General features: G+C 34.5%; 2 protein-coding genes and 2 non-coding genes across 6 annotated transcripts; 1 reads left to right on the top strand and 3 right to left on the bottom strand.

Moving 5' to 3' along the window:
- Nucleotides 1-145,784: 145,784 nt before the first annotated feature.
- On the bottom strand, nucleotides 145,785-296,898 carry CHM (CHM Rab escort protein). 2 transcript variants are annotated; one of them, XM_064483002.1, is made up of 15 exons: nucleotides 296,840-296,898; nucleotides 276,290-276,356; nucleotides 248,194-248,266; nucleotides 244,768-244,901; nucleotides 232,715-233,102; nucleotides 228,365-228,481; nucleotides 227,728-227,848; nucleotides 225,955-226,180; nucleotides 190,692-190,769; nucleotides 181,229-181,333; nucleotides 180,763-180,826; nucleotides 174,500-174,596; nucleotides 159,963-160,061; nucleotides 154,531-154,691; nucleotides 145,785-149,134 (listed from the first exon to the last, which is right to left on the bottom strand). In XM_064483002.1, the coding sequence occupies exons 1-15, from the start codon at nucleotides 296,886-296,888 to the stop codon at nucleotides 148,943-148,945; spliced, it is 1,971 nt and encodes a 656-aa protein (XP_064339072.1). In that variant the 5' UTR covers nucleotides 296,889-296,898; the 3' UTR covers nucleotides 145,785-148,942. The 2 variants fall into 2 exon arrangements, with proteins under 2 accessions (XP_064339072.1, XP_010982058.1); XM_010983756.3 differs by having other exon boundaries at nucleotides 244,777-244,901.
- An 8,617-nt stretch (nucleotides 296,899-305,515) lies between these two features.
- On the bottom strand, nucleotides 305,516-305,588 carry TRNAA-AGC (transfer RNA alanine (anticodon AGC)). The gene has a single exon. It is a non-coding gene; the product is annotated as a tRNA-Ala (tRNA).
- A 58,644-nt stretch (nucleotides 305,589-364,232) lies between these two features.
- Nucleotides 364,233-860,913, top strand: DACH2 (dachshund family transcription factor 2). 2 transcript variants are annotated; one of them, XM_031446133.2, is made up of 13 exons: nucleotides 364,233-364,950; nucleotides 491,344-491,382; nucleotides 575,240-575,352; nucleotides 683,018-683,149; nucleotides 747,055-747,213; nucleotides 764,154-764,326; nucleotides 777,481-777,616; nucleotides 780,159-780,242; nucleotides 843,644-843,792; nucleotides 843,918-844,065; nucleotides 848,418-848,564; nucleotides 850,431-850,496; nucleotides 860,797-860,913. In XM_031446133.2, exons 1-13 carry the CDS (start codon nucleotides 364,430-364,432, stop codon nucleotides 860,799-860,801), a joined length of 1,872 nt encoding a protein of 623 aa, XP_031301993.1. In that variant the 5' UTR covers nucleotides 364,233-364,429; the 3' UTR covers nucleotides 860,802-860,913. The 2 variants fall into 2 exon arrangements, with proteins under 2 accessions (XP_031301993.1, XP_064339071.1); XM_064483001.1 differs by lacking the exon at nucleotides 491,344-491,382.
- Nucleotides 671,137-671,239, bottom strand: LOC116151066 (U6 spliceosomal RNA). The gene has a single exon (XR_004134856.1). It is a non-coding gene; the product is annotated as a U6 spliceosomal RNA (small nuclear RNA).
- Nucleotides 860,914-1,153,433: the final 292,520 nt, after the last annotated feature.

Raw genomic sequence — 1,153,433 nt, 5'->3', positions numbered from 1 at the left:
TTCTGGAAACACTGGATAGATGTGTGTTGGATAGATTAGAAGGGAGAGGGACTTATGTGAAGGATACCAATTAGGAGGCTGTTCTAGTAGTTTTGGAACCAAGCACTGAGGACCTGGACTAAGGTGGTGACAGTGATAATGAGAAATAAGAGATATGTATGAGACATTATTAATAAGAATTAACAAGTTTTGGAAACTGATTTGACATTAGCTTTGCAGGAGATGGAAAAGTCAAAGATCACTCTGAGGTTTCAAAACTGAAGGATGGGATGAAGAATGAGAAGTCCGTGTGAGAGACCAAGGAGAAACAACTAGAGAAATATGAAAATCAAGGTGTTGCAATATCGTGTGCACCAGTGGAGAAGAGATTGACAAGTTGTAGGGGATGATCAACAGTGTCAGAGGCTATGGAAGAAAAAGTTCTAGAAATAAGAAAAGAAAAGAAGTTCTCATCATTCTGCAGTTTAGCTGAAATCTCAGAAGAACAAGAACAGTTCTCATTATCGATTGGGAGAAAAAGCCATTGGATGTAGCGTTATTTGCGACCCTCTAGAGCAGTGGTTCGTAACCCTTTTTTGTTCCATAGACCCTTTGGCAATCTGGTAAGGCCTAGACGTAACTTCTCAGAATAATGCGTTTAAATTCATAAAATAAAATAAGTAGGCTTTTAAAAGAAATCTATTATATAGAAATGTAGTTATCAAGACATTTTAAAATTTGGTGATATAGTAATATATGTCTAATTTATCAATGTACTGAATAACAAGACAATGCGCTTAAAATACAGGCAATTTAAAACTAGGCTTTATTTTCCAAAAACATATGGGTGTGAAGGTTGTTGTTGCTCAGCTTGAATAAAAACACTTTAATAAAAATAAACTTTGGAGAAGGAGAGTATAGCTCAAGTGGTAGAGTGCATGCTTAGCATACACAAGGTCCTGGGTTCAATCCCCAGTACTTCCTCTAAAACTAAATAAGTAAACCTAATTACCTCCCCACTAAAAACTTTTTAATGAAAAAAAATAAATAATTAACTTTGGGGTAGTCATTGGCTCACTTGCTTCTGTGTGTTGATCAGTTATAAATTATAGATAGGGTTATGCTTGGGTCACCAATGTGAGAACATGTGACTTCACTGTTTGGTGGCTGGATGGCCAATAGGTGCAGGATTGTGCAGTAGTTGGCTATCCATGTGGATTAAACACTTGTAGACAGGAAGACTGCCATCATGTACAACCTAATAGCTACCCTAATTCTAAAGTAGTGATGAGTGTAAATGCTATTTTGAGATATATGCAGTGACAATTATGTGATATGAAAATATCTGTGATTCCTATTGGTGACAGAGTCACAGCTAATACAATGGTGATTTTCTGCCTATATTCATAATACAGGGACATGTCAAATTTCACTTAGAGGTTAGTGAAAATCAAAATTTAATTTTGTCTGACACAAGTTCTGAGAATCCTGAATTTTTGTGGGTGAATACTAGCTTAGGAGCCCCTGCTTAGAATGTAGTTTGTTACAAGAAAGGAGTGGAAGCAAAATGAGATGGTAGCCAAACTGCAAAACGGTAAGTATAAATTGTTGAGAAGTTTAATTATGGGACAGAGGAAGAGAAATAGAGCTCAAAGAAGTCAGTGGATCAAGAAAAGAGTGTATTTGTTTGCTTGTTTTAATTTGAGGGTAAGGAAACCAGAGCATGCATGTGGGTTAAGAGAAAGGAAGGGATAGAAAAAAGGTAAAATCAAAGATCACACACAGAGAGAAGGGGCCATTGATGGGGCAAGGCTTCAGAGATGTGGAGATGAAAATGGAATCAAGAGCATAAGTGAAAAAAAAAAAAAAAAAAAGCCAGGAAAGGAGAAACACCACTTCCTCAGATGCAGGGGAGAAAGAATAGAGCATGGTATTCTGTCGATTTGGAAGGATGAAACATTTATTTCCCAGCTGTTTCCTTTGCACAAGAGTTGTCTCAATTTATGAGATGTTCTCTAAAATCAGCTTTAGAAAAAGATTGTGCATAACTGACTATTTCATAGTATCCTAGCACCTTAAAATAGTATTTTTCTATGACAATGACTTTTAAAAATCCCTATTACTTCAGTATAAACAAAGGTACTTTTCCTTAATCATACAGTTGTGATTCCCACAGTACCCACGGTACAGCAAGATTTCTCTTCTACCCAGGTCCTGTTTACTTTCCAAGTAATGCTTTCTCTCTTATAGCTGTTCTTTCCTCATGATATCTTTTTGTTTCCTACCTACATCAAAGTTTGCTCCAATGGGCTTTCGTTGATCTCTAAGTGCTATTTTTATATTTTCTATTCATACAACCTCTTTGGTTATTCTCTTAATTTTCAAACCACAAAGTAGAATAACAACATAATCTATTAACATCTCATCCAATCCCTAGGGTAGATATTTTTATAAGGCAATCCCTAGGGTAGATATTTTTATCAGGAATTGGCCGTCTTCAAAAAGAATCGAAGTTTTGGAAAATTTGGTTTCAATTTGGCTTTTTCTGATGAACCTTCTCTGGAAAATTACTGCAATTCCTCTGCTCAATGGCTAGACGTGAAATGATTTACACTGATGATTAGATATTTGAGGAGGGGAAATAGAGTCCACTGTCTTGTCATTAGTTCCATTTACCTATGTTTGATCTTGCTTTGTGGCATGAGTAGTAGTTTCTGGAACATTATTATTGCTTGGATATTCACCTTTTATTAGAAATAAATACAATATTGATATTTCCCTTACTTAGAGGGTAGAATATATAGACTTTTGTTTCCTGAAATCTTTCCCTGAAATCTTTCTAAGAATTCCCCTTGCTCTGATAATCCACTTCAAATTTGTTAAACCTAAGACACTGCCTAATAAGAGAGAATCTGTTTAAGCAAGTGGAATAAATGTTTCATTGGATTTGTATAATGTTTGTTATTATTTGAGCAGACTGACTCCTAGAGGGCAGCAGTCTTGAATGATACCTAGCAAGCGCTTAAATATTTCAGTAGTAGGTCAACTGACTCAGTAAAAAGGTTATTTTCCATTCTCTCAAAGTCTGTGATCACCCATCTGCTTCTCATTGTGTTGCAGGTGTAACCCTTCAGCGACAATATTATCATCATCAACATCTGTTTATTGCACCAGTACTTGGTGCAGTTAGGCAATATAGAGTTACAGACCACGAATTAAGAATGGCCCTTGTCCTTGAGGCACTCCTAGCCCACAGAATCCTGAAATGACACCTGCCTTAGCCAGTTGGATTTGACCTCCCATTCCCCTCCCACATTCTAGAACATCTCTGTGCTGCCCTTCCTACTATAGGCCAGAGCCAAGAATTCACATAAATAAGAGGGTGTTAATAAATGTTTTGCAATCAACAAAATTTTCTGTCAAAGGCCCTTGTCATTACTCCTTTTTTAGGTCTAAGACTCACACATACTGGGCCAGACCTGGCTTTTCTAGTAAAACTTCTATCCTGAGCATCAAGCAGTTATCAGTCACAATCATCACATTCTCCATTTGTTACTTTAATTTCAAATTGAAAGGCCCAACTCAGCATCAGCTTTTGTCCAATAAACAATGCCCTTAGGACTTATTGACTATGTTTAAGAAATTTCATAAAGTGGTATCTAATGGTGACTCCAATTCATAAGAATGTTATTTCTTGTCATCTCCACCTATGTTTAGTTTAAGGGTAAGAACACCAAGGCTAAAATGACATTCTGATTTTGATTTTCTTTCTTCCCTTTAACTAACTAGCTTAAAGTGATGACCTACATTACAATGACCCTTCTGTAAATATTCCCTTTAGAACAAAAAGAAAATAATATATCATTATTTCTCCCTTTACCCCTTCACCTGTTAGACCCAGCTCAATAACAGTTGCACTAAAGGAATTGTGATATAGTTCTATTTAACACCATTTGCTTTGTTTAAATTCAATTTTGTATCTCATTAGCCAGAGACAGGACTGTATACTGCACGGCTGTCATAAGATTTTATAATACTAGTTGATACAAATATTTCTTTCTGTAAAGGACAGTTACTTATATGTAAATGATGTTGACTGAAAAAAATGCACAACCTAAAAGTTGAGAATTATGTTTTATTCAGTGGACTTTCTGAGGACTCAAGCCCTGGAGGCAGCCTCTCAGATAATCTCTGAGGGACTGCTCCCAAGAGGTAAGGGAGGAGCCAGGATACACATATGCAAAAAATAACAGGTAATCAGAACATCAAAAGATTACTGTTAGTGAAAGAAAACCAGACATCTCACGTTAATGAATTTAGTGCTTTTCTATGTATGGGAAGACACAAGAGACTGGGCTTATTGAAATCATTCCTTTGATAGGCACCTTAACTATTTAGGGCCAGTATCTTACTTCTCTCCATCCTGATCCCCTCAGGGTGCACCGCTGGGGGTGGCTGCAGTGGCTGCTGGCTAGATGGCCACAACATCCTTTATTTATTGATCTGGAAGGCGACATTCTTCATCCTCAGTGGTTAATATCCAGGAATTAATTCACTTTGAATAAAGTATACCTACCTCTTCAGAAGATTTACCTTTCGGATGTGATACCCATAAAAGATATTATTCACTAAGGGGATTATTTTCTGTTCTTAAACCATAAGTATTTTAAACTTCAACTTAGCTATTTTGATACACTAGTTTTAATGTAAATTCCATTTACCCTATATCCTACTAGTATTTGTGGTTCTTGTTTAAAGCAGGAACATAAAAATCAATTATCTCACACTTTTTCAGGGGATTGTTTTCCACTAGTAACAACTGTAGATATCTATAAAATGAAGACTAGATATAAAGCATCTAGCAAAGACACTAGTACACAGTAGCTGTTCAAAAATGTCCATCCCCTCCCATTCTTTAATGAGGGGCTATTGCCCCATTTAAAAATTGATTATCTGTATACATACATTAAATTTGATAAATATGTTTAAGGGGCTATATTAAATGGAATGATTTCTCAAAATGAGTCCAAATAAAACATGGTTGTTTTTTTTTTTTTTTTTTTGAGTAAAGGTAGCTTTATTCAGAGAGATTCATACTCCATAGATAGAGTATAGGCTGGCTCAGTAGGCCAGAGAAAGATCACAAGGTGTGGGAGTTGGATGCTCAGTTTAAAGTAAAGTTAGATACACACTCCAGAGACAGTGTGGTCTGTCTCACTTTGAAGGAAGAGCGGCCAAACGTGTTTTTAAAAAATTATTCTCTCCCTCCTCTTTTCAAATATATTTTCATATTATATGATGATAATATAGAATGGGAATGTGCTTCCTGGATGACAGCCGTGTTAAAACGACAGCATGACATTTGGCTACTTTTTTCCTGCTTAAAATTCACAGGGCTAGGAATGTAAATTTTTACCATGATTATTCTTAACATTTTAAGTAAGTAATTTTATATATTGAGGTCTTGAAATTTTCATAGTGATACCACCTAACAGTAATGGTATAGTGTCGGCTCTGAGCTCCATATAACAGCAATTGGGCTAATTCTTATTCCCTCTGGGTTATATTTCCAATGTGGACTTGCAGAGAATAAACAGATAACAGTCTGAAATAAATGAGGCTTTACTGCTTTAAACACAATGGTCAGTTTTGCAAGTTAGAAAAAAAAATTAGAACCTTCAATTCTGATAGAACTGTCACATAAAACTATACATTTTCTAGTAACAGGAGGAATTGTGCACATAATTCTCTCCATTTCATATTGCAATTCAGGGCAATTTCAAGAATTAGTCAGGAACCAGGGGTTTCAGGTAAAGCAGTTAGAGGAACACAAGACCAAAAAACATGTCTTCTAATTAAATCATTATGGTGGTTTCTGTAATGGTGATGTAAAATAAATTATATGCAACACCTCCAAAATGCATGATGTTTTCCATATGGGCTCAGTGGATTATTTGCAAAAGCATCTGAGAATAGAGCTTTCATTTTGCAAATAGTCCAAAATGCTTAGGAATAAAAGATGGCATTCTCCTGAGTTTTAAAAATTTTAATGTTTCACTTTGCCAGTGTAAAAAGTCTTAAGGTCCCAAGGCTACTGACAAATTATATCCTAGTGGCTCTATTTATTATGTGGAAAATGTTTTAGTGATTTTTCACAAATCAAGATAGCCTACAGAATTGGGATCTCTTTGACTGTTTAAACTTGCTTGCTTAAAAAAACCTAAATTCAATGAAGCAACTGGTTTTTGGCCGAGGATTAACTAGTTCATTTTAATAAACTTGTATAAATGTATTCCTTCATTTTTCCCCCTCTCAAAATGAGTATAATATTTGTAGACAGGCAAGAATCAACTTATAATAGTTTCCATAAGTGTACTTTATTGAGACATGGATGGGATTTTGATGGACTATGATCATTTTAAAGGTTTAAATGTTTAAAACATGTTTAAAACTTTGCTTTTCAAAGCTTCACTAGATAGTTTTGACATGATTCACATTCTACGACTTCCATGGAGGCCCATTAGTTTAGTTCTCCCTAGGGGGGACAAAAACAGTTCAACATTTGAATGCTGCAAAGCACTGGAACAAAATAATGAGCCATTTCATGTCTCTCCACCCCCCTCCTAGCCTAGACCAGCTCAAACTCCCCAGGACCATATGTGTTTAATTTTAGAAATGCATTGGGAAATCCAGTTTCCAAGAATGTGAATAAAAATGAAATGGAAGAATGAGATTAGTTGTAACTTATGACTCTATTATAATATATCTTAGCCAAAAAGATTTTCAGAAGCAACAATCACCGAATGGTAACTGCACTGCCATTATCACATTATCACACAAACTAAATGCATTATGAATCCAAAGGAGTTTGTTTTTCATGTGGTGTATTTCCATGGAAATTTCCCAATTTTTTGGTTTTGGTTTTTTTTTTTTGAAATTTCACAATTTTTAAACAGATTATTCCTGAGGATAACAATAAATGAAAGTTACATTTTTGTTAGCTATTTTACATGAAAAAAGTAGCTTGCTTATTTCTCAGTGGCCACGCTAAACTGCAAATGCTTGTGACTCAATGTATTATTTCTTCTATTCAGAGCATGCTAATGATTTGAATGTACACTTTTCAACATGCCACAAAGGCCCTTTTGAGAGTTATCTTAGCAGTATTCTAAGGGCTCTTTTCCTCTACAAAAATAGTCAGGAATTGACATTTAGATCCATGTTTTATCTCAAAAGTATTTTCATGACATGTTCAGGTATAAAATGGCACTAAAGTCAGAGAAAAGGAATTTGTGACAATTGTTGTACCCCAAGTAATAAATGTTGTTTTAACCAATTAATTTAGAATTTAACCTTAACGCCTTTTAAAATCCTAAAACTTTGGTCATTTGTTCAAGTCGTAACTCATCCAATTTTTCCCCCATTTTGTAGTAAATTTAAGGGTAAAACTATTTTGTTAGAAAGTCACTAGCACCACCTACTGTTAGTATTTGGAACTATTTTGAAATATTTAAATAATTGTTCTAAAAATAGTTAACATCCATCATCATACACAGTTACCCTTTTTTTTCTTGTAATAAGAACTTTTAAGATTATTCTCTTAACAACTTTCAAATATGCAATATAGTATTCATAACTATAGTTGCCGTGCTGTACATTACATCCCCATGACTTGTTTATTTTGTAATTGGATGTTTGTACCTGTTGACCCCTTCCACCTATTTGGCCCGCTCCCAACCCCCATCTCTGGCAACCACCAATTTGCTCTCCATATCTATGAGTGTGGGGGTTTTTTGCTTTTGTTTTAGATTCCACGTGTAAGTGAGATCATAGAGAATTTGTCTTTTCCTGCCTGACTTATTTCACTTAGCATTAGGCTCTCAAGATTCATCTATGTTATCACAAATGGCACAATTTCCTTCTCTCTTTTTTTTTTTGATTAATTATATATAATCATTTTCTCTTTTGGGGTTAATTATATATATATATATATTTTCATATAATATGTATGTCACATTTTCTTTATCCATTCGTTTGTTGATGGACTCTTAGGTTGTTTTCCTATCTTGGCTACTGTAAATAATGCTGCTATGAACATAGGGGTGCATATATCTTTTCAAATTAGTATTTACATTTTCTTTGAATAAATACCCAGAAGTGAAATTGCTGGATCATGTGGTAGTTCTACTTGTAATTTTTTGAGGAATCTTCATACTGTTTTCCATAGTGACTCCACCAATTTACATTCCCACCAACAGTGTACAAGGGTTCCCTTTTCTCCACATCTTTGTCAACACTTGTTATTTCTTGTCTTTTTGATAATAGCCATCCTAAGAGGTTGAGGTGGTATCTCATTGTGGTTTTGATTTGCATTTCCCTGATTACTGATGTTGAGCATCTTTTTGTGGGTCTGTCAGCCATCTGTATGTCTTCTTTGGAAAATGTCTGTTCAGATCCTCTGCCCATTGTTTAATCAGATTTTATTTTTTGCTTTTGACTTCTATGAATTCTTTATATTTTTTGGAGATTAACCCCTTATCAGATGTATGATTTACAAATATTTTCTCTCATTCAGTAAGTTGTCTTTTTGCTTTGTTGATGGTTTTCTATTTGTTTGCTCTACGTATCTCTATATCTCATTTTATGCCAAACTAGCTAAGTGACAGGGGGGAAATACTGTGAAAGTACTCACTCCCCGCAAACCCACAGGGAGAAAGCTGTCTTACAATGGCTCTAAAATATCATAGCCTAACCCTTCTTGCAATGTTGTTATTTTATATTTGTCCGGGATACTGTGGAATGGTGTTCCCAAATAACATTTTATTACTTGACCAGTGCCAGTCCAGAAAACTGAGAAAAATAGGGCAAATGTATTTTTTCATAATGCTAACCATATTACATTTTTTGTCTTTTATTCTAAAATTGTGTCATATTTATGGGTGTGAAATGACAATAAAAGTGAATTATAATTGTAATTATCTTAATAAGCAAAATTAAAAGTTGGCAACCTCATGCTTGTTGCTATAATTTAGGGGAAGGGACAGGGATTTTACTGGCCCATGAAATCCCAGCATCTCAAAACTATTTCAGAAAATTTCATTCACATGGTCTTTAATAATGTAATTTTTCTTTTCCTTTGAATCCCTAAAGGTAAGTACATTAAAATTTGTTTGTTTGTTTAGGGGGTAATTAGGTTTATTTATTTGTTTATTTTAATGGAGGTACTGAGGATTGAACCCAGGGCCTTGTGCATGCTAAGCACACACTCTACCACTGAGCTATACCCTCCCCGCAATAATTACATTTTTATTAGTGATTTGTTGTACCTAATCTCTTATGTCCAAACAAATGTTTTCTTGTAGTTTTAGGCTCTTACTCTTATGTTCCACTTTCTATTTAAATTTTTCTATTATGTTTAGTTAAAGCTCCAAATCTCTTTCAAGCATTTTAAATTCCAAATCTCTTTCAATTCTTGTACAACTATTAACTAGAATTATTGTGGTGATCACTTCACAATATATATTAATATGAATCATTATATCATATACCTGAAATTAATATAATGTTTTAGGTCAATTATACTTCAATTTAAAAAACCAAACAAACCAAGAAGTGAGAACAAGAAAAAATGAATAAATGGCATCAAGAGTCTCATTAGTTATCAGAAATATTATTACAAAACAGAAAGTATATTAATACAGTGATTTATTGGAAAAATACTGTGTTAATTCTAGGAGCAGATAAAATATACATTCAAGGATATAAAAATATTCTGAATTAGATAAGTTCTTCACTGCTTTTTACTGACACAACTAAAATTTCTGTCAAAGAAAATGAGCATTTGTATGTGGTTCAATTGTGTGCCCTAACTGGATTTTCACTAAATCTTCTGCCAACACAAGTATCATATTTTGATCAGACTTCTATTATGTTATAAATTAAATTTTTGGTTCTTTTTAGTGTTCTAGAAAAATTCAGTAGTATTCCAAAAGGAAAGATAATAAACTGAATAAAGGAGAAATGGAAGGTACCTTAGAGAATAATGGTTATGGAGAGGACGTAGAATGATGATATTTACAGATATTTACCAACCAATCTATTACCTAAATGATTTCTAGCATATTTTCAAATAGAGTAACCTGCTTCCTATAGTATACCAAAATAAGTTTTCATAGTAAGTGGTCTGAATTTTTGGCTTTTGACACAAGTGAGTTATTTCTCTCCTTACTGTGGTTAATAATGAGTACATGCACAGCATTTACAAATTTCCATTTCCCATGGACAAAATAACAACAAATTTTAAATTATGGAAGGAAAAAGTTTGATGAAAGTAAGAGACCCAGTTGTTTGGGGGAAATAATGCAGTTCCAATTGAATAAGCAATTCTTTGTACTCTTTGGAATAAATCTTAGGGCGATGCTGATCTAGGTGGCATGGATAAAGGGAAAATCCACTTCATAAACAATTATGATCTGTTTAATGCTGCCTCATTTTGGGAGAAACCTTCAGAACAGAGCATCAGAAGCCAAAAATTAAGATATTTTTTAGATTAGGAATCCCATAAATATACCATTATATCTAGGTAAAAATTTGTAAATGAACAGTAATATTTAAAAATTGGTCTCCAATTTTAGAATCTTGGGTTTTCAATGATATAGTGCCACATAGGATTTAAAAAAATTTTTTTAATTGAAGTATAGTTGACTTACAATGTTGTATTTGTTTCTGGTGTACAGCATAGTGATTCAGTTATACATATATATATTCTTTTTCATTATGGGGTATTACGTGATATTGAATATAGTTCCCTGTGCTAGACATTAGGACCTTGTTTATCTGTTTTGTAGATAGTATGAGACTCAAAGACTCCTTGAAGTTAGTCCTTCCATCTGCCTCTTGGCTACCTTGAAAAAGAACAGAATGCTCCCTCTCTAGGAAATGAGATTAAAAAGAATAAACAGGAGAGGAGATAAAAACATGTTTCTTTTCCCCTGTGAGCTGGCAGTAAAAGGAGTTCCCAGTGTCTTTTTTTTTTTTTTTTTGGCCTAATAAAGACTTCTAATCATCAAAACATGTAAGAACTTGATTAGGGGATTGCTCATCTTAAATAAGTGTGAGATAAGTAAAACTGTGGTTAAAGAAAATGATAGTGGGGCCATCATTATGGTTAGAATGCTTGGTATGACTTGAGAAATACTGGAAAAAGTTTTCTCATCTCTTAACTCTCTCCCTTTCTGGAGACTTCTTGGGGTACCTAAAATTCAACCATTAGTAAATCATTCTTCTTAATTAATTAAGGTGTCCAGACAGTTCTATTTTCAAATATTAGTTTTATATAATGCTCCAAGTATCTGGTAATATGAAATCATTTTGCCAGTTGTCAAGATGTGGCATTCTAAACAGTAGGTTTTAATGAAGCAGGTAGGGTTGGGGGACTTGAAAAGGAGAAAAGGAGAGGAGGAAGAAATAAAATTGCATTTCTGACTGCTTTACAGTTTTGCCTAGAGATAGCTCTCGGTGCTACGTAAACTTGTTAATGGATTATTTAAATAAGACAAAATGCTCGGGGCAGTGGTTAACAAAAAAACACCGAATTTTATCTTCACATTGTTTTATCTTGTGTCAGGTCTTTGCCAATCTAATTGATGAGAAATTTGCTGATTAGGATTAAAAGCTTTTCTAGTTTCTCTAAGTTAGCAGTGATTTGAAAGGGAAGGTATTTAACATTATTGAAAATACTTTGCAACTGGCAGAGAAATCACTGCTTGGCTTTCAAAGTGCTTAGAAGACAATTTTGGTTCCAAGCCAAACACTACCTTTTCAGAGAATGCTTCAGGGCAAAATCAGGATCTGTGGAGTTGGAAATAGCAAATAGCTTTCATTGGGAAATCCTAAACAGCATCTGTCACATCTGACCAGTGCTGCAAGACACGAAATGTCACCTTTCATTCCAGCTGAGATAGCTGCCTCACCAGTGACTTTTAGAACACCAAATGGCTCTAAGACGGAAGGCCTTCATTTAAGTCTTTGGTGGCAAAAGAGGTCTTTCTTTCGCATTTCTCTACTAACCGTCTCACTCCTGCCACTCTTCAGGATCTTCCATTTTGCACTTGTTTCTGAAGAGAGGGGCTTTAAGAAGGAGAAATTTTAGAGCAGTAATTCTTAAAGACCTGGCTGTTTCAGAATCATCTGGGGGGGGGTGTTTGTTTACCATTTAAAACCCATTTTAAGTATATAGTTCAGTGGCATTAAATACATTCACATTGTTGTGTAACCATCACCACAATCCATTTCCAGATCTTTTCTCATCTTCCTAAACTGGAAACTCTGTACCTGTTAAATAATCAATTCCCATTTCCCTCTCCTCTCAGCCCCAGGAAACCACCATTTTGCTTTCTGTCTTGTTTCTCTGAATTTCACTACTCTAAGTACCTCATATGAGTGAAATCATATTGCATTTGTTCTTCCATAGCTGCTTATTTCATTAGCATAAGGTCTTCAAGATTCATCTATAATACAGCATGTGTCAGAATCCCCTTCCTTCTCAAAGCTGAGTAACATTCCATTATATGTATATACCGTGTTTTGTTTATCTGTGCACCCATCGGTTGACATTTGGAGCTTTGCCCACTGCTTCCTGTGGCTTTTCCTATCCTGAGATTTGAGTTAGGTTACATAGAGACCAATCTCTCAGGCAGCCCAAAGGTAAGTTAGAAAATTTCAAAGTTGGTCTGCTCTGTACCCTCCACTTCTGGGGAAGGGATTTAGGACCATTTCTAGGGACGGAGTGGACAAGGGCAAGTAAATATGTCACCAAATTCCTTACCATTTTTCTTGTGTTTTTCTTGGGGGGGTGTAAATTAGATTTATTTATTTATCTTAATGGAGGTACTGGGAATTGACTCCAGGACCTAATACATGTTAAACACGCACTCTACCAATGAGCTCCACCATCCCCCAGTTTCTTACCATTTTGAATGTGGCTTTTTCTTGATTGGATGTTCACTTGGTTACTGTTAAATCTTTGAATTATTTTTAGGGTTCTTATAAAGTTAGTTTAGTCAGTATCTAGTTGTGTGTGTGTGTGTGTGTGTGTGTGTTTAATATTTGTGTAGGAGAATGAGGGCCTGGAACTTTCTAGTCTCACATCTTGCTTATGTCATTCCCAACTCTAACCCAGGTAGTTTTTTGAGTATTTTGATTGAGAAGGACTGAGTAGGACCTGGAAATATAGATGTTCACAATTTCCTGGGAGTTTATGATATACAGCTAGACTAGAACACCTCTGTCTTGGAGAACACACATTTATTACAATAGTAGATTCAATACAAGGGAAAATGGCAGCCCTGGGTCTAACTGAGATTGGTGGCCACAGGTCCAAATCTAGTGACATTATGAAGAGAAAAGCACTTAAGCAAGCATGCATGGTGCATCATTTCAAAAATTTCTCCCACAATCTGTGAGAGTCTCTTCTGTCTACATCATCAATAGAAGAAACTGAATCTATGTATGTTTCATAGGGCTATTTTTTGAAGACTATATGTCAGCTGAGTTGCTGCTCTGCCTCAGACTGATATGTTGAAAAACAGTTCTGAGAGGAAAAGCTTCTGTCTGGCAGTTTAAAACCAAACAAAAACACCCTAGTAAAGGGCAAAATTCTAGCTGAAGGGGCTCTAGATCAACAGTACTTAGGATCAGAATACAAAAAGAGCAATTGTGGTGGTATTAAGTCTCTTAAAGTACATTGATCAGGAGAAACAATCTACAGAGGAGGTGGCAACTGCCCCAGAACTCTGGAGAGTAAGGGAAGGGCAGTCCCAGTAGCATATAGTGGACCAGCAATGGTGGGCCATAAGTCAAGCAGAAGCAGTGGCCTTGGCTAAGCCAGCCCTTTTCTTAACAGATGTGTTAAAATAGATCTTAATCTTTGCAGATGCATTGGGAGGAGTGGCTTCTGTGAAGCAATGGGTATTTTGATGAAACTCCCCTTAGGCACAACAGAGTTGATAGGGACTGTGTCCTTCCAGTGAGGCTTGGATTTTGTTACAAGAACAAGTAGGAATTGAACCCCATTTTAAAAGCAGGGAACATTATATCTGGAGGGAACTGTAATTCAAAAAGACACCTGCACCCCAATGTTCATAGTGCACTATTTACAATAGCCAAGACATGGAAACAACCTAAATGTCCATTGACAGATGACTGGATAAAGAAGATGTGGTATATTTATGCAATGGAATACTGTTCAGCCATAAAAACGACAACATAATGCCATTTGCAGCAACATGGATGGACTTGGAGATTGTCGTTCTAAGGGAAGTAAGCCAGAAAAAAAGAAAAATACTATATGATATCACTCATATGTAGAATCTTAAAAAAAAAAAAAGACAAATGAACTTATTTACAAAACAGAAAGAGACTCACAGACATAGAAAACAAACTTATGGTTACCAGGGGGGAAGGAGATGAGAAGGGATAAATTGGGAGTTCGAGATTTGCAGAAACTAATGTATATAAAATAGATAAACAAGTTTCTACTGTATATATAGCACAAGGAACTATATTTAATATCTTGTAGTAACCTATAATGAAAAAGATATGAAAAGAAGTATATGTATGCATATGTATGACTGAAACATTATGCTCTACACCAGAAATTGACACAACATTGTAAACTGACTATACTTCAATTAAAAAAAAAAAGGAAATTAGAGCAGGGAACATTTTCTGAGACAAAGGCTAAAATGTTAAACATTATAAATGCGAACAACTCCCGCATACATCCTCATGATTAGCTTCTGTATTATTAGCTGATTACTCTGGGGGGAGCGGGAAGGCTGTGCGTGTGTGTAGAGATTGTTCCATGCTTTAGAATCTTTTCAGTGCTAAATATGCATATAATTTGTTCTCTGGTTAGCAGCTGTGCATGCCATATGCAAAGCCTCTTGTTGCTGGCTTTGTTTGCCCTGCTCACTGCACAAAGTGATGGAAATGGAAATTGTTTACTATGGTAACCCTGATTATATTAGGGTTAGTTATTTGCATGAGAAGCATAAGACTGGAACATATCATGAAGTGTTTGTAGCATCTCTTTGTCTGGATTTTTTTTTTAGAGAAAGAATAAATAATTGCTTTAGCTTTGTGGGATAATTCTGCTCTAATCCCAGCTAGAGATAGAAAGGTGAAATAGATGCTCTCTCAAAGCCTTTTTAACCTTTGAAGTCTTTCATTTGATGCGCTTGGCACAATCACTCACATAGCCAATTGCATGGATCTACATAAATTGTAAATCTAACTCCTCTGCAAGTACTGACTGTTTTGCTCACCCCAGAGTATGTCTGGACCCAGAGAGAAGTCTGAATTAACCTCCCCAAACTACCATGTTGTGTGCAGCTTAGACTTCAACATCACTTGTTATGTATTTGGGTCTGTGAGGAAGGTTTCTCTGCCACTTCCAATACTTATGCAGAGCTTTACCAAAACAATACTTTGGCAGAAAGTTAAAAGTCACTTTATTAAAATTTATTTTTTATTTTCTATTGATGTATAGTTGATTTACAATATATTAGTTTCAGGGGTACAGCATAGTGATTCAGTATTTTTGTAGATTATTCTCCATTGTAAATTATTAGGAAATAAGGGCTATAATTCCCTGTGCTGTACATTATAACCTTGTTGCTTCTCTATTTTATACATAATTGTTTGTTATCTCTTAATCCCACACCTCTAATTTGTCCCTTCCCCCTTCCCTCTCTTTTTGGTAACCACAAGTTTGTTCTCTATATTTGTGAGTCTGTTTCTATTTTGCAAATGTATATACATTCTTTGTATTACTTTTTAGACTCCACATATAAATGATCCAATGCAGTATTTGTCTTTCTCTGTCAGACTTATTTCACTAAGCATAATATTCTCCAGGTCTATCCACATTGCTGCAAGTGGCAAATTGCCATTCATTTTTATGGCTGAATAATATTCTACTGTATATATTTGTATTTATACACACACAACATCTTCTTAATCCAATCATCTGTTGATGGACACTTAGTTTGCTTCCATGTCTTGAGTATTGTAAATAATGCTGCTGTGAACATTGGGGTGCATGTATCTTTTTGAACTAGTGTTTTTGTTTTTTTCCAGATATATACCCAGGAGTGGAATTGCTGAATCATACAGTAGTTCAATTTTTAGTTTTCTGAGGAAACTCCATACTGCTTTCCTCAGTGGCTGCACCAATTTACATTCCCACCAACAATGAACAAAGGTTCCATTTTCTCCACATCCTCTTTAACATATGTTATATGTATACTTTTGATGATACCCATTATGAGAAGTGTGAGGTAATACTCCATTGTGGTTTTGATTTGCATTTCTCTAATAATTAGCAAAGTTGAGCACCTTTTTGTGTGCCTGCTAGTCATCTGTATGCATGCATTCTTTGGAAAAAGATGTGTATTCAGATCTTCTGCCCATTTTTTGATTGGGTTGTTGGTTTTTGTGATATTGAGTTGTAAGAGCTGTTTGTATATTTTGAATATCAACCCCTTGTTTGTCACATTACTTGAAAATATTTTCTCTCATTCTGTAGGATGTCCTTTTGTCAGTGGTTTCCTTTGCTGTGCAAAAGCTTTTAAGTTTAATTAGGTCCAATTTTTAAATTTTTGCTTTTATGTCTTATGCCTTAGGAGAATTCCAAAAAAAAATATTGTTACTGTTTATGTCAAAGAGTGTTCTCCATATGTTCTCTTCTAGGAGTTTTATGGCTTCAGGTCTTATATTTAGGTCTTTAAACCATTTTCAGTTCATTTTGGTATATGTTTGAAGAAATGTTCTAATGTCATTGTTTTACATTAGCTGTCCAGGTTTCCCATTACCACTTGTTGAAGAAATTGTCTTTTCTCCATTGTATATTTTTTCCTCCTTCATTATAGATTAATTGAACATAGACGTGTGGGTTTATTTCTGGGCTCTCTATTGTGTTGCATTGATCTATGTGTCTGTTTTGGTGCCAATAACATGCTATTTTGATTACTATGGTTTTGCAGTATAGTCTGACATCTGGGATGGTTATACCACAAGCTTTGTTGTTTTTCCCTAGGATTGTTTTGGAAATTTGGAATATTTTGTGGTTCCATATGAATTTTAGGATTCCTTTTTCTAGTTCTGTGAAAAAATATAATGGGAGTTTTGATAGACATCACATTAAATCTGTAGATTGCTTTAGGTAGTATAGCCATTTAAACAATATTAATTCTCCCAGTCCAAGAGCATGGAATATCTTTCCATTTATTTGTAACATCTTTAATTTCCTTCATCAATGTTTTATAGTTTTCAGAGTATAAGTCTTTCACCTCCTAGGTTAAGTTTATTTCTAGGTATTTTATTTTTTGATGCAATTTTAAGTGGGATTGTTTCTTTATCATTTTGACATCTCATTATTAGTATATAGAAATGCAACAAATTTCTGAACATTAATCTTGTGTCCTGCACCCTTACTGAATTCATTTATTAGTTCTAATAGTTTTTGGGTGGAGACTTTAGGGTTTTCTATATAAAGTATCATGTCATCTGTGAATAGTGACAGTTTTACCTCTCCTAATTTGAATGTCTTTTATTCATTTCTCTTGTCTGATTGCTGTGGCTAGGACTTCCAATACTATGTTAAATAAAAGTGGAAAGAGTGGACATGTTTGTCTTGTTCCTGATGTTAGAGGAAAGGTATCAGCTTTACTCCTTTGGGTATTATATGGGCTGTGAGTTTGTGGTAAGTGGCCCTTATTATGTCGAGATATGTTCCCTCTGTACCTACTTTGATGAAAGTTTTTATCATGAATGGATGTGGAATTTAGTCAAATGATTTTTCTGTGTCTATTGAGGTAATCATGTGATTTTTAGACTTCCTTTCGTCAATGTGATGTATCACATTGATTGACTTGCAAATGTTGAATCATCCTTGTGACTCAGAAATAAATCCAGCTTGATTGTGGTATATGATTCTTTGTATATATTTTTAGATTCAATTTGCTAATATTTTGTTGAGGATTTTTGCATCTATATTTATCAAAGTTATTGGACTGTAATTTTCTTTTTTTGCAGTGTTTTTGTCTGGTTTTGGTATCAGGGTAACGGTAGCCTCGTAGAATGGTTTTGGGAGGGTTCTTTCCTGTTAAATCTTCTGGAATAATTTGAGAAGGATAGGTATTTGTTCTGTTCCTTTTAAGTGTGTGTGTTTCCTTCTCCCTGCACTGCATCTTTGCTGAAGCAAGTGGGGCTTGTGTGCTTATAGGACTCTGATGCTCTGCCTATGTTTGTATCAGCAGCTCCACTCAGGCACAGCCCATAGTCACATCTTTTCCCAGGTGGGGCTGCCCCAATTCTAGTCCTGGACTGTGGTATGGGGTTTATGGAGCTGGGGTGTTTGCTGAGCTTGGGCTAGGGAGCACAGTGAGGCAGTCACAGGAAACTTGGCAGTAACTAAGGCAAAGCTTTCTGCCCTGCCTTGGGGCAAGTCAGCACCTGCGTACTCCTCACAAGTGGAGTCCAGGCTTCTGTAGCCTTTCTACTTGTCCCAGCAGTTCTCTAAGCTCCCAAGGGGGCTTGTCTCCTATGTGTAGGACCCCAAGACTGGAACACCCAGTCTGTGACTTGAACTGCTCACTCTCCAGGGCAAGAGTCTGTCTCTATGATCTCCCTTTTCCTCTTAGTCCCCTCCCAGCAACACAGGTCCTGACTCAATGCTTTTCTTCTCATCCTACTCAATTATGTGTAAATTTTTCTTATAGCCTTGGTTGTATAGGAGTCCTTCTGCCAGGTTCCAGTTAGTTTTCCATAAGAATTGTTCTACAGCTAGATGTATTTTTGATGTGTCTGTTGGGGCGAGGTGAGTTCCATGTATTCTTACTTTACCATCTTGATCTCAGAATCCAACAGTCACTTTTTAAACTATAAGAACTGAAACCTTTTCAACACCATTTTCCACTTCCACCTCCTCCTACCCCTAAACCAGTGTACCTACCTTTGATTGTTAGGTGTTTGTGTTGTTTTAGCTAAAAGTTACAAGCAAAGACTCGCCTGAGCAGAGGAGAGACAGGCTTTGAACAAACAGTAGTTTAATAGAACAAAAGGTGTGATAAGTTAAACCCATATTAAATCACTGAAGAACAACTAAGGAGCCCAAGGAGGAATGAGATTGGGGGACAGCATGGAATTAGAATATTCCCATATATATATAATGCAGGGTAGGTATGGCTTGCTTCAGATTCAAACCAGATAAATGAATAAATGAATGAAGGAATGAGAAGTTTCAAATGGTTCTTGACACTTATGATGATACCTTTTCATCAATATACAACACTATTGAGTACAATAGTGCCTGGCTGTTCACTTGTTTGCCTAATACAAAACACAGGAGCAGCCAAGAGCTGTTGCCTTACAAATCTCTCAGATGACAAAATGCAATTTTTGGCATAATTGACGGGGATTATTTTGAGCTAACCATTTTTCTTTGGCAAAGTTTGATGGCAAAAATTCAAAATAAGTTTCTAAAGTATGAAATGAGGCCACGGTGCTTCTTAATTCCTGCTAGGGATTCCACCGTGGAAAGCAGCAACACCTAGTGTTGGAATTTAACTGTTGTCCCAATTCATTTGTATTTTTAAACTATCTTATTTTTCTTTACAATTTCTTTAAAATATATACTTGCTTGCACTTTAGTGTGGGGAAGAAGAAAATGGACTGGAAGCATTTTGAGCTCTCAGGGGCAGTCCTTCATAGGAATGAAGAACTATTATTTTCATTACCTTATTTGTATATGCTAGAGCATTTTACTTGTGAATTGAATAAGTCTTGGAGGAAGACAGTTGTCATTAAAGTATAGATCTCCCTCATATTTTATGTTATCAGAACTTATTTTTATTATTTGTTTTTTTCCCAACTTTATTGAGAAATAATTGACAAATATAATTTTATATATTTAAAATGTACAATAAGATGATTTGATATATATGTACATTGCAGAATGGTTATTAAGATCAAGATTATTAACACATTCATCACTTCACATAGTTAACTTTTTTTTTTTTTTGGTAAGTACACTTAAGATCTACTCTCAGCAACTTTCAAGTATATGATATTGTATTATTAGCTGTAAGCATTGTGCTATACAAGAGATCCTCAGAACTTATTTTTCTTATAACTGAAAGTTTGTACCCTTTAACCTACATCTCTCCATGTCCCCCTCTCCCCAGCCCTGGCAATCACTATTCTATTCTAAGTTTCTATGAAATCAGCTTTTGGCCCAGATTCCACCAATAGGCGGCAGCACATTGTATTTGCCTTTCCCCATCTGCTTATTTCACTTAGCATAATGTCCTCCAGGTTCATCCATGCTGTGGCATATGGCAGGATTTCTTTTTTCTTTAATGGCTGAGTAATAGTGCATTTTATATATGTGTATACACAGATACACACACACACATACACACACACACTCCATGCTTTCTGTACCTATTCATCAGTTGATGGCCATTTAGATTGTTTCCATATCTTGGCTACTGTAAATAGTGCTGCAATAAACATGTGCATGCAGATTTCTCTTTGAGATACTTATTTCATTTCCTTTGTATATATATCCAGAAGTAGAATTGCTGGATTATATGGTAGTTCTATTTTTAATTTTGGGGAGGAATATCCATATTGTTTTCCATAATGGCTATACCAATTTACATTCCCACCAACAGTGTATAAGTGTTCTCTTTTCTCCACATCCTCACTAATATTTCTTATCTCTCTTATCTTTTTGATAATAACTATTAACAGGTGTGAGGTATCTCACTATGGTTTTGGTTTGTATTTTCTAATTAGTGATGTTGAATTCTTTTGCATGTAGATATACAGTTTTTCCAACAACAATTATTGAAGAGATTATCTTTTCCCTATTGTCAAAAATTAGTTGACCATATATGCATAGGTTTTTTTCTGGGCTTTCTATTCTGTTCCACTGGTCTGTGGGCCTGTTTTTTTAACTTATACTATAATGTTTTGATTACTATAGCTTTTGTTATATAGTTTCCAATCAGGTAGTGTGATACCTCCAGCTCTTTCACCTTTTTCAAGATTGCTTTGGCTATTTGAAGTCTCTTGTAGTTCTATATAAATTTTAGGATAGTTTTTTCTATTTCTGTGAAAAATGCCATTAGAGTTTAATAAGGATTGCACTGGAATTGTAGATCGCCTTTGATCACCTTTATTGACCTAAAAAATTAATATGTCCTATCAAAAACATGGGGTATCTTTCCACTTATTTGTGTCTTTGTTAATTTCTTTCATCAGCCTGTTAAAGTTTTTAGTGTACAGGTCTTTCATCTTCTTGGTTAAATTTATTTCTAATTATTTTATTAACTAGATGCTGTTGCAAGTAGGATTGCTTTTTAATTGTATTTGAAATAATCCATTATTAGTGTACAGAAGCACACTGGTTTTTGCATGTTGGATTTATATCCAGCAACTTGGCTGATTCATTTATTATTTTGGTGGATTTTCTATACATAAGATCATGTCATCTGCAAACATGTATTATTATGATTGTATTGCTGTCTATGTCTCCTTGCAGATCTGTTTATTGTTTAATATATTTAGGTGCTTCTATATTAGATGTGTATACATTTATAATTGGTATATCCTCTTGATAGATTAACTCCTTTATCATTATATAATGATCTTTTTGTCTCTTATTACAGCCTTGGAGGTAAAGTCTATTTTGTATGATATAAGTATAGCTACTCCTGCTTTCTTTTGGTTTCCATTTTCATAGAATATCTTTTTCCAACCCTTTACTTCAATATATGCATGTCCTCAAAGCATATGTGAGTCTCCCCCAGGCAGCATATATTTGGATCTTGTTTTTTTTTTTAATCCATTCAGCTACTCTATGTCATGTAATTGGAGAATTTAAACAACTTACATTTAAAGTAATTACTGCCATTTTGTTAATTTATCTCTTTTTTTTTTTTTTTTGCAGTTCCTTTGTTTTTTCTCCCACTCTTGCTATCTTTCTTTGTGAACTGAAGTTTTTTTTGGTAGTGGTATTCTTTGATTCTCTTCTCACTATCATTTATGTATATATTATGTGTTTTTGACTTGTGGCTTCCTTAAGGCTTTCATAATACATCTTGTAATTATAACAGTACTTTTAAAACTACATCAATTTAACTTAAATTGCATACAAAAGCTCTGTACTTTTACTTGCCTCCCCTGATGTTTTGTTATTGATGTCACAATTTATATATTTTTGTATTGTGTATCCATTAATAAAATATTTGAGCTACAGTTATTTTTAATACTTTTGTCTTTTAACCTATATGATAGAGTTCAAAGTGATTTACACACCACCATTGCAGTATTAGAGTATTTTCAATTTGACTATATGCTTTCCTTTACTAGTGAATTTTATACTTTCATGTTTCCATGTTACTAAGGAACATCCTTTTTTTCAGCTTGAAGAACTCACTTTAGCATTTCTTGTAAGACAGGTCTAGGGGTGTTAAATTTCTTAAGCTTTTGTTTGTCTGGGAAAGTCTTTTTCTTTCCTTCATTTCTGAAGAGCAGCTTTCCTGGGTAAAGTATTCTTGGTTAGTAGAGATTTTTCTTTCAATACTTTGATTATATCATCCCATTATCTCCTGGCTCACAAGGTTTCTGCTGAGAAATCTGCTTATAATCTTATTTGGGTTCCCTTGTACATGATAAGTCTTTTTTCTCTTGCTGCTTTCAAAATTCTCTCTGACTTTTTAAATTTTGATTATATTGTATCTTGTTAAAGATCTTTTTGAGTTGAATCTGTTTGGGGATCTTTGAGCTTCTTGTACCTGGATGACAATATCTCCCCCAGGTTTGGGACATTTTCATCCATTACTTCCTTAAAAAGGTTTTCTGTCCTTTTATCTCACTCTTATTTTTCTGATACTCCCATATTGTGGATATTCTTTCAGTTGATAGTATCCTATAATTCACATAGACTTTCTTCACTTTTTCTTATCTTTATTCTGATTGGATAATATGAAGAGATCTGTCTTCAGGGTGCAGCTGTGGCTTGGGCCCAGGGCACAGTGTCCAGTAGCAGCACACCCTAGGCAAGGTGAGTCAAACTTCAGACTCTGGCCCCAGAGGGCAGTCATTGAACAGAGCAGCTTGGATGTGGTGATGGCCAGTCAAAGCTGTGTCTTAGAATCCCAAGGGCAAGGCACAGAGCTGCAATAGTGCATCCAGTGACAGTAGGTCAAAGCCACAATTTAGAACCCAGGGTGAAGTTGCAGAACAGCAGCAGCTGGGCCTGATGATGACCCATTAAAGCTGCATGTTAGGAGTATTCTAGGGATGGGATACAAGCAGCAAAAGTGTGGTCCCAGTAATGGTGGGTTACAGCACTGACTTACTACCTGGGATCAGAATGCAGAGTAGCAGCAGTGCAGCCTTGGTTATAGTGGGTCAAAGCCACAATGTAGGACCTGGAGGTGGAGTGCAGAACAGCGGCAGCTCTGATACTGTAGACGGCAAAGCACTGCAATGTCCTGACTGATCCTGGAGGGCTAGGCACAGCAGTGACTGGGGCCCTTGGGAACAGGTCTCACTGCAGCAACACCTCCAGCCTCAGGGAGGAGACACAGCAGTGGGGACTCCAGGCTCCATCAACTGGCTTCAGCATTAGTGAAGACATTGGGGGACCTCAGTAGCAAAGGCTTCAAGCATCCATGAAGGTGAGGTTTTGGGGTTCTCCTGCACTTCCTTACCTATGTGGTGAAATTCTTCCAAGGGGATCCATTAAATGCCAAGCTTCTCTGGACTGGCAGTTGGGAAGACAGAGGCAAAATACTTCGTATGTTTTTCTATGTAGCCATCTTCAGTGTTTAAGCTCTTCAGAGTTTCTACTGTTTCTTCATTGTAGTCCAGAGCTTTCTAGAGATATTTTTGTCAGTTTGTATTTTATTTATTGTCTTTATATACAGTTTTTGTGGGAGAGGCAAACATTAGGACCTCCTAGACTTCCATCTTGCTGATGTTATTTCCTTATTTTTATTTTTAAAATTTTGCTATATTTTTATTTTACACCTCATTGTATTCTTTCTTATTTTATTTTATTTTATTTATCAACTTACTTAACGTCTGTAAGCCATAATTCCTAACCTGTAAAATAAGAAAAAAGCATTATTTAAAAAATAAAGCATGTATGGAGAGGCTGCGGAGAAAAGGGAACCCTCCTACACTGCTGGTGAGAATGCAGTTTGGTGCAGCCACTGTGGAAAACAGTATGGAGATTCCTCAAAAGACCAGGAATAGACTTAAAATATGACACAGTAATCCCGCTCCTGGGCATATATCCAGAAGGAACCCTACTTCAAAAAGACACCTGCATCCCAATGTTCATAGCACCACTATTTACAATAGTCAAGATATGGGAACAGCTTAAATGTCCATCAACAGATGACTGGATAAAGAAGTGGTATATTTATACAATGGAATACTATTCAGCCATGAAAAATGATAACATAATGCCATTTGCAGCAATATGGATGTCCCTGGAGAATGTCATTCTAAGTGAAATAAGCCAGAAAGAGAAAGAAAAATACCATATGAGATCATTCACATGTGGAATCTGCAAAAAAAAAAAAGAAAGAAAAAGACAAATGATCATAAATACAAAACAGAAACAGAGTCATAGACATAGAATACAAATTTGTGGTTGCCAAGGGGGCAGGGGGTGGCAAGGGATAGACTGGGACTTCAAAATTTGTAGATACTGACAGGCATATGTAGAATAGATAAACAAGATTATACTGTATAGCACAAGGAAATATATACAAGATATTGTGGTAGCTCACAGAGAAAAAGAATGTGATAATGAATATATGTATGTTCATGTATAACTGAAAAATTGTGCTCTACACTGGAATTTGACACAACATTGTAAACTGACTATAACTCAATAAAAATAATAAAAAATAAAAATAAAGCATGTAAATCAATACTATATTATAGAATTTACAATTTTTTCTAATTTATATTTGGATATATCCAGAGACCTTACTATACACTTTGCAAACTCATGTTTGTCCCTGTTATACAATTCTTCCAATATATTTGAATAAATTCTTTTCTTTGCTTTTCTAATTGTACAGCAGTATCTTCTGTATATATTTCTTCAGCTAGAAAATAGGACTGATTTAATTAGACTACCTCACAGGGCACAGTGAGATATAAACCACAAATTGATCACTACAGTTGTTGGAAATGAAGTCCAATGCTTCTTGCTCTCCCTCTGGTGCTCCCTTGCCATGGTAAGAAAGGCATAGAGTAAGGGCTCAATCCCTAACTTGGAAAAAAGGAACAATTGCACTTACCTCAAAAGCATTATTTTGAGGATTGTATGACATAAAGCTTAAAAGTGCCTGGTGACTGCTTAATCAATGTTAGTTATCATTATTCAAAGACACCACTCCATCCTGAAAGCCCTTTTTCCTTCCTGAGTTCAATGCCTCTCCTTGGCTTCAAAACTCTGGTCAAAGCCAGCTGTCTAGAGACTGGGACAATAGCTCTCAAAAAAGTTGGTGCACTGAGCAAAGGAAGTGTCCATTTTTTTAAAAAATTCCATGTTTAAGGAAATGGGAGTAGAGAGAGGTAGTCCATTTCTGGACCAAAATGGTAGAGTAGGCCTTCAATGAACACTTTTCAACTGACGAACCAAATTTATTTTTTAAAGTGAGGAAAGGAGCCAAGGATTGGACAAATATGGTCCTCTGTGGAAAAAGATATGCAAATCCTATAGAAGAACATTCATAAATTTTGTAGTAAAACCTGGAGCCTGAATGGGAAGTGGATTTGAACAGCCAAATTTCTTTATTTCTTTAAAATATTATTGCAATTACATTAATATATGTATAACCCATGTTCATTATTGAAAATATAGAAAATACAAACAAGCAAGGAAAAAAATCCTTAATAATTACTTAAACAAGAGACTACCTTCTCAGAAATTTGGTATATGGAATTCCAGATGTTCTTGTGTGTGTCTGTGTGTGTGCATGTGTGTGTATGCTGAATAAATAAATAAATAAATTTTATCAGAAATGAGATTATCATAGTTCTTTGGTTTTTTTTTTCATTTCTATCTTGAATATCTTTCCATGATAAAAGTTCTAAGCATCTTCAAAGCTTATTTTTATGAAGTTACTTTCTAACACAACTTTTTTTCATGCAACATTTCAGTCTGGAGGAGCCCTTTCATAATGCCTGCTGGAAACTTCATCTTTGTGTCAAATGCAATATCTGCAATCAGTCAATTACGCTACTTAACTAGGGAGCCACTATAGAACTGATTTTGGTTATATGAACAATCTAAGTATTGAAGAGGTATGAGCTTTCCCAAGTGCCAGTGGTCTTCTTTCTGCTGCCTTCAGCAGTCCTGAAATATTTTTCAAAAGTAAGCATAAAGAAATAGAATTTGCTTCATCCCTTCAGGGGGGGAATGACTCAGTTAAGAAATGTCTCTCTCATCAGTAGTTTTGTTGGAGGTGCTCATCATAATTTTCCACTGTGTAATAAAACTTCACTTAGAAATAGCTGGAAGGATTTTCACTTCTGTGGGTATAGGGATGGGGAGAAAGCAAAGCATTTGAAATGACAGAAGTGCTGAGTGACATCCACTTAACTGCCCAAAGAGAAGTAGGCTCTTCCATAGCACTTAACTATCTATACTGACATTTCTTTGGGTTCTGGGCATGCTGGCGGTGATCTCCTCAAAACTTTCCCAGAGAAACATTCCTCAAATCCTGGACTGTCAGTATTCATATAAGATTCTGCATTTGTCTTCCCATTCCAAAGAATTCTAGAGAAGACATGAGGCTTCTGGAATCTGTTATTAACATCCACAATCTGTAAATTTGTGGAGTTTTCATGGCTGCTAAACTTCAAAGTCTAAGTACATATGATTGCATCATATTATTTTTGAAGATGCTTCATGTTCTGCCAAATTAGAAAAACCACATTCCTACTTCTCCCTATGCCATGGTGCTGTGCTATTGAAAACAGAGAACGCTTGAAAACTCTCCAGTGTCAGGCCTTCATTCCATAGTTTTGGGGTGATTTATAAATTTGGGGTTTCCAATTTCCATGCCCAAGAGTATTCTTTTTCTTCTGCTAGTTTCCCTAAAATCTACAACATATTCACAACTGCTTTTTGGGGGCCCCTGTACCTCATTATTTTTACATATAGTGTTCTTTTTCCTTTCTGAACACTAGCGTATCAGAGACTTTACAAAGGATTAGACTGAATATTAGTCCACCCATAACTTGTTGACAAATTTTTTTTATATTAGCTCTTAGACACAACCATCTTTCCTTATCAGTAGTAAGAAAAGGAAGGGGAAAAATAAACCGTCATTTTCTGGGTGGTTATTAAACATCAGATACTGCCCTGGGCGATTTGCATATGCTATCCAGATGTCAGCTGATACTATCCTGTGCTTTGAGAATTCCGTAATTTTGGCACAAGCCCTCTAGTACACATTGTAGTCTACTGCTTTCTCTGTAATATCTGAGAATCCTCAGGGAATTATGGTCTCATAAGCACATCTGGTTTTGAGTTCCTTTATCCGCTAATCTCTCTATTGCATAGTTTTTCCATTTTTTTGTGTGTCTGACACCCAGCCAGTCTGGGAACTTTGTTCCTATCCCTTGATTTCCTCCCAAACTGCTTGTACAAGCAGTGTAAAGCCAAGAGCACATTTTACTTGCAACTTGGAACCAAAGAGAGCATTTTCCACTGATGCAAAATGAGAAACGTGGAACTGAATTTTAGATATGCCTCTTCCTTCAATACTTTTAGCCATAGTGCTATGAGGAATTTCTTACTGGTCATCTTTTTCCATAGGCTTCAGCATGCTTCCATATTTCACAGCCTTCTCTCCCTCCCCTTGTGTCTCCCTGCTACTCAGTTTGCCAAGCTCTTGCAGAGTCACTCTCCCCCAACTTAATTCTCTTATTTTGTTACATAAAACAATGGTTCTCTATCCATTTACTTATTGTATTAGTCTACTTCTGCTGCCATAACAAAATATCACAGCCTGGATGGCTGAGACAACAGAACTTTATTTTTTCATAGTTCTAGAGGCTGGAAGTTCAAAATCAAGGTGCCAGCAGGGATGGTCTCTCTCCTTGGCTTGCAGATGCTGCCTTCTTTTTGTGTCCTCACATGGCCTTTTCTGTGAGATCACATTCTTCTGGTATCTCTTCTTCCTCCTATAAGGACACTAGTCCTATTGTATTAGAGCCCACTCTTATGAACTCATTAACCTTAATGGTCTTCTTAAAGGCCCTCTTAATATGGTCCCATTGGAAGTTAGAACTTCAACATGAATTTTGGTGAAATAAGGGGTGAGATTCTTACAAGAGTTCTTGGAAGAAGTTGAATTTGGACTGGACCTTTTTAAAAAATTTATTCTTTCTGTTTGTTTTTTGAGGGGGAGGTAATTAGATTTATTTATTTATTTATTTTTAAAAATGGAGGTACTGTGGGTTGAACCCAGGACCTCATGCATGCTAAGCACGTGCTCTACCACTGAGCTATACCCTCCCCCTTGAACTGGATCCTGAATAATAATGTTGACAGGTGGAGAAGGGGGAAGATATTTTCAGGCAAAGGGAATAGTGTGAGAAAAGGCATGCGTATGAGGCATTGCTGAGAAAACATCATCTTTCTTGTGTTTAGAAATAGAAGAGAGGAATGGATTAGGGATGGACTGTGAAGAGGAATGTAAGCTCTAGTAAGGGTGACCAATTTAGAGGTCAGTTTAGCCTCATTTCCTTTTTGATAGTGTTACTATACAGATGGATGACAGGAATGCTATTGATGAAGAAAAACCTGGATTTCAGCAAGGAAGGTATTTGATAAGGTTCTAGGCTAACCTGATCTGGGAAACAGAATCACTTGGAGGTTAATAACTGGAAGACCTTTACCAATGAGTGGTGATTAATGGATTAATGTTCAACTTAGAGGGAGGTCTCTACTCATGTCACTACTGAAAGGCATGCAGATCAGATTTGGAGGTTATACAAGATGTGGAAATAAAGCTGAAATGCAGAATAAAAGAATCAAGATCCAAAGAACTCTCTACAGGGTAAAAGTTAAATGAGATTAAGCAAAGCATGCTGCATTTTCCTTCATTCGTGTTTTCAAACATTTATCTTGAGCATCTAGTATATATGAAGCATTAGGCTGGATGGTGAGGATACAAAGATAAATAAGACATAATTCCTCAAGGAACTCACAGTCTCACTGGAGGAGGCAGATGAATCGATTTTGTCAGTACAGCGTGATAAGTACTATGACAGAGGTAAGTACAGAGTGCTATGGGAAGACAGAGAAAGGGCATTTAAATGGGAAAGGTATTCATGAGGATGTGATGTTTGAGTTGAATTTTTAAAATTGTCTTCTCTTTGTTTCTTTTTAATGTTTTTCTAATGGGGGGAGGTAATTTTAGGTTTATTTACTTGTGTGTGTGTGTGTGTGTGTGTGCGTATGTATATATATATATATATATATATATATATATATATATATATATATATATATATATATATTTTTTTTTAGCAGAGGTACTGGGAATTGAACCCAGGACCTCATGCATGCTAAGCATGCACTCTACCACTGAGCTATACCCTCCCCAACTTGAGTTGAATTTTAGAGGAGTTAACCAGAATCTGAAGAAACAAGGATGATATTTTAGGTATAGAAAAGCAAATGGCTTTGAAGCAGTCAGACATATTTCAGGAACCCTAACTAGTCAGGTCTGACTACAAGTAATGGTAGGTATTGAAGAGTGATACATAAATGAATTGGACTATGAACTCACTGAAACTGAGATCAGAATGTGTCCACTCAGCATTATCAGCAACTAAGATAGATCTTGGAACAGAGTAGGCCCCCCAGGAAATATTTTTTGAATGAACAAATGAATGAACAGCATGAGTCACATCTTGAAGGGCCTTAAATGCTAAACTTGAGAGTTTGAACTTTATCCTATTGGTGATGGGGGGCCACTGAGGTCCTTTAAACATAGAGTCATGTGCTCACATTTGTGTTTTGGAAAGCTCACTGGCAGCAGTGGGACAAATGTATTATAGAAGAGACAATCTGTAGGCAGGTGGGCTACTGTTATAATCCAGATGATAAATTAGAGGAAAATAAATCATTAAGGAATGACAGTGGGGCTATACTGGTAGAACCAACAATATTTGGTAACTGATTTCTTATGAGAATTAAGTAGAAAGTGAGGAGTATGGATCAAGGGAGTTTGAGGAGAAAATTCAATTTTTATAACAGGAATGAAAGCTGTTTAGGATGTGTAGAAAGGATGCCTTGAAGCATCTGTGGTCCAGTAAAGTTGAAGATGATGAATTCCTGGTGGTATCAATTAGCATGACTGTGTGGTTTTCTCCTATGGGATCTAGCAGCTTAGGTATAAAAACGATGTTTGAATAGTTTCATTTTTCTAAGATTTTAGTTTGTGGGTGGGTGTTAATAGAAAGGAATGGAGGTAGAAGGAATTAGTCTCATTTATCTGCTCCCTTTAATAGCAGAATCCCTTAAATGAATTTTCTGTACTCACTATCTTCATTTCCTTTCCTTTAATTTTCTCTCTCCAATAAGGCTTTGTTCTTACCTACCCACTGAAACTGTTCTTGTCAAGGTCACTATGTTGTTAAACCCAATAAGCAATTTTCAGTCCTCATTTTGTCTGAAAACTCAGCAGCATTTGATACATCTGTTTGTTCCCTCCTCCTTGAAATACTTTCTTTACTTAGATTCCAGTGTAGTACATTCTCCTGGTTTTCCTCCAACTTCTCTAGTCACTGTTATTTATGACCCTGGCCTCTAAATATTGCATAGGACCAGGAATCAGTTCTTGGACATCTCTTTTCTATCTATATCTATTCTCTTGGAAAGCTCATCCAGTTGCATGGCTTTAAATATCATTTAAACCTTTATGATTCTAAAATTTATATCTGTAGCCTAGACCTCTTCCTTGAACTCCAGACTTAAATATCCAGCTTACTACTAAACATTTCCACTTGGATCTATTATAGGTATCTTAAAACTAACTTGTCCCAAAACAGCCACAGATCCCCCCAGTACTTTTACCTTACTTCAAATTCTTCAAATTCCTGTCTTTCCCATCTCAGTTAATGGCAATTCTATTCTTACTGCAGACCAAAATCCTCAGTATCATTCTTGACTACTTTCTCTCACTCCCCAAATTCATACTCTCTCTCTCTCTCTCTGGATTCTAAAAAAGTTATACTCGTAGAACCAGAGAGTAGAATGATGGTTGCCAGGGGCCAGAGGGTAGGGAAAATGGGGAGAAGTTGTTCAAAGGGTACAAGCTTTCCATTATAAGATGAATAAGTTCTGGGTATTTAATGTACAACATGATGACTATAGTTAATAATAATGTATTGAATACTTGAAATTTGCTAAAAAAGTATATCTTAGGTGTTCCTTCCACACACACAAAAAAAGGTAACTGTGCGAGGTGGTGAATGTATTAACTTGATTGTGGTAATCATTTCACGGTTGTATACATGTGTTAAATCATCAAGTTGTACACTTTTTAAAAATCATGTTTTACACACTAAATATATACAATTTTTATTTATCAATTATGCCTCCATAAAGATGGAAAAGCTAATGCAATTTATTTAAATTTTGAGTGTTATATTTGAAATACTAAATATTTGTTGCATTATCTTTGAAGCTTTTTAATGATTTTTATTTGGCATTTTTGTGTTAATGTTAGTTTCTTTTGATGTTTTCTATCATCAGTTGTCTATATCGAGTAGAGATCATTGTTATGTATAATTGAAAGATATATCTTTTCACAATATATTGGTTCATAATAATAATAAAGCATACATGTATAATTATTTTGGATTTTATTTTACAGAAATTTTAGTATCATAAAAATGAGTCACTTTTTATTACTATAGAATATTATAATTAATTAGAAAAATGCAAGTAAATGTATGAAAAATACTGAATATCTTATGGTTTCAAAAATTTCTAGGAATTCCAGTTCATTGATCCTGGATTACAAAGATTGATTTCTATCAGGAATTTGGAAGTACTTCTCCCTCACTTCCTTTAAATCATCCTCAAATGTCACCTTACCACATTCCGTATGTACCCATCTCAGCTTGATTTTCTCTGTAGCACTTACTTCCCGATATATTGTATTGTCACTTGTTTATTTAAAATTTTTTCCTATCTCTCACTAAAATGCAAACTCTAAGTATGAGATTTTCGATTTTTACTTTCACTTCTATATAAAAAGTTTTTAGTACAAAGCTTACCATACCTGTAACATATTTATTTAACAAATGAATAAATGATAAATTAAGAGATTTGGACTGGATAGAGACAGAAGTGAATCTGGAAGTAAGCTGATCATTGGGTACCCAGAACCAGGGAAAGGAGGGTTCAGGTAGAAGCTTAGATGATGTGATAATAAAAGAATGAGATGAATGAGATGAGTGGAAGAATAAAAGACTGTGGTCAGAACATGGAGTACTGGTGTTTAAATTTTCAGAAAATGAAACAACATTGGGTTATAAGATTTACGTTATAGTCATGGAAATGGGTGAATGATGCGGAGTGGTGATGAAGGTCTTTGGTGTTAAAATGATCAAGGCTAGAGGTAAGGATAGAAGTTGATTGGAGTAATCTACGTAGACAATGAGGTTGCCCTGGATGATGTCAAGAACAGATGTAGAGAAAAAGTTGACGTCCTTAGTGAATGGCTGGAAGCCTGGGGATGACAGTAACAAGGATTCCCATGTTCATAGCAGCACTATTCACAAAAGCCAAGATATGGAGACAACCTAAATATCCATCAGTGGATGAATGGATATAGAAAATGTGGCATATATGTAGAATGAAATATTATTCAGCCATTAAAAGAAGGAAATTGTGCCATTTGCAACAACATCTTATAATTAGATAACATGATTGTCAGAGGAAGACTTTCTATCTGAAGATAGAGAGATAACAGCTTAAAAATTACCATTTGTTGAATTTCTATCATGTGTGCCAGGTAGGGTACTAGGTGTTTTGCATCGATTGTCTCATGAAATCCAACAACCCTCTAGTGGCATCCAAGAAATTCTTCTAAACTGCTGAACAGGTATTCAGCAGGCTTTCCTACATACTGACTAGCTGTTCAGTCATAAATGCTTTCAAGAATATGGAGGAAGCAGGAGTTGTAGCTGTAGTTGTTGAAGTAGGGGGTGCTCTGGGTGGAGAAATACAGACAATTCTTATCAATGCATTTTTCTGTGGTTAGAGAGACCAGCAGTGTTTTCAGCAAGATATGAAATAGGGGTATTTCTCAAGCTTGTTACACTGTGTTTGGGCATAAGTCTGTGGGTAGTAAGTGGGCTTTATAAGGACTTGGGCTTTAGGAACTAGAACTAGAGTGCAGTTGGGGGGGTGGTCAGATATTAGGTAAGTGGCAATGGTATTGACAAGTAGGATGGTGGTGGCTAATGTATATCAGGAGTCAGCATAGGGGATAATGGCACCCGCCACCTTTAGGGGAAGTATTATATATATATGAAGTGGACAGTGGGTGATGAGGGGTAGTGAGCAGTCAGAGATGAAATGTAGACACAGGATATTGTTCCCCAAAACACTGAGAGGCTGGCAGATGAAGCATCCAACGTTCTAGTATACTAAATCAAGTTGTACACCTTAAATAGATACAATTTTAAACTGTCAATTATACCTTAATAAAGCTGATGGAAAAAAGAAGCCAACCTTCTCTTCCAAACTGTTCCTATTGGAGTAGGGTGTCCTGTTTGATGTAGGGTGTTATGGGTTGAATTGTGTCCCCCCCCCAAAGATATGTTGAAGTCCTAACTCTCAGTACCTCAGAATGTGACCTTATTTGAAAAAAAATAGGTCATTGTGGATGTAATTAGTTAAGATAATGTCATACTGAAATATGGCTGGTCTTTAGTCCAATGGGACTGGCATCCTTATAAGAAGAGGAGATGACACAGAAAGACACATAAGGAGAATGTCAAGTCACGACAAAGGCAGAGATTGGAGTAATGCAGCTGCAAACCAAGGAGCACAAAGATCTGAGGCCACCACCAGAAGCTAGGAAGAGAAAAGGAAGGATTCTACCCAGAGTCTCAGAGGGAGTATGGCTTTGCTGGCACCTTGATTTTGGACTTCTAGCCTCTAGAACTGTCAGAAAATACATTCCTGTTGTTTTAAGCCACCCAGTTTGTAGTACTTTGTTATGGCAGCTTTAAGAAACTAATACTTAGGGCCATAAAAAGTCCCCATGAATTAGGTTCAAGTCTTTGAATGAGGTGCAGTGTCCACCTGCAGAGGCTATGCACTAGCGGATGCACTGACCTGCAAAGCTGGCTTGGATGCAGAGCCTCTCATTCACTTGGAGCACACATCTCAGTGCTGCCCCCTGGTGGCTGTGGATCTCGGCTAGATAGTCTTAGATTTATTGGTCTCCTATCCATGTTGCATTGTGGAGTTGGATGGCTGTAAAAGTCCTAGGGCTTGATGACTCAAAAAAAGGGTGGGGGGCGTTCTCCATTGTTCCTGACACTCTGGATTCTCTCTCTTTCCCTTCACACTTAAGCTTCATGAAATGACAATTATCTGTACTCATAATCTTGACTCCTCTAACCTCTGCAATTAGCTGATTGTGGTCATTGGTTTTTCCCCCATGGCAGCGTACCTTGAACAGCTCTTGTTTCTCTGCTGGCTCTCAACCCTCATAGTCCAATGTCCCAATTTCCTTAGAACCTTGCTCTGTTAGGGAAATGATAAATAATCTCAAATTAAGGCTTAAGTTACCGGTAAAGTCTTTATATCCATGTTATTAGCAAGTAGGTTTTATCAGGGCCGAACAGTGTTTCAACCCACAGGTCTATTAGATCTGTGACCCCTGAATCTTGCCTCCTAGGTGGCTATTAGTGTATAAGCTGATCTGTGTTCTGATAGTAGCACTGGGGCTCCTGATACTAGAATGCAACTAGTAACATCTAAAGAGAACCAGAAAACTTGTATTTGATGTAAGACATAATCACAGTCAAATCTCATATATACACTCATTATTATCAGTATCTTTTCTTTCAATAGCAATTATGGGCAAACCCATATATGTCACTTTTGCTCATCTCAGTAAGACTCAACAACACCATTTAGATAAATCAGTCTACTTCCATTTAATATGACTAATCACAGTGTTATCTTGCACTTTTATAAAACCACATAAAGTGAGATCTTGTAGTGAACTTATAGATCACTAGGTCCACTCCCTTATTTGACAATATGTGGAAAACGAGGCCAGAAAGAGGAATTGGCCAGTAGAGGGCTACCCAGCTATTAAAGTTATTACAATAGGACCTAGAAATGCAGTTTCCTGACTCCAAGTCTTGATATTCTACTTTGCCACACTGCTAGGGATGATCATCTGAAAATAATTCCCAATGGGGTGAATATTTAGTTTCCCATTTTCATTGAGTTTTTTCCCCATGATCCTCTAAGGAATTATCTAGTACATTATAGCTCCGTTAAATTTGATAGTATATAAAACTACATTTATCTCACTCAGCCTTATAGCCAGCTGAAATTGCTGTAGGAAAAAAAAAAAAGAAGCTCAATCTTTATTGGCCATTTTCAGTTGCAATGCCTCTGTTGATTCCCCTGACCAAGGATACAGTCATGACTCACTAGAAAACCTGCATGCTTATTGCCCAGTGATTACCCAGAGTGTTAGCTGAAAGAAGGGACACTGGGGAGATTGAAACTGGCATGTAGATACTGATCTCTGATAGCAAGCCACTGACCAGAAAAATGTTACTAAATAAATCAAGTTATTCAAGACTGGACGCTTCCAGGAGATGGCAGTATAAGGCAGGTCTGGATTCAAAGGGAATTGAAAAAAAGGTTAAAAAGTCCCTTTTTATTTTATAGGAATGTTTTTAAGACAGGATCATGCCACCAACTAAAACCTGTATACAAATAACAGACCCTGATGTGACAAGGTCACGTGGGTCACCCATGTGAGATTATCCAGCCAACAGTCACAGAGCATTTCAAAGTAAATACAGAGATTAAGTATACCCTGAAAACTTTGTTCTAAATACTTCTAAGAAGTCAACACTGTGTGTGGTTAAAAGTGGGATAACATATTATCAAAGTAAGGCTCTAATCATATTATATGTGGGAAGACTTGCACAGAGTTTATGATGTTTACCTTTTATTGATTGTCTGACATATGTCAGGCCCTATGTGCCGGATACTTAAATACACAAATTTTCATTTAATCTTCACCCTGTGAAGTCACTACCATTATCCAAATTTTATAGATTAGAAGACTGATGTTTAGACAGTTTAATAACTTGCCTAACAGATAGTATTTACACATGAGATACAAAATCCCATCTAACATTTCGGTATTTTTCTTCACAATTTTTGACCCTTCTCTTTGGTGCTTTTGCCCTTAATTCTTGATTACTTGAAAGTATGTTTACTTAAGAAAGTGTAATAGAGACAGCAAAGGTTTTTGCAGCATTGCCAAGAGTGAGATATCCTCTTCAATCTCAGATGAAAGGAAAAACAATTCTGAGCTACTCAACTTGCCAACTGACAATGGTGGGTTTTTCTGAGTGTCAATTATTTGTGGTTTACCTTTCTCTGACCTGGAATTCAGGCCTTCCAATCTGACTGGGGACCTGATTGACAGATGTAAAAAGGCTAATGCAAACTACGTGTGTAAACATAGTTAATTTTGTTCTTTGTTAACCCAGATAGTTGGCTGTAAATGCAGTTTTTTTTTCATGTTAGCCTGCACCAAACGATTTGCTCTGTTTACTAAACTGAAGCCTGAGTTCCTCCTTACCTTGTGTCGATCCTGGTGAGCAAGATCACTGCATTCAGTGGTTTCCACCTATAGAAAACTGCACCCATGTCTCTTCCATTTTATTTGTTTTTTTGTTTTTGTTTTTCTGCTTCTACAGTTTGAAGTATAAAAGAAAATTATGTCAAACCTTACCAGAAGTCTTTTGGCTTCCTAGAGACCTGAATGGGTCACAATTTTTTCCTGAGAGTTATCACAATTTAGGGTCTGGCACTCAGCTTTTCAAGGCCAAATGTTCAATCTTGTCTGCATCCTAAATCTGATTAGTCTCCAAAGAGCTGACTTACACTTACCAACTTCACCAAAGACTGACATCTAAACCAGAGTTATTTTATAAGGATAGTTATGTTTGTCAAAGGGATCATAATCACTCATTTCTCAGATCAGCCCAATCTTCCCTACTAGCTTATATGGTAAGTCAAAACATAATCAGAAGGTTGCTTATGGATCACAGATGTAGAACCCATGGAGTGGGCTGCATGATTTGACTGATCAATAATATCAATCTCCCTGGTAACCATAAGTTTGTTTTCTATGTCTGTGAGTCTGTTTCTGTTGGAGTTCAAGATTTGCATGTACTAATGACTATATATAAAATAGATAAACAACAAGGTCCTACTGTATAGCATAGGGAACTATATTCAATACCTTATAATGGCCTATAATGAAAGAGAGTATGAAAAAGAATATACATGGTTAAATGAATCATTATGCTGTACACTAGAAATTAACACAATATTATAAATCAAATATACTTCAGTTAAAAAATAATATCAATCTCTGGCTCTTCTACTTCCTAATTATGGGACTTTGGATGAGCTACTTCTCAGTACCTCAGCTCCCACTTGTGTAAAATGAGAATAACAATAAAATTACTACCTGGAGGGATTCCTGTTAGGATTAAATTAATTAATAAATGCAAAGTGCTTAGAACAATTCCTGGCACATATTAAATTGCTCAAAAATGTTGGCTTTTATTATTTAATATACCATTTACACAACAGAAATACTATGAATTCACTCCACTGGACCTCTCTGACTAGTCATTATAGATTCTTTCCTGTGCATCTCTTTACTTTATCAACTTCCTTGGCTTTAATTAGTATCTTTGTGTGAATGATGCCCAAATCTTTATCTCCATCCCTGTTAGCTCTTCTGAGTCTCACGCTTATTTATTCAGCAGCCAACTGGGCATCATCACTTAAACTGGTGCTTCCCCAATTTTTTTAATGGCATGGGACACATAGAAAATGGAAATAATTATACTTCACATTGGAGTTACTGCATGAGGTAGTACACAGCCTGAGGTTTGTAACCTGACCAGCTGGTGACTCTAGCTGCCCCTGGAAAAGCCTAGCCATGATTTAGGTGTCTCACCAAGCACCTCACACGTGACATGGCCAACATGAAGTCATGATCCCTTCCTTAAAGCCAGATCCTATGTATGTATGACTGAAACATTATGCTATATACTCAAAATTGACACAACACTGTAAACTGGCTATACTTCAATTAAAAAAAAAATTGTTAAAGAAAGCCAGATCCTCTACTAATTATAATCTATCTATCCAGATATTAAGGGCAGAAACTGTCATATTTTCTAGATTTCTCCCTCTTCCAACTTCCAATATTTAGTCATTAATTTTTGCCAGTTTGACCTATCAAACCTTTCTAGTCTCTGTCACTCCTCTCCATCCACCATGGCCCTAGTTTAACCCCTGATCAATGGTTGTGATACACATAGAAAGTGGAAATAATTATACAATACATTGGAGTTACTGCATGAAATAGTGCACAGTTATTACAGTTGTGATAGATTCTTCTCTACCCTCCCTTTCATCCTTCACACAAGTGCCATGATAATCTAAAACGCAAAGCTCACCTTATCATTCCTCTGCTTAAAATCCTTCAGTGACTGCCTATAGTTTAGAACTGTAGTTCTCAAAATTTTTCTTCTGAAGTATCATGCAAGAAAGAAGTCCCCTCACAAAAACCCAGAAATAGAGGAAGGGTGGAGGGCAGGTGGTGACAAGGACTACAAGTTGGAAATTTCTCTGAAGTCTTGTATGTTTTCCTAAACTTGTTCACTGGCAATTTGGAATTCTAAGTGATAACATATGTTTATTTTAATATAGAAATAATGTTTCAAATTACACACCATCAAATTAAAATGGATGCCTTGTAAAAGTGCTCTATGTTTGTCCTCTGCCTTGGCTTGTTAACACACCTTGGAAAACCCCAGTGTGAGAAATTGGCAAAAGATAAAGTCCTCGCTGCCCTCCAGAGCCTTCATGATTTGGCCTCTGCTTTTCTCTCCACCCTCCCTCTTTTTGCTCCAATATCACTGACCCAGGTGTGCTTCATACCATGCTATTCCTCAACTCTCTGCCAAGAAACCCTCCATCCATTCCTATCCTCACCTCTTCCGTTCAATCACCTGAATTAGTCTAACTCTTCCTTTAAGATCAATGGCCATGTCAAGTATGTGGTGCTTGGTGAGACATCTATGTCATGACTAAGCTTTTCCAGGGGCAGCTAGAGTCCCCAGCTGGTCATGTTACAATGCACATGTCTCACCCGTCATATCCTTCAAGAATCCTCTTCTGTCATGTTCCAGACTGATTTTCCTCTCTACTCCCCCAGCTCCACGTGCTTATATTGATCATAACTTTTATTTTTTAATTTTTTAAAATTGAAGTATAGTCAGTTACAATGTGTCAATTTCTGGTGTACAGCATAATGTCCCAGTCATGCATATATACACATATATTCATTTTCATACTTTTCCTCTCTACTCCCCCAGCTCCACATGCTTATATTGATCATAACTTTTATTTTTTAATTTTTTAAAATTGAAGTATAGTCAGTTACAATGTGTCAATTTCTGGTGTACAGCATGATGTCCCAGTCATGCATATATATACATATATTCATTTTCATACTCTTCCTCATTAAAGGTTATTACAAGATATTGAATATAGTTTTAACTCATTACATTGACATTCTCTCTCTTGCTCTCACATTCTCTCCTTTTTGCACTCCCTACTGAAATAGAAGCTTCCCAAGAACAGATTCTGTGTATAAATCACCTTCTAGGTGCTCAATAAAAATTTTTTAAATGTAACTGACTTCTGACAATTTTAGACTTCCATTGTGGACCAATTCTTTCTTTGATTGATGAATCCTTTTTTCAGATATGGTAATATCATCACTTTATAACCAAGATTAAATTTAAAACACAGTTGCATCTGTCTGCTCCATTATGTATTTACTTCATACTGTATCTCTTGGAGGAAAAAAGCCTGAATTATTTGGAGACATTTTATGCAATCCACAAATATCATCCTCTTTCTGTTACATGATTATTGTTTTAATCAAAGCCACTTAATGGTCTTGGAAAAAAAACAGAAAGAGAATAGAAATAATATCACAAACAACTAAGAGAAATTCTAAATACGGACATATGAGACAATGGCAGAGGAGAAAAGTGAAACTAGAAATTTAGGACTATCAGACAAAGGGGCTCATTTCTTAACACACTAGGTATCATCTACTGGTGATCGATCTTGCTTAAATATCACTTTAGAAAGATACTTCTATACACATGTCAAACTGGAAGGAGATTTCTATACAAACAATACATTATTGTAATGTGTTTGTTCCATGTTATACTGTTAAGACTGGATTCGCCAGAGCTTCATATATAAATAAAGAATGATGGTGATGTTGTTTATACATTAGGAACTCTAGAGCTGTCTCTTTGTAATTTTAAGCTTCTCTCCTATATTTCTGTTTTATCTCCTCTTTTAGATGTTTGACACTTTTGTTCTACAGAGTGGATTAAAACCATAGGATCTCCAGTCTTTTGTATCTTTGAAATCTGATATTGCTCAAATGTAATTGTAATTTATATAAAAGATACTTTGAAAATAAATCTGCATTGTGGTCTATAATGGAATATTAATCTGCTAATTTTAGGCGATTTTAAGTTAGAATTTTATCTAGAGAAGCAGGATCTTTTTTTTTTTTTATTGGTAGTGGTATGTTGCAAAATGCCATTAAATTCATTCTCCTGCCCCTGTAGGCAATAGTTAGGAGAAATGGTCCCAGCTCAGCAGGGCTTCTCAGTTTCCAAAGTATGTTACAAGCTACATTTTCAAAGCTGGCTGAGTAGTAAGATTGTTGGCACATTTGTTGAATTGTAAATGCAAATCTGTGCACTGTTTAATTAACATATTCCTGGAACAATAGATTATCTCTGAGAGTTGAAAATGGACAATTAGGTAAATCACAGGTATTTTTGTTTGTGAAAGCATATAGAGAATATTTTGAGAGACCCCATGTCAAAGAAATACCATGTAATTGCAAATACTTTTATTGTTTGCAAACATAGTCCATACTTACCTTATTTCATTATATAGACCTGTTTATGTTTCAAATGGCACAGAGTAACAGAATGCCTTTCCAAATTTCCTTTGAGAACGCAAAATGAATACCCATGGCCTTTCTGCAGGAACTCCAGATTATAATTTTTTTTTACCAAGATACTATGAATTCGCTGTAGAGGATGAGGGGTGGGTGGGTGGTGCATCACATGCTCCACAAAATAAAGCTTTTGGCCACTCAGTGACAGCTGCCATTAGACTCTATATTAATTAACAATGTGTTTAATGCAAATTATATACCAAACATTTGGGGCTTAAGCAAATAATGGCTCATTCTTTCACATAAAAATTAGTCCAGAGGTACATCATTGCTGGTGTTGATTTAGTTGTTCAACAATGCTATCTGGACCCAAGGAAGTTCTATATTTTTCTGACCTGCTATTCTTACTATGTTGACTTTCATCTTCATGTCTGTTGTCTTACTGTCATAAGATGGCTGCTGAAGCTTCAGACATCATGTTTACCTTCAAGGTAGAGAGAAGGAGGAAGAGTAAAGGGTCAAGGCTAACAGACTTCTGCTTAACATCTTACTACCAGAACTGAGTCACGTGGTTACTCTTATCTGCAAGTGAGTACAGGAAATTGAGGTTTTGGCTTTCTAGCTTCTACACTGGAAAGCAGCAAGGGAGAAATGGATTGGGGTAGCTAATTAATGTGATGTTTCACCTTTTTAGGCTTTCTGTGGTAGTGGCTCTTATCACCAACAATAACAGTGCTGATAGTCTCATCAAATAGATGATGCCCCAGTAATATTTGCACTGAGAGTAGTTCCTTATCCCTGGGATTCAGTAGTCCAAGCTACTGGGCCAGAGGACATTTAGAGTGACAGTCATCATGGTATTCCAAGCCAGCACTTCCCTTTGATCTTATTTCATTGCCTTAAGTCAACTTCATAAATCTCTTTCTTTATTTTTATTTTATTGAATTATAGTTGATTTACAAAATTGTGTTAGTTTCAGGTATACAGCATAGTGATTCAGTATTTTTGCAGATTATACTCCATTGTAGACTATTACAAGATAATAGGTACAATCCCCTGTGTTATACACTATATCCTTGCTGCTTTGCTTATCTATTTTATATATAGTAGCTTGTATCTGTTAATCCCACACCCTTAATTTGTCCCTCCCCCTTGTTGGCTGTGGGTTTATTTTTGACTTTTGACAATTTAATTGTAATGTGTCTCAGTTGAGCTGTATTCAGGTTCAATCTATTTGGGGTCCTTTGGGCATCATGGATCTGGATGTTTGTTTCTCTTCTCTTGCTTTAAATATGCTTTCTGTCCTTTTCTCTTTCTCTTCCTCTTCTGGAATTCATGTAATGTAAATGTTTCTTTTCATTGTGTCCCTATGTTCCATAGGCTTTCTTCACTCTTTCTCCTCCTTTTTGTTTTTGTTACTCCTCTGACTGGATGCTTTCTAATGTCCTATCCTCCAAGTGGCTGATTCTTTCTTCTGCATGGTCAAGTCTGCTTTTGAAACTTGCTATTGAATTCTTCAATTATTGTGTTTTTCAACTGTAGGATTTCTATTCAGATTTGTCATTGTTAATGATGGTTTTTAATAGCTTTCCCAAACTTCTCATTTTGTTCATGCATTGTTTTCCCAATTCCATTTAGTTGTCTGTCTGAGCCTTCTTGTCATTCATTAAACTTCCTTAAGAGGATTATCCTGAATTCTTTGTCTGACAGTGCATAGATCTCCATTTCCTTAAGATCAATTATTAGATCTTTATTAATTGCCTTCAGTGGTACCATATTTACCTGTTTTTTTTCATGATCCTTAATTCCTTACATTGGTATCTATGTGTTTGAGTAATTGGGCTCCTCTTCCAGACTTTACCAGTTTGCTTTGACAGAGACATATCTTCTCCAGTCAGCTCAGTTTGGGTTTCTGGCCATGTCTGCTGGAAATGTCCTCAGGCAAGTGGGGTCTGCTGTTATATTCTACTTTGGGAGGAGGCAACTGTTCAAGCTCTGAGGATGGTGATGGGGAGATGTGCCACTGGCTGAGAAAAGTTGGATAGGACTGCTGGCTTGGTTCCCTATCCAAGTGAGGCTGTAGAATGGGTTCTGTAGTTGCCTGGATTCTCTGGTTAGGCTTCCTAAGTGGTTAGACTGGGCACTGTATTCAGTAGTAGACAGGGCCATGAATTAGCTTCCTTGCTCTAGCCAGGCAGCAGGACAGGAGCCAGGGCCTGTACAGCTCATTGTTGAGGAACCCTAGTCGGGCAAGTGTGCACTGAGCTCCTTGGTCAGGCGAAGCCACTGATTTTACCCTACAGACTGGAAAGCCAAGGGCTATGCTCTTTGTTCAAGAGCCACTGTAAGCAGGGCTGTTGGATGGGCTACATAGCTTCCTGTGCCCTGGTTAAGTTTCCTAATTGGGCAGACTGGAGGCTGTATTCAGCAATGAGTGGGAATATGAATTCATTTCCCTGCCTAGGTACAGTGGGAGAAGCATCTCTTTGATTATAAAGGTTGGTAAAGCTCTTTGTTTTAACTCAAGCTAACCTGTGCCCAAAGTTCCCTGGCCGAACAGGCCCATTGACTTTGCTCTGCAAACTGTCAGCTCTGCGTGCCCTTCTCTCAGCTCAAGCACCACTGGTCATACGACTTTCAGGTGTTCTTGCCAACCCTTCTTGAAGGTCAGATGGGACCAGTATCTACAGTGGGTGGGGCTGTGTCTCCGCTCCTTTGCTTGGGCAGGAAGGGGATGGACTGCTCCAGGCAACTCTCAATTTCTCGGAGTCTCTGGTTGGAAGGGCCTGGGAGCTACCCTCAGCCATGGCTATAAATTAATCCCCATGCCTGTGCATAGCAGCTGAACTCTACATACCCAGTACTGTCTTTGCACTGAGGGCAATCAGCTCTGCCTGCCTGCTTGCTTTTCAGCTCAAGCTTTACTGGGTTAAACAGCTTCCAGGTTTTCCTTTATCCCCTTGGTCAAATATGGCTGGGAGACACTCTCCACAGCAGGTGGGGCTGTGACTCAGCTCTTTTCTTGGATGTGGGCAAACCAGGCTCTAAGGCTGGCAAAACTCTTTATTTAAGAATCTGAATCAGGCAGCTCTGCACCTCACCAAGTTCCCAGTTCAGAGCGCACCACCAATTTGGTTCTTCACATGAGCAAAGCTACTGGTTGGGATTATCATGTGGGCACTGCACATATGAACTTCATCTGCCAAGATTTGTGTGCTGGTTGTTGCAAGCCCCTCCCCCTTCTCCGTCACCATCAGATTCCTAGTAGTTGAGCCCCACAGATTCCTTTGCAATCCTCATGAGGCAAGATCAGAGTAGGGACTTCCAGAAAGTGACCCACAATATTTGGGAGTAGGGAGCTGGTTGTTTTCCTCTGGATTCTCTTTTCCTATGGGAGGAATCTGAGACTCAGAGGAGACTGCTCCATGAGGTGCTGCACTGGCGTGTGGGAGGAGCAGTGTAGCCAATATGTAGCCACTTCTCTTATCCTTCTAATGCAGTCTGTCTTGGCCTCTGTGGTGTAGGGGGTGCTTCAGCCTTACTCCTATGTTCTAGGATTCACTCAATGATGTCTTGTTCTTGAATAGTTGTTAGTTGTTCTTGAGAGGGGGAGCGAGGTCAAGAAGGACCTATGTCACCATCTTGGTGATGTCACTCCCCTTAAGTTAGTATGTCTTGCTCTGTGAATTCATGAGGGTCCAAATTATTTCTATTTTCATGGTCCATGGATGCTCTCTTCATCTACATAGTCCAAAATGACCCCCCTTAACATCTGTATTCCATCTAGTACCTGCTTGAAGGGGTAAAAAAAGAAGCACAAATGGTACCTTTCCTCTTTAAAGACATGACCTGGAATTTGTGTGCATTGCTTCTGCTCATATCTCATTAGTAAGAAAAGAGTCACATGGCCATAACTAATTGCAAATAAAACTAGAAAATGTAGTTTTATTCTGGGTATTCATGTGTCTAGCTAAAAATCATGGGTTCTATTACTACGGAGAAAGGGGAGAGTAGATATTGAGGAACCACAGCTACACTAATTGCCAGCTGTGGATGATGGTTGCCATTCACTTTTACTCCTTAGGCACAGGGCTTTAGAGAAAATGTTGCAAAACCATGCTGATTATGTGCTTTGAACTCAGCTAGGCTTCTGCTGATGACCAGCCCTTTAAGTATCTTCAGTAATTCTCTATGGTCTTCTCCATTGTCAGTGCTTTCTTGGTATTCTTCAAAGTACCCAACCCCACTCTAGGCTTCTTATTCTTTTATGGCTTCTTCTTCTTAATTAAAGATTTCTAATGCATAATTTCTCACTTTTTTCTCTCCATCTTAAGAATTACTTTGCACCCTGTTTTTTTATTCTGTCTTTAATAAAGTGTACTTCCCTTTGCAAAGCTACACCTCTACTCATGTCCTGATTTAATCCCTACCTGCATCCTCTACACTTTGTTCCATAAAGGAATTGCTGATTCTCATATTTAATCTTCAATCTCTGTTTCTCTTCTGCTTGCAAACATTCTCAGGTTTCCCCTTATCTCAAAACGTACTTCCTGGACCTAGTAATCTTTTTAAAGTACTATTACCCTCTCTTTTCTCTCTCTCTCTCTCTTTTTTTTTTTTTTTTTTTTTGCAGAGGCAGGTAATTAGTATTTATTTATTTATTTATTTATTTATTTATTTATTTATTTAATGGAGGTACTGAAGACTTAACCCAGGATCTCCTGTATGCTAAGCATGTGCTCTACCACTGAACTATACCCTCCCCACTTCTCTTCTTTTCTTTATGTCAGTTTTTAAAAACACATTTCTTGCAGTCAATTTCCCTGAACACATGCTGTGTTTGTCATCTTGCCCATTACCCAACATTGATGTGTGGAAATCTTATCAATTCTTCAAAGCCCATCTCAAATGCTTCCTTATCTCTGCAATTAAATATACATTATTTTTGAGGCTGGCCAAGATGGCAGAGTAGAAGGATGCTTGTAGCTCACCCTCTCCCACAAATACACCAGGACTCACATCCACAGACTCACTCAGCCAACCAGAGCACCTGCTAAACTCCAACAGAACATCGTCCTCTTCAAAAGACAAAGATGCCATGAATCTGGTAGGAGAAAAGGAAAAAAGAAAGAAGAAAAGGCAAAACAGTGCAGGACCAGTCCCTTGGGGAGGGAGTGGCAAAGGGGGAATAGCACTCACTTGCTGGGTTTCCTCCTCTCCAATGGAGAGGCCAATGGGACGGAGAGGGAGTCTCCAAGGCTCAGATGTGTATGAAGCACCCCTTGACTGACAGAACTAAGGTAAATGGGCACAAAGGGTCCCTGCAACACCCAGCTCGAGACGCGAGCTGGCAGCTGGGGGACAGAACAGAATGCCAGAGCCAGGCGGAGGATTGGAGCAGCTGCACTGAGGCAGCCCTGGGGGACTGCAGGGTGCCGCGTGCCATGGATGAGTGGGTACAAAGGGCAAAACAACCTGGCCCCTCCATAAAACAACATGGCTAATGTGCCCTGGGGGGAAGGGTGCCATACCTCCATCTCTGAAAACCCGCAGGTTTTTGGCCAAAGAGAAGCGGGGCTCAGGCACAGCCACCATATCCTCCAGTGCTTAGTACCCAGGTTGGGCTGGGGTTGAAACCTGAATCCGTGCCTAAGGGCTTAGCAGCCTCAAAGGCCAGAAGGAGACTTGTTTACAGCCCGAGGCAGATAGGATTTTTCTGCCCTGGTACTTCAGAGAACTCAGGCCACCAAGACAATCAAGGAGCTGAATTTTGGCACAGAGCAGGGGTGGCGCTGTTCCATGGTCTTCCACGAGCCCACCTATGGAATGCGGACTTGAGGTGGAGCGGGCAGCTGCACAGAGCTGGGGAGGGACTGGCGCCGGGAGAGGGCGAGTGGCCACCTGCCTTCCCAGCAAGAACACAGCACCTGACCACGGTGCTGGGAGGGGATGCGACCCGCCTGCCTACCTCACCGGAGCGCACCATCTGACTACAGCATCCGGAGGGGGAGTGACCTGCCCACCCACCGTGAAGGACAGCAGAACCTACCTGCAGTGTTGGGAGGGTGCACGATCTGCTTGTCGACAGGCACTGGGAGCAGCACAGATGAGGGGCACCAACAGAGGGCCTCTGGAAACAGCAAGCTGAGTTTGCAAAACAGAAAGATTTCTTGATAAAATCATTAAGAGTGCACAGTTTTCCCTTTTTTTTTTTAAATCTTTTTTTATCTGTTCTATTTTCTATTACCTTTTTAATTTTTACTTTCTAAACAATTATATATGCTTCCAGTTTTAATCCCTTTTAAATTTTTCTTTTCAAATATTTTTATTAATATCATTTTTAAAAATCCCCCTCATTTCATTTCTATTGGTTTTGATTTCCAGTTATTGATTATACACAGGATTCAATTTTTTTTTGCTCTTTTTTCCTTTTTTTAAAGGTTTTTAAAAGACGTCTTAACCCGTTTGCTATTCTGCTTCAACTTCCTCTTCTATTATTGATTATACACTGTTTTCAAACATTATCTTCTCGCTTATTTTAAATTCTCTCTTTATTTATCTTTTTTAATCTGTTCTATTTTCTATTACCTTTTTAATTTTTATCTTCTAAACAATTGTATACACTTCCAGTTTTAATCCCTTTTAAAATTTTCTTTTAAATATTTTTATTATTATTACTTTTAAAACTCCACCTCATTTCATTTTTATTTCTGTTGATTTTGATCTCTTGTTATTGATTATATACAGGTTTCAAATATTGTTTTTTTATCTTTTTTCCTTTTTTTAAAGGTTTTTAAAGATGTCTGAACCCAATTGCTAGTCTGATTCAAATTGCTCTACTATTGTTGATTATACACTGTTTTCAAACCTTTTTTTCCTCCCTTCTTTTAAAATTGTCTTTCTCTCTCTCTTTTTTTAAGACTTATTCCTGCATAGGCTTTAGATAAATAAATAAACTCTTTAAGGACCACAATAGATAACTGATACTGCATAAGCCACAGTGCCAGAGAGATATAAGCAAGATGAAGAAGCAGAGGAACCACTCCCAATTAAAAGAGCAAGAGAAATCCCCTAAAAGAACGATCAATGAAATAGACATGGATGGCCTACTATATGAAGATTTCAAAAAAGGAGTGATCAAAGTACTGAAGGAACAAAAAAGAGATAGTGTTTAGAGATATAAAGTATGTCAAAAAATGACATTGAAACTATAAAGAGCCAAGTAGAATTGGTAAACTCATTGGCTGAGATGAGGGCTGATCTAAAGGCTGTACAAAGCAGACTAGATAATGCAGAGGAACAAATAAGTGACCTAGAAGACAGGACAACAGAAAGCACCCAATCAGAACAGCTGAGAGAAAAACAAATAAAAACAATGAAAACAACATAAGGGACTTATGGGATAATATAAAGCATGCCAATCTACACATAATAGGAGTTCCAGAAGGGGAAGAAAGAACAAAGGGGATTGAAAAGGTATTGGAAGAAATCATGACTGAAAACTTCCCAAACTTAAAGAAAGAATCAGATATCTGAATACAGGGAGCTCAGAGGGTCCCAAACAGGAAGAACCCAAACAGACCCACAACAAGGCATATCATAGTCAAGATGGCCAGAGTCAAGGATAAAAAAATGATCCTAAAGGTAGCAAGAGAAAAACAAAGAGGGAGTTCCAAGGGAACCCCCATAAGGCTCTCAGCTGCTTTCTCTACACAAACACTACAGGCCAGAGGGAGTGGCAAGATATATTCAAAGTCCTGAATGAAAAAAGATGCAGCCTAGGACACTTTATCCAGCAAGGCTATCCTTTAGAATTGAAGGAGAGATAAAGAATTTCACAGACAAGCACAAACTAGAAGAGTTTAGCAACACTAAACCCATGCTAAAAGAAATATTGACAGGTCTACTCTAAATAGAAAAGATGGAGGATGCTACAGAAATGAGAAATTCATAACTGGAAAGGTGATAACTACCACGAATTACAAATAGAATAAACATGAAATTGTAAAAGAAGACATCTCAATCATTAAGAGTGGGAGAGGGAAACAAGAAAATATAGAGTATTTTTTTTCTTTTTTAAATTTTTTGTTCTCGGTAGGATGGGTTTGAGCTTATATTACTATCTGTTTCACACAAACAGTTATAGTAATGGGCTAATAGATTTACAAAAAAGGGTAACCACAAGCCAAAAACTTACAAGGGAGTCACAAAAACTAAATAAAATCCATGATAATACAAAGGAAAACTACCAAACCACAAAAGGAAGAAGAATGGAACAAAGAGGAAATACCAAATCGACTGCAAAAAATAAGGTCAAAATGGCAATAAACACACATCTATCATTAGCTACAGTACATGTTAATGGACTAAACACTCCAATCAAAAGACATAGAGTGGCAGACTGGATAATAAAGCAAGGACCTTCAATATGCTGCATACAAGAGACCCATTTTAGGGAAAAGGACACATAGATTGAGAGTGAAAGGATGGAAAAGGATATTCCATACAAATGGAAAACCCAAAAAAGCCAGTGTAGCAGTACTGATTTCAGGCAAAATAGACTAAAACAAAGGCCATAAAGAAAGATAAAGAAGGACATTGTATAATGATTAAAAGAGTAATACAAGATGAGGATATTACACTCGTTAATTTATATGCACCCAGTATAGGAGCATCTAAGTACATAAAACAATTACTAACAGAGATAAAGGGGGATACTGATGGGAATACAATTATTGTCGGAGATCTTAACACCACATTTACATCACTAGACAGATCTTCCAGACAGAAAATAAATAAGGCAACAGAGAAATTAAATGATACAATAGAAAAATTAGATTTGGTGGATATTTTCAGAGCATTGCACCCCCCCCCCCAAATAGGATACACATTCTTTTCAAGTGCACATGGAAAATTTTCTAGGATTGATCATGTACTTGGGCACAAAAGAAGCCCCAACAATTTTAAGAATATAGAAATTATCTCAAGCATCTTACTGACCACAAGTCATGAAACTAGAAATCAACTACAGAGAAACAATGGAGACAAAAAGGAAAGCATGGAGATTAAACAACATGCTATTAAAAAACCAATGGGTGTCTACAGCCATACCACTCTGAACGTGACCGATCTGGTCTGATCTTGGAAGCTAAGCAGGGTCGGGCCTGGTTAGTACTTGGATGGGAAAAAAAACAATGGGTAAATGATGAAATCAAAGTTGAAATTAAAAAATACCTTGAGACAAGTGAAAATGAAAACACAACCACACAAAATTTATGGGACGCAGCAAAGGCAGTGCTAAGAGGGAAATTTATAGAGATACAGGCCTTCCTTGAAAAAGAACAATCCCAAATAAAGAATCTAACCTACCAGTTAAAAGAATTAGAAAAAGAAGAGCAAAAAACCCTGAAAGTCAGCAGAAGGAAGGAAATAATGAAGATCAGGGAGGAAATAACTAAAATAGAGATTTAAAAAAATAGAAAAAATGAATCAAACCAAGAGCTGGTTTTTTGAAAGAGTAAATAAAATCGACAAACCTCTGGCCAAACTCAGAAAGAAGAAAAAAGACAGAGCACAAATAAGCAAAATAAGAAAGGAAAATGGAGACATTATGACAAATAACATAGAAATACAGAATATCATATGAGAATATTATGAAATACTATATGGAACCAAAATGGATAACCTAGAGGAGATGGACAAGTTTCTGGAAACATATAGTCCACCAAGACTGAATCAAGAAGAAACTGACAACTTGAACAAACCGATCACTAGAAATGAAACTGAATTAGCAATGAAAAACCTCTCTACAGATAAAAGTCCAGAACCTGGCAGCTTCACTGGGGAATTCTACCAAACATACAAAGAAGAACCCATACCAGCCCTTCTCAAACTCTTTCAGAAGATTGAAAAGGAGGGAATACTCCCAAACTCATTCTATGAAGCCACCATCACCCTGATACCAAAACCAGGCAAAGACACCACCAAAAAAGAGATTTACAGACCAATATCTCTGATGAACATAGATGAAAAATCCTTACCAAAATATTAGCAAATTGAACAGTACATAAAAAAGATTATACATCATGATCAAGTGGGGTTCATCCCAGGGACACAACGGTGGTTCAACATATGCAAATCAGTCAATGTAATACACCACATCAACAAGAGAAAGGTCAAAAGCCACATGATCATCTCAATAGATGCAGAAAAAGCATTTGATAAAATTCAACACCCATTTATGATAAAACCTCTCACCAAAGTGGGTATAGAGGGAGCATATCTCAACATAATAAAACCTATATATTGCAAACCTACAGTCAGCATAGTACTCAACGGTGAAAAACCTCAAAAGCTTCCCACTAAAATCTGGGACAAGACAAGCCTACCCACTATCACCACTCCTATTCAACATAGTCTTGGAAGTCCTAGCCACAGCAATCAGGCAAGAGAGAGAAATAAAAGGGATCCAAATTGGAAAAGAAGGGGCAAAAGTGTCACTATATGCTGATGATATGTTACTATATATAGAAAACCCTAAAAGGTCAGCACAAAAACTTCTAGAGCTGATGGAAGAATTCAGCAAGGTAGCATGTTACAAAATTAACGTTCAAAAATCAGTTGCATTTCTTTACACTAATGATGAATCAACAGAAAAAGAAAGTAAAGAAACAATCCCCTTTAAAATAGCACCCTAAGTAATAAAATACCTAAGAATAAATCTAACCAAGGAGGTGAAAGACTTAATACATGGAGAACTATAAAACACTGATTAAGGACATTAAAGAAGACTTTAAAAAACAGAAAGATATCCCATGCTCTGGGATTGGAACAATCAATATTGTTAAAATGGTCACACTGCACAAGGCAATCTACAGATTTAATGCAATCCCTATCAAATTACCCAGGACATATTTCACAGAACTAGAAAAAATCATAATAAAATTTGTATGGAACCACAAAAGACCTAGAATTGCCACAGCATTACTGAAGAAAAAGAAAGAGGCTGGAGGAATAACTCTCCCAGACTTCAGACAATACTATAGAGCTACCATAATCCAGACAGCATGGTATTGGTACAAACACAGACATATAGACCAATGGAACAGAATAGAAAGCCCAGAAATGAACCCACAAACTTTTGGTCAACTAATCTTTGACAAAGGAAGCAAGAATATACAATGGAATAAAGACAGTCTCTTCAGAAAATGGTGTTGGGAAAACTGGACAGCAGCATATAAATCAGTGAAGCTAGAGCACTCCCTTACACCATACAGAAAAATAAAGTCAAAATGTATCAAACTCTTAAACATAAGACGAGATACAGTAAACCTCCTAGAAAAAAATATAGGCAAATCATTATCCGACATACATCTCAAAAACGTTCTCCTAGGACAGTTTACCCAAGCAATAGAAATAAAAGCAAGAATAAACTAATGGGACCTAATGAAACTTAGAAGCTTTTGCACAGCAAAGGAAACCGTAAGTAAAACAAAACGACAGCCCACGGAATGGGAGAAAATGTTTGCAAATGAAACTGACAAAGGCTTGATCTCCAGAATATATAAGCAGCTCATACAACTTAATAAGAAAGAAAAAAACCAACAACCCAATCCAAAAATGGGCAAAAGACCTAAACAAGCAATTCTCCAAGGAAGAAATACAAATGATCAATAGGCACATGAAAAAATGCTCAATATCACTAATCATTCAAAAATCCACAAATGACAAATGCTGGAGAGGCTGTGGGGAAGAGGGAACCCTCCTACACTCCTGGTGGGAATTCAGTTTGGTGCAGCCACTATGGGAAACAGTATGGAGATTTCTCAGAAGACTCGGAATAGACTTACGATATCACCCAGGAATCCCATTCCTGGGCATATATCAAGAAGGAAACCTACTTCAAAAAGACACCTGCACCCCAATGTTCATAGCAGCACTATTTACAACAGCCAAACCATGGAAACAGCCTAAATGTCCATCAACAGATGACTGGATAAAGAAGAAGTGATATATTTATACAATGGAATACTATTCAGCCATAAAAATGACAACATAACACTATTTGCAGCAACATGGATGCTCCTGGAGAATGTCATTCTAAGTGAAGTAAGCCAGAAAGAGAAAGAAAAATACCATATGAAATCGCTCATATGTGGAATCTAAAAGAAACTAACAAAAAACATAAATACAAAACAGAAATAGACTCATAGACATGGAATACAAACTTGTGGTTGTCAAGGGGGAGGCGGGTGGGAAGGGATAGACTGGGAGTTCAAAATTTGTAGATAATGACTTCCTTATTTTATTAAAAATACTAAGTGTAAGTATAAAGTATATATTTTATTCAACATTGCTTATGTTTTATAATTATCAGGAATACATTTGTTGCATATGGTCATTTTCAGTGGAATTGGAAAGAAAGAATAATACATGATGGCAGATGTAATACCCTAACATATTTGTCTCGTTTTAAAGATTGATATTAGAAAGTTTCTTCTGTATAGCACAGGGAAGTATTTTCAATATCTTGTAATAACCTTTAATGAAAAAACTATGAAAACGAATCTATGTATGTATATGCATGACTGGGACATAGTGCTATACACCAGAAATTGACACATTATAATTGACTGTACTTCAATAAAATAAATAAATAAATAATAATTTTAAAAAACATTCTCTGACATAAATCTTAGCAATATTCTCCTATGGCAGGCAATAAAAGTAAGAGCAAAAAAAAAAAATGGGACCTACTTAGACTTATAAGCTTTTGCATAGCAAAGGAAACCATAAGCAAAACAAAACGACAACTTACGGAATTGGAGAATATATTTACAAATGATGCTACTGACAAAGGCTTAATTTCCAGAATATATAACAGCTCATACAACTTAATAACAAAAAAACCCAAACAACCCAATCCAAAAATGGGCAGAAGACCTAAACAAGCAGTTCTTCAGTGAAGACATACAAATGGCCAATAAACACAGGAAAAACTGCTCAATATAGCTAATTATCAGAGAAATTCAAATCAAAACTACAATGAGGTATCACCTCACACCCGTCAGAATGGCCATCATTCAGACGTCCACAAATGATAAATGCTGGAGACAGTGTGGAGAAAATGGAAACCTCCTACACTGTTGGTGGGAATGTAGTTTGGTGCAGCCATTATGGAAAACAGTATGGAGATTCCTCAAAAAACTAAAAATTAAACTACCATATGATCCAGCAATCCCACTTCTGGACATATAACTGAAGTAGACTCTAATTTAAACAAGTACATGCACCTTAATGACATAGCAGCACTATGTAAATTAGCCAAGACATGGAGGCAACATAAATGTCCGTCAACAGATGTCTAAATAAAGAAGTTGTGGTATATTTATACAACGAAATACCACTCAGCCATAAAAAGAATAAAATAATACCATTGCAACAAAGATGGACTTAGAGATCATCATTCTAAGTGAAGTAAGCTAAATAGAGAAAGAAATATACCATATGATATCACTCATATGTGGAATCTAAAAAAAAGAGAAGAAGAAAAAAGGACTATATGAACTCATCTACAAAATAGAAACAGACTTGCAGACATACTAAACAATTCTATGATTACTGAGAAAAGGAGGTCAGAAGGGATAAATTTGGGAGTTTGAGATTTACAAATGTTAGCCACTATATATAAACATAGATTTTTAAAAGTTTCTTCTGAATAGCACAGGGAACTATGTTCAATATGTTGTAATAACTTTTAATGAAAAAGAATATGAAAATGAATTTATGTATGTATATGTGCTACTGGGACATTGCACTGTACACCAGAAATTGGCACATTGTAACTGACTGTACTTCAATAAAAAAAAGTTTTTAGGTGGAAACTATAGGGTTTTTTTATATAAAGTATCATGTCATCTGCAAATAGTGGCTCCCTTCCAATTTGGATGCACTTTATTTCTTTTTCTTCTTTGATTGCTGTGGCTAGATTTTCAATACTATGTTAAATAGAAGTGGTGAGAGTAGGCATCCTTATATTTTTCCTGAATTAAAAAAAAAGGGCTCAGCTTTTCAGAACTGAGTGGCTGTGGGTTTGTCATAAATGGCCTTTAGTACTTTGAGATATGTTCCCTCTATACCTATTTGGAGGAGAGATTTAATCATGAATGATGTTGAATTTTGTCAAATGCTTTTTCTACATCTATTGAGGCGACCTTGTAATTATTAACCTTCCTTTTAATATTGTAGTGTGTCACATTGATTGATTCATGATTGTTGAATTATCCTTGTGTCATGCAATGATTCCAACTTGATCTTGGTGTATGACCTTTTATATATTGTTGGATTTGTTTTGCAAATATTTAGTTCAGGATTTTTGCATCTATATTTATCAAAGTTATTGGACTGTAATTTTCATTTTTGGTAGTGTCTTTATCTGATTTTTGTATCAGGATAATAGTGGCTTTGTAGATTGAATTTGGGAGTGTTCTATCTTCAATTTTTTGGAATAATTTGAGAAAGATAATGTTAGGTCTTTATATGTTTGCTGGCAGTTTTTCCATTACAAATTCAATTTCATTACTAGTAATTGGTCTATTCAAATTGTCTGTTTCTTCTTGAAAAATTCTTGACAGAGTGTATGTTTCCAGAAAATTGTCCATTATTTCTAGCTTGTCCATTTCATTGGCGTTTAAGTGTATTGTTTTCTTATGGTTTTTTTATATCTCTGAAGCATTGGTTGTATTTATCCTTTTTCATTCCTTATTTTGTCTACTTGAGTTATCTCTTTTCTTCTTAGTGAGCCTGGCTTAAGATTCATCAATTTTGTTTATCTTTAAAAAAAAAACTTTTGGTATCATTGATCTTTTCTATTTTTTTACTCTATGTTATTTATTTCCTCTCTGATCTTTAACATTTCCTTCTGTCTGCTGACTTTGGACATTGTTTGTTCTTTTTGTATTTCCCTTGGGTGGTAGGTCAGTTTGTTTATTTGAGATTTTTCTTGTTTCTTGAGGAAGGCCTGTATCACTACGAACTTCCCTCTTAGAACTTTTTTTGCTGTGTCCCATAAGTTATGTAAAGTTGTATTTCTATTTTGATTCATCTTGAGGTATTTTCTGTTTCCCTTTTGATTTTATGGTTGGCCTATTTGTTTTTAAATAGAATGTTGTTTAGTTTCTATCTGTTTGTTCTTCCCCCACTTTTCTTTCTGTAATTAATTCTAATTTCATACTATTGTGGTCATAAGAAATTCTTGATGCAATTTCTGTCCTCTTAAATTTGTTGAGAATTGTTTTGTGGCCTAGAATGTGATCTCTCCTGGAGAATGTTCCATGTGCAGTTGAAAAGAATGTGTATTCTGCAACTTTTGCATGTAATGTACAATAGATATCTATTAAGCCCAATGAGTCTATTGTGTCACTTTAGACCACTGTTGCTTTATTGATTTTCTGTTTATATGATATGTTCATTGATGTCAGTGGAGTGTTAAAGGTCCCTACTATTATTGTATTGTAGTCAATTTCTCCCTTTATTTCTTATGAGTATTGCTACCCTTGCTTTCTTGTAGTTTTCATTTGCATGAAATATCTTTTTCCATCCCCTCAGTTTCAGTCTGGTGTGTCTTTAGGAGTAAAGTGAGTCTCTTGTAAGCAGTATATTGAATGGTCTTTTTTTTTTTTAATCCAATCAGCCACCAAATGTCTTTTTATCAGAGCATGTAGTCCATTGACACTTAGAGTAATTATTGATAGTTACTTATTACTATTTTATTGCTTACTTTACATTAGTTTTTGTAGTTCTTTTCTATTCATTTCCTGTTCTTTTTTTTCCAGTTGTGGTTTGATAATTTTCTTTATTAATATGCTTGTTTCCCTTAATTTTTAGTTTTTGTGTATCTATTGTAGGTTTTTGATCTGTGATTACCTTGGGGTTCATATATGTTGACCTATAATTATGTCTAGTTGTTACAAACTGATAATCATTTAAGTTCAAACATATTCTACAATATCTATATTTTTTTCTCCTCTCACCCACATTTTGTGTCTTTGATGTCATATTTTACATCTTCATGCCCTTTTCACCTTAACAACCAATGAGTCAGATAAGAAGTCAGAAGGGAAATTTTAAAATATATGGAAACAAAAATGGAAACAAACCGATCAAAATTTATAAGATGCAGTAAAAGCAGTTCTTTTACTTTTTTAACATTTTATTATTGAGTAATAGTCATTTTACAATGTTGTGTCAAATTCTAGTGTAGAGCAAAAGTTTCCGTTATACATGAACATACATATATTCATTGTCACTTGTTTTTTCACTGTGAGCTACCACAAGATCTTGTGTATATTTCCCTGTGCTATAGAGTATAATCTTGTTTATCTATTCTACATCTTAAAATCCCAATCTGTCCCTTCTCACCCCCTGTCCCCTTGGCAACCACAAGTTTGTATTCTATATCTATGAGTCTGTTTCTGTTTTGTATTTATGGGTTTTTTTTAGATTCCACATATGAATGATCTTATATGGTATTTTTCTTTCTATTTCTGGCTTACTTCACTTAGAATGACATTCTCCAGGAACATCCATCTTGCTGCAAATGGCATTATGTTGTTGGTTTTTGTGGCTGAATAGTATTCCATTGTATAAATATACCACTTCTTTGTCATCCAGGCATCTGTTGATGGAAATTTAGGCTGTTTCCGTGTCTTGGCTATTGTAAATAGTGCTGCTATGAACATTGGGGTGCAGGTGTCTTTTTGAAGTAGGGTTCCTTCTAGATATATGCCCAGGAGTGGGATTCCTGGGTCATATGGTAAGTCTATTCCTAGTCTTTGAGGAATCTCCATACTGTTTTCCACAATGGCTTTCCTTGCTTCCCTCTCCCACTCTTAATGATTTAGACGTCTTCTTTTACAATTTTGTGATTATTCTATTTGTAATTCATGGTAGTTATCACCTTTCCAGTTATGAGTTTCTCATTTCTGTAGCATCCTCCTTCTTTTCTATTTAGAGTAGACCTGTCAATATTTCTTTTAGCATGGGTTTAGTGTTGCTAAACTCTTTTAGTTTTTGCTTATCTTGAAATTCTTTATCTCTCTATCTATTCTAAAGGATAGCCTTGCTGGATAGAGTATCCTAGGCTGCATCTTTTTTTCATTCAGGACTTTGAATATATCTTGCCACTCCCTTCTGGCCTGTAGTGTTTGTGTAGAGAAATCAGCTGAGAGCCTTAAGGGGATTCCCTTGTAACTCCCTCTTTGTTTTTCTCTTGCTGCCTTTAGGATCATTTTTTTATCCTTGACTCTGGCCATCTTGACTATGATATGCCTTGTTGTGGGTCTGTTTGGGTTCTTCCTGTTTGGGACCCTCTGAGCTCCCTGTATTCAGATATCTGATTCTTTCTTTAAGTTTGGGAAGTTTTCAGTCATGATTTCTTCCAATACCTTTTCAATCCCCTTTGTTCTTTCTTCCCCTTCTGGAACTCCTATTATGTGTAGATTGGCATGCTTTATATTATCCCATAGGTCCCTTATGTTGTTTTCATTGTTTTTATTTGTTTTTCTCTCAGCTGTTCCAATTGGGTGCTTTCTGTTGTCCTGTCTTCTAGGTCACTTATTCGTTCCTCGGCATTATCTACCCTGTTTTGTACCATCTTTAGGTCAGCTCTCATCTCAGCAAATGAGTTCACTAATTCTATTTGATTCTTCTTTATGGCGTCTATTTCATTTTTGACGTACTTTATATCTCTAAACACTATTTCTTTTAGTTCCTTCCTTTGATCACTCCTTTTTTGTAATCTTTATCTAGTAGGCCATCAATGTCTGTTTCCTTGATCTTGCTTTCAGGGGATTTCTCTTGCTCTTTTAATTGGGAGTAATTCCTCTGCTCCTTCATATTGCTCATATCTCTCTGGCCCTGTGGCTTAAGGAGTATCAGTTATCTATTGTGGTCCTTAAGGAGTTTATTTATTTATCTATCTAAAGCCTATGCAGGAATAAAACTGATGGGCAGGTGGGTCACTCCCCCTCTTGATGCCATAGTCAGATGTTTCACTTGGGCGAGGCAGGTGGAAGGATTTCAGCCCCTCCCAGCACCGTGGTCAGGTGCTGCGTTCCTGCCAGGAAGGTGGGTTGCCACCCGCCCTCTCCTGGTGCTGGTCACTCAGCTGCTCTGTGCAGCTGCCTGGTCCGCCTTGGGTCGGCGCTCAGTATGCAGGCTCAGGGAAGACCGCAGAACAGCCTTGCCCCTGCTCATGCCAAATCTCAGCTTCTTGTTTGTCTTGGCAGTGCAAGTTCTCTGAGGGACCAGAGCAGAAAGATCCTATCTGCCTTGGGCTGTAAATGAGTCTGAGTCCTGTAGAGGAGGTTGCAGAGCCCCCTGGTGTGGATTCAGGTCTCAGATCCGCCCCCACCCAGGTACTGTGCCCAGGAGGAGATGGAGGCTGTGGCTGTGCCCCACCTCTCTTCTCACGAGAAGGGCCAGTAATGGCGCCGCAGGTCTGAGGAGACAAAGGCTACAGCACCCCTCCCTCCAGGGCACACCAGCCATGTTGCTTTGCTTTTTTCACAATTTATGGGGGACCAAGATTGTTATGCTCTGTATCCCCTCCCAGTCATGGTGCGCAGCACCCTGCAGTCCCCGGGGATGCCCCTGTCCTCCACCCGGCTCAGGTGGCCTGTCCCAGTCCCAGCTGCTGGCTCGTGTCTCAGGCTGGGTGTTACAGGGACCCTCTGTACCCATTTAATTTAGTTCTGTCGGTCTAGGGGTGTTCAGGGCAGATCTGAGCCTCAGAGGCTCCCCCTCTGTCCCATTGGCCTCTCCATTGGAGTGGGGAGACCCAGCAAACAAGTGCTATTCCTCCTTTGCTGCTCCCTCCCCACAGGACCGGTTTTGCTTTTTCTTCTTTCTTTTTTCCTTTTCTCCTACCAGGTTTTTGGCATCTTTGTCTTTCAAAGAGGGTGATGTTCTGTCGGAGTTCAGCAGGTGGTCTGGTTGGCTGAGTGGGTCTGTAGATGTGAGTTTTGGTGTATTTGTGGGAGAGGGTTAGCTACAAGCATCCGTCTACTCCACCATCTTGCTTCTCTCAGTAAAAGCAGTTCATATAATGATAAATGACACATACACTGTTGGTGGGAATGTTAATTTGTGCAGCCACTGTGAAAAACAGTATGAAGTTTCCTCAAAAAACTAAAAATTGAACTAACATATGATCCAGGAATTCTGTTTCTGAGTGTATATGCAGAAAATATGAAAACACTAATTCAAAAAGATACATGCATTCCACTGTTCATAGCAGCAATATTTATAATAGCCAAGACATGGAAGCAACCCAAGTGCCCATCAACAGATGATTGGATTAAGAAGATATGAATAACAAAATTTGCATTATCATTACAATAAATGCAGAAAAAGTATTTGATAAAATTCAACATCCATTTATGATAAAAAAAAAAAAAACCTCTCACCAAAGTGGATATGTAGGGAACATATCTCAACATAATAAAAGCTATTTATGACAAACTTACAGCCAGCATAATACTCAGTGGTGAAAAGTTGAAAGCCTTCCTGCTAAAATGTAGAACAAGACAAGGATGCCCACTCTCACCACTTCTATTCAACATAGTATTGAAAGTCCTAGCCATAGCAATCAGACAAGAAAATGAAATAAAATGGATCCAGATTGGAAGGGAAGAGATAAAATTGTCACTATATGTGGGTGACATGATACTATCCATAGAAAACCCTAAAGATGCCATGCAAAAACTAGTATAGCTGATAAAAGAATTTGGCAAGGTAGCAGGATGCAAAATTAATGTATAGAAATCAGTTGCATTTATTTACACTAACAATGAAATATCAGAAAAGGAAAGTAAAGAAACAATCCCTTTTAAAGTTGTATCCAAAAAATAAAATACTTAAGAGTAAATCTGACCAAGGAGGTAAAAGAATTATACACAAAGAAATACAAAACATTGATTATGTAAATTAAAGATGACTTAAAGAAATGGAAAGATATCCCATGATCTTGAATTGGAAGAATTAACATTGTTAAAATGGCCATACTACAGTTTTAATGTGATTCCTATCAAATAACCCAGGACATTTTTCACAGAACTAGAATAAGTAATCCTAAAATTTATATGGAATTGCAAAAGACCCAGAATTGCCTAAGCAATACTGAAGAAAATGAATGAAGCTAGAGGAATAATCCTCCCAGAATTCAGACAATACTACAGAGCTATAGTAATAAAAACAGTGTAGTATTGGCACAAAAACAGACATATGGATCAATGGAACAGAATAGAGAGCCTAGAACTAAACTCACAGACTTATGGTCAATTAATCTTTGAAAAATGAGGCAAGAATATACAGTGGAAAAGACAATCTCTTCAACAAGTGGTATTGGGAAAACTAGACAGCCACATGTAAGTCAATGAAGTTAGAACACTCCCTCACACTATACACAAAAATAAACTCAAAATGGCTTAAAGACTTGAACGTAAGACATTATCAACCTCCTAGAAGATAACATAGGCAAAACATTCTCTGGCATAAATCTTAGCCATGTTCTCTTAGGGCAATCTACCTAAGCAATAGAAATAAAAGCAAAAATAAACAAATGGGACCTAATTAAATTTACACGCTTTTGCACAGCCAAGGAAACCATATACAAAATAGAAAGACAACCTATGGAATGGAAGAAAATATTTGAAAATGATAAGACAAAGGCTTAATTTTCAGAATGTATAAAGGCTTAATTTTCAGAATGTATAAACAGCTCATACAACTTAATAACAACAAGAACAAAAAAAAAAACAAGCAACTCAACCCAAAAATGGGCAAAAGACCTAAACAAACAATTCTCTAATGAAAACTTACAAATGGCCAATAGGCACGTGAAAAAATGCTCAATATCGCTAATTATCAGAGAAATGCAAATCAAAACTACAATGAGGTTATCACCTCACTCCAATCAGAGTGGCCATCATTCAAAAGTCCACAAACAATAATTGCAGGAGAGGCTGTGGAGAAAAGGGAACTGTACTATACTGTTTGCAGGAACGTCATTTGGTGCGGCCATTATGGAAAACAGTGTGAAGATTCCTCAAAAGACTTACCATATGATCCAGCAATCTCACTCCTGGGCATATATCCAGAGGGAATTCTAATTCAGAAAGATACATGCACCCCAATGTTCATAGCAGCTCTATTTACAATAGCCAAGACATGGAAGCAACCTAAATGTTCATCGATAGATGACTTGATAAAGAAGTTGTGGTGTATATATAAAATAGAATACTACTTAGCTATAGAAAAGATTGAAATAATGCCATTTGCTGAAACATGGATGGACCTAGTGATCGTCATTCTAAGCCAGAAAAAGGAAAAAAAATACCATATGATATCAGTCATATGTGGAATCTAAAAAAAAAAAAAAAGGACACAAATGAACTTATTTACCCAGCAGAAACAGACTCACAGACATCGAAAACAAACTTATGGTTACCGGGGGCAAGGAGGTGGGAAGGGATAAATTGGGAGCTTGAGATTTGCAGAAACTAATGTATATAAACTAGATAAACAAGTTTTTACTGTATATATGGCACAGGGAACTATATTCAATATCTTGTACTAACATGGTGAAAAGAATATGAAAATGAATATGTGTATGTTCATCTATGACTGAAGCATTATACTGTACATCAGAAATTGACACAACATTGTAAACTGACTATATGTCAATAAAAATATGTATACTAAGAAAAAAACCCAAAAAACCAAACTTATGGTTACTGGTGGGGAAAAGGGGTGGGAAGAGATAAATTGAGAGTTAGAGATTTGCAGATACTATTATATATAAAATAGATAAGCAACAAATTTCTTATATACAGCACAGGGAACTACATTCAATATATGTAGTAATCTATAATGAAAGAGAATATGAAAAGTAGTATATGTATGCATATGTATGACTGAAACATTATGCTGTACACCAGAGATTGTCAAAACATTGTAAACTGTCTATGCTTCAATAAGTAAAAAAGAGAAAATATGAGTGTGTGTGTGTGTATATATATATATAATGGAATATTACTCAGCCATAAAAAAGAATGAAATTCTGCCATATGTAGCAAATTGGATGGACTTAGAGAATATCATGCTTTGTGAAATAAGTCAGACAGAGAGAGATAAATCCTTTATGACAGCACTTATATGTGGAATCTAAAAAATAACATAAATAAATATATATGCAAAACAGAAACAGAGTCACAGATATAGAAAACAAACTTGTGGTTACCAAAGGGGAGAGGCAAGAGGGGAGGGGTAAATTAGGGGTATGAGATTAACAGACACAAACTACTATGTATAAAAATAGATAAGCAACCACAATATCCTATACAGATAGCAAATCATAGCCATTATCTTATAATAACCTATAATGGAGTATAATCTACAAAAATAATGAATTCATATGCTGTATATCTGAAACTAATATAATGTTGTAAATCAACTAGACTTCAATTTAAAAAGAAAAGAAAATCACACTTATAATACTCAAGAAGATTAAATAGAGCAGAGTGAAAAATATGCCTGGGCTGTTAAGGTCTAAGAATACTCCTTCCAACAGGTAAAATACATCTGTAGGCCAGGTCTTCCCACTCAAAACTATCTTTTGTCTGCAGAAATATGGATTAGGATAGTGTTTCTCAAACTGGTACAGGAGTTCCTGCATCAGAGTTATGAGATGTGTTTGTAAAAATTCAGATTCCTGGGCCATGCCCCAAATGTATTTATTCAGAATATCTTAGTATTTTCACAGGAATCTGTATATAACATGGCCCCTTCCAGGTAATTCTTATGTACATTGTCATCTGAGACACACAAGCTAGGGGAAAATGCTCTTAATGTGTGACCCTGACGAGGTTCTCAACCCGCTTTAGGTTATTTCCTCACCTGAAAACTGAAAATAACATCTATGTTGCATGGTTATGCAAAGGATTGAATGAGGTAAGTATTTAGTAAATTACTTGCACATAGTAGGTGCTAAACCAATATTAATTTTTTTCTCCTTCCTCACCCCGCCTCAGCATTTTATTAAGTTGAATGTTTCTTCCTAAACCCAATCCACTCCAAATCAAAAATCAAAATATATTGTGAAGACTTCAAGGTAACTAAAAATATTTATGATGAAAAGTATCATTCCCCCCTCCAAAATCAAGAACATTGAGATTTCAAAAAGAAAAAAATTTTAGGAGAAACTTTTTCACAAATATAGTGATATATTTTCCTGGGTCTTCTTATCTCTAAATAAATCAAATGTGATACTTTTATGGACACAGTAAATACAATATTTCTGGGTTTCTGTACTAACAGAATGACTTCATTCATAAAGAATACTATAAAATATACAATTTTGTTTATATTTCGGATTCTCCCATTCTCATGAAAAACATTTGTGTTTTTTCCTTATTTCAATATTTCTGGAAATTTTATATCTTCATTAAGGCCTCATTTCAGAAAATATTAAGCACCCCATTTAGCCAGTTCCTAGAGTTCATAGCAAACAATGGGTTATTAATTTAGCACTTCTTAATTGTAGATGTTTCCTGCAGTTAATTAGAGCAAGGAAATCTGAGCCAAGGGAATTGGATCAGTTAATGAAGAAGTCTTAGTCTCCTCTGGCATTGATAATGGTCCTTGGAGCCTCCAATAAAATTATTCACTAGCACTGTTTAGGTAGTAATGTTGGCAATTACCTACAGGGCTTTACGTGCTCACCAGCAAACGGTGAGTATGTTCAGTTGGGTTAGATTAAGCAGTAATTGTAGAAGCAAAAGCATCCTAGTGTATTGGCAATCCCTTGAGAACCTTAATGCCCGTCTCTAGCTAATTATAATGTTTTTGTAGAGCTCTGCTTTTTGAAAAAAAATTGGCTACAAAATTTATTTTTAGATAATAAATAAGAAATAGGAGATAAATAAACATCAAATCATCTCATAAATATAAAAACAAAGACTCAGTTATATTTAGAAAGGACTCCTACTTGAAGGAAAGAAAAAGATATTTTAAATTCTGTGTAAATATGTTTTGATATTGTTTATTTATACATACACATTCACACACATGCACAGACTATTGAATGAGTGGAAATTAATCAAAATGTCAAAATAACAACAGTGACCATTTCATACTAGCAAACAGCCAAGTTAAAAGAGCTGAAAATCCACTTTTGGGAGATCAGCCCCTAAAGGAGGAGAGGGAGACTCCTATTTGCTATAACCTTCTTCTCTCAACTTTCATGGAACTTATTTGCTGGAACTCTAGTTCTGTTCTGTTCTGTTCTGTTCTGTTCTTTTCTTTTCTTTTCTTTTCTTTTCTTTTCTTTTCTTTTCATTGAAGTATAGTCAGTGTACAATGTTGTATCAATTTCTAGTGTACACCATAATGTTTCAGTCATACTAAAAGAAGCTAAAATACCTAAACTTCTCCATACATAAGCCTATGAGTATCTATCAAAACCTCCCCAAGGTGGAGTCAGAAATGATTATTTCCATGACCATGAGACCAATGAAAGAAGAGGGTTAAAAAATGAGGAGGGAGAAAAATAAAAAAGAAAGGGAATTCCCAGATGCCCATATGTGAATGAACTGAAAGATAATTCCAAAAATTAATGTTTTGTACCTTTCTCTGAACTCCAAGTCTGTTTGATCTGTTAATGAGCAGGGACATCTTCCCAATGTCCCAAGACATAAGGGAAGAATTATACTCATTTCAGTTATGGATAGTACCTAAATACTCCCTCATCACTGTGAGACTACAACCTGAAACCTGGTAAATGGGTATCATTAATAGATTTTAGGAGCAGTGAGATCAAGAAAAAAATCACCTAATCAAGTTCCAGTGATGCCCAGCTCTTGCACTGATCATACGCTCATAGAATTTTTTGTTTGATTTGGTTTTTGCTAACTATCAGAATTGGGTAACTAAACTATAGAGACAGTAATAGCACTATCTATTTTTTTGTCACCCATATGGCACTTCACCAGAAACACAGATCAATTTTAAAAATTGAATTACTCTTGACTGTTGTTAGGGGTCCTGGCTGAGCTTAAACAGTAGAGTCTGGGTTCAATGATGCACTGATCATCTTTTTGCATGTGGAAAAGGCCTGGGAAAAGGAGGTCTGTTTGAAAGGCTCGTAACTTGGATTCATGTACAACGTTTAAGTCCTAGAGAGAATAGAGCTCTAGCATTAATATGAAATAATTTTTTTTTCAGATTTAGGACTTAAGCAGAATGACTTTGGTCTTAGGCAATAGCTTGCAACTCAAAGTTTTGAGAGAGGAATATTCCTAATTCTGGGTAGAACACAGCCTGGCCCTGATTCATTTAGGACTGAAGAAAATGTAATGCTATTTTTGCTCGTGGAGGATTGCAGCTTTTGTCTGCTGGGTTCTACCAAGACTTTGCCTTGAATTTAGCAGTTGTAAGCCTGACACTACAAGTGAGGAAACAGGGCTGAAGAGCCTGCCACTAGATAGGGTTGAAGGAGCATAAAATGGAATAGAGACTAAGGAGCCTGACCCATGACCACACCCTAAGAGGTGCCAGGCACACTTGTTGGAGAAAACCAAGCCACATAATTCTATCTTGGCTAGGCACTGACCTCTGCATTTCCAGAACACTGCCTATAAAGAGTAGGAGTCTCCCAAGTGGTTACCAGTTACTTTTATGAGAAAGAGTCACCATGTGGCATTCAAGGCTCCATGCCTCCAATGGCAGATGGTTCATTAGAGCCCTGCAAGGTCAGATGTACTTATGTTTCAGTACCACTCCTCAATTCTGTTCTAATATTCTGACATACATTGGAATTCCTCAGAGAAGAATACATTTAAAGAAAAGAAAAGAAAAATACCTGTCCAATGTCCTAAGTTACAAAAGGTAAAGAAGTAATCACTAGAAGTAAAGAAATCACTGTCACAATGACACAAATTTTGTTCTGCCAAATCAAAGTCCTTAGGCTAAAATTCAAATTTTATTATAAGGTTGCACAACAAATAAAAGGGAGAATAATTGATTTTATATCTATGGTCCAGGCCTCTCCTTTCTAGATAAAGCCTTAGTCACACTTAGTTATGCTTCTGGAACCTTCGGACTACTTGGGATGGCCATTGTTTGTCCATGAGCTTCTGGTGCAAAAAACTTCCCTCTTCAGCTCCTGGATATACTCTGTTAAAATAACAATTACTAGCTGCATATTAGGCCATATTGGACATTAAATTTCACTGATCCTAAACCAGTGACCCTTTGGAAACAGTTTCCTATCACGTCTTAAGTCATGGAGGCAGTGCCCTACCAGCTTGGCATAGTCTTGGCAGCCTCCTGGCTAAGGTAAAAATGACATCTTTAGGATAAATCCAGATCTGGACTATCTGGCATTTTTATTTGTGGGGACAAATGGTTTATTGTCTTCAGTGCCTTGACAAACACTATGATGTTAGAGGAAGTCACAGTTCTCCTGGAGCCATCAGCCATTTGCAGGGGTGGGACATGTTGGGGAACAAGAAAAGGAGTCATCTCCATATATTCAATCTTGTCCCATCCCATTAAAAATGACACTGGGTTGAAAGCAAAGGTGAATACCTTTAAACAAGATTTTCTAATTATAAATTCCAAAGGGACTTGCCCTTTATTTTTGATAATTCATTAATTCTATAGTACTCATGAATAACAAAACTGAAATTAAGCTCCTCCAGGATTAAAGGTTTACCATCCCTTTCTACCCCAAAGGCCACCTCTCTACAGTATAACTTGTACCATCTGCCAGTTAGGTCTGGGCTCCTGGGGAGGGTGTCAAGACCTCCTGCACCTCCATAGTGATTCTTCATAGAACAATGTAAGTCCCTTTAAAAGTTTTATTTACAGTGTGATAAAATAGAATATAAAATTTACCATCTTAACCATTTTAAGTGTACAGTTCAGTAGTGTTAAGTAAATTCACATTGTTATGAAATAAGTCTCCATAACTTTTTCATCTTGCAAAACTGAAACTCCATACACTCTAAAAAAAACACTCCCTATTTCCTTCTCCCTCAGACCCTAGAAGTCACCAGGGGCTTTTTGCTTGCTTTCCATCTCTATGGATTTGACTACTTTCAATATCTCATATAAGTGTAATCATACAATATTTGTCTTTTTGTGACTGGATTATTTCATATAGCACAATGTCCTCAAGATTCATTCATGCTGTATATGTGACAAGATTTCCTTATTTTTTAAGGCTGAATAATATTCCATTGCATATATAGTACATGTTATTTATACTTTCATCTGTCAATAGACATTCAGGTTGATTTCACATCTTGGCTACTGTGAATAAAGCTGAAATAAACATGGGTGTGTAAATATCTCTTTGAAATCCTGCTTTTAGTTATTTTGGTTAAACATTCATGCATGGGATTGCTGGATCATACGGTAATTCTAGTTGTAATTTTTTGAGGAATGTTTATATTGTTTTCATAGCAGCTGCATCATTTTACACTCCCATTAACAGTGCACAAGAGTTCCAATTTCTTCACATCCTTGCCAACATTTGTTTGTTTGTTTTTGATAATGGCTATCCTAATAAGGTGATATCTCATTGTGGCTTTGATTTGTATTTCTCTAATGATTAGTGATGCTGAACATCTTTTCATATGCTTGTTGGCTATTTGTGTGTCTTCTTTGCAGAAATATGTACTTAGGTATTTCATGCATATTTTGAGACTCTTTGTTGTTGAGTTATAGGAGTTCTTTATATATTCTAGATATTAACCCCTTATCAGATACATGATTTGCAAATATTTGCTCCCATTTCATAGTTTGCCTTTTCATTCTGTTGTTTCCTTTGATCAGCAGTTTTTAAGTTTGTTTTAGTCTCAGTTGTCTATTTGTGTTGTATTTGTTATTACCTATGCATTTAGTGTCATATCTGAGAAATCATTCCCAAATCCAATGTCATGAAGTTTTTCTCATGTTTTCTTTTAGAAGTTTTATATTTTTAGGTCTTATGTTTAGGTATTTAAGCCATTTTGAGTTAGTTTTTGCATATGATGTAAGGTAAGTGTTCAACTTCATTCTTTTGGGTGTGGATATCCAGTTTTCCCAATACTATTTGTAGACACCCCATTGTATCTTAGCAACCTTGTCAAAAACCACTTGACCATATACATGAAGGTTAATTTCTGGGCTCTTTGTTCTGATATATTAGTGTATAAGTCTGCCTTTATGTCAATACAACACTGTTTTGATTACTATAGCTTTGTAGTGAGTTTTGAAATCAAGAATTGTGAGTCCTCAAACTTTCTTCTTTTACAAGATTCTTTTGGCTGTCTGTGGTCCCTTGAGGTTCCATAAGAATAGTAGGATTTTTTTTTTTCTATTTCTGAAGAAAATGACATTGGGGTTTTGACAGGGATTGTGTTGAATCTATAGATTGCTTTCAGTAGTATGAGGGTTAATTTTATGTGTCAACTTGACTGGGCCATGAGGTGCCCAGATATTTTGTCAAACATTATTCTGTGTATTTGTGAGGGTGTATGTGGATGAGATTAGCATTTGAATTGTTAGACTGAGTAGAGTAGACTGCCCCCTAATATGACTGGGCCTCATCCAGTCAGCTGAAGACTTGAATAGAACAAAGGACTGAGTAAGAGGGAACTCCTCCTGCCTGACTCTGTATGATCTGGAACAGCATTTTTTTCCTGCCTTCAGACTTGAACTAAAACATTGGCTCTTGAGGGTGGGAAGGGATAAATTTGGGAGTTTGAGATTTGCAAATGTTAACCACTATATATAAAAATAGATAAAAAACCAAATTTCTTCTGTATTATATAGGGAACTATATTCAATATCTTATAATAACCTTTTAGGAAAATGACAATGCATGACTGGAACATTGTGCTGTACATCAGAAATTGGCACAATGTAACTGACTATACTTCAATTAAAAAAAAATACTGGCTCTTGTGAAAGTGACAAAGATGGCAGAGTAGGAAGACCTTGAATTCACCTCCTCCCATGGGCACACCAAAATTATAACTATTTACAGAACAAATATCCATGAGAGTGACCTGAAGGCTAGCAGAAAAGATCTTCTACAGCTAAACATATAAAGAAGGAACAACAATTAGATAGGTAGGAGGGGTGGAGATGCAGTATAATCAAGACTGATGCCCCTGTGTAGGCGACCCACAATTACAATTGCAGAGGTTCTCACAAAGATCAAGGGGCCTGAGCACCACATCAAGCTACCCAGCTTAGGGGTCCTGCACTGGGAAGATGAACCACCAGAACATTTGGCATTGAAAGCCAGTTGGGCTTACTTTCTGGAGAGCCAGAGCTCTGTGGGAAAAAGACTCCACTCTTGAAAGGTACACGCAGAATCTCACTCTTGAGCTCCAGGCAGAAACAGTAATTTGAAAGGAGTCTGGATCAGACTCACTCACTAATCTGGGACAGTCTTCTAGAGAAGCAGGGGGCAATTGGAACTCACCCTGGTGATATAGACCCTGGCAGCAGCAATTTGAGAGCTCATCTCACTGCAAGGTCTCTGGTGCTGGTAAGCACTATTTTGGAATCCTCTCTCTAGCCTATTAGGGGCCTGGCCCCACCCACCAGCAGGTCAACACCAGTCCTGGATGCCCCAGGCCAGGCAGCTAGCTGTGTGGGGACATGGCCCCACCCAAGAGCAGACCATCTGCTCTAGGAACCCCTGTGTCTGGAACCCAATCCCATCCACCAGAGGGCCCAGGACCTGGCTCCACCCACCAGTGTGCAGGCAATAACCCCACTATGCAGCCTCTCCCACCAGGGGGAAGGCATCAGCTCTGGGATCACCTGTGCCCCAGCCTTGCTCACTTGCCCTTGTAGCTGACACCAACACAGGGACCCCCAAGTCCCTGCAACCAGAGACCCCATGACACGGCTCCACTCACAGGTGGGCTGGCGCTAGCATCAAGACTCCTTGAGCCCCAGCACTGCCTGCTAGCAGGCCTATACCAGCTCTGGAAACTTCAGACTGCACAGCCATAGACTCCAGGGCCTGGATCCACCTTCCAGTGGGCTGGCACTAGCCCTGGAACCTAACCCATCATCAGCTTGACACTAGCTCCAGAACACCCAGCCTTACAGCCAGCCTACAAGTGCAAGTGGACAGGGGTGGGGCACAGGTATCCCAGAGCTCATGCCTGCCCCCTGGTGGGAGACATGGAGTACTGGCATTATTGCCTGCCCATTGGTGGATAGGGCCAGGTCCTGGGCCCTCCGGTGGGTGGGGCTGGGTTCCAGGGTGGCTGGGACTCAGGGGCTTCTAGAGCAGATGGCCTGCTCTTGGGTGGGGCCATGTTCCTATCTGGTTCAGTCCAGGCTCCAGGCACAAGTGGGCCAACACTAGCTCCAGGTCTCCCTGGGACTAATTGACCAATGACATCTTTTAAGTCCTTATTCCTACATTTCCTTTTTGCCTCTCATCTGAGCAATCTGCTAAGAATGCCTATACTCCCTCTGACCCTTGGCACTGGCAGAAATGTGGTTTCTCCACCCCAGCCCCACCCCTAACCACAATAAAAACCCAAAGCCACCAACTCCCCTCCTCATTCTTGTTTCACTCCACATTGAACCTGAGTCCATCTCTTTGGGGAATCTTTTTGCTGTTTAGTATAAGAGTAAGCAAACTTTATTTCTTGTCCATAGTTCCTATGTGTCGTTTCTCCTGACATACATAATTCTTGTATGGGGGCTGCCCAGAGTCCAGCAGTGGATGCCAGACACCCAAATATAATTGACAGATCAGACTACCTGTGTGGTAATAAGGGCCCCTTATAGTCCTCTGAGGAAGTGGACTCACATCTCTCGGATTCTTCAGAGTTAACCATCCTTAATGCAAAACAGCCTTTCCCTAATATTAATCATGTCTCAAACTCAACTTTTTCATATAATTTTAATAGACTAATTCCTTCCTTATGGATGAGGATAGGAAATAGTTTAATGAATGGAGGAAAAAGAAGTCTGTTCTGATATACCAAGAAGACCATCCTGTGAATCTCTTGGGAGACAGTCTGTTGACCTTTCTTGCCAGAGTCAGTATCTTCCTAATACTACCATGTAGCGTAGGGAGCATGATCTCTATTTCTGTGGAGACTTTAATAATATTTTGGCCTCCTGTGAGTTTGGTAGAGGATAGAGAAGGGGTGGGTACCAACTCAAGAGCTTTCCTTCTAAGCCACAGGAGTGAGTGGTTGTGAAATCTACATTTGGGAGTAAAATTTATTCACAGACCAAGTGGTAATGCCTGAGCCAAGCTGATGGCAATGGAGACGGAAAACATGAGTTGAGTGCTAGAGACACTGTAAAAGAAGAATCCCCATAATGTGTGGACTGAGTTTGGGGCTTAGAGAAGAGTCAAAGGTGACACAGAAATATTGAAACTTATAAGCCCAGGCGGAAGTCAAGGATAATCAGGCTTCATCTCTGGGGAAGATGAGTTCATTTTTGGACTTACTGAGTGTGAAGAGTCTGAGGAACATCCAAATGGAGACACTCAGCAGGTAGTTGGAAATGCTGGATAGGGCTGGAAAGCACAGTCCGTAGTTTTGAAATGTCAGTTTACCACAGGATAACTGTCCATAAATCACATCACGAGGGATTTGCTTTCTACATTGCCAATTCATAAAGCAGATCCTAGATAGGACATGGTTGCTTAATTAATGCTCCGAGGAAGAAAATGATGAAGGTAAAGACTTGCTGTCCTGAACAAAAAAGATTTATTCTGGAAATTAACATAAAACATATTTCTCATGCAGAACTGCAGAGAATCAGCGACTACATTTCCATGATTATTCAGGACCTCTGTAGTCGGTGCAACGCACAATGTGATCTCCTAGCTAATGCTGAAGTTATTTCTTAGATTTGGTTTGCACAAGGTATAACTTCTTAGGTTTGATGTTGTTTTGAGAGATATCGCTGTCTCCCATAGGTCAAAGGCAGTTGTTAGGACCAGGAGAAATAACACTATCAAATGTTGCAAGTTTTTTTTTCCTATGAATTTCATCTTGCATTGTTTTACATGAGAAATCTTGAACTAAAAAAAAAAAGTAGGGGGGAATTAATAATGAAGATATTCTCAGCCAGATGGCAACAGTCTTTTGATTTAAGCTATTACATAGCTAAATTCATCCTTTGAAATTTTAATTTCCTGTGAATGACACTGCACTCCTCCCCAAGATTAGAGAGGGCTGGCTGCAGCCAGAGCACACGTCAGTGTGCATGCAACTTTCAAACCTCCCCTTTTTCATTGCTTTCTGAATAGCTTGGCTATTCTCTTCCAAGACAGAGAAAAATGATTCCCTAGAAATGGAACTTTCTCATCTCTATGCAGCAAAGAGCTCATATTCATTTTCTCAGCCTCTCATAGCTTCAGAAGAGATAGTTATTGTTAGCATGGACTATTCTTAGAGCCAGAAATGCTATGGTTAGGGCACTTCATCAACCAAATCACAGTTGTTCTGCCTCCTTGTAAGTGATATGCAGCCGTCCTCACCTCCTATTAGATTGCTCCAGGAAAAAGAATTTGCTATAACTAAATTGTTTCATACAGAATCTTTACTTGTCTAGGTCTTTGGCTTGTAACAAGTCTTTCTCTTCCAGTATGGTGATGCACAATACACCTGGAGCCCCAGCCAGTACTACAAAACATCCAGGTAGTCATTTATCTCTTTATGTAAGAGTTACATTGAAAAAGATTTTAAACATTGCAAATTAACACTCTCTCATCTGCTTTTGTCTTTCCTTCCAAGGATTTTAAATAAAACTCATCCCACACAATTTGGAGGAAACAAAAAATAGCTTAATTTAGCTTCTGTATGCTTGAGTTATAAACGTTGGTGAATATATATTTTAAATATATTCAGTAGGCACGCATACTTAAAATTATACAGGTACTCAAACTAAAAGTGAAATAGATATCCTTTGTCTCTTTTGACACACACAATCTTGCAGCCACAAATTAGAGATGGTGCTAATTCAGGTCTATGTCATGTAGTGAGAGTAGAGTTTTTAGTGGGGAATTTCCAATGTATCTTCCCACCCAGTGGGAGCAACTCATTCTTATTGGACTGTCATTAAAATGTGAAAAGATGGAAGAAAACAGATTAATGATATAATTACTAAATCTTGAGACCTTAACTCTCTCAAAACATGTAACACAACAACTACAACAAAAAGCTGTTTCTCAAAGATATTTGGAGAAATGCCTAATTCCAGAGCTAAGATATGGTAGACACAAGATAAACCTGGAATATCTTTTTTTAATATTTTATTTATTTATTTATTTATTTATTTATTTATTTATTTATTTATTTATTTAAATTGACATATAGTCAGTTTACAATGTTGTGTCAATTTCTGGTGTACGGAATAAGAATTCAGTTACACATGTACATACATATATTCATTCTCATATGCTTTTTCATTATAGGTTACTACATGGAACATCTTGTTATGCCAGAAATATAATAATTTTTTTTTAATTGGGAGTATGTCACAAGGATACTTGAAAGGGCTCCTACTGGCCAAATCTAAGATAATATGAGCCCCAAAATAATTAAATAAGCCACTGATAAAAATAAAAATTCATGAGTCCACACTGATAATAATAGATAAATATATAAATGAAAATGGGATAAGGAGTCTCTCTTAAAGTAAAAGGCTGAGAGCTGACTGGTAAATGTAGAGGGAGTACTGGAGCTGAAAAACCATTTTTTTAACAATCATAGTAAAGTTTGGATTATGCAAGAATCATCAGTGGTGGCTGGATCTTGAGACAAATTTTGCTAAGTAGTGTATTTGCATGGGTTTAAGGTGACTCCCCATAGACTGTTTAGTAGTTGCAAAGGAGGAAAAAACTCCAGTAATTATACCATGGAGAAATCAGGTAGCACCTTACTTAACTTGATAATCAAAGGTCAAAGAAAAGCTGTGGAACTATTCCGAATTAAAGGAACCTAACAAGATATGACAACTGTATGTGATACTACATGCTAGACTGGCTTGTCAACTACAGGACATCAATGCTATAAAGGACATTTTTGGGTCAATTGACAAAACTGGAATATGAAAGATATATTAGATAAAAGTATATATCATATTTTTAGGACCATGATGCATTTAACTTACCCTTGAATGGTTTCAGAACTATTATGAAAGTATCTATATGCATATCAATATCTATCTATTGAGAGAGCACACAAATACAAAGCCAAAGGGGTGAAATATCAACAACAGACACATTTGAGTAAAGGGTGTCCAGGTGTTTTTTTTTTTTTTTTGCTTATCTTTAAGTATGAATTTATTCACAAATAAAAACTTTTTAAATTGTTTCCTAATAGGAAAATCCAGTAAGCAAATAGAATTTCCCCTTCCATCTTGATGGTTGGCTTGCTAATAAGGTATTAATGGGTAGAGGCCAATCAAGTTGATAATGGTTTGGAAATGTGGCCTGAGGTTAAGTCCAAGATGACTTCATACTCAAAGTTACAAAGGCTTGGTAAGTTTCAGAAGGCCTTGGAAGGAGACTGGACAGGACTAAAGAATGAGAATGGATTTTGTAATAGTGTTGGAAAACTCAAACTTATTGCTGTTAGCTATAAGACATTGCTTAGAAATCATTGCATTGTATGACTTTTATTAACTTACATAAATTGTTTGTATGTGTATGTATATGTGTGTATATATATGCATACACACATACAAATATCAAATCATGAATGCGCTTGTCACGTCAGATATATGCATCTGATAGTGCCAGACAACTAAGAAATGAAGTGTAAACCTGAAATTGCTGATAACATCCCAAATGAGAAGCAAAACTGAGAGAAAACTTTTGCAACTGCATGTTCAAGTTGTGTTATTCTCTTGACAAAAATTAGCAACAATTTGCCACTATATGTTCATGTGGCACCTACTTCAGTTACATGTGAAGCCCAGTACTTTTCACTTTGATGCTGGGAGGACTACTGTTGCTGCTGCTGCTAGTAAGTACTATTAGTTGTAGGCCTCCTCTTGGGCCTTATGTGTCCCTTGTGTGTTTGTGTTGGATGGATCAGACATATGAACTCTTAGTCTCTCTCTCTGCCTGCTGGGGCAAAGGGGACTTTGTCCTGATACAGTTGATTTGTGTATTTGGACCCACAAAATGGAGGCTGCGCCCATGGCCTGGCCCACATTCAAATATAAACCTTAGTCAGCCTGCCCTTATGGGAAACACTTGTCGAGGAGCATACACCAGTCACAATCCTCCAATTCAGCTTTAGCTAGCTTACCTTACCTAGAAAATATGACCTGCTAGCCTTATAAGGAAATCCCCAACTGCCTAGCCAATCATGCCTTGTTTCCAAGTTACCTCTTCTATTGTTCTAGATAACTCACTCTTGCCCCCAATCCATCAGGAACAGTACTCCACTGCTTGTGAACAGTGTACTCCCCTAATCCATGGGTTGTGTTCCTTTGAGTAAAGAACATCGGGCTTGTTACTAAATTGTTCTAGTTTTGTCATCTGACAGTCTCTAAGCCCATCTATTAAGATGCTTCATGGTGGAGGGGTAGGGTATAGCTTAGTGGTAGAGCATGTGCTTAGCATGCATGAGGTCCTGGGCTCAATCCCCAATACCTCTGCTAAATAATAATAATTAATAATTTAAAAAATAAACATACTTTTATGATCCCTATTACCCTAATGATCCTAAGCCACACTGGACCTGAGACATCTCTGCAAGACTTGCAGTCCCTCTTGTGAAGAAAGTCACAGGTCTTCTCTGAACTGGGTCCTTTGCTCCCCCAAACGTATTTTGATTTTCTGTATTTTAATTTACTCCATTACTGCCAACAACACACTCAGCCAGAGTGGGAACACAGGGCAGAGAACCTATTGTTCCAAACCAGTGATTAACTTATTAATCTCCTGTATGGACTGAATGGTTTTATCCCACCCACCCTCTACCTTGCCAAATTCACCTCTTGAAGCCCTAACCCTCAATGTGATTTTATTGGAGATAGGGCTCTTACAAAGATAATTAAGGTTAAATGAGGGCTTGATGTTGAGGACTTGATTTAGTGTCCTTATAAGAAGAGACACCAGAGAGCTCACTCTCTCTTGTCCCTTGCAATTAGAGGAAAAGTCATGTGAGAACAATGTAGCTGTCTACAAACCAAAAAGAGTCCTCATCAGGAACCAAATCCACTGGAACCTTGATCTTAGACTCTCCAGCCTCTAAAACTGTGAGGAACTAAATTTCTGTTGCTTAAGCCACACAGTCTGTGGTATTTTATTATGGAAGCCTGATTCTTTGCTCCTTGCCGATCAGTGTTGGCTCATTTTAAGTGGGAAAATTAGTTCCAACCTCATCGTGTAGGCTTTCCTGATCTATGTGAATACTATATGCCAGTATATCTCAAACTTGAGCATGCATTGGAATCACTTGGAGGGCTTCTTAAAGCACAGAGCTGAGTCTCACCTCAGAGTTTCTGATTCAGTAGTACTGGGTTGGGGCCCATGGTTTTATATTTCTAATAAACCTCCAGGTGATTTTGACACTGCTGGTCCAGGGGTCACACTCTGAGAACCATAGCTATATACTTAAGTCTATCATTGTATAAATACACTTTAGAATAAACTTTTACAGCAGTCCTTTAGGCTGCAAAAGTCCTTTGGCTCTTGATTCTAAATCAAGTTTTTGAGACTAAAACAAACAAAATAAATAGCTCTTCCTTCTCAGAAAGCTTAGCTATTGAGATTCAAAAGTGCCTTGACTTTCAAAGCTATTATCTTTTCTAAGAGTTTTAAAAAATCTGTTTAGAAACTGAAATGACTTTTTTTTTCTCTTGGGGTTCTCTTTGTGTTCATTCTTTTAGGTGAAAAATGTCTCAAGATGCTTTGAAAACCAATAATTCAGTAGATAGAGAATATCATGAAAGCAGAAAACTGCAGGAAAGAAAAACTTTAGGTATCTCAGAATTTGATCCTGCCACAAAAGAAAAATCACCATTTATTTAGTGTTTATGCCAAGCACTATACTGGTAATTCCTTATATTTTTTACTTTAATTCTCACAATGAACCTCTTCAAAGTATGTGATATATTTGTTATTGCTGTTGTAATTGCTGTGTTCTTGCTTACAGTTGAGCAAAATGAGGCTTAGAGAAGTTAAGATACTTGCCCAAATTTTCACAACTGGTAAGTGACAGAGCTGAAATTCTAACCTAGGCTTGCCTGTTTACAGCTCTTAACTACTGCTATATAGACTTTCTAATAAATTTTGAAAGCAAATTCATTATGACTAAAAAGGAAATAGCTATCCTTACTCAAACTGACCATGTCTTTTTCGTCTGTAAGACAGTCAGACTTGGTATTAGGAATAATTCCCCAGTCAGAAGATCTATTAGACTCTTGTTAGAAGTGGTAGCAACTTCACGCCCTTGGTCATTGAAAGTGGACAATGTAGAAACCTGGACTATGTGTCACTTGAAAAAACTCCATATGAGCTGAAAACTGAAATCATCAGCTTTTAAAGTTTAAAAAAATTTTAATAGTATACCTTGAAATCTGGTCCTCAAGTGTTTGAATCAAGTTGCTCATTTGTTTAGTCACTGCCCAGTATTTCTTCCAAGGGGAACAAATGTTTGCTTCAGTCTAACCCATTATTCATGGCAGATTCACACTAGAAAATGTGGTTATCTGAGCCCCACTCAGATGTCAATATTATGTAGCTGTGTATCTTTCTCACTCTCCTTGATGAACACTATGCACACAACACAGCCATCTGGCAGTGGGGATAGAAACAGTGTGAAAATGAGATATGCGTGTGTAAATAAAATATTGATGAATGAAGCTCTGAGACCTGAGATGAAAGTGAAGCAGAACAGACAGGTAAATCATTCTGATACTTGTGTTAGTGTTGAAATTATGTTCCTCACTTTCTGTTTTTTTTTTTTCCTGCTGACAGCAGTGCAGGTGACAAAAAATACTTTCAATTTTGCTGCTGATACAGTACTGAAGTATAAGAAGCAGTTTCCTTTTTGCTGTTGAGGAAGTGACCTGCCCTCAAAGGAAAGGGAAGAATATAATTATATTGACCTATTTATGGGATAATATATAGTTTGTGCACAAACTAGGGTGAAGTGGTCTGAAAAACAGCTGAATGGAAATGGAATTAGTGAAATGTGGGTATTGCGAACTTTATTTCATTTCTTTGTTGAATTTTCTCTCCCTTTACATTGATTTTTTTAAATTGAAGTACAGTTGATTCACAATGTTGTGTTAGTTTCCAATATACAGCATAGTGATTCAGAGAGATATATATATTCAGTTTTATATATATATATATATATATATATATATATATATATATATATATATATATATACACACTTATTCATATTATTTTTTGTGATAGTTTATTACAAGATATTGAATATAATTCCCAGCACTACACAGTAGGACATTGTTTTTTATCTATTTTATATATAGTAATTTGTATCTGCTAATCTCAAACTCCTAATTTATCTCTGCCCCCTCTTTCCCCTTTGGTAACCATAAGTTTGTTTTCTATGTCTGCGAGTCTCTTTTTGTTGTCTAAATAAGTTTGTTTGTATCATTTTTTTAGATTCCACATATAAGTTATATCATATAATATTTATATATATATATATAATATATATCATATAATATATATTATCATATAATATTTATCTTTCTGTGTCTGACTTACTTCACTTAATATACAATCTCCAGGTCCATCCATGTTGCTACAAATGGCAATATTCCATTCTTTTTTATGGCTGAGTAGTATTTCATCTTCTTTATCAATTATCTGTCAATGGACGTTTAGGTTGCTTCCATGTCTTGACTATTGTAAATAGTGCTGCTATGAACATTGAGGTGCAACTTTTACATTGATTTTGATCTCTAAGTTGAATGTAAAATGGGAGAAGAAAATACTTGAACCTCTAGTTACTAATCTTCATTAATATGTATAATAGCTAATAGCTAACATCTAATGAGTTTTTCAACCACTTAACAAAATGTGCTTTGTGTTTTCTCATTAACTTTTCATAACCACTGTATGAAATAGATAACATTATTGTCTCCTTTAGCCATTAGAAGACATGGACGTAGAGAAATTGAGTGACTTGCTTAAGATCATGCAGCTAATAAGTGGTGAATATAAGATTCAAGCAGGCATTTTGATTTTAGGGCCTGTGATTTTTTTTTTGTATCACTCCCCCTAACCCCTCCCCAGCTTTACTGAGGTATAATTGAAATTTTTAATTATATATATTTAATGTGTACAACTTGATGATTTGATATATGTATACATTGTGAAATAACCACCATTATCAAGCTAGTAACCTTACATAGTTACTATTTCCTACTGTGTGTGTGTCTGTGTGTGTTGTGATGTGAACACTTAAAATCTACCCTTAGAAAATTTCAAGTATACAAAACAGTATCGTTAACTATAGTCACAAAGTTGTATGCTAGATCTCTAGAATTTATTTATTTTGCATAATTGAAACTTTGTTCCCCTTACCAGCAACTCCCCATTTCCCCCAATTCCCAGCCCCTGGCAACCACCATTCTCTTCTCTGTTTCTGTGAGTTAGACTCTTTTAGGTTCCATATATAAAAGATATTGTAATATTTGTCTTTCTGCATCTGGCTTATTTCATGAACCATAGTGTCCCCCAGGTTCATCTATGTTGTCACAAATGTCAGGATTTCTTTCTTTTTTATATTCCATTTCATATATATATATAAATTGATGGACAATTAGATTGTTTCCATATGCTGACTATTATGAATAATGCTGCAATAAATATATGTGAACAGATATCTGAGAGAACACTGATTTAGACAATCATCCATGGAGGAGAGAGATTTTGTTGAAATCTAGGAATCCAGCAGAGAATTTATTTCATCAAGGGTGCAAAAAAATCAGAGATAAGGTGCATTGGAGAGGGTAAGAGGAATAGTTTGACTACCTATATCACCCCTCCCCCAAGGCAACACAGCTTAGTGCCAGGAGAGCCATTTCTCAGCCTATGATTTCTCCTGTAGGGAAATATGAGAGTGTGCGAGTGAGTGCCCGGCTTCCCCAGTTGTATGGAGCTCTGTCAAGGAAGTCCATTTCTCTCATGCATCATCCAGAATACTAAGAATACTAAGTGATGGACTGCATGACTGGGGGGTATTGAGTGGTTGAGAGAACAGCAGTCAGGACTCAGAATGGAACATATCAAAGGGACACTGATTCCTGCAAAACACATCATGGACTCCATTGGGAGGCTTCCCACAAGCCACTGGGGATGTCTTACTTGTGGATCCTGCCAGTTGCCCCACAGAGCTACATGTGTTTCATCCACACACTCCACAACCAATGGCCAGTTCCCTGTGCATGGCCTCACAGCAGTGAAAGTGAGCTTTTGTAAATGAGCAGAGGGTACATGCAGAAATCCAGCCCAAATCTGTGTGCCTGGGAGAAACCACAAACTTGAGCATTTAGAACTACCCTCAGTAGAGCAAAAAGGTGGCTGCCAGCACTTGGGCTGGCTTTTCAGGATCAAGAGAAGGCAGACAAGCTTAAGAATTCTGCTACAAGAGGGAGCAAAAAGTGTGGAGCAGGTGTACCCCTAGAAAAGGGCTGAGAAAGCCTCAGGATTCATAGTAGAACTGATGAAAGGTATTTCTCTCTTCATGTCAGTCAGTAAAGACTGGCAGAGGTGACTGCTACTTGAAATGCAAAGACAGCAAGGCAAGACCTCAAGGAACATAAGAAATCAAGTAAACATGATACCACCGAAATAACACAATAATTTTCTATTATTCAAACCCCAAAATATAGAGATTTGTGATTTACTCAATGAAAAATTTTAAGTATCTGTTCTAAGGAAGCTCAATGAGCTACAAGAAACAGAGAAAGGTATTTCAACAAAATCAGAAGAGCTACACATGAAGAAAATTAAAAGTTTCACAAAGAGATATAAATCACAAAAAAACCTGAAATTCTAGACATAAAGAATACAATGAATGATATGAAAAATACAATAGAGAGTATCAACATTCAGAATGGATCAAGCCAAAGAAAGAATCTATGACACAGAAGATAGGACCTTTGAAATTATCCAGAAGAGAACAGAGAGAAAAAATGAAAGAGTGAAAGAGAACCTATGTGAATTATGGGATACCATGAAAAGAAACAGTCTTCAAATTATTGGAGTCATAGAAGAAGAGACAGTGAAGGAGGTGGAAAGTTTATTTAAAGAAACTTTAATTTGAGAACTTCCCAAATCTGGGGAATGATTTGGATATTCAAGGTCATGAAGCTAACAAATCATGCTAAAATTTTAATTCAAAATGATCTTATCTAAGTCATATTACATTAAAACTGTTTAAAATCAAAGATAGAGAATTCTAAAAGCAGAAAAAAAAATGATTAGTCACATATAAGGCAATCCCGATGAGGCTATGTGCAGATTTTTAGGCAGAAAATTTGTGGGCCAGAAGAAAGTAGAGTGATACATTGAAAGTGCTGAAAGAAAAAAAAGTGTCAGCCAAGAATACCACACTGAGCAATGTTGTCCATCAGAAATGAAGGCAAGATAAAGACTTTTCCAGACAAACAAAAGCTGAGAGAGTTCATCTCACTAGACTTGCTTTTCAAAAAGTGTTGAAAGGAGTTATTTAAGTTGAAACAAAAGTTTCCTATTTTATAAAATGAAGGCATATTAAAATATATAACACTGGAAAAACTAAATATATGGTTAAATTCAGGATATGTGTATACTGGAATATAGTGATTTGTTAATCACTTAACACTAGTACAAAAGATAAAGAATCAAAGTATTAAAAATTAACTATAGCCACAATAATTTGTTAATGAATACACAATATAAAAAGAGTTATATTGAGACATCAAAAACAGAAAAAGGAGGGGCAGTAGAATGGTAAAGATTTTCCATGTGATAGAAGTAAAGCTGTCATCTGTGCAAAACAGACTGTTATATCTATAAGATGCTTTATGTAAGCCACATGGTAAACAAAGAGCAAAAACTTATGGTATATACACAAAAGAGAAGGGAATTAAAGCATGCTGCTATGGAAAAATCATCATTCACAGAGGAAGCCAGTAAGGGAGGAAAAAAGGACAAAGGAACAACAAAACAGTCAGAACAATTAATAAGAAGGCAGTAGCAACTCCTTTTCTATCAATAATTACTCTAAATGAAATAGACTAAATTATGCAATCAAAAGGCACAGAGTGACTAAATGGATCAAAAAAAAAAAAAACCAAAAACAAAAACCAGGACCCAACTACATGCTGATTACAAGAGACTCACTTTAGCATTAAGGACACATAAAAGCTCAAAGTGGAGGAATAGAAAAAGAAATTTCATGCTAATGGAAAGCAAAAGAAAGCATGAGTCACTATAATTATACCAAACAAAATAAACCTTAAGCCACAAATAGTAACAAGAGACAAAGAAGGTCATTATATGAGGATAAAGAGGTCAATTCACCAAGAAGATATAACCATTGTAAATACAGGTACACCCAACAGTACAGCAGCTAAATATATTAAGCAAATACTAAGAGATTTAAAGGGAGAAATAAATGACAAGAACATCAATACCCACTTTCAACAATGAATGAACAATTAATCCAGATTGAAAATCAGTTAGGAAACATTGGACCTGAACTATACTTTAGACCAAGTGGATCTAACAGACATATACAGAACATTCCATCCAACAGCAGCAGAATACACATTCACCTCAAGTGCACACAGATCATTGTCTAACACAGATATGTTGGGTCACAAAACAAATCTTAACAAATTGAAAAAGATTGTAATCATATCAAATATCTTTTTTAACCACAATGGTAGGAAACTAGAAATCAGTAATAGGAGGAAAGCTAGTAAATTCACAAATACATGGAAATTAAACAACACACTCTCGAACAGCCAATGAATGGGTCAAAGAAGTCAAAAAGGAAATCAAAAAATACCTTGAAACAAATAAAAATAAAAACAATGCATCAAAACTTACAGAATTCAGCAACAGCAGTCCTAAGAGGGATGCTAATAGTGATGAATTCTTATATTAAAAAAGAAAGATCTGGGACCTCCCACAGGCAGAGAGTTGTGAAATTGACTGTAATATTGACTGCTTCTGTGTATGTTTGGATCACACTTTCCTAGTTCTTTGAATGTCTGATAACTTTTTGTTGAAAACTGGACCTTTTAGATAATATATTGTAATGATTCTGTATACTGATTCCAACAAGGGTTGTTGTTGTTGATTTGGCTGCTTTCTGAGGTATACATGGAAAATTCTCCAGGATAGGCCATATTCTGGGCCATGAAATGAAATTAATAAAATTTAAGAGCATTGAAATCAAAAAGTCTGCTCTCTGACTACAAAAAAACTAAATTAGAAATCATAACAGATGGAAATTTGGAGAGTTGACAAATAAGTGAAAATTAACCAACACACTTCTAAATAATCAATTGGTTAAGAAAGAAATCACAAAGTAAATTAGAAAATACTTAGGCATTAATGAAAACAAAAATACAATATAGTAAACCCATATGATATAGCTAAAGTAGAGCTTAGAGGAAAATATATAGCTGTAATTGCTTATATAAAAGAATAAGAAACATCTGAAGTCATTTTCCACCTTAGTAAACTATAAAAAAAACTAAATTAAAAGCAAGCATAAGAAAGGAGAATATAAAGATTAGAGTGGAAATAAAAGAAATAGGGATTAGAAAAACAATAGAGAAAATCAACAAAAGCAAAACTTATTTTTTTAAGAGATCAAAATTATTGATGAACCATTATCTAGATTGACTAGGAAATAAAGAGAGAAGAATGAAATGACTACAATTAGGAAAGAAAGGGAGGATACCAGCAATTATAGGAAAATGTCCACTCTTGTCACTTATATTCCACATTGTACTAAAAGTTCTCACCAAGAAAAAGAAATATAGATAATTAAGGAAGAAATAAAATCATCTCTTTTCACAGATTACATTATCTTGTACATAGATAATCTTAAGGAATCCACTAAAAATCTATTATGTACTAACATAATATTACTAAGAACTAATATATGAGTTCAGAAAGTTTTCAGGATACAAGATCAATGTACAAAAATTAATTGCATTTTCATATACTTGCAATGAACGGTCTGAAAATGAAAGTAAGAAAACACAAAATAGTATTAAAAAAGAATAAGATATTGAATAAGAAATGTATTAAGTGGAATACATTTAACAAAATATGTACACAATTTGTACAATAAAAACTAGAAAACGTTGTCAAAAGAAACTAAAGGAGATCTAAATAAATTGAAGACATCCCATGTTCATGAATCCGTAAACAATATTGTTAACATGATTATACTCCCTAAATTCATCAACAGATTCTGTACAATCTGAATCAGAATCCTAGAGGTTTCTTTGTACAAATTGACAAGCTGATCTTAAAATGTATATGGATACTCAAGAATATGCTAGAAGAGGCAAACGAATCTTGAAGAAGAAGCACAAAGTTGGAGGACTCATGCTTCCTGATTTTCAAAACTTACTACAAAGAAACAGTGATCAAGAAAGTGTGGCATTGGAATAAGGATATACATATAGATCAAGGGAATAAAATCGAGAGTCCAGAAATAAACCCACATATCTATGGTCAACTGATTTTCAACAAAGGTGTCAAGAACATACAATAGGGAAATAATAGACTTTTCAAAAACTTGTGCTGAGAAAAATGGATATCCACATGCCAAATAATGAAGTTTGGCCCCTCCGTTGCTCCATACACACGCAAAATAAATCAAAATAGATCATAAAACTAAATATAATAGCTAAAACTGAAACATCATTAGAAGAAAACAGGAGTGTATCTTCATGACCTTAGGCTAGATGTTGGACAACAAAAAGCACACGTTAAAAACGAAAAAAACAGATAAATTAGACTTCATAAAAATTGTAAACTTTGGTACTGCAAATGATACCACTAAGTAAACAAAACCCACAGAATGGGAGAACATATTTGTGAATAATATATCTGAACAGGACTTGTATCTGGAATATATAAAGAATTCTTACAACTCAATAATAAAACCCAAATGGGCAAAGGTCTAAAATGACATTTCTTCAGAGATATAAGGAAAACCAATAAGCAAATAAATAGATGCTCAACATCATTAGTCACGAAAAAGCACATCACAGTGAGATACCACTTTATACCAGCTAGAAGGGCTATAATCAAAGACAGACAATAATATGCGTTAGAGAGGATGAGAAGAAACTGCAACCCTCATACAATGTTGATGGGAACGTAAAATGGTGCAGCTGCTTGGAAAACAGTTTGAGTTCCTCAAAATGCTAAACATAGACTTCACATATGACTGAGAAATTCCACTCTTAGGTACATATCCAAGAAAAATAAAAACACAGATCCACACACAGACTTGCATGTGAATGTTCATTGCAGTTTTTTTTCCATAATAGGCAAAAGGTGAAAACAATCTAAATGCCCATCAGCTAATGAATGGAGGGATGACTGCTGATGGCTATGGTGTTTTTTGGAGGATGATGAAAATTATAAAATTCGTTGTGGTGATGGTTAGTTACACAACATTGTAGATACACTAAAAGTCATTGAATTGTGTACTTTACATGGATGAATTTTATGGTATATGAATTATATTTTAATAAAGCTGTTAAGAAAAGAACAAGTTATAACAAAAAAGTATGTGCAAATCTGATCTGATCTACTTATTTCACACATACCATTGTGAAAGAACACAAGCTAGTTTAAAAGAAAACTTGAATTTTTAGAACAGTTTTAGACTTAGAAAAATTTACAAAGATAGTACGTAGAGTTCCCATATATTCCACACTCATTTCCCCTATTATTAAGTTGATATTGTATATTATAATTAATGAACCAATACTGATATACATTATTATACATTGATATACATTATATAATTGAAGTCCATATTTTATTCAGAGTTTATTCATTTTTACCTAGTACCCATTTTCTTTTCCAGGGTCCCATCCTGGATATCACATTTTGCTTAGTTGCTATGTCTTTGACTCGGTTTGGCTCGACAGCTTTTCAGACTTTCCTTCTTTTTGATGACATTAACAGATTTAAGGAGTATGGGTTAGGTATCTCATAGAATTTCCCTCTATTGGGATTTGTCCAATGTTTTTCTCATGTTTAGATTGTGGTTGTGGGTTTGGAAGAAAAAGAGCACAGAGATAATGTGTCATTTTTATCACATCAGATCAAGAGTTCATACAATCAACATGACTTATCACTGTTGATTTTGACCTTGATTACCTGGCTAAGGTAATGTTTCTCAGGTTTCTCTACTGTAAAGTTGCTCTTTCCCCCTCCTTCCCATGATGTACTGTTTGGAAGGAAGTCACTATGTGCAGCCCACATTCAAGGAGTGGGGAATTACGGTCACCCTCTTTGAGGGTAGATTATCTAAATAAATTAATCGGACTTCTGCATGGAGAATTTCTCTCTCCTCTCTCATGTATTTATTTGTTCAATCATTTATTTATATCAGAATGAGCTCATTTCATACTTTGGGTTATAATCCAACACCATTTTATTTATTTTACTGTTCAAATTGTTCCAGCTTTGGCTCAATTTTTAATAGATCTATGACTTACTAGTTTCTCATAAGAAAAAGTGCAACAACGTTCACATCTTCCTTTCTCTGAAGTCCTCTATTATTCTTTGTCCTCAATAAACTCCTCTTTCTCTTTGGGGTATTTTATTGGCTTAGATCTCTGAAAGTAAAAATATAATGAAATTAACTCAATATAACTAAATAAATTCATCAAAGAAGAGAATGGATAGAATTTTGCAGCTTGTTCTAACAGTTCAATACTTTGCAGCTTATTTTAAAAGTTCAATGATATTTTGCATAACATTTATGCATCCGACATTATACAGTTCAATAATTTCTGGGTTCATTAAAACAGAGTTTGTCTGAATGCATTGGATGAAATATGTCTACACTATCAAAATATACAGTGTCAGCTTACGCAAATGTTAGCCACTTTTGCAAGAATGGTATCCACACATTACTTGTTAATTTGAGAAATCAAAGTTGGATTTTCAAACAAAGCCAGACTATAAAGCACAATAAGCTCTAAATGCATCGAACTGAGAGATATTTGTTGGTCATTTCCACTCTTTTTCATAAAAAAAAAACTATCTTTATTTAAACAACCAACCATTGTTAAGTAGTAAATTTAAAAAAAAAAATGGTGGCGGGAGTGGTTCAAGATGGCGACATAGAAAGAGCCTGAACTTACCTCCTCCCATGGACACAACAAATAAACAGCTATATCTTGATAAATTCCCTCTGAAAAAAACCTGAGAACTAGCTGAACACTTTTTCCACAACAAAAGATAAAAAGGACAAATAGGAGAGGCAGAGAAATGCTCTTGCCAAAAACCCCATCACCAGCATGGCAGCACACAATAAGAAGAGATCTCACCAGATGGGTGCCTCTTCAGGAGCAAGGGGTTGGCGCCCCACATCAGGCATCCCAGCCTCTGGAATCTACAGTGGAAAGAAGAGCCCCACAAAAGTCTGGCTTAGGAAACCAACAGGGCTGATGTACAAGGGTTCCAAAGTGATATAGGAAAATGATTCCCTTCTTAAAGGGCTCACATGTGGTCTTATTTACCCCCAGACCCAGTGAAATAGCAGTTTGGAAAGTGTTGAGACTATCTGTGAAGGAGAGTCATTTGTGGATCTGAAAGCATCAGCTGGAGGGGTGGCCGATTGCGGAAATGCTCCCCAAAGATGGAGGCGCTGGTAGATGCCATTGTCAGGCTCCCCACCTAACCTGCTAGCACAGGTGGGTGAGCTCAGACGTAGAGGTGAGCAATTGTGGCACTATTCCACCGCACTGCTGAAGCTGAAACACTCCAGCGGATGTAGCCTTCCCCTAGTCCCCTGGCTGGGGCTGCCAAGGGTGAGCAGTCTTACCCCTCTCCCAGCCTAAAGCCAACTCAGCATCCCCCTTCCCCCTGACTGGGGTTGGCGAGCATGAGCAGTGTCAGCATTCTCCCACTCCAGCTGAGGCACCTGCCTAGACAAGGCACTCTCATGCTGCACTGCTGAAGTCCACAGGCACATCCAGTCAAGTCATTTCCCCACTGCCTTCCTGAAACAAGAGAGCAAGCACCACTCCTACACTCTCTAGCTGCCTACCTAAAGCCAGTGGGGGTGTACATTCCACACAGAGGAAACCCCTTGATCGCCTGGCACTGGTGGCCAAGGGGGCTAGCATTCCTGAGCTCCACGGTACCGTAATAATTGAAAGTCAATTCTTGTCTGGCCACCACCCCCAGAGCACTGCAGACAGGAGACTGCAACAACCCTAGGCAATGAAAAAGGCCGATTTACTTAGCTGGAGCTTCATCCAGAGGGACAGGCTTTAGGTTTCCCACACATCTAGAAGTTAATGAGGCATCCTTGCACATCTTCTTAGCCTCACTACAGCTCGACAAGACTTCCCAGAAAGGGGCTTGTACACTCATCAGGAACCCCTATTTTTTGCAATTGCTGCCCAGGGGACATCTCCCAATCTCCCGGTCTGGAGGCCAGCAGGGATATAATTGAGTTTTTCACAAGACTTTATTTATCTGTGTACTTTTAAAGCTGCTTCCTGAGGGTCTGGCATCCAATCAGCCTGAAACTAGGTGTTAAATGAGATTCCTCCCCTAGGAACATTGACAGGTCTCGGCACACCCTCAACAACAAGGGCATATCGAGAATAAATCAGGCAAGCTTGCAAGTGAATCAGTTTCATAGTGGTATGAGATGCTCCCTTTGTCTCTCCTTTTCAATCTACATCCATAAATCAACAAAGGTGCCTCAGCCCAACACACCAGGATACTGGAGAAGTCCACTCATTTGTACATCTAAAGGTAGGTGGCCTGGAACATATAGGGGAGGCAGAACTCAGGGAACAGAGGAGGTGGTGCTGGCGATCCTGGACCCTCGGCCATAGTGGCTGAGCCCACAGCCACAGAAAACCCTGCAGCATTAGGGGAGGTAGTGCGCATAACACTGGCCTCCTGGTTGCAGCACAGCCTGTGACCACAAGGAATCAGACAGAAGCAGCAGGGTCTGCAACCCTGTGTCTCCAGCCATAGAGGCACTTCTAACTCCACCTACCACCAACCCTTGCCATTGCCTGCAGTGGTGGCACCCATGAACCCAACAACCCTGGTCACGGCAGAGACACTGTGACCCCGGCTACCCCCTCCCCATCCTCTTGTGGCAGCAGAGCCTACAACCCAGGAGACTCGAGATGTGGTAGAGGTGCCCACCATACTGGTGCCCCATGATGCTAGCAACACCTACAGCAGCAAGGCACCAACAACCTCAGAGGCACAAGTAGTGATCACAAGGGCACGGGGCGACATCTCTGATAGAGGTGGTGGAAGTGGAAAATGCTCATTCTTAAACAACCAGAGGCTGCTCAGTGTTGTTAAGAGAAACCAAAAACTTGTGATATAGCGCCACCTACTGGCAAACAGAAGGAATACCTCTAATTACTAATTTGTTCAATTGTTAGAATGACGTTTAAAAAAAAAGCTCTACCTAAAGATGAAAGGTATTTGCTACTTCAAATGCACTGGCAGAACAACTCATCAAGCACCATGAAGAACCATGGTAACATGGTATCATAAAAAGAAAATGATAGTTTTTTCAGAAACCAAACTTAAAGTCACAGAATATTACAATATAAATGATAGAAAATTCAAAATAGCTGCTATGAAGACACTCAGTGAACTACAAGAAAATTCAGAAAAGCAGTTAAATAAGCTCAGGGATAAAAATAATGAACAGAAGGAATACTTTACCAAAGAGATGGAAACTCTAAAAAAGAGCCAAACAGAAATTCCAGAGCTGAAGAACTCAATAAATGAGATGAAGGATGCATTAGAAGGCACTGGAAATAGACCAGACCATATGGAAGAGAGAATTACCAAACTCAAAGACAGGACTCTATAAATGATACAGGTAGAAGAGAGAGAGTTAAGATCTAATAAAGGAAGAAATTCTAAGAGAACTGACACTTTGAGGAAGGGTAGCTTTAAGATAATGGGTCTCCCAGAAGGTGAAGAGAGGAAGAAAGGAGAAGAGAGTTTATTTAAATAAATAATAGCTGAAAATTTCCCAAGCTTGGGGAATAAACTGGATATACAAGTCCATGAAGCTAAGAGAACACCCAATTACCTCAAAGCAAAAAGAATTTCTCCAAGACATGTGTTAAAACTGTCAGAAATCATACTAACTAATATATATAAAATAATCAATAAGTTCATACTGTATAGCAAAGGGAACTATATTCGATATCTTGTAGTAACTTACAGTGAAAAAGAATATGAAAATGAATATATATATTTTCATGTATTACTGAAGTATTGTGCTGTACACCCAAAATTGACACAACATTGTAAACTGACTATACTTTAATAAATATATACATATACCAAAAAATCAATGACAAAGAAAGAATTTTAAAGGCAGCCAGGAGAAAAAGGATGGTAACCTACAAAGGAACCCTCACTAGGCTATTAACAGGTTTCTCAGCAGAAATCTTACAGGCCAGGAGAGAGTGGAATGACATACTTAAAATATTGAAAGGGAAAAACCATCAGCCAAAAAACTATCAGCTAAGAATACTCTATCCAGCTAAGTTATTATACAGATACAAAGGAGAAATAAAGGCTTTTCCAGACAAACAAAAGCTGAAGGAGTTCATCAAAACTAGATATACCTTACAATAAATGTTGAAAGGAGTTCTTCTACCTGAATCAAAAAGGCAAAATTACACAAAACTTTGAGTTAGATGATAAATAGACAGAATCAAGAGAATTGCAACTCTATATCAGAATAGGTTGTTAAACACTTAATTATAACAAAGTTTAAAGAGAAATAAGCGGTAAAAACAACTATACCTACTTTAATTTGGTAACAAACTCACAACGTGAAAAGAAAATTTGAGACTAGGAAAACATAAAAGGGGAAGAAGAAAAGGACAGAACTCATATAGGCAAGTGAAGATAAGATGCTATCAGCAGGAAAAGGACTATTTTATTTATGAGACATTTTTTACATACCTCATAGGAACCACAAAACATAAATCTAAAGCAGAGACACAAAACATTAAAAAGAGGAAACTGAGAAAAACATCAGAGAAAACAACCCAATTAAATGGCAGACTGAAACACAAGGAAAAAAAGAATAATGGGGCTATAGAGCAACCAGAAAACAAAAGATAAAATGGCAGTACAAAGTCCTGATCTACCAATAATCACCCTAAATGTCGACTGAATTAACCGATCAAAAGATACAGAGTGGCTGGATGGATTAAAAAACAAGACCCAACTATATGCTGCCTCTGAGAGACTCATCTCACTTCTAAAGACAAATATTGGCTCAAAGTGAAGGATTAGAAAATGCTAATCCAAGCTAACGGCAGCCCAAAGTAAGTGGACATAGCCGTGCTCATAGTATCCATTGTATGTTGCCTTTTTAGTGTAACTTAGAATTGTGAAGGGGCCTCACTGATGCTTCCAAGAACACTTGCATTGTACTATCTATGGTAGTTTATACTTAAGAACACATACATTTTAAATATTTAATATATATTTCAACAAGGACTTGCTCTATGCCTACACTGTGCTGAGCACTTTATATGTATTTTCTCACACCAACCTATGTGGCAGGCAGTTAACAGAAGCACAGTGAGTTAAGAAACTTCTTCAAGGTCACACAACGGATACATTTAGGTGCTAAAATTCCAATTCATGCCTTTCTGACTCCAAGCACCATGATGTCACTCCCCTTTTCATTCTCACATATGACACTCCTTAACACATTACATAGGTTTTGATTCAGGAGTCTTTCTCTGACAATTTATATAAAGAAAATTGTACAGGATGGATAGAAAGATTTAGTTAAGAGGATATTCAGCACAGTGTTGTTTTTGATAGTGAAAAAATGAAAATAAACGAAATGTATGACAATGGGAAGGTTAAATTATGGTACTTTCATACAATGGAATACTGTATACTTTAAAAGTAATAACATAATCCTATATTTATTGCCATGAGAAGTTATTCAAAATTTTGTATTAAGTGAAAAATTCAAGTTTAAATCAAAATATGGAGTTGGATCCTATTTTTATTAAAAAGTTTACATATGCATTGAACAAAGCCAGAATGCTATGTATCAAAAGACAAATAGTAGTTATCTCTGGGTTTTAGGATCATGTGTCATTCTTATTTTTTGTCTTTCTGCTTTCTTGAAATTTATAACTTTCAATAGTGAAAATGCAGTTCTGATGATATAAGAAAAATGCAGATGCATTACAGTTTATATTAATAAACAAAAACACTTTAAAATTATTTTGACACAATAGAATCTTCAACTGTATGGAGCCACAAGCCTTTAACTTTCATTTCCATTAATATTTCTAAACCCTCTGTTGGACATGCTTTCTCCATCAGTTTCCTGAACTAAGGCAATTCAAATCAAAATGGGGAAGTGGGTTTAGTTTAACCTCTGGCAGCTTTTTCCCATGCCCTTTTTTTCTCTTTCACTTCAAGATCCCCAGGCCTTCTACACTATCTTGTTGAATGTCTTCTGTAAAAGAGAAGGATGATGATGATGATGGTGGTGGTGATGATGCTGACAAATGCAACAGTAATTTCAATAATAATCAAAGCAAAATTACCATTTTATTTAGTACTGACATTGTATTAAGCACTTTAGCTACATAATTTTTTGGACCTACAATTCATTAAGGGAGGTCTTATCATTTCTATTTTATAGTTGATAAAACTGAGTTTCAAAAGTTTACCCGAGGTACTACACAGATGGTAAGCAGCAGAAACCTGATTCAAATCTAGTTTTGTTAGAAGGCAAAATTCCTTGATGATAACCTTTTTTTTTTTTTCTATATTGCCTTTATTGGACTATCATGCTTCAATAAAAAGCAGACATCCCGAGACCTTTGCAGGGAGATCCCTACACCCTAAACACCTCACTACTTAGAGCTGCCTACATTTTTCTTCAATCACCACAGGAAATCTAGGTTCCTAGGTCATCTCTCAACCACTTACATCTTATCTCCATCCTGCTTTCTACGTCTCCTAGTTTGTACCAACCTCACACGACTTCCCCACAGTGAATCCATTCAGTGTATCTTCTGGAAACTCACAAGCTACATTTTTAATCCTTAAATTAAAAACATTTTGCCCTCAAAATTTCCTTGCTTTTTATTGTGGTAAAATATACATAACATAAAGTTACCATTTTAACCGTTTTTAAGGGTACAACTTGGTGGTACTCAGTGCATGCACATTGTTGGATAATCATCACCACTATCCCTTTCCATAACTTTCTTTTTAATCTTCCCAACTAAAATTCTGTACCTGTTAAACATTAAGTCCCCTTTCGCCCTTCCCTAGCCCCTGGTAACCTGTAATCTACATTGTGTCTCTATGAATTTGATTATTCTAGATATCCCATATAACTGAAAACAATATTTGACCTTTTGTGTTTAGCTAATTTCACCTATATTTTCAAGATTTAGCCTTGTTATAACATCTTTCAGAATTTCCTTCCATATTAGGGCTGAATAGTATTCCATTTTGTGTATATACCACACTTTGTTTTTACATTCCTCTGTGAATGTACATTTAGGTTATCTCCACGTTTTGGCTATTGCGACTAATGCTGCTATGAACAATGGTGTACAAATGTCTGCTCAAGTCCCTGTTTTCAAATCTTTTGATTACATATCTAGGATTGGAATTGCTGGATCATATGCTAATCTTAAATTTAACTTTTTTGAGGAAATCCATACTGTTTTCTGCAGTGGCTGCACCAGTTTACATTCCCCCAGCAATACACAGTGTTCCAATTTCTCCACATCCTTAAAAACACTTATTATTTTCTGTTCTTGTTTTTGTAGTAGCCATCCTAATGGGTGTGAAGTGGTATTGCAATACAGTTTTGATTTGTATTTACCTAGTTTTTAGTGATGTTGAACAACTTTTCATGTGCATCTTGGCTATTTATATATCTTCTTTAGAAAAATGTCTATTCAAGTATTTTGTCCATTTTTAAATGGGTTACTTGATTTTTTGTTGTTGAGTTGTAAGCGTTATTTGTATATTTTGGATATTAATCCCTTATCAGATATATGATTTGCAAGTATTTTCTCCACTTCTGTGGGTTGCCTTTTCATTCTCTTGATAGTGTTCTTTGATGCACAAAAGTTTTCAATTTTGATGAAGTCAGTTTATTTAATTTTTCTTCTGTTACCTGTGTTTTGATGTCATAGTCAAGAAACCAAATCCAATGTCATGAAGATTTTCCCCTAGGCTTTCTTCTGAGTTTTGTGGCAATAATGTTTAGGTATTCCATCAATTTTGAGTTAGTTTTTATATATGTTCTAAGGTAAGTGTCCAAAGTCATTCTTTTGCATTCATATAACAGTTTTCCCAGAACAATTTGCTGAAAACATTATTCTTTCCTTCATTGAATGATATTGACACCTTTGTTAGAAATTACTTAAATATATATGCAAAAGTTTATTTGTTTGATTCTTATTCTATTCTTTTGGTCTATATGTCTTATCTTTATGCTAGTACCATACTATTTTGATTAATGTAGTTTTATAGTAGGTTTTGAAATCAAAAACTGTGAGTCTTTCAACTTTTTTCCTTCTTCTCCAAAATTTTTTTGGTTTAAAGGGTTGAGTCTCTTGAAATTTCATATGAATTTTAGGATAGATTTTTTCTATTTCTGAAAAAAAAAAAACCTAGTGTTGGGATTTTGATAGGGATTTCACTGAATCTGTGGATTGCTTTGGGTAGCTTTGTCATCTTAACAATACTAAGTCTTCCACTCCATGAATACAAGATGTCTTTTTTCCTTATTTGTGTCTTCTTTAATTTCTTTTGGCAACATTTTATAGTTTTCAGTACATAAGTCTTTCACTTTATATTAATCAGGGTTTTCTGAAGAAACAGAATCAGTTGGATCTAGATATAAATAGATAGATAGATAGATAGATAGATAGATAGATAGATAGATAGATAGATAGATGATTTACTATAATAAATTGGCTCATACAATTGTGGAGACTGGTGAGTCCAAAATCGTTAATATAGAGATCCAGTAGAGCCAATAGTGCAATTCCAGTCTCAAGGCCAGCAAGTGAAGACTTAGGAGAGCCACTGATGCAGATGAAGTCTGAAGGCAGTCTAAGGGAGAATTTCTTCATGCTTAAGGAGGCTGCTCTTTTTTCATATTCAGACATTCAACTGATTGAGTGGGGCCCACCCATATTAGGGAGGGCAATCTGCTTACTCAAAACTTACCAACTTAAATGTTAATCTCATCCAAAAACAACCTCCAAGTTGACACATAAAATTAACCATCATACATTCTCTTGTTAAAGCTTATTCCTTATAGTTTTTCATTCTTTTATTACTATTGTAAATGGAATTGTTTTCTGATTTCATTTTTGAATTATTCATTGTTAGTTCACAGAAATGCAACTGATTTTTTGTTTGCTGATTTTGTATACTGTTGCTGAATTCATTTATTATCTCTAACAGTTGTGTGTGTGTGTGTGTGTGTAATCTCTAGATTCTGCTACTTACAAGTTCATATCATCTGTGAATGGAGATCATTTTACTTCTACCTTTCCAATTAATATGCCCTTTGTATTTTATCTTGCCTAATTGCTCTGGCTAGAACTTCCAACACTATGTCGGATAGAAGTGGTGAAGGCATGCATCCTTGTCTTGTTCATGATCATGGGGGAAAAGTTTTAAGTCTTTTCTCATTGAGCATAATTTTAGCCATGAGTTTTCTATATTTGACCTTTGTTATACTGAGGAAGATTTCCTCTATTCCTAGTTTGTTGAGTGTTTCTAATCATGAAAAGGTGTCGAATTTCATCAAGTGCCTTTTTGCATCAATTGAGATAATCATGTGGGTTTTTTTCCCCTTCATTCTGTTAATTTGCTGTATTACATTGATTTTCATATAATGAATCATCCTAGCATTATGGGAATAAATCTCACTCGATAATCATGTATGTATACATGCTATTTAATTTGATTTGCTAGTATTTTTGAAGATTTTTACATTGATATTCATAAAGGATATTGTTTTATAGATTTTTTTCTATAGTGTAGTGTCTAAGTCTGGCTTTGGTATCAGGATAATACTGGCCTCATAGAATGAATTGCAAAATGTTCCTTCTTCTTATATTTTTTGAAATATTTTGGGAAGGATTAGTGTTAACTCTTTAAATTTCAGTAGAGTTCACCTCTGAAGCCATCTGGTCCCTGGCTTTCCTTAGTTGGGAGGTGTGTTATTGCTGATTTTAATCTCCTTACTATTTATAAGTCTATTCAGATTTTTTGCTTATGATTCAGCTTTGGTAAATTGTTATGTTTCTTGGAATTTGTCCATTTCATATTGGTTATTCAATTCATTAGTGTATAATTGTTTTAGTATTGGTAGTTATATCCTTATCTTTCATTTCTGATTTCAGTCATGTGTCGTCTGTCATTTTCTTAATCAGTCTAGGTTTGCCAATTTTGTTGATGTTTTTGAAGAAAAGTGTTCTATATATATGTGTGTTAGGTCCAGTTGCCTTACGGTGTTCAAATCCTCTACTTCCTTATTGACTTTTTGTTGTTGAATTTCTTCAATTTTTATGTTCATATCTTTCATAAAATTTTGGAAATTTTCAGCCATTATTTCTTCAAATGATCTCTCTTTCCTTTTCTCTCTCTTCTCCTTCTGAAATTCCCATAATGCATATGTTTGTCTGTTTAATATTATCCCTTTAGTCCCTTAGGCTCAATTCACTTCTCTTCATTCTTTTTTTTTCCTGTTCTTCAGAATCTATTTTCTTTTTTTTTTATCAGTATTTCTTTTTTTTTCTTTTTTGTCTTTTCTTTTTTCTTTTTTTTAACATTTTTTATTGATTTATAATCATTTTACAATGTTGTGTCAAATTCCAGTGTTCAGCACAATTTTTCAGTCATCCATGGACATACACACACTCATTGGCACATTTTTTTCTCTGTGAGTTATCATAACATTTTGTGTATATTTCCCTGTGCTATACAATGTAATCTTATTTATCTATTCTACAATTTTGAAATCCCAGTCTATCCCTTCCCACCCTCCACCCCCCTGGTAACCACAAATCTGTATTCTCTGTCTGTGAGTCTATTTCTGTCCTGTATTTATGCTTTGTTTTTGTTTTTGTTTTTTAGATTCCACATATGAGCGATCTCATATGGTATTTTTCTTTTTCTTTCTGGCTTACTTCACTTAGAATGACATTCTCCAGGAGCATCCATCTTGCTGCAAGTGGCATTATGTTGTCAGTTTTTATGGCTGAGTAGTATTCCATTGTATAAATATACCACCTCTTCTTTATCCAGTCACCTGTTGATGGACATTTAGGCTGTTTCCATGTCTTGGCTATTGTAAATAGTGCTGCTATGAACATTGGGGTGCAGGTGTCATACTGAAGTAGATTTCCTTCTGGATACAAGCCCAGGAGTGGGATTCCTGGGTCATATGGTAAGTCTATTCCTAGTCTTTTGAGGAATCTCCACACTGTTTTCCATAGTGGCTGCACCAAACTGCATTCCCACCAGCAGTGTAGGAAGGTACCCCTTTCTCCACAGCCTCTCCAGCATTTGTCATTTGTGGATTTTTGAATGATGGCCATTCTGACTGGTGTGAGGTGATACCTCATTGTAGTTTTGATTTGCATTTCTCTGATAATTAGTGATATTGAGCATTTTTTCACGTGCTTTTTGATCAATTGTATGTCTTCCTTGGAGAATTGCTTGTTGAGGTCTTCTGCCCATTTTTGGATTGGGTTGTTTATTTTTTTCTTATTGAGTCATATGAGCTGCTTATATATTCTGGAGATCAAGCCTTTGTCAGTTTCACTTGCAAAAATTTTCTCCCATTCCGTAGGTTTTCTTCTTGTTTTACTTCTGGTTTCCTTTGCTGTGCAGAAGTTTGTAAGTTTCATTAGGTCCCATTTGTTTATTCTTGCTTTTATTTCTTCTAGGAGAAAATTTTTGAAATGTATGCCAGACAATGTTTTGCCTATGTTTTCCTCTAGGAGGTTTATTGTATCTTGTCTTATGTTTAAGTCTTTAATCCATTTTGAGTTGATTTTTGTATATGGTATAAGGGAGTGTTCTGGCTTCATTGTTTTACATGCTGCTGTCCAGCTTTCCCAACACCATTTGCTGAAGAGACTGTCTTTATTCCATTGTATATTCTTGCCTCCTTTGTCGAAGATGAGTTGACCAAAAGTTTGTGGGTTCATTTCTGGGCTCTCTATTCTGTTCCATTGGTCTATATGTCTGTTTTGGTACCAATACCATGCTGTCTTGATGACTGTAGCTCTATAGTATTGTCTGAAGTCTGGGAGAGTTATTCCTCCAGCCTCTTTCTTTCTCTTCAGTAAAGCTTTGGCAATTCTAGGTCTTTGATGGTTCCATATAAATTTTATTATGATTTGTTCTAGTTCTGTGAAATATGTCCTGGGTAATTGGATAGGGATTGCATTAAATCTGTAGATTGCCTTGGGCAGTGTGACCATTTTAACAATATTGATTCTTCCAATCCAAGAGCATGGAATATCTTCCCATTTTTTAAAGTCTTCTTTAATTTCCTTCATCAATGGTTTATAGTTTTCTGTGTATAATTCTTTCACCTCCTTGGTTAGATTTATTCCCAGATATTTTATTACTTTGGGTGCTATTTTAAAGGGGATTGTTTCTTTACTTTCTTCTTCTGTTGATTTATTGTTAGTGTAAAGAAATGCAACTGATTTTTGAACGTTAATTTTGTAACCTGCTACCTTGCTGAATTCTTCAATCATCTCTAGTAGCTTTTGTGTGGACCTTTTAGGGTTTTCTATATATAGTAACATGTCATCAGCATATAATGACACTTTTACCTCTTCTTTTCCAATTTGGATCCCTTTTATTTCTTTCTCTTGCCTGACTGCTGTGGCTAGGACTTCCAGGACTATGTTGAATAGGAGTGGTGATAGTGGGCATCCTTGTCTTGTCCCAGATTTTAGTGGGAAGCTTTTGAGTTTTTCACCGTTGAGTACTATGCTGGCTGTAGGTTTGTCATATATAGCTTTTATTATGTTGAGATATGTTCCCTCTATACCCACTTTGGCGAGAGTTTTTATCATAAATGGGTGTTGAATTTTATCAAATGCTTTTTCTGCATCAATTGAGATGATCATGTGGTTTTTGTCCTTTCTCTTGTTGATGTGATGCATTACATTGATTGATTTGCGTATGTTGAACCAGCCTTGTGTCCCTGGGACGAACCCCACTTGGTCATGATGTATAATCTTTTTTAAGTACTGTTGGATTCTATTTGCTAAAATTTTGGTGAGGATTTTGGCATCTATGTTCATCAGTGCTATTGGCCTATAATTCTCTTTTTTTGTAGTGTCTTTGCCTGGTTTTGGTATCAGGGTGATGGTGGCTTCATAGAATGAATTTGGGAGTATTCCCTCCTTTTCAATCGTCTGGAAGAGTTTGAGAAGGACTGGTATGAGTTCTTCTTTGTATGTTTGGTAGAATTCCCCGTTGAAGTCGTCCAGTCCTGGACTTTTATTTGTAGGGAGGTTTTTAATTGCTATTTCTATTTCCTTTCTAGTGATCGGATTGTTCAAGTGTTCAGTTTCTTCTTGATTCAGTTTTGGTGGACAGTATGTTTCCAGAAACTTGTCCATCTCCTCTAGGTTATCCAGTTTGGTTCCATATAGTTTTTCATAATATTCTCATATGATATTCTGTATTTCTATTTTGTTTGTTGTAATTTCTCCATTTTCCTTTCTTATTTTGCTAATTTGTGCTCTCTCTTTTTTCTTCTTTGTGAGTTTGGCCAGAGGTTTGTCGATTTTATTTACTTTTTCAAAAAACCAGCTTTTGGTTTAGTTCATTTTTTCTATGGTCTTGTTAATCTCTATTGTATTTAATTCCTCTCTGATCTTTATTATTTCCTTCCTTCTGCTGCTTTTTGGGGCTCTTTGTTCTTCTTTTTCTAATTCATTCAGGTGGTGGGTTAACTTGTTTATTTGAGATTGTTATTCTTTTTTGAGGAAGGCCTGTATCGCTATAAACTTCCCTCTTAGCACTGCCTTTGCTGTGTCCCATAGGTTTTGAGTGGTTGTGCTCAGAATCTATTTTCAAATGTGTTATCCTCAAATTCATTCATTCTTTCTTTTGCCTCTTCAAGTGTACTGTTTGAACCCCTTTCATAAAATTTTCAATTCAGTTATTGTATTTTCTAGTTCTAGAATTTCTGTTTGGTTACTTTTCACAATTTCTTTCTTTGATATTCTAATTTTGTTTGTATATCATTTTCATGATTTCCTTTATTTTTCTCTATGTTTTCCTTTAGCTCTTTGAGAATATTTAGAACAGATTTTTAATGTCAGTCTATTGCATTTTCAAGGATGGTTTCTGATATCTTATTTCCTTCTTTTCAATAGGCCATATTTTCCTATTTCTTTGTATGCCTTGTGATTTTTGTTGCTGTTGAAAATTGGGCATTTGAAAAAAGTCACATCCCACAGTCTTTGCAGCCTGGCTCTGTACCAAGGCAATTCTTCAGTAATTAACTGAGTGTGTTATAAGCTTTGGGACAAGCCTGAAGTTAAAACTTAAGTTCTTCTCAGTTCTTTTCTGAATGTGCATCTTACCTCAGCTTGTATATGGCTTTTTTAATTCCCACATGTACATGGCTGCTTTTCAATGTCTTAATCTCCCAAAGAGTCTCACCCCAGCTTCTCCTCAGGGCTTTAGATGTTCCACTGTATGCCTCTACCCATAATCACTTGTCCCAGTTATCTGTGGGTCTGCCATCCGCCTGTATCTATCCCAAAGTGCCTGCTGCTTTTCCTGCCTGAGATCCAAGTAAGGTGAAATAGAGCCACAGGACTGGTTAGAAGTTTCTGTATAAGGTCTGATATACTCCCTTCAGTCAAGAAATAGAATTGGGGACTAAGATGCCTCCTCCTCCAGACTAAGACTGTGCCATGTTGGAGGGGATTCAAGAGTGTTTAAAAATGTCACAAAATTTCCTACTATTTTGAGTGTGGCTCTTTCTTCATTGGGTGTTCACTTGGTTGCTATGGCTCTTTGACAGTCTTCCAAGGCTCATATAAGTTTATTTTAGCTGGTCTCTCATTTTTTAGTGTTTTCATGAGGGAACTATGACCTAGAGTTTCCTAGTCTGTCATTTTGCTGACGTTGCTCCTGTCAACATATTTTCAATTTCTTTAAAAATTACATTCCCTTTCTTTCTCTAACTAAAACCTAGATGTCCAATGAGGATACTACTTTCCCTGCAGTTCTCTCAAGTAGTGAAAATTTTCAGTTTCACACCCTATGTAACTTAGAGACTGGAGGTGAAATAAACATCTTCTTTGCTCCATGTTGCTACACTTAGAACCATTTCTCCTCTCTATTCCTTCAAATCCCAAGATCCTGTGAAATTTATGCCAACATCCATGCTACTTGCTACAGTTTCTTGTTATTGTTAACTCCTAAAATGTTGTTCACTTGCCTCATTCATTTAATCTTTAGCACCTGACTCATTGTCTTACCCTCTCTCTATCATGAATACTGTTAACATTACTGATAACTACAACATCCATTTAGATAGTCTATACAAAATCCTTGCTTTTCAACACCAGTATATTCTCAGCTTTGAAGATTTATTCCTCTCTTCCATCCATTCTTTCCGATGTTTTTTCTCTACTCATCACTAATCATTGCATTGCCTCCAAAATCTTGAATTCGAGCATCTTACTCTAACCCACTATTCTTCTCTTTCCAACTCAGTTGCTCAAGTACCTCCATATCACTAATTCTTCAAACTCATTGAGTCCCCTGGTCTATGTACCTTACCATTTTTTCATTATCCATCACTCCCCATGTCTATTCATCCGTACTCACCCAGCTTATTTACATTCATGGACATCTTTATCGTCTCTCCCTTGTAAACAGTCTTAACCCTCAGGTAGTACCTGGCTAAAATAAGTAAGGTCTCATTCAGACTACCCATAAATCACAAACTGAGATTGCTCATACTGTCAGTATCAAATCAATTAGTTTTATGTCAGACAATTAGCATTAGCAGTTTTATTAATTAGGGCTTTTTAAAAATCATATTTTGTTGCTTTGAAGTTTGGTTTATAAAGATCACATATGAATTTATCTAAGATACAGGATAGAAAAAAATGGGATAAAAAGGGAAGAAGTCTTAAATCTTCTTTTTGGGGGGAAGAGGAAAAGAGAAGGGTAGGAATGTCAAGGCAACATAGCAAATGATTTAGAACAATCTCTCCCCTAACAAAACCTACTGGTGTAATGAGAGAGCAGAGGGGCTTTTTAAAAAATAAAAACCTTGCTCAGTTTTGTGAATTCATTTCTGTTATCTGCAAAAGTGGGGAAGTTTGGCTTCTGTTTCCTTTACCTTGATTTCTTCAGTTATTATTGCCTCATTATACAGTCATTTGTACAATGTTTTGGCAGACATTTACTGTTGCATAAATTAAAGTCACGGAATCTCATTTTGCCTACAGGTCTTTATGAAAATACTAGCAACATTTTTATTTGAATGTCAAAGTTTGTCAACCATTAAACTGATTGATTTTTCATTATACAATTCAATAGAAGAGGCAATCTTCAGTTTGTATGCAACATTACTCTGGGAAAAAGACTCATCGTTGAAAAATCTTTCCTGCTTATACTTTAAAAATGATATTCTTTTCACAAGAGAGCTTCACGTTTTAAAGCTATCTTTATACATGAATTGCTCCATTAATATGCTTGGTACAGGTATAGCATGGTAATTCACCTTACTGCAAAGAAAGAGCTTTTCTATTTTGCAGTAGCAGCACTAGCCTTTTAATTTAATTTTATTTTAAACTCTCTCAGAAAGAACCTATTGTTCATGAAATGTAGATTGTGATCCTCAAGAAAATGATCAAATTAACTGTCTTGGAAAGAGAAGGAACTTTATGCAGGGCTAACAGGTCTCGGCAGCTGTGTTGTGTTTCCTACACAAATCCTTTAAAATGGATCATGAACTTCTTTTGTAGGCACACCTGTCGTGGAAACAGTCTAAGCTAAATTGTAGGTTCATTTACCCTTCGGCTATGCTGCTAAAAATGTCAGCAAAGATGCCAATCCATGCCAACTACTGCTGGAGCAGCTGTTGGTTGGTTAGGAATGGGAGAGCAACCTTTATATTGGCTTATTTATTTGGAACAAACAAAGAAAGATGTAAATTTCCACAGTCACATCCTTGCTTCATTAAGGCAGATGTGTATCGTTTGTATGTCATATAATCCCCAAACAGTACTAGAAAGAAAATTGTCCTTTGTTTAAAAACCTCATCACAAATGTCAAAATGACAGAACTGTCCAGCAGTTCATGAGGTGGTTAAAAAAAAAAAAACGCTCCTTTTTCTGAGTGTTCAAGATATACAACTTCTAAGAAATCAGAGAAACAGTTGATGAAGGAAAAAAAGTACCTTTATTGGAAAGGGAACCCTGAAGAAAAGTTAAGAGTTTAGCTTGTAGAATCAATATCATAAAGTGAGAAAAAATCACGAAGGCATGAAAGGGAGAAATTGATGCTCATACCTTGCTAGGTTAGTAGCCTTGAACGTCTAAAAATGGTGGTGAAGAGAGCTCAGGGAAACACTGACTTACTTGTAGATCTTGGAAAAAATCTATCAAGCTAATAGACATAGTACAGTTTCAGATATTGTAGGTTGAAGTTCAATGGCAAACTCTAGAGTTAAGATCATGTCACATGCACTGAAAGGAGCTTTCTGAAATGACTGTTCTAAAAAGTGGAAAGTCTAGGCTTAAGATACTCTCGCAGGCTTTGAAAGAACACTGGGCTTGCTTACAAATGATGGAGAAAAATTTGGATCATTCAAATAAGATCAACAGTCACATAATTAAAAATATGTAAAAATTGGTTGTAATAAAAATTACTATCATTTCGGCTATCTGACATGTAGAATAAGCGAAACTGCAAAATTTTAGGTGGATTTATTTTCAGTTATGGCCACGTCCCTGCTTCTCCAAGTTTACCTTGTGACAAGTTGCTCCCAAGATCTATAATTAGATGCTATGTATTAATAATTCTTTATTTAAAAGAAAATATAATTTTTAAATCTATTAAATGTATTTTAAGATAAATGTGAGCACACCTTTACAATACAGTAATTTTTAACTCAATAAAAAAGCCAAGTAACGTACCTGTGAAGAATCAGTGGGACAAATATGTCCCTCCTCCATTAAAGAAAAGAATATGAAAGCAACATAATAAATAATACAAAACAATGACATCCAGGCAGTGATCTATCAAACATGGACTTAAATTGCTACAAGTGTTGATAACTGAATATCCAGGTTCCTTGTTTGGATAATATTCAGATTTCTGGCATTTGAGTCATTTCCTAATAAGAAAAGAGGAAACTTCTGTTTTTCAGAAATGCAAATTATTAAATACTTATCCAAAAATATAAAAGATATTCAAAGTAATGTTTCTAAGAATTACCCATAAAATGCATACTAGAATATTACTTATGTTAACTGCAAAGCTCAGATTGATTTGAAAAATTCATAGAAAAGTAGACATTTCAGACTTTTCCTAATAGAAAAGCTGTTCAAGACAAAAAATGGAATTGAGTTGTTTCTTCCCCAAATCTACCTCCCACCCTTCCACCCTCACAAATAAGTAGCTTGCTACATTGAGATTTCCATTACATTTTAGTTAAATACCATTACATTATAAGATTATCACTAAATTTGAGGGGGAACTAACAAAGATAGGTGTAACATAAAATTTCTTCTTTAAAATATATCTGATAAAATCTAACCAAACTGCTTTGGGGAAAAAAAAGCTATGTACAGACATGTTGCAGTCAGGCAAGAGGCAGTTTCAACATAAGATAGGAAATCAAATATATTACATTTTTAGCTGAAATGAGATACTGATTTTGAGACCTAGTCAATTGATTTAAGATCTATGTTTTCATGAACGCTGTAAATTAAAGATAATTGTATTCTGACATACAAGGAGTTGTTATATAGAGGTGGCAACTTGGAGGCCCATGAACTACCTCTAATCCAGAGATGTGTTTTGTTTGGCCCACACAGTGTATTTTTTAAACTGAATTAGTTGCCAACAGTTAATCAGGACAGTTTGTATTAAAATTTGGATATCTAGCTACTCTTGCAAAGTCAGAGGATCTAGCAACTCTTGGCCTGCCTCTCTGTGTGGGAAAAACCACATTGCCACAAGTGGGAGTTGTTGAATAGACCATGCTTAGTTTAGACAGAGTCCTTGCTCTCCAGTTGTCCATAGTCCACATGAGATCCTCTTTATTGATTTAGGTCATCAGCCTGGCCCCTATAGGTTTTGTGACCTCGGTTTAAAAGAACCAGTCCTGGTTTTTTGGTAACTTTACTGAATCTCACTATCATAAAGATTACAGTTGGCTTTCAGTTAAATGCACTTTGATGTTTGAGTAACTTATTTTGTTTTGCCAATATAATAAGTGGAAGCGCATTATAACTCTACTGGAGTGGAAGTGGCAAGCTGGGCATAAACTATACAGCATTTCCACACATTCTCATGCAATGATAACTCGTAAATTGTTTCTTTTGTGCAACACCACAATACTATGAAATAAGCACTTGCTCCCATTTTCTAGTTGAAGAAACTGAGGCAACAGGTCAATTACATAACTTGCTAGTAGGTGGTAGATCTAGGATTCTAAGTCAAATCTGTCTGACTCCACGGTTAATCAATATATTATTATAAAATAGCTTAGTGAATTGTATGATACTACATAGTAAAGTCAATTTCACTTATATTATGTCCTATTCATTGGCAACATAAGACTCTTAAAATGAGAGGGGACTAATACTTGGAATATAAAGATGTGACTATTAGGTCCTGCAAAATATAAATCCACCAAAATTTTTTTGGAATCTAGCTAAAGGAATATTGGCAGAACCTGACTAATCTCAAAACAAACAGAAAGCCACTGACAAACTCTCCTTGGAAGTGTTCAATGTCTTTCTTAATAATTTTTTGCCATAGTAAAAATATTTTAATTATGATCTCAATAGTCCTAAAAGGTGTAAGGTTTATAAGATTTTCTTGTCAGACCAGAAAAGGATCATTCCTACTTTCCTTTTCTCACACATGTAAGACTAAAGACTCCATAACTCTTTTAAAGTCTTTACTGGAACAGAGTTTTAAGGTTTTCAATCTCACTAAAAATTAACAATATTAATATAATTGTATTGGGAAGTTAGATGGAAGGTAGATGTTGGGGTGGTACAAGTGAGTTATAGCCTCATCTAGAATAAGAGAAAGGTAACAAAACAAGACACAATATAGAGGCAAAAGTGTATAATTTAGATATATGTAGGTAAATTGTAAAGAACTAAAAACAAAAATGGTTAAAAGTGTCAGCATCTGGGGAACAAAACTAGAAGTCAGCAGGGCCTATCTGGAGGATCTTGATTGTCATTATTGCGTTTTCTATACCGTTCAGGTATTTAACTCTGCGCTTGTATTACTTATTTAAAGTACTAAAATGTTCTCAGAGACAGAGGCAGAAATGACACTTCACCTCAGCTATTTCAAGAGAGATGCATAATCCTCAAAAATTAGCGTACAAAATTTTAGCCTTTATATGCTGTTGACTGACAATGTTTATTACATGTATTTGAAAATAATTCTATATATTTCTGATAAACTTGTGGTAAACATACTAACAAAAAGGTGCTTTTGGCAAGGCCTGACATATTTTGAGCATTCTCAGGAGTGATGACATGGGGAACAGAATATGCCCGTAAAAGCAATATTCTACAAAAATAATTCCCCTGGAGCTAGGCAGATATGCACTTATAGGATAGCTATAATAGCATTTAAGAAGCACTAGGAAATAACAAGAGGAGTAATATATTCACTTCAAATTATTCATGGGAACAGACAACATATTACACGAATAAACTGAAAATTTGGTAAACATATACATAGACAAATAAGAAAACTAATAAATAAATGTAATGCAATTGAGAAATTCCCAAAGATTGTTTTAAAATACAGGTTATATATCTAATAACATAATATTTCCCCCTTTTTATTCATTTTAAAAGGAGAAAGGACTTAAATTTAAAAGTTGAAACTGGAAAACTCTTAGAAGAATACATAGGGGGAAAATAGTCATGGCATTGGATTTGGCAATGATTTTCTTGACTATGACACCGAAAGTATGGGCAGCGGAAGAAAAGTCTAAGTTGAACTTCATCAAATTTAAGCCACAAAATGGAAAAAAAATGTTTGCAAATCATACACCTGATAAGGGCTTAGTATCCAGAACAATTCAACAGCAACAAACAAAAAATTGAATTCAAAATGGACGAAAAGCTTGAATAGACATATCTCCAAAGAAGATACACAAATGGCCTATAAGCACATGAAGAAATGCAAATCAAAACCACAGAGAGATACCATTTTAAACCTGCAAAAGACGGACTGTTTATATCCCCTCCCCTTCAATTCCTATGTTGAAATGTTAACCCTCAATGTGATGGTATTTGAAGGTGAGTCTTTTGGGATGTGATTAGGTCCTGAACTGGAACCCTTATAAATAGGATTAGTACCCTTATTAAAGAGGCCTGCCTTACTTTTACTTTTAATGAGTTCTTTCACCCACCAAGTGAGGTTACAGTGAAAAGACTGTCATCTGTGAACCAGGAAGTTGGCCTTCACCAAACACTGAATGTGTCAGTGACTTGATCTAGTACTTTTAAGCCTGCAGAGCCATGAGAAATAAATTTCTGTTGTTATAAGCCACACAATTTCTAGCACCTTGTTTTCACCCCCAGCTTTATTGAGATATATTTGACATGTAACATTGTATACATTTAAGGTATACAATGGGATGATGTAACACATGCATTTTGTGCCAAATGATTACCACAGTAGGGTTAGTTAACACTTCCATCACCTCATATGATTACCATTTTTTTGTAATAAGAACATTTAAGATCTACTCTCTTAGTAACTTTCAAATATATGATACAATCTTGCTAACTATAGTCACCGTGCTATACATCTGCAAAACTTATTCACCTTACAGCTGCAAGTTTGTACCCTTTGAACAACATTTTTTAAGGTACTTCCATACTGTTTTCCATAGTGGCTGCACCAATTTACATTCCCACCAAAAGTGCACAAGAATTTCTTTTTCTCCACATCTTCACCAACACTTATCTCTTTTTGATAATAGCCGCTCTAATAGCTGTGAGGTGATATTGTGGTTTTGATTTGCATTTGCCTGATGATTAGTGATACTGAGCATCTTTCATGTACCTGTTGGCCATTTAGATATCTTCTCTGGAAACATGACTATTCAGATCCTCTGCTCATTTTTAAGTTGGAGTGTTTGTATCTTTGCTACTGAGTTGTATGAGCTCCTTATATATTTCAGATATTAAGCCCTTATAAGACAGTTGGTTTGAAAATATTTTCTCCCATTCAATAATTTGCCTTTTTCTGTTGTTGACTGTTTCTTTTGCTGAGAAGAAGCTCTTTAGTTTAATATTGTTCCATTTGTTTATTTTTGCCTTTGTTGCTTGTGCTTTTGGTATTATAGCCAAAAAATCATTGCTAAGACCAATGTCAAAAAGTCTATGTTTTCTTTTAGGAGTTTTATGATTTCAGGTCTCATGTTTAAATCTTTATTCCATTTTGAGTTAACTTCTATGAGAGGTATAAAATAGGAGTTCAACTTCTAGCTTTCCTAACACCATTTTTAAAGAGACTGTCCTTTCGCCATTGAGTATTCTTGGCTTTTTTGCCAACATTAGATGATTGTATATCTGAGGATTTATTTCTGGGCAACCCATTCTGTTCCATTGGTCTATGTGTCTGTTTTTATACCAGCATCATACTGTTTTGATTGCTATAGCTTTGTAATATGGTTTGCATCCAGGAGGTGTGATGCCTCCAGCTTTATTCTTCTTCTTCAATATTGCTTTGATTATTTGAGGTCATTTGTGATTCCATACATATTTTAGGATTATTTTTTCTATTTCTGTGAAAAATGCCATTGGAATTTTGATAGGTATTTCATTGAATCTATAAATTGCTTTGGGTAGTATGGACATTCTAACAATATTAACTGCTCTGATCCATGAATATAGGATAATTTTCTATTTATTTTTGTCTTGTTGAATTTCTTTCATCAAAATATGATAGTTTTCACTGTACCTATCTTTCATTTCCTTGGTTAAATTTATTCCTAAGTATTTTATTGGTTTTGATGCTATTGTAAATGGTATTGCTCTTTTTATTTCTTTTTCAGACATTCTGTTGTTAGTGTATAGAAATGCAACTGATTCCTGCATGTTGATTTTGTACCCAGCAGTTTGATGGAATTTGTTGATTAGTTCTAGCAGTTTTTTAGTGGAGGTTATATTCATCTTCAAACAAAACAATTTTACTTCTTCCTTTTCAAATTTGATGCCTTTTCTTTCTTTTACTTGCTTAATTTCTCTTACTAGGACTTCCAGTACTATGTTAGACAGGAGTGATTGAGTGGATACCCTTGTCTTGTTCTTGATCTTAGAGGATACATTTCAACATAGTGTGGAGTATGATGTTAGCTATGGGCTTGTCATAGATGGCTTTTATAATTTTGAGGTACATTCCCTCTATATCCACTTTGTTAAGAGTTTTTATCATTAAAGAGTATTTTATCAAATGCTTTTTCTGCATCTATTGAGATTATTATAAGATTTTTATCTTTCATTCTATTAATGTAGTATATAACATTTATTGATTTGCATATGTTGAAACATCCTTGCATCCCAGGGGTAAATCCCAATAAACATTGTGTATAAGCCTTTTAATGTGGTTTTGACTAGTTAGCTAATATTTGTTTGAGAATTTTTGTATCTATATTTATCAAGGATATTGGTTTACAGTTTTCTTTCTTGTAGTATTCTATTCTGGCTCTGGTATCAAGGTAAGGCTGGCCTTAAAAATAAATTTGGGAATATTCCTCCATCTTCTGTTTTTTTGGAATAGTTTAAGAAGAATTTGCACTAATTATTATTCAGATATTTGGTAGAATTCACGAGTGAAACCATCTGGTCTTGGACTTTTCATTGTTGGGTGGTTTTTGATTGTTGATTCAATTTCCTTATTTGTTATTGGTCTGTTCAGATTTGCTATTTCTTTATGATTCAGCTTGGTAGGTTATATGTTTCTAGAATTTATATATTTTTTCTAAGTTATCCAATTTATTGACACATAATTGTTCATAGTAGTCTCTTATAATCCTTTTTATTTCTCTGGTATCTATTGTAATGTCTCCTTATTCCCTTCTGATTTTATTTGAGTGTGCTGTCTTATTTTTTCTTAGTCTAGTTAAAACATTTTACAATTTTATCTTTTTAATAAAGCTAGCTGTTAGTTTCACTGATATTCTCTACAGTTTTTCTGTCTTTGTTTTATTTCTTTCTGCTTTGATATTTGTTATTTCCTTTGTTCTGCTAACTTTGGTGTTTTTTTTTTTTCTAGTTACTTAAGGTATAGAGTTAGGTTGTTTATTTGAGAGCTTTCTTTTTTCTTAATATAGGCATTTCTTGCCATAAATTTCCCTCCTAGAACTGTTTTTGTCAAATCTCATAAGTTTTGGTATGTTATGTTTCCATTTTCATCTGTTTCAAGATGCTTTTTGATTTCCCTTTTGATTTCTCCTTTGTCCATTAGTTGCTCAAGAGCGTGTTGTTTAATTTCCATATAAATTTTATATGTGAATTTTACAGTTTTCCTCCTGTTACCGATTTCTAGATTCATACCACTGTGGTCAGAAAGATATTTGGTATAATTTCAACCTTCTTAAATTTGTAAAGACTTGTCTTGTGACCTAACATATGATCTATCTTGGAGAATATTCCATGTATACTTGAGAAGAATGTGTATTCTGCTGCTGTTGGATGGAATGTTCTGTGTATGTCTGTTAAGTCCATTTGGTCTAAGTATAGCTCAACTCCAGTTTTTCTTAATTGATTTTCTGTCTGAAAGATCTATCCATTATTGAAAGGGAGGTATTGAAGTGCCCTACTATTATTGCATTGTTGTCTATTTCTCCCTTCAGATTTCTTAGTATTTCCTTAATATGTTTAGGTGCCGTTATTGTGGGGTATACATATTTACAAGTGTTATATCCTCTTGATGAATTGATCTCTTTATCATTTTATAATGACCTTCTTTGTCACTTGTTACAACTTTTGAGGTAAAGTCTATTGTGTCTTATGTAAGTATTGTTACCTTGCTTTCTTTGGTTTCCACTGCATGGAATATGTAATTTGTGTAACCTTAAAGCTGAAGTGAGTCTCTTATAGGCAACATATAATTGGGTCTTGTTTTTCTATCCACTCAGCCATTCTATGCTTTTCAATTGGAGGATTGGATCCATAATTATAATTACATAATTATTGATAGGCAAGAAGTTAATAACGCCATTTTGTTGATGGTTTTCTGACTGTTTTGTTGTCCCTGTATGCTCTTCTTTCTCTCTTGCTGTCTTCTTTTGTGAATTTGTTTTTCATAATAGTATGTTTTGATTCCCTTCTCTTTGTCTTTTGTGTATCTACTGTAGGTTTTTGCTTTGTGGTTACCATGGGGTTTGCATAAAACATCTTTTAGATATGACAGTCTATATTTTGCTGATAAATTTTTTAAATTGTGTACAAAACCTCTACCCTTTTACTTTCCCTTTTTATGTTTTTAATGTTACAATTTATTCTTTTTGTATATTATATATCATTAACTAATTATTGTAGCTATAGTTATTTTTTGGTATATATATTTTTATTGCAGTATAGTCAGTTTACAATGCTGTGTCAATTTCTGGTTTACAGCATAATGCTTCAGTCGTAAATGAACATACATATATTCATTTTCATATTCTTTTTCACCATAAGTTACTATAAAATATTGAATATAGTTCCCTGTGATAAACAGTAGAAACTTGTTGTTTATCTATTGTATATATATTAGTTAGTATCTGCAAATCTTGACTTCCAACTTATCCCTTCCCACCCCTTTCCTCCCCTGGTAACCATAAGTTTGTTTTCTATGTCTGTGAGTCTATTCTGTTTGTAAATAAGTCTTTTTTTTTTCAGATTCCACATACAAGTGATATCAATGGTATATTTCTTCCTCTTTCTGGCTTACTTCACTTAGAATGACAATCTCCAGGTTCAACCAAGTTATTGCAAATGGCATTATTTTATTACTTTTTATGGCTGAGTAGTAGTCCATTGTATAAATATACCACAGCTTCTTTATCCAGTCATATGCTGATGGACATTTAGGTTGTTTCCATGTCTTGGCTATTATAAATAGTGCTGCTATGAACGTTGGGGTGCATGTATCTTTTTGAATTAAGATTCCTTCTGGATATATGCCCAGGAGTGGGCTTGCTGGATCATATGGTAAGTCTATTTCTAGTTTTTTGAGGAATCTCCATACTGTTGTTCATAATGACTGCACCAAACTACATTCCCACCCACAGTGCAGGAGTGTTCCCTTTTCTCCTCAGCCTCTTAAGCATTTGTCATTTGTGTACTTTTGAATGATGGCCATTCTGACCGGTGTGATGTGATACCTCATTGTAGTTTTGATTTGCATTTCTCTGATAATTAGTGATATTGAACATTTTTTCATGTCCCTATTGGCCTTTTGTATGTCTTCATTGGGGAATAGGTCTTCTGCCCATTTTTGGATTGAGTTGTTTGTTTTTTTCTTATTAAGTTGTATGAGCTGTTTATCTATTCTGGAAATTAAGCCCTTGTTAGTCTCACCTTTTGCAAATACTTTCTCCCATTCCGTAGGTTGCCTTTTTGTTTTGCTTATGGTTTCCTTTGTTGTGCAAAAGCTTATAAGTTTACTTCAGTCCCATTTGTTGATTTTTGCTTTTATTTCTATTGCATAGGATAACATTGCTAAGATTTATGTCAGATAATGTTTTTCTTATGTTTTCTTCTAAGAGGTTTATAGTGTGTTGTCTTATGTTCAAGTCTTTAAGCCATTTTGAGTTTATTTTTGTGTATGATGTGAGGGAGTATTCTAACTTCATTGACTTACATGTAGCTGTCCAGTTTTCCCAACATCACTTGATGAAGAAACTATCTTTACTCCATTGTGTGTTCTTGCTTCATCAAAGATTAACTGACCAAAAGTTTGCGGGCTCATTTCTGGGATCTCTATTCTGTTCCATTGGTCCATATGTCTGTTTTTGTGCCAATGCCACACTGTTTTGATTACTAGAGCTCTGTAGTATTATCTGAAGTCTGGGAGGGCTATAGTCATTTTTAATACTCCATGTCTTTGGGGTAAATTACTGGTGATTCATTGTGTTTCTTTAGTGATGTCATATTTTCTCGATTGTTCATGTTCTTTGATGTCTTGCCTTCCTGTCTTCTCTTTTGAAGTAGCAATCACCTCCTTCAGTCTTTACTGACTGACTTGGAGAGAAAAATACCTTTCCTCAGCCCTGCTAGGGATTATAAAGCTTCCTCACACCTTCTATGAACAATCCTGTTGCACACTTTTTGCTCCCTCTTATGGCAGAATTCTTAAGCTTGTATGCCTTCGCTCGACCCTGCAAAGCCAGGCCTAGTGCTGATAGCCTCTGTTTTGCTCTCCCAAGGTTGGTGCTAAATGCTCAAGTTTGTGATCTCTTTCTGTCCTTCCCTGCATGCTCTCTGCAAGTACTTATTTGCATCTATGAAAACTCACTCTTATTTCCATCAAGAGTGCACACAGGGCTCTGGCCATGGGTTGGAGGGAGGATGTGAGTGAAGTTCACAGGGTCCTGGGATTGCCTGTGGACCAGTTGGGGGATTTGCAAGCGAGGTGTCCCAAGTGGCTCTTGAAAGGCTCCCAATGGGGTCTGAAATGTGATTGGTAGGATCCATGTCCCATTGACATTTCATTCAGAGCCCTGGCTTCTGTTCTCCCAGCTGCTTGCTGCCCCCAAGTCATGCAGCTCATGACTCAGTACTCTGGAGAGGCAAGAGAGAAATAGGCCTCTTTCATATAGCTGTGGAAGTCAAATGTTAACTCCCATGCTCTTACTTTTCCCCATGGGAGAAATTACAAGCCAAGAAGTGCTCTCTTGGCACTGAGCTATGCTACCTTTGGGGAAGGGGTGATGCAGGTAAAGTCAAAATTTCTTTTTACCTTCTCCAATGTGTCAGTGTATCAAATCTTAGGGTTTTGTTTGTTTGTTTTTTACTCCCATGATGTGCTGGGACTTCTCTGCTGAACTCTTGGACTTCCCCAAAGGGCTCTCATTTGTGGGTTATTGTCTAAATCAGGGTTCTCCAGAGGCCCCTAACCCATAGCTGAGAGGGACTAGAGCTGGTTCATGGAGCACTTCAGTGTCCACAACTGCCACCAAGTTCTGCCTGCCTATTACCCAATGCATGGGTGGGAAGAATACTTCTATGTTCCTTGGTGTATGTTACTGGGTCCCACATCTCCCTCAAAGGCACTTCAGTCCATGGATGAATGCCAAAATTTTCTAAAACATTTTTTATTGAGTTATAGTCATTTTACAATGTTGTGTCAAATTCCAGTGTAGAGCACAATTTTTCAGTTATACATGAACATACATATATTCATTGTCACTTTTTTTTTTGCTGTGAGCTACCACAAGATCTTGAATATATTTCCCTGTGCTATACAATGAATGCCAAATTTTTGTTGTTGAGGAGGGGATTCTTGCAAGGGACATCTTGTCCAGACATCTTGCTGATGTCACTCTTATGGTATTTTGTTATAGCAGCCTGATTGGACTAAGACAACATCCATTTGAATAGATATTATTTAAGAAAAAAGGAAAATAACCAGTGTTGGTGAAGATACAGGGAAATTAGAGCCCTTGTGCATTGCTGGTGAACAAGTAAAATTGTACAGCTACTGTGATAAACAGTTTGGTGGTCTTAAAAAAAGTCAAAGATAGAATTACCATATGATCCATCAATTCCACTTCTAGGTATAAACCCAAAGAATTGAAGGCATAGACTCAAACAAACACATGTACACCCATGTTCCTAGCAGAATTATTCACAATAGCTAAAATGTTAAAACAGCAAAATGTCAATCTCTGGTGTACAGCATAATGTCACAGTCATACAAACACATCCATATATTCATTTTCATATTCTTTTTATTAAAAGCTATTACAAGATATTGAATATAGTTCCCTATGCTATACAGTAGGACCTTGTGTTGTTTCTCTATTTTATATACATTAGTATCTAGAACTCCCAATTTATCCCTTCCCATCCCCTTTCCCCTAGTAACCATAAGTTTGTTTACTATGTCTGTGAGTCTGTTTCTGTTTTGTAAATGAGTTCATTAGTGCCTTCTTTCTTTCTTTTTTTTTCTTTTAGAGTCCACATATAAGTGACATCATATGGTATTTTTCTTCCTCTCTCTGGCTTACTTCACTTAAAATGATGATCTCCACATAGAAACAACCTAAATGTCCATCAACAGATGACTGGATAAAGTGGTGGTATATTTATACAATGGAATACTACTCAGCCATAAAAATAATAAAACAATGCCATTTGCAGCATAAAAGTTGCTCTTGACAGTAACTTGCTAATTACAGTACCAATGTCTCTTATCCACAATCCTATCCCTTTGCAGTTATACATTTATATATCCATGTGCCTCCCTCTACTTCCCTTAGATCTCCCTCCCTTCTTATAGATACAAACGTCTATATATAAGGACACGTATGTCTGTGAGCTTAGATATTTTGCATGTTCTTAATAATAGAAAAATATATGAGACTCATGGAGTTCATTCTCATAAGAATGTCATTTCCTTTCAAATATAAAATGAATATTATTTGAAAAAACTTAAAATATGTATTTCATAGTCAGAACTATTGTAGTATAAAAATAATCTGACTTTTTTCATCACTTACTAATAAATTGGAAAGCTCACAGCCTTATCAAGCAAGAATATAATGACATTTGCATTTGGACCTAATTAAAGAATAAAGCAGTTCCCCTGTGCTAGCAAATGATTTACAGAAGTAAAACATATTTCAATAAAATGTCATTTTGTATTACACTTTAATTACTTCCGTTTTTATTAAGCCCCAAACAAAACAATGTTTCTGTGGGTCAATGAAAGTGGCTTAAAAATAAGGAAAATATTAGTGATGGAAGTGGTACTTGTTCTGGGAAACATCTGCTGTTCTATCACATATCATTACAGCTATATTTGATTTTCCACATTGAAAATTGTTTGCACCTGTCCTCAGCATTTTTTTCCAGCACATATTTACAGCATATCATTAACACTCACTGTTTCCTCTGCTAAACAACACTTCACACTGTTGAATCAGTGCTGCTATTCATGTCAGAAGAAGGTGATTTAGCCATTTATCATTATTCTGGCAGCATTTAAGTACCTGGACTCAGGTATTCTCTTCAGAACATGTTAGAATGTTGCACTGAGTGTTGTCAACCAGGCTGTATAATTAAATCGGGTAAAAGAAATAGTTTGAGCTGCATACTGAGATGAAACACTTTCACAGATACACTGGTACCATTGGTTGCATTCCATTACTACATTAGAGAAGATTAAAGTTTAGAGCCTTTGAAAAATATCACCTTCATATGCTTCTTCTGACACCACCAATTAAATGTGGTAGTGCTCAAATTTCATTCTTTTGCTCACTTGCCAGTATCTTTTAAGAACTGAACAGGGCCATATCTCTTGCATTACGTGAAGAAGGTTGTGATCTGTCTCTCACTTCCTGGATATAATCCAGCCTCCTTAGCAAACAACCTGAGCCTGATTGAACCAGTTTTCCCATTAGGGCCCAGTTTTCATGGACAAGATGGCCCACTTAAGATGGCATTCATTTAATTTTGTTGAAATATTAGTCTAGGCATTCATTTATCTGATGGTGTAGTATATTCTGTGCTACTGAAAACCTTATCCATAAACCTCTTTCTCAGCAGCCTACATTATTAGACTGGAAGATGCTAAATATGAAATATGTTACTTTCTCTTAATGGAGGTCAAATAAAACTTTGCCACAGTGAGGTTATAGATGTTTATCATAGCATTTCTACTCTAAAGTTGTTGGGTAAAAAATTCTACAGAAATTGAGCTACTAAAATTGTCCAGTATGTTGTACTTAAATAAGTGAGAGATTTGCATCAAAATCAGGCCTTTGTTAACTATTATATATAAAAATAAATAAAAAACATTTTTTCTGTATAGTATAGGGAACTATATTCAATATCTTGTAATAATCTTTAATGAAAAAGAATATGAAAACAAATATGTGTATATATATATGCATAACTGGGACATTATGCTGTATACCAGAAATAGACACACTGTAACTGACTATACTTCAATTTTTAAAAAAGATGAGGACAAGAGGGCACCCCCCTAAAAAAAATTAAACATTTGTCTACTGTTCTCTCTTTTCATTTTAACCACCTGAACTACCACCAAACGGAGACTACACAAGGGTGGTAGGGGAAAGGGTGCAGAGAGTATGGGTACTATGCATTTAGATTTATTTATTGCTTTTATAATCCCAATCCAAATTACCAAATTCACACGATTTAATTGTCCTGGCTTTGGAACCAAATTGCTTGTTGTTTTTTATCCATTGACATCATTTATTTAATTGTTAGATATTTTTCTCTGACTTCTCTCCTGCTCGCAGATTGAGATGGTCCAGAAATCAAAACTTTCATCTTGGTAGGAGTAGCATAGCTATCTCTCAGCGTGTTCAAGTAGAATGAAAGCAGAGTTGTAACATACTGCCCTCAGCTCATTGACCCAATTTAAGTTGGGTCCACCCTGAAAGCTTCAATTGGAATTTGGAAGTACTTCTGCTGATGATCAATTTTAAGAGGCTATCTACTCTTGAACATCTGAACTATATGGCAGATACAGGAAGCAGAATAAGTAGACATTTCCTTGTTGGCAAAATGAGTAGGAGTTAGAAACCCGTATTTGTACAAATTACAAGTGTATAGAGTCTTTTTTTTTTTTTTTGCCACCATACCAATGCTGAGATAGTTCCTTATCTAAAAAGGGAATCTTTTTAGCTCTAAAATCCCATGATTTCCTAATCAAAAATTGTTAAGTTAGAAAACATTTCCCTATATAGCCTAAATAAATTTTATTTCTATTTCTGTCATTTTGATTTATCTAAATTTTCTTTATTTTCTTATAATTACTTACTCAATATTGAACTGAATTCACAACATACAATTTGTTTAAATTACTACCAAGTGTGTCTGATACATTAGAGGAAACCATGGAAAATTTGGTCCTGCTTTAGGCAAAGAAAAAAGACAAAACTGAAAAACTCTCAAGGCTTTCTCTAGTAGTAGCAGTCTATTGTCCTTAAAGAACCATCTTTATTTGGTCACAGGATCATTTATTGAGATACTAATTTGTGTTTGTTCTCTCAGTTTGTAGACACTTTGTCTTCCTCATTCCAAGAAAGGACACATACTCTGATTCTGAGCAACTTGCTTCAGAGGGTGGTAATTTTTCACTGATTTGGTGTTGCTGCAGAAGAATTGTTGTAGGATGCAAGATTCAGAAAAAACCTAGAACAGAAGCTTTGCTGAGAAGTGCAGATATACTATTCTAAACTACACAAAACCAAAGACAAGAAAACATAATTCAGAAGCCCTGTGATGACTAAGACCAGTCTCTGCTCTCAAAGAGCTCATCAGTCTATTGGGCAGACAGACCTGTAAAAATAGGCAGTGACAATGTGAGACGATATAACAGAGGTATAGAGAATGTACTTTAACCTGGCACTTAACCTGGACTGGGGGTGACAAGGAAAGCTTCGAGGGGAGGTGATATCTAAGAAAGTCTTAACATAGGAGACATTCAGGCAAAGAAAGGCATTCAAGAAAGTAGAGATGGCATGTGCAAATGCACAGGCAAGAGAGAGGATAGCATCTTCCATGAACTGCAAATAATTTTGAATGGTTGGAGCACAGACTACAGAAGGGGAGGCGTAGAGGTTAGAAAGACAGTAAAAGATTTCAAGCAGAAGAATGATGTGATGATATTTGCATTTTAGAAAGGTTGTCCTGATAGCACTGTGATAAAAGGATTGTAGGGGACCAAAAGTGGAGGCATGCAGACCAGTCCAGCTAGAATAGTGCAGGGGGTCCACAGAGAGGTGATGATGTTTTGAACAGTAGAAATGACAGAAAGATATAAAAGAAGAGACATATTAATGAGAAATTTAAGAAGTAGAATCACAAGGATTTAGTGATAAGAATTGTTAGTGGGTAGTAAAAAAGATGAAAGAGGACAAGGTGAGTCAGTTTTCTGGTCTGGTCAGGTTCGGGTTGGCTTCCTGTGGGTGCCCATCCTTAAGGAATAGGGCATAATAGGAGGAGAAAAAACCTGGGAGTAGAAATCTGTGTGATGATGCTGTCGATTTTGGACAGGTTGAATGTGAGGGGCCTGCAGAGCATTAAGTGGAGATGTCCAATAGGTAGTGAGACATATAGGCCTGGAGTTAATGAGACGTGTGTGTGTGTGTGTGTGTGTGTGTGTGATCAGCAAACATAGGACAATTGATGCCATGTGATTATCCTGGAAGAGTGTTTAGATTGAAAAGAGGGCCAGGAAAGAAGCAGGGAAAGGAAGTGATTAGCAGCACATGTCATTGTCGTCTTCCCAATTCCTCCTTATTTGTAAGGATGGGCTGATTTCTGGAATTTGTAGTTTAGCCATGACTTTTAAATTTTTCATTGTGAAAATGTGACTTTTCAAACATTACTTTTGCTGTAAGCCTTTAACTGACACAATGAATGGTCATATAGGGATTTCAGAAAATTTTCACACATGGTTTTCTATTGTACATCAATAGACAATGGTTCCTAGAGACTTAAAGACATAACTCTACACATAAAAACATGAATAAAACCTAAATTAAAGAAAAGTATCCACTTATTGTAGTAAAACATTAATATATGTTTTTACAATGATAAAATTAATGAGGGTCATTTTTAACATATATCAACTATCAAAAGTATTAACAAAATAAAATTTACTTCAAACCCCACCTTCTAGACATTATTACTTCTCCTAAAAGCCTCATTTAGTTCAAACCTTTTTTATTTGCTTGTGTGTGAACAAAATTAAGAGATATATACACACACAAATTTTTATTCTGATTTTTTTCATTTAACATGAAAGGGTATTCATCGACATATTTTGATTAGCTTTCTTTGGTTTGTTTCTTGGGACTATTGTGGAAAACAGCACTTATAGACTGTAGATAGGACTGCTGCAAGGGAAAAACTAAGACAAAGGCTTTGTGCATATTAAACTGAATCTAAAATAATTTCACATATCACCAAAGGAAGTTGCAACTGGAAGCAAAGAAGACTCAGCAAAGGACATTGTTATACTATAAAAAGTAAAAAACTAGAAAGGATTTATATGACTCATATAACAAGAACTTCATAGGCAGGTAGACCAAGTCAGGTGCAGCTACCAATGATGCATTCAAGGATCCAAGCTCTTTCTATCTTTCAGCTCTGTCATCTTATCAGGTAGGATTTTATCTTCATTTTTTCCCATTTCATGGTCAAAAGATATTAACTTCACTTCCAGGTATCATGTAGAAACTCAAACAGGAAAGAGGGATTAAGGAAAATGAGTGAACTGCCTTGTCAGCTAACCTAGTTTGTTTGTATCAGGAAAGCCAAAGCTTTCCCAGAAACCCTACCCAGCACATTTACTTACAGCTCATTGGCTACTTTTATGTCACATAGTCTTATCTGTATGTGAGACAACTTCTATAGCAGATGAAAGCAAGGGAGAATGGGGCCGTGAATGGCTTTTGAGAAGCAAATCTTCAGTGTCTGTCATGTTACTCCACATTAATTCAGACTTTCACTGAAAAAAATGTTTAAGATTTTAAAATCCTGGACAACTACATTGTCATCTTTACTTACAAACTGTAAACCTGTCACATAGGGAGCATTTCCAATGAAAACTTCTCTTACCTTTAATAATAGTTAACTTCAGCGACTGTTTTAATTAATTGCTTTCTTTTGGAAGTTATTCAGGGCAGAGACTGCCATTAAATTTCCCTATGGTGAGTGTCTTACGTGGAATTAAAAGGTTTGATACAGTCTATCTTAGTTTAATACAACAGAGATTTAATCTCTACCAATTGACAGGCACTGGGCTAGGGATCAAGTTGAAAATTTACTGTGTAAGTCTCTTCAGCAAATGGTGTTGGGAAAACTGGACAGCAGCATGTAAAGCAATGAAGCTAGAACACTCCCTTACACCATACACAAAATAAACTCAAAATGGATCAAAGACTTAAACATAAGACAAGATACAATAAACCTCCTAGAAGAAAATATAGGCAAAACATTATCTGACATACATCTCAAAAATGTTCTCCTAGGACAGTCTACCCAAGGAATAGAAATAAAAGCAAAAATAAACAAATGGGACCTAATGAAACTTACAAGCTTCTGCACAGCAAAGGAAACCATAAGTAAAACAAAATGACAACCTACGGAATGGGAGAAAATTTTTGCAAATGAAACCAACAAAGGCTTGATCTCCAGAATACATAAGCAGTTCATATGACTTAGTAACAAAGAAAAAAACAAACAACCCAATCCAAAGATGGGCAAAATACCTAAACAAGCAATTCTCCAAGGAAGAAATACAAATGATCAATAGGCACATGAAAAAATGCTCAATATCACTAATTATCAGACAAATGCAAATCAAAACTACAATGAGGTATCACCTCACACCAGTCAGAATGGCCATCATTCAAAAGTCCACAAATGATGAATGCTGGAGAGGCTGTGGAGAAAAGGGAACCCTCCTACACTGCTGGTGGGAATGCAGTTTGGTGCAGCCACTGTGGAAAGCAGTATGGAGATTCCTCAGAAGACTAGGAATAGACTTACCATATGACCCAGGAATCCCACTCCTGGGCATATATCCAGAAGGAAGCCTACTTCAAAAAGACACCTGCACCCCAATGTTCATAGCAGCACTATTTACAATAGCCAAGACATGGAAACAGCCTAAATATCCATCAACAGACGACTGGATAAAGAAGAAGTGGTATATTTATACAATGGAATACTATTCAGCCATAAAAATGACAACATAACACCACTTGCAGCAACGTGGATGTCCCTGGAGAATGTCATTCTAAGTGAAATAAGCCAGAAAGAGAAAGAAAAATACCATATGAGATCGCTCACATATGGAATCTAAAAAAAAAAGCATAAATACAAAACAGAAACAGACTCATAGACATAGAATACAAACTTGTGGTTGCCAAGGGGGCGGGGGGTGGGAAGAGATAGACTGGGGTTTCAAAGTTGTAGAATAGATAAACAAGATTATACTGTATAGCACAGGGAAATATATACAAGATGTTATGGTAGTTCACAGAGAAAAAAATGTGACAATGAATATATGTATGTTCATGTATAACTGAAAAATTGTGCTCTACACTGGAATTTGACATAACATTGTAAAATAACTATAACTCAATAAAAAAAATTTTTAAAAGAAAATTTACTGTCTAAAGTCACTGAGTGAAAAGTACCAAATGATATTTATATATTGCAAGTAACATTGATACCATTGGTCTCCTAACCTAATTCCACTCATTGAAAATAATCCCAACAATAAAGTTTTTCATGGGTAGACCGCTTAAGTTTAGCAAACATCTCTAACCTTAGTGAGAGATTTCACAGGAGACAAGAAATTAAGAGGGGCATACATTACACTTAGATGACACCATCAAAACCTTGCTCTTTTCCTTGCCCCTCCTCTCCCATCCCTCCTCCACACCCTTCTCTTTATCCTTCATTCTCTTTATAGAAATGTTGTCTCTAATACCTTATTCTCATGGAGAAAATTGGGAAACTCAAATTGATTTTTTGGAACTTTATCATCTTAAACAAATGTGAGAACATCAAGTTTTCCCACCTAAAAATGATAATTCTGTTAATTAAAAAACATACACTATAGGTGGCAGGCACAAAAACAAAACTAAACTAAAAGAAATCCCAAACACTACAGAAAAGGGAGAGATAGAACACTTGACTATACAGTGAACTAAAGGAAATGTTTCCATTATAGGAAAAATGCAGGATAATGCAATTACTCTTTGAATAATATTTTTGATAGTTTCAGTATATAAATGTTTGAAAATAGAGCTGAGACACCTATGTGAGATTTACAATAGCTCTCAAGGTGAGAAGATACAGATTGCATAAATTTAACCAATTACTGCTTTGGGTGACATTAATAATGTATTTCTAAATGTGAACAACCTATCAACCACTGATAACAGCAGCCAAGAAACTGAGTTTCTTCAGAGGTGTGTAAAGCTGGGAGCACTTCATCTATAGATTTCTAATTTGTTGAATTCTTGATATGTTAAATTTTTTGAAGGCAAAGAATACATGTTCATTTATCCTTATTCATTTTTGAACTAATACTTATTTAGGATCTACAGCATGCCAGACATTTTGTATTAATTACTTTTAATTACTTAATGTAATTACAACATTATGAGTCAAGTATTATTATTCCTGTTTTACAGATAAGGAGGTTAAAACTGAGAGAGGTGAATTTGTCCCAAATCTCACAGTTTAAGAATTCAGAGAGACAGGAGTCAAATCTAAGTCTATCTAACTTCAAAATCTTTTTTCTTCCCACTATATATTGCTCACCTGAACTTATGTTAATGGTATCTAAAATCCTGTTTTAAATGATGTAAGGAGGCAAAGGACAAAACCACATGGGACAATGATATTATTTTACTAATAATTTCCTTAGTTTTTATGTGGAAAGATGTATAGTATGATTCTTGGGGTTGGTTAACTCTAAAAATATTTGCTTTATTTCTTTATTTTAAGCTCAAATTTCTTTCAGATGTATGATTCATAGAACTCTGCTGCTATAAACCTTACATATATATAGTAATACAAGATACTGTTTATTGAGTAAAACAATAAGTAGTGAAAGCAGTTCTTTCAACCCTTTACTGTTTGCCCATTTCAGTCCCCCTCTAATCTTCAAAGAATCTAGTAATAGAAATGAGATTACTAGGCAATTTAAACTAACTCTTGACTTATACTCTCCTGAATGCACAACACACCTTGCCTAACCTGGTGATTCTTTCCCTAGATTAAAAGAAGTAAAACTGAAGAATTAAGTAGTTAAAGTATGACTAGTTCTCAACCCCCAATAGCTCCCTTAGCAATCCTGCAGGCAGATCACACAGGCAAGATAACATCTGAAGAGAGAGTCAGCCAGTCTGCATGCAATGGAAAATGATTCAGAACCTAACCTCCTGCCACGATTCACTGAGATTCTCCCCCCTCCTCTTTCCCCTTTAAAAATTGTCGTGGCTGAGCAGAATCTTCAGAGTTGGTCTCTGGGCATGAGTCCACCTTCTCCCCAGATTGCCAGTGTCCCATTCTATTGACACTTGCCTCTCAATTATTGGCTTTTGAGTGGCAACTTGCCTAATATGAATTCTGTAAAAGTAATATTAGTAAAACATTATGTTTATCAGCATTAATTCAATTAGTCAATAGTTATTGAAAGCTTATGTTATGCTAGCAGCTATGCTAGGCACTGGCAACACATGTGGACATTCAGTGAACTCAGAGGTGGGAGCATCTATGTCAAGGAGAAATGGAAGGATGGTTTAACACTCAAACAAAAACTATTAACGTAGTTTACAACATCAGTAGATTTAAGGAATGCAAAACATGATCAGTGCCTAGACCGGAACAGAGAATTAATAAATAGATGCCCAAAAGGCTTCTGTCAAAATCCTATACCCATACATAATAAAAGCTCTTAGAAAACTAGGAATAGAAGTCAAATTCCTTAACCTAATAAACAGTGCCTACAGGAATCTACAACAAACATTAAACTTAATGGTGAAACAGTGTGATCATTCCTTTTTTATAGCTAGGAAAAATTAGAAGTATGTCTGCTGTCACCACTTCTATTCAGCATTATATTGGAGGTCTCAGGCAGTGCAGTAAGAAGAAAAAGAAATAAAAGTTACAAGTTTGAAAAGGAAGATAAGACTGTTCTTAGTCACAAATTATTTAATTATCTACATAGGAAACTGATAAAACTGATTTACATAGAAAAATGATACATCTGAAAGAGGTTAATATCCAAGTTATACAAAGAACTCATGCAACTCGACATCAAAAATCCAAATAACCCAACTTAAAAATGGGCAGAGGACCTGAATAGAATTTTTTTCCAAAGGAGATATACAGTTGGCAACAGGCATGTGAAAAGATGCTCAACATCACTAATCTTTAAAGAAATGCAAATCAAAACAACAATGAGACATTACCTCACACCTGTCAGAATGATTATTCTAAAAAAGACCAGGAATAACAATTGTTGGTGAGGATGTGGAGGGAAGGGGACCTTTTTACACTGTTGGTAAGGTAAATTGGTGCAGCCATTATGGAAAACTAAAAATAGAACTACCATATGATTCAGCAATTCAACTCCTGGGTATACATCTGGATAAATGAAAACATTAATTGAAAAAGATACATGCACCCCAATGTTCATAGCAGCACTATTTACAATAGTCAAGACATGGAGGCAACTCAAGTGCTCATCAAAAGACAATTGGATTAAGAAAATGTGGTATATATACACATAGAGTATTAGTCAGCCATAAAAAGAATAAAATTCTGTCATTTGTAGAAACGTGGATGGACCTAAAGAATATTAGGCTTAGTGAAGAAATCAGACAGAGAAAGACAAATACTTTATGACATCACTTATATGTGGAATATTAAAATAATGCAAATGAATATACATACATATGCAAAACAGAAACAGACTCACAAATATAGAGAACAAACTTGTGGTTACCAAAGGGGAGAGGGAAGTGGGAGGGACCAATTAGGGGTATGGGATTAACAGAGACAACCTATTATATAAAAAATAGATAAGCAACAAGGATACATTGTATAGCACAGGGAATAAAGAGCCATTATCTTGTAATACCCTGTAATGGAGTATAATCTTCAAAAATACTGAATCACTATGCCTTCACCTGAAACTAACATAACATTGTAAATCAAATATGCTTCAAGAAGGAAAAAAACATAAATAACAATTCTTGACAAGGATGTGGAGAAAAGGGAACCCTCACACACTGTTGGTGGGACTGTAAATTGGTGCAGCCAATTCAAAGAAGTATGAAGGTTGCTCAGAAATTTAAATATAGAACTACCATGCAATCCAGCAATTCCACTTCTGGGTATTTATCTGAAGAAAATTAAAACATTAATTCAAAAAGCCATATGTACCTTTATGTTCACTGCAGTACTATCTACAATAGCCAAGATATGGAAGCAGCCTAAGTATCCATGGATAGGTGAATGGATAAAGAAAATGTGATATATATATATATATCACATAGTGATATATATATCATATATATATATAATGTATAAATAAATGTAATATATAAATAAATATATATGTGTGTGTATATATATATATACACACACAATGAAATATTATTGAACTATAAAAAATGAAATTTTGTCATTTGCAACATGGAAGGATCTAGAGGGTATTATGCTAAGTGAAATAATTTAGACAGAGAAAGATAAATACTGTATGGTTTCACTTATACATGGAATCTAAAAACAAAACAAATGAACAAACAATACAGAAATGGTCATATAAAACAGATACAGGGAACAAACAGGTGGTTACCAGAGGAGGGGTGAGGGAAGGAAAGAAATAGCTGAGGGAGATTAGGAGGTACAAACCTCCAGTTACAAAATAAATGAATCATGAGTATGATATGTAAAGTATGGAGAATATAGTCAATAATAATGTAATATCTTTGTATGGTGACAGATGGTAACTAGAGTTATCATGGTGATCATTTTGGAATGTATAAAAATATTGAATCACTATGCTGTGCACCAGGAACTAACATAGTGTTGTAGGTCAATTATACTTCAAAAGCAAACAAACTTATAGAAAAAGAGATGAGATTTGTGGTTATCAGAGGTAGGGGAGTGGAAGAGAGGGAATTGGATACAGGTAGTGAAAAGGTATAAAATTCCAGTTATAAGATAAGTAAGTACTAGGGATGTAATGCACAACATCATAAATATAATTAACACTGCTGTATATTATAGATGAAAGTTGTTAAGAGAGAAAATCCTAAAAGTTCTCATCACAAGGAAAAATATTTATTTCTTTTTCTTTTCTTTTGTATCTATATGAGAGGATGGATGTTCACTAAACTTACTGTGGTAATCATTTCATAATGTATATAAGTCAAATCATGATGCTGTATATAAACATACAGAAAACAACAAAAAACAAATAAAAACACTGTAAGATACCTTGGAAAAAATAAAAGATGGGCAAGACCTTTGAATTAGTCAGGGTAATGCTAGGCTATGCTGTGGTGACATATAATCCCTGAAATCTCCATGTTGTAATATAACACAGATTGATTTCTTACAATTTATTTAGTTCTTATAACTTAACTGTAGTTTATGTGAGTCAAGTGGTCCTCTGGCACAGCTTTCCTTTAAGAGATAAGTCAGGAATCTGACTTGTGGCAATGACATCTGGACTATGTGGCTTATTAGTTAGTTATGGAAAAGGGGGAAAGGAATGGAGGAGGCAAACTAGTTCTTAATTGCTCAATCACCTTAACTTATCTTCAAGGGAGGGTGGGAAATGTAGAGGTGAACATGAATATTTGGTGATCTTTATCAGTCTCTGCCAAAAAGTATAAGATTATTGAAAAGCATAAGGAAAATCTAAATAAATACAATGATATACCATGTTCATGGATGGGAAGGTGGGATAGGATTAGATGCAATTCCAATCAAAATCACAACAAAGATTTGTGTGTGTCTGGAACTTTAGGGAGTTGATTTCAAAATGTTTATGAAAAACCAAAGGGCCTAGAATAGTCAAAATAATTCTGACGAAAAAAATGAGAGGGAGAGGCTAAATCTAATAGGTATCAAAACATGTTACAAAAGTTGCAGAAATATAAATAAGGTAGTATCACTATAGGAATATACTAAAATATCAATGAAATTGAATTCTATCCAGAATAGGAATTTAATATTTGACAATGATAGTATTTCAAATTAGTATGAAAGGGATGAACTAGTCAATAAATGGTGTCAGGCCCATTGGCTACTCATATGTAAATAGTTAACAGTAGATTTATATCTCACATAATTAACTCAACTAAATTTTAGGTGGATTAAAGAGCTAAAGGTTAAACAATACCATAACAGTATTTCAAAAACATATAGGATGTATTTTCATAATACTAAATTGGGGAAGACTTTCATAAACAGGATGCAAAGCCCAGAAGCCATAAAGGAAAATATAGAGTGCTTTGACTACATCAAAGTTTAAATGTTCTATGTAACAAATCACCCCATAAACAATGTTAAAATCTAGAATTGGGGGAGAATACTTACAACATACATAACAGAAGATTAGTATGCATAATATAAAAAGAACTCTAAACAAATCTTAATAGTGGCAAGGGCATGGATTGGTAAATCACAGAGGAGGTCATTCAAAATCACCAATAAACACATGCTCAGATGCATAAGTAATCAGGAATGCAAAGTATAACAAAATGATGCCATGTTTTGGCCCATCAGATTGGCAGACAGTAGAAGAATAATAACATCCAGCATTAGTGAGAGTGCAAATTGATAAGCTCTTTCTGGAGTACCATTTGGCAGTCTCTCAAAATTCTATACGTCTTCTTTAATCCAGAAATTCAATCTCTTAAGAATCTACTCATCAGAAATATACATGTGAACAGAGATATGTGTATGAGATGTTCATTGAATCATTGCTTGCAATAGCAATAAAACTGGAAACACCTAAATGTTCATTAATAATGAACAGTTAAATGGATTTCATACCATGAAACACTATGCAGCAATTAAAAATTGAAGATTCAATATGCATCAATTCTTACATATTGTTATTTTATGATGTATAGGCTATATTGTTTTGAAAAAAGCCAGTTACAGAACTATGATACTAGCCAATCTATCTTTAAAAAGTTTTTCAAAGACTGTATACCCTCTACTCAGTGTGTCTGTGGATGCCTGTGTGTGTGTATAGAAAAATATCTGAAAGAACGTGGCACACAACAGTTTCACATCTGGTAAGGAGTGATATAAGAAGTGCTGGTGAAGTAATGTGCCAAAAATGTAGAAAATTTAAAAAAAGATAAAGGAAAAAAGATTATTCATATAATCACACCATTCAAAGATAACTAATGTCATCATTTTGTGTTCACCCTTCTAGAGTTTGCACATATATACACATATGTACGTAGACTTCCTTCTATCTCTTTTTTACACAAAATGGGATCATGCATTACTTGCTGTTTTTGTAGCTTGCTTTTTTGGTTTAACCATATATTGTTAATTTTCCCCCATGATATTAAATACCTATTTATTTCAAAACCACTTATACTGTTTACTTCATTTCAGGCACTTTCCCACATCTCTTGCTTATATATACATCTGCATTCTTTTAATGTTCTTTTAAGACATTATTTTTTATTGCTGAAGAAGCATTAACTTCTTCTGTTGTGTATGTAACATCAACATTGCTCATTCAGATAGGTATTTGATATTTGAAGAAACAGTAGGAAAAGAGTGCCCATCACTGGGATTGAACTGAGATCTATTTTTTTTTTTAATTTTCTATGCAGAGGTTGAGGTTTTTTATAGAAAATACCTGCAAAATATTCTTCATCTGGACTGCAGCACAAACAGAAACACATCAATGACTCTTTACAAAACTTTTAAAAAATATATAGCACGTTCTTGGTATGCATCCAATTTCTTAACACAAATAGGATTGTTAGTTGAATATTTATTGTCTGTTCAAATTATGACAAAAGTGGTGCTTTCTATTCTAGTTCCCTTTGATCAGGCCTCCTATGCAGGCAGCCAGTGCATCTGTTTGGATCTTTCTTGTCAAGTTCTAAGTCCCAGTTGCCACAGAGATTTACAGTATTTCCATGAAGTTTCCATTTCATCCTGTGATGCACCAATCACTATTAGAATATGGGCAAAAAGCCTGTAAATAAAGCCAGTGGTGGAATTCATAACAAATGCTTTTCCAGCAACGAAAGCTTGAATTTCACATGCCTCCTGAGTTTCCTGTGTCTCATGACCAAATTTTAGGTATTCAGAAACAGTTCACTTGATAAAGTTTAACTTGGAGAGTATATTGTGCTGTTTCTCTTGGGATTGAAATTGAATATTTAGATTTAATTGTTGCTTTTAATGGAATCATGGAGTCACTTTTCAACTTGAAGCTTAAAATATCTAATATCTGGTAATAAGAAGGACTGCGGCCTGATTAATGGGGTACAACTAGAAAATATACATTTAAGTTTACTAAAGATTCTCTAGCACATCTGCTGTTGCAGTCATGATGAAGAGAATAGTGACCAATTAGGAAACTGTGGTCCTAATCCTGGCTCTGTCCTTTATTATTCAGCAGCAATGTTGCCCCTTATTAAGTGATTTTCTATGTGCCAGGCACTTGGTTGAGTGCTTCATGTAGATTTTCTCATATTTATTCTTACAAAAGTCCTGTGGAGCAGGTACTATCATCATTCCCACTGAACAAAGAAGAAAACGGATAACTAGAGAGGCAGGGATAATTTGCCAAGAGTTACATCTAATAAATGGAGGAGCCAGGATTCAAACCCAGGTCTCCTCTGTACTCTAATGGATCCATACTAACTATAATGAAAAAAAACCAAAAGAAATATTATAAAAAAATCCAGGTCTCTTGGATTCTAAACCCAATTCATAAATATTAAATTGTCTTGCATTTCTAGCTTTAAGGCTCTTGGACAAGCCTCTTCCTCTCTCTTGGCCTCAGTTACAAAATGAGGAGACTGATCAATCCACAGGGCCTCCATTAAATACATAAATAAGCAAACCTAATTCCCTACCTCCCAAATAAACAGACAAACAAACAAATAAATAATCCCTAATTTTTTTAAATGAGGAGATTGGACTAGAAGTAAATGGTTTCTTAAGATTTCCTCCAGCTCATTCATTTCAGCCATTGTTTCTTCTTTCTACTATAATATAGTCAAGCTTCATCTCAAGTCTTTGGCCTTGTATATTGGAGATGTTCAGAAATATTTTTTTTCTGAATAAATGTTTTGCAACCATTTCCTGTAGAGTTTTCTTTCCATATACATATTTAATAAAAGAGGGTAATTTCTCTTAGGGGTATAATACTGAAATGGAGGTGAAATAGGGGTGTGGGTGGACTGAAGGGCTGGCCATCTTAGCTCTGCTATATCCTGCCAAGGTGCTCCTGCTGTCATACCCACATACTACTAATTACTCCGAGAGTGAAGAAGACAAAGGAAGGGATGTGGTGGGAAGCAGCCCCAAAATCACAACAGGAGAGGCTATTTAGGAGCCTATGACCCAAGTCATATAGCTTTGGGATGCTACACCCAGCTCTACTCTCTCACCTCAATTCTAAGTATATAATGAACACACGATATTTCACATTTCCAGGGGATATTATTCACTTTTCCATTTGTGAGGTAGGCTTGACACCTCACAGGTTTTACTAAAGAAGATCAACATTTGCTTGTTTATAAGGCCCATACCACATTGTAAATGCCATGGTTTTACAATTTACGCTTAGACATCTAAGATAAAGGGGGTGAGGGAAATTATCCACCATATAATGTTTTGGTCAAGGAGATTGTGGCCATGTAGTATTAATGAAAAATATGAATCAAATGTAAAGGGGTATTCTTATTTACACTCACTTTTTTTATTGAAGTACAGTCAGTTACAATGCTGTGTCAATTTCTGGTGTACAGCATAATGTTTCAGTCATACATATACATACACATAGTCATATCATTATAGGTTACTGCAAGATATTGAATATAGTTTGCTGTGCTATACAGTAGAAACTTGTTGTTTATTTTATATATAATAGTATCTGTAAATCTCAAGCTCCCAATTTATCCCTTCCCACCCCCTTTCCTCTGGTTACTATAAGTTTGATTTCTACGTCTGTGAGTCTGTTTTCTGTTTTCTGTAAATAAGTTCATTTGTGTCTTATTTTTTTTAGATTCCACATAAAAGTGATATCATTTGGTATTTTTCTTTCTTAAGGGAATATTTTTGGGGTATTTTGTTGGTTTTTTTTAACTTTTTTTATTGAGTTATAGTCATTTCAAAATCTTGTGTCAAATTCCAGGGTAGAGCACAATTTTTCAGTTATACATGAACATATATATATATTCATTGTCACATTATTTTCGTTGTGAGCTACCATAAGATCTTGTATATATTTCCCTGTGTTGTACAGTATAATCTTGTTTATCTATTCTACATTTTGAAATCCTAGTGTGTCCCTTCCCACCTCCCACCCCCTTGGCAACCACAAGTTTGTATTCTATGTCTGTGAGTCTGTTCCTGTTTTGTACTTATGATATATTTTTTTTTAGATTCCATATATGAGCAATCTCATATGGTATTTTTCTTTCTCTTCTGGCTTACTTCACTTAGAATGACATTCACCAGGAACATCCATGTTGCTGCAAATGCCATTATGTTGTCAGTTTTTATGGCTGAGTAGTATTCCATTGTATAAATATACTACTTCTTCTTTATCCAGTCATCTGTGGATGGACATTTAGGCTGTTTCCATGTCTTGGTTACTGTAAATAGTGCTGCTATGAACATTGGGGTGCAGGTGTCTTTTTGAAGTAGGCTTCCTTCTGGATATATGCCCAGGATCGGGATTCCTGGGTCATATGATAAGTCTATTTCTAGTCTTCTGAAGAATCTCCATACTGTTTTACATAGTGGCTGCACCAAACTGCATTCCCACCAGCAGTGTATGAGGGTTCCCTTTTCTCCACAGCCTCTCCAGCATTTGTCATTTGTGGACTTTTGAATGATGGCCATTCTGACTGGTGTGAGGTGATACCTCATTGTAGTTTCGATTTGCATTTGTCTGATAATTAGTGATATTGAGCATTTTTTCATGTGCCTATTGATCATTTGTATTTCTTCCTTGGAGAATTGCTTGTTTAGGTATTTTGCCCATCTTTACATTGGGTTGTTTGTTTTTTTCTTTCTTATTAAGTCGTATGAGCTGCTTATGTATTCTGGAGATCAAGCCTTTGTTGGTTTCATTTGCAAAAATTTTCTCCCATTCCGTAGGTTGTCATTTTGTTTTACTTCTGGTTTCCTTTGCTGTGCAGAAGCTTGTAAGTTTCATTAGGTCCCATTTGTTTATTTTTGCTTTTATTTCTATTTTATTCAAGTTGTCACTTTCTTCTTGGTTCAGTCTGGTGGACTGTATGTTTCCAGAAACTTGCCCATCTCCTCTAGGTTATCCATTTTGGTTGCATATAGTTTTTTCATAATATTCTTGTATGATATTCTGTATTTCTATGTTATTTGTTGTAATTTCTCCATTCTCCTTTCTTATTTTGCTTATTTGTGCTCCCTTTTTTCTTCTTTGTGAGTTTGGCCAGAGGCTTGTCGATTTTATTTACTTTTTCAAAAAACCAGCTTTTGGTTTGATTGATTTTTTCCATTGTTTTTTAAGTCTCTATTTTATTTGTTTCCTCCCTGATCTTTATTATTTCTTTCCTTCTGTTGACTTTGGGTTTTTTTTGTTTGTTTGTTTGTTTGTTTTTTGCTCTTCTTTTTCTAATTCTTTTAGCTGGTGCATTAGATTGTTTATTTGAGATTGTTCTTCTTTTTTGAAGAAGGCCTGTATCACTATAAACTTCCCTCTTAGGACTGCCTTTGCTGCATTCCATAAATTTTGTGTGGTTATGTTTTCATTTTCATTTGTCTCAAGGTATTTTTTAATTTCAACTTTGATTTTATCATTGACCCACTGGTTTTTTAATAGCATGTTGTTTAATCTTTCCTTTTTGTCTCTTTTGTTACTCTGTAGTTGATTTCTAGTTTCATGGCATTGTGGTCAGTAAAGATGCTTGAGATAATTTCTATTTTCTTAAAATTGTTGGGGCTTCTTTTGTGTCGAAGTACATGATCAATCCTGGAAAATGTTCCATGTGCACTTGAAGAGAATGTATAACCTGTTTTGGGGGGTGTAATGCTCTGAAAATATCCACCAAATCTAATTTTTCTATTGTATCATTTAATTTCTCTGTTGCCTTATTTTCTCTCTGGAAGATCTGTCTAGTGATGTTAATGTGGTGATAAAATCTCTGACAATGATTGTATTCCCCTCAATATCCCCCTTTATCTCTGTTAGTAATTGTGTTATGTTCTTAGGTGCTCCTATATTGGGTGCATATATATTAACAATTGTAATATCTTCATCTTGTATTACTCCTTTAATCATTATAAAGTGTGCTTCTTTATCTTTCTTTATGACCTTTGTTTTAAAGTCTATTTTGTCTGAAATCAGTACTGATACACCTGCTTTTTTGGCTTTTTCATTTGTATGGAATATCTTTTTCCATCCTTTCACTCTCAATCTATACGTGTCCTTTTCTCTAAAGTGGGTCTCTTGTATGCAGCATATTGAAGGTTCTTGCTTTATTATCCAATCTGTCACTCTATGTCTTTTGATTGGAGCATTTAGTCCATTAACATTTACAGTCATGAATTATGGATGTGTGTTTATTTCCATTTGCAACTTATTTTTTGCAGTTGATTTGGTATTTCCTCTTTGTTCCTTTCTTCTTTCTTTTGTGGTTTTATAATTTTTCTTTGTATTATCATGGATTTTATTTAGTTTTTGTGACTCACTCGTACGTTTTTGGCTTGTGGTTACCCTTTTTTGTAAGTCTATTAGCTCATTACTGTAACTGTTCCTATTAAACGGATAGTAATATAATCTCAAACCCATCCTACTGAGAACAAAAAATTTAAAAAACAAAGAAAAAAATACTCTATATTTCCTTGCTTCCCTCTCCCATTCTTAATGATTTAGATGTCTTTTTTTTTTTTTTTACAATTTTGTGTTTATTCTATTTGTAATTCATGGTAGTTATCACCTTTCCAGTTATGAGTTTCTCATTTCTGTAGCATCCTGCTGCTTTTCTATTAGAGTAGACCTTTCAATATTTCTTTTAGCATGGGTTTAGTGTTGCTAAATTCTTTTGGTTTTTGCTTGTCTGTGAAATTCTTTATCTCTCCTTCTATCCTAAAGGATAGCCTTGCTGGATAGAATATCCTAGGCTGCATCTTTTTTTCATTCAGGACTTTGAATATATCTTGCCACTCCCTTCTGGCCTGTAGTGTTTATGTAGAGAAAGCAGCTGAGAGCCTTATGGGGGTTCCCTTGTAACTCCCTCTTTGCTTTTCTCTTGCTGCCTTTAGGATCATTTTTTTATCCTTGACTCTGGCTATCTTGATTATATATGTCTTGGTGGGTGTGTTTGGGTTCTTCCTGTTTGGGACCCTCTGAGCTTCCTGTACTTGGATATCTGATTCCTTCTTTAAGTTTGGGAAGTTTTCAGTCATGATTTCTTCCAATACCTTTTCAATCCCCTTTGATCTTTCTTCCCCTTCTGGGACCCCTATTATGTATAGATTGGCATGCTTTATATTATCCCATAGGTCCCTTATGTCATTAGTTTTTCTCTCAGCTGGTTTTTTATTCTTTTGGGTGCTTTTTTTTTTTTTTTTTTGTCCTGTCTTCTATGTCACTAATTCATTCCTCTGCATTATTTAGTCTGCTTTGTGCAGCCTTTAGATCAGCTCTCATCTCAGCCAATGAGTTTACCAATTCTACTTGGCTCTTCTTTATAGCTTCAATTTCATTTTTGACATATTTTATATCTCTGAACACTATCTCTTTTAGTTCCTTCCGTACTTTGATCACTCCTTTTTTGAAATCTTGATCTAGTAGGCCACCCATGTCTATTTCATTGACCGTTCTTTCAGGGGATTTCTCTTGCTCTTTTAATTGGGAGTGGTTCCTCTGCTTCTTCATCTTGCTCATATCTTTCTGGCACCGTGGCTTATGGAGTATCAGTTATCTATTGTAGTCCTTAAGGAGTTTATTTATATCTATCTAACGTCTATGCAGGAATAAAACAAAAAAAAGAGAGAGAGAAAGAGAATTTTAAAAGAAGGGAGAAAAAGGTTTGAAAACAGTGTATAATCAATAAGAGAAGAGAAATTTGAATCAGACTAGCAGTCTAGTTGAGACATCTTTTTGAAAACCTTTAAAAAAGGAGAAAAGATCAGAAAACAAAATTTGAAACCTGTGTATAATCAATAACAGGAGATCAAAACCAAGAATAATGAAAATGAAATCGTTTGGATTTTTAAAAATAATAATAATAAAAATATTTTAATGAAAAATTTTAAAGGCATTAAAACTTGAAGCATACTTAATTATTTAAAAAGTAAAAATGAAAAAGGTTTTAGAAAATAGAACAGATCAAAAAAGATTTTAAAAAGGGGAGGGTGTTTACAAGGAGACTGTGTGCTCTTTATGATTTTATCAAGAAGTCTTTCTGTCTTCACCCTGTTTCTCAAACTCAGCTTGCTGTTTGGAGATGCCCTCTGTTGGTGCCCCTCATTTGTGCTGCTCCCAGTGCCTGTCAGCAAGCAGATCGTGCCCCCTCCAAACACTGTGGTCAGGTGCTGCTCTCCTTCACGGTGGTCAGGTGGGTCACTCACCTTCCCGATGCCACAGTCAGATGCTGCGCTTAGGCGAGTTAGGCTGATAGATCAAGCCCCCTCCCAGCACCCCAGTTCTGTGCTGCATTCCTGCCAGGAAGGTTGGTGGCCACCTGCCCTCTCCCAGCGCCTGTCAGTCTGCTGCTCTGTGCAGCTGCCTGCTCCGCCTTGTGTCCGTGATCCCTAGGCGGGCTCAGGGAAGACCGTAAAACAGCCCTGCCCCTGCTCTGTGCCAAAACTCAGCTCCTTGTTTGTCTTGGCGGCCTGAGTTCTCTGAAGTACCAGGGCAGAAAAATCCTATCCGCCTTGGGCTGTAAACAAGTCTCCTTCTGGCCTTTGAGGCTGCTAAACCCTTAGGTACAGATTCAGGTTTTGACCCCACCCCCGCCTGGGTGCAAAGAGCTGGAGGATATTGTGGCTGTGCCTGAGCCCCGCCTGTCTTCGCTCGAAAATCTTCTGTGAGTTTTCAGAGATGGGGGTATGGCACCCTTTCCCCCAGGGCACATCAGCTGTGTTGTTTTATGGAATGCCCAGGTTGTTTTGCCCTGTGTACCTACTCATCCAAGGCATGCAGCACCCTGCAGTCCCCCAAGGCTGCCTCAGTGCAGCTGCTCCAATCCTCCATCCCCCAGGTGCCAGCTCGCATCTCAGGCTGGGTGTTGCAGGGACCCTTTGTGCCTGTTTACCTTAGTTCTGTCAGTCAAGGGGTGCTCCGTACAAATCTGAGCCTTGGAGGCTCCCCCTCAGTCCTGCTGACCTCTCTGTTGGGGAGGAGGAAACCCAGCGAACGAGAGCTAGTCCTCCTTTTCCGCTCCCTCCCCGCGGGACCAGTCCTGCACTGTTTTGCCTTTTCTTCTTTCTTTTTTCCTTTTCTCCTACCAGATTCATGGTGCCTTTGTCTTTTGAAGAGGGCGATGTTCTGTCTGAGTTCGGCAGGTGTTCTGGTTGGCTGAGTGGGTCTGTGGATGTGAGTTTTGTTTTCTGGGGGATAGGGTGAGCTACGAGCATCCTTCTACTCCACCATCTTTGCCCCCTTCTTCAAGGGTTATTTTTGAATGGCAATTGCACATAGACTTACTGGGGGCAAACTGATAGATAGATGGGTTCTACTATTAGGAGGGAATTGTAGTCCTCAAATAATCTTCACTTTAAGTGCAACACATTTTATGATACAGATGTATTCCTGCAGAGTTGTCCTCAAATTGGACTTCTTGCAATTCATGTCTTCTTCTTCCATAATCTTTTTAAAATTGCTTTATTTTCAATTTGATCTTCATTTGGCTATGTTTCTACCTACCACTCCTACCTCTCTCTGCCTAGACATTAATACTACCTGGTAACTCATAGGAACTCCTACTTAAAAAGTAGCCTGAATTCTTTGGTAAAGCAAAGAATCACTTTGTAATGGGCACAACCATCCTCCAACATGCTGTGCTTTATACATCTAGATCTTCCTATAGAGTGTTCTGTTAAAACAGAATGTGTCTGAATATGGATTAGCATGTCAAATCCAGCAGTCAAAAATTATTTTCAAAGATCTGAAACAAATTATGTCCAAGATTCAGCTTATCTTTCCATACAATTTTAAATCCAGATTTAGAAAAGGAATGGCATTTTCCTGCGGACAATTTTTTCCAGTCATAATAAAGATTAATAGCAGTTTTAAGTTCCACATAAATATTTTGGTTGCTTTTGCATAAGCTCAACCAAAGGAAACCACTTCTTCGTATATTGCCCATTTCTGACTTAAAAATTCTAAACAACTTGGGGTATAGAATTTAGGTTATATCTAATGCCTTGTACACTTCCCTATCTGTAAAACTTAAATGTTTCTATATTATGCAAATAGCTTCCATACCAAACAAAGATGAATTTCTGCAAAACCTTAGTCCGTATTTGAACTTGAGTCTTATTCCAGAGCATTATTTTGAAAACATATTTTCTAAGACAAATCCAAATCAAAAAGGACAATTTCAGATCATGTGTACCAAAGGCACTAGGTTTAATTACCCTAATTATAATTGCCTTCCATTGTATAACAATCATTGTTTTTTTATAGCACATATTTGTTAGATGGGTATTGCCTCTCCTATGGTTTTTCTCAGAAGAAATTGATAGTGGTATGCTAGAAGCCACCAAGATAATTCTCTGCCACAGGTCTTATCAAGTGTGGATAATATTTGCTTTCTTCTTTGCTTTACTCTCCCTTCTGTGTGGACCTTCAGAGTTAAACATTTTACGATATTTTCTTATCAGTAAAAATCCAAATTCGCACGGTATACAAATACATTCACAAACACATATTTACACAGTTGTGGTTTGGGAGGTGCTAATAGTGAAATTTCCCAGATGTGTTTACTGAGTTCAAGTTTTGTGCTTCCAAGTATCAGAATTCAACATGCATATCCTGATCCTGAGCATCAACATAAATCTGATTATGAGACAGGAGTGTTTCAAAACAAAAACAAAAACAAAAACAAAAACAAGGGCAGGAATAATACTGGGCCTGAGGAAGGATTTGATCGTGGAATTAGAAAGCTCTCAGAAACCAATTGTAGGTTCACCTGGCAGTTCTGTGTCTCATCACTGCTTCTTTCTTTGCAAACTGACTTTGTTTTCCTAGCCACATGGTAGAAAATACAGCTGGCCATAGCTAAAGAGATTTTGTGGTATGGGTTGGCCATTCAGAAAGTCAAACCCTTTATGAGTCCCAATTCCAAAGTGGGTCAGGAGTATGTCCCTACCCCAGATAGAAACTACTCTGGCCAGAGGAGCAGGGTTATGCAGGAGATGGGTGGCCATGAGCCAGGTGTTTAGGTGCTAGAGATGCAAGGATGAATAGCAGGGCCCCTGCCCTCAAGTTGCTCACTGTCTAGGAGAGAGAAATGAAATGAGCAAACTTGGATTCCAATGAGATAAGGGCTTTATGAACAGTTCTGTGGGGGGCACAGAGGGAAAAATAACTTTGCCACGTGGAGGTGCCCAAATGTTAGCAGTCGAAGTAACACTAAAGCTAGGTTTTAAAGGAGAATAGAAGGGGTGGGGGCAGGGGCGATGGTGGTAGCAGAGAGGCCAGGAAATTCCAGAAGAAGAAATAAGAGTTTGAAGATACTGAGAAGTTCATTGTGACTGAAGAATAGAGTGTGAGGTTGGGAGGGAGATGGAATGATAGATGAAACCAAAGAGGAACATTGTGTTTTCTGGAGGGTGTAGTTTCATATGCTATGCTAAAGAGGTCAGACTGCATTTTTCCATGTTATGTAAGCATGAGAAGGAATCCACGCAGTGGTTTCTGCCTCAATAGGTTATTAGAATAAAATGAAGAGCTTGGTGTCAGGAAGACTAATTGTAATAATTAATCTGAAAGAGAATGAGAACAGTGGGTTGTGGGAATAGAGGAGGAGGCTGTGATCAGGAAGACATTCTAAGATAAAATCAACAAGATACTGTGCTGAACTGAATGAAGGAGTTGAAGAAGTGAGGAGTTGTAATTTAACATGTATGTAAGCAAGATGAATAGATAGCTTGATTCTACTGTGTCAACTAGTTTGATTGTAAAAAACTGTCCACATTTCACTTGACTTACTCATTTCTTCATCAGTAGCTCTATTTGGATAAAAACAACTGGTGTGATCTCCACTCATTAGTAGCTTTTTTTAAAATTAAAGTATTGTTGATTTACAATATTATATTAGTTTCCAATGTATAACATTGTGACTCAGTATTTTTATAGATTATACTCCATTTAAAGTTATTACAAAATAATTCCTTGTTGTTTATTTTATACATAGTAGTTTGTATCCCTTAATTCCATACCCCTATCTTGCCCCTCCCCCATCCTTCTTCTCACTGGTAGCTAGTTTGCTTTCTATATCTGAGTCTGTTTCTGTTTTGTTATATACATAATTTCTTTTTTTTTAGATTTTGCATATAAGTAATATAGAATATTTGCCTTTCTTGAACTTATTTCACTAAGCATAATATCCTCTAGGTTCATCAGTGCTGTTGCAAATAGCAGAATTTCATGCTTTTTTGTGGCTGAGTAATATTCCATTGTGTGTTTGTGTGTATCACATCTTCTTTATTCATTCATCTATTAGTGGACACTTAGGTGGCTTCCATGTCTTGGCTATTGTAAATAGTGCTGCTATGAACATTGTGGTGCACATATCTTTTCAAACTAGTATTTTCTTTGGATACATACCCAGTAGTGGAATTGCTGAATCATACGGTATCTCTATTTTTAGTTTTTTTGAGAAGCCTCCATACTGTTTTCCACAGTGCCTGCACTAACTTACAATCTCACCAACAGTGTACTTGAGTTCCCTTTTCTGCATATCCTTACCAACATTTGTTATCTGTTGAGCTTTTGATGATAGCCATTTGACAGCTGTGAAGTGGTATCTCATTGCGGTTTTGATTTGCATTTTCTGATTAGCGATGTTGAACTTTTTTTCCTGTGCCTGTGGGCCATCTGTGTATCTTCTTTGTAAAAATGTCTATTCAGATCTTCTGTCCATTTAAAAAAAATTTTTTTTTGGTGGGGGGAGAGGTAATTAGTTTTATTTATTTATTTGTTTATTTGTTTATAAATGGAAGTACCGGGGATTGAACCCAGGACCTCGTGCATGCTAAGCACGCACTTTACCACTGAGCTATACCCTCCTGCTCTTTCTGCCCATTTTTTTAATCGAGTGGTTTGTTTCTCTGTTATTGAGTTTATGATCTGTTTATGTAACTTGGATAAATGATATGGCAACTTCTTGTAGGTCATATCATTTACAAATATTTTCTCCCATTTAGTAGGATGACCTTTCGTCTTGCTGATGGTTTCCTTTGCCGTGCAAAAGCTTTTTAGTTTAATGTAGTCCCATTTGTTTGTTTGCTTTTGTTTCTCTTTGCTGAGGGGACAGATCCAAAGAAATATTGCTAAGACTGATGTCAAAGAGTGTACTGCATATGTTGTCTTCTAGTTTTATGTTTTGATGTCTTACAGTTAAGTCCTTAATCCATTTTGAGATTATTTTTTTATATGGTGTGAGAAAGCAGTCCAGTTTCCTCAACATCATTTATCAAAGAGGCTCTTTTCTCCCCATTGTATATTCTTGCCTCCTTTGTCATAGCTTAACTGACCACATTAAGTGTGGGTTTATTTCTGGGCTCTCTATTCTGTTCCATTTATCTGTGTGTCTATTTTTGTGCCAGTACCATGCTGTTTTGATTACAGTAGCTTTGAAATATAGTTTGAAATTGGGAGTGTGATACCTCCAGTTCTGCTCTTCTTTCCTAAGATTGTTTTGGCTCTTTGGAGTCTTTTGTGTTCCCATACATATGTGTGTATTATCTGTTCTAGTTTTGTTAAAAATGCCATTGGTGGTTTGAAAGGGGTTGCATGCAGAGGGTATTATCAAGTGAAGTAATAAGTCAGTCAGGAAATACAAATACTGTATTATTTCACTTATATGTGGAATCTAAAAAACAAAAGAAGAAATATAACAAAGCACAAAATAGACTTACAGTTACAGAGAACAAATAGGTAGTTGCCAGAGAGGAGGAAGAGTGTGAGACACACGAGTGAAATCGGTGAGGGAGATTAAGAGGTACAAATTTCCAGTTATAAAATAAATGAGTCACAGGGAAGACATGTACAGCATGGGGAATACAGTCAATACTGTAATAACTTTATATGGTGACAGATGGTGGGTATCATGGTGATCATTTTGTAATGTACAGAAATATGGAATCACATGTTGTGTACCTGGAGCTAACATAGTGCTGTAGGTCAATTATAGTTCAATTAAAAATAATAAAAATAAGAGGAAAATGCTATGTTGATAAGATGAAGAAGATTAATAATATCTAATATATATTAGAATGTGACTAGAAAATTAATAGCTAGTATTTCATCTCTTCAAGCTCTACAAGTCCTCTGCTGAATTGGTATAGTCTTTTTTTTTATTACTGAAGTCTAGTCATTTACAGTGTTATCAATTTCTGGTGTACAGCATAGTGTCCCAGTCATGCATATATGTACATATATTCATTTTCATATTCTTAGTCTTGCTATTTTTTCCACACATAAAAGTCCAGACTAGAACAATTCACTAATGCTTCTATTAGTGAATTAGTGAATGTGTCCATCTCTAAAGAGTATTTCTTTTAGGGGTCAACCATCTCATTGATAGGAGGAGGATTTACACATGCAAGTCTTATTAACATTAATAGGAGTTACCAGCATAAATCCTCCAGTAGTGATACGCAAAAAGACCCTACAGTCTACTAGGATTCAAGTTCTAATGATTACCTGTCAAATGGTCCTAAGAGTCATCATCACCAGAAAGAGCAGACGTGGCAACTTGTATGGGAAGGACATCTCACTGCAGTCCCACAGCTAAACTGTGTTAATGGAAAGAAAAGTGGCCTTCAAAATGTGACCTAGGATGTTAAGTGTTAAGCCTCTTGCATTTTTAAAAAGCCATCATTAAAGAGGAGAATTCAAACATATCAAAGCACTTGCTTAAAAAAAAGTGTGAATATTATATGAGCTCCAAGGTGCTTGAAGGATAATACAGCTACTTGTTTAAAAATTCAATTAACCTTATCTTTCTTAAACTTGATTTATTAATAATCTCATAGATAAATTGCCAGTTTTGAAAGAGTGCTGTTATCTTTTGAATATGTCCTGTTTGAGAAGCTTTAGAAACTACTTGGAATTGACAGAAAATGTCACTCTGCTTTAATTATTTGATTAAAGAACAAATCATAGTTCAATGAATGGTTTCTGCATGAAAAGAGCATCAGCAGTATCTTGTCTGTTGCAAGTATGCTGCTGGGGACTCAACCACCACAGAAAAAAACATTTCAGGTTCTCATACACTAAGTGAGATGTGAAAACAGTTTGTAGGTAATGTATTGCAAAGCCACATCCCATGCCTCAGAGCACTGATTTTAAACAGAAGGAGGTCTGATGCTGGCATCTAGAACAGTTTGCTAAGTAAATCGCACCCACGTAGCATTTGATTGCCTTTCTCACAAACCTGACACAGGTGGCGGATGTCTAGAAACAAAGCCAACCATAGAGCTGGACAATTAACTATGTGTTTAAATAATAGACTGATATCAACAAATAAATCAGTTCCAAGACAATCTTTAATTTCTCGGCATATATACAAAATTTTAATGTTAAAAAATAGGATACCACGCCTGAAAGGCATTAAAAAACACTTTATTTCCTCTGAAGGCTTACTGTTACAGTGTGCAAATTTTGAAGTCATATAGTCATGCTTTTTGAAATCCATATAAGAAAATCAACTATGAGTAGAGAGAAATGATTCAATACCAATAGCAGTAAATATCTTACTTGTAAGCAAACTGTTTTAAAGGCTTACTACTATTCCGCAATGAAATTTCAACAAATTATTCTGAGGTTTTTAGGACTTTAGACAGAGAGCTGCTTTCTCTGGAACTACAGCTGAGACAGAAGTTAGTCACTAACATAGCCATTATTTTAGATAAAGGGCTGCCAATCTCAGAAACTACTATTCTAGAAGTGAACTGTTAACATGACCATTTTACTATGAGTAACTAAACATTATAGAAGATGGGGAAATTATAGCTCAGTTTTCCTATAGAAAAATATATGTGTATAATATATATATATATTTGTTTTTCTGGGCAGGCATACCGACTAGACAAAAATACAGTAGCAACATAGGGTTAGTAATTAGTTTTCATCTTGATCACTAAACAGAACAGTATTATCATTTTTGGTTAATAAGAAGCATGCATATAAACATTTTAAACATATGATCAAAATTCTTTGATAATAGCAATTTTCAAAATTTAAAATTAGCTACTGAAATTTCTGCAACATATAAATTTTATTCTTATGACTTCAGGCTTACAGTTTTAAAACAAAATTGAAAGGTTTTTATTTGACTTAAAGCTACAAAAAGAAATATTTGCAGTAATTAAGACAGTTGAAAATAATGCTCTTAGAATAATTTCTATTACATTCTGAGGCAACATGAAATATCTAAAGTTCTCTAATACAAGGTTTTTAACAGTTGTGTAATATCTTAATCATCACTAATCATATTCAGGAGCTTTTAAACATTTCAACAGTATTTAATAAATAACCTGGAAGAGGGATTCTGATGCTGGCTAATGGATGAAATAAGGTACAGTATGGACTAGGTCAGGAGACCACAGAATATCCCCTTCATTGTTCTATATATGGAGAGCTGCAGTAAAGCTATCAGAATTTTTCTAGCTATTCTGGGTCTACCCTGATTGGCTGTTTACATAAGTGTGCATGCTGCATTCAAGAGGCTTTAACTCGAAGACTAACCAAGTACAGTATCTCAGTTGGTGCAACTGACTTGCAATTGTATTCAGACTCAAAACTCTCATACAGTGGAACCGTTTATATTGCTGGTACTGCGGGGCAGAGCCAATACCTGGTGCTTATAGGTATATATTGTGCATTTAGTACATGCTGTAGTTGGGTTTCAGGAAACATGACTTAAGATTGATCAGAATCCATATAACAAAGTAGGTTATAATGTGATTCTACTGTCCCTGATTTGTATAACATTATAAAAGGGAAAGAGAAGGATAGAGGGGATTAAAGCGACAGAGGAGAGGCTGTACACTGGAGAGAGGGGTTAGGGTAGCCTGAGAGGCTAGGAAGGTTTTCCTTTCCTCTGGATTTGGCTCTATCTGCAGGGGGTTTGAAAGGTGAGAGAGGAGCTACATTCCTTGATGCTTTCCATTTCTCATGAGTCTGTGACCTGACACAGCTGGCATCCTTTAAGATCTGTGAAATCTGGAGAGGTCAGAGCCCCGCTGCAGCTGAAGTATCTGAGTAAGAACTATGTGCTTTCTATTTGTAGCCAGGGCTGTCTGATCTGCACTATAGGCCAGACTGCACGACAATAAACTTTTTATGTATCTATTTATTGAAATAAGTTGTTCTGTCCAAACTATTGCTCAAAAAAGGTAAACCATCAGAGCGTGGCATTTGGAAAAATGTTAGTATTATTATAGGCACTGTCACTGTAACTAGATTTGCCACCTACATACAGCCCTTACATTTGTATGTTAAGTGCACATTCAGGTTAACCAATCATCGTATTCTATGTAGAGTCCTTGGTGGTTTCAGGTTTACCTACTAGAAAAGGAATATGAAGAATTTAGAGTGTGTTCCTTCTTAAGATTCAAAACCACAACACCACATGTTACTGTGTTTACCTGTCTATAAGACTATAAAATACTAATTTAGGAAATAGATTTTTATTTTAAAAGCTTAATACAATAAAAACACTGTAATCTATTGTGTTGGGGGCATTGACAGCAAACAATTATTTGTTGCATGAGATTTTTTGACACTCACCCCCAAGTCAATAGGAAAATTCTGAAACAGCTTTTATTCCAGAAAAAAAAAATTCTAAGCATGGCACTGCATTTATCTTCAAAATCATTCCCATACAGTAGGCAGGGTATTACTATTTCCACCTTACATATGGAGAAACTGAGGCTCAGAAGTTAAACAATTTGCCTAATATCATAAGTAGCATAGCTACGATGAAATTAGGTCCATAGACAATTAGGCTAGTGTGCTCCAGGTACTCGACTAGACAGAATTCCCCAGTACCAATAAGCCTATTCCATATTCCAATCTTTCTTTCCATTTCTTCAGTATTGAGCTTTCCTAGTGTGTTCACGATTCACACACAAATACCACTACTAACGTTAAAAAAAAAGTGAGTAATGGACTCACGATGCATTTGTAAAAATGTCTATCTTAATATTAGCATTTTTAATACCCCTCAAGATAGAAAACAAAACAAACTTCTATTGCAAACATAAGCTCCTGCCTGGATCATGACACTTTAGTTTTTCTCCACTACATTTACATATGATTTGATCGTTTGTGTCGTGACGCTTATACCCAATACAAAAAACCTAACTCAAAGAATGAAAGGAAATATGTGAGCTGATTCTGAAGATGTGGCTTTCGAACAAAGATCCAAAGTGGCGAGCAAAAGCTGTTCTAATACCATAGAATTACTAACAATGCATAGGATCACTTTTGTAACCATAACTATATTCCTGGGAATCAATCCATTTATAATATTTATCTGCTAATTCCACAGGTTTGGTATCTTACAGCAGGCAAGTTAATGTGCTTTACAAGTGTTTTGTGGTCTTGGAATGTCTCTTTGAGGAAATCCCTTTTGGATTTCTACGATCTGCTTCTCAACTGGCTGCTGCTTTGCGACATTTTTCAAGTAATTCTTCAATCACAAAGACTCTGAGGCTAGGAGGATTTTCCAAAGTGTGGGATCCATTTGGGGACATACCCATTATTCAGAGGGCTCCTCTGAGTTTCCCAGATTTCCACTTTCCTTGAGAGTCTCTGAGTTGGCCTCTGGTGTGGCACTGGATTCCAAAGCCTCTGGTTGTGAACTGTCTCCATCAAGGATAATGTCTTCAGGATTTGGTGGGGGTGGACAGAAGTCTTCGTTGGGGCAGACTTGTTGGAAAAGTGCTTCAGCCTGGCCAGGAAAGATAGGGCATAACAGTTTTTGAACATTATCTTGAAATATATGTGCCTTTGTGGAACTTAAAAAAAATGAAGTATCACCTTAAAGTTTTCTTTAAATTATAGAACTTTATCCAGCATATATAAACTTCTAAAAATCTGCTTTCAGAATTCCACAACTTTCTCCCTCGAATTCTGTCCACACATTCAGGTCCACCCTTCAGGTATATCAGTCCTTGATAAGATTCTTTATCAAGTCTCAGATAGTTAAGATTTTAAGGACATTTATTCTACATGTCAATACAAATACAATTTCTCTTAACATTCTTTAGTTTACTAAGAGAACCCATTTGTGATATTCATACAGTCCAATTTAGCATCTCCTAATTTTAACAAGTCATTGTTCAAATCAAGAAAGTTCTTCACTGTCTGCTCAACTATTTGCTTTTCCGAAATCATTTTCCTCCCCCTGTGCTATAAGGAGTCTAGCACAGTGTTCAAGAACATGGACTCAGAATAGACAGCCATGTGCAAATGCTCGCTCTGCCACTTAGCAGTGATGTGGTCTGGGGAATGCCTACTCAACTTCTGAGTTTTGATCTCCTTATCTATAAAATGGCTGAAGAGTAAGCCTCTATATATGGTAGCTGTTGTCATTGTTATTAATAATAACAATAACAAAGTTAAAATGTAAAGATTTTTTTCTCCATTTTTTTAATTGAAGTATGGTCAGTTTACAATGTTGTGTCAATTTCTGGTGTACAGCATAATGTTTCAGTCATACATATACATACATATATTCATTTCCATATTCTTTTTCATTATAGATACAAGATATCAAATATAGTTCCCTGTGCAACACAGGAGAAACGTGTTGTATAGCTATTTTATATATAGCGGTTGGTACCTGCAAATGTCGAACTCCCAATTTATCGTTTCCTACCCACTTTGCCCCGTGGTAACCATAATTTTGTTTTCAATGTCTGTGAGTTTGTTTCTGTTTTGTAAATAAGTTCATTTGTGTCATATTTTAGATTCCACATATAAGTAATATCATATGGCATTTTTTTTTCTCTTTTTGGCTTACTTCACTTAGAATGAAAATGTTGATATTTAAGCTGAGCTTAGTCTGACGGGGTAAGAGAATAAGACAGTAAACGTGACCTTAATGAACAATAACAAATACACACACACACACATGAAAGTAAATGTGTCAAGTAGCATTGTTATTCTATTCTAAACACATTCCTACTTTCATTTAGATGAATACAGTTCTTTGTTAGATAAGGGTACCTGCCAGGGACCTATGAGGGAGCTTGCACTCTATCCTACTAGTAAAAGAAAATCATTGAAGGGTTTTAAAATATATGCTTGTTTTGTTTTAAAGGTTACAATGTCCTTCGCACCATTTCAATCCTTCTTCCCAATAGATACACAAGGTCATCCATTAGGCCAGGGGTTCACAACTCTGGCCCATATACCAGATCCTGTCTGCTGCCTGTTTTTGTAAATAAAGTTTTATTGAACATAGTGCTTCTCCATCATTTATCTATTGTCTATGGTTGCTTCTGCACTGCAATGGCAGAACTGAATAGTTTCAATATAGATGATATGAGCTGCAAAATCCTATTTAGCATCAGTCATCTATAGTTGGTAAACTTATGCATCAGGTGATTGAACCTGATATTCTTTGGGACTGGGTGAACGAGTGGCAAACAGAAACTTTTGAGCTTTAATGTGGAGTTGAAAGATGGGACAGGAAGAGAAAAATAGCTTCTTTCCCTCTTCAGTATAGTTCTGGGGCATATTTTTGGACATGTTATTTTATTACAGATATTTTGAAGTTAAATATTTGAGACACCTGCTTTGCTGTTCACCCTGGGGACTCACCATATGTCTTTGCCAGAGACAATTAGTCCCTAGGTGCAGGAGGACTGAGGTCAGGGCCTCTACCTCACACTTTAGCTCCTCTCATGGTCATTTTGTCTTTCCTCTCTACCTTCTCGGCATACGTTCTCCTTCTCCTTTACTCTGCACGCAATCAATCACCAAACCTGTCTATATTATCTCCCAGTTCTTGATTCCATCTGTTCCTTCCTTGGAGACATAGCCCACACACGTGCCATCTTTCTCCTGGACAAACTGCAACATCCCAGAACTGGACTGGTCACTTTGCCTCTAGGGTTCCCCTGTGTAACTGTCTTTATGCTGTCCCCAGAGGGGTCAATGGAAAATGAAATTCTATTTATGCCACTTTCTGGCTTAAAACTTAGTGACTCCAGAAACAGACTCATAGACACAGTAAAACCAAACTTATGATTACCAGGGGGAAAGGAGGTAGGAAGGGATAAATTGGGAGTTCGAGATTTGCAAATATTAACTACTATATATAAAAACCGATGATAGATGAAAAACAAGTTTCTTCGTATAGCACAGGGAACTATATTAAATATCTTGTAGTAACCTATAATGAAAAAGAATACGAAAAGGAATTTACGTATGTATATGCATAACTGGGACATTGCGCTGTACACCAGAAATTGACATATTGTAACTGACTGTACTTCAATTAAAACCACCACCACCAAAAAAAAAAAAAATCTCAATGACTCCCCATCTCTAACAGGATAAAAATCCCAGATCCCTATCATGGCAAACAAAACCCTTCAGGCCTACCTTCTCTGGTCTTCTCATCTTCTACTTCATCCCATCTCTGCCTCTCAGACTTTGCTAAACTAACACTGGTTTATTTGTATTTTTCTTAAACATACAGTGATGTTTACATCCGGGGCTGGTGCAAATGCTGTAACACCTGAAATGTTTCAATCTGACTATCTTCCATTTGGATTAGAGTTCGGAGAGGTGTCACAAAGAGTTTAGTTAAGAGTACTTAATTGTCAACTTTTAATCTTCCTTGCCCTTTTTTAAGCCAGAAGTTAGCTTAAAGGGTTAAAGACTTTCATGTGGTTAAAATAATTAAAAAGGGCTAATTATATTATGACTCAGTTTCCTTATATTGGGAAGTACAGAGAGCACAAGCTGAGTTATTTAGATATTCCTATGTTTCTTCAACTTACTTCTACACAAAAGAAACGTAAGTATTTTGTCAACGTAGCAGTTTAATGTATTTAGGATGTATCTGCATTAACAAGATAAAAACAGCAGAGCAGCCTAGAAGAATATCCAAGCACTGGGGTCCAACAGACTTGGGATTAAACTTTGGGTGAAAACTTACCAGCTATGGGCCTTAGTTTCCTCATCTGTAAAATGGGGATGTTACACATACTTACCCTAGAGGGTTGTTGTGAGGACCAAATAAGATAATAAATATGAGATGCTTAGGACAGTGGCTGCCACATAGAAAATTCTCAATTATAAGTTGCAGAAAATATGACACCTAAAATTGCCCTCTCCCTCAATGACTTGAGAAAGTGAATGCTACTGCAATATGTGAACAACTTGGTGCCTATAAAACTAGCCTTCAACTTACAAATTCTCTACCAAAAGTCATAAGCAGATTGCTGATCTGTCCACACAAACTACATTCTAAATGGTGGTTAGATGGCCAGCCCAGCTCCCACTAGCTAATTTAACCCATTTTATACTTGAAGTATATAACACAGCATATAGTACTATTTAAGTGTTCTTGTTCCCATGGTAGTGGCAGCTCCTAGGCAATGGGGGCTCCGGAAGGAGGAGTGAACTATCAGTGTTTTGGGAGTAGGGGACTAGAGACCAGTCTGTTCACTGGTATGTGTGGGCAAATGAAACACTCCCTGCATTAAGAGAAGAAATATCATATGTCAGGTTCAGAAAAAGACTGAAGTGACATCAACTACAAAAATTAGCAAGTCACAAGTACTTTTTAGTCTGTCTTCAAATCATAAACAGTCCATATGAACACAATAGACAGGTCTACATTATTCAACATCTGCACAAATTACCTTATGATAAACTTATCCTTTAATTATAATCTTCTAGCTTGCAGTTTAGATCACATAAGCACTTGTACCATAGTAAGTCCTTATTTAAAAGGCTTTTTGTTAAAAAAATATTAATGTTCACTCAGGAATAAAAATGACCTAAGTTACTTGGCTGATAACTTATTGGCAATTTTGGAAAAAATTGGAACATCAAAGCAAAAGTGACTTGATCATTCTGAGCCATAAACGTAGATCTTGAACCATCCTGAGTTCCTAGTAAACTAACAGAATTAATGATAGATGAGAGATGTGACTTCCTGTTTTTGCTTGTTATCACTGGCTGAATACGATTATCCAGGATCACCATTAGACCCTGAAGATGAGAAACAAAGAATTGGGCAAAAACCTGTAAATGTATGGGCCATGGCCTTGCTGCTATGACTAAAGGCTCAATGAGGCCATTTGGTCCTAGAAGATCCCTGCCACTAGTGGGAATGGAACTTCCAATTGTGGTCTTAGAATGATGTTAAGTTATCCATTTACTGATTCAATACACAGATGTGCCAACTACATTGGTGAAAAGTAGTTTAGACTTGTGCCTCAGAAAATGGTATTTTCTGCTCTTCTCTTCCTGTAAAGAGCAGAAGTGTATTTGTATGTGCATATGAATTTTGAGCTTAGTGGAATCATGGTTTGATTTTGACATTTTGCATCAGCCTGCCCTGTACCTCTTCATAATCCTGCCCAAGACTGCTGTCACAAAATTCCACCTTGACTTAACATACTCTAAAGCAGCTATTATAGTAGCTTTTGAACACTGGCTTGTGTCAAAACATTAAAAGAATCATGTTAATTGTGAAAAACTGTGTAAGTTACATATTCTTTTCCAAGATAAGAATGTGCCTTAAAAATGTTCCATTTTAATATACATGTATGCATATGTATAACTGAATTGCTTTGCTGTATCCCTGAAACTAATATCGTAAATCAACTACAATTCAATAAAAAATTAAATTTAAATACAAAAAAAGTACCATTTAAAAAATACATTTTGTATGCCTTACCAGTTACAGTCCTTTTAAAATGACTCATTTCCAGAGGAAAAAAAGGTTGTGTATTTCAAAATACAATGATAGCCCATCATTTAAATTAGAAGTAATGTTTCTTTAGAATACTGGCATTATCAATTCATTTTCTTGAATATGTATTTCTAACGTATTCTATCCTTATTCTGACAATGGAACTCATAAACAATCTCTTGGAGTTCATCATTATATTCAAGAACATGGAAATACTTGACACTATATTTAAAGTATATTTAAGGTAGCTTTGTTGTTCAAAGAGAAAAAGTTCAGGGGCAAATTGCAGAGATGGTATTAAATGAGAGAGAGGCGTTTTAAGTCTCTTTTCTCACCTCCTAGAGGAATAAAACAATTCACTTTCCCTACCGCACCAACTTCTTAACACAAAACTGAGAAACACCAACCTGTTTGACTGCATTATCATTTCCTAAACCGCAGTCTGGGCCAGAGCAGACATAAACGTTGGGTGGTAAATCATTATAAGAGTTCCTGCTGATGTCTGAAGAATCTCTCATGTTGAAGTAAAGAGCCCACAGAAGTCTTGGCTTTTCAACTTCTTCATTTTCTAAACACAGACATAAATTTTACTTACATGTAAAGCACAATATGCCTGTCAATTACTGCAATATGTAGCCAACTACCAACAAAGTCATGACTATACAATGTAGTACATCAAAGCTTTATATATAAGTAATAGTAAATCTATATTCACAGACTTTAATACATGTGTATGGCATTTCAAGCAATGCTGGCTTTTTTAGTTAAGACAAGTTAGATTTTTAAAATTATTCTGATTATTAGATTTAACTCCAATCACGTTCCTTTGAATTTCTACTATTTCTCATTGCCAGTATCAAAGTGCATATGATCACATTCATCCTTAAATTATGCCTACTGAAGTGAGAAGTTAACATAAATTGATTTTCATATGTTTCACATGGACAGACCAACTTAAAAAATTATATAACAAGCCAATACTATATATAGGATTATGAGATTGTCCAGAATAGAGAAATCTATACTGACAGGAAGTCAATTAGGGTTACCGAGAGCTGGGGTTGGGGACTGAGGATAAGAGTGGGATAACTGCTAATGGGCCTGGGGTTTCTTTTAGGGGTGATGGAAAGATTCTAAAATTGACTGTGGTGATGTTGGAACAATACATTAGAAACCAATGAATTTTACACTTTAAATGGGTGAACTGTATGATATATGAATCTCAATATAGCTGTTACTAAATAGCTAATATATACTAAAACACACTAATGTTCAATATACTAAATAGTATATACAGGGTTAAAACTTGGATAGCCTAACTCACTAACACTCTTTCCTGCTAGAGTACGAAAGTAATGCCAGCCAACCAACAACAAAGATAAGATTGTGAGACCACCAGGTGTTTTTAGTACACATTCTCTCTTTTAACAGCAAGCATTTATTATGTGTATTAGGCATTGGGCAGAGAGCTGGGGATAAAAAGATGAAGTAGACTTAGTCCTTATTCTCTTGCTTTTTCATGTTCCCAAATACAGGGCCTGGCACACAACAGATGCTTGATGAATAATTTCAGAACTGATTTTAATCCTGTTTTCAGATATAAGCAAGTATGGTGTGCTTGTTAAAAGATCCAACCTTATTAACCTCAATACCTAAAGCCTATTCCTTGCTCTCTTAATTATTTCTACACTTCTTTTCCTTAGAAATGTTATAATTAAATTTTCTTTGGTTGAAAACAGAAAATATTGCTGTTAATATATTTACTGACTACAGTGTTTTCTTAGGCTGAATCTGAAGGAAAATTCAAATTCTGTACAATGATAATAATGGATGTGCATAACGATTACCCAAGACCATGAGGCACCTTGTGAATCATAAAAAAAATGCTAAAGGTATAACTATCTAGTTAATTAACTCTTATTGTTAAATTTATAATCACTGTGGAAAAGTTAGCTAATAGCAGTATTCAATTAAAAAGACTGTCCTATTCCCCAATTCATGACAAATAGGTTTTTATTATACTTAATTTAAAATATCCCCACTACAAGACTACCAAATGTTTTTTCTAGTTCATCCTGAATAACCCATAATTATTAATGTGATAGGATGAAGAAACTTAGGATAGAAGTGATCCTTTAAGATACCCCTTTCTAATGCTAAGATCTATGAGTCTAAGGTAGCACTAACTTCATATAAGTACACAATAGGTGGCAAAATCTATTTATTAGCAAAATAAAGGAACATAACATACATCACAGCTAAAGCCATATATGGCTTTTATTAAATTTATTGGTGAGTTTAGTTTCACTAAATCTTATAGGAAGATAATTAAACATACTGCCTATGACTTGTGAAACCACACCCTGGGAGCACTGCAAAAAAGTGGGGTAAGGTCTGAAAAGTCCTTTAATACTGCTCAGTCCATTTCTAAGCATAAACTAAGAGAACTTATCTTGTATTTTATGAAAGTTTCAGCTCAGAGGAGGGCTTTCACTCAATAGAAGTTGGGAAAAATGAATAATCCAATCTATTATAGGAAAGAAATTTCATAGAGGCTGAAGCTTTGAAAAGAAATCAAGAGGAAGATGAAAAGTTGACATAGGCTGGAGATGAATGCTCTAGATACAAGGGAGTTATCAAGTTCTGACCTTAAAACCCTCAAAGAAACATATAATCACTTCATCTTTCTTTGAGGCCAGCTGGAAGGCAGAGAGATAACTGGAAAAATAACATGCAACTGTGAAGTGCACAATTGTCAAAAAAATATATTAAAGTTGTTGAGGTTTGGCTAGGAATACATCACTTGGCCATCAATAGAACTGGCTTTCTGTAATAGCTCATTTCATTCAATTAGATTGTGTCAAGGACTAAACAAGTAATAGGTGATTTAGAATAAAATCTTGGGCAAATTAAACTGAGGCAAGTACATAATAAAGTAGGCCAGAGAAACTCAACAATGGCATAGCAAATGAAAGCAACAAATGGTCTATAGTTACGAGCAATGTTTAGAGAGAGGGTAAACTATTTTAGTAACAGAGCAGAATAATAGCACAAGATTAAGAAAATAGTAGACTGTCACAGCAGTGATCTAATTCAGACACAATAAGCATAAAAAAGAATTAAGACAGGGCATTTGACTTCTCAGCCCAACAATTACTTAACACGCTTGCCAGCCACCTACTTCAAAACGACACCTATAAGGGGAATTTCTGTTTTTAGGCAGCGTGGCTTTTTTTTGATATAGGAACTGAATGAGATGGAATGAGATAACTCCACATGCTGTGCCCAGTGGAGGGAAAAGGAGAAAGAAAATGGTGCAGTGATGCTATTACATTGCAGACATTTGAAGATACAGTACTAATGAAATTCTTGCTTCAATTTGTATTGAAAATCTCAATTTCCTAGGTAAAATAAAACACCAGTTAGGAAATTTTCACCAGTGAGATTAGAGCATACTGCTCACTCAGTGCTTTGAAGGATATTACGGAATCTGGAAGAATAACTGCACGTATGAATGGTGAGGAATCACCTAATTTTCTCACCTGCAGAATCAGATTTATTAAGCATAAAAAATCTGAAATGTCCTTGCTATGGAGTAGGGAGGAGTTTATAGATCTTTGATGTTCTTAAAGGACTCTGGGAAGTAGGGTTCTTAGAAGTATTAGTACAGCTGCTTCTTAAGACAGAGAATATGTCAAGAACTCTGGCTGATATCTTTAAAATGAAAAAGTAAGAGAGGAAAAAGAACGAATACCTTCACAATGCTATTGGAATCTCTCAGATACAGTGGCAAAGAAGTACTGTATTTGAGAAGAGAACACTATCTTTTACAATAAATAAACTTCCTTGCAAGGCTGAAGGTTGAAAGCCTTCCTTGAAAGGCTGACTTCCACAAAAGCTTCTGAAGCACACCACTACACAGAACACAGAACTCAAATAAAAAGAAAGTAAGCTTAAATAACGTTATTCCTTTGGCACATATTTTTAAACAAAATCCTTACAGTGCTCCAGAGCATACAGTTTCATATTATTGTCAACTAATTAAAACATAAGAATAAAAGCCATCAATCTGTAAAAATAGGGGCTTTTGCTACAGAGAAAAATGTGCTTGAATGTATTAAAAGTTCATATTGCTCATAAAGTTCCTTCTTCCTCATTTAGGCAGGAAAATGAATCGAGTTCTCTTCTCCAGGTGACTTTGCCTCTTTGACCTGCCATGGCCCAGTGCTCACTTTATCTGGTGATTCATTTTCAATAACTCCAACAGTATTTGTTCTGACATTTTAATTAAAATATGACCACTACCTCATCCTGATGATAAAAAGGCCTATGTGTCAGTGAAAACTAGCTTCTCAGTGCCTCAGTGCACCTGAGGACCCCACTGAGCACACAGTTCCTACTAAAGAATTTCACTCAGGTTCTAAACAATACATCATTTCAAAATGGGATCACATTAACCATTAAGATTAATGTTTAAAAATCTAAAGTGGCTAGAGGATGTTAAGTAACGAACATGTAATTTCCCAATCTTGATTTTTTAAAAAAGAAAATCAAATCCATTAAAAAAGTGAACAACAATATAAGACTGACATTTAGTGTATTATTTGGGACCACCACAATGAAATTACAACAAAAATATGAAAAACTTTAGAAATAAAGAATTCAGTTTTTATACACAAGGTAATTAAAGCCAAAAACAAAAGCATGATTCCATATTCAGTTCAGGAATATTATCATGTACCATAACTTTGCAATCAAATTATTAACAATCCAAACATTTATATGAGAAATAGAAATGTACAAAAATAAAACAAATATAATTTTGAAGTAAAATGAAGTAAATTTTCAGATTGCAGGATTTTCCTCAGGCAGCTCAAAAAAAAAATTAACTCTATTGATATTAGTTCCTGAGGATGGATCAGTTTGTCTTCCTATATAAATGTAAGTGCCCCTTTATGCACTATCTCTGCATTAAGAAAACAAGACACAAGGAGGTGAACCAAAAGAAAATACAACAGGTAAGAGTATATAAATGGTTGCAGAAACATAACATCCAAAGAAAATAAAGATAGATCAGTCAATGAGGAAACTGGCCAGGATGCAAGTGAACATGCAAATCTAACAAAAAGCACTGTCACTTCATATAAATGAAATAGATCCATTAGGCTAATTTTTGATCACTTACACACAGAATACACTACAATTTGGCCATTCACAGGTACAAGAACCACCTGTGATATGGGGAGAAAAGTTTTAAAAAATTTGTGGTTGAAAAGCATTTTTCCACCATTGAATAGCAAAGTGGCATATACTGTTTTGAAAGCTAAATATTTATCACATCACTAGCATGCTAAGCATTAAAAGACAATTATTATCTAGGAAGGATTCTTATATTTATCAATTAATATTATAATCTTCTCTCAGCTGAACCAATTTTTTTTTCATAAATGAAGATACAAGAATATATGCCCTTTGTCCAACACCTACCTGTAAAATAAAATTAAAAGGAAAAAAAAACCAAGAAAATTGTCCATAATCCCATCAAAAGAGTTCCTGGCAGTCTTTTTTCTATGCATGTAACTATGTACACATATAAATGTATATTTTTGCACTTAATCACACTCTGTGTGAGATGTATATTTTTCCTTTAACTTTAGAGGGTAAGTATTTTCCCATTTTTAGGAAGAGAATGTGCTCAATCATCCTACTAAAACATGTAAGCATTATTGCTGAATATATCATATTTCAGTTCAGGTTGCAGAAATCTTCATGAGAGATCTAAGAGGGGTAAAGTAGTCACATTACCTTTCCATCAGGAATCACTGATTATCGTTCTTACCTATCTCCGTTTCGGTATATGGAGTAAACAATTTCTGCACAACTGGTTCTAAATCTTCTCTTGCTGTTTTAGCAGATGTACAAGTCAAATGAACCAAATCTGTTTAAAAAAATAATATTTTGAGTTCTTGCTTATCACAAATTTCACTGTGCACTCATATTCAAGGCACTAAGCTGGTGCCAGGGTAACAGCCGAGCAAATCACAGCTCCTTCCTTCAAGAAGTTAATGTTCTAGTGATGGGGGCATGTAAAAACCGTAACAGTATGCTATGTGTGTTAACTAAATAGCAAAAATATATGTTAACTAACAACTAAGAGGAAGCCCACTAAGACCCAAGAAGAAGTACCAGTTGATAATTCATTTTGTAAAATCAGCAAAGTAGAAAAGCTTAGAAAACCACTTATTCACAGAAAGAGCTTAAGTTAGACTCATAACATTCCCAAAGAGGGTGGATGAAAGATTGCTAAGCAAAATATTATATAAAAAGGACTAAAAGTGGAATATTTATTTACCTAGAGAACACACATCATATTCTTCAGACAGAAAAATCCATTTATATAAACATTACTGGTAAGTTAACAACAAATCATCTAATTATAGGGTTCTCTAAGAAAACTTTTGAGGGAACGCTGTTAGCTTAGTTTGAATCATACATATACTTGACAGTCCATAAAATGGCACAAGTCAAACCAGTCTACAATATTTTAATATTATTTTTAATATTAATTTATTAATAAATCTAGTATTTTCAGGATTTCTTTTTGCATTTACAGATTCATGGGGCCTGGACCTCAGAGAATGCTTGGGTTAGAGAATATCACATACAAACAAGGCCCTTCACAAAAGCAAAATACTGTAGCTTAACGCACCCAGAATTCCTCAAGGCCTACACACAAAGATAAAGCAAGGCCAAAAGGCTCTATGTACTGAAAGAAAGAACTAAGAGAATCCCTAAATGGGAGAGATTCTTGTGGTTCTAGAAAGGGTTTAGGGCAAACAGAATTAATGGCAGGAAGAATATATTAGAGAACAATATAAGAACTGAGAAATTCCTTCTGCTAAAACACCAGCAGAAAAGTACATGCACTTCTTTCCTAAAAATTTATTTCAGACTAGTAGACTTTTTTTTTAAACTCCAAGAAGATGGTTCAAAGTTCATCATGGAAGCACAACATCAGAATAGGTTCTCTTTATTAAAATCCATTCTACATTTCTGGCAAAGAGTAGCCAGAAAACATATATAAGCATAGAGGGACTCTTAATAACCATGTGAGCTAAAAATAAATTTTGAAGTATTTTTTTTGCAGGTACACCAAAGAAAGTTTTATTCTCAGAAAGTTCTTATGTACGGCCTAATAAAAGATCTACCTTATGTAGACAATGTTTTATATGAACAAAACAATGGTTCTGGGATATTGTAGGATATAATGGTACTAATTATTTCAAAAAGTATAATAGCCCTCACAACAAAATTATTCCTAATTAACATAAAATTTTCAAATGCCATATAACTTTGGTGAGGATGGAGTTTAAACTCCCTAGATAAATGCTGAATTAAACAAAATATGTAACTACAAAGGCAGAAATCTCTGCTATAACTCAAGAGAAATGATCCTGTCTTTCATCCCACAGTCTCATAAAATACCAATGTTCATGTCAAAGTTCTCAATTTTTCAGTTCTTTCCTATTCAATTAATGCATACTAGAGAAAAAGCAAATGAACATGAATATAAACAAAAAAATCTATTTTGAAAAAGATCTTAATGGTAAACTAGTTTTGTTAAACAGGATATAAGAAAGAAATACACTGGAGTAATTACATCCTTATGTTTCCTAACAATGCAACAGAGTTAGTTCAGGGAATGCTCGCAAAAATTTCTAGTAGTGCAGTTGGATTACCATCTTGAACTTAATGAGTTTCATTATAATTCTTAGAAAAATTAAAGACATTCATAACTTGAATTCTAATGTTTGTACCTTGATTCTGCTTAGATGCTACATTATTAATCGATTAACACATTTAAGGTATGAACAACTATTTTTTCCTCCCTATATTTCCTGCTTTTCCTTTTACCTGTTTCCTTATATAGGTTACTCTGAATTCATTCCTTCTTTTTAAATCAGAGAGGTTGACTGTGTTATTTTTTAAAAATTCAGATTATTTTCCAAATTGGTTTATTAATCTTCATACCTCTCATAAGTCTCTTGCAAGGGTCAACTTTAGAGTTGTTTTTTTCTCTTCTTTGTCAAATACAACTTTCACTTACAGTGGGTGTTCAGTGAATATTTGTGGCTAAAGATACTTCACTTCCCTGCCGTGAGCAGACACTAAGTCACTCACAGTTCTAAACAGACATTCATGTGCATATAAATATATGTACGTATACACATGTATAGGAAAATTTTACTAGTTTCTTATATGAAATGTGGAAAATTATCTGATTGACCAGGGTAGAGGTAAGGAAAGTATCAATGGATAATCCTCAAATTATTTAAATCTGCCTGGAAAATGCTCAAAGGCATTTTAAGATCTATCTATAAAATTCTTACAAGCTGTTGTTATTGTTGTTTTGAAACATATGATAAGTAGGATTTCTACTCAGAATTTGTACAATAACAATGTGCACATTTAAAAGTGATAAAAGTGACAAGTATAATTACAGTAGCAGGTTGACACAGTAGAGTATGGTTATGCAGGTCTAGTATTACTTCCGCTCTTTGTATGTACTTGGCCAAGTCAGTTTATCTCTCGGGCCTTACTGTCCTCGTGGTTAAGTGGAAGGGGTGAAATCAGATCATTTACAAGACTTCTTTTTTGTAACACTTTTACTGTGGTATGATTCCTGTATAGTAAACTACACATTTTTAGATGTACAATATGATGAATTTTGATAGATGTATACACCCATGAAACCACCACCATTACAAGATGACTTCTAGTTCTGAAGTTTTATGAATCTGACTCTGTACTCATCAGCCATGATTCTTTTAATGATGACAGATTAAAAACAAACTTGCGACATTACAAATGTGAATGTAAAACCAAAATGAATGCTTGCAGAAAAAAGGAGGAAATATACTCCTCAAACTTCTGAGATTATCGCACAGCATTCACCCTATACGAGTAGGCAAAACTGTTCAAAATGCATTTAAAGAAACTTTATGTATAGGCTAGTCAACAGGTGCATTTTGTTGTGCAACCTAACTAGGACTAAATAATTTATGTATATAGGAATCAATGCAGCTCATAACTTGCCTTTCATATAGGCTTAAAGGCCAAATGCCATTTATATAATATAGTCTAAGTAAAAATATATGACTGTGTCAGTAAGATAGAAAAGGTCAGTAACACATTTTCTTTATGATACCAAGTGAAAAACTGAGTTTGATGCCATATGGTACACAATTTGGTTGCTGAATCCAACCATGAAAAACCCCAGAGTAACTCCAGGGTCAGCCTGCACTTTCTCAAAAGAATTTAATGAAACAAAACAAACAAAAAAATCCCCCTTGAATGCCAACTTAAGATCATGAGGAAAAGTAAGTCTACTTGTAAGATCAAATTCGTGCTTCATGACAATACTAATAAAAATAATTTATATAGTCACATTTTTAAAAAACAAAAAAGGAAAAAGGCACCAATGATTGTTTTAAATCATTATCTAAACTCATTTTTATAAAAAGCATATAACATTTTCTTTATAGGATTGTAAAAGCAGAAAAGATTATATGAACCAGTACCTACACAAAATTCTTGATTATCCATATATATATATACATACATACACACACACACATATACATAGATACATAGGGGTGTATATACATATACATGTATATATATATTCACACTATGTATTTATATATGTATAATCGTATCACAGATAAATAACATCCTGTAACATCAAATCCCAGAATAAAACAGCTGCTACTGATGGATTATGTACCAAAAAAAAAAAAAAAAAAATCTCAAGCTGCCCAGAATATTTTTAAGCATTATAAAGAGTGTGAACTTGGATGTCAAATGGAAGGGCTACAGAGATGATGTTTTTCTCCTTTCCAAATTACTTTAAAAGAAAATAAATTCCATAATAGATACATTTAGAATATAAGAAAGGATGAGTAGACAATAAAAATGTAAGGTATGTTCTGAAAGATGAACTATGTGTGTGAAAAACAGAACTTGTTCAGCTTTGCAAAACACAATAAATTCCAAATATTTAACTATCTTAAAATTTGAATCAAATTACCTGAAAGAAGAGGAACTAAATTGATTAATAATTTTTTAAAATGTAATATTACTACCTTAAAAAAGATAAAATAAGTAGACTAACCTAGGGTTGCTTAGAAGAGCCCTACATTAATGGATAACAATGATTTGCTATCAGCATACCAAAATACCAACTTAACCAATACTGACCTCTGTTTATATTGCAATTACAGTAACATCTCATTTATCCAGAAGTCTTTTACATACAATTAAGAACCAGAAGTGTGCCCTACCCCAAAGAAAAGCTTTCCAGCACTCTAGGTAGCTGTTACAATGCTCATAGACTAACAGGACCACTTGCTCAGAATTTGTTTATGTTAACGTCATATGCAATTTCAACAAGATCGGCTCTCTTGTTTCCTGGCCCTCTGCAGATTCCAAGTAGCCAACAAAAGGGAAGGGAAGTCAGTGGAAAGTGCTGCCAGAAAGAAACATCCTGAAAGTTACATGAAAACAGCTGGAGAAAGACATATAAAATGTAGATGCAAGAAATAATAAAAGCATGACAGTAGAGGGTCACTTAGCATAGGAACAAATATGCCTAAACACTTCAATGGTCCTCAAGGGCATAGTTGGATTATAATGAAATACAATAATGTTCACAATATCCCTAAATTATAAGAAAAAGGTGAAAATGTTTCAAATACTGGGTGTAGTATGGCAAGGAAATGTGTGAAACATGCTAAGAAGATAATTATTTAAGAACTTCATTCCTAAAAGAAAAAAACTATATATGTATATTTGGGGGGGTAATTAGGTTTTTATTTATTTATTTATCTTTAATGGAGGTACTGGGGAATTGAATCCAGGACCTCCTGCATGCTAGGCATGCACTCTACCACTGAGCTACACCCTCCCCCGACCATTCCTAAAATATTTCAATCCCAAAAGGATTTCAGCTCTCTGAAGAATACATTTGGGGAGATTACAGCACACTAGGGGGTACTACATAAATGATGTATTATAGGCCAGGATTTACAAGCTAATGGATATTTCTAACTAGCTCTCAAACTTTTCCTATCTAACCTCAATTCCATCGTAATGGAAACTCATTTAACTAATCACCTAAGGTATTTTTATTTTGAACAAAAGGCATTTCCAATTTCCTTAGAAGGCATCTCTACTAGGCATTTCTGGTCTATACGCAGATCAGAAGTCTGCTTTTGGAGCATGAAATTATTCTGAAATAAATGCGGGATAACAGGCTCAGCTCACCAAGACATGTTTCCAAGGGTATCCATCCATGTTTTGGAACATACCTCTATGGTTCCCAATGTTCTCTCTACTCTTAAGTGCCATACACTGTTCACATGAATTTAATCCAATAACAACCCTGAGGTAGATACTATCATCATCCCTATTTTAATGATAGGGAAGTTGAGGCACAGAGAGCTTAACTAATTTGCCTAAGGTCAATCAGACAAGTATGTAAAAGAGCAGGGATTTGAACCTAGCCTATGTTCTCAACTACCACACACTACTGTGCCATTAGAATGCATCTTTCTTTTCAGTGAACTATTTAGTTGCCTTGCAAGTACCTTTCATATACACCATTCCCATACCTTATGGAGGTAAACTTCAATTGCACACTTATGGCTTTACAAATTCTAAATAAAGCCAGATTTAAGCCATGAAAAATCCTTAAGTTAGGAGACTAAAAAGTGAAAGTAAATTTAAGGTATTTTAATGTTTTAAGCACATTCTTGGCTACATACTTAAGACTACGGTGTGGTGCAGTATTTGCACAGCACTGGATGAAGAATTAAAAAGTCTAGCCAGAATGGTGTTATTTTGATTTCAACCTATTTTTTTCCCCACTAAGTCATGTATCTTTTTCTGTAAAGGAGATTTAAATGATTAAATAATAAAATTAATGCTTTCAATAGTCTTTTAAAAATGTCTAAAACATGATTTGTAAAAAGAAAAAGTAAAATTATTTAAAAATTGAAAAGATTGAGAATTATATATCCTAGCTTATTACATGATGCCTAAAACGTTAATATGAGATTCTCTTTGACAAAGACTACAAAATGAATTTTATGTATACTTCACTGAATGTAACACAGCAGTTGAATATTTAATATAAAGTACCATAGTATTGGTCAATACTATGAATTTTACTGAATTATACTGTAAAAGGTCACAAATTTCTAACCTGTTCTCAATGGGTAGAAAGTCAAAGCTGGCTGACTGAAGAATGGGTGAGTTTGAGCAGTAAGTAGGTACTGAACAGAGGGAAAGATAAACTATCAGAATTAGTCAACGAGTATTTAGTATGCGCTCAGAAAGAATAACATAAAACCTTCATTAACTAAGAGCAGAGTACCTGTGACAAATTTAAATTTCTTCATCTTCTCACGTTTAAGTGGGGAAAAACACCTTTGAAATCAGTAACATCCTTAAAAGGAAAATAAATCTTTATATACAGATTGCTACAACTAATGAAGAATGGACTATACTTGATTTAGACTTCAATAAAACCCAGTATTTAAAGTAAAAAAGACTTAAATTACTACTAAACAATTCCTGTTTTTCTCTAAAAGCCATAATTTTGTCATGTCTTATACACAAGCTAATTTGCACATAAATAATATATCTTTAAAATTCATTTCACTGTTAAACAACTGAACTATAAATCACCCAACTTCACATCATTTACTTTCTATAAATTTCATTTTATTAACTATGAGGAATGAGTACAAGACACAAAGACTCACTGGTATATATATTTTGATTATGTTTGATTTACTCAGGTATAACTGCATTAGTTACAGTGGTTGCCAACACTTGTCTTTCAGTGATTCTTCCAACAGGAAGAATGATGAGTTTAGTTTATGATTCCATCATTACAGCCTCAATTTTTAGGGCAAGTGAAGGCTTTTGGTTCCACTCAGCTGGCAATACGGATCATATGCTCATCATTTATACGACAGGACCAAGTCTAGCTGTATTTGTCTACTTAATCTTAAGTAACAGATTTAAGGGACAATAAACCACAATAAAACCCACTTAATGACTAAAAAATATCACATGTATACAATATTTAGAATTTATTCTTCTTAATACTATAATATTTTATTTTTTGGTTTCTACAAAATGATGAGTACATGAATGATCATTAACAGTTCAACATCGTAATTAGTGTGAATATGAGAATTTGACAACACAACTCATCTAGATGTATAAAAACAAGAACATTCAGACAGAATAGTAAAAAATCTTCTCTCAAGAATCCTAATTTAGACAAATTCTTCTGAAGATACTTTTTTTTCCAAGTATGAGTAATATCAAATTCCATAACACTCCTCCCTCAAAAAGTGGGTTCTTACACCATAAATATTCAGCACTTTCACTTTTTGGTGCTTGACCTGAGAAATAATGAAAAACTTCTGTGAAGAAAGAACTGTGTAAATTTTTAAAAAACCTATTCTATTGTGTTCAGGATATATGCTTTATTCAAAAGGTTCAGGAAAAAAGACAAAACTCTTAAAAGATATTTAGAAATAAAAGTGGAGAAGAGAAGGACTATGTACCATTGTAAGCTAAGAAATCTATCAACAACCAGGGAGCTTCAAGAGGGAAATAAAATGAGCTGGGAACAGGTTTGGATACAGAAAATAAACACATGGCATATTCCTTTTTTTCTTTTTTCTGACCTGAAACAAAAAACGCAGGAGAAACAAAAAGAGTGGTTTAAAATCTTCTGTTATATGATCACACCAGTATTGTTTCAGAAGACAAACTAATTACCAAGAGCAGAACAGCTTGTGATGAGTTGTGACATCAATGATTCTCAATTAGGGCAGCATTAGGAAAATATACTTTAAAAAAAATTGAAGTATGGTCAGAGGGTGTGGAGAAAAGGGAACCCTCTTACACTGTTGGTGGGAATGTAATCTGGTGCAGCCATTATGGAAAACAGTATGGAGATTCCTGAAAAGACTGAAAATAGACTTACCATATGATCCAGCAATCCCACCCCTGGGCATGTATCTGAAGGAAGCTCTAATTTAGAAAGATACACGCACCCCAATGTTCACAGCAGCACGATTTACAATAGTCAAGACATAGAAACAACCTAAACATTCATCAACAGATGACCAGATAAAGAAATAGTGGTATATTTATACAATGGAATACTACTCAGCCATAAAAAATAAGGAAAATACACTGTTAAAGACTTACTATCCAAGTTATAAATTACTCCTGAAAGTCTGTGAACAGGCCCAAAACATAAGAAAAGGAATAAGAAAAAGGAAGCCAAACTTTAATTAAGTAATAAAAGCAAGTGAATGATGTTTCCACTTCAGTGTATCTCTTAAATCTTGTTATATATCATATTGAGCATTAACTCTTGTTATAACTATTAACTAGGAGTTTTTAAGTAGTGCATGTTATTATAGGAAGAAAGCCCACAAGATTGAAAAATGAACATCAACTTCTTTTTTCCTCTGGAACAAGGCAACTTATAAATAATAAATTCAAACTTTCCTCTTTGAGTCACCCTTCCTGGTGAGACTAAAAAAACAAAGCCATCCATTTGTCTATACTGCTGGTTTTAAATTTATAAATTGATTAAGTAAAGATCAGTGAGATAATTTAATTGCAAAAAAACAAAGTGAGAAAGCTGGAGTTGGGAGAGGGCTTTGAAAGAAAGAGTATCTCAGCCATTTTGCTTAAAATAATGTCACATACATTATCAAACATGTATTCAGGACAGGTGGCTTTCTGCACCATTGAGGGTGTTGGATTTGTATAGGACCTTTCTAAATTCTTTAGACTAAACCCCTGCCCCAATTTCTAATGAAGAAATCAAGATCCGAGAAATCAGAAATTTGCTCAAGGTCACAAAACAAATTAGAAGTAATTCTGTAGACTCTTGGGCCAATATGCTTTCCACTATGCCAGTATTCTCCTTAAATTTCCTATAAAGTCAAGTTGGAAATGAATTCTGACACTAGGTACATGAACTGAAAAGCAAATATCTTGTTAAAAGAATTCTTCGCTTCAATTTCATGACATATTAAGACAGAATGTTTTAAAATCCTTTGTTTTTCATTTGGTAGGTAAAAATGTTTCCAAAAAATTTTATTTTTTAACTTTAAAGTTAGAAAATGTCACTCTAAAAAATAAGACTTTGCATAAATGTTTTTTAATGTACCTATTAATGCACATATATGTGTGTACGTATGTATATGTAAACTCACAAATATATTCATTCCTCACAATATAAGATTAGTTCAAAAATTTTACTCCTAACAGAAAACTTAAGCAAACTTTACATTATCATTATGATTAATATGAACCCTCCAAGTTTCTTATATCCCACTTTGAAGGCCAGGACCATGTCCCATATTTTTCTTGAAGTTTTCCTAGATTATTTTAGACCACAATGACCTCTCCTCCATTTAACACTTATTGCTTCTATTCTTTATGCTACTTTGCTTTGCCTACTGTGTTGTTTTTGTTTTGTTTTTAGTTTATTTGTTGTTGCTTTTCTCTTCCCCAGTAAATTTAAAGCTTCCTGAGTTTATGCACTATTTATCACTTTCTGTCTTACTCCCAAGACCTAGGGCAATGCCCCCTACTTACCCTATGCTTTAAAAAATACTTAATGAACTAAGAAACATACTTGCAACACAAAAGTCCAAGGATTTATAACCTTAATGTTTATATTGCTCTTATTAAGTTGATAAGAAAAGAATAAGCAATACAACAGACAAATGAAATGAATAAGGGATTCATAAAAAACCATATATATCCAATAAGGAGTATGAAAGGATGTTCAACTTCATGAATTATTAAATACAAATTTAAACAAAATACCACTTTCTACTTTCAAATTGGCAAAGGAATTTTGATAATACCCAGTGCTCTTGTTTGTTTGGAGAAACACACATGTTTCTGGAACTTCAATTTCTAGAAAGATGGAATAAAGATACTTTTCCCTGTTCTTCTTGCTAAATACAGCTAAAAATTTTGGACATAATATATAGTACAAACATAAGAAAACTCTGAAGTGGAGAGAAGAAAGCAGACCAGGTAGGGACTTTGGGGCCAAAGGAACAAGATGGCATAGTTCCCTGGGTTTTCTTTTTGCCTCATTTATCCCACACTGGTTACCAGAGAAACTGGCAACCCAGAAACATCAATGGGCTCAGATGACAAAAAACCCCAACAAAAGCCAGCTCTCTGTAGTCAAAAGAGCAGGAATGGGGCAATCTAGCAAGACAGACAAATTTTAGACAATTGTTCTACTATAGCCAAACACTACAGGAAAAAAAAAAAAAACAGAGGCCTACCTCTATACTCACCATTAAAGGCTGAATGGGGATTCGAGGCTTCCATTCTTCACCAGGCTCTAATGAGGTGCCCTAATCTCCCTGTGGTGTGGTGTCAAAAAAGGCCAAGCAGGGAGGCAGGTCTTTCATTCCTACCAGCAGAAACAGTCTCATCCTCTACAGTATCAGTAGAGATCGTAGCAGGATCCTGGATTTCCACCCTTACCCAGCAGTGATGAGGCACCACTCCCCAGCCCCACAGGGGTGGTGTCAGAGGAGGCCAAATGGAGAATGAGGGTTCTTACCATTGCCTGAGTAATGAGGCCACACTGCGTTCCCATGGAGCTAGTGAAGGCCATGTTGGGAGCAGTTACAAGGCACTCGAGCTCCTCCTAGCTAAGGTGGAGTCAGTGGAGGACTAGTAAGGAGTCAGCACTACAATTACTCAGCAGTAATAAGGAAGTTCTCCAACCTCTAGGTACCAGCAGAGACCAAGTGGGGAACCAGGACTTCTACCACCAACTGGTAGTAACAAGGTAGAAATCCCTTTCCCCACTAGAGCAGTGTCAGAGGAAGCCTAAGAATAAGATCTAAGTTTCATTATGTAATAACAAAAATGCATGGGTCTCAACCAAAATTACACTTTACACCAAGAAACAGGAAAACCTCAACTTGAATGAGAAAAGACAATCGGCAGATGGCAACATGACACAGCTGTTGTAGTTATCTGAAGATTTAACACAGCCATCATAAAAATGCATCAATGACCAATTATAAACATGAGGGAAACAAATGAAACAACAGTCTCAGCAAAGAAGGAGAAAGCCTTGGCAAATAAATAGAAGATTTAAACAAGAACCAAACGGAAGTTTTTACATTAAAAATATAATAATTAAAATTTAAAAACTCAATTGATGGGTTCAACAGCAGAATGGAATGCACAGAGGAAAGAATCAGTGAACTTAAAAGTAGAACCATAGAAATGGACACAATACGAACAAAAGAGAGAAAATAGACTATATGAAAATGAACAGAAATACATGTAGTTGGGGCTCTTCTTGCTCTTTGTACTATCTTAGTATTGTTATCACTTTGGCTATATTTCTTCATATAATCCATTTATGTCTAGTAGGGTACATTGCTCTAAATAGGTATAAATATTTTTGAATTAAAAAAATTAATAGAATCTCAGAGACATGTGGAACTACAGTGAAAGATCTAATAGTCATGTCACTGGAGTCCCAGAAGGAAAAAGAGGGTTGGATGAAAAATACTCAGAGAAATAAAGGATGAAATTTTCCCAAATTTGACAAAAGATATAAACCTACAACTTCAAAAAGCTGCATGAATTTCAAATAGAATAAATCCAAAGAAATCCATGCCAAGACACATCATAATTGAACTTCTAAAAATTAAAGACTAAGAAAAAAATCTTGAAAGCAGAGTGAGAGAAAAACAAAAACATTACCTATAAGAGAAAATCAATTCAAATAACAGCAGACTTCTCATGAGAATCCATGGAGGCCAGAAGTATGGCTTACCATGGAACATTATTTCACAATAAAAAGGAACGAACCATTGATACATGCAAAAAGTTGGATGAGACTTAAAAAAATTACACTGAGTGAAAAAAGTCAATCTTAAGATTATATGCTGTATGATTCCTTTTACATGATATTGTCAAAATGACAAAATTATTGAGATGGAAGACAGATTAGTAGTTGCCAGGGACTAGTTAATGAGTATGGGGAGGGAGGGACCGGCTGTGGCTATAAAAGGACAACACCAGGGATCCTTGCGGTGATGGTCACAAGAACCCATACACAGGATAAAATCGCATACATATATTGTACCAATGTCAAATTCCTGGTTTGGATATTGTACTATAATTTGGTAAAATGTAACTATTGGAAGAAGCTGGATGAAGGGTACATGGGACCTCACTGTACTATCTTTGCAAATTTCTATGAATCTATAATTACTTCAAAAAATATCTATACACTTTGACCAAATAATTCCGCTCAAAAAAATCCACAAAAAATATTTAAAAAATAATGGATGCTTACAAATATTTACTTATAAAGATGGTTGGTTTCTTTTTTTACAGGACTATTAAGTAAAATTTTTCAAAACAATGTCAACATGGAGGGATAAAATTAAAATGGCATATCCACAATCACTGAAAATGATACCCTAGACATGCAAAAAGGTTTTTTTGTATTGTCTTTTTAAAAAGTAGTTTATAAAACAAAATATAAATAGTATTGCTTTTTTATGAAAATACATAAGCATGTACATACAAAAAAAGACAAAGAAACATACACCAAGTGTTTATCATTTCTAGGCAGAGGGATTATAGTAATCTTACTTTTCTTTTTTACATCTTCCAAATTGTCAACAGTGAGTATGTATTATTAGACTGGGAATGCAAAATATTTCCCATAGAAAAAAATTTATAAAAATAAATTTATAAATATATTCACAGACATAAAATAAATATAATTTAGAAAACCAAAAATGAGTGCAGTTTTATTTTATATTTAAGATGCTAAGATAAAAAGACATAAAAAACTGGCTAAAGTAATAGGGGAAAAATAATAAGGCTAATGTCATGGTAAAGATTTACCAATATCACAAACACTATAAAAGGAGAAAAACCTCTGAGCTACTTTTTCAAATGAAAATTTAGGATTATAGCAATACTGGGTAAGTTTTCTTCCCTCTCCCTGCTGGCATCAAACTTCCACTTCTCTTTGTTTCACCACAGTTTTGCTACCTTTTAGTAAGTAGTAGCTCTACACTTGAAAACACAGTCAAGTTTTCCTTGACTAGGTCAAACTAGATTAATCTTCTGCTTCTCACAATTCATGTTAACATTTTTAGTATAACTTAACATAAAGTTTACAGAATTAAAAAAAATCCTAGCTAATGATATTATTATATTTCCCTCCTATGAGTCTCTAGAGTCTAGCTTGTTGGTACCTCTCTTGTGGTATTTTAATACTCTGCCTCTTACAGATACCTTTGTGTTTGTCTTATCTGTCCCACTAGATTCTGAGTCCTCCAAGTTCAGGGCCTATATTGTATTCATGTTTACCTATCCTGAAATGCCTAACAGAGTATATTGTGCTCAGTTAATACTGTCTTGTTCCATTAGATGTGCAGTAAGATCATGAGTACTTCAAATCAGGCATGTCAGCCTCCCATTTCTTTATCATCCCTAGTACACAGTTTGGGTCTAGCATAGTGATATCTAGTGTATACTTGCTGATTTCTACTTACTGACACATCTTTAAGAAATATGTTGTGGAAGGCATGGTATCTAACAATGCTGAGACAGAAATTTTGATACACACAGACCAAAGGACAGATAGATTCATTAGTCTACAACTTTAGTCTCATAAAAAAGAAATATGCTTTTCCTTTATAAACTATGATGATAGGGAGGAGGCTACATAGCTCATGGGTAGAGTGCATGCCTAGCATGCATGAGGTCCTGGGTTCAAGCCCCAGTACCTCCATTAAATAAATAGACAAATAACCTTAATTAACTTCACCCCCCAAAAAAGATCAATTAAAAAAACTATGATGATAAAAGAAAAAAAAAAAGAAACAAGGATTTATACATGGTAGAAATTCAGTAATTAGATTAAGAATTCTAGTGAAAAGTAAAGAAGAAAACTAGCAGTAAAGAAAATAAACTTTTATGAAGTATGTTTCTAATAAGTTTAAGAAAAATTAAAGAACTGGAGAGTCACAGAAATTCTTTCACTGGAGAGCTTAACAATAGTGCCTGTGAAGAATTAGCCACAGGAAAGTATTAAATGACTCACTGTATGAACATACACTGTGTGAACAAATAACTGTGAATAAAAATAAAAATTCGGCAAATCTCTATTAACACAACCCTGACAGCTGTAACAATAGCTGTCCCCATTTACTTCCTAAATAAACACAAAGGACAACCAGACTCTACTGTGCTTACATGTGCCTTTCATGCATGTCATTGTAGAGGAACATAACTCAATGACTCGAACAGCAGAAGCTCCTGGTTCCTCTGCTGGCACTGTCAAAATGGAAATCTAAAAAGCAGAAACAAAGTATCAGACACAGCTGTTAGATCTCATTTTCATTCTTCTATCATTAAAGTGTAGCTAACTTCTGGGAAGCAGGGATATAGCTCACTGGTAGAGCACATGCTTAGCATGCACGAGGTCCTGGGTTCAATCCCCAGTACCTCTGTTTAAAAAAAAAGTGTACTGAACTTCCAAAGGAAGTGTCTTTTTTCCAACACTCACTGATGTTTGAAAAAATTTGGCTTGTAGGGTTTAATTTTAGAACAGAATGTGAAACATAAAACATGCACATGTATCTTAATTTCTACATTATTTATATATTTATATGATATACATTGTAGTCATATAATTCATAGACAATAAATATTTCAAATATCTTTGTTTATTAAGTCTTCACTTATTACATATTCTCAAAGGATACGATTATGACTTATTACTTCTGAATTGTATGAACTTTATTGTTTGAAATCAGAATCACATTAAATCAATTTTGATTATTTAGGGGGTTGAGCCAAGATGGCAGAGTAGAGAGACACATAGCTCACCCTCTCCCACAAATACACCAAGAATGACATCTACAAACCCACTGAATCTCACAGAACACCTACTGAACTCTGGCAGAGTGTGTCTCATTTAGAAATACAGGAGGATTCTCACAAAATCTGATAAACAACAAGTTTATACTGTATAACACAGGGAACTATATTCAATATCTTGTGGTAACCTACAGTGAAAAAGAATATGAAAATGAATATATGTATATTCCTATATGACTGAAATATTGTGCTGTACACCAGAAATTGACACAACATTGTAAAGTGAGTATACTTCAATAAAAATATTAAAAAATATTTTTGATTATTCATAATGGCTAAAAATAGCAGTTATAGAATAGTAAAAATTTTAAATGTTACAAATTGCAAAGATACTGAAACAAGCAAAGCATATGTCAACGTTAACCAAAGTACAGCTAAATATACACCAAGATGTTTCAAAATGAATGGCTTCAAATTAATTTAAGGACTCTATTAACATGCATTATGCTGTCCTAGGCACCACTGATAGGCTATATGGCTTTATATTTAAAAGACTTTAAATGACCATCAGGTCAATGTTTCTCTATAGAACCAAAAGTTTCAATATTAATTCTCAATATAATCTTCAATCTGAAGAAACTATATTGTTTCATATAGGAAATACTGCCTAATAATGACTATCTTACTATCATTACTTGTATGTGCATTTTGGGGCTTACAATGTCTCAAAAACTAAGTTCTCCATATTCCCCTTAACTTTCTTTGCTGCTCTCCACGATAAAAAATATACTTTAGCATTAAAGAGAGAGGAGCCACTAAAACATGAATCTGACGTGCAATAATTATCAAATGATTATGACTAAAAATGTGTATCACTGGAAAGGTATCTTAAGGGCTGTACCAACATGTAAGTTCTTCTTTTGTTTCCTACATCTATCACTTATAACTTTTTTTAAACTTTTTTATTGATTTATAATAATTTTACAATGTTGTGTCAAATTCCAGTGTAGAGCACAATTTTTCAGTCATACATGAACATATATATATTCACTGCCACATTTTTTTTTTATCTGTGAGCTACCATAAGATCTTGTATATATTTCCCTCTGCTATACAGTATAATCTTGTTTATCTATTCTACAATTTTGAAATCCTGTCTATCCCTTCCCACCCCCTGCCCCTTTGGCAACCACAAGTTTGTATTCTATGTCTATGAGTCTGTTTCTGTTTTGTATTTATGTTTTGTCTTTTTTTTTTCTTAGATTCCACATATGAGCGATCTCATATGGTATTTTTCTTCCTCTTTCTGGCTTACTTCACTTAGAATGACATTCTCCAGGAGCATCCATGTTGCTGCAAATGGTGATATGTTGTCGGGTTTTATGGCTGAATAGTATTCCATTGTATAAATATACCACCTCTTCCTTATCCAGTCATCCGTTGATAGACATTTAGGCTGTTTCCATGTCTTGGCTATTGTAAATAGTGCTGCTATGAACATTGGGGTGCACATGTCATCCTGAAGTAGGGTTCCTACTGGATATATGCCCAGGAATGGGATTCCTGGGTCATATGGTAAGTCTATTCCTAGTCTTTTGAGGAATCTCCATACTGTTTTCCATAGTGGCTGCACCAAGCTGCATTCCCACCAGCAGTGTAGGAGGGTTCCCCTTTCTCCACAGCCTCTCCAGCATTTGTCATTTGTGGACCTTTGAATGATGGCCATTCTGACTGGTGTGAGGTGATACTTCATTGTAGTTTTGATTTGCATTTCTCTGATAATTAGTGATATGGAGCATTTTTTCATGTGTCTATAGATCATTTGTGTGTCTTCCTTAGAGAATTGCTTGTTTAGGTCTTTTGCCCATTTTTGGATTGGCTTGTTTGCTTGTTTCATATTAAGTTGTATGAGCTGCTTATGTATTCTGGAGATCAAGCCTTTGTTGGTTTCATTTGCAAAAATTTTCTCCCATTCCGTAGGTTGTCTTTTGTTTTACTTATGGTTTCAATTGCTGTGCAGAAGCTTGTAAGTTTCATTAGGTCCCATTTGTTTATTCTTGCTTTTATTTCTATTGCTTGAGTAGACTGTCCTAGGAGAACATTTTTGAGATGTATGTCAGATAATGTTTTGCCTATATTTTTTTCTAGGAGGTTTATTGTATCTTGTCTTATGTTTAAGTCTTTGATCCATTTTGAGTTGATTTTTGTGTATGGTGTAAGGGAGTGTTCTAGCTTCACTGATTTACATGCTGCTGTCCAGTTTTTTCAACACCATTTGCTGAACAGACTGTCTTTATTCCACTGTATATTCTTGCCTCCTTTGTCGAAGATTAGTTGACCAAAATTTATAACTTTTTTTAACTGAGATACAATCAGGGACCCCATATCACAGCACCTTCCATCTCCTCAACGCTGAGAAGGAAATTTGTCTTAAACCTCACCAAGATTATAAAAGCCATCAAAAAAGTCTCCTTCAACCTTTTAATATCACTTTCATAAAATGTATCTAGACCTACACCTACTCTTTCCTCTAAGTCTCATCATTTTATTTATGCTTCAAAAATTTAAAAAGAGGTGGGGAAAACCCATATAGGAAACAAAGAGGCTGTGCGGGGCATGGATTTAAATGAGACAAGATGAGAGGCGGGATGGCCAGTTAGCAAGAAAAGGCGATGAGTTCTGAACCTGGAGCAGTGAGAAGAAGGACCAAGAGGAAGAGCAGACTGGAGCAACTTTGAGGAAGTTACAGTGACAAGAACCTGGAGGCTCATGAGATGTCAGAGATGGGAGGAAGAAGTTGTTGTTGTTGGAAGGATGTCAGCACTATTTATAGGTAGGCAACACTGGATGAGTAGTTTTGAGAGGAAGATGGTGAGTTCAGCTCTGAGTATGTTCAGTTTGAGGGTCCCTTGGTATAGGTGTCCAGTAGGAAATTGGGCATGTGGGCCAATGGTCCTGGGAGATATAGAAAAGGCTGGCTGTCACCAACTTATATGCAGAGTTGGAACCATGAGAGTACATGGTGTCAAACAGCAAGTGTGCACAGAGGAAGGGGCATGGTAGGCTGAAGTGAGAACGTTGAGGAGGCCCAATCTTTAAGAGGAGGATAGAGCCCACAAAGGAAGCAGAGAGCACAGTGTCATGGAAGCCAAAGGAGTATTGAATATCAAGAGAAAGGGAATCATCAACATTGTCAAATATATCAGCAAAGACCTAGAAGACAAAACCAAATAATGACCTGTGGCCCTGACTGTGATGAAGTTGTTAATAAACTTACCAAGAGAAACTGGTAGGAATGTGAGGGAGAAGCCAGGTTGGTCTAGAAATGAATGAGAGGTAAGGAGCTGGAGGCAGCAAGTAAAGATACCATTTCAAAAATGTTGAAAGAGCATGGGGAGAGACTGGATACTACCTGTAGATGCCAGTAGACTCAAGGGAGCATTTTTCTGTTTGTTTGGGGTTTTTTTATTCTAAGTTTTGGAACAGAAAATGCTAATACACATATACAGGTTGAGGGGAAGGTGCCAACAGTGGGGAGAGGCTGAAGATGCAGGAGAGAGCCAGTATCCAGGGTGATGTGTGCACATGTGTGTGTCAAGGGTACCTGTGAAAGGGACTGGCCTTGGACAAGGAGGGGAGCCCCCATAAAGTGGTGGGGGAGAAGTGAGAGGGCTAAGGGTGGGTAAAATAGTGAAGACTTGGACTAGGCTCTGAGAGGAGAGGGAGCTGTCTGAGGCCAGTGACGAGCTACCTGGTGGTGGGCAGAGAGGGGCCAGCTGGATGAGGCTGGTGCTTCCAACACTGTGGTGGTGCCAGTCTGTCTGGTTGTGTGGTCTTCTCAGTAAGCCCTGAGTGATTCAGGTGGAGATGAAAGCCTCATCCAGGGGTGGGACTTTCTCTGTGGGTGCAGCAGAAGAACATGGTGACATGGGAACTGAAGGTATTGGAGGAACAGCAGTTCAGAAGATCCACCACGTGGTCTAGGACACGGCACAGTAAGAGGGCAGAAGGGAGCTGGTAATCTGGGAGGAAACAGAGGGAACAAGGAATTGGAGGTCTCTTAATGGGTCAATGAGCAGCTGGGTGGGGGTAAGAGAATGAAAGAGCTGGAAGGATCGGAGCAGATCAATGCCACTGTAAACCCATGACCTTCAGCCTCAACTGGACCCATCAACATGACCCAGCCATCTGACCACGAGACAGGTCTCTTTCCAACTCCCCACACTTATCATTTTACACCTTTCCTTGAGCTTTGACCCATCCCCACACTCACACCCCCATTCTGAGGAGATGACCTCACCTTATAATTTAAGAAGTAAATATAACCCATCAGATGGGAACTCCCAAACCTACCAATGGTCCTGCATTCACCCTCTTATTTCAAGGGGTCTCACATCCCATCTAAGGGCAATGCTTTTCACCTGTTCTCTGAAACCTATCCTCCCCAGCCTTTACCTGGATCTTGCTGCATCAATCACCCTCCTTTTCCCCTGGGTATCTTCCATTTCTCCCTCTCTACTGGCTCCACCCCCATCAGTTGAAAGACATTCTAATATTTTAAAGAAATGCCCTCTTCACTTCCACATCCCTCTTCAGGAATCACTTCCTCTCTCTTCCGCTTCACAGATTAGCTTCTTTAGAGTTGTCTCTATTTGCTCTCTTGAGTTTTCTGCCTCTCTGTTACTCTTCGACCCATTCACAAAGCTCATGGTTACCGGGAGAGGAAATTTATGATAGCTGCTATAGCATATCTCGCTCACACTTGTATTGCTGAATTGTCATTGCTATTTATCCATCTGTATCTGTATCCTCCAGACTGCAGGCTATGAAGGCATGGATGCTATCATGGTCAGCATTATCTCCTCAGAACCTAGTAGCTGGCTGGCATGCAAAAGGCACTCTCTGTTTCCTGAATGATTAAATGGAAGCATTTGCACTCACACGTATAACAAATATGTTTGGTTTATGTAACAGAAAGAGTCCAAGTTAAGGAAATTTAGGGAACCTATTTTTAGCAGCAGCATATAGAATAGGTCTGACAGTCACACTTCTAAGCTTATTTTCTCAGTCCCTGTAAAATATGGTCAGAAGGAGAGGGGGACAAATTCTGGAATTTAAGTGTTCGGACTGAGGAAAAACCACAGGCATAAAGACATTCCTACAGAATTAGGGGTTTCAAGGAGGAAAAGGGTACTGAAATGAACAATGGTGATGAGGAAATGTCAGAACTGAAAATCTGTGTTGATTCTCATTCACTTCAGACCCCTAGGGGTGGGCTTACAACCACTGCTGTAGTGTTGGTTACCATAAAGCTTTTTCCTCCAAGATTTTAAAATGTTTTTAAATGTTTCTCTTCCCATAACATTATATTTTCAATGTCAGAAACAGTTGTGGAAAACTAGGATCAGTTCAATTTTCCTAGAATAAATCTGTTACATAAGACACAATTCTTTGCTCTGCTGAAAGGAAATCTTTAAGAAACCAAGATTATTACATAACATCATTTTTTAAAAAAATCCATTAACATATTAGCACATTTGGCTTAATATATTTTACTTCACCAATATTGATTTTTACCTATTACTATGTAGATTAAGTTAGCAACATGTTATTAAAGAGTACAGGACTGGAGTTACCTGTTGATCTGAATCTGTTTTTAGTACAGATCTATCTGTAATCAAGACTGCCCTGGAGATCTGCCTGTAATGCAGAAAACAGTTAATCAGTGATTCAGATTCCATGGATAAATTTCATTTATATAACTATGCAACCACCAGAAGGCATGTTTCAAAGATATAAGTCATGATAAAAGTGTCACCTCCCCAAACCAAGTCAAGTTCTGCTTTAATCTTTTCTTGGCTCATGAAAGGAGGCGTGACCTGCAGACAGACCCCAGCTGATGCAAGAGTCAAAATGAAGCTAGGCTCCCTCCAAACCAGACCTTGTAAGAGAAGAGTGGTAACATGTTGAATATATCTTTGGTTTGGTATCCATCTGCATCTTACTTGAAGAACAGAATCATACAGAAGCATCAGTGTAATCACCTGGATAAATTTCCTAAGTTTCACCTTCCCTTGCAGACTGGCTGGAGGCGTACCTTACCTGTATTGCACACGTGAGCATGTGTTCTCAGAAAAGTAACTATCTTCCACGAGGAAATGCTTAGAGATTATTCTCTGACCAAAGTGATCTATGATTGCTTTACATCTACGAAAAAGATAAGCATAGCAAAAACGTTCTTGTTAATGATTATGGAACGGAGAAAATGAACACTAATCAGCTACCAAGTTTGAATCTAAAGCCAATTTCTTGAAAGACAAGAGTAAAAAAATTGCCTACAATTTCACATTTTTGACAATAAATTATGGAATATGTATTCTTGTTGCTATTTTAAAGTCTTTTAAACTATAAAATAAGTATAGAATAGAACTTAAGTATTTATTTTGAATGTCATTAATAATAAAGAATAAAGTTAGGATGAGTATTATACTATAAGCTTTTCTAATGTTTAGGAACATAGAAGCTTTTCCTTTGTTTAGAAAACAGGCACTCTCTTTTTTTTCTTTTTTCTTTTCTTAACAGATCTAAGAAAAGAGGAAGGAAAAGTTGATTAAATATCTTGTTATATCATTCACAGCCTATAAAGCCACTAAAGACTTTTTATTTTTCTGTTAAGTATTGCTGTCCCTTTTGTTCAAGAATAGCTATCTGGTCACACGTGTGGTAATGTTTTAAACAAACAAACAAAAAAAGGGATAGGGCTTCTTGTAATATCTGTTTCCATTTTACTTCAAAGGATGATGATCATAGAAAGATTTCTTTCAAGTGCTGTTTCCAAATAAGGAAAACACTTATGCATGGACATTATCAGGTCTCTGTCATCTGATATGTGTTGGGACAATGAATCATATGGAACCCTCCATTGACCTTCTTTCAATGTGTCTAGTTAAAAGGATGAAAATTAGAATCCATCTCCTTGCAGTGCCACAAGTTATAAATGTACTTTATAGGGCTCATTATCCAAACTAATGGACTAAGGGCAACATCCTTGAAATGGACTTACCAGCACTGACAAAGCCAGTATGCAGTATTTCAGGAACTATATGCAAATGCCTACATGTTTCCTATATCCTTCTAGAATGGAAATACCACAATTTACTTTTGCCACATTTTCTCCTTTGGGGACTAGAATGATTTTATTAGAAATATACTTATGTGCTGCTCCTCATAAAATACAAGCAAAGAATTTCCAACTTATGCCATATTTTAAAGATACTGGCATATGGCATATTAAAATATGCTGCATCACCCTAAAAAAAGAAGCCAAAGAAGAGATATTTACCAGGCATAAAGGCATTAACAATGAAATGACAAATACCCAAGACCAATAGTGAGAGGAATTTAATGTATATCTCCTAATGGCAGATTATGATACACTGATATTCTTGAATAAATGGCATGTCACTGTTTTCAGGACAGACTATGGTATCTTGTGATGTTAAGATATGCATAATATATTTCTAATCAATTAACTACATATTAATACATACATTACATTACATTAATATTTGTGATTTTCCCCCCTCACCTCCATTTCCTTTCTCTTCCGCACATACGTTTCTATGCATATCTCCTCACGTTTCATTAAACTAGAGTTCTTACTCTATAAAATACTTCACTAAATAAATATAAGGTATTTATACCTATAGTATTTTCCAAAATAATTACTTAAAAACTAAAAGGTAAGTTACTCACTCAGTATCCTGTTTTAAAATATTCACATACAATTTAAAACACAAAGTACTCTGACAATGGAAAAGAGAAATCTGATGCTCCATCATTAAACATTGATCCCTATTCGTCCTGGGAGCACTGACTAGCCTTTTGCTTACCTTGAACTCAGGGACTATAGAAAGCAAGAGGGAATAATCTGGGCAAAAAAAAAGAGGGTGTTAAAAATCTTCTATATCTTGACAGGGATTTGGGTTATACAGATTTATCATTTGTCAACACTCAGCTAATGAGCACTTAAGATTTGGGCACTTTACCATATGTAAATTTTACATCAAAAGAAAAAGCTATAAACAAATATTAAACTCTAGTTAATGATACGCATACTGAAATGCTTAGGGGGAAATATACTGATATCTGGAATTGACTGTGAGATGCTTCAAAGAGGTGAACAGATGAACAGAAGGATAAATATGATTTAATAATAATTTAAGTACATTAAAATGTTAATTGTAGAATCTAGGTGGTGGGTATACAGGTGATCACCCTGAAAGTCGTTCAATTTTGGTGAAAATTTGAAAATTTTTCATCATAAAATACTGGAATAAAATTGGGACGAGGAGTGATGTTAGCCTAAATCTTGGGACTCCAGTCTCAGTCTTTTGCAAAAGGCTCCCGCTGAAATAGACCACTCAGTTAAACCTGGCCCTCAAGCTTGTGGAGACCTCTTGGCTTGTAGGCTTCCCAACATAACAGGGCTGCTTTGGTGGCAGCTACAGCTTTGGTGACAGGCAGACACTGGTTTCAGAAGTTATGGTATTAGAACCACTGGGGACCACTGCAAAGGAAAGAATGGACTCATAGAGATTAGGGAGCTCAACTATGCGAGGACAGTATACCAATAAATGTGCTTATTTATGCTGAAGCTTCCGAATGAAACAGTGATTCTCAGAGGAGGAGGAGAAGGAAGCAAATCAGAATCACACCTGGGGGACTTTTTCCAATTATAAGTACCCCTGGAGATTCTGATAAGCTCCCAAATCCCAAGGAAGAATCACAGTGTGCCACAGCTACTGCTGTCTCTTTATGCTGGGCTAGGTGAAAAAAAGCCAAGAGCTATTGCTACAGAAAAACCTACTGATTTCTGCAGAAACTAAGGTGATGGTCACATAAGCCTAGGCAGTCCAGCAGATGATAATAACACAACTTACCTGACAGTCTCACTCTAAAGGACTAATGCTCTAGGCCCGAACAAAGCTCTTCAAACCAAGACACATTTAAGTTAAGTGGTAAGATTTGTTTTCCCCTCAGATACTTGACTCACTGTCATATATTAGGCCTAATTGGGAGAACAATGGGGAAAGGCATATTGATTTGGGACCTAGACTTAGACTTCGTATTATAAAGATTAATAGAAAAAATTAGATGACATTCAAGTAATGGAAAATAACAAAATGAAACAGTGCTGCTAGAGACATGAAAATATCCTCCTGCCCACCCCTCCCACATGAACCTGAGGAAGCCATTAAAGATTAACATCACTTTGGATTTAGTTGAGGGCCTTGCTGAGCCTCATAAATAGTAAACTGAGGAGGAACACGATGAGAGTTCCCAGTTACAGGGACACAATGACCAAGCTGATCATAAGAATCACTGAAGTCAGACAGAACATTTCTAGAGCTGAGCTTTCTAAATCGACAAATCACCACAGTTATTCAGCTCTTGGTTCAATGACATGAAGGCATAAATAGCAAAATGATGATAAGGAAGAAAACAATCAGTAAGATGAAAACTCTTTATATGGAACTTGGCCCAGAAGAGAACAAGAACATTAAAACAGGTATCCAATCTCTACAATCTTCAGAATTAATATCTCAACTCATTGCATGGTAAGGAATGTAGAAATCACATATGAAGTCATTAAAATGAAAATACATTAATTAAGGAAGTTAGAAGATTCCCAGTCATTGAAGGAAACAAAATAATTCTCCCGATTCACTATGCCCTTCCATGCTTTCTCAAACACGTTAGTTCAAATGCTACTGCTTCAATGAAACCATTCCAAAATGCCTATCACTCATTTTTCTTGGCTAAAAAGCTACTCCAATAGCTTCAAACACAAGTATAACTCCAAACCTACGGTTCTTTGTTCTAATCAATCCCAAGCTCTGTATCCATATTTTTTTTTTACTGTATCCATGTTTTTTAATGGTCTATTTTCTCTTTCTTTCTGGACAGACTCCAAACCCTTTTTAAACCTAGCATGTCCCAAACTGAGTTCATCATGGCTCCTCACCTGCTTCCTGCCTTGGAATCCCAATCTCAGTTAATGGCATGACCAGCAGATGCAGTTTCCTTAGCTCAAAATCTCTCTTTCCACATCTAATCTGGTGCTGAATTTTGATTTCACCTTATAAAAATTTCTGGAAACTGGCCTCTTCTCTCCATCTCCACTGACACTGCCCTAGACTCTTAAGTCTAAAAAGACTGCTAGCGGGTTGGTGGCTCATCTGTCTGACCTAAATGCATGACATAACAACCATGTGCCAAGTACTGTCCTAAGAGGTGAAAGCTGGGGGGCGGGTAGAGTATCAGGGAATGTTCTTTGGAGGAAGTGATGTATTAGCTGCTTTCAAAGGATAAAAACCAGTTATGCAAGCAAAAAAGAAGGATATTTCCAGTGGAAGAGCAGCATTTGTAGGGGGAAAAAAGGCAAGTAAGAGAAGTTCATGGAACCACAAGCAGTTCAGTATTAACTGACAATAAAATGGAAACAGGGAGGGAAGAGAGAGAAACTTACAGAGGCAGGCAAAGGTCAGATCCCAGAGTCTCAAGTCTCATGTAAGCGATGTAAATAAACAGTCTTAGATTTCACTGTAATATAAAGTCACTGAAGCTTTTTATACACAGGGAAAGAAAGAGCCAGATCTGCATACTGAACCGATCTCAATGTGTTAATTATCTCATTAATTTACTTGTTCTTCGGTGTTGCCCAGTAGACTCTAAGCTCCATGAGAACAAAGACCGTGACTGCCTTGTTCTGTGCTGTGTCCCCAGTGCCTGGCACACAGACAAGTAATACTTGTTGCATGGATGACGGAACAGATGGATGGATGATGGAAGTCTTCCTTGCACGTGAATAGTGCAGAGATACAAACAAAGATACAGAATCTCTGACTTAGAAAGTAAAGAAACTCTTTCCATCACCATACTTCTTCCAGATCACTGCCAGGATTGCAAACTTAAAAGCAGCAAATCTAATCTTGTTATTCACCCACTTAAAACTACCACTGATTGTAGTCTAATTCCTTAGCATAGCACAGAAGGACTGTATTTCCACCGTGGGATTCCAAAGCATCCAATTACATTAATAACTGTTATTAGTTAACAGGTACTGTGTTCTTGCTATGTGGGTTCTATGTGCTTTATCTGTTCACTTAATACTCGTAATAATCTAATGAGATAGGTACTGTCCTATCCTGCTTTACAGATAAAGTAACTGGAGCACAGAGAGGTTAAACAACTTGTTAACGTTCACTCAGCTAGTATGTGGGGAAGCCAGGGTACAGATCCAGTTCTACAGATCCAGGTCAATCTGACTTCAGAGCCTGTACTCTTTCCTGCTGTCTCTTTGTACACAAGGGCAAGATTCATGTTTTATTCACCTGTTTACCCCCACAGATACCAGCATGTGGGTTGGTGATGGTTAAATATCTAGAATATTATTGCTACCATTTTACAAATGGAACATACTAAAATCAGAAATGCAGTGATTTCCCCACAATGACAAATAGTATTAAGAATCAGTCACCTCATGCTTGGTCTAACATACTATTCATAACTAATTTTCAAATATCTGAGAAAGATCCAGTTATTCCTGACATCAGGAAAAAAAGACATCTCCAAAAAATAGTAACAGCAGAAAATCTAGTAAGTGAGACAGCTGAAGTTCAGAAGGAACACTAGCTGAAGTAATTAGATTCGGACTATTGATTACAGACATATCTGGCCCAAGGTCATCCATACGCTACCCTACTATCGAATGCTACATTGCTAAACAGCCAAATCTAATTTGCAGGCGTTTTACATGGTCAGCACTGCTGTAAAGGAAAAGAAAGTTGCTCAACAAGAGCATTCAGTGTTTCCAGAAACAGTCAACAGAGGGGTTCAGTATTAGAATTTAGTAAGAGGGTAGAAAAAAGAACCACTGATACCCATGTCCTTGGAAAATTAAGAAAGCAGAGCCAATGGATAACATAGCAAATAGAGCACAGTCAATGCGGATCTCAAGAAGAGCGAATTAAACAAGAACAAAAAATAAGGTCTAGCTGAAAATAAGCATGAGTTTGGTTCCATATTCCGTATTTCTTCTCTCAAAGTTTGTACAATACTTTGATGTGTAATCCACACGCTAAACTCAATGCTATGATCATTTATGCTTCTATCAGCTTTCCTCAATGAAAGGTGAAAAGAAAGGCACAAAAAAGGGCTCTCATCAGTTTTTAATCTTCATTCATTCATTTAATACAAAGCTATTGAGTATAATGGGTGACAGGAACCTGCCTTGGTTCTAGAGACAGAGTAATGAGATCCTGCCTTTTCTTACAGGGAATTTACAATCATACAAGGGGACCTGAGTTGGGCGCTGGCAGAGGGTTCTGATCTAGTCCGTAGGATCAGGAAATAAACTTAGACCTTAGACCCAAAGCATGAGTAGCTCTTAATTACACCAAAGAGGAGAGGGGATGCCAAGTACTCCATATAGTAAAGTAGGAGAGGAAAGGCCATCTAAGAGGAGACAAATGCAAACCTTTGCAGATCCCTTGATTAATATGCCAATTACACTTAAAATAAACAACTGTTTGCGTCAGTCTGGATTCCTTACAAAGAAATGTATGCTGGATATGCCCAAATATAAGCTCAAGGTTTTTCCCTCAAAAAATTATCCCTCACTTTATTTTCTATTCAAGTCTTGACAGAACATCTTCTATTACTGGTAGGTCTCTCAATTATTTGACTTTGAATGGCAAAGTGATGTTTGGGAAAGATACATTGGCCTGAGTCAACTTTAATCAATGGTAATTTTAGATATTTATAGAGACTATTTGACTTGAAAGAATGGGTTTTTTTTTTAAGAATCAAAAACATAAATTTGGTAATTATTAATGAGGATATGAATTTGCAATTTTGAAGTACTGGTTGTCTCTTAAATAAAACTTTTTCAAGATCACTTAAGTAATTTAGTAGAGTGAGAATACTGTAGATATCATGAATATTACACACAGAGGTCAAATTTTAAAAACTGTCCTACTACTAAGGAAATAAACAGCTATGGCTTGGAATAAATTTTCCAGTAAGAGAATCACACAGAGAATACACAATGGCTGTATCTTAAAGACCCAAGATGGCCAAGAAAAAGTCATTCATTGGAAAACTGAGGTTCTAGTAAAATAATAATAAATAGCAGAAGTAGACATTTTGCTATTTCATTTATATTCATTAAAGTAGACGCATACCAGTTGTTCAGACATTTTTTGAATTTCTCACTGGGACTGAAGATTACCCAATATGTGCGAATGGACTACATTTGGGCATGTAAAACATTTTAAGACAATTTATTTCTAAATGTTACGGAAAAACTTAGTACTTTCTAAGTACTTTCAATAATTCAACCAAAGAACATCATATCCAGGAGGAGACCTGAAAATTACTGCAGAGTCCATCTAACTCATCTTACAGATAAAGGAACTGGCTTTGCCCAGAGAAAAGTGACTTTTGCCCACTGTCACTCGTGGCTGTGATAAGAGTCCCAGGTCTTCTTTCATTCCAGGGATACCTGACCATTGCATGCCTTAAGAGTTGTTAGACAATAATTGTTATGTCTGAGAAGTCTTTCTATGAAGATATAAAAGAAATGAATTAAGACTGAGAGTCTCCCCAGTCCATCATAGAACACAGTACCATTGGCTAAATCCTAAACTTTACCTTACAGATCACTGTTTTTCAGTGTAATCTACATTATTTTCATTTGGGGGTGTTCCTTAAAACTGCAAATTCCCTGGCTCCACTCTAAGCAGATGACCCAATTTCACTCTCCCAGGGTGAGAGATAGAAATTTGCATTTTAAACAATTTTATCTGGTGATTGATAGGCACAATAAAATCTGAAAACTACCAAACTTTAGTCTCTAAAGGGTCGAAAGGTCTAAAGGGTCTAAACCCTTAGCCGTCAGCTATCTGTTGCAATTGAAATCTAGAGTAGGTCATAAAGAAGATTTCTTCTGTTAAGAGTCTGTAATAAAAACTAAGTCAAAGTTAAGGTAAATGTAGTCTTTAGTTCAACAAATGCTATTACTGTACTAATACATCCATTTTTTTTAAACAAACATGAGCCATGCAAATTCTTCATGTCACTAAGAGTAACATGTGGGACTGGAATGAGGCCCAAAAAAGGTAAAAGGATCTAAGTAAATAAGCACCAAACAAGCAATTCATTATCTGGCTTTCCAACATGGGAACATGCATACGTTTCAAAATGAACGCATAAGGACAAATGACTCTAAGAGTCATAAAGACAACTATTCCTTCATGAACCTCCACAGAGCTCTTCATGCATCAATATATGAATACCCTGGGCCTTCAAGGATAGATTTTTCACTGGAGATCATCATGTTTCATTTATGTAGTACCTTTCTGTTAAAGTGCTAAAAGGAAATTATAAGCCTTTAAACCATGTGTCTATTTTATCTCATACTAGAGAATTACTTTTCTAAAGCAAATTCACTGTCTAAATATTACATTTCTAGTTGAATTTTTTTCTCCACCATATCTCAAAATACTAGCTATTGCACTATAATGGGTCTACAAGAAGTTAACAGGCATTTTATGTCCCTTAGACTATCTGGAATTACTATAAAATGAAAAAAAAGCTTCAAATTTATGTTTTTAAGCTGCCAGTTCAAGATATTAAGGTATTTTATAACCTGAATAATACTATTTCTTTACATATTCCCTAAAAACAGTCATATAAGAGATATAGGTCAGTAGATACTTAAGAACATATAACAAAAAAAAAACACATAGCAATTTGAACAGCTCCTAAAACGTGATCAGTTGATCCATTTAAGTTTCAGTGTAAAACCTAGAAATCAAAGAATACTACTAACTTAGTGTAATTCAGATGAGATCTTATCTTAGTTACTAAACAATAAATCCTAGAAAAATATAATTGAAATATAAACATACACAGATAAATAGATAGTACTCAGCTTTCTTTAAAAACAGGTACTTTCTTATTTTAATCCTCAACCAGCTTGCAGGCCTGATACGGTTGTGAAAGAATTTATTCTCAGATAACAGGGAACTATAGTTTATGACAACAATCTACCTAAAAACTCATTAAAGTCTTTTCTCTTGGAGTGACATGCATTATCAGCAGAGATTAATCTGATGAGTCTTTAGGTGAGCTCCATTTTTAAAAATGCAATAACAGAGGGCTTTGTTGTCATCTGATGAAAATCAATTAGAGGAGGTAAGGCCACAAGGAAAACTAACATCACTCATCACCCACCCCCGGCAGCTGAAATGATTTGTCTTCCAAGCTTGGATGATCAGGAGCTATAGTCATATTGCAGGGAAATTAATTTAGTTTCTATATTCTGAACTCACTTTCCTTGTTCTGAAGGATCTAAACACAAATTACTTTTAATCAAGGTTGATATGTTATTAATACCAAGGAGGATCTTTGAAGAATCATTTTTTTTAAAAATCGACTTTAGTATTTTTCACCTGTGCTTGGGGTGTAAATATAGGAAGGTAACTTATATCATCCTTACTTTCCAGACTCTTTGTCCACAACAAGGCACTGTACTGAATGGCGAAGACAATAGATTCCACCGAATACCGCACACATCCTAGGAAGAGAATAGGAAAATGAGAATTAGGATTCTTGAGTTGAAAATTAAGGTAACATTATGGTCTTTCAAATATCTAACATTAATAACTGGTCCTAGAGAAAAAAAGATTTTGATCATGTGCTGTTTTTTCTATCAAGGTATTAAGAATCTCTCAGAAGTAAGATTGGTAATATTTTAACACAGCAAAGGTACTACTAATAATACGATGTGGAAGCCTAGAATTGCGACCAAGCTGAAAGTGTCCCTAAACAAAGCTCAGCTATCCCCACCACCAAACCAGTTACTGATCATCTAAGATATATATATATATATATATATATATATATATATATATATATATATAGGCTACAAATAGCCTCAAGAGGTGATGGGTGAGACCCCCGCAGCAGAAGTGACCACAGAGAAACTTCAAGGAGAAAGTAAGCAGGGAAGACTGGAGATTTTGCTTACCATAAAAGTAAGCAAAAACTAAACTAAGAACTGAAAACTAAAGCAGTAAGCACAGGAGTTAATGCTGCAGAAGCTCTAAGGAGTTTGCCTAACTCATGAATCTAAGGGCTTGGGTTTTAATGCCCACGTAGGGAAAAGAGAGGCCTTAGGATCCAAACAAGGCAAGGAGTAGAAAATGAGATATTCTCTAATAATGTCTGGATCCTTAAAGGACTATACTTCAGTGAAAGGCTGATCTAGAGGAAAAATCCACTTACTACGAGAGAGAAAACATAAATTATTTTATCTGAAACTCTGGGTGGAGGAAGATTACACCTCTGTATTTATAACCAGTGGTCCGCCCTCACACAAGCTGGGATTTGAAATTATACAACTAGATGAGCCAATAAACCCTTAATCAATAAAACATCATGAAAAGTGGCTCTGGGTCAGTAGTATCCTTGGAAACTTGGTGGAAGCAATTGCTAAAACTTTCTGGAGCCATATGACCTCAACCCAGGCCACACGAGATTGTCATAGACAGTTTGATGAGTTTATAATCTAAAATTATACAACAGATGAAGAAACACATCTTATCCTGAGTGAGAATTAACAAACACAATAAATCGCAGGATTAGATTCCCCCAAAACTTTATTCAGATAGTAGAGTTATCAGATAGGAATTATATGATGAGTATGCTTAAAAGGGATGAATTAAAAATACAAGATTAATGGAAGGTCCAGAAAGAAGACTGTGATAGGCTGTAAATGCCCCCACTACGGATCTTCACATCCTAATTCCTGGAACCTGTGGGTAGGTTCTCTTACACAGCATGGGGACTCCGCAGGTGCGATCACATTAAGGATCTTGAGATGGGGAGATTATCCAGGATTATCCCAGTGGGTGATATCTCATCAGAAAGTTACTTTAAAAAAAGGCAGCAGAAGGGTCAAAGTCAGAGAAGATTTGAAGATGGAAGCAGAGGTCAAAGCCACTGCTGGAAGAGGCTCACAAGCCAAGGAAGGCAGGCGGTCTTTATAAACTAGAAAAGGCAAGAAATAGATTCTCTTCTAGAGCCCCAAGAAGGAATGCAGCCCTGACTACCCATTTGAGAATTCTGACCTCCAAGACTGTAAGGTTACACACTTGTGTTGTTTTAAGCTACTAAGTTTGTGGTGATTTGTTATGGCAGCAAGAGCAAACTAATAAAAAGAACCAGAAGTATATGGATATGATCACGACAGAGGTGAAATTACGGACCAGTGGGGAAAGAATGGACCACTGCAAAAATGGTTTTGAGATAACTGCTTTACACCATATTCAGAATCAATCCCTGGTAGATGAAAGGCATAAATATAAAAGGCAAAGCTTCTAGAAGAAAATATAGGAGGATGTACATTTGAGCTCAGGGGAAAGAAATACTTTTTTGGTTTTGCTTTTTTTTGGGGGGGGTAATTATGTTTTTTTGTTTGTCTGTTTACTTTAATGGAGGTACTGAGGATTGAACCCATGACCTTGTGCATGCTAAGCACAAACTCTCCCACTGAGCTATACCCTCCCCCAAAAAATATTTCTTAAAAAGATGCAAAAAGCAAAATCACAGAGAAAACATTGGAAAAAAAGAGTACCTTAAAATTATAAACATCTGGATAACAAAAGAAAGTGAAAAGCCACAGACTAGAAAACATATGTACAAATATCTTACAAATTGTTTAAAAATATCAGTTTGGATAATAATTTGGCAGTCTAATAAGGCTGAAGACACATACTCCTACAGTGCAGCAATTCTACTCTTAGGCATAAATCTTACAAAGACTCTTTTGTATATATGTATAGAAAAAAAGATCTGAATAAAAATATTTGTTGCTGTAGTTTTCTTAGGCAGCATAACAGAATGTTATGAGGAAGGACTCTGACTGCTTGAGTTCATATTCCAGCTATTCCATCTACTGGCTATGTGACCTTGAAAAAGGCATTTAGGCTCCCTGTATCCTATTTTCTTCATCTGTAGAATAAGAAAATAGCACTTATTTCATATAGGAGTCTCCTGAGGATTAAATGTGTTAATATTTGTAAAGAAGCTACAGAGTACCTGGCACACAGTATTACAGAAAGTATTCATTAATTAAATAATATAGATACTATTTGATATATATCACATGCAACCCAAATATCCATCAAGAGAATGAACAGAAGAAAATGTGGCATATTCATATGTGTAATAAAGAATTTAACCCGGTCCACAAAGATGTCTGTCCTTTGTCTGTGGCTTCTGGGAGATGATCTCTAAGCCCTTGGAATGCCAAGTCTACAAGAAGTGTCCTTGTTTGTCTGTGTGGCCTTGGGTCACCAGGCAGTCTAACAATATGATTTGAGGTTAGGGCTGGCCATACAAGAGTCTTAAGGTAGGAATTAGCCATGCCAGAAAGACCGAAGTGTGATTTAGGGTGGAGGCGCTGGGTCATGTGGTATCAGTCAACCTCTGGTGTGGCTGGAGACTGAGATCAGCCCCATGGCCAAATCAGTCATGCCTGAGCAATGGAGTGAGCTTCACTGGTTAGCCATCTCAGTGCACACTGCCATTCATCAGTGCCAGGAGAGAAACGCTGTCCTGACTCCGTGGGGAGAGGACAAGTGAAAGCTCCACATTTGGAACGCCCTGTATTCTATCCCTTCTTCCCTTGACCGATCTCAATCTACACTGATTCCCTGTAATAAAGCATAAGTGTGAGTGTAACAGCTTTGAGTGAGTCCTGGGAGTCCTTTGAGTGAACTATCAAAACTGAGGGTGGTTTTGGGAATCCCCAAACTTGCAGTTTGTGTCAAAAGTGTGGGCAAAGACAAGGAAACAACCTAAATGTCCATTAACAGATGACTGGTTAAAGAAATTGTGGTATGATTATACAATGGAATATGATTCAGTCATAAAAAAATAATGAAATAATGTCATTTGCAGCAACATGGAAGGACCTGGAGATCATCATTCTAAATGAAATAAGCCATAAGGAGAAAGAAAAATTCCATGTGGTATGACTTATATGTGGAATCTAAAAAGACAAATGAATTTATTCACAAAACATAAATAGACTCACAGACATGGAAAACAAACTTACAGTTATGGGGAGGGGAAAGTGGGTGGGAAGGGATAAATTGGGAGTTCAACATTTGCAGACACTAACTACTATATATAAAATAGATAAACATGTTTCTTCTGTATAGCACAGGGAACTATATTCAATATCTAGTAATCTATAAGAAAAAGAATATGAAAATGAATATATATATGACTGAAACATTATGTTGTACACCAGATACTGATGCAACATTGTAAACAATATACGTCAATTAAAAAAAAAAAAGAAAAAAAAAGAAGTGTGAGCAGTCGTGGGGGGACTGCATCCTCTAACCATACAGTTGGCTTAATCTCTCACATTGTACTATGGAATGCTATAAGCCATTTAAATGAATGAACTGACTATCAACATGGATAAATGACCAAAAAAACCCATAAATATTGAGCAATAATAGCAAGTTGGGGAAGAGTATGTCCAAAGTGACATCATTTATAAATGAAAAGTTTCAAAACTTTATATGCAAACTAGTACTATATCATTTATGGATACATATATATGCAGTAAAAGTACACAAACATTTAAAGGAATTATAGCCACCAAATTCAGGAAAATAGTTATCTCTGGGAAGGGAAAGAGTGAAGTTACACTGAAGATTTCAACTGCTCAGTTCAGTTTCTTTAAAAAACATATTTAGAGCAAATATGGCAAAATGTTAAGATTTGGCAAAACTGTTAGTGGTCACATGGGTGGTCTTTATTCTATTCTCTGTTCTTTCTGAAACATCCTTAAAGTATTTCATAATTAGATTATAAGGAAAAATATAAATCAGTGGTAGAGATAAGCGGCTTTCTCTAAATATGGCGTAAGATTCCTACCATCTTTGTAAATTTAATCATTTTAGTAGCTATGATCAAGCTAATTAGGTTAGGTAATAATTCCTTCTGGTATAGAACAACAAGGAAATTAGGGTTTATTTCCACTGAGAAATTTAGAATAATATAAGAAATGACAAGCAAGCAAAATTTCACGTGTCTGGAAATCCTTTTGACTATAAATTTCACCCAGAACATCAGCTACAACATATTCTCCCTTCTTGCTAATCTTGTTCACCAGTCACATATCAAATTATGGGACAATATTTATTAATTATGCTGGTACACCTGGTACTATTTGAGACATTGCATTCAACAGAGTGAAAAGAGGATTAGAAGGATTTCTAACCTTTCTGTAGGACTGTTTAGCTACATTTCTCAAGTGGCATTCTGCCTCCTATTGTTAGTAATGGAATACTACTGAAACAGTGAAACTGATGTGACTGAGACAAACAGTCCCACTTTCACCATCAATTTCCCATTGATACTGGCACATGAAATATTGCTGGCTCACTAAAAATAAACAAGCTGAATTAGGTTAAGGCCCCAAAACAGACAAGCAAGTTAAAAGTCTGAACCACATAATTAGCATTCTCACTTGCCCAGGGATATCTTTTTGTCATGTGAGTTGCTCCACCAGTGTTTGTAACTTTCATGTAAGCAGCTATAGATGAGCTGTTACCAACTTCAGTCACATTGTTCTGTGTTTACACACACACACACACACACACACACACACACACACACACACGCATCAACTCCCCTTTTGGGGAAAAACAATTTTTAGGTATCTTCCCAGATTCCAAGAAAAGCAAGGGCATCAAGTTCAGAATTAGTCAGAGATTGTATGAGGTTAAAAAAATCATAAAACATGTTATAGGCTATTACAGTATTATCAAAAGCGTAAGAAATCCACTTAGCTAAAATTAAAGGTAATTTTCTACAAAGACCTCCTTTCATTATATATCACACTTGTTATGAAAACATTGCTACTTTAGTATATAATATTATCAAGTATCTTTTTGTTTGAAAACTAATTTCTATGACATGTTTATGGTAAATGGGGCCTTTGAAAAAATATAAAGTGCAATAGAGGCATCTATAATATTTTAGTAAGCCATCAAAAAACCACCTAGTTTACAAAAACATGATTTATTAACAGTGGGCATATACTATATAGAAGAAACATAAGAATGTAAAGAATGTTAACAACTAGTTTTGAGACAGGAAGGAAGGGGGCAGAGCACAACCATTAGAAGAATTACATAGCTGCTGAAGAAAGGACATACACTGGTTAGAATCAACTTGGCCCAAGATGGCAGAAGATTCGCCTTCCAGTAGACCTTGGGTCTCATCATAGGCTCATTATAATACATTAGCTGCTAAATGACACACCCACAAGCACCATGACAGTTCCCAGGCTGACCATAAAAGGCCAAAAAGTGGGCAGGGGCTCAATTCCTGGAAATTCCCACCTCTTCCCCAAAACAGCTGGAATAATCCTCCCACTTGTTAGCATATCAAATTACTTAGCCCATAAAAACTAAACACCCCCAACACCCTAGGGCCACTCTCCCTTCTGAGACAGACCTCATTCTGTCTATGCAATGTATATTCCTCTATTTAAACTTGCTTTCACTTTACTATGGCTCACTCTGAAATTCTTTGCAAGACAAGAACCTACTCTCCAGTAACAGTCTGAGAGAATGATGGTGAATATTACAGAGGAAGAAGTCCAATAATGAGACACTGTCACAATAATTCAACAAATTTCCCCTTAATTTTAAATGAGAACATAGGCGGTATTTTTGTGCTCTTGGAAAAAAAGATGACTTGATATCTACATATAAATTTCTGTAACTGCCAAAGCGGACAGCTGTACACATATGTTTTTCATACTGCTTGTCTTTAGCTTTTTCCCTCATACTAGTCTTGCCTGTTAGGGGAGATATGTGTTGCTCATAATGGTGGCATTTATTCTCTGTCACCTCTGTATTTTCATCACGTACCTCATGCTCAAATGACGAAAATCAGTGTTTTGTAAAAAGTGCTGGGCAAAATGAGGGGGTTGATGAAGACTCCTCTGTGTGATAATCTTATCAATCATTTTTACACTTGGTCTTTAAAAAAATTTTTTTGTGGTTAGAGGGGTGCTACACAGTGACAATGAGCCATTGAAGAAATCTTTTATGAGTGGGTAACAAGCAAAATAAACAGCAAGCAGTTCTTTTTTGTACTGTTTTTTAATGGAGGTACTGGGGATTGAACCAAGGACCTCGTGCATGCTAACCCTGTACTCTACCACTGAATAACCCCCACCTCCCCAACAAGTAATTCTTGAGAGCTGCATTCAAAACTCAAATAGCAGTCATTTACATGAGAAGTGGGGAATTACAAGAGAAATGAGAAAATAACTATTGGTTATGCAATAGTCTTTGGGGCACACAGCCAATAACAAGAACAATACAAATAATCATTATGGCTCGCGTTGAATGCTTATTACATGCTAGAAGCTTTACATGTATTAACACACTGCCCCCTACAGCTCTATGGGAGAGTTTTACAGATTTGGAGACTGAGGCAAGGAAAGGAGAGGTCAAGTGACTTGCTCAAGGTCATTTAGTAAATGGTATTGCTGAATGAAAACTCAGGTGATCTGGTCCCAGTGGCTTCTCTGATAACCATCATACAACCTGCCTCACTGTCAGTACTATCCTTTTTGACATTATGAAGGAAAGCAACATGGTGTCAGAGAGTAAAAGTTACTCTCAGAGTTGTTCTAATTCCTGACAACTTGCAAAGATCATTACAGAGAGTGAAATAATTCCTCAATTTCTCCATCTTATTGGCTCCCTGAAAGTATATGTTTATTCTCTATCTGTACATGTTAAGTGGATTATTGTGACTTCATTTTAGACAGAATATAAGCTCAGAGTTAGAATAACCATGGGAGTACTCATCTAGTACCTAGAAAATTAGGAATACGCTGCAATTCACGTTTTAAAAAGTGATTTATAAAGTATATATTGGTAAGATAGAGATTTTTAAATAGAGAAAGTGCTGTTAGTAGAAGGGAAACACTGCACCATTAATTTTTTTGAAGGTAATAAGGCGCTACAAGATACACGTTTTCCTCCAGTGCATTAAATGGCAGCCTAGTGATCCAAGGGTTTACACATCTTTAATGATGGACAATTAAGCTACCAAACATAGTGAACACTGATGGCTGAGATGTCAGTCAGGTCCCAGATTTGGTACAGTTCATATCAGCCATCTTGGAACCTAACATGATGCCTGGCAAGATAGCTCTGTACATCTACCTTCTAGACTGTACTATGGGGCCTAGACGCAAGGAAGTATAAGTTTTATGGAACTTACCTAAAAAAAATCTACTACTGTACTAAATACAGTAGGTAATACTACCCAAAAACAAAAGCCACTACAGAAATATATTTGAAACACTTTATCAAATACCATTAAAAATAAACCCAACAAAAAAGGTCTGTTACAAGAGAATACGGAGTGACCATTGGTCATCATCACTGTGCTTTTTAGTGACTCGCCAGCTTAAACTGTACTGATACAGCAGAAGTTCCAATCAACAGTAATTCAGCAAGTCTGAGTTTTGTGAAAGACAATAAAACTTCAGTGATTGCATCTATCTCTACAAAGTTCAGCTGTTGTTACTTATTTTTAACTGCATTCAGACATACATTTATCAGAGCATGACATTTAAAATAACACACTGAGTTTTCTATCATGTTTACCCAGTGCCTGCTGGTCTGAAAATTCTGTCTGGGAAGGCTTATGTGTATACGTGTTTATTTTTTCAATACTTAAATACACACACACACACACACACACACACACACACACACAGGGGGTCCCAAACGTCTTAGTGCTGTTGACAAACACACTTTAAATATATATTATATAGAATATAGCATGGTTATGGGTTACATACCTATATTGAATATTCCTACTACTACATCATTGTTTATTGGTTACATATTTTATTATTTAGCAGAGTGTTTACTTAAAACTTATACTATCTTTTTTTTCTTTCTTCTTTCCTACTTTCTTCTTGCAGGAAGTAGGGGGAAGGAGAATGACTGTATACTGGGTGTCAGAAATGAATGATGCATTTTTGCTATAGTTGGTCTGTCTCCTGGGGATAGAAAACTGGGTAGCATTTAAGTCACAGCATCATCTCCCCCCTCCACCCACTATCCCCTCAACAACTCAAGCCACTGTCATTCAATTCAGCATAGACTTCCTACTGGCCCAGAACTGAATGCTTTCTTAAGAGCAAAAGCTACACAATAGGTAATGATTCCTGCAGCCTCAGTAAACAGTTACATTCATAAGAATCCCAAGCCAGGCCTCATCCCTTGCTGTAAGTTCTTGGGATTCATGACAATGAAGTTTTAGACTATGCAGCAAGACCATCAAAAGAGAAAGGAAAATAAAAAACAAAACCAAAAAAATCCTCAGATGAATGCTCCATTACAACATGGTCTCATTCCAGCGATCCAGTATGACCTAAATGGCAAAGCCCTAACTGATATTGGTCGTGGTGACAGAACCCGAGGGAACTTGTTTGGTAAGCAGTGATCACTGAAACTGAAAGGTCACTAAAAGTCAAATGTATAGTCTCAGTTGTGACATACAAACTGCACAGAGATCAACAGATCATCTGGTAAAGGTGGTTGTGAAATCCATGTGGATGGTCTGTCTCAGGAGTCAGACTGCCTAGGCACCTATCCGGATTCCCCTACTCACTGGCCATGTGACTATCCTTCAGTTCTCAAGACTCTAAAATGGGGATAATAATACCGATCACATAGGGTTGTTGCATGGATTAAATGAGTTAATGGACGTGAAGTGCTATTCTGTGCCTGGTACATCATAAACATTAAATGAATTGTAGCTTTTGTTAGCTCTCACTTTCTATAGCAAAGGAGACAATGATTACAGACTGTACCACTCATGAGGGGTTTGTAGGCTAAATTGCTGTTAAGGACTATGAACATCTGCCTTCAGGTGTTCAAGCCCTGTAGCTTCTTCAACACAATTTAAGCAACTTAGGTACCTGGTCAATTCAACTACCTTCCATGGAGGAAACTGTGCCAGTTCTAAGAGAACTGCTAATGCCGATAAGCACTGAGATTTACTTCTTCATTACCAAATATTTATGAAACTAGGCCTACTGTGTACCAGATGCAGCGCTGCATAGTAGGGATATAAAAGTAAACAAGACAAATGCTGTACCTGCTGACATATAACTTATCTAGCGCATGAGAGAGACAATAAACAAGAAATAAAATAACTAGATAGTGCTATGTGCCCTGAAACAATAAAGGAGGAATAAGGATGTCAGGATGATGCAGGGGTCTGAACGTTAGACAACAATTATCAGGGAGTGCCTCTTAGAGGAAATGATATTAGAATTGAGACCTAAGTGACCAGAAGAAATTAACCATGTGAAGATCTGGAGGAAGAACACACTCAGCAAAAGAAACAGCAAATTTGAAAACTTTGGAAGTGCAAACTCGATCGCTGTATTTGAGAAAGAGAGAGCGCCAGTGGGGCTGGAACATGATGAATAGGAAGAAATATAGTGTGAAATGGGATCACAAATATAGTCAGGGGCTTGATCATGCCAGGTTTCAAAGGCCAAAGTGAAGACTTCGAAATTAGGAGTTTGGGATTAACATATACATACTACTATATATAAAATAGGTAAACAACAAGGACCTGCTGTATAGCATGGGGAACTATATTCAATATCTTATAGTTAACCTATAATGAAAAAGAATCTGAAAGAGAATATATATGTATAACTAAATCACTTTGCTATATACCTGAAATTACCTGAAATTAACACACTGTAAATCAACTAGACTTTGATAAAAAAATGTATTTTAAAAATCAAAAATTTAAATAATTTAAACAAATATAGTGATAGTAAAATTTTTAAGACTTTGACAACTATACTTTAATAAAAATATATATTTTAAAAATTAAAAACTTAAATAAATAATTTATACAAATAAATTATATATAGTTATAGTAAAAAAATTTTCTTAAAGACTTTGAATTTTATTCTAAGTATGATGAGAAGCCACCAGAAGGTTTTGAGCAGGGCAGTGACATAATAAGATTTTTTTTTTTTAAATGAGCCTGGGTGCTGTCTGGAGAATTGTCATGAGGGCAAGAGGGAAAAAGAGCAGGCCAGTTATGTCCAGGGTAGACCAGTGAGAGATGATGATGATGTGAAGCAGGGTCATGGCAATGGAGGTAAGGTGGAGAGACTGGGAATATATTTGAGATGTAATGCTGACAAGAACTGCTGATGGACTAGAGGCAGCAGCGAGATGTCCTCCTGAAGACAAGCTTAAGGTAACTCACATATTCATGAGAGCAGCCTCCCCTCTGAAGTGTGTAACAACTAAATGCAACTACTCGAGTCTGATACAGTCTTCCAGTATGGGCAGCGCTATGAATGGCTCCTGCAAAAACCCTCCTCCTTCACTGGGGTTTGGTCATTAGAGTCAGCTAATTGTTACTAACCTCGACAACCACTACTTCCAGACCATTCATCAAAATTATGACTTAATACTCTGGGTACTAATCTCTACATAGTAAGGCACAACAGATTAGTTTCTGTGCTTTCAAGGAATTACCATGGTTCTGGAAGGGCATAGCATTGTTGATAATTCAAGAAATTATATGGTACAAGTATCTGAGTCCAATGGGTCTTTTGATGTAAATTTCACACTCAGTGAAAAGGTTGTGAGCAGACAGATTGTCCGTTAGGCATTGCTGTCACTCTAGGAAGGCATTATCATCATGCTTAACTTAGAAAAAGCTGTCAAAAAGCAATACATAGCCTTCAGAAAACTCACTCCCAGAAACTGCCTCTATTTTATACATCTTAGCCATATATCTAGCTTCCTCTGTTCTTGGTGACATTCTGTAGATGATATATTCTTTTTTTTTTCTTCCAGCTTTTCCAGCTGTCCTTAAATTTAACCTTCTATAGGAAAAGTCACAATAAAACTATGTATTGGATGACAGAAACAGATCTGTGTTAATAACTACACCAGGGGCCCAGAATAAATTAGCATAAATTAAAGAATACAAGTCATCATTCAATCTTAAAAAAATAAAGTCTTTCAAAAATATTGGGGGTCAATTTATATGCCTGGGTTGCAACCTAGGTTCTGTATCTATAGTTCTTGGGAAAAATGGTTTGTATAATAAGAGCCAGAATCACTGTGCCTAGTCAATGATTCTTCAGTATAGCCTATCACAATGACATCAACAGAGATTTTGATGGGAAAGCACTGATGTTTTCTGACTACTCTTTAAACATATTACAATTTAAACTAAGTTCTTAATAAAACTGCACTTTTCAGCCTGAACACTCAGGCTAACAGCCTCACGTTTCTTATTTGCCACATACCTGTTAAAGTAAATTCATTTAAAAAGAGACCTTTCAAATTCCAAAGAAAAGCTCTTTGTTTAAACTTTCGGGATGTCGCAAACAAGTCCAGAGTATACCCACTTAGGCTCTCCGTGAAGTTTCTTTTGATTAATCTCCTTCCTTAGACTCTTTCTCTGCTGTGATATTCTGTACATCATGTATTCATTTCTTATTTGAATAATCCTGATTCAAATCCTGAATCCATTTTGCTGCCTAGTCTTCAAAACTCCAATTGTATAAATAGCACAAAGAAAGAGGTATCAATTTTGAATCAGGACAATAATATACTCTTTTATTCTGAATGCCCTTCATGACTATGTCAGTATTATGTATGTCTTTCTAAATATAGACATAAGAATACCCAGAGCAAGTATCCTCAGAGATTCCCTACATAATGACTCCTGATCACTTTTTCTTTCTTTCTTTAACTGAAGTATAGTCAGTTTACAATGTTGTGTCAATTTCTGGTGCACAGCATAATAGTTCAGTCATACATATATACATATACATACATATATTCGTTTCCATATTCTTTTCCTTTATAAGTTACTACAAGATACTGAATATAGTTCCCTGTGCTATACAGTAGAAACTTGTTTATCTATTTTATATATAGTAGTTAATATCTGCAAATCTCGAACTCCCAATTTATCCCTTCCCACCCTCTTTTCCCTCTGGTAACCATAAGTTTGTTTTCCATGCCTGTGAGTCTGTTTCTGTTTTGTAAATAAGTTCATTTGTGTCCCCCACCGCCATTTTTTTTTAGATTCCACATATAAGTGACATCATATGGTATTTTTCTTTCTCGTTCTGGCTTACTTCACTTAATATGATGATATCTAGGTCCATCCATGTTGCTGCAAATGGCATTATTTTATTCTTTTTTATGGCTGAATGCCAATCCTGTTCAGTAGGTTGAAAAACATGTACAGAGCCATCTTCCTGGAGACAGTCACTCATGCCATTTTCCTGCCTTCTCACATTGCCTTGTGAAACAGCCCTTCAGCTAATACTCTTCAGCTTAGTATTTTACTATCCACAAGCTCTCAGTGTCAACTCTAAATTAGGAAGCAGCTGAGAGATTTACTAGGCTTACTTGCCAATCATTTATAAAAATGTTTTAAAAAAACTGAACATTGATTCCTGGGAGAGCCTACTGTAAAAATCTCCCCAGGCAAGTGAGATCTCATTTAAACCACCCATTGCTTCCTTCCTGTGTTTAAACTAGATCTCTATGCATGACTAAACATTATCCCCAACCCCATGGTGAGAGGACATTTTTTAAAGCAGTCTTTGGTCAAAAGTCTTATCAAAGGCTTTTTGAAAGTCTCAGTGTTCACTGGCTCCCCCTTGTTCACACCTTATTTACACCCCTCTCAAAGAACCCTGTTAGATGCTGAAGTATAATTACCTCACAAAAACCGTGTTCTTTCCTCCTGTGGGTTATATGTTCAGTAACTTCACCCTTTCCTATTTATTACAAAATTGACTCCTGGGTCAAATAGTTAGTCTTATTCCTCTGTGGTTCCTGGGCTTCTTTAAACTGCTCACTCGCTACACCTTCTTCATACCCCAAAGCCATTGATTCTTTAATCGACCCTCCCAAACTGAACCCCTGCTCAAGACTGTCACATTTCAAACTGAGATGTTTCACACACAAAAGTGACCCAAGCCTCTGCGATCCCAGGTACTTTTACTTGTTTGTCCCCTTTGTTGGCACGTATCAATTCATCTAGTAAAGTAAAACAAAGGACAGTCACTTGTGTTAGGCAAGTCCCAGGAAAAGGTCTGCAAGCCTTCTCGGTTCAAAGGTTAATGGTACTAGCCTGGAACCTGAAGGTAGAGCTGTCATCCAGGATTCACCTTGGGCTGTGTATGAGACTGAAATTGCTCAAATCAACCAACTATAACCCGCACTGCACTGATCTGCAGTAGCTGCAAGTGTTGAAGTCACAGATTTAGCCTTCTGTTAAGCATGTGACACAAATGACGTTATTAAGTGTAACAACTAAAGAAAAACTGAAGATAATGTTAGGTGGTAGAGACTAAAAGTATTATAAGGGAGTTCAGAAAAGAAAGAGGTCAATGTATTAGAGGGGAAGGAGTTACAGGATGTTAAAACTTGAGGAAACCTTTAAAACAGCTAGACCAGCACAGGGAACTATATTCAACATCTTGTAATAACCCTTAATGCAAAAGAATATGAAAACAAATATATGTATGTATATGCATGACTGGGATGTTATGCTGTACACCAGAAATTGACATATTGTAACTGACTATACTTCGATTAAAAAAAAATTCTACATAAGGAAAAACAACCCAGCTAAACCAATTTGCCTGTTATAGAAAATCAGAGCAGTTCAACTACTTGCCTAAAAGCACACAGCTTCCTGCAGCCAGAAGTAGTAGAAGATCTGAATATCTGAAGCCTTTAAGGGGAACACATTAGGCTACTAGGAGCGGTGCAGTGTCTAAAAGGTGAGAAAATATAAGAAAATGCAGAAAGGTGAGAATGTATAGAGATACCTGAATAACTGAATGGATGGACAAATTGGGTAATGACAGGAAGGAGCTGAAGGACAAAATGATTATGGAAGGGGGTTTAAAGGGAGGTAGAAGCATTTGGATCTGATGTGACCAACAACAGAATGCCATTGGAAGTTACATGTCAACCAACTCAAGGAAGGAGGCAGATACTGGGACCAGGAGGCAGCTAGGGGTTACAGCAGGAATCCAGTTAAGTGATAAGTCCTGGATCAGGGCAGAAGAGAGGAAACTGAGGAAAGCATAACTCCAAGAATTTGAGAAAAAATAACACCATCATTAGGACATAGTCAAAGGTTAACCCCAGCATTTCTAGGCTGTCAAAACTGGAACAAGAAAAATACCACTGGAATGCTTGTGGTTTCTGTAAGGGATGCTCAATTTATACAGTAACTCAAAATCCAAGTCTAGACTTCTGAAATGGTATATGCATGGCTCAAATTCACTGCTTAACCACAGTTGCTAATCATGAGTTTGATGCAACAAAGAAGCATTTTGGAATGGCGATAATAAGTTTTTAAAAATCCCAATTTGGTGAAAAATATCCTCTTAAAGGTACAAATAAAAATTGTCATTTACCTATAGCAAGGAGTTGCCAACTGGGAAGTCCATGGGATAAATCCACCTGTAGATAAGTTCTGTATGACCTCACAGTTAAAAAAAAAAACTACCCTAGTGGGGCAGGGATAAACTGGGAGTTCCAGATTTGCAGATATTAATATATATAAAATAGATAAGCAAATGCATACTGTATAGCACAGGGAACTATATTCAATCTTATGGTGAAACTTATGATGAAAAAGAATATGAAAACAAATATATGTATGTACATATGACTGAAGCATTATGCTGTACACCAGAAATTGATACAAAATTGCAAGCTGGCTATATACTTCAATAAAAAAAAAATATTTAAAAGTGAAAAAAAAATTACCCTGGCATAAACAATCTGGATCTCTGGCGTCTTTGAGTAAGAGAAAAATCTGATGACACAGGGTCTGCAAATGAGACTTACGGTCATGTAGCAGCTGTTCCCTTTAGATGCGTCCTGTGCTCAACGGTTCACTGTGGTCTTTACCACTCCTGCCACTTCCTTCCCCACTTCACTGCATTACTATGACCTGACTGGCCCCTGGAGACATTTGTCATTGCAATCCCTCTGCCTCAGTTGTTTTCTCAGAAATAGCTGTTTTCTCAGAAAGTTATTTTTTCTCAGAAAAGTTTTCTTTTGATATTTTTATTTACCTTGTCATGAATGCTCTATGTTAAACGACTATTATTTGGGATGTCATGGACTAAAATTTCAAATATGGATCTTCAAACAGAAAAAGAAATCAGTTAAAGACAGCAAGATGCAAATGTTAATAGAATTGGTAGAATTCTGACAGTGTCCATTCATTTTCTTAGCTATAGAAGATACTGAAAAAGGGAAAGGTATTTGATGCCCTGAGATGGCGACAATTTATTTCTCTGAAAACAAGTAGGGTGTTTCCATTTCAAATTGACTGTAACAAGTAATAGAGGCATCTTGGGAAAGCCTGTGAATTTAGATTTATCTTAGCTTCTCGCTTTAGATTAAAAAAAAAATCTACCTATGAGATGAGAGTCAGTGATAAATCAAAGGTTAAACCTTATTTTGAATTCCTCTTACTTAGAATGTTAACACATTTTATACTTCAGTTATTTACTATTTAATACAGAGATATTCTTCATGCTTTTCAGACATTTAAATTAACACAGTGAAAATACAAATTTGAAAAATAAGCAATGGTCATTCATGTGAAATTAATATCTGAGTCTGCCTAATGACTGAGAGTAAAGACAATTTTCCTCACTTGTGAACATGTCTTTCTTCTGTCAAAATTAGAGGGAAAAAAAAAAGAAAATGTCACTTTCAAAGATACAAACTAAAATAATTACACTGCACATTAATTTAAAAATGACAACTTGTTTTCTAACTTCACAAAGTCTTGGATTTTTTTTTCAAAAATAAATTCACTTTATTTTAATAGGCTCTGACAGATGCAATGCTTGACTGCCCAAAGCTGTGGTTAGAGTTTGTTTTTTTAAGTATCATCAGCTATAAGACATGAATGGTGGTGATCTACCATTCCCATACATGCAACTGTGAAAAAAAATTACAAAGCTCAGCAGCAAGAATTTTCCCATTTTCCCTCTGTAATTAAGTTAAAAAGAACATGCAAATCCATGTAAATAAGTTCCTGAGAAATAAGAAGCATTGAGTCTAATGAGATATATTTTTTCTGTACAAGTTTCAAATATTAAACTGCCACTTCAATTAGTAGTTTATAACAAGTTGAAGTAAAATTCATAAAAACAACATAATATCTACCCAATATATTATTAAGAAAATTGTGTATATTTGGAGTATAGCCTAAGTCTTTGATGCCATTAACCCCAAAGAACAGACATTTAAACTGCTAGAACTCTAATTAATTGAGTACTGCTTCCAACAATGATTCAGATTTTACTGAAAGACAGCATACCAACACTGTACTCAATTTCAACTTTGCCCTGGTGACATCAAATTGTATTACAGATAAATTAACAGTTGGGAAAATTTTTGGCTGGTAGCCCCTATCCTATACAGCCTTTAAAAAAGCAATTTTGGTGCCTATCAAGGTAGGAATCAGCAGTTTTGATTTTTTTAATACAGCTGCAAAACAATAGGACCCATTAATAGTTGAACTTTTGACAGCACTATTCATGATGATTTATGAAGTTTATATATAATTTGATTATTCTATTAATTCTGCTGATTACTGCTTCAGCTAATAAAGAGAAGGTCACTTCCAATATAAATCTTCATTACATTTCACAGAAAGTAAGTGCCCCCAACTAGTCGTTTTCTTTAATTAAAAACTAACGTAACAAGAAAGAAAATAGACTTCGGGGTTCCTGCATCTGTTGCTACAAGAGAAATGTACTGCATGGATGTAATGTTGCCAAGACAAGTCCAACAAAACAGAAAGTCTCTCTTCATCTAATCTATTTATTTTCAGAATGGAAGAACTCTTTTATACACATTCATCTGTACTAATTTTGAAATTACAAGAATAAGAACTGAACTGTATTAACACTTTAGAATTTGAAAACATACAGCAAAGAATCTTTGAAAATATTCTCCAAATTCATAAAGGTAAAATGTAAAGCAATGTTTTCATTTCTAAAATTATGTATGTGGGATTCTATATATGAAAAATGAACAGTAGGTCTTTGCCTTAACCAGAGTTTTCCCTAAAGGTGGCAAGAGACCTTCTCTGCCTCTTAAGATAAATACTGGGCACAAGGCCCTGACAGCTTTGGAAGGAGATCAGAGGAAAAATGGCAAGGGCTCACATTAATATATTATTCTCATTTAATCTATTTTTACACACAGAACATTCTGTGTCCTGGATTTAATGCTTCATTTTATTATTTTTTTTAAGATCGCTAGACCTTCAGCTGAGGCCCTATCATCAAAGCTGTTGAATCATACAGCACCATCAAACCAATAAAGAAAATTAAACATGATGCGTACTTCTCCACCGAAGTTGAAGAGTAACCCTTAAACAGGAAATCACATTTCAAAAGACAGAAAGTTTGATTATAAAAAGCTATTGGGACACAGCAATGCTTCAAAGAAGCAGGTAGCAGTGATTTGGATGCTCACCAATGGCCTCAATTGGGATAGTCAAACTCTACTCATGATTAACTTGCTCACTGCGTCCTAGTCATATGAAGCTTTCTGATTCTCAAAAAGACCCCACCTTAGACCGCTGACACAGTTTCCACTGCCTAGACTCTTTCCTCAAATCCCCAAAAGCTTAAGTAGTACCATCACATTTTGGTGTCACTACACTCAGATGCCACTCTCCTGAATGGCCTTCCCTGACCACCACAGTATCTAAAGGGGTACCTCCCTACCCCGACCAATAGTCACTTTCTTCCATATCACCCTGTCTTCTTTTCTCCACAGCCCATATAACACTCTCAAATTTTGTCTACTGCTTCTCTGTCCAACACTCTTCAACATCACCTCCCAACCAGAGACTTTGTTTTCAATAATACATGCCTATTATGCTGTACACCAGGAACTGACACATTGTAACTGACTATACTTCAACAAAAGATAATATATGTCTAGCACCCACAGAAGAGCTAGTATAAAGCATTCAATACGTATTTATTAAATGAATTCTAATTTATATTCTAAATTTGCATATGATAAAACAGAGAGCCCAAGTTTATAGTCAGTGCGCCCCTAACTTTTTGTGTAAAAAAGTATTTGTTTTAGGTCTTTGGTTAAAAAGCTCAGTAACTGTTACCCAGTGAGTGAGTGTGTGTGTGAGTGTGAGTGTGTGAGTGCGTGGGTGCTTAGACAAAATATATATGACTACCAAAGAATGTATGAAAATTGCAAATGGATTGGTGGTAACAAACACAATGAACACTTACAATGAACACTTACACGGTTCTTTCTGTCATCAAAAGTACATATTTGCAAGATAAGTTTAGTGGCTCTGTCTTTGGCCAGGGAAGATAACTGTTTTAAAGGCATATATTCAGTGGATAGGAAAAAATGAATTCAGGTCTCAAAAACATTTTGTATTTTACATGTTTATTTTTAAAACCTTCTATGTAGAAACAGTTGATTTCAGTTAAACTTTTAGTTTCTAATTTAATAATCACATTAACTAGTATTCTTTACTCTTGTAAATAGTAGTACATAAACATATAAACACTGAACTGTTTTCTATACTATTCCTACATTCTGGGGAAAAAATGTTTCAACTTTTATGATTTGACTTCTGAAATATATATTCTCTTCTTCCTTGTCCTCACTGGAACCTTGTGATAACACTTAAAAAAAAAAAGAAGGTGTGTATAATCCTTTTCCATAACTTAATTTCCCCAATATATGGAATCAAGTTTACCTCTTGTAATTCTTCCTCTAAAGGGAAATTCAAATTTTTTCAAGTTATTTATAGAAGGACTGGTTTCTTCCTTTGTCAATAAACCAAGTAAATATTGAAAAAGACAAAACATGACTACATCAATAAAAGTTATGATAGGGAAAAAAAGCTTTAGAAATCTCAGATGACAACAACAAATTTGTTTACACAATGATACCATATTGAGCAATCTGGGGGAACTGTTTTAGTTTTTAAGCATTAGAATAGTTTTGACACTTTCCATAAATTAAGTCTGGGGTACTAAGTAAATAACAGGATGGTCAAACTAAAGATGATAAACCTTATGAAAGCCATTTTAAATCCAAACCAAAATGAATCAAAGTAATTCTGAAATTTAAAATATCATCTCATCAATTTAATTTTTATATTCTTCACACCTTCTGTACTAAAGTTCTTACCATAAGCATGGATTATTTTGATAAGCAGAAAGAGAAAAAAATTATTTCCTCTGAGGAAAAAAATAAAGGTCAACTTGCTGTAAGGTATAACCAGGCAGTGTACAGTAGCAAGTTAGGAAAGAAAATTGCAAAAGAGTAAACATAACCCTATGTTTACTTAATATATGCACTGCTCAAAAAACAATTTTTCAGTTGGTTTTATGGAACTAAAAATACATAAAAATCTAGAACCACACACAGAGAACTAGAGTTCACAAATCTTATATATTATTTTTTTCTTCCAAACAAGACATCTAAAATTACGTTTTCCTTTTTCCTTACAACACAAGGAAACATACATATTGGCTGTTAATAAGCTACCTTACATTCAACAAAATAAAAGTGATAAAAGCCATCACTCCTAGGTGAATTCCAGATCTAGTAATGAATTTTATGCTTAGTTTGATAATACAATGGTTCTCAGCCTCGGTGTTTTGCAAGACAGTATGCTTTAAGTCTGTGGGAGAAAATAAAAAAGTATTACATGGGACTTCATGCAGAGACCACAGCCTCTCTTATCTATGCCAAAGCCTCTAAAAATTCTGGGTATATCCCTGGCAATGGGTCAAACATGCAAAAGCACCCATCATGTAATCTGACACAGAAGGGGGCTGCGAACTACTGGTCGTCTAAATATTCTATTCTTAACAAGAGGGCATCCTGCAACACAGAGAACCTCAAAGCTACCTTTCACTGTCCTTTTGCGCTTTGCTGTCTTCAGCATCTTTCTTTTTGCTGCCTAGCTTTTATTTCCCATAGACAAGTAGGGTGTTTTTCTCTTACCGTTTCAACGTACTAACCATAAGCTCCAAACTGACATTAAGGAATTAAACTCACGTAAGTTTGCAAACTCAGCTTTGTATCCCTAGAGAAAACATTCCTACTTGTGGGGAGTTTTTACTCGTGGTTTGACATCTTCCAGGGGGAACAAACTGCACAGAAGTTTAACCTGTACAGTTGACAGACTAATTTTCTTAATCTCATTAACCATATATCATATATGACCTTTCTGCAGTCAAATGCTCCACCACTGAGCTATACCCCCTATATATGACCTTTCTGAATGCAATGGTCAGGCCAATCTTATTAGTATATTTCTGTAACTAAGTTCATCTCCATAAAGAATGGTTAACAGCAGCTGCTCAACTGAATGAACATCCAGAACATCAATGTGTTTACTGGGGCCTTAAAAATACCAGCTCCAGAGTTTACATTCAAAGGAAAGTTATTTTCTACCTCAGAAACTATTCAAGAATAAAGCAATATTTTTCTCATGTAAGTTTGATAATATTAGATCTCTAATGATTATAAACAAAAATTGTATTGGAGAGAAGTGATACAGTCTCATCATGGCCAGAATATTTAACGCAAAGTTTGAAAACAGATGACTAAATGCTTCTGATTCACGCTCGATTGATCTGTATCATACAGACACTGCCTTAGTTCGCTGGTCTTAAAGAGCCCATTTTAAGCATGAAAACATTCATCTCCTAAAGAGACATTCAATAGTGGCTGTTTATTTCTACTTTAGGAGTACAAAGAAAACTAATGTTTGTTTTCATTTGATTTGCTCATGAAAGAAGTACTTCCATTTCAAGCACTACCCCTATGCAGGGGAAAGTCAGGTCTAACCTCACCAAAAACAACAACAACAACAACAAAAAACAAAGGACAAACAAGAAAGCCAATTCCAATAAAAAAAAAAAAAAAAAGAAAGCCAATTCCAGGAAGGGGAGGAGGTGCTGCACCAGACTGCAGACAGCTGCAGGTCTGATCTTGGTACGCCCATCTCTATCATATGACCACTATGGTTAAGTATTGATTTTGAAGACATCACGGAAGGTGGAAGCACTCCAGTCAGAAGTCTGGCTCCCAATTCATTAGGCATTTGTAAATACTCCACTATACCTAAGAACCTGAATTCATATACGCACAACTTAACCAAGTTTGGAAATTATTTTATTTTATACAACAAAGGCTCACGTAGTGTTTATTATGTGCCAGGTACTGTTCTAAGAGCTTTGAAAATATTATTTTCCTTAATCTTCATAAAACCCTATCAGATAGGTACAATTATTATTTCATTCTTATAAAGGAGGAAACTGAAAACACAGGGTGGTTAACCACATAGGTAAGTGGCAGAGGCAGGATTCAAACTCAGAATGTCTGGCTTCAGGGTCTCTACTCATAACTATTATATACTCTGCTACCTCTGTGAATTGGATATATTAAAACATAAAATTAGGATTACAGTTAATTGCTCATTCAGTAAATGTGTATTCTTCAAAAGAGGTTATTTTAGAGTTAATTCCATCTATTTTGAAATGCACCTGAAGAATATGGGTCTATGCAGATGGGACCACAACTGAAGATTGTGAATTCAAAAAATGAGTATTTTCAAATTCTAATACAGTCAAAAGAGATTCACTTAAGAAAAACAGCAACCTTGTGATCCCATTCTTCTTTTAAAAACTCCAGATGGGAAAGCAAAAAGTTTGAAAAATACAGCTGTTTACAAATACATGTGCATTTGTATGAAACACTGAAGGGTTATCAGTCTAAATGTAAAGTAAAAGGTACAGGCTTATGATATTCAATGCACATGAATTAAAAACTGCAGTAGTCATTAGAAAAATGAGTTGAAATTAGTTTCTTGAGTAGGCTAAGTATACCTTCCTGTTTATGCTACTCATTTATTTAGCACACTGCTTACGTACAGAGTACAAAGCATTCAAATTATTATGGATGCTAAATTGATAAGATTAAAATCAATGAAGTTTTACCATACGGAAGTGGGGTGTTTTGGGGGGCAAAACTTCTATTCTATTTCAATATATCAGGCAAGGGATAACCTACTGCCTAATTTGGGGAGAGGGGAGAATTTGAGGCATGAAGAGATAAAGTAAGAAGGAGGAATGACTAAAAGCCACACTAATTATTTCAGCCCCAACAGAGTTCTCTTTTACAAATTATTTATCTAGTTCCTGAAAGATGAAACAGTTTCTGTCCTGTGGTATTTAATTTCTTTCCATGGTAATTTCTAATTCAATTTTCAAAATATTTATTAAGTTGCCAGCCAAAGTTCAAAGCAGTTAACTATGTAAGAGAAAAATTATACCAAATTCAATAGTAAAAAAAAATTATGAAGTACCCATTTTGTAAAAGACTATGCACTTGGAACTCTAGGAGACAAAGAGATGATAAAATTTTACACAGCACATATATCTAACAACAGGCAAATTATTAGGTAATTTAATTACATTAATTAAATTCTAAATACGAGATCCAGTTTGTATAAACTGAATGGTCTATAATATGTAAATTAATGTTTCAGTAATTACAAAAACATTCATTCTAAATACCAAAACTGTAAAGTCATGCAATTTTTGTTATAATATTCTGTATTGATGTTGGACAATTTTCAATGTACTTTCCCTAACATCATCACATTTGAATCTCACAGTAGCCCCAGGCAGGAGGCTGGATTAGATTTAATTACCCATAATACAAGTAAAACAATTGAGGCTCTCAGAATGTAAACAACATGTTCAATTTCATGCAAACAGTAACAACAGAGCTAGAATCAAAACCCATTTCGAAGACTGGTATTTTTAAAACACATGGAAAACTTTCTAACTTCTATGGAAACCCAACAAAGAATTTTATAAAAAAGATTCAGTTTTTGAGCACTCCCTACCAAAATAGAATTTGATGAACTAGAAATGAACAGCTTTCTGACAACTGTATGCAGTCACATTAATTGGATCAACCTGGAACAGAACCAAATTAAACAAGGGGAAGAGTTAGGGAACACGTGAAAACTCAGCCATCTCACATAGACTTACACTTGGTAGCAAATAAAGCCTTAGATCTTTGTAATCCGCCTGCCTTCAGGTTTTTTTGTTTGTTTGCTCTTTGAATTAGTTTGAAAATAAACATACTTCACATATTATTTTTATTACAGTTGCAAATAATATATTGGTTCCAAAGAGATGGGTCAAGAATTGTTTTGAATGATCCCTGAAAAGTTAGTCTCTGCAATCATACAGTTTTACCCTTCAATTTAATCAAACTCAAATCTCAGCTCCAAACACTGACTCAACTCAAATTATCATTGGACTTACTTCAAACATCACTCTTGCCCTGTATTGAGTCAGCTACCTTTCACTCTAATACAAGTTATTAGAATTATTTTAAGAACTCAAGTAGGACACATACGGAACCTGAAGAGAAAAGGACTGGGTGAGTTTTTGTACTACCTATGAGGATAATCTAGTATCTGAATTAGCACTGAAGAAGCTATCACTAAAATAGAAACTCAAACTGTATAATTTGTGTAGCCAATAAAATTCAAATATATTCATGAAGAGTCACAATAGATGTTCTAGCACCATACACTTAAATATAATGCAAGTTTTAATAAGAGGTTCTTCCCAAATTAAAAGGCTTTTCCTGTCAAAACCTGAGGAATAATGCAGACAAGGACACAAAAGCATTCCATTGCTTTATTAACGACAATGTTCACTGATCTGTGAATAACCTGGAAAAAAATGAAGATTATTGAGTTACTTTACCAATCTATCCATCCATCACCAGAGAAAAGGTTTCAAAATGATGGATTATCGCACCACCCTGCAGTTTATCCCACACAACACTCTCTCTTCAAGGGGAAAACAAACAAGTGATCATACAAACACCATCACGCTTACTCTCTATACTTTATGTATCATCTCCATGCCAATATCAACTGTTAACTAGAGGGAAAACTGCCCTGAAAAGTCATATACAAAAGGTTCAGAAAATGAGGTCTATCACTGTATTTATTTTACCCTCCAGGATTCTACCGTTTATAAAATTTCTATTCAAACAACAGTCCTCAAACTTTTGGGAGACAAGCTTTTGGTTAATCCACTCTACAATGCTATTCTAATTTAATAAGGACAGTTCTCAATTGAGATAGTACATTTTAGTGGTTCCTAAGCTTTTTGAGGGGTGATATACTCCTTTGAGACACTGAAAGAAGCTAGGAAGCTCCTAAAAATGCAGCTATGCACCACATACACACGAAATTTGGCATGCAATTTCAGGGTATTTACCACCAAATTCCTAAAACCTAGGTGATTTATTCCAAGCATTGGAAGCCAGGTTAAGAACCCCTGAATCTGAAGCACTCCTATTACTATACCTAACCTTCCACTGCTGTCTAGTTTAAGCTATGTGGTTTTTAAGATGATGGCTGTTAAGTTTGCTTATGCTATATATAATTGAAGATGGCCAAATTAAAAAAAAAAATTAAAAGGATTGTAATTATATGTATTCTTTAAGTGTGAGGATTAAAAGAAAAGGAAAAGAAAATATACCAAAATATTTGGTGTGGTTATTATTAACAGGTGATGGGATTTAAGTTAATTATAATAATAAATAGTAATACTTCAGTTCCTGTTTTCCCAAATTTCTGCATGTGAAATTATATTTCTTACATAATAAAGACATAATTTTAATGACACCAAGAATAGGAAAATGATTAAATAAATTACAGCACATACCTCCATATACCAGAGAACTATTCAGCCCTTTACATATTAAGTATGCATATATGCACACATTCATACACAGGAGTCTGTATAAGCATGGGAAGATGGGAAGATATGCAACTAACTAAACAATGGTTAACTCTAGGGGTGGAATTCGAGGGTGGGGAATAGGGCTTGCATTTCTTTATAAAAGTGAGTGTGTGTGTGTGTGCTTTCTATTTTCTTTTTTCAGTGTTTTCATTTTTTTTCCCTAACAGCAAAGATTATTTGTTACCCAAGAATTTGCTTTTTAATGGCTACTTAATATCTGTCAGGTACTTTGCTAAATGACCTGCATGAATTTTTCCATTCATTCAAATGCCAAAAGATTTTAAACTGTTCTCTTCCTTGAAGAATTTTTACAGAGTTCCAGATTATAGAACCACAAATTGAGTTTATGTAAGAAAGACCTGAAAGAACATTTTATTCTCCTTGCTTTTCCACTTTTAGCTAGAGTAGACTACACCCAAGTAAATATATACTGAGTTGGACTAAACCAGTATTTCACAAACAGGGGTCATTTTGCCTGGGGGACATTTGGCAATGCCTGGAGACATTTTTGTCTGTCTCAAGTAGATAGGGGAAGGCAATGGCATCTGGTGGGTAGAGGCCAGAGATGTTGCTAAGCATCCTAAAATGCACAGGACAGGTCTTCCCCTATAACAGCCAAGAATTATCCTGCCAAAAATTTCAACAGTGCTTAGACTGAGAAACTCTGGCCTAAACCGAGAGCCACTAGAACAATTATCTATCTCACATAAATGGACCATGTTCAGTGACAAGGTGAGGTCTAACCACTGATGGTTCTTTGCACAGATTGGAGCCCAATTTTCTTGCTCTTTTCTGGAAATGGATGGGTTAATAGAGCAGTCTGAGATTCCTATAACTTCATAGGTATCATCTGTGGGCCTCAGTTAAATTAATTTCATGTCATATCTGTTTAGGCTCCTTCCAATCATTTCTGAATACTCATTCATTCTCACATTGCACATTCTGGCACCTGATGAAATACATTTTCTTATTTTTTAATTGGTCTATGAGTGTGCATTTTATTTTCTTTCCTCAAATAGAGAAAACACTCTTGACATTGCCATCTGTCTGTCTATGTCATATTGTTTTTCATATACATCCACTACACCTCGGAGAGTACTAGACAAGAGAACAGATGCTTAAAAAATAGCTGTTGATTTAAATGGGAAGAAATGAAAAACATCAAATTTACAACAAATGACACAGATGCTTCTTCGCAAGTTTTCTAACCCTTTAACTAAATCCTTTCCTTCTTGTTGATAAGAATTGGGCCCAGAGAGCAATTCCCCTGGTTGCTTTCTCTTCAGCAGCGTAGCCTAGACAAGCACCATCAGCCACACCTGGAAATTTATTAGAATGCAAATTTTCAGGCCCCACTTCAGATCTACAAGTCAGAAACTCTGAGTATGGGACTCAGTAACCCCTGTTAAATTCTGACACAAGTGAAAGCTTGAGAAACACTGCTCTATGGTTCCTTTCACACATAATTTTTGCAGCAATTCATAAATATCTACTATTCATTCACCTATCCGTCAAATACTTAATGAATGATTACTATATACCAAGCATTGCACTGAGGCGATCTTGTATAATTTCTTATTATCAGGGTCTTTTAAAAATCATTATTTTATAGACAAAAGTCTATTCAGCTGATTAAACTAGGGTCAGAAAACCTGCCTATTTTTATAAATAAAGTTTTTTCGGAACACGGCAGCATACCTTCTTTTACATATTGTCTATGACTGCAAATAGTTTCGATGGAAGCCTTAAGGCTTGCAAAGACTGAACTATTTACTACCTGACCCTTTACAGAAAAAGTTTATTGACCCACTGGATTAGAACACAAATCTGGCTCACTCCCTAACTTGGTCTCATACCTGTCCTGGTGGCATCCTACAACAACAGCAGCAGCAACAGTGGCAGTAATTATAATAATCATAATAACAGTAAAATAATGACACTTAATACTTACGTAGTACTTACTAAGGCAAGCACTGTTTAATCACTTTCTAGATATTAATTCATTTTAATCTTCACAATCTATTAGACAGGTATTACTCTTATTATCCCTGTGAAAAAAAATGAAGCAACTGTAGCACAGAGAGGTTAAATACCTTGCCCAATGATACACAACTAGTAAATGGCAAGACCAAGATTTGACCAGGGTTGGTCTGGCTCTAAAATGTACTCTCTTGTTTGCCATAGTAAACTTCTCCACACCACAGAAGCATAGGTATCTGTTCCCACCTCTTCAAAGAGGGGCCTGCAAATTACAGATTCAATAGCAACATTTTCTAAGTTTTCCCATCTCTGCCTGGTCTTTATATCCCAGAAGCACCTTTGCTATTCACTCTTTAGGACCTCCTCTTTTTGTAAGCTCTTAAGGAATGATTATCTGAGTTAAAAAATAATGTTTTTTTAATGGAAAATTTGTAACAATGGTTCTCAACTCTTGTTACTATGTCACGGATGTCTGTGAAAATCTGATGAAACTATGAATATTTTTCATAAAGACATACATAAAACATTTTATATATAAATTCCAAGGACCTAGGACCCTAGATTAAGAACAAGAACCTTTGGCATATTTCAGTACAGCTCTATTCAGCTGCAGTGCTGCAAAACAACGGTGTGCAGTGATCCATTATGAAAATATTTCTTACTGTATGATTTACCACATGCTCAGTGTTCAATTAATTAATCTGTTCCTTCTAAATTCACTTTGGCAAATTTTTAACATTTAATTACAAATACTGAAGGTTTGATTCAATAATCAAACTTTACACACACACATACACACGTTTGGACTGGTCAAATCTACCAACTGGACATAGGGCCAGATTCTCCACCTAGGTGTATTGTGGAGTTCTACCTATGACACTGTGGGGGGAAACCAATGGGATTGGGAGCATGAAACAGAGCAATGCCACCTAGTCTCCAAAATGTGTAAAACGTAACTGCTACTGGGCTCATCCACATTAGTGTTTATCAAATGCACATGTACAAGTTTATAGGGGTGGAGGGGAAATTGATTTGCTCGTGGCCTGTTTTTCCTTTATCAATTAGGTAAAACAGGAAGTTTAGATAATGTCTTTTATCCATCTAAACTGGCATTTCCTATTGGGCATAGACTCAGAACATGTTTCTAGAACACCATAAGAATGGTCCTTATACTCTCTTGCTTTTTTTTTTTTTTTGTAAAGTGACTATGTATTAACAGAAAAGAAATAACAGCAAATTACAAGTTGTTAAACCACAACTATTTAACCCCCCAAAAAACAACATTTTTATTAACTATCTTCTTTTAATTTTTTCAGAAAACATTGTTTAAAAATTATATAAGACATGAGTTGTGAAGAACTCGTATCAGGAAATCTGGTTTCTAGCCTCAACCTCTTTTTATCTGAACTTTCCTCATCTGTAAAATTAGACAACCAGTCAAAACAATATAAAAGCATTCTTCCAACTCTAATTTTTCCTGTTATATCATTACCAGAATAGTAGAAATACTTTTTTTTTTTTTACAAGAAGAGAGATTAAGGAGAATGCTGTTGAGGGGAAAAAATGTACTGTTAAAGAATCTAGATCCATAATCTAGCCCACACTTGTTGGGGTGAAGGGTTAAGAACACTGGAGGACAGGCATTAAAAAGTCATCTCAATTTTGCTCGGACCTCACATGTAGATGAGTCCATAAACTCATAAAATTTTCCATCAGTATTATCTTTGGCCAATTTTAAGGCTTCTCTTGGTTTTCAAATATGTTGATCCAGGTTAACAAATGTTTCTTAGATTTCAGAAAATTCTCTGAATAAAAAAACCTGGTTATTAGAGAATACAATAAGCAGGTTCCTTTGGTTTGAGAGATGTTTTCTACTATGTGTTCTCCAAATGGAACCATACAACATTCAGTCAAGTATGTTTGGAGCTTGGACTTTGGACTAAAGAAGAAATTTTATTAAAGCAGAAGAAAAAGACAAAACAATATAAAATACCTTAAAATTTATATTCAAAAAAAACCAAATTCCATGGTTAAGACAAAATCACAGTAGCATCTATTTGGCCCATTCTGGGCATTGTTCTTTCTGTCATTACTGAATGAACACATGAAATAGGAGATTACCTTTCCTGTCCTCCTCTGCTATTCCCATAATCTTAAGCAAGTTCCTCATATATTTTGGACTTATGATATTCTTCCATTCTCTCTTTTTAAAAGCTATAAGCTAATCAATGTGAGTTCTGTAATTTCCTGAGTTAGATCGTACATCTATTCAATTTTCCATAGACAATACTCAGGAAAATGCCATCTGAGTACAAGCACCTGGTACCAAGTATTTGGTGGTGAATTTATATACACATACAAACACAGAGAATTTATATTACATGTCAGAGGTAAAATATACTCATTCTTTATGTTTTCACAATCTCACTACATTAAAGGGAAGAAAAGAAAAGAAAATCTAGGCCACTGAAGAATAGAAGACTGAATAAGCTAGTAAATTATTGGTTAAATACCTCCTCTTTATAAAAAAACAAATAACAATCTCTGTGCAGCCTAGGTCTATTTATAAAAAGAAAAAAATGTAAAGTTTGTTTGCTCCCACCGGTCCTGCTCCATTTCATAGGTTATGAAAACATGACACAGTATATGAAACCTATTCTGAACTAGAAAGTAGTTCTAAAGGCTTCTGTGTTACCAACCACACAGATAACAGAAATAAATTAGTCGGTTAGAGCTTAAAAAGGACTTCTGTTTGGAAGATATAGTGTGAGAGTTTAAAAATCTATACACTGCATACATATCCTGCCCAGCATGCCAGAAAAAATATTAACCAACTAATATACAGTAGGGAAAATTCTATGGCTTGCTAGACTAGAAAAATATACAGGTTTCAATGACTTTTCTTCCAATATGGTCCAATTTATGGATCTTGACATATTAATGGGTAGTAGGTAGTACAATAAATAAGCTTCATTTTCTTTGCTAAAAAATAAAAATCTACCTATTTAAATTGATAAAAACCTCAAAGGGCATTTATTCATGAAAGTTATCTCTAGTAGTTAAAATGTTATACTGTTTATGCAGAATTCATTTACAATGCAAGGATATGACTTACAAAAGTCTTTGAATCTTTCACATAAATATGCATGCATGCCATTTATAACAGTAGCCTTGATGAGAACACACTGTAACTGGCTGTGAGAAACGCTTAAGAGGGTTATATTAAAACAGAATATAGAATGATGGTTAGAAATCACAGAACAGGTGACACCTAATTCTGATAACCTGGTGATAAAAAGTGTAGGCTATGATGTATAGATGGTGGTAGTGTTACTACTTTAGGATATAAACAGAACAATATTTATATGAAATTATAAAGCACTACACAGGGAATCAAATATAAAAGTTAATATCCTTAGGCCAAGTAAATGCATTTTTATTATAAATTATAAATACATAGATTCATATATATATATATATATATAAAGAATTCAGAGTTGGCTTAATTATCAAAGTACCACCCAAAAGGTTAATACACTACTTCAAACTTAAGAGTTTTCTGTCACTGTTTTTAATATCTATATATACACACACACATTTAATTACATCATTTCCTGAAAGGATCACTTCAAATTGGAGAGAGACATAATTTTTATAACAAATATTAAATATGAACCACACACAAAGTTCTGAGTTAGGCTCTGCAGAGGGTAAAAAGATATGGAAGGCTGATGAAATCTCAGGTTATAATCACCTCTAGGGAAAAGTGTTTTCTTTCTTAGAATTCAACACATTAAGGGTCTCATTCAAAGTTTATAACAGTACAGGGCAAACAAATGAAAATTTTAAATGTCTTTTCCCTGAGAAGCCACAAATAAACAAACGATAAATATATATTTACAAATGTATGAATTAGGAAAGCAAACATAGGGATTTTGTGAAAAAACAAGAATGAGGTTAAATATTCCATTTCCATAATGTGCTGGTAAGGAAGCCAATGAGCTTCTGCTTATTCCCCAATGATCCATTCTGTACCTATTCCTCACCCCAAAGTTCTGCAGGAGTCGGTGGCAAATGGCAACACCAGAGAAAGCAGTGTGGCTCCTTTTGAATCAGGCAATGCCACAGGAAGAGGAAAAGAATGATTAAGGAAACCACAGAACTCCCCTTAGTTTCAATTGATAGGAGAACCTCTGGCCCTGGGGGACATGACACTCCCCATTCATCCCTACTTTTTTGGCAAGTAACTGGAGGAGAAAGAGATTGTCTGGAAATATACAGATCTTTCATATTCAGAATGAAGTTACTTTCAAATTTATAACATTCTTACCACTATTCATAAAATCACTTAGTTAAGAAATGTGGATTTGTGAATACCTACTTCTTCCAGCAGTATATTGGACAGGATACTGTGAGGGTCCTCCTATTACTACCAAAAGAACTATTTCTTACCTTAAACCTAATTTTTATCACACTACTGAAATTGAAGGAAACAGAAATGTTATAGGAAATCCCCAAACGCAAACACGCATATGCACAGTACAAACAAATCCTGAGCTGAGTTCAAAGCTTTGAGCAACACTACAATTTAAAAAAAAAGTCTTGTTGCCCATATCAGTGTGGGAGCAGTATTTGGGGTTCCTTTATTAAGCAAGGATTCCCTGAAGGGAGTTAGAATGGTCCCAAGTCTTAGTGCCTTCTGGCTGAAGCAAAACACAATAATCCTTCAAGGAAAGTATCCTTAATTCGGGCTCCCAGATTTCCACAAATTAAAGTCAATCAAATACAAACTCTCAATCAAAAATAAGCATGATACAAGGAAATAAATCACTGACATTCATCAACACATAGCAGCATAAAAAATATCTGTATATAGAAAAAAATGAACAAGCAAAAGAGAGTAAGAAACAATGACATGGAATATTTGGGGTGGGGAAGCAGAACTTCTAAAAATGTAAGGCAAAAATATTGAAGTAAAAAAGGGGTTCAATTATAGAGTAGTTATAGGTGAACAGAATTAGTAAACTGGTAAACAGACTTTAATAATGTATCCAAAATGTAGCCAGAATGACAAGGAGATAAAAAATATGAAAGAGAGATTACAAATATGGAAGAGAGAATGCTAAGTTCTAGAACATATCTATTTGTGGTTCCAAAAAGGTGAGAAGAGAGACAATGGGGGAAAATAACATTTGCAAAGATACTGACATAATTTTCCAAAATGATAAATGACAATTCACAGATAGAGGAAATACAATATAGTTGTTTGAACCATATGAAATTGTAGGTCAAAATGGTTTAATATTGTTAATTTCATATGGTTTAACGTATACCAAGATAGATAAATACAAAGAAACCAATACCTAAATTTACTGGAGTGAAAATGCAGAACACCAAAGACAAACTCTTAAGACAGCTTGAGAGAGAAGAGATATCACTTATAAAGAAATGACAATTAGGCTGACATCAAACTTCTCAACTGCAAAAATGGAACCCAAATGACAGTGGAATAAAATTTTAAAGGACTGAGAGAAAGTACTGCCAACCTAGAAATGTTTACTTAACAAATATTCACTCAAGACAAAAAGGCAAGAAAAAAATATTTTCATATACATGCAAACTAGAAAGCATTAACTACCAGGAGCATAAACTAGAGGAACTTTTAAAATTATACACTTCAAAAGGAAAGAACAGCCTCTGTTAAACTGGACTCATTCTGCTTAGTAAAAAACAGAGATTGTCATATGGGATTAAAAATATGTAAAAATATGCTATTTAAAGCTCTAAATATAGTTGAAAAATGAAGGGATGGAGAAAGATATAACCAGCAGATACTAAAAAGTTGGAGTAGTTATTCGATATCAGACAAAGTAGACTTTAAAAAATGAATTATTAAGGATGAAAAAGGTCAACAGAAAATGCAGAATATTAAATTCATCAGTAAGATTAAACAATTATAAATTTATATGATCTTAATAAATTGTTTCAAAATAAATAAAACATAAAAATTTATAGGATTATAGGGAGAACCGACAAATCAAAAATCCACAATGGGATATTTCAAAACATGGTACTTTAGTATTGATAGATCAAAGAGAAAAACACATCATTAAAGTTAGAAAATTACAGCTTGATGCTTAAGTTATTAGCCTTCAAGACCAATAATTAGAGAACCCTGTACCCAACAACTAGATAAACACATTCTTCTCAAGCACACATGGAAAAATTACAAAAGTGGATGATATACTAAGTCATAAAATAAATAAATTTCAAAGTATTAGTATCATAAATACATACTTTCTAGACACAACAGAATTAAATTAGGTGGTAAGAGCAGAAGAAACAACCAAATCAACTACTTTAAACTCATGGATCAGTGAAGAAATCCTAAGGGAAATTAAGATAGGACTAAAAGATAATGAAAATAATATATAATACCTGTGTAAGATTCAAAACAACAGTTAGAACTTTATCATCTTAAATGCTTATATTAGAAAATAAAAAAGAAGAATATTTAACTCATTGGATTTCTGCCTAAGAATCAGCAAAGGCAGGGGAGGGGAGGCATGCATTGAGCAAAATCCAATGAAAGCGAAATAAAGGAGATAATAAAAACCAGGAATTAATGAACTAGGATACAAAGCTGTAGTAGAGAGAGACAAAAAACCCAAGAGTTGAGTCTTTGAAAACAGAGAGACTGTGAAGGTCTCTCTGCCCAAGGTTACGTGGCTGATAAACAGAGGAGCCAGGATCTAAATCTCGGCAGTCTGTCTCCATAGCCCAAGTTCTTAACTACTATGTTCTACTGTCCCCAGAAGTGCTCAGTATAAAAGAAAAGATTGCTATATTTGACTACATTAACCTTAATGACCTCCATGTATCATAAATATCATAAGGCAAGACACATACAACACATTTAACTGAGAAAAGATGATTATTCAGAATATATAAAAACATTTACAAATCAATAAGAAAAAGACAATAACCCAACAAACAAATGGGCAAAAGACATGAACAAGCATTTTCCAAAAGACAAAACATGAAAAGCCAATCACCATATGAGATGTTCAACCTCATTAGTAATCCAGGAAATGCAAAATAAAAATACAATGCAGTGATATTTTATGTGAGTTTGATTGACAAAAATTAAAAAGTCTGATAACACCAAATGCTGGTAAAGATGGAGAGCTATGGGAATTCTTATATACTGCTGGGGAAGGTAAACTGGTACAACTCTCTGGAGAAACAACTGGGCACTATCCTGTATGAACCTTCATATATCCCATGACTCGGGAATTCCACTCCTAGATCTATACACTAGAGAAAATCTTGAACTTGTATATCCTAAAACATATACAAAGATGTTAATAACAGCAAAAAACTGGAATTACCCTGTCTCCATCCACATAAAAACAAAAATAAATTGTGGTATATTCAAAATGGAATACTACACAGCAATGAAAATAAGTTGACTGTAATTATATACAACAACGATGATACTCTGAAACATAATATTGAATGGAAAACAAAATTTACAGGATGATTCTATTTTATAAAGCTCAAAAACTGGCCAAACTGAATACATCATTTAGGTAAGTACGTAGGCAGACAAATAGATTAGAAAAGAGTAGAACAACAAAGTATATGTTTGCATATAGTCAATCTTGAATAAATCTCACTTTGTCTTCCTAATTTTCATCTGTTATTCAAGTATCATCTTAAGAAGAGACAAGAAAACCAATGCCTGTCTTACCTGCAGAAACACTGAGGGAGCTCTCCTTGGCCATATAAAGGAAATAAAAATGGAGTGTTGCCGTACCGCCCAAGACAGTGAAGAAAGTTTCTGGTAGCTTTGAGACCATCTATGGTACTGCTGGCTGTCTCTGATGTCATTGCAATTGAATGCAGGACAAAATATTGGAGGTTGGGGGTTAATTTTTGGGTTTTTAAATATTCAGAAAATGAGATTTCCTCATAGGCTGTGAAAAGAAAGATGAAAATGTATCAATTAAAATCAGAGCCAAACTTCAATTTACAATCACAGCACAAAAATGAGATCAAGTCTGTTTAAAAACACTTAGCAAAGGACACAAGTGGTAATACTATCACATTTTGGACAGAGACCGTTGATTTCAGGGGTGGGGAACAAACTAGAAACAATCTCACTATCCTAATTGGATTGATGGCACAACTTTTAAGCTTTAAATGATGAATCTTTGCTTAGTACTTTACGGATTTGAAAAACTAGAAAAGCATTCAGTAATTCATTAACCATCACAATAGGTTTCCATGGTTGGCAATAATCTTATTTTATTCTCATTAAAACTGTAGAAGAATGCCAATATTTACATTTTAAAATATTAAATATGACAAATGGCAATTTTTTTGGTGAAAACAATGATGGAGTAATACTTAATTTTTTTGAATTGCTTTTCTTAGGAAAACTAGGAACAATGAACTATGATGAAAAAGTAACGAAACTAATTTGTGTGTGGCTAGTGGAATCAGTCTCACTGCCTTCTAATCATACCTCAAAACGTAAGGGACCCATAAAAACTATTCTTTTAAACCAAGAACAGAAAAAATGTAATTGGACTCTTAGTGATAGGATATATAATTCCATTACAAAAGACAATAACTGTAAAGAAATAATTTATACAAACAAAAAAATTATAAACATTTTCAGAAAGAATATACATTTACACTACTGTGGAGAACAGTTTGGCAGTATCTAATGGACTTGAAGCTTTAAGAGCAAGAGCTAAACTTTCAATATTCCATCTAGTAAAAAAAAAAGTTCTGCTGTATTTCTCACTGTAACTTTATAAATGAATTGTCAGTATATTCCTATTTTGAGTAACTTTTCCAGCTCAATGCCATTTAAGTGTAAAGCTCTGATACTAAAGTGGTGTATTCAATTTTCAACAAACTTTGAAGTAATTGGCCCCAGATCACACAGTGAGATGGGTCAAAACCAAGACCAGAAACCATGTTTTCTCCTAATCCAGGGGTTCTCCCATATCATCTAGCTTCTTTGTAATCAATCAAAATGAGTAATTCAATATTCCAAGCAAAGGTAATCCTGGAAAAAATACAAAAAATATAGATATTTTTCCTTACTGATAAAAAAAATGAATGGATAATGAAAAGAGAATATCATCTATGAAGCACCAGTTGACAGCAGTGTTTTATTAACAAGAATAAAAATTAACACCCAGTACAGCATTTCTATCATGAGGAAAACATTCTATAGCTGCACTGTAACCATAGGAGCCACTAGCCACATGTGGCTATTGAGCACTTGAAAAGTAACTAGTGCGACTGAGGAACTAAATTTTCAATTTTATTTAATTTTAATTAATTTAAATTTAAATAGCTACATGTTGCTAATGGCTAACCTACTGGGCAATGCAGAGTAAAAATGTTTTAAAAGAGTAATGAATGGCTCACAAAATCAGAGCAAGCCTATGAAAATAATAGGAAATCGCTAATAATATGAGAACACAAATTTAATGAAAAACAATACCTTTATATTCATCAGGATGCTCCTCATACTCCATACAAAATGTAAGAAACTTCATTAGCATTCGCTTTTCTACCATAGTAAGTTGTTTGCTATTAAATACATCTGCTCTGGAGCAAGGAACCTAAAAAACATGATTTTAAAAGTTAAGAAACCGCTTCCCGGTGATACAAGTATTCCCAATGACATTTTTTTTTTCCCTTTAAGTGTAACAAGATTATTATTTCCTTTCTAGGCAGGCTGTTTCACTTTCCATCAGTTCTAACGGCATCTTTGTTGACTTCGGAGCTAATTAACTTGTGAGCTCTCTTACTTAATTCTGCCAAGTTGTTTCTCACGCCATTAAAAGGCCAGCAGCATGTCACCCCTAACCGGGAACAAACGACAGCTCAAATCTAGCAATGCTGCCTGAAATTAACACTTTCTCAACACCAACATCAAGCTACAGAGTAAATTAAGAGAAAACTAACACTAGACATTTTCGTTGGCAATCTCTTTCTATTTACATTTGTTAATCACCATGCAGGATTGGAATCTGCTGCTTTACCAGGAAAACAACAATCTTATTTGCTTCTCCATTCAAAACAAACCATAAAAATTTAAGCTCATACTCAGTCACAAAACTTGCTCGGCATAGTACCTGTTCCACTCTTCCATCTCGAAATGCAAGAATCCTGGTAATATTTTTGAACTCTGCGTATCGGCTAACGTTAGATTTGATTAGAAGATCAATTAGCAATCCTCGAGAATACAACAGCTGCAGAAAGAAAGTATTTTAGAGGATGAAATAAACGGTGAAATGGTGGCAACACTGATAAGCACTAAAATAAAGATACATAATCTTGTTATATTTTAAATTATTTGTAAAAATAAGCATTATACCTATTAATATTATAATACAGAACACAATTTATTATTGGTTCACAATGGATTATCTAAAATTCAAAAATCCAAAAAATTCTGGAATCCAAAATCTTTTCATAACTGGTTTGGTAACAAAACCTGACCCAAACTGATAGAAAGTTTTTCTATTTGTCCCAGTTAATGGAAAGATTCGTACATTTGACTGCAGAAATATTCATATGTTTAATAATAGAGTGCTTCTTCAGCCTCTGCTAAGAATGCTACATCATATATAAAATATCAGTCAGCATATACATTACTTGCTAAAATAAATTTTTAATCCAAATAACAGAATATACCAGGCCCCAAGGGTTGTTGATAAGGGACCGTAACTTTATATAAGGCCAGGTGATTATTAAGAAATTATTAAAAGGGAGAGGGTATAGCTCAGTGGTAGACTGCATGCTTAGCATACACAAGGTCCTGGGTTCAATCCCTAGTATCTCCATTTAAATACATAAATAAGCAACACCTAATTACCTCCCCACAAAAAACAAACAAAAAATATTTTTAAAGAAATTATTAAGAGGTCTGCTGGACCTCCTTACAGACCAAAAAAGAAAAAGACTAACCATTCTTTTGCATGTCCACCAAAAGAGTCAAATTATAAGGTCCCTCTGTAACCTTAGCAGTCTAGATTTATATGATATGTCTTTCTTAAGAAGTGGGAATGATGGTTATGGCCAGCATGAATGTAAGCGACTGATTTAAACTCTGAACATATAAGCAATTTCCAAGGGACAAAAATGATTTTAGCAGTATTATCTAGCATGTTTTAAATTTTAAATGCAACAGATTTGGCTATTTCCTATACTGAGATACCTTTAAGTGTCTATAACTCTATAAATGTTAAAAATGTAAATGTTACATCTGTAATAAAGGGGAAAAAGGAAAAGAAATTAGATTTACTACCAAAAAAGAAGAATCTCAAAAATCAATCAAAACCATTAGTCTGAGTATGCAAGAGGTCAGCACAGACTTTCTGTAAATCAATATCAGTTAGGTGAATTTTTTAAAACTATTAGTCTAACATTGTATAGAACAAACAAAATTGACATCGCTTTTTTGAAACTAATCCAATTACCCCGACTAAATACAACATATTACTTTGTTACCTTCAGCCTAACACACTACACAATTGATATAGTTCATGTCTTTAAGAATATATTACTGGGACATTATACTGTACACAAGAAATTAACAATTGTAACTGACTATACTTCAATTTAAAAAAATCAGACCTTGAATTAATAAAAAAAAAATATATTGCCAAGTCTTGATTCTGTAATTATAATAAAAAACAGGTACCAATATCTTATTCATTTAAAAACAAATACTTAAGAGTCAATGGTCCCTCGGCAATAATAATAATTTCACAAATATTAATATATGAAAACATAAACTATTTTAACTTAATAAGATATAATAAACCGTAAGATTTAATGTCAGCTTTAAAAAGAATGCATTTAAGATACCACTGAAGAGTGAAAACACATTTCAATAAAAACTATACTAAACTTTTATCTGAAGCTTAGAAATAATGAATATGCACCATATTTAAACCTAAGTCTCTTTTCCATCCCTCTGTAAGTGATCCACCGTAGCAATTTCAGTGGTGAGAGGCTAAAGAGTACTCCAATTTGATTATAATAATGGCAACTGGATTTAATAATTAACAACTTCTGCTTCACTTGGCATGCTGGTTCCATAATTATTAAGGGTATGGCCTTTCTTAGAAATGAGTTATATTTATAAGAACTTCATCTTTGATCATCTTCTCTATTAGTCTAAGCAGTATAGTACTATAAAGTATTTTATTTAGCTAACTTACCCTGAGCTCTAAGATTACTTTTTAAAAGGCTGTATACATGGATGTGTTTTGTAAACTGCAAAGCACCACAATACTTGTCAGTTTTACCACGATGACTTTGAGATGGAATGCATGTAGAAACGTCAGGTTGTTTATAGAGATGATAAATTGGACTTTAGGAAAGAGGTAGGGCTTGAGATAGGTATTTGTCAATCATCCTAAACTCTGATGTAATAACTGTAATGATTAGAACAGGTGGAATTTCCAAGCAGTGATTAACTGACCCAACATCATAGAATATACTGCTTTCCACATAGCAGGTACCCAGTAAATACTCATTAAATGACTAACAATTTAAAAATGATAATAAACCTCTTGTATTGTTATGATTATATGTTCTTTAGCTACTTCTGCTTTTCTAGGATGAATACAATAAATTATTATTGGTTATTTTTGAAGTGTATGAACCCATGAAAAATATGCAGGACCAAGTACAACTGCCCTGATTCCTCTAGACATATTTGTTTTTAATACCCCTAAGAGAACCACTATTATTAACTGTTCAAACTCATGAAAATACTTGGAAATCTTCAGTCTCCTCCAATGTCTCAGCATCTAATTAAACCATCTTGCCCTGCACCACAACCAGCATTCACTTTCTTACACAAGGAATCAGTTCCTACACTAATTCCAAAAACTGAAACAGCACCTTCTTCTACCTTTTTTTTTTGCAAGATCTCTACTGTATTTCAGCTACCATAAGGGTTAGAGACTTTTATGAACTAGTCTTGATTCTTACCCACCATTTACATCATGGTTTCTTTAAGTCAGGCATGCCAAATTCCGAGTAACTAATTCAAAATGAAAATCTCAGAGCAAAACCTATTTGTTACTTGACTACTTCAGTCTTTTGTTTTGTTTTTGTTGTTTTTTTTTTAAGTCTTTCCTGCTCATGAGAGCAGAAAGACTATTAGTGATCTATGATTAAACTTCCATTTAGAAATCAATAGCCAAGGTAACATGGACAGAATGCTAGATTTCAAAGCATGGCAAGACCAAAGTAGGCAGAGAAGAAAGGCAAGATGAAAGTAGGTAGAAGAGAGAGCAGAGAAATTTATAAAGTAGGACCAAGGCAGAATCAGGCACAGAGAGCTATGTGTCAGAAAGAAACAATGGAAAAAGAATATAAAAAGAAGTGTGTGTGTGTGTGTGTGTGTGTGTGTATATATATATGTATGTATGACTGGGACATTATGCTATACACCAGAAATTGACATACTGTAACTGACTATACTTCACTTAGAAAAAGAAACAAACAATGGGTAGTAAAAAGATACTCTTCAAAGACATCAGCAGGATGAGGAATATATATAGGAATGTATCAGCAAAATGTGAGGAGCATGCAGCATTAGTCCGTATCTTTTTACAGTTTGGAACTTTAAAAGAGCACATTAAATAGAAAAGCCTCGTTTTGAAGCAAGTCTGATATTATTCACTACCCTCTCCTACATCTTTTCAATTTCTCAGTTTGCCCTCAACTTCCAGTATGTGGTCTGTTTCTTCCTCCTTTCACCAGCCCTATATTGTAACCCTTTAAGGCCACTGTCTTTTATCTTACTGGTTCTCTAGTCTTTTGCACTATATTAGCCTTGCTTCATATAAACCCAATACAACACTACCCTCTTAAGACTCAAGAACCTCCTCTGAAGTCGTCTAATGACCTAACATTAGAGGTAAGGATGGAAAAATAACCAAAGACCATAGTATTCTTCCAATCTCCTTGCCCCCAAGACTATTAAATTATTCTCCAAAGCTCTCACACCTGAACAGATGACTTTCAAAAAATGTTCTGATTTATTCAAAATGTTCATCATCATACAGATGTTAAAAGAGCTGCTATATAAATGTGGGCTAAAAAAAGTTCATCTAATAGACTGACTATAAATAACATGGATCTACAATTAGGCTCATTAGAATTTTTCTCTTGATAGAATTCATAGTGTCCATGCAGGAGGAGAATATTCAGGTGGACTATGTGCTCCAATACAAAAGTATCTTTGTGATATAGTACTGAGCATTTTTACTGTATTTTTAACCTATGTTTAAAGAATATTTTGATTGAACTATAAACTTCAGATACTGTCCCTTTATAAAAGAAATGCTCTACATTTCAGAGAATACAATTATGAAAACTGGGCTTGATGGACCCAGATGCTATTTTCAACCAATTAAAAATGAGTCCTGTTCTATGAGACGATGGGTCAAACTGGGACTTACCTTCGATACCAAATCGATATTAAATCTCCTGCCTTCTTTAACGATTTGCGAGTAAGTAATCCTATTTTTCTTTGGTTGCTCGGCGGTGTCTTCTGTGGTAGGCACATTTTTCCTTGTTTCCTCTTCTGAAGTTGACAACACACAAGTTTTCTCATCACAAGGGTTTTCTTTTTCCCCTGCTGCTTCGACATCGTTTACTTCTCGGGCACTCTCTGGATTGCTGCTTGGAGTTGGTTCTGTGGGCATTTCACAGCTCACAGTGCTTAATGACTCATCCGCTATAGGCAGGCAGGCAGGATCTGCAGCTTCTGTGGAGTTCACAGATGTCACAGTAGCGTGATTTTTCTGCAATGCACCAGCTTCTTCGACATCTTCATGCAAATCCTGACTAATGAGAAAGTATAATAACAATCAACACCAGGCTTTTGGGAATTGTAGGTGGCTACATTTTTCTAGTATCTTAACTTTCAATAGCAATTTTAATTTCTTTACCTCATTGATCTTATCACACTCAATGTATGTTCTGCTTTCTGTGACCCACACGTTAAACATTCATCTGTCAAGGTTTCAATACCATATGAAACATGATTTAAGATTTGAAAAATACACAAAAAAGATTTCAGGGTTTGGCAGACCACATCACGTGTTTATTTTTGAGAATGTAAGGCAGACAGGCAATTATATTTTAGAAACAAATCAACACAATGCTTACAAGTACATCCTCCAGAATAAACAGATCAAGGTTCAAACCCTGACCCTAAGACTAGATAACTCTGTGATGGTAGACAAGTTGTTTATCCTCTGTGACCCAAATCACCCATCTGTAACACAGAGGTAAAACCACCTACCTCTCAAGGTTGTTTTGAATGTTAAATGGGGATTAAATGCAAAGAACCTGGCATAGTGCCTGACATACAGTAAACCCTCAACAATGGTAATTATCAAAGATTATTATTATTGGTGGTGTGACAGAGCTAGAAAAAAACTATCATTAAAGTTTAAGTTGGTTTATCACAATGTGGTATCTAAAGGGATCTTTCTGACTTCTTTCTGGCTTTTTTTTGTTTTAGTATCAGTGTCCATTACTTTCCCGGAATCCCCACTTCCAAAGTTACTACTAGAGTTAACATTCTCAGTCCATTATTGCCTTGACTGATACAATAGGCTCCCATCCAGTGTGCCTGCATTTTGTATTTCTCCATGATGTTTTATCCTCCACAGAACCTACATTTTCATTGAGTGCCCTACTGCTCAACACAAAATTCCTTGTACATGGATAAGCCTTGGGAAGTAAACATCTGCTAACTAATAGCTCAAGAACCAACAGCAGTTCCTCCTCTTATTAAACCTCAACCCTACCCCATAAAATCTTCCTCTTCCAGTCTCTAAACCAAATTACCTTCTCTATCTACTATCTTCTGTTGTCATCTCTCCTACTTTCCCACATGGCATCTCTAACTCCTAATTTATCAATTCAAATTTCTATATTTGGCCCATATTATTTGTTTCTTCTGGGTTATTCTTCCCACTTCCCATAATATCACAATTCCCTCATCCCCAAACATAAGCAAATACTTCAACGACCTCTCCATTTTAAGAAAAAGTTTAAATTTCACTTTCAAGAAGTCTGCCTTAACCCAACCACATCCATCATTCTGTTACTCAATGCCCCCACCATACAGTCATGCAGTTTACCTTGCATTTATCAGTTCCTTTTTAGTCCTTCAGTTGTCCTGTATATATTTTATCTTCATCTAGACTTTCATTCCCTTGAGAGGAGAGCCTGAAATCTTTTCTTGTGTGCCCCTCACAATATCTCCTGCACTGCTCTACAGATGAGGTATCTAACAAATGCTTGATGAATAAATGGTTTATACAAGCAAAGGATGGAGATATAAATATATATTTACATAAAAATTTATAAACATATACTTAAACCTGAAACAAACATTTGTAGAAAACACAAAAATATCAGGCCAGAAAAAAAAACAATAAATTACTTAAGATTTTAATTTAATCAAAAGGCTGGGTGCAGTGAAAAAGGGTGCCTTGTTAAAATGAACCCAATGAACACTACAATAAGAAAGGGTAAAATCAAACCAAAACATATTTTATAAATTTATGAAGATGACTATAAAAAAACTTATTTTAAGTGTCAAGAAATCAAATACTATGCTACTTTTTGTTATAATCTAGCAAAGTTCAACTAAATTTAATGAAAAACAGTGGTATTAATGTCAAAAGAATAATTTTCAGATCTAGGAAAATTACTATTTAGTGGGGAAAGTTTTAATCCTGGATGCAACACATAGCAGACATTAGGCAAGTCACTTAACCTCTCAGATTCCCCATCTATGAAATGGAGATCATTCCATCTGCCTTAACTTTCATGAGGCTGTTGTAAGATAAATGAGTTAACATATATAAAGACTATTTTATAAACTCTAAAAGGTTAATCAAACATAAGATACTGTTAAATTTCCCACAGGTCAACTGCAATGCAAAACACATGTCCTTAGGTTTTCTGAGATCACATATTGAAAGCTCTCTGGCTACATAACCATGTAACAGCATCACTGCCTTTAAGAGACATTAAAAATAAGGAGCAGTAACATGATACATGATTTATGTATTTTCCACAGAATTGTTCACACTTGCTTTACATTCACTTTCATTATTTTGAAAACCAGTAAACCAAAGTGTGTTCCATGAGGGATCTAAGGTGACAACTGTCAGCAAAAAGTTCCATGCTGAGAGACTAAACTTGGAAATGACAGGCTATTTAATTATACTTTACAGATAAGACAGAATATGGCAAATTCTCTTTTTATAGCTCATGATGATGACCCCTGGGAAACTGAGCACAGCAACTGATCTGGTCAGTATCTCTCCATGACATTCTGAGAAAGGGGGATTTCTAGAGTGAATGAAATGCATTAACCAGTACTGGACAATCTGGAAAATGTAAGTCAGAATACTTTGGCATAAGCTTACAAAAGGAAATTATTCTTTGTGAATTTGTTCTACATCCATAAGCTATTAAGTTTTACTATTCACAACATCATAATTTGGTGAAATTCTTAGCACTACAAGCAAACATATGCAATAAAAACACAGTAGTGTCCCTACTTTCCATTAACAACCACTGCAATATTTTTGGAGTTCTGCCAAAGTTGAATACTTAACTAGAAGTTATAAAGACACCAGAAAACTCCCAAACTCCACTTAATTTCTCAGTAAGCAAAATTCTGTTCATCAAAAAGGACTTAACTTCCCTCAAATTTAAACCTTTCTACTGTGGTTAAAAAAAACACAACATTTTCTTTAAAAAGATAATTCAACCTTTGAAGTACACTTCAGAATGAAATAACTCAATTTTATTAATTTTAAAGTATTTGAAAAGTATAAAAACACATTTGTCAGTTGCAAGTGAATGTGACTGAATTATAAGCTCTCAAAGGAACCTTTGAGTTCTAAAATGCTACTATGAATCTAACATATTATAAAGGGGAAAAATCTGCATCATTAGTTCTTATTAAAATTTTCAATATGAAAACAGATTTACAAATGAAATCTAGTGTCATTTATATCACTAATTTGAATTTCAAAGGACACTTACAATACATTATAACAATATTCTGAGATAATTTTACCTACCACAACTGCTTTGCTGAATGCATTTTTTACCATTTGCCACAATCTATACATAACTCTGAGAATTTGGGGGTACAAATTCTGATATTATCTAGTATTGCTTATCAATTAATGGTAGTAACAAGAGAATACCTCAAAGTGAATGTGTCTTATTAGTGCCTTGTAATAGTCACCTTTTTAGATAAGTCAAATGAAAAATTGCCAACCAGCTGGTTAATTTATTTAGCACAGGTGTTCACTGTTTATTTTTCAGTCATTTGCACTTTTTCCCTCCAGTATAGCTTGTTGCAGAAATGGGATTCTTTTACTTTGATGTATGCACTTTGTTCTAAGGCTGTTCATTCATTTCTGACTTGCACAGTGTATGTTATACTGCTACCCAGCTGTTTATTCCTGCAAATAAACGTTTAATGGTTACTCATAAGAGTTACAAAAATCAGACCATCCAAAAGTTGTTGTTCCGGAAAACAGCAATATAAAGAAAAAAACTACTGTAATCAATTTTGAATTGCTGCAATATAATATATTTGTAGTTGTATTTCCTTATTTGTTACCAGCTTAAAATGTTCACACACTGTAGAATATAGCTAAAATATCGACCTCTTGTCACATTTCTCTAAGAACAAAACTTCCTAAGGTAGTGTACAACAGGTACTGTTGGCTACCTACTCAATCATCATCCTTGTCCTCCTTGTCACAAGAGCTGCAATTTTGCTCCAATATCAGGTAGAAGGTGCCCAGAATTAAGGCATGGGGCATAGCTGATCAAAACCAATTACGGTAATTTTACTGCTCTTTGCTAGTGATTGATTTAGGAGTGAGGAGTTTACTTAGTTTTAGCCAATGAGACAAGGGGAGAGCCTGCTGGGGGCTCCTGGGAAACACTCCCTGGTAAAGTAACAACAAAAAAGCACACACGTTAGAAAAAACTCTCTTCCTCCATTTCACATTTAGAGATTTTTGTTGTGTGACAACCTGTTCAGAATTGGGGCACCTATCTTATAACTCTGGACTGAAAGCTAAGAGAAGTGCAGAGCAGCTACCCCAGAACGCTGATGTGATTAAGATTCTCAATTAGCATATTCTGCAAGGACCAACCAAGCCACCCACCTGCCTACCCTCCCACCCACCATCCATCTACTTGTTTAAACCATTTTTAGTTAGGCACTGTGTCACTTGCAACCTAAAACCTACTTGTACACAGTGATGAACCAGAGTTTCCTCTAAATTATAAAACTTACAGGTGATTTTTCATTTTTAAAAATTTTGTATTTCTCTCTTATCGGTATTATTACATTTTTGCCCAAGAAGCTCATGTTATTGAGAAAATGTTTAAATTAAAATTTTAGAATCTAAAATAAATAAGCAGAATTTTAGACTATTACAATATCTTTACTTTGGTATCAGTCCACTAGAGAGTTGGTTCATTTGCAAATCTAAGAAGCACATTTTTATACTGCTTTAACATTATCATGCCCAAAAAGGGAAACAATGTTCAGTACGATGCCAAAAGCGGGGGGAGGAGGGGAGCAAAAAAGGTGACAAGTTCTTGCCAATATTTTAGAAAGATAAAAATCACTTCTTACTAAAGAAACTACATGACATTATGCAATTAATAGGCAACAATCTTACCTAAGAGCTGTTTGAGTTTGTGCAAATTAAGTGTGAATTAAGGTATTGTGCCTTTTTCATAGCTTGTTGACTATTGAAGACCAGAAATAGTAGCTACTTTTATTCCCCCAATAAACTACAGAAACATCCTGTGGCGAATAAACTACAGTCACAACAAGTAAAGGATATGGGATTCATCCCTTGTCCTTCTGACACTGGGAGTTAGGCACTTTAATTCCCCATTATAGATACAACTACTTTACAATACTAAGTAAGTAATATTCTACTAAATTAAAAAAGCAAATGTATTTAAGGTGCTAGTTTTCACAAAGGAAAATATTTTATTCACTTGGTGGAATGGCTCCCTTGATGTGCCTACATGCATTTTATCTGATGCCTGAAATACAACATGATACAATGGAAACAGACAGATATGTTCAAATCTGGGCTCTGCTGTCTCTGGCTCTCCCTGATTATAGCACAGATTAAATGAAAATTGAATGAAATAAAATATGTAAAGCACCAGCTTATAGCAGTTGCCAAAAAGATAGTACCCAATAAATGCTAGTCCTTTTTCACTTCCCTTCCATAAGTCAACTGTACAATCACAAAACTTGTTTCAATAAAAAGCAATCTTGCTACAGCAAAAGTACTTCTGGTCCAAACTAGAAATTGTCTCACTTATTACAAGCAGCACACAGGGGAACAAAGCATGGATAAAACAAAACAATCTGGATAGTTTTTTACAGAATTTGTGATAACTGGACTTAAGCTACGATAACAGAATGATCACTACAATTTCTATTTTAATATTTAGCCTAATTATGCAATAATCAAAAAGTACTAATTTAGTGTTTAAAAGATCACGAAAACATTTCGATTGAACAGTACAGAACTATTTTTGAAAATAAGTAAAGTCAACAATGACAAAAGAAATAATGCGCTACCCTATACATTTACATTAAAATATGGTGTTACTGACTTGCCATGTATTTTGAGGTACTTTCCAAGCAGGGGTGACGGGTTTGCACTGATCTACTTGCATCCTTGCCCAGTCCTGCTTATAATCAGAGATTAATAAATCAAGAGGTTACTAGTCATGGCTATAATATTACTTGTGCCCAAGAGACAGGCACTATTCTTCCTTGATGAAATAACAAGTAACATATGTGAGAATCAAGTCATAGATTTGGGCCTAATAAACATCAGCTCTGTAAATAAGCTAAATAATCTGGTCCAAAATGGGAAGACAAGTCATTACATTTCAGCCTTCATATCATTATAAAGCTATCTTTACATGATATTTTGGAAATTTACCAAAATGTTTAAAACAATATTTTATATATGTAGTGTACCAAGGATTGAGGTTTGACTTCTATCTATTTGCTTGATGCAATTAAATACAGTAAACTCTTGGCATGAATGACCATTAAAGTGTAAGACTTTCGGGAATTTGTCATTTGCTCAGATTGTGGATTTGACTTGCATGTGCTGAGAGAGCTGTGTACAAGGCCAAGATTATCAGCAAGTGAGAGAACCTAAATGATTGCCCAGCATTAGCATAAAATTATAAGTCCTCAGGAAGTGATAATAACTTCCTTTATGAAAAAAGTACTCATTAAGTGAGCCTAAGGATACGTAGAAAATATAATTAACTTGTGCTATGTGGCTATGGACAGAAAACACATGACTCTCAATAGAAAACAGACTCTAAAAAAAAGCCAATGGAAAGGAAAACATAAAATGGCTCCTCTTTGCAGAAAACATGACTGTCTGTGCAAAACTACCAGGGAATCTACAAAAAATTTTCAAGAACTAATAAGCAAGTTCAGCAAGATTTCAGGATACAAGATGAATGCATAAAAATCAATTATATTTTAATATACTAATAATGAACATGTGAAAAGCAAAATTCAAAAGGCAATACCACTTACAATTGCTCCAAAGAAAATTCAATACTTAGGTATACAATTAACAAAACATGTACACAACTGGTATGCTGAAAATTACACAATTCTGTAGAAAGAAATCAAAGACAACCTCCCTTAAATGAGTGACGTACCTTGTTGATGGATTAGAAGACTCAAAATAACAAAAATGTCAATTCTTCCCAAGTTGATCTGTAGCTTTAATGTAATTCCTATCAAAATTCCAGCAACATTTTCTAGACATAGACAAGCTTATTAAAATATTTCCATGGAAAGGCACAGATGCTAGAATAGCTAAAACAATCTTGAAAAAGAAGAATCAGTTTGGAGAAACCATTCTTACTGACATTAAACCCTACTAGATAGCTGTAGTAATCAAGACTGTGATGTTGACCTGGGAAAAGACATATAAATCAATGGAACAGAAAACAGAATCCAAAAATAGATCCATCCAAGTACTGCCAATTGATTATTGGCAAAGATGCAAACGTAATTCAATGGAGAAAAAAACAGCCTTTTCAACAAATGGTACTAAAGCAACTGGATATTTTTAGGTCAAAAAAAAAAAGGAACATTGACCTAAACCTCACACCTTATACCAAAGTTAATTCAAAGTTAACCAGGGAATTAAATGTAAAACATAACACTCTAAAACATTTTTTTAAATAAGAGAAAATCTCTTGGCTCTACAGCTAGGCCAAGAGTTATCAAATGTGATACCAAAAGCATAATCCACAAAAGAAAAAAACTGATGAATTGGCCTTCATCAAAATTTAAAATATTTGCTCTGCTAAATAATCCTGTGTAAAAAGGATGAAAGACAAGCTACAGACTGGGGGAAATATTTGTAAACCACATATCTAACAAAGGATACATTTAGAATATATAAAGAACTCTCAAAACGCCACAGGAAAAAAATCCATCCAATTAAAAAGTGAGCAAAAGACATGAACAGATATTTCACTGAAAAAGACATATGGATGCTAAATCAGAATATGAAAAGATGTTCAAAATTAGCCATCAGGGAAACACAAATTAAAGCCACAATGTGATATCACTACACACCTATCAGATTGGCTAAACTAAAAAATTACACCACCAAATGATTGTGAGGATATGGAGAAACTGAATCACTCATACATGTCTGGTGGGAATGTAAAATGGTACAGCTTCTTTGGAAAAGTTTGTCAGTTTCTTCTAAAACTAGACATGCAATTACCATATGACCCAGCAACTGTACACTTGGACCTTTATTCCAGAGAAATGAAAATTGATGTTCACTCAAAATCCTGTAAGCCAATGTTTATAACATTTTCAGTTGTAACAGACAAAAATGGAAACAGCCTAGATGTTCTTCAATGGGTGAGTGATTAAAGAAACTAGTGCATCGCTCCTGTGGAATACTACTCATCAAAAAAAGGGATCAAACTATTGATGCATGCAACAACCTGGATGAATCTCCGGGTAACTACACTCAGCGAAAAAAGCCAATGACAAAAGGTTACATACTGTACAGTTCCATTTACATAACGGTCTCAAAATGACAAAATAAGAGAGCTGGAAAACAGATTAGTGGTTGCCAGGAGTTAGGGACTGGGGGAAGGGTAGGAAGGAGATGAGGTGAGGTTATAAAATGGCAACAAGAGGGATCCTTGTGGTGATTGAACTGTTCTGTTCTCTAAGTTGACTGGGGTGATGGTTACATGAACCCACATGTGTTAAAACTATACAGAACTAAACAGACACATGTGCGCACATGCACCCTATGTCCACAAAATGTAACATTACCATCAATAACACATATGTAAAAAAAAGCAGTAATAACAAAAAGCCTGTACCATATTTCACATTTACAAAAGGGGATTTACAAAGAATTTTGTGATGTATCCCACAAGAATGTCAAGGATCTACTACACAGTGATATCCTTACTCAGGGAGAAAAAGAGGGAATTTTCTAGAAAACCAAAACTAGTCTCTCAAAATGATGACATCTTCATTCTAATCATTTTTAATACTCATGTTCCTAAAATGTATTTCAAATCCCCCCACCTTTTCAAGTGGAGTAGAGAGAACATAATTGAACTTTTGCCTGAAGACACCGGGATATAATTATGGTCATCAGTTGTTTCACTGTGCTATAAAACAATGAAGTCCTTCAGGGATCCTGATACAAAAGGCCATTAGCCCCTACACAAAAAAGGCCCAAAGACTGCTCTCAGCTTGCTGATTCTGTCTACTCTTCCTCTGTTAGTCTATCAACTAACTCCTAAAATAGCAGCATGGTAGACCCCAGGGGGACTTTTGAGATCACCTAGTCCAAACCACTCATGTTTTGAAACAGTAAAACAGAGGCCCAGAGAGGGGATGTCTTTCGCTCAGTATCACACAGTCAGTTGAATCATAAAGGCAGGACTGTAACCCTGGTCTCTGCGTGGTCCTCAATGTGCTTGCCTCTAGCAGATACCCCTTTCCTATCTGCTGCTTTAAACTACTATAGTAGAAAAACCAGAAAGTAGGGTTGTCAGAAATATGTATTCAACAGGTTTTTGATTTAAGTCTGTGGGTCCCGGGTGATGCTCTCTCATATAAAATAAATCTTTGTGGCAGCTATTTGGGCCTTAGCCTTTTCACATAATTCCAAGTTTGTGGTCATGATCCAAAAGGTTAAGGACATCACAGTCTGGCTGGGGGCTAAGAAAGGCACTGTTATTCCTGTTTACTCATATCCACAGCACTTATTATAGACACATGGATTTTCCGTATTTCCTCCACTGGACACTCTCAGGGCTCTTCCTGCTTACTATAGCATTAATAACCAGCTACCCTTTCCAAGTAAATACTTTCCAAGTATTCCAAGTAATAACCAGCTACCCTTTCCAAATACAGAACATGATCCCAGTTCACCTCTTGTTGAAGAGGAATATAGAGCAGAGTTCTACTTCTCTGTTTTAAAACAAACCTTCCACCACCAATCTCAACACTATGAGAAGTTCCAAAAATGAAACTGAAGAGATCAGCAATGGAAAACAAGATGATTTCCTCTGCACTCAAAATGTGTCATTGTAGTCATTAGAAACCATAAATAACTGTCATGAAGAGTAATCAGAGGCCTTGAAATAGCAGAAGTACCTCTCAAAGGGCCTGCGTGTGACTGCCACTATATTCTAGTCAAGTAGTGTTCATGGACACACAAGAAAGTTACCAAATATTTATTCGTGGTTTCATCAAAGCATATGACTTTTCACTTGAGATCACCTTTTGTTATCAATCTGTCTACACTGGCTCTCTAAACAGTGTCAGAGAGTTCAACCATTTCATACTGAACACCATTTAGAATTATGTAAATTTCAATCTCTATCTGACTTTTCAAAGGTTATCCTTTTGCAGAAAATCATAGAAAATTAACTATGTATTTATGGGACAAAATGCTAGTTACCTGACAGGTATGAATATAGGTTAAGAAATCAACCACAAATTCCCCAACTTTTCACAGGTTCAGGTCACACTTACCACTGTGCCACAAGGATATGTCTGACAGAGCACATCCTGAAGAATCTCTAGTGTCTTGGATTTAAAGTTTTAATTACTATTAAAAAACCTGACAGTCTGATGTTGTAAATCCCTCAACTCTGTAACTACTTGAATAATTTCTCTGAACTACATGACTGCATGATTGCTACCTTTCAGCCTATCCACCATATCATCTGAAAAAATTAACTATTTCAATTGTTTTAAAACAATGAATTCTTTCACTCAGAAGGAGACTCTGACAACATTCTTACTTCCCAGTGTTCTCTCCTAACCTACAAAAATATGTCCTCAAGTGTTATGGCCACTCAGTTTGATTTTTTAAATTCAAAATTATAATTTTCCATTTTGCTGCACTTACTATTATCTAAGAAGAGTTAAGAAGAACACTGGACTGGGACTAAAAAGCCCTGGGCTTTAATCTTGGACTCCACCACTATCCAGCTTAGGTATGGCCCTCACATTTATCAAGCCATGTGACTTTCAGCAAATTAATCTCTTTGAGCTCCACTGAGGATTCTGCAAAAAATCTGACTAATTCTATTTGTTCTATCCTAGCACAAAACTATTGTAAGGCTCAAATAAGATAATGTACTTAAAAAATCTTGGTAAATTATAAGTCACAAATGTTAAGATATTAACTAAACAGAAAACTGAAAGTTATATTTTATTTTTTCTTCCAATTTTATTGATATAATTGACAGCACTAAGTTTAAGCTTTACAGCATAACGATCTGATTTACATATATCATGAAGTGATTATCATAATAAGTTTAGTGAACATTCATCATTCTTTTATAGATAAAAAATTAAAGGAATAGAAAAAACATTTACTCTAACAACTTTCACATATAACACAGAGATGTGTTACTTAAAGGTATCAGGTTATACATTACATCCCTGGCACTTATTTATTTTATAACTGGAAGTTTGTACCTTTTGACTGTTTTCATCCAATCCTCCCCCCTCCCAATCCCCCATACCCCACCTCTGGTAACCACAAATCTGATCTCTTTTCTATGAGTCTGTTTGTTTGTTTGTTTGTTTGTTTGTTTTTGAAGTTTGTGACAATACTGATGGACCTAGAAGGTATTACGCTAAATGAAATAAGTCAGGTAAAGACAAATACTATATGATTTCATTTATATGTGGAATCCAAAAAAATAACACAAATGAACAAACATAACAAAATTGAAAGTCACATTTTTAAAAACGCAAACCAGCATATCAGGTAGACTTATAGCAACCAATGCCATATAAATCCTCACTGTTGGCTTCTTCTGAAGATGTGTGAATAAGAAGTCATTAACTTAGTTTATCCTGAATAAATACCTTTCATACCTGGCATAACAGAACACTTCCACATGTTGAATGGTTTTGTCCTTTTTGCTAAGAGCAATGGCTTCTTCGTTTTCAAGGATCTTCTCTTGCCATGCTGGGCATTCATTCACAATGTCACTGTTTTCCTACACAAAATACATATGAGAATTTTAATTAAGTTGGGTAATCTGAACTTCTACTTCTCTGAGAAAATTTATACCTTTCTAAATTCATGCTTTTCCTTGCATCCCATCAAAACTCAAAAAAAGGACATCACTTCAAGGTCACTGAAGCAACTCCAGTGTGTATGCCAACTTCAAAGGAAGGAGAGGAAGACAAATTGTAAAAATTTATCCTATCAAAACCTAGTTCTGTTTTATAGATTTCTATCAGGATATGTGACATTTTGATGCAGTCATTTGTTCATAGCTCTTTTGATACTGCTTAAAAACCAGGACAATGAACCCTCCATCTGCTGAGACTCAAGCATATCTGATGCATATATTATTTTTTTTTCTGCTTTTTTGGGGGGTGGGAGGATTAGGTTTGCTTATTCATTTATTTGTTTACTTATTTTAATGGCAGTACTGGGGATTGAACCCAGGACCTTGTACATGCTAAGAATGCACTCTACCACTGAGTTATACCTTCCCCTCTTTACCTGTTAATAATAAAGTTTTTACCTTTGTTGCCAAAACAGCAGGCTCAAAATTACTTCATTCTACTTACTTTCAGCTCTCTGAAAGTTGGTCACTAGCAATGGCAAATTTTAATTATATGTAAAAGTATTTTTGAAAAGTACTCAGCCCAAAAGAACTAAGGACTTTATAATAAACAACCTGAGTATTTTATATTCAAAAAGACAATAAAAAAAGAATATATAACAAATCATGTCAACTCTCCCTAAGGACTGAAAGTGGACTTTTAAATTTTTCAATAATTCCTTTTTTTATTGAGTTTTAGTCAGTTTACAACGTTGTGTCAAATTCCAGTGTAGAGCACAATTTTTCAGTTATACATGAACATACATATATTCATTGTCACATTCTTTTTCACTGTGAGCTACAAGATCCTGTATATATTTCCCTGTGCTATACAGTATAATCTTGTTTATCTATTCTACATATGACTGTCAGTATCTACAAATTTTGAAATCCCAGTCTGTCCCTTCCCATCCCCATCCCCCCTGGCAACCACAAGTTTGTATTCTATGTCTATGAGTCTGTTTCTGTTTTGTATTTATGTTCATTTTTTTTTTTTAGATTCCACATATGAGCGATCTCATATGGTATTTTTCTTTCTTTTTCTGGCTTACTTCACTTAGAATGACATTCTCCAAGGACACCCATGTTGCTGCAAATGACGTTATGTTGTCATTTTTTATGGCTAATTACATTTTATGGAGAAAATTATATGATATAATACTCGAATTCAGGGGATTTTTGAAGATGTCAAGATCTACTTTTGCCAAAAGTCAAGGATCAATTTTTAATCTGTTTGAAATTTTAGTGGGGAGGATAAGGGCTCAGTGGTATAGCGCACGCTTAGCATGCATGAGGTCCTGGGTTCAATCCCCAGTGCCTCCATTAAAATTTTTTTTTAAAATAATAAATGGTCTTAACATTTTGTTTAAAAAGTAATCTATTTGATACACATCTCTCAGAGAAAAACTCTTTTAAATGCATGATATATACTCAATGAACTACTGGTGAAAGATAACTTCAATATCCTTTAAGTAAATTCACCTCAGAAAATTTCTAAAGTTACAGATTTCATAAAGTAGAACCATAACCATTTTTAAAAGACTTCACTGTTCTGAATTTAACATTTTAAACTGAAGAAAAGTAATGGCAGACAGCAATTATTATCAAGTGTAATTATTAGACGGCATTAAATATCTCAACATAAATAGAAGAGGAGGTGATGGACAGGAACTCTGAACATGTAGACATGGGGTTATCAGCCTGAAAAAAGAATTACAGACCAGGGACAGAGAGTGAAGGGAAAAAGCATACAGTGACAGAGTCAAGATCGTGGAGTAAAAGAAGCATTAAAATAAAAGAAACATCCACAAAAATATTTTTAGTTCAATAAATCTAACCCATTACCAAAATTTATTTTTTTTAAAACCCTTTCATTCACCAAAAGTTTCCATTCAGACAATTAGGGTATTTTTGTTGTTGTTCTGAGAATTTAGACTCAATTTTCTCATGGAAGTACTAAATATGCCTCAATATAAGGTGACTCTCACACATAATTCCCAAGGGTCAGGTTCAAAAAAGGGTTTCTGACCAACATAAACAGATGAATATTTAAGGCATACAGATAAAAAATAGTTAAATGAAACTATTTATAACATTTACTTTATTGATTTATACATAGTTTGGATTATTACATGAAATGCTACATTACAAGCATTGCTTGTTTCTCCACATTCTCATTTCATGCAACATTATTCAAACTGAATCTTCACTGCATCTTCAACATCAACATCTCTGTCATCACTTGAGGCACTTTTTGAGTCAACTATACTATTAAATCAATCAGTATAACTACAAAGCTCAGTGTGGTCCTTGGTACATGGTAAGTGCTCAAGTCGTGGCTGTATTATTCTTAGCTAACTGAATACAATTTTCTAGAGTATATCATCCTCCTTTCCCAAATGTCTAAACCTTTTTGAGATACAGCAGTTTCTGATTCCACATATGATGCTCTCAGTGGGAATTCCATTTCAAGTCACGTATACCATTTACAGAAAATAGGACAGTTTTTTTAATAGCTCATAAAAATTGGTAAACTCCACGACATAACCAACTCCCCATGTCAGTATGCTGTAAATGATCTCTAAGAAAACTTCTTGGTAATGACATCCAACAGTTGTTAGCAGTGAGATCCTACCCTTAGGAAAACAATTACTAAATATTAAATATTATATTAAATTTCTTTCCTTGCTTTTTGTTTTACTGATTCTGTCAGGTGACTTCTAGGAATATACAAAACCACCAATGACTGATGAGATCATTTCAAATTAATGTCCCTTCCCCAAATATTTGTTTTTTTCCCCAAAATATACTTAGTTAAAGGACAATTAGTAATACGTGAGTTTTATAAGGACTGAAATTTTTTTTCTGAAAGACTATTCTGCAGAAAAAAATCTTGCCTTATATTTGAGTGTACAGAGTAATCAGAAAATGGTATCAAATATGTATGATTTATTCTTCAGTCAACATATCTATTTATATTTAAAAAGTGCTGTGTTTTAGAAGCATCAGAAAAATATTAGCTGAAAAGGTGACTGTACAATTTTTGTTAAATAAGTAAATAAAAATAAGTTACCCGTTTTATATTACAGATGAAACTTAGTATATTCTTCAATGCAGGGTTATTATGTTACACAAAATACAATCTAGTAGATTAAAAATCAGATACGAACTTTACCTGGTGTTCCTTTAGCCAGGACAACAGTCCTGAAAAGCTAAAACTGGCCCAGTTTCCTCCATAGTAGCTTCTTCTGTAACAATAAAAAGTAAGAGTAAAGAAGAGGGTATGAAAATCAAGAAAGTGATCTTTATCCCATTTCAGTTTCAACATTGCTACCTCAGAGTTCAAAAAGCACACATAATTGGGCTGCTGAGATTAGAGGAGATAGTAGAAAAAAAAATAAATAGAAGTGGGCCTTTCAGACCCCAAAGGTAACTTTTGGTTGTATAAGGAGTTTAAAAAAAATCTTTTTGGCTTCCTTAGAGTTTTCTGCACTGCTCAAGGGCCACTAATCATGTGATTGTAAACAGCCTGATATGTGCACTGAGCAGGTAACATGAACAAATTTGACTCCTGGGTTAATAAAAATGGCTGGGAAGAAAACCTTGGTATATCTCAAAGAAAGCCACTGGAAAAACTGCTAAGCTTTCCACAAGCAGTAAGTACCAACTGCTACAGCACCACCACCAAACCCATCTCCCATGCCTAAATAAATAAATAAATACATCTTGTGTATATATACAGACATAATTGGCTACTCTAGATCTAGTGGAAGGCCCTGTGCCATTCTTAGCCTTCAGGGTCAAAAATAAAAGTAGATCCTGGGATGCAGTTATTCACATCAGGACTTCAGTGATAAGTATAACAGGAACAATATTCCCACTGATAACTGTGTGAAATATGATTCTTCATTCCACAGTCCTGTGTAGATCACTCAGTTTTAGAGAACCCAGAGGTCTCCTAACTAGGATCAGGTAAACCTTGTAGACACTGGACTTCTGATTAACTTCTATAAGTAGCAGACTTTTGACAACCAGAACTCTCTAATTCTACACTACATATCGGGCTGCCAGATCCTTAACAAAACTCATCACGTTTATTGATCCTTTGTACAATGAGCCCCAAAGTACACTCATTCCAACTAGAACATCAACTCTACTTCGGGGAGACTCTTGGTTTTGTTTCCATTTTAATTTTTGCTTCTCTGTATCTTTCTCTAATGAAGTAAAAATCTATATAAGATCTTTCTAACTCAGAGACATAGTAAACAAACTTATGGTTAACGGCGGGGAAAGAAGGTAGGAAGGGATAAATTGGGAGTTTGAGATTTGCAAATACTAACTACTATATATAAAATAGACCAAAATAAATTTCTTCTGTATAGCACAGGGAACTATATTCAGTATCCTGTAGTAACCTATAATGAAAAATATGAAAACAAATATATGTATGTATATGTATGACAGAAACATTATGCTGTACGTCAGAAATTGACATATTTTAACTGACTATACTTCAATTTAAAAACTTTAAAGATCTTTTTGAAATTAAAAATTAAAACCTTTAATATGATATCTAAAATTACACATCCATAATGCTACTAGATATCCTCTCAAAATTCTGATATTTTGCTCCTTAATCAACTGTTGACATGGGCGTTAAGAACATTCAGCTCTTAGGCTCAAGGATTTTACCAAAAATCACTGCTTTGCTCTAACAGAGAAAAATGGTTAAACACCTGTGAAAGTAGATGTACTAATATAGATCACTACTTTACTTATAATCTCACAGTTCCTCAGGGATAAGGCAAATTCGTACATTGTCCAGAATCTCTAGAGGGCTTTAAGTTTTAGAAAGAATTTCAGCTATACTAACAATTCTAGATGTTGGAATCAAGGAAGCCTAGAAACTGTGATTCCTTGGATCAGAGACAACCATGGAAAAAGAAAATGGGCAATAGCCATTATGGAGGAGGAGGAGGGAAAAGAGAGGGATATAAGAATTAGTGTTTTCTCACAGCAGTTTATATATTCTCTTCTCCTTTGCCTGAGAATAATACACTTCTGCCATCCCTTCCCATCCTCTAAACATAAAACTCAACAAAACTAGAAAAGATCCTGAGTGTTGAAAAAAATAAAACAACCCTGAAGCTGTAATGAAAACCACTGCCTTTTTTTTTTATTAAAACCACTGTCTTTATATTTTTTGTTGAGATAGGCTTCTTTTAAGCCACCATAAGGTCCTATGTGAGAAGCTCTGACTAATGGGTGAAAGCTTCAAGACCTAAGTACATTTTAAAGTACAATTTTAATGGATATATCAATTATAAGTGAAAAATACACATCAGGAATCTGATATCAGGTGTAGATGAAGGTTTCTCAGACAGGACATAGAAAGCAATAAACTACTGATAAATTAGAATTCATCAAAATGAAAAACTTCTCCACCAAATACATCATTTAAAAAAAACGAATGGGGCGGTATAGCTCAGTGGCAGAGCTCATGCTTAGCATGCATGAGGTCCTGGGTTCAATCCCCAGTACATCCACTTAAAAAAAAAAATGAATGGGCTAGGCATTAACTACGAGAAATATTCACCAAACATATCTGACAAAGGACTGGTACCCAGGTTATATAAAGAACACTTCCAACTTTAATAATAAGACAAATATTCAAATTTTTCAAAATGGGCAAAGGGTTTGAATAGACATTTCACAAAGGAAGACAGATGTGGTTAACAAGCACATGAAAAGGTACTCAGTGTTATTAGTCATTGGATCAGGACACATTAAAATAAGCATTAAAGTGGGGAGGGTAGAGCTCAATGGTAAGAGTTTGTGCTTAGCATGCATGAGGTTCTGGGTTCAATCTCCAGTACCTCCATTAAAATAATTAAATTAAATTAAATTAAAAAAATAAAATAAAATAAGCATTAAAAATGAACATAATGAGATACTGCTACACATACATCAGAATAGTTAAAATTTAAAAGACTGACAAGACCACATGTTGGTGTGGATGGCCAAAATGCTCATACATTTTGGTGGGAGTATAGAATGGTACAAAAACTTTGGAAAATTATCTGGCAGTTTCTTACAAAACTAAACATATACCTACCTTATGACCCACTAATTACTTTCCTAGGTATTTACACATGAGGAAAGCGTGTGTTCACAAAAGCACTATACAAGTTTTTTTGATAGCATTTTCATTCATTAATAGCTCCAAACTGGTAACAATTCAAATATCCACCAACTGGAGAATAGAAAAATAAGCTGTGGTATATCCATAGAATGGATATTGTTCACCAATGAAAAGGAAGAAATTGCTGGTACTTACAACACAGATGAATTTCAAAACCGTTATGCTAAGTGAAAGAAGCTTTATCCAAAGAGAGTATATTCTGCATGAGTCCATTTATGTGAAGTTCTAGAACAAACTAAATTAACTGATCTATGGTGAAAAATATCCTAAGAGTGGTTGCCTCTGAGAGTGGGAGTAAGGGCAGGACTTGACTTTAAAGGGTATGAGGAACTTTCTAGAGCAATGGCAATGTTATTTACCTTGAGAAGGTTCTTAGTTACACAGGTATATGCATTTGCAAAAGCTTATTAAATAGTACACTTAACATCTGTGCATTTTATTGAGTTTTATCTCAAAAAACACTACAAATAAATAACTCTAGTTAATGATATGTATGCTGAAGTGGTCCAGACTGAAGATACTAGATGTGTACAACTTACTTTGAAATGCATAAAACGCTAAGATGGAATGATGGATGGCTAGAAAAATGAATAAATGGATAGTTATGTAATAAAAGCTAATACAGCAAAATGTTAATGGTAGAATCTAGGTAACAGATATTCAGGTGTTCAGAGTGCAATTTTTTTCAACTTTTCTGTATGTCTGGAAATTATGATAAAATCTGAGAAAACCAAAAATAATCCAACATGAGTTTTCAAACACTGACCATGATGTGCCAATTTCCAATATATTTTCTGCTATTATTAAAAGGCTAAAAAAACTTGAAGAAAGGCCATCTTGTTGTTTCTTTCCATTATTAAATGACCTGAGGTCAGTTCATAGTCAAAATCTATTTTTCTCCCCTATACTTGGTCATATGGTTTTTGACAGACCTAATTGGTTCTAGTATTTTTCCATGCAGCTCCTATTTTCAACTTTTCCTGTCGATGTGCTCTTAACATCAGCATCTGGTGATCTCATCCAATTATGTATGTAAAAGGTGAAACATGGTTTTCATTACTGTGGTCTTTCTGACAAAAGAGGGTAACATACAATTATTAATAAACCCACTATAAGACCAAAGAAGACTTTGACTAAATTCATTTTGCTATTTTGTGTGGTTCTAAACATGGTCTAAAATATCCTAAGGAGAAAGCCAAAGACTTTAGGTACCAAAATCAATATGACAAAGAGGAAAAATTAAAAAGTCAGTAACATTGTCATATACTCTCTAGAACATTATTGTCATAGAAATAGTAACAATTTAAGCCCACCAAATGTTTTCTGAAATTTTACCTTTAAAGATATAGCTTCAGAACTCTGATATTCAAATTCAATGTATAAAATGCTATTTCCACAGCCTTTAAAACTGTTTCTGTAAGGAATAACAAGGCTAGGTTACTACTGGTTTTGTTTTTAAAACCCAGAGATACAATTCATTTTAAGGACAAAGTGAGAACTTCCTGACTGAGAAAAAAAAGGGGAATGGAACACTTTCTGCCAATTTTGTGTCACAAATGCCTCTGTACATCAAGTAAAGGAAAAAGCAGTTTATGATGAAGGATGATATTTATCTCTATTGCCAGGACCACTAGTTTTATATGATGCAAAAGACTTCCTTAAAATTAGAGTCTCTGTGAAACCAGAGAGTGAGCAAACCTAAAACTATTATCTGAAGCTCTCTCAAGTTTCATGATGGAAAAGTGGCCTATAATTTTCTGCTGGAACAGTAAAAATCACAAATGGACATTTCTTATTTTCAAAGATAGAAAAGCCCAATTATCACAGTCTGGCTTAGCACTGCGTGAAATGTTGACCTTAAATCTGTAGAAAACATGGCTTTAATCTTTCTAAAGTTCACCGAATTTATTCACAAAGCTTACTCAGAGTCTCACTAAGTTTTTCCAGACACCAAAAGGAAATAAGTTACACAACTGTCTCCATTAACACCAACCAATAAAACAACAGCAAAAATAGTATTAAAAGAGTAACAAGAGATTTCTCACCATTTACCATAGTGTTTAATGTTAAAGCAACATCACTATGCTTCATGTCTACTAACAGAAAAGAAATACATTACAGGTGGATATAAAGAAAGTTGAACTGTAAGAGAAGGCTAAGCGTTAAACCTATTAAAGAGAGCCTTTTAATTAAATCCTAACAATCTTTTTTCTTATGCATCATAAATGACAAGTCAGTATTGAATATTCAGCAACAACCATAGTTACATGATGCTAAACTACATCCCGGATTGGGAACTAGCTTCTGTAAGCAAGTACAAAAACAATGACAAAAGACAGAGCTACTGACATTCAAGAGCATTCACCTGGGAATCATTTTAATTATTAAGAAAATGAGGAGTTGAAAATGTTTTCAGGCAGGTAGCAGATGGGGTCCAAGCTTGCTCAGTAGAAAAGAGAGGCAGCACAGCTCAAACTCCAGACTTCCCTATTCTACAGTCACTGCTCCTACAATTCCTTTTCCTGGGATCGTAGTAATGGCACCTTCCACTGACAGCATTTTTAATTTTCAAAATTCTGTTCATAACTGTTTTCTCCTGGATTCTTCCAGCAATCTGGTGAGGCAGATCAGGTGTTAATTCACAGACAAGGACCCTGAGATGGGTCTCTGTAAGGATTAAATCAGTTCGGGGTCATACAGCTAAAACTGGCAGGACTGCCATTGAAACTAAGCTTTTACAAACCCTAATCCTGTCCAGTGTAACATAAACAATCCCAAATTTCTAAACCGGCTCACATCATTTAGGCCACAGGATATTATAATGGTAGCTGTGGGTTCAATAAAGCCAAACACAGCGATATCAAATAGCACACCTGGACCTAAATACTAAATTCACCTTTTCCAAAATAGGCAAAATAAAATTGTCAATCCTGGCAATAACATGGGTGTTAATAGGTATTCCAAGAAAAAAACAGTTTCAATGACAAAATAAATTTGAGAAATGCTTGGTTTAAAGGAGTTAAGCCACCAAAAAAAAAAAGTGGTTTATGGATGGCAGAGCTTCTCAGCACCATTAAATATGTTAATGTCTGTTCTTTCCAAGAAGGAATGAATTCGGTGAACCAATAAGCATTTTTCTTTGAAGCAGCATTTGGTTCATCAGAACATACTCTGAGAAATGCCGACTTAATTCACGTGAAGGGAAAGAAGAAAATTGGGATACTATAAATGTTGAGCTTGTCATTTTCCGTATGTCATTTAATCTTCACATGAATCCTGAGAGATTGGTGCTATAATTATCCCCATTTTAAAATTAGGGGAAAAAAACCCAACCATGAAGTTGAGCGTCTTGTTTTAACTCACTCAGCTAGGAAATGGCAAAGCCCATACTTAATTAAGTCCAAGACATATCAGGCCCCAAACTCTATGCTCTTTCCACTATAACACAGTCTGCTATAGTCTACAAGATTGAGATATTTAAAATTATAAATATAAGCATATAATACAAGTCTTGGAATCTGACTTACTATAAGTAAAGGCAATGGCATCTACTTACAGACATTAGATGGAATGAAGTCTAATTTTTTTAAAATTCTTATTTTTTTATTGAAGTGTAGTCAATTTACAAGGTTAGTTTCAGGTGTATAGCAAAGCAATTCAGTTATACATATACATACATTTATAATGAAAATGAATATATGTACATGTATGACTGAAACATTATGCTGTACACCAGAAATCAACACAACATTGTAAACTGACTATACTTCAATTAAAAAAAGTGCCCCCCACTAAAAAACAGATAAACAACAATGAAGTCTAATATTTATTCCACTTTTCCAATCCATCCAGATAATGAACATGGGATAATAAATTCAAGACTACATCTACTCTAATGCCAAACCTGGAGGGACTATTCATTTCTAGGACCTAAAATACAGCCAATCTTTTGCATAACCATATTTAATGTGCACAAATATCTTTGGGCACATGATAAGAGTAGGAAAATAATAGTGTGGCATGTCTACCAGTATCAATCTGCTGGCTATACACTATGCTCATTACAAGAGGCTCTATTCCATTTAAATTTGGTTGTAGTACTACAAAGAAACATGACATGTTTCTATCTTCCTGGCTGACAAATAATAGAACAGGCGAAGCAATATATTGGACTTACCCCTACACAAATTCTTATTTTAAAAAGCTCCACATACTTGATACACAAAAATGTCAAGCTCCTTTCATCATACCCTCATTCTAAGATCAAGGAAGGTCGGCCTCCTTGGTTGAGTATGCAGATGCAATTCTAATGTTAGAGAGGAAGACCAAATCCTTACTCGGTTTTAAGAGTCTTATAAAGCTATAGGAAGCTGCTTTGGCAATCAGCTCAGTCTCTCAGAAAGAAATACAAGGCTGTGCTCCCAGTCGTCAGAGCTGGAGAAGAGACCTTGCTATGTTTAGTTATTCATCATTCCACACTCATCTATCCATTCAAATCCATTTTTAGACAATCAAGCCAGGTAGATGAGTAGGTAATATACAAAGGTTGCCCTCAATTCTTGTTTTCCTCTGTGGATCTCATCTATTCCTACTGACTCAATTACCACTTCTCTAACACTGACTCACAAATTGCCATCTCCAATCTGGGCTCCTCAGGGGATCTCCAGACTCAGCTATTTCTGCCCTGAAATCACGTATCATGAGTCATTAGCTTATTGGATATCTCCCTTCACTAAATATCCCAGATTAACTTTAATTGCTACATTAAAAAGAAAAATTCATTATCTGTTCCCCACCCTCAACTTGGTTTTCCTGTTGGTTTCCCCATTTCAATAAATGCCAACACCATTCTTGTAGCTGCTGATGCTAGGAAACCTTGAACTCGCTCATCATGCCTTCCTCATGTGTCAATTCTGGTTAATTTCACAAACCCCATCTATCCTAGCCATCCTTACCACTGCTGCCTTATTTCAGACCCTATTTCTTATTCTGTTTATTCATTAGCCTCCTCAAAGGATTCCCTGCCTCTAGTTTCCTCCCTTCCAACCCAACCTCCACATTACCACCACTGTGATCAGGTCTTGGCAGACCACATTATGCCATTCCCTGCCATAAAGATGCTAAATGGCTCACTGATGCCTCTAGAGTTGAGTCCAAAATCCTTAGCATCGCTACAAGACCCTTCAAAACTTACTTCCAACTTACCTCTCTAGCTTTACTTCTGGACATCACTCTTCTCTGCCATGCATCCAATGCACCAGCCACAACCACACTGTCAACACTGCCTGAATGAGTCAAGTGACCAGACGTCTCTCTGCTCTGATTAATACTATGCCCTACACTCAATGCTATTCCATCACAAAACTAATGGTAGAATTAGTCAAACCAGTCAGAACTACACAAATCCAGTATCCTCTGTGAAGCCTTTAGCTCTCCAACATCACAGAACTGATCTCTGTGCTTCGAGAGCTCTGCACATATTTCTGTAAGAGCTCTGTCATACTGTCTTGTAATTAGACTGCATGAGTGTTTCCTCTGACTAGACTAGGAGAAACTTAAGGGCAAGGATAGCACTTTGGTCATATGGGAACCCTTAATACATGATAATAATTGTTAACTAAGAGGATTAAATGCACTGCTATTAATCAAGGCTTCAGGACCTGATGGACCTGGGTTTGAATCCCAGCTGTGCCTCTTAACTAGCTCTATGACCTCTGCCGATAACCTTACAGAGGTTACTCTTTAAAGTCTCAGTTTGTCCTTAAAATAGGAATGAAAGTACTTAAAGCAACGCCTAGCACATAGTAAGTTACGGTCCTCCCCTCTTCCCCTCCCCCTCCTCAATGCAAAGTGTGGATACAGAAGAACACACCCACAGGAGCCTCCAGTACCCTTTTCATCAGCAATTACCAGAGTCCAGTGTCAGCCAGGCACAACTAGGTTTGCTGACAACCCGGAGAAGGTAGAGAGACAAAGAGACAAGACTGGGGACTCTGCTGAGAGAAGGACAGAACTGACAGGTCAAAGGATTGAGGACTACCAAGTCTCTTTTTTCCCTATCCTCTACTTCAGAATAGTCACAGCTCCTAAAATTTAACCCTCCCTTTGCCATGGAAAGGCAAATCAAACTCCAGTTTCATTAAAGAAAAATAAACGGGATAAATTTGAGAGTTTGAGATTTGCAAATATTAACTACTATATATAAAAACAGATAAAAAACAAATTCCTTCTGTATAGCACAGGGAACTATATTCAATATTTTATAATAACTTTTAATGAAAAAGAGTAAGAAAACAAACACATGTATGTGTATGTATGACTGGGACATTATGCTGTACACCCGGGATTGATATATTGTAACTGACTATACTTCAATTAAAAAATACATTTTAAAAATTTAAAAAATGGGAAATTAGAGTGATAGGAAGAAGCTTTAAGCTTTATTGCTGTAGATCACTGGGCATCCAGAGGTTAAGCTGATTGATAGTCTTAAAACCCAAGGAGCTGGTGAGGATAGTTGCCATTTTAAAGGAAAAACAAACCAAAACACACACACACACACACACACACACACACACACACACACACAAAACAAGGAGGAAGAAAATACAAGAGAAAAAGATTTCTCTTTATTTCCATTTCGAAGGAGAATGAATGATAAAGAAATTGCTCAAGAGGAGAAAGGTGGGGGGAAGGAGACGTAGGGCAAAAGATGCGTATGTGCATTCAATTATCTTTGCATGTAGTGTTCTGGTTTGTGAAAGCTAGCCTCATTCAAGCCCATAGAATAAAATAAGTCAGAGTCAGTAACATCTAGAGAGATGCTAATGTATCATGATTGCTGCAAAGAGCTGTCTCAATCAATCTAGCCTCTGTTTGAGCTCTATGGGAAAAAAAATCCTCCTTATGCAAGAACTGTCATTTGCAAATGAAGCTCCTGTCATACAGATTTCAGTGACCTAAAGGTAAAATGACATTTCTGTTTCAAAACCAGAAAAAATCATGAAATGCTTCCAAGGATTGTTTTTTTCCCATGCTGCCCTCCAAAATAAAGGCTGAACGTAATCCACCAAAGATTCCAAAGTAAAAGCCTTTACTACACTTCATTGTCAGACCTTGCTGGCCATACGGCAACTTTTTACATGTATCCCACTGGTCCCTCAGGGGGACTCTTCAAGGTCGGCTGTACACTAGGCTCATTTTACAGTTGAGGAAAACAACGTAAGTCACATAACCAGTGATTTATGTAACGGTTTGAATCAGATCTCTCGACCATCAAGCAAGCCCAGGATCTGTTTGTTTTCCAATCCTTCAGCTTATCTCAGTGAAAGGACACAGGTTTTGCAGTCCAGTGGACCTGGGTTTAAATCCTGGTTCATCCCCTTAACAGACACATGACCCTGGACAAGTTATTTCAATTGTCGGAGTTTGTTTCCTCATCTGCAAAAGGAGAGAAACTGTACCTCTTTTAGAGAAATGCAGTAAGAATTAAACAGCTTAATATTTGTAAAGTACCTAACATAATACCAAGCAAATATTCGGTAAATAGTAGCAATTATTACATCACATTGTTTGTAACAGCATATCCTGAATACTAGATTATGTTAAGCAAGTGAAAATTACTTTCACTCATAAATTAGTGCCACGGACCTCATGACATGTCTTTAACATGGGGGGATACACAAAGGAGAAAGTTAGGATAACACTTGCTTCTTTGATACATTTTTCTCACCCTTATAGGAGATAAGAGTGTGGTTTTCTTTCTTTCACCTAGATAATAGAAGGCAAAAATAAAAATTTTCTTCTAAGTGAGGTTATATGTTCTTTTATTTCTCTCTTTATGGTAGTCTTAAATCTAAAGCCTCTCAAATTCTTATCTTTGAGCTACCTTATTCACATGTGTGAAAGTATTCCAGTATAAGAGAAAGAGCCATGTTTTACTTTTGCCTTAAAGAAAACACAAACAGACCTCAATTTCCACAAACTAAAACCACTAACAAGAAACTTCACAGTAGGAGTAGCTGTTGAATTGATACCGGTTTCTTTTTTTAGGAGCCAATAATCATCGAACATCTATACAGAGTATTTCTGTCCTTTCACTGAAGAAGTAAAGCATCAGATCTAAATTTTTCACCTAATTCTACGTATGTAGAATTAATTCCCAGGGCAGGAAAATATCATAAAACTGATATGACACACAACTGCAGATGCAAATTTCTGAGGTGACTCAGTGAGGTAGAGCTTTATTAAGCCACAGACAAAAAAAAAATGCTTTTCATAAGAAGTCAGGTTAATTCTTTCTATAAAAGGGAAATGATGCTAGCTCTCAAAGATCTTCATAGTCCCATATCCCCAGTGAGAAGTCAGTAAGTGGTAACTGTGACCACTACCATTCAAGCCACCCTCTTACAACCAAATCTGAATAATGTCCTCATTACTCTCTTCTAGCACTACCCTTTTTTCCTTCATAAGCACAATTTATAATATAAAATTTAAGCACGTTTAATACCTATTTCCCCCTACTAGCATCCAAGGTCATCATGAGGGCAGGAGTCATGATCTACTTTGTTGCTTACCTCTTGATACTCAGCGATTAGCAATACCCATAATCTCATTCGGTTTTACAACTGGTTTCCAATTATAATGTATATATTTCTTGAGAAGTGACAACTCTTGACAAATTTTAGTGTCTCCCACCTCAGTACCAAAACGTAACAATCAACTATTGATACAAAGGAAAAGGGGATATCCAAACAATGTCAAGTCAATGGTGAAGAAACAGTGAGCCAGAAACTGTCCTCTGAAATCATGGTCAGCCATAGCTCCACAACACTCAACAAAACGACTGGGATGAATTTTTCCTCATACAAGCCTATTTGATCTCATTCAGTTTTTTTTTTAACATTTTTTTGAGTTATAGTCATTTTACAGTGTTGTGTCAAATTCCAGTGTAGAGCGCAATTTTTCAGTTATACATGAACATACATATACTCATTGTCATATTTTTTTTCACTGTGTGATCTCATTTAGTTTTGATCAACTATTTATTTGTTTAAAAAATTGGTTTTTAAAACTTTTTCACTGAGTACCACAACACATTATTGCTAAATAATATTGTTAGATGTGAAGAGACTGTGCAAATAGACGTGATGATGAGACACTATTATGGTATATTTTCGCCTCATCAATTCAGTTCATTTTATCCTTTCATTCCTGTATTCACGAGTTCTCATTAAACTATCTTAAGTCCTCCAGATAGAATATACCACACCAATAGTGGTCTCTTGGGAGTGGTGCGTAAGAGGAATGACAAGTGTATTTTTCCTGTATATATGTACATGTGCATGTAATATACATATACATTGCCTGAATTTTTATGACAAGTATATGTGTACTTTTTATTAGAGACAAAAAGTTTTTTTAAATAAACAACAAAAAAAAAGTCTAGAGACAAAATAACTGTTTACTTCTCTTCATCACAATTCCTAAATTCCAACTAGACACAGTTCCTAACTAGAAAAGAAAATTTGTCAGACCAAAGAGGAATCTAGCCCAGAAATTGATAGTCATATAATATTGACACTTGTTCTTAACCTCACAAGATAACACTATTTAGATTAATATCTTCTTTGGTCAAATTATTAAAGTATAACAATGTTTTAAACTTTTAGTAATAATAATATGGTTATTATATAAGACTAAAACATCAACAGCTATATTTATGACATTTATTTGGGTCTACATCATAAACCCACTAAATACTTAATATAATGAGAATTAAAAGAGCTCCAACATTGAGTACTCTGTTTTAAAAAAGAGGCTAAGAAAAAAGGAACTTACATTAATTCAGTGAGGAAACATGATTGTTTTTAATTTATTTAGTTTATTTTGTCTCCGAAGTAGTTATGGTAGAAAGTGAAGACTGAAAGGAAACAAAATAAAACTAAACAGCGACATATATGATTAGTAGAAAAGATTGACTGAAGCTGTCTAGATAAAGAATTATTGGTAGAAGTAGACTCTGTTAAAATACAAACTTCTGGTCCTGTTGCATCTCCCTCTAGCAACTTCAACTTTAAGTAAATGTCAGTCTCTACATTTTGAATTGCAAATTGCTTTTCTAAATCACAACATCTATTCTTGAAATTTCACATGTTGAAGGCTCATTAATATCTAAAGTAAATGTAGTTCTCTAAAAAGAAACACAGATTTTACATTTATTTAGACAGATAACTGGCACACAAAAATAGAGCTCCTTAAATTACAATTTGGCAGAAGTTAATTTGAGTTTAAAATCTGCTTGCAGAAATTTATGACAACACAGCAAGGAAATGACTATTTTAAATGAGGTTAGCTGCTGTTGATAGTGATGATGCTTGGATAGGGTTTACAAATCAACACAGGTTGTACTTAGGGTTTTATAATGGGTCATTTCAGAACCATCAACCATCATCACTTAAATGGTATAAAAATGTAAATAGTGGCAAGAGATTAAAGTACTAAATTGATCTTCAAAAAGTCATGAATAAAATCCATACAAATAAAAAAATGCCAAGTACATTTTTGCCTGCTATTATTTCTATAGCTTTTCTCTCATTTAATATTAAACGCTTTAATGTAAGAAAGACTTTAATCAAACTGAGAAAAATAATGCCACTCAACAATTCGTCAGGATGAGATCATCAGTTCAGGCCACTAGTCTACTGACTAACTGCATAAAACTTCCTGCAGAAAAAGAGAATTTTATCTACTTCTTTACCATAACATTTAAGTGTACTGAGGCACAGGAGTGACACAAGCTCAATAATTCAAAAAGACTTTGTAAATTTTTAAATCAGAGAAAAAGAAGAAAGGTCATAAGATGATTTTACAAACGTGGCAAAAATTTGGGACAATACCTTTTTTCCAAAAATATTAGATATTTATAAATAAAATCCATATGCATATGGATGTTCACATTTTGCTTATAACAGGAAACTGGAAACAGCCTCTAATACAGCAGTAAAGAACTAGGTTTTAAAAATGGTAGAATCTTCATATAACAAATAATATACAGCTCATTACAATTAACTGAAAAATCATACTTTTAGCTTGTTATTTAAGTAAAAAACAACAATAAAAAAAAAAGTACATTTTCCCAGAGATGCAAGGATTTTTCAACATCCATAAATCAATGAATGTGATACACCACATTAACAAATTAAAGAATAAAAACCATATAATCATCTCAATAATTGCAGAAAAAGCTCTGGACAAAATTCCACATCCATTTATTATTTAAAAAAAAAAAAAACCTCTCCAGAAAGTGGGCATAGAGGGAACATTCCTCAACATAATAAAGGCCATACGCGACAAACCCACAGCTAACATCATACTCAACAGTGAAAAGCTGAAAGCATTTCCTCTAAGATCAGGAACAAGACAAAGATGCCCACTCCTGCCACTTTTATTCAACATAGTATTGGAAGTCTTGGCCACAGCAGTCAGAGAAGAAAATAAATAAATAAAAAGTACCCAAATCGGAAAGAAAGACGTAAAACTGTCACTGTTTACAGATGACATGATATTATACTATACATAGAAAATCTTAAAGACACCACCAGAAAACTACTGGAGATCATCAATGAATTGAGTAAAGTAGCAGGATACAAAATACACAGAAATCTGTTATATTTCTATACACTAACAACCAACTAACTACCAGAAAGAGAAATTAAGGAAACATTCCCATTTACCATCCATCAAACAGAATAAAATATCTAGGAAGAAACCTACTTAGGAGGTAAAAGACCTGTACTCTGAAAATTATAAGACAGTGATGAAAGACATTAAAGAAGACACAAACAGATGAAAAAATATACCATGTTCCTGGATTGGAAGAATCAATATTGTTAAAATGACCATACTACCCAAGGCAATATACAGATTCAATACAATCCCTTTCAAAATACCGATGGCATTTTTCACAGAACCAGAATAAATAATTTTAAAATTTGTATGGAAACACAAAAGATCCCAAATAGCCAAAACAATCTTGAATATGAACAGAGCTGGAGGAATCACACTGACTTCTCACTATACTACAAAGCTACAGTAATCAAGACAGTATTTTACTAGCACAAAAACAGACACAGATCAATGGAACAGAACAAAGAACCCAGAAATAAACTCACGTACTTATGGTCAAATAACCTACAACAAAGGAGGCACGAATATACAATGGGGGAAAAGTCTCTTCAATAAGTAGTGCTTGTAAAACTGGACAGTTACATATAAAAGAATGAAATTAGAACATTCTCTAACAGCATATACAAAAACAAACTCAAAATGGATTAAAGATCTAAATGTAAGACCAGAAATGATAAAATATCTAGAGGAAAACACAGGCAGAACACTGACATAAATCGTAGCATTATTTTTTAGATTTGTCTCCTAAAGCAAAGAAAATAAAAGCAAAAATAACCAAATGCTACCTAATTAAACTTAAAAGCTTTTGTACAGCAAAGGAAACCATCAACAAAATGAAAAGACAACCTAGTGAATGGGATAAAATATTTGCAATTGATATGACTGATAAGAAGTTAATATCCAAAATATATAAACAGCTCATACAACTCAACATCAAAAAACAAAAACAAAAACAAATTAAAACATGGGGAGAGGACCTGAACAGACATTTTTCCAAAGAAGAAATGCAGATGACTAACAGGTAAATGAAAAGGTGCTCAACATCACTGATCATCAGGGAAATGCAAATCAAAACCACAATGAGACAGTATCTCACACTTGACAGAATGGCTATCATCAAAAAGAACACAAATAACAAATGTTGGAGATGATGGGGAGAAAAGGGAAACCTCACACTGTTGGTGGGAATGTAAACTGGTGTGGCCAATGTGGAAAACACTATGGAGATTTCTCAAAAAACTAAAAATAGGACTACCATATGATCCAGCAATTCCACTCCTGGGTATGTACATGAAAGAAACAAAAACACTAATTCAAAAATACACATGCACCCCCAATGTTCATAGCAGCATTATTTATAATTGCCATGATCTGGAAACAACCTAAGCGTCTTATCAACAGATGAATGGATAAAGGAGACGTGGTATATATATACACAATTGAATACTACTCAGCATTAAAAAGAATGAAATGTTGCCATTTGCAACAACATGGATGGGCTTGGAGGGTATTATGCTAAGTGAAATAAGTCAGAAAAAGACAAATACTACATGATATCACTTATATGTGGAATCTAAAAAATGCAACAAACGAGTGAATATAACAAAAGAGAAACAGACTTACAGAAAACAAACTAGTGGTTACCAATGGGCAGAGGGAAGTAGGGAAGGGCAGTACAGGGGAAGGGGATTAAGAGGTGCAAACTATCATGTATAAAATAAACTACAAAGATATATTATACAACACAGGGAATACAGCCAATATTTTATAGTAACTATAAATGGAGCATAACCTTTAAAAATTGCAAATCACTATACTGTACACTGGTAACTTATGTAATATTGTACATCACCTTACTTCAATTTTAAGAAAAAACAATACATCTTCTGTAAGAAAACTTATGTACCTACAGCAGAGACTACCACCTGTCCACCAAAATCCACTGCTCCCCCAAAATTGGATTAGACATGTGGCCATGAAACCTGAGACGTGTTACATGCCTCCATATAACTATAAACTATATGCAGATATATGACTAAGTTTTTGTCCAGGAGTAGGAGCAGAAGTGATATATGCCACCCCAGGCCCAGGCCTTAAAAGGACAAAGGTCTAACCACACTCCATCTCCTTCATGAAAGCTGAAACCTGGACAAACCTGTGACCACGTTTAGACCATACAAACAAGGAATACCCTAGGGGGCGGTAAAGAAATGGGAGGGAAGGTGCCTGAGTCCTCATGGAGCAGAGCATCTCCCTATTAGCACTGGGACTCTTTCCATTCACTTTAATAACCAACTATTCTTAGTAACTGTTTTTCAAGTCACTATATTTTGGATCTCTTTATTATGGCCCTTCTGCTTTTGTTCTAACTAACGCAGCATGGTATAGAAAAATGTCGTAACTAATGTTTCCGACATATATAAAATAAGGGACAAGCAGTATGTTTTTTTATTTTTGCCTTCAGGATATAGTATACATGTATTACTTCTGTAATAAAAAAAACTTAAAAAGCAGGATTTTCATAAATTTTAAAATATAAACGATTATTTCTTCTCTGATCCTACATTTGCCAGGTTCCCTTAATAGAGAATTCAGCTATTGTACAGGACAGTTAAAGAAGTACATACTTATATGGGCTAAAAATATTCTCTAGAGCAGGGGCCAGCAAACTTTTCCTTTAAAGAGCTTGATAGTAAATATTTCAGGTTTTTCAGGCCATTAGGTTTCTGTCACAACTACTCAACTCTGCCACTGTATAGCAAAAGCAGACATAGACAATACATAAATGAAAGGGCATGGCTGTGCTCCAATACAACTTTATTCACAAAAACAGGCACCTTGCCCTGTGGACCATAGTTTGCCAACCTCTTGTCTAGAGGATAATCCTCGATATATCACATTACAAAGCTTAGATTGTTTCAAAACATTAAAGAAGAGTAACAGTGACTAGCTTTCATCCTCCACGACTAGAGAAATTTATTGTTTTTAATTTGAAAATATGAAAACTGAAAAACCAAATGTGTTCCAAGGAAATTTTCTTATCTTACTCTTTCAAGAAATGAAACGTAAGCTCTCTCGAACCCTAAACTGTCAACAGATGGCATTTAAAAAGTGTCTATCCACAGGTGCTCTGCCAGCTGACAAAGACAAGGTCTTTCATATGCCATGATGACGCCGGGATATGTGCTGTTATTGTTCCAGCTGTGGAAGGGTTAATTTACTTTATCTCCAGTCTCCCCTATAGTCAATGATATACATGTGGCAAGATGGCTAGGTTACAAATTCTGATTATGGACAATATAACTTCCTGGCTCCTTTACATTCATGCACTTTCATATTGAGTCATTTATCCAAAGTGTTTACTAATACCTAGGTACCAAGCATCTAGAGCAGATAAAGTATAGACTAACATGAGACTTTTTGATATTTCCTTTAAACAGCTCTCATGGCTTCAGAGAAAGTTTATGCTGGGGAAGCCAGGAAGATCGCTTACAGTGGTCCTACATAAGCACAAAACGTTGAATTTTCATGTGTAATCTTTTGGGTTTTTTTTTCCTTTTTGGCTTTTTTTGCGGGGGGAGTAATTAGGTTTATTTATTTATATATGTATTTATTCTACTTTAATTTTTAACAGAAGTACTGGGGACTGAATCCAGGAGCTTGTACATGCTAAGCACACACTCTACCACTGAGCTATACCCTTCCCTCCATGTGTAACCTTTTAAAATATGGTAAAATTTGTATCTTACTCCTTTATATATCCATTTTTCAATATTTTAAATGGTCTCCATTTAATGGGAGGTATTAGTATTTTAATACATACATACAGATAGATGGATACAGAAATACAGATGTGTAAGTATGAATAGCTTAATACACATTAATGTATTAACTAGCTCTGTCCATTGAGAGGGCCTAGAAACAGTAACACCCCAGTAGGAATGCGCACCTTGTACTCAGAGCCTGGTTTCTAAATGCCATTCTCAAATACATGGAGAGAAGCTCATGGATAAGTGGTTGATTCTAGGGCTAGAGCAGGAAAAATACAAGATAAGCCTGCAGCATCTTGCAGGGTCAGAAAGTAAGGACGTGCTCAAACAAAGATTGGACATTTCATAAGGACACAGGAATCAACTGGAAGGAACTCACAATGACCAAAGCTGTAACAATTTGAGCAACAACATAAACAACGGTAGTATTAGATTATAACCCATGGAATAAAATAAATATCCATGAACCCATAGTGAGATAAATAATTTAACAAATAAATAAATGATGGAGAAGATACAGCTCTTATTTACAGAAGAATTGCAATAAATAAAATGAAGATGGGAAGAAGAAAACAGAAAATACCATCAGGCAGACATTAGCGTACCCTGGGAGAGAGAATTCAAATCTGAGACTATTAACAACTAAATGTAAATTGGGATCCTGGACCAGATCCTGAAACAGAAAAATAACATTATTGAAAAAAATCAGTGAAATTCAAATTAGCTCTATAGTTTAGTGGCTAGTATTCCATCAATATTAATTTCTGAGTTTTGATGATGGTATTACGGCTACATAAGATATTGGCATTAGGGGAAGCTGAATAAAGTGTATACAGAAATTGTACTAATTTTGTGAAACTGTACTAATTTTGCAACTTTACTATAAATCTAAAATTTGTTCCAAAAAATCTTAATATTTTAATGCATTTAATGCACTTTAAAGTTTATCAAATTTACACACCAGACAGACGCTCCACTGTTTATCCTTTGGCTTCATATGCCACTACAACCCCACCAAGTACCAGAACACTACTACAATTTGAGAAGCATGGTTCTAACCTATTCAACAGGAGAACTTAATTGAGAAATAAGCAAAAATACAAAGTAACGATGTTCTACCGTGTCTAAAAACTACAATTAGTTGGAGTAATTCAATTAATCGGTTTTTAATAAATATATACAGGTATATCAGCAACAAAGTCAGTGTGGTATATTTCAAAACTGTTAGAATAGGTATAAGACCTGAGTTTTAGCCCCAGTCATCTGCTTGACTGTGGGCAAACCTCAACTTTCTCATCAACAGATGACTCCCTTCTAAACTACCATGAATCTGCCATGTGCAGACCAGCAAGGACCAATGTTGCACCGAGCATGTATGAGGCAATTCTAAATTCCCACCACCAGAACAGCAGCTTGGCGCATATAAATATTCTTAACATTTATATATTTATCAAATATTTATTTAGGGACTGCTATACTCCAGGGCTCTTAGGCACTAGGGATATAAAGATGACTAAGGCATGATCTCTGATGTCTAAGAATCTAATAGGGCCAAGAGATCTATAACAGTAATAATACCACATGAAAAATGTTACATTTCAAAAATGTACAGAATACTTAAAAGTACAGGTAATTAGAAAAATTAATATTACTTGGTGTATCAAGGAAGACATCACTAGAAGGTGATATATTAACTATGTCCTAAAGGAGGAGTAAGAACTCTTCACATAAATAGTGGCCAGCATGAAAAATGGCATAAAGATATGACAGAATATTGTATGTTTTCAGAAAGTACATGGTGGGATGCTGCTGAAGCAGGTTATAAGTAGAAGAGAAAAATTCTCTGAGAATTTACAACTGCAAACTTGAACCATAGTGGGGAGAGGAAAGCAGGGAGGAGCAGGTGATTATGCATACTACTCGCATACACCAGAAACCCTCAAGCCTAGAAATTAACATAAAAATTGCTTTGAGCCAGTGTAGTAGACAGTATAATGGTTTCCCAAAGATGTTCACATCCTAATCCCCAGAAGCTGTGAATAAATTATCTTATATGGCAAAAGGGACTTTGCTAATATGAATAAATTAAGGATCCTGAGATGAGAAAATACCCTACATTATCCAGATGGGCCCCAAAGTAAACACAATGTTCCTTATGACGGAGGCAAAAAGGTCAAAGGCAGAAAAACAAGATGGCATGACAGAGGTTGAAGTGAGTTTCTTGAAGGCGGAAGAAGAGACTATGAGCCAAGGAATGCAGGTGGCCTCCAGTAGCCGGAAAAGATAAGGAAAAAGATGCTCCCCTGAATCCTCCAAAAGTAATGCAGCACTCACTGCCTGCCTACACCTTGATTTCAGACCCGTAAGATTCATTTCATACTTCTGATGTGCAGAATTGTAAAAGAATAAATTTGTGGTGCATTAAGCTACTACATTTGTGGTAATCTGTTATAGTAGCAATAGGAAACTAATATAGTCAGTGATAGCACTGGGTGACCAGACAAAAGAAAATGCAAAACCACTTGGTACAAACATACCCCCTCAACCAGGTCACACAGGATTCCCACAGATAAAGTCCCACTTAAGAAAAACTGGAAATTATGTAAACATTTTATGGAGAAAAAAAGATGACTACTGACCGTGAAAATGGAAAGAAAATGACAAACAGCAGTATTAAACCTCAAAGAACTTCATGTAATAGAAGTATGTGATAAGTATTTTTAAATGTATTAATTGAAACACAAGGAAAGAATATTGATGGCTTTAAAAAATAACCCAACAGGACTTCTAGAAATGAACGTCATTGAAGGAAATGAGAGCTAGGTTAAACAGAAAATTAGACACATCTGAAGACAGAATTAATGAATTAGAAAAGAAGTCTGTAAATATTTTCTATAAAGGGCCAGAGAGTAAATTTTTAGGCTTTGTGGGCCATGCAGTTTCATTGCAGCTACTGAACTCTGCCTTTGCAGTGTGAAAGCAGCCACAGTCAACATGTAAACTTGTGTAAGTATGTAAGCATGATTGTGTTCCACTAAGACTTTATTTAAAAAAAAAAAAAAGTGGCTGACCTGTGCTTTCCACAGTTAGTAACCCCAGAACTAGAAGATGAAGTTGAGAAAACAATCCAGAATGCAGTATCAAAAGGTTAAAAAGATGAAAAATATGAAAGACATTAAGAGGCATAAAAGATAGAACAAGAAGGGACAATATATAAGAGAAATTCCAAAAGAGAAAGAATGTTTGAAGAAACAAACAGTTGAGAGTTTTCCCAACAAAAGACATAAATCATCTGATTTAAAGAAGCAAAACAAGTTCTGTACAGGATAAAGAGAAACAAAATCCACACCTCAACAAAGAGTAAGATTATGTAGCTATAAAACAAAGAATATTAAAGCAATCAGAAAGAAAAGAGACTTCATCTACCAAAGAATATTTCTCAACAACAAACGAAGCCAGAGGACAAAGTGCTGAGAGAAAATCACCCTCAATGTGTAATTATAGAACCAACTATATTATAATTTGAGATTGAGAGTGAAATAAAGTCATTGATAGACAACAACAGAGCTTACTACTAACAGATTAAGGCTGAAAGAACTTCAGGAAGCAGGATATTGACCCCAGAATGAAGAGTAAGCAAAAAAACGACTGGTATGGGCATTTCTGAACAGGCATTGATTATAAAAAGAATAAAATAACAACAACAACCAAAAGGAGTTATTATAAGATCAAAATACCACCAAAATGCTAGATAACAATAAACATGAGAAGCGTGGCCATTGCATTGCTTGAGAAGAGTAAATACTTTGATTGTCTTGAAAGTTTAATTTGAATATATATGTGAAAAATTTAAGGCTATTCTAATCTTAAGGAATAGAAATTTCATCTGTAACTCCAGACCAGTTCTGGGGAGGGAAAAAGAGTGTAAACATATCCCTATTCAATAAAAGGCAGAAAGCTGGGAGAAGAAAAGCACAGAAAAAGAAGGGTAAAGAATAAGTATGATATAAGATGGTAGAAATACATCCAAATATTAGTGAATCACAGTAAATATAAACGGACTAAATTCAGTTAAAAGACAAACTGCCAGACTGAATTAAAACAATAAAATCTACTTATATGCTATTTGTTAGAGGCATATCTATAACATAATGACACAGAGGGATAGAAAATAAAAGGGCAGAGGAGATATATCAAGGAGAAAAAACTAAGGAAACCTGATATTATTATATAATATGATAAAAAACAGACTTTAAGGCAAAAAGCATTATCAGGGACAAAACATAAAAGTAAACTACATAAGGATATCACAGTTCTAAATCTACATACCTTTATGAATATAAACTCAGAATACATAAAGCAAAAATTAATAGAATTATAAAGAAAAACAAGAATGCCACAATCAGTAAAGTAGATTTTTACTAAACACCTCCACAATTAATAGATCAATAACAGAAAATCTGAACCAACAAAATTAAGAAGCTTGATCTAATGAACAGATGGAACTCCATATCTAACAACTGGTAAAAACATTATTTTTAAGTCACAGAGTTATATAGTTCCAAGTCATAAAGCAATTCTCAAAAATACTAAAGAATTTATATCATGCAGAACTAATTATTTGATAATAATGTAATTAGATTAGAAATCAATTACCAAAAAAAGATAGTTAAAAATATATTTGGTTTGAATGTAAGAATTCTCAAAACTCAACAGGAAAACAAACAATCCAATTAGAAAATAATGTAAAGTCATGAAGACATTTTATCAAAGAGGATGTACACATAGCAAATAAACACACGAAATATGTCCAACATCATTAAACATTAGGGAAGTGTGAATTAAAACTACAATGAGATATTACTACACATCAATCAGAACTGCACCCCCTCCTTGCAAAACAGAGTTCACAACACCAAGTGCTGACAAAAATGCAGAGAAACAGGATCACCCGTACATCACTAGTGTGAACATAAAACAGTATAGGCACTCCAGAAAATAGTTTGGATTTCTTAAAAAACCAAACCTGCCATTACCATATGATCCAGCAATTGCGGTCCTAAGTATTCATCCCTGAGAAATAAAAATTTATGTTCATACACACAGAAACCTACAGATGAATGTTAACCCAGCAATTTTATTTGTAATAGCCAAAAACTGAAATCAGTCCAAATTCCCTTCAACAGGTAAATGGTTAAACAATGATACACACACAGTATAGAACACCACTCAATAATAAAAAGGAACAAACTGTCGATACAAGCAATAACCTTTATGAATCTCCAAGGGAATTATGTTGTGTGAAAAAAGCCAAAGCCAAAAAGGTGTACAGTTCCATTCTCAAAGTGATGAAATTATAGAGCTGGGGTTAGAAATAAGGGAGGCAGAGGAGGGAAGTGGGTATGGATATAAAAAGGCAACACAAGGGCTCCTTGATGTTAGAACTGCCCAGTATCTTGTAACTTTCTACTCTGAATGGATTACACACATGATAAAAATATACACATTTTTCTGCAATGTCCTTCTCTAGAGAGCATATTGCAGGACATATAAAAGGTAACAGTAACTATTTCCAGGAGGCAAGACTGGGGGTAGAAAAGGAAGGTGGGTTGCAGGCAGGAAGAATGAAGAGGCACACTAGAATTTTTTTACTTTCTCATTTGCAAGTTTTGTCACTAGTGTTCAAAATTATAAATTCAGTAAGATAGTGAAATAAAAAATACATCTTGATATCTAAAAACATACCTCTAAATAACCAATGGATCAAAGAAGAAGTTATAATACTTAAAACTTACAGAAGACAGCTAATGCGACCCTAAGAGGAATTAGAATTATATATGATATTAAACAAAAAGGAAGGCTTAAATATAAAGAACTAAGAATTCAATTCGAGACATCAGAAAAAGAACAAGAGTGATTCCAAGCCAAAGAAAGTAACGGAAGGAAATAATAAAGATAAACACAGATGTTAACTAGATAGAAAACAAAGATACCACAGAAAGATACAACAAAGCAAAAGCTGGTTCTTTGAAAAGACTAGGAAAATAGACAAATCTTTACCAAGACAGACCAATGAGAAAGAAACAGAAAAAAAGGCACAAATAATATTAAGAATTAAGATCGAATGCATAATTACAGCCATGGCAGAGTAGAGGGCGCAAAGGAAAGATGCACGTGTGATGCAATTACAAAAGAGAAAGAGGCCAAATACTGGGCGCCATAGTGAAAAACAGACCAATTTGGAGGATTTGGGAGTAGCTCAATGATAAATCATGGTGGAATGAACTGGAAGGGTGGAGATGGAGAAAACTGGTTAGTTTTGGGTTATGTTTTGTAAGTAGAGATGACAGAATATGTTTAAGGATTTAATATGGGTTTGGGGGAAGACATAAAGATGATAAAGATAATTATTACGATAAAAAGCAATACTCCCTACCTTAGCATACAGGCCTTCACCATATGGCTCCAGTCTAATTGTAGTTTAAACTTTCATTAAGCCAACTCACTTAGCCAACCCTTCAGTCATACTAAATTTCTCACCATTCACCTAGCATGTCATCTGTTTGGAATGTTTTAACTCCTCATTAAACTCTCATTCATCTTTCAAGGCTCAGCTCAAAGGTGATCTCTATGACACTCTGCACAAATCTCCAGGCATGATTGGTCACTACTTTATCTGGCTTTGCTTGTTTGTATCTAGTAGTAACAGCAGCAGCAGTATTGTTAGAGTAATAAAAGTTAACATTTACTGAGGGCTTACTATGTTTCAGGCACTGTTATAAATCTATCACATAGATTATTCAATCCTATAAACAATCTTATAAATTAAGTACTATTATCATGCAATTTATATCAAGAAACTGAGGTGTAGAAGGCTAACTAACTTGTCAAAGATTACACACCTCCTAAGTGAAGAAAATCAGGATTCGAACCCAGGCATTCTGGCTTTAAAGCCCATACACAAATTCCCAGTGGAGCCTAAGCATGGCAAGTTGGTTGGAATGTAAAACGTACAGCTGCTATGGAAAATAATATGGCAGTCCCCCCTCACCAAATTAAAAATAGAATTACTATATGAGCTAGAAATCCCAATTCTGGGTATATATCCAAAAGAAATGAAAGCAGGTTCTTGAAGATATATTTGCACATCCATGTTCACAGCAGCATTATTCACTATAGTCAAGAGTTAGAAGCAAGCCAAATGTGTATCAAGAGATGAATGGAGGGGAGGAGGGTACAGCTCAATGGTAGAATGCATTCCTAGCATGCATGAGGTCCTGGGTTCAATCCCCAGTACCCCCATCAATCAATCAATCAATCAATCAAATTCTGCCCCCCCCAAAAAAAAAGAGACAGAGATGAATGGACATGGTATATACATACAATAGAATATTTTTCAGTCCTAAAAAGGAAGGAAATTCTGACACACGATACAAATGGATAAGCCTTGAAGACATCATACTGACTGAAGTAAGCCAGTCACAAAGACAAATAATGTATGATTCCAATTATATGAGGTACCCAGAGAAGTAAAATTCATGGAGACAGAAAGCAGAAGAGTGGTTGCCAGGGGCTGCCGGGAGGAGGAATGGGGAGTTATTTTATTGTTTTATGGGTACAGAGTTTCCATTTTGTAATATTAAAAAAGTTCTGGAGACCTGCTACACAACACTATGAACATACTTAACACTACTGAACTGTATATGCTTAGAAATAGTTACAATGGCAAATTTTATATTATGTTGTTTTTTACCACAATTTAAAAGTTATCTTTTTAAAAAAGCATGGAAGGTATGTCTATGGAACAGAGATATATGATACTACTGTAGGTGTAAAGCAGAAATGAAAGGGCGAGGGAAGACTGAGTCTAGGAAGAACCATAAATGCTAAAATGAATAAAAATCTGAAAATATTTAAACCTGGCCTAGAGCAGGAAAACATCCTTTAAATCAATACCCAGCTGTATCTAAACTCTCAACAGCTACCAAGCCTGAGGATCTAAAACAGAAGACAAAAGTTTCACCACTTTGAAACAGTATTTATCAAGGTATAAGTTCTTAAGGCAACCACATTATCCAGCCTTTGTAATCCACTCACTGTTAACTGAAATTAGATTTAGCTTCTTATATTCCTAATCAAAATTTATTTTGGAATATCAGTAAACCCTACGTGATTTATAAATGTTCTTCATTGTGGAAAGATTTCAGGTTTTAGAATAAGAAAACACAAAACTAATTCCAATTTAACATTAGACACACACTAGCTAGGTAAAGTTAGAAAAATGAATTAACCTCTCTATGCCTCGCATCCCCCATTTGTTAAATTGGTATAACCTAACTCACTTGGCTGTAATAGCAATTAAATTATATAACATGTATAAAGAAACTGATATGGGAAGTAGTTTACAGTGTCAGGCACAACAAATAACTTGGGAAAATTAAGACTGTATTTTCAATTTTAGGTTAAGTAACATTATCAGAAATCAATTAGAATTTATATATTTATTAAGCCTTTTAAAGCACACCGAAAGCTAGCACCTCAGCTTTAAAGGGGACAGATTTTTCAGCACGTGATTTCCATATGTTAAAAAGACTGAATTCAGACATTAACACGCATACAATAGTTACACACACAATAGTGAAAGAGAATTCCAAGGGCAGGGCTCAAACAAGCAGAAACTAATTTAATTTAGAAATTTCATTCAATAACTTAGGAGTTAATGTGCTTCCAAAATAAATTTAGAAAGGGTTAAATGTAAATGAACTAATACCACTTTTTGGATTCTCCATATTTATACTGGGATAATATACGAGAAGGCACTATAAACTGTAACAAATCTAGTTATCTTTGTATTCTGGAGTTTTTAAAAACATTGCAGCTAATACATTTCTGCAGAAAATACAAAGTCATCTCTTCTTTCTTTTCTAATTCTATATAATGAACAATTAAAGTGCCAAAATGCAATGGTCAAGAGCACTAAACAGACAAGTGGAAAGTTAGGGGTTTGTTTCAGGAGGACGCAGTAATGGGAAGATTTATGCTTTACCTGAAACTTGAATTTTCCACTGACTTCCTTGATTTAAAAAAATCATCACATTTTAAGGGAAAAGCAAAATTCTAGGTATTTCTCACAGCTAATATTTTTCTAATAGTTTAAATTTTGTTAAAATAGTCAAAATTTCTTAAATTTTAAGAAAACCACATATTCTGAAGCTATTAGCAGATTTTTTTCAACAATCAAATGTGAAGCCTAAAATACAACAGCATATACAGGTTACATACACCCACACATGTATATAGTTAAAAGGACAGGTGTGAGATTTCCAAGCCTCTTTGAGAATTATTTATCATCGAAAAACCTAAATCACTCATTTGAAAAATAAAGTTATGGTACATTTGGTTCATTCTCAAAGGAAACAGATCACTATTTCATATAGTATAATAGCAAAATCTGTACATTACATATTTCACAAATTTTTGGTGAAAATAAATTCCAATAATTTGTCTAACTTAAAAAGACATATGTATGTACACACGTGTGTGTATATTTAAATTTTAATTTTGTATAGAGATACTTAGGAAGTATTCAGTGCTACCATTGATAAACTTACGAATCCACATGCAGAACCCTCTGGCCACTTCTTGAACATGCAGCCGCAATGATGGATTCAGGCAAACCTATAAAAACACACACCTATATCATTTAGAATGTAGAAATATATATGTATATATATATATATATAAACACAAAAATGTTCAATTCATGTCCTCACTGTATAAAAGTTTCACAAAAGAGGCTCATTCTTGTATTCAAAATGATAAAGTTTATATTATCACACTGTTGAATGATGGTTCTTAAACATAAACTAGTAATACTGAAAATTTGTTTTATGTGGAACAGAGAGTTTTTAAAAAGCAAGTACTTAAATTCTATTTATCTGCCAACCATCATAAATGAGCAACTGTCAAAATATTGTTCATATAGCACTTCATTTATTTATTTTGGAACTACGTTCGCCCACTAGCTCATCTGAGTCTCCCAAATGCACCGAGAAAGAAGGATCTCCATACACATTTTAGAGGTGAAGAAGAAATGGGGATGCAAGTAGGTTAACCTGTTGCTCAATGCTTTAAAAAAAAAAAAGTTCTAGAGGTGAAATTTGAACGCAAATCTAACTCCAAAGCCACAGTGCCTCTTAGGGTAAATAGCATACAATTTTCAGTTTAAGCAATAAGTTAGCTAATATAAAAAGAGGCTATTTACATGATATATTATTTTACTTCTGGTTGATACAGCAGTTTGAAAAAAACTGTTCACTATTTTGGAATCAAATTAAGCCACGCTATAAAGTTTGTTATCATAAAAGGAAATACATATTACTACTACCAGTATCAAAAATAAAATTACCAAAGATAATGATTTTATGCTTTAAAAAATCAGGTGCTCAGCTACATCAGCTAGTTAACACCCTATGTTGTAAATTCAAAAATTTTCCATAACTTTTTACCATAAGAGCTACTATCATTTCAACAGAGGCTATTAAATCTTTTATATCAATCAGACAAACAAAGCATGTTTTGAAAGTTTAGTGTAATTCTATAGTGCTGCTACTGACTCTTTCACTACAATGAAATACCTCGATCCTCCTGGATTTTTACCTACTGGAAAAGAAATAGCATTCTTTTGGCAAGGGTTTAAACTACACATGAAGCATCAAGGATTTCAAGAAAAGAGAATGGTTATCTTCTTTACATAAAAAGCAATATGCATATGGAAGCAATGGACATAGCCAATCTCTAACTAAAAACCACATTAAACAAAAGTTCCAGCTACACTCATGGAAGAACTAGAGTTTTCCAGCGATGAGCACTTTGTGGGTATAAAATGTTTAGTTCCAAAAAGAGGTTCTGACCAAATGTGCTGGATACAGCCATTAAATATCAATTATTGGAAATAAGCCATCATAAAGTTTCAACTTTAACTCTGGGTATAATTCAAAGGAGAAAATGTGAGTTTGTGGTATAGAAAGAAATAGGAAGAAGAAAGGAAAGTTTCAAATAGTTAAGCATACTTAGTGCTTCAAATGGTTAAAACTGTATTGTTCTAATGTCTTTTATCTTAAGACTATCTGAGCTTTTTATGCCTAAAAAAATAACTTTTTGTATTCATGAAATGCAGTCACTGTGGTACTCTAGAGGCTTAGGTAAAAAGGACAATACCACCAAACATTAGTATAGGGCTTCATGATTCACAATGTAGTTTCATTTACATTCTTTTATTCCTCATTGCAGTTCTGGGAGGCAGGCAGTATTACCCATGTGAAAAAAAAATGGGATGAGAAAGGTTAAATAACTTGCCAAAGATGAAGCGATTCAGTAATTTGGCATCATAAACTCAAATTACCAAGGTAAATTCACTCTCTCCTACTTGGACATGAGTCTGAGAATGAGGATTTAAGGGCAGGACAGCAACGTAATAAAAGGGGCATGGTCCCAGTCAGACAGAACTAGGCTTGAATCTCAGTTTTGCTGCTTAACTAGCTACGCGACTTCAGGCAAGTCATTTGACTTCTCTTAGCCTTTGTTTCTTCATCCGTCAATGGGACTACCACCACCTACTTCATAAGACTGTTCAGTTGTTAGCAGAGGGTACTTGCTCCATAAAGAATATCCTTTATTTTCTTTGGAAAAATATTTTACAAGCACTATTTTTTCATCTAAATACTACTCCAAACATACACCCATTTTTACCAGATGCCAACTCCAATGGCAGACAATAATAAAACTGCTCTCCACTATTTGGTGCAAATTAGCTGTTACTCTGAATAGGTAAAAAGGCATGTGGTTATTTCCATGGCTGCGATTAACAGTCAGAAGTCACGTCTTTGCCAACAAAGCAAAGCCAAGGATGGATTTCAATAGTGAACACGATTTGAGTCCAAATTACGTAAAACCAAAATGACTCTCATTTGTGTTTTCCCTTAATACTTCCATCTAGACACCCTCACAAGTTTGTGAAACTGACAGGCTATTCCTATGTTAAATGGCAAGGACCTATTATCTTCATGCTTAGAAAGGTTAAAACAACAGACTAGTAATACAGTTAGTAATGTCTTCCTGATCAGGATTTCATATTTCTTCACACCCAATCAATACACTGAGTTCCTTGAACAGGGGAGGCACACAGCAGATTCTCTTATAAAGATTTGTTTAAGGGAAGAAAAGGAAAAAGAGATATGGGGAAAGGGAAAAAGGAGATAGAGATAGAGCAGGCTGTGATAGGAGTGAGATTAAAAAAAAGATAAAGGCAATGCCTAGCCTAAAAGAGCTCTAAAGGACAAGAATTTAAAGGGATGAAGATAATAAACGTAATTAAAACTGTTAGAGGAACACAAAGGAAAGAAGCATTGCCTCTGTAGAGGGGAGTCATGGAAGGCTCTAAAAAGCAGGGGACACCAGCTGGGTCTTTCAGATCTGTAACAACACAATTGAAAATTGCAGAAGGAAAAAGGAAAGCGGAAGGGGAATATTCTTGACAAAGGGAGAAGAAACAGAGTACCAAAAGGTGATGCCCAAAGAGTGGCTGGAGCCAAACGGTGGAGTCTGAACTTGAACCTGAAAGCAGCAGGGAGTCTTCAAAAGATTTTAGCCGTAAGAGTAACATGGTTAAATCAGTGTTTCAGAAAAATAACCCTAGTCACAGCATGAAGGATGAACTTGTATTAAAATTGGAGTTCTTGTTTAGGAAAAGTTAACATACTTAAATTTTTTGGTCTTATTTATAAATTAGCAAAATAAGTAAAATAACGACTTACTTTGTTCAAATTAATATTTATAAGCTCAGTTTTACTAGCTTTTAAACCCTTGACTCATTTCAAAATAAAGCCTTTTTTTTTTAAAAACACTTGGCACCATAAAAAGTGAACTACTTCTGAATCGTTACTCAAATTCACACAACACCCTTGTGAGGCATTTATATGAAACATACATAGGCTTACAATGAATTATACAGTCTCTCCCACAAGGGAAAGCCAGACATGATAACAGGTAACCTAGGTCAGGGTCAAATCACACAGCATTACACTGGAAACACACTATAAAAAAAAATCTGAGTACAAATATACAAGTACAATGTTTTCAACTATAAAATGGGGCTAATAGTACACTGCATAGGGGTAGAGGGAGGAATGGGTTAAAGATGATATAAAACACCTTACATGGTGTCTCCTAGAATAAACACTGGTCCTCTCTCGTCTCTTCCTACCCCTTCAATAACATATCTGAAGTCATATTTAAGTTATCCTCAAAGATCTAACAACTTAAAATATATTTTTAAAAAGAAGTCCAATAGCCTTTTCTGTATGTACACAGACTTTTTCCTTATGTACATTACAGAAGTTCATCGAACAGTATCACTTAAACATTTCACATTATTAGACATGATTACTAAATTAGTGAGGCTGTATCAAATAATTCTGCCAAAGGATTATAGGAAAAATGTCTAATTCTGATGCAAGACCAACAACTTTTCCTGGCAAGTCCTTTTTAATCAAACACAGGTAAAGATTAGGTATTACAATAACATTTCATAAAGCTTGTAACGGAGGAAATTGAGGTTTGTTACATCAAGTCCTTCTCAGTTGAGATTCTGTTATAAAGCTGGCAGCTAGAAAAAATATATTAGAAGCTTATGGAATGTTATATGATCATATAACAAACACTTACAGTCTCAGCTTTCTATAATTTTCTAAAACCTGTCTAGATAAAATAGACATGTTTCACTATCAAATGGAGCTAAGCTAAAATCAGGACCAAAAAGGTATTAAATTAGTATTTTCAAGACTCTTATCTAAAATATTTTATAGGAATGAAACCATTACTTATTCATTTTTCAAAATCCCCTTTTAATCCAAATCCTTGATGCAGAACCTAGTCATTTACAACTATAACATTCAGGTTAGTTCTCTATGATCTATTCTTAAAATTGTATTAGTATCTGGAATTGATTTTTCCTAACACTATACTTACATAAGATAAACATAAAATAAAGTACTTACACCACTCCCAGCATATCGAACAATAAATAATAGATTCCCCTGACAGGACTTTGATGACCTGGCAAAGCCCGAGTGCTTTCGGCCCAAATCATATGAAACCATAAATCACTCTTTATTTTATAGAACATTTCAAAATGGATTCCTGCTTTCTACCTTGAAAGTCATTTCATGTGTTATTTATAACTCGTGAAGACCAGAATGGAAAGAAAATTACATAGAACTTGAAAATTTACTGTGACTGTTTTTTATAAAGAATAACTTCTTTTTTTAGGAAAAAAGTAGAATTACTGGCAAGGAAAAACTGGTGAGTACAACCCGCTTTTAGAGAGCCACATCCTTTACTACTGAAACAACCCTATGTACAGACCTTCTGAACTATCGCAAACCAAGCATAAACAACAATCAGGTACAGAACTGACTAGACTGAGCAATGCAAAAGTAAAACTACCCACTTAACTCCTGTCACAGCCACTCCAAAAGAATGACATCACAAAATTAGGCAGAAATTAAATTTCAACCCAGGTTCAAGCAGTTTTGTACACTCTTATTAAATTCTAAATTTAAAAGTTTGTATTTTATATTTACTTTTCAGTGGTTACCTTAAAAAAAAAAAACCGCCAGTAATGTAGCCTATGAAAATTTCAAGGTGTATAGATAAAAATCTTGTTTTTTAATCTGCAATTCACTTTGACCCACACAAAATATCAGACATATTAGTAAATGTAGTAATTTAATATCTATGGAATATCAAACATATTAGTAAAAATGTAATAATTTAATATCTATAGATTTCTTCCTCATTGGAGAAAATAGTGTTATTAGTATCTATGTAATTTTTAGAACTCTAGATAAATATGCTATCCATTAAAATATTAACTCGCAAAACTTATGTTAATTTTTAAAACTTCAGTCTAGTGTGAACTTTTTGGAGTGTCCAATAAGAACAGTTTCAACATTAGGAAAACTGGATTTTTGTTTTCAGGTTTATACTAAATAGCTGAAAAGTCACTTAACCTCTCAGGAATTCAGCTTCCTTATAGATGTTCTCATAGATAGTATGAAGAGCTTAAAATAAGTGACCCATGAGGTTTGTTGCAAGTTCTCAAAGGTGAATGTTAGTGGTAAATCAACAACCTGCCTCTGTTCTTGGGCAAATGACTTGAACTTAAAAATAAAAAGCGGGAAAAAATAAAAATAAAAACAGGATTCTGGGAAGATGGCATTAGCAGCAAAGTTGTTGAATCTCCCCCAAGATCCCCATAAAAACAAGACAGTGCAACTAAAATACCAAAACCAAACACCCAGGGACAACACCTACAACAAAGCTAGGTGACAAAATATGATGAACTCCAAAATACAAGTGGGTCATTACACGCCTTCGATTAGTTAGAAGACCCACATGGTATCAGAAAGTGTGGAAGAGGAAATGAAGGAAAGGCAAAGAAATTTGTGACAGTGCTGAGAGTCAGAGAACCCTAAAATTGCTCTCAGGCGTTCACCAGAAGCTTGGAAAGCCTGAGAACAGGAGTAGAAACTGGGAGGGACTTGGCAGGATGGGAGTGCTGAGGGAGTGGGCCCTATGAAATTAGGAAACCAATAAACAAATTGTCCTTCTGGATAAAGCCCTGCACTGAGGAGTAACTGTCAGGAATCTAATCCAAATTCAGCAGAACAGGGAAAACAGGGGCAAAGGAAAGAGAAGGTCCCTACAGCACTGGGGGAGGGGAACACAGCTATCAGAGCTCAGATCTCAGGCTGTATTTTTGATTCCTTAGTGAAAACAGAAGAGATTTAGAGCAGTGAAGTTAGAAAAGCTATCCTGATCTACATTCCCTATTAAAAACACACGGAAGAGGGGAGGATGTACATAGCTCAGTCGTAGAGCGCATGCTTAGCGTGCACGAGGTCCCAGGTTGATCCCCAGCACCTCTGTTAAATAAATAAATAAATAACTCCCCCACCCCCAAAAATATACACGGAAAACTTTCATCACTTAAAAATGAGCAACACAAAAGATCTTGGTTTAATCCCATTCAATGTACAATAAAATAGAGAGAGGGAGAGAAAGAGAGAGAACAGAAGTGAAATAACATCCCAACAGACAGTAAAGCATCCGAGGAAGACATGCTTGCAAATTAGATGAAAACTATAACCTAACTACGGTAATACAAGCTAAAAGAAATGAATAAAATGATAAGACGCTCTGAAAGATCAGAATGAGAAAAATTCAAAAGTGGGGTGATTAGATACTAGGAACACGTGAAAAGGAAGTGAAATGACTCAAGAAGAAATTAAAGAAAAATTACAGCAGAAATGAAAATTTAACTAAAAGGAGTACCAGAGCAAAGAAATATAATGGATAAATGCCTTAACCTTAGGAAAAACTGAAAATGCAAACAAGGGCCTGAAGGTAGTAGGGTCGTTATGTTTTAAAAGGAGAGTCCTTATCGGTTAGATACATGTTGAAATATTTACGAACAGAATGATATGGCATATGGGATTTGTATAAAAATAATCTGGGTTTGGATGGTGAAATGAGAAGGGGCAGAGTACAGAGAAAAGGAGAGAGGCCATAAATTAATAACTGCTGAAACTTGGAGACTGGTCCATAGGGAGTTATTGTATTTTCTCCACTTTTTCATGTTTGAAATAGTCCACAATAAAAAGTTTAAGAAATAAAATTTAATACCAAATTTTAGAGAGCTAACCAAAGGCTAGGCCTATCAAATAAAATAGTCCCTTGGAAAGCAGAGATTATTTTGTTTTTTATCTAAACCGAGAAAACCATGTCAACTCGAATCTCTTAATGAAAGTTTTATTAAGTAATGTAAATATTTGCCAAAGACCTATTCCCTGCCAGGAAATAAAATAAGCAGATTCCACTACAATTAATTTTTGCTTAATTTTCTTAATACTAATATTTTTGTTGTATCAATTTAAGTGACCAAAATGATCTTTGCACAGCAAAGGATATCCCAGCTGAGCACTCTTCAAACTTAACAATACTTAACTTGTGCTAAGAAAAATAAAGTTTCTTTAACAATATTTAACTTGTAATGAGGAAAATAAAGTTTCTTTGTTCAGAACATATTTTACTTACGTGCCACAGAAGAAAAATGACCTTTACTGTATTACTTATAAAGCTGTGAGACTAAAATAGATGATGAGAGACTGTGCTCGTTCCAAGAACGTTACAAAATCACACAACAAATAACCTTCCTCCCTTATATGAAATCCTACCATGAAATCCATTTTTTTTAAAGTAGAGGAAAAAAACTTACGAACCTTATAAACTCAAGTTTAAAAGGCCTATGAATTTGTTATTTTTAACTATAGAACATTCTTTAAGGTAAAATACTTCAAATTAGTTTTAAATGCACGGAAAAAAAGAATGTGAAGATGAATAGATGTTTATTCATGTATTACTGAAAAACTGTGCTCTACACCAGAAATTGACACAACATTGTAAACTGACTATAACTCAATTTAAAAAATTAAGTTTTAAATGTAGTCTCATTACGTAGTTAAGAGAAAATCTGCTACATTATCACTGAGAGAGCACTGAGGATAATTATTTTACCCTGCTCATTAAAAAGCTGAACAGTGATTACATTGAGCTTATTAAAATAAAAGATAAAATTTTATCTAATGAAAATTGTAATTTTACTGCATTAAGAATTTCTTAAAACACTCTAACAGGAAGGATAAACCAAAATCAGTGTAAAAGATTCATGAATCACCTGTCAGTGACTTTGCACTTGAAAATGCATATTAAAAATACCTGAAAAGCAGCATGACAGTTACTTTTCTTTTTCATTTCCTCTCTTACATTGTAAATATGACACAATTCTAAAGAAAATATTTCTGTCACCCATAATCTGACCCCTAACAGAGTTTTTTCATTTTTCCTTTATTTTCCAGTCTTTGTCCACATGTACACACAAGGCAGAAGAGGATAGGGAAACTGAAAACAGAGGGGTTAAGTACTTTGCCCAAAGTCATATACCCAGTAAATGGCAAAGTTACCATTGGAACCTATGTACTGGCTCCAGAGTCTGTGCTCTTAAGTACTATACTGCTTCAGGACATCCAAATCCCTTTGTACATCCCACTCAGCAACCTTAGAATTAATTCAGTTTCCCAAATGACTCAAATCATGGAAACAGGTACTTTAATTGCCAGACACCAATAACACTAGAAAGGTATATTCCCTTCTGTAAATTAAGAAACTGGCATTCAGTGACAGCTATTAAATGTCGAAGGAATCAAAGAACTAGAACAAAACATCATTTTGGAATTCCTAATAAAAATACTTATTTATATAAAGATTCCCTGTTGATGTTAAAACAATGCTGTGAACAGTTAGTATCAAGTTGAATGTTTCCAGAGTGCCAAATTAGCAACATACAGATTATTTTCAATACATGGAGGAAAAATACATCCATACAACAGAAGCATCAGATTGTCATCATCCTAATCCAAGGTCAATTGTAGCAACACTCATGGTGGATCAACCAGATATTTTGAGTTTTCTGGCATAATCCAACATGATAGCCATTGTCACCAAAGGTGTTCTGGCCAAAAATGTTTACCTTGAATCCACCAAGTCTTTCTATATAAATTCAGTTTACAGGAAAAACACAGTCGAGAGGAACAAGGTAATGGTACTACAAGGAAGAAAGCAGCCACATCGAAAAGGTAGAAAATTCAGTAGGATCGTTGGCCTAGTCTCTCTTCGACATCTCAGTCATCATTAAAGACAGACAAACAAAGCTAGAATAAAACAGACTTACAGGACATAACAACCAGATGCAATGCATATAATGAACTGAGGGAGGATATAGCACAGTGGTAGAGTGTGCTAAGCATGCACAAGGTCCTGGGTTCAATCCCCAGTACCTCCTCTAAAAACAAAGAAAGAAACCTAATTACCTCCCCCCCACCAAAATGAATTGGACACAAGTGTACGTTTCAGCTGTAAAAGGTATTTTGGGGTGGGGGAATGTGGAAAGTGAAATATGGTCTGTGTACAAGATAAAAAAAACTGTACTGGAATAAAAAGAAAGATGAGTATTATTGACTGAAAACGTTACAAAACAATATGTACTTATTTTGTTGTGAATGTGTATTTATGACATTATATATTTCCTGAGGGAGGCAGGGGCTTCAAAAGCTGAAGACCAAAGGGAAAATAAATACAACTATTTTGGTGACAATGCATAATCTACTGAAGTTGAAGATTTGCAAACCTAGACTACTATATAACAGCAGTGTGGGCGGGGGGGAGATGCAGCTTTAGGCATCTGTACAGATGACTCTCACAAGCATAAACTGATCAACGAAAGCAAGTCACAGAAAGAATACATACAGCAGAATCCCAAAAGTTAGACAAGGGTCAGAAACAAGTAAAACTAACAACATATGGTTTAGTGATATACACGTGTGATTAAAAAAGAAAACTAAAAAAGAAAAAACAAGGGAACAGCGGGGGTGGGTATAGCTCAGTCGTAGAGTGCATGTTTAGCATGCATGAGGTCATGGGTTCACTCCCCAGTACCTCCATTGGGGGGGAAAAAGTGGTAAAAAATTTAAAATAAAATTTTAAAAAAACAAACAAAAAAGCCCAAAGGGAACAATGAACACAAGTTTACCATAATGGTTACAGTTGTGGAAAAGAAAGGGGAGACGGATGGTGGTGCACACAGGGAGCTCCTAAGATTCTGGTACTGTTCTTTTTCTTTAGCTATGTCATACATACATGTCATTCACTTTGTTATTGTGCTAAATATGTATATATATATATGTTGTTCTAAATATATATATATATATATATATACATACACACACACGCACACACACATATATATATACACATACACACACATATATTTCATTTGCATGTACAATATTTTGCAATTAAAAAAAAAAAGCTATGGACCAAATCCCGGGCCATACTGTAAAACTGCCTACTCCAGTAGTCTGCCAGACTCCTTTGAGACATTGGGGCTCTTCAATATACAACATTTATATTATTTCCGAATTTTACTATGACAAGCAGTTTTAAAATAGATGTTGTCACCCTTGTAGTTTTTTACCTCTATTGAATGATTTTCTCAGAATAAATTCTCAGACCTGGACTGAGTCTACGGGAATGAACATATTTACAATTCGTAGTACAAACTGTCATATTACTTTGCCAAAGTGTTGTCCCAGTTTATAATACCATCAGCATTTCAACTGAATACAACTTCGTCAACAATTAGTGATTACTCTTTTAATTTAACTTTTTAAATTATTAGGTTATTTTTGCATTTGACTAGTCCTAAGAAAAAAATATTTTCCCAGCAGTTTGCTGACTATTTGTAACCTCTCTTGGCTGTTTACAGTCTCTGTCCAATTATCTATACAGAGCTTGATATTTTTTATATAAATCTGACAGTATTATTTGTATGTAATTAGTCCTTTGTTAAAAGCTGCAAGTAATCCTGCTCTGCCTTCTTTTTTTCTTTTAGTTTGTTATTTTTCAGAGTGGATGCTGTAATTTTTTATATAGTCAGATGCTATATATTTTTATATATTACGTTTTGTTTCTCGAGATTGCAAAAAGGGAAAGTTATCATTTCTCTATAGATTAAACGACCCAATCTACTCTCACTTTATAGTTCTACTTTAAAAGAGACTACACTCAGATTATCGGCAGCAAGTCCAAAAATTGATCATACAGTAAAAAAATAAATAAAGGAAGGAAGTATTTCAATTCAGTGGAGTAAGAACAGATCAGTGGTGTTAGAACAATCAGCTAATGATCTAGGAGGAAAAAAACCCTCATATTCAACAACAAAGTAAATTTCAGGTGAATTAAAATTTAAATGTAAAAACTAAAATATTAAAAAGAAACTAATGGGGGGAGGCTATAGCTCAGTGGTAGAGCACCTGCTTGGCATGCACAAGGTCCTGAGTTCAATCCAAAGTACCTCCATCAATAAATCAACAAATCAATAAATCTAATTACCTCCCCCCCAAAAAGAAAATAATTATAAATTTTAAAAAAGAAACTAAGAGTTAATATTTTCTTAATCTTGGAGGGGACAGCTTTCTATGCATCTCCAAAGGCAGTAACCATAAAAGGAAAAAAGCCTGACAGATTTCTCTAGATAAAAATTATAAATTTTCACACACACCATAAAAATAGAAGGCATATTTACAAAATACCTATGACAAAGAATTAAAGTTTTTTGTATATGAAGGATTATTACATATGGAAAAGAAAAAATGGCACAATAGGAACATGGGTAAAAGCAATTTACAAAAGAAATAATTGACCAAAATACCTATTAGTCAATCTCACTTATGATCTGAAAATGTAAATTCAAACAAGGAAATAACATTTTTTGGCTATGAAGTTGACAGTAATTAAGAATAAGACACTCATACCAATGTTGAAAGACTATGGGAAAATAAGCATTCTCATATTCCACTGGTGAGATTACAGGCTGGCAGACTTTTCTTAAGGCAATTCATCAGTACAGATCAGAATCAGAAGCACTATGGAACCACCCTCTAAAAATTCAATCTAACATTTATAGTTCTAGGTATTTATCCTATGGAAATAATTAAATATGTATAAAAGACTTAGGTACAATGTATTCATCACATTAGTTTATTTATAAAAGTGAAAAACTGAACATCTTAAATGTCCAACAAAAGTTGATAATTTAAATAAACGACAGGACATCTGTAGAAAGTAATACTTACTAAGCATCTACTTAAAATAACAGTTAATAAGATTTTTGAAATGATATAATCACTGAGATGAAAACCAGATTAGGGGTTACCAGGGTTTAGGGATATGAGAAGGAAGGAGGTGTCTGTGGCTATAAAGAGGTATCATGAGAGTTTTATGATGTAACTATTCTGTATCTGGATGTGACACCAATCTACACATGTGATAAAATTGCACAGAACTAAACACACACACACACACACACACACACACACAAAGTACCTGTAAAATTGGTGACATCTGAATCAGGTCATTGGCTGAGGCCAATCACCTGGTTATGCTACATGTACTTATGCAAGATGTTATTTACCATTGTGGAAAGCTGGGTAAAACACATACAGGATCTTCCTATATTATTTTTTACAACTGCATATGAGTCTACAATACCGCCAAATAAAAAGTTTAAAAAAAAGACACTGAGGAAGAATATTTGGTTGACATGGAATGATGTTCATGACATACCATGAAATGAAAAATAGCAGGTTTCAAAACAGCATCTACAGTAAGACACACTCTTATAAATATAGAATAGTATACACACATCTATACACACAAAATGAGAAAAGCTCTGTAAGTATATACATTAAAAAGTGTTAGTTATTATTATTATTTGTTAACGGCAGGGCCCTTGGAGGAAAAAAGATACTACCATATCTACTACATCAATTAAGATGTATGCATTTTAAGTGCTGACAATTGTAGAAACCAAAAGAAGAGTCAATCAAAAAAAAAAAAGCTTCATAAACAGGACAAGGACTCCCAAACTTGATTTTGAAAATTTAATTATTTGCAAGTGCAGAAAACTAAAAAAAAAAAAAAAAAAAAAAAAAAAAAAAAAAAGACATAAAATGGCACACCCAGCACATGCACAAATAGCCAAAGAGCCTATAGGTCATTTTTAACAATGATTTTATTTCTGTGGGAAATTATGTATCTTATAATCAATGAATAATTCCCAGGGAAAAAGACTATCACTTGAAATAATACTGTATTCTCTGATCCCATTTCTTGCCATTACTTTAGTGGCTGATTCTGTTTTTCCATTTTTAAGGGAGAGACACATCAAGGTCATTCAATTCACCTTCATTAAAAGGTCTGCAAGCTGCCACCGATGTCATGATGCCATCAATAATAAGGAGTTAACATCACAAGGGTTTGTTGGCATCAGGATTTTAAGGTCAACAATTGTTAACTCCCCAAAACGAAGCAACTGCCAACTGCTATGCCAGAACACACTAATCTAATCTTGACAGTATAAGGTATTTTTTCACTTGGAAGAATCCAACAAGCTCAATCTAAAAGCTAAGTTTCAGCCAGAGCAACTCCAGTCTTAACAGTTTGACCTAGGTCAAACTTTACGAAGACTTAGGTTCCACATTTGTAAAATGGAGATAACAGTCAGATCTAACACAGACAAGGTTGTGAGAATTGGATGAGATAATGCATTTTAAGGCCTTAGCACAGTACTCAGAATATAATAAATGCTAGAAAAACTTTCATCTATTTGTTTAACAGTGCGTTATAGATACTAAAACTAATTCTCTTAATTGACATTTATTTGGTTTAGATAGCTCGTGCCAAAGTAACATACAGAAAACTAAGGATTAGAACTCACAACTCAGCATCATCCTAATGCCTGATGTCTATATGTAAAGACTTATTTCTCTATACTTCAGCTCATGTAAACTTTTTCATGACAATTATTTTAAATGTATACAGAAAAGCAGTTTAACAAGTGTGCAAATTCCGATCACAGATACAGGATCCAAAACATTTCAAAGAAGTACAAAAATGACTAAAACTGCCATTAACTAACAGCCATCATAACTCAATATGAACACTGAGCTGGACAAAAAAAGATATGTATGAACACTACTCAGAAGAAAAAGCAGATGTTAGTACTTTTCTAAATGTGATATAAACTAAATCAGTCAAGCAGTATGACATTACCAACTTAAAACTCTTGGTAAAATACAATGAGATCAAACACTCATGCTAAGCACCACACTGTCAAAGCTGTCCCTGGTCTGGTCACCTGTCTGTTTTCAAACTATTTTTTAAAATAGTCTCATTATGATAACATGATAGCTCTCATAATCATGCTTTGAGAAATCAGTGTGTGATAAATTGTTGTCTCTTTTCACACTGCCCTTAATAAGATTATTAGAAAAGCAAAAAAGACAATCAATCTTTCAAAGTAGCCCTATTTTGTTGGTCACAACTAAGTATCTCCCAAATGTCTCCAATCGCTCTAGTGTATGTGTGTGTATATATATATATAGTAATATATATTAATATAAACAGGGAACTGAAGGTGATTTTTAGCCCATTTGACTTTTAAACCATTTCCACATATAGCAGGCCCAGCCTAAAATACTGCACTGAAACTGAATAGCAGATGATTTAGCATGAGTAACAGATCAATTATGTGGAATTATAATTGTTTCTGTGCATTGGGATTTTATGTTAAACATGAGAATGTGATGGTGAGCAGTCGTATTTGATTTTAATTGCTGTAGCCCGAGTTCTCCAAAACATCGTGAGAACACTGGAGCAAATGAGAAAATGACATGAGACATGGGAGATGAAAATGATGCTGCAGAGAGAACTCTGGTAACAGATGTGGCTCTCTCTGAGGGACTGGCTCCAACTTATGATTTATAGGGAAGGGTGAGCCTCTCCCAGAGAGTCTTCTCCAGAGTTACATAACTCCCTTTACTTTTCTAGGTACCAAGAGTAGAAAAGGCACACTTTTCCATCAGTAAATGCCTGGAGAACTGCAAAGCATTTTTCAGAACAGCAAAACCTGTAGGCTCTCTATAGCTCCTTCAGCATTCTTATACTGGCAAGGAAGAGTTTCATACTATGCCTCAAAGAAGATAAATCTGTTCAAAACCTTTAGGCAAATCTCGAACTCCAAATTTATCCCTTCCCATACTAACTAGTATGCATAAAATAGAAAAACAAGTTTCTACTGTATAGCATAGGGAACTATATTCAATATCTTATAGTAACCTATAATGAAAAATAGGAAAACGAACAGATGCATGTATATGTATGACTGAACTATTATGCCATATACCAGAAACTGACACAACATTGTAAACTGACTATACTTCAATAAAAAAGAAAGAAAACACCACTATCCCAACAGAAAATAATGCAAAAAAAAAAAGCCTTAAGCAAAACAAATAACAAACAATGCAAACTGGTGAACAAAACAGAATAAAAGAAAAAAAAAAGGAAAGAAAATCATCAGATAAGAAGTCTCATAGAAACAGTGGTAACAGACACACAAAGGTCTTTCCCACCAAACAGACAATGGGAAGAGGAGGAAGATGACTCAGCTACCTGAATCTTTCTACTGCTCTCTGTAAAAGCACAAGCCCTTCCTGGGGAAGCATTCACGAGATAGTATGATGGGCTATAAAAATTAACAATGTTTTCTGAGCACTTAGCACTTTACAGAATTATTCCACTGACTGTGCGACACAGCTCTGTGAGGTTTATTCTCTTTTAGAGATGAGAAAATTGAAACATAGATAGTCAAGAACATGGGTGAGGTGGCACAAGATGCACAGCTGATTCAAACACAGTCTGTCCGATTCCACAGCCACCTCGTCAATCACTACCCTATATTCTCAAATGAGACACATACACGTCAAAGTAAATAAAATATATGGCTGGTATAGCATTTGTAAAACTAAAGGACTTTTGAGATACTACTTTCTTTCCTACTCACTATGTTACTCAAGTAATCAATATTCTCTAGACTTTAAAACTTTATGTCCCTGGCTACCTCACCACCTGCAAAAAAACCAGTAATCTATTATACACACATGAAATACGTGTTTAATAAAGCTATACTTATCCTTACTACGTGTAATATATTCTGATGTATTCTATTCTACCTCTATTTTTAATGCTAGAATTGCTTTCATGATCCACAAATAGATGGCCTCTTGCAATTAAAAAAAAAAAAAAACTCTGCTCCAGACCACAGGTGTATGGATTTTTGGAAATACAGGCAGAGAAAACATGGACATCCTGTGATATGAGAACCATATACAGGCACCCTGGAGAGGATTAAATAAGATACATATATGAGAAATCACTTGGCAGGGAGTCTAGCACAAATAGTTATTTAGGAAAAATCAGTTTCCAGAAAACCTCCTGCAGCATTACTATTTCCCAACGTTCAGAAAAGTGAAGCTACTCCACCACCATCATAAGCATTATAGTCAAGGAGCTGCCAGCCAAGGCTAACCACCTTAAAAGTTTTAATTCTCAACCAACTTCAAGGAATGGAAATATACTACCTACATGACCTTTCCTGATGAAAGCAGCTTATCATTTCCAAGAAATCTTTTTATGAACCTTTTCTCAAGGACTCAGGGTCATAAGGAGTATGCACACACAATGGTAAATTCTAGAACTGGTAGATGCCTACCTTAGAGGTCACCTAATTCAAGTCTCTCACTTTAGAGATAAACAAACTGAGGTTATGCTATTTGCCCAAAGTCACCCAGGAGGAAGGTCAAGTAACGCCCACTATGCCCTGCTGCCACATCTACTATGGTCCTACACTGGGCACCATCTAGCAAGGTAGTCAGGATTTAGGAGCAATACCCCTTGTAATTTCCCCCATGTTTACTTCTGTTATCTCCTTTCTTTCCACAGAATCTTCAGCAATAAAACTCTTAAATCAAAAAGGATCTATTAATTTATCCTCTGCAGGAAAAAAATTTAAACTAGCCTACTCCTCTGTCCATTTAGGGGAATAACTCCAAAATACAATGAGTGTGGTGTACTTCAGAAAGGGGAGGGTGTGGAATGAATCTCTACGTGGTCTTCAGAGAGCAAGAAGGATGCAATGAAAAACCCACGCTGTCTTCTAACAGCTCTGAGGATGTGACTGTCAGGAACCACAAACAGTTTCTCAGAATAGGAAATACAGGAAATGTCACGGGGCAGGGACTAGGTTCTCAGTAAATGTGGGCTGAATACCCTAAAAAAAATGAGTGTCACCTCACTGAATGGTTCCAGGCCACTGTGATGTCTGATACAGGTTTGCATTTTAGGTGTTTGTCTCTCCCCTTTCCCCTAAAGACATGAACTATCATTTCTCTTTAATGATACCCCCCGACCCCAAACACAGCTCTTGCAGAAGCTGATAACATTTCCTGTATCTTCCAATAGGATGCTTCATATATGCTCTCAGCACGCTGGAATTATTTCTAAAATAAGAATGAATATGCTCTAAGTCAGGTAATTAGGAATTTCCCTATGTAAGAAGCATGCTGATATTATCACATAACTCTTGTAACTTCCATCCTGCCCACCCTTTTGTTGAGTTGTTGGCTCTGCTGCAGATTACAGATTACACAGGTCGCCAGATAAGTCACCTCCAGTGAGGTGTTATGCTACTGGTACTATTTTCAATCTGAAACCTATAATGCTTTGCTGTAACCCACAAAATGATCATTCAAATGTCTTTTTAAATGGCAAGATGTCTTAAAAAAAAAAAGACAACTGTGTACCCAAACTGGTACCTTCTAGACACTTATCACTATATCCATTTTTGTCCTCTCCCTTGAGATTCCATTTGGTCCTCCTTCTTTATTCCATTTTGTTCTGTATTTTCCATGGTTCAAGTATATTATCTTATTCCTCTGCCTTTCGGTGTTTCCTGTATTTTGTAATCAGAAGGAAATGGGCTTAACTAAGAAAATATATACAAAACTTTATTTTCCCCTAATCTCTTCAAAACATGGTCTGAAGGAAAACACTGCATTATGAAGAATGAAAAGAAATACAAATTAGCCAAGGTCAAAGAGATTTATCATATTATCCACAGATTTTACTTGATGAAGCAACTGTCTCTTGATGACATTTTAACTAGAAGTAAATCTGCTAAAAGAAAAATTGCATCGCAGAGCCTATTTCTTCATGTTTCTGATACATGCATGATTAATTTCACTTTTGTTAGTAAAACTGAATCTTTGAAATACTGCTTTTTCTATGATTTACTCAAGCTAGTACAGTTAGTAAGGTAAACACATCTTAAAGGCTACTCTCACCAAACTATTTTGGAAAAGAAATATTCCAAACACATTAAAGATAATTTTTATTCTCTTATTAAATAACGGTTGGAGTTACTAGATTCATCTATTTTAAAAATGACTTTTATCCAATTTTTCCACTTTGACATACCTAAAAGCAAAGCTTCATATCATAAATGTAAGCAATGTGCTTGATAAATCAGAATGTGTTCATTAAGGAATATGAAAAACTTTCAACTTCAAATAAGTTCTTCTCATACTTTGATAAATAACATTACTCTCATGGGTATAAGTCTAAAATGAATCTTTTTTTCCAAATATACCAGATGCCTCCTGATGCAATTTTCTGGATCACTCACAGAATCTTCCTACCTCTATCATAACAGACTCCAACAGGATGAGTGTAGTCCATACTATGAACTGAACTAGAAGGCAAACTATTTCTTACATAAGAATTAACAGCACTTAATATTTAAAGAAGAATTAGAACTCTTATCAATTAAAATTTGAATCAAGAAAAAATATCTTAATGATTCAAAATAATTTTTAAACCACCCTAAGTTCCGAGGTAACAAGAAGAAGAAAACGCAGTAACACAGGACCCAAGTATGGTATAACAACCATTCTAAAATGGATGTTTAAAGTTTTAGGATAGACTGGAGAGAATAGTCTATTGACTCCTTCCAGCTATCATCCAACAAACTGTTCATAGCAGCTACAGCAAGGTTATCTGTAGCCACGCAGTTTTCAGGTTGAGAATAAACATGTCCTTGCTGTTTTGAGAACAATTACCCAAGTGCAACTAGCTGTTTTGAGAACAATTACCCAAGTGCAACTAGAATAAGGGAACTGTGGGTTAGACAACACCAACAAGGCTATCTAGTTTACCCTCCCTATATTCAAAAACAAGGAAACTGAGGCTTAGAGAGATTAAGTGCTTCCTCCAGCATTCACACAGCTAGTTAATGACCAAGCAAGGTCTAGAACCAAGTTTTCCTAATTATTTCTATTAATATGAGTTAACTCTGGGGGTCAGGATCAATGATTCTCCTTCTGAGATGGAACGGGCCTTTGGAAATTTACCAGCTGTGTAATCTTGAGCAAACTGCAACCTTTCTAAGCCCTTTTTCCCTCCGCTATAAAGTGTAGAGAAGTCCTACTCTAACAAGGTTGTTTTGAGGATTACATAAGGCTTATAAAGAGCTTAGCACATCGACTAGCAGGTAATAAGCATTCGAAAATGGGTAGTTATTATTTTTACCCCCGACCTGGAAACATGGCTGCTCCTACTGTTTGAGAAGACAATGAACTGAATTCATTAACAAAATGGACAGGGTCTCATCCACCAGAGCTTCTCCAACCTACCACGTTCTATAGATAGGCGAAAACCGCACCCAACAAACTACTTCACCTCATCTAAAATCCACGTTTTTCACTGTTAAGAAAAACAAAGTACAAACTGCTGCCAAATGTCTTCTACCACGTGTTGTACGTATAATTTGTAAAGTAGAAATTGCAGGGGGAGTTCAGGCACCACCCAAAACATGTAGAATAAACGATGGGAAACCAAGGGGAAGATAAAGGTCACACACCTGCACTGGACTCACAGACGCCTGTTCTCAGTTCATTTAGCCGTGGGTGGATAGGTGGGTGGTAGAAAGCAAAATTCTTTTCTTTCAGCACCATAAAGCAGGAATAATGGCTACCTCAACAAATTACAACCCCCTAGGCTTCTCAACGCAATAGAAAAGAATCCATTTCCTCACTTTAGTAAATTAAAACGCACAGGGCAACAACTGAGTAACAAACTGCACTGCACCCCAGGGTTATAAAAATATATGAAAAAGTCCTATGAAATGGAGAAACAAAATGATGGGGAATATCACCTTGAAATCAACAAGGAGGAAATCATAATGTCATGTCAAAAGTATCTCCATTGATAAAATCCCGACCCTCCGTTCTTACGACACTGCAAACCCACCTCCCTAAAGGAAAACAGGAATCACCCGCAGCAACCAACCTCAGCAATCGGCATCGACCAGATCGACCCCTACTCAAATGGCGCTAAGAACCGCGGGTCCAAGCCCCTCCCTGGAGCTGCCAAGTCCCGCGCTGACTCCAGACTACCTCACTTCCTTTCCGTCCGCCGTCCCACGCTCGACCCCCAACATTTCTCGTCAACCCTCGCCACTGACAGAGAAGGTAGGAACGGGATAGACTTCCTACACTTTGTCCAGGGAGTACCAGAGCCACACATACCCGTCCCTATTACGATCACATCAAACTCCGAAGGGAGATTATCCGCCATCTTGACAGGAAACGTGTCATGTGACTATCGCTTGGGGAAATGAGATCAAGTTAGGCATTGCCGTGATAGAAGGCGGAAGAGAAAACACTGCATTCTGGGTATTGTAGTTCTTGGGTGGCGGGTCCAGGTAGGCAGCTGCTGCGTTACACTGGAAGTGTTTTAGGCGAATGTTAAAAGCCCGGTTCATTTTTCGGGCTGAGTGCTGTAGCGCGTTTAGCCTGGAGATTTGGGGTAGAAAAGAGATGTACATTTTTACTCTGACAGCTAGGATGAATGTGGGAAGACCTGGGACCCTAGTCAATGATAAAGCAAGAATTGTTCGGAGACACGGAGGGCGGAGTGAAATTGAAAGGGGACTGCTCCGTGAACAAAGGAAATTTTCATTCCAGCCTGAAAACTGTCTCTTTCCCCCAGTGTGTCTGTACTTTCGTTTTGGCCCCCGAAGCATAATTTTTCACACCAATACCTTCAAACTTTATCCCTTATCTTTTTTGTCTCTATGTCTTCCCAATGAAAACCCAGGAAAAATCACTCGCCCTGGTTTCGCCAGAATGTAACCCTTTCTGCGTATGCATTTGTTCTACTTAGTCCAAACAACCACCTTGGCAGTATATATTTGCAAAATTTGTCTTGCTTCACAGGAGGGAAAAAGAAAAGAAAGCATCGGAGTTGGTTGATAGGGGTTTATTGATTCTGAATCTGGTTTTCTATATGTATACAAGGAGTTTACACAAGATTCTCCAGATAAGATACCGCAGAAATGATCAAAATAAAATGGCCTTTATATTAAAGTAATTGTATTTGATGAAGGGTTTTAGATTGCCTATGCCAAAGAGCTAATACAGGTCTCGTAAGTATTTTAATGATCGGCCTCCTCCCACCCACACCCCCACCCCCGTTATTTAAAATGCTTTGCTGTCTGACAATACCAAAGCAAAAAAGAGGGGAAGGGTGCCTGGGAGTGAAAAAGGGTCCTTTGGATCCCAGAAATTCATCGTGTAGTTATATTATAAGAATTTCAAAATAATTCAAAGAAAGAGTGCAGTGGTGGACTTTCCCTTAAACCACCTGACTGATCTCTGAGCTGTTTTTTGGTTCCCCAATCACACTGTTGTTCCTTCAGCGTGGTATGATCTGCCCATTCTCTAGCTAACATTTATCCCCAAGATTCAGCACTGCTTCCACCACCTCCTCTTTTCATCTCCTCCTTCTATTCGGTTAAATTTCCCTACATCGTGCTGCCGTTTTGCATAGCCTCCCATATTGCACTGAAAATTATTTGCATCCATGTTGGTTTCTATACCTTACACATATCCCCCAAAATACACACCCAGATACACAATATAATAAATTATAAGTCCCAGTGTGACAGGAACTGTGCCTTGTCTTTTTACTCCCTGCGTCTAACATAACCCTAGTGTATAGCAGGAATTCAATTAGTGTTTGCTGAACTGAGCTTAGTTCTGATTCCCTTAATAGATGGTAAGTACTGTGGAGACAGGGACTGAGTCTTGACCTTTATATCTGCCCATCACTCTCATGTGTCTTATATTTTGAAGATTCTCAATACATGTTTGTTACCTTGTTAAATTCCATGAAAATTCCTTAAAACTGAATTTTACTGGGGTTTTTTTTTGCTGCATTTTGATGAGTTTTGCAGTAATCATTAGCAGCATTGTACATGTTTTATTAATATCTTTTATGGATTCTCTTGTTGTATTGAACAATTCTCTTGTGGTAGGGTCCTTTGATGAATATTTTGTGTAATAGAGATTCCTCTGAGGAGTGATTTATTGTTCAGTAAATCACTGTCATTTGCCTTGATACGAAAAGAAAGTTTTAAGTATTATCAAAAGCGAAATAGATCTTATCTGTGAGATCTGTGAGACTCTCAATACCAGCAGTGGAAATGAAAATTAATAGATTTCCCCAGGGTAAACAAAGGAAGCTTTCCAAAATCTCCTTTAACAGTGAGAAGCCATAAGTGAGTGGTTAAAAACATGATTAAATAGAAGTATTTCTGTCTTACTTTGGAGATATATGTGTATGTGTGTGTGTATATATATATATTCTTTACAATATGACTATATCTAACTTTAGAAATTTTCTAACAAATATAAACACACAGTGAAGATACAACTCATTAAATCATTTAATTATCCTTAAATATTCATTGAGTACCTACTATGTACAAGACACGGATTTAGATGCTGGGATTACAGCAAAGAACAGAACAGACAAAAACCCCTGTCTTCATGAAGTTTAAATCTAGTGAAGTAAAACAAAATAAGTAATTACTCTGTAATGTTAATTTTCCAATATGTCTTGGCCCAAATTTGAAATCCTTTTTTACCCCCGAGACAAGAGAGCACAACCCTCAGAAAGATAAAAGTGCCAGTCTATATTTAGCTACCCTTTCTCAGAAGTTACCACACCCTCTCTGGGCATGGAAAATATTATTGCATTAGAAAAATATAAAGCCCCTGCATGGAGAAAACACTCAAAATACCTTTTCTTTCCAATGTATTTTTGTAGTTTTTTGCAAGGTAAAAAATGAATATAGGACTTGGTAACATCAGTAAAACAGGATAAAGCAAAGCAACTTAATTGCTATCTTTTCTGTTATTCTAAGAACATTTATTTTTGAGAACTGAGATATTTGATTTGGATAAGTCACAGTACAATGAGATGACAGATACTTACAAATCGACTACCCTATTAAATCTCTGTAACACTAATTTTTTACTTAATGGTTTCCTGAATTGAAAAACCACAACTCCCTGAATATTTACCTTATATTCAGAAGCTTATTCAACTGTGGGATCTGATGCATCATATTTTTTACAAACCAGTAATTTAATGGTCTCTATCCTATGCTTTTTCTTTGAGCTCCAAATCCATATATCCAACCCCTTACTCAACATCTCTTCTGAATGTGTCCAATATTGACTTTCTGAATATTTCAACCCCACTCCCAAACCTCTTCAGTGTTCCCCAGCTTAGAAATGGTACCACATTCTAATCAGTTAGTCAAATCAAAAACTTAAGGATCATCTTTGATATATTGCTCTCTTTCATCCTTAAACCAATTCATCAGCAACTCTTGCCAGATATATCTCAAAGATACGTTGTAAATATATCCACCTCTGAATCTGGACTGCTGCCGTAATCTCTTCCCTAGACTACTACAATTGACCCCAGCTGGCCACCTCATTCATACTTGCTTCTCTCCAGTCCACTCTCCACACTGCAGGTAGAGTAAACTTTAAAAAATTAACATCTGATCATGTTGTCCTTTACCTAAAACTTTCATGATTTTCCATTGTTCGTAAAATCCACTCCAAGATTTTAAACTTGTTCTAAAAGGCCTTGCTGAACTCTCTAGTCTGGTTTTACACCTTTTACCTTTCTCTCTCTAAGCTCCAGCCATATTGGTTCTCCTTCATTTCCTGTAATATCCCATGTTCCTTCCTGTTTCAGAGCCTTTGCGCATGCTCTTTCATGTGCCTGAGGTGAACTTTTATCCTTCTTCCCCTTTTCTTCTAGCTTAATCTTCGTTTCACAGTTCATTCGAAACAACACATAATCTGGCAAGTCCCTCAGTCTAGCTTGGGTCACCTATCACCCTTTAGTCCGCCATTGTTGACTTTTCATGATTAGAAATAGTTAATTCCTTATGCAATTACTTGTTTTAAATCTGCCATCCTCCTAGACGGTAAGATACACAAAGGCAAGGACTGTGCCTATATTGTTCATCATTATATTTCCAGTACATCATTCAATGCCTGGAATACTCAAAAATATTCCACTTCTGGGTATATATCCAAAGCAAATAGAAACACTATCTCGAAGAGCTATCTGACTTCCATATTAATTGCAGCATTATTCACGGTAGCCAAGATAATCGAAACAACTTAAGTGTTTATCAAACAAGTGAATGAATAAAGAAAATATGGCATATAAATATATATTAGGTTTAAATATTATTTAGCCTTGAAGCAGAAGGAAATCACATGGATGAATCTGGACAACATTATGCTAAGTGAAATAAGCCAGACACAGAAAGACAAATATCACATGACCTCACTAATAAATGGAACCTTAAAAAAAAAAATAGTAGCAGAGAGTAGAATGGTGGTTACCAGAAACTGGGGGGTAGGAAAAAAAGGGGAGATATTGATCAAGGGGTACAAAATTTCAGTTATAAAATGAATAAGTTCTGAAGACTTAATGTACAGAATGGTGACTATAGTCAATAATAATGTATTGTATACATGAAATTTGCTAAAATTGAAGATCTCAAGTGTTCTCACCACACACACACACACACACACACAAAGTAGTAACTTTGAGAGGTGATGAATATGTTAATTAGTTTTCTTATGGTAATCATTTCACACTGTAAACATTTATCAAAACAGCACATTGTACACCTTAAATATATGAGATTTTTATTTGCCAAAAGTAAATAAATAATTATTTAATCTGCTTTGTGAATGGATGAATAATATGGTTTAGGAAGCCTTCAAAAAACAACACAAGAGCACTATTTTAAATGGGAATCAAATGAGTTGATTGTCCAGCAAAATTGTTTTATTAGCTGGTTTTGTGTTTGTAATTGAACAGGTAATACACACGTGGTTAATAAAAAATTCAGTCAGCACAAAATGTCATACAGAGATATACTGGTGTCTCCATGCCCTCATGGCCCTCCTGTTGTCCTCTCCAGAGATAAACACTGTTACCAGTTTCTTGTGATTCCTGCTTAAGATTGTGTGTTTGTGTGTGTGTGTGTATGTGTGTGTGTGTTTGTGTGTGTGAGGGGAGCAGTAATCCTTTTATTTCTTTTTTGACACAAATGGTAGCATGCTTTAAACATTATTCCTTACTTTACACCTTTATTTTTTCATTTAATATGTTTGGGAGAGCCTGTGTTCTCAGTACATATATGGGTGCCTTATTTTTAATGGCTTCTTATTATTCCATCATATGGATACACTATGATTTATTTAATATTCCTCTATTGATGGATATTTACTTTTTTTCTGGTCTTTTGATACTATAAATGATTCTGCAGTGAACATCCTTTTCTTAGAGAAGCAATGTAGGATAATGGTTATGAGTTCAGACTCTTGGCCAGACTTCCTAGGTTTGAACAGTCTCAGATAAATTATTTATCCTCTCTAAATGTCATTTCCCTCATCTGTAAAACAGCAACAATAATATTACTAACCCTCCAAGGTGGTTATAAGGGGTAAATAAATAAAATACTTAAAATTATATTTGACTGATAGTAAACACTCAATAAATGTTATTAGTAGTAGGAGTAGTAACAGCAGTAGTAGTCATTGTGAGCATGTGGGAAATACCAACTTTCACCAATCCAGTTGATAGAAATGAAAATATTTGATAACACGGTATCAGTAAATGTATGGCGAAGTGGGCACACTCATACACTGCTAATGAAAGTGGAAATTGCTGTAAATTTTTGGATGGCAATTTGGCAATATCTGTCAACATTTTAATTATATACACTGGTGATTTTGCATTTTTTCATTTGGATTTTATCCTACAGACTGGTGAACTTTTTAATTCTTATTTGCAATCATATAACACCATATTGATTATTGAAATATTTTTCTGACCCTTGGGTTTTAAATTCATGTGATCAAAAAATAACTTTTTATGTTAATAGTTATATTGGCATGCAGTACCATAGCATAGATAATCTGTTCTCAAAAAATGTATATATAAATGCTTTCCCTTCAAGATGGCTTGGGAATTGAACATATAAACATATTTAAGAAAGGCTTATGTAAGTTCGAGGATTATAAAAGTAGTAGTAGGCGGGTAGGGAACTTTGTTCACTGAACTATCCCAAGTATCTAGAAGAATGCCTGTAATTGAATAGGAGCTTAACAAATATTTCTTGAATGCTGAAGAAGTGGAGAGCTCTAATACTGCCCTATGAAATCCCTTTCAGTGCCATGGTTAACCTTTTTTCCCAAAGTGTGTTCTAGGAGGGAAAGTAATTCCACAGAATATTAATAGAAGTTTCATGATCGAATACATTTAGGAAGCAATTAAAGTTAAATCGTTTCTTTACTGGAGGATTCTTCAAATCTTTTATAATAAATATACATGTGAACTATGAGGATTTCATAATAACTTTTAAACCACAGAATACACTTTGGGAAACACTAGGCCAAATGATTGATCTGACCCGGAATGGCATTTCTTATGTTTTCATAGATGATGTTATTGCCTCATCATTAGTAGGATGTGGCAAAAAATTTTCTAGGAGTGGTAATGGGCTAGAAGGACCAGAACTATTACATACTCTTGCTCAGATTTCATGTTATTAGTATAGTTTATAATGCGGCAGTCACATAATTTTACACACACACACGCACGCACACGCACACACAAATTGAATCCACTACCTTGGAATCTCATTCTTACCATAGTGTAGATAACGAAACTAACCAAACACTGATCTTCTAGTATAAACTAAAGTAAGAGTGTTACATAAACCATCGATACCCTGAGTTCTTTATAAGAGCATCTTAGAAAATAGCTATGTCTGTATGAATGTATATCTCTTAACACCATAAAAAAAAAACCCAAGCAATAACAATTCAGGAAGTAGGTTATTAATACCTTACTACAAGTTCCAGACTTACAAAGAAATTTTTTTTAATTTAAGACTAGTGCTAGAGCTTGCTTTGAATTAAAAAATTTGTCTCTAAGCCTGTTGCTGTAGTGCTAATAAAAATTCACAAGCACAATTACTCTGGACAATAAAGCATAGCTAAAAGTGGAGAACAACCTGAAATTACACAAAGTAGTACTTTTGTAAACATACAAACTCTGAGTTTTACAGTATAGCCAGATGAAGTCAACTTATACTTTTCCACTTTAAATAAATACAAATATTATTCCATCCATTTTCTGCTGTATAAAATTCGAGTACTTTGAGTTCATGTTCATTCCCATCTTTAAAAGACAATCAATGTCATCACAGCAATCATTTCCAATATATCAGAAATATGTTTTTAAGTGATAGTTGTTTTAGCAACAAAATGATTATTTGTGATAACTACTGTATTTGTCAGTTTCTTTGATACAGAAATATTCTGAACACATTTGAATTTTTCATAAGTCCTTTCAAAACAAAACAAAACAATAAACTATGAATAATTTTGTGGGAATTTCATGAACCTTTACAGGGAGTCTTGCTGTTCTTCTTTTAGCTGTCTAATTGTAATGTCATAGTAACAGAAAGCAGCATACCCAATTCTACATGGATGAATAAGCACATTCAATAAGGAAGATTTAACAGAGTAAATCAAACACTGGATTAAACATTTTCTGCATAACAGACCACAAAATAGGCATTCATTTTACCAGTGGATCCTTGGCATTAGAAGCAAATATAAGTGCATACCAACATAATTAAACTGAATATTCAGTGGCCTGATTGCAAAATTTCCCTATATTTTATCAAACTCACATCCAGTTAATTAGAATTGTCTAAACAGATTCAAGCACACACATCGACAAGATTAAGTAAAAAGATTATTCATCTGCATTTCATTATTCAATAAATTAATTTGTTTTCTTCTGTTTTATTATCCCCAAAGTTTGAACGTAGTAAATTTTCTGTATGGTTGCCCAAAGTAAAAAGTTCAGACAAACACATGGAAATCTGCAATATAGGATGGTTTCCCTTTTAATTGTATTTGATCTTTCATTTTTAATAAAAAAAATCTTATTTAAAGAGATATTTAATCTCAACTGGTGAGCTATTCCCTTCTAAGTTTACTGACAAAACCTCACATCAGAATTTATGACACGAATATTCATAATAAAAATTTAAAGTATTTTACAGTTTGTACTAGTAGTCACTCCTATTATTAGTGTTTTATTAGTACAGTTTGTTTTTACTATAATACATGCATGTTTTATCTCAATGCAAAAGCATTTTAAATTAGTCTTTATCAGGAAATGGTTGAATAACCTAAGATTCAGAGCGTTTTATTTGCTCTAATCCTCAAGAATAATGCTTTATAAGTCTAGGTATGACTCAAACCATTAAGAATAGAAAGAATTATTTCATGTTTGGGCTAACTTTGAGCCAAGTTTGAATATGATGTCATTTGAACCATATTTTATATTCTGTATAAGTACAGAATAGGAGTTTGGAAAGAAATATATGAAATGCCTATTAAAAAGCAAGAATTGTCTCTGTATTTTCATAGTACCAATGTCTGCCGTTGCCACTGTACCTTCTCATGGAAGCTAGCCCCTCTACACCATTAACAAAAGGCAGCAGTCCTGTTTTAAATACCACAGGACTTCAAGTCTCTGACCACGGTTGATTGGAGGAAAAAGAATAAAGCTGACCCAAGAGAATCCATGGCTTGCAAAGATTTATGCCTAGATTTGAGACCCATTTTAAAAAGATGACCCAGGCCAATCAGATTCACAGTTCAGAAAATTCTAAACAAATGACATAGAAGATATAGTATAATAGAAGCTGAAAGAAAGTGTTGAGATTTGTCTTTTTATTGTCTACTTAATATATTTGGAGGGGATAATTAGGTTTGTTTGTTTATGTATTTTAATGGAGGTACTGGGGATTGAACCCAGGACCTTGTGCGTGCTAGGCACAAACTCTACCACTGAGCTATACCCTCCTCCTCTGAGATTTGTCTTGATGTAAAGTGGGTTGGAGCAGCCACTGTGTAAGGCATCCATCTTGTATATGGCCATCATCAAGATAAATAATAGAGGAAGTCAACTGGTAGAGAACAAGGAGAGTGGAAGGGACCTATGAAGAGGAGTACAGTTGCCATGAGAGAAAGAGCAAGTTCCTGGTCTTGTGAGGAAAGTTGTGGTCTCCGTTCCATGAAGATTGACTAGGTTTTGTTTTTTATCCTTCAATCCTGGCAAACTCCAGTGCATCCTTACAATAACATCCCTTTTCCTTCTGGTAGCCTAGGTGAATATTGCTACCAAAAAGTTTTAGTTAAATGATTTTAAAGGGAGGGTATAGCTCAGTGGTACAGCACATGCTATGCATGCACGAGGTCCTGGGTTCAATTCCCAGCATCTCTGTTAGTAAATAAATAAAAAACAAACCTAATTATCTCATTCCACAAAAAAATAATTTAAAAAACACCCATGTAGCCAAAAACAAAGTAGCGCATGGGTCGTACAGAATAAGACAATTACAGACGGTTCTCTGCCAACTATTTCTCCACCCCAAAATTACAGCTGAGGGAGGTTTTTATTATCACCATTCAAATACAATCCCAATTCAAATCTAAATAGTGACTAAGAAATCATAGAATGAGAACAGATCTGAAGAAGAATCCTTTGCTTTCAGCCCAGTTCATAGCCAAATTGTTCTAGGTGGCTGGAGAAAGCTATTGTATTTTGAATACCTCTGGAGAACTGTTTCATTCTTTTTTGCCCATTTCTTCAGTTAGGAAACACTACCATCGCAATTCTGGTTTCTATCATTTTTAATATTAAGTTTGGAGCTCTAAGTGATATATTTGTTATCATCACACCATGAAAGGATGGAAAATAAAATAACAAATGCCAATTCAACCCAGCATTTAAAACCCTCCATACGATGGTCCCAATATAAGCTTATATCATGAGTCCATGAGAAACGTTACAGAATGATTAACACATATGAAATCAGCTGCATTAATGGTGAAACCTCAGTTGCAGTCCTAATTGCCCTACAGCAGTATACAAATTCCAAGTTTTCATAAAAATAGAAAAATTGAAACTGTGGTAGCCAGCCTCCACTATGACCCCAATGGATCCCACATCCTGGCAGTCATGCCCTTGTGCAGTCCTTTCCCACATAAAATTGGCTAACCTGTATACAAACAGGATTTTGTGGACATGATAGAGTGTAACTTCAGAGGATAGGTCATTTAAGACATGGCAGTTTCCACCTGACTCTGGGATCGCTCGCTCTGGGAAAATCCAGCTGTCACTTCATGAGGACACTCAGACAACTCTAGGGAAAGATCTGTGTGGCAGTAACTTCTGTCCACAGGCAGCAAGGAACCAAGGCCTCCTGCCAGCAGCCATGTGAGTGAGCGAGCCTTCTTGGAAGTGGCTTTTCCATTCGCAGTTCTCAGATGACTACAATCTCAGCTGCGATCTTGCCTGCAACCTCGTGAGAGACCTTCAAACAGAACTACTCAGCTAAACTGCTCCTGAATTATTGTCCCACAGAAACTGAGATAATAAATGTTTATTGTTTTAAGACATGAATTTCTAAGGTGATTTCTTATTCAGTAATAGGTAGCTAGTAAAAAAAGAAAGCACTATAATCCACCCAAAGATGACATTTCAATCCTGCTGTCTCATGGAGAGAACTGCCGCTGCTACATCCAAGAAATCTATGTCCCCACGTCATCCCAAACCTTTTGCTCAAGTCAAGCCCTAGTCTTACCTTTCCAGCTTTATCTACCATGACTTCTCCACTACCTATACTGTATGGTCCAGGAAAACTGGCCAATTCACTCTTCCTTGAACGGTGTTATACCACCGTGTCTTTATTCAAATTGTTTTCTTTCACTGAAAAGCATTTGTTTTTCCTATCTCTGCTGTGCAATTCACATATTTCCTGCAGTATCCCTCTCAGCTGCCACCTGCTTCATGTAAGCTCTACTGATCTCCCAAACTAGGTGATACATCTTCTTACTTTTAAACCCTGTGCTATTCAGGACTACTTTAGTTGCAAGTTATAGAATCCTAACTCAAACTAGCTCAAGCAAAAAGGGAATTTATTGGTTCAAATAAGTGAGATAGCCAAGGAGAGGAGATGGCTTGTCTATGACTGGATCCTGAGGTTCAAACCATCCTGAGCTCTCTTGATCTCTCTCTCTCTCCCCCTACCTCCGTGGATAAAGGAAGAATCTGATTGCTCCTGTCTATCAGAGTCCCAGCAGGAATTGAAGGCACACTCAATCTGGGCAATTTGTTGTTAGAGTTTGGGGAAACCTACCAAGAACTGTGCAGCAGTTACAGCAGAAGAGAGCTATTATCCTCCCTGGACAAGAAGGGGTAAGAGGTGGGAAGAGTTACCTGAGCCCAGAGAAGGTAGCTATATGGAGAAAGCCACCTGGCAGGTACTATGACTTCAGCAGAGGGATGTAGCCAATTCACAGCAAACTTGTAAGGTAGAAACCATAGGAATAAATACCCTGGCCTCATTTCCTTCCCTTATTTTAATCTATTGAGGCTTCTCATTGGCTGAACCCAACAAGAAGACAGAGGGCAAATAAGTCCATTAATGTATTTAATAAAGATCAGCCTCCCAGGGGTCAGAGTAGAATAGAAAAGGGTAGATAGTAGATATGGAGAGAGGAAGGCAAATATTTAGGACATCCTACTTTCATCATGGGCCCATACATAGACCCATCACTGTGACACAGGATAGGCTAGTCAGATTGACCAGCTTGTGTCACATGATCACTCTGGGAGAATGGACTGAGGTGGGAGCAAGATGACACAATAATGTATTGTATTAATGTATTATTATGTATTATTGTAATAATGTATTGCAATAAATGTATTGTATTATTGCAATGGCCTTCAGAACTATCAATTGATACAGGGGTAGTACCTCAAACGAAGTGATATTAGATAAAAAAGAATGTCTAATTAATGCAGACCCAATTCTGCTTTAGACTTTTTTGGAGGGCACTTATTGATTTCAGTCTTAAATTATAGTTAGTTCTCACTTTTCCTATCCCAACCTATCTAAGTACCTAGAGAACACAATTTATGTGTTTTTTTCTCATCTTTGAGTCCCCTGCAGCACCTGTCACAATACGTACAGCAAAACAATTCTTAAATAAAATTAATGAATATTCAGTTGAAATATCTTTGGTTTATGCACTTTGAGAACAGTTAATGGAAATATAAAGTAAAATGCTTCTTTTCATTCTATTTTGAGAAGTTTCATATGTTCCAAGTTGGCTCAGAGATGTCTTTTTTCAATGCCTGGAAATGATTTGTATGTTTTTTCTCTTACAAGAAGTTATACCAGAGCTTGCATCTTAGGCACAGATGCCCTTATCTAAGAGTGACATGAGGTTAGGATTTACAATCTGTCAGATTTTCTCAACTGGAAATCCTGCCCCCAAGGTACGTTTCCTGCACATACATGGATGCTTTGCTCCATATATTTATGACCGTCTGTTTCTAAGCATTTAGGCCTAGTTAAAAGTTGTTTTGACCTTTGCCATAGATGTTAAATGATGAAATTGAGAGAGATTAAAGGTACCACATGCCATATGTTATTTTTCTTAAGAGAACTCTAAAATGTTTAAATTACATACACTTACGTGTAAAAAAGTATTTGTTAGTCAACTGGAACAGTAATTAATATCCTTATTATCCTGGAGGCACACTTTTATTTTAACCAAATGACAGATCTGTGCAAATTTCAAAGAAGTGGCATGGTTTGACTTGCCAAAATGTAATGTGGACAAAATGTTGTGTGTAATCTCATAAATATTACTTTAAGATCATGAAAAGAGGGTATCAGTCTTTGAAACTAAAATGATAAATTTGTCTCTGCCTTTCCTTTGTAAACTGCCTGGCTCCATTAGACCTAGTCTTAGAATAAGAAATTATGTTATGGCAATTGAGGTATGGATGATGTGGGAAATGTTTGTGACCACAGCCATATGAATTATAGTTGTGAGAAGATGTGTAAACAGATATTAAAGGATCTCAACTTTGGATTTGCTATAATTAAAGGGGGAAAAAAAGAAATACTTAAGTTTATAAATATTATTTATAAGTTATTCTTCCTTCTATAGCCTCAATTTCACACATCTACTTTCATCTCTATTTTATTTTCTGTTGTGAGCCTTTTTATTCTAAGAAACCATCAAACAACTTCTACAAAAAGATATTTTAAAATGTGAATCATCAGTCTCAATTATATATTTCCTATGATAGGAGCTCATAGCTTTTCTGAGTTCTTGTTTGAAGTATCCAACCTATACTAGACCTTCAGCTTCTGCTTCAATATCTTTTTATTTTATTGTATTTTTATACAGATCTTTCTTTTCCTCTGCCTCTCATTTTGTCTTTCCCAAATCCCATGGGGTCCATTTCTTTTTCCTTCTATTCACTGAACATTTTTAAACCACTTACTATATTCAAAGATGAATAAGAGAGATGAAGGGTCATGATAGAAAGGATGGACCCACACACAGATGTTTTATATGATACCAGCCATAAGATGAGGACAAGAAAAATACACATAAAATAACATGAACTTTCAGAATAAAGATCTGTTCACTCTGCCAAGAAGGATGGGAGAAGGCATCCAGGAGATGGTAGCATTTAGGCTAGGCCTTAAAGAAACAGTAGACTTTAAACAGATGGAAATGAATGGAAAGGGCATTATAAACAAGAGAGACAACATGATCTGGTATATGGAGGCAGCAAAGTACATGATGGGTTTGAGGAAAAGACCTATGTGGTTGTAATATGGAACATGGGGAAGAATTGGTTAAAAATGAGATTTTTAAAATTAGGTTACAGGAGATCATGAGGGGCTTTGAATGACAAGTTAAGAATTGTGGACTTTGTAGGTAACTGGAAGCACTGAGAGCTTTTGGTACAGGGAAAGGCATAATTATATCTTTATTGATGTATAGGCAATGTGTCAATTTCTGTTGTACAGCAAGGCATAATTATATCTTTAGAAAAAAATTCTGCTTGTGGTATGAAGGATATAGTAGGAAGAAAACAAGAAGTAGAAAGGTCAGTGAGGAGGCTATTGTAACAATTGAGGAAAGGAAAATGTGTAATGCAACCAGGGCAGTGGCAGTGAGAATGGAATGAGAATGAATTGGGGAAATTTATCACTAGAAATGACAGACCAGTTGATATGTTGGAGGGTGGGTGTGAAGAGAAGTGAGGAGAACTCAAACTTGATCCTAGATAAATGGAGAATGGCAATGAAACCAAAGAAGACTTTATCAAGGTTACCACGTTGCCCAGTTCTAGGAGGCATCACTGACATTGTGCTCTATATAAATGGCAACTTCCTGAGTAGGGGAGCACACACACTGTACAGCTATAAGCAAGGGTCCTGGTTGCTGTTTCCTTCCTTTAAGAACGTGACATTTGCTATTGCTGACCAATAGAAATTTCAATGACACAGATTTCTGAGATGGCAAGTAGCCCATATAGTAAAGTAAAAAAAAGTAAGAGAATAAAATGTAGGGAGCAGCAAATAAGCAAGTAAAGTTGAATAATAAATCCATCGCCATGACTAAGGCTGTGTGTTTAAATGTTATTTATGTATTAGTTTACCATGCTGTCTCATTTGCATTGTAATCAAAAGCAGTTGTCTGGGACTAATAGTAGGCTTTAAAACTAGTGTTTTCAGGGTTTAGGATAAAGCAGAGTTTAACAGCTTTATTGAGAAATAGTGCATATACCATAGAACTCATTCATTTAAAATGTACAGTTCAGTGGGTTTTTATTTAATTCACAGAGTTGTTCAACAATGAACACAATTTTAGAACATTTTTGTCACCCCAAAAAGAAACTCCATAGTCTTTAGCTATCACCTCCTTTTCCCTTTTGGCATCCCCTCACCAACTCCCAAAGCCCTGGCAAACATAAATCTACTTTTTTCTATCTCTATAGATTTTCCTGTTCTGGAAATTTCATATGAATGGAATTATACAACATGTGGTCTTTTGTGTCTGGCTTCTTTCTTTCAGCATCACATTTTTCAAGGTTCATTCGTGTCATGGAATCTATCAGTACTTCATTCCTTTTTATGACTGAGTAATATTCCACTGTACAGATATACCACAGTTTGTTTATTTACTCATCAGTTGATGGATATTTGGGTTGTTTCTACCATTTGGCTATTATGAATAATGCTACCATAAATATTCCTGTAGGATTTTTGTCTATTTTTTATTTTTGCGGGGGGTTAATTAGGTTTGTATTTATTTATTTATTTGTTTCTTTGTTTATTTATAAATGGAGGTACTGGGGATTGAAACCAGGGCCTCATGCATGCTAAGCGCACACTTTACCACTGAACTGTACCCTCTATCCTTATGTACAATTTTTTAAATGGATATATATTTTCATTTCTTTCAGGTGTATACCTAGGAGTGGAATTGATGAGTCATGTGGTAACTCCATGTTTAATGGTTTGAGGAACTGTCAGACTGTTTTCCAAAGTGACTGCACCATTTTACATTCCCACCAGTATTGCATCGGGGTTCTAATTTCTTCGTAACTTCTTATTATCTGAATTTTTAATGCTAACCATCCTAATGAATGTGAAACAGCATTTCTTTATGGTTTTTATTTCCATTTCCCTAATTGTCTGGAGCTAATAACAGGACTTCAAATGAATATCCTCACATTTAGGATAAAGCCAAGGTTATTTTAAAGCCTTGACATCACTTTATTTAAGAAGATATATTTGCAGCATTTCTTTGAGTACGTAAATAAGAAAGAATCAAAATTATTAAAGTTAAAAGATATATTGAATAGACCTGCTAGGTACAAGATACTTGCAGAGTGTATAAAGAGGAATAAAATGTAGAATATTCTTCTTTGAGAGGTGAGACAAAAATGGCTTATAATATCAGGCACTAGATGATAAATGCCATTATAAAGGAATAAATAAAATGTCAGGGACATGCAAAGGAAGGAGTTCTTCCTTCTGCTCTGAAGACTAGGAGAAGTCTTCAATAAGATTAAAGCATAAAAGTAAAGATATGTTTGAAGAACTGGGAAGAGGTCTGTGTAGCTGTAGCTAAGTAAACCTGTCTGAACTTATTTCTTCACATAAAGATTTTTTAAAGTAATAAAACACATATTCTGGATATCTTCCTAATTGTTAGATGATAAAGCCAGTTTTTTTCTTGGTGTAATCAATATATGAATTCTTCCATTGTTCATTAAACATTTATGCTGATTAAGACATTGACAAATATAGTTTGAAACAAGCTCCTTGATAAATATGGGCTAAAGGTAGAGTTTTTAAATGGCAGAATAATGTCAAATTTTGAACATTGTATATGGATCTATCAAAATTCATCAAATTGTGTGTCTGGAATATGTGTAGTTTACTGTATGGAACCATACCACAAAAAAGGTGTTAAAAATAAAATTAAATTTAAAAAAACCTAAATGCAATGAGGTATAATATTGTAATTGCCATCATTTCTTAGGCGGTTGCTGTGCAAGACACTATTAGGTATTTTATTTTATTTTATTTTATTTCTATTGAAGTTTAGTTGATTTACAATGTTGTGTTAGTTTCTGGTGTACAGCATAGTGATTCAGTTATACATATATGTGTATTCTTTTTCATATGTTAGGTATTTTAAAAACCTCTCTAATCCTTTGAGCAACTGTACATGGTAGATATCATCATCTTCATTTCACAGATTAAACAGCTGAGGTACAAAGACATTTGAGACATAATTCCCATATTGAACTCTCCCATCCATAACTAACTTTTCAAACTCATTGATTGGCTACACACCCCATTTGCATAATGTGACTATAATTTGGCCTCCCACAAACCTGGACGCAAAACTGGACTCCTTCATTGGCTTTCATAATCATTCCGAGCATACCGAATGTATCGTTGTTTGTTTTGTTTGCTTTTTTGTTTTGAGTTTTACTGAACATTTGTGGGAACCCAGGAAGGATCACACTGCATGTTGCATAGAATTAAATGACAAAAATCCTCCCACATTTCTCTAGTTGTACCATCAATGTGTGTACATGTACTGGGCAAGGGAGGGCAGTGATTCTTCCCTCCCCTCCTTCCTTTTCACTTTCAGTCTTCTTCCTTACTGTCCAGTCTTGCTGACTTGGGTCTTCTTGGATCCAAGAACTTTCCTCCGGACCTTTAAATCTTGCTCCTTCCTTAAGCAGCACTGTTGAAGTTCTCCTCAGCTCTTCAAAACTCATGCAGCAGATACAAATTGCAGTGTCCCAAAAGTCAGATATGAAGCTTCAGAACTTCTGTTTTACTGTCATTCAAATTAGCTCAAGAATTCCATATTCACAAATGGCAGAAGGCTTCAACCTGCCAAGTCAATGTAACTCAGTCACCTCCAGTTTTTTTTATGGCATATAGCTTTATTTTTTTATTTTTTTAACATTTTTTATTGATTTATAATCATTTTACAATGTTGTGTCAAATTCCAGTGTTCAGCACAATTTTTCAGTCATACATGGACATATACACACTTATTGTCACATTTTTTTCTCTGTGAGCTACCATAACATTTTGTGTATATTTCCCTGTGCTATACGGTATAATCTTGTTTATCACCTCCAGTTTTAAATGTGGTCAGTGCAGGATTTGAGTTTATCACTTCCTCCTTCTCCTTTTATCTTCAAAGCTGGTTCCATCAGCACTGTCTCAATCTTTTTGTGGGGCTCTGGAGCACATAGTTGCTTTCCAGACATCATGCTGAGGTATGTATGATATATACAAGCTGCCCTGTGGTATGTCTTCCTAAACATCACCCACCACCATTGCTGATAGACTGCCAAGGTAGACGCCAGTTTTTAGTGAACTTCACCTTTCTGAAGCCAGACAATGGTCTCTCATGGTCTGGATTCCACACTCCAAAAAACAAAAAACATAACAAAAATCTCACTTTATTGCTGATGATATAAACTCCATGTTCTCAGCTTTGGTTCTGTATATAAATTTTAGAATTTTAGGAACATTTTTCTTTATCAGCTATACTGAATCTTATAAATCAAAATATGTTTTGGCTTTTAAAATTATCATGTCTGCTGTGTTTCAAAATCCAGTAAGCAACTCAACTGACATCTTTGTTCTAAGCCAGGTTCATCCTGTAAGCAAGGGCAGGGCATATTGATACCTATCTCTGTTACCCAATTAGTGGAAAAGGATAATGGATACAAGGAATAGAGGCAGATGAGATGAAAGATCACAGAATATTAGCTCACAATAGTTCACATACAGACCCACAGGGGCTCAACAAATAAAAGGCCCTAAATTTACCAATATTCACCCTCCTTAAGAAGCAGTGGAAAATTAGAAAAATATAATAATCATCCTGTTACACAATAATATAACATTAATATTGAGATGTAACTTCGATTAATATTTATTTACTAGAGGAAGAAAAATGACATATGTGGCAACATATGTACACTTCCCTGGGTGTTCCATTGAAATTTTATTTTTGTCAAATGTTACCAAGAAGGACATGAGAAGCATTACTGTGAACTGTGTTGCCTACTGTGTTATTCCGGGACGGTAAGCTCCATGAGGGCAGCTATGTGGTTTGTTTTCTTTACTGTTTTTATCCTTGGTGTTTGGAATAAAGTCTGCAATATAATAGGAGGTGCTCAATCAATATTTCTTGCATAAACGAATGCAGGGATTTGTTTGACATGCACAGTGTTGACAACAGCAAGATAATAGTTGCCAATGTTTAAAAGTAAGGGTACTTCGTGTAAAAAGACCAATTTTGAGGCTTGCTTGAGCATTCAGTGGCTATGGCAATACTGGATCCATATTCCCACAGGGCAACTGAATTGAGTAGCATATTTGCTTTCCAATTCACCACAGTCCCCACTGATCCTTTTGTCTCAAATAGCCCACTTCCCTCATTTGTATCACCTGCCTGATCTGTGTAGATATTTGAGTTTGCAATCCTTTCTTCAAGTTCTTAATTCATTTCACATATATATACGTGCACATGCACACACACACACACACACACACACACACTAAATAACTTTATGTTGAGATACCTCCCCCTTGACAAAATGAAACAAATAGCCCTTGAGGAAGTGTGCATTTTATCCATTTCTGACCTATTATTTTTGAAAATTCAAGGCATAAAACTTCTCTCAAAAAAAGTGAAAAATAAGCTCTCATGTAAGGTTGTAAAAATCCACAGAAACATTCTCCTTTATTTACCAATAGGACTTCTTTATCCTTTGATTCTTTCCCAAATAGCTTAGCTTCTGAAGTCTTCAAGAAAAGGAACAAGATGTCCACTTGTCCTCCACCAATTTTCCTCAGAAGAGTCATTTTTTGCCTGCCCCCAGTTTCTTTCAGCTCCTAAATCTGTCAGCTTGTTTGTTCAGCTTGTTCTGTGGAGGCATCTTACTTTGTTGTACATACTTTATTGAGTGCCCTTCAAGTCTTCTGGACTCTTCCTTCGGAACATTATGGTGCGTAGGGTAGATGTAAGCTCACAACTTACTCCTCCTTTTTGTTTTCTTTTGGGGTTTCTTTTTTGGGGGGAAGATAATTAGGCTTATTTATTTATTTTAAAGGAGGTACTGGGGCTTGAACCCAATACCTCGTGCTTGTGAAGCATGCACTCCACCAAGCTATACCCTCCCCTGACAACTTAGTCCTCCTCACAGACTTCGTGATGAAACATTTCTGTCAGACAGAAAATTGAACTCAAATGGCCTCAAGTTTAAAGACTCTATTGACTTGTATAACAGAATATCAAGGAGTATGGCCCAAGCAATGTCACTAGAGCTCCACTCCATTCTTCAGCTTTACCTTCTGTTGTGTGTCACTTCTTTTTCAGACTGTGGTGGCCCCCCATGATTCTAGGCTCTCCCGTTTTAGCGGCAAGACAGCTGCAGCATCTGGATCCTCTTGATCCTCTTAGATAAACGAATTTCCAATAGGGAAGATCACTTGCTTTTCTTTCAGTCAACCCAGTCAAAGTCTCACTAGCTCCAACTGGGCCATGTGCTCATCTCTGAGCCAATCCTTAAGGAAATATGAAGTTCTAGAACGAAGTGACATAGATGGCTTCCCCTAGGGCTTGGGATGGACTCAGCTCCACCCTATGTACATAACAGAGTAGAAGAGGGGATAGTTCCTCTAAGGAAAATTGTGGCACATTTTGCCACAAACCAAGTGGTAAAAGATTCCTCAGGAGCAAAAGTAATAGAGGTCTACTACAGCATGTTAAGAGTGGGAAAACATATTGGGTGATGTTTTCTGCTTTTATTGATATTTTAAATTTACATGTAATTTAATTTCTTTAAGACCCTATTCTTTCACATCTCAGAATTCATGGCCTTTACTAATTTACATTACTGTTTGTGGTTTCTGGAAGCTTATAACATAACCTTTACTTTCGCTTTTTCTCACTGCTTTACATTCATATATCCTGTCAGCATATATTCTATATTTCTGTGGTAGACTCAGACAGGATAGAGGAAGAAGCCCCTGGGAAGTGCCTCTTCTGAGAAGAAGTACCAGGAGTTACTACTTAAATAATATGACAACTAAGGAAGTTATCATTGGAGATACGGCTTCTCTATATTTTAATATCTCTGCAGCTGTCTTAGGGCACATTTTTCAACCTAGATTTTGTTTTACAGGCTCTCAGAATGAAAATCAAAGTGAAAATCACCTTTTTATATGGCTTTTGAGAAAGGGTAGACAACAGAAAAAAAATACTATCATGTTGGTCACTTAAGGTTTCCAGATATTTGAGCACAGAACCAAAATCTGTGAAGTCTAGGATGGAAGCTTACTGGCAAACTACTGGTGAAAGAGTTACAACTGAACTAGGAAGACTCACATTACTGTCCTGGGTATGGGTAACTGGTTGCATCTCAGCTGGCATCCGTGTCTATTTCTCAAGGGTTCTATTTGTGGTTTAGGCAAAGACACTAGCAATCCCTTCAGAGAAGTGGACTAAGTCACTGAAAGGGGCAGAAACTAAATCGAACTAACTGAAATTGTACATGGATGGAAGAGAGAAAGACTACAGCTGGTTAAAAGCGCAGGTGCTCATGGAGATGGCCTCAGGCCTACTGAGTATTGGATTAGGGCACTGGTTCCCCAACTCGTGTGTCAGAATCACCTGGAGGGCTTGAAACACAGATTCCCTGCATTCACAAGAGGTCTGGGGTGGGGACTGAGAATTTGCCCGGGAATTTTGTAACAAGTTCCCACGTAATAATGCTGCTGCTCTTGGGACTTCACTTAGAGAACTACTGGATAATGGCAACAAGACTCGTTATAGACCCTCATTTTCTGGTGGAAATCAAGCGCCTGGTACAATGCCAGTCTTGGTCAGCATTGTTTCAGGGCGAAGGATATTAAATCTACAGTTTGAAGGTTTGAAAATCAGAAGCTTGATAGGGCAAAGAGGGGACTGACCTCTCCTGGGCGGTGGTGTGTTGGAGCTATCCACATCTCTTCCCAGCTCCGAGTTCAGGAATGTCAGCTTGGTAGCTTGAAATTGGCCTTGGTGGGAGATTTACACCACACATATTTACCAGCATACCAGTGCTTACAAGTGATAGGGAGTGCCAACATGTGCATAAGGTTAGACACTCTCCAGAACCTAAAACCCATGGACCCTGCTTTTAAGAACTTATATTCCAAATGCAAACAACTATAGCTATCCCATTAAAATGGCGAGGTAGTTCATTCATCATTTATTGAACACTTGCCATGTGTCAAGAACAGTGACACAAATGATAAACGCTGGAGAAGTTGTGGAGAAAAGGGAAACCTCATACACTGTTGGTGGGAATGCAGTTTGGTGCAGCCATTATGGAAAACAGTACGGAGATTCCTCAAAAGACTAAAAATAGACTTACCCTATGATCCAGCAATCCCACTCCTGGGCAATTAGGGAACCCTAATTCAAAAAGACACATGCAGCCCAATGTTCATAGCAGCACTATTTACAATAGCCAAGACATGGAAATAACCTAAACGTCCATCAACAGATGACTGGATAAAGCTGTGGTATATTTATACAATGGAATACTACTCAACCATAAAAAGAACAAAATAATGTCATTTGCAGAAACATGGATGGACCTGGAGATCATCATTCTAAGTGAAGTAAGCCAGAAATAGAAAGAAAAGTACCATATAATGTCACTTACATGTGGAATCTAAAAAAAGACAAATGAACTTATTTACAAAACAGAAACAGGCTCACAGACATAGAAAACAAACTTATGGTTACCAGAAGGGGTAGGAGGTGGGAAGGGATAAATTGGGAGTTTGAAATTTGCAGATGCTAACTACTCTGTATAAAATAGATAAATAACAAGTTTCTACTGTATAGCACAGAGAACTATGTTCAATATTTTATAGTAACCTATAATGAAAAAGAACATGAAAAAGAATATATGTATGTTCATGTACGACTGAAGTATTGTGCTGTACTCCAGAAATTGACAAAACATTGTAAACTGACTATACTTAAATAATAATTTAAAAAAAAAGAACGATGACAGATGCTAGAGATACAACAATGAACCAGAAAAAACAAAGTCCTTACCTTCTTGGAACTTACACAATTTTACAGGAAAAAAAAATCGTTGTAATGTGAATGATTTAGCTGAAATAATTCTTTGTTCAATAACTGCTGAAAGTACATTAGCAACAATGAGCACAAATTGTTTTTTAAAACTAAAATAATGAATAAAGTTCCTAATCATTATCTTCACAAGCCCTGAAGCACAGTAGAATATTGTAATTACGAAAATTATTTATATCTTTTGACATTGACTACATATCTGATATGTTTACTGAAAGTATTTAGTGTAGATGTAATTACCCTCTAGCTGGCTCTCTCCAATACCAAATATGTTCAAATTTAGAAACGTTGTGGGTACTTACTGCTTCTTAGGTAAATGTTCCATCATTTCTAGACACAGAGTTCATTGGCTTCACTCTGTGTATCTTTTTAAAAAGAAAAAAAAAAAACTTGTGCCACTTGGGAGGAAACAGAGTTGAAGAAAGAGGCTTAAAGATGCTTAAAATACATTCATTTTGGCCAAAAGAGTAAATATATGTTAATTTCAAGAAGAAAAGTTTTCTTTTTTTTTAGCATAGCTTAGTTTTGTCAATTCTCCTGGTTTCTTCACTACAGAGTGACAAATTTTAAAGAAGTAACTATTTAATGTGTGTTAGGTGTAATAGGGCAATTTCTGAAGTAGGTAATGGAGAAGAGGATAGGAGCGGGGTTTTAAGGAAGTCCTGACATGAACATCAATGTGGCCGCTGGGCTACATATACCCAAGCCACCCTTCTATCTCCCCTCCCTTGCCTGCTAGAACTTGCCAGGTTCCAACAGGAGTATCAGAATGGACAAGAGCCTGCACTTTAGCTTAGTGGGTGAGTGAGGACATTAACTTCAGGGTCTCACTAGTCATTTTTCAACTGCATAATTAACATTTCTTCTTCCACGGTCCTTGTCATTCTGTTCTGAGGCTACTCAAAGTGAGGTCCTTTGAACAGTACCCCCAAACTGTTACTGGCCTGGGATAAGTACAGAAATTGAGAGTAAACATTAAGAAATGCATATAGGACTTGTGGTAGCTCACAGTGAAAAAAAAATGTGACAATGAATATATGTATGTTCACGTATGACTGAAAAATTGTGCTCTATACTAGAATTTGACACAACATTGTAAAATAACTATTACTCAATAAAGAAATGTAAAATAAAAAAAATGTTTAAAGTAAGTTGAAATTAAAAAAAGAAATGCATACAGGAATTAACAGAGTGATTTTAGGTATCATTCAATATAATAAAAAAAAACTGCAGCTTGTACTTTATGTCTTTTTTCATTTTTCTAGGAATCATTGCATTTTACAAGGTATCCATCTGTAACTGACAGAAAATTTCTTAAAAAGTTGCTTCACAGCTGATGGTTTGAGAAGCACTGGTCTAAGCAAATTTTAGGTCAATGTACATGTTACTACCTTTAAGCGTGAAAATAAGGTGCTACTTTGGGTATAGAACTCAAGCATGACTGGCCACTTACACTATTCCTTCTCTAGCCATACTTCTCCTTTGAGGCAACTGTGGGATAGTAAGAGTCTAGGAAAGATGAGGATGGTAATTGCTACAAATATTTGTCCTTCTCATGCCATTCACTCCCCCTACATTCTGGTCGGTGCCCATGGCCCACTGAATGCTGGTTGTATACTTAGCAAGAGTCACTTTATGAAAACTAAGTCAAATATTTCAAAAGGACTGAATGAAGTTTAGTTGCTTTAAAAAATACACTTGTTGAATTGGGGGGAGGGAAATGGCCACAGAGTGGTACAAATCATTATCTGAAGAATTCTGCACTTAGACATATTTACAAAGATCTTGAAGGTTTTTCTTTATTTTAAAGAAATAAATTGAAATAGTAACTGACCCTATAGAACTTGAGTTGGCAGATGTGTTCTCAAAGGAAAACCCTTGGCCTCTATGTTGAAACAATATCAAATTAGTGTCCATTTATATTATTTATGTTTTAACAAAATGTTTTAGATATGTCACATCTTTCAGTAATTTTTTAATATTTTGTAATTTTAATTTTATAGTTTTGTATATATAGTATATAATATAACATATATTATATATAGTGTATGTTTATATTTTTACTTTAATTTTTAAAAGTATAAGAATTATTTTTAATAGTAATTTTTAATAATATAGTACTCCAAAGTATGGTTCCCAATCGTGTTGTTTAAGAGGGCTTCTACAGTGTAGACAAAGGTATAAAAGGTGTTCAGAGAAGGGAGAGATTATTCTGTGCCAGAATATCAGGTCATCTTAGAGTCTTTGGGGAGACCTTGAAAGATGAATAGTGTCAATAAATATATGAGTTCAAGAAGAACTGCAGGAAAAGAGGCGTGAAGACAGGAAGGCGTGAGCATATTTATGAAGGGCACAGTGGGGGCTGAGTCTAACTTGGATGAAGGTTTATACCAGGATCATAGACTATTAGATTGGCTAAATTAAAGTCTAAGACCTTAAAGCAGCCATTCTGGTTGAGTACTCTCAGGGGTGCTCTGGGCACAGTTGCTTTCAAACTTTTTTTTAGCAGCAACCCACCATAAGTTTCTATTGAAACTATGCAAATATGGAAGAATTAAGGAGCATCATTAGGAGGAGAAGGGACGAGTGGGAGAGGAGCAAGGACAGCACAGTGACAAGAGGCTGGAGGAATCCTTTAATTCTGATATGAATAACAAGACAAAACCAAAGTCAGTCTGGGTTTTGATGCCTCATCTAATGTTTAAGAATTTCTACAATTCCTTTAAAGTTTTCAAACCAAGCATACTACTTTTTTTCTGAATATTAAAAAGAAACAACTCACGCACATCATATTACTTAGGCGTATAAGCATATCCGTTTGTGTTTTTGTAGACAGAGACTGAAGTTGAGAAAAAAGAAATAGATTTTACAGAGCAACACAGTACAGACATGATGTATCATGTGTACTAGACTAAGTGCTCGGATATTTTCTATTCAGTTCGATTTCACTTAAAAATGCTGTTTGTCACAGGTAACAATATTCAATTGTAGTAATTCTTATAGTAACCTATAATAAAAGTGAAAAAGAATATGAAAAGGAATATGTGTATGTATATGTATGACTGAAACATTATTCTGTACACCAGAAACTGACACAACATTGTAAACTGACTATACTTCAACTAAAAAAGAATTAAATAAATGAAACCAAAAAAAAAACTGAAAAAAACAAAAAAATGCTTGTTGGTATGCACTAAATTGATGTCAGTACCCAGTAAAGGATGTGCCTCTCAGTTTACAAAAGTACTATCAATGGGAGATGATTTTGCCCCCCAGGGAACGTTTGGCAATGTTTACGAACACTTTTGTGGAGAGGGGTGGGGAGTTGGCATGGGTGGTGGGTAGCTACCGGCATCTAGTGGGTAGAGGCCATGGATGATAAACCTCCTAAAAGGCAGAGGACCAGTTGTTAGTAGTCACAGGTTGAGAAACTTTGCTATAGAGAACCCATTCCTGGTATGTGAGAATTTTGCTCTAGAGACGGTATTCTCATTTGCCCTGAGCAACTGAGACTCAGGGGATTCCTGTATTGCCATCCTGCAACTTTCAATGAGTAGAGAATTCACTCTCCTCATTGCTGGGTGCCCTTTGCTCTGTTCTATAGGACAGCTACACAGAGATAAGGGAATTTTTGTGCATGCCAAGCATGGGCTCTACAACTGAGCTACAGTAATTAGGTTTGTTTGTTTGTTTGTTTGTTTGTTTATTGAGTTTCAAATTCGGAATCACTTTTTTTAAAGTATAGTCAGTTACAATGTATCAATTTCTGGTTTACAGCATAATGTCTCAGTCATGCATATATGTATATACATACTTTGTTTTCATATTCTTTTCCATTAAAGATTATTACAAGATAGTTCCCTGTGCTATACGGAAGAAACTTGTTTTTTAAATCTATTTTTATATAATGGTTAACATTTGCAAATCTCAAAATCCCAGGTTTATTTGTTGTTTTTTTAAATAGAGGTACTGGGGATTGAACCCAGGACCTTGTACACGCTAAGCATGCACTCTACCACTGAGCTATACCCTCCCCACAGAGATAAGGAAATTAATTCCTTTATTGTACTTAGAAATATATCCTAAGATAGTTAAGATTTCACTATCCAAATTCTAAACTTCATAACTATTAGAAGGGTTAGCTAGGTGCAGTTTATGGTCTTTTATTATTCCACATTGGTGTTCTTTAGACAGTTTTGTACACACTAGGGTGCCTTTCCTGAGGCCACGAGTAACATTCAATATGGTGATTCTGCTATGAATTTGTTGGACACTATAGAAGCATCAGGTTAACACTGGAGGGTAGAATGGGATGGCTTCTTTTACTGAGGAATTTACAATAGGGACAGACATAAACTTGGAAAGTAAAGAACTTGTTCACAGTGCAGCATATGAAGAAGTGCTCATTGAGTTGGTCCCCCCACTCCCCTCTCTCTCTGCCCTTGGTCTTGAGGAAGCCAGCTAACATACTATGACTAGCCCACAGAAGGGCTCACGGGGCAAGGAACTAATGTCTTTGGGCAAAAACCAGTGAGGACCTAACTCTTGCTAACAGCCACATAAGTAACATTTAAAGTGGATCTTCTGAGGCCCGTTAGTAGTCACGTGAGTGAACTTAGACGTGCATCCCCCCCAGGGAAGCTTTGAGATAGCTTTAGATCCTAACCCTAACCTTAACCCTAACCCTAACCCAGCCCCAACCAACACCTTGACTGCAGCCTTGTGAGAGCCCCACAGAAAGAATTCTTAACCAACGGATTTGTGAAACAGATGTTTGTTGTTTTAGGCCCGTAAGGTTTTTTTTAATCATTTAACATTTTTTAAACATTTTTTATTGAGTTACAGTCATTTTACAATGTTGTGTCAAATTCCAGTGTAGAGCACAATTTTTCAGTTATACATGAACATACATATATTCATTGTCACATTTTTTTCACAGTGAACTACCACAAGATCTTGTATATATTTCCCTGTGCTATACAGTATAATCTTGTTTATCTATTCTGCATATGCCTGTCAGTATCTACAAATTTTGAACTCCCAGTCTGTCCCTTCCCACCCCTCTCCCCCTTGGCAACCACAAGTTTGTATTCTACATCTATGAGTCTGTTTCTGTTTTGTATTTATGTTCTTTTTTTTTTTTTAGATTCCACATATGAGCGATCTCATATGGTATTTTTCTTTCTCTTTCTGGCTTACTTCACTTAGAATGACATTCTCCAGGAACATCCATGTTGCTGCAAATGGCGTTATGTTGTTCTTTGTTATGGCTGAATAGTATTCCATTGTATAAATATACTGCTTCTTCTTTATCCAGTCATCTGTGGATGGACATTTAGGCTGTTTCCATGTCTTGGCTGTTGTAAACAGTGCTGCTATGAACATTGGGGTGCAGGTGTCTTTTTGAAGTAGGGTTCCTTCTGGATATATGCCCAGGAGTGGGATTACTGGGTCGTATGGTAAGTCTATTCCTAGTCTTTTGAGGAATCTCTATACCGTTTTCCCCAGTGGCTGCACCAAACTGCATTCCCACCAGCAGAGTAGGAGGGTTCCCTTTTCTCCACAGCCTCTCCAGCATTTGTCATTTGTGGACTTTTGAATGATGGCCATTCTGACTGGTGTGAGGTGATACCTCTTTGTAGTTTTGATTTGCATTTCTCTGATAATTAGTGATATAGAGCATTCTTTCATGTGCCTATTGATCATTTGTATTTCTTCCTTGGAGAATTGCTTGTTTAACATTTTTTTTTAATTAAGTATAGTCAGCTTACAATGTTGTGTCAATTTCTGGTGTACAGTGTAATAGTTCAGTCATACATATACATACATATATTCATTTTCATACTCTTTTTCATTATAGGTTACTACAAGATATTGAATATAGTTCCCTGTGCTATACAGTAGAAATTTGTTTACGCCTGTAAGTTTTGAGTTTAATATTTGGAAAGTATATCTTTTTAGAGCCATTTACCTTCAACATATGCTTTTAATTGAAAGTATATCTCTTGTACACAACATACAGTTGGGTCTCATTTTCTTTTCCTCCAATTTTGACAATTTCTAACTTTTACTAGGAGTATTTTGTTCAGTAATTTTTAATGTAATTATTGACGTGTATTTGATTCTACCAATTTTTTTTGTTTTCAGCATGCATCCTCTGTCTTTCATTTCTTTTCCCCTCCTTTCTTGCCTTTTATTGAATTATTTGAATTTTTTAATTACATTATTACTTCTTGATAACTGTTTAGGTATAATTCTTTACTTTTTAATTCTTTGTGTGGTTTCCCTAGGGTTTACACAATTAATCCTTAAATTCTGCAGTCACTTTATAGTTAATAATGTTCCTTTCTGAGAAAGAAAAATGCCATGTGATATCACTCATATGTGGAATCTAAAAAAAAAAAGAAGACACTAATGAACTCATCCACAAAACAGAAACAGACTCACCAACGTAGTGAACAATCTTGTGGCTACCAGGACAACGGGGTGGGAAGGGATAAATTTGGGAGTTTGAGATTTGCAAATATTGACTACTATATATAAAAATAGATTAAAAAAACAAATTTCTTCTGTATAGCACAGGGAACTATGTTCAGTATCTTGTAATAACCTTTAATGAAAAAGAATATGAAAACAAATATATGTATGTATACGTATGACTGGGACATCACGCTGTACACCAGAAATTGACACATTGTAACTGACTAAACTTCAATTTAAAAAAAAGTTCCTTTCTGCTATACTTGTTATATGTATTATATCTATATACATTCTAATGCCCACAAGACAATGTAATTTCTGTATTAAACAGTTATGTGATGTATAAAGCAATCAAGAAGAAAAGGGCAAAAACAAAGTCATTTTTGCATTTACCCAGATATTTGCCATTCCAGGGCTTTTTATTCTTTTCTAATGATCCGAGTTTCCATCTGATATTATTTCCCTTCAAACTTTAGCATATCTTGTAATGCATATACACTAGTGATGGAATTATGGAATTATCTTACCTTTCTTTCACCTGAAAATGTCCTTATTTCCACTTCATTTTTGAGACATATTTCATTGGATATAAAGTAAATGTATTAACGGTTTTCTTTATTTCATCATTAAAATTTTTTTCTCCATTCTTTTCTAGCCTCCTTCCTTTCTGATGAAGTTAGGTGTTAGTTGAAACTTTGCTCTCCCCCCCCCAATGCTGTCTTACTCTTGCTGCCTTTAAGATTGCCCCTTTATCAGGGGGAGGGTGTAGTTCAAGTGGTAGAGTGCATGCTTAGCATACACAAGGTCCTGGGTTCAACCCTCACTACCCCCTCCAAAACTAAATATGCAAAGTAAATTACCTCCCCACCAAAATAAATAAAACAATTTTTAAAAAAGTATTCCATAATAAAAAGTTTTTTAAAATGGTTGGCTCTTTATCTGGCTTTCAGTAGTTTGCCTCTGATATTCCTTGGCATGAGCTTTTTGTTTATTCTGCATGATGTTCATTGAGTATCTTGAATCTTCAAATTCCTGACTCATCAAATTTGAGAAATTTTGAGCTATTATTTCTTCAAAATTTCTTCTGTCCCATTCTATTCCTCCTCATCTTCTGGTATTGCATTTACACACATGTCAAATCACTCAATATCAATCACCTAATGGTTCCCGGAGTCTTGGCTTACTATTTTTCAGTTTTTTTTGCTCTCTCTACTTCACGTTACACAATTTTAATCAATATATCTTCTACACTTACTCATTCTTCCGTCGTTTCCATTTGGCTGTTAAGTCTATTCTTTTTTGTTTCCTCTTTATTTATTTTTGCCTCAGTTTGATTATTTTTTTAAAACTGAAGTATAGTTGATTTACAATGTTGTGTTAGTTTCTGGTGTACAGTGCTAAGTCTATTTTGAACTTTTCATTTCAGAACGTATATTTTTCAACTCTAAGATTTCCATTTACTTCTGTTGTGTTGTTTCTCTTTCCTCGCTGAAATTTTTATTTATTCTAACCATATTTTGGTTACTTCATTGAGGATGGTTATTATAGCCACTTTAAGATTGTTGTATGTTAATCCCAACAACCGATTTATCTTGGTGTCACACCCAATTGATTTTTTTTCTCTTTCAGATGTGCTTCAATTTCTCAGTTTTTTATATGCCTCATAAATTTCTACTACATCCAGTTATTTTGAGTGTTAAATTGTGCAGATTTTGGATTCCACTAATTTTCCCCGATAAGTGTTGGCTTCTATGTTTTAGCAGGCATTTTTTTTTTTTTTTTTTTTTGGATGTGAGGCTGGTCTGAACTTCAAACTCAATTCAGATTGATTTAGATGTGTCTATGTACAGGAATCACCCGTGAGTTGTCAGTTTGCAATCTCTGGTCTGGCGTTAGATGATCTTTTGCTTAGATGCTTTTAATCTGTTCCATACAAGCCTTTTTCAGAGGTCAGTCAGATGTGTGGATTGACAGAGTTTGGAAATCTGCTCTCTGGTTCTTTCCCTTGTAGAATTCCTCCATTGTCTTCAGCATTCACAGTTTCCTGCAATCAATGTTCTTATTTCACAGGCCAGAGACAGGTTGTTTTGGGTTTTGTTTTGTTTTTTCTCTCTATGAGAATTCCAGCCAGGTGTGGACTGCAGTTAGTCTTAGGCTAAAACCTGAAGAAATAGGAATTTGTGTCCCTTCCCCCAAGTAAACTTGCCCTGCCAACCCAGAAGTCACTTCTGTTCACTCTCTCGTGAATTCAGCTATTTGCTTTTTCTTTTATGCCCAGGTTTTAGTTATTTTATGCAGTGGGGTGGGAGTGGAGAGTTGTCAGGTAGGGTCTTTATCATACCTGGAAGTGTAACTCTACAAAGCTTTAATTTTTCTTAATGAAAAATTTCAAACAAAAACCAAAATAGAAAACAGTACAATGGATCTCCATATACATATCACCAGGTTTGATCACTATCAAGATTTGCCTCTTAGTTTCATCTGTCTCTTTTTTGCTTTTTCTCATTTTGCATAAGTATTTAAGGCAGATCCCAGAAGATATGGCTTTATTTTGCCTCTATTACTTCTGGCTGCATCTCTAAAAATCATAGATACTCTCTTACATAGCCACAATGCAATTATCATGCCTAAAAAAACCCAATATTTTTTGGTATTATCTAATATCTAGTCCATAAACAAATGCTTTTGATTGTTTTTAAATGTGTATTTCAAAGGTGGGAGGGTGTAGCTCAGTGGTAGATTGTGTGCTTAGCATGCACATGGTCATGGGTTCAATCCCCAGTACCCTCCATTTATAAATAAATAAATAAACCTAATTACCTCCCCTCCAAAAAAATTAAATATAAATAAATAAATAATTTAAAATGCATATTTGATTTACCATTCAAAGAAGATCCACAACTGCATTTGATTGATATGCCTGTTTAGTCTCTTTGAATCTAAAGAATTATCTTCTATTCCCTGCCATTGGCTTGTAGGAGAAAACACATCAGTGTTCATATGGAATATCCCACATTCTAGATTTGTCTGTCTCCTTCTTCGAGGTGTCATTTTACTTGTTCCTCTGTCCTTTATGTTTCTGTAAGTGAAAGTTAACTCTCGAGATTTAATTAAGCTCCAGGTCAACTTCTTAGCAAGAGTACTTCACAGATGGTGCCATGTGCCTGACATCATATGGTCTGGATAGCCTAACAATTTTTATATTTTGCTCTAAACCAGAAGTCACAAGTTAACAACACATGGCCAAATCTTGCACATTGACACACTGGAATCCAACTGTTAATTGCTTTTTCTGGTTTTGCTTGCAGTGTTATTTTTCCTAAAGTAATTCAAAGAAAACAAACAAAAAGAGCTGTAGCTGTCTCTCAATCAAAAGTAGGAAAATGGAAGACCACGATTGCTTCCTATTTCAAAATATTTATTCTGATACCAGACAGCTCCACTCATTTATGTTACCTGCCAGGCTCCTGTAAACATATGATTTTGTGACTGCTGCTATATATAGTCTCCAACCCCTCATAGCAGGTAACCAAAACTCTGATCACAAGTGTTGAACCCACTCTCAGGAATCAACTCACATTTACCCAAACCACGTTTTGGTGTACTGAAAGCACTGTGTCACTACATAGCTGAGCTACAATTTAAAGCTTACATTGTCTGTGATTTTTTAAGAAATAAGAAAATTAGGGAAATGGAAAAAAAATATAACCCTCCTACAACCCTGAAAAATAAAGTTAAACATGACCACCACAAAATCTTCATAATTCTCAGTTTTGCTAAACTCCTTTTGGAATTTTACCATATATTTCATCACAAAATTAAGAGTTTAATAAAACTAAAGCACTGGGGGGGGGTGAGTATAGCTCAGTGGTAGAGCACATGCTTAGCATACAGGAGGTCCTGGGTTCAATTACCAGTACCTCCATTAAAAAAAAAACTAAAGCATTGATATCTTTCATTTGCACTGTCTTAACTTTAAAAAAGCCATAAAAGCATCATATGAAATGAGTTCTTACAAACTCAGGTGTGTTTAAGAAGACACTTGTTTTAAAATCACAGGGATATAAACAAATATGAAACTTTAGTACCCAGGACATGTAAAACCAGAATGTTGAAAAATATAAGTTACAGGTTAACCATCATGTTTCCAGTTCTTTCAGGAACAATATATTTATCTAGTGTCTAAATTGAGACAAAGTAAGTCAGAAAGAGAGGGGAATTACCAAAAGAGTGTGTTATAAGTGTTCTCCTTGAGATTGTTTTTGAAAGCCTTTAAAAACTGGGTGTGTAAGTTAAGGCTGCTTTTAGCACTTCCTCTACAGCTTACCTTAGATTTTGCTAAACTTGGCAGCATTATAAGGGTCATATTTTCACACGGATACACTCTTCCTGAACAGAATGTATTTGACAGAAACAAGTTTTTCTTTCATTCCAGGCATTTGTGTGTCTGCTTTCCATAACAAACAGCAAGACAAAGCTCACCATTCTGGATGCTCTCCCAATATTTCCAATTTAGCTGTGAAAACAAGATTTTTATTTCACAGTTTGGAGGCATGCCTTTTAAAAGTTAACTCTTTAAGAGAACACAAAATTTTCCCTTAATAAGCATTTTATCTTTTATGATTGGAATTTTGTTTGCATTTCTTTGACTATCCCAAAGTCTGTCTTCTCATCACCTGAGTTGATAAGGGAGATGTTCTCTTAAGTTGTCCTTTTTTTCCCCTCTCTTACAGAATTTAACATTTTATTACAGTTCTTATTTGCATTATTTTCTGTTTCAGATACTAAATCTGGTCTCCATAATCGAATTGGGACCAGCATTTGTCATGTTGCCAGGTTTTTGACAGAGTCTAGAAGAGCCCCAAGCTGCCAGAGTTTTGTCTGAAATAGACTGCTTTTAAAGATTTCAGCTGTTCTCATACTCTATCCTTTCATAATGAATAGAGTCTGTCTCCAAAAAGGACAAATTATTATGGTAGGTTAGGACTTGCAGTAAGAAAAAATATCTTGCCAGGCTATGTCTAAAATATATGGTTGAGTACGCCACAAACCTAACTCGAGCAGCTCCAAAGACTTCATGCCATGCTGCCAGTATTCTGTCTTCCATAGAAGTCAAAGCATCCAATGAAAACTTTGACACTGAAAGAATGACTATTCACTTCTTCGTTCTGAAGCAGGTTATTAGAAGGAAACTGGCAAGAAGACCTATTTTTAAATGGTCACATTCTTACGAGGAAGATAAAAGAAATATGATTTTTTTTTCATTTGTGAAAGAAAATGGATGAATTAAAATGGATATTTTAGCTGAATATAATTATGTCATCCTAATCATCATCATTATCTTTGTGAGCCTATGTGACTGATTTGGAAGAGAATGTTAGTATATTTCACATGTCACCTTAATTCTTTACTGTCATGATTTCCTTTTTAAAATTTGCTTTCTTTAGCCTCTGAACTATTCAAAGATGCTATTATCATCTTTTTCAGTTCATAGGCCTACATTATCCACTGTTCAAATACAATAAAAAAAACTAGAACAGCTATTTTGTGTTGAAATCAATTTTGCCATTTTTTTTCTGGAAGAAAAAATATCAACCTTCTTATAGACAGAAAACTGATATACAGAGATATTGGTTGATTCCATAGTACATAGGAGTGCTACTTGAACATGAAATGAGATATTAGAAAATGTTAATATATGTATTATTCTGTGTGACCAGATCTCATCACTAAACTTATGAAAGATTATTTAGAATAGTGGCTGAACTAGATACAAATCAGATGTGAAATCAGGAAGAGGAGAAATGAGTTCTTACATAGTGGTTGGCAAAAGCACCATAAAAAACAATTTTATGTCATTGCAATATGAGTTGAAATTTATTTTTAGTTTCTTTTGCTCAGTGTTCAATATAGTCATTATTAAGCAAGGATTACTCTTCATGAACTAGGTCGTCTTAGCATTCGCAAACGTGTGTGCCTGTGTGTGTAGCTTTCAGTTTTTAGTTTGAATAGAAAACTGAACTTTGCTGCACATGTGTGAAATCTCTGAATTTTCTAAGCCATTCCTGCCAGAGGATAAAAGTTTTATTATCAGAAGAGCAACAAAACTACATTTTTCTGACACTTCTCCTGTAACTATTGTAGGAGTTCAAGGAGGTCAGGAAGAAGGAGAAGGGGTGGTATTTCTTAAATAGCAATGCCCTTCCTCTCTTTTATTGTCTAGTTAACTCCTAGTCACACATCAGCGCTTAGCTCAAGAGACACGTTTGGAAAGCTTTTCCTGGCCACCATTCTGATTTAGATGGCCCGCCTCTATACACCCATAAAACCTTATGCCTAACTTTGTCCTGCTTTTTGCCATGTCGATTATGGAATGAAAATCATTGATTTACATATTTGATGCCCTATGCCCTTTACATCACCTCATTTCTCTTCTTTTTCTCCTCTTTTCTCGCTCCCAAATGACCACACATACACAAGACTATGGGCTCCTCACTGGTAGGGACTATGCTTTGTTGGCTTTTGCATTTCCAGCACTTAGAGTAATGTCTGGCACATAAAACGACCAAGCAATATTTATTGAATGAATGTGTATGAACGAATGGATGGATGCTTAGGAACTAGTCATATTAACAATCACCATTTTATTTGTTTCCTCCAGCTTGCTAGCATAATGCATCCTGTTGCTGCTAATGCCCACTGTATTAGTGATGCCCATTACAAAATACTACTGACTGGATTGCTTAAAGAACAGAGTTGTATTTTTCCATAGTTCTGGAGGTTAAAAGTCTGAGACCAAGGTGTTGTCAAGATTGGCTCTTTCTGAGGGCCATTAAGGAAGGATTTATTTCAGGCTTCTCTCCTTGGCTTGTAGATGGCCATCTTCTTCCTGTGTCTTCGCATGTCTTCTCTTCGTATATGTCTGTGTCTAAAATTCCTCTTCTTATAAGGTGTAATGATAACAGTCATATTGAATCAAGGCCCACCCTAATGACCTCATTTTAACTTTATCCCTTCTTTAAACATCCTTTCTCAAAATATGGTCCCATTCTGAGTTGAATTTTGGAGAGTACACAATGCAGCCCATAACATCAAAGTTGCTGCTAAGAGCCATGTCATTGAGCAGCCATTTTCTGAGCACATATTTTGTGTCAGAAACTGTGCTAAATGCTTTATATGCACATCTGTGATGCATAAGTTTACCTCAGTGCCTACCACAGGCAACCATACCCACTGAACCCCACCAAAAACACCAATATTGTGTCCATTCTGTACTTTAGTAGTTAATCCCACTAGAGAAATATCCTTTACTTCCATTGGTGTGATACCCTGCTAAGCAGAGTGCAGAGAAGCGCTGTACAGCACTCCTTAAGGACTTGAAGAAGAAGCTCTTTTCCTCTTTATTATTTTATTTCACTCTCCATATATGACACCTCAGCCACAGGGCCACCAAAGTTGAACCAGGGGACCATGCTGAATGAGAACCTTGGGGCTATATTCAGAGTTGTACCTCCCTATCCGTTTCCTAGTACTGTCTTTATGTGCTTTGATTTCCTCTTCTTTTATTTTAAAGTGCTGCAATTTTATTTTATTTTACTTTTTAATTTTTTCATAATCAGTTTTTTTATTGAAGTATAATCACTGTATAATGTTATGTCAATTTCTGGTGTACAGAATAATAGTTCATTCATACATATATATACATATATTCCTTTTTGTATTCTTTTTCATTATAGGTTACTATAAGATATTAAATACAGTTCCCTGTGCTATACAGTGGGACCTTGTTGTTTATCTATTTTATTTTATTTTTTATTTTTGTTTTTAATTTTAATTATTTATTTTTTTAACTTTTTAAAATTGAGTTATAGTCATTTTACAATGTTGTGTCAAATTCCAGTGTAGAGCACAATTTTTCAGTTATACATGAACATACATATATTCATTGTCACATTTTTTTCACAGTGAACTACCACAAGATCTTGTATATATTTCCCTGTGCTATACAGTATAATCTTGTTTATCTATTCTGCATATGCCTGTCAGTATCTACAAATTTTGAACTCCCAGTCTGTCCCTTCCCACCCCTCTCCCCCTTGGCAACCACAAGTTTGTATTCTATGTCTATGAGTCTGTTTCTGTTTTGTATTTATGTTCTTTTTTTTTTTTTTAGATTCCACATATGAGCGATCTCATATGGTATTTTTCTTTCTCTTTCTGGCTTACTTCACTTAGAATGACATTCTCCAGGAACATCCATGTTGCTGCAAATGGCATTATGTTGTTGTTTGTTATGGCTGAATAGTATTCCATTGTATAAATATACTACTTCTTCTTTATCCAGTCATCTGTGGATGGACATTTAGGCTGTTTCCATGTCTTGGCTAATGTAAACAGTGCTGCTATGAACATTGGGGTGCAGGTGTCTTTTTGAAGTAGGGTTCCTTCTGGATATATGCCCAGGAGTGGGATTCCTGGGTCATATGGTAAGTCAATTCCTAGTCTTTTGAGGAATCTCTATACCGTTTTCCCCAGTGGCTGCACCAAACTGCATTCCCACCAACAGTGTAGGAGGGTTCCCTTTTCTCCACAGCCTCTCCAGCATTTGTCATTTGTGGACTTTTGAATGATGGCCATTCTGACTGGTGTGAGGTGATACCTCATTGTAGTTTTGATTTGCATTTCTCTGATAATTAGTGATATTGAGCATTTTTTCATGTGCTTATTGATCATTTGTATGTCTTCCTTGGAGAATTGCTTGTTTAGGTCTTCTGCCCATTTTTGGATTGGGTTGTTTGTTTCTTTCTTATTAAGTTGTAGGAGCTGCTTATATATTCTGGAGATCAAGCCTTTGTCAGTTTCATCATTTGCAAAAATTTTCTCCCATTCTGTAGGTTGTCATTTTGTTTTACTTATGGTTTCCTTTGCTGTGCAGAAGCTTGTAAGTTTCATTAGGTCCCATTTGTTTATTTTTGCTTTCATTTCTATTGCTTGGGTAGACTGGCCTAGGAGAACATTTCTGAGATGTATGTCAGATAATGTTTTGGCTGTATTTTCTTCTAGGAGGTTTATTGTATCTTGTCTTATGTTTAAGTCTTTGATCCATTTTGAGTTTATTTTTGTGTATGGTGTAAGGGAGGGAGTGTTCTAGCTTCATTGCTTTACATGCTGCTGTCCAGTTTTCCCAACACCATTTGCTGAAGAGACTGTCTTTATTCCATTGTATATTCTTGCCTCCTTTGTTGAAGATGAGTTGACCAAAAATTTGTGGTTCATTTCTGGGCTCTCTATTCTGTTCCATTGGTCTATATGTCTGTTTTTGTACCAATACCATGCTGTCTTCATGACTGTAGTATTGTCTACAGTATTGTCTGAAGTCTGAGAGTTATTCCTCCAGCCTCTTTCTTTCTCTTCAGTAATGCTTTGGCAATTCTAGGTCTTTTGTGGTTCCATATAAATTTTATTATGGCTTGTTCTAGTTCTGTGAAATATGTCCTGGGTCATTTGATAGGGATTGCATTAAATCTGTAGATTGCCTTGGGCAGTGTGACCATTTTAACAATATTGATCCTTCCAATCCAGGAGCGTGGGAAATCTTTCCATTTTTAGAAGTCTTCTTTAATTTCCTTCATCAGTGGTTTACACCGTTTTCTGTGTATAATTCTTTCACCTCCTTTCTTCAGTTTATTCCTAAGTATTTTACTACTTTGGGTGCTATTTTAAAGGGGATTGTTTCTTTACTTTCTTTTTCTGTTGATTAATCATTAGTATAAAGAAATGCAACTGATTTTTGAATGTTAATCTTGTAACCTGCTACCTTGCTGAATTCTTTGATCAGCTCTAGTAGTTCTTGTGTGGACTTTTTAGGGTTTTCTATGTATAGTAACATGTCATCAGCATATAGTGACACTTTTATCTCTTCTTTTCCAATTTGGATCCCTTTTATTTCTCTCTTGCTTGATTGCTGTGGCTAGGACTTCCAAGACTATGTTGAATAAGAGTGGTGTTAGGGGGCAGCCTTGTCTTGTCCCAGATTTTAGTGGGAAGCTTTTGAGTTATTCACCATTGAGTACTATGCTGGCTGTAGGTTTGTCATATATAGCTTTTACTATGTTGAGATTTGTTCCCTCTATACCCACTTTGGTGAGAGTTTTTATCATAAATGGGTGTTGAATTTTATCAAATGCTTTTTCTGCATATATTGAGATGATTATGAGGTTTTTGTCCTTTCTCTTGTTGATGTCACAACTTCTTTTTTTTTTCATTGAAGTATAGTCAGTTTACAATGTTACATTAATTTCTGGTATACAGCATATTGTTTCAGTCATACATACACATACATATACATACATGTATTTGTTTTCATATTCTTTTTAATTATAGGTTATCACAAGATACTGAATATAGTTCTCTATGCTATACAGTAGAAACTTCTTGTATGTCCCTCTTCTTTTATTCTGAATTTTTCCCCAGGACTTACACGTAATAGATATATGGCCTCCACTTCCAGTATGTCTCTACATAGGCCTGATTTCTAGAAAAATTCATAGCCTAAGTTCTCAATGGAGATCCCAGCTAAATCTAGCTGCAAATTGAGTCTTCAGTAGGGTTTTCTAAGAAATTTTACATGTGCAATTGTTTCTCCATTTCAAATCTTTTATGAGAAGTGGTGGAGGAGTAACTTTCTTAAATCAGTAAGCATTAGTTTTTGTTGTTGTTGTGAGGATTGAGGAAGTCTGGGACAGAGTTGGAAATAGAGGACACTTGGGTGTTTGGGGGTGGCGAGAGACTATAGTGTAAAGAGACATAAACTTGTGAGTTCATGTCATTCAGCTTTTTTGAGCTAGAGTATACAAATGCCAAATTATAGGTATTTAAGGACATAATTAACTTCTGCATTTTTCTTTCTCATGAGAAAAAGTTTATACAGAGGTAGTGGAAAAAGAAAGGAATTGATTCCAGAGTGAAAAAAATCAGTTCCTTTCTGTCTTTTAGAGGTATTGGGAATAGCTACAACAGTAGCTGATCCAAAGCCAAACAAGACCTGGTAGGGGAATATATTCTATCTCAGCCTCCCCATGGACTGATGACAGCATCCTGCATTCAGGGCCATGGAAAGGTTGACTTATTCAATCCCTTACCGTGTGAGTAGAGACAGAATTGCCCAGAGATTTTATTCATTTAGCTAAATCCTTCTTCCTGAAGACAATTATGGAAATCCAATTACCCTAGTGTTTAAAAAAATGAATCCCAAATAGACCCTGCAGGTTTTCTTTATTTTAGAAACTTCAAATCAACAGAGAAAAAGGGAGTTCAAAGTTGTTTCCCGTTCTACAAGCACTTCACCAAGGGATTCAATTACTATCTTGTATTTATCACAGTTTTATGTTTAATTGACATGTTTCCTTGTCCTTTAGTATTGTGATTACATGGCAGTACATTAATAATATCAAAACTTTTTAAGCTGGATTACCAAAATTGTGGTGACTTTTATTACCTGGATTTGACAGAGAGATTGTTTCCTTCAATCTTCAATCCTTTACTCCTCTGTTTAGTCTACCAAAGCCTCTTAGAATTGTTGTTCTTGTAGTGTCAGGAAGAATTTCACATCTCTTGGCAGAATTAAACTTATTGAGTTGGTGTTTCATATGCCAGACTTATAAATTTTTTCTTATCCTTGGGGATTGCCTACTCACATTAGTGGAAGCTGAGTAAACATATCAAGAGAACAGGAGCCCTCCCTTCACTTGAGAACCAGGTAACAAGGGTACACTTATCAGTGCTAGTAATATTGCATCTTGAGTGGAATTTAAAGGATCACTTTTAATTACAGTTAGAGAACGCAACTTGCTAGGGTATTACATAGCTGAACTATTTCTAAAATTACAAATCCCTTCACAAACATTTTGGAAAACTGACTTTACATGTTACCATTATCATAAAAACATATTTCTTAATGTATGCAATTAAAAATTTTGCCAACAATGTTAAAAACTTGAAATCACTGTGGAGAGCAAGTATGAATTCCTTAGGAGAAGGCAACACAGCATTTTTCACCTGGCATTTTAATTTGCAGATCTAATATCTCTCCGCAAAGAAATGCAATTTAATATAACTTGCACCAGTATGTAACATACCAGTTAGGTGTCCCAAATAAGGTCAATATCCATCTCAGTAATCATTAAGTAGGGTTGAAGGACTGACAGGATTGCTCTACAGTTCTAAGCTTGATACTGTTGGCACTTCCCATAGATTGAAAATGCTTCATTAGGTCTCAAATTTTCCTAACAATATTACATAATATCTATAGGTAAATCTTCATGATTCCCAAGCAACAAAAATAAAAATAAGGCTTTAGTAAAGAGAAAATATTAAATTTTCTGTCTTGGATTGATTCATTTTTTATACAATATCTTCTTTACAGTCTTATTTTTCCCCCAATAATATATGGCAGGTATAGAGCATGATGGGGACATTTCACCAGTCAAGTGCTTTTCTATATCGTTATTGGGAACATCACGCTACTGGCTACAGAATAAACGACTGAAACTCAAGAAGGCTTGTATTATGAGTATACTCAAAGGATCTGATGGGGGAAAAGTGACATGTAAAACCTTATGTAAATAAAATAATCCTATTATATTCTATGTAGATAGTCCTTTGAGACAAACAACTTATGTTTAAGCTTTGTACAGAGATCTATTTTTCCAAGTGTTTTCTGCTTGAATAGCTTTTGATGTTCCCACAGATAATAGCATACTATGTAAATGACAGCAGACTATGAAACTGTTGTTTGCATGTTGCTTTTTTCTCATAATACATCTTGGACAGTACTCTGGTAAATCTAGATCTGCACATTTTTTTCTATTAAATATACTATTTACTTAAATAAAGCAAATAAATTAAAGCAATTTTTATTGAAGTATAGTTGATTTACAATATTGTATTTGCTTCAGGTATACAGCAAAGTGATTCAGTTTATATATATATATATATATATATATATATATATATATATATATATATATACACACACACACACACACACACATAAATATATGTATATTTCAGATTCTTTTCCATTATAGGTTACTACAAGATATTGAATATAGTTCCTTGTGCTATACAGTAAATCGTTGTTGTTTATCTATTTTACATAGAGTGGTGTGCATCTGTTAATCCCTCACTCCTAATTTATCCCTCCCCCCACCTTTTCCCCTTTCATCACCTTAAGTTTGTTTTTTATGTCTGTCTGTGAGTCTGTTTCTGTTTTGTCAATATATTCACTTTTACTATTTTTTTAGATTCTATATATAAGTGATATATAATATTTATCTTTCTCTGTCTGACTTACTTCACTTAGTATGATATTCTCCAGGTCCATCCATATTGCTACAAATGGCAATATTTTATTTCTCATGGCTGAGTAAAATTCCAGTGTGTGTGTGTGTGTGTGTGTGTGTGTGTGTGTGTGAATACCACATTTTCTTTATTAGTTCACCTGCTGATGGACATTTAGGTTGCTTTCATGTCTTGGCTACTGTAAATAGTGCTGCTATGAACATTGGGGTAGATGTATCTTTTTAAATTAGAATTCCCTCCAGATATATGCCAAGGATTAGGATGGCTGGATCATATGGTAACTCTATTTTTAGTTTTTAGGGAAACTCCGGCCTGTTTTCCATAGTGGTTGCACCAATTACATTCCCACCAACAGTGTATGAGTGTTTCCTTTTCTCCACACCCTCTCCAGCATTTATCGTCTGTGGATTTTCTAATGATGGCCATTCTGATCAGTGTGAGGTGATACCTCATTGTAGTTTTGATTTGCATTTCTCTAATAATTGGTAATATTGAGCATTATTTCATGTGACTATTAGGCTATCTGGATGTCTTTTTCAGAGAAATGTCTATTTAGGTCTTTTGCTCTTTTTTTAATTAGGTTTTTTTTTTTATATTGAGCTGTATGTGATGTTTGTATATTTTGGAAATTAACCCCTTGTCGATCGCATCATTTGCAAATATTTTCTCCTATTCTGTAGGTTGTCTTTTTGTTCTGTTAATGGTTTTCTTTGCTGTGCAAATGCTTTTAAGTTTGATTAGGTCCCATTTGTTTATTTTTGTTTTTATTTCTTTTGCCTTGGGAGACTGTAGATCTACCACCTTTTTTAATGGCTGCACTATGTTGTAATCATAAGGATGTGCCATAATTCCTTCTCAGTTGGTAGACATTTAGGTTGTTTCTAATCTTTTGCTATTGCAAGTAATCTCCAGTAACTGTCCTCGCTCATATATCTTGGTACACATTTAGAATGATACCATAGAGAAAAATCCTAAGAGTAGAATTTTTGAGTTAAGAATACTTTAAATTCTAATAGATTTTGTCAAAGTGCTTTCCAACAAAAAATTTACAAGAGTACCTGATTCCCTATACTTTAGCACTTCTGTTTTTGTGTAGCTCTAATTGTTAAAGTTTTTCTGTTATATTGAGATGCAATCTTTTTTTTTCAATAATTTCCCTGTTAGTTCTAGTACTGACCTCTGGATTCATAGATAATTTATTCAGTCCTTCCCCTTTTAACAACCCTGTAAGAAGTTAAAGAGCATTATCTTGTCCTGCTCAAGTCTTTTTCTCCAGATTTCACACTCAGTGTTAGACATTTGCCTGTGGTCTATCGTATTCGTCACTTGCCCTTTCTTTGTTTTTCTCTGAATCACAAGGGGGCTACCTTGTGAGGTGGTTTTTCCCAGATTCATATGTTGACTAACTTCTAACTATTCACGAATGAGAGACAATGGCAGCAGTTTGGAAGGAGGAAGGACCTGGTTATCTAGGTATCCATCCCAAGAAATTAGGAAAAGAGCACATTAAACTCAATGAAAATAGATGGAAAATAATAAAGATAAAAGCAGAATTTAATTAAATTGAAAGGAGACATGTAATAAGAGTAAATCCAAAAGATCAAAATTTGAATTTATTTTTTGGAAAGGCTAATAAAATCAATAAACTCCTTGCAAAAGTGCTCCAGAAAAAAAAAAAAAGCTAAGACAAATTACCAATATCAGGGAGAAAAAGAGACTAGTACTAAGGATCCTACAGCTATTTAACAGATAACAAGTTATTTCAACTTTATGACAGTAAGACTAGGACAGTATGGTATTGCTGCATGTGTGGACAAATAGAGGAATGGAACAGAGAATACAGAAACAGACCTACATATATATCATTGTATGATTTATGATAACATTTAAGTGCAATGGGGAAAGAATGTTTTTGCTTAAATGAACGGGTCATTTTGAAATTCGTACTGTGAAAAAAAAAACACTGTTATGTCAAAACATAAAAAGAAATAAGTTCTCAGAGGATTGAAAATATAAACATGTGTGAAAAGTAAAATGGTAAAACTTGTAGAATATATCTTCATTATCACCTGGAGTAGGCAGAGATTTCTGAAGAACAGAAAAAGCACTAACCATAAAGGAAAATATTAATAAATTAGACTTCATCTAAATTGAAGATATCTGTTCTTCAAGAACTCTAAACATTGACATTTGGGGATCTGTTTGCTTTACTGCTCAGTCAGCTAAAATGGAAGCTTATGGGTCTGCAAGCTCTACCGATAAGCAAAAAGAACGGAGAAGAGACATTAACTAGCTTTTGGAGGAAGCTGAAATGACTGCGCAGGAATAATCTGGGGAGAAGTTTTATTTTCTCCTGTTTCTCTTTCTTTGTTTTGGTCTCCATCACAATTAAGGCTTTAAAAAATTCTCTTAATATTATTTTAATAGGATTTTAGGAGGGAAGAAAGGTTAAATGTCTTTGTGTATTCTACCATTTCATCCTATAATCAGCGAGTGATTTTTCGGGTACAGTAAACCTTGAGAAAACTAGGCTATATCCAACAATGCAATATTAACCAACCAGAGAGATTATAGGGCTGATGCACTTCTATGTCATATTAAAGTTTCCAGGATCTAATTCTTGGGCACTGATGACTATTTTTTGTAGTATCTTGTCTTGTTTCATAGCGGCAACAACTTCTCTCACCTGTCTGAACATATTATTTATATATTTTAAAGTTCTATTCTGTTCCCTTTTTTCCCTCTCTCCATGTTTTCTCTGTTTATTTGGCCTCTGTTTTTTACAGCAAGGGCCTGCCTGAAATAGCAAATGTTATGGAAAATAGTATGGAGATTCCTCAAAAGACTAAAAATAGATTTAGCATATGATCCAGCATTCCCACTCCCGGGCATATATCCAGAGGGAACTCTAATTTGAAAAGATACATGTAACCCAGTGTTCATTGCAGCACTATATACAATAGCCAAGACAGGGAAGCAACCTAAATGTCCACCAACAATGACTGTTTAAAGAAGTTGTGTAACATAGTTATACAATAGAATACTACTCAGCCATGAAAAGTAATAAAGTAATGCCATTTGCAGCAACTTGGATGGACCTGGAGATTGTCATTCTAAGTGAAGTAAGCCAGACACAGAAAGAAAAATACCATATGATATCACTAATATGTGGAATCTAAAATGAAAAAAGAAAAAAGAGGACATGAATGAACTCATCTACAAAACAGAAACAGACTCACAAACATAATAAACAATCTTATGGTTACCAGGGGAAAAGGGATGGAAAAGGATAAATTTGGAGTTTGAGATTTGAAAATAACAACCACTATATATAACAATAGATAAAAAACAAATTTATTCTGTATAGCACAGAGAACTATATTTAATATCTTATATAACTTTGATGAAAACGAATATGAAAATGAATATATGCATATACGTTTATGACTGGGACATTGTGCTATACAGCAGAAATTGACATATTGTAACTGACTATACTTCAATTTTTAAAATCTAGGGGTTTTTTTGGCTATTTGTGGCCCTTCATTCACCTTTTTTTTCACTTCAAAAATCAGAAATTTATAGCTGGCATAAGCATTTCCATTGCATCAAAACCAACAAAATACCTAGAAATAAACATGACCAAGGAGGTTACCTATACTCTAAAAAATATAAAACATTCATGAAGGAAATTGAAGATGATACAAAGAAATGGAAAGATAACTTGTGCTCTTTGATTGGAAGAATCAACATTACAAAATGGCTGTACTACCCAAAGCAATCTATAGATTCAATGCAAACCCCGTCAAAATACTCACAACATTTTTCATAGAACTAGAACAATTCCAGAATTTGTATGGAACCATAAAAGACCTCAAATTGCCAAAGCAATCTTTTGTAGGTTTTCTTCTTTCTTCTTTTTGTTCTCTTTTCTTATGGTTTGATGACTAGTGAAATACCTTTAACATTTGTTGTAAAACTGATTTGGTGGTGCTAAATTCTTCTAGCTTTTGTTTATCTGTGAAACTTTTGATTTCGCCATCAAATCTGAATGAGAGCCTTGATGGACAGAGTATTTTTGGTTGTCAGTTTTCCCCTTTCATCACTTTAATTTTATCGTGCCATTCTCTCCTGGCCTGAAGGGTTTCTGCTGAAAAATCAGCTGATAACTCTGTGGGCGTTCCCGTGTATGTTATTTGTTGCTTTTGTCTTGCTAATTTTAATATTTTCTCCTTATCCTTCATTTTTGTCAATTTGATTACTATGTGCCTTTTGTGTATTTTCCTTTGGGTTGATCCTGTGTGGAACTCTCTGTGCTTCCTGAACTTTGGGTGACTGTTTCCTTTTCTAAGTTGTGGAAGTTTTCAGTGATTATCTCTTCAAAATTTTTCTCAGGTCCTTTCTCTCTCTCTCTTCTCTTTCTGGGACCTGTATAATACGAATATCAGGGCATTCCATGTTGTCCCAGAGTTCTCTTAAACTATCCTCATTTCTTTTCATTCTTTTTTTCTTTTTTCTGTTCTGCAGTAGTGATTTCCACTAATCTGTCTTCTAACTCATTGATCCATTCTTCTGCTTTATTTAGTCTATTCTTGGTTCCTTCTTGTGTGTTATTCATTTCAGTAATTTTATTCTTCAGCTCTGCTTGGGTATTCTTTATATTTTCCAACTCTTCGCTAAAAACTTCACTCTGTGCATCTATACTCCTCTTGAGTTCCCTACACCTCTCTGCCATCATTACTTTAAACTCTTTCTCAGGTAAATTACCTTTCTCCTCATCACTTGTTTCTTCTTCTGGGATTTAATATTGTGCCTTGGACTGGAAGATATTCCTTTACCACCTCATATTGTCTGTCTTTCTATTTGTATTTTTAGATAGCTTAGTTACATTTTTCGACCTTGGAGAAGTAGCCCTCTGTGGGAAACGTCCTATGTGTCCTAGCAGTACACTCCTCTCTTGTCACCCAAGGGCCAGAGTCCAGCTGGTCCCAGTGTAGAGTCTGGCCTGTGTTTGTGGATTCCTTCCACAGGCTTTGGGATTGTTGTTTTCTTATTTCTGATATCTGTCCCCTGGTGGATGAGGCTGGACTAGAGGCTTATGCAGGTTTCCTGCAGGAGGAGCCAGTGCCTGCCCAGTGCTGGGTGAAGCTTGGATGGGGAGGGATAAACTAGGAGTTTCAGATTAAAGATTCACCTTACTATATATAAAATAGATAAACAACAAGGACCTACTGTATAGCACACAGAACTACATTCAATTTCTTGTAGTAACATATAATGGAAAAGAATCTGAAAAAATATATGTATGTATATGTATAACTGAATTGCTTTGCTGTACACCCAAAACTAACATTGTAAATAACTACACTTCAATAAAAAACAAAAACAAAAACAAAACAACCCCCCCCAAAAAACACTAATGATATTTGGTTTCCCATTCATGTTGAAAATGAGACACTACACAGCTGATTGGTAGCTGTAAAGATATTTTCAGATATACCAGGACTTTAAAAGTAACTTCCATGCAGTACTCACAAAGTGACTGAGGATATGGTCTACCAAGAGAAAGAAGTAAACCAGGAAACAGGAGGATTACAGGAACACGCTATCCAACAAAGGATGATGGTACAGGGAACTCCTAGAACTGTAGATGTGCCATCGACTCAGAGAGAAATTAACCCAAAGCAGAGCAGAAAGGTAATGGGCTCCAGGAGGGAAGTCTCCTGGGAAAATAGAAATTGAGGAATTATCTGATGTGTTTGCTTATATGGAAAATAGTATTGAGACAATGATGGAGTGATTGGGTAGAATTAGCAATAAGTTCAAAATGTAGAATAGATAAACAAGATTATACTGTATAGCACAATGAAATATATACAAGATCTTGTGGTAGCTCACAGAGAAAAAAAATGTGACAATGAATATATGTATGTTCATGTATAACTGAAAAATTGTACTCTACACTGGAATTTGACACAACATTATAAAATGACTATTACTCAATAAAAAGATGTTAAAAAAGATTATGTATAAATCAAAAAAATTAGCAATAAGTACATAAAGATCTAAGCATATATGAGGCAAATATCAACCTCTGGGAAAATAAGAAATTGTTAGGGAAAGGAAATGTAATCACAGTATATTATTGATTCAACTACAAATAAGATGTATATGATCATATCAAAGTAAACTGAATACTGATTTTCTCCAAATTGCGATGTAACAATCCTGGGAATGTGGGGGAGGGGAACTATACAGGTAAAAGTGTAAGGATCATAAACCCTTATCTACTTATCTACTGTTAAGAGGAAGTCAAAGGGTAATATTTAAAAGTGATTAATCAAACCCAGGAATCCCGCTCCTGGGCATATATCCAGAAGGAACCCTACTTCAAAAAGACACCTGCACCCCAATGTTCATAGCAGCACTGTTTACAATAGCCAAGACATGGAAACAGCCTAAATGTCCATCAACAGATGACTGGATAAAGAAGATGTGGTATATTTATACAATGGAATACTACTCAGCCATAAAACCCGACAACATAATGCCATTTGCAGCAACATAGACGTCCCTGGAGAATGTCATTCTAAGTGAAGTAAGCCAGAAAGAGAAAGGAAAAATACCATATGAGATCGCTTATATGTGGAATCTAAAAAAAAGAACAAACAAGGCATAAATACAAAACAGAAATAAACTCACAGACATAGGATACACACTTGTGGTTGCCAAGGGGGTGGAGGGTGGGAAGAGATAGACTGGGATTTAAAAATTGTAGAATAGATAAACAAGATTATACTGTATAGCACAGGGAAATATATACAAGATCTTATGGTAGCTCACAGAGAAAAAAATGTGATAATGAATATATACATGTTCATGTATAACTGAAAATTGTGCTCTACACTGGAATTTGACACAACATTGTAAAATGATTATACATCAATAAAAAATGTTAAAAAAAATGATTAATCAAGAGGGGGGTATAGCTCAGTGGTGGACTGTGCATTTAGCATGCATGAGGTCCTGGGTTCAAGCCTCAGTATCTCCATTAAAATAACAAATCAAACTACCTTGCTCCCCCACAAAAAAAAGCAATTTATCAAGAAATAGAATATCATTTAGAAATGTGGAGATAAATGTCAGTAAAGATAACCAAAATATTTGGAAGCTGTTTCCTTTGAGGAGGAAGTTTGAGGGTTTGTGAACAGATTGGCGGGGGTGGGAGGGTTGAGGGGTGGGGACTATTTTTTACTAAGTATCTTTTAGCATTGTTTGACTTTTAAAACTATACTCAGTTTCAACTTTTAAAAAAATAAAGCAAATTCACTTGAGGAGTTAACTAAAATGCAGATTCCTGGGCCCACTCCCGGAGATTTAGATTAATTTTGTACATGGGGAGGAATCTACATTTTACATAAACATCCCAATTCTGAGAAACACATCAGGATAGCCCTTTATTGTTCTTCCTCCAAACAGAACTTTTCAAAAAGGCACTTTGGGAGTTTTTAAATTTTTCTTCTAATTTTACAGTTGTGATTCCTTCCTAGGCTTCACCCTTCCTGATCGTGTTTAAATGTGCCATTTAAAAATATTTGTCCTTGAGTGTATTTATTTTTCCATTTTTGTGTGCCTCCTTTTATAATCTGAGCTCATCTGAAAGCTCACTATAAGGTCACATCATCTTTACATTCACTCTTCTTTTCTTGTACTTAGGGATTATTTTTAGTTGTACAGTGAGATTTTCATTTTTGAGAGTGTCCCACCCTCTTAATAGTTTCTATATGAGGGTCTCAGTCAGTGAATTCAGAACATTTTCTCTGAACTTAATTGCCTCGGGATATTTAGACTATCAGAGTTGCCTAATTTTAAATTTGTTGTCTTTGTCTTAAATTTAAGAATTACTCCTCAGTCAAATTCTTGCCTTAATGATGTTGCAGGATATAATAATACAAGGCTTTACTGCTTTTCCAGAACTCTACAACAAAATCTTCCACTCGAGTTTACACATGGGAGGTTTCCCTCTGAAGGATTACTATAGCCTAATTCCTCACCTACATGCTGATTTTAAATAAGAAATGCTGAATGAATTAAAAACATGCATTTTAAATTGGAAGCAAAATAGCTAGCTCAGAATCAAAGAAAGTGTCATGAATATTTGGATAAATAAATCTTTTATTTAATTAATTAATGTCCTTTAAATTTCTATTCTATCATTCTCACTGATGATTTTTGGACACCTGAAAATAAATGTTTTTTATCAATAAATCTTTTTTTATCTATCTAACTGAAGTGAAATGTTGCTTCTAATGATTCCTGTTGCTAAACTAACTTCTGACTTGGTTAGGAAATTTTACCTTTTTAAAAAATTTTAGGTTTTCATAATGCAGATGAAGGAATGACCACTTAAGACATCAAGCTGAGAAAATGGACTTCTGATGTTTGAGGCATCTGCGCTTATTCAATTTAATCATTTTAATGCCCCATTAATTTTCACATTAAACATAAACGATTTTGGATTTTCCTAATGCTGAAGTCATTACATAATTCTTATCACAATCTCTATTTGCATACATTAAAACAGTGTTATATTATATCCAGGATATACCACAGATGCTTATTAACTCTTTCTCAACTTAGATTCCACTTCTGGGGCAAAATCCTGAATATGAGAACAGAGAAAGCTGACCAGGAACAATGACTATTTTATATTGGTTTGAATATTTTACATGATGCAAATAGATTGCCTTTTTTAAAACAACTTTTTTTGTGATATAATATCTGTACAGTAAACTACACATATTTCAGATGAACAATTTGATGAATTTTGATACATATATACACCTATGAAACCACCACCAAAATCAAGTTAGCTAACATTTCCATCACTCCTCAATAGACTGTCTTTTAAATAAGGAAAATAAATATTTATAATTCTCAAATAACAAAATAATTGAATCAACATTGCATTATTTAATTCAAAATCGTTTTAAACATACTCCAACCATAGACCAAATATTCCAATTAAATAGATGTCTGTTTCTAAGGCGTCAGCTAATTTTAATTCTTACATTTCTAATATTATGACTTGTTTATATCACTATGACACTTCTAGAATTCAATTCTGATAATAAATTATGAAAGCCCTAAGACTCAGCAATTTACTGTTACTTTTGTTTTCCTTTGTAGCCCAGATGGAGAAATGGTTATATCACACACATTTTAATGGGACCTCTATAACTTTTGACAAGACATAGATTAATGAGACTTGGTCCCAGTGACTCTGGAAAGTGAAAAGTGGTTGCTAACCTAGAGACCCAGAACCTACCTATTCATATTTAAGAGTTTGCCTTACTGGCAGAGACAAAAGAACTGGCCTAAGCATTCCAACAATTCTTCAACTGGATGAAGTGACTGAATTGCCCATTTGGAGTGGTCAGTATCCATGGTAGATATGCTTGTCCCATTTCTCACAGAAAAGTGATCTAAGTAAAAATATTACTTATGATTTTTTTATATTTTAAAAAGTCAGAACAGATGATTTGTAAATAAGCACTTTTTGACAGGAAATACTAGTTCTTTATAAAATTTGGACATTACATCGAAGTTACTGTTTGTAGTCAATAGGGCCACATTTGATTGTTAAGAAGACTGAACTGAAATTCTGCAGTATCCTTGTGTTTCCTAGTTTAAACAAGAAGTCACTCTCCAGATTGAGGTTACTTTGTGTGTGACCCTGAAAAACGATAGCAGAGTACCGTTTTTTAAAAAAATTCTTACTCCTACACAGAGAGATTTTACAGATATATTTAGCATAACTTATTTAATACCCTATTTCTGAAAGAATTCTAAAGTATTTTGATCAAATGTTAACACTTTTTTCCTTCAAGGCAATATTTACGTAGACATGAATGCAAGGAAATCATTTGTGACAACATCTCAGGAACCTGCACACACAGAAACTTCTCCAGATAAGAGCTACTGATGTAAGCACATTCTATAAAAATAGCAAATTATTATTATTGAAAACAATTTGTAAGCCAATAAAAAAGAAATATTATTTCAGCATAGAATTTCAATAAGCTTAAGATGCAAAGGAATATATAATATGTACAGTTTACATTTTCATCATAAAGTAAAATGTTAACATGATAGAAACCTGGAGGAAGTCCAATTTATTTCAAAACAAAAATAATTTACTTTTGTTTACAGTTGAACAATGCTGTGGCAGCTATATTGCAGACTGAAGAGTTCTTTCAGAGTCTTTATATTTATTTTCTTGTTCATTTCCGTTTTATCTTACTTTTAAAAATTTTAGGCAATTTAGTTTTGAAAAATAGAAGGATTGAATACTCCCACTTGTCACTAGATGGCAGTAACTCCAGGATGGGTCTCTTGCGGTGAAGCAGTAAAATGGAAATTTTTGTTTGCTTGCACCAAAGATACAGATACGTACGTAGTTCCCCATGACTGAGATTTTAGTGGTAGTGATAGAATGAGCATGTGTTTGTGGGGGAAGGAAAGATGGAGGGGTGTGTGTGTGTGTGTGTATGTTTTTATTTGTTTTGAAGACATTGACCATGGCTTACAAGAGAATTGCAACTGTTTTAGATCACTTTTTTGCATATGTATGAAAATACAAACCAAATAAGGACTTAGTAAAAGATAAACATTTTATACGAAATACAGAACATTTGCATTTTCATACATTACCCTTTTATACAGACCTTTAGTATTTGTATTCCAAACAGAATGACTGACAAGTCATTGTTTTTTTTCTAACATTTTTTATTGATTTATAATCATTTTACAATGTGTCAAATTCCAGTGTAGAGCACAATTTTTCAGTAATACATGAACATATATATATTCATTGTCACATTTTTTTCTCTGTGAGCTACCACAAGATCTTGTGTATATTTCCCTGTGCTATACAGTATAATCTTGTTTATCTATTCTACAGTTTTGAAATCCCGTCTATCCCTTCCCACCCTCCGCCCCCTTGGCAACCACAAGTTTGTATTCTATGTCTATGAGTCTATTTCTGTTTTGTATTTATGCTTTGGTTTTTTGTTTTTGTTTTTGTTTTTGTTTTTTAGATTCCACATATGAGCGATCTCATATGGTATTTTTCTTTCTCTTTCTGGCTTACTTCACTTAGAATGACATTCTCCAGGGACATCTATGTTCCTGCAAATGGCGTTATGTTGTCAGTTTTTATGGGTGAGTAGTATTCCATTGTATAAATATACCACTTTTTCTTTAACCAGTCATCTGTGGATGGACATTTAGGCTGTTTCCATGTCTTGGCTATTGTAAACAGTGCTTCTATGAACATTGGGGTGCAGGTGTCTTTTTGAAGTAGGGCTCCTTCTGGATATATGCCCAGGAGTGGGATTCCTGGGTCATACGGTAAGTCTATTCCTAGTCTTTTAAGGAATCTCCACACTGTTTTCCATAGTGCCTGCACCAAACTGCATTCCCACCAGCAGTGTAGGAGGGTTCCCCTTTCTCCACAGCCTCTCCTGCATTTGTCATTTGTGGATTTTTGAATGGCCATTCTGACTGGTGTGAGGTGATACCTCATTGTAGTTTTGATTTGCATTTCTCTGATAATTAGTGATATGGAGCATTTTTTCATGTGCCTATTGATCATTTGTATGTCTTCCTTCGAGAATTGCTTGTTTAGGTCTTTTGCCCATTTTTGGATTGGGTTGTTTGGTTGTTTCTTATTAAGTCGTAGGATCTGCTTATATATTCTGGAGATCAAGCCTTTGTCGGTTTCATTTGCAAAAATTTTCCCCCATTCCGTAGGTTGTCGTTTTGTTTTACTTATGGTTTCCTTTGCTGTGCAGAAGCTTGTAAGTTTCATTAGGTCCCATTTGTTTATTCTTGCTTTTATTTCTATCGCTTGGGTAGACTGTCCTAGGAGAACATTTTTGAGAAGTATGTCAGATAATGTTTTGGCTATATTTTCTTCTAGGAGGTTTATTGTATCTTGTCTTATGTTTAAGTCTTTGATCCATTTTGAGTTTATTTTTGTGTATGGTGTAAGGGAGTGCTCTACCTTCACTGATTTACATGCTGCTGTCCAGTTTTCCCAACACCATTTGCTGAAGAGACTGTCTTTATTTCATTGTATATTCTTGCCTCCTTTGTCAAAGATTAGTTGACCAAAAGTTTGCAGGTTCATTTCTGGGCTCTCTATTCTGTTCCATTGGTCTATATGTCTGTTTTTGTACCAATACCATGCTGTCTTCATGACTGTAGCTCTATGGTATTGTCTGAAGTCTGGGAGAGTTATTCCTCCAGCCTCTTTCTTGTTCTTCAGTAATGCTTTAGCAATTCTAGGTCTTTTTGTGGTTCCATATAAATTTTATTATGGCTTGTTCTAGTTCTATGAAATATGTCCTGGGTCATTTGATAGGGATTGCATTAAATCTGTAGATGGCCTTGGGCAGTGTGACCATTTTAACAATATTGATTCTTCCAATCCAGGAGCGTGGGAAATCTTTCCATTTTTAGAAGTCTTCTTTAATCTCCTTCATCAGTGGTTTACACCGTTTTCTGTGTATAATTCTTTCACCTCCTTTCTTCAGTTTATTCCTAAGTATTTTACTACTTTGGGTGCTATTTTAAAGGGGATTGTTTCTTTACTTTCTTTTTCTGTTGATTAATTGTTAGTGTAAAGAAATGCAACTGATTTTTGAACGTTAATCTTGTAACCTGCTACCTTGCTGAATTCTTCCATCAGCTCTAGTGACAAGTCATTGTTAATGATGATGGCAGGACATGATTTTTATATAAGAGCAGATCACATCTTCCATATGACATTTTCTTTCTTTTCAGACATTTTGGACTCAAAAATGCATCCATTTGGCTCTATATTTTAGGTAGAGAGCTTAAATAAGTTATTTGAATATGCATATCTTATTGAGCTGTAAATGAATTTTTGAGATTCCTTGTGATGAGTGATATCAATGGGAATTTATACTTTGTAGCAGAACCCGCCCAGGACAATAGAGACAAGTGTGATTCGCCACAGTAAAGGCTTCATATTGAGAGATTTTAGTGAGTAGCATGATGAACAACGGTTCATGCTTAGAACAAAACTTTTCAGAAGTCCGTTTCCAAATAGGATACAAACATCAGTTTACATTAAAGGACATTTGCTTCTTTCATCAACTATCAGTTATTGGTGAAAAATTTCCTTCTGGAGCACTCAGTTTCCTACGCCAGCCATAAAATTACATTGAGAGATGACATCCTGACAGGTGGAAACAGTTGCATAGAAGGTGGAATGTGACATGTTCAAAGATGAGAAGTGATCAGATTCCTTACTGGAGAAAATCAAAGGCTGGTTAGCTCTCACAGAGCAAAGTGAAACCTGTTGAATTTTCTGAAAGAATTTTGGACAGAGCAGAGCTTTGTATTCTTTTAAGCCACTGTTTTTGCAAAACTGCTGCTGTGTTTACACCTGTTAGACTTCACTGGGAACTTGGGGAAAAAAGTGGAAGATTCAAGGAATGACCCTTTTATTTTTTTTAATAGTTGTGAAGTTAGAATTTTCTAGATAATCTGAAGGGCTCAGCCTTAATTTTCATCACTCTTTCACATTCCTATCCTTCCGCCACATTTACTGTTATCTTCATGCCTCTGCCTCACACATCTTGCCACATCCTTCCACTCACCTTCACCTGCCTAACTTCAAGTGATCCTTCCTGAAGGCTCAGGGAGCACCTCACCCAAGAAGCCTTCCTTGATATGCCCTATGTGAGGGTTGCCAGACTTGCAAATAAAGATAGAGGAGTACTTGGGCACAACAGAAGCCTCAACAATTTTAAGAAGATAGAAATTATCTCAAGAATCTTTACTGACCACAATGCGATGAAACTAGAAATCAACTACAGAAAAACAAAGGAGGGGAAGTAAAGGTACAGGAAACACAGCCAAATTTGAATTTCACATCAGCGATGAACAATTTTCTGTATTAGTATGTCCCAAATATGGCATCCTATATTTTTACTTGCTAAATCAGGCCATCCTACTTTAGCTAGGCAGTTCTTTTTAATAATAAATAATGCCATTTGCAGCAACATGGATGGACCTGGAGATTGTCATTCTAGGTGAAGTAAGCCAGAAAGAAAGAAAAATACCATATGATATCATTCACATGTGGAATCTAAAAAAAAAAAGACAGAAATGAACTTATTTACAAAACAGAAATTGAATCAGAGACATAGAAAACAAACTTATGGTCACCGGGGGGAAAGAGGGTGAGAAGGTATAAATTGGGAGTTTGAGATTTGCAGATACTAACTAATACATATAAAATACATAACAAGTTTCTTCTGTATAGCACAGGGAACTATACTCAATATCTTGTAGTAACCTATAATGAAAAGGAATATGAAAAGGAATATATGTATGTATATGTATGGCTGAACTATTATGCTGTACACAAGAAGTTGCCACAACGTTGTAAACTGACTACAATAAAAAAAGTATAGCTCAGAAAAGTCCATCCTTAGAGAGAAATAAAATATTATGAAGACTAAAAAAAGTTTTTTGTCATTTCCAAAATGCAGTGTTTCATTATCAAAAAATTCCATATGAGGATTCTTTCATCATTATTTGCTTTGTATATGAACAAAATACATGAGTATGGCTTTTGTGAAAGGACTGATTACAAAATGTTACAAACTGGACTTCACAAAATCCTCCATTGTTCCTTTCTGCCTTAATTAAACCGTGTTTGTATCTTTACACTGCAACTTCCAAGTATGATGGAGGAGCAGCCTACCATTGCTAATTGATAAGCTTTCAGTGTGATAGAGCAATGTAACAAAAGAAGAGTTTTTTAGTTTATTTCCACAGAGAGGGTTTATGCCTGAGTATGGTTGCTCATAATTAATAGTGGGTTAAAAATGTAATTATTGTAAAAAGTATAAATGTGTTCATTAGATCTTTGTGAAGATACCACCATAAATGCCAATCACTGAAAACATCTCTAATAATTTCTTCTTTTACTCAGTAAGGAATATCCCATCTTTAAAACATTAAAAACAGATGTCACTGCATTACTTCACTGCTGATGTATGTAATAGAAATGACACACTAATTAATTTAATGCAGTATACATGTACTGATTATTTATCATGGCTGACAATAAAATTATGAAAACATTCAATTACAATCAGTGGTAATTCATTACTTATTGATTTTACATTATGTGCACATTAATACAATGCACTTAATTACTCAGAAGAGGGGATCGTTTTTCTGTTGATATGCAAGCATTTGAATTCATCAGTTCTATTTAAAAACAAAAAAGTTTGAGTAGTAAGAGTTGATCCAATCTGAAATGAGAATGTACTTGGGCTGTTACTATCAAAGCAAATTTAAGTCTCCTCTGAAAAGATGCCTGAGAAATAGGAGCTTTGGAGCAAGACTGCATTCGTTTTAATTTGCTGCTCAATTATATATCTCTTCGATGGCCAATGATTCTTCAATTCCTAGAACTGCACGGCTTTCAGCACTTAAACACGTACCCTGCACCATGCCTAATGGCATATCTTGTGTAGAGTAGGAATGCAACAAATATTTGCTGTCTAAACATTGATCTTGAAACAAATATAAGAAATTTTTATGATGGAAATGTATTCCATAGGTTTCTGGAAATGGTAGTGTCACCTCTGCCTGTGGCAGTCAGGGGACACTTTAAAATAGACTCAATATTTAGAAGATAGATTTTCATAAGCTGAGAGATCGAATTTTAGGCAGAGTAACAGCAAACACGAAGGCTTGAAGGCACAGACAAGAAATGCAGATTTAGAGGATACTGACTATAACAGTTTGATTTGTAGGTGAGTAGTGAGAACAAAATGTGATGATTGACTGGGCCAGGCTGGGGAGCAGGACAAGGTAAGCAGGGATTCTAGAACAGGGGAGTTCATAGCAAGAACAAAGATAAATTAGAAGAGTTAACAGTAATAGCACTTCCTCTGTGACAAACACCATTCTTAGCACTTGACATTTGTTGTGTAGATGAACTCTTGCAACCTCACAAAATTCTATGCGGAAAGTGCTATTATTGTTGTTCTGATTTTACAGATCAGGGAACCGAGGCAAAGCAAAGTTAAATAATCTGCCCAAGATCACCTGGTTTACTAAATTGTAGAGCTAGAATATGGACCTGGGAAGTCTGACTGCAGATTTCACACACTTACCACTCAGCTAAACTGCTTTTTCAGAGAGGAATAACGAAGATTTGGTGTGAAGGTGAGACAGGAGGGAAGGGGGCAGGGCACAGCCATTAAAAGAATGACACAGCAATTAGCACCAAGATGGTGGAAGATTCAACTCCCTGTGGATCTTGAGCTTCAATATGCTCATTGCATGCTCAGTGGCACTCCACAAGTGCCAGAGCAGTTTCAAGGCTGACCATAAAAGGTCAAAAAGTGGGTGATGGCCTAGTTCCTGGGAATCCCAGTCCCTTCCCCAAAATAGTTGGAATAATCCTCCCACTTGTTAGCATATGAAGTTACCAAGCTCGTAAAAATTAACAACTCCCACACCTTATGGCCGATCTCATTTTCCTAGATGACCCCATTCTCTGAGGCCACAGCTCTCCCTTCTGAGTAAGCTGGCCCACATTCTGCCTATGGAATGTGTATCTTGTAGGCCTTTATCTTGCTATTTTAGATAATTGCACTCTGTCTATGGAGTGTGTATCTCTGAATAAATTTACTTCTACTGAACTGTGCCTCGCTTTTGAATTCTTTCCTGCAGGAAGCCAAGGACCCTCACTTGGTGGGGCGCGTCCCAGGGACTCATCTGAGACCTGGGACGTGGCCATCCTCTCGAGCCCCATTTTCCTGAATCAAAGGGATCTTATGGTTGTGGAGGGATTGCTGTCTTGTAGAGTCCTAATTAGGCAGCAATGAATGACTAAAGCAGTGAACTGTGAAGTAACAACAAGTACAAGTACTTCTACTGCAATGGATCATCTTGGGTTTATGTTCATTTTCAAAAAGTATCCATCTTCATTGGTTAAATTGAAGGCAAATTTTGGACAGGTTGAACGTTTCCCAATGGCTTGGAATATGCAGATACATTTTTGTGCCATTTTTCCCTCACCTCAGGACTTGGGGATTTTAAATATAAACTCTGAAAGTTGTTCTATTAACATTTCAAAAAAGCTTAAATCTGCAACTTATGGTTTGTGCCACCCTGTGGAGAATGGCTTAAAAGCCAAGATAAAAGCTTTGTCTAAGATTCAGATGGGGTATTTTTTCTAATACTATAGCCCATCCCTATTTCTTAAACTTTTATTCTCATCTTGTTTACTAAAGATGCAACCTTGTATTTTTCTGAACTTAAAATTCTTTTAAAACTTAGTGTAGAGCAATTTTTTTTTAAAAGAAATGGAAGTATAAGAATAGTGCAGTGGTTAAGATTTTCATTTCTAGAGTCACACCTGAATTTTATTTTCAGCTTGGCCACTTCATAATAGTGTGACCCTAGACAAGTATATCATTTTAAGTCTCAGTCTCCTCATCTGAGAAATGGGGATAATAGAATCTGCTTTCCATAGCTGCCTTGAAGATTAAATAAGATGATGTATGGAAAGTTTTTAGCACAATGCCTGCACAAAGTAAGCATTCAGTAAAAGTTAGTTATATAAATAGAAATACAGTAACTTTATTATAAATAGTTTACATTTTTAAACAACTCATTCAACTCTCAGATGGTGTGTATATACTTTATGAGGAGTTGATTGTCAATTTTTCAATGACTCGATGACAATGTGCGTAGAGCTACTTCCCTAGATGAATTCAGCCAAATGTGGTTCAGTCATTTTTGTCTGAATTGTCCCAGCAAAACCCAGGGAAGGCCTTTGCTATGTTTTCAATAACACAACACTTACAGTTCTTGCTTTCTTTACTCATCTTTTGCAGAAGAAAAATGACAAGAAAAGGCAATGATTGCCTAGTATTTGTGATGCTGCTGGAAGTATAAACACCCTCATGTTTACATTTTCCTCCTGTCAGAGAAAAGTACTTATTTCTCTCCTACCCAAGATGAAGACGGGTATAGTCTCTTTTTTCTCAAGTCAGAGCTGGTTATTTTGCATACAATAGTAAATTTACATTAGCTTTGTATAGTTTTAACATCTCTCAGCGGTGATTTGAAATTGTTATCTCAATGACACCCTTCCTCAGTAAAGTACCCTTATATAAAATATATAGGATGAAAAAATTTAATAAGGTTTCAAACAGAGATTTAAATTATGTCTTATTATGTAAATATGTAAGTTAAATATGTTTTTATTACATGTATTATATTTTACAATATGTTTATTGCAAATGTATAACAAATTCTTTAGAGTTCATAGAAGCAAACATAGCACAATATAAATCTATCATACTTAAAAAAACTTTTGTGAGGAAATTAATGCTTAGATAAATAAAAATTGAAATATTTCTTAAGTAATATGAGAAGCCAGCCATCACTAAAAAGATCCAGAAACTGCTAGTAAGCAAAATCATCATTCTCTTAACAAAAACTTATCTTTAATGCACACCAACATCTTAGAGTCTGCTTCAAAAACTGGTAGTAACAAACATTTATCTAGTTTAACAGCTCCAGGAAAACATGTATGGGCATGTAGGATGAGCCAGACACCATGGTTGGCACTTGAAATAGCACATTGGTTAAGATATACATGATTCCTCACCTGACTGAACTTTTTTTTTTAATTGAAGTATAGTCAGTTACAATGTGTCAATTTCTGGTACACAGCATAACACTCTCTGACTGAATATTATTTGAGGAGAGGACCTAATACAAAAGACTGTATTATAAAGCAGCATGTTTTAACTGTTAAGAGAGGCACAACATGATATGAGAATTTGGAAGAGGGAGAGCCCATTTCTGGCTGGGAAAAAGAGAATTAAGGTGTTCTTTGTGGCAGTGAATTGCAGTATAGCCTTAAGGATGGTTCGAGTTTGGATGGGTGGTGATGAGGTTATGTGCTGCAACATATTCTTTGTGAGAAGAATGACATAAGCATTGGCACCAGGGTGGGAATGTATGAGGTTTGAGAGTAGTGGAACGTAATAACCATTTACCAGTGCACAGGCAATATGTCAAAAGTATTGGAGGAAAGGACGAAAGGTAAATCAAAGAAGAAGTTGAATGTCACCGTTAAAGAGTTTGGAATTTATCTGGTAGCCAGAGGGATAATAATGAAGATATTTAAATAGTAGCATGAAACTTTAGGAAAAAAATCCCAGTGTACTAGCAAGGTTGCAGGAGGAAGTACTTGAAAGTAGATTAAGAAGTAATTGTTGGGGGGAGGGTATAGCTCAGTGTTAGAGCTCATGCTTAGCATGCACGCACGAGGTCCTGAGTTCAATCCCCAGTACCTCCATTATAAATAAATAAATAAAAATCTAATTATCTCCCCCCACCAAAAGAGAAAAAAAAAGAAAAAAAATTTAAAAAGAGGTTATTGTAATGGTACAAACAACAAATAATGGACAAAAGTTAGGTTGGTAACATTGAGAATGGAAAGGAATGAAAAGGAGAGATATTGCTGAAAAGGGAATTCACAAAACTTAGTGACTAACTGGATAAAGGGGTATAACGGGTACAGAGAAATCAAAGGTGTCTCCCAAGTTGACTCGTTGCATGGAGAAAGCATTAAGAAATATCAGAAGTGAAAAACAAAGAACAGATTTGAAGGAAGTAAGATAATTAATCAGTTTGGGGCATGCTGAGTTTGAGGTGACCATGGGACATCCAAGTGGAGAGTTTTAAGAAAGCTAGAATAAGAATTTGACACAACATTGTAAAATGACTATAACTCAATAAAAAATGTTAAAAAAAAAAGAAAAAGAAAGAAAAAAAAGAAAAGAAAGCTAGAATAAGATTTGGGGTAATCTGTAAAGTTGTGGTTGTAGAAGCTGTAGAAAGTTGGTGAAATTGCCGCAAGTAAGAGTATACACGTTAGAAATTTAAGCATTTCAAGGCCAAAAGCAAGGACATGAAAAGGAAAAGGAGAATAAGAAAGAGGAGAAACAGATTATTGGAGCATCATGAAAGCCATGGGCTAGGTGTTCAAGAATGATGCCAGTAGTGTAAAAAGCTGCAGCGTCTCAAAGGATAAGGACTTAGAAAATGACTTTGGATTTGGCATTGAGAAGATCCATCATCACCTCTCTTAAAGTAGTATCAGCCAAGTGGTGAGCAGAAAGCAAGTTGCAAAAGGTGAAGGCATGAAAGTTTGGGAAGGAAGAAAGAAACAACTGTAGATTTTCAAAAAGGTTGTGAGAAGTTGGTAATCCCAGGGCAAGCGGGTCTCAAACTTTCGCAGGCATTGGAATCGCCAGGGCTTGTTAAAATGCCATGGCTGGGCCTCACTCCCAGACTTTTCAGAATCAATTCAGTAGGTCTTGGGTAGGACCAAACAATTTGCATGTTTCTCAAGTACTCTGGTGATGCTGATGCTGGTGGTCCAGAGACCACCCACTGATAACCACTGGTTAGGGTCGGAGGAAAGTTTTTATTTGTTGGTTTTAGAAATTCCTAGCCTTGAACATTTTTTAATACTAAAAGGGGAAAGGGCAAGTAGCAAGGGAAATGTTGGAGATGTCAAAGAGAGTGATGGGAATAAAACTGCTAGATGCATGAGTGGAAGGAGGTGAGAGGGGTCCAGAACCTCAGTGACAGGAGTGGAGAAGACTTTTTAAAAATTTTTCTGAGGGATGAAGGAAGAAGTAGAAGAAGAAAAGAGAGAATATGGACAAAGCTTTGTAGGGGAAAAGGGAGGTTGAGGGAGCTCCTTTTGAATAACTTGGTGGAAAAACCGTAGAGAAGTAGGAGGCAGTCTCAGAGGAGAGGGAGCGGGAGGGGACCTGCAGAGGAGAAAAGGGTTGGAGTAGCTGCTGCAGGGAATTCAACGGGGAGTCAACAAAATGAATAAAAAGGATACTAAGTAGCAGTGGGAGTCCAGCTGCAGTTAGAATGGCTTGAATTTGAACAGTTGAAAGCCTAAGATTGAAAAGCGAACAATGATACATTGAGAGACAGAAACGGAATTTAAGGTCTACACATCTCCTCCCCTGGAGCAGTGCAGTTTGGGGTATGATATGTTGAAAGTTGGCAAGTGCTTATACTTTCTCAGGTGCTCTGAGAGTTTCTTTTTATACTTCAGTTTGTACATGTTCATTTTTCCTTTAAGTGTCTGATTTAAACTGTTACCCCTTGAGTTTTTGACCAGTTTTCTTCTCGCTCCAGTGGTCCCCCTTCTCCCTTGGAACTCATCTTCAGTTTAACGTTGAACTGAACGAGGAAAAATAATTTATGTTATAGAAGGTCATTTCATAGTCAGTTTCCTAGAAAACCACAAATTCCATTAAGTGGGGTAACCTATAGGGTTTAGCCAGTTAACGTCTCGATTACATGAATGCTTTCATTTCACATTTATTGCCTTGCCCAGTCAACTTCCTTTTATTGTTTGCCTAAAAGTGAACCTTAGAGTGTTTCTCAGAGGTTCTGATTAGAGGCAATTTTAAGGGTTGCAATCTCAGTCTGGCTGAGGGTTTCAAATAATACCATTCATTATTTTGGGGCTTGCTTAAATGCCCATTCTGAAAACCACCTCCTTCAAATGGTTCTGGACATTTTGTAAGCCTGCATATGCCAACTTATTTATTTATTTATTCATTTATTTATTTTTTTTACTGAAGTATAGTCAGTTACAATGTGTCAATTTGTGACAGCATAATGTCCCAGTCATACATATACATACATATTTTTGTTTTCATATTCTTTTTCATTGTAGGTTACTACAAGATATTGAATATAGTATTATACAGAAGAAATTTGGTTTTGATCTATTTTATATATAGTAGTTAGTATTTGCAAATCTCAAATATTTATTTTGAATTAATGTAGTACCTGCTTTCACTGACAATGTCAAACAAAGTGGAATGTTTTTGCCTAAAGTCACAAAGGAGCACGCTGCCCCTCCAAATTCAGCGTGAATTTGGAGTAAATGTAAATTGCTAATTGAATCCCAGAAGATTTCAGCATTTCAGTGTCTCAGAAGCTACACTTAGGACCCAAATCATTCCACTGGAACCGTGGTATCTAGAACTTCTTGTTCTGCTGAGATATGGTATCTGTTTGTATTAATTTTGTTATTTGCTGGAGTGCCTGGAATTCAAAAACCTTGAGTATTTTCTGACTTTTAGTGCAGTGTGCCTCTCCATAGAGAGTTATCTCCCAAGGGGACTCTATTTACTGCAGTCTTTATGATTTTATATTGCTTCACGCAGTTCCAACTTACAGGGTGTCGACACACAAGGTTTTCTCTGGCCTTGTAGAAACCCAGCCTTATTTAGAAATCTGTTTGGCTTATGGAAGACATTAAAGTCAAAAAGGGCTAAAAACAAACTCTCCATGTGGAAGTTTGATTGTCTCAATCTAAAAGCATAGATATTAAAAGAGTAGAAAGAGCAGTATAGAAATAGAGTAATCAAACTCTCAAGAAAACCCAAGAAGACAACACCTGGCCTCTCAGCTGTAAATGACTAAATCTTTAAATTACAAGTATCCCTTTTGAAAATTACCAAGTTTATTTTCTAGAAGGCTACAGATGGGAGGGGATTCAAATAAAGAAGCCAAAGTTCTTCTGTGTTTGTAAAGCTGCCAAGGGGCTTTAACCCTTCAATGATCAATGACCAATTTTAGTCTCTAGTATTCATACTAGAATTTTGAACCTCAATCTCTGGTAATAATTAAACTATTACTACATATCTGATAGATCATATTAAATATATAAGACATATTTAGTTTGAGCCTTTTCTAAAGTTGTCAAAGTACATTTGATTTTCAGTATTACAAATCATGATTGCAGCCGGAATGTTCTACCTTTCCTTTCTATATACCAGAATTTCTTTAATTTGAAATATCAAAACATCTGGGCAATGTCCTACTGCTGAAAACTCCAAATCACTGAGAACAAAAAGGATTTGATCATGTGAGTGCAGCAATACACAAGGAGCAACTTGGCCTTAGAAATTTTAATGCAGTTAGAGGAATTAAAAAAAAATAAACACCAAAACAAAACCAAACCCTTTTCTTTAAAGTCCAATTTTATCTTTCTGGAAATTTCAATCACAGTAAGTTATCAAAGTAAGTTATTTAAACACATAGCTTAATAGACATTTCTGTCAAAATACTTGTTAAACACAATTTGGGATTTATCTTTTAAAAAAACTGGTAAAAACAAACACTTCTATTAGTACATTTCTATTCTTTTTTAAAAACCTCCACTTTTTGTTAAAGCTTTTTCTGCCTCTGCTATCTTTCTCAATTGTTTTTTGTTCCTTATTATCTTCCCACAACAGTAGCAAACTAGCAAAAACAATTTAATGCCTTTTAAAAGTGTTTTGTGGTTACACCCATTGCAGTCTATTATGTTGAGTCCTTTTTCACTATATTCCAAAAACAACTATCATCACAACTTCTTAGCACTTTGACTCCATACAATTAAAAATGGAAACTATGGAGCTAGTCAAAAGGTAGTTCTTACTACTCGGTTGATGAAATGATAAAAGGAGAAAATATGTTGAAGAGAGAGGCAGAAAAATCCAGTTTAAAACACCTGTGTATTATTAAGGGTGGAAAATAAAAGCTCACTTATTCCCCCTCTTTAATACTGCTAACTACAAGGAAAGCTGAATAAAGTTCAGTAAGTTTCTAAAATTATTTACATTCTGAAAGGATATGAGAGATGTTATCTTAGCTATAACGTTGGTAAAGTTTTGTAAGGATATGAAAGCATGGATTTCACTTTATGAATAACAGCCTCTAAAGAACAGGAGCACAGGAAAGGAAATACCTTGATTTCAAAGGTCGACAAGGAGTCTTACAACAACTTTACTACAGTGATCTAACCACCATGTCAGGTGTGGAAAAGACCATGCCTTTTCTCTGTAATGTACCTTGCCTAGACATTTTGCTTATTACGAGTTTTTATAGTGCGTTTAGGGGCACCTGACAAGCAGGAAAGGAGGAATCTTGAGCTACTTACTCTTCAGGAGGTCGAGCGCTAATCACTGAACCATCAAAGCCCACCGAGGAGGGAAGAAAATGCAATATTAAAGAGCGCAAGCCCTCGCTCTTATCTCATATTCTGGAATGACTTGTCTTGAGTCATACAGGAACTTTTCCTATCAATTTCAGCCAAGGATGGGACAAGGAAATCCTGAAACTAAGGGATAGGGACACAGAAAGCCGAGTCTGTTCCAGGGCAGTGGCGGAAGTGCTGTAAAATGAGGCGTCCGTCCGCCACCCCCAAACCAAGTCGCCGCCTGTGTCCCAAGTGTACACAGGCTCACTGCGCCTGCTGAATGTCAGTGCGTAGGAGTGGGTGTGCAACCTGCAACTGTGATTTCAGTGCGATATTGGACGCTGGTTCCTCCGTGCGCTAGATTAGGGACAACTTACACCAAGCGCGCTAGGTGGGCTAGAGAAAGGGTAACTGTTTACTTCTGAACTCACTGGACTCTTTCTCTGGGAAGATGGGCGAAGCAATCTCTTAGCTCCCCCGCAGAGTTTCGGCGCAATGTGCAAATCGAATTGGAGCTGCGACTTCCCTTTCCTCTATTGAACCCGGGTGCAGGGTGGCAGCAGGTTGGGGCGAAGCAGTCTGGAATCCCCCTTTGTGTTCCCATCGCGACACTCTCGGGGCACGGAGGGGAGGAGTTCGCATCCTAGGCCACTTTGAGAGCTCTGCGTAATCATTGGACGTTCTCTCCTCAGACAACCAGGCTTGAAGCGGAGGCACCACACCGCCCCCTTCTCGGGCTCCATCCCCATTCACCGGCTGGCCCTGAACAGCCTCAGGTAGTCGGGAGGCCGGCCAGGGAGTCTCCACCTCCTCGCGGGCGGCAGCCATTCGGCGCGCTCGGGAGCCGAGGGGGTGGGACCCATTGGCTGAGGGGCGCTGCCAGTCTCCGGAGGGGGTGTGTTGGGGGTGGGGTCTCGGGCCGCCGCGGGTCGGGGCCGCTCACTGTTTGCTGGGTGGTGCGTGAGCGTGAGCGTGAGCGTGAGCCCAGCTACTGGAGACTTGCGAACAGTTCGGAGCGAGCGAGAGCGCGCCAGAGCGAGCGAGCGAGCGAGAGAGAGTGAGGGAGCGAGTAGGAGGGGACCTAGAGGAGACAGGGCGAGAAGGCGAAGGCCTGAGGACCAACGAATTGAGACTGAATGACCATGGCTGTCTCTGCACCTCCAGTGATCTCTGCAACTTCCAGCGGCGCAGGCGTCCCGGGGGGCTTGTTTCGGGCCGAACCCCTGTACTCGACTCCTGGAGAGCCTCCTCGTCTCACTCCCAATATGATCAACAGTTTCATGGCCAGTAACCACAGCGGCAGCGCCGGGGGTGGAGGGGTCGGTAGTGCCAGCGGAGGCAGCGGCAACACCAACACCAACACCAACGAGTGCAGGATGGTCGACATGCATGGGGTGAAGGTGGCTTCGTTCCTGATGGACGGCCAGGAACTGATCTGCCTGCCGCAAGTCTTTGATCTCTTTCTCAAGCACCTGGTGGGAGGGTTGCATACGGTGTACACCAAGCTGAAGAGACTGGACATATCCCCCGTGGTGTGTACTGTCGAGCAGGTCCGGATACTCCGCGGGCTGGGGGCCATCCAGCCCGGGGTGAACCGCTGCAAACTCATCACCAGGAAAGACTTTGAAACTTTGTTCACCGATTGCACCAATGCCAGGTAAGATATCGTTTCTTAGCTCGCTCTTCCCCCTTTGCCCTCTTCTGCATGTCTCATCATCCTCATCCAACTTTGTCTGTAAAGAGTGAGTCCTAACTAGCTTGCGCTACTCTTCATGCTGTAAGTCGGTGAGGAAAGAGGACTGAAAGGACTCATTAATTGCCTGTCCCTTCTAGTCCGAGCTCAGTGGCAGGGCTTGGGTCTAAGAAAGTCCCGCACAAACTTCAGTTTGCGGTCCTGTACTGAAACTTTCCAGCCTTTCGCCCATATCTTGCATGGCTTTCTGGCTGCTTGTGGTTATTTGTTAATTTCTCTATTTGGTTTTCTTTCCTGCTCTTTTGTGGCCGTACGGGTCGGATAGGGTTTCTGCAGGACACGGACACCAAGGGCTTTCTGGAGGAGAGGGCTGGCTGAGCTGTAAACTGGGCTCCTAAGCTGGCAAACCAGAACACAGCATTTGGGGGATGCAGAGGGTTGGAAGTCTAGAATCCATCCCAGAGGGTGATTCGTTCCCCATCCTGCGTGTTTGTTGTGAGAATGCGTAGAGTGTGTGGTGGTGGTGATGGTGGTGTGTGTTTATGTGTGTGTGTGTGTGTGTGAGAGAGAGAGAGAATGAGAGAGAGAGAGAGAGAGAGAGAGAGAGAGAGAGAGAGAGAGAGAGAGAGAGAGAGAGAGAGAACGAGTGCTCATGCCTGCTGCGCAAAGCTTCCCCGTACACGATACAGGAAAGTCGATGGAGCCTGTTTTTAAAAAAGATCGACAGATATCACTTTCCTGGGATCGTCCCTTTGGGTCATCTGCAGAGGGCAATGTGGGGCATGAACGCTTGGGCTGGGGGTTGTAGGATAAAAGTTGGTAGGTTTTCTAGAGAGGATGCTTTCAGGTCTTCCCCCTAGGCAAACAGTTGGAAGGATCCCATTCCCCCAAAGAGAGGATTCCTTAAATGATGATAGCCAGCTTCTCTGGTTGTAAGTGTACCTTCTTCATATCACAGCTTAGAAGTACATTATGGAACAATGTCCATTTGCATATGTCCACAAACAAATTGTATTCAGTGTTTCTGAGTTTAAAAAAAAGTAAACTACATTCAAGATGACTTGACTTTTTAAAGACCTGTGAATTAGTCTTCTTAGTGTTTATTCCATCTCCAGTCTGGTAGTATTTGCTAGGAAAGTACTCATTTGGTAGATGTAATTAGCATTTGAACCAAATCACCATCACCAGGTTAAAGGGGCAAAGGGTTTTGTTGTAAAACAGTACTGCTATGGATCATTTTGCGGAAAACTTCAGCCGAGGTAGACTTTCTCACAATGCAACTTTAAATCCTAAGACATCTGGGTTTATGAACCAAAACCAACTCAGTTGTCATATCTGTTGTAAAATCCAAATTACTGTGTATAGTTGAAGTATACTGGGAACACGTGGACAAACTGTTGCTGACTGCTACAATAAGAATGCTACAGAACTTACAAGGGAACCTTTTGTTTGTCTTTTTCTTTTTCCTTTGAGCAGTGTTCTCCTGTGTTCTAGCAATTAAACAGAAACCTGTTCATGTGAGAACTACCTGATTCATGTCTGGGGCTTATAAACCTGGTTCATTAGATCAGATTTTTTTTTAAAGAAAGATAGATGACCTTAAAACACAAAAGATAATTACTCCCTCAATAAAATAGGCAATTATAGGTTTTAAGAGTAGAAAAGATATTTTGACCACAAAGCACTCTCCTAATACACAAACTCAGAGGATCAGCAGGGACTTCAGATGAGGGCCATTTATTTGTTGTCATTTAAAAATACTCACATTTAAACAACTGCAGACCTGAAAACCTATCTTCTCTTCTCTTCCTCCTCCTCCCTCTCCTCTTTCCCTTCCCTCTCTCTTTTACAATGCCCCTTCTTAAAAAGAAACAATTATTACACATAGGAAATTCTACCTTCTTTAATAATTAACATACACATCCTTGAGCAATATCTGACTTTCACTTAACAAAAGATTAGTATTTTAATGTGATTTTGATGCTTTACACTGTAAATAGAAACTTTTCTTTAATTAATTTTTATTAGAACTACTTACTGAAAGAAAAAAATAATAAATTACTTTGTATCCAGAGGCAGGTGTTCTTATACTATTTTTGGACTTTGTTATGCGATGTGTTTTTAGGTTATTTTTATTCAGTTAAGTTTTATTTACTCCTTATCACAGCATTTACAGTGCTAACTTTTGAGGGGGGGCTTAGATTGCTTTTATGTATGTGTGTGTATAAAGGTGATAGAGAAATGTTAAAAATGTAAGAAGAAATATATCTGCAATATGATGCATGTGCCTCCAATTGCATTTTTTCCTTGTGAGTATTTTATTTATTACATGCATTTTCTATAATTGTGTTACAAGTGTTGCAATATATAATTGTAAAAATTTATGAAATATATTCTATGAATTCAATCCATGAATGAAGATGAGGAAAACTACTAGAAACACCACCTATACTGCAATTTCTAGATAGTAAACAAACCCTCACAATTGGTGGGAAAAAATCTCATTAATGGTAAAATAACATTAACAAGTTTTATTGTTGCAAAATGCCCTCATAATCACGTAGTTAAAAATTACAAAATATGACAATACTTATAATGGATTCTTTATGACTTTAGATAATGTTACTTACAGGGATGTGTACCTTAAATCATTCCCAACATCTGAGTGATTTTGTAAAATTGTAAAATTCGTATTGAAATAAACCTTATTTTTATGACTTTTCTATTCCGTGCAAAGAAACGTGAGGGATGAAAATAAGAATGAGACCCGAGAGAGACAAGGTAGATGTGACACGGAGCCAGTAAGAGAAGAGAGATTTGGAATATGAGCAGAATGATGCCATGAGAGGCAGTGAAAGATGAATCAGGAGAGATGCCCAGTGAAGGTGAGCGATGTACCAGTGGAGACCTGGCTAAAGAGGATTGTCTTTCAGGATTCAGGACTTCCTAGCACTTTAAGCTAAAAGGGGGAAAAGTGCGAGGAAAAAGTCTATGTTCAGTGAGTGGAAACTCTTACATACCATTCTTATTTGAAAAGAGTTCATCTTCATCTCCTGATGGATACATTTCCATAATGTATTGTTGAATGGAAGGGCTTTTTGTAATGGTGTCATTGGCAATTTTCTTTTCCTACATAATAAACATTTCTTCCCCTCTCTGTCAGATAACTGGGGAAGAGTACAAATCCTGACTGAGGGTATTTTAATTTGGAATGCTTCCTATACTTTTCCAGAACACACAAAATGGACCATTTTCAAATTGGTCATTTGCAAAGACCTTAAGGTGTTACCACTAAGTGGCATCTTGATTTGGCTCAGGGCACATTTTTATTAATGTGCACTGAAGGAAAATGAATGAGTAAAATACATACATGATTGTTTCTTTGACAGTACTGAAAGTCAGAAAATAACTCAATCAGTGCCTTAGATTAAGTATTTTTATTTCCTAAATTATCAAAATATTCAAAGTTGTCTTTTCAGAAAAGAAGTTGGAAAATAATACCTACCTCAGCTACTAGAGAATAAAAAGATGAAAACTCTTGACTATTTATTGTTCTGTTAAATAAGTCAAGCTTTACATCACTGCAGTTGCCAAAGGCTATACAAGTATTTTTCCCTGATGCCCTTTGACTTCAGAAATTAATAGTAAGAGAGGTTATTTTGAAGATGATTAAGAAAATGATGAACAAAAGACCAAACCAAATAGGAAAAATTGTCATCCTGTTGTAGATCTTTGTTTTTGCAGATAAAGCACTGTGATTTTTTTCCATTTCTTGTCCAAGAGAACTTGGAGTTTTTAATTTCAGAGCATGCAGGCAGATTCCGAAAACAAATGTCTAAAAATCTCACTTATGCCATGGATTTTCGTTACTAAATTCTTCACAGTTTAATGTGGCAGTAAAATATTAAATTAAAAATTGATATTCAGTAAATGTGAAAGATCAGCCAACACACTTTAGTTCCTTTTTTATCTACCAATCTATATAAAAGTAACATTGTCAGATTTCATGATGGTGGTTAATTTCATTTGAGGACCAACTGATTAAATGTTATTCAGTCATTTACATGTAGTTAAATGGATGCTTAAAGAAACAAGAATGTATGATTAAGAAAACATTTTAGTGCGTTGGAAGACATGATTTAACATGACTTTTGCAACAGTTTAAAACTACTACTTTCCAATACTAAAAGTAGGATTATTTTAAGCATTCAATGAATTTGGCTTTGTATTCACACTTGATGAATATAGTTCATCATCCACAAAGAATAACAATTTACTTGGAAATTTGACGTTTTTTTCATAGTAAAGTTAGCAAAATCAAAATTTTGAAGAACTTGCATCACTTTCCTGGGCTAATATCTTGTCTGACTTACATTTTCAGAAATGATAAAAAAAGGTTTTAGAAATTAATCTGGGCAGTAAATGCAGACATTTTAATTCATGGTATAATGAGGGGATAGTCATATTGTCTATTAAAAGCAGTCACATAATCAACAATGCACTGTCTTTTATTAGAGAATGATGTCAAGATTATAATTAAAGCAATCTAGTCATGTGCCAGCGCACAGAACTTCCAACGTGTACATTCATTTTAAACGCACACTTCCGCAAAACCAACAATTTTTGTGTTATTCTAATATTTTAGCTGGATTTCATATATGCCCCAAACACTCATTATTAGGTGATGGTTATTACAGTAAAGAAATGATGCATGGTATGATGGAGAATATTGTTGGATATTTATGTATGATATTACACTCCATGTGTAGTCCATGAATGCCAATAAATAATTAGGAAGTGATTGTCTTCAGACATAATGTTTCAGATGGTTTCACATAGAAAATCCCTAATACCTGTAGAAAATATCTAGTCTGAATTGTTTGATGCTTTCATAAGTGAACTTATTTTGTCTTAATGAAATCTCGAGATGTTTGAAAAGTGCTTCTAGCAGGCAAATGTAATTGTGAGAAACCCTAATCATAATATACTATGTTTCAGTTAGCAATCTGTATCTCCAGTGGCACTTTATCTGATGCATTTCAAGAAACAAATGATTTAGATTTATCCATTCCATACATTTCAAATATATATTAAAACTGCTCTAATTGACAAAAAAAACTGAAAATCTATATTTTTGGAGAAAGGAAATCAAACCTTTCCCCAAAAGCAAAACAATTAGGTATTAATGAAATTCTTGTTGCATATTCAAAAGGTCTTTGGTAGCATTTTTTTCCTCCTTTTCTTTCCTTTCACCATCTCAACCTGCAAAACTCTTCACTGTCACTTCAGATCACACAATTCTAAAAAGATAAAACAACATTTAAACACATTTGCTTTGGAAGGGAAATTGAGCATTTGCACCCAATAAGCCTGATTGTGGAACTGCATGCAAATTGTGTTTTGATTTATCTCTTTTACACTTTTTTCCATTTGAATTGATCTTGCATTAATTTCACCAAGCGGCTCTGTGAGGCTGCAGATGTTGCCCTGTGTTTAATAAATCAATGAGACAGATCTGAATGAATCACTTCAGATGGATTCTCTGCTCGGTTTGATGTCTAGATGTTATTCTTAGCTTGTTATCATGACAGATGCATTAATGTTCCCATACACTGCCAGCAATGTCAAAGAAATTGAAGCTTTTAAAGTGGCGGCATCCCTTTTTCCATTTTCTGCTAAAACGACTAAATTTATTTTATTTTTATTTAGGAATCAGAGAAAAATACCAAACCAATCATAAGTTTCTTCATGGGAAAGATCCTTAATTTTCGTGCTATATTAACTCTTCCAAAATGGTGGAAATCGATATATGAAAACCTAAATATAATGTAGCTGCTTAATAGTGCCTCACATTAATATTTAATCTTGGTAGGAAAAATGAGAATAAGTAATATTTGATTGGGACACATTGAAAGTGTCACTATAAATAGAATAATGCTGTATCCAAATTGATTACAGAAGGGTGTTAGTTTTTAAATCCTTACTAATAAGCTTCTTGTTGTCTTAATGCAGCTGCAATGTACTCTTACCAAGGGATTTAGAACTCCTTCAGGATTTAATATTTCTTTTTAGTACGAAGGAGACAGTCTGTCCATTGTGTGTACTCATCATTTCCTCACTCTGCGATTCTGAAAATAGTAGAAAAGTTTATTTCAATTCAGTGTATTTCAGCCATTTCTATTTTGGGTAATTATTCGTAAATCACAAATCAATCAGTAGCAATAAATGCCACTTTTATAATTTAATTTCTTAGATTATAGAAAAGCATACGCACAGCAAAAGGAACTCTGTTATAACTCTAGTGAAATTTAGTACCTACCTGCATTAAATATCATCAGTATCAATACTTTATGTCCTTTAACCCATGGCATCATTGCCTTAGTTTTAGGAGAGAAACAATTCTATCAATTGTTGCGAAGTATTTTGAGTTTAGTGTTGTCAGTGTTAGAACTTTTTAGTTAATTTCTGATGCTTGAAAATCCAAATTGAAGAAGGATATTTAGTTTTTCTCTTGTTCAACTTTCTGAAGAATATATATATAAAAAAAACAGCTTTCAGAGGTAGTTCCTCTTTGCAGGTCTTTACAGTATTCTCTCATCATAATTTTATTGTTAACTTTATTAGAATAGGAAAAACAGGAAACATGGTTAACTGATACTCTTGAGGTCTCAAATTCTTCAGGAAAATTTTTATCTCCAGTGTTAGGCTAATCTTGGAAGCTTAGGGTACATGCTATGATCTACAGTATAGTTTAAAGAGAAGTTTATAATGAAGTTCAGTAAGTTATGGACAAATTTGTTGCATAAAAGAAAACATTGGATTTGTAATAATAATTTCTAAGGGTCATTTTTAACTTCAGTAATATTCATTGTAAAACTTCATTAAGCCTGATATCACGTACATTTTAGGCACCTAATTCACATGTGTTAATTAAGTACAGTCATGGACACACACACATTTATTCCTCTCATCAGAATTCTTTGCACAAATTGCTGTGCCTTAAAAAAAGCTAAGAAGTAGTTACATAAGATATACAGATATTAGAAAGACCCTAATTCTCAAATTTTAATTCCATTATAAAACCATTTGTAATCATGCCATAAAATTTTCACAAATATATGTATATATGTATATAAAGCTATCAAAATCTATTATATGAAATTAGAATGTTTAAATGAAATAGATCTGTAAAGATAGCATGACTTGATAGTTTCTTTTCAGTGAAAACCCACAGGAGAAGTTCTCATATTACAAATAAGCAAGAATTAATAAAGAAAACAAGCCTACTACCATAAAATGATTCTCAGCTATTTAGATTTATACTACTTGATATCAGCACTAACCCTGGTGGCAGCTGACTTTTGATCTTTTTTCAAAGAGTGAATGCGTGTTGATCACAAATGAGTTGGTGTAAGAAGAGGGTTTTCCTCCCTTCTATCTATAGTTTGTGAATGGAAAGACAAATACTTCAGTATAACTATTTACTTTTTTCCTGGATAATCTCAAAAGCCATCTGACTGCAACACAAATTTGCAGAAAGTATCCCCCTCATCCGTTTAAAGGAATAGCTTAGTTCTTTCAGGTGTAATTAATTTTGAAGAGTAACATTTCCTTTCATCTAGGACCCCTGAGGTTGAAACTACTCATATGCATGTATTACACTGACCCATTACAATTATTTAGTTTATTAGAGCAAATTGTGGTGAAAATTTTGTAATTATACTACTGGAAAAAATATATAGTACAGGAAAGTTTAAAAAATAATGAACCACAGTATTTTTATTGCTATATAACCTTTTTATTTTTAAACTAGTTGACTGCTTAATAGTGTATAATGTAGGACGTATGTTAAGGTATAAAACATTCAATTGCAATTGTGTCCAACGATCTTATCAGGTTGCTGGCAACTGCTAGCTGGTAACAGCATTTAGGCTACATTTAGTCTATTTGCTATTTATGTGATGGGTTAAAAAGAAAAAAGTAATATTGATCTGTCTCCGGATTAAAGTTTGAAATGGGCAACAGCCTGAACACAAAAGGCTTTTTTTTTTTATGATTTCTCAGCTTGCCATTGATCTCCCAGTTTTATTGCATTCATTATTTATTAAAAGAATTTGCAAGCTAAACATAACGTTAAGCTAGTTTGCACACAGGGACCGCACTTAGGAAATTGAATGGAAATTGCATTAGAGATGAACATCTGTGCTATTTTTCCACTCATGTGTTTATGGGTTTGTGTAAAAAGGTGTATTGGATTAACAGTTATAACCATTATAGCTTACAGCAATATGTTAGATTCTGAGCTTTCAGTTATTTTGGAAGAAGTCTGTCTCTCACTTGTTTGTCTAAGAAGCATAGTAATATCGTCACCAACAATATTTTGATGAATTTATTTTGTTACATTTGTTAATGTGTTATCTACATTGTGCATCAGTTGTGAGATACCCGGCTATATTGAAGTAAAACAAATTTTAAATGCATACTTAATTATCATATAAGACTATGCTATCTCTTAATGGCTTTTGATAGTAGGGTATATCAGTGTGATTTACATAATACCAATTTTAAGAATGTTGAGATTAATGCCATATTACAGCACACCAAATTCATGGAAATGATATCAAATTTTTAATGTGACTATCCATAAAATGTTATTATATATGTATGTTAGACCTTGATACTTCTGAAAGGATAATAAACATTCAGACACTGAAGACTTGCTCTATATAACACAACAGACAATAGGGTGGGATGCTTTATGATATGGCTCCCCTCCTGAGTTCAATCCAAGGAAGTTTAATTACAAAAATTCCCAAGGAGCTCACCTGAAATAGTTCTCCAGAGGGTATAAGTTAGCCCCTAGTGAATACCCTTTTTGCAATATTATCTTTAATATGTAGACATTTGGAAAACTCCTATCTACTTCATTATTGAAATTTAAATAAATAAAACAAAAACCTCACAATAATTTTGGTCTCTCATGATTAGATGTGTCATAACAGTGTCTGTATGTGTGTATCTGTGTGTGCTTGCGTGTATGTGTCTGTGTGAGTGTGTGTGTCTGTGTGTGTGTGTGTGTGTAGAGTGTACTCTGGGGTGCCAGGCAATATTCTAGGTGCTGTGAAGAGAGTGAACAAAAGAGTGAATTATTGAGATATAAGATGCAATAGTTTTGTTTTTTGAATCTAGAGAATTACTTATATCATAACTAAAATACACATTAAGAGGAGCTTGGAATAAAATATTTCCACTTAAGAATGGCTGTAGTTAATTAACCTTAGTATTGTTTCCCTGACATATATTTGTTGCAAGGGATATGCATCCTTAAAAATTCATAAAATTAGTCATTCTATGAGACATATGTTTTTGTAGTAGAATTTGCAACTGTGGATTAGAAAAACATTTTTTTTCCTCATGTAAGAAAGCTGACTTTTCATTTATGTTAGACTTTTAAATAGATCCTCAAGCTTAGAGTTTGATATGTTCTGCATGTCGTCCTATACAAAATTAGGTGCCAAAAATTAAAAGAGATGAGAAAAATGTTATTTGTTTTTATTTGTTCAGAATACCTTGACCCTTACATGTATTATATTTAAAGGTAAATAACTCTGGAAAATAAGATTACTTGCAAACATGTATAATTAAATGTCTATTGTTAATGTTAAGCTTGCTGCTTTGAAAATAGCCTGTGAACTGATAAACTTCTAAATTTATTTTGTAAAAGAAACTTTATGGGCGCCCTCTAGGTTTTTATCTGAGGAAGACAAAAGGGGAATTCATTCATAGAAATTTTCTGCATAGTACATTTTATGCATAGTACATAATTTGGGTGTCCAATTTTATAAGCCAATTATAAATTCAGTTTGCACACACACATATACATGTGTGTATGTATATATAATACATATATATTTTCAGTTCAACTAATTTTTCACTTCATTTCAACAAATATTTAATAAGTTCCTGCTGTCAGTCTGTATAAGGCTACTTATCAAGGGGAAAGTGGTGATCTTAAAAACTATCCAAATTCTTCTTTGTCTCATCTCCAGATTACCTAGGTAGAGTTTTACTGTTATGTGGTTAACTCTTAGCTAACCTACGTTAATGCAGAGAACAGTAAATGATGTATACAGTTCAAAGTTGTGGAAAATGAAAATAACATTAAATAGGCTTTGCAGTACATCATACAATGTTTATGGTACATTTACCTGTCTAAATATATTTTGCTTATTCTACTAGTAAATTGTATTTACATTTTACAAGTATTCACTGTTGGGAAGGAGAGATAGCCCAGAAACATGCTAAGGTTGAATTGAAGCTGAAATTAAATGCTTTGTGCAGAAAACATGTGAAGTGAACAGAGCATAAGCAGACATAGAGCTTATACATCCTAGCTAACAGCTGTGTACTGGCTCATGTTAGTTAGTGCTTAACTAAATTAGTATATTTTGCTTGAATTCATTCTTCTGTTGTCTATGGAAAGATTTATCCGCTTAATGGACACAGTACTCATTACAGCTGTTAGCAGATCAAAACCTGGCAAACTACGTGAGTCCAGTTGTTGACTTTAACATGCTTTCCTGTGCTTAGGACCCATGAATAACCATCTTCCAGAAGTTAAATAAACATCTGTTGACACCAGAGGAATCATGGCCTTTGGGGTTAAAACACATTATAGGAGTATAGCACTAAATCAGATTTTTGTGAAGTATTTCTGCTCTAGGATTGGAATAATTATTCGATATTGAATTCCTAGTTTCCCCAAATGGAACATTATAGTCTTCATGCTGATCATGTCCTGCAAGAGTGGTCATTTTGATGATGGTCACATGCTGAACATCGTGATCTCTGAAGAGAGTAGTTCCTTTCTTACATTTGCAGTTGTTTTGGGTTGCTCCTTGTCATACTAGAAGACTGACAGATTTTTGTTATTTTAGGGACATGTTCTTTTTCGTGAGGTTGTATGGTATTTATCTAATCCCTAGTCTGCCAGAGTCGAAAGCTTTTCTTATTCTTTGCAGTTTAGTCCCATAGAATTGAATGACTGCTCATTGTGTCCCCCCTCCCAGGAGGAATTTCAGTTTTTAAATGTAAATACAACTCAAGAAATTTCTCTTTTTAGATCTTTTTCTGTATTAGTGGGAAAAATGTAAAAGTGCCCATCCAAGAAAGGGCAATGGAGCTCAATAATTGAAAGTTTTCTGTCCAGTTAGGAAGGCTCTTGATTTTAAAGGTGGGAGGACTGTAATTTGGGTCATGTTAGCATAGATGTAGTTCCATTTAGGCGTGGACAAAGAAAGGAAGCTGAAGAAGGGGGAAGAAAACTTGATGAGAAAATATTTCTCATGGCAATATTGAATGGACCAGAACCTAGCTGATATGTATGAGGTAGGCAGTGCAGTGTGGACTGATGAAGTCCTTTCCACGGAGCTCTTCAATGAATTTTCTCTTTTAATTGCATTCATTTTATCTTAGTTTAAGCAGATTCTTGATCAGAAACAGAAAACATAAAAAAATATTAGCTGTAAGGAAAAACCAAAACACTAAAGGCAAAATGTGGCAATGTTACTCCACTTGAGGTGAGCTGATGCCATTTGAAACCATAACAGAACATGTGAATATGTGTTGTCACTAAAATAATATTTCTTTACTACACTAGTAAATGTTATATTAATTTCTAAAATATTTTATACAGTGTCCATTTACATTTCTTCAGTAAGTGTCCTAACTATTACTGCTCTGTTAGCCTGATTCTAGCTTGCTATAAGCACATTTTTGAAACACATGTTGAGTATGAATTTTTTAAAAAAGGTTACAGTTTGCCTTTAGGTATGTGTGTGAAGTTTTTATTGTATTCAATAGTAACTAAGTTTGCATTTTAGGGAGTAATTTGAACCACTGCATTCAAGATTGTTTAATGAACATTAAAATTTGAATTAAAGAACATCAAAGTGACATTTTTGTCATTTTTGTATTTAATAAGAGTAGTAAAGTTTAAATATTTCCTTCATGCCTTCTGCCTGAAAATATATCTGGAAGTTTAAAATTACTGGCTAGGTGTAACAGTAAAAACCTTTACACGTATATACTGGTTTATAGTTTATATAGTGCTTTCACATACGTTAGCTCATTGAATCAGATCCTTAGATAGTCTATTTTTTGAATTTTGTTGTGAAATTACCAAATTTCTAATAAACAGATGGCTGATCACTTTACAACATGGTACTTCTGGGGATCACTTAATCTCATTTAGACTTTTTTTCACTCAGTGCTAAATCAGCATCATCCATGGTTATAATGAAACTTAGCCTGCTTCTAGGGAATAATAGTACCTTATGTTTGTGCAGAAGTTCACAGGCTGCAAAGCTTGCTCATACACTATCTGCATTTATCCTCACAGCAACTACAAAGCCTGTCATCTGACTGGGAATTTAAGAGAGAAAATTGAAATGTAGGCAAGTAAAATGAATTGCTTAAGGCCATATAGTCTAGAAAAGGCAGAGACAGTCCTTGAATCTAACCTTCTGTTTTATCTTCTCTGGTACATTATGCTCTCTATGTAGTCTCTGAAGTGCTAAGTCTTTTTTTAAGTTTTAAAAAAATTTTTTTTTGGGGGGGAGGTAATTAGTTTTATTTGTGTATTTATTTATTTAATTTTAATTTTTTCAACAGAGGTACTGGGGATTGAACCCAGGAACTCGTGCATGCTAAGCACTCACTCTAGCACTGAGCTATACCTTCCGCCTCGAAGTGCCAAGTCTTGATAGACAGACTTGAGCAAACAAGTTATTAGGTGGTGGATTGTCTCAGATATTCAGGAAATTATGGAAAAACTAATTGTGGGAAATCAACAAACCAGGGGGTAAAAATAAGAACTATACAGGAGCTTTCCTAGGCTGTCTTGATGATGTCTTCAGAAATATAGTAACTGAACTCCCTTGGTGGAGACTGAATTCTGTATGCATGTACAGAAAGGTTTTGGGAACCAACAAAAACAGCATTTTGAATGGAAAAGTGAAAGGGATAATAATTCAAGAAAGTGTGTCAAGATGGCAGTAGTTCATCAAAGCATAATAATGAAAGAATTTATGAAACTGGGGATCTAGTTACTAAAAAATATGAATTGTCTCTTGTGTCCAAAATACTATGCTAGCATCTGTGGGTAACTTCAGAGAGCTTTAAATCTTATTGTAGAGACAAGGCATAAACACATAAAAAAGATTACTAGTTGTTCATTCATTCATCAAATAGCTATTGAGTGTCTCCTCTGTGTCAGGCACTCTTCTAGGTGCTTGGGATCTGTTTGTTAAAAATAAACAAAGATCCCTACCCTTGAAAAGGGGTTTATATTCTAGGGTACAGTAGTGTGGCTAGAGGAAGACAATAAACAGTATACATAATAAAGAAGTCAGTTTTACTGTATGTTAGAAGGTGGTAAGTGCTATGGAAAATATAGAGCAAGTAGAAAGGCAAGTAAAGTTATGGGGGGGTGGGATTGGAGTTGGTTGCAGTTTTAAATAGAATGGGTACTATAGGCCTCGATGAGAATGTGAGCCTTGTTCACAAACTTGAAAGAGAGGGGATTTAGCCAAGCCAAATCTGGGGAAAGTGTCTCAGGCTGAGAAAACAGTTTTGATACAGGAAAAAAAATGGGACACGAGAGGATGGCCACGTCCCAGATCTTGGTTGAGTCTCTGAGATGTGCCCCACAAAGTGCAGGTCCATGGCTTCCCACAGGAAAGAATTCAAGAGGGAGCCACAGTTGAGTAAAGGTAGATTTATTCAGAGAGATACATACTCCATAGACAAGAGTGTGGGCCATCTCAGAAGGCCAGAGAAAGGCCTAGGAGATACACACTCCATAGACAGAATGCAGCCATCTTACTCAGAAGGGAGAGCAGTGACCTCAGAGCATAGGGTTGGCTAGGAAAGTGAGATTGGCCACGAGGTGTGGGGGTTGTTAGTTTTTATGGGCTCGGTAACTTCCTATAGCTAACAAGTGGGAGGGTTATTCCAACTCCTTTGTGGAAGGGGCTGGGATTCTCAGGAACTGGGCCATCACCCACTTTTTGACCTTTTATGGTTAGCCTTGAAACTGTCCTGGCACCTGTGGGAGTACCATTTAGCATGCTATTGTATTTCAAAGAGCGTATATTGAAGCTCAAGGTCCACTGGGATTTGAATCTTCCACCATCTTGGTGCTAACTGCTGTGTCGTTCTTTTAATAGCTGTGCCCTCCCTGCTTCCCTCCTGTCTCAGTTTGACCAAAAGCCCTAAAGCAGGAGCATGCCTAGTAGTTGGAGGAACAGTGGGGAGGCTAGTTTGGCTGGAGTGGAGTGAGTGAGGGGAAGAGTAGTAAGAGCGAGATCATCATGGTCGTGTCTGCGGGTTGGGTCATATAAGGCCTTTTAGGCCATTTTGAGGACTTTGACTTGTACTCTGCATGAAATGGGGAGACGCAGAGTTTTGAGCGAGGCTATTACAGGTTTGCCTTAGGTTTCTAAAGGATCAATCTGGCTGCTATGTTGAGAAGAGGCAGAGTAGACCAAGGGTAGAAGCAGTTAGGATGCTACTGCAGTGAACAAGGAGAGTGATGGTGGTGACTAAGACCACTGTGGTACACTAGAGGTGGTAAGAATTGGTTGGATTCTGGATAAGTTTTGAAAATAAAACCAGTAGAACTTCTGGTTGGATGAGACACTGAGAGTGAGAGAAAGAAGAGTCACAGAAACCCTCAAGATTTTGGTCTGTGCAACTGGGAGGATGATTTTTCCATCCTTTGAGAAGGGGAAGGCTGTAGGTAGAGCAGGTTTGGGGAGAAAGTTCAGGGGTTTGGTGTTCTACATGTTAGTGTTGAGATATATTTTAGCCTTTTCATCAGATAGGTAGAGTAGTCATTGGATATATATACAAGTCTGGTGTTTGGGAGTAATATCTGAACAGGAAATATGCATTTTGGACAGGAGTGACTGTAAATAGAAAAAAGGAGGTCTCAAGGACTGAGTACTGGGTCTCACTGACATAAACAGATTAGGGAGAAGGGGGAGGAATTAACAAAAGCCTGAGAAGGAGCAGTGAAGTAGGAGGAAAATCAAGAGAGAAGGGTGTCCTGAAAGCTAAGCAAGGAAAATGTATCCGAAAGGAAGGAATGAGCAAGCATATCAAATGCCAAAAGTATCACATAAGCTAAAAAACATGAGGACTGAAAATTGGCCATTGAATGTGGCAACAGAAGCCATTGGTGACCTCGTTGAGAGCAGTTTTGGTGGAATAATAGCAATGAAAAGTCTTAGTGACGTACTTAAGAGAGACTAGGAGGAGAGGAATTGGAGACCAACTGTAGACAACTCTTTCTAGGGATTTGCTGCAAAGATTGCAAACAACTGGAGGTGGGTGGGAGTCACTTAAGGGTAGCGAGGAATGGATCAAGAGGTTATTATATTTTATTAAGATAGAAGAAATAACAGCATGTGCTGTTAGGAATAATCCAGTAGAATTTTTTTAATTGATGTTACAGGAAAGAGAAAGGTGTATTGCTGAAGAGATATTCTTGAATAGGAGAGAATGGATAAAATCTAGTACACAAGCAGAGGCATTGGCTTTAGGTAGCAGCAGGGTTGGTGCATTTATATTAACAGGTAGGAAGCCTGAGTATATGGGTGGAGATTCTGGTTGATCTTGTATTGGGACTCCATGGAAGTCCTCTTCTGGTTGTTTCCATTTTCTCAGCAAAGTGGGAAACAAGTTATTAATTAAGAATGAGGATTGGAATTTCTGGAGATTTGAGAAGGAGAAAGTGTAAAATAGTCATCTATATGAGTAGGAAAGTATTTAAGTTTAGTATGATTGCCAGGCAACATTAAATGCCCATTGATGGGTTTGATCATAAATTCAAAATGGTCAGTATGGTTGTGTGTTTTAAGTTCACCATGTCGATCTGCATCAGTACGGGTGCAAAGTGGGCAAGTAATTGGATTTAAGAATTGTGGTTTCGCTAAGTGGTATGACTATAGCAAAGCCAGAGGGTACAAGAGAGTTGAGGGGTTTATGGAAAAAAGTGAGTATAATGAATTAAACTGGTAAGGAAAAAAGGATCTCAAGGAAGTGAGAGACAGTGAAAAGATGGTAGTATCAATGAATTGGAGATTCCAAGAACGGGTCAAAGCATTTTTGGAGTTGGAGTATTAGAAGGAGTGAACCAGAAAGTAGTGATGCTTAGAGGGTAGAATGCTTGAAACTAAAAATATGGAAGCGTTGCAATTATTGGTAATGAGAAGGTTTAGGGTATGAGCACGAGCATGAGTGGCAGAAGTAAAGACAACAAGATCTTTGGAGCAGAGGAGGTCAACCAACTGAAAGTCACCAAAAATTGATGCATTGTAACTGACTATACTTCAATAAACAAACAAACAAACAAAAAAAAGCCTTTCAGTTAGAGTGCTGGTCATATCATCCATATGTACATTGTTCATGGAAATTGCTAAGGATTAAGAGAGGAGTCTTGATGTATTTCAAATTTTGTAGTACTTTTTATGGTAATGTTATTAGAGTTTGCATTGTTAAAAAAAACTATTGTAACTTAATTTCTAAAATTTTAAAATTACCGTTATTGGAATTAAGAACTCAGGGAACTCAGCTTGAACAAAGATATTGTTTAAAAAGTAATCCACATTCAGTATATTATGAAGATTCAAATATTAATAATTCCTGTCTTGCCATGGCATGTTCAGTTCAGCTGTCTTGAAGACTATGGTGAAAAAGAATATTTTCTGAATAATTGAAATAATGTTTGGTTTGTTTCATCTCTTATTAACATTATTTTATAATAGATGGTGTACTTCATTTTACTATTAACTGTTTTTATACCAGAAACATTATTGGTCCCAGGATGTGTGTTGATCTTATTAGTATGTCATATACTCATGAAGAGTACATGAAGTTCCTACTTTCATTTCAGCACATTGGTATTTAATAAACATAGTACTACAAATCTGCTTGGCACAATCCAGAACTAAGAAGTAGTCATGGTTCTTTACTTATAGATGGTTCACAATACATTCAAAGTGACAGAAACCCAATTAATATATATATTTAACACCTGCTGTTCTCTGATTCCTGCATTATTAGCCTCACATGGAATCTACTTAAACAGCAACTGCTGTAGTCACTACTTCTGGCTACACTTTGACTACCCTTGGGATTTCTGTGACCTTGGAGGGTTGGTGATGACGAAACACTTAAGCATTAAATCAGGTTCTCATGGGACACCATTGCAGGGCAAAGCTAAGAAGCTGATGATCTCAATCTTATTTCCTTGCTAATTACCTAGGAAACGAATTTTCTCTGGTGGGGCCTGCCCAGCCATTCACCTGGCATCTTAATAGAGTGGTTGGGAAGAAGGGTTTGGTCAGCATTTGCAAACTAATAGATTCTGTCACTGATTCTGAGTGAGTTTTAATTTCTACAGCTGGAGAATAGCAAGGAAAGCCAGATGTAGTAACATCTGCTATTAAGACTCTTATTTAGGGGGAAAAGGCATTTCCATTGTTAAAATTTGATTCTAGCTCTGTTGGGTTGATTAAAAAAAACAACCTTGTTTCCCTTCTTTACATAGCACTGAAAAGAGACATGTGCATACACTAGACACTGGGTTTTCTCAATCAGGATAGGCTGTGCAAAGTGTTGTAGAAAGATTTTTTTAGGCACTATGACCCTAATATCTATTCCACAAAAGCGAAGTAAAGGAACAAGTGATTACTCATCCTGCCTGATATGTCAAATCTGATGAGATTAGAACTTCAAATGAGTATTTTATTCCAACATGAATCGTTGGCAGATTTGTTAAAACTGAATGGAAATGCACTGATGTAAACTGCTTAAGAAAACTGAGATCAGAAAACATTATGGTTGAGATTCCTTTCCAGGAAGCATTGCTTCTATACTCAAGGTCTTGTTGAAAACAACCATCTTTAAAGATCTAGCTGAAGTCTCACATCCTCTACGAGGACTTCTCTTATCATCTGCAGTGATCTCTGGCTTCTTTGAACTTTTATCTGCAGAGAGCCTTTCTTCTCCTTCTCCTCCTCCTTGTCTTCATTTCATAAATTAAGTTTTAAGCTGTATATGCCTTCTCTCCCTGCAAACTTGCTTCTAAATTCCTCAATTTCCAGAACAGTCTGATAGGTTGTTTTATCACTCACAGTGTCTGATACAGTACCTGGATGTAAGTACTCATGACGATTTCAATGTGTTACTTTGCCACTGTAACTCTGATTTGTTATAATGAAATGTATTTACTTAGGGGAATGTTCCTATTTTAAGGAAATTTATTGTTATACCTAAGGGGTGTATTATTCTGATTCTGATTGACAGCATGTCTGGAACAACGAAAGCCTAGGAAATTACTATTCTGCCTCAGCCACATGTGTTCTGATCTTAACACTCTAGATGTATGACCATCTAAACCTCAGTTTGTGCATCTAAAAATGGGGATATTATTAGTTCCATAACTTGTGGGGTTGTTAAGAAGATTAACTGAGATTGTGTACATAAAGTGCCCAGCATGTAATAAGAGCTCAGTAAATGGTAGCTCGTATTACTGAAAGTGGTATCAGACTAATATGTGTGAGCACACATGTACATACAGTCAGAACACAAGAAAAAGAGCAAATCTCCAAATAAAATGAACCCATTTTCAGCATATTTTGCTACTAGTACTAAATTAATTGGTTGACTGGGAATGACACTGTATGCTCTTCATTTTCTAGGAAATTCTTGTCTGTTGACTTTCTAGGCTGATATGGCAGGTGGTAGGCCATTTATTACTAGTTCTATTTTGGTGGAAAATTCAGCCTTGTGTGTCATTTAGAGTTTGTGACACATGTACCCTCCCAAGGCTTAATGAGTTGTCTGCAGATGGGCTGTTATTTATTACAGTCATGTAGAATAAAATTGATTGTCTTCTAAAATTAATTTTTCATTTGCCTCCAGCCTTGCTTTAATAGAGGACACACAGTTGCCTGTTTGCAGAAATACTGTTTAATCACATTAATATCTCAGCCCCCCAGGCTGAAGAAGATAATTGTACAAACGAACAGCAAAATCTGTATCTTTAACTTCTTTTTATGATTAAATTATGCAAATGACTTATCTCCTGCCCTTCCAAGTACTAATCATCTAATTAGGAATGATGTGTTAAAGGGATGGTTTTGAATCAGGAGAGGGATGAATGCAGGAAGCAGAAAATGGGAGCTGACAAAGAAACCACTGAAGGTACAGTAATGTGTACTAGATGAATCTAAGCTACATATTTGGTATCCAAAGAGATGGGAAGGCTCAGATACACTATCTGTGGACCTGACATGTGTCATCTTTTGGCAGGAAATATAGTTTCTTAGCTCTGATGACATCTTTTTGAAATGAACTTCAAATTCTTAGTAAGGCAAGTGTTAAGTTTCCTGTGTCCTGGAATAGTCAAGAGACCTCGGGTTTTTCTTAGCTCACCCAATGGAGGTATTGGCTTGCTCTTTTAATCCATGGAGGATAATCTGTGGCAAAGAAATGGGACTGTACCTTTATTATGAAAAGACAGTAGGTTTTTCAGATTACTTCTTTAACAGAAGCAGTTCCCTTTTCCCGGAAAAATTAAAGTTAGGACATGCAAACCCAGAAAAAAATAAAGTCCTCCTATTGGGGAACTTTGCTTTAAATTCCAAGCAGCATTTCAGGTATGTATTTGCAAGATCTTACCTTTGGTTTTGTGCTTCTACTTCCAGACGTTGATTGTAAGGAGATTTTAGCACAATAGCCCTATTTAGTTATTCTGTACAATATAGATCTTGTCTGTTTATCAATCTTAAATACTTATTATGTTAACAATTAGTAAATATAATAATAAATAATATCAGTGTTCCTTAGCAACCATGTCAAACTTCATACATTGACATAGTACCTCTAATAACGTGAAACAAAACATAATAAATCAGGCCATAGAAATAAAATAACTGGATATTTTAGAGCCTCCTAAAATTCTTTCTTAGAGGTACATTTGTGGGAGTCAGAAATCATCATGTTTATGTCCTTTTAATATAGTCTTCTATTGATTTGAATTGTGTGCTAGTTATTACAGTAAACTCCAGGGCATTATCTTTATATAATGTAAACCGTTTCCCAATGTATTTGAGAACAAAATATCAAGAAATGTATCCTAAATAGAACATTAATTTTTTTTTTGTTTTTTGGGTACCAAATTTGCCCTAAATAAATTTTCTCAGGTTCTTGAAACCAGTGCTGTCATTCTGCTACTACCTCTCATTGAGCTTATCCTCTTGCATGTGCTGAGAAGACCCACTGATCACCAGCAGCTACTGTTGTCTGTTGGAACGTGGCAGGTCCTTACTCTATTGATGCTGACTGGCTATAGGCATTTATTTAACATATTTGCTTGTTAGGAGTAGGCATCAAACTATAGTTTACCTGCTTTAATTGAGGAAATCTATTTAAGCTATTTATTTGGACAGTGGAAGCCAATGAGCCTAACTTACTGGACTTTTCAGGGCTGACTTTTTTGAACTTTGTTCTGGAGATTTAACATGCATTCCTGTAGAGGACAGCCATTTACAGATGTATACAAGTGAAGAGACCACAGTCTCCAGGATTGCACTGAATTCAGAAGGGCTAAGTTAGCCTGGGAAAGTGAAGGGCGAGTTCTTTAGAACTTATTTCATTGCCATCCCATGAAGATTTATTTATGTCTCTTTTCCCTTTGAAAGCTAACATGATTATTACATTTTGCCCCTAAAAGTGGTGCATTACCATATCATATGATAAAAAAACAAACAATGAACTGAATATGTCCCTATTAATACATTCTTTTTTTGAGATTGATTGTGGTTTTCCAATGAGTCTAAATAAGTTTAACAGACATTCCTTTGGTTTTAAAGTAGCCAAAGAAGAATGAATGGTTTGAATATCTGGGAATAGTTGTAATCAATTTTATAGTCCCTGGCTTCTAGTAAGTTTTCCACAACATGTCATTTGTATGCGATAAGTGGTATTCAAACTCATTTTCATTATTTTATTATAAAATAATATTTTTATAAAATCAATATTTTTATGATTTATCATTTAATTCTTTACATAAAAGATTAACAGGAGATCTGCTTTAGTTGGTTGAGAAATTCAGTCACAATGTCAAGTGCAACCCATACCTTCTGGGCTCTTAAAGCATCTTTACAGAATCCTAGGGTTATGAGAAACAGATTTTAAAATATAATTTGGAGCAGTTAAGTGCCTTTTAAGTATTATCAAGAAAGTTGGAAAAGCAATGGAACCTAAAACTCCACTATTTTTTCTTCATTCAAGGCCTGGAATGAGGGATGCCTAAAATAAGCCAATGATTTACCAAATGGGATTTTAGGTACCCTCTACACAGGAGGCTTATCTTCTCTGAGAATTGAAAAAAAATCACTCAGAAAAATTTATCATCTATTGTTGCATTGTAGCCAAAATCACAAAATTACTTTGTTAAAATTATAAACTATGCAGTTGGGCTTGTAAGATATCTCAGGAGGACGCAGAGGGTAGGATGTATGGAGGATTAATCTGCAACTGTGTTATTTCTCCTCCTCTTCCTTGATTGGGAATGGTGAGCCATCTCTGGAAAATCTGAGCTAACCATACCTGTATGGCAACTTGGTATATGTCAAACCTTCATAAATGATCTAGTGGCAACGATTATATGCCTCTGGTGAACCCTACCTATAAGAGACAACCTTCTCAGGTTCCTAAGAATATATGGAATCACCATCAATAGTTTTTCTCAGGTCTCCTCTCATTCATGTGACTTTTTCTTTTCTCCAATCCTTTATACTGTGTGGTGGTAGGGAATCTTAATGAGATGGGACAGGGCCTAACCCAAGGCTGTAATTTTTAGGTAATTAGTTTAAGAGGCTGAGGCAGAGGAAGAACATGTCTTTTAGTTTGCTAAAGGGCCTGATTCCTTTACCCAATGCATACTTAACCTTCTGGCAGCCTTGTTTCTTTAGAATCTTGCCCTGGGTTGATACTATTTCTGTGGTGGTGATTAATTTCTGTATTTTTTTGGTAGAAGCTTTTGAAGTTCACTCATACTCACTGTTCCAATAAGCCATCCAGAGTGACATTTATTCAATATAGAGCATTAAATAGCCTTCTTTCATCCATTTTCTCTATAGAGAGGTTATTAAATAAATTTTGAATAACATTCGTTTAAAATCTGATTTGTTAAATGACACTCAATACCATGGGTCTATACCCAAACATACATGGCCGCTATGCTATAATTAAATGAAAATTTGTAGATTAAAGTTCCTAGCAAAGAAAGAAGCCTGCTATCTTTTTAGAGGGTTTGAAGTTATAATAATAATTTCCATTTATTGAGCATTGTCTGTGAGGCAGACACTATGGCTTGGGACTTTCCATTCGTTACCCAGTTTAATTCTCACAATCACCTTAGGAGTTTGCTATTGCTAATCTCTTTATAGTTGAGAAAACCAAAGCAAAGGGAAATAAGATAAGAGAGCCAGTCAGTGTAGAGCCAGGAATTTTCTGACACCAAACCTATGCTCTTCTTGACTATACTATCCTATACCAACTAAAATAATAAATTAATTAAACATCTGTAAATTGAGGCACCAACTGGATCAGACTTGAGGAAAGGATATTTGAAATAAATACACAAAATTGAAATGATCTGTTTTTGGTTGCTTAGAATATAGAACACATCTTGACCATTCGTATATGCTGGTGCATTTTAGAGGAGTGGTAGTATTGGCAAATGTTGGTTCTCTTCAGATGTATTGCCATCAAGCTCTGATTATAAATTGGATAGAGATTGTTATCTGCATAATGAATATCTATTTATTTTGACAAGCCATTTATTCATTGAACTTATCAGTAAACATTCCAAATAGTGAAAAATATATACCAGGGGAAAATGGAGTCATTGAACCTACCATTGTTCTGTTTCTCTTGTCTATTTCCTTTAAATGATAAAATGGCATTTTGAAGACAGGTAGTAACAATCCTCTAAAAAATAATTCAGGCTGTTGAATGTTAAGTAGGATGTTTATAGGGAGCTATAAACTGGAAAAAGTCTTACATCTCTACTGCACAGGATTTAATTATGCAATTTGCTGCGACTTCAAGGAGAATGAGAGGCGATGTTTCATCCAATATTGCAAAGGAAGCATATTGGGGAAAGGAGTAATGAAAACATACAAATTGGGGTCTAGACCCCAGGTAGGAGTATAGAATATGTAAGTCAATTAACATTTTCCTAATAATAGGAATAATGATTAAATTGTAGGGCATATATTGGCATCTATCTTCATACATATATTTTCATGACACTTTGTCAAGTTAGTACTATCTCACTTTGCAAATGGAAGAACCAAGTCTCAGAAGGATTAAGTGTCTTATCGAAGCCAAAATGGCAATGGTGGAAAAGAAATGGCAACGTACTTAGTTTGAGTCCTCTAGTCATTGGAGAATGTTTCCTATAATGTTATTTTTATTGCCATATAACTCAATTTACTTAAGGATCTTGGAATAGCTTATTAACAGTCGTTAATGAAGTATTATGGTTATATAGGATGACAATAAAATTTAATGAGAGGTGTTTCAATATAGCAGAGTGAGATGTCTGACTGGATGTTGCAAATACATGGTCAGAGGTCTCAACTTCCTCGAGATTATAATTGATGCAATCAGAGTAAGAGTTCTACATTTTTGCCATGGCATAAACCAGTATAAGAGTGTATAGAAAAAGGTTTAGATATGGTCCCTCTTTCAAATCTTACCATATAAGGGAGAAACTGTAAGATATTTTAGTTGATATATAATTCCTATTCAGTAGTAACTAATAAGGCAACTTGCTGTTTGACTTAGATGGTTTTTTGGAAAACATTTTTACAAAACATTTCCAATTTGAGAGCAGGGGGATACCAGAACATATCTAAGTCTGAGATTCCACTATGAGAAAGAAGGAAACTCTAGGATATAGAATTTCAGAAGGGTAGTAAGAGGATTAAAGTAGAGAAGAAATATGTATCAAGGAGATGGGATAAAATAAGTAATAAAGGACTTCTAGGTTTGATTTATTGTCATATACTTCTGAAATGGCATTCAGATAACTACTGACCTGTCTTCTGGCAACTGCTAATAAGGAAATGCTATGCCAGTATGGAAGGATGTTGTTTTATTGGTTAGACAGCCTGTTTAACCCCAAAGAAAGGGAGCTTATAAAATTTTATGTGGTCTGGTACATTTTAGGTATTTTTTTATCTGTACAATTGATAAAATGAAAGGGATACCCAATAGTAATTCCAGACAGCCAATTTCTGTGGAGAGTATAACTGGCATGAATTGTTAAGTCCATTCTATTTCCTCTGGTCCAGTGTATAAATGCTGTAAACCAAGAACTAAGGGAAGATAGAGTATATAGTGATTAAAACTCAGGGCAAATCAGTAGTTAGGAAGAGTTGAGTTGCCTTCCACTCCAAACCTTCAGTCTGGTTACCTTTAGATGCTCTTTGATGGTCCTATGATGGAGTATTTATCTGTGACTACAACACTCATCTTACCAGATAAGGTATTTGACATCAGTTTCTATCTTTTTAATTATGATGTGCCCGATGGTTGGCTGAATAATAGCTCCCTAAAGATTTCCACATCCTAATTTCCATAGCCTGTGAATGTTACTTTACATGGCAGAAGGGTTTTGCGGATGTGATTGAGGTTAAGGATCCTAAAGTAAAGAAGGTATCCTGGATTTTCTGAGTGGACTTGACATAATCACATGGGTCCTTATAAAACTGAGGTGGGAGGGTCAATCTGTAGTAGGAGATGCGATGGTGGAAGCAAGAGTTTGGAGTGATGTGAGGAAGGAGGCATGAGCTAAAGAGTTCAGGTAGCATCTAGAGACTGAAAAAGGCAGAGAGATGGATTCTCCCCTGAAGGAACCAGGCTTGCTGATACCTTTAGTTTAGACTTCTACCCTCCAGAACTATACGAGAATGTATTTGTGCTGTTTTAAATCACTAAGTTTGTGATAATTTATTACAGCAGCAGTAGGAAACGAATACATACCTTAAACTCAGTTGTCTCTCCCACATCTATGACATGACTGGGTATATGGTAGACAGTAAACATCTTTTGCTTGGCTATATTACCAGAAAAGCTAGGAGAAGATTAACTAGAAGTGACTTTGAGAATCTCTATGTTATCAATGGACAGTTGTTGAAAAGATCTGTAAAAAGCTGGAATTTGCCCCAGACAGATTAAGGATTAAGATAGCTAAATTCTATGCAAAGTACTATAGGTCTCCATATTCATATATAAATATTTAGTATTTATATATGAATAGCAGTATAGCAAGTAAGTAGTTGTTAGAAATTTTGACTTCCTTATCATTTAGCGGTAGCAGAAATGTCTGAATGCAATAGACCATCCACATTGCTACTTTTATCACTGGAATTAAAATCCAGTTATATTAAATAGGAAGAATGATAACTTTCGGTGTTTGAGGTGGCTTTGGTTGATTTACTTTCATAAACCATGTCAATGTACAGCTGTAATTTGCTTAGTTATTTATTAAGACATTATCATGGGGGAGAGTATAGCTCAGTGGTAGAGTGCATGCCTAGCATGCACAAGGTCCTGGGTTCAATCCCTAGTACCTCCATTAAAAACAAACAAACAAACACCTAATTATCTCCTCCTACCAAAAAAATAAAAAATAAAACAAAATGGAGAAAGAGAAATTTAAAATATTCTCTTCTAAAAAGTTAAAATCTGCTCCTTGAGGAAATACAGATTTGGAAAAATAAAAATAAAACTTAAATTTAAGACTATCATATTGAAAGTTTCAAATAGTGGACAAGAGCACATCAGAGATAGGCATATTTTAAAATAACAATAGCCTGTATGGCTCTATAACAGGCTCAGAATGAGTTATATAAAAAGTACTGTGTTTGTTAGCTTAGTCTGAAGGCCCTCGGGTAAGGTTTATTTGTCATTAAGTAAATAACTAAACCAAAACAGTATAGGCAAAATGTTTATTAGGCCATTGTACCAAAGTTTGAAGTCAAAAATGTTACTATGTTATAGATGGACTAAAAACACACAAAATATTAAAATAAAAATATATTTCATATTCATATTTTAATGTCCTTCTAGCACTGAAACATCATAAAAATGAAATTAATCATTTTCCCATTACCAGATGGTCACTCTTTCTACTTTTTCTATCTTGTTAATAGTGTCACCTAATCCCCTAGATTTTCAATCTCATAATAATTAAAAAAAAACTTCGCTTCCTTCTTCCTTTGTTTTTCGCATCCAAACTACCAAATCCTGCTGATTCTTCTCAATATCTCTGAGACCATCTCGTCTCTGGACTCCCATGTAGGTCGTACGTTTCATTCTTTTCATGATATCATCAACCCTCCACTAACTCCTCCTTTTTTCATCTTCTGCATATTTGACCAATTTCATTACTCATTACTCTCCATCATGGAGGCTCTTCTGTGAACATTTTAATGTGCTTCTTCCATTTCCCTTACTCAAGATGCTTCATTTCTAGAAAATGCTCCCTATGCCTTTACACTTATACACATCTCTTTACCCTTTCAAAACGATGTCTGAACTTATGTTTTAAAATTTTCTTAGTCTTACTCAACTTTGATTCCTCTTTATTCTTACTGTAGTTAAGGACTCCTACTGATTCCCTGACTTGTGTCCATACTCACTCATCTCTATCAATGTCCTGGATGTGTGTAGTATCTGTTCAGTGTTCTTTTTTTTTTTTTTGGGTGTGTGTGTATATATATCTTGAATGCAGTTTCAGATTTACACATAGTTGAGTTTCACTGAACAATGGTCAAAAAGATTACTCCATAGTCTCACTATTATGAATAGTGTCGCAATAAACACGTGTGTTTGAAAAAAACACACAAAAAAATAGCTAAAGAAAAGAGCATTTTGTACATTTGATTGTTACCACCTTGAACAGTAACAAGCCTGTGTGTTTTGATTTTTCCACAACACAGTGCCTTACAAATAGGAGGTGTTCAATAAGTATTGAGTTTAATTGAAACATTATCATGAATATTTTATTAATGATTAAATGATGCAAATAACTGCTTTTGGTTTTTACTATTCAATCTGTTTCCAACCAGCTTGACTTTAACAGTGAGAAAGATTGCTCAAATCCCATGATATAGTGAAAAATTCAATATTTTGTATTAAGTAAGCATGTGTGTATGTGTGTATGTGTGTATGTCACCTGTCATACAGTGAATCCTCAGTTAATGGTAATTAATAAGAGTAATATTTGAAGAAGATCCAGTCTTCTTCTTAGGATATGACATAGAGATTTGGTGGCTTGTTATTGTAAGTTGTCTTGATTAACTCCATGTAAACTTCCAAAATAAGTTTAACAAGTGGTGTTCACTAATACATTTTGCACTGGGACACAGAGGGTGGATTCCAAAGACGAGAATGGTCTGTACCTATTTTGAACCTTGAAGGAATCCCATTGGATAAACAATATGTGCACACATGAAACAAAAAAGAATATATTTATCAAGATATGGCCCCGTGGCCGCCTCTCTCTTGCTCCCTCGTCTTCAGAGACAGCCCGCACCCTGTCTCTGGAGTGTGTATCTACTTTTACTTTAACCTGAGCACCCAACTCCCACACCTTGTGGTATTTCTCTATCCTTTTGAAACAGCCTACACTCTATGTAGTATATATCTCTCTAAATAAATCTACCTTTACTCAAAAAAAAATGCAATATAAACTTCTTAGGTTCTGTAGAAGTTTAGAAAAGGATCTAGATGTTTTCAGTTCTTGAAAAAGAGTAAGTCTGCTTTTCGTTTATTTTGGGATGGTATGGAAAATCACAGCCTCCTTATCCTTACACGTTTAAACTATACACTGCAAAAATTTGGCTTATCTTTTTTATGCAGTATAGTGCCCTCTGGTGAATGTTCATTCCAGCATAAGGATTCTATTCCACTGACTTTTTTTTTGGTAAACTCAGTTATTCCAAGAAACATTACTGGAAAATAAATTCTATTTGCTCATTAGTTTCCAGAAAATATTGACATGTTGAATAAGAGAAAGACAATATTCTGATTTATAATTAAGATTTTAAAATGATTGTAACTTAAGCTCACGTAGATTTCTTTTAGCTTCTACAACAAAAATTTGCCTGCCTTCTTTTCCCATTACCCTCCTATGTGAGAAGTAGATTAAACTCCCTGTGTTTATCGATAGTGTTGCCAGTTCCAACTTTCACATTTCTTAACATTAAAGAGGTTGTACTGGTACTGATACTTCAGTAAAATACAACAAAGTCAAGGAAGATCTTCTTCTACAGGGGAAAGGATTTGATTCATGAGCTCAAATATAACAGGTCAAAATTGGGTTGAATCCTTTCCCCCTTATTTAAGTCATGAATTCTCTTAACCCTTTCTTTACAACATGCTTGCTTAAGGAGGTAGAATCTACGTTTTTCTAGACATAACTAGAATCTATCTTGTATTTAAAGTGGTTTGTAACAATATAACAAATCAGGGCAAATAGCTGTTTTAGACATATATTTTAAGAAGTCCTAATACTTTTTTTTTTGAGTTGTAGTCGGTTTACAATGCTATGTCATTTTCTGGTGTACAGCACAATTTTTCAGTCACACATGAATATACATATATTCATTTTCATATTTTTTCCCCATGAACTACTACAAGATCTTGAATATATTTCCCTGTGCTATACAGTATAAACTTGTTTATCTATTTTATATATACCTGTCAGTATCTACAAATCTCAAACTCCCAGTCTGTGCCTTTTCACCCCCTTCCCTCCTGGCAACCAGAAGTTTGTATTCTATGTCTGTAAGTCTGTTTCTGTTTTATATATAAGTTCATTTGTCTTTTTTTTTAAGATTCCACATATGAGTGATATCGTATGGTATTTTTCTCTTTCTGGCATACTTAGAATTACATTCTCCAGGGACATCCATGTTGCTGCAAATGGCGTTATGTTGCCAGTTTTTATGGCTGAATAGTATTCCATTGTATAAATATACCATCTCCTTTTTATCCAGTCATCTGTTGATGGACATTTAGGCTGTTTCCATGTCTTGGCTATTGTAAATAATGCTGCTATGAACATTAGGGTGCAGCTGTCTTTTTGAAGTAGGGTTCCTTCTGGATATATGCCCAGGAGTGGGATTCCTGGGTCGTATGGTTAGTCTATTCCTAGTCTTTTGAGGAATCTCCATACTGTTTTCCATAGTGGCTGCACCAAACTGCATTCCCACCAGCAGTGTAGGAGGGTTCCCTTTTCTCCACAGCCTCTCCAGCATTTGTCATTTGTGGGTTTTTGAATGACGGCCATTCTGACTGGTGTGAGGTGATACCTCATTGTAGTTTTGATTTGCATTTCTCTGATAATTAGTGATATAGAGCATTTTTTCATGTGCCTATTGATCATTAGTATTTCTTCCTTGGAGAATTGCTTGTTTAGGTCTTCTGCCCATTTTGGATTGGGTTGTTTGTTTTTCTCTTATTAAGTCATATGAGCTGTTTATATATTCTGGAGATCAAGCCTTTGTTAGTACCATCTTTTGCAAATATTTTCTCCTATTCCATAGGTTGTCATTTTGTTTTACTTTTGGTTTCCCTTGCTGTGCAAAAGCTTGTAAGTTTAATTAGGTTGCATTTGTTTATTTTTGCTTTTATTTCTATTTCTTGGGTAGACTGCCCTAGGAGAACATTGCTGAGATGTATGTGACATAATGTCTTGCCCATGTTTTCAAGAAGTCCTAATTCTTGACTTTCCTAAAGGAGTAAACCAAACTTCACCAAAAAAAAAAAAGGTGAATATCTTCAAAGAACAGTAATCATCCTTACCGACTATTTTGTACTAAGAACTCCTTTAGACAGTTTATTTAATAAGAAGTATGTGTAATTAGTCACGAGATAACTAACTGTGGTTTCCATCTAGCATTTGTCACCAACTGTGTTGTTTTCTTTAGAGACCTGTGTATGACATTTGTATTTTAAAGTTCTTCATATTATTTTGTTTTTTTAAGTGAACATAGATTAAAGGGAATATGCTTTGAAATCTGCTAATTATTCATAAGTCAACTTTGCTGTTCGCATCATTGCAATGTGATCTTCTTGCCCCACTAGTAATATTTATGTATATCACTGGAAACTGACAGATTGATTGAATTGTTTAAAACTGTGTGACTGTGATGTAGGAAGAAACCAGACTGCCCCAATTCAGCTAATTTGACTGAGGGAGACTAATTAGCATTAAGTTGTTTTTTAAATAAAAATATCAAAGCCATGGAGAACCTGGTTAAAGTGACACCCATCTCATGTTGGGGAATTTAGTGCATCTTGGGAAAAGCATATTCTTCATGAAGAAACTTATAAACTCATTGAAATGTAGTCTCCCTCCAAGATACAACTAAGTAGAAAAATTTGACAAAGATCATCTTATGCACTTAAGTTTATTTATTTCAGTTGATTGTTCATCCTAAAATACTCTGCTATTGTGGTTTCTTAAACTAATATTTAAGGGAGCAACTATTAAATATTTAACATGAAAAATTTTATAGAATGAAAATGAAAAATTATAGACTAATAAACAAGATATATAGCTAGTCAGTAGTATTTAGTTTGACTAGATTAAATTATATTTTATTTGCATATGATGAGCAAGTAATTCTACTGTGATCCCTATTAAATTCAGTCTAAAGTCATACAACTTGGACAGGTGCTTGCTATGATTTTACCTTCTTCAGACTAGATGTGTACCTATTCTAAGAGTCAAGTGACTATGGTTCTAGTTTGTTTCTCTCCCATATTTTTCAGTTTTATTGAGGAATAATTGACAAAATTGTGTGTAGAATTGCATACATGTGAAGTGTACAATGTGATGATTTGACATATGTGTACATTGTGAAATGATTACCACAGTCAAGTTAATTAGCATCCATCACCTCACATAGTTACCCTTTTTTTTTGGTGCCACATGTAAATGACACCATACAGCATTTGTCTTTCTCTGTCTGATTTATTTCACTTAGCATCATGCCCTCCAGTTTCATCCCCGTGTTGTTACAAATGACAGAATTACCTTCTTTTTAAAGGCTGAATAATATTCCTGTGTGTGTGTGTGTGTGTGTGTGTGTGTGTAATCACAGTTTCTTTATCCATTCATCTTTTGGGGGACACTTAGTTTGGTTCCATATCTTGGCAGTTGTGAATAAAGCTGCAGTTAAAATGGGAGTGCAGATATCTCTGGGAGGTACTGATTTCATTTGCTTCAAATACATACTGAGAAGTGGGATTGCTGGATCGTATGGTAGTTCTGTTTTTAAGTTTTGAAGAGCTTCTGTGCTGTTCGGCATAGTGGCTGTACCAATTTGCATTCCCACCAACAGCGTACAAGGACCTGAATAGACACTTTTCCAAAGAAGACATACAAATGCCCAAAAGGTACATGAAAAGGTGCTTGACATCACTAATCATCAGGAAAATGGAAACCGAACCCACTATGAGATATCACCTCATACCTCCTATTCTCAAAAGGACAAGAAATAACAAATGTCGGTGAGGATGTGGAGAAAAAGGAGCCCTTGTCCTTTTCTAACTTGCTGTGTGATGTGGGGCAATTCATCTGTTTTTCCTCAGCCCCTTTTATTTGTAAAAGAGGGATAATAACCACCTTACTTCTCTGAGTGATTGGAAAAATTGAATAAAAACCATGAATGTAGTGGGGAGGGTATAGCTCAGTGGTAGACTGCGTGCTTAGCATGCATGAGATTCTAGGTTCAATCCCCAGTACCTTTGTTAAATAAAAAATAAGTAAATAAACCTAATTACCTCCCTCCATAAAAAGAAAAAAAACAAAACCTTCTTTTCCCAAAACCATGAATGTAGGTTTGCAAAGCATCAGTATATATTTTTATATTTCTTTTATCCCTCCCTTCACTAAAGCATAGGCTACTTGAAGACAGAAATTGCATCTTATAGTCTTATTAGGTTAAGACTCCTAACTTTAATTTGCTAGATACTGACTATATGCTAGGCTCTGTTCTAGCTACTTGGAACAAAATGGTTAATAAAATACGGTCCCTAGGCTGGAAGAGCATATGCTTATTTTATGGAAGGAGAGAGGATGGGATTAAGTGGGAGCAGTAGACAAGTATTCAAGTAACTATAACGCTCTAGAGCTATGTAACAAAAGCATGTGGAAAATACAGAAAGTGCCATGGCAACAGAGATGGGAAAGTTACTGATCCTGACTTGGGAGATTCAAATGATTTCTTAAAGATGGCTTTAGAACTGGTTCCTGAAGCATGGGTAGGATTTTTTTTTTCAGGCAAAATTGGAAAGAGAGGGCATTCTAAGGAAAGAGAAGAGGCTGGAGAAAGCATAAAATGTGTGGAAGGGCTTTGCATGTTCTGGAGAGACTGTGACATTTGGTGTTGCTGACTGCAAATCCTAGAGGAGTTGGCTAGGGTGAAGTTTTTCAAAGCTTGGACAAAATATTCTGAAGAAAGAATGGAGTGAAGAAAAGGAGATGAGAGGCTGGGAAATTAATCTGTCAGACTGCTATGGTGCTCCGAGAAAGAGATTTTTGAGGACTCCGCAATGGCAGTGGGAATGGAGAATGGGTTTGTTTCAGAACCATCCTGGAGGTAACATTTGACAGGATTTGGGGACTGCATGAAAAAGTAGAGAGAGCCTTTTTAGGTCTTGTGACTCAGAACCATGCACAGTGCCTTGTACATGGTCGCAAGTCAATAAATTGTTGTCTAATTGGATTGATTAATACTCTTTATGAGAAGATACTAATTGTATCATCATAAAGACGAGATTTTATTTTCTTGTTTCCACAGGTGCCATTACATTAACTTTTAAGAGTGTTACATTCACTAGTAAATGATTTTTCAGGTCTCCAAGGGCAAGGAAACAATTCTGTTTTTCAATCAAAGCAGAAAGAATGTATAGATTGGTGTCCTTGTTATTGAGGATGGGTAAGAACTGGTAGAGATATTCAGAAACTTGCTAATTGTTATCATGTGATCAGATCTGGGTTGTTGCTTAGCTTTACAATATGCCTGATAAGAGAAATTGCTGAATAGACGTATAGTATTCTTTCTTCTCCTTGGAAAAACTAGTAGATATAGTTGGGTTTTTAAAAAAATTATTTTTATACAATTTTAATTTTTTAATTTAAAACAAATTTTAAACCTTTGCTTATTTTATTTATTTCTTTATTTAATATTTTAAAAGTATCTTTATTTGGAGTCAAGAATGGTACATCAGAGGGAGGTTATAGCTCAAGTGATAGAGCACGTGCTCAGCAAACACAGGGTCCTGGGTTCAATCCCCAGTACCTCCTCCAAAAATAAATAAGTAAACCTAATTACCTCCCCTGCCAAAAAAATTCAAAAAACTAAAAATGGAATAGTACATTATTCTAACACCTTTATCTCCTTAATGCTTGTGATAACTCATTATATACATTATTTTCATCTGTTTTAATATGTGACCTACTTACAAACTAAGCTCTTATTTTATTTATTTTTAATTGAGGTACTGGGGATTGAACCAAGGACCTTGTGCGTGCTAAGTACATGCTCTACCACTGAGCTATACCCTCCCTCTATACAATTTTTGAAGGTTACTTTACATTTACATTTATAACAAAATATTGGCTCTATTCCCCATATTGTACAATAGATCCTTGAGCCTATCTTACACCCAATAGTGGGTGCCTCCCACTCCCCCACCCCTTGATGCCCCTCCCATGCCTCACCACTGGTAACCAAGACTTATAGTATTCTTAATTAAAACATGACATTGCAAAGAATTTTAATTATACTAGGTAATTCTCAAAAAAGCCTTCTGAAGTTGACAGAAAATACATTATTAGCACTAATATTTGAAAAAGCAAAGTAACTTCTCTCAGGATGACAGCTAGTGAATCTTAGTGTTGGGAATCTCCCTCATTTCTGATTTCAATTTCTCAGGAAGACCCAGGAATGTGTATTTTTATCAGACTCCTCTGGTCATCCTTCAGCAGATAGTACTTGAAAATTGGACATTTGTAAACCAGATTGGAGTTGGGAAATGAGAATGGAGTGGGGGAGAGGGGTCATGTAAAAGAGAAGTACAGTCACCCCTCAGTATCCTTGGCAGATCGGTATTCCCCACCTGCCCGCCTGCTCACCAAGTGAATGCGGATGTTCCAGTCCCTTGTATCAAATGGCGTAGTATTTGCATCTAGCCTACGGCACATTCTCCACGGGCTTTAAACTGTAATACCTAATACAATGTAAATGCTATGTTAATAGTTGTGAATACAGTGTAAATGTCATATAGATAGTTGCCAGAGTGTGGCAAATTCAAGTTTTGCTTTTTGGAATTTTCTGGTATTTTTTTCAAATACTTTCCATCTTTGGTGGGTTGAATCCACTGAATGGGGAACCCCGGGCACAGGGAGGGCCTACTAGACTTGAAAGGAAGTCCTATGTAGCTGACCTTGATAAAAAAAAAAACAAGGCTCCTGTGTAAGGATATAATGACACATATTATAGCATAATTTTTCTTTTCTTCCTTATTAAGGAAGGCAATCCATAAATGATTTATGCTTTTACTTATAAAAACAGGCCCATATATTCTAGCACTTGGATACTTAAAAAAATCATTTAAAAATGATTTGAAAGGTACTGGAATGATAGCCTTGGGGAATAGAGAATAAGTTTTCTTTCTGTGAAGTATTTTATTTTATTCAATTTAACAACTCAATTCAATAATAGATTTGTTGAGTGAATGAAAAAATGTATGAATGAATAAATACCAGCTTGTATGTATAAATGTTCCATCTGAACAAGGCTTTTTGGAAATTTCAAAGATGACTAAGATGCAGTTCTTTACCTTCAAAAGCTTGTAATGGAGTTACAAGCTCTTACCTGCTGCCTACTCCAAATCAATAGCTTTTATGCTTTACAAAGTGCTCTTACATTTCACTGAATTTTCATCAAAGTCTATGAGTTAGAACAGACTTTTCCCTCATTGTATAGGGAGGGAAAATGACTTGCCTAGGTTCTAATAAATGGTAGAAGGGCTGGTGCAATCTGTCCTATGTGTGTGGGAAGGCAAATCCTGCCCAGTCCCTTGCTAGGCATCTATCTCTAATGAACCGCACCCACTTTTATCATTCTGTTCAATTAGCATTACATATAAATCTGCACTCTTTGGTATATACATTCAATTTTTTGGGAGGGGGTGGAGGGAGGTAATTAGGTTTATTTCTTTATTTCTTAATGGAGGTATTGGGGATTGAACCCAGGACCTTGTGCATGCTAAGCACAGTGCTCTACCATTGAGCTCCCCACATTCAGTTTGTTCTTAAATTATTTTCACTGGGGCATGTTCCAAGAGGAAGAAACTAGGTTTACTTGCTTTTCAGATCCGCTCCTCATTAGCATTCTGTTGGCTCACGCTGAAGAGCGCACTTCACTGAGTCTCTTTGGCACCTGATGATGCTTGTGTCTCAGCCTGTTTAGTACTTTACCTCCTTGGGTTGCCTGGCTCTCAACGAACATTGTTGATAAAGCACATGCTGCATTTGTAAAATGTGGACTGATTGGTACACGTCTTCTGAAAGATTAAAATACAAAACAAAAAAATGCTTTCTACTTAGGAAGTTACTGAAGGCAAGTCCGTGTGCCCACTGCACCATGAACCCAAACAAATAGAAACATTTGAGTCTGGAGCAGAGAAAGGTTTATTGCAGGGCTGAGCAAGGAGGATAAGAAAACCCCAAACTCCCCCAAGGGTTTCAGCAAAGCATATTTAAAGGCCAGTTGAGGAAGGAGGGTCTCAGGGTATATGATCAGCTTGTGCACAATCCTCTGATTGATTGATGTGGAGGTAACAGGGCGGTCAACATTATTAGCCCTTAGGCACTAGAGGGCCTGGGGGCCATGTGCTCTCGATCATCAAGTAGTTAATTTCTTCCCTTTGGTGTTGATTTTTAGCATCTGAGAAACTCAGGAAATATGCATGAGATACTATTATCTGGGTACCTCAGAGAGGAGCTGCAGCAGAGGATATGGGGGAGGGGTCTGTCCTGGGAGGCCTCACAGGGTCCTGCTAGGTGACACTTACCAGGAAGTCATTGTGATATAGCAGAAAGACAGCAGAAGCTAGACAAGAATCAGAAGACCCAAGTTCAAGTCTTGGTTCCAGAACTTATAAATGTGTAGCCATGGCAAACTCATTTAGCCTTGCTAAATCTCTTTCCTCATTTGTAAAGTGGGGATAATAATAACCATCCTGTTTGCCCCATTGGATGTAAACTGTCTTGTTTTCCTCCTTGCCTCTGATAGTTTACTATCAAAGAGTCCATGCTTGGACCCGCGGCTACCACAATTTTCTAACCTAGAGTGCTGCTCACATGCTCAGTGGACTTAAGTGGCCTGAAAGGTTAATGCTTTTTCATAATTTGGAATGTTTGTTCCCACATTTTAGGAGGGAAAACTATGTGAAATAATGAGTAAGCCCCTTATCATCTTTATTGTAATTCTTTTTAAAACTGATAATGGTACTTGGTAACACTGTAAACCAGTGATTTTCAAACTGTGGGGGGCATCACACGTTTTCAGGTGTCACCAAGAGATTCAGTGGTTTGGGATAGGAGAGTCAATGTTATAGACCCTGTTTTAATCATGAAGCAATCAAGGAATAAGGAAGTAAAGTAAAATAATTTGGTCAAATGTGAAGATGAGTCAGATACCTGTCCCCAGTTCTGGGTCTATTATTTTATGCTCAGGGCCACACTTCTGTCTCTGTCATCAAGAAGGGGAGAAGGAGATTGGGTGGCCTTCTCATATGTCCTAGAACACAGTTCCATTGTATTTGGTTCTGTAGATTCTGCAGTCCAATCAGTCTTTGTGTAATTCTCTATCGTATTGCTTTCCGCTAGTGCCAGGATCTTTTTAGTGGATGTATTCCATGCACAAGCTATCAGATTTTTATTAACAAATCTGATGTGGCTGCAGATTTGACTAGGCATATGCTAAAATATGCTACCATTCAAAATAAAATTTTAGAATTTTGTTACCAATCATGATTCTGATAGAGGGCAGTAATGAATCTGGAAACCTTAGGCCAACAGCAAACTTCTATATTTTAAAATAAAACCATATTTTTGTGGATCTTTTAAAAGATTGAGAAAAAATATCACTTGGTTTTGCTTTAGTAAAGAGCCAGGTAATAAGTATTGGGGCTGAAGCTTTGACTTAAAACATTTGTAATGAATTGTGCCCACCGTGATCTCCTTACACACCCTAAAAGGGAAGAAAACTACTTATTCATGTTATAAGTAGTTCTGAGGTAAAACTTTGGACCTAAGCATTTCCTATACCATAATAAACAATTCCTACACCATAATAAAAACATCAGCTTTATTTTATTCTATTCTATTTTAGTTTTTAATAATTTTCATTTTCATTACTTGATAGAAACCCTGTAACTTGGTATGTTTGATTGGGTTGAAATGAAAAAGACATAAACAGAAAAACAGAAGTCATCCTAGCAGGTTAAGCATTTCAGCCTGCCCTCTGCAGTATTTTTCCATTGCGGTAATATTTTGCTATTTAAAATTCATATGGTTTAAAATTAGAAAAGAGTACAGTTTCTACTACAGGGTCCGAATATACCACCAGAGTTTCCTGATCACATTAACTTTTTTGAAATTTAGAACACCTCAGTGGGGTTTTGGGACTTGGGTTACTTTTCTTTGTCCATCTGTAGACTGGTATTTACAAAACTATTGGGCAGACAGTCTGTTTGTAGAGGACTTTGAACTCCTACCAGGAAAAGCATTATAAAAATGTAGCTTTTATTATCATTATGCAGCCATTAAAACTGGCACAATTGGTTGTGTTAAGCAGTGAAGATCAGGGTTCATGGATTACATCGTCAATTTTGTCATAAACTTCCTATTTGACTGTGAACATCCAACTTCACACCTTTTGTTCCTAAATTTACCTTCTGTAAAATGTGGATAATAATATTTAACAGCATCATACAGGATGTTATGAAGCTTAACTTACCTTTTTCGAGATTCTCAAATATCAAGGACCATAACAATTATTAGCACCCTTTATTCTGACTGGCACTTTTGTGGACAGTCTTAGCATAGCATGTATAAATAGAGACATAAAGTCTTCTTCTCTCTAGGATGTAGTGAAAAATAGCTCTTTCATACATCTTTCTCCTATGTAACCTCCTCCCACTCATAGACTTGATGACGGGATCTTTTCTTCTCTTGACTTAAGTTGAAAAATTATTCATTTTGCTCATTAAGCCAATTTTTATTGAACACCTGCTTTGGGCCAGGAATTGGGTTTAGTGCTGGAAGTTCAAACATGGTACTTCCTTGTCTCTGCTTTTAGAAGGCTTAGAAGTGTAGATCACAGATTTCTTTAGCTGAGCCCTGCTACCCTCCAGGTACGGTGAATGAAAGCAGGATGCCGACATGAAAGCAAAAAAGCATGCCGGTTGAAGTTATTTTTTAATTTTTAATTTTTTTTTTAGTATTTTCTTTTCTCAAAAAATATATTTTTGTTTTTATTTATTTGTTTTTTGGGGGGGGGATTAGGTTAATTAATTTATTTTTAGAGGAGGTACTGGGGTTGAACCCAGGACCTTGTTCATGCTAAGAAGGCACTCTACCACTGAGCTCTACCCTCCTACACCAGTTGAAGTTATTAATGATTGTGTCTGCTCTTTCACAGGAATGAAACTTGAAGTGCTGACTCTTAGTTTCCATGATTCATCTAGTATTCTGCTGTGTGACCTTGGGCACATCAGCTCAGCTCCTTTGCGTCTCAGTTTTCTCATCTGTAATTTTGAAGACCTCATTTAGTTCTCAGTTTCTGTGAGTTGCTGTCTTCCTGGTATAGGTAAGCCAGCAGTTCATAAAGATAAGGGAGTTTGTTTCTGTTGATTAGCCTTATTAGACAATGAGGATTGTGGAAGAATGTCTGGGATGAAAGGTCCCCTATTGACCCTTGAATAAATAACATCTTTCACGGTGTGTATAAAGGAAGTGATGAGCTAGGTGATTCCATCAAGGCCACCATAGACACAAACTCTCAAGCCAAGTTTGTCGTCTTCTTGGATTACATTTCCTTAATTTAGGGGATCAACTAAAATTGGAGGTTATTGCTTTACTTAGAGGTTATCACTGTGTTCAGTGTTAGGTGAATGCAGAAATGAAACATTTTATTTTTCAAACAGAAGGCTTTATGTGATTTACTCTGTCCTTGTAGTAGGCAGATTTATCTTCTTCAGAATATCCTTATTGTTTGTACTCCTTGGAGTCCTAAGAAAACTCATCCATAATTTCTGTTTCAGTGCAGATAATACAGTCTTCCTATAAGTTTCAACTTAAGCTCTGTATCTTTTTTTTCCCTGCTTGACATGAATGGCAGGAAGGTTAGTGGTAGGGAAGGGGTAAGCCTTCTACCACTTGTGTATCATGGCCCAGCAACTCAACTCTTTGCCTTAGGCGATTATTTCAAAATCCAATATATTCCAACTTTGGCCTCCGAGAGCAGTACAATCAGTACACCAGAACAATAGAGTGATAAATATAGAATTTTCATTAAGGAAAAGATTATATCCTATCATTTTAAATCAATGCTCAGAAGGGGAGCTCAGCATCCCTAACTTACTATGTGCTTTAGCTTTGTGCTGGTGAAGGAAAGAAAGGAATAGAAAAGAAACTGACATATTTGAAATATTAGTGTGGCATGCAGAAGTAAGTTTAATATATGCCAAGAGTGAGCTCCACGAACATTGTGGCATTAATTTAATGCAAGTCTCTTTGAGACCTGAATAGTTGTTGCCCAGAAAGATAGTGCAGCTCAAGTGAAGAATGGTTTCTGCAGTCACCCCAGATTTGTCTGGCTAACTAGAGGAATACAGCAGTTACAATGTCTAGTTTTTTCTTCACTGTGTCAGTTCATTTGTGAAGATTAAAAAGAAGAGTTCTCACTAAAAATGTCCATTTTGTTCAAAAGTGTGATTACTATCTAGATTTTCCTTGAATTGCTATCATACCATGTTCATAAAAGCTATTTTGTATTACAGTGCAGGAACGTTTGCATTTAGGAGGTGGATGATTTTGCTATGTGATGATATCCTTTTAAAAATAATAATTTAAAAATCTTTTTTAATCTTGTGATAGTTAAAATTAAAAAAAAAACTCCCAAAGCAAAGGAAAGAATTTGTAGTAGTTTTAAGGTTGCTAAGAGCGGACTTTGGCTCTGCAAACTTCTCTTCAAGACTCCTTTGATACAGAATTAAATTAAAAATTTTAAAAGACAAGAAACACTGACATCAGCTCAAAAGTTTTTTTTTTTTTTTTTTTTTTTTTTTTGCTGAGTTTTAGTTAACAAAGCTCTAAATGGCTACTAGTCTTCCACCTGCAATCAAGTATAATAAACCTTCCCAGCAGAAGTCAAATTATAGGGGAAAAAAAGTTGGAAGCTCACACTTACACCATAAAACCTTGTTTATTGCAACCATCAGTCTTCTAAGATATGCCCCACAATGGGATTTGGTAAAGCCATTACAAGGTGCCGTATGAGTTCCATTTGCCTACAGTAAATAGAATGTCAGAAGTGTCAGGGGGAAATAAATATCGGGCTGGTTAAAAGGGAGCAGAGATGGCTCAAAGCATCATTGAGAGGATTGATTTATCTGGCGTGCTGTAATGACTGCAGATGTGGATCTGTTATTCTAGATGAGCAATGAATTTGATGAGCTGATAACACAGGGCCAGAGAGGCCTGGTTTTAATTACTGATGAGGAATTTATTTGTGAAGCACTGTGATTTACTGAGGGTTTGTTCTGTTATTGACAGGTGACCTTGGGGCTTTTCTCTTCTGATGAATCCCCCAAAAGGAGCTTTTCAAAGAAATCATCAAACAAAAAGTATTTTATCTGTACTTAGAACACAATGAAGTCATTTGAGATACATTGTTGGGGTGGCAGCTACATTTTTGCAACCCATACAAAGTTGGCGGTTCTGATTATTTGCTGCTTATAAATTCCTGCTGAGTTTTACTCAAGTACATTTTTCTTTTTTTTTTTCTCTTAAGTAAGCCTTAATTCTGTGACTAGCTGTTGGCATTTATCAGTGTGCTTCTGTCATTAGTATAAACTATTGAGGCTGATTTGGATGGAACCCTGGGATGCCTAGCATAGCTGCTTCATTAAATGATAGCTAATTTGTGTAATTTGACTTGGGAGTCAGAGGGTAGTTTACGGCTCTGACATAGTTCTGTTGTTGGCCAGCAGTTTCTTCTTTTTATGAATGATGCAGACTATTAAAATTCAAGAAAGGAAGGTCAAAACAACAGTGATCGTTTATATTCCTTGTGTTAACTCCCTTCCTGAAAGTTATGGAATTTGCCTCAAGCTAATTAAATGACAAATTTTGGATATTTGTAATGCTATTTACGTGCCTTTTATCTTGGTGAAGTGGAGTGGAGTATGGCAATTCTATATAATTTTTTAAAAATTAAAATGTAGGACCTTTATCTAAAGTATATATTCAAAACTATGAGCTCCGAAGCATCACTTTCCTATTTTACTGTCTTTTAACCGGCAGTTTACAGAAGTCATTCTGTAGTGATTGTGTGGCCGACACAGTAATTTTTGTTGTTGGCGTTGTTTGCAAGAAACATTGACCCTGTCCAGTTTATAGATACAGCTAATTGTTTACAAGTTATTTAAAAAGTCACTAAAGCAGGAAAACATCTGGACCTCAAAAGTTCCTAGAAGAGACCTGATATTTATGTGTATAAACCTGCTACTAGTTTGTTTGGGAGAAACTCGAGGATCAAGTCAGCTAAGAGGTACTCACTTATTATTTTTTTCTTGCAAACTTTATATCTTATTGTATTTCTTTTTTATTTTGCTTTTATTTCTGCGGAGCTAAAAGGTAGTGGCACTGCAGTTTCTTCATGAGGATTGTAATGTTTTCTGCAAAAATTATTATACAACCCAGAATGTTGAAAATCTTTACATATACAAACAGGCTGAGGTTTCTATGTCTGCATTTGTATGCATGTATAGATCAACAACTAATTAAACTATTTTACTTAATATCCTGAATGTTTTGGATGGGAGAGTTTTATGGTTAAAGACAAATGTGAATATTTTAGAATTAATTGATGACTTAAACATCAATGACAAATTGTGTTATTATAATGCATACCTAATTATGTGTTCCTGAAACTATGAGTTTTTTTATTTATCAAACCAGATTGACCTGGATTTTTTAAATTAGAGTAGATTATACTATAAACCTACAGTAATCAAAACATCATGGTATTGACACAAGAACAGACACATAGATCAACGGAACAAAATAGAGAGCCTAGAAATAAACCCATGCACTTATGGTCAGTTCATCTATGCCAAAGGAATCAAGAATATACAATGGAGAAAAGACAGTCTCTTCAATAAGTGGTGCTGGGAAAACTGGCCAGCTACGTATGAAAGAATGAATTAGAATATTATCTAACAAACACCATATACAAAAATAAACTCAAAATGGATTAAAGACCTACATGTAAGACCTGAAACCATAAAACTCCTAGAAGAGAACATAGACCCAACACTCTTGGACATCCATTGCAACAATATTTTTGGGGATTTGTCTCATTAGGCAAAATAAATGAAAGTAAAAACAAACAAATGAGACCTAATTAAATTTACATATGCTCTTTAAACTTCAATGCTGTCTCTTGACAGCATTCTATTAGTCTCCATGGCCAAACTACCAAAAAAAAAAAAAAGAAGTAAATGGCATAAATTCCATTTACTGTGGTGAGACTGCAGAACCAAAATTAAATACTTTAAGTCCATCCAGTAAAGGACTGAACAAAATTAAGAGGCTACTGATACACAAAGGAATAAAGGTGGAGTAGACATTTGTCTATGAATTATGTCTACAATATAATATTTAATAATAAATGCATCTGAATTTATGTATCTAAATTAGTTATTTAGATATAAACATTTCCCACTAATATGGCTTCTGCTCATAACATTTTCCAGTCACTACTTTTGGAATTATTTTTTAATCATTTATTTCATTTCTTTTAGTCTCTGATGGCAGTCCTTTAGAACGAATAGTCTTTCATTATAACATCATAAAATATACATATTAGTGAAAAATTGGAAAACTCAAGTGATCTTTTTCTAAGCCTCATTTTCCTCGTCCTTTCTGCAGCCTTTGAAAAGATTGGAATTCTTTCTTCTTTGCCTTCTGTTACAATATAATTTTCTGATTTTCTTTGGCTCCTTTGATCACTCTTCATTATTTGCTGGTCCCACTGTACCCCCTTACCTAACAAAATTCTGTCTCTAACTCTGTGTTCTTCTAACTCTATATTCACTGCCTTGAAGAGTGAATGACTTAAAGAGTAACCTTTTCAAAAATGATCCTCAAACTTCAGAAACACTGCTTCTCTTCTCTGTCCTAAAATTCTAGCTGCTTCAGTCATGTCCTACTTCATATATCCCAAAATGAACTTAGAATTTTCATCTTTAAATCAGCCTTCATAATTGTCTATAATAATATTGAATATATATATATATATAATTGCATATGGTTTTCATAATGGTATATGCCTTCTCTATAATTCCATTTAACAAGCATATAATTCTCACTCACACTTTCCTGACTTTTGACCCCATCCCCCTCCACTTTTCCTTTCCTTCCCTACTTTCCATTTCCAGCCAGACCTAACACACAATAACTAAAATGTTGAAATAGCTTCCTGGCATTTTCAGTCCCTTCTTTCTCCGATTTCTCCTTCATATTGCTTCTAGGGTAATCATTTTAAACATTGTATGACATGCTGTTATTTTCCTTAAGACTCTTTAGTGGATCTTTTAGTGACTTTTTAACTGCCTTTAGTATTAAATTTGAACTCCCGAGCTAAGCATTCAGTCTTCTCCACTAATTGATTGCCTCCTACCTATAAAACCCTATCTGACCTTCAGAGTTTTCATTCTAACAGCTGCAATGATCACTCATGGGCTTGTGGCTCACAAATTAATATATTAAGTTTGATGTTGTAGAAGAATGATACTGGTGAAACTGGTGGGTCAAGTCACTTGGCTCTGCCTCTAGCCAAGTATGAGTAAGTCAGAGATCTCTACAGTATATAATTTTGGAATTATATTTTAATCATTTATTTCATTTTTCTTGCAGAAGACACTAATGTTGATAGAATTAAAATACTGTCTTAAAATAAAGTGTTTTCTCCATATATGATTATTTCAGAGTCATTATCTTTATTTCCATGGTTAAATATCTATGTCACACATATGATGAAATCCACAGAGCTTTCTGCATTACTTCTAGACCCCCGTTGTTTCTATTCAGTTTAACTCTACAATTTTCTTCATGCAAGCTACACACAGTGTACTACTCTTCCTCATTCATATACATGAAGGTTTTAATTTTTATTTATTTTTACCAAATAGAAAAAGTTAACCCTCAAAATAGTCCTCATTTTCCTTAACCTCTCAGCAGAGTTGGGCATTGGATGGCTTATTTTGACTTCTCTGGAATAATATTCTTGATTTCCTCTGTACCTGCTTGATCTCTTTTTAGAAACCCTTTTCAAAAAAGTTGATGTGTGCATGGCATACATTTGGAAGCTGATCCTTATTTATTCAAATTTCCTTTTGGAGGAACCATTCCTCTTACAATCACATAGTAAGATTTATTAAATTTAGAAACTTATGCAGGATGTTACCCCTTGTCTGTATAAGATTCAAAATAATGAAAAATAGCAGCTTTCATAGCTTTCAGGGTCATTGGGGTTCACAGTGAAGGAACTTGTGGTTGAACTGAATGTTCTTTCATCTCTTTAGCTGTTTAGAGTAGAGGGAATTACACGGTCAGTTAGTGTTATATTATGTAAAAGATAGAGGGAGAGAAACCTAATCTATTGTGTTGAAAACAAAATTTATTTTATTCAAGTCATTAACATTCTGAAAAACAAGGTTGACATTAAATTATGAGGAAAGCATTTGTGATGTCAGGATATGGTTCAAGGTGTATAGAGTGAGAGAGTTTCCTTTCTCTTTCCTCTCCCTCTGTGTCATTCTTGGTCATGTACTTGGTTTCCCAGTATGCCCATAACCCATTAACTATTTTATTCTTATGGGAGATACTTCTTTTCCTACTTCTTTTTCCTTTATACTTTTTTGGAAATCAGTTACCCTTTGGAAAGGCACCTAGTTGGCAAATTGGATGCACGTCTCTAGACTGCCTGGATCTAAGGAAAACATAGAGTTAAAACTCAGGAATGCTACCTTTTAAGAATTCTTGATAATATGTGTCCCAAATGGACTGAAGTTTCCTCAGTATTCTCTTTGGGAAGAGTTTGCTAAGCAAAACAATAATGGAAAGATTGAATATATTTTCATTTTAGAAACTATGCAAGACAGTTTTCAAGTGTTTTAGTCATATCTAGTCATCTACAAGCAATGGATGTACCATCCTATGTGGCAGAATATACATAGACTTCTATAAAATTGGGGTTCTTTTTGAATAGCTAGTGGATGCATGTGTTAAGAAGAATAACAAAAACGTATGATGTAAAAAGGAAGTCTTCCTTCCATCAACCCCTCTCTGCCAGTCACCCAGTTCCCTTTGATTGGGTTTGCATTTATTTGGGGTTGTGGCACTTCATTTCTGAACACCTGCCCCTTGCTAATTAGCTCAATAGCCTGAGAAGAGGTTGTTGAGGATGGAGGCACAAGGGCTAGGTTCTTCTGTCCTTGAAAGCAGGTGAGGGAAGTTCTGATATTTGCTGTAACCAGACAAGGGTAAGGGTAGATCATTACCCAAATTTCTACAAAGAAGGAGTCAGGTTAACACATGTTAGGCTCAGAAGTGTTTATTATGACAATTGTAAATCAACCATATCTGAGAATTAAAGTAATACTTTTTGTGCAACTTTATTAGTAGTTCTCAGATCTGACTATATCCAATGAATATTTCCTCTTTCCCTGAATGAGCAAATCTGTATATACTTATAAAACTACAAATTAAATATGTTAATAACTAATCCAGGAATATGATGAGTTTGTGTGCATGATGACATCCACCTGTAAATATATCATTGACCTCAAATTTGATGCAATAATTTTTTTTACTCTGAAACAGTGAGTGTTTTATTGAAGTGATCATGCTTCAGTGAGAGTTTTTTTTTTCCCAAAATTTGATGCAATATTTGATTGAGCATGCATTAACATGTTGTGACCATCAAATATTGTCATGGAGATATCATGGCTTTCGGAAATATAAACAAAAGCTTCATACTTTTGCAGATAAATGTTTTTCTGGATACTTGTCTGGTAGTTTTTATTTGTGATAAGGGAGGTTGGATTGAATGGTGAATTCAACAAATACTGCTCTAGGGACTTTTCAAGAGGGATTTGGAAAAATTAATATAGTTGAAAAGAGGGGGAGATAGCACAAGTGAATAGCAACAGTTATAAACATTGAAAAATGACAGGACTGTGATAACTATATAGGGACTTTATTCAATATGGTATTGAAATACATTTTACCTTTGAATAATGCAATAATAAAAGAAGCATAAAAAGGAGTATAAAGAATGGGAAAGGTAAGAATGAAGTAAACATGGTAACTAAAATGCTTTGTCGTCTTGCTATACACATCCTATTTGAAAAAAAAAGTTGATTTGCAGACCACTCAGCTCCATTCTGTTCTACTCTTAACCTAATAACAAAACAATTATGCATCAGAACTGCTATTCATTTGAAATTAAAAAATGCCCCTTTAGGAAATTAATTTGTAAGCTGTAAATTCACTATTAATAAAACTCCAAAAAATGTCACCTATCACATCTAAATATTTACAATAGTCACTTGAGATAGTGGTAAGTATTTAGAGAATGAAAGATAAATTTATTTGAATAGCATACTAGTCTTTCAGGAAACATAACAACACACATGAAAAATGCATAAAATATTAGTCAAGTCAATAATCAAATCTGGCAGTGAAATATGGACCTGGATTTGAGAATGACAGATAATATCAAAACTACAAAAATAGAAATATTAAGAGCCTTATTACTACATGCAGAACTGATTTTTTTAAAAAAAAAAGTACTAGTAGTTTACAAAAAGAAAGAATTTAATGTTAATCGCATTATAGAAGAAATCAGGTAGATGAAGAAGGAAAGGTCATGTAAAAAGTAAAAGAAACAAAATGGTTAGAAATTATAAACAGAATGAATACAGGTAACAAACACAATGTCATGAAAACTCTCAGGCTGTGTATCCGTAGGTGGAAAGAGCCGATGTTTTTCCAACTGTGGTTCTCGGAATGCCAAGATCACCTCAGGGGCTATGAAGCAGGATGGGGCATCAATTCGAGCAGTCCTATTACATATTGGGCTTCCAGGTAGGATTGCTTAGATAAAGGGTATAGTGGTGTATCTCTTCTATCTCTCCGTCTTTCTGTCTCTGTCTCTCTGTCTCTCTTCTTGCTTTGGGTAATTGCCTAAGGTCTCATAGCTAGGACTGAGGAGAAGGCATGAACATCATGTTGTATATTACAGCTAGGATGGTGTGTAAATGAAAAAAATCCAGGAAGAAGACATGAATTTATTGTGCCACAAAAGCATTTCCATCTTAAAAGTTACTTGACCTTAGTTTTTGATCATTTTATAGAAAAAAAGCTTATTAATAAATATTTATCTTGTTACACTAATGTTTTATACTGTCTGTAGTGATTATTATGTAAAAGGTTTCCTCAAAATAACTGATACATTACCTGTTAAGTTTTCCTCAGTTGTTGAAAAATATGTATCCATTTACTGATTTTCTAAAATTGGTCATCAGCAGTGTTTCCTTGTCATTAGTCAGAGTTAGTGAAATTCTACTCTTCTGGTTAACTTTTAAGTAAAGGTTATCAGCACTGTCACATTTATTGCATGGTTAGTACATTCTGATTATTCTTTATATTAAAGTTTGCTGGTTGATGGTAAAACTGGAGTGTATAATTACATGAATTCTAAAGAAGAATAAAGCACAATTCTTTGGATCACAGTTTACCTTGAAACTTTAAAGTTCAGAAGGGCTTACACCATCTCTCCCCTTTTATTCTTTATATGCACATTGTATAAATTCTAAGATTTGAATAAGGACAATTATTTTTGTATTATTTGGATTCCATATAACTTAAAAAATCAATTTTATTTAAAAAATTTGCTTAAAGGGAAACACTTCCCCAGTCCCACAAATCTGAATTCTCATCTTTGGGTTGTAACTACTGGAAATGTGATAGATGGATTTTTAAAGAAATACATACAGGGTTGATTTGCTCTCACTTTTTCTTTGATATCCTAGAAGGACTTGGGGAAAACAGTTTGTCCATCAAATAAAAATGGACAGAAATAAGATGTCTGATCCACTTTTATATTTCTTCCTTTAATAGGTGATTTTGGTAAAAAGTGTCACTATGATGAACTACCTAATGTCAGGTTTTTTTTTAATTGAAGTATAGTTGGTTTACAATGTTGTGTTAATTTCTGGTGTACAGCATAGTGGTTCATTTATACATATATGTGTATATCCCTTTTCATATTCTTTTTCATTATAGGCTATTACAAGGTATTGAATATAGTTTCCTGTGCTATACAGTAAGACCTTACTGTTTATCTGTCTTATATATAATAATTAGTATCTACAAATCCCGAACTCCCAATTTATCCCTCCACCTCCCTTTGTCAAAAAATATCAGTTTTCTAATGTAACATTTGTACAAACTCAGAATGTGAGTTGATATATTTAGATTGTAATGTTTGGGTTTATGCACTGTTTTTGTTGGGGGCCACTTCATATGAAATAGATTCCACTCTTAAGTGCTGAGAAGAGGGTTTATGATCTCTAGGGAATGTTACATGGAATCATTTTTTTTTATATTGTTTAGTGCAAAAGGTCTTGTAACCAAACTACTTTTAAATAAAAATACTTGGTAAGTTGAAATATGAATAGTGGAAATGGTTATCTAATTTAACACAACATTAAATCTTTTTTTGTGGGGGTGGTAGGTAATTAGTTAAAAGAAAATTTTTTTTTAATGGAGGTACTGGGGATTGAACTCAGGACACGTGCATGCTAAGCATGGGCTCCACCACTGAGCTATACCCTCCCCCTAGCATTAAATCTTATATAATGGAATTTGTGGACCAAGCTAAGACATAGAATGTCATTACATTAAAATAAAAAATTAATTGAGAAGATAGCACTGTAGTGAGTTCTAGTTATTTTTCCCTGAGGGACACTTAATTTACAATCCCTCCCATCCAATTGTTGGTGAATTCATAGCCATATTTTTAACGTAAGCATTTATTACCATGAATAGCAAACAGGAGCAATACTTAGATCCATAAAATCAAATGTATTTGTCTATCCAGGCTGCCATAACAAAATACCACAGACTGGGTGACACAAACAACAGAAATTTATTTTGTCACAACTCTGGGGACTGGATGTTCAAAATCAAGGTATAAGCAAGTTTGGTTTCTCTTGAGGCCTCTCTCCTTGGCTTGCAGATGGTCACTCTCTCCCTCTGTCCCCTCATGGCCTTTCCTCTGTGTGTGTGCACTGTTCAAGAGAAAGAGATCTCTGATGTTTCTTCCTCTTTTTATATAGACACCAGTCATATTGGATTGGAATTCCACCCTGATGACCTCTTTAACCTTAATTACCTCTTTATAGGTTAAATTACTTCCAAATACAGTCACATTCAGAGTTAGGGCTTTAACATATAAAATTTTGGGGGAAGTCCATAACATCAGGTAAACTCTCCTGTATAAGATACAGTTTGTTTTACATGAAAATAATGCATTCAGCTGGATTAACATATAAGAATAAGAATCTCTCAGTCCTCTCAAATATTAGCAGAATGGGTTGGACCTCTATAAATTATTGTTTCAGATTGCAACAGGCTGAAGTAATGAGTTAGTTCTAGAAGGTGAACTGTGATGCAGAATAAGATTTGCACAGATTATATTCAGAATACTATTCTGGAAGTACAGGGTGGGCAAGGTCCAGCTTAACAGCAGCATGTAAACAGTTGATCTAAGAGGCAACGATGCTAGAAGGGGATCAAAGTAGTATCAGTTGGTAATGAATAGATTCCTTTGGGAACTGGATACAAAACAACCCTATGGGATCTAGGGGAAGAGAGTTCTGGGGCATGGGGTCAGTTATTGGGTGGGAGGGTTTAGGCAGTCAGGGATAACAGAAAGATACAGGAACTGGTGCTGAGAGGGAGAAATTAGCAGTAAAATGTCTCAAAAGGCAGACTTTCATGTGATTTTAGCCAAGGATGCTAAAAGGAAGTCTAAGGAAGAGAATGCAGCACTAGGGAATGGAACACAAAGCAGGCTACTTATACCTAACCAAGAGCGTATAGTCTGAAGTCAGGGAGCATGATTCCCCCAGCTCCATTCTCCTTTTTCAAGATTGTTTTAGCTCTTCAGAGTCTTTTGTGTTTCCATACAAATTTTAATATTTTCTTTTGTTCCAGCTCTGTGCAAAATGCTGTTGGTAATTTGATAGGGATTGCACTGAATCTGTAGATTGCCTTGGGTAGTACGGCCATTTTAACAATACTGATTCTTCCAATCCAAGAACACGGTATATCTTTCCATCTGTTTATGTCGTCATCAATTTCTTTCATCAGTGTCTTACAGTTTTTGGAGTACAGGTCCTTAGCCTCCTTGGGTAGGTTTATTCCTAGGTATTTGCTTCTTTCTGGTGTGATGGTAAATGAGATTGCTTCCTTCATTTCTTTTTCTACTATTTGTTTTCAAATAACCAGTGGAGGGGATGGGGGGGAAAGAGAGGAAGAACAGATGCAACAACACTGGCCACATGTAGATAACTGGGGCAGTGAGGTGAAAATACATGCGAGTTCATTATCTCATATTCTATACTTTGAATGCGTTTGACCAAGTTCATAATAAAAGAGTTAACAAAGGGATAAATTTGGGAGTTTGAGATTTGCAAATGTTAACCACTATATATATATAAATAGATAAAAAACAAATTTATTCTGTTGAGCACAGGGAACTATATTCAATATCATGTAATAATCTTTTATGAAAATGAATACATGTATGCATATGCATGACTGGGACATTATGCTGTACACCAGAAATTGACACACTGTAAGTGACTATAACTTCAATTTAAAAAAAAAAAGAAAAGAAAGAAAAAAAAGAGTTAACAACAGCAAAAAAAAAGAGCTGGATCAAGGAAAATGGCCAACAACCAGGAGAGCACTGGAAGGGTAAGACAAGTCTGAGAACATGACAGGAAAGAAAGACGGGAAATTACAGCGATCCTATATGAACGGAGTTTGATTTTTTCTATAGGCCAAAGTTGCAAATGACCAAAAAAAGAGAAAAATGCTTTAAAATGTACAATAAAAAGTGATTTTTGTGGGGGCAGGGAAAAAAGTTTAATATCTAGGAAAGCGAGTACAAATTTTGTGTTATGATGCAATGTGCCTCAAAAATGACACTACCAAATACCCGCAACTCTGGCTTATAAAGTGGGGAGTAGTCCAAAAGAAAGCACATAATTGAATGGTTATAAGGTAATTCATGGATGAATTAGTAATTCATTGCTTTGTCAACAAGAAGAACTTAATAAATAATACCTAACTGATAGTCAGTCACTGACCTTTGCACTATAGCCATTTTTCCCGTCCATAGTAAGGGACTGAAGTATAATCACTTTGTTGAACTTCATTTTTTTTTAATGGATAATGTGATGTGCTTAATAGAGAACTCTGCTTTCTTTTACATCAAACCTCAAAAAGATGTTCTCTTTCTGACCTCTTGAGTTTGGTTTCTGTTGGTGCCCTTTAAAATTTTAGCCTGATTTTAAAGTTTAACTTTTTGGGTTAAATCTCCATTAGTATAATGTCCCAGCAATGAAGAATTCCCTTTCCAGAGCTCAAGTATACTCTGAATTTTGATGCTTATAATTAACCTTACATAATTATGTGTATTATGTACGTACATGTGTATTATTTTTGTGTGTTTGAATAGTAAAGGCCATCTTTTTTTTCTTCCCATCATTTATTTAGTGCTGGATAAAACAAAACCCTTTTTCTTATACCAGAAAATAGAACTGGGAGATGTCTTTATAATGAGGAGCTTACTATCAGCTCATAGATCATCCTGACAACTTCTGTTTTCGAGGAAAAGTCCAAACAGAAAGGGACATCACAGTTTGTATCCCTGCCAAAGGGAAAGATAGACCTGAGCTTTAAGGAAAATAGCCTTTTGCTGTTCATCTGACTGTTGGGGTTGTAGTGATTTATCTTCTGTTGTGCATACATTCTAAAGCATTTAATGCTGGACTGAGGTTTCCATTTCCAGCTGCTGACCATCTCTTGAGAAGGAGGGCCTTGGTATGTCACTGTGTAGCTTGTATGTCTTAATGACATGGAAAGGTGTCTCTTCATTTATCAAAGAGGGTTCTCTTTGAAATTCTAGTTTCATAGCTTTCTCCATCAGTCTCTTCTCTGCGTTTGGAATGTCGTTTCTGTTTTGTCTTGGGCTATTGATCTGGTCTTTGCCCTTTCCTGTAAGAAGGAAAACTGTCATTTAGAAAGAATGTGAGTTTCTTCGTGTATTGTTTTTTTTTTTTCACTTAGGGACTGAAAGTAGGTTGAGATATGCACATTTATCTAGAGGTGAGTTCAATTTTAAGAAGTTATTTAAGAACATGTTCATTTTGTGGTGAAGTTTTGGCCATCTGTTTTAAATAACAAAAATCTTGAGAAGTATCATGGGAATATTCTTATGTCTGTATTTGCCAGTGTGCTCACTGTCTCTCGCCTGCGAACCATACTCCACACCTATCTGGTGGTTAACACTGATGCGTGTGCTTTCTGTAACTTACTAATCACAAACCAGCACCTTCCATAGTAAGTCAAACAAATCCTAGTAGATGACCCAAATTACCCAGAAATTTCAGAATAAGGTTCATAACCATCCTGATTTTTCTATTTGAAATGGATGTTAATAACTTAAAAAGTGGGGTGGCTCCTGACAAGGCTTTTTTAAAAAATTAGAATTTGTCTTAACATTTTATTGGGAGGGAAAATTTGCAAATGTAATTCATACAACATTTTTTAAAAGGAGGAATTTTCTTAAATGCTGAAAACAACTGGATTTCCTTGTCAGCTAGTTCATCATTCTGTTAATCATACTCCCAAAACAATGATTAAATAGGCAACCATGTTATATAGTTTAAAAATGGGAAAATGCATGGACTTCAAGAAAACCTAAAGAGTTCCCCTGGTTATTGGCATTGCAAATAACGTGCTTTACTCAACAAAGCTGCTTTGTTGTTTCCAATGCACCCCCAGCTCCACTCCCCCCCCCCATACTTGAAAGCAAGTTCCTTCCTGTGGCAGGAGCCTTCATTGAGGTTTGTTTTTATTTTTATTTTTTGCTTTTTTAAAAAAATTGAAATATAATCAATGTGTCAATTTCTGGTATAGAGCATAATGCCTTAGTCATGTGTATATATATATATATATATATATATATATGTTTTCATATTCTTTTTCACTAAAGATTATTATAAGATATTAAATATAGTTCCCTGAAATTTGGCTTTTTATCTGTTTTTATATATAGTGGTTAACCTTTGCAAATCTCAAACTCCCAAATTTATCCCAGTAATCAGTTAGAGCTGACAGTATTGACAGGGAATGGAGATGTTCTTTGTTAACAAAGTCAGAGATAACTTGCTTTACACTTCCTAGTGAGCTCCAGCCTTAATATTTCTCCAATAAAATTATGAATTTTGCATGCACCCTCTTAAAAATCTGCAGACACTCTACAAATGAGAGCTAATTTGTATTTCCAAATATGCTAATCATGTGCATCAAGAAGTAGTAAATTTAGACGTATCATTCTGGATATAAGTTTCAACAAATAATTGTATTGCAATTTTGTTTCAATTCAGTATGGCAAATTAGCAACCCTCTTCTATTGCCATATTAGGAGGCTAGTGTTCTTTGAAAAAAATTAACTAGCTGATTGTCATGACACTGGTAATTAGTGATAATAACTGGTAATTAGGTAATTAATTAGTGGGATGCTTTTATATCAGATTCAGACTGGGAATTATCTGGATAGTTTTAGAATTTACCAAAAGGATTTGTCCCTTGTTATTTCTTTTCTTTTTTTTTTTTTTTTTTTGCGTCAAGGTGGTCTTGATTTACAAAATACTTTTCAGTGGATATTACTCTGAAGGTTTTGAATCGGGAGCTGAAATTTGTCTACCCTTTGCTTCACAAGGTTGCTCCTTTGAAAAAGCAAGTCTGGAGCGATAAAGTAGCCTATTTGTCCTAAAACTTATGAAAAGAAAGGGGAGGGAGTGTTGGGTCCCATCTTGATAACAACAATCAGCCTTTGTGACGTTTCATTCTGGGCTAATGGCTGGTGAAATTGTTCTGGGTAGTTAAAATGAAATGAAATGAATTAAAGAACATGAAGGAGAGCAAGCAGAATGGTTTATTGCTCTTCTTTGAAGGCACAATAGCTATACTCTGTCTCTTTTTGTTACTCATATCTGTGTGGCGGATATTTAACGCCAGGGTTTTGAATACCATGATGGCTAAATGAGGGCTATAAATCTAGAGCTATGGTGCAAAATTCTATGGCCAGCAGGTACTAAAACAGGATGCCAAAGACTCCAGTCCCCAAATTGTTTTAACTGATGAATATTCATAGTTGAAGAAAGGAACAAGCCGAATCCTTCCCCCTCTTTGAGAAACACCATACTAGGAGTGGAGGAACTAATGCCTGATTTAAAAAATACACAAATTGAATATGGACATAAGGAGGCAAAGCACTGTCAAAGTCAGAATTAGCATTTCTTTCCAAACTGCTCAAAAGTTTTCCTGAGAACTCTATAAAGATTCATATAGTTTTGACTATATGAAACAGTCAAATGATAGGTTATTTATAATTCAATTAAAACAATCAACTAGGTGACTTGGATCTTGGAATGTACAAAAATTGGACTTTTAAATGTCTGGAAGCTTGCAGTTATCAGTGTGAAAGTTTCCTGAATTGGTATAATGCAGCTTAAAAAGCATTTGGTTTTATGGTCTTGTCACACAGCTGAAAAAATAAAGTGTCATATCAGGTTGGGGTTACATTTGTCTAAGAAAAACTAACAGGAGTATTTTTTTTGTCAACACGGGAGATGAGCTGGATGATAAGGGAAAATTATACTCTCTGATCTACCCTTCTCTTATAGAAGTGACTAGGGATTAAAGCCTCAATCTGAAGTTGCATGACTTTTATACATTTTTCATGGAAGGCAATTTTTGAAAGAAAAAATGCTGGCAAAAAGAGGTCCAAATTTCTTTATAAATCACAAGTCTGTTTGGGATTCTTTTTTCTTTCTTTCTTTGGTGTTCTGACAAATGGATTTAGAAGGAAAAAAAAGCCAAGTATTCCATGCCAAGAAGTTGTGTGTATGTATACTATGTTTCTAACATGTCTGAAGTTGTCATATGTTGTATGTGAAACATAATTTGCTTAATTTTACTTCAAATAACAATATATATTAGAGTATCAATAATGGAATATGTATTATAGTGTCAATGTAATTTGTCATTGGCAAATTACACTAATTTCTCATTAAAATGTACTTTTAGTGTTAACTAGATAAAAATCTTGTCATGAAAATATAAAAAGATCTTTTTTTGAGAATGTTTGCCCTTGTCATTTGGATATAGAGATAAATTTAGTCATTTAGTTTGACAGAAAAGATATCCTACCCACTCTTCCAAATATGAAAATCAGTATTTTTTGAAATATATGTCACTATTAAAATAATTTAATAAGTAAAATTATTTGGCCTTAAAAATATAGTTTACATTTATTGAGCATGTACTTATGCACGACACTAATAAGTCCAAGTAAAATCATATGAAATGTATCTCATGATGAATGAAGTAGGATTATCTTCGATATTTTTTTGACATTATGATACCTGTGTTTCCTTTTTTTTTAATACCACAGATTGGCTGGGTGCAAGAAAAGGGCTATGTTGGTTTACAAGGATTTAGCTTCCTACTTCTGGAAAGAGAACTTTCCCCCTATGTCTTTTGGTGTGTTTATTTAACTTCTTTGCTTGGTTGTCTTTATCTCACCAGCAATCATATACAATTACTTTATTTTTTATCATTTCTGTTTGTATTAAGCATTCTTTCATCTCTACCCACTGTGATAGGCACCAAAGGATACCTCATTCTGCCATATTGACCCTCTATGAACTAGCTTCGTTCTTGAAATTCTCAGTAGTAGTCATGGAGACCTGCCGCATCCCCCCACCAGCCAAGATCTTGGCATTAATGCCTTTGTTAAAATGCTGATAGGTTATTCAGGGAGTGGATATGATATGCAACCCTAGGCATGTTGCCCTGGATGACCAGTAGAGGGCAGGCTGACTGGGAAAAATCATGCTTGAAAGATGTTAAAGACAAATCTGCCTCAATTCATTTGCTTATTCATTACCATCAGCCAGTTGGTGTAATGAGTTGGAATTTGGAACTCTTTTTGGAGGTACCAAGAATGCAACTTCTGTGAACTATCCAGTTAGACCAGTTTCCAGATTGGGATTTAAAAGCCTGGGTTCTGGCAAGAGTAAATGCTGTCTGCTGTAGGGTGGAGATAATAGTAAGGAAAAACCTAGGGGAATAAAAATTGGAGAGCTGTGCCCCTGGGTAGGCTTAAGGTAAGCTAGAGGAGGATTTTGAAGAGGAAATGCTTCATAGGAAAATGGATAGTGAGCGGTTCTTCAGTGTGGGTGTTTGTGATTTAGGATATTAGATAAACATCTTTGCATTTAACTCACTTGGGAATGTGTTTTTCAGGGAGATCAATTTAGAGGACATCAACTTTGAATGAGGAAGATTTTTTTTTTAAATGGTATAGAATGTACCATTTGAAGCCTGTGGACAATGACATGTGCATATAGAATGAGTGGTGACCTGGTCAAGAAGACTGAGTATTTAATTTGTTTTAATGTATTTAAAATTTTATTTTAATGTATTTAAAATTTTAATGTGATTTGAGAAATTTCAAGCTAGTGCACCACAGCTGGGCTTGCTTCTATGATTCCAACTGTCATTATTTTGCAGCATGAACGCTGCCTACAAATTAATCTGAATTACTCAGCATTTCCTGAATACATATAGCCCTCTACCAACTTTTTACCTTGGCTACCCTCCTTTTTTAAAATATATTTTATTTCTTAGAACAATTTTATATTTACAGAAAAAATGATAATATAGTACAGAGAGTTCTCATATAACATGTACATAATTTCCTTTGTTAATCTCTTACATTAGTATGGCACATTTATTACAATTAATGGGCTAATATTTATACATTATTATTAACTAAAGTTCATACTTTATCCATACTTCCTTAGTTAAAAATTGTTTTTCTATTGCTTTTTTTTTAAAATGGAGGTACTGGGGATTGAACCCAGGACCTCATGCATGCTAAGCACAGGCTCTACCACTGAGCTATTCCCACCCCCTTTCTTAGTTTTTAACCTAATGTCCCTTTTATGTTTTGTGATCTCATCCAGGATGCCATATTACCTGCAGCTGTCATGTCTCTTGAGGCTCTTGTCTGTGACAGATTCCCAGACTTGTCTTATTTTTGACGACCTTGACGGTTTTGAGGAATACTGGTCAGGTACTTTATAGAATATCCTTAATGAGATTTGTCTGATGTTCTTCTCATGATAATCCTGGGTTATGAGTTATTGGGAGGAAGACCACAGAGGTAAAGGGCCATTTTCATCACATCATATCAAGGGTAGATACAGTCAACATGAGCTATAATTGTTAACGTTGACCTTTTGGGATAAAGTTTTACCTCTTTAGTTTAACTTTGTGTCTTGCCTTCTTTTCCACCTTTTTCTGCCACCAGCCTTCTCTGAAGCCATATTGCACAACATGTACTTCATGCTGTTTTACCTCTTTAGACATACAGTTCCCTCTGTTTTCCTTCCGATCTTCCCCTAGGTCATGCATTCCTATGGTTCAGAAATAGTATTTTCTCTTGGATGCCTTTGCTCAGTCAGATTTAGACGAGCCTCTTCTCTGCAGATATAACACTGTCCATATTCCTCTATAGGACTTATTAAGCTGTTTGACGGCTGTTTTTTTTTACTTGTTTGACTTTCCCACTGGACATAAGCTTCAGGAGAAGAACTGTGTCTTATTTGAGTTTGTATCCTCAACCAGCAAACAATGTCTCATGCTTTGTGGGCACATAGTAAATGTGCGTTGAATGAATAAATGAATGAAGAAGTGAGTAAAAGAACTATGAAGCTGAAAACATAGTTTTAACATAAGCTCATGCATTATGTCTCATACAATTATTTCTCTCTATAATGCACTATTAAAAGGAAGCCTATTTAAAAAGGGATATATATTTTACATCCTTGTTGAAAAGCTAGAACAAAAAACATAGACATAGTATCCTTTGGCAGTACATATTCTGTCCTCTCTTTTTTTTTTTAATTTCATGTAGTCATTGATATGCAGAATTATGATCGTGTGGTCTTGGGAAATCTTTTATCATTTTAGTTGAATGTTCAAATTTTGAAACAAAACCAGTTCTCACCTTAATCCTGAAGTAATCAGATTTTCCTAAATTAGAATAATCCAGTCTTGGATCTTTTTGGTTAAATGAGGTTTTATTATAGTTTTACTTGACAGATTTTTAGCAGGGTCATAGTCACAGTTAACAGATATTTCTTAATTCTAATAGTTTATCCACAATCACTCTTTTTACCTCATGGGCCTCATTATTGTGTGAGAATCTTTAGATGCCTCTTGGTAGGTTCCCCTTCCTAAACATCATCAAGTTTCTCCTACTGAAATGAGAAACATTCATCATGTATTTCTGGCAATCCAGGTTGGGTTAAAAAAAAAAGAACATTAGCCTTGATTTAATATTTTGCTGTGCTGAGCAACTTTTAGCTATAGCTTTATATTCTCTTTTGAAATCTTCAAATGTTTTCATGCCTACCTGGTACCACTAGACACGTGATACATTCTTGCAAGGAAGTAATCAAGTCCTTCATAGCAAAGAAGCAAATGCCAAACTAGCCGCTTTTTTATGGTTATAAAACCTATTCTTAAACTTTGAAAATGATGTATACATAGCTAAACATATAATGTTCCAGCAAAAGTCATTGTCCATTTATTAAGCTACTAGAACAGTACTGTATTTACTCAATAAAAATTTGACATTTGGATAGTGTTTATTTTAATAAAATTGCTCACTGCTTCTCTCTGATTGTATAAAAGAGCAATTCAGATATAATAATAGTTTGCATAACATAACGAATGTGTGTCCCTACTAATATATAATGCCAGAACATGAAATTAATCAAAATATAAGTTTTTTTTAAGTTTCCAATACTGGGTGTATGTTTTCATCCTGAGTTCAGTTGATTAGTGGGATAACTGAATTTTCCATGAAAATTCAATAAAAAAGGTTTTAATTTAAAAAAATTAACCTTGTTATGTAAACAAAACAGGCAAATGTAAATCATGATAAGATAATTCAGCTACGGCAGGATGGCTTTAGTGTGTATATATTTATGAGGATTAATGGGGTAACCGCTAGAAAGTGAGAAGTACTAAAAATCAAAGGAAAACAAAGAGGAATGTTTAGGATTTGCATTTTTGTTGCCAGTTGAGTCACTTCTCTGCTAACAGAGAAAACAATAAGGTCACAGTACCAAATCTTACCCATCATCGTTTATATCATAGTGCAGTATTATTACAGGTAACAGTGATGAGATAAAGCAGTTATGGTTACTGGTGTGAACTCTGAAGTAACTAATTTAGGTTGTTAATTTTCTTTTTTCCATTTTAATAAAATATTCATACAGAGGATTGCACAAATCACAGGTATCCAGCTTAATTAATTTTCACAAGAGGAAAACACCTGTGCTTGTGAAGCCAGTACCCTGAATTAGAGCACCACCATCACCCCAGAAGCCCCCCTTTCCTCCTTTTTAGATACTATCGCCCTGCCAAGGGTTAAGCTATATGCTTAAATTTACCATCATATATTTGTTTGCCTATTGTTGAGCTTCCTCTAAAGAGACTCACCATGTATATAGTCTTTTGTATCTGGCTTCCTTGAGTCACTGTTGTCTATGAGGTACATCCATATTTTTATGTGTAGCAGTAGTTTGTTTTTTAATTTTTTGATTTTAATTTTTATTATTTTTTAAACTTTCTTATTTTTTAATTTAATTTTTAAAATTGTTTTGTCCAACTATTTTATTTTTTAAATTTTATTTATTTATTTATTTACTTATTGTTTTTTCATCTTTTTTGGAGGAGGTAATTAGATTATTCATTTTTTTAATTAAAATTAATTTTAATTTTAAGGTGCTGGGGATTGAATGCAGGACCTCACACATGCTAAGCATGTGCTCTACCACTGAACTATACACCACCCCCTGCAGTTTATTCTTTTTTATTGCTGTATAATATTCCACTGTATGAATGTATTACAATTTATGTAGTCATTCTAATGTTGTTGGACTTTTGAGTTGTTTCCTTTTGGGGACTCGTATGAGTAGTGTTTCTATGAGCATTCACGTATCTTTTGGTACATATATGCACTCATTCCTGATATATATATATAAACATATATCAGGAATATATATATTATATATATATATTTGCTGTATCATAAGACATTCTTAGTTTAAGCTTTATAGATGCTGCCAAATAGCTTTATACTTCATCAGCAAGCAGAGTATGAGAGATCCAGTTTCTCCACTTTATTATAAATACTTGGTATTATCTTTTTTTTGTTTTAGGCATTCTCATGGGTGTATAATGAAGTCTGTTAAAATTGTTAGAGGGGAAAATATGTGTCTGCATAGGGGTTTTTAAATATAGAAAATTCTATTCAGTGAACATCTGTAAGTGATAGTCTGATATTGACTGCAGAGTGCCCTGGCTGAGAAGAACCAATGTCCTGCTCAGTGTCATCAAAATGTTCATGGAGCAGTTCAGTGTAATTCACTTTCTTGCGATCTTTTCATCTCACCAATGAAAATTAAAGCAAGCATCATCCAAAACTGATCCTATTTAAACTGTCATTTGAAACCAGCCCTGTAAGCTATTGTGAGTCCTGGCAATGAAATCTTTAATAGTCCTGAAAGATTAAACCTGATTAAACCCAATTCTGAATTTTAAACATACACTCACCAGTAGCTTATTTTATACCTAATAATTGTATCTCTTAATCCCCTACCCCTATATTGCTGCTTCCCCTTTACCTCTCCTCACTGGTAACCATTAGTTTTGTTCTCTATATCTGTGAGTCTGGCTTTTTTGTTATTGTTGTTATATTCATTAGTTTGTTGTATTTTTTAGATTACACATGTAAGTAATATCATACAGTATTTGTCTTTCTCTGACTTATTTCACTTAGCATAATGCCCTCTAAGTCCATCCATGTGTCTAGAAATGGCAAAATTTCATTCTTTTTTATGGCTGAGTAGCATTCCAGTATATATATACCACATCTTCTTTATCCATTCATCTACTGATGGACACTTAGGTTCCTTATATATCTTGGCAGTTGTAAATAATGCTGCTATGAACATTGGAGGTGCATGTAGCTTTTTGAATTAGTGTTTTTGGTTTTTTTTTTGAGATATACCCAGGGGTGGAATTACCCTGTCATATGGTAGTTTTTTCCTACAGGGATATATTGTACAATACAGGGAGTATAGCAAATATTTTATAATAACTAAAATTGAATATAACCTTTAAAATTGTGACTCACTATATTGTATACACTTAATTTATATACTATGCATCAACTATACTTTAATAAAAAATACATATACTCACCAGACCACAGAGTTTTATTATTTTTTGGTGATCAACAAGTAGGCTATGAATTTTGAAAGTCTGTGAAGCTTTTAGGAAATGTTCAAGTTGGATATTCTCAGACTTAAGTTCTTTAGGCTACGTGTATTTCTCAATTTGATACAATAAGAGACTACATTAATCACTGTGGCTGCTGTACCAGAGCATTATTATTTTATTTCTTGCTCTTTATGCTTTCCCAAATGGTTTTTAAAACTAGATGGCAGTGAAGAGATAGTTACTCTGATCATTACTTCTTTAAGAGAGATTATTTTTCATCTGCTTTATACAGATTATCTCGATGTGATAGGTTGCCCACTACTCAGAGAAAGTGGATCTTTACAGAAGCAGAGAATATTTTCTTTGGTGTTGTCATCACTCGGGGTTTCTTCCAAGAAAGATGTGCTCTCCACAGTCTCTGGTTATCTTTTTCAGTTTATCAGAATAAGTCTAAAATTATAACACAGAAAGAAGAGCTGTTTGAAAGATACCTGATCATTATTTATAAAGGCTAGTTTATAATATAACATTCAATCTGGTCATAAGTTAACTCTGAGGTGGCATTGTTTTCAGAGTCATGGACTCCATTAGATTTTTCTGTCTGAAGCCAACAGATTATTTACATTTCCACCCCATCACCCTAACCTTAGAAAACTGGCAGTACTTTTGTAGCATTATATTTAATATTTTAATATTTATTAATTTTTTATAGTGATAGTTTAGAATAATTCATTTTTATTTTACCATATGTCAATATCTGACTAGCTGGAAAATTCAATGAGTGTTCTGTATTCACAGAGCAATATTTGTAGGTCAGGCTTACACTGTCATATATTTTAAGAATTGATTATCTTGTATTAAGAGGTGGGAGTTATTTCTAAAAGGGTTTAATCTGTTATTAGTTCCTAAGAGAGGGCACATTGCAGAGTATTGGTTATATCAATATGGGTTTTCTGCATGTCTACACTGAATTTAAAAAGAAGACAGAAGCCTTTTTATTGTATAATCAATCTCTGAGTCAATTGCTTATCCTAATACTACTAATAGTACTTTTAATACTGAATGCATATCTTAGAAAGATATAGTTATAGCTCATTTATGGGTGGAGCAAGGAAACTTATTTGATTAGGCTGAGGTTGAGGCAGTATGTTGTAGCAGAAGGAAGCATGGAATAGGTAGCAGAAAACTCCTATTCCTTAGTTGCTATCTGTGTAATATTATGCAAGTCACTTAACTTCTCTTAATATTAGCTTCTTATCTGTAAAAGGAGGAGAAATGGTCACTCTTGCCATCTCATATATCCATCATAAACATTAAAAAGATTTGCAAGTTTAAAGCACTCTACAACGTAGTACACTGTTATTAAGATTTGAAGAATCTAGGTTATAGAGATTGCCACGAAAATTTATCACAGAAAGACAGAAAAACTTTGTTTCTGTTGAGGACACATGATATATGATAACTGGTAGAGTAATTTAAGATAAAACAGAAAAGATGCATTTACACCTTGTGTTATGTATATTATACAGTTAACTATTAATAATGTTTTGCACTATCAGTAAGAGAGAATCAGATAAAGGATTTAAGGCAGGACTATAAGAACAAAATTCATATTATCATAGAAAACAGAATAGACTATATTGTGATAAAGCCAATAAAGCAAAGATGTTGTTATAATTGTCTTAGTTTAAGGAAACATTGAGAGAAAACTCACTATGAATTCCCCGCTACCCATTCTTTCCATCCATAGCAAAGGAATTAAAGTAAATGTGAAAATACAAGAATATCAAAGAAAAGCCAGTTAAACCTCATCAGTAGGAGCATGTATATGTAATGGCTGGTATGTTTGAGAAATGATGGTCTATTATTTTGGTCCTACTTCAGGAGGAATATCAAATACTTGCCTATCAGTTGGGTATTTCTAGCTCAGTCAGGGTATTATTGCTTTGTTCTTTGGAAGTAGGTCCATATTGTTATATGGATATACATAAAATTAATTGGAGTTATAAAAACAATTCTTAGTAATACATATTTTATGACTCTTTGTACTATTTCAAAGTGCTTTTTACATCTTTTCTCATTTTCTTTGTTTTAGTTTATTATAAATTCTTTAAATATTATCTGAGTTCTATACATTCATATTACAAGCTGCCTTAATAGGTAACCACAAAGTTCCAGGAGTAGGGAAATTAGGAGATACCATTCTGAATAATATTTATTTGGTTTTTAAGTTAATGTCACTGAAAAACCTCTGCAATATAATAATTCAATGAATCCACAGTAATTTAACACCAAATAAAGAGCTTATAATATTGATCTTTCTGGGTTATTACATCTGCTTTTAAAGGTAAATGAAGCATTAACACCTGAGACTACAGCATTGATCATAACAGTGTCATTGTAAAAGCCTCACTGCTGTCGGTTTACTTCTAAGGTAAAATAAAGGGCAGCCTACCTTTAAATCAGGTGATTAACTTACTGGAGCTGCAATGTGAGGTTTCCATTTAGTTTCAACAAAGCACATTTCCCTGTAGGAGTTCTCTGACTCCTAACTTTTACAGACGCTGCAGGCATCAGATGCTTGCTTGCATTGCCTTTCTAGTTACACGATGTGTCCCCCTCAGCCGAATATGAAAAATATATCATTAAAAGAATTTCTGTAAAGGGTAGTTGTCTATTCAAAGTAGACATATACATTAAATGAGTCTGGGAGATGTTCTGTCTTCACACTCCCTTGGAAATATCAAAGATGTAAAAGCAGCAAATTTTGTCTAAGTTTCACTGAATGAAGAACTATTTTAGCCTGTTTGAAATTTCTGTCATTGAGAATCTTATTTCCTCTTTAATGACTGCTTCCTAAATTCCCTTCTATTATCTTGTCGTTGCTCAAATGATCAATACGTGTTGTCTTTTTGCATGTTGATGTGCAAATCCAAGAATTTATAAAAAAATAACCTTCAACCAACACTAGTGGGATTCAAATTCAACATCTAAATAGCCCAGGAAAATAGAGTTCTAAACCAATTTTGACACAAGAGGTAAATAATAGATTTTTTATGGCTTCAGTTTAAGAGTTCTAAGGGAACTTAGTATAAACATCTGACTCTCAGAGGAATGTGCTACTCAACAAAAAAATTTTTTTTTGCTTTACTCTCTATTTACATTCATCTTTAGTTTAAGAATGAGGTGGATTTTGAAAACCAGGAAGCTCTGGGATGGACGGAAGGATACTTCCCATGTTCCCTGTTATACCCTAAGAAATATTCTGTATGATTGACTGGGTTTTCAGATGCTCCTTATGAATATTATAAATCAAAGAATACTAAGTTAAAAAGAATCAACATCAAGAAAATTCCTGGGTATAAGGGGGACATTAAAACTCTTATTAGGGGATCAGCTTTAATCAAAATATATTCTACTTTGAATACAGCATCTACATTTCAGAATGTGGGGAATTTGGAATTTCTGACAATTGTCTAATGCTTTCTAACATGTGTAAATAAATTTGAGCATGCATTATAGATGATCATCTACAAAGGTATGTGTCACAACATCACTTTAATATTCTTCTGTCTATTTCAGAATAAGGCAAATATAATTTTCAGAATTATTGCTGGCTGCCTAGACATGAATGACTACTTATTAATCTTTTCTTTCTTTTATTCATTACCTTTCTAGAAACGTGAGATTCTTGTGTGATGCTCTCTCCCTCTTTTGTGTTTGCTCTTAAATATTTTTTTTTGCAAAGCAATGAAAAGGCATATTTCAGTAACCAATTTCCATCATGTGCCAAATTCAAAAATGAAAGCTAAGAATCAAATTCAGCTCCAGCAAGGGGGCTTTTAACAAAGAATCCTTGCATCTATTCCAGTGACTTTTTAATTGTAATTAAACCATTTCTTGATTCACTGTTTCTGCAGTACTTGGCAAATGAAGCTTCTCTACTTACTTTTTGTTGTATTTCACAAGAACTAAAGCGCTCATAAGAAAGAGAAAGAAGGAAGGCCAGTACAACTTAAGATATACTGCCAAGTATGTGGTGTGTCATTCAAGTATATTTGCGAGGGAGGTTTGGAAAACAAAAATTGCAGAAAATACATTTTCAGTTTGTTTAAAGAAGAACTCCCCAAAGAAGTTTTTCTGAGATAAAGATGAAAAATGCACATAGGGACAGGTGGTGCCATTAGCCCTGCTGTTGGGACTGACAGATCAGTACCGAAGTGGCATCAGGGCAGGGAGGCATCAGCTTCAGTAATGGAGAGACGTCTGGGGGAAAGATTGCTCTATCACAGTGATGGGTTCCTAGCATGTTATAAATCGAAGATTGTTCTTTCCTGCCACTGAGATGAGCAGCTCTTTCTCCTTTCCAGAATGAAATGTCGGACAGAGACAAGGAACAGATGAAAACAAAAAAGTAGGAGAAAGTTGTATCTCTTTAACATAAATCACCAGGAGGGACAGAAAGACAGTGTAGTGCCAACCTCCAGCTTAAACATGAGATGATGGAAATGCCCTCTTTGAACAATTCCTTCCCATCTGAGCATGCAGAATAGGTAGATGATGATAACAGTTCTCTCCTTGGCCTGATGTAACTTGGTTCTTAATTTAAAAAATCAGAAACAAAATTTTTAAAGGATTTGTACTTTTGGTTTAGCATGAAAGACATATTGGGCTGGGATGATGATATTCTGTTAGAAGGTACAGTATGTCATAAAATATGTAGAGCCCAGGTCTGGATTTCTGACTAACCACAATTCTACATAAGTAACCTATGATTTTAAGCAAGATACTTATTACTCTCTTTGAGTGTTGGTCTTCTCATCAGTAAATTGGGAATAATAATACTGGTCTCATAAGTTGCTGGGAAAATTCAAGGAATGACATGTAAAAAGAACCTAGCACAGTGCTTTATGTGTAATAAATAATTGAAAAATGTTAGTCTCTTTCCCTTTCCACTAGTCTATGTACTTATGTGGTCAGCATTTGCCTTTTCCTGGAACTGATGAAATGAGAACAAAAATCTTTTTTTCTTATTGTTAAAAAATTAATATTACTGTTGTCAAGATGATAATATCATATATATATAGGATATTATATATATAATTAGCTAAGGTTACCACCCTCCCCCATCTTCAGGGTTCCTGGGATGGAGGAATTTGCTCTAGTTTGATTAGAAATGCCACAGATATGGGTTCAAATCTGATAGGGTCCAGGAAGCCTTAAATGCAGAGAAATTCCACCTCACAGATATGCAATATACTGCTAATTCCAGTCTACTGTGTGAAGAATGCATGCCAGTGGTTAGGAGGACAATCAGGCAGATGAATGTGGATAGCTCAGTACAAGCTCTCCATGAGGGTGTTGGAGTACTAATGACATTTCTTGCGTATTGAAGAAAAAAAATATTGTCCAAGATAAGGTGCCAATATAGAAATTATGAGTATTGATTACCTCATTTTCATACAGTTCTGTTTAAATTATTTTATCAGAAAGTTGTTCATATTTTTTAAACTTGGCTGTGCACATTAGATTTTTTTAAATTCTTATTTTTATTAAACTATATTCGATTTGCAATGTTAGTTTCAGGTGTACAGCAAAGTGATTCAGTTGTATGTATACATACATATCTATTTTTTTCGGATTCTTTTCCGTTACAGCTCATTACAAGAAGTTCAGTATAGTTCCCTGTGCTATACGGTAGGTCCTTGTTGTTTATCTATATTTTATGTATAGTAGTGTGTATCTGTTAATCCAAGACTCCTAATCTATTCCTTCCCTACCATTTTGGAAAGTATTCAGGCACATCCTAAATGGCCCAGACATGAGGAAATGGAAAGCACACGTTTATTGAAGTGTAAGACTGGGAGAAGCAGTTTTCTTTAGCTGAATTTAAAATCTGTTCTCTTTTGCCCTTTGTAAATGTAACCAGTGAGTTTGATTTAGATAAGAAAATCAGAGGCTAATCAGATTTTGCCTCTCACCTGCATGTTCAATACCAATTGAAATAAATGATTCTTTTTCATCACAATCAAGATTATGTATATCAATATTTAAATACCATATCCTATAGTTTATGCATGCATGTTTTTTAAATGTAGCATCTTAATAGAAACTCAGGTTAGAAGTGTAGCAGCTAGCAGTGAGAATGTGTTCTTCAAATCAATGATAAAAATACATGAAGGGACAAGAACGCTTAGTCTAATACAGTTTCCTATGTACATATTTGTGTGCCATGTTTAACTTCAGAGTGGTATTCTTTGAATAATCTGTTATTTATAGAACAAAATATTTTTTCAGAAGATACCCATGTTGGTCGTGACAAGGATCATTAAACATTTAAATAGTGTTACTCAGTACATCAGTAAAATACGTGTACAAATTGTTTATTTTAGGTTGTCTATCCATATATCAAATAGAACATGTTATTAATGTGCTGAGTTGAGGAGGTTTTGGCTTATCTTTGAATGGGTTTATTGTCTTTTGGGAAGCTTTCCTTTTTTTCCTTTAAGGAGACTAAAGGGAACTTTCATTTCTATGGATGATCATGACATGCACATTTAAAAATGAAATGTTTAATGGAATCATGAATAAATGGAAACAGATTTGTCTGTCAAAAATTAAATAGCAATATTCTTTGACTAATATCAAAACCTAATCTAAAATAGTTTTAGCCATTTCATATAGGTGACATCTGTGCTTAAATATAATTTTCTCTCCCTGTTCTGGCATGACTGTTAATTACTTACTCAATGTAGTTCAACATTTAGTTAATAAATATGTCAAGCTTTTACCATGGTGTTCTTTTTGCAGAGTTGTGAATTTGCAATTAGTTTTAGATTTACAACATGGTGACAGACAGTGCTGTATAAATAGAGGTTAAACACACAATTTACATATTAATTTCATGATTCATTTATTCAATGATTTATGTGGATATAGATTGTATTTAATCTCTGTGCTGTAGTTGTTTCAGGCATGACGAACAGAATCACTATACTAGCAGAGAAGTAATGATGTCTGTATTGAACTACAGGAAGTTGAGAGGAAAATAAGAAATGTTTGGAAACACAATTCATTATCTTTAATACTCTCTGAGAGGCAACTGAAAAGCAATAATGGATTTTTAAAAGGACCATGTCTGACAATCCTAAGAGTCGTGGAGGAGGGAAATTAACCAGCTAGCACAGTGGCTTGCACATAGGAATCATGGCAACATTTATTCGTTTGTTTGAAGTTGAGGATCATAGTGTATTTTTAAGTCTGGATAAAACTTAAGATAAGCTTTGAGAAGTTTTAAGCAGTTCCTTGTAACTGGTTTCTGTTAATTAACCTTGTTTCCTCATGACAAGTACCCCCATATTTTTAGAATACCCTTTTTATCCCTTCAGGTAGCTTCATTTGATATTCTTGGTCATATTGATGCAATGCTAAAATCTAGATTACAGTAAAGAAGAGATTTTCTTTCTACTGATTTGTATCTGAAGGATTAAAATAGATTACATCAGGTAGTAAAAAAAAGAAAACCCTTCAAGTTTGTAGTGGACAAGATCAGGTTTAAATTGATCTACTTAAAAGTTTCCAACATATTTCAAAAAGGATCTCTTTAAGATAGGTAAACACTGTATACATGCCTCTTTTTGCAATATCAAACCTTATGATTAAACCATTTAAACCAGACAAAACTTAATAGTTGTGGCAATATTTCTGGAGCAGCTTGTGGTCTTCAAACTGACCTCATTTTGCTCCTTTTAATTGGGAGCTGTGCTATTGTGGAGAATCCTTAACTTAGTGCTGCAAGATTGACCTTGTTTTGGTCTCAAGAAGGAGATCATGCACTGCAAACCTGATATTCTCAAGACCCTCTCCAGTGTGCAGGTACAGATGTAAAATCCATTAATGCTCAGCAAGGACTGTGGAATGCTTTCACAGGTCACTGAGCTAGGTTCTCCCAATAGATAAACCACTTTGGACATCTTTGCATTAAGCATATACTTTTTCAAGACACTAGTGTTAACATTTAGTGCAATAAGTGGAATTTTCCAAGTGACATTCTAGTGGCATAAAATAATAACAGAAATCAGGTACTATTTATTTAATTTAATAAAATACATCTATTCAGTATGTACTTTTTTAACCTCTAATTTATACCAGGTCCTTTTACATACTCAAAAGATCACATTTAATCCTCAAATATCCCTCCATAAGGTATTATTATTCTGTTTCAGAAAAAATCTGAACCTCTGAGAGATTGAATGGCTTGCTCATGGCCAACTTATGAGGATTAGAATCCAAATGGGGGTTCCAAAGACTTACTTTTTCTTTCTCATCATGTTTCCTGTTGAGGGAAAGAGTTAATGTGTTTGCAAAAATAGCTAAAAAATCCCAAGAAGTAAAAATGGAGGCTCTAACCTCAGCTGCTCAATCTTCACTCTTGACAACATTGGTTCCACTCCTACTTAATGTTGCCCAGTCTATACAGTGTCTATGATAATTTCAGTCTTCTTAGCTGACTTACTTAGTTGACAAAGTTGATTATTTATGTTGTCTGTGTTACCTTCTGTTAGTTCAATTCCAATGATTTCTCATATTTAGAGTTCCCAAATACTTCAGAGAAGTTCTAAGAGCCAAAGAGTTAAATGACTATAAATAAATGTTCATACTTCCCCACTCAGTGGTGTCTCAGTGCTTTTCTTGGCTGCAGTGGTCTCTTGTGACTTAACTCAAAAGAGATGAATACCTGTTTCCAGTAGAGGTGAAATACAGATCCGTGACATGTGTTCCATCCCTGGGGTAATCTAATGACTTAATACAGGAAGAAGTAATGGAATATAAAGCTGTGGCATCCAAACAATTGGTGGTAAAGCAAACAGAAAATTTCACAAGTCAGTTCTTTGGTCCCTTTTCTCCCTAATAGTTCTTACCTCCTTTCTTCATTTCGTGTTCTGTTGCCATGCTGCTTTCCAAAGAGTGAGACAGGGATTAAGACTTGATTTCATCTGAAGATGTCTTCTGACTACTTAAAATTCACAGCAAAAAGTGCTGGATTTAAAATTGTCAAAAGCAATTGATGAGGAGAGGGGGATGGAGAGGAAATTTCTGGGAGGAAGATGCTTTAATGGAGTATATTGCATTCTGGGCCTCATACTTGAAATGATAACTATTCCCATTTGCTGAGCACTTAATAGGAACTTTTCAACTTGAGCAAATGGAGGAGGAGAAAATAAGCTCCTTCCCATTAAGAAAATTTAGTTTATTATAGCCTTCTGCACCGTGCGCTGTCTTCTCAGCCAATGAGCAATGTCACCTAGAGCATCCATGTGGAGGAAGATGGAAGCAGGGTGAGTGGAGTGCTCATTTTTAACAATGGCTTACCTAGAAAAAGGCAATTTAATGAATGAACAGGCAGGTATTCTTGGCAAGATTTCAAATATGATCTCAAAAATAAACACTTGAATGCTAAGGGCAGGAAAGGGTGCCCAGGCTTAAATATTCTTCTCCCATATAAACCCACAAACCTGAATCGATTGCATTTCCATTTATTTAAATAATTTGCATCCTATCAGCAGTGGAGTCTCATCTTGGCTTATAGACGAGTTTCGTTTTTCTTAATAGACATAGAGTTAAATCTCACTTTTAAATCCCTTGAAATTGTAATGTGATGAGTAGCTGACTATCGGGAGCAGGTGTCAAACAATATTTAAATGACATTCTCAACAAAATAAATATTGAACCACCCTGTCACTTTGGTGAGGGAATAATCTGCTCAAAAAAAAAAAATCCCATTCATTGTATACTGCTTCTAACATTTGTTCTTCAGGAATTATTTGCAGTTTATCTTCTGAGCTGGAGCCTTTTATCAGCACAGCAGTTGAACTCCAGTGTTAAAAAAAATGGTAATTGAGTATTTTATCAAATGCTTCTAACAAAACGGACTTTGCAAGTCGTAAATGAAGATTAAAACCATTGCTTGCAGGGATGAACAAATTGGAATGATTTATTATCTGAAACATCAATATGTCACTGTTCAGAAATAAAATAAAAAGAAGCAAACAACCCCAGCTCCCCTCTACATAAACACTCCCCTCCACCACCCCACTCCCAGAGATATGCACCCAAAGCACCCTTAGTTGCAGCCAAAGCAGTGAAGGTAAGTACGTTTCTAATTATTTGTGTTAGCGAAACCGTTAAAGAAAAAAAAGACAGGAGAAAAAGCATCATAATAATAGGCCAGCTGCTGCGGGACATTATGTAAGGAAAAGAGACAGTAATAAAAGAACTGTGTCAAAGGAAAGCAACTGTGAATGTGTACTTCAGTGCTCCTGATTACAGAAAGAGGATTAAATATAATAAATGGGGCAATTTAGAAAAGTGAATTTACTGCTTCTGCTTAACACCTAAGTAGCCGATGCTTTTAAAATGGGCTTTATCTCACTTATCTAAAATCACTTTAAAGAATGATGTTAGAAGAATATGCATTGCAGGAGTCCTCTGTCTTAATTATTTTAATTTGGGGATGATTGGATTCAATGCGAAGCGTCTGTGTATTCAGGTTGCAGCCATCCAAGTAGATTAACAACAGGAAAATCATTCATAGGAACTTGATATGTTTGTCTCACATTTTACTGAATTAAATATTCAGGGATTTTTTTGATAAGAAAAAAGGTCAGAATTAAGTTGCATAAAAGAGAAACCTTTCTTTGGTGGTAGTTTGAGCTACTAAAAATGGTGTCGTGACTTTGGGAATGTCACTGAATGAGAATGTTTAGCTTCCTTCCAGGCTACCAGCAGGAGACCATTGTCTTTGCTGTTCATTCTCTGTGTGACTCTAAGAGCTTACTACCCATGACTACTCACTAAGTACAAATCAAATGCTTTTACATCAGGTAGAAACCCCAGACTGGAACCTTTTTAAGGCAGTGAAAAACAATTAGGTACAGCTCTTTTGCTTTGGATAAAGGGAGCTTTATTCTTTTCCCTCGTTGCCCCCCAACTTCCATCTCTGTCAGATCTTTTGGACATAAAATTCAAGAGGCAATTGATTGTTAATGTGCTAGTCATAGAATAATTTTATAAAGAAGTCATAAATGTTTGAATGGTATTTTTAAAAGGGACAGCATCTTCTCTCTTGCATTCAGTCAAGTGGAAACAAAACAATGTTCTGAATGTAGTTTATGTATAATATCTGCTTAAAATATTTACGTGATTAGGCTGTTGCAAGCAACTTGAAAACTGAATTCATCTAGATAGATGCACATAGATTTGAGTAAGGCTAGCAAATTTGGGGAAAAAAACAAAGCATAAAATCAGATGTACTAACTTGCACCTGGGAAAGGACAGTCTGAATTAATGAAAAGTTTGAGATCTAGGATATTTCTAAAAATTGCAATTATTAAAAAACAGCAATAAAGGGACACAAGGCAACTTTTGGAGGTGATGAATATGTTTATTACCTTGATTGTGGTGATGATAGTGTGAGTGTATACATATGTCCAAACTTACCAAATCATACACATTAATTGTGCACAGTTTTTTGTATACCAATTATACCTCAATAAAGCTGGGGGTGTGCTTCAAACTGAAACAAGCATTCATATATAAATCTATTGCATCAAGAGTTTATAGATATAAATAATACTATTTGATTCACCATATTCATTTGTGATGTTGAGGAAAAACTTGATCCTTCCAAAGAAATTTTGGATATGATTCTCCTTACAGGCACAATTCTGGGAAATTAGTTGTACCTCTGTTGAGGAAAAAATAACTTGAAAAGTTTAATGTTAGCTGGTTAAAATTAGTAAGTCTGATTATAGAAGTAATGGTAATAATGTCAAACATGTTTAAATAGTTAAATCTGAAGTGACAGTATTTTGCATGGACACTGAATATAAGTTCATTGATTGCAATATTTTCTCAAGGCTAAAAATCCACAAATAAAACCCATCAAAGAATAGCAAAACGAAAATCTACAATTTTTCACGTATCTTCAGTAGTTTGAATTGCTCTTTTCTGGCAGTTATGATAGACTATTTTAGTGAATAGATATTTATGAACTTTTGTTGTGAGAATATGCTTAAGTAGCTGCTTATTTCCTCAAGTGGGTTAAATCAGCTCACCTACCACTTTATTTGCTCCTTTACTAAGTTTTTGCTAACTCCGTTTTTGTTAGATAGTACAAAGATACTCAGCATTTTATCTGAGAAACTGCCGGGTTAGATACTCTCTACTAAAGGCTCACTATTTCCATTAGTTCTTTACAATCCAGGTTAAGCTAGTTCAGACTCATGAGCTCTTAAAAACCTGAAGATGTTACAAAATTGCTCTCTTACAGTTTAACCAACAATGAGTTACTACAAGTATCTGTGTAACAATGTAAATCTCTTCCAAGATTTCTATTTTTATAAAAAATGGAAATGTTATAAATAGTATTATTGAAAGAGAGGCATTATGGTGTTATAAAAGGATTGGTGGGCTGGACATTAGGAGATGTGAGTTCTGCTTCATGTTGGTCATGTGACTGAGTAAGCTAACCTCTCAAAGCCTCCGTGTCTTATTTGTAATATGAGAGAGACTCGATCGATTATTTCCTTTAACTCTTAACGAACGATCTTTGACTTGCCTGAAACTGGGACTAGAACCTTAGTGTCTTGTTTTATAGCTCATGGCACTGTGTTATATTGACTTGTTCCTCACTGTCAAGGTTTCTTTCAGACTGGAGAAAAATAATTCCCAAGTTCTCAGTTATTTGTGGGAAATATCCTTTATACTGATTTTTGCTGAAGTACATACCTGGGGATAGGATAACAGGAGGGCTGTAACTAACATCTCTAGTCATAAAGATGCAGGAGGGCTTGAAAAGGGTGGACAATCTCTGTGGCCATTAGGTTCAAAGTCATCTTAAAAGTTTTAACTGATAAGATCAGCTTTGAAATGTATAGAAATCAGTGCACCTTATGAGGAATGAGTATTAACAGTTCCTTGTACTTCCGTGTTTCAATAGAAGCAGTTTCTTTTATAAATTAACACACATAGGCAACACTATTGTGGGATGTATGAGTGGTAAAACAGTTTCTCTCAGTCTTCCTAAAGTGTAGGGATCGCCTTCTCTTAAGGGAACATTTATATTTACCTCCAATAATGCGTATTATATTAACTTTCTAAAAAGATTCTAAAAAGACTAGTGTCATGCATTGTATTTTAAAAGACTTGTTACCACTTTTTCCCCCTTTCAGTTGCTGACCAAGCTGTGTAGAAGAAAGGCAAAGGTTATCAAAAACAGAGAACATTATCAAATTTTTGTCTTTGGTAATTAGAGTTTTTTAAAAAATCCACCCTTGAAACAGAATTCCAGTAACATTGCTGCTTTATCTTTTAAAGAATACTATCTGAATAAAGGTAATCTAATGGGCATGCCCTGTCTTTGAACTAGTATTTTGAAGGTTGAGTCGTACATTTCTACACACTGTAAAATCAGAGAATAAACAAAGCATTAATTGTGTATCTCTCTTTAGTTAGCATATCTCTTAGGGTCATTGGTATTCTGGTAACTTTGCAATTTATGAAAGAAGTAGTGCCTGTTACAGTGTAGACCACAGATGCTGAGATTAGAGAGAAAGAGGAGGCATTTTACTGTCTTAAAGAAGAACTTTAGCAGGGTGGGAAGGGATAAACTGAGAGTTCAAGATTTGTAGATACTGACTGGTATATATAAAATAGATAAACAAGTTTATAGTGTATAGCACAGGGAAATACATTCAAAGTGTAGTAGCTAATGGTGAAAAAATATGAAAATGAATATATGTATATTCATGTATGACTGAAGAATTATGCTGTACACCAGAAATTGACACAACATTATAAACTGACTATACCTCAATAAAAAAAAAAAGAACTTTGGTAGAGGGGAGATTTTCTTTATAAAGGTAGATGAGCATGGAGATTGGAATGGAAATGTGTCTGGGGTATGGCAGAATTATCTATATAATACACATAAATAGCATGATCATACCTATTTATATATATTATGTAGATAATATTACTTATTATAATTATATTTGCATGTATGATTGTGTTATTTACATGTATAATGTAAATAGTATTATGTGTGTCTATATATGTAAAAATAAAATTTATATGTGTGGGAGAAGATGAAAAAGATAGTTTCTTATTCTGTCTATAAAATTGATGGGATTTCAACTAACAAAATGAAGTTGGCCAAAACTATAAGTTGATTTTAGAGGAAAAGCAGGTTCTAGGCTAGTGGTTTTCAAACTATCATGGATCAGAACCCTCTGGAGGTCTTGTTAAAATGCAGACTGCTGAGCACTACCCTCTCTTTCTGATTTGGTAGATGTCCTGTGGGACCAAGAATTTCCATTTCTAACAAGTTCCCAGGTGATGCTGATGCCACTGATCTGGAGTCACACTGAGAAACACTGTTCTAGAATCCACCTACTAGATTTTACTTTCATATTCAATTCATCTTAACTCTGTAGGAAACAGGGATGGGTGCTAGGGTCAGCTCAACTATAGTTACTGAAATGATGTTAAACCATTAAATTCCAGAACATCCTGAACCTTAGTTTCCTCACCCATAGAATTAAGAGATCAAACTTGGATAATTTTTAAGGCCATGGATTTGCTGCTAACTTGCCATGTTTTGCTCGGGCATGTTATGTAACTTCTCTGTGCCTCAGTTTTCTCAACAAGTTATATGGCTCCTACCTCATGGAATTATAAAGAATAAATTATATTGTCCATGTAAAAATGCTTAAAACAAGTTCCTGACCCTCAATAGGTGCCATATAACTATTATTTGTCAATTACATAAACTTATCTCTACCGACTGTTTTAAGGAATATTGAACTATTCTTTTTTTGTTGTTACTATTCATTATCTTCAAATGAAAAAATAATTGAGAGTAGTCTGAAGAAATCATAATAGTGTATCTCAGATTACTTTCTAAATTACATTTTCTGAATTTTAAAGCCAAATTTAAATCAGTTCAGTTGTTTGATTATCTTTATACTAATAAGTGATCATGAGTTTACACTAATGATTAGCCTTACTATTGATTAATTTTTGAAGGAAATATATCACTTATTACTGTGGATGAAACCTACTGTATATATATACTGAATATTCAGTGTCTAAATTTTAGAGAGTATTCCACTAAGTGCTAGAAAATAAATTGAGATAAGTGATCATAACCTTGTTCGTTAGAACTTACTATACTTTTGTGTGTCCATATAAGGTAACAATCTATTTATTTAAACATAAATAAGCATCTGAAGACTGTCTTGACTGACTTGATGTCAGGAAGTTTGAAATCTGAAAATTTCAGAAGTTATTTTTTTTAAAAAAATATCTTTAGTTTCTTGAAAATCAGTACCTGAACTGGAGACTAATGATTGAATGCCTTCTCAAAGATGAATTAGTATGTTTTTTCATGTCACCTCTCCCTGGGTGTCATTGGTCTATTCATTTAATCATGTTAGGTCTCAGTTACCTCATTTGTAAAATGTGGTCAGAATCAATGGTTTTAAGATCACTTTCAAGGGGGAGGACATAGCTCAGTGGTACAGTGCATGCCTAACGTGTGCAAGGTCCTGGGTTCAATCCCCACTACCTCCGTTAAAGATAAATAAATAAATTTAAAAAACACTAATTACCTCCCCACAAAAAATAAAAATAAAAAAGTAAAAAAAAATTAAGATCACTTTCAGCCATAATGTTCTACGATTCTTATCCTATTAGTATTATAAGAAAGTCATCACAGTAGTGTGTCACACAGAGATTATTCAAATTCATTGTCTTAATGTTTTAAAACCATTTCTGGCTTAGTATGTTAAGCATCTTTCCCCATTTTTTGGCACTAAATGTTACAGTTTGATTCATTATAGACGTAAATCACACTATACATTGTCTTCATGGCTAATCTAGGTTAAAACAAATACTTATTATATGAATGTCACAGACCGCAGTCTGCCAGGTAAAATTTTTTTAAAAAATTATTTATTCATTCATTCATTCATTCATACTGGAGATACTGGGAATTGAACCCAGGACCTCATGTATGCTAAGCATGTGCTCTACCTCTGAGCTATATATACCCTCCCCACCGCCAGGTTAAATTCTGACACCAAAAAATTTGAGGTCAGTTACTGAGTGCTAATTTTTCATGTCTCTGTATTGGGGGAATGGTAGTAAGTGAGAACAACTGGCAGGGAAAAAAGATCATTAGAAAATATAAGGAATTTTTTTTCTTTCAAGGAAATTAATGATTTCAGCTCTATGGATGAAAAGAGCTGAGTTAAGTTCATTTGATCATGTGCCAAAGTGTGATAGACTTCTTTCGTTGCTTCATGCATGTAATGGAAATACAATAATCTGAGATTTCTTAAGTTCCTTGAAAAAAGCTAGTGTGCAAATTAAAAGTGATCATACTGAATAGTAGCTAACATTTAGCAAATTTTTACTGTATGCAGGGAATTCTTCTAAGTGCTTTATATGGGTTGACTCATTGAATCTGCACAAAAACCTTTGCGCTAGGTACTATTATTCCTGTTTTTCAGCTGAGGCACAAAGAAGCTAAGCAATTTGACCAATATTACATGGCCCGTAAAAAGTTAAGTTTCAAGAACGAGGCATAATAAAGTGAAAGTAGATTTATTCAGGGAGATACACACTCTATAGACATAGTGTGGGCCATCTCAGAAGGCAAGAGAGAGAGCAACCATGAGATGTGGGGTTAGTTTTTATTGCTCAGTAATTTCATATGCTAACAAGTAGGAGGATTGTTCCAACTATGTTGGGGAGGGGGTTGGAATTTCCAGAAATTGGCCCCTACCCACTTTTGGACCTTTGATGGTCAGCTTGGGAACTGTCATTGTACCCTAAGTGTGCCATGAGGCTCAAGGTCCACTGGAAGTCAAACCTTCTGCCATCTTGGTTCTAACCAGTTTGTTCTGTCCTCAATTGTTGTGTCATTCCTTCAGTGGTTGTACCCTGCCCCCTTCCTTCGTGTCTCAATAAGATTAGCTGAAAATCTTTTTTAAAGAAATCTTTCCCTAACACTGTAAATACTGCCAGACTCTCAGCGGGATAATGTAACTTTTCTCGATATATCAGCAAGTCCGTGACTCTCTTGATTTTGTATATCTGCTGCAATCATTTTGTGGGGGGTGGGGAGGAGTAAAGATTTTTAATGCTGACAGGATCACAAAAGAGCTTTCCACCATTCCAAGTGGTGGTCTTCCTCTGTAACAAAGATGACATCCACATGGGGACATGCAAATGACCCTATGCCATTCAACAGACAAACCAATTGTTTAATAATATAGAAGTTAAAAAAATTATGCATTCATGTCTCTGTTACCATTCATAGACCTTTTTGTACTGCCCCAGTTATCTGTATGTGTATTTTAGGAAAACAAAACTGTAGAAATAAAAGTTATGTATTTTTCCCAATAGTATATAGCTATATCTGTCTTTCAAAAGGTCGTATTACTTCACTTTTACTTTCAATTAGCTCTATACATTAATGTCTTATTTGTTTATAAAAGAATGAGCATTTTCTTTTTTTTCTGAAATTTCTGACTTTATTTGAATAGGATACCCAGCCAGTTCTCCCAGGATTTCTATTACTTACTGTTTGTTAGTTACAAGTCAGTTCTAATTAACTCAGTAAATTTTTTTTTGTTGTTTGAGATTTTTTTCTCCTTTTTCAGTTTTATTAGGTAGAATTACTACAGTTTGACTGACATGCACATCATATTGCATGTAAATACATATAAACAGTATACTGCACATTTTTTTTACTTTACATATATGTACTAATTATTATTTCTAGGAATAGATTAGATCTTTAGCTTTTTAAACTTACATAGTTATCAAAGGAATAAAGCCAACTACAAAATAAGAATCAACAGAATGTGGTAATCCAATCATCAGTAAATTTTAATTTACTCTTTTTGGCCTCTACTTAACACACTTAAATTGTTATATATTAAGTGATGCTTTAGTGAGTGTCCTGAAACAATACACATATTTCCATTGGTCCCTACTGAAATTGCAGACGATGGCTAATAGTGAAAAAAGTCTTCTTCAAAACAAATATTCCATCAGATAACATGGAAAATTACTAAAAAGAGTTTCAGCATACCACCATTTAGATTTTCTTCAGATTAGAAACAAAAGCATATTTTTGATATAAATTTAGTCAATAAGGGCTATGATTTTTGAGAGCTCTATAGTATTATGGTACTTTGGGAAATAAAATAAGGTTAGTTCACCTGCAAACAAGCCAAGCTCTTGATGTCAGTAACCTTGGGGAAAATTGGAAATATTTAGCATTTCTAAATTTTATGATTCTGGTTTAACTGGATGTTACACTCAGATTCACATTTAAGGGAAACTTGGTGGGTCATAAAAAGAATATGCTTATTGCTTCCACAATTGATTTTAATGTTCAGAATACTTTCTTTTGATCTTTACAGAATGTGCATTTTAGATCTAGGTATCCTGTTTTGGTATTTTTATATTTTTCCTTTAGGGAACATTATTCGTGTGCATCCCGCGCTAGAAGTTTCAAGGTCAGCATTACTTGCACAGTTGTAATAGTCCCAACAGAAAGATAAATATATATTGACTGAGGCTGGAGTTTCAGTTCTTTCAGTTGCTGAAGGTCAACAGCCCCTTAGAGGTACTCTCCAACCTTCAAATGTCTATAGGTTAAATTACTGATGAATCACTGCATTTTTCTAAATGGAGGAAACCTACGTTGTACTGGGAAGCAGCCTGATGTATTGTGTCTTTTGACTAATGTAATTTTGAAAAAGATGGGAAGCCATTTCAATTCAGGCCCAGTTCCAAAACTTTATGGAAATGATTGTAACACTGACCACTCAGGCTGAATGTCCTGGCCACAGAAAGATTTAGTGGCACCATTTCTTTTGCAAACCTGAGTTGTAACATTGTCTTAGGATCGATATCAAATGAGCCGACGATGCTTTAAATTCTGAGTCATGGTAACATTTGAAACTACGTAGGTGCTGAAGGTGTAGAGTATTCAAAAGACTGGGGGTGTTGGGGGAAGAATTAATAAAAATGATAAAGGTCATCACAAAAGAGGATAAATCTAAAAATCATCTTCAATGAATACAAAATGATTTGAGGCTTAAGGTAAGCATGTAGCACAGAGTACTGAAAGCATCACAGCAGGACATAGTAAAATTAATGAGACACTTGACTTTGCACATTTCTACTGGCATATTTTACAGAATGTGATCCCTGCAGGTCGGGGTTGAGAGAACTAAACAAGCAGAATAAAGAATGCATTGCAGCTGGTGGCTTTTTTTCCTCCTGGTTTACATAGAATGAAGTAACATACCACAGAAGGTTTATACCACACACTTTATTGTGTAACTTAAAACTTCTTTGTAGTTCAGTAAACTTTCTATTACAGGAAGTTGATACCACAACGTTTTCCGATGGCCCTTCCAAAAATGATTTCATGTTTCATGAATTAAATTTTTAATTATACTTTGATACTAATTTAGAATCATTTAATTAAAATCTTGTATGGAATAGTAATTTAAGATAACTTTTTAAAGCAGAATTTCTTTGCAAAAAGTCATATGTGAAATATCTTAATACATGACATATTGATATAATTTGTGACAAATGTATCACCTCAATTATATGTAAAATTTATCTTTCCTATTGGTAGATCACATGTTCAAATTTGCCTATAAAATGTAAGAATCAAAGGCAGTGTCTTCAATAAATTTATATCAGGAGAATAATCTCAATTTTTTATTAGTTAACTTTATTATTAGATCTTCCTTGTTATTGTGCTTTCTTTAGGTTTGTCTATAAACTGAATAAAAATGGAATTCTTTAGATTTCAAATGGGAATTTTGAGATTTACCAATATATATCATGTTGATTAAAAACAATTTTTAAAGAGACCTGGTGAAAGTGATTACATACGTACTGGAGTTATTACAACATTTTACAGGGTTTAGTAATTTTATTGTACAAGACTATTCTTGAGAATTCAGGTTGTGTGGAATATGTAGAGACTGCACACAAAAGCTAAAATAATAGATGTTACTGGCAGTATCTTGTCGGATGACAGTGAACCAAGAAACAGGGATGCAACACATAGGTACCCACACAGTGTATAATGCACACACTCATTCACAAAGCATACCTTTTCTGGCTTCAGAGTAATATACAGAAATATATACAACTATTCAGAAATAGTTATTATAATAGTATATTATAATTGAATAATTAAGGCAAAGAAAATGCTCCAATTCTACCAACACAAAGTATCAATCTGGTAACCTTATAATAGGGTGAGAAGTAGCTCAATTTTCAGAATATCCTAGGGTTAAAGAAAAAGAGATTTGACCTTCCTAGATACATTCCTTCCAAAGACCAAGAGACAAACAAGGCCAACTTCACCGTCTGTGGTCACATGTGGCTCCCAGTATGATTTGATACGACCTATATCACTACCCAGAAAGTGCCTTTCTGCTTTCTGGTTTAAAAAAATTAATTGGTCAGTTGTATTGGTCCGTGAGCAGCTGCTTGAACACTAAAGCATATAGCAACCCCATCATAGAGGAGGTCAGTTGTACTAGGAATAGGTGGTCTTGTGATTATATGCTTTCATTTTATGTAGAATATTTCAGAAGCCTTCTGAGTGGAATCTCTTTCTGACAAGAGTAATGACGAAGGGAGAATTTATTGGAATTCAGTTAGATTGTATGAGGCTGTTAAATTACTGCAAGTGAATTGGGAGCTAAGTGTGTGAAATTGGTGGTAGCTGCATTGTGAGTGATAATACTCAGTGGTCACACCATATTATGTTGGCTTAGGGAATGTTTCATGCTCTACTCATACTGCTGTCAGAAGAATAATCTCTAGATAAAAGAGAAAGTGAAGATATTTCCCCTAGTAGATAGTTCTAGATTTTTATATATGGTCAGTGGGATATTAAAATAGGGATACTATATAATTTATCTTCCAAACTTGGACATTTTTGAAAGTGAAAGGGGGCACTGTTAATAATTACGTCAATTCAATGGGCATAAACCAGGAAGGACTGTTTCAGACAAACTGGGATGCATAGGTACCTTAAAAATGAGATGTGGGTGGAGGGGAGGGTATATAGCTCAAGCGGTAGAGCTCATGCTTAGCAAGCACAAGGTCCTAGGTTAAATCCCTGGTACTTCCTCTAAAACAAACAAACAAACAAACAAATAAATAAAACCTAATTACCCCCCGCCAAAAAAAAGGAGATATAAACCTTTATGAGATAGTTACACAGGTGACCCAGAACTAGCCAACAGTGAAACTCATTGTCATCTGCCTAGTACTGAAGTGACGTTTGTATAAGTGAGTCAATTTCCATATAATAGGTATCCATTGTAACATGGGGCTATGACATGGTTTCTGAGCACGTTGTATGTATGGACTTCCCTTTTGAGACTTAAAGAAGTTTGAATGTTGTAGGGTGTTGCAGTATCGTGTATGGCAATGACTGCTACAATGGCTGCCATCAAAAATGATAGAATTCTGTAATTTTTACTAGTGTTTTTACTGTTTTGGCCTACTTCCAATTTTTGTTTCCTTCTCCTTAGAGTTTTTGTTTGAGGCTGATTTGCAATGTAACAAAAGGTGTTATATTTTATTTGCTTCCCCTTTGAGCCCTGTTTTTTTCTTGCACGTCTGACTAAGATGGATGTTGTACTTAAAAGAGAGGCTGGAGGGGGAAGAATATAACTCAGTGGTAGAGAGTATGGTTAGCATGCACGAGGTCCTGGGTTCAAAACCCCAGTACCTCCATTAAATATATACATAGATACATACATAAATAAACCTAATTACTTCCCCCCAAAAATTTAAAAAATAAAAAAATTTAAAAAGTAAATTAAAAAAAAGAGGCTTAAGATAAACATTTTTGATTCTCTTGTTTGCGCTGATGCTATCTCACTGTGGCCTCTTAGACAAATGACTAGGTGGTTTCCTTAACATACTTATGGAGTTTTATAATAAAATAAACTGTGTGAGTGCATTTTATGCAACTTACTTAGGTCTTCCGCTGAAACACAATATAGCCGTGTGGAATAATAGTATTGCAGCAGAACCACAAGTTGAGTCCTTTGCAGGTGACACATTCATCCATAGGTCTTTAATTCTGTTTAAAATACTGTTGTAAAGATTTTTCCCATTTTGAAAAGGCCTAATTAGGTCAGTTGTTCCAGTGTCTGAATTATTTTCATAGAAAACGATTTTAAAGTTCAGGTGGAACTTGTAAATGATGGCAAAAATTCCTTTAGCTGTGAGCTGCTCAGCTAATTCATACTTGTGTCTGTCCTTCTGCAATCCTTTGCTGTATGACTAGATTTACTTGATTTTCATAATATTTTGAGAAAAACAGTTCAGTTTAAAAATTTTTTTGTGACTGTGTAACTGTGCTGTTGAAAGATAAGCTCACTCCACCCTCTTCATTGGCTAAGAGGAAGTGCAATCATCAGTGTATTCTCTTAGTTCAGTTCATTGTCAAGTTTCATTATTTCTTAATTTGTATCTTTAGATTCTGAGATATGTTGAGTTTGGAAAGTTCCTCTTTACTCTGTCAACATCTCTATCTCTTTTTGAATAATTTCTCACTTTGTACCCACACATTTTAGTGGCCTCAAACTTTTCCTTTGTAAGTTACATAGCCATTTTTCATGAATATACAGTATTTTTTTGAAAGAGACAAGTAATGCCAGTTGCAGTTTATAATTAAGTTACTCTGGATCAACCTTTCCACAAGAAATAAGAAACAGTTTTATTATAATTCTTATGTTACATACAATTGAGTTCACTTCTTTCTACCTCACCACTCCCCCCACCAAAAATGAAGATTTTCATTCTACTTTTGCTTTTTTATATCCAGTGACATGTGAATATAACGATTATGTTCAACTATGCAGTGACTGTGAAAGTGCTCAGCACAAAGTAGATGCTTCTTTGCTGAGTATGATTTGGCCATAAAATTTATTTTTGTAACTCACAAAGATTTGCATGCTGAGGTATCATTACCTAATGAATGTTCAGGACTACTGGGGATTGTGATGGTTGCTTTGGGCTAGGTTTTACCTATAGTGAAGGGAAGAGGTGACTACCTCCCCCAACTCTGTTTCACATTGTGAGAAGTCATGTTATTCCTTAACTTGAAAAAGATGTCATCGTTCATTCAAATGAAGAAGCAAATTTTCCAAATAATGTGCATCCACGTAGAGCTCAGCTTAAAATCAGGGCCATTTGTAGCATTTCTCCCCATTCGGCTTCCTCAGTCTGTCAGTGTTTTGAGAAGGGTGTATGTGTTTGTAGGCAGGTAGCCTTTCCATAAAATTTGCAGTTTGCTGACAGTAACAACATAAAACCTATTTTAGAGTCTCATTCTATATGTTTTTAGTATACAGTCGTCCCAGATAGAACACTTAATGCAGAAACTTGAAAGAACTAAACTTTACTTCTTTGTGAAAGAAAATTGCATCATGGTGATTGAGAAAAAGGTATCTCTAATTCAGTGCTGATAAGGTTGGGTTTTAACAGGATTTCACTTTACTGGTACAATTTCGCAGGATATGTTACGTTTATTTTAATCATGAGAGATCTTTATTTATTTATTTTTACAAAGTTTCCTTTATAAAAATACCAATTTTTATATTTTTATTGAAGTGTAGTCAGTTTACAATATACCAGTTTTTAAATTTAAAAAATTTAAACTAGTATAATAAAAATAATCAAAATAAAATCCAAGAGGCTCATCTTAATTTAACTTCTCAGTGGCTTTATCCTTGAATATTTGACTATACAACTTACAGTAATCTTAGGGTGTGGTACATGAAAATTCTATTTTGCTAGCTTTTCTGCTCATTCACTTTCCTACAGTTTAAAATTTATTGAAATGGAACACGTATTTAACTTCACCTAAGAAAAATTTTCTTTCAATCTGAAACAGTGCAAATGTTAATATCAGTATTGTGAGCAATGTAATATGAAAAGGATTTCTTTAGTGATCCATGTATTAAGGAAGGTAACAGGAAAAAGGAGAAGGAATACACTGTGTGTGTTATATGATCAATCTTGTCCTTCAAATATTGAACTAACACATTGGACTCAAGAATGATAAGAGGAATAATGATCATAAAACATATACACGCATCCATTACTTGTGAATTTCAATTGTTTCAGTCATGGAAAAATTGGACATGGGAGAGAAGTATAGTGAAATTATTGTATATGTTCTGTAATGCTAACAAAGAACATCATAGAAATTTCTTAAAGTTTTCACTGCAACTCAATGGATTGGGCAACAGATAAACATAACAGCATAATTTTCTTTGTTTTTATCAGAGCCAAATATAGATTAATAAATACATTATTGAAGGCATTTAATTTTTAAAGCCTCATCTAACTGCTTCAATTACAAAAATTATTCCTGAAATATATAGAAAAATATTCTCAAAATATAAAGAAACTGCCCTGTGGTCAATGATAGTCTTAACTACTTGTCAATCAAAAGCAGAAGTTTGTTGAGACATTTAATTACAAGATAATGTAGTCATCAAAATGTCGTTGTGGTAACTGACAGCTCATTTTGGACTGAAAGCGTGCAACTACCTCCCCTGAGGTCAGAGATGTTCGGAGGTTAACTTAATAATGACAAGTCCTTTATTATCACATTATGACATTGAAAAAAATTGCAATTATACTAATAAATTAATAACAGTAATAAGATGACAGTCATAATTGCATAATATACAAGTTGTCAACTGCATTTTTGTTACATGGTCGGAATTTTTATCTTATAAGTATATCTGCACTATGTTAATTGCTTCCAACATGGCATAGACAAAGAAGGGTTCCTGAACGTTTTCAAAAGCCATGTCCATACTTATGGGAGCAGTGTATCCATATTTTTGACCCGACTTATTTTCTTCCCTCTTCTTTCTCCTCTGCTATTTTACAAAGCCTTAGGATAAATAAGGAGAATTAGGAATTACCACCTGACCAGTGTTAATATGTAGTTAACACCCTGATTCATCAAGCTTTATATTCTGTCTTCTCAAGTGTTTTTTTTTTTTTTGGCTTAAATATCTTCTACTTCATGCATTCAGATAAATGAAAGGAAAAGGACCTGGTTTTACATTTCTTTCTCTTTTCTTTTATTTTATAACTCTCCTCACTTTCTGGAAGAACACACTGTATTTACTGAAACATTTTGCACAAATATTTTATAAAGTTGATCCACTTTTTATGTAAAAATGAATGATAATGTCAGTACTTATTTCTAAATAGCCATAGATACAATTTTAGTATTTAGATTACATAGGTGTAGACCCAATTTTTAATTTCCTAACTTTGCATAAATCTAGAAAATAGATGTATTTAGTATCTGACTTCTTTCTGCTGTGAAATCTTCCAGTTAATTTAAGAAAGGATAAAGTTCTCTATGAGGAGATTAATGATAAATTTATGTGTGAAGTGATCTAGCCATAAGTTTGCACTTGATAGTTGACATTTATTTATATAGAAAGCCTGTGAAAAAGTTTTAGATGGCTACTATTTCAATTGACCATGAATTACAGAGAATTAATTGTATACTTTTGCAAAACTTTCTCCTGGGATTGGAGAGGACCTTTTATAATGGTGAGTTGTTGCTTTTTTTATACTTTCTTGCAGGTTTTTCTTTATATCTTCTTTTGGGTTTGCTTAAAAACTCCTGGGTGTGCTGAGGAGAAAAGATTTCCTCTTTGGTACCCAAAGTCAGAAAGTTTACCCAGGTCACTGCTTAGGTCAAAGGATTAAGAAACTGTTAAAAACCTAATTTCTTTAAGAGAAGATTGAAAGTAATGTAAAATAGCTCCATCTCTCTCTCTCTCTCTCTCTCTCTCTCTCTCTCTCTATATATATATATATATATATATATAATATATATAATTATATTGTTTTTTTTTACTCAGTGGAGAGAAGGAATTCTCTAGAGTCAGATATGTTTTAGGGGAGACTAAAGAGTTGTAGGAACTCATTGGTATTATTGCTGTGGACTGATACATGAGAGAGGACTCAAATACCAGTTGGGTAGTGGGTTAGACTGATGACTTTACCCCCAGCTTTACTGATGTATGATTGATAAATAAAAATTGTATATATTTAAGTCATACAATGTGATTTTTAAAAGTGTATAACATGATGATTTAATATACATATACATTGACTTTTAATGTTCTTTTCTATCCTGAGATTTTATGATTCTACAAATTTCATCAACATCTTATTCATTCATTTTAAAAAAGCAATCTGCCTACAACTATAAGCACATGTATATAATTATGTGAATATACTGTATACATTTTTAAGAATCAGACTTGCATAATGAATCTTGTGTGAATTTCCTCTATTTGCAAAGCTTCTAGATGTTCTAGTTTTAAATAATCCAAAATGTAAGTGACAATTTTGCTTATTTAAAAAAGAGATAGTTAAAGAAGATCTTATGGTAGCTCACAGATAAAAAAATGTGACAGTGAATATACATATGTTCATATATAACTGAAAAATTGTGCTCTTCACTGGAATTTGATACAACATTGTAAAATGATTATAACTCAATAAAAATGTTAAAAAATTAAAAAAGAGATAGTTGCAATGTTTAACAGCATTGATTTATAGCTTACATGGCATTACACAGAAGGCTTCATATATCTATTAAGCAGCTATTTCGGAATGGAGTACATTCTAAGTAGATGAAACTACATAAGCAATGGCACTAGGGATAAGTTGTGCTCCCTGGACACTTCCTTCCTTATGCCTTGATTATAAACAAGTGAGTGGCTGTAAGTATGGGCTCTGGAAAGAACATCGTCTAGATTTAAATGAAGCGTCTACCATTACTCCATGTGAGATTTGGGAAGTAATTTAACTTTTTCAAATATCACTTTCCTCATTTGTAAACTGGGGATAACAATAGACCTGTCCCCTAAGGTTATTGTTAGAATTAAGTGATTTAATATGTGGGTCTTTTAGTCATTTTTTTATATCTCCATTCTTTTGGTTTTATTTTTAAAGCTTTATTGAGATATAATTGAAAAATACGAATTGCATATATTTAAGGTGTACAACTTGATGTTTGTGTTTTATTTTTTAATATGATCCAATATTGACTTAAAAATTGTGGTAGAAGATTGATGGTATGTTTAAGGGTCATATAATGTCAATAATGTTATGTGAATATTTGGTACCTAAATCATATGGCTTTCATTGTCAACATATGCTAGCTATCTGCACGCTAGGTACTTGCTGAGGAGCTCATACTTGAGTACTCCACAGCTTCCACCAAATTTCAAGAAAAATGAGTGAAATGAAGAGAGAGAGACAGAGAGAGAGAGAAAGGGAGGGAGAGAGAGAGAAAGAAAGACAGAGAGAGAGAGAGAAAAGATGATGTATTAACTAGGTTATTTCAATGCCATTTTTATATCAAGTTGGATGGCTTAAAAGTGTACCCATAATGTAATATCTGATTGTTCTTGGAAATGCTCTTACTGAATTGAGATTTAATATTGGGGGCTCAAGTTTCATTGAAGATTGAGTTAAGCTTTAGTTAAATGAACAATAAGTTTGAATCTATTTTTAATGAAATCATCTTTTCATAACTGGTGAGTTTTAATTTTTACTATATTAATTTAATTTTCACTGTTGCCATTTGGTATTGTAAGGCTATTATACAATCAACTTGGTGCTATTTTAATGAGGCCATTACTACTTATCAGTATTTTGTCTTTACAACTGAGAGCTGGAAGTAAAATCTTTTCCACAGCATTTCCAACTTAAGAAGAAGTGTCATCAGTTTGAACTGATGGGGGAAATTCTAGGTTTAAAGAATGTTGTTGCATTTAGCTAAATTATTGAATGAAAACAAGGTGAACAGACTTTTTTGGCTTATAGAGAGACTATTACAGTATAGTGGAAAAGTAGAAGCTTTGGAGTAGTAGATGTGTGTCTAATCCTTGTTTGGACACTCATTAGCTGTGATTTTGAGTAAATCACTTAGTTTTACTGAGCCTCAATTTTTTTTTATTTTTAATTTGTGTTAATAACATCTGCTGGACTGAGTTGGAGAGCTTCATTAAATAATGCATGTAAAAAATCTATTGAGTGCTTGTATGAGAATGACTGTTCCTGAAGAATTCAAATTTCTCACCTTGTCAGGCTGCTCTCTTGAATTTCTCCAGGGGTTACCATTTATACAAAATACAGTATGAATGGCATTCCTTGGAGTTGTGCCATCTTTGGCCCTTGTTTACATGCTTAATATTTTTTAAAGTTAAAAAATTTATTTCTTAAGGGACCTTTACTTTCTATATAACTAAGAGGTAAATTTCATGTTGGATGTGTTCAGAACAATTCTAATGGCACTACCTTTTGTAAGTAGTGAAGTCAAGTGAAAGAAATAATGATCAGTCCATCCATCTATCCATCTACCCATCCTTCCATCTATTCTTTCATTTACTAGAAACGTTTCAAGAGTTGGCTGTGTGCCAGGCACCATCATAGCCACTCAAATCTGTGTAAGTGGATGAAAATGAAATATGTGTTTGAACTTGAGTAAGTAAACACCCTGAGGGATAAAATTACACAATTTTTTTTTAAATAAGGGCTCTCTGCTGTTAGATACAAACTAGGTAAGAGACCTGGAAATTTTCGTACTTTCCCTTCACTCAGGACATCTGCCCAATATTCCTTCAGTTGTCACTGTGAAATATTGGGCATTTTTAAAATGGATGGTGAAACTTGAAAGGAAAGGAAATGTTAAATATAAATACCCTCTTTCTAATCACTTGCAGATTCTTGGGTTTTTCCCACCTCTGGCTTTACTTTTCACCAAGAAGCATACAGCATTCTCAAGCGAGTCTTACACCCTATGTTGTGAGAGAAAAATAAATGTTAGATTGAGACTCCTACTGGTTTTCCAGTGATTGGTAATCTTGGGTGAATCAATGTGCTTTACTAAATGTCAATATCAAATAGTAGTCAAGAACAGATTATTTTTCCTCTGCTTCTGTTACAGAATGAAGCTATCATGAGTGTAAGAAGATAGGAAAAAATCAGTAATGCAAATAGTAAAGCTTTTCAATGGTGTCAATTATCTTAGAATTCCCATTGATTAAGAGACAGAAGGAAAAAAAAAAGTAAAGTTAAAAGAGACAGAAGGGACACTAGAGATCATTTAGTTTGACCTCTCATTTTACAGATGAGGAAACAAAATTAAAAAAATGAAACGGCTTGCCTTTGGTAGCTCAGATGTTTAGTAATGGCCATTAGAACCTAGTTTTTGGGACTCAATCCAGTGTTCTCTCTGGAACATCAAGCTTATTCTCCTCCGTTTTTCTTTATTTTTTCATTTATCTTCATGATGATGAGGGATAACTGGAAGAAATCTTTTCAAATCACATTAAATTTTTAATTTCAATATTTTCCACTTTGCTTTCTGCATTTGTATATTTCCCAATCTTCTTTATAATTTACTGATATTCCCCATTCTTACAATACATTTTTTTTCTTCCTCCTTCATGACTTTAATTTTCAGCTGATTGTCTTTATTTTTCCCTTCCTCACTGGAAATGTTTACTGTAGCCACATGTGAAAGCACAAAAAACATTTCATTCACACCCACCTATGTTAAATTTGTGGTTTTAATCTGTCTCTATATATCAAGTAGGGTATTCCTCCTTTTGGTAATGGACATTGTACAAGGACTGAAAGGGTAGAAATCCTCGTCCAATTGTATGCTATGTATTAAGCTTCTTGGGAGGGAAGCATGTATTGTACTTGTGAGATTATTATCTATAATCTAACAAGGTATGAGGAGCATCTCATCAGGACAGTCATTCACTGGAAGAATTTCACTTTCATAGGTGACCATTAACCAGAAAGTGAATACTAGGGCAAAATAAAGTTTCCAAGTATGGATTCTAAGAAATTTATTAAATTTATTTCCTTGCAGCTTTGTTTTTTAATCAGAAAAATCTTTGACCTTTTTTCTCTTTACCTGACAAGATGAACAACATGGTGTGAAAATGTTTACTTCAGCAGAAGTTGGGGAAAAAAAGAGGAAATTCAGAAATAACCATGGCCTTTGATTTTGAGGCCTGAGACTCCTGCTTTTCAGCTTTCTCTTCAGTCTCAAAAAGTAGTGTGTTTTATAGTCTGTTTCTATTTGAGTTTGGGAAGATTCTGCTTGTACTTAGGTTTCAAGTAATTTGCCCTTAATCCTCTTAAAAATTTATTTTTTATTGAAGTACAGTCAGTTATAATGTGTCAATTTCTGGTGTACAGCATAATGTCCCAGTCATGCATATATATACATATATTCATTTTCATATTCTTTTTCATTAAAGGTTGTTATAAGATATTGAATATAGTTCCCTGTGCTATACAGAAGAAATTTGTTTTTTATCTATTTTTATATATAGTGGTTAACATTTGCAAATCTCAAACTCCCAAATTTATCCCTTCCCACTCCCTTTCCTCTGGTAACTGTAAGATTGTTTACTAAGTCTGTGAGTGTGTTTCTGTTCTGTAGATGAGTTCATTAATGTCCTCTTTTTTCTTTTTCTCTTTTTTTTTTAGATTCCACATATGAGTGATATCATATGGTCTTTTTCTTTCTTTTTCTGGCTTCTCTTAGAATGACGATCTCCAGGTCCATCCATGTTGCTGCAAATAATTTGCCTTTAATTCTTAAACTTCAATTAGATATAAACATTTTTTGTCTTGCCCCCACTTCCCTTCTTTCTTTTTAGGACAGCAATTTGGAAGGGTTGGGTGAATAGGTTACCATTTTATCCATCTCTATTACTCTGACTGATAGAGCTATTAAGTAAAGGCAAACTGTAATTCTTTATTATCTGCCTGCCTCATTTCTGCTCTTTGCCCTGGAGAAGAGCTGCGTTAAAGATCAGAATGTTATTGAAAACTCCTGAAAAATAATAACTTGTTTGACCACTCAAACAATGACACAGTTCCTTGGAAAAACAGGTTTATTGTGTATATGTGGATGGGGAGGAGGGGTATTCATTTTGAAGTATTGAAGTGGTGCGATGAAGGCAGAGAAATTATTCAGAAATTATTACTCTAGCGTAGTTGAGAAACAGCAGTATTCATAAAGAGAAACGAAGAACAGCTATATGGTAAATACACTTACAATTAGTGAGATCATTAGCACAGACCAAGTTACTTTAGTATCCACAAAGAAGTCTTTAAGCTAAGCAGTTAGCTTCACTATGAAGGAGGGGGAAAAAAAAAAAAAAACAAAATGAGCTATATACAGCTGAATAGGCTTTTCAGAGTCTCCAAGGAGGTGACTTGTCTGTTGATGGCCAGTGGGGGTGGACGAGTGAAATAATTACTTAACAGCGTGTAAACAATGTGAGATGTGAAGTACGTTTTTCCCCCCTTCAGCCCCCCTTTTTCATTGAGAGAGTTTCTTGTTGCAATGGCTCCACTGGGACAGGCAGCAGAGAATTTGATTAAATGGATGCCTGGGGTCATGACCCTGTCTAAACATGGTGCAGCTCTCAGCATTAATCAAAGACATTTTTTTCTTACTTAAAAAAAATTCTGACCTTGCTGTATATGAGTATTAGTGAGCTCTGGATTTGGTTGTGGTTGAGTAGGGGGCTGTGTAAGTCTGTGTGAGCATTCTGTTTACAGAGAAATGACTGAAGAGGAGGCTGTCTTCCAGGATAATAGAAAACTATAACATTATTTTAGATCCTGTTAAGGGACTTTCATTTGATGATAGCCTATCAACAGCCAGTGGGATTTGGAGCTCCATTAGAATTCACTTGGACTCATTTATTGCAAACCACTGTTGACATTGATCTGAGTGTTTAGAAGATATTTATAGCATTGTAGTTGGTGTGGGATTCCAGTGTTGAAAATCTCTTGGGATGGTTTTATTTCTGGCTAGTGTCTGAAAGCTGATTGGAAGTGATTTTTTTCTTGGCAAATAGAGAAATCTCCATGTTTGGTGATAGAAGGACTAGAATACTGGTCATTGGTGACAGATAAGAGAAAGAAAAATGGAACTTTCCCGAGTAGGCATGTGCTGTTGTATTAAGCAGAATATTTGCTTCAAGTGAGAGACTTCTTGGTATTCATCCTTGTTTTAGGAGAAAGAACAAATTTGATACAATTATATGATTTTTCCCGCACAGGAATTAGCAGGGTATACAACTAATTTTAGATGATCAAAATCTTAATTTCACATCTCAAATCTCAAATCTCAAGAGTCGAGATTTGCAGATACTAACTAATGTGTGTGTGTGTGTATGTGTGTGTGTGTGTGTGTGTGTGTGTGTGTGTGTGTGTATATATATATATATATATATATATATATATATATATATATATTTAAAATGGCACAGGGGACCATATTCAAGATCTTGTAGTAACTTATGGTGAAAAAGAATATGAAAACAAATACATGTATGTTCCTATATGACTGAAGTATTGTGCTGTACACCAGAAATTGACACAACATTGTAAACTGACTATACTTCAATAAAAATATATTAGAATTAAAAAAAATGTTAATTCATCCAAATAAGAATTCTTTCATGGAATGAGGACTTGCTTATATCAAAAATCTTGATTAACAAGACAGAGAAGGTAAGGAGGTTCCAGGTAATTGAAGTTAATCAGATATTTCTGTTGTTAATCCTTGTTGAAAATCTATAATAATATTGGCCCATTTTATTGCCTGCCTTATGTAGCATAGTACAGTGAACATAAATATAACTTTATCTGGGTGATTTGAAGTCAGGACCACAGAGTCATCATTCTACTCACTATTTTGATTGTACAGTAATATGGATACAGAGAATTTTGGTTTTACTGTGTCTTAGAATACCCTGGGAAGTTAGTGATGCTTTACAATACAATAATAATTTCAAAATAACACCTTTAAAAATTTAAAAATATTTTCTCTTAATGATAGTATATAATTAAATAAATGATGTTAATTATTCTAGGTAATTGAATTGTAGAAAATCAAGGTATTTAATTTGGATTTTCCTTGGATGATAGTTGATGGAAGATATGTTTACATGTTTTTTGTGAAGTAAGCAGACTTACTACAATGCTTTTAGGCAGGTAACATACAGAAGCTGAAGAAATACAGAAGTGGAAAGCAGCACTCCCTTGAGGTAGAAGTGTTAATTTAGTGACTGGAGGTGAATCATTTAGATTGCTTAGACCATGTGGATTTAGTCCCTACTTCCTGATCTGAACATTTATGGAGAGCATGATTTCAAATGTACAGAGATAATTTGAGTTTAGCATACGACTTAATCTGAGAATGGGGGAGTATATTTTTCACTACAGAATAATTGTGATTCAAATTGGTTGTACTGTAAAAAATAAACCAGCCTTGTATTTCAACACAGAAAACTACTTCCAATGCTTGTCCATTCACCATGGAGTTAGCACCTGTCAAAGTGAACAGGTTTTGCTGTCGTACATTATGAGATGAAAGATTTAGCAAGTTACTACTGTGGGGACAGTTATAAGAAGTGGGGCTGTTGGTGTCAGTAAATGCAGGCTCCAGCAACAAAAACTAACCAAATGTGGTCAATTATACTGCTTGATGACAACAGGGCTCTCAAATAACAATAAGGTCACTTGTATAGTATTCCCGACAGGAGCCCTTTTCTAGAACCTTGATATTACCTCTAGCTTTAGAATATTAAATGCTCTAAATTGCAATGTAAATCTCTGAAGAAAAAAATGGAAGCAAGTCTGTCTGATATCTAATTGTCACTGACTGGTGCCTGTCCTCCAGGCTGACATTGCTATCATACAGGGGCTTTTATCTACACTCTACATTTACAAAAAGGGTAAATTGGCAGGAAAATGTACATATCAGGCATTTATTATGGAAAATATCAACACTTGCTTGTATGTGAGTTTTTACTTTCATATATCTACTTTCACAATTTAAACAATCCAATTAACATTAAAATATACTATTATAGGTGTCAAATTTTTTGACTTGCAGTGCGTGTGATGGGTCTGGTTTGAAGGAGGAGGAGTATCTTACCCTTCTTAAACTTGCAGGTGCTTATGTTAGCTATGATACATATGCGGAGACCCTGGGAAGTCCTGAGCCATCAGGAATAAAAGGATTGAAATCCATTCCCATTCTGAGCTTCTAAAACTCCATTTGAAAAGATCTTCAGCAGCAGAGTTTTCTGTTTAATGTTCAGTTAGCCTGAAAATTAAGCTGAAGTGAAAACTCACATTTGCCTGAAAAAGACGGTAACTAAGGTTTCATTTTAAAATGTTTTAAAGTGTTTTAAATTTATGGCTCTATAGTCACTGAGTTTGAGATCTGGAAAACTATGCAAGTGGTGGGTAAATGTTTAATGACATACTGGTATATGTGTCAGTGCTCTGTGCTGCTTATTTCGTAGGATCGTTTTTGTGATAAATAATTCTATTTTGCGAACACCTTAATTCTTCAAGATCAGTATTGTCCAGTTAATAAATACTATTTTCCAGGATACTAAATTGAGTCTAAGGATCATACTGTTAGTGCAGCCTCAGACTGCCAGCTATTAGTTCTATTTGTGTATGAACAGATCTAGTACTTAGCAGTGTATCCCAATAAAAGCTTTAATCCCTAAAATAAGGGGAATTTTCACTGCAGTTCCACCTTTACTACTGAACTCAATGTTTTCATCAGAGTTGCTCCATCTGTAAAATAATAAGTATAGTATCTGTCTTCAGCTACTATTTTTATATATATGTATTACGATAATGTATTAAGATCATTTTGAGTTCTTTAAAGAAATGTTATCATAGACACATAACACTAACAGGTCTAAAATACAGAGACCTGAGAAAATGCTGTACTGTTATCATCAGAGTATTAGCTGTGATTTTTTACAATTATGCTGAATGGAACAATCTTTTTTAAGACTAGATTTAAATTCTGAATATTTCTCTATCTTTTGCGTTTGGTTAGGATTAGAAGACTAAAATTCCATAGTGGCAGGTTAAAGAATTCCATCAATGCAGCACACTATAAACTATTTGTTTTATCCCATCAAATTTATAAGATTATATTTCAGAAAGAAAATACACTGAGTAAGAAAAGCATGTGTGTGCTTCTGTATGTGTTATATTTTGCTTAATGCTACTATTTTAAGCAAGCTTTAAGTAATTTATGCTTATTAGTTTCTCACTGAGCTGTTGCTATGACTAGTACTTTATAAATTGATATTATATTGACTCTTTTGCAAAGAAAATTATGTATGGAAAGTACCTTGTGATTTAGACTATTCAAAATAGTCTAGGGATAAACTGCTCTACAACGTAATGCTTCCAGATGTGGACTTCTTATATTTTCAATTTTTCTTCTTTTATTCTACTGATTTGGAATTTGGGAGGTTTTTATATTTGGCAATGACCATTTAATCTCATTTCCTGAATCTTCAAATGAAAGAAAACTTAAAAGATGAAGTAATTACATATTTTAAAATCATGCACACTTAAAAAAAAGGTGAGCTTGCTGGATGATTTCAAAAGGCTGTGTCACCAAAAGCCTGCATTTTATTGAAGGAAAAATGCCACAGAGGCTTACTCCCCATCTTTGTGTGAATTCTCCAGTGAGTCTATGGGAAGGAATGACCTTTGTTGACCTTCTCACACTCTTAACAGTCGCAAGTGTGGTCATTTAGTTTGAACTAGAAGGAATGGGGTCGTGAAGAGACCCTGAAAGCTAACAATAAGAATTAGTAACTAGTGGACAAGTCTAAACATAGGCAAAAACTGCCCTTGTTGACTTAAATCAAAGAAGACTGACACTCCTTTATGTACCAGTTTTTTTCTTGATACTGATCAAAGAGTAATAGGTATTTGGGAGAAAATAATGAGATGTAAGATTCTATAAGGTTAATCTTGATTGAAATGTGTCTTTGGTAATTATTTTAGCATTAAATTGAAATAAATATAAAGATGAATTTCATTAGCTAACCCAATATGAAACAGGAAATATCTTTAAATCTTGTACTAGCTCTCAAAGAGCAATTACAGTAGCTGGAGGGACAAGAATTTATCCTTTATAACACTGTTTCACAAGAAATCAGAGCAAGGGAACTCACTAGTCCAGATTTCTAAATTTTGAAGTTTCATTTAGTAAGTAGATTTTATAGACTTTTTATCCCCATATAGTAAGTGAAACAAATTCCATTTAATCTTATGGTAATGATGCTTGGTTTACCAGAATAATAATTATAGCAGACACTTAGATCCCTTACTCTTTGCCAGGCATTCACATGAGCATTTTAATATATTTTGAACTCACTGAATATAGGCAACAGCCCTCTGAAATAAATGCTGTCGTTATTCCTATTTTACAGATGAGGAAACTGAGGCATAAGGAGTTTGAATTACTTGCTCCAAGTCACACAGCTAATAAGTGGTGGGATTTTTTAAATGAAATTCCTAATTCTGGCTTCAAATTCCATAGTTTTTATTTCTGCACCACACTACCTTTTAGGGTTGGTCCTGGTGGGTTTGCCAGGAAATCAGGAAAAGGGAAAGAGTCTGAAGATCTGCATAGTTTTAAAAACTTCTTTCTGAAAGATTCTATAAAAAGTGCTAATGTGATGCAGATTCACTATGTATACTGTTTTTCTTTCCTTCATAAGGTTAAATGAAACTATAGAAAAAAGGAAATAAAATACCCTGATACTATAACATTAAAATTTTTTCACAGAAAAAAAACACCAAGAATTTTTTGGCTAAATAAAGTGTATTAAGAAACTTTGTTAATTATCTTTAAATAACTACCAATCTTTTTGAAAGCCTTTTGAAATGGGTTTGAAATATTTTAATCACCTTATCACCTGCACCGTTAATTAAAAATCAATAAAAACATTGTTTTTCTACCTTTTATCTGGCAAATGTTTTCGGCTTGAGTGATTTTCCTAGGATGCCATAGATTACTTTTGGATTTGGGTACTGACTTATTCTTTATCCAGGAAGATCAATAGCGATCAGGTATCCATTATTCAATGGAAAAAGAATCTGCTTCTGTTGGAGAGATATTTATAAAAACCTGAAAGTGGTTGTGGGGGGAACTATTTGACATCTTTTTTTTTTTTGTAAGTTTCTAGCAATAGTTCTTGACCAGGAAATTGGAGACTTAATCCTATCAGCTGCTGGCCTGAGTATGTTTATAGCCTCAACTCCAGTTTGCATCATCTGTGCCCAAAACTGTAGGGTAACTTAGAGCCTAGTCACTGACAACCACAGAGGCTTCTAATCATATACAGTGAAAGAAGTATCCATTTTTTTAAAACGCAGAATTCTGCTGCAGTCACCAATTGTCTAGAGGAAAAGAAAGAATGAAGCCCAAGTAGTAAAGGTCCAGAATAACAACTAAAGTGATAATAATACCTTTGGCATTTTAGACATTAGAGTTTGGATTTAGAGAACAAGGGTAAGGTATTTAAGAATTTCACTGTAGATTAAGAGTACATCACAAAGATTGGGAAATGAAATTATCTGTGAAATTAAGTGTTCATTGTACTGATGGTTTTGGAAGATACAAGTTTATCATTCTACAGTCTATTATATACTGGACAGATAGTGGAAGCTTAGATTACAACTTTTCAAACGCCTAGAGTTGGAAGAACACAGTGGAAAGAAGTGGGAAACCCCAAGATCTTAATGATATCGACCCAGTCAAAAAGTAATTGGAAGTGTGTATGTGTGTAGAAATATACATCATGTTGAAAATTGAGAACCTCTCTGGTCCCCTTGCCCATTTCCTCCACATCATTAATTTTCTAGTCCTCTGGGCTTGAAACCATTCCTTACCTTTTTTGTGTTTGGTCTTGGGCAGTTTATCAACAAGGCCTACCAACTTTTTGTTTTCTGCGTTCTGTTTTACAGAAATCTTATCTTTTATTTGTATTTTCTTATTTTTCATTCTGACCGAAGCTGTTTTTTATTTCACATCTGGAACTTCTTTTACCAGCCTCTAGTCATACTTGCTTCTGTCCCCAGTCACTTTTCCTTTCTAATCCTGTTGAAAGATGCTTTTGCCTAAACTTCATTTCCATCGTGTTGTTTCTATGCTCAAGTACCTGTGGTGACAAGTCCAAGGGCTCCTGACTGATGTTCAGGGCTTTCTGAGAAGCGTCTTTCCCCTTGTCTCATTGCTCCCAGGGAGCACACACATCTCACCTACTTCCTCTCTGGTTAGCTCACTTTTATAGGCTTTCATTTCTGGATCCTAAATCCTAGTTAAACTCAACCACCTTCAGTGAGTATTGCATTTAAAATATTTGCATTTTTTTTTCCTTCTGTATTTTATGTTACTGATGATGTCCTTTGGAGACTAGCATAGTTACGTTCAGGAGTTCCAAAGACTTATTTGGGTGAGCAGTATTAAAGTGATACTACTTTTCCTTTTATTTTAAAACATTAAGCCTTTCAAGCCTATTTCCTTTTTTCCTATAAAGTTTCTCTTCTCTTGCTGTGAAAAAGAAGTAATTCAGAGGCTAAATTTAACCTTAATTATACCAATCAGGGTTGCTGGGGATCAATGAGATGTCAGCTGTGGTTTCTTGACCCTTATGGGCTCAGGAAATGGGAAGTGTTGTGGCATTGTCACACCTTCTTTTCCATAGCCAATAAACCACATTTAAATAGCCCGTGAGTTTACTATTTCACACATGAAATGATGAAAGGTAAGAATGCAAGCTCTTTTCATTTACACATAGATTTCCTGACCAAGGATTAGATCGTGTTTTAAAATTCATTGCAACAAAGGGGAAAGGGCGGGGAGGGATAAATTAGGGATTAAGGATTAACAGACACAGGTTACTATATATAAAATAGATGAACAACAAGGACCTACTGTAGAGCACAGGGAACTATATTCAATTTTTTGTAATAACCTATAATGGAAAAGAGTTTGAAAAGAAAATATATTAGATGTATGTATCTGTATAACTGAATCACTTTGCTGTACACTGGAAACTAGCACTGTCAATTAACTACACTTCAGTAAAAAATTAAAAAAATGTATAATTCATTACAAGAAAAAAATGGAAGGAAAAGGAGAGGTAGGAAAAAAAGGAAAGAAAAGAGAGGAAGCGAGGGAGCAAGGAATGAAGAATAAGGAAAGGAAAAGAAAGTAAAAACAGTCATGTGAGTAACAGAAAAGAAGGAATAAAAATTATTTGAATTAATGTCACTTTCTAGAGGTAAAAGTAATTCTTAAGTATTATTCAAGTTGCATTCAAGAAATTAATCAAGTTTCTTAGAAAACATAATGGATCACTCAGCCTCAAGTCACACTAACTGCCCGACAAGGCAAAGCTGGATTTATGCAAGTCTTCTGTTTACCCAAGAATGTAGACATTTCCCTTCCGAAATGAGGCAGCCTTATCTTTATTATTCTAGTGCATTTTAGTTTATAGTTTTGCTGTAAACAATGTTTCAGAAGCTCATTTCAAGATTCCTAAAGAAGTGAACAGTAAAAAATAATGCTCAGTGGTGGCAATCTACATTTCATATATTGTGTGACTGAAAGAAAGTTTTTCTGGATAACGGAAAATAATTTAAAAATGATGGTTGCACTTTATGTAGAATCTGTGTGAATAATAGAAGGGGAATTGAGCTGCCAAAAAATTGTTTATATTAAAAAAAAGTGTTAGCCAGATTGTGATGACTTCGAAACTCAAGTACCAGTAATATCAAAGAAGACATTCCTCCTTCTTTAATCTATGTCAAAATTGCTGTGATGGTAAAACATATTTACTTGAGTACTAGTACACAGTGCACAATAATCTTCCCATCCTCTAGTCAGGACATAAATTCATCCTGTCCCCATCCTGTCTCTCTCTGTGTAGGCTGAAGGCCAGCGTTTTATTTGCTATGGCAAACATTCTGCTGCCCAAACCAAATAATCTAATGTTAATTGCATTGCCCTACCCCTGATACCCACAGGAAGTGTCATTTCCATATTTCAGGACAAATGTAGAGTCTGTGTTCATGGAAAACTGTCCATTACATGCCATAAAAAAGGATGTAAGTTAGAGCTGAGAATATCATTGGCTTCTGAAGGTAAAATCTTATAAAGTAAAACAGTCAGCGTGTGTCACAGTGGTATGTACCACTTTCATCTTAAGATAAAACCCAATAAAATAAAATAAAACAGCTGACTTGAGCTGGAACAGGGTGTGCTATCTCTATACTACAAATCTGTTTCTTATTTTCTGTCTATATAACTGAAACATTAGTTTGTAAAGTTATTACAGTGTTTCTCCGTTTCCCCATTCAAATATTTGCTTAGTAAAGGTGGATTAAAATTTAGATTCCCTATTGAGTTGTTTTTTTTTTTTTTTTTGGTGGTGGTTTGTGCCCTAAAACCTTATGGGAAAAGTTTGACTGCCTACAATCACTGGGAATATAGATTATTTCATTTTAGAGTTCAGGATACTGTCTGTGCCTTTGCAAATAATGATTACAGTAGTTTTCCAGTATAGTTTCCAGTTATAAAAATGAATATACTTGTAGCTTATTTTATTTCATATTTTAAATTCTTATCCTAAAAGTTTAGTGCTTTTCAGACATAACGTTTTCAGGGAGAACTTGTTTGTAATTTCAGTTACACAGCTGCATTTGCAAGTTCCCTTAAACCCTAAAGAATTATCAGTGTGAAAAGAACAATAGAAAAATTTGGATAGTGATTCTTCTGGTAGAAGTAGTTACTAGTCAGTCTCAGAAGAATTCTGTGGTGCTCATGAGACTTTTTTATTTTAAGAAGTTCTAACTGGTGAAATTGCTTAATGGACTAACAAGTGAGGGGAAGCCATCAATATTCAAATCAGTATTATTCCATTAGTATTGCTTATTCTGTCTCTTGAAGTATTTTCCTCTGATTAAGTGCAATTTGGATTTTTTGAGGCTGTAAAATAAGCAATGACTCACCCATAACAGTGTAGCTGAAGTAGCCAGAAAGGACAGTTTCATCCCCATATTCCTCTCCACTCAGCACGTGGGTACATTTGCACACACATCCACACCAGTGCAGGCACACACCATTTCTTTAGTTTTACAGTCTCACTCCAGGAGGTTTGTCTCTTTCTAATTAGATACACATAATCCATTCAGCCCGTTTGTGAAGTTCACAAGTTGATTCCCTCTCACTCTTTCTCTTGTCTTCACTGTCTTCAACTAGACAATGAAAACAAAGATACAGTAGAACTCATTTTCTCATTATTGATTTCATGCACCAGCTGCCAGCTGTTTTAGCTTGTTCGTTTATCTAACCCTCTGGGCAACTTTTTAAAAGTACTTTTCTTGGACCATCTGCTAAATACGATTGCTTTAATAATTAAAGACTTACCATCATCTTTCAAAGAAACATAAATGTTGTTATTGCAGCTGAGATATCAACATTTTTGGATTCAAATACACACACAGGTTTCATTCCATGAATCAGTATCAAATGCTTTGGGACACTTGGACTGCACGCTTCCCCTCCCCCCACTAAACATTGTATATTAAAGAAGGAAGTTCCTGAATATTTACAACTTAAGCTTTCTGTTTAAGGTCTTATTTTCCCCTCACCTTTTGCTTTCAAGTATTAGGGATTGATACTTAAGCCTGTTGAAATCTCATTTTTCTGAATACACAGGTAGTTTTTAAACATATTCAGGAAGGCATTTCAGGTGGATGTGCTCCTAAGACCACTCGTTACAATGAACGCAAATATTTTTCTAGAGAGAATCAGGCTCATGGTATCTGTTGTGGAAGCAGTGTTCACAAGTCAGCGTCCCACCGTCTATCTTTTTCTCACTTAAAGGCTATCTCATGTACAGACAGAATCTGGGAGCAAACCTTCTGCTCAGACTCTTACCATCTTGGAAGGTTGCTGAAATTGACATGCTTTGCCATTAGGCTTACAAGTGATGCAATTTCTTCATTTTCTTTACTTATCATGATAGATATCTACACTTTGTGTTATTGACTCGTGATGTATAGGTTTTTAAACTTTATTATTAGGTAGTAACATTTATTGGGTGATAAGCAAAAACATCAAACCATTATTATGAATGGCATCACCAGAGTTTAGATGTGAAGGTGGATACAACCTCAGTTTGAACTCTTCTTCAAGGCTCTGATGAGACCTAAACGTTCCAATGATTTTTGCATCGCTCAAAATGTTCTTTTGAGACAACCTTGTTTATAAAACCTTTTGCTTCCAATATGTACCAGTAGTCTGGGGTGAAAAAGGATGTATCATTTTTATGTCACTTCTATACGATTTTCAGTGCATTTATTTACAGAATCATTTCTTCAGCCCTGTATCTCATTGCTGTAAAATTCATGTTTGCTAAATTTGATATGAGGGAAATTGTAGTATATTTTAGATTTTTGAGGTAAAGGTAACATTTTCCTTTTGTGAAATCTAACTAGTTTTCTTCAAAATGAAATAAAGGAAGTGTTTTCTTAGTAAGGTGAACATAACTTGCCTAAGCTTCTATGAACCTGAGAATATGGATGTTGTTTTAAAAAGTGTTCCCATCTTTAATATTTTTGTTATTATCAACACAGCTTTATTCTAGTCAGTGTTGGACTCAGGCCCCTGTTAACTTTAAAAAAAAAGAGCTAGGTGACTTTTCTACGATAACTGGTTAAATATTCTTTTACATCAAATTGATCTCATTCAGCTTAAGGTATTAAGTTTGAATGGGAACCTACATTTTTACAGCAATCTTTGTTTTTCTGTGAATCTTCTCATTGTAGCTCTCTTGTATCTCATGCAGCATAGTCATTTTTAGAAACCTAACCAAGATCCAATGAGCTATAGAAGTTAAGCTGAACAATGGTCCACTGAGTTGATTTTTCTGTGTATTCTTAGTCATATTAACTTGTCTTTATTACATTTAATGAATATTTATTAAAGCCCTGCATTTCTTATTTTTATTATATACAAACAAGATTACACATCATTTGGCACTTGGTTCTGTGGTTTACTTTTAGGAAATAGGCACAAAAAATACTCCCCACCTTTTAGAGCTTTAAAATGTCTTAAAACACAATGTTTTACACAACGGAGGCAAACTGAACTCTCTAGAAGGAAACATGTAGGTAAGTGTTCCCCTTACAGAAGCCAGTACAACTTATTAGATTAGGCCAAAAAAGTACTGTTCTTATGCTTAGAGTGAAATTCTATTCTGTGACATTCTTCACATATTTAAATAAAGTAGGACAGAGTAATACCATTTTTGCTAAGGTTTTAATGGCTTTTCCAAACACATAGCTTTAATAAGGTAGTGCCTGGGTATTGCCTCTGTATTTTTTAACTCATTCTTGAATTCACTTGCAAATGAAAGGAAGAAACTGAATTGCTACACTTATGTACACTTGATGAAATGGAGTGAACTGATTAAAGGATATCAATAAAAACCCTGTTTATGTATTTCTGTGTTTTTTCTGTATACCGATCAGGCAAAATTATTGATACAAATTGTCTACCTCTTTTATTCTAAAACAAAGAGCTTATGTCAGTCCTGTAGAGACAGAGAATGTGACAGTTGAGCAGAGTTTTTGAGGATGATTAGGAGTTTGCTGGGCAGATAAGGTGTGTGCGTGCATGTGTGTATGTGTGTTGCAGGGCGTGGGAATTACAGTCAGTGAAGAACCTACATGTATGGATTGCTCTTCTTCTCCTCACAACTTATTTTATATTTCCTCCTCCTTCCTGTCCCCTCCCCTTCTATATCACCCCCTTTTTATCCCTGGCAGAATTTTGTTACAGATTATAATTTGAGCAAACTCAAGTGTAGTCTATTATTTAATATTTGCTTAACACCAGTATTTATATGTAGAAATAATTCTACCAACAAATTGGACAACCTGGAAAAAATAGATACATTTCTAGAAACATACAATCTTCCAAAACTGTTCATGAAGAAACAGAAAATCTGAATAGGCTGATTACTAATAAGGAGATTGAAATAGTAATCAAAAAGCTCCCAGCAAACAAAAGCCCAGGGCCAGATAGCTTCATTGGTGAATTTTACAAAACATTCATAGAAGATTTAATACCTATCCTTCTCAAACTCTTAAAAAGTTGATGAGGAAGGAAACTTTCCAAACACATTTTATAAAAAAATTACCCTGATATCAAAATAACACGAAGAGACCACAGGAAAGAAAATTAAAGGCCAATGTCCTTGATGAACGTATATGCAAAAACCCTCAACAAAATACTAACAAACCAAATCCAAAAATACATTAAAAGAATCATACACTACAATGAAGCGGGATTTATTCCAGGGATGCAGGTATAGTTCGACATCTGCAAATCAATCAGTGTGATACATCACATTAACAAATTGAAGTTTAAAACTTATATGATCATCGCAATAGATGCATAAAAAGTTTTTGACAAAATGCAACACCCACTTTACAATAAAAGCTCTCAACAAAATAGGTATAGAGGGAGCATACCTCAACATACTAAAGGCCTTCCTAATATGACAAACATACAGCTAACATCATACTCAGTGGCAAAAAGCTGAAAGCTTTTACTCTAAAATCAGTAACAAGACAAAGATGCCCACTCTCATCACATTTATTCATCATAGTATTGGAAGCCCTAGCCATGGCAGTTAGGCAAGAAAAAGAAATAAGTGGCATCTAAATTGGAAAAGAAGTAAAACTGTCACTATTTACAGATGACATGTTGCTATATATAGAGAACCCTAAAGACTCCACCCAGAAACTGGTAGAACTCATGAATGAATTCAGTAAAGTTTCAGGATAGAAAATCAGTATATAGAAATCTGTGGCATTTCTATACAATAATAACAAACTATCAGAGAAATTAAGAAAGCAATCCTATTTGCTGTTCCATCAAAAAGAATAGAATGCCTAGGAAAAGTTTAACCAAAGAGGTAAAAGACCTCTGCACTAACAACTATATGACACTGATGAAAGAAATTAAAGAAGAGACAGAAAAGTGGAAAGGTACTCTGTGCTTATGGATTGGAAGAAATGATATTGTTAAAATGTCCATACTACCCAAAACAAACTATGGATTCAATGCAATCCCTATCAAAATGTCAATGGCATATTTCACAGAACTAGAAAACAATCCTAATATTTTTGTGTAGCCCCAGAAGACTTTGAATAGCCAAAATCATCTCAAGAAAGAACAAAGCTGGATGTATCACACTCCTTGATTTCAAACTATACTACAAAGCTGCAGTAATCAAAACAGCATGGTACTGGCACAAAATATAGACATATAGATCAATGGAACAGAATGGAGAGCCCAGAAATAAACCCGCAGATATATGGAGATTTAATCTATGACACAGGAGCAAAGACCATACAATTGAGGAAGGACAGTCTCTGAAACAAATGGTGTTGGGAAAACTGGAGTCACTATTTCAAAACACACACAAAAATTAACTCAAAATGTGTTAAAGACCTGAATGTAAGACCTAAAACCACAAAATTCTTAGAAGAAAACATAAGTGGTAACTACACTGACTTCAATCTTAGAGGTGTTTTTGTGAATCTGTCTTCAAAGACAAGGGAAACAAAAGCAAAAATAAATAATATGGGAGTACATCAAACAAAAAAGCTTCTGTACAGCCAAAGAAAATATCATCGAAATGAAAAGGCAACTTACTGAATAGGGGAAGATATTTGTAAATCATATATACAATAAAGGGTCAATATCCAAAAACCTATGAAGAATTCATACAACTCAGCAACAAAGAAACAACCCAATTGAAAAATGGGCAAAGAATATCTGAACAGAAATGTTTTCAAAGAAGACATACAGATGGCAAACAGACACATGAAAAGACATTCAACATCACTATCAGGAAAATGCAAATCAAAACCACAATGAGATGTCACCTCACGTCTGTTAGAATAGCTATTATTGAAAAGACATGGAATAACAAATGATGCAGAAGATATGGAGAAAAGGAAACACTTGTACACTGTTGGTGGGACTATAAGTTGTTGCAGCCATTATGGAAAACAGCATGGAGATACCTCTGTCAGATGACCCAGCTATTGCACTTCAGGGTATTTATCCAAAGAACATGAACGCAAAAAGATACAGGCACCCCAATGTTCATGAAAGCGTTATTTACAATAGTCAAGCTGTGGAATCAACCTAAGTGCTCAGTGATGGATGAGTGGATAAAGAAGGTATGATATATACATATATATACACAAAGGAATACTGCTCAACCATAAAAATATGAAATCTTGCCATTTGTGACAACATTGATGGACCTTGAGGGTATTATGCTAAGTGAAATCAGTCAGATGGAGAAAGACCAATGGTGTATGATTTCACTCATTTGTGGAATATTAAAAGAAAACAAAAGAAACACATAAACAAAAAATGTAAACAAATCCATAGATACAGAGAATAGATTGGTGGTTACCAGAGCAGAAGGGGTTTTGGGGGTTGGTGAAAGGGGTCAACTCTATGGTGATGGATGGTAACTAGACTTATTTGGTGATCACTGTGTGGTATTTGCTGATGTTGAACTATAATGCTGTACACCCAAAATTAATATAATAATAATAGTAATAATGACAATAATAATAACTAAAAAGAAATAATTATATCTTTCAGCCAAGTTGTAAGAGATAGAAATAATTCTGTTTAGAAGATCTGCAGTGCTAGCTAGGGCTCTCTCAGTTTGTGTGTTTCATCCAGTCACTTTCTCCACTGGTTAAATAACTTGTTTATAGTACTAGTCAAGGTAGATTTAGTTGAGCTAGAAATGTATTCTTCAGATTATCCCCTCTGAGCCTTCACACACACACACACACACACACACACACACACACACACACTCCAGATGTGGGTAGCAATTATGGAGTTGTGGAAGGGCCTCTCCGACTTGGCTGCTAACTGATAATCCTCTTCTTATTAACCTCTTATTTGGCTGCCTGCAAATGCTATGGAACAGACTCATCGTGAGAATCTCAGCCAGAAGGAATGCCCAGCAGCATGGTAGCAAAAATGGGTAGGGAAGAAGCCCCTCTGAGGAGCTCTTTCTCCTTTTCTGCTCATCTTTGATTATTTTTGGTTGAAAAAAGGAAAAAACAATATATAGTCACCGTTTTGCAAATGACTATTGAAGGGATGCTCTGAACATGCTGTTAAGACTGGATTTTCAGGCACTTTCTCTAGAAGGCCAGTTTTTCACCAGCCTGTGTCTGACATAGGCTGGTAACAATCTGATTAATGGAGGTTGCATGGAACCTTCAGCTCCTTGGATAAGAAGCTAGGCCTGCAGATTATCATGGAAGTTTCCATTTTTAAAACTTTCAGATCAGATTTGAAAATGATGAGCTAGTGTCACAGAGCCATGGTACACAGCCAGTGGGAAGTGAGACATGATAGTGGCTGTTATATATCAGTCCAGAATGTGCCATAAGAGAAGGGGAGAAATAAGACCATTCTATTTTGCCTTGTGTGTATTTAATGAAAAAGGATATCTTAAATTTTTTACAGGTAATTTTATTACAATTAACATGAATTTATGTTGATTTTGATGCTGAATATAAATGCTAGTATTATCAACTTCAACAATAAAATGCAAAGCCATATGGAAAATTAAGATGAAATATATTGCAGTACAAGTTTCATATGGAAATGTTACCTGTGAGGTGAACTACATTTGGATACTGTACATTAAAATAGCCACCCTCCATAATCTGTGATTTTTGTATTATCCTATAACATAAGATTTTCTAATATCATTAGGACAAGAAAAGGAATTGTAAACTTTTTAAAATTATATATATATTTTATTGAAATATATAGTTAGTTTACAATGTGTCAATTTCTGTTGTGCAGCATAATGGTTCAGTCATACATGAATATACACATATTCGTTTTCATATTCTTTTTCACCATAAGTTACTACAAGATATTGAATATAGTTCCCTGTGCTATAAGAATCGTAAACTTGTATGGTAATGAAGACAAAGAGGAAGATAAGGAAAGTGTTAAATTCTGATTAGATCTGACGAGAATGATTCCTTCTGCATATTTGATTCATCTGTTCATTTTAGATTTGGGGTTCCTGTAAGATTGTTTTCCTCTAATTAAGATTCGTTGTTTATATAGCATCCATATAATGGTATCCATAGTGTGACAGATCTCTGTCTTCTGTTCCTTTAGGCACTATAAGCATTTGTAGGATAATAATGTAGAATCAGATGTTTTAGTGTCACAATCACTACCACTTTGCAGAATGATCTCTTTCCTGAGGATGTTTCCTCTCTGCCACAAACTTCCATTCTGTTGGTATCTTTATATAAAACACTGGAGGAATGATAGACGGAGCATAAGAGTGAAACACACACAATTCCAAGCACATGGATTAGAATGGACATTTCTTACTAATACCGTTTTCTATTCCCCCCCACAAGAAAATATGATCAACAATCTTTTTTTCATTTTGAGGAACCTGTAAAAGTTTAAGGAAAAAACACACCTCTACATTTTATGCATCAACAAAATGCATACTTTCACCCTATTGTTAATAGTTCAGTGGTGTTATTTATGCAGCTAATATACATTCCTTTTTGATTTTGAGTTCATCTCCCTCGCATCCTTTCCTAAGAAGAGGTTGAATCTCCTTTTCTCTTTTTGGTAATGAAAAACTTTCACAAATCAGTGTTAAATGAGTTTCCAGACAAAAAGTTTGAACTCGGATATATGATCAATAAGTAATTTACTCAAAAAACACTTTTACTCCAGTGGCATTAAAAGAAACAAAACTTGCAAGTCAAGTAATATTTTAGTGGTACTTTGATATTTATCTTTGAATGATGAATTTTTTGTTGATGAGCATATTTTGAGTATGGTATACATTTTATAATTCTGAAAAACCCATGAAAAATCCATCATTAACACCAATATTATTAAGTCGAAGCAGATATAAAACCTGAAATAATCTTTTGGAAATGAAAGAATAGCTTGGTTTTTTTTCTGCCCCATCTGGCAGTTTGGTAAAATTTGAAAAACCTTTTAAAATGTACCTGCTTTTTAAGCATTTTTCAGCAACAATATATAATTTGTAATATTTTACATAACTTTTATTATTTTGTGTGTAGACCTACTGTCAATCTTTTTGTTGTTCATGTTTTAATTGGAGTGTTTAAGGTCACCAGGGTAAAATTGTGAGTATTACTTATCATAGTTTTAATAAATGAAATTGATATCTAGGAATGGTGGTTACTGGAATACTGAGACATTTCTCAGTTTATATATGACTTTTTTTGTTGAATAATTTTTATTATTTGATTCCAATGTTTCAAAAAGAACTGCAAAGGCATTTTTTCATATTTTATAATGGGATCTCCCTTTCAAGAGATGTAATGGTGTTTCAGTGTGTATAATCATAGCAAGATTGTTATTCATTTTTTTAACACTTTCCCCCTCTGTAAAGTAAAATAGTTTCATAATTAAGTACAGCATTTAAGGAAGGGCTTTATTTGCAAGGTGCCAAGATATAGTGAACTTACTGTACTAAGATTTAAAAATTTTTTATTCAATAGATACAAACATGTTTGCACGATTACAAAACATATAAACTTAATAAACTGCTATTTTTTGTAAAAATTTCTAAACACAGTGTTCAACTTATATCACTTGACAGAATGATGAATATTTTGACATGAAAATGAAGTTGAACAGAAGAATACGGAATAAATTAAATCCATTTTTCTCCTTTAGGTATTGAGTTAAATATTGCAGATTCAAAAGGATTTCTTTTGTAGCATATAAAAAACAATAGAGACCCCAGTGAGGGGGTAGAGTGGGTAATAGCTCAGTGGTAGAGCATGTGTTTAGCATGCACGAGGTCCTGGGTTCAATCCCCAGTACCTCCATAAGAAAAAAAAAAATAGAGATTTCTACTCATTTAAAATTCAGAAATAAAAAAATTAACTTACCTGTTGATATTGTTTTGATGGCTATAATTGTAATGATTATGAGCGAGTAAACAAACATCTGATCCATGTTAGTAAATCTCTTTAATGCCTCCCAATGATTAAACCTATAGTAAAACATACTGAGATTATGTCAGAAAAATCCTTGGATTACTCTTGCTTTTCACTCAGCAAATATTTATTGTGTGTTTAATGAGTGTGTTGGTCTTTGGAACAATATTAGATACTTTAGAACAATGCTCGAAACTTAAATATTCTAATAAGAAGGTTGTTGAGAGTCTTAAATTGAAGTCATTATGGCCCAGGGCAAAGATGAATAAAATTTAGAGTCCATGATTTCAGTTATACTGTGAGGTGTAGATTCAGAGAGATAAAGAGAGCATCATTATGGCATTAATTTTAATAATGGAAATTATTAAATTATATATATGTGTATATGTATATATGTACACACATACATACAGAGAACTGACCAGATATGACAGAAAAATGCAGATAGCCAATAAATAAACTTTAAAATTAGCTAAAATCTGCAGTGTAAAGGTGATTAATTTTAACCAAAATCTTTAAAACAAATGAAAACATATTTAAGATGATATGCTAAATAAAACGAAGTTTAAAAAGGATGGATGTTTTGAAAAAAAATATTCATAAGAGATGCACCATTAAAACAGATGAATAGCTTGGGGGAATTCATTTGCAAAGAAAAGTCTCAATTCATTGATATTCCCCTACTTATATAATATATATATATAATAATTGTTTTAGGTGAAAGAAAGACATACACTTGCATGTTTTCTAAGACAGTTAATCTCTCCCTTTTCTAGAGTCTGGGTAAACAAAACTGCTTATCACTCCAACATGTCACCAAGTTACTGAACTTTGAAAGACAGTGACTCTAAAATAGTGTAGATTTGCCGGTTGCTAAATAATGATTTTTCAGTACTCTATTCTAGTTTTAACAGTTAGGCTTACTTTTAATTGTGATAATACTTGTATGTAAGAAGTCATAATATTAGCTTAGTTAGGAGCAATTAATCAGTATTTAGCAAAAATCCTTTGATGTGGTGGCATAGGCTTGAGACTTGAAGCTTCAATTCCATGTTTTCTGGCACATGGGGCTAATTCAAATACCGGAAAATAAGGCCAGAATCTAGTGTATGACACTAATCATTTTCCAGCCTGACGGAAAACTGGTTTTAGAGATAAACTATTTGTCAAGAATTTCAGAGTGCTTAGCATTTATTCCTATTTAATAGCACAATATTTCCTTAATAAAGTTTTTCCATCAAGACACATATGTTTAGATTATATTTTAAGTATATCAAATGAGTTAGAGTTTCAAAGTCAAATTTAACTGCTTTATTTGGAATCAGATTTTCTTAAGTTTATTTTTTGAAAAGATAGTAATTAGAGAAGAAGTCATTGACTTTGGGCCTCATTTTTCCTTTTTGAAGGTGTTCTTGATGCTTCAAATAGATGCTAAACGAAATTTTGTCTCATAATTATCCTTCCTGCAATTCCATATCCTTTAAAAGTTTTCGGTAAAATGATATGGTTAGCATTAAAATATTTTGACCATGTAAAGGAGGAGCCTGTTTACTGTCACATGACAAGTTGGTGAGGTAAAGTTCCTTATGTTGTGACAATGGGCCTTGCCTAACCACAACTTAATTCTAACATTTGAGCTGTTGTCAAAACCATATTATAACTGATTTTCGGAAGTTTTCTGTGAAGACAACTTGCTTCCATTTAATTGAAAATATACACGATTGCTTTCAGTAGTTTGTTTTCCTTTTATTTAGCAAGAGACCAAAATTGGCATTTTATGATGACAGTTAATTATAAAATTATCTCTTTTCTTGAAAAATAGTTCAGAGAAGTCATGCGGTCTAGTATTAAGATTTTATTTCTCTGGATGGAACACATACACATTTATATGTCGGTCTGCATTCTACACATATATTATGTTCAGCAGATGAAATGGCTGAACCACAATAGTGTTTGAAGGCTATAAAAAAGCTGTTTGATTAGCAGGCTTTTGTAATTTACAAATGAATTTTGTCTCCTACAGTTAAAAAAACATTTATCCTGTGTTGCACATGGTTTTTTATTTTACTTTTTTGATTTTAGCACTCAAAATATTATTAAAATAGGACATTAGTTTCTTTCCTATTGAAGGCCTTTAAAGAAAATGAGGCTTTTAAAAGAAAGTCAAAGCTTTGAACACCTTTGAGTTTTTCCCCCATTCCTAAATACTCCGTAATTTGTGGGTAAAGACTTGTCTGCTTATTTTGTGACATTGCTATTGATTTTTAAAATTTTTGTTTGCTGCAGATTGTAATGGGTAAATGGGGAGTGTGAGGTAATAAGGACATGCTATTTGTGAGCAGGGCCAAAAATGTATTGTTTCCTCCTACGAATACACCTTCAGAAATAACTGGGTGGTCTTTCATGGGCACTTGATGTGATTTTTAGGGGGAAGCATTCACAGATACAAAGACATTCTTCAAGATGTGATCACTCTAAGACCAAGAGACTTACAAGTAAGCAGAGTAAAAGATTAAAGATCTCATGTAGGATGGCTATAATGGGTAGATGGAAAAAAAAGGAAGGCCTAGTTGCCCTGGAGAGAGGAGGAGGCAGGCTGAAATCTCTTGATTTTGAATGTGAAGACAACTACACTTTCTACACTGTGGAAGAGAAAGAATGTAATACTAATGCATCCTAAACAAGCGGTGACTATGAGACACTGGGAGAAGCATGATGAGATAGTAGGGTGCTGGGGAGTATTGAATCATTTCAATTAGCAACGATTCATGTTCATATAACTAAGAGGAGAGTGGAGTTCTTCTCTTTGGTCCATTCTTTCACTGTTTCTTTAATTTTTTCATTTAAAAGAAAAAGATTTTGTTTGAATCAAGAGACAACATGGTAGGAAGAGTTTTCTCGAAAACCCTGTGGCTGATAAACATTTAGAAAAAAATTGCATCAGGTTTTATGTCTCAAACCTGGTGAAGTTTTAGACTTAAGGGGGCATATCTTCTAACAGTTGGAGTATACACATAGCTGTGTATGAATAAAGACAATGCTTATGCATTATTTGAGAAGACAGTTATGGGAGTAACCTCTAGTAACTGATAAAGTGGAAAGGGTAAATATACCAAAGGAATAACACAGGCAGCTTCTGAAAAGGGGGGAAAAAACCTCCACTTAGTCACTATAACAAATAAAATGGCCAGAAGAAAATATTAGTTGGTGAAATAGCTAACAGCCTTCATAGGTATTCATTTAGTGCTAATCATAACCCTTGATATGAATTTAGCTAAGAGATTTATATTTGCATAAGCTGTTTAGATACCCATAGATTGAAAATTTTATTTGGAGACCTGTTGGTGGGCCTGTGTGATTTTGCTAAAATGTTAAAATTGACACCTAAAACAGAAGACAGTGTCAGAATATTGATTTTCACCAAGGAGAAATAATTATTTTCTTTCATTCAGATCAAGAGAGAGAAAGGCAAAAACTTGCTTTAAAAACCTTGAGTGAGATGGTACTGAACAGTTTTGAGCAACAGAAGACTAACTATGGAAGGTGTGGAAGAACCCCAACAGTCATACTTTGAAAAGGAAATTTCCCTTGGAGGAAATTTTCTTTCTTTTTTTTTTTTACATTTCTTTTAATAGTTGGAGGAAATTTTCTATAATGCACAATTTATGGCATGGCAACAAGGCAAAAGGTATTAAAATCAGAGAATGTCAAAAAGTCTAACTCTGTCCAGAAAGATTTTAATAGTAGACATCAAAATCTGGGGAATAATGAATATAATAAAGAAATAAAGATTATTTGAAATTTCCATTAAAGAGCAATATTTTATTGCATCAAAGATTGGATATAAGATCTAGAAAGAAAAGCTTTATCTTGACATTTACATTTGAAATAAATATCATTACCTCAAATACTTTTTATCAAACATGTATCTTCTGAAGACTTTAATGATGTTGTTTAATGTTAGAGCTCATTTTGTTATCTGGGAGGGGTGTTCAGTAATTAGGTTTTGTTGCTTTCAAAGAATCACAGCCTAGTGAGAGAGACAAGCACAGGACTGAGTGAAGAAAGCAAAGGGAAGAAACCGTAATTCCGTTTACTTGTTTCAAAATGCAAAAAAAAAAAAAGAAAAAAAAAAAAAAGAGGCAACCAGTGTTAATGTTAAGATTAGCAGATGGTTTGACCTCAGTTTACTAAAAGGAATATGATAACTTATTCACAGCAAAGGTAAGGGCCAGAAAGTTTCACAGCCCTTTTGAATGTTCATTTTAACCATGTTGTAATTAGAGGCTTTGTGTGTACATGGTCTTTTGTTAGACACTGCAAGGAGATATCCACTAGTTACACTAGTCTTTTTGTTGTTTGCATTGTATTGTATTGTATTACATTGTATTTCTTACTGAAGTATATAGTCAGTTTACAATGTGTCAATTTCTGGTGTACATGTATGTTTCAGTCATATTTATACATACATATATTCATTTTCATATTCTTTTTCATTATATGTTACTACAAGATACTGAGTATAGTTCCCATTTTAAATGATAAACTCAACAGATGCTCATGGGGTTAGGTAATGTTGAATATGTCAATAAATAGATGAAAATGTACATTACTGTTAAGTTCTTTCACATTTATCTGAGGAGGAGGAAGTGGGATGATAGACAGCAGTCAGCGAGAATGGTGTGTTTGTCTCTATGTAACTGTTAGGCAAACTATGTAATTCATTCTCTCTATTTCTAGGGATTTTCTGATCAGGATGTCCAAGATAAAACTAACTGCCTAAAGGAGAAATGAAATAACAGTGACTTTCTTGATGAATGACAGCTCATTTTTACCTGCATTCCTGGTTATAAGAAAGATCTAAAATTCTGCAGGCTATGTGATGAGATTACCACGTTCCTCTAACCCCATTTGGAATATTATGTTTAGTTCTAGTTACCATATTTTTTAAAAAAGATGTAGCATTTGAAAAGGGGAATTAGATTGACCTCAGGACTACCAGGTATGAGCTGGGAAGACATGATATAATTCTGAATTTCTGTAACCTTTAAAGAGCAGAGGTTGAAGATTTAATTGAAAATAAACTCACTTCAATATACATATAGATAGATAATGTCAACTCTGTTTTTATTACAATACAGATTATTGTAAAAGAGATGTAGAAATTGCAATAGAAGTGAAACTTGTGGAAAGAAACATGTGTACTCCTCAGCTTTTCAAGTCCATCTTTCTGTAGCATGCAAACAGAACAAGGATCTACTGATTTCCTCTGTGAGATAAAATGTCTGAAGAATTTTTAGGCAGTGCTTTTGTGAAACATTGGAAGGATATGCCCCTTAGCTGAATACCACTGACAGGCATTGCAATAACTATTTATGAATCAAAGGAAAAAAGCAGAATATGTGTTAGGAGTGGCAATGAAGCTGCAATAGCCACTAACTTCTCAGAGGAATTTCAGTGTAATCTACCTGTATGTTAGGGAGATACTCGGCAACCCAGGAATCAGAGAACCATAGAGTATTTGCACTATGATGGGCCAGAGAGGTCAATATCTCCAACCCTGGTTTTACAAATGCGGATACTGAGATCTAGAAAGAGGAAGTCTTTTGTTCATGGTCACCCAGGCAGTTGCATAGTTGAGAATAATAGCCAAGTCTCCTTATGTCTTGTTGAGTGTTCTTTCTGTTAATACTGTTGCTTACAGAATAGGTTGTTGTTTGTAAATTTATTTATAACTTGATTTCATGGAACTTGGAAAATAAATTTTCTTGGAAACAAACTCCTAAGCTCAGAATTCTCCTTTGCTCCATTCTATACTTTGTTTCCCTGTTAATTTAATTTTTAAGTCATACTGATACTAGCTTTAGACTTCTGTTGCACATCCCCTTTCCTTTTCATTCTTACCTGTATCAACCTGGTCGTTTCATGCTTAGGACATTGCAGTAACCTCCTACGGATCTCACCTCCAAACATTTTTGTAACAATTCGTTCTGCCCATTCTGTCAGTTTCAACTTCCTAAAGCATTGTTCTCCTCTTTCTTTCTTTTTCAAAACCTATCTTTTTGTCAAGAGCCAAATCATATTTCTTCTCTTTCATAATGACTTCACTTACCACTCTAGCTATAAGTGATGCAACCATCTAAACTTTTATAATTATTATATTATAGCATCATGCATTCAACTTCCATTCTTTAGATATTTTTGAGTGTCTATTCTAGGTCAGGATATCGTGTGGAGTTGACCACTCACAGACTTTTAGTGTAGCAATTTGTGTTTATGCTATGTCTCTCTTTCCAGATTGTAATATTCTTGATATCAGGGACCATGCTTAAAGATCTTTGTATTCTCCATAGCCCATAGCAAAGAGCCTTTGTACATAGTTGATGAGCAGTAAGTATTTGTAGATAAATAGTGAACTAAGAAGGTGCTATCATAGGGTGAAGAGATAAATGTGTCCTCTGTGGGATCAGTACACAGTGTTAGATATCAGTTATGAGTATGTTTGAAGAGCAACCCTTAACTCAAAGAAGTTGGCTCTTCACGTTTCATAAAAGCGACAAGATGATTAAGGAAAAAAGTATCAAGAAAAAAAGAGTATTTCAGTCATACTCAGATAATTATCAACAACAAGAAGTGAAAGAACACTGAATCATATTAAAACCTGATCAATCTCAGTTTCTACATATATAAAATTGGGACAGTGTTTCAAACCCACTTTTGCACACAGAATAGTTGTGCTCCATCAGTTAATGGTAAAAAAATTATTCTGTTAACTGTAAAACTATATAACAGTGATTTTGGACATAAGATTTTGGACAGAAAAGAAGCTGCATTTAGTGTTTTAAAAGGTAATCATTTGTAATTTTAAGTAGTTGCTTCTGTTATCTTAATTGGTGAGGAACATGTATTTTGTTTTTATTTTAATTTTTATTTAATTTATTTTAACTTACTACTTTCTTTTATTTTAGTGGTAGAGTGGTCCTTGTCAGAGACTAAGTCAAGGGATGAACGTAAAGGATTTAACAGACTTTCAAATAAGTAATCCTCTTCATTCCCACTCCCATCCCTTAGTAATACATTGAGAGCATATCCAGGCCAAGATTTCTTTGCTCTGACCCTGCTTGATTGTCTTCATCTGCAGCTAGACTAAACCAGATAGGATTACCAGAATAATCAATTGGCAAATGAACTCATTTTCTTAGAATCAGCTTAGCTGAGTTCTGCTTGCAGAACTGTCAGTGTTTCACATCTAATTTAAGCTTCACTAAACAAATAAACCCAATGTAAGAAAAAATTAAGGTATAATTAAAATAAATTTTAGAATATTCTTTCTTTCCATGAATAACTTTATAATGACTCTATTTTTTATCCATCAATAATTCAGTAACTAAGTCTGGGCTCACGGTATTTCTGATCAACTTTAGTGACTCAGTGAAACTACTCAGATTCTAAAATACCATGGCTGTCCTTATATAAATGAAGCCCCATCATCAATAAGGTAAATCAGTGTAACACAGAAATGGGCTCTGAGATATGTTTTATGAAAATAAGCTTGAAGACTCTACAGTGACAGATCTGAATATGAGTAAAGTGTCCCTTCACACAGCCAAAGTTCATTTCACTTGACAAATATTTACTGAGGACCTACTCTGTGAACAAGAAAACTAAACCCATTCTTCAAGGGAGATTGTATTTTCAGAGAGAAGATAGATCTAAAACAAGTAAACAGATACAATATTGACACATTATTATAAATGCTATGAAGGAAACGGTTTAATGAGAAATTCAGAATTGGGGACTGCCACTAAGTTCTCTACATTGGCAGCATCCTATTTAGAAGTAGGCCAATTGACTATTATCTCAGTGTCGTATCAAGCCATCAAAACCAAAGCTAACTAAAAGCTGATAAAGCAGTGATTGTGCCCAGTGTCTCAAGGACTTTCATGTACATCTCCCATAAATCTTTGGTTTGGTTTCTGGCGCATTTACTTAGTGTTTTCTGTGAGTCATTCTGAACATATAACAAGACATAATCATCACCTGGAAGACATCAAATTTAACTAGTGTAACAGGGTTTAAAAAGTCCCTTACAAAAGGGTGGCTAGAACCCCCATACAGATCAAAGGACAAGATTCAAAGGGTCACTCATGATGTCTTTAGACAAACCTATAAATATGGAGAGCAAGATGGTATTGAGAAAAATTTCCAACAGAAATACTGTGGATATTATGACCCAGCATTGAACAGTTTAAATTTTATGAAGATTTTGAAGAATTTTGATATTTAAAGCTTTATACAATAGAAATGATTTCAGATAGGTTATCTAATAATCAGAGGTCATTTATATGACATATTTGCAATATATGTACATATATTGAAACCCTTTTTCTTACATTTTAAAAATGCCATATAGGCTCATTTATCTTTACTATCAACCAAACCATCCTATATTTAATTTTCCTTTTCTTTTTTCTCTAGACTCTGAATTTAAATCCACTGACTAAAGAGCAAGCTGATGCACCAAAATATTTCAGAGGAAACGTATTTAATATGACCAAAGTTTTTGTTATTCGCAAATAGTTCTAGGAAAAGTACATTTATGAAAGGAGGAAAATAGTCTATTTTAATTGTTTGGGGCTTGAATCAGAGATTCAAGTGATCAAGGGATTGTTTGGGTGCCCCTTGGAAACTTAAATAGGGCTAAAATAACCAGGCCTTTATTTTTATACTTTTATAATGAAAAATATTTCAGTTCCTTTTTTTTTTTTGACATAAATGCTTGTCAAAGAATTTCCAGGATCCCTAAAGAGATTATATAGTTTTATAACAGCTGCTGTGGAGCAAAAGTTGACATATACAATGAATAAAGTTATTAGCTAAGAGTGAGGAAAGCTCCAGTAGTGGAAATGCAACAGTTAACATGATTTAATCATGTCTCCAAAGAGAACCTAAAAAAAATTACCAACACATATTTACTGGTCATTTTTCCTCTACAGATAAAGTTGGAGGGAGGGGCAGGGCATTGGTTGATTTAAGTCCTATTTATTTATTACATTTGTTCCCAGATCAACGCTTTGTTTATTGTATTTGGCCAGAGAAAACACATTAGAAGACTAAAAGATCTTGTCTGTATGAAGAACAGCTAAAGCCTAATTTAGCAGTACCCACAATATGGCCTTAGATGTCAGGTTAACAGTTGACTCCCATTTAGAAGCATAAGAAACATTTTCCCCAGCTTTATTGAGGTGTAACTGACAAGTAAAAATTATATATTTTAAGGTGTACAATCATTTTGCAGTGTATTCAGATATCAAAGTGTAGGAAACATTTTTATTGACCTTTGGGAATTTTAAATATATGGTTACTATTCTGATTGAATGATACTATTTCTCTGAGTATAATCAGAGTTTATTTCTTATTGAATCTATTTTCATCTAGTATAACTTGTTTTAGGTGCTTTCCTGTTTGCAGAAAAAAAATTGTAAAATGGTGTCTACTACAAGAGTCAGAGGCTTGTCTTTCCTCCGTGAAGGGAGTCCATGTGACCTTTTAGGTGGATAGTTAATCCAGTACTTTCAGTGCATTCTTGATCAATAGCATACACACCTATGAAAGTTTCCAGATATCTCACATTTTCTTTGGGGAAATTGACTAATGCTTGAGTAAATTATACTCACAAATTTTCAAATAGTGACTCTAAAACTCAAATTCCTACTGGAACCAGGGAAATAATATAAATTCATTTGGAGAGCCAGAACTGGGTATAAGATTATAGAAAACTCTGGGACCTATAGGGGACAGGAGACTGCATGCTGTGTCTATGGGTAGCTGTTGCTTCTCCATTTTATCTAGTTGTGCTTTGCTAGTATCGTAAGATCTTCCTTTTTTTCTTTTTAAAGAGAGAACCTTCTAGGAATTCACATTTTATGTAAAATTCCAGGTTTTTAAATCTCTGGGAAGATCACATAAAATATATTTGGCAAGCCTTATTTGCCAGTTTGCAACCTCTGCTTTAAAAGCAGCGTGGTCTAGTGGGGAGGGTATGGCACAGTGGTAGAGCACATGCTTACCATGTAGGAGGTCCTGGGTTCAATCCCCAGTACCTCTACTAAAATAAATAAACTTAATTACCTCCCCCCAATTTTTTATTAAAAACTCTAAAAAATATATAAAAGCATCCATGTTGCTGCAAATGGCATTATTTTATTCTTTTTTTATGGCTGAGTATTTTATTTTATAAATATACCACAACTTCTTTATCCAGTCATCTGTCAATGGACATTTAGGTTGCTTCCATGTCTCAACAGATTTAAAACAAAAAACCAAATTTCTTCTGTATAGCATAGGGAACTATATTCAATATCTTGTAATAACCTTTAATGGAAAAGAATATGAAAACAAATATATGTATATATATGTATATGCATGACTGGGACATTGTGCTGTATGTACACTAGAAATTGACACATTGTAACTGACTATACTTCAATTGAAACAAAGAAACAAACAAAAAATAAAAGCAGTGTGATCTAGAAAGAAACACTAGTATAGAGATCAAGGGAGCCATGAATTTTGTCTATTCTAATCTCTAAATGCATAGCATGTCTATCAGCCTTATGTTTCCATGGGAATAAAACAGATACGACAGTATTTTGGGGAGAGTTCAACAAGTGGTTCCCTCATATACAGTAGAGGAAGCAGGGTGACACATTCAGGGGCGACAGTGTGAATTAGGAGTCTACAGACTTCTGATACTAATTTTCTGTGTGACCTTGGCCAAATAATTGAATATCTCAGGGGCTAATCTCCTCATGTGTTAAGTAGTTATTGTTGCAGGTGGTAAACTAGAGCAGGTCAGACACCCAGTATATCACATAGGACAAAGAAGAGCTTCGCTAATTGAAGGGATTGACTCCCTCTTACCTCTCCTTCTACTACCCACTGGCAATTTACTGAAGTTCTTTAGAGTTCAATTTGAAATCCATTGGCGTAGATCATCTCAAAGTTTGACTGTATAAAAATGCTCTGTTTTAAGTAATTTCCCCTCTTTGAAGAATTAGTTAAATTAGCATTCTATTTAGGTACCTCACATCAGAGGTAGGACTTATGTGATACTTGACAGTGAATTTTCAATTTATCATCAGAAGGACTGAAATACTAAAGTCCAAAGAGTCTGTGAGTTTTTTTTTTTTATTTTGTGGGGAGGTAATTAGGTTTATTTTTTAAATGGAGGTACTGAGGATTGAACCCCGGATCTTATGCATGCTAAGCACGCACTCTACCACTAAGCTATACCCTCCCCACCAAGTGAGAGTCTGTGGGTTCTTAATTGGACTCTTTACTTTGTTGCTTTTGTCATGTGTTTCATATGCCGTTTCTCTACTAGTAAATGTGATTCTGTTATCTAAGTTTAGGTTTCAAAATTAAGAATTCTATATGACTCTTCTATTAAACTGACTCCAATCAGAGAAGGGTACTCTGGATAGCAACCATTACCATTAACTTTGTTCCCTTGCATTCACACACTACAAGTTAGAAGAATCAAAGTATGAAAATTCATTTATCAGTGGTACAGGGTAAAAATGATCTTGACAAATTCAAAATATAGCCAGCTCTTCATTATCTATTCCTTGGGTCTCAGCAGAGCAGAATCACCTTCTAGTCATAACTAGTATGTTGAGGAGAGTCTCTCTATAGTAAGGATAATCAATGTCCTAATGCAGTGCAGCACTGATGATGCTTGGAGCTAGTTAACTGTATAGAGACCCTTACTAATTACCATCGTGTATTGTAGGACCTCAATTGATAATAGCTCTATTAGTGTTGCATTGAGTATAGCATCTAACTCAATGTTGTTAAATAAGTGTAACCCCATTTTGTCAGTGTCTTCGTCATAATGTGGTCATATGTATGCTTTATCCACAAAGGTAAGTTTGAGTGAATTTCAGGCACTTTATTCATGGTTTTAATTTCATAGCCAGATTTAGAAATGGGGAGAAGCAGCAAAAAAGGTAACTTTGAGAGACAATGGGATTTAGAGGGGGTATAAAACATTCTGGGCCAACTCCAGGAAACCCAGATGAGAGCTGTTTCATACTGAGCTGATATTTGTAGCATCATCTGTTTGTTTCATAACATTTTCTAAAATCTGGATCATTTGGAAAAGTATAAGGAAATCGAAAATAAATTAGTTAACATCACAGAAAGAACAAATTCAGAAGCATAAAATTCATGTTTTATTTTGAATATAAAAAATAAAACATATGTAATTAGTTTATAGTTCCTAAGGTGCTAGAGTTTTACCTAGTGTTGGACAGTATTGCAAAATACATTCTCACATTTGACAAGGCAAATGAGAAATTTTCAAAAGTCAAAGTAGGCTCCTAATTTTCTTAGAAATTTAAAAATCCTTAACAAAAGGACAATTAATTCATGGGCGTTTATATATTCATTGGATAATTCTAACAAGAATGTTTCAGTATTCAGTAATTTTAAAATCTAAGTTTAAAGAATCTACGAAGCTCAGGCTATAGAAGATTTATATTATTTTTAATGTAGTATAATTATGTATTTATGGTGACAGCCAAAAGTGTTCTGTTGAGTTCAGAAAGTTTTATGAGTTAAAAAGGGGGATCTCTGGTAAAAGGAAAAAAATCCTCAAATTTAGTGATAGGCAGCCCATTGGATTAAAGAAGTATACATTATCATTGCCTTGGTATGTATGAGTATACTGTAAGAAAATGTCATTTGAAAGCAGAGTGGGTGAGTGAACTATAAAGCAAAATCAAATAGTTCTGACAATCAAGTGACAGAACATAAGAGTAGGTGAAAAAAATGCTCACCTTCCTTCACTCCCACTTACTTTCCCCAGAAACCCCAGATACATGTTTGCATTAGCAATTTATTTAAAAATATTTCTATAGACCTTTAAGCAGGAAGGCAGTTACCTTTCAAAAACAAACAAACAAAACAAAACAAAACAGGAGTCTTTTAAGAAAAATGCTCCTAGAAGAAGAGATTTTGAAGAGGTGATGAACTTATGTATATCGTGTATTTTTGTAGTGGGCATTAAGGGGAGATTCCTGTTTCTGTACTACTTAAAGGTAAGGCTCAAAAGAGCCAAATTACTGTCCTTATAATTTTATTATAGTATGTCATTTTAAATTTTGTTGTTCTTCATTAAAGGGTTTATGAACACCAGGAAATACTCTACTCCTGGAAAGAATAGTTGTTTTGTTAACTAAGTTAATTATGTGGATTTTTTTACTGATCTCTTTTGTATGTGTTTAACTTATTTTGTGCGGATGTGTGTATGAATGTGTATGCGTGTATGTGCATGTGTCTGAGTGTGTGTGTGTGTGTGTGCATGTGTAACCCTTTTGGGGAAGATGGAAGATAGTTCAGTATTGCTTCAGAGATAAGTATATAGTGAGCTGTGTGATTAATGGCTCCATGTTTAGGAAATTAAGACATAACATGGATTTTGGCTTATTTTCATTGTTCTGTTGGCCAAATAAAAAATGAGAAAAAAAAACAGAAGGGAATTTTTTTTCCCTACAAGGTATTGGAATACCCAATGGGATGGGAAGGAAGGCTCTTGAGAGAAAGGGAAAAAGCACAATATTGCTGAATCTTTTTTTGGAATTGTTACGACCCGAGGCCATTTTCTTCAACAGAAATCTATAACCATATTTCCTTGCCTTCATATATAGAAAAGCCCTAAACTACATGACATTTCACATTATTCTTTACTCAGTGGGGATTAGACCAGAAATGTAATGACGTTATTCATATATTTAAAATACTATCTAATAGCAATTCAGGCTTTCTTACCTTCTTTGTGCTCTTCCCTGCTGGTGTTTCATTGTGTGTAACCTATCTAAAATTTCTGCGGAATTTAAGAAGATTTTTTTGTGAAATATAATAAAGCCTTGATTAATTGGACTCTAACTAACCAGAACTCTCAATTAACCAGTTTTATTTATTTATTTTTTGCTACACTCTCCTTTTAGAAGGAAGAGGCAAATGACAAGAAAACAAGCTGTTAACAGGTATTTATGTATTTATTTTTTAAAAATCAACTTCCTGGGAATGTCCTGGAGCCTGTACAGATTCAGCCCAACTTCAATAATTTTGTTCCCTGTACTATACTTACTCAGGTAGGAAAGTAGAGCCATTTAAAAATTTCAGCAGCGAATATCGAATCATGCTTAATCCTTAGTTAATAATAAGAAACCTGAAATCCAATAGCTAATTAGAATTTGTCTATCCATTTAAGGGCTCTAGTTAATTGGGGTCTTCAAAGTTTCACCGTTGCCAGTTAGTGATCATTCGTATCTGTTAACTGGGAGTGGCTCCTGGGACCATGTAGTGGGGAGATGCCTTCCAGCCACAGGGAGCAACTCCTTCCCTGGGAACTAAAGCAGAAGCTAGAGAAGGGCTGCAAAGTTGATGGGGGTTGAGTAAAGGTCACTGACATAAAAATCATGACACCTGTGTAAAATAATGGGCGAGTAATTCACCTGCCCCATGGTTCTGAAATGCTTAGGAAGGTACATTCACTTTTGCAGGGCAGCGCAGGCTATTAAGTGTGCTACAGCAATGATGGAAAAAAAATTCAGGCTTCCTAATCTAGAATCTTTTTAAGCATGAGGCACGGATGTATATTGTAGGCATGCTACTAGTTTTGAAATCTTTGAAATTCTTTTCCTCTAAAAATACATTTTTGCAATATTTGGAACTCTAAGAAGATCTATGCTTGAAACGTCCTAAAATGTCTATGACAATTTCAGTGAAATTGCAATCAGAGATACCATATTGCTCCAGGCTTCATACCTTTTAGGTTGTGATGGGAGAAAAGGATGGGCAGTAACTCAGAGAGGCAAGAGAAAAGGAGGGCAACCCATGATACTAAAGTATGTTTTGATATTGCCTGGCAGTAGTGCCCCCTCTTCTCTCCCACACACCCTTCTCAGGTTAAATCACCATTTGGTGGCTTTTCCCCCTTCCTTCAGGGCTTCCTATGATGCATGTTTTATCCATATTTTTCTACAAGAAAAATGTCAGAGGGTTGTTGGAGAGATGGGGCCCACATCATGTCATTTATCTTGAGTTTTCACCCTAGAAGATGAAAATCACCATGGTGGTGCTTCTACTATCTGGGCCATTTTCTATACTAAATGTTACTCTCATGTATCATGCACACTAAATAATACCCAAGTGACCTGAAGCAGTGGATGTGCCTCCTTAAGTGCCAAACTTTTTTGAAACTGTGACTTCAATGCTGGGGGAGACTAGAACCCACCAGATTTCATTAATGAATAATTTTAACTGAAAAGCTTTAAATGGATTGAGTTTTGAATTGAGGTTTGGGATATTGAAAGTAAGTGTTTTTGATTTTATAGAATGCAATTGAATTCAGGCATTGAAACTGACTTTCACTGTCTATGAGTAAAATGATATGCAAATTAATGTCAAATTATTCTTTTAATTTAGCAGAACAGTAGTTTATAACTGTATAGATTTATTTCTAGAGTTATTGGAACACACATGTACATCTGTATGTGATGCATTTTTGCATTTAATGTCATCTGAGAAAAACTGTGAAATATTTTTGAAAGTATATGTACTGACTCACTTACACAAACTGCAGAGAAAGAGGACAGTCGCAACCTCTAATGCCTCCTGAGGCAAGGGTGGCAACATAAGTGAAAAACCATAAGCAACAGGGAGTGGTGGGGACCGTGGTGACCTAGAGAGTGTATTTTCTTTCCAAAGGTGGCAGCTACTACTCAGCTCAGCTGATTGCTATCAGGTGGGAATGCAGGCCCAGTGTCTTTAAGACCCAACCGTTTGAGAGAAGCTGGGAATGCAGATTTTTATATGAAATTCTCTAATTCTTAATTATTGGTAACTAACTCAATAAAAAACCAAAAAAGCAATACTATGCTATGCAGGGAAAGCAAAACCCATCTGTGGTCTGGATCTAGCCCATGGGCTATCAATTTGCAACCTTTGCTTTAAAGTATAAGCTACATACTGTAATTCAAAAATAAAAATCACAGTATGTTAGAAATTCACCCAAAGATCTTGATGACGGAAAATTCATGTAAATTAAATAAATAATAACTAGAGTGCTGGTGACGAATTCTCCTGGTACTCAGAATGGTGGTTATGCAATTCATGATTTTTCCTTCCTACATGGAAATAAGATTGTTTTCCTTTAATGTGGTTTGAAAACTGAGGTAAAATTATGATTATTTTTTGTTTTCATGTATATCAGAGCAATGTAGAGTGAAAGATAATTTCTACTATGTCCAAAAGAGAACATTTAAGTATAGATCCTGTCATATAATGTAATTAAATCTACGATTTAAAGCCCAACTTATGGTGCTTTAATAGGAAGAAAGCCATGTATATAGCATGTGTTGTTTTATTTTAAATTGACTTGCCTTTAAACAAATTCCCGATTTTATCTAGTGAAATTCCTTTGTTTTTACAAATGTTTAAAATAAGAAATAAAAGAAATCTTAGTAGTTAACACAACAAAACTTCATTTGAACTTTTGATAGGCATTGGCAAAGATAAAACAAAAGCTGGTCGTTTGAGATTTTATTAAGAGGTAACTGTTTGACTGATCTGAGCCTTTGCTTGTTTGTCTGTCCTGCCCTGGACCTTAGCACATAATCCCACTGTGCTACAACGCTTTTGACATCTGTATGCCCCTTTCATCACTGGCAATCCAAAAGAATATTTGTCTAAAAAGGAAACAATTAAATTCCAATCTCTCTAAGAAAAAAAAAAAAGAAAAACACCCCACTGCTAAACCTGCTTTAATGACTCCTATGCTCTGTACCATAAATCGTTAGGCAGGATGGTCAGTTAACATTGTCATTTCTGATGAAAACTTATCCGAGGACTTTTAAAAAAGAGAAAAGTGAAAAAGAGAAAGAAAAGACTACAAAATCTTAAATTGTAAATTAACTAAAAAACTCCACCCCTCATTTGTTGACATATTCTAGTTGCAGGTTTAACACAGACACATAAGAAAGATGAGAAATTGTTGGACAGCTAGTCAACACATATGGACAATGTGCAAAATATCTAATGTTACTTAAATAAAATTTGGGTGGACAGTGCTGCCCTTTCTAGATCACCAGATAGTTCTGACCACAAGTAATCTGTTGTGTGAGAGGGATGAACTCTGTTTTAATGTTCTAATTAACTAAAGCTGTTTCCTAGAAATTCTAACAGTTGGGGATTCTTAGTTGGTTGGTCCTCAAAGATAGAGAATATAAGAAGTAAGTGGCCATTTGATGCATTCGGACAATGTAGACATACAAATAAGGTTACTCAGGTTAAATTTTGATGAACTAGTACTTTTTTTTTTTTGCCAGAACATAACAATATCTAACATTTGTCACACACAACACCCCAGGTGATTTTCCATGTATTAGCTCATTTAATCATCATAGCAACCCTAAAAGGCAGGTGCTGTTATTGGAATCCTTGTTTTACAGATGCTGACACTGAGATACAGAGAAGGCTCAGTGATTTATCTAAGGCCATACAGCCTACAAATGCCAGAGCCAGCATTTGAATTAAGGCAGTTGGATTTCAGAGCTCATATACTTTGGATCAATATATTTTATAATCTGATAACTGGAATCAGACTTATTACCAAAATACCTCATTTCATTATATATATATATATATATATATATACATACACACACACACACACACACACTGTTTTATGACTTATTGAAAATAGCATTTCTCTTTGGAAATTAATTTTTGTAACATTTTGATTGTTAGGTTAGCAACATTAATTATAAAATAGTTCAAATAGAAAGAGCAGAAAATAATGAGAGACACCTGTGGAACAATAATCAGGTCTACATTTTGCCACATTTGATTCAGAGCTCAATTAAAAAAATGACAGATACAGATGTATATGTAAAGCATTCATGTTACAACTAGCACTAATCTCCTTTCTACTTCACCCTTCATTAGAGGTAACCACTATTTTAAAATTGGTGTGTTATCATTGCTGTGTGTTTTTTTAAAAAATTATATGTGTATTTATATACAAACAATATGCAGCATTGATTTTTGTGTTTTCAAAATGTACGTAAATGGTTTAGTATTATACTAACTTTTTTTTCAGTTTTTTTTTGGGGGGTGGCTGTGGGAGGTAATTAGGTTTATTTATTTATTTTTAGAGGATATATTATCCTTTTGTAATTGCTGTTTTCACATTGTATTTTTGAGACTTATCTATGTTGATACATGTAGATCTAGTTCATTCATTTTTTTAAATTTTCCACTGTACTACTGCATTGTATCAGTGTACCAAAATTTTGATTATATTTTTTACTGTATTGATGGACATCTAGGTTGTTTCCAATTCTTTTTAAATATTTATTTTTTGTGGGGGGGTAGCTAAGTTCATTTGTTTATTTTTATTTTTAGAGGAGGTACTGGGGATTGAACTCAGGACCTTGTGCATACCAAGCATGTGCTCTACCACTTGAACTATACCCTCCACCCTTTTCCAATTTTTGTTATTAAAAACAGTACTGTAATGGACATCATGTTTTCTTGTGCCTATGTAGGAGAAGTTCCCTAGTGTATAAACCAGAAGTGAAATTGTTGCTATGCACATCTTCAACTTTAATAGTTACTGTCAAATTGTTCTCTAAATCTGTTCTGACTTACACTCCCACTAGCATTATCCAAGAGATTCTATTTCCCCACATTTTTCCCAATGTAGTAGATATTTTTAACAAAAAATTTCCTTTGAAGAAAAAAATAATTCTTTTTATTGACTCTCTTTCATGATTATACACACGTAGGTGAAACATTAATTCTGATCACTTAGTGCACATAACAATATTTACTGACACTGTCGTCAGTTTTCATTTAAAAATATATATCGTTCAGATAAGCAGAAGAATACTATTTAAAATGTATATTTTCTAGGTTACAAAGCACTTTCCCATAAAAATCTCACTTGATGAGATAGTGTGGTATATCAGGAAAAGCTCTGGGAAGAAAAAGGAGTCAGAAGTCCATTGACTGCAAATAACTCTATAGCTTGAGACCTCAGTTGCTGCATCTGGAAAATGATGATGTTGGACTAAGCGATATCTCACAGGCATACTCTAAACTTTGATCTATGTTACGTATCTCCCCTTTTCTTTGAAGCTATAATTTACTTATTGTGCATAAAACATAAAGACAGAATTGAATTTTATCCATTTGGAAAAACTGTTGTAACACCCCCTGGCTTAGTTAAGATTATGAGTTTATTCTTTTTCTCTTTGTGTTTCTCTTAATTCAAGGACAGTTGGGGGTGGGAGGTGGGATAGAGCATCGCAGCATTATAAGGACTAGACAGTGGCAACACGCCATCTTGAATTCATCTTCAATGTTTCCCACTCCGAAGCATCACATTACAGATGCTGGAATACAATGAAAGTCCAACCACTATTTGTTATGGCTTTGTGTTTCTTTTCAAGCTCTTTTTATGTATGCTTCAGATTCAGAGAAGAGAATATTCAAGATTTTCAGCTCATTTAAGATTTGATTCCAAGACTGATTTTATGCTGCTGCGTATAGCTACTTAAAGTAGAAAGAGGACTCAGGTGGACTGTTCTGTATATTCTGAATTTCTTTTTGGATAAGTGGGGGCAAGTCTTGGGTTTGGAGAGACTTTTCATTAGAGAGATCTAAATCTTTACCCTGAGGCTTAACAAAGAGCTTTCAGGGTTTCTTAGATACTATGTGTTCTGGAAAGAACACTCAGAAACCTGCCTGCTAACATTGTAAGAGATTATATAAGGGAGAGAGGTGAAACTGATTTTATTTAAACTCCCAGAATTGCAAATATATCACACAAACATGCTCACATGCACTCACACATTCACACACACACAAGTATATCCTATCTTTAACATGGGATACCTATCATTTTCAATGACTTTTAAAAGGAAAACTGTTTATCTGTGAGGACTTTGAACATAGTTACGTTTTTAGTGACCTTTCTACTTACGGAACGTAGCAATTCTGGCAGACAAATTCTAAATCAGTTAATCTCTTATGATAAAGACATTTTTCAGGGCCTCTCTTTTTATAAGTAGTCCTGGGGAAAAAAATTTTGACTATAGTATCCCTAGGAAGTGAATTGACCTCCTACAGAGTTTCAACATCAGGTATCACAAGAAAATTGTGGTTCACACTTTGCTCAGATGATCTCCAGACTAATACAATTCATATGTATATCCCTCATCACGCGTATGTGACAGGAAGTTTACAGAATCCCAAATAAATTGCTTTTGAGTGTTTTTACCCACTTTGGCCTATTTGTGAACTGATTGTGGCGCCCATGTTTAAGAATTTCCACTGCTGTCTTTGCATTTATAATTGGCACCCTGTTTTACAGTTTAAGCATACTCTGAAAACCATTATTTTAATTACTATGTTATTCCCACTAGTTTAGTGAAGAGGAACCTGTGCAAGATCATCTACTTTATTTTTGCCCCCCTATACCTATCCTTTGTGGAGATTTAACCAGGTTATCTAACTCTTTCAATAGGCACTACGTAAATCACTTAAAACGCAAGATATTCCAAAGCCTTTCAGATAGTGTCTCTGTAGGCCAGAGCATTTTCAAGACAGTACTTCTTAGACATAATCACAAAGTGGCAGACAAGACTATTGGGAAATCACAACTCTACTTTTTTAAAGAATAAAAGTCATGGTTCTGAGTATTTATGAAAAAAAAAAACGAGAAAGGAAATATAAGCAGTGTCTTGCCTTTTCATCTGCATTTCTAAAAAAGTATTATTTTCATTTGAGATATTAATGTATCTTTATTTACAAAACCGTTTGTAGTTGTAGTTGTTCTCTGTGTTACTCCTTATTGAGTCTGGACGCTTCTGTCAGCCTGAATGAAGCCTTGGCAAACAGCATTTATCTTTTATCCACAAAACATCAAAATCATGGACACTTCTGTCTTTACCACTGTCTCCCAGAATACCCAGGTGGTTTGCCATGGATGGCACCCAGATAATAGCACTATGATATTAGTATAAAAAAGATTCCTTTTTGCTCTTATTGAAAACCCAGTATGAACCTTGAGCAAGTCATTTACATGATGTTTCCTTGGGATTACCTACATTCTTGTCCACTCTGACCTTGTAATTTTGCTCACAGTTGGAAATGTAATGCAGAGTGACTAAGATAATGTTGTTTACACAGACTTTAAGTGGAGTGACATTATAGTCAAGCAAGTGTCACATCACCCAAAGTGAAGGAAGACTTAATTACCATAATCCCGTGAATACTAAAATTTCTTGGCCATGTGTAGCATAATAATGCAATGTTCTGCATGTTACATTTAATAATGTGAAGGGGCAATACATTAGATTTCAGGCTGTGTGTTTCTTTAATATAAAGGAAAGGAAAGTGGAGTTACAGAGGGAAAACGGACTTTTGTAGTAGGGTACTTGTCTGAAGGTTCAGGTGAAGTCTGTCCTTTCTTTTAAACTTGGAAGAGTTGCCTAGTGATATGAAAATGAAGGGGCTGCTAAAATATCCATAAATCTAGACACCAGTGAGTAGGGTGACAGACCATGAATTTCTCCGGAGGGTGCAGGGTAGATTTAACTAAATGACTGAGACAGGATAAAGAGGAAAGGCTGATAACCATCTATTATTGTGCAATGGGGGAACATATCATTAATTTACAAAGAGAGTGGTGACATTTTCTAAAATTGTATAGCCCTATTCTTGAAAGTTTGTCAGTGTAACTAATTAGTTGCTAAAACGGAGTTGATTCTAAGACCCAGTATGAATGCATTTGAAAAGGCAGCGCATTGTCCCTAAATTGGTAGGGTTTGTAATACATCTTGATGAATGCTACAAAATAATGTTAAGAAATGGGACTATTATGCCAAAATGGCCGTTCTTTGGTTTGTAGTCCTTGAAGGAATTATGTTCCATGGCAACGTGCTCAACAGTCCTGCAGATAGATGTGAAGTGCCTTAAAGACGTGTCCTGCTTTCTGGTTTTGATAACAGTGAGCTGTCAATACAACGAATACACTTGCTCACGGGGTTCTCTTCCTCCCAGCATATTAGGACTACAAAGATCTGCTGTTACTTTGGATTATTATTGGAAGTTTTGTTTTTAACTACTTATAATGTTCAAAAGGGGCAGTATAAAATGATTCAGCCATAAAATATAAAAAAAATGGTTTAAAGTAAATCCAGTAGAAAACTGGGATGTAAAAATTGTATGTAGCTTGATCAATGGATTCCTGTAAGTGATATATTATTCATAATTCATGGTACAAAGTGAGAGATCATCTGATATACACAGTGTTCCAGCTTTTTAAAAAATATGCAAAAAGATGTTGAAATTTAGAAAATATTGAAGAATAGTAGCCCTGCTTTGATTTGTTTCAATTACAAGAGTTTATAGCATTTTGAACTGATTTATTATTACAAAATATTCTTCCTGTAGACAACATTTTTTATTTAAATATATACACAAAATTATTCTTTGATTTTTATTTGATGGAAAATCCAATAATTTGGACGTTTTCATTTTAAGTGGCTAATTCTAGCCAAATAGTATATTTCTATAATAAAGACTGTCAAAAGATCTGTATGGTTATGTTGTCTTAAAATGAATTAGCCTAAATAACAAAACAGCAATTTTATATTATTTATGCTGTAAGAGTTTTACAAATACCCATTAAATCACATATTGATGTCTCTAACATATTAAGCATAAAAAAGTTAGTGGGTTTTATTTTTTAATCATGATTTATTTTTGTCAATAAAGCACCCACTGTATTCAATATTACATGAAGGAATTTGGGATATCTTTTTGAGGCAGCCTATTTAAAAATGGTATATACAAATTTTACTTTTTGGTTGCATTCAAAACAAATCGTGCTTTCCTTAATTCATGTTTGTCCAGCCCTCCCTCTTCAAAAATCACTACTTGTGATTTGGAGGGCTGAGTTAGATTCCAGTTCCTGTAGAGATAAAGCAGTTTTTAATAAATTTGGGCTTGGCACAAAGATGGTTTGAGGCAGTGATTTTTTTTCTTTTAATGAAGATTTGTTTTAGATCAGTTTTAGATTTACAGAAAAATTGCAAAGGTAGTACAGAGACTTCCCGTGCACCCTGTACCCAATTTCCTTATTGTTAATACCTTATTTTTATTGTTAATATTTTATCATTAATGAATCACTTGTCACAATGAATGAACCGATGTTGATACACTACTGTTAACTAAAGTTCATAGTTTATTCAGACTTCCTCAATTTTTCCCTAAGCTCCTTTTTCCATTCCAGAATGTAGGTTACATTTAGTCATCTTGTCTCCTTAGATTCCTCTTGGCTTATGACAGTTTCTCAGACTTTCCTTGTCTGGATGACCTTAAGAATTTTGAGAAGTACAGGTTAGGTATTTGTAGAATGCCCCTCAATTGGAGTTTGGTGTTTTTCTCATTGTTAGATTAGGGTTTGTCGAGGAGGAGCACAGAGGTAATGTACCATTTTCAACACATCATGTCAAAGGTACATGTCGTTATGACTCATTATCATTGAGGTTGACTTGATCACCTGGCCCACATAGTGTCTGTCAGGTTTCTCCACTGTAAAGATCCTTTTTTCCTTTTCCCTGTCTATACTGCCCTCTTTGGAAGTTTTGGGAAGGAAGTCACTATGTGCAGCCCACAGTTAAGAAGGAGTAGGGAGTTACTTATGCATCATATTTTTTTTATTGAAGTCTAGTTATTTACAGTGTTGTGTCAGTTTCTGGTATACAGCATAGTGATTCAGTTATACATATATACATATTCTTTTTCATTATAGGTTATTACAAGTTAATGAATATAAGGGCGGAGTATCTACAGAAATTATTTGGAATTCCTCTCCATGGGAGATTTTTCTTTTCTTAATATTTATTCATCCATTTATTTCAGTATGAAGTCATAGGTATTGAATTTATAACTTGGATTATAATCTAACGCTATCGTATTTGTTTTATTGCTTATATTTCCCAGCTTTGGCCATTAGGTGTGCTTTCAGTGTGCTGCTGTATACCGTTTCCATGGCCCCATCACTGTAGATTTCTTTCTGAGCAGTTCTTTACTTTTTAGCACTACAAGATGCTCCCAGCTCATTTTGTATATTTCATTGCTTTAGTCCCAGAATCAGCCATTAGGGCAAGCCTTGGTTAGGGGAAGATTTGTTTTTCTCAATCCTGAGCAAGTGTTGGAGGTGGCTAAGAAAAAGGGTCAGGGGAGCTCTCTCAGTTCCATTTTCTTGTTGGTACCTTAAATTTTCCCTCATCCTGATCATACACATAGGCCTTATTTTCTCACCACAAATATCTGCTCTTTTCTTTCATAGTATCTAGTGAGACAAGAATAAAAAAGAACTCATAGTCTTCTACAGTCACATGCATTCATGGTCATGCATAGATTTAGAGATGTACTGTGCAACTCTCACATACATGTCCCTTCTGCTACATGCCCCCACCCTGCATCCAGTACACTAGTGCATCATCAGTTCCTGAGTCACCGTGGATTCATTTTTTTTTTCCTCAAGAGAGGGTTTGTGGCCAAGTTTTGGAAATATGGGATTAAATAAAAATAAACTAGTTTGTTTTATTCTTTTTATGGCTGAATAGTATGTGTGTGTGTGTATGTGTGTGTGTGTGTGTGTGTGTGTGTGTGTGTGTGTATATATATACACAATATCACATCTTCTTTATCCAGTCATCTGTCAGTGGACATTTAGGTTGCTTCCATGTCTTGGCTATTGTATACAGAGCTGCTGTGAACATTGAGGTGCATATATCTTTTCGAATTAGAGTTCCCTCCGGATATGTGCCCAGGAGTGGGATTGCTGTAGTAACCTGTAATGAAAAAAATATGAAAAGGAATGTATGTATGTATATGTATTGTGCTGTACAGCAGAAATTGACACAACATTGTAAACTGACTATACTTCAATAAAAAATGAATTAAGTAAATAAACTAGTTTATCACAGGTCTTCTCAGAGCTTATAATTTGTTAATTTGCTCCATGAATCTATAAGATATAATATAACCAATTTCTCAGTCTTTTTTGATTAAAAGAACCTTTTTATTTAGAGAACTAGTATTCCATGAAACACACTTCTGGAAATACTACTATAGTGGTAAGAGTCCGGAGTTTGTAGTCAGAAATCTTGTGTTTAATCCTCTGATCACCAGCAAATCACTTACCGTCTCTAAGTCTATTTTCCTTATCCACTAAGTGGACCTACAGATGTCGCTCACAAGGTGGTTGTGAAGAGAAAAAATGTGGATAAGTGTGCAAGGATATTTGGAAATGCTCAAGTGTTTTGAAAATTTCATAATCACTGTGGGAGTGGGGACCATGCCTTTGCTTTGTTGACCACTGTTATCTCCAGGATCTGGCCTATTTCCCTGACATTTAGTCTTTAATATTCAAAAAAATATTTACTGAGCAATTGCATTATATTGCAATTACGTACATTCTTTTCTGTTTCTCCCCTCATGCTATCCGGCAGTTTATGACATTTTATACAGTGTGTTTGAAATTCAGAGTTGATGTTTTAAAAAAAAAATGGCAGGCAGGCCCAGTGGCAGTGGCTATCTGTATGAAAAAAAAAACTTTTGATTCCAGCCTTTGTTTTATGGAGCATGTGCTCCCAGCCAGTGCCTGGCTGCGTTCAGATTAAGTTTTCATTGCTTCCAGCTGACCAGATTTCCTTTGGAAATCAGGGCACTAGAGCTTTCACTTCGACCCCTGGTGATGTAAAATTCCTGCTGCACAGTCACTGAGCTGGTGCTGGAAAAAGAGGAGCACCTGTGAGCACAGGCTGTAAGAAGGCCCTCTGAGCCCTCGAGTGTGGCGGCTACAGCTGCTGAGTTGAGAAGCAGGTGGAGGCGCTTTGTCACTCCTTGTGCAACCACAGGAGACTCGCGAAAGGCTTTTTACTTTCTTTGGATGTATAATCTGTGTTGATTAACAGGCATGATGGGGTGGACCTGGGCTGAGGGTAGCAGGGCCAGGCCCTGTTAAGCAATATCTTTTTGTCCAGATAGTAATAGGAATGGGACCTCACCTCATCCATTTTGCCCCATCCTCACAAAATGATGTTTTCTGTATGTATTGTCAGAGGCAGACTTTTGAGGTTCTAGCTTCTCTTTTCAGATAATCAACTGGAACATTGTATATTATATTGGATTTTACAAAATTGTCAGCCTCCCTAGAAATGCTGGGTGATTATTTAGTCTAGGAAGACCCCATTCTGCATTGGAAATTGTAAAAGTATTGAAATTAAATTGTAAAAAATATTTAAATCAAATTCTAGACTCGTTGGTTAGTGAGACTATAGGCAAGATCAGCATAGGGGTCTTTCTTAATATTTAAATCATAATGATACATAGTAGTAAAGATTTGTTCATCATGTAATTCATAAATGCTGGAAAATAAAAATGCTTTGGTTAAAAAAAAACTCTCTATATGAGATCATGGTATCAACATTTTCACAAGTTTTTGTGTGTTAGAAATTCTCCCAAGAGAGTTTTGTAGCATTGCTCTTATTTATACTCCGAAATAGAAATTCTTCCCCACCATGTCTCCTTCCCCATCAAAAGATGAAGTATAGAGTTTAATTTAAGGCTTGTATAAAATATGTGTGTGGGTGGAGAAGGGAGGGCTTAATATTAGATTATACAGTAGTACTATGACTGTGTTGTCTGATAGATTTATTATTTTTTCCCTGAATCTACTGCTTTCTTTCAAAAGCTAGATTTCCCATTCAGAGTATCAACTGGTACCTTCACTAAACTTATTCACTGTAGGTTTTAACCAAATTTATTGGTTATTTATTTCCTTGAATAGATTGCGGGACAGAACACTTTCATGTGTGCTCTTGAAAATTTTGCAACTTTCTTATGGACAATACAATTATCTTCTTTAAAAAGAGCATTTACAGGAAGGAGTTTTAAGCAAACATTTCACCATTCATCCAGAGATTACATTTCAGAATCTTTCCTTACACTTTGAAAATTCATTGAATTTTGTGAACTTATGGTGGCACAGCTAAATTCCAGCCACCCCAAAATAATTAGTGAAATTAAGTTGAAAATTTTGTAAACAAGTGAAGTTATTATTCATTCTGTACCACACAACAAATGTGGGAGGACATGTTAAATGATAAATTAGGCATGTACTGGTTTAATCTGAAAACTGAACATGTTAGCAAACGGCTTGCATTTGTAATTAGTATTTACGGCCATAGGAGAGTGCCTCTTTTAAAACAGTGACAGGAAATTGATCAGTTTAGGTTGTCATAGCAACCAAAAGAGTTCCATTGCTTCTGTTGGATTTAGCCTATTATGCTATATACCCATGTGGAGAAATACGTTTATGAACTATAAAGATAAACTACTCAATAATGCAAAAGAGGTTGGGATGCTGAAATGCCAAACTGACAAAAGTCGGAGTGAATGCTTGAACACGCCGTAACAAGCTTAAGTGTTCTATGGTTGTCATGACATTTCTTTTACAAAGCAAATGATGTCAGGAAAAAAACCTTAAAACTAGATGAAAATGCAAATCCCTTTATGACAGTATGTGGCTGTCACATTTATAATAACAGACAATAATTGATGATTTATGAGGTGACACCATGGCAACCAAGTCTTTCATCATTGGCACCCCTAGGTTACTTTTATATCAGGGGCTTGCGGGTGCCTGTGAAAAGTTTCCAACATGACATACAAGAAAGTCGACTTGTATCTTAATCCATTAGATCTCATTTAACGCGGGGTGGAAGCATCGTAGAGATTTTTAAATCATCTGACAATGTGAAAGCTGGTTATGTCTTTTGTTTTAAAAAAAAATATCTGTTAAACTAGTGAGCACGTTCAGTAGCTAAAAATGGACAGATTTGTTTCTGTCACTTAACCTTTCGAAGAAAATCTGTAATGCTGCTCTTAAGTTTGACTGCAAGCTGTTAGGTTGTTTAAAGTTACAGTGTCTGATAATATTCTTATATAGGGAGGTGGGGGAAGGAGCTTGGGAGTGCAGTGTGCATTGAACTTGCTTTGACCTCAGAAGAAAGATGATTTTTAAATTTGATTTTAATGTTGAGGTCTTTCTAAAAGTGGAATAAATGTATAATTGGGAATTCTAGAATGACTTTAATGTGGTTGGTAGGCTGAGGAATAACATGTTATCATTACTTAGAGGGTAATCATCTATCAGTTTTTTCTATTGTAGATGATTTAAAATATTGGAAATATAATGAGCCTCCTGCCTTAGTTTTATTGTCAATTTATCAAAAATGAAATTATTCGATATTTGGACCTCTAGAGCATTTCCGGGATTTTTTCAGCCACGTATTTCATTGAAGCAAAGGGCTAGATCAGATAATCTTTTTGAGATTCAGTAGAATTGGTCTCTGATTTATAAGGAGTTGTAGAAACATAAACAATTGGAGAAATTGAATGTGAATTACTGAAACTATCAGACTTTAAATGACATGAATATAACATCAGCATGCATCTCAAAGTTAGATTTTATACATGAAGTCTAAAAAAAATGCATGTAAGGAATTTTCCAAAACACTACTTCTTATCTAATTTAAACCTTTCTAAGGATAAAAATCCGTGGTACTTATTTCTTTCAGAGGATTAGATAAGCCAATTAAATAAAGTAGGATCTCTGGTATTTATTCATTAATACCTTTTATTTATACATTTCCTACCAGGCTGTGGAACAGATATAAAATCCTTAATTAACTCTGACTATTCTCAGAGTTGGTAATTTTGATGCCAATTAATAGTTAAGAAAATGGGAGGGGGAGGGTATAGCTCGGTGGTAGAGCACGTGCTTAACATGCATGAGGTCCTGGTTTCAATCCAGTACCTCTGTTAAAAGAGAAAAAACAACAACAACAACAACAACAACAACAAACCATGATCTTGCACAACAAATGCAAATGTATTACTTGATGCCAGTGAATTGTATGCTTAGAAATTGTTAAAAATAGTTAAAAAAAAGGAGAATGGAATTTATCATTCAATGTCATAATGATTTACCTCAGTGTATGTAAGAAAAAAAGTTAACTTTGATTCTGAATCTTTTTCTAGATGGTGGAGAAATCACACAAGAGAACATGATTTTTAATTTAAAATAACAGATGGATTTTACTCAGTGGTGTGGAGTATATGTAAGATGTAGAACATATCTCTATTTTCTAGGATTTTATAATTTAGTTGTCTGAGATACTAACTATAAGCATGAATAAACCAGAAAATCAATCCAATTTACTAAATTAAGAAAGTGTAATATTGTATTATATATAGATCACAGACATAAGAATTAAAGCTATTTATGATAAGAGAAAAAGTCTGAAATGGTTTCATACAAGATAGTAAGTCAGGAGGTAAGAGTATTTCAACTCAGACCTTAAAGGAATTTGGGAGATGTGAATTGTCGGAAAAGTGTTTCTCTAGATTTTGAGAGCCCACATGAGCAAAAGCAGAGAGATATAATTATGGCATATGATAGGAATATTGTAGAACTCTGTCCCAGTTCCGCCGAAGTGATAGCCCTTGGGAATAATAACAAAACTTCGATATTGAATAGTTATCTAATTTGCTTCTCTGCTTCCATTCTTGACTGGTCTTGAGAATCATTCCATCTTCCACACTGCTGCACACCACTACTCCCCTTGATCTGAAAGTCCAAATTGCTTAACATGACTTTCAAGGTCTTTATATCAGTGGTTCTCAACCGGAGATGATTTTGCTACCACCAGATACTTGGCAATGCTTGGCGACATTTTCGATTGTCACACGAGGCAGGGGGCAGATGCTACTGGCATTTTGTGGGTAGCAGCCAGGAATGCTGCTAAAATCCTGTAATGCACAGAGAAGCTCCCCAAATACAAAGACTTACTTAGCTTAAGACGTCAATCCTGCTGAGGTGGAGAAATGAGAAATGCTACCTTATAGGATCTAACCACTTCTTTAATCACATTTCAAGCTCCTTTCTCCTTTACTATCAATTCAACTCCTTTGGTGCCCTTGAACATTGCATTTTCTCTCTCACTTGCAGGTTTTCATGACTGCTCTTCTCTCTCTTTGGAACACACGTCTGTTCTCTTTGCCCCCGCCCCCATGTTTCTGCCCTCCATCCTCCTGAAATCTATTTACTCTTCTCTATATGCCTATCAACTAGACTCTGAGTCCAGGAAGCATGTTTTATTCACTTTTGTATCCCCATTGCTCAGCATGTTGTTTGAAACACAATAAAAGCTTGTTCAGGAAATACATGGATTGGTAGGGGTTTGGATACTGAGCTAAACAAAGACGGTAAGGATCTGGGTGATCAGCTATAATGGCTGTGCGGATGAACAGGAAGCAGTAAATATGAGAGAGACTGCAAAGGAAGAATTCCCTCAGATTGGCACATGATTTGATGTGGATTGTGATGGTAGAGTCATAGAATCTACAAACCAGGTAGACTGAGGGAACGGGGGCGAGACGCAGAAAAGGGGGAGTTAGGAAGGAAGCTTAATCTTGAGGAGTCAGATAATGAGAATCTATTTTCATTGACTTAGTGTGACTTAGTGCTGCCTATAAGCAGCAGGAAAAATAATTCCGTCTGAGTGAACTTACTAGCTCTGTGATCATTTAGCCTCAGTTTCTTTATCTGTAAAATGGGGAAAGTATGAGTACCTACCTAACTGGGTGTTTGTAAGGATTACATGAGTTGGTACATGTAAAGCACTTAGCCCAGTGTTAGACATATAGTTAACACTTAATAAATGTTAGCAATAATAATAATAATTATTATTATTATTACTATTGCTGTGAATGTCCTTTCCTTCTTTGGTCTCTGCTTTTGAAATTAAACCTCTACTCTATCTACTGCCTTTTCCATGAAGCCTTTTATGATGATTCAAGGGAAAGATTATCACCTTCCTCCTCTAAACTCCTAGGTCATTTTAGTTTAGCCACTGTTTTTTTGCATTTCTCATATACTGCTGAGTCCTACATTTGTATATGTATTGTCAGTTTCTTGAGGGTAGGACTGTGACTTACTCATCTTGTCTTGACATATAGAAAGTGCTAAAGAAATATTAGGTTATGATAATTTTTGTCATTATTATTATATTTGGGGCATCATCAACAGAGGTGTGATAGTTGACTGAGAATTAATGTGTTCTCCCACTTATATTCAGTATCAATGCTCCTAATATTTTAAAAAAGCATCAATTATGTTTTATGAAATACAACAGAACGCTATTTTAAATTAAGTGCTAAGTAATTTGAATAATTTAAAATATATTTAATTGATGCTAGTCAAGTTTCATTATTATTGGAAAACATACCTGATTAGAGTATTTTTTTAAAAATTTGATATTTTCAAGCTACAATATAATAGTGAAAGGTCTTTTGTTTATAAGGTGTAAAATAATATTTTTGCTTTTAATGCCAAACTTTTGAAGAAACAGATGTATTAAAAGATCTCATAAAAGATAATGGACTTTTTAAAAAATGAAATAATCAGTATTCACAAATTTCTGAGAATGCACATCCCTTGCGGTTTCCCTTGAGATTTAAGATATAAAAATATCATGTAGGTTAAGTGGTCAGAACTAAATTCAGAAATACAGGCCAGGGAGGTCTGGAAAGTTTTGTAGTTACATGATATAATTTAAGAACTTCACCATGAGATGTTCTTTCATGTCTTTTGCACAGAGTTGACTTTGATTCACTGATTCAATAAACTGCTCTGTGCTTAGGGAAGTTTTTTTATATTTGTAATTTATTTATTATACATGGGCACAATTCCTAGTTGGACCAACTTTCTTTTACTGTAGATGTGAGTGCAGCTGCCATTGAATTCAATTGGGACTTCAAGTGCACATCTTAGGGACATACTTTGCCTTCAGTCTACATGTGTAAGCAGGGCTGTATAATAAATGAATGTAACTGAAAGGTTACATGAGCACATTCTGATTTATAATGACCAGTTCTTACATATAACATCAAAGGACTAAGTGGAGCCCCATTTGAAATGTATAATTTTTAATATGTTACAGCATTTCCTTCTAAGCAATTTCGCTCTAATCTTATAAAAAGAGAACCTTTCTAAGTGTTCAGGAGCCTTAGTTAAGGTGTACATAATTAATCAAGTTATTTTTGACATTTGGGGTAATTGCTTTGATGTGATTAGTTATTAGGCATATATACATTTTTTATATGAAGTTGATAGTTGCTTCCAAGAAGAGAAAGGGTGGAGTTACCCGGATGGTGCATAAATGGGGGAAAAATAGCATGAGAAAATATCAATATTTATTGCACCATTCATGAACCTGCATCAACAAGCAGTGACGTTTAGCTGGTTAAAATGCAACTGAAAGAGATAAACTAATGAGGCAATATTCCATAAATGTCTGTCAATATTTGGTTGACTTCCTCAGAATAGGTAAGAGACTCAGGCTAGAAACAGATGTAATTTCATAGACACACAGAACTATTATAGATCAGAAAACATCCTTTATTGAAACTTCTGTTTAAGCAACTTATGTGATATTGAAACATAGTTAAATTCAACTTCTCGAATTATAAAGGGAAAAGTGCCTTCTATTGTACTTCCTTTTATTCTCTGCCTCTCCCATTTTTTACAGCCTAAATTGTAAGTCGCTTTCTGCATGTACCCTTCACAATGAGAAGGGAATGACAAAAAAAAATTCCCCCTTCTCTGAACTCTTTTTATACTCTTTGTTGTGCATCACTCATATGTATTCTTTCAGCTTATTAAAAAAACATTTACTGAGTACCTATATGTGCCAGGTACTCTTCTAGGTACTTGACATATAGTAATAAACAAAGCAGACAGAAAACAAAAACCCCTGCACACCAGGAACTTACATTCTAGATGGTGGAGATAGAAAACAAAGCAGATAAGCTTGTGTAATATATTCTACTATACAGTAGTAAGTGCTAAAGAGAAAAATAAAGATGGAAAGGAGGATTTGAAACTTGAGGAAGGGGTGAGTTGAAATTTTGGATAAGGTGACTAGGGAAGCCCTTACTGGCTGACTTTTGAGGAAGGATCTGAAGGATGGGAGGGAACCAGCCATGTGGATATCTAGGGGAAGAAGCCTTGAGGCTCAGGGGACAGTCAGCACAAAGGTCCTCATGCAGGTGCTTTGAGTGACTTCTTCAAATAACAGCAAGAAGGGTAGTGTGGCTGGAGCGGATGACTGAGGGAACCATTGGTGGCAGATGAGACAGAAGAGGTGTCAAGGGGTCAGAACATGTCGAGTCTTGCTTGTTCTTTTAAGGAAATGAGAAGCCATTGGAGGGTTCTGAAAAGGGGAATGACATGGCTGTTACTTAAGCTTTAACAGAATTATTCTGGGGCCCTATCTCATCTGCTAGGATATTTCAACCAAGGATTATAACAGGAATATTCACAGAGTCAAAGAACCATCTGGGTGTCTCAGATCTTCAAGGTTTTAGAAAGAATGACCTGTGCATCAGTAGATGACTCTAAACAGAGGCCGAAATGATGAATATTTTGATAACGTGGGATTCAAAGCTGAGTGTTTTATGGAAAGAGTGAAAGCAATCTGGAAGCAATTATGAGGAGCAAGGAAGACATCTAGTTTACCTCAGATCCAACAGTGTGAGGGCTGTGGGAGAGTAAGCAGCCCACAGTGGAGTAGGCTCATATGTTTTCACCATGTAATAATGCCTTCAACTGTGGTCTATGTAGGTCTTATACACTAAACTAGACTGCAAGTCCTCCCTATAAGTAAGATGAAATAAGACTGTGGAATGCACAGCTCTCTCCAGTTTATATATATATATATAAACTGGAGTATATATATATATATATATATATATATATATATATATATATATATATATACTTACCTCACAGTATTTGTAAGCTCCTGGGGACCAAGGCAAGGTCTATGTTCAGGAAGTTCCTTGTATAGGAAAAAAAATTTCACAAATAGTCACCATTTAAAATGACAGATCTAATAACATTGGTTTGTTCTTCAGAGAACAAGGTTGCTTTAAATAAAAGTATTAGTAGTATACATGGGAGAAATTGAGAAAATACAGTCATTCCATTATGACAGAAGGAAGTCATAAGCACACAGAGACCCCTGAGAAAGCGATTCTTCCCCCAATGCACTAAATGATGTAATGAAAATAATCAAAAATATTATACTTAACACTGTGTTAATAACCTATGAAGATAAGACAAGACTTAGTTGGTAAAAAAAGAGTACTAAAAAAAGAGTACTTTTGCCGGGAGTTATTCAAGCAATTAAAAATAAATGTCAAAATGTTTTTGGCTACTCATGGCAATGTAAGTCTGAAACAAGTTCAAATAATAAGATGTGTTATGTGTAGTGTTTATTGCTTCTTAAATGAAAATTCTTTATCCAAAGAACAAATTGAGTTTTTGTAGCAAGGGAAAATAATAGGAAGAAAAGATGTTCACAGGACTCTTATTACTAAAAGCAACACTAAAATATGGTATTGACAGTATTGTAAATTTAATTAGGAAGTCTGTTAGAGGTGTTGCTAATGAAACTGGTTTAGTTTTACTTTATGATGACCCAATTTAAGGTTCATCGTTTACGTTAGTTCAATCATGCCAAGATATGTACAGAATATATGAGAGATTGGCTAGTCCTTATAAAAAGCTTTGAGTCAAATGCTAGGAAAAATATATTCCAGATTTTCACTCATGTTCAAACATCAGAAACAGATCTACATCTCTATTTTCAAAGTTTCTGTGAAGAACAGTGTGCATATCTGGTTAATGATCTAAAGAATAGTTTTAGATCCAAGTTTAAAAAAATTATTACAATTACTTAGTCTAGATTTTTAAAAAATGAAAGCACTCCTGTCTGAATAATTATAAAGACCTAAAAGCGAGATGTAGAGATAGGGGGTGGTGGTGCATGTGAATTGATTCAGGAAACACAAACTTTAGAATTAGTTCTTAGACTGTATTCATTACTTTTCTTCTTTTCTGGCCAGCTAGAGTAAAGTTACTTGAACACAGAAACTTGAACTAACATGATTTAGCCTGAAAACTTTTAGTTAATATAATAATGTGATAATCAAAGAAAACAGTGCATTCATCTATTCATTTATCAACATCATTGAGAATCGATGGTACTGTGCTAGGTGCAGGGAACAGAGCTTGGAAGTTTAGAAATCTAGGTGGGAAAATAATACAGCAGAATTCAATGAGAATGAGAGACCTGGATTTATATCCCCAGCTCTGCCACTTGCTTTGTGACCTTTTGTCAGTTATATAATCTTGTTGAACCTCAATTTTCTTATTTATAGAAAAGGATAATCAAATTCTCTATATTATTGCTTTGCTGTGAGAATTTATAATGTACGGAAAGTACTTATTCTTCAGTACTCAGTCTACAAAGGATGGCTTTTCTCTTTAAATTTCAATCCATTGTCTGTGATTACAAACCTGATATGATTAGGACTGACCAAAGTTTTGACTAGGGAGAGATCACTGTGGCCTAGAATATGTGACTCCATGGATGATGGAATGACATTGAACTTTTGTTGAATGTTAAGTCATATTCAATAGCTAATGGATGGGGAAGAGCTTCTACATGGAGGTTACCAAACTCAAAGATGTGGAGAAAGAGAGGGGGACAAGTTTTGATGAGTCAGTTGAGGCAATTTTTTTTGAGGGCCTTGAGTCCCAAAGGTTTAAGAGCATGAGTATTACATATGAAAGGGATAGGCAGAATATTTAATCTCAAGGATGGGTGAAGATTTTGCAGCAGACTTAAAATAGTTTTCAGAAGAATTACTTAAGCAATTGAAAATGATCCTTATTTGACTTGCATTTTCTATTTTACATAGCTTTCTCCTCCTCCCAACCCATTTATTTCTCGGGCCATTCAGGTGAAGAAGGCAAGAATTGTTTTTCTACTGTTTTACAGATAAGGGAATAAACACCATGGGTTCTATCATAAGTAACTGCCAGATTTGGGACATAAACACATCATTTGACTGAAAGCACAATACCCCTTTTACTGCACCAGAGTGCTATTCAATGTCACAACACCCCAGGTTCAAAAAAAAATAGTACTATTGAGACTATATACAATTAAATAGATGGATTCTCAGTTGTATCCATTAGAAACTGTAGTCTTGCCTATGACAGCATTTGAATACACTATGACCAGATTTGGCAATCTGTGACAGATATTTAATAAGCATTTAATGAGCATCTACTATATGCCAGAGATCGTGTTGGACATAAGGGATGAAAAAATTAATGTAACATGCTCTCTACTTTCAAGTGTGTTGTATGTGTTGTGAATGTTGGCTTCAGATAGCTGGAAGAAAATGGGAAGTTGTGGGGAACAATTTTTATAAGTGTGTTCATTGTTAGGCTAGTGGTATGATTCAAGTGCTATGAGGACATGAGAGTATTCCTCTCCTTACCTTAAAGTTAGGGGGAAAAAACCCTTAAACACAGATAAAGTAGATACCACTCCTATTCTCAAAAAATACTGTTTTTTATAATCTTTTTGTCTTTTACACTAAAATAAAAGCATATTAGATCATTTTGCTAGGATTGCTTCAGTTAGAAGTTAGTTTTGCTAACCCCACAAGCAAACCAGCTGTACGTGTGAGGATCTTAATATTTGAGAAGAAGGAGGTGAATTGAAGTGGAATAGAAAGAAAACATATGGGAGGGGCTCCCCTGGGATGTGCACATACTAGCTAGTCCTCCTCGGACCTGGACACAAGACAGCTCTTGAACTGCTATTAGTCATATACACCATATGTTTTGTTTCCCTAACTACATTGTAAATTTCTGGAAGATAGGTGTCAAGAAAGTTGTTTTCATAATCTAAATCCAATAATGTGCCCATTAGTGGATGCTCGATAAAGAAAATTAATTAATCATCAAATAAATATGAATCACCTAAAAGAAATGGCTGAACTAGGGTAGAATGTGATATTAAGTGAAGTAGAAGTATATGAAGTCTTTGCCCCAGGTCCTTCAAGAGGCTACCTTCTTTTGTCCATCAGGATAATCCAGGGGAGTAGGTTAATTCTTGAGGTTAGTAAAGGGAGAGGAGTATTTGGCAAATTATCTATTGAATAGAGAGAACTAACCGTCACTCTTCTTTGCTGATGGTTTGTCAAGTAGCTTATACTAGGGCGAATAATTTTGAGTTATTTTTACAGACCATTACATATCCTATCATCCTCCTTAGGTTACCTATAGATAAAGTGTGTGAAGCTACTGTTAAAAAAAAACTATTCATGGCGGGGGGAGGGTATAGCTCAAAGTGGTAGAGCGCATGCTTAGCATGCACAAGGTCCTGGGTTAAGTCCCCAGAACCTACTCTAAAAAAAGTAAATAAATAAACTTAATTACCTCCTTCCCCCCAAAAAGCAACAATAAAAAAAACCAACCAAACAAAAACTATTCACAATTAAGCGACAATTGACTGAAACATTTGCAGAAGTAACTGGACAGAGTGGCACCTCCTACTGATATACAAAGAGTAATACAGCAAATATAGAAAAGGGACTAAAACATAGTTTTCATATAGTTGACCTAAAGCTTGTTTCCCATTGATAAATGCCTTCTGTCCAAACAAAAAACTAAACACAAGCAACTGAAAACCTGCCCTGAAGTAAACAGGTGAACAGTACGTAAGACAAAGCAGTTCCCCAAAGGCATTCTTAGTACATGGTCATTATTTAACCCCTGACTGAAAATAAACAATGCTGACAGAGTGTGTTGGGGAGCTATGATATATGAACAGTGTCAATGCTGTAGGCTGATAACCTATAGCTTGACATCCTTATCTTATAAGCTTTGACAGATACATCACTTTGTTATTGTCACTTTATTAACTTGCTTCTTTGATAGCAAAAGATAATCTTTCCACTGTCTGAAACAGTAATACTTTACTAAGTGAAATATTTGGGAAGCTGTCAGTGACTATCAGTTTTTGCTGAGGAACAATCTTCTACACTTGGATTCAGATTAAGTAGCTATTTCTCAATATGGGAGGAAGTTGTTTACATATCAACAGCAAACAATAAACTGTTTTGTCATATTAAATTATTTATGCCAAATAATCATGACAGCTTCCTTTTAAAAATAATGCTTTGCTAGAAAATGTTGCTCTTGTTACCTAAATTAAACATTGTTGCCTAATAAATTAATATTTGGTCTTGTGAATTTTAATTGGAAAATAACAGCTGTTCCTAGTTGGAACTGACTACTTGCTTTCCTAATAGTCTTCTACTCTGTGGATACAGTGGGAATTACACAAACCTCCACATAAACATGGGAAACTAAATTAGTTCATCCCATTGTGGCTGGGAATTTGAAAAATAATCTTCTAGTGACACTTTTCAACATTTAAAAAAATTGCTTAATGGATTTCCTGCCATTAACCTGATATCAGTCACTTGATACTAGATTCATTCCTCACGTCAGTTTGAAATTTGCTGCCTCAAATCCCAAACCAAATGTATCTGGAGCTGGGATGCAGATCCTAATTGTGCTTATTTTTCTCATCTTTTCCTTTCCTTAGGAATATACTGATTTACTCTTATTTTCCCTGAAGAGTGTCTTCACTATCTTACCTCCACAATGTCCTTGTTGTGTCCTGTCTCTGGGAATCTTGTAATTGACAGTCCAGCCCATCTTTCTGCCACACTTGCTGGGTCTGTCCCTTCCCATTAATCATACAGTTTATTGTCAAAGTTGTACTTAGCACATGAGAATGGTTTCACGAGCTGTATGGCTTTAGCAAGTGTATCAAGTGTTTGTCTACATGAAGATGATGTTCTTTTTCTTGTTTAGATTTATTGCCAATATGTGCTGAGCACGTGTCATTAAATACATAAGCGTTGATGGAAAAAAATGAGATGAAGTAGATTGAGATTACCATAGCTAGGATTTCTTTCTTTCTTTCTCTCTTTCTCTCTTTCTTTCTTTCTTTCTTTCTTTCTTTCTTTCTTTCTTTCTTTCTTTCTTTCTTTCCTTCTTTCTTTCTTTCCTTCTTTCTTTCTTTCCTTCTTTCTTTCTTTCCTTCTTTCTTTCTCTCTCCTTCCTTCCTTCCTTCCTTCTTTCCTTCTTTCCCTCTTTCTTTAACTTGGGCACATTTGTGGAGAACATAGAAGCGCTTAGTCAAGGTCATACAGTTTCCTCATTGCTCTCTGTGGTGTGCATCAGTCACTGAGAAACGGAGCCCTGTTGGAAGAAAGCTAGTAACACTTGTTCTCATTTTACTGAATTCTAAATTATCTTATTCTTTGTTTTGTTTTTGTGGTAAGAAAAAGGAAAGTGTGATTGCCCTCTATATTTTTATTCTATTTCCTTAACATCTTAATTTTAGACAACAGGCTATCATGATTTTTAAAAAATTTAATCTGGGAGATAATATTGTTTTTGAATTTGGCTTGGTGGGGTTTTATTATCTTAAAGGTCCTGCTCATTGACTTTCTCCTTTCTTCTCCATTCTTGGTCCTGGCATTCAATTTTCTGCATCATATGAAAATACTTTTAAGAAGATCTCCCTCCAGTTCATAAAAAATAAAATATCACTACTGTGATTTGTACTCAATCCAAAATTTCATCTGGAGAAAATGTGTGGCTCCCACTGCATATTGCCTCAAATCCAGAATTTCCAGCAAGAGGGAAATTATGATATTTTCTCTAACCAGGAGGAAATTGTTAGTCAAAGGATGTTTGGGAGAGTTATCCACCTGATACACTGAGAAATCCTACCAAAATATTTTGTATGTGTAAGAAGATATCACTGCCTCTCCAAACCACCAGGTTTCTGAGGGGAAGAAAGAAAATGGGCTCATTAGTTTTATTCTCCTTTTAGATGAAAGGTTCTCAATCCCTTTCTGCTTATATTCCTTATTTTGCAGTCAAACAAGTTTGCTGGCCCTTATTGAAAACCTGGTGGACAAAAAGGAGAGTCATAACTGGGAAACAGAGATGAGTCAAGCAAAATGTGTGAGATTGAAGGACATAGATTTAGTATTGTAACAAGACTGTAGTTGTATATACAGAAAACTTTTTTGGGGGGGTACCTGAAATGAAATTCCACAGAGGGATGAAAATAAATCTGACTTTGTACTTATTTGAAGAAATGAGTGGTCAGTTTAAGTTCTGAAGAGACTGACTCGTTGGGGTGGGAAGGAGGGCAGCTCAGACAACTGACTCATACTGAGTGGATTCAAGTGACATCCTCTGGTTTTCGTGTCTTCAATGCCTTAATTAGAATATATATTAGAATATATATATAGTATATATATATATAGTATGTGTATATATATATTATATATATAATATATATATATATAAGAATGCCTTAATTAGAATGCCTTAATATATATATATAGTGTTTATTGTTGCAGTTTATATGTGATATATTTTTTAAATAAAAGAAAGACTCTCTGAGGGGTTGTGTGTGTGTGTGTGTTCTCATGTACTATAAATGAGCTTTCTGTTACTTAGAGACTTAAGTCCCTTCAAATTACATTTCTGGGTATAATAGTAACAAAAAAATGCAGAAATATCTGTTCATTAGGAAGATGGGCATGCAGAATTCTAGATTTACTTAATTGTTTAAAAGGCACCTTTCTCATGTTTAACTCGTGCAATGTGGAATGGGAATTTCATTAAAGTGTAGCTGTTGGCAGGGGAGTCTCAGAAAATTATGTGGCATGGTAACATACCTGAGTAGTTGCTGTTGTAGGTGATCTGATTCTTGGATCGAGACAAGGCAGCCATCTGACCATACAGGTGATGCTCAGCTTCCGGGAGGTAGCATGGTTGAATAGAAAGGGCATAGATTTTGACATCAGAGAAAACTTGGTTCAGATCCATGCACTGTTTCTTCTAGCTATTGTGAACATTTCTCACAGTCTGTGAGCTCAGTGTCCTCAGCTGCAAAATGAAACTAACATGTATCCCAAAGGTTCATTGTGTGGCGACCGAGACCTGACACATATCAGTGCTCAATAAATGGCCATCCCACCTGCAGTGAATATTCCTAGTTATACAGTTTTCCTATTGGCTTCAGTTCGGGATAGAGAACAAAAACACTTAAGGAATAAATCAGAGCGGTGACTCAGTCATATTCACCTCAATGATAGTAAAACGCATGTCAGTAAACGCATAGTGCTAATGCCATATGCCAGTTAAATAAGCAACTGCACTTTCTGTGTGTCTGTATTTTATTATGCTCTAGGTCTCTGAATAAGATAGTTTCCTTTTGACCAGAAATAAACATCATTGATGACTTTATTGTCTTCTGATGCATAAATGAGGAGGCAGGCTGTTAATAAATTTTTGTGACAGACGCAGACAAGCACACTTTCTTTTCCTTACAGAATTATAAATTAGCATCTTCAGAGAGGGCTTCCTTAAAATATTCCATGGAGTTTATGCCTTGTCTAATAAAATCACAAGTACTGTACGTGTATTTGTGCCCAAGCATTTTTCTTTTTGTAATAGAACACATTTACATGAACAAAAAACAGAACCTGTCACATTTTCCCAGCAGCTTATTTTTATGCTATAATTGCGTTACAGAAAATTTACCCTCTGTCTAACCCTTAATCATATTCACATGCACCTAAAGTGTATTGCTTAATGTCAGAAGTTAATAATAATAATATCCCTCATTTACATTGATGTAGACGTGAAAGAACAGAACATAAGAAATTATAAACGTTTAAAGTTATTTGCTTCATTAAGACATAAATTAATAAAGGTTTTTGAGTTTATGAATTCTGTCTCCTAGATTTCAACAATTTTGATTATATTTTATTTTTTAACTATAGAACACTTTGAACAGTTTTTAAAGAAGTTTAGTATATTGTATGTGCCCTTAAATTTTTAATGACTTTATATAATGAATCACACCCAAGGAAAAAAAATATAAATAATTATATATTATGTAGGAGTTTTTAAGAACTGATGGCGGAAGCTAATTTTCATACACTTACACAAGTATAGAATATATGTTTCTTCTTTGGACTTTTTATTTTCTCTCCATTTATCATGCACCAAAGCACACAGTACTTTATAATGTACACTTGCCCTCTGATTTTTAGTATAGTCAAATTGTAAATTATGAATGTAAACTTTATGGCATCTCCTTATAGAGCTTGAAGATTAAGGAAATATTTCATGAGTATGAGCAGATGCTTTCACATAAGTATCAAGCAAGTATTTTTAGAGTGCTTACAACAATAGTTCACAAGTGTATAGTGCTTCATAATTTAGTAAGTGGTTTAGCATATATTATCTCATGGATCTTCAAAACAGCCCCAAGAGTTAGGTGGTCCTAAATGAAGAGTTCCTTTAGATTGACAGATCAAGGATGCCAGGATTATTAATGGCCGAGGGAAGATTTAAAGAGAGTATTTGATGCTTGAGAGGGTGTGGAGAAAAGGGAACCCTCCTACAGTGCTGGTGGGAATGTAGTTTGGTGTAGCCGTTATGGAAAACAGTATGGAGATTCCTCAAAAAAAACTAAAAATAGACTTACCATATGATCCAGTCATCCACTCCTGGGCATATATCTGGAGGGAACTGTAATTCGAAAATAACCCAATGTTCATAGCAGCACGACATACAATAGCCAAGACATGGAAGCAACCTAAATGTCCATCGACAGATGACTAGATAAAAAAGTTGTGGTATAATTATACAATGGAGTACTACTAAGCCATAAAAAGAATAAAATAATGCCATTTCCAGCAACATGGATGGATCTAGAGATCGTCATTCTAAGTAAAGTAAGCCAGAAAGAGAAAGAAAAATACCATATGGTATCACTCATATGTAGAATCTAAAAAAAAAAAACAAAGAGAAGAAAGAGGACACCAATGAACTCATTTACAAAAGAAACAGACTCACAGACATAATAAACAATCCTATGGTTACCAGGGGAAAGGGGGTAGGAAGGGATAAATTTGGGAGTTTGAGATTTGCAAATGTTAACCACTATATATAAAAAAAGATAAAAAACAAATGTCTTCTGTTTAGCACAGGGGACTGTATTCAATATTTTATAATAACCATTAATGAAAAAGAATATGAAAATGAATATATGTATATCTATATATGCATGACTGGGACATTGTGCTGTACACCAGAAATTGACAGATTGTAACTGACTATACTTCAATGAACAACAACAACAAAACAACATAGTATTTGAGCGGTGACTTGAAGGGTAATTGATTTGAATGGGTGTAGATTAGGATTAAGGATATTCCAGTTGATACGAATTGCACAGAGTGAAGTGATGAGAAGGCATAGGTTGTGTCTGAGAAATGCAGAGCAATTTTGTTTGGCTAGAAAGAGAAATAGGTTATAAGTTTTTGTGTGAGGACCTGGTAAAAGGATTTTCTTTGCCTTATTAACTTCTTGAAAGATAAACCCAAATTCCCAACACAGAAATCTATTATTTTGAAATGAAGCTTAGTACTACAAATTTTTTCATATATTTTTGATTCATATAACTAATTTCTAAATTAGTTAAAAAAAACCTTTTGTAGTATGAATGTATTGGTATCACCTTCCTTTGTTAAATCAACTTCTATTATGAAAATAATTCAATTTGGGGAATGCTACTTAGCTTTTAGCTAGAGGGGGAGAATTCTTAGACATATGGAAGAAATATGTTGTTTATTCCATCTGTTTGTACTGGAAAGAAGACCTGCTTAGTCATATAGGATAACATTTATAATCTTAAATTCTTATACCATTGACATTGCAGCTATGTAAATAGCTTCATAGTTTAATGGAAAATGAAGGAAATCCCCTAGGGAAGGTTGAGGCAATGGGCCAGAATAAAGCTGAAAATTTTAAACTTATGCCAATAATGTGCATGTAGGAACTACAATGAAAATTGGAGGAAAAAAACTCTCACTGTGTAAATATAGTTCATTGTTTGTTAGTGTTTCAGGATATGACATTCTTACAATTAAGAGACTTTTTCTTAACTCAGTGCAGAACAGAAGTGACATATATAGTATGCATGGTGAAATGAGTCAGGTAAATATTCTACGGGGAAAAAAGTTACAGATCCAAGTTTTTATTTGATCTTTATCATTTCCCAGAATCAACTGACAGGATAGTTTTGAAAGACTAATTTGTCCTTTGTTTGTTTTATATTCTGATTCCATTATTTACCTTCTTTGGCTATAGTTTTCCTTCCTCTTCTAGAGGAAGTTGACAGTGAGAATAGCATTGCCGTATTTGGGAACTTTTGTGATATTTATAGGGGAAAGTTAGCTTGTAATTGTCCTTCATACTTGAATATCACCCTTTTGAGTGGTGCTTTTGATGTTTTTTAAAAATTATTTTGTTTTGTTTCAGTTCTGTCTGTGTTATCTCATCTACCTCCCCCTCCTTTTTTTTTTTTTTTTCCAATGTTGTGCCTTTGCAGAAAGCCAACTTTGGAGACAGTCTGTAATTGTTGGTCCACACAGGGATCACAACCTTTGCTTTCCCCTAACTTAATGTTCTAACTAAACAGTCTGTATTCATGATGAGTCAGATGCTAAATTGCAGGTAACTTTTTCAAATCATCAGCCAACCATTATTACACTTGAGTCCTTATTTATTATGTTGCCCTCCTGACCTCAAAGAGTTCATGCAGCCTTCAGAAATAGCTTCCTACTTTTAAGAATGGTGTATGATGGAAAAAATAATTATTAGGTTCATCATCTTTATATCATATCAAATACCATCCGGTAAACAGGTATTTGCCATTATTGCATGCGAGGGAGGAGTTGTCCAGATGATCTAAATAGAGTGATGTCTTCCTGAAGGATGTTAAAATCGGAGGCAAATCTGATATACATCAACATCTAAAGAATATATGACAGGATGAAAATATCGAAGAAATATGCAAATAGGTAAAATATTTACATTATGTACATGACAGAGCAAAATGTATTTTAGCTGTGAAGATAGGTACAGGCTTTTTGGGACTAGAAAGAGGTACAATTAATTTTGGGAGTTTCATATGTTGATTGCATTTGGATACAGGAAAATGATCTCTCCTTTTTTGATCATTCTGGAAAGTTTCAAGAAGGGGAAGGATAATTAGGGGTTATTAGTAGGAATAGTCATGAAAAAGTTTGGCAGTTTTTGTGATCCTAGGAAGAAATTTTCTTGTGCAGTTTGAAAGAGAGGAAAGGACTTTTCCATACTCACCCTAAGTTATATTTAATGGTGTATGATTAAAAGAACAGCTTTATTTAGTCTAAAAGAGTCCTGGTGAAGAACTATGAAGCCCCAATTATTAAGTGAAGTGATAAACTACGGTTAGGTAAGGTTTAAGGTATAGTATGACCCAGATAATGGGCTAGTTTGACAGCTTTCCTGACAGTGGCAAATAACTATGCTTAGTGGTACTGAAGGGTAAAAGAACAAGTTGGATATGATACTAGTTGGGGCTAGCATATGGTGGAATGGTGTAGGATCAAAAAATAAATTGGTACCAAGGAATGCTCATAATATGGAAACTGCATGCTTAGGAGACTGATATATTGGGATAATTATGTAATAATGTTGTGATTTTAAAATAGCAAATTTTTTAGCCATGGAATTGAATGAGGAGCATGGAGCTATTCTTTCCTCTTCCCTATATGGACTTGATGTGTGCAACAAGTTAGCTAGGCAATAGCATTCTTATTACAGTATTAAAGTTGATGGTACTGTGTGTGTGAGTGAGTGAGTGAGTGTGTGTGTATGTGTGTGTGTACACGTGTACATGTGCACCTAGCAGTTTTCCCCCACTCCATGTGTGCCCTCTTTCTCCTTTGTTTCATAGCTATGGTTCTTTCCTTAAATTCTGACTTGCTTTCTCTCTCTACTTAAGAACAAGTCACACCAGTTCTGAGAGTTGATCTGGCTATCTCGTCTTGAGTGTAACTACAAAACTTTTTTTTAAATCATCAGAACGAGGTTTTTTTTTAAGCTGTAATTACTAAAGAAAAGCTTTTTGTAGCAGATTCATTAGATAACTTCGTAGTGTAATGTATTCTTAACTCTGAACAACTTTGCTAAATTTATAGTTATAAACCACCCTCTCCTTTTCTAGGTGCTTATTTGCAGAATTAAAATAAATTGTGCCTTTATTTCCCTGTTTACTCCAGCTTTCTCTTTCAAACAGAGAGAGGATAATTTCTTGTCAGCATGGTTAAAATATTTCAATTTATTATACTTACCAGAATGCTGGCTTGTAGAACTAGCATTCTCAGTCTAAGCCTTATTCTTCAATCTAACCCCAAAGAGACAAGGTACAGGATTTCTTCAAGGTATTTATGCATTTTGAATATTTCCTTTTACCTTTATTTATAAAACATAAAACAAATGAAAAATAAGCATAAATATGCAAATAAGAAACTAGAAAAACATTTCATGAGAATAAGTTAAATCCCATTTAGATCCTCTAGAAGACCTGATGTATTTGCGTTTTTATTTTTACAGATTTCATTTAGAGTGCCTATCAGCCAAAATGCAGAAGCAGCATTAAAATATTTAGAGTACATCCCTTTTTGTCCGTTTTCTTTTGTTATTTCTTTTGCCTGATGATTCCACTTACATCATTCAAAAGAATTCAATCCAGATGATAGAAACTCTTTGTTACATTTAATAACTTACAAGAGCAATTTACTCTTACCTTAACGAGTCTGCCTTTATCTTTAAAGACAGGCTGTGCTGTAGATTGAAGTCTGGGGTTGGTAGTACAGTGAACATAGATCATACCTCTTAATTGGTTCACAAACTATTGTCTTATGTTTGAGAGAAAGCTGAGGGTTTTATATTTTTTTTCAGAAATAACACTAGAAATTGGACAAAATCTTTGATAAATTCAGGATTTGAGGTTCTGATCAATAGAAAATTGTTGAGGATTAGTTCTACCACTCCAGGGCAAAATTTTTGCTATTCTTTCTTATTGGTGATTTATTTCTATAAAATAAATTTCATTGCAGTATATGATGGATTGTCTGCGGAAAAAAGAAGTCCATTCTGGGACCACAAATGTTAGGTACAGCAGTTGCTCTGCAGGCTCTCTGAAGCATTACCACAGGCTTAGACTATGTGTGGCTTGAGACTTGGAAAAGCTCTAAACTTTAGTTTTTTCTCTGCTGAAACTACAGCTGATTCTAGATCCCTAAGAACAATTTGTTTATAAAAAGAAGTGTTATAACCATGTTTGTCAAGAAATGATGGTAAATCTTTCAAATATAAATGAAATGGCTTGAATACATAATCTGTAAGAAGCAAATACCATTAAATATTGACTGACTTGGTTCAGGAAATGGAAATAAAAACAACGAATGATAGAAAAATCTGAATCAAACGACTTAGTTGATAATATAAGGGAAATTTTTATGTGTCTGTTTGGACTTAAGTTTCCTTGTTCTACTTCCAGAAAAAATAATGGTTGGAGGTTTATTTTAGAAAGCAAAAGATTGGGGTAGTATAAGTATTCCTTTAATTTTAGAAACTGACCTTGAAAGCTTTTTAGGTTGAGTGGTGAAAAGACTTGGAGGATTTTTCAAATCTCAATTCACCTAAATGAAAGTTTGTACATTATTTAAAAGTTAGAAGACATGTGTTTATTTCAGAACTGCAATGAAATATATACTAACAACAGTGAGATTGTTAAATTCAGAATACACTAAAAATTTAGCAAGAGAGATGAAATAGAACTGTTAGGTTCCATATTATACAATTTACAAATTTATAAGACCATAACTTAAATCTAATGTAGACATACTATATAAAATCCCATATAAAAGTACAAAATAGCTACTGAAATTGACATCATACACAGTCTCTGCAAGAAATGTCAGTACAAAAATTCAAAGAAAAGGATGAACATAAGTACAGATGATTAAATGTATAATTTATAGTTGCGTATTTTCATAATGTTACTGACTTCAGTTGTTAAAGTGCTGTTTTGCTTGTTTTTTTTTTTTTTTTTACTTTTACAGAAGCTACCACTGCTAATGCCTATTTGATTGTTGGTCAGCTTGAGCGAAATGACGAATTATTGTTGATGATATTATGAATTATGAGCTGCTTTAACTCTGCAAATGTAATTCCTGCAGCCAATTGAAAATATCCAAGTGTTGGAACTAGAAAACCATCAAATTGTGGCCTAGAGTGAAAGGATATGTTAACAGTGTCATTTTCAGTTATTTAAAAAATATTTTGGAGGGGTAATTAGGTCCATATTGTGGCAAGGGCTGAGGAAATATATGTTAACTTATCTGGTGTTCCTGAACTTCTTTATAGTTTCCATTAGATTTTGCATAGTGTCTAATGCATTTGATAGTTTTATGATAGTTTTGTATTGTGAAGTGCTAAGCCTGTGCTGTCCCATTTAGTTATTTTTTAAAATTTTTTGGGAGTGGAGGTAATTAGGTATTTATTGTTTATTTTAATGGAGGTACTGAGGATTGAACCCAGGACCTCATGCATGCTAAGCTTGTGCTCTACCACTGAGCTATACCCTCCCCCTACACTGTCCCATTTACTGGGTAGTCAGTTATTAGCCCTATGTGGCTTTTGGACACTTGAAGTAGGTTAGTCCAAATTGAGATGTGGTGTAAATGTGAAGTATACACTGAGTTTTGAAGTCTTAGTATGAATAAAAGAATGTAAAATATCTTATTAATAATTTTAATATTGAATATATGTAGGAATTATAATATTTTGGATATACTGGGTTAATTAAAATATTATTAAAATTAATTTCACTGATTTCTTTGTCCTTAAACTGTGGCTACTTAAAAATGTAAAACTACCTTTGTAACTTACTTTGTATTCCTTTCTATTTGACAGTGCTTTTCTGAACTGTTTTATTTCAATTATATCTAAATCTGGCAGTTACCCAGTGGGTGGTAGGTAGTTGGGGTCGGACTTTGTAAAAGACAACTGAGCATGAACGTCTAATCCATAAGCTCATTTCCTAGAGCCAACTGAAAACGCCTATCAATGTACCGGTCACATTTGATTGACAGATAATCTTTTCCTGATTCTCCTTCTCTAACAAGGAAGCACGGAAGGCCAGCGACCATTCTGAAAGAAAGCATTCTTTCTTCACTGCTCCTGAACTTTCAGCCCCATTCCCACATAAAATACACCATGTACCCGTGTAACTCTAAAGCTATCCCTGTGTTCCATCCAGTAGTGATAAGAGACATGCTAAGAGTCCCTTTATGTGATATTGAAGTCTTATAAAATATGTCCTGAGTTTTGCTACCTAGAAGCTTTAGCTTGCAGTCCTATTCAAAGTTGCAGCCACTGTGCATGTCCCATTCTGTATAAGAATTAACTCCGTTGTGAGTGACTAAACCCTATTGTGTGCTGCCTTGAAGTTGTCTAAATTTTATCTGTTGATTTCATTGAGTAAATTTCCTCTGCTCTTTTGGATTTGAGAGTAGATAATCTAGACATTAGCAGTCATATATAGTGATTTTTTTAATGAGTTCATACTTCCTCCAAGGAGAGATCAGGAGCTGAAGAGAGCAAAATTATATTCCTCTCATGATGGTTTTTATGAGTTAAAAGAGTGTAGCCACCCTTACGTAAATTTTGTGTGCTTGGGAAAATTGTGGTCATTATTATTTAGCCAAATTGGTTTTATTGAATTATTTAAGGATGAAGTAATGGGTTATGTAATGCTCAGAATAATTTTTTAACATGAATTGAAGAGAAGAGGCGAAAAAGAAAAAAATGAAACAAATGGTGTCTCATTTAGAAAGTTGTACTCAAATCGACTTGATTGCCACAGAAATTTTCATAATACATAGTGATTATAGGGAAGAATAATATGAGCTTTTGAAGACTTGTAACCAACTGAGAACATGAAAGATCAGACGGGGAATGTGAATGTGATGATTGGTACAAGTTGTTGACAGAAATAGAATTATTTAAATGCACGGGTCTGAATATCATATACAGAGTGACTCAGCTCCAGTGTTATGATACCATTACATCAACACAGATTCATGACAATAATAATAAAAAAAGCACGATAATAGTGTAATGGGAATAATACCAGCAGTCATTTGTATAGTCTCTTAAAATTTAAGGTTCTGGGGGTGAGGGTATAGCTCAAGTGGTAGAGTGCATTGCTTAGCATGTATGAGTTCCTGGGTTCAAGCCCCAGAACTTCTCTAAAAATAAATAAATGAATAAACTTAATAAAAATAAATAAATAAAATTTAAGGTTCTGAATGATTAGATTGTTCGCTCATGATTAGTTGTATAATTTGTATCACAAGAAGACAGTGGCTGTTTTGAATTTTGCACTAGTCATCCATTTGACTTTACATTCTTCTTCAAACAACTCATAAAGTTGAACTTGTAAAGGTACCATTGGTCATTCTATTTGTGATAAATCTTCTAAGATGATAGTTGGACAAAAATTTTGGATTAACAAAGAATTTTCTCTATATAGTTTTGGTTGTTATGGTCTTAGTGAAAAGCGTTATTTTTTTCTTTTTGGATTGTCAGGTCCATAATAAAAAGGAAGTTTTAAGGTCCATAGAAAACTCATTTTAACAAAACAAGAAATCTATCTACTAGTTTTATTTGGATTGAAAAGCATGCCCAGGATACACTGTTGGCTAGCACTGAAACATGCTTCATCAGAGAAGTCCACAAAATCCCTAAAGTTAGCTGAAAATGTTAAATAACTTGGACTATTGGAATCTTGGGAAAGTTTGAGGGACAGGAAACAAACTGGGTATTCATTTTCCATCTGGTTTGTTTGTAGTTACAAAAAAAATTCAGGGAGTATTTACATCTTCCTATGACATTTTGTACTGCTGCAGTTTTAAACAAATTAGAGTAAAATATTAGATAAATACCACCAAATCAGCTCAGGGTTCTGCTTCCCCTAGTACTGAGTGACAGTAATCCTCTCTGACAAAGGAAGGTTTCCCATGGTTAGTAAAAGCTCTTCTGTAGTTCCCTCTATAGCCTGCAATGCACATTGAGAAAGATAGGAAGACTCAGAAATATAAGACTGAGAAGGAATACCATTCATCTGAAGCTTGGAAGAGCAGTCAGGCTTTCCAAATGTCCCAGGCAAAGATATATATATATTTCAAGCTTTATTGAGATATAATTGACCAATAACACTTTGAAATTTAAGGTGTACAATGTGATGAAATGATACTTGCAAATATACACAAAATGTTATGATAATTCACAGAGAAAAAAATGTGACAATGAGTGTGTATATGTCCATGAAAGACTGAAAAGTTGTGCTGAACACTGGAATTTGACACAACATTGTAAAATGATTATAAATCAATAAAAAATGTTAAAAAAAAAAGAATTGGGAAATGTTGACCACAATAAGGTTAGTTAAAACATCCTTCACCTCACTTAATTACTACATTGTTGTTGTTGTTCTGGTGAGAACATTAAAGCTTTTACCCTCATAGCGTTTTTCAAACAATACAGTATTGCTAACTATAATCACCATGCTCTACATCACATCCGTGGAACTCATTAATCTTATAGCTAAATGTGTGCACCCTTTGACCAACATTTTCCCATTTCTCTAACACCTCTGTTTCTGGCAACCACCATTCTACTCTGTTTCTACGAGCTTGGTATTTTTAGATTCCACACATAAATAAGATCACCCAGTATTTCTCTTTCTCTGCCTTATTTCACTTAGAACAATTGAGGCAAGTATCTTGTTTAGCATACACTATAGTTATTGTGTGTGACTTACACTTAACAGTATACACTGGAGATTCAAAATGATACATCTCATTTATCAAATGAAATTTGGTATAAGGCAGGTCTGTTTTTCTCCAGCCTGTGGGTTTAATACTATAAATATACTATATACTATATACTATAAATATCTCTAGGGAACCTAATCTATTAAATTATTTTCATTGGAGTTTTAGTTTTAGATTGACGGGATTTTGCACTTGCATGGCCAAATGAGTATTGTACCCTATTAAAAGTTATGCTTGTGGATTTTGAATCATGTTTTGAAAGGGAAACCATAAGACTACGGGATACAATTCTGTCACTGGGTAATTGGAGACAATTGGTAAAATCATAGTTAGAAGAAGCATAGTGAGGTGGTTGGACACATGGATTCAGGAACCAAACTGTGGAGATTCTAACCCTAGATTCATCATTTGCTAGCTCTGTGATCCTGGACAAGTTGTTTAAACTGTCTTTCTTTTGGCTTCTGAACCTGTAAACCAGGGATGATGATAATAATAAGGCTATTTTGAGAATTAAATGAGTTATTATTGTAAAGTACTTAGGACAATGCCTGGTACATAGGAAGAGCATATGTAACTGCTAAATATATACATGACATTGGGGGAAGAAATTACTTCAGCCCCTATTCATGAGATTATTGGTTATCATTTCCTGTCTTGGTATCTAGAAAAACCTTGCCTAATTAGGTCCACATGGTTAAATATATAAAGCTCAAATACAGTATTATGATTTCCTTGATAAATTTGCTGTATGATTTACATTTACCTAGGGTAAGTCTTAGGGTATATGTAACTAAAATAATGTTCACTGGTAAGAAAAAGAACAGGTAATTACCAATAATTTAGGGACTTCTTATGATACTCCTTTTCTTCTTTTGTATACCAGGTTGTGTGCTAGGCAATAAAAACTTTCACTAGAACCTGGGTAGAGAAAATAAAAGGAGATGAAACCTCCTTTCTTAAGTTACTGGTAGTTAAGATAGATGGTTTGGCTGAAGGAACCATTTAGGCTGCAATTGTGGTAACAGATGCATGGTTTAATTTCACTTTTTAGGTTGTTATTTTGGAATTATGTAGCTAGATGATTAAACTGTTCTGTAAAATTAGGCTAGGAAGTTAACCCTTCATTTAATTTCTCAGTGGTGGCAGATTATCAGGTATTTACTGCACTAAGAAGGACTAAAGAAAAATTTAACAAAGAAGGTCCCAGCAATGCAGAAAAATGTCACATATGTTCTTGGGTCAAATCTTTGTGAGAACAAGGGTGTGAATGATGAGGTGCTCATGGAAGGTGATCTGCATCAAGTGACATGACACACAGGATAGCATTAATTAATTGAGACTGTTATCTTCAGGGTGCAATTCTTAATTCATTTGGTATTTTTGAGAATATCTTACCTGTGTGAGAGGAATAAAAAAGATGTACCTTTTAACATGCGGAATTTGATTATTATGTACATGAAAGCAACTTTACAATTTTGTCGTCCTTATATACATGCATACGTTATGCCTACTTTTAAAACTGTGCCTTTTCAAAACTTAAGCTAATTTCTTCACTTATGACATACTGATAGACTACTATATAATATTTTCTCAATCTTTTCCAGATTAAAAAAAATCATTTATCTTGATGGTTCCTTTATCTGTTGTGATATACTGATATAAATCTGTGATTCAAGTAAAAGTATAGAAACATTTTATTATGCAAACTCATTTTTTCAATCTGACAAGATTAAAGTCCAGTTGCAGAAATTCCTAATCTACATTATGTGTGACTAGGTTCCATTTTGTCTCTGTCATGTGTATCCATGGAAATCCCTTCCTCTTGTCACTGTTTTTATTTTCTTGAATTTTATTTAAATGGAATTTGGTGAAGAAAATATCATTTGTCAGTGAGGGACAAATTAAAGGGGTATCACGGAGGTAAATCAGTTGTGACTCATAATCTGCTGATTGGTACACATCTTTGGAAAACATTTAACTTCTTGATTCTAGCCTCTGTTGTGGCAATTACTTTCCTTGTCCATCAAGGGCTTTCAGAATCAAGGTTTTCAAATTTTGATTAGACATAAGGTTCCTGCAGAAATGGTCAGTGGCATATATTGAAAATCAATAGATTGAGTTGAAAGTGTATTTCCAAACTTATATCCATTTGAACTGTTAAATTTTGTTTGTACATTAATAGAGACTTAAATTAAATAATAAAATATTAAAACTTAAATTTGATTTGGATCAGAGCAAACGTGGCTAAGAAATATTATGATGTATTCAATGTGAAGTTCTCAGAAACGTATGAAGTGTGACTTGAGAAAAATTTCCCAACTTCTTTTTTTGTTTGGCATCTCCAAATAAGGGCTATTTTGGATTAACCCTAAAAGGAAAATACAGTCACAGATTTAGATGGAAGGTTGAATGTATTGATTTTAAAGGTCTGTAGCAGTGTACAGAAATTAGTTTGTATTAGTAAAATGACAGTTTGTACACTCTACTTACAGAAAACTGGCTAGAAATGGCAGGATGATATTGTACATTAATTCTTAAAGCAGTTCAGCTATTACTTTTACAAATAAATGACATTCTGAATGTACAAAATAGCATTAAGTGAGTAATGACTGTGTTTAAACAAGGGATTAGTGATCCAAAAAAGTGAAATCTGTTCCTACTCAATTTGTGGCATTCTGCATTTATGACTATCTTTATTCCATGATACTTTTTAAGAGGATTGACTGATTTTAACTGAATTTGATATACTAGTAAATATATTGCAGAATATCTCAATATGTGTGTCTTGTCCTGTGGGAGATCTATAGTTCATTAATTAATCAAACTTTATTAGTTCACAGTGTATTCTGAAATAAGAGCAGTCCTTTGAATTACAGAATTCCCACTTTTCAGTGGTATGTTAGGTTGTTTATTTGAGTTTTTTTTATTATTTAAGGAAAACCAGTATCTCTATAAACTTCCCGTGTAGAACTGCTTTTCCTGCATCCCATAGATTTTGTAAAGTTGTGTTTCCATTTTCATTTTTCTTGAAGTATTTTCTGATATCCACTTTGATTTCTTCATTGATTCCTTGGTTTTATAGTAGCCTATTGTTTAATCTCCACATGTTTGTTCTTTTTCCCATTTTTCTTATTGTAGTTGATTTCTAGTTTCATACTATTGTGGTTGGGAAAAAAATGCTTGGTATGATTTCTATCCTCTTAAATGTTTTGAGGTTTGTTTTGTGACCTACTATGTGGTCTATTCTGGAGATCATTGCATGTTCACTTCAAAAGAATGTGTATTCTGCTGTTTTGGGGTGTAGGGTCCTGTAGACTGGTATCTATTAAGTTCAAGTGGTCTATTGTGTCATTTAAGACCACTGTTGGCTTTTTGTTTTTCTGTTATGATGATCTGTCCATTGATATCAGTGAGGGTGTTAAAGTCCTTTATATTTTTTATTATTATTTCTATTATTATTATTATTATTATTATTATTATTATTATTATTATTATTATTATGTCATTATTGATTTCTCCCTTTATGTCTGTTAGTATTTTTCTTTATATGTTTAGATGCTCCTGTATTGGGTGCATATATATTAATGAGTGTAATATTTTTCTCTTGTATTGATCATCTTATAGTTATATAACGCCCTTCTTTGTCTTTGTTATAGCCTCTGTTTTGATTTGCTTTCTGATGAGTATTGCAACACTCACTTTCTTGTCATTTCCATTTTCATGAAATACATTTTTCTATCCTCTTTCAGTCTGTGTGTGTCTTAAGCTTTGAAGTGAGTCTCTTGTAAGCAGCATGTTGAAGGGTCTTTTTAAAAAATCCAATCTGCCACTCTATGTCTTTTGATCAGAGCATTTAGTCCATTGACAGTAAAAGTAATTCTTGGTAAGTATGTCTTTTTTTGCCATTTTATCACTTGTTTTTCAGTTGTTTTTGTAGTCCTCTGTTCACATCTTTCTCTTTTTGTTCTTGTTTGTTTGTGGTTTAATGATTTTCTTCAGTAGTATGCTTGTATTTCTTTCATTTTAGTTTTTATGTATCTACTATAGGTTTTTGATTTGTAGTTACCATGGGTTTCATGTATGTTGACCCATAATTATATCTCCTTGATTTAAACAGTCACTTAAGTTCAAACACATTCTAAACGATCTACGTATTTTACTCCTCTCCTCCCTATTTTGAGTTTTTAATATCATAGTTTACATCTTCATGCTTATCATTTCACTGTTTATTGTAGTTATAGTGGCTTTTACAATTTTATGTCTTTTAATCTATGTAATGGCTTATTAAGTAATCTTCAATCCTTATCTGCCTTTCCTAGTGAGATTTACCCTTTCCTATAGATTTTTAGTCTTTTTTTTTCATTTAGAGAAGACTCTTCAACATTTCTTTTAGCATAGGTTTAGTGTTGCTGAATTCTTTTAGATTTTGCTTGTCTGAGAAATTCTTTTTCTCTCCTTCGATTCTAAACGATAATCTTGCTGGGTAGGGTATCCTAGGTTGCTGGTTGGTCCCTTTTAACACTTTGATTAAATTATGTCACTCCCTTCTAATCTACAAATTTTCAGCAGAGAAATCAGCTGATAGCCTTATGGGTATTCCCTTGATATGACTCTCTGTTTTTCTCTTGCTGCCTTCAGAATTATCTTTTTATCCTTAACTTTTGCCAATTTAATTAGGATATGTCTTCCTGTGGGTCTGTTTTCATTCATCTTGTATGGGAAACACTGTGCTTCCTGTACCTGGATATCTTTTTCCATTTTTAGGTTAGAGAAGTTTTCAGCTATAATTTTTCTAATACATCTTCCATAGCCTTCTCTTTTCTCCTTCTGGAATCCATATAATGTGAATGTTGGCATATTTAATTTTATCCCAAATATCTCATAGTTTGCTTACTTTTTTTTCATTTTGTTTGTGGCATAGAGTGACTGGGGCCAGGGTGTTCATTCGGCTCTCACTGGGGAGCATGATGAGATGGTAGCCTCTGAGGCAGACCTCTCTCTGCCCAGCCTGGGGCCAAGCCAGCACCTACACCCTTATCATGAACGGAGTCCAGCTTCTTCATCCTTTCTGTTTGTCTCACTGATCCTCTAAGCAGCCAATGGGGTTTGTCTCCCATGCGTAGGACTTCAGGACTGGGACGCCTAGTCTGAGGCTTGACCCACTCACTCCTCAAGACGAGTGTCCACCTATGCAATCTCCTTTTTGCTCTGAGTCCCCTCCCAGTGGTACAGGTCCCAACCCAATCTCTTTTCTTCTCAACCTACTCAATTACATGTATATTGTTCTTATAGCCTTGGTTGTACAGGATCCCATCTGCTAGTTTCCAGTTTGTTTTATGTGAGAATTGTTCCACATGTAGGTGTGCTCATGGAGGGAGGTGAGTTCCATGTCCTATTACTCTGCCATCTTTATCTCCCTCTCCACTTTACATTAATTTATTTTTGAAAGTTTAACCAGCTTTGCATACCTGGAATAAATCTTAGTTGTTCTTGGTGTAAAATTTTTTAAAAATATTTTTGGATTTGATATGCTCATATTTTATTAAGGATATTTGTGTCTATGATTATGAAATTTAGTCTGTACTTTATTATTTTTTGTAATGTTTTAGTCTGATTGTGCTATTATAGGAAATTATTTACTCTGCTTCTATTCTTTGAGAGGAATACGAGAGTATTGATATAATTTCCTACTTAAATGTTTGGGAGAATTCACCAGTGAACCCATCTCAGCCTTGTGCCTTCTGTTTTGAAAGTTTATTAATTCTTGATCAATTTCTTTAATAGATATAAGTCTATTCAGATTGTCTGTTTCTTTTTGTAAAAGATATGTAGATTGTGTTTCTTAAAGAATTGGTCTATATCATACAAGTTGTCAATTTGTAGGCATAGAGTTTGTTTTTATAATATTCCTTTATTATCCTTTTATTAAACTTTTAATGTCCATGAGATTTGTAGTGAAGTCCTGTCTTTCATTTCTCATATTTATAATTTGTGTCTTCTCTCTTTTTCCTTAGTTCATCTGCTTAGAGTCTTATTGATTTTATTGACCTTTTCAAAAAATCAACTTTTGATCTTGTTGATTTTTCTCTATGATTTCCTCTTTCAGTTTGATTGATTTCACATTCACTTATAATTTTGTGTGTGTGTGTGTTCTGCTTACTTTCATTTTATTTGCTGTTTTTCTAGTTTCATAATGTGGAACTTTATGTTGCTGATTTTAGATTCTTTCTTTTTAAAATATATGCATTCGGTGCTCTAAATTTTTCTCTGAATGCTGCAGTCATTGTGTCCTCTATATCTTGTTAAGTTGTATTTTCATTCTCATTTAGTTTAAAGCATTTTTACATTTCTCTGGAGAGTTCTTCTTTGCTAGTTGTGTTATTTGGAAGTATGTTGTTTAATCTCTAAGTATTTTGGAATTTTCCAGTTGTCTTTCTGTTATTGATTTCTGCTTTAAATCCATTATGATCTGAAAGCTGATACTGTATGATTTCTCTTCTTTTAAATTTGTTAAGATGTAATTTATGGCCTCATATGTGGTCTGTCTTGGTGAATGTTCCATGTGAGCTTGAGAAGAATGTGTATTCTGCTGTTTTTGTAGTTTATAGATATCTGTTATATCCAGTTTATAGATGGTGCTGTTGAGTTCAACTGCTTTTCTGCTGTTGGATCTGTCCATTTCTCATAAAGGAGTGTTGAGGTCTGTGACTATAATAGTGGATTCATTTATTTCTTCTTGCAGTTCTATGAGTTTTTGCCCCATACATTTTGGTGCTCTGATGTTAGGGTGAGGTGCATACAGTTAAGGACTGTTTTGTCTTCTTGGACAGTTGATCCTTTTATCATCATGTAATGGCCCTATTTATCACTAATAATTCTCCTTGCTCTGGAGTCTGTTCTGCCTGAAATTAATATAGCTACTCCAGCTTTCTTCTGATTAGTGTTTACATGGTATATCTTTCTCTATTCACTTATTTTTAAACTACATATGTCTTTATATTTAAAGTAAATTTCTTATAGACAACATACAGTTGGATCTTGTTCTTGATCCACTGTGACTGTCTCTTTTACCTGGTATATTTTAGACCACTGACATTTAAAGTAATATTGACATAGTTGGATTAATATCTGACATATTTGTTACTGTTGTTGGTTTGTCATTCTTTGTTATTTGTTCCTGTTTTTGTCTTCCACCCTTCTTCTGCCATCTCTGGTTTAAATTGAGCATTTAACGTAATTTAATTTTCTCTCCTTCCTTAGCATATAAATTATACTTTTTAAACATCTTTTAGTGATTTCTCTAGTGTAATAGAACATACTCTTAAAACAAACTCGTCTACTTTCAAATAACATTATGCTACTTCCTAGGTAGGACAGCTACCTCATAATGATAAAATATTTCTAATTCCTCCCTCCTGTCCCTTATATCATTGCTGTCATTCATTTTACTTATATATATAAGCTATAATCATTAGATACATTGTTATTATTTTAAACAAACTTTTATCTATTCGATAAATTAAGAATAAGAAATATTAAGGTTTTTTATTTTACCTTCATTTATTCCTTCTCTGATGCTCATCCTTTCTATATGTAGACTGAATTTCTGACCCATATAATTTTCTTTCTTTCTGAGTAAAGTATTTAACTTTTTTTGCAAAAGGTCTACTGGCAGCAAATTCCCTCAATTTATGTTTGTCTGTGAGTTTACTTCTCCTTTACTCTTGAAGGATAATTTCACAGAATACAGAATTCTAGATTGGTGAATTTTTTTCTTTCAACACTTCAAATATTTCACTTCACTCTCTTCTTGTTTGCATGACTTCTAAGGAGAAATGAGATATAACTCTTATCTTTGCTGGTCTATAGGCAAGGTGTTTTTTTATTCCAATCTGATTTATATCAAGATTTTTTTCTTAATCTTTGACTTTCTGCAGTTTGAGTATGATCTGCCTAAGTCTTGTCAAATGTAGTTTAATACTGTCATCTTCTGCCTCCTTATACCTATGGAACAGAATATGGGGTTGAGGGCTTGAAAGTTTCAGTAATTTAATCAGAATGCAGCCTTAAGCTTGTGGTAAAAGGAAGAGAGAATAGGATGTCATCTCAGCAGCCTGTGGTACTCAAGGAATTCTGGATCGGGAGGACAAATAGCAGTTCCATCAGTAACAGAGATGGTAGGGACCAGAGTATTATATTGCCTGTTATCTCAGCAAGACTGAAAGAAAGGATCATGAGGCATGGCCTTTTATAGGATTAACTGTGCTCAGTTATGACTGACTGAGAGCAGCTAGACATTCAGAGGCAAGGTCACCCATATGCAAGGATTTGCAATCAATTTACTGTTGTGTAAATTTAAGGGTCATAGGTACCTAAAGGAAATCTACTCACTTCAAGTTTTCTTTTTTATTAGTTAAATTAATTCATTGATCACATGTACTAGGTTTAGTTCTAGGCAGATAAATGTAATATTGAGCAATATAAAATTATACTTGCATTATAGTTGAGGGAAATAGATGATAAGCAAAGAAATAAATAATAAGTCATACAAGTTCTATGAGGAAAAATAAGGCAGTGAAAACAAATTCAAATGTCTTTGGGATGTTCTTTCAATTAGGTGGTCACGGAATGCTTTTCTGATTATGTGGCACTTGAGCCTGAATAAAATGAGTGGATATGCAGCCTAAATATTGAGTAAGAATGTTTTAGGGAAAGACAGTAGAAAGTGCAAAGGTCCTGAAGCTAACATTTTAAGGCCTGGTCTGGTGAGAGGATGGTGAAAGTTCTATACCCATTGGTATTCGTTTGGGAAATGCAGGTCCCAAAATATTGCCCTGGCAATACTTACCAATATAATCTATGAACTGTGAAACAACACAGTGGTTAAGCTTAAATAAAACACCTCATTTCACTTAGTAACTATATTTTAGTAAATTCTAAATTGTCCTAGGAAATCAGATTAACAAACTACATGAAAGATACATTTTTATGGTATGTTTTCGGTGGGGGGAGGTAATTAGGTTTATTTATTTACTTGTTTATTTTAATGGAGGTACTGGGGATTGAACCCAGAACCTCGTGCATACTAGGCACACACTCTACCACTGAGCTCTACCCTCTCCTCTGAAAGATACATTTTGCTTTTAGACTCCCTATAAGCTGTTCTTTTTACCATCTCGGAGTCTAAGCTTATCATTCAATTATCCAATCTCTTCTTACTTTTAGGGATGTTTTATAGTTTATACTTTTTTTGCAGTATATTTTACATAATCAAGTTTTCATGGAAAAGCTAAATATTGGAAAAAGCTCCAAGTTAAAAAAAAAACATTCTTCAATTTGACATTCATAGTAGGAATCATAGGTCTTTAAATAGGACTAGATCAAGACCCTGTTAGTAATGTGAAAGGGTAACACACAATCTGGAAATAAGACTGCTCACCCAGTGTCAGGGACTGATAGAATGTGATTAATGAAGGAGATAATGGACTGAAGAAATATAGCAACAGAGGACACTTGTCTTGGTTGTGGTCTATTTTTTGATGCAAGCTAAAGAATACAGTTTTATTCCTAAGGGGAAACAAATAGTAGGTCATCTTAGGACTTCTGATAGTGAAGATGTGGTCATGACATAATACAGCATTTTGGTTTTCAATGAGTATTTAGTTTGTGTAAATAGGAGATATTTATAATGCATTGCAGAAGTTGGTTTCATGTTCAAGTGTGTACCAAAGAATTTATAGCAGAAAGAGCCAGAAAGAATATAATTGGAAAAAATCAGAAAAGATTTCTTTGAAAATAAAGGGTTAAGCATGTGAGGCAAAATTTACTATACAGAAGCATTACTTGTGGCATAAGGGCATAAACTCTTTTAAAATAAAAGAATTGAAAGGGGTGGTTTTAATCATAAATAACTGGTTTCAAATTATGTAAACATTCCAAAAATAAACATTTTTTACCTCAAACATGAAAGTAGCATGCTGTTTTGTTCTTCAGTTATTTTATAACACATGTTTTACCCTTGTAAAGCTTGTTTCCATATGAAGCTTTAGTAGTTGATTGGAAGAGATATTTATAGAAGCTATATGACCTCTTAGAGACCATTAGAAGGCATCTGGATGCATCTCAAAAATTTTTATGAAAAGATTAATTACACTTTTGCAAGAATCTTAACTATTTTTAAAAATGCTTTCTGAGAGAATCCTTTCAGTTATTTAAAATCAACCTTTGAGCACCCACTGTGTACCTGACACCATGTGGTAGGCTTTACATGTTTGCTCATTCGGATTCATGAGGATTCAAATGCATTTTACTAACCTCTAAGTTTGTGTGACATACTAATGTAGGATGTAAATATATTTTACTGACCTTTAGCTTGGCAAACTTAACTTGTAAATATTGAAGATAATTAAAATGACATGGTTCATTCTTTGTAGTCTTTGCTTTCTTAGGTAATGTTTAGTTTTGCTTAGGGATTGAGAGTCCCTTAAATTTCAGTTTACCAGATCTAATGAGTAGAATTGCAATAGTTTTGTAATCAAAACAGCTCTGACAGGATAGTAAGTTTGTAGATCTGGTGGTATTAAGTAGAGTGCTTAGCTATTTCTATTTCCAAAGTTAAGTTCCTTTACTCAAAAATTTTTGATAAAATAAAACTGTATTAACAGGATAGTGAATTTCTTTTTTATATAGGACTATAACAAGAAGCTGCCTTTGTATTGTATTATTAATTTCCTCATTACTTACTCTTTAATGACTATAAAATTGTTCAGGGATTCTTAAAACGTGTTTCTACAATTGAATTGCTAGTCAAGACAATTTGAAAATCAAGTTTGCTTCCCCTTTAATCTCAACAAATCGGAAAATTCTCCCTTGATTTCATAACAAATGAAGAGCTGTTCACTTAAAAATAAAAGAGAATCAAAAACTGAAAACTTCAGCCTACTATCATGTGAATAAAACATGTTAAGTATCACTGTGGTTTCTTAAAGAAATTTAAGAAAAAGATATTTTGATATTAAAATGTGTCAAAATATTTAGTAAATGTTATCAAGGGGGAAATATGGCCTTTGAAATACAAAATTTTTTAGATGTTATCTTTATATACAATATTATGTTATTGCTATAAGATTACTACATTTCAAACAGTTATGTGTAAACGAATTGTGAATGCTATGTTTAAGATGTAAGTTTTCTCTGGGCTTTTTTTTCTCATAAAGAATGCTTAGTGTACTCTAACCATTTACAGAATTGAATTCTGTTATAGTAGAGCTTATTTTTAAAACACATATTTGATTATATGACAGGTCAAATCTCATCTTCAGAAACATAACAAGTACATGTCTTAATATTGAATAAATAGTATGCACTTAATATAACACAAAATACAGTACTAAGCACTTACATTCTTGGGTTCTAACATTACGGTTTGCTATCTTAAATGTGGTCTAACACTTTTAGATTATAAATTATTCATTACCAGAACATATCATTTTACAAGCAACAAAATTCAGTGGTCTGAAATATTTTCAATTTTTCCTGAGAATTGATAGCAAAGGAAATAGTGCAAATCTATCAACAAGTAGATCATTCTGCAAGGAGACTTACAATGGCATCTACAACAGTGTCACAATTTGGAAAGTTATATTCTAAATTAGTACTTTTGAACAAATTCACTGTAAAATGAAAAAAAATGAGATCCATGATGATAAAATCTTGACTTGCCTCCTCTTCCACTGCAATGAAACACGTAATTGCGAGCATAATTGTAACATGGGGCTTCATTATTGTTTGCCTTGCACAATTGGTAGAGATTGTGTGACTTTACAAGTTTAATTCAAAGTAATACCTATTTTTAATTTTATGAAAAAACAAACAATAAAGCTAGCCAGGGGCTTAAGGCAGCTGCTAGCTTAAAATTGAATTAGGTGATCTTATAATCATTCATGTAAAAAAAAAAAAAGCTCTATGAATTCCACTGTAGCCTTTTAGTAGCCCTCCTTCACTCAAGTGCCTCAGTAATGTGTGAGGAATAATTTGTGTCATTTTTCTCATCATATACCACCCAATTCACAATGCAAGTATTCAAGTATTTGAGGGAAGCACGTGGTTGCATGAATGGATTGAAGACTGATATTTATTTAATTATACTTTAGAAAATAAATTTTGAATGCTGGTAACTTCATGTAATGTTTCTTAAAATGGGATCAATGCACAACCATTAAATCCAAGGCACATTGAATTGGGATGGTTTTCCTTCCCACTCCTGCCTCCTATGTTGGGAAGAAGAAGAATGTTATGCAAAATATGGGAGAAAGGGATTTTTTTTTCTTTCTTTACTTACTGCTGGAAAAGCTTAGTGGTGTTTTAGAAGTGATATTACCCCTCAGAAAAGGGGTAATGCATCTTTAAAAGCTAAACTACATCTTCTTTACTTTTATCAAATTCTCTATAAATCTTTCATGACAGTTTATTTAACAAAGTGTCATTGAAACTGTATAGATGATTGATGTGACCCATGTAAGATCAACATGAAATGTTTGTAAATGTCAGCAAAATGTGACCATCTAAAAGCATATAAGGATGGAGTTTCTGTGAAAGTGAAAAACAAACAGAAAAATGTTTATCTTATTCTTTACTTTCTGGTATGCAATTACAAATTCATAGAAGAAGTATTGTATTTGATTTTCCTTGGAGTTCATCAGAGGTCTAATTTGCTTCTGACATTTACCCTTTCAAAGCTTTGGGCTTCTATTCATTGGATAAGTTTTCTCTATCACCTATGGAAAATAATATAGACTCAGAACTTCTTAGAAAAAGGTAATTATTTTGGAAAGTATTAGCAAGACCTTGACCAAAAATCTTTATATACAAATTATAGGAAGCTATCAACATAGAAATGCCATTGAAGAGTTCTCCTTTATACATGTAAAAAATTGTTGATTTTTCCACTTTAATTGAAAACATTTATGATATGAAAACAAATGTAATAAGATGGAGAACAGACAAGAAGGAAAATAACAGATTAAACTATAAGTATATGAGAAGAGTACCTTAATAGCTCACTCTGACTTTAATAGTTTCTTTATATTTGTCTTAGATATATTTTTGTATAAAACAAATATTACCCTTAGAATAGAGCAAGATCTTTACTTGGGAGTGATGTTTTAGTTGTTATATTTGTGCATTATATTGACACAAAAGCAGAATGAATAGAGTGAAATCAATGCAGGCGATCAATGGGAAATGAATAATAGAGAATGCAAAACTGAAATTTGAAAATCAGTTGGCAGCATGAGATATTCCCATTGAAATGAGAGTATTTTTGCAGGAGGGAGATTGTACATTTATTGTTCACCTAATTAATACATTCTTCAAACCTTTTGCAAATAAATGCACAAGTCCACAATACCATGAAGAACTGCAGAATGCGTATTCATCATTATAAGCTGTTTCCTGTCATAATGGTTACATATATGTAATACTATATTCTGTTATGTGGTTTTGTATATATATTTATATTATATGGTTTTATACATACATGTATTTATACATTTGTAAATTTTGTATATATGTGTTAATATATTTACAGGTATAGATACATACATATATATATACTTGTATAGTATATATTTTTAAGTGGTATTTGGATGTCTTGCTCATTCTGTAGAGCTTGTAGGAAATGCTTGGTAATGGTACAGCAGAACCATGATTAACTGAAAAACAACTACTTGAAATCCTCAACTAAACAAATTTCTCTGAGAAGTTGGACTTAGCTTTGAGGAGAATATGGCACGATAAGACAATTCAAGAAGTGTCTTGGGATCAGTAGACATTTAATTTTTGTTTTATTTTCTCTCTGCATCTCTAGCATGGCACAGTAGTTAGTTATGGTTAGTGTGATGACCCTAAGCTATAGCAAGATCTTGAGTCATCTGAGAAAAGATCTCATTTTATTTACAAACTTGTATCTACAAAAGTAGGAAATTGTCCTAAAATCTTTTGGAAAGATATTAAATTACAGGAGCTTAAGGATAATTTACATAGTCATTTTTGAGCAGACCCTGATAGTAAAGCTGACAGATACTAGCAATGACATTGCATTCCCTGAAAAATCCTATTAATTATACTTTGAGAAACATGTTAACTATCTTTTAGCCTATGATATATGTATGATTATATTTTCATGTATAGAATAATATTCAAAGAACTTTACCGGACATTTTAGGAGTATATGGGGGCACAGATTATTCCTGCCTGCCCCTTGATGAATCTAGTAGGAGAAATAATTCATGTATTGGTTACTTAAATAAAAGGTAAGAAGTGTAAATGCTATCTTATGGAGAAAGATCAGAGATAGCAGGTGGAGAGGTCATAGAAGGATGACTAGCTTTCAACTGCTAAGAATAGAAAGGCTTACAATGAATAAGAATGACTGAAAGTCAAAACCTCTTAATGAAAAAGAAAAATATATTATTAACAAAAGAACAGAGCTGAACTCAGTATTACACTTTGTGTTGACTCTTAAATTTCTATGAATCACAATTCAAAACTAAATAATTTTTATAAACTTATATTGCTGTTTTTCTCTGTAAGAAAAAAGATGGAGAGTTTTTCTCAGGGATCTTCCATGACAATATTTGATTATTTTACTCTAGTGAAAATATAAAACTTGAAATATAGTACAGCTTTAAATTCAGAGGAAGAGAGACATAGCAAAATATTTGATAATGTCATAAATTTCAACTAAATCAAAATGCACAAATGGGAATTTGTGGTATATTTGGAACTCTTCTATCCTTTCAAAAAAAGTAGGGACAGATATTTGCATAGATGCCCATGTTCAAAAAAGAGATGAGCTACATTTGCCTCCTTTGCAAATCTTCCGTCTTGATACTGTTCCCAGAAGCTCAGTTTTGAAAGGAGCCTGTGCTGTCCATCAGGTCATGCTTAGATGCTTAGAGCACCCAATACTATGGCTTTGAACTTGTGACATTCTTAACTAGCAGAATGAACATCCAGATATAACAGATGAAGGCAGATATCAGTAGGCTGTTTGAAGTAAGGGACACCAGATCCAATGACATTGGCCATGGTTTTGACAGCCTGGAAGAGATGTCTACATAATGTTGTGGGATATCAAATTGATGCCTTAAGCCTTCTGTGCCCTTGATTCCACCTAGCTTTAAAAATATACAGTATTTGTTACCCTAGAAAGAGTTCCCTACTTTTAATCTTCAATACCTAGAAAGATTGCGTTAATATATTCATTTCCCTTGTTTTTGTTTTTTCCCAGAACGAATGACCTGAAGAGCTTTGCAGCTGGGGCTCTTTGTATTGTAAATACAAATTTGGGATAACGTATTTGTGATGCCTATATATTGTTTAAATTCTTATACTCTGAACCTTGACGGTAACCATAAAGACCTTGAGAGACTCATTTTATTTTGCCAATTTGGGGCAAGAAGGTTGGAGGGGTTCAAGATTGTGATATATAGTTCCCCATGGCTGTACCATCTAAATGCAAATCTAACATTGCAGATGAAAGTAGCAGGCTACATAGATATGTTCTTGGATGGTGGAAGTGTGGTAGGTACTTTACAGTGATAGAGTATGGTTGGCAAGCCTGTTTCAAGCTCATACAGCTGTTTTCATATGTTACTTTTTACGTGTTGGGGGAACTGACTTCAAATACCTAATCTTGTAACTTAGAAAATGTTCTAAGGGAAATATCATGATGCCAGCAGATATGATGCTGAACTCTCTTTTCTTTTTTCCTATTTATCTTATTGTCTCTTGTTATCAGCAACCAGAAGTGATTAGGAAGTTCCAATTCTGCATAAGAATGAAAGATATGAAAGAATTACCAGAGCAACCCTTGGTTGCTGCATTCTTATTTGGACAGTATCTTCAATCTAGAAATCTGTATCTATATCTATATCTATATCTATATCTATATCTATAAAGCTGTCAGTGGTTATGAGTCAAGCTCATTAGTGCTTAGATAATAAAATAGAATTGAGTATAAGCAAAATACCAAAAAATACAGAAAATCACGTATTTAAATTTTAGTTTTAAGGCATTATTGACTACAGTAATATTCTAAATACTTGGATATCATTTAGGGAGCTCTCCTCTTTATTTGGTTACATTTGTCACCTTGTAAGCTATTCCCCATTTTATTCATCTTATTATTTTCTTGTTGTTATTTTTTGGTATGCCATCTGCCATTTGTCCTTATCCCATTTTAAACTGAGCATGTTTCCACTTACTCATTTAACTCTAACTCCTTCTTTTAAGGTGTCAGGGACTGTGTTCATTTTGATGTCAGTTGAAAGCTAGTGGGCATATTCCCAATTATTTTTTGAGCTTTTTGCTAAAGATATAAACTCATCTCATTTTCAAGGAAGACATCTGTAGAATACCATTTTATATGCTGATTCCAAGCCTGTTACTCCTAGAAATTAATTAGAAGTTAATGCACCCACCCAACAAGGTTAGGGAATGTATCTTGTCAACGTGTTAAAGACTTGTATTCAAAGTCCAACAAAACCCAAAAGACAGTTATAATGCGATATTGTCTAATATGTTGGAAATTAAATACTTACCTCTTTATTTAGCCTGTGTGGCTTAGGAAGGGAAGAGTAGGCACAAAGCAATAAGAAATAGCAGTTGGAAGAAGACATATTTTAGTGTCCTCCATTTAAACTCCCAGTCCTCCAAAAGCCTCACAAAGATAACATTGTTGGTAGAGGAAATATGACAATATATTTTTAGGGAGTTACCTGCTGAAAATCAAAGTGGTTTAAATCATTGTCATTCAATAAACATTTATTAAGTGTTTACCAATGTGTCATGCATTCTGCTAGGCTCTGGTGATGTGGAAATGTGTATATATGCATATTTTATGTGCGCACGTGTGTGTGTGTGTGTGTGTGTAAAGTTTCTAAATTATACTAGATCTATAGTGAGTTCTAACCAACAGTAAATATGAATAACTCAATAAACATTTGCTATATCAAACTGAATGGAGATGGTGATTGCCTTGTCCTCTAACTTTGAAAAGGGGAACTTAACAATATCTGTTTCCTACCTAAACTCTGTCTCTTTCTATCCTGACAGATGCTCTCAGTAAGTTAGAGATTTCATTGATATTCTGCTGTGGCACTGTTAATCTTATTTTGATTGAAACAGCATTCTGGACAGCAAAATTGATGGGTGCTTATGGTGAGACGGTTGCAAAAAAGTAGTAAGAAGGTTTCACATTTAGGTGTGCCTGTGGCAAGAATTATGACCTTCCTTAAAGTTATAATTTAGAAAATACCCTGCTTATTGTGCTTCTTTTCACACAGTATGGATTATCAATCTATGTATTTAAACATTTTTAATATATTTACTTTGATTGACATATCTCTTGTCATTTTCAATGACTTTCTTGCCTGAAAAAACATATAATTGAGTTTTTCAATGGACAGAACATTTATCTTTCTTCTTAGGTGATGCCTTTTCCAACACAGAAGCTGTACAGCCAGTCATATGTCATACGATAATGTCGTCAGATTCTTGAAGACAACTATCATATAGCATATTTATTGCATAAGTTAATTTCAGGACAGTTTTGTTAGATATAAAATATAAAGGGGAAGTAAAATGAAAATTAATGCAGTGTGGAAGGATATTATGATTGATATAAAATACACAATATATGTCAAAAGACAAAAGATTTTTTTCAGTGTTATAATTTAGTCATTAGTCTAGTTCTTTGCTATTATCTAAAATAAGGATTTGAACTCAATAAATGATGACCTAAAAGGTCAGTAAGCTTACTAATTTGCATAATCCAACCCTCCAAATTATTATCATTATTATTTTTACTAAACCACAGGCTGAACTAAAGTTTTTTTTTTTTTAACCCAATGATGCAGTTAGTACCGGAATTGAATGTATAGATTTTCTGTAACTGTTGAACTACAACAAAACCAGTATATCAAAATAGCCTCTAAACTGACCAGTTACCTCATTCAGTTCACACATTCCTAGCATAAAATATTTTTATACTATTCTTATTCTTAAGACATGTTTAAAAATAAACGTAGAACACTGACAACCTTGTGAGTTTTGCTACCTTAAAATTTTATTTATAGTGATTGTTTGAGAGACTTTTTCTTCTTCTTTATTTCTGGCTTGCAATAGTTTTTAATTCACTAGTTAGTTGTAATTAATGCTTAGAATAGTGAGTAACTTAGGATAAATTATTCTATATCTGATAAAATGTCAGTCTTGTTATTTGGATTTATGGGAGTTTTATTTATTAACAGAACTTGAATTCCCTTTGGTTTGAATTCTGCTATACTTTTTCACCTAGGAAATATTTTCCTCCCTTTATGAAATTAGGAATTTACCACAGCAAGTGTAAGAAATGAAGAACTATTTTCTAATGATTCAATAAGACATTATTCAGTATTAGGGCTATATGCGTCTGAAAAAAAAGTTGTGGGGGTGTAGTGTTTAACATTTTTTTTCCCCAAAGAAGGGAGAAATATTTCTTTCTTGAAGAGAGACAGATGGCAGGTATGATGCATTACTTTTCATTTAGGGAGATACATTGTAATAAGACAACTCTCAGTTATAAATAGCAGTTATGATTTAAGTAAAGACCCATGTCCTCTAAGGCAAAAACATGATAATGGTAAATGATCACTAACTGTCTGGATATAATCACCTTATGTCGTACATATCCCCACTATAATGCGTTATCTAAAATAAAATATTTCAGACATTATTTAATTAGTCAAATTGTTATAGTGAATAACTATTCTAAAAATCTATCCATATAGATTTTTTTTTCTGACTATAACATAACTACAGTTAGCTTCTTGATCATACTTAAAACCCATGTAAGTTTAACAGGGTTTAGAGGTGGAGGATTTGAAGAAGGCTTGAAAAACTGACACTGAACTCTAGAGCACTGGACACACTGAATTCAATTGTTTTACTAACATTGTTAACTGAACCTGATAATCTGTAAGAGTTCTTTTTTTTGTTCAGATCCAAATTCAAATACATTTTTTTAGGGTTAAATTATGGCCAGAGAGAGTGACATCACACACAGACAGAGAGACAGACGGACACATACACACACACACATACCATTAATATTCTGTTCTATAGTACTATTTACCCCCATTCCAGATAGGAAACATACTGCCTCTTGTAAGAATGTTTTACATTCAATATAAAGTCATACACATTGATTACTATTACCTGTTAAGAGGAAATCGGGATTTCACAAATTGAAGAGGATGAAAAGAATAAAAAGCAGATATTATTTTCTGATAGACTAAATCCACTATTACTGCTACCTTTATATTCCAGCTAATGATCATCAACCAGCTAATACCAATGACAATAGACTTCAAGATTGGCAAATATTCAACGTTTGATATATGTAAAAACACAGTTAATACTATAGCAGCTGTATGTATCACGGAAAATAGGATATAACTAGAAGATACAATGTTTATCTCACCTCTTTTTATTGCTTTTTTCTCCTGCTTTGAACATTAGCCAGATTCTCAAGCTAGTTTTAATGTGTTTTTTTCTAGCAACTCATATGCTAAAATTGAAATGATATGGAGAAAGATTACCATGGCCTCTCTGTGAGGAAAGTCTTCATATTTATCCTACTCATCATTAAAGACCAGATCCAATGCCACCTCCTTTGGTCTCCTCAGGTTAACTACTTCTTTTTGTGCTTGAAATGCACTGTTTATGTCAGCATTTAAGTGTTAGTACACATGTATATTTTTCTCATTAGACTGTGAGCTCTGACCATGAATAATGCATATTTTTATTCTCCACAACATCTAACACAGAGCCTTATACATAGTGGGCACTCAAAAATGTCTTCATGGAGTTGAATTTTTATGAATCATTTGCTGAACATTATCTGCAGTATGCACTCACACAAATACACAGGCTTATAACATATATAATAAATGAGAGAAGTCTTTACATTTTCCAGTTGCTATAAATTTTGTGAGTTTTCCATATGTCCAAATGATAAAGAAATTGGTGACAAATTTTAGAAAGAGAGGGGAAGGGATTGTGTATGAAAGGAGAAATGTCCCTGGTTTAGGTGTCACTCTTTACAGCATGTAGTTGTTTGGAATTCTAAGACAAGTGCATTAAGGAATAGACTCATGTAAAATATTGTGGAAGTTGCTGATCTGTGCTGTAAATAGCTCACCCCATGGTGCCATTTCGATTGCTGCTTTCTTTTTGTTATACGTGGTGGTGAATAAGCATACCATTTTCCCTTTGGGACTACTGGAGTGACTTCTCAGTATGTATGAAAGGTTATAGGTATCTTGTTAACAGTTTATTTAGCTCATGGGGAAAATGTGTCTTTGCATCTGTTTGCCTGTAGACATTGTGCAGTTAAATACTTACCATTTTTTTTTCTAAAATAGTATTTAGGAATAAGTGCAATCTGGGAAAGTTATGGGCACCTTATTTTTGCCACATCTAAAGCTCTCCAAGTGTTCTGAATGAGCTGTTGCACCCTTTGATATTTTCACCTCTGCCTGTCTCTCTGTACATATGTGTATATATGTATTATGTATGTATATGCACACAAGTATATAGTTCACTTTTTTTAACCTTACTCAAATATGCCATGCTAGATAAATGGGTGCCTTCTATCAACTTGAAGAGAATATTTTTTAGCTTAACTGTTTGGGCTGGCAAGGCTCAGACTCAGCAATGATTCTGTATCTTGACTGTAACCTTAAATTTTGCTATGAGTGGGGGAAGGACTGTTGAGTTGCCACCACTATATAGTTGCACCAGGATTAAATAAAATGTTCGTCTCTGTCAAAGTGAGCTGAATAGAATACATCAAACTATAGTCTTAGTTTTCTAAGTGTGCTTGGTGCTCTGTGGATGTGCAAACGAAGGACCATATGGAGGTGGCTTTCTCCAAGGTACCAGTGGGTATGTTTCTGTGGGATGCATGTGCCTGTTGGCACTGTTGGCAGTTGAGCACCCTGGGAAAGGCATTGCTTTCAAACATGAGTAATTGATGAATTGTATGTAATATGCAAATGTGAATGCATAAATCTCCTGAATGACAGCTTAATTTATGTGAGCTTTTAAGAATGTGGGATTAGATTTTAATTAAATATCTTCAAAGGCACCCTGACTTATTCAGTTTTTTGGCTGCTATCTTTAGAAAGAAGTGGGGGGAGGTTTAAATCATAATTTTACACACATTATTCACATTTTTCTACTAAGTAGTCATTGTTTCATAGAAAAATCTAGGTATTTAAAGAAGAAAGGCATTTGTCTTTAATTATAAAAACACTGCCAGTATATTACAATGGTTGCAGTTTGTCATATATGATAGACATAGAAAAATATGTGTGGTTTGAAAATTAATGTCTTAAACTTTAAATGTAATTCTTAAACATATTTCAGACATGACCATATATTTTAGTATGCCAAATTGAACAATAATTGTGGATAACATTTTTTTAGTACAGATTGTTGGGATATTAATACTGTATATGACTTCCTACATGTTATTATCTTAAAAATACTGAAAATAAAGAGTTGATGGAGACAGAAATGTCTACCCTCTTTGCTCTTAAATAATGTAAATAGATGTAGCTGTGTGTGAGTAGTTTTACCCTCTGTTTGATAATAGTATTTTGAACTTTATGTAATATGCAAATTAGGATTAAAAAGGCTAATTAAAATCTTTGGTATTTTGCACTTAATCTTTCTATGTGGCCAAATTGTGAATTAAAAGAATATAAATTTAATAGATCCACTTAAAATATACTATGAATGCTGTTAATTCTTTTATAATGTATTTTAACTTGTTTATAGTTTGTAGTAAATCACATTGCCCATAAGTAATACATTTTAAAAAATCTTGACCAGTTATGGGCTTTGCCTAGTTTTTGCCTGATATATATGCTTTCTCTTAATTCACATTGAAAAGCATAATGGTTGATATAGAGAAATGGTACCTACATGTCTTTCCTTGGATATACTTTTCCTCCACTATATCATTATAGTGGTTAATTGCACAAACTCTGGAATCGTACTTCATAAGTTCCAAATCCCAGATCTAACACTAACTGTTGTGTGATTTGGGGCTGTTTGCTTAACTGTGCCTAAGTTTCAGGTTTTCTGCCAGAATTAGGTGACAATATAAGTCACTTAGAAATGTGCTGGCACTTGGTAAGCCCTATGCAACTTATTGTTATTATTTATTTCCACTGTTCCCATCATTCTCTCATTTTTAACTTACAAGCCTGTCTCCTCTCTGGTCCCAAGAAAACTTCACTCCCATTTCTATGATTTAGTCTGGAATGGGTCTACCATGCATCCTCTTCTTGTCTAGGTCCCATCCAACCTTGAGACCTGACTAAGGGTTCCTTTCCTCCATAAAATCTTAATTGACTCCTTCCTCTGAACCAGCTCCACTTTTTAAAGGTTTCTTCTTTCACAGCCTTTGTTATTTAATCATTTTCTTATTTATTTTTTTTGTTTGCACCAGGCTTACAGGTGAGAAACTTAGTCTTCTTATTTGGTTTCTGTCATGGAACTTAAAAAATAACTCCCAGGGTGAAGCACTAGCCCCTTATCTGACTTGCCTTTATCCAATGTTGGTAAGTCATGGAGATACAAGATGTTTCAAGGCCCAAGTGAGATGAGGTGACCATGCACAGTCCTCCCCTCTTCTGCCCCCTGCTTGTTCTGTTCTGTTACGGTTGTATCTTCCACTCTGAGGAGGTACTTTTTCTGTGTATTTGAAATTCAGGGAGGAAAAGTCATTTGTCTTATACTAGGCTGAGAAATAAACACATATGATAGAGTGGATTTAGAATCAGACAGATGAAGGCTACAGTTTGGATCTGTTGACTGGCCTTCAGCAAGTTAGCCTTTCTGAGGGTTAGTTTCTCATCTTAAAATTAAGGTCATAGTACTCATCTGATGGAATTATTTAGAGAATTAAATGAAATTGATGTGAACCTTAGCATTATGCTCAACACACAGTAGGTATTAATTTGTCGGTACTTTTCCTTCCTTTTAATCATCCAAGAAAAGTCACAAAACACATAATAATGGGCTATATAATGGAATTAAAACTCTTCCTTAGCTGAGATCTGAAACGGAAGGAATAGTGAAAAGTTTGTCCAGGTTCTCCTGCACGTGACTAAATGTTCTAATTTCTTCTCTGCGGGAACCAGAATGTACAGTTGCCTAACTTTAACACATATTATTATTTTTGTAAAGGAAATAAAAAGGACTGAGGTCAGGATGCATCTGTTTTGGGTTTTTTCAATTGGAATATGGAGATTAGCTAAACATAAACACTTAGGTTTTCCAGGTTTCACAGAAGACAAACTCTACTCCACTGTGAGCTCATTGGACTTGGACTCACTTTCAGTGCAATTTCTCTGACTGTAGCCATTTCAACTTTAGCAACAGCCTATCATATACTGTTTCCTGTTTGATTTTGTGAACTGGGTATGTTTTCTATAATCTAACTCAATATACATTTGTGTATAAGGTAATGCCCGGAATTTTGGGCTCAAGGATGAAATCAGTAAGCCTCACACAGAACTGGCCAGGTGGGCTTAATGTGGTGAGGAGGTCTTGGAGAGCATTTGCACCATCTAGGTTCTCACTAAGTATCTATTTAATTCCATATTTCAATTCCCAGAGAATAGAACTCTTTCATAGAGCATGCACGTAAGACCATTCGCCTGTATTCATTTTTCAAGCTCACCTTTTTAGAAGTGACAGTTCTCTACTGTAAAATACAACGAGAGTTTAGGTTGAAAAATTTCTCTTCTGTATCATAGCATGCATTTTTGTAAAAAATAACTTTTTAAAAACAATGCACTGTGTAATTATAAACGATCTCTTAATTAAAATCATTCTTACTAACCACATATCAATTAGCAAAATAATTTCTGATCTTTATCATCAAAGAAAAGCACACAAAGTTTTTTCTGTATGGAGTTAAAGTTGTAAAATATTTTCTTATTGGAACCACTACTCAGATAGTACAAATCACACAGGAGTTTCGAGTCAGGCAGACCTTATTTTGAATTTAGTTACTAGCTGTGTGACATTAGGCTAGTTTTCTAAACTCTAGGAGCCTCAGATTCCTAATCTGTAAATTGAGGATAATAATATCTACTTTCAGTATTTTGGTAGGTATTACATATTTTTATCTGTATATCTATCTTATTTATATCTCTATGCATCTATCTGCCATCTATCATACTTTATATATCACACTTTATATCTTAGTGTTTCCATTTACTTTTGCTTATACACAATCTAGTTCAACTCATAATTATAGACATGCATAATACAGATTGGAAAAATGAAGTAAAGAAGAAATGCTTAAAGGGATTATACTGATTCTCATGGAAAGAGCCATGGACTGGAAACCAGTAAACATGGGTTGCAGTCATAGTTTCTCTCTAACTAGCTGTGTGATCATAGACAGGCAAGCCCTTTTGTCTCTTTGGGCTTTAGTTTTCCTTCCCCACAAGGAAGAACTTGCACTAACTGTTCCCTAAGCTTCCTTACAGCTTTAATTTTTTAGGGTTCTTTAAGTTATTGGACTTTTGAGATAGCATAGCATGGTGAGTCAGTGTGCTGGACCTTGATTCAGATTGCCTTGGCTCAAATCTCAGTTCCCCAACATAACAGCTGTATGCCTTGGGAAAGTCACTTATATCCCTTGAGTCACAGTTTCCTGATCTTTAAAATGAGCAGGACAATAATCGTTCACACTTTGTAATACTGTTGAGAGTATGAAATGATTCAACATTCATAAAGAACTTAGAAGTCCTGGTACATAGTAAGTATTCACTTAAAATTACATGTTATTATTACACAAAACTGCAGAAGAGATACACTAATGAAATATGCCCTGCTTATCTCACATCCTACTGATGCAAGCACTTAGCTGTAAGGCAGTGAATCAGTGAGTATAGCCTGTAATCCAGCAGGGTACTTTACCCATCTATTTCCATACTGAGATCTTCTTACTCTGAATCTGCATAGAACTGAATGACCTGTATTTAGGTCTAGTGTTATATTTCCCTGTATTGTTAAATATCTTTTCATGAATTCATATTTTACATTTCCAAAGTACCTGAGGGCAAAATTCATGTCTTACATTTCCTATTGTCCCTCACTCAGATCACCTGACATTGGACCTTGTCCTTAGTAGATGCTCATGAATAGTTGATTGATGATACAGATTTTAATTCTTTCCAGAGTAGCTGCATTAAAAAAAATCTCCAAAGTTCTCATTCTTAAGTTTAATAAGACTCTAGTTACATATTTATGGAAGAATGCATCCTGAATCATGATGAGCAAATAACAATATTGGACAAAATGGAGGATAAAGATTATAGATGACTTCACTTCATAAATTACATTTTAGGCTAAACTATTTTCACCATCACATTTCTGACTGATTTTTTTCCCCCAGATGATGTATCATATATTATCTTCCTACATGTCAAATGCTCATCATTGTGCTATAAAGTTGGAAAAATATTTTCTTATTGTTAGAAGAAGAAAATTCTGCTGATGGAATTTAAGTTTCTCTAAATCTATTCTTTATAATTGTTTGGAATGTTTACTTAGTATGGTTTTCATGAGCCCTTGAAATAAATAGACTAGAAAATTACTAGAAAATACCTCTTTGGACAACAAGAATATTTACTACGTAATTAATGTTTACTTAAGGAAAAGCTATGTAATCAAAGCCAGGAAGTCACAGTATACTTTAGGCAGAATCTTAAAACTCTCTTTGCCTGCTACCATTTGGACATATTTGTGGGGCATATCCATGTGTTCTCTTATTCATTTTGCAATTTTGATCCTCTCCATTTGTTTTAATTTCAGAACACCCACATTATGTACATTGTAAAATGGAGATAATTTGTTTTGAATTCTTTCTTCCTAAGTAGAAAAAATAACAAGTACAGACATCTCCTTTCTGCCTCGTTGGGTCAACATCCAACTCATTGTAAGCAAAATATTGTATGTCTCATTCTAAAAACAAACCAAACCCTGGCTAATTTTGTAGAATATAATAGCGGATAAAAAATGGTAAAATTCCATTACTGATCCCTGTGCTGGGAGCACTTGTGGATCTTTAAGAAATGTGCCATCACTCGTCTCATCATCTGGAAGCAATACAGAAGACGGCTCTCAGAAATAGAAATAGATCGTCAGATAGTCTGACTATATCTGAATAATAATGCCAAGAAATGTAATGCTGGTAACTAACAATTGACTTAGGTCAAGTTTGTTCATTTCTAGTAGAATCAGATATTTCATTCCCTTTCCGTTATCTGAGTTTGAGGTGGCTATGTGATGGTTAGGTCCTATAATGATCTCCTGTGCTTAAAACTCACTTTTTTTTTTTTTTTTTTTTTTTTTACTTCAGTAGGACTGGAGTAAGGTCTGAGCAGTTGTAATTTTTAAAAGCCTCACAGGTAATTCTGATGTGTTTCTTGGATTGAGAATCATCAAATTACTCTTTTGTATGATAAAAATTGGCTCCCTTTTCCATTTTCTTCAGGATGAACTGCTTTCCTAGTGAGACTATAAATTAAGTGAGCAATTGTTTGTTGTAAACATTAGAGTCTTAACACTGATGGACTTTTTAGGTAGAGAATTGTAGCCCATCTCTTATCGACATAGCCAGGTCCTCTCAACTGATGTGTGTACAGATTAGTGCATAAAATTATGTGTGACTTGATTTGGAGGATTGGAGTTGACCATTAACCAAAATGGTAACATAAAATACATTAAAGTCAGGCTAGATATCAGAAATAAACTCCAAGTAGAAGCAGATTGAGCTTCTTAGTAGGTATTATGCACTCCATAGACAGAAATCCTTAAGAATAATTCCGCAAGAACTGCAAGCCTAAAATGTGAAAAGTTTAGTCTGCCAGTCTGTCTTCTGGCTGTTCGATGTAAACAATGCCTTTTACTCCAGATGTTCTATTTGCATGTACAGAACCATTGGACAGGACAGACTTCTTAACAAGATGACTGAATTTCTCATCACTCATGTAGGTATTTTGTTGCAATACAGTTGCCACTTCAGAATGTTAAATTTATATAGGAAGGAGAGTTTTGCAATCCAAGGATCCCTAGTCTGTTTACAAAACAACCTCTGTGCACAATGATGTCACTAAGAGTGGCCATAATCAATATTCAAATCATTTATATAATAATACAGCATATGTTATTTAATAACATGTTTGCTTCTATATGAAAAAAACCCCTTTATTTTGGCAGCAAGCATTTCCAAAGGAAGCAAATGTTTTAGTCACTGTGGCCAAAATAAATGTTTTAAGGCTGTTAAGGCAGCCAAATGTTTTCATAGCATTTTCAAAATGTTTCCACCCTTTATTTTCACAGAGAGAGTCTCTCTCCTTCCCACCCATCACCCTATGGAAATATTTTGAGAATGTATTTTGACCATGAAAACAGTAATTTTGAAAATGTTGTCTTCTAAGTGTCAAAAGGATGCTCTCAAAATTTAAGGAGGATTAAACAAAGAAGAGTAGAAGCGATAGAACTAGACACTAGTTTTGACTCTGCAGCACACTTGTTAGGTGACCTTTACTGATCACCTCACTTCTCCTGGCTTTCCGTTTATTAATCAGCAAGATGAGGGAGTTTTACCAAATGCCATGTAAGCTACATTTTGCATTTCAATAAAATATCAAAAACATGAGTCTTCAAACATCTAAGTATCCTCTCTATTTTAAAATACAAAACCACTCATATCATAATTTTATTTTTCTAATGGTAAATTCTCTTGCCTTTGTGTTCTACTTAAATAAACAAAAACAAAGAAACAAATAAAACAAACATAGTATTCTGAAACCTGATTTAATATTTCCAGTTATGTGTATGTACTATATCCCCTAGCAGCTATGAATGACTCAAATATCTTCTGCTACAACACAACTATCTCTAAAACCAGTTTATTTTTTATATACTTTTAAAAATATTTTACTTATTTTGTTTATGGGCTTTCTTGTTTTTTGGGGGGTTAGGGAGGATTAAGTTTATTTAGTTAGTTAGTTATTTTAATGGAGGTCCTGGGGATTGGACTCAGGACGTCACAATGCTAAGTATGCACTCTACCACTGAGTTATAGCTTCTCCTCACTCTAAAACCATTTTAAATGATCTTCCTTATTGTCTCAGGTTCACAGAATGTGCAAGTAAAAATGCCTGCATTAGTCTTCAGTTAAGTGTGATAAAGAGGAAAAATAAGTGAATATAAACACTGAATGAACCATAAGGAGTATTTTTTCCCCTATGCTATCATTTGTGGTTTAACACTTTGGCTGCTAATGGGGTTCTAAGGAGTATTACTCAGATAATATGAATAAGAAGTTTAAGAAAAGCAAAATATGGTACATTATGTACTATATTACAGTGAAAGCAAATGTTATACCAATTAAATAAACAATATCAATTTAACAGTTCTAAGATTCTTAATTACAGCACTACTAACAATAATAGCTGTCAAATTATTAAGCGCTATTATTAGACTATTTACCATGCAGGAATGTATTGTCTCTCATGTGTGCTTGTGTGTGTGTGTGTGTGTGTATTTTTACAAATCTAAGAGGTAGATGTTAATCCTTCCAATTTGCAGATTATGAATTGAAGAGATGTAGAAGTTAAATGACTTGCTTAGTATCAAATCACTTGCCTAGGTACAGTTGGCAATAGGCTCAAAACCTGGTTAGTCTACATGATATTAAAAGACTTTAAAACATCTATGTTTCTTTGTCACATAACTGCAGCAAGTAAGAGCCTTCATAATAGTAATGCAATAGATAGGTGAAGGGTATGAGCTGGACAGTTCTATCAGTTCCTAGAGACCTTTTCACTTGGATTTTAGAATGAGACTAAGGCAGAAGCAATCTTGATTGCCCTGACAAATGATCTGTCCAAAGCAAGGTCCAAAGTCAAACTCTGGTCATAATTCTTTGAGGTCTATTTCGTGCCTTTTGACTTAGAAGGCCACAAGGTGCTTTCAGCCCATTAGTGTGACCTAAATAGAGTGAGTGCTAGTCCTGCTCTAGTCTGACCATGAATGTTATCTCTGCCTACTTCTGAATGGCCGTGAAATCCTTATCACTGTAAGGGAGCAAATAGTATAACAAAGTTACAGGATGATGTAGCTGTGACATTTTGCATAAATGGAACCAGGCTTTAGCAAATGAAAAAAGGTATCAGGAAGTAGAGTTTTAAAATTTATTTGTCTTTAAGGACAGCTCTGGCTCTATAATTGTTCCTAAATTAGAATTTTTTTTTTTCTGGGTCAACTTTGAAAACTCACAAATAGTTAATGAGTGCCTACTAAAAGCTCAACACTTTTTTTAACATGCCAAAATATTTTTAATTTGGGTCTTTATTATATGCAGTTATTTATTTTATATTTTTATTTATATAATTTTTTTCCAACACTTTTTTATAGCATCACTGATGTATGTGAGTAAATATTAAAGATGCAGGCATCCTCAAAGAACTTGAAATATAGTTAGGAAAAGAAAGCAATTAAATTTTAAATTGGAGCATCGCATGAGCATATCTGACTAGGATATAAGCAATGTCACAACAAAGGTGAGTGGAATGAACAAATAAAGTGTTGTAACTTCAGAGCTGTGATGGGGCACCTAACTCCCAAACTTTACATCTTCCAATCAGTATATTTAATCTTGTGTTTTTTTTTTTGTAGAATAAGTCACTATGCATAATTCTTTTCTACCTCTGAGTGTCCGAGTGACACCATTATCTCTCTTCATTTCATCTTGTCTTTTGCAGAGAGTCTTTTTTTTTGGTTTATATCAATGAGATGAGGTTTAAAAAACAAGAGCATCATTTGATGCATCAGTATTTAAAGATATATCTTCTAGACCAGTATTGTCCAATAGAAGTATAATGTGAGCCACAAATGTGATCCCCATGTGTAATTTTAAGCTTTCCAGTGGCCACATTTAAAAGTAAAAGGTAAGTGGAAGATTTTAAAAGTAAAATTAATTTTTAATACTATGTTTTATTGATTGCAAATATCCAAAGTATTATCATTGTAACATGTAATAATATAAAAATATTAATGATATATTTTGCATTATTATTTTTTGTACCAAGACTTCAAAATCCAGTGTGTATTTTAGTTACACTGCGTCTTAGTTTGGACTCACCACATTTCAAGTGCTCAATGGCCACATGGGGCTTTTGATTCCCTTACTGGGCAGCACAGTTCTAGACTCATATGGGCAAATAGGAAGTTTAGCTGTGTGACCCGTGCAAGTTATTTAACCCATCTTTGCATCTTATTTCTCTTTTGGAAAATGGGACAATAATAATACCTACCTCATAAATTGGGACTAAATAAAGTGGATATGTAGAAAGATTCAGACAGTGCTTGCCACACAAGTTTTCAGTGTTAGAAATCATTATGGTTTATTATCATTATTTTCTGCAACATACTATTATAAAATAAGGCATATTTTGATGTATAAACTTATATATTTCAGTTGTAACTATTATCATAATAAAAGTACAGTTAAATGTTTTGGAAATGCTTTTAATTGCACTGTGAATCGGTCCTCAGAACTGTCCCTGCTTAAGAAACTGGCAGTTACTTAACAGTCCTCTTTGACTTTTTTTGTGTATATATATATATATATATATATATTTTTTTTTTATTGAAGTAGTCAGTTTACAGTGTTGTGTCAGTCAGTCCTCTTTGACTTTATGTTTTCACTTTGAATTTTTAAGTAGGAATCATACCTGTTTTATAGTTATCATTTCCCATAAATTATCATGAATTACCAGTATATATGGAGATGGCCTAAACCAATTTATTCATATGCCAATATTTTCTCTTTAGCACTTGAGTGTTTGCTTTTGCCTGCTTGTTGAATAGCGTTTCTCTCAAAAGTGTATAATCCCAGATTCTGAAATATTAAATCAATTAGTCATTGTCTTTGTCACTCCCAATCTAGTAAATTTTGATTTACATATTACTTATAAATATTTATTTCTGGTTATAAAGGCTGATAACTTACTTCCTTTCTATGCCCTTGATGATATCTACTTAGAGTTTTAAAAGATGATCAGCATTTTCAATGTTTGCATAATATCAAAAATCTTATCTAGTAACATTGTACATTAACTGCCAGTGTATACGTAGGCAGCTTATCTCTCTTTTTTTTAAAAATTGAATTATAGTCACTTGTAATGTGTCAATTTATGGTGTACAGCACAATGTCTCAGTCATGCATATGCATACATAGATTTATTTTTATATTCTTTTTCATTAAAGTTTATTACAAGATATTGAATATAGTTCCCTGTGCTATACAGAATGAATTTGTATTTTAAAATCTATTTTTATATATAGTGGTGAACATTTGCAAACTCAAACTTCCAAATTTATCCCTTTCCATCCCCTTTCCCCTGGTAACCATAAGATTGTTTACTAAGTCTGCGAGTCTGTTTCTGTTTTGTACATGAGTTCATTAGTGTCCTCTGTCCTCTTTTTTTTCTTTGTTTTAGATTCCACATATGAGTGATATCATATGGTATTTTTCTTTCTCTTTCTGGCTTACTTTACTTAGAATGACGATCTCTAGTTTTAGGAAAAGGAGATTAGTAAAAGGAGACTTAATCTCCTACTCAGATTATAAAAACAATTTTGAAGTAAATTAACTGGAAGTAAGGGTATTGTTACTCAGAGTGCAATTGGTTTAGTGTGCTACCCATTTGCCTTTGTGGATAGTTAATGCACAGAAAAGAATTCTTCATAATGTAGGAAAATCAAATTGAAAAAAAACAACTGAGACTCCAAAAGGTAGGAATTGCTATTGAATTCGCCATAAGCCACCTGACTGCTATCTCCCCTCATAGAAAGACAGGAAAAATTGGCCTATATAGAGGCAAGTGAATGCTTCTTGGTATTATGACAAAGATTCTATACTATTAAACATAGGACTAGAAGAAGGCATTTAAGTTGACATCTTCAGCTTACAAATATAGAGGAATGGTGTCCAGGGGTTAAGTGACTCACCCAAGATTACTCAGATACTTTACACTGTGATTCTTCATGATTTTTTCATTGCAGATACATGTTTTTATCTTCAATTATGTCAACAATGAAAATGGTCAGTTCAGATGAAGAATTATTTGATTTAGAAAACATAACCACAGTGCCTTCTTTTCAGACAATTGTGGGCTGATGAATGTTGGAACAACTGGCTCGGGGTTAGAGTGAGAGTGGAGCCCTGATTTGTGGTATTTGCTGATTTCCATGGTGTGAATACTCCCAGCATGGCCTGTTTCAAGCTACCAACTTGAGATCCTCAGTGTGAAGTTAAGGATTGTTGCACACAATTGGTGTTTGCAAGCTGGTAGAGGTTGATTGTAGCACATCACTGCTTTCAGAGCACAAATGACAGGAGATCTAATTCAGGGTCTTTTTCTCTCACTCAGGTCCTATGTTTCAGTTTATGTACCTACACACTCACTGATACATACATTTGACTTCTGAATTTCATGATTTTGTATGTATTCTCTTTAAACCCAATATCCATTGCTTTGGAAGTAGATGACTGTTTCTCCGTACATTAAAAGCATCAGTTTGAGTAATAGATGCTTGCTTATAGGAGGATGTAAATTTTAACATTAATCAGTACTTTTCAGGACTGATTAAAAAAAACAAAAGAAAAGGAATTTCCCAACATTACAAGTAGCAATATTTGAGCAAAATCCCCATGTCTTTGACTTGAGGTCCTAAATAATGACATACTTCCTTTAGGAACATCCTTTATTTATATCCCACACTACCATTCACTCCTTCAAGGAATGAAATTGTAAAGAAAACAATGCCATTTAAAGTAGAAATCTTGAAAAATAAACTATGAACATCCAGTGTAATGTTTCAGAGGACGGAAACATCTTGTATTCATTGCAATTTATTTGGAACACTTAGACTTTCTGTAGTACTCTTAGTCAGAGGTGATTAACCACCAATTTTAGAGCACCAACAATTGCACAATGTTAATGTTTAATTAGCAAAAGGGATGCACCTGTAGTGTGGAGGAAGAGAAGCCAAGATTAGACTACATGCGTTCGGGTTGTAACAAAAGACAAATTAAAAGAGCATATTATTTCTCTTCAAGCAAAATATAGTTGCTGAATTGTTAGATAGCCCCAGCTCATGGGAAGTACAAACAGTAAGTAACCTTTTGCATGTATATTTCATTGCTGGCTTTTTACCAATTAATTCCAAGAAGGAATGTTTGTGAGTTTTCCTGTCCTTCCAGCACAAAGGCAGGCTGGTTGTCCTTGGGACGATTAGACAACTCTATCACACCTTCAGTTGAATATGTCATGCTTTGCATTTGACACGTTACCTCTCACCCCCAAAATTGATTTGCCGCCCCCTTCTAATTCTCTTCTTAATCTGCCTGCTTGTATTCAAATGGAGGAGATTATTTTAAATGCTTTCTTAACACCTTTCCTTTGCTGCCACTTTCACATTTATAATTATCTTTTTACTAAAGGATAAAAAGATTTAAAATGATTATTCTTGGCCACAGGCCTAAGGTGAAACCCTGTTGTATTTAATGTGTAAATTATAATGTGTGCAGTTGTGAAGATGGGTTTGTGAAATGCTCCTGTAACTGCAAGAATTTAAAGGAAGCTGTCAGACAGTTTGTACTCTTTAGCAGCTAATAGTCATTGAAAAGCATCTCATAATATGCTATATCTGAAGGGTAAATGAATAGTTTAAGTTAAACACAACCACGAACTTTCTGGAAGACAGGAAGATAAAGGATACAATAGCATCTCAGCAAGGGTTTAGGAAAATGCAAAACCCCTTCCTTCCTCACTGTTACTTTGAAGCTTATTTGGAATGATTAATTTTCCTGTGGCTTAATGTAAATTGAGAATTAAATAGAAACCGTGTTACCTTGCTGACCTTGCTTCCCAAGTTGCAAGTGAAACTTGTGGTTGGCTTTTCTAACCAAGTGCATTTGGCAGCAAAATCAATCCTTTCATCTAAATAGGCAACTAAAGGAAAATATTTTTCAATTTTTATATCCTGCCGATGTTCAAAAATGTTTTGTTTTAAAAGTGCAGATCACACAAAAAAAATCAGTGTGAATCCCCCTCTGTTGCACTAATTGATAACTCTGCCACCTGTTAATTTTTTGGTGTTTTAAACCAGTTCTGGGAGAATTTAGGAGAAACTCAATATATTTGGCCCTTACTTTTATCTCCAAAGCTCCAAAGGAAACTCATAAAAGTGCGCAAATAGCACAGTACAAAGTATCCTGATAAAACATGAAAAATAATTCTCTTCCTTCCTTCCTTCCTTCCTTCCTTCCTTCCTTCCTTCCTTCCTTCCTTCTTGATGTTTACTTTGTACCAAGAATTATGTTCAGCACACTCAAGCAATACTGATGCAATAACATATAGCCCCTATCAACAAGAAGTTTAGAGTCTAGACAAGTAGCTATATTCTATTTACATTGAATTTTTTTTAACAGGCAGAGTGGGCCAAGCTGCTACCTTTACCATAGTGCTGAGATGAACTTAATTGACATTCATATGATGCTTAAATGTGGGAAATGCCTTGCTGTTCTGAAGATGGAAAGAGGGTTAGAGTGAGGTCATCACCAGCTCTTTTCTGAGGTGGATGTTACATTGCCCTCAGTACATCCCACTGATGGGGTTAAATTGCCAAAAGTGTTTAAGAATTTTAAATCTTCCATGGTTTTGACATTGATAAATATTATTTCTTTCTCAAAAAGGAGAAACACTCAACAGGTTTCTAGTGCTTAGAGCAAGCTTTAAATTATGTTTAGCAATTATGTAATAGAAACCTGTTAGTTGAATTTGTAGTAGAAGTTATCAGTGATGAAACATTTTTTTTTTTTGGAAACACATTTAATTTTAAGATATAAAAGTTTACTTCTGTCTCTATCCTCCTGCCTTGAGGGGGTGTTATTTAATAGCATATTTGTTACTGTCTGGCCTGCTGTGCCAGAAAATAGCATTCTCTCAAAGCAGAAAATAAATAATCCCCCGAAAGAGAAAGTCCAAAGACAATGAATACATACACTGTGAAATTCTGTCACTAAGAGTATTTTCTAGAACAATAATGAGAATGGTATTAATATAAGAGTAATGGACTGGATAAGGCATGAAATAAGAGACAAAAAGAAAACTCCCTAGAATAAATATTCACTTTAATTTCTCATTTATAAATACAGTTCCTTCATGTCAGCTTTGAAAAGGTTTCTAATGTTGTTTTACTTCCTTTCCCTCCTTATATTTGGGGATAAATTTTGTGCTTTCAAGTGTTAAACAGTGAACAGAAGAGTGCGTATATATCCATTTTCTCACAGTACAGCTATGGGTTCCATTTTGAGCGCTGTCAGCCATTTTTCTGATCTTGAACTGTGCCGTGGGGTTAGCCATCAGAAACATATCCACAATGATGTATCCCACTCTTACAGGCCTGTATAGGGTTAGAATCTAAAGTTAACTTAGGAGGGTGGGTAGAACTCAGTGGTAGAGCATATGCTTGGCATGAACAAGGTTCTGGGTTCAATCCCCAGTATCTCAGTTAAGGGATAAAAAAAAAACTTTCTTACGGATAAACTAGTGAAGTTTGGTTTCAAGCTTATTTTACATTAGTTAGAAGTCAGTTTTAAGGACCTGGATCACACTGCCCTTTTTGCAACCTTGTCTTGTTGCTAGGAAGAACTATGAGATCAATTTGTCATCAATATTATCAAAGAAATTCTCACCTGAAGTAGAGACCCACATTAACCACGGTTGCTATTGATTTCATTTCGCTTCCGAAAGTGGTAAAACATTCTAGTGGGAGTCAAATGGACTTATGAAGGAACATTAAAAAGTAGACTCTTAAATATGCAAATTGCCTTGGTTTTATTTTTTTCTATAGTCAATGAAAAGACGTAAATTATAGGTACAGGGGACAATACCGTGTTTTCTGGAGAGGGTTCTCTTTTGTGGGAAGAGTTTATTCATATTGGATGAGGAGAACCTGGAAGGAAATAGGAAAATAATCTTCACCAGATTTGGTAAGTTTGTTTACTTGAAGACAGTGAAGTAAAAGGATATTTTGAGAATTGAATGCTGAAAGTGATAGTGTTTTTAACTTTGTACAGTTAAAAAAGAAACTAAAACCAGCTTCAGGGATACCCCTATAAAAATATTGTCAACGTAATTGTATAGTGCACCACACCATGACTATATAAAGTAAGAATCAATTTAAATTAGAAAATTCTGCTCAAAGTTGCCCACACATTGGCTGTTTCATTTCTCTTCTTGCACACTATTTTATTGTGGAGGATATTAGAGGAATTTCCAATTCTTCACAATTCCCTGAATCAAATTATTTTGGTACCCATTTAGCAGATGCTGAAACTGAGGCTTAGAGAGGTTGAGCTTCTCAGGGTCACAAACTGAATCAATTGCACCAAAATATTTAATCAGTTTCTGAGCTCACAGTCCCTTGCTGGCCTATTGAATTGTGCTGCCTCATGGAAACCATGATTTAGGAAGAAAAATGACTTTTTAGAAACGTGTGTTAATCTGCATGGAGGCTGCACTGTGTTGTTTTACCTGTGATATTCGAATCTACCCAAGTTTACTTGACTTCAAAATCAAAGTGAGGGAGGGCAAGGAACCTTATGTATCTGTCTACTGCCACAGCCACCTGAAAGATCTTCATGTCTATTTACTAAAGTTTAGCAACTTATACATGATTATGCCACAATCAGCAACAAAGAAAATGAAAATTTAGTTCTCTATTTCCTAGTCAACAGCTAGGAACTATTCCATCCTTGATGAAAATTGTCTTTATTATTTCAAAGCAAGAAAGAAATAAGGGGGCAAAGTTTTTTGAGGGGAGAAACACCTAAGAATGTTTTCCTGTCAAAGTAAGGAATAGAGAAGAAAAAATGAGAATGAAATTGGTGCATAAACATGTATTAAAGTTACCTCTAGAAAAATTGGAATTGTGAAATTAAAATGTAAAGGTTGTACTCTTGAATTTTGCCTTACAAGTAAGGAGTTCTCGTGACCTAAATTAAGTATGTGGTAGGAGATGGTTAGCAGAGTTGATAATCCTTTCAGGAGTAGCATTAGGATGAGAAAATGACTTTTCTAATATGTAAACTACAGGGTATATTTCTCTTGCTAGACATTTTTTTTTGGCATTCAGAATGATTTCAGTGGAAATTTAACTCAATAACTGCAAGCATATTAACATCTGTTACATTTATATAGCAGTTTAAAAATGGTATAAAATGCATATAACAAAATGTATCCTCTTAACCAGTTAATTTATTTACTTACATAAAAATTTTGGTAAAATACATGTAATATAAAATGTACCATCTATGCCATTTTAAGTGTATAGTTCAGTCATGTTGACTATTTTCACATTGCTGTGCAGCACATCTCCAGAACTTTTTGACCTTGCAAAACTGAAACTCTATATCCATTGAAAAATAACTCCTATTTCCCCTTCCTCCCATCCTCTGGCAAAGACATTTCTAATTTCTGTTTCTGAGTTTAATTACTCTAGGTACCTCATATAAGTGGAATCATATAGCATTTGTCTTTTTGTGAGTGCCTTATTTAACTGATTGTAATGTCCTCAAGGTTCATCTATATTAGAACATTTGTCACAATTTCCTTCCTTTTAAGTTTCATATCACTTTTAGCTTTTCAAACTGATGTTTATATATATTGACTAATTATCTACACAAATTATCAGGTGAGTATACTGTTATGATATTATACATATATTTCGCTCTTTTTTGAGTAATTTTCCATAGACCCCATCCAACAACTTAAAATATAAGCTAAAATAGATGTACAATAAAGTGGAAAACTATGTATACCTTGAAGTTAATGAATTAATTATCTGCTTTTGACCAGAAATGTAACATGTTTCTAATGATCAAATTCATAGATTATTTAATTTACATCTCTAATCTTAACTGAGATAATACATTTAGAATAGTCATGTAATTTGTCTGAGGTCACACAGCTTAATAATGGCAACACTGGTATATTAGTTTTCTGTTGTTGTGCCACCAATTACTTCAAATTTAGCAATTTAAAACACCCATTTATTGTCTTACAGTTCTATATGCCAGAAGTCTGGAGAGGTTTGGCTGTGTTCACAGTCTTACAAGACTGAAATTGAGATGTCGGTCAGGGTGTACTCTCATCTGGAGGCTCTGGGGTAGAATCTGCTCACCCTTTTAGTTGTTGGCAGAATCTAGTTCATTTCCATTGTAAGACTTGTATACCTGTTTCCTTGCTGGCTTCCTTCCTTGGTTTCCTTGCAACCAAGCCTAGGGTTGCTCTTGGCTTCTGGAAGCTACCTGCATTCCTTGACACACAGTCCTCTCCATCTTCAAACTGGTAATGCTATGTTCTCTGATTTCGTCTTCATTTTTAAAATGTTCATGTAATTAGATTGGATCCACTTAGATAATCTCTTTTTTAATTAACTTAGAGTCAACTGATTAGGTACTTTAACCACATCTGCAAAATCCCCTTTGCCATGTAATATAACCTAATATCTCATTACATTTACAGTTCTAGCAATTAGGGTTGGAAACCTTGGGATGGAAGAGAGTTTTGGAATTCTGTCTACCACAACTGGAATTAGACTCAGGCTTAACTCCTAGTGCTTCCCACTGCACCATACTGAATATCTAAGATTATTTAAAGTAGTTTTGTTTTAATGTGAGTTGTTAATATTTATCCATGTCGAGCAAAATTTTGAAAAGATTTTAAATCAGCAAGCAAATTGGCTTCTGTATTTATCAACTGCAGGTGTGCTTCCAGGTTATATCCCTAACCATAGAGACTGATGTAGTCAGGTTAGTAGTGATCAGCTTCTTAAAAATCTTATTCAACTTCCTAAGCCCTCCTGAGTTGTGATATTAACACCGTACTCCTGCATTTCCTGATTGACATACAAACATGAAATGTTGATTATTGAGATCATCATGGGGTTATTCACAGATGGACATTTACCAATGGGACTTCATTTGCCAGACATGAAAAATCATATTTTGGCTACTTGTGACATGCTCCTTTAATATTGGTTCTGAAGTTCCCTTTGTGATAATCTTAAAGAAAGCTTGTATGATGATGCAAAATAAAAGGCACTGGCCTTTCAGCAGCATTTATAGCAGGTTATACTGAAGCCTTCCCAAAGCAGTGGAGCTTCACAAAACTTGTCCCCAGGAACCCTAATACCTTGAAGATATTTCACAGTGAAAAGTTTCTAGGGTCAAATAATAAGCTTAGCAGATAGTGAATCTACTCATCCAGCTGGAATGCAACATTCATTTAAGAAGTAATTGGAGAAAAGAGAAGAAAGATATATTGGGGCAGATCACCAGACTTAAGACATTTAGATTTTATTTTGTATGCAGTCAGAAAGTATTGAAGGTTCTAGGGCAAAAAACGACATAATGAAAGGGACCTAAATTTCACTACAATTCATAGCACAGTTTATGTAAAGTGGATTGGAGCAATGAAGCAACCTGTTGAAAATAACTTGGGCATGAATTGATGAGGGTCTTACATAGTGTGTTAGAAATAGGAAAGGACCGTGATGGAAATTTGCAACACATATTACAATGGGGCAAAAATATTGGGGACTGAAAGTGAAAGGAGAAGACGAGAGAGAATCAAAATTACCCTGCAGCTTATAGTTTTGGCAACCAAAAGCATGCCTATAAGGCTGACAAAACAAGAGAAGGAAGGTGTGGAGAGTGGGATTTGGGGAGGTGTATTTTGAATTTGCAATGCCAGTGGAATGCATCCAAATGTGAATGTTAACTTCTAACCATTCCCTGAATATCAAATTTTTGAACAGTGACATATTCTTTGAATTCAAGAATGCCTCTATTTTAAAAACATTGTGTCTGACAGTGATATGATACGCTTTAGAAGAGGAAATGTCAATTTAATTTGATTTACTCTGAGATTTACTAAGGTGCGTTGATTCTACTGATGTTAATAGGAATTACATGAGCAGAACGAAAAGAGGCCACTAAGAATTCAAGTCATATGCCAGCATTTCTGTTATACAATCTTTGTTAATTATACTAAGACCTTTATTTGAATTCAGTCAGTTTATGACAAAGAGTAAACTTGTTTAAAGTTGCTAACACCAGGCCTAGAGCACATTTAACTTAAAGAGGGAGCAGAGTTAAGTAAATGAAGTATAAAATAGCTTCACATTTATACTTTCTATCAAGTGAGTAGCCAACCCTTAAATTGTCTTATTACATCAGATTTATTTTTTTATTGAAGGAAAAACAGAAATTCAGCATTAGCAAAGGAATTAAATATCACAATTTAAAATAATAACTATAAATAATTCAATTGATTAGTATTATAAGATTAATGCATAAAACATTAATTATTTCTACATGATCCTTGATATTGAATGCATGACCCTAACATGGGGGGGTTTCCTTCATCCCCTGAACACCCTTATATTAAAGATAATTTCCCTAACTTCCCTAACTCTGATAGAATGCTGATGTTGATGCTTTTAATATATTCAAATTTAAGTTTTGGATATGCCTATAAGCACTGAAAAAGGGAGTAAATGGTAATGGAATATAAATGATCTTGCCACTGGTGTGTTTTTTTGTTCCTTGATAGCTCCTAGAGACACGATGAGCCACACTTTAAGTTCCCATGAACCAAGAGCAGATTGACGCCCAGTTTAACATAAGCACCATTTTATGAGAGTTACCATAGTGACCAGGTTCCAGTTATCAGCTTGAACAATTTCATATATGATTAATGTTAATTGCCCATTTTGCATGGATGACTTTTTCCCGGGTGCTGAATTGGTTACTGCTGCCTTTGATCTGGTTGGGAATACAATCCAGTGCAATAGTTAGACAACTGATCAGTTTGCCAACACTGAGAGAAGATGGATTTAGGTTGCTGTGAGGTCAGAGTTTGTTTCTCTTCATAAACACTGAAAGGTCAGGTAGAGTTTAACTACCATTGGCATCCTTGAAATGTTGTAATAAATGTCAGACCTAAGAGATTATTATTAATCCATGATGCAATTAAAAGTCATTGTTCTGACAGAAAAAGATTCTTGTTTAATTTCACAAGCATATTGAAAGTCAGAGCAGCACTCTCACAGTTAGGTAAACAATACCTTCAAAGCGAATGTCATTCTTGGTTTTCTTGGTTTTCTTGGTTTCTAATGTAACTGAAAAAAATGACACATTTGGGGATAATCCCAGGGGATTTTCAATATCAGTGATGGCTCTGAAAAGTGAATCCCAGGTCATTGCTAACAGGTCCCACTTCAGGAATCCAGCTGCAGTGGTCTTTACAAGTTGCTGCTAATACCACACTTAACTGCCTCTACATCCTCAGCAATTTGCTCAGTTTGTCCCAGGCTGCTATGAGCATTTCTTTAAGGAGTAGGAAGCTAAGCTTTCATTGATGAGTCATTTCATGACTTGTGATTCCTTGCTAAATCATGTGATGATCATATGACTTATTAAATGTCTTGAAAGTTCATAACATCACTGATTAATTTATTCATAAGACATTTTTTCTTTGAAATAACAAAATGCCTCACCTTACTCAGTTACTTACTCCTTGATTCATATAAAAAATGGCTGATGAGATGAAATAAAAATAACTCCAACAGTGAAATTTCATAATCTTAATGACCAAAATATCAGCTACTTAATTGCAAATTGGAATAGATATATCACAGAATGTGTCATATCTTGTTGACATCAGAAGACCTACTGGATTTCCTTCTTAAGGAGCTGCCAAGTCTACAAAGTTTATAAACTTTGAGTTAATACTCTAATGTAATCTACTTCAACTGCAGAAAAATGAAATATTGTTGATGCGTATTATGATTTGATTTATTCTTTAATCTCAGGAGGCTAAGTTACTATTTCATGTCTTCTAAAGAAGTTTACAGAATGAAGGGAAATCATGATTGTTTGGTATAATTATTTCCCTCCAAACCAGCTGTAAATGTTACACCTAATGTTGATTTTACAAACCCAGTGCTCTCAAAGATTTAGCTGAACTATTTAATAATAGTTTTGCTATTTTGGGGGGTTGTTTGCCTTGTACCTTAACAACTTTCATTTGTGGTGTTCATGGATATTATATCCACGGAGCCATTTGGATGGGAACTTTAAAAAGGGCCTGCTTTATTTTACAGAGTACAAATAACTTTGTAATTAAACTGAAAACAAATAATTGCCAACAAGCAATTATCATTCAATTAAAGAGTAATTACATGGTTATTTGTGCCCTGTAAAATAAAGCCTTACTGAAATCAGTAACGCAATCAATATTTTAGCAGAAACAGGATGCTGCAATGATGGACCTTTCAACCTATGCTGATTAAATTGTCATCCAAATAACAGTTTTCTAGTTAAATCACCACATGTTTATTTGTCTTGATTAATATGTAAATATCTTCCTGATGGTAATAAAGCTCTTACAGATAAGAAGTATGGTAGGATCATCTATCAAGAATGATCTATCCCAACTTCCTATGAGTCCTCCATGGTCTTTCATCACATTGTCAGGCTTGATTTCTTTGAAAAGAGATGCAGAAACTTTGGTGCTAGGACTGTCTTACTACAGAGGATCATTAGGTCTGAAAGTAAGAATAAACCTATCTTTTATTAGTAGGGAGTTCTTTTGATCATAAAGCACTTTAACAAACTTGATTCTTAATTAATTTACTTTAGGGGTCCAAGTCGTCTTTCCAAGAGCATAAACAAAGTCATCTGAATATGATTTTGCTCACTGATAAGTTTAAACAAGTTTGGAAGGATGTATCACACAGTCGGACCCACTAAAGAGTTAATCATACATTTTAAATAACAGATTAAATACATCTCTACCACTAGACCTTAAGCTCCTCAAAGGCAGAAGCATGTATCAATGAACAAACAGACCAAAACTCTTGCCTTTGTCAAGCTTAGATTTTAACCCCTGTGACCCTGATACCTAGTTTCAGTGCCAGACACCCTAAATGGGCACTTAGTGCATGTTTGTTTATTGGATGATTGAATAAGTGATACTGTCATTGCACATGTATAACTCCAGGAACCTTTAGCCCTTGAGTGGCCTTGATGCTTGTAGGGCCTGTCGGAGATAAGGCAGTGGCATCTACCCTTCTTTAACCTTGTACATAGTTAGATTGGATTAAATCATATTTTTGAAGTTCTTATAATTGTGGAGTCCAAGGTTTAAAAATGATTACCTAGGGATTAAATGATGCAATTGACTTTCTATTCAGGTGATCAAGAATAGAGCAATCTAAGGAATATTTGGAAACTGTAGCAGTGGTGAAATAATATTTCTGATCATTATTTAGTAACTGATTTAGTTACACATTTACTAGCTCTTACTGTGTGCTAGACACCATGAGTATTGCTCAGGATACAGTGACAAAAACAGACACATGTGCTGCCTTCATGACCTTATTTTGGGGAGCCTCACAATCATATTAACATCATATAAACTGAAAAGAGTGTTAGGATAGAGAATATGATCCCCTTAGCTTAAAGCATACATAGTAAATACTACCAAGCCATTTGTGACATTAGCCCTGAATTCCTCAATACATATCTGATAGTGGGAGATTTGACCAAATTTTATAAGTCTTGTAATTTAAGTTACAACCACCAGACTAAGAGGCCTGTAATCTAATGCCTCCTGAGCCTGAGCCAGCTTATTGGAAAAGAGCTCCATCAAATCGTGAAATTGACCAAGAAATTTGGAACAGAACTGTTTAAACTCTAAAGTATACTGTCAACAACCAGGTCTTGAAAGTAAAGGGTGCATCAGGCTGCTTTCCTCTGGAGGCAGCCTGTCTAAAAGTGATTGTGAGCATGAAGACAGCACTGAAATGTTTATGTTGAAGGAGTACAAAGAGTAATCAGGTGGACTTGAATAAAGTCAGTAGGCTTGAATTGTAACAAATAGAAAGACACAAAGAAGCACTCAGGAAGTATAGATTTGGTGAAGATCATTCAACAAAATAATGTACCTTCTTCTAATGACTGGATATAACCTGATTAACATTGTTCCGTGATCTTGGGATCCTTTAGGGCATTTGATGTAAATGGCATATTTCTCTTATCACTATTCCTTACAAGAGTTAGGAAGCCATAAAACAGGGCAAGGGCATACAGGATAGCAACCCTGAATTAAATAAAATAAATTACGGCCCAGAATCTAGTAGAAAGAGGGAGAGGAGAGTCAGTTTATGAAATTGAAACATTAAATGAGAAAAACAGACTCTTTCGTGCTAGATTGATATACAATATTGATGTACAATGAAAGAAAATAACACTAGCACAGTGTATGACAAATGAACTGGGTAATGGTACCTCTGTGTAAGGTTGCTAGAGGTTGCCTTCATTTAAAAGCAGAGTTTGTCTTACATTGATGGAGCACTTTGCTACTGCAAAGTTGATAGAGTGAGGTTTAACTTAAATTTCTTTGTGAACAGAAAGTCATTTTTGGAAATGTTCTCTATCTGAACCTCATACATTTTCGTGGCTTGGGTTATTTAATATGGTATTTTGCAGTATTTTGTCAAAATCCCTATTATTCAGCTTTGTAAACTACATTTCTACTGAGAAGCAACAGCAATATCTTAGGCAACATTAGAAAGTCGTATTTGAAATATGTTGCGTGACTTGAGAATGACTTGATCCTAATGTTCAGTGACTTATAAGTCTCTTCATTGTGGTGACAGCTTCCAAATGATGCATTCAGTACACTGACTGTATTAGGGTACAAGATGGAAGCCAGATACTGACTTTCTATTTTATTATTTTATGGATTAACATTTGCAACTTGAATTTCTTAACTGCTCACACCAGCGTGAAGAATGTGCAAATAGACTCAGTTAGGTTAATGTTATAAGTTTAGCCTCAACTCATCAGTTAAAAACACCAATCAATCTGTGAGAAAAGACAGCCAAATTGCAAAGGTGGCAGGTTTTGTTAGCACAGTCACTCCAAGAGAATACACTGCTGGTTATACAGCCTGGTTTAATAATAGGTAGGAAAAAAAAAGACCTACTGAGAGTGAGGGTTCTTTGTGCCTTGTGGGCTCCCAGCAGCTGTGGAAGTGCTAATAAACATCAGGTCTTATTCTACAGAGCAGATTTTTACCCCTTATCTCTGGCATGCTGGGCAGAGACTTAATCACTCAGATTCTATACGGTGATAATTCTATGAGTCACTGTCTCAGATCTCACTAGCATATATTAATACAGGGATCAGGTGCAACTTTTTATTGATTTATTTATTATTATTTTAATTCTTATTTTGTATTGAAGTGTAGTCGATTTACAATGTTAGTTTCAGGTATACAGCAGAGCAATTCAGTTATACAGATACATATATATTATATATATATATGTTTCACGTTCTTTTCCATTACAGCTCATTACAAGAAATTGAATGTAGTTCCCTGTGCTATATTTATTTATTTTATATACAGTAATGTGTAACTTTGGGGTTTCTCACATCAGGTAAGCTGTATTGCAAAGTGCTGGCTTATAAATGGAATCTAAATGAGAAATTAGTCTTTTATGGTTTTAATGTTTGCCATAACGTTGTTGGGAAGTTTACTAGAAAGGAAAATATTGGTCTTTTAATAATCAATGGAAATAGCCTTTAATATAAAATTTGATCACTCTTGGCAATTAAACAAGATTTAGGTGAATGTAACAAGTGATGGCATTTCCAAAGAGTTCATTTTAACCTGATCTTTGTCTCTTTTTCAACAGTTCAAGGCCTGGCAGGCCTCCTAAGCGTTCTTTGGGAGTGTTGCAAGACAATGCTCGCCTTCTGCCCCATTCAGTCCCAGGCCTCTTATCTCCAGGACTTATCACTCCGACAGGTAATAAAAATCCATCCGATGATCAGCCTTGGCTCTTCATACTGCCCAGCATTTGAAATAAACTAATATTGATCTAACCGCCTTGTCCTTCAGAACTTTTCAAGCTCTACTAGAGGTTACATTATTGAATTTTTTGAGTATTCATGAAAACAGTTTTGTTACTCCAGTGACTCAAATCAACTGTACATTACTTAAAAAATTAATTGTTGTTTCATTGGAGGAAATCTCTTTCAAGGCCTTATTGTGTGTCTCTATGTATGTTTTGTGTGTTCAGGGTGGGTGAGGGGGAGGTCACTGGCTAAACTAGCATCGTCTCAAAGCCTCCTATAGGATGCAGTGCACCTGCTTACTGATATGTTTCAATAATATTCTTTTTGTTTTCAAAGGTTCTGGGCATCTGTGTATCTTTTCCATATTTTTACACTAGGATAAAATGTAGAAGGAAGATGCATCATCCCTGGTAGCCCCTTGTGATTATGAAAGAAGGTGCAAGTAGTCATTGTCTTAAATAATGATTCACTGTTTTTCATCCAACACTGTGATAAACAGTACTCCCCTAAAATGACCAGTCTCATAAATTAGCACTGAGCTTATTTGATTCTTTAAAAAAAAAGAACCTAAAAGTGCACAAAACACTTAAAAATAAGCTTGCAGTTTCTCTAGCTGAAACTTTAAAAATGATTAAAGCTATACATGGTAGAAAATGAATTCAATAACAGTGAGAGCTTTATACCTTCAATGATACAAACATTTGAAAAACACCTACTGTGTTTTGGGTATTACGTCCTAGGTAGTGCAAAAGTATATAAGTAGCTATCCTTGTCACAGTAGAATTAGGATGAAGGTCATATAAACTGATAATTGCATTCAAGTATGATAGGGATTATAATACAAGTACATACAAGATGCTATATGATCACAGAGATGGGAGCACCTAAATCAATTTGTTAAGTTGGGTAATGCTTGTAGAGATTTGGAGCTACGTCTTATAGGGAGAGTGTTGGACAGATGGAGAATCAGAGGACAAACATGCTTCTGAATGTAGACAGATATACATTGATGAGAAAGAGCCTAGTATATTAGGGGGAATAGCAACTAGGTTGAAGAGACTGGAGCAGAGATTTAAGATGGGAGACTTAGAGGCAATACAGTTAGAGTAGAAGGGGTGGGAAAAGCCAGCTTGTGTAGCTAACTTTTTATTTATCTCGTCTAGCCATTTAGGCATTTTCCTATAGATCAGTGGTTTTCCAAAGTCTTTCCAAGAACTTACAGGCTGACATGGAATTGGGGAAGTACTTCCCGGTTCCCCACTTCTGCCTCAGAATTCTTTATGTGCTAATTCACATGGAATTTTGTTCAAACGAAAAAAAAAAAAAAAAAGCTCCTGTAGGTAAGAGGAACCACTGCTAAGTAACTGAGTGAATGTTCTAAAAACAATTGCTCTTGAGGGTAGATTGCCATCAAGGGAGAAATACTGAGGACGTGAACTAAGGAAAATTCTATAGAGTCGAAAAGAGGTTCAGGGTGGCTTCATAATTAGAATTAATCACATTTGATAATTGATCAAAATAGAGAGTGAGGAGATGAAGTCTAAGATGACTCATGTCTAGCCTGGGTTATAAGTTGGATGATTATGTCATTAGCTAAGATAGAAAATTCTGCAAGAGACTCAGGTTTTGGGGATTAGATAATTATTTTTTTAGACTTTAAATATTTATACACAAATTCTGATCCAAGAAGAAAGCATCCCTGTGCATATAAATGAATATAGGGGTGATAACAGTGCCTGAAATATATCTGGGTGCTCAATAAATGATAATCTATTTCTTGACTTCTAAAGTACATGCACAGAGCCTAGAAACAGTACCATGTAAATAATCAGATCTGTGGCCTGATGAAGGATGTGTCCTGTGTGGATGAAAGAAATAAAGGTTTTTATAATTGCCCTGAAGCTAATGTACTCTTGAGTAAACTTTGGGACCTTATCTATGGAGGAGAACCTGTAATATACATTAAGTTTCTATTATGTACCAACCATGGGTGCTAAGTGTTTTATATACACTTCATTTAATCTTCATAGTAACCTTATGAATACTGTCTTCATTTTTTCCAGTAAGCAATCCATGACTCAGTGGGTTTAAATAGATTGCTTAAGGTCACAAAGAATTTGAGTGGCAGAACTGGAATCCAAACCCAGGTCTTTTAAAGTTCAGGGCCATTACTTTTCCGTCATCATCATAGTGTCTTATAGTACATGTTAAAATCCAGTTTGAGGTTTTTATCTCCTAATTTTACTTGGCATAAATGCTTCACCTCCTAGAAGATAACGGACCCCCTTCCTTGGATTAGAGCCTTGGCCTCCCCTCCTACAACTTGGATTTACCACAGTGAGAATCATTGAAAAAAAAACATTCTCAATTCATAACCCTTTGCTTATACCTAGAATGAGATGATAGAGGTGAATAAGAGATTGAGCTGGGAAAGGCATGAATGCCTCTGTCTAAATGGCAGACGGTAGAAAAAACATAAAATGGGAAGGAAGAGGAATCTTCACAGCTCTGCAGGAATTCCTCTTCTTAGTGTACAAGGATTTATTTATTTATTTATTTAAAATTATTTTAGGGGGTAGGTAATTAGATTTATTCATTTATTTTTTAATGGAGGTACTGCAGATTGAATCCATGACCTTGTGCATGCTAAGCAAGCACTCTACCAATGAGCTATATCTTCTCCTCTATGAATTTATTTCATATGCCCAAGAATATCCTACTCACTATGTCATATAAGAAGTAAAATGCTCTTTAAAGCCAAGTAGAAATAATTTTGGGATTATACATTATTTTGTGTTAGAAACACCACTTCACTCCTCTTTTAGCAAAGATAATTGAGATAGAATCAATTCTCAGTTTGGCCATCAGCAAGTTTCATATTTGACTTTTATACCTACTATGCATTACAAACTTAAATTTCATTACTTTTATTTAAACACACTTTTGAAGAATTCAGTTGATTTTTTAAAAAATGTTCTGAGTTAAGAATTAACCTTTTCTTCCCATATGATATTGAAATGCTTTACAATACTTTCCAGTTTCAGGTCCTTATGTCTCAACTTTTTTTTTTTTTTTGTAAAGAAAGAGATAATATTTTACAGCTTTGTATAATTTTACTGCAACTGGCAAATTAATTACTGATAAGAATTTGCTGCTACCTTCTATTTCAATGTCATGTGTGATTAAACCCCTTTGAACCCTGCTAAATTTGCCTAAGTAAATGGAACTTGTTCTCCATTTATTTATATTATTTCTTTGCATTTATAATCTGAAAATGGGTCTAAGGGTAAAAAATATAATGGTCATGATGTCTCTTTTCAAAGATAGTAATTTTTTGTATATTATTTTTGCCTTTGAATTGTTGCTTTCCCCCCAATGGTTTGCAAGCAAAAAATGCAAGTGAAAAGGTTTAGAAATGGTTAAGTCATCATCCTTAGATTAAGAAGAGTTCTCTATTTATTCATACAGCTTAACATGTACATTCTTAAAAATGCAGAATAGTATCAGGTATACTGTATTTTATCTGCTTAGCATGAAGGTAATTTATAAAATTTATATTTTTATATGATCTATTTACTTTTTTGATTTTTTTTTCAGTTCAAAGATGTTTATCTTCCTCTTGGTTATATTTCCCCTGATTAGTTCAAACTCCACTAATCTGGATTTTGAAATAATTCAGAAAGTGGCTATGCTAAAATCTTGGGTATTAATAGAAATATCTTATTTAGCAAATTAAAAGAATAAATACAAAATGTGTGGTGTGTGAATATGTGCATAGGTGTAGGGTCATTAAAATACTTGGGAAGTTTAAATGTACTTAGGTGTCTAAAAATTACTTCAATAAAATCTATTTCTATACAAATAATTGACATACTAATTACTGATGATAGGTCTTTTTTCAATAAGATGGAACACATAGGAGCTATTCTTGACAATATTGTCTGATATTCATTTAGAGATTATATCAATGTAACTGTAGACTGAGAGATACAGTATTGACTTCTCTATCACCCATCAACGATTAATATCTATAGATAAAGATATATATGAATCCATTCTTTTCATTTAACACATAGTGTTTATTGAATGTCTATTTGGCACCAATTTGAGAAAACATTACAGTACATTAAAATAAAATTCATTCTGTGAGTCAGAGTTTTCTCAAATTCCACCCAGCCTTTTACAAAAGGATAATGCTTGATTGTATTTCATATATTGAACTGCTGATATTCTTTTTTTTAAAAAAAAAAACCTTTTTTTAAAGTTTATTACATTTTTGGGGGGAGGTAATTAGGTTTATTTATTTATTTATTTAAAATGGAGGTACTGGGGATTGAATCCCGGACCATGTGCATGCTAAGCACGTGCTCTATCACTGAGCTATACCCTCCCATGAGCTGCTGATATTATCTCATGTTGCTATTCAGTTCCTATTGTACAATTTATATCTTAATTCCCTGATAGCTCATTAATACAGAATAATCCGATTACGTAGTATTTCTGTAAAATATTTTGGGGAATAGGAGGGAAAACAGGAGGGACGATTATCTCTTTCTCTGCAGCTCTGCAGAAGTGCTAATATCCCTGGATCACACTGAATCGATGGATTAGTTGTGTGTGCCTTTGAATTTCCTAAAAGATGACTCCTCCCCTTCCCTCAGCTTATGAAGCATTTCAAACAGACGGATGTGGAATTTGGCCTAAGAGAGATTTAAACTGACAGTTTACAAGGAAATAACAAAGTGCTTCAGATGAAATTCCTGTAGTGTTCATTCCTTAAAAGGTAGCAGATTCTTCAGCTGTTTTTTTTTTCTTCCAGGTCTATTGTGGCAAAATATTTTTAGGAATTTAAGCTGCCATCCAAGTCCCTGGGAAAGTGATCCCGAGAATATCCAATCCAGTAATAGTAGCTGTAACAATCAACTCAGGATTGGCAGAGCCATAAGTAGACTCCTGCCAAGTCTTAGCAGTGTGATGTCAACATCATGATATGGTATAATGTCAATTAGCTGGATCGCATGATTGGAATCAGCATCCTTTCCTTTCCAAGATGCGTTTCATATTCTTACTCAATTAGCTTGGATGCTAAGAAGTGATCATAAGGAGGGCAGAGTGGTCATAGGCCACTCTCTGTGAGTGTAAAATAGGACAGATGTGTCTAGAAATAAACCAAACCAACCTTTTTGATGGTTGACTTAAAACATTTCTGTTACTATGACTATCTTTGAATTTTTCAGTGAGTGATGTTGTAACGCATGCTTCATGTCACACAAATGGTAACTCCTTTTACGTCATTGCAGTTTCTTTATTTCTTGTGTGCCCAGGATGAACCATGGGCCCTAGAACCAGAAGTTGAATTACTAAAATCTTCTAACATAGAGTGGAGTTTGGACTAACAAACAATTATAGTTTCTTTATTAAATAAAAAGTTTAACTACATCAGTTTAATAACCAGAACCTCATTCACTATATTAGCTAAATCTGGGTTTCCCAAATCCCAATTTCTATTTTAATATCTGTCAGTGATTTTTCTATATATATATATTATAGTGATCTTGACCTAAAAAAGTGTCTCCACCCAATTTTTTTTACACTCCTGCCAGTCATTTTTATTACTGCATTGGTGGCTTTTGGAGCAAAATCCATCGTTATTTGCAATGTAGATGGAGGGAAAAACTTGGAATTTAAGGAAACCTTACAGGATGATGGCTATGATGATGATGATAAACTATATAGTTCTTTATAAAGCACTCCCACATCTTTAATGTATGTCTATGTGTATGCATGTAGTTCAACTTTAAAAAGAGCACTTTTCAAGGTTCATCCGTGTTGTCACAAATGACAGAGTTTTATTCTTTTTTATGGCTGAATTGCATCCCATTGTACATGTACCACATCATTTTTTTCTTCCAGTTTTTTGAGATATAATTGACATACAGTACTGTATAAGTTTAAGGTGTTCAACATAATGGCTTGACTTACATACATCATAGAATGATGATCACAGTAAGTTTAATGAACATCTATTATCTTATATAGATACAAAATTAAAGAAACTGAAGAATTTTCTTGTGATAAGAACTCTTAGAACTTACTCTCTTAACAACTTTCATATATATCATACAGCAGTGTTAATTATATTAATCATGTTTTACAGTACATCCCTAGTACTTATTTATCTTATAACTAGAAGTTTGTACCTTTTGACTGCCTTCATCCAATTCCTCCTGCCCCAACCCCCTTCCTCTGGTAACACAAATCTGATCTCTTGTACTGTGAGTTTGTTTCTTTGTTTTATTTTGAAGTATAATTGACCTCCAGCAATATGTTAGTTCCCTGCTGTACAACATAGTGATTCAGTATTTCTATACATTTCAAGATGATCACAATGATAAGTCTAGTTGGAATCTGTCAATACAAAGATATTATATTTTATTGACTTTAATTCCCACAGTGTGCATTTCATTTCCATGACTCACTTATTTTGCAGCTAGAAATTTGTACCTCTTAATCTCCCTCACCTATTTCTTTCCTTACCCCACTGCCTTCTGCTCTGGAAACAATTTGTTCTCTATATCTGTAACTCTTCTTCCGTTTTGTTTTATTTGTTCATTGGTTTTGGTTTTAGATACCACATGTAAGTGAATTTGTACAGTATTTGTCTTTTTCTGTCTGATGTATTTCACTTACCATGACACTCTCTAGGTTCATATCTATTGTCACAAATGGCAAGATTTCATTCTTTTTTATTGCTGAGTGGTATATCTATATACCACATCTTCTTTATCCATTCACCAGTTGATCGGAACTTAGGTTGCTCCCATATCTTTGCTATTGTAAATGATGAATCAATGAACATAGGGGTATAAATATTTTTTCAGATTAGTGCTTTTATTTTCTTTGGATAAATACCCAGGAGTGGAATGGCTGGATCATATGGTAGCTCTATTTTTAATTTTTTGAAGAACTTCCATATTGTTTTTCATAATGGCTATACCAATTATATTCCCACTAATAATGCACAATGATTCCTTTTTCTCCATATCCCTGACAATACTTCTTATTTGTTGTCTTTTTCATAATAGTCATTCTGACAGGTGTGAGATGATAGATCATTGTGGTTTTGATTGGCATTTCCTTGATGATTAGTGATGTTGAGCATCTTTTCATGTGCCTGTGGCCATCTGTATGTCTTCTTTGGAAAAATGTCTATCCAGATCCTCTGCCCATCTTTTAATCAGGTGAATTGTTTGTTTCTTTGTTTGTTTTTGGATATTAAGTTGCACAAGATCCTTGTATATTTTGGATATTAACCCCTTATTAGATAAATCATTTGCAAATATGTTCCCCCATTCAGGAGGAGGCCCTTATGTTTTGTTGATAGTTTCCTTCACTGTGCAAAAGCTTTTTCAGTTTGTAGTACCATTGTTTATTTTTGCTTGTGTTTCCCCTGACTCTGGAGACATATTCAAAAAATATTATTAAAACCCATGTCAAAGAGCTTACTTCTTGTGTTTTCTTCTAGGAGTTTTATGGTTTCATGTCCTACATGTAAGTCTTTATTCCATTTTGAATTTATTTTTGTACATGGTGTGAGATATAGTCCAGTTTGATTCTTTTGCAAGTAGCTGCTCGGTTTTCCAACACCATTTTTTGAAGAGGCTGTCTTTTCCTCATTGTATATTTTCACCTCCTTTGTTGTAGATTAATTGACTATAAATGTGTTGGATTAATTCTGGGCTCTCTCTTCTTTTCCATTGATGTATGTTTCTGTTTTTGCGCCAGTACCATACTGTTTTGATTACTGTAGTTTTGTAGTATAGTTTGAAACCACGGAGTGTGATATCTCCAGCTTTGTACTTTTTTCCTTAAGATTGTTTTGGCTATTTGGGGTCACTTGTATTTCCATACAAATTTTAGAGCTTTTATTCTACTTCTGAGAAAAATGCCATTGGTATTTTGATAGAGATTGCATTGAATCTGTAGATTGCCTTGGATAGTATGGTTATTTAGCAGTATTAATTCTTCCAGTCTATTAACATGTTATATCTTTTAATCTGTTTGTGTCATCTTCAATTTTGTTCATCAGTATCTTATAGTTTTCTGAGTATGGATCTTTTCCTCCTTAGATTTATTCCTGGGTATTTTATTCTTCTGATGCAATTGTAAATGGGATTGTTTTCTTAATTTCTCTTTCTGATAGTTCATTGTTAGTGTCGAGAAAGACAATAGATTTCTGTATATTAGTTTTGTATCCTGAAACTTTTCTGAATTTATTATTTATGAGTTCTAGTAGTTTTTTGATGGTGTCTTTAAGATTTTCTGTGTATAGTATCATGTCATTTGAAAACAGTGACAGTTTTATTTCTTCTTTTCCAATTTGGATACCTTTTACTTATTTTTTCTTGTGTGATTGCTGTGGCTAGGACTTCCAATATTATGTTGAATAAAAGTAGCAAGAATGAGAATCCTTGTCTTGTTCCTGATCTTAGAGGAAATGCTTCCAGCTTTTTATCATTGAGTACAATGTTAGCTGTGGGCTTGTCATATAAGGTCTTTATTATGTCGAGGTATACTGTTTCTATACCCACATCGTGGAGGGTTTTTATAATAAATGAACGCTGAATTTTGTCAAAAGCTTTTTCTGCATCTATTGAGATGATCATATGATTTTTATTTTTCAACTTTTTAATGTGGTGTATCATATTGATTAATTTTCAGATATTGAACCAACCATGCATCTCTGAGATAAGTCCCACTTGATTATGGTGTATGATCCTTTTAATGTATTGTTTGATTTGGTTTGCTAATATATTTTTGAGTATTTTTGCATCTATGGTCGTTAGTGATATTGGCCTATAATTTTCTTTTTTATGATATCTTTGTCTATTTTGATATTAATGTGATGCTGGCCTCATAGAATGAGATTGGAAGCAGTCCTTCCTCAGCAATTTTTTGGAATAGTTTGAGAAAGATAGGTGTTAACTTTCCTTTAAATGTTTGTTAGAATTCACATGTGAAGCCACCTGGTCCTGGAATTTTGTTTGTTTGTGTTTATTACTGATCAAATTTCATTACTGGTAATTGGTCTGTTGGTATTTTCAATTTCCTACTTGTTCAGTCTTGGGAGAGTGTACATTTTTAGGAATTTTTCCATTTCTTATAGGTTGTCCATTTTATTTGTGTATAATTGTAGTAATCTGTTATGATCCTTTGTGTTTCTGTGGTGTCAGTTGTATCTTCTACTTCATTTCTAATGTTATCGATTTCAGCTTTCTTTTTTTTTGTTTTTTGTTTTTTGTTTTTTTTTGATGAGTCTGGCTAGAAGTTTATCAATTCTCTTTATCTTTCCAAAGAACTAGGTTTTAGTTTCATCAATTTTTTTTGGTCTCTATTTTATTTATTTCTGCTCTGCTCTTTATTTTTTTCTTTCCTTCTTTACCTTTGGGTTTTGTTTGTTCTTCTTCTTCTTGTTACTTTCCGTGTATGGTTAGGTTGTTTATTTGAGATTTCTCCCATTTCCTGAGGAAGACTTGTATTACTGTACACTTCCCTTTAGAACTGCTTTTCCTGTGTCCCATAATTTTTTGTTGTTTGTTAGTGTCTTCATTTGTTTCCAGGTGGTTTTTGATTTCTTCTTTGATTTCTTCGGTGATATATTGTTTGTTTAGTAGCATATTGTTTAGTCTCCACGTGTTTGTGTTTTTTGTTTTTTTTTTTTTGGCTGTCTTTTTTCTTGAAGGTGATTTTAGTTTTCTTAAATGTAATGAGAATTGTTTTGTGGCCTAGTATGTGATCTATCCTGGAGAATTTTCCATGTGAACTTGAAAAGAATATGTATTCTGCTCCCTGGGGTGGGATATTCTATATGTTTCTCTTAAGTCCATCTTGTCTAATATATTTTTTAAGGCTAGAGTTTACTTTTTTATTTTCTTTTTGGATAATGTGTCCATTGATGTAATAGTGGTGTTTAAGTCTCCTATTATTATCAATTTCTCCCTTTTATCTGTTAATATTTGCTTTATATATTTAGGTACTCCTTTGTTGGGTGTGTATATATTTACAACTGTTATACCTTCTTTGTGTATTGATCTCTTGATCATTATGTAATGTCCATCTTTGTCTCTTGTTGCAGTCTTTCTTGTGAGGTCTATTTTGATTGGTATAAATATTGTTATTCTGGCTTTCTTTTCATTCTCATTTGCTGTAATACCTTTTTTCATCCCTCACTTTCAGTGTGTCTGTGTCTTTAGATCTGAAGTAGTTTCTTGTAGGCAGCATATATATGAGTCTTATTTTTGTATCCATTTAGCCACTCTGTGTCTTTTAATTGGAGCATTTTATCCATTGACATTTAAAGTGATTATTGATAAGTATGTACTTACAGCCATTCTGTTAATTGTTTTGGTTTGTTTCTGTAGTTCTTTTTTTATTCCTTTCTTCTTGTTTTGCTCTCTTCCCTTGTGATTTGATGACTCCTTTAGTGTTACATTTGGATTCCTTTCTTTATTTGGTGTGTCTGTTATAGATTTTTGGTTTCTAGTTACTATAAGGTTTACATATAGCAATATGTTTCTATCTCTGATTATTTAAGTTGCTGATTTCTTAAGTTTATACATATTTTAATAGCCTTGCATTTTTTATTCCAGCCCCGATATTCACTGCTTTTGGTATCATATTTTACATCTTCTATTTTATATACCCCTCAACTAATTATTGCTTATGTAGATGATTTTATTCCTTTTGTCTTTTAACCTTCCTACTAGTTTTATACATGGTTGATTTGCTACTTTTATGATATATTTGCCTTTTTCCATGAGATTTTTCCTTTCATAAATCTCATATTTCTAGTTGTATCCATTTGTTTTTCATTTAGAGTGGTTTCTTTATTTCTTGTAAAGCTGCTTTCATGATGCTGAACTCTTTTAGCTTTAGCTTGTCTGTAAAATTTTTATCATTCCATCAAATCTGAATGAAAGCTTTGTCCAGTAGAGTATTCTTGGCTGTAGGTTTTTCCTTTTCATCACTTCGAATATATTGTGCCACTCCTTTCTGGCATTTAGATTTTCTGCTGGAAAGTCAATTGATAGCCTTATGGTTGTTTCTTTGTACATAACTTGCTACTTTTTCCTTTGCTGCTTTTTAATATTCTCTCTCTCTTTTTTTTAAACATTTTTTATTGAGTTATAGTCATTTTACAATGTTGTGTCAAATTCCAGAGTAGAGCACAATTTTTCAGTTATACGTGAACATACATATATTCATTGTCACATTTTTTTTGCAGTGAGCTACCACAAGATCTTGTATATATTTCCCTGTGCTATACTGTATAATATTGTTTATCTATTCTACATATGCCTGTCAATATCTACAAATTTGAAACTACCAGTCTATCCCTTCCTACCCCACCCCACCATGGCAACCACAAGTTTGTATTCTATGTCTGTGAGTCTGTTTCTGTTTTGTATTTATGTTCTTTTTTTTTTTTTTTTTTTTTTTAGATTCCACATATGAGAGATCTCATGTGGTATTTTTCTTTCTCTTTCTGGCTTACTTCACTTAGAATGACATTCTCCAGGAGCATCCATGTTGCTGCAAATGGTATTATGTTGTCATTTTTTATGGCTGAATAGTATTCCATTGTATAAATATACCCCCTCTTCTTTATCTAGTCATCTGTTGATGGACATTTAGGGTGTTTCCATGTCTTGGCTATTGTAAATAGTGCTGCTATGAACATTGGGGTGCAGGTGTCTTTTTGAAGCAGGGTTCCTTCTGGATATATGCCCAGGAGTAGGACTCCTGGGTAATATGGTAAGTCTATTCCGAGTTTTTTGAGGAATCTCCATACTGTTTTCCACAGTGGCTGCACCAAACTGCATTCCCACCAGCAGTGTAGGAGGTTTCCCTTTTCTCCACAGCCTCTCCAGCATTTGTCATTTGTGTAGTTTTGAATGATGGCCATTCTGACTGGTGTGAGGTGATACCTCATTGTAGTTTTGATTTGCATTTCTCTGATAATTAGTGATACTGAACATTTTTTTCATGTGCCTATTGATCATCTGTACTTCTTCCTTGGAGAATTGCTTATTTATTTAATATTCTCTCTTTATGTTTAGTGTTTTGCCATTTTAATTGCAAAGTGTCTTGGTGTGGTCTTTTTTGGATTGATCCTCTTTGGGACTCTCTGTGCTTCCTGGACCTGCATGTGTGTTTCCTTTCCCTGGTTAGGGAAGTTTTCAGCTATTATATCTTCAAATATGTTCTCTGCCACTTTCTCTCTCTTCTACTTCTAGGACTTCTATAATATGAATATTAACATGCTCAGTGTTGTTGCAAAGATCTCTTAAACTGTCCTCATTTTTGTTTTCTTTTTTCTAGTTTAGCTTCAGTGATTTCTGCTACTCTGCCTTCCAGCCCATTAATCAGTTCCTCCGTATCATCTAATGTCCTGCTGATTCCTTTTAGTGTATTTAAAAAAATCAATTATTGTATTCTTCATTTTTGTATGATTCTACTTAATGTTTTCTAATTCTTTGGTAAAAAAACTTCTATTTTGTCACTCTGTCCATCCATTCTTCCCCTGAGTTCTTTGAGCATTTTTGTGATCATTACTTAGAGCTCTTTATTGGGTAGGTTGCTTATGTCCACTGCATTTAGTTCTTATTCTTGGGTTTTTATCTTTTTCCTTCTCTAGGAACATATTCTTCTTTTGCATCATTTTGCCTTATTTGTAGCTTGGATACTTTTCTAGTCCCTATATGGGTTGTGTGGGTCCTTCTGCTGTAGCTGACTGCTTACTGTTTGTGGCCTGGTAGGTGTGGCTGACCCCATTCCAGTTAGTTGCCAGGTCTTTCCTTGTACAGAGTCTGTCAGCTGCTGGTGGGTGGGGCTGGGTCATGAGGCTGCTGGCTTCTGAGCCTCAGTGGGACTAGTACTGGCCCACTGGTGGGCAGAGCCAAGTTCTGGGGTAAGTGGTTGGGGCCCTGGAAGTTCTTGATCTAGTGTTGGCCTGCTGGTGGTTGGTGCTGGATTTTGACATGCCTGGCTGTAGGTTCTGGGGTATGCAAAGCTGGTGTTGATTTGCTGGTAAGTGGAGCTGTATCCTGGGGCAGCTGGCTGAGAGATCTAAGGAGTCTCAGAGCTGGTGTTTGCCTGCTATTGGGTGGTACAGGGTCCAGGGGTGTCCTAGAGCTGGTGTCAGCCTGTTGGTGGCAAAGCCTAAGTCCCAGGGTGACCCAGAGCCACTGTCAAGCTGCTGGTGGGCATAGCCCGATCCTGAGTTCTCTGTCTGCAGGGCCTGTGTGGTCCTGGCGTTTGGCCTGCTGGTGAATAGAGCCATATTGCGGGTGTCTTCCTGAAAGGCCTAAGTTGTAACAAATCTCTGGTTGGCCTGCTGGTGGGCAGGGCTGGGGCCCAGAGGGTCCCAGGGTTGATGCTCGCCTGCTGGTGTCTGGGCTGTTTCCTGACATATCAGGCTATGGGGCTGTGGTGGTCCTAAGTCTGGTGCCCACTGGTGGACAACTGGTCCCAGGGCTAATTCTGGCCCACTGGTTTGTAGACCTGGGTCCTGGGGTTTCTAGCTGTAGAACCCTCAGAATACCAGTGCTAGTGCCACTGCACTGGTGTTTGGGGCTAGATCCTGGGTCCTCTGGTGAACAGGGCCTGGTCCACTGGTGCCATGGGCTCAGGCAGTCTTAAGGCAGCTGGCCTGGTAGTGGATGGGGCTGTGTTTCTGCCCTGCTAGTTGCTTGGCTGCAGCATCTCAGTACTGGTGCAGATAGTCTGTTGGGCAGGGCTGTGTTCTGGTGTTTATTAGCGAGAAGGAGAATTCCGAAATGGCAATTGCCAGCACCAGAGTCCCTGTGGTAGAACAAGCTCCCCAAAATAGCTGCTTCTAGTGTCTATTTCCTCAGCATGAGCTCAAGCTGCTTCCTGCCTCTCTTGGAGGCTCTCCAAGATCAGCAGGTAGGTCTGACCCAGACTCCTGTCAAACTACTGCATTTGCCTTGTGTCCTGGAGCATGTGAGATTTTGTGTGAGTTCTTCAAGTGTGGAGTTTATTTCCGACAGCCTTCTAGTTCTCCTGAAAGTAAGCCTCCCTAGCCTTCAAAGCCAAACAATCTAAAGGATAATCCTCCAAGTGCAGGACCTCCAGGCTGGGTAATCTTATGTGGGGCTCAGACCCCTCACTCCTTGGAGAGAACCTCTGCAGTTGTGATTATCCTCCCGATTGTGGGTCACCCGTCTGGAGGTTTGGGTCTTGATTATACTGCATCTCTTCCCCTGCTACCCATCTTTTTGTGGTTCTTTTTAATATCTTGAGTTGTAGAATATATTTTCTGCTAGTCTTCTGGTCTTTCTCACTAATAGTTACTCTATAAATAGTTGTAATTTTTGTGTCCCTGTGAAAGGAGATATGCTCAGAGTCTTCCTGTTCTGCCATCTTGGCCATTCCCCTATATCATGTCTTTATGCATTTATCATTGGATACTTGGGTTGTTTCCATGTCTCGGCTGTTGTAAATAATGTTGCATCATTTCACTCATATGTGGGGTATGAAAAACTAACAAACAAACAAAAATAAGACAAAACACACTTATAGATACAGAGAACAGATTAATGGTTACCAGAGGGGAAAGAGGGTGGGTGTGCACAACATGGGTAAAGGGAGTCAACTGTATGGTGATGGATGGCAACTAGACATGTGGTGGTGACCATTTTGTAGTGTGTACAGATCTCGAATTATAATTCTGTATACCTGAAATGTATATAATAATAAAAAGAATGATTTTCAAATATTTTTTCATTGAATACTTTAAGTATTCCTGTAAGCTTAGCATTAATATTTCTTATTAACAGATGAAGAATATGAGTGTTCAAGAATTTAAATGACTTTCCCCAAATCCAGGGACAGTAAGGAATGGAGCCAGAATTTCAAAGCCCAGATCTCCTGACCATTAACACCATACTTTTACAAATACACTGAGCTATATCTTTCATGCAAAAACTTGGCATTAAAAATTTAGACTATAGATCTTCAGGGTCATATCAGAACTGTTTAAGTTAAATATGAAAGATAGGATGTCTTGTGTTTTATAAGTAGGAAATTCTTATAATAATCCATGTAATTAATTGTCAGTGATTGTATAACTTTAATAAAATTAAGTCTTGATCTTTTCCTTTCCTTTTTGATCATTATTATAGAATGGGACAGCTATTATAATTAGATGTGACTATGATTTTTCTTTCCAGAAAGTGTAAAAACAGTCTTTTGAATGATTGCAATCTACTTTTCCTATAGAGAAAGGTAACAGTTATAAATTGTTCCTTGTGACAATTCTTGAGTGAATTACTTTGAGATATATGGGTAATGAACTAATATGATTAAGTTAATGAGAAATAGAAATGTTGCCAAACTGCACTAGTCTGGCTGTAATGCTTCTCCACATTTACAGTTCTAGCTTCCCCCTGTGTTGAGAGGATCACTGATAACTACACACTGTCATTGTGATAAATGATATATCCCACATTGCCCTGCTTTCCATCTGGTCAATACTCAAACCATCCCCAAATAGGAGATCTCATAAAAATCACAGAGTCACAAGCCAAGTCTAGTGGATTATAGAAAGACACATTTACATCTCCAGGGCCCATTCCCAAGCTCTGTCTTCCTTATCGTATACAACTTGCATGAAATGAAATATGCAACTCCTCACCTACTGCATGTGTCACTCATTCAGTGTCTGTTCTTTATGCTGGCTTGCTTTTTTCCCAGGGGATAAAGAGTATATTTAAGTAGCACAATAAGACTTTAGATTGTATAATATGCCTGACAGATGATAAGCTACCTTGTCACCACTTTATTTTATTGGAGGCAGTGGATGGCTGTATTGAAATAACCCATTATACTAAAGCATGTAGTTAGGTTAATCAAAAAGTATTCTGTATAGTTATTAAAAAGTATGCTGAGTATCAATCATTCAAGGAACCCTACAGAGCAAAATATATTTCCTATCATTTTCTATTAAAGAGGTTGAGGGTAATAAGATTTAACACCTATAGGCATAAGTTTCATAATGGGACCAGAAATGAATAACAGGAAGTAGCCTTGATATCTAGTGCCCACTTTAAAACAAATCTATGAACCATAAGATATCCTGCCTTTATTCTCAGCCAAAAGTTGGGGATATGGATTGGTTACTGTGGTGGTGGTGGTGGTGGTGGTGAAAAAATTTTGTGTGATTTGTTTGCTCCCCTTTTTTGCAAAATAGAAACTTTGGATCATATTTTGAACTCTTGTTTATGTTCAATATAGGCAAAATCCTGAGAGTACTAAAAACGCGAAAAATTTTCATTGTACATTTGTATACATGCCTGAGTCAATGTAGACAGTGCCCAAATATAGAGCTCAAAAGTGTTATTAATATATGCTTTTACTCTCTGAGTGCCCTAACTTAATCCTTTTAATGTATACTTGAAAGTGCCAGGTGTGATGTTTTTAAAAAATCTCTCTGTATAATAAATCTGGGTTAGCAAATCATTTGATATACTTCTTACATGAACACTACAAATAAAAGTAGAATTCTAACTTTGACAACATAAAAAGGGCCAGTTGACTCTGTTTTCTCTTTTTTCTGAATCCTCAAAAGTAATGATTTTTTTCTTTTTCAGTAGTGTTACTTGTATAACTCAAGGACCAACAGAGAACAACTATCTTTTTAACCATATGAAAGACCCTTTCCCCCTTGTATCCTATGCAAAGACAGGTGAAGTTACTTAAATCACTTAACAAAGATAAATAAAATGGATCATACAAGACAGTCATGAATAATAAATTGAACTCAGGATAAGAAAAGGGAGGATTTTTCAAATAGGACTGACACTGAGTGAAAAAGGGCAGTTGGTAATAATCATCTGGTGGATAGAGGGACACCATATAGAACTGTGACTTGTTTCCAGTGTATCATTATTTGAAAAAGCTGAGAAAGTTTCTTACTAAAAATATGTTTTTTTAAAAGGGTATTTTTTGCTAGCCAAACTTGCATAGAATAAACTGTACATGTTTAAATGTACAGTTTGATGTTTTTATGTTATGTGCATACCCATGAAACCATCACTACAATAAAAACAGTGAACATATTCACTTCCCTAAACTTTCCTAGTGCCCCAGCCCTACTTCCTTGTCTCCCAGACAACCACCAATATGCTTTCTGTCACTATAGCTTGTATTTTCTAAAGTTATATATGAAGAGCATCATAGGACATGTATTATTTTTTGTCTGACTTCTTTCACTTAGCATAATGATCTTCAGATTCCAAGTTGTTTTGTGTATTAATAGTTCTTTTATTTTTATTGCTTAGGAACATTTCAAGGTATGGCTATACCACAATTTATTCATATGTTTCCCTCTCGTAGATATTTGAGTTTCTAACTTTTTGGCTATTGTGAATGACACTTTCTTAATTCTTGCTTTACACATTTTCCTGTGGAAATATATTTTCTTTTCTGTTTAATAAATATGATGCTTGGATTACTTGGTTGTATAATAAGTGTACACTTAAGTTTGTAGGTAGCTTTAAAACTTTTTCAGTGTTGTACCCTTCTACTTTTCCATCTACAATGTATGAGTGTTTCAGGTGTTTGTATCATTGCTCACACTTGATGTGGTTTTTTTTTTTTTTAATTTTAAATTTTTTTGGTTTTGTTTTCTTTTTTGTCGGGGAGGTAATTAGGTTCATTTATTTATTTATTTTTTTAGAGGGGATACTGGGGAGTGAACCCAGGACCTTGTGCATGCTAGACATGCACTCTACCACTTGAGCTATAGCCTCCCCCGATGTTGTTAGCTTTAAATACATTCTTTAGCAACCTATGAGTAGATCCTGAATTCAAGCCTTTGCACCAAATACTGTCTCCTGTTCAAAGGTTGATCCTTGAATTAATATGTCATACTGTCTTTAATCATGAGACCTTAGTATAAATGGCTATCTATTACTGCCTAAGTATAGGAGTATAGCCAATGAGAAATGAAGATTGAGGACCAAGATAAAGGGCATATCCTTCGGGGATGATCAGTGGTTTGCTTCTGTGCAGCATCGTGGGCTTTGACATTGTGAAGAGGAACAAAAGAAGGGACAGGGGAGAGACACCAATAAAAGAGAGAGTGGGAAGATAACCCACATAAACTCTTCCTACTTCATGGTTTGCCTAGAGCCAGCTTAGGGCAGAAATAGATAAATCTTTTCAAGCTGAAAGTTGGAATCATACATTTTATGATCCTGTTATTTCACACAGTTGGCTCTTTGATCAGGATCACATTTGAGAGCTGAAGTAGATATTTCTGGGGAAAAAAGCAACTTCCCACAAGGCTAAAGAGGAAAAATATTTTTTTTGAATTCACTTATGTGAAGGGCTTTGTGTACAGACCATATCCTTTGGACTTAGATACTTTGGTCACAAGGGGTTAAAGAACTAAATCTAGTTTTTCAGGAAAACTCTCAAGATATGACACCTCATTGTGAAAGTGTGAGTTGAAGTAAAACCTTGATTTAAGTAATTCAATAAATGGATTAATAAATAGCAAAGAACATTGTCCTTAAACTGTGAGAAATATGAGGTATTCCATCACACTATCAAAGGAAAACCGAAGTTTGAAGGCAAACATTTTTTGGTGTGTACTTTAGTGAAGAATATATGATTTATGGAAATGGACCTTTACGTTTTCAGAGCATAGCTTCTATGCCTCCTTAAAAACAAGCAAACAAACACAAAACCAAACCAAACCAAACCAAACCAAACCAAAACAAAAACTGTGCCCCAGGCTGATGTTTGGTATCTGTACATTTGATTTTATTTTAGGACTGGAATATCTGTTGAGTGTTTTGCAAAGTTAATGAAAATGACCAAACGGATGGAGAGACTTGTGTATGAAGCAAGTTAAAATGAACTGCACTCTTTAGGCAAGATAGATAAAATTTAAAAGAGAATATTGTCTAAGTATATTAGGCCATTAAAGACATGTCCTGAGTGATCGAATACCTGTTTACTAGTTTTTAGAATATGAAATAAATATTTCGAAGTTTGGGGGAGGATATAGGAGTAATACTTGAAAACTTTATCATGAAAAGGTGAGAGACAGAGAGATTGATTTTCTGGCTTAAAAGTTACAGTACAGTTAATGTTCTGTTAGAACTTACTGAGATAACAGAGTCATAGAGAATGATTAAGAAATCTTAGAGATGTTCATGGTAAGCCCATTTTCTTCCAAAGTTGACATCTGTTGAAGTCAATGACCACAATTTCCCACAAATCATACTTGGGTGTCCTGTTAAAGAGATAGATAGAACAAAAAAAAGATCTGTCTTCTCATGACATTGCTTACATTGTTCATTTCTAAGAAATTAGCATTGTTTAAAAGAGGTATGTAAAATAAAGTTCTTTTTTTTTCCTTTTGTATGTTTTTGAGGAATTCTAACTAAAAATATGCACTTGCTTAAATATTAGTTTTGTTCATTTACCCAGCAATGAATGCTCCTTTAATAACTTAGATTATTCAGATTTATTTTATATTTCATTGTATATTAGTAATTTACAACTAATATTAACTGAAAATTTCAGATAACTTCTACTGATATATTGTGTTTTTCCAACAACTAAACATAAAAATTAGCTGAAAATAAAATACATAGCCTCTATAATTGCATCCTTGTTTAAAATCCCAAAAGTACAGTATTTTAACATTAGTCCTAGTTGTAGTCAACAGATCAGCCTTCCTCTAAAACTTTTTTTCTATGTCATTTTCTTTCTTTTTGAATTGAAGTATAGTTGATTTACAATATGATTTGTGTTAATTTCTGATGTACAGTGATTCAGTTATACATATATATATCCTATTTCATATTATTTTTCATGATAGGTATTGAATATAGTTCCCTGTGATGTACAGTAATTCCTTGTTGTCTATTTTATATATAGTAGTTTGAATCTGCAAATCCCAAAATGATTCAGAAATATACATCTCTTCTTATCCCTTGTTTGAAACTCTTCTATACCTTTTTTTTTGACAGCAAAATAAAGTTCAAATTCCTTATCATAGAAAAGGAGTCTTTCTGATCCTGCCTCAGCGTAACTTTTTTTTAATCACCTTCTTCCACAACTCCTTCCTCAAAAACTGTCTGCTGTATAACCTCATTAAACCTCTCTTTATTCTTCAGATACCCCATACTCTTTCACATATCCATGACTTTGTGTATGCTCTTCCCTCTGGTCTGCTCTATTTATGAAAGTGAGCAAAGGCTGTTATTATCAAAACAGAATCTCTTTTTGACATAGGAATATCTGATCTAGCATAGCAAGATATTTATTGTATATAATTATTTTATTCTCTTTAAAATAAAAATAAAAGAATAGTTTGACCATTTCTGTCGATTTACTATGAGTATCAAATTCTTTCAACAAAAGTATTTAATGAATACTTATTGAGCATCAATTACATTTTTGACTCTTATAAACTCTTTGGTGTAACTAATTGTATGCCATTTTAAGGTTTTGATTCTAGAATGTCAGGATTAAGGGTGCCAGATAAAGCCAATAGTATCTCTGGCTTTTCAAACATATGTAAAAGCAAGAACTTCTATAATCTCCATTGATTTTATTACTTGACATAAGGCACTGCCAACCTTCATGGACTCCTAGGAATTACTTACTACACATGCTCTGATACCCAGAAAAATGGACTGACAACTTGAGACTGTTACAAGTCCTCTGGAACATTGATTAATCTGCTGGCAGATTCCCTATATCCTGATTACTTTTTAAATTTTTAATTTATTAATTTGAAGCTCCAGTCATTTTTATCTGCTGTATCTCATGATGGAGTTGGGGAGCATCTCATGACGGAGTTATAGAAAGGGAGGGAAGAAGTTAATTGCCTATTTGTATTTGTCTAGCTTATAAAAATTGTGTGTTGAATGCAGTGTTTCCATTCACAGGATAGAAAACTGGAGAATTCTGAATTTTAACACCTGCATTGGGTATTGTAGGATGACAAAGAAATAGATAAAGAATTAACAGATTGTTTGAAAGGGACAACATGTCTTCTCTTCTATTAACATTCTTCCATATTAATCAAACACAAAACCTATATGCATTGAACACTGTATGCCCAACATTTTGTAATCGAGCCCTACTGGTCAGATCATATTCAGCTTAGGCTAAATTATGCATTAGGTTACACTTATCCTGCTTTCCAGACTCAGAAGTATTCCCCTTTCTTTCCATGTTTGATCCATCCAAGAATGACCTAAAACTCTATTTCATGTAGCCCCATAATTTTATCAAAATGCTTTCTCTTTTTTTAAAAAAATTGTTTATTTTCCTTTATGGATATTCAGTATTTTACTGTATCTCTTTCTTCTTGCCAACCTTATATGCTTTTGGCTTTATGATTATACACTATTCCTAATTTTTCTCCTAATCCATCCCAGTTTCTGCTTACTTCATTTTTATGCTTTTTAAATGTTATTTCAAAGCAACTTTTTAACTACTTGTCAGTTTAAGTTGAATTTATCTGTTTTTCAACATAATTAGTCTCGAGTTTTCAATTTGTTCTGTCAAATTTACATTGATCCTCAACTAAATATAAAGGAACAACAGTTATCTGATTACATTGAAAATCTTTATAGTTTTCCTATCACATACAAATTTCCTTCATAAAAGCAAGAAGAAAAGACAGCCAATATGTAGAAATTTCTCAATTAATTGTCATATGCCAAACAACACACATAGCTCTATTTAGAAAGCGATGTTTTTTAAAACTTGTTTTTTGAGGTGGAAATAGTGAATTCACATATGTAATGTCTCTTTCATTCAACTCATTTATTTAGCATTTAGTCAGTGGAGATTCAATGTTTAATGACACGTGCCTTCAAAGAACTCACCCTCCAGTTTGAAAGAGTGTCCCAATTAGCATGCAGTTATGAGAAAATTTTATTTTAGGCCCCTTTGCATATGAAAGAGAGGACACCAAGAAAGAGAGACTGATAATGTTTTAGACCAAAGAATTAGTTATGTGGTAGAAATCTTTGAATGTATGAGAATGAATGAATGGAGAAAAAGGAGTTTATCATAACAAAAAGTAGGAGGGGGCACATTTCTGTAAATATAACAAGTACAAAATGGAGAGAGTGATGACAAACTTTCCAAAAGAAAGCTATCAATGTTCATTATAGGTGTGAGTCCTCTTGAGGACAGCTCCAGAAAAAAAAAAAAAACACCTTGAGGGTATCATCTTCCCATTTTCATTCTATAATAACTTGAAACTGTTTATTTTGTTGTTGATGGTGATGATGACTCTCTTAAGCATGCATATTACCTTAGAGAGTTTAAAGAATTTTGGTGACTACTACCGCATTAAATCCATCAAGATAGACAGAGTGGAGTATTTACCTTAACATTTTTTCTGATGATGAAATTGAGGCCTAGGCTGATTCAATGGTTTGCTCAAGAGAACACAGTAAATAGCAGTAAGTCAAAATAGAAATTTACCTTTTCTGAGTCCATGTTTAGTGCTCTTACAAGGACAAAATGATTAAAACTGCTATATTGAGAACTGAATGATGCATTTAAATGTGAGACGCACAAGGTCATTATATAATTAGCTCTATGACTGTAAGCATAGTACTCTTTCTTTTCTGTGTCTGACCTTCCTCACCTGTAAAATGAAGATAACAATAGTGTTGGTCTAATAAGTGTGTTGTAAGAGTTAAATGACATTTACGCATGTAAATAACTTAGCATGGTGTCTGGCATATTAAGCCTTCAGTAATGGGCAGCTCTTACTACCATTACTATTATTTGAGAAATCTGACTTAAAAATCATGTAGCCATGGCATAAAGACACTATGTGACATTTGATCCATCTGAAAGGGGTCTTTCCATTTACACCTTCACATGGGAAGTATAAAGATTGTGAAAATAATTTATTAAAAATGTAAATGATTGTCAAATTATCCTCATAAAGCAGTCTCATTTCTCTCAACTTAAAGTTATAAAATAATGTTATGTTTAGCTGTGATAAACTTAATAAATCTTTTTAAGCAAATCTATGTCTGAACATAACATTATTTGATTTTTCTCGTCTGGGCATTTTAGAGAATGTATTTGATTTGTCATTTTCCTGCTACTGAGGGGTTGCTGTCTGCAAATTTACAGAGAGTCTTAAATACTTCTCCACTGACCTTTTTCTACATTTGAGGGTCATCAAGTACAGGCAGCACATGTAAATATTCAGCAGTCTACCCTGGGCCTATTATCTGAAATAAAATGCCAGGAGCATCACAAACTGAGAAACAGGATGTAAAATGTGAAAGACCCTGAGGACAGAGGCTACAACCATGATGTAAAGAAAATATGCACCACCAAACCTATGTGAGAGACATGACCAGTTTCAGATCCATTTTTGTAACTGCATTTGTATGCATAGGAAGTAGCCCAATCAGCAGAGTCATTGTCAAGTATGAAGAATGACAACATGTGTCTTGATGTCTTCTGCTGGCACACTCAATAGAGTCACATTTTTTGGTGACTATCCAAATGGTGGCTGCTGATCTGGAAATTAAATTGCTGGACTGATTGATAGCTGTTCCTCAGTTGGAAAATGGCAATAGTTATTCATTCATTCATTCACTCATTCGTTCATTCATTCACTGCTTTATTTACTTTATGTTTCATAGAGCTGATTCACTTAGTTTCAAAATTACAAACTCCAAATTAGATAAATATTTGCTTTATGTTGTATTTTTTAGTGTTATGATTGCTATAATTTGTTGCTATTCTGACAGGCTGTGAAAAAGATGTGGGTCTTCACTACATAAAAATACAATAAATTAAGTGAAACTACTGTGCTAGAGAAGTAATAGTCCATATGTTTATGAATGCTGATGGGATGCCTCGTTGGCATCCAGGAATGTTAGGACTAAACAAAGTTTTCATCCGGTAATGAATATCATCTCTCACTCTTTAGTCCTGATGAGCCAAGGGACTGAAATATTCATGACCAAATGCTTACCTGTGAAAAAGCCATGTATTGCAAAAATGTGGGTGCTAATATAATGATTACAGTGTTTGGTTACACCTATAAATCAGAAACACATTGGTGTACAAGGCAGACTTCCTTTCTTGGTTTAAAATTAGTTTTTAACTGAAGACATATCAGGTTCTTATTCCTACTGTTTTGAATGCAAAATGCCGGAGAATATGCAATTGTTTCTTGATGGCATTAGAACATGTGCTCCATTCCACACAGTTTTGGCCTTGTGATTTTGCTTCTTTAAATCTGTACTGAAAAACAGTTGCTTTCTCCCCATCCCAGATTATCGGCTCATTGTGAACCAAGTCTATTTTATTCACTCCTGCCCCCCCCCTCCTCACCGGTGTCTAGCACTATATATTGCCTTTAATAGTTGCTGAATATGTGTCTGTTAAATTGAAATATGCATATAAAGGTATGTGATTAAATAGATTAGACTCAGAAAAAGATGGGAACCTATTAACTCTTTATCCTAGATAAAAGAAGCCATACCTCCTTGGGTTAACATTTTTATACACCCTGGTTTGTAAAATGGAAAAAGGGAAGTGTCTGATTTTAGTCCAAGAATTATTATTAAAAAGGAAGACAAGGAGATGAATAATAATGCATTTATTTAAGATTATATTTATGAGATAGAATAATAGATAGCATTTACTGAACACTTGAAATGCCTGATACTGTGCTATAAACACATCATCTCATTTAATCTTCATAACAACCAGTGAGACATGTACTGTTATTATTCTGATGTTATAGATAAAGAAATTATACCACAGGTCTAGGGGTCTTTTTCCCAGAGTTAATCTGCCATAAATGTTGGCCGTAAGATTTCAGCCCAAGTGTCCTGATTCCAGAGATTAGACTCTTAACACTTGAGTGGTTAAAAAAAAAAAGGAGGTTTATTTTTGGAGTGTTAGGGGATGATTAATCATCTTAAGAATTTGGTCGTTTTTACATTTTAGAATAAAACTCCATCTCACCAATACTTGCTGCATTATTTCACTATGAACAGTTTGTTTGTTTGATTGCAGAGACAGCGATGTAAAGATGTAGGACACTCTGTCACTCTATCTTCCTTCTTGTTTGTCTGTTTTTGTCTATTGTCTTGTCTATTTCTCTGCTTGTTTGCTTCTCCACCAGACAGGTAGGTGTAGAAAAAGAAGGCAGAATTCCCTGGAGCAAGAATAAGGTATCAGATTCATCTTGGCATTTCAATCACCCTTCCACTCAATAACAGATAATTTGGAATTTAATATAATCCCTCTAGTCTTAAAAGCCTAACTAAGGGCAAAGATTTTAAAGTGATTTAGACCTCATGGTCTTTTTTTTTGCAAAGATTAAAATTTTCATCCTGCTTTTAGTCTATTCTGGCAAGATATATAATGTTACTGTTATTTTCATACCTGTAATTTAAATTAGAAACGAGCTATTTTTTAGGAAAAATAAACTTTAAAGAGCAGATCATATTACATAATATTTTTTATATCTGAGAAATATGGACAGATTAAAAAGTGAACCCTGAAAGGAAAGAATGACCTCAAGAAATGAAAGATATAATCTTTCATGTCTTAGCATATTGAAAGAGTGTTTCTACACATTCTTATTAAATTAGACAAAATCACCTTTTCATTTTACTAATATAGATAGTTTGTGAAATTGTGTACTTTATTCTGAAGGAAAAAAATGGATCAATCGTATCACAGAATAACAAACTTAAACGAGCTAAAATAGTAGTAATTTAGATGGAATTTAATAGCATTCATTATTTTTCAATTATTTTTGCAGCAAGTTTTCCCCTTGAATGGTTCAATTAATGTGGGAATAATTCATGTGCAGATTGATTGGCTATGCCTTTCAAATGCACTATTTTCAAAATTCCACCAGCAGGTGTATTCAACTTAAGGTGGTCAATGTTCAATATTTTGCTTGGTGAACTGATCCTCTTGCATCTGAAACCTACCTAACACCCCTCTTTCAAACTGTGGCTAATGGGGGCAGATGTCTGTGGGCTGTTGTTTGCCAGTATCTACTTAGCTCCTTTTTTTGTAGGTTATAAACCCACTGAACTATGTCCACTTTTACTTTCTTTAATATTAGCACCATGGGACTTGACAAAACCTCCTTTCAATTTGGTTTGTCAACCTCACTCTTGAATCCCCTTTACCTGGGCATTGGACCTATAGAGTATAGAAAAATTTGGACCACATGCCTGTGGGTTAGATGCACCCATTTTTAGTGGAGGAATAAAAGCAATATAAATTTCTCCAATGCCCCAATCTAGTTGTTTTGTCTGATGCCCCTTTGAGATGCCAGAGAGAATCTTCATTACGTAAAATAAAGAGGTGGAAGTGAATGCATATGCATACAGTGAAATGTTATTGAACACCTACTAAGTATATGGCAATTAAAAAAAGCCATGGGTCTTTCCTTAGATGGTACTTATAATTTCATCGGTCAGTGGGAATGCTTATTATGCACTCGTTGTAAGTGGAAATATATTTTGTAAAGGTCCCCATTTATGAATCAAAGTTTATATCTATAAGTCACTGTTCTCTTAATTGTTTCTAAGATCTTTTCGACCTCATCATTTGATGTATTGTTTTGCTTTATGCTGGGATGGTGCCACCTCAGCCAGCTTTTAAAAGAGATGAAAAGTGCTGCAACACACAAACACACACACACACACACACACATCACCACCACCACCACCACACAGTCGTCTACAGTAAAACACATTACTGACATGATTCAATTTCAAGGGATAGATGATGTCACAATATTTTCTTTGTATCTTTCTTGGTTGATTTGTAATGTGTATTTTAAAATCTATTAGTAAAGGAAGCAAACCTACCATTAGCAATGATTGGAATGGGTGATCACTTGAGGAAGTAAGGTGGCTACCTGCTTTTCACATTACATATTACATGGAAAGGAAAGCACAATAATGCATTAGGAAGAGTTAATTCCCGCTATCATTAACGCTCAATGCTTCTACACGTATATGCAGAAAGCTGTTCTTCTTGTTACTCCCTGCACACACTCAGTGCTCAGTGGAGTGGATTTGACTTGGCCCCAGCAATCACTGAGCAGGTGACTTGATTACACTGAAATCAGGCAGAAAATGTCCTCTTCTGGCCACTCGAGTGAATCAGTCAAATTATCGAGTGGCAAAACTAATTCTATGCCTTGGGCCACCAGAGCTGCCACTTCCTATAAGTCAAGCCTTCACTTAGTGTGAAATTGTTTTTTATTTTATTCTCTTTCATTTATTATGCTTATTTCAGCTAATCCATTTAGTGAATGTGAATCAGCCAGTGTGCTTGGGTAGGTTTAGATATGCAACCTCCTCATCTAGTGGGGCTGAAATACTTTAGAGTAGCAATCCATTTAGGAAACATTCAAAATTTATTATGATCCATAGAGTTATTAAGTACAGAGCAATGCTTATGATTTAAAAATGAGACACAATGGGGAAGAAAAGATTAAATAAGATGAGCTTTAATGAAATTTTACTTCTACTAAATTTTTCTTAATAGAAGTACAGACACAAGTTTTAGAAAATGGGACATACTTTTGGTTAAATGCAGATTCTCAAGTGAGACATAATTTACCCTTGGTTAAACAAACAGTGCCTTCTGTCCATCTCTGAAGCAAACCTCCATGCAGTCCTTACATGCTTTTGAATTTCTGGATCAGATTTAACTCGTATTAACAGAGTCATTGTTATATCTGTGCATATGTGTAGAAAATTACAGTGCACAGTAGAATCCATATATTCACAACTTTTATTTGTCATTTTAATAGAACAAAGTAAATGTACCATCTTAAGATATTTAACAAAATTTTTTTTTGTGTAACATGCAGTTTTCTGTCCACTTCTGCTTATTTCTTATATATAATAGGAACATATACTATTTTTGTGACTATCAAAAACCTGAACTTGAGGTCAACATTTGAACGAATAGCCAATATTTGCATATATTTCTGTGATTGGGAGCATCTTATTAGTGACTTGGTAGACTCTTTGACAATTTGTTCTCCTACTACAGAATGCCCCTAAAATTTCTCTGGGAGATGGCAGTTGAATTGTGAGAATTTTCTGCCTATATGTATTCATCTAATAAGATTAGATTGTACTTGCTAAAGTGGATGAGCTATTGTGTGGGATGTTAGATGTCACATGTCAAATGTCACACACATGCATTTCTTTAGGTTGACAGCTGGGAATGAAAATCCCATGTTCTACATATTTTGTTCGACATCTCAAGAGGCATTTGTGTATTTTGAAATATACAGGTATGAGTCCTTTTCTCGTAGAATAGTGTATCTAAATTATACATGATATTTATGTAATAATAATGGTGTTAATTTTCCCCTTGAAAAAGCATAGTTTAAATCCATAATGTATGCTTTGTTCTGGTTATAAATATTTTCAGTTTCTGTAAGGCAGTTACTAAGAAATAGTCTTTGGCATGTTTAATAGCATTTTCCACATTTTTGAAGTATCATTTTTACAGAATTCTAGTAACATGTAAGAGGAATATTTAAAGTTATGCTAATATGCAGGAATACTGATTAAATTTTGCCCTGATTTAACAATGATTTAAATTTTGCAGTGAATTCTGTGAATGAACTTAAAAAAATATTTATATGTAAAAAAGATCAAGAGTTGGGGAAAAAGCTTTCTTTTCTCCTTTATATTCTTTCAAGTGTAAGTTAAAAACAACACTTTTCTTCATAACAATTTTGGGATTATGAAGACTTTTTTAACCTAGAAAATCACTAAAAGTGTAGTCAGACTTATCACTTGTATTTTTTTTAAATCTACATCTGACAGTACTGGTATATTCCTAAGAATAGTTAATTGGAATAAAATGCACTTGCATATTAAGATGTTTAATTTAAATTTTTATTTTTCAGCTTAATTTCCATGAATAATGTTTGGCATTACAGAATACAATAATTGAAAATAGTTATTAATCAATCAGTACTTATCTTTAATAACTGACTAGATTTATACTGAGAATGTAAATAGTCCTCAGTCATCACTTTATTTGAAAACTATTATTTTTCAACAAAACTTAAGGTTTATTTTCCTGGCTTATAAAGGTGCAGAGCTATAAAAATAATTCCAGTAATCTTTGTATTGAAAATTGGAATCTTTGGAGTCTAATGGAGGTCACCTTTGGGTGCAAAATTGTATACCTTAGTGAGATTGGAACTTGAGTGTTGCAAATCTCTTAGTGATACTGAGAAAATTATATTGAAATATTTGGCTCTTTTAAAACTTAAATGAAACATATGAAGACTCTTGAAAGGTATTCAAGGCAATACACAGAGGGTAATTTTGAATGATTTGATTTTTGAAATTTGGCAATATCTTGTAAAAGGAAATCGAATTTAATCTATGGAAAAGTTTTATTTCGAATAAGTATATTTGGATTTTCTCCTCCATGACAAGGTGGGACACATGTTTGTGTAACCTAAATGCAGAATAAAAGCTTCTGGAAGTGAACTATTGGATAGATGAAGTGTTCTGTAGCATAAGTGGTAATTTTTTTTTCACAGAGTAACTTACCAATGAAAATCCTGATTGAGTGCAGAGGCAAAAAAAAAAAAAAAAGAAAAAGAAGTCCTTAATTTTCTTCTTCATATTGGAGCCATATTGTAATATCCTTGTGCTATTCTCAGGTTGTGACTGCTCAGTGATGTTGGCCCTCCTGGAGGGGAAAAAAAAATCATGGACCCAGAGATTTTTTTTGTGGGTAAAAAGCAGGTTGTAGGTAATGCTTTCTGTTTTCACTTTATTAGAGTTACAAGAAGAAAACGCCCCACAGCGAGGTCAGTGGTAAATACCCTTATCAAGTGTTTATTTTCTGTCACTAAAAGACTGACTAAAACATAGACCACTGTCGTGAAAACTATTGAGCACTGTCTGGGAAAAAATGGTCTAGTACTTGTGTATCTGCTAAAATTAATTCCCAGAGGTTTGTTTTACATGGAAAATATGGTTCTTCTAACAAGCTTTTAAAAAGTGAAGGAGTGAAGTGGGAGGTGGAAGTATGGTTTTAGCATCCTCTCAGTGGCAACAAATGAAAGATTTGTTCCTCATTAAACCATTTCTTGATGTTTCCCAATAGATTTTGAGCTGAACACTTGTTAATCCCAAAGCTCTGACAAGCGAGGCCTGCAGAATTAGGCCAACCACTGCTACAAATAGCTAGTGTACATGAAACGGTAATCATTGCTTTCCAGTCTATTATTAGATTAACTTCATAGGGATTGCTTTTTTCTCCTGTGAGTTGATGCATAAATGACATGCTTTTCCCTCCAATAAATCTAATAGCAGAGTGGCTATGACATGATGTTCATAGCCCTTGGTCCCATGACAGATTATTTTTGATTGCTACAGGAGTTTGGAGCAGCTTGAAACCATTAGAATTTAAAGGCATCATTGAAATGTTACAGCATACCTGACTCATACAGAATATTGCTGATTCTGAGTTATGTTCACAGCTTTTTGCCCCATGATCTCGAATAGCACTAGGTAACTAACTTAGGAAATGGATTACAAATCATCAGTTGAGTTGATAAACAGTTTTATACCCAGGCATAATAAGAGCGATGCCTCTGTCCCTTGAGGATTTCTAGAATTGCTAAATGTCACCAGGGAGAGTGTCTGTCAATATTTTGTATCTAACTCCATTAAAACTTCCTTTCCCTCTTATGAGTTACATTAGAAAGGCATGATAAACTCATCTACAAGACAGAAACAGACTCATAGACATTGTAAACAATCTTATGGTTACCAGGGGAAAGGGGGTGGGAAGGGATGAATTTGGGAGCTGGAGATTTGCAAATGTTCACAACTATATATAAAAGTAGATTAAAAAAACAAATTTCTTCTGTATAGCACAGGGAAATATATTCAATATCTTATAATAACCTTTAATATAAAAGAATATGAAAATGAATATATGTATGTATATGCATGACTGGGACATTGTGCTGTACACCAGAAGTTGACACATTGTAACTGACTACACTTCAATTAAAAAAATAAGTAAAGTTAAAAAAAAAGTAAAGGTATGATATTCAATGTTAAACCTCTTCTATGGACAATTCTAAGTACACTCTTTCTGTAGCATAACAATTAAATTTTTTCAACGAGTCAATAACTTGTGTCTTGTCTTGATATTTCCTCCTACCTCAATATATGAATTCTGTTTTTCTCCTGATGACTCAGATCCAATCTTTTTATTATTTCTTACCTTGTGGAAAGGGCTTAGATAAGTGTTTAGTAGAAAATGTGATCCGAGCGTGCTTTTTTTTCCAGGTTGTGGAAACTTGAAGCTTTCAACTTTTTCAGCCCCGGTTCCAAGTGCTTCCTGATTACCTTTCAATTTAATTTTAGAAGGATCTCTATGTGTTAAAACCAGGGTGATTCATTTTCATGGGATATTTTTGGTCTATGTCTGTTCTGATGCCCTGCCTGCTTTTGTGTTTTATCGCTCTCAAAAGTGTCTTTATTTGAAAGATAAATTATACCGTTATCTTAGTTATTAAACCATCTAATCTTTATAGGAGTAAATTTATCTTAGTGTGTTTTGAAACTTAACATGTATAGAAGTGAATTACATGTATAGAAGTGAATTCTAACATTATTTATTGTTCCTCTCACTTCCACAGTTGATACTGTCAATGAACACTTTTCTGGCTGGAAGAAAATAAAGAGGCATGTTATGTATAACAGGCTGCTTCATTTTAGATACTCTTATATGGAGACAATTGGAATGTTAACATGGATCTCACAAGTTAAAAATTGTTGTACCCACCATGATCTTCACCCTTTCCGTGGCTAAACTGGCTGTAAAGTAGCACTTTACGTATTCCACATTTTCTCTCTATCATCATAATGTGAAGTTCAAAGATATATTTAATGATAGGTTTCTATTCACCGTATTAGGCACTGGCATTATTGCAAAACGCCCCAGGCAGCACGACTAATGAGGGAACTGAGGATGGATCTCTTCTTAGGAAAGATTAAAATGCAAAGCAAGTTTGAATTGCTTTAATCAGAAATTTTGAACTTTTAAAAAAAATTATAAATAACCATACAATTCATGCTATGAAAATGCACAGTATGCTTGACTATAGCTACATATGAAGTGAAATGTACTATAATTTGGGTGAAAAATGCCTTCATTAAATTTGTAGCAAGATTTGTTATATACAGAATCTAAAGCAAATGTGAATCTAATCTATTCCAATGGTTGTTAATTCCTCCCTTAAAAAAAAATAATAGACTTTCCTGGCTTCTGTATTCAGTGTATAATAGCAGCTTGACAGCATTGAAAGTCCCATAGGAAAACAGAAGTGTTCCTAACATAATGTTTTTTGTTATTTATGTAGTACATTTTAATAACTAAATATATTGTCAGATGATACACTGTATAGTATATAATCAGAGATTAAACAACAGGCACACTTAGGGAACAAAGTTTATTTCAAAGAGAGGAAAAAACAAAAGCTCATCACAATGATAAATAAATAGGTGCATTTAGTTGTATAGTAGATAGGTCAGAAAGGTAGGTAGGTAGGAAAGTTCAGAAGTAACTGAATTGATACGGTTTATTTCACACAGTCAATTTTAATGTCCAAATGCAATGAACCATTGATTCCTATTTCCAGGTTGCTTAGATCTTCCTGATGCCGAATAGCCTTTCTTGACCATCAGTTAAAAAAAAAAAAACTCTTTAACTATATTTGCTAGGTATAAATGGCTCCTGGATAACAATAAGAAAAACAGCAAAAGCAACAACACATGTCTGAGTACTGAGGTCAGGGAACCTCATGCAACTACTCAAGACAAAATTTTTTGTTTCACAGTGTGCTTTAAAACAGGTTCCTTGTATTTGTGTGTGTGTGTGTGTGTGTGTGTTGTAATATTTTATTTATCTAGTGCAGCTAATTTAGACACATTTGATTTATACATTTTGTATTATATAAAGTTTTTTTAATGTTTTTATTTATTAGGAAATAATTAGGTTATTTATTTATTTATTTTTTAAATGGAGGTACTGGGGATTGAACCCAGGACCTTGTGTGTGCTAAGCACGTAGACTACCATGAGTTATACCCTCCCCCCTACATAAAGGTTTTATAAACATTAATGAGAAGTTAATACAATTGTTTTGATGCTTTAGCTGGGTTTGTTATTATTTTCATAACTATCAAGTGGAATGGTGTAATAGTATCACCCAGAGGCAGTCTGTATAAAACAATAATAGTAATGGTATATTATACAAAGTGTAACCTCCTTATTGGAAATATATTTTCTGCTTTACTTACAGAATTTTAAATGGCCAATTCATTTTAATATTAATATTTTTACCATGCATATCCATAAGATGGAAACACTATATCCAAGGGAAAGTTCTACTTCTGAACAGATTTTCTTATGGGGAATTGTTAGCTTATATTAATGTATCTTTTATGAGAGAAAGGATGGCATATATTATTTTCCTTGGAAATTATGAATTAGGATGGAGCTGGACAAGAGGAAGTAGTTATGCTAGCTTCGAGTATTACTTAGAGAATATCATGATATTTCTGTTCTTCTGACTCTGTTATGGCAGCATGATGCTAAGGCTGGACTGGGTCCTAGCTAACAACCAATTAAGTGTCATTTCTGGTAAGTCATATTTATCTTCTCCAGGGAATATTTTTCTCATCTGTAGGATGTAGATGGTCATGCTTGCCCTGTTCGTTCCTTAAGTTATTATGAGGTGCAAAATGAATGTATGAATTCTGTGTGAAAATGCTTTGAATGCTGCAAAAAACTGTATTTAGTGCTATTCTTATTGTCCTTTGGTTTTCTTTACTTTTTGTCAATGCTTTAATGTGAATTTATGCTACATTATGGAATTAGGACATAGATTCCTTGTAATGTGAAGGGAATGTATTGATTTTTGTGGAGATCATAGACTAACCCATGCTGAATGATTTTTTTCCTGACCTCTGAAATATATTTCATTACCACCAAAAACGTATTATTCATCCACTGTTTAGAACCCAGATGGCTAATAATATATGGAATAAATCTTCTACACACCTGCCATGTAACTAACAGGTTCCTCATGCTGGAGTGTAATACCTTAAGTAATACCAAAGCATACTTCTAATGACTTCAAAGCTATCCAAAATCACATTCATGCTGAAAACATTTTATTATTTGTAATTTGAGGGTTTGTTTATATTAAGTGTAAGAGAAATGAGTTTTGTAGAGAGATATGCCTTTCCATATGTGAAAAAATATATTTTGAAGCTCACATATGCTCTCAGGAGTTAATGTTTTCAATATTTACAAGAGCAAAGCATTCTGGAAACCATAAATGCTATGTATGCTATCAGTTGGGCAGTCAGCCACCATTTGGAAAAAGTCTTTTTATTTCTATCATCCTATAATTTAATCCAGTAAAAATTAAAGTATAATTTGTATCTTTGAGAGGAAAAAATGCTGATTGAAACCATGTAATAAAAGTGCAATTTAGCAAAATTATTAGTTTTGGTTTTTTACTATTTTAAGCCTATTATTTTTAAAATTACATTAGTATTAAAAAGCTGTAAAATTGTGCTGGGTGTCAGCACATCATGTCTTCAAACACATTTTAATTCTCATTTTCCTTTCCTCAAATAGTAAACACTTTATAAATTAGAAACTAAAATTAATTGTATAAACTCCAATTGAATGTTTTTATGTTTTGTATGCATTTTAAAAAGTGCACTGTAAACTTTTCAGAGCTGGTGACGTGTTCATCTCTCCCAAATGGAATGCAGTGCAAGGGAAAATAATGCTGATGTTGTGTGAAGCACCATTTATTTTCAGTTTTTAAATCGAACATGTTTACTAAGTTAATATACGCTTTAACTCCAGCATCTACAATATCTAAATTAGATTTGACTAGCATGATTTCCCAACCAATACAGAAACTATGATTTGTGCAATAGCTATTTCAACCCACAGACTCCCAAAATACCTTAAGTGATAATGAGTACAAGTAAGGCATCCAATTTAAAGGCATCATTTCTACATGCTAAGGATGACTTTATTCATTTCTATAATAGAACACTTAGAAAATCTTAGAAAGCAGGAGTTGGCGATCACTCACGTGGTTCACAAATGCCAAACTCCAGCACTGGAGATGCGGGTGATGAGAGCTTACAATAGGGAAAACTCTCCTTTTTTTCACCCAATAAGCAACTCAACAGAAGCAGGTAATGGTGAGGGAGAAGATGCTCATTAATGGCCTAAAAGAAAATTGTTGTCCACTAGGTAGTCAGAATAGGCAATTTTTTCAATATTACAGAAATATATTAATATAGTCATCCTCTTAGTCGGTTTGAGTTATAACCAAAATAACACAGACTGAGTGGCTTAAACAAGTATTTATTTCTCATAGTTCTTGGCTAGAGCTGTCTTCCTGCCTACTGTAGCCAGCTGCCTTCTCGATGTATCCTTGCATGGCCGAAGGAGGTAGGAGGTGGGGAGAAAGACAGAGACGGACAAACAGACAGACAGAGAGACAAAGAGAGAGAGAGAGGCAGATATGGGGGAGAGAGAGAAAGAGAGATTTTTGCCTCTGGTTCTAAGGACATTAATCCCATCCAAGGGCTCCACCCTCATGACCTAATTAACTCCTGAAGGACCTTCAAATACCATCATATTAGGGCTTCAACATATGAATTTGGGAGGATACAAACATTCAGTCCCTAGCAGTCACGAAGCAACAATAGAAACAGCTTCACAAGTACTTATTTATGGGCCAGGAACTGTGATGGGCACTTTACATTTACTGTCTCACGTAACTTCCACAAGAACTTTATGAGGTAGGCATCATTATCCTTGTTTAACAGATGAGGAAACAGAGATTCAGAGAAGTCACAGTGCTAGTGAATCAATGGCCAGTCTGTCTGGCTTTTCCAAGACCATGTTCTTAACTAATGGGCCACATTACCTTTCTCAAGTTTTATGTTCTAAGTGTGGTGCCTGTTAGTTGCTGTGGATACTGGAAGAGCAGAAAGAACAGGGGCTATGTCTAGTCCCTGACTGTTTGTAGTTCAAAATCTGTTTCTAGCTTAACTTCATTGTACCTCATTCCCTCATGGATCATATGGGGATGATTGTTTCTGTCTGTAGGTCACTTGGAGAATAAAATTACATGGGAGATGTGTGTGGGCTCTGAAAAAATATTTTGAAGACACTATATAAGTGAGTTTATATTCAAAAGGTAAAACTTCCCAATAACACGTGCATCTCTTATTTTCCTCATTTTTCAATATTTGAAAGTGAGGTGGTAGTTTATTCTTTTTCTATTCATGGAGCTAGCCAGGAAGTAATAGTACTAACTTTTACATTGCTATCCTTCTGGAAGATTTAGTTTTCAAGAAGAAGGTGCATGTCTTTGCCTGTAAGATTTGTTTGGGTTATTTTTTTCTCTTAATTTCTCTGTGACAATGAGATTGTCTGTTTCACTGTGAGGAGACTACACAGTCTCATTTTGTTAGAAATGACTTAGGGTGCTTTCCCCGTTGTGTGATTCTTATGAATGTGTATGGCTTTAAAAGAAGAGTTAGAAAAGTTGGAGCAATAAAGAGCTCTTCTTTTTCTCATTATAACCAGACTGTAGACGTAATCATGTCAATGTTTCTGAAACCTCTTAACATAAATGGACTACATTTCATATTCGAATTACTTATTTAATGTTAATTAAAATTATATATGCATATAATACATACATACCCATACCAAATTAATGGAACATATGGAAGCCTACTTTATTAATTTGGTGTGGAGATATATACATACATACGTATGTAAAATCAACCTTTGGTTTTTGAATTAAATTTTTTATTGAAGTAATGTTATATAACATTATGCAAGTTTCAAACAAAGAAGTAAATATCAAAAAAGTTTTCTAATTTTAATCCAAAGATTGTCTAAAATTTTTCTAAAATTAATCCTAAATTTGAATGTTAACCTAAGAGGTTTATGGATGAACAAAGGTAATTAATATGTAGTTTAAAAAAGGGCACATGGTCTTCGTGACACTCCTTTGTAAGTTATTATTCCTAGGGACTACAGAATCTGTTGGTGTTGTCATAACTGTATTGTATCATTAGCTCATTTTTCTCATTTTTATTTCCTTATTCAAAATCCAACATTTATTAGAAAGTAAGTAGATGAAAAGAATTCAATAACAAAAAGATGATTGTATTCCTATTTCTTTTAATATTCAAAGATAGACATTATAAATGGCCAAATAACAACTCGAAAGGCATATGCAGAGGAATTGGACTTTATAAGTATATTTTCTTGTACAAGGATTTAGATTGATCTGGGTTTCTTAAAGAAAAGAGTAACGGAAATCTAGATTTGTTTCATATTAGCCTTAGATAGGAGGATTATCTTTTTTTTTCTCAAATAGAATTTTATAATGCATGATATGGGTACTCAGGAGAGACTGCCCATTAGATTTCTGCAAAACTGTAGGGTTTTTTTGTGGAGTTAAAGCTGCTGACCTAATTTTAAGGAAATTTTATTATTTCATGTATGCTTACTGCACCAGTATAGAAATAGTATATTATTTTTGGATTGGATAGGAAATGAATGTTAAAGAAAGACTACTATATTAATTTTATAATCTTGGCCCTTTAATTTTATTTTACCATCTTGGAAATCCTACTGATTATTGGAAAGAGTTTGGCTACAAAATAACAGTTGTGTATAAATCAGACAATTGTATCATTGAAAATAAGTATAGTATTAATTTTAAATTGTATTATTTAAAGTGTCACAGGGAAAGATTTTAGACTTCTTTGGGATATAAAATTCCACATATAATAAAAATGTTTGTTATTTACAATGAAAGCCAACACTATTTAATTTGGGAAAGAAATGGAACATGAAAATTGGACCAAGAGACCATATGTAGTCCTGTCAACAGCCCCACAGTTTGTCTTATTTCAGTCACTAGCTCTATGTCCTTGGGCAAATATTTTTACTCTCTTTAGACCTCTGTTTTCAATAAGCACTGTTCTCTCTCAAGTCCCTCCCAAGTTCTTAATCCATTTTTCCACTTTGGTAAGACACCACACTAACATAATGAATGATTATTGTTGGTGTTATAAGACAAAGAGTATTGCCAGCATTATAACCAATAACAAATCAGAAAAAATATATTGCTCACCTAAATAAATTTACTGATTTCCACATGTACGTTTTACCCTAAAGGAATCTGCACCTCTTAGTTTTTCAGTTTTCTCAGTTAACCCTTCACATGTATTACATCATATACACATGTCCCAGCAGACAGTGATATTCAGGAGCAGCCAATAAATCGTAACATAATTGAAGGAAGAATGCTTAGATAATTTCCCATTTTCCTTCCTGAACTATGGTACAAAATCCAAGTCAATGCTATATTGACATAGCCTTTCTATTTGCTATCAGTTTTAAATGCTGGATTACCTGAGTGATTGTTTTCTCACAAAGCCATAATGTAATCTCAAACCTAATACTCCAACAACCATGCACTAATTAAAACTGCAATTATATTTTTGCTCAAACAAAACGACTTAATAAACATTATCACAAACTGTTTACCCTTCCCCAAAACAATTTATGCTCACTAATACAATTTCCCATTAAAACTGCTGCCAGGTAAATTAAAAACTCTTGAAATAGTAAGTAAGTGGGAAATTAATTCAACAGTTTAATCTAGACCTAATAACAGTTGCAAGCTCAGAAAAAGATTGCTACAGCGGGGAGTTAATTAACAGCTTATTCCCCATTTGATAAAAGTAATCCACTCTAATTCCAGTGTAATTTACCTCAATGTAATATAAAACCACAAGCTGCTTCTGGTGCTGGTAATTATTAGCTTTGTCCTGTGGCCACATTGACAATAAAAGTCAGCAGTATCTTAATAATAAGAGGCTGTCTGCTAAATGCCCACAATTAAAGATGTAATATGAAATCTTCCAACGGCAGCAACCATGTATATTGCCACACAAGCAGGGGTTGCAGTTTAGATTTAAACTGAATTTAATTGTTCCACCTAGTTCTAGGAAACAGGTGTACTCTGTGAAAAATAAGCATTTTATTGGCTTCGTATAGGGAAGCACAGGGAAGATCGGTGATGAATCCATCCCATTTTTTCCATCCATACTGCCACTGACTTAGTACAGCTATCATCTCTTTTTACTTGGATTATTGCACAAATTTATGTCATTTCTTGCCTTTTATTTCTGTTAACATGTTTGCCTCCAACCACTAAACTAACAGCATCATCTGAGAACTTGTTAAATATGCAGATTCTCAGGCTTCATCCCAGACCTACTGCACCAGAAACTCCAGAGGTAGGGCCCTTGAAATCTGTTTTAACAAGACTTGCAGGTGATTCTGATGAACAGTAAACTTTAAGAATCACTTAGATTGCAAGCACCTTGAAGGCATGGTTGCAAGCTTATTCATGCTTTAAAACTTCTTTATATGGCCAATTATAGCACATGGTAGGTACTAAAAATATTTTTTCAATGAATGAGTTATGGGAAGATGGAATAAATGGTATGAAAAATGGGCAAATCTTAGAGAAGCCACATAAATGCAAGTAACTTTCAAGTTGCCCCATTACCCAACTAAAATGCAGTATCTATGCTTTCTTAAGCGTGTAGTTTCTTTTAAGCAGTAAAACAAAGGTCATAAATTATCAATGTGTCAATTTCATCTGCACAGCAAAAGATAAACCCCACAAAAGCGTGTTTTTATGATTACTGGTATTCTCAAAAGGTTAACATAGTTTATTTTCTCTTTGGAAGTAATTTTTGGGTGAAAAAAAGCATTGACTATCTTAAGCAGCCAAGATAGTCTAATTCTTGGAAATGTTAAAATTAATACTCTTTAATTAAACTCATAATTTTCAACTAACGCCTGAGCATTGCATGCTGTAACATATGTTGTATGTTTCTGATATTTTGGCTGCAGGTACTAAGGTTCTATAAAATTGTTTTGTTATTAAATGACTACATTAATATAGTAAGTAATATATAGACAAATGGGACCAGTAAAAATGACAGACTTTATTGAGCAATAATGAAGTCATTGAAAAGTACATTTTCTCTTATAGTACATTAATCTCAACTGTAAAAGTAAGTAATGTATGTTACTATCCTACTACGTTAGGTGCTAACAAGGGTTAAATTTTTTTATTCCCCTCTATTATTTATATGTTTGTTTATAACATAGATCTACTTGAGCAGCGTCCTTATGGATCTATAACACATTTCTTAGAAATATAATGTATTTTTGGAGGAGCTCTGTTGGAGGGAAAAGACAAACTCAAATAATGTTATAATGTAACCTTTTTGTCATTCTATTTAGAGAACGTGTGTGCTTTTCAGAGGCAGAATATAAGTGTTGAAAGATTAGAAAGTGTTAGCAGTTGTATAGGAGCATCATAAATCATATTCGTCATGTAGACATAAGTGAAAACAGATATGTGTGGGATATGAATTTATGTGTATGCCCATACCATGTGGTCATATTTACTGTGGTTTTTAATGGGGGATCTTTTAAAAATAGACAACTATCTATATGTGCATGAACATCATCATCATAATGTCATAAAAAACCTTTCCATGTTTCAAAATAGTTTCATATTCAATTGCTTATTTCATCTTCACAATATCCTGTAAGGTAGTCAAAGCAGATATTATTCTTATTTTACAGATGAAGAAAGCAAGGCCCAGATAATGGAAATGACAAAATTAGAATTAGAGCCCAGGTTACCTGAATGGTGGTCCAGTGCTTCTTCCAGTTTATTATAGTTCTCCCATACTTGTACAGATTCGGTGCCATTCACTAAAAGTGTATATAGACTGACTACTGTCTGCCAGACATTATGCTTCGGTATATTTGGGTATGATGCCTTCCAATGTCTTGAAGGATGTCAAGTGAAAAGCAAACAAGTCTACGTTGGAGTGATAACATAATGTAAAGAGACGTGGTTGAAACCAAGGCATATTGAAGAATGAGGCATGAATGAATAATTTACTTTGGAGAGGAGTGGGAGATGAGATTAGAAAGATAGAATGGGGTTGGTTGTAATAAGCATCCTGTTCCAAAGTGGAGTTTGAACTTTGCTCTGTAGGAAGCCAATGAATCTCTTTTGAACAGAGGATACTGGAATAGAAATTTTATGCAGATTTATCTGGCAGCTATAGTAGGTAGGTGGGAGGAGTGTCTGGCGTTTTGGCTCTAATTAGAAGTTGCCATATTCCCAATTTGAGGAGATGAGACCCGGGCTAGAATATCAGCAATGACAATAGCAAAGAGGGCTATGTGTGTTCCTCATCTGTACCTGTGTGCAGTCTGCTGCCTCTCTCCCTTGTGTAGAAGATCCTTGATAATTGCTCTGTGCAGTTTTAAAAATGTCTTTGTATTTCCTACAGAGCTTGGCAAATAAAGTGCTTTGCTTATTGTAGGTGCCTGATAAATGTTAACTGGCTAGCTGTATGAAATAGTCATTGTGTTTAAAATAGATGAGATCGTCATGACATTTCTCTGTATAACTTTAGGATTGGACTTTGCAGTTGAGTTTTTAAAAATTACATTTCTTATTGAAACTTTAGTTTTAGTTTTAGTTAACATACAAATCAAGGGACAGGAAAGTTAAGAGTGGAAAGTTACACTGAATGTTTGAATTACCTGTTTTTAGGAAGGTAATATTAAAACTTCCTAGGTTCTTCCATCATTTATATGGATGAAAATGTAATGTGTGAAATGTCAGATTTTGTGTGTGGTTAATGTTTCATGCATATTTTGTGCCTTTGTGCTAAATTCCTGATGACTGAACACTGCTGTGTAGATCTATACTCTAGACATTGTTTAATTACTTCTTAACAAATATGATGGTTTTGCCATTAACAAAGGTTGATATGTGGGAAGGAAAATAAGTAGATAAATGAAATATCAAAAATCCAAACTCATTGAGACATGGACTTGGGAAGGAGTTAGTTATGTCAGTTACTGTCACTCCCAGTTTCACTTTCTGGATCTTTTCTCTTGATGTGGTATTACCTTTCCCCTATTTCCGTACAGAAGCGCCTATATATCTGAACAGATTTAAAGCTCATAAGGTTTTATATACATGAATTTGTTTTTAAGTCCAATGTGACAGAGAGGATTTAGCCCCGACTCTGGAGGTTTTACTACCAAATGGTACTATGAATTGGTTCTTCAGAGCTTTGATCAGGCAAACTCTTTACTTCCTGGTTGATATTCATCACACCAAGTACATTTTTTCCACAGTAGATTAGGTTTGGTTTTTGATGACAATATGCTAAAGCAAGTATCTCTCATCCTTGATGAACTCCACAGTTATCCTAGGGAACTCCTTAGCAGCTCACTTGAATGTTATAGAGATCTGATAGGCTTTGAAATTAGAGAATCATCCATGGTTTGTGACAAAAGTATGACTGGAGGTACTTTCATCCTTATTACCCTTTAAGAAATTTTTTTTATTTTACTTTTTTGGGGGGGGGGGTAATTAGGTTTATTTAGATGCAGATACCAGGGATTGAATCCAGGACCTTGTGCGTGCTAAGCAAGCGCTCTACCACTGAGCTATACCCTCCCCGATGCTTACCCTTTAAGTTCTCAATCAATTGCGCTACCAAAAACAAACTAACCAAAATAAAATGAAAATTTATCATTCTTAAAAAATAAGGGGAATTGACAATACCAACCTAGACATTTCTTACCTACACTCTAGACTATATGTTCACCCCGTTTCTGTGTCCCTAGATGTCCAAAATGCTGCTTAAACTCAACATATACAAAACCAAGTTCATTGTCTTCACCTTCAATATTTTTTCCTCCTCCCTGAGTTTTCTTTCTCAGATGAAGTGGTACAATCTTGGCCACACCAGAAATCTGAAAGTCATCATTAACTTCTCACTCAAGTAAACCATCAACTTATCCTATAGATTTTATCTTTTAACCCTCTTGCATCTATTTCTTCCTTCTGTTGTCACTCTCAATACCCTAAAAATGCCCTTGGTTGTTTTTACAGGCAACAACTTAAGCCCCTTTAATGGATTTCCGTTGATCTCTATATAAGTCCCTTCCTCCTCTATTGGGGTATAATTTACAAAAAACTAATCTTGCCGATTTATATGTACCACATGATGGGTTTTGGCAATTGTATGTAGTAATAATCACCACAATCAAGATTGAGAATATTTCCTACCACCTTTGCTGGTCAGTCCCCTTTCCTGATCTCAGCCCAAGTCAACCACTGATTTGCTCTCCATTACAGTCCCACACTATGTAGTCTTTTGCATCCAGCTTCATTCACTCTACATTCTCCTTTTGAGATTTATGCCTGACATTGCCTGCATCCGTAATTGAGTAAATTTTGTTTTATGGACATAGCAAAATTTTTGTATCCATTCATTAGTTGAATGATAATTGGCTTGCTGCTATTTTTGCTCTTATGCTTTTTTTAACATTTTTTATTGATTTATAATCATTTTACAATGTTGTGTCAAATTCCAGTGTTCAGCACAATTTTTCAGTTATTCATGGACATATACACACTCATTGTCACATTTTTTTCTCTGTGAGTTATCATAACATTTTGTGTGTATTTCCCTGTGCTATACAGTGTAGTCTATTCTACAATTTTTAAATCCCAGTCTATCCCTTCCCACCCTCCACCCCCCTGGTAACCACAAGTCTGTATTCTCTGTCTGTAAGTCTATTTCTGTCCTTTATTTACGCTTTGTTTTTGTTTGTTTGTTTTTTGTTTTTGTTTTTTAGATTCCACATATGAGCGATCTCATATGGTATTTTTCTTTCTCTTTCTGGCTTACTTCACTTAGAATGACATTCTCCAGGAGCATCCATGTTGCTGCAAATGGCATTATGTTGTCGGTTTTTACTCTTATGCTTAATAGTGCAATGAGCTTATGATGTTATATTTACAAGTCTTTGTACATATGTGTTTATCTCCCTTGAGTAAAAACTAGAACCCATATGCTGGGTCATATGGTAAGCATATGTAACTTTAGAAGAAATCTGACAAATTGCATAAGTGGGTCAACTAATTTGCATTCCTACCAGCAGCACAGGCGATCCAGTTGCTCTACTGAATTATTTCTTTGTATTATTATTATTAATTTCTTTTTAAATGTTTAATCAGATTCACTGGTGAAGCTATTTGGGACTGGCATTTCGATTTTGGTAAGATCTTAAATTCAGAGGTAATTTATTTAATATAGAACTATTCGTGTTTTCTTTTTCTTCTTAGGTCAGTTTCAGTCATTGTAAGGTCCTTCTTGATCTGATTTCTGCATGACTCTTTATTCTCATCCTTCACATCATTCCTTCCTCACAGCTCTTTGCTTTAGATTGTCATATATATCAAGTTGTAATTCTCCTGAACATGCCATACTGCTTCAAACTTCCTTTACTCTACGCAAAGTCATTGATATTTTTTTTGGAATATTGTGCTCTTAGCTACACATAGGTAGTTATAAATTCTTTAGTGCTCATCTCAGGGACCTCTCTTTTTCAAGGAAAGCTTTAGTGATTTCACTTGATGTTTCATTTGCCCACACACTTCTCCACACACTTCTCCATTTCCCACTGCCAGTTATGTTAAGTGTCCTTCCTTTGTCTTCCCCAAGTACCATATATATGCTGTAATTATAGCCCTTCATGTATGTGGTAATTGTCTTTTCCTTCTTATTAGACTGAAGTTACTAAGTTCAGAGCCCTTGAGTTTTAGCTCTGTAATTTTTGTGTTAAACACATAGAAAATGTTCAGTTAGAGTAAAGGAAGGCGGGTATTGCTCAACGGTAGGGTGTGTGCTTAGCATGCACGAAGTCCTGGGTTAAATCCCTAGTACCTCCATTAAAATTTTTTTAACAAAATAATAAAAGAAGGAAAGGAGGGCACAAGGTAGGAAGGAAGGAAAGCAGGAAGTAAGGAAACTAACAGAGAGGGAGAAAAAGAGAAGAAGGGAGGGAAGGAGATAAAGATGTTTTCAGTAGAGATCATCACTGGTAGTTTTAACTGGAGCTAAGAGAGCAGGAAAGTGTTCCTAGAAGAGCCTGGATCTGATTCATTTCCACCACTTATATATGATGCTTGAAACCCAAGTCTTTGAAAACATCTCCCAGCATTATTTATCTTCCAGAGCCCTCTTCTTCCTTAGGAATATTTATGAATAGAATTCATATGAAGGAATTCACAGAGATATCTTATTGGATAGAACTGTCATAACCCCTAGAATCCATAGAGCTAATTGCTTGCCCTAGATCCATGTTATGAGTCTCAGTCTAAGCTTATATTGCCAGCTCCTAAAATGACAGAACGTATAAAATGACTAGTTTCTACATGTGTGGTTATAGTAATAGCCCTGAAGGTCTTTCTTGCATAGATCTCATTACTTTCAGGAATGCCCATGCTGCCAGAAGAAACATATAAACATTATCTGCAAATATACAGGAAATATTATATGCCAACTATGTGCCAAGCTCTATGACACCATTCAAAGTGCTCCTGTCTAGCTTTACTTTATGTCCTCACTCTTCTTTTCTTTATACCATATTACCCCTACTCAGGTTGCAAATACTTGTATCACTTCTCAGTACAGTCATATAATTGGTACATGCTTTAAACACCATGCTCTCCTTAAGGAGATTTTAGTAATGTCTCTTCTTTCCTTACTCATCCAAGAAAAAAAAAATGCAGCATATGCAAAGCAAAGTGGAAAGCTGTGTATTGTTGAAAAATTGTATTTTCTGTTTGCCTATATGCTGGATATGTTCACATGAACTATGTGTCTAGGAAGTGTGACTTGGTGCCTATTCTAATGCCACCTTTTCAATTAGGGCATAATCCTGTATTCTGCCATGATGGGATTGAGTTCATTCAAAAGAGTATAGCAGAATGACCCCTCAAATTGGGTCATACACAAAATTTAGATTACCTCAACAATCCTCTAGTAATCCAAATCTATCAAAGTGTTTACAAATTAGACGAGAAGTCCCCTTCCTGGGGCCCTAACTGAACCGAAGCCCCTCTTTCCTGTTCAGGTTTGTGCTACCAATGATGAAACTGAGTTTGGTGCAGGCAAGACAGGCTGTATTCAGTAGCCAGAGAATGGAGAAGGGGAGCTCATGCTTTAAAAGCACCTTCTCCCCAACCAGAGATCAGGGGAAAGATTTTATAGGGGAGGGGCAAATGGAAGGAACTGGGAGGAGTCCCATGTCATCTTAGTTCTCAAGGGGAAAAGACAGAAGGTTCCAGGAATTGGGTCAATGTCTTTTTTCCATCTTTGTATGGTCAGGACCATTGGTCATGGTGCCTGTGAGGAGGAGATCTTAGCAAGGTAATGTATTATAATAAATGTATAATGAGAACTTTAGTCTAATTTGTCAGCCATCTTGGACCTACCCAGTTTGGTCTGGTTTTGCCATAAGCTTTAATGGCATTCTGTTTTCCTGTTGATAAAGTACATCTGGTCTATAATGTTAAAGACAGTTTCTGCATCTGGGCCCTGGGCTGCACAGCATGGGAAACAAAAGTAGCTTTCAGGCAGCTGTACCAAAACACTTCTTTAGTAGCTACACAATCTGTCAGTTGCTATAATTTTTACCAGCCAATTAAAAAATATGGGCCAATATTGCTTGATGTGATGACATTTAATTGGTGAGGCCTGCCTGAACCATTACCATGATTACCCTGACCCACTGATCTTTATAATTACAAATTGAAAGGTACACCTACAGATATTCCTTAAACTAACAAATGCACATGTCTGAGCATACAGATACTCATATTTTAATTTTTGAGATTTTCAGTGTGTGCCTTCTGTCTTCACGCCCATCTATATATTCATGCACAGGCATTGAGAACTATACATGTACATACTGCACATTTTAAACTTAAAATAAGTTTTTTAAATATTAAAATAAAAGAAGGTAGTGTTACATATGGAAGTTTTGCATTACAGGTGACCTTTGAACAACAGTTTTGAACTACACACGTTTTTTTTTTTTAATGAATATGACAGCGCTACATGATCCATGGTTGGTTGAAACCCTGATGTGGAACGACAGATGAAGGGACAATTATAAAGTTATACATGGATTTTCAACTGCTGAGAGGGTGCCCCTAACACCCCACTTGTTCAATCATCAACTGTATTTATTAAATATGTCTATCCCATTAGGTTGGGAAATCTATTTTAGTATGCTCTTATACTGAAGCAATATTCCAATAGAGAAGATCAGATTTTAGGTTCAGTCCCCCAAACCTAAACTTTTTCTTCTGAAGAGTACTTGGAATGTTGAGGAGATGTGCACATGTAAGCCTCACAGGGCAGAGCACACAATGAAAAGCTACGGTAGTATGTTCTAAGTAAATGATTTGTGCGGAATACGGACCAGGAAATTTATTGAGTTTAAAAATTTTGTTCATTTTATTGTGTAAGGCCCTGATTCTGTAAAAGTTTGAAAAGTAAAGTTAGGATCCGATATTCAAATATACTGATTCCCCCCTGTCATTTTACTTACTCTCCTTCAGGATGGTATATATTTCCTCTTTTCTTAATGAAACTATCAAACAGAATTTTATTTTAAAAAAATTTTATGGAGGTATTGGGGATTGAACCCAGGACCTTGTGCATGCTAAGCACGTCCTCTACCACTGAGCTATGTTCTCTCCACCTCAAACAGAATTTTAAACATGTTTTCACTTCAAAATTAAATGTCACAGTTGCCAAGGAGGTCCTGTAATTTGAAATATCAATGAATGTAAGGTGGTGATTAAGACAGATAATCAAGGAGGCAGGAGAGGCTGATCAGAAGCCTTCTGAGAAACTCAGTTAATTATTCTTTATTTAAAATATCTTTGTTAGTAGCTAATGGAAAAACAATAAAATCTCAAGTTAAGAAAGAAACTCTCATGGTAAAACAAAAACAGCACATAAACATTTGTTACCTAATAATTACTTTGTGATTAATGTTTTATAGTTATTCTTATATCAACATGGGAAATAGATGAGAAATATATTTGTTTAATAGAAGGAAGGAATTTCCTTTTTATCTGAATGTGGGTCATTGATTTGCTAGTGCCATATTGGGCACTTGTTAGTAAGGAACTGTGTTTCCATTATAAACATCATTTTAGTGAGTTAAAAAAAATTAACTACGAAGACTGATGCCAAATTTAAACTCTTTCTATAATAGATTTGGCACTTGAGAGTAATTTTTTCTTTACGAATTTTAATGACCAAAAAATTGATCTGGCTTGCTTTTGAGTTACAGCGAATTAGAACAAATTGTTAATTATGTTCAGCTGCAATTTGGGGGCAATGCTTAAAAACCACAAACAATGAATATGATTTCAATAAAACTTGGCAAGTGATTAGTCCAGAATTTTAGTTGGCTTATATGTGTCATTTAACAGAAGGGGTCTAAGAAGGAGATTTAACCTTGAGAAGTACTCTACGTAATTTGCAAGTAATTTTTATGTGGTGCTCTTAGCCTTTTCTTAAATTGCCCAGAACTCCAATACAACATAATTTTTCATCAGAGCAGACTTCACTAAATCCTGAATCTCTCTTTTGCCTAAAAGGGAGTGGGTAGTTATTGAAGTAATAAAAAGAACACATTAGAAATACAAGCCTGCTCGCTTAAGCAAGTTCACAATAAGTACTTGTTGATTGAATTACAATATTAAACAGAAGATCCAGTGTATTTTGACATTAGGGTCTGGCTGTTCAGTTCGGCTAGGTTTCACACCATACAAATAAGGTATAGGTTGTAAGACTTGGGGGCAGTTAGTTTCATGGTCATAGATTGTGGTCCCCTGCAACTAGCTATTTTGCAAATACGTTGTACTGGTCACAGAAAAATAAGCTATATAAACTATAGATGGAACAATTAAAATCTCTCTCCTTTAGTGTTGAAAACTACCTACTGGTTGCATATCTGCATGTACAGACACATAATGAACCTACACAGTGTTACTTTTTGAAGTCTAATATTCCAAAGAAATATGATGCCAATAATTATTCATCTACTTATTCACTGGTTCATTTTTTCAAAAAATACTTTATGCCTTTTATGGACCAAGCACTGTGCTAAACACAGAGCATTAATAGATAAAGAAGATAACATTTCCCCCTAAAGATCTTAAAAATTTTAGGGGTCTAAGGTCATTCACAAATAATCACTACTGAATATAAATTCTATAAGAGAGAAACGAAAAAGTAGTGATCATAATTTTGTGAGGGGATCAGGAGATGTATTATAAATAAGATGTGATAAAGCTAGATATAAGAAAATTGTAAATAAGTTTGCCTAATATACATTATCATATTTTACCCTAACTTTACAAAGGGATCTATTTTTCAAGCATACATTTACTGTCATATGTTAAAATATTTCATCTTTGATTCATGGATCATTTAGAAGTTTGTTGTATAGTTTCCAAGTAATTGCAGATTTCCTTATGATTTCTTTGTTATTTACTTCTAATTTGATTCCATTATGATAAGATTGTACTTCTATGATTTCAGTTCTTTCAATTTTGTTACTGTTTGTTTTATGACCCAGAATATGTTATATATTGATGTGTGTTCCATTTGCATGTTAAAAGTATGTGTTTTCTGCTGTTACAGAATGAGAATTCTATGACTGTCAATCAGATCCAGTAGGTTGATGGCATTGTTTAATTTTTCTGTATTCTTGCTGATTTCTTTCTCTGTGTTGTATGAATTATTAACGAGAGAATTCTTAGTGTCTCCAAATATGGAAACTTTTGCACCATATACTTTTCTTTATACTCTCCTTTTATGTTTCTTTAAATTTATATAGATATAAATATATAAAGTATATATATATTTGTATTTTTAAAGCTTTATTGAGATATATTTCACATATATCTTTATGTATCTCCATATATTTCTCTCTATATAGATACAGGTGACATCTACATACACAGAAGAGTCCATGAGACAATGCTACAACTTTTCCTTTTATTCATCAAACTTCCTTAAAAAACTCAAGACAGGAATGACTGTCTATTATATTTATCCAAATATTTAGCATTTTGTTATTCTCTCTTCATTCCTGATATTACAAGTTTCCTTCTGTTAAAATTTTCCTGAATAATTTCCTTTAGCAATTCTTTTGGAGCAGGTCTACTGGCACTATTTTCTCCTTAGTATTTCTTCATCTGAAAATATCTTTATTTTACCTTAAGTGAAGGATAATGTCAGTGCATATAGGATTATATAGAATAGTTTTTATTTCCATGCTTATAATGTTGTGCCACTTCATTAAGTTCTCCACAGTTTCTGATAAGAAATCCACGGTCATTCAAATAGTTGTTCTTATTTAGGTAACGTGTAATTTAGCTGCTTTAACATTTTTTTTCGTGGTCTTTTGTTTTTAGTGATTTGATTGTGATGTGTCTGGCATGGATTTCTTTGGGTTTTTCCTGTGTGAGGTTCACTAAGCTTCTTTAATCAGTAGGTTTAGATATTTTAACAAACTTGGTTTTCAGCCATTATTTCTTCACATTTAAAAATGTATTTATTTGTTGGGGGAGGTAATTAAGTTTATTTATATATTTTAATTGTTTTTTCTTTAATGGAGGTACTGGGGATTGAACCTAGGACTCTATGCACGGTAAGCACGCACTCTACCACTGAGCTACACCCTAGCCCCTCTTCATATATTTTTTCATCACTACTTACATTCTCTTCTCTGGGACTCAAATGGCATGAATATTACACCTTTTGTTATTGCACAGGTCTCTCAGGTTCTGTTCAATTTTTTTTTCGACTTTTTTAATCAATTGTTCAGATTGGATAATTTATATTGATCTAGCTTAAAGTTCACTGACTCTTTGTAATCTCCATTCCCCTGTTGAGGCTGTCCACTGAGTTTAAAATTTTGGTTGTTATATTTTTAAGTTCTAAAATTTTCTGTTTGAGTTTTCTATAAATATTTTATTTCTTTCCTAATATATTTTTAAATTTTGCATTTGTTTCAAGAGGATTCGTGATAATTTTATTGGAGGAGAGTGGGAAGGGACACACTGGAGCAGTTTTATAATAATTGCTTTTGTGTCTTTGAGAATCCCAACAAATATGTGATCTTGGCCTTGCTATCTGTTGATTATTGTATTTTTAAGAGCTTTATTGAGATATAATACACCCTACCATATAATTCAGCCATTCAAGCTGTATCATTCAATGATTTTTAGTACATTTACAGAGTTGTGCAATTCTAACTATAATCTCATTTTAGGAAAATTTTATCATCTCTCAAAGAAATCCTGTACCCATTAGAAGCCATTTTTCTATTCACTCTTTTCTACTTGTGTGCTAAGCAAATATTAATATACTTTCTGTCCCTATAAATAAGCTAGTTCTGTACATTCAGTATAATGGAATAATACAATATGTAATCTTTTGTGAGTTGTGTCTTTCACTTAGCATATTTTCAAGACTAATTTATGACATAGCATATGTAATTACTTTACTACATTTTGTTGCCAAATAGTATTTTATCATATGGACATACTATGTTTTGTTCATTCATTAGTTGTTAAACTTTAGAGGCTTTTCCCTTACATTTTGACTATTATGAATAAAGATACTATGAATATTTGTGTACAAATTTAACTGTTGATTTGATTGTATCCATCCTAGTGGTGTTACCTCCCAGTGTTTTATTCTTTTTTAAAATAATAGACAATTTTCCAGGCCAGTTTTAGGTTTACAGAAATGCTGAATAAAAACTATAGAGAATTTCCATATCCCCCTCTTCCCTCACAGACTGTTTCATCTATTATTAACTTTTTGCAGTTGTGTGGTACACTTGTTATAACTGATGAGGCAAATCAATACTCATAAATTATTAAGTGAAGTCCATAGTTTACATTAACGTTCACTGTGTTGTACAGTTCTATGATTTTTCACAAAATGTATAATATGTATCCATCATTGCAATATCATACCAAGTGGTTTCACTAACCTAGAAATCCTCTGTGCTCTACCTATTCGTATCTCCTTCACTTCCTCCAAACCTCTGGCAACCACTGGTCTTTGTACTGTCTCTATAGCTTTAAGGATTCTTTGTATATTTTGGAACAAGCCTTTTACAAGATTTTCTCCCCAAATCTGGGTGAAATCCCAAAATGTGCCTTTTTATTATGTTAAAAACCTTTTTGGCAGAGAATAAGTTTTAAAATCTAATGAATTCCAAAGTATTAATTTTTTTTCTTTCATAGATTTTGCTTGTAGTATTGTATCTCAAAAGACATCACCAAACCTAAGGTAACCTAGGTTTTCTCCCATGTTATCTTCTAGGAGTTTTATAATTTTGTGTTTTACATTTAGGTCTATGATCCATTTTTAGTGCAATTTTTGGGAATGCTGTAAGGTCTGTGTCTAGATTTTTTTTTGCATGTGGTCTCCAATTTTTCTAGTACTATTTGTTGAAAACACTATGATTTCTCCATTTAATTGCCTTTGTTCTTTCATAAAAGACCTATATATCTATATCCATATAGATCTAGAAATATATATATATATATATATATATATATATATAAATAGATATATATATCTATTTCTGGGTTCTTTACCATGTTCCATTGATCCATTTGTCTATGGTAAGTTTTAAAGTAGGGTAGTGTTCATCTTTTTCTACTTTTAAGTTCATGTTGCTTATACTGGAGCTTTTGCATTTCCATATAATCTTTAGAATTAGTTTGTTGTTTACACAGATAATTTCCTGAGAGTTTGATTGGTATTGTGTTGATTGTATAGCTCAAGTTGGGAAGAAATTACATTTAATATTATTGACTTGTAAATACATCATCGTAAAATCTCTTCATTTATTTAAATATAGTTGTTTTCTATCATTAAAGTTTTGTAGTTTTCCTCCAGTATTTCATATAAATATTTTTTAGATTTGTACCTAAATATGTCATTTTTTGCTACTGATTAAATGAAAATGTGTTTTTAATTTCAAATTGCAATTTTCCACTACTAGTATGTAGGAAATTAGTTGATTTTTGTATATTAACCTTGTGTTCTGCATTCTTGCTATAATCACTTACTAGTTCAAGGAGTTCTTTATTGATTATTTGGGATTTTCCACATAGTCCAATGTTATCTAAAACAAAGACAGTTTTACTTCTTCCTTCCCTATATGTGTACCTTGCATTTCCTTTTCTTGTCTTATTGCATTAGCTAGGACTTCCATTATGATGCTGAAGAAGAGTGGTGATAGAGGACATCATTGTCTTATTATTATTTTTTAGTGACAATAAAATAAAAATTTTATTATTCTTTTTATTGAGAAATAGTTGATATACAATATTATATTAGTTTCAGTTTTACAACAGAGATTCACAATTTTTATAGATTATATTCCATTTAAAGTTATTATAAAATATTGAGTATATTCTCTGTGCTGTGCCATATATCCCTATAGCTTATTTATTTTATACATAGTATTTCTACCTCTTAACCCCCTGCCCCTGTCTTCCCTCTCCCACTAGTTTGTTCTCTACATTTGTGAGTCTGTTTCTGCTTTGTTATATGCATTAGTTTGTTGTATTTTAGATTCCATATATAAGTATTTGTTTTTGTCTTTCTAACTTTTTTCATTAAGCATAATATCCTCCATGTCCATCCATGTTGTTACAAATGACAAAATTTCATTCTTTTTATGGCTGAGTAGTAGTTCATTGTATTATATACCAGATCTCCTTTATCCATTCATCTGTTGATGGACACTTAGGTTGCTTTCATATCCTGGCTATTGTAAATTGTGTTGCTATGAACAATACAATTTACAATAATCTGCATGTATTTTTTCAAAATAGTGTTTCCATTTTCTTTGGATATATACCTAGGAGTAGAATTGTTGAATCATGTGGTGTTTCTATTTTTGTTTGTTTGTTTGTTTGTTTTTGAGGAACCTCCATACTGTTTTCCATAGGGGCTGATCCAATTTACATTTCAATCAACAGTGTATTAAAAACTCACTGTTCTCCACATCATCTCCAACATTTGTTACTTCTGGGTTTTTTGATGATAACCATTCTGACATAGTATGGTCATTTTAATAATTTAATTCTTCCAATCCATGAACACAGTTTATCTTTCCATCTTTTTGTGTTTTCTTCAATTTCTTTAACCTGTATCTTGCGGTTTTCTGAGCATGGGTCTTTTACCACTTTAGTTAGATTTATTCCCAGTTATCTTATTCTTTATGATGCTCTTGTAAATGGGACCATTTTTTAAATTTCTCTAATAGTTCATCATTACTGTCTAGAAATGCAACAGGATTTCTGTATATAATTTTATTTCCTGCAACTTTACCAAATTCATTGATGATCTCTAGTAGTTTTTTGGTGATGTCTTTGGGATTTTCTATGTATATTATTATGTAATCTGTAAACAGTGACGGTTTTATTTCTTCCTTTTCAATATAGATTCTTTTATTTTTTTCTTGTTTGATTGCTGTAGCTAGGGCTTCCAATACTATGTTGAGTAAAAGTGGTGAGAGTGGGCACCTTTTATTTTTCCTGATCTTAGAGGAAATGCTTTTAGCTTTTTATTGTTAAGATGATGTTAGCTATGGGCATATCATATATGGCCTTTACTATGTCAAAATATGTTGCCTCTCTACCCTTTGTGGAGACATTTTTATTGTAAGTAGCTATGGGCATATCATATATGGCCTTTACTATGTCAAAATATGTTGCCTCTCTACCCTTTGTGGAGACATTTGTATTGTAAGTGGATGTTGAGTTTTGTCAAAAATCTTCTGCATCTTTTGAGATGACCATATAATTTTTATCCTTCCTTTTGTTAATGTAGTGTATCACATTGATTGATTTGTGGATATTGAACCATCCTTATATTCCCCTGAGAAATCCCACTTGATCATGTTGTATGATCTATTTAATATATTGCTGAATTTGGTTTGGAAATATTTTCATGAATTTTTCATCTATATTAATCAGTGATATTGACATGTAATTTTCTTTTATTGTATTATAACTTTGGTTTTGGTAGCAGGGTGTTTCTGGCCTTATACGATGAATTCAGAAGCATTCTTTCCTCTGCAATATTTTGGAATGGTTTGAGAAGGGTAGGTGTTAACTTTTCCCTGTCTTTGGTAGAATTCACCTGTGAGGCCATCTGGTCCTGAACTTTTCTTGGGGGGAGTTTTTTTTTAACTACTTACTCAGTTTCATCACTGGTAATTGTTATGTTCATGTTTTATATTTCTTTCTGGTTCCATCTTGGGAGATTGTACATTTCTAGGAAATTTGTCCATTTTCCAAAGTTGTCCATTTTTTAATGTGTAATTGTTCATAGTATGCTCTTGTGATCCTTTGTATTTCTGTGGTATCAATTGTAACTTCTTTTTTATTTATGACTTTATGAATTTGTGCTCTGATTTTTTTCTTAATGAATCTAGCTAAATTTTATCAGGTCGTATCTTTTCAAAGAACCAGCTCTTATTTCCATTGATCTCTTTTGTTATGTTTTTTCAGACTCTATTTCATTTACTTCCTCTCTGATCTTTATGATTTCTTTCCTTTTACAAAATTTGGATTTTGTTTCTTTCTTCCTTTTCTAGTTACTTTAGGTATAAAATTGAGTTGTTTATTTGAGTTTTTTCATCTTTCTTGAAGAAGGCCTGTATCACTATACATGTCCCTCTTAGAATTGCTTTTGCCACATCTAATATATTTTGGGCTATTGTGTTTTTGTTTTCATTCCTGTATTCCTCTCCAGGTATTTTTAAATTTCTTGTTTTTGGTGTCTTAAATGATCCATTGGTTGTTTAGTAGCATATAGTTTAGCCTCCATGTGTTTGTGGTTTTCCAGTTTTTTTCTTTTAGTTGATTTCTAGTTCACAGCATTGTGGTTTGAAAATATGCTTGGTATGTTTCATTTTCTTGAATTTATTGAGCCTTATTTTGTGACTTATGTGGTCTGTGGGAGTCCTTCTGTCATGGCTGGCTGACAACTGTAGGTAGTCTGGTAGATGTGGTTAGCTCCTAGTCTGGTTGGTTGCCAGGCCCTGCATTGTGTTAATGCTGCCAGCTGCTGGTAGGTTGGGCTGGGTCATTAGGTGGCTGGCTGCAGAACCCTGAGGGATCCCAAGGCTAGAGCTGGCTCACTTGTGGGTGAAGCCTGATTCTGGAGTGGGTGTTTGTTGGACCGGTTTCCTGGCTGTAGCATCAGACTGCTGGTGGGTGGGGCTTGTTCCTCACATGGGTGAATTCTGGTTCCAAGATGTTCTAAATCTGGTCCCAAAGCTCACTGGTGAGTGGGACTGGATCCCAGAGTGGCTGACTGGGTAGACTAAGGTATTTTGGAGCTGGTGTTGACTTGCTGGTGGGTAGGGCTGGGGCCCAGGTAGTGCCGGGGCTAGTGCCAGCTCACTGATAGGCATAGCTGCTCCTGGAGTCACTGGCTGAGTTGGCCCAGAGCTTTGTTAATCTCCTCCTAGTTCATCCACCACCCTCTACCCACCACCTCCCTCCCCTCTCGCAACCATCTGTTTGACTGGTGGTGGTCAGGGATGCAGTCTGGGAGGTTCCCATGGCTGTTATCGGCCTGCTGGTGGGTGTGCTGGGTCCTGCCATGGCAGGCTGCAGGGCTTGGCTGTCCTGGGGCTGGTGTCTGCACACTGTTCGGCGTTTATTGGCTCATTCTTTATTTCAGCAGAAAAATATTTAGTCACCATTAATTATGATGTTAACTGTAGAATGTTTGTAGATGTTCTTTATCAAATTGAGGAAGTTCCCCTCTATTTCTACCTTGTTGAGAGTTGCTATCATGAATACATGTTAGATTTTGTCAGATGCTTTTTCTCCATCTATTTATATGGCCACATGACTTTTCTTCTTTATCTTCTTGATGTTATAGTTACATTCACTGATTTTCATATGTTGAGGCAAACTTGCATATCTGGAGTAAATTTCCTTTGGTCATGGTGTATAATTTTTTTAAACAAATTATTAGATTATCTTTGCTAATATTTTGTCCAGGACATTTGCATTATTTTTATGAGAGTATTCATCTGTAGTTTTTATAGTTTTTATTTCTTTTATCTTTTTTTCTGTTTTTGGCATTTGTGGAATTCTGGTCTTGAAGAATGATTTAGGAAGTATTCCTTCTGCATCTATTTTCTATAAAAGATTGTAAATAATAGGTATAATTTCTTCTTTAAATGTTTGGTTTTATTCGCCAGTGTGCCAACTGGATCTCATACTTTCTGCTTTTGAAGTTTATTAATTATTCAATTTTTAAAATAGATATGGACCTATTGAGATTACCTATTTCTTATTTATTTCTTTATTTCTTTATCTATTTATTGGAGTATAGTTACAATATTATGTTAGTTTTGAGTGTAAAACATAGTGTTTTGACATTTCACTACATTATGAAATGATGACCATGATAAACCTAGTAACCATCTGTCACCCTACAAAATTATTCTGGTATTACTGACTATATTCCTTATGTTGCATATAACATCCCCATGACTTATTTATTTTATAACTGGAGTATGTATCTCTTAATCTCCTTCTCCTATTTCATCCACCATCCCCTACTCCCCTCTGGCAACCACCTGTTTGTTCTATGTATCTATGAGTCTGTTCTTGTTTTGTTATATTTATTCATTTGTTTTATATTTTTAGATTCCACATATAAATGAACTCATGCAGTATTTTAATTTCTTTTTCTGACTTATTTCACTTAGCATAATACCATCTAATTCTACCTGTGTTGTCACAAATGGCAAGATTTCATTGTTTTATGGCTGAGTAACATTCCATTGTGTATATATAAACAATATATATATATATATATATATATAATATATATGTATATACACACAGACACACTTCTTTATACATTCTCGCTGTATATATATATGTATATACATGTATAGATAGATAGACCATATCTTATTTATTTATTGATCTAACGATGGACAGATATTTAGGTTGCTTCCATATCTTGGTTCTTATAAATAATGGTGCAATGAACATGAAGGTGCATGTAATTTTTCAAATTAGTGTTTTTATTTTCTTTGGGTAAATACCCAGAAGTGGAACTGATATATTGTAGGATAGCTCTATTTCTAAGTTTTTGAGGAACCTCCACACCGTTTTCCACAGTAGTTGCACCAATTTACAAGAGTTCATGAGGGTTTCCTTTTCTGTACATCCTTGCCAACTTTTTATTTGTTGTCTTTTTAGTCCTTCTGCCAGGTCTGAAGTGATAGCTCATGGTATTGATTTGTGCTTCCCTGATGATTATTGATGTTGAGCATCTTTTCATGTGTCTGTTGGCCATTCGTATGTCTTCTTTAGAGAAATGTCTGTTTGAGTCCCTTCCCAATTTAAAGTCATATTTCAGTGTTTTGTTTCTTGATATTGAGTTGTGTGTATATTCTTTATATTTTGGATATTAACCCCTTATCAAATATATCGTTGGCAAATATCTTTTCGCATTCAGTAGACTGCCTTTTCATTTTGTTGATTGTTACCTTTGCTGTGCAAAAGGTTTTTAGTTTGATGTTGTCCCACTTACTTATTTTTGCTTTTATTGCTTTCAGTAACTTTTGTCTTTCTAAGAATTGTTCCATTTCACTTATGTTATCAAATTTGTGGCCATAGTTATTTTCAGTATTTCTCATTAGTTTTTAATGTTTATTGGATCAGTAGTGATGACCCCTCTTTCATTTAAGATATTAATAATTTATGTCTTCTCTTATTTTTTTCTTAGTTAGCCAGGTTAGAATTTTATAAATTTAATAGACCCTTTCCAATAATCAAGTTTTGGTTTCATTGATTTTCTGTTTTCAATTTCATTGATTTCTGCTCAAATTTTATAATTACTTTTCTTCTGCTTTCTTTAGATTTAATTTGATCTTCCTTTTTTAGTTTCCTAAGGTGGAAGATTGGATAATTCATTTTATGACTTTATCTTTTGTAATATATTCATGCAATTTCATAGATTTCCCTCTAAGTCCTGCAGTCATCACATTCCATAGATTTTGATAAATTATATTTTCATTTTCACTTGGTTCAAAGTATTTTATAGTCATCTTGAAATTCTGTTTGATCTACATGTTATGTAGAATCTCTACATATTGATTTTTTTGAATTATCTTTCCATTATTTATTTCTAGTTTATTTTCATTGGGATCTTAGAGCATACTTTGTATGATTTTTGTTCTTTTAAATTTGTTAAGGCATGTTTGATGGCCTGCAATGTGTTTAGTCTTGGAGAATGTTCAAAGTAGTTTGAGAAGAATGTGTATTGTGCTGTTGTTGGATGAAGAATTTATAAATGTCAATTAGATCTACTTGATTGATGGTGCTATTCAGTTCAACTCTGTCCTTGCTGATTTTCTGCCTGCTGGATCTGTCAATTACTGATAGATGGGTGTTGAAGTTTCCAACTATAAGAGTGGATTAGTTTTTTTCTACTTGAAGTTCTATAAGGTTTTGCCTCATGTATATTGATACTTTGTTGTTAAGCACATTCACCTTAATCTTGTTACATTTTCTTGGAGAATTGGCCCCTTTATCATTATGTAATGCCTTCTTTATCCCTAATAATTTTCCTTGCTGTGAGTTTTGGTTTGTCTGAAATAAATAAAACAACTCCAGTTTTTTTTTCCATTGGTATTAGTATAGTATGTCTTTTCCCATCCCTTTACTTTTAAATCTGTGTCTTCATATTTAAAATTGGTTTCTTAGAAATAACATATAATTAGATGTTCATACACTCTGATAGTTTCTGCCTTTTAATTGGTATGCTTAGACCATTGACATTTAAAATGATTCTTGATACAATTGGATTAATACCTATCATATCTGTAGCTTTTTTCTATTCATTGCCCTTTTTTAAATTTCTGCTTGTGATTCCCACTCTTTTTTTGTCTCTCTGTTTTTAACTGAGCATTGTACATGAATCCATTTTATTTTCTCTTTTGGTATTCCAATTATATTTTTATTTTGCTATTTTTGTGGTTGCCCTAGAGTTTGCAGTACACATTTATGGCTAGTTTAAGTCCATTTTCAAATAATACTATATTTCAATACTTTAGAGTTAGTGCAATTACCTTATAACAGAGTATTCCCAATTCTTCTATTCTGTCCCTTATAATATTGCTGCCATTCATTTTTGCTATCCTTATGTTATAAGTTGCCAAGCGCATTGTTCCTATTACTATTTTGAACATACTGTTAACTGGTAAATCAATTAAGGATGTGGAAAATAAAGATTTTATTTTATCTTCATTTATTCCTTGGCTAATGCTCTTCCTTTATGTCAATTCAGATTTTAGAACTATGTCATTCTTTATGAAGAACTTCTTTAAACATTTTTGCATGAGTAGTCTACTGGTTAAAAAAATTCTGGAATTTTTGTTTCTGTGACAAATATTTCTCCTTTACTTTTGAAGGATAATGTCATGAGGTGAAGAATTATTGATCATGTTTTTTTTTTCTTTCAACACTTTAAAGATTGCACTCCACTCCCTTTTTGCTTGAATGGTTTTTGAAGAAAAAACTGATACAAATCTTGTCCATGCTCATTTACATGCATAGTTTTTATCCTTCTACTTCTTTATTTTATGATTTTCTCTGTTTTTGATTTTCTCTAGTTTGAATATAATACACCTAATTATGTGTATATGTACAGTTGACTTTTGAACAATGTGGGGGGTAAGGACGCTGATCCCCCACTCAGTTGAAAATCTGCATAAAACTTTATAATCAGCCTTCTGTATCCACGGTTCTGCATTGGTGAATTCAACCAACAACAGATTGTGTTGTACTTCAGTATTTATTGGAAAAAATCCACATATAAGTGTACCTGTGCAGTTCAAACCCATGTTCAAGGATCAACTGTATATATATTGCACTTTTTGTTTTCCAAGCTTCCTGAATCTGTGATTTGGTATCTGCAATAATGATTTCATTATTACTTCAAATATGTCTTCTCTTCCTATCTTTCTTTCTTTTTTCTCTTTCTGATATTTCTATTGCACATATGTTACAACTTTTGTACCTTTACCACAGTTCTTTGATATTTTGTCCCATCTTCTTTACTCTTTTTCCTCTTTCATTTTCAGTTTGCATAGTTCATAATGACTTCTTTTCATCCTTATTGATTTTTTCTTTTTTGGTTCCAGTCTATAGATGGTCATATCAAAGACATTCATCAGTTTGTTACCATTTTAAAAAATATTTCTAGCATTTTGTTTTGCATTTTAAGAGTTAACATCTCACTGCCTACATCATTCACCTTTTATTGCATGTTATCTACTTTTTCTATTAAGATCCTTAACATTTGAATTATAGTTATTTTTAATTCTCAGTCTGATGATTTCTAAATCCCTGCCATATCTGAGCCAGGTAAGATGCTTGCTCTGTCTCTTTAAACTGTTTTTTTGTTTTTTTGCTTTTTTGTCTTTTAGTGCAACTTGTAATGTTGTGTTACAAGCTGGACAAGATGTACTGGATACAGGAACTTAGATAAATAGGCCTTTTGGCGTAAGGTTTTATTTTTATCTAGCTAGATGTCAGACTGTGTTTAATGCTTGCTATTTATGTAGAGTCAGAAGCTAAAATTTTCTCCACTTTCCTTGTTTTTATCTCCTCTGTAGACCTTGGATTTTCCTAGAGACTACTTCTTAAATATTGCCCAGACATGGAATTTTTTCAAGTGTAACTAGAGTCGAGTATTTCCCTTCCCCAGGTCAGTTTCTGATAAAACTCTAGTCAGTTAGGCTCTGGTAATAGTTTCCCTGATGGCATTTTTTCTTAGAAGAATGCTCTGGGTGTATATAAAAATGGCTACTTTTCCCCTTTTCCTGCCAATAGCACTAGGGGACTTTTCTCTGATCTTCACTATGAGAACCTGGTATGTCTCCTGGAGAGAAAAGCCCTGAAAGCATACAGACCTCCATAAGACTGGCCCTTCTTGGTATTTTTAACTTTCAATGTTGTCTAATTTGACCTTTTGGCAATTTGTCAGTTACAGTTTAAGTTTTGTACTTTGGTATTGGCTCTGATGGTAAACTTCCTAGGCTTCTGTTCTAGTAAGCTGTGATTATGTAGATTCACCTGTCTTTATAATTTTGAGGGTAGAGGGTCACCCTGTGACCTCAGTTCTCTGATGGATCTGAGAAGAAATCTTGCTTTTCCATTTGTTGAGTTTCTTTTTCCTTTTGTGAGGATGGGAGTGAAGACTTACAAAAAAGTCTCTCATTGTGGTTTTAACTTGCATTTCCCTGATGGATACTGCTGTTAAACATGTTCTCATGTATTTATTGGCCTTATATATATAATTCATTAGAGAAAAGTTGATTCAGGTCCTTTGCCCATTTTTTCATATGCTATTTTAATGTGTGTATATATATATATATATATATATATATTTATTGAAGTATCCCCATTTTTAAATTGGATCATTTCTCTCTTAATTATTGAGATATAAGAATTGTAGTTTTCAGAATATTCATTTTTCACTTCTTTTGTTAAATTCATTCCTATATATTATATTGCTTTTGATATTATTGTAAACAAATTGTCATTTTAATTTCATTGTTATTTTTAAGTGCTTATAATAATACAATTATTTTATATATTGATTTTGTATTTTACAACCTTGTTGATCTACTTTATTAATTAGTTTTAAAAATTGAATTCCTTAAGATTTTCTGTATACAATATCATGTCATCCACAAGTGGAGATAGTTTTATGTCTTTCTTTCCACCCTCACTGCTTTTAATTTTATTTGACTAATTCCTATAGCTAGGATTTCTAGTACATTTTTGAACCAAGGTGACAATAAGAGACATCATGTTCTTTCTTTTTTTCATCTCAAGGGCAAAACATTCAGTTTTCCACCATTAACTATGATGTTCTGTAAGATTTTGTATATACCTTCGATCAGGGTAAGTTCCTTTTATTCCTGGTTGTGGAGTGTTTTTTACTAAGAAAAAGTGTTATATTTTGTCAAATGTTTTGTTTCTATTGATATGATAATATTGCTTTGATCCTTTGTTCTATTGATATTGTGTATTACATTAATTGAGTTTCTATATTAAGCCATTTGTGCATTCCTCAGGTAAATTTCAGTTGGTTATGGTGCATAATGCTTTGTACATGTTGCTGGATTTTAGTTTGCTAGTATTTTGTTCAGGATTTTTGCATCTAGATTCATAAAATGTATGGTTTTATAATTTTCTTTTCTTGTGATATTTTTGATGCTGGTATCAGGATAAAACTTTCCTCATAAAATGAGCTGGGAAGTGTTTCCTTCTCTTCTATTTCTGGAAAGGGTTGGTGAAGTATTGGTGTTAATTCTTAATTAAAAGTTTGTAGAATTCTCCATGGAAGCTTTCTGGTTCAGGGCTTTTCTTTGTGGGAAGTTTATTTCACCTTTTTTCTTTTTATAGATCTATTCACATTTTTTGAGTCAGTTTTGATAGTTTGTCTAGGAATTTGTCCATTCCAGCTAGGCTTATAATCCTTTTTATTTCTGTTAAGTGTTTAGTGGTCTCCTCTTTTATTTCTAAGTAAACTGAATCTTCTCTTTCTTTCTGTCTGTCTATCTAAAATTTTGTCAATCTTGTAGATCTTTCAAAGAATCAACTTTTGGTTTCCTTGATTTTATTTATTGTTTTCTATTCTCTATTTCATTTATTTCCAATATAAACTTTATTATTTTCTTTCTTCTACTTGCCTTGGGTTCAGTTTGTTCTTCATTTTTCTGGCTTCATAAGGAGGAAGACTAGGTTGTTGTTTTGAGATCTTTACTTTTTGTGTGTAGGAAAATACACATAACATAACATTTACCATTTTAACCACTTTAAAGTGTACAATTCAGGAACATTAAGCATTGCCACAGCACTGTAGAATCACTACATTGCTCCAGAATTTTTCATCACCCCAAATTGATACTTCATAGCCATTAAGCAGTCACTCTTCATACTCCCTCTTCCAGCCCCTGGAAACCATTAATCTTCTTTCTGTTTCTATGGATCTGCCTGTTCTGGATATTTCATGTGAAAAGAATCATATAATATGTAGCCTTTTGCATCTGCCTTCTTTTACTAGCATAATATTTTCCAGGATCATCTATGGTATAGCATATATCAATATTCATTATTTTCTATGTCTGAGTAACAGTCCATTTTATAGATATACCACCTTGTGTTTTGCCATTTATTATTTGATGGACGTTTGAGCTATTCTAGTCTTTTCACTACTGTGAATAGTGCTGCTATGAACATTAATGTACAAATTTTTGCTTTAATACCTGTTTTCAATTAGGATATATACCTAGGAATGGAATTGCTCACTCATATGGTAATTCTATGTTTAACTTTTCCAGGAGCCACCAAACTGTTTTACACAGTGATTGCTCTATCTTACAATCCTACCAACAAAGTATATGGATTCTAATTTCTCCACATCTTGGCAAACATTTTCTAATTTTTTTTTCATATGATTATCTTTGTGGGTGTGAAGTGGTATCTCTTTGTGGTTTTGATTTACATTTCACTAATGACTACTGACTAATGACGCTGAGCATCTTTTCATGTCCTTTTTGGCTGTTTGTATATCTTCTTTGGAGAAATGTCCATTTGACTCCTTTGCCCATTATTTGATTATTTGTCTGTTTTTCAGTTATAAGAATTCTTTACATATTCTAAATACCAGAATTATATAAGATATATGATTTTTAAATATTTTATCCTATTCAGTGGATTGTCTTTTCACTGTTTTGGTAGTGTTGTTTGATGCACAAAAATGTTTAATTTAGTGAATTCTAATTTATCTGGTTTTTCCTTTTGTTACTTGAGCTTTGAGTGTCATCTGTGAAATCACTGCTAAATCCAAGATCATCAAGGTTTACCCTTATAATATTTTCTAAAAGTTTTAGAGTAGCTCTTGTTGTAGTAGCATCATTTGTTGAACAGACTATTCTTTTCCCATTAAATGGCCTTGTCACACTTGTTGAAAATCAATTGATCATAGATACATGGATTATTTCTGGATTCTCTATTTTATTCCATTGATCTAGATATCTACTCTTATGGAAATACCACATTGTTATGATTACTACAAAGTTGTAGTAAGTTTTGAAATTGGAAAGTTTGAGTCCTTCAACTTTGTTATTCTTTTTCAAGATTGTTTCATTTATTTGGAGCCCCTTGTAATTCCATATGAATTTTAAGTCTATATTTTTCATTGCTGCAGAATAAGGGCTATTGGTGTATTGATAGGGGTTGCATGGAATCTATAGATTGCTTTGGGGAGTACTGCCATCTTAACAATATGAAGTTTTCTATTCCATGACAATGGGATTTATTTCCATCTTCATATTTAATATACTCATTTATAGCCACAAATTTCCCTTTAAGCACTTCTTTAGCTATATTCAATAAGTTTTTGTATATTGTGTCTTCATTCATCTCAAACTACTCTCTCATTTCCCTTGTGATCTTGTCTTTCTTCCACTAATTGGTAATTTAGGAGGATGTTTTTAGTTTCCTCATATTTGTGAATTTCCCAAATTTCTTCATTTTATTAATTTTCAATTTAATTCTACTGTGGTTAGAGAATATACTTTACAGGTTTTTATTTTTTAAAAAAATTATTGATGTTTGTTTTACTGCCTTTGATATGGTCTTTCATGAAAAATATTCTGTGTACATGAGGATAATGTTTTCTGCTGGTTTGGGTGGAGTATTCTATAGATGTCATTTAGGTCTAGTTGCTTTGTAGTATTGTTCAAAATTATATTTCCTTGCTGACCTTCTGCCTAGTTGTTCTATATGTTATTATAAGAAGGTTACCAAAGTATCTAACTATTATTTGAATTATCTATTTTAACATTCATTCTTTCAGGCTTTGTATTATGCATTTTGGAGCTTTATTTGTAGGTGCACATGTTTGTAATCATATGTTTGTGATGTATTGACCATTATTAGTATAAAATGTCCCTCTTTATCACTAGTAACATTTTTAAATGTCTATTTTGTCCCTCCTCAGAGGGTGCAGCCATAGGCATAAGTACAGTCACTATGGGATGAGAAGATTTTTGCATGGTTCTCTTTGATGGTCACTTTCTCTGATATCTCTGTCAAGCTGTTTGCCTCTGTTGATCACCCAGCCCTGAGTTGTACCCAACTGATTTTTCTCTTATTTTTGAGAACGTGTTGAGACATAAATACTACATAGTCTCATCCAATTATATTCTGTCCCTTTTGTGGGAGTTGTTTTTATAGGCTAGTCTTTGGGGTTTGTTCTGATCCCAGGAGGGATCTTCTTAATTGTCTCTTTCCATAGTTTTCCCCGGTTAACCTGCTGGCCTGTGATTTAGCTGGTTGTTCTCATGGAGTTATTAGCCTCCTCTATTACTTATATCTAAAACATCTGTTATATTCAACAGCACCATTAAAGTTTGAACTTTCTAAAAGTCTCCCAGATAGAGTCAGTTCCCTTGGGAAAATCTTAGTTTTCTGTTATTATGGCTCACCTCTCTCTCTCTCTCTAGTAAAAAACTGTGCACAACTGCTGTGGATTTGGGGGCAGGGAAGTGTCTCACTTCTCTCAGAATGACACCCCTGCTTCACATGGCAGTAGCCTCTGCTTCTCTTGGTTTCTTCCCTTTGCCAAGATGGAACCTCCATCCTTTGAATGAGCTGGGATGACAGTGATCTTGGCCCCACTGTTATTATCCTGCTGCACCTGTATAAAAGATTCTGCATTGTAAGTTGTGACTAGGTGCAGGTAGAGAGCCTCAGAACACTCAGCCAGTCTTGCCTGTAATAGAACTTTTCCATAATGGAACTGGGAAGGGTGAGAAATGGCTTGTCCTTCCTCAGTGATCTTGTACCCCTTCATGGGGATCTGGAAGAAGAGATAACCCTGAGTTTTTGTCACACCTGCCCATGGTGGAGCTCCTGTCATGCTGAATTGAAGCAGAGGGGAGAGACAAAGGGTTTCCTGACTCAGGTGTTACTGAGTCTTCCTATTCTTCTTGAGATTTAGTAGATTTTTTTTAGGGAGTGGATAATATTTCTTATTTTGCTATATTTAATTGGGATTATTTCCAGACACTTTAAATTTTTGGTTTTAAGTAATCTTTACCAATTATATTTTGTCCCTGGGAACAGTTCTGCAGAGCTCCTAACATCACAATTCTGGAAGTCATCTCTCTTATTGATTATTTCTTCCATGCAAGTTTAGTCTTTCCTGGTTCTTTGTGTATCTAATAATTTTGAATTGTATTCTGTATATTTTGAATATTAAGTTAGACTTTAGGACTTATTTAAAGCTTGTGTAGAATGTTGCCTGTGTAGAATGCTGATATTTTGTTTTATCAAGGAGATGACCTTTTTATGTTCAGGCCACAACTTCTCATCCACATTGTGTTTTTTGTGCTTTGAATGTAATTGTTATCAAAGTCTTTGCAGTGATTTTCAAGTCTATCCTTTGTGTGCATTATCTAGGACATTCTGGTGCTTGGCAGTGGTTTCATTTAGTTTAGTTCTCAGTCTTTGGCATGCAGATTAAGATCAGATCCCCATGCGTGCACAGTTTAGGATTGATACCAAGATTTCATAAACAACTTTATAGGCTCACTGTGTTGCTTGCCTCCTTCTTCCTCATCTCTCCTGTGATTTCCAGTTATCTGAGTCTCTTCTTTTCAGACCTTTGGACGGTTACTTGGGACTTAGGTACACTGCTATGTTGTGTACTTCCATTCCTATGCTTATGTTCAATTTCAAGTGGTGGGAAGTCAGAGAGAAAAATATCAATGGGCTTGGTTCCACCTTCTTGGTATCAGATCTCCTCAGATCAGAAAAGCAAATTCCTGTACTCTTGTTTCTGCACTGTAGATTGAGAGGTAAAACACGAAGGATCAGAGAAAGCAAGCAAGCAAGCAAACAAACAAACAAAACAAATCAAAGGTTTCTACAATCTCTGAATGGTAGGAGTTCCCTTTCCTGCTCCTTGAGCCAGAACTAGAGAACTCCTCCTGAGGACTCCTCCTGTTTCCATCTCTGTCTGCACTAGTGCCCATTTATATGTTTCAGCCTATGTTGGGTGGAAGCTAGGAGATACTGAAGGGAAAATTATGCAAACCCACTACCAGATTGGTAGTACTTTGAATTTTGATGTTCTTCTCTATCCTCTTGCTGATAACTTTTCAGAATTCTCCAAGAGCTGCATCATGCATTCTATCTAGGTATAATTGTGTTGTGTGAGAGAGAAAGGATAGTATTTTTTACCTCTTTTAATTATAAACACCATCAGCTTTACTACAGCATGTATTTTGGCCTTTCCCTGTATGCCAAGGTACACCATTTCTGTACCACTAATAACACAGATAGATTATAATGTATGGTTTTAGTAGTCCTTGATGTACTTGTGACAAAGGCCCTAGTTTTGATGAACTTTAGTTAGGATTACCTATCAGTCTACTGATTTCCCCTCATAGTCCTAAGAAAAAGAGGAAATACATACTACTATGCAGTACAATTAAACTCATAGCCTTTCCTTCACAATTTAATGAAATTTATTTCATTTGTTTTTAAATCATGTTTGCAAACTCTTAAGTTTGTAACTCAAATGTTTATTTTAATTAATATTTTTATTTAACTAAACACCATTATTACTGCACTAAAGTAAAATAAAAGTAAAGTAAAACAAAATACCTTATTACTGCATGTCTTCCATTACTTTACTATAATAAAGACCTGCAATGTGACCTTAGTATTACTAGATTTTAATGTCATAGAATAATACTCTGAAGATGAAATTGTTCTTATTAGCTTTTCAATGTAATGAAAAGTATGTTAAGGGATAGCAGACACCTTTGCCTTCTGTTCAGACTGACCACATAGAAAATACAGGAATAGAGGACAATATGTTGTCATCTAGGAAGGAATGCAGTGGGATGTTATCACTGAGGCCAATATAAACCCAGGGATACCTACTTCCCTCCTTAGTATAAATAAAAATCCTGACGAAATAAAATGAGTGGACAGTAAATTGTCCAGTTTCCATGATTTCTGGTTGGAGATCTTCATAACTGATTTGTTGTTTTTAATGCAATATACAAAGCGATGCATTTCATTATTGAGGATCATCATATTAATTTCTTCTCAATGGAAAAGAACTTATTTCCTTGGGATGGTGTGCTGCTGCCACTGCTGTTGTTTTTGTTATTGTTGTTGACTTTCAATCTCAAAGATAAGATTTTTCTTTTGTCTTTTGAACAAGCATTTAATATAAAGGACATATTAGAAAAAAGGGAAATGTTAACATCTAGAGACACAGTGCTTATTTCAAAATCAATGGGTGGAATAAAATGTACCTTTGTTCTTTTGTGTCTGTAAAATTATAAAACTCTACTTCCTTATTGTTGTGAACATCCCTGGTTCCCACTTGTCTTGCTTTAATGTTTTTCCATCATCTTCCTCCTCTTCATTTATTACATAACCACTTATTGCGTGTAATTATTTCTTTTGTTCTATAACAATTCTGGTAATCACATCTAAGGGAACTTAGAATATATACAAATAAAAAAAGGATTTATCCTGATCTTTTAAAATTTGTTTTTGCAATTCTAAGATTGTCATTTCCCTAGTTTGGAATTGCAGGTCTCTGCATATGGAAGGACAAGAGTGTAATTTACTGCCTTGACTCACATTTGTAAAAATGTAATTATAGCTAGATAGATAAAAGTATACCTTAATGAGAAAATGCAAAGACGGTATTCTCAATGTAGTTTTGAAAGCCATATCAACAGATATATGTATGCCCAAAATGTACTTTTTGTTCCTGAAATTTGAGGAGAGTGTTAGCTATTATAGAAATGTTTCCTGGCTTTCTGTTGAGACAAATATTGGCTTAAGAAATCTTGAAAAAACTGAATAAACATATAATAAAACTTCCTCATACTTCTGTAGCAGGTTATTAAAAAATATAGTTGGTTACAAGAAAGAAAAAATTTTGTCCTTTCAAATTTTATTCTGTTCAACAAGCATATATTATTATTGCCAAAATATTCTTCTAGTCCAGCATTGTACACTGAAACTTCTTGATGATAGAGGTGTTCTATATATGTGCTGGCCAATACAGTAGCCACTTGCCACGTATAGCTATTGAGTACTTGAAAAGTGGCAAGTGCAGCTGAGGAACTAACTAGTAACTATAATGTTACACAGTACATTTGTAGACATTATTGCAAACACAAATGTAACTGCTAATAATGAGTTGTTAATTATTGTGTATTGCACTATATTAACATTTTATGTTTATCCCATTATTCATCTTCATTACAATCTCCTCTTAAGTATGGTGTTTATAGTGAAAGAAACTGTGGTTGAGAGGTAAAGTAACTTTTCCGAAGTCACAAACGTACAGAATAGCAAAATTTGGCTTCATACCCGGGTATACATTTTTTGAGAGTCTGTTTTGGAGCCTGCACTATATATTATTGAGATCAGGTTTATTGAATTACAGTTTACATATAGTAAAATTCACCATTTAGAGTATATAGGTCCATCAATTTTGGCAAGTATATACAGCTGTGTAGCCATCATCACCAAAATAAGCATGTAGAAAATTTCTGTCATTCAAAAAGTCACTCTTTACAACAGCCAAGACATGGAATCAACCTAAATGTCTGTCGACGGGTGACTGGATAAAGAAGCCGTGGTATACTTATACAATGGAATGCTACTCAGCCATAAAAAAGAATAAAATAATTCCATTTGCAGCAACATGGGTGGACCTGGAGAATGTAATTTTAAGTTAAATAGACAGAAAGAGAAAGAAAAATATAGTATGAAATCACTCATATGTGGAATCTGAAAAAAGAAAAACAGAGGACTCTACTGAAGTCATCTACAAAACAGAAACAGACTCACAGGCATAGTATAAGCAATCTTATGGTTACTGTAGGGGGAAAAGGGGTGGGAAGGGATAAATTTGAGAGTTTGAGATTTGCAAATGTTAGCCTCTATATATAAAAATATATTAAAAAACAAATTTCTTCTGTATAGCACAGGGAACTATACTCAATATCTTATAATAACCTTTAATGAAAAATATGAAAATGAATATATGTATGTATATGCATGACTGGGACATTGTGCTATACACCAGAAATTGACACATTGTAACTGACTATACTTCAATTAAAAAATAATAAAATAAATGGAAATATGATTATGACCACCCAAAAGAAGTCATTCTTGTCCCTTTGTAATCAGCCCCTGCACTCATTCCCAGCAACTATTGATCTGCAAAGATAAGTTCAAAATGGCATCAGATTATTTTTTTTGATTTTAGGAATTCTAATGGGTAAATTCTGCTATTTTATTGTGGTTATTAATTTGCATTTCCTGAATGACTTAAAGATACTGAGAATCTTCTTATGTGCTTTTTTGCCATTCTTATATTTCTGGTGAACTGTCTGTTCAGATATTTTTGTCATTTCTTAAAGTGTTATTTTTTTCTCATTATTGAGCTTATATATTCTTGATACAATCCCTTTATCAGATATGTCCTTTTCAAATGTTTTATCTCAGTGTTGGAGTTGTATTTTCATTTTAAGTGTCTTTCTGACAACCAAAGTTTTTAATTTTGATGAAGCCCAACTTATAATTTTTAATTGAAGTATAGTTGATTTATAATATTATATTAGCTTCTGGTGTACAGCATAGTGATTCAGTATTTTGTTTTACAGTTCACACTCCATTAAAAGTTGTTATAAGATAATGGATAGAGTTCCCTGTGCTATGCAATATATCCTTGTTGCTTATCTATTTTATACATAGTTATTATCTCTTAATCCCATGCTCTTAACGTTCACCTCCCCCAATTCCCTCTCCCCACTGGTTACCACTAGTTTTCTTTCTATATCTATGAATCTTTGTTTTTCTATTTGCATTTGTTTGTATTATTTTTTGATTCCACATATAAGTGATATCATATAGTATTTGGTTTTCTCTGTCTGATTTATTTCACTGAAGATGACATTTTCTGAGTCCATTCATGTTGCTGCGAATGGCAGAATTTCATTCTTTGTATATGTATCTCAAATCTTTTTTATCCATTCATCTACTGATGGACATTGGCTTGCTTCCATATCTTAGCAATTGTAAATAGTACTGATACAAACATTGGGATGCATATATCTTTTCGAATTAGTGTTTTCAGTTTTGCTTTTTTTTGATATGTACTCAGGAATGGAATTGCTGGGTCATATGGTAGTTATATTTTGTTTTTTGAGGAACCTCCATACTGATTTTCATAGTGGTTCCACCAAAAAGAGTACAAGGGTTCCCTCTTCTCCAGACCTTCATTAACACTTGGTATTTATAAACTTTTTGATGATAGCTATTCTGACAATTGTGAGGTAATATCTCATTTTTGTATGGATTTCCATTTCTATAATAATCAGTGATGTGGAGCATCTTTTCATATGCCTGTTAACCATCTATACGTCTTCTTTGGAAAATGTCTATTCAGGTCTTTTGTCCATTTTTGATTGGGTTATTTGTTTTTATGATATTAAGTTGTATGAGCTGTTTATATATTTTAGATATTAACCCCTTGTTGGACATATCAAATATTTTCTCCCATTCCATAGGTTGTCTTTTCATTTTGTTGATGGTTCCCTTTGCTGTGTAAAAACTTAATTTTAGTTAGATCCCCTTTATTTATTTTTGCTTTTATTTCTTTTGCCTTCAGAGACAGACTCCCCCCAAATTTCTACAATTTATGTCAAAGAATGTTCTGCCTTTGTTTCCTTCAAGGAGTTTTGTGGTATCGGGTCTTACATTTAGGTCTTTAATTTTGAGTTTATTTTTGTATCTGATGTGAGGAAATGTTTTAATTTCATTCTTTTACATGTAGTTGTCCAGTTTTCCCGGCACCACTTGTTGAAGAGACTGTCTTTCCTCCATTATATATTCTTCCCACCACTGTTGTAGATAAATTGACCATACATGTGTGGGTTTATTTCTGGGATTTCTATTCTGTTGCATTGATCTATGTGTCTTATTTTGTGTCCAGATCCATGCTGTGTCTTGGAGTGAGTGGAGCAGAGTGTTAACTCAGCTTGGGGTGGGGTGTGCAGGAAGGTATATGTGGGAAATCTGGCAACTACTAGAGCAGATCTCTCTCCACCCTGCCTTAGAGTAAGCCTGCATGCACAGGCTCCTTAGGAGTAGAGTCCAGTCTTCCCACAGCCCTTTTATTACTCTCAGTGGTCCTGCAATGAGACAAAAGGGCTTGTCTCTCCTGTGTAGGACTGAAGTGAGGTGTCCAATCTATAGCTTGACCTGCTCACTCCCCAGGGTGTGTTGGTGCAATCTCCCTTTTCTTCTGAGTCCCCTACCAGGGGTACACTTTCCAACCTAATTACTTTTCTTCCCATTCTACCTAGTTAAGTGTGCATATTTCTTTCAGCCTTGGTTACACAGGAGTCCTTCCATCAGTTTCCAGTTAGCTTTCAGTGAGACTTGTTCCAACATGTAGATATATTTTTAATGTGTTCGTGGGGTTAGGTAACTTCCACATCCTCTTATTTTGCCATCTTGATCTGTCAATCTATAAATCTTTTTAAGAGTTTTTTTATTTTATCTAAGAAATTTTTGCCTAATCCAAGGTCACAAGTTCTTCTCCTATGTTCTTCTAAAATATTATATAATTTTGATTTTTACTATATGTTTATTATATTTTTTTTGCTAGAGCTATTATAATAAAGTACCACAAATTGGTTGGCTTCAACAACAGAAATGAATTTTTTCACAGTTCTGGAGGCTGGAAGTCCAAAATCCAAGTGTTGGCACAGTTTGTTTCTTTTGAAAGCTGTGAGGGAATAATCTGTTCTATACCTGTTTTCTTGGCTTGTGGATGGCTTTCTCTAGGTATCCCTTCACATAGTTTTATATCTATGCCTGTCTATATGTCCAAATTCCCCCCTTTTGTATGGATATCAGCTATATTGGGTTAGAGCCCATCCTAATTACCTCATTTGAATTAGATTACTTCTACAGAGTCCCTATCTCCAAACAAGATCATGTTTTAAAGTACTAGGGGTTAGGACTTTTGAATTTTGGTGGGGGACACAATTCAACACCTAGTATTCAGCCTTCTGTCCCTGCCCCTCCCCCAACTAAATTCATGTTTCTCACAGGGTAAGCACATTCACTCGATCCCAACATCCTCAAAAGCCTTACCCCATTTCAGCATCAACTCTAACTCTAGTATCTAATCTAAATCTCATATAGATTGGCTATGAGTGAAACTCTGGGGATGATTTATCCTGATGAAAAATTCCTCTCCAACTGTCACCCTGTGAAACCAGACAACAAATTATCTGCCACAAAATACAGTGGTGAGACAGACATAGGATAGACATTCATATTCCAAAAGGGAGAAATCAGAAGGAAGAAAGGGCTCAGAAGGTACCAAACAAGTCAGAAACCTAATGAGAACAATTCAGTTAGATCTTAAGGCTTGAGATTAATCCTTTTTGGCTCTATGCTCTGTCCTCTGGGGTTACTGGGTGGCGACCCCACCCCTTGTCTCTGGACAGTGGCCCCAAACCCTCAACCTACACCTTCTTGGCATGGAGTAGCAGTGGCAGCCCCACCAGGCCCTGCATCTATGGCTGTGTCCTAAAAGTCTTTCTTCCTTTATTTAGTCCCATCTCTTTCTACTTTAATTCAGGCTGCAAATGTTAATCCAGGTATAAAATTCTCAAAAACTTTGTTAGCCCCTTGTACAATTCATGGGAGTACAAGCCATCAAACAAGAGGGTCCTCCAACTAGATTTTCTGAATAACCAAATCTGTTTTCCTTGCTTCTGTTGAGATGGTTGATTGGACCCATGAGTCATAGGTCCATACTCTTTAGTTGTCTAGCCTTACCCTTGGCTCTGTTCCCAGAGCACGTTATTTGGATTGGCTGAGACTTTTCCAGATCTTCAACTTCTGGTCCTTTTTTGCTTAATAATTCCTCCCTTTAAATTACCTCTTTCATTTGACTTTAGGTGCAAGCAGAAACCAGGCTGCTCCTTCAACACTCTGTTTAGAAATGTCAGCTTAAGACCCAATTTCATTGCTTACAAGTTCTACAGTGCATCCAACAGAACACAATTCAGACAAGTTCTCTGCTATGAAATAAAAATCTCCTGTCCTCCCATTTACAGTAACATCTTCTTCATTTCTATCTGCAGTCTCACCAGAAGCACCCTTAACATTTATATTTCTAGCAATTTTGTATTCATGACAATATATATTTTCTCTAAGATGATAGAAGCTTACTGTGTAGTTCTTTTTTTCTTTCTGAGCTCTCTCCAGAATTGCTGTTAGCATCCATGTTTCTACCAACAGTTCCTCCAAGGAAATTTAGGCTTTTTATAGCACACATCTCAACATTCTTCCTGCCTCTACTCATGACCAAATTCCAAAGCTACTTCCACATTTTTATATGTTTGTTACAACAGAGCTCCACTTCATGATACTAAAATCTGTGTTAATTTGCTATGGCTTCCATAACAAAATACTACAGACTGGGTGGTTTCAACACCAGAGATTTATTGTCTCACAGTTCTGGAGGCTGGAGGCAAAAATCAAGTTGTAGGTAGAGTTTGTTCGTTCTCGGGGCTATGAGGGAAACATCTGTTCTGTGCCTTTCTCCTTGGCTTGTATATGACCATCTTCTGTGGCATTTGCTGTCTTCCCTCTATGCATGTTTCTGTGTCCAAATTTCCCCTTTTTGTACGGATGTTAATCATATTGGATTAGTACCTCAGAATACTACTGTATTTGGAGATAGCAGTAATAAATAATTTATTAAGTTAAAATGAGGCAGTTAGTGTGAACCCTCATCCAATCTGATTGGTATCCTTATAAGAACAGGAAATTTGAATACAGAGACACCGGGGATATGTGCACATGGTGGCATGACCATTTGAGGACCCAGCAAGAAGGTGGCCATCTGCGAGCCAAGGAGAGAGGCTTCAGAAGAAACTGAACCTGCCAACACCTTGATCTTGGACTTCTAGCCTCCAGAACTGTGAGAAAATACATTTCTGTTGTGCAAGTACCAAGTCTGTAGTATTTTGTTATAGCAGCCCTAGGAAACTACTGCACCCACTCAGCTATCCCTATTTTTCATATCTTACATTATTATGGCACATTTGTTGAAATTAATGAACCAATATTGATAAATTATTATTAACTAAAGTACATACGTTATTCAGATCTCTTGAGGTTTCACTTAATATTCTTCTTCTGTTCTGTGATCCCTCCAAGGGCACCACATTACATTAGTCACCATGTCTCCTTAGGCCCCCCTTTGCTGTGACAGTTTTTCAGACTCTCTTTGTTTTTGATAACTTTGACAGTTGTGAGGAATACTGGTTAGGGATTTTGTAGAATACCTCTCAACTGGGATTTGTTTGATGTTTGTCTTATGACTAGTCTGAGGTTATGGGTTTTGAGAAGAAAAACAAGAGGCAAAATGTCATTCTAATCACATCAGTGTTGATGCTAACTTTGATCACTTGGATGAAGTATCATGCTTGTTGTGTTTCTGTACTGTAAAGTTACTCTTTTGTTCCCCTTTTCTATACTGTATCCTCTAAAAGGAAATAACTATGCCTGGTCACATTTATGGAATGGGGGATTAAATTCCACCACTTTGACGGAAGAATAGTTGCAAAAGTTAGTTAGACTTTCCATGGGAGACTTGTCTATTCTCCTCCATTTAATTGCTTATATAATTATTCATATCAATATGGAGTCATGGCTGTTTTTGGGGGGTTATAATCCAATACTGCCTTATTTATTAGGTTACTCAAATTTTTCTAGCTTTCGCTATTAGAAACTTTATTTGCTCCTATGTCCTTTGACAATGCCCCAAGATTGTGGGGGTTTTTGTTCATTATTGTTGTTTTTTAAGCATTTTCTTACTCTGTGGAGCTACAAGATGCTGCAGGATCATTGTGTAATATTTCCTGCTCCAGTTGTAGATGCAATTATTTCTCCAAGAGCTCTGGTTCCTCTTATTAGAGAGTAGTGTTTCAAAATCAAGACCTGGGTGTTAGATGCTAGTAAATTTTTAAAATTTTGACTTAAGACTTTTTCTTTTTAATTATTAATAGGTGCTGCATTTTGACAAATGCTTTTTCCTGTGTATTTTGATACAATCATATGTTTTTGTTGTGTTTTTAATCTGTCAATATTGTGAAATACATTTATTTAGTTTAGGAAATTGATCCAACCTTACATTTCCAACACAACCTCCAGTTGGTCAGGATGTATTATCCTTTTTTTTTTTGTATTGCTGAAATTTATATGCCAATTTTTTGAATTTTTGCACCTAATATTTTTCCCCAAATTTCCTGTCTCCTTGTTCTTCAAACAACCTAGGTTTTGCTGTGAAGGGATTTGAAGATGTAATGAAGGTTACTAATCAGCTGAGTCTATAATAAGGAGATTATCCTGGATCATCTTCTTGAGCCCAGTGCAATTACACAAGTCCTTAAAAGCATATAATGAAGGCAGAAGTGTCATTCAGAAAGATGTAGAGAAAGAAGAAAGTGAAAGAAATGACTCAGAAGGAGAAGTCAGAGCTATGCCAAGATAGATTTGAAGCTCTGTTGCTTGTTTTGAGATGTAGGAGGCCATATGTGAGGAGTGAACAGAGGCCTTTGAGAGCGAAGGGCAACCACTGGCTGGTAGCCAGGCAAAAGTATGGGGAAGTCAATCTTATAGCTGCAAAAATTTGATTCAAATAAACTTGAATAATATTGGAATTTTTTCTTTCCCAGAGCCTTGAGTAAGAAATCCAGCTCTTCTGACATCTTTATTCTAGCCCAGTAATTCTCATGTCAGTCTTCTGACCTACAGAAAGTAAGATAATAAATTCGTGTTGTTTTAAGCTTCTTAGTCTGTTCAAATTTTGTACAGCAGCAGTATAAAATGAATGCACTTTCGTTTTGAGTCATTTCTACTTTCTTCAAGTAGTTATTGTGCATTTAGTGGTATAATGAAGGTCAGAAAATAATTAAAAGAATGCTTCTTTATATATGTATAATTTTTTCAATTATGGAAAAGTTGAAGCAGTGACATACTTTATTAAATAAAGTAAAACTTATATATTGCTAAGCCTGGATCGTCTTCTGACAGATGAGGTAACTGAGGCCTAAAGAAATTCAGAGACTCAATTAAAGACAAATAAAATAATGGAAAAGCAAAATTTATAATACAAGGTCTTTCTCCCTGCATCTTAGTTGAGGACAAAAATAGTGCTCTTTTAGGCACTGTGTTCTTCAGGTGTTTATAAAAGGATGTAAGATAAAGATGCTCAGAATAACTTCACAGATGGGACTGAAGCAGGTACTAACTGATGGGTAACATTTATGTAGTTCAACAAAAAATATAAATTTATATACAGGAATGAGTCTGGTACATTATGGAAACTTGGGCAGTGAGTTAAGAATTGTAGAGGTCTGATGGGAAGAAATGGTGAAGAATATTGAAAATCAGAGGAGTGTGTAGTTCATATTGAAAGCTGTAAGGATTTCTGATAATAAATCATTTCTGATCATAAATACATTGATTATAAGTATTTTGTTACCTTGACAGTCAGATAGTAATATGAGGACTGACAAAAATAACATTTATGGAGATGTTATTTTATGCAAATTGTGTTTGAAATAGACAAATTTAAACCCTGTGTATAGAATTTTCATGGATACCTGAATTTTGATCTATTTTGCGCATGGTCTTGATGATTCTGTTGCCCTGTAGATACCACTAAGTCGTTTTCCTGGTTCTCAGTAAAGAGCTGAGAACCTTTGTAGAAACCCTTTCCTCCAGCACCTGGTGAAAAGTGTTTGTTGTCCTCTCAAACCAACTCCATTCATCAGTTATTTGGTGGTCTTTTGAGATTCACTGACTGTGGAAACCAAATTGTTAATACCTTTTAAAACCATCAATTTGGGTGTAGAACTGGTTTTTGTCAGTTTTTTAATTTAATTTTTAACGTTATTCTTTCTGAGAAATGTGAGCTTGAGTCCTTGAATGAATTAAGAAAGCCAAAGGTAACTCATCAAGGAAAGAAAAGGTAGGTAGTTTTGAGCTGTTTTTCAAAATAACTAGTAAGAAATGTTGGGTATGGGTATTTATGTTTAATGAATTGGTGACAGTGATACTATCTAACAGCATTATTAGTTGCTTACCCCATATATTTACATGCTTCTCAGGCGGTTAGATTGGACAGAGTAAATACGAATTTGAGAGATTATTTCTCTTCTGAAACTTTGTAACTGAGACAAATAAGAATATTAGATTACATTGTAGTTTTTTTTCTGTCGAGGTAAGGAAACTAAACTGATGTAAAAACCCATACTAATTTTTTAAATTGAAGCATAGTCAGTTTACAATGTGTCAATTTCTGGTGTACAGCATAGATTTGCAAATATTAACTAGTATATATAAAATAGATAAAAACAAGTTTCTTCTTTATAGCAGAGAGAACTATATTCAATATCTTGTAGTAACCTATAATGAAAAAAATATGAAAAGGTATATATGTATGTATATGTATGACTGAAACACACTAATTTTTGATTTGTGTTTAAAAAACACACAATAACTCCTATTTCCCACTAAGGTAATTTTAAAGGTTTCAGTGGCCAAGTCCATCAATATGCAGAAATACAGATATAATCCCTTGTGATTCATTGGTTCATTCTTACCTCTGTTTTTTCCCTTTGAACTAGGATGTTTTTTTGTGTGGAATAATTAGAAGTTGAGAGAGTTTGCTTGTCAGCTACTGGCAATAACAGAGCTTGGTTCCTATGATAAAAGTAAGATATTATTACCTGCTATGTGTTGGAACTGGAAGATAAACCTAGAAGCCATTTAATTCAACCCCATCCTATTTCAGATCAGGATACCCCAGCACATACATGGAATTGTGGCTTGCCCAAATTTACAGAGGGAATCAGTGGCAAAACTAGGACTAACATTCCAGTGGACTGACTGTCAGACAGATGCTTTTCTTCTATAGTATTCCATCTGTTATTGCTGGGAAAATGTTAGGAGTTTACTTTACCACATCCTAATTCTTGGATTAGTGATCACAAGACAGATTCCTTCCTTGTAGGAAAAGGCCAGTCAAATTCTCCCAGTGCATATTGTTTTCTGGATACTTCTCAAAAGTTCTTTGGCTCTTTTTGGCCTTTTTGGAAATAATTTACTATTAAGTGATCCATAAGCACCTGGAAGATTTAACACATAATTTGAATAGCCCAACTTATTCCTAAGAAAACTCTTTTTTCTCTGAAGGGAGAATAGAAAGCAACAAAGAAACTATTGAGAGAGCCTGCTATATTACCAGACACGATACTAGCCATGTCAGACCTTATGTTACCTCCACTAGTTTTAAAAGATAGGTATTACTTTACTCATTTTTCTTGGACTTAAACTCGTTTTTTAAAGTTTCACAATATTTACCATCAGAAAATTTATCTTTGTAACTGATTTTAATTTGTTGTTTTCCTAGCTAAACAGCTAGGTTTATGTATTGGGAGTTGAATGTATGTTAACATGAATAAGCAGTAGAATGTATTTTGTTATATCTTTCCAATTTGCAAGCTCTTTAATTCTGAATACAGATATTTTGTACTCATTTATCAGCTCAGTTCTAAGCTTTGTCCTTTCGGTAGTTTTCTGTTTTAAATAATCTATTGTTTATTTGTGGTTAAAAGAAAAGTCTCTGTCCCTTAGATGGAAGGCTTTCTGGGTCCTTTCCACTTCTCACCTCTTGTCAGTGCTAGTGTTCCTCTAATGCTCACCTTTCTCTTTCCTCTCCATCTGTGCGTCTCTTATCTCTTCTGCCTAACTACTGCCCTATTGCTTCTGTCGCCTTTCTCTTTCAGTACATATCTAATTCCTCTTTAAATTACCCTGTTACTATCTAGAAAACCTATTATAAATGCCTTCACTTAAGAATAAAATATTATCTTGTTTAGTATAAGTCATAGGCAATGACTTCCCAGTGGAGTATGCTCTAAGCTGCTCAGTGGGTAACTTCTTGGATTTGGGAAGATGAAACAAATTATCTCCAGTGTTTAGTTTTGTCTACTTGGGTAGAATCTCATCATTAATAGAAAAATGGTTTAATTATTGAGCTATCTGGATTCTAGTGTTTGCTGAGAATAAGTTACTATCATTGATGCCTTCTTACTAGATGGTGTGATCCCTTGATGCCTCTTATAAAATATAATATATAAGCATATATATCAATAATTCAGGACCCATGGCATAAATCAGTCACATGGTCTGTTCCAACAGATGGGGCAGGTCCTTATATTTTCATACTTAAGATCTAATTCATAAAACATTATTCAGCCTATTTCCACATAATCTTCATATACTCATAAGGGAGAAGTGCAGAATATTCTTTTTGGTATAAACTAATGATGACCCATCTGACGAACTTATTAATGTACACATACAAATATTAAAAATGGGCTACTGTATTACACAGTTTAGTATTTTACTCAAAGACAAACTACAGCATAGTAATATAATTTTCTTAAAAAACTATTTTTTCAACTGAGAAACTTGATCTGTTGAAAAAAATATTGATTATTTTTTCCCCAGGCTCCTTGACCAAGTGACTATATGATCTAGATGGACAGGTGAATATTCATCACTATTGAACTATAACTATATTAAGATTCATTAACTTAGCTGGTACTTGATAGTTTTGAGGGAATCTTGAACTCTGTCTCTAGCAAACAATATTGTTAATGGGAAACAGAATTTATTTGTAGTACTCTAACTCAGACTTTTGAAAAACTATTCTGAAAATAATATTCACAAATAGAAAAAATAAGAAAAATATAATACTGAGACTAACACCTTGAGAAAAACACCTCTCTTGGATATAATTCTTTAATGTTTACAAAAGTATTTGTCATATCTCTTATCTCATTGACACTTTGCAACAAATCTGCAGAGAAGACATTATCCCCATTTCATAGGTAAGGAAATTGAAGCTCAGAGTTTAACATTATTCTCTTGATTCTGTGTTCAGTATCCTTTCTACTACTTTCACACTGGAGTTTTTAGTTGAATAGCATTTCATTTCTTTTCGATTTGGCAGTGGATAGCAGGCCACTGCTATTTATGTCATAGCAGAGGACTTAGAAAGGATTGTGGAAACATGACTTAGAAAGGATTGTGGAAACATACTATGGTTAAAGGAAAATTCTACCAATCCTTTTGCCCAAAACATTTTGAGGGGAACACGGCTCACTTAGCATTGTTCATGAGCAAAAAGGCATTAATTCTTATCTTCATTTAAGGTGATCTGCACCTAGGAGGGTAATCTCAGAAAGTTGTTTAGGATGCTCAAATCTAAAAAAAAGAAAAAAAATTTACAAGATTACTTTTATGTCATTCATACAAGTTCTCACCCAACATTTCGCAAGTCATAGCAAGGTTTCTTGAATGTGTCTGTTACTTAAAATTCTTTTTTTCCATGCAAAGCCTTTGGAAGAGGAACACAATGAAGAGGTCCACACAATGTTAGGTCACCTTGAAAGTCTCTAAAGCACTGCTTCAATGCCTGATGTCACCTTCTCTTATTAGTCCTTTCTGAAAAAGACCTTAAGGCAAACCAGAATAGGGGAATCTTTTTTCATCTGGACATATGACTATCAGAGTGTAGATTTGAGTTTCTTGAAAGAATTCAATTACTACATTTTTAATTTTCTTTTCTCCTTTTAAGTGATATTTCATGTCTTTTTGTAACAAAATTAGCAAATGCATGTCTTTTACGAGCAAACTATTCTCTCTTCATCTTACTTAATTCTCACTACAACACTGTGAATTGATATTGTTCCCCTGTTTACAAATGAAGAAATCGGGGTTCTGACAGGTAAAGTGACTTGGCCAAAGTAAAGTGTTAGAGCTGAAATTCGAAACCAGATTTACATACCTCTAGATCACCATGGTCTGGTGGTGGAAACTGGACTTCGTATTTCAAAGACCAATAATAATTATAACCTGTATATATATTTATTGACTTCCCAAGTGTAGGTAGATGTTTTATTTTCATAATCCATCTGAATCCTCACAGTAGTCTCACAAGTTGTAAAGTATAATTTTCTTTATTTTATAAGTGAGAACACTGAAACTTTGTATAAGATCATACCTCCAGGGAGCAGTTAAAGCAGTATTTGAATGTAAATCTCTTGCCTTCAGAACCTGTAATCTTTCCCCTATACTATGTTGACATTATAAAAGGACAGCAACCATTTAACTACCTATTTTAGCATAAGAAGGTTGTTTTCTATAAACACTGGTAACATTTGTGTCAACCTGCATATGGTACATGTTGAGTACACATAAAGTAGCTAAATGTTATTAGAAAAATGCCTTTTTTTAACCATAAAAAAACTCTAAGATATAAGTTAAAAAATATGATTTCTCAACAGAGAATAAGGATTTTTTTCAACTTAAAAAATCCAGTTTCAACAATGCATCCTGAAGCAGCCTGGTTTATTAAAACATTAGCTCATAATGAAAATTTTAGCATCGAATTCTGGTTCCACTATCATTTAGTTAAGTGAATGGGTCAAGATTTTAACTTCATTGTGTTTCAGTTTCCCTGTCTGCAAAGTGAGATAACTTCTTTCAATTCCTTTAGGATTATGGGAGAATTAATTGAGACAATGTATATTTAAAAAACTATCATTTTGTCAGATGCAGTTTATGAGCTCAATGGATTTTATTTTATTGGTTCAGTGCAAAATATACTGCTATATTTTGATTAACAAATCATGATTTTTAAAAATGCAAAAAATGCAAGAAATATTAACTATTGTAGAGATATAAAATGGATAAATATGTTTTATACATTGCATAATATATATACTTGTTGAAATGATCTAAGCTTAAATTGGGCAACTTTGTAGATATTTTCTGGTAATTAAATAATATTATAAGTGTGAATATGTTTTATATAAACTTGAATCTATATGTAGATGTAAACTATTATTGATATTGATATTTTAAGTAGCCAGATACATATGTAGATGATAATATACAAATTTAAAAGGCAATATGTTGTTTCACACATAACTTTCTATGAAAATACGCTTGATATACTAAAGATGAATTTCCATCAGCTGGAAAATTATTTGCCAATGCTGAGAAAGAAATTTGATCATCAAATGTAACCAGAATCTTTAAAATATTTTTGAAAAAAAAAGAAAAGAAAATGAAATAGTCAAATACCTGTTTGAATAAGTCTTTTAGGAATCCTACCATATAAAAACTTAAAATATTTTTATGTAAAACTTTCCTTTTAAAAAGCCATGTCTGTTTTATTTGAATATCTGTGGTTTAGATTTAGGTAACCGAGCTGTGTAATCTTTTATTTTCTATACACTAATCAAAGATTCCTGAAACTAGTAAAGAATCCCTAGGCAAATATTCTTGTGAATTTCTTTTACTGAAGTCAGCAAGCACAAGGGGGGAGGATATAGGAAAAATGGTTTTAATGTAGTGTCTTAAATATCTGTAAAATACATCAACCTATTTACCTCAAGATTATCTACCTCTAAGAAAAGAACTGTTTGGAAAATCGTCCTATGCTCTCTGTGGCGTTAACAATAAACTCTTAAAATTTCTTCAAGCCATAGATCCTGACTGACATTGCTATTAAATAAACCGTGGTCCTTAGGATTTGAGATGCTGCATAATACCCACCTATCATATTTTCCCCACTGAAGCTGTGCAAGTGAATTGCTGAATGAACAGAAAGATGCAGTATCAGTTGTGCTCATGCTGATAATACAATATTTTGCCTTAGTCATTGTACCATGAAATGCTACATTGCAATCACTCTGATAGTTTAATCACATTTAAAAAATGAAAATGCTTAGAGTTCTGCTAATGTAGGCATGCATTAAATACTTACAATACCAGCTCATTATAAACAAAGAAATTACAATTCAGTTGGAAGGTACATGTGAGGAGAAATTGTACTTTGTTAAGCCTCAAAGCAGCTGAAGTATAAAATATTCCAATTAAATGTCAGTCAAAAAGATAAAAAATGTTTTTCATTAGTCACACATTTTTATCACAATTTTAATAGTAAGAAATATTTTAAACTCTAATGAACTTATTTCAGTCTTTGATATATGTAGCTACTGAGCTTTCTAATGTCTAGCTTTTTACTGAGAAACATTGCAACAAAAGTAAAATATGTTTCTTTTTATTCACTGACTGCTTTACATAGGTTGTGGATTTTGATAGGGGAAACTTAGACATGATTGTTTGAAGGATAACTTTTTAAACATATTCTATCAAATATCCATAGAATTAAAGTGGTTGAATTTTGCTTTATTTAGATCTACAGTGATTGAAATGTTCCATCTCCCCTTTCCTTACTCTCCCCCCTACCCCCCCCCCCCCCCCGCCTTTGGCAATAAAGGTGAAATCATTCCAGTCAACTGTTAATTGTTCCTTTATGGTCGTAAATGTTATTTTCTTTATTTTTTAATTAAAAAATTTTTGAGGGATAAGTAATTAGGTTAATTAATTTATTTATTTAAATTGAGGCATTGGGGATTGAACCCAGGACCTTGTGCATGCTAAGTGTGCACTCTACCACTGAGCTATGCCCACCCCCCATTTTCTTTATTTAATTTGATTTATTTTTTTAATTTTATTTTTTGTGGTCATAACTTTAAAAATGGAAAATCTAGTTACATTTAAAGTTATACATAGACAAAAGACATGAAATTGAATGACCTCTTCTCTTCAATCAGGTAACTGCTGAGACTGTCAGTGTGCTCAGTTCACTGTCACTATCAGAATTAGAGTCAGCTAACTATTTTGAAACATGGAGAAGAATTCTTCCTTCTCCATGGGCAACATGGACAGCAGCTTTCCCTAGCTTCCTCACCGTTAGTCTCATGAAAAAGACATCAGAGAAGAGAACCACTAAATGTTAGTGGTATGCTTTCTGTCTTTTACATGTTTCCCCCTACTAGAGCTTTTTACCTTGAAGGATGGAAAAAAAAAGAAAAAAATCCTCGATATTCCTCTGACGTATTGCTCTGTTTTTTCTTTGAAACTGGAATGCCAAACATATTGTAAATCCTCTGAGTCTCAAAAGTGTTTTCATCTGAGTCTTTTATCCTCGGGATGTTTAAATTTTGATTTGTTTCAGAGAACATTTAGAAAGTTCTTTTACTATTTTCTCCACTTTGCCTTCTGTTTGTGATTGAGACAGACTGAAAGGGTTGGGGTGGAGGACGGAGGAGTGGGAGCAGTGCAGGAGGGGAAGAAATGGCACTGAATAATCTTTTGACAAGCAAAGAAAATAAAAGAAAGGAGAGAAAGAGGATATCCTAATCTACCTCATGTTTTTCAAAGACAAGTAGATTTACACGGATCTCCAATTCTGGGTAGCTGTCAGTTTTCAATACAGAGAGTCCTTAATCTTTTTGATTGACATCCACTTTTTTAGAGTCTAGTGTGGCATAGGAACTATGGGTCTGTCTTTTAATAAAGTTGAAATGCTTAAGATCCGTTAAGTAGAGGCAGTTATATATGATGTTTCCTTTGACCTTTTTTTTCCCCTTCTAAAATCATTTGCTAATCTATTAATTTGGAAGCTCAAGCTTCTTGTTAGAGTCACTGATCTTTGTGGTGATCCTTTTCTTACAAAAATCCACACAGTAAAGTCTTTTGATAGATGATGAGAAGCTGTCACCTAGAAATCTCTTGTTGTTTTTTTTTTTAAAGCATTACAAGATGTACTTATAGACAGCTTGCACCTGCTAAGAGAAGTGGCACATTGAGACAATTATTAGAATAATTCAAAAAAATAAAACACAATATCCTAAAGTTTCAGGATGACAATCTGTAAGTTTTTGACAAATTTAATTTGGGAAGACATGAATTATTTGAACATATGATTGATTACATTAACTAATGTAACTCTTCCCCACATCTCAAATAATGGTCCATAATGTATGTATAAGCCTATCTAAATTATTACTATAGTTTTGAGAATCACGTAATTCATGGAACTAAAAAAGTAGCCTTTTTGGTTCTGGCATTTTAATAATTAAGGAGCAGCGTAAAAATAATTGAACTTTGGAGTTAGATAAAGCTTGTTTCAAAGACCTGCCTTCTTACTTAATGCACTATATAATCTGACCCAAGCTAATCAGTATCTCCCTCTTTCACTTTCCTCATCTGTATTATTGGCATAACAGTCCTTGCATTTTATAGAGTTATTTTGAAGATTAAATGAGATAATGTGCGAAAAGTTCCTAAATGATGCTTGAGATATAGTGGTGGGTGTTCATAATAGTTCTTTTGTTTTCCTTTTTACACTGGCATTGTCCAATGCTGAGCTACAAAGCAGCAATAAAACTGTTCTATTTCATGGAAAATGTACATTCAAAATTAAAATCAAGAAGTCCCTTTTCTACTTATAGACTTATAGTGACTTTAATGATGATTTCCCTTTGAAGACCATTTCATATGAAAATCTTGGGTTTTGAGCTTCTTGTACATTTTTTGAGAATATATCATGGATATTGGGGGGAGGATATAGCTCAGTGGTAGAGCGCTTGCTTAGTATGCATGAGGTCCTGGGTTCAATCCCCAGTACCTCTGTTAAGAATAGACAGACAATAAATAAACCTAATTACCTCCCCCAATAAAAATAAAATTAAAAATATATATATCTTGGCTATCATATGATAGTGGCACTTACAGATGAAGAAAACCTGTTTGCAACTATTATTGTAATGCCAACTAACAACGTGTGAATCTGTTTTACTAAACTTTGCTAAACACCAAAGTAATGCAGAGCTATTAAAGTCTCAAGAAGAAAGCCAATTCATTTCAGTCATGATATCACCTAAAACTGAAGTATTATATAAAAGCTAAACAATGCCAAATGGATTTGACTGAGATCAAAAGCCAAACCTATTTCTTTTCTTTCATCTACAGTGTTCCATTTCCTGGGAGTATGACCTTAGTCAAACATCTATTAAAGTTAGCTTTTGATCTCAACCCCCTTTTTGAGTAAAAAAAAAAAGTCAATCTTTAAATTTTTCTTCAGAGACAATCGCTCTATTGTGTTTTAATGTTCCAGTAGTGTGTGAGTAAATAGGATTCTCTGATATATGTGATAGAAGACTGGTTAAATGGGACAATCATTTTTGTGTTAGAGACAAGAATCAAAAGGAAGCATTCTTCAGAAGCTATTAACTGGAAAAAAATCCCCCCAGGTCACTGGAAACACGTTAACTGGTCAGTCTGCTGCCTTTTTAGGTCCTTTGATGAAAACGCCTTGTAATTTGATAACAGGTAGCTGCTCATTTGTAATGTAATTTTCTCCTCACTAGTCATAGCTACTCCATGACTAATCAGGGGAAAACACTTTTTTTCTCCAGAGGTTTTTGTTTTAAACAAAAACTTCATTTAAAAATGTCTTAAAACCACTAGGAAGAATTATGCATTTTTCATTCTTCCTGTCATTTATTAAGTAAACCATAGGGGAATTTTCATTATATATTAAAAACAAAAGAGACATGACAACACATGGTGATTGGTTGAATTAAAAGAAAAAAGTGGTGTTTGAAGTCAGTTGTATGAATGTATATGTGAGGGCTGTTTATGTATATGTATGACTAAATTTTGAGTATTGAAGATCTTTATATCGCCTTTTCTTAGCCTCTTTCTATAGAATGGTAAATTCATTAGACAAAGATTTACCAAGTACTGCTGACTGCAACACAATATTCTAAACCCAGCTGTGTACAAAATGGAATAAGACATAGTGCCCCACAGCAACCTTCACAACCTTCATTTTAGGTGGGAAAATGAGGTCTACTCATAGATATAGTCAAAATAAGGCAGAAAGTGACAAATAGGTTCGTATAAATATGTCTATGTAAAGTACCATGGAAACGTTCAAAGAAGAGAATTATTTCCAGTTGCAAGAATTAAAGAGAGCTTTCTGGAATTGATGGCATTTAAGTTGTGCTTTAAAGGTTGTTTAGGCTGCAGTTGTCAAGGCGGGAACAAAAGCATTCCCGGCCAGAGAAGACAGTCTACAGGGGCATGAAGATAAGCCAGTACTGAGTTTGTATGATAACATTATTCAATCTGGTTAGAGCATGGGGTATATGATGGAAAAAAAAAATAGATGCTTTACCTGTAGAGGTGGGTGGGGGAAGATTGTGGGAGAGTGTAAATACTGGATTAAGAGTTCTGAATTTTATTCTATACACAGTGGTGGATGACTGAACATTTTTGTGCAGGTGAGGAATGTGAAAATGCTGCAGTTTGAGAAAATATCACTGATAAATAAGAGAGTATGAGATCGACTGGAGAGGGGAAAGAATTAGAAGCTGGGACATCACTTAGGAAGTTCTTTAAGTAGTCTAGCTGAGAAGGAGTGTAGACCTATTAAAAAGTGATTGTGCAATTCTTAGTTCATTTTATAGAATCAAGCTATCCCTTATAGATTAATAATGGATGAATTTGAAGTTTAAAATCTGCTTTAGGAAATTAATGCTGTGTTTGAAATGACTGGTAGCAGGAATTCAAACTAAAAGTAAAATGCAGTTTAACTGTAAAATCTGATTATTTCACGTGGAGCTTTCCAAACTTCCTATGCTCTCAATTCAGTTGCAGCCAGCCAGAGGAAAGTTTTTATTTTTAATGTCAATCTTCCCAAGATACATGGCAATTGTTAAAAAATAGCACATATAACTAAACTAAGACTCTGTTCCTTAAAAAAAAAGAAAGTAATAACTTGTTAAAAAGAAGTTTAATTTGACAGAGTTGAAGAGGCTTTATTACTAAGATCACTACCAGGAGGAATGGTGGTAGAGATAATCTTGAAATGAAACCTTTAACTTGCGAAAGCCCATGATTTATGCCAATCAGTTTGTTTAGCTCACTACAGTCTTAATGGAAGTCTTCCAACAATATCAAGGATGTGGGAGGATAACAAAGGAAAAGGAACAAATTCATTGAAATGAAAGAGAATAAATAGAACATAGTTCGGTGAACTGGAATCTGGGATGATATTTCTGTTTGCATTTATTGGTTCTGCACGTACTCTCTTATTCACAGGGACAAAAGCCAAGGAAATTCACAAGCCAGAAAAGATGGAATTACTTGTCTCATCATTAAGATGGTGTAATGTTCCTGACATTTTACTGGGCCATTCCATCCTCATCTATCTCCCAGCTGTGTGTGTGTGTTTATCTCTAGCTATAGCAGTTTTGAGGTCAGACATATTATTACCAAAATCTTTGGAATTCTGATTGAAAAAAAGGTTAGGAAAGAGATAAATTTCTTTATGGCTTCTGTTTCATTTGATCCATTTGAGTTAGTGTGCCCCTTGAGCCACCTCAAGCTATTGGCTGAAGTAGAAAAAATGGTTTGTATCTCTTTCTGAATTTACTGTTAATAGGACTGTGACAAAATTCAGGAAAACAGAAAGAATGTGCTACATTATAAATCATTCATTAGCCCCTAGCTCCATGCAGAACCATTTTTATTGTGTGTGCATGCTTGTGTGTGTGTATGTGTGCATCTTTCCTCCATTAATGATCTGGCCGAATTATTTAATTTCAAATTATTTTTCTATCACACAAGCATTAACTTGTATATACCAGCTAATGATGCTTTTGAGCACGATGGATAGGAGTCAGAATTCTCTTTTGTAAACTATTTGTTCTATAGGGCCATAATGAAGTGCTGGATGCCTGTAGTTCAAACATGTCTTCTTAGTGTCTTAACTGAGGATAATATTCCCCACAGCAATTTTAGGAGAAAACCATGCCCGTTGGCTATGTTTTTACTGTTGGATAGCAATACCTCATAATTCCCGAAACCCTGCCCATCCTGTCTATGATACGGCTCTCAGACGAAAGGCAGCTCTATTTAAAGTAAAACTTCATATGCTGTAAAAGAATTCTTGGCCATGTCAACACCCTGACAGACAGGTTCTTCTGGTCTTAGAAATTTCGAGAGTGTAGTTTTGATATGGAAATAACAATACCAAAATCTTTTGTTGTATTTGATTACTAAAAATGTAACAGACTGGTGTGTTTCAAAAGTGACAAAGGCCTTGAGTTATCACTGTACATTTTATGACACAAAGTTACTTAACCTTAGAAAAATAATGTTGCCAGATACCTTGTGTCCATTGAAGATTCAAGAATAAGAGCCAGGTTCTCATGGTATCTATTTACTCTCCCTTGTAACTCATATAACAAATGTCCATGCTGTTGTTTGTTATTTCAGGGAGCTTCAAGTAATTAAACACTCTGACAGCTAACAGCTAATAGTTATCAATATTTATATTTCATATATGTAGCAACATATGCATATACTTGAATATTATTATTATCAGAGTGGGAATAATTTAGACTTTCTCCCTTCTCCATATTTTTCCAGAGGTTTAGAATTAATCTCTTAAAAGTTTTAGATTTAAAAGGGTTACCATTTGCATTTTTTATTGAAGTATAGTCAGTTTACAATGTTGTGTTAATTTCTGGTGGACAGTATGTTTCAGTGTATATATATATTCCTTTTCATATTCTTGTTAATTATGGCCTATTACAAGGTATTGAATATAGTTCCCTGTGCTATACAGTGGGACCATGCTATTTAACTCTATTATATATAGTAGTTAGTATCTGCAAATTTTGAACTCCCAATTTATTCCTCCACTCCCCCTTTCCCCTCTGGTAACCACAAGTTTGCTTTCTATGTCTGTGGGTCTGCTTCTGTTTCTCTTTTGTAAATAAGTTCATTCGTCTCATTTTTTTTTTAGATTCCACATATAAGTGATATCATATGGTATTTTTCTTTCTCTTTCTGGCTTACTTCAATTAGACTGACAATCTCCAGTTCCATCTATGTTGCTGCAAATGGCATTATTCACATTTATTTAAATATTAGACACATGAGAAGCCCTCTGATGGCTATTCATTCATTCATACATTTATATCAATATATTTATATTCTATTCATACATTTTTATCAATCTATTCATACATTTATATCAATACACATATGGCTAACTTCATGTGCTTTTTAATTTGAGAATAAGACTAATTCTATTGCAATTATTTTCACATAGTTATGTTCAATACAACATATTGCTTTGCCTTCTAAAACAGATGCTTGGCATATATCGCTTCAGTAAGCATAAGCATAAGCTGATGATAAAGGATGTCACCGTCAGACGGTGAAAAAGTAAAACAAACACAGAACTATTGGCAGTGTCAGTGCTTGAGTGAACCATCTCTCTGCCCACTTCTCATGTTTGTTGTTGTATCTTGGCAGGAAGGTCAGGCAGAATGTGATTGTGGAGAGAATTCAAAATAGACCTACTACTAGAGAACCAGGCACGATTCCTAGTGTTGGGCATGTAAAGTAGCCCTTTTACTTCCTCCAGGCGGTGTCCCTTCACAACACCCACTTAGTTATTCTGCAGTCATTCACTGGGCACCACCGAGTACCCACTACTGTGTCAGCCACCAAGGAAATGTCAAAGTTAAGAATAATACATAGTTTCTTCCAGTAAGGAGCTGGCAGGCTAGGTAAGGGAGATATGATTAACTTACAAGGTTTGCAAATTATAACCACTATGTATACTATACAAATAGATAAAAAACAAATTTCTTCTGTATAGCACAGGGAACTATACTCAATATCTTGTAATAACCTATAATGAAAAAGAATGTGAAAATATGAATATATGTATGTATATGCATGACTGGGACATTATGCCATACACCAGAAATGGACACATTGTAACTGACTATACTTCAATAAAAATAAATAAAATTATAACATGACAAGTCAATTAATAGGTTATCTTGGAAGTAGTTATTCCATGTAGACTCATTCAAGGTTAACAGGGGATTGAACCTCATATTTTTAAAGACAGTATTTTTAGAGCAGTTTTAGGTTGACAATAAAGTTGAGAGGAAGGTTCAGAGATTCCTTATATACTCCCTACATCCACAAATGCATAGTCTCCCCCATTATCAATATCACTCAGTAGAATGGTAGATTTGTTACCAAAGATAAACCAAAATTGATGCATTGTTATAATCTGAAGTCCATAGTTTACCTTAGAGTTCACTCTTGGTGTTGTACATTCTGTGAATTTGGACAAATGTACAATGACATAGATCCAACATTATGATATCACACAGTATTTTCACTGCCCTAAAAAATGCCATGCTTTGCCTATTTGTCCACCCCTCTCCCTATCCCTGGTAACCACTGATTTCTTTAATTGTTTCAATATTTTTGCCTTTTCCAGAATGTCATACAGTTGAAATCACACAGTATGTAGCCTTCTCAGATTGGTTTCATTCTAGCAATCTGCATTTAATATTACTTCTTGTGTTTTCACAACTTGCTAACTCATTCATTTTTAGCATCAGAAAATATTCTGTTGCTTGGATGTACCACATTTTATTTACCCATTTACGTACTAAAGGACATCTTGGCTGCTTCCATGAACCTTATTTTAACAAGAATATTGATTCTAAGACAGGGTCAAGTGACTCAGATAAGCTATAGATAAATCCAATTTTAATATCCAGACCTTCTAATTCCTCATGCAGTATTTTTTCATTGAAGTAGTCAGTTTACAATGTTCTGTCAATTTCTGGTCCACAGCATAATAGTTCAGTCATACATATACATACATATATTTGTTTTCATATTCTTTCTCATTATAGGTTACTCCAAGATATTGAATGTAGTTCCCTGTGCTATATAGTAGAAACTTGTTTATCTATTTTATATATAGTAATTAGTATCTTCATGCAGTATTTTGACATCATCATTTGGGCCAGACAAGCACTCTCCTTGCAATTTTCTCAAGTAATTCTTGATGTTATGTATTACACCTTGATTATTTGACCAATCAACACTTCTAGATGTTTTGCTGGATTTTGGGGGGGTTACATTTAAGTTATATATAAATATTAGGATGTGAAATATCATAATGTTGAATAAACACAAAAAAGAAGCATTGTCGTACCTATCTGGGGCAATAAAGCATGGCACTGTTTGAGAACTACTATCTAGAAGAGTGGGGAATTTATTGCATAGTTGATTCTCTGGCACTTATAGCATATACAAGGGGGAAACCAGCTACTTACAAGCCATAAGTGGCAGGGATCTTCAGGAAGCTGATTATCTTTCTGGAAGGTGGTTTGTTATCGATGTTTGATATTATTCTAGTATCAGTTTAATAGCTTTTAATAAACACAAAATACATTAGAATTTTCATTAACTGCTACACAGAAGTTAGCACTGCTGCTTGATTTTAGACCAAAATAGATTTTTACTTTGAGGCTAAGTTCCCATTTATTCTATTGCTAAAGGAACATAGGAAGTTTTCTTCCTGAATTTGACTTCCTAAACAAAAATATTTTATTTTATCTAATTTTGAAATGTGTTGCTGGTATTCCACATCAGAAAACGTGGCTTTCTAAAAAGCAGCAAGATAGAAGTCTATAGCTGCAGCAAACAGAACAAACCATGTCGAGAAAATGAAATTCCACAAAAATTACCACTTTTTTATATGAATGTTCTCAGTGAGAAGTCTTAAAGTGTGTCCTCCTAAACATCTTATGATTTCCTGAAATGCATATATCAAAAGTACTTTTAGTAAATTGAATTTCCCCTTCAATCTGGAAGTTCTTTTAAAGCAAACTTGATTTTTGTTATAAATTTGGACTTGTAGGTTTGTTTCTCTTTCTCTCCTACTAATTTTGTTAGGGCTAATCCCTGTCATATCTGTTTGTTGATAATACCTGCTGCAGAGCGGGACCAAATCATCCAAATGTAGGTTTCGCTTCAATTGCTTACTGTTATTGTTGGTTTGCAAATCAAAATTGAATTGAGTTAATGGGTCAGTAGTTTTTCTCAGCTTTCTTCTAAGAATGTGACTTTTTTCTGAGGCTGTCTGTTTCTATAAATTAGTTATAGTTCAGGTGCTACATATTTTATTGTGTATATTCTGTTGGCACCATTTTTTCAGTCAAGCACATTTCAAAATATAAATTAATTTTGTATAACATGTTTGAACTGAAACTTAAGTAGTTTCTTTGAGCAACTATGGAAGAAAAATAGCCACAAATTTGGCAGTATGCCAGAGTTAACAATCTTTTTCTTCTTTTATATCTTTGTTATCAGTTTTTCATTTATAAGCGATCACTGATTTGACCAAATGTTTTCCTTTGTTGTGACAAAATATACATAGCATAAAATTTACAATTTTAACAGTTTTTGGAATACATTTCAGCGGCATTAAGTACATTCACAGTGTTGTGTAACCACCACCCAAAATACGGAATGCTCCACAAATTTACATTTTATTCTTATGCAGGACTGATGGTAATTTTCTCTGTTTTGTTCTAATTTTAGCACATGAGCTACTGAAGCTAAGACACAGATATGTTTTTTAAAGTGTTAAGAATCTCTTTCAGACTCAGAATAGAAAAACTAAAATAAGTTGACTAGTGAAATAGTATTCAAAATCATTTGGTATGTGAACTGTTAGCTTTTAATATTTCTCTGGCTTATTGAATTTGATAGGTATCTGAGAGACCCTATTTCATAGACTAGTAGATAGGTTTCTTATCTGTTGGGGTGATCTATTTGAAGCAATCTGGCACTTGAGGATGGAAGGACTATAGAAGGAAGTTGCTACAACTGTTCTCAGGTTCCTGCATTCCTGGGCTAACTGGTTATGGGAACAGCTACTCTTGTCCTAAATGTCAGAAATGTGAGGTGTTTTGTCACCCTTAATCTATATCTAATGTACACTCTCTCCTAGATTTGTAATATGATTTGCTCAGTATGCCATTGCTGGCTTAAAAATGAGACCAATGGGAGGCCAAGGATGCAAGACATTAAAAATGATCTTGACATGTCTATTCTCTAACACTTTATAAAAATGCTCAAATAATGTACCTAGGGAGGTGTATAAACTACCAGAAGTTGTATATTTATTTTTAACAGTATTTATTGAGTTATAATCATTTTACAATGTTGTGTCAAATTACACTGTAGAGCACAATTTTTCAGTTGTGACAATCATTGTCACACTTTTTTCTCTGTGAGCTACCATAAGATATTGTGTATATTTTCCTCTGCTATATAGTATAATTTTGGGTTTATCTATACTACAGTTTTGAAATCCCATCTATCCTTTCCCACCCTCTGCCCCCTTGGCAACCACAAGTGTGTATTCTATGTCTATGAGTCTGTTTCTATTTTGTATTTATGCTTTATTTGTTTGTTTTTGGTTTTTTTAGATTCCACATATGAGCGATCTCATATGGTATTTTTCTTTCTCTTTATGGCTTTCTTCACTTAGAATGGCATTCTCCAGGAGCATCCATGTCGCTGCAAATGACGTTATGCTGTCAGTTTTTAATGGCTGAATAGTATTCCATTGTATAAATATACCACCTCGTCTTTATCCAGTCATTCGCTGATGCACATTTAGGCTGTTTCCATGTCTTGGCTTTTGTAAATAGTGCTGCTATGAACACTGGGGTGCAGGTATCTTTCTGAAGTAGGCTTCCTTCTGGATATATGCCCAGGAGTGGGATTCCTGGATCATATGTTAAGTCTATTCCTAGTCTTTTGAGGAATCTCCATACTGTTTTCCACAGTGGCTGCACCAAACTGCATTCCCACCAGCAGTGTTGGAGGGTTCCCTTTTCTCCACACCCTCTCCAGCATTTGTCATTTGTGGATTTTTGAATGATGGACATTCTGACTGGTGTGAGGTGATATACCTCATTGTAGTTTTGATTTGCATTTCTCTGATAATTAGTGATACTGAAATTTTTTCATGTGCCTATTGATCGTTTGTATGTCTTCCTTGGAGAATTGCTTGTTTAGGTCTTTTGCCCATTTTTGGATTGGGTTTTTTTTTTTTTCTTATTAAGTCGTATGAGCTGCTTATATATTCTGGAGATCAAGCCTTTGTCAGTTTCATTTGCAAACATTTTCTCCCATTCCGTAGGCTGTCTTTTTTGTTTTACTTATGGTTTCCTTTGCTGTGCAGAAGCTTGTAAGTTTCATTAGGTCCCATTTCTTTATTCTTGCTTTTATTTCTATTGCTTGAGTAGACTGTTCTAGGAGAACATTTTTGAGATGTGTGTCAGATAATGTTTTGCCTACATTTTCTTCTAGGAGGTTTATTGTATCTTGTCTTATGTTTAAATCTTTGATCCATTTTGAGTTTATTTTTGTGTATGGTGTAAGGGAGTGTTCTAGCTTCATTGATTTACATGCTGCTGTCCAGTTTTCCCAACACCATTTGCTGAAGAGACTGTCTTTATTCCATTGTATATTCTTGCCTCCTTTGTCAAAGATGAGTTGACCAAAAGTTTGTGGGTTGATTTCTGGGCTCTCTCTTGTGTTCCATTGGTCTATATGTCTGTTTTTGTACCAATATCATGCTGTCTTGATGATTGTAGCTCTATAGTATTGTCTGAAGTCTGGGAGAGTTATTCCTCCAGCCTCTTTCTTTCTCTTCAGTAATGCTTTGGCAATTCTAGGTCTTTTGTGGTTCCATACAAATTTTATTATGATTTCTTATAGTTCTGTGAAATATGTACTGGGTAATTTGATAAGGATTGCATTAAATCTGTAGATTGCCTTAGTCAGTGTGACCATTTTAACAATATTGATTCTTCCAATCCAAGAGCATGAGATATCTTTCCATTTTTTAAAGTCTTCTTTAATTTCCTTCATCAATGGTTTATAGTTTTCTGTATATAATTCTTTCACCATCCTTGGTTAGATTTATTCCTAGGTATTTTATTACTCTGAGTGCTATTTTAAAGGGGATTGTTTCTTTACTTTCTTTTTCTGTTGATTCATCATTAGTGTAAGGAAATGCAACTGATTTTGAATGTTAATCTTGTAACCTGCTACCTTGCTGAATTCTTTGATCCGCTCTAGTAGTTTTTGTGTGGATCTTTTAGGGTTTTCTATATATATAGTAACATGTCATCAGCATATACTGACACTTGGACCTCTTCTTTTCCAATTTGGATCCCTTTTATTTCTCTTTCTTGCCTGATTGCTGTGGCTAGGACTTCCAAGACTGTGTTGAATAGGAGTGGTGATAGTGGGCATGCTTGTCTTGTCCCAGATTTTAGTGGTAAGCTTTTGAGTTTTTCACCGTTGAGTACAATGCTGGCTGTAGGTTTGTCATATATAGCTTTTATGATGTTGAGATGTGTTCCCTCTATACTCACTTGGTGAGAGTTTTTATCATACATGAGTGTTGAATTTTATCAAAAGCTTTTTCTGCATCTATTGAGATGATCATGTGGTTTTTGCCCTTTCTCTTGTTGATGTGATATGTTACATTGATTGATTTGCATTACGTTGAAACACCCTTGTGTCCCTGGGATGAAACCCACTACATCATGATGTATAATCTTTTTTATGTGTTGTTGGATTCTATTTGCTAATATTTTTGTAACGATTTTTGCATCTATGTTCATCAATTATATTGGCCTATGATTCTCTATTTTGGTAGTGTTTTTGCCTGGTTTTGGTATCAGGGCAATGGTGGCTTCATAGAATGAGTTTGGGAGTATTCCCTCCTTTTCAATCTTCTGGAAGAGTTTGAGAAGGACTGGTATGAGTTCTTCTTTGTATGTTTGGTAGAATTACCCATTGAAGCCATCCGGTCCTGAACTGTTTTTTTTATAGGGAGGTATTTATTGCTAATTGAATTTCATTTCTAGTGATCAGTTTGTTCAAGTGGTCAGTTTCTTCTTGGTTCAGTCTTGGTGGACTGTATGTTTCCAGAAACTTGTCCATCTCCTCTAGGTTATCCAGATTGGTTCCATATAGTTTTTCATAATATTCTTGTATGATATTCTGTATTTCTATGTTATTTGTTGTAATTTCTCCATTTTCCTTTCTTATTTTGCTAATTTGTGCTCTCTCTTTCTTGTTCTTTGTGAGTTTGGCCAGAGATTTGTCGATTTTATTTACTTTTTCAAAAAACCAGCTTTTGGTTTGATTGATTTTTCTATGGATTTTTTAATCTTTATTTTATTTATTTCCTCCATGATCTTTATTATTTCCTTCCTTCTGCTGCTTTTTTTGGTTTTTTGCTCTTCTTTTCGAATTGTTTTAGCTGGTGAGTTAGATTGTTTATTTGAGATTGTTCTTCTTTTTTGAGGAAGGCCTGTATCAATATAAACCTCCCTGTTAGCACTGTCTTTGCTGTGTCCCATAAATTTTGTGTGGTTGTGCTTTCATTTTCATTTGTCTCAAAGTATTTTTTAATTTCAAGTTTGATTTCATCATCGACCCATTTATTTTTTTCATAGCATGTTTTTTAATCTCCATGCTTTCCTTTTTTCTCCTTTGTTTCTCTGTAGTTGATTTCTAGTTTCATGGCATTGTGGTCAGTAAAGATGCTTGAGATAATTTCTATCTTCTTAAAATTGTTGAGGCTTCTTTTGTATCCAAGTACATGATCAATCCTAGAAAATGTTTCATGTGCACTTGAAAATAATGTATATCCTATATTTGGGAGTGTAATGCTCTGAAAATATCCATCAAATCTAGTTTTTCTATTGTATCATTTGATTTCTCTGTTGCCTTATTTATTTTCTGTCTGAAATATCTTTCTAGTGATGTTAATACAGTGTTAAAATCTCTGACAATGATTGTATTCCCATCAATTTCCCCCTTTATCCATGTTAGTAATTGTTTTATGAACTTAGATGCTTCTATATTGGGTGCATATATATTAACAAGTGTAATATCCTCATCTTGTATCACTCTTTTATCATTATAAAATGCCCTTCTTTATCTTTCTTTATGGCCTTTGTTTTATAGTCTAGTTTGTCTGAAATCAGTACTGCTACACCTGCTTTTTTGGCTTTTCCATTTGCATGGAATATCCTTTTCCATCCTTTCATTCTCAATCTATATGTGTCCTTCTCCCTAAATTGGGTCTCTTGTATGCAGCATATTGAAGGTTCTTGCTTTATTATCCAGTCTGCCACTCTGTGTCTTTTGACTGGAACATTTAGTCCATTAATAATGTACAGTAATTAATGATAGATGTGTGTGTATATTGCCATTTTGAATTTATTTTTGCAGTTGATTTGGTATTTCCTCTTTTTTGCTTTCTTCTTCCTTTTGTGGTTTGGTAATTTTCCTTTGTATTATCATGGATTTTATTTAGTTTTTTGAGTAACTTGTAAGTTTTTGGCTTGTGATAACCCTTTTTTGTAAGTCTATTAATCCTTTACTATAACTGTTTGTATTAAACAGATATTAATATAATATCAAACCCATCCTACCGAGAACAAAAAATTTAAAAAAGAAACAAAATACTCCATATTTTCTTGGTTCCCTCTCCCACTCTCAATGATTTAGATGTCTTCTTTTACAATTTCGTGTTTATTTTATTTGTAATTCATGAGTTATCACCTTTCCAGTTGTGAGTTTCTCATTTCTGTAGCATCCTTCTTCTTTTCTATTTAGAGTAGACCTTTCAATATTTCTTTTAGCATGGGTTTAGTGTTGCTAAACTCTTGTAGTTTTTGCTTGTCTGTGAAATTCTTTATGTCTCCTTCTATCCTAAAGGGTAGCCTTGCTGTATAGAGTATACTAGGCACATCTTTTTTTCATTCAGGACTTTGAATATATGTTGCCACTCCCTTCTGGCCTGTAGTGTTTGTGTAGAGAAATCAGCTGAAAGCCTTATGGAGGTCCCCTTGTAACTCACTCTTTGATGTTCTCTTGCTGCCTTTGTATGTACTGTTAATAGAATAGTTTCTATAGCTCAAGTTTTCATAAATAAGAAATGGTTTATCAGGGGGTACCAACAACATAATTAATAATTGTTGGTGATTATGTTTAAAATCCTGGAACATTTCCAGTTTAAAATGATTGTCTTGTAATAACCTTTTATGAAAAAGAATATGAAAATGAATTTATATATATATATATATATATATATAAAATATGACTGGGACATTATGCTGTACACCAGAAATTGACACTTTGTAACTGACTATAATTCAGTAAAAAAAAATAAAAATGATTATCAGCAAAGACAAGTTACTGATGAGTACTCAATAAGATAGCAGTTAACTTTACGTAAACTGTGAAAATTCCAGATATCTATCTATCTGTCTATCTCTATCTATCTATCTATCTGTCTGTCTGTCTATCTATCTATCTATCTTAAATTCAAATACAGAAAAAAATAGTGCCCTGGCTGTTGAAGTTAAGCTTGCATCCAAGGTTTAAAAATCATTTAGAGCAATGTTCTCAATCTGTGTTCCATGGAGTATTTATGTCTTTAGAGTCACTGGTAGGTATTCCATGAAAACGAGTTCCATTATTAAGAAAAAATTAGCAAATGTAGTGTGCTGTATGCCTGTTTTGGAAAATCATAATAAATATTAGCATATTATAAGCTTTGAAAATATCTGCAGTACAGAAGCCTGGAGCCAATGATCCTGGGTTTTAATCCCAACTTCAAGGTTCATTAGCCAAACTAGACACATTATCCATTTTCTGTGATTCAGTTTTTTATCTGAAAATAGAAATAGTGACAGTACTTCCCTCTTAAGGTTTTATGTAAAGAACTGACAAGAGTGTGAGGCATACGATAAGTGGTATATAAAGTTTGTTATTTTCAACTGAGTGTTGCCTCAGTTGGTCATGGAACCCCCTTACCCTCCTTACTCTTTTTTAAAAACAATTGTCTTTTTTTTTAACATTTTATAGAACAAGTAGTCAAATGGAATGCAATTTAGAAAATGTTGGTATTAAGACAAGTTCAGTATGATGTTTCTTTCTTGCTTTTAATCTTTTAACTTTAGATATAATTGGAGCATTTGAAGAGATTATTAGACTTTCAAACTTGTAAATTCCTTTTCCGTATTTTCAGAAGGGTATATAGGAAAATAAACAGTTGCTTGGCAATATGGAATTTTGTTAGGCACTTCAGGCTAGAGGACAGCAGTTTGCTCAAAGTAGCAGCCAGCCTTCTCCTGGGTTCTTATTTTGGTTGCACCGTCTGCTATCCTGTGCTGCTTTTCCTTCCAGCACTTACTACTTGTCATTTTCCTGTCTCTGGCTCCATTCTGAATGGCAAATTTACTGCCTTGTTGTACATCCTCCAATCTTTTCTTTTTGTAGGATACGTTTTAACAAAGATTGAGTGTATCCTCTCTTTATATCTGTCTGTAATTCAACAAAGTGTGCCAAATATCTATGCCAATATAGTGGATTTCTAGTGCCCACATCATTTGCTAGCTCTGCTGATGTTTAGCCAAAGATAGCTACTGTGTATTGTTTTGAGAACTTCACATACCCGTATTTGGTCAGCCTTTCCTGTCACAACCAAAGTGCGGAGCTGAATGATTTTTAATTTTGTATCTCTCCCTGAATGGTGATTCCTAAGAATCACTATAATATTTGCTCTTCATTTGGGTGGCCTGTAACTACTTACATGTGGCTTCTCTGCACTTTCATTCTTCTATTCTTGTATCTTTATGGTTTTCCCCTTAGTTGCATTCTGAATCTTTTAGGATCCAAGTGTTTTTCTGAATAACAGAGTTCAGAGCATAAGCATCTCCTGAAAATGAACCTGAATACTACCTCTGAAAATATTTACATATTCCTAGTTGATTTATAGGGAATCTCGAAACTATTTCCACTAGTTTCAATGTGGTATATCGCATTAACATTTCATACCACCAGATGTTTCATTATTCATGTTTTAGTACATCGTACTTGACCCAAAGTAGCTTTGAATGCAAATAACAAATAAACCAACATGCAGTACTTGACTGGTACTGCAAAATAATGTGGCAGATCAAAACTACTTTTCCTTTTTGGAGAGATATTATTAATGCAACACTTTGTTAATTTAATTAAATGTTATTTTTAAAATATAAAACCGTATTGCAGTGAACTGACTCACCATTTCATTTAATTAATTGTAAACCTCAAGATTTGATTACTCATTGTTCTCCTTTAGTTAATTTACTTATTCACAGTTTTGGCAGAAAAGCTTTCATACTAAAATGAAGAGACGGGCACAGTATAACCAATTAGGAAACTATAAAATTGCCTTATTTTTTGCTCAATTAGTGTTACAAAGCCAAATTCACTTTTTTTTCCTTTGTAAAGTTTTACTACATATCATGGAATTTTTTTTCCCACTGCACTTCTAGTTTGAGGACTATTGATCTCATAAAGTTGTAGGTCTAATGCTTGTTTACTAATGAGAAAGGAATGTAAGAATAATTTTGCTTTAGACCATGCACAGATAATACAAAACCAGAGGTATGAGAAAACTATATAGTACAAAGAAAATCTCATTGGAATTGTTGCTTCATAAAGTAATGTGAAGACCATTTACTGCCACTCCTTCATTTTGCATATTTAATAAACGGAAGCCCTGAGAAATTGTATGACACCATTTCTCACTTGTTCTGATCAGTGAACTTACAATGCATTTCTGCAGAGTCATTTTAGAGAGTTGTTTTTTAAATTAATTAATTAATGATTTTTTGATTTTGGTTTTTATTGAAGTGTAGTTGATTTACAATGTTAGTTTCAGATGCGGAAATTAAACTCAAGATTCAGAAGGTGGGATTTATTGGCCAAAGTACTTGGAGTACATGTCAGGAGACATGAATTCTCATCCTAGCCTTACTGTCTGTGTTGTATTATGCTCCTCACTTTTCCTCTCTAAGATTCAATTTTTCATTTATAAAATGGAGGGGTTGGTTTAGAGAGTCATTGAAGATCTTGTAACTTTTGCGAACTTTTTTCACCACTCTAAGTCTGAAGTTGGAGCTTGTATACTTATTAACAATAATAATAGTTAGTCACACACATGTGTGCATGTGCATGGACCTGAGATCATGATCTGTTGGGCACTTTCATATTGTTATGTTGAATTTTAGATTAGGAAGTGAATGTAAATGATCCTAAGAGCTATACATTATGTCTTGGTCAGTAATTATAGTGACTAAAGGTGAGCCCATCATCTAAGTAGGTGAACAAGAATAAAACGTGCTGAGGTTACAGAAGTACATGTGCAAAACTCAGAAAATGCAAAAAGTGAATATTTTCCCAGCAACGTGGAGTCTCTGCCTTTCCAAATCTATTACAGTTAGTTAAATATATGTAATTTGAACATAATGTAAAAGTACCATTTTCGTATTCATTCACTGAAAATGACAACTCTCATGCTTCTAGATTTTTATGAAGATATTTACCAGTAATTATAGCATTTCCAGTTTTAAAGGCATATTTCACTCACTTACCATTTGCAACTTGTCTGAAATGAGCTGAAATTCTAGTTTCCAAGTAAAATTTATCTCAGCAGTTCCTAAATCAGCTTGCTGTTTTTATGTGCTATTCCAGGGCTGCATTTTGAGAACTTGGTGCCAGGAGGTAATTTGATGCTTTAAATCCGTCAGTGTTATACTGAACCACATCCTGAGGTTAAGAATTTAACTGAACAGTTGAATAAAAGGGTAAATTGCTAATGGAATATCAAATAAACCATAACATCTTTTCCACTGATTTCCATTTGTTTGATTAGAATTTTACCCAAAGACATTGACATTCAGATGCTGTACTGAAAACTCAACAAATAGGATTTAAGTTTTTCATAAGTTTAAAGTCACTGCAATATGGACCATGAGGCAATATAAAATATATGAGTTAGAGGCTATGTCTGTAAACTTAAAATTAAACAAGATATAAAGACAACTAACAATATGAGACTGTATGTGACAAGGGCATCATATCCCTTTAGAGATTTTCATTGACATGTTTGAACTACTTCAGTACCTAAATACATTCGATCTCATCAGGAAGCTTGGTTTTTGCTCTGTATCTTCCCCTAAATAACTTATCTATGAGATATCACTGTGAGACTGTTTTCTCATCTTCAAAATGAAGAGATTGAACTAGATGGCTTATAAATATCTTTGTAGTGCTATTATACTATGATTCTTCACTATCTTAATATTACCTTCTGGATTTGTTCACTGACTTTTTCTTCAGTAATATAATACAGATAGCATTTGCTTGAAAGTATGCATAGATATTGGAACTCACCAGGTTTCCTATGAATTAAAAATATGAGGGGACTCTTGCTCATCAATTCTTAGTGCCATTGTATGAGACATACATTTTAATTGGAATTTCTTGTCTATAAAATATTTTGTTGAATTTTATTTTTCACAGAGTAACAATCCATATGTTTTTCACAAAAATCCACTATTTATACTACCAATAATGAAACAACTAGTAATTCAATAATTATTATAGTCAGGATTCAGTTCTGAATTGCTAGTCAGAGAAGCTGATGTAAAGATTGGAAACTTTTCCTGAGATGTTTTTAATTTGAGGCACTCAGCCTAGCAATCCTAAGCAGTATCCCTTTGTTTAAATCTTTGCCATCATGTTTTCTGCCCAGAGTTACCCTTTGATGCTGGACAGGCCAGTTTGGGGGACTGGAATTCAGTAATGTTAAATATGATGAGAAAGTCTCTAGATAGAAAATGCATACATGTATACCATTAATTCAGAGATTAAAACAATTTTGTTTCAGATCCTTTCTTTGCCATGATTCACAGACAAGCTAATATGGTGAAAAGTTTGCTTCATTTTGAGTTTTCTATGCATTGTAAAGAGTGCAGAGTGACAAAGTAGAACCTCAGTGATTACACCAAACATAGAGTTAGACGTTTTAGGCTGTGCTTTCTTCTCCTTACACTTTTAATAAGGATTCACCCTACCGCTTAAAATGAGATTCTTCTAATAATAGCAGTTATAGTTTCTTTTTGTGACAACCAATATATGCTTTCTTTTTTTTAAACATTTTTTATTGATTTATAATCATTTTACAATGTTGTATCAAATTCCAGTGTAGAGCACAATTTTTCAGTTATACATGAACATATATTAATATATGCTTTCTTTTCCTTGATTTGCATTTGCAGGGTAGAATGGGTTTCATTGAATTAAATGCAAATATTAGCTACTATATATAAAGTAGATAAAAATAGATTTCTTCTGTATAGCACAGGGAACTATATTCAATATCTTGTAGTAACATATGATGAAAAAAATTCTGAAAATGAATATATGTATCTACATGTATGATCGAAACATTATGCTGTACACCAGAAATTGACACATGGTAACAGACTAGAAATCAATAAAATAAAATAGTAAAATGCTGTTTTAAATGTGACAGACTTGTTTTTCTTTTGGCCCATGGCACCTGTGTACTAGTAGATGGTTAGGGATTTTGATACTATCTAAAAATAATTTAGTTAAATTCAGTAGACATTTGGAGGGCATTGTTGGAGTCTGGATTGACATGCTTTTAATACCTGTTTCTAGATATATTTCTATAGTACTATCTGATATAGACTTCCTAAGAGGGAGAGATTCAAACTGAAGCACTCACGTTTTATCTTTGGGTTTTTTATTCCTACCTCTTTGTACTGTTATATAGAGTTTAAAAATTATCTTATATTAATACAAAAGAATATAATTATACTACAGGGGCTGGCACATTTTCAGAAGTAGCCTTCCATGTTTTCATTTATTTGATCCCTCACTATATAAGGAGAAGATCAGTAAAAGGATATAAAGGCCACCTTAATTGTTCTCTCCTCCTTCTTCTTTCTTCTAAGACAACTCTTACAGGCAAGATAGCCCATTCTTCAGCAGAAGTGCCAACAAGGATATTCACTAGAAAGTAGTTCCTCCTAGTGTTTCAGAGTGCTTCCTGTGACAATACTGTTTTAGATGGATTTTAGTGCATGGTGAATTCTGTCTAAAACAACTGTCTAGAGTTCTTAGCAGACATAAGAATCTATTAGCAAGAGTTTGGAATTTCTCAAACAATTTTCATATTACACTCTTAGTTTTCCCTGTGTTTTAAATTGGGAATCAGACCCATGTTGAATGCTTTTTCTAATCTTCAAGCCGTCCATTGGAAGATGAAATAATTAGAGGAGTTGAAAATTACTTTGTTGAAGGATATTATTCACAAATTAGACTTGGGTTTACTTTTGGCTTGTGCTGTGTAGCATAGGCTTGTTAAAGAAATGTATCGAGTTTTCAATTACATTAAGAAATAGTCTCTATTTTTAAAGAGATGGTTCTGGTTTTAGGTATAACAGCTGCAGCAATGGCTGAGGCGATGAAGCTGCAGAAGATGAAGCTTATGGCTATGAACACTCTTCAGGGAAATGGCAGCCAAAATGGGACTGAATCAGAGCCCGATGATCTTAATTCTAATACAGGTGAGTAGTCTCCAGGAATCCAAGGCAGGTAACTCTGATTTATTCGGGGATGGGAAGGAAGAGAACTAAGGAGAGAATGATATGTATACTTTGATTATAAGCAGTTACTACAAAAGGATGTTTAACTCTACCTCTAACCTGCACATTGAAATTAGAAAACTTTTACGGGTCAGAATCCCACTTTGGGAAACACTGAGCTGTCTCCATTGTTTTGTTACAGTGGGATTAAATTCTGATTTTTATAGGACTATCTATTCTGCTTGCTAAAAGCTGCCCCCTTCAGTTTCACCTCAGGCTTCTTCATCTTTCTGTAAATAATTTACCCTGAAATGCAGTTCTGAGAATCCACCTTTGCTTCAACTGAAGTACCACCTCAGATAAGTGAGGGCATTAGAAGACTTCAAACATTATAGTCAGGGGCTAAATTAAAAAGGTAGAACAATTTTAGTTGAGAATAATAATGAGCAACCAAGGATAGTCTTAAGAGCTGTAGGCTAACCTGCTTTTACAGTTTAATTCAATATAATGTGATAGGCAGATAGGTAGCCATCTTTTCTCTCTTCTGTTAGGCTCCTAGAATTTCAATCATGATTGGGCTTTGTTTTGGAGGGAAAATGAAAGGGGAATTAAACAAGGATATTTTTGAATAAAATCAGTATTAATAAACTCATCTAAAATGAAATGTTCTTGGTAAATTATAGAATGAGAATTGATCTTCAAACAATGTTCACAGTGGGGAGTCAATGGAAACATGCACTTTTATATTTTACAAGTTTGAGGTGTACAAAGTGTTGATTCGGTGCACTTATACATTACAATATGATTACCACCATCGTGTTAGCTAACACGTCTATCATGTCACATAGTTATCATTTACTTTTTTGTGTTGAGAACTTTTAGGATTGAGTCTCTTAGAAACTTTCAAGTATATAATACAGTGTTTTTGACTATAATCACAATGTTGTGCATTAGATCCCCAGAATTTATTCATCTTCTATCTCTCATATTAACCCACTTCATTCTTAACAAATTCCAGGAAAAAAGGGGGAATTTAAAAAAAATTCTCATTTTTGCAGATTGAGAAACAGAGGCACAGTGCATTTCCATAGTCATAAAGATAGTAATTGGCAGAGCTAAGTTTCAGTCCCCTATGTGTTTAAGTCCAAAGTTTTAACCCTTTCCACATTCTCCCTCCACTTCAATATTGTGTTGTAACAAGTATTTTACTTTATTTAACCTCTGGGATGCAAGTTGTTTTTATGATGAAGACACAGTGGTAAACTTATGATCAGTTTTCTAGTCCTAACGCCTCTCTTAATTCATACTGGCTTTCAAATTTTGTAGTGCCTTAGACCTGACCAACATTTGACAGGAAGCCTCTTGTAAATAAAAAGATTTTTGTACCAATAAAAATGAGTGGAATCTCAAGGAATAATTTCTGTCATGTTTTGCTCAGGTATACCCATTTCTGAAAAAGACGTTCTGTAAAACTTCTGTGTTGTTCCTTTATAACAAGATGACATAAATCATTTTGAGAGATATACTGGTGACTTAATTTCTAACTTAATAAATAGTTAACTTTCCTGGCTAGGTTTCCACCTATGTATGTTATACTTGATGTTATAGAAATGGAGTTAGAGTAGTTACTGTGCTTCACCATGCAGAGATTGCAGTCTATCCTTATCTTGATGGAATGAAGGTAAGCAGATATAGAATAATAATGATGATAACAATAATACGTATTTAAATGAAGAGGTCCCTGAGGTTTTTCAAAGTCTATAAATTAGCACTGCACCTGCACACAAGATCCTGTTACCAAGAGAGATCCCCTCAGCCATATATTCCCCCTGTGGGAAGAGCAGGTGGACCTAGGGAGCCTTTGCCACCAAGAACACCCAGTCTTGCCTGCCAAAAACCCTCATGAGTGACATCAGCTGATGAAGCTGCATGAAGTCAACACTGCCACACTCTTTATGACCCAAGATGGGGAGGTGCCATAGTATCCCCCGAGAACCATAGCTACCATACCACACCCAGCCAATGTTCTTGCATCCACTTGCAGGTGAAAGCCTTTCCCGACTGAAATAAGAGTCCATAAAGTCTGAAAGAACTGTTTGCTGTCTCAAATGTGCAGACAGCAATGCAAGGCTATGTAGAACATGAAAAATAAACATAGCATCATCAAAGAAACAGAATAATTTTCTGGTAACTGACCCTAGAGAAATGGAGATCCTTGAATTGCCTGACAAAGCATTCAAATAACTGTTCTAAGGAAGCTCAGTGAATTACAAGAGAAGAGAATTAAATAACTCATTGAACTCAAGAAACCAATACAGGAACAAAACAAGAAGTTCAACAAAGAAAAATCATTAGAAAATGAACCAAGCAGAAATTCTTGAGCTGAGGAATACAATGAAAGAAGTGAAAGATACAGTAGACGCTTCAGTAACAAACTCGTTAAGTCAGAAGGAAGACTCTCCAAACTTAAAGATAGGTCATTTGAAATATTCCAGTCAGAGGAGAAGCAGGAAAAAAGTGACAAAGGGTAAGAATACCTACAGAATTTATGTGATACCAGCAAAAGAACCAATATATGCATTATAGGAGTTGCAGAAGGTGAAACAAGAGAAAGGGAATGAAAGCTTATTTAAAGAAATAATGGCTGAAAATTCTCCAAATCTAGGGAGGGAAATTGAAGTTCAGATTAATGAAGCTCAAAAATTTCCAAATAGGATCAATCCAAAGAAAACTGCACTGGGCACATTTTTGTCAATTTACCAAAAGCCAAGTTTTGAGAAAGAATTAAAAAAGTAGCAAGAGAAAGGTGATTTATTACCTATGAAGAAAGCACCATGAGACGATAAGCAGATTTCTTAGCAGAAGCTCTGTAGGCCAGGAGAGAATTGGATGATACATTCAAAGAACTAAAAGAAACAAACTACCAACTAAGAATAATATAACAGGCAAATTATCTTTTAAAAATGAAGGAGAAAGTATTTCCTAGACAAACAAAAACTGAGGTAGTTCACTATTGGAACTATCTTAACAAGAAATGTTTAATAAAGGAGTTCTTAAAGTTGGAATGAAAACATGTCAAATAACAATGTAAAATCATATGAATGTATAAATCTCAATGGTAAATGTAAATACATGGACAAATACAGATTAATGTAACACTGTAATGGTGGTTCATAAATTAGTTTTAACCCTCATATAAAAGTTAAAAGATAAAAATTTGTTAATTAACGTAGAATATAAAAAAGAAATGAACTCTGACTACAAGAAGACAAAGTGTGTGGGAAGAGTAAAAGTGCAGAGTTTTTGTATGCGATAGAAGTTGACTTGTTAATAATTTAAAATAAAGGTTCTAAGTACATATTTTAGATAAGCCTTGAGTTAAATACAAAATGAAAACCTATAATACATATACAGATAATAAGGAGAAAAGGATCAAAGCAAATTACCACCTAAGTAAATTAACAAATAACAAACAACAAAGCAAGAAAAGAAAGGCAAAACAATTTTAAAACAGAAAACAAAGAACAAAATAGGACAATAGTAAATGTTTACCTATCAATAATAGCTTTAAGTGTAAATAGATGAACTCACCAATATAAAGGCATTGAATGGCTGAATGGATGAAAAAACAAGATCCAGCAACATTATTAGGTTGAAAATGTGAGGATGGAAAAAGATATACCATGCAAATTATAACCAAAAGAAAGTAAGAGTGGCTATAATTTTATCATTAAAAATATACTTTAAATATTAAACCATTTTGGAAACAAAGAAGTGCATTTTCCTTGATAAAAGGGTAAATTTGACAGGAAGATACAACATTTATAAATATATGTATACTCAGTATCAGGGCACCTAAATGTATAAAGCAAATATTGACAGATCTGAAAGCAGAAATTGGCAGCAATACAATAATAGTAGGGGATTTGAATACCCCACTTATAGTAATGGAGAGAACATCCAGACAGGAAAACAATAAGGAAAAAGCTTACTTGAAAAACACTATAGACCAAATGGACATAACAGACACATACAGAACTTTATACCTAATAACAGAAGAACACACAGTCTTTGCAAGCACATACAGAACATCCTCCTGGATATATCCCATGTTAGGTCACAAACCTAGTCAACAGATTTACAAAGATTAAAATTATACCAGGTATTTTTTATGACTTCAAAAGAATGAAACTAGAAATCAGTAATAGCAAAAGAATCAGAAAATGTATAAATATGTGGAAAATAAATAATACTTTCTTAAACATCCATTCAGTCATAGAGGAAACCAAAAGAAAGTTTAAAAAGCATCTAGAGACAAATGAAAATGAAAACAACACATACCAGAACTATGGGATGTAGCAAATATAGTACTAAGAAAGAAGTTTATATTTAAAAACATATGTTAAAAATAAGGAAAATTTCAATTTAATTTTACATCTCAGGGAGCTAAAGGAGGACAAACTAAGACAAAAGTTAGCAGAAGGAAGGAAATATAAATAAATAAATAAATAATAAATAATCAAGTGGAGACATAAAAAGCAATAGAAAATGTCAACAAAACTAAAGGTTTGTTTTATGAAAGATGTAATTAACAAAACCTTAGTAGACAAGAGGCAAAAGAGAGAAGACTTCGATAAATAAAATCAGGAATAAAAGAGAAAGCATTACAACGATACCTCAGGAATATAAGGAATCACACAGGACTACTAACCAAAATTATACACCAATAAACTGGATAACCTAAAGGAAATGGATAAATTCCTACAAATATACAACCTACCAAAACTGAATCGAGAGGAAATAGAAAGTATGAATAGATCAAATACTAGTAAGAAAATTGAATCAGTAATCAAAGGATCACAACAACAACAACCTGCTACAGATGGTTTCTCTGGTGAATTTTACCAATGTTAAAGAAGAATTAACAGCAATCATTTTCAAAATTTTCAAGAAATTGCAGAGACACTCCCAAACTCATTTTAAAAGCCCAGCATTACACTGATAAAAATGCCAGATAAAGATTCTACAAGAAAAAATAAAAGGCCCATACTCCTGATGAATATATGTGCATAAATTCTCAATAAAATACTAGCAAACCAATTTTAACAGTGCACTGAAATGATCATACACCATGACCAAGAGGGTTTTATCCATGGGATGCAAAGTTGGTTTAATACAAGTAATCAATGTGATGCAAAAAATAAAATGAAACAATAAAGCCACATGATTATCTAAATAGACACAGAGCATTTGACAATGTTCAACATCCATTTATCTTTTTAGTTTTTATTTTTTTAACTTTTTTTTTATTGATTTATACTCATTTTAAAATGTTGTGTCAAATTCCAGTGTAGAGCACAATTTTTCAGTTATACATGAACATATATATATTCATTGTCACATTTTTTTTCTCTGTGAGCTACCATAAGATCTTGTATATATTTCCCTGTGCTATATAGTATAACCTTGTTTATCTATTCTACAATTTTGAAATCCTATCTATCCATTCCCACCCTCTGCCCCCTTGGCAACCACAAGTTTGTATTCTATGTCTATGAGTCTATTTCTGTTTTGTATTTATGTTTTGTTTGTTTGTTTTAGATTTCACATATGAGCAATCTCATATGGCATTTTTCTTTCTCTTTCTGGTTTTCTTCACTTAGAATGACATTCTCCAGTTGCTGCAAATGGCGTTATGTTGTCGGTTTTTATGGCTGAGTAGTATTCCATTGTATAAATATGCCACCTCTTCTTTATCCAGTCATTCGCTGATGCACATTTAGGCTGTTTCCATGTCTTGGCTAATATAAATAGTGCTGCTATGAACATTGGGGTGCACGTGTCATCCTGAAGTAGGGTTCCTACTGGATATATGTCCAGGAGTGGGATTCCTGGGTCACGTGGTAAGTCTATTCCTACTCTTTTGATGAATCTCCATACTGTTTTCCACAGTGGCTGCACCAAGCTGCATTCCCACCAGCAGTGTAGGAGTGTTCCCATTTCTCCACAGCCTCTCCAGGATTTGTCATTTGTGGACTTTTGAATGATGGACATTCTGACTGGTGTGAGGTGATACCTCATTGTAGTTTTGATTTGCATTTCTCTGATAATTAGTGATATTGAGCATTTTTTATGTGTCTATTGATCATTTGTATGTCTTCCTTGGAGAATTGCTTGTTTAGGTCTTTTGCCCATTTTTGGATTGGGTTGTTTATTTTCTTCTTATTAAGTCGTATGAGCTGCTTATACATTCTGGAGATCAAGCCTTTGTCAGTTTCATTTGCAAACATTTTCTCCCATTCCGTAGGTTGTCTTTTTGTTTTAGTTATGGTTTCCTTTGCTGTGCAGAAGCTTGTAAGTTTCATTAGGTCCCATTTCTTTATTCTTGCTTTTATTTCTATTGCTTGAGTAGACTGTTCTAGGAGAACATTTTTGAGATGTGTGTCAGATAATGTTTTGCCTATATTGTCTTCTAGAAGGTTTATTGTATCTTGTCTTATGTTTAAATCTTTGATCCATTTTGAGTTTATTTTTGTGTATGGTGTAAGGGAGTGTTCTAGCTTCATTGATTTACATGCTGCTGTCCAGTTTTCCCAACACTATTTGCTGAAGAGACTGTCTTCATTCAATTGTTTATTCTTGCATTCTTTGTCAAAGATTAGTTGACCAAAAGTTTGTGGATTGATTTCTGGGCTCTCTCTTGTGTTCCATTGGTCTATATGTCTGTTTTTGTACCAATATCATGCTGTCTTGATGATTGTAGCTCTATAGTATTGTCTGAAGTCTGGGAGAGTTATTCCTCCAGCCTCTTTCTTTCTCTTCAGTAATGCTTTGGCAATTCTAGGTCTTTTGTGGTTCCATACAAATTTTATTATGATTTGTTCTAGTTCTGTGAAATATGTGCTGGGTAATTTGATAGGGATTGCATTAAATCTGTAGATTGCCTTGTGCAGTGTGACCATTTTAACAATATTGATTCTTCCGATCCAAGAGCATGGGATAACTTTCTATTTTTTAAAGTCTTCTTTAATTTCCTTCATCAATGGTTTATAGTTTTCTGTATATAATTCTTTCACCTCCTTGGTTAGATTTATTCCCAGGTATTTTATTACTTTGGGTGCTTTTAGAGGGGATTGTTTCTTTACTTTCTTTTTCTGTTGATTCATCATTAGTGTAAAGAAATGCCACTGACTTTTGAACGTTAATCTTGTAAACTGCTACCTTGCTGAATTCTTCGATCTGCTCTAGTAGTTTTTGTGTGGACTTTTTGGGGTTTTCTATATATAGTAACATGTCATTGGTGTATAGTGACATTTTGCCTCTTCTTTTCCAATTTGGATCCCTTTTATTTCTCTTTCTTGCCTGATTGCTGTGGCTAGGACTTCCAGGACTATGTTGAATAGGAGTGGTGATAGTGGGCATCCTTGTCTTGTCCCAGATTTTAGTGGGAAGCTTTTGAGTTTTTCACTTTTGAGTACTCGGCTGTAGGTTTGTCATATATAGCTGTTGATGTTGAGATATGTTCCCTCTATATCCACTTTGGTGAGATGTTATGATGTTGAGTATGTTCCCTCTATACCCACTTTGGTGAGAGTTTTTATCATAAATGGGTGTTGAATTTTATCAAATTATTTTTCTGCATTGATTGAGAAGATCATGTGGTTTTTGTCGTTTCTCTTGTTGATGTGATGTATTACATTGATTGATTTGCATATGTTGAACCACCCTTGTGTCCCTGGGATGATCCCCACTTGGTCATGATGTATAATCTTTTTTATGTGTTGTTGGATTCTATTTGCTAATATTTTGGTGAGAATTTTGGTGTCTATGTACATCAGTGATATTGGCCTATAGTTTTCTTTTTTGGTAGTGTCTTTGCCTGGTTTTGGTATCAAGGTGATGCTGGCTTCATAGAATGAATTTGGGAGTATTCCCTCCTTTTCAATCTTCTGGAAGAGTTTGAGAAGTATTGGTATGAGTTCTTCTTTGTATGTTTGGTAGAATTCCCCGTTGAAGCCGTCCGGTCCTGGACTTTTATTTGTAGGGAGGTTTTTAATTGCTATTTCGATTTCATTTCTAGTGATTGGTTTGTTCAAGTGGTCAGTTTCTTCTTGATTCAGTCTTGGGGGACTGTATGTTTCCAGAAACTTGTCCATCTCCTCTAGGTTATCCAGTTTGGTTCCATATAGTTTTTCATACTTTTCACATATGGTATTCTTTATTTCTATTTTATTTGTTGTAATTTATCCATTTTCCTTTCTTATTTTACTAATTTGTGCTCTCTCTTTTCTCTTTGTGAATTTGGCCAGAGGTTTGTCGATTTTATTTAGTTTTTCAAAAAACCAGCTTTTGGTTTGATTGATTTTTTTATGTTTTTTAATCTCTATTTTGTTTTTTCCTCCTTGATCTTTATAATTTCCTTCCTTCTGCTGCCTTTTGGGGATTTTTGTTCTTCTTTTTCTAGTTCTTTTAGTTGGTGGGTTAAATTGTTTATTTGAGATTGTTCTTCTTTTTTGAGGAAAGCCTGTATCACTATAAACTTCCCTGTTAGCACTGCCTTTGCTGTGTCCCATAAGTTTTGTGTGGTTGTGCTTTCATTTTCATTTGTCTCAAGGTATTTTTTAATTTCAGCTTTGATTTCCTCATTCACTCATTGGTTTTTTAATAGCATATTGTTTAATCGTAATGCTTTCGTTTTTTCTCCTTTGTTTCTCTGTTGTTGATTTCTAGTTTCATGGCATTGTGGTCAGTAAAGATGTTTGAGATAATTTCTATATTCTTAAAGTTGTTGAGGTTTCTTTTGTGCCCAAGTACATGATCAATCCTAGAAAATGTTCTATGTGCACTTGAAAAGAATCTATATCCTATTTTTGGGGGTGTAATGCTCTGAAAATATCCACCAAATCTAATTTTTGTCTTGTATTATCTAGTTTCTCTGTTGCCTTATTTATTTTCTGTCTGGAAGATCTGTGTAGTGATGTTAATGCAATGTTAAAATCTCCAACTATGATTGTATTCCCTACAATATCCCCCTTATCTCTGTTAGTAATTGGTTTATGAACCTAGGTGCTCCTATATTGGGTGCATATATATTAACGAGTGTAATATCCTCATCTTGTATTACTCCTCTAATCATTATAAAATGTCCTTCTTTATCTTTCTTTATGGCCTTTGTTTTAAAGTCTAGTTTGTCTGAAATCAGTACTGCAACACCTGCTTTTTTGGCTTTTCCATTTGCATGGAATATCCTTTTCCATCCTTTCACTCTCAATCTATATGTGTCCTTCTCCCTAAAGTGGGTCTCTTGTATGCAGCATATTGAAAGTTCTTGCTTTATTATCCAGTCTGCCACTCTATGTCTTTTGACTGGAGCATTTAGTCCATTAACATATACAGTAATTAATGATAGATGTGTGTTTATTGCCATTTTGAACTTATCTTTACAGTTGATTTGGCATTACCTCTTTGTTCCTTTCTTCTTCCTTTTGTGTTTTGGTAATCTTCCTTTGTATTATCATGGCTTTTATTTAGTTTTTGTGACTCCCTTGTAAGTTTTTGGCTTGTGGTTACCCTTTTCTGTAAGTCTATTAGCCCATTACTATATCTCAAACCCATCCTACTGAGAACAAAAAATTTAATTAAGAAAGAAACATAATACTCTGTATTTTTTTGGTTCCCTCTCCCACTCTTAATGATTCAAATGTCTTCTTTTACAATTTCGTGTTTATTTCATTTGTAATTCATGAGTTATCACCTTTCCAGTTGTGAGTTTCTCATTTCTGTAGCATCCTGCTGCTTTTCTATATAGAGTATATCTTTCAGTATTTCTTTTAGCTTGGGTTTAGTGTTGCTAAACTGTTGTAGCTTTTTCTTGTCTGTGAAATTCTTTATGTCTCCCTACATCCGAAAGGATAGCCTTGCTGTATAAATTATCCTAGGCTGCATCTTTTTTTCATTCAGGACTTTGAATATATGTTGCCACTCCCTTCTGGCCTGTAGTGTTTGTGTAGAGAAATCAGCTGAGAGCCTTTTGGGGGTTCCCTTGTAACTCCCTCTTTGCTTTTCTCTTGCTGCCTTTAGGATCATTTCTTTATCCTTGACTCTGGCCATCTTGATTATGATATGTCTTGGTGTGGGTCTATTTGGGTTCTTCCTGTTTGGGACCCTTTGAACTTCCTGTACTTGGATATCTGATTCCTTCTTTAGGTTTAGGAAGTTTTCAGTCATGATTTCTTCAAAAACCTTTTCAATCCCCTTTGATATTTCTTCCTCTTCTGGGACCTCTATTATGCGAAGACTGGCACGCTTTATGTTATCCCGTACATCCTATATGTTGTTTTCATTTGTTTATGTTGTACCTGTTCTGATTGGGTGCTTTCTGTTGTCCTGTCTTCTAGGTCACTTATTCATTCCTCTGCATTATGTAGTCTCCTTTACACAGCCTTTAGATCCGTTCTCATCTCAGCCAATGAGTTTACCAATTCTACTTGGCTCTTCTTTATAGCTTCAATTTCATTTTTGACATATTGTATATCTCTAAACACTATCTCTTTTGGTTCCTTCAGTACTTTGATCACTCCTTTTTTGAAATCTTGATCTAGTAGGCTATCGATGTCTATTTCATTGATCATTCTGTCAGGGGATTTCTCTTGTTCTTTTAATTGGGAATGGCTCCTCTGCTTCTTCATCTTGCTCATATCTCTCTGGCACTGTGGCTTATGGAGTATCAGTTATCTATTGTGGTCCTTAAGGAGTTTATTTATTTATCTATGTAATGCCTATGTAAAAATAAATCTTAAAAAATAAAAAAAGGAGAGAGAGAGAATTTTATAATAAGGGAGAAAAAAAGGTTTGAAAACCGTGTATAATCAATTATAGAAGCGCAGTTTGAATCAGACTAGCATTTGAATTGAGACGTCTTTTTTAAAAACCTTTAAAAGAAAGGAAAACAGATCCAAAAACGAAATTTGAAAGCTATTCATAATCAATAACAGGAGATCAAAACCAAAAGAAATGAAAATGAAATCAGGTGGATTTAAAAAAATATATAATTACTTTAAAAGAAAAATTTTAAAAGGAATTAAAACTAGAAGCATATACAATTGTTTAGAAAGTAGAAATTAAAAAGGTAATAGAAAATGGAACTGATTTAAAAAAGATAAAAAAGAGAATTTTAGAGAAGGGAGGAAAAAGAGCTTTGAAAACAGTGTATAGTCAATATAGAAGAGCAATTTGATCACAGAGAAAAAAATTTGACAATGAATATATATATTTCCATGTATAACTGATAAATTATGCTCTATACTGGAATTTGACACAACATTGTAAAATGATTATAAATCAATAAAAATGTTAAAAAAAAGAGCAATTTGAGTCAGACTAGCATTCGTGTTGAGACATATTTTTAAAAACCCTTAAAGAAAAATGGGAAAAAGATCAAAAAATGTTATTTGAAACCTACTTAGAATCAATAACAGGAGATCAAACCCAAAAGAAGTGAAAATGTAATCAGGTGGAATTTTTTAAAATAATAATATAACTACTTTAGGAGAAAAATTTTAAAGGAATTAAAACTAGAAGCATATACAATTGTTTAGAAAGAAAAATTTAATAAGGAATTAAAAGTAGAAGTATATGCAATTGTTTAGAAAGTAGAAATTAAAAAAGTAATAAAAAATAGAACAGATAAAAAAGATATGATAAAGAGAGAATTTTGAAAAAGGGGATAAAAAAAGGTTTGAAAACAGTGTATAATGAATAATTGAAGAGTAAGTTGAAGCAGAATAGCAATTGGGTTGAGACGTCTCTTAAAAAGCTTTAAAATAGGAGAAAGGAGGAAAAAATATATTTTAAACCTGTGTATAATCAATAACAGGATATCAAAACAAAGAGATAAAAATGACATGATGTGGATTTTTAAAAATAATGTTATTTTAAAAGGAAAATTTTAAAGGGATTAAAACTGGGAGTATATATAATTGTTTATAAAGTAAAAGTTAAAAATGTAACAGAAAATACAACAGGTAAAAACAGATTAAAAAAAAAGGGGGGAGGTGTGTTCTCCTGGAGACTGAAGTCTTTCTGTCTTCGCCCTGTTTTGTGAGCTCAGCTCGCTGTTTCCAGAGGCCCTCCATTGGCGCCCTCGTCTGTGCTGCTCTCAGTGCCTGTCAGCAAGCAGATCGCGCCCCCTCCCAGCTCAGCGTTCCTGCCAGAAAGGCAGGGGGCCACCTGCAGTCTCCTGGCGCCGGTCGCTCTCCGGCTCCAGGCCACTGCGCGCTCCGCCCCCGGTTAGCGCTCTGCAGGCGGCCCGAGGAAGACCGCAGAAAAGCCCCGCCCCTGCTACGTGTCCAAACTCAGCTCCTTGTTTGTCCTGGCACCGCGAACTTTGCAAGGCACCAGGGCAGAAGGATCCTATCTGACTCGTGCTGCAAACAACTCACAGTCTGGCCTTTGAGGCTGCCAAGCCCACAGGTGCGGATTCAGGTTTCACCCCTTCCCCTACCTGGGTGCCAAGCGCTGGAGGATATGGCGGCCGCGCCTGAGCCCAGCCTCTCCTCGCTAAAAACCTTCCGTGGGTTTTCAGAGATGGGGGTATGCACCCTTTCCCCCAGGGCACATCAGCCTCGCTGTTTTATGGAGGGCCCAGGTTGTTCTGCCCTGCACACCCACTCATCCACGTTGCGCAGCACTCTGCAGTCCCCTGGGGCTGTGTCAGTGCAGCTGTCCCTGTCCTCCACCCGGCTCGGGCAGCCTGTCCCGGCCCCCAGCTCCCAGCTCGGGTCTCGGCCTGGGTGTCGTAGGGACCCTCTGTGCCTGTTTAACTTAGTTCTGTTGATCAAGGGCTGCTCCGTACAGATCCGAGCTCAGAGGCTCCCCCTCCAACCCACTGGCCTCTCTGTTGGAGAAGGGGAGACCCAGCGAACGAGTGCCAGTCCTCCTTTGCCGCTTCCTCCCTGTGGGACCGGTCCCACACTGTTTTGCCTTTCTTTCTTTCTTTTTTTCCTTTCTCCTAACAGTTTTTTTGGCGCCTTTGTCTTTTGAAGAGGACAATGTTCTGTTGGAGTTCCACAGGTGCTCTGGTTGGTTGAGTGGGTACGTGGGTGTGAGTCTCGGTGTATCTGTGGGAGAGGGTGAGCTGCGAGTGTCCTACTACTCTGCCATCTTGGCCTCATCTCTCAACATCCGTTTATGATTAAAAATCTCAGCAAAAAATATAGAAGAAAATTAATTAACAACTTAAAGGCCATATGTGAAAAGCCCACAGCTAACATCATAATCAAAGGGGAAAAACATAAAGCTTTCTCTGTATGTTCTGGTACAAAGCAAGGATGCCAACTCTCAAAACTTCTGCTCAACATAGTTGTGGAAGTCCTAGGCAGGGCAAGTGGGTAAGAGAAAGAAATAAAAAGCATCCAAATCATAAAGGAAGGACTAAAAATTTTTCTATTTGTAAATGACATGATCATATATGTAGAAAACTAAAGACTCAATAACAACAGAAAAATCTATTAAAACTAAAAAGTGAATTTAGTAAAGTTGCAGTATTAAAATATTAATATATACAGAGATTAATTTAAGATGATGGTGGATTCGGAGGACACTGAGCTCACTTCCCTTCATGAGCACATCAAAAATACAATTACATTTGGAATAACTCTTGCTGAAAATGATCTGGAGTTTGGCAGAATGGCTTTTTTTTTTTTTTTTTTTATAACCAAGACTGTAAAGAAAGATTCACATGGAGTCTACTAGGAAGGGAGGAGAAGCTATCTGGTTGGGTCCCTCATACTTGGCGGGGGACCAAGAAGAGATGGGAGATAGCATGAGATCTGGAATCCTCCCTAGGGAGTGAAAGGTATGAGCCACATATTCAGCAACCCAGCCATGGAGTCTGACAAGGAAGGTGAGCTCCCTTAGCTGGTTTGAAAACTTGGGGCTTACTGGAAGAGTGTAAGAAACTGAGACTGCTGTTGAAAGTGCATGCACAGACTTGCTTACTCCTGGTCACAGCAAGGATGCAGCAGATTGCTTGGCACTCTGGCTGGCTTTCCAGGATCCCCTAGTTGCTCCCAGCCTACACTAGGCTCTTTCTCTAGGTACTCTTATCAGTGTCAATGACAGATTACACCCTTGGAGGGAACGAACCTGTCTTGGCATCCTCCCTGCCTCTACAAGGGTGAAGGCAGCCAATGTCAGCATGTGTGTCCCTGCCAGTTTTGTGGAGAGCAAAACTAGTTCCAGGATGGTGACTAACATTGCCAGCAGAAGCATAACCAGCTCAGCAGTGTGGCATCAAAGCCTCTGACCATGACCCAATCTCTAACCAAGTTGCGTGTGCTGGGGAAAAAGTCAATCCAGCACAGAATTGTAGCTCCAAGACATTGGGCTCCAGTCATGAGCCCAACTTATGCAGAGACTACCATCAAACCCCAGAGAAACTCAGCTACTTCAAAGTTCCTGCTATAGCCCCTTGGGTCCACCAATACGGTAGTAATAGCCACTAAGCTTAGGAGAAACCCTGGCTTCCACCTGTTTCTGGTTCTAGCGTCTCCAACTCCAGTCCTACAACTCACCAAGGTGGTGGCTGCCAGCATACCAAAGAGGAAGACACAGCCTGTATTCACTTCAGATCCAGCTCTGCAACCAAAGCCACAAGGCACATGCAGACTGCATAGAAGAGCTCCCCCAAAAAGACATACCTTCAAGAACAGGAAAGGTAACTTTTTCACCTAATTTCATGGAGACACAGAAAGTTAAACAAAATGAGAAGACATAGAAAATGTTTCAAATGAAAGAACAACAACAACAAAAAATTTGAAAAAACCCTAATGAAACAGATAATTTTCCTGATCAACAGTTTAAAGTAATATTAATAAGAATACTAACTGAACATGAAAAAAGAATAGATGAACACAGTGAGAATTTAAACAAAAATCTAGAAAATGTTAAAGAGAATCAATCAGAACTGAAGAATACAATAATTGAAATGAAGAATACACTAGAAGGAATTAATAGCAAATTAGTTTGATAGAGAAGAAGGCATAAGTGATCTGGAAGATAGAATAATAGAAATTACCCAATCAGGACAGCAAAAAGAAAAACAAAATTTAAAATATACAGATAGTTTAAAGGACCTCTGGGTCAACATCAAGAGCACTAATATTCACATTATAGGGGTCCCAGAAGTAAAAGAGAGAGAAAGGGATTGAAAATATGCTTGATTGAATTATGGGTGAAAAGTTTACAAATCTCAAGAAGAAAATAGATATCCAGCTACAGGAAGCACACAGTTCCAAATAAGATGAACCAAAAGGGACTCACACTAAGACATATCATAATTAAAATGGAAAAAGTTAAAGATAGAGAATTTTAAAGGCAGCAAGTGAAAAACAGTCATATACAAGGGAACTCCTAAAGTGTATCAACCCATTTTCAGCAGAAACTTTGAAGGCCAGAAGGGAGTGACATGTTATATATGTTAAAGTGCTGAAAGGGAAAGCCTTACAATTTAAGATGCTTTACCCAGCAAAATTATCATTCAGAATTGAAGGAAAAAGTAAAGAACTTCTCTGAAGACCAAAACCTAAAAGAGCTAATCAATAATAAACCAACATTACAAGAAGTGTTAAAGGATTGTCTTTAAGTGAAAAAGCAAAGGCTACAACAAGAAATAAAAAAAGTATAGGAGAGGAAAAATCCCACAGGTAAAGGCAAATCTATAGTAAAAGTGGTGAATCAACAACTTAAGTAAGCTAATAAGATGGTTAAAAGAAAAAAATTGTAAAATTAATTATAATATCAGTAAGCCATTAAGGGATAGATATAAAGATGTAACATATGACACTGAAAATGCAAAAAGTGGATGGGGGAGTAAAAATGTAGATCTTTTAAAATGTGTTTGAATAGAAATATCAGTTTAAACAAGTAAATATAGTTAGAGGTCAACACATGTGAACTCCCATGGTTACTGCAAATCAAAAACCTACAATGGATACATAAAAACTAGAGAGCAAGGAACCCAAGCATCACATTTCAGAAAATCACTGAACTACAAGGGAAGAGAGTAAAAGAATAAAACAACAGAGAAGAACTACAAAAATGACTGGAAAACAAATAACAAATGGCAGTAAGTACATGCCTAATAATAGTCAATTTAAATGTCAATGAACTAAATGTTCCAATCAAAAGACATAAGGTGGCTGATTGGATTTAAAAAAAAAAACCAAGATCCATCTATATGCTGCCCACAAGAGAGTCACTTCAGAGGTAAAAACATGCACACACTGAAAGTGAGGCAATGGAAAAAGATATTCCATGCAAATGGAAATGAAAAGAAAGCTGACAAAACAATATGCATGTTAGACAAATTAGACTTTAAAACACAGTATTTAACAAAATACAAAGAACTGCATTACATAATGATACACAAACCAATACAAGAAGAGGATTTAACATTCATAAACATATAGCACCTACTATAGGAGTACCTAAAGATACAAAGGAAATATTAACAAACATAGAAAAATTGATAATAATACAATAAGAATAGGGGACTTTAACACCCCACTGATATCAATGGACAGATCATCCAGACAGAAAATCAATAAGGTAACAGTGGCTTTAAATGAAACATTTGACCAGTTGGACTTAATAGATTTCTTCAGGACATTCCATCCAAAATCAGCAGAATACACATTCTTTTAAAGTGGACATGAAAGGTTCTCCAGAATTGATCACATGCTAGGTCACAAAACAAGTCTCAACAAAGGTAAAAGAACTGAAATATTGTCAAGCATCTTTTCTGACAACAACAGTATGAAATAGAAATCAATTAGAAGGAGAAAAATGCAAAAATCATATACAAGTAGCTACTTAAAATCCAGTGGATCAATGAGGAAATCAAAGAAGAAATCATAGTATAGCTTTAGACAAATGAAAATGAAAATGTGACTTTCCAAATTATATGGGAGGCAACAAAAGCAGTTCTAAGAGGGAAGTTTATAGTAATACAGGCCTACCTCAAGAAACAGGAGAAATCTCAAAAAAGAAAAAAAACTAAACAAATCCAAGCTAACCTTTCATCTAAAGGAATTAGAAAAAGAATAACAAAGCTGAAGTCAGTGGAAGTAAGGAAATTATAAAGATCACAGAGGAAATAAATGAAATAGAGACTAAAAAAACAGTAGAGAAGATCAATGAAAGCAAGAAGAAGTTTTTTTGAAATGATAAAATTGTTAAATCTTTAGTCAGGCACATTAAATAATTGAGAGAACACTAGAAAACAAAATAGGAAATGAAAGAAGATAAATTACATCTGATAGCACAGAGATATACACAATCATAAGACAATATTATGAACAATTATATGCCAACAAATTGGACAACCTAGAAGAAAGGATAAATTCCTAGAAATAGACTTCTAAGACTGAATCAGGAAGAAATTGAAAATCTGAACAGACCAATTAATAGTATTTAAATTGAATCCATGAAAAAAAAAACTTCCATCAAACAAAAGTCCAAAACTGGGCAGATTCATAGGGGAATCTACCAAATGTATAAAGAAGGGTTGTAACTATTCCAAATAATTGAAGAGAAAGGAACACTCCCAAATTCATTCCATGAGACCACCATCACCCTGGCATCCATCCAGAAAAAGACACCACAAAAAAAAAAAAAAGAAAAAAAAGAAAGGGAATAAGTAAAGCTGTCAGTATTTGCAGATGACATGATACTTTATATAGAAAACCCTAAAGTGTTCAACAAAAAGCTATTAGAACTAATAAATCAATTCAGTAAAGTTGCAGGTTACACAATTAATATACAGAAAATTGTTGCTTTTATATATACTAATAATGAACTATCAGAAAGAGATAGCAAGTAAATAATCCCATTTAAAATCTCATAAAATTTTTTAAAAATCTAGGATAAACTTGATTAAGGAGGGGAAAGACCTATGTTCTGAAAACTATAGCACATTGATGAAGGTAATTGAAAATGCTACAAAGAAATAGAAGGATATCCTGTCTTCTTGATTGGAAGTGTTAATATTATTAAAATGTCCATATTACCCAAAGCAACCTATAAATTTAATGCAATCTCTATCAAAATACCCATGACATTTTTCACAGAACTAGAATAATCTTAAAATTTATATAGAAGCACAGAAGATCCTTAATTGACAAAGCAATCTTGAGAAAACAGAACAAAGCTGGAGGGATCATATTTTCTGACTTCAGAAAGTACTACACAGGTACAGTAATCAAAATTCCATGGTTCTGGCTAAAAAACAGACACATAGATCAGTGGGATAGAATACAGGGCCCAGAAATAAACCTATGCACCTGTGGTCAATTAATCACAGACAAAGGAGGCAAGAATATACAATGTAGAAGACAATCTCTTCAATAAATAGTGCTGAGAAAACTGGACAGCTACATGTAAAAGTATGAGATTAGAACATTTCCTCACATCATATACAAAAACAAACCCCAAAATGATTAAAGATCTGAATGTAAGACTAGAAACCATAAAATTCCTATGAGAGAAAATAGGAAAAACACTTTTTGACATAAATCATAATAATATTTTTTGAATATATCTTCTAAGGCAAAGAAAAGCAAAAATAAACAAATGGGACCTCATTTAACTTAAAAGCTTTTGTACAGCAAAGGAAACCTACTGAATGGGAGAAAATAGAGGTTAATATCCAGTGTATAAAAACAATTCATATAACCCAATATCAGAAAAACAAACAACCAAATCAAAAAATGGATAGAAGTCCTGAAGAGACATTTTTCCAAAGAAGGCACACAGATGGCCATCAGGCACAGTAAAAGATGCTCAACATCACTAATCATCAGAGAAATGCAAATCAGACCTACAGTGAGATATCACTTCACATCTGTAAGAATGGCTATCATGAAAAAGATCACATGTTAAAATTTGTTGGTGAGGATGCAGAGAAAATGAAACTCTTGTACACTGTTGATCAGAACATAAATTGTATGTAAACTCAAAATAAAACTACTATATGATCCATCATCATATAGTATATTTGTGTATATATATATATATATATAGCCAGTATTTTATAATAACTGTAAATGGAGTATAATATATAAAAATACTGAATCACTATGTTGTATGTCTGAAACTAATGTAATATTGTAAATTAACTATACTTCAATAAAAAATCAATATACAAACATTAATAATGTTTCTATATACACACAATGAAGTATACAAATATAAAGAAACAAGCCTATTTACAATAACATTAAAAAGAATTAAATGCTTAGGAATAAACTTATCTAATAGAATGAAAGACTTGTACACTGAAAATTATAGAATATTAGTGTTGAAAATTAAATACACAGATAAATGGGAAAATACCCCATGTTCATGGATTGGAAGAATGAGTATTGTTTAAATAGCCATATTAACCAAAGTGATCTACAATTTCAATTGCAATTCTTATCAAAATTCCAATGACATTATCCATGGAAATAGAAAAAACAATCCTAAAATTTTTATGGGATCATAAAATACCCTGAATAGCATTTTTGAGAAAGAAGAAGAAATCTGGAGGCATTACATTGCCTGATTTCAAAATATACTTCAAATTTATAATAATCAAAACAGTATTGTAATGGCATAAAGACACACATATACTAATGGAATAAAATCAAAAGCCCAGAAATAAATCCACTTATTTATAGTCAACAGATCTATGACAGAGATGCCAAGAACACACAATGGGGAAAGAATAGTGTCATTAACAAAGGGTATTGGGAGAACAGTATATACACACGAAATTAATGAAATTGAATCCTTATCTTACAACATATACAAAAATCAACTCAAATGGATAAACGCTGAAATATATGACCTTTAAAAGTAAAACTACTAGAAGAAAGTATAGGAAAATAAGCTGCTTGATGTTAATCAGGGTAATGATTGTTTAACTATGACACTAAGAACAAAACCAACAAAAGGAGAAATATACAAAGGGATTTCATAAGCTTAAATTCTGCATGGCAAAGTGAAAAGCAAGTCTATGGAGTGGGAGAAAATATTTTCAAACTATATGTCTGTTAACAGCATTCAAGTCTGATTACTATTTATGGGCATGGTCTTTCTGAATGTTTATAGTTTAAGCAGAAATGGGAAATCAGACATTCAAACAAAGGAAAGCTAGATATTGGAGAATCACTAAGGCTCTATTAAAAGATGGGTACTAGATCCAATCAGGCAAAGGAAACTCAGTCAGTGAAGTAATAATATTTAATTAAATGGGTTATATCATATAAGAAAAAAACATATTGAATATTTTATACAGTTTGTATTGTGACCTAGAAGCTGAGCATTAAATTATGATCTAATGTGATTATGAATTCCAGTGTATAGACAACTCGTAAAGCAAATAATAGACATTCCATAAAGGTGAGTGAAATAAGCAGTGTAGCTAGCGACCATTAATAGCCACTCCATAAGGGATTCGAGTCATTCTTGAATAGGATTTTTAAGTAAATTCAATTTTTTATTCACAATGTACAATATTCCAACAATGAAAAAAGCACTATGTTGACACTATAAGGAGAAGAGGCAAAAATACTAGCTCTCAAATGCTTATGATCTAGGGTAAGAAATTTGAAAATGAATCAATATATATATGACCATTCTCTGAGATGGAATACGATAAAAAGCAATGAGAGGAAGAAAGTACTGTGAGAACATAGAGAAAGAGGACATTTCTTCTGAATAAGAGATTCAGGAAGGAATTCAAGTATAAGATGTGACATCTGAACTGATATTTGAAGGTGAAAGTGAAGGTGAAGGTGAAAGTGAAAATTAAAAAAAATGGATAGCCTTAAATTATGTGTTAAGGAGACTGTACTACTGATTCCCCAGGGTAGTCATTTTCAGAATTGTGATTCTCAGAGCCCTCAACCTGTCTCTAGAAGTTGTGTTAAAGTTGAGGACTTGGCTTGGGGAAATACTATGTTTGATAACTAGAAAGTTTTGATTAAAATTAAAAATTTGATTTGATTGCATTCTTTTAACTATAAAACACCTGTTTAGAATCTTAAGAAGTATTTCTAAAATTACATTTTAAAGATCTAAGTGACTTGAAATAAGTACAACTACCTCACACTACAGATGGTGCCTGGAGCATGAGAGATTAGCTTATTTGTAGTCACACAGATAGGTAATGAAAGAACTAACAGTGATCTTTCTGCTATAACATGCTTCCAACGTTTGAATTGATTTTCTAGTATTGTCTAAGTTATATAATGAAATTCTTTCCTTATTTTGAGTCTCAATCAGTAAGCCTAGGAATGGAAATGCAGCTGATAAAGGAGATTGTCCCAAAACTTTCCTGACCAAAAGTTCTATTTACAATGTAGTTACGAGCCCCAGTGTTAGACTTGACTTGACCTCAGGATCTAATGTGTGGATTACTTTTTTTGACCATATCTCTGATAGGTTTTCTTTCTTGATATTATCTTATTTCTCCTAAATTAAGTGTGGTGTAGAAAAGAAAGGTTTGTAGTTCTGAAACTCGGTCCAATTAATTAAACCTTAGAATATGCCAGACCCACCAATTTTCCAAATGAAAAATGATTTAGAATTTTCTGTCATTTTTAAGACTATAAGCTCGATGACTTAGATCTCAGCTCTCAAATCAATCTGGGTGAATGTTTCTTATTTTTCACTCATTGGCAACATTTGGTTTTATAAAGCAAAACTGTACATAGAAGTGAACAATCTGTCTTCATCCCATTTATCTGTGACTATGTGAGTGTCTTACCTTAAAGGAAGATGTTTAGCTCTTCTTATAAAGCCATTTTCACAATGATCTATATAACCAGAAAACTCAAAAAGGAGGAGTTTTTTTTTTTAATTTCATAAAGAACATGTTCTATTTTAAAAGTCATATTGTGACAGAATTGCCATTCAATTTCATTGTTACTGGTCACTAAATCCCCAGAAGGTAAAGGATGGCAGTTATAAAAATATATCAAATATTCAGGTAAATTTTTATATTGGTATTAATATGTTTACCTATCTTGTTATTTTAAAATATTTATATTTTAATTTCTCTGCACATTTCTCATATCTTATTATTCCAATCCTCCCATTACATGCTTGACTCTTGTCATTTAACTATGGAACTCCTGGCTTTTATTTGTTTTTGATAGATTTTATCAAAATAAGGAGTGAAACACCAACCTTTACATACTTAAAGTCAACATACTTAAACTCAACAGCAGAAATGTAATATTTTCCTCCAGAGCATGCGGTTAGCCATTGCATATTTTGTTCTTCAGAAAACCAATAAGGGTAGTCACAGAGCATGTGCTCCATGACCTAAGGTAATTTCCAAATCTTTTGACATATCCTAAAATAAGCAGGACAGGGAGCTTGTATTTAGTTGGGATGTTTGAATCTTACTGAATAGGAATTTTCTTTCTGTGAATTCTTATATTTCTTTCTGTGTGGTTAAATTGATAATTTTGGATGACTCTATAAGAGTAGAGTCAGGAAAAGATGAAAATATAGTTCATGACATTAGACATTAAAAGGAAAAGCAAACACAGAAGTTAGAAGATTCTGAGGCAAGAACATTTTCTCTTTTGAAGACCTATAGTTTCTTTGATTTGAGGTTTTGTTTAATAGCTTCTATAATGGCTGCACCATGACTCTGCATCAAGATTTCAGCATGAATAACAACCTGTTTGTGTTTCATTTAGCTCCAAATGAGAAATTCTGTCTTTTATTGTTTTAGGAAATTAGTCTGTGTACTATTGCTCCTGGAGCTTTATAATTAATCACTAAAGGTTATGGCTGTGGAGAGTTTGTGGGAAATAGATGCCTGAATGATTATAATTGTAGCTGTCAAATCAGAAATATAGTTATATAGCAGCAGATCCTTTTTTTTCTTTTTTTAGTATAACAAAGACTTTGAGGGTTGTCCGTTTACTTGCAGAAACAAATGGAGTATTTTTAAACTGCATTGCTTATTTCAGGAAGAACTGTGCACAGTGACTTCCTTTGGATAATCCAAGATGATAGCCACGTAAATCTTTATCCTCTAAGTCCCTCATTGTTCTGATTTTTGTGTTGGTTTAACTTCTGCACAGATGTTAAGTATTTTACCTTTTAGAAAATATAGTTTGTAGTGGAAAGAATCAAAGTATATATGGTTGATTACCTTGCAAAGTTGAATTAGAAAATCCCAAGGTTACCTTCTTTCTTTATGTTATCCAAATACTTTATTGAATATGGAGCAATATGTTTCTAGAGAATCAAGTGAAGCATGCTTGTTTTCATTAGATCCTGAACCAAGAACTGTTTTTAGATGGCTTTTCTCATAGACTTATAATATTTTAGCGCTATATCTACCTTTCTTCCATGACTATGGCCTCTTAAAAAAAGATGTAAAGTGGAAGAACTCATGTTTTTAAAGATCCTTCTAAAAACTTATACCAGGAATAAGCAACTCTCACTATTGGAGAATTATTTATTCTGTCTACTCTTAACAACTTATGTAGTCGATTAAGAACTTCTTGTTTTGTTAGTGTTACTAAGGCAGTTTGTATAAAATATCTCTAAATTAAGCCTATCCATTTCATCTTCTTTACAATGAATAATTTGAAATGATGTGCTCTTTCTTTATAGATCTTATTTGCCAACCTCTAATCTAATTGCTTTTTTCTTAATCCTTCACCTTCCCCCTGCCCCCACCTAGACTATCATTAGAACAAAAAGCAGATATCTACTTCTGGAGAAGGATCTAACCAGAGATGGGTCTACTGTCTTGGTTCCTACATGTTGTATACTCCTTAAGTATTTCTGGATTTTTATGCATTAATGCTAAATACTTAGCTGTGCAAGAGTTTTGTCCTGCAATTTTGAATGAGTCTGTTCCTCTTTTTGTGCCTTAGTTACAATGAAGGAATTTTAGATAATCATTATTGCCTTCGAATTCTAATCTTCACTTCTATGATTCTTGACTATCATCTGTCTGTCCCCATAATCTGTTTGTATTGTTTTCACTTAATGGGTGCTCTCCTGAATCCAGTGCTCTGACATTCCATACCATTTACTTATTATTGAGTCTTCACTTAGTGATGTCATTTCAGATTCTGAACTCAGCTTCAGAAGTTTTAGGCTAGTGTCACCTGATTAAAATATTCCTATGTCCATGTTCAGGGCACCGATATAAATGTTTGCCTGTCCTTGGGAATCTTGGAGATACTTTGTATCATCACCCCAGACTGACACTAATCCAGGGGTGACCACTTTTTGAGTGCCCCTCTCCTGCCTCCTGGGAACTCTCTCTAGGTGTATGACTTGCTTGGATTTTCACAGTGTATTGATGAGCCATTTGTTTAGACTGGTCTCAGAAACCTTGATAAAGTCAACATAAATTACATCTGTTGCCTCCCTTCTATCTCTCAGACTGTCATTCTGTCACAGAAGGAGATTAGATGAGTGTGACAAGACTTGATCTTTAGGAAGCAATGCTGGGTGTTACCCAGCATACTGTTCTCTTCAAGGTATTTGCAAATTGATTTGCAGTATCTTCTTGAAAACACATTGTTGTTCTTACAGATAAAATGCAAACAGGTACAAAAATAACAGAAAAGGAAAATGTAAGCAATAGTTCTTAAACTGGACCAAGAAAAATAGAGTTTTCATTTCTTTTTCTAAAACCTTTGGAGACATTATTGTAATAGATTGTCATATATATATATATTATTTGAGAGATTGTGTTCATAAATGGAGTTTACAATAGCTGGCTAGTGGTATATTTTATCATTTTAAAAATGGTCATTTGTGAATTAATTGGGACTTGACCAAAAATATTCGATAGTAATTTGCTTATTATAGTGCCAGACTTTAAAAGCTGATTTACAGCTTATATGTACCTCTTAAGAGTATATATGTATCTAAAAAATTAAAATAATAGTTATTATGCACTGTCATGATTGTTCTTATTTCTTTTACAAAGGAAACTTTAATATACATAAAGTTTTACATAAAGCTGGGCACATTAAATATTCTTTCACATTATTGAATATTCACATATAGTAAACACATTAGTGTAAAGGACTTGGAAATAATCACTGTTTTTTTCCAAATACTATCCTTTATGGTTCTATGATACTTGGATATCATCGTACTGCAGTATGAATATGACCAGTGTATGCAATGAACCTATTGCATGCATTGAACCTAAGTTCAATAAATACTTGTGTCTTTATTGGAAAGTTTAAAAGTTTTCTAGCACCCAATGTGAATTTTTTAAAACATTTTTTATTGATTTATAATCATTTTACAATGTTGTGTCAAATTCCAGTATAGAGCACAATTTTTCAGTTATACCTGAGCATATATATATTCATTGTTACATTTTTTTCTCTGTGAGCTACTATAAGATCTTGTGTGTATTTCCCTCTGCTATACAGTATAATCTTGTTTATCTATTCTACAATTTTGTAATCCTGTCTTTCCCTTCCCATCCTCTGCCCCCTTGGCAACCACAAGTTTGTATTCTATGTCTATGAGTCTGTTTCTGTTTTGTATTTTTGCTTTGTTTGTTTGTTTTTGTTTTTGTTCTCTTTATTTTTTAGATTCCACATATGAGCAATCTCATATGGCATTTTTCTTTCTCTTTCTGGCTTACTTCACTTAGAATGACATTCTCCAGGAGCATCCATGTTGCTGCAAATGGCGTTATGTTGTCGGTTTTTATGGCTGAAGAATATTCCATGTGTAAATATACCACGTCTTCTTTATCCAGTCACCTGTTGATGGACATTTAGGCTGTCTCCATGTCTTGGCTATTGTAAATAGTGCTGCTGTGAACATTGGGGTGCAAGGGTCGTCCTGAAGTAGGGTTCCTTCTGGACATATGCCCAGGAGCAGGATTCCTGGGTCATATGTTAAGTCTATTCCTAGTCTTTTGAGGAATCTCCATACTGTTTTCCACAGTGGCTGCACCAAACTGCATTCCCACCAGCAGTGTAGGAGGGTTCCCCTTTCTCCACAGCCTCTCCAGCATTTGTCATTTGTGGATTTTTGAACGATGGCCATTCTGACTGGTGTGAGGTGATACGTCATCGTAGTTTTGATTTGCATTTCTCTGATAATTAGTGATTTTGAGCATTTTTTCATGTGCCTATTGATCATTTGTATGTCGTTTTTGAGAATTGCTTGTTTAGGTCTTTTGCCCATTTTTGGATTGGGTTGTTTGGTTGTTTCTTGGAAAGTGAATTTTTTTGTCTTGGAAAAGCAGTTTTTACTATATGGAAAGAACTTTGAAAACAGTTGTTCAGAAAGTTTCTATCATATTATGGCTCAAATTAATGTAAGTCTATCAACTTCTAATACTCTTTTTGCACTTTGGAACTGGAAAACAGAATTATCTAACCTTTGTTAAATGGAGATACACTTTACATATAACATTATATTCATTTCAGGTGTACAACATAATGATTTGATATTTGTGTATATTGCAAAATGACCACCACCATAAATCTAGTTAACATCTGTCACTATACATAGTTAACAAAATTTTTTTCTTGTGGTGAAAGCTTTTAACATTCTTTAGCAATTTTCATATATGCAATATAGTATTAAGTATAGCCACTATTCTGTACACTACAGCCTCATGACTTAGTTATTTTATAACTGGAAGTTAGTACCTTTTGATCCCCTTTACCCATTTTCCCATCCCCCACCCCACTTCTGGCAACCACCAATCTGTTCTCTGTGTCTATGAGCTCTTTTTTTTTTTTTTTTTTTTTTTTGGAAGATTCCATATATAAGTGAGATCTTAGGGTATTTGTCTTTTTCTGCCTGACTCATTTTACTTAGCATAATGCCATCAAGGTCCATACATGTCATAAAGTGAATTTCTTATGAGTTTTATTAAAGGATAATTCACGCACTGCAAAATCCACCCCTTTAAAATGCACAATTAAGTGGTTTTAGTATGTTTAGATTTGTGCAACTATCACCATTATCTAATTGCAGAAATTTTTATCACCCCTAAAAGAAATCCCATACCCATTAAAGGTTACCCCCATTTCCCCTACTCCCCAGACCCTGAAACCACTAATCTCCTAATGCATTATATTGTCTCTATGGATTTGACTATTTTAGATATTTGGTATAAGTGGAATCATGCAATATGTGATCTCTTAGGTCTCGTTTCTTTAATTTGATATAATGTTTTTAAGGTTCATCCATACTTTTTTGTTTATCAATACTTCATTCCTTTTAATGGCTGGATAGTATTTCATCATATGAATAGTCTACATTTTGTTTCACAATTCGTCTGTTGATGGGCATTTGGGTTGTTTTCACCTCTTCCCTATTATAAATAATACTGCTATCAATGTTCATGTGCAAGTTTTTAGGTGGACCTATGTTTTCATTTCTCTTCGATATATACCTAAATATACCTAGAAGTGGAATTGCTGGGTGAAGTGGTAACTTTATGTTTCACATTTTGAAGAAATTTCAAACTATTTCCCAAAGAGGCTGCAACGTTTTACCTTCCCAGAGTAAATCTGTGGTTTATATACTCACAGATTGGTTTCAAAAATTACATTTTAATCGGTCACACATTTGCTGGATACTCTTCACTGTGCAAATTTCATGACATTCTAACATTATAATTCCCCTTTTTAGAGGCAAGCTGATTCTGCTGAGTAGTAGAAATTCCAGTGCCCCCAAGAATGTTAAGAGCAAAGATTGTGACTTGAAAAAGAATCTAAGAAGTGAAATATGATAGTTTGGTTGATATAGGGAGAGAGGAATTGACCTCCAATTTTTCTAAAGTTTATAGTATATAAATATACAACAGAGAGGTAAATCATACCACAAAGGGGTCATTATAATAGTTTTGTCTTCAAAACCAATGCTTTCATGGATAAAATTCTCCTAGAATTAGCCTGGCATTCTAACCCTTGGCTACTGGTCACAGGTTGGGGTAAGATTCTTCAGAAGGAAAAAGAGTAGTCAAAGAAGAATGACAAGAGTGTTACCAGCAGGATAAAGGCATGGCTGTTTAACTCTGGAGGTCAGGGAAGGTTGTGCAAGATTTTCCTGCTGAAATAGCATGAACACGAGCACAAGGCAAGAAGATTTCTTATACTGGGGAGTTTGTCACTGGCTGAAAGGTCTTAAGATACGTTGCTTATGGATTCAGGTATGTCCTCAAGGGAGTAATTATATCCCCTTGGGACTTTTCCTTTTTCTCCCTGCTTACCATGGAGACTTATGCTTGAATCTTAAGCCTGAAAACAGTTAAATAAGAGCCCTTTCAAGGGACTTAGCACACCAAAAATTACACACACATTTTAATTTATGTATTAAACACATGCATGTATTCTTTATCATTCTAATGCTAAATAAAAGGATAAGGTTTACATATAAGATAAGTAATTATGAAAATACCCTCAATAGATTTCTGCTTAAATTTTATTAATAAATGATGAAACAGTATCGTGTAAAGCTAAGGAAAAACAAAACACACATCTTAGTACACACAGTAGAAATGAGTAAGTCTCCAGGAAGGAAAGAAGAATACAGTTGGAGAAACTTTCCAGAAATCTCAATTAAGGCCACCAGCTCTTAGGATAGAAACTCAGTGTAGAAACTTAATGTAGGCACACACTGTAGGATAACTTCATTTCACTCATGTCTGAGAGTTTTGGTTTCTGACTTTCTGAGAGGAGCTAATTGCACATGGATTCTCTTAGAGCAGTTCGCCTTTAGCAAAATTAGATTCAATTAATCAGGTTAATTGAACACACTTAAGTGTGTTAATAGAACACACTTCATCAGAGCTGGCCTGATCTGTAAGTAAGATGATTTCTTGGACTCTGGTAAGTCACAGCAGTGTTTCTGCCATTGTCAACTCTCCTAATACCTGGCTGTATAAAAAAGTATAAAGTTCACTGCAAAGCTCACCAGGGTACTATAATTTTCACACCTGTCAGTTGTTTACATCTCAGTGTGAATGAAAGTTTGAAAAACTGAAGCTTAAGGGCCAAAACACTTAGTTTGACACTTCCACATTTTACCATGTTCTTCACGTTCAGTTCAACACAACATTTCCTCAGGAAAGGTATATTTAACTTTGAAAATTTCTAAATTTGAAAATGCTTAACTTCTCTTTCTCACCAAAAAGCAAAAGTCACTTCACAAGGATTATTCTCCACATGCCAGTTGAGTCCATGTCCACTTTACCTAACACATTCCCAGTCCACATTTCTTTTTCCATATGAATCAAATTGTCAAGTCTCGTTAGCTGGATCATGAATGGTTACAATTCTTCCTCTAGGTGAGCCTTATAAGATCCTAATATTTATCTTAAATGGCTTGGAGAAATTTGCCAAGAAACCTCTAGAAACCCCCAAGACTTATTTGCATCTAAATCATTTTTAGCCAAAAGGCAAAAGGCTTTTTTTCCCCTCCAGATGCTCAAGGTTTTCATTTTATGGGGCGGCAGATCCTATGAAAAATAAATACCTCATTATAAAAATAGAGCACAAATGTTCTTCCCTTCAAACTTTCTGGCTTTTAGACTGCTTTGTCCTTCTGGGGCATAATCAATGGAGCATCATTGCATTGCACTGGAGACGGTACCTGCTCCCATAAAGGACTGAGCAAGGAACAAAGCATTTGTTTTCCTTGTGTAGACTCTGAAGTTAACATGCATGATTTAATAAATGTGTTTTTGCTTTCCCAGGAGAGATATCAAGCAGTACTAAATATTTCAGTGGTATTTCCTTATGAAGTTCAAATGCTTTGAATGTAGACTCTTTGGGAGGGATAGGAGGGGTGACGTTTGAGGAATCAAGAGAATGGGGAGAAATGTCCTGTTATAAAGTTTTATTATTGTTGTCCCTGTTTTTCCAACTCTACCTGCCATAGAGTTTTCTCATAAATGCAAACATCCTTCACAATCTGTTTAAAAAACCGCAAATACATCATTCAGAGGAATATTTAAGGAACCATCAGGAGGGGAAAAACTCATTGGTTTAATGGAATGCTGTCAAGTCAGATCAGCCTCATGAATGACACTGGGGCAGAATTGATACTTTTGCTCTGACATGTTAAAAGAAAAGCCCATGCATTATTTAGAAAACCCAGAAATCTGTCAGCTGTATGATTGCCGAGTTAGCAGAAGCAGGAGGATGCTGCTCCAGTTGAAAAGAAACATGTAGGCACAGATCCATATTGTAACCTTTCATGTCTACACCCACCATGAATAGTCAGCTATTACGCGGTCAGCAGTTTTGAGTTTTTCTCTTTTAAATTTTCAAGTGCTTCAAAAGGCAAAAGAGGTAGGTCTTTTATTCTAAAAAAGCAAAATGTCTAGGCTGTTATTTTAGTGTAAAAGTAAAGATGACAAGACCACAGAAAGAGTGTTTTTCATCTTTATGAATGCTATGCAGGTTTCCCGGGAGTGTTTTGGGATTGTTAAGGTGGGTATTATTTTTACACATTTAGCCCATGGACAAAGTATTTTTTTTAACCATTTTTCTTTCAACAGACAAGAGGAGACACTATTTTAGTGCTCTAAACACACTAGCAAACCCTTTATAAACATGACAAGTTTTATCCTCTGCTAATATAAAAATGAGTGTACAGATACTATACATTTCAGCATTTCAAATAATTCCATTAAATACACAATGGTATCATCTCTCCAGCACTATATTGCAAAAATATAGTTCTTGACGTCCCCATGCCCTTATTTACTCCTGTGAGGCAAGTAAGAAGGCAGTACTCTTCTTTTTACCATAGAAAAGAACAGCACAAACAAATCCAATGCCTTCCTTATTAAGGTTCCAGAGTTTAACAATAGGAGAAAATTAATAGTAATAGAGACAAGACCTTATGTTTTCAGCCTTGTGAGCCTAGTGGGCTTTCTATGGAACTGTTACACCTGGACTTTTCTCCATAAGTTGCTGTGGATTTGTAAGTGTATAATTTGTCTCTGTGCAGAAAACACTTAATATAAATCTTCTATTCCATATTAGCTGATAATTTCTAGTCAGTGAAGGAAAAATCATGTAACTAGCTAACCAGGAGTAATGTCATAAAATTGGAAAGTAAGATTTTCAGGGTTGTCTATATTTTGGAAAAGTCTGTCCAGATAGGTGGTAGAAGTGAATTTGCTAATGAGGTGATCCAATTTAAAACTGCATCTTACTTTGGTAGAAAAATTATAAATCTTTTGATATTATTACCCTGGATATAATGAATACAAGAAATTTATAGAACACAGGTTATTCCCTATTTTCTGGGTCCCTAGCTTTTCTATGGAGGGAGATGTGCATACTTTGGCATATAGATGGTTAAATTTTCTTTTCGTAAGTTCTTGTGGGTTTTGGGTTACAAAGACTCCTTTGGGAGGAGCATCAATTTACACTTTTTATTTGCAGAAAACTCATCACCATTACCATTATCTGCTATTTATCCTGAAAAATCACAATAAGTGCAACTCTCAGGGAGCTAAATTAATATTTTTGGTTTACCTGTAGAATGGTCTGAGGTCTTAATTACCACTTTTACTTAACTCCTTGTCTCTTGATGTTGTTTTCCAACTCTGTCTTCTTTTTTTCTCTCCACCAATCTTATTTTACTCCCCTGCTGAGCTCTGTCTACCTTTGGAATTAACAGCTGTCTGTATTAACAAGGGCATTTCATATCCTGCCATCGTGTTTCTGGAGGTATGTGTGAGAGAAAGAGCGAGAGAGAAAAGAGAAGAGGGAGACAGAGATGTCCCTCCTAGGCAAAGTCTTGTTTCTGATTATTTCCCACTTTGAATGATATTGTTAACTGTTATAGTTATTTATGAAAATTTATTCAGAACATATTGCCCTTTAGGAAGTAGTTGTGTTAATTGCTGATAACTGGATTACATCTGATCAAACTGAAGCCCTGCCCTCAAGCCAGAAACAAGAACTTTCTGGATGGTTTGGAAATGAGGAAAAATAAGAGGATGTATTTGAGATTAAGTTGGAAAGTTGCAGATGAAGCCAGCTGATTATTAAATGTTCAGAGATCTGGGTTCTAGAACCAACTCTGCCAAGACGTAGCTGTGAGACCTTAAAAAAAGTTCTTCCTGTATCTGACCCTCTGCTTTTCTATGTGTAAAAATAGAAATTGGAACTAGATGACATTTAAGGGCATTTCCAACGGGGGTAATTCTATCTTTGTGCATAGGGTAACTGGTTATTTCTGGCACTCTAATTTCAGAAGGGGGCAAGAGAAGCATTCTATGTATAGGTTCAGAAACTGACTAGAAATAGATTTTAGAAAACTAATAATGCAGATGTGGTTTCATTGTCAACCCTCTTTTTTTTCTAGAATTTTAGTGTAACTGGAATACATCTTCATCATACATGTTAAATAACACTGAATTGTTATATAGTGCATCACAACAGTACATGGTAAGGAAAGTGGCCCTGGTCCAGATGCCCCCCACCTCCACCCATCACAATAAAAGGGTAAAAGACTAATATAACATATGCCAGAGGAAGAATTGGGTTTGTCATTGTTCTGGAAAGAGTTAAAACTCAAGTGGGAAACAGTCTGTCTCTTTTGCTTGTGGACCAGATCAATATGCCGCCTTCAGTTTACAAGAATTCTGATTTCCATGAGTGTATGGTTTAACACACCATGAGCTGCAACACGTTAAAGCTCTCTTTGGACTATCTGAGCAGACTTTCCGTAAGAAAAGTTGCAACTAAATAAAGCACAGTAGACTGTGTACTTCAGTTACTCAGCAGTGCTTCAGGGTATAGTCTTCTCTGGATGCATTAACGTTAATGGGAACTGCATGCACTCATTGAAGGAAAATATATACCTTTTAGTTTGTATTTCAGCCACTTACGCATATTGCATGATCTACTTTACTTGATTTATCTAGTCTGTAACCTTCCTTGCATTCTAAAAACTGGCACTGTGTTTAACAGCAGAAAAAAATAACTTTGTCTCATTGAATCAAAATTACCTACTTGCAAGTAATCCATTTTCATATGTAAGCTTTGTTATACCAAATTTACTTTGAAGTATAAGGAACATGTCTTCGTGGAGCACAACGAAATAACTCCAGGCACCTGTCAAGTAATAGGGAAGAGATCTTGTAGTTTCTTGCTATATTTACTACAAGAGCTAAAAGCAATGCAACAGAAACTAATGATAAAACTGCAAGTAGCACAGTTAAACTGTTTAGAATGAAGCATTTTCACATGTCGATCACCTTGCAGATCTTCTATAAATTTATGGTCTCTTAGTACAGAGGTCTGAATCTTCAAAGCTTGAAAAACAGAGGTGCAGCATGAACTAATCTCCATTTCCCCCCCTATCTTCTTACAGCAGCACTAATGGAAATGTATTTTGTTTAATGACTCTGAAATCCTGTTTGTAATTAGATGTGGGAATTGGTCTTACTTTGTAACAGATGATACTGGAATAATAATATGAGACATGCTACACTGAGACCACTATCCTCCTAAATCTATATCATTTTTCATTTTATTGACAGGAGATATAGGCAAGGAACAAAGAAATTGGTTTTAAAAAGGAGGAAAATAAGATCTAATAAAGTTTCCAATCCAAATATTTTAGTATTATTTTCAATATATTGCAGTGGGGGAAGGAAAGGACATGCACCTTGTTTTTAATTTTAGGAAACAAGGGTTTTAGATTTGTTGTTTTGTTCCTGATAATGATCTTTGAATGTTACTGCAAAGACTGGGTAGAGAAGTTTAATTAAGTGACAGCGATCATATCACTGAAGCATGTATTATATGTTAGTATGATTATTCAAAATAATTAATATTGTCTTATAAAGAACCATTTTATATTTAAACAGAATTTAAGTTGTGGAGAGACTGAACGCAACAGCTGTTCTGTACATCATATTTTTCATTGTCAGTAAATGCTACTGTTACAAATCGTTCTGGTCACTGAAGGTTTAGTAATGTTTATAGATATTAGATGCTTTTACATTTAATGCTAATGTGCTCCAAGAGCCATAAAAAGACATTAAATTAGCTGTATTATGGAGAGGCTTCATCTCCCCTTCAAAACACATGTGTTATTGCCATTTATGACAGTAAGAATGCTTGGACACTGTCTTGGAGATTTTGATTAAGTGTGTACTTAATAGTATATGTTCACCATTTTAAGTGTTATCGCATTCCTTTGCTTTCTCCTTCATGTGTTGGACTCTTCTTAGTTGATCCAAAACTTGACAAAAGAGAAAAATATTGTGGATCATTTTCTTGGAAGCTCAAATTTGTTTAGCAATTTAGTTTACAAAGCAGTTTTCACACCTATTTATTTCCTTTGGTTATCACAAAAATCCTGTAGAATAAGTAGAGCAGGTATTATCATGATCCTTTTTTGGTAGTTGAAGAAACCAAAGCCCCCAAAGGCTCAAAGATCTCGTTAAGTACAAATAGACAGTGTATGGTCAAATGCATTGCTTTTAACTCCAGAGCCAACATTCTTCCATGGCAAAATAACTCACTGTGAAGAAATTAAATCGAGAACGCATATGGTTCCATCAATATACAGGTTAATAGATTTTGGTGACTTCATAATGGGTAAGAGCACAGTGTAATTAGAATGGAAATTTCCCCAAACCGCGGGTTCACTCTGCTCACATTGCAAAGCAATGGACTGGATTTCAATTCGCTGATGTTGAAGAGAATATTTTATTTGCTATGATAGCTGGCATTTTTTTGATGAAACATAGAACCATCACTGGGTTTCCCACTCTTGCCTTGCAAAAAGAAATCAAAGATCATATCAATGACAAAGCAACAATTATAAAATCCTGTTCCTTAAGATTAAAAACAAGGCATGTGCACTTTGCTTCCTCTGTTGCAATTTATTGCAAACACCAACATATTTGTATTGGAGGTTTTCATTAGATTTTCTTTTCCTACTTTTAAAAATCAATTTCTTTGTTATTTGTACATGTAATCGGTTAGCTATAAGGGCTAATAAAATGACCTGTTTGAGTCCAAATGTACGAATTAACTGTAAGGACTCTGGCTGCTTCATTGTGAAATACTAGAAAACTCCTTATGCTTATGCAGCAACATGGTAATTGTCTTGTTTTCCTGTTTATAATCATATAATATCCTAAAGTTGCTATGATAAGTATATAAAAGATAGATCAATTATATCAATTTTAGCAGATGTTCCTAGCGTATAGTAGGTACTCAATAAATATTTACTGAATGCTGATTATGTAGTGTTCATTGTATTCTATACATTATACTGAGATTGGATTACTGTACTGTTAAGAAATATTGTAATTCTAGCTCTGTCTTCATCATTGACAAAAATGCTTTTGTCAATAAAAACAAGGAATTGCATTTTCCTGCCAAGCCCAAAATAAATGCATAAATAGACATTTTATAAAATTTTATTCCTAACATTGTTTTGGTTTCCAAATAGCCTACAGGAAAGTATACCCAAAGGTAAAATACTTATAATGAATGACTATGGAATAAGTTTCAACTTAGAAACTTCAAAGGAAAAGGTTGAATTTGTGGCTGTGATTTACTACTCCCGACAAAGTCAATCACAGATTACTCATCCATGGATTATTTTGAATAAATTCAAGTTTGAAAGATAAATTTTGTCTTAGTGATGGGAGTATTAGGCAGGAAATTTAGGTATTAGACATGGAAGGTAACATAAAAAGGCAATCCTAGAGAATTTGGAGAAAATTCAAATCACTGAGAGCACTAGAGTTTAACATATTTTGATCTGCTGCTGATAGTTTTGATAACATGTCAGGGTAAATGGAAAAGGGCAGTGGTGGTTGTTGGCCAGTAGATATAAAGCTGGATATAACTAGAACAACATAAACCAAACCAGTGGAGCCTAGATATCCCCAAAGGTAAAGTCAAGTAATGGTTGAAATGGAGTCATTGGAAATCTATGAAAAGTCATGATATAAAAAAGTCATGATATAAAAGTGGCTCAAATAAAATAAAATTCAGGAATGCTGGATAAGAATGGTCAGCAAAATAAGCAAAGAAAAAAATACAAGAAGTTTAGGCATATCTGCATTCTTCATCCATTTATGGAAGCACTCAAAGAATCTCATCATGTCTGAGTCGAATTCAGTTATACAAGTTATACTGAATTAGGATTTTCCTAAAGATAGGGTTGTAATAAAAGTCAGACTGGAAACAGCCCTCAAGCTATAATACTAAAGAACAATAAGGTCAAGATTGTATACTTAACCTTCTAAAACATCATTACATATATAGAATTGTAGAGACAGATTATAATTACATTGCAAAAAAATACTGTAAAAATAAATAACAGACTGCTTTTTAAAAATTCCTTTGTACATCCACACAATTATTGATCTTAAAAAACAAAAGAGCCAGTTCTTTACCATCAAAATGAGTTTATTCAGGAATAGGAAGGAACTGCAGTTCTGGACAAGCAAACTATAACGAACCATAGGTAACAGAGGAGGGGTGATTGCCTTTGTAGAGGAAAAGAGGTAGTTGGGAGGGGCTGTTTCTAAGAGGATGGTTATGGCTTCTCATTGGCTGAGCTGTTGCTGGGCAAAGAGAACTTCTTCTTTCCTCCTGCTGGGGTCTGAGTGATGGTGTGTGAAAGCTCCCCATTCAGGGCTTCCTGACTCCATTTTACATGATGTTTCATTTATTTATTTTCACACAGTCCATCTGTTCTTCTTTACTATAGTTCATGTATTCATTCAACAAATATTTATTCATTGCCTACTCTGTGGCATGGATGTTAAGGAAAGTAAGACAGAGTTCTTCCCTTAGAGATACTCATAGAACTATTTTGAAGATAAAGTGAAATAATGACTTTAAAAGTGCTGTCGAAAGTTAAAGTACTTTACAAATGCTGTCTTTTTATTGCAAACTCTCATTATGTGTGATGATTATTTCATAAACTTGGATAGTGTATACAGCCAGTTCATTTGAATGAACTAGGGCTTGTGACCATCTCTTTCTTAACTTCTAAGGTAATTCTGGGAAATATAAGTGGAAGAAAAAGTGGACAGCAGCTTTTCTTCATAACTGCAATAACATTTTGTAGTTATGTGGGTTATATAGAACTTTTTATTTCAAAGAAGTTTTATATCCATTATCTTATGAGTTCAAGTCATGAAAATCAAATGAGATTATGGATGTGAAATATACTTGTATGTTCTAGTTGTCAAACATATGTGAGGGATGATTATTTACTTACTTAAAAAATGGAGATTATTTTTCTCCCAGAGGAGAGATATCATCTCCATATACCCTGTGAAATCTACCCCAATTCGCAACCTAAGTTTGATTCCTGTCCTGACCATGCGTCCTAGTGCACATAAACCTCTGTACTCTTGACTGTAGTTTTGACTGATGGAGAGAAACAGGTTTTAGCTGTAAATTAATGGTTCAGCCACTAGTGACAGTGGGATCTTGACCTTCCTCTGTGTGAATCTCAGTTCCTCCCATCTAAAAAAGTGATGATTTTGAAAGTTCCTTCCAGCTGAAATATACTGTTACTATAAGTACAAATTAGGATTTGTTGTTTCTCTTCTTAACACAAAGGAATAGGATATGGGCGATGTTATAGTTATGAAACTAACCAGCATATTTTAATTTACCCCTTATTGTGATTCAGTTAGTGCTACCTAGTCATTTGGTGCACACAGAATTGCTGGTGACAGAAATAAATGAGAATAGGAAGTTTTCAATATGATATGTTAAAGATGTCAATAGTAATGGTCTCACAATCCAAACTCTTAATGTGTATTCACTTGCATTGAATTGTTTCCTTTGTTTTAGTGGCATAACAATGAATTTCATTTGGTACAGTAACAAAAATCTGTATGCCATATATGCTAGACGAGTATAAAATGGACTAAATAAAGCAAAAAATAAATATAATTATTTTCTAGCACTACAGTTCTTAGTGATCCTAACTGTATATTTGTGATACCTTCTAATTCAGTTAGGATCAGATACATTCTACTTTAGCTTGTCTGTTAAAATCCATGCTTTGTACTAGCATTATTTTAGTAATTACATTTTAAAGGCATTAATTTAGTAATAACAATTTAACTAGTTTAAGCTCATTAATCTTTCACTAAAAGTGTTATAAAGAAATAATATTTGGATAATTTTGCTCCCTGCAGAATTCCCCAGAACTCTAAAGACTTGTAACCATCTGCTTTTTCCTTTGCTCTCCCAGCTAGAGCTGAAATCCATCATTGGTTCATTTTCACATGTGCATTCAGAGGGCCTAGTTTATTTCTCTTACTTGGAAGTCACCTTCACAGATTCTCTAAAGAGAAACAATTTGCCCCCACTTAAGGCAATCTTCCACTTGACAACTTTGGAAGTCACAATTCATTGGACTTTACTAGCCAAAGGGCTCAGGAAATATGTGATTGGAAATTTAGGAAACATAAGTGTCCAAGTGTTCTACCAGAAAAGAAGGCTGTAAAGGCCCTAGTGTCAAGATTGTTCTATCTTGAATTGATTTTTATTCGTATATACATACAGTTGATTTTGATCTTTCACAACTGAGTGGTCCAAAGAGCAGAATAGAATCATGTTTGATGAAAATCAGGTCCCACTCATCAAGATGCTGTACTTATTAAAGATAAGTAGCATTACTGTGAGTAGAAATCTTTTGGGTATCCAGTGTTTATCTTCTCTGGCTTAGAAATGATTTATTGCACAAATTAAAAGTCAGTTACTCTTCTACATTTTGGCTTGTCTTATTTGAAAACTAATAAAGATACAAGCTTTCTACCTCATAGAAAATGATAGGTATTTCAAACTAGTTTTGTACACTCTGGGAAATTTGGACACATCATCTACTCCCCTCCCTTCAGTATTTGGTTAAAAGAAGTCTTCCCCTACAAGTTCACGTAGCACTTCCTAACATTAAACAATTTGATTCTTAGAAACAAATGGAGTAGCCAGAGGGCATTATGGATATTTTTCCCTTTATTATCTTCTAAAAATATTTGAAATATGTAAAACAAATATGTAACATATATGTAAATTAATAATAATAATATAAATATCAGTCAACCCACCATACAACTCAAGAACTAAAACATCCAAAACTTTCATTTCATGTGCCCATCATTTTTCGCATCCTTCTGCCTCATCACCAAAGCTAAAATTTTGTGTTTAGCTTCTCATTGCTTTCTTACTCTGCTTATTTTTGTAATTCAAGTATAGTCAGTTACAATGTGTCAATCTCTGATATACACCATAATGTTTCAGGGATATATATATATATAGTCTTTTTTATTCGTTTTCATTGTATGTTACTATAAGATATTGAATATAGTTCCCTGTGTTGTACAGAAGAAATTTGTTTTTATTTATTTTATATATGGTAGTTAGTATCTGCAAATCTCGAACTCCCAATTTATCCATTCTCACCCCCTTTCCCCCTGGTAACCATAAGTTTTTTTTACTATGTCTGTGAGTCTGTTTCTGTTTTGTTCTGTTTGATAAGTTCATTAGTGACATTGCTTATTTTAAAGGAAATGTTTATTTATAGAAAAAACTTATAGAATCATAGAATACCAGAGCTGGATGCTCCTTTAAGAACATCCAGCTCAACTCCATTATTTTATATGTAGGGAAACTGAAATCCATAAGAGACAGAATGAGGATGTCTAGCTTTTAAGTGGGAGTATAATCATCAGTTTGGAGGTTAGAAAAATACTAATATTCTATGAATCTACTATCTATTCAATGATAACTAATAACTGATATTGAAATACTTAATAGAACTAGGTACTGTAGTTCTCAAATTAGGGGCCTTTGTAAATTAAAAATATAAAACTTATATAAGAATATATTTACAGAAAAACTGCTTATAAATTAAAATTGTGTATATTGTATATTAGTCTCTGATTTATAAACACAGAACACTAGTCTCATTGAAAAGTAGCAAATGTTAAAATGTGTGGTAAATTCTTATAAAAGAAACATCTCAATGAAGAATAATTTCTGATGAGAATATTAATCTGATCTGATTTTTTGTTAAAATTATATTGCAGTGTATATTAAAAGAGTATGGTGAACTAGTGAACTTATGTGATAAGTTCAAGTGTTTATGTGTGTATGTGTATATATCGATATATATATTATTCTCAGGCCAGCGAAGCAGAGTGTTAATTTCCAAAACAGTTCCTTGAAATTGTAGCATATTATTCTTTTGATATCACAGTCATCTCCTTATAAAATTGATAACCTAAGACTTCTTTCTGATGCTTTGTCACTGTCATATTCCATATGTTGCCTACTAGATCCATTTGAGGGGCATTGTGGGTACAGTACACTGACGTAGCTAAACAGTCTTTGCTAAAGTTTTCCAAAGTCTTAAAAAGACATTAGTGCTTTGTGAACATATCATAATATGTTTCTAATTGGTTGTCAACTGAGTCTATTTAAAGTGGAGCTTCTTGCCATCCTACTGAGGAAATGAAAGGAATTCCAAATTCTTTTGTAAATTGAAGACTCAGTATTTGATTTATCCATTCTTAAATTGATAGTTTTGCCCAACGTTCAATCTCACTAGTTTCCATTAATAGAGAGGTAGTAACTCTGAAATATAGAATGACACTGACCAATAGAACTTTCTGTGATGATGGAAATGATTTTACATGTCATCCACACTAGCCACATTTGACTCATAGCACTTGATATTTAGCTAATGTGATTGAGTAATTGAATTAAAAAAAAAAAATATATATATATATATATATATATATATTTAAAGTATAGCGAGTTTACAATTTTGTGTCAATTTCTGGTGTACAGAATAATACTTTGGCCATATATGAACATACATATATTCGTTTTCATAAGATATTGAATATAGTTCACTGTACTATACAGTATGAACTTGTTGTTTATTGGATTTTGTGAGAATCCTCCTATATTTTGAAGTGAGAGACACTCTGCCAGAGTTCAGTAGGTGTTCTGTGTAATTCAATGGGTTTGTAGATATCTTCTTGGTGTATTTGTGGGAGAGGGCGAGCTATGAGTCTCTCTACTCTGCCATCTTGGCACCCCCTTCCAGGAATTGAAGTTTTAATTTTACTTTTTTGGATAATTTAAATAACAACATGTGGCTAATGGCTACCAAATAGGACAGCTCAGATAATTAATAAAAGGTTAATTTGGTGATCTTCAAGAAATAAAGATGTGACTACTCAGAGCCATTCTACTGGACATGCTTGCCTGAGTTGACAAGCATTTGTAATTAGTATAATGCTTTAAAATAAATAATTTTAGTTTAGTTTCTTATGTGAGTGAAATAAATAAAAAATTGAAAAATTATGTGTTTATCCATTCCTTCTGATAAAATGGGGAAAGACTTCCATCATCCCACATTTTATTAGTATAGTTACATATTCTAAATTTATTAGTGTAAATTTATCATTTTATCACAAGGAATAATGGCAGAGAGGCACACTGTGATTTGGTTTTCATTTAATACAAGGACTGATGAGAATAATTTCAATGACAATATAGAGGGAAAGGTACCAGTAGAGATACTGGACTTCAGAAAATTTAGTTCCTGTGACAGCATTCTTAACTAAATACCCAGCATAACCATTTCTGTGGTTAAAAGAAGGGATCTTAGAATTACGTTAATTAGTGCCTAAACACTTAGTGGTTAACTTTTTACTGAGTCGTCATTTTCATTTAGGAAGCATGATAATACCAATAATTTTAATATAAATATGTCCATTTTATCCTTGGAAATATTGGTTTTGCCAATCTCTAAAGCTTGTTTGTCAAGCTAGGCCTGCCTTTTCATTGAAAACTATCAAAAAGAATGCTATTTGCAGAGTATTTTCCTAAAATTAAAGAGAAGCTTCTTTTCATTGACTGAAGACTTCTCTTGGCTTTCAGTCATGTAAAAATGAAAGCATTGCCAATCTGTCCTAATCAGTGGACCACAACTAAGGTTAAAATAGGCTTTGGCTCTTGCATGTCCTCAGGTTGTAAATAGTAGCGTGACATCAACTGAAAGCAAAAAAAAAAAAAAAATGGTGTGTATGTGTGGGAGAGGTGGTTGGGCGTCATGCCTGAAGTACAGCAAGTGCAGTGGTCCTGTGTGATAAGGACATTAGGAGACCATGTGAAAACAACTTTACCGACCAGCTAACTCAGTCATCAGAAGTGAAAAGTGAATTCTCAAGTTTTACAAAGTACAAGAGCTTTGGGAAGTGTGTATTTGTCATTATGGTTCATTTATACATACCTCACCGAAGAAAAGGCCAGGGGAGCTAGTCTGAGAACACAGCTGTACAGGCAGCTCAACTAATTGCCTCTCCATCCTCAACCTCATTTATCTTCATTTCTTCCCAATTATACCAAATTATCAATAGTCTCTGTTGCATCAGAGTCTTAATCCCCTTTATTCAGGCAGCATTAGATAGTGGCAGATGAATTCTTGGAGGGAGTCAGGGTAAACAGCCATGAAATGCCACCTCTGGCAGATGGCATTCCTCACAAGAAATGTGACAAAACATTTGGAATTTGTAACTGAGCATTGGTATGAGGATGCAAGCTGTTAATATTTTTTTAAAAGCCAATCAAGGTGGTACATGGTAAAAATGTAACCCATATTTTAAAGAGAAAATACAAAGGTGCAGGTGTTCACATCTCAAAAGATTAATACATTTTTAGATGGTATATTCCCACTGAGTGCTGTAGACATGAAATCCATTCAGGCCATGATAGTTTATGATAATAAATGGCCTATTTTCATTTGAAACAAGGTATACACATTTGGTATTCAAAGACAAAATGTTATTTATTTTTCGTTCCAATCAAATAATGTGAAATGTTTATTATGTCTGTTGCCAAATTGGAAATATGCTTCAAAATTAGGAAACAAACTGAACATCAAAAAGAAAACATATTAGTGAGACAACAATGTTGGGAAACATTTAACATTTTTTATTGAGTTATAGTCATTTTACAATGTTGTGTCAAATTCCAGGGTAGAGCACAATTTTTCAGTTATACATGAACATACATATATTCATTGTCACATTTTTTTTTGCTGGGAGCTACTACAAGATCTTGTATATATTTCCCTGTGCTATACAGTATAATCTTGTTTGTCTATCCTACATATGCCTATCAGTATCTACAAATTTCAAACTCCCAGTCTGTCCCTTCCCACCCTCCACCCCCTTGGCAACCACAAGTTTGTGTTCTATGTCTATGAGTCTATTTGTTTTGTATTTTATGTTAATTTTTTTTTAGATTCCACATATGAGCGATCTCATATGGTATTTTTCTTTCTTTCTGGCTTACTTCACTTAGAATGACATTCTCCAGGAACATCGGTGTTGCTGCAAATGGCATTATGTTGTTGGTTTTTATGGCTGAGTAGTATTCCATTGTATAAATATACCACCTCTTCTTTATCCAGTCATCCATAGATGGACATTTAGCCTGTTTCCATGTCTTGGCTATTGTAAATAGTGCTGCTATGAACACTGGGGTGCAGGTATCTTTTGAAGTAGGGTTCCTTCTGGATATATTCCCAGGAGCGGGATTCCCGGGTCATATGGTAAATCTATTCCTAGTCTTTTGAGGAATCTCCATACTGTTTTCCACAGTGGCTGCACCAAACTGCATTCCCACCAGCAGTGTAGGAGGGTTCCCTTTTCTCCACAGCCTCTCCATCATTTGTCATTTGTGGACTTTTGAATGATGGCCATTCTAACTGGTGTGAGGTGATAACCTCATCATAGTTTGGAATTGCATTTCTTTGATAATTAGTGATATTGAGCATTTTTTCATGTGCCTATTGATCATGTGTATTACTTCCTTGGAGAATTGCTTGTTTAAGTCTTCTGCCCAACCTTTTAAATAAAATGTGAAATGGTAAAATAGGCCATCTCAGTGTGTATCATTATTAAGTCTAAGATATGTGTACAAGAGCTAGTGGATTTATCTTTGAACTTTTCTGTAACAGAGCCCTGCTTAAGGAGTAGGTGTCTCTTTCATCTTTGTCATCCACATACTGGATGCTGAATTCAATTGAATACCTGAAATTTAAATCCCTTTGGTCAGCTACAGAGAGAGGGGAAAATGGACAAAACCATGGAGTTGCCTGCTGCCTTGGCATCCCAGCTTCCAGATCTCAATGTCCTTTTCTTGTTCTCTTTTTAGGCTACTATGGGGCAGCTATATCTTACCTCATCCTCCATCTCCTACACAGCCTTATACAAGTTACATCCCAGAAATGTTCCTTCTCATCTCAATTTCTACAATAATCTAAATTTTGCATGCTTACTTTATAAAATGTGTCTGAACTATCTAGACGGCATGAAGCAAACATGTATAAATTGAGCTGTTCATCGAGCTTGGAAAATACTCATTTCCAGCCTTTTAAAAAAACTTGCTCTTGTGGCTCCTTAAATTGAAATCCAATTTCCAACGCTAATTTATACTGTGCACTGTTAAGTTAGGAAACTTAAGGAAATTTGTAAATATGTAAGGATGGATTGCCCCCGTACAGATCTATCAAGAGCGCATCCCACTTTTTATTTAGATATCTTATCTGTGTTGTTTTCTGTTCTACAGCCTGGGAAAAATATGTATTACTACTGCTGACAACTTAAGAAAAAAAAAACTGTGGGCAAATTCAAACTTTTAAGATTCCTATGGTTTCATAATGTAACTTGAAGCTACTATTATTTTATAAAACTTCAAAAAGTTAGTTTTACCATTTAACATACAGACGATGCTTTCAGGCCAGGCATAGGTGATGTATTTCTTTTTTCCCAAATGTATTCATCATGCCAGATTGTCAGCCTTGGAAACGAAAGTCTGTAAATTTGCCAAAAGCACCAGACAATCTTTGGCTCTAAGTCTTTCCTACCTTTGCTGCGTTGCCAGCCCTAATAAGCTGAGCCTGTGTGGTGTGCCGGTGCATATTTAACCTTTCATCCTTACAGCAGTGAGTCTGAGCTTAATGATGGTTATGTATTTGGATCTAGTAGCCTGTGGACAATAAATAGAGAATTTCATACTAAATTGCATTATGCAACTGAATCAGGGCTGGTTTGCGAAAGAATTTGTAATCTACTAGTAATTCACAAGATTACAAAATACATACTTAGGCAAAATGCACTCATTTGTTTAAATTCTACTGTCTTTTTGGAGCATACTATACATACATGAAGAGACCATGTCAAAGAATTTAATGATGGTAAAATAATCAATTTTTAATTTAAAAAATCCAAACACACTAAATTGTATTATTTTAGATCAATTTCACTCCTCCAAATTTGCTGAACTTTGAAAACGAATATTGAAACATAGCTGAAAGATTCTAAAACTTTTCTAACTATTACACTCCTCCCGAGAAACTAAAACTTGTTAAAGTTAACTAAGGTTAATCCTGACATTGGTGCCAAAGATGTGATCATGTTTTTGAAACATCTGCCTGTTTTATAACTGCCTGTGTGTATGTGTATGCATAGAAAAAAAATACAGCTAAACTATTAATGCATTAAGTAGTTTTATACAATGCTTTATTTCTTCAAAAATGTATTCAAAGGAACAATCTGAAATCAGAACAAACTAAGAGACCCTTTTCTTATTATCTTGCCTATGATGCACTTAAATGCGATTTGGAAAGCAAATCAGTAGTGCTTCTTCCTGATCACTTGAAAATTGAGTGCATATCTTAACTACACTTATCATTATTTTTTTAAGAAATTAGTGACTTTTTCAACTAGTAAATTAATTTTAATTATTTAATCCATAATGACTCATTTCCCTTGGTTTTAAAACAGGAAGTTTCTTTATCTAGGACTCAGTTCACAGGGAGTTGAGACCATGCATCTCACACTTTTAAATCCATATGTATGTCTGACTCCATTCTGTCATGCTTGATATGATTTTCTTGAATTTGTTTATGATAGGGTTAGCATATAATATCAAAAGAATGCATCTACTAAAAGGATGTGTTTTCTTTTTTCATCAAGAAAAGAGTCTTATTTTAGATGTCTGTCTAGTGCACTACTTGAAAAATAATTCCTGCTAGTTAGAGGTTGAGGACTGAGGTTAAAAAAAAACTATCTAGAAAGTTCTCTCTACTTATGGCATTTGTATTGTACTTTGAATTACATATATTCATTACTTTAAAGCCTCGGCTTTTAGCGTTTTTTTCTGAAGATTCAACAAGTGTTGACAATCATATTGGATGCAGTAATGCTGCCTTTTCCACTTGAATTATTCTTTTCAGTTGTGGCATTAGGCCTCGTATGTTCTGTCCTCTTTTCAGTGATTGACTTCCAGGAAATGCCATTGTTTTTCCACTCTTTTTTCTCTTCAGGCATCAACTTGGCCTTTTTCCTCTTGAGGCTTTGCAGCATCACCCTCGTTTTCAAAAGACAGAGAAAATACTACCCAGAGCTAGCCCATATGATTTATATTTTTGAAGACTTGCTTTTCAAAGAGGGATCTGAATATGAAAGTAGCTTTTCTGCCTGCTTGCAGTTGAGAGGTTTTCTTTAAAGGCCTTCCCACTTCATGACTCACAGGTCTGCTTACTACAGATTTGGCCTAGTCTAGTAAGCCTGTCTTTAAAACTACCATTTTTTTAGTTCTCTTCAGCAAGTGCCTCATTTTGTTCCACAGAGTTGAAACAGGGTGCATATGCATAATCAAAGCTGTGGTTAAAAGCATTTATATCAATATGCCTTGTATAAGCAACAGCTGACGGTAGTGGTTTAGTGTGTTCATTCTGGAGCCAGTTTTGGTTCAATTCCTTACTGGCTGTGTGAGCTTGGGCAAATGACTAAATCTTTTTGATCCCAAGTTTCCTCTCTAAAATGTGACTTGATTAGAGTACTTGCTAGATAAGGTTGTTGTGAGGACTAGATGAATAGTTTCTGGCATATGTCAAGTGTTCAGAGTGCTTTGAACATTTTTTCTGGCACCTGGTAAGTGCTCAATTAATGTGATTCCCACAGATACTAGGCATGTATTGCAATTTTTTAACTGTCAATTGTAATTTTAATGACTAACATAAAATCCATTTATGAACTTCCTTGATGCCATCAGCAGTAACTCACAAGTCCCTTCATAATAGAAGTGAAAGATTCATTCCATATATCCGTAGTCATTAAGAACCCAGACCTGGTAAATGTCTCTTGTCAAATCTATAATTGTTATCTCTTGTTATTGTTACCTTGATTCTGGAATTATTCATTTCACTTCTCCCATTCCACTTCCTTTATCTCTCTTTCTCTCTTCCCTTTTAAAAAGCTGTGTTCCTCTATCCTCTTTTTTCCATCTAAAATAGATTTGTGTGTATTCACTCTAATGCCTCTGCTGAACAAAATATGTTTTTTTCCCTGTGTATCATTATCCTAGTCTCTGCCTTGTGTTCCAATTGATTATATTTTGCCCAGTTTTATAGCTTTCTGTGAATTTTCATCTCTAGCTAAAATCCCTAAAGGTGTAATATTGTTTCTCTAGTGTAGATTTTGTTTTTCTTTGAGTAAAATGATTTTTTTTTCCTGCTGAAAGTCTCCTTCTGTCTGAATCCTGTACTTTCACATCGTTTGTCTGCCTCTTTCCTCTATTTTATTATATTTTGCATTCATTTAAGAGTGACCTGAAAATTTTTTTAAAAGTTATAATCCATTTTTTTCTACCAACATTCTTCTCATTTTAGTGCTTATTTCATCTTATTAAATATGTTCCTCTTTCTTATGGTTCTTGTTTCAGGAAATCCTAGCATTAATACCCACTGCCTCCCATCAAACTTAGTCTCCTCTGTATAGAGAGAGAGAAAAAAAAATAATCTGCCTCTTTTTTCCCAAGAAGGGACCAGACTATACATAGTTGTTTAGATCTAACTCACCTTCCTTAATACTCTCAGATGTTTTGTGAAGTGTGTGTGTGTATGTATGTGTGTGTACGTATATATGTGTATATATATATGTGTGTGTGTGTGTGTGTGTGTGTGTGTGTATATAAACTTTCTGAAATACCCACTATTTTCAGCATCTCCTTTTGTATCTGCTTCTGGGACAGAGTTTGATTTAGCTACTGTGATGTTTTTTAAGAAAAAGTTTAGAGTATACATTTAAATATTCAAAGGGATTTTATTGTGTAATTATCAATAGATTCCTTCACCTACATGGTGACAGGCATATTTTTTAAGTATGACTGACTGATGGACAGATTGGGAATTGCTGAATTAATGGGCACATTTCAAATCCTTGGCAAGGCTCGGAGGTAATTACATCTGCTGAACCACTTGATATGTTGTTGGAAGTAGCCCAGTAAAGTCATATTTGCAGTACTTGATTTTCAGTGCTTTAACATACCTGGTTATACAGATCATTTTAAGGACAATATGTTAAAATGCATATGGCCATGCAAATAAATGTGATACCTGCAAAAATAGTGGAATTTTACCTTTGTGAATGGTTTATTTAGTCCTTGAAGTCACTGCTGGTCTTCATCACATTGGTAGTATTGTTAAAAAGATATTTACCATATAGACAACTTAATAATGTTAATAACTAGAAACATTTAACTTTGTCTTTTATATCCTAAAATCATTTAAATGATAATTGTTTACACTTATTTAGTACTTAATGTCCAGATATTGTGCTATTTTACATGTTCTATCTCTTTTAATCCTTACAAAAATCATAAAGTGTGTAGATATTATTACCCCATATTAGATATCAAAAACCATTGCTCCTAATTGGAGGAGCCAGGATTCAACCCTAGGTCTGCCTGATTCTCTTTCTACTATTCTATTCTAATTTGGGGAGGATACAATCCTTCCTTCTCTATTTTGCATGGGTCTCTATCTGCCACTATTTTTCTTAGATCTTTACCAGTTGACAACTGCCAGCCAAGTAAGAGAACTCTAACTTCACCACTCCAAGGCATAAAAATAGACAGGCAGAAATCCCAACAAGAAAAGTTGTTGTAATAATTAACTCCTTATTTGTTACAATAGATCATAATGACTTCACTTCAGTTTCCTAGGCAAAATTAGTTCTATTGTCTAGAGAACACTTTATGCTTCTCCCAGATAATTTTTTGATACTTGTAAGGATTACTCTGACAGGAAATTATTAATACTTGTAGGGATGATATTAATATACATGTATTATCATATTCATCATATGTATGCATATAACAATTATGTATATCACCACTGAAGGGGGCTAAAAAACAGAAAAAGTGAATTCTTCTGCCTCATTCCATGTGACCAGTCTTTGTCTCTTGCTTTTAAGTCTGACTCATTAGCTTCAAAAGTGTGGCTTATTTGGTTAAATTAACAGTATAAGGAAAGAAGTACTTAAATTATGTAAATGGCAGGTTTATAGATCATAGATCTAGTGTGTAAGAAAATGAAAAATGAGGGTTGTAAAAATTGAACGTTGTGAATGCATATTTTGAGAGGATTTCTGATTGATTATGAAAAGAAATGCAAGTAAGTTTGTGTTTCCTTTCTAATTATTTTTCAATTTAAAACAGTTTTCTGAAATCTTTTGTTCATGTAGCCCATAGATAAATAATGAACATGCTCTTTCCTTTAGGATGCATAAGTTGAATTAAGAGATTTATACATGTACTAACATATGTACACAAGATAGAAATTAAATGTTGAAACTAAGATAAAAAAAAATTTCAACTAATGCATTTTATCTATCAATGATGTAAAAACTTTAAAAATTATATTAATAGCAATGAAAGCAATGCAACTAATATGTCCAGTCTGATGACCCTGACAATATTTGTACCTCTAAATGAAGATGACAAAGAGTTCCTACAGAAAGGAGAAGTATCTGCTGTGTTGTTTTATTGTTCTTCTCCTGTGCTTCCTTTATGTTCAATTTTTGGTTGTGTTGTGTTGTCCATTAAGTAAGAGATAGTTTAGTTAAAAATAAATAACATAGCCCATTAATCTGCTCAATTGGGCATACATAGATCACATCACAATGGGGTAAGACTAGGTGTAAAACTGGAGTTGCCAATTGCTAATCATTTGCTCTGCTTCAAACTCCCAATTTTCCTTTGAGATACCTCTAGTACTTAACTAGTGAGGGCATCAGGGATGGCCCTTATCTCAAATATTAGTAAAACATAATGGTGTACTTATTTTTAACGGTGTACTTTAATTTTTAAAATAAAAAAAAAATTAAACATTTAACATCTTGCCTTATCTTCATCTTTTGTATTTCCTGGGGTATGCATACCTCACTTTAGGGACCTCCAATTTAAAATATATTTCACAAGAGCTATGTCACAGTTTATGAATTTCAGGACCTATATCTTTAAAATAAATTCTTAGCATTTATTCACAGCAGTAGATATTCAATATTTCAGAAATATGACAGAAAAAGAGAAAAGATAGATGTTGGCATTCTATGATTTTTTTGCAAAGTGACTTGATAATATGGTTGTAATTTAGACAGGCCACATGCTATTAAGGGTGACAAAAGGAATCCAAATTCAAATAAGAAAGTACTGACAATTGCTTGAACTTGTATTAGTTTTTGAGAATCTTTCAACTTGTACTACTTACACTAGTAAGAAATGTATCCAAATTTCAAAAAACCATCATGTTACATACAGAAAAGTTCTGTACTAACCACAGCACACAGTTTATATGAAATTGAAGGATGTTTTTTCCTTTGGCTCCAGGAAACACAAAAGTATACCAGAATAAACACAAGGACAATTAAAAAAATCTGTGGGGTTCATAGGAGAGTAATTAAGTTTACCACTTGGAATTGCAAAATAAGAGCAGACAAAGCCCCCATTTTCTCCCTGTCTACAGCAAAATTCCTTTTAACCAGAGTCTTTTTCAAGTTATACAGACTAACTGCAAGAATTTCTCCAACCCTGTCATCACACTCAGCAGGTCATATAGGAGAGCACTGTGCCTTCATTACATGTGATTTAATTCCCGGTATATCTGAACTAATCTTTGAAACTCAATAATGTGATATTCAGGTTTTAGCCACTGTGCTGTAAAGTGGCACACAGGGAATATGTACATCTTGTTGCATTTTAATTTAGAAACAAATGTACTGGGACATTGTTTGAGTTTTACGTTTACTTAGTGAAACATGTCAACCTAATTCTTAGGACAATGTAGGAGTCAGGTGCAGTTTATTTGGGTAAGCCTGAGGTGAATACTTAATTTTTAATTATTAAATATACCTTTAAGCAATAGTTTCCCAGTAAATCCAGATATAAACTTTTGGACTTGACTTCATATCCTTTAGGGTGATGATGATGATGATGATGATGATGATGATGATGATAATGACAATGATAAAAATGTAAAGCTGTTTTATTTTCCTAACTTAGAGTGATGCTGGTACATTGATACAATAGTCACAGAGCATGCCTGTCCATATTCACTCTTCTCTCCTAGTGTTCATTGTATGTAAACTTCGTGGCCATGGAACTAAGGTATTCCTTTCTTGCTTTCTGGATACTACTCTGCTCAGTTTCCCAAGCCCCCTACTTTTCCAATTGTCCTTTCTGAAACTCCACCTTTTTTATTTTGGTTTCAGATAGATTATTTTGGCAGCAGTGAACAAGGGTCACTTGAATGAGAAGATCCTAGAAGTAGGAAGGACAGTTAAGAGGCTCTTGAGATTAGTGAAAGAGTAAGGATGGTCCAAATGGAGGTGGTGGCAGAGGGAAAGGAAAGGAAACAAATGGAAGGTCAGTGCCAGAGATTTGGCCACTTTAGGAAGGAGTGAAGAGATGGAGAGATGGCAATGTACTTATTAGATAGAGATCTTTGAGGGCAAGGACTCTGTTATCTCTCTATTCTCAGTACCTGAGAATGGCACCTGACACATACTGGGAACTCAAAACTTTCCAGTTAAAACAATTATATTATGCAGCTATCATGGATAAAGAGTAAAGGAGCAAGATCTCTTTTGTTGAATAAGGATCAATTTAGTATTGAGTATGTTGAATCGAAGATGCTGTCGGTACCTCTGTATATTAAATCATTTTACACAAACAAACCAGTGACTCTTTATACTCTAGAATAGCACTGTCTAATAATAACTTTTTGCAAAGAAGGAAATGATTGATACCTTCACTTCTCAATGTGGTAGTCACTAGCCATATGTGGCTTTTGAACACTTGAGATGTGACTAGTGCAACCAAGGAGCTTAGTTTTAAATTTTATTTCAAGTTTAATTTACTAAATTTTAAGTTTAAATAGCCACATGGGAAACTTGACTACTGTACTGTAGAGTGCAGCCCTAGAGGTCCATCAATGAACTGCCATTTATCTCTGAGGAAACTTGAAACTCCTGGCCTATAGCCTGGGATGTGGTTGTTACTATAGGCAACATTTCAAAGCAAATAGAAGACAAACTGGTTTAGAGACCTCTTCAAAGTTTTTGAATGAATACTTGTTATCTATTTTCTGTAAATATCAGTTGAAATTCCAGATACAGTACATGTTTTACATTGCCAATCTGGACCAATCTAGAAAGTTGCTAAATGTTCAATTTTCTGAATGCATGTAAGAAAACCAAATAAAAGCATAATAACAAGGTTTGTAGATTATAGCAGGTCAGCACACATACTCCTAGGTTTCCATTCATATATTGGAGCTTTTTAAAAAAAGTTGAGAAATAATTGACATATAACATTATATTAGTTTCAAGTGTACAACATAATGATTTGATATTTGTATACACTGCAAAATAATCACCACAATAACTCTAGTTACCATCTGTCACCATAAAAAGTTACAACATTTTATTTCCTTGTGATGAAAACTTTTACTCTCTTAACTTTCAAATATGCAATAAAGTATTATTGACTATAGTTACCATGCTGCGTATTACATCCCCATGACTTATTTTATAACTGAGAGTTTGTACCTCTTAAACCCCTTCGCCCATTTTATCCGCCCCACAACTCCCCTCCTGTCTGGCAATCACCAATCTGTTCTCTGTATATATGAGTTTTGTTTTGTTTCATTTTGTTGTTAGTTTGTTTTTTTTAAAATTCCATATATAAATGATACTATATGGTATTTATCTTTCTCCATATGACATTATACCCTCTAGATCCATCCATGTTGTCGCAAGTGGCAAGATTTCATTCTTTTTCCTGGCTAATATTTCACTGTGTATGTATACCAATCTTATCCATTAATCTATTGATGGACACTAAGGTTGTTTCCATATCTTGACTATTGTACATAATGTTGCAGTGAACAAAGAGGTGTGTACATCTTTCAAATTAGTAGTTTTCTTTTCTTTAGATAAATACCCAGAAGTGGAATTGCTGGGTCATATAATAGTTCTATTTTTAATTTTTTGAGGAACCTCCATACTATTTTCTGTAGTGGCTACACCAATTTATATTCTACCAACAGTGCATGACAGTTGCTTCTTCTCCACTTCTTCTCCAGCACTTGTTATTTGATATCTTTTTGAGAATAGCTTTTTTGACAAATGTGAGGTGAGATCTCATTATGGTTTTGATTTGCATTTACCTGATGAATAGTGAAGTTGAGCATCTTTTCATGTGCCTGTTGGACATCTGTATGTCTTCTTTGGAAAAATGTCTATTCAGGTCCTAAGGCCATTTTCAGATTGGGTTGTTTGTTTCTTTGAGGTTGTTTTATGAGTTCTTTATATATTTTGGATATTAAACACTTATCAGATATATGATTTGCAAATATTTTCTCTCATACTGTAGGTTGCCTTTTCATTTTGCTGTTGGTTTTCTTTGCTATGCTGAAACTTTTTAGTTTGATATAGGCCCATTTGTTTATTTTTGCTTTTGTTGCCTTTGCTTTGCAGTCTGATCCAAAAAATCATCGCCATGACAGATGTCAAAGGGCTTACTGCCTATGTTTCCTTCAAGGGATTTTATAGTTTCAAATCTCACATACAGGTTTTTAAATCAACCTTGAGTTAATTTTGTATATGATGTAAGATAGTTACCCTTTCTATTCTTTTGCATGTGGCTGTCCTGTTATCCCAGAACTATTTATTGCAGAGTGTCCTCTCCCTAGTGTATATTCATGCCACCTTTGTGATAAATTAATTGACCATATGCATGAGATTATTTCTGTGATTTTGATTCTGTTCCATTCAACTATGTGTCTGTTTTTATGCCAATGCTGTATCATTTTTATTACTATAGCTTTATAATATAGCTTGAAATCAGGGAGTGTGATGCCTCCATCTTTGCTCTTATTTCTCAAGATTGCATTGGCTATTTGGGGTGTTTTGTGTTTTCATAGAGATTTTAGGATATTTTTCTTCAATTTCTGTGAAAAATGTCATTGGAATTTTGATGGGGAAGGCATTGAATCTGTAGATTGCTTTGAGTAACTTGGACATCTTAACAGTATGAATTCTTTGAATCCATGAGCTCAGAATATTTCCATTCATTGTGGCTTCTTTAATTTCTTTTATCAGTGTATTATAGTTTTCAGTGTATGGGTCTTTCCCCTCCTTGATTAAATTTATTTCTAGGTGTTTTATTCTTTTTGATGTACTTGTAAACTTTATTGTTTTCTTATTTTCTCTTTCAGATAGTTAATTGTTAGTGTATAGAAATGTAACCAATTTTTGTATATTTATTTTGTGTCCTGCAACTTTACTGGATTCATTTGTAAACTCCAAAAATTTCGTTGTAGAGTATTTAGGGTTTTTAATATATAAAATCATGTCATCTGCAGACATTCATGGTTTCACTTCTTCCTTTCTTATTTGGATGTCTTTTATTTCTTTTTCTTGTCTAATTGTTCAGACTAAGACTTCTAATACTATGTTGAATAAAAGTGGCAAGAGTGGGCATTCTTGTCTTATTTCTAATTTTAGAGGAAAAACTCTCACCTTTTCATTGAGTGTGATATTAGTGTAAGCATGACATATTTGACTTTTATTCTGTTGAGGTTTGTTCCCTCTATACCCAGTTTGTTAATAGTTTTAAGGGTGTTGAATTTTGTTAAATGCTTTTTCTGCATCTATTGAAATGATAATATGACTTTCATTCTTCAGTTTGTTAATATGGTGTATCACATTGATTGATTTGCAGATATTAAACCATCTTAGCATTCCTGTGATAAATCCCACTTGATTGTGTTGTATGATCCTTTTAATGTATTCTTGTATTAGGTTCATTAATATTTCATCGAGGATTTTTGCATCTATGCTCATCATGGTTATTGGCTCTGTGTTTCTGTGTGTGTGTGGTATTCTTGTCTGGTTTTGATATCAGGTAATGTTGGTCTCGTAGAATGAGTTTGGAAGCATTTCCTCCTCTTCAATTTTTTTAAGGGTCTTAGAAGTATAGGTATTAAACCTTTGAACATTTAGTGGAATTCACCAGTGAAGCCGTATGATCATGGGCTTTTGTTTGTTGAGAGATTTTTGATTGCTGATTCAACCTTTTTACTAGTAATGGGTCTATTCAGATTTTATATTTCTTCATGATTCAGTCTTGGAAGATTGTATATTTCTAGAATTTATCCATTTCTTTAGGTTGTCCAGTTTGTTGGCATATAATTGTTCATAGTAATCATTTATGATACTTTGTACTTTTGTATCAATTGGAGCTTCTCTTTCATTTCTGATTTTATTTAAGCTCTCTCTGAAATAGTGAGTCTAGCTAAAGTTGTCAAATTTTCTTTTTGCTGTTCTGTTTGGGTGAGTTCCACTGCCCAGTCTTCCAGATCAATGATTATTTCTTCTGCTTTACCTAGGCTTTTGTGGAACCACTTTAGTGTACTTTTCAGATTTTTTTTGTGATATTTAGCTCTGTGACTTCTGTTTTGTGTTTTTTATACCTCCTATGTCATTGTTGAAGTTCTCAGCATTCACCCATTCATCTCCTGAGTTTGGTGAGCATCTTTATGGTCATTACTTTAAACTCTTTATCAGATAATTTATCTCTGTTTTCTTAAGGATTTTTCCTGATGTTTTACCTTTTCCTTTCATTTGTAACATATTCCTCTGTTCTCTCATTTGGCTTGACTCTCTTTATTTGTTTCTATATATTAGGTGAAATAACTACTTTGCCCAGACTTGAAGGAGTGGTCTTGTGTAGGATATTGAACCTTAAGTTTCAATCTTGCTCTATCTCTTGGTTGTCTCTTGAAATTTTGTGATTGTTTAAGCGGCTTGATTTATTCTTGATAGGTCTTAATGATTACTTTTGTAAAAACGATTAAACTAATTTTATTATTGCTAAATCTTGTTATTCTCCCTCAAATCACCATTTTTCTTAAAACACAGTATATATTTTAGGTGTGCCACAACTGAGCATACACTATGGATTATCATAATGTGACTTGATTTTTGGAAAATGTTTATTTTTAAAATTTTTATATAATTTTAAAGGTTACCTTCCATTTACAATTGTTACAAAATATTGGCAATATTCCACATGCTGTACAATACATCCTTGAGCCTATCTAACAACCAATAGTTTGTACCTCCTACTCCCCAACACTATATTGCCTCCTGCACTGATAGCCACCACCACGTTCTCCATATTTGTGAGTCTGCTTCTTTTTTGTTATATTCACTAGCTTATAGTATTTTTATATACCACATATAAGTGATATCATACAGTATTTATCTTTCTCTATCTGACTTATTTCACTTAGCATTATGCCCTCCAAATCCATCCATGTTTTTGCAAATGGCAAGATTTCATTTTTTATGGCTAAGTAGTATTCCTGTGTGTGTGTGTGTGTGTGTGTGTGTGTGTGTGTGTACATACTACATGGTCTTTATCCATTCATCTGTTGATGGATACTTAGGTTGCTTGCTTCCATATCTCGGCAATTATAAATAATGCTGCTATGAATGTTGAGGTGCACTGAGTATGGGCCAGTACTTGTCAGTGTTCCAAAGGGAGGAATCCCAGTCAGCATCTAGTTTCAGGTTAAGTGGAAGCCAGATTCTCAGTCTGAAGCTTTGAAATTATGCAAATGTATACAGTCCTGTGGGACACAGTTGTAAACCCTGCTTGCCTCCTGACGAGGAGATCTGGGGGTATCTCCTGAGTGACAGTTGTATAAATTAGGGCTCCAGATCAGTGTATATCTACTTTCTGGGAGCTACCAAGCTATAGAGAAGCCAAGGAAAAGTGAAAAGATGGCATCCCCTAGTTTGTTTCCTGAGACCCCCCCCCCCCCCCGTAGCCATGAGAAGTGGCAAACCTGAAGCCTGCTCCTCAGGATGAAGCTCCAGGACAAGTAAACAGGCATTATTCACTGGAAAACTAGGGATGTATTTCAGTCTGCTGTTAACTACACTGTAGATGATAGCCTACCAAGAACTGTCTCTCCAATTGTTTCAATCATGTGTGACTCAGAAACACAAGCCCTTCCCCGCTTTGGCCAACAGAACCAGGCGACCCAGGGGCGTCCCCTGTGTGGACTCTGTGTGCTTACTGGCTTTAGCAAGGCAGTGGGAGAGTGCAGGGCTGGGGTACACTTACCTATTTTAATAAACAGTCAGGAGAGCATAAGGGCAGGGCATGCCCACTGGCTTTAGGTGTGGCAGCAGAAAAGTATTCTGACCATGTATATCAGTTGATGTTACCAAGGTAGAGGAACAGAGCAAAAATGGTGCCTGCCAGTGTCAATGCTAACAAGTTGACAAAATGGCACCCTCCACTGCCTCTGGCCCTGGAGAGAGTCCCAGTAGACCCATACCTCTTCAGCGGATTCTTTAAGATTAACAAGTGAATCTCCTTCACATATAGTTTAGGTACTATTCAAACTGCCATTTTTGTGCTGGGTCCTGAGGTGAGTGAGTCAGTGAGTTAATGCTTTAAGACAAGAATGTCCATTCCCTACAGCCCTTAGGCTCTCCTGCACATAAACTCTGTTGGTTTTCAAAGCCAGACATTTTGGAGGCTCATGTCATCAGTGTAGGCTCCCAATGTTTGGGGTGCCTAATGTTGAGTGCAAACCCCTTGATCCTCAGGGAAAGCTCCATATTTTTAGATCACTCCCAATTTATTGATTGAATTATGACTTTTAATTTTTTTTTTTACTGCAAAAAGCTACATGCTGCTTAGATTCATTCAGCATGTACATTCAGCAAGGATTCTAGCTAAATGAAATATTCTATGAATGAGAAAACAAGCTTGACTTAGGCCATATGCTACATAGGCTTTGCATCCTATTTGGCTGCTTGCTTTCTGCCTTATATTGGAAACATGATCAATTTATACCCATATTTTAAAATATCTTTTATTGTAGCTACAAAAGCCTGAAAATAAAGACAGCTTGTAATAAATGTTCACGTTTTTCATATCCAAGAACATACTGTTGGATGTAATAATTAGCTTACATTTTCTCATAATAAGTAGTTTTTACATTTGTGCTTCCCAATCAATAATAGCGACTTCTACTATAGTACTCCTCTTAAACTTCAAAGGACACACCCAACTTTGGTCAGAAGACAGAGATTCTTTTTCAGTGTGAAATCCTTGTATTTGACTCACTTAAAGCTAGTAGTTTTAGAAACTCAAACCCACAGAAGTAGTAGTCTATGCATTTATAGAGTATTACTAATCCCTAAGGAAGAATGATGATAACTGATTACTAGATTATCCTAATACAATTTACTGTGATTTCTGTCAATGTTTTCACAGTGCCTTTCATGCATTCTTAACAGCAAAACACATTTAAAAATTGTGGGCTAATAGTCTGGTAAAATGAGGGTGCCAAGGTTAAGAATGATGTTGATATTGGTATTTAGAGCCTTACTGCTGGATTTCTTCTTTATCCATTTGAAATAAATTGGAGGAGGGGTTTGTCTTGTAGGCCTAAGATAATTTGTTTAAAACACATAATATTTTCCATTACTTTTCATGAACTGACCATAATGCACATTCTGTTATTAGATGTGTCAGAAGAATGGGAGTTGGAAGAATACTAGTTAGGTAAAATTTTTGTGAATTAAAATACTACCTTAGATCTGACTCATGTTTCTCCTCCTTTTAAAAGTTATTACTTTTAAGTAAATGTTTATAAAGTTCCTGTCAATCTCTAAAATTCTACGTGTTTATTGCAAAGTCCCCGTGATTCAGAAATCTCTTCCTTCTGGTCACTTGTCCCACAAAGAAAAAGCAGCCAAAATAAACAATCCTCTGGGAACCCTAATATTTTACAATGGGTTTTAAGGAAAATAATTAAATTATAACTTAAGAGTTTTTAACTAAGGCAACAAAAGTTTCCAAATGTTTTGTCAAAAGAATATTTCCTCATGTTCATCACTGAATTATTCTTACATTGATTCTAATTAAAATATATATTTCTACTAGGTGGGGACTTAAAAAATATAGTTCTCTCTAGACTTTTAATTGGAAAGATTGGAATTATATTAATTAGTTAACTATAGTATTAATGTAGTAACTTAACAGTCCCTATATTGCTTATTTCATAGTTTTACTAAACATTGAGCTAGAACAGTGATAAGTAGATGATATGGAAAAGCTGAAGTCGTTTATTCAATTCTTGAAGATTTACTGGACTTTCTACATTACCTTTCTCAACTTGGGACTGTATTGGGTTAGGTTTATAATTAATATGAAGTTTCTTGAAGTAAAGATGAAGGCTTTGATGAGCCTTCTCTGTTTACCCTAACCAGCTGCCTACTTGGTTTCTTAGACATGCTTTGTGGAAATGCTATCCAGTTTTTCTTCTCTTTACTAGAGGGAGTCCCTCATAAAGCTAGTATGATCTGGTTCAGTAAAGGGTACATACTCTAGGCTTATGAGATGAATTGTGTCCCTCTAAAGTTCACATGTCAAAGGCCCCAGTACCTCAGAATGTGGCCATATTTGGCGATAGCATCTTTAAAGAGATCATTAAGTTACAATAAAGCCTTTGGAGTGGCCCTTAATCCAATCTAACTGGTGTCTTTATAAGAAGATGAAATTTGAATATACAAAGAGACACCAGGGGTGCGTGTACAGAGAGGAAAGGCCGTATAAGGACACAGGGGTAAGTGGTTATCTGTAAGCCAAGGAGAGAGAACTGAGGAGAAACCAAATCTGCTGACATTTGATCTTGGACTTCAAGCTTCCAGAACTGTGAGAAAATAAAATTTTGCTGTTTAATCTATCCACTCTGTGGTATCTTGTTCATTTGGACTGCTGTAACAAATATACCATAGACTGGTTTGCTTGTAAACAACAGAAACTTATTTCTCAGCATTCTGGAAGCTGGAAGACCAAGATCAAGATGCTGACCAATTCAGTGTCTGGTGAGGGCCCACTTCCTGGTTCATAGACATCCATCTTCTCTGCATCATCAGATGGCATAAAGGGACTTGGGAGCTCTTTGGAGTCTCTTTTGTAAAGGTACTTCTCCCATTCACGACCTCATCACCTTCCAAAGGCCCCATCTTCAAATACCATCACATTAGAAATAGAGATTCAACATTTGAATTTGAGGCGGCACAAGCATTCAGTCTATAGTATATGGTATTTTTATTATGGTAGCCCTAGCAAACACATAGAGGTGACAGACAGATAGATAGGTAGATAGAGGATAGGAAAAAAATGGAAGGCTAGTACCCAAGTCCTTCATATAGTGGTAAAAGAAAGGTTAACCCTACATTAGACTGATTGAAAACAATTTGTTAGCTTTAAGTACAGTGGATGTTTTTACAGATGGACACAAGGATAGAGGGGAATGTAAAGTTTGGGGCTACCTAAGCCTCCATACTGAGTCCTAAGTCCATTTGTATCGACTTAAAAATGGTATTTTAGGTCAAAAGACAAAAACATGTCCAGCACTTCCTCCACAAATATCAAGGATGTTTCACATTCCTTAGCCACTCACTTTATATACAGTTGCTTTCAGACTGCAAGGTAATTTCACCTATCTATACTTGGTGAAGATGGGGGAAACTGGTAACTAGCCTCCTTTCATCATTTTTAATGCAGTAGTTAAAAAGATGAAAGTTGTTGGAAAAGTTCATCTAAAGCTCTCATTGAAGCACACATACAAAAACAACTGGAATCCTTTAATGCAGTTAAAAAAATTATATTCAAGTTATTTGGAATACATAATGTATAAAATATTGGATTAATACTTAATGTACCATTTATGATTGAAAATGGACTAAGATTTTCAATTTATAAAATAAATATTGACATAGTCTCAGCCCTAGTATTGTTGTATGCTGTTGCTGCTATGATGGTACAATACCACGTTAATGTCAATGGTATAATTTAGTGTCCTCTAAATGTATTTTTCTTTGTCAATGCATTGCTCATCATTTTACAAATTACAGTTCTGTAATGCTGAGGTAATTCATATCTTGGACTTAGTGCTAAAATGATGAAGTGGTTCTGTTTTTGCTCAGCAATTGATCTTTTAAAATTTTGCATTAGTATTAATCATGTTTATTGGCCCAATGTTACTATAAAGAATTCTGAGTGTTGCAATGCAGTTACTTTTATCATTTATTAAGATACTTCACTTAGCTTCCTCCACCATTCCTGTTCATTACAGCATTACAATGTCATATTGATTCTAATTGGAATTTCAAATTTGTGAGTGCTAAATTATGTCAATGCACCAACCATAAACTATCTCCCTGTTCTTAGGCAGTCACTATACAACAGCAAACATCTGGATGAAAAGAGAGAACAATTGGTGTAATAATAAGAGTGTTGCATGTTTTCAATGAACACACCAAACCTCAGAATGATCAAGAGAATGGTTTCTGGTCCATTAAGCCAGTCTATCAAATTCAGCGCAATTTCCTACTTTTTAAGCTTCCACACATGTTAACTGAATGGCTTAAAGCAGAAACTGAACAGTTAGCTACTTATTTCTTCCCCATTTGATTGGAAAAGCTTTGTCCATATAAGTAGGGCCAGGCCTCAGCCTTTATATACACTGCTTGAGAATCTTGTGTTTCCTTGTCTGAAACTTCTCTAGTTGGAAATTGACCAAGTCTCCCACTTTTGGATTAGAAATTGATGTTGGCCACAAGAAGGCTTGAAAGAGTCCTGAGGACGGAGTAGATTTCCAGAACTGTGATATGAGTACATGAAAGGGTAGAAAGGTTAAGGGAAAAAAAAAAAAAAAGGAAAACAAACAAAGAAACAAACCTCTGAGAGATTCTAGCAGACAGTTTGCTTTAATTAATTTTAAATCTTCAGGAAGAATACGAATTTTCCCTGAAAACATTTCCCTAAAAAATATCTACAATTCTAAATGCTATTTTTGCAAATGCTGTTAATGTCAATGGTATAATTCAGTGTCCTCTGAATGTATCTTTAGTATAGAAACTGGAATTTAAGCCAGGCATGTATAATTTGAAAATTCATGTTCTTTCTGTGATCCTAGATTGAAAGCAAAAGTATAAAATAAAAAGATAAATTAATGTTTTATTTTATAAATAAAAATGTTCATCCCCTTTGACCCAGAAATCCCACTCCAGGGAATTGACTGATTCTAAGGAAATATTCAAATGAATGTTGTTATTATGGTAAGTCTATAATAATGACAGATTTGAAATAAAGTCCAATGTTTAACAAATTATAGTACATTAACCCCAGAGACTACTATGGAACTATTACAATTTGTAAATATGATGCCTAAAGCAACATGGCAGAGATTTTTATTGTGTAAAAATGAGTACACATATGAACAAAGCCTGGGACAGAACTTAAAGAACTGAAAAAATTACAATGTTGAGTGTTAGGAATATGAGCACCCTGATCTCTTTCTACTTTTTTTCTTAAACCAACAAATGCACGTATTTTACAGTCTTCAAGATTCCCCGGCCTAAATCTCTCCAAAATACACGGTCAGTATTTTGGGCAGCAGGTGGGATAGAATCAGCCAGGTGGAGATGCTAATGTCCCAATTCCAGCATGGGAATGGGAGCAGGACCACTGACCCCTGAATTAATGAAACACATCAAAGTGAATAGGTGGGGCTGCACACACAACCATTTTTTTTTCTAAAGCCAGATTGTCTGTACTGTTGTGATTGGAATTCAATCCCTTACCCCTCTACTTAAAGTATTCTTCTTAAAAGGATGTCCTGGAAATAATTCTGTGATTGTTTCCTATATGGTTTTAAGCAATGGTTCTGCCCCCACAGTGTACTAAGTGCCAGATGAAATAGCTACGCCACTGTAGATTACTATGATAATATAGTAGTCTGCACTTAACGCATACTTTACTTCGCTCTCTAGCATGGATGATCAAAGTAAAGCGCCATTTCAAATTGGGAGCTGTGGTTTTCTGTTTTATCCAGCTGATTTTGTACAAAAGCCTGCTGTGCATGAAGAGACTTGCTTTTTGAGAGCTGGATCTGAGAACAAAATAACCGATCATTTTATTTCTTACCACATATTTTTCTGTGTTACCATGCTTTTATAAAGGAGCTTGTTCTTTTTGAGTGAATAGCAATTGCTCTTCCTTAAAAAAATAGCACATGTATGTTAGAGGGTTGGAATGGGAAGCAGTAGTGTTCAGTTAATGGCCTTTAGCATATAAATGCTTTCAAAAGTTATTCATTATGATTAACTGAGCCTTTATTGTTAGTGAGGGTTGTTTAATCTTCCCAGAGTCAGCTTAAATCCAAGGCTATTGAAAGATTTTTGAAACCATCATGAAAATGAGTCACTTATGTTTAATAATAATTTTCTATGGAGTAATATTAATAATTACAATTCTAAAAGACGAGTTTAAAAAAAAGTCTTCACTTAGAAAGTTGTCAATTTGTGATCAGTTTATATTAATTTTTTTCAGGTGGAAGTGAATCCTCTTGGGATAAGGATAAGATGCAGTCTCCTCTTGCTGCTCCAGGACCCCAACATGGAATTGCTCATGCAGCCCTGGCTGGCCAGCCAGGTCTTGGGGGTGCTCCTACCCTCAATCCACTGCAGCAGAACCACCTGCTAACCAATAGTATGTATACTGTACTGCCAAAACTTGATGTGTTGAGAAAAATACCCACACAAGACGCACTGGACAACTTGGGCTAGCAGGGATAGTTTATTTCTATTTAGTAACATTTAACAATTTGAAATTATAAGGGTAGATAAAGAGGGATTCATTTGAAAGGCTGAGGTTTATAGAGCAGAGATTGAGTGGCCAAATTGTAGAGTAGAAGTACGTGGGATGCCATGTTACAGAGTAGTTAAGAATGCTGGTTTATTGTAACATAAACTTGGGTTTGAATTCCACATCTTTTGAATTCTTATCACTTTTTTGCTTTGGACAAGTCAGATAACTTTTCCAAGTCTCAGTTTCCACAACTACAAAATAGGAATAAAAAATATACATAATCATTAAAGTTATTGGGAGGGCTAAAAAAATAAAGGAAAAACTGTTAACAGTTATCTGCATATAGTGAATATTTATTATTCAGTTGTCCAACTATAGGTGAAGTATACAAATTCAGGTTTAAATAATGTTTTTAGGAACTTCAAAGTCTCAGAAGTCTTTCTGGAGGAAAGTAGGCCTCATATACATACTTGGTTGAAGTCTTACTTTCTTACAAACAGGAATTCTTGGAGAAGAGTTCCATTATTTCTTTCCCTGAGACTTTCATCCTCCCACTAAACCCTAGGAATAAGACAACAAAGGAATTCTGAGATATTTTTACATGAAGTCCTAAATCTTAATGAAATTCATCCGTTTTTAGGCATACAAAATAAGAAGTTATGGTGTCTTAATTTAAAGAGATTATAATCTTGAGGGTGAAATGTCTCATAAAAATGGAACATTAAGCAAAGGCAAATAAAATAAATGCCAGAAAAGTTGTAAATATTATCTTATAAGAAGTTAAAAACAACTGATTAAGGTAGACTTATGTCATAAAGAAGGGGGGCCTAGAGGATTTCAAATTTCTGGTCTGACATGTAAGGAGCTTAGAAATTGTCATTCTTGCCCTCACAAGAAAAAAGTGGAACAATCTGAAAATCAATGATTCTTTTAAATCTATCAGAAATTGAGTTCAAAGGACACAGCTGTCCCCAAAAGTAGATAGGTGGATACAGAGAATCACAGCTTACAGGGAGCAGAAGCCAGAGTTGGAGCCTGGTAAAAGCATTTAAAGGGTAATTCAGTAATTTCTGAAGATTCAGTGTGGGTCTAGCTTGAGAGATAAATACTCCAGGGGGGCCATCCTTAGGGGCTCCTTACACTGTCATGAGTTTTACCTTCAGATACTTCCAGGAGCCCCATGAGGTTCTCAGGATGAAGACTTGAGAAAATTCTCCTCATGCTTCTGGAAGAGGGAGAGAAAAAGTAACCATTTCAAAATAGGTCCAGAATGTTCTCTTCTCCTTATCAAAGGCCTGCCCTCAAAAGAAACTATTTTACCAGAACTTTACCTACTTGGTTTTACTAGAGCCTAACTGACCTGGGGGAAGGGATACACTAAACTCCAGGACCCTATAGCCATTGATGTGAGGGAATAGATACGAAACTCCAGCACCTTTAGTCTTTCATGTGGGAAAAGAGAAATACTCCAGTTCCCTCTAGCCTTCCTGTCTCACCTCAGAGGGGAAAAAAAAGCTGAAAAACACTTGTGAAAGTTACAGACCAAGGATACAGGCTCACTGAGAGACTAAGGCTTAATCATTGGATTATAGAGTGCTTTTCCCTATACATTTTGCTACTACTACTGTAGGGCTCTGCATAACAACAGGGGATTACAACTGAGAGGACTGAAAGCCTCAGGCCCTATGTAATAGAGAATCTCTAGGAAAAAAATAGATAACAGGAAGGGTATGAAATTAAAGTCACTAATACAACAGCTACAGCAAACAGTAAACAGAGCCTCACTCCTTGCTAGATAAACATAAAACTTTCCACAAAAGGCCTGTTCACATCACTTCCCTTTACCCAAAACACATTTTCTAGCTTTTAGCAAAAAAGTACAAGGCATGAAAATGGTAAAAAAAAAAACAGTATGAAGAGGTAAAGCAATTGTCAGAACCACAATTAGATATAGAAGATATTTTATTTTATTTTATTTTATCTTATGTTATTTTTTTATTGAAGTACAGTCAATTATGTGTCAATTTCTGATGTACAGCACAATGTCCCAGTCATGCATAGACATATATTCATTTTTATATCCTTTTTCATTATAGATTACTACAAGATCTTGAATATAGTTCCCTATGCTATACAAAAGAAACTTTTTAAAATCTATTTTTATATATAGTAGCTAACATTTGCAAATCTCAAACTCCCAAATTTATCCCTTCCCATGCCCTTTCCCTGGTTGTTTACTATGTCTGTGAGTCTGTTTCTGTTTTGTAGATGAGTTCATAGTGTCCTTTTGTTTGTTTTTCGATTCCACATATAAGTGATATCATATGGTATTTTTCTTTCTCTTTCTGGCTTACTTCACTTAGAATGATGATCTCTAGGTCCATCCATGTTGCTGCAAATGGCATTATTTTATTATTTTTATGGCAGAGTAGTATTCCATTGCATAAATATAACATAACTTCTTTATCCAGTCATCTGTCAATGGACATTTAGGTTGCTTCCATGTCTTGGCTATTGTATATAGTCTTGCTATGAACATTGGGGATTATGTATCTTTTCAAATTAGAGTTCCCTCTGGATATCTGCCCAGAAGTGGAATTGCTGGATCATATGGTAAGTCTATTTTTAGTTTTTTGAGGAACTTCCATAGTGTTTTCCACGATGGCTGCATCAAACTACATTCCCACCAGCAGTGTAGGACGGTTCCCTTTTCTCCACAGCCTCTCCAGCATTTATTGTTCATGGACTTTTGAATGATGGCCATTCTGACTGGTGTGAGGTGATACCTTATTGTAGTTTTGATTTGCATTTCTCTAATAATTAGTGATGTTGAGTGTCTTTTCATGTACCTATCTGGATGTCTTCTTTGGAGAGATGTCTATTTAGGTCTTCTGCCCATTTTTTGGATTGGATTGTTTGTCTTTTTTGTTATTAAGTTTCATGTGCTGTTTATATATTCTGGAATTTAAGCCTTTGTCAGTCATATCATTTGCAAATATTTTATCCCATTCCATAGGTTGTCATTTTGTTTTGCTTATGGTTTTCTTTGCTGTGCAAAAGCTTATGAGTTTAATTAGGTCCCATTTGTTTATTTTTGCTCTTATTTCTATTTCCTGGGTAGACTGCCCTAAGAGAACATTGCAAAGATTTATGTCAGAGAATGTTTTGCCTATATTTTCTTCTAGATTTATCGTGTCTTAGCAGATATTTTAGAATGATCAGACTTGGAACTTAAAATATCTATGACTAACATACTAAGAGAATGGAAAAAGTGGAAAACATACAAATATATATGGGAAATTTTGGCAGAGAGATGGGAAAGCTAAACATCAAAAGGAGATATTGGAAATCAAAAACACTGCAACAAAATTAAGAATGCCCAAGATGGGCTCATCAGTATACAGGACAGGGTCCAGGCAAGAATTAGGAAGCTTGCGGATATGTCAATAGAAACTTCCCAAACTGAAAAAAAAAAGATTTAAAAAAACAGAACAGGATATCCAAGAACTGTGTGGCAATTACAAAAGGTGTAGCACCCATGTACTTGAGATACTAGAAGAACAAGAATGAAGGAAATAAACAAAAAAATTATCTGAAGTAACAGTGGCTGAAAATTTTACAAAATTAATGAGAGTCACCAAATTACAGATCCAGAAAGCTCACAGAACACTAAGAAAGATAAATATTTTAAAAATATGCACCTATGCATATTATAGTCAAAATGGAGAATCAACAAGAAAAAAGGCTCTCCTTGCCCATACAAGAACAAAGATGAGAATTACTTGAGACTTATATTCAGGAATCAGGGAGGCATGCAAGAATAGAGTGGTGTGAACTATTTAGTGATGACAGAAAAAAAAAAAAACCAACTTAGAATTCTGTATCCAGTGAAGTTTTCCTTTAAAAGAAAAGAAGAAATAAAGATATCCTCAGATAAACAAAAGTAAAAAGAACTTGTTACCATACCACCAGATCTGTAAGAAATGTTAAAAGAAGATCTTCAGAGAGAAGGAAAATGATATAGATTAGAAACATGGATCTACATGAAGAAAGGAAGAGTGTTAGGGAAGAAATAAATTAAGGTAAATAATCCCTCTCTATTTTTTTTATTCTTGAACAAATACACTCTGTTCAAAATGATAGTGATAATAATGTATTGAATGATTATACCTTATGGATATAAATGACAATGATGTTATAAGGGACAGGAAAGAGGAATTTGAAATACTCTGTTATAAAATATTTCTACTACCCATGAAATGGTTTAGTGTTATTTAAATAAGTTAAAATATGTATTGTGAACTCCAGGGCAATCATTTAAATTTTTTTAACATTGTTTATTGATTTATAATCATTTTATATTGTTGTGTCAAATTCCAGTGTTCAGCACAATTTTTCAGTTATACATGAACATATATATATTCATTGTCACATTTTTTTCTCTGTGAGCTACCATAAGATCTTGTGTATATTTCCCTGTGCTATACAGTATAATCTTGTTTATCTATTCTACAATTTTGAAATCCTGTCTATCCCTTCCCACCCTCCACATTTAAATTTTTAAAAAATAAGTATAATATGCCAAAAGAGGAGACAAAAAGGAATCATATAAAATGCTCACTTAACACCAGAGAAGGTAAAAAAAAAGAATGGAAGACAAGATTTTTTTAAAAAGGGACCAGGAATAGAAAACAGTAACAAATATGAAGGCTACTTATCCAACTATCATAGTCACTTTCAATATGATTGGTATAAATATGCCAATTAAAGACATAGACTGTCTTATGTGTATTAGTGACCTGGGATGTCAATGACTTTGCCAGTACTCAAATACAGTGTACTTCTTATATGGTCATGTATCAAGTGAAAAAAAAAAACAACAAAAAGAAAGCAAAAACAACAACATCAATAAAAAATGGAGACTATCCAAGTAGACAAGAAAACAAGAATAAGCTATTTGTTGCCTATAAGAAACTCACTTTAAAGATTGGAGGCAGTGTGGCCAAGTTGGCAGAATAGAGATTATGCTCTCATCTCCTCCCATGGGCACACCAAGATTACAACTATTTACAGAGCAACTATCTATGAGAATGATCTGAAGAATTGCAGAAAAGATTTCCTGCTACTAAAGACAAAGAAGGAACTACAATGAGACAGGTGTAGATGTGGTATCTTCAGGATCCACATGCCAGGGTAGGCAACCCAAATATGGAAAGATAATCACAATTGCAGAGGTTCTTCCCAAGGACAGAGGGGTCCAAGCCCCACATCAGGCTCCTCAGCCCAGGGTCTTGCATCAGGCAGACAAGACCCCAGAGCATCTAACTTTGAAGGTCATTGGGGCTTGTGTACAGCAGAGCTCATGGGCTGTAGAAAACAGAGACTCTACTCTTAAAGGGTGCACAGAAAATCTCACATGCTCTAAGTCTTAGCACAGAGACAGCAGTTTGAAAGATGTGGGTCAGATCCACTGGCTGATCTTGAAGAGCCTCCCAGAGAGACAGGAAGAAACCGAGACTCTGGTGATATAGACTATGGTAGCATTCATTTAGTGGAGGGCATTTTACCATGAGGGCCCTGGTACTGGCAACCACTATTTGGAGCCCTCCCTCTAGTCTAGTACTGCTGGGGATTTACCTCTCTACCAGCAAGCCAGCATGAGTGCCCCCCATCCTAGCTAAGTAGCCAGCCACACAGGGATCTGGCCCTCCCTACCAACAGGTCTGTGCCAGGCATAGGACCCACTGCGTGATAAAGCTAGTCAAGCTGGGACTCGGCCCTTCCCACCAGCTAGCTGATATCAGCCCCATGCCCCACTGAGCCACACAGACAACTACTTCAGGACCCAGTTCCACCCACCAGAAGGCTGTTAACAGCCCTATCCCTCCAAGACCCCATATCCAGCCAACCCAGGACCTGGTCTCAACAATCAGTAGGTAATCACCTGCCATGGGACACTCATAGACCAGGAACCAGCCATGCTGAGACCCACTCCCTATCAGTGGGCTGGCACAAATCTTGGACTTCCTGGGTAGTACAGCCACCCCTGTCAGAACCCAGCCTCACCCATCAATGCACCTGAAGCCATTGCATGAGGAAAGACCTGGCAGCCAAACGGGCTGGGGACTAACCCCTCATACCAGTGTACCCACAGTAGTCAACCCCATCACAACAGAAGGGCTAATTCAGCCACAGAAAGAGTACTTCTAGAGCATATAGCTCTGGTAACCATAGGGTTTGTGCTGCTGTGCCCCATAGGATATCTTCTACATAAAGCCACTTCTCCAAAATCAGGAAATGTAACTTACCTACTTAATAGATAGAAATATAGCAACTAAAATAAAGCAAAATGAGGAGACAGAAAAATGTGTTCCAAAGGAACAACACAAAACCACAAAAGAAGAACTTAGCAAAGTGAAGATAAGCAGTCTATGTAATAAAGAGTCTAAGGTAATGATCATGAGGATGCTCAGTGAACTCAGGAGAAGAATGGATGAACATAATTAGAAGCTTAAAAAAATGTTAGAAAATATAAATAAGAACTAAATAGAAATGAAGAATACAATAACCTAAATTAAAAAATACACTAGAAGGAATTAACAATAGATTAGATGACACGGATAAATGCATCTGCAAACTGTAGACAGAGTAGTGGAAATTACCCAAACTGAACATAAAAAAGGAAAAGATTTTTTTTTTAAATGAGGACTGTTTAGGAGACCTCTGGGATAACATCAGGCAACCTTACATTTACATTCTGGCAGTCCCAAAAGGAGAAGAGAGAGAGAAAGAGGAAGAGAACTTGTTTGAAGAAATAATAGCTGAAAACTTTCCTACCATGCGAAAGGAAATGGGCATCTAGGTCTAGGAAGCAGAGTCCCAAACAAGATGAAACCAAACAGATCAACACCAACACACATTATAATGAAAATGGCAAAAAAAAAAAATAATAATAAAGAGAAAATCTTAAAAGCAGTAAGATAAAAGCAAGTTACTTAGAAGGGAACTCCCATAGGACAATCAGGCCATTATCAGCAGAAACTTTGTAGGTCAGAAGGGATTGGCATGATATATTCAAAGTGATGAACATACACTATAGTCAAGAAAAACCTACAACCAAGAGTAAAACCTGGCAAGGCTGTCATTTATATTTGAAGGAGAGAGAATTTTACAGATAAGCAAAAACTGATAGAGTTTAGTACCATTAAAATTGCTTTACAAGAAATGTTAAGCTGAAAAGAAAAGACCACAATTAGAAATATAAAAATTATGAATGGAAATATCTCATTGGTAAACGCAACCATAGAGAAAAGGTATTAGATCAACCACTTAAAAGATAGTAGGAAGGTTAAAAATATTTGCAGATGATGCAACTGACAAGGGATTAATTTCCAAAATATACAGATAGCTCATACAATTCAATATTAAAAAATAAACCCAATCAAAAACTGTGCAGAAGACCTAAATACACATTTCTCCAAAGAAGACATACAGATGGCCAATAGGCACATGAAATGGGCTCAACATCACTAATTACTAAAGAAATGTGTATCAAAATTACACCAGTCAGAATGGTCATCATTAAAATGTCTGCAAATAATAAATGCTGTAGAGAGTGTGGAAAAAATGGAACCCTCCTATTCTGTTAGTAGAAATGTAAATTGGTGCAGCCACTATGGAGAACACTATTGAGGTTCCTTAAAAGCTAAAAATAGAGTTACCATATGATCCAGCCATCCCACTTCTGGGCATTTATCTGGAAAAGATGAAAACTCTAATTCAAAAAGATACATGCACCCCAATGTTCATACCAGCACTATTTACAATAACCAAGACATGGAAGCAACCTAAATGCCCATCAACAGATGAATGGATAAAGAAGTTATGGCATATATATATATATATATATATATATATATATATATATATATATATGTATATATGATGGAATGTGGTATATATATAATAGAATATTACTCAGCCATAAAATGAATGAAATAATGTCATTTGAAACAACATAGATGGACCCAGAGACTATCATCTTAAGTGAAGTAAGTCAGACAGAGAAAGACAGGTATCATGTATATGTAGAATCTAAAAAAATGATTAAAATGAGCTTATTTACAAAACAGAAAGAGACTCACAGACATAGAAAGCAAACTTATGGTTACCAAAGGTGAAAGGGGGGTGTAGTGATAAATTAGGGGTTTGGGATTAATAGATACACACTACTATATATAAAATAGATAAGGATCTAATGTATAGCCCAGGGAGCTACGTTCAATATCTTGTAATAACCTATAATGGAAAAGAATCTGAGAAAAGTATCTATCTATCTATCTATCTATCTATCTATCTATCTATCTATATCTATCTGAATCACTTTGCTGTACACCTGAAACTAACACAATGTTGTAAATCAAATATATGCCAGTAAAAAATACATTAGAGAAAAAAAATCTAGTAGGAAGGTTAAAAGGCATACTGGGGGCAGGGAATAAAGTGCAGGGTTGTTGGAATCTGTTTGAACTTAAGAGATCATCAACTCCATATACAAACCACATAGTAAACATAAACCAAAAAGCTGTAATAGATATACACAAACATGGAGAAAGTATCCAAACATAGCACTAAAAATAGTCATCAGATCACAAGGGAAGAGAACAAAGGGTAGGAAAGGAACAAAAGAGAACTTCAAAAACAACCAAAAAACAATAAGCAAAATGGCAATAAGTACATATCTATCAATAACTACTTTAAATGTAAAGGGACTAAATACTCCAATCAAAAGTAATAGAGTTGTTACATGGATAAAAAAAGAAGACCCATACATTTGCTACCTATAAGAAACTCATTTCAGATCTTAAGGCACACACAAACTGAAACAGAGAGCATGGAAATATGTATTTTATGCAAATGGAAATAAAACGAACGCTGTGGCAGCAAAACTTATATCAGGCAATATAGTCTTTAAAACAAAGACTGTAATAAGAGAAAGGAGGGCATTACATAGTGATAAAAGGATTAATCCAACAAGAAGATATGACAATTATAAATATATATGCATCCAACATGGAAACACCTAAATACATAAAGCAAATATTATCAAACATAAGGGAGAAATTAATGCTAACACAATAATAGTAAGTGACTTTTACACCCCAGGTATATCAGTAGACACATCACTCAGATAAAACCAATAAAGAAACACTGGCTTTAAGTGACACATTAGGTCAGATAGAATTAATAGTTGCAGGTATAGAACATTCCATAAAATGTCACAGAATACATATCCTTTTCAAATGTACATGGAAAAATTTCCAGGAAAGATAACATGCTGGGCCACAAAACAGTTCTCAGTAAATTTAAGAAGGCTGAACTCCTTTAAAATATCTTTTCCCACCACAACACTGTGAAATTCTACTCAACTATAAGAAAAAGAACTGCAAAAACCAAACATCTGGAGGCTATTCAATATTCTACTAAACAATTATTGAGTCACTAAGAAATCAAAGAGGAAATAAAAAATACCTGGAGACAAATTGTAATGGATATACAAGAATTCAAAATCTGTGGGACACAACAAAAGTAGTTCTAAGATGGATGTTTATAGTGATACAAGCCCACCTCAGGAAACAAGAAAAATCTTAAATAAACAACCTAACCTTATACCTAAAGGAACTAGAAAAGAAGAATAAGCAAAACCCAAAGTTACTAGAAAGCAAGAAATGATAAAGATCAGAGCAGAAGTAAATAAAATAGAGACAAAAAAGTAGTAAAGATCAAGGAAACTTAAGGATTGGTTCTGTGAAAAGATAAACAAAACTGATCAACCTTTAGCCAGACTCATGAAGAAGAGAAAGGACCCAACTAAATAAAATCAGAAATGAAAAAGGAGAATTTAAACCAATACAACAGAAATAAAAAGGATCATAAGAGATTACTTTGAACAATTATATGCCAATAAAATGGACAACCTAGAAGAAATGGGAAAATTCCTAGAAATGTATAGTCTCCCAGGATTGAATCGGGAAGAAATAGAAAATAAGAACAGACGAGTAATGAAATTGAGTCAGTAACAGAAAAACTCCCAACAAATAAAAGTCTAGGACCAATGGCTTCACAGGTGAATTCTACCAAATATTTAGAGAAGAGTTAACACCTACTCTTCTCAAACTATTTCAAAATAGTGAAGAGGAAGGAACACTTCTGAACTCATTCTATGAGACCAACATTACACTTCTACCAAAACCAAAGACACTACAAAAAAAGAAAATTACAAGCCAATATCTCTGATGAACATAGATGCAAAAATCCTGGAAAAAATATTAGCAAACCAAATCAACAATACAATAAAAGTATCTTATACCATGATGAAGTGGAATTTATTTTAGGGATGCAAGAATGCCTCAATATTGGCAACTCAACCAACATAATACACATTAACAAAACAAAAGAAAAACTCATTTGATCATTTCAATAGGTGCAGAAAAAGCTTTTGACAAAATTCAACATCCATTTATGATACAAACTCTTAACAAAGCTAAGAGAACATACCTCAACATAATAAAGGCCATATGTAACAGATCTACACGCAACATCATACTCAATGGTGAAAAGCTGAAAGTACATTGTCTAAGACCAGGAACAAGACAAGGATGCCCACTCTCACCACCTTTATTCAACATTGTTCTAGCCACAGCAATCTGATAAGAAAAAGGAATACAAGGAATCTAAATTGGAAGGGAAGAAAAAACTGTCACTGTTTGCAAATGACATGATACTATATATAGAACACTGTAAAGAGACCAGCAAAAATATTAAAACTAAAAAATGCATTCAGTAAACTTGTGGGATATGAAATTAATATGCAGAAATTTGTTGTGTTTCTATACACTAACAATGAAGTATCAGAAAGAGGAATTAAGGAAGCAATTACATTTACAACTGCATGAAAAAATAAAATACTTAGGATAAACCAAACTAAGGAATTAAAAGACTTGTACTCAGAAAACTTTAATACACTGATGAAAGAAATTGCAAATGACACAAATGGAAAGATACACTATGCTTATGGATTGTAAGAATTAATATTGTTAAATGACCCTGCTACCCAAGGAAATCTACAGATTTAATGTAAACTCTATCAAAATACCAATGGCATTCTTCACAGAACTGGAAGAAGTTATTCTAAAATTTGTAATGAAACACAAAAGACCCCTAATAGCCAAAAAATTTTGAGAAACAACAAAACTGCAGGCGTCATGTTCCCTGATTACAAACTATTCTTCAAAGCTACAGTAATCAGAACTATGGTACTGGCACAAAACAGACACATAGATCAATGGGACATAATAGAGAGCCCAGAAATGATCCCAGACTTGTATGGTCAATTAGTCTATGCTGAAGGAGGCAAAACTTAAAATGGGGAAAAGCAGCCTTGTTAGTAAATGGTGTTGGGAAACTGAACAGCTACATGCAAAAGAATCAAACTGAACTACTTTCTCACACCATGTACAAAAATAAACACAAAACAGATTAAAGACTTAAATGTAAAACCTGAAACCATAAAACTTCTAGAAGAAACATAAGCAGTACTTTCTTTCATATTGGTCTTAGCAATACTTTTTTTTGGATACATGTCCTCAGACAAGGGAAACAAAAGCAAAAATAATCAGTTGAGACTATATCAAACTAAAAAGCTTTTGCACAGTGAAGGAAACTATTAAAAAAGAAAAGACCACCTACTGAAAGGAGAAGATATTTGCAAATGAAATATCTGATAAAGTGTTAATATCCAAAACATATGAAGAACTCATGTGATTCTATATCGAAAAACCACCCAATTAGAAAATGGACAGAGGACTTGAATAAACATTTTTCTAAATGTCTATGGCCAAAAGACACATGAAAAGATATTCAACATCACTAATCAACTAGGTGATGCAAATCAAAGCCAAAATGCGATATCACCTCATACCTGTCAGAATAACTGTTACCAAAAAGATAAGAAATAATAGGTATTGGTAGTGATGTGTAGAAAAGAGAACCCTCATGTGCTGTTGATGGGAATATAAATTGGTGCAGCCACTATGGAAAATGATATGGAAGTTTCTCAAAAAATTAAAACTAGAACTACCATACTATCCAGAAATTCCACTCCTGGGCTTTATCTGAAGACAGCAAAAACACTAATTTGAAAGGAAATATGTAATCAAGTGTTAAGAGCAACATTTTATATGGTAGCCAAGATATGGAAGCAATCTAAGGGCTTACAACAGGTGAATGGCTAAATAAGATGTGTGTGTACACACACACACACACACACACACACACACAATGGGATATTACTCAGCCATAAGAAGAATGAAATATTACTATTTGCAACAACATGGATTGATCTGGAGGGTATTATGCTTAGTGAAATAAGTCAGAAAGAGAAAGATAAAAACTGTATGTTTTCAGTTATATATTTAATTAAAGAAAAACAAATTAACAAATGCTACAAAATATAAACAGACTGACAGATTCAGAGAACAAACTAGTAGTTACCACAGGGGACAGGAATGGGGAGAATGTCAAAATAGATAAAAGGGATTAATAGGTATATATTAACAGTTATAAAATAAATAAATCACAGAGATGTAATGAACAGCACAGCAATATTTTATAATAACTTTATATTGTGTGCAATCTATAAAAATATAGAATCACTGAGTTGTATACCTGAAACTAATATAATATTGTAAGTCATTATACTTCAATTAAAAAAGAAATAACACAATTAAAAGTGGGTCAAAGACCTGAATGGAAACCTCATCAAATAGGAAAGGCAGATGGCAATTAATCATATGAAAACATACTAAACATCATATGTCATTAGAGAATTTCAAATTAAAATAAAAATGAGATATCCCTGCACATCTTTTAAAATGTCTAAAATCCCAAACTCCATCAATATTAATTGCTGGTATTGATGTGGAGCAACAGGAACTCTCATTCATTGCTGGTCAGAATGCCATATGGGGCAGCCACATTGGAAAGCATTTGGCAGTTTCTCACAAAGCTAAACATCATCTTTCCTGTTTATTCAAATGAATTGAAAACTTATGTCCACACAGATATCTATACATCAATGTTTATAGCAAATTTATTTATAATTGATAAAAGTTGGAAGCAATCACAGTGTCTTTCAATAACTGACTGAGTAAACAAAACTGTGGTATATCCATGCCATGGAATAATAGTTAGCAATAAAAACAAATGAGCTATGAAGCCTGGAGAAGACATGAATGAACTTTAAGTGCATATCAGTAAGTGAAACAAAGCCAGTCTGAAAAGACTAAATGCTGTCTGAATCCACCTAGATGGCATTAAGGAAAAGGCAAATCTATAGAGACATTAAAAGCCAAGTGTAAGAGGAGGAGGGAGTAGATGGAGCACAGGGGATGTTTAAGGAAGTGAAACTAGCTATTCTGTATGATGCTTTAATGGCAGATACATGGTACTGTGCATTTGTGAAAATTCACAGAATTTGCAACACAAAGAATATACACTATGGACTGTAGTAAAAATAATGTATCAGTATTGACTCATCCATTGGAGCAAATGTACCACAATATACATAATGTTAATAAGAGAGGGAACTGCTAGTGGAGAGGAGGTATATGGAAATTCTCTGTAATTTCTGTCCATTTTTTTCTGTAAAAAACAAAGGAGGAGTACTTTTACTATACCCAAATAAATAGGGTTAGAGTGGTAGATTCCAGAGATATCTGAAAAGTCTGGAGATCGTAAGTAACCACTGAAAAAAGTCTTAAAATTGGAGTGGAAAGGCAAACTAAATGGCATAGGAAAACCAATCAGGAAGACAGGTTCACATGTAATTATAACAGGATTGGTGCCTGACTGTAGAAATGCAAGATATTACAGAGGAATACATGACTTGGAAACCAAATGAATGTGTTTTTAGAGGGAAGATTAGAGTATTATTGAAGTTGGTTGCCTTACTGGCTGGGAGGAGGTGGTGTTATGCATTTCTGTAAAAGTTACAGAAGTTGCCACAATACCAGGATGAATTAGAAATAGTCCTTATGGTAGTTGGCATGATGCCTTGCAGTTGATGGGAAAGAGAAAACCCATTTTGGTGATTTTTTATAAAGATTTTTTCTTCATTACCATACTATTAAAAGTCTCTGTACATTTCTGGCATGTGACTAAATGAGCCAGATTGCTGGAGTGTTGTGTACTATTGATGGCTCTTAATTTAATGTTTTCAGCTTTGGGGAAAGGTTGACTTACATAATTCCGTATTTGCATATGCTTTGCATGTGCATCTCATGTGCGGTCACTGTTAAACTCCCCTGTAATATAAATATTAGCTTCAATTCTAGGGTATTGTAGTGAATTGTCAGTTAGTTATTGTAGGTCATGATCTGAAATTGTGACTTTGAAGTCCTTCATGGTTATTTGAAATGTTTGATGAATTATACTTTAAAACTGTCAATGGGCTGTTAAATTCTGTTTGTGGTTTGCATTTAGTTTGCATGTCAATTGGACTTTAAGTAGGCATATGACTTGATGTGGCCAGATGGTGTCTGGATGTTGCTGAAAACCTTTGGAGAATGAGGAAAGATTATTATACTGTTAAGGGAAGTGTGAATTGAACAAAAGTTTAAGCATTTGAGCAGCAAAGGGAGGCACTGATGGCTACTTTTCATCTACAATTTGATCAGTTTGCTATTAAAACACTGAGTACACAAAGAAGAATTTTAAGTCTGTAATTATCTTGGGTTTGTGGTAAATGAGAACCTTATGTAGAAGTCTATTTAGGTTATTGATGGTTGCTATTACGTTGAGCATAAAGTGAAGGTTTTAGGGGAAAGATAAACAGTGATTAATTTATGTTATAGAGTATCCCAGCATTTATAACAAAGCTTATATGATAGGTACAGTATAACAATGTATATGCATCTAAGTAATTTTGAAAGGCTAACTGAAAATAAACTTCTAGTTTAAAAGGGATGAAAAAAATCCATTTTGAATTCAGTGTTTACACTGTGTTGAGGCTTTAAATTAATAATCACTGGAAAAAGGTTTCACAACTGAAAAGTTTGGTTCAGTAGATTGCTCCTAAAAAGGATTCAGAGATAGTAAGCAGTAAGTGATGTGATAGGAGATAAGTTTAAAACATTTTATTAATATTCTCTGGGGATTTGGAGTCATATGGAGTACAGCATATGTTTCCCTTCTTGCGTTCCACATAGACTTTAAGTTTCTAGCTTTCTTTAATCCTTGTGTAATTCTGATAACAGTGCATTTTGTGGCTGTCTTTATCCAAAACGTTGGTAACTGTTGTATTCTTTCTTTCAGAGTTTCTTTAATTGAGATAATCACTCTGGTGTTGTGTGAGACCTGTCATATCTGGAAGTTTGTTTTATTGCAGTGTGCTGCCTTTGAATTTTTTTGTTAGTGACTTTAATTCACTCATCATTGTTGAACCCAGGAGGTGAACCTCAAAACAATTAACAGAATTTCTTTCTTCTAGCCTCTTTTTTTGTCCCAAAAAATATGTGTTTTGAGCGTTTGTATGACTGTTACTGTTGTTTTGAGGAATGAGATTTAGTGGGCTTCTGAATATACTTCCTATAGATTCACTGTTATTCATTGTACACTTGCTGTTGTGAGAAGCAAGAAAAAATCAGGGGGTGGCAAAGAGGAAAAAGGAGTGTTATTAATAGTTGATATTTATGTGTAAGATGAACATAAACATAGCCCATTGTAAAATTTCTATAATCTGTAATAATTTAGGAAAATTATATGCAAGCATGTTTTAGAACATCTGTTAAGGATTACTGATTTCTGGGCTCATGTCCAAAAGAGGGCAAGATTACTGTCAAGACAATAGTTTAAAATACACTATAAAGTCCTATGGTTTACTTATCGCAGTCATGTTAACATCCATCATGTTAGGCTAACTTTCCCTAGCCTCTGCCCAAAGGTGTTTCCTCACAAATGCTGACCATACAAAGGATAAGTGGACAGCTATTTTAATATGTTACCTTTTTCCTGATGACATATCTGGGGCTACCAGAAGTGTACTGTGGATAACATTTGAAAGATATTCTTTCAGACATTTCAAATGTGTGAAATATTTTGCATTGCATAAGAAAACAAACAGAATTCTTGACACAATTCAGTGATATTGGTGTTTGTTAATAAACTGGAAAACAAGTTGATATTTTGATTTGACAGGCAAGTTAGTTCTTTTTGACAAAGGTTTCAAATTAGAGCTATCAGCATTCATTTTAGAGATTCATAACTAAAGGAGTAGGACATATTCCAAGTCTTCCTTTCTTTAATAATTCTGTAGTCTAGAGAATCTACATCCTGTCCTACCAGCACCACTATAATGTCTCCTGAAGAAAGAGTTAAGCTAGAAACAATCAACACATCAATACATTATAATGATTAAAAAGAAAGTTACTTCTTTTTGTTAAACAAAATAGTGTTTAGCTTAAAGATTTTTGTTTGTTTTTACGGGTAAAAAAAGTTTGAATCTTACAAATATTTTGGGAGTGAGAGCAAGAACAAAGAGTATCAATAACTACAAGTCTGGATATAGGAACACTTTAAAAATTATAAAACAGTATTAAATCCCATAGGTACTATTAATTGCCCAAAGAGATATTGATAGAGTAAAACTTCATTTAAAAAAGCCAACAAGAGCGAATGTAGATTTTTTTTTTTTTTACTATTTTATAGCATCAATTTTGATGTGATTTCTCTTTGTCCAAATGATGTAACTAATGGCATAGTTTAACATGCACTGTCTCTTTTAGGACTGGATCTGCCATTTATGATGATGCCTCATCCCCTACTTCCAGTCAGCTTACCTCCTGCATCAGTTGCCATGGCAATGAATCAGATGAACCATCTCAATACTATTGCCAACATGGCTGCTGCAGCCCAGATTCACAGTCCACTCTCCAGAGCTGGGGCCTCTGTTATAAAGGTAAGAATCATAATTTAGAAAAGGACACAAGTGTTAATTACATATAAATTTAGAGAAAATATTAGCAATACCACTGGATCTTCAGTACAAGCACACAGCTCATTGATTCAGTTGCTTAGCATAAAGTATTGATACGTTTGATTTCTGACTAGGCCTGCTAAGGTGGCTTTTGTTTTTGTTGTTGTTGTTGTTATTTGTTTGTGTGTTTGTTTTCACTCCATGACCACAGATATGACCTTTAATTCGAGCTTCCTGTCTTGCATTTTTGAGCACAGTGTGGGAGGTGTGCCTACCTAATGACAGACTAGAAGAGTATGCAAAAACCATTCTCATTGCTAGGGTGAAACAAAGTAAACACCACGTCTTTTTGGTGTTCGTGAGGCAGTTGTGGGGTGGTATATATACCACACAGGACTTGTAGTCAGAAAGACCTGAATTTCAATGCTGATTCTGTCACTTAATAGCTGAATGACCTTGGATATGACATTTAACCCGCCTGAACGTATTTCCTCAACTGTAAAATAAAGGTCATAGTAATAATCTCTCCCACTTATTTCAATGGCTGTCCAGAGATAATGTGAGTAAAATATAGGTTGAAAAATGTGAAACATTAAACAAATACTTAGGATAATTTATGGCATTATCATTAATATCATTAGAATACTATTTTTCAAAATTTCATGACCATTGGGTAATGAAACATAAGTAATCTTGTATAATCCTCTTCATGTTTCTTATCAGTCTGACACATGATCTTTCTGTCCTCCCACATATCACATGAACTAGGCTTTTTAATATATTTTTAATGTATTTTAAAAGCCTGGTGAGGAGATACTATAAGGGTGTATAGGATCAAACGAGTATAGTTAATCAGAGCAACCCATTGATTTGTTCCTTTGTTCCTTCATCTATTCAACAAATATTATACTCTTGATACATACTTGTTGCCTAGGGCAATATGGGAAATAAATAAGGCATAGTTCCTTACCTCCAAGACTCACAAAATAAATTCAACGCAAACAACACGTACCCATTTAACTTGCACAACAACACAGACTGTGATGGATAGCATAGAGAATCACCAAGTATTACATGAATTTAGAGGAGGGAGAGATCAAATCTAGATTGGAGTAGAGAGGGACCAGAGATTACATATGGCATTACAGTTGATGGATTTGAGCTGGGCCTTGCAATATTGATATGATTGTAATAGATGCCCATAGGAGTCAAAGATATGAAGGCAGAGGGAATGTAGGAGTCTGGACATTTTGGTTCCAGTGTAAATTAGCTTCCAGTTTTGGGGACTTCTAAACAATGAAGAAAATTTATAACATAACTTTTATAGGAAAGGAAAAGAAAAATAGGTAATTTTTTTATTACACTCCATAAATATTTCCATGGCTAAGTAGCGGTGTGCTTTCTGTAAAGATTATGGCCCTTTGTAAATTAGTCTATCCTTACTAATCAGAGCTCTGTTTGAGTATTTGATTAGAATGTAAACCAGGAATCAAAGTTGTCTTTCAGAAAAACGTCACCCATGAAAATTATTTAAAAGATGGAGTAATTTTCCTGTGACTTTAAAGCTGGATGGCTACTAAGTAAATTGGGAAACTCTATCATGAAGCAAAACATGATTTAAAGTTATCAAATTGTCACACTTACTTTGAAATGATGAAAAAATACTCTCGATAGAGGCATATTTAAGGCTCTTCTAAAAAAGCACATTTGTTTACTTTATTAATGACCATTATTCAGACTGAATCAGCTACATTTTGGTTGAATGGGACTTTGGATAGCTTTGTGAAGAATTTGGAGCAAAGAAGCACTTGGGGATGGGGCTCATGACTAGCATTTAGTTGTTGGTGGTGATAATGATGGAAATGGAAAGGATAATTATCTTCTCTTTTAATAATTCAAATATTGTTAATGTATTAAAGCAATATAACTGTATTTTTGTTTATTGCTGATTTGTCTATTTCATATGCAACCTTTTTTTAAAAAGAAAGTCAGAACAGTCACAAACTTAATTGGGTGCTGTTTTATAAAAGTTGACATTAGATCACATGGTTATTTAAGTCCTGCCAAATATGCAGAAACCATTTTATGCTGAAGAAAATTGGGTCTACCTTCATATAGTTATTTTGACTTAAGTCATTTGAAAACAATATATTTATTTTGAACTCCTTTTGATAAAATTTTCCTACAAATCTATAGAAGTAGATTTCCATCAGAAGATGATAATGAAATAAAGATAAAAATTTTTTAAAGAGTTGATTTCAGTCAGTACAGAGTGAGAGACTTTTAACTTAGTTGCGAAGTTGTGTTTTGTTTATTTTTGCAAAGGTGCTATTGTATAATAATATTATTAGTTTTAAAATTATAATTCACAGGAAATACCATAACAAAAATCTTTTAATTAATTGAAAAATTTGGTGTTCATATGTTAAAGTTTCACCCCTTCTTTCAAGAACAGTTATCAATATATTACTAGCTATATGATACTTAATTAAAAGGACAGAAATTTCACATCTCTGTTGATTTATATTTCAATGGCAATTTGTTTTCAATGTGCTTCTTGGTGAAGCATGCTTTCAAAGTTCAGTGTCTTAGAATCTCATGACCAGTGGGCAAAATTATGTACTGAGCGTTTGTCGTAAAATACTACTTGTGGGATATGGGAACTATTCAAACAGAAACATTTTCTCTGTTTACATTTATGGATTTTAAAAAATCTTGTTAGTTTGGCATAAAAACAGAAATTGAAATTTGTATTACTCTTGGTAATTACTCACAAAATATTTTCATTGAAGTCACTGGATCTTTTATATTGTATTTACCATTTAAGGATAAACTGTCCTTCCAAGATATGAATGATCAGAGAATTTAACATTTAAAATTTAGAAATAAATGCCATAACTATAATTTTTGGGTTTTTTTCCTAACAAATTCACTATGAATTAGGGGAAGTCACAATGGCCTGTTTCACACAACCCTCTTTGCTGTGTATTATATTATCTGAACTCAGGTGGTCTGCTATAACAATATACCATAGACTGGATGGCTTAAACAAGAGATTTATTTCTCACAGTTCTAGAGGCCGAGAAACTTAAAGTCAAAGTGCCTCCTGATCCCATTCCTGGTGAGAGTTCTCTTTCTGATGGTTATCTTCTCATTGTATCCTCACATGGTGAAGAGAAAGAGAAGAAGCAGGCTCTCCTGCCTCTTCTTGTAAAAGCATTAATCCCAACATGAAGGTTTCTCCCTTCATGAACTATTACCTTCCAGAAGCCACATCTCCAGATACCATCACATTTGAGATTAATGTTTCATCATATGATTTGGGGGAGATGAACATTCAGTCCATAGTGTATACAATCTAATGTGATTATAGTGTCATGTAGGCTAGCATCTCTATAGTTAAAAGTCAGCTAATATTTCTAATATATCCCTACTTTCAGCAATTTAAAACACAGCTTCAGAAAAGCAAATATATCAGAAACTTGATATACATAGCAAGAGATTAGAACACATTACGAAAAAGTCCAAAATATCTGTTTAGTTATATTAAAATTTATGAATATCCACAAAAAGAGCTACCAAACTTATTGATGTGTTTAAATTATTGTTTACCTATTTGTTTTTACTTTTAAATTAAACTTTCCCTTTTTCTATCATTTTTTAAAAACTCCCTTGAATTTAAAAAAAAAAAAGCTGTGATACTGAAACAAGGTTTCAGAATCCTTCTAAACACTGCTACTCTTTTAGCATACTTTGTGTTAAGCTGATGCCTGTGCCTTGTCACCAATGATTATGAGACTGCGATCACAATTTTGGAGCTGGTCTTGCGGTATGTGCTCTGAATATATGATAAACAGAATATCGAGTTAGTGAATGACTTGTTATACAAGCCATATTTAGTTCTCAGCACTTAGCATTTCTGATCAAAGTGTCTGGGAGGAACTATTTTAATATTTCTATGCTTCACTTTTTGCAAAATAGATCTCAGTTTCTTTACACTTTGTTTCTACAAACTGTTCTGTTTACATTTCTTCTGACTGAGTCTACATCAAAAAACTGGTTAGGATAATCTGTAAGCCATGTTAACTCCTCATTTTAATTCAGGTACACCAGTTTGGCATTTGTTAGCAAGCACAGTGTTAACAACTAATTGAATCAGAAGAGGCCACTGATATCTGGTTTAAAAAGATTGTGGGTCCATCCATATTTTTTGTTTTTCATTGATTGAGTCCCTGTTATACATCAGGAGATTTTTAAGGCTTATGATCTAATAGGGAGAGAGAAACAATAAACAGAATTCTTGATTAAAATTTAAATAGATAAACTGAGCTCATGTACTATTTTCAAAACATGGTTTTGCAGATTTTGTTTTATGCTTTATGGGACCAGGGTTTCCTCAATCATAACAGGAATGGAAACTACATATAATGATTTAAATTTTCCTACATTCTCTGCACTTAAAATTTTACTAGTAGATGATAGTTAGTGTACGATATTCATCTTTAATTTTTCAGGACCTTTCAAAGGACCAGTGTGGAAAGCAGACAACTGTGATTGCATATTCACATAATATGTATTTTTATAATGTGACAGTCTATTTGTGTTTGTTTAAATGTTCAAATGAACACAGCACTTAGTGTGCTTATTCATAATCTTATTATTTGCCTGGTCAGATAATCTTGAACATTAGAATGAAACTTTTTAAAATCCTGTAATTTTTCTGATTCTTACAAGAGACTTAAAAGTTCAGCATGTTAGATTTTATATTTGGGCTAGCATCCAATGGCATGCCTGTAAATGAGCTCTCCAAAAACAAAACAAAATAAAAAAGAAAACCTCTGTTTTATAACATTTGCCAATTTCAGTGGTGTAAATATTCCCACCATGGCTGATTTCAAGTTACCAACAGCTTAACACCTGGCTCACAAAATTACTGCATATTTAACAATTAGCTTTCGTTTGAGCAGCCTCCAAGACAACACTCTCCTTTTAGAGCATTATGTGAAATATGAAATGTTTATCAAATTAAAGTCTCTATGCCAATTTCCTCCCATATCCATTAAACAAAATAAAACAAACCTTTCCAAACCATTTTATCTATTATCTTCTATTTCTTCAGAAAAGCATAACATGTTAACTCAAAGTTTGAGAAATCTCTATGAAAATAAATGAATAATCAGTTTGCTTGCCAATTGAAATTATACTATCTTAACATAGAATGAGGTCAAATTGGAAGGAGCACAATTGCACTTGTGTCTTTTTCTTCTACAGGTGTGCAAATATTTCTACCTCAATGTGAAAAAAAGTTTGGTGATTAGAGGTGCTGATTTCTGCAAATGCCCTTAAATAGTGAAAATAGTGAAAAAAAATAGTGAAAACTAACACAAGGGAGACCTGACTGGCTATTCACCACTGCTTTTGTTTTGTTTGTTTGTTTGTTTGTTTGTTTGTTTGTTTGTTTTAAATTCCCTTTTCATAGGTAGGAGAGAAAACCATAGCATTTTTAGAGCTCTGAGAAGTAATGTGACTTTTAGAAGCTTAGACACCTAAAGAAAATACATATTTGCTTACAGTTTAATGAATTTACCCACCTCCACAGTTGTAAACAATTAACAATGAATCTTACTCATAGCACATACTTACTATAGCAACACTGTTCAGTAGAGTCACCACTAGCCACATGTGGATATTTCGATTTCAATTAATTAAGTAAAATGAAAACCTTGGTTCCCCCGTTGCAACTAGCCACATTTCAACTCAAAAGTCACATGTTGCTTGTGACTACTGTATTAGATAGCACAGGTAGAGAATATTTGCGTCATTGCAGAAAATTTTTTTGGACAGCACTGTTTTAGAGTATTAGGCAGGATGGTTGAGAAGTCCAGAATCACTAGTATTCTTTGGGGGGAAAAAGATTATGCATATTAAAAACTCAGCAAGTGTTTTGCAGTTAGCCTTGAATTTGCCCAGAAAGGACAGTTATTGCTGAATATTGACTTACTCTATTATTATTATCATCATTTTCTGTTAGAAAACAAACAGCAAGAATACATAATTCACTGAATTAGCAAAAGTTTAATATGTGTAAAGGAGCATGTTACATTGCCTTCTCAAAAACACAAAATAAACAGGCAGAAGCTCCAACCCCAAAAGAATGTATAGAATGTATAGAATTATATACTGTTTCTGGCTAGAGCCGTCCTAGTTTGTTAGCTAAGATGAATTAAGAAGCAGAATTCATTGGAGGCAGTACGACATAATGGGTAAGGCATGGGCTCTGAAGTCAGATTGTCTGCCTGTTTGAATCCCAGTTTCACTATTTCTTGTTATATGACTTTAGGAAAGTTAATTAACTTGCCTATATCTCAGTTTACCTTATTTCCCAATGAAATAAGAATAATCGCTGTACCTATTTCATAGGTACAGTGGTAACATAAAGCTTAGAAGAGATAAAGCTTGTTAACACACTTAGAGCATTGTCTGGCATCTGGTAAATACTCAATATTTATTAACTAATATTATTTTATTTTATTTTATTTTATTTTATTTTATTTTATTTTATTTTATTTTATACTCAGGAATCCATATAGAAATAGTAATAAGGAGAAAACAGTACCATAGCTGAGGGCTAGCCTGAGGAAGAAGTAGCTTTCTCTATATACCTTTGACTGTGCAACCTCTTGTCAGTACCAGGACTAAGGGTTGCCCCACCAGTAGATGCATATACAGGTATTGGACCCTCCCCCTAGGGAGCATTTGTTCACATGTAATGGCTGCTTTGATCTCAGTGCCACAGAAGAAAGGTTAGGGATCTTCTGGGGACTGGAGAGGGGTGCCCATTCTAATATCAAAATTGATCTGATTTGTATTTTGTTTTAAATTATCTTTGAATGCTTATGTGTGGATGATTTAGTCATTTGTTTGAACTGTGGTCATCTGTACACCATATAAAAACACCCATAGGCCTTTCTTTCATCCCCAATGGGTCTAGTAGGCACTCAGTAAATGTTTGTTGCATGAATGAATGAAAACCAATGATTCATTGGATATTAAACTTTGGGAAATGTTTTCAAAATAAATGATCATTAGTGATAAAGACTTTAATTCCAAAACTGGGAAAGACATAAGTTGCAAACAAATTTGTTTGGTTTTGGTTTTGGTTTTGTTGTTTCTTTTTGGAGTTTTTTGGCCAGAAACTAGTTTGTGAATATTGTTATGCCAGGCACATAGTCTTTAGGTCTGGCTCAGATCCCTTTACTGTTGGCTCAGCATTTAGCATGTGTAGCTAATAACTAATATAGCTATAACATGAATTGGAAATCGCATTATGATCATTAGGCTTGCAAGGCTTCAGTTATATTACTCGATGTGGCAAAATCCTGAAAGCAAAATAAGTAAAATATCGAATTGATATGAAAACCTATTTCATATTTGACATTTAAATATCTTATAATACATTTTTCTATACATTTAAACTTCTTATAATACATTTGTGGGAACTTTGTCATATCAGTGTGCCATCGTTTTCTCTGATAACAAATTTAAGAAATTTAAGTAGGAAGCTGTTATTTGGCTGTTTACCAATACCATCTGATTAGCTGTGTTTTTTGTTTGGCTGAGCAGCTGGCAATTAATGAATTGATTGGAAATGGTCACAAGGCAATGGCATTAGCATGTGAACATCTGGTATTAAAATTAGTCAACACAGAGAGGGTTTTTTGTGATAATTCAGATTCACTGAAAAAAATCACTAGTTGAGTCTTATTTTAAATGCACTATTGAAAGACAAAGCTATTACTATCTTTTAGAACATGAGATGAAGATGCATTGAGTAAGAACTAAGGGGTGTTTGTGTTTGTGTTTGTGTGTGTTGTCTGTGTGTGCGTGTGTGTGTTTGGGTGTGTTTGGGTGGGTGGCAGAGGTCCAAGCCCACCATGTAATTTGCAAGCCATGCATATTCCCACTGAACTATCTGTTCTCCCACTCAAGGGCATTCATCTGCTATGAGCAGATATTATGGCTGATTCCCTTAAGCTGTCAGCTTCTTTCAGAACAAGTTGACCACACTGAAGAGGTGAGAGGGTCCTTTGTCCAACTATCGCATAGGTCACAGATAGGGAGTGCCTATGACTTTGGACTCTCTCATGGTTACTTGTTCCAGCTGCACCTCCCAGTCTCCCTGTTTTTTTCTAAATTCATGAAAAGTTTGCCACAGCCATCTGTGTTAACTTAAATACAATTGTAAATTGGTGATTGTGGAACACATACTAACTCTTAAACTGATTTATAAAAATTCATAAATTGCCATCCTTCCAATAGTATTCAAAGATAACCAATTTGGGCATCAAATTCTTCCTCAGGATTAGTGGTAAGCCAAGTTAGCAACAACAGTGCACAGACTTTTTATTTTCTTGTCCCTAATTTTATTGGTTGTCAAATTACAATCCATTGTTACTGCAGAACCTTGGTGACAGAACAGAATGAACACATCAATTAAATATGAAATATCAAGACAAATGCATGAATAAAATATCCAGCATTCAGATAAACTTCCAAAAGCCACTCCTCAGCAGCGAAATGCCATTAAGTCCTTTAGGAACTCATTAATAGATTAACATTTGGAAGAGTAATTACAGTGAGAGTTGAATTCTAATTAAATAAAAATAAAAAGACAAATTGTATATTACATAACCCCACTGAATGCTTGATAAGAATCAATATAATAAAATATCAGAGGTAAAAATGTAATATTGAGATGGTTGTTCTTGAAAGGCAATTACACACATACACATACATATTAACACATGTTAATATGCATGTATTAGTACTTCATAAGTTCTGTGTATACTGCCATATTTCCAAGGATGTAAACAAATACATTGAGATGAAATAAAGGATCTCCATGAAAATGGGCAGAATTGATACTTCAGTGCCAATAAACTAAATCCTATATCAAATTGACAGTGTTAAACCTTGCATAAAACTGCATTTTCTCAGCATCGACTCTGTTCTTTATTAAGATTCAAATGTACTCTCAAATTATTTCATATGATGAAGGTCTCCTTTGACCATTTGTGATATCCACCCCCCTCCCAGAAAAGGGAAGCAGTATGATAGAAAAAGAGATAGTATGTGCAAATTAATAACATTTTCTATAGTATCTCTTTCTTCTTAGGCTTAAGCCTTGAACTATATAAGTATATGCTAGAATTTGAGGCATTGTTGCAGACAGTTTTACTAATTGCAGGGGAAAATGGGGATTTGATTGAGTAAATATGTATCAGTTTTGGAAATCTTTCTCCTCTGCTCCTTTGGCTGATTCTGGAGAAGACTTCTACAATGTTTCAGAAGAGCTACAGCTGTTTCCATTGGGGCGCGAATGAAATACATGAAGAGTAACAGGGTTGTAAAAGTCATAAATGCCAAATAAAATGAAGTCATCAATGAGTAAAATGATTGGGGTTTTAGATTTGCAATTTTCCTTTCTAAATGCCCTTATTGATTTGTTGCAAATACTGTTAACCCTGTCTTTGGCAAATGGTGAGGACATTATTACTTGTGTTCTCATTTGTAATAAAACAGATTAACTTGCTGTGAAAATTTAACTAGGCTGAGACACAACAGTAGCCACCTAATGAACCGAAGCACATTGCAGTTAAGTAGCTAAATAGATGCATACTGATTACAGGGCTGAAAAATGGATCTGTTGACTTGCAAAGAAGAAATAGTTTAAAGAACTATTCATTATTTTAGGAGAAATTAAAGATTCCTAGTTCCACACAAAAATTTTTAAACACACTTAATTCTTAATACATATAAGGCACTGGACTCACCTAATATTGTTTACATGGTGAAAAAAAGTCTGACCTGTATGATGCCTTAGGAAAATAGTAACAATGACCTGAACCTTGACTGAATTTGGAAAGTTCAGGCTACAAAATCTTAAAGCAGAAATATGATTTCCTGCAAAATGTTACTGTAACTCTAAATCATGTTTTCAAAGTTATTTATTGTTTCACCTAATGTGCTATAGAAAATGTCAAAGGAGTTTAAAAGTAAATTATTTGAGTTCATATTATTTGATCATATGCAAATTTTAAACATTTTGGGGATCCCTCTTTATAGCACTGTATTTTTTTTTCTCATTGCTTATAGCATTTTCTTTTGGTGTAGAAGCTCTTCCAATTTTTAAAAACTTCAGAATGAACTTTCATTTTTTTATTAAGCAGAGTGGACAAGAGCAAATATCACTGTCAGCTGGAGTCTCTTTATGAGTCACTCAAAATTTATCCATTTATATTAGGGTAGCATAAATTGCTGTGTGTATGACTCCTGTTTGCCCCTGCACAGTGATTTTTGTTTGTTCTGTTCTATTTTTGCTCAGTAACCACTGCACTTTGTCCCTGTCTATTCACTTAGAGGTCCATTAAAGATGTAGTTCATTGAATTACACATTTTTTCAGCAAATATCCAATGTTCGAATTCAAAGACTGCATGTTCTACACGTTATGAACATATTTTAGCATAGAGTCATTAAGACTACACAACAGCAAAAAGCAAAAAAAAAATAATTTTGACCTCATCTGAAATTCCTTTCATTGGTGGATGTGTGTGTGTGTGTATGCACGTGGTGTTTAGAGATTGTATTTTTAATCACTACAGTTTAAGTTGAATTTCACAACTGATGAACTACGCCTTTCAAAACGTTAAAGGATGTGGTATAAGGGTTATATATATTTTACTGTCCATCCCCAAACCATCCCTTCAAAATACAAATATAATTATTTGGAAAAAAATTTATTCTCTTCTGCTTTGCTTTTGATTTTGACCTGTATACAGATTATTGCAACTAGATATTTGTCTGTATACTAAATATAAATGAAATGTGTAGTTCACTGTCTTAAAACGTTTTTGAAGCATGACAACAGTTATGGAGCCTTTAAAGTGTAATCTATATTTATAATTGGTATCTTGTAATTATATAATACTACAGCTAATACACTCAAAGTCCACTATTCCTTTCATTAAAATTATCAAATGTTAACTAAATGCTAGATAGTATTATCAAACACCATTTAAAAAATGAACATACTACATTGATGACTGTACTAGTTTTTATTGTTTCTGTAACAAATTACAACAAATTTAGTGGCTTAAAAACAATGCAAATTTATTATCTTACAGTTCTGGAGATCAGATGTCTGACATAGGTATCACTGAACTAAAATCAAGGTGTTGTCAGGACTGCATTTCTTTCTGTAAGTGTCCTGGAAATAATCAGTTTCCTTGCTTTTTGCAGCTTCTAGCGGCCAACTGCATTTCTTGGCTCATGGTTCTATTCCCCCATCTTCAAAGCCAGCAACGTTGCTTCTCTCTGACCATCCTTCTACAATCGTATCTTCTTTTGACTTTCCCTTTCTGCCTCCAAGATAATCCAGTGCTATATCTCTATCTGAAGATTCTCAATCACGTATGAAAATTCCATTTTGTCATGTGAGGCAACATATTTTTAAATTAAAAAATTTTATTGAAGTGTAGGTCATTTACAATGTTACTTTCAGATGTACAGCAAAGTGATTCAGTTATACATATACATACATATATATTTTTTCTTTTCAGATTCTTTTCCATTATAGGTTATTATAAGATATTGAATATAGTTCCCTCTGCTATTCAGTAGATCCTTGTTGTTTATCTGTTTTATATATAGTAATGTGTGTCTGTTAATCCCAAACTCCTAATTTTATCCCTTCCCTACCCTTTCCCCTTTGTTAACCATAGTCTGTTTTCTATGTCCGTGAGTCTGTTTTTGGCTTGTGAATAGAACTTGTATCTTTTCTTTTTTTTTTTAAGATTCCCGTGTTTGAGGCAACATATTCACAGGTTCCAGCTATTAGGATATAGACTGAATCTTTGTGGAGAGGTGGAGTATTCTGCCTGCCACAATGATAGACATTGCAAAATGGTAACTTATACTAATGAAATAATAGCCTTTAACTCTCATGCTAGTACTTTTGCATTAAAAACAATTTTTCTTAAAGGGGTTTATCAATTTGGGGCCTCTCATGCAAAATCAGTGTGAAAATGTATAAGCACACATTTGACAAACTAATTTTTAATGTTATGATGATTAGAATACTGATGTTATAATTACACATAATTAGACAGAACATTTAATTTAAGAAATTTATTATGGATGAATTAAATACTTTATAGAACAAACATTCTCTGTCCCAGCATGTCTATCACCCAGTCACATTTATTGCATAAATAAATAAACACCATAATTTTGTTTTTTATTTATCACATTAACAGAATGATTGTCAGATTTATTCATCAGTTTGTGATGCATAAACATAGTGACTAATGTCAGAGTTTTATAGCAATCATCATAATCCCAAAAATCCTGAGAACCATATCAGTTAGTACAGAGGTATGTAAAAGAAATATCTTATTTTTACTCAGATTCATTATTAAAAACTATAAAAATCTAAACAATACTAATGAACTAATATTGATAGGTTTTCACATTAGTTTTCAAACCCATCACTGTGTCCTGTGACTACCCAACTCTTTTGTTGGCGAAATTCAACATGAATTCCTAAGGTCTGGTAGATTACAAGTATATTCTTTCCATACTTTTTGTATGTGCAGAAAGACTCAACATGTCCCAGTTGCCACTATTTGTGAGCTTTATTCCAGGGTTCTCAAGTGTTTACCTGTGAGAGAGCTTCTTACTCAGAGAGTAGGATCACCCCCTAGATTATAGCATGAACATCATACCAATGTAGAAGCTTGCAATAACAATAACCTTCATTAATAATAATCACTTTATTCATAATTCTTGATGAATTTCCTAGGAAAAGAAATGGAAACTAACTTTTCTTGAGCCTCTACCATGGAACTGGCATGGCACTGAGCCCTTTCATCTTCTGTTATTTAACACTCATGATACCCTGTTAATTTCCTAAGAACAAAAAATATGTTTTTGTCTAAAGATATGTGTTTAAGACCAGGTATTGTGGATGGATGAACTTTCAGGATGAGAAGTCAACATTTCAAATGTTATGGACTCATCCAACATGAAAAACTTGGTGCACAGGTGACATTTCCTTTTCTATTTCCTTTTGTGGAAGGAACGGATCCCAGAGAGTCCTTCTCCTGCTCCCTCTCTGGAAGAGAGTCATCGCCCTGGGAGCCAGACCTCCTCCCACCCCAGCAGCAGTGTGTCCAGCTCTCCCTCTCAGATGGATCACCATTCGGAGAGAATGGGTGAGTATCTCATCTGAAACAATGAATTGAAAGATAATGGAAGTTCTTTATTAAGCAATAGAGAGTGGAGAAAAAAGCTGGGGAGCTGATGCTTCCTTAATATAAATGGTTTTTTGAAGTGGTCAATTTGTGGGTTTTTGCTGAAGCAATATGAACAACAAAATGAAACAAAGTATTAGAATTTGATTCTTTGGAAGCACCTAAATTTACTGTATCACTGGCTCTCATGGGAAAATTTGCAGGGATTTTTGTAGAGTATATGTTGATTCAATATGTTGGTATTTAACAGCTAGTATAATACAAATCACTTGTTACATTCACAGCATTCTTCTAATAATGGAAGATAAAATAGCGTTTAGGCAGTTAATCGTTTAAGAGCCATTAAAAAGTGAATCAATGTATGATTTGCTACAATCTCAACAATTCAGATCACAAATATTTAGCTTGCTTTTCCTTATATCTACTTTGTATTATCTCAGAAGTCTGACACCATAGACACTATTTCAGAAATAGAATAATGTTTTTGTCAGTGACGTGGCATATTGGAGAATTGAATCTAGCCACAGTCTGGTCCTTACTAGCTATGAGATCCTGGGTATGTCACTTAACAACTATGAGTATCTTTACCTAATATATGGGAATACTTACAGCTCTGCCTAATGCACTGGAGTTTTGTGAGGTCAAATGAAATAATATGTGGACAAACACTTCAGAAATTTAAAGTGCTGAGGAAATGTGAAGGATAAGCACTATTTTCCTCTGTGTGGTTTTACCTTGATTGCTTATCATCTGCTGTCTGGTCCTACTCAGGTATACAGACATTACCAAGTGCCTTCAGCTGTAACAAATTCTCATTTAGTATATAATAACTGTGAACCAAATGAGCTAGGTAAAATCTTCATTAATCTTCTGTACCCTACACAATCCAATTTCCTATCTATCCATGTCCTTTAGGGAAAATTATTTCTGCTCTTCTTTCAGTCTTACTATAAGGACATTTTTTATGTGAACTGTGAATTTTTATACTTCATAATTGTGATTGCTGAAGGCTCTCCAAAATAATGTTTTTATGGGAGTGGAGAAGAGTTTGAAGGATTAAAGAAGGTGTTAGGTTCTGTATTTGCCCCTGGGATGGACAGAGACGTTTTCTCCCTTGTGGAAATTCATCCAAGTCTCACTTAGCCTGTCAATATTATACATTGTTTGTAGCTATTTAACTTCATAGTGAGCTCAGTGGGTCTCAAATCTGACTCCCCATTATAATCTATGGAGCATTTACAAATCTGAATGCCCAGGCCACACGCTCAGGGCCTCATTTACCTGGTCTGGAATAGAGCCTAGCAGCAGTGTTTTGTTTTGCTTTTCAGTATCTCCTCAGGAGATTCTAATGTGCAACCAGAGTTAAGAACCACTGAGTTAGAACTTGAGGCTAATGGCTGTTAAGGGTGTACGAATAATTTCTAGAAGAAGTGACAGAGGTTTTTTAGCTTTACTCTGGTCTGTGGATACAGACTAACCTACTTGTTACACTACTGTGTGCAACTGATTCAAGGAAGTCTGAGCAAGACCTGTGGGTGTATAGCCAGATGACCATAAATGAATCAAGAAACCAAACAAATTCTTCTTTCAAGGATAATCTTTGCACTGATGAGGGAGACGGGAGAAGGGAAAGGGAAAGAGGGAATTATTTATTGAGTGCTGGTTGAAAGCAGAGCACATAGGGAAATATGTACACTCTGTGATAGCTGTATCATAAGAGAATGTATCTTATACTTAAAAATAAAATAAATTTCGAAAGCAATAAAACATTCTAAAAAAATCTTGACAACATGAAGCATTTCTGATTCCACTGTCAGGAATTAAACTCTTTGTGCATTCCACAGTTGTCCAAGCATGATTTGAGATTGTCTATAAATGAAGTAAAAGGTTTGGTGATTTTTTGGTTTAAAGTGACCATATTTTATTGATAGTGCCAATATAAGGTTTTAATAAAATATAACTATGGAGAATTAAATGATAAATTGAAAATTGACATGATTTTCCTCTTTCAGTGTAAGTGTTTTGTGAAGAAGCACCTACAACAATTACTGGAAAATTATATCGTATCTATTAATTTTGCTATCTATTTGCAAACTCTATAGAGTGAATTAAATGCATAATTATTTTAAACTCATGAAATTAAGTGCTAAATTCTTTTCAGAAGCATTTTTGGAAATATATTATTAATTATGGAAGTAAATAGCTAATTTGCACATCAGTTTTAAAGAGGAAATTTTCTAAATGATTTAAAGACAATATGTTGGCAATTATATATGTACTATATATTAATTATATTTTAAACTTCACATGATTAAGCAGCTTATTGATTTTTAAATTGTATGATCATCAGACCAATAAAAATCTTTTCACTGATTCAGAAGCAGAAGTGTATAAAATTCACATTAGTTGTTACTAGAGTAAAATGGCTGTTTATGTAATGCTTTTCTGCTTTTCTTTTGGGTGTTTTGCAAGAAATTTTCTCAGTTCTATGTCTTATTTATAGTTATGATGCCCAACAATAGAGAAGAACTCATTGTTGATCAGGATAATGGACCAACCATCAAAAAATTCCAAAGGGAAAATAAAGGTAAAATGATTTTTGCTATTTGATGTACATATACAGATCAGATACTAACTCAATTAAGATCCCAGTGCTATATATTGCATCCACAATTCCCTAAGTCAGAAGAGATCCATACTGGCTTTGGATAAATTCTTTTAGCAGCAAAAAAATAATATTACCTGAAGCTTGTTTATTTGATGTTATAAATAACATATTAGCCCAAAGCTTCTCTGAACCTGTGCTTGCAATCTTTACCCTAAGCCCTTTTATTTTGCCTGATCAGAGACATCTGACTCTCTTTTTATTACATATGCACTTTGTAAACTGTATGTAAATGAATCACCATTTGTTGGTTATGTTTGAAAAACTTGAATTGCTGTCATGGAGGAGAAATATTCCCCTCAACCCTCTAAAGTTATTTTAAAAGTATATACTAATTTGAACATTTCAGATGAAAGTTTAGTAAGTTACTCCAATCAACTATTTACCTAGAATGTTGATAGATACAATGGCAATCCAGCTTTTGATCCATTAACGTACACGTGTCATTTCTGCACAGTATCCAGGTTTTTCATAGGATATCTGTTTAAGGAAGGTAGGGGAGAGTAAGAATTTCAAAGTCATGCTATCTTGATATGAAAGCTGAGTACAACTTTGTTTAAAAAAGTTGTTAAGGTAAGAGTAAAGGAAAATATATCAGCATATGTTACAGGTTCTGCATTATAACTGTGACATGAGTCAGTAACTCTAAGCTAAAGAACATAAGCTAATAGGTAATTTATCAGATGGTCTGAGTGTAATTCACTATAGGGTGCATTTTTCTACCTCTACTAAAGATGCTCAAAATATGTAGAAAAATAAAACCTTCATGAGCTGAAGAGTTAATGGAGAAAATTTTCTTTCTTCTCTCAACTGAACTTGCTTCCTAATTAGTAGATGAGTATTTTAGTTAGAATTTTGGAATAATGTATGATTTTAATTTCATTGATCCATGGTTGGTTTCCTCACGACATGTTTTGTCTTTTTCATCCAAACTCTGAAAGGCTATACCCACCGGGGCCCCAAGATGTAAATGATTGATTTCAGAAAAGTTGTCAGAATTGAAGAAATCAGTGTCAGTATATTAAACTACCCAAACTCTTACACAGGTAATGAAATTGTCGTTAAAGATGAAACTTCATTCATAACCCAGCAACAATTTGTTCCTGAAACCTCTTGCCCAGCTAGGCATGACTGTTTGAAGGACAGTTTGGTAGTAAAGCAGCTTTTCTAAGAAAATCTCAAGCTGTCCATGATGCATACAATTCCGTCAAAACTGCAAACCCCATACGTCAAAATGGCATTTAGGACTGGCCTGCGTGCTGCACTGTTCAAGTACACACTGCTGTGTCTTATGAAAAATCAGCTGGAGTGCTAGTACAGATGTATAGTAACTGATTTTCATAAAATACACAGTGGTGTTCTCTGGCATTTCTGAATCTCTTGCTGTGGAATGGCACAGTTATTCTCATTTCAAATAGGTTGGTCACATACCCTGATGAGGACATTAATAGACAGGAGTGGCATATTAAATTGTACTTTCCTTATAGAGGAAAGCCTTCTTTTAAGTGAGATTTTCTGTGTCAAGTTCTACCAGTTGCTTTGTGTTATTAAGATAAAATATATTTTCCTAGAATAGATTTTAGTTCTTAAAAGGGAATGCAGTTAAAGTAGAAATTGCAACATTTATTAAGGTTGACAAGTAGGCAGTTTATACAACTGTGGCAAACATATGTTTTCACATCTGTTTTGAGTAATATCATGATTTTAAAAATGATTTATAGCTCTGGAAATTATAAAATGCCAGCTTTGCTATTATGTGGAAATTTTGAGAAAATGAAGGAATACCATTAAAGTATGTTACCCATAGCCCGCCTCTTACTCTACCTTGTAAAATTGGGTGATAGTGTGAAACATGTCTCAAATGAGAATTTGCATTTTGCCTTCAATTTTCACATGCAGCCATTTCAAAGTCTATGTGATCTGACCTTTCCTGGCAGTGATGTCCAATTCGACTTTGTCCAGTATACCTTACCAAAAGTGTTACTTTAGATTTAACTCAAGTATTTTGACTAAACTGACCGGTCAGTCAAGTGAAGCCTTTGATTTTATTTTTCCACAGACTTAGTCGAACAAACTGACCAAATCCATCGCATGTTATGACATTGTGTTACATGGTCTTTAACAATCAGTTCTGGAATTCTTTAGAGTAGAGCCTTTGGGACTATCTACCCTACTTATGTGGAAGCAAAAACACAAAGGAAGAAGACCCTCTTCCCTGGGCAGCCACTGGTCTCCCAAACTGCTGACAGGAATAGGGGCTTTTTGATATTTTACATTTTGTATTGAATGCATTTATTGAAAACTTTATATGTAGAAGAAGCACTGATAATCGAATCTGGAATTCTATATAATCATCGGAACAATAAAAGGTATCATCTAGCCCAAGACTTGAGTCCACTGGACCATTACATTTTAAATCAATCTACTGGCTACAGATGAAAAGCTAATAGCTTTAACATCCTTTGATTATAAGAATCTAAATTAAAGTACTATCATATTTATTTTTATGCAAAAAGACTAATTTCAGTTTAGAGGAGGGTTTTGGCTTTATATTGACACTATAATAATGTAAATATTTTCTATTCAATCAGATGCTGCTCTCTATCTATTCCTGAGACAATCTCAGATACTACACTATTTTTTTTTGGAAGGTGTGTGGAAATGATTATGACCCTGGTTAAAATGGAAAATATATCTGTTGAATATTATATTTTTTGAATAAGAGAAACTAAAGTATTGGACCAACTGAAATGCAAACATCATTACAAATAAACTTTATGGGGAAGGTAAAATACATAAAGGGAAGTGAAAAATACAATTGTGTGCATTTCATGCTATTCAGTGATTCTAAATAGAAAAGAGAACAAGGAACGTATCTTAGAAGTTTTCTTTGAATTACATACATTTAAAAAACTTTTTATTTAGAAACAACTGTAGATTCAAAGTAAGTTGCAAAAAGAATACAGAAAGATTCCGTGTACCCTTTGACCAGTTTCTCCCATCGCAAAACCTTACATAATTATAATCTGATGCAAAAATCAGAAAATTTACATGGTATATTCACACATCTTATTCATATTTCACCAGTTTTACATGCACACATTGGTGTGTATGTCTCTTTGTATATCCTTCTATTGAATTTTATCGCATGTGTAGATTTGTGTAACACCACCACAACCAAGATATAGGACTTTTTCATCACCACAGGGATGTGTCTCCTGCTATTCCTTTATTGTTTCCCTCCCCACTCCATGATCCCTAAGCCCTGAAAATCACTAATCTGTTTTCCATCTCTATAATTCCATCATCTGAAGAATGTTCTAAAAATAGAATCATACAGTATGTGACTTTTTGAGTTTTTTTTTTTTTACTTAGCTAAATTCCCTTGATACCCTTCCAAATTGTTGCATGTGTCAATAGTTTTTTTTTCCTTTTTTATTACTGAGAAATATTTCATGGTATGTTTCAAAGTTTGCATAACCATTTTTCCATTACAGGTCATCTCATTGTTTCCAGTTTTTGCTTTTTATTAATAAAGCTTGTATGAACACTTATGTACAGATTTTTATATCAATATAATTCCATTTCTCTGGGACAAACGTGCAAGAGCTAGATCATATAGTAAGTGTATGTATAGTTTTATAACAAACCGCTAATCTATCTTTATTTTTATATTCTCACTAGCTGTATATGAGTTCTCCAGGTTCTCCACATACTTATCAGCATTTTGTGTTGACCCTTTTAAAAAAATTAGCTCTTTTCATAGGTGTGTGTAATGATATCTCAGTATAGTCTTAATTTTCGATTATCTAATGGCTAGTGATATTGAACCCTTTGTCTGTATGCCCTCTTGTTGAAATATTTCTTCATGTCTTTTCCCCATTTTCTAATTGTTTTGCCTGTTTTTATATCATTGAATTTTGAGTTTTCTATATATTCTACATATAAATCCTTTATCAAATATGTGGTTTGCAAATATTTCCCCTACTTTATAGCTTGTTTTTTATAACCTCTTAAAAATATCATATGCAGAGCAAATTTTTATATTTCATGCAGTCCAATTTGTCATTTTTCTCTTTTATGGTGCTTTTGGTGTCAAATCTAAAATCTATTCACATAGCCATAGGTCCTGAAGATTTTCTCCTATGTTTTCTGCTATAAGTTTTAAAGTTTTACCTTTTATATTTATAATCATGATCTCAATCAAGTTTTTTTTTCCTGCTCCAGCACCATTTTTTGAAAAGGCTATTCTTCCTCCACTCCGCTTTTGTAGTTTTGTCAAAAATCAGTCATCTGTACTTATCCAGGACTATTTCTGGGTTCTTTATTCAATTTTATCTATCTATGATTCTATCCTTCTGTCAGTACCACAGTCTTTATTATTGAAGCTCATTGTAAGCTTTAATACCTGATAGAATTACTCCTCCTACTTTATTATTTTTTCAAGATTGTCATGGCTATCCTAGAGACTTTTTCATATGTTTTGCAAAAGAAAGTATATGTCAATAAAACTCCTTGCTGGGATTTTGATAGGAATTACATTAAAATTGCAGATTAATTTGGGAAAAATTTACATCTTTACTATTTTAAGTCTTCCAATATATGAATATAGTGTGTCTTTTCATTTATTTACATTTTCTTTGATTTCGTTCATCAATAAATTTAGCTTTTTGCATACAAGTTCTGTACAAGATTTGTTAGATTTATACTTAAGTATTTCATTGTTTGTATAATTGTTAATGTTTGTATAATTATACATGGTTTTGTACTTTCAGTTGTCACACTACCTCTTTCTTAGTATGTAAAAATACTGTTGATTTTTATATGTTGATTTTGTATCCTGCCATCTTAACCTCACTCATTAGCTCTAGAAAACTTTTGGTTGGTTTTAATCTTTAGGATTGTCTACATAGACAGTCAGGTCATGCCATCTACAAATAAAGGAAATTTATTTCTGTCTTTTTGATTTATGGGACTTTTATTTGTTTTTTTTTTGGTTTATGTTGTAATGTTTTCTTTTTTTCTTATTCATGTATAGTTTATTTACAGTGTTATGCTATTTTCTGGTATACAGCATAGTGATTCAGTCATACACACATATATATTCTTTTTCATGTTCTTCTCCATTATAGGTGATTACCAGATGTTGAATATAGTTCCTTGTGCTATACAACAGGACCTTGTTGTTTACCTGTTTTATATATAGTAGTTTGTATCTGCTAATCCTAAACTCCTAACTTATCCCTCCCCCTTCCCTTTCCCCTTTGGTAACCATAGTTTGTTTTCTATGTCTGTGAGTCTGTTTCTATTTTGTAAATGAGTTTATTTGCATCATATTTTAGATTTATGGGATTTTATTCTTTTTTTTTTTTGCCTTATTGTCATGGCTGGAACTTCAGTACTACATAGAATAATAGTGATGAATGTGGACATCCTTGACTTCTTCCTGATTTAAGCAGGAAAGCATTCAGTTTTTCAACATTATGTGTGATGTTCTCTGTAGATTTCTTTGTAGATACTCTTTATCAAGTTGAGGTAATTTATCTCTGTTGTCAACTGGCTGGGTTTGTTTCATGAATGGGTGATGCATTTTGTCAAATGTATTTTCTGCATATGTTTTTAGGACTGTATAATTTTTTTAGCCTGTTGATATTCAGGAGGGATTGGCCTGCAGTCTACTTTTTTGCAATGGCTTTGTATTTAGTGTCAGAGTAACACTTGTCTCATAAAAATGAATGGGGAGGGGTTCCTTCTATTTTCTGGAAGAAGTTATGTAGAATTGGTGTCAATTCTTTTTAAAATGTTTGGTAAAATTATTCAGTGAAACCATTTGAGCGCAAAAATTTCATTTTGAGGATATTTAAAAACTCTAGATTCAATTTCTTTAATAGTTATAACAATACTTGGACTATTTTTCCCATTAGACAAGTTTTGACTGTACTTTTTAAGGACTTCCTCTGTTTACTCTAACTTATTGAATTTATGTGCATAGTACTGTTTGTAGTATTCCTTTTAATTCTTTTGATATCTGTGGCACACTAATATTGGTAATTTGTGCCTTCTCTTTTGTGTTTGTCATTCCAGCTAGAGGTTTTCAAATTTTATCGATCATTTCAAAGAATCAGCTTTTGTTTCTTTGATTTTCTTTATTATTGCTTTTTCTTGCAGTTTCATTTTTTTTCCTGCTTTGACCTTTATTGTTTGTTGCATTCTTTTCTGCTTGGTTTGGTTTTATTTTGCCCTTCTTTTTGCTAGTTTCTTAAGGTGGAAGATTAGATAATTTACCTGTTTTCTCTTTTATAATATAAGCTTTTAATGCTATAAATTTCCTCTCATTACTGCTTTAGCTGAATTCCACCATTTTGATATATTGTATTTTTATTTTCATTCAGTTCAAAGTGTTTTTAAGTATTTACTCATATTTTGCTCTTTCCATTATTCTTTATTTCTTCTTGATGGTCAAATTTTCCTTTTCATTTCTGTTCTGTTTAGAGAATTTTCTTTAGACATTCTTTTAAAGTAAGCTGGCTGGCAACAAATTCTCTTAGTTTTCCTTCATCTGACACTATCTCCATGTCTCCTTTATTCCTGAGGGATATTTTCACCAGATATATAATTCTGGGTTGATGATTATTTTTTTAGCACCTGGAAAATGTTGTACCATTTCCTTCTGGCCACCATGGTTTCTGATGAGAAATACACTGCGTTTGAATTCAGTTTCCTTTTTCTCTGATAGGTAATGGGTTGTTACTTTCTGGCTACTTTCAAGATTTTTTCTTTTTCTTTGGTTTTAGAAGTTTGAAAATGATGTGTCTTGGTGAAGATTTCTTTGGATATATTCTGTTTGGGATTTGTTCATCTTCTTGAATGTGTAAGTGTATGTCTTTTGACAAATTTGGGGAGTTTTCAGACCTTATTTCTTTGAGTAGCTTTTCAGACTTTCCCTCTTTCCCCTTTCCTTCTGGGACTCCCAGTGATCCAAATGATGGATCTTGTGTCATAGTCCCACATGCCTCTGTAGCTCTTTTTCTTTCTGTTTGTTTTTTCTAAGTGTGTTTTCTCCCTCTTGTTCAGCTAAGTAATTTCTATTTTTCTATTTTTAAGTTCACAGATTCTTTCCTCTGCCCTTTTCACTCTATCTATTGAGCCTACTCATTGAGTTTTACATTTTTTATTATTGTAGTTTTCAGTTCTAAAATGTCCATTTGCTTCTTGAACTTTTTACTATTATTTTTGCTATAACTTTCCATTTCTTTTCTGACATTTTCTATTCTTTTATTTGTTTCACATATCTTTGTAATTATTCATTGAAGTATTTTTATAATGACTGCTTTAAAATCCTTTTCAGATAACTACAATATCTATGGAATCTTGGTGTTGCTGGCTGTTCATTGTTTGTTGTTATTCAAGTTGAAATATTCTAGGTTTTCGGTTTGACAAGTGATTGTTTTATTGAAACATTGACATGTGAGACTCTGGATCTTATTTAAATCTTACATTTTTTCAGGGCTCTCCTGACACAGCTCTGGTCGGGTAAGGGAGGCAACACTGCCTCATTTCTGCTAGGTATCTAGGGGAGTCCAGATTCTCCACTCTGCCTCCATTAATATCCTGGGACAAGGTAGTGCAACATTAGTGCTGGATAGGGGTAGGAGTTCAGGCTCCTCATTCCACTGATACCATCCTGTCTGGAAGGGGTTTCTAATCTCCCTGTGGCCTTGCATGTAGCCTCATTCCCACTGAACAGTGGTGACTGTCTTGATTTTCCAGTAAATCTTCTCTGATAACACCCCAAATGGGAGGGTGAAGGGTACTGGATAGAAGGTGGAAGTCTAGGCTCTCCATGTAGTCTCTACTGACACTGTGTATGAGGGGAATGACCTCATTGCTGCTAAGCACTGATTAAAGTCCTGAATCTCTGTTAAGCCTTCTTTTCTGACATCTCCCTTGCCAGTGGTGGTGGGGTTTGAAGGGCATTGGCACATCTCATTACAGCCTGGCAAGAGTGAAGATTAGGTTTTCCCATTTTGCCTTTGCTGATGGAGTGTGGTTGTGGCTGCATATTTTTCTGGGGTGTTTGTCTGAAATAGAGCAGTTATTGCCTAAAAGATTTTAGTATTACCCACTCCTGGTCCTTTGGTTAGACACATCACACTTATACTGGGAATTTTATTTTTTATGCCTGTGCCTATTGGTGTTTGTAGATTGCTGGTTTTTCCAGTAGTCAGTCAGGAATACATGAGGCAAAAAGAAATCCCAGGGGATTCACTGTTGTGTTATTCCTTAGGTCCCAATGTCCCTAACGGGTCTACCTTTCTCTACACATTCAGACTTCTTATATTTGTTTTATACATAATGCCCAGTTTTATTACCTGTGCTTAGAGGAAGGAATAGGAAAAAATATATTTTCTCCATTTTTTGGAGACAGAAGTCTCTCTACCTCTCCTTCATTTTTTAAAAATTGAGATGTACCACATATATAATAAAAGTCAAACATTTAATATGTACAATTCAGTGTTTTCAATATATTCTCAAGGTTATGCAAACATTGCTACTATTTAACTCCAGAACATTTTCATAAACCAAAAATGAAACCCTGTACCCATTAGTAGTCACTGCCCATTCCCCATTACTCAGCCTCTGAAAATCTCAAATCTGATTTCTATCTCTGTGGATTTGCCTAATCTGGATTTTACATATAAATGAAATCATACAATATGTGGACTTTTGCAGCTTCCTTCTTTCACTTAGCATAACGATTTCAAGGTTCCTCCATGATGTAGAATGACTCAATACTTTATTTCCTTCTTATGTTTGAATATTATTCTACTGTATGCATACACTACATTTTGTTTAACCATTCATTAGTTGATGGGCATTCAGGGTGTTTCCGTATTTTGGCTATCAATAATGCTGCTGTGAACATTGATGTGTCATTTTGTGTTCACTTATGTTTTCATATGTTTTCTGTGTATGCCTTGGAGTTGAATTGCTGGGCCATATATATGGTAACTTTATATTTAATCTTTTGAGGAACTACCACAAGCCACTGTTTTCAAAAGTGGCTACAGAATTTAACATTTCCAACAGCAATGTATGAAGGTTCCAATTTCTACCACTCTATCTTGTCCAACACTTAACTATTATCTGTCTTTTTGATTATAGCTATTCTACTGGGTATGAAGTGTTATCTTGTGATTTTGGCTTGCATTCCTTGATGAATAATGATTTTGTGTATCTTTTTGTGTGCTATTGTCCATTTGCTTATCTTCTTTGGAGAAATATCTACTTAAGGCCTTTTCTTGTATTTTTAAATTGAATGTCTTTTTGTTTTCAAGTTTTTAAGAGTTCTTTATATATTCTGGATACAAAAACTTTATCAAATATATGTTTTGCAAATATTTTATCTTATATCTTATTCTGTGGATTGTGTTTTTACTTTTTCTCCATAGTGTTTTTTGATAAAAAAAGTTTTTAATTTTAATAAAGTTCAACTTATATATTTTTCTTTTTCCGTATATGCTTTTGCTGTTGTATCTAAGACTCCTTTGCCAAAACCAAATGGTACTCCTTGAAGATATATATACTCCTAATTCTTTGATCTAAAAGTGTTATAATTTAGCCCTCACACTTAAACCTATCTTCTTTTTCAAGTTAAATTTTGTGTTTGATATTAGGCAGGGAACCACTTTCATTCTTTTGCAGGTTGGTATCCAATTTTCCTACTACAATTTATTGAAGACACTATTATTTCCCCCATAGAATTCAGTTGGCGCCATTGTCAATAAAAATCACTTGACCATAAAAGGGTTTATTTCTGGACTCTTAATTATATTCCATGATCGATATGTCTATCCTCATGCCAGACTTATGTTTTGATTACTGTAACCTTATAGTAAGTTTTGAAATTTAGGAATATGAGTCCTCCAACTTTGCTCTTTTGTTTTTTCAAGATTATTTTGGAAGTTATGGGTCCTTATATTTACATAAGAAGTTCATGATCAATATCTGCCTAAAACAAACAACTGGAATTTCTGTAGGGAGTATTATAGATCAGTTTGGGGAGTATATGCCATCAGAACAATATTAAGTATTTTGATCCATGAACATATGGGATGTGTTTCCATTTATTTAGGTTCTCTTCAGTCTCTTCAACAATGTTTTGTAGTTTTCAGAGCATAGTTTTGCACTTCTTTTGTTAAGTTTATTTCTTTTTAATTTTTAATGTTTTAATTCAATTGTAAGTGAAATAGTTTTATTGATTTCAATTTTGAATAGTTCACTGCTAGTGTATAGAAATACATTTGAATTTTCTATATTTAATTTGTATTATTCAACCTTGTTGAACTTGGCTATTAGGTCTTATGGTTTTTCTGTAGATTCTTTAGAGTTTTCTATATATAAAACCATGACATCTGAAAATAGACATAATTTTATTTCTTTTTTCTGTGTCATGAAAATTTCTCTCTCTGTTTTCAGTTAGGAGTTTTACAATCTCAGGTCTTATGTTTAAGTTTTTAATCCATTTTGAGTTGATTTTTGTGTATGCTAAAAGTGTTTAATTTTATTATTTTTCATGTGGATATCCAGTTTTCCTAGAACCATTTTTGTTGCAGAGACTACCCATTACCCTTTGTGTAATTTTGGCACCATTATCAAAGATCAGTTTACCATATATGCGTGAGTTTATTTCTGAGCTCTCTAATGTGTTCCATTGGTCTATATGTGTATTTTTTTATGCCAGTACCATGCTGTTTTGATTGGTGTAGCTTTGGGTTAGGGTTAGGGTTAATTTTAAGTCAGGAAGTATGATGCCTCCATCTTTGTTCTTTCTTCATATTGCTTTTCCTATGTTGGGTGATTTGTGTTTCCATATGAATTTTAGAATTTTTTTTCTATTTCTGTAAAAAATGCTATTAAGGTTTTGATAGTGATTGCATTGAATTTCTACATCACTTTGGGAAGTATGGACAATATCAAGCCTTCCAATTACTGAACGTGAGATTTTTCCATTTATTTGTGTCTTTAATTTCTTTCATTGATATTTTGTAGTTTTCAGTGTGAAAGTTTTTCTCTTTGGTTAAATCTATTCCTAGCTATTTTATTCTTTTTGATGTAATTGTAATTGAGATGGTTTTCTTAAATTTATCTTCCTGGTTGTTCTTTATTAGTGTATAGAAACATAGCTGACTTTTATATGTTGAATTTGAATCCTACAACTTTAATGAATTGGTTTATCAGTTCTAAATGGTTTTTTGGTGGAGCTTTGGGGACTTTCTACATGTCATATTATGTCATCTGCAAAAAGAGATATTTTAACTTTTTTTTAATGTTGAACTAACCTTTTGTTCCTTGGATAAAATAGTCTTGGTCATGATGTATAATTTCTTTTATGCATTGCTGAATTTTGATTGCCTGTATTTTGTTGAACATTTTTGCACTTATATTAATAATTGTTGTTGTCCCATACTTTATCATCCCTTTCTTGTGATGTCTTTGTCTAGTTTGAGTATCAAGGAATTACTGCTTCATACAATGAATTGGGGAACTGACCTTATAGAACTAGTTGGGAAGTGTTCTCTGACTTCATTTTGATCTAACAGATTCCATTAGTGGAAGAAATATTGTACAATTTTGAGATACTCCTTTGACAAAAGAGAATTAATTTTTACAGTGATGAAAGAAGGATAGATAAAACAGGTGCACAACACCTGAAACAGCACTAAGCAAATGGGATAAGGGGATTAATCCTCCAGAACTTTTCTAACAATTAAATGAAAGCATCCAGATGAGGTGAACCAAGCAGAAACAATGAGCTGAGAAACCAAGGTATACATTAAATTAGAAGATTTTTAAATGCACTGTTATTTTATAATACCTGCAGATTGTTTGACCTATTACAGTTTGGATAGACATTTTTCATGCCATTTTTGAAGTAAATAGCAAGGCATGATTTTATATGTGTCCTTAATGATGTTTCTGCTGGTAGATATGCATCTTTATATCTACTTATATTATACTTATATCTCCAGATTAAAGATTAACCATTATTTTTCCCATTTCATAAAACCATGACAAAATAAAGCCTTTAATAACAATATTTAACATTCTCAATGAAAATGACAAGGAGTTTTGAAATAACTTAAACTATCCATATCTCAATTTCTATTACCCATATCTGAAAATCATGTTAGAACAGAGTCTGATGCTGCTTATAAGGATGTAGTTACTATAAAAAGCACTTCTGGGAATAATTTGACAATCTAAAACCAGACAGATCAAGCTAGTAGTTTTTATCTTTTAGAAAACCCTTTCTAGTTCTTTTTTCCTTCATATAGTAATTTGTCAGGATCAGCTGCAACACTTTTGATACTGTCTGACCTGTTTTGATCATTATGACTGGATTTCACATTTTAAAAATTATTTGCAACTGATTTAGAGATTTATCATAGTTTTCAAACATCCTTATTTAGATTATAAGCTTAAAAGCCAGTAATAACATATAAAACAAACTGGGTGTAACAAGAGAGTATTTCTATTCCTCTTAACCAAGAGCCTTTCTTACTAATGAATGAACCACAGTATGTGTGTGTGTGTGTGTGTGTGTGCACGCACAGCCTTTTTAAGAGTGCTAAATTCTAAAAGCAGTATTTGAGATTATATTGAATTAAAATGTGAGAGCTCAAATAAGATAAGCTTATTTGTTATTACTAATTCTACAGTAATAGTTTCATGGTCATATTCATAAAACTCTGGCCTAAGAAACTTTCTGTGATGTTATTAGAATAGTATTACCTGATTACATGGTCTATATTCAGGTTTAAGCTAATTGAAAATAGAGTCATTTGAATATAAATGTAAAAAGTAGATTGATTAACTTGATTCCTTCTTATAAAACACAGCACTTTTAAAATACATTTTACTCTCTTCTCTTTTTCTAAACTTTCAGTTACTTATCAGTCTGGCAATATTTGTTATGCAAGGACAAAATCTGCAGTTACTATTTAGAAAACTGATATATTCTGATCAAAAACAACTTATTTATAATTCCAGTGACAAATCAAATAGTCATATTAATGTCTTTCTATTTATTCTAATTTAGTTATCTTGGTCCTTCAGAATTTATTTTTTAAGATAATAGCATCACATGTTAATTACTATAACCATGGAATGATCATGTGTATTTTTAAAACTCAAACTTATAATTTTTAGATTTAATCTTCTAATAATGTTTTCCAGGTTTTTAATTATTTATTCTGGATGTATTTGTTTGGATGACTGTATTATACAAGTTCCCATGTAAAACTAAAAAAAATATTTAAAATTCTTTCTTATGAATGATCTTGTTAAATACTTTAGTAGGGAATGTTATAAAAATCTAATGAGCATTTAATATGGCACTGATAGAATAACAAAAAGAGTTTACACATGCACAGTTTTCTCCAGGTCATAATTTGGGCCCTTATGATTTCAATTAATTAATTTTTGTAAATAATGTTTTCTGTGCCTACATTATTTCAAGTGCTGGGAATAATGATGACAGGATATTGTCCCTGTACTCAACTAGCTCACAGAGAATGCTGTAATTCTATTGAAATAAATTAAGTGATATATTCTTTAAATAGAGATTGGTTTCTATGAGTTTAGTATTTGGCATAAAAATCTATACAGTTACATGAATATTTCTAATAGGTATGTTTAATAGTGTTTCTTTTTCGAGTATTTAAAACTCTTTCCCCAGCATTTTGATAGTCATCTGCTAAAGTAACATTTTGCATAAATGTGTTAAAATGTACACCAAGCTCAAATACACAGTGACACATGTGTATTGATTCATTGTAAACATATACTGAGAATTCTGCTTTCAACAATATGTCAAATTAGATACACAGAAAGGCTTTCCTGCCCCAATTAGATTAGAGGAACATACATTTTAATGCATTGTTGATTCACAAGAGGTAAACCCCAGTGAACCAAAAAAAGGGAGAAAGATGGACAGAAAGAGAAAGGGAGAGAAAAAGGAAGAAGAGGAAATAATGAAGAAGTGAAAAAAGAAAAGAAAGTATGCACAGATTTGAAAAACAAAAGTTCAAGAAAGCAGCTGAAAAATAGTAATTAATAAGTTAATAGGAAAGCTGGATTGCCATAAAGATAAATAGCCATGTCATAAGGAGACCAAAAGACAAAGCCTGGAGCCAAAAAGCAAGGGAAGTTTGAGACTCTTGCATTAAGCCAAGGTCTTTATATCAGGAGCACTCTCAGAATCCTAGCATAAATTCATACTTTTTTTTTTCACTGAAGAAAAACATCTCTATTTTAGGTTCTTGAGATTCTCACAATTAAATTTAACTAAATATGAGCTCACAAGAAAAAAAGATGTCTTCAAACAGCCAAGGAATCAAGCCACCATAAGAGAGAGCCACAGAAACAACAAACCATAGATTTAGACCCTTAAGGGACTCAGATATATAATTGTTTTACACTTCATATAAACTGCCTAAAGAAATTTTAGAATGAGATTAAATTAATGATCAAGAAACTCAAGGTTATCCTAAACTGCTCAACATATTTTAAAGTACAAAATAGAATTGTTAGAAACAAAAAAAAAATCTTTAAAAGTAAAAGCTTAATGGGTTAAACAACATATTAGACAAAACTAAAAAGAGAAGTCGTGGACTGAGAGATATATCTGGAAAAATTATCTAGGGTATAGTACAGATAGATAAAGAAATGGAAAATATGAGAGTTTAAGACAAATGAGTATAGCACAAGAAATTTCAACACCTATTTAGATGGATTCTCAAAAGAAGGTAATAGAGAACATAGAAGAGAACAAATATTCAAAGGGAAAATTACTAAGAAATTTTAAATAACTTGTCTCTGAAATCAGAATTAATTTAATTGAGTAACAATGTTGTCTGTAATTGGAAACAGCATGTGCAGGGTACCTTTCATAAAGTTCAGCGGTTCTGCGAAAGAGAGAGTGGATAGTGGCACGAGGGTGTAATAGACGTCAAGAATGCTTTTTTTTTTTTTTGAGGGAAAAATATTTTTTCTTGATTTGAGGGTTAGAAGCCATTGTGAAGAAATTTTATGTCAAATCATCTAGCTTATGAAATTGTGGTCAGTAAATGTCTATGGAACCCAAATCATGGATGAAAAGGAAATCCTACACTTTCTTAAACAGTCTAGCTGAATTAGGCTATACTAAGTGAGAATACAATATTTTTACATCAGTACATTAATTGTCCTCTACATTTAAGACTTTTATCTTGCTGAATTGAATAACCTTGGCATGGCTAATGGTTTACTTCTGTGAATACAGAATGCGTATTAGACATCGATTCTCTTGGATTTATGTGTTGTAATCTTTACAAAGTGGACAATACAAAGAGAGATGCAAAATGAAAAAGTCTATGAAAAGCTAATCTTCAGTGCTCTGAAAAAGATGTAGAAATTGAGAGCCACTGAAGAGAGAAGCCAAAGTGCCAATTACTATTTCACCCAGCATGCTACTTTGAAAGCACTATGTAATGTTTACTTCGTTTGCTGTTTTCATCCATACAGATTTTTAGTACTAATTTCCTGTTTGACAGAGTGCATTTCCTCTCATAGAAAATCACTGATAGTTTAATAAATAAAAAGTTAATATAGAGGTGGACAACTTTAAACATGGGCTCCATTAAACAACTCTATTTGAAGATACAGGATATTATGAGAAAGGAACATTCATATAGATGCATTTTGATAGATACACATTATACATCTGTGTTAAGCCTGATATCATTCTATGTGTATCCATATCCATATATCTAATATCCTGCCTTCCAAGCAAAAGAGAGAGAATATGTATTAAAAGATAAATGCAAGTTGCTATTTGTTTTTTGACATACTTGTTAGAATTCCCCCAGGTATTACAAATTAAAAAGCATTTAGATGGAAGCGAACTACAAGAAATTATTTTTAAAGTTTTTAAATAATACTTGTTAAATGTAAAAATAGATGAACAAACAAAAGATTCAAACCATCCTGGATTCAAACCATCATTTAACTGCAAAAGGATTGCTGTTATAACTCCCTCAAACAACAGTGATCTGAAAGCCATCATTTAGATCAATGGAAATATAAGACACAAAATACCTTATGTCTCTAAATTAGAGTCTACAAATGGTTATTCTCAAATAAATAGTGCTTTTTAAAATAAATCCTCATAATTTTTGTGCTATTTGTTGAGTGTGGAAATGAGAGAAAGGTGAGTTTATTCCCCACACCTTCATATTCTTTCTTTGATGGCCTTCCATTCATAAGGTGCTTTGCTAGTCCCTGGAATCAGGAAGTCAGCTCCCAGATAATTGGGAAAATTGAGTATTTTTATTCTCTATAATGGATAGAAAGAGTAGAGATCTGTGCATGCTGCTAATTTAAAGTAAGGAAGGCACAGTCTATTTTAAGATGTCAACCTCCCACTTAAAAAAATATCACAAGCAAACTAGTAGAGTGGGAAACTTACATTTGGAATTCAAAGCTCTAAGTCCTTTGTCACAGCTTTCCTACATACTAGCTAATATATCTAGTACATAATTGACCTTTGATAATATAAATAAATTAAGTAGTTAATCAATGACAAATTAGACAGATTAATCTCTCTAAGCCTTAGTTTCCTTATCTGTAAGATGGAAATAACATGTGTTCTCAGTGTTGGTCCAAAAATCAGTCATATAGATGAACACAAGACTATTTTTTTACATTGTCAATTTAGAGTTATTTATATGTATGGTAGTTTTGATTTTGTTTGTTTTAAAAGTGAAGATGTTAAAGATAGAATTTCTTCAAAATTGTTATTAGCAGGATTCTTTTATAATTGTTAGTAAAATAAATCATTAAAAGCAAACTTCTGAATCCCCCCCCACAACAACAGAAATAGATTCTTATCTATTAAGGTCTCCTTTTTGTTTCTCATGTGCCTTAGATCAGTGCAATTAAATATCCCCAATGTCTTGTCAATGTAGCTGTTTCTGTTTCAAAATACTTAGCTAAAATTCCCTTTCCAGACATGTAATCTGAATTTGAATTTCAGGAAAAAAGGAAAACTTTAATATTTAGGCCTATGGATTAGGTACCTACCTGATTTGAAATATCTCTTGTTTCATATATTTTAAGTGATCTAACTCAGAAAATTATATGTTATATTTTTCTCAGTGAAACATATAACAAATGAGAATGGCTGCATTTTTTGTTTTTAGTGGCTGCATTTTTCAGCCACAGATAAAAGAGAGATCATCCTTATGAGGTCCAATTATCTTTATTCATCTTTTCAAGGAAAATTAAAGCAAAATCTTTAGAGATTAACTTCTGTATAAAATATTTTATTATAAGGAGTATGTTAGTTTTCTGTTGCTACCTTTACATATTGCCTCAAACTTAGTGGCTTAAAACAATACAAATTTATTATCTTGCATCTCTGTAGGTCAGGAGTCTGGTATGGGCCTTACCAGACTAAAATCAAGGTTTTGGCAGTCTGTTTTCCTTTCTGGAGGCTCTAAGGGAGAATCTATATCCTGATTTTTTGGATTGTTGGCAGAATTCAGTTCTTTGTGGTTGTAGGACTAAGGTCCCTGTGTTCTCCCTTGAAGGCTGTTCCCAATCTCTAGAAACCATCTACATCATTTGGTTCACACCCTCCTTTGTCCATCTTCAAAGCCAACAATGGTGAATTTAGCCTCCTTATGCTGCATCTCTCTAACCTACCCTTCTCTCTTCCTGTTTAATGATTCATGCAATAAACTAGGCCCATCCTGATAACCCAGAATAGTCTCCCAATCTCATGTCCTTAAGCTTTATCACATCTACAAAGTCTCTTGTACCTTGTAAGGTAACATATTCACAGGTTTTAGAAATTAGGATTTGGGCACTTTGGAGTAGGGTCATTATTTTGCCTACCAGAGAGAGAGAGAGAGTCTTAGTTCCAAAGATATGGTAAAAATGAACAACCACTTTCTAACATTAGATTGGACATCTGAAATACAAAGACAAATGATACCACAATGTGAGGGTAGCTACAAAATAAGGAAAGAGAAAATGAAAAATAATGAAGTAGCTATTGCTTTTTTCCAATCTCTTGAGTCCATTTTTGTGTTACATGCACAGGTAAGAAGTAACAGCATGTGGTAACAATTAATGTTTCCTTTTTTTAAATAAAATCAGTTATGAGGAAATTATTAGAAACAGTGTATAATGATTTCTGGAAAATATGTTAACACTGTTTGGACTTTGAAATAGGGACTTGACAAGTGTGTAAAATTAATACAAAACTGATTTTGAGATGGGAAGAGATTGTCATTCCTCAGATTGTGTGCCAAGATTTGTGTAGTTCCACTGTTAGCATTTGGTCTGATTTCAAAACTGATAAATAATGTTTGCTATGGAAACCACTTTGCTAAAAATAATTTTAAAAGACTATCCTTTTTTGTTTCTTATAACGGTTACATTCAGTTTATTGAAAATATATTATATGTGTATAAAAAAGCTCTGCTTGCATCTGTAGAACAGATTTTAAATCATTCTGAAGTATTGATATTCCCGAAATTGCCTTATTTTATTTGAAATTTTATTCCTTGTTGTCGTTTCTAATTGTAATTTGGATTATCATGACATCTGTTACAGCTGTTTCAAAAACTTGTGAACACTACATTTTAAATGATAGGCTTTTATAAGGAGGGGATATTTACACTTAGCTAAAGGCAAAATGTAATATGATGAACACAGGTCACTGATTTATCTGTGAAACTTACCGTTCCACCTTACATGGGACAGTTTTAGTAAATTCTAGCACTTATTTATCTGAGTGCCATTAATCCAGAAAGATCTCAGCCCCACACAAAAACCTACTTAACTGTTGAATATGAGCAAATGGCCTTTGCTTTCCACAATGTAATAATCAAAGAAAAGGAGTCCCTCTTTATCTGTGGTTTCACTTTCCATGGTTTCAGTTACCTGAAGTCAACCACGGTCTGAAAATATTTAATGGAAAATTCCAGACATAAACAATGCATTCATAAGTTTTCAATTGCATGACATTCTGAGTTTCACGATAAAATCTTGTGCCACCCTACTCCATCCCATCTGGAATCCTGACCAGCAACATCTGCTCCTGACATCCAACCATTAACATAGTCATGGCTGGATGATCTCAAATCACCAGAAGCAGATGATCCTTCTTCTGACTTATCATCATAAGGTCAGTAGTAGCTTAACGGTAAGTCACAATGCCTATGTCATTCACCTCACTTCATCTAATCACATAGGCATTTTATCATCTCATATCATCACAAGAAAGGGGGTGAGTACAGTGCAATAATATATTTTGAGAGAGACCATATTCACATAACTTTTATTAGAGTATATTGCTTTAATTGTTCTATTTTATATTACTTATTGTTGTTAATCTATTGCTGTGCCTGATTTATAAATTAAACTTTATCATAGGTGTGTATGTGTGAGCTGGCCTTGAAATGAGTTAAGGCCGTGGGACCCAAGGCCACAATCAGAGCATGTTTGTAGTGTGCAGTAAATAATGACTGTACAATGCGTCAATTATATAAGATTTAGAACAAAGAAAATAGAAATATGCATGCGCTAGAGATATGCTGTAAGCCTTATGAACAAAGAAATTCACACTGTGCATGTACCGGTAGAAACTAGATAAAAGCAGGACAGCTGCACCATAGGGTGTGCGCACCACCCTGTGGCAATAGAATAAAGTGTTAACCCCACGGTGTCTCCTGCTGAAATCTGTCTGGTGGTATGGCAACTCCTCTTGCATTTTTTCGTTTGGGCCACTCACCTTCTAGAACCCCACGTCAGCCCCCCTCGGCTGACACTATGTATAGGGAAAACCATAATACATGGTTTTCAGTACTATCCATGGTTTCTTTCAGGCATCCGCTGGGGGTCTTAAAATGTATCCCCCACAGATAAGGGGAGACTACTGTAGCTAGCATGTCTTAAGGGACTTAGTATGTGCCATGTATTGTTATAAGTGCTCTGCATGGATTGTCTCATTAAATCCCCACATTAAATTTCTCATTTATGTATGAGAAAACTGAGACCTGGAGAAGTAAAATTTCTTGCCCAAAGTCACACACAAGAAGAATTAGGTTTTATACTCAAGTCATTGGACACATCCTTATTTATTATGTCTTAGTCACTCCTAATATATCAAGATACTGTACCAAGTCATTAAGTTTAGGTTTTAACTAGATTAAAGAGCATGGCTCTGCAGTTTAATAAGTTCTAAGACAAGAGGAAGACATGACACAGCATATTGTAAAAAAACTAATAATTTTAGAATTGAAATCAGAAACCTGGGTTCTAGTCCCACACTCTTCATTTGTCTCATGTGTGACGTTGGACAAATCACTTAATATTTCTCAACCTTGGTTACCTCATTGGTGAAATGGGAGTAATACTTCACTGTATTGTTAGAAAGTTTAAATGAAACAATGTTTATGAATGCACTTTTCACTATACACGTGTTAGACATCAATTATAGGTCTTCAAGATGGTTGGGTGAAGGCTTTTTGTCAATAGTAGAACATGTGCTAGTGAGAGTTATGCCAGGGTAAAACCACAGCAACACCAATTTTAACACCTGGTCTTTAACATGGTGGCACTGAATCATTAAGTTTTTACTCTCTTCTTCCTTTTTTATATATGAATTGCTATTTAAAATGAGATTATTCTAGGTAGGGCAGGGTATAACTCAGTGGTAGAGTGCATGCTTAGCATATACGAGGTCCTGGGTCCAATCCCTAATACTTCTATTAAATAAATAAATAGATAAATAAACAAACCTAATTAGCTCCCCCCAAAAAAGCCACAAAAATAAATAAAATGAAATTATTCTAGACTTTAATAACATTCTAGGAAAACGTATTCTACACGTGATCCACAATTATCTTTTGTTTCTCAATATGTAAAATACTTGAAGAACTATGTGTAATGTAGTAAATGTACAGAAATCTAGTAATTTACCTGACCCCTAGCATGTCATTTTGCTTATTTTTCCCTTCAGGGCCTTTTACAAATCTGAAATTCGAAAGCTAATGTCTTTCACCATTAGCACTTCATTCTTGAAATTATTTCTTTTCTGTCACTTGGCTTTATCCTGATCTTTTTTTTTTTTCTTTCTGGCTACTTTGTTTTTTTTGTTTTTTCCTGCATTTCATTGGTCACCTTCTTTCATTCCTCCAAGTTTAGATGTTCCCTAACATTCTTTCCTCAGAACTCTTCTTTCTCTAAATACTTTCTGTCTTGAAAATCCTGTCCATGTCTGTGGCTTTAACTTCCAGCTCTAAGGAAATGACCCACAAATTATATTATTTCCCTGCTAATATTCTTCAGTGCCTCACACTTGTTTCCTAAAATAAATATTTTCCTGACCCTGGCATTCAAATCCTTAAACACAGTCGTGTCCTGAAAGGTGTTCACCAACTGTTTCTCAATCAGTCAGTCAACAAACAGCCTTGATTTGCAGCATTTGCCAAATTCTGTAGTGTAAATTCTTTACTCTGGCCAGTTTCAAGCTAACAACATTATGTCACTGAACACAGACATGGGAAGAGATGCTAAAAGTCACCACCAGCAAACTAGTGTGAACCAGTTCCAATACACCGCTGCCATTACCACATGTGTTCAAATTTTATCTCCAGCTATATCTTCTTTTTCTGTACCAAATTATATTAAACATTTGTTTGCCGAATGTGCACCACACATTTCTACTTGTATACTTTATAGATTGTTATTTTGTTCATGCTATTGTCTAAATTTGGAAGAGCCTCACACTCCAGTTTTACTGACATCCTAATCAGATTTTCAAGGCCCAGTTCCTTGAAGATTTTTCTGGTATCTGCATTAACTTACCCTATGTTATATTCTTCTGTGAATTGCTTTTACAAATTTCAAACCTTCCTATTTCTTAATATCTTGAGTCCAGGGATTTGTTCTTCCTTTCAGTAGTACTCAGCCCAGTCTTGCTTATCTCTTTAATACCTACAATTGAAACAAATTGTTAGCTGATGGACAGACCAGTCTCTTATTCACAACTACTCAGTATGGTTTGATTTATGCTAGTGATACATTAAAAATGTCTCCTTCCTCGTTTTATAAAGTAACAGAAACAAGTTTTCTTGAAACAGATCACCAATACCCCCAAATCAGTGGTTTAATTTTGTGTAGACTTGACCTATATACAATGAAACATTTCAGTGAACAATTGTCTTTAATAATTAAACGTTACGGATTTAATTGAGTACGGAATTTTACTATTGTAGTAAAATTGATACCACCAAATTCCTGTGCTTTATCTACTTTGGGGCTACATAAGATGTGAATGGCAATAAATTCATTGACTAGACTCTCTGAAGCAATATTTATTGTCTATAATGCTGCTGATTTGTATTCTACCCGTAGCATTATTTAAACATATATTTCTCTCCTTCTTCTCTAGTTTAAGCAAAATATCACAAAGAAAGAAATGTCCCTTAAGTATTCACATGATATTTGCATTTTCTCTAGAAAGCATCAAGGAAGGAGGGCACCTGCCAGAAATGTGGGTGAGTGGGTACTCTGAGAATCTATTTGCATAAATAATTAGAGTATAGGCTTTTAGTGATTTCTCCTCCAGGTACTATTAACTGAATTATAACTGATGTCAGCTCTTAATTTGACCTTTTCATTTATTTGCCGCTCTGTGAATTCTCTTTGGCAAATTTATATCTCAGGTTAACTCAGGTGGTTTAGGCTATATTTATCTACATTTAATGAATTAAGCAATCAACAGATATGCATGAAACAATACATGGGCTCTGTTCAAAGAACTAGGTGAGAAAACTGGGGAACAGAAAGAGTAGGCAATCTGGCCACTTGAACACAGTTCATAAAGCATCATACTGGAATTTGAACACAAGTGTGCAATGTTCTTTGCCCTATAACACACTGCCTGACCACCTTCATAAAATATCTCCTGGATATTGAGCTTGCTGGTTTTTTTTTTTCTTCCTGTTAAAAAAGAGTTCACCCAATAAAAATTTCTAGATGAAATGGCAGGAAAAGTCAGTGAGAGCTCACTGTGGAGCATCAGGAGTTTCAGGGTAGGGTTAACATTTTATTTGACAGGTCTTAGAGTAATGTGATCAAAACACTGTCTTTGAAAGGTGAATCTATTGGTCATTTGCAGGATGGGTTAGCATAGGGAAAAATTAAGCCTGTGTTTGCTCAAAAAATTGAGATTTGGGAGCATGCTGTAGTTTAAGCAGAGCAATTAGAATGGAAAAATATCTTAAAATCATATGGCATATTTCACAATCAAAATAATTTGCTGCTTTGAATTATTCCCTGTATTGGATTTTCCTTTCTTTGGGATCATCCCTTTGTATAGATAATTAAGAAATGCTGTAATATATCATAACAAGTAGTTTCCCTATAGGGTAGCATATGGAATAGTATTTCTGTTTCTTTTTCCTTTTTTAACATTTTTTATTGATTTATAATAATTTTACAATGTTGTGTCAAATTCCAGTGTAGAGCACAATTTTTCGGTTATACATGAACATATATATATTCATTGTCACATTTTTTTCTCTGTGAGCTACCATAAGATCTTGTATATATTTCCCTGTGCTATACAGTATAATCTTGTTTATCTATTCTACAATTTTGAAAACCCAGTCTATTCGTTCCCACCCTCCACCCCCTTGGCAACCACAAGTCTGTATTCTATGTCTATCAGTCTATTTCTGTTTTGTATTTATGCTTTGTTTGTGTGTGTGTGTGTGTGTTTTTTTTTTTAGATTCCACATATGAGCAATCTCATATGGTATTTTTCTTCCTCTTCCTGGCTTACTTCACTTAGAATGACATTCTCCAGGAGCATCCATGTTGCTGCAAATGGTGTTATGTTGTCAGTTTTTATGGCTGAATAGTATTCTATTGTATAAATATACCACTTCTTTTTATCCAGTCATTCTTTGATGCACATTTAGGCTGTCTCCATGTCTTGACTATTGTAAATAGTGCTGCTATGAACACTGGGGTGCAGGTGTCATCCTGAAATAGGGTTCCTTCTGGATATATGCCCAGGAGCAGGATTCCTGGGTCATATGGTAAGTCTATTCCTAGTCTTTTGAGGAATCTCCATACTGTTTTCCACAGTGCCTGCATCAAACTGCATTCCCACCAGCAGTGAAGGAGGGTTCCCTTTTCTCCACAGCCTCTCCAGCATTTGTCATTTGTGGACCTTTGAACGATGGCCATTCTGACTGGTGTGACGTGATACCTCATTGTAGTTTTGATTTGCATTTCTCTGATAATTAGTGATACTGAGCATTCTTTCGTGTGCCTATTGATCATTTGTATGTCTTCCTTGGAGAATTGCTTGTTTAGGTCTTCTGCCCATTTTTAGATTGGGTTGTTTGGTTGTTTCTTATTAAGACGTATGAGCTGCTTATATATTCTGGAGATCAAGCCTTTGTCAGTTTCATTTCCAAAAATTTTCTCCCATTCCATAGGTTGTCTTTTTGTTTTACTTATGGTTTCCTTTGCTGTGCAGAAGCTTGTAAGTTTCATTAGGTCCCATTTGTTTATTCTTGCTTTTATTTCTATTGCTTGAGTAGACTGTTCTAGGAGAACATTTTTGAGATGTATGTGAGATAATGTTTTGCCTATATTTTCTTCTAGGAGTTTTATTGTATCTTGTCTTATGTTTAAGTCTTTGATCCATTTTGAGTTTATTTTTGTGTATGGTGTAAGGGAGTGTTCTAGCTTCATTGATTTACATGCTGCTGTCCAGTTTTCCCAACACCATTTGCTGAAGAGACTGTCTTTATTCCATTGTATATTCTTGCCTCCTTTGTCGAAGATGAGTTGACCAAAAGTTTGTGGGTTCATTTCTGGGCTCTCTATTCTGTTCCATTGGTCTATATGTCTGATTTTGTACCAATACTATGCTGTCTTGATGACTATAGCTCTATAGTATTGTCTGAAGTCTGGGAGAGTTATTCCTTCAGCCTCTTTCTTTCTCTTCAGTAATGCTTTGGCAATTCTAGGTCTTTGATGGTTCCGTATAAATTGTATTATGATTTGTTCTAGTTCTGTGAAATACGTCCTGGGTAATTTGATAGGGATTGCATTAAATCCATAGATTGCCTTGGGCAGTGTGACCATTTTAACAATATTGATTCTTCCAATCCAAGAGCATGGAATATCTTTCCATTTTTTAAAGTCTTTAATTTCCTTCATTAATGGTTTATAATTTTCTATGTATAATTCTTTCACCTCCTTGGTTAGATTTGTTCCTAGGTATTTTATTACTTTGGGTGCTATTTTAAAGGGGATTGTTTCTTTACTTTCTTTTTCTGTTGATTCATCATTAGTGTACAGAAATGCAACTGATTTCTGAACGTTAATCTTGTAAACTGCTACCTTGCTGAATTCTTCAATCAGCTCTAGTAGTTTTTGTGTGGACCTTTTAGGGTTTTATCTATATAGTAACATGTCATCAGCGTATAGTGACACTTGGACCTCTTCTTTTCCAATTTGGATCCCTTTTATTTCTCTCTCTTGCCTGATTGCTGTGGCTAGGACTTCCAAGACTATGCTGAATAAGAGTGGTGATAGTGGGCATCCTTGTCATGTCCCAGATTTTAGTGGTAAGCTTTTGAGTTTTTCAGCATTGAGCACTATGCTGGCTGTAGGTTTGTCATATATAGCTTTTATGATGTTGAGATATGTTTCCTCTATACCCACTTTGGTGAGAGTTTTTATCATAAATGGGTGTTGAATTTTATCAAATGCTTTTTCTGCATCTATTGAGATGACCATGTGGTTTTTGTCCTTTCTCTTGTTGATGTGATGTACCTCATTGATTGATTTGCGTATGTTGAACCACCCTTGTGTCCCTGGGATGAGCCCCACTTGGTCATGATGTATAATCTTTTTTATGTGTTGTTGGATTTTATTTGCTAAAATTTTGGTGAGGATTTTGGCATCTATGTTCATCAGTGATATTGGCCTATAATTTTCTTTTTTGGTAGTGTCTTTGCCTGGTTTTGGTATCAGGGTGATGGTGGCTTCATAGAATGAGTTTGGGAGTATCCCCTCATTTTCAATCCTCTGGAAGAGTTTGAGATGGACTGGTATGTGTTCTTTGTATGTTTGGTAGAATTCCCTGTTGAAGTCGTCCAGTCCTGGACTTTTATTTGTAGGGAGGTTTTTTTTATTGCTATTTCGATTTCATTTCTAGTGATCAGATTGTTCAAGTGGTGAGTTTCTTCTTGATTCAGTCTTGGTGGACTGTATGCTTCCAGAAACTTGTCCATCTCCTCTAGGTTATCCAGTTTGGTTCCATATAGTTTTTCATAATATTCTCATATGATATTCTGTATTTCTATGTTATTTGTTGTAATTTCTCCATTTTCCTTTCTTATTTTGCTAATTTGTGCTCTCTCTTTTTTGTTCTTTGTGAGTTTGGCCAGAGGTTTATCAATTGTATTTACTTTTTCAAAAAACCAGCTTTTGGTTTGATTGATTTTTTCTATGGTCTTTTTAATCTGTATTTTATTTATTTCCTCCCTAATCTTTATGATTTCCTTCCTTCTGCTGCCTTTTGGGGATTTTTGTTCTTCTTTCTCTAGTTCATTCAGCTGGTGGGTTAAATTGTTTATTTGAGATTGTTCTTCATTTTTGAGAAAGGCCTATATTTGTATAAACTTCCCTCTTAGCACTGCCTTTGCTGTGTCCCATAAATTTTTTGTGGTTGTGCTTTCATTTTCATTTGTCTCAAGGTATTTTTGAATTTCAACTTTGATTTCCTCATTGACCCATTGGTTTTTTAATAGATATTGTTTAATCTCCATGCTTTCCTTTTGTTCTCCTTTGTGTCTCTGTTACTGATTTCTTGTTTCATGGCATTGTGGTCAGTAAAGATGCTTGAAATAATTTCTATCTTATTAAAATTGTTGAGGTTTATTTTGTGCCCAAGTACATGATCAATCCTAGAAAATGTTCCACATGCACTTGAAAAGAACATATATCCTATTTTGGGGGTGTGTAGTGCTCTGAAAATATCCACCAAATCTAATTTTTCTATTGTATTATTTAGTTTCTCTGTTGCCTTATTTAATTTCTGTCTGGAAGATCTGTCTAGTGATGTTAATGCACTGTTAAAATCTCCAACTATGATTGTATTCCCATCAATATACCCCTTAATCTCTGTTAGTAATTGTTTTATGTATTTAGGTGCTCCTATATTGGGTGCATATATATTAACGAGTGTAATATCCTCATCTTGTATCACTCCTTTAATTATTATAAAATGTCCTTCTTTATCTTTCTTTATGGCCTTTATTTTAAAGTCTAGTTTGTCTGAAATCAGTACTGCAACACCTGCTTTTTTGGCTTTTCCATTTGCATGGAATATCCTTTTCCATCCTTTCATTCTCAATCTATATGTGTCCTTCTCCCTAAAGTGGGTCTCTTGTATGCAGCATATTGAAGGTTCTTGCTTTATTATCCAGTCTGCCACTGTATGTCTTTTGACTAGAGCATTTAGTCCATTAACATGTACAGTAATTAATGATAGATGTGTGTTTATTGCCATTTTGAACTTATCTTTGCAGTTGATTTGGTATTTCCTCTTTGTTCCTTTCCTCTTCCTTTTGTATTTTGGTAATCTTCCTTTGTATTATCATGGATTTTATTTAGTTTTTGTGACTCCCTTGAAAGTTTCTGGCTTGTGGTTACCCTTTTTTGTAAGTCTATTAGCCCATTACTATAGCTGTTTTTATTAAACTGATAGTAACATGATCTCAATCCATCGTACTGTGAACAAGAAATTTAAAAAAGAAAGGAAAAAAATTCTATATTTTCCTGCCTCCCGCTTCCACTCTCAATGATTTGTATGTCTTCTTTTATAATTTCTTGTTTATTTTATTTGTAATTCATGTGTTACCACCTTTCCAGTTATGACTTTCTCATTTCTGTAGCATCCTGATGCTTTTTCTATTTAGAGTAGACCTTTCAATATTTCTTTTACCTTGGGTTTAGTGTTGCTAAACTGTTGTAGCTTTTTCTTGTCTGTGAAATTCTTTATTTCTCCTTCTATCCTAAAGGATAGCCTTGCTGGATAAAGTATCCTAGGCTGCATCTTTTTTTCATCCAGGACTTTGAAAATATGTTGCCACTCCCTTCTGGCCTGTAGTGTTTGTGTAGAGAAATCAGCTGAGAGCCTTATGGGGGTTCCCTTGTAACTCCCTCTTTGCTTTTCTCTTGCTGCCTTTAGGATCATTTCTTTATCCTTGACTCTGGCCATCTTGATTATGATATGTCTTGGTGTGGGTCTATTTGGGTTCTTCCTGTTTGGGACCCTCTGAGCTTCCTGTACTCGGATATCTGATTCCTTGTTTAAGTTTGGGAAGTTTTCAGTCATGATTTTTTCAAAAACCTTTTCAATCCCCTTTGATCTTTCTTCCCCTTCTGGGACCCCTATTATGTGAAGATTGGCATGCTTTATATTATCCCATAGGTCCCTTATGCTATTTTCATTTGTTTTTATTTGTTTATCTTGTCGCTCTTCTGATTGGGTGCTTTCTATTGTTCTGTCTTCTAAGTCACTAATTTGTTCCTCTGCATTATCTAGTCTGCTTTGCATAGCCTTTAGATCATTCCTCATCTCAGCCAATAAGTTTACCAATTCTACTTGGCTCTTCTTTATAGCTTGAACTTCATTTTTGACATATTGTGTATCTCTAAACACTATCTCTTTTAGTTCCTTTAGTACTTTTATCACTCCTTTTTTGAAATATTGATCTAGTAGGCTATCAATGTCTATTTCATTGATTGTTCTTTCAGGGGATTTCTCTTGTTCTTTTAATTGGGAATGGCTCCTCTGCTTCTTCATCTTGCTCATATCTCTGTGGCACTGTGGCTTATGCAGTATCAGTTATCTATTGTGGTCCTTAAAGGAGTTTATTTATTTATCTATCTAATGCCTATATAGGAATAAAACTTAAAAAATAGAAAAAAGAAGAGAGTGATAAAGAATTTTAAAAGAAGGGAGAAAAAAAGGTTTGAAAACAGTGTATAATCAATTATAGAATTTGCTGCAACATGGATGCTCCTGGAGAATGTCATTCTAAGTGAAGTAAGCCAGAAAGAGAAAGAAAAATACCATATGAGATCGCTCATATGTGGAATCTAAAAAACAAAAACAAAAACAAACAAACAAACAAAAAGAAAGCGTAAATAAAGGACAGAAATAGACTCACAGACGGAGAATACAGACTTGTGGTTACCAGGGGGGTGGAGGGTGGGAAGGGATAGACTGGGATTTCAAAATTGTAGAATAAACTACACTGTATAGCACAGGGAAATACACACAAAATGTTATGATGACTCACAGAGAAAAAAATGTGACAATGAGTGTGTATATGTCCATGAATAACTGAAAAATTGTGCTGAACACTGGAATTTGACACAACATTGTAAAATGATTATAAATCAATAAAAAAGTTAGAAAAATCAATTATAGAAGCACAATTTGAATCAGACTAGCATTCGAGTTGAGACATCTTTTGTAAAAAGCCTTTAAAATAAAAAAGGAAAAAAGATCAAAAAACAATATTTGAAACCTATTTATAATCAATAACAGGAGATCAATACCAAAAGAAATGAAAATGAAATCAGGTGGATTTTTTTTAAAAAATAATAATATAACGACTTTAAAAGAAAAATTTCAGAAGGAATTTAACTAGAAGCATATACAATTGTTTAGAAAGTAGAAATTAAAAAGGTAATAGAAAATAGAACAGATAAAAAAGATAGAGGAATTTTAAAAGAAGGGAGAAAAAAAGGTTTGAAAACAGTGTATAATGAATAATTGAAGAGTAAGTTGAAGCAGAATAGCAATCGGGTTGAGACGTCTCTTAAAAAGTTTTAAAATAGGAGGAAAACAATATATTTTAAACCTGTGTATAATCAATAACAAGATATCAAAACCAAGAGAGATAAAAAATGACATGACGTGGATTTTTTTAAATAATAATAATATTATTTAAAAAAATTTAAAAGGGATTAAAACTGGGAGGATATATAATTGTTTAAAAAGTAAAAATTAAAAAGGTAATAGAAAATACAACAGGTAAAAACAGATTTAAAAAAATGTGGGGTGTTCTCCTGGAGACTGTGTGGTCTTAGTGAGAAGTCTTTCTGTCTTCGCCCCGTTTCCGAGCTCGGCTTCCTGTTTCCAGAGTCCCTTTGTTGGTGCCCTCGTCTGTGCTGTTCCCAGTGCCTGTCAGCAAGCCGATCGCGCCCCCTCCCAGTACAGCGTTCTTGCCGGAAAGCCAGGGAGCCACTCGCCGTCTCCCGGCGCCAGTAGTTCCACAGCTCCCTGCCACCACGGGCTCAGCCCTGGGTCAGCGCTCCGCAGGCGGGCCAGGGAAGATCGCAGAACAGCCCCGCCCCTGCTCCGTGTCCAAACTCAGCTCCTTGTTTGTCCTGGCAGCACGAACTTTGCGAGGCACCAGGGCAGAAGGATCATATCTGACTCGGGCTGCAAACAAGTCACTGTCTGCCCTTTGAGGCTGCTGAGCCCCCAGGTACGGATTCAGGTTTCGCCCCCGCCCCCATCTGGGTGCCAGGCACCCGAGGATATGGCGGCCGGGCCTGAGCCCAGCCTCTCCTCGCTGAAAATTTTCGGTAGGTTTTCAGAGATGGGAGTATGCACCCTTTCCCCCAGGGCACATCAACCGCGCTGTTTTATGGAGGGCCCAGGTTGTTCTGCCCTGTGCACCCACTCATCCACGTTGCACAGCCCCCTGCAGTCCCCCGGGGCTGCGTCAGTGCAGCTGTCCTGTCCTTTGCCCAGCTCCGGCAGCCTGTCCCAGCCCCCAGCTCCCGGCTCGGGTCTCAGGCTGGGTGTCGCAGGGACCCTCTGTGCCCGTTTAACTTAGTTCTGTCGGTCAAGGGCTGCTCCGTAGAGATCCGAGCCTCGGAGGCTCCCCCTCCATCCCTCTGGCCTCTCAGTTGGAGAGGGAAGACCCAGCAAATGAGCACCAGTCCTCCTTTGCCGCTCCCTCCCCGCGGGACCTGTCCTGCACTGTTTTGCCTTTTCGTCTTCCTTTTTTTCCTTTCTCCTACCAGATTTTTGGCATCTTTGTCTTTTGAAGAGGACAATGTTCTGTCGGAGTTCCACAGGTGCTCTGGTTGACTGAGTGGGTTCATGGATGTGAGTCTTGGTGTATCTGTGTGAGAGGGTGAGCTACGTGTGTCCTACTACTCCGCCATCTTGGCCTCCGACTCCTCTGGAATAGTATTTCTAAGTAACAGATCATTCACAGTTTCAAGCCAAACTTAAACAGGGATCCTCTCATCACATTTGATATTTCTAAAATGATTAATGAATTTTTTGTAATACCAATAAATTATCAAAATAAAAAATAGAAAGATCATGTGTTTGGCAGTGCTTTATCATTATTAATCTCTTCTTCCAAAAGTAATTATATTGATATTTCCTTTTTAAGGCTGCAAGTTTTTCAAATTCATTCTAGGGTAAACACTAAAAACTGTCAGTTGTGCTTAAATTAGCATCCATTTTTTTTTATAATTGTCCCTTTCTATGTGGAAGAAAACTTCAGTAAAATATAGGAAGAGTTTGCTTGCAATTATTTGAAAATAATTGATCTTGCCAAGGGTTCAGTTGCCTAAAAGACAAAATGGACTTAAATGATAAATCAATCTATATATCTTAAAAAAAGATTATTTTGAATATTTTCCAACTAATTTTTAGAAAAAATAACAAGATAGGTTTATCACGAACTCATTTGATAAAACTTGGAGTGTAAATAAAATATTACTTTATGATATTTTAAAATTCAAGGATCATATCTATAATCACGTAGGCATATAGTCATATAATCATATAGGAATCAGAGACATAGACATTCTCATATTCTTGTCAGTATCACAGTAGGTTGGGGTAAAGTCATTTCACCTTAAGGGTCACATTTATTATTTTAATGACAGGAGACTGTTATTGATTTTGACGCCCAAAATGATACTAGAAGCTCTGTGAGATTCCTTTGGTATACCAGTAGTAGAAAACTGTAATTACAATGACCCTTTAGTCTGCCCTCATTTTATATGGGGAATGCTCAGTGCAGTCACCATTAATTTTAAAGCACACATATGCATTAAACACACATTCATCAGTGACTGTGTATGAGCCACTCACTTATTTTTTCCATTCAAGAACTAATATGCCCATATATTCATGTGGATGGCTACATTTTCACAGCAAAATTATTATGGTAAGTCATCCTTGGCTCTAAGAAAACTGTGGAGTCCAAAGAAGAACCATAAATTCACAGTGTCAAAGATTTCTCAGATGCAAGCCCCTTGGCTTCAGAGACATCTTTTGAAGAATTATGAAGACCTCTGAGCTGCTTTTGACTTGAGGTAGTTGTAAACAATTCACTTGAATTGCCTCTGGTTTCCCCACATCATATTAGCTCATTTCCCCCAGTCAGTTGCAGACATAAAATAAAATTCTACCTTTTCTCCATGCCCAAATCTCATCCCCAAATGGTACCTAAGGATAAATGATACATTTATAAATCCATCAATTCCTTTACTTAGAGATGGCCAGAGAGTTACCTTACCTGACAGTTTCACTAGCTGGTCAAATGACAAGGTCAGACTCTCAAATGTGGCCAAATACCTAATTTTTCAGAAGAAAATAACACATTTTGGACATAATAAACATAACCAAATAATCAATTCAATTTTTTTTTAGTTCTGGAATGTTCTTGGACACTAATAAGAGCAACAAAATAGAAAGCATTCCTTGAGGAATGATATGTTATTTTCAGTTGACATGTTGGTGCCTAATACAGTGTCATACACCTGCTTATATGCACCAGTTGCTAGTTTAGTATAGGGAACTTTGTAAGTAGTCAGTGCATAATTCACTGGAAAAGATTATGTCCTCAAGCACTGATCTTTTAATATATAGCATCAGTGCATGTTTACATCCTATATATTAATTGCTTTATTTTTGTGGTAGATTTGGGGGCTTATGATGACACTTACCAGCTAACACTTGTGAAAAACAGAACAAAAATAGTATGGTCTTTTCATTTGATCATCATAGAAATGTACAGCTTGCTTAAAATTGAGGCCTGTAGTGACAGAGTATCCAGGAGTCAGGCTCACAGTTGCTAACAAGTCAACTTGATGATGAGGCTGCTAACGTTGCATTTGCACTGCTTTTGTTTGCTGAATGTATTTGCATATTAAATTGATTTTTAATACTTTTCATGTGTGATTGGTCTAAAGTGAGAGTAAAAATTTTTATATTCCAGGTTTAACTGCATTATCTCTTACTGCCAAACTAAATATACAAAATATTTAAAGATAAACACTGAAAAGGTTTTATAAATTACAATTCCCTGAAAAAATATAAATTCAAGCCACAGTTTCACAAATATCTGGAGTAGATCTAGAAATTATGGTTTCCATGGGTAAGAAAGATACTAAAGTTTATACCATTTTGTTTGCTTTGAAAGAATGGTTTGAAGTTAACACTGATGCTAAAGTATGAAAGCGTGGGAAGAGAATGTTAACTCAGCAGTATCATTGCTTTGATCTTTGTTTAAAGTCTTATAAAACTAGATTGCTATTTGATTGACAACCTTGTCAAAAGTGAATGAAGACTGACACCGTAATATTGAAAATGCAACGTTTACAAAACTTGAAACCCAAGTTTTCTCATGACACTGCTTCTTTTGTGGAAGACTGCATTTTATATACTTTTAAAATAAATGTGTACACTGCTAGATACAGCTAAACCTGATGGTTTTTATATCAGTTTCCCAAATCCCATCCACCTACTTAAAGACAGAGTTTAGACAGGCCCCTATTATCAAACTTGACTGATAATGTTTCCTGGAAGGGAAACTCAGAAAACAAAGCTTCATCATCCTAGCATCTGTTCTTTTTCAGAATATGAATTTTTGGGTTTGTGAAGTGTTGATATGTTAGTACAGTGTACCACAAACCAGGTATTATGCTATGTAGCCGTTAAGAGACAATTGTTAAAATCCCAGAATCTGGAGTCAGACAGAACTGAGTTCACTTCTGAATTTTGCTTTGTGATCTGAGCAAGCATCTTTAACCTCTCAAATCCTATTTCCCCAGTTAGAAAATAGGGGAATAATACTACCAATCTTATCCTGTTGTTGCAAGGATTAATTGAGATATTTAGTGCAAAATGCTTAGCATAGTGCTTAGCACTTGTATAATTATTACTATTACTATAGTGCTTTTTTTGTTTTTCCTAATTTTAACCTTATAGAAGTATTCATGCCTTGCAAGCATACTGCAAAATAACCACGCATTTTCATTATATATAGCTGGCAAAACTGTGAAAACATGGAGATTGTGAAATCATTATAAAAATAAGGCATGAGTGTTTTGGTTTTTTCCCTTCATCTGAGAATAATGGTGATAGAACACTGTATTTGGATAGGGTGAGAGACATAGAAGAAAAAGGCATTGTCAGAGTTGTTATTCTCATTTTAATTGTCAGAAATCTACCCATACTTCTACTCCCGTTGCATAAAACTAGTATTCTGAAACAGCTTCCCTAAACACACAATGTGAAATGAAATCCTGGGCTGAATTACCTTAAGAGGTCACATCATCGTCAGTAAAAGACATTTATAGACTTCTGAAGGACATTTTTTTTCCCTACTATATGAGACAATCATATTTGTGTTATTGGTGTTTTAAAGAACTTATCTATAAGCCCACATACATTGCACCTTCGATCAAGTGCTTCTGTGGAAGTACAAAAACTAGCACAAGTCTATCTCCTGCTTTCCAGAAGCTTGAAATCTGAGAAAATTAAAATTTCCTCTCCAAATCCAACCTTAAAAGTATTCCTAACTATGGTAATGATTCTTTCTAATCCAAAGGACCAGTTTATGTGGGTAAGCTGCTCACCTCATTTTTAGTTTTTTTAAACCATTACAACTCACTTAATACTCTGAAAAAAATTCCAGTTCTTATTCTAACTTAATAGGACTTGAAAGCATTTTTTACAGTGTTTAAGAAAGAATCATAACTCTTGGCTAGAAATATAAGCACCTCTGTTACAAGAACGCCTAGATGATTAGCTTGGTCTCCATTGCTTGCATTTTTATATGGAACTTTCAGAGTAAAGTTTAGGTATTGGTTTTAGTGCAGCAAAATTATATTGTTCCTGAAGGAAAAAATTCTGGTAGAATGAAATGCTGAATATTATTTTGTTGATATATACAATACATATGCTTTAGGCTTGGTTTACCACAAATGTGATTTTAGCCCAGTTTATTTTATTAGCAAATAATTGTTCATTTTCTTTCAAAGTATTTTTCAATATCATGATTTGATAACTTAGACACTTTTACGATTTAAATTTACACCTTGAACTATCCACTTGTAAATATCAACCTAGCAATAATGAGAACAATTCCAAGACTGTGATATTTTTTTCACTATTGACATTCTTTGTCTATCTGTTTCATAGTTCAACACATTCTCAGAGCCACACATCAGTGGCATTGGGAAGAGGCAGTGAAACTCACTGTACTTAAATCTCACTGTCAGCACCTTTACCACCACACCACCACCACATATTGGAGCCTTTTTTTATATATTTTTGGAGCATATTTTTTCTTATATTTTCATCAAGACACTGATATTTTAAAATATAAGACAAAATTTGAAATAGTAGACAGAAACAACAGGGTGCCTTAATGCCAGGAAGTGTATCTTTCAATACATATTCAAAATTTGGTAATGCTTCCTCCCAGCCACCAGTGAGAACCCTCTCTTCTAGGAATCTAGTAATGTGCAGGGACAGGTGTGAAGGTATGCACAAAACAATCTCATCCAAGGTATTCTCTTTCACGAAAGGGTACACAGAAAAATCTATTTTCCGCACCACCACTATGTATCAGAGCCTTTCAGCATCAACTTTTGTCATTTTCTTCTCCTTTTCTGGTTCTGCTCATTTTCTCTCTTTCTGATTTAATCCTATTTCTTATCATTGTACAAAATTGTAGAAATTTTCTAAATTGAGCATTTTGAAACAAATTAAGTTCTGCTTTGAAAACAAATATTCCTATGGCATTTCACTCAAGTTTAGAAAGGCTGTTAACTTTTTCCCTGAGAATTGTATTTGAAAATGAAAAGAATTCCTATGTCAACAACAACTGAAATATCTCCATGGTGTTTGGGGCTTAGGACATTTCCTTAAAAAAAGATAAGATACTGTCAGCCTTGAAAACATAAGCCTTCATTTACTGTTTCCTTTCATCTGTTGAAATAATTACTTTTGTGCCTTCAATAGTTTGTTCTGGTCATTAACATTTCTGTAAAATTAAGTTTGAAAGGTGCTTTTAATGTTCAGATAGACTGCAGTGCACATTTGGCTGTTAAAATCGACCTACTTAAGGCTGAACTAATGTTTAACGCTCATAGCTATTTGAAGTAGTTCACTGCCCAGTTTAATGGTGCTGCCAAGGGCAATGATCATATTACTTGCTATTATATTTTGGAGGGTTTGTTATTCCAGTAATAAAGACAATCAATGACATTTCCAAACACAGTGGCTCGAGTCCTTTACATACTGCTTTCCCACTAACAAGCTGCAAACTGTAATTTCAGTGGAAATGGTAAGTGGGAGGCATTAGCTGAGTTCTATTTCATGGAAGTTCATTGAGAAAAGAAACTATTCATTACACTATTTACAAGTGGCTGCGTGCATGCTTATATGAACACAAGTGACAATGCACTTATGCATGTGTGATGAGTATAAACTCATGAGACGGGTTTCCTTTTGTATATGAAATTTAGAGAAATCAATCTTATTATATTTTTACCTTGTACAAAATAGAATGGAGTACAATGTAATCAACAAATAATCATTGTGAAACTACAATGTCTGCAAAGTGGTGTTCCAGGTGCTATGAGAATGTAAAGAGGTTTAATAATGGGCTCTCCCTATAGAGTCCTTAAAGTATATTTAGGAACAATAAGGATATCAGAAAAGGGAATGTCACAAGGCAGGAAAGGATTACTTTGCAAATGACTAGCATAGGCAGTTGATGCTGTGAGTACAAGTAGTCACGAAAGGCTGTATGGAGTAGGTAGGACTTGATTTAACTATGGAATGAATAGTATGTTTTGATCAAGTAGAGTGAAGACACGAAGTGTTCCAGATGACATGAATAAATGTGCAGAGGATGAGAATGTGCTCAGTCCGTATTGTTAGGAAGCAGAGCAGAAGTGTGGAAATCTAGCAGCAGTATAAAATATCTAAAGTACAGTGCTGGTTAGTAACAAGAAAATGTTGAATTCACATTTCAACTTTGTTCTTCTTTCACATTCTCCTATCCAAAATATTTTTGAAGTAATATTAATAGCAGTCAAAACCTAATAAGATCTTACCTCAAGCCAGGCATGTCTCTAAGGCCTTTACAAGTATTAACTCATTTAAACTTCAAAATGACCTTACTAGGTAGGTACTATCTTTGTCTCCGTTCCACAGATGATAAAACTGAGGCTGAGGTTGAGGAAATTTTTTCCAGGGCCACTCAATAAGTGATGGAAAATTAGTTTGAATCCAGGCTATCTGATTCTAGAAACTGCATACTTAATGGCTGTAACATGTTTATTTTCCAGATTGCCTGGCCTAGGCACAAGAGGAGGTAAAGGAGATCGTGCAGTACTTTCATAGAAACACCAAAATGGTACATACTTTAAGACCACCGATAAGGGTGGATAAATGGGAAAGTTCTGGTTTACTTTGAACACGTATATTTTCTTAGACTTTACCCTTTTGTGAAAGAGAATACCTTGGACGAGATTGTTTTGTGCATACCTTCACACCTGTCCGTGCACATTGCTAGATTCCTAGAAGAGAGGGTTCTCACTGGTGGCTGGGAGGAAGCATTACCAAATTTTGAAAATGTTTTGAAAGACACTCTTCCTGACATTCAGGGACTCTTGTTTCTGTTTAATATTTCAAATTTCATCTTATTTCCTTAAATATCAGTGTCTTGATGAAAATACAATACAAATAAGTTATATATTTGCCTAAAGGGTGCATATATATTCATAATCTTTATGTTTATGTCTTTTAGATAATCTTTCAAAATACTCAGTGATATGTTTTTATCTCTCTCTAAACAAAAATGACTTATTTAAATGGTTTACTTAGAAAAAATTCAGTTTTCATTTCTGGAATAAATAGCTTGTCAAACCCACTTTCTGCTGTGAGCCCTTCCCACAGTCCTTGGAATGGCCAAACTCTATTCTGCAACCCTGATAACAATAACACCTATATTTAATATGAATATACAGAGACAATATCTATAAGGATGTCTCAGGTAACATATAGAAATTTCATCCCAAATTAAGTCATTTTAAAAGAGGCGTAAAAATCAGACAAACGTATTCATTTGAGTCACCTTTAAGTGATTTATATATATCATCATTAAGCATTCTTTACAAAAACACCAAAGTTATGATGCAAAAAAAGTGGAAGTAGTAGTGTTTACCGCCAAGAAATTTACAACTTAGTTAAGGAAACAAGTCAAATGTGTGCAATTTTCAGTAATAATGAAAGAACTAACTACTGGTTTAGGACTTTAGAAAAGAAAATCACAACCCAACATATGAATTTTTAAATGAATAATATTCTGAGTAAAAAAACATTCATTATGTCCAGATTGAAGAGACATAATAATATTTTCATTTTTCTTGTATTAAATTAAAAAACATTTATTGAATGCCTACTGTGTGCAGTCAGTATTCTAGGTGCTGCATATTCAGCAGTAAATAAAGGAGACCATAATATGTACTCAGAAGGAGATTATATTTAGTTGGAGGAAATAGATAATAAGGTAAATTACACACATAAACATACATTTATGCATATCCATGTTTATATATCTATCATTTATTTATCAAATGCTACATGGTGATAAGTGCTGTGGAAAAAATAAACTAGAAAAGAAGAATAGACTGTGTTGGCAGAGGTGAAATGTGGCAAAAAAATATGAAAAGGAATATATATATATATATATAACTAAATCACTATGCTGTACACCAGAAATGAACACAATATTGTAAATCGACTATACTTCAATAAAAAAGAATTAAGGTGGCCACAAAAGTTCTCACAGAAGGTAATATTTGAATAAAGATCTGAAGGAGGTGAGGGAGCTAGCCATACTGATACTGATATCTGAGGGAAGTTCATTCTAGCCAGGAAGATCAGTGAATGTGAGGGTCCTGATGGTGGAGTATAGCTGAAACAGAGTGAGTAAGTGTAGTAGGAGATACAAGGAGATACCAGAGAGGTCAAGGGAGCCTGGTTACCTAAGACCTTACAAGGCTCTTTTAAGGATTTTGATCTTTCCTCTAAGATGAGAAGGCCCTGGAGTGTTCTGAACAGACAAGAGATATAACTTATGTTTGTAAAGAATACTGTTTTAAGAAGGGCTGAAGCAGAAAAGAGTGGTCAGAATGCAACTGCCATGATGAGATGTGAGATTCTAGTCTCTTGGTAGGAATGTAATAATGGAGGTAGTCAGAAGTGGTCTGATTCTGGATATATTTTGAAGCAGAGACCAAAGTGTTTGTTGAAAAAGTTGTTACATTGTGTGAGAGAAAGACAAGAATCCAGGTTGACTCTAAAGTTTTTAATTCTGAGCATTTGGAAGGATGGCATTGCTGTTATCTAACATGGAATTCTCCAGAAGGAACATTTAAATAGAGGCGGTAAGGAGTTTGGTTTCAGTCATGCAAATTTTGAGTTACTTATTAGACACCGATGAAAATGTTGAATAAGCAGTGGGGTATACAGTCTAGAACTTAGGAGAAAGATACAGGCTGGAGATACTAATTTGGGAGTAATCAGCCCATAGATGACATTTAATGTCATGAAATTGGATGAGATCAACAAAAGGAGTGATAAAAGACAAAGAAGAGGCTTAAGGACTGAGCCCTCAGGCATCCAAAGTAGGTCTTGGAGATGAAGAAGAACTTACGAAGGAAACTCAGAAGGAACAGCAATTGGAGCAGGGAGAAAACTAGGAGAGAGGGGTGTCCCAGAATTTAAATGAAGGACGTACTTTAAGAAAGATGGCATGATCAACTGTGTCAAAAGCTGACAAATAAGATTGGGGCTAATAATTGACCTTTGGATATGGCCATATAAATAATTGGCCTCCTTTATAGGAGTAGTGTCTGTGGACAGGTAGGAGCAAAAGCTTAATTGAAGTAAGTACACAAGAAAATCAGAAATAGCAAACAGACAACTCTTTCAATGCTTTTTGCTACAAAAGGTAAGAAGAGAAGTGGTATGATAGTTGGAGGGTATGGTCAAGAAAGGGTTCTTTTTAAGATGAGAAAATTTGAAGTGCTCTTTGTAATTTAAATACCAGGAGACGAGAGGTAAAATTGCATAGACCTAGAGTTTGAAAACTTGAGAATTCCAAAGGCAATTTTTAATATATTCCATATATGCTTCAGGTATGCTTCTCCAAATTACAATTCAGAGAATCATTCTCTCATAAGTTTCAAGAAAAAGATAAACTAAGATAACTAGGTCCCAATGATGGCTATGTACAAGATTCAGTTATTTCTATCTCAGAATTTGACAGTAACATCCTGAGAAACAAATCCTTATAGGAATATACAGGAGGAACCACGGAGAAAAGAAGTGGCAACTCCGCTCCTTCCTTCCTTAATCCCAAATACAAACCATTAACTACTCCCTAACACCACCCTGCTACCTGTACCTCGGTCACAGATTTTGGAGAATGGTAGGAGAGAGGAGCCAGAAAGGAAGAGAGGCAGATCAAAAGCACTTGGAAGTGGGGTGACAGTACTGAAATAAACACAGTATGCATCTTGGCTTTCTTTCCTCTCTCTTCAAACTGGAGCAGAGAGAGCAGTACCAGAAGTTCTGGGAATAGTAAGTAGGAGAGTGGAGATGCACATGCACGAATGGACCTAAAGAGCAAGCTGCTGCCCATTAGCTTGTAAGTGCTTGGTAATGATTATATCACAGCTGATACATCTGCAACCTGCAGGGACCAAGCCACGAGCAGTCAGTGCTGGTGTCATGGTTATCATCATGATAAGGAGGCAGCCAAACTAATTACTCTAAGTGATGGATGGAGGATGTGGATGGAAACAGCATGCCCAAATTAGTCTGATGAAAATTCTTACTGATTCTGTGATAAAAGAAAAAGAGAAAGATAGTATCTCAAATGTTCACAGTTGTCTTGGTTAATTGTTTTCAAACCACTTATAAATAACTGTAAGTAATATTTTTCAGTTAGCATTTCCTGTGCCAATTGCAACATGGTATTGTGCTTATTGGATTGGGAAACCTTTTTCACTTAATGAACAGGACCTGTGAACAAATTTAAGACTAATGTAGTAAACAATATTTTTCTTCAGAAGTAATTTTCTTTCATCATCATTGCCTTTAATGAGGGGCTCAAAATAAATCATCAAACACCACCACCAAACTTTAGTGCCAACAAGAAAACATATCTCTAGAGGCTGAAATGGAAAACAAATAATTTTGTGTTTTGACACTTTTGAGTGAAAATCAAAAGATTCATTTTACTCTGTCAGGGCTAGAAAAGGAGTTAAGAATGGGCCAGAATGTGATACATAACAAATACTATTTTTGCTCCCAAGCACATAGCTGTGATGAAACATGTGATTTTAGACCCCAGTCAATGGAATTCAACTTGCTTTTACATGTTCTATGCCTTGTTGCAATTATTGAGGTACAATGATATGTAAAATTTGTAATTATGACACTTTCCCATTTTCATTTTCTCTATGATGATTTCTTTATTTTAACTGATAATACCTGTATTTCAAACAAATGAGGATTTCCCTTTTCCTTTACTGTTACTTAATGAAGATTTCTCTCTTACCAATGCCTAAATTACAGAGGTCAGGAGAATAATAGCTCAGACACAATCAGACAGTAAAACAAAATTTATGTGTACTTACATTACACGGGAGGAACCTTTAACTCTCTGGGACTCACTTTTAAGTTTCTCCTTTGTTTTTTTCCCATCTTGATAAAACACCTATTTAATTAAAGTTAAATCAGGTTCTAAGAATATGTAGAAGTTATTTTTTAACATAGGCTCTTTCTAACCCTAAGATTCATCTATTTATATTTTTTGCTTACTGGTTTGCCCTTACCTGCGGGGCTAGCTTCCTGACTTGGGATAATTTCAATATGTCTTTTTTGGGGAAAAAAATTCCATGTATGTATATTTGAGGATTTATATTTAAGTTGTTTTTCCCTAGGCCAAATCTCTATTCTCAGTCTATATAACTCTAGATCATTTTTACCATGCATGTAAAAATATGTGTAACCATGATTAATGATTCATGAAAAAAAGCAAAGTTGTGATTGTTATTGCAAATGGTTAAATTTTAGCGGTTTCTCTATGGTTTCGGTAATGGAAAAGGACAGTGGCTCCCACGAGGTAATTTTATCTTCCTCATGAAAGGACAAAATCACCCTTGTCTCTGATGGATAATTTTGCATGGCTTTTCAGCTTCAGGTATTTAATAGTAGGTTAGGTCTTAAAAGGGTAATCAACTATTTGGATTATGTTTTGTTTGCATGACTAACACAGGTACATTTCCACCAACTTTTAGGTTGTAACAACCTCTTGAAAATCATTAAAGCCCAAAAGATCACATCTGGTATCAATAATTCTTTTAATTGCAAAACCAATAGATGAAATCTATTTCAAATGCTATGTACAACTTAGAAAACATATTTCTGCCTTTTAACGACCTTCAACTACAATGTTAGAAAGTATTGGGTTTATTCAAAAGGTGTAAAAAACAGTCTGATTTCTATTAAGCCCTAGAAAACAGCATATAACTCTATCTATCCTGGTTCTTATAAATGAATTTGAGCAAGATTCAAGATATTGCTATAAGTACAACACTGAAGAGAAATAAGAGACAAAATGCAGTTAAATACTATACATTTGTGTCTAAATATCTTGTTTGTACATGGAGATACTGCAGCATAGAATTAACTTTTATATCTACATATGAAATCCAATGAAAAAAGGATTTATTAAGCTACCTTTTCCTTAAGATACTAGAAATAGATGTCACCTATTTCCCAAGTAATATACAATTTGACGAAGGTGGAGGGTTGGAATCAACCAAAGGAAAATAACAATAATTGAATTTCCCAGTTGTAATTCGATTTAGAATACATCAGTGCTATAGAGATTCTTTCATTTTGCATAGAAAAAACATTTTTTATATGTACTATATTTCTTGGTAGAAATTAAGATGACTTCAAGCTTTGTATGCACTTGACTCTATCACACATGCATACACACACAGAGTTTAGTCATTAAAATTGAATTGAACAATCAGTTCAATGCTAAAACATGTCAACTCTGTAAGATAATTGATATGATTTCTTTTTATCTCAATTTACTGAAGGTTTTATACCAAATTGGTTCAGCAAAAAGGATCAAAATTGTTGCACGTATAGAAACAGCTCAAGTTGTATTCCACTATGGTTAGCCTCTTTAGAAAATGCAGTATTCGAGATTAAATTATATTTTGTTGTACATAATAAAGAACAAGTACATAAGAGCTTGAAATCTACAGATTTAAAATTCACTTTTTCAAAATATTAAACATTGACTTGAGGAATAACTCTAGTTTATATTGTAAATAGTATGTTGTTATTAATGATGAAAAACACTTATGTAATCACCGTTAGAGAACCAAAATCTAATTCCTGCCAAGCATAGAATGCTGCTTTAAAGAAATATTCTCAATTAATGCTATGAAAATCATATATTTTCTTTTCCACCTATAAACAGCTATTCATTTGAGATTTAGAAAATTGGGATTTGTTCAATAGTGAATTGATACCTCAAAATCCTATTCTCATTAATGATTTTCTAACCACTAGACATGCCTACCATTTCTAACAATCCCAATCCAACCACAAAATAGATGTTATCCTACTGAGTGTTCTTTCTTTAAATTGGAGAACATGGGACATTTTCAAGGATTCAGAGCCTAGGGATCTATTTACTTTTATTGCTTTTGTTTTCTAAGTCTTGATATATGCTCTTTAGTTAGCTTAGCCTCTTTAAAATATTCTTATTGTTTCCTGTCCTATGTAATTTAGAAATCAAACAAAAAATATGTATTGAATGTCAACTGTGTGTATGGCAAAATTGTGGTCTCTGCAGAGGAAAAGGAGAACACTAAGTAGGCAATAGTCCCCATACTCAAAAATCTTAACGTCTGATTAGAGATTTAAGACAATAACATGCATATGTAATTACAGATAAAAGCTGTAAATAACATTATGAGAGATATATCTTAGTAGATAGCACAAGTTTCTATATGTGTGGTTCAGAAAATTAACTCTGTTCTGGGCTAAGATAATCAGGAAAAGCTTTAACGGAGAACAATAATTTAAGATCTTAAAAGATAGATGACATTTAGAAATGTGGAGTGGATGGGGTAATATTTTAAACATGTGTTTTGAAGAAAAACTATAGAAATGAGAAAGATTTATGAGTAGTAGGTAACAAACAGAGAGTCAAACAGGTTAATTACAGATAATTTTGTAGAGGAATACTTGTAGATGAAGCACAAAATGTAGGGTAAAATGCAATCCTAGAAGGCCTATTGATTTGTTCACAGGGGATGAAATTGGTTTAGGGGAATTTAATCTTGTGGTAGTGTCCAAAGTGGAATAGTGTAGGGCAAGACCAAAGCTATGGAATCCAGTTAAAGAAACTATTTTAACTATCCAAGAGTAAAGTGGTTAGAAAAGGAGATATTTTAAAGGTAGTATTAAGAGAACCTGTTGGGAGTATTAGACACAAGAGACAGTGAAAATGATAAAATAAAAATGACAAAATAAGAATCATGATATGATTCCTATTTGGTTAAGGCCTATGGTTGGATGATAATTGGCCTTAATAAAGTGACAGGTTTGTTTTCTCAATACTTTCATGTAATAATTGAATATCCCAGAGAGATTAGACTCTACTTATTAATTCTTTCTCTTTCAAAGAAAAATAAAAATAGAACTATGCCTTTTTTTTTCTCCAATAGTGTGGACATTTTTAAGAGGTAGGAAGGAATGATTAATGTTTATGACATGTTTAAGAGATTCCAATATTTTGGCAAACATATAATTGAAAAAAAAAAGCAGGATAAGAAGTAGTTGGTAAAGGTTTACATTTCATGATCATATCTATATCCTTTTGGAAAAACAATTGAGGACTAGTAAATTTTGAGGAAAGGAGCTAATTAATAAAAAGTGATTATTAAAATGCATATAAGAGAAGAAGCTCTTTGGGACAAAACAAGGATGTGGAAAGTGCCCTTTAACTCTATCTTTTTAGTGTGCTTCAATATTCTATAGATTATATTCCATTTAAAGTTACTACAAGGCAATGACTATATTTCCTTATTCTTTGGAATATATCCTTGTTACTTATCTACTTTATACATAGTACTTTGTATCTCTTAATCCCATACCCCTAATATGTCCCTCTCTCCTTCCTCTCTCCACTGGTAACCACTGGTTCATTTTCTATATCTTGAAGTCTGTTTCTGTTTCTCTATGTACATTCCTTTGTATTATTTTTTAGGTTCCACATATAAGTTTTATTATACATTATTTGATTTTCTCTGTCTGACATATTTCACTAAGCATAATACCCTCTAGGTCCATCCATATTGTTGCAAATGGCTGAATTTCATTCTTTTTAATTGCTGAGTTCTATCCTATTGTATATGTTTACCACATCTTTATCCATTTGTCTGCTGATAGACACTTAGGTTGCTTCCATATCTTGTCTATTGTAGAAAATTATGCTATGAATATTGGGGTGCATGTATCTTTTTGAATGAGTGTTTACATTTTCTACAGATATATACTCAAGAGCAGAATTGCTGGATCTTTGGCTCTATCCCCTCTATCTCCAGTCCCACCCCTACCTGGATGATAGTTGTTAGCACACCATGAAGAAAGATGTGACTGGAGTACATATAAAATTCAGCCCTCCCACAAAGTCATTGCGTACACACAGTCTGCATAGGGATGCTTCCACATAAGAACACCACTTCAAGACCTCAATAGGTAACTGTTTTAACCATAGAGGCAGAAGAAGTTAAACAAAATGAAAAGGCAGAGGAACTACTCTCAATTGCAAGAGCAAGAGAAAGCTCCTGAAAAAATAAATAATGAAGCAGAAATAAACAATTTACCAGAAAATGAATTCAAAATATTGGTAATAAAAATGTTAACTGAATTAGAGGAAAATAGTGGATCTAAATACTGATCATTTTAATAAAAAATAAGAAAATATAAAAAAAAACCTAATCACAAATGAATAATTCAGTAGCTGAAATAAAAAATGCATTAGAAGGAATGAATAGCAGGCTAGGTGATACAGAAGAATTCATAAATGATCTGGAAGATAGAATAATGGAAATCATACAATCAGAACATCAAAAATAAAAACTAATTTAAAAAATGAGAACTGTTTATGAGATCTTTAAGATAACATTAAGTGTATCGACATTCAAATCATAGGGGTCCCAGAATGAGAAGAGAATGAAAAAGGGGTCAAAATGTATTTGATGAAATTGTGGCTGACAACTTCCCAAGCCTGAATAAACAAACATATATTCAAGTACAAAAGCTAAGAGGGTCCCAAACAAAATGAACCCAAACAAACCCACACCAAGACATATCATAATTAAATGGCAAAAGTTACAGAGAGAATTGCAAAGGCAGTAAGTGAAAAATAAAGAGTTATATACAAGGGAACACCCATAGGCTATCGGTGGATTTCTCTGCAGATACATTGCAGGCAAGGAGTGGCATGATATATTCAAAGTGCTGAAAGGGAAAACCCTGCAACCTAGGATAACCTACCAAGCAAGATTATCATTTAAAATGGGAAAAAAAGATAAACTACTTCTTAGACAAGCAAAAACTAAAAAAATTACATCAATATTAAACCTACCCTAAAAGAAATGTTGAAGAGTCTTCTCTAAATGGAAATGAGGTAAGAATCTGTAGTAAAGGGGAAATTCCCCCAAGAAAACACAAATATATAGTAAAGATTGAGGATCAACCAATTAAATAGGTCAGTACATAGATTAAAAGATGAAAAGTTATAAAAGCAATTATAACTACAATTAACAGCAAAGAGATAAACATGAAGATGTAAAATATGGCATTAAAAATGCAAAAGGTGGGGGTAGTAAAAAATATTGATCTTTTAGAATGTGTTTTAACTTAAATGCATTTATTTCTTTTGTCTTAGGAGACATAACCAAAAAAGCACTGCTATGAGGTGAGATATAAATGTAAGACCTGAAACTCCAAAACTCCTAGAAGAGAGCATAGGCAGAACACTCTTTGACTTATGTCTCTAAGTTTTAGTTAATTTTTATATATGTGTAAGGAAATTTCCTAATCTCATTCTTTTACATGTTACTGTACAGTTTTCCCAGTACTACTTATTGAAGAGACTGTCTTTACCCCATTGTATATTCTTGTCTCTTTTGTCAGAGATTAATTAACCATAAGTGTATGAATTTATTTCTGGGCTCTCTATATTCTGTACCATTGATCTGTGCATCTGTTTTTGTGTTAGTACCATGCTATTTTGATTACTGTAGCTGTAAGTTTTCTTATATTGTCCTTATTTTAACTTTTTTTCTTTTTTCTGTTCTATTTGGATGATTTCCATTACTCTGTCTTCCATATCACTCATGTGTTCTTGTGTATCACTTAGCCTACTATTAATTCCTTCTAGTGTGCTTTTCCTTTCAGTTATTGTATTTTTCAATTCTGCTTTTTTTGTATTTCCTAGTTCCTTGTTAAAATTCCTACTGTGTTTTTCCTAATGGTTAGCATTCTTATTATTAATGCTTTGGGTTATTTATCTGGTAAATTGTTTCATTATTTGTTTTTTCAGGTTTTGTTTATTGCTCTTTCAATTGAGACCGATTCTACTATCACCTTATTTTGCTTAACTTTCTCTATGTCTATGAAACTAGGTGAAACAGTTACCTACTAAGGGCTTGAAGGGTTGTCCTTATGTAGGAGCATCCCTATACAGTCTGTGTGTGTCCAGTGGCTTTGGTGGGAGAGCTGGACATGACATGAACGCAGACATGTCTTTCCCCAGGGTATGTTGGCAGCTATCACCTTGGTAGGAAGTGAGGCTGGAAATGGAGGGACTAGGGCCAGTATTCAGTGTGAGCTGAGGCTTCCCTTCTACTTAGTGGCTCTCACAGCCCCATTAGGTGTGGGGCTGGGTCTCCATTGCAGAATCAGAAGCCTTGAGGATCGGGTCTAAGTTGGCTCTGTTCCCTTTAAGTTCCCACATTGGCACCCTTGCCCTTGAAGGGAGTAGTGCTAGAGCAAGAGGATTTTGTGCAGGCTCTTGTCTACTGATGGGGCGTGGGCTGTAGCAGTCAAGCCACAGACAGAAGTCAAAGTTGTTTCTGATACACTGCCTGTATGAGCACCAGCAATGGCTGCCCAACCCCACTAGATGTCTTTTGGAGTGAGAGACTCCTTTGTCCCTCACAGCCAATGTCTCCCCTTGGCCTCTGCTGCCTCTGCTCTGGTGTGGAGCTGTGCTGTAGGGCAGGCAAGATCTGTGTGGGCTCTCAGTGTGTGTCAGGGCATGGGCTGTGGCCATTCAGCTGCAGATAGATGTTAGGGCTTCTTCTGATGTATTCCCTTTGTAAGTACCAATAATAGCTGCTCTCACCCTGCTCGGATACTGCTTTGGGTCTGAGCTGCTTCTGTGTCTCATGGCTGCAGTCTTTCCTTGGTCAGGCATCCCTTGCTCCAGTGTAGAGCTGCAAGGTGAAGTAAGCAGGGCTGGAACTGTATCCTGGCTCAGACTGGGGCACACATCTGTGAGGTCACAGGAAACCAGCCAGCCACCTGTGCAGTTTTAATCTGTCCTCTCTGCCCTGCTTTGAGAGCAAGCGCATGTGCATGTGCTCATCAAGAGCAGAGCCCACACTTCCCACAGCCCTCCAGTTAGTCCCAGTGGTCCTCCAACCACCCAAGGCCATTCATCTTCCCCATGTTGGAGCCTAGGACTGGGGCACCCAATATATGACTTGAACCACTTACTCCCCAGAAGAGATCCCCACCTGTGTTGTAATCTACCTTTTATTCTGAATCCACTCCCAGGGGCACAGGTCCCAGCCTGACTGAATCTCTCCCCTTCCTACCTTATGATGTGTGTATCTTTCTTTCAGCCTTGGTTCTACAGGAGTCCTTCTGTCAGTTTCCAGTTAGTTTTCAGTGAGAATTGTTCCACATGTAAATGTGTTTGTGATATGTTCCTGGGGGCAGGTGAATTCCACATCCTCTTACTGCATCATCTTGATCTTCTCTCCTTCCTTTTACTTTACCTTGAATCATAGGAGAGAATACGGATACACATATGCACACACACATACACTTACTTTTTCCATTCACAAATGTGGAAATGAAATTTATGAGTCCTGAGTACAGGCAACATAGAAGAGTGAGGAATTTAATTTTTAACTAACTCCAAAGATTTTCTTAAAAATTGAAAAAACATACAAATCAAAATAAATATTCCCAAATTCAACTCCCAAATTTTTGAATTTAGGATTCCACTGTCTTTGATTCTGATTTAAACCCTAACTACTCTACTATGATGGGTGCATAGGTCATTTTTCTCTACTATGGCTCATTTCAACCTTACACAAACATATACAGCACATGAGTATGTAAAATTTCATTTTTCTTTGCTAAGTTATAATCATCAAACAATACCTTGTGCAGAAAGAGTAAAACCTATGCTGAGGGAAAATGTATTTTTTGGCTTCATTTTCACAACCGTTGTAATATTGCAATTTGGCAGCCAGATTATTCATTATCATATTAGCATACAGATTGCAGCGCACTTAAAATCTTTCTAAATTTAAAGAACAAGGGCTGTGAAAAATCAAGGAAATTAAAAAGAGTTTGAGCTGTGGTATGTAAGAAGATCTATTCTATTTTAGCTCTTAAAATTATTTAAACAAGTGCTGTGGGAAGCCATTGCCTTTATAAGGCTTTTAAGGTGTTTACAGCAAAACATTTTTCCCTGTGATTGAATTTTTCAAAGTACTAAAATATCATGGAGAAATATGTTTTCCACCAGTTTTATGGCTCCCTAGATGCATTCTCTACAAGCGTTGTATCTGCTGGACACAAACAGTATTGCAAAAAGACCATGTCATTTGAACAAGGTATACAGCTTGGAAAGGGTATGTACAATGTACCAGTGGGAATGTCAGTATCATTAGTATAATACAGTTTTAAGACCACTCTTTATTGTAGTGGACCTGAGTAATTTGTTCCTGTTTTATATCTCTATTTTATTAGGGGCATTTTACATGTGGAAATACTACCACTGTTGTGTCTATACTTTTTGGCTTCAGCGGATGGCATGGGAGATACTATTTAAGAATTCTAGGCAGGGGAAGACATAATAGCAGAATTATCCTTTATAAGATGTTTTATTTCATTGAAAAGTAAATAATAAATAATATCTGGAACCTGAAAATGCAGCCTCTATGTACTTTAAACGTTTGGAAGGGCTGACAAATTTTAAAAAGCAGTGAGGTGTCAGTAATAGAATTTTGCTAACCATAGAGCTGACTTCCTAGGCAAATGGGAAAGGTAACATGTATTATAAGTATCCAGATAAGCAAGTATCTCATGGGATGTTGTAGCTGAGGCAATAAAGCAATAAATATACATTAAGATCCAAACTTGAATAGCATACTGTGTTGCCTTTACCCTCTGAAAGTTTTTCTTAAAACTTCCGATTGTCTCAGAGACAGTGTAAAGTTAGATTAGATGGTTACTTGGGTTATTAGTAAATTCTCCCAAGAAACTGTAATACAGATTCTGTTTGAGAATCACAGGCTAACTATAGCATATTTCACTCACTGTTAATGTAGGTGTTTTAACTGAAGATAAGATGGAATCTATTGTCAGTAACCAAGAGTAGGAAGTAATTTCAATGTTGTGTAAAAAATATGGTATGTTCACACTGGAAAAATGCCAAATGGGAACTGAATAATGGCTGAGAGGTGACAATGGACACAGAGGCAGTGAGCAAAGTGATTTTCCCTAGTGATCAATTCAGATTAGGAAAATGACAATCTCTAAGGAAACTAGATAAATACAGCTGCTCAGGGGATGTAGTCATGTTGCTTAAAGCCTTCCAAAGCAAATATGAAGACAGGTACAGGTCAAAAGCAGAAATAACTAACATATGGTACTAAAATGAATATAATTTCATTGGAATCAAATGTTATAATGTTGTTAAAAGCACTTTATCCAGATAAATGAATCATATAAATGAAACAATTTTACAGGTTTGGAATCTAGTAGAGAAAGTTTGGGTAATTTGTTCAAGTCTGATTACAAGATGTTAATTATGCAATATATTAGGTATTAGTTCTTAATTTCTTCTTTAATTCCATTTATTCACACTACAAAATTCCTCTGGCTAAGTTCATAATATTTAAACATTCATAGACATAGAAAATGTTAGAGAACTGCATTTAATATCACTTGTTGATTTTTGTTGGGCTTTGTGAAAAGGAAATCTTTAAAATAGTTTTTCCCCTAAAGAGAGATCATTGATTATGAGTATGTACAAAGACAGGCTCATACAAGGAAAGAAAAAGGAGAAAATTAGAGGGACTTAAACTGTCACTGGAAGTTGAGAGCTGGGAAATTACCTGGGCAGATCTGATCGAATTGTGCAGTGTAAGAGTAGTTTAAAGCAACCAAAAATTTTTCCCTTTATGTTTCAAGCTTTGAAATACACACACACACACACACACACACACACACACACACACACACACACACACATATGTATGTATGTATATTTATTTATAAATATACATATATACCTTTCAGATATACGTGTATATTTGAAAGCTGTTAAAAAACATCAGACTCTACTTTTTCTGCATAGACCCAGCTTCATCATAGACATAATCTTATAATAATTCTAAATATTATATTCAGTGAAGATTTTAGATTCTTCGTTCAAACTAAAGTTCTTATGATAGAAGTTGAAAAAAAATCCTCAAGTACTAGGGTTATTAGCGAAAGTGAAAAAATGTCTGTAGTGTCTCTGCTTCAACATCTGCCATTCCATATGGATCTATAAATATTTGTAACAAATAGTGGGTGAAAGAATTTCAACATTAATAAAATAAGGCTGAATTTGTCAGGAAAATATAAGATAGGTTTTTCCTGCTTTTTTTTTTTTTTTTTTTTTTTTTTTTAGTAGAAAGCACACTTACCTTAAACTTGCAATTCTCCATGGGAATAAAAATGTAGCCTCAATTAAGTTTAAGGGAAAAAATGTGACTCAAATAATGAGCCTGAAGTCTTCCAACTACCTAGGAGCTAATCTGACAGGTTTGAGTTGCAAAATTGCAAGTTTGTTTTTTGTCTGGTTATTAGGAAAATGAAATAAGAGACTACAAATCCTTAATTAATGGTTGCTATATTAACTAAATATTTCAATCAATATACCAGAATAAATTTAAAAAAAAGAAATTTCATGGGCAAATCTTGGAATCAGTGTACATTCAGTTCAATCATTTTTCTTAAACATTTGGTATCTAGAAGGCTAGCATACTTTCAGATTTAGCCAATTTTTACTTTGGGTCTACTATATGCTAAGTACAGGGCTAGGTGCTTCCATGTTTGTTTTGTCATTTAAACCTCCCATAAACACTCTGGTAGTTCTTCCTGTTCTACAAATAGGGATGTTGAAGTTTAGAGATGTAACATTCCAAGACACAGAGAGATTCAGTCGTGTTCATTGTGTTTTAAGTAGAATAGCAAAATCATACACTTTAGGAGCAAAAAGTTAAAATAAGAAAGCGGTGGTATCTGGTGATTAACCTCTGAATAACTATTGAAGTTACTCTGAGTGATACATTTGTGCAACTTTGTAATTGATTTTTTGAAGTTATTACTCTTTGTCATATAGACAAACTATATTTGTCTAAAATAATTATTAGAGGAAATCACTACAACTCTTCAGTTTACAAGTCTGTGAACTCATTTTAATTTTTATCACAATACCAGGCACAGCTCAGTATTCAGTCAGTGTTTCTGATAAAGTCATTAAGTTAGATGTGAATATTGAGTAGAAGAGAATAAAATTGAAACAAGTCCTACAAACTAACTAGAATTGAAGAGGAGGAAAAGGCAATGATAAAACATGAAACAAAATAGCACATTCATTTGTCCTAGTGATGACATTTACCCTTCCCTGTTCCTTTGGCTGTATCTTGTGAGTTACTTTATTATTATTTTCATTTATTATTATTATTTTATTAAAAAAACAACCTTGTTCATCAGATGATATTCGCTCTCATGGCAATAAACAACATCGAAAAACAGGACTGTGCACTTGATGAAGGTTGAATTGAGCATCATTAAAAGATGCCTGCTTCATTGATAAAACTTCAAATTTTCAGAGGAGAAGCAAGTTTTTGATGGTCTTAGTGACTACATTATACAGGAAAGAAAAAATGTGAAAAGTGCAGTGCTTTGCTCTAATAATTCAAATTTATTTTAAAGAAAAATTTAGCTTTGCAAAATAATTAAATTAAATGATTGGCCTCATTTTGAGCTGGCTAGGTTGACAATAGTATTGTGATTATGATTTCAAGACTCATCTATTAGGAAAACCCTTATTTTTTTTTCCTGTCATCAAAATATGGTTCCTCAGTGCCTTAGTTTTTTAATTTCCTACTTAAAACAGAAAAATCAGGATTCTCACCACCGTGTGTGCTTGCATGTTTGTATGTCTGTGAAAGAGACAGAGAGAGAAGAGATAATAAAAAAAGAATGTTCTCAATTTTATATCATTGGTACTGTGGTAACATAAAAATTATGAATATTCACAGACTATAAATAGGTATAATTGCAGAGTTATTAGTGAGTCTATCAATATAAATGTCAAACCTGTATAATTATCTACATACTCTTCATTATAGAGTTTATAGGAGGTGACAATTTATAAACTGTTATATAGACTGTTCTTGCCAAATTTACCATGACAGTGGTGTTCTGATTTTGAATCATCTTTGATTTTTAATCTTAATCCTGTCAAAATACCCACTTTCCATCTTTCATGGATACAAGGAAATAGTACTTAAGGATTGATCCATATAACTGCTGTTTTCCTTACTAAACAGTTGCTTCTGTTAAATTCATTCTTGGAAAAGTATTTTGCTTTTACCTGTATAGACTCACTTTTTTTTTTTTAACTTTTTTCCCCTCTGATTCTGTATTACAAACAGGTTCCATTATACGTTTTTTCAGTGTAATGTAAATTGGTTTTCAGCATCTCTAGGTCTGTAGAACAGGCTAGTTGATCTGTCTCCAATTTTATGCAATTTCTCAAAGCTGCAAATATACATAATTTAGTTATCATTTGGAATTTCTCTAATTGGTTAAGACAACAGTTAAAAAGGTAGTGTAATAGGAAGCAATATTAATCTTCTTTAAATGTAGCAAAATTGACTTTTATATAGCACAGTGGTTTCTCAAACTGTGGTCCCCATACCAGCAACGTGAACCAGCAACTGGGCACTTAGGAATTCCAGCTGCCAGGCCCTAGACCTATTGAATCAGAAACTTTTGGAGTTGGGAATATTTTTAAAGATCTTCAGGACATTCTGATGAATGATAAAGGTTACCAATCACTGACCACTGATGTTAAGATGCTGGATTAATAACTTATTCCCTTGTACCTTCCACCAATCCTCATCCTTTCTACGCAGATATGTTAAGTAAGCCAAAAAAAAAAAAAAATCAGTGATTTTAACGTTAGCACCTGAATTGCCAGGTCAGAGTAATAAATTTCTCTTCCTGATTTGTGCCAGATCAAGAAGAGAGTTTTCTTTCCTGGTTGATGGAAAGGGTTGCACATTTTCCGGCAGGGAAGCAAAATGAAAAATCTACTTTACAGCCTCTGCAGTCAGCTAGATGACTGAACCCCTAGTAAGGGTAAAAGCAGGATTATATTGGAACCCTGAGGCCATTTTACAGATAAGCCAAGGTAACAAAACATTATCACCTGGAAGGGTCAGCTGATTGATGGAAATGTGTCCTCTCTCTGCCATTTTTCTTAAACACATCCCACTTTATCTCTATGCCCACTGCTGCCTCTTGTTTGCCAATTTCTAACACAATCTCACTTATGTACTCCTCACTCATTTAATGTTCTCCCCTCTACAACCTTTTTCACAGAGGTATCCAGGAGAAGGTACTTGTACATGCCTCTGATGCTGTTTGGTTGTTTATATTAGAAATTCTGATCTGTCTTGCAGTTTTTAGATCAAACTCTAGTCTCTGTATGAAACTTATTTCTATTCTGTGTCCTCAGCCTTTTTCTATTTCTAGGCTGTAGAAAACACAGATGTACTTCCAAACAAATCAGTCAACTTTATCTTTGATGCAACAATATATCATCTTAAAGATGATGGAAAATTATGTGTATGGGCCAGAAGATTTATATTTTTACTATTTTCAGTCCTCAAAGGACTATGATATGCAGACAGTTTCAATAAATATATAGTAGACATGCTTTGATAACTATATCAATTATTTTTCAAGATTATAAAATTTTAGTTTGTCACAGTATCTGTAGACTATAGCAATCATTTATTTTATTGGAAAGGCTGAGAGTTGACAATAAACTTTTTACCTCCAGTCTCTCTTTCTTTCTTACTTTCACCACATACTTGTGAAAAAACTTTTGAAATTAATATTCATGTACAGTCTTGTTTTTTTGAATAGAAAAAAATGGAATCAGTCTGATGATTAGAAATCTTACCTCAAGCCTTAAGATTACCAGTCTATGTATCCAAAGTCATTACAAGTGTTGTAGACCCAGTATAGTTCCTATTCTGAATACTGAGGAAACAGCAGTGAGAAAATGAAAATTAAAAAAAAAAAAGGTCCCCATTCTTACGGAAAGTATATTGTAGTCAGATGAAACATGTAACAAAAATAGTAAATTAATAAGTTATATTGTCTATTAAATGGTGATCAATTTTAGAGAAAAATGTATGTTAAGGGAGTGGAAATCAAGGGACAGGCTGCAGTGTTAAATAGTATGTTTGTTGCCGAAAGATCAGCCCCCATCCCTGATGAGCCAAATAACTCAGAGACAGGGTCTTGGAGCTTAGAAGAAGAGGCAGCTTTATTGCTTTGCTGGGCAAAGGGGACTCACAGCAGGCTAGTGCCTTCACAACTGTGAGCCCACCTTGGGGATGGGGCAGGGTGGTTATACAGCCATAGCTCAAACAATAAAGCATGGATAACAATCAATAGAATCATTTTCTTCTCATAAGACTCAGAGTGGCATCACGGTGTCTCCAGACGACCAAGTCTATAGAGGCTAGTGGTTGTCGCTCTTTCATTCAATTTCTTTATCTCATAAGTACCCAAGGAGTGGTCTTCTTGGTAATTCAGGCTATTTTGTAAGGTTATAGTCCCGTGACCTTCTCCCTGGAGAACAACTCAGAAACCAAGTATGATTATTACTTTTGATTACTGGAGTAAAGCAGAAACAGTCAAATTAATAGCTTTAGTTTTAACAATGGGCCTGGAGCTGTGAATAGCAACCGGTTAGTCAGGTCAGTTGACCATTTTAAGGGCAAGCATATGAATAAGCTATCTGTTAGCCTAAGTGTGGCCATTTTATTAATCCTCCTTCATGTATGGTATAGATTTCACTAATAAGGCGACATTTGAACAAAGGACCAAAGTCAGGAACCTAAAATTAAATGGAGGACTCTAAAACATACCTTGTAAAGTAATGTGTTAGCTCCATATCTTGAATTTGACCTTATTGCCTTATTAAGCATATTAAACTCTCTAGTAGAAGTTTAGTGCAGAAAGACAGATCTAGTGCACTGTCCATTCCTTGAGATTTTCTTGTATCATTCTGGGACAGCAGTTCTCAATCAGTATTGACATTTGGTCCAGATAATTCTTCGGTGCAGATGGAGACAGGGGGCGGGGCATCCCTAGCCTATACCACAGACCCCTACCCTTCAATTTTTGAGAGTCAAAAATGTCTTGAGCCATTGCCAAATGTCCTCTGGGCAGCAAAATTGCCTCCCCCATGCTGAGAACCATTGACCTTGACTTAAGAAGTCTCCTCAGACCTTTGATAACTGAGAAAATAACATTGGCTTAATTTAGGGTGAAGCCAGACTCATCTAATTATTAGCTAGAAAAGGATCTTTCCAAACATGTTGCCTGATGAGGTGTTAGTGGATGCTTAAGTGGTCAAGTACGTTACTGTATTGTCCCCTTCCACTCCTGGGAATTTTCAGTTAATACTTTATTTAACAAACTGTTCTACTGCATTTACTTTGAGTCAGGCATTGTTCCACAAACTTTACAAATACTCATAAATCTTTATAAAAAAACGTATGGGATTGGTATATAATTATCCTAACTTTACAGATGAGTAAATTGAGGCACAGAAAGATTAAAGAGATTTTCCAAGGACTAGCAAATCAGAGCAGGGTTTCAAATCAAGGCAGTCAGGCTCCAGCATCTTTCTCTATCATCACTAAGCTCTCCCTGCCTAAATTAACATATAACATATGTTAATACTTTGAATTAGCATTTTAAAGGCTGTGGGATATTCTGCTTTAATAGATTTAGCAAATTAAAAAAAAGAATTAAAAAAAAGAAACAGTCTGCACAGTGAGATTTCAGATAAACAGCAATCATTTTTTAGTATAAGGAGGTCCCATAGAATGTTCTGACATACTTATATTAGAACATCATTTGCTGTTTATCCGAATTTCCAGTTTCACTGGGCACCCTGTAATTTATCTGGCAAGCCTTGCTTTAAGGAAAATTAACATTTTTAACCCAGTTTCTTTCTACACTAGTTTGAGCAAGGAACCTTTTCTTTTTGTCACATCTAATAGCCTAGGGAAGTTCCATGGACTTAATTCTAAGGACAGTGGAAACACTTTTCAGCTAGAGAGCATGAATAGATTAGTTTGAGTGCTGACTCCAGACCATTGTCATCTCTCCTTCTTGGAACTCCTAGAGTCATTTAACAATCTATGCCACGTGATTTCAAGCCTAACTGTACTGTTCTGTAACTTGTTGACTTTTTCCCAAAATAATGTGTCAGCTTCTTAATAACAGGGGCTGGGTAGCATACTTCTTCAAACCCTTCACTGGAGGTAGTATTTGTTATCTGCGTACTATTTTATCTGAAAGATGATTTATTTCTACTTTGTAACTTATAAAGGAGCCTGTGTTTCCAAATTGCTAATCTAAGGTTCAAGAGCAAAATGGAGCCATAATTTGTTTTAGAAGTATTCTGTCTCACTTGCTCAGACTGGTGACCTTTCACTCCTTTGCTACTAGTTTTCTGCTTGCATTTAGGAGCACTGTTTCTTTTTTGCCTCCCTGAAGAAACGTTAACAATTTGGGGATCAAGTTTTTCCTTTTCCAACATTTGATGATGGCAACACTTGAGTCATTGTTCAACGCAGACCATGAACACTTCCTCATATTCATGCACGTCAGATCATTGCACAGCAGTTGGTCATTTTGTTGTTGTTATTGTTCCTTAGTTTGGAAGAGGGAAGCAGGTGTCTTGCTTGTGCCGAATGTAATACTAATGACACCAACAAAGGCGAGTCCCTTGGGCCAGCTGTATTTAGGGGAAAGCTCTCAAATCAGATAATGAAATTGAATTTACTTGTTAAAGAATGAAAACAGATGACCTGGTAGGTGGCTGCATTTTTCCACTGCTGAGTGAGTCAGCTCTGTTCAGTTTCTATTCCTGTATCACAATCCTCAAAGCCCAGAGGAAAGAGGAAACACTTAACCCCATAGAAAAAGTGGGAAAATAACCACTCAAGTCATATAGAAAGTCTCTAGCATCCTTGACTTGAATTTTTAGGAGGTCTTTTCCATTCTAAGCATTTGCTATATGTTTATCTTTTTTTATCTACAAATAAAGTTCCTGTCAACTTTTACATCTCTTCTTCTGGGCCCTGAGTAAGAAATTAAAATTAAGAGCTTGTTCTTTAAATGAATTTCCAAGTGCCGTTACAAAGTATGGCAGGTTTAACAAACAGGTTCAATAAAAGCGGTCTCTACTTTGCATCAACAAATTAAGAGGTTGCTTGTATCCTCGGCTAGATAGCAATTGTTCTACCTTTATCTTCTAGTTTATACCACTGCACCATATGTGTTTATAAAGATTTTAATGTATGCGTTTTGAACACTAGCCTTTTAAATCAAAGTGCTCAATCAAAACCCTTTTCTCCTGGAGTACAAAGAGATGCTCTTATTTCACTGACAATCTAGATTTCTAGGACTTGCCCATATTTAATTTCATTACCAATTAGGATTTCTCAAGCCTACCTAATAAATTCCTCCATACATAACAGTGCATCTGTTCAAACTCTGAAGAAAATGTGGATGCCATTCGGATGTGATGACCTATTACATGATTGAAATAGATTCCTAATGCATTTATCATTCATTTTTGTAGCATGTGATTTAAATCAGAAAAAAAATGATGAATGGTTTGACAGTTTCCACTTATATACACCAAAACATAATACGCTTCAATTCATTTTTGGCTATTTTGGACCTTAACATGCAATGTGACCTTGGTCTGGAAAAGCGTGTTTGGTTTGCACAGAAACTTAATCATCAGAAGTCATAAGTAGAATCCTTCTTCTTTACTGCTCTTTTCTAGGACTAGGAAATTTATTGCTTGTGGGACAGGTAGGATATGAACAATGGGCCAAATAGAGTCCAGGGTTATCTCATCTGTGTGAAAACTGCTGCTGAAAATCGATGTGACCTCTGCTACACTGTCATCCCAATTCCCACCCTCTGTGTCCTATTTGTCTTTTGGTGGAAGCTTAGATCTGTGTGCTGTCTCTATGTGTCTCTCTTGGGCCAGATTATCAAAATGAATCATTGCCTGCATACCTCTTATATTTCTATTTATTTTCCTGGTGTTGACTGGGCCTGATGAAATATGATTCTTTTTGCATTTGATCCTCACTGCAGCAAGCAGCACCTAATTCAGCTGTGTCTATCTCTTTAAAGAAGAGTAATACTATTTTGAAACTTCAATCTACTGTACAGCAACATTACAAACCATAGACCATGCAACCTGTCTTTATAGTCAATACTAATTTTCCCTTCAGCCAATTTAATGGCATTTCTTTCATCTCCAAACAGAAGACTACTGGTGATTTTAAAGTTGTTCTAATTCTGTTTTATGCATAATGAATGTATCGCTTTCCTTTTCAGGTATTTTGTTTGTAGAATATCCCTTAGTTTCTTACCACTGATGTTACATGTGTGTGTAAAGTGATACATAATGAGGAATCCATAATTTTAAGAACTTTCCCCCATACAGAATATTTATTCAGGGGAAACATTACATTATATCTGAATCAGCCTGAAGTCAGTGTTCTAACTTTGTAGCAGTTCACTTTGTAAAAACAGATTTTCCAGGCTACATAAATTCATACTTCATGATTTATAAACATCAATTGAAAGGTGTAGAAACTCCTCAATTATTAACAATATTGGTAGATCATTATGAAGTCATCCTATCCACTGAATGCACTCATGTGTGGAAGACAAAATATTAGCTAAATACAGACTTCAAGCAATGACAATAAAGCATGATATTGCTTGGTTAGCTGTTAAGAAATATACCTTAGAAACATTAGAGCTGCTGTCTAAGACATATTTTAAGATTTAGAGCTGTAATGGGATATTTCCAATGTTCTAACCTTGTAGTTTAAATGGATCAAAATTTGTGCTCTTTCCCTCTAGAATACTTTGCTTCTTCCAAAACTACTACTGAAAAGAAAGGAAGGAAGGAAGGAAGGAAGGAAGGAAGGAAGGAAGGAAGGAAGGGAGGGAGGAAGGAGAGAAGGAAGGAAGGAAGGAGGAAAGGAGGGAAGGAAGGAAGGAGGAAAGGAGGGAAGGAAAGGAGGGAGGGAAGGAGGGAGTGAGGAAGGAAGAAAGGAAGACATGTTCTCTAAGAGGTTAGGCTTAATTTTACAAGTGAGTTCTGTAAAACACATGCAGCAGGCATTTATGATCAAAATATTATTTTTAAGTTTTACTACAGAACAATTCCTGGGAATATGCTCATCACAGTTTCCCGTGCGAAAAGAAAATTAGCAGGCTGTTTTATGCATACTATTGAATTCCTTAAGACCAATAAGTACATACTCTATAATATTTTGGAATCAAATAATGTGAAACTGTTGATTCTCTAAAATAATCATTAGCATCTTTTATCCCTATAGGTTTTATAAAATTAGAATTTGTAAAGGTGATCTATATTAAGAGCCTTTTGTTCAGAGATAGTGCTATCCCATTAAGTAATCGCACAGAAGTTCCCGCAATTGTATGCCTCAGCTTCCCACACAAGAAATCCCACAGCAAACCGTGATGACTGTGAAATCAATGGGGTTCAAGACTCTGCACACTACATATATAGATTGCTTGCTAGTGACAAACGAGGTCTAACTGTATGAAAATCCATATTCCTATCCCTCCAGGAACCAGAACCAATAGCTAGATTTTTGTTTTCAAGCCATGTGAAAATCAGTTAGGTGTGGATTCAATCCTAGTTTTATTCTTGAATGAGTCTCATACTACCTGGGGTCACTGAAAATTTTTATGACAAGAGAAATACATATCTGCATACTTTGCTTGTGCTCAGTTACTGAAATAAAGTGACTAGAGTAATTTTATCTGCGGTGCTACGATTCAAGTCATCGTGCCCTGCTATTGAAGCCATTTAAGAATACCAGGGTTTGTTTGGCTACATTCCAAGATTACCTCTTTGTAGCAGTTTATTTTTACATATGTCAAACAAAAGCCTAAATTCCTAATTGCAGAGGAAACTTTGTTATCTGGTTCATACATCTCACATAAAAAAGAATTTCAACTAGAATTGAAGTAGATAGCCAAGTAGTTAGCTTCTCAGAGTAGGAGGAATTTCCTTTTGTAATTAGATAGATCTCTGCAAAACAAATCTGAAATATCTTATTAGACAAATATTCTATTACTGTCTCTTCATCTGAAGCTAAGAGGGAATCTCATTAAAGTAATGAGAGTGTAGAAGAAGTTAATATAAAAAGGAATGGAAAGATAAACTTTGTATTTTTGCACTATAAGTAATTTTTTTTTCCATAAGAAATATTCTTCAAAAAAAAAAGGTAACACTGGAAACAAGCCAAATGCCAAACTAGTGAATGGTTAAACAAAAAGCAATACATCCATGCAGTGGAAAACTTTTCAACAATAAAAAGGAATAAACCACTGATACATGACATGACATGGATGAACCTCAGAAACATTATGCTAAGTGAAAGAAGCCAAACACAAAAGACCACTTACTGTATGATTCTCTTTATGTGAATGTCCAGAAAAGGCAATCCTATAGAGACAGCAGAGAGACTGGTGATTTCTGGGGCTGGAGGTGGGGAAGGAGATTAATTGTAAATGGGCATTAAGGGGTACTTTGAGGGTGATTGAGATGTTCTAAAATAGATTTTTGGAGATGGTTGCACAGTTCTACAAATTTACAAAAATCATTGAAACATACCATTAAAATAGTTGAATTTTACTATATATAAATTATACCTCAATAAAAGTGTTAAAATGGAAATGATATATAGATGGATAGCTAGATTTAAAGAGAAAAAATAAAAAAGCAATGTATGCTTTATCAGGAAGTGATCTGATTATTTAATTTATAGTTATTAATAAACATATCTTAAATTTGTTTCTCCAAATTGTATGCCTCTTTGGCAGTAAATGTTGTTTCATTTTCACTGATTCTTTACAGAAACACTTATTTTGAGAAATTAGAGTCAGCTGAGAAATAGGTATGACTTCCAATTATGTGTTTTCCACCATTTCGTTTTAGAAATCTTTATAGATGCCATAGAGGTCAAAGAAACATAGTGAAAAACGTGAGCTATTAGTTTGTGAACTTTCTGATATTAATTTTGTTTTTTTGCAGAAGAGGTACCCGTTCAAATTCCAATGATGAAGTCACCCTTGGACAAGATCCAACTGACTCCTGGGCAGGCATTGCCTCCTGGATTCCCTGGACCATTCATTTTTGCTGATAGTCTGTCCTCTGTGGAGACTCTGTTGACCAACATTCAGGTCAACAATATTTCTATAAACAAAATAAATGTAATACAAGACATTAGCACCTACATAAATTATTTCATATTTGAAAAATTAAAACAGATAAGATGAACTGCATGTCATTTGCTGTACTTTGACAGGGTCTACTGAAAGTGGCTTTGGATAATGCTCGCATCCAGGAGAAGCAGATTCAACAGGAAAAAAAGGAACTGAGAATGGAGCTGTATAGAGAGAGAGAAATTAGAGAAAACCTTGAAAGACAACTTGCAGTTGAGCTTCAAAGCAGAAGTAAGTTTAACAAGTTCAATATGATGAACAAGTTAACATCATGTTGGAGATATTTTCCATAATAGTAGAAATAGTCTCAGGGATGGCCTGGAACTGCCGAAAACAAATGACAAGCTAAGAATCAAATACTGTGTGCAATCCACAAGGTAAGATGTTTATACTATTTCTCTTTGTAATTATATATAATGAGTGAGATCTACACTTCAGATTTAGAAACATGAATATTCTTAGTTTCCTCAAAATTTCATAAAATACACCTGGAGATAGATAGATATATATATAATCTAACATACATATATTTGTATATGAAATGTTTACTCTTTGCCAAGAACAATGTTACATTCTGAGGTTAGAAGATAAATAAAAGTCAGTCTTTGTCCTTGAAAGATGTACATTTCAGAGGACTAGCACAAACAACCAACAAATTTCAAGACAAAGTGGTAAGAGCAATGATGCACATTATATATGTATATATAGAGAGAGGGTAGTTAGTTCAACTTGGTATTGGCAGGGTGGATGGTTGAGGAACGCTTTCTGATGCTGACACCTAAACCTGAGTCTTGAAGAATCAGTAAGCCAAGAAAGGGCATGAGAGTACCTGAGTGATCTGGCCATTCTAGACAGAGATATCAGTGAGCATAGGTATGGAGGCAAGAAGCCTCAAACATGGGCAACTGTATAGTTTGTTATCACTATGGCTTTGAGCTTTATGAAGTGAATGGTGGGAGATGATGGAAAAAGAAAGTAGAAGGTAAATTATAAAGGACATTTCTAACCAGGCAAAAGAGTAGCTGTAGGTTATGGAAGTATTAAAAGATAAGCAGGGAAATAATCTGGTCTGATTTCAATTCGGTAGACCACTCTTGGTGTTGAGATAGATTAAAGGGGATTTGGCGTAAGACTGGAAACAAGGAGACTGTGTAAAAGGAGACTGCTCTCACCCAGGTAGTGGTGATGAGGACTGAAGTAAGGTAGGGTAAGTAGGGATGGAGACAAAAGGGAGAGAATGGAGAAATGTTGTCCACAAATAAAATTAACTTGCCAACAATGGGTAGACATTTGATAAGCTACAGATGTAAAGAATGAGATGACTTCATATCAAAGCCAAGAAAATTAAAAACTTTAGCCAAGAATTCCCACCTCTTCCTTAAATTTACCATAAAATAGTAAACAGCAGCATGAATGGCTATTGCAAATTTCAGCTTATTTCCCTTCTCTGCTTACTCTTCTATGGAAGGATCACAAAGCAAGACTTAAGTAAAAGAGTTAAAGAGTGGGAAGGAGAGGCAAAGAAAGGGAGAGGAAATTGACAACCTGGATAATGCCTCCCTAAACAAGGAAGAATGACTCCAGTTGAGTGAAATCCACTAACTTTATACTATTCCAAAAATAGCATATTATATTCCAAAATTTGTGTCAACAAATTAAAATTTTACTGTGCATTTCCCTTAAGGCCTAGGAATCATTAGTCTAGGTCAAAATGAAAATTCAGTCATTGCATTGAAAAGGAATTAAACCTCTTCTTATCTTGCCAAATTCATTAAATACTACTAAGCAAAGGCTAAATTGTCTTTTTAAAGTTTGGAGAAATTTGTTTATTTATGATGTTTGGTATACAATATGTATTATGATTAGCAGTCATTAAAATACATTTCTTTAGTAGGGAAATTTTTTATACTAGAATACCAAATAATCATATGTTAACTATAATAACATTCTTAAATTGACTAATGAAAATCTACTACATATATTAAAATTGGATTCTAACTTCTAGGGATCTATTCATACTGATTTCTGTTTATTAACTTCTTATAGACTCTTCAAGTCTGTATTTATCATTGATATCACATCTATTGTCTTTTTAAAAGTCCTAGATATAGTATATGTAATATGGTATCTATTATCAAACTTACCATGAAGCATTTGTATTTAATAAATTTAGCAATTTTATGATATAATAATAATACCACCACTAATATTACTACCACCATTACTACTACTGTCATTACTGTCACTTCTTCTACTACCATCACTACTACTCCTCCACTTAGCTAATGCTTGACAACTGTCTGCTATGTGCTAAACACTGTTTTTAACTTTTTACTTCTTATGACTAACATAATTATAAGAAATGACTCTGTTATCCTCATTGATTCAAAGAAACTATCTACTTCATCTCTATGAATCTCAGCATCACCATCTATTACAATAGTTGAATTGAGTGATCACTTAAATTCCTTTCTAGTTCTCTAAATATTTTATACACAGTAATCCAACTTTTATGATAAAGGGTGAATTCTTTATCCGAAGTCATATGATTTAAAAGAAAGAGGGAAGAAATTGATATTATGGTTAAAAAGTAGTGTCTCCTCAACTCTAGAGAAAAATAGTAATACTATATATACATATATAAAAAACACTTGTAAAACTATATTTATAGTGAGAATCACTATGAATATCTTTTCTTTTCAGTTAAAGAAAGCAATGTTTCATACTTAAATATTCCACCTAACTACATTTTTGTTTCTAGTCAGAACATGTGACTTGAATTAAACATTCATATATGTACATTATACTGTTCTTTGCAATTAAACAATTAGAATCATAGAATGATAGAACTACAAGAGAACTTGGGGGTCATCTGTCTTTGTCCTTGACTAACTATATGGTCCCCAGGCTTTGAAACAATTACCTATATGATCTTTAGCCCTCAGCCTATAAAAACTGCTAGTTCTGTGATCTTGAGTAAATGTCTTGACCTCTCAAGGAGTCAGTTTCTCCATCTATAAAATGGAGATAACAATATCTTTCTTGTTGAGTTGCTGTAAGGCTTAAATGAGATATAGTCCCAGAAAAATGTTTGGTACATGGTAGGTCCTAAATAAATTATAGTTATTATTATTTACTTATATAATTGTAAATGTAATATGCTGTGGCATTGTTTACAATATATGGAATCATAAATTTCAAGGGAATCAACATATAGAATACTTTTAAATAAATAATTTTACAGGAATCAAATTTTTGTCTTATCAAGGACATTGTTATACATTAATTTAAATAAATCTATGCTTCTGACTTAAGTAATTTTCTAAATGCTTTAAATTGAATGATGATAATTAAATATAATTATGATAGTAAAATATTTTTATGTTCAATCTCATTTAATAGTCTTGTATCAAAAATAAAAGAAGCCATACATTTTCATTTTTATTCCAAGATTTCCATCTTGTTATTACCTTACACCTCTGAATTTTTGTCTTAAATAAACATAAATTTAGATGGGTAACTGAGTCTCTTCAAGTTGCTGAAGGTCATTTATGTGAAAAGTCATTGAACTGTGAGATAAATACAACTGAAACTCAAATTTAGCATCAGATTCAGTTTAGTGCAATCAAAATATTTTAATTATATATGAATACTTTTAACATTTAAAAATATCACATAATTTATAATTTTGCTTAATGTTCCTTAAATATTTTTCTATTGTCATAATATCAATATCTTAATTTTTAAAAACCAATTTAGGGAGAATATGACGGCTGGTCTGCTTAGACCCCTGTTATAAACCAATATATTACTGAAGCCCAGTAATCCTATTTGAGAAATTGTCACTGATTTCAAGGTTTCAGGGTTTAGAAACAATCGTACATTAGGGCAGTTGAAGTTTCTAGTTATGATATAAAGCCTTGAGAATTGAGTTACAGTTGTTTATACCTCATCATAGAAATGAGAGAAATGCTATTGTGCTTTTACAGGTTGATTAATAAAATCATTGCTGAAAGTTATTTTCTTTAAAATGTATAGATATAGATATATGGAGAGAGAGTCTGATGATACGTGCATATATTTAAAGAGATATTTGCCATTAAAACTGGTAACATCTCAGAGAATTAGACCCTTGACACTGTAAGTTTTAAAAGGCATATCATTTGTTGCGACTTAATAAATATTTTCAGATTTTTTTTCTATATTTTGAAATATGAATAGCAATAACCTGGTGAATCATAAGAATATTTTTCTTAAGAGATTTATAAAATATTTCATGCACTCATTAAGTTTATGAAGTCAAAGTAGGAAACAATTTTCCGCCACTACTACCACCACCGTGCAAATGCACGTAATATAGAGCATGCTCACTGGAGAGGTGAAAGCAAAAAGAAGTCAGTTGTATGACTGAACACTCTTTGGTTGGGTCTACTGACAAAAGGAATCAAAAGAAGCTAATCATATGTTGACTCATACATCTGTACCTCTCTCTGAATCTGTATGTATGGTTTATAATTCATCAAAATGGCAACCTTATTTCCATGGCCACGCCTTTGCAAACTACTTCCCTTTACACATTTTAGCTACCATGCAAAAACGCCTGAAGAAGGAGAAAAAAGCAAAGAGGAAACTACAAGAAGCCTTGGAGTTTGAATCAAAGCGCAGAGAGCAAGTGGAGCAAGCACTTAAGCAAGCCACTACTACTGACAGTGGACTGAGGATGTTAAAAGGTAGCGTCTGATTTGGACCTTCATACTCAAGGCACACAAAGCAGAGAGAGAGAGAGAGAGTGGGAAGAAGGAGGGAAGGAAGGAAGGAAGGAAGGAATGACGGAAGGAGAGGAGATACTTTGTCCAGAAATAATTAAAAAATCAATTTGAGGCCAAGTGTTTTAGGTCATTAATTAAATCTGTCAAAATAATCCCTATTCTGGGAGATACAAAAAGCCTGGGAATAACAGGAAATCCTGCTGACTTTTGCAGTAGAAGCAGTAATATTGATAACCTCCCTTCAAATAAAATGTAAATATTTTATGTCCATTCATGTTAAAATATGCTGATGTTTGGTGTACTCTATTTTAATGAGCTTTAGGATGCTTGTTCCTTAAACACAGATTGCATCAATGCTGAGAGCTTAAAGAGCACATGGTTGAAAAAAAATATTCTAACTAAATTCCTGGAGCTCCTGTGAGAAGAGGTGCTTCCATCATGAAATTTCTTAATTCCAAACTTTTTCTGATTCCATTTTAAATTATGAAACCCCACAACATAATTTCATCTCAGAGAGCATTTCAAGTTCTTTCCTTGCCCATTAACCACTGGTATATTTAACAGATATGATTGTATGACAAGAATGAGCCTGAGAATTTTATACACACATGTACACATACTCCATGTACACATATGACACACACATGAACTAAAAGGAGGTTGCTTCAGTGTCCTATACTAAGAATGAATAAAGGTCCTACACAAATATTCAACCGTATTCGTACTTTTCCAAAAGTTCAATTCCCTTTTTACTGTGATTGTCTTGGATCATTGTCCTCACAATCAATAGAAATACAGAGCTCGATTCTTAGCTCTTGACAGCCATGCGTCATTGAGACGCAGCAGAGAGAAGGTAAAAAGTAAGACATGAATATCGTATACAGTGGAACATCTTAGACAGTGGGAGTCAACCATGTGCACGCTTATTATTTGAGGCCCTGAACTTGTAATTCCAAGGAGGTTTAACTTTTTATTTTACATATTTGAAATCCACCTGTATGTGAATTCCACTCCAGAGCCCTGTTCTCTATTATAAAAGAAAAGCAGCTGTTTCTACAGCATGATGGGTAACTTGTATTCAAATCATTTCCTTCTCACATTACTCCTTGATGGCATTGGATGACACACTGATGTCTGTTATGACATTACCCAAGGGTGTCTGAGCAAATGTGTATATACAGAGGTGTCCATATTAAGCTGTGCTTCATGTGGGTGAATAACTTTTACATAATCACATTTCATATTTAAAATTAAAAATAAAACCCCAACTCCTTGTTTCTTTTTCTGAAGTTTTTTTTTTTAATTTTCTGAAACAATTCATGTATCCCTTGGCCCCCGGGGCCAGTACTACATAAAGACCACAGACATAATCTGTGTTTTGGTGTTCACGTATGCTTAGCTTCGAGATAATCTCATCATCTATCACATTTTAAAATTGGAAAATATAACATAAGGATGTGGCACTTCTACTTATGCAATTATATTCACCTTTTTCTTATTCTATAGTCAGGGTATGTTACCTGATGATCTGAGGGGGTTTTTATGGACAGATCGTTTTCCGGAATTTATCCCTGGAGAATAAAATAAATAAAGCAGTATTTACCATATACCTGAAAATATATGACCAACTGTAGAATTCAGCCACGGTTTATAATCCTCCCTCCTACCATTAAGAACATACAGACATACAAAAAACAAAACCTGAAGTGCCACCCAAGGTCTCCTGTTATCTCTAGGACCAAAGCACTGGCTTACTGAGAGTTTTCACTTAAAATGGAATCAGGAAAAACAGAATTGTACCTTAATCTTGAATGTCACTTCTTTCAGACACTGGGATTCCAGATATTGAAGTAGAAAGCAATGGGACTCCTCATGATAGTACTGCTATGCAAGGTATAGTAAACAGCGTGCTTTTCTCTATAACTGCTTAATATGTGACTGACCCCTGGGGATGGGATGGGGATGAACTCCTATGTTGATACTTTTCATATAGGTAAAATAAGTAAGTTTAACTTTTCTTACTTCATGACAGAGGAAGAAGTCTGCAGTGTTTTGGGGAACTATGTATTTAAGGACTAATAATTTTACATATACAATGTGAGCAAATGTCTCATATGTTTCTCTGTTAAAAGGATGTACATTTATGTTAGGCATATTCTAAAAATGCAAAACTGGGGATATAATTTACCTTTCAGAAGGGTACAATAGCATGTGTTTTAAATCTGACTACATTACTGTTTGTAAAAGCCACAGGTACAATAATCATAGCCTATCAATATTTGCAAAGTGTTCTAGGCAGGCTTTTTAAAAAATTAACATTTAAATTCTGATGCTAATTTTAGATGGTTCTAGAAACCAACTCAATGTGAAAGTAAGAGCAGGACTTATGATTCACAATTTGCAGGATTCTCATAACTGCTTAGAGCTTTAAAATATTTTAAAAAATGTTTAGTAGTAAGAAAATAGATAAAACAAATCAATATAAAATCCTACTAGAGTGCAAACACACCTAAAAATAAAAATTGAATTTGACTACTGGAGTTTTTCAGTGTGTTTCTAATGCCATTTTTCCAGCCTCTGTATGCAGATATTTGTTTTCACATTCATGTCTCACTCTAATAAAAAAGGAAAAGCATCTCCATGAGATAACAGTTTCCTTACTTTTAAAAACAGCCATAGATAGGTTACTTGCCGGAAGTGTAACTAACTAATCAGTGCCTTTCTACTGTGTAATGACTGGATCTACTTGAAGGCAACAGAATTGGATGTGAGCAAAAGATCCACGTGGGTTCATCAGTGGCTCATGCTTTAATGTGGCAGCTTCAGAAAATTTAGAAACCCTCATTCATGTAGTTTTGCACATCATCCCTACAAAACCAGGAGTGTCAGAGATCATGGGTCTTCTGGTAATGCTTGATTCTGCTGCAGCTGGGTAGACCTAACTAATGCATTAACTTCACTAGGTGTGAAAGCATGCATATTTAGCTAATTCAGAGAAGATTTTGCTGTTTCTTATCCCTCTTTTGCTTGCCTGCTTTCTTCCCTCAACTTAAAGACTCTGTCTGTGTGAGCAAAGACATTTTGGATGGAACTCAGCGTTTATCCAATCAATTCGCCACGGTAAAATTGATAAATACAGCCTCACTAGTTGTGGCCACCACTAGTTGAGGTTGCCACCACATATCAGCGCCAAGGTGGGGTTGAACAAGCCTGAAGCATTTGATCCCTTTTGAATCTGTGACACACAAATACAGATCCAGGCTTTTAGGATCATTGAGCTTGATTGGGCCCTCCTTTGAATGGGATGTTAAGGTCAGCTTTTGAACTGCAGGAAGTAAAGCAAACATGCCATCAGTGGGTTTGTATCTTTATTATCCTTTAATCCTATACTCTCAATTCATTACTGTTTGTTTAATTGACATAATGCCTTTAGTTCATAGTCGTAACATCATTCCCAACTTTGAGATAGATAACAAACTTTTAATCTGTCCTAAAGTTAGTTCATTTCCATGCAACAAACAACAGATAACTTATTTGTGGGAGGTCAATTACATGATATAAGTAAAAGGTAGATTCATTCTCTATTTGGTCCCCATTTTTTTTATTTTAATGAAGTCTGGAAAGAATGACTTTTGCATATTAATTTGTGATTATGTGAGGCCACATTTAATATTTGTTTTCACTGAGCATACATTTAATAAGCTCTCCTGTCTTCAGCTAGCTAAACATGAGAGAGTTAGATGCACCTTTAAAAGGATTAAGATGGAACATAGTTAAAGCAAGATTAACTTTTATATATTTTTTTCAAATTTTATATCAAATTGTCTAGCATTTGTGGTTAATATCTTCAATAATGGTAAAACATGGTGAGTTAAAAATTCGTATTGATTGTCTTTTAGGTTATATTAAATAGTGTTCTTGATAAATGTGGTAAAAATAAAAAAGTACACATTCTCACCTCCATTTATCATGGCATTTAAGCAAGGTAAATAATACAATTCCTATCATTATAATTCATAGAAAACTAGAGTGAATGAGTTGTGTCAGTATAATAGTACAATCACAATTTAATATCTAAAAGAAATTATTTCATGAGCAAAAACTGATTTATTCTATTAGCCAAGGGAATAGGTATCTGAAAATATTATCAGAACTAATCTTAAATACAGTTCACCAAATCAATCAATTCAAATAATTACCAAAAAACCCCAATAATATTACTTTTTATTTAAGATACTCAGAATTGAAAGATTACATTTATATGTATCCATGAACTTGAGAAAATGTACAATGCTTGGAAAACATAAAATTCAAGCTTAACCATTATTTTCCCGTTCTGCCTAATAATTTTGCTTTCGTGTATTATTTTCTTTTCTTTTGTGACTTATTTTGATACTGTTTTCATCTCTTCCACTTCCTTCAATTATCCATTTGTTAACTTGGAAGATTATTTCCTAGCATTGTTTATGAGGGTCAGTTCATGCATGCCAAGCCAATGCCATTTCCAAAACTCATCTTCATCACAACAAACAATTCCACCATCAGTGAAGTCTTTACCTATTGTCAATAGCTCTGCTGGATAGAAATCTATCGTTCACTTAGTGCTCTTTCTTTGAAATTCAATTAGTTCCACTGTGACATTTCCTTAAGAGAATTTAAGGAGGACTTAGAAGAATGTTGCTTGGCCATCATTAGAAGTAATAAAGTCATATATAGTTTTATGATAATTTGCACATGGCTCTTAGTATAGACAAACTGCCCATGTACTAGGATTCTTTTATATATATATATAAAAGAATATATATATATATATATATATACATACATATATATAATATATATATACACACACACACACACACACACACACACTAAATCTCTTCAGCTTAGTTATTTCATGTCTTATTCTTTGAATGAGGTTGTTTGACAGACAGGGTGTCATGCATAGACCACATTCTGATAAAAAGATTTCTGTATCCCTTTCATTTTAGCAGTCTATGATAGCAGCTCCTTCTGAATATTATTAGGTGATCAAAAAATGAATAAACACTCACTGTGATAGCTGTGTCCACTATTGCTGGTGGTGAAGGATATACACTAATATCCTCCCACCCAGATTCCCATAACTCAGTTGGGGGCCTGGAAGACAGCAACCGTCTTATCAACCAATCTCCATTTCACATAAAATAAACATACTGGGTGTCATTAAGTGTACCTTCAGATCAATGATTTTTTCAAATGACATTCAAGTACCATTTGCGTAGTGCATTTTTGCTGATAAAAGCAAATTAAATTAGCACAACTACAAGTGCGCTGATAAAAACTAAAACCGAACAGCAGTACCATTAGCTAACAAAGTAATATTTTCTCTTTACTGCATTCTGCCATTTAGTTATTATCCTATTGGAAATCTAATTATAATCCTTTTACTCCCTAGTCAAACTTCACAGTTTTTGCAAGCTTAGCACTGACAAGTGATTTCATTACATTTGATTGCCCGCGCCCAGATTGACTTAACTTCACTTGGAGACCTAAAAGCCCTCTCAGTTTCTCAGATTCCCTGTTTGCACATTACAGCAACAGCTCCTTTAATTAATTAGCATGAACAGCAGTAACATGAACTGCTGAACAGAAAATAACATCATTTTATGATCGCAGGGAGACTTCTCCTTTTGCATGTTTATACCTTAGTTAACTTTTGTATGACTATATTTCATTGTTAGGGGCTACTGGTACAGGGAATGTTTCTTAAATTTTTTAAAATTGACATCATCATCTTAATAATTACAATATATAAAGAAAATCCAGAATATGAAGCTCCTAAATTTTAGAAAACAGATAACAGCCTTCATGAACTGACTTTCTAGTAATAAAATAAAATAATAAAAAAAAGTTCAGATGAGGTAACATCATGAAATACAAGGACACAGTGACACATTGCACCCATTTCTGCCACAGCATTTGTTTGGGGAAAAAAATAAAACAGAAAATCCAGGAACTTCTTTTGCAAGACTAATGTCAGTTTCTGTGAATAATTTTCACATTTGCTTTTTTGCCTACGTGCTTGACAATGACACAAGATGGCTTAACACTGGAATATATTTTTCATTGGATACTTTTCCATAGATATGGTGGAATCTTAAATATTTCCCCTTCTGTTTGATACTAACAAACCAGAAGTAGATATTAAATCCAAACTACATGTCAAAAGTAAATCAAAATTTGATGTAAAAGATAAACCTACTAGACTTTTCTTTTTTCTTCTGAACCATTTTTGTTCAGGAAAAAATGTGGGAGCTTATTTAAAGAGTGTTGGGATGGAGGGTATAACTCAGTGGTAGAATGTGTGCTTAGCATGCACAAGGTCCTAGGTTCGACCCCCACTACCTCCATTAGAAAAATAAATAAATAAATAAACCTAATTACCTCCCCAAAGAAAAACAAAAAAATAAAACAAAACAAGCAAAAAGTATAAACTGACCCTTCTAATATATAAAATCCATGATCTCATATATGCAGCACTTGGTGACAATGCCAGTGAAGAATTAAAAGCAAAGTGACTAGCAGACACAGTTTTGAAATCTCTATGTTAAAAAACACATATTTTAAAATAAAATTTAATATACATATATTTATAATATAGAAATTCTAATATATATTTATACTATGAAATATATATGGATCTGTATGTTCTTATCCATTTTTTCAAAATCAGTTTGAACAGTGTCTGTCCTTTGATCTTTGACACATCGTTATCGTCTCTCTTTGCTGCTCACTTGGTAACCTAGAACAACATTCCTCTAAAGAACTTAAGATGCCAGGCCAATATTTATCAAAAACAATTACCCATGGGCTAAAATTGTCATTGCAGATTTTGGTAAAATAGCAATGAAAGTTATGATAGGAGCAAGTAAGGGAACTGAAGAAGAGAAATCACATAATTTCTTGCCATGTATGTGATATGACAAGAAAAACTAAAAGGAAAGCAGATAGAATTTCTCTATAGGCTTTTCTACTGACTCCCACCAGAGTGTGCTCTACATCTTTCTCTAAGGGTTCTATAGACTACTTCCTGCTCTACTGTCATAGCCATTCATTTCTCTCGCATTTGACAACTTGTACTGTGTTGGAAGATATACATGGGCATTCTAATAGTCCCATTTTAAAATAGCAATGTTCTCTTGTAAAGTAGACGTACATAGCATGTCAGAGATTAGAGGGATTGTGGGAAGTGAGTCCTCTTTCCTTAAATAGTTCCTTTGAGAGTGGGAGACTTTTACTACCCAGAGAAACTTTACTGCAACTGCCATCTTAGAGTGAGAAAAGGCTGTAGCATACACCCCACAGAAAAGATCCTAGCATATTTCTCCAAAGCAGCAACATTTTTTCCCCTGTAAGTTTCATTAGATGACCTCAGTCTTTTTACTTTCTTCCATAGGAAGTATTTGTATCTCTTATTTTCTTCATCCTCCACAAGATCTTTATTTTAAGAGATTGTTCTTTCCCAGTCCGCATTGTACATGGCAAACTTAATGTTACTTGATAATTTAGGGCCTGGTTTTCATGGGGTAGCTTGCACCACTTACCACTGCATTGTTAACAAGATATTTGCAGTGACTAAAAGGCTGCCATGCCAATTATGATGTTAACATAAAATCTTATCTACAGCTCTAAGACTCACAATTCAGCTACATCTCACTCACATAATAGATGAAATTGTACTTGTAGGGATAGCAAGATAGTGAGACTTTCAAGCCAAAATAGGTTGCTCTGCTACTCAGCATTTTGGACTCTACAGGACTAATTCATTAATCAGTAGGTCTTTCTGATTATAATCTAGGAGGGGTTAACTCAACTCTGATAACTGCTTAACTAGTTGCTTTATGCACCATCATTTTTACGTACACAATACAATTTTTTAAGCTTAAGAGACACCTTATCCCACAACCAACCTAGATATACCTGAGGAATATGCAAAAGGAAAGCCTTTCTTGGATTAAAAGTTTAAGTTTTATTTTTCATTTTCACATTTGTGTTTTAATTAAGAAAGCAGCATTTTCATAGAAGGCTGTAATCATATGCTGCTGTGTCATACCACTTTAAAAAATTAAATTATTACATTGTTGCCACATAAATGTGTGGTGGTTCTATACCAAGATACTTACTATTCTTGAAATGAGGAATTGATAGTCTAAAATAGGAATAGTGCAAAAAAGAAAGGCAATACCTAGTGTTTGTATAACCTGGTGAACTTTGAACTACTTTTTCTTTTTTGTAGGGGGTGGTTTTAAGTTTTAAAAAAGTTACTTATTGGGTGAGTTAACTGAGACTCCAAAGGATAAATTCAGGCATGGCTGGATCCAGAAACTCAAATAATAAATCCATTCAAGATGTCTCCCTTCCCAATTCCTTCCAGTCTCGGGTCCCTTTGAAGACTTCGATTTTTTTTTAGACTTGGCTAAGTTAATAGATGAAACTGTACTTGTAGGGATAGCAAGATAGTGCTATCCCTATATGCAGTTCCATTGCACAAAATATTGCAAGTCCAGGCTTATTGCTTGCCCTCTCATTGGTAACATATTCCATCAGAAAGAGGATCTTGTCTTTGTGCCATTTTTAACACATACATCATCTAACAGGATTATTCCTATGTAATATTTAATAAAGGTATATTTAACCTCAGTTTTATAAGTAGGGAAACAACCCAAGAGAATTTAATTGACTTGTTGATAATGAGTTCTAAAACATAGGAATTTTAACTCCCTCACCAATTGTTTTCAATCTCAATACATATTGCTAATAGCACTATCAATCCAAATCTGTAAAAATATCTCCCAATTAATTAGCTAGCTAGGCTATTTAACTAGACTTTAATGTCATCCCATGCAAAACAATGCAGCAGGGCTGGGATGGGGGAAGACTTCTCCAGTTAATTAACCAAAAGAGACTAAAACTAACTATAATTTAATAATCGCTTCTGCCTAAAAACTTGCAGAGTTTGGGGTAATACTTAAAATTACACAAATACAATCTCTCTTTTCTATTTAAAACTATGCAGAAAGTTGAAGTAGTAAGAGAAAAAAATTTTCTATTTATGACTAAACACACATCACCCTATCAGAACTAAACCTTAACAGATCTTCAGTTATCTAATTTTAGGCTAGGATTCCTTTCTCTGGGCCATAAAGTTTTGTTGTTGTCGTCGTTGTTGTTGTTCTTGGGAACTTTTTTCTCATTTTTTGATGGCCACTTAGCATTCAATTTTGGAAATTAAAGTGCATTTAAAGGAAAACTTTGTTTAAAATTTTATACAGACCTCCTTGAAATTCCTTAGTCTATTAACCTACCAAATTTATAATTTACTTGTTTAATGTTTCAAAATTAACACTGATAATAATCCACATACTTAAGCTGGAATCTACTTTATCACAGTAATGCAAATGGTTATTTGGACAACATTTTCACCAATTCCTCTAGTAGCTTTGAAAAAAGCATCATTTTTTATAAACATTCTTTTCTGTATTTACCTATTCTTCCATAAATGTTTAAGTTAAAGAAAATAAACGCTCTTATTTTCTTTAAAACAGTACAAATGAATGTTACGCTGATCTCAGCACTGATGAGTAACTATTTAAAATGAGTGGGGCAAAACTTGCAACTCAAATCTTACAATCTCCCAGTAACTGCATTTCCACCTGCAATGGGAAATATCGATGTGGTCATTTTTAACATTGTTCAAGTAAACATTTAATGTTTTTCTATTACTTCCATTTTCATTTTCCTCCATATTTTGATTTCATATTATGGTTATGTTGAAATGAGGAACTATAGTGTCTTTCTATCAGTTTAGCATACAAAAGGAAAACACAAATAAATTTGACCTTAACAAAACGTTTTGTAACCTACGTACTTTGGAGGTAGGAGATATGACCCTTGATTTTTTTTAGAATGGCATAGGAATATAAGCAGCTTACCACTTTTTACCATGGCATCCTCTACAACAAGAAGTAGTAAAAGAATATGACATTCCACATATGACATAAGTGCTTAGAATGGCTTAGTGTGGCTCCTAACATAGTCAGCATTCCATGAATACTAGTTTTTATTTATTCGCCTTTTCCTTCCTTTCTCTCCCCTGCTGAACAGTAGAATTCAAATATTTCTAGAGCGCTTAGTGTAGTTCAAAATTTGGACACATGCACTTTTGTTGCCATTTTATAACTGGACTATGGGAGATACAATAAAATAGTGGCAAGAGGACTGGTCTAGTAGTCAGAATTTCTCAGTTACTAACCTTGAGAAATCATTCAACATCTCTCTGCCTTAATTTTTAATAAAATAGTAATAATATTTGCCTAATCTGCATCAATAAGTCAGATCCCTACTCTCTGACAAGTATAAGAAATATCATTATTACTATGCCCTATAAAATACATGCGAAATTAGCATTTGTGTTTGTAAATATAGATTTTAATAGGAGTAAAATATTTGGCATTATAATTGATGTATAAAACCATCTCTAAAACATATGTTCTTCAGTATATGGTTATGGTAAATATAGTTTTCTATTTTATCCCCATGTGAGAATAGTAATACCCTTGAAAAGGGTATCCATCTCCTTTTTTAAGGGTAGTTCTTATAAGAACTAGAGATTAAATAAAGGGGAATAGGGTATATTAAGGAATTAATTTCCCCAAACAGGGTAAAGTGCAAGTGAGAGAGGTTGATACTCCATTATGACACCATTTGCAAAGAGAAGATGACACGTACTGGTCTTTGTTTTGCTTGAAGTATGTCAGAATTTTTTTAGGGCTAATAAGGCCAAGTGGTTATTATTTTCAATAAACCTTCATTTTTTAGAAAAGGTGCCACATTATAAAAATAAGGACCAGATCCTTCTTAAAAATGAATCTAAAATAATGCTTTTCTCTAGACAAAAAGGAGTCAAATGCTCTATGATTTTATTATCTGCCCCTGTCTTGCAATGGTCTACTTTTCCTGCTCTCTGATTAGAAGCATTGTATTTATATTACTGTACTAATAACTGGACCTCAGACTAACCTCACTACTGTTACTTATCTGATTTGAAAATGGCACATTCTAAATATGTTCCCACAACTGAAGTAGAGTTCATCCAATTAATTGCATATTTAATTTAGATTGAACCTAAGACTGAAGCGGAGCATTAATTGGCACATTTTTTTTCTCTCTCATTCAGGTTAGGAAAACATGACCTTTTAGATATGATCTTACTTGGTGCCAAATAATATAATGCTCATTTGAAAATTAGAAACACATCACTAATTAAGCAACTTAAGGAAAACATAACATTTAATACTTAGCTGGAGAAATCATTTATAAAATATGGCCGTTTGTTCACGAATAAGTGAACTACCCCAAAAGAAAGGTCTGAGAGCTCACAGTATGCCTATGATGAAACCTATTAGTTCTCAAGGAAATCCCCTTGTTTATATAAGTCAATAAGTGGTGAGGAAATACTTGGAAGAAAACATGAGCTCTAGGTAGAAAAATAACTTTTTCTAAACATAATGTAAACCTTCAAAAACATTACAGACAGGTTTCTTGGTAGTTTTGTAAAAAAAAATAAATAGTGAGAAGTTACTTTTAACTAACCATCCTGTTAGGAAAGGAAATCTCATCCTGAAAGGAAATTGCAATCATTAACAAAGATTTTTGATTCAGAGAAAACAGGGTGGATCTTTACTCATGTTTTAGACTGTGAAGGAGGGAAAAAAAAACCTTTCTAAATGCCTTGCTTATTAAGCTAGTCATGCATTTCACTGCAGGTTGTAAAGCAGTAAAACATGCACAAGGGGCTCATAAGCATATTTTAGAGTTAGGGAATATCATTTACACCATTCTTATATTGTCAATATCACCCCTAGAGAATAAGATTAAGCTTTAAATTACTGTAAATCTACAGTTTTGATCACCTTTGTATAATTTCGTTTTTAATAGAACAAGACTTACACCGATGAATATATGATTAAGGGATAAGCTTAATAAAATAATACATTTCTTGCACACAGATTTAGTCAAATCTTGAACATATAGAGCATAGCAAAATACTCTAAAGCCAGTTTGTGGTTTTTAGTGAAGTTCATTGAGTAGAATTTGGATTTTCTTTGTTGGAATGAAATTTTGACCAGGTTTTATTGTTTTTTCTGTGCAGCCTGAACACTGATGCCGGAACTTCAACTGATCATAGGCACGAATAGGGTGCTGTAGCAGTTACCTGCTTATCTAGTGTTGTAATTCTTTAAAATTCCTACTCAAATTCTTAAAATACGGAGCCTTCAATTACTATTTGTTTATTACTGATAATTAGAACGTTGCACGTACAGGAAAAATGTGCTAGAGAATGGGCTTCACAAGTTTTTAGGGGATAAACATAATGATGATTGAACATGATACTTTACACTTCTCTAACCCCTTTCTTCCATGGAGTTCATAGTGCTTCATAAACATTATCACATTAATCCACACAGCATCCTAGTGGGGTAAGTAGGTGGAAGAAATTTTAAGACATAGAAGATGCGATTTCTAAATGGTGTGACAGAAATTAAAACACAGGCACACCCACTTTAAGCTGTAATTGCTATGAAATAGCTTTCTCTTTGGCTGACCTGGAATTTAACAGGAATTAATGTGAGGAGGTAATTCATTTGTGCAAATGATCAATATTTGTTATCTTTGCTGTGGAAATCACCTTTTGAAAAGAAACACGTTTCCTGTAGTGTTCTCTGAGGAAATATAGAGAGCTCTAGTTTGTAGATTTTACCATACCTAGTTCTTTCTTTGATCTGTTGATAGTGGAGCAAGTCATTGAATACCTTTCTACTAGCACATTCCTTATCTGTAAAGAAGGCAATGATAAAAACACAGACTCAAGCTACTAAAAATACCCCTTTTATTCTTTTTTGCTCTCTTCCCAGCTCCAATCCTGGTTCCTCTTTATTAAGCTATTAACAAACCAATGGACTGAAAAATCTATACACATAAGAAAGGAGAAAGGCAGAGATGATGGGTCAGTCACATCATGGATATTTTCCACTGCTCGCCCTCCGGTCTAGACATGGCCTGATGCCTAAGATGTTCCAGTGATTAGAACCAAATGGGTCATTTGGCTTGAATTGCCCAGGAAATGGCCTCAGATATTTTTAACTGTTTACTTAATGGAGACCTGGCCATCATCATTATTTTCATGTCTCCTACGAATCTAATAGAGCAGTGTTCCAATGTGGTAAATGGTAGTCCAGTGACCAAAAAGATATATTAATTCTTCTTCTAAAGTACCCTCTTTACACAGAGCAAAAACTAATCCATTATGTTGTTTTTACATCTGCCCTAGAATTAAGTCCTGTTGTGACAGAAGCACCACTCATCCTGTGCAAAAGGCCAACTGAGTTTTTATCCATTCTCCAATAATCAGTTTCCTGTGCCAATGCATGCAATTTCTGCTGGAATGGCCACCTACCCTACACATTTAAAAAATATTACATTAATTCATATCAATGTGACATTCCAGTCATTCCACGCTCTGAAGAACTTTTTTTTTCTAAGGCTTCTGGTGCCCCCTACATATTGTAGAAGGTCGACTTGTGTAGAGTAGATATGTGGCTTTAACCTAATTCAGTGAAATAATGCCAAATTAGAAGTAGTCATGGAGATGGACAAGGCAAAGACACACTTTTAGAATTCTATATCAGATATCTGAATTGAATAACAAAGAGGTGTGACTTCAAAAGACATCCAGAAATCTCTCATTATTTGATAGTCAAACAGCATATATTGAATGATAAGGGAAACTGAACAACATTTTCAAATTAACTAAGTTACCTAAAAATAAACTAATATCTTTTTTTTTTCTACAAATAGCTATGATTGACTTTGGTTGAGCTGTAAGGAATCCTCATATGTTTTCTTCTGGCCTTTTCCCGCATATCTGCCTTCTTTATGACACCCGATTTTAGCTTATTCTTTTTCATAAGCTTCAGATACACACCACAGAAGGCAAATCTCATGCTTACCTGAGTTTGGAACAGCCAGATGTGGCCCTTTAAAGATAACTTAACTGATGAGCAGAGGTGCATCTCCCATCTCCCATATGGAGGAGGACACACCAGACTCCCCTGGCATGGGGTATGCCCATGTTAGGCAGTGCTGTGCTAAGGGAAGGACTGTGTGGGTCCTTCGCTTTTATTTTTAAAATGGTCACCTTTGTGTGTATCAAATTCCCCATTTTACTTATCTGATAAATCTTAAAGCAATAAAATCTGTCAGCTCTCCCCAAATGTCAGTGTGTGTCACTCCTCATAAGTTCCCAAGCTCCCTAACATTCCTCTGGAGAGGCCTTGTTCATTGCTCTTCCTGATCTTTAATATTGTTTACATCCAGAATGCATATTAGATCATCTGTGTTTGGAGCTCAAGTACAGACCCTTTTAAAAACATGAAACATTCAATTACTAATTAGCTGTTTCCTGTTCCTAATGAAGTGAGCATGCTGGGTTTGGATTAAAATTCAGTGACTGCTCTCCTCTGTTTATGGTTCCAGATGTTTGTGTTTTATCTAGGAGTTTACTTTGACAGCTACTACTAAATGATAAATCACTCATATTATAGCTGAAATGCATTTTGAAATTGAAATGTGGCAACTTTGAGATTGCTCCAAGGATCTGTGTCAGTTAGCAGGTCAATATTGGCTCCTTCCTTAGGATCACTCAGTATTGGCACATGTAAAGCAGTAACAGAATCTGTGTCAACATTATACAGCATGCTACACAAGAGTCTATTTTGCTACTATCCTCTAAATCAGGAGAAAAAAAGTTTTACTACTATGAAATCTCAACTTACTGTATTCTAAGTAGAAAAAATGCTACAAATACTATCTTCTTACTGGCCTAGTTTTTCTGTGGATTTCTGAGCTGATGTGGAAACGGTTCCTGATAGGCCTTAAAAATTGGCACATTTAATGAAGGGTGTGGGCAAAGATGTTTGTCTTTTTTAATAAAGACAAAAATTAAATATAATGAAGGAGGGAGATTTTTCAGAAACTGCCTTTTTCTAAAGGACAAATAGTGATTGCTTTTTTGCCATTTGTTACTATGTTTATGGACCTTTCTCACAGGATATTATTTTGTTTTACCATTGCTTTCAAATTTGTAATGGTCACAATTTGTACTGCATGATTTAAGTTTTAACTATATTGTATAAATTTTCAACTCTGGTAAAATGACTGTCTGCCATTTGATGTTGAAGAGCTTTCCTTTGCATTTATGCTATATTTACAGCGGATGAGATAGACTGGAAAACTGAGCCACTACCTGGTGAATTTGATCAGAATAAATATTCTCAGGGGAGAGGGTATAGCTCAGTGGTAGAGCACGTGCTTAGCATGCACTAAGTCATGGGTTCAATCCCTAGTACCTCCAATAAATCTAATGCCTCCCCCACTAAAAACCAGAACAAATATTCTCAGACACCACAAAGAAGTCTGAGTAATTCTCTGGGATGACAGACTATTAGACAGATTCCAAAAATTTAAGCTTTGTTTTCTTCTTCCCTGAAAAAGTTCAGATGACTTCCATGGGCTTTTATGCAAAATGCCTGGTTGCTTGCTAATAAAGTCTGACCCTCCAGATAGTCTGACTGACATAGAATTAAATTATTTTATTCTTCAATTACCTTACAACATCTTTATTTTTGGTTCTGAATATTATCTGGAAAACTCCACTGACTTGCCACGATATCTCTGACAAAGAAAAAGTAAATATTCTGAAGATTTTATATAGTAAAAGGGCATATTTTCCTGCTGACAATGCTAAGCTTTGACTAGACTGATTTAATGTTTTAGACTAGGCATATCAGTCCAACAATGATAATGTACTCTCCTTTATATGTGAAGATGATGCATTTGACTCACAAACATAGTCTTAAAGTGTTTCTTAGGATGGGGTGATGGATTTGTACCAATCATCTACACTTTCTTCCCTTGTTCTGCTTTTGTCCCCAAAAGCCAATTTTTATGAGGTAGCTGGATAGAGACTTGGGCTATGGAAAAGAGGAAGGTTAGACAAAAAGACGTGGAATTGTTTTTTTGAAAGTTGTTTCTGACTATAATTTTTACCAACACCATCAAATATTTTCTAACTCTAGGATGGTATGAACTCTTCTGATTACCAGCATTTAAATCGATATAGGTTTGACTAAACACTGTGGTTAAAATGATATTCAGAACTTGTCTCACTTCATGCAGTATACACAGTCTCAAAGTTAACCTGAGTAGAGAAAACAAAATATTTCATCAAAGCTGTCATCACCTTAGTTCATAACCAGACATCCCCTTTCCCCTGTTTCAGTATACCACAGGGATCTCAAACACATGATTCTGTACAAAAGGAAAAATAACACAGGTAACTATAGACATCATAGTTTATGAAACGAGTCTTCCCAGTCTTTGATGGAAAGAAGTGCTATGGAAAGAAGAACGGAAGCTGTAGCATGCAACTTGAAGGATCTTGGAAAACTGACACAGGAACATAGAGAAATGTTGAGAAATTTTAAATTTTACCAATATTAAATCAAGCCTGTTACAACAAATCATTTAAGGTCCTGAAGATAGAAGTTTAGTATTTTTAAGCACGTGTTAGAATTATTCCTCAGAAAAACTAACTTGTTTTCTTTCTTTTAAAGGAGGTAACTATTACTGTTTAGCAATGGCACAACAGTTTTATTCGGCCTGAAAGGTCCTCGCTGGCTTTACATAAATGAAGATGCTTGTGATTCCAGTTTATCTCTGAAACTATTCAACATGGAGTTATTTCAATTGTGTTTATCAGCAAAGCTTTGTTTACTGAAGCAGCTATTCAATCTCTATTACATTAAAAAAAAAAAGGAACGTGTGTACATTTTAAAAGCAATGATGTAAACTTTGTTTTTGCATTGATGATTGACTGGTTTAAGAATATGAGCTAAACTGTCATGGCTAAAGTAACTTGACCATATTTGATGCTTTTCTATGCTCACTTCAGCTTGGCTTTTTGTCTCTTAAGAAAAAAAATGCGGTAGTGTGTTAGAGATTAGAAACAAATGTATGGTTTCTCTGTTCTACCATATATTAAGTTAAAGTACACTTTCTTTGTTAAAAATGTACTTGCTAAATTTCAGTAAAATAAAAGCATTTTGACTTTGTCAACTGTACTGAGTTTTTATGTTAAAATTGTCAACTGCCATTATTGAAGTAGAGTCATAGTGCAAATAAAAATATAGGAACTAGGAAGATGTTTGCAAAGTTTCCTCAGGTTTGGTTATTTCTAAACAAATAGGACCATACATCTTACTTCATTTCACCTATTTAAACAGGCCAATATTCTTGTCTCCAATTGCTCTTATTGAATCACACCAGATTGCCTTTTCGTGGATGTGTGTGCTTAAGTAAACCTGCTTCCAGGAGGAAGGATTGTTTTAGGAAGCAGGAAGAGTGTGGTGAATCAAGAACTGGAAAATATTTTCTGATTATCTATTATTTCTAAAAAGTTTCTTCCACTTTCAGTGGAGAAAAAAAAAAAAAACAACAAAGAGCATACATCTATTCAGATCCAAAGAAATTCCAGGTCTCCCTGTAGATCCAAATATTCTTTGTATGCTAATGAAAAACCAAGGCAACCAAAAAGCCTAATGATAAACCAAAACTATAGTCCTGCCTTATAGTTTATCTAATCTGTCTTCACCTTCTCCTTGGATCATTTCCACTAAAATCCTGGGGCTCACCCACTTCTGGATCACTAAGGAACCCTCAGTTTTTTCCTGTATACTGCCACTTACACTCCTCACCCTTTCTTGTAAAAGATGTGTTACAGATCCCACAGTGCTTCTAACTGAACAGCCAAAGTTTCTAGGTCTTCTAGTTGGGAATCAGGTTGCTTACTTCCACAAATATTTCCTCTCCCTGTCACTTCATCACCATCCTCATTTATAGAATTTTTAAGAATCCTGAAAAGACTACAAGCTCTTCCTCTGCTCTAGAGGAGAAAGAGCACAAAGGATTTTTGTTGGTTAAGCAGGACTGCTCTGGTAGTATGCCCTACCCTCTCCATAACACAATAAGCAGGTACCAAATACTTAATTCTGTAATATTCAGGGTTGCATTATTTAAAGCTTCATGTAATGACCAGAGGAAGTCTGTGCCATGAGCTGCCCATCTCTCAGGGATCCAGGTGCCCAATACTGTCTGTGGTTTAGCCTCATTTGGTCAGCAGTTATACACAATGGCTTAACATTGATGGGGGTGATTTGTTTCTGGGTTGGGTAGATGACCGTGACTTATTTGGAAGTGGAGCAACTTTACGAATCTCTTGGTTATTTGGAGCCCACTTAATAGACCCATCTGGAAAGACTGAGCCAGGAAAGAACCAAAAGTGAAACCCACTCTGCACCTCCATGTGTCCTAGGATAGGATTGCTTGCCATTTCAATACAAACCCTTGACCGCCCTTCTAAATGTTCATCCTCATCACTTCCTTCCTCCTCCAACAATATAAGAACTATAGCCTTAAGAAAAGAAGCTGGGTATAGGATAGAATTTCCTTCATTGCAGGGCAGTGATTTTCACTGTATGTTATTTCTTTCTGAGGTATAAACCTTCCTCTAGGTTTGGGAGAATCAGTGTTACATCATTCTCCTCACACTCTGGAGAGCATACAGTTTCCATTCACCTTGAGACTGGCTAGAGGACCTGGATCTGTTTCATACAAACTTTAAGGACTCTGACCTCAAGTTCACTGCTTGTAGAGTAATGATGGGAGAACACAACTGGTATCACCTCCACATACTCAAGTACTGTCATCTATAATTACAATCTTAGCATAAGAGTCTTCTCGTATCTTTCAAAGCACCTAATCTTTGGGGGGGGTCCATTTGTTGTCACTCTTGCCAACTAACTGATGCACGTATAAATGAACCCCAAAGGATTGGGTCATGAAGGCCCCCTCCACCAGCAAACACCAACATTGTGCCTTCTTACTCAAGGAAGTATGTCTCTGTGGCTAGCATACCAAAAATGACTCACAATAGAATGACAGATTAGAGAATGAGGGGGAGGGTCTTTGAAAATCATCAATTGTTTGATATTGCAAAGATAGGCATATGATTATTATTTGAACAATTATATTGCCAAGGAGCCACTTTTTTATTAGAAAGATCAAAACTGATATTAAACCAAAATTTGGTCACTTCAAAATTAGAAAGGTCAAAACTGATATTGAACCCAAATTTGGCCACTTCAACTTGAACTTGATGAACTAAAACCATCCTCAATCACACACAGCTAGTGACTCATTTAAAATGATAGAAATCGGTCAGATATTACAGGTAATGGAAAATGAATCAGCATAGTTTCATTCCTCTTTGCACTCACATGTGTGCATGTGTGCACAAACACGTCTGCTTTTGTCAATGAATTATCAAAATCAGATTCAGACATTTAAAAAAATTCCACCTGATTCAACTATCTGTTAAAATATATGAGCAGCTCAATTATGAAATATAAAAAGAAAGTCATGTATAAAGGTAGCTGGTGATTGATCATTGGGAAGGCTGGTAGTCACGTCAAACACGAAATGCCTAACTGTTGATGATAATTCTGAATCTCACATCTTTAAAACCATAAAGTCCCCTCTCCCAGCCTCACACTGGCCATGTAATATTTCTTCTTTTTTTTTCACCCTGAGTATATTGCAATACTTCTCTAAAGTTTCTAGTTTTAAACTAAATGGTAGTAGAACTGAGAATACAGACCTGGGATCCTGTTTTAAGTCCTCATGCACTAAAGCACAGGAGGCAGAAATTCCAGGAAGGCAAATGTGATGATTTAGCAATAGTAAGGCTGCCTGGGAGAGCAGGCATGTTTATTAAATCTTTTTAATTTTTAGTAAACATCTTTGATCCAGTTCAAATCTTTTTTAAAAGATTCACTTCTTTGAATCAGAGAGCTATGGTGACCAGTATACACTACAATAAGCATTAGTTGAACTCAACTAATGAAATTTTCAGGCCATGCCATGATAATTCATTATATTATGATGGGGGAACTATTTCTTCACCTTTGGATGACTTTTTTAAAAACAAGTTAAACCCAAAATACTTTGGGTAAAATTTAACTATGTTAGAGCTTGACTCTTGGATTGCCATGCCATTTGCAATTAGCAGGATGTGAAGATCTTTGAAATTCCAAAGCAATAAGAACACACCCCAAAAATCTATCTTAATTAGTCAAAGGGGAGAATTAAAATTTAAATAAAATACTTAGGTGTAATTCAATGTCTAACATTGAAAATAATTAAAAAAAACAAAATTCCAATAGAGTTGAGGCAAAAGGGTTTACATGATATATAATTAGAAATCACTATAAATGCTAAATAACTAAATGTCAAGACCATGATACAAAGGCTAATGGAAAAAGAACATATTATAAGCAAGAATAATAGGCATGCCCTATGAAACTTCAATAGAACTCTAAAGAACAAGTAGGACTGACGGGGGAAGAGTGAAGATAAGAGATTAGTATCTGCTAAGTCAGAGAGTAAGAAATTAGAGTGGTATGTACTGTTCACAGAACAGAGAGGAATGCATTAAAAGCAAGCACAGAATTCTTGTCCAGCCCTAGTGGGAGATAAGGTTTGATAATTAAGATGAGACTAAATTATAGAGCACCTTGAATAGGTAGCAATGAGCATATAATAGGAACCTAGTTGTGAGATTAATCTGAGAGTAGTGTTGGATGGATTGAATGGAGATGATATAGAAAGAGAGACAGCTACATGACATAAAATAACACGTTCACATTTTCCTCTACATCTTTCTAATTTAAAAGCAGTATTTGTTGTAATTAAGTATGATATTATCAATTTTTACAGATGTTTAAAATCCTAGTTAACTATGAAAATGTGAGGTAGTCTAGATCAAGCAATGTGAAGAAAATGTTCTTGGCACTTTTCCCTGTCAATGTGCATAGGCTTTGGAACCTAGTAAATACATTTGAAACCTGACTCTATCTCTGTGACATCAGACAAAATATTTAATAATTCTGAGTTTTCATTTGCTTGTCTGAAATGGAGATAATCATGGGATTGGCATGAGGCTTAAAATTATTTAAATAATTTAGACAATGCCTCACACCCAATAAATGGTAGCTTTTATCGCCATTATTAGTGGGTGAGAGTATACTGAGTTATTTTTTGTTGTATTCATCTCTTCACTAGATTAGAGATCATCTATACTCTGTAATTCCCCAAATATCTACCAGTGCTCTCAATAAAATGCTGAATGAATGAGCTAATGCATTTATTGAGCACTTAGCACAGCACCTGGCACACAGTACTCATTGTTTTAATGTTTGTTTTATTAAGTGTGAAGGAATGATTGACTGTTTTTACCACCTTGATATGCATTCCAGTTGAAGCTAAGATGGACTGCTACAAATACACAGTAAACTCCAATTGTGTCTCCTTCTGCTCAAAACAAGGTTTTTTTTTTCTGGAACTCATAAAAAAATTGTTATTCGTTTACCTCCTAGATTTAGCTAAAATAAGAGTTCTCAGTTGCAGCCAAAATTAGAAAGCAAGTGATGTCGGTGGAGGGATTGAGAAGAAGAAATTTTCATTTGCACTCCAATTTTTAGAAGGAAAATATTGAGGAGCAGAGATTTTTCTATCAAATATTTCCAGTCATTCCTGTCTTAGAGGATGCTGGAGTTTTTTTTAAAAGATTTCTGACTTGGGCTAAGATTATTTTAATATCATAACATAAGATGCCCTATGGAAGGCTTTGTTTTTCTTCTTGTTGAGACTAACTCTTAGGGTTCCTCAGTAAAATAAATACAGAGTATAAACCATCCTTCTGAATTCCAAGTTGTCAGTGTTCCTGTTATGCTCAAGCAGTAAAAGGAAATGATGGAGTGACATCTGATGTTCTATCACAGTGCAGCCAACTTTTCAACACACCTACCATGTCAGTTCAGGCTTATCTGTACAGTTAACCTTCAGTGAACTGTTATCACGGAACCTTTGGGCACAAGTTTATAAATTCTCACTGTACTGATTGAAAGAGCAGTACTGTTTCCTCTTATGACTAAACTTACAGTGAATTTACACTGGCATAACCCAAGGATTAAAAATAAAGTTTAATGGAAGGCATTTCATGGGGAACTTTAAGAGTCAACTCCCTGCATTTTCTTTAACATCCCACAACTGTCATTTTAGTACTTTCCCTCAAACCTTACTTTACATTTCTCTAAACTGCACTGATATTAGCTTGGTGAGTATGTCACTGATTTCTAATTTACCCTTCCAAGAAGAATTTTAAACATCAAACTCCTGGCAAATGACATTTAGGGAATTAATCAACTTTATAGGAGAAATCTGTTGTTGAGTTCTTCTTAGCTTGCCACTGATAAATATTGACAGAAAAGGATATGAAGAACAAATATTTCAGCTTTACCTAATCAAATGGCTGGTAACTAACACTTTGTTTTGCTGAGTATTTTTGCATACACTCAATATGAGCAAATTAGGATTATTAGTGAGCAACCACTGGCTCCTAAATATGGCATTCAAATTAATTAAGAACACAAACGTTGCCTTTGTGTAACTCCTATGTGAATCAGGCTGCCGGAAAACATCCCTATTTGATGAATAATATTTCCATTCCAAGGATGCCAAAGAGCTCCATAATAGTAATGTTTCTCGGTGGGATTTTCTTTCATGGTGAATGTACCCTGTACCTGAGGGACCCCCAGTGATGGATATAGAAAACAATACAGTGTATATCTGTGACTGCAGTCCAGAGAGATCATTTGCAGAGACCCTAAGGCACCCCAGCAACTTTCACTCCATAAAAGCACAGTTCCAATAGCCATCTGTACAAAGTTACTTATTATGCAATTTAACATTTAAAATATTCATTTGTACCATGGCCTATCTCACAATGCCTAATGACAAGTTGCAGCAATGGATTGCTATTGAAAGCATTTACCTTTATTTTTCTTAAACAGTGGAGTTTTTTTCACAGGACACTTCCAGTGAAAACCTAAAGACAAAGCACATTACTTTTATCCAGTACTAAATGATTCCATTTTGAAAATTAAAATGGCTCCAGTTACTTACAGATTAAAAGCCACAAGCATCTATCTATTTAATATTAGTTTTCTCTAACTAAATGGCTGAAACTCATCAGCAGTATCATCACCAGGACAGGCTTATTGGAGCTACCAGTTATTTAAAGTAGTTACTAAGGGAAATTTAGTCCTGACTAATTCACAGGTAATTTTGTCTGTGAAAGTTAGACACAAATTTATAAAATGCACAAACATTCCCAATTGCGTTGCTATTTTTTATGGAATTTCTAGTTTTTCTCATTAAGAAAGTAATATAATATCATTGGAAATAATTTTTAAAACATATAAAAAGAAAAATCACAGGAATTCCATGTACAATTTTACCACCAATATATAATCACTAATAATTTTTTATCTTTTCATTTTGTGTTTATTTATTATCAAAATAAAGATAAGGATATGTATCTAAAGCTTTTAAAATTTGGAGTTATATTGTACACGCTATTTTGAATATAATACAGTTAGATCTTTTTATTCACTCTAACAATTATTTAAACTATTCACATTAAAAATGATTATTAATATAGTTGGTTTGATCTACTACATTTTTAACAATGTTAAATCCATTTCCCTTGTTATTTGATTTTCACATTGTCTTCTATTTTTTTCTGCTTTCTTTTGCTTTAATTGAGCATTTAATATGATTCTATTTTTGTCTTCTTAGCATTTCAAATAAGCTTATTTTTAAAAATTCTAAGTGGATGCCCTAGAGTTTGCATTATACTTTTACTTAACCTAAGTCCACTCTCAAATAACACTTTATCTGTTCATGGGTAAGTACCTTATAACAGATTATTCCCAATTCCTCCCTCCCATCTTTTATAATATTGCTATTTTAATTTATCTTATACATAAATTATAATCACCAAATACACTATTATTATTTTAAATAAATGGCTATCTTATATCTTTTAGATTATTTCTTTTCTCTTTTTATTTCAGTTTTGGAAGTATCTATGGACATATCTTCAAGCTCACTGATTCTTTCCTTGGCCATGTCTGCTCTACTGATGATCCCACTGAAAACATTTTTCACTTCTTTTTATAGGGTTGTTGATTTCTAACATATCATTTTGATTATTTCTTATCATTTGCATCTGTTTGTTTACACTACCCATGTGCTCTCCCATGTTGTCCTTTTTTTTCTATTAGAGTTCTTAGCATATTCATCTTAATTATTCTAAATCCAGCTGACAATTCCAAAATCTCTGCCATAGCTTAGTCTAATTCTGACACTTGTTTTGGCTTTTCAAACTGTGTTTTTGCATTTTAGCCTGCCTTATAATTTTTTGTTAAAATTCATATGTGATATATTAGGTAAAACGAACATAGGTAAATAAACTTAAATGCAAGGTTTCATTCTTATCTACTAGGAGATAGTCTGTGTTTACTGCTTGCTGTAGCTGCAGTTGGAAGACGCTTTTTCTCTAGTGTTCGTGTTTTTGTTTCCCCTGTTTTCTTTGGGTTTACCTAGAGACTTCTGTTTAAAGAGGGTCTGAACCTTACAGTGCTTTGAGTCATAATCCACTGTTATTACAGGAGCGCTATATTGATATGGTGGTAAGGTATGCAGGAGAGGAAGCATTCTATACTACTATAATTAAGTCTCAGTCATATAGGAACATGTATCTCTGTTATGACATTTGCAAGTGCCTCTTAGATTTTCCCCCTTGGATGATCCAGGACAACTAGAAGGGGCTGGAGTATTTCCCTTCCCTGTGGTCAGTTAGGCTCCAGAAAAAAAAAGAAAGTCTCTGATGAATATTTTATTTTATTTTTTGAAGATGTGCCATGGTTAAGGAGAAGAGCCTACTCTGGGTGTTTTTTAAAAATGGTTATTTTCTCCTCCTTGTGTAAGACGCATGAGAGGAATTTTCTACAACCTTCACACTGAGGACTTGTTGGGGCTTCTGGGGATAAAATTTCCAAAGTTTTGGAAGCTGCACTAAGACTAGTCACACCAAATTTTTAACTCTCAAGCTAGTCTACCCTGAGCTTCCAGCAATTCATCCATTAGAGTTTAAATGTTCCAATCTATACTGGCTCGAAGAGCAGACTTCTGCTACTGGTAAGCTGTGAATCTCAGCATCCATCTCTCTAGTTTTCCTGGCAGTTGTTGGCCCTCCAACCTCAATCCTCTGATGGATATAAGAAAAACCATTGATTTTCAGTTCACCTCTTTTCTTATTCTGATGATGATAGTGACAATCTGTAAGCTTTTTTACATGTCAGACCAGAAATCAAAAGTCTCATTGTACATACTGTTTTAAAATTTCTCTAATTTACATAACATCACATCAGTTTTTATAATACAGCATGTTTTTAAACGACTACATTGTATTCCATGGTTCAAAAATACAATAATTTAACTAAGTTCATACTGTTAAACTTTTAGGTTGTATGGAATAATATAATTTTGAGGAAGATAGAAGGACAGGAATTTCTCTACTCATATGAACAATAAGAACAATAATTTTACAGCCATCCATGGACAAAAGTGCCTTTAGCGGATCTTTGGGATCCATAAAGGTTGTGAAATATTGATTCAGCCCTAGATCAAGCAGGGCTATTTTAGAAGGCAAGCCCACGCCCAGGTGGCAGGTTCTTTGACTATGATCCAGCTTAAGATACAGAAATCCTATGAACGCTGTTATGGGCCCATTTTGTCTTGGTCTTACCACCAACACAATCTGCCAAGTGACCTGGGAGGAATCAAAACCACTTATGCTTCAGGTAACAGGCCAACTGAGCTCAGTCCTGGCTGTGGACACTAAAGTGACCTGTGACTTGGCTCCAGCCCCTCTCAGTCATATTCCAGAGTAGTCCTGTCTGTTCAAGGACTCAGAAGGAGATAAGCCCATTTGTGACCCTGGAGGCAGGCCCGCCAACCTTGGTCCCACTGTGGATCTGGAGATGGTCCTATTACTTAGCTCCAGCCCCACTCAGCTGTGTTCTGTAAGCAGCTCTGCCCACCTGAGGAACTAGTGGGAGGCATACCCATCCATGAAGTCTCCTGACTTTGGCCAGATTGCAGATTCTGAAGTATACCTGTGACCGAGCTTCAGCCCCTCTTAGTCACAGTCCAGGGAGAGTCCTACCTGCCCAGAAACCTAAAAGATAGCATGTCTGTTTATAACCCTGGGTAAAAGACTGAAGACCTCAATCTCATTTCTTGATCCTGAAGTAGCCCTGTGACTTAGTTCCAGTCCTTCTCAGCTATAGTCTGGGTCTAGTCCTGCCCACCCAGGTACATACTCAGTGACTCAATGAAAATGCTCCCAGAAATCTGGTGGGAGCCACACCTCTCTTCACACCTGGCAAAAGGCTAGCCATCTGTGTACCCAACTGCAGACCCTGAAAGAAACACTTGTTCAGCACTGGCCCAACTGACCAAGGTCCTGGAAGCAGTCCTGTTCACCCAGGGGCCAGGCAGGATCCAAGCCTGTATGAGCCCTAGGTAACAGCCCTGTCAACCACAGAGCCCACTACAGACCCACAGGCAGCCATGTAACCCAATTCAAACCCTGCTTGACAATGATCCTGGAGGCAATCCCATCACCTCCAAGATCTGAAAGACCTTTACCTGCTGAAACCAGTCTGTAAATATGGGAAGAGATGTTTGTTCCTTTAAATGAACAGACACCAACACTAAGCTACATGGATCAAGAAGAATCAGGCAAACATGATACCAACAATGGAAACTAATAAAGCTCCAGTAACAGACTCCAGAGAAATGGAGATCTACAAATTGCTTGATGAGGAATTGTAAATAATCATCTTAAAAAATCTCAGTGATATGCAAGAGAACACAGATGGACAACAAAGTGAAATCAGGAAATCAATGCATGAACAAGATGAGAAGTTTAATAAGGAAATGGAAATCATAAAAAACAAAAACAGAAAGCCTACAACTGAAAAATATAATAACCGCGATTAAAAACTTCAATAGAAAATTTCAACAACAGACTTGACCAATGGAAGAAACAGTGAAATTGAAGACAAGTTACTTGAAATCAACCAGAGGAACAAAAAGAATGAAGACCGAAAAAGGGTAAAGAAAGTGTATAGGACTTATGGGACAACACCAAAAAATAAATATATACAATGTTGGAGTCCCAGAAGTAGAAGACAGAAAGCTGATTTACAGAAATAAAGGCTGAAAATGCCTAATCTCAGGAGGGATATGACATTCATATTCATGGAGCTTAAAAGACCCCAAGGAATATCAACTCAAAGAAGATTACTCCAAGACACATTATAATCAAATTGTCAAAATTCAAAGACAAAATGTTTGAAAGCAGAAAGAGAAAAACAACTCATCATGTGCAAGAGAATCCATATAAGTCTATCAGCAGTTTTTTGAGCAGAAATCTCATAGGCCAATACGCAGTTGGTAATATAGTCAAATGCTGAAAGAAAGAAAAAACCTACCAATCAACAATACTATATCTGGCAGCACATCTATTCTTCAAAAATGAAAGAGAGAGAAAAAACTGAGGGAGTTCATCAATACAATTTTTGCCTTAAAAGAAATGCTAAAGGGAATTATTCAAGTTGAAATGATATATGTTAAGTAACAATTAAAAACATATGAAAGTATAAAACTCATTGGTAAAGGTAACTATATAGTCAAATTCAGAATACCCTACGAATATATTGGCAGAGTGTAAATCACTTTTAACTGTAATATAAAAGTGAAAAGAACAAAAGCTACAGTAAATTGTTAATGGATACATAATATAAAAATAAATTCTATATCACATAAAAAGTAGAAGGAGAAAATGTTAAAAGTATGGAGTTTTAATATGGGATTGAATGTAAATTATCAGATTAAATTAAATGTAAATTATCAGATGTTTTATGTAAGCTTCCTGGTAACCACAAAGGGAAGTCCTCTAGTAGGTAAACATAAGACAAAGAGAAAGGAAACAAAGCATAACGAAGCATACAAAAAATCAACAAATCACAAAAGAAGACAGCAAGAGAGGAAGAAAGGAATAAAAGAACTACAAAACAGTAGAAAAACAATTAGTAAAATGATAATAATAAGTCCTTACTTCTCAATAATTACTTTAAATGTAAATGGATTAAATTCTCCAATCAAAAGACATTGGATATCTAAATTTAAAAAATCCAATAATGTGCTGCCACAAGAGATTCACTTTAGCTTTAATGGTATATCTAGGCTGAAATTGAAGGAATGGGAAAAGATTTTGCATGCAAATGGTAACCAGAAGAGACAGGTGGAGGATACACTTATACAAAATAAAGATTCTGTCAGTCTATCATGAGAAGAGAAGGTCACTAGATAATAATAAAGCAGTCAATTCATTAAGAGGATATAACAATTAAATATATATACATACATATCTCCAACATTGGAACATCTAAATATATAAAGCAAATCTTAACAGAATTGAAGAAGAAAACTAGACAGCAATACAATATTATTGGGTACTTTAGTACCACATCTTCATCTATCTATAAATCATATGGACAGAAAATCAGTAAAAAATAGTGAACTTGTATAACATTGTACACCAAATGGAACTAACATACAAATACAGGACATTCCACCATACAGCAGCTGAATACACATTTTTCTCAAGTGCACACTGAACATTCATCTGGATAGATCATATGTTAAGCTATAAAACAAGCCTTAACAAACTTAAGAAAATTAAAATTGTATCAAGTATCTTATTCAAACACAATGGTATGAAACTAAAAATCAATAACAGGAGAAAAGTTGGGAAGTTCACAAATGTGGAAATTAAACAATATACTTCTGAACAACCAAAGGGTCAAAGAAAAAAACACAAAGAAAAATCAAAAATTATCTTGAAACAAATGTAAATGGAAATACAACATAACAAAAAATGTATGTGATTCAACAAAAGCAGTTCTAAGAGGGACGTTTATAGTGATAAACATGTACATTAAGAAAAAAAGATCTCAAATAAACAACTTTACTCCTCAAGGAACTAGAAAAACAAACTTAGCAGAAGAAAAATTTCAAAGGCTACAGAAGAAATAAACAAAATATAAAATATAAAAACAATAGAAAAATCAACAAACCTGTTAGTTTTTTTTAAATGTAAACAAAATTGATAAATCTTTAGTTAGACTAACCAAAAAAAAGAGAAGATTCAAATAAATAAAAGAGGAGACATTGCAAATGATATTAGATATACAAAGAATAATAAATACTACTATGTCAATTATATACCAGCAAAATGGATAACTTAGAAGGAAAAAATTTCCTAGAAATAAACAATCTATCAAGATTGAATCTTGAAGAAATAGAAATGTGAAATGCTCAATAATGCATAAGGAGTTTGAAGCAGTAATAATAAACCTCCCAACAAAGAGAAGTCCAGGACTAGATGGTTTCATGGGTGAATTATACCAAAAATATTAGAGAAAAGTTAACACCAATCCTTCTTAAACTCTTCCCCAATAATGAAAAGGATGAAACTACTTCCAAATTAATTTTATAAGGCCAGCATTCCTCTTAAACCGAGGCCATAAGGTCATGACATAAACAAAAAATTACAGGCTAATATACCTGATGAACATAGATGCAAAATCCTCCCCCAAATACTAGTAAACTGAATTCAACAGCGCATTAAAAATATCATAAAGCATGATCAGTTTTAATGTCTCCTCTTTCACTTTTGAATCTGTTTATATGCTTACCTTTATCAGGGTCTTATATAATTTCTTATGTTTTGATGTTACTTATTAGTGTCCTTTTGTTTCACCTTAAAGAACTCCTTTCACCATTTCTTGTAAAACAGAAGTAGTGGTGATGAACTCCCTAAGTTTTAGCTCGTCTGGGAAAAGTCTTTATTTTAAAATTTGTTGATTGCCTTATGGGGTTTCCTTTGTATGAGAGTTTTTTTCCTCCTACTTTTTGAAAATTTTTTCTTTCACATGATTTTTAAGCAGATTTATTATAATGTGTCTTGGAAAAGGTTACTTTGTATTGAACTTTCAGGGTGAACTATTAGCTTCATGAACTTAGATGTACAAATCACTTTCAACATTTGGAAAATTCTCAGCCATTATTTCTATAAGTAAGTTTTCTATATCTTTCTCCCTCTCCTCTCTTTCTGAGACTCCAATGATGCATATATTGTCTGTCTGTTTTTAATGATGTTCCATAAGTCTTTTAGGCTTTCTTCATTCCTTTTTATTTTTTTCTCTTTTGGCTCTACTGATTGAAAAATTTTGATGGATATGCCTTCCAGATCACTAAATCTTTTTTATCCTTGCTTAAGTCTGCTGCTGAAGCTCTCTATTGAATTTTTCAGTTCAGTCATTTTATTCCTCAGCTCTAAAATTTCATTTTGGTTCATTTCTGTTTTCTATTTTTTTTTGTTGAACTTCTCATTTCGTTTTTGTTTTTCTTGATATTGTTTGTTTATCTGTGTTCTCTTACAGCTTTCTAAGCATCTTTACAGCAATGATTTTGAATTCTTTTTTGGGCAAATTTTTGATCTCCACTTCTTTTGGGATATTTACTGGAGATTTATTTTATTCCTTTGGTGCTTTGGTGGAGCCATTGTTCCCTGATACTTCATGATCCTTAAGCTTTGCATAGGTTTCTGTTCATTTGAATAAGTAATGATCTCTTCCAGGGTTTATGGACCAATTGAAGTAAGGGAAGATTTTCCCCCTGCAGGTAAAGGATACTGGGGTGTGCCATGACCCTCAGTCTAATAGTGTATAGCTCCAAGTGTAAGGGTGTGTGGCAGCAATAGATTTACAGGTTTGTGATGTTCCTTTGACTCAGGCCACTGAAGTCCACAGCATCAAAAACTGTGGGCCTTGGCAAGTACTGTGAGGAGTCTGCAGCAGCTGTATGATCTGTTTAGATTGTCAGCAGTGCTTCCACAATAAGTAGCTAGGAACCAGTGTGGTACTGGTAATGGCTGGAGTTGATGGCGTGTACACACTCCCCTGTAGGGGCCAGTTTCAAGTGTCTGAGTAGTGGCAGGAGTGAGTTGCAGGCACATATGTAGTGGTGGGGGCCAAGACAGACAGCATGGTTGTGGCTCAACTATGGGCTCACTTGCAGCTGTGGGTGTGAACTACCATGGCTGCTGGGTCTTGCCCTGGGTGCATGGCAGTTGAGGCCAGTGATGGGGTCATGCAGGTTGTGTACATTTGCACAGCTGGAGGCAGTAGCGGCTGGTGAGCACAATGATGGAGGCCAGTGACATAAGCAGGGCCTGATCTGGACCCGTAAGCAGCTGTGGAGCCCTAGGTGTTGGCATAGTCTGATTGTGGATGCATAGTCTCCCCTCAGTGTTTTCACTGCAGTGGAGGCCAGTGATAGGCATCAGACCAGCAGCATGTAAATATACTCCTGGAAGGACTAGCCCCAAGCATGTGCACAGCAGTAGGGCTCAGCCACAGGGGCCTAGAATGGTGTATTAAATTTGCATATCTGTGGAGGCTTGGGCTGGCTGCTGGTGTGGTTCCCAGGTTCCAGGAGGGGTAGGGGGTAAAGAGGAGCCAGAGACTCAGGCCGCTGGCATCGACAAACACAATATATGGGGTGAAAGCTGGTGAAATCTGCAGGAGGTCTTCAGTATATGTGTTGACTGTTGGTTTCCTAAGTGGTAAAAGCTGCTAGGTTTCTCTGAAAAGCAGGTCACTGTGAACCATAATTGCTTCTGCTATGTGGCTGTTACTGGCAACTCCTGCCTGTCTTCATTGCTCCTAGCTGCCTCATTACACCCCAGCTTTTCTAATCAGGGTTGGGTGAACTTGAGGCGGGACCTTCTTGTGATCCCACCTGAGTGGCTGGAAGAACTGGTCACTCATTCTGACCTCCCACTCCTGGTGAGAGAAAATTTTTTTACCTGAGAAGTCCCCATCATTGCATTGAGCAAGGATGGCTTGGAGGATGAGATAATGCAGGCATAATTAGGCTGTATTTCCTCTTCTTGTGAAGTTATTCTCAGGTGGTTGGCTTATTTTCCCCTACTGTGTTTCTGAAGTTTCATGAGTGAATTCCATTGCTCTCCCAGAACTTTTGTTGGATACCTGTCTAATTATTGATCTTCTTGGGGAGATGTAGGCTGGGGTCTCCTATGTTGCCATTTTAGTGACATTTCCTTGTACTTTTTTTATGCTGAATTATATTGTATTGCATGTATATACAGTTTATTTATTCATTTATCTGTTAATGGACATTTGTGATGTATCCCCTTTGTAATTATTTGTGAATAGACCAAAAACATTTGTGTATAACTTTTTATTTTGAACATGTTATAAATTTTTGGTTATGTGTCTAGGAATGAAATTGCTGTATTAATGTGAGTGGGCCTCATCCAATCAGTTGAAGGTCCGAATAGAAGAGAAAAGGTGATTCTCCTCCAAATAAGGAAAGATTTTTCCTGCCTGATTTCTTTCAAACAGGAGCATCTGCATCTTGATCCTGCAAGCCTTCAAACAGTAACTACACCTGTAGGTCTTCTGGTTCTCAGTTCTTTAGACTTCCGACCAATATATCTTATTGGTTCTATTTCTCCGGAGTAACCTGACAAGCACATGATATAACTGGAATTATAAAATATGTAAATTTTAGTGAATGGCTCCCTTAACTCATTGTAGTGCCTTTGAGAATCAGCAAAGTTGTTGCATTATATCAGCAGTTCATTCCTTTTATATCTAAGTGGTATTCCATTATACAGTAAGACACTTGGGTTGTTTCTAGTTTTCTAGGGCAAATACGGATAAAGCTGCTGTAATTATTCATGTACAACTTCTTTTTTTTTAAGTCCAAGATTGGGGTTAATTTCTGTGAATGTTTATAAGAATCTGACAAACTATTTTACAGAGAAGCTTTACCATTTTGCATTCTCACCAAAAATAAATGAGAGTTTCATTTATTCTGCATCCTTAGTGGCAAATGATGTTAATAATTTCTTTTTGGGGTTGGAGGTTATATCTTAGTGGTAGAGTGTCTGCTTAGCATGCATAAGGTCCTGGGTACAGTCTCCAGTACCTCCATTAAAAAATAAATAAATCTAATTACCTCCCCCTTAAAAATAAAATTTAAAAAACATTTTAAAATAATAATTTCTTTTTAACCATTTTAATAAATGTGTAGAGATATCTGACCATGGTTTTTATCAACAGCTAATGATATTGAACATCATTTCATATGCTTATTTGCTATCCTTATATCCTCTTTGGTGAAGTGTTTGTTCAAGTTCTTAGTCCATTTTTAATTGGATTTTTTTCTTGTTGAATTTTGACAGTTCTTTATATATTGGGTATAGAGATCTTTTGTTGCATATATAATTTGTAAAATTTTCTCCTATGCCTGTGATTTATCTTTTCCTTTTTACAGTGTATTTTGAACAGCAAAATTTTAAAGTTGTTTGAACTCAACTTTGTCATTTTTTGCTTTTAGAGATTATGATTTTTGTCACAAATTTTTTTCTATGTTTTATTCTAAAAATTTTACAATTTTATGTATTACATTTAGATCTACAATACATTGTGAATTAATTTTTAAATAAAGTATGGAGTTTAGATTGAAATTCTCTGTTTTCAACATTTGTTGAAAGTATCATACTTTTCCCATTGAATTTCTTTGGCAGCATTTTTAAAAAAATCATATAATTTGAAGCTTTATTGTTAGTTGAGTACACATGTAGGGTTATATCTTCTTCGAGAATTAACTCAACATTTTGTAATGCCTCTTATTATTCCTGATAATTTTCTATGCTTTCATATTTACTTTTTCTGATATTAATATAACCACCTCAACTTTCTTTTGATGAATATTATAGTATATCTTTTCTGACCCTTTTAATTTTAATCTCCCTATATTATTATATTTCAAGTGCATGTATTGTGGAGAACATACAGTTGGTCATATTTATTCATCCATTCTGATAATCTTGGTAATTTCATTGATTTTTTTAGATGATTTTAATTTAATGTAAATATTTTATGTTTAGATTTAGTTTTACCATTTTATTATTTGTTTTCTCTTTGTTCCTTTTTCCCCCCTTTCTTCCTCCTATTGGTTCATTTGAATACTTCTTTAATATTAACTTTTTACTTATCTGTTGTGTCTTTGTCTATATCTCTTTGTATAGATTTTTAGTTGTTTATGGATTTAAATATAAGTGCATAACTTTTGTATTCTAATTTGAAACAATATTTTACCACTTCAGTTGGACTATAGAAGTCTTAATATCATATAGTTTCTTTCATACTCTCCCCTTATGGTGTAGTTATCTCATATATTATTTACATACCTTGAAAATCCCATTAGACAGTGTTATAATTTTTCTTGTAATTGAAAAACTATTTTAAAGAAGTCAAGATAAGAAGAATAGTCTATTATATTTACCCAGATATTTAACATTCTGTTGTTTTCCTGATGTTCTGAGTTTCCTTCTGGTATCATTATTTTTTCTGTCTGAAGAAATTTCTTTAGTAATTCTTTTACAGTTGGTCTGCTAGCAACAAATTCTACTAATTTCCTTCATTTAAAATTATTTTTCTCTCACTTTTATTCCTGAAGTTTGTTTTCCATGGATGTAGAATTTTGAGTTGACAGTAATTTTTTAACATAATCATTAGTTTAAAAATGTGTTGCCTCTTTTCTATGGCCTCTGGTTTTGGGTGAAAATTTTTCCTGTCATTCATATCATTATTCCCATATAGGTAATGCATTTTTTTTCCTCTGACTTTTGTTTTCAGCAATTTATTTATGATACATCTGTACATGAAATTTTTTTGGAGGGGAAGATTACCCTCTTTGGGATTTGCTTTGCTTTTTAATCTGTAGATTTATGTCTTTTATCAAACTTAGTGTTTTTTCAGATTCTTTTTCCTTCAGATATCTTTTCAGCAGACTACCCCCTTTCTGGGAATCCAATTACATTATCTTTAGACCTTTTGTTGATGTTCCACAGGTCCCTGAACCTGTATTTGTATTTTAACATTTTTTTTACTCTGCTGTTCAGATTAGATATGTTCTTTTGACTTAACTTCAAGTACACTTATTCTTTCCTCTCATGTATATTCTGTCATTAAGTCCACCCAGTGTCATTTTTACTTATTATATTTTTCAATTCTAAAATTTCCATTTAGTTCTTCTTTATATCTTCTATTTTTCTTGAAATTTTCCATTTTACCATTTGTTTCTAAAGTGTTACTTATTCAAGCATTTATATAATTGCATTAAAATCTTAGACAATTTTAACATCTGATTTTAATCTCGTTGTTGGTGTTTATTTTCCCATGAAAACGGATATTTTTGTGGTTCTTCATATGCCAAGTAATTTTGGATTGTATCTTGGACATTTTGAATATTAAATTATGTTGCTCTAGGTCTTGTTTACATCCTATGGAACAAGTTGACATTATTATTTTAACAGACAATTGATCTGTTTCATTCAGGCTACAAGTTACAAACTGCTTTTTGTGGTCTGTGGTTGCAATGTCAGGTCTGTTTTCAAAGCCTTTACAATGCTATTTGTCCTGTGTGTCTGTCATCCAGTAGTCAGTTTGGGGCCTAAGTGTAATTCTATCTCTTAGCTTCAGTTTCAAAAGCTTTGTTATGCTAATTTAGATTTGACTCCAGCATGTGCAGGTCATGGGTGAACTCAGGAGTTCATAAACAAATTTATGGGTTTGCTTCTTTAAACTTTTCCCTTTACACTATCTCCTAAGAGTTTTTATTTCCCTGGGGTTCTAGCTTTTAGTCCTGTGGCTAGAAACCACTCACTTCTTAAACTGTACTTCAAGAGTGGGAGAACTGAGAGAGAGGAGAGGAAAAGAAACAATATTTGACATTGCCCTCTTGCTGTGACTCCACTCAATGTAAAAGAATATTTCTTCTCTTAAAAGTTTTGGCTCTACATGTTCCCATTGCTGGCTGCTATCAGTGCTGTTTGCTATTGCCTGGGGCTGGACACAAGATAAAAGAGAAAAAGGAGAGGGAAAAAAAAAAAAAACTAAAACAGAGGATCTTGTCTTTTCTCTCTGAGCTTCAGAAGTTCCTTTTCTCACTCTTTGAGCCAAGTTTACCCTGAATTGTTTTTACCTCAGTGTTCACTTATAAATTATGTATTGTATGAATTTAAACCAGGGGTGTACTGTTGGAAAAAAATGGTAAACTCGCTTCCAGTTTAGTGATTCTTCATAATCTGGTCTGTTCCTATTTACTTTTTAAAAGTTTTAGAAAATTTCTCTTTGTTTATCTTGGGATGGGGTAATTAGGTTAATTAATTAATTTTAATGGAGGTACTGGGAATTGAAACCAGGACCCCATGCATGCTAAGTATGCGCTCTACCACTAAGCTATACCCTCCCTCTGTTGCTATTTACTTTTAAGAGTTCTCTAATAGCTAAGCTATGTATTTTCTTACAGTTGTATTCAATGGCAGAGTAAGGTAGTGTGTGTTTATTTCATTTTACCCCAAACTGAAATTATCTTAAAGCTATATATTTATGCTAAGTATCCTAATCCAGTTGTATGAATTAAGTTCCTGGACTGGTAAAAAAGTTAAGAAAAATTCCTTCAATCACTCATTTGTTTGTTTATCTGATGTTCATTGAGTCCCTGCTATGTGCCAAATACTATTCTAATTACTAGGAGTATAGTAATGAACAAAACAATGACTTTATTTATAGATGGTGTATATTTTTTAGTAAGAAAATACAGACAAAGAAAAGCAAATAAAAATATATTATGTGACAATAGTGTTTGAAGACAAAGTAGGGTAGCTTTTGTTAGGGTTAGGCTGTTGTCTATAGGTTGTTAGGAAAGACATCTTCAATGAGGTAAAAATTGAACATATATCTGAAGGAAATGAAGTGGTGAGTCATGCAGATATATAGGGTTAGAAAATCCCAGAAAGGGGTTAAAAAAATTTGAAGGCTCTAAGTGTAGCAAGACAAGTTGTCCTAGTTTGCTGGAAAGTCAAGTTATCTGTTTTCCTAATATATTCATTAATAGTACTCCCTTTTTACCTCCTTTCACTCTCACTAGTGTCTTGGTTTGGACAATATATTATGTGATCATTCTATCCAAGGCAGAAAAAAGTGTGGCTTGTTTAAGAGGAGTGAGGAGGCCAATATAACTGTAATATAGTGAGCAAAATAATGAATTTTATGCACTGTAAGTGCATTGAAAAGTTGGCAACCACCCAAATGCCCAAGAAAAAAAAAAGCATAGTTTAAATAATGGTGTATCTATACAAAGAAGTAGTATGAGCCCATTAAACTGTTGCAAGAATGCCCATAGATTTTGAAAGATGTTCATTATATATGGTTAATTAGAAAGATTAAAAGCTAGCAGTTCCATTGTGCTGTTCCAAGTTCTTTACTTATATTAACTCCCTATAACAAGCTCTCATGTAAGCTCTATTATATCTTCATTTTGTAGATGAGGAAACTTAAGGCCCATAAAATTTGACTTTCCCAATGTCACATGGCTCATACATGGCAAAGATGGGACTTGAATTCAGTCTACATGCTGAACCAATAGAAAATATTTTATTTAAATCCATGCATACTCAGCCAGAGTAATCTTTTAAAAACAGAAGACAGAGCACACCATCTTCCTGTTCCAAACCATCTAAAAGTCTCTATCTCACTCAGAATAAAGCTCAAGTCCTTTTTATAACACTCTGAGATGAACTAGATCTTCATTTCCTTAATGACATTACTTGTTACCACCCTTCACTTTCCTTTAGCACACCAGCCTTCTTGCAGTTCCTTCTCGCAACACCTTCCCAGTTATTCTTCCTTCTGTCTAGAAATCTCTCACCCCAGATATATACATGCTTCACTCCTCACTTCTCCAAGTCTCTGCTCAAATATCACTTTATCAGAAAGACCTACTCTAACTTTTATAAAATAGGATGCTGCCCCTCTCAATTTCTTTGCTTTTATTGAGGTTCATAGAACTTATAACTAGCTGACATTAGAAACGTATTTATTTATTTTGTAATACTTTACAAACATTTAAGCTTCATGAGGGCAGGAGCTTTGTGTGTTGTTAACTGCTAAATCCTCAATGTCTGAAACAGTGCTTGGCACCTATTTTTGTGGAATGAATGAATGAATTGTTGCAGCAAAGTGTCTTACAACTCAGTGTTACAGCTCAGTGTTACAGCTCAGTATTATAGCTCAGTTGTGACAGCAACCTGGATCCAGGCAAGAGACCAAGCAGCACTCGGAGGGTTGGAGAACTCAGGTTTATTAAGCCAGTGGGCCCAGAGGAGTTAACACTCCAAGCTCTGGACCCCATCTGTAGGTTTATATAGCCTTTTATAGGCTACCAGTCTAGACTTTGCAACATTTTGTAGCATCATATGCAAATAAGGTATAACAAAGGAGACTAATTAGGAACAAGTTTTGTAGAAATGAACCAATCAGGAGTGAGGGAAGTGGACCATTCGGGAGTGAGCGCCATGCAATGAAGCACTACAAATGGACCTATCAGGAGTTAGCTCAGGGAACCAATAGAATCTTAGGGGTAAGTTCCGCTTTCCTAGAAGTAAGCCTTTTCAGAGTTTAAAAAGTGAGATAATGCCACTGGGCCAGGGAACCGGATGGTGCTGGCAGGAGAGTAGTGGCCCTGCCTGGAGGTCCTGCCGGTCTTTTTCATGGGGCTTCCCACCTCAGAATCAATGTACAGATAGATGGCAAACTCCAGATCTAAAAGGTTGATAGTTATACATCAGTTTCATAAATATTTGTGGAACAATTATTATGTGTTAGGAGCTTCTGGATATACAGTGTCCTTAGGTGGTATAATTCAGTTTTCATCCAGATGATGAAAGACTTGAATCTTGCACTTTGAATTCCACATAAGAAAACAAAACTAAAATAATTTTTTGTATTTTAAGCATACCTTTATATTAGTAGAATTTTTCGTTAGCCTATGTCTTTTATGAAATAAGGCCTGAGTCAAAAACCTATGTGCTAGTACTTTATTAAGGAATGCAGTCCAAGGAGCAGGAATAAGTTAAGGATGAAGAAGTAAGGAAAGAGGGCTTGGTACATCAGTCCCTGTTACCATAATATTACCGTGAAGATGTGTAGTAATTTTAGCTGTTACTCTTAGTAAATGCAAAAGTTATAGGGGAAAGTTTACAAGGAAGTAAGTATGCAGATAATGAGGGCAGGGTCACTACTGAGTCCAAGTGAAGGGTGCAAAATAGAAAATTTGAGGAAAATAATGCCAAAGATCATTTATTTCACTTTTTTTAGAACAGCCCCTCTTAAAGTGATGTTTTAATGTTTTTCCAAAGATAATTACTATTGTTTGAAAAGTTTACTCTCCTGTTAACTGAACTGCAAATTATAACAAAGAAAAGAAACAAACTCCCATCCAGATATTCATGATGGTGGTTGAATGCTGATATTTACAAAAGTAAGTAATATCTCCCCACCTTAGGAAATCCTTTGCATCTGTGATGGCCTCCAGTTAACCTCTAAAAGTTTGGATGTTACACTTAAATTTACAGGATGGGATGTTAATAATCACTATCCTTAAACAAAAAGACAAGCTGACTAATCTGATTCCTTAAGATAATTCTCTGAGCTGCTGAGGACACTAAAGTGGGAATCCCCATATTCTTGGCCAAATGACAGACTAGTTTAATGGAAAATGTAGGAATGAGATTTCATTCATAGTGGTATTCATTAAGAACAAACTTTAAAAGAAAAAGTCAAAAATTTTCAGAACTTATATTAAAACTGCAATGAGAATTTTGATTATTTGATTAACTTCCTTAAGCATTTACTAGTGATAATTGTCTCTCTCTTCCTTTCTTTTTTATTTTCCATGATGTTTCTATCATTGCTGGCTGTAAAACAAGAGAATAATCCTTTTGGCATCAACAGACTATTGCATATCAGTGTTTGGGGGATGATCTGTAAAGAAATGATAATATGGAAGTGTGGCAAGTGAATATTACCATCACAATATGACAGGCAAAGTAATATAAAAGAAGTTGATAAATGTCAAAACATTTTTTACTATATTTGAAATGTAATTGTTTTATAGGCATCCTTCATTTTCACATAGTAATATGATTCACTTGTACTTACATTAGATAAATTTAAAAAACTTTTTATTTGGTTTTCACTATTAACATTGAATCTTTTTCATGAATTAAGAAACACTGAAACAGACAGTCCTTCAAAAATATAATTAATAAACATACTCCCAAAAGTTTGTTTCACTGGGCTCATTTTCCTTATCCTATTTTTGAGTAAAAGTGTTTTCTTTCCACTTCTTAACTCCCTCAAATGTCCCTGCATTTTTAGGTGCAAGGAAGACAAATAGGAAGGGTAGACATGAAGAGAGGGGTGGGGTTTAATCTAGTAAAAAATATTACCTCAAGCCCCATATTGGTCACTGACAGAGTCTCTGTTATATAGAAAAAGAAAACTTTGATAGATAGACAACTTCTAATTTCTGTGCAAATGAAATAATCCTAAATTACTTGCAATCATTATTCCAAAAGGAAAAATTAATTGTAAATAAGTAGAAGTCAATTAAAGCAGGGTTCTGCCGGGTAATGCAAATCTTTTATAGTTTTCTTTCAGTTAACTGCCTCATTAATGATTTATAGATGTATATACAGCTGTGGGAACCATAGCATTATCTAATGCACTCAGAGAATAATTACATATGAAAAGAACTATGTAGCTCAAGGGAAAATCTCTGAAATTACTTACTGCCTTAACTTTAACCATATTAAAATGCAAAGCATTTAGAAACAGATTATGATGCTTTATCATGTTTTTCACTCATAATGTTGCCAATTTTTTAAAGAAAAATTGGGATTTTTCCATCATATAAAATGTTTGCATACTTCTCCAATGCATGGCATGCAGAACCATCAATGCTTATCAAAGAAAGTAAGCAATTTATTTATTATTTATGAGATCAATTCATAAAGCATTTCTTCTCTGCATATGTTATGTATGAAGAGTAAAAATATACATAGTGAAATTATTTATAAGCCAAAAGCACAATCTTTAACCTTTCAAAATTATCATTATACTAAAGCATAGTAATTTTAGAAGTCATAGCACATCACTTTCCCGATAGGTTATGTCCAGTTCTTTAGGGTAATACTTTTTATCACATCCATCACATCTACTATTTTTTTACTTCTGGATTTTCCCAGATTTATTTTAACATAATTTGTTTTGATTCTTATTTATTTATTCTTTGGCAAGTATATTTCTTGCATTGTAACTGCCTAAATGATATTATGCATCATCAGTGATTTCTTGACTGCGTTTGTTTCTGTATTTGATAGAATAGATATAATCTTGAACATCTAAGTTCTTATTATGACTTCATATTAACAAATAATGTATATTCATAATCTGAGAAGGCTTTATTACCTCAGTGAAAATTCAGTGTATCATTTGTGGATTTTTGAATGATGGCCATTCTGACTGGTGTGAGGTGATACCTCATTGTAGTTTTGAATTGCATTTCTCTGATAATTAGTGATACTGAGCATTTTTTCATATGGTTCTTGATCAGTTGTATGTCTTCCTTGGAGAATTGCTTGTTCAGGTCTTTTGCCCATCTTTGGATTGGGTTGTTTGATTGTTTCTTATTAAGTCGTATGAATTGCTTATATATTCTGGAGATCAAGCCTTTGTCGGTTTCATTTGCAAAGACTTTCTCCCATTCTGTAGGTTGTCTTTTTGTTTTACTTATGGTTTCCTTTGCTGTGCAGAAGCTTGTAAGTTTAATTAGGTCCCATTTGCTTATTCTTGCTTTTATTTCTTCTAGGAGAAAATTTTTGAGATGTATGTCAGAGGCTGTGGAGAAAGGGGAACCCTCCTACACTGCTGGTGGGAATGCAGTTTGGTGCAGCCACTATGGAAAACAGTGTGGAGATTCCTCAAAAGACTAGGAATAGACTTACTGTATGACCCAGGAATCCCACTCCTGGGCTTATATCCAGAAGGAAGCCTATTTCAGAAAGACACCTGCATCCCAATGTTCATAGCAGCACTATTTACAATAGCCAAGATATAGAAACAGCCTAAATGTCCATCGACAGACGACTGGATAAAGAAGAGGTGGTATATTTATACAATGGAATACTATTCAGCCATAAAAACCGACAACCTAACGACATTTGCAGCAACATGGATGTTCCTGGAGAATGTCATTCTAAGTGAAGTAAGCCAGAAAGAGAAAGAAAAATACCATATGAGATCGCTCATAGGTGGAATCTAAAAAACAAAAACAAAAAAAGCATAAATACAAAACAGAAATAGACTCATAGACATAGAATACAAACTTGTGGTTGCCAAGGGGGTGGAAGGTGGGAAGGGATAGATGGGATTTTAAAATTGTAGAATAGATAAACAAGATTATACTGTATAGCACAGGGAAATATACACAAGATCTTATGTTAGCTCACAGAAAAAAATGTAACAATGGATATATATATGTTCATGTATAACTGAAAAATTGTGCTCTACACTGGAATTTGACACAACATTGTAAAATGATTATAAATCAATAAAAAATGTTAAAAAAAAAGAAAATTCAGTGTAAACCAATTTCTGGTTTTCTGGGCATGTGCAAAAAGAATAGAAATTGATTTTTAAAACAATTTGAGAGGTTAAAAAGCTATATATCATTGGTTTTTAACATACTGCCTAGGAATATGTATCCTACAGATTAATTACACAGAAGAACAATTTGTTATTGGGCGTAAGAGTCCTGCCAAATGCAATTAGACCTCATTCTTCCTTTCAGAAGTTCTACTGAGTCAGGCTTTAGGTGACATTGCAATAACTTGTAACTCATACACAGCGTTTTCTCACTGAAGAAAATGATAGAATGTACACACGACCGCCTGGGAGATAAGATGTAATAATGTATAAAATTCCCTGAATTTCATAAACTTAATATAAGATTTTGTATTGTCCTATTAGGATTGAATTTTTATTTAAGCCTGCTGCATAAAACTAAATCAATGTGTTTTCTGTTTCATAGCAAAACCATGACTCTTATTAAAAGCAAAACATATATTTAGAAAAAAATGGAGGAGGCTGGTAAGATCAATATGTCTTTTTCATAACTTATATGATTAGGTGGTAAATCTTTTACATTTGTTCACATTAATGCTGTATTAGGTTATATCAAAAGATAAAAAAATGATACTACATGAATAAATTTTAATATTTGATATTGGTAATATAGTGGAAAAGACCAAGATGAAATAATAAAAATAAATATAAATAATTCAGAGGAAACATTATAGATCTTTTGGTTTGGGGTCTTAAATAAGATTTCTGCCATTATTTTCACACATAAAACATGTTCACTTAGAAAAAGCTTATTCTGTTTGTATAATTTTGTGATCCCACTATTTCGGTGGGAACTAAATTTTATGGTTTCACAGATAATGCACCTTTATATTTTACAAGAGTTCAAAAGGTATTATTTACAATGAAACTTTCTTAAAATCACTCAGCCGTAAGGCACAAAGTCATTTTCTCATTTCCTAATAATTCTTGACATGGATCATATGAAAGCAAATCTTAAGATTTTCAGTTTTAAATGAAAGGGAAAAAAACTGCCTAAAAGGATAGTCCTCCTAGAATTTTTCTCAGATTCCTATTTGGCCAATTAGTAAAAGCCCACAAATATTAATTAGAAAAACAAAATTAGTAAGAAATAAAATTGAAAAATTAACAAGAAAAAGCTAATAAAACCTAAACAGGGAAAGATACACAGACCAATGTAATTAGCTTCAAAAATTGGCAGTCAAGAAAATAGGTGATAATGTGCAAGAACAGATTTTAGAGAGGAACACGACAAGGCATACCACAACCTAATGCTTTAGAAACTATAATGGTGATTCCACAAAAGCCTGAGAATTTTCACTAATTTTATGAAATGTGGAAAATCAGACTAATTGGGTATCCTATTTTCACACTCTTAAGGGAAACAGATGCTGAAGAGATCCCTGTAAAACAGAGAAGATTATGGCATTGAATTTCTCTGACAGAAGTGAAGATTCTAAGGGTAAATGAAGAGGTAGTGGTAAAATTTATGGTGGAAAATATTCATCACGGGAATGGAATACATTTCATAATTAGGTAGATTGCATCTTGGTACAGCAGATATAACAAAACCTGGGAAAGGGAATCCAAGTTCATGATTGTCCTACTTCTAACCATGACAGGAAACTACAGAAAAAGTGAATAGTACGTTAATAAAACAGCCTCAAACAACTGTTTTTGGAGGAAAACATTTAACTCTCAGAAGCACTGGCAAAGGAGTTAAAGTCACTCATATGAGAACAATGAAAAAGATCTAGACAAAGCTACAGGGATTCCACAGTGTGAAAAGGCTTAAAAAAAAAAACACTGGCATGGAAATTATGGCAATGCACTATAGCAAAAGAAGAAAAAAAAAGCGAGACACTTTCAATACAAAGGATGGAGAAAGAAATTATACCTTAAGAAAGCATAAGCCAAGGAACACAAGGAAAGTTACCACAAATGTTTTCACTCTAGAACAATTTGGATTAAAACAAAATTAGCTAAAATCGAGAGAAAAAATGAGATAGTTGTCTTAAGATGATAAATCAAGGGTCAAAACTGTTTTACATAATTAATAAATAAACTAGAAAGAGCAAACAACAGATATGGATAAAAATCAAATTATTAATATGGAGGAAAGGCTTAAGACAATTATAGTGAACACAGCTATGAAAGACCAAGTAAACAGAAAAAAATAGATATGGAAGACAAAAACAAATCTTCTATGTGGATAACTAAGGTTAAGAACTCAAAATATTAGGAAAATTATTAAAATGTATAATAAAAGTGAATTTCCATGAAATAAAGAAAGACCTATAAAAGGTTTCAGGAAAAAATTGATATTGAATGGTCACACTAAGACGTATTAATGTCAAAACGTGGCCTCAGTATCCCACTTATCAAATTGACATTCGAGGACAGAGTCTTGGATGAAGTAGAAAAGGCAGCTTTATTTCTTTGCCAGGCAAAGGAGGTCACAGTAGGCTAACGCCTCCAAAATTGTGAGTCTGGTAGGGAGAGAAGGCAGTGGCTTTTATAGTAAAAGTTCAAGAGTTCAAGGGGCGGGGCTAATTTTCATAGATATCATGTACAGGGTAACAAATTGTTGCAAAGTTGTTTTTGTTTTTGCAGATGCAGCCATTCCCTTCCCTCTGCTGGGTATGAAGTTCACTTCTGTCTTTGGGACTCTTAACATTCTTGTACCTAGAACAAAGGATGCATAGAAAGGGGGTCTATGGCAAACAGCTCTATAGAAAAATTTGTGCGATTTAAAGTAGATTGATAAATGCTTTTAGCCTTTTAAGCAGGCTGAGGCCTGCAGCTCAAACAACAGGGTACAAGGAAACCACAAGGGGTCAAAAACAACTTCAGACATGCCAAGTTGGGGTGAGTTATGAACAACAAGATGCACAAAACACCCAGCTGCTGTTTCTGAGGTGTAGGATTCAAGAGGAGGGCACTGGGGACAAAAGCAGGGCACTGTGGGCAAAAGTAGGGCACTGAATATGATCCCTGCATGCAGCACCACAAGGGGGTTGGGCAGACCACCCTAGCCTCCCTCCTCTCCAGCCCAACCCTGGTTAGCAAGAGCATGAGAAAAACCTTTTAAACTAGTTATAAACACCATTACAGATATCAGATGGTCACTGTTTACAATAATGTCCTGCTCAGTTACAATATCCCATGGTTAAGTGATTGAACTTCAAGATAAAGGAGTTCATTTCCTTTAGGAAATAAAATGTGAGCCAAGAATTCTTTACCCAGAAAAAAATGGTAAAACATCAAGGCAATAGGCATTCTAAAATAGGAAAGAATTGAAGAAGCAACATTTCTGAAAGCTTTTTGGGAAAAAAGCTCCTTGATAATGAAATCAAGGAATGAAAAGATATATCAAAATAAAGAACAAACCATACAATTATAAACTTGCACAAATTATAGTAACAGAAGAGAATTAAATGACGTAAATCTTGATGGTGTAAAAATAACGACATAAATCTCAAGTCAGGAGAAAGAAAAGCTGGAGGTAGGCTAACATGTAAGAATGCATCTGGGGCATTATGCTGTACACCAGAAACTGACACATTGTCACTGACTATGTTTCAATAAAAAAAATGCTATGTCTATCTTTCATAGCACAAAGCCAATTGATACTCTAAAAACTTTGAAAGAGGAGTTCAAATACACAAAATGAAAACTAACTTTTTTCAGAACCTATTTCCTTATATTTAAAGATAAATATGAAGAAACACTTTCTTTTTTATTTTATATATATTTTTATTGAAGTATAATCAGTTACAATGTCATATTAATTTCTGGTTCATAGCACAATGCTTCACTCATACATAAATATAGATATATTCATTTTCACATTCTCTTTCACCATAAGTTACTACAAGATATTGAAGATAGTTCCATGTGCTATACAGTATAAAAATGTTGTTTATCTATTTTATATGTAGTAATTAGTATCTGTAAATCTCAAGCTCCCAATTTATCCTTTCCCATCCACTTTCCCCCAAAGGTAACCATAAGTTTGTTTTCTATGTCTGTGAGTCTGTTTCTGCTTTGTAAATAAGTTCATTTGTCTTTTTTACAATATTTTACAATATTGTGTCAAATTCCAATGTAGAGCACAATTTTTCAGTTATACATGAACATATATATATATTCATTATCATATTTTTTCTCTGTGAGCTACCATAAGATCTTATATATATATCCCTTGTGCTATACAGTATAATCTTGTTTATCTATTCTACATTTTGAAATCCCAGTCTATCCCTTCCCACCCCCTGCCCGCTTGGCAACCACAAGTTTGTATTCTATGTCTATGAGTCTATTTCTGTTTTGCATTTATGTTTTATTTGTTTGTTTGTTTGTTTTTAATTTTAGATCCCACATATGAGCGATCTCATATGGTATTTTTCTTTCTCTTTCTGGCTTACTTCACTTAGAATGACATTCTCCAGGAGCATCCATGTTGCTGCAAATGGCATTATGTTGTTGTTTTTTGTGGCTGAATAGTATTCCACTGTATAAATATACCACTTCTTCTTTATCCAGTCATCTGGATGGAAATTTTGGCTGTTTCCATGTCTTGGCTATTGTAAATAGTGCTGCTATGAACATTGGGGGGCAGGTGTCTTTTTGAAAGTAGGGCTCCTTCTGGATATTTGCCCAGGAGTGGGATTCCTGGGTCATATGGTAAGTCTATTTCTAGTCTTTTGAGGAATCTCCATACTGTTTTCCACAGTGGCTGCACCAAACTGCATTCCCACCAGCAGTGTAGGAGGGTTCCCTTTTCTCCACAGCCTCTCCAGCATTTGTTATTTGTGGATTTTTGAATGATGGCCATTCTGACTGGTGTGAGGTGATACCTCATTGTAGTTTTGATCAGCATTTCTCTGATAATTAGTGATATCGAGCATTTTTTTCATGTGCCTATTGGTCATTTGTATCTCTTCCTAGGAGAATTCCTTAGTTAGGTCTTTAGCCCATTTTTGGATTGGGTTGTTTGTTTTTTTTCTTATTAAGTTCTACAAGCTGCTTATATATTCCAGAGATCAAGCTTTTGTCAGCTTCATTTGCAAAAACTTTCTCCCATTCCGTAGGTTGTCATTTTGTTTTACTTATGGTTTCCTTTGCTGTGCAGAAGCTTGCAAGTTTCATTAGGTCCCATTTGTTTATTCTTGCTTTTATTTCTATTGCTTGGGTAGACTTCCCTAAGAGAACATTTTTGAGATGTATGTGAGATAATGTTTTGCCTATATTTTCTTCTAAGAGGTTTATTGTATCTTGTCTTATGTTTAAATCTTGGATCCATTTTGAGTTTATTCTTGTGTATGGTGTAAGGGAGGGTTCTAGCTTCATTGATTTACATGCTGCTGTCCAGTTTTCCCAATACCATTTGCTGAAGAGACTGTCTTTATTCCGTTGTATATTTTTGCCTCCTTGTCAAAGATTAGTTGACCTAAAATTTGTGGGTTCATTTCTGGGCTCTCTATCCTGTTCCATTGGTCTATATGTCTGTTTTTGTACCAATACTATGCTGTCTTGATGACTGAAGCTCTATAGTGTTGTCTGAAGTCTGGGAGAGTTATTCCTCCTGCCTCTTTCTTGTTCTTCAGTAATGCTTTGGCAATTCTAGGTCTTTTGTGGTTCCATATAAATTTTATTATGATTTGTTCTAGTTCTGTGAAATATGTCCTGGGTAATTTGATACGGATTGCATTAAATCTGTAGATTGCCTTGTGCAGTGTGACCATTTTAACAATATTGATTCTTCCAATCCAAGAGCATGGGATATCTTTCCATTTTTTAAAGTCTTTAATTTGCTTCATCAATGTTTACAGTTTTCTGTGTATAATTCTTTCACCTCCTTGGTTAGATTTATTCCCAGATATTTTATTACTTTGGGTGCTATTTTAAAGGGGATTGTTTCTTTACTTTCTTTTTCTGTTGATTCATCGTTAGTGTAAAGAAATGCAACTGATTTTTGAACGTTAATTTTGTAACCTGCTACCTTGCTGAATTCTTCACTCAGCTCTAGTAGTTTTGTGTGGACCTTTTGTTTGTCATATATAGCTTTTATTATGTTGAGATATGTTCCCTCTATACCCACATTGGCGAGAGTTTTTATCATAAATGGGTGTTGAATTTTATCAAATGCTTTTTTTGCATCGATTGAGATGATCATGTGGTTTTTGTCCTTTGTCTTGTTGATGTGATGTATTACACTGATTGATTTGCGTATGTTGAACCAGACTTGTGTCCCTGGGATGAACCCCACTTGGTCATGATGTGTAATCTTTTTTATGTGTTGTTGGATTCTATTTGCTAAAATTTTGGTGAGGATTTTGGCATCTATGTTCATCAGTGATATTGGCCTATAATTCTCTTTTTTGGTAATGTCTTTACCTGGTTTTGGTATCAGGGTGATGGTGGCTTCATAGAATAAGTTTGGGAGTATTCCCTCCTTTTCAATCTTCTTGAAGAGAAGGACTGATATGAGTTCTTGGTATGTTTGGTAGAATTCCCCTTTGAAGCCATCTGGTCCTGGACTTTTATTTGTAGGGAGGATTTTTATTGCTATTTCTATTTCATTTCTAGTGACCATTTTGTTCAAGTGGTGAGTTTCTTCTTGGTTCAGTCTTGGTGGACTGTATGTTTCTGGAAATTTGTCCATCTCCTCTAGGTTATCCAGTTTGGTTCCATATAGTTTTTCACAATATTCTTGTGTGATATTCTGCATTTCTATTTTATTTGTTCTAATTTCTCCATTTTCCTTTCTTATTTTGCTAATTTGTGCTCTCTCTTTTTCCTTCTTTGTGAGTTTGGCCAGAGGTTTGCCGATTTTATTTACTTTTTATAAGAACCAGCTTTTGGGTTGATTGTTTTTTTTCTATGTTTTTTTTTTTAAATCTCTATTTTATTTATTTCCTCTCTGATCTTTATTATTTCCTTCCATCAGCTGTTTTTTGGGGATTTTTGCTCTTCTTTTTCTAATTCTTTTAGCTGGTGAGTTAGATTGTTTATTTGAGATTGTTCTTTTTTGAGGAAGGCCTGTATCACTATAAATTTCCCTCTTAGCACTGCCTTTGCTGCATCCCATAAATTTTGTGTGGTTGCGTCTTTATTTTCATTTGTCTCAAGGTATTTTTGAATTTCAACTTTGATTTCCTCATTGACCCATTGGTTTTTTAATAGCATGTTGTTTAATTTCCATGCTTTCCTTTTTTTCTCCTTTGTTTTTATGTACTTCATTTCTAGTTTCATGGCATTGTGGTCTGTAAAGATGCTTGAGATAATTTCTATCTTCTTAAAATTGTTGAAGCTTCTTTTGTGCCCAAGTACATGATCAATCCTAGAAAATGTTTCATGTGCACTTGAAAATAACATATATCCTATTTTGGGGGGATGTAATGCTCTGAAATAATCCACCAAGTCTAATTTTTTATTGTATTATTTAATTTCTCTGTTGCCTTATTAATTTTCTGTCTGGAAGATCTGTCTAGTGATGTTAATGTGGTGTTAAAATCTCCTACTATGATTGTATTCCCATCAATTTCCCCCTTTATCTCTGTTAGTAATTGTTTTATGCACTTAGGTGCTCCCATTTTGGGTGCATATATATTAATGAGTGTAATGGCCTCGTCTTGTATCACTCCTCTAATCATTATAAAATGTCCTTCTTTATCTTTCTTTATGGCCTTTATTTTAAAGTCTATTTTGTCTGAAATCAGTGCTCCTACACCTGCTTTTTTGGCTTTTCCATTTGCATGGAATATCCTTTTCCATCCTTTTACTCTCAATTTATATGCGTCCTTCTCCCTAAAGTGGGTCTCTTGTATGCAGCATATTGAAGGTTCTTGCTTTATTATCCAGTCTGCCACTCTATGTCTTTTGACTGGCACATTTAGTCCATTAACATTTACAGTAAATATGATAGATGTGTGTTTATTGCCATTTTGAACTTATTTTTGCAGTTGATTTGGTATTTCCTCTTTGTTCCTTTCTTCTTCCTTTTGTGATTTGGTAATTTTCCTTTGTATTATCATGGATTTCATTTAGTTTTTGTGACTCCCTTGTAAGTTTTGGCTTGTGGTTACCCTTTTCTGTAAGTCTATTAACCCATTACTATAAGTGTTTGTATTAAACAGATAGTAATATAAGCTCAAACCCATCCTACCAAGAACAAAAAATTTTAAAAAGAAAAAAAAACCTATATTTTCTTGCTTCCCTCTCCCACTCTTAATAATTTAAATGTCTTCTTTTCCAATTTCATTTTTATTTTATTTGTAATTCATGGTAATTCATGTAATTCATTATCACCTTTCCAGTTATGATATTTTCGTTTCTGTAGCATACTATTTCTTTTCTATTTTGAGTAGGTCTTTCAATATTTCTTTTTCATGGGTTTAGTGTTGCTAAACTCTTCTAGTATGGCTCATTTCCCCCCCAGGGTACATCAGCCATGTTGTTTTATAGGGCCCAGGTTGTTTTGGCCTGTGTACCCATTCATCCATGGCATGCAGCACCCTGCAGTCCCCCAGTGTTTCCTTTGTGCAGCCTGCCCCAGTCCTCTGCCTGTCTTGGGCAGTCTGTCCCATCCCCCACCTGTCACTTTGCCTTTAGCACTGGGGGTTACAGAGACCCTCTGTGCCCATTTAACTTAGTTTTTTTGGTCAAGGGCTGCTCCATACAGATCTGAGCCTCAGAGGCTCCCCCCTCCGTCCTGCTGACCTCTCCGTTGGAAACGGGGAGGCCTAGTGAATGAGTACTATTCCTCCTTTGCTGCTGCCTCCCTGCGGGACTAGTCCCACACTGTTTTGTTTTTCTCCTTTCTTTTTCCTTTTTCCCCTACCAGATTTGTGGTGTCTTTGTCTTTTGAAGCAGGCAATGTTCTGTTGGAGTTCAGCAGGTGCTCTGATTGGCTGGGTGGGTCCGTGCATGTGAGTTTTGGTGTATTTATGGGAGAGGGTGAGCTACGAGCATCCGTCTACTCTGCCATCTTGGCCAATCTCTCTGAAGCTTTCTTATGCCTTCTATGGATACAACTGCTCCGTGCTTCTTGCCTCCACTTTTGGTAGCATTCTTAAGCTTGTATACCTTCTCTGGATCCTGCAGCACATTAGGCCTAGTGCTGATACCATCTCATTTTCCCAAAGATGGTTCAGCAGCTCAAGCTCTGGTCTCTCCCTGGTATATAGATTTGACTGCCTGTCTGCATGTCCTAACTAGATGTCTGCCAAAACCTGTTCCAGCCACTTTAGGGAGTGTGCACAAGGATTCAGTCACAGTTTAGGGAAGTGTGTGGCTAAGGCACACAGAGCACTGGGGACACCCATGGGCTAGTTGGGGATCTGTAATTGACACAACCCCAGAGGCTCAGAGTGGGAGATTCATGATGAAATCCTTGACAGTTGGGATCTATATCCTTTTCCTGTCCTCCAAGAGTCCTAACAGCCACTCTCGCAGGGTCTTTCTAACACCGAGTCTTCAGATGCTCCTGATTTACTACTCTGGATACAGCAAGAGAGAAATGAGCCCCTTTGGCAGTGTCCCACACTGCTGGGGAAACCAGGTGTTCACTCACACAGTCTCTTTTTCCCCTGTGGAATAAATCAGAGGCCAAGGAAAACCTTTCTTGACTCTAGCCTGTGCTGCCTTGGGGGTTAGATGACACTGATAAAGTCAAACCATTCCTCTTACTCACTCCAATGCAATGAAACTTTTTTTCCTCCAACAGCACTGAACATTTTCCTCTAGAAATCTGTATTTCCACAAAGATTTTCTTGTCTCTGAGTGATTGTCTAATTCAATGTTCTCCAGTGGGTTCCTGACAATGGCTGAGAGAGACTAGGGCAGGTTGAAAGGCCTTGCAAGGTCCAATGCCAAGACTGGGTTCTGTTTGGCAATTATCTATCACATGGATGGGTGAACTCCTCCTGGGTCTCCTGGTAAATATTGCTGGATCCCACAGCTTCCTCGGAGGCACTTTTGTTCAAGATTGGATGTTTAATATCTGTTGTTGAGTGGGGAGGAGGACAAAACAAGGGATGTCTTATGCCTCTTTTATGCTGACATCACTCCTCACCTAGATGTGGTTTAATTTGTAATAGTCTTGCTTATGGTTCACTCTTCTTATAATTTGAGTTAATATTTTTCACCAAACATCTTGGCTATTATTTCTTCAAGTATTTTACTGCCCATTTCTGTCTTATTTCACTTTCTGGGACTCTAGTTGCAAATATATTGTCAGTTTTGCTTTTTCTTCTTAGACTTTAATCCAGTTCTTGGTTTTTCACTGGTTGTTTTCCAATGGGTTGTTATTCATCACATAAGAACCTACTAGGTTTTCAAAGAAAAGTCCTAGATGTTTTCCAAGCCCCTCTAATTATCAAGATTTGAATTCCATATTCTGTGTTCCCAGAACCAGCACATTTCAGAAATCAGTATTTTTCAACTGCTACTTTCTGCTGAGCTCCTTGAAGTCTTATAATGGGCATGCCTTGTTTATGAGTCAGTCACAGATTTGAGCAGAATTTGTATATAGATTTTGGGTCTTCTTTTCTGTGCCATCTCCTTTCAGGACTTTTTAATTTGCAGATGTCCTGATATCCAAAGACTCTGGATTCTGTTTCTTCTGTCCAGTGAGCCTACCATTTTTATTTTTGGCTCACCTCTTTCATGCACCTCCTGATCTGACAAGTATCTTCAGTGGGAAAGTACGATAGATATGGTATTTACCTGGTTTGCTTTCTTTATTTAAATAATCTTGTCCTCTCCAGTTTCTGTCTGCTTTAGGTTTTTCCAAGTCACTGAAATCATTGTTTTTGTATGTTATTCCCCCAGTTTCTAATTGTTTTTGGCTAAAGGAATCTGATACATGCTACTCAGCCAAGTGTAGAACTGGACTGAAGTATTTTTCAATTAGTTTTTTGGGGGGGGGATTCCAGAGAAGAAAGCAAGTTTATTGCATTATATTCTAGTAATTTTCTAACTACATTATATTGCCTACAAATTCTGTAAAATGTTATTTTGTTTAATGCTAATTACAGTATTATTTTTCCTTGCTATTGACTATATTTTGTAAGTCTTTATTTAGCTATTTCCATATGGATATCTATATATTTTACATTAATGAGCTAATGCTTATTGAAAACCTACTACATGGTAGCACTGTGTTGAATACCTTACAAAAATTGTATCAGTTAATCTTCAGAACATTTCTAGAGGAAATATTGTGAGCACAGAAGATTAGAATCATTAGGTTCTTGCACAAGGTCACAGAACTGGAGATTAAATAGGCTGTCACCTGCCTCCAAAGCCCAACCCCTAATCTCTACACTATACTGTGTCCTGCTAACAAAGCTGTGGTTATGTCTGTCTGTCTGGTCCATCTTCACATCATCTTCTTCATTTGTTATTCCATTCCAAAGCCAAGTTAAAATAGCCTTGCCAAATCAGTCCAAAGTTAGACATTCTGGGCAATGTGCAGCTATGAGTGTAAGTAATAACTTTGGGGCTAATTTTCCCTATAATTTCTGCTCAACTTCCATTTCTCCTTCATGTTCTAAACTTTCTCTGCAGCTTCTGATGCAGTCTTTAATTCTACAGTATTGCTGTGAGATATAGCCAATAGCAGGTGTCTCAGTGAGACACCTTTGGCATCTTTCATTCTCTGTGCCAAAACCTTGATTGTAAGAAAATTTCATTTAAGTTTGTCAGAAATTTAGACCACTGAAAAATTCACTGCTTTGTTTTCCCTTTACCTCTCAACATTGTAAAAACTATAAAATATATGAAAATACAGTTTTGTGCTGGTTTTAAGTATGTCATTAAAAGAAATGTGCATATGTGGAAATGAATACAAAATAGCTGAATATATAATCTACTAAGTCTATGTTAAATCACAATACTAAATGAAAAACCACTTTACTTGGAGAATGCAGCCATTCACATATAGTTCTTGCAATCAAAACATTATAAATTTAATATAATAATAGTCAATTCTTTTATTTACTCCAGTTCTTTTGGGAGTATTTCCAAAGGAAATTTTATTTATTTATTTATTTCACAAACACAGAATTGAAGCTATGGTATTTTTAGGCTCCAAACCATTGTGCCTTTGATTGCATTTGCCAATAGCATATGTTCATAGCCATCATGAACATGGTTCTTGTAAAGATTTTGAATCAAAAGCATTGTTGTAAAACTCTTTACCCATAAAACCCAAGTAGTTATTTTTTGAGATCCTCAAACATTACTCCTTCAGGCTTCTATTCCTTTGTCAAAAATAATATTATCATCACGGGGTTATGGCCATGCTGCCTTCCTTTAAAACATTTATTATAATTAACATTTGTCAGCATGTCAGTTTGCAACAATTATATATATCATTTAAATGTGAAGCAAATATGAATCTCCCTCTATAAAATAAGATCTGTTCTTTCCATATATGATTTTCTTTAGTTCCTTAGGATAAAAATAATCTAACTCTGAGCCTTAATTCTACCAGATTGGCAGAATTTTCTTTATAAGTCATTACTGGGGACATTCTATCTTCTCCCTCCCATAAAGGAAGTAGAGTACAGAAGCTTACATTTTGTCCAGAAATAAGGGGGAGTAACATTTAATTTCCAGTCCATCAGAGTTGCCAGTGACAGTCTTATTGAACACAGTGTCTCTTGAAGTCTGATATCTCTCTATATTTCTGTCTCTGTGTCATGTAATAAAACAAACAACTTTCAAGAACATAGAAAAATCAACAAACAAGCAAACACAAAACAAAACAAAAAAAGCACTTGTTTTCTCCAGCTTTTCTGCTTTTGTCCTATTTGATTACCCTGCATAACAGTTTAACATAATGTTTAAGAACCTAGGCTCAAAACACACATATAAATTTGTAACATCATATGTGTGGCTTTTGGTAATGGACCTTGAGTAATACTAGATGTATGACTTTGGGTAAGTGAGCTTGAATAAAACAATGTGTGTTATCAGATAATAAGTTATAAAGTTTAGGTAAATATCAATGCAAGATACTTAGAACAGTGTTTGATACAAGTACTTAATTGAAGTTAGCAATTATTATTATTTGCTGCTTAAATTCAAATGGAATAAAAGGAAAACTCTAAAGAATAAACATATATCAATATCTTAATAAAACTTTAAAACATAATTCAATGAAGTAGCTACTACATCATTACCATGATAGTTTTACTATTTTGTCCTTGACAGAACAACTCTCAGGCAGGAACACATATATACTGACTCAAGAGGAAAGTGACAATCATCCAAGCCAATGAGATCAGCTCCCTAGCCATTGTAACCAGTAAGTGAGGTGTTTAGTCCATAAGAGATCTCCCTCATATCTGATATCTTTCTTGATGCAGAACAATTGCCTGTTTTTTTATGACAGAATATCCCTCTCCCTTGTCTGAGTAGGTGAAAGCATCTATAGAGACCTATGTGACACAAACTTAGAACTTAGCAAATCTTACAACAAAGGAGGTTTGCTTCATCCTATTTATCCCATCTTGGGCTCAGAGTTGTCATTTTTGTTTCACCTAGAAAAATTAAGCCAATGCTAGGTTCCCTTGCCCATCAGCATTCAATGTAGTTGATAAGTTGTGCCCTCTAAACAACTACTTTTTTAAACCTTTGATATAATTCTTAAGAGACTGATTTATAAAATACTCTGGAATGCAATTACTGAAATTTCTCAAAATATCCAAAGATAATTTCTTTATACAGCACTTTAAGTAAGTTTTTCTCTGGAAAAACATCAGATACATATTCAAATTGAAAAATAGGAATAAATACTTTTATTTCACATTTTTTTTCATGAAGCTCATATAGAAACAATGTAGAGCACTCCTTAGTTCAGTAGTTGGTTTTGGTTGCAAACTTCCAACATTAATACTAGAGAAAGAAAGAGAAAGGAGAAATATGAAATAAAAAGAACATGCTAAATCTCTATGTTTAGTGACATTCTGAACATTAACCACATAGCTTAAATAAAAAGAGAATGCTTTCAGCTAACTTCTTAGGATGAATTAACAAGCCTCTTCTGAAATTGTTATTAACCCTCTGAAAACTAGTTAATTAGCCCAATACCAAGTGGGGCTGGTAATAACTGAGCAAGCAGAACTTCTTGCACAGAAGTTTACCTTCAGAGAAACAAAAATACCATAATTATTTCCTTATTGGCTATTATTATAATGTAACCTCAAGTTACAGAATGAAAAAAAGGTAGGTCCTTAGCAAAGTGCTTCTCTCCCATTAGAGTTTATTGAGAGCAATCAGGAATCTGCCTAAGAAAAGAGCTTGACCATAGAGCCTCCAAAGCAATTTCCCCATCTGCATCATATGCATAGTAAGTTTAAGCAAAAGCAAGCAAACAAACAACAGCAACAAAAAAAAACCCTGCAAACCCTTTGATTCATACATATGGTATATTTCACAGAATGAAAACAAATAATTTTCTCCATGTCCTTACCAACATTTGTTATTTGTGTTCTTTTATTGATAGCAATTCTGACAGGTGTGAGGTGGTATCTCATTGCAGTTTTAGTTTGCATTTCCCTGATTATTAGTGGTGTTGAACATCTTTTTATGTGCCTGTTGGCCATTGGCATGTTTCCTTTGGAAAAATTCTGGTCTTCTGCTCATTTTAAAAATTGGGTTGCTTGTTTGATGTTGAGTTGTATGAGCTGTTTATATATGTTTGATATTAACTCCTTATTGATCATATAATTTGCAAATATTTTCTCTGATTCAGTATATTTTCTTTTCATCTTGTTGATGCTTTCCTATACCATGCAAAGCTTTTCAATTTAAATATGTTCCATTTGTTTATTTTTGTTTTTATTTCCTTTAATTTAAGAGATGGATCCAAAAAAGTATTGCTATGATTTATGTCAAAGAACACTCTACCAACATTTTTCTCTAGGCTTTCTATGTTTTTCAGTATTACATTTAGGTCTTTAAAATATTTTGAGTTTATTTTTGTGTATAGTGTTTAAGACTGTTTCAATTTTATTGTTTTACATGTAGCTGTCCTGTTTTCCCACCACCAGTTAGTGACGAGATTGTATTTTCTCTATTGTATTTTGTAACCTTCTTTGTCATAGATTAATTGGCCATAAGTGAGTGAGTTTATTTCTGGGCTCTCTATTCTGCTCCATTGATCCACGTGTCTGTTTTAGTGCCAGTACCATACTGTTTTGATTACCGTAGCTTTGTAATATAGTCTGAAGTGAGGGAGCTTGGTCCATTCTTCTTCTTCCAAATTGTTTTGGCTATTCAGGGTCTATTCTGTTTACATACCAATCTTAAAATTATTTGTTTTCATTCTGTGAAATAAGCCAATGGTATTTTGACATGAATTGCATTGAATCTGTAGATTGCCTTGGACAGTATAGTCATTTTAACAATAGTGATTCCTCCAAACGAAGGACATCGTGTATCTTTCCACCTGTTTTTGGCTGTAATTTTTTTCATCAGTGTCTTATAGTTTTCCAAGTACAGGTCTTTTGTCTTCTTATGTATTTTATTCTTTTTGATATGATGGCACATGGAATTGTTTCCTTAATTTCTCTTTCTGATAGAACATTATTATTGTATAAAAATGCAACAGATTTCTATATATTAATTTTTTATTCTGCAACTTTACCAAATTCATTGATGAGCTCTAGCAGTTTTCTGGTGGCATCTTTAGGATTTTCTATGGATAGAGTGTCATATCATGTGCAAACGGATGGTTTTACTTCCTCCCTTCCAATTTGGATTCCTTTTATTTCCTTTTTCTTGTCTCACAGCAGTGGCTAAGACTCTTAAAACTTTGTTGAATAAAAGTGGCAAGAATGGGCATCCTTGTCTTCTTCCTGATATTAGAGGAAATGCTTTCAGGTTTTCACCATTGAGTATGATGTTACCTGCGAGTTTGTCATATATATGGCTTCTATTATGTTGAGGTATGCTCCCTTTATGCCTGCTTTCTGGAGAAATGTCTCATTGTGATTTTGACTTACACTTACCTTATGATTAGTGATCTTAAGCAACTTTTCATGTACCTATTGGTAATGTGTATGTCTTCCTTGGAAAAATGTGTATTCAGATCCTCTGCTTATTTTAAATCAGACTTTTTTTGCTATTGAATTATATGAGTACTTTATATACTTTGGACATTAACCCTTTATGAGATATATGATTTACAAATATTTTTCCTATTCCTTACATTGTCTTTTATTTTCTTGATGGTTTCCTTTGCTGTGCATAAGTTTTTTAGTTTGATATAGTTCTGTAACAGAGAACAAACCTGACTTCATATTGGATCTGTTCCTTTAGCTATAATATTTGTGCTCTGTTGCCTGTGCTTAATCATGCTGGAACTGCACATTTGTACCATCAGACAGTAAAAGAATGTTGCCTATAGTCTGAAATATATATAGTAGCCCTTTCTTGAGGCTCTAACTCCCAGATTTGACCTTTGAAGGCATAACACTTTGCATTCTTATAAAGATAAAAAGTTGCAGAAAAGAAAGTAGCATTTGTCCTGTTAAAGGTTTACAGAAGCATAGTGACCAGACCTACAATGACAGCTGTAAGAACAAAGGATTAGCATATGCCTTCTGGGGTCTGGTTGGCACCAAGAGGTCTGTGTCAACCAGCCACACTCTCTTCCATTTTATCAATAAAATAACCTGAGTTCTAATGTAAGTAAGATGACTCTTTGGGACACTAGTCTGCTATCTTCTCAGTCTGCTGACTTTCCAAATAAAGTCACTATTCCTTGACACAACACCTAGTCTCTTGATATATTGTCCTATAGTACATGAGCAGTACATGAGCTTGGCCTCAGTAACAGTCCAATTTGTTTTCTTTTGCTTTTGTTGCCTTTGCTTTTGGTGTCAAATACAAAAAGATCATCATCAAGAATGATGTCAAGGAGAAGAGTTGTATTATATTAATGTCTCTTTAAATGTTAAAATTTACCAGTGAATCCACCTGGGCCTGAACTTTTACTGTCAGAAATTCCAAAGGTACTAATGTAATCTCTTTACTTACTTTCAGTCTATTTAGATTTTCTGTTTCTCCTTATTCAGATTTGGAAGTCTATGTCTTTCAAATATTGTTTTATTTCAGCTGAGTTATAAGTTGACATATACTTTTTCATAATATTTCCTTGTAATCCTTTTAATTTCTTTAAGGTCATTAGCAATATCCCATCTTTGCTTCCTGATTTAAGTGACTTGAGTCCTCTCTCTTTTTTCCTTGGTTAGTTTGGCTAAAAGTTTGTCAGTTTTTTTTTTTTTTATCTTTTTAAAGAACCAACAGACACATGAAAAGCAAACTCTTGTGCACTTTTGTAGAGATTGTAAATTGCTGCAATTACTATGGAAAACATTATGCAGGTTCCTCAAAAATTTAAAAATAAAACTGACATATGATCTAGCTGTTTTGTGTCTGGGTATTCACCTGAAGAAAACAAAAACACTAATATATACACATCCCAATGTTCATTGCAGCATTATTTACAATAGACAACATAGGGAAAGATCCTAAGTGTCCATTGATAGGAGAATGACTAAAGAAAGTGTGGTATATATGAACAATGGAACATTACTTAGCCATAAAAATAATATGTCAGTGAAAGACAAATACCATATTATCTCACTCGTATGTGGAGTCTAAAACACAAAACAAAGCAAAATGTAAATAGACTTATAAATACATAGATCAAATGGGTGGTTGCCAGAGGTGTGGAGGAGATGGGTAAAAAAGGTGAAGGCAATTAAGAGGTACAACCTTCCAGGTATAAAATAAATAAGGCAGGAGGATGTGATATAGAGCATAAGGAACATAGTCAACAATGTTGTAATAACTTTGTATGGGAACAGGTGGTTATTAGGCCTTTTGTGGTGGTTATTTCATAATGTTTGCAAATGTTGAATTACTATGCAGTGCACCTGAATCTAACCCTATTTCAAGAAAAATATTTGACAGATCCAACAACCTTTCATGATAGAAAACATTAGGCACACTAGAAATATAACATGATAAAAATTGTATATGAAAAATCCATAGCTATCACATTTAATGTTGATTATCTGAAAATGTTTCCTCTAGAATCAGGAATAAGATAAAGATGATAATTTTTACTACTTCTATTTAACATAATGCTGGCAGTTTTATTCAAAACAAATAGGCAAAAAATGAAATAAAATAAATTAAAATTTGGAAAGAAGGAGCAAGATTATTCCTGTCCTCAGATGACATGAACTTATAATTAGAAAACTATAAATAATCTACAAAAATTGGTAGAGCAATAAACAATACAAAAAGGAAATTAAGGAAATAATGTCATTTACAGTAGCATAAAATAACATTCTTAGAAATAACATTAATAAGGGAGCCAAAAGACTCGTTCTATGAAAGCTATAGAAGTGATGAAAAATATTGAAAACAATCCACATAAATAGAAAGATACCCTGTATTCATGGAATTGAATACTTAATATTAATAAGAAGTTAAGGTTCAAAACACACTACAGATTCCATGCAATTCTTGTCAAAAGCATAACAGTGCTTTTGCAGAAAAATAAAAACATATAGTAAAATTCATATGAAATATCATGAGACTCTGAAAGCCAAGTCACTCTTGAAAAAAAGACCCAAGTTGGAGTACTCATATTTCCAATTTTCAAAATTGTGATAAACAACCTATGCTATTCAAGTCAGAGTGGCACTGTCATAAAGGGACATATAGAAAACTGTAATATAATAGAGAGCTAAAAACTAATCCCTCACATCTATGTTCAATTGATATTTGACTGTAGGGTGCCAAGATTATTCAATGGGGAAAATACATTCTTTTCAGCAAATAGTTTTGGTACAACTAGATATTCACATGCAAAGAAGTTAGTTGGACCTTTACATATAACAGATACAAAAATTAACTTAGTAGATCAAAGACCTAAACATGGAGATAAAACTATATAACTTTTAGAAGAAAACTTAGATAAATCATCATGATGTTGGATTTGGCAATGACTTCTTGGATATGACACCAATAGCACAGGCAACAGAAAAATATAGATAAATTAGACTTCATCAAAATTAAAACTTTTATGCATCGAAGGACGTTATCATAAGAGTGAAAGATAACCCAGAGAATAGGAGAAAATATTTGCAAATCATGTATCTGATAAGGGATTATTATCCATAATTTACAAATAATTCCTACAACTCAACAACAAAAAGACTAACAATCCAATTTAAATATTAGCTAAGAGTTGAATAGACATACTCCAAAGAAGATATGCAAATGAACAATAAGAAGATGAAAAGATACTCAGTAGCATTAGTCATTACAGAAATGCATGTCAAAACTATGAGATACTGCAAAACTTCACTCCCACTAGTATGACTATTATTAAAAAGGGGGAAATAAACATATACTTCCCCCAAAATTGAAAACAGTGACTCAAACAGATATGAAAATCAGTATTCATAGCAGTATTATTCACAACAGGCAAAAATTGGAAACAACTTAGTGTTCATCAACAATAAATGAATAAATCAACAATAAATGAATAAATAAAATGTGGTATATATAGTCAAAAAGAAGGAAATTCTGACATATCACACAACACGGATGAAACTTTAAGACATTATGCTAAATGAAATGAGCCAATCACAAAAGAACAGATACTGTATGATTTCATTCATATGCAGTACCTAGAATAGTCAAATTCATAGAGACAGAAAGAATGGTAGTTTCTAGGGGCTGGAGAGATGGAGAATGGGGAGTTATTTTTTACTGAGTATGGATTTTCTGTTTGAAACAATGAAAAATATTCTGGAGATGGATGATGGTGGTGGTCTCACAACAATGTAAATGTACTTAATGCCACTGAATTTCATACTTAAAAATGTTTAAAATGGCAAATTTTGTTATGTATATTTTACTACAATAGAAAAAAGACATGCACATACACAATTCAATACTATACTAACATCTTTCTGTAGAATCAATTGCGGATAGTTTGGGTATGTCATCTGAATGATACACGTACTAGTGGTGTGAGGAAGCCAGCTTTTATATCACCTCTCAAAAGGTGATAGTTAAATATTCAGGAATTTTGTGTTGCTTATGTTAAACCATTGGTAACTTTATCTTGACCATGTTGAGAATATTTACATCATGGAAATTAGCATACACTCCATAAGGGAGGTGTGTGCTTATTTTTAAGAGCAGGTTTGTCAGAATAATACTTAAAATCTTTCTATGAGCTTTTTTCTGGTCCAAAAAAGGTATCTGCTAGCTTCCCTCTAGTTTTTTCAGTGACCTTAACCAAGGTATTTGTAGTATGGTTATTCTTTACCCTGTATTTTTTCTTGATTCACATTTTTGGGTGATTTTGATTGAGTGATAAAACATTTTATTTTTAATTATTCAATTTATAGACTTTCTATCTTCATGCTAAATTTACCTTGCAAATCAACCAGCTATTTTCTGATCTCATCTCTGTCTTAAATATTGTAGGTGGTAATTTTATCAAATATCTCACTACTATTATAAAACCATTTGCCATTTTTCCAGTCTCATATAAAATTTCCTTGTTATTTTCCCACTATCCTATAACAGATATTTTATGCCCTGCTGTTGGGTCCTAAAGCCAATGTCACACATCTTAAGGTGTTTTTACAATAGCATGTCACCACAAATTACCATTTCTATGTGTTAATTTTTACTATGATATTGCTTCAAAACAAACTCCTCCCATCAAAAAAAAACTTCAGTGGCTAAAAATCACATATTCTTACTCATGTATTTATGGGTTAGCTAATATAGGTTGAATATTTGTCAAATAATAGTCTAAAGTACAACATGGCACTCAATGCATTTGTTAAAGAATGAATGACTAAAGTTACAACACTGTGTGTTACATGAATCTTTTAAGATAGGTTTAAAGAGGAGTAAAGGAATGGAGCAAGAGGTGGAGGGGGGAATGTGGTGTCAAGAAAGTGTTTTTTTTTTTTTTCAAAAAATAGATGCTAGAATACATTTCATGTTTGTATGCTAAAGGAAAGACTGTAGAGAGGGAGAGACTTACAACTGAATGAGGACAGTAGAAGTGATGTCAAAAGCTTTTGGTTTAAGAGGAGAGATTTCCTCAAATGTAAAAGAGGGGATGATAATGATGATAGCTAACATACACAAACTTATAGTACTTAATCTGTGTGAAGACATTGTTCAAAGCATTGTACATACATTACTAATTTAAACCTCATAATAGCTATATGCACAAATTACTATTATTTTCCATATTGCATAAAGCGAGACAGAGAAAGTTTAAGCAATTTTTCGAAGGTTGTAGAACTTAAAGTGATAGAACTGACATGAAGGAAAAATTGATTTGGATATAAAGTTTTACATTTGATGCTACAAAATGACAGTATCTGATGTTTCTATTTTCTCAATAAAGTTTTAAGAAGGCCATCAGTTGACAATGAGGGAGCAAGTGGAAGTAACAGACATTTGAGAATAACAAGTTTTAAAATAGTTATCTTAGAAAGTGACAAAACATTTTAATAGGGACATGAGAGGAATTTCTTAGCCTCACTAAATAATCATTTGAGGGTTATGATCATGAATTTAAAATGAATCCAATCTGTTTCTATGATGTTCAATCTTGAGTATGTTATAGAGGAAGCTGGGTCATCAGATGACATTTTGGTTTTATAAAATTCAACTAGATAAAGTGAATATTCCAATAAATGGTTGAGAATACTGAAGATGGATTAAAAATACACCATATTGAGCCCTTGTAGATACTGAGAATTAGCTATAATTAATAGCAGCTGTACTGGGAACCTCTAGTACCAATCCCAAAACTGAGGTCATTGTAGAAGAACTTTAAATCCCTCTTCCTCTCAAAATGTAAGGGTTTTTCCTCTGTTGTATTCAATAACTTCTCTGAAGAAGAGTCTTACCCAAGAAAGACCTATCCTTTGGGGACATGATTTCATCATTTAGTGCTTAAACTATGAGGAAAGGGTGTTTCCTTGGTGCTATCAAAGATCATTGAGGTACTAAACAGGCCTTCAACTTAAGATATAAAAAGAGCTTTTGTACTGTATAGATGAAAACTATGTAAAATTTGATCAATCTATTCACACTATATTGTAAGCAAAAATCTGGCCCTAATAAAATATTTATTATTCAAGTTTATATACATAAATGGGCTGACAAGAACAACATAATTTCTGAGAAAATTTAAAATTTGCTTCAGGAAACAAGGGTAAATTTGAGGCACAATTTATTTGTATTCTCAATAAAATTGAAGAAAGCATGATATCAGTGAAAAAAAATGGATGAAAAAGATAAAATGGCAATACAAGACAGTAAGTTGAAAACTAAACTGATTGAGGCAAACAAGAATAGAAAGAAGGTAAGATAGCCTAGAAAAAACATTAAACTGAAATCTGTGATAGTAAACTTTGTAATTGCATAAAAAACAATATAGAACAGCATATATTATGCAGAAATTCACATCAGTTAAATGAAGAGAAAACTTGAGAAGCTATCCCAGAATTTGGAAGAAATAAGAAGGAAATGAAGATAACAGAAAAAGTGATGAGATGGAGAATAGAGGATAGAAAGCCAACACACAGAGAATAAAGACAAAAATGAAGATATTCATTTAAAGATGTAATAGAAGAAAACATTTTGAAATGGTTTGTAAAGTACTACATAAAATTGTAGAAGAGAGAACAACATTCAAACACACACACACACACACACAACTGAAAAATGAAATTCAATGATAAAATGAATTGTATAAACAGAGAAAATAAGGATCTTATAAAAAGGACAAGAGTCTGCTTGCTCTCAGAATTATTTTAAAGAATACAGAACTCCAGAAGATAATAAAGAAACATCTAATATTTTAATATAAAAAGATTGTCATTCACAAATTATAATATGCTCAATTTTTAATCTTGTCATGTAATTTGAAAAAACAGTCATTCTAAGGACTTTCTCAAAAAAATAAGAATAATCTCAAATAAATGATATAATTTACCACTTAAAAGTATTAGAAAAGGAACAAACAAAACCTAAAGCCAGCAGAAGGAAGGAAATAATAAAAATCAGAGAGAAAATAAATAAAATAGAGATTGAAAAATAGAAAAAAACAATAAAACCAAGAGCTGGTTTTTTAAAAGAACAAACAAAATTGACAAACCTCTGACCAGGCTCACGAAGAAAAAAAGAGAGGAGACCCAAAGAAGACAACTAAAGAAAGAAGAAAAATAAAAACCGATAACACAGATATACAAAAACAAACAAACAAAAATCATTCAAAAATGCCATTAACAGTAATATGCTAACAAAATGGACAATCTAGAATACATGGACAAGTTTCTAAAAACATACAGCTGATCAAAACTCAATCAAGAAGAAACAGCTAATTTGAACACACAGATCACTAGAAGTAAAATAGAAACTGTAATTTAATAAACTTCCTGAAAACAAAAGTCCAGGACTGGATGGCTTCACTGGGGAATTCTATCAAACATTAAAAAAAAAGAACTTATACCAATCCTTCTCAAACTCTTCCAAAAGTGTGAAGAGAAGGAAACACTCCCAAAGTCATTCTATGAAGCCACCATCACCCTGATACCAAAACTCAGAAAAAGACAGTAGCAAAAAATGAAAATTATAGGCCAATACTTTTGAAGAATATAGATACAAAAATTCTCAATTAAATATTAGCAAAGTGAACCTAACAACATGTAAAAAGGATTATACACCATTATCAATTTGGATTCATCCCAGGTCACAAGGATGGTTCAACATATGCAAATCAATCAATGTGATAGACCACAGTAACAAATAAAAACCCAAAAACCACATGGTCATCTCAATAGATGCAGGAAAAGCATTTGATAAAATTCAGCATCCATTCATGATAAAAATTCTCACCAAAGTGGGTATAGAAAGAGCATATCTCAACATAATAAAAGAAATTTATGACAACCCCACAGCCAACAGAATACTAAATCATAAAAAGCTGAAAACTTGCCTACTACATTCTGGAACAAGACAAGAATGCCCACTCTCCCCACTTCTATTCAACATAGTATTGGAAATCCTAGCCACAGCAATCAGACAAGAAAAATCAACAAATGTTATCCAAATTGGAAGGGAAGAGGTAAAATTGTCATCATATGCAGATGATATGATACTTTATATAGTAAACTATGAAGACTCAACACAGAAATTATTAGAACTGATAAATTCAGCAAGGTAGCAGGATAAAAGATTAATATACAGAAATCTGTTGCATTTTTTACAGTAACAATGAAACATCATGAAGAGAAAGTAAAAAAAAAAAAAAAAAAAAAACCCTGTTTAAAATTACATCAAAAATATCTAGGAATAAACCTGACCAAGGAGGTGAAATACTTATATGCTGAGAACTATGAAACATTGATATAGGAAACTAAAGATGATTCAAAGAAATGGAAAGATATCCCATGCTCTTACATTGGAAGAATTAATATTGTTAAAATGGCCATACTACCCAAAGCATTCTATAGATGTAATGTGGTTCTTATCAACTTACCCATGACATTTTTACAGAACTAAAACAAATAATCTTAAAATTTATATAGAACCACAAAAGACCTAGAATTGCTGAAGCAATCCTGAGGAAAAAGAACAAAACTGGAGGCATCAGCCTCCCAGACTTTGGACAATACTACAAAGCTATGGCAATCAAAACAGCATGGAATTATATGATCCAGCAGTGCCACTCATGGGCATATATCCAGAGGGACCTTTAATTCAAAAAGATACATGCACCCCAATATTCATAGCAGTATTATATACAATAGCCAAGACCTGGAAACAACCTAAATGTCCACTGACAGATGACTGGATAAAGAAGTTGTGGTATATATATATATACACCACATATAATATATATATACACACCACATCTCACACACACTGGAATACTACTCAGCCATAGAAAAGAATAAAATAACACCACTTGCAGCAACACGCATGGACCTGGAGATTATTCTAAATGAAGTAAGACAGAAAGGGAAAGAAAAATACCGTATGATATCACGTATATGTGGAAGCTAAAACAATAATACAAATGAATTTATTTACAAAACAAAAACAGGCTCACAGACATAAAAAACAAACTAACATCTACAAAAGAAAAAATGGGGAGGAAGGATAGTTAGGAAGCTTAGGATCAACAGGCACACATTACTATATATAAAATAGATAAACAACAAGGGTTTATTGTCCAGTGCAGGGAACTATATTCTATATTTAATATCTTATAATAACCTATAATAGAGAAGAATCTGAGAAGGAAGATATATATATATATGTAACTGAATCACTTTGCTGTACACTTGAAACTAACACAGTATTGTAAATTATAATTCAAGAAAAAAGTCATTCTAACTTATACAAAGGCTTAGAAAGCATCCTATTCTTGTGCTATTTCTGGAAACAAACAACAAAAATAACATCAGCCAAATACAAGGGATGAGCAGAAATAATAAACTAAAAAATGAATAAATCATAATATAAAAATTGATTATAAGCATTAAATGTAAAAAATTAAAAACTGAATAACTTTTGGAGATATAATTGACATATAACATTGTTAGTTTTAGGTGTACAATATAAAGATTTGATATGTGTATGTTAGGAAATGATTACCACAATAAGTTTAATTAAAATCTATCACCACACAGTCACCAATTTGTTTTTCTTGTGATGAGAACTTTTATATCTATCTTTTAGTGACATTCAAATACACAACACAGTGTTAACTACAGTCACCATTGTGCACATTTCATCCCTAAGACTTATCTATCTTATAACTAAAAGTTTGTACCCTTTGACTACCTTCATGCATTTTGCCAACTTCCCACCTACTGCCACTGGCAAACACCAATCTGTTCCCTGTATCTATGAGCCAAGTGTTTGTACTTTTTATTTTTAATGTTTTTTAGATTCCAAATATAAATGAGATCATATACTATTTGTTTTACTCTGTCTAACTAGTTTATCTTACCATAATGCCCACAAAGTTGATCCACGCTGTCACAAACAGCACAATTTCCTTCTTTTTTAAGCCTGAATAATAACAATAATCCATTATATATACATATATAATATTCCATTATATATATAATCTTTATCCACTCCTCAATCAATGGACACTTACGGTGTTTCCATGTATTGCCTATTGTGAATAATGCTGCAATGAACATGGGACACAGATATGTCTTCTAGAATAATTTTGTTTCCTTTGGATAAATACCCAGAAATGGAATTGCTGGATCATATAGAAGTTCTTTTTTTTTTTTAATTTTTAAGGAACTTCCATACTCTTTTCCATAACAGCTGTAAAAATTTGCATTCCCATCAACAATGCACAAAGTTTCCCTTTTCTCCATGTCCTTTCCAACACTTGTTATCTCTTGTCTTTTTGATGATAGCCATTCTAAAAGGTGTCAAGTGATATCTCATTGCAGTTTTTGATTTGCATTTCCCTGATGATTTGTGATATTGAGTAGCTTTTACTGTACCTGTTTGTATGTCTTCATTGGAAACAATCCCATTTACCTTCACATCAAAAAGGAAAAAATACCTAGGAGTAAATCTACTTAAGGAGATAAAAGTTCTGTACTCAGAAAACTATAAGACATTTTTGAAAGAAATCAAAGACAAGATGACACAAACAGATGGAAAGACAGCCCATGTTCTTGGACTGGAAGATTTAATATTGTTAAAATGACCATAGTACACAAGGCAATCTATAGCTTCAATGCAATCCCTATCAAAAGATCAATGACATTTCCCACAGAACTAGAACAAATGCCATTAAAATGTGTATGGAAATATAAAAGATTTCAAATAGCCAAAATAATCTTGAGAAAGAAGAACAAAGCTGGAAGTATCACACTCTTTGATAACATGATAAATATACTAAACACTGTTGTATGCTATATACAAAAGTGAAAAGATGAGTCAAATCATTATGCTATACACTTTAAACTTACATGGTGTTATATGTCAATTATACCACAATCAACTGGAAGGAAAAACTCTCACAGCAAAAATGCTTCTTATAGAGAGGGAAATTATGGCAAATAGTGGTGAATTAACTTGCTTAAGTCTAACGTAGTACCAAGGTCTGTACCCAGGTTGTGAGGCTCTAGAGTTTTCAATTTTTTCACTGTATTTCCTCTCAAAGTGTTACACATCTTTCACATAATAAAGCAAGAATAATTTTGATTTTTGTGAGAAACTATGAAAAAGATGTGTCTAGGGAAAAGTTTCAGTTATTGAGTATAGGGAAGTGACTTTAAAAACTAAATTTTTTGATATTAGATTTCAGGTTTTGCTGTGTTACATTATAATGTAATCCTTCAGCTATGAACTCCTCAATCACCAACAAAATTCTGCTGCACATGTAAGTATGAAATGTAAGATAAAAATAGTTCAGGCATATTGTAATAAATGAAAAAAGATGCAGAAATATTAATATTAGACAAAATAATTCACAATTAAAACATTAAAGAGAAAAATACTTCATATTTTAAGAAGCTATGGGGTATAAGCTATGTAATAAATAAGAACATATGGCAATTAACTGTAGGTTAGGGTTTGAAATATATAAAACAAAATGAATAAAATACTAGTCTTACCAGTATTTCAGTTTCAAAATTTTCTTTTTAAAATAATAATGAGTTATCAGGTTATTAGTGTGACAAATTTAATTGTATTTTGTATTAAAAAAAGTTTGTAAATGGTAATAATAAGAGACTGTATACTTTAAAATAGTCCAGGAGATAAAGTAAGAGTTTCCAATAAATTAAGAAATTACATGAGCACTCTCATTAGTAAGCAAACCTATGAAATAGTTGTTTTTAGACATATTGGCTTCTGGGTATCTTCCAATACCAAGAGAATAGACGTCTTCCAAGCAGCTGCTTTACTTGCCAGAAGAAGGAAAAAAATGCCTCATGTTTTCACTGACTTATTTTCAGAACAGTTTTTTTTTTAACATTTTTAATTGAATTATAGTCATTTTACAATGTTTTGTCAAATTCCAGTGTAGAGCACAATTTTTCAGTTATACATGAACATACATATATTCATTGTCACATTTTTCGCTGTGAGCTACCACAAGATCTTGTATATATTTCCCTGTGCTATACAGTATAGTCTTGTTTATTTTTCTACATTTTGAAAACCCACTCTGTCCCTTCCCACCCCCTGCCCCCTTGGCGACCACAAGTTTGTATTCTATGTCTATGAGTCTGTTTCTGTTTTGTATTTATCCTTTGTTTGTTTGTTTGTTTAGATTCCACATATGAGCGATCTCATATGGTATTTTTCTTTCTCTTTCTGGCTTACTTCACTTAGAATGACATTCCCCAGGAACATCCATGTTGCTGCAAATGGTGTTATGTTGTCAGTTTTTATGGCTGAATAGTATTCCATTGTATAAATATACCACCTCTTCTTTATCCAGTCATCTTTTGACGGACATTTAGGCTATTCCCATGTCTTGGCTACTGTAAATAGTGCTGCTATGAACATTGGGATTCAGGTGTCTTTCTGAAATAGGCTTCCTTCTGGATATATGCCCAGGAACGAGATTCCTGGGTATATGGTCAGTCTATTCCTAGTCTTTTGAGGAATCTCCATACTGTTTTCCACTGTGGCTGCACCAAACTGCATTCTCACCAGCAGTGTAGGAGGGTTCCCTTTTCTCCACACCCTCTCCAGTATTTGTCATTTGTGGACTTTTGAATTATGGCCATTCTGACTGGTGTGAGGTGATACCTCATTGTAGTTTTGATGTGCGTTTCTCTGATAATTAGTGATATTGAGCATTTTTACATGTGCCTATTAATCATTTGTATGTCTTCCTTGGAGAATTGCTTGTTTAGGTCTTTTGCCAATTTTGGATTGGGTTGTTTGTTTTTTCTTATTAAGTCGTATAAGCTTCTTATCTATTCTGGAGATCAAGCCTTTGTCAGTTTCATTTGCAAAAATTTTCTCCCATTCCGTAAATTGTCTTTTTGTTTTACCTATGGTTTTCTTTGCTGTGCAGAAGCTTGTAAGTTTAATTACATCCCATTTGTTTATTCCTGCTTTCATTTCTATTGCTTGAGTAGACTGCCCTAGGAGAACATTTCTGAGATGTATGTGAGATAATGTTTTGCCTATATCTTCTTCTAGGAGGTTTATTGTATCTTGTCTTATGTTAAACTCTTTGATCCATTTTAAGTTTATTTTTGTGTATGGTGTAAGGGAGTGTTCTATCTTCAATGATTTACATGCTGTTGTCCAGTTTTCCCAACACCATTTGCTGAAGAGACTGTCTTTATTCCACTGTATATTCTTGCCTTCTTTGTCGAAGATGAGTTGACCAAAAGTTTGTGGGTTCATTTCTGGGCCCTCTATCCTGTTCCATTGGTCCATATGTCTGTTTTCGTACCAGTACCATGCTGTCTTAATGACTGTAGCTTTGTAGTATTGTCTGAAGACTGGGAGAGGTATTCCACCAGCCTCTTTTGTGTTCTTCAGTAATGCTTTGGCAATTCTAGGTCTTTTGTAGTTCCATTCAAATTTTATTATGATTTTTCTAGTTCTTTGAAATATGTCCTGGGTAATTTGATAGCAATCATTAAATCTAGATTGCCTTGGACAGTATGATCACTTTAACAATATTGATTCTTCCAATCCAGGAGCATGAGATATCTTTCCGTTTTTTAAAGTCTTCTTTAATTTCCTTCATCAGTGTTTTATAGTTTTCTGTGTATAAGTCTTTCACCTCCTTGGTTAGATTTACTCCTAGGTATTTTATTACTTTGAGTGCTATTTTAAAGGGGATTGTTACTTTACTTTCTGTTTCTGTTGATTCATAGTTAGTGTAAAGAAATGCAACTGATTTTTGAACATTAATCTTGTAACCTGCTACCTTGCTGAATTCTTCGATCAGCTCTAGTAGTTTTTGTGTGGACCTTTTAGGGTTTTGTATATATAGTATCATGTCATCTGCATATACTGACACTTTTGCCTCTTCTTTTCCAATTTGGAACCCTTTTATTTCTCTCTGTTGCCTGACTGCTGTAGCTAGGACTTCCAAGATTATGTTGAATAGGAGTGGTGATAGTGGGCATCCTTGTCATGTCCCAGATTTTAGTGGGAAGCTTTTGAGTTTTTCACCATTGAGTACTCTGCTGGCTGTAGGTTTGTCATATACAGCTTTTATGTTGAGATATGCTCCCTCTATACCCACTTTGGTGAGAGTTTTTATCATAAATGGGTGTTGAATTTTATCAAATGCTTTTTCTGCATCTATTGAGATGATCATGTGGTTTTTGTCCTTTCTCTTGTTGATGTGATGTATTACATTGATTGATTTGCATATGTTGAACCACCCTTGTGTCCCTGGGATGAACCCCACTTGATCATGATGTATACTCTTTTTTATGTGCTGTTGGATTCTATTTGCTAATATTTTGGTGAGTATTTTTGCGTCTATGTTCATCAGTGATATTGGCTTATAATTTTCTTTTTTGGTAGTGTCTTTGCCTGGTTTTGGTATCAAGGTGATGGTGGCTTCATAGAATGAGTTTGGGAGTATTCCCTCCTTTTCAATCTTCTGGAAGAGTTTGAGAAGGACTGGTATGAGTTCTTCTTTGTATGTTTGGTAGAATTCCCCGTTGAAGTCGTCCAGTCCTGGACTTTTATTTGTAGTGAGGTTTTTTATTGCTAATTCAATTTCATACCTAGTGATCATTTTGTTCAAGTGGTCATTTTCTTCCTGGTGTAGTCTTGGTGGACTGTATTTTTCTAGAAACTTGTCCACCTCCTCTAGGTTATCCAGTTTGCTTCCATATAGTTTTTCATAATATTCTCGTATGATATTCTGTATTTCTATTTTATTTGTTGTAATTTCTCCTTTTTCCTTTCTTATTTTGTTAATTTGTGCTCTCTCTTTTTTCTTCTTTGTGAGTATGGCCAGAGGTTTGTCAATTTTATTTACTTTTTCAAAAAACCAGCTTTTGGTTTGATTGATTTTTTTCTATGGATTTTTTAGTCTCTATTTTATTTTTCCTCCGTGATCTTTATAATTCCCTTCCTTCTGCTGCCTTGTGGGGTTTTTTTGCTGTTCTTTTTCTAATTATTTTAGCTGGTGGGTTAGATTGTTTATTTGAGATTGGTGTTTTTTTTGAGGAAGGCCTGTTGCTATAAACTTCCCTCTTAGCACTGCCTTTGCTGTGTCCCATAAATTTTGTGTGGTTTTGCTTTCATTTGTCGCAAGGTATTTTTTAATTTCAGCTTTGATTGCATCATTGACCCATTGGTTTTTTAGTAGAATGTTGTTTAATCCATGCTTTTTTTTCCCTTTGTTTCTCTGTTATTGAATTCTCCTTTCATGGCATTGTGGTCATTAAAGATGGTTGAGATAATTTCTGTCTTCTTAAAATTGTTGAGGTTTATTTTGTGCCCAGGTACATGATCAATCCTAGAAAATGTTCCTTATGCACTTGAAAAGAATGTATATCCAATTTTGGGGGGGGTAATGCTCTGAAAATATCCACCAAATCTAATTTTTCTATTGTATCATTTAATTTCTCTGTTGCCTTATTTATTTTCTGTCTGGAAGATCTGTCTAGTGATGTTAATGCAGTGTTAAAGTCTCTGACAATGATTGTATTCCCATCAATTTCCTCCTTTATATTTGTTAGTAATTGTTTTTTGTACTTAGGTGCTCCTATATTGCGAGCATATGTATTAATGAGTGTAATATCCTCATTTTGTATTACTCATTTAATCATTATAAAATGTCCTTCTTTATCTTTCCTTATGGCTTTTGTTTTAAAGTCTATTTTGTCTGAAATTAGTACTTCTACACCTGCGCTTTTGGCTTTTCCACTTGCATGGAATATTCTTTTCCATCCTTTCACTCTCAATCTATATGTGTCCTTCTCCCTAAAGTGGGTCTCTTGTATGCAGCATATGGTAGGTTCTTGCTTTATTATCCAGTCTGCTACTCTGTATCTTTTGATTGGAGCATTTAGTCCATTAACATTTACAGTAATTAATGATAGACGTATGTTTATTGCCATTTTGAACTTACCTTGCAGTTGAATTGGTATTTCCTCTTTGTTCCTTTCTTCTTCCTTTTGTGGTTTGGAAATTTTCCTTTGTATTATCTTGGATTTTATTTAGTTTTTGTGACTCACTTGTACTTACCCTTTTTTGTAAATCTATTAACTCATTACTATAACTGTTTGTATTAAACAGGTAGTAATATAAGCTCAAACCCATGCTACCAAGAACAAAAAATTTAAAAAAGAAAAATAAATACTCTATATTTTCTTGCTTCCCTCTCCCATTCTTAATGACTTAGATGTCTTCTTTTACAATTCCGTGTTTATTTTATTTGTAATTCATGAGTTATCACCTTTCCAGTTATGAGTTTCTCATTTCTGTAGCATCCTGCTGCTTTTCTATTTAGAGTATAGAACTTTCAGTATTTCTTTTATCATGGGCTTAGTGTTGCTAAACTCTTGTAGTTTTTTCTTGTCTGTGAAATTCTTTATGTCTCCTTCTATCCTAAAGGATAGCCTTGCTGGATAAAGTATCCTAGGCTGCATCTTTTTTTCATTCAATACTTTGAATATATCTTGCTACTCCCTTTTGGCCTGTAGTGTTTGTGTAGAGAAATCAGCTGAGAGCTTTATGGGGGTTCCCTTGTAACTCCCTCTTTGCTTTTCTCTTGCTGCCTTTAGGATCATTTCTTTATCCTTGACTCTGGCCATCTTGATTATGATATGTCTTGGTGTGGGTCTATTTGGGTTCTTCCTGTTTGGGACCCTCTGAGCTCCCTGTACTTGGATATCTGATTCCTTCTTTAAGTTTGGGAAATTTTCAGTCATGATTTCTTCAAAAACTTTTTCAATCCCCTTTGATCTTTCTTCCCCTTCTGGGACCCCTATTATGTGAAGATTGGCATGCTTTATATCATCCCATAGGTCCCTTATGCTATTTTCGTTTGTTTTTATTTGTTTATCTTGTAGCTCTTCTGATTGGGTGCTTTCTATTGTCCTGTCTTCTAGGTCACTAATTCGTTCCTCTGCATTATGTAGTCTGCTTTGCACAGCCATTAGATCATTCCTCATCTCAGCCAATGAGTTTACCAGTTCTTCTTGGCTCTTCTTTATAGCTTCAACTTCATTTTTGACATATTTTATATCTCTATACACTCTCTTAGTTCCTTCAGTGCTTTGATCACTCGTTTTTTGAAATCTTGATCTAATAGGCTATCGATGTCTATTTCATTGATCGTTCTTTCAGGGGATTTCTCTTGTTCTTTTAATTGGGAAAGGTTTCTCTGCTTCTTCATCTTGCTCATACCTCTCTGGCACTGTGGTTTATGGAGTATCAGTTATCTATGTTGGTCCTAAGGAGTTTATCCATCTAATGCCTATGTAGGAATAAAACTTAGAAAAAAAATAGAGAGAGAGAGAGAAAGAATTTTAAAAGAAGGGAGAAAAAAAGGTTTCAACACAGTGTATAATGAGTAATAGAAGAGCAAATTGAAGCAGAATACCAATCAGGTTGAGACTTCCTTTAAAAACCTTTAAAAAAGGAGAAAAGATGAAAAGATGTATTTGAAACCTGTGTATAATCAATAACAGGACGTCAAAGCCAAGAAAAATAAAAATGAAATGATGTGGATTTTTAAAAATAATAATAATAAAAATATTTTTAAAAAATTTAAAAGGTATTAAAACTGGGGGTATATATAATTGTTTAAGAAGTAAAAATTTAAAGGGTAATAGAAAATAGAACAGGTAAAAACAGATTTAAAAAAAAAGAAAAAAAAAGGGGGAGGTCGGTGTTCTCCTGGAGACTGTGTGCTTTTAATGCAAAGTCTTTCTGTCTTCGTCCTGTTTTGGAAGCTCAGCTTGCTATTTCCAGAGGCCCTCCGTTGGCACCCTCATCTGTACTGCTCCCAGTGCCTGTCGGCAAGCAGATCACGCCTCCTCCCAACTCTGGGTCAGGTGCAGCTCTCCTTTGCTGTGGGTGGACAGGTCACTGCCCCTCCCAATGCTGTAGTCAGATGTTGCAAACTGGCCAGGTAGGAGGGAGGGCCGCGCCCCCTCCCAGCACCGTGGTCAGGGTCTGTGTTCCTGCCTGAAAGGCGGGGGACCGCCCGCCCTCTCCTGGCGCTAGTCGCTCCACTGCTCTGTGCCACTGCGTGCTCCGCCTCGGGTCGACGCTCCGCAGGTGGGCTCGGGGAAGACCGAGGAACAGCCCTGTCCCTGCTCCGGGCCAAAACCCAGCTCCTTGTTTGTCTTGGTGGAGCAAGTTCCCTGAGGGACCAGGACGGAAGGATCCTATCTGCCCCGGGCTGCAGGCCAGTCTCTGTCTGGCCTTTGAGGCTGCTAATTCCTTAGGTACGGATGCAGGTTTCGTCCCTACTCCCACCTGGGTGCTAAGCACCAGAGGATATGGCGGCTGTGCCTGAGCTCCACCTCTCTTCACCCGAAAACTTTCCACAGGTTTTCAGAGATGGGGTATGCACCCTTCCCCCCAGGGCACATCAGCCATGTTGTTTTATGGACGGCCCAGATTGTTCTGCCCTGTGCTCCCACAGCCATGGCATGCGGCCCCCTGCAGTCCTCCGGGGCTGCCTCAGTGCAGCTGTCCCCATCCTCTGCCCATCTCGGGCAGCCTGGCCCTGCCCCCAGCTGCTGGGCTGTGTCTCAGCCTGGGTGTCGTGGGGACCCTCTGTGCCCATTTAACTTAGTTCGAAGGTTAGGGGCTGCTCTGTACAGATCCGAGCCTCGGAGGTTCCCCCTCCGTCCCGCTGGCCTCTCAGTTGGAGAGGGGAAACCCAGCGAACGAGCGCCAGTCCTCCTTTGCCGCTCCCTCCCAGTGGGACCCGTCCCGCTCTGTTTTAACTTTTCTTCTTTCTTATTTCCTTTTCTCCTACCAGATTTTTGGCGTCTCTACCTTTTGGAGAGGACGATGTTCTGTCGGAGTTCTGCAGGTGCTCTGGTTGGCTGAGTGGGTCTGTAGATGTGGGTCTTGGTGTATCTGTGGGAGAGGGTGAGCTACGAGCATCCTTCTACTCCACCATCTTGGCCTCCTCCCCCTTTAACTTACAAGTTTAAGTGCATTTGGTATCTGTCTTTGTACAAAGTATACTACTGCTTTGTTAACACAAACACAGACACATACATAGATCCAGGTTATCAATTCTAAATCCCATCACAGCTCATTGAAGATAAGACTAAAATGTATCAATGTTTCTTTATTGTTAAAGCAATTTAAGTTATATTGAGAAGCATACTAAATTAATGTTATATACATAGCAGGTACTTAATATATAAACTTTGAATTAAATTGAATTTTAGACAATCAGGGAAACATATTTTACTGAACTTTCCCCTCAGTTTCAAATGCATTAACAGAGTTTTAGGAAGTTTGTATGTTTTCTAATGTAATGAAAAGCATACCAATTTGATTAAATAGTTTTTGGCAAATTGCTTTCAGTAAAATATTAACGTTTTGATGTAGTGTTCGGTGACTGTGCAAAGAGTAACAGTGTTAAACCAAAGGAAGACATAAAAAAGTATGTTAATTCTATATATCACAAAGTTATAAAATTAATATTTTGGGAGAGCAAAAAACATTTTGGGAGGTGGAAGAGATCTTTATTAGAAGTTAATGAGAGAAAACATTTAAATATTTTAACTTGATTAAAAAAATCACTATTATGCTGAAGCCCAATTATGAGCATTTTTCATTTTCCATTAATGATTTTTTTTTTACATTTTTTGTTTTATAAGCATAGATGAACATAGCATATTGATAGTTTAAGTACATTAATCTTGTATAGAGCCAAAGATTTTTCAGGGTATTATGTTTTGGCTGACTAATACTGCTCTTTTAATGCAAAATTGTTTTTTTCCACTAAAGGAACACAATATCCTTTTGAGCTTGCCTTTATTATACATTAGGCAAATGTTGAGAAATACTTACTCTCTTTTTCTCAGTCTTCTAGGAACTTTAGACTAGACAGAAATAAAATTATCATGAAGATATTTTAAAAGGTTTGAACCCTCTAGAGAGACCCCCTCCCTTCTGTATTTAATAAGGAAAATCACCCTCTGTGAATTCAATAAAAGTTGAGGCCCTCACAAAGATTTATACCATATTAAACACTGAAATCCAGTGTACAATGATTCCCATGTGTACTAAGTTATCAGAATAATATTCTTAGACTGTCTGATCGGCTTATATTTTATGCCAAAAACAGAAAATTTAATATTATGAAGTACAGAGGCAATGAAAATATTTATGTATCCACTTGCCCAATGCCTTAAATAGACTAAGTAGAAAAATAATTTTGGATGTTTATATTTATTTCTAGTACATAATGCAAGTTTCTAACTCAATGATAAAATTTTATTATCTGTTGCCATTTTAATGTAGCTTTTCAAATTGAACAATCTTGTATTGTTACAATCATAACATAGGGTCAAATAATTGTTACATTAGCCATGACTATCAACTTATTTTTATATCAGCAAGACTTCATAAACAGGTTGCTCTTTGTTATTTACAAAAAGAAACTTTCTTTGAAAAAATTGGAGTAGAGTCACCGATCTCATGGATCCTCCCATACATATTCTTAAACACTCTTCTTACTTAAATTAGAAAAATACACCTACAAATATGCAGAAATGCAATTTGCTTGCAAGGAAAAATGCACCATTTAATTGCATACATAAATAAGTCTTACCTATATACACAAAGTGCTTGATCTGAGATACTATAATGCCTGACATCTGTAGAATTTTGCTTGCACAACACATATTGGTGGTTTATTAGCCAACCTCCTCTCTGTTTACAGTAGCTGCACTTGTTGCATAAGCAGCTATAATTTATGTTATTGAACAACTGGGCTCCAGTGGATTCTAGAGATCATTTTCTGACAGTACACACATACACACTCGTGTACTTCCAAGAACAAAAATTGTAGCTACATAAGTGTATAGAATTTAATTCTGGAGAGTAGAATGCTTCTGTATATTGAAATAGCACATTAGGTATGACAGAGAGAAAAATAAATTAACATAAACCACGCTAATATTAGTGTTATTGTAGTTATTGGCATGGTTCACAATGCAAATTTCTAACGTCACTGGAATCACATTTTTAATTGCTTTGCACTGAGAAAGTTGACAACTTGGGGAAAAATAGCACAGCAATCCCAAAATTATAAGTAGAATATTTGGAAATGAGTATATTTGGTATCACAAAATGACTTTTCTTCATTAATGCCATGTTAAGGGCTCAGTCAATGTATTTACTTAAAAAATGAATTGTCATGCTAATATTTTAAGAAACCTATATGACAGGCAGATATAGTCCAAATCAGTCCAAATCTAAAGATTCTTTAGTCATGCAATAAGACTGTATTTAAGATCATGTGTTCATAGCAGTATCTCACAATTCTGGATAGATGAAAAGTAGAGAAAGACGAAATCATTCTCGACTGAAAATGAAATAAGCCATTTTGTATATTTAGCCTAAGGTCCACGTAGGGAATTAAATTGCTAATGGATATTTGAAAGTATTTCTATAAACTGATGACCACTGTTATCCATTTAACCAGCAAGCAATCGGCAGAACAGGAAACATGTTTACAGGAGAATCATAACTAAACAGTCACCATTAAAACATCTTGTTTGTTATGATGAGTCTATTTCCATGTTGTAGCAGGTGGCCCATAATCATGGTGCTTTGTTTATTTGGTGACAGTGACATCTATTAAACCTCAAATCCTGTATAACAGATGGTTTCATCCAGTTCCTGCCCATGGAGATGTCAAGGTCTATATAACAAGACATCATTGTTTTTGCATTTATCCTTTATGTTAGAACCATATTTACCAGAATTGTGAAGTATTTTTAAGATTTATAGGATTTGTAAAAAAAATTGTTGGTAATTGAGACCTGGAATCCAACAGGCACTGGATAGATAGAAGCCAGAATAGGAGGGGATGTGAAAAAATGTTAAGTATTGAAAAATGATTCCATTAACAGTCACAAGTTTTTTTTTTCCTAAAATTGTAAGTAATATTTCCCTTTGGACACAAATGGTATTTCACAATTGAAAAAAAAGTACTAACACAACAGTAATTTTGACGGCCAGTTGAATTTGTTAAAATTGAATTTTCTAGTTTGATTATTAAGCTGTCAATATTACTTCTGTATATATGCCATCTTATTGCTTGTAGAAAAAAAAGAAATTTTAATGTTGGTTCTCATTATTTTACATGATCAAATAATGGTTAAGAGAACAGGTATAATTGTTTTTCTATTAAATGATTCCCCAGAATCATCTTTCCAACATTCAGTGACTACTGCTTCACAGTCAAAAAGTAAAACAAATTTTACCTTTGCTTCATCTATTAGGGCATTTATGGGTAAAGTATGGGGACTTTGTGAAAGTTAACCAGGCAAATATATCTGAGATTTTCCTTGTCACCAGTGTCTTGATATCAATGCATTAGGCAGAATTGGTAAACAGAATCTTTTCTTTTTTTCAGAATCTTTAAATTAACCAATATACAAGTGGTATTTTTAAAATTTGTGGGTTTTGATTGTCTCCCTGTATCACTCTTTTCCAACTAGATCTTGAAAGCTATAAGGACAGGAATTTTTTTTGTTGTTGCTTTTGATGTTCACTGTTAAATCCCAGCATCTAGAATAGTGCCTGGAACAATGTAAGTACTCAATAAATATTTGTCAAATAAATGAATGGTTAAAACCACTTTCTGAATTCTCAGTAGAACTGATGAATCCTACCTAGAAAGTAGATTGTTCAAATATCCCCTCACTAAGATATATTATTGGTTTAGATGAAAATAAATCAATGCAATGATCTATCTGCTTCCTCTAGAGTAGAAAAGAGGAACACAAAGTGAAATTATCAGGGGATTTGACTAGAACTTTCCACTGTGCAAGGGGAGATATTGACATCAAAACTAAAATTTGTCCAAAGTCAAGTTTGCTCACTTATAATTCAGGTGACTTGACCAAATTTGACAATAAACAAATTTGAAGTAACTGGATTGCAATTAATTACTAACAAAACACATAATTAAATATCATATATCCAGGTGATTAATGTTTATAATAAAGAACAGAGAGACAAAGCATAATAATAAGGCAATACGAATTTTAAATAATGAAAAACTCTTGTTCTGTTGTGAATATAATTTTTTAAATTTATCTGCAATAATTTCATTTTATGCACAATAAAAATAAGGATGTATGCTAGAGAATTTTAGCACTATTTTCTTTGTATGTTCCTTTTAAATGTTTTACATATTAAGATGAATGAACTTAATTCATTAGAAATATTAAACTGTAGATAAATTGTTTCATGATAGACTGATAAAACACTTCACTGTCTTATTCTTGAGACTAATATTAAGATATTACAAATACTACTACAAAAGCTGAGGGGATTAACACTTTGTAGGAAAACCATGTTAATAAAGGTGTAAACTTTCTTAGGTATGATGTTCATCCTGTATGGTATGACAGATGATGAAAGTATTTGTTTACATAAATCAGTAGTCAAGAGTTGGTTTCAGAATCTCCACAACATCCTGTCCATTTTATTTCTCTCATATATTGGTCACTATACAGGGTACAAATAAATTACCAAAAGCCTTAGTCTGGCTCTTTGTGTGAATTATTTCCAATATTTCCACTACCTTTCCTCCAAATTTTTGAGCCTCAAATCATTTCCAGCTTTGATTTATACTTTTGTGGACTACATAATAGATTTTGATATTTTCCAGCTGAGGTGTGGCCTAGTTCCAAATCTAAGTTTTGTGACACTGAACTCCCTTTGAGAGGATTAATAGAGTTAAAAAAAAAGAGATCAGTTTATTTAAAATGTAAAAAGGCATAAATGAATTCTCACCAGATATTCTTCATAATTTTAATTTTCATAAATTTATGATCAATACCATTCTCACCACCACAAAACACTTGAAAAAATTATTGCTCAGTTTCTTTCGCTAGACACTGTTCATTAGTGTGCCATCTTTGATACCCTTGTCCCAGCATCACTATATAAGTAAAGGAAAGAGGCAAAAGCATTTAACTATCTTGTGAGACAAGTAAGTGAATGATTGTATATGTTAAGAATATTACAAAGTGAGCTCAAGGAGTAAGTTTGACCTTTTATGAGTTTGCATGTTCTTTGCTTGAAATTTTGTGGTACTTAAATCCCCCAGATTCTATGAAAGAACTCTGTGTGTTCACTGTAGTCTGGTCTACATTAGTTTGCTCTTTTGCTTTTAATATAAAATGTGTCTAGACAACTTTTGAGGTCTGTACTGATATACTACCATTTACAAGGTTATGTATGTGCAGCAATGGCAGCTACAAGGTCAGGTGTTAGATCCCAAAAAGAACCAAGCAAGTTTCTTCAAAAACTTCCTTAAATACTTCGAAATTTAGCATCTATTGAGATGATCATGTGGTTTTTGTCCTTTCTCTTGTTGATGTGATGTATTACATTGATTGATTTGCATATGTTGAACCACCCTTGTGTCCCTGGGATGAACCCCACTTGATCATGATGTATACTCTTTTTTATGTGCTGTTGGATTCTATTTGCTAAAATTTTGGTGAGGATTTTGGTGTCTATGTTCATCAGTGATATTGGCCTATAATTCTCTTTTTTGGTAGTGTCTTTGCCTGGCTTTGGGTTCTAAAACATTCAAATTTGAAAGTAAAATAACAGTTTAAGTAAGCCAAGGGATTTTGCTGGGTTTATATAAACTCCTGAAAAAAAATGTCCTTTTATTAGTTAATATCATCTTTAGTTCATTTTATTTTTTAATTTCTACTACTTTTTTTGGTAAATCCATGCACCATAACAAATATATAAAAATCTTTAAAAGTTCCTTTTAGATAAAGTCTTGGGTTTTTATATAATTACCTTCCATAAATTTCTATACATTTTCCTTAACTTATTTTTTATTTGAAGGGCTTCTTTATAATTTTTACATTGATGGCTCTTATTTTATGTTATTTTATCTATCTATCTATCTATCTATCTATCTATCTATCTATCTATCTATATCTACCTATACATGTAAATATATAATTTGTAGTTTGCGCTTGACAAAATAAATGCAAGAAATTGGCCAAGTCATATGATTTCTTAAGGTCTTCTTCAGTACTGTGCTCCTGAAAAGCTATTCTAGAGAATATTATAAATATAAAATGTTTTGGTGAGATTTAAAATTTTTTATTAATGATCTACATTTTTTTTTCTTAAAGTGAACTTAGAGTGTATTAATTTATATACATTCTGGACTTACAAGTTATGCATCCAGGGAACAGACCCACAGAATTATAGCAAAGGATTTGAAAACCTAACTATGATACAAACTGTCATTCAGGTGCCAAATAAACTCATTATGGCACATACCCTGGGAGGAGCAAAATACTATAATAAAATTTAAGAAGTGAATTGATATTAGAACCACTCTCCACAAAAGGTAAGGCAAAATTTGAAGGTTGAACCCAACAAGATTGACTTAAGTACTAAAATAACAAAAACAAAAGGATCAATCTTCTATACAGAATTTTAATAAGACCCAGAATCTTACAACATTATATTTAAAATGTCCAGAATACAGTGCAAAATAACTTGACATAAAAAGAAGTAGAAAAAAATCTCAATTCTCAAAGGAAAAAACAATTGATGATAGTCATGAGATAAATCAGATGCTGGAATTATCAAACAAAGACTTTAAAATAGCTACCATAACTATGTTCCACAAAGTGAAGGTTAGCATTTTTGAAATAGATGAAAAAATATAAGCTAGTGGCATAGAAGAGAAACTTTATAATACAACTATAGAAAAAAATGGAAATTTTAGAACTTAAAATTAAAACATCTGAAAAAATTTATTGGAAGAGCTCAAAGCAAATATAGACAATAGAGAAAGTAGTAAATACAAAGACAAATTAGTAGAAATTATCCAAGTTTAAGAACACAGAGAAAAATACTTAAAGAAAAATGATCAAGAGAATAAAAAACATGTGGAACAATATCAAAGTATCTTAACAATTATGTCATTAGATTTTTAAAAGCAGAGGTGAAAAAAATTGGGTAAGAAAAGTATTTGAAGAAATACATGGTCAAGACTTCTCCAGATTTACAGATTAAAAAAGCTCAAAGAGCCCAAACACGAAATTAAATGGCTAAAGACCAAAGATAAAGAAAAAAATTTGGAAAGCAGCTAGAGAAAAATAAAATATGGAGAAACAAAGATTCAAATGATGATTTCTTTTCAGAAAACATGAAAGTGAGAAGAGAGTGGTGCTGAAAGAAAAGAACTGTCAATTTAGAATTCTATATCATGCAAAAATATCCTTCAGAATAAAGGTAAGATAAAGGCATTGTTGGGTGCATGAAAACCAGGAGAATTCATTATAAGAATAATTGCTCTAAAATAAATGATATAGTATGTTTTTAAAGCTAAAAGAACTTGATAGCAAAAGGAAACTTTGAACTTCAGAAATTAAGAAAGAGAAACATAAACGGTGAACAACTGGGTAAATATAATAGACTAAATTTTCCTCATAAACAAATTATTTAAAATACGCATGACTGTTGAAAGAAAAATTATAACATTATTTGAATGTAGACAAACATTTACAGAAGTAATACAAATGAAAGATGTAACATAAAGGAGGAGGAAAAGAGTCTTATATGATTGTAAGTGTTTAATTTGAAGTGGTAAAATATTAATTCTAAGTAGATAATAGAATGGTAGCTATATTGTATTCCCAAGAGCAACCAATAAAATAATAATACAAAAAGATACACTCAAAAACAATATATATTGGAATTGAATACTAAAATAGTTTAATAATTCAAAAGAAGATAGAAAAAGAGGAGAAATAGGAAAAAAGAGAGACACCAAAAAAAATTAAAAAACATACAATTAAATCCAAACATTTCAAAAATTATTGCAAATATAAACCATACAAATACACAAACTAAAAGTCAAAGATTTTCAAATGAATGGAATAATGAGACCCAATTTCCAGTCTATACAAAATCTGCTTTAAATATGAAAACACAGGTAAGTTAAAAGTGAAAGAACGGGAAAAACTATACTATGTAAACATTAATCAAAATAAAGTTCAAGATGGCAAAGTAGAGAGAATCACAGCTTGCCCTTTCCCACAAATACACCAAGAATTATATCTAACAACCCACTGAATCGCACAGAACACCTACTGAACTCTGGAAGAGTGCCTCTCATTTCGAAATATAGGAGGAGTCTCACAAAATCTGATAAACAACAAATTTACACTGTATAGCACAGGGAACCATATTCAATATCTTGTAGTAACTTATGGTGTAAAAGAGTATGAAAATGAATATATATGTGTTCCTATATGACTGAATTATTGTGGTGTACACCAGAAATTGACACATTGTAAATTGATTATACTTCAATAAAAATATATTACAAAAAAGAAAGTTCAAATAAGATGAACCCAAAGAAACCCACACCAAGACACTCTATAATTAAAATGTCAAAAAGGTAAAGACAAGGAGAGAATCTTAAAAGCAGCAAGAAAAAACAAAATGTTATACACAAGGGAACTCCCATAACATCAGCAAACTTTTCAGCAAAAACTTTGCAGGTTATAAGGGAGTTGCAGGATATATTCCAAAGTGACAAAAAAAAAAAAAATCCTACAACCAAGAATACTCAACCTGGAAAGGTTTTCATTCAGATTTGAAGGAGAGATTTTCAGACAAGCAAAAGCTAAACGAGTTCATCACCACTAAACCAGCCTTATAAGAAATGTTAAAGGGACTTTTTAACTTAAAAAGTAAGGATATATTTAATATTAAGAAAACATATGAAAGTATAAATTTCAGTAGTAAATGCAATATATTGTAAAGATAGTGGTTTAATCACATATACAGCTAGTATAAATATTAAAAGAAAGAATTAGTAAAAATAGCTGTAACTATAATAATTAGTTAAGAATATATAAGATAAAGAGATATAAAATGTGACATCAAAAACATAAAACATAGGGATGGGGAGAGTAAAAAAGTAAAGCTTTAGAATGCATTTGAACTTAAGTTGCTTTCAACTTAATCTAGACCGTTATAAAAATTTAATCCTGTATTTTCAGTTTCATCTGTGACACGTAAACAGCTTGGAAATTTTCACTCTCAACAATACTATAAGCATAAGGTGGATAATTTGAAAATCAATGACTTTTCATGGACGTATCAGAAAACTAAAGTTGCAGGGCAACCCAACACCCTAAAATCTGGAGACTCAGGCTCATTAAAGCAATATCACAGAGATATCATTAAAGCAATTATCTAGAGAGGAAGCTACTGGAGGTATAAACTGGTAGGAAGCCTAAATAATCATTTTGACAATTGCTGGAGGCTGAGTATGGACTAGCCTGAGAGTAAGAAAATTTTGACAAGCACAGTCTTACGGGAACTCCACAATTTTGTGGGCTTTTCCTCTAGGAATCCCACTAGGTTTTTACGGTAAATCCAAGAAATGTCCTCTAGTAGCTCTGGCAGGGAAGAGGAAGATTAGTCATTGTGAAGTATGATGTAAGCCATGGGCATCTCACAAATGCCCTTTATAATATTAAGAAAAATCTCTTCTGCTTTTAGTGTTCTGAGTGTTTATTATTATGAAAGGCTGTAAGATTTTGTCAAATGTCTTTTCTATGTGCAATGCTATGATCATGTGGGGTTATTTTTTCTTTACCTTCATTCTATTATTTTGGTGTATTATACTGATCAATTTTCATATGTTTGAGCCACTCTTACATTCCTAGGATAAATACCAATTTGTTATTGTGTTTAATACTTCTAATATGCTGTTGGATTCTGTTTGCTACTATTGAGAATGTTTTCATCTATATTCATAAAGGATATTGTGTAATTTTCTTCTGATGTCTTTATCTGGCTTTGATATCAGGATAACACTGACCTTATACAATGAGTCAGGGGATGTTTCCTATTATTGGATTTTTGGGAGGAGATTGAAAAGGATTGATGTTAATTCATCTTTAAATGTTTAATAGAATTTACCAGTGAAGCCATCTGGTCCTAGACTTCCCTTTGTTGAGAAATTATTAATTACTAAATTAATATCTCTACTTGTGATAGTTCTGTTCAGATTTTCTATCTCCTCTTGAGTCAGTTTAGGTAACTTGTGTTTCTAGGAATTTGTACATTTCATCAATATTGCCCAGTTTGTGTGCAATTATTCATAGTATTATCTTATGATCCTTTTTAATATCTGTAACATTGGTATTAATAGCTCTGCTTTCATTTCTGATTTTAGGTGTTTGTATCTTCTCTCTTTTTATTTCTTTGTTAGTCTAGATATAGCTTTTTTAATTCTGTTGACCTTTTTAAAGAACTAATTTTTGGTTTTATTGATTCTATTGTTTTTCTGTTCTTTATTTTATCTCTGCTACAATGTTTTTTATTTTCTTTCTCCTGCTAGCTTTGAGTTTACTTTGTTCTTCTTTAAGTTCCTTAAGGGGTAGATTATTGATTTGAGATATATGTGTGCTTTTTAACATAGGCATCTTTGGTTATAAATTTCCCTCTGAGCACTGTTTTCACTGCAGCCCATAACATTCAGTGCTTGTGTTTTAGTTTTCATTTGTCTATGAATATTTTTCTAATTTCCCTTGTGATTTCTAATTTGAAGCATTGATGTTTTGTAAGAGTGTGTTATTTTCCACATATTTGTGAATTTTCCAGCTTTCCTATTGTTATTGGATTCTAGTTTCATTCCTTTGTGGTCAGAGAATATACTTTGTATGGGTTCATCCTTTTAAGTTTATCAAGTCTTGTTTGTGGCCTAGAATATTGTCTATTCTGAAGAATGTTCCATGGGCATTGAGTAAAAAAATGTGTATTCCGCTACTATTAGGTAGAATGTTCTGCCCAAATCTGTTAGGTCTAGTTGGCTTATATTGTTTAAGATCTCTATCTTCTTATTGATCTTCTATCTAGATGATTTGTTCATTATTTAAATAGGCATGTTGAAACCTTCAACAATTATTGTTGGGCTATTTATTTCTCCTTTTGATTCTGTCAACATTTGCTTCTCTCTTGGTGCTTCCAAGACTTTTTCTTTGCTTTTGGCTTTTGGCAGCTGGAAAATTGAATATTTGAATATTATAATGTGAGAACTCTGGAACCCAGAATCTCCCTTTTCTCCAGAATGTACTCTTTTGTTTATTTGTTTTGATTTTTGAAGGCTAGAGTAGTCCATTTTTTTCATGACTTTCCAAAGTTAATTTTCAAAGACTGTATTCCTTCTTGTTTATTGTCACTGAATTCTCTGTCATCTTGTGTTCATCTAGTGGTTTAATAGAAATATCCTTGAATACCAGGAAATAAAAACAAAAATAAAACAAAACCCTCTTTTAGTCTTTGCATATTGACTCTGTACTAAGCCACTCCACTATGTAGCCAAGCATGCACTGAGCCTAGAGGGTTCAGCCCTAGTTGATGAAATGTTAGGGTCCTCTCAGGACTCTTATGAATATACATCTTGCCCTGGACATGGACATGACTTTCTAAATCTCCCCATATACCTGAGTGCTTTTGAATGTCCTCTTTTCCAAAGAAACTCTCCCCAGATTTTGCTCCCAGGCTTTGGGAATTTTATTATATGTTTCAACCATAATATTTTGCCCCAGGTGTTTGGAGTTGTTACTTCTTCTTACAATGTTTTTAGCAATGCTCATCACTCTTCCAGCCTGATTTTCAAGCTAGGCAAACCAAGATTAATGCCTTGCCACAGTCCTTCAGGTAGCCCCCTGGTAGTCTAGAACAGACTCGTGCAATAATTTGTGGATAAGATGTGTTCTCTTCCTTCTGGAACCAGAGACTTGGGTTCCATACTGGGAACATAATCTTCTCTCTTCAGGAATACTGCTGTACCAAGCAGGGGATACGGCAAGGACAAGTAAAAATGCTACAAATCTTTCCTACAATTTTAAGTTGCCTTTTCACTGAGTCAGTGTTTACTTAGTTGCTGTAAACCTTTGACTGCTTTCCAGAGTTCTGATAGTTTTTGATTTTCAAAAAAATATATTTCATGGGGAAAAAGAATTTGGGTTGCCTATTCTGCTGTTTTCCTAATGTCACTATTATGGGTTCTATTTAAGTCTCTTATTTTAGGAGAAAATCATTTTTGGGTTTAGCACATGGATCTTGGCCTGCTTTTCTGACTACATTTTCAACCACAGTTTCATTTTCAAGATCTTTTTGGAGTTATTTTGGTCTTCATCCTTCTGGGGCTCCCACTGATCTCTGCTGGTGCTGTGTGGGGCCATTTCCCAAGGCTGGGCAACCTGATGTCCATTCATGGGGGAAAGAAGTCTCAGTTCCATGGAGACAAAGAAGCATCCTATGTTGGATTGCTTGTTGTGATGGAGCCCCTCTTGCCACTGCAAATCAGACAGACACCCTAGTATCTTTCAGTGAAAAAGAAGTATCCAAGGCTTCACTAAAAAGGAGAATATCACTGCTGGATACTTATTTTTAGTGGGGCTCCCTATTGGTCCCCTTTCTCTTTGTGCTATACTTGCGTAGTGTTGTGACAAGTTGTTGTTGATCTAAGAGAAGAAAATGAGCCTACCACAGCCAGCTCTTGTTGCTATTTTGAAGGTCAGTAAGTACCATGTATGGGTCACATTTTCTGTTGGGTGGGGCACATAAAACTCCCTGCCACTGTATAATTTTTCCACTCCTGGAGTTTGAAATGAGTTCACCTCCTCCTTATCACCTTTCCTTGTTCTCTTTTGGTCACCTCTTGTGATATTTTCAGGGTTTATATATTTACTTAGTAAGGAGAAATGAGTCTGCATCATCTTGTCTGAACTGGAAGTATGTCCTATGCAGTTTTACCAGCTGAAATTGGATTCCTTTATATAATCTTTTAATCTACCGAGAGAAAAGTATAGAAAAAAGCCCTATGACACACTACATACATACTACATACATACATACTTTAGCTTCCTTACAGTATCTTGTATGTATGTATTTGTATTTTATGTATATAATTTATATGTAATGTATAGGTATGTACATTACATATAAACATTTTACTTATATACATTACATGTCATATATATCATACATATATTATGTATACATTATATCATGCATATATATGTTATTTAATATATATATTTTAGCTTCTTTATTGTTTTCTCATCACAGACAAAGCAATTATTTTTAGGAAATGTTTAGAGGACATAGGCTTACTGAGAACTAAAAGATATGATCAAATCTTTGTAAAATGTACTTCACTAAAGGGATAAAAAGCCCTAGCCTTGTTTTTGTTGTTGTTTTGTTTGTTTCAACTTTGTTTACCTATTCAAGCTGCTTCTTACTAAGTAGATTCAGTTAACATTCTTAGGAAATTTGGGGGTGCTCTAATGAAAATTAAAAGTCTTTTAAATGTCATTTTTTACTCTCTTAACACAGAGAGAGCACATAAACCTCAAACTTTATTATCAATGGACTAATAGATGTCACACAATGTTTTTGCACATTGAAACAAACAAAAAGAGAATATGTCCCTACCCAATCTTTCTCAAACAAAAAAAATCTCAATACAGTAGTCTTTCAATTGTAAGTGTGAATGAAAATACTTGAAATGGTACATTTATTAAGAGATGTATACTCATTGGGAGAATTTGCTTGGGGGAAGAATAAAGCTTGTCATACCTGGAATTATACTAATTTTTATCTCAAACTTTGTTTCCTGTGTGCAAATAAAAGTAGAAATGCTTCCTTTTTCCCACTGTTGTTTTAATCTTAAAACACAAAAAATGTAATTCATAATTTTAAAAATAGTTTAATGATTTCTACCTAATGATGTAGAGGAAATAAGCTTAAATGTATAAACTTTATTAATTTTGTTTTTTATTTGTAGCCATCTTTAAAATAAATGCCTTGGGTTATCACTTCTCTGCTAATATTATTTTGGGGGTAGGTGTTGATTTTTTTATTGCCAGGTCAAATATTGGCTTGGTCTAATTTTCCAGGAAATGCTTAAAATATATGTTATAAATATTAATGACATTTCAAGCAATCATCATTACAATAATGAAATCAACTTCTTGCCCCAAGTATTGGAAAATCTTGCTAAGAGAGCAGATTTATTTCTATTTATATGAACAAGGTAGAAATTACACAGACCATGGTTTTTATTCCACTGAAGGACAAGGTGATACTTGTGAGTCATACTGTCATTCCAGAGAGATAGGTCAGGATGACCAAATAAAGAGAAAGGGAAGTCAAAGGCAGATAGACCATCACTCTCTAATTAGGACTTGGCATAACAGATTAATGGCTCAAAACATTCCTTTGTCAGAATCTATATACAAAAGATTATTTGGGTACATATTGATAACAGGATTGTAAACCTCTTATGCACTGATAGCAGGCTACAATCTAGTTCATTAATTTAAACAGAACATTTAAATGAAATTTGAAGCCTTTTGCCCACTCATCTACTTTCTGACCTCAACTTTCACCTATATTTATTCTTTGAGAGTCTTCTTGTAAATGCACAGATCACCAAATCAGTGATCTATTACGAACTCTTCTATTTATTATCCATATACTAGATAATTCAAAAGACCTCTTTGAAGTGTGATTTCTTTAATCATATCATGGGTATAATAACACCTGTCCTAATCAAAAAGCATCTCTGTGGGAATCTAATTAAATAATGTATGCCAAGTGCTTCATAAACTGTAAAAGACAATGAAAATGTAACGTGACACAATAAAATACATAATGATTATTGCAAAGTCAAGTGTATACATCTCTAAGGTTGTCCCTAATAATTTGTCAAATGTGTAAAAACTAGAACATATATGCAAATATTCATAATAAAATTTGTTAACTGGTTAACAATGATGCATGATTAATAAAAGTGTACATAATTGATATATTTCTGTTCTTAATCACATGATTACATATTTAACAAATGAAGATTTTTCATAGGGATTACTAACATTAAAATAATATTTATTAAATTACACAGATTTAATTTGAGATTGAGTTTGTTGCTCTACTTATAAAGAAGGAAGGGGAAGGTATATGCCTAAAAAATAATTCTGATACCTAGCACAGTGGTAGTCAGCAAATTAATATTATTACTATTATTATTATTTGTATCATCTCAAATAACTTTAACACAATCCCAATATGAAGTTATTACAATCTGCATTTTACAGAGAACATTAAAGCTTAGAATCACTTGCCAGAGATTACATAGCTTAACATCCTTGTAATGTGTAGAAAACCCATAAGTATGATGAGTAATTTGAAAATATGAATTCATTGAGAAAAATGTGATTACAGTGGACATGAACCAAAGCTTAGTTGGCAGGTGAATGGAGAGTAAATGCATTTGTATCTATGGCTGTAACAATAGGGCACATGAATAACTGATGATTTGGTATGGGTCAAAAATAGTAAGCTGTTATGTGAATTAGTTGATAGGTCAAATCTAGTGAAAAGTTGAATCTATTTTCCATGTAGTCAGAATGGCCATCATTCAAAAATCCACAAATGACAAATGCTGGAGAGGCTGTGGAGAAGAAGGAGCCCTCCTACACTGCTGGTGGGAATGCAGTTTGGTGCAGCCACTGTGGAAAACAGTATGGAGATTCCTCAAAAGACTAGAAATAGACTTACCATATGACCCAGGAATCCCGCTCCTGGACATATATCCAGAAGGAACCCTACTTCAAAAAGACATCTGCACCCCAATGTTCATATCAGCACTATTGACAATAGCCAAGACATGGAAACAGCCTAAATGTCCATCAACAGATGACTGGATAAAGAAGAGGTGGTATATTTATACAATGGAATACTATTCAGCCATAAAAACTGAAAATATAACACCATTTGGATGTTCCTGGAGAATGTCATTCTAAGTGAAGTAAGCCAGAAAGAGAAAGAAAAATACCATATGAGAGTGCTCATATGTGGGATCTAAAAAAGCCCCCAAACAAACAAAACATAAATACAAAACAGAAACAGACTCATAAACATAGAATAGAAACTTGTGGTTGCCAAGGGGGCAGGGGGATGGGAAGGGTCAGACTGGGATTTCAAAATGTAGAATAGGTAAACAAGATTATACTGATAGCACAGGGGAATATATACAAGATCTTATGGTAGCTCACAGAGAAAAAAATGTGACAATGAATATATATGTTCACGTATAACTGAAAAATTGTGCTTTACACTGGAATTTGACACAACATTGTAAAGTGATTATAAACCAATAAAAAATGTTTAAAAAAAGAAACAGTTTCAGTTAGAAAAAAATAAAAAGAATATTGCCTGCTGTCCTATATTGTCATAAAACCATAAACCATTAATTAAATTATCTTCTGATTTAAATGTGAGTCAGTGGTATTGAAAAGGCAAAGTAGATTGGCAAAAATATAACAGAAAAACCGAGCTCAAATGTTTCTCCCTAGCTAGTCTATAAATGCTTAACGGACAGATAATTTTAAAATACCTTTATATGTTCCAGAGTTTAGTATTCATGAATATATTCATTCATCCATTCTTTCATTCATTCATTCAACACATTTGCTTTAGCACTAAATGCTAGTTGTTGGAGATACTCTATGTGTCTGTTTTTGTGCCACTACCATATTATTTTTGTTACTGTTGCTTTGAAGTATAGTCTGAAGTCAGGGAGTGTGATGCCTCCAGCTTTGTTCTTTTTTATAAAGATTGCCTTGACAATTCAGTCTTTTGTGTTTCCATATAAATTTTAGTATTATTTGTTCTAGTTCTGTAAAAAAAAAATGGCATGGATATTTTGATAGACATTGCATTACATCTGTAGATTTCTTTGGGTAGTATAAACATTTTAACCATATTAACACTGCCAATCCATGAAAAAAGGATACGGTTCCTTTTTTTCTTTGGTTTCATTTTAATTTTTTTCTTCAAAAATTTATATTTTTCAAAGTATAGGTCTTTTACATCCTTGGCGTCTTTGGCTAAGTTTATTCATACTTATTTTATTCTTTTGGATATGCTTTGAAATGAGATTGTTTTCTTGCTCTCTCTTTCTGATAGTTCATTACTAGTCTATAGAGAAGCAACTGATTTCTGTATAGTAATCTTGTATCCTGCAACTTTGCTGAATTCATTTATTAGTTATAATGGCTTTAGGGTGAAAACCTTAGAGTTTTCTATATAAGGTATCATTTTATCTGCAAATAGTGATAATTTTACTTCTTCTTTTCAAATTTGGATGTCTTTTATTTCTTTTCATTTTCTAATTGCTGTGTTTAGGACTTTCAATACTATGTTAAATAGGAATAGTAAGAGTGAGCAGTCTATCTTGATCCTGACTTTAGAGGAAAATCTTTCAGCCTTATACCATTGAGTTTGAATGTTAGCTGAGGGTTTGTCATGAATGGACTTTATTGTGTTGAGATATGTTCTCTCAATACCAACTTTGATGAGAGTTTTTATCATGAATGGATATTGAATTTTGTCAAATGCTTTTTCCACATCTTTTGAGATGATCATGTGATTTTTATTTGTTTTGTAATATGGTGTATCACATTGGTGTATTTGTAAATATTAAGCAATTCTCTTACATCCGTGGAATGAATTCCACTTGATCACAGTTTATGATCCTTTTTATATATCGCTGAATTTGGTTTAGTATTATTTTGTTGAGGATTTTTGCATCTATCTTAATTAGAGATATTGGCCTGTAATTTTCTTTTCTTGTAATGCTTGGTTTTGCATCAGGGTTAATGGGTAAATGTGGCTTCATAGAATGAATTTGGGAGTGTTTGATCATCTTCAATTTTTTGGAACAGTTTGAGAATAGGTATTAGCTCTTCTTTTTATGCTTGGTAGAATTCCCTTGTGAAGCTGTGTTGGTCCTGGACTTTTGTTTGCTGCAGTTTTTTGAGTACTGACTCAGTTTTATTACTAGCAATTAGTCTGCTTGTATTATCTATTTCTTCCTGATTCAGTTTTGGGAGAATGTTTTTTCTTTGAAAATTTTCTATTTTTGTCAGTTGTCCATTTGTTGGCATGTAATTATTTATAGTAGTGTTTTATGAATTTTTTTATCTCTGTGATATCATATGTAATAATTTATCCTCTTTAATTTCTTATTCATTTGAGTTCTCTCTCTTCTTTTCCTAAATGGCCTAAAGGCTTATAAATTGTGTTTATCTTTCCCCCCAGAAAAACAGGTTTTAGTCTCATGAATCTTTTCTAAATTTTTTGGTCTCTATTTTACTTCTGCTCTCACATTTATTATTTTCTTCTTTTTGCTGACTGGGCTTTATTTGTTTTTCTTTTTCTAATTTCTTTACATGGTAAGTTAGGTTGTTTATCTGAGTGTTTTTTTTTTTTTTTTTTTTTTTGGTTCTTGGAGTAGGCCTGTATTGTTATAAACCTCCCTCTTAGAACTGCTTTTGCTGCCTCCCAAAGATTTTGGAAACTTGTTTTTTTTATTTTCATTTTCTGATTTTTTTCTCTGACTTTTTTTTTAGTAGCATTATGTTTAGTCTCTACATATTTGTATTTTATCCATTTTTCTTCTTGTAATATATTTCTAGTTTCATACCTTTGTAGTCAAAAAATATCCTTAATATAATTTCTCTCTTCTAAAATTTATTGAGACTTGTTTGATTGCCTTGTATGTGGTTCTATCCTGGAGAATTTCTATGTGCTGTTGAAAAGAATATGTATTCTCCTGGTTTTGAATGGAATGCCCTATTGATATTAGTCCAACTGGTCTAATGTGTGTTTTAATGCCATTGTTTCTTTATTGATTTTCTGTCTGGATGATCTGTCCATAGATGTATTTGGGGTTTCAAAGTCCACTATTATTATTACATTATTGTCAATTTCTCCATTTATGTCTGTTAATATTTGCTTTATATATTTAAGTTCTCTAATATTAGGCCCATATATGTTTACAAATGTTATATCCTCTTCTTGGATTCACCTCATAATTTCCTTCTTTGTTTTTATTATATAATATGGTTTAAAGTCTAGTAGTCTGATATGAGTATTGCTACTCCAACTTTCTTTTCATTTCCACTTGCATGGGATAACTTTTTGTATCCATTCACTTTCAGTTTGTGTGAGTATTTAGCTGTGAAATGTCTCTTCTAGGCAGCATATGGAAAAGTCTTTTTTTAAAATCCAGTCAGCCACCCTAAATCTTTTCATTGGAGCACTTAGTCCATTGACATTTATAGTAATTCTTCTTAGGTATTTATTGTCATTTTATTGCTTGTTTTCTGGTGGGTTTTGTAATTCTTTTCTGTTCAGTTCTTCTTTTTGTTTTTTCCTTTGTGGTTTGATGATTTTCTTTAGTACTATGTCTGTGTTTTTTCTTCTTTTTTTTCTTTTTTCTTTTTTTTTTTTAGTTTTTATGTGTCTATGGTAGTTTTTCAACTTGTGGTTGACATGAGGCTCTTATATGTTGATCTATAACTAATGATATCTACTCGTTTTATACTGATAATCATTTAAGTTCAAACACAGTTTTTAAAAGCTGCATTTTTTACTCCCTTCACCAGTTTTATATTTTTGATGTCATATTTTACATCTTTACGTCCATCCCTTAATTGCTTATCATAGTTGTAGTTCATTATGCAATTTTTGTCTTTTCATCTTCATACTGGCTTATTTAAGTGGTTAATCCTCAATCCTTACCATATATTTGCATTTCCTAGTGGAATTTTTTCTTTCCTATAGATTCTTATTTCTTTTCCACTTAGAGATGAACCTTTAACATTTCTTTTAGGTTAGTTTTAGTATTGATAAACTCTTTTAGTTTTTGTTTGTCTGAAAAGTTCTTTTCTAAATGATAATCTTGCTAGATAAATTATCCTAGGTTGCAAGATTTTCACTTTCACCACTTTGAATAAATTATGCCACTCCCTTCTGACCTGCAAAGTTTTTGCAGGAAAAATCACATAAAAGCTATCTGGGAATTCCCTTGTTTATGACTGTTTTTCTCTTGCTGCCTTTAGAATACCTTCTTTATCTTTAACTTTTGCCATAGTAATTATGATATGTCTTGGTGTGGTTCTGTTTTGGTTTATCTTGTTTGGGGTATTCTGTGCTTCCTGTACCTGAATATTTGCTTCCTTCTTCAGGTTTGGGGAGTTTTCAGCCATAATTTCCTCAAATACATTTTAATCCCCTTCTCTCTCTCTTCTCTTTCTGTGGCTCCTATTTTGCAAATATTTGTATGCTTAATAGTATTCCAGAGATCTCTTAGACTATTTTCATTTATTTTAAATTGTTTTTTCCTTGTTGCTTTTCTAATTGAGTGATTTCCATTATTGTATCTTACAGATTATGTATGCATTCTTCTCTATCACTGTCTGCTATTAATTACTTCTAGTATTTTTTGTTTGTTTTTGATTTGGCTATTGAATAATTCTTTTCTGATTTGTCCTTTTAAAAATGTTTTCTAGTTCCTTGTGAAAATTCTCATTGCATTTCTATATTCTTTCCTAAGTTCAGTTAACATTCTTATTCTTATTAAAATTGCTTTGAGCTCTTTATCTAATAAGTTATTTCTGTTTTATTAGGTGTTTTTTTTCCAGTTTTTCCCCTTGTTCTTTCATTTGAAACATATTCCTCTCTCTTTATCTCTATGAAATTAGGTGAAACAGTTACCTACCCTAGTCTCAAAGGGGTGTCCTTGTGTGAGAGCATCCTTATGCAGTCTGTGTGTATCCAGTGGCTTTGGTGGGAGAGCTATATCTGAATTGAGCATGGGTCATTTCTTCTCCTGAGGTATGCTGGCAGCCACCACTTTGGTGGGAAGTAAGCCTACAGTTTGAGGGACTAGTCAAAGCCAAGTGTGAGCCATGGCTTCTCCTGTGATTAGTGGCAGTCACCACCCTATTGGAGACAGGGTTGGCCCACGTTGCTGGAGCAGAAGCTCTGATGTTTGTTTCTGAGCTGGTTCTGTTCTCTCTAATTGTGCAAATTCTCCTTGGCAATGGCAGCCTCTGCCTGACTGGAAAGCAGCACTGGAGCAAGATAGACTGAGTCAACTGCATGGTGCAGGCTGGGGTGCACACTGAGACAGTCCCAGGAAGCTGATCAGAGTCCCAGGCAGTTTTCTAATCTGTTGCATCTGCATGTATACTGTTAATGGCTGCCTCTGTCCTGTTCAGAGGCAAGATCGGGTCTGGTCTGAGCTGTCTCTGCTCCCCATTGGTGTGCACATTCTCCTTGACAATGGCAGTCTTTTCCCTAGTGGAAAGGTGTGCCAGGACAACAGTGGCTGGAGCAGGTGCCCCATGAGGTTGAGGTGCAGGCTGTGGTGGTCACAGGAAACCAGATAGAGCCCCAGGCAGTTTTCAATCTGCTTCCCCTGCACTATTCTCAGGAGTGAGCAAGTGTCTGTGCATGCTCTTCATGAGCAGAGTCTCACTTTCTTACAGCCTGTTGGTAAGTAACACTGTTCTTCAAACCAGCCAAGGGGACTCATCTTTTCTGTGTTGGATCCCAGGGCTAGGGTGCTTAATATGAGTCAAACTCCTCACTCTCCATGGTGGAATCCTGGGCCTGTGTGTACCCTTCCTCCTAAGTGTCCCCTGCTAGGTGTGCAACCTGATCACTTCTCCTCCCTTCCTACTTGATTCCATGTGGATCTTTCTTTACAGAGTTGGTTGTAGAAGAGCCTTCCCAGTTGTTTTCAGTAAGAGTTGATCCCCATATAGATAAATTTTGATATGTTCATAGAGCGAGGCAAGCTCAGTGTCCTCTTCTGCAAGCTTGGTCTCCTTCCTCTAGAGGAAGAATCTCCAAACTTTTCACAAGGTTCCAGCCAGATACACTTCTGAGTTTTAATCTATAATATTTTTATGATAAAAGCAAAATATTTTAATCAATTAATATTTTGAAAACAATGCTGATTCACTGACCTGAGTATTTCCTCTGATAATTTATTCATTGCTTAACCAAAAAAGTAATGATTAACCAAAAATGTGACCCCAAAATTCTTCCCCATTGATTATATTTTGTTATAAGAGAAAATGCATGGTTAAAAGAAGAAGGAAGAAGAAGGAAAGAAATAGAGAAAGAAATATGAAGAAAGAAATGAAAGAAAAGAAGGCAGGGAAGAAAACACCATTTAGAAATGGGATGACAGAGCTTTCAGTAAAGACATTATAATGTGGCATTTGATGTCCTAGTGGGATTTCAACAAGTTTTGCATGGTCAAATTCCATTAATAAGCTGGCTTCCTTCCAAGGATATGTGTGTCCCTCTCATCTGCCACGGTACCCTCAGTGTAAGAAAACCTCACCTCACCTGCTCAATCATAGCACAACATTTCTAATTGCTTCTTTTTGCTCATTAGCACCAAATTGCTTTAGATAAAATCAGAACTTTAAATGTAGTGCTATTGATCAAAAATAGAAAGAAAAAGTTAAAGGAGGAAAGGCAAAACTCTACATTATTTCAAGAAAATAATAAATTGATGCTTAAAGTTGCTACTATTTAGCTCATATTTTCAGATAGAATGTGAATTCTAGAGGATCCAAGGATCCTATTGATTTGAGTAATCCACTGTACTATGTTGACAGTAGTATTTATGATTTAAATAAATTAATTTTAATAATGTTGTAAATTCTGAATTCTTCCTGAACTATTTACAAGTTATAGTCCAATGGTTCTCAATCTGCTTTTGTTCCTATATAATCTAGGTATGCAATGTACTCCTATCAATAACAGTTACTCACTAGACAGTGATTTGCATACATGAAGAATGAAGAATGAGGTAAGGGAAGGGTGGCACAAGGCCTCTGTGAGTGCATCAGAATCTGGGGAAGCAGGAATTATGTAATGGAGAAACCACTTCTCCCAAATGGTTCTGATATGTTTCTTACATCCCACCTTTTTGTACCAATTTTGGAATTATCATTATGCCCATTTGTCCACTTTACCAAAGGTAAAATTAAACTAAGATCATAGGCAGCAAATTATTTTAAATTTCCACTGATTAAGTTGAAGGCTTAAAATAAATCAGAGTAGGTTAAGTGAGGATTTAAATGAATACTCAAATCAAGGAAGGAAGGAGTCAGTAGGAAGGGAGAAGAAGCAGCAAACTTGGGCATGGGTCTGGGACTGTGGCTCTGGAATTATGGTTGGCAATAGTGCTCAAGATCAGATACAGGCAATTTAAGTTCAATACAAGCTATTAACCAACTGTAGTAGTTTGATACAAAGCTAAGGAGATAAGAAGACTCTGTATAGACAAAGGATGGAGTTGGCAGAAATCAAGAAGGAAGCATGCATCCAATATATATTTAGACTCTCTCCAGGCATGAGAGACCCTAGGAGACAGAGAAAACCCAAATAGCAAAGAGAACTAATGTTAAACTGTCAATTAGGCAGATTTACTTCTTCATGAGCAGAGAATAAAGAGAAAGCTTCTTCCTGATAATATCATGGCCTGAATGCACTGACTAGTCATGGCAGAATAAATATCCTGCCAGAATGGGGATTATTGATTCAGAGAAGAGGGTTAGAATGCCTGTAGGAGGCTGGGATTGTATAGCAGGTGATATTAAGCTGGGGACAGACAGTATTTGATACCACAGGATGAAGTTCATTTCCCAAGAGTCAAACAATGATAACATTTCCACCTATAACTTATTTCCAGACACAATCTTCAACAATTTAATCACAGTATTATATACGATATTTAACTTTTACTCTTTATTCAATTAATTAACTAAAAATTCAATTCCTTTGCTATATAATGCTTCCACACTTATTCCAACTCTGTGGAGCTTGTGAGATCTACATATTTTTCACTAGCATGAACATTTTAATCTTACTATGTCTCACACGTTTTTATTTAAAAAAGGAAAATTATAATAAAATATTTAAATAACTCCAGAAGCATTCCCTGCAAAGACAGCAAGCCTTCCCAATCTTGACTAAATCTTTGTCTGGCAGCTGATATATGAAAGTCTAATCTGATATATGAAAGGCAGCTTAAAGATATCATTTATTACACAAAAACATGCAGTATATTTGAAAGTTAGATTTATGGAAGTTGAAGTATGTTAATACAAAAATAGGTAAAATATGTGTAGTATATTCTTAGAGCTACATTTCCAAAACTCTATTCCTCAGAACTCTAGTATTTTTTTTTGTTTTGTACTGTTTGTCTCTTTATTGTTAATGAAATATTAATAGTGAGTCAAAGAGATAAAAATTCCATTGTTAAGTAAGTTTGACCTGCTACACGGATTATCTCTGTCTTGGATAGTAATTATACACAATACCATAATAACTTTTGGAAGTCTTGCAGGAAAGAAACATGCTTATCTTTGAACCATCACTTCCTCAAATCCCCTGACCTAAGGACACTTTTTAACAGAAACTATTTTGTTGCTGACACTGATGTAAATCTACTCAACAATCATACTCTCATCCATATTCTTCTGTGCTAATAAACCCTACCTTCCTTTAGCAAGATGGAAAATGCTAATTACTACATTTTCTAGCTTTCCTTGCAACTAAAGCACCAGTCAATGAATTTTTAAGGAAAATATTCTTTTTTTTTCTTTAAAAATATATATACTTATTGAAGTATAGTCAGTGTATAATGTGTCAATTTCTGGTGTACAGCACAATTCTTCAGTCATACATGAACATACATATATTCATTTTCATATTCTTTTTCACCGTAAGTTACTACAAGATATTGAACATGGTTACCTGTGCTATATAGCATGAACTTGTTGCTTATCTATTCTGTATATCAGTTAGTATCTGCAAATCTTGAACTCCCAATTTATCCCTTCCCATCCCCTTCACCCCTTCAGTAACCACAAGTTTGTTTTCTATGTCTGACAGTCTGTTTCTGTTTTGCAAATAAGTTTGTTTGTCTTTTTTTTTAGATTCCACATATAAGTGATATCATATAGTATTTTTCTTTCTCTTTCTGGCTTATTTCACTTAAAATGACAATCTCTAGGTCCATCCAAGTTGCTAGAAATGGCATAGTTTTATTATTTTTTATGGCTGAGTAGTATTCCATTGTGTAAACATACCAATGCTTCTTTATCCAGTCATCTGTTGATGGACATTTAGATTGTTTCCATAGCTTGGCTATTGTAAATAGTGCTGCTATTAACATTGGGGTGCATTTATGTTTTTGAATTAAATTTCCCTCTGGATATATGCCCAGGAGAGGGATTGCTGGATTATATGTCTATTTTTAGTTTTTGAGAAATCTCCATACTGTTTTCTATAACAGCTGCACCAAGCTACATTACCACCAACAGTGTAGGAGGGTACCCTTTTCTCCACAGCCTCTCCAGCATTTATCATTCATGGACTTTTGAATGATGGACATTCTGATTGGTGTGAGGTGATACCTCATTGTAGTTTTGATTTGAAATTCTCTGATAATTAGTGATATTGAGCATTTTTTCATGTGCTTATTGGCCATTTGTATGTCTTCACTGGAGAATTGCTTGTTTAGGTCTTCTGCCCATTTTTAGATTAGGTTTTCTTTTTTATTAAGTTGTATGAGCAGTTTATATATTCTTGAAATTAAGCCTTTGTCAGTCTCATATTTTGCAAATATTTTCTCCCATTCCGTAGGTTATCTTTTTGTTTTGCTTATGCTTTCCTTTGTCATACAAAAACTTGTAAGTTTAATGAAGTCCCATTTGTGTATTTTTGCTTTTATTTCTATTGCCTGGGTAGAATGCCCTAGGACAACATTGCTGAGATTTATAACTGATAATGTTTTGCCTATGTTTTCTTCTAAGAGGTTTATAGTATCTTGTCTTATGTTTAAGTCTTTAAGCCAATGAATTTATTTTTGTGTATGGTGTGAGGGAGCATTCTAACTTCACTGATTTACATACAGCTGTCCAGTTTTCTCAACACCATTTGCTGAAGACACTGTCTTTACTCCATTATATGTTCTTGCCTTAAGGAAAGTGTTCTGATGGCTTCAGGGAAAAGTTTTTTTTTTTCACCCTAGCAAGCACAGACACATAATAGGAAATCAATCTGTCTCTCTCTGTCTCTCTGCTTTTCTGTCTCTCATTGGTCATGTTTATGTCTATGTGTAACATCTGGACTTTCTGCAGTCATTTTGCTATTATTAAGGGAAATATAATTGATGTATGGAAGATGGCAAAAAGGAGTTAGAAAGAACTTGGATCCTTCATGTCATTGGGCTCCTTAATTAACCATTTCAGCGTTGCTTAACTCAATACTTCATGTAACATGTACTATAATTCTTTTTAAGCCATAGCTATTTGAGTTAGTTACCTTTTATAGCCCAAAGCACTCTAACTGATACAATTATTAAAGTCTTGAAGACAGTTGTATTTGCCAAACAAACTTTGGGGTATAGTGGCTAAAGAAAACTTTAAACCATTCCTGACTCCTTGTTATTACATGCATTTTCACTATTCACTGACTACTAGGGGAAATTGAATTGAAATTTTTCAGTCCTTTATGAAAAACAAGTAGATATGGCTTATCATTAAGGTAGCTTTAGGGGGAAAAAATGAAGGCATGTAAAACCTATTCATATGGGTAAGATAAAAAAGTGAAGTGAAGGAAAAAATTTATTCTTTAAACTTTCTATGGGAGAATGTTAGTATAAATCCATCTACTTTAAAAATACAGTCAGATATGAAGGATGAAGAATCATATGAAATATTCATGATGAAAAAGATATGTAGTTTATTGAAATTAAAATAATAAATAAGTGGATTCTTATTCTAAAAACTAAAATATTCCTCAAATAAGGGAAATATTTATTAAGACATATCAACTTAATTTTTGCAATAGAAACAAGAAAAAATAATCTCTAGACAGATCAGTGATCCAACTGTGAAAATATAAAATTAAATACTAGAAGAAAACATGGGTGAATTCTTCTGCAAATTAGGTATAGACAATGCATTTCTATTTCTAATTATTACTCAAAATGAATAATTTATGGGAGCAAGTCAGTGAAATTAGGAATAATTTGCAGAAAATTACTATGTTGCAGTGTTTCTGAGTGCTATCGTTGCTGGTGGAAATGGTTTTATAAAAATTAATTTGAAATCTATATTTTGAGACAGAGAAAGAGAAAGAATAATAAAAAACTAAGATGGTGAAAATAAGAAAAATAATAAGAAAAAAACAAACAAAAGATTAATGTAAAGAGAGATAAGGAAATTAAATTAAACTTGATGTATGAGGACATACAACTTGGAAAAATTATGTGAGGTGTATGGATAATTAAAACATGCAAAAGTCATAGTCCTTGCCTTCGAAGGGCTTTCATTCTACTGGGGAGACCAAAATACAGCAGAATTTTAAAGGCAAACTTGATAATTATTATATTTTTTAACATTTTTATTGATTTATATTCATTTTACAATGTTGTGTCAAATTCCAGAGTAGAGCACAATTTTTCAGTTATACATGAACATTTTTTCCTCTGTGAGCTACCATAAGAACTTCTATATATTCCCCTGTGCTATACAGTATAATCTTGTTTATCTATTCTACATTTTGAAATCCCAGTCTGTCCCTTCCCAGCCCCCACCCCCTTGGCAACCACAAGTTTCTATTCTATGTCTATGAGTCAGTTTCTGTTTTGAATTTCTGTTTTGTTTGTTTGTTTGTTTTTGGTTTTTTTTAGATCCCACATATGAGCGGTCTCATATGATATTTTTCTTTCTCTTTCTGGCTTACTTCACTTAGAATGACATTCTCCAGGAGCATCCATGTTGCTGCAAATGGCGTTATGTTGTTGAATTTTATGGCTGAATAGTACTCCATTGTATAAATATACCACCTCTTCTTTATCCAGTCATCTGTTGATGGACATTTAGGCGATTTCCATGTCTTGGCTATTGTAAATAGTGCTGCTATGAACATTGGGGTGCAGGTGTCATCCTGAAGTAGGGTGCCTTCTGGATATATGGAGCAGGATTCCTGGGTCATATGGTAAGTCTATTCCTAGTCTTTCAAGGAATCTCCATACTGTTTTCCACAGTGGCTGCGCCAAACTGCATTCCCACCAGCAGTGTAGGAGGGTTCCCCTTTCTCCACAGCCTCTCCAGCATTTGTCATTTGTGGATTTTTGAATGATGGCCATTCTGACTGGTGTGAGGTGATACCTCATTGTTGTTTTGATTTGTATTTCTCTGATAATTAGTGATACTGAGCATTTTTTCATGTGCTTATTGATCATTTGTATTTCTTCCTTGGAGAATTGCTTGTTTAGGTATTCTGCCTATTTTTGGATTGGGTTATTTGTTTTTTTCTTATTAAGTCATATGAGTTGCTTATATATTCTGGAAATCAAGCCTTTGTTGGTTTCATTTGCAAAAATGTTCTCCCATTCTCTAGGTTGTCTTTTTGTTTTACTTATGGTTTCCTTTGCTGTGCAGAAGCTTGTAAGTTTCATTAGGTCCCATTTGTTTATTCTTGCTCTTATTTCTATTGCTTGAGTAAACTTCCCTAGGAGAACATTTCTGAGATGTATGTGAGATAATGTTTTGCCTATATTTTCTTCTAGGAGGTTTATTGTATCTTGTCTTATGTTTAAGTCTTTGACCCATTTTGAGTTGATTTTTGTGTATGGTGTAAGGGAGTGTTCTAGCTTCATTGATTTACATGCTGCTGTCCAGTTTTCCCAACACCATTTGCTGAAGAGACTGTCTTTATTCGATTGTATATTCTTGCCTCCTTTGTCAAAGATTTGTTGACCCAAAGTTTGTGGGTTCATTTCTGGGCTCTCTAGTCTGTTCCATTGGTCTATATGTCTGTTTTTGTACCAATACCATGCTGTATTATAATTGAGGTGCAAATAATTTAGTAAGAATGAGGAGTGGAGGGATTAGGCCCTCAGAGAAAGAATTCTTGGAAGGTTTAGGAGTTTGGCTGGACCTCAAAGCCCTGAAAGATAGTCTTGGATCCAGGGAAAAGATAAGATAATAAAAACAAGACTTTCTAATGCAAAGACACAGAAACAGGAAAGTAGAGAACATTTTGCAAAATGGCAAGATGAACAATATGACAAAAATATTGTTTGCTGAAAGCATAAGCAAGGTTGGAATTGGGGATGTAAAACTGGAAATGTACATGACCTATATATAGACACCATGATAGTACCAGACATAAAGAAAAAATAATAATTAAAATCTTAAAATGGAGATAATCTTTCAAATTTTGACTCAAAATCAATGAGCCAAGAGAGAAAATATTGATAATAAAATTATGTTTTCAAAAATGTAGTCATAGCTAGAAACAGAATACCAAAATTGAAATGCATGTGCCCAATTAGAAAAATATTTGCAACTCACAGAACTAAAATATCTAATTCTCTAATATATAATATGTGCAAAAATATAAATGAAAAAAGAATAATCACCTAATAGAAAAAATACAAAGAATATTAATAAAATTTCACTGAAAGAAAACACAGATAATTCTAAAACTTGAGACTAGTTGCTCAAGTGATATCATCAAGATGGCAGAATAGGAAGGCGCCAGCTCCTCCTAGAGAAATACAGATTTTGGCAGACATCCTTGGACAGAAAACACATTTGTGGGAGCACTTCAGTCTAGCTGAGGTTGTAGTATCCTGGTGAAGCAAAGCCAAGAGTGGTGCATTGAAGACCCTAAGTAGAGTAGTTTCACTCTAGCTACTTCACCTATTCCTCAAGGCAGCAATTTCTCACATGGGGGAAACTGAGAGTGTAGGGATTGCCTGTTTTCCCCAGTCTTGTAGGATGCTGCCCAGGAGCTCGATTTCTGTCTACTCAACTCAGATCACTGAGGGGATCATCATAGCTGACTTGTCTGGGGGTAACTAGAAGCAGGGAGAATGGACAGGGGTTCACAGAAATTGGAATATGGTTCACAGAAATTGGAATATGGTTCTCAATAGTCAGTTGAAGATTCTGCTGACTGGTAAGTGCATTCCACCAAGAAGCCCACCAATGAACTCCCCAGAACGACTTGCCTGAGGACCCCCACAACTAACTGCACTCTGCATGCCCTGCCCACCTCAGAGATAGTATTCCACACATACCAATGCATGACCTGCATGAGTTCCCACTGACAGCACATGGATCTCAACAGCGGTTCTGGATCTTAGCAGCTAACTTGACTCTGCTGGTTTGGGAGAAGGGACACACCATTGAACACTTCAGGGAACTTTCCCAGGGAAAATAAATCAAAGGCTTTCAGTATCATGTCTGGCTTTGTTGGGGTGAGAAAAGGCACAAAACGTTAAGACTTTCTCTCTGAGGAAGCAAGAAAAGTGGAGCAGATGCATTCATAAAAAAGGTCTGAAAACCCCCAGAATCACTAGTAGTGTTCATTGATGAAGTCTTTCCCAAAGTTAATCAGTAAAAACTGGAGGAGGTAACCACATCTCCAAATGTGAAGCAAGCAATGCAAGTTTTCAAGAAACATGAAAAATCAAAGAAAAAAAAGATACCATCAAAGGAACAAATGGATATATTCAAATTGCTTGACAAACTATTCAAAATAATTGTCTTAAAGAAGCTCAGTGAGATACAAGCAAACAAAGATAGGCAAATAAACAAAATTAGAAAAACAATATGTGAACAAAGTGAGAAATTCAATAAAGAGACAGAAACCATAAGTAGGAACTAATGGGAAATTCTGGAATTGAAGAATAGAATGTCTGAACTGAAAAATTAAATAGAGAGCTTCAAGAGCAGACTTGACCTCATATAATAAAAAATCAGTGAACTCAAAGACAAGTCATTTGAAATGATCCAGTCAGAGTAATAAAAAGAAAAGAAAAAAAAAAAAGCAAAGAGTGAGGAAAGTCTATGGATATTATTGAAGTCCTGGATAGAGCATAGAAAGAGAAAGGGGCAGAAAGCTTATTTACAGAAAATAAGAAAACTTCCCAAATTTGGAGAGAGGCATGAACATCCAGATCCATGAAGCCTAAAGATCTCCAAATACATTGAACAACAAAAAAAGAGGTTTTCATTAAGGCACATTATATACAAATTGTCAAAAGTCAAAGACAAGGAGAGAATTTTGAAAGCAGGAAGATAAAAGTGACTTGTCATGGACAAGTGAATCCCCATAAGACTATAAGTGAAGCAGAAACCTTGTAGGCCAGGAAAGAATGGGATGATATATTCAAATTACTGAAAGAAAAAACCCACCAATCAAGAATACTATACTTTGCAAATATGTCTTTTGGAAATTGAGAGCTAAAGACTTTCCCAGAAAAACAAAAGCTTAGTGAAATCACCAGAGGATTTTTTTTCTTTTTAATTTTTAAATGTTTTTTAAGTAGACTTTATTCTCTTAGAGCAGTTTCAGGTTCACAACAGAATTGAGCAGAAAATACAGTGTTCCCACATAGCCCTCCCCACCCACATATATATTCCCCTACCCTCAACATTCCTCATCAGTGGTACAATGTTTGGTGTAATTGATAAACCAACATGGACACATTATTATCAACCAAAGTCCATAGTTTACATTAGGTTTCACTCTTGATGTTGTACATTCTATGGGTTTTGACAAATGCATAATGACATGTAGCCACCACTATAGCATCATACACAGTAATTTCATTGCCCTAAAAATCCCTTGTTCTCCATCTATTCATTCCTCCCTCCCTCCCTCTCCCCAAACCCCTGGAAACCATGATCTTTTTATTGTTTCTGTAGCTGTGCCTTTTCCAGAATGTCATTTGGTTGGAATTGTACAGTTTGTAGCCTTTTCAGACTGGCTTCTTTCATTTAGTAATATATCTTTAAAGTTTCTTCCATGTCTTTCATGTTTTGATAGGTCATTTCTTTTTTTTTTACTGCACACATATTTTTTTAATTTACATGTCTGTATGTTCATTGTTTCTAAGAATGTTTAGAGCTTTAGCTTTTTAAATTTACATAGTTATCAAAGGAATAAAGCCAACCACAAAATAAGAATTAACTAAAAAAGATACATACACCCTGCTATTAACAGCAACATTATTTATAATTGCCAAGACATGGAAGCATCCTAAGTGCACATCAATAGTTGAATAGATAATTGAGATGAAGCAGAATACAACTCACCCATAAAAAAGATATTTTGCTATTTGTGGCCCTTCATCCACTTTTTTTTCACTTCAAAACTAGAATTTTGTAACTGGTAGAGACATTTCCATTACATGAAAAACAACACTTAACCAAGGAGGTTACCTATACTCTGAAAACTGAAATGACACAAAGAAATGGAAAGATTTCTTTTGCTCTTGGATTGGAAGAATCAACACCATCAAAATGGCCACATTATCCAAAGCAATCCACAGATAAACCCCCATAAAAATACTCACGACATTCCTCACAGAACTAGAATAAATAATTCCAAAATTTATAAGGAACCACAAAAGACCCCAAACAGACAAAGGAATCATTTTTAGGTCTATTTTTTTTCTCTTCTTTTTGTTCTCTTTTCTTATGGTTTGATGACTAGAGAAGGTCCTTTAACATTTGTTGTAAAGCTGGTTTTGTGGTGCTGAAATCTTTTAGCTATTGTTTATCTGTGAAGCTTTTGATTTCTCCATCAAGTCTGAATGAGAGCCTTGCTGGATAGCATATTCTTGGTTATAAGCTTTCCCCTTACACCACTTTAAATATATCATGCCTCTCCCTCCTGGCCTGTAGAGTTTTTGCTGGAAAATCAGCTTATAACCTTATAGGAGTTCCCTTGTATGTCCCTTGTTGCTTTTTTTCTTGCTAATTTTAATATTTTCTCCTTATCCTTAATTGTCATCAATTTGATGACTGTGTTCCTTGATGTGTTCGTCTTTGGGTGGATTCTGTGTGGTGCCCTCTGCACTTCCAGAACTTGGGTGACTATTTCCTTTCCCAAGTTGGGGAAGTTTTTGGTTATTATCTCTCCAAAAATTTTTTCAGGTCCTTTCTCTTCTCTTTCTGGGACCCCTATGATGCAAATCTTAGTGCACTTCATGTTGTCCCAGAGTTCTCTTAAACTATCCTTTGTTTTCATTCATTTTTCTGTTTTCTGTTTTGCAGTAGCGATTTCCACTAACCTATCTACTAGCTCACTGATCAGTTCTTCTGCCTCATTTAGTCTATTCTTGGTTCCTTCTAGTGTATTGTTCATTTAAGTGATTTTATTCTTCAGCTCTGGGTATTCTTTATATTTTCCAACTCTTTGCTAAAAACTTCACTCTGTGCATCTATATTCCTCTTGAGTTCTCTGAACATCTTGACCATCATTACTTTAAACTCTTTCTCAGATAAATTACCTATCTCCTCATCACTTATTTCTTCTTCTGGGATTTTATCTTGTGCCTTGGCCTGGGGGGTGTTCCTTTGGTGCCTCATATCGTCTATCTTTCTACGTGATTGTGGATTCCTTCCACAGGCTTTGGGATTATTGTTTTCTTATTTCTAGTAGCTGCCCCTGGTGGATGAGGCTGGACTAGAGGCTTATGCAGGTTTCCTGGTAGGATGAGCCAGTGCATGCTCACTGCTGGGTGAAGCTTGGTCCTGGACCTCTGATAGGTAGGGCTGTGTCTAGAGCCCTTTGTGGCTTAGGAAGTCTGCTGATGGGTGGGACTGTGTTCCCACCCTGTACATTGTTTGGCCTGAGGCTTCCCTACAGGCTGTTGGATGGGGCTATGTCTTGGTACTAATGATCAAATCAAGACGTCAGCCTCCAGGAAATCTCATGTAGATGAATACTCCCAGAATGTCTGCCACCAGCTTTTATGTCCCTTGAGTGAGCCGCAGCCATCCCCCATGTCCCCAGGAGATCTTCCAAATCTAGCAGGCAGACCTGGCCCAGCTTCCTATGAAATCACTGCTTCTGCCTTTGGACCTGGTGCACGTGAGTTTCCACATACACTTCTCAAGCAAATGGCAACTCCATTTTCCCCAGTACCATGAGGCTCCCAGAGCCAAGCCCCACTGGCCTTCAAAACCAGATGTCCTGAGGTCTCCTTCTTTTCCCAATGCTGGGACCCAAACTGGGGAGCTTGTGGTGGGACTTAGAGCTCTCACTCCTGTGGGAGGGCCTCTGTGACTTAACAAATCTTCAGCTTGTGGGTTGCCCACCCATGGGGTATGAGGCCTAATTATATCACGAGTACACCCCTCTTACTGTTCTGCTGTGGTTCCCTGTTTATGTTTCCAGTAGCAGATATTTTTTGCTAAGTTCCAGTCTTTTTTTGATGGTTGTTTAGCCTTCAGTTGTGGTTTCGTTGTAGTCGTGAGGAGAGGCAAGCCCGTGGTCCTACAACTCTGCCATCTTGACCAGAACTCCTCATCACAGGACTTCTTTACAAGAAATGCTTCAGGGAGTTCTTCAAGTTAAAACAAAATACATTAATTATCAATATAAAAAACATATGAAAGCATAAAAATCACTAGTAAAGGTAACTATTTAGGTAAATTCAGAATACTTTAGTACTAAATTGGTGGTGTGTGAGTCACTTTTAATTCTAGTATAAAAGTTAAAAGACCAAAGCATGAAAGACAATAGCTATAATAATTTGTTAATGGACATAAATATAAACTAGCAAAGTGTAGCATTAATAACAACATGTGTGTGAGAGGAGTAAAAGTGTAGTTTTTGTATGAAATCAACATGAAGTTGTTATCAGCTTAAAATAGACTATTATAACCCAAATATGCTTTATGTAAACCTAATGGTAATCACAAAGAGTTAAATGATAATAGTTATGCAAAAGATATAAACAAAAGAATTAAAATATACTATTGCAATAATCATCAAATCAAAAAGGAAGACAGCAAAACAGGGAAAAGAAAGGAAATTATAAAACAGTCACAAAACAATTAACGAGATGGCAACAGTAAGTTGTTACCTATCAAAAATGGATCAATTTTCCAATAAAAAGACATAAAGTGACTGAATGAATTTTAAAAATCCAACTATTTGTTGCCTACAAGAAACTCACTTTAGATTTTAGGATACATATAGGCTGAAAGTGCAGGAGTGGAATAAGTTATTACATAAAGTGGTAACAAAAATGATCAAGGGTGGCTATAGTTTATCAGAAAAAACAAACTTTAAAAAATAGTCAAAAGAGACACAGAAGATAATTACATAAAAATGTGGCCCATAATAAAGAGAATATATGAACTGTAAAAATATGTTCACCCAACATTGGAGTACCAAAATATATAAAGTTAACATTAACAGAAATGAAAAGAGAATTAGATAGCAACAAAAATTATAGGGGACTTCAATTCACCACTCTAAACAATACCTAGATCAAACCAGACAGAAAAGTCAATATGTAAATAGAAAATTTGAAAAAAATAGTGATAAAATGAGCTTAACAAAATGAACTTAACAAAATGTACATATACAGAACATATCATCTAACAGCAGCAGAATAGGCTCAAGTGTGCATAGAACATTCTTGAGGATACATGAAAAGTTACAAAGAAGTTGTTAAAAATTAAGAAAATTTGTGTCATATTATATATCTCTAACGACTATACTTGTATGAAACTAGAAATCTATAACTGAAGGAAAAATTGAAAAATTCACAAATATGTGGAAATTATTTAACACATTCTTGAACAACAAATGGACCAAAGAAGAAATCAAACATACCTTGAAACAAACAAAAAAGAAAACCCAACTTACTAAACCTTATGGGATGAGGCAAAAACAGTACTAAGTTCATAACAATAAACACCTACATTTAGAAAAAAGAAAGATCTCAAATAAACAACTTAATTTTATACCTCAAGAAGTAGATAAAGTAAGCTCAAAGTTAGTAAAAAGGAAGAAAAAAAATAAAGATTGGAAAAGAAACAAATTAAACAAACATTAGAAAACAGTAGAAATGACCAATGAAACAGTTGTTATTTTGAAAGGATTTTTTAAAAATTGGCAAACAGTTAGCTAGATCAAACAAGAAGTAAAGAAAGAATATTCATGTAAATAATAATATGAATAAAAAGGACACATTACAACTGATACCACAATAAATGATCATAAGAGACACAAATACTTGTTAACAAATTGGATAACCTAGAAGAAATGGATAAACCCCTAGAAACATACAACCTATCAAGACTGACTTATGAACAAACAGAAAAGTTGAACAGCCCAACAATGAGTATGGCAATTAAAGCAATAATCAAAAAATTCACAACAAAGAAAAGCCCAGGATCAGATCATTTCATGGGTGAATTCTACCAAACATTTAAAGAGGAATTAATACCAACTTTTCTCAAAATCTTCCAAAAATTTGTGGAGGGAACACTCCTAAACTTATTTTACTTTCATGCCAAAGCCTGATAAGGCCACTACATAAAAGAAAACCACAGGCCATTTGTGCCTGAGGAAGAGAAATTCAAAAATTTTCAAGTAAATACCATCAAACTGAACTCTACAGCACATTAAAAGGATCATACACCATGATAAAGTGGGTTTTACCCCTTGGATTCAAAGATGTTTCAACATACATATTAACAGATTGACAGATAAAAATCAAGTAATAATCTCAATCAATGCAGAAAAGGCATTTGACAAAATTAAACATCCTTTTACAATAAAATTTCCCATAAGATTAGGTACGCAAGCAGTGAATTTCAACATAATAAAGGCTTTATATGACAAGTCTACAGCTAACATCATACTCAAGGCTGAAAAGCTGAATTTTTTTTCCTCTAGAACTAGGAACAAAGCGAGGATGTGCACTCTTGCCACTTTTATTCAACACAACACTGGAATTCCTAATCAGAGCAATTAGTCATGAAAATGGGGGATGAAAAAGATATCCAAATCAGAAAGGAAGAAGTTATAATGTCTCTGTAGATTACATGCTCTTATATAAAGAAAAGTCTAAAGACTCCACTAAAAAACTCTCAGAATAAATAAATTCAATAAAGATAATTGGATAAAAAATTAACATAAAGAAATCACTTGTATTTCTATACACTAAAAACAAACTATCTGAAAAAGAAATTAATAAAAAATATCATTTACAATAGTATCAGAAGTAGCAAAATACATAGAAATAAATTTAACCAAGGAGGTGAAAGATCTCTACCATGAATACTATAAAGTACTGATGAAAGTAATTTTTAAAAGACACAGATAAACAGAAAGATATTCCATGTTCATGGATTGAAAGGATTAATATTGTTAAAATGTTTATATTACCCAAAGAGATTTACAAATTCAATGCAAATTTTTAATGACTCTCTTCTATAAGTAGAAAAAAATCCTTAAAATTGATATGGAACTACAAAGATCCCAAATATTCAAGGCAATCTTGAGTAAGAACAAAACTAGAGGCATCATATTTCCTTAATTCAGATTACATTGAAAAGCTCTAATAATCAAAACGGTATGATATTGGCATAAAAATTAGGCACGTATACCAATGAAATAGGTTGGAAAGTCCAGAATAAACCAGGAATATATGGTTAACTAATCTTTGACAAGGTTTCCAAGAATATATTATGGGGCAAGATAGTCTCTTTTAAAACTGGATGTTAACATTCAAAAGAATAATCTTGAGTTCTTAAGTTATACACAAAAATCAACTCAAATGCATTAAAGACTTAAATGTAACACTTGAAACTGTAAAATTCCTGGAAGAAAGCATAGGAAAAAATATCCTTGATGCTGGTCTTGGCATCGATTTTTTTGGATATGACACCAAAAGTTCAGGTAACAACAACAAAAAGTACACAAGTGGGATTACATCAAACCAAAAAGCTTCTGCACAGCAAAGGGAGCACTCCACAAAAAAAAGGCAACTTACCAAATGGAAGAAAATATTTGCAAACCATACATCTGATGAAGGACTAATATCCAAAATGTGGAAGTAACTTATACAACTCATTGCCAAACAAGCCCCAAATAATTTAAATTTTAAAATGGGCAAAGGACCTGAATAGATATTTCTGCAAAGAAAAAAAAAGACACACAAATATCCAACAAGTATATGAAAATTTGCTCAGCATCACTAAGCATTAAAGAAATGCATATCAAAACCGGAAGGAGATATCATCTCACACCTGTTAGAATGGGACTGGTATATAAAAAGTACAAAAGATAACAAGTTTTGACAAGGAAGTGGAGAAAGGGGAGTGCTTAAGCACTGTTGGTGGAAATATAAACTGGTAAAACTATTTTCTAATACTGAATGGACGTTGTTCAAAAATTAAAAAGAGAACTACCATATGAATTAGCAATTCCACTTTTTTTTTTTTAATGGAGGTGCTGGGAATTGAATTCAAGACTTCATGCATTCTAAGTGTGCACTTTAATACTGAGCTACACCTACTCTCCCCCCAACAATTCCACTTTTGGATTTGTGTCCAAAGGAAATTAAATCAGTATCTCAAAGAAATATTTGCATACCCATGTTCATTGCAGCATTGTATACAATAGCTAAAATATGGAAACAACCTTAATGTCCATTGACAGATGAATGGAAAAATAAATTATGGTATATACATACAGCATAATATTATTCAGCTTTTTTAAAAAAGGAAATCCTGTCTGTCATTTATGACAAAATTGATGGCCCCAGATTACATTATGTTGAGTGAGGCAATCTAGACATACAAAGACAAATATAAATATGATCCCACTTATATATGCGGAATATAAAATAGTCAAGCTCATAAAAGCAAAGTACAATGGTGGCTGCCAAAGTCTGGGGGTGATAGGGAGGTGATGGTTAAATGATACAGAGTTTCAATCATGTAAGATAAATAAGTTCTGGAAATCTACTATACAACATAGTGCCTATAGCTAATGGTACTATATTGCACACCTAAAATTTGTCAAGAGGATGAATTTTATGTTAAATATTCTTACCAAAAATGAAACAAAACACAACTAAACAAAATAATAATAGTAAACAAGACATGAAGAAACTTTAGGAGGCGTAGTGTTTATATCCTTGATGGTGGTAACGGTTTCACAGATGCATACTTATCCTGAAACACATGAAGAATACATATTAAATACATAATGGCTTTTTATATTTCAATCATACCTCAATAAACTGGTTTAAAATAATGAATAATTAAAATTTAATATTAAAAGACATATATATTGACAAAAAAGAATTGTACTCTTGGCGATAGTGGCACAGCATTGTGAATGTGATAAATGCCATGAATTGTACACTTACTATTTAAAATGGCAAATATTGAGTTAAATATATTTTATTACAATTAAAAAAATCAATAATATATCAGAAACCTTCAAATCATACTTTAAATATGTGAATTTTGATATATGAATTATTTCTTAAATGTTTTAAAAATAATAGTTGCTCAACCAAACTTATATTAAGAGAAAGCAATAAGACCACACTGAGCTAGCTTTTTTTTGTTTTAAGACACCGAAAAATTCTGAAGGTTTGATAACACACTCTGTTGTCTAGATTGTGGGAAACTGATACATATATTGCTAGTAGAAATGTAAATTAATACAAGATCTATGAAAGGCAATTTAGTAGTAATTATCAAGTTATAAATTCATTTAATTTAATGGAGTCTTGATACCTGAAGGAATTTAATGCACATTTTAGCAGTACACATGCAAAATAGCATTTATACAAAATTTTTCATTGAAGCTTTGTTTTTAACAGAAAAATATTGGAAATAATCCAAATTTCCATTAAAGTAGTACTTTTTAAATTACAGTACATGCATACAATAGAATTTTATTCTCCTGTAGTGAAATAATGAAGATGCTATCAATGTACTGCCTAGAAAATAAAAGCAAGACATTAAGAGAAAAACACAAGGTACTAATCAATGTTTGGATATGCTACCTTTTGTGTAAAGAGTAAGGAAATGAGACTATATTATCATCTTTGCTTGTATGCACAAAGATTTTCTGGGAGGATACAAAAATAAATGAATAAAAATGGTCATTTTTGTAGGACTGAAGGTAGGGTGGAACTGGGCAGATGTGGAACAGAGATGGTAGAGAGACTTTTCACTGTATATCTTAAATTTTTTATTTGAATGAAGTGTAATTAGTAGCTATTGAATTTTTTTCAAAATAATAAAACTTCTGATAAATTGTCTATACAATTCTGGAAATGAGATTTGGAACTTCTGTAGCTACCAGGATGATAATGCTGTTGACTAAGAGAAAATAAAATTCGTCAGCAAAATTTGGCTATATGGAGAAAAGCTGATTGAGTTCTTGGGATATATTGATTTGAGGTATCTAGGCTTATATGCACAGGGAAATGCCCAGAAGACAGTTAAAATAGAAATCTCAGGAGATTTTAATTTGAAGGGGGGTAATAACGAATATAAAAGCAGAAAACACACAATAACCCATGTTTGTTATCTCTGTCAGTGTTACCTGAGTAAGAGTAGGTGATGAAGTCATTTGAGAGAATAAAGTTATTTTAGTAAAACCTTTTGAGAAGAATTAATAGGTGAGTACCATGAGACTTTACTATAAATTCAAACGTTGTTTCAAGGGCAATTCTACAGTTTCTCACATTTGTGATCGACAAGATTGTTTGAGTATTCCAGGTCAAATTCAAAATAGTATTTTAGAAAAAAATGAGAGCATCGAGTGTATTAGTAATTTCTCTAAATGGGGTATCCCCCTCACAAGAACAAACAAACAAAAAAAAACACACACACACAAACAAAACAAAACAAAATAGCTTACTGGGTTTCTTATTGGTCCCACATTTTTTGGTTTCAAAATAAATTGTATTAGCCAGAGGAAACATTCTAGAGATGTATAAGAATAAGCAACATTTTCAATATGCCAGTTCCTATCAAACAAGGTTATTTTAGGATTAAGACACCTATCAAACATACACACCTAATAGTATGTCAGATATTAAGCATGGAAACCTTATCATAATGGTATATGTCTGTGTATTCATTTTCTATTTTCTATTGCTACAAAATAAATAACTACAATCTCAGCAGCTTAATACAACAGAAATTTATTATCTTCTGTGTGTCAGGTGTCCGGGCGTTGGTCAGCTGGGACCTCTGTCAGGATCACATTAGGCTGCATTCAAGATGTTGGCTGAGGCTGTGATCTCACCTGAATCTTGGAGTCATCTTCCAAATTTACTGGCTCTCAGAAGAATTCAGTTCTTTGTGGTTATCAGACTGAGGCCCTTAGCTCCTAGGGCTGCATGTTGCTCCCTGCCAGACGGCCCTCTCAACAAAATGGCATTCTTCTTCTTCAAGATCAGCTGGAGAGTGTCTATTGCTTCTTCTCTTTTATGAGCTCACCTCATTAGGTCAAGCCCACCCAGGGTTATTTCCTGTCTAATTAATTCAAAGCTAACTGATTAGAAATATTAATAACATCTTTTCAATACAATGTAACACAATCATAGGAGTGATACCCATCACATTCAGTTCCCACTTAAAATCAAGGGGAGGGGATCACACAGGTTGTGTACAACAGGAGGGTAGAAATCTTAGTGGTCATCTTAAAATTCTGCCTATCAGTGTGTGTGTGTGTGTGTGTGTGTGTGTGTGTGTGTGTGTGTGTGTGTGTGTGTGTGTGAATGCAAGCATGCTCATTTGGGATTGGGAAATGGCCAAACTATAGGGTATATTTACATTACTTTTTCAGGTGTTACAGGTTTTTATCAGAGATTTTAAGCATTATTTAAGACCAATGTATTCCTCATTCCACTTGTCATTTTTCCTCATAGAATAGTACTTTTGAGTCAGCATACACAACTTAATGTATCATGTGGCAAAACTGTTATAGCATACACAGTATTACTCCACTGGCCAGCAAGTGTTAGTAAATAGGGCCTAAATTATACTTAGAATATTTTGTAAATAAATTTTTATACAAAAGGAAGAATAATAAGACCTCTGTTCTGATGCCTAGTGGCCTCCAGTAGCCAAGAGATTAACAATAAGTTGACAATTGCTCTTCCTATAGTTTGAATTTGGACTGCAGTCTATAGGTTGTTGAACTTCATATGAAAAAGATGCTAAGTGCCCCTTGTCAATATATAAATATGTTATCATAACTTTAGGTTTGATACACTTGCATTAACTCTCATCTCCAATTTATAAATAAGTGTATTCTTGTATGAAAATACATGCAAAGCTAAATACCAAGAGAAAGTATTACAATTTCATAATTTTTCTTCATTCTCTATGTTGTATGTACAATTTAATGTGATGATGTGCAATTTAAAACTTATATGTTACCTCGATTATTTTTTGCATGGATTTTTAATAATCACATTTTTGGGCTATGACAAAATAACATGAAGTTGAAAGGCTAGAGTATTCTCATATTATTCATTATGCAGAGCGTGGAAACTGATTAGAGCATAATCTAAGCAATTCTTCCTCACAATTTTACAGCAGATGACCTTTAATTAGTGTGAAGATATTCTATCCATATTATATTTGTTCACTTGTCTTACTGGGCAGTTGATGTCTGCTGTGAAGCATAAAGAGTTTTTTTTTGTCCTAATCCCTGTGATATGACATGATTAATGAGATAAAATTCCCATTTGGAGTTTCCTACCAATCAATAGGCAGATGGGCAATAGTGGATGTCGAACAACAAGACAGCAGGAGATGCTTAAGCTCTTGCTACTTTCATAAAGAAAAAATATTTAGAGAAATATTTAAAGCTACAGTCAACATTTTCTGTACCTTCCTTCTATATCAGATATCTTTCTTCTTGTTGAGTGCTGTGTGTTTCAAGCATATTCTTGTTTCAAGTGAAGATTTCAGTACATATGTTTTCATAGTTGTTAAAAGAATAAGAAGGCTGACAGGAGAATTTCTAATGCTTCACTCTTTTGCTAAAGATCATGTAGATGTTAATATCTGGATAAAGCATAATATATACAATTCCTTATTACATTCTTACATATCAAATGAATATTTGTAGGCTGTAGCAGTCGATCTTCCATTTACAATATACTTCCATGTTAGGTAAACCACTTGAGATAGATTGTGACTTGCTTGAACCTATGTCAGAGATATTTATCTTTTTCATATTTTTATCAAAGCATAAAAAGAAATCTAAACTTTTTTCAACTTCTTTAATATTGAATTATTGCATATTGTGCACATTTTGCAGAATGTAGACTTATTTGCAAAGCTCTTTATCCTTTTTTATTTTACCCCTGAGGCTATGTACCACAAAATCTTTTTTCTTCTCAACATTATTTAATAAGTGACACATAAAAAAAGGAAAAAGGACTATTCTCTGAATTCTGTCAGTAAAAATCACCTGTAGTAAAAGCATGAAATATGATCTTAGGGCTTGGACGAATTGTAGGCAATTTCAAAATGTCTTTATAATAGCCCTAGAGAGAGTAGCAAATTTTATTGCACTCTTTTATTTTAAAGAATTATCCATGTACATTATGAACTCTTTCAAAAGTTTAAATTCAACAAATTCTAGTGTTTCATGGATAAGAAATAAAGGGGGAGTAGATGAAATTTAAGTTATTAAAATTTCTAAAAATGATTATAATTTACATAGAATTTCTTCTCAGGACTATAGATATCACTGTAATTATTCTAAAAGCAGACTGGCAGGTGGGGGAAGCCACAGAGTTCATTTGACAAAAAGATTTAAAGTCTAATGTGTCATCTTTGCTTTTCTCTGTCATTAATATTTCCCACGTGCCCTATAAGAGGACCATTCTAGTTCCTTTAATATAAAGACATTCAAAAAATATTTGCTTCCATATCATGTAGAGACTGTCATTGATCTTGTATATATATAAAATCACAAGTCAAGTATGTGCAAATTATGATTTTTTCCTTTATATACTTGTCCCCATGTGTCCTTTTATAACTAACTAGAAATAAATTGGTTCTACAATATCTTTAAATTAAAAAAATACAGAGGTATAATAAACTACAGAAAGAAAATATCTTTTAGATTATCTGCTTCATTCCCTTGCTTTTGCATTATTGATCACTGCTATGTATCTTCTGTCTCCTTTTTAGGTTTATCTGCAATGTCCGTGGAGAGAATGCTCTTCTATCATAGTGCTGTTCAATAGTCGATCCTTCGACAACACAATAGAGGTCTTTGTACGGCAAAGTTGTCTGTTCCTGATAGATACCTTCTACCTTTCCCACACGGCCTGTTCCACAAACATATATACAGTATTCTTTACAAATTCTTCACAATAACAACAAAGTCAAGTTTTACTTTGCCTTCCTTGGCCCAGAGTTATCACCTCTCATGGAATTAGAGGAAAAATATGATTATCTTGTAATTTTGAGTATTCATTATCAAAGGTGTTTTTAAAAGGATATCTGTATTTTTGCTTGATAATTTATCTTCAAGTGAGACATGTCATAGATAAATCAGCATTTTAGTTCAACATTAAAGTTTATAGAGTATAATCCACCTCTTTGGACTGAACCAATGCAATCTATTTGATTTTTGATACATATAATTTTCTTTCATAAAATTAAGCTGTGTATTTTTATACATATGATTGGTTTCAATCAACATTAAAAAAGACATGTAACACTGATACAAGTAATGGTATATCTATTATGAAATTTATTACGGTAACATTTCAAAGAGACAATGTTGAAAAACCAACACTGCATTTAATTTGCCTATAATTTTAAACTATGGCTGCATCTTCTGAAGCTAGAAGTATATGTACAGCTTATTAAACCATTCATTATTTTTCCACAAACTACAACCTTTGGGCCAAATCTGGCCTGTTGCCTGTAAACGAACTTTTATTGAAACACATCCATGTATTTACACATTGTGTGTGGTGTTTGGAAGAGTTGTGTGGTGACAGAGACTGCATGACCCACAAAGCCAAAGATATTTACTATCTGGCCAGTTACATAAAATGTTTGTAACTCCTGTACTAAAACTCCTGCTTCAAATAGAAAATAAATAAGGTGCAATAATTGGACAACTTAACCATAACAACTCATTTAAAAATAAACTTCATTAAAATTGTCAATTTGCCCACTCATCTTTGTTATTCTAATTTATAATAGGTATAAAATTCAGTTTGTCTTTTTTCACTTGTTAAGAAAATATATTACCTAATGCCCATATTATTTTATATTTGACATATGGTTAATGCTTTCTCCAAAAAACACATTGACTCATCTTTTCTTCTTGATGAGGTCCATTTTAAAAGTTGCTATAACAAGATATTTGCTTGTAGCAACATTTGCCAAAAAAAAAAAAATCTTTTATGTGAATGGAGGCAGAGGAAAGGGTTGCTAAAAGGTCAATTCCTCAGCCATTCTTTTGTCATCTTTGCAAATAGTTTGTCTAGAATATTACAGTCTCTGCAGATAATTATATACATATATACACACAACCTTTACATGCACATAGTTAAACTGTAGGGCATTTGGCAGCAAAATAACTACAGTACTCTCTCAGGCATAACCAACTTTATGCAGTCATGCCAGACAGAGGCTTTGGGTGGCGTGGATCCTGGGGCTTCCAATACCTTCCCAGATATTTGCCTGAAATGAGGATATAGTTTCCTAGATCAACCTGAGCAAAGAGTGGAGGTACCAATAACATGTAGCCACTCTAAGATTGTCCAAGGCAGTGCATTGGATTCAGGAAGATTTCTCCACTACTGAAAAAGAAAAGAAAAGGATAAACATAAAAGAAAAAAGAAAACACAGACAAACACATTTTCAGAAGAGATCTTTTGGAGAAAATACATTTAATTGGAAAAGTTTTAAAACCTGTATGCATGATGCAGCCATTGCTTTTAATCCATTTTTCATAAGAAAATCAAAGTATTTTCTCCTAAAAATTACGAATTAGTTAGAGTAGTAGATAAAAGAAAACAAGTAAGCAAATTGCAAAAATGTTTAGGCATTAGGTAGAGAAGATCTTGTTTGAAAAAATAAAGGTCAAGTAACAATTGAAACAAAGATATTCTTGATCAGCAGATATAACTTACTAAAAACATTTCATGCCTGAGGCATGATGTAAGTACACAATAATCACCCATCCCAAAATAAGTTACATTGTTAGAATAGCCTTAAAAATTCAAAATCACGAGAAGACGGAGAAGATGGCGGAATAGAAGGACGCTCGCAGGTCACCCTCTCCCACAAATACACCAAGACCCACATCTACAGACCCACTCAGCCAACCAGAGCACCTGCGAAACTCTGAGAGAACATCACCCTCTTCAAAAGATAAAGACGCCAAAAATCTGGTAGGAGAAAAGGAAAAAAGAAACAACAAAAGGCAAAGCAGCACGGGACGGGTCCCGCGGGGAGGGAGCGGCAAAGGAGGACTGGCGCTCGCTCGCTGGGTCTCACCTCTCCAACTGAGAGGCCAGCGGGACAGAGGGGGAGCCTCCGAGGCTCGGATCTGTACAGAGCAGCCCTTGAGTAACAGAACTAAGTTAAACGGGCACAGAGTGTCCCCCCGACACCCAGCCTGAGACGCGGGCCGGCAGCGGCGGGCAGGGCCAGGCTGCACAAGCGGGGCGGAGGACGGGGGCGGCTGCACGGAGGCAGCCCTGGGGGACTGTAGGGGGCTGCGTGCCATGGCTGTGGGTGCACAGGGCAGAACAACCTGGGCCCTCCATAAAACAGCAAGGTTGCTGTGCTCTCGGGGGAAGGGTGCACACCCCCATCTCTGAAAACCCGCGGAAAGTTTTCGGGGGAAGAGAGGCGGGGCTCAGGCACAGCCGCCATATCCTCCATGCTTAGCACTCAGGCGGGGGAGGAGGCGAAACCTGCATCCGCACTGAAGGGCTTAGCAGCCTCAAAGGCCAGACTGAGACTGGCCTGCAGCCCGGGGCAGATAGGATCCTTCCATCCTGGTCCCTCAGAGAACTTGCTCCACAAAGACAAACAAGGAGCTGGGTTTTGGCTCGGAGCAGGGACAGGGCTGTCCCTCGGTCTTCCCCGAGCCCACCCGCAGAGCGCCGACCAGGGCGGAGCGCCGACCAGGGCGGAGCGCGCAGTCGCACAGAGCAGCAGAGCTACCGGCGGCGGGGCAGGTAGAGCGAGAGCGGCCCCCCGCCTTTCGGGCAGGAACACAGCCCCTGACCGAGGTGCTGGGAGGGGGCACGACCCGCCGTCTTACCCGGCCAGTCTGCAACATCTGACTGCGGCATCCGGAGGGGCAGCGACCCGCCCGCCCACAGCAGAGAGCTGCACCTGACCCAGTGTTAGGAGGAGGCGCGATCTGCTTGCCAACAGGTGCTGGGAGCAGCACAGAAGAGGGCGCCAATGGAGGGCCTCTGGAAACAGCAAGCTGAGCTTCCAAAACAGGACGAAGACAGAAAGACTTCACATTAAAAGCACACAGACTCCAGGAGAACACCGACAAACCCCCCACTCCCCCTTTTTTTTTAAATCTGTGTTTACCTGTTCTATTTTCTATTACTCTCTTAATCTTTACTTCTTAATTCATTTCTATTTCTCTTGGGTTTTGATGTCCTGCTATTGATTAGACACAGGTTTCAAATACATCTATTCATCTCCCCCCCCCCTTTTTTTGTAAAGGTTTTAAAAGGACGTCTCAACCCGATTAATACTCTGCTTCAACTCACTCTTCTATTATTCAATATACACTGTTTTCAAACCCTCTTTCTCCCTTCTTTTAAAATTCTTTCTCTCTCTCTCTTATTTTTTTTTTCTTTTTTTCCTAAGTTCTATTCCTAAATAGGCATCAGATAGATAAAATCCTTAAGGACCAAAATAAATAACTGATACTCCATAAACCACAGTGCCAAAGAGGTATGAGCAAGATGAAGAAGCAGAAAAACCTTTCCCAATTAAAAGAACAAGAGAAATCCCCTGAAAGAAAGATCAACGAAATAGACATCGATAGCCTACTAGATCAAGATTTCAAAAAGGAGTGATCGAATTGCTGAAGGAATTAAAAGAGATAGTGTTTAGAGATATAAAATATGTCAAAAATGAAATTGAAGCTATAAAGAAGAGCCAAGTAGAATGGGTAAACTCATTGACAGAGATGAGGAATGATCTAATAGCTGTGCAAAGCCGACTAGATAATGCAGAGGAACGAATTAGTGATCTAGAAGACAGGGCAATAGAAAGCACCCATTCAGAAGAACTACAAGAGAAGCAAATAAAAAATAATGAAAATAGCATAAGGGACCTATGGGATAATAAAAAGCATCCCAATCTTCGCATAATAGGGGTCCCAGAAGGAGAAGAAAGATCAAAGGGGATTGAAAAGGTTTTTGAAGAAATCATGACTGAAAACTTCCCAAACTTTAAGAAGGAATCAGATATCCAAGTACAGGAAGCTCAGAGGGTCCCAAACAGGAAGAAACCAAATAGACCCACACCAAGACATATCATAATCAAGATGGCCAGAGTCAAGGATAAAGAAATGATTCTAAAGGCAGCAAGAGAAAAGCAAAGAGTAAGTTACAAGGGAGCCCCCATAAGGCTCTCAGCTGATTTCTCTACACAAACAGTACAGGCCAGAAGGCAGTGGCAAGATATATTCAAAGCCCTGAATGAAAAAAAGATGCAGCCTAGGATCCTTTATCCAGCAAGGCTATCCTTGAGGATAGAAGGAGAAATAAAGAGTTTCACAGACAAAAAAAAGCTGCAGGAGTTTAGCAACACTAAACCCATGCTAAAAGAAATATTGAAAGGGCTATTCTAAATAGAAAAGCAGCAGGATGCTACAGAAATGAGAAACACACAACTGGAAAGGTGATAACTCATGAATTACAAATAAAGTAAACATGAAATTATAAAAGAAGACATACAAGTCACTGAGAGTGGGACAGGGAGGCAGGGAAATATAGAATATTTTTTCCTTTTTAAAATTTTTTTTAACAGTAGGATGGGTTTGAGATCATGTTACTATCAGTTTAATAAAAACAGTTATAGTAATGGGTTGATAGATTTACAAAAAAGGGTAACCACAAGCAAAAATTTACAAAGGAATCACAAAAATTAAATAAAATCCATGAAAATACAAAGGAAAATTACCAAACCACAAAAGGAAGAAGAAAGGAACAAAGAGGATATACCAATTCAACTGCAAAGATAAGTTCAAAATGGCAATAAACACACATCTATCATTAATTACTGTAAATGTTAATGGACTAAATGCTCCAGTCAAAAGACACAGAGTGGCAGACTGGATAATAAAGCAAAAACCTTCAATATGCTGCATACAAGAGACCCACTTTAGGGAGAAGGACACATATAGATTGAGAGTGAAAGGATGGAAAAGGATATTCCATGCAAATGGAAAAGCCAAAAAAGCAGGTGTTGCAGTACTGATTTCAGACAAAATAGACTTTAAAACAAAGGCCATAAAGAAAGATAAAGAAGGACATTTTATAATGATTAAAGGAGTGATACAAGATGAGGATATTACACTTGTTAATATATATGCACCCAATATAGGAGCACCTAAGTACATACAAGAATTACTAACAGAGATAAAGGGGGATATTGATGGGAATACAATCATAGTTGGAGATTTTAACACTGCATTAACATCACTATAGACAGATCTTCCAGACAGAAAATAAACAAGGCAACAGAGAAATTAAATACTACAATAGAAAAACTAGATTTGGTGGATATTTTCAGAGCATTACACCCCCCAAAAATAGGATATACATTCTTTTCAAGTGCTCATGGAACATTTTCCAGGATCGATCATGTACTTGGGCACAAAAGAAACCTCAACAATTTTAAGAAGATAGAAATTATCTCAAGCATCTTTACTGACCACAATGCCATGAAAGTGGAAATCAACTACAGAGAAACAAAGGAGAAAAAAAGGAAAGCATGGAGATTAAACAATATGTTACTGAGAAAACAATGGATCAATGAGGAAATCAAAGCTGAAATTAAAAAATACCTTGAGACAAATGATAATGAAAGCACAACCACTCAAAACCTATGGGACACAGCAAAGGCAGTGCTAAGAGGGAAGTTTATAGCGATACAGGCCTTCCTCAAAAAAGAAGAACAATCTCAAATAAACAATTTAACCCACCACCTGAATGAATTAGAAAAAGAAGAACAAAAAGCCCCAAAAAGCAGCAGAAGGAAGGAAATAATAAAGATCAGAGAGGAATTAAATACAATAGAGATTAACAAGACCATAGAAAAAATCAACCAAACCAAAAGCTGGTTTTTTGAAAAAGTAAATAAAATCGACAAACCTCTGGCCAAACTCACAAAGAAGAAAAAAGAGAGAGCACAAATTAGCAAAATAAGAAAGGAAAATGGAGAAATTACAACAAACAAAATAGAAATACAGAATATCATATGAGAATATTATGAAAAACTATATGGAACCAAACTGGATAACCTAGAGGAGATGGACAGTTTCTGGAAACATACTGTCTGCCAAAACTGAATCAAGAAGAATCTGAACACTTAAACAATCCGATCACTAGAAAGGAAATAGAAATAGCAATTAAAAACCTCCCTACAAATAAAAGTCCAGGACCGGACGGCTTCACCGGGGAATTCTACCAAACATACAAAGAAGAACTCATACCAGTCCTTCTCAAACTCTTCCAGACGATTGAAAAGGAGGGAATACTCCCAAACTCATTCTATGAAGCCACCATCACCCTGATACCAAAACCAGGCAAAGACACTACAAAAAAAGAGAATTATAGGCCAATATCACTGATGAACATAGATGCCAAAATCCTCACCAAAATTTTAGCAAATAGAATCCAACAACACATAAAAAAGATTATACATCATGACCAAGTGGGGTTCATCCCAGGGACACAAGGCTGGTTCAACATATGCAAATCAATCAGTGTAATACATCACATCAACAAGAGAAAGGACAAAAACCACATGATCATCTCAATCGATGCAGAAAAAGCATTTGATAAAATTCAACACCCATTTATGATAAAAACTCTCGCCAAAGTGGGTATAGAGGGAACATATCTCAACATAATAAAAGCTATATATGACAAACCTACAGTCAGCATAGTACTCAACAGTGAAAAACTCAAAAGCTTCCCACTAAAATCTGGGACAAGACAAGGATGCCCACTATCACCACTCCTATTCAACATAGTCCTGGAAGTCCTAGCCACAGCAGTCAGGCAAGAGAAAGAAATAAAAGGGATCCAAATTGGAAAAGAAGAGGTAAAAGTGTCATTATATGCTGATGAAATGTTACTATATATAGAAAACCCTAAAAGGTCCACACAAAAGCTACTAGAGCTGATTGAAGAATTCAGCAAGGTAGCAGGTTACAAAATTAACGTCAAAAATCAGTTCCATTTCTTTACACTAACGATAAATCAACAGAAGAAGAAAGTAAAGAAACAATCCCCTTTAAAATAGCACCCAAAGTAATAAAATATCTGGGAATAAATCTAAACAAGGAGGTGAAAGAATTATTCACAGAAAACTATAAACCATTGATGAAGGAAATTAAAGAAGAATTTAAAAAATGGAAAGATATTCCATGCTCTTGGATTGGAAGAATCAATATTGTTAAAATGGTCACACTGCCCAAGGCAATCTATGGATTTAATGCAATCCCTATTCAATTACCCAGGACATATTTCACAGAACTAGAAAAAATCATAATAAAATTCATATGGAACCATCAAAGACCTAGAATTGCCAAAGCATTACTGAAGAGAAAGAAAGAGGCTGGAGGAATAACTCTCCCAGACTTCAGACAATACTATAGAGCTACAGTCATCAAGACAGCATGATATTGGTAGCAAAACAGACATATAGACCAATGGGACAGAATAGAGAGCCCAGAAATGAACCCACAAACTTTTGGTCAACTCATCTTTGACAAAGGAGGTAAGAATATACATTGGAATAAAGACAGTCTCTTCAGCAAATGGTGCTGGGAAAACTGGACAGCAGCATGTAAAACAATGAAGCTAGAACACTCCCTTACACCATATACAAAAACCAATTCAACATGAATTAAAGACTTAAACATAAGACAAGATACAATAAACCTCCTAGAGGAAAACATAGGCAAAACATTATCTGACATACATTTAAAAATTTTTATCCTAGAAGAAATAAAAGCAAGAATAAACAAATGGGACCTAATGAAACTTACAAGCTTCTGCACAGCAAAGGAAACCAGAAATAAAACAAGAAGAAAACCTACGGAATGGGAGAAAATTTTTGCAAGTGAAACCGACAAAGGCTTGATCTCCAGAATATATAAGCAGCTCATATGACTTAATAAGAAAAAAATAAACAACCCAATCCAAAAATGGGCAGAAGACCTAAAGAAGCAATTCTCCAAGGAAGACATACAAATGATCAAAAAGCACATGAAAAAATGCTCAATATCACTAATTATCAGAGAAATGCAAATCAAAACTACAATGAGGTATCACCTCACACCAGTCAGAATGGCTGTCATTCAAAAATCCACAAATGCCTACTGCTGGAGAGGCTGTGGAGAAAGGGGAACCCTCCTACACTGCTGGTGGGAATGCAGTTTGGTGCAGCCACTATGGAAAACAGTGTGGAGATTCCTCAAAAGACTAGGAATCGACTTACCATATGACCCAGGAATCCCACTCCTGGGCTTGTATCCAGAAGGAAATCTACTTCAGTATGACACCTGCACCCCAATGTTCATAGCAGCACTATTTACAATAGCCAAGACATGGAAATAGCCTAAATGTCCATCAACAGATGACTGGATAAAGAAGAGTTGGTATATTTATACAATGGAATACTATTCAGCCATAAAAACTGACAACATAACACCATTTGCAGCAACATGGATGTTCCTGGAGAAGGTCATTCTAAGTGAAGTAAGCCAGAAAGAGAAAGAAAAATACCATATGAGATCGCTCATATGTGGAATCTAAAAAACAAAAACAAAAACAAACAAACAAACAAAAACAAAGTGTAAATAAAGGACAGAAATAGATTCACAGACAGAGAATACAGACTTGTGGTTACCAGGGGGGTGGAGGGTGGGAAGGGATAGACTGGGATTTCAAAATTGTAGAATAGACTACACTGTATAGCACAGGGAAATATACACAAAATGTTATTATATCTCACAGAGAAAAAAAATGTGACAATGAGTGTGTATATGTCTATGAATAACTGAAAAATTGTGCTGAACACTGGAATTTGACACAACATTGTAAAATGATTATAAATCAATAAAAAAATGTTAAAAAAAATTCAAAATCACTATTTAAATAGCCTTGCTTAGATCTTTAACAGATTAATTGCAATTTCATATTGATGTATGCCTGAACTAATATTTGTATTTTGTACTGGGCTTTAAATTAGGTTAAGAAAGTTATTCAAATGCCAAAATGTAATAAAGAAAGTCATATGCACATAGTCAGCCAGTTCGATTTGTTAATAAATTACTAGATTGCAAAAAATTGTGGTGGAAATTTAAATATAAGAAAAAACTCATAAAATAAACAGATTTTGCAAACAACAAATATGGATGTCTATGTATATAGGATAGGTGTACATAAACAGATATCAAAATTTTGTAAAATTTTTTTTTATCTCAGAAAATCATTTTCAGTTAAATTCAGAATACAACTCAGTTCAATTTATGAAAGATCATGTGGCATTCTTATCCATATTAAATTTAAAATTGTAATTTTATTCAGTACAAAGCAAAAGCAAGTTAAAATGAAGTACTTGTCCCATGAGAACTTTATTGTGAAATAAATAAAGTCTGCATGAATTATCTTTCCCTCAAAGTGATGAGAGAAAATAAAATAAAATAATCTTGCCATCTAAGGGTGAATGTGTTGCTTGACCACCCTATATTTTAAAAAATTTTCAACTTTAATCTGAACTGTCATTAGTAGACTAATTGAGCAGACTGAAAGTTTTACACATAAAAACTGTTTAAATTGTTAAATGTAGTTAAATATTCTCTTTTATGCATTATATCATGTATGACTTTCAACAAAAATACAATTCACTAAAAGGCAAAAAGCACAGTTTAAAAAGCCAGAGTTAAGAATCAAAATTGGACTTGGATATGAAAGAGATGTTGAAATTCTCAGACTGTATATTTAAACTATGATTAATATGTTAAAGGTGCTTAATGGAAAAAGTAGACAACATGCAAGAGCAGATGGGTCATGTAAGCAAAAAGATGGAAATTCTAAGAAGAACTCAAAAAGAAATGCTATAAATTTAAAAATATAACACAAATGAAGAATGCTTTTGATGGGTAGAGTAGATACAGCTGAGGAAAGAATCAATAATCTTGAGGATACGTCAATAGAAACTTTCTAAACTGAAAAGCAAAGAGAAAGAGACTGGAAAAAAAAGCAGAATATCTAAGAAATGTGGGCCAATATAAAAGGTGAAATATTCATGCAAAAGGAATACTAGAAGAAAAGGAAAGAAAGAAAGGAAGGAAGAAAGAAACGAAGAAAGAAAGGAAGAAGGAAAGAAAGAAAGAAAGAAAGAAAGAAAGAAAGAAAGAAAGAAAGAAAGAAAGAAAGAAAGAGAGAGAGGGAAAGAAAGAGAGAGAGGGAAAGAAAGAGAGAGAAAGAAAGGAAGGAAGAAAGAAAGAAAGGAAGAAAGGAAGGAAGAAAGAAAGGAAGGAAGAAAGAAAGAAAGAAAGAAATATCTGAAGCAATATTTTCTAAGAATTTCCCTCAAATTACTATCAGATACCAAACTACAGGTCCAAGAAACTCAGGGAACACCAAACAGATTAAATGCTATAAAACTACACCTAGCTATATCATATTCAAATTTCTGAAAGTCAAAGAGAAAGGAAAAATGCTGAAAGAAGTCAGAGTGGGGAGAAACATCTTACCTCCAGGTGAACAATGACAAGAAGTGCATTTGATTTCAGAAACCATGCAAGCAAGAATAGGGTGGAAAGAAAAAATAATCTACCTACCGGAATTCTGTATGCAGTGAAATTATCCTTCAACAATGAAGGAGAAGTAAATACTTCCTTTATCAGGCTGAAAAAAATTAAGATTATTTGTTGCTAGTAAACATGCCTTGCAAGAAATAGTAAAAGAAATTCTTAAGAGAGGAGGAAAATGATACAGGTCATAAATGGGGTTACACATTTTTTAAAAAGCATTAGAAAAAGAATAAGTAAAGGCAAAATAAAAACTTATTTTACTGATTTTACGGACATAATTATAAGAGTTTTTTCAGAATAATAATAGCAACAGTGTATTTTGTGGCTTGCTGTACTTTAATAATAAAATTAAGTGATAAAAACTAATGCTAAAATACATCATTTTAGGAAACAGCATATAAATATTTGTATATGTCACTGAGTACAAATATTTAATATATATATGCAAAACAAAGTATTTGAAGGAAGTTTGTTAAAAAGTTCAGGTGACAGGTGTTGAAAGCTTGCATAAGGATATGGTGGTGTAGATGTAGAATAGAAGTTTAGGGAGGGTATGGAAACAGGAAGAAGTAGTGACACCCAGGACCTTATTGTCTAGAAATTATATTTACCTTCAGAGCATCAAAAGAGTCAAACTGCAGACTGGTTATTCTGGGAAATGTCATGTATGACATGTGAGAAGAGAGGAGGAACACTTATGCAGGGGTCTACCTATTTCAGAAATCTTGAGAGAGTGAGAAGTTATACTTTCTGCCTTGTCTCCAATCTCCCACTGCTTTTTCAGCTTAGGAAAATCTCATTCCCTCCCACAGAGTAAGTGACTTCTTGATCATTGTAGATTTGGTTAAAAGATAATTTGAAATTTATTTTTTAAACATTGTTTCCCAGAATTAATGTTTGTTTATGATAATTGTTTTACACTGTATAGTTTTATACAAATACTATGTACAACTACAAACATTTCACTCTTTTAGTAATAGTGTTTCACTGACATGTGTAATAAATGTAAATGTGCAGAAATAAGTACAAAATATATGCTTACATAATATTATGATGATTTTGGTGCCACTAAAATACGTTGGTAAGACATATATGGAAGATATTTTGGTTATGTCTATAAAAGTTAAAATGCAGACACACTTTGACTAAATAATAATATTTGCAAGCATTTACCCCATAGATCTAGGTCTGCACTAAGGTACATATGCAAATGATGTTCATTGTAATATTGTCAATAATAGTATTCATTATATTGTCATTATAGTCAATAAACATGATTATATATTAATAAATATATAATGATAAATATATTGTCAATATAATATTCATTATATTTTAAATAATAGCATCATTAGACATGATAGAAATTTACATTAATAAGAAGCAAATTTAAATATGCTTTATATTAATGGACAAATTCCTTGAAAGACAAATCTGTCAAATCTCACACAACAAGAAATAGCCAATGCATATTAGTCTCTTTACATTAAAGGAAATGAATCAATAATTAATAGCCTTTAAAAACAGAAAACACCAGGCCCAGATGGAGTCATTGGTGAATTCCATCAGACATTTAAGGAAAAAATTATATCAGTTCTCTACAATATTTTTTGGATGATAAAACAAAGTAAATACTTCCTAATTCATTCTATGAGGCCAGAATTATCTTAATAACAAAACCAGACAAAGATACTGTAAAACAACAATAACAACAGCTACTACTATAGACCAATATCTCTCATGAACATAAATGCAAAACTCCTCAGCAAAATATAAGCAAATAGTGTATGAAAATGTATGAAATCATTATAACTGGAGCCAAGTGGTAGTTATCCCTGGTATGCAAGGCAGGGTCAATATTCAAAAATTGATTATTGTAAACCATAACATCATAAGGCTAAAGTAGAAAATTCACACAATTGTATCAGCAGAGTCAGAGAAAATCATACTTGACAAAATATAACTCCCATTCATGATAAAATGAAAACACAGTATATAATGAATACAAGGTAATTTATTTAACTTGATAAAATATCTGCAAAAAATCCTACAGTTAACATCATATGTAATGATGAGAAACTCAAAGCTTTTACACTAAGATCCACAAGGCAAGGATGTCTCCTCTCACCAATGCTTTTAAACATTTTATTGGAAGTCATAGATACCACAGAAAGACAAGAAAAGGAAATAAAAAGTGTAAATATTTGGAAGGAAGAAATAAAAGTATCTTAGGTGCACATGAGATGATCATCTATGTAGAAAATCTGAAAGAACTGACAAATAAAAACTCCTGAAACAAGCAATTACAGCAAGGCTGCAGGATACAAAGTTAATATGCAAAAGTTATTCATTTGCCTGTTTATCAGCAATGAACAGGTGGAATTTAAAATTAAAAACACAAGACCAATTACAATAGGATCTCCCCAAGTTAAATACTTAGGTATAAATCTAACAGAATGTATGCATGATCTATACAAGGAAAACTACTAAATTTGAAAGATATCAAAGGAGAACTAGATAAATGGAAAGCTAATCATTATTCATGGATAGAAGAGTTAATATTATCAAGATATTAGTTCTTCCCAACATAATTTCATAATTTTTGGGTTCAGTGCAATTCAAATCAAAATCCTAGCAAGTTATTTTGTAGACATACCAAATTGATTCTAAAGTTTATATAAACAGGAAAAAGACCCAGAATAGCCAACTCAATACTGAAGAAGAACAAAGTTGGAGGACTGATAATCCCTATTGTTGACTTACTCTAAAGCTACAGTAATCAAGACAGTGTATTATCAGTGAAAGAATGGACAAATAGCTCAATGGAACAGAATAGAAAGCCCAGAAATAAGTCCCCACCTAAATATAGTCCACTTAACTTAGACAAAAGAACAAAAGCAATACAATACAGCAAAGGTAGTTTCTTCAACAAATGGTGATGGATCAATAGGACATCATATATAAAAAAAAAAAAAAAGAACTTAGACAGAGAGATCACACCCTTCACACACACAAAATAGCTCAAATGGATCATAGACAATAAACATAAAACGCAAAACTATAAAATTCTAAGAAACTAACATAGGAATAAATATAGATGATTTTCGGTATGGTGAAGATTTTCAACACTTTACCAAAGCCAGCCACCATCCTTGAAAAAAATAGTCAATAAGTTGACAATAAGTCAACAATAAGTCAAAAATTGACAGTAAGTCAATAAGTCAATGAAAACTGCTCTGTGAAAGATAACTTCAAGAGAATGAGAAGACAAACCACAGACTGGGAGAAAATATATGCAAATACACATCTGATAAAGGTTTGTTACCCAAAATATACAAAGAAATAACCTGGAGGACATTATGCCAAAAGAAATATGCCAGGCAGAAAGAAAATTACTGTATGATCTTACTTATGTATGGGATCTTAAAAAGTTGAATTCATAGAAGCAAAGAGTAGAATGGTGGTTACTGGGGTTGGGGAGGTGGAGGAAATGGGGAGATGTTGGTTAGATGATACAAAGTTCCAGTTATGGAGGATGAATAAGTTCTAGAATTCCAACATATATCATGATGACTATAGATAATGATGCTGTATTATATACTGGAAATTTGCTAAGAGGGTACATTTCAGGTATATTCAGGACACACACACAAAATAGTAACTATATGAGGAGGTGGATATGTTAATTAAATTAGCTTGATTATAGTAACCATTCCACTATATATATGTATATATATCTCAAAACATCATGTTATAAATATTAAATATCTAATTTTTATTTAAAATCAAATTAAATAAACATTAAAAAAATAATTTACAAAGAACTCAAAACTCAACAAGGAGACAAACAACCCAGTTAAAAAATGGGCCAAAGACCTTAACAGACATCTCACAGAAGAAAATATTCAGGTGGCAAATGAGTGTATGAAAATATGCTCTATATCGTATGTCATTAGAGAAATGTAAATTAAAACAACAATGAGATACCACTAAACATCTATCAGAATGGTCAAAGTTAGGGATGCTGATAACACCAAATGCTGGCTAGGATATGGAGTAACAGGAATTCTCATTCACTGTGGGTGGGAATGCAAAATTATATAGCTATTTTGGAAAACAATTTGATGATTACAAAGCTAGATGTACTCTTGCTATATGATCCAGCAATCACTTCCCTTGGTATTTACCCAAAGGAGCTGAAAATGTATGTTCACACAAAAACCTGCAGAAGATGTTTATAGCACCTTTATTTATAATTGTCCAAACTTGGAAGCAATCAACATATATTTCAGAAAGTGAGTGGATAAATAAACTGTGAAATATCCAGGAAATGGAACATTATTCAGCACTAAAAGTAATTGAGCTATCAAGCCATGAAAAGATATGGTAGAAGCATAAATGCATATTACTAAGTGAAAGAAGCTAATCAAAAAAAGGCTGCACACTGTATTATTTTAACATATGACATCTGGAAAGACACAACTATGGAGGCAGTAAAAAGATAAGTGCTTCTAGGAAATAAGGATGGGGTAAAAGAGATGAATGGGTGGAACAGAGAACTTTGGGGGAAGACAAAATTCTCTGTATGATACTACTATAATGACTACATGCCATTAAAAATTTGTCCAAACTCTTAGAACATGCAACACTAAGTGTGCAACCTAATGTAAACTATGGAGTTTGGATAAAAACGATATATCAATGTAGGTTTATCAATTGTAAAAAATGCACAACACTGGTGGAGGGTGTTGAAAATGGGGGAAGCTAAACACGTGTGAAAGTAGGGGGTTTACTGAAAATTTTTATACATTCCTCTCAATTTTATTGCAAAATTGAAACTGTGCTCAAATTAATAAAAAAAGCTTAAAACAGTGGTCAAAATATTTGAAACACATTTGAATGGCTGATAAACACATGAGAAGATACTCAATATACTTGGTTTAGGAAATGCAAGTTAAAAATCACAGAATACTACTACAAACTCACTAAAATGGCTATGATCCGAAAGACAGACTATACTAACTATAGGATACATTAAGAAATTGGAATGTGCATACATTACTGGTGAAAATTTAAAAATGGAGTAGTCATTTTGGCAAGTAGTTTGGCAGTACTTTACAAAGTTAACCATAAATTTAGCAATTACATTCATAGGTAAATGCCCCAAAGAACCAAGAGCATATGTGCAAGAGTAGAAATAAAACTGTCAGTATTTGCAGATGGCATGATGCTATATATATAAAACCATAAAGTCTCCACCAAAAAAAAAAAAAAAAAACACTACTAGAACTAATAAATGAATTCAGGAAAGATGCAGGATATAAGATTAATATACAGAAATCTGTCACTTTTCTATATAATAATAATGAACTATCAGAAAGAGAAAGCAAGTAAACAACCCCATTTAAAATCACATAAAATAGAATAAAACACCTAAGAATAAATTTAACCAAGGAGGTTAAAGACTTATACTCCAAAAACTATAAAATATTGATGAAGGAAATTGAAGGTGATACAAAGAAATTGAAAGATGTCCCATGTTCATGGACTGGAAGAATAAATATTGTTAAAATATCCATATTACTCAAAAAATCTACAGATTTAATGCAATCCTTATCAAAATACCCTTGATATTTTTTCAGCAAATTAAAATAAATTATCCTAAAATTTATGGAGAACCTCAAAAGATGTTGAAGAGCTGAAGCAATCTTGAGGAAAAAAAATAACAGGAACAATACTGGCGGTGTCATGCCATCTGAAGACTATATTACAAAGCTATAGTAATCAGAACAGTATGGTAGTGACAGAAAACAGGCACATGGACCAATGGAACAGAATAGAGAGCCCAGAAAAAACGCCACACACTTATTGTCAATTAATCTATGACAAAAGATGCAAAAGTATACAATGGGGAAAAAGTAGTCTCTTCAATAAGTGGTGCTGGGAAAACTGGACAGCTACATGTAAAAGAGTGAAATTAGAGCATTCTCTAACACCACATACAAAAATAAGCTCAAAAGGGATTAAAGACCTAAATGTAAGACTGGAAACCATAAAACTTCTGGAAGAAAACATAGAACACACTTTGACATAATTTGTAGCAATATTTTTTTTTTGGATCTGCCTCATGGATGGACATGGAGGGTATTATGCCTAGTCAAATATGTCAGACAGAGAAAGAGAAATACTGCATGTTTTCACTTATATGTAGAATTAAAACAACAAATCAATAAATATTAGAAAATAGAAACAGTCTCACAGATATAGAGAACAAACTAATGTTTACCAGTGAGAGAAGGATGAGGTGAAGGGCAAGACAGGGGGATAGGATTAAAAGGAACTATGTGTAAAATAAGTAAGGTACAAGGACATGTTGTACCACAAATGGAATATAGCTATAATTTTAAATAGAGTACAATCTATAAAAATATTGAATCTCTATGTTGCACACTTGAAACTAATATAATTTTGTAAATCAACTATACATTAATGAAAAACAACATATGTTCACAAAAAGACCTGTATAAAATTTTCATAGAAGCATTATGCATGCTAAAATATAGACACAATCCAAAAGGCCATTGACTGTTTAAACAAAATGTGGTGTTATACAATGGAATACTATTTAGCAATGAAAAGAACCACACTACTGGTATAGATACAGGTGAACCTCAAAAACATTATGCCAAGTAAAAGTAGACAAATACAAAAGAATGTATCTTAAAGACCTTATTTACATAAAATTTCTAGAAAAGACAAATCTTCAGACACTGAAACAAAACAGTAATTGTCTGGGATTAAAACTGGGATTGGAGATTGATTGTAAATGAGCCTGACAGCCTGAGAGAAATTTTGGGGTGATATAAATGTCTGAAAACTGAATTGTAGTGATGGACCCAGAACTACCAAAATGGCAAGGAGTATGTAGGATGTCTCTCTACTTTCTACTTGATATTGCTGTGAGCTGAAACTGCTATAAAAAATAAAGTCTATTTATAAAGTTTGATTCATTCATATGATGTGATTTTGTATGCAGGAATTACACATACATTTATAGAAAAAAAACTATGAATAGAATATATATAAATAAAACAACATACATAAGAGAATATATAGTATATTCCAATTTGTGTAAAACAAGGAAGACCCCATGTACACTTACACCCAAATCATAGAATATTCTGTAAGGATACACATACAAAAAAGACTGTTAGGCAGTTGCCTTTGATGAGAGCAGATGACTAGGGGATCTGGAATATATAGGTTTAGAGAGATATCTTCTCTTGTAATACTAGATATTTTCTATTCTATGCTCATGTTATTTTTTCAATTAAAACATGTAAAATATATTTAAGAGACTATAGATAATGCTTCAAGTAACTATTAATTTATAAACCATAAAATCCAGTATTATGAATGTTAGGGAGGAGGAAAGACCTTAATGTCTATCTAGTGCTTAAAGTTATGGCATTCCTGGTAAGTGGTCACTCAGCCTTTATATAAACACCTTAAATGACTGGGAACTCTCCAATCCATAAGTAGTGCATGGACAGTTCAGGCTATTAGAGAAATTTTTATATTGAACTGAATTCTGTCTCCCTTTTTCTTTCACCCATTGCTCTTAGTTTTATCCCTTGATTTCACAGAGAACAAGGTGAATCACCTAGTCACATGGCAACCTGTAAGAAATAAAAATGCAGAATAATTATTGTTATTTATTTTTTTTCTTTTTCGCTTGAGCTGATCTTAAAAAGCTCCAAAGAGAAAATAGCAATAATGAAAATTCCGTCAGTGAGGCTCAACCGAATTTTTATGTTATCTTGGCATCATTAATTATTTTATAGTGGTATCATACTTTCAAAGAAAAACTAATATTACTTCACTAGCATTATCAAAATAAATATACTATTTACTCATATAATTTTCTTTCTATCTACAAATAGTTTATTACAATAGAGGATAAGGAGAAATAATGCAGTGATAGTGCTCTAACAAAGTTAACGCTTTGCAGCATTGTTACTACGAATTTTAAAGTTGATAGGATTCTGTGTCTTTCTAAAAATCAGTCTCTCTCTTGGGTAGAGCTTCTGGAACCTAATAAAAGCAGTTAGTAATGTATAAATGTATAAACAACAATGTTTTGGTTTGGTTATTTCCTACATTATACTAACCCACTAAGCAAAAAGAAAAATCATTCTTGAATGTAGAAGGGACTTTCTGGTGATAGTTCTGCAACTTTATGGACAATTCTAATCTACAAAAAGTAAAAATTGAAATGTGAACTTTTTTTCCCACACCATCACAAGCCCTTAAGAACTGTGTAAGGAAATAAACCATAAACTTTTATTTAAACTCAACACTGTGATTTGAGAAAATCTTGCAGATGTGTGATTTCTAAAATCATTAAAGAATAAGGGGGGAAACTATTTCTATACAAAGTAAAGCCACTGGAGAGGTCAGTAGGATTATAAAAGCCAGCGAAAGTAGGTAAGTATTTATTCTGGTGTCCACATCATATACACATACCAGAGCCTGTGGAAAAACAATTTAACTTAAACAAATGTTTTCAAAGATGTGCTCCATGGAGTATTGATCCAGCAAGATGATTCATTAAGAAATAGTTTGTAAGAAATTGTTGTCTTGGAGATTTTCCATACCCATTAGCACATTAAAGGCTCTGGGAAGCATGCTGCATTTAAGAAATCTATTTAACTTTGAGTGTCCTATCTTTTCCAAATCTATTTGACCAAGGAAAGCTTTTGTTGCAGAACACTGATTAGCAACCATATAAACTGATGTTTCATAGAATTGCCTTTGGGAAAACGTGCCTAAGATAAACACACTTATATCAGAGCTTACATGTCTGCAAATTTCTCAGAATTCCTTAGAAAAAGAGAAAATATTATCTTAAATATTTTTGAAATAGAAACAGACACTTTTATTTATCTGGTGAATGGGACAATTAAACCAAAGTGCTATGCTTGTTTGCCTTAAAAAATAAAACATTGGTTGTCTCCTGTAGGAAAATCATACAGAGAGAAAAAAAAATGATAGCATGAATAATAATAATAGTAAGGCAGTGGAAAGATGAATGCATACATAGTGGAGATATATGGTTGACCTAATAGAGGAAATGTAACTAATTGTGTGGAGAGTGATATAACATTGTTAAAAATTAAACCAACAACATTTGATTTTTGCCCACTGTGTTAGAACAAGAATCATTACCTTAAGACAAAGGAACATCTGCAGTTCATATAATGTAAAGAGACACCAGCCTCTCTGGTGATTTTTCTCAGTTTCCTTTGGCTTAACTTTTTACCCCGAAATCCTAAATATGAACATTCTCCAAGATCTAGTACTAGGCCTGTTTTTCTTTCTGTGTACTATTACCCTCATAACTCTCTTCTATTATTATGGTTTCAATAATCATTACTAAAACAAGCAATCTATTCCCAAATCTATTTCCTTAGGCCAAATTGTGTTTTCTAAGATTCAGTTCAGTATATAATGTACATGTGGAATAATTCCCTCTATGGGCCTTACCACTAGGGATCTCAATCCAAGTATCTCTAAAATCAAACATCTTTATTTATTGCCCATCCAGATTCTCTATCAGGCATCTCAGTTTCTATCATCATTGCTATTTCTTCTCTGCATATCGACATTTTCCTTCATCCCACCTTTCTTAACAGCTTATTTTAAGACTTTGTGATCTCATGCTTGGACCACTGCAATAGTCTTCTAACTGATATCACCATCTCTAGCATCTTCTCCAAATCATTCTGATATCTCCAGATTAATGATGGAATCTTTCTTTCGTAGTATCACTTTTCCCATCTCAATGTGACTCTACTGCTTATAAAATAATTTAGAGCTCTATTTTAAATTCATAAAACATTTTCATACCCATCTTACACTTTATCCCTAAATAAATTATCTTATCCAGTCAAATTGGCCTACTCACTCCTTATCACCTCCCTCAGGCACAGTGTACTTGCATACTCTGATGGCTTCATTAATCTCATTTTACTCTTCTCTCCATCTAAACTCTACTCACCTTCTATCCTGTATTTCAAAGCTCTTCTCTGTGAAACATTTATTCATTTATTCAAACAGGGTTTGGCTAGTCTTTACTCTGCCTGGATCTGTGCTAACACCTAGGAATGGAATAAGAAACAGTTCTTATGGTCTAGACACTCGTAATCTAATGATAGAAATTACTAGAAAGGCAAAATTTCCTATAGAGTATAATAAATGCAATTATTGATTTATGTATCAGTCAGTAGATGCCATAGGATCAGGAATGACTTCACAAAAGAGCAAATACTTAATCTGAGCATTTTAAAATGCATAATTGGTGTTTAGAAAACATCAGACAAAAATATTAAAGGAACAAAGTATTTTTTAACACAGAATAATCCAAGGATACAAATAATGACTGTTGTCAAATAGTTACATGGTTATTGTGCAAAAGACAAATTTGTTTTGCATTGTTTGGCTTTGGCTCTATTGAGTTTGAGGTTTCTGTGTGATATTCAAATGTGGACTCCAGTAAGTAGTTGAATATCTGGTTCTGAAGTTCAGGAAATTGTTATTAATCATGAATGAAGACATTTCTTATTTATTAAAAATAAATGAGGACCTACCATGGGTTTGGTGCTTTTCAAAACAGTTACATGTATTATTTTGTTTTATTGTCTCTATAATCCTATCTGGTAGGTATTATTATTATCCTATTTAATATGTGGGGAAAGCAAGGCATAGAGAAACAGATTTGAGATTAGTCATCAGTATTAGATGAGCCATGATGCAGAGTAGATTGTTTAGACTATGTAGATCAACTCAAAGCATTGTCTAATAAAACTTCCCACAGTGATGGAAATGTTCTATAATTTGCGTTGTCTTATGCAGGATTCACTAGCTACATGTCATTATTGAGCACTTGAAATATGGCTAATGTGACTGAAGAATTGAATATTTTATTTTAATTAATTTAAGTTTAAGTAGCCACTTGTATCTAATGGCTACCGTATTGGGCAGCACAGGTAGAGTGAGAAATAAAGAGAATCAAAGTTGAAAATTAGAAGATATCAATATCTAAATGATGAGTAGAGGTAAAATAGAGTCTGAAGAACATTTTTGGCCATGTCAGCCTAAAGTAATTTAATATTCTGCATTCCTTTTCATCTACCATTTACTTCATTCATTTGGGACATATCTTAAACCGCTAAGTTCGTGTGTGCATGAAATTACAATTAATCACAGCATAATTATTAGTGAATCAAGTAAAAATATTCTAAAAATTCTGCACCATGTTCAGTGTGTACATTGTTAGAATCTATAAATCATTGCTACTTAATTGATTTATTTGGTCAAAACATGTTTGCAATCACTTTTAAGAAGCTATTTAGCTTTTATATATTGACAGGTTGTGCCCAACCAAGGGAAGAAGAATCTAATGTAGTAGAGAAATTGTACTTAAGGTAAATGGACAATGGTGGGATACAGACAGCTTTTACAAGCTTTTGAAATTTCCCAAAATTCAAGTCTTTAAGTAACATATAAAAAACTACTTCTCCCATTATAAATAATGATATAACAATTTTTGGAACATTGAATTAAATACAGTGAGAATTAATATTTAATAAATATATAAAACTGTGGGTTTTTCTGAGTTAATGTGTTTTTGTCCATTAGTGCATTGTTACTGCTACTCTTCAGTGACTCATAAAAATCACATCCCTCACACCTTTGCTGGAATTTCTACCTTACAATTAATAAAGAGTAGAGTCCTTATTTGAATTTTTTCCCTGAGGGACCCAGAAATTAAACTTATAACCTTAATACAAACAAATGCATATCAGGAGAAATAATCTAGGTTTCATTGTGAAGAAAATCTACTGCTGTTACCCTGAGTTTAAAACTGAAAACTCAGTGCATAGATTGTTTGCTAGGATTAAATTGTGACAAGCTGAGAGCAGCAGTAGTGTGACAGAATGCAAACTTTCTTACCCTACCACACATGAGTGGGAGTAATCAGCCACTGTGTGTTGAAGTGGATAAATTGTTCTTATTGTGATAGGAACACACTTTTGGGGCAACTATATTTAAATTTACATTTTATTTGTAGTTTATACTAATTGGAAGATTTTAACACTTTAACAAATATGCCTCTGTGAAACCTAATGATAACCTTGAGCATTATTATAGTCACTCTAGAATAAATTATACTCAACTAAGATGGCAAATTAGATCTTTCTGCCTATGCCTACACAACACTGATTACTCCAGTAGGGAAAAAAATAATGGTTAGGTTTGGTTTATATGACAAATATATGACTATTTGTACAGAGAAAATAATTGACTATATTTAATAGTTTAAAGTTATTTAAGGTCTTATAATAATAAACTGAGTTTCAGAGAGAGCAAAATGATAAAAACATATGGAATGAGAATGAAAACACCTCAGCTCTAGACCTGGTTTTGCCACAGACTGGATATGTGAATGTGGTCAATCATCTGGATCTCTTTAGAATCAAATATTCTCATCTATAAAATGAGGTGTTTGGAATATTGGACAATCTGTAGGGTGTCTTCTAGTACTCTGAGTATGTCAGAGAGCAGAGCTGGTGATCAATAGTACAGAAATCCAAATTTAATGAAATGTATAGTAAGCTGTTTTTACAGGTGCTGTCATCTGATGAACAAAATACTGAATCCAATCTATTCTGACTACCACACATATGGATTCTACTAACTGGAGCAATAAATTAGGTTATAACTCTAAGGCAGCAACAAGGCAGTTTAAAATTAATTATCACATTATCATGCTTATGTTGGAATGAAGAGTTGGCAAACCAGATTGACTAGCTTCTTAGTCTATAAAACGTTGATATAATATCTTAGTTGCATCATTACAGAAATTCCCTTGTGTGTTTCCATAAGTAAAATCTAAAATCAAAAACACAGATCAAAAGTAAGATTACCATTACCCTACTAATTTGAAAATATAATTAGTAAAGAACTGTTAAATTCTTAAAGGAAACAAAATATTAAGTGGAATAAGTGGTATCAATGCTATACATAAAAACATTGCTACACTGCCACTTAGTGGTGTCCATGTGAAACATAGCTGGGTTAAAATGAGTCAATAACTATGCCCTTTAACAAATTTACAGGTAGCCCTTACTTGAAACAATAGATAAATTCTAGCAGTGTTCTATAAAACATAGTTACGTTAAAAGGTTAGTGTTTACCAGTGACTGAGTTATAAAACTAAAGATATAGTCTCATGGAAAGTGTGTTGGTAAGTGGACATAATAAAACAATAATTAAAAATAAAGTATATTTTAAACATTATTAAAATTGTCATAAATTAGCAAAATTATAACCTTCTACTCAAAAGTCACAAAATTAATGGTGAAAGTGACATGTAACATGCAATTTTGATTTCTACCTCAAAACATTTTCATTATAGAAACAATAATCTCTCAAATAAAGATAGCTAAAAACATTTTTGATGTACCCTTCAACTGGTTTCAGATCACTGTAACACTGTTTTTATATTTGAAATATTTACATTAAAGCATTGTATATTTTAAGCCTTAAAACTCTGGAATGGAGAGATCAATCAAGATAGTAGAGTAGGAGAATGTGGCACTCACCTCCCCTCATGAACACATCAAAAATGTATCTACATGTAGAACGAGTATCACTGAAAAATAATTGGAAACTGTCAAAAAGTCTCCTTTATAACCAAGGCTATATGAAAGATACACATGCGATCAGGTAGGAAGGGAAGAGGAGCAATGAGGTTGGGACCTATGCCCTTGGGAGGGGAATCAGAGGAAAAAGGAGAATACATGGATTGAGTGAGAAATCCAAGCCACATATTGGGTGCCCCAGTTCTGGGGTTGGACACAGGAAGATGAGTTCCTTGGGTCAGAGGGCCACTGGGACTAACAGGAGGTATATGAAAAGCCAAGACACTACAGGTGAGAAGTGCACAAACACTGGCTTGCTCCTGAGGCAGCACAGAATGGTAGGTTGAGGACTGCTCCAGTAGCTGCCTGGTTTCCCACACCCATCCTGGAATGCAACCCAGCCTAAGCCTAGCATATACTCCATCCTGCTTATTTCACTTTGCAGTTCCCCACTGGAGCTCAGGATGCAACAACTGGGGAGACAGCTTGGTCATGGGATGGAGGGGAGACAGCTTGGTCATGGGATGGAGAGGTGACTCTGATGCAGGGCAACATCTGAGAGCAGAGAGGGTGGGCCATTGCTGGTACTCACACAGGCAGCACATCTGGAGTGGTCTTGATCTCTGACAGCAGCCAGACCAATACAGTCTGTGCCCTGATACAGGGCCAGAGCTCATCTGGGACTCACTTTCCCTGTGGAGTCACTCCACAACAGGGCAGGGGTGTCAGATACTGAGAAGAATGATCAGTTGTGATGGGTAAAGAAGACTCAGATCCAATGGAGAATGCAATTCTTGGCTTTTGCACAGGCAGCATGTCAGAGGCAGTCTGGATGACTGTCTGGAGCTGGCCCACAGCACCCTGCACCTTTTCATGAACCAAGAGCCAAATTGGGCCCCACTTGCCCTAGCACAGCTCCTCTCTGGGGCAAGGGAACTGGTACTGGGAGAGAGGAGAGCACACCCTTAAAGAGAACAAAGCCAACTTGGACCTGATCCTCAGGGTTTCTCATCAATCAACTTGGGATCCAAACCTGCCTATGATAGCGAGGTGGCCACTGACCAGAGGGAAAGCCCCATCTCATACCTGGCTTCAGCCCTAACCCTTCCATCACCAGCACCACCTCCTACATAAGTGATAGCTGCTAGCAAACCCTGCAAAAAGATGTGACTTCTGTTTATGTTAGATTCAGCTCTCCCACCAAAGGCACTGGAAACACACAGATTGTATAGGGATGCTCATACAATGACACCTCTTCAAGACCACAATAGGTAATGGTTTCACATAATTTCATAGAGACAAAAAAAGATAAGCAAAATGAGAGGATAGAGGAATTTGTCTCAATCAAAAAGGCAAGAGAAAAGCCCTGAAGAAACAACTAATGAAACAGAATAAAAATTACCAGGTAAAGAATTCAAAGTATTAGTAACAAGAATGATAAATAAATTAGGGGAAAATAGCTGAACATAGTGAATTTTAACAATAAATTAGGACATATAAAAACAGAGCCAGACAGAAATTTAAAAATACAAAAACTGAAATGAAAAACACACTAGAAGGAATAAATAGCAGACAAGTTATACAGAAGAATGCACATGTGATTTGGAGGACAGAATAACAGAAATAATCCAATTAGAACAACAAAAAGAAAAACAAACTAAAAAAAGAGAAACTTTAAATTATATGGAACCCAGAAGAAGAGAAGGGGGTAGAAAATGTATTTCATGAAATTATGAGTTAAAACTTTCCAAAATGGAAGAAGGAAACAGATATCCATGTAAGGGAAGGACAGAGGGTCCTGAACAAGGTGAACACAAACAGACCCACACCAAGACATATTAATTAAAATGGTAAAAGTTAAAGAGAAAAGTCTAAAAGCACCAAAAGAAAAACAAAGAATCATATATAAGGGAAACATGATAATGATATTAGCTGATTTTTCTGTAGAAACTTTGCATGCCAGCATGGAGTGGCATCATATATTCAAAGTACTGAAAGGGAAAAACCTGCAAATTGGGATACTCTGTGCAGCAAGATTATAATTTAGAATTGATGGAGATATAAAGAACTTAGACAAGCAGAAACTAAAAGAGTTCATCAATACCAAACTTACCCTAAAATAAATTTTAATGCGCTTTCTCTAAGTGGAAAGAAAATGCAGTAACAAAAGTAATACTCTACAGGAAATAAAATATCCCACTAAGAAAGGCAAATACATATTAAGGGTGGAGGATGAAACATGTAAATAAGCTAGTACAAAGGCTAAAAGACCAAAAAAATTGTAAAAGCAAATCTAACCACAATAAACAGTGAAGAGATAAAAATGAAGATGTAAAATATGACTCCAAAAACACAAAATGTGGGGGAAGGGGGCAAAAAGGTATATTTTTTTAGAATGAGTTTGAGCATAAAGAACTAACATTTTAAAACAAGTAGATTTGGTTATAGGTCAACATATGTGATGCCATTGGAACCATATATCAAAAACCTACAATGGGTAATCAAAAAAGTAAAAGTGACACAGCATACTATTAAAGAAAATCATCAAACCACAAGGGAAGAAAAAGAAGAAGACATGAACAGAAAAGAACTACAAAACAACAAAAAACAAGTAATAAAATGGAAATAAGTACATACCTATCAATAATTACTTTAAATGTCAATGGACTAAAAGCTCCAATCAAAAGACATAGGGTAACTAATTGGATTTAAAAAAAAACTAAAACAAGACACAACTATTTTCTTCTTACAGGAGGCTCATTTCAGAGCTAAAGACACACATAAAGTGAATGTTAGGAAACTGAAAAAATATTTCACACAAATTGAAGTAATGAAGGCAGGGGTAGCAACACACATACAGACAAAATGGACTTTAAAACAAAGGCCTTATCAAAAGACAAAAAGGACATTATGTAATAATAAAAGAGTCAATACAAGAATAGGATATTACACTCATTAGTACATATATACACTCAATATAGGAGCCCCTAAATATATAAAGCAAATACTAACAGACATAACGGGAGAAATTGATAATAATACGATAATGAGAGAGAACTTTAATACGTCACTTATATCAACGAACAGATAATCCAGATAGAAAATCAAGAAAATGACAGTGGTCTTAAGTGACACACTAGACCAGTTGGGCTTAATTGATATCTACAGGACATCACATCCAGAAGCTGCATAATACACATACTTTTTCAAGTGCACATGGAACAGTGTCCAGGATAGATCACATGCTAGGCCACAAAATAAGTCTCACCAAATCTAGGATAGAAATTATATTAAGCATTTTTTCTGACCACAGCAGTATGAAACTAGAAAGAAATTGCAGAAAGAAAAGTGGGGAAAGCACAGACATATAGACAGTAAACAACATACTACTAAAAAAATCAGTGAAGTCAAAGAGTGTATCAGAAAAATACTTTGAGAAAATGAAAATGTAAGGACAACACTCAATGATGGGATGCAGCAAAAGTAGTTTTAAAAGAGAAATTCCTACAAAACAGTCCTTCCTTGAGAGAGAAAACAAATTTCAAGTAAATTACCTAACCTACTATCTAAAGTGAAAAGAAAAATAAGAACAAATAAAGCTTAAATTCAGCAGAAGGAAGGAAATATTTAAAAAGACCAGAGAGGAAATAAATAAAATAGGAACTAAAATACAATAGAAAAGATCAATGAAACAAAGAGCTGGTTTTCTGAAAAGATAACCACATAGATAAACTGTTCAGCCAAACTCATCAAGAAGAAAGCAGAGAGGACCCAAAAAAACAAAATAAGAAATAAAAGAGGAAAAATAACATCTAATACCATAGACACAAAAAAATCATAAACAAATACTATGAACAACAAATTGAGCAACACAGAATAAATGGACACATTTCTAGAAATATACAACTTTCCAAAATTGAATCAGGAAGAAATATAATCTAAACAGACCAATCACTAGTAGTGAAATTGAATCTGTAATTTAAACAACTCCCAGCAAACAAAAGTCAAGGACCAGACAGCTTCACAGGGGAACTGTATCAAATATATAAAAAAAATCTACTATCCATCCTTCTTAAACTAGTCCAAAAGATTAAATAGGATGGAATATTCTCAAATTTATTCTACAACTCCACCATTACCCTGATTCCAAAATCAGACAAAGATACAACAAAAAAAATTACAGGCCAACATTTCTGATGAAAATAGATACAAAAATCTCAATATTAGCAAACTGAATCCAACAGTGTATAAAAGGATGACAGACTGTGATCAAGTGGGATTTATTAATGGAATGAAAGGATGGTATGACATTGCAAAATCAATCAGTGTGATATAACACATTAACAAAGGAAAGGATAAAAATGACATGATTGAAAAAAATATGAAAATGAATATACGTATGTATGTGCATGACTGGGATATTGTGCTGTACACCAGAAATTAACACATTGTAATTGACTGTACTTCAATAAAAAATAAAATGAAATAAAACGCCATCCTCATCAAAAAAAATTGACATGATCATCTCAATAGAAACAGCAGAAGCATTTGACAAAATTCAACATCCATTCATGATATAAACTTTCATCAAAGAGAAAACATATCTTCACATAATAAAGGCTATTTATGACAAACCCACAACTGCATTATACTCAACTGTGAAAACCTGAAAGCCTTTCCACTAAAATCAGAAAAAAAGATATGACCACTCTCACCATTTCCACTGAACATATTATTGGACATCCTAACCATGGCAATCAGACAAAAAAGGAAATAAAGACATCCAAATTGGAAGGGAAGAATTAAAACTGTGACTATTTGCAGAAGATATAATGCTTTATATAGAAAACCTAGAAATCACCACCAAAAAGCTATTAGAACTAATAAATGAAATCAGTAAATTTGCATGATATAAGATTAATATACATAAACCTGTTGTTTTTCCATATGCTAATAAAGAACTATCAGAAAAAGAAAGCAAAAAAATCTTGTTTAAAATTGTATCAAAAAGGATAAAACAACTAGGAATAAACTTAACCAAAGAGGTAAAAGACTTATACTCTTCCAGCTATAAAGACATTGATGAGAAAATTGAAGGTGATACAAAGAAATGAAAAGATAATCTGTGTCCCTGGATTAGAAGAATTAATACTGCTAAAATTTCCATGCTATTCAAAGTATTTTACAGATTTAATGCAGTTCCTATCAAAATACCTCTGATATTTTTCACGGGGCTAGGCCAAATACTCCTAAAATTTATATGGATCCACAAAAGATGTTGAACAGCCAAATCAATACTGAGAAAAGAGAACAAATCTGGGGGTATCAAACTCTCTCACTTTGGATTGTATTTCAAAGCTACAGTCACCAAAACAGCAAGGTATTGGTACAAAAACAGGCCTATAGGTCAAAGAAACAGAACAGAAAGCCCAGGAATAAACCATGAACTTATGATCAGTTTGTCTCCAACAATGGAGGCAAGAATATACAATGAAGAAAAGAGAGTCTAATCAATAAGTTGTGCTGGGAAAACTGGACAGCTATATGTAAAACAATTAAGTTAGAACAGTTCCTCACATCATATACAAAAATATACTCAAGATAAATTAAAGACATAAATGTAAGACTATTAAACTATTTAAAAAAAACTTGTAGAAGAGAACATAAGCAAAACACTCTTTGACATAAATCGTAGCTATATACAAATTTTTTGGATCTGTTTCCTAAGACAAAAGAAATAAAACTAAAAATAAACAAATGGGGCCTAATCAAACTTAAAAGCTTTGGCACAGCAAAGGAAACCATCAAAAGAATGAAGAGACAACCTACAGAATAGTAGGAAACATGTGCTAACAATATGACCATTAAGGGGTTAAAAATCCAAAATATATTTGTATTTCATAAAATTCAACATCAAAAAGCAAACAACCTGGGTAAAAAATGGGCAGAAGTATGGAATAGAAATTTTTCCAAAAGAAGATATATAGAAGGTATAACAGGTAAATGAAAAGATGCTCAATATCACTAATTATCAGAGAAATGCAAATCAAAATCACAATGAGATATCACTTCACACCTGTCAAAATGGCTATCATCAAAAAGAACACAAATAGCATACTGAGGAGGATGTGGAGAAAAGGGAACGCTAGTACACAGTTGGTGGGATTGTAAATTGGTGTAGCTGCTGTTGAAAACAGTATAGAGATTGCTCAAGAAACAAAAACTAAAATTACCACATAATCCAGCAATTCTACTTCTCCATATATATCCCAAGAGAAGAAAAACATTAATTCAAAAAGATACATACACTCCAATATCCATAGCAGCATTATTTACAATAGCCAAGATATGAAGCAACCTAAGTGTCGATCAACAGGTGAATGGATAAATAAGATGTGGTGTGCGTGTATATATATATACACACACACACAATGGACTACTGTTCAGTCATATAAAAGATGAAATTTTATCATTTGCAGCAACATAGAAAGATTTGGAAGGTATTATGTTTAGTGAAATAAATCATAAAGAGAAAGACTAATACTGTATGTTATCACTTATATGTGGAAGCTAAAAAAATAAACTTGTAAATATATTTTAAAAAAACTAGACTCACAAATATAGACAATAAACTATTGGTTACCAGTAGTGAGAGGAGCGGGGAGGGGCAAGAAAAGGGTGGGGGATTAAGAGGTACAAACTACTATGTATAAAATAAATAAGCTACAATGATGTATTCTACAGCACAAAAAATATAGCCAATATTTTATAATAAGTATAATTGGAGTATAATCTTAAAAGAAATTTGAATCATTATGTTGTACACTTGAAACACATATATTGTAAATCAACTATAGCTCAATATAAAAGTGTGAAAAATTGCAACTGTTTATAGAGTTGTTTTAAATTATCTACTATGTTTGAATTAATATTTACTTTTATTTTTGAATGTGTGAATTGAAATATTTGGTGATTTCAAAAGCAATACAGTTAATTAAACAGGTTTTCAAAAGCATCTAGATTAGTCTTCCTTTTGCTGTATTGCTGCTTACTACATTCTAAACTGTTAAACTGTCTCACATGTCAGTTAAACAAACATTTGAAAATAACAAAGGACATGTAATCAAATACTATCTTAGGTACATTATTAAGCAAATCTAAGACATTTTGAGGGACCCTAGCTTGGTAAAGGGTGATAAGATAAAAAAAAGAAAAAAAAGGAAGGACTTTCTAATTAATTTATATACAATACCTGCCAAAGAAATTAGAAGGAAAATTAAATGTAATTCTCTCTTATGAACATATGCAGAAATCCGAAATATATGAGCAAACCAAATCCACTGATATGTAATCTTGTGTTCATGATCATGTGCAGTTTGTACCAGAAATAAAAGGTTGGTTTGACATTACAAAACTAACTAATTATATTAACAATATAGGAAAAAGAAGTTTGAGCATCTCAGTAGATGAAGAAAATTCAAGTGATAAAATTCAATATCCAATTATGAGCAAAATTCTTAACAACTAGAATTTGAATGGCATGAAGCTAGAACACTCCCTTACACCATACACAAGAATAAACTCAAAATGGATCAAAGACTTAAACATAAGACAAGATACAATAAACCTCCTAGAAGAAAATATAGGCAAAACATTATCTGACACACATCTCAAAAATGTTATCCTATGGCAGTCTACCCAAGCAATAGAAATAAAAGCAAGAATAAACAAATGGGACCTAATGAAACTTACAAGCTTATGCACAGCAAAGGAAACCAGAAGTAAAACAAAAAGACAACCTATGGAATGGGAGAAAATTTTTGCAAATGAAACCAACAAAGGCTTGATCTCCAGAATATATAAGCAACTCATACGACTTAATAAGAAAAAAAACAAACAACCCAATCCAAAAATGGCAGAAGACCTAAACAAGCAATTCTCCGAGGAAGACATACAAGTGATCAATAGGCACATGTAAAAATGCTCAGTATCACTCATTATCAGAGAAATGAAAATCAAAACTACAATGAGGTATCACCTCATACCAGTCAGAATGGCCATCATTCAAAAGTCCACAAATGACAAATGCTGGAGAGGCTGTGGAGAAAGGGGAACCCTCCTACACTGCTGGTGGGAATGCAGTTTGGTGCAGCCACTGTGGAAAACCGTATGGAGATTCCTCAAAAGACTAGGAACAGACTTACCATATGACCCAGGAATCCCGCTCCTGGGCATATATCCAGAAGGAACCCTACTTCAAAAAGACACCTGCACCCCAATGTTCATAGCAGCACTATTTACAATAGCCAAGACATGGAAATAGCCTAAATGTCCGTCAAAAGATGACTGGATAAAGAAGAGGTGGTATATTTATACAATGGAATACTATTCAGCCATAAAAACTGAGAACATAACACCATTTGCAGCAACATGGATGCTCCTGGAGAATGTCATTCTAAGTGAAGTAAGCCAGAAAGAGAAAGAAAAATACCATATGAGATCGCTCATATATGGAATCTAAAAAAAAAAAAAAAAAAAGAACATAAATACAAAACAGAAACAGACTCATAGATATAGAATAGAACCTTGTGGTAGACAAGGGGGCGGAGGGTGGGAAGGGACAGACTGGGTTTTCAAAATGTAGAATAGATAAACAAGATTATACTGTATAGCACAGGGAAATATATACAAGATCTTGTGGTAGCTCACAGCGAAAAAAAAAGTGACAATGAATACGCGTATGTTCATGTATAACTGAAAAATTGTGCTCTACACTGGAATTTGACACAACATTGTAAAATAACTATAACTCAATTTAAAAATGTTAAAAAAGGAAAATATATTAATTTATATTTGATTATTTTAGGCTCTTTACAAACTGCAACCCACCTGTCCAACATTTTGTTTCTTTTCCACTCTCCTTTTCCTCTAGTTTTAATTGCTCCTTCTTCTGTTCTCTCTTATCTGACCCTCTATTAAAGTATATGTTTTATTCTGTCTAAAAAAAAGAATTTGAATGGCAACTCATTAATATGTAAAAGAATTTCTCAGGAAAACCTAGATCTTTTTAATGATGAAATAGTGAAAGTTTGCCTCAGATTTGTATGAGGCAAAAATGCCAACTCTAACTCCTTCTATTTGACACTGGACTGCAGGTCCTGTGTAGTAGTACAAGAAAGCAAAATAAAAGTAAAGCCTTTTTTAAAAAGATATATTTGAGATTTAATATAAATAAAAATCTTATATATAAAGTATTTTGAATAAAAATAAGAATAAAATATAAAAGATGGTTATTATATGTTATTCACAGATGCCATGGCTGAGTATGTAAAAATTGAAAACAATATGCAGAACAGTCATTAGAATTGTTAGAAAATTCATTAGAATCAATAAATGAACTAAGAATGCTAGTTACGGGTTCAATATATTAAAGTCAATTGTATTTCATATCTTGGAAACAAACATTTAAGAAAATAAAATAAATAGAATGGTATAACATATTCATGGGTTATAGGAATACATATTGTAATGATGTCAGCTCTCTTAAACTGATCAATCATTTCAACGCAATCCCAACAAAAAGCTTATCAGGTTTTTTGAGAAAATTTGCCAGATGATTTTCAAATCTATGTGAAAAAATAATTGACCAGAAATAACAAAGTTGAAACATGAACTAACAGATACCAAGACTGATTATATACTACAGTAAGAAAGTGTGAGATTGATGTAAAAATAAATAGATCATTTTAACAGAACAAAGTTCAGAAAGAGAAAACACATGTATGAACACTTGATTTGTTTCAAAGATGGCTCTGCAGAATAGTGATTAAAGTACTGTATTTTAAATAAATATGAATTGAGCTAACACCAACACAATACACAAACAAATCAATCTCAGTAACACTGTGTATATGTAGCAAAGTTAAAACATGATGAAATGCTGACTATAAAAGGAAAATTTGACTAGTTTAGACCATGTTGATGTTACAATTTCTGTTTAAAAAAAGACAAAAAAATTGAAGAGCAGGAGCATTGTAAACAATGTCATAAACAAAGAACATATTTAGCATATGCAAAGAATACAAACATATCTGTAAGATAAACAACTCAAATCTTAAAAACTAATCAAAAGACATGAGGAGGCACTCTACAAAAGTAAATAGCTAAATGATAATAAACATAGAAATATGTGTAATTTAATTGATATTTAGAAAGATGCAAATTAAATCCACAGTGAAGTACCAATAAAAACTATTAAAATGGCTAAAAATAAAAATGCAGGTAGTATTACTGCAGTAAACAGTGTTTTCATGTCTTTTGATATACTTATATGTATATGCATTTTTATTAGGCATATACCTCGAGGTTGAATTCTGAGTCATAGAGTGAGTATATACTCAGCTGTAGTAGATATGGTTAGTTTCAGAAGTTTTTGAACCAATTTACATTTCTGCCAGCAGTGCATAAGAATTCCAGTTGCAACACAAACTTGCCAATACTATGTATTTCCATTTTTTATTTTAATAAGTTCTAATATTAATGTAGTCCATTCTATCATTTTCCCTTTATAATACATTTCTTTTATGTCCTGTTTTCATTTGTTCACATTTTTGTTAGATTTATTCCCAAATATTTGAAGTTTTTAAAAGCATTGCAAATAATGTGCTTTTTAAATTTTTATTTCACTTTTGTTAACAGTATGTAGAAATGCAATTAATTTTTTTTTTTTTGTATATTGGCTCATATCCAACCATGATCATCGGTTTTTGGGAAATAGACTTTTCTTTTCTCTTTCCATTTATTTTGATTATTAATATATTCATGTGTACTATCTCTTCTTGGACTATTTTAATTCTCAATAGTTTCCACAAAACCTAAAACTTTGCTTAGATTATGAAATTTATTAGCATAAATTGCACACAGTATAGTTTTTAATTTTTTTGCTAATTCTTAATAGGGTTTTATTTTTTAGATGGCTTATTTTTATTTATTTATTTTTCATATTAATCAAATTCACCAGTAGTTTGTCTATTTATTGTCCTTTTTGAAGAAGTAAATTTTGTTTTCTTTCATCAACTCTGCATTTTTCATATTTTTCCATACAGTTAGTAATTTTTTCTACTTTTTTGAAGTTTTTGTCTCTTTTTTGGTTTATTTACTAACTTCTTTATATACTGGCCTAGTTATTTTCCTCAGAATACTTCTTTGGCTATAAACTCAGACTCGCTATTTAGTTCACTTGTTGATATTCAAATAGATCTTAATTGTTGAAAAAATATTTCTGATAGGATTTGGGGATTGTAAAATGGTGAAAATTAATTGTATGATGTCCATTAATTCATTTTCCTTTGAGATTAATCTTTTAAGATTTTTCTCTATCTCTGGAAGCTTTAAGAATTTCTCTTCATCTTTGTTGGTTTGAAATGGTCCACTTAGAATGGTTCTATTTTTTAAAATTTATACTGCTGCATATTTTTTCCTTTATCCTGCTCAACATTTTCTTTCTGAATACTTTATTTCAATGATATTTTATTCTAACATTTATCACTATTGCTGTACTGTTCTTATGTTTTTGAAATTCTTTCAAATGACAGAACTTTTAAGTTTATCTTACAAAGCTTTTGAATCTCATTTACCAACAAACCAATTCAATTCTTAGCTGTCTATTCCATTAAACCCATCTAATAACTTTAATTTTTAATATTTAGTTTATTTTCAATATATTATCTTTATGGATGAAACATCCAAATTTCTCTTAGGATATTCAATATATTTATTTTTAACATGGCTCTTATTATTGTTTCCTTAGATGTTTGATTTTGGATGATTCAATATCGGGAGTCTCTTTTATATGAAATGGGTTTTACTAAAATATTTGGAGAGTCTTGATTGTCTGTAAATTTTTGTACTTGGCAATTCTTTTTTGTCTGTATGTTGATGTTGATTATCATTTCTATATGGCAGTCTACTTTCAGTAATTTCACAGATAATGACTTAAATTTTGATAGGATATTCTAGTAGTTTATTTTCTGAGAGTATGCGTTCTGACCTTGTGAGTCAATTGCCATGTGGAGTACTGCCATGTATTTCTGTTTCAAGTATCCGTACTCACTCTTTTAGTCATGAACACACACACACACACACACACACACACACACACACACACACACACACGAGTCTTAGTCTGCTCAAGGTGCCATAACCAAATACCATAGTTTTGGCGGTTTAAACAACAGAAAAGCATTTTCTCACACTTTTTAAGACTGGAAATCCAACTCCAAGGGTGTCAGCATGGTTGATTTCTGGTGAGTCTCTCTTCCTGGCTTCCACACGGCCACCTTTTCACTATGACCTCATGTGGCCTTTCTTCAATGTATGCATGTGCAGAATGACATAGGTCTTTTTCTTCTTCTTCTTATAAGGCCACAGATCCTATTCGATTAGGACCCTATTTTTATGGCTCCACTTAATTTTGATTATCTCTGAATTCTTGTCTCCAAATACAGTCACAACGAGGGTTAGGACTTCAACATATGAATTTTTTTGAGACACAATACAATTTGGTCCTTGGCATACACATACACATATTCTACTATGTTTTTCTAAGAATAAACATGGATGGGAGTGTTAAAAAACAATATTCAGCTGAGTAAATTTTTAAAAATCTTTTTGGCTTTATTCAGTGATTCATGAATTGAGCAGCATCCCATCTAGCAAATAGAACAAACTCCATGGAACTGTGCAAAATGAAAGAATTCTCTAAGCAAAAGGGATAGATGAGAAAGTTATACTAGCAAAAAGCAGATTGTTTGTGGCAAGATTACGTTTCTTTAGGGATGTGAGGGATATATCAGGCAAATTACCTCACTAGTGTTGACCAAGTAATTCCAGATTGGTTTAAGATTCCATCCCTGAGGGAGACTGAAACTAATCAAATTAGGGATTACATCTCAGTTTGGTAACATGGGGCTTAGCATAAGGGACTCCTTTTTGGGCCTCTTGTCTTGCATTCAACAATTTTCCCCTTTTGATCAGACTTGCAGCCTAACTGAGAGACGTGATAAAAATTTAAGATATTAGCACCACTGTCAGCTACCACTCTGAGGTTCTTGCAGCTTTTACTAATCCTCTGTGTGATATTCACAGGTCATAATGTCTTTTTTGCTGAATATATATGGTATTTACATGTTACAACTCCAGGTTCATATTTTAAAATCATTCATCCTCTTCATTACTTTTCTGACATTTCAATTTTAGGGATACCATTTACTTGGTGGTTAGTGGCTGCAAATGCATTTAAAGCTTTTGAGAGAATACAGCGCAAAAGGGAGATTATTATGATTATTATACGCAGAATTATTCCCAATACCTGGAGTGCATTTCAGAGTCATGTTCCCTAATACTCAATCCAATTAAAAATAAGTCAAAAAAAAAGGACTCCAGTGAAGGAGTCACTTTCTTAAGGCAAGTGGCTTGTTCAGTGATCTTATATGGCTGAGTTCCAAATTCCCCAGAAATGTTAAGACAGGTGTAACAAGTGGTGTTGGCCACAACACAGACACCTCCTTGCTCAGCTAAAAGATAATCAAGGGCTCTCCTATAATCCGGAGCAACATTTGTGAGAGAGTCTTAGGATTTATACTGGGCAGCTATTGCTTTAGTAGCAGATTCTGCAATATCTTTAAGAGTTAAGGAAAGATTTCTTACTGTAGCCTCATTTGTACTTGCTTCTAACCAGGGAAGTAGGAGCCTACCAAAGGAAGCAAAACCTAAATTATAAATGTCTCCTTGTAGGTCCTTCCTAACTCAGTGATGAAAATTCAGGGTAGTGGACCAGTGAGGTCTCTCAGTTTGTAAACGTTTAGGGGCACATTTAACTAACCTAAGGGACATTGCCCAGTTTTATACACCAGCCATCAATGCATTCATAGGCCCAAAGAGAATGATAACCACCACATAAAAAGAGAAATCCTGTTGGAGTACAAACTACTCCCACCAAGGTGGCACGTTAATGGATTCATTCACAGGGATTGTGGCATTTGCCCATTCAAGCCAGGGATCAGTTAGGTTTTCAGTGCATTCAGGAAGTAAATCTCCTAGCCTTAAACAAAAAGTTGTTCTAAACTCCTTGCAAAGATAGGTAATACTGGGGAGATCTATCTGTAATTGGCGGATGACCTGATTTAAATAATCATAAGGCCATGGGAAAACAAACCTACTATGATTTGCATAGGTAATTGTGTCTAGTTGGGCAACTTCAGTCGTAATTGGAGAAAGTTAAAAAAATAGGCACTGGATGTCCTGGCTGTAAAAGTCACTCTGTAAAGGACTTTTAAGGGGAGGGGTGTCAATTGTAGTGTATGTTGACATTGGGAATAAAAGAAAAACTGGTCACATGGAGACCGAGGGAATAGTTCTCTGGAATCATGGACAGATTAGAGTTTTTGATGACAAATCTTGCAATTTTAAAGATTATTCCCTTAGCAATGACCTGGAAGGTTATCTTACCGAGCTAATGCCAGAGTAAAGGAAAGAAAGAGAAGAAAGTGTTTCATCTTTAGCTAAAATATGAGTTTTGATCTGACATCTTGGGTGGAAGCAATCTACCTCGATGTCAGCTACTTTTCTTTCTAGTCATTTTGATTTGGAGGTCTCCAGCATTTTTAAAGAACCAGATGTCTGGTGTCACCTTCTTAAGCTGTGAAATGTGTACCTAAGATTAGACACCTTCTCATTTTGTAGCAGTGTCAGTGGTAAGGAGCATTTGATAAGGTCCTTTCCATGAGTCTCACTTTTGTAAACACATCAGAGTAACACAATAACTGTAAATGACCCAAGACTTAAAAATGCCCATTGGTCTGATGGCAGCTCATTTGATAAGAAAATTTAGTTATTTCTGTGATACACAACATTTAAGATAATTATACCACAATAAAGTTGTTTAAAATTATACTACAATAAAGATGATTTTTTGAAGATAATAAGTGGAATTATGATTGATAACATTATACGAGGACATGTCAGATTTCTGTGAATTTCATACAGTTTCTGGAACACTTATAGCATATATAAATATAACATAAAGAAGTCTTAGTATTACTACTTACTTACTAATGCCTCCCATGTAATTTAACATATCAAATAAACCTAATTAGTTAAACATCTCTCTCATTACAAAGATATAAATCATTTGAGATGTTTAAGGGGCCCTCTGAAAAAAATCCTAGTTATCTCCAGGTCAGAAAGATTTCATTTAGAAGTTTATCTGGGGGAAGATTATTAAAAATGCCAAAAAATTTTAAAACACTTGGTCAAATAGCATCACAGGTTACTGTGAAACAATACTTATTTATCCACTTAACTATAGTAACAATTAAAGATGTCACAGGCAAATACTAAAAGTTAACTAGTTGTAAAAAAATATTAAAAATCTTACCTTTTTTAATAAAGAGGATTCTGCTTCCTTAAGTAATCAAAATCTTGATGGAAACAATATGAAACACAGGAAATTATTTTAATAAAACACAGAATCTTTGTTTTTTAGGCAGATTTGTTAAAAGCTAAAGAAAACCTTTTGCTCACAGTCTTATTAAGAGCAGAACAATAATCTAGTAAAACATGTCATTTCAGTACATAAAACAAAATTAAGCTTTAGTTTTACATAAGCACGCTATTTATATTAAAGCCTATTTTACTTTTTAATTTTTATTTTATTTTTTATTGATTTATAACCATTTTACAATGTTGTGTCAAATTCCAGTGTAGAGCACAATTTTTCAGTTCTACATGAACATAAATATATTCATTGTCACATTTTTTTCTCTGTGAGCTACCATAAGATCTTGTGTATATTTCCCTGTGCTATAAAGTATAATCTTGTTTATCTATTCTACAATTTTGAAAACCCAGTCTATCCGTTCCCACCCTCCACCCCCTTGGCAACCACAAGTTTGTATTCTATGTCTATGAGTCTATTTCTGTTTTGTATTTATGCTTTGTTTGTGTTTTTTGTTTTTTTGTTAGATTCCACATATGAGCGATCTCATATGGTATTTTTCTTTCTCTTTCTGGCTTACTTCACTTAGAATGACATTCTCCAGGAGCATCCATGTTGCTGCAAATGGTGTTATGTTCTCAGTTTTTATGGCTGAATAGTATTCCATTGTATAAATATACCACCTCTTCTTTATCCAGTCATCTTTTGACGGACATTTAGGCTATTTCCATGTCTTGGCTATTGTAAATAGTGCTGCTATGAACATTGGGGTGCAGGTGTCTTTTTGAAGTAGGGTTCCTTCTGGATATATGCCCAGAAGCGGGATTCCTGGGTCATATGGTAAGTCTGTTCCTAGTCTTTTGAGGAATCTCCATACGGTTTTCCACAGTGGCTGCACCAAACTGCATTCCCACCAGCAGTGTAGGAGGGTTCCCATTTGTCCACAGCCTCTCCAGCATTTGTCATTTGTGGATTTTTGAATGATGGCCACTCTGACTGGTGTGAGGTGATACCTCATTGTAGTTTTGATTTGCATTTCTCTGATAATAAGTGATATTGAGCAATTTTTTATGTGCCTATTGATCACTTGTGTGTCTTCCTCGGAGAATTGCTTGTTTAGGTCTTTTGCCCTTTTTTGGATTGGGTTGTTTGGTTGTTTCTTATTAAGTCATAGGATCTGCTTAGATATTCTGGAGATCAAGTCTTTGTTGGTTTCATTTGCAAAAAATCTTCTCCATTCCATAGGTTGTCTTTTTGTTTTACTTCTGGTTTCCTTTGCTGTGCAGAAGCTTGTAAGTTTCATTAGGTCCCATTTGTTTATTCTTACTTTTATTTCTATTGCTTGAGTAGACTGTTCAAGAAAATTTTTGAGATGTATGTCAGATAATGTTTTGGCTATATTTTCTTCTAGGAGTTTTATTGTATCTTGTCTTATGTTTAAGTCTTTGATCCATTTTGAGTTTATTTTTGTGTATGGTGTAAGGGAGTGTACTAGCTTCATTGCTTTACATGCTGCTGTCCAGTTTTCCCAACACCACTTGCTGAAGAGACTGTCTGTATTCCATTGTATATTCTTGCCTCCCTTGTCAAAGATGAGTTGACCAAAAGTTTGTGGGTTCATTTATGGGCTCTCTATTCTGTTCCATTGGTCCATATGTCTGTTTTTGTACCAATACCATGCTGTCTTGATGACTATAGCTCTATAGTATTGTCTGAAGTCTGGGAGAGTTATTCCTCCAGCCTCTTTCTTTCTCTTCAGTAAAGCTTTGGCAATTCTAGGTCTTTGATGGCTCCATATACATTTTATTATGAGTTGTTCTAGTTCTGTGAAATATGTCCTGGGTAAGTTGATAGCAATTGCATTCAACTTGTAGATTGCCTTGGGCAGTGTGACCATTTTAACAATATTGATTCTTCCAATCCAAGAGCATGGGATATCTTTCCATTTTTTAAAGTCTTCTTTAATTTCCTTCATTAATGGTTTATAATTTTCTGTGTATAATTCCTTCACCTCCTTGGTTAGATTTATTCCTAGGTATTTTATTACTTTGGGTGCTATTTTAAAGGGGATTGTTTCTTTACTTTCTTTTTCTGTTGATTCATCATTAGTGTACAGAAATGCAACTGATTTCTGAACGTTAATCTTGTAACCTGCTACCTTGCTGAATTCTTCCATCAGCTCTAGTAGTTTTTGTGTGGACCTTTTAGGGTTTCCTATGTATAGTAACATGTCATCTACTTATAGTGACACTTTTACCTCTTCTGTCCAATTTGGATCCCTTTTATTTCTCTCTCTTGCCTGATTGCTGTGGCTAGGACTTCCAAGACTATGTTGAATAGGAGTGGTGATAGTGGGCAGCCTTGTCTTGTCCCAGATTTTAGTGGGAAGCTTTTGAATTTTTCACCATTGAGTATTATGCTGGCTGTAGGTTTGTCATATACAGCTTTTATGATGTTATGTTCCCTCTATACCCACTTTAGTGAGAATTTTGATCATAAATGACTATTGAATTTTATCAAATGCTTTTTCTGTACCTATTGAGATGATCATGTGGCTTTTGTGCTTTCTCTTGTTGATGTGATGTATTATATTGATTGATTTGCGTATATTGAACCAACCTTGTGTCCGTGGGATGAACCCCACTTGGTCATGATGTATAATCTTTTTTATGTGTTGTTGGATTCTATTTACTAATATTTAGTGAGGATTTTGGCATCTATGTTCATCAATGATATTGGCCTATAATTCTCTTTTTTTGTAGTGTCTTTGCCTGGTTTTGGTATCAGGTTGATGGTGGATTCATAGAATGAATTTGGAAGTATTCTCTCCTTTTCAATCTTCTGGAAGAGTTTGAGAAGGACTGGTATGAGTTCTTCTTTGTATGTTTGGTAGACTTCCCCAGTGAAGCCATCCAGTCCTGGACTTTTATTTGTAGGGGGGGGGGTTATTGCTATTTCAATTTCATTTCTAGTGATCGTTTTGTTCAAGTGGTGAGTTTATTCTTGATTCAGTCTTGGTGGACTGTATGTTTCCAGAAACTGTCCATCTCCTCTAGGTTATCCAGTTTGATTCCATATAGTTTTTGATACTATTCTCGTATGATATTCTGTATTTCTATTTTATTTGTTGTAATTTCTCCATTTTCCTTTCTTATTTTGCTAATTTGTGCTCTCTCTTTTTTCTTCTTTGTGAGTTTGGCCAGAGGTTTGTCGATTTTATTTACTTTTTCAAAAAGCCAGCTTTTGGTTTGATTGATTTTTTTCCATGGTTTTTCTAAATCTCTATTTTATTTATTTCCTCCATGATCTTTATAATTTCCTTCCTTCTGCTGCCTTTTGGGTTTTTTTTGTTCTGTTTTGTTTTGGTTTGGTTTGGTTTTTTTGCTCTCCTTTTTCTAGTTCTTTAGTCGGTGGATTAAACTGTTTATTTGAGATTGTTCTTCATTTTTGAGGAAGGTCTGTATTGCTATAAACTTCCCTCTTAGCACTGCCTTTGCTGTGTCCCGTAAATTTTGTGTAGTTGTGCTTTCATTTTCATTTGTCTCAAGGTATGTTTGAATTTCAGCTTTGATTTCCTCATTGACCCATTGGTTTTTTAATAGCGTATTGTTTAATCTCCATGCTTTCCATTTGTTCTCCTTTGTGTCCCTGTTATTGAATTCTCCTTTCATGGCATTGTGGTCAATAAAGATGTTTGAGATAATTTCTATCTTTGTAAAATTGTTGTGGTTTCTTTTGTGCCCAAGTACGTGATCAATCCTAGAAAGTGTTCCATGTGCACATGAAGAGAATGTATATCCTATTTTGGAGGGGTCTAATGATCTGAAATTATCCACCAAATGCAATTTTTCTGCTGTATCATTTAATTTCTCTGTTGCCTTGTTTATTTTCTGTCTGGAAGATCTGTCTAGTGATGTTAAGCAGTGTTAAAATCTCCAACTATGATTGTATTCCCATCAATATCCCCCTTTATCTCTGTTAGTAATTGTTTTATGTATTTAGGTGCTACTATATTGGGAGCATATATATTAACGAGTGTAATATCCTCATCTTGTATCACTCCTTGAATCATTATAAAATGTCCTTTATCTGTATGGCCTTTGTTTTAAAGTCTATTTTGTCTGAAATCAGTACTGCTACACCTGATTTTTGGCTTTTCCATTTGCATGGAATATCCTTTTCCATCCTTTCACTCTCAACCTCTTTGTGTCCTTCTCCCTAAAGTGGGTCTCTTGTATGCAGCATATTGAAGATATGCACTCTACATCTTTTGATTGGAGTATTGAATCCATTAACATTTACAATGATTAATGATAGATGTGTGTTTATTGCCATTTTGAACTTATCTTTACAGTTGACTTGGCATTTCCTGTTTGTTCCTTTCTTCTTCCTGTTGTGGTTTGGTAATCTTCCTTTGAATTATTATGGATTTCATTTAGTTTTTGTGACTCCCTTATAAGTTTTTGGCTTGTGGTTACCCTTTTCTGTAAGTCTATTAGCCCATTACTATATCTTGAACCCATCCTACCAAAAACAAAAAATTTAAAAAAGAAAGAAAAATACTCTATATTTTCTTGATTCCCTCTCCCACTCTTAATGATTTAGATGTCTTCTTTTACAATTTCATGTTTATTTTATTTGTAATTCATGAGTTATCACCTTTCCAGTTATGTTTTTCTCATTTCTGCAGCATCCTGCTACTTTTCTATTTAGAGTAGACCTTTCAATATTTCTTTTAGCATGAGTTTATTGTTGTTAAACTCTTCTAGTTTTTGCTTGTCTGTGAAATTCTTTATGTCTCCTTCTATCCTAAAGGATAGCCTTGCTGGATAAAGTATCCTAGGCTGCATCTTTTTTTCATTCAATACTTTGAATATATCTTGCCACTCCCTTCTGGCCTTTAGTGTTTGTGTAGAGAAATCAGCTGAGAGCCTTATGGGGGTTCCTTTGTAACTCCCTCTTTGCTTTTCTCTTGCTGCCTTTAGGATCATTTCTTTATCCTTGACTTTGGCCATCTTGATTATGATATGTCTTGGTGTGGGTCTATATGGGTTCTTTCTGTTTGGGACGCTTTTAACTTCCTGTATTTGCATATCTGATTCCTTCTTTAAGTTTGGGAAGTTTTCAGTCATGATTTCTTCCAATGGCTTTTCAATTCCCTTTGATCTTTCTTCCCCTTCTGGGACCCCTATTATGTGAAGATTGGCATGCTTTTTATTATCCCATAAGTCACTTATATTGCTTTCATTTGTTTTTATGTGTTTATCTTGCAGTTGTTCTGATTGGGTACTTTCTGTTGTCCTGGTCTAGGTCACTAATTCGTTCCTCTGCATTATTTAGTCTGCTTTGCACAGCCTTTAGATTCATTGTCATCTCAGCCAGTGAGTTTACCAATTCTACTTGGCTCTTCTTTATAGCTTTGATTTCATTTTTGACATATTTTATATCCCTAAACACTATCTCTTTTAGTTCCTTCAATACTTTGATCACTCCTTTTTTGAAATCTTGATCTAGTCGGCTATTGATGTCTATTTCATTGATCGTTCTTTCAAGGGATTTCTCTTGTTCTTTTAATTGGGGATGGTTTCTCTGCTTTTTCATGTTGCTCATTTCTCTCTGGCACTGTGGCTTATGGAGTATCAGTTATCTATTGTGGTCCTTAAAGGAGTTTATTTATTTATCTATCTAATGCCTATATAGGAATAAAACTTAAAAAATAGAAAAAGGAGAGAGAGGAAGAGAATTTTAAAAGAAAGGAGAAAAAAAGGTTTGAAAACAGTGTATAATCAATTATAGAAGCACAATTTGAATCAGACTAGCATTCAAGTTGAGACGTCTTTTTTAAAAACCCTTAAAAAAAAAGGAAAAAATATCCAAAAATGATATTTGAAACCTATTTATAATCAATAACAGGAGTTAAAAACCAAAGGAAATGAAAATGAAATCAGGTGGATTTTTAAAAATAATAATAATATAACTACTTTAAAAGAAAAATTTTTAAAGGAATTAAAAGTAGAAGCATATACAATTGTTTAGAAAGTAGAAAAGGTAAAAGGTAATAGAAAATAGAACAGATAAAAAATAGATAAAGAGAGAATTTTAAGAGAAGGGAAGAAAAAAGCTTTGAAAACAGTGTATAGTCAATCATAGAAGAGCAATTTGAATCAGACTAGCATTCGAGTTGAGACATCTTTTTAAAAACCCTTAAAAAAAGGAAAAAAGATCAAAAAATGATATTTGAACCCTATTTATAATTAATAACAGGAGATCAAACCCAAAAGAAGTGAAAATGTAATCAGGTGGATTTTTTTAATATAATTACTTTTAAAGAAAAATTTAAAAGGACTTAAAACTGGAAGCATATACAATTGTTTAGAAAGTAGAAATTAAAAAAGTAATAAAAAAAGAACAGATAAAAAAAGATATGATAAAGAGAGAATTTTGAAAAGTGGGAGGAAAAAAAGGTTTGAAAACAGTGTATAATGAATAATTGAAGAGTAAGTTGAAGCAGAATAGCAATCGGGTTGAGACGTCTCTTAAAAAGCTTTAAAATAGGAGAAAGGAGAAAAAAATATATCTTAAACCTGTATATATCAATTAGAGGATATCAAAACCAAGAGAGATAAAAATGACATGACGTTGATGTTTTAAAATAATAATAATATTATTTTAAAAGAAAAATTTTAAAGGGATTAAAACTGGGAGGATATATAATTGTTTAAAAATTAAAAATTGAAAAGGTAATAGAAAATACAACAGGTAAAAACAGATTAAAAAAAGGGGGGGGTGTTCTGGAGACTGAAGTCTTTCTGTCTTCGCCCTGTTTCGTAAGCTCAGCTTGCTGTTTCCAGAGGCCCTCCGTTGGCGCCCTCATCTGTGCTGCTCCCAGCGCCTGTCAGCAAGCAGATCGTGCCCCCTCCCTGTACAGCATTCTTGCGGGAAAGGCGGTGGGCCACGCGCTGTCCTCCGGTGCCGGTTGCTCCACAGCTTCACGCCGCTGCGCGCTCTGCCCCAGGTCGGCGCTCCGCAGGCGGCCCCAGGAAGACCGCGGAACAGCCCCGCCCCTGCTCCCTGTCCAAACTCAGCTGTTTGTTTGTCCTGGCGGCGCGGACTTTGTGAGGCACCAGGGCGGACATATACTATCTTACTCGGGCTGCAAACAAGTCACTGTCTGGCCTTTGAGGCTGCCGAGGCCCCAGGCGCGGACTCAGGTTTCGCCCCCGCCCCACCTGGGTGCCAAGCGCTGGAGGATATGGCGGCCATGCCTGAGCTCCACCTCTCCTCGCTGAAAACTTTCCGTGGGTTTTCAGAGAAGGGGGTATGTACCCTTCCCCCCAGGGCACATCAACCACGCTGTTTCATGGAGGGCCCAGGTTGTTCTGCCCTGTGCACCCACTCATCCATGTTGCGCAGCACCCTGCAGTCCCCCTGGGCTGCCTCAGTGCAGCCGTCCCCATCCTCCGCCCAGCTCCGGCAGCCTGTCCTGGCCCCCAGCTCCCGGCTCGGGTCTCGGGCTGGGTGTCACAGGGACCCTCTGTGCCCGTTTAACTTAGTTCTGTCAGTCAAGGGCTGCTCTGTACAGATCCGAGCCTCAGAGCCTCCCCCTCCATCCCGCTGGCCTCTCCATTGGAGAGGGGAGACCCAGTGCATGAGCCCCAGTCCTCCTTTGCCGCTCCCTCCCTGTGGGACTGGTCCCGCATTGTTTTGCCTTTTCATCTTCCTTTTTTTTCCTTTCTCCTACCAGATTTTCAGCGTCTTTGTCTTTTAAAGAGGACAGTGTTCTGTCAGAGTCCTGCAGGTGCTCTGGTTGCCTGAGTGGGTTCGTGGATGTGAGTCTTGGTGTATCTGTGGGAGAGGGTGAGCTACGTGCATCCTACTACTCAGCCATCTTGGCCTCCAACCCTCACCAATGATATTTATTGCAGCAAACAGTACAGAACAGAAAAGTTTTTCTTGATGAATATGCATGATTTGCACTAAAATGTCTGTCATTTTTTCTGTATGAGGTCTACTGGTTCTAGAGTCCCTGGCTTGTAATTACAAAGTAAAATCTTCCAATGCCAATACCAAGACCAGACTTTATACTTTTTAAGTGAAACTGTCTTGATTATCAGCAGCCATTTAATAAAGACATTAATTCAAAAGGGAGATTACTTAAAACGTGGGGTAAAAGTTTTACTAAAAGTAATTTGGAAAGTGGTTTAACTCCTTGATGATCACCTGCCCCCAGCACACAGCATTCAAAGCAGACACATTATTTCCCATTGTTGAAGAAAAGAATCACTCTGTGTTCCTTATTGAGTGGCTCCTCTCTCCTATAAACATCATCACCCTGTTTAAAGCTAATATGGAGGAAATGTGGGCAGGAAAGATAGCAGTCTGTCTTGTTATCTTATTTCAAAATACCTGATCCTGGTTTTAGAGAATTTGGGAGCTTTCAAAATCCTTTGAAAGATTGCAGACATATGCCTGTTCAATAGAGACTCCAAGGGACTGGTATCATATATTGTATCTTAGGAAGAGCTATATTTCCCTCTAAATACTACCTTAGCAGCATACCATAAAGTATAACATGCAGTGTTTTCAGATTAATTCAGTTAAAATATTTTTAGCATTCTCTTTGATTTCTTTATTGACCTCTGAGACTTTAGAAGAGTGTTATTTAGTTTACAAATATTTGGGAATTTTCCAGATATCTTTCTTCTGTTGATTTCTAATAAAAAATAGTTATTTAAGTGACTTGAATCTTTTAAAACTTATTGAGAGTTTCATGACCTATAATGTGGTCAACCTTGGAAAATACTTTTTGTGCACTGGAAGAGAATATGTATACTGCTGCTGTTGGGCATAATGTTATATAAATGGTCACAAGTTGTTTAATATTTATGTTCAAGTCTTCTATATTCTAGCTGATTTTCTGTGAACTTCTTTAATCAATCACAGACAGAGGGAGACTGAAATTTGACTATATTTGTGCATTTGTCTATATCTTCTTGTGTTTCTATCAGTTTATGCCAAGTAATTTAAAGCCTTGTTACTAAGTGGATAAACAGTTAGAACTCAGACATCTTCTTGTTGAATTGACTCCTTTACGACTATTAAATTACCTTCTTTGTCTGCAATAAGATTGTTTGTTATGAACTCTGTTTTTCTTGATTTTAATATAGCCACTTCTGCTTTTATTTTGATAGTGTTAACATGGTATATTTATTTCTATCCTCTATTTAACTTAATTTTTCCTGTATTTAAAGTGATTTCATGAAGGTTGTATTTAGTTGCTTTTAAAAATCCAATCTTGTCATTTTTGATCCAATCTGACACTCTCTGCCTTTTATTTAGAGTACTTAGACCATTTACACTTAATGCTAATATTGTTATAACCTGGAGGTTATGCTGGCTTACTAGTGGGCAGAGTCAAGGTTCAGAAAACTCCAATGCTGTTGCCTGTCCACTTCTGGGTGAAGCCAGGTCCTGGGGTTAGTGCTAGTCTCCTGGTAGTCAGAATTGTGTTCTGGAGTCTGGTTTCAGAGCCCTGGGGTCCCAGAGCTGGTTTCAGTTGCTAGAGGGGGGGTGGGCAGCTCCTGACACAGTTGGGCATGGGGTCCAAGGTGTCTTAAAGCTTATGTTGTCATACTAGCAGGCAGGGTCAAGTCCCCACAGGTCCCAGGGCAGGGTCTGGCCTGCTAATTGGCAGGCTGGATCCACAGGCTGCTGGATTGTGGTTTTCTTGAGTATGGTGTCTACCCCTGGTGGGTGAGACTGGTCCAGAGGCTAGAGAAGGTTACCTGGAGTGTAGGGCCAGGGAATTCTGGGGCTGATTTCTGCCCACTGGTGGATGTAGCTGGGTTGTGGGCCCTCTAGTGGTCGGGGCTGTGTCCAGAGGTAGCTGTGGGCTCAGGGAATCTTAAGGCAGTCTGTCTGCTGATGGTTGAGGCTGTGCCTCCACTCATTAGGTGCTTGGTGTGATGTCTCCCAGTACTGGTGCTTATAGGCTACTGGGTGGAGCCAGATCTTGGTATTAATAAGCTAGAAGGAGGATTCCATAATGGTACTTACCAGGACCAGTATCCATAAGGTAGAAGGAGTTTCCAAAAATGGTTGTCAACAGTGTTTATGTTCCCAAGGTGAGCTACGATTGCTTCCTGTCTCTCCAGGAGACTCTCCAATATCAGCAGGTATCTCTGACCAAGACTCCTCTCAAGTTACTGCTTTTGCCCTGTGTCCTGGAGTGTGTGAGATTTGTCTGTGCTCTTTTAGAGTGAAATCTCTATTTCCCCCAGCCCTCTGGGTCTCCTAAAAGTAAGCTCTGGGAAGTTCCTGGCACAGTTGGGCATGGGGCCCAAGATGTCTTGAAGCTTGTGTTGTCATTCTAGCAGGGCTACCAAATGCTCTGGGGGCTCATCTTCCCAATGTAGGACCCCCGGGCTGGGAACTGAAAATATTCCACAAAAGCCTTGGTGAAATAGTGAAAGAAATAAAGATCTAGATTGTTAAAGCAAAATTGATTAAAACCAAATTTTCAACTTTCTGAATTTTTTCTTACATTTTTTCAATATAAAATATCTCACTGAATTAACAATATCTCACTTGTGAAGCACTAATCACTATCAAAAATTCATAGGAGAAGAGAGACTTTCAAAGGATGATATTACTAAGCACAATGATAATCAACTGACCATATGGGTTATAAAATTTTCTTAGTCAATACTGTCAAATAGTTGTTGGTAATAAGGTATTAAAAACACTTGGCTCACCATTTCTTTATAAAGGTAAGGTTTACAGTATTCTATTTTGCACTTTGAAAATACTTCCATTATACAACAGGCTGCTGCACTCAATGTGTCAATCATGTAAAATCATGTATAAAAGATACTAAAATAACTGATTACCTCTGGGATACCCTGTATTATTCATATAAGTCTGCTTGAATATAGAGAAAATATGAATTTCTTTTAACCAGAAATAATTTTGCAATCCACTCTTATTTAGACAGATAGTATGAAATAATTGTCTTCTTTATGACTAAATTTTGTCAAACTAAATTTAAAACTTATTCCAACAAATTTGACATTTCACACTGCTGTGAAGAAAGCATGTAAAATGAGTCCATGTTTTAAAACAGCAGGGTAGCTTCCAGTGCAACAATTAACTGGTAACATATGCCACTGCTGCCAAGAGGATTTTTAATCCCGTTAAACATTAATGTAGCATTTTTGCTTCTGTCACAATAAGGCAGCCATCTGTGTTTGAACCTGCTGGGAAACTAGGGATGTGTTTACAGAAGAAAAAGAGACAAAGAAAGTCAAATAGGCAAGAAATTCACGTTTATAGAGCTGGCATCTTAAGTCAAAATCTTTAAAAATTATTATTTAAGGAGTTTGATGGCTATGCGAAGGTTTGATCTGCAGCTGCTCAACTGCAGAAATTGTTTGTTTTTTTTTTTATTTTTACCTAAATAAGTAGTCTTTGTACTAAAGAGCTCTTATTCATCCATCAATCTCTGAAGAGTAAAAATAATGCAATTTAGTCTGGAAACATTTGTTAATATTTTATAAAACAAGATCTGCAGTGCTTCCTTAGCACTGACATATTTGGAAGAAGGTAGTGGGAGTGCTTTGAAAGCTGCTAAAATTCAAATGCAGTACAACCACGTTTTAGAGACTTCTTAGAAAAGTCAATGATCCAAAATATGTGGAGGAAAATGTTGTAGCTGACAGTCAACAATGTTTGCTAGTCACAAATGGTCACTTGAGCCCTAGAATGCTGAAATGGTAGTTTGGGAATTGTTACTAATCTGTGTGCACTATGTAAGGAATGAGGAAGTGCCTTCATATATTTCACTGAATTTATTTCACTTCAGTAAAAGTCAGTGTGCTGTACTGAAAGAAATACTGTGCAAAGTCAGAAAGTTATAAAACCTAGGTTCTAGGACTTAGCTTCTCCATCATATGAAAATATAAAATAATTTAATTACCCTGAGCCTATTTCTGTAGTTACAAAAGGAAAGCAATAAAGTAAATGATTGGTTTCAAACTTTTTTTTTCATTAGTTGAATTATTCAACCAATAATTCATACAGGAGCACAACGTGTAAAATTCATAAAGGGTGAGGTGCTTTTATGAAACGAAATGATTGGGCCCAGAAGCTTCTTCACCTCAGAGTACAAGAGGAAGCAGTTAGAAAACACATCGAGTTGATTGGAAAAAGCACACATTAGTGAAAGAAAAAGTAGTTAATTTGCTGAGAAATATGTGTTTGATCATGAGTTCATTGAAAAGCACAACTACTATTAGTGGAGTAAAGAAGCATAGTACAAATTCCAAGAGGAAAAAAATAATGAAAAGGAAAATTGATTAAAGCCTGAAAATAAATATGAAAAGAAGAAAATAAAAAGCAATACAAAATTAATAACAAAATGTATAAGAATAAAAATTCAAGACAGGAATAGCATGGAGATATTGTGGGTTAGGATCCAGACCATCACACACATTTTTTTTTTGGTTTTCTGGTACATATAAAAGTTATGTTTACACTATACTATGGTCTATTGAAAGTGCACTGGAAAGTACAAATCTTAATTAAAAATAAATCTGTTGGGGAAAATGGTGCAAATGAGCTTACTCAAAGCAAGATTGCCACAAACTTTAATTTGCAAGAAATACAATACCTGTGAAGTGCAATAAAGTGAAGTCCAATAAAATGAGGTCTGTCTGTACTCTTCAGAGTAGAATAACTGACACAAGAATCTCCACAAATCATCTACAATGTCCATTATATGAAATAATGAAATATGGCAATCTCCATGAAAATGTGACTTATGTTTAAAAGAAATAAACAATAGATCTTCTGCCCATTTTTGGATTGGGTTATTTGTTTTTTTCTTATTAGACCTAAACAAGCAATTCTCCAAGGAAAAACTACAAATGATCAACAGGCACATGAATCATTCTAAGTGAAGTAAGCCAGAAAAAGAAAGAAAAATACCATATGAGATCACTCATATGTGGAATCTAAAAAACAAAACAAAACAAAACAAAACATAAATACAAAACAGAAACAGATTCATAGACATAGAATACAAACTTGTGGTTGCCAAGGGGGTGGGGGGTGGGAAAGGATAGACTAGGAGTTCAAAATTTGTAGATACTGACAGGCATATGTAGAATAGATGAGCAAGATTATACTGTATAGCACAGGGAAATATATACAAGACCTTGTGGTAGCTCACAGTGAAAAAAAATGTGACAATGAATATATATATGTTCATGTATAACTGAAAAATTGTGCTCTACACTGGAATTTGACACAACATTGTAAAATTACTATAACTCAATAACAAATTTTTAAAATCCCCCCCAAAAAACATGGAAGCACTGGAATATAAAAAGCAAATATTAACAGAACTAAAGAGAACAATTGCAATACAATAATAGTAAGGGACTTCAATATCCCACTTTTAGCAATGGGTAGGTTATCTAGACAGAACATCATGAAGGGAATTTTAACCTTAAACTGTATGTTAGAACAGATGGAACGAGTAGGTATATAAAGAACATTCCATCTAATAGCAGAAGAATACACATTATTTTCAAGCATACACAAGACAATCTCCAGGATAGATCATATGTTATGTCACAATAAAAATTTTATTAAATTTAAGAAGGTTGATACTTTATCAAGAATCTATTTTAACCAAAATAGTATGAAACTAGAAATTAAATAATTGCAAGAAGAAAATTGGAAAAATTACAGACATGTGGAGATAAAACAAGCTCCAGAGCAATCAATGGGCCAGAGAAGAGATAAAAAATGAAATCAGAAAATATCTTGAGAAAACTGAAAATAAAAATACAGCATACCAAAGATTATGGGATGCAGCAAAACCAATTCTAAAGAAGGAAGTTTATAGACATAAGTGTCTATGATAAGAGAAAAGAAAGCTCTTAAAAAACAATGTAACTTTACAACTAGATGAACTAGGAAAAAAGTCCAAAGTTAACAGAAGGACAGAAATCACAAAGATTAGAGTGGAAATAATGAAATAGAGATGAAAAAGGCAATAGAAAAAATCAATGAACCAAGAGCTGCTTTTTGTAAAGATGAAGAAAATTGACAAATTGACAAAATTTTTCTAGACTGAGGAAAAAAGAAAACTCAAAGTCAAGGAATACATTACAGCTGATACCAATAAAATCCAAAGGCTCATAAGATACTACAATAAACAAGTATACACCAATTATACATCAATAAATGAGATAACCTAGTAAAAATGGATAATTCCTGGAAATCTAAAACCTATTGAGACTAAACTATAAAGAAATAGAAAATCTGAATAGACCAATTTCTAGAAAGAGATTGAATCAGTAACCCAAAGACTCCCAACAAAGAAAATCCAGGGCCAGATGCCATCACATGTCAGTTTTATCACATGTTTAAAGAATTAGTGTCAATCCTTATCAAACACTTCCAAAAAATAGAAAATAAGGAACTCTTTCAAACTCATTTTATTAGACCATCATTACCCTGACTTAAAAGCCTGATAAGCCCACTACAAGAGAGAAAATTATATGTCCATATACTTGATGAATATAGGTGCAAAAAATCATCATAAAAATGTCAGCAAACTAAATTCAGCAGTACATTAAAAGAATCATAATACACCTTAATCAAGTGAGATTGATTTCTGGGAAGCAAGAATGGTTCAACATATGCAAATCAGTATGTGCTATATCACAATAAAACAATAAAGAAAAAAATCATGTGATCATCTCAACAGTTGCAGAAAAGGCATTTGATAAAATTCAAAATATTACCATCATAAAAACCCTCAAAAATTGTGTATAGAAGGAACATATCTGAATATAATAAAATTTCTAAATGACAATGCCACAGCCTGCATCACTCTCAGTGGTAAAAAAAAAAAAAAAAAAAAAAAAAAAAAAGCTTTTTCTGTAAGATCAGGAACAAGAGACAAAGATGTCCACTCTTATACCACTTTTATTCAACATAATACTGAAAAACTTAGCCAGAGTAGTTGGGCAATAAAAAGAAATAAAAGGCAGCCAAATCAGAAAGAAGTAAAATTGTATTTGTTTGCATATGACATGACATTATATATATTGAAAACACTAAAGACTCCACCAAAAATCTGTTAGACTTAATAAATTCAGAAGTATTGTAAGATACAAAACCAACATACAAAAATCATTTGTGTCTCTATGCACTAAAAAATTAATAAACATAAACCTTAATTAAATAGAGTCAGGAGACCAGAAAGGGAGCTCTCATATCTTATGCTGGTTGCAGAGCCCAACAAGAAGGAAGACTTCCTCTTTCCTGGCAAGAGCTCAGCCAATGAAAGACTGTCACAACTCAACCAATGAAAGCCACTATACATAAACCTCTCAATTCCTTCAATGGACTCTGTGTTTACTATAGGCCTGTCAACTTCCTTTCCCTCTTTTTAAAAGAGTCCTCCTTTCCTTGCTGCAGGTGAACTTGCACATGGATCACCATGGTTGCAGACCCTGGTTTGCAATTTTTTGCTGATATCAAGTAAATTCACTCTTGCTAGAGAAATAACTGGCAACCTACTTGTTTTAAGTCAACAACACTAACAACAAACTATCTGTAAAGACATAAAGAAAACAATTCCATATACAATATTATCAAAAGGAATGAAATACTAAGAATAAATTTAAACAAGGAATTGAAAGACCTATAAAATGCAAATAATAAGCCATTGATGAAAAATTGAGGAAGACACATATAATGGAAAAATAGTTCATGTTTATGGATTGAAAAAACTAATATTGTTAAAATCTCCATACTTTTCAAAATGATCAATAAATTCAGTGCAATCTGTCAAAATTCCAATGATGTTGGCATTGAATGTGAATGGCATTTAAAAATATTTTCCCAGTATCTGCTAATTGCATTTTTATGCACTCACTCATTAGAATTCATTATAACTAATATCATAGTGTCCACACAAATCATAAACAGAAATTTTTATATAAATCCTGTAAAATATATTTAAATTTGTTAATGCTTTCAGTTGTTTGGGTGTTTAATGTATGTGATGGTACAGCCTTGTGTGTGTGTGTGTGTGTGTGTGTGTGTGTGTGTGTGTATCCATACACATTAGATTATGAATACAATAAAAAAAAATCACAAAATTTTATGAAATCACAAAAGACCCTGAATAGCCAAAGAAATTCTGAGAAACAAGAACAAAGCTGGTGACATCACACTTCCTGATTTCAAAATATATTACAAAACTATAGGAATTAGCACAATATGGTATTAGGATTAAAAAAGACACATGGATTAATGGAAGAGAATAGAAAGCCCTGAGATAAACCCATGCAAAGATGATCAATGAATTTTCAACAAAAGAACCAAGAACAAACAAAAGGAAAAGAACAGTCTTTCCAATAAATGGTGTTGGGAAATTTGTATATTAACATGTAAAAGAATGAAATTGGAACTCAGTGTTACACACTCAAAAATTAACTCAAAATGGACAAAAGACTTAGACATAAAACAAGAAACCAGAAAACACTTAGAAGACTATACAAGAACTAAGCTCCTAGCATTAGTCTTTGCAATTTTTTTTTGAATTTGCCAACCATAGGAAAGGTGACAAAAGTAAAAATTAGCAAGTGTAACTACAACAAACTTAAAAACTTTTGCATAGCAAAGGAAACCATCAACAAAATGAAAAGGAAATCTATGGAATGGGAAAATTTTAAGCCACAAATATGATAAGGAGTTAATATCAAAATATACAGTGAGCAGGTTCAACTCAATAGCAAAATAACTATCAACCTGATTAAAAATGAACAAAGAAGCTAAATAGATATTTTTACAGAGAAGATATGCAAATGGTCAACAGGCACATGGAAAGGTGTTCAACATTGCTAGTCATTAAGGGAATGCAAATCAAAACCACAAGGAGATATCACCTCATAGTAGTAAGGATGTCTATTATCAAAAAGGTAAGAGATTACAAATGCTGGCGAATATGTGGAGAAAAGGGAATGCTCTTTGTGTTCCTCCTTGTACACTCTTGGGAGGAATGTAAACTGATACACCCACTATTGAAAACACTGTGGAGGTTCCTCAAAGAATTAAAAATAGAATTAAAATATGATCCAGAAATCCCACGTTAGTGTATATATTCAAAAGAGCAGATAGAGAGTGATCTTTATCAAGTAACATTATTATGGGCAGTTGGAGCTTAATCCTTCTGGAGAGCTCTTAAAGACTGTAGAATATCCATTTCAGATTTTATCCCACTTAAGAAGTGAGGGGTTGCTTTGTATTTGTGTAGGACAGTTAATTCCTTTGGCAATGAGATGCAGATGCTGATAGTTGGAAGTCAGACTGAAGTTCATTGAAATGGTAAGACCTGAGGGCATATGGGTTGGGTGTTTATATTGTCTATTACAGTATCTAAAATTTCACCCTCTACACACACACACACACACACACACACACACACACAAACACACACTATACCCTTAATTTTTTGTATTTTTTCCTTGTCATTTTATCACAATAAAATTAGTTATTAATCTTCTTTATTGTTTGTCCATCCTCTCTGGAATGCAAGCTCCTTTAGAGCAGAAATATTTCCTACTTTTTTCTCTGCTGTACCTCTCATGTTTAGGAATGTGCCTGACACCTATTAAGCCCTTAATAAACATTGGTTTAATGAATGAACACATGCATTGCTGTTGTTGAAATTTCTGAGTGAACTTGTTATAGAACTGAAGGAAACAACTCATAATCTGATAGAGAAGAGTGAAGAACAGATGTGTTTTAGTGATGCCTCAAATTCCATGATTTGCTCTGACTCTTCAATTAGTGAGAATATTAGCTCTGGCACCTGTCAGTGCAAAACACCTGGTTCTATACCTCAAGCCTGGAAGCCCTTCAGTGGGAAAGGTCAATTATATGGAAGAACACTGAAGCTACAGATAAAGGGCTTCTTGTGAAGTTAATGAATCTTAAATTTTGTATTGTACTCTGGTGGTGGTGTTCTGGCTCTGAAACCAGATTGAAGTGTTGTCAAATTCCAACTCTACTACTTAATGATTAAGTGACTAAGAGATTGGGCTCTTGATCTCTAGCAGTTCCTCATCATAATAGGAAACAATATTGGTACTTTTCAGTTTTTAACAAGGATTTCATATCATGCTGCTATCAGTCTTATGTTAGGTTCTGGAGAAGAATTATCACTTTATGAATATTAAACTGCTAATGTTCAGATAGATATACACAGTTACAGGAACCTTTTGGATATATACTTAGCATATGTGGGCAGACTAAACACCATGTTTACAGACAGAAAGTTTACAGAGTAGAAATTTTAATTAGTTAGACAATAATGAAAATATGCAGCTATTCATTCAATTGTATAAATTAATTCTTCCTGAATATTTTAGTTACTTTGTTTATTTGAAGCAGTAATAGGCAAACTTTCTCTGCAAAAGGCAAGAGAGTAAATTTTTTTTAATTTTAAAAATTATTTATTTATTTATTTTAATTTTGGCAGGTGGAGGGAGGTAATTAGGTTTATTTATTTTTGGAGGAGGTACTGGGGATTGAACCCAGGACCCTGCGCATGCTAAGCATGTGCTCTACCACTTGAACTATACCTTCCCCATGAGAGTAAATGTTTTAGAATTTGAAAGACATGAGGTCTCTGTCACCACTAGTCAACTTTGCTGTTGTAGGGTGAAAACAGTCATACACAGTACATAAAGGAATGAGTGAAACTGTGTTCCAATAAAACTGCATTCCAAAACAGATGACTGGACATATTTGTTTCATAGCACTTAGTTTTCCAACCTCTAGCATATAGTATATATGCCTAAAAATTCAACCTAAGTAGAAAATTACAGTAAAGGTATTTTTCAGAAATACCTCTTTACATAAGAAAACTATAATTCTGTAACTTATAAATTTTCCTCCCATGACTAAAAACTCATATTATTGAAGTCATAATAATAAATACATTCAAAAATATTATTTGATAAATAACTGTGAAAATACATTGCATTCAAAATAAAAATAGGAAACACAGCAACTAAGAGATAATACTGCATAGTAACAGATGTTTCATATGGAAAGTCACTTGAATCAGTGCAATGGGAAGCAGAATTAAAAGACATCTGGAAAATTTCTTAATGGTCTATATTTAGAGAAGTGAACTGCCTCTCTTCTTGCTCCTTTGAATCTTTCTACTAAATCATTGCACTTTCTTTTATAATTAAAAATATCATTTAAGTGCCAAGTCTATATCCACATACCATAGAACACCTTACTTAAGATGTGATAAAAAAGTGATATATATGTCACTACAGAATGGAAAGTATGGAGGAAAAAACCTCACCTCATATAACAGTTTGGAAGAGTCCAGAAAAGTTCTGTTTGCCTAAAAATCCATATCAGAGTCATTACTTTTAAGAGAGTAGTCTCTGTTAATGTTAAATACTCTAAGAGGAATTTTATGTTATTGTCAATCAGTTGTGCTTTGGTATCATTAATGTACCAATACCTTTCTAATTAACAACTGGCTAAGAACAGTGTAAGTTCTTAGGAAATAAATGAAGTATGGTAAGAATACAGAGAATGAACCAGAACACTTCTGTTTTTCTTTCATTCCTAATAGTAGAAAACCCAATCCAAAAATGGGCAGAATACCTAAACAAGCAATTCTCCAATGAAGACTAGGCACATGGGAAAATGCTCAATATCACTAATTATCAGAGAAATGCAAATCAAAACTACAATGAGGTATCACCTCATACCAGTCAGAATGGCCATCATTCAAAAATCCACAAATGACAAATGTTGGATAGGCTGTGGAGAAAGGGGAACCCTCCTACACTGCTGGTGGGAATGCAGTTTGGTGCAGCCACTGTGGAAAACAGTATGGAGATTCCTCAAAAGACTAGGAATAGACTTGCCATATGATCCAGGAATCCTGCTCCTGGGCATATATCCAGAGGGAAACTTAATTCAAAAAGATACATGCATTGTTCATAGCAGCACTGTTTACAATAGCCAAAATATGGAAGCAACCTAAATGCCCATCAACAGAGGAATGGATAAAGAAGCTGTGCTATAATTATACAATGGAATACTACTCAGCCATAAAAAAGAATAAAATCATGCCATTTGCAACAGCATAGATGGACCTAGAGATCATCATTCTAAGTGAAGTAAGCCATAAAGAGAAAGAAAAATACCATATGATATCACTTATATGTGGAATCTTAAAAAAAAAAGACAAATGAAGTTACTTGTAAAACAGAAACAGACTCACAGACATAGAAAACAAACTTTTGGTTACTGGGAGGGAAGGGATAAATTGGGAGTTCAAGATTTGCAGATACTAACTAATATATACAAAATAGATAAACAACAATTTTATACTGTATAACACAGGGAACTATATTCAATACCTTGTGGTAACATATAATAAAAAAGAATATGAAGACAAATATATGTATGTTCTTATATGACTGAAGTATTGTGCTGTACACCAAAATTGACACACCATTGTAAACTGACTATACTTCAATAAAAAAATATATATATGTAAAATAGTAGAGCTTCTTAGATCTCACTCCACTCCCAGATTTATCATTTCATTATATCAGTAATTTTTCAATGAGTGGGCAGCAGCATCTCTTAGAAAGTTTGTTAAAGGGTATTCTGATACATGTAAGAATTAAGAATTACTGTTTCAAGACCTTCCATGAAAGTATCTTCTTACTTGAGGGTCATTTCTTTATCTTAGAGATATGGTTAATAACTAAGGGCAGAAAAAAAAGGAGTCAACTAATATCTGATGTAGGTGCTCATTTTGCCGCAGAAGTAGTTGGCATTTAGGATATTCCAGCCCAATAATTGAAACCCCTCTTCTTGAGCCCACTTTTTCACTCAGAAGTAAATCCTCTAGGGTTTTTTCATTAGCATATTAAAATAAAATACAATTGTCCCCCCTTATTCATGGGAGATACATTCCAAGACTTAATGGATGTCTGAAACCATGGATAGTACCAAATCCTATTATACACTATGTTGTTTCCTATACATACATACCTATGATACAGTTTAATTTATAAACTAGGTACAGTAAGATATTAAAAATAATAACAAATAATAAAATAGGATAACTCTAATGATATACTGTAGTAAAAGTTATGTGAATGTGGTCCCTTGCTCTCAAAATATGTTATTGTACTGTATTCACCCTTCTTTTTCTTGTGATGACATGAGATGATAAATTGCCTACATGATGAGATGAGGTGAGGTGAATGACATAGGCATTGTGAAGTAGTGTTAGGCTACTATTGTCCTTCTAATGATACATCAGGAGGATCATTTGCCTTGGGTGATGTTGGATCATCTAGCTACAATGATGTGGATGATTGGATGTCAGGAGCAGACAATGTGGATAGTTGAGGATCCCAGGCAGGAAGGAGTGGGGCAGTGTGAGATTTTATCACATTACTTAGAACAGCATGCAATTTAAAACTTGTGAGTTGTTTATTTCTGGAATTTCCCACTTAATATCTTTGAACCATAGGGAACTAAAACTGTGGAAAGTTAAACTTCAGATAAGGAAGGACCACTGTATGTACATGTACATTAAGATTAAGATGTATATTGTTTACTTCACAATCTTAGCAAAAGTTAGTTCAGACTTTGGCTAATTGATTTATTGCAAATGTTATAAATCGTATGTATAGCCTTAGTTTTTTTTAGAATGTACCATATATTTGTATGGCTTTTGGAGATGAGCAGCTGAGTATTTTGCTGGTCACAGATATGGTGAAAATATAGGAAAACTGAAGAAGGCAAGAATCCATAGTAATGGGAACTTTTTCATTTCAAAATGATAGATCTGGTTCTGGTTTAATCAGTTTAAGCTCTGACAAAGTCCAGGAATATCTCACTTTAGAAATTGCTTGATCCAGTTTCTCAAACGTGTGATGAATTATTTCTCTCTTCATTTCAAAGCTACCTTGTCCATTGTACTAGCTTCACTCTCAGGCTGACTCTTTGCACAAAATGACATCATGTCCCCTAGTATCTCCAGACATATTTTACTAGCTCAGGGGACCACTGGAAACTGAACTTACTCTTTGCAGTAATTCAAGCAGATATTACATAATTAATTATTATGAGATAAACTTGAATCATGCACTTATCCCAGGTTCAGTTATCGTGCCAAAAGTATAGAATATGAATACTGGCTAGGTCTGGTTCATGTGCTACACTTGTATCTAGAGAGATCAATAATAATAGTTAAAACTACATTGACAGGAACTATATGTTAATTAATCACTGTCCTATAATCTTTACATATTTTGACTAATTTAATCCTTATAACAAACTTATGGAGAGTGGGAAAGTATTATTATTCCCATTTTATAGGGATAATAAATTAATACATAGAGAGATTAAATGACTTGTCTATAGTTACATAGCTGTGAAGTGGTAAGGCAAGAATTTGAACCCAGGAAGTGTTGAAACAAAGTTAGACCTTAACCAGTACACTATACGGGAGAGGTGGATGAATGGCCATGACAAAATTAGCCTGTTGTTACTAAAAGAAGGGTCAACGAAAGGTGAGGAAGAATAAATTATATCCAATCTATGGAATAGTGAAAGAAAAGCATTAAAACTAGTGATTCAGTGCCAAAGATGAAGCAGAATTTTTTTCTAGGCTAGCAGGAAATGCTTTGGTTCACAGAAAATACCTGTCTGTACTTTTGGCATTTACTTTCTTTTGCAGATTGTTTCCTGAAACAATTCTTTGCCTTTCTGTTTTAAAATAAATTTTATTTAATCTACCTTAATATCCACCATTCATACCACATACATATATTCCATTTTAATCAAAGGGATACTTTCTCTTTCACTGTAAAGAATAGTGGGTAAATACCACAAAGATTTTGTTGGAACCAAGTAGTTCATGGACAGTTGCCTTCTGGGAATCATTTGAGTTCTATTTCTTAGGTTATTAATTAAAATCTATTGTTTTGTCACAGGTGTGTGTGTTTATCTCCAGGATTCTTTCCTTGTAGAGAAATGGTGCCAAGAAAGTTAAATTGGAAAATAATTCCATCCAAATTTTTTCTAATTATTATCAATCAGAAACAGGAAATACAGCAACAGTGGATATATTATTTTAGAAAACAATCCACTGAAAGAGAATTTTAGCACAACTTCCTGAATACTTCCTATCAATTCACTTCCCACCCCTCAACACACATAAAGACATTCACTCATTTATTTATGTCTATTTATTATTTTTCCTTTTATATATTGTGTAAAAAACTTTCCTCTCAACCACTAAGAGAAAAATATCTTTGGCATTCAGACATGCATTTGGCATTTTAAAAGTCTCCAGATCCAAAGAGCTAGCAAATAGAAAGCCAGAGTAGAACAGTTCCTTTCAATTTGGGCAGAATCTCTCAGACTTAGAATCTAGAAGATGGCAGTTGCTTAAGATTATCTCTCATTAGGCAGTAAAAAAAAAAATGCAGTTTTTACTGGAGAGGAAAATTAGACTCAAGTTAATCACTTAAGTTGTAATATGTTCAATTTCAATGATTCTATTCTTAAAAAAAATGCCTCAAATTTTTCTTGCTTTATCAAGCAATTCACTTTTAAACTCTCCTGCAAAGATGGGGCATCAGAAACTTTGTGCCTACAAAACCATGTTTTGAGCAGTTCTCAGTACTCATTGAGAAAGAAGAACAATTTCTCAAGCAGCTTAATACTATCCCATTTCCTCTTGTACTCTGAAGTATACTGCAAAGATTTTGAAGTTAAGGGTATATTTATTTATCTTTACTCCCTGGGGGCATAACATACAGCCTAGTAAATAGTAGTCACTTAAATAAATACTTGAATGAATCAAATAATAAAAACAGAAGAAGATCATCTACTCTAAATGGTTACAAAGATTCATACAATTTATACGTTAATAATTAGGAAACTGATAGTATTGTGGCAGAAACTGAGGTTACTCTTTGTTTTCAACTGACAGATTTTTCTCATTGCAATGGTTTGGTTTTCTAACTTTCTGGCACTTTATTTATTTTTAGGATTTTTTAAAATTGAAATATAGTCAGTTAACAATGTTGTGTCAATTTCTGGACTACAGAATAATGTTTCAATCATACATATACATACATATATTCATTTTCATATTCTCTTTCATTATAGGTTACTGGTACTATAAATAAGGTATTTTATTTATCACTATTTATGGATATAAAATACCAAAGTTGAGGAGGGACATTTATTACCCTGCCTGAAAAATTTCAGAGAAGGGAGATAACTTTTACTTTGTTTCACAATAGAGATGAGTATTTGAGTGAAACTTTCAGCCTCTCTCTCTCCCTCACTTACTTCTCCCTGTGAAAGGAGAAGAAATGTGTGCAATCTGGAACAAAAACATGTATTAGGATATACAGAATTTCTATACTGAAAAGTCAATGTATTCTACCCTTGACTCTCTTGTCCTCTTTGTTCTATGGGTGACTGGATTTGTCAGGTGGGTGACCTTTCATGCAGCTGCTCTGCAGATTCTAGTCTCTTTATAGATAGTTGTGGGAATCACTAATTGGCCTCAGGCCTAAAGATATCCTCTAACACTCTTTTTTGGAATAATAAAAGTGATATATTGATCCTCATCTGGCTCTATCTCTCCTTTCTCAGATGACTGGAATTCAGAAAGGATGTGAAAAACAAGTGATTGGTAACCCAAATTTTCAACAGTACTAAGAATATTTAAATTTTGAAACTTGAACAAATACTATAGAGTAATGATAACTGTTATTTTTTACAATTAACTAATCATTTGGGTTTGATAATTTTCTAACCAGAAATATTTAAAAAATATTCTAACAGTATAGTTTGTATTCTTTCAAGATTCAAAAGGTACTTCAGGAGGTGACATCTTGCAAATGATAGAGTAAGGACTTCCTCAAATTCTTTTCCATAAAAGCACTGAGAAAACTGGCAAAAAAATCAGAATTAGCTTAATGAGAATACTAGAAATTAACCAATTTCCAATTAACTAATTGGAGCATTCTGGAAAACATTTATTCAAGAAAAAAATTAATTTTGATAAGAACAGCAGCCTATGTGGTGTTTTAACTTTCCTTATTTTCATTGTCTTTTCTCCAGCTCCACAGTGATCTTGAAAAACAGCACACAAATATGGTATAAAACCAGCAGCTTGGTAGCCACTGGAGAGAGCTAGAGTAAAGCCTCATTCTCAGAAAATTATCATCATTTGCCCTGTCAGGTGTCGCCCTGGAAGATACCACTTTCAAGGCTGTCTTTATTTTATCTGAGTTGGAGAGTGCCATTCAAAGTATGTTTATCCCTATCATTGAAGGTAAGTAAAGAAATAATAAGTTAGAATGACTCAAGGACAGATTAGAAACAAAAATAAGCTGATAGAAATATGAAGAACACGAATCCATTTTCTCCTTTTTTTGGTTGGGACTTTATTTTGTTGGAGGAAGTTTTAGTTTTACAAAAAAAAATTAAGACACAAGTACAGAGATGTCCTACCTACTCCCTTTGCTCCCTCTCCCCAAATATCCCCTCTTGTTAACATCTTGCATTGTGTGGCACATTTGTTACAGTTGATAACCCAATATTGATACATTATTAACTAAAGTCCATAGTTTATAGTAGAGTTCACTCTTGGTGTTGTATGTTGTATGGGTTTGTACAAATGTATAATGACATATATCCACCATTACAATATCATATGGAATAGTAATTTCACAGCCCTAAAAATTCCCTGAGGCCAGTTAGTGATTCCCTAAAAATTCACAGCCTTAAAACTCTACTCATTCCTCCCTCCCTCCCTCCTTCCCTCCCTCATGTAGAACCCCTGACAACCATGGATATTTTTACTGTTGCCATGTTTTTGCCTTTTCCAGAATGTTATACAGTTGGAATCATATAGAATGTAGGCTTTTAATATTGCCTTCTTTCACTTAGCAATATGCATTTAAGTTTCCTCTATGTCCTTTTCTAGCTTGATAGCTCATTAGTTTTTATTAATGAATAATATTCCATTATATAAATATATCATAGTTTGTTTATCCATCTACCTTAAAGGATATCTTGGTTGGTTCCAAGTTTTGGCAATTACAAATAAAAGTGCTTTAAACATTTGTGTGCAGGTTTTTGTATGGATTCAAGTTTTCATTTCATTTGGGTAAATTCCAAGGAGCATTATTGCTGGATTGAATGGTAAGAATATGTTTAGTTTTGTAAGGAATTGCCTGTGATAGCTAGTTTTTGTGTCAACTTGATGGGCCACAGGGTGTTCAGATATTTGGTCAAACATTATTCTAGGTGTGTCTATAAGGGTGTTTCTGGATGAACTTAACATTTGATTCTGTAAATTGAGTAAATCAGATTGTACTCCTTAATGTGGGTGGGTCTCACCCCATTAGTTGAAGGCCTGAATAGAACAAAAATGCTGAATAAGGGGAAACTTCCTACCTAACTGTCTTCAAGCTGTGACATAAGTTTTTTTTCTTTCCTTCAGACGTGAATTGAACTATGAGCTTTTCCTGGATCTTGAGACTGCCAACCTTCAGAATGGAACTATACCATCAGGTATCCTTAGCCTTGGATTGGAACTTATCACAGATTCTCCTGGGTCTCCAGCTTGCTGAGTACAGATCTTAGAACTTCTCAGCCTCTATAATTGTATAATCTAATTCCTTATTATAAATCTATTATATGATATATATATATAAGACTTAAGATATAATATATACTATAAATCTATCATATATAAGTGAATATATCACACACACACACACAAACACACATCCTGTTCTATTAGATGTTTTTCTATTTCTTTGGAGAACTCTAATGCACTGCCAATAAGATGGCCAAATCTTTTGCCCAAATTTAAACTGTTTTTTAATTCATATGGATTAAGTGTTCTTTTTACATCTTGGATATCAGTCCCTAACAAATATGTGATTTGCAATTTTTTTTCTAGTCTGTTGCTTGTAGTTTTAATCTCTGAACGACATCATTCACAGAACAGAAGTTTTTACTCTTATTGAACTCCAACTTACCATATTTTTTATGGACAGTTCTTTTGGTGTTACATCAAAGAAGTCATTATCAAACCCAAGGTACCTTAGATTTTCTCCTATGTTAACTTCTAGGAGCTTTATAATTTTGTATTTTATGTGTAGGTCTATGATCATTTTGAGGTAACGTTGGTGAGTGGAAGGTCTGTGTCTAAATTCAGTTTCTTTTACCTGTAAATGTCCAGTTCTTTCAGGACCATTTATTTAAAATGCTACGTTTCCTCCATTGAATTTCCTTTGCTTTGTGAAAGAGCAGTTGGCTACATTTCTGTGGGTCTATTTTGGGGTTCTCTACTCTGTTCTATTGATTTATTTGTCTATAATCTTTCCTCTACCAAAATTCTTGATAACTGTGGCTTTATAGTAAGTCATTAAGTTGGGTAGTTTCTTCTCCTTCAATAATATTATGTGCGTTATTTTGTATCTTTTGCATTTTGATATAAACTTTATGATATGTTTGTCAATATCCACAAAATAATTGGCTGGGATTTAGATTGGGAATTGTGTTGAATCTATAGAACAAGTTAGGAAGAACTGACATCTTGATAATAGACTCTTCCTATTTAAGATCATGGAACATATCTGAATTTATTTAGAACTTCTCTGGTGTCTTTTATCAAAGTTTTGTAATTTTCTTTATTTAGAGTTTATACACATCTTACTAGATTTTTGTCTAAGTATTCATTTTTTTTGCTAATGGTATTTTTATTTCCAGAGTTGCCACACTGTATTACTTCAAATGTTCAGTTTTAAATAAAACATTATGAGACATGCAAAGAAACAAGAAATATGACCACTACATAAGAGAATCAAATCAATAAAATGTCTCTGAGTAAGCTCAAACAGTGTGCTTACTAGACAAAAACATTAAATAAATCAGTTATTATACATATGTTCAAATAACTAAATATGATCATATATAAAATGCTAAAAAGAAAACATGAAACTGCTGCTTCTGTAAATAGAGGCTATTAAAAAAGAGAGACTGTTTACAAAAAGAGCCATATAGAAACTTTTGACTTGAAAAGTACAGTAATGGAAGTAAAAATTTTGAATAAGTTGCTCAATAGCAGATTTTATGTCAGAAGAAAGAATTAGGAACTTGAAGATAGTTTAATTGAGATTGTCCATTTAAGAACAGAAATAAAATGAAGAAGCGCCCCAGAGAAATGTGGGATGCCATCCACCATACCAACATATGCATATAGAAGTCCCTGGAAATAAGACAGAGCAAGCAACAGAAATATAACTTGAAGAAATTATGATTGAAAACCTCCCAAATTTGATAGACATTATTTAGATATTCACAAAGCTCAACAAATCCAATCAGTATAAACTCAAATAGAACAGCACCTACACACATCATCATCAAACTGTCAAAAGGCAATTTCAAAGAGAGATTTTTGAAAGCAGAAGGAGAGAAGCAACTCACCATGTACAGGTAACTGTCAATAACATTAAGAACTGATTTCTTATCAGAAACCAAGCAGGTCAGAAAACAAGGAGATGACATATTCATAGCACTGAAAGAAAAAGATTGTAGAGCTAGAATTCTGTATCTAGCAAAACTATTCTTTCAAAATAAAGGAAAAATTAAAATATTCCTGAGAAATAAAGACAAAGAGAATTAATAACTAGTAAACATGATACAAGAAATACTAACAGTCCTTCAGGATGTAATGAAAAGATACTAAACACTAGCTCAAATCCACATGAAGAAATAAAGAGCATTGGCAAAGGTAATTATTTAATCATAATAGACAGTATTTCTTTTATAATTTGTTTTTCTTTCAACAATAGCTTAGAAATGTACTATCTCCCAAGACTGAACCAGGAAGAAATAGAAAATATGAACAGACCAATTACCAGTAATGAAATTAAATAAGTAGTTTAAAAAACCCCAGCCAACAAAAAAATCAGGATCAGAAGGCTTCACAGGTGAATTCCACCAAATATTTAGAAAAGAGTTAAAAATTATTCTTCTCAAACAATTCCAAAAAATTGCAGAGAAAGGAACACTTCCGAACTCATTCTATGAGGCCAGTATAACCCTGTTAGCAAAACCAGACAAAGATATCACAAAAAAGGAAATTATAGGCCAATATCACTGATGAACATCAATGAAAGATCCTCAACAAAATATTAGAAGCTGAATATAATACATTAAAAGGGTCATACACTATGATCAAGTGGGATTTATCCCAGGGATGCAAGAATTTTTTCAATATCCACAGATCAATCATTGTTATACATCACATCAACAAATTAAAGAATAAAAACAGTATGATCATCTCAATAGATGCAGAAAAAGATATTGATAAAATTTAACATCCATTTATGATAAAACCTCACCAGAAAGTGGGCAAAGAGGGAACATGCCTCAACATAACAAAGGCCACATATGATAAACCCACAGCTAACATACTCAGTGGTGAAAAGCTGAAAGCATTTCCTTTAAGATTAGGAACAAGGTAAGAATGCCAACTCTTGCCACTTTTATTCAATATAGTTTTGGAAGTCCTAGCCACAGCAGTCAGGGAAGAAGAGGAAATAAAATAATCCAAATAGGAAAGGAAGAAGTAAAACTGTTGGTGTTTGCAAATTACATGATGCTATTCAGAGAAAATCCTGAAAACTGCCACCAGAAAACTACTAGAGCTCATCAATGAATTCTGTTAAATTTCTATACGTTACCAATGGACTATCAGAAAGAGGCATTAAGGAAACAATCCCATTTACCATCACCTCAAAAAGAATAAAATACTTACGAATATACCTACCTAAGGCAGTAAAAGACCTGTACTCGTAAAACTATAAGACACATAAAAGAAATCCAAGATGACATAAACAGATGGAAAAATATGCAGCATTCTTGGATTAGAATAAGTAGTATTGTTAATACCCAAGGCAATATACAGATTCAATGAAACCTCTATCAAGATAACAATGACATTTTTCACAGAACTAGAGCAAGTAACTTAAAAGCTATGTAGCAAACACAAAAGACATCAAAGAGCCAAAACAATCTTGAGAAAAAAGAACATAGCTGGAGGAATTATGCTCTCTGACTTCAGGCTACACTCCAAAACTACACTAATCAAAAAAGTATGGTACTGGCACAAAAACAGACACCTAGATAAGTGGAACATAACAGAGAGCACAGAAATAAACCCACACACTTTATGGTCAATTAACCTATGACAAAGAAATCAAGAGTATACAATGGAAAAAAGACAATATCTTCAATAAGTTGTGCTAGGAAAACTGGACAACTACATGTTAAATAATGAAATTATAACCTTCTATAGCACCATATACAAAAATAAAATCAAAATGAATTAAAGACCTAAATGTAAGGCTGGAAACCATAAATCTCCTTGAGAAAAACATAGGCAGAGCACTCTTTGACATAAATTGTAGCAATTTTGGGGGGACTGTCTCCTAAAGCAAAGGAAATAAAAGCAAAAATAAACAAATGGGGCCTAATTAAACTTAAAATGCTTTGCACAGCAAAGGAAACTATGGATAAAATGAAAAGGCAGCCTATTGGATGGGAGAAAATATTTTCAAGTGATATGACAGATGAGAGGTTAATATCCAACATATATGAAAAGCTTATACAACTCAACATCAAAAAACAATCCTATTAAAAAATGGGCAGAAGACCTGAATAGACATTTTTCCAAAAAGGACATATTGATGGCCAATAGATACATGAAAATATACTCAACATCGCTAATCATCAGGGAAACACAAATCAAAACCACAATGGGATATCACCTCACACCTGTCAGAATGACTATCAAAAAGAATGCAAATAACAACTGTCAGTGAGGATGTCGAGAAAAGGGAATCCTCCTACACTATTGGTTGGAATGTAAATTGGTTCAGCCACTTTGGAAAAGAGTATGGGGTTTTCTCAGAAAACTAAGTAAGACCCACCATATGACCCAGCAATTCCATTCCTAGGTATATATCTGAAAAACACAAAAACACTAATTTGAAAAGACATGCACTCCAATGTTCATAGCAGCATTATTTACAATTGCCAAGATTTGGAAGCAGCTTAATTGTCCATCAACAGATGAATAGATAAAGATGTTTATATATACATATATACAATATTGTATATATTTATATATATAATGGAATACCACTCAGCCATAAAAAATAATGAAAATTTTCCATTTGCAGCAATGTGGATAGACTTGGAGGGCATTATGCTAAGTGAAATAAGCCAGACAAAGAAAAATACTATATCATATCACTTATATGTGGAATCTAAAAAATACAACAAGCTAGTGAATATAACAAAAAGAAACAGACTTACAGACATAGAGAACAAACTACTGGTTACCAGTGGGGAGAAGTGAGAAGGGAGGGGCAATATAGGTGTAGAGAATTAAAAGACACAAAATATTATGCATAAAATAAACAAGAATATGTTGTATAACACAGGAAATTAGGCAGTATTTTATAATAACTATAATGGCATATAACCTTTAAAAATTGTGAATCACTGTATTGCAATCTGCAATTTATATAATATTGTACATGAATATACTTCAATAAAGAAAAATTTGATAAAAAATGAAAAAAAAAGTTTAGCTATTATATTTTTTAAAATGTAGAAAAGTTCTGAATAGAGAGTTCTCCAAAGATACACAAATGTCCAGCAAGCTCAAGCAAAGATATTCACCAGTGTTAGTGAGCAGAAAAATGTAAATGAAAATCACAATTAAGTACCACTTCATACCCACTAAGATGACTCTAATTAAAAACAATGAAAAAGCCAGATAATAACTAGTGTTGTTAGGAATGTGGGGAAATTGGAACTCTCCTACTCTGCTGTTGTAATGTAAAATGGTGCAGCTGCTTTGTATAATATCTGACCATTCATCAAATGGTTAAATATAGTTACCATGTGAACCAGTAATTCCACTCCTAGGTCTATACCCTCAAGAAATGAAAACATATGTCTACACAAAATTTTGACATAAATGTTCTTAATAGCCCCCAAATTGAAACACCTCAAATTTCTATCAACTGATGAATGGCTAAATTAAATTTTGTATATCATACAATAAAATAATATTCAGCAATAAAAAATGAAATACTAACCCAAGCTACAATACAAATGACCCTTGAGACCATTACGTTAAATGAAAAAAGACAGTCACAAAGGATCACGTATTGTATGATTTCATTTATATGAAATGTCCAGAATTGGAAAATGTGTACAGATAGAAAGTAGATTATTGGTTGCTTAAGTCTGGAAGTGGGGAGAATGGAGCAATAGATTGATGATAGCTATGGTATTTGCAGGTTTTGGGGGGATAATAAAAAGATTTTAAAACTGCTTGTGGCAATGGATGTATAAGTCTGTGAATATACTAAAATCTTCTGAATTTTACACTTAATGAGTGAATTTTATGATATGTGATTTATATCTCAATAAACACAGTCTCCCACACTTCATATTCACATTAGACCCCAGGAATAAGATATTGCTGAGGTGTATACTTAGATACATTCTTATCATATTTTAGAAATATTTTTTCAGGTCTGATACATTTTTATAGGCCTTTGGAAACACTATTGATTGGCACTAGGAATGGGGCTGTGCTGATGATGCATACTGAGAAAAATCGGCCTGGCTGTGGTCAAGACAGGGCTTCAGAGCAAGGTCAACCTCAACTGAAATCCCAGCTCTGCCACTGACCAAGTATGGCCTTGGATAGTTTACTAAATTTCCCTGTATCTCAGTTTCCCCATACCTAAATGGGGGAAATACCATCTTCCTCACAGATTTATTATCAGAATTCAATAAAATAATTATAAAAGTGCATAAATACTTAATTTTATGCTATTGCCATCACCATAATTATTATTTAAATATACCTACAAAGAGTGATAGAACATTTGGGTATGTTCCATACATGCAAGATGGTCATTCTAGTAAGAGAGAACCATTTACTGTAGGCACAGAAGTGAACAGTATGAGACATATTTGCAGAACTGGATACAGTGTGTGGTGTGTGCAGAACAACAGTATATGGAAAAGCTGAACAAACTGGTTGGTAACAGATTTTGAAAGGAAAAGAGTATCAAGCTAAGGAACTCTGAGACAGCAGTGCAGAGATAAATTTTTATTCAACAGTGACTTCTCAGGACCTAGATATACAGCTTTGATAAAGAGGAACAAAATTGAAGGACTGAGATTAACTTATTTCAAAACAAATAAATTTGCATTCATCATTATGGTGTGCTAATGGGATTAGATAAATAAATTAATGGAATAGATTAGAGCATTCAGGAATAGAGCCACACGTGTACGATCAATTGGTTTGTGACAAAGGCGTAAAGGCAATTCAGTGGAAAGTGCATAATCTTTTAAACAAATGGTATTAGAATAGTTAAATATTTATATTTGTAAAAATGAGCTTTGATCCATACTTTACACCATGTACAAAAATTAACTCAAAATGGATCATAGGCAAATATTATAAACTTAACATTATAAAACTCCTAGAAGAAAGGAAGGAAGGTGGTCTTGGTTACCTTCAGTTAGGGAAATACTTTTTGGATATATCCACAAAAGCATAATACATAAAATTAAAAATTAATATATTAGACTTCATAAAAAATAAGAACTCTACTCTTCAAAAAATAGTGTTAAGAGATGACAAAGACAAGCCACATACTGGGAAAAATATTTTCAAATCACATATCTGATTAAAGACTTGTATCCAGAATATATAAAGATAAGGGAGGGACAAAAGATTTGAACAGACACTTCATCAAAGAAGATATACTGATAGTGAACAAGCATATAAAAATATGTACAAAATCAGTGGTCACTATAGAGATATTACTACACATATATTAGCCTGACTAAAATTAAAAACATGACCATCCAAAGTGATGGTGAAGATGTGGAGTAACTGGAACTCTGATTTGCTGAGGGTAGGAATTCAAAATAGTACCAATACTCTGGAAAACTGTTTGATGGCATCTTAAAAATTCATCCATACATGTCCTATGTGGTCCACTCTTAGATATCCAGTCAAGACGAACAAAAATATATGTAATATAAAGGATATGTCATGTGAATGTTCATTGCTGCCTTATGATAGTAGTCTAAAACTGGGAACAACTCAAACCTCATCAATCAAGGAAAAGATAAATAAACTGTGGTATATCCACAAAAGGAGGTACTACTAGCAATAAGAAAATATCTATGACACATGCAATGAAGATGATTCCCAAAATAATTATCATAAGTGAAAAGAAGTCAGACAAAGCAGTATATACTTTATGATTCTATTTATATAATTCTAGAAAATGTAATATGTTTATAATGACAAAATGAAGATCAGTAGTTGCCTAGGAGAAGGGGCAAAGAAGAAAGGGAAGGTGAAATTACAGAGGGATACTAAGATACTTGTGTATGCAATGAATATATTTATTATCTTGATACTCATGATAGTTTCATGGGTATAAATACATAAAAATTATCAAATTGTATGTTCTAAATATATACAGCTTATTGTATATTAATTATACCTCAGTAAAGCTGTTTTCAAGAGGGAACATCAATGTTTTGCATTCTGATTTTTGATTATAAAATATGATTTTGTATTTTTGATACAAAATGTTTCATATTCAGAACCAAAGCACTAGAAAGGATACACATTAAACTTGCATTTTAGTGCTAGACCAAGAATAAGAAAGTCTTCAGGATTCAGTGAAGTACAGCTTCCCACAATAGTTCTGTGAATGGTTGAGAAACATTCAGACAGACCAGCCTAGCACACAGAAGTGAGAAATGACACAGTAGTTCTTGAGCAAAAATTTGTGTTAAGTCTACTGATTTTAGCATGCAAAGGCAAAAGTGATACCTTGCCAATAAATTTGTTGCATCAAATAAACAGATGATCTTTCTTTATTGAGTACTGAAAGGAAAATTTCCCTTATTTACACATCCTATCTATTATTTGAGATTCATTTTGAGTTCCGTTATCCTTTAGAAAGCACTCTGATGACTTAGTCATAAACTTCTTCTGAACTTTTACTGAATTCAGAGTCAACCACATAAAGTTTAGTATTTATTTTAACCATAGTAATTTCATTAAGATTCTTTCCTTTTGGTTTTTCAGGTTGTAAGATTTACAGATTTATTGTACAATACTGTAGCCACTAAACATATGTAGCTCTTTGGCTCTTGAAATGTAGCTAATGACACATATTTGAATAATAATATATTAGATATTATTGATTTAAATAAAATATATTATTAAAATTAATTTCATCTCTTTATTATTACTTTTTAAATGGAAGTAATAGAAAAATTTTAAATGATACATGTAGCTGGCATTATATTCTTACTGAAAAATGTTGATCTGAGAGCAGAGAATTAGTCTTGTTTCTCCCATGGTGCTTGACACAGTGTTGGCCACACGTTAAACACTCAATAAAACAGGTTAATTATATTATTGATTTATTTTTGAGTCAATAATAATTAATGTTGCAATTTATTGGACACTTTCTATGTACCAACCAGTGTATTAAATATTCCATGTAAACTAACTCACGTTGTCCTATAGTGTAGGTATTTTATCCTAAAGTTACTGACAAGAAAAATGAAACTTGGAGAAATTAAGATACTTGTCAAGGCCACACAGCAGAACTAAGATTTTTAACCAGGTGACATCACTGCCCTTAACAACTAAACTGTACTACCTTGTCAGTGGACTTGTTGGTCTTTTCAATCATATCTATATTGAAAATGATAACTGTCTACTTTTAAACATTTTGCAATACTACATGAAATCTCATAAAGTTCATAAGTTCTAGGATACAAACTATTTCCAAATTTTTTTTAAACAATCCTTAGCAATGCCACGTTACTAATACATTCTAAAAGCATTCTTTTATTATCCTTGCCTTAATGGGCAGAGGAAGATAATGACATTAAGTTGAAGTTAGAAAGTCAAATGTGTGTGGTATGTAATTTGTGGTATGTGGAGTGATTACACATTAAGGCCTAAAGCCAAAGCTGCCTTCTGTCTCTTTTTTTTTGAACTGAGCCTCCTCTTCTCATTTCCATTAAGCTAGTATCTACCTTTTTTGTTGTTGTTCTCTTATTTTCATTGAATTTTTCCTCATTGTTTTAAATTGTTTAATGGCGCCTTTTTATTTTCTCAATTTGGGTTCCTCTTGGCACTCAATATTTAGAGGCAAATGACACTGCTATTTTCAAATGATTGCCTCATTTAAGTCTTGTCACAAAATAAATTCTTTACAAATTAATACATTTTTGCAAATTTCTGGTAGCTCTGAAATGATAGTACAGTAAGAAATTAGAACATGACTCAAAAGTCTTGCAGCAAGATTGTAGACAGTATGCAGAGGGTGCTAATGAACCGTCTTTAGTAGCACAGTAAACAATGTAATATTGGCCTTTGGATGTTAAGCTAATTAACTCCACTTACAATGGGAATCTAAGGGAACAACCAATTATGAGGAGCTTAATCATTGATATTGTCACTTTTATAAGGAATAGGCAGCATAGGAAAATATGTTGTTCAGAGAATTCCTTTTTAGATAATATGAATTCAACACTCTCCAGCGGGAGAGAGACACCCTAAAACTGCAAGAGAAGAACAAGCTATTCAGTAGAAAAGAATTCTTGACTGTGGACAAGAAATATTTCAGCATGTCTGACAAAATAGTGTCATGTGAATTCTTAATATTTGATACAGCAATTCTGATTTTTGAAAATTTTCCTAAAGAAATGAAAGCACCAGTTATAAGGACACATGTACAAGGTTGCTTATGGTAGTGTTCTTTGCAGAGTCAGATGCCTTTGTCTATAGAGATGATAGATAAATTAAGTAGATAGATATAAATAAATTGATATATAGATATTGATATATATCAGATAAATTTTACTTAAAGTATTGTATGATTTGGTACTCCACTCTGATTATTCATGATTATCTGCTCATGTACCATGGCCTCCTGCTCATAGCTTAAAGAAATGTAAAGAATGACCATTGTTCCTCTCCCATTTTATCTCAGATAATGTATTGCTAAAGTGGTAAACAGATGAAATCAATCTTTTATGCCTCCAGATAGTAAAATTGACTTTTAGTTCAATATATTTTCAAGTTTATGTTTTTACCTCTTCAAGACTTAGGAATGGATAGATTATGTGTACCTAAAAGGTCGTATCAACTCAATATGTGCTTCAAAACTTTATAAAACATTAAGGTACATATTTTCTAAAATAAACAATATTTTTCAAAAAAATTATAGTCCATTATAGGGTTTTACTCCTTCCTGCTAAACTAATAATAAAGAAAGAAGGAAAAATGCAGATTTGATTTTGCAATATTTCTGGTTTGATTTGATTTATTGCACTGACAATGACAGAGGCATTCATGGAGTCATTTAACAAACATTTATTAAACACTTACTGTGTGCCAGATACTGTATTAAGCCAAGAAGGTAGAAATACAGCTTTTACCTCATCACACCTCTTATGATTGTTTTTTGAACTCACTGTAATCTGGATCAAATTTTGTAGTTTTCTACATATTAGATAAAAGAGTCAAGTTTCTACTTCATATTATTTTAAATAAAAATTGAGTCTAACAACCAGCTTCATTAAGCAATTTTGCCACTAAATGACTTGTGATCAAATAACTTGCTAGCTTTCAGGTATACTTTTTTATTACTCAGTTCATGCAATAGAATTTAGCCATTATATCCTTACCATATTCTGTATGATTTTAGTAAATAAATTTCACTTTCCTAAATGAAAACTAACTTTCTGAAACAAAACATTTTTTATTATTTTCTATTTTTGTTTTTTTGTGCTAATATGTCTTTATCTGTAACATTATTGTTTGTTGTAGTTTTAAAACTGAAATTAAGCTTTTAAAAATGATAGTTTATTTGGGAGTTATTTGTGATATACAAAAATGTTTTCATAGAAAGAAGTTTTATTTAGTTAAAACATTGTTAGCATTTCCTCTCATGAGAGACATTAAATAATTTTATGCACAACTACTCAAAATATTTTCAAACTTCTGCAAACATAAGATTGCCAAAATCTGACATATGTTATGTGGTGTTTAATCCTCCAGAGGAACTAAAGGAACAAAACATGTCTGTTAAAGTAATTAATAAGCTGCAATAGAGACAACTAGAATCTTTTCTAGCAGGATGAGTCATGTCCTTCTGCAAGTAACACCCAACATATATCATTTAAAATTTTTTAGTATACAGGAATTACAATTAAACTAGATTTTTCTATTCAGTCATAGTTTTTTTTTTTTAAATCTGTACATTTCTCCTAGAATCCATTAAGACTGAAAATGATGGAATATTTTGTTGCAATTAATGTTACCTATGTAAAATATTTTGACTTGTAATTGAAGTCAAATTATAACATTTATGTGTAAACACACACACACACACACACACATAGATTAGAAAGAAAGAGACAAAAACTTCCTCAAGAGGTCCTGAGGCAGAAAATTGCACGGCAGTTTGCAGTAACAACTAAGAGGCCAGTGTGGCTAAGCTGAGTAATCAATGTGGCTCATAGCAGGAAACAAAATTAGATAAAAGCATCTAGGTATATGTTAGTCTAAGACTTTGTTTTTTATTCTGTGTAGGATGGAATTTTCAGCAGAGATTTGACATAATTTGCCTTTTTTTTTAAATTTTTTTTTGTTTTTTTTGGGGGGGGATGTAATTAGGTTTGTTTATTTATTTATTTATTTATTTATTTATTTATTTATTTATTTATTTATTTATTTATTTAATAGACGTACTGGAGATTGAACCCAGGACCTCATGCATTCTAGGCACACACTCTACCACTGAGCTATACCCTCCCTTCTGCCTTATGTTTTTTTGAACTATCACATTTCCTGTTATGCAGAGTATAAGCTGTAGGGAGCAAGGCTAACATTTGAGCAAATATTTGAAGGAGGTGAAGGAATTAATCATGTTACTATCTGGGGGAATGACTTTTCATGAAAAAAGAACAGGATGTGCAGTCACTGAGGCATATCATTTGGTTAGTTTGAACAAATCCATTAAGATGGTGAGGATACAACAGATTGAGCTGGCTGTAGGAGCAGGAAATAGAGTCAGAATAGTAACAACCTTGTAGGGCTATGTACACCACTTTAAGAATCTTGGCTTTTGAGTGAGATGAGAAAATTTTTGAAGATCTGTATAAAGATGTGAAGCGATCTGATGTCAAGTTTAAAAGTATGATTCTGGACACTATGTTTAAGATAGTCTTTTTTTTTTTTTCAGAGAAAAAGATAAAACTTGGGGGATCAGTTAGGTGACTAGTGTGGTAATACAGGTTAAAGCCAAAGATGGCTCAGACCAAAGGGATGTCATAAAGGTGCTAAGAAGTAGTCAGATTCTGGGAATATTCTGAAGATACACTCAAGAGAATTAATGAATGGATTGGATATGAGTTGGAGGAAAAAAGAGATTGGCTCTTATAAATTATAGCGTCAAAATCTAGTTCTTTGAAAAGATAAATAAAATTGATAAACCTCTGGCTAGCCTATTTAAGATTAAAAAAGAGAAATACAAGTTATCTATCAGAAACAGAGTGTATCACTATAAATCAAATGGACATAAAACATAATAATATAAACAATTGTATGCAAATAAATTCAATAGTAAATAATACAGACACATTCCTTGAAAGTTAAAAATGCCAAAAGAACACAAGAAAAGATCATAAACCTGATTAGTACAATATCAATTAAACAAATTTAATATACAATCAAAAAGCTTTCTAGAAAGAACTCCAGACCCAGATACCTTCATTAGTAAATTTTATTTAACATACAAGGAAGAGACAAGACCAATCATACACAAATTCTTTTAGAAAATAAGAAAGTAGAAAGCTATTTTTTAACGATATAACATTTTTATTGATTTATAATCATTTTACAATGTTGTGTCAAATTCCAGGGTAGAGCATGATTTTTCAGTTATACATGGACATATATACATTCATTGTCACATTTTTTTCCTATGTGTGCTACCATAAGATCTTGTGTATATTTCCCTGAGCTATACAGTATAATCTTGTTTATCTATTCTACAATTTTAAAATCCCGTCTATCCCTTCCCACCCTCCACCCCCTGGCAACCACAAGTTTGTATTCTATGTCTATGAGTCTGTTTCTGTTTGTATTTATGCTTTGTTTGCTTTTGTTTTTTAGACACCACATATAAGCGATCTCATATGGTATTTTTCTTTCTCTTTTTGGCTTATTTCACTTAGAATGACATTCTCCAGGAGCATCCATGTTGCTGCAAATGGTGTTATGCTGTCGGGTTTTATGGCTGAGTAGTATTCCATTGTATAAATAAACCACTTCTTCTTTATCCAGTCATCCGTTGATGGACATTTAAGCTGTCTCTGTGTCTTGGCTATTGTAAATAGTGCTGCTATGGACATTGGGGTGCAGGTTTCATTCTGAAGTAGGGCTCCTTCTGGATATATGCCCAGGAGCCGGATTCCTGGGTCATAGGGTAAGTCTATTCCTCGTCTTTTGAGGAATCTCCATACTGTTTTCCACAGTGGCTGCACCAAACTGCATTCCCACCAGCAGTGAAGGAGGATTCCCCTTTCTCCACAGCCTCTCCAGCATTTGCCATTTGTGGATTTTTGAATGATGGCCATTCTGACCGCTGTGAGTTTTGATTTGCATTTCTCTCATAATTAGTGATATTGAGCAGTTTTCCATGTGCCTATTGATCATTTGTATGTCTTCCTTGGAGACTTGCTTGTTTAGGTCTTCTGCCCATTTTTAGATTGGGCTGTTTGTTTTTTTCTTATTAAGTCATAGGAGCTGCTTATATATTCTGGAAAACAAGCCTTTGCTGGTTTCATTTGAAAAATTTTTCTCCCATTCTGTAGGTTGTCTTTCTGCTTTGATTATGCTTTTCTTTGCTGTGCGGAAGCTTGTAAGTTTCATTAGGTCCCATTTGTTTATTCTTGCTTTTATTTCTATTGCTTGGGTAAGCTGTTCTAGGAGAACATATTTGAGATGTATGTGAGATAATGTTTTGGCTATATTTTCTTCTAGGAGGTTTATTGTGTCTTGTCCTATGTTTAAGTCTTTGATCCATTTTGAGTTTATTTTTGTGTATGGTGTAAGGGAGTGTTCTAGCTTCATTGCTTTACATGCTGCTGTCCAGTTTTCCCAACACCATTTGCTGAAGAGACTCTTTATTCCATTGTATAGTCTTGCCTCCTTTGTCGAAGATGAGTTGACCAAAAGTTTGTGGATTGATTTCTGGGCTCTCTATTCTGTTCCATTGGTCTATATGTCTGTTTTTGTACCAATACCGTGCTGTCTTGATGACTGTAGCTCTATAGTATTGTTTGAAGTTGGGGAGACTTATTCCTCCAGCCTCATTCTTTTTCTTCAGTAATGCTTTGGCAATTCTAGGTCTTTGATGGTTCCATAAAAATTTTATTATGATTTGTTCTAGTTCTGTGAAATATGTCCTGGATAATTTGACAGGTATTGCATTAAATCTGTAGATTGCCTTGAACAGTGTGACCATTTTAACAATATTGATCCTTCCAATCCAGGAGCACGGGATATCTTTCCATTTTTTCATATCTTCTTTAATTTCCTTCATCAGTGTTTTATACTTTTCTGTGTATAATTCCTTCACCTCCTTGGTTAGTTTTATTCCCCTAGGTATTTTATTACTTTGGGTACTATTTTAAAGGGGATTGTTTCTTTACTCTATTTTTCTGTTGATTCATCGTTAGTGTAAAGAAATGCAACTGATTTTTGAACGTTAATCTTGTAACCTACTACCTTGCTGAATTCTTCAATCAGCTCTAGTAGTTCTTGTGTGGACCTTTTAGGGTTTTCTATACATAGTAACATGTCATATGCATATAGTGATACTTTTACCTCATCTTTTCCAATTTGGATCCCTTTTATTTCTCTCTCTTGCCTGACTGCTGTGGCTAGGACTTCCCAAGACTGTGTTGAATAGGAGTGGTGATAGTGGGCATCCTTGTCTTGTCCCAGATATTAGTGGGAAGCTTTTGAGTTTTTCACCATTGAGTATTATGCTGACTGTAGGTTTGTCATATACAGCTTTTATGATGTTAAGATATGTTCCCTCTATACCCACTTTGGTGAGAGTTTTTATCATAAATGGGTGTTGAATTTTATCAAATGCTTTTTCTGCATCTATTGAGATGATCATGTGGTTTTTGTCCTTTCTCTTGTTGATGTGATGTATTACATTGATTGATTTGTGTATGTTGAACCACCCTTGTGTCCCTGGGATGAATCCCACTTGATCATGATGTATAATCTTTTTTATGTGTTCTTGGGTTCTATTTGCCAATATTGTGGTAAGGATTTTTGCATCTATATTCATCAATGATAGTGGCCTATAATTCTCTTTTTTGGTAGTGTCTTTGCCTAGTTTTGGTATCAGGGTGATGGTGGCTTCATAGAATGAGTTTGGGAGTATTCCTTCCTTTTCAATCTTCTGGAAGATTTTGAGAAGGACTGGCATGAGTTCTTTGTATGTTCGGTAGAATTCCCCGGTGAAGCAGTCCGGTCCTGAACTTTTATTAGTAGGGAGGTTTTTTTATTGTTAATTCGATTTCATTTCTAGCGATCGGTATGTTCAAGTGGTCATTTTCTTCTTGGTTCAGTCTTGGTGGACTGTATGTTTCCAGAAATTTGTTCATCTCCTCTAGGTTATCCATTTTGGTTCCATGTAATTTTTCATAATATTCTTGTGTAATATTCTGTATTTCTGTTTTATTTATTTTAATTTCTCCATTTTCATTTCTTATCTTGCTTATTTGTGCTCTCTTTTTTCTTCTTTGTGAGTTTGGCCAGAGGTTTGTCGATTTTATTTACTTTTTCAAAAAAACAGCTTTTGGTTTGATTGATTTTTCTATGGATTTTTAATCTCTATTTTATTGATTTTCTCCCTAATCTTTATTATTTCCTTCCTTCTGCTGCCTTTTGGGATTTTTTGCTCTACTTTTTCTAATTCTTTTAGCTGATGGGTTAGATTGTTTATTTCAGATTGTTCATTTTTGAGGAAGGCCTGTATCACTATAAACTTCCCTCTTAGCACTGACTTTGCTGCGTCCCATAAATTTTGTGTGTTTCTGTTTTCATTTTCATTTGTCTCAAGGTACTTTTGAATTTCAACTTTGATTTCGTCTTCGACCCACTGGATTCTTAATAGTATATTGTTTAATCTCCATGCTTTCCTTTTTTCCTCCTTTGTTTCTCTGTAGTTGATTTCTAGTTTCATGGCATTGTGGTCAGTAAAGATGCTTGAGATAATTTTTATCTTCACAAAATTGTTGAGGTTTCTTTTGTGCCCAAGTACATGATCAATCCTAGAAAATGTTCCATGTGCACTTGAAAAGAATGTATATCCTACTTTTGGGGGGTGCAGTGCTCTGAAAATATCCACCAAATCCAATTTTTCTATTGTATTACTTAGTTTCTCTGTTGTCTTATTTATTTTCTGTCTGGAAGATCTTTCTAGTGATGTTAAAATCTCCGACAATGATTGTATTCCTTTAAATATCCCCTTTATCTCTGTTAGTATTTGTTTTATGACTTTGGTGCTCCTATATTGGGTGCATATATATTAACGAGTGTAATATCCTCATCTAGTATCATTCCTTTAATCATTATAAAATGTCCTTCTTTATCTTTCTTTATGGCCTTTGTCTTAAAGTCTAATTTGTCTGAAATCAGTATTGCTACACCTGTCTTTTGGCTTTTCCATTTGCATGGAATATCCTTTTCCATCCTTTCACTCTCAATCTATATGTGCCTTTCTCCCTAAAGTTGGTCTCTTGTACGCAGCATATTGAAGGTTCTTGCTTTATTATCCATTCTGCCACTCTATGTATTTTGACTGGAGCATTTACTCCACTAACATTTACAGTAATTAATTATAGATATGTGTTTATTGCCATTTTGAACTATTTTTGCAGTTGACTTGGTATTTCCTCTTTGTTCCTTTCTTCTTCCTTTTGTGGTTTGGTAATTTTCCTTTGTATTATCATGGATTTCATTTAGTTTTTGTGACTCCCTTGTAAGTTTTTGGCTTGTGGTTACCCTTTTCTGTAAGTCTATTATCTCATTACTATAACTGTTTTTATTAAACTGATAGTAACATGATCTCATCCCATCCTACTCAGAACAAAAAAATCTTAAAAAGATAGAAAAAAAATATTGTATATTTTCTTGCTTCCCTCTCCCACTCTTAATGATTTAGATGTCTTCTTTTACAATTTTGTGTTCATTTTATTTGTAATTCATGAGTCATCACCTTTCCAGTTGTGAGATTCTCATTTCTGTAGCATCCTGCTGCTTTTCTATTTAGAGTAAACCTTTCAGTATTTCTTTTAGCATGGGTTTAGTGTTGCTAAACTCTTGTAGCTTTTTCTTGTCCGTGAAATTCTTTATGTCTCCTTCTATCCTAAAGGATAGCCTTTCTGGTTAAAGTATCCTAGGCTGCATTCTTTTTTCATTCAGGACTTTGAATATATCTTGCCACTCCCTTCTGGCCTGTAGTGTTTGTGTAGAGATATCAGCTGAGAGCCTTATTGGGGTTTCCTTGTAACTCCCTCTTTGCTTTTCTCTTGCTGCCTTTAGGATCATTTCTTTATCCTTGACTTTGGCCATCTTGATTATGATATGTCTTGGTGTGGGTCTATATGGGTTCTTTCTGTTTGGGACGCTTTTAACTTCCTGTATTTGCATATCTGATTCCTTCTTTAAGTTTGAGAAGTTTTCAGTCATGATTTCTTCCAATGGCTTTTCAATTCCCTTTGATCTTTCTTCCCCTTCTGGGACCCCTATTATGTGAAGATTGGCATGCTTTTTATTATCCCATAAGTCACTTATATTGCTTTCATTTGTTTTTATGTGTTTATCTTGCAGTTGTTCTGATTGGGTACTTTCTGTTGTCCTGTCTTCTAGGTCACTAATTCGTTCCTCTGCATTATTTAGTCTGCTTTGCACAGCCTTTAGATTCATTGTCATCTCAGCCAGTGAGTTTACCAATTCTACTTGGCTCTTCTTTATAGCTTCCATTTCATTTTTGACATATTTTATATCTCTAAACACTATCTCTTTTAGTTCCTTCAGTACTTTGATCACTCCTTTCTTGAAATCTTGATATAGTAGGCTATCGATGTCTATTTCATTGATTGTTCTTTCAGGGGATTTCTCTTGTTCTTTTAATTGTGAATGGTTTCTCTGCTTCTTCATCTTGCTCAACCTCTCTGGCACTGTGGCTTATGGAGTACCAGTTATCTATTTCAGTCCTTAAGGAGTTTATCTATCTAATGCCTATGTAAGAATAAAATTTAAAGAAAAAAGAGAGAAAGAGAATTTTAAAAGAAGGGAGAAAAAAAGGTTTGAAAACAGTGTATAATCAATTATAGAAGAGCAATTTTAATCAGACTTGCAATCAAGTTGAGACGTCTTTTTAGAAAACCATTTAAAAGAAGGAAAAAAGATCAAAAACCAATATTTGAAACCTCTGTTTAATCAATAATGGAGATCAAAACCAAAAGAAATGAAAATGAAATCAGGTGGGTTTTTAAAAATAACACTAATGTAACTGCTTTAAAAGAAAATTTTAAAAGGAATTAAAATGAGAAGCATATATAATTTTTTAGAAATTAGAAACTGAAAAGGTAATAGAAAATAGAACAGATTAAAAGATAAAATAAAGGGGAATTTTAAAAGAAGGGAGGAAAAAAAGATTTGAAAACAGTGTATAATGAATAATAGAAGAGCAAGTTGAAGCAGAATAGCAATTGGGTTGAGACGTCTTTTAAAAACCTTTAAAAAAGGAGAAAAGAGGGAAAAATGTATTTGAAACCTGTGTATAATCAATAACAGGACATCAAAACCAAGAGAAATAAAAACGAAATGACGTGGATTTTAAAAAATAATAATAATAAAAATATTTTTAAAAAATTTAAAAGGGATTAAAACTGGGAGTATACATAATTGTGTAAGAAGTAAAAATTAAAAGGGTAATAGAAAACAGAACAGGTAAAAACAGATTTTTTAAAAAAAAAGTGGGCAGTGTTCTCCTGGAGACTGTATGCTCTTAATGCGAAGTCTTTCTGCCTTCGCCCTGTTTTTGGAACTCAGCTTGCTGTTTCCAGAGGCCCTCCATTGGCGCCCTCGTCTGTGCTGCTCCGAAGTGCCTGTCGGCAAGCAAATCACGCCCCTTCCTAACACTGGGTCAGGCACAGCTCTCCTTTGCTCTGAGCGGGCTGGTCCTGATGCCACAGTCAGATGTTGCAGACTGACCAGGTCGGGGGGGGGGGGGGGTCGCGTCTCCTCCCAGCACCGCGGTCAGGTGCTGCGTTCCTGCCTGGAAGGCGTGGGGCCACCCGCCCTCTCCCTGCACCCTTCACTCCACAGCTCTTTGCCGCTGCGCGTTCTGCCTCAGGTCAGCACCCCATAGGGAGGCTCAGGGAAGACCAAGGAACAGCCCTGCCCTTGTTCCAGGCCAAAACCTAGCTCTTTGTGTTGGTGGAGCAAGTTCTCTGAAGGACCAGGATGAAAGGATCCTATATGCCTCAGGCTGTAGACAAGTCTCCGTCTGGCCTTTGAGGCTGCTAAGTCCTTAGGTGCGGATGAGGGTTTCGCCCCCGCCCGGGTGCTAAGCACAGGAGGATATGGTGGCTGTGCCTGAGCCCCACCTCACTTCACCTGAAAAGTTTCCTCGGGTTTTCAGAGATGGGGGTATACACCCTTCCCCCCAGGGCACATCAGCCATGTTGTTTTATGGAGGGCCCAGGTTGTTCTGCCCTGTGCTCCCACAACCACGGTGCACAGCCCCCTGCAGTCCCCCAGGTCTGCCTCAGTGCAGCCGTCCCAGTCCTCCACCCGGCTCAGGCAGCTTGGCCCGGCCCCCAGCTGCTGGCCTGTGTCTCAAGCTGGGTGTTGTGGGGACCCTCTGTACCCATTTAACTTAGTTCTGAAGGTCAAGGGCTGCTCTGTACAGGTCCGAGCCTCAGAGGCAGCCCCTCCATCCCGCTGGCCTCTCCTTTGGAGAGGGGGAGGTTCAGCGAATGAGTGCCAGTCTTCCTTTGCCACTCCCTCCCCATGGGAACTGTCCTGCTCTGTTTTGCCTTTTCTTCTTTCTTTTTACCTTTTCTCCTACCAGATTTTTGGCATCTCTGTCTTTTGAAGAGGACAATGTTCTGTCGGAGTTCCGCAGGTGCTCTGGTTGGCTGAGTGGGTCTGTGGATGTGAGTCTTGGTGTATTTATGGGAGAGGGTGAGCTATGAGCATCCTTCTACTCCATCATCTTGGCCTCCAACCAGCAATACTTTTTTTTAAATATAAATTTTTCAAGATTTTTTCCCCTAAATTTACCTTAGAAAAATGGTAAACTGTGCCTATAATGGCCAGTGGATCAAGCTATTTCATTCCAAAGCAAAAATAATATTATGGTATTTACCCAAAGAAATTAGAGAGAAAAGAAGTTAATGTGGATAATTTAGGGTAATGATGTTCTTTAAGGTCCTGAATGGCTTTTAGATTATGTCTATAAAGTCCCAGTTCACAAAATTCTTAGAATCTTCCTCTTAGCCTTTGTATTGTGTAGCCTTGCCTTAATTTGCTTATATTATATGGTTTCAAAAGAGAAAACAGTATAAGATATTTCTGGGAGGATTAAAGCAAGAAAAATTGCTCCACAATTGTAATGTAACAGGATAGACTGTAATAATTGAATGGGCATTAAATCTATGGAAGAAAATATTAACACATTGTAAATAGTTAAATTAAATTACAGGTGAAACATAGCTTCTTGATAGGAAATAGCTGTACTGTTCATAAAAGCAGTTTGTTTCTGTAGTATAAATTTTTCAAATGATAGTTATATTGAAGTAAATGTACAATTTCTCAGAATAAACCTTTATATAGACAATACAGCAAGTAACATTGGTTATTTAAACTATAAATGTATTTACATAGTTTTATATGATTTTGCATAGTTTCATATAATTTTATTGTCTTTACTTTTTGAACTCATATACATTATGTCATTTTACAATAGAAATATTTGAAATTTTACTATAATTGTTCTTAAATTTCAACTATCAGGAGTAGTATCTGCTTTTACAATGAATTAGAACATTGAATCACTCAATTTGCATGTATATTTTTCATTAATTTTACAAATATTTAGTGATCTTGATTATAACAGTGCCATTTATTGTTCTCTTCCATTGCTACCAATGAAAGAATTCTGTATATTAAATCAGGAACTAAAGGTACTTTATTATACCAATAAATATATTTTCTTAGGATTATGTGTTTCAGTACAAGATGCAAGATCAGGTCTAGGCAATATTTAAATTAGAGGAAGTCTTTGTGTCTTTCTTCCTCCGACCAAGAATTCAGGGAGTGTGCTGCTTCTTGTATGTGTGGAGTAATACCTTGACCTCTGAAACTTATTCTGCTTATAATTTTGAGCTAAAATTTTCATTACTTATAATAGAATCAGATTCAGTGAAAAAGTGTTTACTAAGTCCATCATCTTATCTGAAATTATTGGCAAAGAATCATTGTTCAGTCTATGCTTAAACATCTTCCCTGACAGAAAATTAGCCATTCTACTTGTTTTCTGGATAGAAGGTTTTATATCAACGTGAGAAGATATCTACATCCTTATAATTTATCTAGTTTCACTGGTTGTAAAAATATACTATAGGTTTTCTATTTCACCATATGATACCTCACTAAATATTTGAAGAAAGTTCTATGCCTCCTGTGAGAAAATAGCCCCAGTTTTTTACATTGTCCCTGTATAGCATGGGCTCCAGACCCCTCACCATCCTAAGCATTCTTTCCTGGATCTTCTCTAGAATAGCAATGTCTACCTTAAAATGTTGAGTGCATAACTAAATACAATTCTGCAGATATCCTGTTGATAGAAAAACAAATTTCAACCTAAGTTTCCCGAAGGTATCTTCTGCAATTAGTCTGAAACAAAAGTTATGGCATTAACAGATATATATTACCCTTGGAGCTAGCATATTTCACTAATCATACATTACTTCTATTATTAAATAACTAATGCATGGAGAGCATACTTTGTTTAATACTACTAATTACTCTAAGGAATAAATAATAAAGACACACTTTCTATTTCTGATATACTAGCACTTCTGTAAGGCTTTTCATATAGTAAGACATTTGGTCCCCACAACAACACTTGAGTCACTTTTTCAGATGAGAAAATTGAGATTCAGAAAGGTTAAATAATTTTCCCAAGGATATGGACTTGAATTAAAATCTCACTCCAAAGTGTGTGTTCTTTTCACTACTTCACATGATTATTTTGATGGGAAAATGTATATATATACAATTAATCTTAGTTTTTGTACAATCTAAAAGGGCTATAAAAGAGAAGGTGAAGGAGAACCTGTGAAGTCAGATAGGCTTTGTAGCAGTGGCAAAATCTGATGAATAGATAGATTGAGAAAATAGAAGAAAGTATTTTGCATAATGAGAATTAATATTTTCATCAAACAAAGCATAACTGTTCTGTTATTTATTTCCTTTATTTGACTTCATTATTTAGCTTTATTCCCCCTTTGGCTCTTCAACCAGACAGTTCTTACCTAGTGATATATGGTTCCCTATTCTGGTCAAAATAGAAGTGAAATATGTTATGCGTAGTTTTAAGTAGTCCTCCAATTTCAAGGTCACAAAATGTAGTAGAATCTTATCTTAGAAGAAATGCTAAGTGAGATAAGTTATAGAAAGATAAATGTTGTATGATTTCACTTATATGTGGAATCTAATAAACAAAACAAACATACATAACAAAACAGAGTCATAGATACAAAGAATAAAACTATGGTTGCCACAGGGGAGGTGGTGGGGAGGAGAGAAATATGTGAGGGTTATTAAGAGGTAAAAACTTCCAGCTGCAAAATAAATGAGTCATAAGTGTGGGGAATATAGTCAATAATTGTGTAATATCTTTGTATGGTGATAGATGGTAAATAGATTTATTGTGGTGATCATTTTCAAATGTATAGAAATATTGAATCATAATGTCCAACAGCAGCTAACATACTGTTTTAGGTCAATTATACTTCGAACAAATAAACCAACAAACTATCTCATAGAAATAGAGATCAGATTGTGGTTGTTAGAGATGGGGGTGGGGAAAGAGGGGTAGGGGAATAGATGAAAGCAGTCAAAAGGTACAAACTTCTAGTTATAAGAAAAGTACTAGGGATGTAATGTACAAAATGATAGATGTATTAACACTGCTGTATGTATGTGGAAGTTGATAAAAGTAAATCCCAAGAGTTCTCATCACAAGGAAAAAAATATACTTTTTCTATTTCTTTAATTTTGTGTCTATATGATGGATGTTTACTAAACTTATTGTGGTAGTCATTTTATGATGTATGTAAGTCAAATCATTATGCTATATACCCTCAAACTTATACAGTGCTGTATGTTAATTATATCTCAATAAAATTGGAAGAAAAAGAAATAGATTAAAAAGAGAAAATATTAAAAAAAAAAAGAAGAAGAAATGCTTTGTTGCTTTGTAACTAATCCAAAACAAAATGGTTTTTTTAGTACTGGAATTGTGTTTGGGAGGAAGCAGAACTAGAATTTTTAAAAAGTTGATAAGAATAAAATATTATTCTTAACCTCATAATGAATAATCCAAAAATGAAGCTATGAAGGTAAAAAGTTAATTCTTCTCAGGTAAATGCATACCTTCCACGTCTCACCTTAACTATAATGAATTTCAGTGCAATTATCTAAATTAAAATTTCCAATTGGTTGGTTTTGGTAGATTTGAAAATAGAAACATGTAACTTTTCTTAGTATCTTGAACATAACAGTGCCATTAAAATGTTGCTTTGATGATAATTGTCCTCATTTTTAAAAATTTTCATCTTGTGGAAGCACTATCAATAAACTAACTCAAGGTTACTAGTCAAAACTTCAGGAGGGACTACTAATTTTGAAATCACTATATATGATCCAAATCTGAGATAAGATACTCCTGAATATGAAAAAAATCCACAATTCTCTTTCTATTCATACTAATAAGTCATTTTTCACTCATATCTTTTAAAAGCAGGAAAACCACATTTCAAAGTATACTATAAATATTGATCTCCTTTCAAATTTAGCATAAGTTCAGATACTGCTTTTTTAATTGTAAGAATACTCTAATTTCAAGAATGTGTTTTATAAACTCCTATTTATAATCTTTAGTTCCTGAAAGGATAAAACAACAAAAAGAATAAAGAGACAAAAATGTGTTCCCTTTTGACAGGGGAGAAACTTGTCAATTTTCCAATTCTAAAGCTAACACTGGTGATTTAAAAAAAAAATCTGCTGTTAATTAAACCTTTGAAGATAATTCATTAAAACAAACTGATTTATGGTCTTTTAATATGATGCCAAGTTTTATTCTTTTGTGTGTCATAAAAAATCTGATTCCCTTGAAAAATCCCCACAGGCAATAGTTATGGATGTCTCTATTTTTTTAAATCTGACAATAAAAAGCAGGATAAATAAAAAAAATTCTTCATTAAGTAGCTGGGTAAGACATCACCCTTAACAATTTGGATATGTTCAAGACATACAGAAGTTAAACATAAATTTCCAATGAAAGATTATCACATTCCTCAACCCCAAAACACTCAGGTAGAATTCTTATGAGGAAATTATTTTATTTCTAATTCTTGTGCTCAATAATAATAATAATGCTAAACCTGTGGTTTGAACTCTGTATTGCTTTTGTATTGTATTTGAAAGTCAAATGGAATGTATAAATATGTAAATATATAAATATATATAATATCAATGTGAAGTTTAGAAATAACCATTATAATAATTGTTGAATTGAACAATTCAATTTTTGTCAAATTGACAACTAATTTTCCTTACTTAACTAAATTTTTTTTAATAGAAATCTTTCACTCTTTGCTTAGCTAAATCTTACTCATCCTTCAGGTCTTAGTTTAAATGTCATTACTTCGGGTTGGCCTTCTATGGTGAAAAATCTAATTTTTGTGCCACCTAATCTTCTCTAATACCACCTTATACTTTACCTTCTTGGAACTCATATAAATTTGTAAGAATCAATCTATTTGTGTGATTTTTTAAAAATATCATCACATTGGACTGTCAGCCTTGGCTTGTTCACTTCATTGTACTTGTGGTCGGTAGAGTGATTATCACATAGTAGTTGTTCAATAAGTAGTTGCTGAAAAAATGATTGATGAAGACATTACATATGACTAGTGCTTTTTCTTTTACTGACAGAACATCTGAATTTCACCTTCACTTACAAAATGGTTTCCCTCTTTTAAATATAGTTTCTTCTCAACTTCGTGGAGCAAACTGAAGAAGGATAATCCTTGCATAGTTAACAAGGTACATAATACTTGGTATTCAAAGCTTTAAAATGCTCCAATTGGCAAGTCAGCTGTGATCTCCTTTAAGATCTAGATAAGAAAGCCCTAAACCTCTAATCTGTAAACAAAAGTCCAAAATCCTTTCTAAGATTTACTTTCTTAGGATGGTCTCTAACCCAGAACTCATTTATATTTTAGAACTCTTACTAAGAATGTGGAAAATAAATGTTCATAGCAGCACTATATACAATAGCCAAGACATGGAAACAACCCAAATGTCCATCAATAGATGACTGGATAAAGAAGTTGTAATATGTTTATATAATGGAATACTACTCAGCCATAAAAATTAATAAAATAATGCCACTTGCAGCCACATGGATGAAACTGAAGAATGTAATTCTATGTGAAGTAAGCCAGAAAGAGAAAGAAAAATACCATATGAGATCGCTCATATGTTGAATCTAAAAAAGAAAAAACAGTAATGAACTCATTTACAAAACAGAAACAGACTCAGACATAGTAAACAATCTTATGGTTGTTGTGGGGAAAGCAGGTGAGAAGGGATAAATTTGGGAGTTCAATATTTGCAAATATTAACTACTATATAAGAAATAGATAAAAAACAAATTTCTTCTGTATAATGCAGGGAACTATATCCAATATCTTGTAATAACCTTCAGTGGAAAAGAATATGAAAAGGAATATATGTATGTATATGTATGACTGGGACATTGTGCTGTACTCCAGAAATTGACACATTGTAACTTACTATACTTCAATTTAAAAAAAAAAACTGGAAAGAAATGAGAGAAAAGGATTTACAGAGATACAAAAACATATCCCTGACTCTTTGTCCACCTCAACACCAGGAAGTTTTTACTAGCCCATTTAACTCTCAAAGGCCCAAGTTTTAAACTACCAGTTTAAACTCCCACTCCCATCTGTCTATTCCCCAATCAATCCTAATTTATTTTATGTGTACAGCAATTTAATAGCCTTGGCTTCTTCCAGTCCATGTCCTCAAAGTTTTACTATCCCTTAAAGCAACATAGAAAAGTTTTTATGAAACAAAGGCAATTCCTTCCGTAGGTGGAATTTTGATGCCAATTTTTTAAATAATAGAATTTCATCTTGTAACATTGTAAGTTCTAGTTCTCAGTCCTAGACAGTACACAAAACAACTAACCTACTTAGCTTATTTTGCATGTCTGAGAAAGTGCCTGTTAGGCTTTCAAGTCTGTCCCCTCCTCACAGAAAAGACTTGATTTTATTGATCTTTGGACTCAAAGGGTCAAAATTATTCTGAATACAGCTAGCATGTATTCCTCTAAGTTTACCAAATAAAGACTTTGCTTTTCTTCTGCTCTCCCTTCCAACAGTTTCCTTTGAAAGATCAATTCATAGGTTCAAGCATGATGGTATTTAAAAACTATCAATCTTCCTATGATGACTCAAATATACAGAAATCATCTTCTTTTTCAGATGCTAGTTATCCTGTTTGTGAGTTATTCACTTGTGACATTTAGAATTTTCTCTTCTGTCAACAAGAAATATAATTCATCTCACTGTCTTACTAACTTCTAATGGAATATACTACATTTTGATTTGGAAATTTCTGTAACATTTTTTCTTCTTTCATTACTATTTTAAGTTAATCCATTATTCTTATGAATTTAATAACAATTTCCCTCACACTTTAACTATTATAAGATGAAGAGAAATGTAAATACCATGCTAGTTTCATTGACTGAGAATATTAACTGAAATGTGACAATAACTCTATGTTGTCAATATGTGGTTGCAGCAGAAAGAAAATTATATGAGTTAATTTAAATAATCTATACAAATATAGCAATTTAGCCATAGTGCAAATATATTTCAATACTGACTTTTAAAACTAACCACTTAAACTCAATAGGAAATCCCAAGTTAATAACCTTATGCTTTCAAAAACTAAATCAAAAGAGTGGAAAAATTGTCTCTGCTCTTAATATACAGCAATCATCCTTCAGTACACAATATTCATAACAACTTAAATTCATTGTAAAGAGAATAAGGATTTTATCACTGTACTGGAGTGGAAAACCTATGCTCATTGGCATTTTCTCTGTGACGTTTAATGGTATAGAATTATATTAAGAAATCTTGATTATGCTCTCTAAAATAGTTTTTTTTGTCAAAATGTGATCTCATTGTCTTGGGTGAAAAGTATGAGGGGTTTAAGATTTTTACAGTATTATAATATTATGTATCTAATATACATATATACAGACAGTTTAACAAAATTTGTTACCAAATACAACATCCTCCTTCCATTTCTTCTATTTCCTTTTCTCTAGAAATTGTCACTTTTAACTCTTTTAGCTGATTTTTGTTACCTCCATATATCTAAATAACACACATTTATAGCTAATTCTTAATTTTCTAAGCATTGAGACATTGATAATGTTTTAAGCATTATCTAAATTGGCTTCATACTATGGAAGATGTGGATTTAGCTTGCTTTCTTTCTCCTGTTTCAAATACAGATACCTCTCTTCTGATATCTCCATCTTCCAATATATTTATATCTAAATTTTTATTAGATTAATATTTAGTGTTTATATTATTATGTAAGGGCTTCTCATAGCTGAAAATATAGTAAGGCAATTTCTGCATAATTTAAATTTTCCCTGGGGTTTATACATGCTTTGTTTTTAAATTTAATGTATTTATTTATGTATATTTATTTTAACCCCAAATTTGCATTCAATTATCTAAAATTGTTCTCAAGATATTCAGACACTTCCAGTATTCCATCAGTTTCTTCTTTTAGCATCAATCTCTGTCTGTCTTCTGATGTCTGATGAGTTTTTATTTGGTATCCTACTGGCTTTTCCCTTCACCATCATTATGACAATTTCTTTTGCTTCAATCATGCAATGGATCTCCTATTTCCTAGATCCTATATCTTTCAATTTTTGTTCATTTTTTAGGGGGAGGGGAACATACTTCAGTTGCTTCTTTATAGAGGTCTGCACTGGAGGTGACCTCTTAAAGACTTTACATGTCTAATAATATCTTTACTCTACCCCTGTACTTAATTAATAGTTTTACTGTGAATAGAAATTTTGATGGGTAATAATTTTCCTTTAGAAGAGTGAAAACATCCTTCCATTATCTTCTAGAATTTCACTGTTGTTTTTGAGAAGTTTGCAAACTTCTAATCCCTGATCCTTTATATGTAAACTTATTTTTTTTAATTTGGAAATGTGTGGGTTATTCTTGCCTAAAATGGTGTGCTTTAGTTTATAATTCAGCCATAAAAACAAAGAAATTCTACCATTTGCAAAAACATGGATGGAACTTGAAGGCATTACACTAAGTAAAATAAGTCAGACAGAGAAAGAAAACTACTATATGATCTTACTTACACGTGCAATCTAAAAAAAAAAGACGTTATCTTCATATGTCTAGAAATCCTTGATTGCTGTCATATAGGAGTGGGGGACTAAAAAACTGATATAGGAATCTCTGAGCACTCTCATAGTGGATTCTTGGTTGTGAACTTCACTGTGGAGTGATCACACTGAGATGTTTCATGGGCAAAGTGAACTCATGATTGCATCTGTGGCTTTTCTTCTTGGAGTTATAAGAGAACTCACTTAATCTCCTGCCTGGAAGATGAAGGCATAATTTCCACTATTTGAGAAGAAGAAGGCTTAAAGTCTCAGTATTCAGGATGTACATGTTATTTATTATTATTTTAATATGAGGATATTTTGCAGGGAATCAACCTCTAATCTTTGTCAGGAAGGAGAAGAACAGTCTTCCAACTACCTAGAGTGGGGATCAAAATTCTTTTTAATCATATTTTATATCAAGTCATGTTCTCCTTCAGCTCTATTTTCACAGATAATGGACACTACTAATTCCTGATTTTTTCATGTTTTTTGTTAAAAAAACAAAACAAAACAGGTTGATTTTCACCTTCCCACTGCTGGTTGGGGATTTAGGGCTTATGGATCTTCAAATTATTTACATGTCACCCATATGCTTTCTTTCTTCCCAAACTTTATCTCTGTTATATTCTCCCTTTGTTTGTGGGCTTATACTTTCAAAAACATTTTATGGTATTTTATTGAGTTTTCAGCAGGGAGCAAAGTTACATGCATTCGATCAATCTGCCATTTTTTACTGGAGGTACCTGAATCCTTTAAAACATTCTGTTTTCATCATACATCAACCAAGCTATAGAAGTCTATCAAAAGGAATCTAATCATTCAATAGAATTAATGAAGAATAAAGAGAGAAAGTAGTTTATGTTATGAATCTCACACCACAAAATTTTAATATTTCCATTAGCTCAGACTATCTCTCATAAGAGTAACTTTTCCCCAGCAGCCTTATTCCTGCCAATATTACTCAATTTTTGCTTATTCATTTCTCTTATTTCATAAATTTTCCCTGGCAATTTCTACTTTTTTTTCTTTTGTCAGGTAAAGTAGCTTTCTTTTTACTGATGCTATTAGTACCTTGTGGGATTTTGGACTGAAGGCTTCAGTTCTTCACTAGATGTTTTCCAGAAGCTACCCTCATTTCCCCGCCATGTAACCCTCTCTACAAGGAAGCTTATAACATGGAAGCTGACTTGTCAGAATGGTGAATGAGAAGAGCCATAGAGAGAGAGAGAAAGAAAGGAGAGAAGAGAAGGTGGGAGAGAGAGAATGAAGGAAAGAAGGAGAGAGAAAGAAGGAGAGAGAAAGAAGGAATGGAAAGAAAGAAAGAAAGAAAGAAAGAAAGAAAGAAAGAAAGAAAGAAAGAAAGAAAGAAAGAAAGAAAGAAAGAAAGAAAGAAAGAAAGAAAAAGAAAGGAAGGAAGGAAGGAAGGGAGGAAAGAAGGAGGAAAGAACAAGATGGAAGTCAGCCTTTTGTTACTTAATCTCGGAAGTGGTATCTCATCACTTTTACTGTATTCTATTCAATATAAGAAAATCATATTGTCTAGTGTACACTCAAGATGAGAGAATTTTACAACAAAGTAAACAGTAAGGAGTGGAGATGACTGAGAGCAACTTTAGAAACTGTCTACCACAGTCTGCCCTTTTGACACCAATGATTCATGTCCCTTCCTCATGCAAAATACATTCATTCCTTTCAAGGTCTTTATAATTCTGATCCTATTACAGCATGTGCTCAAAGTCCTGAATCTCGTCATCTAAATCAGGTCTAGGAGCGGAATAGTCTTCTTATAACTGAAATTCTTGAAGATCAAACAGAATAAGGTTCTATTCTCATTTGGATTAAAAAGGAAAGACTGAGAAGTAAGGAGATATGAATATAAACGTTAACATATATTATATCTACTACTACCGTCATTATTAAGGCTATGTCAGTGGTAGGATGGTCAAAAGAGATATCTAAAACTTAGAAGAAGTAATTTGAGATTGGCCACATAGATTTATAGTCAGTCCAGAGAATATCACTGGCCAACTCCAGACAGATGTTTCAGACACCTGAAAGAATATCAAATATATCTGACTGTACGACACATCTAGAGATATGGATATGTCAATATCAGGGAAGCCTGTCACCAACTAGTATATATTCAGCTTCAGGAATGGATTTTCGGGATAAAATTAAAACCAGAAAAAGGACCACAGCGAAAAAGGAAATAATTCAGTGCAGTACAGAAGGAGTATTTGCCAGAAAATTAAGATCAAGGCTTAAGAATAGGAATAAAAGGAATGGGAACCAGTTACTAGAACTATAATTAGGTTGTGGCTGGGTTTCAGAAAAAAGATAATAAGTACATCAGTGGGATACAAAGTCACACAGGGTCAGCAACAATTCTAACTATGAGCTTTGGTTCCAGAGTTTTGTTTTGTTTTTCCATTATCCTTGTCAAATCGTCAGTGATATTATTCCCAAAGACTGAGAATAAATTGGAGAATATATGGGATAAAGAGCCAAACAGCCCAGTGATTAGTCACATCTCTCTGTACTTTACATTTTTTTGCATATAATCCTGAAATAATTTATCATAAAATTCCTCAAAAATTTTGTGATTTATTTTGCTCCCGATTAAGTTGTTATAATTTATCATAGTCTCATCACTGGCATTATCTCATTTTTTTTTTTACCATTCTCTTAGATTCTCCCCCAAATCTGGGTATGTTAAAGCTCCAGGTGAACAGGGTCTGGTTAAGGAAATTCTGATATAATTTCAAGTTCTAGTGGAAATTGAACTTCAAGAGAAAATCTCCATCTGAATCCTCTGGATAATTTGAAGGATGTCTAGTATTTAATTTATCAAATATAATATAAAAGCAAAATATGCAAATTAGCATCTAGAATATTTATTAAAATGCAATGGTCAGAGAATTAACAAACCAAGACTTAAGGGATATTTGAACCATGTTTAACACTCATATATTTAAATTACACAAGAATCCACTCTCATTCTGAAAAATACTATTACATAACTCCCAATTATGCATTCTTTTGTTCAATAGAAAAATCATCAGTTGCCATAACAACAACTATTAAACAGTTGTTTTCACACCAGAAAGGCACATTTCAAAAGTAAATTTATTGTATTAAACAGTTTCACTATTCTAAACCTTCAGTTTCACTATAATAAGCTAGGAGGCTTGCTTACAACAGAATTGTTTTGTTGTAATTGTGGGGAACAATTTCCCTATTTATTTCCTTTTCCACTCATTAATGGTTGATGTGTAAGCCTTTAGTTATCACCCAGTTTTGTGAGTCCACATAATTATTAATACCACTAGTATTCAAAGCTAGAAAAGAATTAATTTTACCAATATACGATATTCCATTGACAATTTTAATACTAAGAATGTTTGCTTTTTAAAAATGTTTTTAAATTGAGGTATAATTGGCACAGAAAATTAAATTAGTTTCAGGTATACAACATAGTGATTTGATATTTGTATATATTCTGAAGTGATCACAAAAAGTCTAGTTAACATCTGTCATCATACATAGTTAGAAACTTTTTCTTCTTGTGATGAGGACTTTTAAGGTCAATTCTCTCAACAACTTTCAATATGCAATACAGTATTATTGAATGGAGACACCATCCTGTACATTACACCCCCATGACTTATTTATTTTATAACTGAAAGTTTGTAACTTTTCCCCTTCACTCATTCTGCCCATTCTCTACCTCACACCTCTAGCAATCACCAATCCTTTCTCTGTATCTATGAGATTTAAAAAAATGTTTTGTTCTTCAAAATTCCACATACAAGTGAGATCATATAGTATTTGTCTTTTGCTGTCTGATTTATTTCATTTAGCATAAAGTCCTTGAGGTCCATTCATTGTTTAAAATGGCAAGATTTTATTACTTTTTATAGCCAAATAGTATTCCATTGCAAAAACAGCTGACCTTTGAACAATATGGGGATTTGGGGCACTGATGCCCAATACAGCCAAAAATTCACATATAACTTTATAATTGGCCCCCCCCATATCCATGTCTCCTCATCTGCACATTTAACCTACCAAGGATTGTGTAGTACTGTAGAATTTATTGAAAAAAAATCTGTGTATAAGTGGACTTGAGCAGTTCAAATTTGTGTTGTTCAAGAGTCCCCTGTATATTTCACATCTTTTTTGTCCATTTATCCACAGATGGACACTTAGGATGTTACAAAATACTGATTTGACTTCCTCCCTGAAAATGCATTTGTCTGTTTGATTCTCTCTCTCTCTCCCCCTCAACTGGGCATTCCTTATTTTTTTTTCTTTTTTCTCATATATCTGAATTTTCTCTCATGGTAATTTTATGGCAAGCAGTGGTGAAATGATAGCTATTTTAAATAATTTTTGAAGAGCCAATTCCTGATGGAAGTCTAAATTAGAAGTAGAAAGATAGATGTCAAGAAACTGTAACACCATCAACCATTTCTACCACCCAATTCCTCAAGTTCAATTCCCTCCTTGGCATTTCTGTTTAACTATTTATACCTCAAAATCATCATGTACTTTTCACCCCAATGAATATTGTAATTTATTCTGAGACAATTTTCATGTTAATGATTTAAATCATCTTTATCATGAAAGTTGTGAACAATATGTCATCTCTTCTGTTTATCTCAATTCTCTTACCAATGGACTTTCATGTTTTCTAAATCTCCATACACAACAGTGTACAATGAATTGAGAGGTGTCCTAACCAGCAGTTATGGAAGAAATGAAGAGGAGTAGTGAGGAAGTTTTAAGATTTGGAACAATTTAGGAGCATACGACATTAAATATTAATTCAAAATACAACAACAAAATAAATTTTGATTAAAATATATTAGCATGATATTTCCACTACACAAGATTGTTTAGAAATGTTGATAATCCCCATTGTGATAATGGTTTGTAAGAGAAGATGAAAAACTAACAGTTATGCATATTTCAAAATATAAATTAACTAGTAGGCCACATTAAATCAAAATGAAAGAATTCTATTTTGAATGATGTTTCTTAGTAACAGAAAGTTATGAAATTTAGCGTTTTAAGTATTACTTTATTATTATTTATTTGTTATTCACCTATAATGAACCAGTAGCATACATTCCAAAGACATTCATAAAACATTTTTTGTTTTGTATAACAAATAAAATGTTATTTATTTGTAGTTTGAGGGAATTGCGTTTAATTTTGTTTCTTTAAAATGTTAATGTCTAATATTAACCTCTCTATACCCTAAGATGTTTGTACTCTGGTTTCTTGAGAAATGAAAATTAGATTCACTGGGTGATAGATGGCTATATTTTTATTCATACACATTATTATAATGGTATCATCTCAGATTAAACACCTGTATACACAACACTGGTTTACCTGTACGAAGTAATGAAACATGATTTCCCTATTCAATACAGAAGACTTTAATTTAACAAAAGCAGTGACCTCAAAACCTTGGTAAATTTGACCTAAATATTCAAATTTCTGAATAGCAAAGTTTGTAGTTAATAGAGAACATATTTTCTTAATTGACTTAAACACAATAACACATATTTGACACATCTGTTTTTGTATAGATTTTTCACTACAATTATATCCTCCTAGTAATTAAGGAATAAACAAGATATGTGCAAAAAAGATATATTTTCTATTCCATATTTAAGTCTATGAAGATATGGAAGAGCTCTTCTTGTGTTTATGACAGTGTAGACTACACTCTTTCTGTGAGAACTAAGAAAGGGCAATCATAAACTAAATATTTTAAACACTTTCATAATATAGTCTTTATCGAAATTTATAAACAGCAAAATTAAAATTCCAACCTCATCAATTACCAATTGTACATAAATATCTTAGCCTTAATTGGGGGAAAAAACGCATTGTTCTTACCAAATAAATGTTTCCTAATAACCTAAGTACATTTCAGTGGTATAAGATCATCAAGTTATCACATTTCACATAAGGACACAGGAAATAGTAATGATAGTTAGACATATGGTTTGAGTGTCCGTCTTAATATCAACCTTCCTGATGAAGTATCCATTTTTTCCAAAGAAAGAAAACAAATTGTACCTCTGACAAAAAGTAGAAAATTAAACAGTGATTATCTTAATAAAACAAATATTGTAATCAAGTTTGATTTGGGGTTGTAAATTTAATATAGAAAATAGTCTGTCTTTCTGTCTCTCTTTTATATTGGTAATTTCTTTTTATGCAGTCAGGAGGCCCAAACAATAATCATAAGTATTACCTTAATGACAGATGGTAAAAAAGTCGGCAACAGCCCTATGATTCTAAAGTTTAACTCAACTCAGCTAATATGTACCTATTGTTTTGCAGGATTACTACATTGCACTTTTCTCTAATATAGATTTGCCTATGTGTATGCAAAGTGAATTCCAGTAAAAGGAATTTCCTGCAGCTAAAATGTACATTGAGAGGAATTCTCTCCAGTATTACCCAATTGATATAATATATTTGAGCTCTTAAACAACTCTTGCTACATTCTATACATAGGTGAGCTCTGGGAACATAGATGTGCAAATGTTTTCTCAAGACAGAATTATCCCTTCAATACATTTGTTCACATTTGTTGAGAGCAAGACATTGTTCATGGAACATAAACTTCTTTAATTTTTTTTTTAGCTTTAATTTATCAGATTCTGTAGCTGTTTGCAATCTGAGAAATCAATGCCAGGTATTCTCTGGGAGGCAGTTTCTTTCCTGTCTTCTACTCTGAGTATTCAGGAGATGAGTTCTCTCCAGTCATATGTTCTTCAATCATTGTGTCAAGGTTCATATTTTTCAAAATTTACCCCAGAATCGTATGGTGAGAGAATACTAGTCCTCCAGACTCTTGATCTGCACCTTAGGGCTGTGCTTTAAATATTTCTGTAAGTAGGCATGATTATGCTAAGGCTTTTCAGAAGGACTCTTTGTTTAGACCTCTGATTCTGTATCTTTTATACCTTTCACTGGAGAATAATTCTGGAATGATCCATTCAAGGGTCTCCTCCTAGGCTCACAATTCTGGAACTGGTCTAAACTTTTGCTAGAATAAATCTATCACAAGTGATCAATGTACTTCTGAGATAATGTTCTTTAAAGCATGTATTCATACAGCACCAAGCTTTTGTGTTGCAGATACTTTCAGCTGTTAGCAAGAACTCCTCAAAGCTCCACTTCAACACTGAGATGTTAGGAGATTTTGCTGCTTCATGGCTCATTTTTCTGCTTTGCTCTACCTCTAACTCCCTTCTACTTGTTACTCCAACGTGAAAACTATTATGTTCTCAGGAGGCCAAGAAATGGAACTAGAAACAAATCACAGTTGCCTTCTAAAATTGAGTGAAAGTACTATTCATTGAATACATATACTGCAGTGCATTTCCAGTGGGAGATTCAATAAACGTTACTTATCTCTATAAATCTTGCCCACATTTCAAAAAACTGGCTTAAAATACCTTCTTTAGGCCCAACCACTATGTCATTTTATATTTTGAATGTCTGTTAAAGAATCTGTTCTAAGTTCAATATGGTTGACATCAAATTCACCCATTTATTATACTTTCATTATATAATCCCAGTGAAGGAGTGATGAACATTTTAGGAATAAGATACATAGCATCTGGGACATTGTGAGTCTGAGAATGTAAAGTTTTAAGGCTCACAGCTTTAGAAACCCACTTCATAAAGTGAGTACTATCCTTTAAATCAGATTTTTTTTCTAGCCCTGTACATGTAAAAGTGAAAGTTTTCATTTAAGAAAGAAATTCAATCAAATCCATATGTTGTCTACTCTGGGGAAAGTATTCATTATAAGTAACAATTAGTATGTGTTTAATTCAGAGCACTGTACTAGGATCTATGCAAAATAAAATAAAATAAAATAGAAGACACTGTACTTTCAAATGGCTTAGAGGCTATTCAATAGTTCCATTGTACAGTAAAAACAAAGTAAAGGAGCCTAATAACAAGTTGAAGATGAATTGAATAATTTACGTGGAATTACTGAGGAAATCAAGAATGTTAAAGCAGTTGAAGGAAAGGAGTAGTTCATCTGGAAAATGCCATTTACATTGTACCATAAAAAATGGACCAGATATGAATTAGTAGATAAAAGAAAAGCATCTCAAGTGGTGAGAGCAGCAAGATCAAAATTATGGATCTAAGATCTGTGAAGCTATATATGGGAAACAACAGATTAGCTTCTGAAGGAAGGAAAAATGATGTTTGAAAACAAACACAAATTCTTTCCGTTTATTTGTGCTTTCTTCAATTTTTTCCATCAATATTTTATAGTTTACCATGTACAGACCTTTGGCTAAATTTATACCTAAATATTTTTTATGCTATTGAAAATGGGATTGAAACATTAATATTGTTAAAATTTCAATACCATCCAAACCAATCTGCAGATTCAATGCAACCCTTATCAAAGCATACTCCTGAACAACCAACAAATTGAAGAATAAACCAAATGGAAAGTCACAAAATATCTTGAAAGAAATGAAACATGGATACTATCAAGAAGTATTACTTCTAATCTTCATAAAGGAAAATCATAAGTGTAACTATATGTGTCTTTTAAGACATAACACATGGGACAAAATCATAAAAAACAAAACAAACAAAAAATAGTTTTTTCCTCTTTGTTATAAATGTAATAGAAATATGTATAAAAAAGAAAATTTTTGACATGGAAATTATAAAATAAAACTTACAGCGGTGAATTTTAACAAAAATTACCCTTCCATCTATTTTTAGTGCAAGTACACTATATTTTATCAGAGTGTCAATAACTTGTTTTAAAATGTTTTAATTTGATAATGAGGTAGTTTAATAAAATTTCTTAAAATTATATGGTTTAAGTGGTTCACACATCCTTGTTTTGTCAACGATGATGAGATTCCTTATTTGAAGAGTATTTTAGTGCTCATACTATTTTTTTGGCTTGAAAATTTTCCCCCTTTATCAGATAACAATGAAAACTTCCCTGAAAGAGATTAATTTTGTTTTATGAGTCCTATTATCAGTTTTGGAGGAGCAGACATTTAAATTTAGAAGACATTAGATGTACTGTCTAAAGGACAATATAGTAAAAAACAATTAGAGCTATAAAGTTCAGATAATTTGTTGTACAAAGTCATACAGACAGTTATAACATGACCAGAGATAGAACACACTATTTTCCCTCAGCTATATTGAGGAATAAGTCACATAAATTTAAAGTCATTTATTTTAGATGTACAATATCATGCACTTCAACAAAAGTTTATCATTATTTAAATACCACAAAGGATCTGACTTTGCCAAACTGATTTTCAAAGTGATGTAACTATTTTATATTCCAACCAGAAATGTATGTGTTCTACTTGCTTCCCCAATGTTCCACATTTTTCTAATTAAAACATACTAGCCATGCTAGTGGGTATGTAGTGTTACCTTCTTATTCTTTACATTTTTTTAATCTGGAGAAATAATTTTAAACATCTCTTGAAAAATTATACCAATCATGCTTATATAAGGCCAGTTATGATCATACTCTTAGTGAAAAAAAATGTTCCCTTGTAACTAGTATAAGAGGAAAATCTAAAACATTTTATATTGTTTAATTCTCATTTCTTAGACTGAAATGCATTTTAAACTATTCTGTGTGCTAAGAATAGAAATGAAGTCCAATGAAAGATGCTTTTCCTGTGATGGAGATGCAGACAGAATTGTTTATTACTACCATGATGAAGATGGTCATTTTCATCTCAGAGACAAGATAATAATACTAATTAGCAGTTTCCTTTAAAAGTTTCTGTGGAAGGTATGGTGAGTATTGTGATTTTTTAAAATAATTTTTTTATTGAAGTATAGCATACATAGAGAAAAGTGTACAAATAACAAGTGTATAAATTGATGAATTTTTACAAAGTTGAAATCCTTAAGTAACCACTATACACATTAAAAACTAGAACATTTTCAGCTCTCCAAAAGTCCTGTTGTTCCTTCTCTAAATTGCTACATGTTTGAATGATAAAGAATATTCTGGAATTCTTGTTTTGAACGTTATATCATGGTATCATAAGGTATATATATGTTTGCCTGTTATATTCTTTTGACATTAAGCTTGCAACATTAAGTAGTTTATTAATTAGAGCAATAATATTCAATTAAAAATGTACCACAAGTTATCCATTCTGCTGTTGATGAATATTAGGGTTCTTTCTAATTTTGCTCTTTTTAATAGCATTGCTATAAATATTCTTCTGTGTGTCTTTTGGGTGAGTTTACTTCTGATAGGTATATACTTAAGAGTGGAATTACTGGAATGCATGATATGTAATTATTGTTATGGACAGAATTGTCTACCCCCAAATTCACATGTTGAAGTCATAACCTTGATATGATTCTATTTGGATGTGAGGATGTGATAAAGATTAACTGAGGTCATAACAGTGAAGCCCTGAGAAGGAGAGAAGCAAGATGGCAGAGTAGAAGGATGCTTGTAGTGCACCCTCTCCCACAAATGCACCAAAACTCACATCTACGGACCTACTCAGCCAACCAGAGCACCTGCTGAACTCCGACAGAACATCGCCCTCTTTGAAAGACCAAGACGCCAAAAATCTGGTAGGAGAAAAGGAAAAAAGAAAGAAGAAACAGCAAAACAGTGCGGGACCAATCCCACAGGGAGGGAGCTATAAAGGAGGACTGGCGCTCGTTTGCTGGGTCTCCCCTCTCCAACAGAGAGGCCAGCGGGATGGAGGGGGAGCCTCTGAGGCTCAGATCTGCCCCAAGCACCCCTTGACCGACACAACTGAGTTAAACAGGCACAAAGGGTCCCTGTGACACCCAGCCCCTGATGCGAGCCGGCAGCTGGGGGCCAGGCCAAGCTGCCTGAGCCATGCAGAGGACTGGGGTGGCTGCACTGAAGCAGCCTGGGGGGGGACTTCAGGGTGCTGTGTGCTGTGGTTGGGAGGGGATATGGAGCAGAACAACCTCGGTCCCCCATAAATTGTGAAAAAAGCAAAGCAACACAGCTGGTGTGCCCTGAGGGGAGGGGCGCCATAGCCTGTGTCTCCTCAGATCTGCACCACCATTACTGGCACTTCTCGTGAAAAGAAAGGCGGGGCTCAGCCACAGCCACCATCTCCTCCTATGCGCAGTGCCCGGGCAGCCAGGGCCGGGCAGAGACCTGAATCTACACCCAGGGGCTCTGCAACCTCCTAGGCAGGACAGAGACTTCTTTACAGCCTGAGGCAGATAGGATCTTTCTGCCCTGGCACCTCAGAGAACTTGTGCCGCCAAGACAAACAAGGAGCTGATTTGGCATGGAGCAGGGGCGGGGACATTCCACGGTCTTCCCCGAGCCAGGCTTTGGAGCACTGACCCGAGGCAGAGTGGGCAGCTGCACAGAGCAGTGGAGTGACCTGTGCTGGTAGAGGGCAGGTGGCCACCCTCCTTCCTGGCAGAAATGCAACACCTCACCACGGTGCTGGGAGGGGGCACAATCAGCCCACCTGCCTCACCTGAGTGCAGAATCTGACTGTGGCATTGAGAGGGGGAGTGACCCACCCACCCACCCACAAGGTAAAAGCTCAGCACCTGACCCAGTGTTGGATAGGGGCATGATCTGCTAGCCAACAGCCACTGGGAGCAGCACAGATGAGGGTGCCAACAGAGGGCCTCTGGAAACAGCAAGCTGAGTTCATGAAACAGTGCAAAGACACAAAGACCTCTCAATAAAATCATTAAGAGCACACCATCTCCAGGAGAACTAGATAACTGATACTCCTTAAGCCACAGTGCCAGAGAGATATGAGCAAGATGAAGAAGTAGAGGAACCTCTCCCAATCAAAAGATCAAGAGAAATCCCCTGAAAGCGTGATCAAGGAAATAGACATTGATGGCCTACTAGATCAAGATTTCAAAGAAGGAGTGATCAAAGTACTGAAGGGACTAAAAGAGACAGTGTCTAGAGATATAAAATATGTCAAAAATGAAATAGAAGCTATAAAGAAGAACCAAGTCAAATTAGTAAACTCATTTGCTGAGATGAGAGCTGACCTAAAGGCTGTGCAAAGCAGGCTAGATAATGCAGAGGAATGAATAAGTGACCTAGAAGACAGGACAAGAGACAGAACCCAATCAGAACAGCTAAGAGACAAACAAATAAAAAACAATGAAAACAATATAAGGGACCTATGGGATAATATGAAGTGTGCCAATCTATGCATAACGAGTTCCAGAGGGGAAAGAAAGACCAAAGGGGATTGAAAAGGTATTTGAGGAAATCATGACTGAAAACTTCCCAAACCTAAAGAAGGAATCAAATATCCAAGTACAGGAAGTTCAGAGGGTCCCAAACAGGAAGAACCCAAACAGACCCACACCAAGACATATCATAATCAAGATGACCAGAGTCAAGGATAAAGAAATGATCCTAAAGACAGGAAGAGAAAAACAAAGAGTGAGTTACAAGGGAACCCCCATAAGGCTTTCACCTGATTTCTCTACACAAACACTACAGGCCAGAAGGGAGTGGCAAGATATATTCATAGTCCTAAATGAAAAACAGATGCAGCCTAGGATACTCTATCCAGCAAGGCTATCCTTTAGAATAAAAGGAGAGAGAAAGAACTTCACAGACAAGCAAAAACTAAAAGAGTTTAGCAACACTAAACCCATACTAAAAGAAATATTGACGGGCCTACTCTAAATAGAAAAGAAGCAGGATGCTACAAAAAATGAGAAACTTATAACTGGAAAGGTGATAACTACCATGAATTACAAAAAGAATAAACACAAAATTGTAAAAGAAGACATCTAAATCATTAAGAGTGGGAGAGGGAAGCAAGGAAAGCCACTGAGGAAAACAGTATGGAGATTCCTCAAAAGACTAGGAATAGACTTACCATATGACCCAGGAATCCCGCTCCTGGGCATATATCCAGAAGGAACCCTACTTCAGGATGACACCTGCACCCCAGTGTTCATAGCAGCACTATTTACAATAGCCAAGACATGGAAGCAGCCTAGATGTCCATCAACAGATGACTGGATAAAGAAGATGTGGTATATTTGTACAATGGAATACTACTCAGCCACAAAACCCGACAATATAACGCCATTTGCAGCAACATTGATACTCCTGGAGAGTGTCATTCTAAGTGAAGTAAGCCAGAAAAGAAAGAAAAATACCATATGAGATTGCTTATATGAGGAATCTAAAAAAATAAATAAATAAATACAAAACAGAAACAGACTCATAGACATAGAATACAAACTTGTGGTTGCCAAGGGGGCGGGGGGTGGGAAGGGACAGACTGTGATTTTAAAATGCAGAATAGATAAACAAGATTATACTGTATAGCACAGGGAAATATATACAATTTCTTGTGGTAGCTCATAGCGAAAAAAATGTGACAATGAATATATATTTATGTTCATGTATTACTGAAAAATTGTGCTCTATACTAGAATTTTACACAACATTGAAAAATTACTATTACTCAATAAAAAAAGGAAAAATAAAAAATTCAACAGAAATGTGATACTCATATTCCAAAAAAAGAACCTTGATCTATACTTCACACCTTATATAGAAATTAACTTAAAATGGATCATAGATCTAAATGTGGAACACAAAACTATAAAACCTTTGGAAGAAAACATAGAAATCTTTGTGTACTTGGGTTATGCTAAGAGTTCTTAAATATGATACCATTTTTAAAAACTAATAAATTGGGCTTTCACACTTAAAAAAAAAGTGAAACCCTAATCCCATAGGACTGATGTCCTTATAAAAAGAGAAAGCAACATGAAAGCTCATTTTCTCTATGTGTGCACAGAAGTCATGTGAGCACACAGAGAGATGTTGGCAGTTTACAAGGAAAGTTAAATGGCCTCAGAATGAAACCTACATTGCCTTACCTTGATCTTGGACTTCTTAGCCTCTGGAACTGTGAGAAATAAAATTCTATTGCTTAAGCTACACTGTCTATGTGATTTATTTACTGCAGCCCCAGCTGCTAATATATATAATCAGCTTTAGTAGAAGTGTCTGAGCAGGCAGATAGCTAGACATGAGCAGAGAAGAGGGGCATGGGCCAAATGGCAGGAAACCATACATCTTATGAACAACAGGGGTCCTTTGGCAGACAGAGAAAAGCTCTGAACTGATAAGAAATCACACATTTGGGGGTGACAAGTATCCTGGAGGTAGGCAAAGAAGCATGGGAAAGGGCAGGAATCTCCAGTGTCAAAATGCAAAGTTTTGCTCATTATGTTCTCATTACAATAAAGATTAGAAGTACCCATCATGCACCAACACAATGACGTCAAGACTAAATAAGGATAAAAATCCCTCCTCCCCTCAGGAAGGTGGAACTGGGATGAAAATCAGGGAATACAACCTCAACCCTCCCTCTCCAATGAATATTCCACCCATTCCTTTTTACACCCTATGTAATCAGCTTGCCAAAGAAACTCAGGGAAGCTACTCACCTGAGCCTGCCTGCTCTCTCCTTGAGAGTGTTCTATCTATCCCTTAATAAATCCCCACTTTACTTTCTTGACCTCTGTGTCCTATCTCTAAATTCTTTCTGGGATGAGACAAGAACCTAACTGCCAGCAACAGAAGTGTTGGTACCAATTTATACTCCTCATTAACAGTGATTAAGAGTTCTAATTACATAGCCTTGTCAAAACTTGATTATCAGTTTTAATTTTTGCCATTCTGGTACATTCTGGTGCCAACCTGAGGTACTGGCATCTGATTGTGATTTTAGTATGCATTCTCTGATGACCAATTGGGTAAATACTTTTTCATTTTTCATTAGCTACTTGGGTATCCTACTTTGTGAGGTGCCTGTTGCCCATGGTTGGGCTGCACCCCACAGGCCTATAAGGCCTGTACTTGCTCTGCTTCAAGATGGAAGACAGAGCCCAAAGTCAGCAATAAAGACATCAATGGTTTTATGAATGGGGAGATCTTACACATCTGACACCCCACTACATGCAGCAGAAGGTGAACAGGAAATGTTGGGAGTGTGGGGGTGAGAAGGAATAGGGAGACTACCAGTTATAGGCGGAACTGATGTTGGATTGGCTCATCTGTTACCAGGGAAACCAGCAGTGGGACAGGGCCCTTTTAGCCCCTTGGGCTAAATATCTTTTGGTCAGAGGTCTTCCTTTTGTTAAAATATCAAAAGGGAGCCATTCTGTTCTAAGGATTAGAACAACCACCAGCTGGGGCAGAGGGCAAGTATGTAAGTATTTACTGATTGGGCTCTAAGATTAAGGGGAAGGTCAGTCATGTGAGTAGGGTGTAGGGGAAGCCAGGACTGGTCAAGCAGGGGGTATACAGAGAGCAAAAGAACAGCCATCTTGGGTGGCCTGAGCATGCACCCATTAAAAAAAGAAAAACTGAGATTCTGTCTTTTCCTCATTGAGTCTGAGGGTTTTTTTTTAATATCTTCCTCATGTAAGTCTTTTTTCAAATGTAAGTTTTGAAAATATCTTCCTCCCATTTTGTGGTTTTTCTTTCTAGCACTTAATCATGTCTTTTGCCAAACAGTATTCCAATGTATTAATTTTACCTTACACTTAATGATTTTTGTTTCCCCCTTCAAGAATTATTGCCTAGCCAATTCATCACTATATTATTTTTAGAATCAGTATCTTTATAATAAGTATTGATGGCTCACAGAATTTTTCAAAGCTATTTACATTTGCTACTTCCCTTTCCTCACCTCTCACTCAAGCTATTTCAATCTACTGTTTCCATGTCTGTGCCCAAAATGCTATTGTCCAGATAGCTTGTGGTGTCCAGTTGATACTAAACCCAACAGATGTTTCTTTCAGTTCTCAGCTACCTTCACTTTTTGGCAACATTTAGCATAGTTGCCGATTCCTTCCACTCAAAACACTCTCTTCCTTGACACTGTGCTTTCCTAACTCTCTGAACACATCTTTTAAGACTTCTTGACAGGTATATCATGCTATACCTGATTTTTAATATTGCCCTTGTTCAGAGCTCAGTCTTGGAAGTCAGAGAACTAGTCCTACAAACGTGTTCTTCTTTCTTTAGAGTATTTTGGCTCTTTTGTGTTCATTGTTTTCCTACATAGATATTAGAGTCAGTTTGTCAATTTCTTCCCAAAACCATGCTAGGATTTTGACTGAGATTGCATTGAATCTATATATTAACTTTTGAATGCCAACATTACAAAAATATCCAGACATTCAATATATGGGCAGAACATTCCTCTACATTTATTTAGGTCTTTTCTAATTTTATCAGGAATTATTTTTGATTTGCATTACAAAGATTTTGCATATTTTCTTGAAAATTACTAGTGAATTTAAAAATACTTTGTATTATTGAAAATGGAATTTTAAATTTTCATTTCTAATTGCTTGTTGCTGTAATATACAAATGTAATTTTTAAAATATTTACCTAGTAAACGCTCACTTTACCAGATTCATTTATTAATTCTAGCAGCTTTTTTTTTATAGATTACTTACTACTTTATATGTTTACAATCATGTCATCCAAATAAAACCAGATTACTTCTTCCTATCCAATGTGTGTACATTGTCTTTTTATTCCTTTATTTCACTGGCTATAATCTTAGGGACAACGTAGACTAGAAATGGTGCCTCTCTTGCTATCTCCCGGCAAAAGCATTCAGCCCTTCCTCATCACTAGATATAATGCCAGCTGTAGGTTTTTCTTCAGTACTCCTTATCAAGTTAAAGATTTCCCTTGCTATTTCTAGTTACTGGAAAGTCTTCATTTGAATGTACTTTTTTCAACCTTGAATATTTATTAAAACAATCTTGTCCTTTTTGTTCTTTATTCTATGTTGGAGTATTTGACTGATTTTCAATTTTCTCCCTCTTCTTTCAAATTTTTTCTCCTTATCTTTAATTTTCAGTAGTTTGGTTATAATGTGTTAAGGCATTATTCCTTTATGTTTATCTTAATTCAGGTTCACTGAGATTTTTGAATATGTACATTTATGTTTTCATCAAATTTTAACTATTTTATCCACTTTTTCAAATATGTGTTTTTCTTCATTGTCTTGACTTATTCTGAGATTACAATCACACAAATGTCAGACCTTTTGATATTTTCCTACAAGACTCTAAATCTATTTTTAAAACAATATTTGCCTATATAACTTCTGAAAATTGAATAATTTCTGTTGACCTATTTTTATTGTCATCTCCATTCAGCTGTTAAGTCCATTCAGTGGATTTTTTATTTCAGATATCTTTCAGTGGGAGAATTTCTATTTGGTTCTTTTTATGGTTTCATTTTTTTTTCTGCTGAGACTTCCTATTTATTTACCCTTAGCACATTTACCTTAAAATAGCTGCTGTAAAATATTTGTCTGCTAATTGCAAATTATGAGTCATCCTGGGTTAGTCTTGGTTGATTATTTTTACTATTGAGACCAAGTAACCATTTCCTGATTATCTGTATGCTAAGTAATTTTGGATTATTTCCTGGACATTGAGAATATTTAACTGTGAGGACCCCCCACCACCATTCTGTTACATATCCCCAAAAGTATTGATATTCTTATTTGATCAGAGACTTAGCTTAATTGGACTCAAACTACAACTCTTCCTCCTGGGTGTCAGCTCAAGTCTTAGTTCATTTCTTCTACTTTATCTTCACTGTTTTGAGCCTGTCTTGAGAATTCATTTTTAGTGGCTAGTCAGAGATTTGAGCAAATTTATATACACAATTTTGGAATCCCTCTCTCTGGTCCCCTATGCTTCAGGATTCCCTTTCAATTTCTCATGTCAGTAGTTGCTTCAAATTCAGCCCTCTTGTTTTTAGGCACAAGACATTGTGGGCTTTCTATTGGAGTATTAACTGCCTTATGTGCTTGTCCTTAGGCTAAGAGCCATAAAAAAAAAAATGGGAATCTCATCACAGGTTATTTTCTTCTTCCAAGTGCTGACTCTTTCAAGGATTTGTCTGCTTTTGTCTACTTTTCAGATCTTTCAGTTAGAATTTAAAAATTTTTAATATGAATTTTATAGTCTTTACCTCCCAGAGGATTAACCAGTAGGAGATTATTGAATCATACTAGAACTCCCAAAATATGCTTTTAAGCAAAAAAAGCATGTTTCATGACAAAAGAGTATTATCAAAATTTTATAATTAAAATGATTTTCATATAATAATATCTAACATTTATTGAGCATTTGCTATGTACCTGACATTTTGAGAAGTGCATTACATGCATTGTTTTATTCATTCCTCCTAAAGATCGTATGAGGAAATTCTCCTGATTTTGCAGATAGGGAGGGGAAAATGTCTTAGATAAATTGAATAAGTTGCCCAAATACATTTATCTAGCAAATAATAGAACTAGAATTTCAAGTGTAGTTTTTTGCCTCCAAAATTAAATTCTTATATACACTATACAGTACTACTCTCCTAAATTCTACGTAGTTGTAATAAATATCCTTGGAAAAATACTGGAAATTTATGTAAAAGTTTTCTATATGAGTGTTGGAATAATGAGTAATTTTTCCCCTCTTTAAAATATTTTGTGTATATTCTACAATGAGTATATATGGCTTTTATAATTGAAGACACTTGCTTTTTTTTTGTACCAGAGGAGATGGTCGAGAAAGTCATAGCTATCTTGTTGTGTTTTAAGGTCTTTTTTTTTTTTTCATATTTGCCCTAAAGTGAGATATTAATTTAAGATTTGTTTACAAGTTTTATTTTTCTACATGAGATATTTTAACAGAATGTTTTTATCTTAGACAAAGAACATGGTTTGTAATTTACACCTTGAGACTAACAACTTTGTTAGATTGCTTAAATCACAGGACAAGTTCTCTGAGGAGAATAATTCCTTCTTAAGAAACTCACTCCTCAGTATAACTGTGATGGAGTAGTAGCTCTGCCACAGCTTTACTCTTGGAATTCTGTCTAAAAATTCCAAATATCTTGGTTATGTTGTCATGCATGTATATCCACACCACCTTAAGAAGAATCAGGCTACAATGTTAAACAATAAAGCTATCCATTGCACTGTTCTTTAATATATAGTATTGCATTAACAGTCGATATGTATTATAGATTATATATGTTATAAATCCATATTAAATCCCTTGGAATTTTCTATAATTTTTCATGAAAATGCTTTTTTTGTCATTCTCACATTTGATTTAGTAAAAATGAAATCTTAGCTCCTTTCATCACAATCGATTTCAGTGTTGAAATATTTTTCCCAATAGCTACCATAATCCCTTTATCATATTTATGGGCTTACTTCATTTGTATAATTTTTATTTATGATTTCATCTTCAAGTATTTTATTTCTTTTAGGCATTACACTTGGAGCTCTCTTGGTTTGGCTCTGGGATTTAAAACTCAGTGGCTACTGGAGAACACAGCAGTACTGAACAAATTCTTACAAAGCATATTAAAGTTCTACCCCACCACCAAACATCAGAGTGTCCTTTTTGGTCATACCAAGAAAACACAATTATATACACATACATGCACACAGATGCACACAGCTGTGTACACACCTCTGTCCCACATTCTGGCTTATAGGCAATTTTCTGTATATGTGTGTGTCTCTCTTCTGTGTGTGTGTGTGTGTGTGTGTATACACGCATATATTAGTAGCAGGTAAAGCATATATCCTTTCCTGTGAGACTAACTACTATCTGTAAAATTCTACAGCTTCATTTAATTTTGGCACTCTCATATCTCAAAATGATAATAAGAAAGGATGTATGGTGAATATTTGGAATATGGAATACACATCTTTTTAATAGACTCGGTATAGTGGAAGCCCCAAAGGAGAGTAGAAAACTTACTCTACCTAAATAATTGGGTTCCAGCTAATTACCTATTACACAAATACCAAGACCAATTTTTAGTTCCAGTCCATACTCGGACACCAGTGTTGTTGAGACTTAATAAATATAAGCCAATTATATTATTTGTGCTCTGTTGTTGGACTACTCTAAAACTTGCCAGCTGGCTCATAAAAGTATACACACTGGTCACAAGGGGACCAAAGAGGAGAGTTGATAGTTTGGTTCAAATCATCTTGAATAGTGGATAAAAACCAACTAATGCTGATTAAATTGCTTCATTTTTGTTTATGAAAATATTATGTGAAAATGGTTAGTTGCTGAAAAATATGGTCTACAGTCCTTAGAAGCATTTTTGTCTTCCCATGGAAAGCTCTTCAATTTGCAATACAGCATTAAAAATAACACTTTTCAATAAAACTGCAAAATAATTGCTAAAATTCTCATAATGTTAATAACACAAAAAATTCCATTAACTCTAGCATATTTATTTGTAGGGTTCAGCATAATAGGAAAGGTTTCCATTTCCATAATACTTAGTAAGTGTGTCGTATACAACCTCTGTTCACAGGTTTTAAAAAATATTTTAAACTTACTCTGCTATTCAATTAAGTGCCTTTATTTAATATGTAACTTCTAATAATGTACTAACATATGCCTGCTTATTTTCTCTCTCTCTATTGGTGCCTTGCTTTCACTCAGTGCCTATTTTTCTCGCATTAAATTCAGCTGATGATCATTTAGTATGCCCAGCTGTAGAAATCCAGCTTCTCACAGTCAGATGTTCTCATCAATTTAGCTGATTGACGTGACTTAATAAATTCCTTAATTACACTGAAAACGTCATTACAGGAAACAAACCAAGTAGAAAAGATTTTTTAAAAAATATCATTTTAAAAGGTTGTAAATATCCTTATGGACAGAAAGTCTGGTAAGTTTGATACAATGTTATCACACTATTGTTATAATGAGAGTTGAGCAAGGTATATTAGAGATGTGAACAAATAATGAAAATGCTCAATGAATAAAATAGCATTTTCTTTAAAAACTACATTGTTTTAAATTTTCCCTTCAATGACTTAGCTGTCCATTGACACACTGGGAAATTAGCATGTAGTATATATCTGTGGTCTGGCTAAGTAACAACTACAAAAATTTGCAGAAAATATACTTATTTGCTTATACAGCTATTAATAAGATGTTTTAAAACTGTTTCTCAAGTGAAATTTTCCTTATATCTTTTAAAAAGAGCTTCTGAATCTCTTTATTAAAATTATTCTGTGATGAGTTAGAAAGGACACTTGCTATACTTGCAAATATCAAATCTGTACCTCACTGGCTGATATTAACTATCCTTTATCTCCTGTTCAGTGGGGAATGTGGAAATAAAATAGAATTTTTCTTGAAATTAATAGTTTGCGCTCTGAAGCTGAAAACATTCTATATTATGCTCACTATTTTTATATGACTTCTCTCAAATAGTTATTTGTAAGTATAATTCTGCAATAAAGGAAAACAGGATTGATGATGAAAGGAAACAAACTTTCAGAACTTGTCATAAAATTAATCTTTCACCATAAAAACATTAAAAATGCAATTTCCCACTTACAGGTAGAAAAAGGAAAATGGTGATTATATTCATAAAAATAAAAATAAGTATTAAAGGTTTACTACAGTGGTGTAAACTAATGAATATTAAATTGATATTCAGAATCTTTTGCAAAGGCTATTTCTTTAACTATTTGTCAAATTTCCATTTTATTTCTACACCATCAAAAATATTGAGCGTAGCATAAATTCTAGGATGTCTTAAAGACATTTATAATTATTTATATTAAAAATTTATCTTTGTATTATAATTTTTATTGTCCCTTTACTGTATTTTTAAAAGATAACTATTTTCTACCCCAAAAATAATGAAGTAGCTAATATGTTACTGTGTTGGAATGAAAAAAATATAAAAATTGCTTTTTGAAACTTCTGATTCTGAAAGTATGAAAAAGAGTGATATATTTTTGATATGATATTTATATCTTCTTAAACATAAATATAATTAAACAAAAAAGGAAATCCAAATTTCTGAAATATCTCACTATAGATATAACTTGATTATGCAAGAAATCATATACTATATACTATTATAAAGTGTATTAAGTGTCTTCTTGATTATTATTCAAAAGACATGAAATAGCCTCAAATACTAACCAATGAAATAGAGATGCCAACCCTCATTTTGTTACATCCTAACATGTATTAAATTATCAAGAGTGTATTTAGTGAAGACATCATCTCAAATTAAATTGTGGCTAAGTGAGAAGCAATGTAATATAATTAACCCTATTTTTTCATAGTTTTCTCTTTTCACTTATTACCAAAATGACATTTACTTACTACAGAGATATCTAAAATGAAGAAATTTTAAGATAATGTTAAGGCAACATATGTAGAGATGAACACTTTTGTCATTTGACATTTATATTTCCCAAATGTTTCCTGTGCATGAACTATTTTACAAAATAAAATTATACCATATATACTGTTTCACAAACCTGTTATTTTTAAGCTGACTTTTGTACAGTAACTGAAAATGTAACTCAAAAATGTTAATTGCTAGATATAACAGTCATTTATTTAAATGTTTTCTTCTAAATGTAGTTTTGGGTTATTCACCAGTCATGAAATCTGTTTGGTAGGTTGAAAAAATACCTTACATAAATTAAATACAGTGTAATGGAATGAAAGAAAAAGAAGAGAAAACATCAGTAGAAAAGTTTGTTTCAGTTTTATTTATATGTATATGTGTGTGTAACTATGTTTCAGTGTAAAATTTTTTTCACTATGTACAAATTATAATCAAATAATGTGATGGCTACTTAAAATACATTGTACAGTATCTGGTATGTATTTGATGTTTCATAAATGTCCTCTGAATACCATAATAAATTATTAAATCCACTTTCTTTGGGAAGAGGATAAAAGTTATACTCAGAGAGATAAGATGATTTGTCTAAGTTATCACAGCTGGCTAGTGATGATCTTGGTAGCAGAATATGCTTTATCTCATTCTTAGTCAAGTGCTCTTTCAATTATACAATATTGCTTTTCTTTGAAGAATATATATGCTACTGATCAGTTTCATGTCTGCCTCAGGAGAACTTAAAATTTAGTAATAATTTCTCAAAATATATTTGTGAGTTTAGGCTATGTAATTTTATCATAGTGAAATGTGACTTGAACAGTATACTATAATGTTGGATAAAAGAAAGTTATTAGCTAGAGTATTAGCATAAAGATGAATGAAATACTGCCATTTGCAGCAAAATGGATGGATCTAGAGATTATCATACTAAATGAAGTAAGTCAGAAAGAGAAACACAAATATCCCACAATATTACTTATATGTGGAATCTAAAAAATAAAAACACGAATGAACTTATTAACACAACAGAAACAGACTCACAGACATAGAAAACAAACTTATGGTTACCAAATGGAAAAGTGGGGGAAGGGATGAATTAGGAGTATGGGATTAACCGATACACACTGCTATATATAAAATAGATAAGCAACAGAGATTTACTGTATATTACAAGGAAGTGTATTCAATATCTTGTACTAATTTATAATGGACAATAACCTGAAAAATTATACATATGTATTTTATATATATATATATATATATATATATATATATATATATATACATATATATATACATATATATATATATATCTGAATCACTTTATTGCATACTTGAAACTAATGCAATACTGTTGATTAACTATATTTCAATAGAAAAGAAAGTATTAGGTACTCCAGTAAAACTTCATGTCATAGTCAGTGTATAGTTTATAGTTTACACGTTGGAGATGAAAAGTAGGAATTTATAAACATTTGTGGTTTCTGTTTATGCTGTTAACTTTTATGCTTTCATTGCATTGCTTTCATTAACTATCCTGCTGATTATATTATGAACTAGTTGTTTGAAGTAAGATACTGTATTTGAATAAGTGCAACAAAGGTTTAAAAATTTGTTTTAAAGGAAAGGAGTTGTTCCTGAGCACAGGGCAACTTGCCAAATAATCTTAAAATAGGTTTTTGTGCCATTGCAATTCTAATATTAAAAACATCTAGAATTATAATTGCACATCAAAAAGTGAAATTAATTTGGGATTTTTATTAAAAGAATTAAGACTGTGGGTTTTTTTTGATAAGAAAAAAATATACTACTTTCTGTAGTATAAACAACGTACAATATTGTTTTTCCTGTCAAAGCAAGCTTGTAGGCAAATAGTCAACCTCACATTATATCCTTCACTAATTCAAACATATTCTTTACAAGCTCTTCTATTACTTTATTCTAAAAACTGTGGATTGAAGAAATATGTTTATTTTTACAAATTTTATTACAAATATCTACTTTTACAGTCACCTTAACTTTTTACTATAGCAGAACTACTTGAAGATCTCATATTGCTGAAGTAAGGAAAGTCTTTGTACTTTATATTCAGAGAAGGATTTTTTTTCAAGAATAAGTCCCCCCGACACAGTGAACTAATTTTTGACAATGGGGCCAAGAATACTCAATGGGGAATGGATAGTCTCTTCAACAAATGGTGCTGGGAAAACTGGATAACAATATGCACAAAAATAAGATTCACCCCTAAATTGCACTATTCACAAAAATGAACTCTGAATTGATTAAAGACCTAATATCAGAACTAAATGCTGTAAAACTCCTACAAGAAAACATGGGGAAGAAGCTCCTTCACATTGGTCTTGGCAATGATTTCTTGGATATGACACCAAAAGTACAAGCAACAAAATCAAAACTCAGTAAGTGGGACTACATCAAACTTAAACAATTCAATAAAAACAAACAAAAATAAGCCATCTCATTAAAAAATTGGCAGAGGAATTAAATAGACATTTTTCCAAAGAAGACATACAAATGGCCAAGAAGTGCATTAAAAGATGCTCAACGTCACTAACCATCAAAGAAATGCAAATCAAAGGCACTATAAGATATCACCTCACATCTGTTAGAATGACTACCATCAAGAAGATAAGTCATAAAAGTGTTTGCAAGCCTGGGGAGAAAAGAAACACTTGGTGCACTATTGGTAGGAATGTAAATTGACACAGTCACTATGGAAAACAGCATGGAGGTTACTCAAAAAAATAGAAATCAAACTACTATACAATCTGACAATGCCACTTCTGGGCATATATCCAAAGGAAATAAAAACAGGGTAGTGATATCTGCAATCTCCTGTTTACTGCAGTATTATTCACAAAGCCAAAATATGTGAACTACCAAGTGTTTCAAATATATATATACATGAATATTTGAATATTATTCAGCCGTGAGAAATAAGGAAATCTTGTCATTTGCAATAACATGGATGGAACTTGAGGATATTATGCTAAGTGAAATAAGTCAGACAGAGAAAGATAAACACCACATAATATTACTTATACATGTGGAATTTTAAAAAATCAAACATAGAAACAGAGTAGAATAGTGGTTACCAGGGCCTGGAGGGTGGAGGAATATGGAAGATGTTGTTAAAAGGTACAAACGTGCAAGTAGAAGATGGATAATTTCTGAAGATCTAATGTACACAATAGCAATTATACTCAATAATATTGTATAATATAATTCAAGTTTACAAAGAGACTAGATCTTAATTATTTCACAAAAAAATAATGCTTCCATGGTAATCATATTGCAACATAGTTGCATGAAATCAACATGTTACACATTTTAAACTTATACAGCATTATAAGTCAATTATACCTCTATAAGATAAATACTTATTTTGCTGGAATTGTAAGAAGAAATATCAATATAAAGATAATATTTGTTAGGGACTATTTTTATTCATAACATAGAAAAAGAAGTATAACAAGCTTTCAAACTTATAGAAATACACCTACTCCTTAAAGAACATTGACCATTTTCATGTGTCAAGAATGCTTGCCATAAGTACCTTTGTAGATTCTATATTTTTTTGTTCTGTTTTTAATCAGCAGGGGAAGTAAGCTCCAAAATGGATATATGATTATACCTCATCTCTAAGAGAGATGGAACATTATTAGATTTTCATAATAAACACATTTTACTTACTTTTAAGCCATAATATGTGGATTCCAAAAATTCTAAGTGGAAATTTGCATCAAAATAAATGCCATTTGCCTTCATGTTAAGAGCATCCTGCAAAATTTTGATCAAATATGCTGCAACATCTTTTATGCATTAGGTTATATAAAATTTTACCAAGACCAATTTAGATAAATATAATATTTCAAAAATCTAGAAAATGAAAAAAAATCACATTAAGTGGCTCGTGAGCAAATGAAGAATTTGAATTTTAGCGTGACTGAAGAGTTATTTTAGACATTGTATCCTTAATTCTTCTGTGAAAGAAACTGTATTTTCTGATTTTGCACTAACTTCTAGCTTTCTAGCATTGGAGCCAGGGGAGTTTTGTTTTGAAATTACATCATTATTTCATGTGGCCTAATACTTATTAAGCTTTAGCGAGCTGTGGGATATGGTTATTATACAGATTCAGATTCAGTATAATAGGATGTGGTCAAAAATTTAGCATTTCTAACCTGGTCCTGGGTAACATTGAAATTGTTGGTACTTGTGTAATGCCCATTTTTATCTTTGATAAATGTCCTTGCTCTAAAATCTGCTATGTTTGCAATATAGCTACTGTAGCTACCTTTTGATTAGTGTCAGCATGGAATATCTTTTCCATCCTCTTACTTTTAATCAATATGTGTCCTTATAGTTAAAGTGTGCCTCTTTTAGAAAACAGAGCTGGTTCTTGCTTTTTGATTCATTCTGACAATCTATCTTTTAATTGATGTATGAGATCATTGAATTTTAATGTGATTATTGATATTGATGATGATGATTGATAATGTGATATTGATATGCATTAATATCTACTGTGTTTGCTACTGTTTTTTATTTATTGTCCTTTTTGTTTCTATTCTTGTCATCTGCTCTTTCTGCTTTCTGTAGTTTTAATTGAGCATTTTATATGATTCAATTTTCCTTTTCTTAAACCATATACATTTATTTTTATAACTTATTTTTAGTGGCTGCCCTAGAGTTTGCAATTTACAACAAATCCTAGTCTTCACTTTTAAATAACACTATACCACTTCAAAGATAGTGCAAGTACCTTATAATTACAAAATATTCCTCATTCTTCCCCTATCCCTTGTAACTTTGCTGTTATTTATTTCATTTATTCATAAGTTACAATTATTAAATTTATTGTTGGTATCATTTTAAAGAACATGTTGTCTATAATATCATTTAAGAATAAGAAAAAATAAAAGTTTTAATTTTACCTTCATTTTTAATTTTACCTTCTCTAATGCTCTTCCTTTCTTATTAGTTAGCTCAGACTACTATAAGAAAAATGCCATAAGCTGGTGACTTGATAAAATTAGAAATTTCTCTCACTGTTACAGAGATGGTGACTTCTAATTGTAGCCTCAAATGGCAAAAAGCAGAGCAGAGAAAGCAGATTCTCTTGTGACTCATAAAGGCACTAATTGCATTCATGAGGGCTCCACCATCATGACCTCCTTTAATCCTAATTACTTCCCAAAGGCCCACTTCCTAATACCATCACATTGTGGGATAGGGCTTGAACATTTGAATTTGAGGAATACACAAACATTTAGTCCATAATACTTTCATTAAGTAGATCTGATATATATTATTTTACTTCTCCCTGAAGAGCTTCTTTTAATATTTCTTGTTAAGACCAGTCTGCTAGCAAAAACTTCTCTCATATTTTTTTTGTCTGAGAAAGTCTCTATTTCTTCTTATGGAGGACAATTTAACAGGATACAGAGTTCTAGGTTTATGTTTCTTTTTTTAATTTTCTCATCACTAAACATTGCATTCCATTCTCTTCTTGCTTGCACATTTTCTGAGAAGTCTGATGTAATTCCTCCCTTTGGCTTCTTTCAAGATATTTTCTTTTTGATGTTCTGTAGTTTGAATATGATATGCCAACATGTAGTTTTTTTGGCATTTATTCTGCTTGATGTTCTCTGAGCCTCCTGGATCTGTGGTTTGGTGTATGATATTATTTTTGAGAAATTATTAGTCATTATGTCTTCTAACATTTTTTTCTGTTCCTTTGTCTCTTTCTTCTCCTACTGGTATTCCCATTACACATGTTATACCTTTTGTAATTGTTTCATGATTCCTTTATATTTTGTTTCATTTTTTCAGTCTTTTTCTCTTTGCTTTTCAGTTTTGGAAGTTTCTATTGACATATTCTCAAGCTCTAAGATTCTTTCCTCAGCCATGTCCAGTCTACTAATGAGCCCATCAAAGGCGTTATTCATTTCCATCACAGTGCTTTTTTTCTAGCTTTTCTTTTAATTTTTTCTTAGTATTTTTATCTCTCTCCTTACATCCTCATCTATTCTTACATGCCATCTGCTTTTTCCATTAGAGTCCTTCACCTATTAATTTTCATTGTTTTTAATTTCCTGTCTGTTAATACCAACATTACTATTATATCTGAGTCAGGTTCTGATGTTTGCACTCTCTCTCTTAAAAACCATATTTTTTGTCTTTAGTATGCCTTGTAATTTCTTGGTGAAAGCTGGGCATGATATACTAGGTTAAAGGAACCTGGTTCTGGTTCTCACAGAGATTTATGCTCATAACGTTCTGCTTTGGTAGGTTGTGCTTCCCTGGATGAGCCCATCATTCCAGTTTTAAGGTAGCAGTTTACCCTGAGTTTTAAGGTAGCCACAGTTCTCTGATGATCTGAGAATAGTGTTGATTTTCACTTAGTTCAGCTTCTTACTTGTTTATAGTACAGAATAATGTTTATGTTGGATGAGGAAAAATGAATTTGGCTTTCTAATTTTAAAAATTCCTAACATTAATGCAAGTGTGATTAAAATATATTGTCTGCATTATTTCTACAATTTGAATTTATTGAGGTTTTTAAACATATAAAGGTAGTTTTTAAGGGGAGGACCAAGATGGATGAATTTTTTTGTAATTTGTCTTCTCAGTGTTATTTAACATGCTTTCTGTGGCCTGTTCTACCTTTTATTTCTTAATGTTTAATCTTCATTTTGGATATTTTATTTAGTGGTTATCTTCATCATTACAACTCTGTATAATTCTATTAGTCCTCTGTTTCTTCAGATAGTATTTCTTGGTTTCCTAATTGTAGTGACATGTTTTCTCATATTCTTACTTCACTCTCTGCCCTTCACCATTCAGTTTTAGTGAGTCATGTATTTCTTACCATTTACCTTTGTACACCTAAATATGCTAAAATTTCCAGTATTTAATTTGTCCACATTAAAGTATATCTATTGATTGACTTTTACAGATAAAGTCATCAGGTAATATAATCCCTCATTTCCCCCGTTTCCTTTCCATTTTTCATTAGTTGTGTCATTTCTGTATTATTAGGGTACACAAATTTGCATATTATTTTGTTATCTCAATGTCCACATCTGTTTTACTTAGTTTTTAGTTAAAATATTCACTGATCATTAGCAATCCTTCAGCCTCAATTTTCCAAGCCATTTCTTGATTTATTTTTTAATGCATAATGGAATTAATTGTATTGTCTTTAACCAGGCATTAGCAGGAATTTCTTTGGGAGGGAAGGGCCAAGGTAGCTTTTTTTTTCCTTCCTGTAAAAATGCCTCATCTGTGTTTAATTCTTTATGTATCCTTTCCTCCTCTGGTTTTGCCCTCAGTCTTATATAACTCAGCTCCTACGAGTTTTGTCCCAAAGAATAGACTGTTTTTACCTTAAGGTACATTCCGCTATTTAATCTAAATTAACACCCTTTATGTTTCCTCATGATTTTTCATATGTGAAATCCCTGCCCTTTTTAATAAGTGCAGTACTTCTTTTCTTTTCTTCTATCTGGTTTCTGTTCAATCTTAGCTGCTTTTGATAGCTCATTCATATGTATCAGAGTGCTCAGATTACAACTGTGTTCTACTTTCACTGAAAAATAAGCTTTCATGGCTTTTTTAAACTATGTTGCATTTAAATGTTTTCCAGAGGTTAAAAAAGAAAGATTTTTACCTGATATTATCCAATATACAACTTCAACTCTTATTTATCTCATCTTTACTCATTATGTTATAACCAAAGAGTCAGCAAACTGTATCCCATGGATTAAATAAAGCCTACAATCTGTTTTATATATTTTAATTCAAAAGGTAAAACAACTATAAAACAAATACCTTAGCTTTTTAGTATAAACCGTTGGTGGAATTTTGCCTCTTGCCTTGCAAGCCTAAAATATTTATTAACTATCCTTTTAGTGAGAAAGTTTTCAGACCTGTGCTATGGCCACACTGAACTTCTTTTTATTCCTAGACCATTCCAGGCTTATTTCTATATTAAGGTCTTTACACTTGGTTTTCCCTCTGCATGGAGCAACCTTCTTTCAGGTAGTCTCAGATTTGCCCTTTTTACTTCAGATCTCTGCTCAGATGTCACTTATTTAATGTCTTTCCTCACCATTTACTTGAAAATCATCACCACACCACTATTAGAAAATTGAATTCCATTATTTAGTTTTATTTTATTTGTAACATTTTAATTGTGTGTGTATATATATATATATATATATACACACACATTCTTTGCTTATCTGTTTATTATCTCTCATCTCAACTTAATTGTAAGATCCATTTGGGCAAAGTTTAATGAATTTTGATCTCTATAGTAAGTGGTCAATGAATCTTTTTCTTTCTTGATACTGGGTATTCTTTTTAAAACAATGAATATTAAATTTTGCAAAATGAATTTTCATTCCTGATATTTTTAATTTTTATATTTTCTCTTTTTCTAACAGTTTTGCTATACTATCAATCTTTCCATTCAAAGTACCACATTTTGGGGTTTTTGTTCTATTGTTTGTTTCCTACTCCTTTGATTTCTGCTCTTATTTTCCCTATAATCCTTTTACTTCTAAATTCTTTCCTCAAAAAATTCTGTAATCCACACCCCATTTACTTGTTTGGTTAGACTTTGTGTTTCTTTTTCCCTAGTCTACTTGCCTGGGTTAAAACATCTGAAATTGATGAGAATCCTGGATTTCTTCATGTTTTCCCTAGAACAAAAAATGTCATCCCTTATTGTACTGTTATTACTGGCTTCAATAATCAAAATATAATTCAAAGTATTTGGGTAAAGTTTTAATGAAACTCCCAGTAGAATTTTAAGAAATTATTGCATTTCAAAACATTACAAAGGAAAAAGAAGCAAACAATACACAGTCTGTATAGCAAAAAAAAAGAAAATATCAAAGAAATATAATTAATTAGAAAACACAAAACATGATGACAGAAGTAGGACCAAACTATCAATTACAACAAAGAGTATAAATATATTGGATTCCCTCAAATAAACATTAAAATCATTTCATATTTAATTACCAAAATTTGAAAACAGACCTATAAAAATACATCTAAAGCAAAGTAAAATGTAAATGTTAATAGTAAAGATTTTTAAACCTATAAAAGAAAAAACAATCAACAACACATAGTTTTGAAATTATGTAAAAATACATAAATCAAGCTTTCCCCAGAGAGCACCAGATTAAGTAAAACCAAATTTTACTAATAACTCAAATTCCCCTGGTTACTGTCCCTACATGAAGAAAGATATTCAGCTCCCTACAAAATCTCAAGCATTATTACGTTCTATGTTTTGTGGAGTACCTAGAATGCATTTCACATATGCTCATAAATAATTCTCCTACTTTGAGTGTTTCTAGGTATTGTACTTTCTATTAAGGATCTACTGGGCCCTATTGTGACTACAAAACAAAACTATCTGTCATTTGACATTTACTAGCATATCAATTAAGATAATTTAGTGTTAAAACATAAACTGAGGCATATTAAAATTTTAAGAGTTTATTTGGGCAAAAATTGATTCAAATCAGGCAGCACCAAAGCAGAAGTAGTTAGGAGCTGTTGCATTGGCAGAGTCTCAGGGAGAAACTTTTATACAGAAGAGGCAGAAGCAAAGTAAGGAAATAATTGATTGGCTACAGTTTAAAACCTAGTTGGCTGTTTGTGACTGGTTGTCCTTAGGTTTTAATTTTGTAACCTTGAGGCATTTACAGGCTTAGATTTTGGTTTGCTTACATAGGCTGCCACAGCATTATAGCAACCTCAGTCTAATGGCCTCCTTATTTAATAAAGCACTAGATTATGCTACAATAACAAATGGCCTCAACATTTCAGTTGCTTAACACCATAAAAGTATTTATAATTCATGTTACATATTCAAAGTAGCTCATTATAGTTAATTAGAGCTCCAGTATGACAGAAGTTTCATCTTAAGAGTCACTTTTACAATCATCATAGCAAAGGGAAGGGATTGTACAGAATTATACATTGAGTCAGAAAGCTTCTGCAGAGAAAAGATATAGGCTATTTTTATTAAGTTTCTTGGCCAAAACAAGTAATATGATCTCACTTAACTTCAAAGGGGGAAGGGAAGTTTAACTGCCTCAGAAAGAATAATATTGAAATATGTGTAAACAGTTCTTATAACTATCATAGATAGATATTATTGTGTCCTCCAATAGTTGAAACACTAGAGTTCTTGAAATGACAAAGCTGCGAGATGTTTTGTTAAAAAAATTGTCTTCAATGTCTTATTTCGCATTTGTCTTATGTGTTACATTCACTTAGATCACAAAGAGTACTTTCTTACACCAAAGTCTTCCAGAATTACAAGACCCTATTTTCTATTTTAGTCAAGAATATAAACAGTGCAACAGGACTGGATTCAGGTATACCTTGTTTTAACTGAGCTTCGCTTTACTGTGCATTGCAGTTACTGTTTTTTGTTTGTTTTACAAATTGAAGATTTGTGGCAACCCTGTATTGAGCAAGTCTAGTAGCATTATTTTTTCAACAGCATTTGTTTCTGTGTCACATTTTGTTAATTCTCTTAATATTTCAAACTTTATATTACTGGTAACCAGTGATCTTTGATGTTACTATTATAATTGTTTTGGGGCATCATGAACCACATCTATGCAAGACAGCAAACTTAAATCAATAAAGTTGTATGTCTGACTGTTCCACTAACTGGTGCTTCCACCATCAATCTCCCTCTACTCAAACACCCTACTCCCTGAGACATAGCAATACGGAAATTAGGCCAATTATTAATCCTACAATGGCCTCTAAGGGTTCAAGTGAAAAGAAGAGTAACACATCTCGCACCTTAAATCAAAATTTAGAAGTAATTAAGCTTAGTAAGGAAGGAGTGTCGAAAGCTGAGACAGGCTGAAAGTTAGGCCTTTGTGCCAGTTAGTCAAGTTATGAATGCAAAATAAAAGTTCATGAAGGAAATTAAAAGTGCTACTGTAGTGAAGCAGGGCTGAAATCTGGGTTCCCAAGGGCTCTGGCACTAGTGACACAGGGGATGGTTCTTCACAGACCCTACTCCTGGGTATACAGTTCAGAGTTCTCAAATATTACCTGGTGCCTGCACTTCCTGTTAGAAACCAGGCGACCGTAAAGCTTACGTGGGATGAGTTTCTAAGCCAAAACAGGGAGAAGAATGAACAAAATCCATCAATTCACTTCATACAGGTACAAAAAAAAAGAAAAATATCATTTTCTTTGTGATAAGAACTCTTTGAAAGTTAAGGGAGTGAATCCTGAAATTCTCATCATCAATGAATTTTATATTTTCATATATTTTTCATGTTACTAATTAGAAATACTTCATTTCAGCTTGAAAAACTTCCTTTAGCATTTATGGGCAGGTCTAGCAGTGATAAATTCTCTTAGCTTTTGTTTGTCAGGAAACTCTCTCTCTTTCATTTCTGAAGGACAACATTGCCAAGTAAATTATTCTTGATTGATTGTTTTTTTCTTTGAGCACTTTGAATGTATCATTCCACTCTCTCCTGTCTGTAAGTTTTATGCTGAGAAATCTACTGACAGTCTTATCAGGATTATCTTGTATGTGATGGATCTTTCTTTTTCTCTAGCTACTTTCAAAATTCTCCTTTTGTCTTTGATTTTGAGAGCTTGATTATAATGTGTCTCTGTTAAAGTCACTTCAGGTTGTATCTGCTTGGGAGCTTCATGTACCTGGATGGCCATGTATCACTCTCTAGGTTTGAGAATTTTCCAGCCATTATTTATTTAAGTTTCCTGTGTCTTTCTCTCTCTCTTCTCCTTCAGGGACTCCCACAATGTGAGAGTATAGAGATGCTGAGGGTAGCAATAGTGGCTAGAGCTATTGGAATCCTTGGAGGCAAAGGCTGCTAAGGTCTTTCCTGTTCTTTTTTTTTTGCTCAAGGGAGGAAGTTCTAGGCAAATGGATCCCTCTTGGCACCTGGTCTGCTGTGCTGGCACACAGAGAAGCAGTGGAGCCAAGATCATAAGATCAGGTGCTCATGAAACTACCATGGTGTTTTTATTCTTAGATCCAAGCTCACTTTCTGCAGTGATGGCACCAGTGTCTAAGGTGCAGTCATGTGAAGATCTGTGGAATCCATCTAAGACTCTGGGGATCACTGGGTGACTCGGCCAGGGTAGTGGATGTAGCAGCAATTTGGACCTAGGGTGCAATGGCAGCACAGCCTGGGGATGGTGGGCCAAAGTCCCAAGCCTGACCCCCAGGGGCATTCACAGGATAGCAACAACATGTCCCCAGTGGTGGCCCATTAAAGCCATGTTTTGGAACCTAGGGAGTGAAGTTCAGAGAGGCAGTGCAGCCAAGCAATGAAGGATCAGAGCCATGAACTTGAACTCAGGTGAGGCAGGGCTCAAGGTAGTGGCAATGGAGCCCCAGTAATGACTGTCAAGTCATGACTTGTGACCCAGGGCACAAGGCTCAGGTCAGTGGGGGATTTCCCAGTAGTGGTGGGACAAAGCCACAACCTGGGGCAGAAGGCAGGGCTCAAATGCAGCTGCATTCCCATATATAGAGAGAGGTACTGTGACACCCAGATCCCAGAGAATGGGTTGTGCAGCACTGACTGGAGCGCCTGGGAGGAGGCCTCATCACAGCAACAACTCTAGCTTGGTGGAGTAAATTCAGCAGAGGGGAAACCAGGCAGCTCTGTCATCTGGGCTAAGCACTGGTATTGACTGTAGGAGACTTCACTATCAAAGGCTGCAAACATCCACAGCAGTGAGCCTTGCCACAGTTCTCCTGTTCTCCTTTCCCCCCTGTGGTGAAACTCCTCTGGCACTGAGCTGCCCATGGACCTTTTGTGTCTTATCCTGGTGTCCTATGAGGTCATTAAGAAAAGATATATTGAAACACCACAGGTCAGTGGTTTTAGTCACAAAAGGAACTTGACAAAAGAGATAACTCCCATTTTTCAATATTATCTTTGACATTTTCTTTAGCTCAGCTGAAAAGAATATTGAACCTAAAAAAAAATACACAGTGAACATGAGAGAAAAATACGGTTGTAAAGATATCTGCCTGGCCATGAAAAAGTGAACAACCATGCTGTGAATTTTCCATGGAAAGGGAAGCAATTAGGAGCTAAGACTCTTGATCCTACAACTGCAAGAAACTGAGTTCTGCCAATAATCTGAATGAGCTTGGAAAGGGGCCCTGAGCTCTAGATAAGAACACAGCCCAATTGATATTTTGAATGTAATCTTATGAGACCCTAAGCAGAGAAAAGTTAAGCTGTCCCTAGGCTTCTGGCCCAAAGAAATAGTGACATAATAAATCTGTGTTGTTTTTAGCCACTAGATTTTTAATAGCTTGTTGCAAGCAATAGAAAACTAATACAGATTTAAAAGTCTGTATCCATTTATCTGCACTGGCTTTACTGATTGCAGGAAACAACTCTTCAATACTCTGAACTTGGGATATCAAAACCTTTTAAGACTTCATATTTTTAGAGTAGTTTAAGGCTTACAGCAAAGTTATGAGGAAAGTACAAAGATTTCTTATATACCCCCTATGCCCATGCATGCAAAATCTCCCCTATTGCCAACATTTTCCACGAGAGTGGTACATTTGTCACAATCCTTTCTTTTTTAACATTTTTTTAATTGAGTTATAGTAATTTTACAATGTTGTGTCAAATTCCAGTGTAGAGCATAATTTTCAGTTATACATGAATATACATACATTCATTGTCACATTCTCTTTTGCTGTGAGCCAACACAAGATCCTGTATATATTTCCCTGTGCTACACAGTACAATCTTGTTTATCTATTCTACATTTTGAAATCCCAGTCTGTCCTTTCCCACCCCCCATCCCCCTTAGCAACCACAAGTCTGTATTCTATTTCTATGAGTCTGTTTCTGTTTTGTTTATTTGTTTGCTTGTTTGCTTGTTTGATTATTTATTTATTTATTTATTTATTTATTTATTTTTAGATTCCGCATATGAGTGATCTCATATGGTATTTTTCCTTCTCTTTCTGGCTTACTTCACTTAGAATGACATTCTCCAGGAACATCCATGTTGCTGCAAATGGCGTTATGTTGTCTGTTTTTATGGCTGAATAGTATTCCATTGTATAAATATACCACCTCTTCTTTATCCAGTCATCTGTCGATGGACGTTTAGGCTGTTTCCATGTCTTGGCTATTGTAAATAGTGCTGCTATGAACATTGGGGTGCAGGTATCTTTTCGAATTAGAGTTCTCTCTGGATATATCCCCAGGAGTAGGATTGCTGGATCATATGGTAAGTCTATTCCTAGTCTTTTGAGGAATCTCCATACTGTTTTCCACAGTGGCTGCACCAAACTGCATTCCCACCAGCAGTGTAGGAGGGTTCCCTTTTCTCCACACCCTCTCCAGCATTTGTCGTTTGTGGACTTTTGAATGATGGCCATTCTGACTGGTGTGAGGTGATACCTCACTGTAGTCTTAATTTGCATTTCTCTGATAATTAGTGATATTGAGCATCTTTTCATGTGCTTACTGATCATTTGTATGTCTTCCTTGGAGAATTGCTTGTTTAGGTTTTTTGCCCCTTTTTGGATTGGGTTGTTTGTTTTTTATCTTATTAAGTCATATGAGCTGCTTATATATTCTGGAGAACAAGCTTTTGTAGGTTTCACTTGCAAAAATTTTCTCCCATTCCATAGGTTGTTGTTTTGTTTTATTTATGGTTTCCTTTGCTGTGCAGAAGCTTGTAAGTTTCATTAGGTTCCATTTGTTTATTTTTGCTTTTATTTCTATTGCTTGGGTAGACTGTCGTAGGAGAACATTTTTGAGATGAATGTCAGGTAATGTTTTGCCTATATTTTCTTCTAGGAGGTTTATTGCATGTGTCTTATGTTTAAGTCTTTGATCCATTTTGAGTTTATTTTTGTGTATGGTGTAAGGGAGTGTTCTAGCTTCATTGATTTACATACTGCTGTCCAGTTTTCCCAACACCATTTGCTGAAAAGACTGTCTTTATTCCATTGTATATTCTTGCCTCCTTTGTCGAAGATGAGTTGACCAAAAGTTTGTGGGTTCATTTCTGGGCTCTCTATTCTGTTCCATTGGTCTATATGTCTGTTTTTGTACCAGTACCATGCTGTGTTGATGACTGTAGCTCTGTAGTATTGTCTGAAGCCTGGGAGAGTTATTCCTCCAGCCTCTTTCTTTTTCTTCAGTAATGCTTTATAAAACACTGATGAAGGAAATTAAAGAAGACTTAAAAAAATGGAAAGATATCCCATGCTCCTCGACTGGAAGAATCAATACTGTTAAAATGGTCATACTGCCCAAGGCAATCTACAGATTTAATGCAATCCCTATCAAATTACCCAGGACATATTTCACAGAACTAGAACAAATCATAGTAAATTTTGTATGGAACCACAAAAGACCTAGAATTACATTTGTCACAATCGATGAAAACATTAAGACATTTTAATATCAGTTTGTGAAGATTATTTTACACTTTTAAGATTAAGCATAGATCAATAAATAGCGTTATTGTTGCTCTGTTGAGCCTCAGTATTCTTCAAACAACCTTTAAAAAATAGTCTAAAAATAAGGCATAGATATGGGGCTAGACCATCTCTCTGCATAGCATGAATCCGCCTGACTACTCCTACTGTTGAGGACAGTTGTGTGGCATAAGTTGAATAATTGTTACTGTAAGTCCTGGAGAAAGGGACCTAGAAAGGGTCATTCCAACATCTCAAAGGGACATTCCAAGATCCCCAATACTGGAATCTCTATTTTGACTAGGCCTCTATCTGCAGAGGTTTCTGTTAAAAATACAAATGTCACATGTTAGATATAATGAAGCATTAGCATTCATACTAGGGAATCAGAGATTTTGGATTAATTGGGCACAGGTTGGACACATTTTGCTGAAGAGAGAAAAGAAAATCCTGGGGGTAGGAATGCTTCAGGGTATAACAGCAATCTTAATCATTGATTTGCATAAAAAACTAAAGATTTTTTTAAAGTATTGTGCATTTTTAGATTTCTAGAACAATAACTCAGTTAATTATATAGTTCATACCAAGATCCAAACATGAAAAGAAACCATTGGCTAAAACCATTTGTCTAAACTCTGAAATCAATTGTCCTTTGTTTCTTTGAGGATTAAACGACTAAATAACAAAAGCTTCTAATATTTGATTGTGTGAAAGAACAACTTAGCTCTGTGAAATGAACATTAGTATGCATATGTGAATTGTTGCACTCAATGCTCTCATTTGTGAAACAAACAAACAAAAAAAAAACCATGTTAAAGCTGACCATCTTTCACTCATATATCAGCTTTTAAGAGCCATCAGCAGTAGAGGTGTGTATGGCTGGCTTTTATTTCATTTATAAAATAGCTGCTGTGTTTTGTTAAGGTCCATTATGCTAATTTGGGTGCAAAACCTGCTGCTGCAATACAACTTTTGTATAATTTAAGTGCCACTATATTTGTTTTTCCTTAAGCTTGGCCACTAGGAGTTTCTGCCTCTTCTGTTAAATGGCTTCTGCAGTTTTTCCTCCTACTCTTTTTCTACTTCACTTTACATCTTAATGGGATACATCTGTTAGTGGACAGATAGCACAAGATGAACATAAGGCACTGCTTTCTAAGGTCAGCTAAGTTGCCTCACTTGGTTCATTCTATTTTTAGAAATGAATCTTCACTCTTAAATTTTTGCCCATGACAAACATATAGGATTTTTTTTTTCTTTTTGCATTAAAAAATCCTATTTTGTAAGTGAAAATGAAACTGAAATCTAAAGCCTTCTGCTCCTGAATTGTAATGTAGCAGAGTCCAAAGGGAGCAAAAGGACACCTGGATGAAAACATATACAGAGGTCAAACATTCATAAACCTAATGCAACAGCAAAATCCTTTGATTTGGATTTGACAACATAAGAAACTCCCAGGATATGTCAAGTGAATTAAGATCCATTGAAGAATTATCTAAGAAATTGGTGTCAGTCTGTGAAGCAAGACTTAGATTTAGTTATTGAAGATTTGGGTAAGTATTAAAATTGCCTGATCTTAAAAAGTTTGAATTGGTTCCATTAAAAAAAAAAATGTAAAGGCTTTCAACATAGAATATAATGAGGAAAATTGGTTGAGAAATTACCAAGTATCAAGCATTGAGCCAGGAACTTTTTCTTATTTTTATTTTTTTTTCAATAAAGGATTACAGAGTCTCTCCAAGGACTCCAGATTCTGTTATTGCACAGTCCGAGTCTCCCAACAGAGGACTTTCCTCGTATTCCTGAGAAAGCCAGGGGCCTGAGAGCCAGGTTCCCTGGCTGCATTATGACCATGAGCTGCTCTGGCTGTGGCACTAGACAGCGTCTCAATCTCAGGCTTGGAAGAGTGCTTTTTCCCTACCCTTCTAAATCCTGTGATGAGCATCTCTGAGCAAAGGGTGACATGGCTAGCACAGGGGGTAGAAAACACACTGCACTCAATGAGAGAAAGCTTGGTTGTAACTCTGGGCTTCCTTAGAGCCTGGCTTCTTTATGGGCCCTACCGGCTTACAGCTGAGGCTGTGTCTAGCCTGTCCCTGAGGCCAGCTTGCCACAGAGACAGTCACCTGGTCCAGGGACATCAGACACATTTCTCTGCCACACAGGAAAAGCAAAGGGGGCCACTCAAGAGGGATCCCTGGTCGGTTGTCCCCAGTGCCAAGCTCCAAGTAAATGCCCAAGGCTGGGATCTGGGAGCAGGAGGCTAACCAGCCCAGAATCTCCTGCCACCAGCCCAGGGGCACAGACCACCAGCCTCAGTCTGCATTTCTTATCCCAATGGCCCTGGCCTCAAGGTGTCATAATTCAACTAACTTCCTTCCTTCCTTCCTTCCCTCTTTTCTTTCTTTCTCTCTTTGTTTCTTTTTACCTTTTGGCCCCCTTCACCCAATCCCCCCCCCTTTCTCTGGCCTCTGCAAACCACCAGTCTGTTCTCTGTATCTATGAGTTTATTTTTTGTTTTGTTTTTGTTTTTTAGATTCCACATGTAAGAGAGATCATATGGTATTTGTCTTTCTCTGTCTGATTTACAAACTTTATTTATATTAGTTATTTCACTAAACCTTCACAAAAATCTTAAGAAGTAATATTGTTTTGGAAACTGAGTCTCACAGTGGTTGAATGACTTGCACATTCATGTGTGACCTTCTTCTTTGTATACCCAGGAGTTTAATTGCTGGGTCATAGGGCAACTCTGTTTTTAACATTTTGAGGAGCTGACAAACGCAACAGTGTCTGAGAGTTCCAATTTCTCCACATCCTTACCAACACTTATTTTCTCTTTTTCATTATGAGCTACCCTAGTGGTGTGAACTGATATCTCATTGTGTTTTTTAGTTGTATCTCACTGACAGCTAATGATTATTAGCTATTTATACATCTTCTATGGTGAAGTGTCTGTTCAAATGTTTTTGTCCACTTAAAAAAAATGAGTTGTTTGTTTTATTTAGTTTTAAAAGTTCTTTACATACTCTGGATAAAAGTCCTTTATGCGATACATGTTTTAAAATATTTTTCTCCCAGACTGTAGCATGGATTTTCATTTTCTTAACAGTGACATAGGAAGAGCAAAGTTTTTAATTTTCATAATTTTCATAAACTCTCTTTTTATGTATAACTGATTATTTTATGTATATTTTAAGAAATGTTCACTTAATATAAGGTCACTAAAATTTTTCTATTTTTCTTTTCTTTTTTAATTGAAGTATAGTCAGTTACAATGTGTCAGTTTCTGCTGTACAGCATAATGTCCCAGTGATGGATATATATACACATATTTGTTTTCATATTCTTTTTCATTAAATGTTATTAAAAGATATTGAATATAGTTCCCTGTGCTATAAAGAAGAAACTTGCCTTTTCATCTATTTTTATATATAGTAGTTAACATTTGCAAATCTCAATCTCCCAAATTTATCCCTTCCCACCCCCTTTCCCCCTAGTAACCATAAGATCGTTTACTATGTCTGTGAGTCTGGTTTTTTTTTTTTTGTAGATGAGTCCATTAGTGTCCTCTTTTTTGTTTTTTTTTGGATTCCACATATGAGTGATACCATATGGTATTTTTCTTTCTCTCTCTTACTTCACTTAGAACTGGCTTACTTCACTTTCTCTGGCTTATTTCACTCAGATGATCTTCAGGTCCATCCATGTTGCTGAAAATGGCATTATTTTATTCATTTTTGTGGCTGAGTGGTATTCCATTGTATAAATATACCACAACTTCTTTGTCCAGTCCTCTGTCAATGGACATTTAGGCTGTTTCCATGTCTTGGCTATTGCATATAGTGCTTTATGTTTTATTTTAAATGTTTTCTTTTTAATTTTGTCTCTAACATTTAGGTCTATGATCATTACTAGTTAATTTTTACACAATATGAGGTAAGGGTCAAGGTTTTATTATATTTTCATGTAAATATCTAATATTTCCTATCCCATCTGTGAAATATTATCCTTTATCCATCGAAATACCTTAATAATTTGTCAAAAATTGACAGGTCATATAAGTATAAATCTATATCTGGATTTCATTCTGTGTCATTGTCTATATATCTAATACCATTTCAATAACACAGTCATGATTAGCACAGTTTTATTATGTCTTAAAGTCAGATAGTACAGATATTTCAACTTTTTTCTCCATTTTCAAAATCATTTTGACTATAATCAGTTCTTTGAACTTCAAACAAAATTTAGAAAAGTTTGGACATTTTTACAAAAATGTGCTAGTATTTTGATTGGAAGTATGTGATTCTGTAGATCAGTTTGGGGAAACTTACAGCTTAACAAGGTAGACTTTCAACCACAATCATTTAATTCTTCTTTGTTTTCTCTCAATAATTGCATATATATGTAAGATGTACATACACATAACTATTATATATATTTCAGTAACATATATATTATATATACATATATTCAGTGTATATTTCATTCAGTATTGCATATTTAGTATACATTTCTTTCACATCTTTTATTAAATTTATTCTTCAGTCTTTTATATTTTGATACTATTGTAAATGACATTAATTTTAATTTTGTTTCTGATTACTGATTGCTACTGTACAAAGTGCAATTGATTTTTTGTATTATTCTTGTATCCTGCAACCTTACTACTCACATATTGGTTTGTGTACCTTATTAGTAGATATATTTGAATTTTTCACACAGACAAAAATAGTGAACTTTGGCCCACATATTATTAAGTAAAATATAAGGTTATAGAGTAATTCTATACCCAGCTTTTTGGGGAAATGTCAAACCATTTTCCACAGTGGCTGCACTATTTTACCTTCACACCAACAGGGTATGAATATTCAAATTTCTCTACATCCTCAACAATACTTGTTTTTTTCACAATTTTTTTGATTACTTCCATCCTCGTAGGTGTGAAGTGGTATCTCATTATGGTTTGGATTTGTGTTTCCTGATAATTAGTGATGTTAAGCAACTTTTCATGTGATGAGTCCTCATTTGTACATCTTCCTTAGAGAAATGTCTATACAAGATCTTTGCCCATTTTTTATTTGGGTTATTTGGGTTTGCTGTTTTTGTTGTTATTGTTGAATTTTAGGAGTTTTTACATGTTCTGAATGTTAATCCCTTTTCAGGTTTATAATCTGCAAATATTTTCTGCTATACTGTGGATGACCTTTTCAGGCTCTTGATCAGCTCTTGATAGTCACAAATGCTTTTAAATTTGATGAAGTCAAGTTTACCTATTTTTCCTCTTGTTGCCTATGCTTTTGGTGTTGTGTCCAAGAAATCATTACTTAATCTAATGTCATGAAGTTTTCCCTCATTTTTTCTTCTAAGAGTGGTAGTGTTTTAGCTCATGCATTTAGGTCTTATATATATATAGTTCTAGTTAATTTTTGTGTATGGTATAATGTAAGGGTCCAACTTGACTCTGTTTTATGGGAATATTCAGTTTTCCCAAAATCATTTGTTGAAAAGACAGCCTGTTCGCCTATTAAATGGTCTTAGCATATTTACTGAAATTATTTGATCATATATAAGAGGATTTATTTCTGGCCCCTCTATTCTATTCCATGGATTATATTTGTGTTTATGTCAGTACCACACCTTTTTGTGTGTGTGTGTGCGTGACAAAAAATGTAACATGAAATTTATCATCTTAACCATTTTTAAGTATATAGTATTAACTATGGTTGCATGTGTTCACATATCTTTACATTTAAGTGTATAGTATTAATTATCTGTACATTGGTGTGCAGCATATCCCTAGAACATTTTTGTCATGCATAACTCATTAAAAAACAACTCCTTATTTTCGCCTACCTCCAGCCCTGTCAACGACAATTCTTCCAGTTTCTAAGAGGTTGACTACTTTAGATAGTTCATATAAGTGAAATCATGAAGTATTTGTCTTTTTGTGACTGGCTTATTTCACTTAGCCTAATGTCACCAAGGTTCATCCACGTTGTAGCATGTGATAGGATTTCCTTTTTCTTTAATGCTGATTGCTATTCCATTGTATGCATATACCACAGTTGATTTATCCATTCATCTATCAGTGGGCATTTATGTTGTTTCTATTTCTTAACTACTGTGAATAAGACCACAGTGAACATAGATGTACAAATATCTCACCAAGATCTTTTTTCAATTCTTTTGGATACATACTAAGAAGTGGGATTGTTGGATCATAAGATAATTCTATTTTAATTTTTTGAGGAATCACCATGCTGCTTTCCATAGCAGCTGTACCATTTTACATTTCCAACAACAGTTCCAATTTCTCCATATCTTTGCCACCATTGTTATTTGTTGTTATTGTTTTTTGATAGTGGCCATCTTAATGAATGTGAGGTGATCTGTCATTGAGTATCATACTGTTTTGATTAATGTATTTTTGTAATAAGTTTTGATATCAGGAAGTATGAATCTTCCCATTTGGTTCTTTGTTATCAGCACTATTTTGGCTATTCATGATCCTTAAGATTTCATATGAATTTTAGTGTTTTTCACTAATTCTGCTAAAATATGTGGTTAGGATTTTGATTTGGAGAAAGTGGGCATGCCTGAAAGGAGCCAACTAAACCCTAAAAGAAGGAGGAAGGCAGATGCTTAAAAGCTCTGAATACAGGTGAATTTTTAATTGTTTCTAAGATGCTACAGAACCCCATTAACCCACCAGAACATATCCACTTCCTTCTTATAAAGTGGTGAGTTATGAGAAGATAGAAGTAATTAAGTATTTGGGTTTAAAGACTTTCTTTAAAGGCAGGGCAGTACATAAGACACTCACTGATTGTCTCTGGGCCGGGGAACTGTGTGGCTGGGGAAATTGGTGGGAATGTCTTCCATGCAGTATTTCTCAGCAGTGCCAGTCACTTTCCACTACTTCTCCCAGCCTGCCCGCCTGAGTTCTAAGATATGCCACTTATCCTTCCCCGAGTTCCCTCGTAGGAAAAATAGAGATAAGTTCTTGAGGAAGCTCCTAGATACCTTAGAATGTCGAAAATTAGATATGCTCCATTCCCTTCATTTTGAGGGAGTGAAGTGGGAACTGGGTAGCCATCTCATCAAGACCAAAATCACCCTGTTACTGAGGGAGGGTGGAGCAAGGAGTAGTAAAAATGCCACAAAATTGTCTACCATTTTAAATGTTGTTTTTTTCTTGATCAGGCATTCACTAGGTCGCTGTACACCTATGACTACTTTCCAGAAATCCTATTAAGTTATTCTAGCCAGTCTCTACTTGTTTTCAGATGTTTGCTTGGAGGTACAAAGGCCTAGAGCTTTCTGCCATTTTCCTGGGTCTTTATAGTCTGGCATTTTCCTGACAACACTCTTCCTTATCCTCACAATTTAATATTTACTTTATCTTTCATGAATTTATGCTCTTATTTTTTCTCTTTTTTTAATTGGAGTATAGTCAGCTTATAATGTTGTGTCACTTTTTAGTGATATGCTCTTATTTTTATTATTTCATTCCTTTCACTTTTTTGGGGTTTTTCTTGTAGTTCTTTTTCTAATTACTTCAGATGAATGCTTGATGCTTCTTTCTTTCTTTTCTACTTCTTTCATCTATTATTATCTATTTATCTGTCCTCTATTACATATCTGTGTGTATACTCATGTATATAAATATTGTATATATAATTGAATACCTTAAATATCTCTTTAACTGTATCTGACAAATTTTGTTATGTATTATTATATCATTAAATTCTACACATTTTAAAATTTCTATCCTGATTTCTTCTTTTAATGTTCAATTATATAGTAATATATCTCAATTTCTGAAAATGTGGGATTCTAGTTATAGCTTTGCACTAATCTCTGATCAAATTGAATTGTCATTAAAATAATCTGAATAATATATTTCTGTCATTATGATCTGTTATATAGTCAGTTTTCTGTAAGTACATTTCAAGTGCTTGAAAGAATGTGTATTTTTCAGTTTCAGGATGAAATATTTTATATTTGATCAATTTGATCAAGCTTGATATGCGTGCTGTTTAAATCTCTTTACTTTCAATACTTTTTTTCCATCTGTTTGATCTAATACTAAAAATTGTGTCAAAATCTTACCTTATGACAATGGATTTGTCTCTTCTACCATGTGGTTCTATCAACTTTTGCTTTACATATTTTGAAGTTATGCTAAGATATATATTAAATTTCCATATCTTCCTGGCAATGCTTTTTCCTTTTAAATCAATTTTATCTAACATTTATATAGCTGTAGCAGATTTCATTCAATTAAAATTTTCCTTCTATATGTTTCTTCAATCTTTAATTTCAACATTGTTATTATTGTTTTATTGTGTTTCTTGTAAGCAGTAGTCTGTTGAGAGACTAAGCACTTTGAACACTCATAATTTTAGAAATTACTGATAACTTTTAAACTTGTTTTTTATTACTATCTTATTTTGAGTTTACTATTATGTTCAACTGTTCAATGTTATTCTTTATTTCCTTGCATTAATTTTTACTTTGTTTCATTTAATTTTCCATCTTTTTGTAAGACCATACAGCTTCTATTTTTATTCTTTTGCTCTGGAAAATGTATATGCATATTCATGTATGTAATAATGGATTTTTGTGGACAATTAGGAGCTTCTATTACATGTTTTCCTAACAGTATTATTGATATATAATTTACATACCATAAAAAATCACCCATTGAAAGTGTGTAATTCAATAGCTTTTAGTATATAATCATGATCAATTTTAGAACATTTTCTTTACCCTCCCCCCAAAACGTCTTGTTTCATGTCACCTCCACATCCTAAGCAACTGCTAACATACTTTAGGTAGCTATAGATTTACCTTCTGGGCTGTTCATATAAATTGAATCAAACAGTATGTGATCTTTGTGACTCAAGAATACCTACAAAAAGTGACTGAAGAAAAAAAGAGCTAAAGTGACCAGAAAGAAAGATCTGTAGAGAAAATACCATAAATAAACAGTATTACAGAAGCCAGAGGGAGAATGCTAAAGATGAAAAAGATATCAATAATTTTGAATACTACAGATATCTAGTTTTGACAGAAAGTAGGATCCTTATAAGCTCCAAGACTAATAATACTGAAATAGTACTCTCCACTTCATTTTACTTAGCTTGAACTCACTTTTGGTATCTTTCTATTTCATCCTTCACGATTATTGCCATACCTTGTACAAAATGTTACAGGCTTTCAATGTTTGAGGGGAAAAAGAGACCCCTACTATTAATAACTAACACTCATATAGCACTTCCTATATGCCAGACAGTATTCTAAAAATTTTACATATGCTATTTTAGGGTGGGAAGGGACAGGCTGAGATTTCAAAACGTAGAATAGATAAACAAGATTATATTGTATAGCACAGGGAAATATATACAAGATCTTATGGTAGCTCATGGTGAAAAAAATGTGACAATGAATATATATATGTTCATGTATAACTGAAAAATTGTTCTCTACACTGGAATTTGACACAACATTGTAAAATGACTATAACTCAATAAAAATGTTAAATAAAATAAAATAAAATTTATATATAAAAATATGACATACATTATTTGCATGAGTAATGTGGATTTGACTAACTCTGTATGTCAAATAAGTTACATGCAGCTGCTTCCAAACCAATTTCCCTTTATCAATTAATGAAAATAACTAATTTAAAGATTATATAAAACCTACCAATGCCTTTTCTGCCATTTTTAGTTGTATAAAGAAAATTTTACTTCATTGGAGTTGTGAAAATTGAAAAAAAAAAAAAAAGGAAAAAAAACCTCACTTAAAATAGAGTTGGGAGGCCAGAAGTGGGAGCCCTCATGCCCTACCACTTTACATCAACTGCAGACCCAACAAGAAGAGATGTACCTTACATCTCCAACAAGAGGAAAGTTACTACTTTATCATTCAGCAGGAGGAAGGAAAATTTTCTCTATACCCAGCAGCAACCCAGCCAATGAAAGAGTGTCACAACTCAGACAATGAAAAGCCACTAACTACACTTTTAACTCCCAGTTTCCTCTAATGAAATCTTTGTTTGTAACAATCCCTCCCAATTTCCCCTTCTCCTCTATAAAGAAACATTATTCTTTGTTCTCTGGACTTGCCTGTGGTATGCCATAGATTGCATGTCCCAAATTGTAATTCTTAGCTGTTCCCAAATAAATCCATTTTGCTGGTATAATAACTGGTTGTTTTATTGTTTTAAGTCAACATGACTTAGTGTCAGAGAAGTGTGTTACAAAGAAGACCTCCCAGGATGTGGAAAAAAGAGAACCTTCCTACACTGTGGGCAGGAATGTAGTTTGGTGCAGCCATTATGGAAAATGGAAAACAATATGGAGATTTTTCAAAAAACCAAAAATAGATTTACTCTATGATCCAGCAATTCCAGTCCTGGGCATATATCCAGATGAACTCTAATTCAAAAAGATACATGCACCCCAGTGTTCATAGCAACACTATTTGCAATAGCCAAGACATGCAAACAACCTAAATGTCCATTGACAGATGACTGGATAAAGAAGTTGTGGTATATTTATGCAATGGAATACTACTCAGCCATTAAAAATAATAAAATAATGCCATTTGCGGCAACGTGGTTGGACCTGGAGTTTGTCATTTTAAGTGAAGTAAGACAGAAACAGAAAGAAAAATACCATATGATATCACTTATATGTGGAATCTTAAAAAAAAAAAAGACACAAATGAACTTTTTTACAAAACAGAAACAGACTCATAGACAGAGAAAGCAAACTTATGGTTAACAGGGAGAAAGGGGGTGGGAAAGGATAAATTGGGAGTTCAAGATTTGCAAATACTGACTACTATATATAAAATAGATAAACAAAAAGTTTATACTGTATAGCACAGGGAACTATATTCAATATCATGTGGTAACCTATAACGAAAAAGAATACAAAAAGGAATATATGGATGTACATGTATGACTGAAACATTATGCTGTATACCAGAAATTGACACAACATTGTAAACTGATTATACTTCAATTTTTTAAAAAATAAAATAAAAAGAAAGACCTCCCATAACTCTGAGGCTGGTGAGAAAACAGGTTGTGGTACATACTGAGATCCCTGCCTTCTTGCTGACCCTGGAGTGTAACTTTTCTTTTGGACTGAAGCCCCACTCTTTTGAAATTCTCCAGGCTTTATTTGGGATTTGCTTTTTTTTTTTTTTTTTTTTTTTTTTTTTTTAAAGAAAGCTTAGGCCTTTCTTTTAAAGGCGTTGTTATTTCTCTGATTACTTATTTGGCTCTTTGGCCTGACTCTTTTGAAATCAGGTTGTTCCAGCTGGAACTGCTGTTAAGCTTATGGTCTGATTCCTTTGGAAGTGGGCTATTCCTATTGGAACTATGCTGTTTAGGAATTTTTTTACTTTGCTCTAGAGAAAAAGCTCTAAGAAATGGGATCCCAGTCATTTAAATAATTTGAGGGTGCCCCTCCTTTCAGGGACCCTGGCCAGTTTTATGTTTAAAAACTGTGGTCCTTCCACATACACATTTCTAATTATACTGACTTTATCAAAAGTAATTTAGAAGACATATGGTCATTACACAAAACTGTTGAACTTCTTAAACTTAAATTTTTCTTAAAACTGACTTGAACAGCCATGGCCTTAAAACTGTCAAAACTGAATGGAAGGAGGGAGGGACCAAGATGGCGGAGTAGAAGGATGATCATAGCTTTTTTTTCCTTTTTAAATTTTTTGTTCTCAGTAGGATGGGTTTGAGATTATATTACTATCTGTTTAATACAAACAGGTATAGTTATGGGTTAACAGGCTTACAAAAAAGGGTAACCACAAGACAAAAACTTACAAGGGAGTCACAAAAACTAAATAAAATGCATGATAATACAAAGGAAAATTACCAAACCAAAAAAGGAAGAAGAAAGGAACAAAGAGGAAATACCAAGTCAACTGCAAAGATAAGTTCAAAATGGCAATAAACACACATCTATCATTAATTACTGTAAATGTTAATGGATTAAATACTCCAATCAAAAGATGTAGAGTGGCAGACTGGATAATAAAGCAAGAACCTTCAATATGCTGCATGCAAGAGACCCACTTTAGGGAGAAGGACACATATAGATTGAGAGTGAAAGGATGGAAAAGGATATTCCATGCAAATGGAAAAACCAAAAAAATCAGGTGTACAAGACGAGGATATTACACTCATTAATATATATGCACCCAATATAGGAGCACCTAAGTAAATAAAACAATTACTAACAGAGATAAAGGGGGATATTGATGGGAACACAATCATTGTCGGAGATTTTAACACCATATTAACATCACTAGACAGATCTTCCAGACAGAAAATAAATAAGGCAACAGAGAAATTAAAGGACACAATAGAAAAACTACAATCGGTGGATATTTTCAGAGCATTACACCCCTCAAAAATAGGATATACATTCTTTTCAAGTGCACGTGGAACACTTTCTAGGATTGATCATGTACTTGGGCACAAAAGAAGTCTCAGCACTTTTAAGAAGATAGAAATTATCTCAAGGATCTTAACTGACCACAATGCCATGAAACTAGAAATGAACTACAGAAAAGCAAAGGAGAAAAAAAGGGAAGCATGGAGATTAAACAACATGCTATTAAAAAACCAGTGGGTCATGAGGAAATCAAAGTTGAAAAGAGAAAACACCCTGAGACAAATGAAAATGAAAACACAACCAAACAAAATTTATGGGACACAGCAAAGGCAGTGCTTAGAGGGAAGTTTATAGTGATACAGGCCTTCCTCAAAAAAGAACAAACTCAAATAAACAATCTAAGCCACCAGCTGAAAGAATTAGAAAAAGAAGAGCAAAAAACCCTAAAAGTCACTAGAAGGAAGAAAATAATAAAGATTGGGAAAGAAATGAATAAAATGGAGATTAGAAAAAAAAATCAAACCAAAAGCTGGTTCTTAGAAAAAGTAAATAAAACCTACAAACCTCTGGCCAAACTCACAAGAAGAAAAAGGAGAGAGCATAAAGAAGCAAAATAAGAAAGGAAAATGGATAAATTACAACAAATAACACAGAAATACAGAATATCATATGAGAATATTATGAAAAACTATATGGAACCAAAGTGGATAACCTGGAGGAGATGGACAAGTTTCTGGAAATATACAGTCCACCAAGACTGAACCAAGAAGAAACTGACCACTTGAACAAACTGATCACTAGAAATTAAATCAAATTAACAATAAAAAACCTCCCTACTAATAAAAGTGTAGGACTGATGGCTTCACCGGGGAATTCTACTAAACATACAAAGAAGAACTCATACTAGTCCTTCTCAAACTCTTCCACAAGATTGAAAAGGAGGGAATACTCCCAAACTCATCCTATGAAGCCACTATCACTCTGATACCAAACTAGGCAAAGACACTACCGAAAAAGAGAATTACAGACCAATATCACTGATGAACATAGATGCAAAAATCCTCAACAAAATATTAGCAAATAGAATCCAACAGCACATAAAAAAGATTATGTATCATGATCAAGTGAGGTTCATCCCAAGGACACAAGGGTGGTTCAACATATGCAAATCAATCAATGTAATACTTCACATCAACAAGAGAAAGGACAAAAACCACATGATCATTCTCAATAGACGCAGAAAAAGCTTTTGATAAAATTCAACACCCATTTATGATAAAAACTCTCACCAAAGTGGGTATAGAGGGAACATATCTCAACATCATAAAAGCTATATATGACAAACCTACAGCCAGCATAGTGCTCAATGCTGAAAAACTCAAAAGCTTCTCACTAAAATATGGGACAAGACAAGGCTGACCACTATCACCACTCCTGTTCAACATAGTCTTGGATGTCCTAGCCACAGCAATCAGGTGAGAGAGAGAAATAAAAGGGATTCAAATTGGAAAAGAAGAGGTAAAAGTGTCACTATATGCTGATGACATGATACTACATATAGAAAACCGTGAAAGGTCCACACAAGAACTACTAGAGCTGATCGAAGAATTCAGCAAGGTAGCAGGTTACAAGATTAACGTTCAAAAATCAGTTGCATTTCTTTACACTAACAATGAATCAACAGAAAAAGAAAGTAACGAAACAATCCCCTTTAAAATAGCACCCAAAGTAATAAAATACCTAGGAATAAATCTAACCAAGGAGGTGAAAGAATTATACACAGAAAACTATAAAACACTGATGAAGGAAATTAAAGAAGACTTTTAAAAATGGAAAGATAGCCCATGATCCTGGATTGGAAGAATAAATATTGTTAAAATGGTCACACTGCCCAAGGCAATCTACAGATTTAATGCAAACCCTATTAAATTACCCAGGACATATCCACAGAACTAGAACAAATCATAATAATATTAATATGGAACCACGAAAGACCCAGAATTGCCTAAGCATTACTGAAGAAAAAGAAAGAGGCTGGAGGAATAACTCTCCCAGACTTCAGACAATACTACAGAGCTATAGTCATCAACACAGCATGGTACTGGTACAAAAACAGACATATAGACCAATGGAACAGAATAGAGAGCTCAGAAATCAACCCACAAACTTTTGGTCAACTCATCTTCGACAAAGGAGGCAAGAATATACAATGGAATAAAGACAGCAAATGGTGTTGGGAAAACTGGACAGCAGCATGTAAAGCAATGAAGCTAGAACACTCCCTTACACCGTACACAAAAATAAACTCAAAATGGATCAAAGACTTAAACATAAGACAAGATACAATAAACCTCCTAGAAGAAAATATAGGTGAAACATTATCTGACATACATCTCAAAAATGTTCTCCTATGGCAGTCTACCCAAGCAACAGAAATAAAAGCAAGAATAAACAAATGGAACCTAATTAAACTTAGAAGCTTCTGCATAGCAAAGGAAACCATAAGTAAAACAAAACGACAACCTACGGAATGGGACAAATTTTTGGCAAATGATGAAACCAGCAAAGGCTTGATCTCCAGAATATATAAGCAGCTCATACGACTTAATAAGAAAGAAAAAAACCCAATCCAAAAATAGGCAGAAGACCTAAACAAACAATTCTCCAAGGAAGAAATAGAAATGATCAATAAGCACATGAAAAGATGCTCAGTATCACTAATTATCAGAGAAATGAAAGTCAAAACTACAATGAGGTATCACCTCACACCAGTCAGAATGGTCATCATTCAAAAATCCACAAATGACAAATGCTGGAGAGGGTGTGGAGAAAAGGGAACCCTCCTTCACTGCTGGTGAGAATGCAGTTTGGTACAGTCACTGTGGAAAACAGTATGGAGATTCCTCAAAAGACTAAGAACAGACTTACCATATGACTCAGGAATCCCACTCCTGGGCATATATCCAGAAGGAACCCTACTTCAAAAAGACATCTGCACCCCAATGTTCATAGCAGCAATATTTACAATAGCCAAGACATGGAAACAGCCTAAATGTCCATCAACAGATGACTGGATAAAGAAGAGGTGGTATATTTATACAATGGAATACTACTCAGCCATAAAAACCGACAACATAACACCATTTGCAGCAACATGGATGTTCCTGGAGAATGTCATTCTAAGTGAAGTAAGCCAGAAAGAGAAAGAAAAATACCATATGTGATTGCTCATATGTGGAATCTAAAAACAAAACAAAACAAAACATAAATACAAAACAGAAACAGACTCATAGACACAGAATACAAACTTGTGGTTGCCAAGGGGGCAGGGGATGGGAAGGGACAAACTGGGATTTCAAAATGTAGAATATATAAACAAGATTGTACTCTGTAGCACAGGGAATTATATATAAGATCTTACGGTAGCTCACAGAGAAGAAAATGTGACAATGAATATATATATGTTCATGTATAACTGAAAAATTGTGCTCTACACTGAAATTTGACACAAGATTGTAAAATGACTATAAATAACTGAAAAATTGTGCTCTACGCTGGAATTTGACACAAGATTGTAAAATGACTATAACTCAATAAAAAATGTTAAAAAAACTGAATGGAACACTTATTTTGATTGGTGTTTGCAGGCTCTCAAATGTTATTAAGAATTTAACATTGCCTCTCTGCAAATCTAATTTTTAAATTAAGTGAGGCAAATAATTGAAGAAAGATAAAACAGCTTCTGAATCTCTCCTTCCTCGTCTCCATCTTCTTAGTCTCTGGATATGTTGCAGCCATTTTGTGCCCAAGCCCCACCTTTGGTGTCATCTTCCTCCTTCCTTTCCACACTACCTCTACCTCCTCACACCCTCCACTTCCCCATTCCAATCTTCTTGTCAAACTTCCCCTTTTCCCTAAAACTTCCCATTCCCTCCTTATCTGAACCTTTCAGAACCTATGCCTTTAAATATGTCTTCCAAGGATCCAAGCAAACCAGACAAACTGAAGGTTTCTTATGTTCCTTGGACTAAGGCTGAATCAAAAGCCATAGTTAAAGAATTTCCTAAAATAACTGAGGACCCCCATAAGTTTGTTGAAGAATTTAACATAGTTATTCAAGCTTAACAACCTATTTTTTCAGATCTATATCAGTTACTCCACATGCTTGTTGATGAGAATCAAGCCAAATATTGGATGAAACTTGCCCAGTGGGAACAGAATTAAAGGGATTTAGAAAAACAAACCCCTAAATTTTGGCATAAAGCTATAACACTCAGTGAAGAACTCCACTGAGTACAGTACCCTTTTCTAAGCCTAGTGATTGGAACAAAATTCAGGTTTGTATACAAAAATCTAATGAACCTGCTCAGGATTATTACAATAGCTATCATATTGTTTTCAAGGAAAATTATGGTCTTCAATCAAAAGTTGAATACATCCAGGTAGCCTTTATCTCTGCGATTATTAGTGGGATGAACTGGGATCTTTCTCTTTTAGTAAAAGGACTAGGGTGAAATTGGAAACTGTGTCTACTCCAGATTTAGTTAATTTGGTAAATCAGCTCACTCACATCCTAGAAGTCACCTAAAAGAAAAACCGTCAAAATTCTTAATTTTCAACTCTAGCAAGGGGAGGGCCCTAAATGAGACAGAAAACCTGCTAGTTTCTGCTATCATTGCAAAGAGCCAGGACATCAGAGAAAAGACTGTCAAAACATAAACACTTCAGATGCCTGTAGCCCTCTAACCAGTCTTTCTAATATCTTCCTAATTCTCAATGATTTGGCTCCAAGGAACCACAGTGGTTCTTCCCAATTCTCCTTCTTAATCATCTCAAAGCAACAACTCTTCAGACTAAGAATGAATCTGTCATCAAGGACAACAGAGCCACACTCTTGGTGGCCACCCACTGTTATAAAGCAGCCCCTGCCTCAGGGTACTAAAACAGTTCAAATAGTAGGGATCTCAAATATATCCCAGCATGTTCCTGTCTCTGAACCTACTCACTTTGTTTAGGCCCTTTGAGAGATACACATCCTTTTCTCCTTAGTGCCTCTGCCCTTATTGATTAGGTCAAAATTTCTTAGAAAAGTATCATGTCAGAATTTCTTTTTCCCAAAAGGGGGAAATAATAAAATTTGACAGTAGCAATCAAAATAGCCAACAGGTAAATTAAAATTGACAATTTTGGCATCTTTTATTTGCTCAATCTCTGATGGTACTGGAACTAATTCTGGAGAAACTGATCATTTGTCCCTATTGAATCAGCTGCCATCCTCCTTATGGGTAAAATCTCCAAGTGATATTTGCAAAATCCACAATATAACTCCCATCAAGATTTAAATAGACCTCTTAAGATGTCTCCCAAGAATTAGTCAAGACCTTATAAGCAGATACTAAATACCATATATAAAATAGATAAAAGTTTTTACTATATAACATAAGGAACTATATTCAACATCTTATAGCAACCTATAATGAAAAAGAATATAAAAAGGAATAAATATATGTATATGTATGACTGAAAATTATGCTGCACACCAGAAATTGACACAACATTGTAAACTGACTATATTTCCATTAAAAAATTATATATAAAGGACCTCATAAGTAAAGAAATACTTCAACATATAAAGCCCATACTAGAAGATTACAAGGCTCAGGGCCTCATTATCACTTACACTAGTTCCTTTAATACTTCTTTTTACCTGTGAGAAAACCCAAGGGCTGAGGATGGAGGTTTGTCTAGAACTTTTGAGCAATAAATAAAATTGTTATCCCTCAACACATTATTGCTCCAAACCCCCCACACTATTAGCATCCATTTCCACTAAAAGCAAAGATTTCACCATAATTGATCTAGGCAATGCATTCTCTGGTATTCCAGTTGATAAGGCTAACCAATATAATTTTGTCTTTACCTCAGAAAATGGCAACATACATGGACAGTAATGCCCCAGGGTTTTACATAAAGTTCCTCTTACTTTTCACAAATCTTAAAACCTGATTTTGATGGTGTAAAGTTTTCTGCAAGCTTTAATTTGTTACAATACATAGATGATTTGCTTTTATTTTCTCCTTCTCAAACCTCTTTGTAAGAATGTAGCATCTGCCTGTTAAAACATTTTGCCTTTAAGGGATATAAAGTCTCTTTATGCAAAAAATTGCAGTTTTCTCAAACTCTAACTTGATATTTAGGGTACCTGATCTTAGAGGAACGACTACTTTTGCATCCAGATAGTCTTCATGGCATCCTAAACTTCTCAAAACCTAAAACTAAGTGCCAATTACCAGGTTTTCTTGGGCTAGCTAACTACTGTCAAAATTGGATTTCAAATTTCTCTTATAGCCCAGTCCCTATATGCTTTATTAAAAAACAGCAAACCTGGCCCCATTATTTGGGAAGGTCAAAATAACATAGATTTTGGAGTCTTAAAGAAAAGTTTCACAAGACCACCTGTCCTTGGACATCCTAATTATCAGCTTCCCTTTCTCCTCTTTGTGTATGAGAAGGAAGGGAATGCCCTTGAAGTAATAACCCCAAAACATAGACTGTCATTGACACATAAGGTACTATAACCAACAGCTGGACTCTGTGGCGTGAGGATATCCCCCTGCCTCAGAGCCATTCCTGCCACTGCCCTTCTGGTAAGTCCATTGAAGAAATAATTATGAGATCCCCTTTAACCATTTTTGTACCCGCTGCAGTAGAAGTCCTATTGAATTTTCATTGCACTCAACACTTTTCAGTCATCTCACCTACTGTGAAATCGTTTTGCTAACTGCTTTTTGCATAATTATTTCCTGCTATAAAACCCTCAGTCCTGCTAGTCTTCTCCCCTCCTTCACTGACAAAACCTCTCATGACTGCCTACAGCTGACATATCACCTTTTGACTCTCTCTTTAATAATATACAAGAAATTTCTCTAATCAATGCAGATTTTTCATGGTTTACTCATGATTCTTACTTATAAAGTGAAAACTGTAAATACCGCGCTGGGTATGTGTTACAACTTCTTTTGAAGTCATCGAGACAGCACCTTTGCTTTTGACTTCTTTGTCCTTGAATTATTCTTACTCATTTAGGTTTGTATTTTAGCCAAGGGCAAAACCACATTTATACAGATAGACAATATGACTTTGGGGTAGCCCATGACTTTGGAATGCTATGGAAACAGGGAGTTTCCCTTACCTCTTATGGAGAAAAAATTAAAAATTGTTCTTATGTCCAAAAGGATGTTTTCCCAGGTCAAAATTTGAAAAAATAACTCACTAAATATGCTCAAGAACTAGCCCCAGGAAAGGAAAAACAATACTGGAAATTTAATAACTGTTGGCTTGATAAAAAAAAGAGGACTCTGGTTTGGGCCGAACAACAATCCAGTTTTACCAAAAACTCTAAAATTCCCATTAGTTACCACTGTAAATGCATTAAAGCATTGGTTACTGACAAAATAATAGTATTCATAATCCAATATTTGTTGGGAAATATTAATAAGGTAACAAAAAGTGCCTAACTCACTTGTCCTGTCTGTCCAAAATACAATCCAGAAAAATCTGTTTTCAATGCTCCCAGAAACTTTGAATTACCTAATGACCCATTCAAGGTTTGGCAAATGGATTTAATATAGCTGCCCTGTCCCATAGATATAAATATGTTCATTCATATTCTGTGTACTTTCTAACTGGATCAAGGCTTTTCATTATAGACAGGCCACTGTTTCTTCTGTGGCCAACATTTTGTTAGAAAAGATTAACACTGCCTGGGGAATCCCTCTCAAACTTTACAGTGATTGAAGAACCCACTTTACTGGTCAGGCATTTGGCTAATTTTACACTTTGATTTGTGCTTCCCACTCTCAATCTTCAGGGTTAGTTGAATGCACTAACAACACTATTAAGACTCAATGGGTAAAATTTGTAAAGACCTCCAAATACCTTGGCCAAAAGCATAGCCACTGGTCTTTCTAAATCTCAGATCCACTCACTTTGAAACTCATAAACTCTCACATCACATTTTGAGATAGTGACATATGTCCAATGCACCTGTCCCTTGCCTTTTTGAGCTGCAGTTGATAAAATAAGATATACTTCAATATTTTAAAGGCCCAGTTGCTTCTATGAAAAATAACCATGCTTTGGTAGAGCAATCATTTCACAATGTGCTCCAGGGAAATGAAGACCTTAAGTATCACACTTTGCAACCCAGAGATTTCATCCATGGGAAAAAGACACCTCCAGAAGGACTCTCTTCAACCTCATAGGAAAGGTCTTATAACCCATTACTAAGACACCCTTGGGCTGCTAAATTTCAGGGAACAGACTCTTGAATTCATATGACACATCTAAAGAAAGCACCAAAACCTAACTGGACCTGCACACCATCTGGTAACCTGAAAGTAAAGATTTCCCAGAATTAAAGCAGATGACATCTGATGAAACAGTTTTCCTAAGATGTCTGGATCAGGCCTATTAGAAGGTTTAGAATTCACAGAACACTCTTTCTTTCATCTGATTATTAACTGACTCTGAATTCTTATCAAAATTCATGGTGTTTGAATTTGCAAACTACAGGTTGTTTCATTGATAAAACATTTGGTTGCAAGGAGTTCTTTTGAGATAACAGTATTTTTTTTAAGTCTTTGAAGTTTTGCTATTTTGTGAAAATTTCGTCAACCATTCCTTCATGTTTATTCCTGCACTGTGTCTTCCCAAAGTGCTTGTATAATTCTTTCAGTTTTGTTTGTGCTTTTACCGTACTCACTATTCTAAGATACAGACTTTGCATGGGAAATGCCTGAGAGATCACATTACTACCCATCTTTGTTAACTCAAATGTGACCTCAATATATTTCCAATCTGTGCACTTTCCCTCCAGTTTTGAATGGTCCTTCCTGGCATCAGGGACAAAAGGACACTAAATCTAGAAGAAAAAAAACCCTTAAGTTTTAATCAGAGATGCTTTCAGAGAAAGATCTTGATGAAAAGGAGGAAATGTGAAAGTTAGTAAACAGAAACCTCATTTAAAATGGCATCAGGAGGCCAGAAGAGGGAGCTCTCATACCCTCCACTAATTATCAATGGTAGATCCAACAAGAAGAGACATTACTTGTATCTCCAACAGGAAGAAGGTTACTACTTTACTACTTTACTACTTTACTACCCAGCAGAAGGAAGAATTTCTCTTTACCCAGCAACAGCCCAACCAGTGAGAGATTGTCACAACTCAAGACAATAAAAAGCAATTACATTTCAAACTCCCAGTTTCTTCCAATGGACTCTTTGTTTGTAACTACCCCTCCCAACTGTTCATTCTCTATGAAAGAATGTTCCTCTCTTTTGTTCTCCAGACTTGCCTGTAGTTTGCCACAGATTGCATGTCCCATATTGTTTTGTTTTTTGGTTTTTGCTTTTTCCAGACAAATCCATTTTGCTACTAAAATAACTGGTTGTTTTATTGTTTTAGGTCAACAAAGAGTTGCAATAATAAATGAATTGTTATGCTGTAGTGAAGTGCATAGCCTACAGAAATGGTGGCTTGTAATACATTTATCATTCATTCCCTAGGACACCAATTTGTATTTACAAGTACCTTTTATTGTCTCTGCCCATGCAGTAGTCACATTTTAGAATAAAATAACTTGCTTTAATGTTGTTTATATTAGAGGTGTAAGAGTAGACATAGAGAACAGTTAGCAGTTTGCACTTTCTATTCTACTGTCAAATAACAATTGTCTTTAAATTTCTTTCATCTTTTATCACCTAAATTATCCTACTTCAATAAATCTACAAAACCTATTCATTGAAAGAAAGACAAAATAAATGAAAAGGAAACAAAAAACAGATCTAGGAGGAAGAGGGAAAGAATAATGTTTCCATTCTAATTTGCACTGCATTTTTTCACAGGCACGATCTCTCCTTGGGGAAATGGCATCTGCTGTTTCAGCATCAGAGTTTGCATAGTCAAAACATTATATGTCTCAGTGTATTCATTTAACCAAAAGTTAATTACTGCCCAGAAGTTCATCACTAGCCATGGAGATGCCCTGTGGAATTTGCTTTAAAGATGTCTTGTCTTATCTAGATCAATTTTTCAGTGAAACTATAGAGCACCATACATATTCCAAATTCCAACCTCAAGTACATGGGAGGCACTATCAAAGAACTCTGAGAAGAAGAAAATTTGAATTTATACAAACAGTTAAGTATGTTTCAATTTGAAACTACCATTATAACTATATAGAATATATATTTCACACATGAGAGGATATTCTGAAATGGGAATAAAAACTGATAAAATTCAGGTACTTCTTAAGCCCATGATAGATAGACAGACAGACAGATAGATAGAGAGATAGACAATAGATAGGTAGGTAGATGGATAGATAGATAGATAGATAGTAGGTAGAGATATAAATCTTTTGCAAAAATATACGGATGTCAGCTAAAATCAGCATCATGGTGGTATGTGTTGTTCCTTATTTCTCTCCCCTCCAGTTAACAACAAATTGGACATCCATAACACCTCCTCCCCCACAAAAAGTGCATCTGAATAACACACCTGGATACCCGAGAGACACTGATTTACCTGTGCACCTGAAAGTTGATGAATTCAACCTCAGAGAAGGCTGCAGAGCCAGGGGAGTGGCAACAGAGGTGGCAGCAGCAGAAGTAGAAATAGTGGTGGCAGAGGTGGCAGTGGGCCAGCACAATCTTTCCGGTAAAAGAGGTGGAAGTTGAAGGTGCTTCTTTTATGCATGTCCCTCCAACCTTAACAGCAGGACAGCTTAACTAAGAGAAACCCCAAACTTCTGCTATAACACCACCTTCTGGAAAATAAAAAGAAGGTCTTTAATCACCAACCTGTTGAATTGTTAGAATCAAAGTAAACAAAGCCTTACCTAAATAAAAAAGGTGTTTGATACTTCCAATGTCATGGAAGAGGCACTTTTCACTAAACACTATGAAAAAATTTTAGTAATATGGTATTGCAAAAAGAAAATGACTATTTTCCAGTGGCCAAACCCAAAGAAATGAAATACTATGATCTAAATGATAAAGAGTTCAAAATAGCTGCTATGAAAAAAATTTAAGGAGCTACAAAAACTCAGAAAGACAATACAATAATCTTAGGAATAAAATTAATGAAAAGAATGAGAACCATACCAAAGTTATTGAAATTCTTAAAAAGAACCAAGCAGAAACTCTGGGGCTGAAGAACTCAATAAATTAGATGAAGAATGTATTGGAAATCACTAGAAATAGAGCAGATCAGATGGAAGAGAGAATGTGAGCTTGGGAATAAAAATATAAAATTGATTCAAGTGGAAGAAGAGAGAGAACTAAGTTTTTTAAAAATCAAGAAACATTACAAGAACTATCAGACTCTATTAGAAAAATTAACATCAGATTAATGTAAGGAGAAGAGAGGGAGAAGGGAGCAGAGAGTGTATTTAAAGAAATATTAGCTGAGAACTTCACAAACCTGAGGAAGAAACTGAATATACATAGAAGTCAGTGAGGCGAATAGAACACCTATTATCTCAATTCAAAAAGATCTTTCTTGAGGCACATTATATTAAAACTGTCAATGTCAATGATAAAGAAAAAACTGAAAGCAGCTAGAGGAATAAAATATAGAAACATACAAAGGAAACCCCATTAAGCTATCAGCAGATTTTTCAGCAGAAACTTTATAGACCAGGAGATAGTGGGATAGTCAGGCTTTTGAAGGCTAAAAATTTCTAGCCAACAATATTCTATTCAGCAGTTATCCTTTAGATATGAAATAGAAAGTTTTTCTCAAATAAAAGATGAGGAAGTACACCAAAACTGGACCTGCTTTACAAGAAATGTTCAAAGGATCTCTTCAAGCTGATGAAAATACACAAAACTCTGCTTAAGGTGATAAATATACTGACAGAATTAGAAAATTGTAACTCTTAGAATAAAAATCATAACTTTTAGAATAGTATATTAAACACTTAACTATAGCACAAAGATTAAAGGAGAAGAACATTAAAAATAACTATAGCTACTCCAAATTGGTAATAAAATCACAGCATAAACTGTGGTAATTTGACATAAAAGTATAGGAGGAGTAGAGTAAAAAGATGGAATCTTTATAGGTGAATGAAGATAAATTGCCATCAACATAAAAAGGATTATTTTATTTATGAGATGTTTTATGTAAACTTCATCATAACCTCAAAGTAAAAATCTAGAGCAGACACACAAAACAGTAAAAATGGGCAGATTGTGTAAATCTCCATGGAAAATCACCAACTTACAAAGGTAGACAGAAGCAGAGGAAAAAGAAATAATGCAGAGACAAAATAATGAGAAGGCAAAAGGTTAAAAGGTAGTAGTAAATCCTAATGTATCAATAATTGCCCTAAATTTAAATGGATTGAATTCCCAATCAAAAGACACAGAGTGGTTGGATGGTTAACAACAACAACAACAAAAAAGACCCAACAATATGCTGCCTACAGGAGATTTACTTCAACTCTAAAGACATATATAAGCTCAAAGGAAAAGAATGAAGATGATATTCCAAGCAAATGGAAACCAGAGAATAGGTGGGCATAATCAACTTAAATCAGATAGAATAGACTTCAAGCCAAAAAGTATATCAAGAGACAAAGATATTCAATATATAAATAAAAGGATCAATATATCAAGCAGCTCTAACAATAATAAATATATATGTTCCCAAGACCTAAACACTGAAATATATTCAGCAACTGCTAATAGATCTTAAGGGAGAAATAAACAGCAATACGATAAAAATAGGGGACTTTAACACTCCACTGTCAACAATGGATAGATTATCCAGACATAAAACCAACAAGGAATCTTTGCAACTGAACCACACTTTAGAACCAAAGTGACTTAACAGACATATACAGAACATTCCATCTAACATCAACAGAATATACATTCTTTTCAAGTGCAAAAAGAATACTTTCCAAGATAGATCATATGATACATCACAAAGTGAACCCTAGCAAATTTAAGACTGAAATCATACCAACTATCTTTTCTAATCACAATGGTATGAAACTGGAAATCAACAAGAGGAAAGTAAAAAGATCTACAAACAAATGTGTGGAAACTAAACAACACACTTCAAAACAACCAAGGGTTCAAAGAAGAAATCAAAAGGAAAGAAAAATCTCAAAATAAAGTAAAATTGATATGCAACATATCAACTATTGTGGGATGCAATTAAAATGGTCTGAAAAGAAAGTTTATAACAATAAACTCATATATTAAGAGATAGAAAAATCTCAAAAAAAAAAAACCCCTAATTTTACACCTCAAAAAACTAGAAAGAGAAGAACAAAGTAAGCCCAAAGTTAGTAGAAGAAAATCCTAAAGATCAAAGTGGAAATAAATAGAGAACAGAAAAAACAGGAGAAATGAATAATGAAACTAAAACCTGGTTCTTCAAAAAGATAACCAAAATCAACAAAATTTCAGCTAGACTAAGAAAAGTAAAAAGACTCAAATAAATCAAATTAGAAATGAAAGAGGAGACTTTACAGCTGATACTACAGAAATACATAGAATCATGAGACTACTATAAAAATTATATGCCAACAAATTACATAACTTAGAAATGAATACATTTCTAGAAACACACAACACACCAAGACTGAATCAAGAAGAAACAGAAAATCTGAACAAACCAATAATGAATAAAGAGATTGGATCAGTAATCAAAAACTCCACAGAGAACCCAAAGACCAGATGGCTTCACTGGAGAATTTTGCCAACATTTAAAGCAGAATTTAAACAAATTCTCTTCAAACTCTTCCAAAATATCAAGGAGAAGAGAACATTTCCAACTCATTCTATGAAACCAGCATTACCTTCATACCAAAACCAGATAAGGATACCACAGGAAAGATATCACAAGAAAATAAAACCATAGACCAATATACCTGGTGAATACAGATGGACACATTCTCAACAAAACATTAGCAAACCAAATTCAGGAACATATTGAAATAATTATACATCATGATCATGTGAGATTTATCCCTGTGATGCAAAGATGGTTCAATACACACAAATCAATAATTGTAATATATCACATCAATAAAATGAAAGGCAAAAATAAAACATGACCATCTCAACAGATGTAGACAATTCATCTGACAAAATAAAACATTGTTTCATGATAAAAAACCTTAACAGATTGGGAATATAAGGAATAAACCTCAACATAATAAAGGCCATTTTTGACAAACCCAAAACTAACATTATACTCAATGGAGAAAAATTGAAGGCATCTCCTCCTAAGATCAGGAACAAGACAAGAATGTCCACTCTCACCACTCATATTCAATATAGAACTGAAAGTTCTAGCTAGAGCAATTAGGCAAGGTAAAGAAATAAAAGGCACTCAAATCAGAAATGAATTTGCTGCTATTGCTGCTATTTGCTGATGATATGATCTTATATACAGAAAATCCCAGAGTCATTCAAAAAACTGTTGGAATTAATGATTTCAGTAAAGTGGCAGGATACAAAATCAATATATAGAAATTATTTGCATTACTTTAAGCTAATGATGAAGCATCTGAAAAATAAAGAAGACTATTCTAAAGATATATCCATTGTTGAAAGTAGGGTATTAAAGTTTCTATTAGTGTGTTATTATCTGTTGTTCCCTTCAAATAGGTTTTGTTTAATATATTTAGAAGTTCCAGTCATGGAGTCAATATACAATTGTTATATTCTCTTGATTGTTGACCCCTTTATCAGTATGTAATGACATTATTTGTCTCTTATTATGGTTTTTGGCTTCAAGTCCATTTTTACAAAATAAGTATAGCTACCCCTGTTCTCTTGAGATCCATTGTGTGAAGTATCTTTTTTACCCATTCACTATTAGCATATGTGTGTCCTTGAAATTCAAGTGAGTCTCTTGTAAACAGCATATAGTAGGGTCCTATATTTTTATCCACACAGCCACTCTGTGCCATTTGATTGGCAAATATAATTTATTTATATTTAACATAATTATTGATAGGTTAAGACGTACTCATGCCATTGTATTGTTTTCTGGCTATGTGTATTTCTCTTGCTCCTTTCTTCCTCTCTTTTTGTTTTTCTTAGTGAATTCATGAGGGTCTGTGGTCAGATGATTCGATTCACTTCTCTTTATTGTTTGTGTATCTAGTGTAGGTTTTTGCTTTGTGGTTACCCTGAGGCTTATTTGAAACATCTCATAAATATAATAGTCTATTTTAAGCTGAAAACAACCTAACTTCAACCACATACAAAATCCTACCCTTTTACTCCTCCCCCCACATTTTGTTTTTGATGTCATAATTTACATCTTTTTATATTTTTATATCCATTAAAATTATTGTACCCACTCCTGGGGATATATTCAGAAGTAACCCTATTTCAAAAAGACACGTGCACCCCAATGTTCATAGCAGCACTATTTACAATAGCCAAGACATGGAAACATCCTAAATGTCCATCAACAGATGACTGGATAAAGAAGAGGTGGTATATTTATACAATGGAATACTATTCAGCCATGAAAAATGACAACATAACACCATTTGCAGCAACATGGATGTTCCTGGAGAATGTCATTCTAAATGAACTAAGCCAGAAAGAGAAAGAAAAATACCATATGAGATCACTCATATGTAGAATCTAAAAAAAAAATGTAAATACAAAAAAGAAACATACTCATAGACAAAGAATACAAACTTGTGGTTGCCAAGGGGGTGGGGGGTGGGAAGGGATAGACTGGGTTTTCAAAATTTATAGATACTGACAGGCATATGCAAAATAGATAAACAAGATTTTACTGTATAGCACAGGGAAATATATACAAGATCTTGTGGTAGCTCACAGTGAAAAAAAAGTGTGACAATGAATATATGTATGTTCACGTATATTTGAAAAATTGTGCTCTACACTGGAATTTGACACATTGTAAAATGACTATAACTCAATAAAAATGTTTTAAAAATTATTGTACCTATATTTATTTTTAATACTTTTATCATTTAAAGTTTATGCTAGAGTTAAGTGGTTAATAGACCAACATTTTACAGTATTAGAGTATTCTTAATCTGACTATACATCTCTTTACTAATGTGTTGCATATTTTCATATATTTTCATATGAAAATTGCTAATTAGAATTCTTTCTTTCAGCATGAAGATCCCCTTTCAGCATTTATTGTAAGATAGGTCCAGTGGTAATAAACTCCTTCAGCTTTTGATTTTGAGGGTGCAGTCTTTATCTCATCTTTATTTTTGAAGGGCAATATTTCTGGATAAAATATTCCTGGTTTGCAGGATGTTTTTCTTTTGGTAATTCAAATATATCAACCCATTTTCTACTAGCCTGTGTGGTTTCTGCTGAGAAATCTGCTGAGAGGCTTAGGGAGGTTTCCTTGTATGAGAGAATTTGTATTCTCTTGCTTTTGGTGGGGGGGCATGCTCTGTCTCTGATGTATCATGATGGTTTTTGGAGGTCATTTTGAACTCAAATTTTGGGGTCACCTGTTAGCTTCACTGACTTGGATTTCTAAATCTATTTTGAGGCTTGAGAAGTTCTCAGCTATTGATGTTACATATTACCTTTGTATATCATTAATACAGATTTATAGATTTTTTTTTGCTTTTGTCTTTTAAACTATTAAAATTAAAAGTGGAGTTACAAACCAGAAGTACAGTACACACATTTTTATATTTTTCCAAATATTTACCTTCACTGGATTTGAGTTACTGTCTAGTGTCCTTTTGTTTCAACTTGAAAGACTTCTTTTTTTATAATTCAGTTTACAATGTTGTGTCAATTTCTGGTGTATAGCACAATAATTCAGTCATACATGAATATACATATATTCATTTTCATATTCTTTTTTACTGTGAGCTACTACACAATATTGAATATATTTCCCTGTGCTATACAGTATAAGCTTGTTTATCTATTTTATATATAACAGTCAATATCTGCAAATCTTGTACTTGCAGTTTATCCCTTTTCACTCCCCTCCCCCTGGAAACCACAAGTTTGTATTCTATGTCTGTGAGTCTGTTTCTGTTTTATATATAAGTTCATTTGTCTTTTTTTTTTTTACATTCCACATATGAGTGATATCACATGGTATTTTTCTTTCTCTTTCTGGCTTACTTCACTTAGAATGACATTCTCCAGGGACATCCATGTTGCTGCAAATGGTGTTATGTTGTCACTTTTCATGGCTGAGTAGTATTCCATTGTATAAATATACCACCTCTTTATCCAGTCATCTGTTGATGGACATTTAGGCTGTTTCCATGTCTTGGCTATTGTAAATAGTGCTGCTATGAACATTGGGGTGTAGGTATCTTTTTGAATTAGAGTTCCTTCAGGATATATGCCCAATAATGAGATTGCTGGGTCATATGGTAAGTCTATTTTCAGTCTTTTGAAGAATTTCCATACTGTTTTCCACAATGGCTGCACCAAACTACATTACCACCAACAGTGTAGGAGGGTTCACATTTCTCTACACCCACTCCAGCATTTGTCATTTGTGGACTTTTGAATAATGGCCATTCTGACTAGTGTGAGGTGATACTTCATTGTAGCTTTGATTTGCATTTCTCTGATAATGAGTGATAGTGAGCATTTTTTCATGTGCCTATTGATCATTTGTATGTCTTCACTGGAGAATTTCTTGTTTAGGTCTTCTGCCCATTTTTGGATTGGGTTGCTTGTTTTTTTGTTATTAAGTCATATGAGCTGTTTATATATTCTGGAAATCAAGCCCTTGTCAGTCTCATTTTTTGCAAATATTTTCTCCTATTCTGTAGGTTGTCTTTTTGTTTTGCTTATGGTTTCCTCTGCTGTGCAAAAGCTTGTAAGTTTAATTAGGTCCCATTTGTTTATTTTTGCTTTTATTTCTATTGCTCGAGTAGACTGCCCTAGGAGAACATTGCTGAGACGTATGTGAGATAATGTTTTGCCTATATTTTCTTCTAGGAGGTTTATTGTGTCTTGTCTTATGTTTAAGTCTTTAACCCATTTTGAGTTTATTATTGTGTATGGTCTGAGGAAGTATTCTAACTTCACTGATTTACATGCTGCTGTCCAGTTTTTCCAACACCATTTGCTGAAGAGACTGTCTTTATTCCATTGTATGTTCTCATCTACTTTGTCGAAGATTTGTTGACCCAAAGTTTGTGGGTTTATTTCTGGGCTCTCTATTCTGTTCCATTGATCCATATGTCTGTTTTTGTATCGATACCATTGAAAGACTTCTTTTAGCATTTCTTGTATGATGGGTATAGTGGTAGCAATCTCCCTCAGCTTTTGTTTATCTGGGAATGTCTTCATTTCTCCTTCATTCTTGAAGGTCAGAGTTGCTAAATGTAGTATTCTCAGTTGACAGTTGCTTTTTTCTTTCAGCACTTTAAATATGTCATCGTATTACCTTTGGCCTGTAGAATTTCTTCTGGGATTTTCTGCTTTCAAAATTTTCTATTTGTCTTTGACTTTTGATAGCTTAAGTATAGTGTGTCTCAGTGTGATTCTCTTTGTGCTTAACTTACTTGGAGTTAATTGAGCTTTTGTATTTGCATATCCATTTCTTTCCTCTAGTTTGAGAAGGTTTCAGCCATTATTTCTTCAAATAAGCTTTCTCTCTCTGTCTCTTTTATCCTTCTGAAAATCTAAGAATACATATACTGATCTTCATAAAGTGTTCAGTAAGTCCATTAGGATCTGTTAATTTTTCTTAATTTTTCCTCTTTTTGTCCCTTAATCTTGATAATTACAATTGACCTGTCTTCAAGTTTTCCAATTCCTTTTTTTTTTTTTTTTGCATAATCTTCTGTAACATCCTTCTAGTGAATTTTTTAACTCAGTTATTGTATTTTTCAGCTTCAGAATTTATGTTTGGTCTCTCTAAAAATATTTTTTTCTTTGTTGATATTCTAATTTTGTTTGTAAATTGTTTTCTTTATTTTTCCTAATTGTGTGTCTGTGTTCTCTTTTAGCTCATTGAGTTCATTGAACTTAAAAACCTGTCTGCGTTAAAAGTTTGTTTCTGGAGATTTATTTCGTTCATTTTAATGGGTCAATTTCCCTAGTATTTTTTATGCCTTGTGATCTTTTATTGATATTTGGGCTTTTGAAAAATCAGCTGCTTCTCAGTCTTTTTGGACTGGCTTCATGCAGATGTAGACCTTCATTAATCATGTCTTCACTAATCAGCCCAGTGTAAAGCATCCTCTAAAACCTTTTCTGGGGATGCATCTTCCCTAGGTCTATGCTTTTATTGCAGTTCCCATGTAAACAAGGCTGCTTTTAACTGTCCTGATTTCCCAAAAAGTTTTACTTTCACTTCTCGGAAGACTTAGATTTCTATTGCATTCCTGCCCATAATATCTGCCCTCAGGCACCCGCAGGACTACAGACCTTCTACAGCTCTAATTCACCATGCTGCCTGCCATTGGTTTCAGTGCTCTTCAATCTGATAGCCAAACCATGCCACTGTTCCCATCAGTGCTCTAAATCTGACAAGTCATTCCCTTAAAAAGCTCCCAGACAACCAGAACTGCAAGCAAGTTCCAGTCTTTTCCTTCTTTCCAAGGGAGGTACCTGGAATTGGGCAGTCTCTTCTCAAGCACACGCAATCTGCCAAAGAGGATGTGGGGCCATGGCGAGCATGCCATGGTTATGAAATTCCTATTATCTTTAATGTGAGTTTGTCTTGAAAACTGAGGAAAAGACAGGCTAAATCAATTACACTTCTAGACATGCTGAGAACTTTTATTCACTATCATCTGAGACCTTGTTTATTTTAACGGTTCCACCAGCAAGCTTTAAATTTAGTCATTGCATTATATAAAGTATGATTTATAATTTTGAACCCATGCATTTACTTCTCATATCAAATCTTTAAAAGATAATTGTAGTTACAGCCTTGTCTATATAGAGTACATCACATAACCAACTTCTTAGAAATATTGTACACAAAAATATTTTATGTAGTAATATATGTACTTATACAATCCAAGTAGAAGGAAGTTGTTTCTTTTTTCCTCTTGTCTAATTATCCTGTAAATAATGTCACAATTATGTCTTTGTTTTTCTTTAAAATCTATTAAAGTTAGCAAAAAGAATGAATCCCACTTCCTACTGTATAGTCTGGACGTGCTTTCTGGATCTCTCAATCACTTTTTGGAATAGATGAAAGAATGATAGAAGACTGTGGTATTTAGTGGTTATAGAGTTGGTGGTGAATTTTCTTAAAGGAAATACTTTGTTTAATTACAGGCTGAAGGTAAGTGTTTATCTTATTCCAGCCATTTTTATGTCTGTAAAATAACATATAACTCAGATAAACCAACTCAAAATATGTTTTTTCTTATTTTTAATAATTTTTTAATATTACACCATCTTAGAATCATAAAAGGGAACAAATTCTACTATCTCTAATTTTTGCCACTTGCTTATTTTTTATGAATAGAAAATACTGTCAAAATAAATTTACACTAGGGTTTTGCAGGTAAGACTCCCATTAAGGCTTTATTCTCTGACTTAGCCCATATTTTAAAATACTTTTTCATCTCAGTCATAATGGAGAATATAAAATTTATTAGTTCTTGAGTGTTTAGGCTTATCTTTCTAACTATGCTGGTGTAAGAGTCTCTTGATCATTTCATTGTTGACTGGTAATACCTATAAGCATTTGTGAAAATTTCCTTAGGAGTAATAGGAATTAAGCACTTATGTTGGTACATGGTTTAATTAATAATATGTAATCACTGAAATTACTGATATAGTAAGCTAATATTCAGTAAGTTTATATTATGTGTAAAACAGTGTGAGAAAGATTCAAAAAGATCAGATATGAGTATGATCTCAAGGAACTAAAAATAAAGTTGAAAATATAAGACATGAAAATAAGTATTTACAGCATAAAGGGGGAAAGCGGCAAGTTCCTCATGTTGACTAACTATAGGGAGGGGTATAAATCTAACACCAAAGAATAAAACTAGCAAGAGTGTATTGAAATCAGTGTCAAAAGCAGCATCTGAATGAAAGAGGTTGAAGCAATGGATCTCAAACTTGAGGGTGCATCAGAGCCACCTTGGCATATTGTTAAATATATATATATATATATTCCAGGGTTCACACTCAGGTCTTCTGATTCAGTTGGATTGTGGTAAGACATGAGGAACTGCATTTTAACAAAATTCCCAGGAAATTCTGAGAAAAGTGATTCCTTTAAAGAAACATAAAGTAAAAGAACATATCACACCATCACAATATTACTAACAATAATTTATACATATTGAAGCACTTACTCTGGACATGGCTTTGTGTTTCTGTAGCATAGTGGTTAGCACATTTGCCTGACACTGGCCATTATCTCATTTAATCCTCAAAACAATGCTGCAGTATAAGGACCACTACTACCTCAATTTATAAATGAAAATGTGGCACAGAAAGGAAAATTTACTCAAAGCTAGGAAGTCAGGAACTAGCGGAGCTTGAATTTCAATACAGGTGGGTCGATATCAGAACACACACTTTTAATCTCTATCCATTACTGCCTTCTTCACTGCCATCTTTTCACCACTCTTTTGTAATACTGAATGTTTACAAGATGCACTAAAACAAGCTTGTGGGAATTGATATGGGTTGAACGATATTCTATGATCAGGAAAATCAAATGACTTAATTTAGGCATATAGGCTATAGTCCACATTTTCTGAAGACCCTCTGCGTCTGCACAATATTTCTGGATTTACCTTTTTAACTGAATTTACTGATCACTATCATATATTAAATTTATTATCAGCTACCCCTGTGTGACTATGTAGAAAGAATTTTGAAACACTTCTTTTTATGCTCTTGTCACTTCCGTTTCTGGCAGAAGCCCAGCTGAGGTGGGTAAGAGATTGCTGAGCTGTCAGGTGTCAGAGCAGCTGAGTAGCCAATTAGAGCAATGAGCCAAAATGTAAGAGTTAAGCTTTTAATCACTTACTGTGATGATATAAGCAAGAGTAATACTGGAGGTAGTGCAGACTCCTCTTGTTTCATTTTTCCCCATGGAATGGTGCACCAGTTGAGGATCAGGTAGATCAGCATAGATGTGATGGTTGTCTCACTGTTGAAGAAATCCTCAACAAAAGGCTTCAGCAGTTTTATGAACTCTAGGATGGGGGTAGGGAGAAGATAAAGGAACAGGTCTAGGAAGGGAAAATTACTGGGTACTCACTGAATCAGAGTGGGGAAAAATGTCTTCAAGTTTCTCCCCGCTCATTACCCTATAAGGAGATCTACACAGAGGCACCTGAAGCAGACTTCAACCCAAGCCTCATAAAGAGACCTAGGAATGGGGGTGGAGGGATAAATTGGGAGTTCAGGATTTGCAGATACTAACTACTATACATAGAATGGATAGATGGTGGGGTTCTGCTGTGTAGCACAGGGAACTGTTTTCAGTATCTCATGGTGGACTGTGATGAAAAGGAATATGAAGAGAATATATGTAGGTGTATATATAGCTGAGGCACTGCGCTATACACCAGAAATTAACACAACATTCTAAACTAACTATAGTTCAATTTTTTTTTTAATTTTTAAAAAGAGACCTAGGAATGAAGGCACTTGGGGTAAAAATACAAATCTATGAAAGAACATAGCCAGCAAAGGTGGCCTGATTTCTTGATTGCAACTCACTTCAGAGACTGCGATGCACTGGCTGTGTACCAAGTCTGCTGTGGGGAGGGCAGCTTCCCCCATGAGGCCTGTCAGATAAACCTTTGTAATTGCTTATAGTCACAGCTGAAAAATTACACATAGGTTTTTAACCAAAACCTCAACTCTTCAGTTTCTGTCCTTGTGTCATTTTGGTGCATTTTATATTACTAGAGAGTTTTAAAAATTACTTACAAAACTTGGCATAGACTAAAAATGATTTTCTTTCTGAAATTCTGTGGATTTATGCCTAATTTATTTGTTGTTATTGAAGTCTTGTAATAATCCATGGAAAATGATCCCGACAGGCTATGAAAACAAGAGTTGTTTGTATTGTTATTTATTACTAGATTTTTCTGAAAGCAATTGTTTGGCTTGAAATATAAATGAATAGTTCAATTTACTTGTAAAATGCAAGCAATAATTCTTGATGAGTAGGTGAGAAGATGCAAATGGGGGAAATGCTATATTAATGATTTAGCTGTTTTGCTGTTGGTAAAATACTGTTGATCAAGAATTCTGAAAGCTAAAGATGAAATGAACCTGAGTCTATACCAAATGCTGCAGTTAAACATTGTCCAGTTATTTTACTTTTTCTTATAGAGGAGATGTCATTGTCATTTGCATCACTCACTTGCCATCCTATCTGAGCAGGCGACGTATAGTTTATAGCACACATTTACAGATGCATTTGATTTAGGTGCTACATGAAAGTGGAAATGTCAAGGTGATTCATCTGTCTACCATTGCTGACAGTTGCATAGCAAAAAGTCAAGCAAGAATTGTTTGGGTTAATGTAAGAGAAATGAAAAATCAAACAGGTGAATTTTCCTAATTCCATGTACAAGTTATCTGTAAGTATAAGATAGCGGATGAAAAATTTAAATAACATTTTTCACATTCATGGTAACCTGAAGCACTGTATAAAATAATGAAGATATATTGGCAGTGTATTGATTATATGGGCAAAGAGAAGGGTAGTTTTGTCCTCTTAAGTTGATTTCACACAACTTTGAAGGCTAAAATGAGAGGAATAAATAAAATTAAAATAGGAGATAAGTGAAAAGCTGGCAAAAGCATTCTCCCATATATATATGTATACGATATATATATATTGACTACTTCCACCAAAGTGACACACTAGATAGTCATGGTTTTTGTTCTGGTAAAATGTATTGAAAAATATGCATTTTACTCAATTTGGCCCTTATTTATAGTTGGCATCATGTTCTAAACTTCTTTTTGGAATTGAACACATAATTCTTAAGTTTGTAAATGAGAAAGTAATCACAAATTATCTACATTGGTTAAATAAATATGTATTGAAGTTTTGGAAGGCTTTTTTGGTGGGGGTAGAATACAAAATATTGACATTGACCTTGCTCATAAATTTAACCATATGAGGAAATATTTATTATTGTATTTTAGTAGTTAGTGTTGACTGTTTTCTATATGTGAAGCATCATTTCTAAGCACTGTCTATGAGAGCTAACTCATTTGATCCTAACAACAATTCTATGATATAGGCACTATTACTTTCCTCATTTTAAGAGATGAAGACACTAAAGCAGAGAATTATTAGGTCAAGGTCACATAAGTGGTAAGTAAAAAGTTAGGAGTCGAATGTTGAGAGTTTTATTCCAGAGCCTGTGCTTTTAACTATTACACTAAATACAAGGGGAAATGACTGTTTCAGAAAATGAATACTGTAGAAGATAAGGAAAAGGAGAAAGACTTACTGTGGTCTATAACTTGCTTGCTGTTTTGACAGCCCTTTCTGGACATTTGAATCATGAATAATAAAAAATAAACACAGTAGCTATAGATCAGTTTCTCTTGGGGCAAAGGGACTTCTCAAGATAAATGAATATTAAACAGCTATAACAAAGTTTTCTCATCATTTCCAAAATAAACATGATCTTGATTTTTAATTTATAACTTTCAGCAACTGTGCATTTATGTTAGTATGTTGCCATTGAAGGTTGGATAATATTCATTGACTGGACTGCACATAGGTTAAAATTTAAATCTTATGAAAGCATTTACACATTTTAATACTTATTTCTTCTCAAACCTTGAATACAACTGGTCTTTTTGTAAAATAAAATAATCTTCAACATTATTTTGCCTTCTGTATGAATTATGCAGGCATGCATTTTAAATTAACTGTTAAAATTGCTGAAAACAGTAAGATTTAGATAAAATATTCATATTATGTAAAATATCACTGCTAGATACTTAGATATTTGAAGCATTAGGAAGTAATACTATTTTCAGTGAATTGAAAAGGTTGTAACCATTTTAAATGAATTATACTTATTTAATATAGCTATTTAATATAAAGATTGAACCATATTCAAGGACATGAGTGCACCTTAGTAGATGACTAGTGTCTTTTTGGTGTTTCATACAGACCAGATATATACAGTTTCTGTGAACACAATGATGTTTCAGGCATTATGCTTTTTATCTTGACATTTTTAAAAAAGACTTCCATATTTTCATGCACTCTCCAAAATTTTCTAAATGTCAGCAAAGAGATGAAGGAAAGCCTTAAAGGAATAACTAAAGCCAGTTGATCATGCCCAATGACCCAGACAAAATCATCTATATCTATATCTATGTCTATCCATAGTTTTGAAAAGTCAATAAAATTTACTTAATCTGTACCCTTTCTAATAGCACCACAGTCTGATTACTTCCCTTTTTATTGCTGTCCATCACTGAAATAGAGTCTATGAGTATATTGTTCTACCCACCTCTACACATACCACCTCTCAAAAAAATTATCAGAAAAAGAAAACAAAAAAGTACATGATTAAATTGTTAGTCACTCATTTGAAATTCTCTGCTTTCTAGTTTTCCTTCTGATATACTTCCCTACTTCCCTTTTTACCACACTGATAACTCTTTTGTGGGTTGCTGCTTCTCGAACTGACTCTTGAACTTTCAGTCTTCTCATAATTCAGTTCTGTAACCTCAAATTTTCTCATCTAAACATGCTCTCCTGGAGTGACCTCATTCATTTTCATATCATCTATTGACTTACAAATCATATTCTCATTAGTGACATTTATCCAATATGCAACCCCTTGTATCCAAACACCTTCTGGGCAGACTCACTTGTATTTTCCACAGATATCTCAAACTCTACATGTCAAAAACTGAATTTAAACTTTCCCTTATAACTCACATCTACCTACTTCTGTATTTTTTATGTCAGAGTACGAAATACTGACCATCATCTTGTTAACAAAACCAGAAACAAGGCAGAAATCTTTACTCTTCCTTCTACTTAATCTCTCATGTCTAGTCAGTTACTAAATTCTTTCAATGTTACTTCCTATACATTTCTCAAATATATCCATCACTTTTCTCAATCTCTGTTATTAGTTTCCAAGCCTTTGGAATGTCTTACTTGTATATTTACAGCACTTTATTTTCTCCCTTCATGGAACTTCCATTTATGATGCAATATTAGTAGATCAGAGTTTACTAAGCATTTTTTTAATATAAACTTTTTATTGAAATATGGCATACTTACAGAAAAAGGTACAGATCATAACTGAAATGCTTAATGAATTTCCATAAAGTTACCAGAACCCAAGATTCTGTTTGTGCTGCCTCAGTCTCCATCATCTGGAAGCATCCACTATCCTGCCTTCTAACACCACAAATTAGATTTTCATGCTTTTGAACTTATGTGAACAGAATCACACAGTACATGCTATTCTGTGGCTGGATTATTTTTCTCAACATTTTATTCATGAGATTCATTGAGTTTTCATAGTCTCCTTACTGTATAATATTCCATAACATGAGTATATCACAATGTTCTATCCATTCTCCTCTTGACAGCTATTTGGTGGTCTCCTCTGTTCGACTATTAAGAATAGTGCTGCTGTAAGCATTCCTATACATGTCTTTCAGTGGACATTTGTATGCATTTCAGTTTGATATGTAACTCAGCATGGAATACTTGCTTAATAGAGAATACTTATGTTCAGCTCCCCTAGATATTGACAGTTTTCCAAAATGTTTGAACAATTTCCTCTCTCCAAAGCAACGTAGGAGAGTTTTAATTTCTCCATGCCCTTGTCAAGACTTGATATTGTCTTTTTCATTAAAGGTATTCTGTGGATGTGTAGTGATATGGCATTGCAGTTTTTATTGAAATATAATTGGTTTACAAAATTGTGTTAGTTTCAGGTGTACAGCATAGTGATTCAGTTATTTGTTTATGATTATATTTCATTATGGATTATAGGTTACTATAATATATTGAATATAAATCCCTGTGCTATACAGTAAAACCTTGTTGCTCATTTTATGTATAGTAGTATGTACCTGTTAATACCATGCTCCTAATTTGTCCCTCTCCCCTCTCTTCACTTTGGTAACTGTAAGTTTGATTTGTGTATGTTTGTGAGACTGTTTCTGTTTTGTATATAGATCCATTTGTATTATTTTTAAATTCCACATATAAGTAATATCATACAGTATTTGTCTTTCTCTGTCTGACAATTCACTAAGTATAATATTCTCTAGGTCTATCCATGTTGTCACAATGGCAATATTTCATTCTTTATATGGCTAAGTGATATTCCATTGTATATATATAGTATGCTTGTGTGTGTGTGTGTGTGTGTGTGTGTGTGTATAAAATCACATCTTCTTAAGCCAATCATCTTGTTGATGGGCATTGGGTTTTTGCCATGTCTTAGATATTGTAAATACTGCTACTATGGACATGGCAGTGCATGTATCTTTTTGAACTAGAGTTTTCATTTTTTCCAGATATATGCCCAAGAGTGGGATTGCAGGATCATATGGTATCTCTATTTTTAGTTTTTCAAGGAACCGCATACTGTTTTCCACAGTAGCTGTACCAACTTATCTCCCCATCAGTAGTGTACAAGTGTTCACTTTTCTGCACACCATCTCCAGCATTTATTATTGGTAGACTTTTTAATGATAGCAATTCTGACTGGTGTGAAGAAATACCTCATTGTGGTTCTGATTTGCATTTCTCATAATTAGTGATTTTGAACATATTTTAATGTGCCTGTTGGCCATCTGTATTTCTTCTCTAAAAAAAGTCTATTTAGGTCTTCTGTTCATTTTTAATTTTTTTATATTGAGTTGTATGAGCTGTTTGTACATTTTGGATATTAACCCCTTGTTGGCCACATCATTTGCAAATGCTTTCTCCCATTCCATGGGTTGTCTTTTCACTTTGTTGATGATTTCCTTTGCTTTGCAAAAGCTTTTAAGATTTATTAGGTTCCATTTGTTGATTTTTTGCATTTATTTCTTTTGCATTGGGAGATGGATGTAAGAAAATATTGCTACAATTTATGTAAGAGAATGCTTTGCCTATAATCTCTTCTAGGGGTTTTAGGATGTCATGTTTTATATTTAGGTCTTTAAACCATTTTGAGTTTATTCTTGTATATGGTGTGAGGGAGTTCTCTAATTTCATTGATTTACATGTAGCTGTCCAGTATTCCTAACACCACTTGTTGAAGAGACTGTCTTTTTCCATTGTATATTCTTGACTCCTTTGTCATAAATTAATTAACTGTAGGTGTGTGGGTTTATTCCTGGGCTTTCTATTCTGTTCCATTGATCTACATGTCTGGTTTTGTGCAATACCATGCTGTTTGATTAACGTGGCTTTGTAGTATAGTCTGAAATATGAAAGGGTTATACCTCCAGCTTAGTTCTTTGGCAAGTCTAGGTCTTAGGGGCTCAAGAACATTTTTAGGACTATTTGTTTTAGTTCTGTGAAAAATGTCATGGGTAATTTGATAGAGATTTTATTAAATATGTAGATTGCTTTGGGCAGTATGGCTATTTTAACGATATTAATTCTTCCATCCCAAGAGCATAAGAAATCTTTTCTTTTAATCATCTTTAATTTTCTTTATCCATGTTTTATAGTATAGTTTTCAGCACATAGGTCACTAACCTCCTTGGTTAAGTTTATTCCTAGGTAATTTTATTTTTTGATGCAATTTTAAATGAACCTTTTTTTTTAACTTTCCTTTTCTCATATTTAATTATTAGAATAAAGGAATGCATCTGATTTCAGTATGTTAATCTTGTCTTTTTCTACCTGAGTTCATTAATTAGTTCTAATAGTTTTTTGTGGAGAATTGTAGGGTTCTCTATATAAAGCATTATATCATTTGCAAATAGTGACAGTCTTACATCTTCCATTTCAATCTGGATATGTTTTATTTCTTATTCTTGTCCAACTGCTATGGACTTCTAAGTATAAGTTGAATAGAAGTGGTGAGTGGGCATCCTTGTCTTGTTCCAGATTTTAGCAGGAAGGCTTTCAACTTTTCACCATTGAGTACAATGTTTGTGTGGGTTTGTCATAAATACCTTTTATTATGTTGAGATGTGTTCCCTATATACCCATTATAGTAAGAGTTTTTTAATTAAGAATGGCTGTTGAATTTTGTCAAATGCTTTTTCTGTGTCCATTGAGATGATCATGTGGTTTTTGTCTTCTCTTTTGTTAATGTGGTCTATCACATTGATTAATTTGACTATGTTAAACCATCCTTGCAACCCTGGAATGAATCCAGTTTGATCACAGTGTATGATCCTTTTTATGTATTGTGGGATTCAGTTTGCTAATATTTTGTTGAGGATTTTTGCATCTATATACATTCAAAAATATTGGCCTCTAATTTTCTTTTCTTTTCTTTTCTTTTGTGTGTGTGTGTGTCTTTGTCTCATTTGTGTATCAGGGTGATGGTAGTCTAATAGAATGAATTGGGTAGTCTTCCTGCCTCTTCAGTTTTTTGGAATAGTTTGAGAAGTAAAGATGTATGTTCTTTGTATGTTGGTAAAATTCCCCAGTGAAGCCATTGATCCTGGACTTTTGATTTCAGGGATTTTTTTTTCATAGGAGATTCAATTTTGCTTCTAGAGATTTGTCTGTTCAAATTATTTGTTTCATCTTGACTCAAATTTGTCATGCTTCATGTTTCCAGAAGCTTGTCTATTTCTCCTAGGTTGTCGAATTTGTTGGCATGTAAGTGCTCATACTACTGTCCTATGACTTTTTTTTTTTTTTTTGGTATTTCTATGGTACCATTTGGTACTTCTCCTGTTTTATTTCTTATTTTGTTTATTTGGGTCCTCTCTCTTTTTTTCTTGGTGAGCCTGCCTAGAGATGTGTCTATTTTGTTTACTCTTTCAAAAATCTGCTCTTGGTTTTATTAATCTTTTCTATAGTTTTTTTACTCTATTTTATTTATTTCCTTTTATCATTATTATTTCCTTACTTCTGCTGACTTTCGGTCTTCTTTGCTCTTCTTTTTCTAATTCTTTTAGGTGGTAGGTTAAATTGTTTATTTGACATTTTTCTTGTTTCTTAAGAAAGTCTTGTATGACTGTGAACTTTCCTCTTAGAACTGCTTTTACTGAATAATATAGATTTGGTAAGGTTGTGTTTTTATTTTCATTAGTTTTAAGGTTTTTTCTGATATCTTCTTTGATTTCATTATTGACACATTAGTTTTGGAGTAACATGTTTTATAGTGTACATGTGTTCGTTCATTTTTTTAAACATTTTTATTGAGTTATACTCATTTTACAATGTTGTGTCAAATTCCAGGGTAGAGCACAATATTTAAATTATACATGAATATACATATATTAATTGTCACACTTTATTTTTTTTTTTTTTTTTTTTTTTTTGGCTGTGACCTACCACAAAACCTTGTATATATTTCCCTGGGCTATACAGTATAATCTTGTTGATCTATTCTGCATAGGCCTGTCAGTATCTATAAATTTTGAAAACCCAGTCTGTCCTTTCCCACCCCTGCCCCCTTAGAAACCACAAGTTTGTATTCTGTGTCTATGAGTATGTTTCTCTTTTGTATTTATGTTCTTCTTTTTTTTTTTTTAATTCCACATATGAGCGATCTCATATGATAGTTTTCTTTCTCTTTCTGGCTTACTTCACTTAGAATGACATTCTCCACGAACATCCATGTTGTTGCAAATGGCGTTATGTTGTCAGTTTTTATGGCTGAATAGTATTCCATTGTATAAATATACCACCTCTTCTTCATCCAATCATCTGTTGATGGACATTTAGGCTGTTTCCATGTTTTGGCTATTGTAAATAGTGCTGCTATGAACATTGGGGGGCAGGTGTCTTTTTGAAGTAGAGTTCCTTCTGGATATATGCCCAGGAGCAGGATTCCTGGGTCATATGGTAAGTCTATTCTTAGTCTTTTGAAGAATCTCCATACTGTTTTCCACAGTGGCTGCACCAAACTGCATTCCCACCAGCAGTGTAGGAGGGTTCCCCTTTCTCCACAGCCTCTCCAGCATTTGTCATTTGTGGATTTTTGAACGATGGCCATTCTGACTGGTGTGAGGTGATACCTCATCGTAGTTTTGATTTGAATCTCTCTGATAATTATTGATACTGAGCATCTTTTCTTGTGCTTGTTGATGATTTGTATGTCTTCCTTGGAGAATTGCTTGTTTAGGTCTTCTGCCCATTTTTGGATTGGGTTGTTTGTTTTTTATCTTATTAAGTCATATGAGTTGCTTATATATTCTGGAGATCAAGCCTTTCCTGGTTTCATCATTTGCAAAAATTTTGTCCCATTCTGTAGGTTGTCGTTTTGTTTTACTTCTGGTTTCCTTTGCTGTGCAGAAGCCTCTAAGTTAAATTAGGTTCCATTTGTTTATTCTTGCTTTTATTTCTATTGCTTGGGTAGACTTCCCTAGGAGAACATTTTTAAGATGTATGTGAGATAATGTTTCACCTATATTTTCTTCTAGGAGGTTTATTGAATCTTGTCTTATGTTTAAGTCTTTGATCCATTTTGAGTTTATTTTTGTGTATGGTGTAAGGGAGTGTTCTAGCTTCACTGATTTACATGCTGCTGTCCAGTTTTACCAACACCAATTGCTGAAGAGACTGTCTTTATTCCATTGTATATTCTTGCCTCTTTTGTAGAAGATGAGTTTACAAATGTTTGTGGGTTCATTTCTGGGATCTTTATTCTGTTCCATTTGTCTATATGTCTATTTTTGTACCAATACCATGCTGTCTTGATGAATGTGACCCTATAGTATTGTCTGAAGTCTGGGAGAGTTATTCCTCCAGCTCTTTCTTTCTGTTTAGTAATGCTATGGCAATTCTAGGTCTTTGATGGTTCCATATAAATTTTATTATGATTTTTTCTAGCTCTGTGGAATATGTCCTGGATAATTTGATAGGGATTGCATTAAATCTGTAGATTGCCTTGGGCAGTGTGACCATTTTAACAATATTGATTCTTCCAATCCAAGAGCATGGGATATCTTTTCATTTTTTAAAGATTATTTAATTTTCTTCATCAGTGTTTTATAGTTTTCTGTGTATAATTCATTCACCTCCTTGGTTAGATTTATTCGTAGGTATTTAATTACTTTGGGTGCTATATTAAAGGGGGTTGTTTCTTTACTCTCTTTTTCTGTTGATTCATCGTTAGTGTAAAGAAATGCAACTGATTTTTGAACATTAATCTTGTAACCTGCTACCTTGTTGAATTCTTCGATCAGTTCTACTAGTTTTTGTGTGGACCTTTTAGGGTTTCCTATATATAGTATCATGTCATCTGCATATAGTGACACTTTTGCCTCTTCTTTTCCAATTTGGATCCCTTTTATTTCTCTCTCTTACCTGATTGCTGTGGCTCGGCCTTCCAAGACTATGTTGAATAGGAGTGGTGATAGTGGGCATCCTTGTCTTGTCCCAGATTTTAGTGAGAAGCTTTTGAGTTTTTCACCGTTGAGTACTATGCTGGCTGTAGGTTTGTCATATATAGCTTTTATGATGTTAAGATATATTCCCTCTATACCCGCTTTGGTGAGAGTTTTGATCATAAATGGCTATTGAATTTTATCAAAAGCTTTTTGATATCTACTGAGATGATCATGTGGTTTTTGTCCTTTCTCTTGTTGATGTGATGTATTACATTGATTGATTTGCGTATGTTGAACCACACTTGTGCCCCTGGGATGAGCCCGACTTGGTCATGATACATAATCTTTTTTATGTGTTGTTGGATTCTATTTGCTAATATTTTGGTGAGGATTTTTGCATCTGTGTTCATCAGTGATATTGGCCTATAATTCTCTTTTTTGGTAGTGTCGTTGCCTAGTTTGGTATCAGGGTGATGGTGGCTTCATAGAATGAGTTTGGGAGTATTCCTTCCTTTTCAATCTTCTGGAAGAGTTTGAGAAGGACTGGTATGAGTTCTTCTTTGTACGTTTGGTAGAATTCCCCAATGAAGCCATCAGTCCTGGACTTTTATTAGTAGGGAGGTTTTTTATTGCTAATTCGATTTCATTTCTAGTGATCAGTTTGTTCAAGTGGTCAGTTTCTTCTTGGTTCAGTCTTGGTGGACTGTATGTTTCCAGAAACTTGTCCATCTTCTCCAGGTTATCCACTTTGGTTCCATATAGTTTTTCATAATATTCTCATATGATATTCTGTATTTCTGTGTTATTTGTTGTAATTTATCCATTTTCCTTTCTTATTTTGCTTATTTGTGCTCTCTCTTTTTTCTTTTTTGTGAGTTTGGCCAGAGGTTTGTTGATTTTATTTACTTTTTCAAAAAACCAGCTTTTGGTTTCATTTTTTTCTTTTTTTTTTATATCTCCATTATATTTATTTCCTCCCCAATCTTTATTATTTCCTTCCTTCTGCTGCCTTTTAGGGTTTTTTGCTCTTCTTTTTCTAATTCTTTCAGCTGGTGGGTTAGATTGTTTAGTTGAGATTGTTCTTCTTTTTTGAGGAAGGCCTGTATCACTATAAACTTCCCTCTAAGCACTGCCTTTGCTGCATCCCATAAATTTTGTGTCATTGTGTTTTCATTTTCATTTGTCTGAAGGTATTTTTTTCATTTTCAGCTTTGATTTACTCATTGACCCATCGGTTTTTTAATAGCATACTGTTTAATCTCCATGCTTTCCTTTTTTTCTCCTTTGTTTCTCTGTAGTTAATTTCTAGTTTCATGGCATTGTGGTCAGTAAAGATGCTTGAGAAAATTTCTGTCTTCTTAAAATTGTTGAGGTTTCTTTTGTGCCCAAGTACATGATCAATCCTAGAAAATGTTCCATATGCACTTGAAAAGAATCTATATCCTATTTGGTGGGGGGGGTTCTAATGCTCTGAAAATATCCACCAAATGTAATTTTTCTATTGTATCATTCTGTGTTGCCTTATTTATTTTCTGTCTGGAAGATCTGTCTAGTGATGGTAATGCGGTGTTAAAATCTCCAGCTATGATTGTATTCTCATCAATTTCCCCTTTTATCTCTGTTAGTAATTGTTTTATGTACTTAGGTGCTCATAAATTGGGTGCATATATATTAATGAGCATAATATCCTCATCTTGTATAACTCCCTTAATCAGTATAAAATGTCCTTCTTTATCTTTCTTTATGGTCTTTGTTTTAAAGTCTATTTTGTCTGAAATCAGTACTGCAACACCTGCTTTTTTGGCTTTTCCATTTGCATGGAATATCCTTTTCCATCCTTTCACTCTCAATCTATATGTGTCCTTCTCCCTAAAGTGGGTCTCTTGTATGCAGCATATTGAAGGTTCTTGCTTTATTATCCAGTCTGCTACTCTATGTCTTTTTATTGGAGCATTTAGTCCATTAACATTTACAGTAATTAATGATAGATGTATGTTTATTGCTATTTTGATCTTACCTTTGCAGTTGAATTGGTATTTCCTCTTTGTTCCTTTCTTCTTCCTTTTGTGGTTTGGTAATTTTCCTTTGTATTATCATGGATTTTATGTACTTTTTGTGACTCCCTTGTAAGTTTTTGGCTTGTGGTTATCCTTTTTTTGTAAGTCTATTAACCCATTAATATAACTGTTTGTATTAAACAGATAGTAAGATAATCTATAACGCATCCTAACAAGAAAAAAATGTTTTTAAAAGAAAGAAAAAAAATTGTCTATATTTTCTTGGTTCCTTCTCCCACTCTTAATGATTTATATGTCTTCTTTACAATTTCATATTTATTTTGTTTGTAATTCATGAGTTATCACCTTACCAGTTGTGAGCTTATCATTTCTGTAGCATTCTGCTGCTTTTCTATTTAGAGTAGACCTGTCAATATTTCTTTTAGCATGAGTTTAGTGTTGCTAAATTCTTGTAGTTTTTTCTTGACAGTGAAATTCTTTTTGTCTCCTTCTATCCTTAAGGATAGCCTTGCTGGATAAAGTATTCTGGGCTGCATCTTTCTTTCATAGAGGACTTTGAATATATCTTGCCACTCCCTCTGACCTGTAGCGTTTGTGTAGAGAAATCAGCTGAGAGCCTTTGGGGGTTCCCTTGTAACTCACTGTTTGCTTTTCTCTTGCTGCCTTTAGAATCATTTCTTTATCCCTGACTCTGGCCATCTTGATTATGATATGTCTTGGTGTGGGTCTGTTTGGGTTCTTCCTGTTTGGACCCTCTGAGCTTCCTGTACTTGGATATCTGATTCCTTCTTTAGGTTTGGGAAGTTTTCAGTCATGATTTCTTCCAATACCTTTTCAACCCCCTTTGATCTTTCTTCCTCTTCTGGGACCCCTATTATGTGAAGATTGGCACACTTTATATTATCTCATAGGTCTCTTATGTTGTTTTCTTCAGGTTTTATTTGTTTATCTCTCAGCTGTTCTGACTGGTTGCTTTCTGTTGTCCTGTCTTCTAGGTCACTTATTCGTCCCTCTGCATTATCTAGCCTGCTTTGCACAGCCTTTAGGTCAGCTCTCATCTCAGCCAATGAGTTTACCAGTTCTACTTGGCTCTTCTTTATAGCTTCAGTTTCATTTTTGACGTATTTTATATCTCTAAAAACTATCTCTTTTAGTTCCTTCAGTACTTTGATCATTCCTTTTTTGAAATCTTGATCTAGTAGGCTATCGATGTCTATTTCTTTGATCGTTCTTTCAGGGGATTTCTCTTGTTCTTTTAATTGGGAATTGTTTTTCTGCTTCTTCATTTTGTTAATATCTCTCTGGCACTGTGGCTTATGGAGTATCAGTTATCTATTGTGATCCTTAAGAAGTTTACTTATTTATCTATCTAATGCCTATGTAGGAATAAAATTAAGAAAAAAAGAGAAGATAGAGAAAGAGAATTTTAAAAGAAGGGAGAAAAAAAGGTTTGAAAACTGTGTATAATCAGTTATAGAAGCACAATTTTAATCAGACTAGCAATTTGAGTTGAGACGTCTTTTTAAAAAGCCTTTAAAAAATGGAAAAGAGTTCAAAAACCAATATTTGAAACCTCTGTATAATCAATAACAGGAGATAAAAACCAAAGGAAATGAAAATGAAATCAGGTGGATTTTTTTAAGATAATAATAATATAACTACTTTAAAAGAAAAAATTTAAAAGGAATTAAAACTAGAAACATATACAATTTTCAGAAAGTAGAAAATAAAAAGGTAATAGAAAGTAGAAGAGATTAAAAAAGATAAAATAAAGAGAGAATTTTAAAAGAAGGGAAGAAAAAAGTTTTGAAAACAGTGT

This window comes from Camelus dromedarius, chromosome X (genome assembly GCF_036321535.1).
Source record: "Camelus dromedarius isolate mCamDro1 chromosome X, mCamDro1.pat, whole genome shotgun sequence".
NCBI classification, from domain to species: domain Eukaryota; kingdom Metazoa; phylum Chordata; class Mammalia; order Artiodactyla; family Camelidae; genus Camelus; species Camelus dromedarius.
Note: the sequence above shows the minus strand (reverse complement) of the source record. Positions and strands in the feature narration are given on the sequence as shown.

Bases quoted from the DNA above. Each gene is read 5' to 3' on its own strand.
- CHM (XM_064483002.1), bottom strand. From the start codon at position 296,888: ATGGCGGATAATCTCCCTTCGGAGTTTGATGTGATCGTAATAGGGACG. The intron at 227,849-228,364 runs GTACTATGCCGA...CATGTTTTTTAG, and splicing joins GAGATGGAAGAGTGGAACAG to GTTCCTTGCTCCAGAGCAGA. The intron at 181,334-190,691 runs GTAAGGATGATA...TCTTTTTCGTAG, and splicing joins GTGGACAAAGAGTCTGGAAA to ATGTAAAGCAATCATAGATC.
- DACH2 (XM_031446133.2), top strand. From the start codon at position 364,430: ATGACCATGGCTGTCTCTGCACCTCCAGTGATCTCTGCAACTTCCAGC. The intron at 780,243-843,643 runs GTAAAATGATTT...GTTTTTTTGCAG, and splicing joins ATTCCAAAGGGAAAATAAAG to AAGAGGTACCCGTTCAAATT. The intron at 844,066-848,417 runs GTAAGTTTAACA...TACACATTTTAG, and splicing joins AGTTGAGCTTCAAAGCAGAA to CTACCATGCAAAAACGCCTG.